The sequence below is a fragment of the Pituophis catenifer genome, unplaced genomic scaffold, assembly GCF_029215685.1.
Source record: "Pituophis catenifer annectens isolate HBS135680 unplaced genomic scaffold, rPitCat1.0.hap2 SCAF_1, whole genome shotgun sequence".
Taxonomy (NCBI): Eukaryota; Metazoa; Chordata; class Lepidosauria; order Squamata; family Colubridae; genus Pituophis; species Pituophis catenifer.
This window is the reverse complement of record NW_027256881.1, coordinates 121371356-122524788: the sequence shown is the minus strand read 5'-3', so window position 1 is coordinate 122524788 and position 1153433 is coordinate 121371356. Positions and strand designations below refer to the sequence as shown.

Sequence of the window (1153433 nt, the reverse complement as noted above, 5' to 3'; positions counted from 1 at the left end):
AAAATTAGAATATTACATGAAATCAATAAAACAAGGATTTTACATAGAACAATATCAGACCTCTGAAAAGTATAAGCATGCATATGTACTCAGTACTTGGTTTGGGGCCCTTTTGCATCAATTACTGCCTCAATGCGGCGTGGCATGGATGCTATCAGCCTGTGGCACTGCTGAGGTGTTATGGAAGACCAGGATGCTTCAATAGCAGCCTTCAGCTCTTCTGCATTGTTCGGTCTCAGTCTCTCATCTTTCTCTTGCCAATGCCCCATAGATTCTCTATGGGGTTCAGGTCAGGCGAGTTCGCTGGCCAATCAAGCACAGTAATCTCATGGTCATTGAACCAGGTTTTGGTACTTTTGGCAGTGTGGGCAGGTGCCAAGTCCTGCTGGAAAATGAAGTCAGCATCCCTATAAAGCTCATCTGCGGAAGGAAGCATGAAGTGCTCCACAATCTCCTGGTAGACAGCTGCATTGACCCTGGATTTAATGAAGCACAGTGGACCAACACCATCAGATGACACCGCTCCCCAAATCAACACAGACTGTGGAAAGTTCACATTGGACTTCAAGCATCTTGCATTGTGTGCCTCTCCATTCTTCCTCCAGACTCTGGGTCCTTGGTTTCCAAATGAGATGCAAAAGTTGCTCTCATCAGAAAAGAGGACTTTGGACCACTGAGCAACAGACCAGTTCTTTTTGTCTTTAGCCCAGGTAAGACGCTTCTGACATTGTTTGTTGTTCAGGAGCGGCTTGACAAGAGGAATACGACATTTGAAGCCCATGTTCAGGATCCGTCTGTGTGTGGCGGCTCTTGATGCACTGACTCCAGCCTCAGTCCACTCCTTGTGAAAGTCCCCAACACTTTTGAATGGCCTTTTCCTGACAATCCTCTCCAGGCTGCGGTCATCCCTGCTGCTTGTGCACCTTTTTCTTCCACACTTTTCCCTTCCACATAACTTTCTATTAATGTGCTTTGATACAGCACTTTGGGAACATCCAACTTCTTTTGCAATTACCTTTTGAGGCTTTTCCTCCTTATGGAGGGTGTCAATGATGGTTTTCTGTACAACTGTCAGGTCAGCAGTCTTTCCCATGATTGTGATTCCTACTGAACCAGACTGAGAGACCATTTAAAGGCTCAGGAACTCTTTGCAGGTGTTATGGCTTAATTAGCTGATCAGAGTGGGACACTTTGAGCCTAGAATATTGAACTTTTTCACAATATTCTAATTTTCTGAGATTGTATATTTGGGGTTTTCATGAGCTGTAAGCCATAATCATCAAAAGTATGACAAATCAAACCTTGAACTATCTTGCTTTGCATGTAATGAGTCTATCTCATATATTAGTTTCATCTTTTAAGTTGCATTACTGAAATAAATGAACTTTTGCATGATATTCTAATTTTTCAAGTTTCACCTGTATGTAATGATATGTGGAAATTATTCTAGATCGAGAGAACGGAGTAGGGAAAACTGAGGCAATGGCTGAAAGAAATCTCTTTTATTGAGACAACAACCAACAGGCAAACTAGAATAAGATAGAACAGCAACAGCAACAACTTTCAGTCACGGCTGCTATTTATATAGCAGCTGTCAAAAGGAACAGCCAATGGCGCCTGCTTATTTCTCCCGCCGGCTGAGCTGTCATGTCTCAGCCAATGGGAGGTGTTTCCTTGTTGCCGTATAGCAGCGCGTCTACGTCTGCAACAGAAATGATCTTGGGAAACAGTGGGGAGAGATGCATTCCAGGATGTAATTGAGATGGCAGGAAATTTAAACTATCACACTAGCAAGATTTGATTAAAGTAATCTATCTATCTATCTATCTATCTATCTATCTATCTATCTATCTATCTATCTATCTATCATCTATCTATTTATCTATGTATCATCTATCTATCTATCTATCTATCTATCTATCTATCTATCTTCTATCTATCTATCTATCATCTATCTATCATCTATCTATGTTGGAGTCGATAGATCTAGCCCAATAACTCAATGAATGGCAGAGCAAGTAATATATCTAATTTATTAATAAGTATATTCATCATATAAATTCTGACACATAACTAATTCAATTCTATCTTCTATCTATCTTATAAGTTTTCAACGCGATCTGAGGGAGGATCAAAGATGGATTTTTATACCCCAGAGGGAGGAGTCAGAGGTAAGGTGGAGCTATAATGATGATGTATATGAGTGGTTAACCCTTGCTGAACTGAATATGTGGATCTATACAGAAGTTAGACATTTCTATTTGACAATCTATCTATCTATCTATCATCTATCTATCATCTATCTATCAATCAATCTATCAATCTATCTAGCTAGCTATCTATCTATCTAGCTAGCTATCTAGCTATCTAGCTATCAATCATCTATTTATAAAATTTGTTTGACAATAAAGTAGAATTAGCTCATCTGCATGTGTTTCCAGTCTACAGGTCCACCTGGGAAGGCTGACTCCAGTGATTCCTAACATTGGATTATATGCCATCCTTTGCCTAACCTGTGATGTTTATTAACATGTCAAAAAAAAATACTAAAACCTGTCAAAGATAATCTTCCAGTCCTTTTTCTTGAGTCTGTGGCTCCTAGGGAGTTACACGTATTTAGGAGAATTTTTAAAAAGAACAAGATAAATTGACATCCCAACTTGCTTATTCAGAAATTAGTTTAGACTGGATTTGATTAGAGATATTTATTACTGCCAAAGTCCAAACATTTAAAATATAAATAATAGTACCATAAATAGTGAAACAGAAAGTAATGTAAAGGCAAGAAAACACTACAGCTAGCAACAAGACTGAGCTACTAATTATAATGAAATTCTCATGTAATCTATTGTCATAATCTACAAGCAGCCATGCAAGATTTAGCAGTAATTATAGGCAGTAGCAGATTCCCTGTCCAAAAGTAAGAAGGAAATGAGGAATTTATCTGACAGGAGAAGCTTACAAAAAATGGCATAATGAATTTATTTGATGTTACCAGATAGACAAGGGTTGATGTTTTGCATCAGTACCAGAAGGTAATATCTCTTAATCTATCATCCTCCATCATGTTATTTAGAATAAATAGGTCCAACTGGTTTGCCACCTTAATCAGATTAAACCCTGTCAAATTGCATTTAGTATCTTTGGAAGGTCCTGAAGTAGGAATATGTTGCCATATAGCTTTGATATTTTGCTACATAGTATTATTGTTGTTGTTGTTGTTAATTATTATTGTTGCTATTATTATTATTATTAAACATGAAACCCAATCAACTGGACATTTAAAAATGTATCACAAATACGAGTGACTGGTACTAATGGTTGATACAGGTTGCTGCCAGTGTCCTAGTATCTTCTTAAAATATATGATGTTCTGAATAGCGCAGTTTTTTGTAATTCCGCTGGTGTTATTGCAGGAAGCTGCAATTTCTTGATGTGTTTTATAAAATTCTTGGACATGATACCAAGTGCTCCATTGACAATGGGTATCACTGTTACATGTTTCATCCATAGCCGTGTAGTTTTGATGGCCAGGTCATAATATTTCATGATTTTTTTCAGTTCTTTTTCTTCGACTCTGGCATCTCCTGGTACAGCGATATCAATAAACTGTACACTTTGGCTCTCAGCAACCATGATATCTGGTGTGTTATGTTCCAAATGATGATTCGGCTGTATTCGAAAGTCTCATAAGACCTTCACTGTCTCATTTTCGATAACTTTTTCCACTTTGTGGTCCCATGACTTTTCTGATACAGGTATGTCATATTTTTTACATAATGACAAGTGGACTAATTTAGCAGCTTGATCATGTCTATTTATATTTATATTATTATTATTATTATTATTATTATTATTATTATTATTATTGTTGTTGTTATTATTTAATCTTTAATGAGATTCACAGCCTTTGAGGCTGGTTAATAGCTCAGCAGCTCGAGTCCTAACCAAGGACCTAGGAACTGTTAAGGTATCGTCGGAGGATGTAAGCTGTTCCGAGTAAGGTGGTTTTTTGTAGAGTCACAATGTTCAAGTCCGGCAAATTTAGAATTTCTAAATAGTGGGGTAGCCCTTTGGGTATTGCTCCGAGGGCTCCAATTACAATCGGGACAACACATGATTTCTTTTTCCACAGTTGCTCAACTTCAATTTGCAAGTCTCGGTACTTTGTGATTTTTTCTTGCTGCTTATCTTCAATCTGTGCATCACCAGGTATTGCAATGTCAATGAATCATACTTTTTTCTTTTCAACTATTGTTATGTCAGGTGTGTTGTGGACCAAGTGCCTGTCAGTCTGAATCCTAAAGTTCCACAAGATCTTGAGTTTCTCATTCTCTAAAACTTTCTCAACCTGATGTTCCCAGTGGTTTTTGCTGTATTCAAATCCAAACTTCTGGCACAATTTCCAGTGAATGATCTTAGGAACACGGTCATGGCGTTGTAGGTAGTCAGTTTGTGAAATTTTGCTGCATCCACTGATCAGGTGGTCGACTGTCTCATCTTTCTCATTGCAGAGGCAGCATTTGCTGTTGGTGGTAACATGTTGAATTTTTGCCTTCATGCAGTTTGTGGCTAGGGCTTGTTCTTGAGCTGCCAAAATAAAGCTTTCTGTTTCTTTTTTCAGTACTCCTGATCCTAACCAGTTCCAAGTTAGTTTCTGGTCAGCTTTGCCTTCAATACTTTTCAAGTATTGGCCATGCAGAGCTTTGCTTTTCCAATTTTCAGCTCGCTGCTCAATTACTTCTTTCTTATATTCTGCTTTTGTTTTAGTTGTCTTTAAAAAGCCTCCTTTATTTACTTCCTTAATCATTGGTTCTTCATTTTTCTGGACGTAATCATTCAAGCTGCATTTTTCTTCTTCCACAGTCTGCTTTACTTGTAGGAGTCCTCGACCACCCTCTGCTCTTGGTAAATATAATCGGTCAACATCACTTTTAGGATGCAAGGCATGATTCATGATTCATGATTATTATTATTATTATTATTATTATTATTATTATTATTATTATTATTATTTATTGGTTAATCTTTAGTGAGATTCATAGCCTTTGAGGCTGGTTAATAGCTCAGCAGCTCGAGTCCTAACCAAGGACCTAGGAACTGTTAAGGTATCGTCGGAGGATGTAAGCTGTTCCGAGTAAGGTGGTTTTTTGTAGAGTCAAAATGTTCAAGTCCGGCAAATTTAGAATTTCTAAATAGCGGGGTAGCCCTTTGGGTATTGCTCCAAGGGCTCCAATTACAATCGGGACAACACACGATTTCTTTTTCCACAGTCGCTCAACTTCAATTTGTAAGTCCCGGTACTTTGTGATTTTTTTTTGCTGCTTATCTTCAATTCGTGCATCACCAGGTATTGCAATGTCAATGAACCATACTTTTTTCTTTTCAACTATTGTTATGTCAGGTGTGTTGTGGACCAAGTGCCTGTCAGTCTGAATCCTAAAGTCCCACAAGATCTTGAGTTTCTCATTCTCTAAAACTTTCTCAACCTGATGTTCCCAGTGGTTTTTGCTGTACTCAAATCCAAACTTCTGGCACAATTTCCAGTGAATGATTTTAGCAACACAGTCATGGCGTTGTAGGTAGTCAGTTTGTGAAATTTTGCTGCACCCACTGATCAGGTGGTCAACTGTCTCTTCTTTTTCATTGCAGAGGCGGCATTTGCTGTTGGTGGTAACATGTTGAATTTTTGCCTTCATACAGTTTGTGGCTAGGGCTTGTTCTTGAGCTGCCAAAATAAAGCTTTATTATTATTATTATTATTATTATTATTATTATTATTATTATTATTAGCATTAGCATTAGCATTAGCATTAGCATTATTAGCATTATTAGCATTAGATTTAGCATTGTTACAGTAGCGAGGCGATCACAATTATATTGCAGAGTAGTAGTTTGGCTTGCCAAGGTTATAGGCTCTGTTATAGGACACACTTGCACACTTCCCAAGGTGCACCACAGGAGGGTGAGCTGGCTTCGCACTAGAGAGAAAGATGAGCAGCTCTTCCTGCAGCATCACCCAAGGCCCCCTCCCTTCCCAGAGCTGCCTCACAAAAAGGTGCCACAACTGGGAAGGTTCAGAGCCATCAAGAAACTGCCTGCCTGCACAGAACACCAGCTCATCTCTTCACTGAAGTGATACCTATTTATCTATTGCATAGATAGTGCTTTTGAACTATTAGGTGGACAAAAGCTGAGGCAAGAGTCATGAGCCCACCCTACCATGCAGTGCTAGGGATTGAACCACCAGAGCTAAGACATCTCCATTGTTATTAAGCCACTGGAGCCCCTGCTTAGCCATATAGTTTTGATATTTTGCATATGGAGCCTTGTGCTTGATCCCATTCTAGTCGACATGCTCATCTGGATCAGCATCTACAAACATTAACTACATAGACTGCAGCACTTAGATTTTATCAGAGCTATAGCAACCCACTATGCACTGGCCATGGAGAAGTAACTTTAAGATTGCTTGCAGGCTTCTGGAGACTCAAACTCAACCCTCTCCTTATGTTGTTCTCCCTTCCACTGGAGTTAATACTGATCAAATGCAATCAGCATCCATTCTTCTGATGGACTGAATCTCATGTAAGAGCAAAATGCCAGTTTCAATGGTATAAAAAAAAAAGGTTCAGACCTTTTGCCTCATCAGCCAGCACCAGAGAAATATCAAACAAATGTAAACAAGTCTAGAAGTAGAGCATTCCATTTCTGCTTTTTACTTCTTGTCTTCAAGATGTTGCATGATCCAATCTGTGTCTCTCATACATTACCAAACCATTTCTCCCATCTCCTTCCAACTTTCTTGTAACTATTTCCTCTCTCCTTGCTTGCCACTTCTGTCCAGTGGTGAAATGCACCGATTCAGGCGAACAAGTAGTGATAAAAACTACCGGTTCAGGCGAACCAGTAGTTAAAAAAAGCTACCAGTTCCTCTGAACTGGTATTTGAGAAGATCAGCTGTGCCGCGTGATTTAAAATCTCTAGAAAGCAGGAAATCCTGCTTTCTAATGAATCTAAATCACGCGGCACAGCTGTCATCCCCCCCGCTGTTCTACTTACCTTCCCAAGTCTCCTTTTCCACGTGCATTTGGCACATACTGCGGATGCGCATGCACCACACATGCACAGGCAGCGAACTGGTGACAAACCAGGGAAGATTTCACCGCTGATGCTGTCCCTATATCTTACTAATACAGTAGTCTTATTAATCTTATTAATCACACTAAACCTATTTCTATGGAAATTCTCAATCATCCAGGTCATGGTTGTCCCACAGTTGCTTTTCCAAAAGGCAACTGGACTTTCTTGGCTTTTTTTTTTCCTGGAAAACATTTCACTTCTCATTCAAGAAGCTTCTTCAGTTCTAACTGAATGGTGGGGAATAGAAGGATACATATTTTTTTGCAGTCCTTAGTTGGTCATTAATTGGTTTTCAAGGAAAAGAACCAAGAAAGTCTAGTTGCCTTTTGGAAAAAACACCTCTGGGAAAACCTATGATTGATTTATTTTCTTATTTTGTTTTTCTATTAGTATACAAAGAACATCTTTAAGAAGGTCTAGCAGTGTACAACTTTAAAAAAAACCCACAAAAGCATTAAAACACCATTAAAGTTACATTAATTTTAAAAAATAGTATCACATAACTCAGGTGGTAATGTTCAATTTTTGGCTAGTATCTCACTGTTTCTGTTTTCTCCCCAGCACCTAAATCTGTCAAGCTGCCAAAGACCCAGGTCATCTGTTAAATTTGCGAGTACAGTTTTGACAAACTGAATGTTCCATTTTAAGGGAGAGAAAAAAAAATCCAAAGAGAATATTTGATAGTTTCCAACTGGGAGGTAATTACTACCTGAAGGTATCTGCTATATAGGAAGAAGTCACTGTGTTTTTATACCCTGAGGCTCTGGGAAGAGGAAATTAAATTGAATTTACTTCTATGGATGTATTCATTATTTTTATTGAAGTTCTCATTTTGTTAGAAATGTTTCATTCCCATAGATGATGTTTCCTCATTGATCTTTCCTGTTTGCTAAAAAAAAAAAAAACCACGAAAAAACCACATATGCCTCTTATCCTACATAACATAACCAATTATCGTGTGCATTTAGGCATATTTTACCATTTTTCACTGAGTTCAGTGGATTGTATTTCCTGCTTAGCTTGTGTAAGATTGCAACTTTCTGAGCAAATCTAAGAATTGAAGGAGAATAGAGCTGCAAACAGTCGGTTTCCAAAGTCTGCTATTGTGCATCGATTAAAGGTGTGGGTTTTTGCTCACAGTGATGATGTGCTTTGAAAAACAGTAGCAAGCTTAAGACTCACAACAACCTGTTCCCACAATATCTCATTTTAGAGTCTCTTGGTTGGAGGAACATTGCCAATAGTAGATCTGTGCCCACTTTCAGGGTCCTCCATTGCAGACATTTCAACCACACTCAGAGCTTTTCTCTAGTGGAAAAAGTCAGTTTTGTTTCATCCTATTTCTCCTTGAATGGCTCTTTGAGAAAGATAAGATGGTACTTTTACTCACTTCAGTTCTGGATCACATTCCCAGGCAAGAATGGCGGAAACAACAACAACAACCCCGGAGCAAATCAACAGCACTTTTCCCACCTACCTTTCACTTACTTTCAAAAGAAGAAAGCAATTCTCCCAATCAGATAAAATTGGTTATACTTCTGAAAAATAAAAAAGGGAGCCACTTTTCTTTTTACCATCAAAGCTTCCTAACCTAACCACAATCCTTCCACGCAGGTTTCTTCATTATTGAAGGTGCATTCTTATTCAAATTAATACAGGAGTATAATTGGGGTGAAGGATGTTATTTCCATAGTTATTTTCCATAGTTTCCATTATTCTTTTCACAGAAGAATAATGCAAGAGACACAAGAAGCAATCAACGCTGTATTTCCCATTTTTTCCTTGATCTTGCTCTACCTGAGGTTATGCATTCAACTTTTAGGAAGTTATTGGAATTTTCTGTCTAAATATGCATGGTTAATAAAAGGTTTTATGTATCTACAATAGTATGAATTGTGTTAATTATCCACTTATGGTAGTTAAGTGAGGTCTTACTTAAGTCTCATGGAATCTTCAAATCTTTAATGTCTTTAATTTGAAAAAGATGATTCTCTGCGACACATTTTTATTCATCCCAATCCAGTAGAATTCTGGAAAGAAATTATATAAAGGAAGTCTTTCTTCCTGGCTGGCTGTCAATCAGTGGAACTGTTATTAAGAAGTTGCAAAGTATTCCAGAAATTGGGTTCAGAATCCATCTTTAAATATTGCACTAGAAGCCAGATTCACTATATTTTTGCCTTATATTAATAGGTTTTTAATATTCTGTAAATTAATATATTGCTTTTAATTTAACATCACCCAAACTCTATTAGTTCCTAAGTTGCATTTTTCTGTTGGGATCCAAACATTCTCCACATCCATTTCTCTATGGCTGAGAAATAAAATTTATAGCTCCATGAGAACAGTCCTTGTCTGAGGGACATTTTTGGTAGTCTCTAAAAACTGCAACACTGACAGTGACAGGCATGACTGGAAAATTCATGATGCATTGTTTTTATTACATGTAAACACAAGCTAGGCCATTTTATCCCCTATATAATTGTACTTATTATTTTGTCAGGCACAAGTTTTCTAGCATTAAAATTTTATCTCAAAGACAAAAGCCCATACAACCATTTTGGCAGATATTAGGGACAAAACATTGAAAAGTAGCTTTTGTCCTCGTACTACTCTCCCCATGGTGTCCTAGCAAAATAAGTGGAAAATATTTTTAAAAGTCATCCAATCTTATAAAGCAGAGATGCACAACAATTTTTGAGACTGGGAATCATCTTCTGAATAGTATGCTACTCTCCAGTGAGGGGTTGGAGGCCAAAATATTAGATAGAACTAGGATAAATTTCGTTTAATTAATTCACCTGCCTTTGTGCTGTCCGTGTGATCATATTTTTTATTTTATTTTATTTTATTTTATTTATTTATCTATCTGTTTATTTATTTATATTTATAGACTCCCGCATTACCTCAAGGTAACTCTTAAATTAGTGTCTTGAGTATACATAAACATTATCATTTTCTAGATAGCATTATTGAAAATGGGTATTACATTTGTTGAATAGTATTTTAAGAAAGCAATCAATCTACAACAAGATGTAACAAAAGTAGGAAATCTTGGGACTGTTATCCCTGGGACAGAAAAAAAGGATCATGATTTTCTTCTGTGACCAATTTTTACACTAAAAGTTGATAGCGCCTAGAGGAAAAACAGTGAACAGTCACAAAGTCATGCTGAGATTCAGAAAAGATCTGAAGGCTTGATTTACAACTCAAGGAAAACTTAAGATTCCTTTCATACATGCACCTAAAGTATCCTTTGATAGAAGGAAAAGATCTCCAGATTAGATTATAACCAACAAGATTCTTGAGATTATTTTTAACTTTATTTTCTTGGGGTGGGAAGTACTAGAAGGAATGTAACATATTGAAGAATACAGTAGAACCTCTGGTCAGGACCATAATTTGTTCCATAACTTTGGTCGCAAACAGATTTGGTCATGGCCCGAATCTAATTTTGGAAATTTGGCGCTTACAAAAAAAAAGGTGTGGAAGGGGAAATCAGCCATGAAAAAAAAATTGTGAATTTTTTGGTCAGAACCTGATTTGATCATGGTCAGAAGCGTTCGTGACCAGAGGTTCTACTGTATGTCTGTTTTCTATACCTTCTCAAAGATGATTTAGGTAAATACAAATTAGAAATAGTTTCTGATATACAGGTAGTCCTTGACTTGCAACAATTCATTTAGTGACCATTCAAAGTTACAACGGCACTGAAAAAAGTGACTTATGACCATTTTTCACCCTTATGACCTTTTGCAGTGTCCCCATGATCATGTGATCAAAATTCAGGTGCTTGGCAACTGGTTCATATTTATGATCTTTGCTGTGTCCCAAAATCATGTGATCACCTTTTGCGACCTTCTGACAAGCAAAAGTCAACAAGGAAGCCGGATTCACTTAACAATCAGGTTACTCACTTATCAACTGCAGTGATTCACTTTACAACAGGAGCAAGAAAAGTCATAAAATGGGGCAAAACTCACTTAACAACTGTCTCACTTAATAAAAATTTTGGGCTCAATTGTGGTTGTAAGTTGAGGACTACCAATAGATAGATGTTTCAAAGAAAAATAGCTACTGGAATATGCAATAGGTGAGTGTATAATGTGTCATGAGAATACCAAGCAGCACACACTGCTATCCTTCCCCATCTATACACAACTCTTACGTTTTTTTCTGCAACTTAAATTGCTCTTCTCCCACCTGTAACCCAAAACCTGGCGTCTTCATTGATAGTTCCAATGCATGCAATTCCATATTGTCCAAATAATGTACACCCATCTTCTACTGTTCCTGAGAACCATTTTGGCACAGAGCTGTCTCATTGACATTTCACATTACGAAGCCTGTGAAGGAATGTGAAGGTCTCGACCTTCGAAGTTATTCTTTTTTTTCCCCCTGCATCCTTTGAAGTAGAATGGCAGGCAGAGTCCATCTTTTAAACACCATTTGTCCTGACAACTAGGAAATGAAACAAGCTCTTTGCTGACACAAATCAAATCATTTCCTCCAGTTCTTGACATATCTGCATCCGTAGTGACACCATGGCATGGGAAAGATAACAGGCAAGGAGAAGGAAACTTGATGAAAATAGTAAATGTCCCAAAAGGGTAAGAAGAGAAGAAATGGAAGTTTTATAAGAACATAGTATTGCCAGGTTGGCAAGTAAAAGCTAAAGCTCATTTAATCTAGTATTTTAAGTCTCCAGTTCTTAAGTTGTACGCATTGTACGTACAGCAAGCTATTCTCCATATTGTCTTCACCTTCACCCAGTGGTGGGATTCAGCCAGTTCACACCACTTCGGGAGAACCGGTTGTTAACTTTCTGAGCAGTTTGGTGAACTGGTTGTTGGAAGAAATCATTAGGGCAGAGAACCGGTTGTTAAATTTTTGAATCCCACCACTGCCTTCACCCAAATGAATCAAGTCATTGAAGCTAAAGATGTGTAGATCATTTCGTGTTCAAGTTAGTAAGGAATAATTTTTACCCTTCCAACACTTCCTTTATCTATTTGTCATTTGAATAAATTCTTGTTCACAAGTTTTCTACTGTTAAGATAAGATAAATTTCACTGAATTTCCATTACTTTAGTTACTTTCCATTACTTTCATTTATAGTTTAAAATCCATTATTTAAGATAACATAGGGATTTCTTTTTTTAAAAAAAAAATGCACGTACCATGAACACATACCCAGAACACATACACTCGACTTACGATCACCATTGAGCCCAAAATTTAAGTTGCTAAGTGAGAAATTTGTTAAGTGAGTTTTGCCCCATTTGATGACTCTTCTTGCCACGTTTGTTAAGTGAATCACTGCAGTTGTTAAATTGATAACATGGTTGTTAAGTGACTCTGGCTTCCCCATTGACTTTGCTTGCCAGAAGGTCACAAAAGGGGATCATATGACCCCGAGACACTGAAACTGTCATAAATATGAACCAGTTGCCAAGCATCCGAATGTAAATCATATGACCACGGGGATGCTGCAATGGTCATAAGTGTGAAAAATGGCCATAAGTCACTTTTTTCAGTGCCGTTGTAACTTTTGAATGGTCAATAAATGAACTGTTGTAAGCTGAGAACTGTCTGTATTTTTTTTGCACAGTCTTCCTAATTGTATTCTTATTTTCAAACACATTTTGAACAAATAAGGTATTCTTATTTATATCCTAAGGGACGCAGTGGCTCAGTGGCTAAGACCCTGAGCTTGTCAGTCAAAAGGTCGGCAGTTCAGCAGTTCGAATCCCTAGTGCTGAGTAACGGGGTGAGCTCCCATTATTTGTTCCAGCTTCTGCCAACCTAGCAGTTCAAAAGCACGTAAAAAATGCAAGTAGAAAAATAGGAACCACCTTTGAAACAGTGTTCCATGCACCTTTGGCGTTTAGTCATGTCGGCCACATGACCACATAGACATCTTTGGACAGCGCTGGCTCTTTGGCTTTGAAATGGAGATGAGCACCATCCCCTAGAGTCGGGAACAACTAGCACATATGTGTGAGGGGAACTTTTACCTTTACCTATTTATATCCTGCTTCTGAAACACATCATTGACCAATAAGGATCATTTTCTACAGTTCTTAACTAGAACGGGATGGGTGATGATGACATGAGAAGACTGGGAAGTCACAGAAATTGGCTCCTTCAGAAAACAGTGGTAGATCATTTTTTTTAACATCCCTACTCTAAATATGGATAATTCATTTGGTTTTTATCACCTTAGTAACTATATCTTTGAGTTCACTTAATTAATTAGGAAGTATGTAAACTGCACTCCTACTTGTGTACACTCAAATATGCATGGCTTGTTCCAGCTCTTGTATGAACTCATGGCGGCTGCACATTGTTTCATATAGAATGAACGATTAGAACTGTATTACCGTATTTTCCGGCGTATAAGACAACTTTTTAACACATGAAAATCTTCTCAAAAGTTGGGGGTCATCTTATACGCCGGGTGTTGTTCTCCTGTAACCAGGCAGACCAGCCCGAAAGGCTCTGACGAGCCTTAAATGGCTCTGGCGATCCAAGCTCTGACGATCCCAGCTTTGCCTGCTAATCAGGCAACTCAGCTGGGATCGCCAGAGCCATGTAAAAGGAAAAAAGTTTTCCCCCTCCAGCTTGCTTACCTTAGCTGCTAGTCGCAACGCTTGCCTTGCTTCGCTTGCCTGAATCCATTCCATCAGCAAGCCACTCCCTGCCTGCAATCAAGCAGGCAGGGAGTTGTGGACTTCAACTCCCAGAATTCTTCAGCCAGCAAAACAAAGCTGGCTGAGGAATTCTGGGAGTTGAAGTCTACAAGTCTTAAAGTTGCCAAGGTTGGAGACCCCTGTTCTATCGGGTAAGTTTTTTTCCCCTTTGGGAGCTTTAAAAAAAAAAGTTAATTGGGTTTTTTTTAGTTGTTCTTTTTTAGACCTAGCCATTTAAAGTTTAGGAAGTTTTAAATTTAGTTTTCATATAAAAATAAAAATAAAATAAAATAAAATAAAATAAAATAAAATAATGTTTGTGCAGCTTTCTGAGATTTAGTGTGTTTCTGTAGTGTTTCACTCTAACTACACAAACACACAAAATCTCACAAAGCTGTATGTGGAATTTTGTGTGTGTAAAGTGTGAAAGTTGTTTTTTTGGGCTTTTTGTGTCTGTGTGAGGTTTCTGCTTGTTGCAGGGGCCATTTTGGGTCTAGCACAGCTGCTTTTACATTGTGGGTGAGCCAGTTGTGTTGTGTTGTGTGTGTGTAAAGTGTGAAAGTTGTTTTTTTGGGCTTTCTGTGGCTGTGTGAGGTTCCTGCTTGTTGCAGGGGCCATTTTGGGTCTAGCACAGCTGCTTTTACATTGTGGGTGAGCCAGTTGATGTTTTTTAATTTTTATTTGGTGTGCGTTGGAAGAGGGGTAGTCTTATACGGCGAGTATAGCCCAAACCCTATATTTTAACAGGAAAAGTCGGGGGTCGTCTTATATGCCCAGTCGTCTTATATGCCGGAAAATGCGGTAATTCTTCTTCTCCATCTCAAAATAATAGTACCATTTCCTAGACGTTGATTGACAACCTGGTAACCATGGTGCCAATAGTTTATGGTACATTGCTGGGAAGATATGTACTCTGAAGACCAATTTTAATTCAGATGAAAACACTATTGATTCAGCGTTCTATTAAAATTTTTGCCGTGGGTCAATTTTAGTTTAATATGGAATTCTGAATAAGGAGGAAATGTATTGCCTTAAGGATTGGAGTTTTGGGAGAGAAAGCACTGTATTAAGTAAATTGTTAACAAGGTTGGCTGAGTCACATTACAAACAGATTTTTTTTTCATATATATATAAACTAAATAATACAATTATTGTTTAATTAATAAGTTTATTATTAATAAACTAATTAATTAAGTTTAATTAGCATGTTAAACAAACAAACATAACATAACATAACATAGTTCTAGGACAGGCATGTGCAACCAACAGCCCCAGTTGCATGTGGCACTGCACAGCTAGTTGTTCTGCCCCAGCTACGGATCCCAAAGAACACAGCACACACAAACTCTGAACAAAACTTAGTTTACTCAAATAATGCAGTTTTAGCAAATGCCGGTTGTTAATAAGCGTTCTTAACAGCCTACCAGAATTCCACAGATAAGATAGTCAGAGTCTTACTGGAGTTGGCAGAAAGCCCAGAAACCAGGTTGCAGAGAAATCCCAAACACGATGATTAATGAACTAAAGTTGTTTCCTGCAGCTTGTTACAAGCTGCATTCTTTCTTAAATAGGCTAAGCGCATGGCCAATTATCCCCAAGCCTTACTCTCGAGGAGACCTCTTCCTGAGGAACCACTCCTGCCTTTTGGCAGCTCTGCGTGCCCGTGCATTGAGAAGAGGCTCCTCCTCTTCATTCTCTTCACTTAAAGGAGCCTCTGGAGGTTCTGAAGGCCCTGACTGAATCTTTGCCTCTGGCACCACATCTTCTTTAGCCTCCTCGCTGTCCGACTCAAGCACTGGCTGCACAGGCTGCTGGCACAGCACCACACCAGCCTCCTCGTCGTCGGGATCAGCAACAATCCGCGCAGGCCCTAGCGGGCCACAACACTAGTAATGTATCTCCACAAGATCGTAAACTTTTAACATTATTATGTGATTTATATACATTAACTGTATTATATATTTTATCTGGAGCGCAATACAATTCCTGTTCACTCAATGCAGCCAAGGCAAGCCAAAAAGATGGACACACCTGTTCTATGATATACTGTTGGCTGAAATTCATATTGTTAACTTTTTCCTTAGATCTATTTGACACTACCAAGTTTAGCCTGTACTCCTGTTAAGAACATTTAACTATAGAATTCATGCTACAGGTAGTCCTCGACTTACAACAGTTCGTTTAGTGACCATTCAAAGTTACCACGGCACTGAAAAATGTGACTTATGACAGTTTTTCACGATTACAACCTTTGCAACATCCTCATGATCATGTGATCAAAATTCAGATGCTTGGCAATTGGCTCATATTTATGACTGTTGCTGTGTTCCAAGGCCTTGGTGGTGCAGTGGACTAAACTACTGTTAAAGTAGCACTTAGCTGCCAGCTACCTGCAATTACTGAGTGTTCAATTCTCACCAGGCTCAAGGTTGATTCAGCCTTCCATCTGTCCGAGGTAGGTAAAATGAGGACCCGGATTGTGGGGGCAATAAGCTGACTTTGTATAAAAAAGAACACCGCTGGGGGAGGGGGGGGCAAAAAAGCCCTACTAAGCAGGTATATACAAAAGTATGAAGGCTATTGCTTAACGCATTGTAAGCCGCCCTAAGTCTCCGGAAAAGGGCGGCATATAAAACGAACCAATAAATATGATCACCTTTTCTGACCTCCTGTTAAGCAAAGTCAATGGGGGAGCCAGATTCACTTAACAACTGGGTTACCAACTTATCAACTGCAGTGATTCACTTAACAATTGTGGCAAGAAACATCATAAAATGGGGCAAAACTCACTTAACAAATGTCTCACTTAACAACAGAAATGTTGGACTGAATTGTGTTCATAAGTCAAGGACTACCTGTATTTATTAACATACAGTAAGTGGGCTATAAATTCCATTTCAAAGTACATGGCAGGAACAAAATATAATAAAACTTTCTGAGTTTACTTGTTACTTGATTTGAACATGGCTTAGATACAGATTCAGTTTTGAAATTTGTAGCTCAGTTGTTTGAATTTAAAGAAAATATATTCCATTAGACAATGTCTACTGGATTCCTCTTCTGCTACAGAAATACAGAAATGTTTAGTCTGAGTAGAAAATATTGATTTTTATATAAAGAGTTAAAAATAAGTCTCACCAGTGTTCATTGTATAATATGGTGGTTTCTATGGAATGAAATATAGGATCATATATATATGTATATGTTTGATTTTGGAATAAGAGTATTATGCAAAATGTAGAAAAACTGTGAGATGGACTCATCAAAGCAATTAAAAGTAGGTCTAAATCTAACTTATCCCAATACCATTCACTACATTTTTTTTTCTTTGCTCTCCTTCCAAACCATCCTTGCTTCTATCACTTTGATTCATATCAGCCTGCACTTCTGTTATTTTCCAAAGTTCATTTAACTTCATTTTCTAAAATGTCTGGCTCTAGCTTAAGGACCATATCTTCATACATATCAAGGGTTTTAGGATCCTTTTTATAGTCCTTCACAATATATGCACCATCTCTTCTTTATATCTTTTTTTCTGCATTAGTGTACTGTCTTCTTTATTTTTATCATGACTCACTTTGTCTACGTTTCCCTTGATTCCTCTAACTTTCTTCAATAAATTTCCTGCCTTTTCTGTTCAACTGTTGTCCTGAATTTCTTTGCATTGCTTATTTAGATATATCGCCTTGTTTCTTCTTGGTCTTCTTAGTCTACGTTGACATTTAACTGTGTACATTTTTTCTCTTTCTGTGCTTCTGCATTTTATTTTTTAATATTCCCTCACTGTCTTCAGTATAGCAGTAGAAATTTATTTTGTCTTCTTTTGATTTTTAGAATATGGAATATTCCTAGTTGTTTCAACATTTAATCACAAGCTGCACTCCAGAATCTTCAGGCTCTTTGAAAAATCCCAAGTAATATAAAACACACAAATATTGACCTTGTACGGAGACTTTTTTTTTTCTTTTAATGACTCTGTAACCCCTTGCATCAGAGTGGAGTCAGGGCGATTGAATAGAGCTGAGCATTTATTGGCTGGATGCCCTTCCTGATGCCTATGCAGAGCTCACAGCAGATATTTTCTCTTTGGGCTCAGAGGGATAAATATTTGCTGCTACCTAGGATGGAACTCACAGCTCCTAATTGTGAGGCAAGAGCTCCACCTCTAGGCCACCAAACCACCCTACAGAGACAATAAATATCAGAGAGAAAAAAATGTCAGACTCAAAAACACATAGTCAAAGAAAAAAATAATTTTATATTTCCGGGTAAACTTATTATCTTTAGGATGTTCTGATATCTGAAACTAAAGTCATCAGTTTCCTTTCTTGGACTTGCTTATCTTTCTTCTCCTAGCAACTGTCTGAAATTTCCCAAACAACAAAAACTCTTCCACTTTAGAGAAAGAAAGGTTGGGGGAATCTGACTTTTGCTCCATGTTAATGGAGGCATCATTTTCTCACCAAGCTGTAGTGGTGAGAAATGCCTTCTGGCTCTGGGTTGTGGGTTTGTCTGCCCACTCACTACATGCACATTTCATCCCCTACCTTCCCAAGGACAGCTATGCATTCAACCAGAATGGATCCTCAGCCACAAAAGCAAATTCCAGTTTAATATGATAGTCATAATTTGCTAAAAACTCTAGCTGCTAACATTTCATGCAAAGTGTGCTTTGAATCCAAAATATTTCCCATTTTTATCAACAAAGTAGCCCAACAAGTCACAACTAACCTTGCAGCTACCTAGACATTGCTAGAGAGAGAGAAAAAACACTGCTTCTCCTTCTTAGTTGTTTGAGCAGTTATTAAGTATTTTCCCCACTTTAACACTTGTGAGAGCAGAAACAATCCCATTGTATTTTATTACAAGTACTTCCTTAAAGGCCATTACTAATGATACAGGAGAAGCTCTTTTATTATTATCATTGTTCTCCACTATATTGCATAGCAGTCCAAACAACTCTTCTGAGAACAAAAGTGTCTAGTGCCAATCTTCTTTGTCAATTCCCCAGTTATGGCAGATGAAAATTATCTTGACACTCAGTGCATTTTTCTGGATGTTATCCAGTGCTGCTGTTGTAACCTCCTTTGAAGCATCGTGCTGAACACAGATTCAATTTCTGAAGCACCTGAAGGCAGTGTCAGCATTAAGAAACTGTGCCAAAGCCTCACACTGGTAAAGTGGAACAAAGAAAGGATTCTGATGGCATTGAGAGGAGAAAAGAAAGGAGAGAAAGGGGAAGGAGAAAAGGATTCTCTAAAATACTTGGCAGGAAGTTGCAGAATTTCAAAGGCTTGCCTCAAGTAAATACTGTACACGCAGTCTCCCAGTTAAGGACAAGTTCCATTCCTAACTCTGTCTTTAACTCAAATTTGTATGTAAATTGGAACTCGTAGCGTGTTTCCCCGAAAATAAGACCCTGTCTTATATTTTTTTGAACCCTGAAATAAGCGCTTGGCCTTATTGCCATGCGCTCATGGGCTTATTATCAGGGGATGCCTTATTTTGGGGAAACAGGGTACTTACAAAAGAAGTATTGCCTATTACTAAAAATGATGGATGGTGTCATTCTTCCTTGAGTTGATGAACTGCTGAAATAGCCAGGCATAGGAAATCAGGAGACAGGAGACAGAATAGAATTCAAAAGCACTCCAAGTTTATTTCATGCTATCTATTCATAAGAATCTGACCTACTAGTGGTCAAGGCAAACTGACACCAGATAAGAGTCAATCGACTTTAAAAGGGCCTGGACTTAGATCTCTTATGAGGAAGTAGTTACTGATGATGCATTTGACCCTGCCCTCAGGTCCAGCCTAGTCATCTTCTGCACCAATCCTGCAATGTTTTCGTGAACCACTGAAACCACTGAAAATAGACTATATATCAAATAAACACATCTTTAGTGGCTCACAAAAACATTGTGTATTCAGCAATTTGTCAGCTCAAGGAAGGGCAATGCCAGCTGCCATTTTTAGAAATAGGCAGCCTTATTCATAAATTCATAAGTACAGGAAGTCAGAGATTCTTAACCTGGGGATTGCCTTTACACAGAATTACACAAGAGAAGAATTGCAAAAGCTAAAATATCTGATGCTTTGAACCCTAGCAAGATTCAGGCAGCATTGCATTTGGCTCTACTGGAATTCAGGGTTTCTGTTAATACACTCTTTTGATTTCTTGTTGAAAATATTTTTTTAAAGAAAACTTGATTAGAAATTAATCTTGATACAGACTATATGTATAAGATGTTTGTTCATTGTTCTGCTAAAACTGAAACTCAAATTTTCTGTTTCTCTTAAGCTTCATAAAGAAACAAAGATCCTTTTGCTTTTTTAAAAAAAATTCAGGATAGTTTCTTGCTGAAATTGAATAAAAGTTTCATGGATTTAGGACTATGACTGATGACAGGACAATCCTCTAATTTTAAACCTTTGAATAATTAATTGATCCCACTTTCACAAGTCACAAATTGTAAAGATTTATCAAGAATGACCATTCAATGTACTGGCAGTCTCCATGATATGTACATCATGTTTTGCACATGCTTCATACATATGGAATTCCTTCCTCTAGAAATTCATTAAATCCAAAACTGAACATAACTTCTGAAGCACCATAAGGCATCTTGTTTATATCAGCTCTTGGCTGCTGAAAGATCAGTCAAGATGAGACAATAGTTCCTCATTGTCATATATAAGATGTAACTTAACTTCTCACAAGGTCAGAATCAAATAATCCGAAGCCAGATTTGTTATACCATCCATAATGAGAAACAGATGGAAACCCCTATCCCTCTATCCCAAGAAAAAGCAGCTTCAAATCCATTGAACTTTCTTTCATTATAAATAAGGCTTGCATCTAATAGATAGCAGTCTCTTGAACTTGTTTGTAAAGATGCCATTCATTATTTTTTTTACAAACGATCTAGAGATCTGCCTCCTTCAGTGCTTGCCTGTGCCTGTTTGCAGTTCCAGTATCTGCTGAGAAGTCTGCCAATATAATTAAGTAGCTTGATTTTAAGTCTCATTGCCTAAGGTTGCTGTGATATCTAAATCAGTTGTCAATATTTTCCAGCCAGAGCTGCTACTGCTGCCTAGCGCACCGGTCTCAGAATCTACAGTCCCTCAACTGCATAATGTGTGCACGGTAGTAACTGCACAGACGTGGGCTGTTCTGTCTCAATGGAGGCATTCTTTTCTTTTTCTAAGAGCTGAATATGACACAGTCCTCCGAGGAATTCCATCTACATAAACATGCTGCTGCAGTCTGTAACAAATCTTCCTGGATCAGGGATCAGGTCTATAAAAAGACTTCAGAGTTACACAATTTCTAAGCTGCTGTGAAGAAAATGACAGTGGAGAAAGCCATATTGATCTTCCTATACTCTACTGAGATGCATAAACAGTAATCTGGGGGGAGGGGGGTGGCACTTGTACCACCAAGACACTCACCGTTCTGTTTCTCCTGCTACCTGCTGATCCCTACATTTCTCTCTGGCATTCTAAATGAAAACCTTTTCCTCAGTGGCCTAATGGTCATTTTGGATCCTGCATGAGTGATGTTTTTAATTTCTTCCTGTTGCTCCTGACACATCTTGGGAAACAAATGACTCTAACGGTATATTTATGAAGAGATAAACAGGTGTGCGGAGTGCATTTCCAGCAGTTCAAGTTGTAGCATTTCCTATATTAGGTGGATCTTGCGACCTTGGGAGGGACTACTGAACCATGTGTGCTAGCACACGATAAATGGTGTTCCAAGCACCATATATCTCCCCTGCGCCCAAAAGCAAGAGCCCACCATCATATAAACTGCTGGCTTTGCTATTTCCCTCACAATTTGTGGGATGACTTGTAATTGCTGAACTTTTTCTGTCTGATTTGGATTCTAATGTGAGCACTTATTATATATTGTGGGATGTTTAGGCCAGTCTGAAGCAGAAAGCAAAGAGTGGCAAAGAATATTCGTAAGGTAGCAAGGATTGTCTCATACATTCCATTTATTCTACTCATATAGACAAATATTTTGCTTGTGAACAACAAACAAATACAGATAGGGTTATCTGTAAAAGATTTTCTGACAATCAGGCAACATTGATTTCTTTTCTTCAGTACCACTGATAAACCAACAATTCCATTAAGCAATATTTGTGATATAATTCCTCAAAAACTATTAGAGCACCTGAACAGATTTTCCTGATACAGGGCATATCTCTTTGTTGTATAACTTTGAAGGGATTTTAAATGAATGGTCATAAAGTGAGGACTACCCATATTTAAAAGCAAATAATCCTTTTGGATTCTTCCTATAAGATAAACGGGGACAATGGGCCAAGAAGGAAGATGCCTTTCTGCCTGCTGCCTGCCTGTCTCCCATACTCATTCTTTAGGGAGAGTCTAGGACAATTCACTGTGAGACAACTCACCATGGCCAACTCACCATAGGACAAGAGTTACACTAATTTCAAAGAAATAGTGGAACAGAATCATTAAAAAAAGGATGCCAACAGAGGGACAAAATGAAATGTGAATAACAAAAATTAAATTAAATTGAATTATTGAATTGTCCTGCCTTATCCCACTGTGAGTTGGCCAACAGTGAATTGTCTCACAATGAGTTGGCCATGGCGAGTTGGCTGTGGTAACTTGTCCCATTCCGCTTCAGGGAACCTCCCTTAAAACTATTTGCTAACAATTGTCCTCTGGAGAGGGAAGAATCTAGTTGCAGATGAGCCATTGCTCGTCTTTCTCTTAGCTGCACATCTTACAGCTTATGTGCCTTCAATCTTCAATATTCTGAATGGAGGAAACAGCTGGATCATGAACTTAAATGTCCCATTTACATAGGTGCTGTTTTTGGTAGCTCAGTAAATAGCTACCTCAGTTGGCCAATAGCACAATACAAGTAGAGAGTCCTTCTTTCCTATAGTAAAATGCAGCAGTCCATTTTTCACCCTCCTTTTTGTTTTGTGGAGAGGGAAGGATTTGTGACCTCTGCATGTTTCAATGAATCTAGCTCTATGTGTAATCTAGTAGAGCTGTCAAAGTCCATTACGGGAAGAATCTACCATGTATTTCTTCATTTACTTGTTTTCCACTAGAGGTACAAAGACTAATGCTGTCACAATATGGATACAGGAAGCATGCAAAGCTGTTTTCTAAACCCATTTGACTATATAATTTAACACTGCCTTTAAATTGTTTCAATAATAGTTTCCACTGTTATGTGACAGGATGTTAACTGCATCCAGATTAAACATCACCACTGAACGAATGCTTTGAATGTATGAAATAGAATGGCAATGTATATATGCATTATTGAATAATGAAAATTTCCATCCAGAATGTCAGAGCACTAATTTAAGCTTACAATGTTCAAGAAAATACTGAAAATGAAAACCGAAGAACAGCAACAATCCAAAAACAAAACCCTGCAATGAAAGGGGGGGGGAAATCAAATCACAGTTTCAAAGTACCCTGTTTTCCCCAAAATAAGGCATCCCCTGGTAATAAGTCCTATCGGGCTTCTAAACACATGCACTAAAATAAGCCTCCTCCTGAAAATAAGCCCTCCCCAAAAATATTTAAATGCAGAGCTGGAAATCAGGTAAGATGGCAAGAGGAGCCCCATCTTGCTCCACATGCCCCAAAATAATAAGACCTCCCCGAAAATAAGGCCAAGCGCTTATTTCAGGGTTCAAAAAAATATAAGACAGGGTCTTATTTTGGGGAAAACATGGTATATATACATTATTATCATAAGGAAGTACAAAATTTCAAACATCCATAGAGTTTCTGTTCAAAAAACCATTTGTAATACATTAGGAACTACATTTGACATAGTTTAAAAAATTGTGATATATATATAATATTTAAAATTCAAGATCTTGCAATTTCTTCCCTTTTCAATGCCCTAAATTCAAAGAACTATGATACTAATCCAAAAATTGCAATGTTTTGCTCGAAAAAATCAGACAGCTAACAGCTTAAATTTATTTCTTGTGTTACAGTATTTTATATGTTCTGAAAAAAAATGGGCAATATAAAACAGCAGAGTAATGTTTAAAAACATATGTAATTATTTTTCCATTTCACCAAGCACTTTTAGACAAAAATAAATATCTAAATGGACCATGCCACTAGGGATGATAAAATGCACTAATTTGATGACAGTCCCCTCAAGATAGTCTAGAAATATGTTAATTAATTAATACAACATGGAGTTGCGGCACCATCTCAGCAGGTCGCTGAAGCTGAACATGTCTAGATTGGAAAGTAAGCAGTGTGATGCTTGGTTAATAGTTGAATAGGGTTTGTCAAGAAAATTCTAGGGCAGATTAAGCTGGTACATTGAAACGACATCCTAGAAAAAGGCAACTGCAAACTTCTTCCTTATTGTTGTCTCCAGAAAGGGTTCATGAAGTCACGAGAAATTAGTTTGATTCAGAGATTTTACTTTTATCTTACTAAGAATTAGGCAGTGGTGGGTTCCTCCTGGTTCGGTCCGGTTCGGCCGAGCCGGTAGCAGTGACGATATGACATCACCGAACCGGTTCTTCCCCCCCCCTCCTCCCCCACCAACCCACATTATTCTTACCTTTTATTTGGTCCCACCCCCCAATCTATTGCTGCCTCCTGAGTCCCAGCTGATGACTAGAGGGAAAAAAACTGTTTAAACTCTTGCCGTGGGGCTTCAAAGGGCCGTCCTACAGCTCATCAGTGTTAAAAGCAAACAAATGAGTCGGGTCGTAAGTGCGAGGACTGGTTGTAAGTGCGAGGACCTTCCAGAAATGACTCTGACCAACTAGCCATGCCCACCTAGTCACATGACCTCCGAGCCACACCGACAAAATAAGCCACGCCCACAGAACCAGTAGTAAAAAAATTTAAAACCAACCCCTGGAATTAGGTGTATCTAGTCTAACAAAAAGAAGGATTAGGGGTGACATGATAGCAGTGTTTCAGTATTTGAGGGGCTTCTACAAAGATGAGAGGGTCAAACTACCGGTATTTTCCAAAGCATCAAAAGGCAAGACAAGAAACAAAAGTTGGAAACTAACCAAGGAGAGAAGCAACTTAGAACTAAGGAAAAATTTCCTGACGGTGAAAACAATCAACCAGTGGAATGGCTTGCCTTCAGATGTTGTGGGTTCATCACTGGAGGTTTATAAGAAGAGCCTGGACAACCACTTGTCTGAAATGGTATAGGGCAGGGGCAGTGGTGGGATTCAAGTAATTTAACAACTGGTTCTCTGCCCTAATAATTTCTCCCAACAATCAGTTTGCCAAACTGCTCAGAAAGTTAAGAACCAAGTCTCCTGAAGTGGTGCGAACTGGCTGAATCCCACCACTGGGCAGGGGCTGGAGTAGAAGACCTCTGAGGTTCCTTCCACCTCTATGATTCTATGTTCTATGTTTTAGTAGGTAGCAGAACATAGGCAATTTTGGTTTCTAATAGACTGCTTTGTTTAGCTCTTAAATGGAAAAATGCTACTAAGAAATCTGCATGGATGCTGCCTATTAGAAGCTCAGTTTGAACTGAAGTCATCTTTACCTTTAGTATGAATAATTAATATGAATTATTTCTAGAGTCAGTTCTTTGAAGACATGCTGAAATAGATTTGAAAGGAATTTAATATAAGCTTTCCAAGAAGAATCACAAATTCAAACCCCTGTCTTCTTCCCATATTTTTGAAGGCTTCCAAGATAATTTTTTGAAGGACTATCTTTGTTTTTAAAAGTTGTAAATATACACTGTTCTTCAAACATATTATTGATGTTCTATTAATAAGATCTTTTAATATGAAATTATTTCACCCACTTCACTGGAAACTAGGTTGAACATTGTCACCATTTTTTTTTTTTGCAATATTTTTTTCATACAAATAGCTCTCCCATTGATAATTTAGGTATATCAAATCTTGGTTTGTCTTCTGATATCCAGTGAGCGCTAATGGTGAATTGTTATCTAAAGAATAGAAAAACACATTGCGGCTGAAAAAGGTACTCAGATGCAGGATTTGGGCTGCTGAAATCTCCCTGGAATAAGGGGTGATCTCAAGATTACCCATATGTATTCTGGACAGTTATTGGTTTTTTGTGTGTGTGCTTCAAAGCTGGACTATCAAGAAAGAGGAGATATGGGAAGAACCAGCAACAGAGCTTCATTCTATAATAGACTTTTAACAGATTAACATTCAGAGCAATTCTATTTTTATTATATTAAGTAAGGAAAGCCTTACTTAAGATCCACACTGTCTTTTCTGGATAGCTTACAAACATTTTTATAAAACCATCTGTTAGACGGCCAGGAGCCACATGTGACTTCCCATTTTTTTATCTACATCCTCGGTGCTCCTTCAGTTGATCATGATGATTCTTCACCCACTCACTCCAAAATAAAACATTAACGTTGATAGTTTTGTAATTAGGGAAGATAATTGAGGGAAATCAAGTCTGTGGTTGCTTTTGAACAATACATTTTACTTTCATCCTGCCAGCTTTCTGCTTTGACTACATTTGGCTTTCCTCGCCACCTGCCACATTCCATTAGCATGAAATCCTCAGACATTCCATGATTTTAAAGAAAGCAAAAGGCTGCATTTATTTAGTTACAGCAGAGTATGATTACCAGGGTTGCACAAAGCACCCTGGGAGAGGTCTTTTTGCAATCCAGAGGTGTGCAAACGAAGCCCTCTGTTTGAATCATAAAAGCAGCCACATCTTTTGCAAGGCTAATCCAGCTGTTGTTACAAAGTTGATTCTGTTTGTTTTCACCAGGGTGAAACTCATTATTATTATTTTTTAGCCATAACAAGCCACTTCACTGTATTGAGAAGTAAGAAGGATGGAGATTTCTGTGGTTTCAGGACTATCTTTTCTCAAAGACACGTAACTGTATATTTGTGTGCTTTCTGTCTGGAATCCTGATGACCGCCTGGACAAGTCCCTGCAGTTTTCTTGTCAAGAGTTCAGAAATGGTTTACATTTCCCTCTTTCTTAGGGCAGCGAGAGAGAGAGAGAGAGAGAGAGAGAGAGAGAGAGAGAGAGGGAAAAATATACAGACAGACCAACCAACCAGCCTTCTGTCCTGATGCCTTAATAACTACACCAAACTGAATCTCTTCTATGGCTATAACTACTGGAAAAATGCCAGGCTGCAAAATTACTGGCATGCAAACATTTCACTTCTGCTGCTGATAAGATGCTTTTAAATGCAACAGAGGAGTGACGCCTTGGCAGCTTGAGTTACGCAATAAGTTACGTTAGGAAGAGAAGAGGGCTAGAAAATGCATTACATTGTCTTCTTGTGGGCAGGAAGGGATTCTTATTGTTTCAAGATTTGTGGTAGCTTAATAGGAAGCACTGATTAAATATTGGCTTGTTGCATTTTCTTTCAACAGCTAAACGGAGAGCATTGACCAGTCATGATGTTGGCTGCTTGACCTCTGAGTTTCAGAGTGAGGAGAGTGATGACAATAAAGGTGGAAGGGAAATTTAAATTGATATGACATGAAAGATCCCTTAAAATCAAGTTACTATTTTTTAACCATGCTAGGTTAAATGCTAGAATGTATAAGATGCTAGGATGTATACGACTAAATTGAAATATATAACCACCAATTAAGCAAGTATGAACATTCTGATTTAAACAGAGTTTTGATAGAGAGAAACAGTAAAGAAGGGAAAATGAATGAGGACCATTTTGTATTTTTGCATCTAAAAATGCTATACATGCTACACAACCGAGTGTCATGATTATGTGTGATACTGTGATACTCTAAATCTTGTCCCAAAAGTGCTATTTCAAAAAGCAATTTTGTTTTTGCTTGAAGACATTTAGCTTCTCCTCCAAGAAGTCTTCAAGGAAAAAGAAAGGAAGTCCAGCTGCCTTTTGAAAAAGCACCTTTGGGACAACTATGACCTAGATGACTGAGAATCTCCATAGACATTTACTCTAAATCTTTTTAGATTACACCTGTATTCATGCTGGCCAGGTGACAAAACAGTGGAGGACAGATTCCTAAGCAATATCTACAGGAGCTTTTCTCGTGACCACTTCAATGTTTATCTCACCAATTTATATTCTGAAATCACAAATACAGGTAGACCTCAACTTATAACCATTCACTTAGTGACTGTTCAAAGTTGCAACAGTCCTAAAAAAATGACTTAAAATAAAAATAAGCATCTATCACATCAAAGAGAAACCCAGAACTTTTGCTAATGGGTAAATGGTTCTTTTCTCTTTCTTTTTTTCCCCTTCTTTTCTTCTTTATAGTATTAATAGAAAAACAGTCTGGTGCACCACTGCCACTACAGAGACCCCTGAAATACGCACCAACTCCCCTTCTTAATGACAGGCATTTCAGCCGTTTATAAATAATAACGGATGGAAATCATTTTGGTGTCAGAAAAAGTACAGAATAAGCAATTTATCAATATGAATTATCTAGTGCAGCAGCCAATAATAATTTTTAAAGGGGGGAAAAATCAAGCCATTTCAAAGAAAATTAACATCTCTGTGTTGAGGGCTATTGATTCCCTGCAAGAACATAACCCAGGATCAATTATCATTACTCTGTACTGACTTTCAGTTCATAATTCTTCATGGCCTAATACAAATTCCTATAAAATATTAGCCTTTAGAGCCAATTCCAAAGTTTTCCCTTCGGAACCAGAAAGAGACCATCTTGGCCTAGCCTTAACTATCAAATCCCATGCCTTCTGTCCATATATATAACATAACTGAAGTTCCTAAACTCAGTCTGCCTTGCCTCTACCCCAACTTTACATCTGTGAGTTTCCTCAGAACACTCCTCAATCATAAAATGCTGTAGAGGTCATCCAAGTAAATGTGACCGCTTCTGACTGTTTTTCTTTAGCAGATTTCCAGTACAAGATCAGTTGGCTTTCCCGAAAAGCCCTTCCCATTCTACTTTTCAGTTTTTGTTTTTTTTAAAAAAAGGTTTATTTTAATTTTAAATATTTCAAAAGGGAGCTGGCCTGTGAAGAGCCAAACTTTAGTCTTTGGAATTATAGATATTTTCAAAATGCCCTTGTTATATTTATATAATCCCCTTGGTCCTTTCAGAAAATAAAGCTGTTACTTGTCTTCAAGTATCTAGGCCAATGATGGTGAACCTTCTGGATTTGGCATGTCAAAAATTCAGAAAATGTCTACCTTAATTCTGCTCGGAAGACACACAAATACACGCCCTTTGGACAAAAGATGCCATCCTACACTCTCTTCTGGATGCTCTTCTCTGGACACTCTGGAAATCAGGCAAGAGGGCCCTGTTCTTGAGGGACCTCTGGAGCCTCAGGAAAGTTGCACAAGAATGCTCACTCAATTTTCAGACACCTCGGAGGTTGTATGAGAGCAAGACTTTCACACAACCTGTGTCAGTGTCAGCAAAACTGGCATGGCATATTACCTGTGACATACATGTCGTAGGTTCACCATCACCATTCTAGGCTAGTCACATAGACTCCCAGACCTGCAGTTCCACAACATGCATTTCACGTACATGCTGTACTTACCAATCATCAGGCAGGAAATTAAGAGGCACAAACACAGTTGCTTTTGTAGTGGTTAGTAAAATACATTTTTCAACAAGCACGGCTTTTCTCTTTCTGGCAGCTGCACCTGCCAAAACCTCTTTTTCCATAGTTACGGGAAAGAGGCAGGAACCCCATTAGATTGTTGTTTGCATCTGATCACTCCATGCAGGCTTATTATTTAAATTGCACATTTAATTTGCTCAGACTTATGTTTAGTGAAGCAGAATGGAAACAGCAGTAGTATTAACACCCTTCCTATTATGAAGCACTCCAGATGGTTGGGATCTGGGTATCTATCAGTCAGTCAACTGGCAACTGCTGGAGAGGCAGAAAGGTACCTCTTAGAGAACACCAAAGGATAAAAGAGATAGCTTTAATTAATATACAGAATTGTTTTAAACATTTGGAAAATGGGGTAGAAAGAGAGGGCTAAACCTCATTTTTCATTGTATTCAGACAAAAGATAACTACCTATTCATCTTGGTTTCCTCAACAAATTCCCGTGATAATCAACAAAAAGGGAAGGGAAGTGATTGCATGATATGGAAGATGATGACTTCCAGGATCCTTCTATAAAGTGGGTAGAGAAATTGTACAATAAAATAATTGTTGTCTGGAAGCAACCATTGCCTACTTCATGAATTGTATGTAGGCATATTTTCTCCCAAAAAAACAGAATGGGTATTTGTTAAATTTTATGCATACTATAATAATAAGAATAGCACTTAGACTTATATACCACTTCACAGTGCTTTACAGCCCTCTCTAAGCAGTTTACAGAGTCAGCCTATTGCCCCCAACAATCTGGTTCTTCACTTTACCAACCTTGGAGGGATGGAAGGCTGAGTCAACCTTGAGCCGGTCAGAATCGAACTGCCGAACTGCTGGCAGCCGGCAGAAGTAGGCTGCAGTATTGCATTCTGCACCACCATGGCTCTTAAATTATTAGTTGTTGAAGATCTATCTTTACAGTTGCTGAGTCACACTGACTTGATGGCATTTAATCATTCAATAATAAATTATTAAGGGACTTTTTTTGATACCTGTGAAGACTTAGCTCTTTAAACTAGACTCTAGTGCTGGTGAAGGTGGCAGGAAAGAGAAGAAGAGGACAACTAGCTGCAAGGTGGGTGGACTCAGTTACACATGCAATGAGTGCACTATTGGAAGACCTGATAGACCAGTTAGGGACAATCCATCATGGAGAAAATCTTTGTGGTCATTAAGAGTCAACACCAGCATGATGGTATATAATCAATCATAAGCAAAAGGTTTTAAAAGAGCCAGCATTCAGGATATATCATAGTTATGAGGAAACAACTTGACTATAGCCCCATCTTTTTGGCTTAACCCTTAATCAGAAATGTAATTGAAGCTTTCTTGATGAGACATAAACAATTGTTTGTTTGTTTTTCCGATACACAGAAATATTGACTTGGCACAGGAAGTAAACCAGTAGGGAAGGTGAAACACTGGATGTTAATTTATTAGGTGAAAATTATTTCTAAAATGCAGAATGTACTACTACTTTAAATCCAACCTCATGAAGCAGAAAAACAATTATCTAAATTTCAAGGTTACTCCAGACTACAGGTACTTCTATACATTAGGCAGTATTTCATATGACTTGTTGTTGTTGTTGTTAGTTGCGAAGTTGTGTCCAACCCCATGGACAATGTTCCTCCAGGCCTTCCTGTCTTCTTCCATCCTCTGGAGTCCATTTAAGCTCACGCCTACTGCTTTAGTGACTCCATCCAGCCACTTCATTCTCTGTTGTTCCATTCTTCTTTTGCCCTCAATCTTTCCCAGCATTAGGCTCTTCTCCAGTGAGTCCTTCCTTCTCATTAGGCGGCCAAAGTATTTGAGGTTCATCTTCAGGATCTGGCCTTCTAAACAGCAGTCAGGGTTGATCTCCTCTAGGTCTGACCAATTTGATCGCCTTACAGTCCAAGGAACTCGCAGAAGTCTTCTCCAACACTATAGTTCAAAGGCCTCAATTCTTTGGTGCTCAGCCTTTCTTATGGTCCAACTTTCACAGCCATACATTGCAACTGGGAAAACCATAGCCCTGACTACACACACTTTTGTTGGCAGGGTGATGTCTCTGCTTTTTAGTATGCTGTCTAGATCTGCCATAGCTTTCCTCCCCAGGAGCTAAGTATATATGACTACATATTTGCAAATTGAAGCCAAATAAAATGGGGCTCTATCTTCTTACTCTACTTTGAGATCCTCTGCTATGGAAACAGATCTTCCCCCATCAAGACTTACAATAACACTTTTAGCAAAACTGTCAAGATTTTCTAGCTACTAATGTTAGAGGGAAGGCTAGAAAAAATTGGATATATGTACCCTGAGAACAAATTTCTCAAAGTCTTTGACCAACCCCCTAGTCCTTTATTATACAGGCTACTAGCTATTGTAATGATTCAAAAGAGATTGTTTTCCATAGTGCTTTGTGTAAAATGTTTCAGCAGTCTGTGGTGCCCAGGGAGTCACTCTCTGAGTCCTGATTAACTCACAGTGAAACAAGTGTCAGAAGTGACAGTGCTACCTATTACGATGCCTCTACTTGATAAATCTGCCTTGTGTTTTGGCCCTGCTCTGATTTACTGGCATTTCTGGATGCCAGTAAAATCTCTCTATAGTTAGAGGACTGAAGCCAGATAAATTTGAGGGCATTCTTTATTCATGCATCTGTTCAGAAAACTAAAGGGCATTCTTCCATGCATTTGGACCTATGCAAAAGGAGGGGGGGAAAATCACATTCGGGATTTGTTCTTAGTCGCACAAAATACAGTTCTAAGGATTCTTTTTTTGCCTATATGCATGCCAAACCCTATTATTAAGTCAGGTTTTGCTAATTAAAAATAATTCATTATACTCATAATAGTATGTTAAAAGGGGGGGGATTGGCAGTCTTCCACAAATCATTAGATCTTAGTTCTCATCAACCCCAGGCAATTTTGAGACATAAGAATTTATAACAGTGACTGACTCCTTCTCACCATTATTTAGACTAATGCAGCATAATTTGCATGGGACTGCTTTTGGAGACAATTTGGAAACTATAGTGGGTCCAGATGTTATGGTACATGTGTGAATGGGCATAATCAAAATCCTGGCAATTATCTATAAAGCCTTACCTGGTTAGGAGCCTGCATACTTACAGGACTGTCAGGAATGTTAGACTACAGCTTCTGGAAATTACTAAGGACACATTTGGTACTGTTATTTTGATTCCAACCCCAACAAAAAACTGTCCTTCAAAAATATTACAACTGGGCCTTTCCCCCCATATTTTATCTGAAATTGTTTTTGTCGTTTTTAATTTATAAGTAATACATTTTAATAGAACTCCCAAAGCACATTGCATTGGTTTATATTTTCAAAAACATGAAAGATTTATTTTTCAGCATAAATGGATAAAGTTTGATCTGTAGATGTCTTTTCTTTGGCAAATGAAGTCTTAGAAAAAGAGACTGGCAGCCCAAATTTATAGTTTCTCCCAGATGGCCATTGCCTCTTAGAGAAGCACAAACCCAGCCTAATTAATCTTCTATCCTCAAGAGCTAAGTATTACGTTAAAAGGAAAAAAAAATCCCTTGATTTAGTTTGAATAGAAAATCTCAAGTTCTAACTATGAGAGACGGAAGGGAAAAATTGTTTTGCTCACATGTGGTTATTATTTTTTCAATTTAGACTTTGGCTGGATTAAAATTTTAAAAAGGTAAGACAAATACGCATCCTCACTAAAAAGACAAAAAAAGAAAAGGAAATATCATCAGCTGGAAGGCAAATACATAATGAAAGACAAATCTATCTAACAGACTCAGCCATTACTCTGCTCTCCAAAGTCATATTGTCTTCATCACCCAAGAAGGCCCATCTATAGGTCCATGCATAGTTCAAAATGATTTAAGAAAAACATAGCACCAGTCTGGTATTCAGGTTTAAACAGAAGCCTGAAAGAAGTGCATTGCTTTGATAAGTAAATTCTTTTGAGAGAGAGAGAGAGAGGGAAGGAGGGAGGGAGGGAGAGAGAGAGAGAGGGAGAGAAGCCCTCCATCTTGAATACCTTCAGGAGGGCAGGATTTTTAAAAGACAGAACTTTAAATCCAGAACACTCTAGACAAGGGCAATGATACTTATTTGGTTTTTTTTTTTTAAAAAAAAATGATTAAAATCACCTTATTTTAAAAAGTTCTCTGAAGTATTTTGGATCCCTTAGAAGAGATGGTGGGGCGTTAGTCATCTGTCTACTTATATTGTAACCAACTGTTTTTCAGAGTAGTTTAAAGTATCAGTTGGAAAATCAATACCAGTGATATAGACGTAATATTTCCTCTAACACGATCCTTAGGCAAACAAAGAGTTTTTCATTACAATTAATTCTAACATTTTGACTGATTAAGGCATGAATAATTACTCTAAGCTGTTCGTGTCTCTGAATTTATGCTAGCTGCCCCTCCTTAGCTCCTTCAGAGAACTGTAATTTGGTTTCAAGCTTCTCCCCAACTTTTTTTCTGCTGAATCTATAATCTGAGAGTAAGCCCATTTCCACCCTTGTTTTTCTTCTTGTTTAACCCAAGGGTAATAATTACCAGTCCAAGAATTTTTGTCCTAAGGAACTGTAGTAAAAGGATCTGGAATTATTCTGTCCTCAGTTATTAGCCTCAGAAATCTGATTATGATATGCACCATGGGTGGTCCTGCCCATGGGAAGACCTCACTGCGGAGGCCCTTCCTGTTGCTACAACAGTATTAGGTTTGGCTCATTTTGTCTAAGAAGACTCCAACATACGCTTCCCATCTGAGAAGGAGGGGAGATAAAGTTTCTCCCCTTGAAAATTGGATCAAGGCTTTCTTCATCGTAATAGATATCTTGTATTCTTAAAGAAGGGAGGATAAAGAATGTATAATAGTTACCAATACATTTTAGCCTTGAGGGATTAAACAGTGGGATAAATCCAACAGAATGAAGTTAAATTGCATTAACTGTTTCTGGGCAGGAAAAATCACAGGCATAAGTGTAGGACTGAGTCCAACTGAATATTAGATGAACACGAGCAAGCAATGCGAGGCAGCCACTAAAACAGCCAATGCAAAATTAGGCTTAATTCAAAATACTATTGTGTCCTCTACTACTTAGAATGCTGCATCCAATTCTAGGCTATAACTTTAAAAGAACCATAGAGCACATTCAGTGGATTGTTTCCAAGAAGAGAAAAACATGGAAACCAAGCTCTACGAAGAATGATTGAAAGCCCTCAATATGCCTTGTTTACAAAAGAGAGAATGGATTGGAGCAATCTACCAATATCTAAATAGTTATCATGACTAAGAGAGGATGGATGGGAGAGAGTCAGTTTGGTGCAGTGATCCAGGATATTAAATTAGAAGCCAAGAGACTCTGAATATTAGTTCCATCCTTAGGCACAAAACAAGCTAGAGACAATCACTCTCAGCCCTGGCAATCAGACAAAACATTTCCATAATCTTGGCAAGAAAACTGCAGGGATTTGACCAGGCACTCACCATGAGTTAAAACTGATTTGAAGGTCCACTCATAAGAGAAGATGGACCAATGCAAGGAAGTACAAAGCAAGAACCAGTGGGTTGAAATTAAAACCAAAGAGATTCAAGCTGAATATTAGTAAAAACTATTAAACAATGGGGTAATCTACCCAAAGTCTTGCTGGAGTTCCTCAAATAGGGGGTGGATGATTAGTTGAGATGGTTTAATGGACTTCTGGACTGAGCAGAGAGTTAAAGTAGAAGATTTATATTCTTATAGTTCTAAAACATGTGCAGCCTAGTAGATTCTGCATCTAGGACATGGAGTTTTAAACTCTCAAATAGGCAAAAAGAGAAGGCAAATCAGCCTGATATGAAAAATGAAGATTATCTGCCTCCTATGTTTTGTTTGATGTTAGATTATATTTTTGCAAACAGGGAGAAAAGTCAGATAAAGCTGATTTTCCTGTGGGAACTTACCAAATGTATATTCTAATTAGAAAACATGATAAACAAATAAAGAAGTGGAAGAAGCAAAGGAAAATATAAATATCCTTCAGTCTTTGATTTCACTCTTTTATGAGATTAGCTTTACAAAGTATTATGCTTGCAAGTTGGTCTCTCTGAATCCTTCCCTATTTAGTTGAATTTAACTGAGTTCAAGAACAACTTGGCCGCAAAGGCAAGAAATAAAATATTAACACTAAATTCAAATGCATTATTTGAAATCAAGAGTTCAGAGGAATAAAAATATCCAGCGCTAAGCTTTATATTTTTATACCGATGGACAGAATATTTAGTTAACATACGGTTCTCCAGAACACTCCCCATCTGAGCACTGGATGAATTCACTTCTACTTACTTCAGTAAAGCATCTATGACAGGGATCCTCCGAGGAATAAAAAGTCCAGAGTAATTGCAATGTAATCCTCTGTGGGAAAAGACATTTCATAAGTTAGAATCACTTCTGAAATGACCTTTTTACACATGGCCACACGCCCTAACTGATTTCAGCATGGAAAATGTTGAGATAGCCTAGTTGTAATATCTCAGATCTTTCCATTCATATTTAGCAAGCTATACAAAGGAAAGGAAAGGAAAGGAAAGGAAAGGAAAGGAAAGGAAAGGAAGGAAAGGAAAGGAAAGGAAAGGAAAGGAAAGGAAAGGAAAGGAAAGGAAAGGAAAGAAAAGAAAAGAAAAGAAAAGAAAAGAAAAGAAAAGAAAAGAAAAGAAAAGAAAAGAAAAGAAAAGAAAAGAAAAGAAAAGAAAAGGTTGTGAATTTTACTCTGCTAGTCATTGCTGACTCTAGGTTCCAGCCAACAAGCCCAACATCTAAACTCTGAAAACCATCATGGTAAGTAGAATCAAAATAATTAAGAATAGCTAGAGTCCAAAAGAAGAAGCAAAACATATTAAGTAAACTACCTATGAGAAGAGGAATCTGCTCTCTGAGTCTTTCTATTCTCCTGACAGGGAAAAGGAAAATATGAAAAGGATACTTTTTGTGTGAACAGGAATATTTCAATCAGCGATAACAGAGCAAAGAGAAGATCAGTGGAGTCTTTCGTTCTCTCTGAGTTTGGTTGTTGACTTGCAGGTGTTTTGTTACTCGATTAGGTAACATCTTCAGTGCTAGAAAGAGTTGGGGTATGGTCTCTGTTTATGTACAGTAGCTGTATATTAAGGAGAAAAAATTGACTGGGTATTCATGGCCTTTTCACTCTCTCTAGTTATAATATCCTGAGTAACTAATACATACAAGTCAATGTTTCTGACCTGCAAAATGTTGTAAGCCACTCAGAGTTGCCTGAAACTGTAAAATGAATGGCCTATAAAAAAAAAATTTGGGGGGGGGATAGAGAGAGGGAGAGAGGGGGGGATATGTTTCTTCTTGTGTACTCAATTGCAAATTCCCATCATTCAAAAAAAAAATTCCTTTGAAAATATGCTTGAACTCCCTCCATAGCATCTCTTTTCTTGGACAATACTTCAAAAAAGGCCCCTCAATTGGGTTTCTCATACAATAAAGATGCTGTGGGTTGACCTACTTTCTCTGAGACTATTCCATCTATGATATATCTTCAATTGTCTTCATATCTCAGTTGGCTTTGGCCTATCAGTTTCAAAAACAGGAACAATTGTGAAGTTCTTGATGTGCTTGAATTGCTAATATACACTGCTACTGTGACTATATGAGCTACTTCTAGATGGTCTAATCATTTAGGTTCCATGGGAGAAGAGGTTTCTTTTTTAGATTTACTATTGATTCTGTCTTCAGTTCAGTACACACCTACCCATTTGAAATTACTTCTTTTTAATAGTCTGAAATTCATATATGCTGCAGTGGTGGGATTCAAAATTTTTTACTACCGGTTCTGTGGGCGTGGCTTGGTGGCCGTGGCATGACTTGGTGGCCGTGGCTTGATTGGCATGGCAGGGGAAGGATACTGTAAAATCTTCATTCCCTCCCCACTCCAGGGGAAGGATACTGTAAAATCCCCGTTTCCTCCCAATCAACTGGGACTTGGGAGGCAGAGAATAGATGGAGGCGGGGCCTGTCAGAGGTGATATTTAGTGAACTACTCAAAATTTCCGCTACCGGTTCTCCAGAACCTGCTGAATACCACCTCTGATATGCTGTCACTTTTAGATGCCTTCCTGGTCTTTTGACTGAAGTCCAAACATTTTTGGTATTCTATTTCAGGCTAAACATGCACACATATTGGTAGTGAGAAGTTTTCTTTTAAGGGTGCTAGCAAACAGAAGCAGACACATGTACAAAAATGTTAAATTGGGGGGTGGGGAACAGTCCTGTCTAAGAATCCAAGTTTGGATAAGCATAGACTACAGCAGTATTTCTCAACCTTAGCAACCTTAAAATGTGTGAACTTCAGTCCCTAGAATTCCCCAGCTAGCATGTTGTCCATAAATCTTAACATTGCCAAGGTTCAGAGGCAATCTGATGGTTCGGGCATCATAGAAAGATAGTCATGCAATCTGGAGTCAAAAGTCCAAGATTTAGAAGGAAATTGGATTCAGAGACATAAGTGCACATTGCCAGGGTTAGTGTGTTTGTACCCAACAGAGGTTGCACAGATAAGATAAGATCCAATGAAGTTGTTGCCACTTTTGATTGGTATATTTCCTTTAAGATTCCAACAGCTGCAGCAATATTTGGATTTGCTACTATGACTACATAATAAAGTTCCCCAGCTGCATTCCTGTTCTGATTATTGTTTGGTAGAAGAACATCATTTTTATCCTGTTGTAGAAAATTTACAGTAGATACTATCTTCCTGGTTTCTATTTATCCTTGATATTTCTGAAAGACCGTTATTTTTTGCTTCTTATTATGAAGATAACAAATATTCCCCTTTCTTTCTTACTTAAAAATCAAAGTAAGGGGTGATGTCTTCTAGTTGTTTCACCTTTGGTTTAGGTGTCTCGCAATCTTTTATTTTCTTTCTCCTGATAGCATGTAATCAAATCATCTACATAAGTCAGAATGAACGTTAGTCTATTACACTCGTCATGCCTTCAAAATCTTGCAACATGGAGATTATTTATGTTACTGTTCCTTTGGCAATATAAAAGAATGTTTCAGGTAGCATTCTTGTACTAATTTTTGTTTTGTTAATTAAGTTCCATTTCTCCATCACATTATTTTACCATTATTTTACCTGACTTGGTCCAAGTTTACAATGAAATCTTCTATGAGCTGTTACTGTCCTGACTCTATGTTTGGTCCAAAAGCTGGCAATTAATTTACAATGTATTTGATTCTAATTGAAGTATGACATGCTGTGGATCTTGATAGCCTCTCTAGTGACATCTAGAATTGTACACTCTTTGCAGCTTTGTGTACAGGCAGTTGTTAAGTGAGTTTTGCCCTATTTTATGGCCTTTCTTGCCACAGCAGTTTTTTTTTTTTAATTTAATTTTTTTAAATTTTTTGATTTATATGCCGCCCTTCTCCGGAGACTCAGGGCAGCTTACAATGTGCTCAGCAATAGCCTTCATCCTTTTGTATATTTATACAAAGTCAGCTTATTGCCCCCACAACTGGGTCCTCAATTTACCTACCTTAGAAAGGGTGGAAGGCTGAGTCAACCTTGAGCCTTGGCGAGATTCGAACCTGCAGTAATTGCAGGCAGCTGGTCTTAATAACCAGCTTAATAACAGGGTGCCTTAGACCACTGTATTACCAAGGCTCTTTAAGTGAAACACTGCAATTGTTAAGTTAGTAACATGGCTATTAAGTGAATATGGCTTCCCCATTGACTTTGCTTGTCAGAAGTTCACAAAAAGTGATCACGTAACCCCGAGACATTGCAAATATGTGCCAGTTGCCAAGCATCTGAATTTTGATCATTGACTGGGAAGATGCTGTAATGATCATAAGTGTGAAAAACAGTCACGTCATTTTTTTTCAGTGCTGTTGCAATTTCAAATGGTCACTATAGGACAGTTGAGGATTGTCTATGTATATATCCAACATACAGCCCTTTTCTGTAGTACAATTCAAATAGGTTTCTTTTATCTTTGAGATGTTCTCGATGAAATATTGTTTATGCTGAGTTTGTTCATCTCTCATAATTCACAACCACCACTTCTGAAGTTTTGGTTGGTAGACTATTCAGCAGATAAGTGGCAGTCATTAGTTTTTCTCCCCAGAACTTGCTTGATAATTCTGCATTCAGAAACGGCTTGGTGAGCGTGGCAGGGGAAGGATACTGCAAAATCCCCATTCCTTCCCCACTTCTGGGGAAAAGATATTGCAAAATCTCCATTCCCACCCCACTCTGGGGCCAGCCAGAGGTGGTATTTGCCAGTTCTCTGAACTACTCAAAATTTCTGCTACCAGTTCTCCAGAACCTGTCAAAACCTGTTGGATTTCACTCCTGATTCATGACATTCTTGCTTTATTATCTGAACGCAGATAATTTTCCAAGCTGATTACTGATTTTCGCAAAATACTCCTTAACTTTTTTTTCCAGCAAATCACTTTTCTGTCTAATAATGTGATGTAGGATAAATGTGGGGAAATCTTCAATAAATGTCAAGAGTTATTTGTTCCTTCCTAAAGTTCTAATCTCCGCATTCCAAGGATATTACTGTGAATCATCATTGTATTTCTCTTTCGCTATGCTGAAGAAAAGTTGGTCTGCATTTAGATTTTACATTATAAGGATCTTTCTTTAGGTTTCCTTGCTAAATCTCCCTTCCCTAGCTGAGATATTGCATTCAATTCTCTAGGAGCTGGCTTTCAAACAGTTATTACATGGGTATTGTTTTGCAGTTTTAGCCATTTCAAACACATAATCCATTTCAAATAGGCTCCTGTCCTTGAGAGTTCATTTTAAAAGATGCTCTTCTCAATTTATCAAAACTGTGTTCCCCTTTAAACTGTACTGCACAGCTTCTTCCAGTGCTGTTAAGTTAGCATTTACTATTGGAATATATAAAGTATTTTAAATAATCAGTTCATCTGCTTTCTCTTTTCCCTCTTTGCAATTCCGTGTTGTAGTCCCTTTGCTTTTGGCAAGAAATTCATTTACTCATTTACTAGATACAGTAAATTGTAATTTTGCAATCCATGTCTAGTTCAGTAAAAAAACAAACACCCTTCTTAAAATTAATTAATGACACTGAAGTTGGTTTGGATTGCTTCATAATGCCTTTCAGGGTTAGCAGCAAAGCCTATTCATGTCAACAAAGTAAAAAATTTCCATTAACTTTATCACTCTGCTCCCTATATTCCAACATATGTTGTTCTTTGGTGGATCATCCTCTGTGGAATCTGATTTTGATTTTCTTCTATCAGTTGTAGGAGGCAAGTTTGTATCTTTTATTATTTATGGAGCACTCATAAGAGCTTTAGAATGTTCTGGGAGGCTCTTTAGCATTAAAGCAATTAAAACTGCTTCTGGTAGAGTCACTGAGCATCCAGCTGGTGTGATATCTCTAGCATCTCATTAACATGCATAGATAGGCTATCTTCTTCCAGCCTCTTATTAGAGAGACCCATAATAAGAAGCAATTTAGAAATGGTCGACTCATATAATTTATTCATCATTTCTCGTGTCTCCTATGCATTTTTCTTCTTTAAATGAAACAAAGTAGAATGGCTTCCGATCAGCATTGTTTTTCTATCAATGCTATCCCAAGCCTTTTGCTCCTCTTCTGGTTCTGCAGGTCACCGAGCTTGCAAGATGCTGCTATATACATTTCTTATATGTATATATAAGAAATGGCTTCTTATATACATTTTCATTTTAAAGAGACACAATCCAAATCCAAAATCTTTCTGTTACTCATTTTCCTAAGAACCCCATCTGCAAACTCCCCCACTTTCTTTCACCACTGTTTAAAGTATGTACATCAATGGTGGGTTGCTCCCGGTCCTGTCTGGTTCTTGAGAACCAGTAGTAAAAGCGGTGGGAGGCTCCGCCCACCCACCTGGATGTCATAAGGTACGATCTGCGCATGCACAGAAGCGCACGCGCACCAGTGGTGGGTTTCAAAAAATTTTACTACTGGTTCTGTGGGTATGGCTTGGTGGACATGGCTTGGTGGGCGTGGCATGGTGGGCGTGGCAGGGGAAGGATACTGTAAAATCTCCATTCCTACCCCACTCCAGGGGAAGGATACTGTAAAATCTCTATTCCCACCCCACTCCAGGGGAAGGTTACTGCAAAATCCCCATTTCCTCCCGATCAGCTGGGATTTGGGAGGCAGAGAATAGATGGGAGTGGGGCCAGTCAGAATTTTTACTACTAGTTCTCCCAAATTTCCGCTACCGGTTCTCCAGAACTGGTCAGAACCTGCTGAAACCCACCTCTGATGTGCACCCATTGAGAATCGGTAGTAAAGGTAAGTAGAACCCACCCCTGATGTACATAATTCTGCAAATGACTGTTTTGCAGGGAAGAGGTTGAAACAATCCTTGTTGAAATTTTCAAGAGAAGATCAGAAGATTTGGGTGAAGAATGCAACCCACTCACGCTGACTCTCTCCAGAAACAGAAACTCTCAACTTTCTTACTCATGGTTGGGACAAAACCTCTTCTTATAGAAAGCAGGCTGTATGAAATAGTCCAGGAAAAGAGTATGCACAAAGAAAGAGAAGAAATATGGAGTTCCTTGCTTGCTATCACTGGTCCTGATTCCTCTAGTACTACACCGAATAAGGATGCCAAGCATCAAAGCTTCCAAAGTTGCATTTCCAATAACTTGGTAAGATTACATAGCCCGGCCTTTCACACTCTCTGGTTCTTATGACAGAGGTGGTGAGAGTTGAAAGCCTGTGTATTTGGAGGGCAGTAGGCTGAATAAGTCTGGTGTAGATACCAAGAGAAAAAAGTGATCCTTCATGTCCTGAGGTTTCAAGCATGGAAACTGGGTTGAAATCCATGCCAGCTAAGCTACAATTCTTTTTTACTTTGCCATTTTTTTTCAGTCTATCCATTGATTTCATTATGCCACGTCACCTCCACTCTAAGTGACAAGATCATCTCTGGGTTACACAATGTGAGAGCTCGGAGTCCTCTTGATTTTTATTTTGCGATGTGGGGTGGCTAAAGTCAAAGGATTCAGGATCTTATGTAACAGTAGATAGGAAACCGTAGGAAGAAAAGTGACACAGTAAATTGGTTTATTTATTTAAACATTTCAATAATCAATTCCCATTCGCACATTCTTACATTACCTTTCCTCATCCAGGCTGATGGGACATTGGTTAAGGTTTGTGGAGAAGAAGACACTACATGCAGCAGATGGACAATCCAGATCAGGAGTCTTCCAGCAAACCTAGTGATTTCATCCCTCTTTTCTGTTTGATAAAGGTGTGTACCAGTGGTGAGTTTCAAATTCTTTTACTACCGGTTCTGTGGCAGAGGTGAAATGTAAAATTTGTTACTGTGGGCGTGGCTTGGTGGGGGAGGGGGTAATGTGACTGGGTGGGCGTGGCCAACTTTTTTTTTTTATTTTAACTTTTCAAAGCATTTTTTCTGCAAATGCAAAAAAATGCTTTGAAAAGCCTCTGCCGATCAGGAACAGAGCTGGGATGTCAGAGCCTTTTCAAAGCATTTTTTTTAACCACCTCTTCCGCTGAAGAGGTTGCAGAAAAATTTGCTTTGAAAAGCCTCTGAGATCCCAGTTGAGCCGCGCGATCATCAGAGGTTTTTTTTTTACTTTTAAAAGCATTTTTTTCGGTGGAAGAAGTTGTAGAAAAAATGCTTTTAAAAGTTAAAAAAAAAAAGCCTCTGATGATCCTGCGGCTCAGCTGGGCATGGTGGGGGGGGGCAGGGATTCTGAACCACCCGCCACCATCGCTACCGGATCGGATGATCCGGTCCAAACCGGGAGCATTTCACCCCTCTTCTGTGGATGTGGCTTGGTGGGCGTCACATGGCTTGGTGGGTGTGGCATGGCTTGGTGGGCATGGCTTGGTGGGCATGGCAGGGGAAGGATACTGTAAAATCTCCATTCCCTCCCCACTCCAGGGGAAGGATACTGTAAAATCTCCACTCCCTCTCTACTCCAAGAGAAGGTTACTGCAAAATCTCCATTTCCTCCTGATCAGCTGGCACTCGGGAAGCAGAGAATAGATGGGGGTGGGGCCAGTCAGAATTTTTATTACTGGTTCTCCAAACTACTCAAAATTTTCACTACCGGTTCTCCAGAACTGGTCAGAACCTGTTAAAACCCACCTCTGGTGTGTACATACTCACAATTTTGGCCTCTAAGGAGCCTTGGTGGAGCAGCAGACTAAAGCGCTGTTAAATAGCACTTAGCTGCCAACTGCCTGCAATTACTGCAAGTTCAAATCTCACCAGGCTCAAGGTTGACTCAGCCTTCCATCCTTCCGAGGTAGGTAAAATGAGGACCCAGATTGTGGGGGCAATAAGCTGACTTTGTATAAAAAAGAACACTGCTTAGGGGGGCCGAAAGCCCTACTAAGGAGGTATATACAAAAGTATGAAGGCTATTGCTTAACACATTGTAAGCTGCCCTGAGTCTCCGGAGAAGGGCGGCATATAAATTAAACCAATAAATAAATAAATAAATAAATAAATAAATAAATAAATAAATAAATAAATCTTTTCTTCTTAGTGGAATTGACTATTAATCAGGTTGCCTTTCAATGCCCATTTTCTTGTCTAGCGGAATGTGGTCATATTTCCACTTGCCCACTCACCAAGATTTCTTCTCATTTGTCACTGGTTTAAAACGATTGGTCTTTTGTTGTCATAAACTAGTGTCTGCTTTCCCATGGTTATAAATTGTAACTCAGGTCATTTGTAACAATCTATATTCCCAAAATATCCATAAGTCAAAAGAGTTCAGAAGGAATTTACTGTAAACAATAAACTTATTTTGAACTATTAGAAAATATTATGAAATGATACGATTGAATGTTGCCTGAACAGCGAGAGTCAAGATTTCAGATCTTCATTCTGATGAGTTAGAATGCCAACCACTTGCTTACGGGTTGTGTTTGTTTACTTCAATCCAGCAAGTTGTGTTCTGCATAGACTATAAAGTCTGTCCCAAGCTTTCTGTCAAGTTTCGAGGTCGTCTCAAATAAATTGCATTTCAAACAAAGTCTTTGATGAAAAACTTCCATTTATTAAGCACGACATTCTAACTCCGACTCTATCGTAGCCAACACTGACTTCCTGACCCAAAACCCTCCTTTTCCTTTCCCCACTCCTCTGCACTCATTGGCCATCTTCCAAGTCACTGCTCCAGCTCAAAGGAATTTCCCCCCTCCCGTCCATCTCCTAGGGGATATTATCTCCAGGGAAAATAAGTAGGTGAAAAGTCAAACGTCCCTTTCCAGATGCCTCCGCTTCTTCTTCTTATGTCAGCACTAGAGTAAATGCAGCTTGAAGTGCTGACACTTTCTTTGCATGCTAGAGTGTCCCACACATTCTTTTGAAGCCCTTAGATGTCTTAGAAATTGTGACTGTGTGGAATAATAATATTGATTATACTACAGTTTTATTGAGAATAAGGTAGTAAATCAGCCAATCTTAGTTATCTGAACCAGGATTCTAGCTAGCTTTTTGATATGCCAACTTAAAAGAATTCAGGAAAAAAGAGGGGAGAAGAGACACCATCAATGATGAAAGTAAAATCAATACTTTCACAACTGGCAGAGCTCCTTGATAACCTAAATGCCTTTACCTGAAGAGTAAATTTAGAGAAAAGGGCAGATGCAGCAACCAGGAAGAGCAAACAAGAGTGGGGGAAATAAAACTCATTTAGGAAAGGCACTCAGACCCAGGTTAGTTTCCACATGAGCGGGAAAAACTATTATTTTCGGAGCAGAAGATTTATCTATTTAATTTTGAAAACAATCAACAATCAATTTCTCAGCAAAGAAAAGACATTGGGTCCTGCTACAGTACATACTCACCTCTTTAGGCATTATCTTCCATCATAGGTAGATGTCCAAGATGCCAGTCACAATCATGTGATTGTGACTGCTATCTTGACTTCATTTACTCCCTCTTTGAGGGCACCCTTACCTCACATGCAACTATAACTCCATGGAGAGACAAATGGGAAGGCCTTACCTGGCCTTGGTCCTGCCTTCTTTAATTCCCCTGGATCCTGTTGCATTTAGAAGGTTCTGGTGAATGGAAGTCAATTGCCAGCATGCCTATAAGTAGCAAATTCACTGTTGTACTCTCCAAATCTCCAAAGATGAAGCTCTGAAAGGAGCTTCCTAGAATTCTTCCTCTGCATCTGCAAATCATATCCCTTCTCTTCTTGAAGAAGGTTTCATCGAGATCTCCTCTAAATCACAGAGAGGGAGCCCCCATTTTACATAGTTTTGTGGATAAGTAAAGGGGGAACAAAGCTACAGCTCATGACAGAAGATGGTGGGGGCTTCATTATACCTGCAATTTTTTATACACACACACACACACACACACACACACACACACACACACACACACACACTGATAGAAACAACCTTAAAGAAACCCACACTAAGAAATCTTGTTCTTATCTGAACTAAGAGGAGGAAATGTGTGTTGTGGGTAAAACAAGGAGAAAAAGCCAAAGTGCAGTATTTTGCTCATTCCCTTTCTGCAACAAAGGGAAGAAGGGAACTCTTGATGCACAGAGAGCAAGAGTTTCATTTGGCAACAACAACTGGTTGTGTCACTAGAGGTGGAAAATGATCCAAATAGTCATTGGGACAGGAGACAGGGGGAAAACAGAGTACAAAGCCAAGCAGAGCAAAGGATGTGATCAGGGGAAGCAGGGACTGAAAAGAAATGCAAAGAGTTTAGGGATGAGAGCAACAACCAGCTAATTTCAAATGAACTTTGCTTTTAGAATGTACTGTGCTTTTAAGATTGCTCAGTGTGCAGCAAATGTTTCAAGGCAACTCTGGGAGTTAGCATATGCATGAAGTCAGCCCCACATGGCATCTTCAGTTACCTTGTCTCCACTCAACTAGGAATGAACCTGGCTTAAGACATCATTGGATTTCAAACTTAGACCATGATCTAGCCAGATAGCCCATCAAATGCAATTGGTGGGTTCCCCTGCTGCTTTATCCCTTTCCTAACATATCAAGAAAGCAAACAATAATTGCTTTCTCCTTTCTGTGGACATGAGGTTTCTATTTGCATAAGCAAACAACATCTAATGGTCATGGAATCCTAGAGGTGAATGGACCTTAGAGGAAAACAGATGGTCCTTGACTTACGACTGGTCCCCAGGCTACTTACAACTTGGATTTGAAGTTCCAATGGCCACCACCCTTCTGTAATCATGTGACAATATTTTGGGTGATCAGGAACCAGCTTGCATTCATGGCTATTTGTGGCATCCTGCAGTGACATGACCATGATTTGCAATCCTTTTGCTAAGAACTGGTATTTACTTCCCATTTTCTTAACAAAAACAAAAACAAAACCCACCCATAGCTAACAATGGGTTCACTTAAAAACTGTAGCAAAAAGGTCATAAAATCAGGTAAGGTCATGTGATGGGGTCATGTGATGACTTGCTTAATGATCAGTATGACTTATGACCATAATTGCAGGCTCAATTGCAGAAGGTGCTTGCTCATGTTGAGTTTTTCACTAATCCACTGGTAGCGTGGTGAGAGAAAAAACAGATACACATCAATGTTTCGTTTTTCATTTTCAGCCTGAACCGGAAACTGACAAACGCTTGTCAATTTCACCTCAGCCCTTTTGATCAATCCAGAGAGAACCACACTTTGCTTTATCAACTTGGTTAAGAGGATACCAACAACCCCAAAATGTGACTGAATTCTGGTTCAGGAGAACTGAGTGGCGCACGTGTGCTGGGAGAGACAGGGGGGGGATATCCTCTCTTTTTTACAATTGTCAGGCAGAGGTTGGGAGTGTTTGCTTGCGTATTGTACTCCTAAGTGAGTACCCTAAATCAGTGTGGGATTCAAGTAATTTAACAACTGGTTCTCTGCCCTAATGATTTCTTCCAACAACCAGTTTGCCAAACTGTTCACAAAGTTAACAACTGGTTCTCCCGAAGTGGTGCGAACTGGCTAAATCCCACCACTGCCCTAAACCCACTTTCTCCTTCTAGCAGCCCTCCCTTTTCTCTCTCTGAGCCTCCCCCAAATATTTTGTCTCTGCCATTAACTGCTTGTAGGTTGTTTTATAAAGCTGATTTCAAAGAAAAAGAGAACGGAACAAGAAAGGCCCAGGGTTCCAGTCCAGTGCGTGGGTTAGAAAGCTCTCCGAAAGAAAAGGTTCATCAGTTTACTGTCCAGCAGCCCAGGATAGAGAGTGGTGACCAGTCACTAATGGGGCAGGGCCATGCTTGCTACAACACACTTTAGCCAGGTGGAATGGAGGCAGTGCAATGAAGTTCAGCAGATGGATCACATAGCACCATCTGTGAATTCCAAAGGAAAATCCATTGGCAGCTTAAGGATCATTCAACTGTGTGCTAGTCCTTTATTTAAGAACCCATATTGTCTTGACATCTAGATGCTGAGACGTAGGTGCTAGAGCTAACTGGTGATGAATCAGTCAGGATTAGTTTTAACCTATTTTCAATATTTTTATGTTCAGCCCTACTGGTTGGTTAGTCTTGGAGCAAAACAACATAGTGACAGTAACAATTAATAAACTTCCCCAATTATTAGTGTAAAAGACTGACATTATGAAGATCTCTTTCTCATCTCCCTCTCTCTCTCTGTATCTCTCTTTCTCTCATCTTTCTCTCTTCTCTCTCTCTTTTTCTTTCTCTCATCTTTCTCTTATCTCTCTCTCTCTATGTATCTCTCCCTTTCTCTCTCTCTCTCATCTCTCTCTCCTCTCTCTCCCCTCTCTTTGTCTGTCTCTCTCTCATTTCCCTCTCCCTCTCTCCCTCACTACCTCTTTCTCTCTCTCTCCATAGATGCTTGCAAGCTTAGCATAAATAGGGTGAGCTTGGGCTGCTTGCTAGTTAATACACTCCATTATTTTGATGCAATTGAGTTTCTGTCACATTCTCAATAGGATTTTGTGGCATATTCTTGTACTTTCCTCCCCATAATTCCTCACTCTACTTTTTCTATTTTTGAACTTGTTATTTATGTATTTACTTATTTAATAAAAAGCCCTTGTCCTTTGTAAGAATTTCTCCCTTTTATAGAGATTTTGGAATCAAGGTTTGAATAGCATCTCCTTAGGTGAATGTTTTCTTTTGTAAGGTCTTAACATATATGGGGGCTTGTCTTTCCCTTCCCCCAATTAAAGCAATTTATATAAAAATTGCCTTGCTATTAAGCTCATTTTCAGAAAAGGACGTTTTTCTTTTCTTCCAGATAGGTTAATTAATGTCATCAAAAGAGAAGTTGGAAATGTCTGATTTCTTTTTAGAAACCAGCTTATGAAGGCTCTGTTGCAGACGTTCTCCTTCAAATAGACTAAACACACTTTTTTTGTAGCTTTCTGATGCACCAACCATCTTAACAGAAATGTCTTTCCTTTATTTCCTTATCGCTGAAATAGTAATCTGCTGCTTGAAAAGCTTTTGGAGCGAGGGCAGACTTTCAAAGGTCTTTTATATGGATTTGAATACTCCCCTTTTCACCAACAAAGGCTGGGTGCTTCCAGCCACTGTTCATCGACTCAGCAGCGCACAGAGTGAAGAACAGAATCTAAATCTCAGTGAGAATTTGATTATTGTGTTTATAATGTTTATATCGCCTTTTCACAGAACTATTCTAACTTTTGAAATGGATGTGTTCTGCTTTTACGCTCAGAATGAAATAAGACATGTACATCCCAATGGTGGAAGATGAAATATTTTCCATTAAATACACAAAGAAATATCCAGTGTCCAACTTTATTTCTTCCCCCAGCGGAACTAGATTAATGTAAGTTTCTTTGGGTGGGTTGTTTGTGCAACTTAATCCACTTCATGGAAACCATACAAAGCAAATAGGAACTTAACATCAATTAACATATTCCAAGCTTTCATTTAGTTAGGGGTACGTTAATTTCTCCTTCTATAAGCACTCAAGGCATCTTACAGCATTTATATTCTTCTCTACTGAATTGTAGAGAGTTTCCGTTCCACTTGTAAGGAGAGGAGACAAATCACAACTGAGTTGTGAGTACCGGTATATGGCAAGACTAGGCAAACACTGCCCAATCTGCTTCTTTGCCACATAGTCAGTTTTGTAAATCCCAACCTGCTTGATGTCAGCCTGTTTTTTTTCAGAGTCCTTGAACATTAATTAGAAAAAATGGAATCCCATTATCTGAAGAAAACAGACACATCCAAAAGATTCATTTTTTTTATCAGAAGGAGATTATATTTTGAAGAAAGTTCAACTCTTATCAAATGGAAACATGCCAAATGTTTCTGTTGCCAGTACAGAATTTGGTGCAGAGGCTTTGGAACTACACATCCAATATAATTTATGTGTTGCTTTGCAAGAAATGTATATGAAGATTGGATATCCTATCCCTATGTGAGTTTTATGGATTTGTGAACCATGTTCTTTTAAACTCATATCATGTGAACAAGTGAATATATACTGTTTTTGTTTTGATATGAAAGACATATCTACATTTACCATTTAAACTATTCCTATCCCGTGTTCATACCAACTGTATCAATAAGTCAGATTTGGAAAAATCCGATCTGGACTGAAACATTATAGCAGTGGTTCTCAACCTTCCTAATGCCGCGACCCTTTAATACAGTTCCTCATGTTGTGGTGACCCCCAACCAGGGGTGGGTTCTAAATTTTTTTACTACCGGTTCTGGGGGCATGGCTTATTTTGTGGGTGTGGCTTGGAGATCATGTGACTGGGTGGGCGTGGCTAGCTGGTCATGTGACCGGATGGCCATGGCTATGTGTATAGGGACTACTCAGAGGGCTGAAAAAAGTCATTTCTGACAGGTCCTCGCACTTTTGACTGGTCCTCACACTTATGACCATCCTCACATTTATGCCTGTGCAGCATTCTTAACAACCATGTCACTCATTTCACAACTGCTTCTCTTCAACATGGTATAAAATAGGGCAAAAAACGTAAAATGTGAGGACAGTCGTAAATTCGAGGACTGGTCAAAAGTGCGAGGACCAGTCAAAAATAACTTTTTCAGCCCTCTGAGTAGTCCCTGTGCACAAAAGGACTACCCAGAGGGCTGAAAAATGTGATTTCTGACAGGTCCTCACACTTTTGACCGGTCTTCGCAGTTATGACTGGTCATCATTTATGCCCATTGTACAACTGTGTCACTCATTTCTTAACAACTGTGTCACTCATTTCATTTCACAACTGCTTCTCTTCACCATGGTGACAAGATAGGGCAAAAACATAAATTGTGAGGACAGTCATAAGTTTGAGGACTCGTCAAAAGTGCGAGGACCAGTCAAAAATAACTTTTTCAGCCCTCTGAGTAGTCCATATGCATAAAAGGATACAGCAATAGAGAGGGATGAAGGAAGGGAAGGGAAATTAGAAGAGTGAAGGTAAGAGAGGGAGGAACAGAGGAGGAGAAGGAGAAAGAGGAAGTAGGGAGAAGAAGAAGAGGGGGGAAGAGAAAGTAAGTAAGAAAGAAAAGACAGAGGTGGTAGGTTTGAGGAGAAAGATTGCTGTACAATAAAAAAGATGAAAGGGAAGAAAGCCAATCCCAAACAAATATAAAGATATTAAGATAAAGAATGAATTGCTAAACTTTAAAGAATAAAAGAGAACAAATAGGAATAAATAGCAATAATTAGAAACACACATACAAACATACAACATATTTTCTTTGAACAGAGTATTTGGCTGGTTCACAAATTTAAACAGTTGTAGAAGGTTAGCACCCACCCCTTTCCTAGAAGAATGAAATATTTTGGGAAATATTAAAAAGGCAGAATATTATATTTCCCTGGATGAGAAATGGAGAAGCTTATTTTACAGACAAAACAGCTCCCACCTTCCTGTCCCCCACCCTTTGTTAATGGGCCAGAGGCAGAAAGTCAATCCTTTGTCAAAGGACATTTGCAACACAATAGCAACAGAAACTAACACAATGGGCCCCATCAAGCCATGTGATCCTGTCCACCATTAAACCATCTTTCCAAGCAGTCTCCATGTTTCCAGTGTCTTTTTCCCCACTTGGAGCAGAACCCAGAAGGATATTTCTTCCAACACAGTATTTAGTCATTTCAATTAAATTTACAATTTCTATATTTCCTTTTTACCATATTTATTCCTCATCTATTTTTTTAAAAAACCAATATTACCCTTCATCCTCATCTCTAATCTTAATCAAATTCAATTTTTCCCTTCTATTCTATATTATACCCCTTCCCATTGTCATCTATTTTTATATCCAACCTCACATTGGTTAATTATGTAATACAGTTGTTTAATACAAATTCAACATTTTAATATAAATCAATTAGTTATATAACTATCTTTTTGTATATTAATCAATATGAACATGAATATTCCAATTATTTCCATGCAATCCAATTTCTTACAAATAATTAATTATATTTACCAATAATAATAAACCAAATAATTTCCCCCATATATTCCTCCAAACCACAACCATTTCTGCTTTCAACACAATATACAATTAATAGTATCTCAATTATTACAATTCCCTAGTTAAATAGAGCTTTTTTTCTTTTGTGTTTTAAAATCTTGAACCTCCTCTTGCCCTAAATTTCCCATTGTTTGCAGTTTGCACCTACCTTTTTTGGTAAGGAAAAAGAAAAAGAAATCTCTCTGCCTCATTTTGTCACGTTGCAACAAAGACCCTTCTTTAGTTTCAATTTCGCTTTTCAGCATAGCTAGGGGGAAAAAAATTTGCTCCAGGAATTTACCTCTTTGCAGCTAGCTCTTTGAAGCCCCGCGGCAAGAATTTAAAGTTTTTTTTCCCTCTAGCCACCAGCTGGGACTCCGGAGGCAGCAATAGATTGGGAGTGGGCGGGGTAAGCGAACAGCGACCGGGCGATCCAGCAGAGGCAGAGGGTGAGGGTGAGTGAAGGTGTGGGGGGAGGGCGAGAGAGGGCTTTGGCGACCCCTGTGAAATGGCCGTTCGACCCCCAAAGGGGTCGCGACCCCCAGGTTGAGAACCGCTGCATTATATCAAGCTTAAAATGTATGCAATTTACTTCATCCTCCTATTAGACAATTCCTCTGCTGTACACATGCTCACCCATGCACAAGTTAAGTCTCTATATGCAAGACTGAAGCAGCAAAATGCAGATACCTCCAAGCACTAAAAACAACTTGAAAAAAATTCCACCATGGTATCATTGCTGAAATAGCAAGTACTGTCTATTCAATAAAATAAAATTGTAATTAAAAAAACTTCTGATTTCAAGCCAGCAACCTTCTCTATACTAACCTCACTGGGATTGGCCTGCACCACATGTGCTGGCAGAGGAGGCATGCTACGTGTCTCGTCAACTTGGTTTTAATTTATTTATGTTTTAATGTATATGTATGCATTCATTTTTATGACTGTAAGCCGCCCAGTTACCCTAGGGCCATGATGGCGAACCTATGGCACGGGTGCCACAGGTGGCACACGGAGCCATATTTGTGGACACGCGAGCGTTGCCCTACCTCAGTCCAGCACGCATGTGCGTGCTGGCCAGCTGATTTTTGGGCCTTCTGGGCCCAGTGGAAGTCGGGAAATGGGCTGTTTCTGGGCCTCCGGAGGGCCTCCGGGGGAGGTGGGGGGGGGGAAGGCCATTTTCACCTTCCCCAGGCTTCTAGAAAGGTTCTGGAGCCTGGGGAGGACAAAAAATGGGCCTACTGGGCCCACCGTGCCATCACGTGCCAAAAGCGGGGGAGAGTGGGGGGGTCACTCATGCTTGCGTGGGGGGGGTGCATTGAATTATGGGTGTGGGCATGCATGCGCACAATCCCCTGCCCACTACCCCCACTTTTGGCATGCAATGGCAAAAAGGTTAGCCACCACTGCCCTAGGGTAAGATGGTAGGACAATAAATGTTATAAATAAATACATACATACATACATACGCATAGCTACAGTCATATTTCAGCTCTGCTATTAAAGAGAGGTATAAAACCTAAAGCGAGTTAAAGAAAGTAAGTGTTAAGCATTGGCTTTGTTGAAGGGAGGGTCTTCTACACAATAATCGACATAATGCTAAGCTAGCTTGTAACAAAATGAAGTGTTCTTTTCTGCACAGACAGCATCTCATGAAGTGACATAAGGGAGAAAACTGGCTGAGACAATTACAACCAAGATTGCTTTGATGATGAAGAGAGGATTAATAAAGGGTGACACTGTCCATTACCATCCTTCATAAATGGTGGATGGGCCAATTGGGTAATATGGGGACACCCACATTTGCAGTACAAACTGATTCAAGAATAAGTGATCTCTTTGGCAAATCTAAGAAGTTCCAATGTCCCCCTCCAATCATGTGACTACATTGTAGGTGCTCAGCAACTGCCCCACATTTATGGCTGTTTGCAGTACCCCATGGACACATGACTGTGATTTACAAGACTTTTGCCAAAAACCATCATTTACTTCTGCTTTCTGGAAAAAACTACTCCGTAGTTTACAATGGGTTCACTATACGACTTTGGTGTTCATTTAATGCAGAGTTTCTCAACCTTGGTAGCTTGAAGATGGGTGGACTTCAACTCCCAGAATCCCCCAGCCAGCACTGCTGGCTGGGGGATTCTGGGAGTTGAAGTCCACCCATCTTCAAGCTACCAAGGTTGAGAAACACTGACTTAATGATTGCTGTAAAAAAAAAAAAATCAGGTCTCGCTTTACAACTGTCATTGCCTATAACTGAAATTGTGGATTCAATTCTGCCAGCTAAAATGGGCTCCATTTTCGGCGGTGACTGCCTCCTGCAACTCTCTGCCAATGTAAATGGAGCTCGGGAGGGCCACATGCGGCCCTCGTGAGGTCCAATTTTGGCTGCAACGGCCTCCTGCAATCCTCTGCCAACTAAAACGGAACTCTTTTTTCGCTAGCAGAGGCACTGCGGGCCAGTCCTTTGCTGTTTCCAGGGTGACCCCCACAGGCCAAATCTAAGCACCCCACAGGCTGGATCCGGCCTGCAGGCCTTGAGTTTGACACCCCTGGTATAGAGTATAAAGACTGACAGTGAATTACATTACTCACTGGGACAGCTACAATACCTACCCCATCTTTAGGAGGGTGAAATAATACACATTCAAGATGGATTATACATCTTTGAGAAAAGATGGTCAGGCTGGGAGGGGCATCAGGGAGTCTGCCTTGCTCCTTTGAATCCCTTTCTGGTATTTAACGTCAGCACTGAGAAAGCTGTATAGACAGACATTAAGAAGAAGTACCTTTCCTGTGTCTGCTGAGTTAGCAGTGTGGAACTTCCAGCTCCAGCATATCTATTATTTGTGACAATGGCACAGTGCAGGTGCACATTATCCACCGTAAATGATATAATAATGATAGGGTCTTTGCTAAACATGACAGGCTGTGCTGTAGGTTTACGATGCAGATTTTTCACCTGAATTCCTTTTATTGGTCTATTTGTGCTTTCATGCAAAGTAGAGGAGAGACTGTTCAAACATCTTGAAAACCAGTGGAAAAGAAGGCAGAAAGTCATAGGGGCCAACAAGTATTTTCACCTGACAATGTTTATCTCCTGAACACACAACTGTCTCAAGATCATTTTGCAACCAATCCATGCTGAAATATGCATGCTTTAGCACCATGAGTGCTTAATATGTCTTTTGTCCATTGCTTGATTCAAATCCAATCCATAATGACCTAAATCACTTGCCTTATTCAGGGTATGGCTAATCTAGTGAAATGAAAGACCAGGGTGACATGATAGCAGTGTTCCAATATTTGAAGGGCTGCCACAAAGAAGAATGGGTCAACCTATTTTCTTTGCATGTGAAGACAATACAAGAAACAACAGATGGCAACTAATCCAAGAGAGATCCAACCTAGAACTAAGGAGAAATTTCCTGACAGTTAGAACAATCAACCAGTGGAACAGCTTGCCTTCAGAAGTTCTGAATGTTCCATCACTGGAGGCTTTTAAGAAGAGACTGGACAGCCACCTGTCTGAAATGGTATAAGGTCTTCTGCTTGAGCAGGGGGTTGGATTAGAAGACCTCCAAGGTTCCTTCCAACTCTGTTATTCTATATTCTATGACCTTGTGGCTGGGCATTCAGCCGCCTATAAGCTGGATCCATGCCTCGCCTGGTTATTAAAGCCCTCCACCCCAAGAAGCTGGCATGTGGTTGGATGCAAATGATAGTTAATACCTCCTTGCAGGAGGGGGTGGTATTACCTGACTTGAAGAAGGCAGTGATGTGTTCCCTTTTCAACGCCTAGCACTAAAATGGAATTAATTCTGCTTGTAGATGAGCTTTGCACACGTATGGGTAAGGTGCCTGTTTTGGCATCCATGTTATTTCACAAGATGACATGATAGCATTCAGTCCCTGGGAAGGCTACAAATCATTGGCCTATGCTGAACCTAAGAGAATACGTTGTTCATATTCTCCTCTTCTAATTATTTATTTATTTATTTATTTATTTATTAAATTTATATACCGCCCTATTCCTAAGGGACTCAGGGCGGTGAACAGCGAACAATAAAAATACATGTAATACAAACGTTAATAAAAAAAACAATTAAAATATACTAAACACTCTGGTCCTAGATAATTCAAGACATCCCAGTTTAAAATAAAATCAAAAAAGCAATATAAAGGGAAAGTTAGGCCAGGCCGGCCTGCTGAAACAGGAATGTTTTGAGGGCACGGCGGAATTTGATTTGGAATGATATTTTTCTTCCTAAATGCAATCTTCTATCATATTTGCCAAATCAAACTTTTGATATCTGGCTTTTTTCTAAATCCCCATAATGTTTACAGGATCAGTGTTCTTTCTCATCTCCCGAAAAGGCAAGGTTGTATGCCCTGAATAAATCAAATTAATCCGATTTAACTCCCCTTTTAATTCAATAAAATTGTGACACAGTAAAATCATATTTTCTGATTCTTGTCTATTTTCCTGACTCTAAATGGAGAAGAACTCCAAAGAGCTCATCAAAGCTTTTCTCCTAAAATTCATTTAACCTTGTCTTCTGTCTTATCTCTTCTTGCATTTCTTTCGGCAATTTACTTTTAGTTTTATCATATTTTCTCCTTGCTTTTATTATCTTTTATCTGCCACTACTTCCAAGGTCAGTTTAGAAGTTTTGTCTTATCTTGCCATCAGATTATTTCTTTCTATACTCATTTAAATATCTTGACTCCTTTGTTAAGGTTAGATAGAATCCAATTAAATAAAGGCAGCAGGTGGATGTTTTTAAGTCTTGGACTTTCAGTTTTGCATAGTTACACATGAAAAGCAGAGTTTAAAATAATGCAATTTACATGCAAGTACTCTGGGCACAAATGTACCCAAGTTAGGAGAGTTGTTAAATTAAAATTTGAGACTTTCTGGTTATCTCTGTTGACTTATCTTCTACTTCTAATTCGTAAATTCAGTGTGTGAAAAGCTTCAACTGAGGACAGGAACATTTACTAAAGAGTATTTTTTACATAAAATAACTTTGCTTGTACATATTTGTCACTCCACAATGCAGGATTTATGAGAACTTGTTCTGAGTGAGACCATCCATATCAATTTAAAGCCAGTTTGGTGTAATGGTAAATTATTGGCCTAGAAACCAGGTCCCTGTGAGTTCTAGTCCCACTTTGAGCATGAAAACCAGCTGGGAGACTTCGGGCCAGTCCCTCTCTGACAGCTCAGCCACCTCACAAGGTCGTTGTTCTTGAGGAAAACAGGAATGTTATATAAGTTTACTGCCTTGAGTTACTTTTAAAGTAATAAAGGCAGGATAAAAATCTAAGTAATAATAATAATACCTCTTGAAATATTCCTCTCTTGATATTAACCTCTCCCAGTCTCTCACCATTGACCTGCAACCATGTCTTCCATTGTGCCATTGATTTTTGCACAAAGTTTCTGAGGAATATTTCAAGGGCCTGGTGGCTCAGTAGACTGATAGCATTGTGATTAACACCAGCTGTCTGCAATTACTGTAAGTTCAAATGTCACCAGGCTCAAGGTTGACTCAGCCTTCCATCTTTTCTAAGGTAGGTAAATTGAGGACCCAGTTTGTGGGGGCAATAAGCTGACTTTGTATAAATATACAAAAGTGTGAAGGCTATTGCTTAATGCATTGTAAGCCACCCTGAGTCTCCGGAAAAGGGCGGCATATAAATCAATTATTATTATTATTATTTTTAAAGGAGACTCACTATCACCACTGCTATTTGTCACTGCACTGATTCTTCTCTCAACAATACTAAATAACTTAGGCCATGGCTATCAAACACCAAAAGCATCTGCCCGACTATCCCACCTGCTTTACATGGATGATCTTAAGCTATATGGAAAAAAAACCATCTGAAATAGAATCGCTGCTCAACATTGTACTGACAAGATATTGCAATGGAGGTGGGACCAAACATGACATCAAGAGTCTGGATAGATGATCACTACAAATACCTGGGTATCCTTCAAGCTGACAACATCAAGCAAACAACTCAAGGAGAAGTGAATACCTCAAGCCAGTGAAGAAGATCTTGAAGTCCAGTGGAGGAAATACTATCAGAGCAATAAACACCTGGGCCATTCCAGTCATTAGTTACACAGCTGGAATATTTGACTGGACTCCAACTAAAAGCCATGGATAAGAAGACCAGAAAAATAATGACAGTGAAGAAGATGCACTGAAGCTAGTATATCAGGATATTTGAAACGAATGAACCAACTAGAAATCCCATAACTGAAAGAAATAAAAATGTCCCCCTCAACAATGGAGCCATCTAGATATGTCTCTGATTCCATAGGAACTCACTGTCAGGCCCAAGACCAGAAATGTCACGTGAAATCCAATAGAGTTCAATCATTTATTAGAATGGAATGGAATAGAATAGAATAGAGTATTCTTTATTGGTCAAGTGTAATCGGACACACAAGGAATTTGTCTCTAGCGCATAAGCTCTCAGTATACGTACAAATAACAAAGTATATAATCATACGATACCGATAGGAAAAGGTAGTAGGAAAGATCCCTTGGTGCCAATCTAACACTTTACAATTGCCTTAGGTCTCCTACATTGCCTCCAAATTGGAGGATTAGTGGCCATTAAGGGCAGGGCTAAGAAGAACACTAATGTCTTACTTTTTTTCATGATTTTATTAAGAATTACCATATTTTTCTGTGTATAAGACACCCCCATGTATAAAACGCCCCCATGTTTCATGTAGTTTCTTGTAGTAAGCACACTATAAGCCAGGGGTTTCCAACCTTGGCAACTTTAAGCCTGGCAGACTGCAACTCCCAGAACTCTGCTATAAGACCCCTGCTATAAGCTATCACTGTTCAGAAGCCATCTTGTTAAAGTGAATAATACAAAAAGAAGAGGAAATGCATCACAGGAACAATAGAGATGAAACCTAGAGTGGCAATGTGATACAGGAAACAATTACAATAGAGAGGAATGATAGAGCTTCATATAAGATAGAGACTGAACTGGCATGTGCGGCCTTCTCTTTGGCCTCCTGTGCATAAGACGCCCCTCCATTTTCAAGTAAATATTTTTAAGAAAAAGTAGCGTCTTATACACAGAAAAATACGGTACATTAGACAGATAATACTAACAAACCTAACACCAGAATACGTATCTAAAGACAAAATGAGAAAAAAGAAAAAGAATCTCCCCAAAGAAGATGTAAGAAACCTTCTGTTTCATCCCCAGCCAGCGTATTCAATGTTAATGGTTTATCACAGTCTCTTAAATTGCAACGTAGAACATCTTCAGCCCACATCTCACCCCATTTTCTATAAGCTCATCTCTAAATCTTCAGCTCTCCTAATTGGCCAACCAAGGTCTGGTAAAAAAAAAACAACAAAAATACCTAATGATATAAGTAAGTGTCGTGGAGGAAATAAATCAATGTACCGTAAACCTTAATCTCTATTAAGATCTACTTTAACAAATGAGCCTCTGAAGCAGTTAACAATAAATGTTTTTATTTACATTAAAAATAAATATCATGTCAGATATATATATATATATATATATATATATATATATATATATATATATATATATATATATATATAATCGCACTAAGCGATGTTAGTTCTGGCTATTCTTCCTCAGAAGAAAGATTCTTGTAAACCATCAGAACTGCATCAGAACTGCCCTTTTAACTGACTTCCAAACTGCCCCCAGTTTTCTAACAGAAGAGCTGAACAGAACTCTTCAAACTGCCAACTGCTTTCTGGACTGCCAACGGTTTTCTGTCAAGAATCTCCTTTTATACTGTCAACTGTGACAGTTAGGGGAGGGAACATAAAAGCCCTGGAGATTCAAACCCATCAGCTGCCTTCTGATTGGCTCACCCACTTGTCCATTCCAAAAGCCATTAATAGGCACAGCAATTGAGAAATAACTTTTCTCTCACAGTAAGTAATTCCCCAATTCAGATACTTCTGATATAAATGAGTAAATGAGCTTTCTGTATGTATCTTTGTAGATACATTAGGTTGTGTGGCTTCTGTGCTCTGAGGAAGATGAGAGCTATGTCAGAGGTTAAGCCATCCGGGACAGGTCTCACCAGAAGAGATAGGTTAAGAGTGTCTTTCCCATTAAAATATAATGAGGCATAATTTACAGAAACACATACTAACTTGGTCGTCCCCTGGGTTAGAGGGACCATGCTAGGTGTTGGAGTTCCTGGACATTTGGTGAAAAATGGATTATAGGTCTCAGGGTGGTTGGCTGAACAGCTAGGACCAGCAATTGCAAAACTACTGGAAGAAAAGGTGTTTACTCATCACAAATATGCAGAGATAGAAAACAAAGAAATAATGAGTTGTTATTACAACAAGAATTTGAATATTTGAAACAAATGCATCAGTTCTGATGCAGCAAGTCTCTTGATCCAGGTCTCTTTCTGGGAAAACTCTCTGTTGAGTTTTCCCCACTGCTCCTTCAGGTACACATTCCATCACACTCAGTCCTAATCACCTCATCAGTTCTTAAGGGCTTTTTGGAAAATCAAAAGGGATGGGGCCATAATTTCAGGAAGATTATTCTGTAAAGCACGCACCAGAACAGAGAAGGCATGTGTCCTGGGACCCATCAAATGTAGATCCAAAGGTGAAGTTCCCCACAGCACACCTGCTCTGTGAGATTGATGGGGGGGCTGGAATAAGCAGGAAAAGGTGGTCCCTCCCATGCCATGAAGTTGGGCTTTGTGTTGAAATGCTGAATGCACACCAGCTCCCTAAATGTAATAGATTTTCTGTCATTTACTCTGGACATTACAAAAGCTCTGCTGTGGAAAGAAAAACAGTATGAAAAAGCACACTGTATCCAAATAATAATGGTCATGCAACATAACACCGCCTTGAGTCCTACGGGAGAAAGGCAGTATAGAAATATAATAAATAAATAAATAAATATTGCAATATGTATACCGACAGCTCCGGACAGAAAATAAAGGGCTGTTGCTGAAAGTTCAAATACTGTGTTTTTCTAGAAATGTAAAATCCATTGTGTAATTTACTCTACAAACACAGAAATCTCTTCAATTCTGCTCATTCACCACTACACCACTTTTTCACTCTCAATTGTGCGTATTTCTCCAGACATCTTCCTGCTTTCTTCAGGAACACTAATTTTTCTGTTGCATTTTTCTTGTTACTACAACCTCTGATTCCACCATCAGCAGGATTTTGTATTTACTTTTCTACCAATATTGAAAAATTAATAAAACTCTGAGTAGCATTCATTCAGCTAATCAGTTTGCTTTGCTTTTCATTCATGAGGTCACGCCTCATAATACTCCTGACAGGTGCATGAGTTCACAAAGGAGAAGTAAATAAAACTTTTTGGTGGGCTGATTGAAAACTATTCACCAGAGCTTTTAGGTCTGTGTGGGTGCTTTGAGGATTGGTTGGTTAATTTGCTTTTGTTTTTATTTAACCTTATTTACATAGTTTAGGTTTGTTTTATTTTACAATATTTATTTGTTTATTTATTCATCTATTTACTTCATATTATACCTATTTACAATTTATTTGTTTGTTTATCTGTATTTATATCTTTATTTATCATATTTAATATATTTGTTTATTTAGTTTAGCTTAGTTACAGATTAATTTATTTCCATTATGGAGACTTTTCTCTACTACGCGGGGAAAGCCCTCTTTGAGGTAAGAAATCTTCAGTTTTATTTAGTTACTTGTCAACTTACCAGACTAAACTTATTGCATTCTTTGACAAAGTGACAAAATTAGTGGACCAGGGGAATGCTGTGAATATAATTTACTTGGACTTCAGTAAAGCATTTGATAAAGTAGACCATAACCTACTACTAGATAAAATAGAAAAATGTGGGTTAGACAGCATCACCACCAGATGGATTCATAACTGGCTGACCAACCGCACTCAACGTGTAGTCCTCAATGGGACTGCATCTACATGGAGGGAAGTAAGCAGTGGATAGGCCCAGTGCTCTTCAACATCTTCATCAATGACTTGGACGAGGGGATAGATGGGGAACTCATCAAATTTGCAGCTGACAACAAGCTGGCAGGAATAGCCAACACTCCAGAAGATAGGCTCAAGATACAGAAGGATCTTGACTTGAACATTGGGCACTATCTAACAAAATGAAATTCAACAGTGAAAAAAGTAAGGTTCTACATTTAGGGAAGAAAAACAAAATGCACAGGTACCATATATGTGGTACCTTGCTCAATAGTAGTAACTGTGAGAGGATCTTAGAGTCCTAGTGGACAATCATTTAAATATGAGCCAGCAGTGTGCAGCAGCTGCCAAAAAAGCCAACACAGTTCTGGGCTGCATAAACAGAGGGATAGACTCAAGATCACGTGAAGTGTTAATACCACTTTATAATGCTCTGGTAAGGCTACACTTGGAATACTGCATTCAGTTTTGGTCGCCACAATGTAAAAAAGATATGGAGACTCTAGAAAGAGGGCAGAGAAGAGCAACAAAGATGATTAGGGGACTGGAAGCTAAAACATATGAAGAATGGTTGCAGGAACTGGTTATGTCTAGTTTAATGAAAAGAAGGACTAGGGGAGACATGATAGCAGTGTTCCAATATCTCAGGGGTTTCAAAGAAGAGGGAGTCAAACTATTCTTCAAAGCACCTGAGGGTAGAACAAGAAGCAATGGGTGGAAACTAATCAAGGAGAGAAGCAACTTAAAACTAAGGAGAAATTTCCTGACAGTTAGCACAACTAATCAGTGGAACAACTTGCCTGCAGAAGTTGTGAATGCTCCAACACTGGAAATTTTTAAGAAGATGTTGGATAACCATTTGTCTGAAGTGGTGTAGGGTTTCCTGCCTGGGCAGGGGAATGGATAGAAGATCTCCAAGGTCCTTTCCAACTCTGATATTCTATTTCTAACTTGCATGTCTGACTCTAGGATTTAGAATTCAAAAAGGTAACACGAGAGATAACATGACATAAGTAAATGATATCTAGAAGGAACTATATTAAAATTGGATAATGAAGTAAAATAGGAATCAAAGGAATCTAAGAACAAGCAAAAATTATTTTAGAACAATTTTTAGAATAACTTTTGAACCTGAATATTTTAAAAATATCTGCACATCTTTCAGGCTCTTTCTTTGTGAATTTAATATATTCAATTTAAAAACATCCACAGGACAGCCTTCCAGAAAGGCTGAGAAACATGGCTCTATGGCTTAGCTTGGGATGCACAGAAAAGGACATAGTTGTGGGGCTGGCTGGAGCGCACAAATCCCTCTTCCTAATTAATTTTTAACATTGCTTCCCTCCTTTAAAATTTATATATGATGCTTATGTTTGTAATATTTTATTTGTGCAGCTCCTTTAGTCCCTCTGGGAGGGTGATGGGTAGATAAGCAAACAAAGTGTATGACATCAACTTCAGGTGATGTCATGAGGATTGTTGCTTAACAGTGGTTAGTGAGGGGTTTCATGTTATTTTTTAAAAAATATGGATGCAACCTGGCAATTGGGTAGCCTGTGAAAATCTGCTGTTTTTCTCTCACACCAACTTCAATACTCCCCTCCCCCAGTAAACGAACAAATAAATGAATAAAATCTCAAGCAAATTCAGTTTCAGCTCCTATCATATCAGCCTGATTTAACTTTACAGAAAACAATCTATTATGTGATGCTAGCTGCAGAGGCAGAGCAGGTAAAAATGAACTCTTTTCATTAATGTATATTTGTGGGTTTTGTTGACACATCCTATTATTATTTCTAAGCAGCAACATTTCCAGAAATATATATGTATTAAGAATTCAAAACAAATTTTAATATAGTTCCTTCCAGATCCCAGTTTTCAGATAAAATAGTTTCTTAGAAGAATTGTATGGATTATATGCAAAATAAATATTGTTTTTAAAAATCTACTTAGAGCTAGACGATTGAATTTTTATTCCTGACAGATTTTTACAAACAGAGCAAAATAATTATTCTCAGCAGCTTCATTTGTAATCAGCCTGTTTAAGGATTGCTGCTAAAAATCTAAATTCACCATACTTTGTCTCAAATACAAATATCAATATTTTGCTTAGAGAAGGCATATATAAATTATTCTGAAAACTGGGATATGAAGATGCTACAATAAAAGATTGATAATAGATCGATGTAGTTACCTTCCTTTTCAAAATGTGGCTTTATAGCCCAAGCATTTTGCCATAACTACTGCAAAGTGCTTTAAAACAAATGATCAGAAAGCAGCTAAAGAGCATTGCAACTGGATACGACTCCAGCCAGAAATAAAGCTCTCTCCAGCATTATCAATCTCTGCAAAATCCAGTATGAAGAAGGGTTAAAAGTTGGGGAAGAGTAGCTTGGAAAAAGATTAAGGGAAGACAGGACAGCTTTCTGGGTCTTGTAGTTCTTTCTTTAATAGCACTTTGATCTAAACTTCAAGAATGAGGTTAATTCCCCCCCCCCTTGTTTTCTTTTGGCAGTATTGTCTCCAAAAATACAAAAAACACCAGAGAGACAAAGGTGAGTAACCAACCATTTTGTTTGTGTGGGTACCTCTAGCAGGAGTGGAGTACCTGTAGAAGGGCAGTCTTTCCTCTGTACCACAGAGAAAATAACCCCTTCCTTCAGAATTACTCTTTGGGAGAGGCTCTGAACTCCCTTTAAGTTAATGGAAAACAGATGCAAAAAGATCTATTCTTTAATTTCACAACATATAGACAGCTTTAACCATAGTTTCAATTGGGAAAATGTGACAATCCTAGACCGGGCCATGTCCAAAAATGCCAGGAAATTTCTAGAAACCTGGCACTCTGATTAATCAGCCATCAACAGACACATAGACATTAACAACATCTATAGACTATGCAAAAGAAGCAATCAACCAACCCAAAAGAGGAAAAAGACTCCAGCACCTCTCCACCAGTAATCAGCATAGATTAACTTCAAGATTAACTTCAGGCCAAAAATCAAGCAAGCAATACCCCAATCAAGAAACTGCCAAAGAGCCATCAATAAACAGTCCAACCAAAGAATCTTTAAGACCCACCCACCCAAACAGGCAGGCAGACAGGCAAGATGCCAGAATATAAACTGACAGCAAATAGCACTCCTTACTAGCACTGATGATGTTACCTAGTTAGGGTAATGAAATGTCTGCAAGAAAACAAGCAAGCTCAAAACCACCAAGGACCCCTCAGATCTGTTTCATTGCACACCCCAACATTGAATTTTAAATGGACTATGCCATTTATAATGACCAGACATAAATTGCTGTGTTGCTGGTGGCTTAATATATAATGTCTTTCATGAATATTGTGTAATAGTACAAGTGTTTTTTAATAAAAATACAGAACAAGAGGAGACAAAAGATATGAGAGACAAACACCAGAAGAAAATGGCTCAGAAAAATGCCACGATTAGAGATGTAAGTAATTCACTTCCCTTACAATGCTCTTTTAAGCTTCTCTTTTTGTTTGCTTATTTGTATTCTATGATTGATGAATATTTCTTGCAATTTCTGCATTTTAGCTGGAGGAAGAGAACCAATTTTTAGCAATTGAAATTGAAAGCCTTCTGGAAAAAAACAAATACTTGAAGGAGAAACATCTTCAAAGTCAAGGAAGTGAGTATAACTTTAACTTAACATTTTAATTATCTTCCTTTTAAAAATGAAAGTGATTTATTTCTTCTTAAATTTAGCTTTACAAATACTAGTTATTTTGTTATTTTTTGCCAGGGCCTGCCTAAGACGAAGAAGACCATCAACATGAGAAACAGCCGGCTGGAAAAAGACCAAGGAAAACACAGGTACTATATAAATAAGGATATGTGATTAAATTAGTAACTTAATTAGTGGACTAAATTAGCAGATCAAGGAAATGCTGTGGATGTAGCATATGTAGAATTCAGTAAAATATTTGCCAAGTAGACCACAACCAGTGGTGGGTTGCTACCAGTTCTCCCTGGTTCAGAAGAGCCGGTAGTGGAAATGTTTTTTTTTTTTATTATTGAAAAAGTTTTCAAATACAGATTTTTCCCCCTTTTTTCCCCCTCCCTCTCCCTCCCCATCCCTAACCCCCCCCTCCCCACCCCACCCATCCCCCCCCTGTGACTTCTTCATATCAAAAAAAAACCTAATTCATAACAGATTACTTACTCCCTCCTCTAGATATTGACCTTTACTTACTAAAATATTATTAATATTATAACATCCCCCTTTATCCATACATTTCAGAAAAGAGAAAAGAGAAAAGAAAGGAAAAAAAAGGAAAAAAAAGGAAAAAAAAGGGAAAAAAAGGAAGACATTATACTATGACATTATAAAATAACTTCTCCACTTTAAAACTATACAATAAGTCCTACTTTAACATTTAATCTTCTATGTATATTACTATAACATTTCAAAGCAGCCTTCCCCATCAAATCTAGTTTAACATTTATTCCACTCTATCCATTTCCTCCACTCCCCTAAATATATCACTTAAAAATCCCTTTTCTTAAACTAATCAATCTACTAGCTTGTTCACCCACTATCAAGCAAAATTACCATACACAACATTTCTTAATATCTTTGATTCACTGCCCACACTACTTAAAAATATATGTCTATATTTTCCATTATATCTAAATAAAAAAAAAGAAAAGACAATGACTTTAAATTTATAATCCATATAGTATCTTCTTTAAGGTCTTTCCACTGGATTGGTAGAACCAACATCCATAATCGGGTAACATAACTTGCTGGTGCAACAGTTTATTCAAGATCTTCAATCATATCTGCCCCCATCAGTAGTAAATATCTTCTTATATATATAAAAGTAAAAACAACCACCCGAGTGACATTATAATTATATTCCATATAGTAATAATTGTGGGTTTCATCAGGATTATTAATTCCCGTCATCGTAGTGGGTAACAACCCGATCTTCTGCATGCCCCAGCATAATTCTCTTGCCTTGTAATTCAAAATGATATAATATATTTATCAACACAAAAAAAAAAATTCCAAAATGGATAATTCAAATCCATCAGTTTAAGGCTCATTTCACGTCCCCAAATTACGGCCATGCAGAGATCTGCCACAATCTTCAGGATGATATTAACCAGTACGTCGCCTCTTCTGTGTTTATACATAATCATTCATATTTTAAAGTCACTGGCTTCACTGTTGCCTGATTCAGAAATTTCTATTTTTGTGCCACCTATTTCTTTTTTTCTTTACTTTTTGTGGGTTTGGTTTCCATCCTGGTTTCTTTTCTACAAATTGTGTATCATCTGGTCGGATTTTGTTCTGCTTTGTAGATTGATCTTGTTGGTTTGGTTTTTGTATCTCATATTTCTTTTTTATCCCTTGTATTTCACCTAATTGGTTTCCATGCTTATCCTTGCCTTGATAAGTCATCACCTTAAGGTTAGATGCCACTTCTCTCAGATTTGTAGATAGTCCAGCTGGGGTATCCAGTGAATCCAAAGGCAATTCATCTGGTACAGTCTCTATATTTCGATATTTTACCTTTATTTCCGGCTCCTTCTGCTTATCCTGTATTATACCTGAAGATGTTAAGTTCATTTTCAACCTATTTTGATAAAATTCTTCCGCTCTTTCAACAGTGTTTAACTGGTATCTTTCTCCTTGATATCTAAATATAATACCAACTGGGGCGTCCCACCTGAATGAGATATTTCTCTTTTTTAACTCATTCACCAGAAAACCAAATTTCTTCCTTTCCATCAATATCTTAGGTGGGAGTTCCTTGTAAATCCAAATCTTTCTTCCATGCAATTGCAACTTAGAATTGAAGGAATTTTGCACGATGTTATTCCTAATTTCTTTGTCTGTAAAATAAATCACCACATCTCTAGGCAATTGCCTTTGCTTGGCAATCCAGGAGTTGATTCGATAAACTCTGTCAATCCTACAAAACACTTCATCAGGTTGAACCTTTAGAATCCCAGCTAGAAATTCAGAAGATATTTTCCTTAAATCATCTCTATTATTTTCCTGCAAACCTCTTAATCTTATCGCATATTCTGTAAAATTATATTGTACCATTAAAATCTCTTTTTCAATCTTCTGTTGCAGATTTTCTGCATTACCATACTTTTGATCAGCATTCATTTTAGATTTTTCTTCTAAACTATTATCCTGAATGTTTATCAAGTCATTTTCAATTTTTTGGATTCTATTGTCCAATTTATCTTGAATTCCTTCCATTTTAGACTCTAGTACATTAGTATTTGTGTCCAACCGCATCATAAATTCTGTAAAACCATTAGCCATTTTTGAGAATTTTTTCTCCAAAGAATCAAACTTAGATTTCACCAATTCTTTAATTTCCTGCTTAAATTTTTCAAATTGCTGATTCACAATCTCCTCCCTTCTTTCAATCTCTTCTATAAAAAATTCTGTTATATTAAAATCAGGTTTCTCAGACTGAAGAGTTAAGACTTGTTCCTTTAAGTTGTTGGTGGGGGAATCCCCCCCCTTCTTGTTTATCTGACTTTATGAGTCTCAGTGCCATGTTTCCGCCCAGGCAGACTTTGTAAAAAAAAAAAAGCAAGAAAGACTTCTTTCCAATCAACAACAATATCAGGTCTCCAAGGGAGAGAAAAAAACAAAAAAAACACAGGAGCTAAGTTTTGTCTACAAATGTAGCCAGTGGTATTTATTCCGCTACATTGTAGTAATAAAAAATGGAAGGACTTTCCCTTTCTGCCTCTCCTCCAGCCGACGCCATTTTAAAAGGCTTTTTTTCCTCTTTCTTTTCCTCCTCTCTCTTAAGTAATTTCTTTTAAAAAATCAGTAAGATACTTGCGGTTCAGTCTTACAGGTCCAACTCGCATTTTCTTTAAGTAGTCTGTTAAATTTGCAGGCTTGCTTTTGACGCCTGGCTCTGCATCAGCAGAGGTCTCCCAAAGCCCGGAGCAGCGGCTGGGGATACGGGGCATCTCATCCGCTCCATCCCAAAAGTAAAGAAAAAACTTTTGGGACTCCGCAGAGAGTTCTACCCACCCCTGCCGGCTCTATCTCCGTTTCCTCATGGAAACGGAGTTTTTTAGAGCCGCCATTCCATTGTGAAGGCGGCTCTGACAGGCAATGGAAGCTGACGATCCCAAAGGAACGTCTGGCAGCGACAAGCAGCAAACCGGAAGACCCGGTAGCGGAAATGTTGATGTGGGAGCAAACCAGTTCGCTCCGACTGTCAGCTGGGCCCTCCCTCCCGCCCCTGTGCTATAACTACCTTTATTCTTTCATTTTTAGCCCAGCTGAAAGGCATGGCAGAGTGGATTGCCATGCCTCAGCTGTTCCAAAATTCAATGTGCTTGCATGATACGCAAGTTTGGTGAGGCGCCGATCGCATGCAAAGCGCATGTGTGAAGTGAACCGGTGGTAACACCGGTTGGAACCCACCACTGACCACAACCTACATCTTCCTAAGATAGAACAGTGTGGGATAGACAGTACCAACACCAGATGGATTTGCACTTGGCTGACAAACCACACTCAGTATATAGCCCTCAATAAAATTACATCTACCAGGAGGGAAGCATGCAGTGGGGTACCTCAAGGTTCTCTTTTGGGGCTCAATATCTTCATCAATGAGCTAGATTATGAGGTAGAAGGGGGCCTGATCAAATTTGCAGGAAAAAATAAATGTGCAGCATAGGCAGTACTTGACTCAATAGTAGCAACTATACAAGGCATCTAGGTGTCCTAGTGGATGACCACTTAACAATGACCCAGAATTTTTGCTGCAGCTGCCAAAAAAGTCAGTGCAGTTCTAGGTTGCCTCAAGAGTGGGATTGCATCAAAATCACAAGTGATAGTACTGCTCTATACCAAACTTTTGAGGCCACACATGGAATTCAATTCTGGGTCGCCACGATACAAAAAAGATGCTGAGAGTCTAGAAAGAGTCCAGAGAATAGCAACTAAAATGATAAGAGGTCTGGAGGCTAAATTATATGCTGATCGGTTAAGGGAGCCTATCAAAGAGAAAGATTAGGGGTGACATGATAGCTGTCTTTCAGTACTTGTGGAGCAGTCATACAGATGAGGCGGTTGACTTATTCTCAAAAGCACCTAAGGACTAGACAAGAAGAAATGCCTGGAAGCCAGAGGTGCTATTCAGCAGGTTCTGACAGGTTCTGGAGAACCGGTAGCGGAAATTTTGAGTAGTTTGGAGAACCGGCAAATACCACCTCTGGCTGGCCCCAGAGTGGTGTGGGAATGGAGATTTTGCAGTATCCGTTCCCTGGAGTGAGGTAGGAATGGAGATTTTGTAGTATCCTTCCCCTGTCATGCCCACCAAGCCATGCCCACAGAACCGGTAGTAAAAACAATTTAATTCCACCACTGCTGGAAGCTCTTTAAAGTGAGAGCCTATTTGGAACTCAGAAATTTCCAGACATTGAGAGCAATTAATCAATGGAATAGCTTGCCTGCCAGACTGATGGGTGCTCCAAATGTTTTTAAAAAAACATTTGGACATCCATTTGTTCAGATTCATATAAAAAGTGAAATTATCATACTGAGAGGCCATTCTTTCATTGGAAATCCACATAGGTGTCATGAAAAAGAATGAAAAAAAAATCTCTCTGAAGTTTTCGAGGTGTTTTTCTGAGATTTTCAAATTCTCAGAATTCTATACCAGGGACACAGAAGAGCCATGGATGCCCAATAGTTGGAGTATATAATTCAGCCATGAAATAAGAGATTTTAGAGAAAATGCACTTTCTCGTGCATTAGAAATAGAATTTAAATAGCTTGTCTTGATATGCTTGGCTAAATCGCTCCAAAAGCAAATGCAATGAAAAATCTTGCTAATATTCTGCCTGTTAATTTCTGCCCAAAAGTTATTCATAAGCTTCAATTATTGTCTATTTCAACGTGGCTGGTTTTGATTGGGCAAAAATGCTATTTGATAAATAATTTAATGTGTTAGTTTTTTAATTGAAATACTTATATATATATTTTCAAAAAAGGAACATATAGTTTCTCTTCAAATATAGCCTTCAAATATAGATAGGATTGAACTAATGTGATTCTGTTCTAACTTACTTGTTTTTAATCCATTTCAGTGAATGCATCAACTTTAAAGACACCTGCAATCTTTTTTGGGACTCTCACTGCTTCTTGCTTAACCCAATCAGGGACAACCAGAACTGGCTGGATTGCTGTGGCTAAGAAATGCAATCATGTGACATTGCACTTTATACTTCTTCACTTAACAACAGCAATGGCAATCGGAACCTATTTGGTCCCAGTTGAAATCATAACATGATGACAACCTTTATCATGAATATTCTCCATCAAATATGCTCCTGAAGATCCTATGATTGGGGGCTTGACAAGGCAAAGGGGCTCATGTGGATAAATAAAATTGTGGGCTATGTCGTCAAACATGTATATGTGTAGAAGAGTCACTCCAGGCGAACAGGCCATGATGGATACTCTGTCAGTCCCACATTGCCACTGGGCTGTCATTCTGTGCCGCCTCACGTCCTGGAACCACAACACTTACCATGATGCCACCTGCTTCTCCCCCCCACTCTCCTCACTGTTTCCGGGGTATCTGTGTCCTCCAGCGATGTCAGACGAGCTGCCGCCCCGCAGCTGAGAGGCGGATGGATCCAAGCCTACATGGATGCCGCTTCAGCCACCTTAGCAATCATTAATGAGGGTTTCCCGAGGTTGACAGCCCTGGATTAATTGTACTCATTGACTGAACGGGGGGAGTGGCTGGAACCCACCAATCAACACGGGGATATGGGGTGGAGTTGGAGGGTGGAGTAGATGGGTGGGCACACAGAGTATAAAACCAGTGATGGGAGCACAATAGGGTTAGAGCTGACAATATTTCACAAAAACGCTGGGTGATTGTTGGAACGTGCCGAATGTTGAAAGATAAACCTTTATTATAGCATCCACCGTGTGGTCTGGTGTTTCTTTCCACACCCTGATTCAGAACCTGACATACCCCAGACTAACACCAATCTGCCAACCTGCATTGGACTAGTTTGGCAGATTATAATCTATTTCTCAAACGTGAATACAACTTCAAAAATGGAAAATGCCTATACAAAATACTAATAGGTGACTTCAGGGGTGAAATGCTCCCAGTTCGGACCGGCTCAGGCGAGTAGGTAGCAATGGCGGCAGGCAGTTCAGAGAACCGGTAGCAAAAATCCCTGCTCCCGCCCCCCATGCCCAGCTGAGCTACGCGATCATCAGAGCCTTTTTTTTCCTTTTAAATGGTTCGGACGATCCCAGCTGAGTTGCCTGCTAATCAGGCAACTCAGCTTGGATCGCCAGAGCCATGTAAAAGAAAAAAAGTTTCTTTTTTTCTCCCCCCCCGCGCCCCTCCCCCCCCAGCTTGCTTACCTTAGCTGCTGGTCGCAACGCTGTAATACCTGCAGTCCATTGCATCAGCAAGCAACTGAATCTCCCTGCCTGCAATCAAGCTCATCGGTGAGCAGCTCTATCTGCAACTTTAAGACTTGTGGACTTCAACTCCCAGCAAAGCTGGCTGAGGAATTTCTGGGAGTTGAAGTCCACAAGTCTTAAAGTTGCCAAGGTTGGAGACCCCTGTTCTATTGGGTAAGTTTTTTTCCCCTTTGGGAGCTTTAAAAAAAAAAGTTAATTGGGTTTTTTTTAGTTGTTCTTTTTTTAGACCTAGCCATTTAAAGTTTAGGAAGTTTTAAATTTAGCTGCTTTTATATAAAAATAAAAATAAAATAAAATAATATTTGTGCAGCTTTCTGAGATTTAGTGTGTTTCTGTAGTGTTTCACTCTAACTACACAAACACACAAAATCTCACAAAGCTGTATGTGGAATTTTGTGTGTGTAAAGTATGAAAGTTGTTTTTTGGGGCTTTTTGTGTCTGTGTGAGGTTCCTGCTTGTTGCAGGGGCCATTTTGGGTCTAGCACAGCTGCTTTTACATTGTGGGTGAGCCAGTTGTGTTGTGTGTGTGTAAAGTGTGAAAGTTGTTTTTTTGGGCTTTTTGTGGCTGTGTGAGGTTCCTGCTTGTTGCGGGGCCATTTTGGGTCTAGTACAGCTGCTTTTACATTGTGGATGAGCCAGTTGTGTTGTGTTGTGTTTTGTAGGTTAAAAAGGGGCAAAGAAGTGACATTGACTTGGCCACACCCACCCAGTCACCTTACCACCAAGCCCCGCCCACTAATTAAGCCACGCCCACAGAACCAGTAGCAAAAAAATTTAGATTTCACTCCTGGATGACTTTAATGCAAGAATGGAAAGAACAATAATTCGAGAAACACAATTGGCCCATATGGAAATGGTGAACAAGATAATAGAGGCGATAGACTAGTAGATTTTGCTGAAGAACAGGAGCTTTCTATCATGAACTCATAAGAAAAAAGCTGGCAGAAAATGGACATGGAAGAGTCATTTGGGTAGACAAGTGAAATTGATTACATCATGTCAAGTGATAAAAACATATTCTACAATTGTACTGTCATCAATCACTTTAACATTGGAAGTGACCCTAGAATGGCACAAGCTAAAGTGAAGATAGATTGTCAAAAAGAGTATATGAAAATAATAAAGACATCACAAAAAATGAAAATAAAGAGTGATCAGCTGTTAGAGAAGAGCAGTGATTTTGAGATTAATTTATGAAATCACTTCACCCTATTGCAAGATTTGGAAAAGATAAACATTACAGACCAAAACAAAGAAATAGCCAAAACCATCCTTAAATCTGCTATATCTATAGCACCACCAGAAAAACACTTTGTATAATCAAAAATCTCTACTGCAACTATTGATTAAATGAAAAACCACAGACAATCAAGAATACTGCAAGTTTCATTAATAAACTTGAGTACTTTGATCTTTGCAAGACCTTAAGAAAACGTATCCAAGAAGAAACACGTCAACAGTCAATATGCAGCTCGTGAAAAAAATGGGATTAATAGAGCAAAATGCAAGCTTACAAATACAAGAAATAAGGTTTTTGCATTAAAACATGAAGATGGGTCTGTGTGTAGAACAAGACAGGAAATGTTAGAAATAATTTGAAAATTCTATTCAAAGTATACAAAAATCAAGATCATTCAAAAGTAATAACACCCACAAAAAAGGAAATACCAGATATCCTAGTAGAGGCAATATCACATGCCATAAAATCAATAAAAAATGGCAAAGCTTCAGGAAATGACTGTAACAGTTAAAATGCTGAAAGCTAGTGGCCACCGTTCACACAAGCTGCTAGCAAAACTGTAATCAAGATGCCTCAGAGAAGAAAAAAATACCTGATGTATGGAGAAATGCTGAAGTGATTCTTATACACAAGAAAAGGCCCAAGATTATTTAGAGAACTATTGCCCGATAAACCTTCCTTCAGTCATCTACAAAAATTTTACCATGAAAATAGCAAAAAGAATACTGAGAACATTAAATGATGCCGACAGGGTTCAGAAGTAGTTACAGCACAATGGATCACCTCCAGCTTATTCAGCAAGTCATTAAAAGCCGCAATGTGCATGGCTTTCATTGACTACAAAAAGGCGTTTGACTCAGTATTCCAGCAAGCAACAATCAATGCATTGCTCAAGCAAGGCCTAGACACATACATAAACTTATTACAATCAGTATATGAAAAAAACAATAGTATCAATTTGCCTTAATGATCTCAATGAAGAATGAGGGTATGACAAGGTGATACAATATCACCTATCCTTTTCTCACACTGCCCTGAAGAAGTATTTTTCAAACTAGACTGGGCAAAAGATGGAATAAAAATCAAGGGCACTTATTTAAACCACTTAAGATTTGCAAACGATGTGCTCTTTTGACAAGACCCAGAAGAATTACAAAGACACATACAAGAGTAGCACAAAGGAGGAGAACCGTTTGCCTTAAAAAAAAAACTTTAAAAGGACCAGGTTATGTTTAATAAATTCACCAAAGAAAGAAAAAGAATTATATCTGGAGAAGAACTAGATGTAGTAGACCACTACATATACTTTGGCCAATGGATTTCAAGTCAAGGTGATACAAAAAAGGAAATTGAACAGCTTGTTAAATGTGGTTGGCAAGAATTTGGCAAGCTAAGCATAATTTTCAAGAACCTCCCAAGGTGCTTGAAGATAATTTTTTTCAATCAATATGTACTACCTCTTCCAACATATACCAGCAAAACATGGACACTTAACTTCACAACCAATACAAAAGCTACGAGTGACACATCGAGCCATGGAAAGATGCATGCTCAGCATCACGAGACAAGGTAGAAAGAGCTGCACATGGATTAGAGAACAAACAAAAGTATATGATGCCATCAAAATAGTGAAAGAATTGTAATGGAAATGGGCTGGTCACATAGCAAGAAGAACTGGTGGCAGCTGAACAAAAGAGACCTGAAAGAAGATGGAGCAATGACATCAGCCAGTATTAGGGGCTCAACTGGCAAAGCTCAAGACCATATTGGTTGAAAACATGCAGAAGAGACTTTCATCCTGCAGTGGATTGGCAATGACTAGAATGATGGTGATGATGATGCTCCTGAAGAAATTGTTTTTGGCATCCCTTTCCCTTCTGAAGGTCAAAGAGAAGAAAAGGCTTCTAGCAATTTGAATGCCAGGTAGGATGGTCATGCCCTGCAGGCTTCTGTCCTCAAAAGTTGTGGTGTTAGGAAAGAAAACCTCAAGAATGCCCAGGAGGAAGAGATGCCCAGCCTTGTCAGCCAAGTTAATATGTTTCATCTGCCAAGTGAGAACTACTGCCAGCAAATTTGCCTAGTTAGTCAGCAAGGTAGCAACAGCATAGGAAAGATTCCATAGATGGAAATCTTAAAAGGGGAAACAAGCCACAAAAGTAGGGAAACTCTGAAAAAATTAGATTATAAAAGATCAGTCTAGCATGATACCACTGAGAAAGAAAAATAAGAGACCCCAGAAGAAACCAGCATGGTTGCATAAAGCACCCTCTGAGAAACTGAGAGACAAAAAGGACAAGAATAAAAAATGGAAAGATGTACACATAATTAAAACAGAATAGCAGCAAAAAGTCTGAATCTACAAAGTCAGGAAAGTTACAAGTCAGAGTGAACTAAAATTTGCAACAAATTTTGATTTCCTGGACATTTGATGAAAAATGGGCTTTAGAACTCAAGACTCCTGGCTGAGTAATCAGGGCCTGCAGCCTTGCCAGAAGTACATCAAACTGTAAAACTAAACCAGGGGGAATTGGGAGTAGAAGAAGCCAGCACAGCTTTTGAACTCTTTATATTCAGAAAGCAGGAGCCTATTCTTTGCTTCAGAAAAAACAAAATTATCTTACGAAGTAGAATAATTGAAACAAAGAATCCCTGAGCATGTAAAACAGCACAAAAACACAGGATAAGGTGGCCTGCATTGAAGCTTGTTCTAAAGAGACAGCTAGCACAAGCATTAAAAGATGTCAACACTGTTATAGCAAATATAAGCACTAGCTCACTGCAAGAAACAAGCCAACTAATATATAGCATAGCTGCAGTTAAAACTGAATATCTGGGATGCAAAATCAACAGGGAAAGTAGTCAAACAGTACACCACCAAAATGGAAGACTGGGCTGGAAAATAAGATCATCAAATTTAATCGGATACAAGCAGGCTAGAACAAATTAAAAGAACCTGAAGACCAGAAAGACCAAGTAATACTGGATCAAAAGATATCACCTTGATAGAAGGAAGATTAAGGAAACACTGGAAATAACAAAGTAGTAAATAACAGTATAGTCAAGATCAGCAGATACGAACCTCAGATTGCAGTTTATTGCCAAAACCTCCCATTTCAATCCAATCAGAAATGTTTGTACCAATCCATCAATGGAGAGACTGGAGTGAATCAATCAGTACCTGACAAAGAAGAAACAGTGCAGTTCTGGATGCAGATATGGTCTAACCCAAAGAAGTACAACAAGGATGCAGGAAGTGAATAAAAGCTTTTTAAAAAAGCTGAAATGAAATAACTTATAATAACAGCAGAAATGATAGAGAAAAGAGCAAGGAAGATAAAGAATTGGTCAGCATCAAGTGCAGATGAGCTGCATGGTTTGAAACACCTGACTCATTGCCAAGCAGTTTAACAACATACTGCAAGGAGGTGAAATTGAAGAGTGGCTAACATCTGGCAAAACCTACCTGGTAATGGAAGATTCAAAAAAAGGGCAGCCCCAGGCAACTACAGGACAATTGCTTGCTTACCAGCAACTTTCAAATTACTAATTTGTCGGGTAGATTATGCAGTCCAACAGCATCTAGCTTTTTCCACTTGAACAGAAAGGAAACTGCCCAAACAGCAGAAGGTCAAAAGATCAACAAGACGATTCTAGAAAACTGCAAGAGAAGGAAGACCAAGTTGAATGTGGTATGAATTGATTGCAGGAAGGCATTCAACTCCCTGTCACTTGAAATAACAGGAGACAGTAGAAACATCAGAAGCTTTGTGCATGGATCAATGGCACATTGGAAGACATGGTTCCTGGTGATTGAATGAGAAAGGTTAACATTAAGAGAGGAATCTTCCAAGGAGACTTACTATCACCACTATTATTTGTCATTTCACTGAACAACTCAAATCATGGCTATCAAATGTCAAAAACATCTGCCAGGCTATCCCACCTCCTTTACATGGACGATATGAAACTATATGGAAAAACACCATCTGAAATAGAATCACTGTTCAACACTGTCTGGATATACAACTAAAATGTTGCAATGGAGTTTAGAGTGGACTAAATGCCATGCTTACCATGAAATGGGGAAAAATAGTGAAAACTGACATAATCAAGGTGCCCTATGAAATAATATCAAAAGTCTGGATGAAAACGATGACTATAAATATCTGGGCATCATAGCTCATAATGTTAAGCACAATGAAGGGGAAAAAAATAGTTGGAAATGAATACATCAAGAGAATGAAGAAAGAAGATCTTAAAATCCAAACTCATTGGAGGAAATAGCATCAAGGCAATCAACACCTGGGCAATTCCTGTCATTAGATAACCCGCAGGAGTAGCTGACTGGACTCAAGCAGAACCAAAGGCCCTGGATAGGAGGACCAGAAAAATAATGACAATGAATCATGCCCTTCATCCATGCAGTGAAATTGACAGACTCTACCTATGAAGAAAATGAGTAGGCATGGAATGTGCAAGTACATCAGATGGTTGAAGAAGAAGAAGAAAAAAAGGGAAGAATATCTAGAAGAAGAAGAAAAGGGCATTGGAAGAATATTTAAAAGACAGTGAAGAAGATGCACTCAAACTAGTATACCAGGAAAGTATACTTCATACTGGAGAGACCAAACTGGCCTACAAAAAAGATCAAAGGAAGAAGAGAAATGAAACATGGGAAGATAAAAAAGCATTACATGTCCAGTGCATTAAAACAATAGCAGGGAAAACAGACAATAACAGGACCTGACAGTGGCTAAGAGGAGGAATATTGAAGAAAGAGAGACAGTGGGATTAATTCTGGCTGCACAAGAGTAAGCCTTAAGAACAAATGCATACAAAGGCAGAATTGAGAAGACAGCAACAGACAGCAAATGCCACCTATGCAAAGAAGCTGATGACACAGAGAACCACCTAGTTAGCTACTGCAAGAAGATTTAACAGACTGAATACAACAATGGCACAATAGAGTAAGAATTGGAAGATCTGCAAGAAATATCATTTGCCTGCAAACAAGAACTGGTGAAACCATAAAATAGAGAAAATTATAGAAAACAAAGAAGCTAAATTGTTCTGGGACTTTAGAATTCAAACAGACAGGCACCTACCACATAACACCCCAGACTTAACAATTGTCAATAAGAAAGACAAAAAAAGTGAGGATAGTGGATGTGGCAGTCTGGAGAGAGCAGTACAGAAGAGAAGGAGCAGGAGAAGATAACAAAATACAAAGACATAGAAATAGAAATAGAACAACTACGGCAGAAGCAAGCTAGCACCAATAGTAGTAGGGGCCTTGGGTGTGATTCCAAAAGAACTACAGCAAAATTTGTACACCATTAGCATTGACAAATTTGCCATTAATTAATTGCAAAAGGTGGCTTTACTTGGAACAGATTCCATCCTGTAACACCATCAAATATCCAGATCTGCCTATCCCAGGTCCTTGGAAAGACTTGATAGGTAGACCAATATGCCAAACCCATTCTGAATATCTGGCTAACTGTGTGACAAACCATAATAATAATAATAAGGTAGTGCCCCCAGTGAGGCACTACCTTGACATGGTTGTGGGGTATGTGTGCTCTGAGGAAGATGAAAGCTATGCCAGAAGGCCAACCATACTGGACAGGTCTCATCAGAGGAGTCAAACAAAAAGTATCTCTCCCATAAAAAATATGGTGCAACATAAATTACAGAAAGCCATACCATCTTGGATGTCATTTGGGTTAACAAGGTCTGTACTAGAAGTTGGTTCCTGGATATCTGCTGAAAAATGGGCTACAGGATCCAGGACTGTTAGCTGAGCAACCAGGTCCAGCAACCCCAGAATTACTGGAAAAAAGAGTGTTTACCCATCGCAAATATACAGTAATTGAAAACAAAGAAATAATTCTCCGTTATAACAACTCAAGTCCAACAAGAATATTTGAACTGAATGCACCACATCTGGAAAGAACAACATCCAGAATCAGAAATAACAGAACAGAGGCTAGCAGATCAATATATATTTATAATACAAAATAAAGTATCTGCAGAAGCAGAATTGGAAGAACTGCAAAGGTCTACCCAGGGCAAAGAAATGAAAGCCTTGCCAGAAGTAACTCAAGAGTGTAGAGGCAACTCCAGGGGGAGTTGGCAGGAGAGGAATTCAACAGAGCTAAAGAATTGTATTCATCTAGAAACCAGGCACCCTCTCCTCTGCTTCAGAAAGAAGAAAGCCCTCTAACTAAAGAAGTAAAAGAATTAAAACAAAGAATAACTGAGCATCTAAAACAGCACAAAACCACCAGAATAAGGCTGCCTTCATTGAAGCTTGTTCCAAAGAAACAGCTAGCACAAGCATTAAAAAGTGCAAATACTGTAATATCAAGTATAAGCACCAACTCAATGTAAGAAACAAATCAACTAATGTACAGTACAGTTGCAGTTATAACTGAATACCTGGGATGCAAAATCAAGAAAGAAGAAAAAAAGCCAAACACCACCAAAATGGAAGATTAGACTGGGAAATAAGATAGCAAGTTGAAATCAGACGCAAGCAAGTTAAAATAGATGAAAGAAAAGAAACTGAAGCACAAGGAAATCAAAGAATACCTAATCAACAAATACCACTTAGCAACAAGGAAGATTAAGGAAGTACTGGAAATAATAAAGGAGCAAATAATAGCTATAGCCAAGAAGATCAGCAGATACAGTGGAACTTCCGGTCACGACCATAATCCATTCCAGGACTTCGGTCGCAACCGAATTTGGTCATGACCGGAAGCAAGACTGACTGCGCATGCGTTTACCAAAAAAAAAAAAAAAAAAAAAAAAAATGGCGCGGAAGGGGAAATCACTGCGACAGGGAAAATCATCGCAGCTGTGTCTGTTCGCCACCCGAGGATGTGTTTGCAACCAGAGTGAAACATTTAGTGGGGGGGTTTTGTCAGCACCTGATTTGGTCATAATCAGAAGAGTTCGTGACCCGAGGTTCGACTGTACAAAGCTCCAATTGCAAATTATAGGCAAAACCTCCAGTTTCAATCCAATCAAAACAGTTCTATTGATCTATCAGTGGACAGCCTTCAATGAATCAGTCAGTATCTGATAAGGAAGAAAGAGTGCAATTCTGGGTGCAGATATGGGATAACCCAAAGAAATACAACAAAGATTCAGCTTGGTTAAAAGAGGTGGATAAGAATAAAAAAGAAGTTGAAATGAAAGAACTAGCAATAACAGCAGAAATAATAAAGGGAAAAAAGCAAGGAAGATCAAGAATTGTTCAGCACCAGGTGAAGATGAACTCCATGGTTTTTGGTTAAAACATCTAACTGGTCTATACCCACTCATTACCAAGCCGTTTAACAACATACTACAAGCAGGCGAAATTGAACAGTGGCTAACATCTGGCAGAACCTACCTGATAATGAAAGATACAGAAAAAGGGGCAGCCCCAGACAACTACAGGCCAATTACCTGTTTACTAACAATTTTCAAATTGTTACTGATGTGGTAGCTGCTGCAGTCCAGGGGGAAAACATCAAGTGTGCTTTGGTCAACAGTCTTGCCAGCCAAGTTGACATGTTCCAGCTGGCCAAAAGGGAACTATTACCCCAAATTTGTCTAGTTAGTCAACAGGTTAGCAACAGTTTAGAAAGGATTGCATAGATGGAAATCTTAAAGAAAAAACAATTTAATGAAACTAGGGAAACTCTGAAAAATGAGATTATAAAAGATCAGTCTAGCACAATACCATTGAGAAAGAAAAATAAGAGACCCCAATAAGCAGAGTTGCATAAAGCACTCTCCAAGAAATTGAGAGACAAAAAGGACAGATATAAAAAATGGAAAGAGGGACACATAATTAAAATAGACTACTAGCAAAAAGTCTGAATCTACAAGTCTGATCACTATAAATACCTGGGCATCCTTCAAGCTGATAATATCAAGCACAATGAAGTCAAGAAAAGGGTTAGAAATAAATACATCAAGAGAGTGAAGAAGATCTTAAAATCCAACATCAAGGCAATCAACAGCTGGGCAATTCCAGTCATCTGATATCCCACTGGAATAGTTGACTGGATTGAAGCAGAACTAATGGCCCCAGATAGACTATGCAGTTAGAAAATCTGATATTCCCTGCTTTAGGAAGGTGTAAACAGCTTTCTCCAACCAGAGTATATGTGGAAACATGAATTTTAAGGAAAACAAAATAAACTTGCACACAGAAATATAAGACTGAAAAGTTTGTGAGTGTTTGTACATAATATTCTCTCATAGCAGCTATAGATTAAGGTAGAGTGAACAATTCATCACAGAGTTTTAATTTGCAAGTGGGTTATTTCCACTTCTATTTCTACAATTGATGCAAACAATTGTATAAATGGCAGTGCTGCTGGTGGTATATGGCTCAGAACAGGAAGCTAGCAAGTTGGAGTGGTTTTAATACATTCACCTATCATCCTCATGGTGAGTTGAGTCTGGTGACTAATTTACTAATATGGCAGCTGTTAAGATATATATAAGGACACAATATTCTGCTGTGAAGAAGACCAACCCTAGGGCTGATGAGCTGAGGGTGGTAGTGGTAGCTGAAGCTCCACATTTAATTCCACATAATTTCTGGAGTATATTGTTCCTAGTATTGTTTTTTGCCACTATATTCTCTAGGTCAAACCTGCGGCCCGTGGGCCGGATGTGCACTGGCACTGGCTCACCCCCACCCCTGGTTTAGCAAAGGGGGGGGGAGTCATGATACATCACGTGACAATGCCATGACAACACAAATTTGATACCCCTGCTCTAGGTGTTTCTTGTAGGGGGCCATCCGATCCAATGTTACTCCAAGGTATTTTGGAAGGGGGTCATAAGGGAATAAATTGTTTAAGTAGACTTTTGGGGTGCCATATGCTAGTTTGTGGTTAAGGTGGAAGCCTGTAGTTACTGTTTTGGTGGTGCTAGGAGTGAACTTTCAGTCAATGAAGACTTTCCCCAAGATTTTAAGATCTTTGGAGAGGAGACTGTCAGCCATCTCCATGGGTTTTTCATGTACTGCTATGATCAAATCATCAGCGTATCCAAATTTGCATTCCTTTGTTGCTAGCATATGTTTAATCTTCTAACCTTATTTATGTTGTCCCCCATTATTATCTGAAAGGATCTATCACTCAGCATGTTAGTATTAGTATTAGTATTAGTATTAGTATTAGTATTAGTATGCTAGTACTAGTATTAGTATTCGAATTTTGCAGGGGATAATATGGCACAGTTTATATAACAAGCCATCCTTCTAAACTGTGTCATATGTTGCAGTTAGGTCTATGAACAAAATCATGGTTTTGAGGCCTCGTTGGAATCCTGCTTCAATATAATATACTATAGCCTGTTAGCTTAACACCTGGTTTACACAGCTCTGGTCTTGTTGTAAACCAACTTGTTCCACGGGCAGATATTCATCTATTATGGAACCTATTCTGTTTATAATTAATATTTCCAAGAGTTTGTAGCAGAAGCTCCAAACAGCGATTGGGAGTAGCTTTCAACTCTGTCTTGTGGTTTGCCAGGTTTAAGAGTTTTAGCTTTTTTGAATTTTGATGGGAGGCAATCATTGGAAACTATGTCTGAGAGGAATTTACCAATACAATTCTGTGTGTGCCTCCCAGAGTTTATCAGGAATGCTGAATGAGTGCCATCGAAGCCTGATGCTTTATCACATTTCAGATTACCAATGGCAGTGTCAATTACCTTTATAGAGAAGGGACAGGAGTACTCGGAAAGCATTCGGCCTGACCGCCAAAAATTTTAAAGTGCTTTCTTGACGAGAATGGAGTGTCCTTTCACCCCGAAGCTCTGGAGAGAGATACAACTTGAGAGGCTGTTTGGTCAGAAATTACTTTGGATGTTTGTTGTGTGGTTTGTCTAGCTCCCCCCAGTTTTCTTAATAGGGTTCAAGCTTTCCTCTTTGGAGAAACATATTATAGACAAGAAGTATATTATCAGCGATGAAACTTGGTAGTTAGTTTATTATGCCTGTGTGGTTATGATTGGATAAAATGTGTTGATGCTATTACAAATATAGCAGGTCATTTATGGTGGGGGAAAAGTTCCCTTTGATAATTTGTTGGAAACTTTAGCATATAAATGGCTATTGGATGTACAAAATGCTATCTGGCTACTTCTAAATCTAAATTGTTGAGATGTTCAACTAGCAGTTTAGCATTTTGTTCCTATTATACACTGATAGCATATCAAATTTAAACAGTATTTGGATTTGATTCTCATTTGCAAGCATTCTGCCTTCTTGTTAAAACATTGAGAGTTGTTAAGTCAAGAGCCCAAAAAGTTCTTACCTTATGAAGAGACAGTGTTCAAAGGTGCTAATGGTCCCAAGTCAAAGCAAGTGACTTTTGACATTGCCAAGATTTCTTACAACTGAATTTCTCTTCATTCATCCAAGTTCTCTGATTAAAGTAAGTAGCCCTTTCAAGAAAGGAAATGAAGTAGTCAACCCTTTAAAATTATTTTTTTTTAAAAGCCCTAAAGTGAATGGAAGTTTTCTTTGTTATTATATATCCTCAAAGAGAAGAAAATCCCTTGAATATATATATATATATTCTCATCAATCCATTTTTTTAACTAGGATGGTATACTATAATAGAAGATGGTCTCCTCCTAAATTGTGAGTTGACTGGTAGCCTTCAGCTGCATTTGATATGCGAATCTAATTGTAGCTGCTGTTGTCATGTGTGAATTGGGCCATTATGGCTTATTTAATGAAACATCATCTTAACAATGATTCAGTGTCATTAGATGAATCCAGGCACTTGTATTTAGGACAGTGCAGTGCCTTCAATCTTCTATATGGCTAATATCAACTTGGTGATAAGCTATAGCAACAACATTTTGCATTTCTGATTGTGTTTTCTTTCTCTTTTATACCCTATTGAGTCAGGTGGGAGCCAGTCTGAGCTAGTTTTCCTAAAGCTATCTACTTTCCCAAGACTTAAAGACTGTTTCAGCCCCTGTTGTTTCCATAATGGTGTCAGGTACAAAAAGTTAGGAGCCAGAATAGAGTTCAAAAGCAATACAAGTTTATTTCATGCGAGTTATATAGAAGAATCTGAACTACTATTAGTCAAGGCAGATAAGAGTCAACAGACTTCAAGGGGGGTTGGATTTAGGTCTCTTTCGGGCGCATAGGGACTCCGAACTGATGATGTATTGGACCCCGTCCTTGGGCTCAGCCTGGTCATTTCCTACAAATGGCTTCTGAGTATTTTCTTCAAGGTCACTTAAAGTGCTTAAAGTGGAGTTCTATTTCCACCTACTGAGATTCTTCTTCCTAGAACTCAAAATAGGACCTCTTTCCTTCTGAATAGACACCCTACAATTTCTATGGCACAACCATAATTTCTACAATGAACATGAAATAAGAAACAGGGAGACTGTCCCTGAAGAGCAGGGCTGTCAAACTGGTGGCCCGTGGGCTGGATGCGTCACATGCAAGCCACGCCCACCCCAGCTCCACGAAGAGAAAAACTCAGTGAAACATCACATGACGGCACCGTGACACCGCGAGTTTGACACCTGTGCTGAAGAGTATCTAGAGACTTCAGCTGACACCAAATGCACCAGTGGTGTGTGTCTTTGGCAAAGTGTATATTATATCTTTGCTGCACAACTTGCATTGATTACCAGTTTGTTTCCAAGTCTAATTAAAGATGCGTTGATTTTTAAAGCCCTATATAAGTCTAAGTGCTATTGCTACATAGCATGGGATCAGATTATTTGAGGGACTCCCTCTTCCCAATTTCATCTGCCTATCCCACCAGATCCAATAAAATAAGCATGGTACTGGTTCTGTTGTCTAGGTAGCTGTGGTTGAGCCCTAGACAACAGCCTTCTCTGCTGTGGCACCAGCATTGTGGAATCTTCTACCCCCAAAATGAAATCAGCCACATCACTCCTGAGCTTTTGAAGGTCTCCCAAGATCTGGTTATGCTAGCAGGCCTAAAGACACAAGCAGGGAGGAACTCATGAGGCGGCTCTGTTATTAACATATTTCCGTCTGTTATTTCCTTTTCTTGCTTAATTCTGCTTTTAGAGATTTTACTATTTGTTAATCATTATTATGTAATGGTTATAGGTCATGATAGTTTTATATTTATTGTTTTATTGGACTGTTGTATGCCATCCAGAGCCACTTTCTGTGAAATGGGCGGCCATATAAATTTGATTCATAAACAACCAAACATTTATTAGCTAAACTATGATATGCATGTTAAAAGACTGTTGTAAGCAAAGTGATTCTGTAGATTTAAAAGGTCGAGCTGTATATAAAGCTTATCTGAAATAGGAATTTCCAGTCATTCTTTTTTACAGAGATATGGTCTTGTTCTAGGTGTAAATACCGAACATCCTTTTACACAGAAAAGCCTACATCCTGACATTTTGTATATCTCTTTCACTCTCAGAATGACACTCTCTGGAACTTTCAGAAACCTTCAAAAATAAATATAAAACCTTTATTGAAGTTTTCTCTATTGCTCTTCCAGAAAAAATTAGGCATTTTTCACAAGCTCAAGCAGGCCACTTAAGAAATGAAGTATCTCTGCCTGGCATATTAGTCCTCCAGAGCATCTATCTAACAAGAGGGCAATTTTTGCGTGGCAGAACTTTGTTATAATCAATTTATTATTGTTGCACAACTGTTTATTATCCCTGCTCTGCAAGTCTTTTGAGCTATCACTTGACTGCAGTAGCATACTCCATTTATTAAAAATGGACGGATTCCTCTAATAACTTCAACCTCGTTCAGTATACAACCAAATGTTTGTCCTTTCTTTTCCATAAAAAAAAAAGTGCAGCTTTTCTTCGGGACCCATTTTCCTAGCATTCCTTTAGGGATTTGAATGCTTCATAATCCTTCAGGTGTCCTCATTTTTCTTTGTGCATGCATCTGTTTATCAGTGATTCATCCTCACTTCCCTAACCCTCTAAGCTCTCTGCATCACCATATTGCCTCACCACTACATTCAGGGCAGATTTCCAGCACACAGGATCTAAATCATGAAGCTTTTCCCACAGGACTTTCACTCCCAGTTCATGCATATTACCACTCATCTCATGCTACCTCCAAACTTCAGCCCCTACTTCTCCTTACCATCATTCTCCTCCCTACCATCATTCTCAGGGTTTTAAACAGCTGGCCAAGTTCTGAAGGGCTTATGTTTAAATTCATGAACTCAGATGCTCCTTCAATCATTCTTCCGAGATCCTGTCACCACCATAATTTTGAAGCTGGTGAAAAATCTCCTGCCAGGTTACAAAGGGCTTATATTGCATTTTCAGTAGACAAACAGGTCATGGTGATATGGGCGAAAGCAGAGAAGTAATAGAGGGTAGGCAACCAATGGAGCTTTCCTCACAATTTGCGATCCTTTCAGGGGAGCTGGGATGTGTAATAGTTCAGCAATATCGGCTATAGAATGCCACAGGTTGTCTATCACTATGCCAGTGAGCTATTTTACTTCCTAGGAGAGAAGAGGGTGAAGGGACCACTCTTCATGGGATGAGACGCGGTGGAGGAGGGACATGAAGACAGAAGCTGTTTGGCCAAGGGTCAGGGCAGTGATCAGGGGCCTAGGCAATTGGTTCTTTGGGCTCGAGAGACAATGAACTCTCCACTAAATAAAGGGAATCTCACTTTTATTATTAGCTCAAGCAAACAGATTGGAAAGCATAAGATAAAAAGCATACATGCCAAGCAAGATAATACCCAAATCTCTTACAAGCTGCCAGGAGCTTCTTAATAATGACACCCCCAGGGAACTCAGTTTCCACAGTACCTAGTGCTAGGTTCCATGCAGAAGTTCCCAACTAGTAATGACAACACATCCGTTTTTATCAAAATCTGGCCCCATGACTTCACGGCCCTTCTACAGTCAGGAAACTGCAAGATCTGACCTTGATTGGTTGGCATAGGACTCTGGGACTCAAATGTCTGAGACTTTCACATCTGGAAAAGCTTTGAAGCTACTTGAAGCTTTCCTCCCTTCTTCTCTATTTGGTAAACAAAAGTATCCCACATACCATTTGCATTGTCCAAACCACGGGTGTCAAACTCGATCATGTCATGTGACGTATTGTGATATTTTTGCCTTTGCGGAGCCAGGGTGGGCGTGGCCTGCACATGATGCATCCAGCCCATGGGCCGCCAGTTTGACACCCCTGGTCCAATCTCTCCCCAGTTTTTATGACTTGTGGACTTCAACTCAGGAAGTCTGGCTCAGGAATTCTGGGAGTTGAAGTCCAAAAGGGCCATCATTCCCCACCCCTGATCTAAACAGTGGAATACATACACATCTATAAAGAATAAACCTGTCCCACCCACTGTTTTTTCTACCTTTTCTTCTTCTCTTCTGATTGTTTTTATTTCCTCCTCTTTCATGATTTCTATAATTAAATTCCTTTAATATATTGGTTATACAATTATTTTCCTTCCATACAATTGATTAAAGAACACAATTATAATTGATTAATAATTGATTAATTATATTTCTATAGATTAAAGGAAATTAAGCATTTTTTCTGTCACCTGCCAAGCATTCAGATTTATTGTCCTGATCTCATAGGCCTTAATATATAAGTAGTCCTCAACTTACAACAGTTCATTTAATGACCATCTAAAGTTACAGCATCTCTGAAAAACGTGACTTATGACCGTTTTTCACCCTTACAACCACTGCAGCATCCCTATGGTCATGAGATTACAATTTGGATGCTTGACAACTGGTTGCGGTGTCTGAGGATGATGTGATTATCTTCTGACATGCAAAGTTCACTTAACTGTGTTACTAACTTAACAGCTGCAGTGATTCACTTAGCCACTGTGACAAGAAAGATTGTAAAATGGAGCAAAACTCACTTAACAAATGTCTCACTTAGCAACATAAATTTTGGGCTCAATTGTGATCATAAGACAAGGGCTACCTGTACAGAACTCATAACGTGAAATCTGGTGTCATATTACATGGATGTAAATCCTACTGAATTTGATGGGATTTAATAGCAAATTAGGTTTCCACTATACTTGTCTTTAAAGCTTAAGAAATGCAACGTCACGTGACTTCTGACTTTCCAAAGCAGGGTTCTTAGAACAATGCCTGTCCTAGTAACTTTCATGCACATAGTTCCTGCTTTGGGTGTGTTGGAAGAAATGTCCATCTGGGTTCAGTTCCAAGTCAGGGGAAAGACACTGGAAACATGGAGATTGTTTGAAAAGATGGTTTAATGGTGGACAGGACAACATGGTTTTGAGGTCCTGTGCAAAAAGGCACGAGAGAGAGAGAGAGAGAGAAAGAGAGAGAGAGAGAGAGAGAGAGGGAGGGAGGGAGGGAGGGAGAGAGAGAGAGAGAGAGAGAGAGAGAGAGAGAGGGAGAGAGGGAGGGAGAGAGATCGGGGATCTTAGCTAACTTTGTAGGCTGTCTGTGTCCCAGGCTTGGTTGAGCCTTGATGGGTGATGTAATCTTCCCAGGTTCCATGTGGTGAGAGGGGTAGAGGGCTAATCCTATCATGTCCTGCGGGCCATGTCTTAATCCCATCACCCTGGAGGCGGGGGGGGCGGGGGGGGCAGGGAGCTGCAGGAAGTTGCTTTTTCTTTAAAAACATGTTTCTCATGGAAATATAATATTCTGCCTTTTTAATATTTCCCAGAATATTTCATTCTTCTAGGGGGGGGTGCTAACTTCCTACAGGTGATTTACATGAACAATTTGTTACTTATCTCCAAGAATATCTCATTCCTCTGTTCCTTTTATTCCTAATACAGCACTCTGTCCTGTGCTTAAATCTCAGGGTATTTATCTTTTCTTTTAAGATGCCGTATCTCATTATTTTATTTCATCTTGTAAAGCATTTTGAGATGTTTATATGAGGGCAACTACATAAAACTAAATTGAATTCAATTGATCATTTTAGTTAAAGAGGGGTTTCAGCGAGTGAAACAACAATTTCTATATGAATGTTTAAAGGATATAGATTTGGGCAATAAAAGCAAGGAAATTCAAAGTTACAACCACCACACTAACTTTCTATCACCCTGTTTTTTAATTTTATTAGGTGTGGCAGTGATGTAAGATTACTGAAATGCATAAACTGGAATAGAGATTTGAAATAATAATAACCAAGAGAACTGAGTGTCAGGAAGCAGACGTTATGAATTTGCAAATTAAGAATTTGAAATCCCACAATTTAAAAGTGGTTATTATATTAGGATGATTATTTGTAACATTTATATCACCTGTTTTTCCCCCCAAAGTGTTCAAGGTATATGCAATAATTATCCTGTGATGTAGGCTAAATTGAGTGTTGTTAGTAATCCATGAGCTTCAAACTTGAATGATATATTGAAGCTAGGTCTCTCGTTGTGTGGGATTTCATCTAGATTAGTGATCAGGTCTCCTGTCTATTATTCCAGGTGTCTTCTTTTAGAACACAGTTCCATAGCCCATCTATGGTTTGGTAGAGTGGTTAAAGGAACTGGTCTTGAAATCAGGAGATCTGTGTGTTCTAATCCTGCTACATACACAGATGTCATCTGGGTGATTTTGAGCCAGTCAGTCTCTTTTAGCCTTAGAAAGAAGGCAATGGAAAGCACTCAAAAAATGTTACCAAGAAAACTGCATGGATTTATCCATGTTGTCATCAGGAATCAAGATTCACACACACACACACACACACACACACACACACACACACACACTTACCTATGTTACCAGAAATCAATTCTGTGGCTCCCCTTCCCTCAGTTCAGTAGCTAACCATGAAAATTTTCATCTAAAGAATTTGCATAGATTTCACAGTTTTTTTTTTAAAAAAAACAAAGCACCTCTCCCATTAAACAAACAATTCCAACATTACTGTCAATTGTACTTTAATCTGTATTTCTCCAAAGGTTTATGTCATAATGCATATGGGAGAAACCATAATTATAAATGTATCTATCAAAACTCTGTAAGTTGTTTGAAGTCATATGCAAACTTTCCTTGCAGACTGAAAAAGTAATACCACCATTTAGATAGCTTGGAGAAAACTCTTTTAAAAATTTAGCAGTTAAATATTCTGAGTATTTGTCCCTATGCTGCTTTCCAGGGCCAGATAACAATCCTTACATAGTGGAAGGTAAATAAATAATGAACAACACCTTCCATTCATTTCTAGCCAGTGTTAACATTCAAAAGATTCCAATAAAAGAGAATATTTGTAGCTCAGGGTTGAAATGATAAGTTCTTGGTGTTCTCTGAGTTTGGTTGTTCTCTTGAAGACATTTCATTATGCTAACTAGGTAACGTCATCGAAGAGCCCATCAGTGAACAGCCCAACCCAGGGGTCTGCAACCTTAAACACTCAAAGAACCATTTCCCACAGAAAAGAAAACACCGGGAGCCACAAAACCCTTCCCGTGCTTGACTATTTCTTGAGTGGCCACAAAACTAGCATATGTAGTTGAATTAAACGTTCTGTTTTCTTCTGAAACTTTTCTTTTCTTGGATTTATCCATGGTTGGCCTACCGGGGGTTGAAAAGCTCAATAAATCGTGTGCCACTTTGACGGTTGCGACGCATATTTTGAGTGACGGAGCCACAGCAGAGTGGTGAAAAAGCTGCATGTGGCTCCAAAGCTGCTGGTTGTTGACCCTTGGCACAACCAAAGAATCTTTAAGACTGCCCCCACCCACCCAGACAGGCAGGTCACCAGAATATAAACTGACAGTGAACAATACTTCTTACTAGCACTGATGATGTTACCTAGTTAGGATAATGAAACTTCTGCAAGAAAACAAGCAAGCTCAGAGAGCACCAAGGACCCCTCATTTAAAAGATTGCTAGGATCCCATTTTGTTACAAGAGTGGAGAGCACTATGTGAAATTTGATTTCACCAAATGCTCCACATATTTGGGAACAGGACAGAGAGTGGAAAAGAGCTGCTTTTACTATGCTTTTCCTTCGCAGTAGTCCTTGACTTCATGCATTTAGTGACTGTTCAAAGTTACAATCGCACCAGAGGTGGGTTTCAGCAGGTTCTGACCAGTTCTGGAGAACCGGTAGTGGAAATTTTGAGTAGTTCGGAGAACTGGTAGTAAAAATTCTGACTGGCCCTGCCCCCATCTATTCTCTGCCTCCCAAGTACCAGCTGATTGGGAGGAAATGGGGATTTTGCAGTAACCTTTCCTTGGAGTGGGGTGGGAATGGAGATTTTACAGTATCCTTCCCCTGCCACACCCACCAAGCCATGCCCACCAAGCCATGCCACATCCACCAAGCCACATCCACAGAACCGGTAGTAAAAAATTTTGAAACCCACCACCGAATGGCACTGAAAAAAGTGACTTGTGACATTTTTCACGTTTACAACCATTGCAACATCCCCATGGTCACATCATCAGAATTTGGAAGCTTGGCAACCACCGTATTTTTCTGTGTATAAGACGCTACTTTTTCTTAAAAATATTTTCTTGAACATAGAGGAGCGTCTTATATACAGGAGGCCAAGGAGAAGGCTACACATGCCTCTATCTTATATGCAACTCTATCATTCCTCTCTATTGTAGTTTTTTTTTTAAATTTGATTTATATGGCGCCCTTCTCCGGAGACTCAGGGCGGCTTACAATGCGTTAAGTTGTCCCCTGTATCACATTGCCACTCTAGGTTTTATCTCTATTGTTCCTGTGATGCACTTCCTGTTCTTATTGTATTACTCACTCTAACAAAATGACTTCTGCACAGTGATGGCTTATAGTGTGCTTGCTACAAGAAACTACATGAAACATGGGGGCGTCTTATACATGGGGTGTCTTATACACGGAAAAATGCGGTAGTTCGTATTTATGATAGTTGCAGTGTCCCAGGGTCATGTGATCACCTTTTGTGATCTTCTGACAAGCGAAGTCAATGGGGAAATCAGATTCACTTTACAACCATTTTATTAACTTAACAACTGCAGTGTAAACTGCACCATGGTAAGAAAAGGTGGTAAAATGGGGCAAAACTCCTTAACTGACCTTTGTCCTTCCCTTGCAGATGTGTGTCTGGAACTACTGGGTGACCACGTGGAAGCGGTCTTTTATACTCAGAGAGAGGGGCTTTAAGGTAAGGTGGGACTATGGGGATAATGGGTTGTGTGGCTGAGTTAACCCTTGCAGGGTAGTAGGGAATAGGGACACAAGTTAGACATTTCACCTGACAAAACCCCCTCTAAATGTCTAACTGTTGGCATATTTACAATATCAGTATACATATATATCTACATACAAATACACATACAATTTACATATATACACACACTTTTGACGTGAGATATGCATGCAGTTTGTGTGGCAATGGTTTGGTGAGTATGTCTGCCGTTTGCTCTTCTGTGTCACAATGTATGGCCTTAATGAATCCGATTTCAGATAGTTGCCTAACATGCTTACATTTTATGTCTATGTGTCGTGACCTCTGACCCACGGGTGTCGGCCTTTGATATCTCGATGGCTGCTTTATTGTCCTCGTGAATGATTATGAAGTATGACGGTTCTGTCCAGATGTCGTTGAGTAGATCATCGAACCAGATTAGGTTATTGGCAGCTTTTGACATGAAAACAAATTCTGCCTCAGTGGTGGAGGTGGCCACTAGTTTTTGTTTACCTGTGTATGGTAATTCGTATTTATAATGGTTGCAGTGTCCCAGGGTCATGTGATCACCTTTTGTGATCTTCTGACAAGCGAAGTCAATGGGGAAATCAGATTCACTTTACAACCATTTTATTAACTTAACAACTGCAGTGTAAACTGCACCATGGTAAGAAAAGGTGGTAAAATGGGGCAAAACTCACTTAACAGTCTCACTTGACAACATAAATTTTGGGCTCAATTTGTCTATGGAGATTCTCAGTCATCCAGGTTATGGTTGTGCCAAAGATGCTTTTTTTCCCAAAAGCAACTGGACTTCATTTTTCCTTGAAGACATTTCACTTCGCATCCAAGAAGCTTCTTCAGTTTTGAACTGAAAGTGTTTCAGTTCTTGGACGAGAACTGAAACACTATCAAGAAAAAGCAAAAGTCCAGTTGCCTTTGGGGAAGGGAAAAAAAAGCATCTTTGGAACAATTTGGGCTCAATTCTAGTCGGAAGTTGAGGACAGCTTGTACTAAAAATTCCAACATAGGAAATGAGACTCAGAAATTACATGACCAGAAACCACAGTCATAAATCCAATTCCTCAGGACAAGGTGAAAATGATCTGCCAAAAAATGCTTGCCAATGAGGCATATTTCTGTAAAAAAAAAAACCTGTCAATTTTATGCCCAACTATGGTCTACCCAGTGCTCATTCTAGCATAATTTGACACTGAGTTCTCCTCCATTACTGCGATGGGATGTCCGGTTTACACCAACATCCCTCCCACTACAGCTCTCAGTCTTCTCCCAAGAGATTAAATGGAGGGATCTAGACATAGGGCAAAAGTAATTTGCATGATAGTTGTCTCTTTAGGTTTTATGTTCTTTAAATAGATAGTCAAGTCTCCTTTAAGTTTATTCCCACTGGAAGTGAGATATATTTTATATCAGCCTAAAGGCTAAATGATTGTAATAATGTATTAAACTTACATGCTGCCTACTCTCAATGACTCACAACAAACAAAAAATTACAATAAAATATTAGATTATGAAAAACTTAAGTCTTATTCAGACTTAATTTAGCCCATGCCTTTTCAATTACATTGGTAGTGAAGGAAGCTACCTTCTTTCTATGTCTACCTTTTGAAAAAAAAAATCATAAGATCCTTTGCAATAAGATTATTTAGTTATTTGATTGATTGATTGATTGATTGGCCCTTGGGCCATATCAAAGTGCAGAGTTCCAGAAACTAATTATTACTAAAATTTGATAAAAGCAATTTAAAATGGAATTGGATAAAATACTGTTAGGTTTGATGGATCTAGCCCAATAACACTCTATACAAAATGATTGCCTTATCAAAGTTGTTTATTCAAAGATGCATATATGGTTTAAATCTATGAATACATCCTTAACTGACCTTTGTCCTTCCCTTGCAGATGTGTGTCTGGAACTACTGGGTGACCACGTGGGAGCGGTCTTTTATATTCGGAGGGAGGGGCTTTAAGATAAGGTGGGACTATGGGGATAATGGGTTGTGTGGTTGAGTTAACCCTTGCAGGGTAGTAGGGAATCGGGACACAAGCAAGTTAGACATTTCACCTGACAAATACAATTTAAAATGAAATTGGAATAAAATACAGTCTAAAATGAAATTGGAATAAAATACAATAATTTAAGATATAGATAAAATATGATAAGATTATATTTTGATGTCACCCTTGCAATCTACCCCTATTAGTCCCACATATGCAGATCTCAACCGAACCATTTTGCTTAAGTACTGTGCTGTGTCAAATGTTATTTTCAGATTCTGGTCGCACATAAGGTAAGTTGCTTTGATATGGGTAAGATTCTTGATAAGAACCCTAAATAATGTCATACAAGGTATTGAACAGGTTAGAATGGTTAAGAAAAATGTTGTACATCTTGATTCATTAAATTGTAACAGAAGCCAACAGTGTTCTTGTCTGTATGCTTTTCTTATACTTTGACAGATGTTTACTTGTTAGCTTTGGCTGTGAGATGTAACATGTTCTATGTGATTTGTTCAAAGGGAGGCATGGGTAAAGGCAGGCCATAACTATGTGAGTATGAAAGCACACAAAGAGGCATATTATGGACACCTGAGGCAATTCTGTTGACAGAAATACATGTGATGATCGCCAGATATTGTGCAATGCTGGGAAAAGCTTGACTTCTATGTATCTCACATTTCGTGTGAGTTCCTAAGCTTTTAATTACATTGAAAATGATCAATGGATAAGTGTCTCAACAAGATTCTCAATCATCCAGGTCATAGTTATCCCAAAGGTGCTTTTTCCAAAAAGCAATTGGACTTTCTTGGTTTTTTTTTCCTTTGAAAGCATTTTGTTTCTCATCCAAGAAGCTTCTTCAGTTCTAACTGATGGTGAGGAATAGAAGGATTTATATTCTTTGCAGTCATGCATTTTCAAAGGGAAAACAAAAACAAAAAAGTCCAGTTGCCTTTTGGAAAGGCACCCTTGAGTAAATAAATAAACCAAACTCATATCCTAATTTTCCATTTCTCAGAGTAGACATACTGAAATAAGATCATTTTGTAACTTCCTGAATCTGACCAAGCCCTGAACATCTCACAGAAGAGGCTTAGAAAGGAATGCACATTGTGTGATACAAACAATATATTCAGATGTGTGCAGCTAATTTGAAAGAACAAAATGAGATGCTTGAATGGGACAACATAAGCCATATAGCAAAGAGATGATCAGTTTAGATCAAGCTCAGGCATATAAATCAAATTAAAAAAAAAAAAAGCTGCTCATTAATGATATATACAAAGCCCAGGAAGTAGGAAATGTAATGCACATCTATTAATTAAACAGGAGAGGAGGGGAGGAAGTACACATAAAGCAGAGTTCTTCCTCATGCATTTCGGCTGCACCCAATTGGATTTTCTGGGGAAAAATATTGTAAATCAAATCAATTACTAAATTGTTCAGAAGACATGAATTGATAATAATTGAGATTTCCTTTCTGTAGAATTCTAAAATTATCTTGTTACATTATCTGACAATAACAAGTGGAACACTGGAAGTTTAGGAGCCTGAGTGGCGTAGGAGGCTAATGCCTCCTACTAAGGCAGCATTTAACATCCAGCTGCCTGCAATTACTGCGAGTTCAATTCTCACCAGGCTCAAGGTCGACTCAGCCTTCCATCCCTTCTAAGGTGGGTAAAATGAGGACCCGGTTTATGGGGGCAATAAGCTGACTTTGTATAAAATATACAAAAGTATGAAGGCTATTGCTTAACGCATTGTAAGCCGCCCTGAGTCTCCGGAAAAGGGCGGCATATAAAAATAATAAATAAATAAATAAATAAATAAATAAATAAATAAATAAATAAGTTTTTAAGTTGATGTTGGATAACCATTTGTCTGAAGTGGTGTATGGTTTCCTGCCTAAGCAGGGGGTTGGACTAGAAGATCTCCAAGGTCCCTTCCAACTCTGTTATTCTATTCTATTCTAAGTCCCTTTCTCTCTTCCTAAATGGTTAAAAAAAAGTGATTTCTTTTCCATGACCATTGGACATCCAAATAATAAAATAGTTGTAAAAAGGTGATTTACTGAAGAAGGTTATGAATAATGAAATAAAGTCTGAGATTCTATTTCCTTCTTGGTACAAATAATTCATTAGGTAATGAAAAACATTTTTGTCTCGCTTCTATTCAGCAAGAGATCCAGGGCAAACAAAGTAGGTACCTAATGTCTCAAAAAAGGGAATCTCCACAACCTTTGTTATTAATGCAATAAAGAGACATCAGGTCAAAACGAGTTACGTTCAGGTGATAAAAGAGGGGGAAAGTGTCATGAATACTCCCATCCTGAAGCAAAATCTTCCCTATCTCTCTACCTGTCAGCTGAAAAGCCATGCATTCTTCATGAGGAAACCTTATTGCTTGAGGGATATGAGATTCATTTCGTTTTTTCCTTCCTTATTCTGGCAAATATGGAATATTCTTTCCGAAGCTGAACCTAATCAGGATTCATGACCAAAACAGGCCACTGAGATATAAAAAGGCCAAGTTTTTCAAGCAAGATCTGGCTTACCAATATCCTCATATTTGCAGAGTAAATAACTGCTTCAAAGAGAATGCAAAACTTTTTGTTGCTGCTGCTGTTGCTAATATTTATTTATTTATTTATTTATTTAATTATTTATTTTTAATTTGATTTATATGCCGCCCTTCTCCGAAGACTCAGGGCGGCTTACAATGTGCTCAGCAATAGCTTTCATCCTTTTGTATATTTATACAAAGTCAGCTTATTGCCCCCACAAACTGGGTCCTCATTTCACCTACCTTAGAAAGGATGGAAGGCTGAGTCAACCTTGAGCCTTGGCGAGATTCGAACCCTGCAGTAACTGCAGGCAGCTGGTCTTAATAACCAGCTTAATAACAGGGTGCCTTAAAACCCTGTACTACCAAGGCTCTTGGTAGTATTACATTTCTATGCCACTCATCTCACTATATTGCGACTCTGGGAGGTGATATAAATTTCAGTGAGGCCTCAATAGCCGAGAATAGGCAGTGAGGAAGGAACAGTGAGGAAGAGGATAAGAATTCTTGTCTGATTTAATCAAAGAAAAGAACATCTCCAACTTGTTTCTACTTGGAAACCGCTTCTGGATTTTGGGCTTGAGTTTGGTGGGGGGGGGATGAAACTTTGGATTTTGCTCTGATTAGATATGTTGGTTATTATAGATATGTGTAGGACAAGTTACTACGCAAAAGTAAAAAGTTGAAGTTGTAATTTTACTACAGGTAATCCTCGATTTACAACCACAATTGAGTCCAAAATTTCCATTGCTAAGCAAGACAATTGTTAAGTGAGTTTTACTTCATTATACAACCTTTCCTGCCACAGTTGTTAACTGAATCACTGCAATCATTAAATTAAGAATAATAGTTATTAAGTGAATCTGGCTTCTCCATTAACTTTGCTTGACAGAAGGTCACATATGGTGGTTACATGACTCCAGGACACTGCAACCTTCATAAAAACATGCTAGTTGCCAAGCATCCTAATTTGGATCACATGACCATGTGGTTGCTACAACAGTCATAAGTATGAAAAACTGTCTTAAGTCACTTTTTTCAGTGCTGTTATTGTCAGCGTTCTGAGTAACGCACCCATTGAAAGCATAACTCTGAAGCAGGTAGATTCCTCAAAGAACATATTTATTGGATACATCATATCGGCACAGCCGGTGAAAACCAACTGTAACAATTCCCGTGGTTTTCACCTAATTAAAAGAGCAAAAATTCCCCCCCTTCAGGTGTCACCAGTCACATTGTCCAATGAAGATGGATGGCAGGCTCCAAGAAAAACTTTTTGTTTTGGCTGTAGCCGGGCTAGCTACTTCCCCCCTCCCTTCCCCTTCTCGGGCTGCGTGGCAACTATGAGGCAGTACAAGATGGCTTCAGTCAGGTTCGCTTCACAGTTGACAGTTGAAACTTCAAACAGTCATTAAACAAATGGTTGTAAGTCGAGGACTAACTAGATCTTATTCTACTGAGCTAGTTGGCAGTCAGTTGTTTTTCCTTTGTTTTTTTCCCTTTCACCCTACAGTTCTTTCTCCTCCCTTTTCTCTCCTCCATTTTCCCAATATTTTCACTTTCTTTTGTATTTTATATCTTGATAAACGAGAGAGGATGCTTGTCTGGGACCTTCAAAAGCGACAACCCCCCACCACCACCACCACCTTCAAGAAGGAAGAGAGACAGTGACACATTAGTTACAACTCTGCTTTCACTCTTCTAATATAGAACAGTTGTACGGAAACTAATCAAGGAGAAAAGCAACCTAGAACTAAGGAAAAATTTCCTAATGGTGAGAACAATCAACTAGTGGAACAGCTTGCCTTCAAAAGTTGTGGGTGCCCCATCACTGGAGGCTTTCAAGAAGAGACTGGACAGCCACTTGTCTGGAATGGTATAGGGTCTCCTGCTCGTGCAGGGGGTTAGACTAAGTGACCTCCAGGTCTCCTCCAACTCTGTTATTCAGTTACCTGTGACCTAGACACACACACACACAAAAAGGATTTAAGACTTGCCACAATTGCTGTTTCTACTGGGAGAATAAACTTGCCAAATTTCAGACAGCTAAATGCAGGGGAGATGGAGGGAAGTTCAAAGGGAGATTTTATATAGTCGTGGTTACATTAAAATGTAAAAAGGTCGGCTTATTGAAAATTCAAATCTGTTTTGGAAAAACACCCCACAAAGATGTCTCCTTCTTTTAAGGAGCAGGTGAATCAGAGCATTGGTTTCTAATCTTTAAAAAAAGAAGAAGAAGCAGACAGAAAAAGGAAGGTCTATCAGGCTTGAAACATTCAGAAACGTACTTTGATGCACATTTGTAAAACTCATGGAGAGCAATTTTTTTCATCCTTTGGTGAAGCTTTCATGGATAATTTGAAAACTTTAAATGCATGCACATGTCAGTAATTTATTCAGCAGAGATAGTCATTTAATTGAATTGTAACTAGCAGAGTTGTACTGACTACGCCCTCAGGAGAGTTTGAAAATGAGAAAAAGGACACTTTAGATTGTTTCTTTTTGATTAAAAAAAAAGGCAGAGAACGAATGTCCCACTTATTTTTTTTTTTTTTGAAATGCCATTCTAGACGATGGAATTACAGAGGCCTGAAGAACGGGTTCAATATTCTCTATCTTCACCTACTATAGTGTGGGATTGTGGGAGCATGTGTGTGTGTGTATTTATTTATGTGTGTGGTTCTCCCCCCCCCCCCATGTGTGTAGGTATCTGGGTGTCGGTGTTCTGACAGGGCTCGGAGACAGTTATCTGAAAGTCAGAGAACAAAATGGCTTGCAGGACAGAATTTTACATTTATCTAGATACAGTGGTGGGTTTCAAATTTTTTTACTACCAGTTCTGTGGGTGTGGCTTGGTGGGCGTGGCTTGATGAGAGTGGCAGGGGAAGGATACTGTAAAATCTCCATTCCCACCCCACTCCAGGGGAAGGTTACTGCAAAATCCCCATTTCCTCCCAATCAGCTGGGACTCGGGAGGCAGAGAATAGATGGGGGCGGGGCCAGTCAGAAGTTTTACTACCCGTTCTCCGAACTACTCAAAATTTCCACTACCGGTTCTCTAGAACTGGTCAGAACCTGCTGAAACCTACCTCTGTCTAGATATGACCCTGGACAACCACAATTTTGGACAATGAAATGTAGGTTGGATTTCTGGAAAAATCCTAATTTTGGGGCCCTAGCCCTAGCCTTAGCCCTATTGATATGTCATCAATAAGATGCACTGATCTGAAAAAGAAATGTGGAAATATAATTTGGAGGCAAATGAAACCATACCTTATTAATTAACTCCTTGAGGAGATCAGAGGTGGGTAACTGTCCTTGGGATGTTTTGTTTGTTTGTTGTTTGGTTGGTTGATTTGACTGACTTCAGGCAACTACTAATTAAAACAATAGTTACCCATCTAAAGCATCTTTCTTTGCCTAGTTTTTTGCTTGGCATGTTGAGCCCACTTTCCTCTGGCAAGAGATAAGGGAGGGCATCAAGTGCAAATTAGAGATGATGATATCTACTTTTTTCCAATGTGTCTTTCTTAGAGGAGAAAGCTATGATACAGCTATGAATTGCAAACAGCTATAGATAAAGGAAGGTTATGAGCCACTCTGCTGGTTTGGCCTAGCGATTAAGGCACCAGGCTAGAAACCAGGAGATTATGAGTTCAAGTCTCACTTTAGTCATGAAAATCCCAAAGGTGCTTTTTCACAAGGCAACTGGACTTTGTTTTTCCCTTCAAGAAGTTTCACTTTTTATCCAAAAAGCACCTTTGGGGCAACCATGACTTGGATGACTGAGAAACTCCATAGACATTTAGCCATGAAAACCAGCTGGGTGATCTTGGGTTCAGACACTCTCTCTTAGCCTAACCTATCATGTTGTTGTGGAGAAAATAGGAGGAAAAAGCTATGTTGCATATGTTCGCCAGCTTGAATTATTTGTAAAAATGGTAAAGGCAGAATAGAGAGAGAGAGAGAGAAGAGAGAGAGGGGGGGGAGAGATCCTCTCAGGTTTCTGGGAGCACCCATTCTTCTCTTCCTAATTTCCACAAAGTAGAAAGTTTAATAAAAGCACAAGCCAAGGCAAGAGTTGGTGTGGTTTGCTTCTACATATGCTCCACTGTACTATTAATGCATTTGAACTTAGAAAAGAAAAACAAAATATATTGTTCTTCTCTTTTTTTCATTTTTGTACCCAGGGATAAAGCCCAAAGGGAACTTGCAGGTAAACCCACCAATCTATGAATTTCACAGATATAACATTTAATTACCCACAAAAAGACTATTGTTAAAAATCCAAAAGGGAAACCCAATTGGTTTTAATTAAGAACCTGCCATTGCTGCCTCTCACTCGTTATTTAGACATATTTCTAGCCTTGGGTATAGAGAAGATTACTCCCCACAGGACCAGAGCCCTGCTTCAGCCTCTGTTTCTCAAGTCTTGTTTTGTCAGATCTGTCTCCTTAGAGCTCGGGTGCTGCAATCGAAGAGCAAAAGGGTTTTTTGTGCACCATATCACATACACTACATTGAACGAACCACATTATAATGCTGGCAAGTCGGCAAGAATAAAGGAAATGTTTATATGGAATCTTCACTCGTCCTTGGAGTCACCTTTAAAGACTTCTCTCTCTTTGTCTCAGGGAGAGGAATCGTAATCTTGCTTTCTCTAGCTGGTAACTTCCAGATGTTTGGGGAATAGAATTCCCTGAATTCTGAATTAGGGCAGCCAGTTTTCTCCAATGTGCTGATGTGGAAAGAATCATTTCTTGCATTTGTGCTCATCTTGTGGCGTGTCTAAGGCCCCTCTGGTAATTCTTTAGTGCCGGGCCAAGGTATTCTTTTCTCCCAGCCCTTTAAAAATTGCTTTCATAATTAGTTCTTGTTTTTCAGCTCTCTCACGTACCAGGAGAGTGGCTTTTATACATTCTTATTGTTTTTCTATTATAAATAGTTGTAATAATCAAAATAACAGAAGAAAAGGAGGGCAGAAATAATGGTCGTGAAGATGATGATGATGAATTAATCATAAGACAGTACTACAACCCTTTTGTGAACTAGGAACAATTTGTTGGAAAGCTCTATTTCCTTATGTTTATCTGTTTGTTTCATTGAGTACATACAAATCCATTACCCTGTTAAAACAGAAGTGGCTGCTTCACACATGATAATTCTTCTTTTTTCAAAAAAAATAACAACATTTTTTTATTCAGTTATAGAGTGTTATAAAATACAAAATACAGAAGTAAACAGAAGAGCAGTGAGGGGGGAGGGGAAAGAGGGAAGAGAAGTGAGGAAAGATAGGGAAAAGAAAAAGAAGCATTGACTTCCGACTTCCTTATTTTACAGTAAAATAAGACATCAACATCAAATCACAACTTTTTGCTTTTCCATAATAGTATGAACAAGTCATTTCTGTAAAGATCTATCAGTCTAAGCTGTAAAACCCAAAGTTAGCGTTTCATTCTTTTCCACATCAAGCATGAAGTTCCATGTGAAAACAAAAGTATTTGTGTTCTTTTCTTTAATCAAAGTAGTCGGTTTTGCCATGTCAGCCAGCTCCATCAGTTTTGCAACCATTCTTTCACGACAGGAATCGAAGTATCCTTCCATTTTTGGGCATACAACAAGTCTTGCTGCTGTCAACCTATATAGTAACAAAGTTCCAAATTTTTTCTCCAGTTCTTTTTCCATACCTGATAATTTTTCCATCCTGTGAGTCATGAACAAGCCTATGCATCACGAATGATGACGAAAGTCACGGAAACCTAACGAGGAATGGCTCAGCTGAGGGAACTTAAATAGTTCATTGCAAGGCCACCAATACTCGACGCATTCTGAATTTCAACAGCAACTCATCCACTGTCACACAAAAAGAGCTGCATAAAAACACTATATGGCAGGGTGAGAACCCACTGTGGTCCCCAGCAAGCCAAACAGCTGGAGAGCAGGTAACTATGTGAACAATTCAAGCAGAATGGGTACCCACAATCATTTGTCACAAGATGTCTGCACAACACGGTGTGGAGAGAAAGAAAGAAACAAGATGCAAGACCAACCACATGGCACAACCTTACCATACATCAAAAATATTTTGGAATCTATAGAACGCAGCTTCTGAGATCTGCAAGTGGGCCCTGCACATCGCCCAAAGGCTACCATATGAGGACAAATTATGCATTGTAAAGATCTCTTGGAAATGGGAGATACTTCCAATGTACCGAATCCCCTACATGGATTACCCCTGTGGCTATGTAAAACAGAGGAGTTATTTGCCCTGCTTATTAAAGATTCACAAAAGAGAGGAGGGGGAAAGTATTAGTGGGTACATTGGAAGGAGTAGACACAGAGGTGGTATTCAGCAGGTTCTGACCAGTTCTGGAGAACTGGTAGCGGGAATTTTGAGTAGTTCGGAGAACCGGTAAATACCACCTCTGAATGGCCCTGCCCCCATCTATTCTCTTTCTCCCAAGTCCCAGTTGAGGAAATGGAGATTTTACAGTATCCTTCCCCTGCCATGCTCACCAAGCCATGCCCACAAAACCGGTAGTAAAAATAATTTGAATCCTACCACTGAGTAGACATATTCAGGTGTGTAAACACCAAAGTCATTCTTAGTGATGAACTGGAGCAGAATGTTGTTGGAAGCTTGCATCAATAACAATAGCAATAGCACTTAGACTTATATACCACTTCATAGTGCTTTACAGCCTTCTCTAAGCAGTTTATAGAGTCAGCCTATTGCCCCCAACAATCTGGGTCCTCATTTTACCGACCTCGGAAGAATGGAAGGCTGAGTCAACCTTGAGCCTGGTGAGATTTGATCTGCCAAACTGCTGGCAGCCAGTGATCAGCAGAAGTAGCCTGCAGTACTGCACTCTAACCACTGCACCACTGTAGCTCATTCATTACTAAGACTAGCAAAATGGGAGAAGCCAACTTAACCCTAAATGGCATCTAAGAATTATAATTTCCAGTGATTACATTGGCCCATCTCACTAGGTCAGGAAGGGAAAATAAGCTGCAGACCCTGTCAGTTAAAAAAATTAAATTGGCAGGGTCCAGAAAGAGAGCCTTCTCTGCTATTGCCCCTGCTTTTTGGAAATTTCTCCCCCCCACACCTGAATATGTTTATTCCTTCCAATGTACCCACTAATTTTTTTAACTGATGACTCGTGTGGCATCTGAGAGATTTACCATGATGCAAAAGTTTTATTTCAGCCCAGCTGAAAACCATTCCAGATGTAACTATGCAAAAATAATGTGCTCTATCTAGATACCTTGCCTCTGTTTTTACTTCATCAGGCAAGATGAAAAAACATACAATATTTTTTTTTAAAAAAATAAAACATTGTTGGCATTAAAGCCACATCTCCACCAGTTAACATTCTAAAATAAAGTGACCAAATCTTCAGACATGCAAAATCTGTCATTACTAGCAACTTTTTGAAAGCTTCATGAGAAAAAGCAAAAAAGAATGTTTTCAACCTCAGCGTTGTAAAATATCAATTCTGTTTGTTGAAACCCCATTTTTTATTCTTTTGTGAATCTTTAATAAGCAAGGAAAACAACAGGTGAAATTAAACTTTGTTTTTGAACCTTATTCACTGTGATGCTAAAGATGCTTTAGAATGCAACCTGGGTGCATTTTTTTCCCTTTTCCGGCGCTAAATTGAGGCTCTGTGGAATAAACTCTGAAATCTGACGCACAAGTATTTTATTTATAGCAATATTACAGTAGCAACAGTGTGATGTTACCTATTACAAAATTGTCTATCTGTGGGTATTTGCTGTTGTTATTATATTTTCCGCAGTGGCTGTTAGATGAATATTCTTCTGACCGGTTTATGATATGAATCTGAATTCTGTGAGCCTTTGGACAACAACAAAGTTAGTTCCATCAGACTGGCATCCCAATACTGTTCATTGTGGAAACAGTGACACTGTGTGTCTCCTCACAATGTAGCTTCAGTGCCATCCAGTGCTCAGTAATGACTTTGCTGGTCGGCTGGATGCATTAGATTTTAGAGTTGCAGCTGCATATACACAAACACTTGGCTCCTTTTCTTTTCAGCCCTCTTCTCTATGCTGCATGCAAAGACTTGGGAAATCAGGCTTGATTTTATCTGACCTTAATGGCTCTTGTGAGAGAAGGAGCAGTGAACAATGCTGTGTCAATAAGAAATCAACCTTCAGCAGCAAAACAGAAAGCCTATAGTGTAAGGTTTGGTGACTGCAGTCAAGTAGGGAGAGGGGCAAGGAAACCTTCTAGTGGGCAGATGCCACCAGTTGGAGTAAAACAGGCTAAACAATAGGGGGCCCTCCATATATTTAGGACTACCTCTTCCACAGTGTCTTGCTATTGCTTATGCTGTCTAAGGCAGATGGGAATTAAAGTGCAGAACATTTAGATGGCATCAATTCCCTCTCCCTGGAATAGATAGCACTGAACTGAATGGGCCAACTATGAAACTCAATACAAGACAGCCTCATCCATCTATGCCTCCATGTCATCTGTCATAATATAATTTTGGCACACTAGATTTGTGCTCCATAAATTCCAGCTGTAGATAATCAGTTAATTTCAAATCTTTGAGTTCTACTGCTCTGTGAATAGCTCCTATTGATCTGAAAATTCTTAAGAGAAAAAACAGCAAGAAAAGCTTTTTTTAAAGTAATTTGATTACCAAAATCAAATTGAGCCTTGGTGGTGGAGCGGACTAAAGTGGTGTTAAGAAGCACTTAGCTGCCAGGTGCCTGCAATTACTGCAAGTTCAAATCTCACCAGGCTCAAGGTTGACTCAGCCTTCCATCCTTCCGAGGTAGGTAAAATGAAGACCCAGATTGTGGAGGCAATAAGCTGACTTTGTATAAAAAAGAACACTGCTTAGGGGGGGCCGAAAGCCCTACTAAGCAGGTATATACAAAAGTATGAAGGCTATTGCTTAACACATTGTAAGCCGCCTGAGTCTCGGGAGAAGGGTGGCATATAAATTGAACCAATAAATAAATAAATAAATAAATAAATAAATAAATAAATAAATAAATAAATAAATAAATAAATAAATAAATAAATAAATACATACATACATACATACATACATACATACATACATACATAAATTTGAAAATACAGTGTTGGTCACCATTTAAAGTTTTCTCCCCAGTTTCTTGGGCTTAATTAGTCATGTATCAAAAACAAGCATGCTCATCATTTTTCTACAGTTTACTTTTTATTTTGAAATGTTATTTAGGTACCCTGCCGGTTCAACAATGTAAATTATTCTTCCTTTAAATAATGTTTGAACTGTTTAAGGAAACCAGTTCTCAGATTCCCAAAACAGTAATATAGATGCCCTATTTAAGTCAAGAGAAAGAACAGGATTTTTTTTTTTTAAAAAAAAGAACAGAAATAAAACAATTTTGAAATTATTTCTTTTCTTAGCAGGTAATGATTATATCACAGGATTTAATGCTATTTAGCAGTGTGAAGTTAAACACTTGTCTTGTTTATTGTCTCCAAATATTTATTTAGGTAATGGAAATTTTCTAGGTTTTTCTAAGAAAAAAACCCTTGTTATTACTACACATATGCAGCCTTGTAAGCCAACATGAGTCTTAGTCAGTTGTAGTCTGCTGACATCAATTACCATCTTAAGTCCAATTGACTGCAACAGATGTAATTTTTAAGCCACATGTTCTATTATAGTAGGGGAATATACATTTAATTAGGATCGTCCGTCTCTTTTCTCTTTAACTCACCTTCTTAAATCCATCTTTAATTTTTCCAATCTTGTGCTCACACTGTCTTTCCTCTCCCAATCATCACAAGAAAGTTCAAAGCTCTTAAGATATATCACAGAAGTTGAATCTGCACTGGGATCATTAGAAAAGCAAAGTGAAACCTTACACCCATTGAACCAGAGGAGGATTACAATCATCTTACTGTTAACAACAGTGTGAAAAATCTCCATTTTGGCTGCATTGAAGTCATGATACATAAAGGTCTCATAGTATTTGAGATGAAAGATGGGTATTTTTTTTACTGCTGTGTAGAGATAGGCGCAGAGGTTTATGTGGTTATCTAATGATCTAATGTCTTGTCTACTTTGGCAAAAATATGACATAGCCATAATAAAAATCCTCTGAAAGGACTATTATGGAAATGTTTCATGATAGGATTCTAACATACTAATCCTTATACTGCTGGGGGGGAAATAAAGGATTTTATTAGCATTCCAAAATGTTAACCCCACCTTGTTGCTGCTAGTATATTAGGCCCCTGGTGAACTTAAAAAGATATGTAAGATGCACTTCTCATTAGGGGTGATCTGATCTCAGGAATACGGCTGCCTTCCTAAAAATTCATTTGAGGTATCCCCTACTCATCGTATACAAGTTAGTCTGGGTTGTCTTACTTCCTATAAAAGGCTTTCTGGTCACAGACCATCTTTGTGCCTCATATATTAAGGAAGAGAAAGGAAAGAAGGGTGGGAATATCTTTTTTATTTCTAGACTAACCCAGTTTAATTTGAATTCCAATGTTCTGGGAAAATGAATCTACTAAGATGTGCTTGGGCTGGAGCCTGTAGGTGTGTCAAATCTTTCTAAAACAAGGGACCCAATTCAAGAGAAAAAATAGTTCTAACACAGAGGTGTCAAACTCGCATCGTGATGGTGGCGTCACATGACGTATCCGGACTTTTTTCCCCTTTGCTAAACCAGGCGGGGTTGGGGGGCAGCATGTGATGCATCTGGCCTTTGGGCCATGAGTTTGACACCTCTGTTCTAACACCTAAATGTCCTTCCTTCCTTCCTTCCTTCTCCTACCAAAGGTGGAGATTGAGAGGTAAAAAATTGGACTAAATCACAGATTGCACAAAAGTAGGTAGGCTGTTTCTGCATGGCTCTCATCTCTTTTCTCCGTGAACGTTGTTTTGTCACAACAATCTTACAATCTTACAAAACAGAAGATGCTCTCCAAAACTGAGGAAGTCTTTGAAGCAGTCATCTTGAACTTGAAGAGCAGATCCAGAATAATCATTCAAACGAGGTTAAGACTATTTGCACAGACCCTCTACAGCCCAGAAAATGGACCCATCACAATGGATATTATAATAATGGATATTGGAAGGTCACGATTTATAATTGGAATGGCATGCATTTTTATGGTATGATAGAAGTAAGATACACATGTACTTTCACAGACGTTATATAAGGAATGCATTGTTATTGCCATGGGAAAAGGTTAGAGATAAATATAATGTGAAAATACCAATAAGGTTATCAACAATGGAAGCTCTAATACACCCAAATATGCTTAACTTTAGAAATATTGTTAGATATAAGGAGTTATTAACATATAAGGTGGAATTGAAGGGGAAACGAGAATTGGAAGAACAGGGGATTGAGATGGATTGGTATATGTATATATACATGCAAATACAAACAAGATATGAAAAAGATGTTAAACAATATGGTTTTCACTTAGAAAAGACAGAGTTGGATAGGATGCTCACAGGAACAGAGGAGAAATTCATTTTAAAAATTTATAATTTTTTACTTAGCATCGAGTTAGAGGAAGAACAAGTAAAGGAAACAATGATAGCTTGGGCAAAGAATTTTGGACATTCAATTGATTTAGATAAATGGCAACAGTTATGGGAAAGGAATTATAAATTAACAATGTCCACTGCATATAAAGAGAATCAATATAAAATGTTTTACAGATGGCATATGCCCCCTGAAAAACTGGCAAAAATGTTTAAAGATAAGTCAGCTAAATGTTGGAAATGTCACCAGTTACCAGGATCTTATTTTCATATGTGGTGGACATGTTCAGAAGCTAAAAACTATTGGAATAAAATTAAGACATGGTTAGAAGAAATGACACCACAACGTATTGATTTAAAACCATAACTGTTCCTACTGGGTATCCTTCCAGAGAAAATTAGCAAAGAAAATACTTATTTGATTATACATGTAATAACAGCTGCAAGGATTGTTTTTGCAAAAAATTGGAAAGCAGAGAAAATATCTCTGGAAGGAGAAGTAATTAAAAATGTTGTAGACTGCAGAAATGAATAGATTAACTTTGATGATTAAAGAAAGAGAGGATTCAGAATACTTTTAGATATGGGATCAATTTTACCATTGGTTAAAAAAGAGTTAGAAAAGAGATATAGATAAGTAAATTAATAGCTATATAAAAAAATGGTATAATTAAAATATTGTATTTTTGGAGAAAGGTAAAAATGAAGCTAGAAGAAATTAAAAAAAAGATGAAGTCACGGAGAAAACACCAAGAGGTTGCATGGAAGGGAAGATTGATGTATTAAATGTTTGTTTGTGTATAAAATAATTTTTTTTTTAAAAAAATGGATATTACTTAACAGGAACTGGAGTTACCAGCATATGATAAACTACTACCTTGCTACCTTAAATATTATATAGGCCAGCAAAATACTATTCAATTGTGTGTTAAATAAAATTCTAGATGTTTGTGTGTCTGCCTTGTCATATTGTTCTTCCCCAGGGTGGGGCATCATGCATGCCCTCTTGTTGACAGTATCCCATTTTCAAGGTATTTTAGAATACATGTCACCCTACCACTTCTCTTTTGCCCTAGAAACACTGCTCTCTCTATTTTCATCTTACATTTATATTCCAAATAGCCATATTTGTGTTATGGAACCCTTCATATATTAATTTTGTATCCTGCAGAGTCTGGAAAGGTTATGCCAACTCAAAAACAAATTAATCAAACATGATGGGGCAGAAGAAAGCCAGTATAACAGCCGTGGGCATTATTTTTACCCTTAAAATAAAAGAGGGGTCATTTAAAAAACAGAACATTTTTCTGCCAGCCAGCTGTGACTTCTGTCAGGTGGAGCAAGGTTGATTCTTTTGTGGCTCACTGCTGCCCTCTGCCTAACATCTCTGGGAGAGCTGTTCCCTACTCGGCTTTTTGTGACAGCCAGCCAGCTGCAAATCAAATTTCATTTTCATAAAGTCATGAATCTAAAGCTGTCATCAAACAGATGGGATGGTGAGATTCAAAGACAGGAATGCCAAGCTCTGTCTCTTAAAGGAAAGAAATTGCCTGTCTTACTGTATTTCAAAAGATACCCACACAAGACATAATAAGCAGGTACATGGTGTCGTGATTGTTCCCTGCACAATAGAAGATTTCCTTCTGCAGTCATAACACAGTTACTCAGTACTCCTCCAGAAGGTATCGTTGTGTTCTGCTACTTGACATCTTTATTAACTCTGATGTAGCCATTGGTTTTTCTTATTTTTTTCTTATTCATTCTCGGGGAGCAAACCTCTCTGATTGGACCTCAGGGGACCTCCTTCCCCACTCACTCACACATTTTCCAATAATTGAAGAACAGAACTGTTGGGCCATACAGACTTGCTGTGAAACTTCTGAGCACATCCTTTCCAGCAGAGTTGTCAACATTTGCAGCGTTTCATGACAGGATATTGTGCATTGTATCATTTATTGATTACATTTATACCCCATCACACCTGTATAGAACTCTTGGCAGTTTAGCTACATACAATTGTATGAATGCTTGAGCCATGTTCATCATATATATATATATATATATATATATATATATATATATATATATATATATATATATATATATATATATGATGTTTTCTCAGGTTTTCGCGAGTGTTTGTATGTAGGTCTTTGGTTATTCAGGTCTTCTCCCACGTAAAATTGGAAGTGTCTTGGTGACGTTTCGACGAAGTCTCATTCGTCATCTTCAGGCTGGTGTTCTCGGCTTCGTGCTTCCAGGAGCAATGTGAGATCGCAGCTGTCTCTTCCTTTTAACTGCTAGTGGGGGTGTGAGCTGATTGGGTGGGAACTTGGCTGTGTTCTGATTGGATGGGGGGTTGGTTGTGCTCTGATTGGCTGGGGGTGTGTTCTGTTTGGGTGGGGGCTTGGTTGTGCTCAGCTTAGTCTGAGTTGCAGGGGGATTTGAGCTGGTGAGCTGTGTTGTTGTTGTTTGGCTTCGTGTTTGTGGCCGTGCGAGCTCTTCATGGTGGGTGTCAGTCTGCTTCATGTATGGATTGGAGGGGTTTAAAGTGTCTAATGATGCAGCTGTGGTCTGGCTTCTGGTACATACATCGGACAAACCAACAGACGAATAAGTGCACGCATAGAAGAACACAAGAACTCAGTCAGAAAAGAGGAACCAACTTCTTCCCTGGTCCAACACTTTAAAGCCACAGGACATGATATTGACTTTAAAAAGACCAGAACTATCGCCAAAACTGAACACTTTAACAACAGAATAATCAGAGAAGCCATCGAGATAGAAAAACGCCCACACAGCATGAACAAACGAGACGATACCTCCCGCCTACCAGCCATTTGGAAACCCGCCCTTATTGACAAACGAGTCCCTAACACGACGAATGACACCAGACCCACACTCACGAGAGCCACACAGGATGTCACCACCACACATCCACGCAGAAAGCAGACTCAAACCCACACTGATAATGAGCCACGACCAAGGACCAGAAGCCAGACCGCAGCTGCATCATTAGCCACTTTAAACCCCTCCAATCCATACATGAAGCAGACTGACACCCACCATGAAGAGCTCGCACGGCCACAAACACGAAGCCAAACAACAACAACGCAGCTCACCAGCTCAAATCCCCCTGCAACTCAGACTAAGCTGAGCACAACCAAGCCCCCACCCAAACAGAACACACCCCCAGCCAATCAGAGCACAACCAACCCCCCATCCAATCAGAGCACAGCCAAGCCCCTAACCAATCAGAACACACCTCCACCCAATCAGAACACAGCCAAGTTCCCACCCAATCAGCTCACACCCCCACTAGCAGTTAAAAGGAAGAGACAGCTGCGATCTCACATTGCTCCTGGAAGCACGAAGCCGAGAACACCAGCCTGAAGATGACGAATGAGACTTCGTCAAAACGTCGCCAAGACACTTCCAATTTTACATGGGAGAAGACCCGAATAACCAAAGACCTACATACATACATACATACATACATACATACATACATACATACATATATGTGTGTGTGTGTGTGTGTGTGTGTGTGTGTGTGTGTGTCAGAACATAGCCATTCAGTTCTTCCTTGGATACCTTGAACATACTAACACAGCTTCCCCTGCATATTTCATGTGTCGGGGTTCCAAGTAACACCCGCAGCGCAAGAAGACTCTGAGGCTTATTAGAGATGTCATATTGGCACATCTGGGAAAACCCGAATCTGAAAGCTTCCAGGTTTTTCCCACCCAAAGGAAAGTTCAAGTTCCTGCCCAGCACCCAGATGTCCATCACATGGCCTAATCAAACCACCGTCTGAACTGGAGATACCTCCCAGTTCCAACCCTCCAGGTGCAGGGCAAGATGTCCTTGACTCCCTGAGAAAGGAATGTTATTTTGACTATATATCACCCATGCTCCATACAATCCCCTCTCCCAATTTCCCACAGTAATAAATGTGGCAGGCCTGTAGGCCCAATACAAAAGATGGCTTCCAGGCCTGACATCATGTTTCATAAGGGCCAATCAAGCTGACAATTAAAGCACATCTAATCCAACAATATATCTGGGTTGGCCAGTTAGATGCCTATAACAAGATAGGTTCTCCAGCAGCCAGCATTGAGAAGCATCTTTAATTTCATTTTAGGGCAAGGGTTCTCCTAAATAGCTAATACTGATCCCCAAGAAGTCTATATTACTACTATTATTCATAATACTATTAGTTAAAATAAATTGTTCATACAATAAAAATATTGGGGGTCGATGAACAATCTGAAACTTCATGACAGAGTTGATTGGCTGCAGAATTTGGGTAACCTTAAGGGTCCTGTTAGTATTCCATCTGGGGTTTTTTTTTTCGTTTAAAGACCAATATAGTGTAATTTTTTTCCTTTAAAGACCAGTGTAGTGTTATTCCACAAGAGTGGTGAACATGTACTATAAAAAGTCTGCCTAAACCTTGACTTGCATTTTAGATCAGGCATCCCAAAGACAGCGGCCTGCAGAAACCAGGCTTCAAGTCATCCAAGTAGCACACTCATGTTGGCCATGGAAAGCAATCTCAGTAACAGAGGAAAGGGGGCGGGGAGTTGCTGCAGCCCCAAGTAACCAAAAAGACCTGGGCAGATTCCAACCTTTGAGGATATCATCACCACAGTGGCTCCCAGTGTCAGAAACCATGCATTCAGTATGGCTTGTGCCAGCAGAGAATTGGAAATACTATTTTAACACTAGATCAACTAAATAAAAAGTTCAGGATCACCAGCTATGGGTTGGGAATGAAAAGGCTTCCGTAAGAAGAGTTGTCCTTAATAGTTTGTGTGGCATCCTTAGGCGCATATTACAGGGATAGGTGAATGACCCTGATAAACAGCTAAACCAGCCAAACTGCATCCTTTTTCTTAAAACAAGCCAAATCATACCATGCTGGTGTTGTATTTCCAAAGCAACTGAAATTATACTAGAGTTCCACATTTAAAGATGCTCACAAAATATTTCCGTTGGTCAAATGTTGATTTTATGTTTCTGCAACTGACAGAATGGGGGAAAAAAATCAAATAGCACACTTTATATATTTTGCAAATATGGGCAAAACATTATAATCCTTTTGTTGCTTTGCTTTTATTTCAAGTAACAGAGCAAGTATATTCTAGAGAATTAAGTTTTATTTGCAGATAAAATTGGTGCATTTCAGAACAATCAATAGAAAAGATTATTCCCATCTAAGACGGAAGATATTTAAAGACTTTACTGTGTTTGCATTATGTTGCTCTTTTATTAGCACACTTTTCTTATTTCAATTGCCTGTTTCCACACACACACATACACATGCGCGTACACACACACAGCCACCAAAAAGCTCAGAATGGAAGTTCCGTATGCCCAATCAAAAGCATTGTCAAGTACAACTTACAAACTTCTTTTCAAACTGAGATTCTAGTTTCAATGTCTTTCAGTGAAGCCACCCATAATCAAGGCTGTGTTTCTGTTTGAGCAACAAGCTTTCTCCTTTTTGTTCCTCCTCACTCCAGATGGACCCCAGGAGAAAAGCATCTTGTAGAGCATAAGGAACGCAGGTGGAGGTAAATGAATTCATCTAATACAGTGTTTCTTGGCATCAACAACTATAAGATCTGTGGTCCCAGAATTCCCCAGCCATCCCAGCAGGAATCCTGGGTGTTGAAATCTACATATCTTAAAGCTGTAAAGGTTGAGAAACACTGATCTAATCCATGCTGCCCTGTTTGCTGATAGGTTCAGATGGATACACCCTATTGTTTTTACAATTATCTCCCAGAAGTTATCTTTTCATTACCTATCAGAATTATGGTTTACTACTTACATGTAAACTAAAATTATTTCTGACTGTAGTCCTCTGTTTTCATATTGGGGAATCAGTTTTTTTTTTTTAAAAAAAAAAACACCTCAAAGGGACGTGCTTCTTAGAAGACTTGTATCAGACAACCTATCAGTTACTTAAGTAGGAATAACATATTTCACAATTAAACATGAATGGACTGTTGGAATTACTCTAATTTAATTCAAGTTCTATACTACCAGTAAAGGTAGATATTTTACATAACCTTCAAGAGAAATATCTGCAGCAGGTGAAATGAGAAATGAGAAGGGTACTTTAAAAAGGGGACTTTCTTGTATCAAATGAGTTTGGATAAGAGGTAAAATGCAAAGCATTTTGAAGGCAAAAAAGTCATGATATGTCACATGACATCAACGTGACACAGAGAATTTGATACCCGTGTGCTAGGTAAACAGGACTTTACAGATTACAGATTAACAGAGTTGGAAGGGACCTTATAAATCATCTAATCCAATCCTCCCCCACCAAGCAGGAGACCCTACACCATTACTGACAACAGCAGCCCAATCTCTTCTTGAAAGCTTCCAGTGATGAAGCTCTCACAACCTCTGAAGGCAAGTTGTTCCATTGGTTGATTTTTCTCACGGTCAGAAAATTTCTCCTTGTTTTTAGGTTGAATCTCTTCTTGATCAGTTTCCATCCATTATTTCTTGTCTGGCCTTCAGGTGCCTTGGAAAATAGCTTGACGCCTTCCTCTCTGTGGCAGCCCCTCAAATATTGGAATACTGCTATCATGTCTCCCCTGGTCCTTCTCTTCACTAGGCTAGAGCTGGGGTAAGTAATGAGACTTCACCCTGTCACATGGCACATGGCACCCTGTTGCATGCAACCTGTTGTGTCGTTCTCAAACCCAGGCTGTCATATTACAAGCTGACAAGGTCAGCATTTTTAAATCAACTCTAGTCACTTCTTGGTTTAAGATTTTTCCTGTATATAACCACTGAATTGAGAGTTAAATTCAGCTCTTTCAGTTAGGACACAGCTAGATAGCCAGAATAAAATGTAGTCTACCAGTCCTGGAGCAGTCAGAAAAGGATGCTGGTTATAGAATATGCTGCCATGTTGGACTAGCTGCAAGCTGCTTCAGTACTGCTTCGGTTATAAAGCATGAAGCATGTCATTTAAAAATGATTATCATGCTGCCATTAGGGAAAGTTGATGATCAGCCCACAGACAGTTCCACAATAGGCATGAATGAATTTCAGGTCTTCCAACTTTGATTCAGCTTGTTTCATTCCACCATCCATTTTCACAATAAGAAAGAAAAACATGAAAATGTGCCTGCATTTTGGAATTTTCCAAGCGTGACTATTCCTGTGCATGCTTTGCCTTATACACCCATTTTCTGCAAGCAATTTTAACTAACACAGCAGATTTTTGTGTCTTATTTTCATCAACATATACTTTTCAATGATTTTCTGGTATTGTACAACATTTTATTTTGTACAGATATTTAATGGGAATACAGCACTTCAGTTCAAAGAATACAAACTTCAAAGAAAACTGAGTTTTGTGGTTCTTGAAGAAAATTACTATTCCAACTGAAATCTAAATTTTCTCTCTCATCACTTGTCCTAAACAATTTTGATTCCAGTCTGCTTTTTTGTTGAACAGAGTAGGCTAACATTTTAATTATTAGTTATTGCTTTTATTCCACATAGTAGAATATCATAAAAAATAGCAAAGTCCAAACTCTCAACTAAGCTATTTATCTATTAAGATAGTTTCTATGATTTATTGAATTTATATATGTATTTTAAACTCATTTTACAGTATTTGTACATGGGGGGAGAATTATATATCAAAGGGGAGTTTCGATTTGTCTTCAAATGAATGAGAATATATCAAATGGGCAATCCACAGTCCACATTCTACATCCCTACTGGACAGAGCTGGCAGAGAAATCATTGTGATCTAAGGGCAGGGACTGGGCAGATTTTAAAACAGGATGATGAAAGAGAGCTAAAATGGATATTGTTTTGATGACGTCCAGCTATTTAACTTGTTTTCCGCTAATTAATTACAAATGAGGAAATGAATCTTCTGGGATGAAGTGCAAAAAGGTTAGATACTTATATTTTTTGTCCTCAGCATCTGAGAGTACATCTTCAAAGACAAATGGAAATATAATCCCTCAGTGAGACACTACCTTGAAGTGGTTGCAGGTTTTGCGTGCTCTGAGGAGAATGAAAGCTATGACAGAGGTTCAACAATATGTACACGTCTCTTAGAGAAGCCAGACAAAATGTGTCTCCCCCATAAACAATATGGTAGACGTAATGTACAGAAGCCTTTACTGGATCAGTCATCAATAAAGACTGTGCTAGGTCAATAAAGACTGTGCTGGGGGTTGGAATTCCTGAACATCTGGTGACAACTGGTGTATAGGACTCAGGACTGTTGCCTGAGCAACCAGGGCCAGTAGCTGCAAGACTGTTGGGAAAAAAAGGTGTTTATTCATTGCAAATATATGAGGACTGAAAACAAAGGTATAATGATTAGGTGTTGTAAATGAAGTTCAATAAAAAGAGGATATCGGAAAACAATTCGCTGGTTCTAGAAAGAACAACATCTAGAATCAGAAATAGCAGAACAGGGGCTAAGCAGATCAACACCAATTTATAATATGAAATAAAGAATTTACAGTAGCAGAATTGGATGAACTGTGAAGATTTACCCAGGGTAAAGAATCTGAAACCTTGCCAGAAGAAGTTCAGTTTGTAGAAGCAAACCAGAGAGATTGGGCAGTAGAGCATAGTTATTGAATTGTTTTCATTCTCAGACTGACATTCCCTGTCCTCACACTTCTCTTCAGAAAGAACAAAGCCCTCTAAGAATTGAAACAAATAAAAACTGAGCATCTAGAACAGTACAAAACAACAGCAAAAGGTTGCTTGCACTGAATCTGATTACAAAAAAACACAACTAGCACAAAAAGTAAAAGACACCAAAACTATAATATCAAATATAAGCAACTGTTCACTGCAAGAAGCAAACCATTAAAATACAGTACAACATGGCTGCAGTTATAACTGAGTACCTTGTATGTAAAAGAAGAAGAAAAAAGCCAAATGGAGCACCACCAAAATGAAAGACCAAGTTGGAAAATAAGGTCAGCAAAGCAAAGCAAAGCAAAGAATATCTGATCAAGAAGCACCACCTAGAAATATGGAAAATCAAGGAAGGACTGGAAATAATAAAGCAGCAGATTAAAGCTACAAGCCAAGAAATCAGCAGGTAAAGAAGTTTGAATTGCACACTAGAAGCTTTGACTAGACAGGCAGAACAGAAAAATAGTGACAATGAATCATGTCCTTTATCCATGCAGCAATGTTGATAGACTCTATTTAACAAGGAGCATAGATGAGCATGGAATGCTTCAAGTACCCCAGACAATTGAGGAAGAAAAAAGAGCATTGGAAGAATACCTGAAGGACAGCTAAGAAGATGCACTAAAACTAGTATACCATGAAGGCCTATTGAATATCGAAGAGACTAAACTGGGCTGCAAGAAAGACTAAATGAAGAATAGAAAAGAGACATGGCAAGGCAAAGCAAAGCAAAACATGGCCAGTACACACACACACATACACACACACACATTTGCAGGTAAAGTAGATCAGGCCTAGAAATAGCTAAGGGCAGAAAAGTTCAAGAAAGAAACTGAGGGACTAATTCTGGCTACACAAGACCAACCCTTAAGAACAAATGCATACAAAACCAGAATTGAGAAGACAGCAACAGATAGCAAATTCCACCTAGGGAAAGAAGCTAAAGAAATAGTGGACCACCTACTTGGCTGCTGCAAAAACTGGGACTTTACATTCAACAGACAAACGCCTGTCATATAACAGCCCAGACTTAAAATTGTTGATAAGAAAGACAAAAATGTCTGGATAGTGGACAGTTGCAGTACCTGGAAGCAACAGAAGAGAAGATAAAAAACTGGAGAAAATTACAAAGGCCTGCAAACAGAAGTAGAACAACTGTGGTAAAAGAAAGCAAAGATACTACCAATAGTAATAGGTACAATTGAGTACAATCCCAAAATATTGAAGTACCATTTGAACACCATCGGCATTGACAAAATCCTCTTCAGTCAATTGCAAAAGGCAGCTTTACTCAGAACAGCTTACATCCTGCAACAGTAACTGTAACATCATCAAACAACAGCATCTGTTTATCCCAAGTCCTTGGGAAGGCCTCAGTAAGTGGACAAAAATGCCAGATCCAGTCTAAACACTTGGCTGACTATGTGACCAACTAAATAATGTATTTTATTTAAAAAAACAACAACTATGCAAACTTTTTTCCTAGCGAGGAAGAAAGTTTCCTTTGATTATTTGAGAGCGAAAACAGATTACAGAAAACAGATCTCTTTTCATGGTATATTGTGAGGTAATATTCCCTCCTCCCAATTTGTAATTAATCAGAGGAAAACAAGACATAAAGCTGAATGCAGCTGAAATCTATATAACAAGTGGACATGCAGATTGATCTGGAGTCTCCAGGAAAAACAGTCTCATGCAAAATAACCTATATTCAAATAAAGGACTACAGGAAACTAATATTCTACTAAAACTTCATGTGCATTATTTTCTCAAGATTTTTGTAACAGCCATTTACAGTAAATCAGTTTGTTGCTACCTGCACCTTTATTAGCTCTACTGCAGTTTATAAGAAAAAGAGAGAAAAAGACGGAGTGCCTTAAAGTCACTTAAAAAGGTCACTTATAAAAGAAATGTGATCTAGAGACTTTCTGATCTACAGCTGCATTGCTTAGCTTCTATTAACTCTCCAATCTCATCTTCACACTAGATAAAATATTCCAAAAATTTATTCCTTTCCACATCCAGTTCCTCAGTTTCCACCTCATATTGCTTTATGTTGATAAAGTACTGGACAAAATAATCCCCCAGCGCTTCCCTGATGCACTCATCTTCTTGGAGAGCCACAAGAGCATCTTCCAGCTTCAGAGGGATCATGCCTGCTTTCGTCAGAGTGGAACTCTGGGCCTTCCCTGAGGTCTCCTGGAAAGTGAGCTTTCTCTTTACCCCATCCAGACCTGCTGCGATTGTAGCCGAGAGCACCAAGTAAGGGTTGGCTGTGGCTGAGCCCAGTTGATTTTCTATCCAGGTTCCCTTGTCACCATGATTTTGGATGTTAAATGCACAGCTGTTGTCATTCCATGCTCCCTTGGCAACCACAGCCTCTTTGGAGCCTTTGCTACACCCACTATAGCATTTGCGGCAGGTGACAGTGGGGGCCATCAGGCAGCTGAGAGCTGCAGAATGCATCAGTAACCCAGCCAGCCAATTCTTCCCTATCTCAGTTAGCTCTTGGGCTCCAGAAGCAAACAAATTATGTTGTCTGCTGCTGTCCCAAAGGCTATGGGTCAGAATGCCAGAATTATAGAATCCATCCTCGGTGAAAAAACTGGCAATATAATTGTACTTTTTGGCTACTTCTTTAATGCCTGTCCGGAAAGTGAAGGCACTGTCCGCTGCACCCAGGCCAAACTCTGGGTGAAAAGAGATCTCCATCTGGCCAGGCCCAGCCGAGGACGAGAAGCTTTCAATGTTTGCCCCAGCGTGATACATGCCATCCATGAGTTCCTGGATGAAGGACTGGTCATGATTGCTGAGTAGGGTGGCAGCGGGAAAAGAGATTGTCTTTGAATTGACAATTTCAGCAATGCCATAGATGCAGAATTCATAAGTGAAGGCAGAATACAGCGCAAAGCCGTTTTCCCGGAGCTGATTCAACTGCTGCTTGGCAATGTGCCGGGGCGACGTCAAGAGAGGGTTGCCCATCACCATAAAGGGATCGCAGATCACTCTTGCTGTTTGTTCCACCCATGGCAAGATCCGGAATGTTGATAAATCGGGTCTCAGGATGATGTCGCAGTTAAAACTGCTTGCAGGAACGTGGCATGTCTCACGGTCCCTTGGATTCAGGGTCAGTTCAAGGTAGCCTTTTGGCATGGCAACCCCATAGATTGCTTTGGTCTAAACAGAAGGAAGAAGAACATATGGCTGTGCTTTGGATGGATTAAATAATCCCTAAGTAGCACTATCACATTGACAGATTACATTTCTGAGGAAGTTTCAGAAGGAACCATAACCAATTGTCCAAGAGAAAAGCCATACACTGTAGATTTTCAATCAGAAACGTCTTTCAGCCAAGTATGGAAGGCATTAAGAGTTGACATGGGATGTGTGCATGTGTGTTTGTATGTGTATGCTTGTATGTGTTTGTCTGTATATGTGGGGTGGAGAGACAAAAGGCTCAATAAACTAGCCATAATGCTGCTAAGAAAGGGACCTCAGGCCTCTGGGTCCAGACCCCCCACAATCAAGACAGTTCCTAAATGACCTTCAGAAAGTAGCAAATGATAGGATGATGACATAAGTCTGATAACACACCAGCTAGAATGACCACGGTGTTGCATTATGGAACTAATGCTGCTCACTACATTTTTGAGAAAGAATACCAAGAATCAGCAATAGGACCAAGCTTCTCTGTGAATTCATTTTAATCTATGATTTTATTTTTTAAAAAACATGTTCAGCTATAAAGAACCTGAAGCAAGTTCAATTTCATTGTTGCCTTAAGTGCTTTCTGGGTAGAAAGGAAGATTAAAAATGGAAATAATAATAATGATGATAATGATGTTAACAGTGTTGCAATGTTATAAGTGAATTTAAAATTTGAGTTTCCACATGCCCTAGAGTATTTCATTTCTGAAGGCTTATTCTGTTGTATTTGCTAATATTAGGGAGGTAGAAACAATCTTAAAGGAGGGAATGGCAGTGAAGAGAAAAGGAATATTAGCTGTGTATATCACAACTGAAACAATACCTTTGTAATTTTTAATGAGATCCTGCCTAAGATCATTAAGTCAAGAGTATAAAATTACTTTCCAGCACCATTTTCTCTTTGAAATCTTTTGTAATATCCTCCCTGAAATGAAAGATGGTGATAGTAATTTAAATTTTATGGAAATTCTTAAGAAATTATCTAGGCTAACTATGATGGAACTGTTTCCATCAAATTTGGAATGGTATGTAGGGATGAATTTGGGAGACAGGGAGAAAAGCTACAGCCAGAGTAATGGGCAGATAAAAAGATCCTTAGCCCACAGCAAGAATTTGGGCATGGCAAATATTGCAGAAAGAAGTTTCTTGGGCTGTAAAGGTAAAGGAAGAGATATGTACTTTCAGACTTGCAAGATTCTCTTAATGTAACCTCATAATAAAATAGATGTAGTTCATATGCATGTGCTTCTTGTCTGTATCACCCTGCATGTCTGATAAAATTTTACCCAATAGACCACACCAAAAAATGGCAGTACGCAGTGAATTGGTAAGACATCCAAATGCCTAAGAGTACTACAGACTTCTAAAGGCCATTCTATATACAATAAAGGTTTTTTCCCCATCAGTGTACAAAGAATATCTTACTGCTAAGTCTGAATTTAAAAACAAAGATTTTAAATTCGCTGTTCTTGGCCTTTGAATAATATTTGGGAGCGAGTGAATACTTGATTGAACGTAAAATAGGTTGAACCATTGCAGATGTGTTTTATTGCGAGATCTTTTAAACCTTTTAACACAGCCTGTGTAGCAGCAGAGTGCCTGACATTCTGAGCTTTATGATTCAAATTGCAAAACTAGTTAAGCCAGGTAAAAAGGGACCGTGTGAAAATATTGGCAATATACCTTAGACATTAAGTGGCTTTGGAATGAAGCAATTCCCTACAGAATCATTTATCAGTACTTGGCAAAATGCACCCCCCCAAAAAAATGCAAATGATCCCAATCCACTACCTGTTGTGTTGTTTCTGAAACTGAGCAAGTAATGCTTATTTTACAGTGTGCCCAGTGTAAATTAATCTTGAATTTAGTAGCAACAGCATGTTGATTGCAAAATGCATTAGCTGAATCACAGAACAAGCCACGTGGGGAGGGATAAATTGTGAAAAGGTGCATGTTGTTGACCTTTGAAAAAGGAAAGCTTGCACGCTGTTTTATGTTCCCAATAGTTTGGTAAAAGACTGTCTGTTTCACAGAGTATAAAAGACAACCACCTTTTGAAAGTGACCTCAGATCCCTCGGCACAACACAAGGACAGAGGCACTAAAGCAGGCCACACATTTGAGGAAAAACCTTACCTTGACCTGGAAACCTCACCACTCCAAATCTGTATGGTTATCAAAGAAGATGCTGCACTGCCTATTTTCTACCAATGCAAGGAAACATCTATATGTTTTTTTCTCTCTCTCTTGTGCTAAAAAATGCTTTCTAGGGTGTTTCTCTCAATGGGAGTGGACAGAGTGGCCTATTGAACATAGCAAAATCTTGCCAGCCCAACAAATAGTAGCATAAACTCAGTACTTGAGTACAGTGAGTCTACCCATCATTTTGGTAACAGTTTTTTAGTAGTGCACAAAGTAAAGCTCAGGCTGTAGAGTTTTATTTCACCTTCTAAAAATAGCACCAGTAATAACAATCATCATAGTGTTATTCCGTAGTTAACCATACACCAATATACAGCAATAGGTATGGCCAGTATTATCATTAATGTCATGGTGTAGCTGCCATATTGTCAGTGCTAGGCAGTTTGGTCTAGTGGTTAAGGCACCAGACTAGAAACCGGGAGACTGTGAGTTCTAGTCCTGTTTTAGGCATGAAAGCCAGCTGGATGACTTTGGTCCAATCCTCTCTCTCAGCCCAACCCATCTCACAGTGGTTTTGTTGTGGACAAATTGTAGGAGGAATGACTATTAGGTACATTCACTGCCTTAAGTTATTTATAAAAATAATGGAGGCAAGATAAAAATAAATGTATGAGTGCACATGCGTAGAAGATGGAATACATGAGAGCTCCATAAAACAGGCCATAAAGATAGAAGGATTGTTCTAAGAAATGTTAGCCGCTACACATGTGGAAAAATACAGAATGAAGTTTACTATGAAAATAGGAATGGTTCTGAAAACAAGAAAAACTTCTCAGAACAAGAGATGGTTCCCATGTGAACTGAATGAGGCAATGGCATTCTGATGGAAAAGTACTAAGCAGTAAGAAAAGACTGCCACACTGGGACAGGCCAAGCTTTGCTGGAAATTATAATATTAGGAAGAAATTATAGTGTTTAGGAGCTGTTACACAGAATGAGGTACTGTGCATACTATTCAATTCTCTTGAAATCCAGCTTTGCTAGCTAGATTGTGAATTGGGTATGCACAGTTGTGTGACCATGACTTAATAGAGCTTTTAATTTGGGAAGTGAATTACAAAGCTGCATTCCTGCTTCTTCGTGATCTAAGTCTCTAGATAAATAAGAATAAAAAGTAATCCTATAGTATTTTATGACTCTTGGTATCACAGTAGCAGCAATAATAGTATTTTAAAGTAATGATTTATATTTCCATGTCAAATTTAATTTTCTTAAGATGGCATTAATTCAAACAAGTATAAGTTATTTTAGAAAACTGAGCTGGGCAAACACACACAGAATGACTACAAAAATTATTAGCTTATTATCTTTTAATACTAAAGTATTAGTACTAAATTCCATGGAAAACAGTTGATATCTGTTAATGCCTAAATGACATCAGTGAAATACAACATATTTAACCTTAAAGTTGAAAGAACAGAGCCTAATGAAGCAATAGCTAAAAACAAAATAAAGTAAAATGTATTTTTTCTACAGTTCAAAGAAAATATAGCATGGAAGCAAATGCCAGTGCATTTCTAATTGTATTAGCATATTTTTATGTTCACTGAATGAAACCTGAAATATTCATGATAAGAATTAAACAAAAATGTTCCCTATAAACTGCCTATGCTGGGTATTGCAGAAACAACCTGCAAAAAAGCTACTGGTGATCTCTATTTTCCATAGAAAAATTACCGAATAATGTGACCTTTAATTGTTGCTTAACAAAATAACTAATACTATACTACAGTGTTACAATTTAAACCATTATGCATTTCTGTGGTATTATTTGATTGGATTGAATCACTCAGTAAGTTTTGGGTTTTTTGTCACTAGTGTAATTCACATGCTGTCCCTTTAGTATCTGGCTGTTTGCCTTGGACCCTTGAAATTTTCTAGGATCAGATCAAACCGGTGGTGAAATCCAATTTTTTTTACTACCGGTTCTGTGGGCGTGGCTTTGTGGGTGTGGTGTGGCTTGGTGGGCATTGCATGGTGGGTATGGCAGGGGAAGGATACTGCAAAATCTCCATTCCCACCCCACTCCAGGGGAAGGATACTGCAAAAATCTCCATTCCCACCCCACTCCAGGGGAAGGATACTGCAAAAATCTCCATTCCCACCCCACTCCAGGGGAAGGATACTGCAAAAATCTACATTCCCACCCCACTCCAGGGGAAGGATACTGCAAAAATCTCCATTCCCACTCCACTCTGGGGCCAGCCAGAGGTGGTATTTGCCGGTTCTCTGAACTACTCAAAATTTCCGCTACCAGTTCTCCAGAACCTGTCAGAACCTGCTGGATTTCACCCCTAGATCAAACCAACCTTTTCTTAAGGTAATCAATTTTTTAAAAAAGATATATCTGAGGAAGAAAAGCTTAGATGAGTAAAAAGAACCCACGTTGCCAAGTTGCATGAATTAAATTTTCTTAATAATAGAGGGAGAGAGATGAATAAAACATATTTAGAAAGTTCTTGGTCAACTTAAGGGCATACTGCAATAACAAAGGTTTGCAGAATAGCAAAAGGAGGGCCACTGTGCCCAGGAAACAGGAAAAGGATACAGACATACCCGGAAAAAGCGAGAAGGGATGCTCTTGGATCTTGACACACCGTGGATATCTGTGGTTTCAAACCTAACAAAGTGGACATTGTCCCTTGCCATCTGTTCCTCGATGTGCTCTATCTCAGAGGTGAAGTGAAGAAAACTGTCACTGCCCAGTTTCTTCCCACTGGAATCTCTTCTGGATTCTTTTTCTTTAAATGAAAAATTAAAATGCAATCACCATGTGGCAGGATTTAAATATTTGACATTAACATATCTTTCTGACACAATATTTGAGAGGTGGATGCCCTTAAGAATCTCAAGGATTCACCCTGCTTTGAATTCTGGGTTGGAACGAAGGGAACATGTCTTAAGACTGAATGATGAACATTTACACGAGAAGGAAGCTAGCAAAAAACATAAATAATAGGACTGTGCAAAGAGTTCAAAAGAGATCCTTCTCAAACTCATTGGCCCAAATAAGGTGCTCCTCCTTGAAGTGTTAATGTTGCTGCTTCCTTTGGAAGACTTGGCTTGGTTTTCCCTACTACCTATGCACCTGTGCTGCCAGTTCCAACAGTGTTGACTTTCATGCACATACTTGTTTGTTGGCTTGTAAAATTTATATAGCTTCTCATACTTATGACAAAGACATGCAGGCATGTCAAGAAAGCCTTTAAAGCAGCTGTTTTTCTTCTGAACAAGCCAGTCACTTTAATAGTACTGGACTTCGAGAATAACTCAATCCAAATATTTCAGGTACCCCAATAAGAGATTTCTGCATGTGTATGTGATTTTCAAATAAAACCAAGCTTGGAGTACTGCAACTGTAGTTGAGCCTATGACTTCCCCCAATTTTACATTCTTTTTGGGCCATAGTCATTAAGTGAATACCAGTGTTATTAAGCAAATCCATCATACCCAATGGACTTCTTATTTTGCCAGAAACAGGAAGTAAGCACCAGTTTCCAGCAAAAAAAAGTTATAAATCTCAGTCATGTGACTGCAGGATATAGCAAATTGTAATATAGGCTGATTGCCAAGTGTTGGAATTATGATCAGGTGATCATATAAGGGGAGGTGGCTGTCGGAAATTTGAATGGTTGCTAAGTGACTACTTATAAATCAAGGATTACCTGTAAATATACTATGCTATACATTGTGGAAGCTCACTGAATTAAAATTGAGGTGGATAAAGGGGAAGGGAAAAGGAAATATATAAAATAGACCTATGACAGCTAATTATGCGAACCAGTGTTCTCACTGGAGATACAAATTACAAAGATAAATTATCCTTCTTTTGACATATTATACAAAGATCCAGCTTTCTGGGAAAGGCTTTAATCCCAGAAAAGGTGGAAAAAAACTGAAGAAGAGGACAACAGCAAGGTGGACAAATTCAGTTATTGTGGCAATGAGGGCACCATTTGAAGACCTGAAAAAACAGGCTAGGCATAGATCATCATGAACAAAACTTATCTATGTGATTGATAAAAGAAAATACAAATTTGATAGTACCTAATCAAGCAAAATTAATCAATTTTAAACCCAATTTTACAAGATAGTAAATCCACAGATTATTTGAGGGTCTAATTAATGATCTGCTGACGATAAAAAGGGAAATACTAGTCTTTTTTATGCTTTCTGACCTACTAGTTCTATTATTCATTAGATTCTTTTATGTGAAAGATCCATAGGATTCTTTCCACACAGGAGCCAATTAAAGCTACCACATTTTGTTTCCCACACAATCTAGAGTAGAAATGGAATCTCCTATATCGTCAAAACTGGAATGTAATAGGCTTTTAAGAGAATTTCAATAAGAATAGACAAATGACTTGAGAGCCATACAATTCTTCTTTGATATATCTCTTATAAGCTTTTTTTGCTAGAAACCCAGGGGTGAAATCCAGCAGGTTCTGACAGGTTCTGGAGAACTGGTAGTGGAAATTTTGAGTAGTTCGGAGAACCGGCAAATACCACCTCTGGCTGGCCCCAGAGTGGAGTGGGAATGGAGATTTTGCAATATCCTTCCCCTGCCACACCTACCAAGCCATGCCCACCAAGTCACACCACGCCCATCAAGCCACACCCACAGAACCAGCAGTAAAAAAAATTGGATTTCACCACTGAGAAACCAGTCACTTCTTAGAAAGATGGGTGGCATATACATTTAATAAATAAATAAAATATATACTGTGTTTCCTCGAAAATAAGACATGTCCTGAAAATAAGGCCAATCGGGCTTTTCAGGACATGTGATAATATAAGCCACCCCTCCAAAACCCCCACCAACTATGTGCCCCACTCCCCCTGCCGGGCATGACAGAGCTCCTGCCTCTCGCTTAGCCACCCGCCCCCACCCGCCCCCTTTAGGTGCAATTTGGGGGTGGCAGGTGGGGCGGGGGAGAAGCGTCTCGCTTCTCCCCCGCCCCACCTGCCATCCCTCTCAATAGACAGTGGGGAAGGGAAGCAGATAGGCTGCTGTTGCCATTGGGGTGGGCCACGTGGGCCACGAAACTCACGTCTTACCTTTCCAGCACCATTATGTTTGTTGCCGTTCTGTCCAGGGAGACCCATTGTAGAAAAAACTTTCTCGCGAGTTCAGCCAAACTCCTTGAACTTGCGAGAAAGTTTTTTCTACAACGTGTCTCCCTGGACAGAAAGACAAGGAACAAGGTGCTAGAAAGGTAAGACGCATGTCTTGCGGCCCAATGTGGCTGACCCCAATGGCAATAGTAGCCTGGCTGCTTCCCTTCCCCACCATCTCTTTATTGAGAGGGGTGGCAGGTAGGGCGGGGGAGAAGCGAGATGCTTCTCTCCCGCCCCACCTGTCACCCCCAAATTGCATCCTAAAGGGGGTGGGTGGTGGTGGGTGGCTAAGTGAGGGGCAAGAGCCCTGTCATGCCTGGTGGGGGGTGGGTGGGAGAAGAGACAGCAAGGGGAGCCACATCCTGCTCCACGTGTCTTACTTCTCCCCCACCCCACCTTCCAGAAACGAGTCTTTGTGAGACTCATCACGCCACTGCCACCGTCTCGTAGAGCAGGACTCTGCAAGGCTTGTGCCATTGCATTCAGGAACTGCAGCATAGCCGCGAGTTTGACATACTGGCACAGCTGTGAGCGGCAGGATGCCAGCTGTGTCGGTATGATGAAGCTCATGGCAGTGCTGCAGTTTGTGCATGCAACGGCACAAGCCTTGCAGAGCCAGCTCCATAAGGAAGCAGCAGCGGCGAGAGATGTCAGGGCAGCAGCCAACGCGAAGAATGGGGAGGGGAGGCGACGGCAGCAACAGGACATCCAGTCCCACGTTTACCACCTCCTGCACCTCCAAAATAATAAGACCCTCCCCCCGGTAATAAGGCCAAGCCCTTATTTGGGGGGGGGGGGTCAAAAGAAAATAAGACCCTGTCTTATTTTCGAAGAAACACAGTATCTACCCTTGTTGAAAAATCAGAAGGAGCCTGATAACACCTGTTCTGACTAACACCAAAAAACTGTAAACTTTTGTGAGCTGCAATTCAATTAAAATATACTGATGTAGGACTTAAACTGAGATGAGAAGGGGAGCAGGAAGGGGGTCCCAGGTTGATTATATAGATGAAGGTTATCTTTAAGACACATTACAAGTAACTTATTAATTAAAATTTTAAAGTGTAAAGAACTCATTGCATTTGTAAAGACCTTTTGAGATTTGAAATCCAAAGATACAGTCCACCAGGTCTCATCATTTAATTTCACATCAATATTAGCCCCAAAGCTTCTCTGAGGAGAGGAAACAGTTCAGATCAGGTATTCTGAAGGTTGTTGGTTTTTTTAACAAATCATGGCTCCCTGGGTTTGAGAACTGACAGCAACACAACTCAATGCCCACCAAACAAAGAAGAAAAGCTAACCCAGGTTTCTTCTCATTTCTATGCCTCAAAGCCAGCCACTCTCTAATTGTTAATGGCACAAAGAACACACATGCATAGACACTACTCTTCCTCAAGAAAGATATAATGTTAAACAGAATGATTAAGATCCATCTGACATGTGCAAATGTCATTGCCAAATTGAAACCCATAATTCTCCAGCATAGATTCTGTACTATATAGTGGCCAGGTGAGAATCAAATCTTTGCAATGGCACCTAATAGTCCACACCATCTCACTCTATCTTTATGCTGCAATTTGCTCCCATTTTAACAGATCTGATACTGTTTTGACACTAATTTTCCTTATAATTTCCTTATTGTGGTTTATCATTTTCTTTTATATCTCCTTATAGACATGACACTGGTTTTGAATGGAGGTAGCATATAATGCCATAGTATTGATTACTGCAATCTTATTTTTAATTGCATGCTTAGCTGATAATAGCACAATCCCTCTATTTCACATGGGACTTAATGTGCTTACCAGATGTGGGCTCAAAGTTAGTAGGTGGAGCTCTGACCACTTTTGGAAAAGGGGTCTGTTGACTCCCAACAGACTGTTCCAAATCATCCCTTTCTGACGGCTCTTTCTCCAACCCAGCAGAATTGTAACCCAGTTGGGGCTTTCCTCCTTGCCCTGATCCATGCGTATGCACAATGGGAACTTTCTGGTCAGTGCCTCCTAAATGAGGAGGAAGAGTTTCCATGCATTGACATTGTTCCTCCCTAGACTTCAGAAACGGACGACAAGAGGTAGCCCTGAGTTCAGTGCTGTCCCAGGTCCAGTTGCTTAACAAGGGACTCTCTTTCAGTACACTCTTAAACTCTTGCAAAGTTTGGTTGGGTATGCCAGGCTCCAAAACAGACACGTCTTTGTTGTCTTCTTTTTCCTGGGTTGCTATAGGATGATCCCCGTCCATCTCCTCTGTCGGGTGGAACTTATTCCCATCCCGCACTGAGTGAGTTTTATCTTCGTGTGACGCTATTTCAGAGGTCTCCTGGCTTCTCCTCGTGTCTAGCCACCCCAGTTGCTCATCTTTGCTCTCTACGTCTGCTTCAGATGTTTGATTTTTTCTACCAAAGGATTCTACACCCCTGCAATCTTCTGAGTCACCTCTGCATGTTTCTTCTTGGCTATGTGATAAGCCTTCTTTTACCTGGAAATCTTTGGGGAGGGTCTCACCTGCTTCCTGCCATTGAGGAGGTTTATCTACACACAGCTCCTGCATTTCTTGATTAAAAGAGTTTGCGTCAAGAGGCTCCTCCATTGTTTCACGTTCTGCTGCCGAGAGTTGTGTTCCACTGATCTTGCTTCTTTGTCTGCTACTCAATCCACACATACGGTTGCCATCAGTTTCCTCATCGTCAACTCCAGCAGACGTCTGCAAAAATCAGAAACTCTTTTTGTTCAGAAAGCTTCAATTAAATGAAATATGCAATTAGACTATAATGCTTCGACCGTGAAATGAGACCTGTGAATAATATGTGTATACCACACATTCTAAAAGGTCACATTTTAGTCACAATGACTTAAAATATAAAACATCATCTACTCAAAGGCTTCCCCTTGAATATAATTTAAATATTTAAATAATGTGTCCCTTATATTTTTTTTTCTTGATTATCTTGAATTGGCAGATTATAGGCAAGCTAGCCTTTCACTTTATCAGCACAAATACTCCTTGTGGAAAACCAAACTTCCTATGATCTTACAATGATTTTTCTTAAGAAAAAGGAAAATGCCTCTTTTATCTGATATGTAAACGTCAATTCAACATCCTCAATCCAAGTCTGTGCTGCTCATAAATGCATGCACAAACCGGTGCTACCATCTAGCTGCTGGGATTAAATACACCGCGTCTAATAAAAACAAACCAGTGCATTGATTTAATTGTCTTTCACTCCCTTCCCTGCCAAAATGCCAACCTGTGGAACTGTAAAAATTTTTAAAAGGCTGAGAACATACAATTGCTCAAGACAATTTTCATTTCTCTTTCATCGTAAATGTCAAGGTTAAGCTTGGCCTTGAAAAAAAGATGCTAGAATTGAACTCAGGAGAGCCCTGACATAGCTTAAGCCTCAAATATGCTTGCTATATTGCAAAAGTATATCCAGACAATAGAAGATGTCTTTTTGCTTTGTTTTTACAATTGGTAACAGCAGCCAACCTTTGCAGGCTTCACAAAGCTAAGCTGCATAGGACTTGGATAGAAAACAACCAGGAAGTTGCAATGCTATAAGCTGAAATGAAAAGTGAAAACAAGTATGACAAACCTCTTCTTTTTTATATATAACTTTTATTGAAGACATTTTAACGGGATAAAAACAATTCCAAAGTTAGAGAACAAACAAAGAAAATAAGGAAGAGTAGTGAATAAGTAAAACATGGGAGAAAATAGAAAGAAAAGATTATAAATAAGCAGCTTCTGATCTTTTTGACAGTTCGTATTTTACCCTCTCTAAGGTTATATCCCAATTTCCTTCTTTTTCATAAATTATCCCTTCTAAATGTTCAAACCCATAAATCACAAGTCAACCACACTTCCATAAGGGTTTCTCTTCTGTGTTGTAGCCAAGAAAAGTTGAAGGACATACCCTTGAATTCACCAGAATGCTTCACTTGAATGTTTGATTTCATAGTAGAAATATTGGATGGAATTTGTTACATTGCATGGTATCTCGGCCAAGTCATACTTTCTCAAATGGGCAGTTTGCTTTTTGAAATGTTGTATACTGGTTTAGCAGTAAACAAAATCCCAGTGTGAACAGTCCATTCAAAATTGCATGAATTGATGGCAATATCATGTGACAAGCTGAATAAAACAAGCTGAGAATAAATTCACAATAGTCAAGTAAAGAACATAAGTTTTATCTTTCAACATCATACAAGTTCCAGATAATCCAACATTCTATCTCCATCAGTTTAAAGCAACTATCTGGACGTATCTTAACTGCTTAGAATCTAAGCCTTAGATCCTTTCTTTATGTGTCTCTGTCTCTGTTTCTCTATCTCTGTCTCTGTCTCTCTGTGTCTCTCTCACATACCTAACACACACACACATATACACACACTTTATAAAACCAGTACTGTCATGGATATAGAAAGTTTGTGTTGTGGATCTGAAGCAATGATAGTTATTTAAATATATTTTCTGTCAACCTTATCATTGTATCATCTTGGAGCAGTTAACTTTTCCAATTTAACACAAATAATCAGCTGGCACAGGGGACTTTAAGAGACTTTCAGCTTCAAACAAAAAGGTACTTCAGCTGCTTGCTGAGTATTTCCCATAATAGATAGCTCTAATTTTGCCTATTTGCCAGATTCAGATTCAAGACAAGAAGAAGTGGGATTTGTGGCTGGTTAAACTCTTCTCCACCATTGCCTACTAAAACTTTATTTTAGGAGGAAGCTCACATTAGTCTATATCAAATTATTTAGTAATATAAACATACTCCATCTTTGTGAAGTACTAATGCTCAAGAGAGGAGAGAATAAAAATATTTCTCCTGGTCATTTTTTTCTTACCTGATAGCTGAAGGTGTCTTTCTCCATCTTCTCCATCTACACATTTTGGTTGCATCCCTCTGTGATTTCAGTTGGAAACGTGTCCTCAGAATTTATAGATGTGCCCGTAATGAAGATGAGTTAGCACAGAATTTCCAAGAGTTTCCCTCTTTTTGAAGGCTCTGTTAATAATGAATCTGGATGAGGGAGGACAAAGCTCTTTAATAAATAAATAAATCTCATGAGTGTACATTTCTAGAATTGTTTGGAAATAGTCACCTGATAAATGATAGGTAAACAACTACAGGAAACACAAAACATTTGCTTCACTCTTTTTTTTCCCCAGCAAGACAGTGGGATTGTCTTGCTTTCTTCTGAAACACAACATATTGTTTGAAAGATTATAATTAAAATGCTGTTGAACCCAGTATTACAACCACCATAACAAAACAAAAACAAAACAAAAAACCATGGCCACAGAGGGCAGCTTCTATCCCTTGTTAATGGTGCTCGAATTTGGTGGGTCTTGTTTTGCTCAGCACTTTCTACAAAGCTTTCAGAATTGTGTTGAACAAACACATTTATATTGTCGTGGCTTTTCCCTCCATTGTGGATTGAGGTGAGGCATCACTGAAAGCATGTTGTTAAGTGAGCACTGGGGACATGTGCATTTTGTTAACTAACTCAGCAGAATAAACATGAAATCTGAACACTTTAACAAAGTAATTTGGGGAGCTAAAGACTTGTTTCTGTTTACTTGATCACCACTGGAACAGCAAATGTGTTCTGATGTCATATATAGTTTATAACATGTGAAATTGAAGAGTGCCTGCTTCATATGAGATGAGAACTCACCATAGGTTGTTCCTCTTTTACAAATTTGTAAAGCAATCCCTGGAAATCAAACAATAGCAGAGGCATAGAAAGAAACAACTTGCTGGATTGGGGTTGAGGATTCCTTTGCAGGATGGTTGAAGTACAACAGAAAATCATTCCTTAATGTTCAATCTAATGAGATCAGGATGATACTATATTTGTGAATACTATTTATTTCACTTTACTACTTGGGGGTCTGGGGTCTGTGATTCATCGATACTAAAATCAAAGGGATATAAACTAGTGCTTACTGATTTCAGAGGATCTATTTTTCCTCACTTGCACAAACAGCAATATAGACATGTTGTGGAAACTTTTTTTTTTTTTGATGTGTCCTCCGAACATGCATTTAATTCCCTCACATTAATACCTGTGGAAGTAATTGTCCATAGCTGTACCCATGTTAAAATAATGGCATTTTCCTTTTACCTAATATAGGTTTTGCCATGGATATATCTCGCCAATCATTCTGTTAACTATGCAGTAAGGCAGGGGTGTCAAACTTACATCGTCACGGTGGAGTCATGTGACGTATCGGGACTTTTTTCCCTTTGCTAAACTGGGTGTTGGCGTGGCCAGCACGTGACACATCTGGCCCGCAGGCCGTGAAATTGACAGCCCTGCAGTAAGGTAACTACTAAGGAATGACCTAATCCTGAACCTACTGGCCACTTTAGAAAGCCAATTTGGTGTGGTAGTGAAACTGCTGGGCTAAAAACCAAGAGAGCGTGAGTTCTAGGTCACCCTTAAAGGCATGGAAGTCATCAGATAACTTTTAGCCAGTTATTCTCTCAGCCAAACCCATTTTACTGTGTTGTTTTTGTGAGGAAAATAGGAGGCAGGAGTTTTAGGTATGCTCACCGGGTACAACCTCTCCATTCTGGGCCCAGGGAACTGTCCTCCAGAATTACTCTTCCCCTGTACCTACCAGGTCTTCAGGCTAAATCCTGGTTAAGAGACATAAATCAGGTTGAAAAGCAGCTAATTAGTGGAATTTGTGTGTGTGTGTGTGTACGTGCAGATCTCTCTACTGCTTCATAGAACAACTCTTTGCACCTGTCACCTTTTGTACGGGCTTCTTTTGAACATTGGAATAGAACTAAACCCATGTTGAACAGGGAGAATCCACCAATACCTTTGAACATACTCATTGAGGAAGAAACACTTGTATAAAATCAGTCAGTCAAGTCTACTTACAATACACTCCCCCCCCCAACTCCAGCTCCATTGAGAAAGATGGATGGATGTTTTCCAACTGAGTGGTGACATTCAGTAAAAGAGAGGGAAACAAAGCCAGGAGAATCCATTAATTCCTGCCAATGCCTGCCTTGTACACCATAAATATGGTTCGCATTATTTACTGGCACCATGATGCCACAATACACTTTTCATCATTTTGATTTGTCTGGCTGAAAATATCCCAATGTTGGCATGTACAGTGGGAGCAAGGGGGAGAAAGTAACAAAACATTCATCACAACAATGTACACAAAACCCAAGGCTTACATATTTGTGTCAGGCATTGTGATGCAACTATCTAAGTCAGGGGTGTCAAACTCACAGCGTCACTGTGGTGTCACGTGATGTATTGGGACTTTTTTTCCCTTCACTAAACTGGACAGGGGCATGGCCAGCGTGTGACACATCTGGCCCACAGGCTGGGAGTTTGACAATTCTGATCGAAGTGAATGTTGTGTCATGATGCCAAATATCATTGTTCTGATGCAATTTTAGTTTGCTGAGAAGAAAAGGCCTGTCTTTGATCTTAGAAGAAGAAATCTTTGAATTAAAGATGGCTAATGTAGATGAACAAAGATTAAAAATCTTTAGTGATTTTGTTAGTTGTTAGTTGTTTAGAATTAAAAAGCAGTATCACAAAGGTGTGGATTTTATTCATATTTTTAGGAGAATGTATGTTTCCTGAAAGGAAAGAAGAGTTAAGGTGGTATTTCAAATTAATTGTGTTATGTAACCTTTTCCCATATTACAACGAAGAAACCACAAATTTAAACAATGCAGCAAAAGCAATAAAATGGATTGAAACTATTTAAAAATATCATTTAAACACAACTAACAATATAAGATGTCAGAGACATCACCCTGCCAACAAAAGTGTGTATAGTCAAGGCTATGGTTTTCCCAGTTGCAATGTATGATTGTGAAAGTTGGACCATAAGGAAAGCTGAGCGTCAAAAAATTGAGGCCTTTGAACTATGGTGCTGGAGAAGACTCCTGCGAGTCCCTTGGACTGCAAGGCCATCAAACCAGTCAGTCCTAGAGGAGATCAACCCTGACTGCTGTTTAGAAGGGCAGATCCTGAAGATGAAACTGAAATACTTTGGCCACTTAATCAGAAGGAAGGACTCACTGGAGAAGAGCCTAATGCTGGGAACGATTGAGGGCAAAAGAGGAATGGGACAGCAGAGAATGAGGTGGCTGGATGGAGTCACTGAAGCAGTCGGCGTGAGCTTAAATGGTCTCTGGGGTATGGTAGAGGACAGGAAGGCCTGGAGGAAAGTTGTCCATGGGATCACGATGGGTCAGACACAATTTCGCAACTAACAACAACAACAATACAAGTGTTAAATTAAACAGTTGAGTCTTAAATTTTATTCCAGAATGGTTAGAGGATTGGGACTATCTTATGTTTTGAAAAGGAGTAGTAAATCACACTTGGCACCAGCATGAAAAAATGTCTTTCCAAAACTTATAGAGTTGGGTTCTTCCAGGAACTCCTTTCCATTTTGATGTAAGAAATACTAAATTAACAGCATAATGCTACTTCTTTGTCCATAACTCTAAGATTGAGTGAGGTTTCTATATTAAAAACTGCTTGAAAGCTATTTGTTTTTATTAATACATGATACACAGAGCAAATATTATCCCACCTTCATTGCTTTATAAGTAACTGAAGGTGGCAAACATACCTAATTCTCCTATTTTCCCCATCACAACAACCCTATGAGGTAGAGGGAATGACTAGCCCGAAGTCATTCAGATGGCTTTCATGGCTAAGATGGGACTAGAACAGGAGTGTCAAACTTGCGTCATCACAGCGGCATCACATGACATATCGGGACTTTTTTCCCCTTTGTTAAACCGGACGGGGGCATGACCAGCACGTGACGCATCCTGCCCACGAGTTTGACAGCCCTGGACTAGAATTTACACTCTCCTGGTTTTTAGACCAGCACTTTCACCAATTTTATGAAATTGCATGTTAATATTGATGCTAACCTACATGTACATCATTTTGCTCGCCTATGCTTAATAATGGATCAGAGATATTTTTTAATACTTCATGTATTTATTGCATATGCCTCTGGATCAAAGAGATTCAATATTTAACAGGTAACACACATGGTATTTTTATAAAAACATTAAAACATTAAACGAGTTCGGAAAAGAGCACAGTGTAAAGAAAAACCCAGATGTGTTGTGAATACATTTTTCAAAAGTGAAAAATATCAAATATTCAAGTGTTCTATATTAAATATCCATTATTAACCAAATTTGTGCAATTGAACAACAAAAAGGACTTTCCTATGCAAAATAGTCAAAAATGATTTAGAAAAGGTACGTCAGCCCTTAAACAAGCCTATTGCCTTTCTACTCTGGTTTAAAGAAGCCCTGGCAAAGTTGCTGCTGCTTTAAGAGTTAACTTTAATGGTACTGGATCTATGGACACGATCTATTCTATCCTGTATGGTTGCTAGGAGTTGAAAATATCTTGATGGCACTTAATCAATCAATCAACTAAAGATGCTGCTGCATTAAGGGTTGCATTAACTTTAATGAGTGACCTTCTTAGGGAAGAGACATCTTTTCAGGCTCTGGGGAAAAGCTGAAAAAAATAACATCTAACTTAAAGGTTCTGGACATATGCAAGATCCAAAGCACATTTTTCCAACCATCTTCAAGCTGTGCACAACCAAATAAAATACAAAGTATGTTTTGCACATTTTCCTACAGCAGATGGCACCAGCGGCACAGATTAATGCCTCACTTCTTTCCCAAAAGACATACGTTTTACAGACGATACAGAAGCATCAGGCAGGAATGACTCACAGAAAAAATCAGAGCATGGGAGAAAAAAGAGAGACTCCAAAACCTTTTATCGATTTGATATTTTTATAGGATCCAACTAAAATGGCTCAGAAGTGGACACAGCCTTTTGAGATTCTCCTGAATTCTTCACAGGTGAGAAAAGACAAAGAGCAAAACACCAGGAAGCAGTAAAGAAGTCCAAAGAATTGAGTGGGTATTGCAGTCAGAAGATTTGCTGTTTAGATTTGTTCTCAGAACACAGATCACAGACCGAATGCATTAATAATTGATAGGTGTTACAAATATCAGATTACCACCTAATACCGTAATCTGCAAATTCAGAAATAGGAGCTGACTTCCCAGTTCTTTAAATGAAAAATCTGCTTTGTCTTACAGATGGAATACACAGGCTGTGGCCTAGCAGAAAACAGAAATAAAGAAAAACATAGTAAGCTGTATATTAAAACCTGAATATATATACATATATTTATGAATAAAACACGAACTCACATGATTATTTTATCTGATAAAAGAATTAAGCCAGCTTGTAAAGCATTACCTAATGGCTGTAAGGTTGAAATCTTCCAAATGGAAAATCCATTTTCAGATTGTAGAAAACTAACTCAGGAGGTGAAATCTTCCTAAAGGATTAAGTTAAAATCAGCTGCTGACATTTTCAGTCTATCTCTGATGGAATTAGGAGCAGATAACTATGTTCAATGACAGTAGCTGCTGATAATATTTCTTTTTCCCTTTAATGCAAAGGACCTTTGGGACATTATGGGGGAAAAAAGTAGAACTACTAGCTGCTTTGATAAGTCCTAAAGAGTTTATTTAAGCCACCACCGAGGCTTAAAAGAGCCTTGGTGGTGCAGCGGACTAAGTGCTGTTAAGTGCTAGCACTTAGCTGCCAGCTGCCTGCAATTAGTGAGAGTTCAAATCTCACCAGGCTCAAGGTTGACTCAGCCTTCCATCCTGTCGAGGCAGGTAAATTGAGGACCCAGATTGTGGGGGCAATAAGCCAGCTTTGTATAGAACAACACCATTTGGGGGGGCCGAAAGCCCTAATAAGCAGGTATATACATAAAAGTATGCAGGCTATTGCTCTGAGTCTAGGGAGAAGGGTGCCATATAAATTGGACTAATAAATAAATAAATAAATAAATAATAAATAAATAAATAAATAAATAAATAAATAAATGACCCGAAAAATCAACCTGCATCTGCCAATGTGAACAATTGCTTTTGTGTTAATAAATTAGTTAATGTGTTCATTTGTTTCACCTCTTTGCAGTCTTTCCCACATCCACATTCACAGGTAGGAAATGCCATGTGGGAAAAACTATGCTACATCAGCCATACTGGTGTATTAATTCCATTTGCTGTGACTGTATGATATATACTTATCTTTAAAGTACTAGATGATGGTAGCAAAATAATAACCATAATAACAAGTATAACAATAAGTAGCAACAATAGGAGCTTGAGTGCTGTTTCAGAATTAGCCACTCAGTGGCAATTTCTTCTTCTTCAGTAAGCATTAAGGCCTGTCAAATGGCTTTTCTTTCTATTTAAGGCTGTAAAACATTCTTCAGAAGAACAGTTTGTCCTTAGCTTGGCATAATGTTATAATAAACAGTTGCCACTTACTGTTCTGCAAGCTGTTGTACTCCCTGGGAAAGCAATGAGAGACAGCAGAGGCATTCCTTAGTTAAGCAGCATGTTGCTTCGGAGTCTCTACTGGCTATTCTCTGCCTGAGAAAAAAATGGTCTCATGGAGCTGTTTCAACAGTCAAGGTGCAACAACATCCATCCAACGCCTGCAAGGCCAAAAGAGCCTGCCATGTTCAATTGTGAAGGGTTTTTTAAAATATATGTTTAATTAAAACAAGCTAGGCAGTTAAAAGCATATGCACAGGGAACAGCCAAGTTCTGAACAAAGTTTACACACCAACTGAGATCTGCTAAGCCACGGATGTCAAACTCGCGGTGTCACGTTGCTGTCATGTGACATATTGCAATGATTTTTCCCTTCACGTAGCTGGAATGGCCATGGCCTGCACATGATGCATCCGGCCCGAGGGCTGCCAGTTTGACACCCCTGTAATAAGCTGAACACAGTCCATTGTTAGTGGTCCACCTTTGGTATGAAAACGCTGCGGTTTGGAGAAAAAAAAAGAGAGGAGAGGAGAAGAAGGAAGGGATGTTGTGTACCTATTAAATCATTTACATCATTTAAATCATGTACATCTCCACCCCAGGCCACCCCAACGATGCCCTTGAAGTGATGTCCCAGTGCCTGGAGGCTGTGCGGATCTGGATGGGGAGGAACAGGCTCAGGCTCAACCCTTCCAAGACTGAGTGGCTGTGGCTCCCGGCATCCCAATATAGTCAGTTGACTCCATCGCTGACTATTGGGGGCGAGTCTTTGGCCCCCACTGAAAGGGCTCGCAATCTGGGAGTCCTCCTGGATAGGCAGCTGTCTTTGGAGGAACATCTAACGGCTGTTACCAGGGGGACCTTTTATCAGGTTCGCCTGATTCGCCAGTTGCGGCCCTTTCTTGATCGGGATTCCTTGTGCACAGTCACTCATGCCCTCGTCACCTCTCGCCTTGACTACTGCAACGCTCTCTACATGGGGCTCCCCTTGAAGAGCACCCGGAGGCTCCAGCTGGTCCAGAATGCAGCAGCGCGGGTAGTGATGGGAGCAACATGGCGCTCCCATGTAACACCGCTCCTGCGCGAGCTGCACTGGCTCCTGGTGGTCTTCCGGGTGCGCTTCAAGGTGTTGGTTATCACCTTTAAAGCGCTCCATGGCATAGGGCCTAGCTATCTCCGAGACCGCCTGCTGCTACCGATGACCTCCCATCGACCCGTGCGCTCCCACAGAGAGGGCCTCCTCAGGGTGCCATCAGCCAAACAATGTAGGCTGGTGGCCCCCAGGGGGAGGGCCTTCTCTGTGGGGGCTTCCACCCTCTGGAATCAGTTGCCCCCGGAGATAAGAAGAATCCATGACCTCAATGCCTTCCGTCGTTCCCTGAAAAGCTATCTTTTTCAGCAAGCTGGGTTGGCTTAGAACAAATTTTTAAATTCTTTTAATTAGTTTGTGATTCTTAACTTCGGGCCAAAATTTATATATATTTTAAATGTTTTAATATTTGTATTCTATGTTTTTTATCTTGGCTGTACACCGCCCTGAGTCCTCAGGGAGAAGGGCGGTATATAAATTGGAAATTAAATTAAATTAAATTAAATTAAATTAAATTAAATTAAATTAAATTAAATTAAATTTACTATGTGGCAGTTGAGTTTTGTTAGACTTTTTGAATCAGTAGCCCAGGTAGTCTTCAACATACAACCATAAATGAGATCGCATTTCTATTAAGACTTAAACAAGTCTGTTTTTAACTGAGTCGTGCCCAGTTTAACAATCATTTTTGCCCCATTAAGCAAATCACTGCAGTTATTAAGCAAATCGTATCATTGTTAAGTGAATTCAGCTTCCCCTCTCCCTTTGACTTTGCTTGTTGAAAGCTGTCTGGGAAAGTTTGACCATGTGAATGGGGAAAACTGCAACAGTTGTAAATTGTAAGGACCAGTTATACAGTCACTTTTTTCAGTGCTATTGTAACTTTGAGTGGTCATAAAATGAATGGCTGTCAATCAAGGACTACCTGTGTAGCTTAATCTACAGTTAAAACTCATGACTATCCATGAAAATGATCTGATTATATTCCAATGAGTGCTAAACCTTATTTTGGATTTGGTTACAAAGAAAAACCCATTAAAACCAAGAAAAATACAAGACCCATGAAAGTTTATAGGAGGCTAATCCACTCAAACAACAGAATCTGGAAAATTGGGAAGAAAAGCAGTCATGTGGACCAACTTCATCCAATACATTTCATGGCTGAGCAGCAATTTGTTCCACTTTCCCCAAGGCTTATCTCACAACGGTCTTATTATCCCATACAATTTAAAATTACCTTTAAAAAAAACTTATATAGAAATGCAGAATATCTCGGCATACAAGTCTGTGATTTGTCTGTGGTTGATGATGGGCTTTCCCTTATGATTTCTTGAAAATCATTTGACTGAACTTGGATTGTGATCCTCTCCAAAATAGGAATATACTCCTTTAAAAAAGATTCATAACTACCCTTTTTGTGATTCACATGTCACGCCAAGTCATCGCGCAGAGAGTGTTTGGTTTGGTTTTGTTTTTGAATATTTATATGGTATGACTCTGGGAGACTAACAACCAATTTATATAAAAAAAAATACAAAAGGACCTCATAACTAATCAATGTTAAAATAATCCAATACAAAGAAAAAACCTGGCACCGTACCTTATTAAATACTGTATATATCCTAGGCATTAGGGCCAGGAGTGGGTTCTACTTATCTTTACTACTGGTTCGCAGCGGGAGCGTGTGCGTGCGCTCGCTTCGCTCGTGCTTCTGCGTATGCGCAGATCACCCATGAAGACGTCGTGTCAGGTGTGTGGGAGCCTCCCACCGGTTTTACTACCGGTTCTATAGAACCGGACCAAACCAGGAGCAACCCATCACTGATTAGGGCCAAGTATATATACTGGACTCCAATGATATCTTGACCCTAATGTCTGGGAAGATAGTCAGGTCTTCATGGCTTTCTGGAAGATCAAAAGGGTTTGGGGCATAAACCAGGCATTGCAGACAAGTTTATCTCACAAAGTTTGGTTTTGCACATATCAGCCTTTCAAGGTAGCCCAGGAAACCAAGATTAAGAACACTAATACTACTTTTATTGGAAGGTTAAAGTAACAGAAACAAGTACAAGTCTGAAAGCATTTTTCCCATCCCCTGCCTTTCCAGTCCAGAGAACTAGAGTCAATTCTGAGATGCTTTCTCAAATTACATTTCTGGTTTGGACTCAGATTTCGTTTATCAGACATTTCTCTAGGCTGCTGCTCTTCCTCCTGTCTCTCAAGGTTACTCTCATAGCCTATTACAACATGACTGCAAATAGTAAGATATATACATTCTTCACATAGTAAGCTACATAGTAAGCCACATACATAGCATGCTTAAAAAAAAAAAAAAAAAAAACAACCTCCGGCTTAGAAGTGCAGCTTCTGGACCACTCTGTAAGTTTCTGGATTTTACTGCTCCACAACTGTCTATAACTGGAGCTGGCTTGTACTGGCTCCAATGAGAGTGAATTGTTATCTTCTGGAATTTTGCAAGCTGGTTGAGAGTAGAGCTGGGATCTAACACCTATCATCCCAGTCAGCTATTTTGTGGCTTATAGAGCAGCAGCGGTAGCAATGGAGCCAGTCTTCTTACCTCCATTCCCCCATTTGGTGTAGTTAAAGGTGCTGGCCTAGAAATCAGGAGACTGAGTTTTAGTCTTGCCTTAACCATGAAAGCCAGCTAGGTGAATTTGGGCCATTTACTAGGAGGCTGTGAGTTCTAGTGTGCTTTAGGAATGAAACCTGGTTGGGTGACCTTGGGCCAGTAACTGTCTCTAAACCCAACTTACCTCACAGGCTTGTTGTTGTGGGGAAGGGAGGAGAAGGGCAGACTATTTCGTACGCTCACCACTTTGGTTTACTTATAAAGCAATAAGGTGGAATAAAAATCTAATAAACAATTGCCCTGTGTATTATGTATTTCTTAATAAAAACAAATTAAAAAGGTAGGATTTTTTTTTAAAAAAATCAAAATTAATAATAAATAATAAATGAGATGCCAAATTAGTATTCTTTCTCTAGTTCACATTTTCAGGATATAATGCGTGCCTTTGTATGGTAGTTTGCGCTCTCTCACTCTCTTTCTCTCTCTCTCCCTCCCTCCCTTCCCCCTCTTAGGAGGACTGAAATCTCAGAAGGTGGCTGAGAAATGTATTAAATAAAATGTAAACAAAAATCCTCATCAAGTATATCAAGAAATCTTAGGCCAGCTCAAAGCTAAATCCACAGAGGAGAGACACTATGTACCTTTTCTAGAACACCCTTAGTTATTCTTCTATAAACATAAACCAGATGCACCAGAGTTCTTCTTTTAAGTATACTTTATATAATGTTTTAAAAATAGAATAAGACCATTCAAAGTTCAGGTAAATTATGTCCAGCACGGCCAAGAGATGTCTGCTTCTGGACCTTGTGCCACCTACTGCAATAATAATTTTAGCTAACAATTTAAACAGAGAGTTTTATCAGGGATTTAAGAAAAACAAAAAATAGTTTTGAAATGATGAATGATCATGATTTTAACCAGGTGACAAGAGTATAATGCCAAAAAAAAAAAAAAGAAAATCATATAAAAAATGATTTCTGATGGGATTTGATTCGGGATGTTGTGCTTTAAAGGTTAAGCAAAGTTTAAGAGGCAAACTTATTTCTAAATATGAGATTTTATGAAGGATGTGATCCTGCCCATTAAAGGAAGGCCAATTCTTACCACTGGGATTTGGAAAAGAGAGCCATCTTTGTAAGTAAGTAGAAAGTGCAAGTTCTAAACATCCTAGTCAAAGGTCATTAAGCAATGGCAAGTTACTTTATTCATGTCTACTCAGAGGCAAATCCCACCAAGTTCAATAGGACTTACTTCCTGAGTTTTATGGAGAGAAGGGTTATTAATAGCTGACTCTCAGAGTTATTGCAGGTACAAAGTACATTTCACAATCCATTATAGAAGATAGAATTACCGCAGAGAAAAGTGCTAGAAAGTCTTGAGGAAAACTCCAGTATTAGAGGCCACTTGCCTCCGAAATCCCTATGCTGGCAAACATTAGCATGAAAATACAATTGCATTCAGGTCCTGCTTATGGGCTTCTCATACTGTAGGTATCTAATTTACCACTTCTCGCTGATCTAAGCAGTCTTTCTTTTTTTAAAAAAGAAATACATTGCTTGCTTTACCTGTTTTTCCAAAATAATAGAATACGTTGAAAACCTAAAATCAATACTTTACCATCATGATGCACCAAATATGAAATTGTCAGATCAACTTCAAGCGATCACTGTTCAGCCTCAGCCAGCCAGCCAGCCAGAGCTCTCTCTCTCTCTCTCTCTCTCTCTCTCTCACACACACACACACACACACACACACACACACACACACGGCATGAAAAGTGGTTCATTAAATTAGAGAAAAATATGCTGCACCGTGAAAGAATGTTCATTCACTGTATCAATGAGTGAGAAGTGAGAATGGAGTAAAAGGCTCCATTTTAAACAGTAACAGTTAACAAATATTTTATATTTCATAGCATATGTAATCAAGTGTGTGTGGTGGTGTCCATCTTCTGAGACAGGCTATTCCCTGTTAACACTGTAGGGAAATGGAGGATCCAAAATACAGGAATCATGATGAAGCACAGAAAAAAAGGTAAAAGCCTATGACCCATCACAATTATTTAAGATCTTTAGTGTAGTATTTTGTTATGATTTAGGGGAAAGTGAAGATGAGCCCTGGAGTTCCAGGTAGCTTATATGGACCTCTCCTTCATTTTATCCCCACAGGAACATCCCTGTGAGCCTGGTGGAGAGAAATGATCAAAAATCAACTTGTTACCTTCGCCAGGTGACAATAATTTAACACTGGGTCTTCCCAGTATTACAGATAATCCTCAACTTACAATGTGCAATGGAGCTTGCACATTAATGGTTGAATATTGCAATGGCATTAAGCATTTCACTTAAAAATGCCTCATCCTTGCTGTGCCCAATGCAATTATTAAACAAATGTGCAGGTCATTAAATGAAGCACAGAGTGCCTCAGGGTTGAAGGACCTGGGCCTCTCAAGGCTTTCCCTGTCCCTGAGGCTCCTGGTGCTCTGCTCCTTGTCACTCCAGGTTCCCTTGATTTGGTTCCAAGCCAGCTATTCAGACAGGCAAGGGAGCCTAAAGCCGGTCAACAGGTGCAACTGGCACATGGAGGATATTTACGCCCTTTAGGACTCGGCCTACTTTCCATTTGATCACTCCAGGGCCTTGCAGAACTCAGCCTGCTCCTCAAGCCATCTCCAGGGCCCAACATCAACAAACTTACTTTTTTTGGTTTTGCAGAGGAGCCTGATGTGATGCGAGGCTTAGCTTTCTTGCAGAGGCTGCCAACATCATGACAACTTTGTGCTATTCTCCTAGTAAGTAGTACTCCTAGCCAGATTGTAGGAGCTTCCATTCTTTAAGGAATAAATCTCCTGTCTAGGAGATTCAGCACTCTCAGAGAGTTAACAAGCGGAAGACTGCAAATATAAATCCTTCTATTCCCCACCAATTCATTCAGAACTGAAGAAGCTTCTTGGATGAGAAGCAAAACGTTTTCAAGGAAAAAAAAAAAACCAAGAAAGTCCAGTTGCCTTTTAGAAAAGCATCTTTGGGACAACCATGACCTGAATGCCTGAGAATCTCCATAAATACTTCACAAATAAATGAAGCCACTTGTAATTGCCCTTCGAGTTCTGGGAGCTCCTTTAGGCTCCCTAGCACAATTGTGTCAGAAGAATAATTTGGGGTTCCAACTTGAGTCAGAACTGTGCAAGAATAAATAAAAATGAGATCCAGAAGAAATATTTATTTCTAAAAGCAAAACAGCCTTCCCTTTAGGGGAAGGCTGCAGAGAAATGGGGTACAGTAACAGATTTTCGTAAGGGGAGCTTGTCCAGGGTGAAGTGTCTACATGCTGATTCTAGGGTGACACTTGAGGGGCGTGTGTAGGAATGCTTATTCTTGTAAATATGCCGTTTCTTTGGGAGACCTAATTTAATTAACTCTGTGTTTGCAGATCGTATCCTTTGATGTGTGGATAAAGTCTGGATAATTTATTTGGGGGTTTTGAGGAAGTTTGATAATTTCAGTTGATTAACTGAGTTTCAAGCCTGACTGCCTAGTGGAGACACTGATTTTCAGACCATTGGGGATTCTGTTAATATTTTAAGGGAAGATGGGAACAGTATAAAGATTAGAATATATTTGGATATAAAACTGCTCACAGCTGAAAGGCCTGCTTGGGAGGTCTGTGGGAATCCTGAAAGGCAGAGGGAAGCCTTGGGAGGATGAGAAGGTAAGCTTCAGCCACAGGTTGTATGTTTATCTTTCATGTGCTTCTGCTGACTAGCTTTAGGCTCCCTTGGGTGAGTGAATGGCTGGCCTAAGAGGTGGCCGAGTCCTGGGGGAATCCCAAGGGGCAGAGCCAGGCCTTGGAAGGCCTTCAGGTACCTGACTGGGAAGTAGGCCGGGGCCTACAGGTTTAACTGCCTTCTGTGTGCTGGTAGCTTTTTTAGGCTCCTTTGTGTGCCTGAGTGGCTGGCTTGGGAATGGCCCGAAGCTTGCTGGAACCCAACTGGATAGTGGGGAGGATAAGCGAGGAGGACTTTTGCAGCATCCTTGTGGTTGGTCATAAGGGTCAACGTAGGCAGAGGAACTGCAAGGCCAGAATTTTGAAACTGGGTCCTGAGAATCTTCCTTGAGGTTGTAACTTTGAAGTTTACAGATGATTTACATCTTAAACTTGAAATCTTCACCATTGTGATTTTTAAGACAAGGGTTATGGCTTAGCAGAGCAATCCTTTCATTTTCTGTATGCAGATCATTATATCCTCAGAAGCTGTGTTAAGCAGGAGCTCTTTTGAATATGCCAGTTGTTCTGTTTGGGCTAGAGTGGGTGCAGCAAGAACTGAGGCGAAACAGACCTCCACAAATAGCTAACATTTATTTCTAATAGTGCAGTAACAAGGCAACAGCTCAGGCAACAGACAGAATAACAACAACACCTGCCCGTTTGACAGCTCCTTTTAAATTCGGCTGTCAAATGGACAGCTAATCAGAAATCGGCCAGGCAAAGCTAGGCTCCACTAGGGGAACGGACCAGAGGGAAGACTGGGAACACAACACTCCTTCCCACCTAGTCTGCGCATGCATAGTCCTGTAGATATGCAGGGCGTCGCTGGATCTGTCCGGATCTGCGAGGCTCTGTTGCCTCAGAAATTTCTGGTTGGCAAGGGACTTTCCTTTGTGGACTACTTCAAGACTTTGCCATGGCCCCTTCAGGAGATGGAACTGCAGGAGGAATCTTGGGAGCTAACAGTAAGTCCTCTGGTTTATCTTTGTCGGAGTTTATTAGTTCAGTTCGTGGTGGGGCATTGGCTTGTTCAGAGTGTGTTGCCACAGGAGGACTCTCTAGCATGGCCTCATCTGGTGGTGGTGGTGAGGTGTTCCATCGGCTCCATAGTTGATCACAGTAGCGATGCCACAACCTGCCATTGCCTAACTCCACCCTGTAAGAACAGGGCCTGGGTAACCCCACTATCTTGCCAGGCAGCCACAGAGGATGGCCTACATAATTCCAGGCGTACACTGTGTCACCCATTTTAAAGGAGCAGGGTGCGCTATTGGAATCAAGGGACTTTATTGGAGAGTACTGGGGGTGCAACCTATCTAATATTGTCCTTAACCATCTACCCATGATTAATTCTGCTGGGCTTTTATTTGTGAGCGGGCATGGCATGGTATGTTGCACTACGAAGTATTCATCCACCCTCTCTTGCCAGTTCCCCAGGCCCATTCTCACCAGCGCTTCCTTAGAGGAGCAGACTATCAGTTCCACAAGGCCATTACTGGCTGGCTGGAAGGAAGAGATTAGGCCATGGCGAATTCCTAACCTCGCTAGGAACATTTTGAATGTGGCGGACATTAGTTGTGGGCCATTATTGGACACCAACAAATCGGGCAGCCCATGAGTGGCAAACAGCTTTCTAAGTGCCCTAATGACGGCTTCAGAGGTAGTAGATGGCATTAAAGTGATTTCCAGCCATTTCGAATATGTGTCTACCACCACTAAGAAAACCTGCTCCTGGAATGGACCCGCAAAATTGATATGCATGTGAGACCAGGGTGCCCTCGGGGTTTCCCATTCCTGGGCTGGTGCTTTAGGTGGTAAGGGTCTCGACTCCTGGCACTGGTGGCAAGTGGACACCCATTTGGTGATTTCCTGGTCTAATTTGGGCCACCAAAGGTAACTCCTTCCCTGGGCCTTCATATGAACTATGTCCGGGTGACTCTAGTGCAGGGTCTTCAGAATGGAGTGTCTGAAGGGGGGGAACCACCACCGGTGTCCCCAAAGTAAGCAACACCTGTGGGCTGCGAGCTCATGTTGTCTAGCTTTGTACGGTTGTAGCTCTGGGCTGACAGGTCCTTGTGGCCACCCCCTTTGTACCTAGTCCAAAACTGGTGATTACCTGATCCTGTGACAAATGTCTGGCAATATCAGCAGCTGTTACCGGGAGGGGAAGGCTTTCGATCAGCAATACCGACGCTGCAGGAACAAGGTCTTCTACAGTGGTATGCAGGGGGCAATGGCTCAGTGCATCAGCATGGCAGAGGTGTTTTCCTGGACAGTAGATTAAGGTATAGTTATAAGCAGCAAGGAACACAGTCCACCTTGTCATCCATGGAGAGAGCATCTGTGGTGTTTGGCAGTCACTGGCTAACAGTCCCAGCAGAGGCTTATGGTCAGTAAGGAGTTGAAAGTGGCGGCCATAGAGGTAGTCATGGAATCTTTTGACTCCAGCCACCAAAGCCAAGGCCTCTTTGTCTAATTGGCTGTAGTTTCTTTCAGCGGTGGCCAGGGTTCATGAAAAGAATGCTATGGGGGCTTCGGTGCCATTAGGTAATATGTGGCTGAGTAAGGCGCCAACCCCATATGGGGAGGTGTCACAAGCCAGTAGTAGTGGGAGGTTCTCACTATATTGGGCCAGAACTGCGTTTAAAGTCAGCAGCTGTTTAAGGCTGTGGCCTCTTTTGCGCCCCATGACCACAGACACTTGACATCTAGGAGCCTATGGATAGGCTCAGCCACAGACGCCTTGTGGGGGAGAAAAATTGCGTAAAAATTTAAAAGCCCCAGGAAAGCTTGAAGCTCAGCCTTACTTTTTGGTGCCGGCGCCTCTAGGATTGCCTTCATTTTCGCCGCTCTGGGGTGGAGACTGGAACTGTCAATGAGGAACCCCAGGAATTCGACCTGGGGTACCGCGATGTAGCATTTGCCTTTTTTTACCTTGAGGCCAACACGCTGGAACTGTTGGAGCACCGTGCACAGTCTTGACATCAGCTCTAGCCTGGAAGCTGTGGAAATCAGCACGTCATCGAAATAGGGTACGACCCCGGGGATGCCTTGAAGCAGACATTCCATCTAGCTGTGGAACAGCCCCGGGGCCACACTAACTCCAAATTGGAGCTGGCAACATCTGAACGTTTTCCTATGCGTGACGATCATCTGGGCTTCCGCGGTGGCATCATCAACAGGCAGTTGTTGGTATGCCTGAGCCAAGTCCAGCTTAGCAAAAAGTGATCCATTTCCTAAAGAATGCAGGAGGTGCTGAACGATGGGCACAGGATATGCATGAGCTTGCAATGCGCAAGCGCGCTTCATCTAGCACGGTTTGGAATGTGATGCCAGTAGTCGACACTTGAGGTGGCCATCCCTTACTTCACTCACTAAACGGTCAAGAAGGTAATTGTCTAGGTTTTCAAATTCGCAGTATAGGGCTGCCTTCCTCAGAGCTGCTACATACAGAATGGTTTCACCTTCTGCCTGGTCCCTATGATAGAAAACCTGGTAACAAGTGATCCTTGAGGGAGCCGAGCGTAGTGATTCTTCAGTTTGTTCATAAAGTCATCCCAGGATCCTGAATTGATTGATTGTGGGGCCATGAGTGTTCTCGTGGTCTCGAACATTTCTGTTCCACAGAAGCTGAGGAAGTAGGTGTGCTTTCTGTCTCTTGACAGGTCCGTGTGGGCATTAATGATGAGGAAACATTCGAAATGCTCCACATATGCCTCCCAGGATTCGGTGGCCGGGTTGAAGGGCGCGAAATTACTGTGGGTCACCATCTCTGTCAGATTTTGGCAGCTTTAGGCCTCGACTGTGTAATTAAATCTGGAAATGACGTCCTGTCATTCACAACTGAGCTATGCACAAGTGACTAGGTGGGAAGGAGGTTTTTTTTTTTTTTTTAGTGTCTCAGCTCGATCTGTTCTCTCAGTGCTGCAATCCTACCTTCGTCACCAGTGTTCTGTTTGGGCTAGGGTGGGTGCAGCAAGAACTGAGGTGAAACAGACCTCCACAAATAGCTAACATTTATTTCTAACAATGCAGTAACAAGGCAACAGCTCAGGCAACAGAACAGAATAACAACAACACCTGCCCATTTGACAGCTCCTTTTATATTCAGCTGTCAAATGGACAGCCAATCAGAAACCAGTCAGGCAAACTAGGCTCCACTAGGGGAATGGACCAGAGGGAGGACTGGGAACACAACACCAGTTTTGAAGTTGCAGATTAATTTTTAGACTCCCATGTGTCAACCATGAAATGTGCAGTGTCAGATCATACTAACATCCTCTGAAGCATCACTATTAAAATAGATAAAATGTCATATTCTTGTTTTGAATGAAGTCATATTTGAAATAATAATGTAGCAAGGAATTGATCCATGAAAGTACTACCAGATAGTTCTCAACTTACAGCCATTCATTTAATGAGTTTTCAAAGATACAATGGCACTGAAAAAAGTGACTTATTTTCACACTTACAACCATTGCAGCATCCCCAGTCACATGATCAAAATTTGGCAACTGACTCATATTTATGACAGTTGCAGTATCCTGGGGTCATGAGATCACCTTGACAAGCAAAGTCAATGGGGAAGCCAGATTCACTTAACAACGGTGTTACTAAATTAACAACCGCAGTGATTCACTTAAAACTGTAGCAAGAAAGATCATAAAATGGGGCAAAAAATTCACTTCACAACTGTCTTACTTAGCAATGGAAATTGGGCTCAACTGTGGTTTTAAGTCTGGGACTCACTGTATATTGTTATTAATATTACATTATTTAAGCCCCTAGGAACTTCCAAAACAACCCCCATCTGACTACAGTGGTCTACGGGTTACAGCTAAGGAACCCACACAATAAAACAATATATGGACACTGCCACTATAGCTTTTTAACTATTTAGCTCACTCTGATCAAAACTAGGGAGAAGGCACCATTTTCCAATATTTTTTTCTAGCTATGAAATGGAAAACTGCCATGCAATTACTCTATTGTTAGCCACAAAGTCCACTATTGGATTTGTGTTGCAATACACAGAGAACAAAATGCTATGAGTAGATGTGCCAGTACAAATTGTGATGACAAAAATATTACCAAATGTCCATTGCAATGTCATGACCCACCTTTTATACTTGTGCCCTGATGTTGGATGTATATTCATAAACTGCATGGTTTGTTCTACAATAATCTGATGCTTTTCTTTTTCGTTCACACCCCTTTTGCTTCTTCCGAAAATGCCTAGGACTGGGAGTGCAGTATTGTGTCTAACATTCCTAGGAATGTTATGCTTAAGGTTAAACATTCCTATGGAAAAGCTGGGAGGACTAGAGAGGGAAAAGTAGGGGAGTTGGGAGGTGAGAAGAAGAGAAAAGAAGAATGGGAAAAGGAGAGGAAGAAGGAAGGGGAAAGAAGAGCAGGAGAGAAGGTAAGAAGGGGAGGAAGAAGAGAGGAGAGGGGAAAAAGGAAAGGAAGTAGGAAAGGAAAAGAGAGGAGGAATGAGGAAAGAAGAAAGAAAGGAGGAGAAAGAAGGGAAGGGGAAAAGGAAAGGTTGTAGTAAAACAAAAGCAGGAAATGGTAGAAGAGCAGACCCGAACAAATAATTAATTAATTACCTAATGGAAGTTAAAGAAGATGATGAACGAACAATGTATAAGGATGTATAAAAGACTGTACATTTAAACATGTTGATTCAAAATAAAAATAAAAAACTTTTTTCAAAAAAAAAAAAAAGGTTAAACATTCCTAAGCAAAGCTGTATAGAGAAATAGAAATCATTCCCTTGGGTACAATCATCTTCATAAATCTTTTCCACAGCCATGCAACACTATTCCATGTCTTGCCAATCTTTCTCTTCTCCTAGTTTTCAGTTGCAATACCGTATTCTGAATCAATCATTCTGACATCTGTATCTGCTTCCAGTTGTTTTCATCTCAAAAACAATGGAAAGATGAACAATGAAGATGCCTGTCCTATTATGGTTCAAGAGATCAAAGAATTCTTTTGAAGTCTTTATGTTGTTGTTGTTGTTGTTTTTAAAAAAGTCACCTTTGCCTATGCCTTTACTGAGATGAGAACATTTCCATATTATTCTCCCCATAACCATCAGAAAGCAGTTTAGCTTCTGCTGGCCTTAAAATGAAAAGATCTGTGCTAAAGACAGTGAAAGCCTTAGGTAGGCTTGGTGGAAATGAAGGCCAGGTATTCCTCAGTCCTTATTTGTTCAGTAACTATTTGAAATTACAAAGACACTGAAAAAAATAACTTATTACCACTCCTCACACTTACCCCAATGTCATGTGATCAAAATTTGGGAGCTTGGTAACTGGCTTGTATTTATGAGGGTTGCAGCATCCAGGGGTCATGCGATCACTATTTGCGACCTTCCCAGCCAGCTTCCAACAGGCAGAGTCAATGGGAGAAGCTGGAGTTGCTTAACAACTGCAGTGATTTGCTTAACTGTGGTAAAGAGCTTGTAAAATCGGGTGCAACTTACTTAGCAACAGAAATTCTGGTCCCAATTGTGGTCATAAGTCAAGGACTATCTGTAGTTCCTACAAGCCTGAATTTGGATTTTCTAAACATAAGGAATAGAGAGACAACATCGCTTCTTGTTCTCGCAGGGTTCCTATTTCACTCCACCTATTATGAAGTGATTGGATTCAAAGATCTGAAGTGCCACCTATACTGGTAGTCCTCAGTGCATGAACACAAGTGAACCCAAAATTTCTGTTGCTAAGCAAGACAGTTGTTAAGTGAGTTTTGCCCCATTTTACGAACTTTTTTGCCACAGTTGTTAAGTGAACCACTGCAGTTGTAAAGTTAGTAATTCGGTTATTAAGAGACTTGGGCTTCCTCACTGACTTAGTTCATCAGAAGGTCACAAGAGATGATCACATGACCCCGGGACACTGCAACCGTCATATGAACCAGTTGTCAAGCAGTCGACAGTAGTTTGATCACGTGAACCATGGAGGACGCTGCAAAGGTCGTAAATGTGAAAAACGGTCATAAGTCACTTTTTTCAGGACTGTTGAAACTTTGAATGGTCACAAATGGTTGTATGTCAAGTTAGGGTTGATGTACTTGTAGTTAGAAGGAAAGACACATGCCCTGAAGTCAAGTACTGCCATTTAATGCTATCTGAAACATTCAGAGTACTTCATGTCCCTTAGAAATATTGACAGTACGATAGTTACATATTAACCTTTCCCAACTTGGCATTCTCCAATTGTGTTAAGACTCCAACTTTCCTAATTCCAAACTCTTCTGGAGGGCGCAAGGTTCAGGAAGTCTGTTCTCTGTGATTGTATTTCAGGTGGGAGTTACTGCAGCGGATCAGCAATTGTCTTAAAGGCCATCATGAGATTTTCTAGTTTATTGCCCTCACTTTCATCAATATGCTGCAACCAGCTTGCATTCCAGCAGCTTTAAGAATCAGCCAGACAGGCCTGATAGCAATGCTGCTGAAATCTATTTTGTTCCCAAAACTCTGCAGAGTTTCCGTGTGGTTGACTCTGTATTGCATAATGAAATATTATTCCCAGTGAAGAATTGTACATGTTGTTTTTTGCTGTGGTTATTACTAAACATGTTTTAGTATCTTTGGCACAAGGACCTGTCCCAAGTCATCGATGGTCTGACGCATATTAGGTCTGGTTTTTGTCTTAGGGTGCTTAAGATGTGATCTGCCAGTGGAGGATATTAATAGCAGTATGTTGTCGTGGATGCCTTTTAGCTCATGGTGTCACCCTTCCCTGCAGGGAGACAGGATCCCTTTGATCAGCCCACCTCAGGCAATTGATGGACCCAGTGAAATTCCAGAGAGAGCTTGAGGATCTGATAGGCATCTCAGCTGAGGCCCTAGTCACTGCCTACAATGGACAGGTGGCTGTGGCCTTGGATTGCATTACTCTTATGCATTCTCTCCTTCTGCACCGATCCCGAAGTGCATCTTGATTTACTGAACAGAAAGATGAAATAAGTGCCTAGAACACTGCTGGAAGAAGACTCAAAATGACTCTGACTGGAGATGAATAAGAGCTCACTTTAGGGATTATCTCACATATAAGGGTGAAACAGCCATACTTCTCTTTCTTGCACCTGTTGATAGCTGTCCAGAGACTCTGTTTAGGGTGAGCCATTCCCTATTTGAACATCTGTGGGCCATTGTGAAGGTTATTCAGATTATCTGGTGAATAAAGTCACTCAGATTTACTCCATCTGGGACTTTGGGTAGAACAGGTTGAGGTGTCTGAGGTATAATCTGGTGGCATGATCTGGGATGGATTTGAATACATCCTTAGATCCATCATGGCTCATTTTCATATAGTGGAATCTCAAATCCAATAGCAAACAAAATCCCCACTGGTTGGGTGAATTATGAGAAGGAATGTCCAATTACTTGGAGGGTAACAGATTGGAAAGGGCTGTACTATATTATGATTAAGCACTACAGTATATTCAAATTTTGTTCCTCTTATTTTAATGACTACAGTATGTTCTTTTTGAAGATGCAGTGTACTTTTTCTACATCTGGAAGCCGTTAAATTACTAAGCAAAGTAATCATTGTATCTTGTTACCAACCTCAAAGGTCAAGGCTTCCAGAATGGTTCAGTTTTAAAATCACCTACCATTGACAAATGCATTAAAAACAGAAACCTTGACATTTTAGACTGAAGTTTCACTAGAATAAATGCACATTTTGCAAATCTCTAAGGTAATAATGGCAAGGCAGAAGCACTGCATTTATTCATCAGAACTGTGGCATTTTGGTATGAGGTTTTTATTATATTAAAGAGTGTGAGAAAAAATGCATTTTATGACTTAATATAATGATTACCTTTAAAATGTATCTAAGACAAATGGTTGAATGGTTAGCCAAATAGCTAAATATAGAGGTAGAAGTAGGGGTGATACACCTCTACATGTGACATGCATATTGTTCTTGAATTCACTCCACACTTCTGTCACACCATGATATGGCTTCATCTTTGTTCAACCATTTGTTCACTCAATTTAAATTCTGCACTGTTATGACTCAAGAGGAAACACTGAATTTGGTTTTCATTAGAGAAGTATCAGAGATGATTAAGGGATGTCTTGGATATAGGGTAACCACAGGAATTTATTGTTCTTTACATCAACCTAACATTTTTCAGGGCTCAGTGTGAACCTAAACAAGAAAAAGAATTGCAGCTCCTTTCCTTTTCCTTTTTTTTCTCATTACATTTGGCAGATGTGCAAATGTAAGGTGACTCCTAGAATGTATTGTTAGATGCAGACTCCTTTATATCCCATTTATAAACCAGAATCAGGAATGGATGCTAGTGAATGCAGCTACTTGTAGTTTATTCTGCAAATCAGGATTCAGTATAGATTGTGAATCTTGTCAAAACTTGGCTAATACAGTTCATCATACTTTGCTGATGTTGTGTGTGTGTATGCATGTCTTAATGTGGATGTAGCATAATAGATATGTCTGTATTCATGTGATTTGCTTAAAGGAAACAAATGATAGAAAAAAAGGAGTTGCACTGCGTTTTTAAAATAGCCACCCATGCTTAGAAATCAGTGTTAAAGGTAATGGAAGAGTAAATAAAACAATATTGATGTTTCTATTGTCTATCCAACTGAAAACATGTGCATGAAGCTTCAAAAAAAGGCATTGTAGATTTTTAGATTTAGAATAGACAAACATCAGAAACTTGATTTATGGCATTGTAAATCCTTAGTATGTCCAACTGAAGAAAGTAACTGTATGATGATTTACTTTTTACTAGAAATTACCGTAACCAGGCTGCTTAACCAGAATTCCTCCATCACACTCCTCTTAACCATGCTGTGAGGTTTGTTTAGTTGAGATCAGTGGTTATTTTTATGCCAGCAGGGGACACTTGTACCACAGTGGGTAAAGCAGCACCCTTTGACAGCTGTTGCAGAATAGTGACAAACAATAAAAGCAGCATAATTTAGTCTCGCCTATGTTTCTGCTGGCTCAAGAGTTGGTGGATCATACTTTAATACTGTCTTGAAGAATTTTAAATGTGTAACCATAAGTGATTTAGTAGCCATTATGGTTATTGAATAAACAACTGGCTGAGTTCCCACCTGTTAATCTAAAACTAATGTTAGAGCTTAGTACTTGTTAACTAAACCCTTCTCTCTCCGTCAAATCTATCTTGCAAGAGGGTTGTTCTCGTTCTTGTTCAGTCACTAAGTCATGTCCAACTGTTTGTGACCCCATGGATACATAGCACACACACATACATCCTCCAGTGTCTCACTGTGTCTGCCCAAACTCAGTCCCGCTGCATCAATGACACTATCTAACCATCTCATCCTCTGTCCTCCCCTTCTCCTTTTGCTTTCAATCTTTCCCAACATAAGGGTCTTTTCCAGAAGTGGGTTTCAGAAGGTTCTGACCAGTTCTGGAGAACCAGTAGCAGAAATTTTGAATAGTTCAGAGAACCGGTAAATACCACCTCTGACTGGCCCCGCCCCCATCTATTCTCTGCCTCCAGAGTCCCAGCTGATCGGGAGGAAATGGGGATTTTGCACTAACCTTCCCCTGGAGTGGGGAGGGAATGGAGATTTTCCAGTATCCTCCTCCTGCCACGCCCACCAAGCCATGCCACACCCACCAAGCCACACCCACAGAATCAGTAATAAAACATTTTGAAACCCACCACTAGTCTTTTCCAATGAGGCAAGAGGTATAACACATTATTCTAAAGAATTTCCATGAGAAAACCGTTATTTTAAAACTGTTATTATAAGAATGGGGTGGTGGTGTTTGATTCAAATAGAACATTCCACATTACCTAAGATGCACAAAAAAACCTTTAATTGAGCACTCTCACTTTCTTCACACAGATCCAACATTAGCAAATAGTTCTTAAACTGTTCTTAAGCATTAAAAACCTATGTAGGCTAAAAGGGATTGTTTTGACAATGTAATTTCCTTCCCCCCCCCCTCTATTTTACGTAAAAGGTTATTAGCTCTACATTACCACTAGTGCTGCTAAATTATAGCATAATAGCAAACATTCTACCTAATCTACTAGCCACCATAGCTTTAATCATTTAATGAAAAAAATATGTAAAATGTGGACTGCATTCCTCAGACAACTGTTTTACCATCTTAATTCAGTGATACTCTTGAATTACATCATTTGCAAGATTTCTCAATCATATGCAATGTGAACTTGTCCTGAAAAATAGAAAGAGCTAGAATTGAGATCTTTCACACCATTAACATTTGTGCGCCTAATACCCTCAAGTGAAGTGTAAATGCAATCCACAATTATCTTCATTTCAGCTGACTGAAAAATGTCAAGAAGTGAAAATCACTTTGTATCTTGACCTGCCTCATACCCCAACAGGACTGATACCCAGAAAAGAAAAAAAACTTGCTTCCAACCATCCACATTCAAGGGAAGTATACTTCATTACTTGCATTCATTTGCTTGGCTTGGGGTGGGGTGGGGGAGATGGGGGAACATACTAGTTCCTATTGGGGGCTGTGGATAGCCACAAAGTCATATTTCTTTCAAAAAGGTCTTTTGGTGCAGATATCATTAGCTGTATTGCAGGATTTCACAACAAGTTGCAAGATTTGTAAATCCTCTGCAAGGGAGGAGTTGTGAGGCAACAATTTTGGCAAACAAAGAAACACCCCTCTACCAACTATTACTGTACAGTAGCATCTCAACAATTTCATAATACTTTCAAGGACATTGAGCTGAGCTGGAAGTAAAGAACTTTATGAGCCAATCAGTCTTCCCACTGGCCGATCGAATTCTCAGGAGGAGGAGGAAAAAAAGAAGGAACAAAGTAGATATGGGTGAATTTCTGCCAATGAAAGAACGTATCACTTTTTTTAAAAAAAAAATCAGCTTTCTCTATACTGTTTTTAATAATTTTTATTCTTTGTTTCCTTTGGGGTACTTTGATTTATCTTTAAATAATATAATAGTGGAGCTATTGGAATTCAGACCAGAGATTGAAAGAGATCTTTAAAATTTTCCTTCTTAAAAATAAAGTATTTGGGGTTTTTTTATTATTTTTTCATCAATGTATTATTTATTTATTACTATCCCATCTCTACTATTTTTATAAACAATTTAGAGCAGCAAACCAACCTAATATCCATAACTAGAAGAGTTTCCACAGCATGCAAAACGCATAAATCATGATTTGCAAATCATAATAGGTTGGTTCACACAACCCACACTATCACATTATGGTGATATATGAATCTTGTTATATTCTGACCGTGAAATTCTCATGCAATTACTATTGTATGGTATGTTGTCAGGTTAGTTATCTGAACTGCAAAAATCTGGATGACCCTCAAAACTCAATAGAGGAATACATAAGAGTTTTGCAGCTCAGATATAAATACAGACATACACATCACACCATTCTGTTACAAAGAAAGCAACCTTACTCCAAGAACAGAAAAGGAATAAGGATGAGTAAACCAAAGAAATTAAGAATGTGAGATGAAGAAAGAAAACATAGCTAAAATTAGTTTATACCAATAGAATTCACTATATGTTTTGATACATTTCTGACTTTAGAAACAATCTCTAGTTCTATTGCAAGAAAATCTTGATCAAGGTGCTGAAATTCCAAAAGAAAGGATTATTTTTTTCCCCTGATTCTCTTCCCTTCTCTAGGCTAAAAGCCAGCCCAAGGAACGATGGTACCAAAAATTGCTATCTAATGAGTGAGAATGTCAAAGTGGAGAGCATATCAAGCTGGAGATAACAAACACCTGTGGAATAAAAGAGAGAGGAAGGCAGCAAACTTCCCATAAAAAGCTTTGTACAAAAATGGGAAACACAGGTAATCATCGACTAACAACAGTTTATTTAGGGCCCGTTCAAACTTCCAACAGCACTGAAAAAAGCAACTTATTGTTTTTCACACTTATGAAGTGCTGCAGCATCCCCATAGTTACATAATCAAAATTCAGATGCTTGACAACTGACTCATATTCATGATGGTTGCAGTGTCCTGGGATGACATGATTACCTTTTATGACCTTACGACAAGCAAAGTCAATGATTAAGACACTTAATAACCATGTTACTAATTTAACAATGGAAGCGATTCACTTAAGAACCATGGCAAGAAAGGTCGTAAAATGGGGCAGAACTTACTTAGCAACTTTTGGTCTCAGTTGTGGTCATAAATCAAGGACTACTTGTATTAGTATATTAGTACTAGTATATTGCTTGCTAAGCTAAAGTTATGGTATACAGGTAGTCCTCAACTTACAACAGTTCATTTAGTACTGTTCAAAGTTACAATGGCATTGGAAAAAAATGTGACTTATGACCATTTTTCACTGTTACAACCTTTGCAGCCTCCTCATGATCGTGTGATCAAAATTCAAATGCTTGGCAACTGGCTCACATTTATGACTGTTGCTGTGTCCCAATGACATGCGATCACCTTTTGCAACCTTCTCACAAGCAAACTCAATGGGGAAGCTAGGTCCATTTAACAATCAGGTTACTAACTTATCAACTGCAGTGATTCACTTAACAACCATGGCTAGAAAAGTTGTAAAATGGGGCAAAACTCACTTAACAAATGTCTCACTTAACAGCAGAAATTTGGGGCTCAATTGTGGCCATAAGCTGAGGACTATCTGTATAACAATTAGCAGAGCTTATTTAAAGCACTGTAAAATAGATCTCACTGCAATACAGAGAAAAACTATTTGTAGATCTGGAAAGTTCTTGTCCTTTTTCCAACTCAGCTGGGAATTCTGGTTGCCAGACTAAGGAAAGTTGTGTTCAAATTCAATTCAAATCTTTATTGTCAGTGCACAACATATGTACAATGAGATTGGTTGAGCTTCCTCAGTGCACCCACCCCCCAACACAATACAACTCACAGTGAAGACAGAAAATCCCTAACCCAATAAATCATATTAACAAAACACCCAGTCCTATTGCACCAGTGGGAACATGTTACACGTTGCGCCGGCCCTGCAGTCCAGTGGTGGGTTTCAAATTTTTTTACTACCAGTTCTGTGGATGTGGCTTGGTGGGCATGGCATGACTTGGTGGGCGTGGCTTGGTGGGCGTGGCAGGGGAAGGCCTGGAGTGAGGAGGGAAATCTCCATTCCCTCCTCACTCCAGGGGAGGGATACTGTAAAATCTCCATTCCCTCTCCACTCCTGGGGGAAGGATATTGCAAAATCCCCATTTCCTCCTGATCAGCTGGGACTCGGCAGGCAGAGAATAGATGGGGGTGGGGCAAGTCAGAATTTTTATTACCGGTTCTCCAGAACTGGTCAGAACCTGCTGAAACCCACCTCTGCTGCAGTCCATCATACTACATAGTTATGAAGTTATTTCTCATTCAGGAGTCTGACAGCCCACGGATAAAAACTGTTCTTCAGCCTGTTTGTGCGGCTGGCTATACTCCTATATCTCCTTCCCAATGGTAGGAGGGTAAAGAAGTGATGACCAGGGTGAGAGTCGTCCCTGAGAATTTTCCTCACTCTTCTAAGGCAACGAGTCCTAGTGATCTCATCTAGTGGTATCAGAGGACAGCCCGCGACTTTTACATTGTTACATTTTACATGTTACATTGGAACAGAAGGTTAGTTTGCTTGTTCACATGAATTATTGACTGATCTGTGGTTGATCAGTATGCCAAAAATTCCATTTTCTTCTTCCCCGAATCTGGCCCCGGCCCCGCCTGATTTAGTGAAGGAGGGAAAAGTCCTGATACATCTCGTAACGCCCCTGTGATGACTCAAGTTTGACACCCCTGTTTTAGAGGGTCTTTGGAGCACTTGGAGGTTTGTCTTTAGCTGAGAAGCTTCTTGGATGAGAAGCAAAACATCTTCAAAGAAAAACAAGAAAGTCCAATTGCCTCCTGAAAAGGCACCTTTGGGACAACCATGACCTGGATGACTGAGACTCTCCACAGACTTTTAGTATCACCATGCTTTTAAAATTCTTGAATTATAAGGAAAAGCAGATATTCTGGAATCCTGAGGATTGTTAGCTTAGGATGTAGATAGGAGAGTTAACTTTTGCATGGGTGTGAGACCAGAAAGCAGCATTTTAATACTGCCCCATGTGAGGTCATATACTGCAAACAACTGTGCTGTGCTGAATTCTGATGAATCTCTCCAGAGCTTTCTCTGGGTTTGAGGAAGCTTAGCCCCGATTCATTATGGAATAGGGATCAACTTGGTGGGGGAGGGAGTCTTCTCTGAAGGTTCAGGTAAGAAAAAAGGGGGCACTTTTTAAAAGGCACTTAGGAACAGTGTTTCTCAATCTTGGCACTTTTAAGATTGGTGGACTTCGATTCCCAGAATTCCCCATCTTTGTTTCATCCATCTTAAAGTTATCAGGATTCAGAAACACTGGCCTGGAGGAAACATTCCACATTACAGCACTTTTTCCTTCCCACTTCTGAGAAAACAAAGTACTTGAATGTTTGAAACAGATCTTGGTGCAATTATTATATTGTACTGGAAGCATGTGCCTCCCATAGATATATGGAAACCCATATATGGTGACACCCTGTCTTGGCCATCTATATTGTCCAATAAGACAATGTTTATTTTCTTTTGTTTGAACATAGCATAGTATATGTATATTCCTGAACATATGTCCCATGTTGCTTTCAAACATGTTTTACATCTGGACCAAATTTGACAAGTTCATAAATCACTGGATACCAACTGCTTGTTCAGTCTACTGATCTTGTTCCTCAAAATGTTTCCACCACTTCATAGCTCTCTTATTCTTCTATGTCCTCTATGCCCTTTGGCCAGTGGTGGGATTCAGCCAGTTCACACCACTTTGGGAGAACCGGTTGTTAACTTTCTGAGCAGCTTGGTGAACTGGTTGTTGGAAGAAATCATTAGCTTGAGTCAAATTTTAAATTGATTTTAAATTGGAATAGTTTTAATTACGGCCAAGATATTTAATTATTTTAATCAGGTTTTAGATTTTGTATGTTTTGTATGTATGTCTAGTTTTTACTCTGGCTGTTCACCGCCCTGAGTCCTATATTGGAGAAGGGCGGTATAGAAATTTAAACAAACAAATAAATAAATAAATAAATTAGGGCAGAGAACCGGTTGTTAAATTATTTGAATCCCACCACTGCCTTTGGCTGAGTTCACACATAATGCTAAACCAAAAACACGATTAACAAACTACCATGACTTAATGTGCTGGCTGATTCCTACAACACATTTAAGACATGGTATGGATTTGTTTGGTTTTAGGCATGATTGATGTTGATGCTAGCTCCAAAAATTACTAACCTCTGGGACCTTGGATCTCTCTCTGCAGATAAGATCGTTCTTTTATGAAAGACTTTCATTTCAAACAGATGTTTCATTATAAGAAAGATAGTTGTGGACAGGGGTGGGTTCTACTTACCTTTACTACCGGTTTGCAGTGGGGCTGCACACGCGCGCAAGAGAAGCATGCACGCTTTTCTGTGCATGCGCAGAAGTGTTTTGGTGATGTTGGGGTTGGTGGACGGAGCCTCCCACCGGTTTTACTACCGGTTCTATAGAACGGGTGCAAACCGGAGGCAACCCATCACTGGTGGTGGATAGAAAACAAACACAACAATGACATAGTTTTACAATCCCATTTTCCCCCAGAATCTATCAATGCAGAAACATGAAGCTATTTTGAATGTAATGTGAGTGGCTTCTTACCTTTAGATAGCTGCCCTCAGCATCACATGACACATTACAGGTAGTCGTCAATTTACGACCATGACTGAGCCCAAACTTTGCACTGCTAAACAACACAGTTGTTAAGTGAGTTTTGCTCCATTTTACGACCTTTCATGCCACAGTTTTAGGTGCATCTTTGCAGTTGTTAAATTAGTAACATACAGTAGCTGTTAAGTGAATCTGGTTTCCCCAGTCACTTTGCTTGTCAGAAGGTCACAAAAGTTGATTACCAGGACACTGCAACCATCATAAATACATGCCAGTTGTCAAGCATCCAAATGTTGATCACATGAATTTGAGGGTACTGCAAATGTTGTAAGTGTGAAAAATGGTCATAAGCAACTTTTTTCAGTGCCATTACAATTTTGAATGGTCACTAAATGAATAATTATAGTTACAGAACTACCTGTACCTATTTACACACATCTTGAGGGGAACATTTTAAAGGAATATACAAATGAGCTCTTAAGGCTACTCATGAAAATAGCCCAAATCAGTATATTCATAAACTCCAGAATAAATTGTCTAGTTGAAACATCTGAGAAATTCAAGTTAGCTATACTGCAGAATTGCAGTATGGCACAATTATATAATTTATATTTATGTCTGTATTACTGCTCCCACACATCTTAGATTGATTACATGATTAGGGAGAAGTGTCTATAATTGTGGCTAATTCATTCATGATCCCTTGACTTGTCTCTGCAAGAGTTGCCAGGTTTGCATTCAGTATTAATATGAATTTAAAAAGAAAAATTATGTCACTAATAATATGCTTCAGTTGTGTTGGCATAACAAATTAACCTGGTTTGCCAAAATAACCATTAGATTCATATTGCACAATTATATATATATATATATATATATATATATATATATATATATATATATATATATATATATATATATTTATTTATTTATTTCTATCTCTATCTTAAAAGATTAAATTGCAAATAGTTACTCTGGTTAATATATCACATAAGAAAAGAGTCACTTTAGTCTAGTGGTTAAATTGCTAGCCTAGGAACCAGGAGACTGTGAGTTCTAGTCCCATGAAAGCCAGATAGGTGACTTTGGGCCAGTCACTCACTCTCAGCCCAACTCACCTCACAGGATTGTTGTGGTGAAAGTAGGAGGAGGAAGGAGTTATTAGGTATGTTCACTGCCTTGTAGTACTTATGAAGTAATAAAGGCAGGATAAATATTCAATAAATAAGAATCAAGATTGGTCTCAAAATGGATAGAAATACCTACAACATATACTCATTGCTCAAAAGTGGTTCAACCTCTCTAGTTTCTGGGTTTTTTTTTAAATCCAGGCAGGAAACCAGAGGTGATTGTGTATTCTATTAATTACAGTGTTTGAACTATGCTGCGATTTAATCCAGTGGTGAAATCCAATTTTTTTACTACCGGTTCTGTGGGTGTGGCTTGGTGGGCGTTGCTTGTGGGCGTGGCAGGGGAAGGATACTGCAAAATCTCCATTCCCACCCCACTCTGGGGCCAGCCAGAGGTGGTATTTGCTGGTTCTCCGAATTGTTCAAAATTTCCGCTACCGGTTCTCCAGAACCTGTCAGAATCTGCTGGATTTCGCCCAATTTAATTTCTTCTCCTACTAGTTTGTGGTGCTAAACTTCAACTACTGAACATATAAGTTGGTTTCACATATTTGATTTTGGCTTAGTGTGTTTTGTAAATCCAGTTTCATAGTTTATAAATCATGGTTTATGGAGATGGGCAACTAAAGACCTCAGGCAATATGCAGATCTGAACCTTATCTTGGTGGTCTTGGAATCCTCACCAGCCAGAGCCCTGAAAAATGAAGACATTTTAAAGCAGGAAATAGGCCATTATTGAAGAACATTATTGAAAATATATTTGTTTTTTTTTTAAAAAATATGAAAAACAACATGAACATATCCAGATTTCATTTATCCCAGAAAAACTAAAAATCCAGGTTTTGCCCATGTAGATGACACAGCCCTGCCCATTATATATTATCAATCTGCCAGCTGCAGGTTATTTTTAAGGGGGCAAAAAATGATAAGAATTTTTTCTGGCTAGGAAAAAAAATATCTATAACTGCTTTATGGCTTAATTTACTATATGGCTATTACACGTTCCTTCAACAATCTGCAAAACCACTAAATGACAAGAAATGTTTTTATCTTTCTTATCATCTAGCACAGTGGTTCTCAACCTTCCTAATGCCGTGACCCTTTAATACAGTTCCTCATGTTGTGGTGACCCCCAACCAGGGGTGGGTTCTAAATTTTTTTACTACCGGTTCTGTGGGCGTGGCTTATTTTGTTGGCGTGACTTGGAGGTCATGTGATTGGGTGGGCGTGGCTAGCTGGTCATGTGACCGGGTGGCTATGGCTATGTGTATAGGGACTACTTAGAGGGCTGAAAAAAGTCATTTCTGACAGGTCCTCGCACTTTTGACTGGTCCTCACACTTATGACCATCCTCACATTTATGCCCGTGCAGCTTTCTTAACAACCATGTCACTCATTTCACAACTGCTTCTTTTCACCATGGTGATAAGATAGGGCAAAAAACATAAAATGTGAGGATAGTCGTAAATTCGAGATCTGGTCAAAAGTGCGAGGACCAGTCAAAAATAACTTTTTCAGCCCTCTGAGTAGTCCATGTGCACAAAAGGACTACCCAGAGGGCTGAAAAAGTGATTTCTGACAGGTCCTCGCACTTTTGACCGGTCTTCGCACTTATGACTGGTCATCATTTATGCCCATTGTAGCATTCTTAACAACTGTATCACTCATTTCACAACTGCTTCTCTTCACCATAGTGACAAGATAGGGCAAAAATGTAAAATGTGAAGACAGTCGTAAGTTCGAGGACTGGTCAAAAGTGCAAGGACCAGTCAAAAATAACTTTTTCAGCCCTCTGAGTAGTCCATATGCACAAAAGGATACAGCAATAGAGAGGGATGAAGGAAGGGAAGGGAAATTAGAGTAGGAGTGAGGGTAAGAGAGGGAGGAAGAGAGGAGGAGAAGGAGAAAGGAAGAGGAAGAAGGGAGGAGAAGAAGAGGGGCAGGAAGAGAAAGTAAGAGGGAAAGAAAAGAGAGAGGTGGTAGGTTTGAGGAGAAAGATTGCTGTACAATAAAAAAGATGAAAGGGAAGAAAGCCAACCCCAAACAAATATAAAGATATTAAGATAAAGAATGAATTGTTAAACTTTAAGGAATAAAAGAGAATAAATATGAATAAATAACAATAATTAGAAACACACATACAAACATACAATGTATTTTCTTTTGTAGGAAGTTAGCACCCACCCCTTTCCTGGAAGAGTGAAATATTTTAGGAAATATGAAAAAGGCAGAATATTATATTTCCCTGGGATAAGCATGTTTTGAAGCAGCTCCCATCTTCCTGCCCCCACCCTTTGTCAATGGGCCATTAAGGCCTGGGCCAGTCTATTCTACATAACAAAGATCTACCTCCTTCAGGCAGAGCCATAGTAGGAATTGCCCAAGATCCAATAAAGATAGGATTAGCCCTCTACCCATCTAGCAACAGAAACTCACCACATGTGACCTGGGAAGCACATGTGACCATCAGCCAGAAGGCTAGCTAAGACCCCCACCCTCTGGGAGTCTGACAACCAATCAAGATACTCTTTCGTGGCCCCAAGAAATGCAGAGCCAGAGAGAGCATAAAAACCCGAGGATTTACTGTATCTGCCCCTTTTCTGTTCAGGAACTCAAGCCATGTGATCCTGTCCACCATTAAACCATCTTTCCAAGCAGTCTCCATCTTTCCAGTGTCTTTTTCCCCAGTTGGAGCAGAACCTAGAAGGAGATTTCTTCCAACACTTTGAACAGAGTATTTGGCCGGTTCACAAATTTAAACAGTGTTTAGTCATTTCAATTAAATTTACAATTTCTATATTTCCTTTTTGCCATATTTATTCCTCATCTATTTTTGTAAAAAACCAGTATTACCCTTCATCCTCATCTCTAATCTTAATCAAATTCTATTTTTCCCTTCTATTCTATATTATGCCCCTTCCCATTGTCATCTATTTTTATATCCATCCTCACATTGGTTAATTATGTAATATTACAGTTGTTTAATATAAATTCAACATTTTAATATAAATCAATTAGTTATATAACTACCTTTTTTGTATATTAATCAATATGAACATGAATATTCCAATTATTTTCATGCAATCCAATTTCTTACAAATCAATTAATTATATTTACCAATAATAATAAACCAAATAATTTCCCCCATATATTCCTCCAAACCACAACTTAACCATTTCTGCTTTCAACACAATATACAATTAATAGTATCTCAATTATTACAATTCCCTAGTTAAATAGAGCTTTTTTTCTTTTGTGTTTTAAAATTTTGAACTCTTCTCTTTTTCCCTAAATTTCCCATTGTTTGCACCTACCTTTTTTGGTGAGGAAAAAGAAAAGAAATCTGCCTGCCTAATTTTCCAAGTTGCAGCAACAGCAAAGCCAACAGCCTCTTTACTTCCAGTTTCGTTTTTCAGCATAGCTGGGGGGAAAAAAATCAGCACTCTTTGCAAGCAAGCAGCAGAGCTCTGAGCAAAACAGCTGAGAGCAAATCAGCTGAGGGTCGGGAGCCGATCTAATCCAGGGCTAATTAGCCTATGCTGAAGCTCCGTGGGCCAATAAAATTACAAAAAAACACCGAACCATTTGTTAAATTGCTGGCTCGCCCCCCCCCCCCCTCACCCACCACTATTTATTGGCAATAAATAGTGGTGCGGAGGGGCGGGGCGAGCCAGCAATTTAACAAACAGTTCGGCTGCACCACTGGCTATAGGGCGGCCCTTTGAAGCCCCGCAGCAAGAATTTAAACCGTTTTTTTTCCTCTAGCCATCAGCTGGGACTCAGGAAGCAGCAATAGATTGGGAGTGGGTGGGGTAAGCGAACGGCCGGCGATCCAACAGAGGCTGAGGCTGAGGGTGAGTGAAGGCGTGGGGGGGGAGAGAGGGCTTTGGCAACCCCTGTGAAATGGCCGTTCGACCCCCAAAGGGGTCGCGACCCCCAGGTTGAGAACCACTGATCTAGCAGGTATCTGTATTTTTGCAACTCTGCACTGTTGTGCAAATATAGTCAACTGTGGCTGAAGAGGAGCCCTGGTGGCGCAGTGGTTGAAGTGCAATATTGCAGCTAACAGCCAGGAGTTCAATCCTGACGAGCTCAAGGTTTACTCAGCCTTCCATCCTTATAAGGTAGTAAAATGTGAACCCAGATTGTTGGGGAAAATATGCTGACATTTCTAAACTGCTCAGAGAGTGCTGCAAAGCACTATAGAGCAGTATACAAGTCTAAGTGCTAGTACTATTGTTTAAACAATAAGCCACAGAAAAATAACTCCTGATTTAGTAAAAATGCAAAACTTAGCAGTATAGTACGAAAAGATTGAGTTACCTTATACTTTAATGCATTCTTCTCACTATTAAGGGTTCCCAGATGTTAGTCCTGAATTTTTGCAAGTACCTCCAGTTTTTGCACAACTGCAACTGCCAGCATTCTTTCCTTTGGCTATTCTAATTGAGGCTCTTAAAACTTCTAGTTCTGCAACACCTGATCTGCAAGATCCCTCAGATTAAACTAAAAGGCTTACAATCAGAGCTTGAGGTGTCAAGAGGATGTAGCCAATAGGTTAGCTCTCAAAAAGCACTGGTGCTTTAAACAGGATCTTGACAATGGGGTTGACATAATGTCGTATGTTGTGCATCACTTTTAATGCCCAACTAAGGAAAACACAGACATTTATGTTAAGAGGCAGAGGGAACGAGGTTTTGTTTTGTTCTGCCAAGCAGGCGTTCTTCAGAGCTTCTCTTGTATTATCTGGTTGTTGTCCATGCCCTTGACGCAGAATAGACGTGACATTTTACAATTTCTTTGCTGAAAAGCCAGGTGCTATGATGGAGTTTACCTCCTGTATTTATTTCCATTGCTCCGTTTCTACTTGTAGCATCATGTGCTGTCCAGGGTGTCAAGGCTGGTGTTACTTCTATGTTTGTGTTTGGATGCTACCATGGCAATACAGGCCTATGGGAGCAAAATGTCCTACCGGTTCTCTTGGCACTAGCTTTCCCTGTAGACACAGTGTTTGTGTTATTCTGCAGAGTTTTGTTGTGAGGAATATTCTAATTCCTGAGTCCTTCCAAAAACCAGTTATTTTTTCCTGTCAGTGATGTAGCGGGATATTAATTAGGGAAATGTTCTCAAGTCTGCTTACTCAAATTATTGCTGCTGTGTAGGTGGATCTGTTTCCGGTGAAGAAGAGGAGGGGGGAAAAAAAGATGTAAATATTTTTATAGCTATTCTCCATTTTTACAACCAGATAGCTAGAATCAGATTCCAGCATGATAGCTATCAGTTTTGCTGAAGAACAGAAACCAGCATGATTTGTGGAATTAAACACAGGAGCGGCGGTACCATAAGTTATTGTATGCTAGGCTGCAAGAACACCATCTTTACTGCCATCTAATGGCCATCAGGATTTCTATCTACTACAGATATGGTAGTCCTATTTATATTGAGTTTTAAGTACATTCTGTAAACACATTCAGGCTCTGTACTCTCGGTACTCTCCAGAGTTTAATCTAGCCAATACTCTCTCACAGACTAGCTTCCATCATGTTTCACAGCAACTACTACATTATGAAAAGCTCAAGGGACACAAACCATTAATGTGAGGGTGCCTTTAGCTTCTCTCCTTCCCTTTCTCTCTCTGCCACTTTATTTCACTTGGTATTGAGAAAAAGAAAAAAATTAAAAGTTTACTTGTTTGATCAGGATCTGGGGCTCTTTAGATATGTGGAAACAAGTACAGATACAACATTCAAGAATTTCATCCTATCAACAGCCCACCAAATGAAAACAGAACTGCCAGCATCCAAAGACCAAATTTGGGGTGCCAGTGCACCCCAAAGTTCTTGATTCAGGGGCTTCAGATAGACCTTTGCTTTAAAAGTAGGACTACAAGCAGCTGTTTCACTTCCTGAAACTTCCTTAAGTGACTAATTTTGCAGTATACAGGATTACTCTTCAAGAAACTCAATTCTTTGGTATATAGCACTGCTCTTACGTCTTTTCTTTGAGTCAGTCTTGACTCCTGGTGACTGCTTGATGATTCTATCACCCTATCACCCATCTCCCCCCACTTATGACTGCATGACTGTAATCTTGTTGCTGGTATCCTTACAATTTATATTGACTGTTTCCTAATATGATTTGATTGCTTATTTCTATCTTCGAGACCACCTTCTGCCGCATAGCTCCCAGCGACCAGTAAGATCCCACAGAGTTGGTCTCCTCCGGGTCCCGTCAGCTAAACAATGCCGGCTGGCGGGCCCACGGGGGAGGGCCTTCTCTGTGGCTGCCCCAGCTCTCTGGAACCAGTTACCTCCTGAGGTCCGGACCATCCCCACCCTATTGGCCTTCCAAAAAGCGGTGAAGACCTGGCTTTTTCAGCAGGCCTGGGGCCGTTGATCTCGCTCTTGTGATCTGGGGAGATCAAGCCATGAATGGTGTGAATGAGTTTTTAATGTTTTTAATTTTTAAATGTTTTTTATAATGATTTTTAAAAATGTATTGTGAGCTGCCCTAGTCTTCGGAGAGGGGCGGCATATAAATTGAATAAATTAAATTAAATTAAATTAATTGTACCCTATGACTATCATTAAGTGTTGTACCTTATGATTCTTGACAAATGTATCTTTTCTTTTATGTACACTGAGAGCATGTGCACCAAGAAAAATTCCTTGTGGGTCCAATCACACTTGGCCAATAAAGAATTCTATTCTAATCCCAGCAGTTTTTTCGCCAAGATTTTTCAGAAGTGGTTTGGCATTGCCAGCTTCCTAAGGCTGAGAAACAGGGATTGATCCAAGAACACCCAGCTGGCTTCATGCCCAAGGCAGGACTAGAACTCATGACCTTCTAGCCTGATGCCTGAATCACTGTATCAAACTGGCTCTCATGCAACCCTTTAGTTCATGGTCAAAGTCAATTTCAGTGGTAAAGGCTTTACCCTAAAGCTACTTCACTATTTTACATAAAACACAGGATCTCTTGTGGTGGATTTTGCCTCAGTTTCTACACATATATGCTCTTTCTATGCAGAAAACTCATCTTCTTGACCCAATAACTTCATATATACAGGTCATCTCTTTTTCTTGGAGACAGAAAATTCTCCTTCTTATAGAATCCAGCAAGCAATAACAAAATTATACTACCCAGACTATTAGGGTAGCAACGTTGATTTTATTTGTCAGAAGAAGGCCTTAATGCACAGCTAAGCCTTAGACTAATTGTAGGATATTCTCTGTTCCTTTTCACCCTCGTCACTCTATACAATGTACTTTAAGTTATGACTTAAGCCCTGTTCTAGCATTCTAAAATTTGGAATGCTTAGCCTGTCTTCTATTCATGTGGCTACATTATATCAGCATCCTATGTTCAGCCCAAATGTCTTCTGGAAAAACAAGTATGTATGTAAGATTAGTTTCCCAGAAGCAAAAATTGCAGAAAGTTGCATCCATAATGGCTTTTCTTTTAAAAATGCTTCTGATAAATAAAAAATGTGAACGTTATCTCGGTGATGGAGTCAGCCCTTTGGGCAGTCCAGTCAAAAAGCACAACAATAATTACTGTCTTTATTGTAAGATTACATTAAGAGAAATTTGCAAGTCTGACAGTAACGCTCGTAACCCTCCCTCACTTTTCCTCTTGAAAACTAGGAAGGATCTCTTCTGAGATGCTTTTTCTACCCTTCCTGCTTTGGACTCAAATTCTGTTTAGTAGACCACTAAGTTGTGACTCTTCATCCTGTCTCTCAAGGTCATTTTCACACAGCATTACAGATGGTCAGAGAACTGAGGTTTCTTTGGAACACTCATATGACTAGCACCCTGGATTTAAAAACATGCTAACTATTTAGTTACAAATACATTCCACTGGTTCTAATAGGATTTAATAACACGTGAGTATGCTTAAAGGTATTTGAACTACAACACTGAGAATTCTCACTTCTGGCTAGGCTATGATATTGTTGAACAAGCATGCTAATCCTCATCCCAGAGTCACATTAGTTGTAACGTGTTTTCACTATGATGAAACACTGCTACAAATATAAAATGCATTCTCTAATTGTTTAATTTACTTAGTTTCCCAGTGTTGGAGTAATCAGTGCTTAGTAGATTAAGTGAATTAAATTGGCTATTAGTGCAGTGACAAAACAGTCACACAGAAACTTAAAGCTATGTACTGAAATGATGTCATGTTTTCATGTTTTATGCAAATAGCCAATATAGCTCCATATTACCATTTGTGAAGAGCATAGTGCCTTCAAACTATAGAATTCCTAAAATTAAGCATCCATATGAAAAAGCCAGTATATAGAAAATGTGTACAGTAAAAAACAATGTCTTTTGACCTCTAACAGGATTTCCTGATTTCATGAAAATTAAAATTATCTATAAACATGAATCAGTATATTCCCCCCTGTCCAGGTTCTCTCACAAGGTACCAAGATGATGGAACCAGAAGGAAATCAAAATACTAACAGGACTTACTTCTAAGTGGAGCAAACTCAAAAGCAAACTGCATAACTGGTTCCAGATCAGAAGGTATCCTTGGGATCAGTGGTGGGTTGCCCCTGGTTCGGACCGGTTCGCAAGAACTGGCAGTAAAACTGGCGGGAGGTCCCGCCCACCTCCCTGGATGCCGTCATCAGCACATGCACGTGATCCCGCTGCGAACCAGTAATAAAGGTAAGTAGAACCCACCCCTGCTTGGGATTTAAAATTGTGAAACCATTAGTTTTGTTTTTTAAATCACATTTTTTGTGGGTTTTTTTACTCCTGCTAATTTGACAATATTTTTCCATAGTTTTAGAACCTTTAGAGCAAGGGTGTTCCAACTTTAAAACTTGTGGATTTCAACTCCCTTCATGCTGGTTGGGGAATTCTTGAATTCCACAAGTCTTAAAGTTGCCAAGGTTGGACATCCCTGCTCTAGGGTATTTGGTACACTGTTATAATTCCAAATTCAAGCACTTCCACCAAATACAGTAGATGTATAGCTGCCCAGACACACGTTTCTCATTAAAAAAAAATGAAACAAAAGCTTGCCCCTTGGGCTGTTCAAGGACACACAGATTCTCTCATGGAAGGCACACACTCTTAAATACACATATATACCTATCTCATCACCGTAAATGCATCTTGCAAGAAGCAGTGACAGGCAGCAGGATCTCAGGTGAGAAGACTCTGACCAGGACATGGACCATGACAAGGAACCCTGATTCTGCATTGGCAAATAAAAAATAAACAGGTAAAGTCAATAGCAAAATATTCATATTTCAGAATGTATGTGAAACCACTGATTTGACCGGCTGTAAAAAGCAGAATAGTACTACGGATCATGCAAAACTAATGGGATATTTATTTCACTGAGATCTTCTGCTTTTCATGTAAGAAATTAATCTTGGAGTTATTTTCTCAAAACAAAATGGAAAAACACCATTCTCTGGACTATTGATTACTGATTAGTCAAAGGTAGGCATTGTAATTTTATAAACAAATATACACAGCTACCTTCTGTTAAAGAAAAGCCATTTAGATAATAAAGATATTAATATGTCATTTCGCAGATAATTCAAGTGCCTAAGATAAGGAATTGTATACTATAGTTTTACTGAACAATATGGCTTATTCTTCAGTCCTAACACATAAACTTTTCAAAATTACTTTTTTTTCTTTTCATCCAAATAGCAACATGTTGAAACATGTGAAGACTCATGCATGCTTCTGAAACTATTACATGCAAAAAAAAAGGAGAATGGAAAAAGCTGAGAAAATATACATCTCTTAAGAATCAAAGTTTAGTGCTACATAATATCATTACAGCATACACAATTAAATTATTGACATTTGAGCTGCTTTAAACAAACAGACAACAATGGACCAATTCTGGAGAGAGTTATTTTCTGACTCAGTACTGTGTCCTAAGGAAATCAGGCAAATGGATTATAGGAATATGGATTTAATTGTATTCGTAGGAATATATTCTGAAGCAGGTGTTAAGGACTGTGCTGTAGTTTATCTAAATCTCGTGCTTAAATATGTTAAGCAAAATATGTGAGCTATGCATCAAATTGTTTTTTTTCTTTTCAATACATTGGGCTAACCATTTGCTTTTAAAGAAATATTAAAGGGTAACATCTACTTAAGTCAAACTGAAATGTTAGTGACTTTATGAACATGCCTGCATAGTTTCCTTAGCAAAAGTATGGAAGTGTTTGGATTGGCTACTCCTTCCTATAGGAACATCCAATCATCTGAATTAAATATAGAACATACCTTTTTGACTATATAAGCATTAAAGGTGGCTTATAGAAATAAAAGAAAGCACAAATTATAGAACACAAGAAAATTAAAAGCAAGAGAATACACAAGTCCCTGAAAAGGTGAGGAAAAAGCTTTTTCCTGCCAAATAGCCAGACCTCCATCTTAGTGGAGTTCATTTTAGGGTGGGCACTCATTCAGACCATCGGGCTTAAGCATTTAAAATAATACCTTGAAATGTGGCAAGAGGCAATTGGCAAAGCCAGAACTAGTCTTTCACAACTAGCATTTTATGATTTCTATACCTTGTATTTGGGTAGTGCGATGGCTCAATGATTAAGACACTGGGCTTGTCAGCTGACAGCCCAAGTTCAAGACCGAAACATCAAGCAACAGGGTGAATGCCCATCTTTGCCTAGCTTCCACCCCCTAGCAGTTCAAAAGCATGCAAATAGGAATAGATAAATAGGTACCACTTCAGTGGGGAGGAAACAGTCCTCTGCAACCTCATGCTGGCCACATGACCATAGAAACATCTTCATACAGTACTGGCTCAACGACCTTAAAAGGAGATGAGTGCCGCCCCCTGTAGTCAGCAACAACTAACGGAATAAATCCACAAGAAGTCTGTAGAGATTCTCAGTCATCTAGTTCATGGTTGTCCCAAAGGTGCTTTTTCAGGAGACAACTGGACTTTCTTGTTTTTTTCTTGGAAGACGTTTCGCTTCTCATCCAAGAAACTTCTTCAGCTCTGACTGGATGGTGATCCTTCCATTCTCCACCATCCAGTCAGACCTGAAGAAGCTTCTTGGATGAGAAGCGAAATGTCTTCAAAAGAAAAAACAAGAAAGTCTAGTTGCCTCCTGAAAAAGCACCTTTGAAAAAATCCGCAAAAACTCTTCTTTTTCTATACTTTATATTGCTAAATTGCCTGGCCATTACAATTTGGACTCATTGCAATGTCTGAATAATTTTAAAGGAAAACCTCACGTTGAACATGATGCAGTGGATAAAACAGGCTAGTAATAAGAAGCTGATAATTGTCACAAAGTCTAATAAATTCAGGACCATTGTAATTAATTAAGGAAAATATTTGCAGCTCAGGATTAAAATAAAGGGTCCTTCTTGCTGTCTGAGCTTGGTTGTTTTCCTGCAGGTGTTTCATCATCATCAGTCCAGTTATAATCTGTACACTAATTATACTCATGCAATTGTGCTTTTTTTACCACAATCACTGGCTGCAAATCCAGTGACAGCTGGGGTTCAAAAAGCACTTCTGGATTCCAAAGCTGTTCCCTCTCGAGGAACGAAACCCCATCCAAAACTTTCTTTCCCTGCAAATCCAGGTTTCTTCTTATCAATAGCACCCCTCTCTCATCTGGATTTAATTTCAGCTTGTTCTCCTGCATTGATATGTGCCCATCTATATCCAGCCCAATTTGGGGATGAGTATCTAGGATTGTCACTGTTTGCTTGGCCTCAGCAACTTCAATGGGAAAAAATGGGACAAAGAACTTATTCACTTAAATAAATGCCTGCTTGGCCTTGCAAGCTTAAAGGGAGACATACTTTTATGCATTTATTTATATTTGTTTACCTCTCCCTCTCTCCAAAGGGTGAGTTGATTTGCATTTGAAAAGCATGGTCTGCTGTCTCATCCTGACTAGCAATTATAGATTGTCTTATCATTAAACTCTTCTGAAGGCTGCCGTGCTTCTTTGCATATCTTTTAACTGTATTTGAATGATCACAGAGGGTACTTTCCACATTGTCCTTCATCTTTGCTTTTAAATACTTCTCCTTTAAATACCTTCACAATCTTCTAGGCTGTGATTGCCAATGTCCTCCCACAAAAAGATTGTTGTAATTGTCCAACTTAAGAGGATCCTGTTGGAAAGCATACCTCCATCGAAGCTTATGATTATGCCTGTGGTTCCCAAAGCTCCTTCAGAACTGGCCGCTGAACTGTGATTTTTGGATGAGATAGAATGATTGAATAAGGCAAGTAGTTATAGTCATGATTAAGTTATTTTAACTTGAACCAAATGTCAATTAAATCAGTGTTTACTTTTTCCCCCCTTCTGGCCCACTTACTTTTTTGTCCTGTCCTTCGCATTTTTAAAGTGAATTCCCATGCTCTGTTAGAATTTATGGAAATGTACTGTTAGGAGGAAAAAGTCTCCATGACATTTTTTAGCCCAATCACACACTAATCTTGGCCAAGCTTGACCCCAGGAAAGCCTGGGTCACTAAAGAAGGAAACACTTGAGACATTCAGCCTAGTTTGACACTTGAAATCAATAGGAAGCTGTCAGACATTAGTAACTCAATCAAAACCATTAGAAATCCTTTGCCCGGGACCAGGCCAGGGCACTCAAAGAAGGTGAAATTGGCCAACAGTGGCACACTAAGGAAGGTCAAGTGTGACTTGCAGAAAAAGATTGCACACTTCTGATTAATGCTGCAGTAAATTACCTTTAAGATGCCACAAGACATCATATGATTAGGTCTTGTGGTCTCAATGTTTTCGCTGAAACAGACTAATATGAAAATTCTTCCCTTGCTGAGGCGACATAACAGAACCCAACTAATGCCTGCCTCACATAGACTTTTAATCAGCTGATAATTACTCCATATCCACACAGTCCTAATGTTAACATGAACATGGCTGTGGTCACCAAACATATAAGCCATGCTTGTCTAATTATGGTTTATTAAATAAGCCACAATTTATTTTTACAAAATTTACTGCTGGAAACCATGATTTAGTTCACTCAGTAAATTGAATCCCAAATGAATACACCACCATTTTTCCGGTTTAGTGTCTAAATTTCAAATTTCAAATCTTTATTGTCAGTGCACAATATATGTACAATGAGTTTGGTTGAACTCCCTTAGTGCACCCTCCCCAATACAATACAACTCACAGTGAAGTCAGAAAATCCCTAACCCAATAAATCATATTAACAACCTCCAGTCCTACTGCACATGTTACACATTGTGCCGGCCCTGCAAGTCCATCGTACTACATAGTTATGAAGTTATTTCGCATTCAGGAGTCTGACAGCCCATGGATAAAAACTGTTCTTCAGCCTGTTTGTGCGGCTGGCTATGCTTCTATATCTCCTTCCCGATGATAGGTGGATAAAGAAGTGGTGACCAGGGTGAGAATCTATTGCGTAAATGCAGCCAGTATGTTTCTCTGAGGACCCAAAATGTGCTAGCCAAAAAAAAAGACAAAATGATATCTTCATCTGAATTCACAGGAAGCTAAAAATATTATTTAAAAAATATTGTTTAAATATTACTGAATGAGTATTTTTTAGGCTTCTTGCTACAGCGTCAGTTAGCTTTTGTTATTTTTAGTTTCACTGCCTAAATCATGTTAAATATAGTATCCTTGATTGAAAGATGGTCAGAAGCTTAGTAGACAAATAACACAGGCAAAAAAATGAAATATGCGCCTACAGTTTTCATTGCTACTCATATGACGTCCGGAAGTTTTGGCACATTGTGTCACAGGCTTGTACAAAACCGAAATTATACTGAGAAGTTAGGCACTTACACTGAACAGCCAACATTCTCAGAGAAGCATGTCATAAATTAATGTCTTCATGAAGATGTATGATATATATAAACAAAGTCAAGCAAACAGCTAAAGGCATTTCTGATTTCAGAGATATTACCATTGTTAATGAGACACTATTTAGCAATGGTACATCACTGAGTGCAAATCAAATGTATGGCTTGTCCAAGGAAGAATAGTTCAAATATTTTCTCATTATTATTATTATTATTATTATTATTATTATTATTATTATTATTATTATTATTTATTAGATTTCTATACCGCCCTACTCCCGAAGGACTCAGGGCGGTGCACAGCCAGACAATAAAAACACATACAATACAAAATTTAAAAAATAGAATAAAATCAAATTAAATAATTTTGGCCCCGACAAATTTAAAACCCCAAACTTTTAAAACCAATTTAAAATTGAATATATAAATACTAAAAGATATTTAAAATTTTAAAAATCTTTTATAAAAGAGGGGGAAAATTAGGCCAGGCCGGCCTGGTGAAATAGTAAGGTCTTTAAGGCGCGGCGGAAGGTGCGTAGATCCGGGATCCTCCGTATCTCTGGGGGGAGCTCGTTCCAGATAGTAGGTGCCCCCACAGAGAAGGCTCTCCCCCTGGGGGCCGCCAGTCGGCATTGTTTGGCTGACGGCATGCAGCTGCATCTCATGGCAGCTGGTCAAACAGAGGTGGCATCGGCCTTTGCTGTCTGTGGAAGGAATCCCTGCACAAACACCAGCTTTTCTGGGAGCCGAGAGTAGTTGCGTGGATATGGAAAGAAGCAACTTTCAGTAGTTTGGAGTTTCTGTGGAGGCATTGCAGTTCTCAAATGTTTCAAGTGGTCTGTCTAGAAGAGCTATCATAAAATGCTATAAAAATATTGTCTCCAATCGCCATTTCATTCATTCTTCGCGAAACACCATGTCTTAAATTCAGATAGTCCCTGACTTACAACTAGTGGTGGGTTGCCCCCGGTTCGGACCGGTTCTATAGAACCGGTAGTAAAACCGGCGGGAGGCTCCACCCACCGACCCCAACGTCATCAGGAAGCTTATGTCCCGTTGCGAACCGGTAGTAAAGATAAGTAGAACCCACCCCTGCTTACAACCATTTGTTCAGTGAGTGTTCGAAGTTACAACGGCACTGAAAAAAGTGACTGATGACTATTTTTCACACTTATGATTGTTGCAGTGTCCGCATGGTCATGTAGTGTTGGACTGGTTCCTGAAGTCTTCTTGGCAAGGTGTTTCAGAAGTGGCTTGTCCTTGCCTCCTTCCTAGGGCTGAGGGAGAGGGACTGGCCCGAGGTCACCCAGATGGCTTTGGACCTAAGGCAGGATTAGAATTTGTGGTCTCATGATTTCTGGTGCCTCAACCACCCCACCAAACTGGCTTCCCTTACTTACCTGTACCTATGCTTTTAACTGCCTAGCTTGTTTTTAATTAAATATATAAAGAAACAGCATGGTTGAATATAAGAGGTTTTTTTGCCTTGAAGATAATGTTTTTACCTCATTGGATGGATGTGGATTATTTAACAAACCACTATTTAGAGCCCAAGTGGATTAAGGAGTACATCTAGAGATCTATAGCCCTACATATAATGCCTTTGAGTTGTTGACTCCTAGCAACTGCCTTTTCTTGCCAAGATTTAAAAAGTAGTTTGCCCTTGCCTTCTTCTGAGGGCTGAGAGAGAGGGGCTGGCCCATGGTCACCTCACTTGCTTTGTGTCCAAAGTGGGACTAGAACTCATGGTCTCCCAGTTTGTAGGTCAATGCCTTAACCACTTGGTGCATGTATGTATGCATGTATATTTACACACACAGGACAGTGTACAGGTAGTTTTCGACTTACGATGACAATGGAGCCGAAAAATTCCATTGCTGAGCAAGACAGTTTAATTTTGCTCCATTTTAAAACCTTTCCTGCCACAGTTCTTAAATTAATCACTGCAGTTGTTAAGCAAATCTGGCTTCCCCCATTGACTTTGCTTGTTGGAAGCTGGGTGGGAATGGTGAACATAAGACACTGCAACCATCATAAATATGAACCAGTTGCCAAGCCCCCCAAATTTTGATTACATAACCACGGGGATGCTATAATAGTCATTAGTGTGAAAACCAATCATAAGTCACTTTTTTTCAGTGCCACTATACCAACTTCGAACACTTGCTAAACAAATGGTTATAAGTCAAGGACTACCTGTATTAGCCCTGCCCATAAGAAAACAAGAAAGTATTTTTAAGCTTGCATCAGTTTTCTGTGATTTTGGGTAACAGCCTCTGTTCTGTCTAATCCTTGGACCTTAACCCAGCAGTCCAGTGAACTGGAGCAAACAGTTTGTCCTTCTTGCCTCCAGCCTTTGTCAACTGAGCTACCTACTCATCAAACTACTGATACTTTACCGACTGCTTTTTTTAACCCTGCTTTTTAAGAAAGTTTTTTTTTTAGGAAGGCAGGAAAATGAAATTACAGTTTTAGAGCTAAATAGGAGACTGTGATATCCAATGACATGTTAAGTGGAGGAAATCAAGGTTTTCTTGAACGCCAGAAGTTTTCAGCTACAACATTATTTTACTATCCTTAGATGCAGCAAACAGAGGGCCTCTTACCAAATCTGTTTTAGGCCCGTCCCAAATAGGTAGGAGTCTTTCAAATTCACCGGCGTGCCAGTGACGACTGCAGAGATGCACAGCCACTAATGATTGTTTATGCATGCCACTACTTTTTGAATGCATGGATTCAAAAGGTTGTTTTCCTCCCACGGATGTTGTGGTGGCACCACATGATAGTTAAAGGGAAATTTAGAATCAGATTAAGGCTTGCGCCACCTTTCCACTTAATGTTCATCTTTGAAGTTTTACTTGTGTGTTTGTTTGTGTTTGTTTTTCTGCAGAAGAAACTGTGCAAAAGTAGCCTCTTCTACTAGTAACTTCTTCTGAACAAGCAAGTCACAGCTACCCAGAGCAGGTTGACCTTCTTCTACTTAGAAAATGGTGAGATTGGGATCTTCAGTGTTGCATTTACAGCCCCACAGATTTCATAAGAACGCTGAGTCTCTTCTTGCGCAGCATATTTTTTATGTCACTGTGACAGTTGGCAATAGAAAGAGGAGATAAGCAATCTGATGTTTACCTGATTGGTCCAGATGTTTGGGATTTCAGATCCAGCTAGCAAAGTCACTGATAAGAAATTATGGGAGTTGCAGTTTCAAATATTTAGCAAGTGTCACATTGTTGCATACTCTGAGTTTAAAGCAATGCTATGGATAAAATGGATGCCAATCACAGCACACTGTTTTAAACAATCATCTCATGAAATATATAACAATCTACATTTACAGAGTATGTCTCACGAGTAATGAGTAATGAATATTGAGTAACCGTCTGCAAAATTGGAAGGCAAAAAATCCAGCCCAGACTGCATTTTTGCCTGTCACATGGTTAATTTTTTTTAGAAATAATGTGATCAAATGAGCTATAAGGATGACAACATGCTTAAAAAATAAGGAACATTATTGAGGTAGATGCTCATAACACTCAGTTTGTCCCAAATAATACCATGACACAAACAAGGAAATATTTCCATTTTTCCAACAATGTTTTTGAAAAAGATAGTGAAAGACATATTAGAGATTGGTGTATGTTCAGATTGTGGGATTCTTAAACATAGAAAAAATTCTGCAGTCTTACATTCATATTCTTTCATTCTGGGTCCAATTTGGGTCCTATTTCAGCAACAAGGCCATAAAGTTCCATTTACATGCACCTGCACTGCTTTTTTTTTCCAGTTAGCACTTAGAGATATGATATTTCAAATGGATGATGATACCTAGTTTGGATAAGGAAACGTCTGCAAGAACACAGTCAAGTTCAGAGAGCACCAAGGACCTCTTATTTCAAAACTAAATGTCAGAAAAAAGCAAAAGGGAAATGAGAAAAATCAGTGAAATAAAACTATACTAAAAATAGGATCTCTTTAACATCTTTCTTCTCCAAAGGTGAAGTAAGGACCTCTCTGTTAGTTCTAACAAACAGAATTACTCAGGACAAGTGAAAAATAAATCACAAGATGAATTCTAAGAAGTAAGGTGCTCCATTGTTCTTACTTAGAAAGGATTTAAATCTAACTAGAGGAGAGACAACCTTAATTACCTCTTTGTGTAGTTGTAAAAATGAGGAATAAATGCTTAATAGCGATACAAAAATATTGTATGTTTTTCCAGTCCGGAAATATTGCCTTTAAGCATTTTAGAAGTTCAATCAAGAATTTTGAATTAAAACCTAATTCAAAAATGAATTATTAGCATGTTCAATACAATACATAACACTGTTGACTAAGTAAAGAAAAGCTGACTTCTGCATCACGTTTCCCTTTAGCCAATCCATTCAGTTTAAGTCCATCTGAAAATGATCCAAATCAGTGTGTCAATACAGATTTGATATGGGAAGAAAAAGAGTCTTGAATAAAGTGTCCATAATTGTGAACAGAAAGTCCAATAACATTTTTCTTTATTATATTTATAAAAACAATCTAGGTTTCATTAAAAACTAAAATGCCCTGAACATTCAGCACTAATTATTGACGATGATGATTGATTACTAATGTTTCTATCATTATTACCTTACCAAATAAACTTATTAAAAAGTAGAGCTCTAATCAATTCTTTTCCTGATTGATTCTTTTTCCCGACCTGGCATTCTCCAGATATGTTAGAATGCAACTCCAATTATTCCTAACCGACATCAGTTAGGTATCCGACTCAAGAAGGCTGGTTTATATTACATGAAGAAACATTTTTAGAAAATGAGGGAATTAAGGTTACTGGAAAGAAAGGCACATCATTTAAAATTCCAGATCCAGAATTAATGTTCCTGACCGCTCCACTAAAATTGGATCAGCCAACAGATGACAAGTAAAATCTTGAAGCCTCTAGAAAGCTTTTGCTAGTTAGGGTTAAAGGCACTGAACTCCATAGACAAAAGATTTTGATACATGTGAAGGAAACAGTAATCAGATTAACACCCTTCACTATCCTGTTCACTGACTTGGAGCACATGATGTAAATAAGGACTGTGGTTCAGTCAAATACAGAATGCGATCTCCAATTCTCAGATTTTTTAAAGCTGTAGCTAATCTGAGAATTTGATACATCTGAAAGTCCTCCAGGTTGGGAAACGTTGCTCCAGAACATTTATTTTGTATGCAAAAAGCCCTAAATTGAATTCCCTTGAAATATAAATTACTCTCCTGAAAAGGCAAAGATTTTGAAACCCAGCTAAGCTTGCAGATTCTGCTCAGCCATCAAATGGTTTTGCTTGTTTTGACTCAGCATGCCTGCAAAGCATAAGTTTAAGTTGTGACATTTTAAGGGAATCTTGGGATTTATGTTTTATTTAGTAAATTGGGGCTTAGCATACAGTATGAATTCATTGCAGGCAAAACAGATAATCCTCGATTTACAACAGTTTGTTTAGTGACTGTTCAAAGTTATAACAGCACTGAAAAATGTGACTTATGACCATTTGTCACAGTTACAACCTTTGCAGCATCCCCATGATCATCTGATCAAAATTCAGATGCTTGGCAACTGGTTCATATTTATGACCATTGCTGTGTCCCAAAGGTGATCATGTGATCTGACAAAAAGAATTAATGGGGAAGCCAGATTCACTTAACAACAGGGTTACTTACTTACCAACTGCAGTGATTCACTTAACAACTGTGGCAAGGAAAGTTGTAAAGTGGGACAAACCTCACTTAACAAATGTCTCACTTTATAACAGGAATTTTGAACTCAATTGTGGTCGTAAGTCGAGGACTACCTATATAGCATGTATGTAAAATAGGCTGCATTTAAGGCCCCAGCTTCTTTCTGGATCTCAGAGCACCCTTGGAGTGGGCAAGCCCAAAACATTTGGCCACTTTTAGTTCATCGTAGATGGGTTTAAAATGAAATCATATTTCTCCCAAAAGGTAGGTCCCAGTTCTGAAGCTGCTATCTTTATTAATCTGTTCCACTGAACTTCAGCCTAAAGAGCAATAAGAATAAAACAGATTCATCTACTACCGCTGCTCACATATAGCACCAACGATCTGGTATTATCCGGTTGCTTCTACATGAAAGTTTTGCATCAGTTTAAAAATCAGCTATATATCCAGGGGTGGGTTCTAAATTTTTTTACTACCGGTTCTGTGGGCGTGGCTTATTTTGTGGGTGTGGCTTGGAGGTCATGTGACTAGGTGGGCGTGGCTAGCTGGTCAGTCATTTCTGGAAGGTCCTCACACATACGACCAATCCTCGCACTTACGACCTGACTCATTTGTTTGCTTTTAACACTGATCAGCTGTAGGACGGCCCTTTGAAGTCCCGCGGCAAGAGTTTAAACAGTTTTTTTCCCTCTAGTCATCAGCTGGGACTCAGGAGGCAGCAATAGATTGGGGATGGGACCAAATAAAAGGTAAGAATAATGTGGGTGGGGGGGGGTAGGAGGGCGGGGGGGAGAACTGGTTCGGTGACGTCATATCGTCACCGCTACCGGCTCGGCCGAACCGGGAGGAACCCACCACTGTATATATCCATTTGATATCACATGAATTATATGCAACAGCTAAGCCAATTGCTTTCTGGCAGAACAGCAGTGTTTCTGAAATAGCACCAAAGGTGAGGTTTTAGTTTCCATTATTAGGATCTGCAGATCTCGTGGACAGGCTGATTTCTTACTGGTTGGAATCTTTGCCTCACTGTGATCTGGGCTTCTATTTCTTTGCTTTTTCAGTGGACAAAAATTGTGGTTTGGCAGCTTTGAAATACTGCCTCATACCAACTGCTCAGGTTTTCATACATCTGTGACATCAATAAAAACGTGGCTAAGCAAACTGTACTAAGATATTTTTTTTCCAATCTGTTTAGGAAGAATAAGAAGGTACAAGTAGTTCTCAAGTTACAGCAGTTCATTTAGTGACCATTCAAAGTTACAATGGCACTGAAAAAAGTGACTTATTTTTCACACTTATAACCATTCCAGCATCTCCACAATCACGTAATCAAATGATTACGGAGCTTGGGAACTGACTCACATTTATGACGGTTGCAGTGTCCCGGGGTCATGTGATTCCCTTTTGCAACCTTCTGACAAGCAAAATCAATGGAGAAGTCAGATTCACTTAACAACCAGGTTACTAATTTAACAACTGCAGTGATTCACTTAACAATCGTGGCAAGAAAGATCGTAAAACGGAGCAAAATTCACTTAACAAATGTTGGCAACAAATAATTTGGGCTCAATTGTGGTCATAAGTCGAGGACTACCTGTAATTCTTTAACCTTGCTTTGCGTTTGGGAAGAACTCCACCTACATACCATTCTTTCTTTCTGCAATTTATTCATCATGAGGTAGACTATCATTGGTTGGCTTCAATCTCTTTTCGCAAATTGTGGCCTGAAGATTGTTTTCTGATGGTATTTGTTTTCATTAGTGTGCACATGTGGCTCTTCTCTTTTCAAATCTGAACTTTCCAGGAAGGAAATGAACTGGACAATATCTAGAGATGCTGCACTGGCAGTAACACTAATTGCTCTGACTACTATTTTCAGCCTATTTCCTTTCAACTCTGAATGCCCAAGTATCCAATACATATCAAGGTAAAACAGGAAGCCTATCATCTATAATCAGATTTTCTTTTCTTTTGATAAAAGCAAAGATACACTGTATGTCAATTTCCCCCATTCTTATTATGGAACTTCTAAAAGAAATCCAATTGCCTTTTTTCTTTTGTTAAAATGTTTTGTTTCTTTAGTTGTTTAGTGTGATTGAAAATATAATTTTGTGCAGAGCTTTTAAAAATAATTTTCTCCCTGTTTTTAATCATATTTGTCCTTTTCACCATATTGTTCTTCTGCAGTTTAATTCTACAGAGGAATTATTGAGTCTGTCATCTGCACCTCTATAACTGTCTGGTTTGGTTCTGCAACCCAACAAGACAGACACAGACTTCAGAGGATAATTAGAACTGCAGAAAAAACAATTTCTACCAACCTTCCTTCCATTGAGGACCTGTATACTGCATGAGTCAAAAACAGAGCTGTGAAAATATTTACAGACCCCTCACATCCTGGACATAAACTGTTTCAACTCCTACCCTCAAAACGACGCTATAGAGCACTGCACACTAGAACAACTAAACACAAGAACAGTTTTTTCCCCGAACACCATCCCTCTGCTAAACAAATAATTCCCTCAACACTGTCAAACTATTTACTAAGTCTGCACTACTATTAATTTTGTCATCTTCTCATCGTTCCCATCACTCATCTCCTCCCACTTATGAGTGTATGACTGTAACCTTGTTGCTGGTATCCTTACGATTTATATTTATATTTATATTTTCCTGATTGCTTATTTGTAACCTATGACTATGATTAAGTGTTGTACCTTTAATTCTTGATGAACATATCTTTTATTTTATGTACACTGAAAGCATATGCACCAAGACAAATTCCTTGTGTGTCCAATCACACTTGGCCAATAAAAATTCTATTCTATTCTATTCTATTCTATTCTATTCTATTCTATTCTATTCTATTCTATTCTAATTTTTATGATGCCATCAGGATTCTTTCTGAGCTAAAAAAGTAACATCCTTTGCGTGACCTATATTATCTTAGATATGAAGTATAAGTAACACTACTTACACAAGTCGTAATGCTACTGCTTGGGAAAAAAATTCTAATCCTACAGATTTATATTAGTATTTTAATTACTGAGCTTGGAAGATGACTATCCACATTTCAGGAGACATTTATTTACTCTTCATTCAATTTGTACAGCTGCCTGTCTCAACAAGTAACTCTGGGCGATGAACAAAATTAAGCATAAAAGTAATTATGGCTACAGAAAAATCAAAATACATAGCTGAGGAAAATAATCATACACTAAAATCACTAATATAACTAAGAAACAGGATTACACTTGGTGTCTCAGGCCTGGCCACAGAACCATCCTTAAGGACTTAATGAAAAGACAGTGGGGTGAGGGCCATCTTGATATCCAGAGGGAGAATGGTTCATGGGATTGGGCTAAGGTACAAAAGCCACAACTTCTAGGCCCCACCAACTGGCATTCTTTAGCTGATGGGACCTAATGCCCATCCTGCTTGACCAGATTGGACAGTTGGAATCAACGGGGGAAAGACAGCCCACAAATAATCCATCCCAAGCCATGAAGAGCTATAAAGGTGACAAACCAGCACCTTGAACTGGAGCTGGAAGCACACTGGTAACCAATGCAGCTCAGAGTAGTGGAGTTACATATGTCAAGGACCCACTGCCATTTACTACACATGCTACTGCATGTGTACTAAACTTCTGAATGCTCTTCAAGGGCAGCCCCAAGTGGAGCATATTGCAGTAGTTCAGATGTGATGTCATGATTTCCAGATTTTTATGGAAAGCTTTCCTTCTAGACACACACAAACGAAAAGGTCATAGAACGGTTTTCGTTCAGTGAGCCTTTGGTTGATTAAAAGTGCCTGCATTATTTGATGTTATTTGCTATTATTGGTTTTTTTAAATTATTCTAATGGTGATATTCTACTTTAGGTTTGCGGGCATTGGATGATCTGGAAATAGTATTGTTTTTTAAAATCAGAAACTTCGTATTATAGTACTTTTAAACTTCAGTGGATAAAACCTTTGCAAACATTCTCTCAGCTAACCAGGGCCTGTTGGTCTGCAAACCAGTGAACAAAATGAAAACAACACATGACTTGTATTATATTCTCCAGAGAAGTCCCGAACCGATTCTCTTGTAGATGGTCTCAGTGGTGTATATAATGCCTTTCTCGGTCTATTGATAACAACAGATAACAACAGCCCTGCTATAGTGTTGCCAGAAAACAATTTCATTTTATCTCAACAACTTCTGTAAAGGTCCCCCAAAAAGAGTCTCATTTTAAAGATAACAACAACAAGCTAGGTGATTCATTCATTCCATAAACCACTATTGTGCAAGAATAAATAAGAGTCTTTTTTTTAAAAAAAAAAAAATGATTCTGTGGTTTACAGGAAAATAATAGCATTCACATGAATTTCTATTATAGGATTTGTGGCAAGTTCCCTAAACAGCAAGTTGTTTACTATGGGTTAGAAATTCTGACTTGTGCACTGGAGGGAGCTTACGATACCTTTTGTTTAGCTAAATAAAAACACAAACTAAGTCCTAACCAGTTTAGGTTCTCTTGTCAGTCTCTGATGAAAACTGAACTGCAAGGCTCATATAAGAGCCATCCCAAATTATATGCCTCACATGATTTCTATAAGAGCATCTGCATTCACTGTCACACGTCTAAAGCGTTATTTCAGTTTGCTGCCACTGAATTGTATGAGCTGGATCTGAAATTTCAGTCCTGTCAAGGTTTGTAAATGCATCTTCTTCTCCGGATGTAGCCTGTATATATGGATTTGAAGTACTTTTGAATATGCACTTGCTTTTCTTGCTAACAGCTTGCTGTTCTTAACCTAACACGATTCAGTAACTGAATGGTAAGCATTGTGGAAGCTTGACTAATTGGTGCAGCCTTGCTCCTTTTCCTTCAAAAATATAGATAAAATGGTGTGATTAGATGTACATTAAAATATTCAGATGAAATGATTACTAAATGGTAATCATTTCAATCCAACGTATGCCTTGAATTGTATCCAGTTCAATCCAATGTATGACAAATCAGATGTAAGCGCAATTGAATTCAGTGGATTTACTCCCCCCCAAAAGATTTGATGTTTGTCACACTGTCTTCTTATAGATATTTAGTCTGGTTAGTTATGGAATGACTAAGCACAGATTTAAAAATTGCTTATCTATATTCTGTCTTATACTAACAAGGAAAGTGGGTGGTATTTGTTTCTGTGAAACTTTTTTTTTTTTTGCACAGTACGATTTTGGAATGAATGACTTCCTTCTTAAGAATCAACTTTAATGTAGTTATGAGAACCTTTAATTCTCACTTAATAAAGCAGCAAGAGGCCTGTTTTGGTTTAATAGCTATTTTAACTATAGGAAATCCAGAAAATTATTAAATAGATAATATTGTATTCACAAAAATGAAATGTAAGAATGGAAACCATCCCCCACCAGCCAAGAAATATAAATTAATTATTGCACAAAAACTCAGGACTGGAAAGAATGGTGTTGTTTGAAGATGCCATTATGTTGTTAATGGTGTGGAAAATTTAAACTGCGTGTAAGAATAAGAAATGTCTCTGAGGTGCATTGTAAGTAATAAGGAAGTGATGCATATGGGGTGAGAGGTGGGGAGCCTTGAGTCCTTATTTATTCTAGACCAGGGGTCAGCAAACTTAAACACTCAAAGAGCCACTTGGACCCGTTTCCCATAGAAAAAAAACATACCGGAGCCACAAAACCTGGGTGGGCGTGGCCAACTCGATGTCACTCACTCATCCAGTCACATGACCCCCCCCTACCCACGCCTACCCAACCACAAAACCATTCTGTCTCTCTCCCCCTCTTCCTATCTCCCCCTCTCTCCCCCCATGTCTCTCTCCCTCTCTTCTCCTCTCACCCCGCTCTATGTATCACTCTGTATGTGTCTCTATGTCTCTCTCTCTCCCCCCACCTCTCTCTCTCTGTCTCTCCCCCTCCCTTTGGGTGACCGTCCTCCTCCCCCTCCTCTGGCCATTGCCTTGCTGTTTCATCCCCCACCCCCTGCAGCTCTTTGGCTGAGTGCGGAGGGTGCAAACTCCAGCCTGAAGGGGCAGGAAGCAAAGGCTGCCTTACGTGCAAATGTGGCGTGAAGGCAGCTTCTCTCCTGAACTCTCCTCCTTCTCCCACTCTCGTGATGCCCTAGCCGGCTGTGACTGAGCCGGGAGCATGCGCACACGTGGGGAGACCCTCCTTAAGCAAGCCGCTGCTCACCCTGCGCGCACCTTTCCTGAGCTTTGGCGCTTGCTTGAGAAGGGTCTCCCTGCACGTGTGCACATTCCTGGCTTAGCTACAACCGGCCAGGGCATCACGAGTGTGGAAGAGCCACATTCAAGGGGCCAAAGAGCCGCATGTGGCTCACGAGCCGTGGTTTGCCAACCACTGTCCTAGACCATGACTTAGTGAAGACCATCCAGGGGTGAATCCAGCAGGTTCTGGAGAACCGGTAGCAGAAATTTTGAGCAGTTCAGAGAAGTGGTAGCGGAAATTTTGAGTAGTTTGGCAATTAGTTTGGCACTCTGGCTGGCCCCAGAGTCGGGTGGGAATGAAGATTTTGCAATATCCTTCCCCCAGGAGTGGGGAGGGAATGGAGATTTTGCAGTATCCTTCCCCTGTCTGTTCTGCCCCAGCTCCGGATTCCCGAGGATATTGACACACACCAACGGTCCTTATCAAATTTATTATTTATTTATTTATTGCGATTTATATGCCGCCTTTCTCCCTAGGGACTCAAGGCGGCTTACAAAATGACAACTTCAATACAAATCACAATACAATATCAAATTAAAATCAGTAACCCAATTAAAAACGATTTAAAATTATACCAGTGTACCCCCAAACGGATCAGTTTAATTGGCGGAAGAGGCACGTCTTCAGCTCGCGACGGAAGGAAAGAAGGTCGGGGGCTGTCCTGAGCTCAGTGGGCAATCCATTCCAGAGGGTCGGGGCTCCCACAGAGAACGCCCTCCCCCTGGGGGTCGTCAGCCGACATTGTTTGGCCGACGGCACCCTGAGGAGGCCGACTCTGTGAGAGCGCACAGGACGATGGGAGAACGGCTGGAGATGGTCCTGCAAGTACCCCGGGCCTAAGCCATGAGTAGCAAGAATAAACCAAAGTCCGGCAAAGGTTGGCAACCAGCCCAGAAAACAAGATACGATAGACTTTTCCAAAAATGCTCTGATAATTACAAGTTGTTTCCAGCCAAAAACTTACTAACGGCGTGTGACTTAAATAGGTTAAGGGAGTGGCCAAGTATCCTCAAGCCTTACTCTCGAAACCTCCTCCTCCTGAGTAGCCACTCCTGCCTTTTGGCAGCCTTGCGTGCTCGAGCATTGAGGAGAGGCTCCTCCACTTCACTCTCTCCACTTGAAGGAGCCTCTGGAGGTTCTGAAGACCCTGGCTGAGTCTCTGCCTCTGGCACCACATCCTCTTCCGCCTCCTCGCTGTCCGACACGAGCGCTGGCTGCACAGGCTGCTGGTGCGACACACCAGCCTCCTCGTCGGGATCAGCCACGATCCGCGCAGGCCGCTGGCGGGCCACAACACTGTCACGTCCACCAAGCCACACCACATCCAAGCCATGCCCACAGAACCAGTAGTAAAAAAAATTGGATTTCACCACTGAGACCATCTAATGAGCACTCTATGGCAGAAGCATATTGAAAACCTCAACCCAATAGCAATAAGGCTTATATACCGCCCCATAGTGCTTTATAGCACTTTCTGAATAGTTTACAATGTCAGCATATTGCTCCCAACTGTCTGGCTTCTCATTTTACTGACCTCAAAAGGATGGAAGGCTGAGTCAAACTTGAGGCAGTCAGAATCGAACTCCTGGCTATGGGCAGAGTTTGCCTGCAATACTGCATTCTAACCAAGGTGCCACTACAGCTTAATAGGGTATCTCCGACATATACCTGAAGGACCAAAGATTTATTGATATTAGGGAATAATTGTTTAGAACAGGTGGTCAGCGTGCTGGAAAGAGAGCTTAAGATTTATTCTTATAGATTGTAAAATTTGTTCTTTTCACCTCTTTTGGATCAGTATTATGGAATGCTAAGAGCAGCTTGTGGGACTGAGGTGGGGGGGGGGAGTGGCAGAAGACACAGCTACACTTTGACCTAAATTACTATCTGAAATCAAGTTTTGCTATTTTTTCCTCCAGGCTCTGAGACAAAAATGTTTTCCATGGGTTTTTTTTTTTTTTTTTTTGGTTCAGTTATGTCCAATTCTCAGAGACAGCTTGGACAAGTCCCTGCAGTTTTTTGGGCAAGGTTTTTCAGAAGTGCTTTGCCATTGTCTCTTTCTTATGGCTGAGAGCAGGTGACTGGCCTAAGGTCATCTGGCTTTGTGTCTAAGGTGGAGCTAAGACTCATGATCTCCAAGTTTCTAGGCTGATACCTTAACCACTACCACCAAATGGTTCTATCTTTCTTATATAGTTAACATGAAACTGGGTACAGGGTTATAGCTGCAATAGACTATCTTAGTTTCTTTCTCCTGAAGGAGATTGCCATCTGTGCCCTTTCTTTCAAGGTTACACCATAATTAAATTAAAAGCTTCTTGACCAACACCTTCTATTGTGTTGCAGAAAAATCAGATAATAACAAGCTGGTTTCTCTGAATTAACTCTGAATATTTTTGTTTATTTTTTAAATGAACATTCAAAACATCACATTGTTAATTAAATCATATTTTCCAGTTCTACACTATCAGTTTAGTTAAATTCACAAAGTAGGCGGATAATTTAGGCTTTAGTCAAGAGGTTCTTTTGTTTGAAAGAATTTACAGCTCAAATTGCATTCCATCCTTCCTTATGCATATACCATTCTTAGAATATTTTTGATTATGGAAAGAGTGCAGTTGGTTTTAAAAAAATAGTTAACAATCATATTGGACCTATATTTGTACTGAAGTAATATCCTAAATTTGATACTGCACAACACTTTGGAGTTTTGGGGCAACATGGATAGTAAACAAGCAAAAAAACAAACCAATCATCAAAAATGAGGAAGAGAATTAGGAATAACTATAAACTGTGATGAAACCTTATCTGCATCAGCTACAGATGGAATGAGGAAGAATACAAATATACAAAATGGGTCTGTCAGGTGCAGAAATGATATTAAGTTTAACCCAAGTTTTTCCAAAGAATAAGGAAATGCAGCTGAAGCTTTTTAAACAATAAATTTTTGTTTTAATATTTGTATCATGTCCAGTAACCTACTTCACCCCTCTCTAATGGTTAAAGTTTAATGTAGTGAATAAGGTGCTATCACCTGAATTCACAGATCACACTGGAATGAAAACCAAACTACAATTACATCTTAGCATAATATGTGAACCTGTTTACTTTGTGAACATATATCTGTTGTTAATTTCTTCACTATATAATCTTTTCCATTGCAGAGATATAAATGAAAACAGAACAATAAAAATACCCTTAAAGGTAGATGGCACATGGAGGCAAATAATGAAACATACATCAAGATGCACAAACTGAAATTTACATACTTTAGATTTGGACATAAGTATGCAACAGCGCTGTTATGAAGTTACTGCAAATGTCCTTATTTTTGCAATCTCAATCGGCTGTAAACATCTATACCTATGTATTTTCTGGGGCTGTGATTACTTTGTGTTGGAGAACTCTTTTGGGAAAATCAACTTTTTATCGCCACATTTCATTTGTGGTGTTTTTTTCCCCATCTCCTAAATTTTGTAACTACCTCCATCCTTAATCCCCCAGTTTTTTAATCTGTGGCGACAGGAAACAAGCACAGCACAAAGAGGAAAATGGAACACAAGCAAACAAGCAACTGTATTTTTACATCAACAAAACATTATCATTCCAATAGATTTTCCAACTAAGGTTGAACTGTTTGGATCCCTTCCATTCTAAAGTTTAGGACAACTGAACTGTTCAACTTGCAATGTAAAATAATATGATGCTTTGAAAAGGTGTTTAATAACAGCCACAAATACGAAATCATTACAAATGGCAAGTTTCTATGCTGAAATCTGATTATATTGCATTACCGTTCACACAACATGGCAAACTCTGACTTTTTAACCATGATCTACTAAACAAGCCTCAAGAGTGAATTATTTTAACAATCTAAGTCTTAAAACTTAACAAATCATAGTGGCTAAGCTCACACAATGCACTATGCCACATATATGTTATAACATATATATGTGAGCATGCACTCACATTTTCGATACGGTTGTTAAATTATGTGAAATTATTATTTCTAGTTAAGAAGCCACATTCCAAAAAAAAATAGTATATTGGCAAAGCAATAGGTAAATTTAATTTGGATGACCATTTCATAAAAAATACAATTAATAATTACATTAGCTTAATTAATATAATTATTTCAAAAACATTTGTGTCACAAATGCAAACAACTGCAATTCAATAGCAATGACTTATTAATGGTATATAAATGGTTGGATTCACAGTATACACTAAAATAAAACCAAATAAAACATTTTGGTTTAGTAGTGTAAGAATTTACTGTTTTGTTAGCCTAGTTTATAGAATGTCTACAAAGAAACTTATTTTCATAGGAAAAATATATGGTTGATTTCTGATTATAATTAGCAAACAAGAAAGTAAAACTGAAAAATTGCATTATTCTGATATCCAGAGTTATGATTATTTAAATCTGGTGTCATGTGGAAGAATGACAAGGTAAAATGCTACCTTTTAAAAAATGAATAAAATTAGCTGGGTTATTGTAGCACTTTCCCCCATCTTCCGTTTGCCCACCAAAATATCAATATATATAGTTTATTCCTTAAGGTCAGTTGTGTATTTTAATTTAGATTCTCCTAATCCCAACTTTAATCCAGATATTCAATGTGAGTGTTCTTCCAGACGGTTTTGGCTTCAAATAGATCCATATGCAAGCTGCATGACTAATGTGGAGAGTGATCATTCTAAACCTAATCACAATGCTATTTTTTCTACATATATCCCTAGCACGGAATACACTTTTAATCCTAAATTGTTTAGACACAGATTTTCACTTTATGGTATCTCCAGCAATAAATGCCTGTTCTACTGGAGTCTGTTATTTTTTATGTATTTATTTAGATAATGTATACCACAGCCCACCTCACTGAATTCTGGAGAGGTTGTAGCACATTAAAATGTATTGTAGACTCAGATACAACATTCACTATATTAGAATAAAAGGATTGCAGAACAGCTTTCCTTCGTTGGGAAGTGTCCATTTAACACTTCTGGAAACTTCTTCTAGCACATGTTCTCCATTGTCACACAGTCAATATTAGAAATTAATTGAATAACACAACCAGCAATATTGTATTGCTGAAACACACCTATATAAACTAGAATCTGAATTGTAAATAGCGAACATTTGTAGGTTTTTATTTATTTTAAAGCTGCAATTTGTTGTGAAACTACCCAGAACAAAAACCCAGGGTCACTTTTCAGAGTAAGATAGGCAGCATATAAATGTAATAAAGCTTGCTTATGGGATGAGGCTGCAATGCTCCTGCAGGTCAGGCAAGCCAGTGCAAACAGAAGCTTTCCTCTAATTAGACGTTCATAAAAATTAATCCTTTGCAACATCTTCATTCGCAAATTGTGGAATAATTTTAAGAACACACTTCGCCTGATGCCTGTCCTCATGGAGTCTTATCCTCAGCCTGCATGGAAGCAATTTGGGTCTGCGCTGTTCCCCAATAAAATCTGGGGAGATTTAGGGGTTACTTTACTTCGTGAGTAAGTAACCGCCGCCATGAAAACCACTGAATTTAGCCGCACGGTGCTAAAGGGATCTGTCAATCTTGAGCTTGAGGGGGAATCTCACTCCAAATACGTAACACTCGACGCGGAGGATAGCAATGCTACAAAGATCTCTCATCTATATTCCGTAGTGATGCTACTTTACAGGTCGGCTTGTAAGTTGCACTGCGTTAAAAAAGGCTATCACGAGTTCTGCTTCTGGAACCATCTCAAAGCAAAAACCCATTAAGTTAGATTCCTGCGATTGCCTTTCAGAAGTGCAACAAGAGGAGCGGAGTCGAAGGAATAGCAGCAGCGGCCGACCAATGGGAGCGAGCCTTCGCCTTGTCCCACCCACCCCGTCTGTCTGCGAGCTCGGCCGGCCACGGCTAGTTAGCCGACTTTCTCTAACCGGTTTCCACCGGCTTTCTCCGCCTTTCCTTCGCCCCGCCCTCGCTTCGCGCCTCTTCTTGGCCTTCCCATCCACCCCCACCCACCCACCTCCACCACATCCTCAGCTCCCCGCCCACTGCCACACGCCTGGCCATATCGGCTCAACTCGCCCGAGCCCTCCGATTGGTCAGGAGCGGTGCCATTCGGCGAGAGGCGTTTGTGACGCCAAGCGGCCGAGCTTTGAAGGCGTCAGCTAAGAGGGGCGGGGCGTCGCACGATTGCGCGCTGGAGAGTGCAAGGCGGTGCTTAAGACATCTCTGCCCGCCCCCGTCCCCCTACTTGCCTTGCGCGAACGAACGGAAGCGCCCTCCCTCCGCCTCTGGCCCCCTCCTTCCTCCAGCCGCTTTTTCTTTCTGCCGTCAGTGCCGCGTTAGCAACAGCCTCGTCGCCAGCGGCCGGAGCTCCTCCTCTTTCGCCTTCTCCTGGCATCCCCGTCTCGCTCGCTCTCTCTCTCTCCCCGGCTGCTCCGCGCCCTGTATGGTCCATCGCCGCCGCCCTGCTCCGGCACCACCTCCGCCGCCGCCTCCTTCTCCAGTTCCCTTCGGCTTAGCTCCTCCTGCCCCCGGCGGTGGCGCCCTCAGCACCGAGGCTGTATGATCAGGCTACAGTCTTCAATGAGTAACCATATTCCTGTGAGTAGCGGCCTCTTTCCTGGTCTTGCCAGCCCTGCGCTAATCTCTCTCAGCCTCTCTCTCCCTCCCTCCATGTTTGCCTCTTTGTTCGATGGGTCTCCGCGCCAGCCGAGGGCAAGGCAGACGAGCCCGACCCGGCTGTCCTCCTCCCAGCCGTCGTGCGTTGTTAAAACTTCAGTGGTCGTTGGCTGGCCGTTCCCCTCCGACACCAGCGGGAAGAAACTGCCCTGGCCGGCCCGGTTTGCGAGCCCCGGCTATAGTCAAGAGATGTGGGACGTGGCAAGCGAGGAGACGGGGACGCCGGAGGGGGTAGCAGGGAGTGTCTGGACGGGAGGAGACGCCGCTGTCTGGCGAAAGAAGGGCCGGGGAAGCTGAGGGGGAAAAAAAAAAAAAACACCAGTCAATTGCCGGCCTTAGGACTGACTGCTGCTAGGAAACGAAGCGGGGAGGTGGGGGGGGGGGTCTGGCTATGTAGATCTCCCACCCCACCCCCACATTCGCAGCTTTTTTTGAGGGGGGGGAGAAGTTCCGCAACCGGGCCGAGCACGTGGTCACTACGAGAAGTGCTCCAGCCCTGCCCGGCATTTCGGACCTGGCCCTCCCTCCCTTTCTCTCCTTGTACCCCAACAACGGCGAACAATGTAAGGAAGGTAAGAACAAACCTGGTCTGAATGAAAGCACTCCTTCCCTCCCTCCCTCCCTCTCTCACCCCGTCCGCCCGCCCGAATGAGTTTCGGATTCCTTTGTGTGCTCATTCGGAGCAGGAACTCCCGCGCTTAAAACCGGGTTTGAGCTGCTGCTTTTACCGACAAGCCGGGAAAGGAGAGATGTGGACCCGACACGTATGTCTGCTGGAGAGGAGGGGGTTCTTCCGAATGATCGGCTTGAACGGGAATAGGAGGCAGAGAAAGAGAGAGAAAATGCCTCGTGGCTGCCCGATTTTGAAAAGAAAAAAAAAAAGCTTTGGGGACCAAGAGGGAATTCTGAGTTTGTGCCCTCTCTGAGAGCCTTTTTGGGGGAGAGGGGGGACGGCTCCTTGCTAAATCTTACAGCCGATCCTGTCCTGGGTGGTCCCCGTCCTTTTGTACTGTAAGGTTAGGTTACAGTGGAGCTTCTCTCAACAGCAATTAACAAAAACTGAATTAGGTTATACTCTGTGTATGCTCTAATCCTTTCAGTACCATTCACGGGGTGCTGGATGGCCCCGATCTCCTTGGGGCTTGTGGTTGACGAACCCAAACGCTTTGGCCACGCGTGAGCGAGGAAAGGTGATGGGGGGGGGAGAGGGGAAGGGAAACGGAGTAATATTCCACTTGGGAAACAAGTTGAGACTTGTTCGCGCCGAGCTGCCTGGCCGGCGGCCGCCCTCCTCGCCTGCCGCGTGTGGTAGGGAGCTTGAAGGCTATTGCGCTACCGCCGGGTGAGTCACGAAGCGGGGCGAGGGCGAGGTGGGGGGGGGGGAGAGAGAGAGCGAGAGCCAGGAGGACATTTGGCGGGCTGAAGCCGGCGGCGCTTCCTTCACGCGCCTCCTGCCTGCAGATAACGGGTCGCTCCTTCCATTCATAAACTGCTGTCTGGCGCGCTAAGCCTTCCTCGCAGCGGGTGATGGGAGGGGACGATAAGGGACTTATCCCCCTAAATCGATGGGATGTCAATCTGTTAAAATACAGCACAGTATCTAGGCCGCGTTAACAAAAGTCGAAGGAATCTGGGAGGAAAAGGCAGTTTAAAACCTCCCCTCCTGCCTATGGTGGGAACGGCAGCTTTGTTACCAAGGATTGTTAATCGCTTCAGCATTTTAATCTTGGCATATGGAATTAACTTCCTTTTGTGACACGTGAGAGAAAGGGCAGCGAGGCACTTTATTAATGTGTATTAAAGTAACATAAGAGTATTACTGAGTCAGAGTATTGTATTTTCTTCCCCTTAAGAGGCAAGTCATAACAGGCTGTCATTTAAAGGATATTTCAGTCTTCTCAAACGATTTTTTTCTGGGTTGAGTTTCAACTGGGGGTTCAGATCTAACGATTTTTTTCTGGGTTGAGTTTCAACTGGGGGTTCAGATCTATCATTCAATGCTCAGCTGCTTGACATTAATTCAGGCTGTATCTATTGCAAAAGCCTTATGCTAATATTTCAATCTTTGTTATCACTTAGCAAAAGAATATCAATTCATAATTAGTCTATAGGAAAGAATTAGCTGCAATCTAATTTCATAAATTACAATATGTTATATAGGTTGGAAATCCCAAAAGTCCATAAAAGGTACTTACTTTACAGTGGTATTCATACTTTTAATAAGGGAGGAGGTATATACTTAATAACAGGAAAACTTCTGGCAGCAATATGTTCTGCTTTTAGTCCTTGTTTAGTCTGTTTCTCTTCTTTTTCTTAAATGTTTTATGAATGCCTATAGGTGATCCATATTTCTCTTATGCTATTTTGAGCACTAATTAGGGACCTTTTCAGCCCTATGGTATAATTGTTATGCAGGCCTCTTCCATGCAGATTGCTGCAGTATGTTTTTAGGTTTAGAGGCATACTATGGTATGTACCTGAAAATGAAAAGCAGGGCCACTATGATGGCATGTAGGTTTCTGTAAGATTATTTCTGATTCTTCCTGCTTTGATTTCAGGAAGAAAACAGATGCACAGTACTGTAGCATTTGCTTGCTTTTATCTAAATTATACAGAATTAATGTGGCTGAATACTATGTACAAGTATGTTGTGTTAAATTATTCTGTTCTTTTATTTAGGTTTAAGGTTTTTAATTTTATATGAGGAAATAAACTGCTCAACAGTGTTTTGTTGCATGAAAAGATTTTTGAAGAACTCTGCTTCCCATCAACTTTAATTTATTTATATTCAACCTTTATTTATATAAATTACTAATATAAATAATTTAAGGTGGCAAACATTGCCTAATAATCCATCTTTCTATTTTTCCCACAACAACAACAACCCTGTAAGGTAGGTTAGGATGAGAGAGTGACTGACCCAAGTCATCCCGCTAGCTTTCATGCTTAAAGTGGGACTAGAACTCATGATCTCCAAATTTCTAGCTTAGTACCTTAACCACTAGATCAAACTAGCTTTATATTCACTTTTATTTTTATTTTTTTACTGTAGCAGAATGACAACAGTATGAAAGGAGCAGCACAAGTCCCTTTTACATAACATATTTGGAATGAGTTAGTGACTGGCCCAAAGTTGCTAGAAGAGCTTTATCCAAACCTTGGATTGAAACTACATCTTGCTCAAAAGTCTAGAACTGTGGAGCACTCTGTGCAAAAAGAATGAAGCCATCAATTACATTAGTAAAATGCTGCTTTGATTTAAATATATCAACTGTAAATATATGTATTTTTACTCAAATACTTAAAATAAGAGGGTTTTTTTTCCTTCCTACATATTCCTAATATGTATCTGAAACATGGTACCTTTGCTAATAGTCATTTTTAACTCTTTAGTCCGCAGTACCTCACTTAACCACCATTCCAATTGAATACATTCTTACTGAATTTGATGTATAGTTTAACCTTATTCTTTAACTGCTTTTGACTGCTAAATTAATGTGTGAATCATCTTTATTACTTTGATTCTATGTGCACAGGCATTCCTAGTAAAATGATGTGTACATTGTTATGTCATAATATTGCTGGGTTCTTTATCTTGCTCCCTCTGATGAATATTTGAACTATCATTGAGTACCTAGCGTAAGTCTTTTCAGAATATTTATACATTTTATTGTCTGAGCATCCTGTTCGGCTCTATTTTCATACCTGTGTAAGAAAATCTATTTTGTCTGACCTTTCATTTCAGTGTTTGTACTCTTGATTTGCTTGGGATAGATTTAATTTTCTTGCTCAATAACATGCACATAAATCTACTTCCTTACTATTTTAGTCTATTTCTTGGAATTTGCATTGGCTCCTCTTAGAGTAGCTGTGAAGCCTTGTGAAACCATAGTATTTATGTCATAATATGATTGTGGTAGTATGTTATCAATACCCAAGATTGATACAATAAAAATGTTCATAAATACAGAATGGTAAGTCTTTGTTAAACCATTGGTCTGCAAGGTCTTTCAGCAAATAGGCTGCATCATGCTTAGCATAGTGTATTAAAGGGTATAGTCAAAAAAGACGACATTCTGCTCAGTTTGGAGCTGAATTTGCATAAGAACTTGCTATGTTTCTTTTAATGCCCCACATTAAATGAGAAACCTGAGATCCCATTGTGATTATTAGTCCCTGTTTTCTAATTTAGGATGTTTGCTATAATCTGAAGAGTTAAAGGAAAGTTGAACAAATGCTACTAGTAAATTGTTTTTCCAACTCTGAAGGGCAATACTGATCTTTAATGTACAAGCTTTGTTCTGGATACATGTGATAAATTGTTCTCTTCTACTTGGTTGCTAGAAGCAAGACTGCTCTTGTGCATCAGAAATATTAAATTTAAATGATACTATTTTGAATATTGGCCAGTGAGGTTTGCCCCCACATTGGGAAACACAATAAGTAAGAACTATTAGCCTGAACGTTACTTCTATTACTCATCCAAAGTTTCAATCTTGGTTAAAAGCAAGCTATGAACTATGCTTAACAGGTGCAATTTACTGTCCCAAGCAATTGGTGGACTGTAGGGGGCCTTTCAAAGGAACAGAACTGAATTTTCTTTATTATGGTTTAAGAGTGGGAATGTGAACTCTTCATTGTCCAAAGGTCTTGTGCCTCCATCTCCATCCTCGTTTCCCCATTTTTCGTTAGAAAACTCATGCTGCTGAAGTTCTGCCATTAAACATTTACTGTGCAATCTTAGTATACTCTAGTGTGGGCTGTAGAGGGACTTCTGGGGCTTGGGGCTTGCTCATTATTGCCTTAAAGTATATGTAGGTTATTTTATAACCTGCAGTGTGATTAATACCTAATGAGGCTGTGGGGCTATTTTAGTTAGTTTGAAGATTCAGAACACTTTTAGGTTACATTTCCTGACTCTTGCATATTTATTTAACACTAAGATGCTTGGAAAGTGTATCCTTAGCCATTGACCACTGTTCCTTTTTCTCTTTGCAGCAGTTCTGTGGTGTTCTCGGTCACACATTTATGGAGTTTCTGAAGGGCAGTGGGGACTACTGCCAGGCACAGCACGGCCTTTATGCAGACAAGTGAACTGTAGAAATTGATTACTGCTCCACCAAGAAGCCCCCTTAAAGAGTGGTTACCACAATAAGCAGAAGTATTGGATTGAAATTGGCAGCGCATTTTACAAAGGAGTTCTGACCTGGATGGGGTAACCTCGGTGCACTGCCTTTCTTTTTGCCTCAGTATTACAAGATTAAAGATTTGCTGCTTCTTGTTTAGGAGGTTCATTTCATTCCCTTTTCCTCCCAACTTCATATTTGTTGGCACTGGAAACTTTTAGTGGCTTTTTGTGAAGTAGATTTTAATTTCTCCATTAATCAGTTAGGTTTTTTTTTTAAAAAAAGAAACTGTCAGTCATTACACATTTTAACTAAATTAAACCATGGCCCGAATGAACCGCCCAGCTCCTGTGGAAATCACCTACAAGAACATGAGATTCCTTATCACTCATAATCCAACCAATGCAACTTTAAACAAGTTCATAGAGGTAAGTAGTATCCAAAATGCTGATTTATTCTGTGGTTTTAACTTTTAAAATCATAGTGGTTTCCTAAAAAGTATGTTTCAGTTCCTTAAGTTGGCTTCATTATCTTTCTGTTTGGTCAGATAAAAGATGGTTCAGATTTGTTTATGACTGTCCAGTGATTCATTCATAGGGTCATTTAAATACATTTAAACAACAAGGTGAGGCTGCATAAAGGCAGCTGAAGCTGCATGGAGGATTATGTTGTGATTTATTATATTGGGTAAGATTGAGATACTCTGCAAAACAAATCTCTAAGTATGATAAACTGTTAACTTCTTACCAAGTATAGTATTAAAACCATAAACATTAACATAGTTGATTCAGTTAAAGACATAATTCTCATTTTCTTTTAGGAACTTAAGAAGTACGGAGTAACTACAATAGTAAGAGTATGTGAAGCCACTTATGACACTGCTCCATTAGAAAAAGAAGGCATTCAGGTTTTGGTGAGTAGCTTACTTGAACAGTTTGAGATACTAGCCTGTGAAGTTTATTGTGGTCCTTGTTATTTAGCATACATTAATCCAGAGCATTACAGTTTAATATTTGAATTAATACCTAATCTTACTGGGAATGGGAGGATATAGTCTTAAAAAATAGCATACAGCCTGAAAATAATACAAGCCTGGAATGAAAATATGAAGAAATTTCAGCCAGACAATGTTTCTGTCAGGTATGGTATTGTACAATTACCTGTGCCCATCCCATAAGGTCTGGCAGAAGAGTCATATTGTGGGTCCCGTCTGTGGGATAGGAAGACAGAACCCATATGATGGAACCCAGAAGATAGCTTTTTCTGCTGTAGCATCCGCCTTGTAGAACATCCTCCTTCCTGAAGTCCCCATCTCCAGACCTTTCAGAAATCCATTGAAACTTGGTTTTTTGAGAATCTGGGCCTAGGGAATAATAAGGGAATGGTAATTTGACTATATGGCTCCATTGTTTATAATCTCTTTATCTCACAGGATTTTTTTTTCCTCCTAGCATTTTTGTTGCAAGTGCAGGGCTCACTTATTTTCCCAAATCAACCAACGAATGTTGGTCCATTCGTTAGACAGGAATTGATCAACCAGCTTGTTGCCCAAAGCTGATGCTATGGGCTGAGAGAGAGTGACTGGCCCAAAGTGATCCAGCTGGCTTTCATGCCTAAGGCAGGACTAGAACCCACAGTCTTATGGTTTCTAGCCTGGTGCCTTAGCCATTAGATCAAACTGGCAGTCTATCTTGGTCTTTTATAATACTATTTTTGTTGTATTTTTAAATGTTTTTATGGTTGTTTTGTATGCCATCTAAAGTCATATGGGGGTGGCCATATGAATATGATAAATTAAAAGGATGTTTAGGGTTGATCTTAAAATACTTTATATATTGTGCCTTAAATATTAATACTTGTGTACTGGGTGCATGACAGTTAACCCCCCAAACAAGTGAGATGGAAATATCTATTATTGTGAGTGAGCAGCACTGGCATAATAGAAGTTTCTCAGAAGTGTAGATGTAAAAAGCAACATTATCCAACATAATTTAAATAACAATTTTAATTAGCTTGTATCTGTGATTTTGAGAAATATGACTTAAAACAATTAATGCATACTTTCCAGGACTGGCCTTTTGATGATGGGGCACCACCATCTCTTCAGATTGTTGATGATTGGCTAAATCTTCTGAAAGTTAAATTTCGTGAAGAGCCTGGCTGTTGCATTGCTGTACACTGTGTTGCTGGTCTTGGAAGGTAAATTGAAACCTTGAAATCATAAAAATTATAATTTTGTAGTACATCTATGACCATCATAAAGGTTTGACTTGATAGTTCTGTACAACTAGAATTGGCAAAAAAAAGTCCTGTTCTTTTATAGGTTTTATTAACTAATTTGACTTGGATTTCTAAATATATTAATTAAATCCATTAGTATTATGTAAGCTTAATTGCATTGGGATACACAAAAATAAGAGTTGGATTGCCTTAAATTACTGAGATTCTGTTTAATATCATATTAGCCTTTCTCCAGTATGGATTGTCTTACAGTGCCCACTTGGCCTAACTAGTGTTTAGGAATGGTGTATGAAATAGTGTTTTAGGTAGGTATGGACTATTCTGTGTCCGTAACAGCAATTGGGTGGTCCCTGCTTATGCGTAATAACATCAGATGTTTGTATAGGCAGAAGTGGTTTTGGGAAGGGGGAGAAGAGTAAAATAATGGCAATGGTGGATGAAGGGAGGAACTGAATGACAATGCTGGTATACTTTTACTCCCTAGAGCAGCTTCCATACTATGGTAATGGACGTTATTGAGGGAAGAAGGGAACATTCTGCACCAACTTTACTTACCCCAACTGAATTTTGTTTTATGCAAAATCCAAAGCAATTCTGACAATCTAAATATTGCTTTTGCCAAACTGTCTTAAAATGGGTCAAACGTTTCTGGATGCAGTAGTTTATTCTTGAAACAAAATGTATTTTCCATCCTCCAGATATTGTTAGACAATCCTATATTGTTAGACAATCCTATGTTGTGGGATGCTTATTTACAAGATATCCTTTGTTAATGGTAGACACACGGACTTCAATATTTTTTTAAAAAAAATTTCTAGGGCACCTGTGCTGGTTGCTCTTGCACTTATTGAATGTGGAATGAAGTATGAGGATGCGGTGCAGTTCATAAGACAGTAAGTATTGGAACAGTTATCTCTTAATTCAAATTATTTTCTGAAATAATGTTCAGAATGGTTCCTTTGGATTTGATTCAGGAGCCATGTTTCAGAATGAAGAATGTTCAACTTCAGCATTTGTTAGGATTCTGCCACATACTCTGTTGAAGAAGACATGGCTGCCTTAATGAGTTGCAGACAGAGACAGCTGCCTCTCTTCCAGTATAGGATTGTTCTGATGTTAGAATAGTTCAAATAGTCTGCTGCAGTGAAGTATATAGAGATATTTTAAAATTTATTGCAGTGTAGGAGTAGTAAACTAAATACTGTGATGTAAAAGTTGGATAAGGAACTTAAAGTGGGCCATAAAAAAGAACAATTCTGCTATCTTGAACAGAAAGTATCAAGGGATAAAGTTGCTATTTGAACAACATTTTGTGACTAATATATTCTGTGCTTTTGTTTAGGAAGCGACGTGGAGCTTTTAACAGCAAGCAGCTTCTCTATTTGGAGAAATATCGTCCCAAAATGCGCCTCCGTTTTAAAGATTCAAATGGTCATCGTAACAACTGTTGTATTCAGTAAAAACAAAGCTGCCTTGATTGGTGCTTTGGAAATAGAAGACTAAAACTAGAATTAGGCAGGTTACATGGGAAAACTACATGTATGTCTAACTAGATTACATGAAGCTTCTATAGGTGTAGGCCACAATGTTGGCAGGGGAGCAACTTTGTTTAGATGATCTGTTTAGATAACAAATGTACATGGCCTTTTAAAATGTCTTACTGTATGTATCATTAAACTATCCTTAATCATGTAGTTCAGTTTTTTCCTTGAAGTCCCAATAGTTATATCAGAACATGTATAGAGATTAGGTGCCAAACGCCCAATACACTATTTCTGTATACCACAGTGTAATAACCCTAATAACTACAACTATATGGACCTTTGCCCTTTTCCTAACTTGTCTTCTGATTTGGTGGATAGGGTTTCATAAAGTAATCTGCCTATTCACTGTTTGTCTCCCACAGTCACACTATAATGATTATCAGGATTTGCACACAATTTACTGACTTAGTCAGTTTTGGTGTCTAAACTTTTATTACTTAAACCCTCTTTCACAAAACATTCTCTGGTTATTAATGGAAAAGTAATATGTCACGCTGTACAGAAGCACACAAGTCTTTAATGACTCCAGACAAAAAGCCTTACAGTTAAATAAATATATATTGGCACTTAATGTGCGACTTTAGTAGAAGGCCTATAAAAGAATGGGAGGGGACTAATTAATATTTCTAGTAAAATGTTGCCTTTTGTCTTGTGCAGGAAGTATAGAATATGCCCTTTACTTTAGTAAATATTTTTTTAATGTAGAAATGCTTTATTGTAGCTGAAAATTCTTAATCATATTTCTGAAGATCTTGTAATTTCTTTTACTGTACTTATTGGAAGTTGTTTACCAACTATTGCTTTGTTTAAGGTGATTTTGTTTTTTCTTGAGTTTCTACCATGAATTTGGTGGATCTCTAATATTTTGTATGCCTTTTGAGCTGCGTAACTTAATATTTGGATACTTGATAATTTGTTATGTAATTGATAAAATGGTGGTGTGTATTAATGTTAAACCATATATTTATACTGTCTTGGGAATGTGTGGTTATAGTACTGTGGGAGAAATAATTTGCCAGTGTTCACCAGCTTGTAAAATTTAGTGCGAGAGCTCAAATATCTAAATAAAGTCAAACCTGCATTGCAATTTCCTTCATTTTTGCAGGGAGGGGTTGTGTGGGGGGGGGTTTATTTTGTTGTAATGGGAAAATAGACTTCTATTGAAATTTTGCTCTGAAGTTCTTCAAATGGAAAACATAATGTAAGAAAGATGTTAATTCTCCTAAGGTGAATGTTTTTATATGCATGATTTCTTTTTGTAATGCAAAATCTCCTGTATTTACAATTAAGGATACACTGGATTTTTTAAAAAGTATGCTTAACAGTGCTGAAATTGACCCACACAATTTCTCTCTTAACTTGCTATTCCTGCAGGACAGTTTGGAGTATAGGATATGTACTCCTCACTTAGCAATGGAAATTCTGATTTCCAATTATTGTTAAGTGATGCAATTGTAAAGCATGACACCCTGTGTTCGCATTATGCTACAGCAGTTCCTATTGCTGTTAAGTGAAGATTGTGGATCATTTTTTAATCTTAAAAAGGCCTCCAATTTTAAATCACATTTTCTTTGTCACAGAGTAACACTTTTTAAAATGCATTTGAATATGTAGAATGCTCTCACAAATAGATGTACACAAACTACTTTCCTCTTAAACTACAAGACAGCAAAATAGTGCTGTAGCCACTTATATAAAGAACTGGCTACCTGCTATTACTCTCCCAGTGCTAGTTTCTTTCTAGAAGATCTACCTCCCTATCATCCTATGTTTTGCCTAATCTTCAGGACTGTGTTTCAGGCATCACATTGTTTGGACTCTGGACTGTGCAGTTGTTTAATCTGGCAAAAACATTTTTACCAGCATAGTTTTGTCATTAATGTGAAAATGCAGCTTTCAAGAGCATTGTCTTAAACATGGTGTTGTGTAGTCATTGAAGGTGTTGTGTAGTCATTGAAGAATGTTAGTTCCACAGTGTAGACATTTTTACAAAAAGGACATATTCTAGTCAAAATTGCTGTTCCAATACACTGATATGGATGCCAAATGGACTCATGTTTTGAATCTCCAGGATGTACAGGCAATTAGATATTAGAAAACCATTACCTCTGATTCCCAAAATGATTCTGGTGATACAATGCAATTACACTGGTAGCAGCCCGAATTATATCATGCTGGCAGAAAAACTTACAGATTCAGGCTATTTTTCACCTTTTGCTCTGTGGGAAGATTTCTGAATGATGTTTGTGATTTAGGCTAGCATTTTGTATGGTGTTTTATCTTTGGACCGTATTAATTCTGTTCCCAATATTCCAGAATAAACTAGTAGGACAAATTTGGGGAATGTGTTATTACCTTGGTACCTCTCAATTTTTTTCCCCAAAGAATCCCAATTTTCTGTGAAGTTGAAACTGACGGTCAATGGCATCCACCAGTTTATTCCTTGGTCCGAGAGCAGTTTACTTTCCCTCATCACTGATGCTGAATCTCACCCCTTTTGGAAATGTAGAATCACAATATTGTAAAGATGGAAAAGGACCACAAGAATCAACACTACAACGCACAGGAAAACTTATTAAACCCTCTGACAGATGATTCTCCAGCTGCTTAAAAGTTTCCAGAAATTGAGAAACTCAACAGCTTTTACAGACAGCGTTCCACTATTGTACAGATCTTACCTTTGTGGGTTTAAAATCTAGATAGCTGTAATTTACAGTGCACTCAGAAAGTATTCAGATCCCCTTCAGTTTTGTCAATTTTGTTATGCTGCAGCCTAATTCTGCAGTTGTTGAAATTCATTTTTTTCTCAAGTACTCCATAATCACAAAGTGAAAACAAGTTTAGAAATGACTGGAAACTTATTAAAAAGAAAAACTGAAATATCACATTGGCGTAAGTATTCAGACTCTTCATTCTACTTTGTTGAAGCACCTTTGGCAGCCTGGAGTCTTTTTTGGCTTTGACATGATATGCTTTGGACACCCGGATTGGAGGATTTTCTGCCCTTTTTCCTTGCAAATCCACTCAAACTCAGTCAGGTTGGATGGCAACTGTTGGTGAACAGTCATTTTCAGGTCCCTCCAAAAATGTTCAAGTCAGGGCTCCAGCTGGGCCACTCTAGGATATTCACAGAGTTGCAGTGTTGTCTTCACTGTGTGCTTAGGATGATTGTCATGTTGGAAAGTGAACGTTCGACCCATTCTGAGGCCCTGAGCAATGTGGAACAGGTTTTCATTGAGGATATCCCTGTACTTAGCTCTATTCAGCTTTCTCTCAATCCTGACCAATCTCCCAGACACTGCTGCTGAAAAACACCCCCACAGCATGATGCTGCCACCACCATACTTCACTGTTGGGATGATATTGGGCAGGTTTCCTCCAGACAACGTTTAGAATTGAGGCCAAACAATTCAATCTTGGTTTTATCAGACCAGAGAATCGTGTTCTGTCTGAGAGTCCATCAGGTGCTTTTTTGCAAACTCCAAGTTGTCTTTCATGTGTTTTGCACTGAGGAGAAACTTCCATCTACTCTGCCATAAAGCCCAGATCGTTGGAAGGGTGTAGAGATGGTTGTCCTTCTGGGAATCTGTCCCATCTCTACACTGGATCTCTGGAACTCAGTCAGAGTGACCATCGGGTTCTCCCATTTGCTTGGTTTGACTGGGAGACCAGCTACTGGAAGAGTCCTGGTTGTGCCAAACATCTTCCATTTGAGAATTATGGAGTGCACTGTACTCTTCAGTGCAGCAGAAATGTTATTGTAGCCTTCCCCAGATCTGTGCCTTGAAATAATCCTGTCTCTCAGCTCTGAAGGCAATTCCTTTGACCTCATGGCTTTTGCTTTGCCACAATATGCATTGTCAGCTGAGAGACCTTCTATTGAGGTGTGTGCCTTTCCAAATCATTTCTAATCTATTTAATTTACAACAGGTTGATTCCAATCAAGGTGTAGAACAGTGGTGGGTTTCACTTACCTTTGCTACTGGTTCACTCGCACATGTGCAGAGCGTATTTGAGGATGTCCGGGCAGAGCCTCCCGCTGCCACTACCGGTTTGCCCAAATCAGGGCAAACCAGTAGAAACCCACCACTGGTGTAGGAACATGTCAGCAACGATCAAGAGAAAAGGGAGGCACCTGAGTTAAATTTCAAGTGTTGTTGCAAAGGGTCTGAATACCTTATGCCAATGTGATATTTCAGTTTTTTTCCTTTTTAATAATTTTGCAGACATTTCTAAACTTCTGTTTTCACTTTGTCATTATGTAGTACTGAATATAGATTATGAGAAAAAAATGAATTTCAACAACTGCAGAATCAGGCTGCAGCATAACAAAATTGACAAAAATGAAGGGGGTCTGAATACTTTCTGAATGCACTATATATCAGTTATCTCTAATTCCAGTTTCTGTGGCCATGGAAAATGGATGGATCTTGACTGTCTTCCCCTTATTGTATGTATCTCCCCTCAGTCTTATTTCCAGATTAAATATATCATGTTCCTTTAGCATATCCTCATAGGATATATCTTCATTCCTCTATCTTTACTGCCTTTCTCTAAACTCTTGACCTGTCCATATTGTGGAAATTGCCCAAAATCATGCCTAGTATTCCATAACTGATCTTAGAATGGCCATATGTTTTTTTTAAAATTATTTTTTTAAACAAAACATAAAACAAATCCATCATCCATTACAAATGCAAACAGTGTGTCAGTCGGTTACAAATCTTTTGTGCTTCATCCCCATATTCAAAATTTACTAATTATCTAATTTCTCATATTGTCAAACAAATCAACATCCTCATTTATCATTTATTTAACTAAACTTTGTTGCTTCAAAAAAAATATTTTCAAATATATTTATAACATTCATTTCATATTTCATATTTCATTTCCATGTTTTATTATCTAGCCATTGATAAAATAAATCCCATTTCTTGTAGTATTGTTTATCTTCTTGATCTCTAATTTCAAAAGTCAATTTACTCATTTCAGCACATTCCATGATTTTCTTAATAATTTCATCTTGCGTTGGTATTTTCTCATTTTTCCAGTTTTTAGCAAACACAATTCTAGCAGCTGTTAAAACATTCACAATCAAATATCTCAATTCTCTATTGTATATTTCCTAATAAAAAAATCTCTGGCTTAAAGTCTATATGTTTTTTTGTCATTTTTTCCAACCATGTGTGGATTTTAGTCCAGTATCTTTTTGCTTCTACACATGTCCACCACATATGGTAATATGAGCCCGGTATCTGATGACATTTCCAACACTTATCAGATTTGTTCTTGAACATTCTCGCTATTCTTGTCGGGGGTAGATGCCACCTGTAAAACATCTTATACAAATTCTCCTTATATGCTGTTGACATTGTCATTTTATAATTTTGCATCCACAATTTTTGCTATTTCTCTAGACCAATTCCATAACCAAAATTTTTCCCCCATGCAATCATTGTTTCTTTAACTTGTTCTTCTTCCAATTTTACCTTTAATAAGTAACCATACAATTTTTTAATTACATAGTCATCAGAACCTGTTAAAATTTTATGTTAGTAAGATTACTATAAAAACCTTCTGTCTTAGAATCTTTATCATATCTAGAATGTATTTGCATATACGAAAACCAGTCCATTTTTATATCCTGTTCTTCTAGTTCTTGCTTCAATTTAAGTTCACCCTTTTCATTCAGTAATTCACTTTATCTAACAATTTGTTCCTTTCTAAATGTTATTGAATATGAGAATGCTTCAATAGTAGATAACCAGACTGGAATTTTTAAATAATGTTGTCTTTTAATCTCCCAATTTAATAGCAAAGACTCTCGAACAACATGTCTTCTAAAATACCCCTGTGTTTTTGTGCCCTGGTACCATAAGAAAGCATGCCAGCCCAACAACAAGTCATGTCCTTCTAAAGTCAACAACCTAGTATTTCTTAACATGGCCATACGTTTTTGTTGGTACTAATTAGTATATACATATACAAATATTTTGTACATATAAATATTTTCCTACATTTCTGAACGCATTAAAGAGATACTCGGCTCCTTACTCAGCTTACCTATCATCTTCAAGAAATTCCAAGTCCTATCTTTTACTGAAAGGGAAACTCATGGGATTAAAACTATTGTTTCTGGTCATCTTGTGTTTTTCAGTACAGCCATTTGTTTAGTGACCATTTGAAGTTACAGTAGTACTGAAAAAAGTGATTTGACTGCTTTTCACAGTTACAATCATTGCAGCATCCCCATGGTTACGTAATCAAAATTCAGACACTTAGCTACTGACTTGTACTGTACTGATTACAGTTGCAGTGTCCCAGGGTCATGTGGTCACCTTTTACAACATTCTGATAAGCAAAGTCAGTGAGGAAGCCAGATTCATTTAACAACTACGTTACTAACTTAACAATTGCAGTTATTCACTTAACAACCATGGCAAAAAGAGGTTGTACAATGGGACAAAATTCAATTAACTGTCATGCTTAGCAATGGAAATTTTGGGCTTAATTGTTGTAAATCAAGGACTACTTGTATACATCTGACAGAGCCGACTGTAATCCCTTAAAATTATGCTATAACTACTATTTTTTCACTTTTAAATTGCCAGAAATGTTTCTTAGTGTCATTATCCTTGCTTACGCCCTTGTGGATAAATTTTACAATGAATTCAGTTATAGTTGAAAAGTATAAAAAAGCAGAGTAATTTAAGGCATTTTATGTCATTGAGATTTGAATATCTACATAGCTGAGGTCCTTTCTGAAATCCAACTACTCCCCAACCCCATTTTTTTTCTTTTGGCAAATAAATGTTATTAAGTATTGTAGATATATTCAGCAGAATATAAGTCTCTAATTGTTAAATGTATTTTTAAATTAAAATGATTCCAGCTTTGAATGACATCTCAGGTTACAAACTATTTGTATAAAAGTTCAATTTTCAGAAACAATTAATATTGAAAGAAAATGAACAAATGCTGCTATACATTTTTTTCTGTTTTTGTCTGAAAACCATCAAGAGAGATTGCAGTTACACACAGACAGATGCTGATTTAGGTAATTTTGGGAATGGGTTTTGCTGAAAATACCTACTGTAGATTTACTTATTAGTGGACATGAAGTAATATACTAAGTTCCTTTTTCTCCTCCTCATCCTAGATTTAATTGTATAAAACATTGCATGGTATAATCTTAATTCCTGAACTTGTTAGTATGAACATATGGTTGCATGACAAAAAAAATTTTTGGCATTGGAAATATAGTAAGCAGGGAGGCCAATTTTGTCATCTATGCAATTACTAAGACTGAAAATCAGGCTTGTTTATCCTACTCTATGGAGCAGAGAGTTGTTCTGTGACAGAAAACCACTTGAAGAAACTAGAAGCATTTGAAATGTGGATTTACAGACGGCTGTTACGTATAACCTGGGTTAACAAAATCACAAATGAGGAGGTGATAAGCCACCTGGGAAAGCAAAGGGAAATCATCAAAAGCGAAAGTTAGAATATTTTGGACATGTGATGCGACACCCAGAAAAATACAGCATCTTTCACTTAATCCTCCAGGGAAAGGCAAACGAGGCAAACGAGGTGCAGGTAGAAGAAGAACATAATGACTTCAAAACCTAAGAGACTAGTTTGGACAAAACTCAGCAGCACTTTTTCATGCGGCTGTTGACAAAAATAGGATTGCCAACATGATCGCCAACATCCGATGACAGATATGGCACAAGAAGAATAATGCAATTAATACCTCTTGGAGAGTTGACTCACTTGTGTTTAATGTATATATTTCTTAAATAGCAGGATTCAGTTTATATTTTTTTGTGGATTTATTTATTTAATATTATGTACAGTTTGATTTTTGCAGCAATCCAAAGCCATGTTTCTCAACTTGGGCAACTTTTAGGATGTGCAGACTTTAACTATTAGAAATCTTAGCAATGGCCATGCTCGGGGAGGGGGAGGGAATTCTGGGAGTTGACTTCCACACATTTTAAAGGTTCCCAGTTTGGGAAGCATTGGCTTAATGGATATCACAAGATTTCATGCTTGTACATCCCATTCCCTTTAAATTACCATTACATCAAAAATCAGCATTCGAGAGAAACCATGACTATAGTGCTTTATTAATCTTGCTGATATTCAATTTTTAAGGAACCACTAGATTTTGCTATCTTTGTTGCAACAGCCAGAATAACTTGTTTCTGGGGATTGTTCCAACTGAATAAACTCTATGTAGCCCATAATGGTATGATCCATTATTTTAAAAATATCTCTTTCTACTCATTGAAAAGAATACATATTCTAACTCGGTCTTAGGGATTTTAAAGTTTGCATAATAAAAAGTTACTTCTAATCATGTACAATCTCATACTTACAAAGTTTACCAAAACTGCATTTATCATGTTCAGTATTGTATATTCCTAGAGAGGTTTACCAAACAGATTTTTTTTTTCTTTACAGTTACTGACCAGAATTTTATACTGGTAAATTGTAAAAGGGTTTAAATAGCAAACAGGCTTTTTTTTTTTTTTTAAGCACCTGGATGATCCTATTTGAGTTTTGGAACCAAATCAAGGCAGGCCAGATTAGCAATTGAATGACAGACCACCAGAGTAGCAGTCACAACTGGTGTGGTCTACGAGAAAATTTTGGTGGTCCGCAGAAAAAATATTTGCATTTTTTATATTGCACTAAATCAGGGGTCCTCAAACTACGGCCCCTGGGACAGATATGTGCAATGAACGCTTGTGTTGCTGCAGAGAGTCTCCCCCTTCGGAGTCTTTTTGTGTGGGTCAGAGGGGGACAGAAATTCCGACTTGGGGTCTGCTTCAGCCTCCTGGTGCGAGGCTTTGGGTGAAGGCTGGAGGGAAGTGCCACTGGTGGCGAAGAACCAGAGAGCCTCGTTCCAGTGGGACTGCATCATGGCCTGGAACTGGCTGACCATCTCAGCCCACTGAGCCTCTAGATGCTGGTACCTGGCCTTGCACTCTCACAGGTCTTCTCTCTGCTTGGAAAGCCTATGCTCGTAGTTCTCAGTGAGGTGCTTCTGCTGAGCCTTCTTGGTCAGATCCAATTTGAATTGAGCCTGCTGTTTTGCCAAGTCTTTCTTGTGGTGGCTGCTTAGCTCTGACAATTGCTTCCTGTTCAGGCCCTAAAGATTGTCTGGAAGGGGAGGGGCACATAAAGGTCAGTGAGGCGCCCCTTGACATGAGTGACATCGAGTTAGCCATGCCCATCCATGACCACCTAGCCATGCCCACCCAGCTAGTCATTAGGCGGATCGTATTAGTGGTCCGTGGGATTTAAAATTATGAATTTAGTGGTTCCTGAGGTCCGAAAGGTTGGTGACCCCTGCACCAGAGGATCCCATGTCTGCAAGTTGGAGTGGGAAGCCCAACGGTAATGGCAATGAACTACGGTTACCAAGAAAATTGGTTTTGTCTATGTAATCACCAGGCTTGGCTTGAGGACAATTATTGTTTATACAGTGCCTTAGCAACAACTGCTCAAATGAACAAGTAGGCCTGTGGCAGGGAATAGAAAGTAGGGAGTCTAGCTCAAACAGCAGGAGATTCTTTAAGACCACGGTGGGCAACTATGGTCTCCTTACAAGCTGTGGACTTGAACTCTCAAAATTCCTGAGCCAGCCATTTCTGTTGCAGTGCCTAAGTTTTGAATATGGTGATGACTTTTTATAATTTATTTAGCATTCTCTGTATTCAAATGCACCTGTTTAGTCACCTTGAAATCAATCTCTCTTTTTTGTCTGTGTACGTCTGTTTCTTAAAAGTTTGGTCGAGTTCTTGGAAGGGATCTTCCATGCTCTTCTTGGGGATCTGTGAAATCAACATTATTTGCCAGATGCTGGAGATGCATTTTTAAACGCCAAACTTCTATCATTTTTTAAAAGGTTTTTTTTCATGAAAAAATATATTTTACGGGTTCATGTTATTACCTAATTCAATAAATACAACGTTCTACAAATGCAGCTTTTAAGTTTTAATAGGATAAAAATAAATATTGATGAATATAACCCATACAAACAAAATCTCTTTGGGGTTCTCCATAATATTTAATGGTCCTGACAATAAAGTTTCGGAAACACTAATTTATGCCTTCTTGGAGGACAACCCATATATGGTTTATGTGTGGAAACATTTTTAGTTTTTCAGCTTAAGCTGTACTTCCACACAAACGGATTTTCTACAGAAAAGGCTTCCAAACTGGAACTGAGCACATCTGCCCAGGACGCTGACGGAAAGCGTGACCCGCTCACCACAAACGGTTTCCAGGAGAGAAACAAAATGCTTGAAGAGGATACGCATGCGCGCACACGCGCCGCGGCATAGCGAACCACGCGCAGAGTAAACAGCCCCGTCACGTGAAAGCGGCCTTCGCGGGTCGCTTGGCCTCGCTTGCCTCATTGCTCCCTCCCCCCCCGCTCTCGACCCGCCCCCGCAAAGTGAGTTTAGAAGACAAGTGTGAGCACGCGCCCGAAGGGCCAAGCAAGCGGCGCGTGCGACAAACGGGAGGGACCACTTCCTCGCTCCCGGGAGGGGAGGAAAAAAAAAATGGGCGGAGAAGAGGGCGAGCGAGAGAGGCAAGAAGAAACCCGGACGTGGTTCCTGAAGCCAGCCAAGCAGTAACAGCCACCCGCTCTGTCTCCGCCCCCTTCCAGCCCTCCCTCGTGCCCTTCCACTTCCGCACGGCAGCCTTCCTCCCCTCCCCTGGCCTGGGAGGGTTGCGGAGCCAGAAGAGAGAGACGTAAGCGAGGGGGAGGAAGGGAGAAAAAAAAAATAAAGCCCCAGTGCAACAGTCAACTGGCCGAGCGAGGGAGCGCGAGTCCCTGGCCAACACAGGTAAATATGTCGTCTTTGGGCGGTGGCGGCGGGGGCTAGATTCGCGGCCTAGGAACGCGAGTTGTATCGGGGTGCCAGTTGACGGATTGGGGACTGCGATCGTGGCTTCTATTCCCCCTCTAGACCCCTCCCCCCCTCGCTGACTCGAGGCAATGAGCCTCGGTTCGAACGTCCAAGATCCGGGGCTTCTGTTCCCCCACTGTCTCTTACCGCTATGCTTCCAATTGGCCCTCCCTCCTTTCTCCGGCCTCTCCCCTTGCCCCGCCCCTTCGCTCGTGCGCTGCTTACCGGTGGGTCTGGGCCTTGAGGGTGGGGTGGGGGGGGTTTCCGAATGGCTGTTGGCCCCCACGAGGTGATTGGACTGGAGTGGGATGGCCCGACTGGGACTGTGGGGAGTTGTTCTGCATCTGAAGGATGGCGTGTTGTATTGAGCGGTCTCTTGGCACCTCAGGCGTAGCCGTCCCCTTGCATACGGCGGTCTGTGCCCTGCTTAACCTTCTCAACTCCCAATTTGCCATTTCTAGTTTGCCCTCATCCTTTGCCCGGTCATTTTTTTGGGGGTAGATAACACGGAGCAAAACATTTGTTCTGAAGTGATGACAGCGGTTGGCAGGATATAGGAAACTAGCAACTTGGTAACTGAAAGCAATACAAGTAGTCCTCCACTTACGACCACAATTGAGCCTGAAAGTTTTATGTTGCCAAGTGAGAAATTGGTTAAGTGAGTTTTGTCCCCATTTTGCGACTTTTGGTGCCACATTTCTTAAGTGAATCACTGCAGTTGTTACATTAATAACACGGTTGTTAAGTGAATCTGGCTTCCCGATTGACTTTGCTTGTCAGAAGGTCTCAAGAGATGGGCGCATGACCCTGGGACACTGCAACGGTCATAAATGTGAGTTGGTTGTCAGGCGTCCAGATGTAAATCATGTTACCATGGGGGTGACATAATGGGTGTAAGTGTGAAAAATGGTCATAGGTCACTTTTTTCAGTGATGATGTAACTTTGAACGGTCACTAAATGAACTGTTGTAATTTGAGGATTACCTGGACTTTTGGCTTGAAGAAATTTCCAGAGTTAATTGGCTTTTGCCCTCAGATTAACTTGTGTGGGTAGAACTCTTAAGCTCTCAATCATTAGCCTGTTTATATTAAATTGATTGAATGGGTCTAGACAGACACCTCAAATTTGGTGCTCGGGAGGTGGCTTAGAACTCTCCTGATCTTCCTTGCCATAATAGTGCAGATCTGACTGAATCATTGGGAGTTGAAGTCGGTCATATTTAGAGAATGTCAGATTTGGGGAGTGCAGTCTATAGAATTGTGCTCATCTCCCTTCACTTCATGGGAACTGCTCTGGTTCACTTCACTTGGTCCATGAACATGTGCTCTACAGATGAGACCCTTCTGTTGCGCTATAATAATGTTTTGTGTGAGTAACGGTACAGCTAGTGCTCCACTTATAACCGCATTAGAGCCCAAAATTGCCACTGCTAAGCAAGGCAGTGGTAAAATGAGTTTGCCTCAGTTTACAACCTTTGTTGTCACAGTTGTAAAGTGAATAATTGCAGTTAAGTTAGTAACATGGTTGTCAAGTGAATCTGGTTCCCCATTGATTGTACTTTTGTCAGAAAGTCACAAAAGGTGATCACATGACCCTGGGACACTGCAGCCATCATAAATACATGCCAGTTGCCAAGTGTCCAAATTTTGATCATGTGACCATGGGGATACCGTAATGGTCAAAAGTGTGAAAAAATGTCAGTTTTTTCAGTGCCATTGTAACTTTGAACAGTCACTAAATGAATGGTTGTAACTTGAGGACTACCTGTATTTATTTTTTTTAATACATGTATCCCTTTTTTATGTATACGAATCTTTCATGTTTTGTGAAAAACATAACTATGAAATGACATTAAGGCTTTGTAAAATGGCTTAAGTTCAAGTTTTCCATGGAAGAACTGTGGGTCAACCATGGGCCAGTATGAATAATCCCACCCCCCCCCCCCAGCTGTTACTGAATTGTTATTCACATTCTGGCAGCATGTTTAATGCCATTTCCTTTCTCCGTCTCGAGGGATATTCTCAGATATTGCAAAAAGCAAAGACATATGCTTTATACTTTCTCTGTAAGGAATATATTTTTACTTAAATTTGTAATTTTGAAAATTGCTCAGCCTCATAAATGTATTACAATATGAAATCACTATAATTTTCAGACTTACTTTATAGTTGCTTAATTCTTGCTCAAATGTTTTCATGTTTTGTATTTTCATATAATGGGTATTCTGAATAATGGCTCTAATCTTATGGACATCTGGTTGGTATTATCTTTCAGCTATGGTGTTATTTTGGGTCAGCTTTCATGATTTCTAAACTATTGCAAGAACATAGAGATGATAACTTGTGTATGTCATAATGTGATCATCTTAGGTTACATTTCTTGTAGACTTTTATTTATACCAATATATTACTAAATTCACTGAAATTTATTCCAAATAAGCCCAACTGAATTTGTAAAGTTGTTGTGATTTGTCTGATCTGAATTAGAAGGCAAAGTTTTTCAGAAACATTAAAATTTAATCATAGGTGTATTGAATTTATTTCAATAATAATACTGTAGATGTGAGAATTACTGCTATAGCACATTTGAGGGATCATATTGACAGCATTTGCTGATGTTTTTTTGAATTGTCCCCATGCTGTAGATGTTAAGGTTTTGTTTTATTAAATAACTTATTCTGTGTTAAATTTAGGGCTGTTTAGTTGGCTGTACAGAGTCAATGCTTTTCTTCAGGAGGGTGGAAGTTCTAAGTATTAGAAAGTTTTAATAATGTATCAATTTTAGAAAAGGTGGAAACAGTTTTGAAATCAAATTAAGGTACTGATTTTTTTTGCAGCTATTTTTAGGATGTCTATAAAAGTGCTATTTTCTCTAAGAATATATCTGTTTTTAGCTGGCTGATCTTTGGTATTATTTCTCAGTTATCAGTTCCATCTTTCTGTACTATTTAGTAACTTCTGTTTTTCAGCTCTGCTGCAGTTCTGTGGTTTTAATAGCCTCTTGCATATTTTTGAACCTTTGTCCTTTTCGCCTTGTCAGTGGAGAAGTTGGAGAGTGCCTTTCATTGCATATTATGGTTTGATTTTAAAATAGAATGAAAATATCTTCTTGCACACTTTATCTACTGGTATGTGCCACACCTATGGCATAAGGGCACGAGCACTCAATGCATTCTATTGTTAGAGAACCCCTTTTATCCTTAAGTATCACTAGAACTCAACTTTTGGGGTCTCCTCTAATAACTAATATTTAAGCAGGTGTACTTTCAGATAGTATTCCTTAAATTATGTGCATTTCATTCTGGTTTATGATGTTAAGTATCATTTTTGCTTACCTGAGATCTACAGTCAAGTAAAAAAGTAAATTGATTTATTTTTAAAAACGTTTTAAATATAGTATAACATAGATATTTTATCTTCATTCCAACAGTATTTATTTATTAAAATTTTATGCTGCCCATCTCATTGTTCAAGCAACTCTAGGTACCGTACTTTGTCCACAGAAACAAATGGCATACAGTATCTGTTAATTTTTTATTGAATAAAAAAGGTCATTTTTTTAGTTCAGTTGCATCACTTTTACTTTTAATGCTGTTTGAATAAGCATTGATGCATCCACATGTCAAAAGAAAAAAAATCTTATACAGGCTACTTGTTTTCACAACTGTAGATTAAACAAAATTGCAAACTGTAGATTAAACAAAATTGTTGGAAGAGGATTTTTCCTCTTGGCAATTCTCTTCTTAGATACTCTAAAGATACATCCTCAGTGGAAAGTTTTGAGTGTAGGTGGGGTTGTTCTTTTCCTCTTCCTTTAGTAGAAACTGCCCCACTGACAGAAGCATATTGTTGGAGTCTACTCAGAGTGGAATATGAATTTTGGAAGTCTGCGCTATAGATAAAATGCTTTTCTACGAGTTTTGAGAGATCTTCACTTGGGATAACTGTACTATTTACATATGCAATATCTTCAGCTTGGCAATCATGATAAGTATTTAGGTGGTATATTAGCTGCCAACCTAGCAGTTTGAAAGCACGTAAAAAATGCAAGTAGAAAAATAGGGACCACCTTTGGTGGGAAGGTAACAGCATTCCGTGTGCCTTTGGCATTTAGTCATGCCGGCCAAATGACCACGGAGATATCTTCAGACAGTGTTGACTCTTAGGCTTTGAAACGGAGATGAGCACTGCCCCCTAGAGTCGACTAGCACATATGTGCAAGGGGAACCTTTACCTTTATTAGTTTCTAATATGCACTGTATTTCATTATTTGACTTCTTGGTTCATGGTTACTGTTTTAATGAGAACATTGCTTCATAAATCTTTTTAAGGAAATTGTGTTAGATTTCCATTCTTGTGTTATGAAGATTATGCATTGCATTTAACAGTAGACTTGATGAATCTATTGACCTCTGCAGCTTAAATAAAAGGTACACATTTCACTTTAAGGACATGTCTGGAAAATAATTATCCTAATATGGAGGATCACCCAAATTATTTAGAAATTATTGTACAAAGAATACATAATTTTGCTGAGCATGAACACCAGGCTAAATTTCTGCTGCCCTTCAAACTAAATAATTCCATTAAGTGTATATCCTCAGCAGCTCTAACAAACACAGCACAGTTGAGTTTGTTGGCATTTTAACCTTTGTGCAAATTACATATAAAGAAATAAGGAGTGCAGCACAGTTTTTTAAAAATAACTCACTTAACAACTGTCTTACTTAGCAATGGAAATTCTGCTTCCAATTATGGTTGTAAATCAAGGACTACCTATACTATTCCTTAAAATATTTATATTTGATTTATGGAAAATTTGTTATGGTGCAGTAAGAATGACATAATTGAAAACTAAATTACTTGAATATTAAACCACAAGTGTAGTTTATTGTAATGTCATGGTTTGGTTATACCCTGACTCTATTTTCAAACTGATTCTTTGGTTAAAATATATTTGTGTTTTTATAATGCTCTTTTTGACAGCAACCTTAATATTCCCATTCATGTTTGAAAGAGTAACTGAAAGTGAAGTGCACTAAATCCTTGGTATCGCGACCTTGATTTAGAGAACTTTGTATATCATAGATATATGTTTTGTTCATATTTATGTCTGTTTAATCAAGAGTTTGTTGCAGATATTGTTATTGAACACAATTATATAATTATGCAGATGTGACACACAAAAGAGATGGATTTGGATATAACATACACTCAAATAGTTGGTTAAATAGAATCCTTATTGTGATATCATATTTAGACTTTAAAGAGAATTAGCATTGAGGATTTGGAATGATATTTTTGTAGCTAATTCTTTTGGTTATGTAAAGCTTACCCTTGCTAATTTCACAAATATATTGTGTTCTCTCTTTGTCTCTCTCCCACTGTTTCTGATATCATGGCATATTGTTTTAAAGTGTTTGCTATTTTATATAATGCCAATCATTGGATTAATTTGATGGGCAGACTCTGTTTTGTACAGTTTCATAGAAATTAATTTATATCTATAAAAATAAGTTAGGTGATAACATGTAAATACTCTTATATTAGTATACTTATTTAATTTTAGCTTTGCCTCCACACAGTTTGACTATACTTAAACTCTTCTTAGAGGCTCCATTTCCTCTTCTCCTGGCAACTTAGCGCATGCACACGAGGCGTCCCATAAATCATCTCCAGTTAAGGTGGCAGTCACCCTTCCCTTGGGAATCTGGTGGAAACCCCTCTCCCCCATGTCTTGTATGCCTGACAAGGAAGGAACTGAATTATTTTCCTCTGCTTAGTCCTAGATATACTTGAAGCTTCCTCCATCTCACAGATCTCCCCAGAGTTTGTCCAACTCATCATGGTCAGCGGCTGGCTCCTGCAAGGCCATGAGCTTCTTAGGTTGGGATTTATTGGTGTATTGATTGTGAAAACAATATATCAATATTGGTGTTTTATTGCTACCTCTCATGTTCTTTCTGAGTCTGGGTAGTCTTTCCAATGAATTTAGTACTCAGCCAGTTTCCTCAGCATCCAGAGTCTAATACTTCTTCTTCGTTGTCGTTGTTATTAGTTGCGTCCGACCCATTGCGACCCCATGGACAAAGTTCCTCCAGGCCTTCATGTCCTCTACCATCCCCTGGAGTCCATTTAAGCTCATGCCTACTGCTTCAGTGACTCCATCCAGCCACCTCATTCTCTGTCGTCCCCTTCTTCTTTTGCCCTCACCTCAATCTTTCCCAGCATTAGGTTCTTCTCCAGTGAGTTCTTCCTTTTCGTTAGGTGGACAAAGTATTTGAATTTCATCTTCAGGATCTGGCCTTCTAAAGAGGAGTCAAGGTTGATCTCTACTAGAACTGACCGGTTTGATCGCCTTGCAGTCCAAGGAACTCACAGGAGTCTTCTCTAGCATCATGGTTCAAAGGCTTCAATTCTTTGGCGCTCAGCCTTTCTTATGGTCCAACTTTCACAGCCATACATTGCAACTGGGAAAACCATAGCCTTAACTATACACACTTTTTTTTTTTTAAATGATTTATATGCCGCCCTTCTCCGGAGACTCAGGACGGCTTACAATGCGTTAAGCAATAGCCTTCATACTTTTGTATATTTATACAAAGTCAGCTTATTGCCCCCACAAACTGGGTCCTTAATTTATCTATCTTAGAAAGGATGGAAGGCTGAGTCAACCTTGAGCCTGGGGAGATTCGAACTAGCAGTAATTGCAGGCAGCTGAATGATAATAACAGGCTATTAGTCTGCTGCGCCACCAGGCTCTCTCTGTTGGCAGGGTGATGTCTCTGCTTTTTAGAATGCTGCCTAGATTTGCCATAGCTTTCCTCCTCAGGAGCTTGCGTCTTTTAATTTCTTGGTTGCAGTCCCCACCTGCAGTGATCTTGGAGCCCAGGAAAATAAAATCTGTCACTACCTCCATTTCTTCCCCATCTGTTTGCCAGAAATTGAGAGGGCTGGATGCCATGATCTTAGTTTTCTTAATGTTGAGTTTCAAGCCAACTTTTGCCCTCTCCTTCTTCACCCGCGTCAAGAGGCTCTTCACTTTCTGCCATTAGAGTGGTATCATCTGCATATCTGAGGTTGTTGATATTTCTCCTGGCAATCTTAATTCCAATTTGTGATTCATCTAGCCCCACCTTTCTCATGATGTGCTCTGCATATAAGTTAAATAGGCAGGACGACAGTATTCAGTCTTGCCGAACTTCTTTCTCAATTTTGAACCAATCAGTGGTTCCATGTCCAGTTCTCAGTGTTGCTTCTTGACCCTCATATAGGTTTCTCAAGAGACAAATAAGATGGTCTGGTACTTCCATCTTTTTAAGAATTTGCCACAATTTGTTGTTTAATGCTAAAGCCTAGTCAATGAAGCAGAAGTAGATATTTTCTGGAACTCCCTAGTTTTCTCCATGATCCAACATATATTGGCAATTTGATCTCTAGTTCCTCTGCCTCTTCGAAATCCTGCCTCTACTTCTGGTAGTTCTCAGTCCACATACTGCTGGAGCCTAGCTTGTAGGGTTTTGAGCATAACTTTGCTAGCATGTGAAATGAGTGCAATGGTGCTGTAGTCTGATACTACTTCCACCTTATACTCGCCCCATCTATTAGAATGGGAGACAGAAGTGTTGTCTCTGTAGAGTTCAGTGGGGGGACTCTTTCATAAACGATGATGGAATTCAGGGAAAACTTTCATTGATGGCAACTGCAAGTGAAATGTACTGGATTGATTTGATTAGTTACTGGAAAAGGACCAGCAACTCTTTTGAGTCCAATTTCTTTGAAAGTCTCATGGAATTTAATAATTTTGTAGAAAGCTGCATTACTTGAATTCTAGCCACTTCTTGTGTATTTGCTGCTTTTTTGTATGACTTTTTTTTACAGTTTTAGTTGCTTTCTTAAGAAGTTTTTGGCTGCAGGAAATATGTGTTATGAGATAGGGCATTTTCTTGTCTGTTTATTGGTAAGACCTGTGGGTGAATGCCATACATTGTTTCAAATGTAGACATACCAATAGAGGAGAGTCTGCAGCATTGTTATAAGCAAACTCAGCAAGCGATATGAGATCAGTCCAGTTGTCTTGCTGATAAGAAATGCAGCATTTTAAATAGTATTGCAATAGCTGTTTAACCTCAGCTTCTCTGTTGGAAATCAGATGTAGGATGAATGACATGACTTTCAATATGTAATCATTGCTAGGGGGCCTTCCAAAATTTGGAAGTGAATTTACTTCCTCTGACTTATCACATGATTGACTAATGCTCTATATCTAAAAATATATTCTGAAAGAACTTGAGCCATTAGGAATCTCTTGCAAGGAATTAAATTAGTCAATTTGGTAAATAAATCCATTACTACCAGTTTGGTAGTATACCCCACATTGGACAATGATTGTTGATGAAATTTAGTGAAAAAAATGTCCCAAGGTTTTGGGGGAGGGCATGTTTATTGATTGCAACAATCCAACTGCTCTAGCAGTGATTGGTTTTGCTCTCCCAACAAACTTGATAAGAGGACACATAATCTTATCTGTCAATGCAGGACCACCCAAATTCTCTGAGGGCTCTTCGTTGGGTTCTGAACGTTCCTACATAACCTGCTGTCTTGGGCACAGTTATACTACTGCTTTTCCCCCTAGAGGACGAGGCACATTTAAATGTCCATTGTGCAACAGCTACCCTCCCACCACTGTGAAAGGTGAAACATGTCTTGTTTGGCTTCCTTGAATTCATGCCTGGATGCATGAACTCAAGGAAGCCCAGCAAGATATCATTTAATCTTTCACGGTGGCATAGGTACCCTGCAGCTGTTGTGCTTAATTGGATCAAAGAAATCACTGTTCCCTTCCTGCTCCCAGCCTTTAGAGTTGATCTGCATTATAGTGGGACTCAAAGTTGCTTGGCTGCAGTATTGTTGCTGGGAGGGGGGGGGGTGCAGTGATTGACAGTTCTTTCTCTTGAATTGCAGCTTGCTCTTAGGTTGACCAGGAGAATTGCTGACCCTTTCTCAGTAGCTGCTATAGTGGTTTTACAAGTCCAGCAAAATTAGAGATTTTCTATAGAAGCAAAGTCTAGTAAGCACTGCACCTCTTTTGTATTGTGTGTGTATGTATGTGTGTGCATATATATGCTCTATGATAGAACAGTCTGCACATTTGCTGGATCCATCTGTATATCTTCTTTAGATATTCCGTATTGCAGGTAGTCCATTGCAGGTAGTCAATTGAGTCAGATGAAATACACATTTTTGTAATTTCACAAATTTAGTATCCCGTAATTTTTGCAGTACATTTCTGACATGAGTTATATGCAAGGAGGGATTTTTGGAACAAACTAAGATGTCATCTAAATAGATGACATATTTATCTAAAATGTCTGCAAAATTGTCATTCATGAATCTAGATTCTAAAAAATCATTCCACAATTAACCAGGCCAAAAGGCATTACTGTATGTTCAGATTTTCCTTATCTTGTATCGAAGGTATCATAAATACTCATGTCCTTCTTTCATTCTGATTAGCTTGTAAGCATTTCTCAATTCTAGTTTTGTAAAGATGTGTGCTTTTTGTAGCTGGTCTGATAGATGTGAGATAAGTGGGAGTAGACAATGGTCTCTAATTGTTACTTTATTCACATTTTTGTAGTCACGAACTGTACAGGCTCCCCATCCTTTTCCTTCAGATTGACTGCTGTTCTTCCTTGTCAGGTGTTCAGTGGTTAGCTGGGTTCCTTGAGTATCAGAGGTGAGTCTTGAAATTCCTCTTTGGAAAAGAGTAGAAGACTTGCAAGATTGATGTCAGACCTCCAAATAAGCCAAATAACAAACATGACTAGATGAGCTAAATTTACTTTATTCTAAAGCTATATTTAAAGAATCTTGCAAGTCTGAAATACAACATTTCCCATTACTACTTTTAATTCCTTGATCCATTAAAGTGGGTCCTTTCTAAGTTGCTTCCTCAGATGATTAGCTATGGGATGCTCCTGCCTCTCTTGACCGATTGTTTCTTTTCTATCTTTCCCCCCAAAGTCATTCCCACACACCATTCAAAAAATACAATAAAAAAGCTTTGTTGTTAATTCCAAAGTCGTGTCTGACCCATCGCAACCACATGGACAACTTTCCTCCAGGCCTTCCTGTCCTCTACCATCTGCCAGAGGCCATTTAAGCTCACACTGACTGCTTCAGTGACTCCATCCAGCCACCTTATTCTCTGCTGTCCCCTTCTTTTGCCCTCAATCGTTCCCAGAAAAATAAAAAGCTTAAAAGCATACAAAAAGACCAGAACACATCTTCTCCAGCACCAACACACAGTTAAGCAAGGATTAACACCTAGCAAACAATCAAGCAGAAAATAATACCTTAATTGAGGTATTGAGCCATTGTGGCGCAGTGGTTAGAGTGCAGTACTGCAGGCTACTTCTGCTGACTGCCAGCTGCCTGCAATTTGGCAGTTCAAATCTCACCAGGCTCAAGGTTGACTCACCTTCCATCCTTCTGAGGTGGGTAAAATGAGGACCCAAATTGTTGGGGGAAATATGCTGACTCTCTAAACTGCTTAGAGAGGGCTGTAAAGCACTGTGAAGTGTTATATAAGTCTGAGTGCTATTGCTATTGCTAATTAAGGAATTATCATGGAATAAATCATAACCCTCAACACTGGCAGGGCAAACTACTGTACATAAACAGTGAGCAAACTACACGTTCACCAGCACTGTTGACGTTACAAACAAGTTCAGAGAGAGATATCAAAGTTCCACAGCTCAAGTCTGCCATAATTTAGGAGGGAAGAATGACTGACTGACTGAAAGAATGAAAAAAAAGCCAGTTGGTTTAATGGCCTCAGACTAATTTGACAACTCATTTGTGGCTTAAATGACACTGTAATTTGTAATAGTAAATATAGCATAATGTTCATAACGTGTGAATTCAGTCAACATTTTTTATAAAATAAATCATTGTGAAGTAACCCATGACTCAGTACGTTATGTTTCCAGCTCATTATGTAGAATCCTTCAGTATGAAAAACATGCTAGCTTCAAGGCAAGAACTGATAGAAGACATGTATGAAACTGTCAGTTACAAAAATGTTCATTAAGCATAAGTATAAGGTTCCACATTTTCCGCCATGCATTATTTCTTGTGGTAGATGGTTGTAAGCATAAGACTGCAGTGTGAATTATTTGCTACTGATTACAGAAGTCTGGTAGTATTCTGTTTTGGCCAATACATTTTGCAGTTTTATCCTGAGCATAAATAATCTTAACTAATAATTTATATGATTTACTGGCAGAGGTTTTTGTGATAGTTCTTTAATGTAGCAGCCTTTCATTACAGTTTCATTGAATCCTTGGAACTTATGGATTTAGATCATCAATCTCTTGACAACGAAGTCAATTTTTACATACTTACATTTAAAGTGAACTGTCAGTATCTGTAAATAAATTTATGTAGGAAACAATTTTGTTTTAAAGTAATCATTTTCAAAAACTTGATAGTTATGAAGCTAGTTTCACCCTTTGAATATTTGTAGAACTGGTATATGAGAGATTCAAAAAATTAATCCAACAGTGGAAAGATTGAAAAAAGAAAAATTGGATATCAAAGTTTAAGATTTTTTAAATTAAACTCATCTATTCCCTACACACTTCATTAGTTTTACTATTATCTGTATTTGGCATAAATTTGCTACATTTCAATTTTCAGATAGATTGGTCTTCTCTGTTTTAACCCCAAAAGGTTTTAAAAATAATGTCTGAAGATTTAAAAATAGCTATTTTTTTCTATTCCTGTTAATGTAGCATACGCTAATGCTGTTTTGTCTTGGATGTAGTCTATCATATATTATAAATTTTATTTATATCAATAAAAATTATGTTTAACATTTTTATTTTTTAATACATTTTCATTAAAAGTTTTAAGGAGTACATAAAATCTATCACAAGCTAATATGAAATAGAAGAAATAGAGAAGGAAGAAAAGAAAACACAAAAGTGCAGTGAGAAAAAATAAAAATAAATAGAAGAAGCTTCTGATTTCCTCTGCAGAAAATATAAGTATGATTACAAAATTATCTCTTACTGCATAATTACAAGAAGTTCACTTTTTTCTATTATCCATTTTTTTCTAATCAAAACCACAAATGCATTTTTCCCTTTTTCATGAAAAAAATCTATAGGAGGTTTCCAATCAGTCATAAATGTAGATACTACCTTTTTTGAATCAGAGAAGGTTAATATAACCACCTATCCAAGTTATATCATCTTCACCAACAATTCGTTCATTGTGAATAGTGTCAAACCTTTCCATTTTTGCAAATATAATAATATTGCTGCAGTTGTCATTATTTATTTACTTGTTCAATTTCTGTGGTTGCCCATCTCAGTCAATGACATATTTAGGAACTAAGTTTCCTATCCATTAGTCTTAAAAGAGATAAAAAATCTCTGTTTTCAGTTGTACTTTAATCAATTATGTTTAACAGTTGTTGAAAAATCATGGAATAATTTCATTCCCTCTTTATTTGTTAAAAGATGGCTGATATTTTACAGCGGCAGTTGTTGACATGGACTAAAGTGATTCTCACAGCAGAACATTTAGCCAATATGCAGTTAAATTAACTGAAATTCAGTTAATATCAGGGTGGATAAAAATCAATAATTTTTTTTAAAAAAATCAAAAAAATTGGATTTTTTTGATTTAAATCGGATTTTTTTGATTTTTATGGAATTTATTTTAATAAAAAACTTTTGGGGTAAAAATCTATTGTAAGATAGTTTTCTATTTAAGATACATAAATAATTTAGTTTATTCAGCCTGAAATGGAGCTTAGTTATGTAGCACAAGGCTGTATATTCTGCAACACTGGGACTATCGGTGAGTCAACAGCGGATCAAAGGAGTAGCAAAGATGACAGTTGCTCTTTAAAAATTATGATTTAACTCGAGTTGATTTAAATCAAGTCTTTTTACTAGTGATTTAAATCATGATTTAAATCGACTCGATTTAAATCAAATCCACCCTGGTTAATATTCAACTCATTCAATTTCAGTAACAATTGAAAATTATTACTTGTCTATATGGTATGGTATAACTTTAAAGATAATGTTCCATTTCATCACTTTTTTAATGTGATGCATGGCTGATCATTTCCCCATAGGAAGCATGAGTCTGGGCATCCTTGCCCAGGGATGGGAGTAGTGGATAATTTGTAGTATTCTGCTTTTCTTTTATGTGCTCTTTCCCATTTTCATTCCTCATTTACTTTTCCCATTGTCACAGGAAATTCCATGTATGGGAAGTTTGCTTGGTAGAAAATAAGATGCGGAAGATGTTGCAATGCAAAAACAGTTGAGTAGAATGCATTCTGAACTCTTACATTATTTGTTCTCAGGATTCATACATACCTTGTAAAGTTAAGTAGTGCAAGAAAGTTCAGGAGCGGTTGTGTATGCACCATCCAGGGTGGTGGTGTTAAATTTACATCCCTGTTTCCCATTTCTTTCATTTTGCCAGCTTTGCAATTGAGAAATTGTGACTAGAGTCACTAAATCTCTGGTTGGCCTTTAATTTGAAATTCATCAAATCTACAAAAAAATGGATTTCTTGTTGAATTTTTTAAATTTTAATTTAATTTAACAAATAGAAATAATTTACAGTGAGTTATATAAAACAGTGGTAAGCCACATCAAATTTGATATTTCTAGATAATTTCTAATCCATAGTTTATTTTTCTTATGGTATTTTTCTTGTCTTTCTATAGGGATTAAAGACACACAGGAGCCTTCATGGATATAGTTGATACATTTAATCATTTAATTCCTACTGAACACTTAGATGATGCCCTATTTCTAGGATCCAACCTGGAGAATGAAGTCTGTGAGGATTTTAGTACAAGTCAAAATGTCTTAGAGGATTCGCTGAAGAACATGCTCAGTGATAAGGACCCTATGCTAGGATCTGCAAGTGCTCAGTTCTGTTTGCCTGTTTTGGATAGCACTGATCCCAATTTCCAGATGCCTTGTTCTACAGGTAACTCTTAATATTTTCAAGTCTACACTTTTAAAGACTTTTAGAGCAGTATTGTAGTGTTCTCCCCTTTTTTGGTTTCAAAATACATTTTTCTTTCTGCTCTGCTTTATAGTATAGAGCAAAACGTTAAATTGCTAGTTGTCCCTAAATTCACTTGAAAATTCTATTTAAGAAACTTTAAAAGGAATAATGGAGATGCATGTTGCTTCAGACTATTTTTTCTATGAAGACACTGGTGTGCCTAGTACTCTACCCTTCACTTTAAAAGATATTCTAATAGCAATAGCACTTAGACATATATCGCTTTACAGCCCTCTCTAAGCGGTTTACAGCCAACAATCTGAGTCCTCATTTTACTGACCTCAGAAGGATGGAAGGCTGAGTCAACCTTGAGCTGGTAAGACTTGAACCGCCAAACTGCTGGTAGTTGGCAGTCAGCAGAATTAGCCTGCAATACTGCATTCTAACCACTGCACCACTACGACTCAGAATAATATATTTTAAGATAACTAAGGAATCTGTGGAATCTTCTTTAAAAAGCCAAGGAAAGTCTATATAATATAAGCAAAGTTCCACTTCTACAATGGAAGTTGACTCCTCACAAATCTGTGTCTAGATAGATCTTCACTCTGCAGAGAGATCTGTGGAGTGGGGGCATCGAGAACAGTGCGGAATAAGAGTTTGATCAGTTGTAAAGACCATTCTGCAGACCTAATGGGTTTTTTTGCTTTAATTTAATTTATATGCCGCCCTTCTCCGGAGACTCAGGGCGGCTTACAATGCGTTAAGCAATAGCCTTCATACTTTTGTATATTTATACAAGGTCAGCTTATTGCCTCCACAATCTGGGTCCTCATTTTACCTACCTTTGAAAGGATGGAAGGCTGAGTCAACCTTGAGCCTGGTGAGATTTGAACTTGCAGTAATTGCAAGCAGCAGTTGTTAATAACAGTGCTTTAGTCCACTGTACTATCAGACTCATCAAGGTTGCAGTGCTGCAGAATAGGATGTATCTTTGGACATACTTTTTTTAAGGGAATTTAATTGTTGTGTATTGTATCTTAGCACAGAAGGTTTTTAAAGATGACCTTTAGAATTTTGCTATAAAGTGATCCTGTTAATCGGAGTGTTTTTTGCTCAATAGCTATCAGTATAAAATGGGTATATTGACCTTCTGTAAGAAATGAATAGGACATTGTTTGATATGTGGTCATGTTTGAGTTTCAATATTGATCCTTAGATGTTATAAACAATTTAAGTTGGCATGTGTCACAACTTTTAAACATTCTGTATCACTTCCCCTCTGTCTTTCTAGCTATTGTGTGTGCTTCATCCCATGTCATTGCTATGGCTTGTCAAATCTTAGTCCTTTTTTGTTTCTTGAAAAAATAGTAAAAATAATAATTCCATTACCATACATATAATTTGAAATGTAGAAGAGGTTGGTTGTGAAACAATATGAACATCCCTCCGTATCTTAAACCAATGAAATAAATGATTTTGAAGATGTGATAGACTTGTTCTGAAGAGAAACTTAAGCCAATCCTTATCTATGGTAATACAGTTAATTACTTCAACTTTGCTAATAGTTAAGAATGCCACTCATGTATAACATATCTAGGAAGGGACTTCATTGAACATTATTATATTTATCTCTGAATAAAATTTTGTAGGGTTGGGGTACTTGAATCTAGAAAAAAAATATCCTGAATCTAGGATATATTTTAATTATCACTTTCTTGAAAACAGAAAGATCTAGATTTTGAATTCTCTGATGAATTCAATATTGAATAGCTAGCATTGATAATTATTTTAGTCTCAGTTATCTATAGTGACCACTGAGATGTAATGATACAGTCAGTATTAAGTTAATGTAGCAGTACATAAAGTTGTGGTAAAATCCTCTTAAAAATAAATTGTGCTGAAACCGTAGATAAATACTGTTGGAAAATAATAGCTACATTGTCTTTTTTATTTTATTAACAATGGCAATTTTGGTAAAAAAAAATTGTAATAAAGACTTGGATGTTGAATTGGTTGATCATCAAGAATAGACTGGTAGTGACTTAAATTTTTGAGTGCTTGAGATGAGCATAGGCATCAGGCTCATTGTTTAAGTGCGGCCTTGTCTCTACCCCTCAGTGTGACTGTGGTGCTCCTCGACAAAATATCCATCACATTGTGTCCAAATGTCTATCAAGAATTTACACCAGCCCAGTGTCTGCTTTTTTTTCAACATAGACAACCCTGTCCTTGAATGGCTGGGTGGACTGGACATTAACATTTGAACCACTGTAAGTCCATGTATTTGTCATACAATCAATCAATCAATCAATCAATCAATCAATCAATCAGGCGTCTGGTGTGCCTTTAGCTAAAGTTCTAAGTTTTTTGTTGAATTTTGAAACTCTTGAGCACAACTTTGAATTGTGCTCAAAGTATGCACAATATATGTTACATATAATTATCTATGAACTATTATGTTGAAACAAAAATGTCTATTTGGAATTGTAACAGCATAGATGGCTCCATTTTGTTAAAACAAGTATTTCTTAACTGTGTTTTAGATTTTGTTATTCAAACTGAATGAACAAGATAGAGTATTATAAGAGATTAGAAAGTTGCTTGTGTTTCAGTGATTCTTCCAACTAGCTATGTGTTCCTAAGATCTGAATTCTCAAACAGGAGTGGCCATTTGCTCATGACACACCTCATTTTGAAATTGAAGAGAAATATAAAAAAAATTGCATCTTACATTAAATAAATAAATAAATACCAACTTTACTCAAGGTTCCAAACTCAGTAAGTCTCTGAACACTGTTAAGTCTTATGAGCTTTGGGGTAATCATCGAAAACTTAGCATTATCTGCAGAATTGTAAGGCTTTTCCTTTAATTACTATTTTATAACAAATAAAGAAATAATAAAAAACAAAATATAATTGTATAGAAGACAGTGTCCCATCCAAAATAATAGTGTTAATATTAATTTGAAAGGAATATATGTATGTATGTATACATACATGTATACATCAGTATACATGTATACATATTTGCCTCATTAATGGCTCACGAGGAAGCACAATAAGGCATGCTATATCAGGATGTAAAAAAAAATTCCCACTGACTCTTTTCTGCATTTGTTTTGAGGGAGAAATATTTTTTCCCATCTGTTAAGTAGTTCCCCATTCCTTTCTTAACCTTTCTTCTCAGCTCCTGGTAGTATAACTATGCCCAGTGAAATGTTTTCCTTAAACAGTTATACCTTTTATTGCATTTCAAAGTTATTTTTGAAACTAAGGAGACTTTCCAAAAGAAATTATAATAGGTGTGGAATTTATTTTTTAGATAAAGATGTTGAGAGGTCTTATTAAATGTGCATGGAAAAAGCTGTCTTTTGTCTTATGTTAGATCACTCCATTGGTTTATTTAACACAGTATTAACACTGACTGTCCAAGTCTCTCCAAGATTTCAAGCAGAAATTAGTCCAAGCATATATTTTAGCTCCTGAGGTACTCTGTCCTTCCTAGAATTCAGATACCATTTGAAAAATCAGTATCAAGAAGATTGGAAATGAATGAGTCCGAGGGAATAAATTAATGCAAATTAGATAAAGACCAAAAAATTTTTTGGCCCTTTCTATCTAGTTCTTCCTGGCTTACCTTAATTGTTTGCATTTAATTTGATAGGGGCTTGGGGTTTTTTTTTTTTTGCTTTTCCAAGTTTTCTTTATTTGAATAACATTTTTAAAGTTATTTTAAATGATGCGGTTTGAGCTTTTATATTGCTGCGATTTAAAATAAGAATTTATTGAATGAATTTTAACTGAATATTATAATTTCTTTTAACTGAACATTATAGCTTCTACTTCATAATACTTCTGTCTTTTCACTTAAAGTATCTTTGTGTTTAGTTTTCTGGACTATGGTAATAAATAAGCTATTAAAAAGTAATTTATCAACAGTTCTATTTTGATCTTTGTTCGCTACTATGAGTAATACTAATAAGCTAAGTTAGAATCTGTGTAAAGTTGAGTCGTGCCTATGTTCCCTTTTCTGCAGCTAGTTTTCAGAGAGGTAGAATCATATATTTTTATAGATTTTTCATCATTTAGTGCTTGCCCTTCATTTGACTGTTTCAAAATTGTCATGTGTTTATTTTGTTGTATTACATATTCATGCATATAATATGAACTATAAATACACATCAAATAGAATGTTTACACTCTTTCATCCTAAAATTCTTCCAGAGTGGCAAGGTCAGTAAAAGCAGGGTGTTTATTTATTGATTCAATTTATGGCCTACCTTTTCATTTAGGAGCTTAAGGCAACATTCATAACATTATTTTTTATTTTACAACAACAACAAATCTGTGGGACAGATTGAGTTGAAAGAGAATGTCTGGCCTAAAATCACCAGTGAATTTTCCTGGGAGAGAGTGGATAGAATGTAGATCTTGGTTCCAATCCAGCACTTGAACCACTATGCAACCCTGAGTCACAAGCAGGGGTGTCAAACTCAAGTCCCAGGGGCTGGATCCGGCCCACAGGGTGCTTAGATCTGGCCCATGGGGCCACCCCGGAAACATTGAAGGATAGCCTGCGGTGCCTCTGCCAGCAAAAACTCCAGAGCTCTGTTTTTGCTGGCAGAAGGTTGCAGGAGGCCGTTGCAGGTGAAAACAGAGCTCAGGAGCCCGTTTTCGCTGGCAGGGCACTTGGACCACCACAGGCGCCCCTGACATAAGTGACATTGTGGTGGCCATGCCCACCCTGGCCATGTCCCCTCCAGCTCCCCAAGGTCAAATAATAATAATAATAATAATAATAATAATAATAATAATAATAATAATAATAATAATAATTTTATTTCTATACTGCCCTTCTCCTGAAGGACTCAGGGCGGTGTACAGCCAATTTAAAAACACAAGACACAAGAATGATTAAAAATTAAAATAATTAAATAGATTTGGCCGGTTTAAAACCCCAAAAATTTAAAATACCCCAATTTAAAATCATTATGTTGATAGCCCGGCCTGGCGGAACAACAGGGTCTTCAATGCGCAACGAAACACCCGGAGGTTGGAGATCTTACGTATTTCCGGGGGCAGTTCATTCCACAGGGCTGGGGCTCCCACAGAGAAGGCCCTCCCCCTGGGTGTCGCCAGCCGACATAACTTGGCCGATGGCACCCTGAGGAGACCCTCTCTGTGGGAGCGGACTGGCCGGTGGGAGGCTACTGGTGGCAGAAGTCGGTCTCGAAGGTACCCGGGTCCTATGCCATGGAGCGCTTTAAAGGTGGTAACCAGCACCTTGAATCGCACCCGGAAGACCACTGGGAGCCAGTGCAGCTCACGCAGGAGGGGTGTCACACGGGCACGAGTTGCGCCCATAACCACCCGCGCGGCCGCATTCTGGACCAGTTGGAGCCTCCGAGTGCTCTTCAAGGGAAGCCCCATGTAGAGAGCAAATACAACCCTGATGTGGCCCTCAATGAAATTAAGTTTGACATCCTTGGTTTACAGCCTTAAATAATAAAATTCAGAACAGGGTGGATTTGATTTAAATTGAGTTGATTTAAATCACAATTTAAATCATGATTTAAATCACTAGTAAAAAGGCTTGATTTAAATCAACTTGATTTAAATCATAATTTTTAAAGAGCAACTGTCATCTCTGCTACTCCTTTGACTCACTGTTGACTCACCGATAGTCCCAGTGTTGCAGAATATACAACCTCATGCTACATAACTAAGCTCCATTTCATGCTGAATAAACTAAATTATTTATGTATCTTAAATAGAAAACTATCTTACAATAGATTTTTATCCCAAAAGTTTTTTATTAAAATAAATTCGATAAAAATCAAAAAAAATCTGATTTAAATCAAAAAAATCTGATTTTTTTTTATTTTTTTTAAAAAATCATTGATTTTTATCCACCCTGATTCAGAGGCAAGGAAGGCAATGGCAGGCAATTTCTTAAGTTATATCATATTTATAATTAGCAGACTAGAATGGAAGAAATCCAGGAATAGAGAAAGCAAATCGAGGTTTTTCCTTAGCAAGGTCAATAGATCCAATTCTTTTATCTCTACTACAACTTGAATTTCAGATTTATTATTCACATATGCAGAAATTTATAGTCTTTTTTTTTAATACAGTTGATGCCTATTTAATTTCTATTTTGCTTTGCTGCCTTAATCATTTTGTTGCTTCTTCATTGTGGCATAATAAATATATATGATATTTTAATATAACTAATTGAAGCTGATTTGGCTTAAATGAAGAAGTCTGCTTTTTGAAAGATTGATTGCATTGTTTCCATTTTAAATAATTTCTATTTTAAGAAGCATTAAAATGTATACAATAATAGATGACAGCAAATGTTATTGGTGATGCATTCTGAGTAGAATGGCCTATGGTGAGAAATCAGGAGTGTCAAATTCAGTTTGTTGTAACTATATAAGATATATATTACATTTACTCAAAATTTTAGTAATGTACATATATTTATACGATACTGAAAAGGTTAAACATTGGGCTTTGGAAGTTACCCATACTTGTCCAGAAGTATTTATCCCAGGGAATTAACTCGCTACAATATTTATTTTAATTCCTTTTTCGGTGTGTGTTTTTATGTGCGTATGTATGTGTGCACACCTTCAATTTAGTTTTTGATTTCTGGTGACTGAATGGACTAGTATAGTACCTGCAATTTTCCTGGCAATATTTTTCAAAAGTGGCTTGTCAGTTTTTACTTATGTTGGCCATATGTGACCAACTTCATCCTATTTGAGATTTCAGATTTATGTAGCTGCAGATCTTAGTGTGGGATTCAAAACTTCTACCAGGAGTAAATCCCATGAACTCCATGGGGGGTGGGGGGGAAGTCATGTAAAACTTTGTATATGAAAACATGACATAATGTAACATCTGTATCTTTCTGTCGGACAATAAAGGGAAGTTGGACTATATGTCACATCCTTTGAACATTTGATTCCTGCTTAGCAAGCAGTGACAGCTATTGCCATGAGGCCCCTTGCACAAATATATCCTGTGTACCAACTATGGATCAGTATGGTTTTACAGTCACTCATAGCCTAGTTACCTCCTACTTCAACTATTGCAGTGAAGCCAAGATAGTTACCTTTGAAGACCATCTTGAAGCTACAGTTACTCTAGAACATGGCTTCATAAGCAGTTAAGGAGGTCCCTCATTTTACTGTTTAACATCTCTGGTCCATAAATTACTGGTTATCAGAAATGTTTCAAGTACAATCTAACATAAACCCTTACATTGGTTTATCTTCAGGACTTTCTTACTCCTATCTTTTCTGTCCAACTGAAAAGTTCAGATATAGCTAGTGCACTCTTATGTCCTAGCTGTAAGGCATTATCACTTTATGGGACCTAGGAGGTCTCCTTTGTAGTTATGTCTGCCTTATGGAACTGTGTTCTTTCTGAGATTTGGATGGTTCCGACACTGTTGGGCATTTATAAAGTTCCGGCATGCTCTGAAGTGTAACAATTAATTCTATCCTGATGTTTCATCCATTTCGTTGGCTATCCTTTCTAATGTGTAGTGACGTAATGCTATGTATTTATTATTTCTATTGCTTTTATTATTGTTTTCACTTAGAGTTACTTTGGTAATGGAGACAATATATAAATCAATCCTCATCTGAACACATGTTCCTTAGCAGGGCCTTAGCAATTATTTGATTTAAAAAATCAAAACAATTTATAAAACAAATTTTAATTTACTCTAATTAAACTTTATTTTATTGTTTTGTTGTTAGCTTTTTAATCATACTATATCTTATTGATAGTTCTTATTGCTTTTTGTACATTTCTCTAATTTCCCTTGAAATCCATATTGTATAATGTTAGGTTTGTAATGGTAGGTGCTCTCTGGTGTCTTTTCATCAGACTAGGTGGAAGTTTGGAATGGAGTGCATTAGGGTTAACTTTAGGGTCCTGTTGTATTTTAATCTTTCATTATTGCCTTTCATAAAAAGATGGAATCCTTATATTGCCAGATGAAACAAACCGTGGATGTGATAATTATGGTAATTGAATTTTAATAGGGTTACTATGAAAGGCTACATTTTGGCCTATCGTTAACTAAGATTTATAAGTAGCAATAACCCATGGCTGTTGCAACTAATAACAAGAAGAGCAAGCTACTTTTATTAGAAATCTTAAAGCAGAGTCTGGACAACTATCTGCCATGAGTAGGGCTATTCAAGTTCTTTGAAAGAAATATATGCACAGCTTCTTTGTCAGAACAACTTACAAAGCAGCCATGTCAGCATCCTTTAATAATTCAAAAACTGAGCATCTCTACTCCTGTGTACTTTGAGTCACCCTTTTTCAAAGTCATTGGAAGAAAATACTCATTTTTTTTTGCTAATATATATTTTATATATTTAATAATGTAAATTTTAAATTCTTCTTGGTTAGTATTAAAATAATTTCTGTATCAGTGACAGAGACAGTAAATCTCTAAATTGAATCAACACCCATTATCAGAAAGTTGGAATGAAAGGAAACTGAATTTTGTAATGGAAAATCAATATAATTCCTATTTTCTGAACATAGACATTTCTAGTAGGTTTTCATTTATTGAATGTGTTCTGCAACATCTCATAAAATAAGTACATTAATATATAGATACATACCTGCATACACTATTTTAATATACAGTAACAAATTCCAAGAAGTATGTTTGCATGGAAATAAATCTCATTGTGTTTAATGAGATGTACATAAAATTGCAACCTTATACTGTAGCCCTTAGATTTTGGCTAGATGTTTAGCAGGTGAAACACTTATTAATAGTTGCCAGACTATCTTGTTCTACATTTAGCATCTACAAAGAAACTATTAAAATTATATAGATAAAGGAAATTGTCACTTTTGGATCAGCTCTTTCCATTATTAAATTCTCTTTCTCTTAGGTGGGAAGGGACAGTGAGGGGACAGCTGATCCTTTAAGGACTGAGAACTTCCTGTGGCAAATCAATAAAATGTGAGTCCACTAAAAATGGCTATGACTCTTTCTCAAGGACCATGTATGAGAAATAATACTGCTCTGGATGACCACTTGTTTTATCTGCCTTGTGGGAAACTTGTACATCTCATTTCCTACACATGCATTTAATCTTATTTATCTCTTTCTTCTCCCCTCCCCATCCTACCCCTTCCTCATTGCCATTGCTTTCTTTATGTTTCACATCTTTCATGACATTGTAGACTTAATAAAAAGTCTTTTTAAGATTTAGGATTTTTTTTCTTCATTTTTTTTTAGCTGTCGGACTTGATGATATTATGGATGACAGAGTTAAAGAAACTGCTCACAGTACCATTGATGAAGGTGATCTGTCATCCAACAGGAAATTGAGGGACCAAATGGATGGAACTTCAGCCAAATCACCAAGAAAGTCTCCACGTTTAATGAACCAAGGTAGTTTTTAAAAAAATAAAATAAAAATACACATTAATAGCTATACATTTTGTAGAGTTCCTGTTTCCGTGATCAAACATGACTTAGTGTTTGCTTGAAATAAATGTGTTTATAATTTGATGAACAGAACAATCTATAATCCACTTACCTGAATAGATGTTGAGGATAAACTTACTAACTTTTGTGTTTATTGTGTTAGATTACATATAAATCCACCTGTTTTTAGTGTATATTGTGTTTTTTTGGTATAAATAACACCAATATATATATTTTTTTAATAGAGCCAGTACGAAGTCTGCGGCAGAGCACACTAGCTAAACGTTCAAATTCTTCATCTTCTGTTCCTGCGAAGAAAACTGTAAAGTCTGGACCTGCCCAGAAGGGAGGACTGAAACAACACGATAAAGGACAGGCTAAACAGGATAATAATAACAATAATGCACCAGAGCAGTTAAAAAAGATTGAGCCAAGTAACGACAGTTCCCAATTGGAAGAAACAAAAGAAATCCCACCATCATCTTCAGGCAATTCAGAATGGGTTCCATCTTGTGCAGAAACAGAAAGCACTGAAGCAGATAATGAGCATGAAATTCCCACTGAGCCAAAAGTCAAAGTATGTCATGAAACAGGAAATTCTTCTAATTTGCCAGATTCTATTACCTTATGTAAAGAAATGGAAAATGGAGCACAGGCTGTTACAGAAAATTATGGTGCTACCATTGGAACAGAGTCAGTGTCATCTGCTTTTGTGGAGGCAGATAAAGTTACATATAGCAATAGCTTGAAAGATGAAGGCGATGAAGTTATGAAATACACGTCTGAAATATCTTCATCAGAAAAGGCAAACCATAAGACTGAGGAAGAACAGAATAGAACTGAAATAGAAGATCAAAACAAGGAAACTGGGACGAATGATACTCTGCTTATTTCTAAAACCTGTGAAAATTCAAGTGAAATTCAGGAAGATCTTTTAGTTCAGTCTAATTTTGTGGACAGAAAGGCTGAATGCAACTTAACTTTAAAGGCTAGTGATGATATTGCTCATAATGCTAATTTGCAAAAAGAAGACAAGCAAGAATGTTCAGATGACCTGGTAAAGACTGATTTGAAAGATGTTCTTCCTTTAAATAGCATGGAATTTGAACAGGCTGATTTAAAAGATGATGGTACGAATTCTATCAAATTAGAAGCAAGTACTTTGGAAGATAATATTATTCAAGACATTCCAACCGAAACAGTATATCAAGAGCCTGAAAGTGTAAAAATAGGAGAGCTTGAGATTTCAGGATTGCAGGAAGATAGGCATTCTGGTGTTCCATTAAAATGTCCAAAAAAGACGAAGTCCAAAAATACCAAAACTAAACAAAATAAAACTATAGTCACACAACAGAGATTGGCTACTGTAGGCCACGACACACCCAGTAAAATTCATGTTCTTCCAAGTCCTCGTAGTCAATTTTCAGTAAGTCTGAAACGTCACATGGAGGAGCAAGGAAACATTCAACATTGTCAGAAAATAATTAAAGTTAAAAAACAACATTCAGATAAAGATATAAGATTTCAGAGCTGTGACTCTGGAATACCTCTAAAGAAGCAAATCCATGAGGTAGGGAAAAATATTTCCCGGGGTCAAATACCAGTTCAGGTACGAAAGATAATGACAGAAAAAATGAATGACAGATCTGTCAGCCATCATGCTGGTTCTAAAGAAGGTTTACATTTAGCGTTGGGAACAGCTAATTTTAAACAAGGGCAGTTGCCACAACAGAGTCCAAAGCAGCCACAGAAATATCACCTTAAAACAAATAATTGCATTAAGGAAGAAGGAGGGAAAAAAGATTCCACGGCATTGTTTGTGGATTATTTAAAAGATGATGAAAAGGAGAAAATGAAAGTTAGAAAGTTAGAAAAGAACCTTCAGCCTCGACAGAGAAGAAGCAGTAAAAGTCTTTCAGTTGACGAACCACCACTGTTTATCCCAGATAATATTTCTACTGTAAAACGAGAGAGCACAGAACTCCTGTCTCCCAGTGAAAGCAAAAGTATCTGGATACCTAGTAAGCAGTGTGGGTTTTGCAGAAAGCCACATGGCAACAGGTGTGTGTTTTAAACACGTTGTTGATTTTACACAAAAAAATGGTAATAGGCTTCTCATATTTTAGAGCAGGGGTAGGTGAATTTCTTCTGATGGGGATGAATGGACTCCTTTATTTATTTATTTTATCGGAATGCTTCACATTATTGATCACATAGCCAGTTATGTCATCATAGGACAGGACCAATATTTTTGGCTTTTTTTGGGGGGGGGGAGAGAATTGAAGGCTAAATGGTGAAGTGGGACAAACATGTTACAGTGGTAGACTACAAAAGGGTTGCTCTTGGGCTGTAGATGATTAAGAGAGTTTCAGAGAGATCTTTTGCAGTCACACATGATCCACTCCAGTCTAATTTTAGGTTTTTGACTATCTTTTTCAAATTAAAACATAAAACATAGAATCAGATTAATCAATTTGTAACCTAAAATCTAGAATTGTTGAAGTAAGTCAGAATATCCTTCAGCTACACTAAGAGAGTGAAGGAAGATGAAAGAAGAAGGAGAAGATAATGAAGAAGAAGCAAAAGAAGAAATAGATAAAAGAAAATATTCTGGTTGTTTGCAAAAAGAAAAAGCTTGTTTAAATGATTTGAAAATCAGAACACTTTTGGGGCAAACAATTTAATAATGGCTTTTTTCACAACTTCTGGTTTTTTTCTATTCTGCTAGTACCTAGAGATCACAAATATAAGCCAGGAATAAGCAAGGATTCAGATCTAACTATAAGCCACAAGTGAAATAAACCAGGATTTGCAAACCATCAATAGCCCATCCTTGGTTTCAAATTCTGGATTGGTAATAAAAAAAAATAAACCTTAGATTTTTTTTTTAAAGGAGGAATTCAGTCTTCATTCTAAGCCAAAACCAAACAAATATTGCTTTAATTTAGCATTATATGTAAACCTTGCCTATGTACATTTTTCTTCAAGTAAAATCTAGTTTACTAGATTTTGCATACTTCCCAGTATATATATTCCATATTTCAGCCTACCAAATAATAAATATTTTCATGGAGTTTTTCCTGCTAGTTATATTAAAAACAGCAAACACTGTTGATAAATATTAAAATATCCATTGTTAGCTTTAATAGCAAAAATTGAACCTTGTAGCCATCCTGAATATTTTTTAAAGAATACTCAGTTTTGCTGTGATAGATTTTTTGAGAATCTTTGAAAACTTTTGATGCTTTAACCTGATTTCATTATCATGTATGTGTGCAATAAAATGTACCAGCTGTTCTGCATAACAGCTTTTTAAATTTGGGCTGTTCTAGATATTGTGGACAATGATTCTATTACACTTCATGCTATATGGTTAATTAGAAACAGGGGTTATAGTTTGAAACACCTAGGAACTAGGAATGTATAGCATCTGAAATATTATTTTCCTTGCCCTATTGCCAAGAGGAATAAAAATATTTGATACAAATTTCACATATTGTATTATCAAACAATATAGTTTAAATATGGTTTTATTTGAAAATTATAGACACGTATCTAGTACCATGTTTCCCCAAAAATAAGACCGTCTTATATTTTTTTGAATCCTGAAATAAGAACTTGTCCTTATTTTCTGGGAGGTCTTATTATTTTGGGGCACGTGGAGGAAACCACAGGAAATAGCGGGGACCAGCTGCGCATGCATTTAAATGTTTTCAGGGAGGGCTTATTTTCAGGAGGGGCTTATTTTAGCGCTTACACTCAAAAGCCCGATTGGGCTTATTATCAGGGGATGTCTTATTTTCGGGGAAATGGTACTTTCCACTAATAGAACTGTTGAAGTGAGCAGAAGTTTTTGAACTATTGTAAATTAATGCAGTTCATACCACTACTGGCACCTAACACCTATTGAATGCATCATACAGCTGGAAGGGGCAGTCTAGGCCATTAAGTCCAACTCCTCTTCATTGTATCAAATCAAATTAACATATGTGACAGGCTAGCTTCTGCTTGAAGATATCCTGTAAAGGAAAGACCAGCCCTTGTCTTTATAATTGATTCCACTATCAAATTGCTGTTACTGTTATTTTTTTTTTTCTGACATTCAGTTGGAACCTGACTTTCTGTTAACTTAAAGCCATGATTACTGGACTGAGAAAGAACAAGTTTTGGCCTTCTGTGGACAACCTCTCAAGCTTTTGTTGAATGTTGCTATATCATTTTTTTCTCAATTTCAAACATGCCCAGCTCCTTCAATATTTTTTCCCCATAGGTTTAATTTCTAGTCACCAGGTAATCTTTGTTGCCTTTCTTTGAATCCTCTGTAGAGTATAAATGCCCAAAATTAGAATATTGAAGATGAAGACTAAACAACAAGTTGGAGTGTAATTATTTCTTTTCATAATTTGGAAATTGTGTTGATGTAGGCTAAAATGGTGTTAGCTTTCTGTGCAGCCATATTATACTGTTGACTGATAATTGGTTTGCAATCAGTTGTTTCTATGATCTTTTTATTAAGCTAGGTTTCCACCATCCCCATCCAGATTTTGTTTTATTTCAGAAGCCACCAACACTTATTAAAACAATAAAGGCTAATTAGAATGAGTTCAATTAATATTAAAAGACATTTGCAATAATAACTTCTGCAGTAGAGGTGGAGAGATCAATATTTTGTTATCTTGTAGAAATAGTAAATTAACAATAATATAAAGTTACAATTATTACTTACGTAATAAAAAAAGATTCTGCTCTTTGCATTGATAGACTCTAAATAGTACACTTCTCTTGGTGGAATCCATTTTCTTGGTTTCTTTCTCCCATACACCTAGATTCCCTACATTTCTCAGAAATTTTGAAAAGGCTATAGTTAAAAGAAGAACAACATTACTCTGCAGGCCTCATACTGAGTTCTACCCACAGTTCTCACCCTAAACGCACACATTTTAAAGTAGTTATAAATGGATCTAGATTCTGATCTATTCAATAGGATAGTGGAAGTTGATCTTTCCATTCATTATGCCTTATAGTTGCTATGGAAAAAAGCTTTCACAGTAATTTTGGAAACTAACACTTTTGTGGCTATGTAACAACCATTTCAATTCTATTTGCCTCACTGCGTGAATTTAAATTTAAATCTAATTCACACCTATTTTAAATTAAGTCTTTTTCTGGATTGGACTCATTCTATATAGTTTACATATATATGTTTTGTATAGTTCAGTTATGGAAAAAAATCTGAACGGTACATATCTTCTACAATTTCTATTTTTTATAATGATAATTGTAAATTCTGAGCTATGCTTTTACTCAAGCATTTATATGGTTTTATTATGCATTATACAAGTTTTATATTTTTAGTTTATTTTAGTTTATTTTGGATTTATTTGGATATTAAATTACTTATGCTATAAGCACTAAACTTTCACACTGGTTTAACTGAAATTAAAGTGAAAATGACTTAGTTTGCAAACAATTCTAGATTTGCATCACATCTAACTAACTATATACATATGGCATTGCGTTTTCATTTTGTTTCCATCATATTATAGTGTGTTTCACATATGATGTCAAGACATGATTTGGGTTTATTGCTTTTTATTTAGCATAGTTAACTAATCCATTATGGCTTAGTATTTATGAAATAATCAAATGTCTAATATTCATCTCTCTACCTTTATTGATTTATTTACAGGTAGTCCTCAATTTACAACCATTCATTTAGCGATCTTTTGAAATTACAATGACACAAAAAAGTGACTTATGACAATTTTTCACACAACCGCTGCAATATCCCCCTGGTCATGTGATCAAAATTTATATGCTTGGCAACTCTCTCATACTTATGATGGTTGCAGTGTCCCGGGTTCATGTGATCACTTTTTTGATCTTCTGACAAGCAAAGTCAATGGGGAAACCAGATTTCCTTAACAACCACGTTACCAACTTAACAACTGCAGTGGTTCACTTATCAATTGTGGCAAGAAATTTTGGGCTGAATTGTCATAAATTGAGGACTACCTCTATTTACATTTGCTTCCATTATGACAATTTATTTTTTATTATTAATTTATTTGATTTCTATTAACTTCTGTAACTATAAGTGACAATAATTGCTATATCTGCATCATTCTTTAAATCATTTTAATGTATTGCAGTAAGCTATTTAAAATTCTCAGAAATAAATAAAATGCTAATATAATTTAAAGACCTCATTAAGCTGAGATCTAATAAATGCAAATTACTTTGTAGGAAAATTAAACTACATTAAAAAGTTTTTCCTATTTACTTAAGTGTTGGAAAATGCTCCTTGGTAAGAAACATTGGACTATTATATCGCAATGTGTGTTAATTTTCTTCATTAAACTAATGACTATTTAACAAAGAATCTAATGGTGTTTTGAAAAAAAACCTTTCAGATGAGAGCCATGGATTTTTTGCATTTTATAAAATGTTGAAAACTTCATACTAAGATTTTTTTAAAGTACAGTGTCTTTTGCTTGTTACTTTGTTTTGTTTTTAAACTTGGAGATCAGACACTTTAATCTATAAGCCATTATCTAGTAAATATGAGTGTTAATGAAGCTGAATTCCCCTTTTAATCCTTTATGCAGTATGTATGAGTCAGAGATGGATTAGGTCAATCAGCTATGGAATCAGGAGCAAGATCTTGCTACTCTTTAATTAAACCTTTTAATAGTAGTAAGATATGTCTGAGACATTCTTTAAAATTGTATTTCTGCTTTGGATTCAGATTTCTCTTATCTGACCCTTGTCTTTTCTGAGGCCCTTCTTCAAGATTATTCTTGCAACCTATTACATGCAAAACATGTTTAAAAAGTTGTCATTATTGGAATAGCTTATTTAAAGCCACTTGATGCTTGTCATATTGGATATATATATTTCTTACTACATGTGAAGTACAACATGTTTTGTACATGCCTGTACAAAAAAGTAAAATGGAATGAACTGACAGACACATAGTATATCTTGTGCTACGACTTTCCTAAACAACTGGCTTGATTCCTTTTATAAAACAACCTTAAACTGTATTTACAATAAAGTGAATTTGGACTGGTGTATTCTTCTTTGTTTTCTAATTTTGTTTGTTTTAATACTACCTTCCAGAAGGAGATTCTGACTTACCCAGCAAAAAGCTTTGCTTTACCCATATTAAAGTTGTATTTTGATTTTTTTTTTTTTTTTTTTTTGAAAAAGATAGTCTATATCACATTGGAATGTTTTAGTAGATTCCTCTGAGTAGTGGAATCCACTTGTAACAGTTCCTGTGGAAATGAGTTGTCCATATCTTAACACATTTAAGTATGCTTGCAGCAGATGTTCCTGCTTACAGTCACTTGTTGCATACAGAACTATAAGGTAGAATTTAAGAATACAAATATATGTAATTAGAGCTTTTAAGGATTGTATAGGTTGTATTTCATGATAGTTGAATCTGCTAAATATCATCAATTACTATCTTAAAATATTTATTTTCTTTCTGTTCCAGCTGTGTATCCACTCCAACCTTACAACATGGTTAATGCAATTGGACATCAAACTAAGAAGCAATCTACATCCAGAGTTTTAGTGTTAGTGGGCCAACATGTTGAATGCTACTACACAACCTGTCAGAGAAGAATGCTTTGTTACCAGCTCTTCCTGAATGACAGTTTTTTAGAAAGTCTTCCTATCCACCACAATTATCCCACACTATTAGCTGCTTCTTTCTATTATTAGTTCTGCTTCTATTTCAATGTCAGTACTAAAAAGTAATAACCTAGTGGCCAAAAGTTTAGTAGTTTCTTTAAAAAATGAAATCTAAATTTATTGGGGAAATGGCTACTTAATAGCTTATTAAGAATTTTTCTTCCCTATTACTCAAAAAAGATTTTAATAAAAATTGTAAGGTTGTTTAGAAATATAATTTGCAAAAAATCAAATTATTAAAATGTCCATTGTATCCATCCACACTTTATTGTTCAGAAATGTACTCTTTCTTCCTGCCAATTTCTGTGATACACTTGGAGGATTAGTGAATTAGTTAGGATAGAATAAGAAGGAATCCTGCCTGTATTTGGAACCCTATAATATTTTGGTAAAATACTAATAAGAACTAAATTAGCATACATTGTATAAGTAGTGGACTGTATAGTCATTATATTCTATTGAATATAGCCAATTAAATCTATAGTGCAAGTTAATACAGGGTCCAATTTTTATTACCAGTTTGAATTGTTTTGCAGTAAATTAAGCATCAACTGTTAAGCTTACTGAGTCATTACTCAGTCCTTATCAGTTATATCCAGATTTCATTATGCTTAAGTGAAATCTGTCATTTCCGAGACTTAAGCTAATGATAAAGTTAATATATCTATCCAAAGGACACATTAATGTTGTTGGTTAATAATTTCCTACATTTTATTTTTCAGATCAAGAATTAGTGTTATTTCAGAGAAAGGTTAACAAGCAAAAAAAGTTTTTATTAGTTAGCAGAATTAGTTTCTGTTAATAGGGAACAAAAGAAAGAAAACTCCTTTTATATAAAGTTTGTAGTACATTCATCTGTTCTGAAATGATTTTATTAAATAGAATAACTAAAACATTGTAATATGTCCACATAATTTATTGAACTATCAATGTGAAAATTTAGATTACTGTAAACTGGACAACGTAAAAACAAGTTCATTTCCATTAAAACCAGGTGTGATTTAGAGATTAATGAAATGAACTTTTTAACATCTGAAATAGAAGAAAATTCATGATTTTCTTTAAGAGTTATAATACATAGTTTACTTTGTTTAAAAAAAGTTCACTAAATAAGAAGAAAACGTCTTTTTTCAAACAATTTTTTCCTGTTTAATCTGATAAACATACAATATATCCAAAGATATATTTAAGGGCTATGTATATTTTCATAATATATGAATTGTCCTTTCTTTGCACTCTAACCCTTTATTTTTCAAAAGTAGTTTGTGCAGTACTTTTCTTAATGACTCAGTATTATCTTTAAAGTCACCATTGTTGTTGTGTTTGGTTTTTTTTGTATTGGTCTTCCAGTTTCTCAGCCACTAGAATATTATTAAATGTATGGAATAAGTACTAATCCCTGTCTTTCTACATTCTTAGTCATCTACATTTTTCCTTTTTTATTCAAAAACAGAACTGGTCAGTTTTGTCAAGAATGTGAACTTATTTCTAATGACAATTTTCTGGTGACAGCCAAGTTCAAGTTTCCTTGAAAGGAATGTCTTTTAAACTTTATTTATTTATTTAATAAATTTCTGTGCCATCCGTTGCCCCTACAAGATAGCTCTGGGCTTGCTGTTATTTCATACGTTTACAACTTTCTTAAAAATTCCTTCTTTCTAATTTTTATGAACACACTAAACCATAAAGAATATTTTTACACCCATTCATAAAATATATCTGTGGCCTATTTCACTGTGTCATGTTTCAGAGTGAATCATATTAATAAACCTCATGAAAGTCTCATGTATACTTAATACTGTCATTTGCTTTATTTGCAATCATTTCGGAAATATAAATTATATTCCCTAGGATGCTCTGTCTTTAATGAAATGTGACCATTCTCCATGATGTACATTCATGGAAAAATTAGGAGGTTGTTGCTATCTTACTTTCTAGTTATAGAATTAAAATAAATTCAAGATATTTATCTAAAAAGTTTCTACATTTGGATAAGCAGTTGGGATGTGGAAACATGTGCACACACATGTAGACAAGATATACATGCAGAGCAACATACACTTTTCAGTCAGAAGAAAATTTACATTTTTAATTAGGTAAAATAATTGCTTTTTATCACCTTATAAAATATATGGACTGCATATATTCACAGATCATTTAAATTCATCAGCTTGTTAAAAAAGTTATTCAAGCTGAAATACCTTCAAGATAATTTGGGATAATGGAGATTTTGGCCTTGAAGATGTAGGCAGAATTGTTCTCTTGAGGCAACTGAAGTTTGACCCAGTTGCCTATTTTGAAAATAGTCAATATTTTTCTGAAATCAGTTCAAATATTTCAAGTAACTTATTTTCTAAAACTTTAGAAAGGCAAACCTGAAAATAAAAAGAGGTAGTATTTCCTTTCTTTCCCTCCCAGTGGCTCCATTTGGGGGGAAAGGGATTGACTTGCCTTCTAATGCATTTAAGTATGCTAAAGTATGAATAATTTATCTTACTAGAGGGTTTTATTCCTGGCAAATTTCATTGGGGAAGAAAGAATACTAGGGGTTTACATCATTTAGAAAATTATCAATTTAAGGACAACTCTTGCCTTCAATGAGTTCTTCAATGAAGTTTGCAAGTGTCCTGGATTTTATTATATTATTTGATAAGTATAGTGGCAGCTATAATTCTGCTTACTATGTAATCGAATAGGGAAGAATGATTAATCTGTTTATTAAAACAATTAGGCATTGCCTATTTGTCCAAACCAGATCCTAATTTGCAAGTGTTTTGCTGATATATGGGATCTAACTGTATGTATGCATTAGTTGAATTATTTCTGAAGTTGTAAGTAGTCATCTTTATTAGGCTGCTGGAACAAAATTCAAAAGTTAAAATTCTCTTTTGCAGATGTATATTTTATTAAGAATGATAGTAGACTGTACTGACTAGCAAAGCAAAATCCTCTTGCTATATAACCTTGGCATTTTACACCATGTTGTAAGGCTGGAGAAATGGATGCACCCTTCTGCGCAAAATATGCCAAAGGAGGACCTATTCTATATGGAAGGCCTTTTAGGACAGTTAAAAACTTTTTATGTTTAGTATAATATAAATATGATAAAAGCAATGTGATGATTTTTTAAATTATTTTTTTGGTTCTAGGTTCATGGTAGGCTGTGGTAGATGTGACGATTGGTTTCATGGCGATTGTGTTGGATTGAGTTTGTTTCAAGCACAGCAAATGGGAGAAGAAGACAAAGAATATGTTTGCATCAAATGCTGTGCTGAGGAAGACAAGAAACCAGATTCAGTTGATCAGAATATGCTGGATGCCAATGTGAAACTTGAAACAGCCAGAGACAATAGATCAGTGGAGAGTGAGAAGCCTGGAATTTCCAAGCAAACTTTAATGGGCCCTCAAAACAAGACCCCAAAGCAAGGAGAAGACTCTCTGAAATATAAGGTCAAAATTTTTAAGCGGGTAAGTAATGAGATTTCTTTTTATGGTATGGACGTATTACAGCAAATTTTGTGTTAACCCTTTTAAAGTGTTTTCTTTCAAATGTTCTATTTTTGGTTTTAAAAGGTGAGAAATCCTTTAAATGTTTTTAAATAACTGTATTCTTCGAAATGAGATTAATTTGCCTAATATGTAGTCATTTATAGCTTTTGCCAATTTGTTGTTTTCTAAATTATGGAAGAAGAAAGAAGAGTGACTAATTTTTTTATTAAATTAGTTTGATATAAAACATATATCATCTTTTTGAGGATTTTCACAATAAAAGGTATACTTATATTGCTGTCATTTCCAGTTAATGTATGATTAATAAACAATTATGTAACTCTGAGTAGATATTTGGCTTCCTGACTCAATCTCAAGCCCTGAAAAATGTCACTTGTTAAGTATTAATATTATATTTATTATATATTATTTTATTTATTATATATATTAAATAATGATAATAATTTAATAATTAAATTATTTAATTAAAACAAATGAATAAAGATCCATGGTGAGGCAGTGGTTAGAATGCAGTATTGCAGGCTAACTTTGCCCACTGCCAGGCATTTGATCTTGAACAGCTCAAGGTTGATTCAGCCTTCCATCCTTCCGAGGTCAGTAAAATGAGGATCCAGATTTTTGGGAGCAACATGTTGACATTTGTAAAGAATTTAGAAAGGGCTGGAAAACACTATGAAGCGGTATAAATCTAAGTGCTATTAAATATGGATAAAATCCCAGATTAATTGCTAATTTAAAACAATTACTCTGTTGCAACTTGTGCTTTCTTCAGAAGTTCCCATAACCCTAATTATTCATATTTATGTTATATTTCAGAATGCTCAGATTTAGATAAAAATGCCTCTGAGCAACAAATCAGTGCTAGTATTGCTTGAACTATTGTTTTTAGAAATTTAATTCTGCAAGGGAATGTTGACCAAGATTGTAAAATGCAAAGGAGCATTTTAATGTGCATTAAATATGAACAGTTGGTTCCTTAGAAGATTTATGGTCCTTCATAGATGTATGCTTTTATTAATTACATAGTGACAATGTCTGGATGAAATCTAATTTTTCACCAGAGAACAAGACCCTTTATCACTGGGTTGAAGAAGGGGACCTATTTTTTTTCTTCTTATTTCCATACACCTCTTCTTTTCCTCTAGTCTGGTAAAAGGTGTTCTGATCAGATCCTGAGAGGAAGAAAATTGAAAACGATCAATATTCAGTTGTATGAGAGAAGTCCATTATTTTACATGATATTTTCCTCCGTAAATAATAATCCTTACTACTTGAGAGATGTACAACCACCATACTATTTATCTAATGACATGTTCTTGTTTGGGTAGCATTCTAAGCCAAGATATATGATTGGGCTTTTCCCTCCTTCCTCATAATAGTTACAGTCAGTGCAATCAGAATAGAAAAAAAAAAAAAAAGTCTTTGGAATAGAGTTCTTTTGCTAGTCCAAATCAAAGTTCTCCAGTCTGTTTGAACAGAATGTTCTGTGCAATTCTGTTCATTTTATATTTTTTTATTTTTCAAAGGTATTTGATTTTTTACTACTTCTTCTTTTTACGTAGCTAGCTCTCTTGGGAACAATTTATGTTGAAGTTGTGGCGTGGATTATATAAATGCATATTTTTCTATAGATGCTTTGATCCTGAGACTAAAGAAAAATTGAACAGAAAAAAGGCTTATAATTAGTGTTGTAACTGTTTCAGGAATCTAGCGAAGGAAAAGCAGTATTGGAATGCAAAGATTCTGAAAGTAAAAAGGGGCAGCAGATTCCTCTTAAGAAAACAGGGCAAATGGGATCAATTCCCCGACGATCTTCTGATGAAAAATATGAAAAATTGAATAAAGATAATACTTCTTGTTCAAGTGAAAGCACACCAAAGCAAGGTAATTAAAACCAAAATTGGTGATAATGATTTCCAAAATATGTAAGTCATATTCAAAAACTGCTGGAAATAAAACAATCAGATTGAATATTTTTTTTGCATTTGGTACCAATATCATAAATCTTAATAAATCTGAAAAATTATTCATTGAATAAAATAATTTTTAAATATTTTTTTCTGCCGGCTTTTTTTTATTAAGCATGGATAAATCTTACGTTCCTATAAAGCATAGACTCTGTACAAGCTAACAGTTTTCTAAGATACCTTTTATTGGAAAGGTATCTTTTATTGGAAATTCTTTTGAGGAATGGCACTCTGCTGTGGGAATATGTAATACTGTAAAAATAACACTTCTGTTTAAAAACAAGTCTCACACTGAATATAGTTTAATCTGGTTTAATTTACATAATTATAATTTTGCCACACAGATTTGACTACATCTGAAGTATGAGCTTCTGATAACATATGGGTTTAAATATTAAATTTTGCCTAATTGGTTATAATAATGGTAATGTTTTTGAGATTAGACAGGAATTCATATTATTATTTTTTTTATTAATTAGTTTTATTCATATTACATTTGAGCAATACAATAGAAAGGCTCTGTGGAATTTACTAATGGGTAAAAAAGCTTAAATCTTTTAGATTTAAGATTTAATCTTTTCTTTAGATTAAATCTTAAAAATAAGTTTCTTCTTTTTGAACAAATCTGAAGCTGGAGTTTTTGGAACTGGGCATTTGAGTAATATTGAATTACTCCCTGTAATGACTAGGACATCACCCTAGACTTGCTTAAGCAGCAGGGAAAATTATAGTCTGGGACCTTGATCCAAATCTGGTTGGTATGGTAGTTAAAAGTCTACTTAGATCAGGATGCCTTTGGCCCTGATCCCCATTCATTTAGATTACTATAATTTTGGAGGTGACCCAGGAGGTGTAGTTGACATAAAACATGGTGGCCAGGTTACTAGTGGGAAACTTTGCCAATGCAGAATAAAACCAATTTAAAATTTGGTGTTCTGGGCCCAGTTCAAAATGTCGGTGGTTACCTTTAAATACTTGGATACATTGGTCAATACTTTGCCAGAATGGAAACTTCCTTTGGTGCTGTGAACTTTTAGAGAGGGCCTGCTAAGAACCCCATCCCATCATAAAACAGGCCTTCTTTGTGGTTACTCCCACACTTTTAATCACACTTTCCCCGGGGACACGTTGGCCACTATCTCTTTTTTGACTCTGCAGGGAGATAAAAGCAATATTATTCCAATGTACATAACCACACTAGATATAGATGCCCACCATAGGACTTTTTTTGTGATTCCTATTGGTTGTTTTTATTGTTGTTATACTTATGATTTTGTGCTTTTTCACAGTGTCTGTCAGATTGGGGCAGTCTACAAATAGTGTTAAAATAAATTCAGTCAATTCACTTAATCTTTTCAACAGTAAAACTTCTTGTTCTCATTATCAAGAATATGGTCAGTTGGAGAAATGTAGTTTTATCTCTCCATAGTTCTCTAAAACAGTTAATTTGGTTATATTTCAAAAGGTATTCAGGAGAAGCAGGAAATGAAGAAAAAGAGAACTGAGAAGGGAACAGCAAGTAATGTACACTCATCTCCTGCTTCTGCACCCAAACCTTCTGCTGATCAGATAAGACAAAGTGTTAAACAGTCACTGAAAGAAATTCTAGAAAAAAGGTATGAATTCTGCAGTGAAGCCATTCCTGTTACTCCAGTTGTTTCCTGAAAAAAATAAAATAAAATCTGTATATTTTTTTTCAGGCTTGCAGACTCAACACTAAAGATTCCTGAAGAAAGAGCAGCAAAAGTTGCAAATAAAATTGAAAAAGAGCTGTTTTCCTTTTTCCGGGATACCGATTCCAAGTACAAAAATAAGTACAGAAGCTTGATATTTAATCTGAAAGATCCAAAAAATAAAGTATGTCATGACATTTCTTACGTATTTGGGAACGATTCAAAAAATAATTCTTGTTTCATTGTGGAGGCCTAGAATAATTTTAAATGCTCATAATTTCTTCTTCCATCCTGATTATTCACATTTTAGAAGTCTCAGAGCTAGAGTTAAATTTTCTGACTTACTTTTATTCCATATCCAGATTGATGCATCCACTTTTTTCTATCTATATTTAATGAAAACACCGTCATTTTCTTTTTTCATGCTAAAATATCTTTCTTGTTAATTTTTTTCAGAGGCATTTTGCCTCCCAAAAATAGGGGTTCACATTTCTTTACCTAAAAAAATAGATTTAATAGAGAACTATAATAGTATATGTGAATAGAGCTGTGCCCACAAACTTCCTGCTGATGAAAATAAGTTGAAGACATTTTTACTAGTGTGTCACCTTTTTTTACCTTTGGATAGTTCCCCAGAATAACATTTCAATGGATAGGATGCTAAACGAGCAAAGAATGAATGAAAATTGCGCACTGTCCCTACTATCAGCATAATTACTGTACAGGTATTCCATGACTTGTACCCACAATTGGGATAGAACTTCCACTGTTAACTCATGCAGACGTTAAGTGAGTCATGCACAGTTTTATGACCTTTGTTTTGCTGCAGTTGTTAAGCGAATCAGTACAGTCATTAAGTGAACCTGGCTTCCCCCCTTTGACTTTGCTTCTTGGTAGCCTCTTGGGGAGGTTACAAATGACAATCACATGACTCTGGGATGCTGCAACCATTGTAACTGCATGCCAGTTCCAAGTGGTTGAATTTTGATCACGTGACTGCAAAAGTAGTACGTGTGAGGACTTGTCGTAAATTGCTTTTTAGTTTTATTATAACTTTGAACAGTCATTGAACAAATAGTTGTAAGTCAAGGACTACCTTTACTGAAGCAAAACCTTTCAATAAGTTACTACATCCTAGGAAAGCAAATTGAGGATTTAACATAACAATTTCTTTCCTAAATCATTCTGTCTACTAATAATTAATACTTTTATATATTTTACTTATATCCCGCTTTTATTATTTTTATAAACAACTCAAGACAGCAAACTTATCCAATACTACTTCCTCCTATTTTCTCCACAACAACAACACTGTGTTAGACTGAGAGAGAATGACTGGCCCAAAGTCACCCAGCTGGCTTTCATGCCTAAAGTGGGAGTAGAACTCACAGTCTTCTGGTTTGTAATATGGTGCCTTAACTGCTAGATCTTTCTGATTTGGATTTAACTTTTGTGTCTCGCTGCTGGCCTGTGAGGTTTGCCACAAGCGTTTGTTCTTCAGTATATATGTACAAGGACTGTATCAAACTGCATATACCTAACACTCAGTTTATGTTATAGATCTAGTATATGGATGGCATAGGAGTCATGTCTCTGTTCAAGTTAGATAGGCAGGAAAAACATAAACATTTTCCAACTAATTTTTTGAGAATTTCTTTTTAAGGCAGATTTGAAATCCCCCATTAAAAAACTACATTGAATCTAATTATTGCGTTTTAGATAACATAGTCATTACTTTCAGAAAATGAGAGATGCATCCTGTTCTTCTACATGTATCCTAAGATTTGCAGATACAGATGCAGATTAGCAGAGTAGAAATGGATATTGGATGAAGTTTGTGTTTGTATCCCCTCTGCTTTCAGCAATAACATTAATACTCATTAATACATTTATAGGCTCTTAAATTTATAGGTTTCTTTTACTTAGGTTCAAAGACTGGCCTAAACTTTTAAGCTCAGTTGCAGAATGTTTTAGAGGATTTAAACAGAAAACCAATTGTTCTTTCTATTAGTATATTACATCATATAAAAATCATTGAAGCTAAATATGTAATATTTACATTGGTATACAATTGCACTAGGGAAATGATCATGCAAGGGAAATTAATAGAATTTCATATAAGTATAGTTGGTTTGCAGTTGTTAATACTTTTCTCGTTGAATTGATACTAGAAAAATCCAGGTTTTGGTTGATTATATATAACTAATTATTGGATTCTCTTCCAGATACTTTTTAAAAGAGTATTGAAAGGTGAAGTTACTCCAGACCATCTCATAAGAATGAGCCCTGAAGAACTAGCTTCCAAAGAACTAGCAGCATGGAGGAAAAGAGAAAATAGACATGTATGGCTTATCTACCAGTATTGAATCGGTCCCCTAATTCATGATTATAAGTTATTTGATTTCAAAAAGTTGTTGTCCCTGCCCATCCACTCATTCCTAAATAATCAAATGCTCAATGCTTCCCTCAGCTCACATTAAGCTAGCTAAATAGGATAAATTCAGCCCCTTCACAGCATGCATTTAGCATGCGGGAAATTATTTAATATTTTCTTCTGGTTTCAATTGAGTATTTTATTTTATATAGATTTGCAACTGTTCTCCTAATATAAGATTTGGGTGTGGAATAAATTTGGTTCTCTCTTGCCCCAATTCATTTTACATCATTTTTTTGTTCTCTTGCCACAATTGCTCTCTGGTCAAAATATCTTAGAAATCTTTTTCAAGATGACATGCACAAGTCAAGCTGCACACATGTGTACCAGCCGGCCACTCACACGGCCTGGTTCCCTTCCCTTCCCCCAGCCAGACAACAAAGGTTGGGGAACCGCTGTTCTAGTACGTAAAATTGTTGTCAAGTTTTCTACGTGTTTACAAACTAGTTTACTGGCATTTGTTTTTAAAGGTATTCTAGTATAAAGGAAGGAATCCAGTTTCCATCTCTTAATTATGGTTTCATGTCCTAGAACTTTGTCTCTGGAGGCTCTTGCCTTGTATATATAACATGTTCTTTGTTTATTGATAGACAATTGAAATGATAGAAAAAGAGCAGAGGGAAGTTGAAAGACGGCCAATCACAAAAATTACTCATAAAGGAGAAATAGAAATTGAAAGTGAAGCTCCAGTTAAAGAGCAAGAAGCAACTATTATGGAAATTCAGGTATAATTTGAATGTATTGTAACAATAAAACATTTTTCACTAGCAGGTCTTAAGCACTAGAATATAACATGTAGGTTGTCTAATCTTTGATTTATTCAGCCTAGTTTAGAGATTTGTGATTACCTTTCATGGGCTACATGTGTCCTTGTTTTACAAGAGAAAGCTAGCAGTATGTAAATGAAAACATGTTTGTGCTAAATAAGTTTCCTTGTAACATCCAGAACATTGAAAATATATTATAGCAGTTTCTGCATGAAGGATTCAATAATAACATCTAGAGCAGTGATGGCTAACCTTTTTGCTGTCGCGTGCCAAAAGCGTGGGGAGCGTGGGGCGGCTTCTCTCTCGTGCGTGCCCACATCCATAATTCAATGCGTCCTGCCCCCCCATGCATGTGCGTGCAACCCCCCCCCCCGCTCTTGGCACGCAATGGCACAGTGGGCCAGGTAGGCCCATTTTCTGCCCTCCCCAGGCTCCCCAGGCTTTCTAGGAGCCTGAGGAGGGCGAAAATGGCCTTCCCCATCCCCCTGGAGGCTGGAAATGGCCCATTTCCCGACTTCCGGTGGGCCCAAAAGGCCCGAAAATCAGATGGCTGGCGTGTGCATGCACGCTGGAGCTGAGCTAGGGCAACGCTCAAGTGCCCACAGATATGGCTCCACGTGCCACTTGTGGCACGCATGCCATAGGTTCGCCATCACGGATCTAGAGCTTCTATGGTAATCAGCAGAAGTTAGGATATGAATGATGTTTCCTCACAGGCCTTCATAATATCCCTGTGAAAATATTATTCAGCAGCAATGAATCTATAGGTATTCAAGATCAGGATAAAGACAGCTCTGGATTTTTTTTTTTTTTAATTTGATTTATATGCCGCCCTTCTCCGGAGACTCAGGGCGGCTTACAATGCGTTAAGCAATATTCCTTGGATCTGAAGCACATTCATTTGTTTAACTGGTCATAATACTGGGTGATCTGTTTTTCTGCGTACATGTATTTTATTTGAACCATTTTATTTGAACCATGGTTAGAACGCAGTACTGCAGGCTAACTCACTGCTCACTACCAAAAATTCAGTCCTGATCAGCTCAAGTTGGCCCAGAATTCCATCCTTCCGGGGTCGGTAAAATGAGGACCCAGATTGTTGAGGACAATAAGCTGACTGTAAACTACTTAGAGGGCTGTAAAGCACTATGAAGTGGTATATAAGTCTATGTACTGTTGCTATATTTTATTTCATTGAAATTAATTAATTGAAGAATAGGAACAGAATTAATAACATTGAAAACAATAAGATGCCTACTCTTAATCTACTATTGCATTTAGTGTTGTTCATGTCATTTTAAGTTACTTGGCATAATGCCAACGGGGACTCCTTTAGTAAATGCGTAATGTTATTTCTTTTATAAAGCAATGTTAATAAATGATGTATAGAATGTTTATTATGGCCAAAGGACCTGAGTGTGTGTGTGTGTGTATATATAAATATATATATAAATAAATTTGTTTTCTTCTTGTAGGAACCTGTTCCAATTAAAATTGTAGAAAAGGTGGAGGAAACTGAAAAAGTTAAAGAAGCTAATGATTCTTCCAGTTCTGATACAACAAATCAACATAAAAACCACCTATTTGATCTTAATTGTAAAATTTGCACAGGTAGTATTCACGAGCTTGTTTAAAAATTATATGTGGTATTTGAACTTCTTGGTCCTTAGTATTTCTTCTCAGTTTAAGATTAGAACAATGGCAGTTTCTCAGTGGAATTAATTGTAAAATGATATCCAGTTGTACTTTCAGCAACTCCAGGAAGTAAATTAGACCAAGAAAGAATGAATAACTCAAGTCATAAAGTGAGTTTCATGGACAAATGATTATTTGAATTTGTGTCAGTCACTCCAGTTAATACTGCATTCTTTGATGCAGATCCTTCTAACAGTCTAATCAGGGTGACTGTTTCTTCCTTTCCTTCCAAGCTCGTTCAGACTCTCTCCAAACTGCATCTTAAAATTAGAACTCTTTCATGTGCCCTAAATTATGAAGAAGCAAAGTGGATTTCAGAGGCACTGTGTGCAAGTCAGAGGAATGTAATGATTGGCACTCTGGAGCCTTAGATTTACATCCATCCTCAGCCAGGGAAGCTCACTGGATGACATTTTGTAAATCCTTCTGCTCAGACCAACCTACAACAGGGAGGATTGTGCAAACCCCCCCAACAAAAAGTATTGTGCTATCCATACTGTTTTGACCTGAAGAAACAATGGGATATCAATTGAATAAGTCAGAAATGGGATTCTGCTGTCTTGTCTACATTCAGAGGTTGCTGCATACCATAAATAATGCTAAACTCAGTAAAATTAATATCAAAGACCAAATTAACAAAGTATTCTACCTGTTTGATTGGCTGATAGTTTAGAGTGGGTTGCAGAACTTGCAGGTAACCTGATGTTATTGAGTACAAATCCAGCATTTCTCTTCATTGATTTGTCATGGCTATTAGGAGTTGTAGTTCAGCAATATTTTTTTGCCACTGTCCATTTTTCTAACACGAAGCTTCAAAGCTGCTGTGTATCTGGCCTGATTGTTAGAAGGTGGTTAAAACCTTCTCTCTCCCTCAGAAGTTTCAGAACAAGAATATAGTTCCTAATTCTATTTAGTTCAAATGAACCCATCTCAAACTATAGTTTGAAGTATTAACAAACCAGTGAATAGTTGAAGTTCAAAACAAAGCAATTTAAACCTGGCATAAAGGCTTCAGAACTGCACTTCATAGCAGTTCACTGCAGAGAAATAGGAAGATGGCAAGGTTGTTCTTTTTTTATATTTATATAAAACTTCATCATGATTGTGTTTGGGTAAAGCCTTTATTTTTCTATGATAAATTAATCTCTACATCTACAATCTACATCTCTTTGATAATTATCTAAACTTCTTTTAACTGCTTGAGTGAAATTCTAGAGACATACTACTGTGCTTTTAATTTCAACCAGCAAGATTTTTTAGCATTATGGTGACAGCAGTAATTGTTACTATATATTATAATCATTTGGAACTGGATTAATATGATAAATACTCAGTAAAGCTTTTTAATTTTCTTCTCAAGGTCGAATGGCACCACCCAGTGACGATCTTGCTGGGAAAAAAGTGAAAGTATCAGTTGGAGTTGCTCGGAAGCCATCAGACAATGAAGCTGACAATATAGCAGATGCACTTACTTCAACAACAAACATCTTAGCTTTGGAATTATTAGAGGAAGATAAAGAGTTATCAGATCCAGGGCTTGCGTCCACTTCCAGCTCTAGGTAATCATTTGTGATTGCTACTCAAGTGTCTAAGAAAATAGAAGCTACCATATGCACTTTGAATAAAAATGTTTTGCTTTCTTGGTTGAAAGTTGTTTTCCATAAATGAAGAGAGGGAGTAAAACATTCCAAACAGAAGTGAAATTTTTAAAAAATGTTCAGGTTTTCAGACTGAACTGTAATATATGAAACTTTCAGAAGTCTGCCAAAAGTGAACATTATTTTGTTCCTTCTGTCTTCTTTTTTTCTCCTACTCTTTAACAGACTGAAATGCCTTGGTATTGCAACACATGCTTTTCATTTCAAGATGACATGAATCAGTATAATACCATTATAATATAATAAAACAATTTGCAATGAAAGGCCATGACATGTAATGCACTATAAGAGTACTGTGAAAATAGTAAGAATATTTGCATTACACAAATTGTAAATGATGAGAGTTTTTAACATTATTTCTTCTACCACCCACTATACTATTTTACAAATTATTTAATCGGGGAATTTCAAAAGTCCTTTATAAAATGATGTGGAAAGTTTGCTATTCCAAAGGAGCAAAGGGTCTGGAAATGCTAAATGTTGTGACTTAGATCTTACTCTGTATACTTTAAATCACCACATAAGGGAAGTAATCCTATAACCTGCATTCATGTTATTTAATATAATTTGCTTTTAAATGAAACTTCATTTGATTTAACTACTCCTTGGTTCCTCTCTTATTAGTTAAGGAAAACGAAGTCCAATAAGGGCAATCAGATAGAATTATTTTAACCCTTATCAAACACACCAAACTTTTAAATCTTCCTTTATATTATCCTAAAAATTAGGATAATTTTTGACCTTTTCAAAAAAAAGCCCCCCCCCCCCCATTTGCTGTTCATCTAGGTTTCAAAGCAAAAATCCTTCAGAACTTTAATAGATTTCTCTACTTTATCCTTTTGTTTGTCACTTCTAAAAAAGGCCTTTCAAATCTTAGCAGAGCTATTTTGTATAGTCAGAGAGGAAAAAATATTCAAATCAAGTTTCTGATTTAATGTCTATTCAACTTCTGAAGGGAATAAGTCATCCGTCAGATCCATTTATATAGGTTTAAATCCCCCTTCAAATTAATTTCATAAACATCAATTGCAGCCCATTCTTGTTTTATAATTTTATATGAAAACGCTCTATTAATTTTATGAAGCATCTGATTCATTCTGCCCAAATGTTTAGCTGTAAAGTAGTTAAAAGTTTGACTAAGGATTTTTGCTCTGTTTTCCTTATCCTCTGGCTCTCATGTTCAGTCCTCAAGGTCTTCTAATGAATACAGTAGAACCTTGCTAGTCTGAAGGGTCTTAATCTTTATAATATGCAAAGAATAAAGAAAATAATTGAAAAAAGTGATTAAGATAGAAGGCTCAATCAAGCACAGTATCCATAAAATGCAAATTGGAGTTTGATCTAAATTCCAACTCTCAGCCACTCCACTCATGAGCTGACCGCAAAAAAAGACAATTTCCACAATCTAATGAAGAATAGCTGTTCAGAATCTCATGGATCATCTCAACACTCTCCCCTGTATTCCTGAAAGATTACGCTGACTCAGATCTGGCGTCCAGTGTCAATTTCACTTGTAAAATTGTCTTGCTAACTAAGAAAAGCCTGCAAGGCCTCTGTGCACATATAGGAAATATTTTCCTTCTTTTTCCTTCTCACTCACTCATATTTAATGCAGTAAGTTGCTTACCACATTAAGTTGTTTTGTTTCCCTTCATTTCTGTGTTTCAGATCAGAAACAGCTGGGACTGTTGAAAGTGAAACATTATTTCTAGCTCGCCTGAATTTCATTTGGAAAGGCTTTATCAACATGCCATCTGTGGCAAAGTTTGTTATCAAGGCTTACCCAATCTCTGGTTCTTTTGAAAGTTTAACAGAGGTAATGTATGGGGTACTCAACAATTCTACCATTTTCTTGGGAACTTTCTGAATTTTCTTTTACTGTGGACAATGAAATGTTGCAGTGTAAAATCACCAAGGAGAGCATTGGACAAATGTACTCTTGCATGTAGATTATGAAAGTTATATTGCTTTTACTGAGGAAAAATCATTGTCTTGGGGTAAAAATATACATCTACTTCTCTTCCATAGGATTTGCCAGATAGCATCCAAGTAGGTGGCAGGATATCACCTCAGACTGTTTGGGAATATGTTGATAAAATAAAGGCTTCGGGCACAAAGGTAAAAATGTATTCTTGTAATATAATGTAGCATTAGATGCTCAGTGTTCTTTGATTTTTAAAAAGAATAGGATTTCATGCTGGTGCTGTTATTACCTGAAATAAATTCATCAGTACCGTTTGTATGAAATCCAATGCAGAAAATAAATAAACCGCACTGTTCCTTGTTCAGTAATGAATTCAGTAGCTAGATAACATGCTCATTTTCAGTATATGGAAAGCCTAGAAAAATTAAGATACAGAAAGACCCAGGGGAAGAAGAGTATTATAAATGAAGAAAAGAATTTGTAACTATGATACTTGTACATATTCCCATTTCAGAAATACTGTTAAGCACTAAAATTCTTTTTGATATAGCTTGTGTGTCATTTCTCTGTACACTTACACTGGTGGCATCTAAGACTTCCTTTAATTTATGAAAAATGATTTTATTTTGATTCATGTTAATGTTTCATATATTCAAAATACATACATGGTTTAGTGCACAACTTTGTTTCAGTACAAATTTTTTGAGAAGAGAATCATTTACTATATTGCATACATTTTAAAGTTTGCCTTCCTCAGTAGCAAAGCAATAGGCATACAAATTAGATCTGTTTAAATAGTCCAGCATTTAATTACCTTTGTTTTGAGATAGTTTCAAACTGCATGGGTCTTCCTGGCATGTAACAGCAATATGATTCACTATCAAGCAGCTCTAGGTGACTTTTACTTGTTCGCTATGTAATATCATCATGAGTGAATTTCCCGGCATCTAAAATCAATGAAGTACAAACTTTTTGATACCCCGAGGAATGAAAATAGATGTGTTTGTGTGTATTTATTTTAAGAACATGGTGATAATTAATAAATGTTTCCCTTTTTTCATAATAGGAAATATGTGTGGTTCGTTTTACTCCTGTTACAGAAGAGGATCAAATTTCATACACTTTGCTTTTTGCATACTTCAGCAGCAGAAAACGTTATGGTGTAGCAGCGAATAACATGAAGCAAATCAAGGATTTATATATTATCCCTTTAGGTGCTTCTGATAAAATTCCACATCAGTTGGTTCCTTTTGATGGTCCTGGTAAGTAACAAAGATAGGCTGAATTGTCCTTTGCATTAAAGTATTATTGATAAAAAAAACAAAAAACCCAAGAACAAAACCTTTTTATTTTCTGAGATATTTTTAAACTATGCTAGAAGTCAAATAGTTTGATGATTTATTGCAGAGCATTCATGAATATTGGAAATGAAGCTTTGCATGGAGATTTTTTTCAAAAAACAGACATGGATTTCTTTCTCTGTTTAGCTAATGGATACAATCAGTAGTCTTGATTTAACAGATAAATATTTTACAGTGTAAAATGTACTTTTACATAGCAATTATTTGTAGAGTGAAATTTTGTCAGTGCTTCTTAAAGTACATTTTGTAACTTCAATGAATCATTTAAACTATTTGGCATTATAGAGACTCAGGGTGGCTTGTTTTAATTGAAAAAAAATATCCAAGATACATGTTTTCCTTTATTACATTGTTCCTTTTTTAATATACTATATGTGTGTGTGTATGTGTGTAGGAATTGAAGTCCATCGACCCAACTTGCTGCTGGGATTGATAATTCGCCAGAAGCTGAAAAGGCAGATTAGTGCTGTGGCTAATTCAACTATGACCCATGCTGAAGAAGGTCCCGAAAATTTGCAGCCAGAGAAAAAAAGTAAACCGAACAAATTGGAAGTCCTTCATCCTGAGGTAAATGAAAAAGAAGAAGAAAATGATTTCTTTAATTCATTCACCACAGTACTGCACAAGCAGAGAATCAAATCCCAACAATGCAGCACAGAAGAAGTCACAACGAATGAACCTGCTGTGGAGAGCATCAAACTTGAACCCCCCAAACCTCTACGGTTCCTTCCTGGGGTTTTGGTTGGATGGGAAAATCAGTCATCTGCTCTTGAACTAGCAAGTAAGCCACTGCCAGTAGATGACATACTTCAAAGTCTTTTGGATACCACGGGGCAGATGCCTGAACATATCCAACCAACAGTTGACAAGTTAGTTAATAAAGATCTTCCTTTATTAGAGAAACGGACAAACGTAAAGGAAGAAAACATAGACATTCCAGTGGGTGTTGAAGATAAAAGACATAAAAAGGACAATGCAAAAGAAACCATCAATAATACCTTAGCAGTGGACGTATCAGTAGATTTCCCTTGCTCTTCAGGAACTCTTACAAGTCTGAGTCTTAAGGAGAAACCACCAGATGTTTCCACTGAGGTATTTTTAGCAAACTTAACTATTCTATCACAGAATAAGGAAAACCAAGAGACTCCGGAAAACAGTTTAAAGTTGGGTGATACAGATAATGTTCCTCAGGAAAATAAAAGAACCATAGATTTTCCTGTTACTTCCAATGCTGGAAAAGGAGTTGGGAGCAATAATGTTGGAACAGCATCTGTTGATACTATGACCATTCATAGTTCTAAATCTCCACCGTTCATTAATCTTAAGAGAGACCCAAGGCAAGCAGCTGGACGAGGCCAACAGAACAATAGTTCAGAAAGTGAAGGCGATAGTACTAGAAGTGAAGACATGCAGCAGCTTGATACTTTAGAATCCGAACAATTAAAAGTTGATAACAAGCAGACGTCAGGAAATGAATTAGCTTCAGATGAGACCGATAACCAAGCATGCAAGACAACATTGGTTTCAAATGCCTCTAATGGAGAAGGTGGATGTACCTCACAACTTAAAGACACCCTGATGCAAAACATTGAGACTGAAAATACTGAGAGAGGATTATTGCCACCGCCGCCGCCGCCACCACCGCCACCCTCTTCATCAACATCATTATCATCTCAATTTGAAGCAGGAAATACAAGTCATCAATCTGACTTCAGTACCAAATTACTTGCCGCAAGTGGAAATTTCTCACCAATTAGGACTCCTCAGCCCAACTTCCCGCCCACTAAAACAACTCCCCCTGGTTTTCAGTTTCAAGGGGCCATTGCCCCTAATTTCTCCCCACCGAACACTCCTGTATTTGGGTTTCCCCATCATCTGCCCCCACCGCTCCTTCCACCTCCGGGCTTTGGTTTTGCTCAAAGCCCTCTCATGCCTTGGCCCCCCGTACTTCACCTGCCAGGTCAGCTACCCCACTATGTTGGACCAGTTACACCAGCCCCTCCCCCCACCCAGAAACCATCAAGATTCTCAGGGCCTGAACACTTTTATCAAAATAAAAACACTAGGAGACATGAAAGGCGTCACAGTGACCCCTGGGCAGGCCGACAGGGTCCTCACGTGGAGAGGGCCTTCAGCAGGAGGAAGAATGATCAACACAGGCAAAGGTTTTATAGCGAATCTCACCACCCCAAAAAAGGCAGGCATGACTGGGAGTTAGATCCTGAAAGAAGTCGACACCGAGACAGAAGCTCAGAGAAAGAGAGGGAAAGAAAAAACAGAGAGGAAGGGCATCGAGACAAAGAGAGGTTGCGGCTTTCACATAGCGATAAGGACTCTGAAAGCAAATCCTCACAAGAAAGTAGAAATTCTGAAAAGAAGGATGTTCCTAGAAGTGAAGAGCGCTTTCGCGAGAAAGAGAAAGAAAGAGAAAAGAGTAGGGAACGGCCAAAAGAGCAAGACAATGAAAAGAACCGAGAAAGGCATCACAAAGACAGGGACCAGAGTGATCGGGGTAAAAGCAAAAGGTGAAAGGAAAAAAAATGAGAGAGAAAGAAGGCACAGTCTGTCTTCTAGTTCTAAACAAATAGAACATAATATGTTTTAAATATGTCCTAAAGCTGTCTGTATAATATGTGCTTGGGTATAATTGTGCCATCAATACTTTCTTTTTATATTCAATGTTTAGTGTTTTGTAGGACTAAGTCTGTTCTGGTACCAATCTGTGTACCGTACATTCATTTTCTTTTACAATCTCTTGACATAGGAGTAGAGTTGAATAGTTTGAAGATTTTACTCTGCTTGTATAGAAAAATGACCGAAAGGGGCTTCTTTTAATATGCAATAAAAGACACATACAGATTCTTTGTCAAATTGGGCTTCAGTCGAGCTATTTGTAGCCTTTGGTGATTTGTACTTTGTGTTTGGAGCTGCTCCAGCAAACATGAAGATGGATTTCTAGTGTTAAGCATGACAACAAAACACTGGCTTTGAAAACAAGAGAGATTGTAATGCAGTCCTATTCCAATGCATATGAATTCAAAAGATTCATGTATTCAAAAGATTCCAAAGAATAAGGAAATGGTGGTGGCAGAGGGAATCCCACCTGTATTAATTATTGAGCATTTCTGATAGAATGAAGTGGCCTGTGAGCAGAAGGAGTCCAGGTTTTACTGCTTTGGGGCACACTTTTTAGTGGGGTATTTTATGGCTTTAGCCTTTCCGTCGCTGATGCTCACCTCCTGAAATGAATAAAACTAATGACATCAATAGTGTTAGGACTAGAATTAAATCTATTTTTCCACTTTCAATCATTAAACACTATCTAGGAGAATGCTCAGGAGTTCTCAAGCTTTGCTCATTTTGGGTTTTTATTGGCGACAACAAAGCCTAGATCAAGGTTGACCATGTTTCCGCTTCATCTACACAAAGATTTTTTTCTTTTTCTTTTTATGTGACCACCACCATCCCTGATGGCAATTCGAGAACCCTAGCTTTCAGCTGAAATTAATATTTTAGCTATTTCTCATGCTTTGAAAACTTGAATATCTAAGCTTGTACATGAGACTTGTGTTTTCCTATTCTTTATATTATAAAATGTAAATATTTTAAGGGGTATTTTGATTCTACAAATGATAACCTTCTCACAGTTGTTTGCTTGATTTTAATAGATGTGGAGCAATAGGCTATACCAGTATAACAGAAAGATGTATAAATATGGCTTGCCTTTACAGTTCATGACTGGTAATTTTTAATAACCCACAGGGTTTTTAATAAATAGATCAGTAAAATGTGATTTTTCTGTGAAACATAGTATATTGGTTTTTCTGTTAGATATCATTGCACTACTCTGTTCAACATCCTATTTCGAAGTATTTAGTAAAATTAAGAGCATTGTGCATTAAAAAAAAGAAACCCTTAATTAAATCGCCTTACCTATGAACATAGATTTTGCACTTTGGTATAAGAAAGAAATTATCTCTCAATAATATGTGATTAAAATAAATTGTTAGGCTATTTTAAAATCCTATTTAAATATAATAGCCAGTTTGCAAACCTTGCACATGGCTTTATTTAGTCAAATTAAAAATGCTATATCATAAATTGCTTGATGGTACCTTTTTTTTTTTAAAGTGACTGTCCAAAATGTTGATTCATTCATACATATAATCAGTCTGTACATTTTCAACAGAAATGCAATCATATACTAGGTTTAGGATAAATTATTGTGTGTGCGTGTGTGTAGGCACTGAGGACTTTGCCTGGAATTTTCCCGTAAGAGTGAGTAGAGTAACATCTGGCACAAGACAACATTCTCCACCCATAATTACTTTCAACCCTTGTGAAACCCTTTACTTAGTGTTCATTTTCAGCTGTCTAACTCTCCCAAGGGCTCTTACTATATGTCTGTTATGGAAAGAAGATAACAAGCTTATTATTCATAATAATTTTTGCTGCAAAATTTTTAAAAAACTACTGGGAGGATCAAGTTGAAAGGGTTTTGGAAAATGAACAGCTTGAGTCGTTACGGGAATTTAAAATTCAACACACAGGCCCCTTGTTCATGATATGTCTGATAAAACAGTTATTGAAAACAAGAAAATCTATCAGGATTTCAAATCAAGTTTGGATGCTTATGGAAAAAGAAATCTTCTGTTAGACCAATTGTGATTGGATTCCATCCATATTTGGAAAATATTTTAATTAATCAGAACTGAATACCCTAATTTTACAAAAATAACCACTTGCTTAGAATTGCCTATATCCTTAGTTGCTACCTTCATAATTGATAGGTCCTTGGTTAGGACTTGAATTATTAAATATTCACCAAGCTTAGTCTGAATCTAACAGTAGATTATTCATAATAAGTAAGTGTTAGTTACTTCTATCCCAGCTTTATTATTTTTATAAATAACTCAAAAGTAGTGAATATATCTAGTATTATTTATTTCTTCTGTTTTTCCCACATGAGGTGAGTTGGGCTCAGGGAAAGTGTGACCCAAGATACCCAGCTTTCATGCCTCAGGTGGGACTGGAACTCAGTCACTCAGTTTCTAGCCTGATGACCATTAGATCAAATTGGTATTGTAACAGTAATATCATCTGCCTATCACTGTCCTTGAGAAGAACTCAATAGGTGGAGAAAAATGTCAAATCCAGTCTAAACATATGGCTGACTGCATGACCAGCCATAATAATAAATGATGGTTGGATGGATGTCACTTTGATAATGAAATTGGAGTTTCTTGTGAATTTTAAATATTCATACTTCCCAATTTGTGCTATTTTATTCATATTTATTTGGATATGTATGTAGAAGATGTTCTCCGAATAGTCTCATCATACTCAGTGGGAGAATCCTGTAGGTAAGCTTATAGCAGCATAGAAGATCAGTGCTTCAAAGACTGAAATCCTAACTGCACTTTGATACTTCCACATAACTAGGAATAGGATGTTAACCTTACTATTAAAAAAAGATTTAAAATGCTAAATATTTGCTATGTCTACCCTCATTCTTCCAAAATAATCAGTAGATATAATCAGAAATCTGGCATCAGGTATTGAAAAAAAAAAATAGTGTGTTATGATTTTCTTTCATATTTTGGCTCTTCCTGAGATGCTACTTCATATAATAGTAATGGTAGCTTGTTAGGTAATCACTTTGGAAGAATCTTGTCCTGCAAGGTAAGGTATGAGTATAATAAATGAATACAAATTTATAGTTTAATTAATAGCAGAATGAGCGAAGGGCTGTGAAGAATAACATTATTTCAACATTTTCCATACCTCAAAAGTCCTTACAAATAAAAATCTAGAGTAACAAAGTTAAATTGACTTAAGATTTTTCTTCTATTTTGTTATTGCAGATTTCAAATAAGAGGTGAGAAATCCTTATTCTAAAATAGAGAAGTACATAGGAAGAAATGGTGTTACTAAAAAAAGTAGGGACTAAAAGAATGATCAAAAGCTTTCCAAAACATTTCAAGAAAATAAAGTGAAGAGGTGAGGTGTGTTGTCACAGATGTGTTGTGAGGCATAATTTGAGACAGGAGGGACAACAACAAAACATGGATAATCCAAGGAATTTCAATACAACTGTAGAAAAGCATTAAAATACGATACCCTTATGTGTAAATTAAACTATAGGCTATGTTACGTATAGTTCATTTCACCAATTGGTAAATTTGAACCATAATCTAATAATAGCAACCTCAGGAAAGGAGAGATGGCAATAAAGGAGAATATTTGTACCAAAAGTGCTTTTTCAAAAGGCAGCTGAACTTGCTGTGTTTTTCCTTGAAGACATTTCACTTCTCATCTAAGAAGCAAAACATCTTCAAGAAAAAAACACAGAAAATCATCTTTTGAAAAAGCACCCTTGGGACAATCATGACTGGATGACTGAGAATCTCCATAGACATTGAAAATATTTGTAGCTCACGGTTGAAATATGGCATCCTCTGTGCTCTGAGCTTTGGCTGTTTCCTAACAGAAGTTTCATTAACCAAATTAGGTAACATCATCAGTGCTAGCATGGATTAGGGTTTGCTGAGTAAGGGGTGGTTTTGGAAAAATGTATCTTACAAGATGGAAGACATAGCGATTAAAATTATTTTCTAAAAAAATAATGCTTTAATTGTCCATCACTCTTCCAAATTCCATAGCTTCTTTGTTTAATGCTTATATTTTTGCATTTGGGCAAGAACATTCCTGCTTCCAACAAATTAATTGCTTTCAGTGATAATAGATCTCCCCAAGTACTACTCATGTTTTCCCAAAAATAAGACCTAGTCTTATTTTCTTTTAGGCTTGAAAATAAGCACTCAGGCTTATTTTCGGGGAAGTCTTTTTTTTTTTTTAGTGCAGGAGGTGGTGAATGGGGGCTGGCAGGAGTGGGATTGCAGCTACTGCGGGCCCCACACTCCTACTGTCTGCTTGCCTGTGACTGTAATGGACCAAACTCTCAGCATGCCCAGGCCTCCACCTGCCCTTCCTGCTGGCCCAGCTGCTCCTGGGACACTTCTCGGCTGCAGTGGGCGCTTGCTGACCGCCAAGCGGCTGCCCATGCTGCTGTTGGCTTCATGGGGGCTCTTCACCCTCCTGCCAGAGCGGGTGGAGGCCAGGACATCCTGAGAGCTTGGCCCCAATTGAGGCAGCCGACAAGCAGACAGTGGGACGGATAGGGTGGGTCTGATAGTAGCTGCCCAAACACTTTTCGCCCATAGGGGAATGAAGCTTTGCTTGCAAAGGGATGTTTTGAAATGGAGCTTATTGCTCCTTTTCAAACCATCCCCTTTGCAAGCACAGGAAGCTTTGAGTCTTCATCATTTCTCCGTCTGGGCGAACACTGTTTGGTTGCCTATGGGGCACTTGGGAGTGATTTGCTCCATTCCCAAGCACCCCATAGGCGACCAAACACTTCGCCCGGATGGAGAAATGACAGAGACTCAAAGCTTCCTGTGCTTGTAAAGGGGACCCTTTGAAACAGAGCAAAAAGTGTGCAGCTAAGCCAAGAGAAGGCAGAGGTGATCCCAACGCACTGGCCACTCTATCCCACCATCTCTCGGCTTGCCTGCGGCTGTGCCAATCAAGTACCTGTATGGTGCATCAGGATGGCCTGCCTCCCCCATGCCTCTGCCGCTACCTCTGCACAAGCCTCCCAAGAGCCTCCCATGAGTCAGGCAGCTACACAGCATGTCCTGATCGCCTGTCTTCTCCCCCCACCACCTTTGCGTTATCTTGGACTTACTGGTATTTGCGCTGCACCAGGGGGCCAGTGAGCTGCGGCTGCTGCCATACACCGTCAGCCCCCGCATGCCTCTTGTTCTGGCCACGCCCATTCCCCTGGGCTTATTTTTGGGGTAGGGCTTATATTGGGCCCACCCCACCTTGGTTTTTGGGGTGGGTCTTATTATCAGGGAAACGGTATATATTGTACCTTGAAAACGGTATTTTCAAGGTACTTTCCTTGAAAAATACGGGATTTGTAAGAATTGCAGGTGTACTTTGTTTTCCATTGTACTAGGTATTTATTTTTGGAATACATTCTAAAGCTGAGGAAATATCTCTGAAATTTATTAACCATTGTTTATGTTTTGATATGATTTAATTGCTCACTAAGAAAGCTACTGCTCACAAAAATAAGCATAGAAAATATAAGCTCTGCCACTTTCAAAATAATATTTGATATTATAGGTGGTGTTTGAATTACAACCATCTGTTTAGCGACCATTCAGTTACAACAGCATTGGAAAAAAGTAACTGATAACCATTTTTCACTTACATCCATTTCATCATCTCTATGGTCACATGATTAAAATTCAGAGGCTTGGCAACTGGCTCATATTTAGGATGGTTGCAGTGTCCCAGGATCATGAGATCATCTTGTACAATCTTCTGAAAAGTAAAGTCAATGGGGAATCCAGATTCACTTAACTGTGTTGTTAACTGCACTGATTCACTTAATAACTGTGGCAAGAAAGGTCATAAAATGGAGCAAAACGTACTTAACTGTCTCCCTTAGTAACAGAAATTTGGGGGTTAATTGTCATAAATCAAGGATTACCTGTACTTGCATTGACAAATTATATGATCCATTCTCTACTATTAGCTGATATATTTTTAATGACAATGGGTAATACGGTAAATTGAATAAGAAAAATGTAATGGGTATAAGAAAAATTAACTTTATTTTTGAATAATAACCCCCATCTTGTGGATTTGTCATACGAAACCATTTGACCCTGGTTGAGTTGATAAAATAAGTCTGAATATTCAGTTTCTTGAAAATGAAGTTTCTTAAAAATTTTGCAATTCAATTTGACAAGGAAATATTTAGGTCAGATTAAAATAGCAGAGATTAGATAGCGGAGGATAAGAAAGAAGAGAAGAAAGTGGAGCTGAAACAAAAGAGGCAAAATACATTGATTTGAGAGGTTTCTTTCACAATTAAATGCAGGTGGGTGATTCTGGTGATGGTGATGAGGAATATGAGGAATGAATCATGAAAAGTACCTAAAAGACAAAGTCAGCAATTTTCAAGCATAAAGGAAACATGGGAAGGAAGAGTCAAAATCAAACTAGGATTGAGGTAAATGAATGACCTACAAGTCAGACTGTATGATTGGAAGAATTGAGTGGGCAATCAAAGAGCATAGAAACAATCCATGAAAGCAACCATGTTGAGTTTAATATTTTGTAAAAAATAAATCAGACAAGCAATAGGCTGCAAATTACAAGTGTTCTATTATGGACCATCTATAACAGGTGTGAAATTGAAGGCCTGGGACAGGATCCAGCTCGTGGGGTGCTTAGATCTGAAAACTGAAGGACTAGCCCACGGTGCCTCTGTCAGTGAAAACAGAGCTTGGGAGGGCCACAGGTGGTCCTTGCGAGCTCCATTTTCGCTGGCAGAGGGTTGCAGGACACCGCATTTTCGCTGGTAGAGGGTGGCAGGACATGGAGCTCGGGAGGACCGCAGGTGGCCCTTGTGAGCTCCACTTTTGGGAGCCTGTTTTCGCTGGCAGTGCTCAGGCCACCACAGGTGCCCCTGATGCGAGTAACGTCGAGCTGGCCATGCCCACCCTGGCCCCATGTGGTCAAACAATCCTGATGCAGCCCTCAACGAAATTGAGTTTAACACCCCTGATCTATAACTGCTTGCCCAGAGTCTACCAGAGTGAGCTACTATAACAAATTTAAATAAATAATACAGCCTTGTCTCTATTACTTGGTTAGTCCTTATCTCCACTATATATATTATATCCTTGTGCCTTAGTTAGATTTATTTTTTTTGAATCCTGAAAAAGGGCAACATCCTTTATTTTACCAATTAGTTCTTGCTTAAATAGTCCTGAGGTGACAGCACTTACTCTCCTATCAAGTCCAAACCCTCCAAAATAGCAAATGCCCCCATAGTTTAGAACTGTATATTTTCTCTGTGGATCCAGATCTTCAAAAAGAACAAGTTCCTCATCAAGATACACTTCAATGAGAGTCCAGTTCTGCACAATGTCAACAAAATACCATTTTTTGCAGCACAGCATCTTTCTTTGGTGAATAAGAGGGACGGCAATTCTTTCTCCTAAGTTAACTACAACTTTTAGCATTCCATTTTCAAGTCCTACTCCAAGGAAGTCATTATCTTCGTCTTCAGCCTTTCCTAACCAAAGGAGCAAACCATCCATTTGACCAGTGGTAAAATTGAAAGAGACCCTAGTAAATCTGAGATCTCTCTCTTCATAATTGGAATCAATGTACTTGATGTATGAATTGCCTGTGAACTTTGCAATAAAAAATGAGAGCTCTTTTTCACACCACAGGCCTGTCCAGCCAAGTTTACAGGCGCACGTATATGAAAATAAAACAGGGTTGGGTATACAAACACTTCCATGGAGACACTTACTATGTGAACAATAAATAGACTGCTCACATGTCTTCCCTATCCATTGCTTGGGGCACAAACAAGAGAAATCAGACTCTACAACTTTACATTTCCCATTGTTTTTACATACTCTATAGCCACAGGGTGTTCCATCGCAGTCTCCTATATTAGAACCACCTTTCGCTCCTTTCTCGTTGAGTTTTAATTCTTTGCCATTGACAAAGATCTCCCTAATGCAGCCAGTGAAGCCAGTGGGCTCATTCTTAATTGCCCTGGGATTAACCAAGTTTAAGAAAGGTAGTCCTCCTACATAGAAATCAGTTTGTGTATCTAAGGAAGTCATGCCATTGGTAGCTTTCTGAGTTACGTTGATTCCATCAAGATCCAAGTAGCCTTCGTTACCAACTCTTCCTGCTTTAATTAAAAGCCAGGTCTTATTTGTGCTATGGACAGGTTGGAATGTCTGTAAAACTACTGTTCTGTCCCCAAGGTTGTAACGTAGTTGTATATATCCACTTGCCATGGTGATACTTAGGAAGTCCCCTAAAGAGAAAAAGATGCAACACATTAGTATCTCTGAGCAAGTAAAAAATTAACTAAACAATAAGTTAGCTTTTAGCAGTCTGGTATCTTCCATATGTGTCAACATTACAACATCCAGAATGCCAAGGCAGCATTGGATATCACTCTGCCATTAGTAATCTGAAGATACTCAGATGAATCTCATGGTACTTGTTTGTTAAGGTTTACATAACTACCAAATAAGAATTGCATTGCTAAGCTTTACATAATAGCAGCTGAAGAAAAGAGTCTGGGTTTGTTTGTTTTTTTACATAATGTGCTTTGCAAACCAAGCAACGGCATCCCCTCTGTTTTGGCTGCCACTAACCAATATTCTCCTGGGCCTTTCGTCATTCTAAGTATGTTTGCTTTGGCAGGCTCCTTGGAAGGCAAACATGACAAATGGCAAACTCTTTTTCTTTTAAGGGCTCAAATGGTGGTTTGAAATGTATGTTTGTGGCACTAGGTAAATTTCCTACCAAGGCTTTCTCTTCTATCCTGTTACACATACTCTTCTTAAATACAGTAAAACAACCTCGTTGGATTTAAATATAAATCATTTTCAAGAAACCGTATTTAAAATTTCTTTTTTGAGTATTGAGCACTGTTTTGTTTTGTTTTTTTTATTTTTCCAAAGAAAAAATTAGGAGCCCGTTTGTTTTTGTTTTTCTTTTACATGATGTCCTGGTTTGGATTTGGTTTTGATGAGAGCTGGGGAATTTGAGAGAGAGAAGGAGAGAAAGTTTCACTAAGATACATAGTGTGTGCTTCATGCAGTTGGGCTCAATGTGGATCAGGGTAGGATGAGGAGTGGCAGATGTAAAAAAAAACCAAAAACCCACATTTTCCCACCAGTGAAGTTGGATGGAACATTTATGAGTTGCAATTTGTCACTGAAAGAACACATTTTCTTTGGATTTGAAATGATACATCCTGTTTTAGTTTTAAAGTAATATTTCGAAGAACCAGTGACCGACCTTCATTATAACATGTATTCAAGCAAAAAAAAAAAAAAATGATGATGTGTTTTGCTGCTACAGACTTTTCTTTGGAATAGTCACCCTTGTTCACAGTCTTAACAGATATTCTGTGCAAAGGCATCATTTAATAGATTGTCTAGCATTTGCCTTGTACTACCTTCACCACCGCAAATAAATCCTTTTTCTTAAAGCTCAAAGAACGGAGATGCACAGCACTTGTGACTTATTTGGAGAGGCAGAGTTTAATCCTAGATACTGACATAGCAGAGGCTTCAACCTTTTCCTATTTGAAGGATCCAAGAAAGAAAGCACTTTCATTTTGTTCTGTTATGTTTATAATGCACAAAGAAGCAAAGAAGCAAAAGAGAGGCAGTAAGCGGAATAAAATGTGATCGCAAGATTTATTTAATTGGACTTTCACTTTATTTGCCCTTCACTTTATTTGCATAGTCTTTCTAAAAGGCAGAAGAACAAGACAATCTATCTTGAAGTTAGGCTCAATAATTTGAAAAAACAAAGACAACTTTTAGTTCTTTTATAGACTTCTTCACAAACCAGTTCCATCATGGGCACAAATCTTCTTTTTGATTGTTTTTCTGTTTACGTCAACACAGGAGTTTAAAGCAGGGGTCTCCAAACTTGACAACTTTAAGACTTGTGGATTTCAACTCCCAGAATTCCCAGCAAGCAAAGTTGCTAAATTTGGAGACCACTAGTTTAGAGCCTCGAAAGAAGTTTATGAAAAAGGGCACCTGACTGGTCAAAAGCCCCTGTTCCCGGTCTTTTTACTCAGACAAAACTTCATGCTTTTAAAATCTTCTTTTCCCTTGTGCAATGTCCTAGATTTTCCTCACAGAGTTCAAAAGCAAAGAGAATAAATACATTCCATGATCTTACCTTTAAATCTCCCCTATTTTATCCTGGTGAAAAACCACAAATATTATTTTATTTCAGAAACGTAGAAGCATTTGCGTACATTTTAAAAAATAGCAAGCAAATGGTACAAAAATGGAAATAGGGGCTGAGTTGAGTAGTATGACAAAAATGGCAGTAGAACTGAACATGAGAAAATGTTTCAGTGTTGAGAACAAATGACTGTCTGGAATATTTTGTCCATCCATGCATGAGGCATGAATGAAGCTTGATGGGGCTGTAAGTCAAAGGAGGCAGTGGCTTTGTTTGTTGCTCCACTGGCTGCCTGAATTGGCCTGAAAAGCTGAAATAGGCCTGGACACTGGAGGTTCCTCTTCCCTGCTGTAGCCCTTTGAAACAGTATTAGGAAATATCGTTGAAAGCAAAAGTTTCTAAAATGAGCAGATTACGGAAGCAGATGACTCAGAAAATATGGCAGCATCACATTCTTTGGATGGAGTGATTGATGCTAATTGTTCAGAAAATAGGATTCTTTCTGAAACATAGAAAATCTGCATGGTTCTCAAAGCTACTGACTATGTTAGGAGTGGCCCGTCTAGAAGCACCCTTGGGTTGCTGCTCCCAGACCCTCCTAATACTGTTGTCCTGACCCAGCTCCCCAAACATGACAAACTCTCTGACGTTTAACTCAAAGAGTCCTTTATTAGGATCGCTGGCAGCACTGGCAAAAAAGTTTCTCATTGCAGGTTGTCTGCCACATCTATTCATCTCCTCCCCCTGCCTTTTATCCCCAGAGCTAGGGTGGGGCTTCGCTAGCAGCGGTGGTTCTTCCTTCCCAAGGATCGGCCCATGGATTTCCACTGCTCTCCTCTCCTCTGCCTTCTGCACATCCGTGCATCAAGCATTGGCCCCAGCTGTTCCTCTTCTTCCTCATCAGCCACCTCCAGACCTGGGGATTGTTGACTCTCCATCTGAGAGCTGACGGACAGCCTAGGCTCCGCCTCTGTCTGTCTCTCTGCCAACTCCACTCCTCTTCACCCTCAGAGCTCTCAGGTTGCCTTGATGCTGACCCTGACTCCCATGGCGCCGCCTCCTCCTCTGATTTGGCTGCTGGAGGGGTTGGCGGCTGACAGGCCACAACAATTGTCTTAATTGTACTGGTCGCAGCTGACTTGAGTGCATTTTGTTTTTAGTGTAAAAGTGGTCAACTTAATTATGCACTATCATTATGATTTGTCACACAATGAGCCGGATCTTTAGATTGGATTTGGCATTTTTGTTCAGTTATCGAGCCCTTTCCAAGGACCTGGGATGGTCAGGTGGTGTTGTTTGATGGTGCTAAAGGTACCATCACAGGATGTTTATCAATTCATTCATGTCAAGGAATTGCGCAGCAGCTGTCCAGATGAAGTTGGAGACACGAACACAAACTTCTTGTCTTTTATATAAATATAAACATATTTAATATTCAAATTTATAGCAGTCTTTGTCATCATCCAGAAAAGGAAGAACGTAAGATCGTCAGGAACACAGGCACGTCATGAGGTAAATCTAAAACAGAATACAGAACACACCGGAAAAAAAAAAGAGGGGGGGGAAGGAAATACCCCCTTTATAATCACAGCAACTAATAACAGCGTAGATTACATCATGCATGAGTCAGCACTCTGTAATCAACTACAACTGTGTGTTCTGGCCTATTGTACATTTTGCTGTTCCAGCTACTAAATTCAATATCCTAACAATTCACCTCTTGCAAAATCATGACACATTAATCAAATCAGGTAATATTTCATTTGGCCTTTCTCCCCCCCTCCCCACCCCCATCACATGATAGTAAAATGAAAGCCTTACCTGATCGTGAGCTCAGATGCTGAGCAGTGTAAAAGAGGATGCCGTTTCCTGAAAAGGTCTGGAATTGCATCCAGATATGAACTTTGTGTCGAATGTTGAAGGGCTCAAATGACATCCAGGAAGATTTGCGGTTGCTGAATGACGCATCGCTAATGGTTAAGGCTATGAAACATAACAGGAAAGAGATTTCATCTCCACTAATAGCAGAATCTTTTAAAATTTCTTTTGTTCTTATCTAAATACAGTTACATTAATCCCAACTTAAATTCCCCTCCCTAATTTAATTTACTGCATTTTATACTAGAAACAAGGAAAGGTGAGCAGGTGAGCCTAGTTGTATGCAATGTCTAATGGACCCAAATAGAGATGCAGTCAAGTCTCAGATTATGTGACTTCTTTACATTAAGGAAAGCTTCTATTCAGAGAAGAGTTATAGAAAAGGGGAAACAGAGGCCACAGAAGGTATTCTCATGGCAAATTGGGGAACACAGCTAAGTTTATTTATTTATTTTATTTATTTATTAGTTCAATGTATATGCCGCCAGAGACTCAGGGCAGCTTACAATGCATTAAGCAATAGCCTTCATACTTTTGTATATACCTGCTTAGTAGGTCTTTTTTGCCCCCCCCCAAGCGGTGTTCTATTTTATACAAAGTCAGCTTATTGCCCCCACAAACCAGGTCCTCATTTTACCTACCTCAGAAGGATGGAAGGCTGAGTCAACCTTGAGCCTGGTGAGAATTGAACTTCAGGCAGCTGGCAGCTAAGTGCTACTTTAACAGCAGTTTAGTCCGCTGCGCCACCAAGGCTCATGTCACAGAAATTGGACTCTTCTGTGAATTTTCTGAACCATACTGATTATGCGTGGACTGATGACATTGTATTGGACTGCATCATCATACTGCATTGGTTTATTTACTCGGGTTAAATGAATCATGATAATCCAATCTGCCAATTCTGTTTGAGAGCAGTATCCAAAGCACTGACTAGTAACTTAAAAACTGTCATTTTTATGAAATACATATATTTCCTTCATGTTTCACTAATTAAACCAAGCAGGATGCTTGAAAACTGCGTAGAAGAGTACCGAGATCCTTTAGCAAGAGATCTGAAAACTTGTGCTGATGCTAGATTGGGCCCCAACCACAAAATTCTTTTGACATCTCTCTCTCTCCCCTCCCCCTCCCTCTCTCTCTCCCTCTCTCTATCTCTCTCTCTCTCCCCCTCTGTTTGTATCTCTCTGTCTCTGTCTTAGCCGCTTCCCCATCCCCCGCCGTTGCCCTTACCTTCTCAGGCCAGGTGAGGAGTGACTGGGAGGGGAGGGCGAGGTGTGGGGCCAGCCAGGGGTGGGATCACCTGACAGGGAGCCACAGCAGAGAGCCCAAAGAGCCAGCCTACACTAAGCGAATGCCATAGTCATCAAGCAAATGTGATGGCCATTAAACAAACCCTTTGTACCCGATGAACATGTAAACACTGGTTTCCAGCAAAAAAACCCTTCATACATCGTGGTCATGTGACCACAGGACGCTGCAAACCGCTGTAAATGCAGACCACTTGCCAAACTCCTAAAATGCAATAATGTGACCACAGATGGTATGTGTGTGTGTGTCCATCAGAACTTGAAACTGAGTCGCAGAGGACTGTTATAATTTCAACTGGTCACTAAGCAACTGATTGTCAGTCAAGGACTGCCTGTATGACATTTCATGTATTGTGATAGGTCTGGAAAGTAACTTTATAGTAACTTTATCCCTTTATAGAATAACAAGTGTGTTCAAAAACAAAACTCTGATACTAACCTGTTCCTCAATGTTGGGACAACACAAATCCCATTTGACCAATTAGAATCATGGGACTTTGTTGACTTTACAATCACCGTTGCTACAGCGTATTCCTCTTTCCCTCTTGCACTCATTATTCTCCCCCAGGTGCCTTACAATGCACCCCAGCTCACCAATCACATATTTGTCTTCTAGGTTTATCTGTTGTCATGGATGCTCCTCTCTCTAGATAATAATTTGCACTGCAGCTTTGTACAACCTGCACCCTCCCATTTCATTACAGTAGAGTCTTTTTAACCTTTGACCTCAGGAACATTCAAGAATCTTGAAATGAACAGCAACGGCAATGTCACACATGGCAGGTACTTATTGCTCCCCGGAGTTTTAATACAGGAAAAAAAATCTGTGTGTAAAAAAGAGATAATGAACCTCTTCTGTTCCTATTTAAGGTGTTATAACTGAGGGTTGATGTGTTATTGGAATAGCAGAGGATGATCTGAGCCTGGTTAATTGTGAAAAGCCTCTTGGCTACGTCAATTGTTTTTTTTAAAAAAAGCTAGGGAGCCTACTAATGGATTTCTTATGTTCTATGTAATGTAGTTCCAACAAGAATTGAATACGCTATGTATAATGTAAAACAGCTTCTAGAAATAGTATGCAACTGAATTAGGCTGCATGGCTTGACAACCAGGAACTTGGATGTGTGGATCAGTATAACTCCTCTATAAATGAAATGTCATTTTTTAAAACTGCTCTACAACAATTTCATGCTCTGATCTTAATTTCTTTTCTCATTAATAGTCTCATTACTGTGACACCATGGTCTGTCAATTGCAGCAATGAAGCAACTTTTGGAACTCTTAGATGTTTATTCATTTTTCTAAGCTGCTTTATATGCAACTGCTTAGATTAGGAGTAAAGTAAAAGAAGATGCTGCTGATATTCCCACATAATGTTAAGAATATTACATATGGAAATTTATAGAAGAAATCTCAACTCTATAGGTTTATATTGGATTCTTGTTGTCTCATAAATTGCTAAACTAATCCCAGCAATCGAGAAAACGTTTGATAGGAATGGCATATAAGCCTTTATTAGTGAGAGAATATATTAAGAAATCTCTGTCTGCTTTATTCATTATACTCACTGGAGCAGGGGTGGGTCCTAATTTTTTTTACTACCGGTTCTGTGGGTGTGACTTATTTTGTGGGCGTGGCTTGATGGTCATTTAACAATTATCTAGGATTTAGCAGAGATATTGGTCTACCAGGCTTTTAACTGCTTGCAGAGCTGTACGGATCTACCCATTTATTTTTGCAGGCACTGGTCTACCCATTTATTTTTGCAGGCACCAGTCTACTCATGTATTTTTGCAGGCACTAGTCTACCCATTTATTTTTGCAGGCACTGGTCTACTCATTTGTTTTCTTTTAACACTGATCAGCTGTAGGGCAGCCTTTTAAAGCCCCACGGCAAGAGTTTAAACAGTTTTTTTTCCCTCTAGCCATCAGCTGGGACTTGGGAGGCAGCAATAGATTAGGGGTGGGGCCAAACAAGGGGCCTGGTGGCTCAGCAGACTGATAGCATTGTGATTAACACCAGCTGTCTGCAATTACTGTAAGTTCGAATCTCACCAGGCTCAAGGTTGACTCAGCCTTCCATCCTTTCTAAGGTAGGTAAATTGAGGACCCAGTTTGTGGGGGCAATAAGCTGACTTTGTATAAATATACAAAAGGATGAAGGCTATTGCTTAACGGATTGTAAGCCGCCCTGAGTCTCCGGAGAAGGGCGGCATATAAATTAAATAAAAAAAAAAAATAAAAAAAAAAATAAAAGGCAAGAATAACGTTGGGGGGTGGGGGGAGAACCAGTTTGGTGACATCATATCGTCACCGCTACCGGCTCGGCGGAACCAGGCGGAACTGGGAGGAACCCACCACTGCACTGGAATTGTTTAATGTACTGGAAAAGTGAATATGGAAGGCCCAGCTGGTTCTTTAAACAAAGCAGAGATTTAGTGGATCACAGTTTAGGATTTATCATTTACTTATTTATTTATTAAATAAGTATATTTAAATAAGTATACCATCCATCTCACAGTCATGCAATGTTGGAAGCACACAATCTGATAAAACAGTATTATAAAAGTTTAAAGCAGTAAAATAATAAATATAACATTACAATAATAGAGAAATACATTAGCTAAAATAAGTGTGTGTGTGTGTGGGGTGTACAATGAAGTGGAGGTGGGATCTTTTATTAATCCAGTAACCACTTCCAGGAGGACATGGCCCCATCCTAGTCCCAGGCCAACAGCCAGAGCCAGGTTTTAAGGTCCCTCCTTAAGGCCAAGAGAGTGGGTGAGGATCTCAATATTCCAGAGGGCAGGAGCTACAGAAGAAAAGGCTCTTTTCTTGGATCTCGCTAAGCATAATTCCTTGATTGACAGGGTCTGCAGTGTACCCTTTCTGCTGGCACAAGGCCAATCCCATTCTCAGGTAACCTGGATCTATGTCAAAAAGGGATTTATAGGTAATAAGCAACACCTTGGATTGGACCTGGACTTGCAAACTGTGTGGACAATTTGTAATCTGCTGGATAAGATTATTAAGGACACCTTTGAACTTTGATGTTGAAGAACCTCATGATCATCAAAAAACCAACCTATGGCTCACCGAACAAATCAACTCAGAATTCTCACTGGAGGCACAAATGACCAGGCTCAAATTATTCTAATTTAGGCACATTATATGAAGAACTAACTCTCTACAGAAGGCCTTAATACTGGGGCAAGTGGAAGGAAAAAGAAGATGATGGTGACCAGTAGCAAGGTAGATGGGACTCAGGTCTAATCGCTGTGATTGCACCATCGGAAGACCTAAAAGGACAGGTTAGGGATAGAGTGTCATAGTGTGTGTGTGTGTGTGGGGGGGAAATCTGTGTAATTGCTAAGAGTTGAAAATGACTTGATGGCACATAGTCAAACAATAGTTCAGTTGGTTAGAACACTAGCGTAAAACCAATAGGGTAAATATGAAAATGGATTTTCTGTCCTGCAGGAAAGGGATGAGTTTATACTTGACTTCACCAGTGAGGTGGATGCCTTGATAATTAGCCTGCAATCTTGTTAAGTAAGAAATATTTGTTATCCACAAGATCAATCTGTAATATTACTCCTACCACCATTTTGAGCTCCCTTCACTAGATATATTATTCTGAAAAGAAAGGTTTTTTTCCCCCTTATTATTTATTTTTATAAGCATGAGGCAGAATCACCACTGTGGCCATCAAGATTTATTAATAACATTTCTTGGTTGGAAAAAATACCTAACATAATTTGAGCCTTATTTATTTATTTACTTATTTATATCTCACCTTTATTATTTTTATAAATATTACAAGGTGGCAAACACACACACTAGTCCTTCCTTCTCCCATTTTGCCCACAACAACAATCCCGTGAAGCTGAGAGAGAGACAGAGTGACTGGCCTAAGGTCACCCAACTGGCTTTTATGCCTAAAATGGGATTAGAACTAAGAGTCTCCTAGTTTCTAGCCTGGTGTCTTAACCACTAGACAAAACTGCCTCTTTTGTACTTGTACACAGTACTACATAGAATTAAGCAGAGAATCAAAGAGATGTATATATACACAGGTTGTTTTTAGGTTAACAACCATTTGTTCAATGACCGTCCAAAGTTATGGCAGCACTGAACAAATGATATTTTGGCCCCTGACGTTTTGGCTGATGTAGCACTCTCACATTCATATGGCCAAAATTTGAGCCATTTCAACTCTCCCCCTCTCTATTCCCCACTTCCTGTAGATCTTTGCTCTTCTGGTTGGCTAGCACAGGGACACTTCTCAGTAGTGGCAGTGGAGCTCAGGCCAAAGTAGAGACATATTCTTTTTTAAAAAGGGGTTTTTTTTGGTTTAATTAAAGCAATTGGATTTTTTTTAAATTAACAAAGTATTAATAAAAAATAACAATACTTGTATATTATTAAAATAAATAAGTATTAAGGATTTCTGGTTATTATGAATAATGATTCAATACAGCATATTAAAGCCATTAAAACTGTATCATATCAGAAAAGACTTCAGACTCTGACCTCAACTATGCAAAAAATCCACTGTTATGGCACCTGAGATACTGTAGGTAACCATTCAGTCCTGCTTAAAAATGGAGCTGAGTCAGTCCACCTCTTTGCAATGCTGTCTGCATAACATCAAACAGCTCAGACTCTCAAAACATTCCATTAACTCCTGGACTGCAGCCCTGTGTATGCTAACCCTGCTGGAATAAATTTGTTGATTTGAACGGGACTTGTTGCTGAATAAACACCCATAGGTGTGGGTCACTAATTGCTAAATTAGGTTTAGGCAGCCCTGCTGCCATCTCCTAACATCCCATTTGTTGCATCCTGAATCCTGAAATTCCACTGCCAATCTCTATGGGAATACTGTAGAGTTTTTTAGTTTGTTCTACAGGTATGTTTGGGGATGTTAAGTATTGGAATGGCAATACTGGATTATATTAAATATGTAAGTCTGTGGTTTTCTGAATAAAGTTCAATGTTCTGTTACTGAGCCTGGTAGCTCAGCAGACTAAAAGCATTATGATTAACACCAGCTGTCTGCAATTACTGTAAGTTTGAATCTCACCAGGCTCAAGGTTGACTCAGCCTTCCATCCTTTCTAAGGTAGGTTAAATGAGGACCCGGTATGTGGGGGCAATGAGCTGACTTTGTATAAATATACAAAAGTATGAAGGCTATTGCTTAATGCATTGTGAGCCACCCTGAGTCTCCAGAGAAGGGCGGCATATAAATCAAATTAAAAAAAAAAACTGCAATTTTGTGAGACCAAAAATTGCATCCTTTCACTATGCATATCAAATAAAGAATATTTTATTTTATAATGTATTGGAAAATTGGCAGCAAGGAAGTTAAGTGTACTCAAACAACATTTTAACATTCAGAGTAGTAAAACGGTGTGTGTGTGTGTGTGTGTGTGTGTGTGTGTGTGTGTGTGTGTATAAGCATGCATTACATGCATTCTACATTAACCTCTGAGACCCTTTGTGGTGACTGCAGTAGAGAAAATCTTGTGCCACAATAAAACTGCTGATTTGTTAAGGTGCCAGAAGATTGTCAGAATAGAGCTGGAAGGGACCTTGGAGGTCTTTTTGTACAAACCCCTGGCAGGAGACCCTATACCTGTGATGGCGAACCTATGGCTTGTGTGCCACAGATGACATGCGGAGCCATATCTGTGGGCACACAAATGTTGCCCTAGCTCAGCTCCAGGACGCATGTGCTCGCCGGCCATCTGATTTTCGGGCCTTCCGGGCCCACTGGAAGTTGGGAAACGGGCTGTTTCCAGCTTCCAGGGGGAGTGAGGAAGGCCATTTTCCCCCTCCCCAGGCTCCTAGAAAGCCTCTGGAGCATGGGGAGGGCGAAAAACAGGCCTACCGGGCCCACCGGGCCCTCATGTGCCAAAAGTGGGGGAGCGGGGCCCATTGAATTATGGGTGTGGGCACACACGCGTGCAACCCCCCCACGCTCCCCCCGCTTTTGGCATGCAATGGCAAAAAGGTTAGCCATCACTGCCCTATACCATTTCAGACAAGTGGATGTCCAGTCTCTTCTTAAAAACCTTCAGTGATGAAGCACCCACAAATTCTGAAGGCAAGACGTTCTATTGGTTACTTGTTCTCCCTATTAGGAACTTTCTCCTTAATTCCAGGTTCCAGAAACAGAACAATTCTTCCTTGTTTTGCTGCAAGAGACTTACGGCAATATTTCTAGCAGATCTGCCTCTCCTTGGCTTCTTGTCATGTTGGAGGTATGCTATTTTCAAGGTCATTTCTGTGTCGAGTAAATGTGGACATGTCTATGAGCCCTCCTCCCTTAGCAAAATTCAGCCCTTGTTAAAATGAGAGCTTATCGATGCCTCATTCTGACTCTTCTTAATATCTTGGGCATTTAGAGCCCAGTGAAAGTTTTGCCAACAAAAACAGCAGCATAAGGCTCAGTACACCCTGACCTAGAGATGACAAATATGAGTATAGTTGGGACAGGATAACTTGGAGTTCCCAGCCATGAGAGTGACACAGCAGACAGCAAAAAAATCCTGCTGACGGGTTTCTCATGAGCCAGGAACGCACAAGCTATGTGCCCTCCCAACCTTTGGTACAAATGAAGCATCATTTGTAATGCAATAATATGTAATAAATGTAATGCTATCACAGTCATTACAGCATTATTTCAGTGTTACAGTAATATATAGGCAATGATTATTTTTAATCCTGCTCCCATCAGTCTCACCCACTTTTTGGAATGTACTGTTCCTCTGCTTCACCAGTCATGGCGGGTACCAGAATGCTGATGAGACAGGCAGGTCTCTTCTTTTATTAACATTTCTCCAGTTATCGCTAGCGCCTGAGCAGTCATTTCCCACCCTCACTGTTTATAAGCACAGAGCCAGTAAAAGTAAAACTCAATGTCGTTGGTAAAAGAAACTGCTATCCTATGCTGCCATCTACAGATTATCCTTCATTATAGTAGTCTAATATGTCTTCTATGTACAAGATTGTTAAATAATCTTTCTTTTCATCAATTTATTTTAGATTCCTATACACTTTACTTGTTATACTTCTATTTCCCAAACTAATGAGGTCAACATTTATTCTGTTTGAACTAGCTGGCTGTGCTTTATTTACTGAAGGGCAGTGAAGGGCAGTTAATTTAACTTTATGGTAAATAAACTCGGTGTTGCACCTTCTCGATTATTTTTCAGCTGCCAGCCTTATAATGCTTCCCTCATTTTACATGGCAATTAGAGTTGTCTGAGTCTAAATTTGAGTTGCGGAAAGCTGATTTTTTCCAGTTTCTCTCCATCTCTTTTCATTTATCGAACCTGATAATGGACAAGAGGGTCAAGACTGTTTTCTTTCCTTAGATGCCTTAAGTGCAGTTGTATCAAGCATAATCAAGCCTGGGAAATGCATCAGTCCTGGTGTGTGTGTGTGTGTGTGTGTGTGTGTGTGTGTGTGTGTGTGTGTGAGCTCTTTGAATACAATCAGGTAACCAGTTAAGGTCCATGATGTGTGGGAAGCCACCCGTTCTGCATACGGAGTTTCTAATGAGGCTTTTTATTGTTGTTGTTACATCACTAGGACAGAGAACAGTGACAGCAGTTAAAGCAACAAGTATCTACAGAAAGTTAATACAAGTAGTCCTTGGTGCCAGAAATCCAATTTTTTTTTACTACCGGTTCTGTGGGCGTGGCTTGGTGGGCGCGGTGTAGCTTGTGGGCGTGGCTTGGTGGGCATGGCAGGGGAAGGATAATGCAAAATCTCCATTCCCACCCCACTCCAGGGGAAGGATATTGCAAAATCTCCATTCCCACCCCACTCTGGGCCAGCCAGAGTTAGTATTTGCCAGTTCTTTGAACTACTCAAAATTTCCACTACTGGTTCTCCGATCTGCTCAAAATTTCCACTACTGGTTCTCCAGAACCTGTCAGAACCTGCTGGATTTCCCCCCTGCTTGGTGCATTACCATTCATTCAGCTTTAAAATTATGATGGCACTGAAGAAAAAGGGAGTCTTTGCAATTCACAGTTCTCCTGTGATCAAAATTTGGGTGCTTGGCAACCAACCTACTTTTATAACTGTCGCAACATCCCTCGGACACAATCTCCTGCCCTGTGCAAAGTGCTTCTTCTGCAGTTTTTCAAATACCCTGAGCCTTGACCCCATTGGTTGTGACAGGAATTGACTGACCAGCTTGTTGGTCTAGCTGTGGGGGGAATAGAGATAGTCCTCGACTTACGACCCCAACTGAGCTCTACATTTCCATTGCTAAGCAAGATGGTTGTTAAGTGAGTTTTGTCCCATTTTGTGACCTTTCCTCCCACAATTGTTAAGTGAATCACTGCAGTTGTTAATATCATGATCATTAAGTGAATTGGCCTTCCCCACTGACTTTGCTTGTTGCAAAGGGGATCACTGCAACCGTCATAAATTTACATGCCAGTTGCCAAGAGTCCAAATTTTCATCCTGTGACCACAGGGATGCTGCAATGGTAATGTGCAAAACGATCATCAGTCACTTTTTTCTGTGCTGCTGTAACTTTGAATGGTCACTCAACAAATAGTTGTAAGTCAAGAACTGCCTGTACCTGGCCCAAAGTCACCCAGCCAGCTTTCGTGCCTAAGGCCAGACTAGAAGTCACTATCTCCTGGTCTCTAGCCTGGTCCTTAATCACTAGACCTTATTGACTCTTCCTGATAAACAGATGAATCATATCTGTAAATTACAAAGTAATTGGCTTTTATGCATAAGTGTTCTGATAAAGCTCTGAGCACTAATCAAATTTCTACTGGTGAGTAAAGCAATCAGGCTTAGTTCATGCCAAATGCTCCTCATGCTCATTTTTCCAAGAATGAAGAATTGCCATACAAGTATGTTACTACCGTGGTTCCCTGAAAATAAGACCCTGTCTTATATTTTTTTGAACCCTGAAATAAGCGCTTGGCCTTATTTTCGGGGAGGTCCTTTTATTTTGGGGCGCGTGGATCAAGATGGGTCTCCTCTTGCCGTCTTACCTGATTTCCAGCTCTGCATTTAAATATTTTCGGGGAGGGCTTATTTTCAGGTGGAGGCTTATTTTAGCACATGCGCTCAAAAGCCTGATTGGGTTTATTATCAGGGGATGTCTTATTTTGGGGGAAACAGGGTATGTATAATGGTGCATTTTATTGGTATGGCTTTTACATCTAACTTTTTACATAAACATGGCTGGATCATCTGTTTCACCTTTGATTGAAGCTATGCTGTGGCCTCTAGAAAGAATAAGAAATCATTGCTTTGATAATTGCTACCTATTATATTCTACAAATATTGGCTGCAAACAGTTAAGTCCTACCGTACACTAAGTCACTTCTACCAACTGTATAAACCACTCTAAACAATGTGCCAGGGAGTATCTTTCTAAACTCTATTGATGTTCTCTCTGTTTGTTGTTTTTTTTCTATTAACCTACGTGCACCATAAATTCTCAGTTATTTATTTTTTTTGTTTCAGTAGTTATTATTTTTCAAGACTCCTTGGTTCATTTCCTGCTCTGCTGAGAGACACTTTACTCCTTCGCTTCCTGATTCTGTACCTAGAAATAAAATATTTAGTCTGATTGTTTTTAAGATGCTTTCTTTCTTCTCAGCCCAGACTAGGAAAACTGTACTTTTGAAAAAAAAAATGTGACAGTTCATTATGCTGCTAGGTGTAGGGGAAGTTGAAATCCCAGATTTTGAGACAGCAGTAATGGGCCTTTTCATTACAAATCATCAATTTTGTTGCAATTTATGCCATCCTCACTTTTATTCACTGGGGGAAGAAGTGTTAAAGAACTATAGGAGCTTATATTTTCCTCTCTGCAGTTGCCGTTCTTATATGGATCAGAAAGGAATCAGAAAGAAATCAAAGCACATCACGTAAGGAGTAGAATGCCACTCATTAAGGATGTTAAGTGCTGATTCAGTAATTGTCTAATAATGTATAAAACATGGCTGATTCTTATTTCATTTCTATAGAGTAAAACAACTTTGAAAGCCAAAGCATGCACAAAAACACTTTTAAATATCAATTATTTAGATGTGAGATGTTGTGTCAGTAAGCATAATTAGAGGGATTTAATTGTATTTTAATAAGAGTGGCGTAATGGTTGTGAGCATCAGCTATTAGACAAGAATTTCACAATTAGATGTGGACGGTATTGGAGAGAACCCAGAAGCTGCAGTTGGTGGAAAATACAGCAGCACAGGCAGTTACTGTATGGGTGTTTCTTGACCATATTATACTGTAACTCTGCTTCCTGAGCTGCACTGGCTTCAAGTATGCTTCTGGTTTTAGTTGTAAGAGCTGGTTCTGACTAATAAAAGCTTGTGTGGCATGGAAGCTCAGACTCAACCCTTCCAAGACCAAGTGGCTGTGGCTCCTGGCGTCCCGGTATAGTCAGCTGGTTCCATCGCTGACTATTGGGGGCGAGACCTTGGCCCTCTCAGAGAGGGCTCGCAACTTGGGTGTTCTGGATGCACGGCTGTCTTTGGAAGATCATATGACGGCCATGGCCAGGGGAGCTTTTTATCAGGTTCGCCTGATACACCAGTTGCGTCCCTTTCTGGACCGGGATGCCCTGCACACAGTCACTCATGCCCTCGTCCCGTCCCGTCTGGACTACTGTAATACTCTCTACATGGGTCTCCCCTTGAAGAGCACTTGGAGGCTCCAACTGGTCCAGAATGTGGCCGTGCGGGTGATTATGGGGGCAACATGGCGCACCCATGTAACATCTCTCCTGCGTGAGCTGCACTGGCTTCCAGTGGTCTTCCGGGTGCGCTTCAAGGTGTTGGTGACCACCTTTAAAGCACTCCATGGCTTAGGACCGGGGTATATACGACATCATCTTCTGCTGCCGATAGCCTCCCACTGGCCAATACGCTCCCACAGAGAGGGGCTCCTCAGGGTGCCGTCGGCCAAACAATGTTGACTGGCGACACCCAGGGGGAGAGCCTTCTCTGTGGGGGCACCAGCCCTCTGGAATGAGCTGCCCCTAGAGGTTCATATGATCCCCGACCTGCGTACCTTTCGCCGCATCCTGAAGACTCTTTTATTCCAACAAGCCGGGCTGTCCTAATAGGAATTTTTAAATTGGGTGTTTGTTAGTTTTTAATTTCGTGGGCCAAATTTTATATATTTGTTTTTAAATTGTTCTTAAATTTTGTGGTTTATATGTGTTTTAATATGGCTGTACACCGCCCTGAGTCCTTTGGGAGAAGGGCGGTATAGAAGTTCAATAAAATCTAAATCTAAATCTAAACCAGCAGGCAGCCTCTCCCTGGTTACGTCTATTCCTCCCATCAGGAGAGGCATGTTGTAGGTCAGGGGTGTCAAACTCAATTTCATTGAGGGCCGCATCACGGTTGTGTTTGACCTTGGGGGGGCCGGGGGCCAGGGAGGCATGGCCATGATGGGTGTGGCCAGCTCAACATCACTCGTGTCAGGGGCACCTGTCAAGACTGGGGGGGATACACTTTTACTAGTACTTTGTTTTTCTAGCATTCTGCCAGAAAAACCGGAGCTAAGGGCCTCCCGCACGACCCCCCAAGCTCTATTTTCAGACGGCCTCCTGCAGCCCTCTGCCAGCAAAAAGGGCCACCGCACGCGAACCTCCCGAGCTCTATTTTTGCTGGCAGAGGCACCGCGGGCCAGTCCTTCACTGTTTCCAGGGTGGCCTCATGGGTTAGATCTAAGTGCCCCATGGGTTGGATCTGGCTCCCGGGCCTTGAGTTTAACACTCCTGTTGTAGGTCTTGTTGAGGTAGGAGTGTCATATGACGAGACCCAGGAAGAGGAGCTTTTTTGCATAGCACCACCCTTTGGAACATCATTCCTCCAGAGCTTAGATTAGCCCCAATTGTACTGACCAAAGGAAGGCCTTGAAAACATGGCTCTATTGTTGTACTTGGTGGCCAGTGATAGTGGAAAGCTATCAATGGTTGTGCTGAACATGAAGTATTGACTGGATTCTGCTGCTGATTATTGGTGGTTTTTTTGGTTGTTGTTGTCAGGCAAAAGCAACCAGAACAAGTCGTGACTAGCCTTAGTCAATAACTTTATTGTTTATCACCTACATTACAAGACTCTCACCAGACTGTTGGCCTTCCCCTGGGAAAAATTAGATAAGGTCAAACTTATACCATTTGTGGCTGCACAAAGATTCCAACCTAGGCTCTCGCTTGACCCCTCCCTCCAGCCTAGCTGGCAATTGTCCAATGGATGCTATTTTATTGAAGATTTGTATGTTTGCTTCTATTTAGTTGATTTTTGCTTGGAATTTTGTTTCTTATTGTTGTGAGCCATCCGGAGTCACAACATTAAGAAGCGCTATAATTCGAATAAATCAAAATAAACTAAAAAGAAATAGGTTATGAACTTGTCAGATGTCTATCTATTTAAAAAAATAGTATAGATTTGCATATTTATTTCAATTCTGCATGTTTAAAGTCAAGATAATGCCAACCAATGAAATTAATGTGATTAAGTCAAAGCCACTGCTATATAAAGGGATTTTCCCATTGTGGCTTATCTCCCTGTAGGGTTCTCTCGAGATACGCTCCCAATTCAGGAGGGAAACTCATAAGTGGAGAGGTTAGAGATGATTCAGCAACACATCATCCTGCTCACTTTTTGTACTTAAATAGCAATTGCTTAGACTTATATACCACTTTACAGTGCTTTACAGCCCCCCCAAGCGGTTTACAGAGTCAGCATATTTTCCCCAACAATTTGGGTCCTCTAAAACCCTCTCTTGCATTAGAAATCAACTTTAAGAGAGGTCTGCAGTGCTGTATGTTCAGTTTGGATTTAATAGTCTGTAGGTATTGATGATGATGATGTTATGCATTCAGTCATGTCTGATTCTCGGTGATTCTATGGTCAAGTCTCTCCACATCTTCCGATCTTGCACTATTTCTTTGGATTTTACTCTGCTCTGGCTGGTGTCAACTTTGACAGGGTCCAGCCTCCATTTCTTTGGCTGCCTCATTTCCTTTTACTGCTAACTCTTTCGAACATAATTGCTTTCTGAATTCCCCACACGACATGATCAGAATAGGTGAGATGCAGTTATTTGATTGCGGTAAAACAGAACTTTTTTAATCTCAAAGAGTCTTTGGTACCTTCAATTTAAAAAAACTCAATTTACATTTCTCACCCAACCACAGAATAAAAAGAAACCGATGGCACCATGTGATACACTTTTGATGAAGGTTTGTCCCCTACCTTGTTCACAATGTGTGCCGGTGGTTCCCAAAGCACAGTGACAATTGTATCCATTAGGCACGGAGACGCAGGTGGAACCTTGCTTGCACTGATGGGGGGGCTTGTGCTCAGGATCACACATTGACATTTTTTCTGTGCAGAAAGCCCCTGTCCAACCAGAAGAGCAACGACAGCTGGGAGGTGCAAAAGATGAAACCAGAGGAAACTTCAGTAAATGACACGGTTACATTCTGGGTCAACATGGAAGGTAGCTCCTTAGAGCATTTTGGAGCAGAGAAACCAGGGGGTCTCACTTTGAACATTTTGAGGTGAGATACATAGAACAGTTATACTTTAAAACTTGATGTTGGCTTGATGCACGTTTCTAAATAAAGAAAATCTTGGCTGCTCCCCAAACCTATCCTTAACCGACTCATATTTTTTGGTAGCCTTACTCATTCTGAGTTATTGCCAGTGCATTGAAATCCTCGCCATCCCCAAAATCATTTACCAAAAGGAAGGCATATGAAGCCTTCAGTCACCAAAGTATTGTCCTTTTGTGGCCCATTTCCCCCCTAATTTTAGAAATGGCATAATAGGATAGCCCTTAATGTTCATATCTTGCAAGATTAATGTCAGCCTCCCATGTGGCACAAACAGGAAGTAGAATTATGTACAATTCTACATAATTGTAAAGCTACATTAATAGGCAATGCCCTCTCTTATCTGACTGTTCCCTAGGCAGCACTTGTCTATGGAGATTCTCAGTCATCCAGGTCATGGTTGTCCCAAGATGTTTTGCTTCTCATCCAAGAAATTTCTTCTGCTCTGACTGGATGGTAGGGAATGGAAGGATTTATACTCCTTGCAGACAGCTGGTCATTTGTATTCTTTTAGAAAGTTGTTGATGCCACCTGAAGGTTTATTTGTATCATCAGGGTTGAGACAGCAGAGAGAGAGGGATACAACATCATCTATCTCCAGTTTACAACTTGGTCCTTTCAACAGTTCCAAGAAGGCTCCACACCCATTTGCACTACTCAGGTGACCCTGACGACACAGATAAACCTCCTGGTGGCTTCAATGACTCTCTAAAATAATGCAGAATACAGAATAACAGAGTTGGAAGGGACCTTGGAGGTATTCTAGTCCAACCCTCTGCCCAGACAAGAAACCCTACACCACTTCAGACAAATGGTTATCCAACATCTTCTTAAAAACTTCCAGTGTTGGAGCATTCACAACTTCTGGAGGGAAGATGTTCCACTGATTAATTCTAACTGTCAGGAAATTTCTCCTTAGTTCTAAGTTGCTTCTCTCCTTGATTAGTTTTCACCCATTGCTTCTTGTCCTACAATCAGGTGCTTTGGAGAATAGCTTGACTCCCTGGTCATTTGCATTGCACTTGCAATGCAAATGACCAGCTGCCTGCAAGGAGTATAAATCCTTCCATTCCCCACCATCCTGTCAGAGCTGAAGAAGCTTCTTGGATGAGAAGCGAAATGTATTCAAAGAAAAACCAGAAAGTCCAACTGCCTCTTGAAAAAGCACCTTTGGGATTAGGCAACACTTCTTCTCTTACCTCCCAAAATCATTCTCAAATGCCATTACAGATCTTGAATTATCACTTTTAATTTAATAGAAGAAGAAATACATGGGAAGTAATTGAGCAAAACTCTCAGCATGCCAAAGAAAAATAGAAAAAACAGGTGTGACCCTCAACCTTCAAATAATTTCGAGCCTTGGGGTAGGTATTACTGAATGAGGCAGACTTCACTGCTCCATTTGCTACCCCAGTATGATATTCACTTCAGATGGTTCCTGAAATGGGCATTTATGCTAATAAGAATGAGAGAGAAAGTATGTGTATAAGAACTACTACATGGAAAGGAGAACTGAATGTGTATCTTGCAAGATGATTCTAAAGAAGATTTTACATCTGCTCTTAAGCATAGATGTATAAACTCCGATAGAACCATATGACAATCTGCCTAGTCTCAATGCATTCCCCTGCAATGGTTCATTAAAAGCATCACACTTTACTTACTATACCGCAGAGCCACTTTCCATGCATGTTCCCCCATTTCTGCATGTTATCAGTTGGCACGGAGACACTTCACATTGTCCTACATTGCGACCAGTGTTAGGATGGCCTTCTGGAATTCCTGGTGCTTTAAACTCCTGATCCTTTCCAGCCCGGACTTGGAGGTCAAAAATGCAGCCTGAAAGAATGAAAGATTACCCAGTTTTTTGCTTTAAAACAATAAAAAAAATATTTATGAACATTTACCACTGTGGTCAGGTCAAGTTCAAAAGTACATTTTCTCATGGTGATCTAGACTTTACTTGGTTTATTATTTTAAAGTTACAAAAATCTATTTGGTTGCTAGTAGCTGCTTAAAGTTCCTACAAAACATTAACTTAAAGTACATTGCTGCCAAAATGCCAATCCTCATCCTGTCTGCCCTCAGTTTAATCCCTAGGTAATTGTAAGTATGCATTTTAATGGGAGGAAAGTCATGGTTTAAACAAACACATCCTTTAGAATGAAGGCACATGAAGTTTCTGTCCTTGAATTCAAACCATCTTTTATGAAACTTTATCTTCAATCTGTCATAACTTAGAAAATATATGAAGCCATCTCTCGACTGCATCACTGAAGTTTTGTTTTTGCTTTTTGTAAACAAAGCTCAGAGAAAATAGGATACTCAGGGCAAGAAAATAAGCTTTCTGCTAGGTTTCAAACCAGAAATCTTTTGTTATGAGACACTTAAAGGAAAAGCCAAAGCCAAAAAGAAAGAATTGCAGTAGGAACATGGAATGTAAAATGAAGAGCCGCAAGGTGGATGGACTCGGGTACAGTAGTGATGAAGGCAGCATTGGAAAAGCATTGAAGGACCAGATTAGGGACAGATCACCATGGGGAAAATCCAGGGGTGCAGGGGTGGGTTCTAATTTTTTTTACTACCGGTTCTGTGGGCGTGGCTTATTTTGTGGGTGTGGCTTGGAGGTCATGTGACTAGGTGGGCGTGGCTAGCTGGTCAGAGTCATTTCTGGAAGGTCCTCGCACTTATGACCAGTCCTCGCACTTACGACCCGACTCATTTGTTTGCTTTTAACACTGATCAGCTGTAGGACGGCCCTTTGAAGCCCCGCGGCAAGAGTTTAAACAGTTTTTTCCCCTCTAGTCATCAGCTGGGACTCAGGAGGCAGCAACAGATTGGGGGTGGGACCAAATAAAAGGTAAGAATAATGTGGGGGGGTGGGGGGGGTGGGAGGGTGGGAGGGTGGGGGGGAGAACTGGTTCGGTGACGTCATATCGTCACCGCTACCAGCTCGGCCGAACCGGACCAAACCGGGAGGAACCCACCACTGCAGGAGTGAAATGTAAAATTTGTTACTACCAGTTCTGTGGGCGTGGCTTGGTGGGGGGTATGTGTAATGTGACTGGGTGGGCGTAGCCAACTTTTTTTTTTTTAACTTTTCAAAGCATTTTTTCTAATGCTTTGAAAAGCCTCTGACGATCAGGCAACTCAGCTGAGATCGGCAGAGAGGCTTTTTTAAAAATGCCTCTCTGATGATCAGGCAACTCAGCTGGGATTGTCAGAGACTTTTCAAAGCATTTTTTTTACCACGTCTTCGGCCAAGAGGTTGCAGAAAAAAATGCTTTGAAAAGCCTCTGATGATCCCAGCTGAGCCATGCGATCATCAGAGGCTTTTTTTTTTTACTTTTAAAAGCAGTTTTTCGTCGGAAGAGGTTGTAGATAAAATCCTTTTAAAAGTAAAAAAAAAAAAAAAGCCTCTGCTAATCGTGCGACTTAGCTGGGCATGGTGGGGGGGGGTGGGGGTGCAGGGATTTTTGCTACCGGTTCTCCGAACCCCCCACCGACATTGCTACCAGCTCGGACGATCCGATCTGAACGGGGAGCATTTCACCCCTGGGAAAATCTATCTATGTGGTTGTCATTATCCAAAGACACTACAAGGAAACAGGATAGTAAGAAAGGAATCCCTTCTTTGAAACTGCTGGCTGTGTTGCATGTATGTAAATGGTGATGTAGATATAAATGCAAATGAACTGTGTACGTCTCTGTATCCATACATGTTCATGAACAAACACAAAGACAGGGAGGTGTTCAATGGAAGGACATGGGAGCCCGTGGTCTGCATTGGACATTTTTGCAAGCAGTTGACAAGGTGTCTCTGGAGAGGATTTTCTTAAATCCTAAATGAAGCCTTCCTGAGCATGGTAAGCGTGGAAAATATTTCTTTTTAAACCATCAGGGAAGAGGTATTAAATCACAGTTTTTAATTTCTGAGCAAGCTACTTAACATAAATGAATATAAGGCCTCAATTCTATATCCTCTTACTTGAGAATAAAGCTGCTTGAACTTTAAGGGATTTCAAGCGGTGGGGATTGGGCTGTTGGCCTTGACTGTTCTGTACATCTAAAAAACATTTTTTGTTTGTTTGTTTGTTTGTATTTATGTGCTGTATTGTTTGCGTAGCTCCTGGGGAGCCCTGTTTTTTTTTCACACAATAGCTACTGCTAGTGTTGAAGAAACTAATTCCCCAGGGAGCCTCTAAAACAGACCCTCTGCAGCTTCCCAAAAATTCTCTCCAATTCACTATAAAGAAGCCTGCTGACAATCAGCAGGAGGATTCTCTAAAGAATGGTTTCGCCTTTCTCCGCACAAATCGAACGAGGAAAATAAACCTCTGGCTCTAAACACCAGGAACAGATTTACTTTACTTCTTACATTCAGAACCCATAACCCATACATATTCACATGTGGTGCACAGGCAGAATTACACAGGCACCCAGATACAAAGACCACTTTAAAGAACAGTAGAGCTTGGTTTGAATAAATCCCTCAATCCTAAGAGGCTGGCTCAGAGATCTGAGCAGTCTCCCTACCTTCCTCATCCAACAGCCAAGAAGGGGCTGTTCAGTTCAAAAGCACAGAACCTCACCTCAGCTCTTTTTCACCCTCTTTATAAGCTCTTTCTACCTTGCAAAAGTCTTCCTTTTGGGTTTTCCATCCTTCCTGACCTTCCTCCTGGCTCGGTCAACCACTATTCCCTCCCAGGTAACATACACCGAGTGCAGCTCTTTCTCTCAGGTCTTCTCCTTGTTGACACCTACTAGACACTTTTCATCCTTGAGATGTCCTGCTCCTCACAATCCACATCAGTCTTGTGCCTTCTCTTCTTCCCTTTGGCCTCTCCCTTATTGTAAATCTAGCCCTTAAGCTCAAGCAATCTGCTTTTCCTACTTGAAATGTCTGACTCTCTTTTATTTATTTTTTTAGGTTGCCCATTTCTCTTTCTTTCTCTTTTTCTTACCCCTCGCTTCCAGCAGACTTCTGCTTCTCCTCTTCCTTCCTTTTGTATCTTTGCATATTTTTGGAGTCCTGGGTGCTCTCTGAGCTTGGTTATTTGCTTGCAGATGTTTTATTAGCCAGCTAGGCAATATCATCAGTGCAAAGTGTAATGAAATGTCTGCAACAGTGGTGAAATCCAAATTTTTTTACTACCGGTTCTGTGGGCGTGGCTTGGTGGGCATGGTGTGGCTTGGTGCGCATGGCAGGGGAAGGATACTGCAAAATCTCCATTCCCACCCCACTCCAGGGGAAGGATACTGCAAAATCTCCATTCCTACCCCACTCTAGGGGAAGATACTGCAAAATCTCCATTCCCACCCCACTCTGGGGACAGACAGAAGTGGTACTTGCCGGTTCTCGGAACTACTCAAAATTTCCGCTACCAGTTCTCCGAACTACTCAAAATTTCCACTACTGGTTCTCCAGAACCTGTCAGAACCTGCTGGATTTCACCCCTGGTCTGCAAGCATACAACCAAGCTCTGAGAGCACCAAGAACTCCGACCCTGATTCAGATACTCTCTTTGGGGAATAACTATCTCCTCCCCTCCTCCCCTTCCAGGCATTCTGATTTCCTTGCAGGCTCCACACTGTCTCCTGCTTAATGCTATTCTTAATTCTATCTTTGCAGCAATAACCTTATTTATTTTTATTCCAGAGAGCATTTATTTGGGCCCCTCAGAGCTGTTTTGAGTTTTATGTGTTCTGTTATAGTGCTATTCAGCTATATTTACAAATCTTTTTATTGTTTCAGATGTCTATGTGATAGTGTTTTTCTTTTTTCACCAAATTGACATCTGTGAGAAATTTTGGTATGCCTGTTTTAGATTTAGATAATGTCCATATACTGTAAACTTGAGCCCTCTGTCTTTAGTAGAAAACCAGCTTCTTCCATTAAAACTTATTACTATAAATACAATGACTTGATATACAAAGACAATAATGTTGTTATTTACCTTGAAAGCCATTCTTAAAACTGGATCCTTTGGGTAAGAATTCTGGAATATATTCAATATACCCTCCTACATAAAACTGACTAAAAACATTGAGTCCCGTCAACTTTCCTGGTGACGTAATAGTTTTGTTTTTTTGATTGTCCACCTTTCAAACAAACAAAAATATGCTATTTATGAGCAGCTAAAGTATATTATTTCTCATCACAATGCTAAAAATAATAATAAAAGCATTCATATACATTAACAGAGGAGGAAATTCCTTTGCCTTGCAAATCATTTGAAATAATTGGAAAAAATTTAATTTCCTGGATTGTGATTAAAAGATCAGAAGGTCAGACTTTTTGCTTGTGTTTCTGTATTTTGCAGAATCTTCTTCATCCATTATTTCTCAGTCTTCCCTAAAATTTCAGGAGCAATTTATAAAAGTGGGATGGAAATTGTAGTGGCAGGCAGGTAGGAAGTGAAAAATGAAATATGTTTTTGGAAAGGGAAACTTTTCTATAGTATGTGTGCAAATCTTTGTACAAAAGTTTTCATAGAATCTCATTACTGGTTTCATGCAACACACTAAGTCATGATTCAGCATTATATCATAACCAAGCAAACTTCACTATGATTGATTTAGCTCTTAAAATTGGGCACCTGCTATGCATTTCTGTGTATATCTAAGTGAAGCTCATTGTTATTTATTTTCACATTCTCTAAAGGAATTCAGGATGGAATGTATAGGTTTTTATTTAATTATTATATTTATAAACCCCATACAGGAACTCAAGCTGATATTTATAACACTCTCTCCTCTGATTCCCCACCCCCCAACAGCTGTGTGAAATATGTTAAGCTACAAGAGAACTGTAGGTGCCTGCAGATAAGAATCTGGGTCTTCCTGGTGAACATCTAACCCTTAATCACTACACTATACTGCCTCTCAGTTAAATTAAAAGCACGTCAATGTTAGATTAAAGTTAGATTTTTCTTCTTCCCATTTTATCCTGCTAACAGCATTGTGGGGTAACCCAAAAGCATGATAGTGTCATGACCAAAGCCACAATTCTAATCCTTGCTACAATAGGAACTACAGTTAGTAGTGAGATGAAGCGTTTCTAAAACAGAGCTTACCTTCATCCAGCCACTTCTAAGAAATCTGCCAAGGCTGACTGTGTGAATGAGAAGTGTCAGATCAAGTGGTTCACTAGTAATAGTTGCGATTCCAGATCCCAGATTGTAACTGTACACCAAGCTACCATTTCGCAGTCCCAACACTAGGAAATCATCCCCAGTAAGACCTGGAATGAGAATAATCACATCACAGCCAAAAAAAACTGTTACAGAGACTTCATTTTAGGTAATTGTGATAAAGTTAGCGTGACAGAATTACCTTATTACGGGTAATTTGTTTGCATGGCATAAAAGTGAAACTTTCCATTGGAATTCCTGTCCATCAGAAAAATCAAATCCCTCCTGCCAGCCTTCCAAAAAGCCTCAAAGACATGGATGTGCTCCTAGGCATATGGATCAGGAAGTCAGTTAGAACCCATTGGATGTTTTTTAGTTTACTACAGAATGTAAAATAAGAGGGTTGGAAGAGACCTTGGAGGTCTTCTAGTCCATCCCCTTGCTTAAGCAGGAGAGCTTATGCCATTCCAGACAAATGGTTGACCAGTCTCCTTTTGAAAGCCTCCAGTGATGGAGTACTCACTTCTGAAGGCAAGCCGATCTACTGATTAATTATTCTCACTGACAGGAAATTTCTCCTCAGTTCTAGATTGAATTGAATTCTGTTAAATTTGTTGTTTTACCTCAGTGGGCATTATCGGTTTTATATTTTGGTTGTAATTTTCTATGGTGTTTTTATTTGTTGTAAGCTGCCCAGAGCCATCATAGCAAAATGTGTGGCCATTTAAATCCAATTACGGTAAATACATTTAAAAAACCCAGGAGTATTTCTTTTTGGCTTTCCCATTTCCCTCACTATACTATCTATACAGTACTTTAATTACTGAAAAACCCAAGAATTTACATTACCTTTTGGAAAGGTTTTGTTTTCAGAAAGTGTCAATGTCTTCAATAATGAAAATTATCTTACCATATCAGAAAACAGCATTCCAAATGACAATTTAGCCATAATTGGCAAAACTAAACTGGAGAAGGAGAACTCATTTACATTATAAAAATGAGGAGGAATCAATTTCTGACAACTTCATACAGATAAAGCCATGTAGTTTTGTGGCCAGCAGAATGAAAGTGGGTTACTACTGTCTTTTTTCTAGATTTAAAAAAAATTCTTAGTGTAGTCTATAGCCTTGGTTGACTGCTATCAAAGTACAGTACTAAACAGGTCCAACCCTCCTTAGTGTTTGAAGATCATCTAAGCTCATCTTAATACTGTCACTTAACTGGGCAATTGTAAGCAAAAGAGAATACATTAGAAAATAAATGGTGGAATGCAGGGGTGGGTTCTACTTACCCTTACTATTGGTTCGCAATGGGGCCGTGCACGGGGTTGACTGCAGCATTTACCCACAGCTCTTCTGTGTTTATTTACACTAAGTTTTATTATCATTTTTTTTTAAAAAAATATGGCCATTAACAACTAATTTCTCGCTCTGGAGATAATAACTGGTCAGAGAGATTAACTAACTGGAGAGATAAAGTAGGGAATGCTAAGAAAAACAGCCTGGAAAAGGACAAGATCATGAAATGCAAAGGTGAACACAAGAACCAATCCAAGAACAGCTGAAGAAAGAGCTCTGAGACATGCAAGGACATCCAAGATCCTAAGCAACCTACAGTGGAAGATCTGCTGCACAACACAATAATTCAGTGAGTCATATCTTCATAGCAAAAACAAATATGTGATGCTTGACAAGGAGTGTGAGGAACTGACAACTCTCAAAGAGAAAGCTCAGTAAGGAACTGAGAAAGCAGGGTGTTAGACTTTTGATGTAGTGCAGACAAGAAGCACAACCAGGAGAAGTATCTCTATGTTAATTGTAAAGTTATATTAATAGAATCTTGCAAGGCTGGAAATATTTCCCTTCTTCATTCATTTTTACTCTTGGGAAAATTAGGGAGGAACCCTTCTGATATGTTTCCCACAGTCCTTCTCCTTCTGTTTACTATCTTTTACGTACTGGATGTCCAGTCTGACGTTCTCCCTCCTATCTCCCAAGGTCATTCTCACATACCATTACACAGGAAAACTTGAAGATCCTTACTTTGAGTTTGAATGCACATGCTCATATAGTCATCTAAAATCAGCTACCGGCCGATAAACATTCCATCATAATTTCCTAGCTTCTATAAGGAAACACTTTCTGAATCCTTACCTTGGCCCTTCTGACCAGTGAAAAAGAGGAGATTGTCTTGTAGCGATGAGTTGTGGTTGGCCAGCTGAAATTTCAGGTGGAATTCATAGCACAGGCTGATGTTTGGAATTGCTGAATATGCTAGGAACGAGGTATAGCCAAAAGCATCTGTTCCACTGAAGCTAGGAGAGGTTATATTAATGGCTGTGAAAAAAATAATTAAAAAATTGTTTGCAGAAAACTAGCATTAAAAAAATGACTTTACTCAAACACAGATTTTCTTCCTTCTTAAACCATAGACATTGGGAAGGAGAATTGGGATTTCTTGAGTCCTCCTTACTCTTTTTGCACTATAGTTCCCATGCTTCTGATGAATAAATATGAAACAGCCCACTCTGTTTTAAATATAATGGAGTATGACAACCAAATCTTGCCTACAAAATTCTGGATGACCTGTAGATGACAAGAAAGAAATACCTTGTTTTTCCCAAAATAAGACATCCCCTGATAATAAGCCCAATTGGACTTTTGAGCAAATGGCAATAAGGCCAAGCACTTATTTCAGGGTTAAAAAAAATATAAGACAGGGTCTTATTTTCAGGGAAACATGGTACATCTTTGCTGTCATCTAGTGATTTTCCAGATTTTTTCCACTCCAAATATGATAGCTTTACAATTGTAATTTATGGTAATTTCCAGCTGCAGCTTTTCTGGAATCATTATCCTTCCATATTCATTGATTCACAACCTTGTACCCAGCTCAAACCTCAACGTGTTTATCTTAAATTCCACTAGAAGTTTTCCTATCAATTATTCCTCTTCATTTTTCTCACCTTTTCACAGAAAATCTGTTAAGGAAGATTGATCTGTTAGGGAAAAGTGATTTTTGATTAGCAGCACAGTATGCTCTCCGGCTGGGAACACTGTAAGATCTTTTGTATTGAGGAAAGGAAAAAACAAGAACATTACAAGAGCTGCATGGGATCAGGGCAATGTTCCAGATATTAGGGAAGTACGAAAAAGTTCATTTCTTATAGTTCTGCCTTAGTCTTTTTGGACACAGCTGTTTGTTTCTTTGTTTGTTTATTTATATATAAAGTGTTTTTCTATCGAGGCACCTGGTCTACCCCAACATATGGGAGGAAGCATCCTGTTTCCCTTTTGCCTTTCAGCTCCAATCCATGAGCCCTCAAGCAGTCGCATTCACGACAAACCATTTTTATACCAAATTTATATTTTGCTGATAAAGAAATAAAGGGAGACTAGTATAGATCTATTCCAAGCTATTTAGCTCTCATCAGCTAGCCATACCCTTATAAGGTTCGAATCTGAGTAAGGGTATGGCTAGCTGATGAGAGCTAAATGGCTTGAAATAGATCTATACTAGTCTCCCTTTATTTCTTTATCAGCGAAATATTTTATATATATATATATATATATATATATATATATATATATATATATATATATATGTATATGTATATGTATATGTATATGTATATGTATATGTATATGTATATGTATATGTATATGTATATGTATATGTATATATATGAATGACATAATTGGCCACTGATGTAATGACTCTAGATGGCTCACAACATTCCCTAAAAACATGGTTAAAAGCAAAGTTATCCTTCCCCCCCCAGGGGCCAGATTAACATCCTGGCAGCTCAACCCCCATCCTAGCCCAATGCTTGGGGGAAGAGTCAGGTCTTCACAGCCCTCTGGAAGGCTAAAAAGGTAGGGATACCTCAAATTTCAGATAGAAGGTGCTCCAAATGGCTGGGGCAGCTACTGGGAAGGTGTGCCTCCAATGTCCCATCAGATGGCGTCTTTTAAGAGAGTGGATATAGAGTGTGCCCAGCCTATCAAAGCTAATAGGAGGGGTTGAAACAGCATCTGAAAGCATCTAGGATCCAGCAGTCTGATATTTCTCAATCTGTTGTCAATGTGTGGGAACAAAAATAAAGTTTCTCTCTTCAAATTTTTAAAATGGCCATATCTTTTTCAATGTTGGTAGCTTTCAAAACTGTTCCTGACAGCCACTTTTATGTGCACGCTTGGTTGCTTTGCTTCTCCTTTTCAGAGAAAAAATCTGGCTCTGCCAGATTTACACACCATGTAAAGACAACCAGGAGCAGCTTCCCATGTAGCTGCAAGAACCTTGTAAAATATATAGCTGCTTTATTAATTTGAAGAGAGGTGCATTGTATTCCCATAAATTATGAAACACCTACAGGTAATCCTCAATTTGCAACCAGGATTAGGACCAGAATTTTCACTGCTAAGAGAGGTCGTTAAGTGAGTCATGCCCAATTTTATGATGCTATGGTTGTTAAGTGAATCTCTGCAGTAGTTAAGTGAAACATTCCGTTATTAAGCAAATCCGTCTTCCCTCATTGACTTTGCTTGTCAGAAGCTGGCTTGCAAATAGTGATCACATGACCCTGGGACATTGCAACCAGCATAGATACATGCTGGTTGTCAGGTGCCTGAATTTTGATCGTGTGACCAAGCAGATTCTGTGACATTCAAAAGTCTGAGGACTGGTTTTAAGTCACTTTTTTCAGTACCATTATATCTTCGAACAGTTGATAAACAAATGGTTGACAGTTGAGGACTATCTGCATTTCAAGATTTACACAATCTAGTGTTTGTTTGTGTTTTTGTGTGTAATACTAAATTAATTAACAGAAAATATGTACACATGCATTGCCCTATATTTGAAAATGAAATATTCCAGAGAACTCCAGAACATTCTATTCCTCTGCTGGACCGTGTGCAAACTCCTATGGGCCATGCCATTCCAGCGGCAGTTTGGTTATTTCCCAAAGTAAATAATGCAAACTGGAAAGTAATTGAAGTGTCCGGGAGACATTGTTTCAGAGGAAAGATTTAGATTACATCCAATTCAGAGGCTTTACTTTGGAAATGGCCTACCACCACCAGAATGGCATGATGCAGGGCAGAAGTGTTGGCACAATGTTGGGAGGGAACAAAACATTTTGAAGCTTTGTACATCCCATTATTAACAATATTTATAATTTTAATCTCAAATAGGGGTATAATAAGTTGCATTCAGCTTATAGGGGTTAATGTTCTAACATTGAAATTTGCTTTCAAATGACAATTTCATCCCTTTCACTTTCCTTAAAAAAAGGGAAGGGGCTCTGGCTTAGAACTCATAATCGTTCTTACCATTGTTACAAAGAATTCCAGTTCTTCCATACGGACAGAGGCACACAACATCCTGTTTGGATTTAGGAAAACAAGTTGCTCCATTCCCACATGGATTTTGCTCACAGTTTGAAAGCTGACATAATTTTCCAGAGTAGCTAGGAGGACATTCACAGAACCAGTTCTCTGTGTCACTGTAGAAAGAAAGAAAGAAAGAAAGAAAGAAAGAAAGAAAGAAAGAAAGAAAGAAAGAAAGAAAGAAAGAAAGAAAGAAAGAAAGAAAGAAAGAAAGAAAATGTATAAACACACATATACTGTACTGTACATACACACGCACGCATAGAAAAGAACAGCAGTCATCATTCGCTCTCAAATCTACTAAAGCAATATTCAATAGGCAAGTTCTTTGCATATGGTTTAGAAGTCTTTTCAAGTTTGGGATTCTTTGCTCTAAAACTGCTGCTCCTTTATATTTTATGGCTACCATTTCAAAGCTTTTTTTAAAGCATTTGCCAAGCTTCTCTTGCCATTTACTATCTTGTGTGCAGAATATTCAGAGGTCCTCCAATTATTTGCAGTATTGCCTTAGTGCAGGGCCAAGTATTGCTATTTGCTTTCAAGTTTTCAAAAGCACGAATAAGGCCAAAGGGAAATGTATACCTTAAAATAAAAAAAAGTTATTTGAGATTGTAAAAAAAGTTTGATAACTGCATTGCTTCTTACCCATCCCCTGCTTTTAGCAGTAGCTTATGAATGAAGAGTTTAGGAGAAACAGTTTGTATTATTGTTATTAATATGAATAACAATCTGTCTTCCAAGCAAGAGGTTCCATAGATACTGAGCAGATAGAAATTACAAATCATATCTGAGCTTGCTTTATATCAGGGGTATCAGATTCGATTTAATTGAGGGCCGCATCAAGGTTGTGTTTGACTTGGGGGGCCGGGGTGGGCGCGGCCAGGATGGGCATGGCCAGCTTGATGTCACTCATTTTTCATGTCAGCAGCGCCTGTGGTGACCCAAGCACTCTGCCAGCAAAAATGGGCTCCCGAGCTCTGTTTTCGGCTGCAACGGCCTCCTGCACTCCTCTGCCAGTGAAAACGGAGCTCAGAGGCCCATGTGGAGCCTTCCTGAGCTCCATTTTCACTGGCAGAGGCACCACGACTTGGTCCTTCGCTGTTTTCAGGGCAGCCCGGTGGGCCTGATCTAAGCATTCTGCGGGCTGGATCCAACCTGCGGGCCTTGAGTTTGATACCACTGCTTTATGTGGACAATGTACACATATTTCATGGTGAAACCTTTAACGTTTGCTTTGGAAAAAGGAAGGGTGTAGTGAGTTCTTAGCTTCAAGCATCCATATGCATAACTCAATTTCTAAACAATCAATTCTCATCAATTGTTCACTATAACAATAGCGATAGTGAGCATAATAGTGGTGGGTTGCCCCTGGTTCCCACCGGTTCTATAGAACCAGTAGTAAAACCGTCGGGAGGCTCCGCCCACTGACCCCAATGTCATCAAATCACTTCTGCGCAAGTGCAGCCCTGCTGCAAACTGGTAGTAAAGATAAGTAGAACCCACCCCGGAGCATAAGAAATAGAAAGTAACCAATTAGCTGTATGTTTGTTCCTTAACTTTTCTTTAAATTGGTTATCTTATTTTTTTCTTCTGACCATTTCTACCGCCAGGAAGAGTGCCCATGCATTTCCTTTCCCCACTAGGGGGAAAAATATTTATTTATTTAATACTAAAATACAGAAGATACTGGGAAAATACAGGACGATATTGGGCTCCAATTTATGTCAATGACACCATCTAGATTCTAAAGATGTTTTCAAGTGAGACATTTACTATATTGGTTTTCTTTTTCCTGAGAATTTTGCCAAAGAAGGAAAGAGGAGGGCAGAGGGAGTCAAACAATATAGTCTTCAATTTATGAGTTTTCTTCCTGCTCTCATCTCTTGCATTAAAAACAAACAAAAAAAGAGAGAGACCAATTGGCACAGTGATCTTTTCTTGGTAGCTCTGGGACCAGAAGCCTCTGGACTGAACAAAAAGATGGCAGTTTCAGAGAAAAGAACAAGGACGAAAGCAACCATTACCTTTTGGAAAGATTAAAACTTAGTAACCTTTTCAGCAACTCTGAGAAACAGACTAATAGAGTTGTCTGCTTTTGACCAAAAAGGACAAAAGACTGAGTGGCTGGGATGGCGCCTCACTCTGATGATACCAATTGATACAAAGTATATAAAAAAAATTTCCAACCATTTTAGGGAACATGGTTGGTCTAATGGTTGAAACATGGGTGCTTTGCATATGCTAATGTGATTAGTGAAACACTAAGTTTGGAATTCTTTGTATGAAATGCTAAGGAATGCTTTGTCTATATCACCTGAAGTTCTACAAATACTTACATTTTTGCTTTTATCCTAAATTAACTGATTGAGTGTAATAAAAAGCACCGCATTGTCCTAGAATTTCTCGGTTATATTTCCCTGGTTAAAGACATGCTTGATTAACCTGGCAAGCCAGTATATATTTGGGCTGGTGGATATTTTTACATTGTTTATAAAAGCATTAGTGAGATTTCTAGGGAAGGAGCTGTATTTGTTTGCTGAATGTCTAAGGATAGATTCAATGGGGAAAATTGTTTATCAGACTTTATTAATTTGATTGCCTTCCTAGCAACTGACAATGTGCTCTTGTAGCTTTTTGTAAGCAAAAACAATTAATATCCTGCATTGCATTCTGAACAGATGCTTGCAGCTTTATCATTGCAGATGCTAAGTAGTTTTTTTTAGTTCCACAATTTATCCCTTTAGCTTTTATTGGCAACTCTTCAAAGAAGCTGCTGTTGGCACAAAAACAAACCTACATATGTGGAAAGGGGTAAGAACATTGTATTAAAGTGCCTACAATACAGGGAGCTGTAAAACCTCACTGAGCAATTCAGTTGATTTTAGCTTTGTACAAGTAATAGACACCATTTACAGTTACAACAGTAATAAAAACGTAACTTTGGCACTAGGCTTCATAATTTACGAATTTCATGTCTGTACAGCAAAGCAAAGCAAAGCTGAAGTAAGTATATAATCACAGTCATGGTTTCACTTTGTTTAATGATTGATAAGACAACATGCTCAGAGATGTTTTCCTGAAATGGACGGATGTGTGTCTTGTCAGTGGTCAATTGCACAATTCCTGGGTGGACCTTACCAGGTACCTTTGAAGGGTTTGTGCTACTGCCTCTTTTCCTGTTGTGGCACAGTGGTTAGAATGAAGTATTGCAGGCGGACTCTGCCGACTGCCAGCAGTTCGATCTTGACTGGGTCAAAGTTGACTCAGGCTTCCATCCTTCCGAGGTCAGTAAAAGGATTGTTAGGGGAAATATGCTGACTCTGTAAACCACTTAGAGAGTGCTGTGAAGCACTATAGAGCAGTATAAGTGCTATTGCTACTAGTTCTAAACATGGCATCTGGAGGTAGCCTGTCTTTTGCAGGGATTCTGATTGGATGTTCCTGCCTGCAGATTGTGAATGACATTAGAGTGTTCCACACAGTATTTATAAAAAAGTTAATCAGTTTGCAAGAGTCAGATTGGGTAGATAAAACTCTCACCTTTATTGAAATTGATTCCAAATCAGTTTAAACTTACAGTAAATACAGTAAATTACTGTACAGTAAATACAGTCAATTATATTACTGTATTAGCTAAATGTTAATGTTTCCCTTACTGTATTCTACACTGTATACTTTCCTTGTCTACTTTTAAAAATAATCATCCTTCCCTACCTACATTGTTCTGATATATTGACACAATACCCAAGGTCCTCACATTGTGTACCAGAAAAATATATTGATTATAGAAACATCCTATTTGGTACAATAGCTAGCTGAGGGGTCTTTGGTGTTCTCTGAGTTTGGTTGTTTTGTTGCAGATATTTCATTATTCAGTGCACTGATGAGGTTAACCAGTTTGGTTAATAAAATGTCTGCAGAAAACAACAAGCTCAGAGAGTCAGGACAGAAAACAACAAGCTCAAGGAGTCAGAATAGAATAGAATAGAATAGAATAGAATAGAATAGAATAGAATAGAATAGAATAGAATAGAATAGAATAACAAGAGTTGGAAGGGACCTTGGAGGTCTTCTAGTCCAACCCTCTGCTTAGGCAGGAAACCCTATAGCATTTCAGACAAATGGTTAAACACTTCCAGTGTTGGAGCATTTAAAACTTCTGGAAGCCCTGAACTTAATTTCAACCCTGAGCTAGAAATATTCTCCTCCATCGATTGAGCTTTTAGACTTAAGATTGATGAAATACCCAGATGCTAATCTTTACTCAACTTTGAAGCACCCTGGGCAGTTTTGTCCAGCTCTGTTCTCTTGGTCAGATTTATTACACAACGTTGTTATTGTAAGGATAAAGTGGGAAAGAGCTATGTAAGATAACATGACCTTCTCAAATAGAATTGGGATATAAATCTAACAAAAATAATAGAATATCAAATGCCTGCTGTTGGGTGACAATAGATGGAAATTGTATGGCCTTCATTTACCACTTGTGGACTTAAGGGATATTAAGTCATGCAACTTAAGGGTCAAGGGTCAACAATATTTGAAATGACACCTGTTAGGAATCAGAAATTCTCTATCTTTTCCCTTTAACATATTTTCATCTTTTGTGCTGGCTGCTTGTGTTTATCGGATAGAAATCTCAAATGCTTCCTTGCTACTGTCTGAGGCAGAAAGAAAAGTGGTGATTATTAAAAATGAAAATATCATAATTTTTTAAAGAGAGTCTATAGCTCTCTCAGTAAGCCTCTTATCTATTTTCACTATACATGCAAACAATGGGGGAAGGGAATTCAGAGTGATATTTATTCAGTGGCTTGTTATACACGGTATTAGAGATTGAGGTCATCTCTGTTATAGAATGAAAGATGGAAAATTAGTATATGCTAATGATTGTCATTCCCATTAAATTTAGATTGTTGATTCTTATTGGACTATTTCTTAATAGGGGGTTGGTGTAATGGGCCTAGTGGGGGTGGCCATTAACAGCATGGGAAGGAACATTAACAGATTAACAGATTAACAGAGTTGGAAGGGACCTTGTAGGTCATCTAATGCAACTCCCCACCCAAACAGGAGACCCTACACCAGGGGTGTCAAACACGTGGCCCACAGGCCAAATCCGGCCCGTGATAGGCCATGGAGTTGGCCTATGGAGACAGCAAGGGACCAGCCCCTGCCGCCCTGAGCCTGGTCACACCCACCCAGTCGGCTGTGATGACCAGGCGACACCACCCTGGCCCCCCAAGGGCAAACATAATCCCAATGGGACCCACGATGGGATCGAGTTTGACACCCCTGCCTTACACCATTTCTAACAGATGGCAGTCAGGCCTCTTCTTGAAAGCCTCCAATGATGAAGCTCCCACAACTTCTGAAGGCAAGCTGTTCCATTGGTTAATTGTTCTCACTGTCAGAAAATTTATCTTTATCTCTCCTTGAATCTTTCCTTTATCAGTTTCAATTCCTGGTTTATAAAATGCAGAATCATCATCTGGAATTGGGGGAATAGGATGTGAAGGCTGACATTGTTTAAATGACACAGAAAGGACATTTTCATGATGTTTACATTGATTAATACTAAGATCTTTCAATCTGATTTGGCAGGGATCTCCTTAGAGGTTTAATTTTCCTTTTCTTTTCTATACATTAATTTTTGGATGGTAACTATCATTTCTTTTACTGCCATTTTTTTTTAAAACCAAACAAGTGCTTCTGCATGGGTTTATTTGTAGATAGCACTGCTGTAGATGTTCTCCCCAGGAATCAACTGATTCATATCCATTAGCAGCTGATTAAGGCGATGCACATCTAAGACTCTTCCTGTTACTTTCTCTTTTAAGCATCAATAGCAAATCAGAGCTACAGATTCAGTGTGAGGAATGGAGGTGTAAATTGCTGCTGCTTTCAAGTCAGTGAAGAATATTATCCTCTGAGATAAATATCTGCCATTACTTTCCTAAATAGTAAAGGTGAAAGATAAACAAGCCAGACATCAAAGGCAGGAAAGCTTAGCATTGTGTGTTATCTTTATGTTCAGTACAAATTATATTTGGATCATATTAGTTAGCTAAAATTTATGACGAATATTATTTTGTTCTTCCTTCAATAAAATGCAATATAATTTGGTGTGGATATGAAAACCACATTGTGTTCCAGCCTATATTTTTTTTCTTGCTGAATTAAAAAAAAAAGGTATTTATATGGATCTATGCATGATAGTTATACCCAAGCTTTGAAAAAGCAAGTAATTCTTCTCAGACTTGTAAACTAGAGTAGTTTGAAATCCCATTGATAGCTAATAGACTATAAAACTGAACAATGTAACATATTTTCTGAAAGACTGGCTTTATTTAAATCAAATTTTAAATTATTAGGAAGAAGGCTCAAATTTATTTTTTAAATTGCTTATTAGTTAGTCCTATAATAATTATTACTAATAAAAAGGTATTTTTGTTATTTGATATGACCTGGATAACATTTTACATTACACAGAGAGAAAGGTATAGATTTCATTTAGCAGGTTTTTATGTTTGTGTGTATGTATGTGTTTCTTCAAGATAGTGTTGACTGTAAGATCCATTAGAAACATAGACACCTAATACACTATTCCTTTTCAGCCAGAGTAAAATCATAGCACCCGGAGGCTCCAACTGGCGCAGAGTGCGGCCATGCGGGTGGTAATGGGAGCGACATGGCGTTCCCATGTAACACCTCTCCTGCGCGAGCTGCACTGGCTCCCGGTGGTCTTCCAGGTGCACTTCAAGGTTTTGGTTACCACCTTTAGAGCGCTCCATGGCTTAGGACCTGGTTATCTACGGGACCGCCTACTACCACCAATAGCCTCCCACTGGCCAGTACGCTCTCATAGAGAGGGGCTCCTCCGGGTGCCGTCGGCCAAACAATGTTGACTGGCGGCCCCTAGGGGGAGAGCCTTCTCTGTGGGGGCACCTACTATCTGGAACGAGCTCCCCCCGGAGATATGGAGGATCCCGGATCTGCACATCTTCTGCCGCGCTCTTAAGACCTTTTTATTCCACCAGGTGGGCCTGGCCTAATCTTTTCCCTCTTTTTAATTATGCAAATTTTAATCGGTTTTTAAAATGATTGGGGTGTTTTAATCTGTCTGGGCCAAATTGTTTAATTCGATTTTACTTTGTTTTTAAATTTTGTATCTATGTATTATTACTGTTTAGCTGTTCACCGCCCTGAGTCCTTCGGGAGTAGGGCGGTATATAAATCAAAAAATAAATGAAATGAATAGCATGTTCAACACAGAAAAGGAACAAGAAATAGTAAGTGAAAAGCATTAAAGCATGAGATAATAAAGAGAAATAAACTAACTCAATTTTCCATATGCCATGGTCATTAGCAGACAAGACCAAAGATATTGCTCCAATCAATTATGGATTTCACATAACGTTTTTAGTAAGATAGAAATGGTAGAGACTAGGTTACTGATTAATAAATGTGGTGTAGACTAGGTTAATTCTGGCCCAGTATACCACAAAAGTAACCAAAACCCAGGTTTATCCATAGTATAAAAACATTATTCTACACAAATTAGGATTGATATTTTACAGACTACTTTGCAAGTTAATTTTGAACTAACAGTTCAACACTAATAGTTCAAAATAATAATTTTTAAGAAAGGCAATTTTAGACAAGTTAACACAAGAAACTTAAAATAACAGGTGAATGGTAAGTAGAACCATCATCTCTAACCTCTTTTACATTTAGAAGCTGGGAAATAAAAACAGGATAACTCCAACTTGTCGTCCGTATTCTTTGTATGAACAATAAAAATGACATTGGTGGAATGGATGCCGGCTCCAGAGCATTATATCTTTTTTTTATTGCAACCATCTTTATAATCAATTTGCTTTGCCAATGGTAGGCAATTATTTTTAATGTTTCAAAACTTAGCATACATAGCCAGAACATTTCTAATAGCACATGATGAAGCTCATGCTTTTCAGGTTTGAAAAGGATTGCTGGTTGCCCTTCTCCCATAATGAAGCACAGGTGATGCAGACAGTGCACCTCAGTATACACATTGATAAGTTGCATGTCCTTCTGCAGTTTCAAGAGTTTGTTTTGTTTTGTGAATTTAGCTGATTTATAAGTAGGTATGCTGAATCATATAGGAGAAGGAGTGACAGAATGTCGGGGCGGAGTTAAAAGAGGGGATCAGCCTAGAATCCCTACATAGTCATAAGTGGAGTAAGTCCAACCCCCTTTATATTCCACTGATCCTTATCTAACTCCAAGCAGGTGCCAACCATTAGCTGAGACGATTCCGGTGCATAGGCTTTTTAGCAATAAATCCATTTCATTGGCCATCACTGTGTACACTTGGTCTTTCATGCCTGACCATTTTTTCCTTTGAACATACCCCTTAAACTTATGAATGTGAATGGGGGGAAAATGGCATAGCAGGCCTAAAGAAAGACGATGGGAAAGGTGAGGAGTAATACAAGAAAATAAATTCATGAGAAACAACGGAGAGTGAGAACAATAAAAGAATAACAATAGTTAAGTAACAAAACAAGCTTTTATTGTTTTAAAGTTTTTTCTCCTGCAAAGAGAAGAGGAAATGTAAAGCAAACTGGGTTTTAATTAATGAAAGATAAAATTGAGGCAAGAAAATCAAACTAATTATAAAACTAAAAAAAACAGTACCCATCTTATTAATTCAAGAAATTCCTTGTTTTCTCAGTTTCATATCTGTAAATTGAAAATAAGAATGTCCTTAAATTCTTTATGGTTTGAGCCATACAAGATAAGCATACCACAGAGGCAATGTACTTTTGGCCGAACCTCAAAAATGTGGTCCAAGAGGCGTAATTGATAAAACTTTTCTTTGAAACAACAAATATTCTTCTACCCAGGGTTAAAATGGTACAAATAAAGATCTGCATCCCATAAAAGCTGCTTGTGGGTGGTGGGTTTAATAAGGACAGAAATTAAACAGTACTTTAATTCAAGGGTGGGCTACTTTTTGTGGCCCAAAACCACATTTAATTTTTTTGGGGAAACTGCCTTATTATGCAGTGTAAAGCTGCAGTGGATACAAAATTGTCTTTCCATCTTTTCCAGGGTGTTTCCTAAGTTTTATTTTCAAAATACATAGTTTTCATTTCCAAGTGATAAGAAATACTCTTTCAGAAATTGTCTCATTAAAATATGGTGGCTGATCAGAGGCAGCAAAGGATTGGTAGACCACAAAGGGATCTGGGGATCCAATTCACCTCCTACTTTCCTGACCTTTATAAGAAGTTTATGTGAAGTTGGAAAAAATATCTTAAAATATCCTTTGTGCAATAGACATTTTGTGTATTTTTTGAACAAATGGCTGCTTTTTACATTCAGGAATCAATTTTGGGGCAAGAAGGAAGAATCCATGTAATTGATCCATACATTACCCTGTAGTTCAGGGGTGTGAAATTCAAGGCCCAGGGGCCAGATCTGGCACATGGGGCTGCCCTGGAAACAGCAAAGGACTGGCCCGTGGTATCTCTGCCAACAAAAATGGCTCTCCCGAGCTCCATTTTTACTGGCAGAGGGTTGCGAGAGTCCGTTGTAGCCGAAAATGGAGCTTGGGAGCCCGTTTTCACTGGCAGAGTGCTCAGGACACCACAGGTGCCACTGATGATGTTGAGTGATGTTGAACTGGTCACATCCACCCTGACCCCCACCCTCCCCCAAGGTCAAATACAACCCTGATGCGGCCCTCAATGAAATTAAGTTTAACACCCCTGCTGTAGTTGGTCCACTTTTAAATTTCCCCATCTGGGAGATGTTTACAGAAAAGTCTCCCGTAAAGCAAGAAAGGATCCTGGAGATCTCCTTCTTAATGCAGGTAATAGGTATTTATTTGAGGCTTCCCAGAATGCCAACATATTAAATAGTTGCTAGGCTATAGTCTAAAACCTGAAAACTGCTTCTTAAAATGTATTCATAGACCATAGTAAGAAGTTTAAGCCTGAAGCTTGTATATTATAAAGATCTAATGGTTGCTGTCTGTTATAGGAATGCAAGAGCTACTTCAAAGTTTGCTATTACTAGATAAAGCAAATATTAAAGTTCTAGGTAGCCCAGACAAGTCGGTTCATCCATCAGGTTTCAGAATTGCTTTATGAGAATCTGTAAGGTTTATTATTCTGGCAAGTGCCTCTAATGTAAATGCTGGAGCCATAAGGATAAAATAAAGCTCTCCTACTAATACAGTAAATCAAAACTGTACTCAGAGTTTAGCACTTGCATTTCAGCTCCTTTTATTTAAAGAAATCTCAATGGACTCTAGTGCAATAAGCCACTGCACATTTACAGTAATGTGCTTTCTTTCTTTCCTGTTTAAATGAAAGTTCGGTGGCTTTATGGATATTATTTTAGACAATATATGCTTTGAAATAATGGAGTAACGTGCCTTAGAAATTATATACTGAGCCGTAAGACTTTAACATTATAATACTAATGTATTATAAACTGCCTGATTTATTTCTCTTTTTATTGTATTATCCCAACAGTTCTCTATTAAGGCAATATATTACTACTACTACATGCTTATACAATATTCAAGCAAAAGTTTGTAATTCCATACAAAAAGGTCAAGGGAAGGCAGGGCGAGAATCAATTATTGGAAACTAACCAAGGAGAGAACAAACCTAGAACTAAGGAGAAATTTCCTAACAGTGAGAACAATCAACCAATGGAACGGCTTGCCTTCAGAAGTTGTGGGTGCTCCAACAATGGAGATTTTTAAGAAGAGATTGGACAGCCATTTGTCCAAAAGGGTATAGGGTCTCCTGAGTGAGCAGTGGGTTGGACTAAAAGACCTCTGAGGTCCCTTCCAACTCTATTATTCTGTTATTCTGTATGCGTTGGTTGGAAGCAGAGGTAGTATTCAGTTTGTTCGTACTGGTTCGGGAGAACCGGTAGCGGCAATTTGAGTTGGTTCATGGAACTGGTAAATACCACCTCTCACTGGCCCCGCCCATGCTCGGCCACTTGCCCGCTCGCCACTTGCTCCTCCCACCTGCTCGTGGCTTGCCCCACTTACCCCGCCTTATATATGTTGCTTTCACCACGCGCCTCAGCTAATCGCCTCGCCAGTTGCCTCCATGCCTTGCCCGCTCTGCTCAGCTCATCAAAGGTAAACAAGCTGCCCGCTCACCCTTCATTTTGGGTTAGGGGCCGGGGCCCAGGGACGTGCTATTCCCTGAGGCCTGAAGCCCCGCCCCCTCACCACCCACCTCGGCTGGGTCGGGGAACGTGCCATTCCCCAGCTCTGGCCTTGCCCTGGAGCCGCCGCCTGCTTGCCCTCCACCTCGCTCACCTACCTTCCATTCCAGTCACCTTGGTGGGGGGACGGACATGGCAAGGCTCGGCCGTCTTTCGCGGGAAGTCTTCAGCTGCCGGTCATTTTCAGCTGCCTTCTGAGCAGCTCCACTGCAATGCCATCCCTCCGGTGCAGCAGCCAGGTCCGGCTGCAAGCAGCACTGTCAGGCAATGGAGTTCACGTGTGCAGCCAGCGCAAAGAACAAGGTAGCGTTGCTATTGAATGCTTGGCTATTGGTTCATCCTTATGACAGTTGCGATGTCCTGGGATCATGTGATTAGCTTTTGTTACCTTCTGACCAGCAAAATCAATGAGGGAGCCAAATTCGCTCAACAAACATGCTACTAACTTAACAACTGCAATGATTCACTTAACAATTGTGACATGAAAGGTCATAAAATGGGGCAAAACTCAATAACTGTCTTGCTTAGCAATGGAAATTGTGGTTGTAAGTCGAGGACTACCTGAATCTGAACAGCCCTCCCAAAAATAGGAAGGAAGGAAGCTTAGAGATGTTGCAGTATTGTAAACATTTGTGCTTTTAGCTTATTCATTACATCAGCAACCATAATCTTCATAAACTTTGTTTTTAATTCCCCCCCACACCATTTGCTGCACACTTGCTGAAAAATGAAATGCATGCAACGTCTGAGGTGAGCATATGCCATACTACAAAACTGGGATCCTGTTTTTAATCACTGAAAGCATGGAGTTGCTATTGCCTGATTCCTGACTCTTGCCTCTGTGAAAGACTGTTGAATGCAAGTACCTCTTTCTATGCCAGGGGTGTCAAACTCACGTCGTCATGGTGGCGTCACATAACGTATCGGGACTTTTCTCCCCTTCACACAACTGGTTGTGGGTGTGGCCAGCAGGTGACGCCTCTGGCCCAGAGGCCAGTAGTTTGACAACTCTGTTCTATGCTCACCTTTAAATTTTAAGTATAAATCTAACACATGTGAGGAATACAACTAAAAATATAAGCTGCAAAAAGTCTACTGTAAATCCAGGACCAAAGTTATGTACTACATTTAAGAAACATAAAATTATCCCCTAGTCTAAAAATAAATACTGGCAATTATTGCAGGATCCAATCATATGCATGTTCAACTAAGATTATGCATCCCTGAACCAGCAGGGATTTACTTTTGAATAAAGATGGACGTGCTTTCTGTGCATTATTTAAATGAGCATTGTTATCTGGAAACCTGCCTAATTTTTGAGAGATGAAGATGAATTATAATGAAAAAAACCCTCTTACTGATGTGTGCCTGGTCATAGGAAGTATATATTTGTTCAGCGCAAGTTCCGTTTTAAGGAAACTCATTTCCAAATAAAGCTGCAATTCCACAATCAGTCAGTTTAGATGCTGTGGAAATGTTCTTCCCTACCATTTGTGATCCTGAAAAGTCTCCTGAAAGATGATTGAGCTTTTAATTATCAGTGGAATAAATGCCGGGGGCATTGGGCACAATGCAAGTGGTAGTGGTTCCACAATGTCTTGGAAGTCCTCTTGTTGTCCCAAATGCCCACATGGAGGAGGAAGAAATGACATCATAGCTTCCCCACCTGTTTGTGTTAGTGGTGGTGGAGAAAGAATACCATGAAAATCTATGGAGATTCTCCATCATCCAGGTCATGGTTGCCCCAAAGATGCTTTTTCAAGAGGCAACTGGATTTTCTTTGTTTTTTCTTGAAGAAGTCTTGCTTCTCATCCAAGAAGCTTCTTCAGTTCTAAACCTTCTTGGATGAGAAATGAACTGAAGAAAGTTCTTGGATGAGAAGCAAAATGTCTTCAAGGGACAACAAAGAAAGCCCAGTTGCTTCTTGAAAAAGCATCTTTGTGACAAGACAATGAAAGGGAAAGCTGGGAAAAAAATCCTGCCGGACAACAGCATCCATAACAGCTGTAGTTAATTCAAGAGTGCAGAATTTTCTTCCAGGAATTCCACATCACAAGATGATATTTCATATAAACAGCTAACAAAAGAAATCTCACGATAAGTTTCATATCATATTCATATTAGAAGATAAAATACATGGGTATAACTGTGACAAATATGATTTGTGTGTTATTTCGAAGTAACTATGTTAAGGCATGCAAAAAAGTTAGAAAAGATATGTCAAGTCAAAAATTTTTGGATACAAATACAGGCATTAAATTTAATATTAAAATACCACTGAAATCAGACACATTTCTTATGGGGCTAAAGGACACAAACTACAACTACAAACTCAAGGTAAACTGCTCCAAACTCGATTACAGAAAATATGACTTCAGTAACAGAGTGGTCAACGCCTGGAATGCACTACCTGATTCTGTGGTTTCTTCCCCAAACCCCCAAAACTTTAACCTAAGACTGTCTACTGTTGACCTCACCCCATTCCTAAGAGGTCTGTAAGGGGCGTGCATAAGCGCACCAGTGTGCCTACTGACCCTGTCCTAATATTCCTTTTTACTCTTACTCTTTTCATGTATTCAAATTATGTTTATACTTTTACCTGTTATCTTATATATGCTTGACAAATAAATAAATAAAAAAATAAATTAGCAAAACATTATGGAGCTTTGTTTTTATATGTGATAATGGCAGCAAAACTATTATATGCTCAAAATTGGAAAGGCTTGACACTACCCCATAATGGAGGTTAGTGAGGATGATGGAACCTGCAGAAATGCCTAATTAACTTCATTGATAGAATGAAGAAAGTATCTAAACTTATGGTTGGCTGGAAACCCCTTTTTGCATGAAATGGGAAAAATGCTCTTATGACTTATGATTTTGATGATTGGAAAAGAATGGATAATTGAAAAAACTAAGCTTTTTTGGTAATCATAAAATAAGAGATAATTTTGTAATTAGCTTTGCTCAAACAAAATCATCTTTCTATTCCTTCCTCCCTCCCTCCCTCCCTCCCTCCCTCCTTCCTTCCCTCCCTCCCTCCCTCCTTCCTTCCTTCCTTCCTTCCTTCCTTCCTTCCTTCCTTCCTTCCTTCCTTCCTTCCTTTTTATATTAGTTTGTATTTGTTTTTGTTCTCTTTAAAACTTTCAATAACATTTATATAAAAAAAATCCCAATATGGTTGATGCAAAACAGCATTATGTATAATTGTAAATTTCCCCCAAAATTTATATACTATATATATGTATGTATACATACATACATGCATGCATCTATATACTACACACACACAACATATATAATAATAATAATAATAATTTTATTTCTATACCGCCCTTCTCCCGAAGGACTCAGGGCGGTGTACAGCCTATTTAAAAACACAAAACACAAAAACACAAAATATGTGTATATACATGTATATATATATATATACAGCATTTGATCATCTAACTACAGTATACACAGAAAAAAAAACTGATGTTATCCTGTGTATTTTGTAAGCCAGAATTTCATTTCTTCTCTCAATATAAATTTAATCCTGTCTCTCTGCCTTATCAGACTGGATTCCCACAGTGATAGTTATGTGTACCAAATGCACTAGATGGCAGCAAAAACCATCTGTATGTTTAACTCTCATAGCTGAAATTTTTATATGATAGAACCACAGACACACCTGGCAGCATTGTCTGTTCACTTTCTGTTACTGCTGTGAAAAATGTGCATCTAAGCATACATACATTACATGATTCGCTTTCAGGGTGGGCTATCCTAGGCCAGGTACATAAAAGAAATAAGCAATAGTAAGCAAAAGAAACTAAGGAGAAAGATAAGAAAATATAGTAGCTTGCATAGCTAAACCTTGTTTGCATAATTACTGATTACATGCTAAGTAGACATTACTGTAAATCTTCATACTTCTCTATCCTTGGAAACCATATTTGGTTCTAACCCAGATCACAAACGGCTTCATTTGGTGAGGTTTGGTCTCTTGTCTTTTCACTTCTACTCTCAGAGAAACTCATCAATAGCAACCAACCCTGATTTTCTCAGTCTCTTCTTCTTGACCTATTGATTCTCTTTTCGTATGTTTGTTTTAAGATCTGATCCTTGTCCATTATGGTAGTATGAGCAAAACATCCCAATGAAACTCACTATGGAATTCTATCCATATTTATTCATCATCTATTCTTGACTATATGTTTTCTTGTTTTATCACACACAGAGACACAGACACAGAAACAGACATCGACACGGACATGGGAGGCACTGTTCTGACCCGGCCTTCAGAGAACCAAGAAAGAGACTCCCCACAAAGAAAAAACCCTCTTTATTTACACATTGGGAATTAGCTGCATTCACCAACAGAAAGTCCAGGCAAGAGTCCTGCAAGAAGTTAACTGAAACAATAGTCCTTATAGCTCCTTATGATAAATGCAAGGTTGTGAGCTCCCAACTGGGAGGCTGCAAATTAAGTCAGTTCAAACAAAGAAATAGACAAACCTCAGTTCTGGCAAGAGAGTCTTTGTTGCACGAAACATACTAGGAGCAAATTTTCCAGAAATGCGAACAGTTGTCTGCGACAACCAAACCACTTCCTTTTCCTCCTATTTCTTTCCCAGGCAGGGAGGGGCCAGTCAGCATCCACATTTGTTTTGCTACCTGAGCCGACTCATTGTCCTCCGTTGTTCACCTCTCCTATCTGCTCTGTGCATATGTGCATCTGGAAAAGGCCCAAGTTGTTCCTCCTCCTCACTCATCTCTGACTCCAAAGGCAGCTGCCTCTCTGGCTGGGAAATGCCGGATGGCCCTGGCTCTATCTCTGTGTCTGATGCTGAGCATCCATCAGCGCCTTCCCCAGGCTCCAGAACTGGCCCAAGTCCTTCCCCAACTTCCTCATCATCTGAGTCCGCCGCCAGCTACACTGGCAGCTGGTGGACCACAACAGTCACACATAGACACACACACACACACACACACACACACACACACACACACACACACACATTGGGAACCCAATTCCCACTGTATTTCAACTTACTTTTGTATTTCTCTTGACATATTCAGTTCTTACTTGCATATACCCAAGTGAGAATATATACTCCCTTATAGCACACACAAACATTTTTGCTTTTTTTTCCTTCAAACCATCTTTCTTTCCAGGAGAGCACATATAATCTACTTTTTCTTTCAATATTTGTACATCCTAAACTTTCTCCACTAATTTCCCCCTTTTTTAAATTAGACACCCTATCAAGGTTCATACTTTCATTTACTTGTATGCTTTTTGTGCTTTTTTTTTTGTTCTTTGCCTTTTAATTATAACCAGCAATTGTTCATACCATTTAATATTTCATATATTAATTTTCATATCCATGCTCCTTATTTCATCATAAAATCTACTATTTACTGCAATAATTCAAACTCTCAGCCAACAGCAGGACAATGTCTGCATACAAAATTACATGTACATTCACATCCCTAACAAACACACATCCTAATGTTCCCAGAATCATGCAATGGTGAAACCCGAATACCAGCTGGCCAGCACACGCATGCCTGGTTTTTGGCCATTTTGGGCTGTTTTTCAGTCCATTTTCAGGCCTTTTTTCGGGCTGCTTTCAGGCCGTTTTTCAGGCTGTTTTCAGGCCATTTTGGGGCTGTTTTCAGGACATTGTTTGGGGCATTTTCAGGACATTTTTCAGGCCGCTTTCAGGACATTTTTCAGGCCCTTCTTTGGGCCAAAACTGGCCCAAAAAATGACCCCAAAATGGCCTGGAAATGACCTGAAAAATGCCCTGAAGACATCCCAAAAACATCCTGGAAACATCCTGAAAACAGCCCAAAATGGCTTGAAAAATGCCCCAAAAATGTCCCGAAAAATGGCCTGGTTTTTTGCCTTTTTGGGGGGTCATTTTCAGGCCATTTTCTGGTGCTCCAGAGCCCTAGAAGACCAGCTGGCGATGGTGCGTGTGCCCACAGAGAGGGCTCTTTGTGCTACCTTTGGCAAGTGTGCCATAGGTATGCCATCACGGCCTTATATAGTTACCTGTAAATCAGTTAAACAAGCAACAGGACATTAGCATTCCATTTTTTTCCACATTGTTTCCCCCAAAATAAGACATCCCCTGATAATAAGCCCAATAAGGCTTTTGAGCACATGGCAATAAGGCCAAGGGCTTATTTCAGGGTTCAAAAAAATATAAGACAGGCTCTTATTTTCGGGGAAAAATGGTACTAACAAAAGAATGACTAAATAAGCTACTGAAGATTTTAAATTATTTGAGATATTGCAGGAGAAAAATTGATGATATAAAACTGGTATAGCAGAATATTTTGGTTCTATCTTTAGCACCATCTAAAACACTTAAGTTACCATGGATGTAGAAATGTGTTCTGAATGATTCCAAATCTATGGGTGATTTTGTTTTTGATAGACAGACAGACAATGTGATAAAAATAAGTATTAGTTATTTGCAAAAACTCTGAAGTAAAGAGTTGGAATCATCATCATCATCATTATCAATGCTTAAAGGTTTTAAAGAATAGTAGGTATATTTTTTATGAACTTAAATTAAGATTAATTTCCCAAATGGTTTTTCATGTTAACTGAGTACCCAATAGGATGTTTAAAAAAGGGTTGAGTGTCAGGATTAGGGTTGGAAGTGTAAAATAATAGAAGGATTCCTTATACATATAATATGGGCTTCCCAAATTTCATCCCACTTTAGTTTAGGATGCATTATCCATATCCTAAATATTGCTTTGGGAAGATTAACATGGTTTAAGTATGTGATTGTGAATTATATAGCCAAACATTTGGACTCTATCATCATTTGAAGAATTATGGACATATGGAGCATAAATTCTTTTACAATACTCTCTTAGATTAATGATATGTGTTCACTCTCTTTTATGAGCCGGTTCTATTGATGTAATAGGAAGTTTTTTGGCTTAGTCTCATATTGAACTCCATGAAATTTTTATGGAACATTCATGGGTCTATGGAACACAGTAGAAAATCTTTGTCTTATCCTGTAGACCAGTAGGCCAGTGATGGCGAACCTTTTCGGCATTGAATGTCGAAAAGGTTGTGCAGAAATGTTGTGTGCGCATGTGCGGTCGTCAGGGTTGTGCTCTGGAAAAGATGAACTTCCGGGTTCTAGTGTGCATGCATGCCCAACGATCAGCTGGCCAGCGCACATACGCAGGCCAGTTTTCAACACTGCCACATGTGCAAAGGGATCACACTCCGGAAAAGCCATACTTCTGGGTTTTGGCACACAATCAGCTTGACAATCAGCTGGCTGGTGCGCATGCACACACCAGTTTTTGACACCGCCATGCGTGCGAAGGACAGCTGAACATCGCACATGCATGTGTGCCAGAAACCTGGAAGACAAACAAGCAAGGCTGCGCGTGCCGGGTGACATGGTTTCGCATGCCACTTTGGGCACATGTGCCATAGGTTCGCCATCATGGCACTAGGCCATTTAGAGGAGAGACATGTATGGGAAGTAGACCACACAGAGAGAGGAAGAGAAGGAACCTCTTCCATGGAAAACTTAGGCTCAGTCATTCATCCTGTTTGTTAAGGAACCTGCAATTTATTTAATGAACTTTGTCTTTTTGGATGCCCCAAAGGTGCTTCTATTTTAAAGGCAAGTGGACTTTCTGGTTTTTCTTTTAAGACATTTTGCTTCTGTTTTTTTAAAAAGATATTTTGCTTCTCATCCAAGAAGCTTCTTCAGTTCTATCTGACTGATGGGGAATGGAAGGGATTTCCCCACCAGTTAGCTAGAACTAAAGAAGCGTCTTGGATTAAATGCTTACATACGGTAGGATGGAAGTGAGGGCAAATCTAAAATAACTGTGGCTCATAATGGTAGCAGTACAATTTTAAGGGGGGGAAATCTAATTACTTAAATGTGCTAATAACTAACATTCTGTGTGGCATATTATTGATAAAAGGACAATATTCTCTCTTTGATGCTTAAATATGAAGGTTATAAACCATCATTTCACCATCATTTGATGTGAAATCTTGTAATTCATCAAACCAAGTGTCATAGCCCGTGCATGCCAGCAAAAATTTCCATGCGGCTTAAAAATCTTCCATTCCATTCATGTGCCCTATTTTTAAGTATAAATGGAACTAATGGATTAAAGACAGAGCTAATGAAGAGATGAACTGCTCTTATTAAGCGAGACAGAGAGGTAAGGGCACTGGAAATGAAGCTGTAATATCCATTTTCCTGGATTTCCTTGGGCTCCTTTCATATGACCTTTTACAAGAACATTAAAAAAAAAGTCAAATGGAAAAAATTGAATGTTAGACAAGCAATGGGATGTAATGAGCCATAAGAATACAAGCTGGTTTATACTCAAATTTCCCAAGTGATGTAGAATTACTCAAAGAGACAAAGATTTATCATTACCTCTTAAACACTAATAAAAATATTCGAGCCTTAGAGAACTGATTCCCAAAGAAAAGGCTTTGCCTTTTGAAGAACCTAATTTGCTTTTCTTCCTGAACATTGTACAAAACAGGTGAATCTGAGAGATATAAGTTTTGGAGGTATGTGAGGGCATTTTAAGTGTACAGGTGCAGCCATTGCTATAAGAGAACAACAGAGTTAGCTACAACCAGGCAGATCCAAGACAGATAGAACAAAGCCAACATGGAAAGCTATGAGCTTGCCTTTTGCAATTTGTCCCATCTCCTGGATCAGTGGTGGGTTGCTACCGGTTCGCACTGGATCAGGAGAACCAGTAGCTGCGGCGGCGGAGGCTCCGCCCACCCGCCCAGATGCTTCTGCACCCACGAGCGAACCGTTAGCAACGGGTTTTGAAACCCGACCCTGTCCTGGATGCAGTAAATTGAGGAAATGTTTTTCCATTACAAATTACCTGTGGAGCCCATTTTTCCATGGATCTACGTACTGTCCCTTGTTTCTTTTGAGGCTTTTTTTTTCTTTTCTGATCTTATCGAATTGTGAGCAGGAGGAAACAGAATAATGACAATAATTGTGAAATGAAGGTCTTTGTCTAATTTTTATTCAGCATAATAATCTTGTGTGGTAAGTTGGCCTGAGAGAGTAATTGGCCTGAAGTCATCCAATAAGGTTCCCTGGCTTTATTTGGTCTTCTCAGTTATAATCCAGAATTTTAATGATTGCCTTGCAAGGATTCTCCCCATCTTAATCTGCCTAATACTGTCAATGAATTTACTGCAAGAAGCCCAAACAAGTTTTCCAGGGGAGAAGCACACATGTCTAAATGGGGATTTACTTGCTTGGGAATTGCTTTGCACCACCATGTCCAGAATAGGACAACTCGTTGTATCCATCTAGTCACGGCCACCTTGCCATGGCCAACTCACCGTGGCCATTTTATGATTCAGTGACCAAGGAACTTTGGATATAATAGAAATTAAGCCATGTCAGTCCTGGTTTACACTGCCAGGATATATCAGGATGACAGGCTAGAGTGGAAAATCATATATTCTCTTTTCTGTTGTTCTTTATTCTCTTTCTTCCCCCCCATCTACTAATCAGAAGATAATGGCAAGCGAATTTTGTATTGTTATTGAGATAACTAGGTTGAAGCTAATATGAATCAAGTTTAATTTGAAAAAAAAAAAACCCTTTAATTATTCCTTTGAAAAACAAACATCAGTTAAAAATCTGAAGAGCTCTGCCTTAGTCGAAAAAAGTAGGCAAAAACTGTATTTCCTGAAGCCTGAATAAGCAGAAAGACAAGGATTAGTAAATATACGCATAAATAGAAAAACCAACAGAACCTGTGTCATTTATTTATTCTCTTCTCTCCGATGATTTGCCTACCTGTTCATGCCAGATTGCTGTCTTGGGTAGTTGTAAACTAGCAAATAATATCTCATTTGCTGGGAAGGAGGTTGCTAATATGCCCACAACTATGAAATATAGCCGATCTACACGAACAGATGTTTCTGCATTATTCGAGTCATCCAGGGACCACCCCAGACCACTTCATTATGTTAAGGAATAAGCAAGCTAAAAGCTGGCAGTGGAAAATTTAGGAGGCTTTCACTTTGGATGAATCTGCTGACATTTTATGGGTGGTAGGTTTGAGATTAGATTTGGTGACTATATTTTCTTGGACCAACCTGAAAAAAAAGCAAATCTGAAAGAGGTTCATAAGAATAAAAAAAAATTGTTCATGTCAATAACTTTGCTTTAAAAAGAAAAATTCAAGAACAAAACCAAGAAAAACCTTTACAGAAAGATATATTCGAATAAACATATTTAAAATCCAACGGTATATACACATCTATTTTAAAATCTATTCTTAAAAGACAATTCAGTTTCCATGTTTTTCACATGACTGTGGAAGACTGCATTCAGCAGCATCATTTATACGGCAAAAGTTGAATAATCAATATAAAGGACAAAAATGAGTTTTTGAAAAAATAAATCTGAAGGACGGCTTCCTGAAATAAAATAAAGAATTGTCCTTTATAATAAGGGACATAGGTTCACTGTAAGTATAGAGAGCATCGAGTTAGGAAACCTTTTGAACTTTCTGTAGTTACACAGTTATATAAAGTTTAAAGAGTGTCCAATGGCCAATTATTTGGAGAAAGTCATTGAATATCATTTAACTACATTTGAAATAAAAATCACAAAGCCTGCATTCAACCCTAAATGGTTGAAAGTACAATTGGCTACGTCTCTTAAAAAGACATCATTATTAGCAATAAAACTGTTAAACAGTTTTGAAAACATTAAAGTTTTAAACTGTTGAGAAGATATTTTTTAATTTGTTTTAATCCAAGGACAAATGTGAAATGCTTCATCCAGTGGAATAGTTTGTATTTTCTTTTATGTTACATTATGTTCAAGCTTTTACATGTAATGCTTGTGTTCTGTAATATCCATGTGTCTTTCTTTTTCTCCCCTATGTTTTTTTTTTCTTTTAACATCTTTCAAAACACATATACTGTAACTTAAAATGTAGAGAGGAGAGAATAAAATTATGGGTGCATCCTTAATCCTTCTCTAACTTTAGCCTGCTCTATGTTCAAGATTTTGCTTCCGTCCATAGTGTTAAAATTAAATCCATCCATGCTTAACAGAAATGAAGACGAAAGAGAGTCAAGGAACTGGGAAATAGGAATTGATGAAAATTCCCACTAATGAGAATCCAGTCTACCCCAAACCTGGGGAAACTCTAGCATTGCAAAATGTGTAACATAAGGTTTGCCATTTGAGCTTTGCTCCAAGAAAATCGGTTCAGTTTCCAACCCTGGTGATACTGTGTGATCAGAATAGCCATCTGGGAAGCAATACCAAAACCCTAAGCTCAAAATGCCTTTGTTAACAAAGGAATCCTGCAATTGTCAAATTGAAGCTTTGCCCATTCCTATAGAACATTTCCTATAAATGGATTTTTTTTCCTGTTGTACTTATAAAAATCTGTTTTACTAATTCGTGCTCTGATCAGATTCTAACCACATATTCTCATGAAACATCTACATGTCCTTCATGTTACTTCGTTGTAGATAGTACATGTAGATGTTTCATGAGAATTCATGATTTCAGTAAGACCGACTGTCAGATTCATGTTACTTCATTGTAGATAGTACAAGTAGATGTTTTGTGAGAATATGTGGATGTTCCAAAATTAGAACCTGATCAGTGCAAGAGTTAGTAAAGCAGATTTTTATAACTACAACAGAAAGAAAAAACCATTTATAGGAAATGCACTATACGAACCTGAAGAAATGTTATAAATTAAATCTTGAGTTAAATCTTGGAGGTCCATGGCCATAGTCTATGGTCACAAAAGGTACTTATCTATTTCCACTGGAATTAGATTATATATTGCTCCATTATTTTTGAGTCTGGGTCTAATGCTCTGCAGCCCAGTGGTGGGATTCAAATTTTTTACTACCGGTTCTGTGGGTGTGGCTTGGTGGGCGTGGCATGGCTTGGTAGGAGTGGCTTGATAGGCGTGGCAGGAGAACAATACTGTAAAATCTTCATTCCCACCCCACTCCAGGGGAAGGTTACTGCAAAATCCCCATTTCCTCCCGATCAACTGGGACTCGGAAGGCAGAGAATAGATGGGGGTGGGGCCAGTCAGAGGTGGTATTTACCGGTTCTCCAAACTACTCAAAATTTCCGCTACTGGTTCTCCAGAACTGGTCAGAACCTGCTGAATACCACCTCTGCTGCACCCGCATCACATAATTTTTGCACATAGAAGCCTTTCTCAAGACCTTAATTTCTATTGCTGACCAGGATTAAAACAACAACAGTGACACTTTTGCAAGATTATAAAGCCTTTAAAGATCTACTAACTGCTTTTATTATCAACTGATTTTCACACACATCCACTTTTGGAAAGACTATTTATTCTCAGGAGAATAAAACAAGAGAAAGCATTACAAGTGATGAACGCATTACGCTGTGCTGCATATTAAGGAAATACTCAGTCTTTTAATTCTTATATAAATGTAATGGCATTGCAGCACAGATCAATACATAAGACAAATATGCTTGCTAAATATATCTTAACTGTTCTCAGTTCACCAAGTCATCATTAAATTCTTGATAATGAACTAGCTGCACATATATTAGTGCTTAATTAGATTGTGGTCTAATTAATACCCGTGGTCTGCCTAGAGAAATTCTGATCTGAATACAGTAGATGGAAAAGAAATGAAATTTCCCTTTTCTTCCTGCTTCCTCTATAACCTCAGGTGAAGAGCCAATAGTGTCTGACATCAAAGCTACTTCAGATAAGTGAAAATGGTCTTGCATCTCCCAGCAATTGCTGTTACTCATTTAAATCAGTACCAGTGACGCGATTATCTTTGGCAAGGTGAAAATCCAGAATAATTAAATGATGGCAAATATAAGATATGCACCTGTTTGAGAGAAAAAAGAAGTCATGTACCATCATCCCACTTTATATTCCAATTATAATAATGCAGGTAAGTGTAGAAAATGAATAATATTATGATTGTAAGTTGCCCAGAGTTATCCTGTGGTAAAATGGGCAGCCAATAAATGTTACGAACAAACAAACATTTCCTCTGAATTAATATAGAACAACATCTTGTTGTTACATCTGTCCAATCTATTGTGTTTCTAGTCTAGGAATTCAGAGTGTCTTTTTCTACCTTGGAAATTGTGCTTAGATTTCCTTCTATCTCCCACCTCCTTGACTCTCTGTTCAAGATTTTACTTCCTTCTGTAAGGCTAAAATTGAAACCATTCACGCTGACCTTTCTTTTCTGCCTTGCTTCTCCACTTCTCCTTTACCTGCGATCTTTTTTACCCTTTTTTCTTTATCCTATTGCTTTCCATGAACCAATTTAACATCTCCACATATTCCTTTGGCCCCATCCTCTGCCCTCTATCTACCGTAGCACTCACCCTACTTGTCATTGTCCACTCTCCCCATCACATTGTGGATCTCACTCTGCCTCTCTTCCCATCACATCATTGACCAGTAGCTACTCTTCTTCGCCCTTAATTTAATTCAAACACATTACTATTTCCTCTGATTCCAAATCAATTTTCCTTGAAAGAACTCTAGCCATTTTTACCTGCTTGTCCTTAAGCATGATACCGATCCACCTTAGTTGCCCTACAAACAAGCTTCATTTAATCAACTGGATTTCATCCAAAAGAGCTCTAGGAAATGTTCTTCTATAAGCAGTCCATTTCTATTGGGATAACTTCTTTATTCTCAACCGGAATGGTCCATTTCTAAAAACAGGGATGTTCCCAACATTTTGGAAAACTGTTGCGGTCACTATGACCGCAGGTCTCTGGTTATGGGTTAAAGAGTAGAATCAGATCTACTGGTAGATGCTGTGGTGGCGCAGTGGTTAGAATGCAGTATTGCAGGCTAATTCTGCCCATAGTCAGGAGTTCAATTCTGAATGGCTCAATGTTGACTCAGTTTTCCATCCTCCCGAGGTTGTTAAAATGAGGACCCAAATTGTTGGGGGAAGTACACTGACTCTGTAAACCACTTAAAAAGAGCTGTAGAGCACTTTAAAGTGGTATATAAGTCTAAGTGCTATTGCTATTGCTCTTTTTTTTTTAATATTGGAGCTATTCAGTGGACAATAGTATGTCATTTCTATGGCTGCTCCTATATAGTCCACTTCATGGCTGTCAGTTTCAAGACTGATTAGAAATTCACAGTGTGAGAATAACAATACCAAGATACAATTTGAACAACTTTTCATTAGTAAATTAATTACTACAACTTATCAGTCTGGCTTGACCTTTAAATGACTTTTAAACAAAGCGGCTTTTTATCTTTTCATAATTTGCTTAATTAAAGAGTATCTTTTTAATTTTATAATGCTTATTTTTGCCTGAAAACCGACTCAGCTATTTCCCCACAAATAAAATGCTGACTGAAATAAAGAAAGTCATATTATGGAGCAACCAGAGCTTGTAGCACTAGAAGGATGGTTGCTGCATTGTTGGTTCGATTTATATCCCATATTCTTCCTCGGAATAGAATGACTCGACACCACTAGCATGATGCAGCCAGCTGGAGGCAGCTTTCTTGCCACCGCCAAGTCCCCTCTGCAAACTCGATGCCACCATTTCTTCATAGGACATCTCAACACCGAAACACTGCAGGGATAACTCACTGAGGGTGCCATATGGAGAGCTGGGTGAGTGAGTAGGTGAGTAGGTGAGTGAATGAGTGGGCTGTCAGAGGGGAGTGGCAATGGGTGGGGGGCTGGATGGAGATCTGGGTGGGAGGGTGAGCAAGTGGGATGTGAGCGCATGATGACAATAGATTGGCTTTGCCCTGAACACTGAATCAACAGTTTGGCTGCAGCGGGAGATGGGCAGAGGTTGGGGAGGCAGTGGCAGGAGGGGGCTTTTTGGTTTGACACCCCCTGCCATTGCCTTCATGCCTTGGGCTGCTCTGGATGAGAAGTGATTGAGCAGACTGTTAGAGGGCAGAGATCCGATTTTGACCTCCTCGCCTCCAAGCCTTGGCTCTGGCCCAAATGGGCAGTTTGGCTGTGGCGGTGTGCAGGCAGCAGGCAGGGACTGCGGCTCTGCATGTTTTGTGTCTATACTGCTACACTACACCTTTTTTTAAAAAAGTGCCACCACAGCTTTACAAGGGAAAAAAAACCGTGCAATGCTGCAGTGGTGCTTAAAAAAAATTGCAGAGCTATGGCAGAGAAAAAAATACTGGCAGAACTGTTGCACTTTAAAAAAAACTTGCCAAGCAGTGGAGGCTCTACTCACTGCCTGCACTCTGCCACAGCCAAACTGCCCATTTCGGCCAGAGCCAAGATGTAGAGGCAACTGTGGAAGTGAGGGGGTCAAAATGGGAAGCTCCCCACCTGGTGCCGCCAATGCTCTGCCCTCTGACAGCCTGCTTGCTTGCTTACTTCCCATCCAGAGCAGTGATGAAATCCGAATTTTTTTTTACTACCGGTTCTGTGGGCATGGCTTGGTGGGCATAGCAGGGGAAGGATACTGCAAAATCTCCATTCCCACCCCATTCCAGGGGAAGGATACTGCAAAATCCCCATTCCCACACCACTCTGGGGCCAGCCAGAGGTGGTATTTGCCGGTTCTCTGAACTACTCAAAATTTCTGCTGCGGGTTCTCCAAACTGCTTAAAATTTCTGCTACTGGTTCTCCAGAACCTGTCAGAACCTGCTGGATTTCACCCCTGATCCAGAGCAATCCAAGGCATGGAGGTAATGGCAAGAGGTGTCAAAATAGAAAGTCCCTACTTTCTGCCTCCCTGCTCTCCATTGTTGCAGCCAAACTGCTGGTTCGGTGTTTGGAGTGGAGCCAATTTACCGCTGCTGCCCTTTGACAGCCCGCTCAATCAGCCTCCCAGCTGGCTCTGCATCAAGCGCCCTGCCCATCACCGCTCCCCTCTGACAGCCTGCTTGCTCACTTACTTGCTCACTCACCTGGCTCTCCATCTGGCACTCACAGTGAATTATACCCCGCGGCAAATTTATAGTGTTGAGATGTCCTGCGAAGAAATGGTGGCACTGAGTTGATAGAAGGGACTTGGCAGTGGCAAGAAGGCCACCGCCAGCTGGCTGCACCAAGTGCTGTCAAGTTATTATAGACCCATTCTCCCTACTGCAGGGGTGAAATGCTCCTGGTTCGGACTGGATTGCCCGATCCGGTAGCAATGGCGGGTGGTGGTTCGGAGAACCAGTAGCAAAAATCTCTCCTCCCCATGCCAGGCTGAGCCATGCGATCATCAGAGGTTTTTTTTTTTTTAACTTTTAAAAGCATTTTTTCTTCGGCTGAAAAAAATGCTTTTAAAAGTAAAAAAAAAAGCCTCTGATGATCATGCGGCTCAGCTGGGATCGTCAGAGCCTTTTAAAAGCATTTTTTCTACAACCTCTTTGGCTGAAGAGGTTGTAAAAAAATGCTTTTAAAAGGCTCTGCCGATCAGGCAACTCAGCTGGGATCGTCAGAGCCTTTTAAAAGCATTTTTTTTACAACCTCATCGGTTGAAGGGGTTTACATTTCACCACTGCCGTACTGGTTCAAAGTAGAAATAAGTACAGTCATTTTTGTCCCATCTTTTGAAAAGGCAGCATCATTAGTAATGGATTTTTATCCTAACATGCAGTATGTTCAATAATATTTTGATTCATGATACTTAAAAGAAACTACCCAAGTCCTCCTCCTGGGCAATTCAAATGAATTATACTGTCATTTTTAAACATTTGCTTCCATTCAGCTATTTCACAACATTATAGGACTATCAACTGGTTTGTGGTTTGGGTATTTCATTTTCTTTGCAGCTACATTTTTCTCCTCCAAGAATTGATGTTAAGAGATGTACTCAGGTTTAGGAAAAAAATAACTTGATATAAAAGAATTAAGAGAAACATCTGAGTTTTTTTTTTTAAAGAAAGTTGTTTTACAAAGCACAGCTGTTTTTAGATTAAGCAACAAAATGCATTTTGTTTCGAATGAAGGAAATAAAGATAAATGCAATATCATTTGTATTTGTATAAATACGTGTATTTATTAGAATACCATTTGTATCTTACTTAAGTTTAAACCTAGTTGTATACTTGGAGTTACATTTTCAATATTGTGCTTTAAAAATATACCCTGAAGTTTTTAAATGACGGAGGTTTAAATTTGCCCAGGGATTTCAATATCCAAAAGGAAGCAGTAGGATTTTTTTTTAATTGAAAAAGTTTTTCAAATACAGATTCCCCCCCTTTTTTCCCCCCTCCTCCCTAACCTCCCCCTCACCCTCCCCTCCCGCTGTGGCTTCTCCAGAATAAAACCCAAATTAATAACAGATTATATAATACTTTACCATCCTTTTTACTCCACCCCCCATATGCTGACCCTTTCTTTCTAACAATATTACTATATCCCCCTTATACTATACATTTCAAAGCAACATTCAGCTGTAAAATTATATAATAAATCCTAATTTGGCAATTCAACTCATAATCTATCCATTTCCTCCTCCCCCATACATATATCTCTTGATTCAAATCTTTTACATATATTAATATAACATAACATCCCTTTTCCTAAACTAAACAATCAGTAAGCTAACCTATCTCCACCCATTTTCCTGCAGGTCTACCATACATAATATTTTCAATATCTTTGTTCTTCTGCCCACACCACTAAAAAATATTTCCATATATAAATAAAATCCTCAAATAACTTTAAGCTTGTAATCCATACGATATCTTCTGTAATGTCTTTCAACTGGATTGTTAATTCCATCACCCATGTTAGGGTAACATCAAATTCTAGTTCCAACAGTATGTTCAGTATCTTCAATTATCATCTGCCCCCATCAATAGTAAATGTTTTCGTATGTCAAAAAACCACCCGAGTGACTTTATATTTATATTCCATATAGTGTCTTTTGTAATGTCTTTCATCTAGATTATTCATTCCAACCACCGTGTTAGGGTAACAACCAGATCTTCTGAATGCCCCAATCCCATAATTCTCTTGCCTTGTAGCTCAGCATAAGCGTAATCCATTTGTCAAAGAGTCCAAAATAGAAAGTTCCAATCCACTCAATTAAAGGCCATCTTCCACATCCCAAAAGCACAGCACTGCAGAGATCTGTCATTGTTCTCAAAATAGTATAAACCAATACTTTGCCTCAGCTATATTTTCATGTATTTAATCGTCTCTTAAGTAACTGGCATTAAACTGTTGTTTAGTCTAAAAATTTTTAGCTTTGTAGAGCCTGCTTCTTCTTTTCTTAACTTTTTGTGATTTAGATCTCCATCCTGTTTGCCTTTCTAGAACTTGTATATCAGCTGTTTGATTTCCATGCTGGTCTGTAACTTGATAAGACATCACATTAGAATCCAAAGCCGCCTCTCTTGTATTTAAAGGTAATCCAACTATAACCTCTGAAGGAGAATCCAAAAGCGGCTCGTCCAAAAAGGCCTCTGTAACTTGTTGTTTTTCCATTACCTCCACCTCCATCTGCTTAGCCTGGATTTCAATCTCTTGTTGATTTTGCTTTTCTTTATTCCCCTCGTGTGTTATACATGGAGATGTTGAATCCATATTAAGAACCTTATAATAAAATTCTTCCGCTTTTTCAACAGTATTTAGTTGATATCTTTCTCCTTGGTATCTCAATATTATTCCAACTGGAGCATCCCACCTAAATGGGATGTTTTGTTTCTTTAGCTCAGTCACCAAAAATCCAAAATCCTTTCTATCTTTTAACATCTTGGGCGGCAGCTCTTTAAATATCCAAATCTTCCTTCCATACATTTCAAGAGTGGAGTTAAAAGACTTTTGCACAATATCATTTCTTATTCCTTTATCGGTAAAGTAAATCACCACATCTCTAGGCAACTGCCTTTGCTTTGCCACCCAAGAATTTGCTCTGTAGGCCTTATCAATCTTACAGGATACCTCTTCAGGACTAACCTTTAAAATCCCAGCCAGAACTTCAGCAGACATCTTTCTCAAATCTTCTCTTTTATTTTCCTGTATTCCCCTAATTCTGACCGCAAATTCCATAAATCTGAATTGCATCATTATGACTTCATTTTCAATCCTTTGTTTTATATTATCTGCATTGTAAGTCTTGTAGTCAGCTTCCTTTATTTTTGACTCTACTTCTGAGCTATTTTCTTGAATCATTGTTAAATCATTTTCAATTCTTTGTATTTTATTATCCAAATTATGAATCTTATAATCAACTTCCTTCATATTAGACTCTATTTCTAAATTAAACTCTTTATCCATCTTTATCATTGCGTCTAAAAAACTTATCATATGTTGCTTGAATTTATCATACTTTTGTTGAACCAAATCTTTAATTTCCTGTCTAAATTTTTCAAGGTTCTGGTTCACAATCTCATCATGTCTTGCCATCTCCTCCAATACAAATTGTGTTAGATCTTTAAAGCCATTCCTCTGCATCTGCAAGCTCAAAACTTGTTCATGTGATTTATAAATGGGGGAGCCCCCCCCCCACAGCTTGGTTGTCTGGCTTTGTCAGTTTTAACGCCATCCTGCCACACAAGCAGATTTTTTTTCCCCTTTAAAGAAGAAAACTTCTCTCCAAACAATATCAATATCAAGTCTCTAAGAAGGAAGAAGCATGAAATAAGAATTTTTCTCTTCACTTCTAGCCAGCGCTGTTGTCTCAGTTACTTTGTAACATATTAAACTAGTCAAATGGAAGGACTTTCGCTTTCAGCTTTCTTCTCAAGCCTCAGCCAGTCGCCATTTTAAACTTTCTTTTTCCCCCCCTTCCACCCTTCTTTACTTTTAAAGTCAATCTTAGGGTTGTTAGAAATACTTGCAATTTAGGGTCCCAGGTCCAGATTTCATCCTACTTGTTCAGAGAGTCTGTTAGTTTTCGTTAGTTGGTCTGGTCCCATCGCCTGGCTCTGCAAAGCGCAGAGTTCTCCCGAAGCCCAGAGCAGCGGCGAGCGAAAAAAGGGAGCCTCATCCTGCTTTCTCCCTAGAGGTAAAAAAGAACTCTGGGGACTTCGCAGAGGGCTCTACCTGCCCTCGCCGGCTCTGTCTCACGTTTTCTTACGGAAATGGAGTTTTTTGAGCCGCCTTTCAGCTGTAAAGGCGGCTCTTTATGGGCGACGGGACTGGCGGTCTCAAAGGACCGTCTGGTGGCGACGGAAGCCAAACCAGAAGCCCACAGTAGGATTTTTTTGGGGTGAAATTTAAGACCATTTTTTTCATAAAAAACAAACAAATGAATAAATTATTAAGTTTGATAGCTGAAGGAAGTGTGGTAGGTGACTGTATTATTAGTATCAATAGGCTTCAGTGCAATTAAAGGAATCTGACACACACACACACACACACACACATATAAGTAACTATACTCTGCACTTTAGTATCAAGATGGTAAGCATGAGAAATGGATGGCATGTGCTGAGATGCGACAACTACCTAATATCACAGAGTACCATGGTTTGCTTGGGTTAACATACAGGTATGAATACTATATTTACTTTGGGCTCTAGGGATAAACTTGGCTTTGTAGCTGGATCTCTGCCTGGATCCAATCTGAAGGCTGCTGTTGGACTTCCCATACCTTTGTTGATGGGAGACTACAATCTCCATGATGTGGCAGAGAAGTCTTAGAATTTGTAAGATTTCATTATCTCCATGACAATAATGGCCCCAACACATAATCATGAACACAAGTTGAACCATCTATCTTGGGGCAATTGTTGATGATCTGCATGTGGAGGGCATTTCTCTTACTCCACTGCCACATTCAGATCACCTCCTAATTTGGATGGAATTTATAGCTACCCAGAACCTCTGCAAGGCAAAGGAACTTTTGGTCTATCTCAGACATCTAGAGGATCTAGAAGGATTCTTGAGGGCACTTCAAGGACTCCCCAGCAATCTGGTAAGAAATCTAGTAACCACTACCTGATTAACTGTTGTTAACAAGATGTGACCCAGATTTTTAACAAGCTTGCTCCTTAATGGTCTCCTTTTGTTCTTTGATCCTGTTTGACTCCTTTGTTTATTGAGGAGTTCAGAAGATGAAAGAGCTTCAGAAGATGAAAGACCAGAATTTTAGACTAAAACTGAACCTGAGTATAAGCTGAGATTTGCCTCTAAACCATGATGACTGGAGAGGTATTGCATTTGTACTTCTTCTGATTTATTATGTCAGTCGACTGCCAGCCATTGGCCTTGTTTAAGATTTTGAATTCCTTTCTAAAGAAGAATAAGAAAACATTCTACCTGACCTCCGTGACTATTTTGCGCAGTGTTTTGCTGACAAAGTTGCTTAGATTCACTTTAATCTTAGCTGTTTGTGGGCTGGGTCTGTAGTAATGAGTAAGGCAATATCTTATGATGTTAGTTGGAACTCCTTTTCTCTTGTGGACACCAAGGAAATGGGTTTGCATTATCTAGCATGGCTTCTGTCACTAATGAGACAGACCCATACCATATATGGCTCCTTGTGCTTGCAAGTGGAAATGTGACTAGATAGATCAGGGGGTGTTAAACTCATGGCCCGTGGGCTGGATGTGTCATGCGCTGGCCACGCCCATACCCAGTTTAGCGAAGGAGAAAAAAGTCACAATACATCATGTGATGATGCCATGATGACGCAAGTTTGACCCCCCTGAGCTAGATCCAGGTAGAAGTTAATTGTTAACTGAAAGAGGAGCTGTATCTGTGTCTAGAAGCAAACTATAGTGTACTGTCTCCTCAGGAGGCCTTTCTAGATCTAAGCAGTTTGGACAACCATTGCCCAGTCTCCAAACCTCCTTTCTTGAAAAACTATTGATAGCATAATAGGATGGCACCTACAGGAAGCATATCTGGATTCATTTCAGTCAGAATATAGTTCCAAACGTAGGATAGAACAGCACTGGTTGCACTAGTGCATGACTGTCAGGACTTGAATGTGGGTAGTGTACCTCCCCTGGTTCTTTAAAGTTCTCAGTGACGTTTGATACTGTCAGCCATACTATCCTTTGAGACCATCTACAACCATTGGAAATTGGTTCTTCAGCAGTTCAACTACTTCCAACCCAACACGTAGGCTGCCTCAGGGTTTGGAATGGAACAACTCGCTATGACCAACTTGCCATGGCCAACTCACCACAGTCAATTTGCCATGGCCAATTTGCCATGGCCAACTCACCATGGCCAACCTGCCACAGGACAACTTGCTGCACGACAATTCAACAATTCAACTTAATTATTTAAAATAGCTTAAAAATTATTTTAATTTTTGTCACATTTCATTTTGTCCCTCCTTTGGCATCTTTTCTTTAATGATTCTATTCCACTATTTATTCAATATTAGTGCAATTCTTGTCCCATGGCAACTTGGCTATGGCGAATTGTCCCATGTTGAGTTGGATGCAGTGCATTGGCCATGGCAACTTGGCCATGGCAAGTTGGCTGTGGCAAGTTACCATAGACCCCTCAGGGGTTGCCTCCTCTGTCCTTTTCTATTTAAAATCTACATGAATCTAGTGAGAGAATAAGTAGAATCATCAGAAAGTTGGTATCTAATTTTACATTACCATCCTAAACACAGTTGATGATGCTGTGGAAATCTTGTTTCAGTGATTGAGGCTGTCAGGATTTGGATAGAAGGAGAAAGATTCTTGGCTAGTTCCATTGTTTCCCATTGAAGGGGAGGACAATTCATCAAGAAGCAGGTCCATGGCTTGGGAGTTTTCCTGAACTCATGATTTCTGAATTGTTCAGAGGGTCTTTGGTCTGCTAGAGTTATTATTTTGCTAGAGTTGCTCAATTTTTCATTGCATGGAGATAGATGTTGCAATGGATCTTGATTATAATTTAATCTGATGGTTTGGGATTGGTGTTTGCTTTTATTGTGAATGCTTTAATTTGTTGTTGTTGACTGCTGTTAAATTTATTATGCATCTTTCATAATACATTTATGCTACATTATTAATGCTTTTAATTTTTCAGTAACCAGCATGAGTCTGTATGTATATGGTTGCCTAGGCATTTATTTGCTCATCCACTCAGTCAGCCAGCCAGCCAGCCAGTCAATTGTTATGCTTCTATTTTCAGTGATATTGTATGGCTATAATTTTGAGAGAATACCATGTGAAGTACAGTCAAGTAGAGCCAACAGATGGGGATTGGTAAAATTATTTCCTATAGAGACCCTAAGTGATTACTAACAACTTACTGTCATATAGTTTCTGTATAATGCTATCTGTTCCTAATGTTTGGAAGCAGCAGGAAAAGAGCTTGTACATATGACCAGAACTCTGGTCTATTTGAATGTTTGAAGGCAAGCTTTCCTAAAACCCAGAAACCTGCTTTAGATCTGCTGAGTATATTCCAACCCAACACTGCTGTACAACTTGCCTATTTCCCCACTGAAAGCTAGAGTCAAGCAAGTTCTCTTACAAGTTTCTTTCTTAAATGGGAAACAAATACTATTGATTTTTTTTTTTTTTAGCATTTAGAATGCCAGTATTGATGACACCAGTATTAAGGGGATACCTGCTGTTAGGCACAAGACAACAGCAACATGAGAATTTCCACCAGAAAAGGCATTGATTGAACCGTTTGAATGGATAGAACAGTAAACTTACTGTTCTATTTAAATAAACAAAGGAAAAAAGCTATTCTTGGACTTCTCAGGCATCCTTACTTCTATTCAACCTGAAATTGCACTCTTTCTGACTGAGTAGATATATTACAATAAACCCAACAGATTGGTGGGGGCAAGCAATGTCCCTGAAAGCAAGTAAGTAAGTCTGCAGATGTCTGCAGATTCTAAACAGGGTATCACATGGATAACATGGCAAATAAGATTGCATGTGTGCATACTTTACTCTTGTCACATATAGATATAATGAAATGGGATTTTATGATTGCACAGTCTAAAATAGCATGTGAGGTTTTGCAAACATGCAGAAGCATGTAGCTTACAGATAAATTTTGTCTGTGACGTCTGAAGTCTGTTAAAATGAAGTCCATTGAACCAAATTTCATTGTGTGTTGCAATCATAATAGCACACTGAGAAAAAGGGGGTGCTCTAATGTTTATTAATTAATATTAATTTTAATCATAATTAATTTCCCTCCATGTATGTTTTGGACTGGAATTTGGTATAGGAAAACATTTTGGGAAAAATAATGAAAGACTAGCCAAAAGAACATTTTTAAAAACTCCCGTTTTGTTGTATATTAACTTCATTCAGTTTGTACAGTATCTTTGTTGAATGTCAATTTGCATTGGTGGGTATGTAATGAGGACAGCCAATCAAGACTTTTATTCAAAAAATGATTTTTAGCCTTGGGCTTAAATATGAAATCTGTTGGCTCAAATCTTGAGTTATACCAAATGAGGAAAGTTGTAGTGCATTAAAAATTTGGCCTAGGAATAGTAGACCACACAGTTCACTTTCTCTAAGCCTAAATAATCCTTTGAGGAGCCAAGGTGGCGCAGTGGTTAGAATGCAATACTGCAGGCTACTTCTGCTGACTGCTGGCTGCCTGAAATATGGCAGTTCGAATCTCACCAGCTCAAAGTTGACTCAGCTTTACATCCATCCGAGGTCAGTAAAATGAGGACCCAGATTATTGGGGGCAATATGCTGACTCTGTAAAACTGATTAGAGAGAGCTGTAAAAGCATAGCGAAGCAGTATATAAATCTAAGTGCTATTGCTATTGTGCATAAAATGAGTGTAAAATATATTCTACATTTAAGACATTTCAAGTTTCTTAGGAATGACGGAATATAAATACTGTAAAGAAAGCAAACTAGTGGTTAAGGCATCAGGCTATAAACTAGGAGACTGTGAATTCTAGTCCCTTCTTAGCTGTGAAAACCAGCTGGGTGACTTTGAGCCAGTTACTCTCTCTCAGCCCACCTCACAGGATGGCTATTGTAGCGAAAAGAGGAGGAGGAAGGAATATTATGTACAAGTAGTCCTTAATTACAACCACAATCAAACCCAAAATATCTGTTGCTAAGCAACATGGTTATTAAGTGAGTTTCCCCCCATTTTATGATCTTTCTTGCCACAGTTGTTAAGTGAATCACTGCAGCTTTAAGTTATAAAGTGAATCTGGCTTCCCCATTGACTTTGTGTGTCAGAAGATTGCAAAAGGTGACCACATGACCCCAGGACACTGCAACCGTCATACATATGAACCAGTTTTTGAATTTTAAATACGTGACCATGGGGATGCTGCAACAGTCGTAAGTATGAAAAACAGTCATTTCAGTGCTGTCGTAACTTCAAATGGTCACTAAATGAATGGTTGTAAGTCGAAGACTATCTGTACGTTCACCGCCTTGAGTTATTTATAAAGCAATAAAGATAGGGTAAAATAATAAAAAATGAACATTTAAATTGTGCATTTCATCTGTTTAATTTTTTTTTTTTAATTCTTCAGCCTCAAGAAGGAAGCAGGTTCCCTGAATATTTTATATAATATGCCTTTAGTTCAATTTGTCACTTAGCCGTTCCTGAAGTTCTCAATTCCTCTTTGGATTGCTTAATCATAAAACTATGGTGAGCAAGTCGATGGTCCAATCCAGGGGTGGGTTTTAAATTTTTTTACTACCGGTTCTGTGGGTGTGGCTTATTTTGTAGGCGTGGCTTGATGGTCATGTGACAATTATTTAGGATTTAGCAGAGGTACTGGTCTACCAGGCTTTTACCTGCTTGCAGAGCTGTACCGATCTACCCATTTATTTTTGCAGGCACTGGCCTACTCATGTATTTTTGCAGGCACTAGTCTACTCATTTGTTTTCTTTTAACACTGATCAGCTGTAGGGCAGCCCTTTGAAGCCCCGCGGCAAGAGTTTAAACAGTTTTTTTCCCTCTAGCCATCAGCTGGGACTCAGGAGGCAGCAATAGATTGGGGGTGGGGCCAAATAAAAGGTAAGAATAATGCGGGGGTGTGTGGGTGGGGGGTGTATGGGTGGGTGGGCAGGAGGTGGGCGTGGGGGCAGAACTGGTTCGGTGACATCATATCGTCACCACTACCAGCATGGGAGAACCGGGCTGAACCGGGAGGAACCCACCACTGATCCAATCCCAAAAACTTGCCTAAGTCTGATTAAGTTATGTTGAGGAAATTTTAAGAAAAGATTTTGTGACTTGGATTTCTTTGCATATTTATCCCATATATTTTGAATTATACCTTACAGAAAAAGGATTACTTGTCCACACATAAACTTGTTATTTCAAAATAGGAATCCTCTGATTTAAATCCTTTCCTTCTTAGAGGGGAAAATCTCCTAATGGAACCACATGAGGAACTTCTCAGCCAGAATGCTGCAGGATGCTTTTGGTGAATGAGTTAGTTTAATTCATTTGCAACAATAACCTCTTTTTTCCCTGAACTACAAAAAAATGAAAAAAGGACCATGTCTGATTAAAGGGAGGAAGGGAAAAAAAAAAGACAGCAAAATTATAGAGAATGAAATGCAAGTTATATGAAACAGGGAAGAAAAAAAGCTTGCTTTATCTATTTTATCTGTGGAAGAAATCTTGACACAAATGTGAATTTCGTTTGAGGGGATAAAAAAAACTCCTTTAAGTGAATTCAGTGACTAACCGAAGCAAATAAAACAATGGGAAGGAAAGGCACAAAACTGAAACATTAGCAAGGATCTTTTATTCCTGGTGTCACCAAGAAAAGGTTTTTCTGCTTTTTTTCTTCTTCTGCTACTTTTTTTTTAAGTATTCAAAGTAACAGAGAAAATCGTCCATACGCTATAATATCTTGGGTGAGCCCCAAAACCTTTTTCTATTTAAAAGGTTTGACTGAAGGAAAGAGACCTATTTTAGCTGCACTGTAGGTGTGTATATAGAGTGTCTGCTTATGCGCAACAAAGTAGGATCTATATATAGATGATGATTAAGCAGCTCAGCTCACCACAGATTGGAAACCTTTTCTTTTGATAATGTCCAGGGATTGACCTTTCTACTCTAGCAAACCAAGTTACTTCATCTCCAACTCACCATCTCATTTTCAACTTGTCTCTTTTACACCAACTGTTTCACTTACAAAGATGAGTTTATGCCCTAAGGATACTACACTTCTTTGTATCAAATCATATTTCAACGTCAACTCTATGCATGTGAAACAGATCAAATAAGTATTCAAGGACAACTAATGTCTGGTGTCAGTGCTGAATATTTTCAAGTATCATTTTAATCTAAATGACATGGAAACTTCTGACCAGGCTTTTTGATAGCTACTGTATGTGTGGTGTGCGTAAGAACTTATTTTATAGGTGGGAAAAAAAGAGCTTTTAGATAAACTGTTCAACCCCATGCTAATTTCTTATTGGTCTTTAGGCGTACGTGATCAACAAATTAAATTGTTGTACATGTAGGATCCCCATGTCCTTGATATTTAATTAAAATGCAGCAGAAACCTGAGAAGATTTGTTGCTCGCTGAAACCAGAGTTAATAATTTAGTTCAGAAGCTCAAACTGGCATAAAACATTATTCTATAACAGAAGGTTAACTCCCTGTTGGCATTCTGGAAGATGTTGAAGACGCTGCTGTTCTGTAGAACGATCTCCTTAGACTTGGTCATTTTTTGTTTTTTATTGATTAACTAGAACTTTGGAATTTGATTACTTTTTAATTGGGCTAAGTAAAGACTTTAACTTTTACTGTAGATGTTTTTAAATTGCCTGCGTTTTGTAAACCACAGAGGGTCGACTCAGATTGTTGGGAAATATAAATAAGTAAGCATCCACACATCTTGAAAAACAAAACAAAGCGAAGCAAAACAAAAGATAGCTTTACATTTTTACGTTTCACACAACTTTTCTACAATTATATCAGCTAAAAACAGACCCTTCCAAACTTTTCTTTTGGGTTTCATGGAAAAGGACTTGGGGGGAAAAAAAAATCTGGAACTTTGATGCTATATATGTTGACAGCAGCAAGATTATTTTATGCACAAAAATGGAAGGACACTTTGATTCCCACAATGGATGAACGGCTGCAGAAGTTGACAGAGTTAGAAGAGATGGCTAAACTGACTGCTTTGGTTAAAGACAAAAATACAACTACTTTTGTTTCTACTTGGAAGCCGCTTCTGGACTTTGAGGTAGGAAAAAAATGAAACTTTGATTTTGGGTTTTACCAATTAGATAGATTCGTTGCTATAGAAATGGCTAGTTTATACTATTATGTAAAAGTAAAAGTTTGAGGTTCGATGTTATTATTTTATTCTACTGCACCAAAGGGAGTCAGAAGTCAATGCCTTTTCTTTCTTTTCCCCCTTTTCCCCACACTTTTTTCTTCCCCCTTCTCTCCCCTATCTTTCCTACTATTTTCTTGTGTATTTTTGTATCTTATAGTATTAATATATAAACAAAAAATATGAAAAAACAGATCTGATAATTATTTATTAAAATGAAAGATATGATCACTAGAAAGGAAGACTTGTCTTGTCCATGCACAGTCAACAATAAGACCATTAATCCCCCAAAGACTTATTTCTAGAAAAATATAGATAAGTCACTGGGACCAGAGGTTTAGTCTTCCAATCTTTTGGACTTGTGTTGGAGCCCATCCTCAAGGAACTTCTCTCTAGCAGAGAGTATGCTTTGGACTATTCTGTGTGTAGTATTTATATAGTTCCTGGTTCTCTGTGTTTTTTTTGTTATTGATCGGGGTGTTGACAGCTGGCTGTCATCCAAATCTACAACTGAATAACTGCCATCCCAATTAACAACTAAAAAGCCACACACAACCAGACACCATATAAATATTGTACATCAAACAGCCCAAAGCACATACTCTGCTAGAGAGAAGTTCCCTGAGAATGAGCTCCAGCATGAGTCCAAAAGCTTGGAAGATTAAACCTCTGGTCCTGCAACATTACCGTGGGACACGTATATTTGTCTTAATTTGAGAGAAATAGAGATAAGATTACAACATTCCCCTCTCCCCCATGGCTTCACTATTAATGTCTGCAGATTTCTGCTTTTTTTTCCCCCAATATTGTCATCTTGGCTTATTTCTTTTTCCAGATACAACTCATCAAACCCAACAATTTATCTACCTGTTATGGCTGAAAATGATGGTTATAATATGTAGCTCAATATATGGGACTCTTATTAGTTATTTCAACCAGTGATGTCATCATTGCCATTTAAGGTATCTGCTGACTTCCTGTTTTTGCCTGAGATGAGCATGGATACATTTCAACAAGAGTGTGTTATTCTTTCCTTTAAAATGCCAAGAAGGAAAAGAGAGGGTAGAAGAGCAACCCCAAATGTAATTAAAAGGTCTTATTTTTATGCTTTCGTTAGAAAAAATATGTATACATATATGATTAATTATGGATAAGAGAATGTACATTTACAATATGTGTATAAGAAATAAAAAATAAAAAAACTTTTTTCAAAATAAATAAATAAATAAATAAAATGCCAAACTTCATATTCAGTAATTCTGTCCTCTTTCCCTAAAGTATTAGCCAGTTCTGGGGATACAATAGCCTAACAATTTTCTTGTGTGTGACACAATGGGGTATGTTACGTTTCTATACAACTTGTGTACATGTTAAACATTATCTTACTTCATGATTTTTAAGATGAGACTAAGAAAGAAAGACCCTTAAGGGGTACATTTTAATTTTAGTGACACCAAAATAGCTTTATATGTCTCCCAAATTCTCATAGAGTAGTTATAGATGGCCAATTGTGTCCCCCTTGTTCTTGTTTGCCTATGGATACAAGCTGATAAAACCTTACTACTCGGAGAAGATTTTTTTTTATTGGATTTTTGCTTGTAGTACAGATGTGTCACATTTGTTCTGTTTTTAAAGAAAGCATCCTAAGGGTACAAGTGGGCTGGGAGTTTCTCTTTGACTTAAACTGCTTCAAGGAAGCATCAGTCACCAACTTGGCATCCCATCTATGTTCCCAGATGCAAGGCACAATGTGACCTTGTGTACAGAATCTCCTAGGTCACATGAAGCATTTCACTGATATCCTTTGTAAGTTGCAGATAAAGCATCCATGAAGAAAACAAATTACTGTGGGCTTGCCACTTATAACAGCAAGTAATCAGAACAATAATTTCTTAATTGTTGTTCACACACCCCCTGCAAAGCATGCTAAATATTCAAATTAAAATAGAATAACAGAGTTGGAAGGGATCTTGGAGGTCTTCTAGTCCAACCCCCTGCCCAGGCAGGAAACCCTACAACACTTCAGACAAAAGGTTATCCAACATCTTCTTAAAAATTTCCAGTGTTGGAGCATTCACAACTTCTGCAGGCAAGTTGTTCCACTGTCAGGAAATTTCTCCTTAGTTCTAAGTTGCTTCTCTCCTTGATTAGTTTCCACCCATTACTTCTTGTTCTACCCTCAGGTGCTTTGCTTTGCTCTGCTCTGGTGATCCCCACAGCCTTGAACGGCTCTCAAACGTTTGGAGGCTGAAAACGTGAGGCACGGAACCCAAAAATGCAAGCCATCGTCTGTGGCAATCTCTGCAGCCAGGAAGAGGATGTGCAGAGGCTGAAGGGTGGGGGCCAGTGGGTAGGTGGGGCTACATTCGGAGTATAAGACACACCCAAATTTTCAGCCTCCTTTGAGGGGAGAGGGCATCTTATACTCCGAAAAATACCATATCTTGGAACTTTGTGCAGTGAAAATTTTGTAAATTCTATAGTTATGCATTTTTTTCACAAAATGGACCAAGTACTCAACAGCATAAAATGTCCATTTAATTACATCACAAATCATCCTCTTCTTTCAGCATATCAGTGGCTTTTACCTAATTTGGCATGTAGATTCCTATTTCTTGCCAACATTCACAATGATAAACAGTACATCATATCTACTGGCAGTTGATATATTTGCAAAAAACAAAAACATTTCCACATTTTCTATTACTTTGTAGCTTTGCTTACACCCTCTATTCCGACATATTTTGGGGGGAATAAATATCTTAGTTCCACCTGTGTCACACCATATATTATTCTTATCACTTCCTCATTCTTTGCCTATTTTGTAGATCCTTGGAAATAGACCTTAGAATGGTAAAACAAACTTCCCACAATACATTTCACGTTTCAATATAGTCACTCCATAGCTATCTTTCATCAGATGTGTGTGGCAGTTGTCACTTGTAGTTAAAGGCCTATGACAGCAACGACGTTCACCTGAGGTCAATTCACTTTTGATGTTTTCGACCCTATAGAAACAATTGTCACCTGGCAATACACACACTGTTTCATGTCGAGGCCTGCTGTGACAAAAAAAGTGCCAGCTTCCCTCCCACTCATAACACAGACTCTTGATTTCAAAATGTTCTTCAGAGACATGTACCTATGAAAAACTAATTTTAGTCTGTGTCGAAATATCCAGTCTGCGGTGGAGATCTCTGGCTGTAGCAATAATTTCTTATTTTGTAAATGCTGCAGAATCCAACAAGTAGACTAGACATCCTACAAAAGATAGAGGTGTTTGCATTTCAATGGAATCTACCAAGTGATGCCATTTATTTTTCTCTAGGATTTCACTACCCTGCAGTCTTAAGCCTTGTTGTGTGCTTACTGTGGATGTTTTGATACTACATATACCTTGTTGTTAACCACTGGGAGTTACTCCTAGCATTTGTCCCTCTTGAGTTTCAGGATTCACTTCCTCTGTACTGTTGTTTGCTTGCTGTAGTTCCACAGTAAGCTACCAATACATGAAGCAAGCAGAGATTTTGATGTGGGGTTTTTTTTTCAGGCAGTTTGTTGCAGAGGGATACCAAAGAGGGAAGTAGTGCCTGGAGATCACTTCTTTGCCTAAGAGAGAACCAAAGTCTGTCCACTCCTAATGCAGCACTTAAACTGGCACTTTACCACATTGGCTGGAGCATGGTGGCTCCCATGGTTAGGATGTGAGTTAAAGGTTAACAAGCTCTCATTTGAGACCCAAGTGCTGCCGTGGGGCAGGGTGAGCTCTTGTCCTTCATTCCAGCTCCTGCTGGGGACATGAAAGGAGCCCCCTCCCCAACTAAATGTCCTCAGGGCAATGGTGATGTTACCAGCTAATCGTTTCAACCTGGAAGTGACAAAAATGCAACCACACTGGCTCCCTTATTAAATTCTGGGAACCCAGGTAGAATATGATAGTATATATCATATCCCAATTAATTAGGGATTATAGAGGTAACATTCTAAAGTCATAATACTATAAAAGAAGTGAAATTAGGTGATAAGATATTATGACAATCCTGTTACTGCCATGTCTCTGATATCAGCCTTTCTTGCCTGACGAACTACAGCTGAGAGGATAGTCTTGGAAATGCTGGGTTGGACTCTGGCCTTCATTCATAACTTGGCTAGCATTATTGCTTTTCCTGTCTAGGACAGCTGAATATGAATAAAAAGCCCCCAGCAATTGTGATTCCAAGTACTAATGTGTACTATGTCAGCAGGATTTGCCAGGCAATCTAAGGGTAAAAAAATAAATTTCTGTTCCTTTTGCTCGCTTCCTAAAAATGTAAACTAATTTCTGTGAGGGGAAAAAATGAGTGAAAAGGACAGCTTTCATTTTCAGATTATTTTTTTCCCCTGTTGAGATGTTCTAAATATGGGTTATTATTATCCACATAATATGAAGACCTCTGTTCAGAAAAGCACCACAGGCAAAGATAGAATCTTTCGCGCTAAACTTTAATAAAAATTTGTCCTATAAAGTGACCTCTGACCAATTATTGTCTTCCTTTCAGTAGAAAGGGAAGACAACATGGGAGCCATGATGAAACACCACTGTCAAATCTTTAGCCAAAAAATAGCAGCCCTAAGATTTTCAGCAGCGATCCATTTTTCTGCAATGTATGAAAAACCAATTATGAATTTGTTATATGACCCTTTTGAAGTTGTGTTTGAAAGGAATCATCATAACGATAATTTTCTACGAAATATACCAGCTTGCTTTGTTCCATAGTTATTTCTCTTTTCTTTTCTTTTGGCCAAATAGATTTCATAAGATTTTGAAAAATCCAAACCTTTGATCAAAGTTCCTGTTGCAATATCTAAATAGCTTGTACGCCATGATAAACTTAAAGACATGCATTCGCACACACACATTCTTATGCCAAAATGAAACCCTAGCTATACTTATACCTATGCAAGTAAGTTAACATGTTCAGCTAATAAAAGACTGTCTTGCTGTCTTGAAATGCTAGAAGGATCACAAAGTAGTTTCAACAGTGATACTCAACATTTTTGAGAATAATTAAAATACAGGTAGACCTTGCTTAATGACTGCCTTGTTTAGTGACCATTCAACATTACAATGGGGCTAAAAATTTTTTACAACTGTTGCAGCATAGCCCACAGTCACATGATTGAAATTTGGGCATTCTGCAACCTGCGAGCATTTATGACAAGCAGTCAGTGGACAAAACCAGCAGTAAAATCGCATGTTGTGGTTGAGTGATGTCTTGCATAACAACCACGGTGAAAGTAAGATTGTAAGTTTGGTGTGGTCATGTGATGTTTCTCTTAACAAATGATAGATTTGTCAATAGAAGAGCCTTGGTGGCGCAGCGGACTAAAGTGCTGTTAAGTAGCACTTAGCTGCCAGCTGCCTGCAATTACTGCAAGTTCAAATCTCACCAGGCTCAAGATAGACTCAGCCTTCCATCCTTCCGAGGTAGGTAAAATGAGGACCCGGATTGTGGGGGCAATAAGCTGACTTTGTATAAAAAGAACACCACTTGGGGGGGGGCGAAAGCCCTACTAAGCACGTATATACAAAAGTATGAAGGCTATTGCTTAACGCATTGTAAGCCGCCCTGAGTCTCCGGAGAAGGGTGGCATATAAATTGAATCAATCAATCAATCAATCAATCAATCAATCAATCAATTGTGGCAGTTAAATAAGAATAACCTATAGTTCAATCAATTTTACTGAATCTATTCATGGAAAAACACATATGACTTTTAGACTTTTCCCCCCTACCGAACAAGAGACCAGTAGTCTGAAAGTGAGTTTGATAAGAGAGTTTGCTCTCTTATCAAGGTCAGATCACATCCTGTTGAGATTTAGGATTGAAACAAGTACATACAACCTCTATGTAAGGATTGGGGATGTTTTAGAGTGGTCCACCAAAGGAAAATGATGGAATTTAATGGATTCCAGAAAGTCTGGAACATTTTCCTCCTAATAGGATTGACACTCCTATTGTAGTTCTGGCTACAATTTACAATTTCTGTAAAAAAACAGAAATTACCAGGGCAACAGAGAACCCATACAGCCCCTTGGTACCTTTTCAATTACAATAAAACAAGCTGAGACACAAATAGAGGCGGAGGAAATATAACTTGAATCTGATCAAACATTAATCATAACTCACCGTTGAGTGCATTTTATTACAATATTGAAGATAGAAAGCATTTTCTTCCTTCCATCATTGCATTCTCTTGGTGTTGGCCACAATTGCCTCCTAAATAAACTACCCTTCACCACAAGAAATTCTAGGCAGTGTTCAACACAACCATTCAAACATAATAATGAAATTCAGTAAAAAAAAAAAACCACTGGTAGCTAATGCAAATATTTCACTCGCACAAGCAATAAGGGAGATAATACAAATAAAAGTGTTTGCCTGATTGATACATCTTCACATAACACTGAACATTCTGTAATTATATCCTGCAAAACTAACTTTGGGAGGATTAAACTTCTAACTGGAGATACTGGGAATGAACCTGAAAGCAATTAGAGTTCAATTCCTGAGCATATAGCCATGATCTTTCCTCACCTCAGTGCTCTATTGTTACAAGGTTGGGCAAAGATGTCAAGGTCAATTTCACTCAATTTTTCATTTTTCTATAGCTTAAATTTACTCAGTCCCTCTGCTGCATCAGGTTGCTGATTTCTTTCTAAGCTATTTCTTTCTAAAATATCCATGTCCTATTGCCCCCTTCAGGGCAAAAAGACTGGAAGTGGAGCAGAGCAAGCAAGTTTACAGGAGGGCTTGCCAACCTTTAGGATACAAGCCAACTTTGAAAATCAGATTAAAAAAGTTAAAATAAAGCAGATCTAAACAAAACAAAACCAACAGTGGGATGAAATGAACACCAAGCCAATTTTCAATGTTGTAGATTTGTTGTAGAGAGCTGTGTTGCTAAAAATGCAGGGAGTTTCCTTCTAGGACCAGCGCAGGAAGTTAGGATGTCAAGTTAAAAAGATACCCTATGCCTAGAAAGAGTGATCAGAGCAAATTTATTTTAATCTGCCCCTGATTAGCCACAGGCATATGGAGATGGCCTTCTTTCTTCTTCATGCCCTTCCCCAGCTTGTTTGACTTTTCTGCAGAGGTGGCATGATAAAACTAAGTATGGACTCCCTCTTAGTTCATGACTTTCAATTTATTTTACAATCCTCAGGCTACTCTGCAGACAACATTCAAGAATATTAAGATTTCTTTCTACACCACCCAGTCCTTCAGTTGCTAGAAAAATCAAGCAACATTCCTGTAATTCACTAAGAAAAAAAATCTCAATTGCAGAAGGAGGCTCCTGAGATTTTAAGACATATTCACATTCCAAATTAATCACTGACATGTGCCAACTGGCAAGGATGTTTGCAATAAAACCACTTAGAAAACAATGTCAGGGGCTTTCTGACCACACTAAGAGTCTATTCACATACAGAGTAGAAGAATTGTGGGTCTTGTTTTCTGAATATTTGATCTGTTGTTAGAAGAGCTTCAAGGCTTGCAGTAAAAATCATTTTCACTGCATAATGAACATTCTAAGAGTTTGACTCCCAAAGTGAATTTCCATGTATTGGAAATATATGAAACATAATATTAGCACAGGTAATTGAGAAAAAATATAACTGATACTGCTCTGCTTTGGGGAAACATTTTTGTTAATTGTCCTTCCCTCCCTCGGCATCATGTACGTGAGAAAAGAAAGCTCTTAGGCATGGTAATATAAGAGAGTAATAGTACTTTTGCTTATTTAGTTCAGAGCCTCTTGTTTTACAGCCTTATGAAAACTCTGTTAAGACCAAAAACAATGCAAAGCAAAACAAAATCCATATAAGTTAGCATTGTTAGTGATTCCTTGTTCCGAAGCATTTGAATATATTGGAAACCAGAATAATCATGTTCAGGCTGTGCAGTGGGGGTGGGTTGGATGGGCTGTGGGGAGGGAATGGCAGCTGGGCCATTTTCACACATTCTGCCACCACCGTGGGACTCCTGGAGATTTGTGTGGTAGTGGCAGCAGCAGTGGTAGGATGTGTGAAAATGGGATGCACCTGGCCTCCAACATTTCCCCACTGCCCACCCACCACTGCCATCCCCACTGAATGTCCCAAACACCACTGCACCAGCCTACAGCTGAGGTGGTGGGGAATGTGAAAATGGGATGTGCCTGGCCCAATTTTAAGTCATAATAATTAGTCATGGTATAAAAAGAAAACCAAATACAGCTAAATGTAGTTTTCGCCAATACCAATTATTTCTCTACTAAAGAAAGAAGTTTAGAAAGTATGTCTGCACTGATGAGGAAAATGTACACCTATATTGTTGCCTGAATAGAGCTGATGAAATATTATGCAATAGAGTGAAAATGTGTCAGGCTCAATAAAATGGGACCTCCAACTGTGATTTTTCTTTTCTTAAAAAAGTGTTATAAGTTATTTTAAATGCACCTTTTCTATTTAAACAATATTATGTGAGTGAAACCATTCTTGGATGAAATTACAAGCCCTTATTGATGGTTAGGTGCATTATTGATCACAAAATAATAGATTTAGGAGTGTCTTTCAGAATAATGTGACTGCCATGCCTCCTTTTTGTTAGCAGAAGCTCATTCACATGACTGAATTTAAACATGGATTGTCATGTTTATGGTGAGCTTTAAATCTAATGAACCAGCCACCTACAAATGTAGAAAGCAATCCTTAGACCACCAGCTGTACAGCCTAGTCTAGGAACTTTTGTAGAACTGTGATTAACAAGGTTTTGCTTGTTTTGAGCATTTCTAATTGGTCAATTGATCTAGCCAGAAGCATATGCTACCACATTCAATAGGACCTGTTCCTACGTCAGCATATTTAGGACTCTAGCTGAAGAATCATTTCAATGATACCTCCCCATTTAATCATTTATTGATTTCTGGCCTATATATTGTCTGATTTAGCTTTGAAGGATTAAAGAAAAACCCTTCTATCATTGTCTGTTCTTCTTTGAATCAATTACTGATTCATATCTTGGTTGACCCTGCTGAGAATATACTTGGTGGGGTTCCTGTCTCATCCAGTAGAGACCTTCAAAGTTCTAGCTTCTATCATATCTCAAGACCTAAAATGGACACCTAACATCAAAAAAGCACAACGAAGAATGTTCTTTCTGTGCCAACTCAGGAAGCTGAAATTGCCCAAGGAGCTGCTGATACAGAGGAATTATTGAGTCTGTCATCTGCACCTCTATAACTGTCTGGTTTGGTTCTGCAACCCAACAAGAGAGACACAGACTTCAGAGAATAATTAGAACTGCAAAAAAACAACAACAATTGCTACCAACCTGCCTTCCATTGAGGACCTTTTTGCACGAGTCAAAAAGAGGGCTGTGTAAATATTTACAGTCCCCTCGCATCCTGGACATAAATTGCTTCAACTCCTACCCTCAAAATGAAGCTATAGAGCCCTGCACATCAGAGCCTTGGTGGCGCAGCAGACTAAAGCACTATTAAGTAACACCAGCTGCCTGCAATTATTGCAAGTTCAAATCTCACCAGGCTCAAGGTTGACTCAGCCTTCCATCCTTTCAAGGTAGGTAAAATGAGGACCCGGTTTGTGGGGGCAATAAGCTGACTTTGTATAAAAAAGAACACTGCTTTGGTGGGGGGGAAGCCCTACTAAGCAGGTATATACAAAAGTATGAAGGCTATTGCTTCATGCATTGTAAGCCACCCTGAGTCTCCGGAAAAGGGCGGCATATAAATTGAACCAATAAATAAATAAATAAATAAATAAATAAATAAATAAATAAATAAATAAATAAATAAATAAATAACTAGACACAAGAACAGTTTTTCCCCAAACACCATCACTCTGCTAAACAAATAATTTCCTCAACATTGTCAAACTATTTACTAAGTCTGCACTACTATTAATCTTGTCATCTTCTCATCGTTCCCATCACCAATCTCCTCTCACTTATGACTGTAACCTTGTTGCTGGTATCCTTACGATTTATATTGATATTGTTTCCTGATTGCTTATTTGTAACCTATGACTATCATTAAGTGTTGTAACTTATGGTTCTTGATGAACATATCTTTTATTTTATGTACACTGAGAGCATATGCACCAAGACAAATTCCTTGTGTGTCCAATCACACTTGGCCAATAAAGAATTCTAATCTAATCTAATTAATCCCTCTCAGGAACCTCCCCTCCTGCTTCAATGAAGCAACATAGCAGGACTTGAGGCAATTAGATTTAGATGTTTTCAAAGCTCATCTTCATTCTTCCTATTGCCCCAAGTGATCAGAAGGTTTATAGGTGTGTCCAATGTAGCATTCTAACAACTGATCCAACTGCTGCCCTAGAACAGGACACCTTCTGATCATGGATGTCCAAAGAAGAAGGGGGAAAATGATACAATATGTCTCAAAACAAAAACTGTGTTTCCTTTGTGCATGCACTTCAACTTTGCATGGTCATCTATAAGGGGCAGAGCTTTCATCATGACATAGTTGATGAATCGATAATTAAATGTAATAAATAAATAAATTATGATGCACATTTTGTGCTTCTGATGAAATCTCGGGATTCTATGAAACTCCATGAATTTAACCATTGTTACTTATTTACAAATTGCTTTTCATTAGCTTGTATCAGTCTTTTCTTTTCTTTTTTTTAAACAATTGGGACAGTGAGACTGAATGCAACAGAATCATAATTTCCCATCAGAGGTTTCTCACAGAATACTTTTAAAATTGCATAAAAAGATTATGAAACTCCCAATTTATGACCCTGTAATCTCTTAATCTGGCATAGAGTCTGGACTACTGGATGGAGTTGAACATTTACTGGCCAGATGCCCTTCCTGACACCACACAGAGTTTGCAGCAGATATTTTTTCTTTGTACCCTGGTGAGAAACATCTGCCATGACCTCAGATTGAACTTCCAGCCTTCTAAGTGGGAGGCAAGAGTCTTCACCATTAGGCCACCATGCCACTCTATAAGAAGACTATGAAAAAAAATATTGAAATTTAGAATATTCAGAGCCACTATATTTCTCTATATATTTCACTATAGTTTTAGGCTGTTTAGCTTTCTGGTTCTTTCTGGCCTGTGGTGAATAGCTTTCAGTCTTGTTCTTCAACTCCCAATAATTTTATCATAAACTATGGTAGGAAGACCTGTGTTTCTATCTTATGGTTTAATTGCTTATTTAACATCTATAAGGATTTTTTTTAATGAAATTGCCAGGAAGGTTTTGCTGATGCCCCAGTTTCTCCAAATAATGAAGAAAAGGATCTGGGGGGAAAAAAACAACACCATACAGACACAACTAACTTGAAAAGGCTATTAAACATTATAAATTACTAAAAATTGTTTTGGTTTTGTAACCAAATTGATTGGATATAATCATTTTGCAAACATAACAGTTAAATTTAGTTCTAAATCCATGAGTGATAATAAATTAGCAAGCTGGCATGCTAATATATATAGGGCACCTCAAGCCTCCCACAAGCATTTTCTCAGAAACACTTGAAATAAATGTTATGCCTGGGACAAATATATAGCATTCAAATTCCTGCATCGTTTCCCTCTTAACTGCTGAGTTTAGCAATTTTCACCTGGCATTGCTTGGATTAGGATTAATACTAATGTCGCACGAAGTGGCATGATCATTGTGAACAGTTCTTGTTCATTAAAAACAAAGGCATTTTAGCCAATCTCTTAATTTGAATAGCTCCATTCAGGGGGAAAAAAAACGAAACAGAGTTTCTGGATTTCAATATTTCAAACAGCTTAGACTGCAATGAAGAAATAGCATGACTTTTTTCTAATAAAGTCAGACAAACCAGATTCATTGGGCTTTTTCTATTATTGATAAAATCACTTGACTAAAGCCATTCCTGTCAGGCTGCAGCAGTAGGAAAGATGGAAGGTAGCCTCTCTTGTCTTCCCTTGAACTGTTTCATTGCAGTTGGTCATCAGAAGAACTAAGTCAATTTACATAGTTTCAGATATGACCACTAAAATATGGAGGAGTGTGAATGTGGCATCTCTTTGCAACACCAAGAAGTTGGACCTTTTCCTTAAGACCATACTGTCCAAGACATCTTTTTGGCTGAAGAGTAGCCTACTTTGAGGGTTTTTTTTTTTTAATAAAAGGATAAGTAAGCAAAATATTTAAATATTTTAGAATCGTAGAGCCAGAAGGGCTATTCAGAGCATTGAGTTCAACCTCCTGCTCAGTGCAAAATCCAGATGAAAGCAGCCCAGACAAATGACTACCTAGATTCTGCTTAAACAGAGTCAATGAAGGGGAAACCACCATTTTTGTGGGTAATTGGTTCTAGGGTCAAACGGTTCTTATTATTAGGATGTTTTTCCAGGATTCAGACAGGCTCTGCTTTTTTTTTTTTTTTTTTTGTAATTTGAAAACATTAATCTATGACTTGTACTCTGGAATGAGAGAGAACAAATGCTGACCTTCTCTGGAACATTTTTTCAAGATATTGAAGATATATTTGAAGAGTGCTATCAAATTACTTCTCCCCACCAAACTGTCTTTTCTCTGTTTCTTCAGTCTTTCTTTTCACAACTCTAATCATCCTCCCTGCTATCCTATAAATCTGTTCTAATTTCTCTGACTCTTCCTTAAAGTATAATGCCAAGAACTGGGCACACTTGGCAGGATCTGATCAAAGCAAAATAGAGCAATTATTTTCTGTGATTTGGACAAAACACTTTATAATCCCTAAAAGTGCATTTCTCTTGTTCCTTTCCAGTCTCAAATTATCCCAAGATCTTTTCATTGAACCACGTATCCTTCAACCCATTTCTTTAATCTATCAAGAATATTGTGATATGCTAAAAAAATTGGTATAGCTATAAGGTGTGTCATCCGCAAATATAATACACAGTCCCTCCACGTCTTTATGAAAATCCTTATTTTTTTTTTAAAAAATGAATGGTTTGCTGGATTTTTCTCCACCCCCCCTTTATTTTTGAGGAAAAGAGATATTTCCTCTCCTCTAGTCAACCAACACTTCACCAAATCACTAGGATTTCTCCAGGTTAATGCATAAGGATTCCACTAAAATAACTCCTTTAGAACCTGAAGATGCTATTAATCTGCTCCTGGAGATATAATCTCATTCATACAGCAGAAAACAAATATTTCTCAGCTATGTCGCACTCAGTTCTCAAGGTTCACTTCTGTTCCTTTAGTTTGCACCGTTTCTATATAGGCCTATTTGTTTTTGTATTTGCATTAAACTTGTTGTATAGTTACATCTTCTTGTGCTGTTCTCCCTATTTTTCCCTCACTGGAACAAAAAATTGCAACCAATCCTTGGCCTCCTTAGTTTGCACTGATGAATCCTCATCCTCTATCATCAGCTGAAACATGGTCATTTAGGACTCCAATCCTTTGATTTTTTCCTTCAAGGATTGCCACAAGCTTATTTTGCTGTAAACCTATATCAGGTTGTTTGTAGGCACAAAGATAAATATGTCACAATTGCAGGTCACAATCACAAGCTCTTGCCTGTTCACCCTCAGATTTGTTTCTAAGGATACAAACGGAAAATCTTCTTTTTCCCGCTTTTTATCCCTTCCTCAACCTCAGAGGTTAACCAAGTGCAAACCCTTGACTTTGAGGGAACATTTATTAGGAATTCTTTCTTAAATACCCCTGACCAATTCTTTTTAGTTCTCTCTGTGTATTGGCTGAGAACTTGCTCTCTGAATCTATCTTGAAATACAAGAGTAGCTCCTACTTTTCAAGCAAGACCTCTGGAAACTCAATAGAAAAATACCACAGGTAGTCTCAACCTATGACCATAACTGGGCCCAAAATTCTTGTTGCTAAATGAAATAGTTGATAAGTGAGTCTTGCTCCACTTTACAACCTTTCTTGCTGCAGTTGTTAAGTGAATCACTGCACTTGTTAAGTTAGTAACATGGTTGTTAAATGAATCTGGCTTCCCCATTGACTTTGCTGGTCAGAAGGTTGCCAAAATTGATCACATAACCCCAGGACATGCAACCGTCATAACAATAAGTCAGTTGCCAAGTGACTGAATTTTGATCACATGACCATAGAGATGCTGCAACGGCCATAAGTGTGAAAAACAATCATAAGTCATTTTTTCAGTGCCGTTGTGACTTCGAATGGTCTCTGAATGAATTGTTGTAAGTCAAAGACTAACTGTAGCCAGTATGACATAGGGCAACCTATAAATTTTGCAAACAAACAAGTCAAGGAATAAGTCAAATGATGCACTGACATATATAATTGCGATGACTTTATGCCTACCTAGTGCATGTACCACCATTGCGGCATGGATGATAGTCGCAAACCGGAACATTACAGTTGTCAATGTTCTGTCCTTCCAATGCTTCCTCTATAATGGAGAGTTCTTGAGTGTTGACTTGCAACTCTCTGATGCAGCCCCTGAAGCCATAAATCTTTCCAGAATTTGGATGAATGTTTATGCGATGAGAAGGGACATTTCCAAGGAATATCGGCCCAAAGGTAAGCTAAAAAAGATCATACAGATAAAAGCTCCAATAAGAACAGCTGAAATTGTGTACTGTTTTCTATTCATGAAAGAAAATCTGAGGGAAGGTCCCCAGGAAGTTAGGTGAAGTAAATTACTCTTGTCTATGGGATTGTTTCATATTGTAGCCCTCTGCAATGTGGCAAATTCCAGAATTGCAAAGACAGGCCACCCTTCCTTTTAGTTCTGAATTTATCTGGCAAGGTGTCAGAAAATACAGACAGAAATATATTACGATTCTTAGATCAATTCTTTTAAGAAGTCTTCTTCTGCATTTAAAGAAAGAAAATTTCAGCAGGCCTGGTCCAGACTTTTGTCCATTCCAAGATTTTCTGCTGTGTGGTATAACAACAACAACAACAACAACAACAACAACAACAACAACAACAACACAATGCTGGCAGCAACCTGTATCAACCATTAGCACCAATCAATAGTATTTTTGATGCATTTTTGAATGTTCAGTTGACTTGAGTTTCATGTTTAATGAATAAAGTATATAATAATAATAAAAAAAATTATAAGCTTCTTGACTCAGAATGGTTTGGGCAGGAAAAGCATGGGGAGCGGAGGTTTGGCCTCATCCAAAGAGCATTATTTGTTTTTTAAGTGAAGTCTGGCCCATTTTCTCTATAAGTCTGAAAAATGTCAAGGGGATAAAAGCATTATAGAATGTGACTGTTCTAAACAACAAGAAAAGAAGCAGCAGATACCCCAAAGCATTCGAAGTAGAAAATTAGCAGCAAAGTGCTTTACTTTTACCGAAAAACCCCATGACAAGTCACTTGTTAAAGAACTTGAGTATCAAGGAAATAAAAAGAAAATAACTAGAGTTATAGAAGCCTTTGTCCAGGAAAGGAGAGGCTATTATTGCTGAATCTACTTCCCAAATTAGCAGCTGATACAGTACATGCAGCTATATTAATAAAGAAAGCCCTACTCTTTCTGGGCAGCAAAACTCCCCCCCCCCAAAAAAAATGACGACACAGCAAGAAAACTAATTTGGTCTTTAGAGGTTCTCAATCATCCAGGTCACGGTTGTCCCAAAGGTGCTTTTTCAAAAGGTAACTGGACTTTCTTCATTTTTCCTTCAAGACGTTTTGCTTCTCATCCAAGAAGCTTCTTTAGTTCTGAAGAAGAATTAAAGAAGCTTCTTGGATGAGAAGTGAAATGTCTTCAAAGAAAAGTCGAGCTGCTTCTTGAAAAGTCATCTATGGAAAACTAAGTTTGTATTTCCTTCATTTTTGTGCCCTAAATAAGATAACCTAATTGACTAATGTTTAGGTTGTTTAGGAGTTAGACGGCTATAAATGAACTAACTAAACAAATTTCATGAATTGTTTGCTTCTACATTTATTTAGCATAAAGCCTAACAATTGCTCCTTAATAATGTTTTTCCCCCCTTCTTTGGCTAACTTTTTGTTGGGCAGAGAAAATTATTATAAAACCATTGAGTGTGTGTTAGAGATGATAGGTATTTCATCTTAACATGTATGGAATTATCTAAATTGCAAAAAGGTGTCAGTCTTAATATAGACACTCATCACTGTGGTACATGTTCCCGCTGTTCATAAATGAACTGCTTTGTGTAAGCAATCCATCAACTGTCTTGGCTGAACATGAAGTAGCCCCTTAAGACCACCACTAGGGAGTTCTCCCATAAAAATCCCACTGAAATTAAGCTGTAGCAAGAGCCATATTGTTCACAGCAGTGGGAAATGAAGGAGAATTCCACACACACACACCCCTCAGTTGATTGCATCTTAAATGAACATCACTATTAATATGCCTCAATTAATTCAAAATTATGTCATGGGCGTTTTGTAAGAGATATTAAAATAGATGGGCTAACATTTGATTTGAGGTTCTGCTCGGCAAGTTCACCTGAGTCATTTGCGCTGGCAGAGAGGTCCTCTGATGGACAGAAGGAATTTCATCTGCAGCCATTTCAATCAGACAATAACCTTCAGGACTGCCCAAAGACAACATATAGCTGGAAGGAAACAGAGAACTCATTACTGTTTTGGAAGTGAACAGGAAAGACTATGAAAACATGCCGCCAACATGAATGGTATGTTTATTGTGGAAGACAGGTCTGGCTTTTCACACACATCAACACCTGTAAAAGAACACAGAGTGGTTAGCAGATAGATAGCTGAGAACATGACAGCTCAGCTGACTGAGTCTATGAACCAGAGCCAATGCTTGGGGCTATATGTATTGCTTTGCAATGGCAGCATGTATTTAATTGCCGGAAGATTTATTACCCACCTTTTATCAAAGGACTAAAGAATGGCTATAATCAATCAATCAAAACTCTGGAATGACTGGAAAACAAAGCCACATAGCAAGGCAACATTAGCTTGGGTTTAAAATCAAGGGGAACAGAAAGACCAAAGAGAATAGCTGATCACGCAAGGACCTTCTCCCTGTAAACTTCCTTGAGTTGTACACATTTACCAATGGTGCACTCCAAGCCCAGAAGAAAATAGGACATTTATTTATTTATTTATTTATTTATTTATTTATTTATTTATTTATTTATTTATTTATTTATTTATTTGATTTCAATAGCTGTCCATTTCAGCAAATGACTCTGGGTGGCCCGCAATTCAAAAAATGCAAGATATCCCACCGGAAATGATAGTGACAGACAGACAGTTCCCTTCCCCTGCCTACAGGGGAAACAGCAGGGCAATGCAGAATGAATGGCTGTATCTCTGATTTCCCTCAGATAAGGTTTATCTGAGCTCATGAAAGGTGCTATCAAAGTATAATCTACAAAGGAGTGTCAAACATCAAAGTTAAAGGCATTTGTAATATAAATACCCAAAAATCCAATACCGTGTTAAGAACGTGAAGAGGGGAGTGTCGGTAAAAGTGATAAAGAGTGGTTATGAGGGGGATAGGAATGCTACATATATTCTCAATGACAAAAATATCCATCCCTAAAGGAGGGCTTTCCTGTAATTGTTCTTAGTTATTATTTTTCTGAGAGGGGGAAAACCCCCAAGAGTGTTAATTATTATTTCAGGGGTTGATAAATGAGACACCATAATGCGCAAGAATTTAATTAAAAAGAGTCCTCAGATCAGCGAAGACATTCTTTCTCTCCATGCTTCTTTTGGAAATCCCATTTAACAGCTGAACCCCAATGATGAGTTCCTCGCAGGAATCCGTGGCGTGCTTTATGATCCCCATCCATCTTTGTGGAAAGAGCCAATCTGCATGAGAATGCTATTTTCCCAATCCCAATGAAACGAGGAGAAAGCCATTAAGGCCAGGATGATCCATAATCTCTTTGGATTTCTTGTCATCAAAATAAATCAAGGTACTGAATTAGTACTTTTTTTTTCGTTTGTATGTTAATACGATATCAACATACATCCTATTTCTGGGCTGTCACACTAAATTATGCAATCTTATTGCCTATCTTCCTTGGCAGAGAATCAAAGGAACAGTCTTCAGTACAATTTTCAATGTCCTTGTCTATATGCATACAATGAAGAGATCTTTCTTTCTTTCTTTCTTTCTTTCTTTCTTTCTTTCTTTCTTTCTTTCTTTCTTTCTTTCTTTCTTTCTTTCTTTCTTTCTTTCTCTCTCTCTCTCTCTCCCTCCCTCCCTCCCTCCCTCTCTCTCTCTCTCTCTCTCTCTCTCTCTCTGCCCCCCCCCCTCTCTCTTTCTTCAAATTATATGTCATCCCTTCCCAATGACTCTGGGGAGTTAAAAACAAGGGGAAAAATACAATAGACAAAAATGATAAGTAAAGGCAAGAACCAGAGAAGGCACATTTAAAGGGACCTGATATTGTTTATTTGAAGGAACCTGAAGCACATCAACCCTGCCAGATTAAATCAATCATGCAGATACTATAGAAGACAGATGGTCCTTCAAGTAACCAGTCCCTATGCCATGTAGAATCATGTAGGCTAATGACCAGAATCTTGAATCAGATGCAAACTAGCAATTTTCTAACTGCTGGTTTGAAAAAGATGACAATTAAGATTGAATCATAATGTCTCTCTCAACAGAGGGGGGACACCACCTCTCTCCTGTTTATAACACAGTCTTTTCACCAAATCCAATATGGTTCCATATCCATTTGCACTATTCAGGTGACCCTGAGGGCACAGATAAACCTCCGAGTGACCTCAACAATTCCCAGAAAGAGTGCTAATGACCAGAGGACTGCAAGGAATATAAATCAATCCATCATTCAACATTCAGCCAGAACTAAAGAAGCTTCTCGGAGAAGAAACAAATGTCTTCAAAGAAAAACAAAGTCCAGTTGACTTTTGAAAAAGCACCTTTGGGAAAACCATGAACAGGATGATTGAGACTCTCCATAAACAAACTAGCAACTAGTATAGATCATGAACCAGAGGTATTAAATGGGCATGTTGAGGCATGCCCATTGCTGTCTGTGCTTCTGCATTCTGGACCACCTGTAACTCCTGGGTGGTTTACAAGGTCATTCCCACGATACACATTGCAGTAATCAAGTAACGAGTTTAGCAGGGCAGGATGGTAACCCCACTCTCTAGAAAAGGCTGAAACTGGCACAGATGAAATTGTGCAAAGGCTTTCCTGCCACAGCTGCCAGCTCCTTATCAAAGCAGGAGCTGTAAATCCAGGAATATCCCCCAGATTGTGCACCAGCCTTGAATGTGTAAGTGAGACACTATCAAAGGTAAAAGATGAAATATCTCCAAGTCTAGAGAGTCCAAATTCCTACCATCCTATCAAAGGCACTTAGTCTTGGATGGATTGTTTTAGGGATGGTTCCTCTCTATCCATACATGCTTAGCATCTAGGCACCAGGACCTAGATCAACAGTCTCATTTGGACGGCCCAGGGTCAAAAGATATAATTGTATATCTTCAGTGTACTGATACTATAGAACTTCAAATGCAGATGACCTCGCCTAGTGGTTTCACGCAGGGAGAAAGAATAGTAGCACCTTACAGAAGATCTAACTCTTGCCTTTCTTCTTATAACCAACACTGAATGAAACCAGCCCTGGAGAAAGGAAGAGAAATGATGCCTTCAGTAAATAATCCTCACAGCAGCCCAGGAGATGCACTAGGGTCCTCCCTACCAAGTGGAGACCAGATCCACTTAAATAGGCTTCTGGCTCAGCAGATGAAATAATGGTGGAGAAATAGTGACATTTGGCCACCCTTATCACCACAAAGTAATCCCTAATATGATCTCTTATCCATATATGGTCAGATTCATTTTAAATTTCTTCCAACAGCTCTCCAGGTCTTTCTTCTGGAACTTTATCCCCCAGAGCTCCTTGGTCAACCAGTGTACAAGGAGAGGCTGAACAGAGATAATAAAGTCCAAAGCCCTGACACCTTCTCATTCCAGTCCAATCATTCTGGTGATTAGGATCTTGGCTGAACTCCCCATAAACTTGCAGAAAATATCACCCCTCTCATTAGCTGGAAGACTATGGATTAATTCAATTCCTGAATTGCTGGATTACACATTTAAATTAAAGAAGCCCTTTCTGCCTTCCATTGAGGACCTATATACTGCACAAGCCAAAAAGAGGGCTGTGAAAATATCTACAGACCCCTCGCATCCTGGACATGAACTGCTTCAACTTCTACCCTCAAAACGATGCTATAGGGCACTGCACGTCAGAAGAACTAGACACAAGGACAGTTTTTTTCCCCATGCCATCATTCTGCTAAACAACTAATTCCCACAGCCTGTCAAACTATCTAGAAAGTCAGTATTACCGTCATTATTCTCATCTTCCCTATACCCCATCACCTTATCTTCTTATGACTATAACTTTGTTGCTTGTATCTTATGATTTAAATTGTTTAATTAGTATCCTAGTATAATTTATGTTGATTGCTTATTTATTAACCATGACTATCACTAAGTGTTGTATCTAGTGTTTTATGATGAATATATTTTTACAATGACTATGATAATGATCTATCACTGTTGTTGTATGTACATTGAGAACTTATGCACCGGAGACAAATTCCTTGTGTGTCAATCACACTTGGCCAATAAAGAATTCTATTCTATTCTATTCTATTCTATTCTATTCTATTCTATTCTATTCTATTCTATTCTATTCTATTCTATTCTATTCTATTCTATTCTATTCTATTCTTTACCCAGATTCCCTTAGAACAAGAAAAGAAGGTTGTGAATGTATCAATTCAACCCCATTACTACTCATAAGCCTAATACATACTTTCCAGAGCCTGCCCAGGTATCTAATTTCCAGTTTTTTTTCCTCCCCAGCAAAAAGTCTAGTTGATCAAATTAGGGGAAAACATCAAATGATCAACTGAGTTCAGTACATTATATAAAAACATTTTTTTTCTAGATAAGAAAGTGACCTTATGCTAAGAAAGATGACAAGTGGGAAAAAAAATGAATAGTAGTGTTTTCAGTTACTTGGCAAAATGGCAAGTAGTATTTTCTTAGTGTTGAGCTTGTTTTGATGTTTCAAGGTGTTTCTGTGTTCCTGGTAAACATGTCAGTTTTAATTTTCAGCTGTGTTTAAAAAAAACCAATAAGATTGTTTTGCCTTCCTTTGGTGAAAACTGCAGAAAGGTTGCCGAACATCACTTGATTTCACAAGCAGATTAAAAGCACGTTTTCTTTGTATATAATTTTTATTAAAACTTTTAAACAAGAAGATAAAAGCTAATATAAAATAAGAACGAAAAAAGTAAGAGAAGAGAAAGCAAAAATATTTCTTTTTCGTTCTTTGTTATTTTTCATCAATGTTTTTCTTTTCTTTTCTTTCAAAGTTGAAAGCACTTCTGTTGCTTTTGATTTTTAGAATCATTTTCAAGATGCCGAGTTGTGGGCCCAGCCAGTGTCCTTGGAAAGCTACATTTCCCTCAAGATTCACCAGGACCTCCTGTAGCTGTCCAGTAAGGAAATAAAATACAGACACTTGACCAATAACCACAACTGAGACCAGCATTCCTGTCATCAATCAAGGCAATTGTGAAGTGTGTCATGCCCAATTTTATGACCATTTTTGCCATTGTTGTTAAATGAATCACTGTACTTCGTAACTGAACCATGCGGTCTTTAACCAAATCTGGCTTTTCCCATTGATTTTGCTTGTCAGAGACTGGTGGGAAGTTCGTAAACGGTAACCACATGATTCCAGGTGACTGCAACCATTGTAAATACATGATGGATGCCAAGCAACCAAATAATTGTGATCACATGACCATGGGGATGCTGTTCTGGTTTTAAAGTGAGGACTGCTTCTAAGCCATATTTTTCAGTGCTGTTGTAATGCTGAACAGTCACTAAATGAATGGTTGTTAAGTCGAGGACTATCTGTAACCAGCCAGACACTTATTTCTCTGCCCTTCTACTAAAAGTTCACGTCTTAATTTCATCTGAGGGCAGGACAAGAAGCAATGGGTGGAAGCTTGTTAAAGAGAGATCCAACCTGGAACGAAGAGAAATTTCCTGACAGTGAGAACAATTAGACAACAAAACAGCTTGTCTCCCAGTCCTCCATTGCTGGAGGTTTTCAAGAAAAGATTGGAGAACCATTTGTCTGGGATGGTATAAGGACTCCTGCCTTGTGCAGATGGTTGGACTAAAAGCCCTCCAAAGCCTATGAAACATAGAATCTTTCTTAAGCTGTCTATGTTCTGTCCCTGTCTCCCCCCCCCACACACAGCCAGCCGAGGGTTAAAGGAAGCACTTGGCATGCACAGTTTGTTATCAAAAACTTGGCAGAAATACGAGCACCGACTGCCAAGTGCTTTTTACTTAATATCCCTTCACCAGATAAACAGAAATACACACAATTGTAAATAGTCCAGTTCCAAACAAGAAACCTTCGGCAGCTTTAAGCGTTGTTCAAGTGACTAGCCAGAGTTAGTTTTTGTCCGTCACAGAGTCTTAAATGGCCACCACACTCTCTTATATAGTCTCTGGGGTGTGGTCCAGTGACTCAGTTATAATCCCTGGCACGCCTCCTTAACTGCTGCAACCATTTATCATGCCTTCGTTGGCGTGGATCCAGGAACGACAGATCACCTCCCTCGCTCTCATCAGAGACACCTGGCTCCTGGCTAATCTCCTCTTCCTCGGCCGGCACTTGAGGCAGTACCAGAGGGGAGGGGCCTGGAGAGGGAGGCCTGGCCGACTCCTCTTCTTCATGTTTGGAGCCTTCTTCCTCCGATGAGATAGGCTCAGAGGGCGGGGCCACAACAGTCTATGGCAGATCAGGGTAGAAAGGAAGAATGGCCAATGTTTGCACCTTTCCTTTCCCATTCAGTCTGGTCTAAACATCCTAACAAGGAGGCATAGAGTGATTTGGCTCCACAGGACACAGCATCCCCATAGTCATGTGATCAAAATTCAGACACTTGGAAACTGACTCATAATTATTATGGTTGCAGTGTCCCGGAGTCCTTTGATCACCTTTTGAGAACTCCTGACAAGCAAAGCCAATGGGGAAGCCACATTGACTTACCAATGTGTTACCAATTTAACAACTGCAGTGATTCACTTAACAACTGTGGCAAGAAAGGTTATAAAATGGGGCAAAACTCACTTAACAGTTGTCTTACTTAGCAACAGAAATTTTGGGCTCAATTATCATCGAGGACTACCTGTACTTGAAAAGAACTTTACAAAATGGCCTCTCCCATTTTGTAAACACAACAACTTATCTCATAGGAATGGCACTGGGTTTTATGGGCCACATTATGTCTTTGTTTTAATTCAACTTTGAGTGCATAGCGGAGATGAAATTCCTTTGTAACACTGATTATTATGGTTCACTGTTACTTCACACTAAATGAAAAGAGAAGTTTTAAGGCCAGAAAACCTACAAGCAATATGACTTTAATCCAAGTACTTATTTGAAGCAGTATTTTATGAGGTTGTCAGGGAGAGAAAAGCTGCACTGTCTAGTAACACTTAAACACACTTTTTTTCATCAGCCATTTTTACTTTGGAAAACTATCATTGATTGAATCCTTCAAACAATCCTTAATCCTTGCTTAAAGTCCAACTATAAACGCATTCTGCATTATAATAAAAGTTTCTGTTTGAAAAAAAGCATTTTTAAAATTCATAAGTGCAGGTTTTTTTATTTGATTTGATAATCCTGCAAAGTAAATTGTAAATAAAAGTATACCAATTTTAGAGATATGAATAAAGATTAAGTAAATTGCTCATAGATCTCTTGGCAGAATTGTAGTCTTGATTCCTGCCTCCAAGATCTTATCTTTTAAATGAGTTAAAGCAGGGGTCACCAAACTTGGCAACTTTAAGACTTATGGACTTCAACTCCCAGAATTCCCTAGGCAGACTTTCATTTCTCTTTAGATGCAGATTAATCACTTAGCCGTTTTGCATTTGAACTCGTCATAAATAAGGAGTGCTGGTAATATTTACTTAGCACAATTACTTAGCACAATCGCCGTCTTCACTCCACCCTGTTTTGCTGAAGTTTCGTTCCTCCCCAAATGTGGGCAGCAATTTTATTTGTAGAAGGTTTTCCGAGGCCTACAGTTGCTGTCTAGTGGAATCTGCTTCAGCTAATAAATACTGAGGCCTTTTTCAAAACTCGAAGCACAGCGCCAATGTTTAGCTTGCATCAGGGACTTGTTCTTGGCAAAATGGTGAGGTGTTCAGCACTTCTACCCCACCAGATGGCAGTAAACACACATGTCAAAAAAGGATCTTCAAGCTGCACATTGCTTGGAAATCTACACCCCCCCACCACCACTTGCCAAATCTCTCTAGTCAGTGAGAAGTCTAACTTAAGCCCTAATTGACAGCATGATTACTTCAGCTTCCTGCTTATATCAAGGGAAACATGGCAAAGTATTTGATTATGCTTTTGACAGTCTGGATGAGGTTCGGTCCCGAGACTTACGATTTCGCTAACTGCACTCATGAATTATAATTACCTAATGTAATCATGTGAAAAAAAAAAAAACCACAACAACCCAGCGCATTCATGCTCATGCAAACATACTTAGGGAAATTTTGTTTACACCAATTACGTTCTTATATGGTGTTATCACCACAGCCATATTTCCAGGGGGCTGGCACAGAGATCCAACACAATTAAAATGTCAACTCTGGGAGCCTAAAAAATTGAACGGATACAAAGCAGTGGGAGGCTCTGACCTTGGCCCTGCAGAATAGAGGCAGCCAGATTTTGTGCCAAGGACCAAGAGAGATTTATCACTGACAGGGCATTTTAAAACAGAGACGTTTGGGCTTTCAGCAATCCTATGCCCTGCTTATAAGTATAAACCAGAAGGCTCAGTCAATTGAATGTGGAGCTCTCTGCTAATTTCCCACCCTTGCATAACAAGCCAGCTTTACCTGCTTACCATATCACTTGGGGTCTCAGAAATCAAGACACTTTTATCTGTAATGTGCTGATATTAAGGAGAGAATTGGAAATGATTGCCATGGAACAGCAAAGCAATAGCCGCATTGATACCCTTGATTAACCAGAACAGTTGTCAAGGGTACCGTCTAACCAGCTGTCGAGTAATATGTGAAATTTTTCAAGAATAGTGATTTTACTATTGAGCGCACACAGCCAGTTTGGAAACAGAAGGATTGCTCTAGCAGAATTTTTCCCAGAGGTACCAGAGGTCTTGTCTTTTTCCTTCCAAATCTCAAAATTTGGGATGAATATAAAATAGTCCCTTCACTTTAGATGTTTATTTCCTAACTCTATTCCTGAACAGAGTAATTTTTCTATTATGGTTTCACAGATGCTCTTTGATTGCACTTTGTACTTTGGGGTACAATGTCACTATACTCAGTACAGATTTTCCAATATTTGAGGGGCTGTCACAAAGAAGAGGGGGATGACCTATTCTCCAAAGCACTTGAGGGCAAGACGGGAAGCAACAGATGGAAACTTAACAAAGAGAGATCCAACCTAGAATTAAGAAGAAATGTCCTGACAGTTAGAACTAATTAATCAGTGGAATGACTTGCCTCCAGTAGTTGTGGGTGCTCCATCACTGGAGGTTTTAAAGAAAAGATTGGACAGATCCTTGTACAGAATGGGATAGGGCAGTAATGGCGAACCTTTTAGACACCGAGTGCCCAAACTGCGCATGGACGCATGCCCAAACTAAAAGGTGTGCATGTGCAAATACGCACATGCACGGACATGTGCAAAAGCAGCAGAGACCTGAAGACCAGCTGGACAGCGGGAGGTGGAGCATCCCAACACCGGCAGCACGGCAAGAAGTCAGATCTTTTTCTTTTGTGAGCTTCTGTTTCATCGTTTGCAGGGAAACAGAAGCTCACGAAAGAAACGCCACAGAGATCTGACCTGGGGCGATGGCGCGTGTGCCAGCAGAGAGGGCTCTGTGTGCCACCTCTGGCACGCATGCCATAGGTTCACAATCACAAGGATAGGGTCTCTGGTTTGAGCAGGGGGTTGTATTAGAAGACCTCCAAAGTTCCTTCCAACTCTGTTATTTTGTTATTCTTTGTTATTCTGTCATTCTGTTATTTCCTTCCTTCCTTCCTTCCTTCCTTCCTTCCTTCCTTCCTTCCTTCCTTCCTTCCTTCCTTCCTTCCTTCCCTCCCTCCCTCCCTCCCTCCCTCCCTCCTTCCCTAAATTCAGTGTGCTTTTTCAGCCTATGAATCTATCTAACAGTTGTATCACTTAGTTCCTATTTTATTATGCTATGAAAGAATATCTTGAGACATTAGTGAGCACTCTTTGAGTGTGCTTTTTCAGCCTGTGAATCTAACAGTTGTATCACTTAGTTCCTATTTTATTATGTTGTGAAAGAATATCTTGAGACATTCTATCAAAGGCTTCGCTGATCTCCATATACACCATGTGTGCAGCATTCTTTAATCTACCAAGATAGTAATTCATTTAAATTAAAATAAGGGACACAGTCATGGTCTTCCCAGAACAAGTAGCCCTGATTAAGTTGCCCTTTATTATAACAGGAAGTAGTCTATAGCATCCTCTGCTATTCTCCCTTGCTAATATCTGTCTAGCAATAGCAATAGCACTTAGATTTATATACCGTTTTACAGTGCTTTATACCCCTCTCTAAGTGGTTTACAGAGTCAGTATATTGCCCTCAACAATCCGGGTCCTCATTTTACCAACCTTGGAAGGATGGAAGGCTGAGTCAAGGTTGAATCCCATCAGGATTGAACTACTGGCAGTGGGCAGAGTTAGCCTGTAATACTGCACTGTGCCACTATGGTTCTTATAAGATCTAGAAGCCTTATAAAGTCTGAAAATCATGGACTGCACTCATGTGGCTGCAAACATAGGTTATTTCCTTCAGCCTTAAGCTAATTCCATATGATCCTAAGCTTTTTTTCCCCTCACAAATTGACTTCTGGAATATATTATTCAGAACATTCATATCTCAACCAATTTTAAAATTCTCAGAAGGGCTGACAGTTTTAAATAAGCAACATGTCAGTCTCCCCAAAATTAGAAAACTTCCCAATTCCCCAAGTAGTTGTAGTAAAAACCAATAATGATATGAGTAAACATCTGAAGGAAATGATATATTTTTTTGTGTGTGTGCTTGAACTGAAGCTAGGACATCACCCCAACCCCAAAACCATCTTCAGTGAGAATGCTATATAACTGGGCATCATCATAATTAACTGGCTAACCTCTGAGAACAGAACACTCACAAAGGAATTTCATTCTTTGTCATATGCAGCAGTTGATTCATATCATCAAGAAAACCAGAAACACACATTATAGTGACAGAACCCCCAGATTACCAAATGGCACCCAAAGACTGGATGATGAAGCAGAAGAAGCCCTCACAGCAGGGGTGAAATCCAGCAGGTTCTGACAGGTTCTGGAGAACCGGTAGCGGAAATTTTGAGTAGCTCGGAGAACCGGCAAATACCACCTCTGGCTGGCCCCAGAGTGGAGAGGGAATGGAGATTTTGCAGTATCCTTCCCCTGCCACGCCCATCAAGCCACGGCCACCAAGCCACACCACAGCCACCAAGCCACACCCACAGAACCGGTAGGAAAAAAAATTGGATTTCACCACTGCCTCGCAGTATGAGCAAGACAACAAAGCTGTTGAAATTCTTGGAACTAACATGAGAATTCCAATTCAGATAGAAGTAAGGCTTTTTAATAAATTAAAGAATTACTATGGGTGATTTTACAGTCCTTGATTAACAGCCACATTTTCATCTACAGTTTTGATGACTGTATTATGGAATATATTTTTGATTAGAGATGTGAACTGAATTAGAAATACTTTTGACAAAATTTAAGCCAATGGATTGTTTAATATTCCTCTAATCTGTCTTTTTAAACCTAACTAGATCAGGGTTTTTTTCTTTTCTAAATCTCCTCCCTCCCTCTCTCTCTCTCTCTCTCTCTCTCTCTCTCTCTCTCTCTCTCTCTCCCCCCTCTCTCTCTCCCATCTCTACTCTATTCTATTCTACTCTACTCTACTCTACTCTACTCTACTCTACTCTACTCTACTCTACTCTACTCTACTCTAGCAATAGCAATAGTAATAGCACTTAGACTTATATACCGCTTCATAGTGCTTTTACAGCCCTCTCTAAGAGGTTTTTACAGAGTCAGCATATTGCCCCCAATAATTTGGGTCCTCATTTTACCCACCTCGGAAGGATGGAAGGCTGAGTCAACCCTGAGCCGGTGAGATTCGATCTGCTGAACTGCAGCTAGCAGTCAGCTGAAGTAGCCTGCAGTATTGCACTCTAACCACTGAGCCACCTTGGCTCTATTTATCATCTCTCTCTCTCTCTCTCTCTCCCTCTCTCTCTCTCTCTCTCTCTCTCTCTCTCTCTCTCACACACACACACACACACACACACACACACACACACACAAATCTGCTACTACTGTAACTTGTAGTATATATTTTGCTTCATGTCTAGACTTTAGAAATCATAGTCCCAGTCCTAGTGAAATGTAATAAAATCTAGAGTGCACAACAGATTTTGTGGGAGCTGCTAGAAACCCTAATACTTATATATTGCACTTATTTTCAAAGCCAGTATAACTTATCATTGACTAAATTTTACGATGATGAATTGCTAAAGTTCTAAACACTAAATCCATCCAATGAATGATACATCATAAAAAATATTTATATGTAACACAATAGACTAACTTCTGTCTTTCAAAAATATCTCAGGCTATCATAATAGAGGCTATTATTATAGATGTTTCTTATGACTACTTTCAAATTCAAAAAATTCATCTCTTCTTCATCTTCCATTTACTCCTAGTGTTATCTGATGAGGAATGATATTAGATTCATTTTATACAAATCGTGAAGAACACATGCTACTGAACTGTTACTTGAGACATTGTATCACAAAATAACACTGAATTGTGCATTGTACTTCAGCAGTTAATTTGGTAAAATGTATTTGCAGTCTCAGTAGGCAGTGTAACTTTGCATTGGTATTAAAAATTTCCTCCTCTATATAAAAGGATTTAGGCATTCCAATTCCTTTTTATTGTGTTTGAAGACAAATGGTCTATAAGTCTATGGAAATAAATTATAGCAACTTTAACATACATGTAATAAAACAATATGAGTCTAGAGAGGGACAATTTATCTTTTTTTCCTAAAGTGTTTATGACCATTATCGAATCAATTAATCTGATTCCCTGAAAACTTTGTCAAATATGGTATTTTGAAATTAGTAACCTTCAGACAAATAAAAGCATAGACTAGGTATGATAATTTTAAAAATGAATTTTAGGATAGGTTCAGGTGCTTAGCAATTGCACACACAGAATGGTCTTCCAGATTAAGTAGCACCACAAGTAATCCATTCTTAGCTATTGCCTAATCATAATTCTTATGACTTCAAAAAGAAATACTTGTTCAGTCTCACTTATAAAAAGAATTACCATAAAGGAATCCGTACTTGGAACCGGCATTCAGTTACTGTCAAACTATTTACTAAATCTGCACTACTATTAATCTTCTCATCGTTCCCATCACCCATCTCCTTCCACTTATGACTGTATGACTGTAACTTTGTTGCTTGTATCCTTACGATTTATATTGACTGTTTCCTAATAGGATTTAATTGCTTATTTGTTCCCTATGACTATCATTAAGTATTGTACCTTATGATTCTTGATGAAAGTATCTTTTCTTTTATGTACACTGAGAGCATATGCACCAAGTCAAATTCCTTGTGTGTCCAATCACACTTGCCCAATAAAAATTTCTATTCTATTCTATTCTATTCTATTCTATTCTGTTCTGTTCTGTTCTGTTCTGTTCTGTTCTGTTCTGTTCTGTTCTGTTCTATTCTATTCTATTCTATTCTTTCATTTGGATGCAGTTTAGGAGATAACCATGTGCAATTTGAATGTCAGATTCAAAAATGGAAACAATGATTTAGACTGGACATATCAGACTTGAAGGCAGTAAATTGAAATTTGGACCTGTTTAATCTGATCGAATACTTCAATAAAAGTTTTAGCCGTAGGTTATAATGGATATGCATAAAAAGGCTTATAGTTCCTTTCTTTTTTACAATATATATTTTCATGTATGTACTATATTTTTCACATATGTAGTAAACCAAAAATCACTGGATATTATATAAAATAGTCTAACAGCAAGCCCCTTCCTGAAGTGAAGACAACTTAGTGTAAGCAAGATAGAGCTAGATAAGTAGCTGAAAGGGAACAATATTTTTAAAATAGAATTACAGATAGATAACAGAAATTAGCAGAGCTATATTTTATCAGAGAAACATATTAGGGAGAGGGAGAGAGAGAGGTGGGGGGGAGGTCTGCTTATGTTCTCCATATAGTTTATCTGTGGATGATTTATGCAAAGGTGGTGCTGACAAAACAAGCCTATTCATGAACTTACATAATTATGTAAACTAGTGGTGGGTTCCACTTACCTTCGCTACCAGTCCAGAACTGTGAGCATACGCGAGTGCGCTTTGCTCGCTTGTGGCGCTTCTGCGCATGTGCAGAACCTTCTGCGCATGCCCAAAGCATCCATGATGATGTCCGGGTGGGTGGGCGGAGCCTCCTACAGCTGCCACTACCAATTTGCCCAAACTGGGGCAAACTGGTAGAAACCCACCACTGAGGTAAACTCATGTAAATATGGCTGCTATTTCCACAAGTAAGGAAATCAGTTTCTTGCCATTTTTCTCTTTCTTGGGCCGCGGGAGGGGGGGGGGGAAGCTGCAGTCTCATTTGAACTGACAGTTCTGTTGTTCCTTTGTGTGCATGAGTAAAACCCTGATGTAAACAACATTGTTTTGTGCAAGTTGGCCATGTTCCTTTGTTGGCTCTGACCTCAGTTTTCTTTTCTTCTCCAACACTTGCAGTGCATGTCTGTCTGCTTTCAATCATGCTGCCATTAAAACATCAATGATTCTGAGCTGATGTTCTCTAAAGGGAGATTGCAACTCTAATAAACAGTCTGAGAAAAAAAGGCCCAGGGCATCCTTATGATAGAGGAGACAAGAGGCAGACAAAGGTGAGAAATTAGAAGAAGTCCTAAAGGCAACATTTACATCTTGGCACAGTGCCATGTCAGTGTGTGACTCAGTCTGAGAGCAAAAGATAATGAGGACAAGTTGACATTCAGGAGGAAATGAAGGAACAAAGCCCGGCCAGTAAGTGAAACGGCACGTATATTGAATTTGCTCCATAACCCTCACACAAAGATAGCCCTTTTCTTCTCCAGAGGTTTATCCATCGGTCCCATTAACCTAAACGGAAATAATGAAATAAACTTTTACTGAATTATTTTTTTTAAAAAAAATCTTATTAAGCAACAAACCACGCAGACAGTTCATTGTTTGTCTTCAGTGTGAATTGTGATAACTGCTTTTTGTCAGTGTGGGTTGTGCATTGCCCCTCAGACTTGGCTTTGCTTTGTTTCCACTTGCCTTAATTTCCCTACTGCCAGCCCGCCCACTGAAAATCCACTGCTCCGATTCTTCTTTTTTTAATGTATGTCTTCTCCTACTGTGCCCCTAGATACTCTTCCGGCTTCAAAGGAAGTCACTTTAACAAGCTTGAAGTCAAATACGCAACAGTTTGCAATGACCAGACAAAACTACTTGATGAAAGGGAGAATCAAAGCTATTTAAAATAACCCAAGTATCTGGATCCTTTTTAGCTACAGTCATGAGAATGATAAATTGCACACAAGCTAGCTGGGAAGGAAAAGGTTAGCAAAGCAGGGGTACATAATAAATGAACAGAGGACAGAGGGAGGGATTGTAACATTTAATTGACAACAAAAGAACTAGACAAATGATTCTTGGCATAATCTGTCCAAATGTCCTTCCGTCTTTCCTCTGTGGGAGGTTTCCCTTCTCCAGCTCCACATGCCTGCTGCCTTCCTGTGACTTGGGTGCCACCCCTGTGCCAAACCCAACAGGAGAAAAAAGGTTGGGTGTGAATAATGATAAGGAACAGGTTGGGAGCTGGTAACTCCTCAGAGTTCCATAAGGAAGGGAAGCAGAAAATCAATAAAGTTTTCACTGAGTAAAAAAAAAGAAGGAAGGAGAAGGACTTGGGAAAGAGGAGGCTGGTTTTTATTTCTTTTCCTGATATCAAGATTGTTGCTTGCCTCAATCAATCATACAGCTAGTGTTATAGTTGTAGGACAGATTTTGCCATCAAGATCTAATTGTGTGAATCAGTTCATAGTACCTCCATATGAATGTATTCTGACTTAGGCTTTCTGAGTCATTAAAAAACACGAGTAGTCCCCAAAACCTCTTTTATTGCAACAGCTGTGAATTCTGTTCATTCACAGAGGAGTCCCAATTAGTTATAAAGAGTCCTTCGGGAGAAGTCCTTTGGGATAATCACCCACCTTTATCTTCCTTGACACAAAGGGAGTACACAAAAGACCTAATTGGCAAAGCCACATGGAGTACAGAATCAAACAGAGCTTCAGGCTTTAAGCTGAACTGAATGAACAAATGTTACTTCCTGCAAAGGTCCATGTGTCTTTGCTCCTCTGTTAAGTCTTATGGGAGGGGCCAATCATCTCCCAGCCCTACTCCCGAGTTGTCCCTTTTGGTTTAGCTGTTTAGCATGCGCACACTGGGAAAAGGCTCTCCCTGTTCCTCTGCCTCGCTGAGGTCCGACTCTGGAGGCTCTGGAGGCAGCACGTACCTGCCAGATAGCCCTTTCTCTACCTCCGACGCAGAGCCCTCGTCCAAGCCTTCCCCAGACTCCAGTACTGGCCCATGGTCCTCCCCAGCCTCCTCACTGTCCAACTCTGCTGCCAGCTCCGCAGGCTGCTGGCGGACCGCAACAGAGTATGCTTTGTACATGCACAAAAACACAACATGTATTTGAATAAAACATGTTTTTCGAGCTGTAGTTCATGTCCCTGTTTCATTCACTGCTTTTTAAGAGTATCCTGCCTAGAGTCAGGAAAGGGAGGAAGGAAAGAGAAGAAAGACCTCAAGCAACATGATGGAAGTATGGGGTAGTAGTAGTGGATGAAGTTGGAGCATAAAGCCCATTCATATGGAGGACAATATCTCTATTGTAGCCTTCACAATGTGGTAGATTAACCCCATCATCTCCAATTGATGTGACCATTTGGCATATTACTATGGTGGAATGTATTCTGGATTCCCAGGAGGGAGGAAGGGTGGGCATTCCAAAGGACCAAGAGATAGCTAAGTTTGGGAAGAAGAGAGTTAAGGCAGCTTCTTCCTAATGATTCTCAGAGTATATGTTTAATGGTGAAGGTAGTCTGCTTAAGTTTGGCAAGATTTCTATCTATAGGTGAGGAACCATAAAGGAAACTGGATAGCCTCAGCATGTCTTTCTTGGTTTTGGAGTCTGACAATTTCATGTCCCACTGTTAAGATTAATACCTTATTTAGGGATGTAAATAGCTAGAGAAGGAATTTTATTACCAAAATAGAAGTAAATACAAGTAAATATTGCATAAGGCCCTTGAGCCTGGGGCCCCATGTATGCAATGAAACCCATGTCCTGACTATGCTAAGGATTTTTGTGAGTGTTTTATTTTTGACTTATTTTTAACAATTGCATCTATCTTTATTTTAAAATTGTGGCCCACTCAGTATGTGAGATGGCTGGTCACATGACTCAAATACATGAATAATGACATATATAGCCAGTCTGTCACAGTGATTAAGATGATGGACTAGGACTGGTGAGACCTTGATTCATATCCATCTTCAGCCATGAAAAGCCACTGGGTGTCTTTGGACCAATCAGACTTCCTTGGCCTAAACTATCTCCTAGCATGGAGCTGATAAAATAGAAGAAACTCCCTTTGTAAGTTCGTGGGTAAAAGGTAAGATTTATATTTAATAAAATACTTGCACCTATTTTTTAATTAGTTTTTAAAGTCACATTACAATTAATAAAACCAAATTATAATTTGCTTTAGTGAGCCAGCTAGGTGAAAACCAGGCGGTTGTGAGTTTTAATCCTGCCTTAGGCAAAATGTAAGTCGCGTAACCTTAGGCCAGTCATTCTCTCTCAGCTCTAGGAAGGAGGCAATGGCAAACCCCTTCTAAAGAAACCTTGTCAAAAAAATTGCTGGGACTTGGCTAGGCAGTCTCCAAGAATTAGATGGGATTGAACAAAAGGAAGAAAAAAAAATACTTCACAGAAACTGACAAGTGCTGTTTTTCTGGGTAGATCTCTTGCTTGCCATTATTATTTTAGGAAGAAGCCAGTTTCCAGCAATCTCCCATATAGATAGACAGACAGGTATTTGTTTGCTGATAGAATGATGGGATTTAATATGACTGGGGAAATTAGATATCTTGTGAAATATATTAAAGAAGAAAGATGATGAGTGGTAAAGATTGTAGGGATGAGTACACGAAAAAGGCAGGGGTTACAGGGCAAAACAAACAAAATGGCAGACCTGAACAGGACTGAGTGAAAAATAAAAAGGGAGACCGAATGATATAAGGGGATGGGGGGGGGGGAGGGGGAGAGAAAACTTTGCCTAAAGGAGGAAAGAAACAGATCTTGGCTGAGGTTCCAGTTTTCCAAACACAGCTCAGAGCTTCCTAAACCTCATTGCAGAAATCCAATGATATCTTTGTCTTTTTTTCACACCTCCCAAAGATATAGAATAGCTGTAGTTTTCCTCTAAGCAACTTGACATATTAACAACTGCAAACAACTTGACATGCCCCTTAAAGGTCCTGACTGCCCTCAAGCAACAAAAATAGGCTGAAAAACACCTCTATAAATGGAGAGAAAATACTTTGAAATGCTCCCAGTCTCCCCATTTTATTAATTTAAGGTCACTAACTCAGGCTGATACCTAACCTGGAGGCTTCCTATCTGCCCAAACAATGTATAGAGAGGAGCCATGTATGTACATACAGTACATCTACTTTATAGAAGCCAACTTTTTTAAAAAAGGGCAGGAACATAACAGAAAATAGTTATTGGCAACAGGAAGGGCATCAGGCCAGTAAACACACAGCTCCATTCAGTTCTCCAGACTCCACCCCTCAAGGGATTATGGGATTGTTAAAAAGAGGATGATGATGATAACAGAAAATACTTATTGAATAAATGACTACTAACTAAAATGAATTGCCTACATAGTAAACCATCCTTTAAACAAAATTGATCCACACAGCTAATCTCAACCATTCTCTACATTGGATGCCCGGGACAAAATGTCAAACTGAAGATGGTTTCAGTTCTTGTTGACTCTTCATCTTGTTGACAGATGAACAGTCAACGAGCAGACTAGAGTTTCCATGATGTGTTTTAGTTCATTTTAATCTCCCTGGTAGTCAAACTTTCACCCTGGAGTTCTGATCACTCCCATTTTGTGCTCAAGTGGATGCTGGGAATCAAAATGTAACTACTGATCTCTGCAGGTGGGTTTGCTGTAAACTTCAGTGTTAAGGCTTCTATCTTCCTTAATGTGTACTGCACAGTCCAAGAAGGCCAGACAGTTTTACTCAACACCTTCCTGTGTGAACTTGATGAATTTCCCCATGGAGTTAATGTGTGGGGCGAAGTCTTTAAGCTTCTAAGTTGGTCCTCCTAAATTATCTAAGAAATTGAACTATTCCTAGCATTAGTTTTTGACCGTGATTCATTTTCACTGGCAATAGGATTTTTCCATGTAGCTTAATGTTCATCATAATCAAGTCCGAATGAAAATATATAACTGTCACTTTGTTTAGAAAACCTCTAAGAATCCATCCCTTGCATAAGTTTTAGGCCATGATTCCACATAGACCTCACCCAAACCCCAACCCTAACCATCAATCCATTTTAATTGGCAATGGGATTTTTCCATGTAATTTACTGTGCATCATAATCAAGTCCCAACTTTAAGTTATAACAGTTACTTTCTTTAGAAAACCTTTAAGAATCCATCCTTCACATTAGTTTCTGGCCATGATTCCAAGTAGACCTAACTCTAACCCTAACCCTAACTCTAGATTCATTTTCATTGGTAATGAGATTTTCCCATATAATTTACTGTAGGGGTGAAATTCAAAATTTTTCCCTACCGGTTCTGTGGGCATGGCTTGGTGGGCGTGGCAGGAGAAGGATACTTCAAAATCTCCATTCCCTCCCCACTCCTGGGGGAAGGATATTGCAAAATCTCCATTCCCACCCCACTCTGGGGCCAGCCAGAGGTGGTATTTACCAGTTCTCTGAACTACTCAAACTTTCCGCTACCGGTTCTCCAGAACCTGTTAGAACCTGTTGAATTTCACTTTGATTTACTGTACGTCATAATAAACTTCCAACAAAAACCTGTAACTGTTACTTTCATTAGAAAACTACCGAGACTCCATCTCTAGCATTTATTTTCAGCCACGATTCCAAGTAGACCTAACCCTAACCCTAATCATAACCCTATATTTGTTTTCACTGGCAATGGGATTTTACCAAGTATTTTACTCTACATCATAATAAAGTCTGAACTAAGAGCTACGATATTACTTTCCTTAGAAAACTTCTAGTAATCCATCCCTCACATTATTTCTAGGCCATAATTTCAAGTAGCCTAACCCAAACCCAAACCCTAACTCTAGATTCATTTTCATTGGTAATGGGATTTTTCTATGTAATTTACTGTGTGTCATATTCAACTCCCAATTTAAAACTATAACTGTTATTTTCCTTAGAAAACCTCTAAGAATCCATCTTTCACATTAGTTTTAGGCCATGATTCTAAGTAGACCTAACCCTAACCCAAACCCAAACTGTAAACCTAGATTCTTTTTCATTCGTAATGGAATTTTCCCATGTAGTTTACTGTACTTAATAGTAGTGTCCGAGCAAGAAGGTATAACTGTTACTTTCCTTAGAAAACCAATAAGAATCCTTTCCTAGCATTAGTTTTTAGCCATGGTTCCAAGTAGTCACAGGATTCTTGAGCCAATGCCTGAACTGTATTCTTTTGAATCCTTTATCTATTGAAATAATTTCTATGTTGTTATTACAGACAGTGGACTAATAATGCATTGTCTTCTAAGAACACCCCTCGGTACTTCTCTCTTCTTCTTTTTTCTTAACTATGGGAGAAAAAATTGCATTTGACTCTTTTATGTTTCATTATCAGCTGTATATATATCACCTATACAGAAAGCTGGAATACTGCAGTCATAGTTAAAGTGGTCACACAGCATTAATGCTTGTCACTCTGACTGAAGTGATTATGGATTGACCCTGATTGGATTGATTATTGGATTGGTTCCTGAAAATTTGTTTTTTCTGTGGACTGGATCAAATGTTGGTTTTTGTTCCTCACTTAATATATACTCCAATGAACCTGATTATCTGTTGCTACTTTAAAATGTAGACTGTTAACTTCTTTGACTCTTTTTGTCTTCATTTGTATGCAGTCAGATTTTTCAGTAGATATCTGATTATTCATTTATCTTGTATCACACATGGTACAGTGTGATTGTTTCGGTATCTTAAAACCCTTTGAGAGCCTGAAGAGATTATACCTAATTAATCACAGCTTGATTATCTGTATTGTCCTGCCATGTGGTAAGAATTTTATCATTTATGAATTACAAGTAAATGATAAAATGTCATTAGCAAACACAACATTGCCTTAGCTAGTTGTTTATCTCCAAACAATCTGAGTTACATGAGGGCAGGATCACACTTCCTCATCCCACAACATCATTGTAACATGCATTCGCCCCTCCTGAATGCTATCAACCAAGTGTGAAAGTGTCTGAAAGACAGAATGGGTAAAGCTGTTTTAACAGAGTGAATCTCTATGAGCTTCTGGGATTTCATCTCATACAGAGTGTGCATGTTTCAAGAGTGCCAAACCTTTTGCCAACATAGAAACGATACTGGAAAGAGGGCAAGATTATTGCAGGTTTGAGAACTGTCTTAAGTTCTTAAGTAAAGTAGGCAACCTTTAAAGTAGGCAAACGTTATTGAAAATGTATTTGAGAGTACCTGCATTAAGAGAAAGTTAAAGAAAATGATGTACAAGTTTAAAGAAAAAAATTATGTTTTAAAAAGGATGCTTATAAAAGAAAAAAGTATTTTACAAGGAGAGTTTGTAGGGAGGGATCTAAATTTAATATTGAAGTTTAAAGCTTGCACGTTAACAAGTTAAAAAAAATATACATTAGAAAGTTTTGACTTAAAAAAATGTTTAAAGACAGTTTAGCACTTCAAAAAAAGGGTGAACAAAAGAGTGTTTTTCCCCCCAGTAAGGTAAAAAAAATGTTAAAGAATACAATGAATCTTGTTAATAAAAATGGTGACAGTTCACAAAGATTATTACATACTATTTCCATAGCAAGGAAGATAAAGCAGGAATGGTTAAATTGATTATTTTATTCAAAGAGGAAAATATATTTAAACATGTTTTTCACTTGGCTATCATTTCTGCATTTTGTGCTTGTGATGAAAAAAAAAAGGAAATGTTGACTTTGGTTTTGTTGATCACAAAGATTTGTCATTACAGAAATGGTTAAGGTAAAGGTTCCCCTGCACATACATGCTAGTCGTTTTCGGCTTTAGGGGCGGTGATCATCTCCATTTCTAAGCCAAAGAGCCAGCACTGTCCAAAGACGTCTCTGGGGTCAGGTGGCCAGCATGACTAAATGCAGAAGGCACACAGAGCGCTGTTACGTTCCCACCAAAGATGGTTCCTATTTTTCTACTTGCATTTTTTACGTGCTTTTGAACTGCTAGGTTGGCAGAAGCTGGGACAAGTAATGGGAGCTCACTCTGTTACACGGTGCTAGGGATTCCGAGCCACCGCATCCCTCTGGGTTAGTTACAGTTAGTTACAGAAATGGTTAGTTACGTATTGTGTAAAAGCAAAAAGTTGAGGCTGGACTGTTTTTATCTTGGACGGTGCTAAGAAGAGTCGGAAAACAACCCCCCCTTTTTTTCTCCCCCCCTTGTATCTCACACCTTCTTTTCCCCATTCCTTTTCCTTCCCTTGATCACCTATTTCTATTTTTTCTTTCTATTTTATATAATTAAACAAATAAAAAAAATGAACGAGAACTGTCTTCTCTGCTCAACTAAAATTGTATGAAGAAAAATATCTGCATATGACTGCTGAACATATCCAAAAGCTTCTCAGATGGTCTCAAAATACACAATGGATTTTTAACACACAACAACTGTTCATGGATACGATGTTATCCATTCAGTCTGTATGACTCTTGGTGATTCTATGGGGCAGGTCTCCACATTGTCTGATCTTGCATTACTTCTTTGACTTGTTCTGTGCTTTGGCTTGTGTCAGCTTTGATGGTGATTCATGGATAAGGTACTGTAATTAGTTTCACATGTAGGCCGAATCTGTATATTAATGCTGTCTTCTTCTCTTTTCCACTGCCTCCTTCATCCAAGTTTAAATCCTACACCAGTCTGGCCATTTTTTTGCATTTGATGGAATGAAATTCAGATCATGTAAGTTATGTCTTTCAGTAAATTTGTTAGTCAGAAAAGATGCTCCTAGAGTCCTCCTGATTTTTTTTTTTTTGTCTGAGGGTAATAACTCTACACTCCTGATCTGTTAAATTGTATTCTTTGAACCACCTCCTGCTTCCTCCACCTTCTACATGACATGATTTAGTTCCTTGTTCACTAGATTGACTTGTCTTCGGTTACTGTGGACTCATTTGATGTAACTTAGGGCAAAATGTTTTTATATCCATCCTAATTTTCCTGATAAAATTGAAGATCTGATCATCTTCTCTGAGATTACAGTATTTGATGGGAATCCATTCTCAAAATAATTCTGGAATCCGGAAGTCTCATTTGTAATCAATGAGGTATATAATCAAAGACCACCATGTAAACACATGTAGAATTGTACTGTTCATTTCTTCACCTTGCATTTGCAAGCTAAATTCTATCAAGCTAAATCATTACATTATTGCAAAGGTCTAGGTCACTATTCTACTTGCACTAAGGTGTTTCTTGTCCTATGCATTATGTGCTCTAAATTTATTTTGCAAGCTCCATGTACATTGCTTGTATCATAAAAATCAAAACAGGCCATGTATGAAAGGCTAATGTTTTATTTGTTATATTGAAATGTGCCATCAAAGGAACTACATACATGTGATTCTAGTGTTTTGGCTTAATTATTTCAAAAGGATAAATGTCATTATTTGAGCATTATTATCTAGGGTAGAAATACTTATCAGCAGGTCAAATGTTATCTTCTCCTTCAAGTTAGACTATCTTCAATATATCATTGAATACTACAGTGCTAAAGACGCTAGCATTAAGGATTTCTTCCCTTCATGAAAATCTAGCATTTTCTGCAGTTTATTCAAATTCTTTAAGTCAGATTTAAATTTCCATATTCATTCATTCATTCATTCATTCATTCATTCATTCATTCATTCATTCATTCATCCATCCATCCATCCATCCATCCATCCATCCATCCATCAATTTTACATGTTGCCTACCTCACTATCCAAAGAGACTCTGGATAATAATCTGTTTTTGTGTATTATTAACATTAATAGATTATCACAAACATGATAATGAATCAACCAATGCTATTCATAAAATGAAATTGTTTAAAGTGAAGCAAAATAAGTCTACAGAGCAATTTAATAACCAAATAATATTGACTGTCCAAAATAATGCAGATGTCTAAGGCAATCTTTAAATAAACAAGGCTTCCTAGCTGTACAATTGATTATTCATTAAAATGATAGATTTGCAATACTGGTGCAAACAGCTTTTTTTTTTTTTTTTTTTTTTTTTTTTTTTTACAAATATTCATTTTCTTCTACTCAGGTTTAAAGCTATTTTATTTGCAGGCAGAACATGTTCACTTTTTGAGTGTTTTATTTTATTTCTATAACAGGGGAGATGGCAACTCCTGAGTTTTCTGCCATCCAGATCTCATGATTTAACTCTCTTTTTCCCTTAGGAGTCCCAAAGTCTCATCATATTTTTAGGTGAGAAAACTCCAAATGCAGGAAACACCTATGCCAAAACATCACAAATATACTACTTCGTATATTGTCTATTTTGCATAATAACTTTATGGAAAAACAAATTAGACTTTTCTAATTGAAAAGAAAAGAAGACTAGCTAGTTTCAAAATCCTCAATTATTTTTGTTTCCAAGAATGGTCCTGTGTTATTTTGATGAAAAGCAGCTTAAGAAGCTAAAAGCACCATAATAATTTGCCATCCAGCAGGTCCATGTTTTAGAACTCACCATGGCCCACCATGTTGTCAATGAGGAAGCCTTTCCGTAATATGCATTTGTAATTATGTGTGCTACTTAGCTTCCACATTCCTAGTGTGCCCATCAGGGCCAAAAGGTGAGGTTTTCCTATGCCCAATTTGTAATTTTTTTTTACATACAACCTTAAAATTCAGAGAAAGAAGGATGGTTTCATGTTTATTAAACTACCTCTGCAGGGATACTTTGCTTGAGAAGTCCTTTGACAGAGCATGAAAGATACTATAATGTGGTCATGTCCTCTTAAACTATTTGTTTAATTAACTTGAGAGGTTGCAGCAATTATTTTTGTTATCTCTGGCAGCTGAACTAAAAGAACTTAAATGTAGGAGGGTTTTTTCAAACACACAGAAAGGCACTATAATGAGAAAGAAATATTCCACAATATTTAGGTAGGAAAACAAAGGAAAAAGATCAAAATAAATTAAGGAACCTATGTGCATGCTTTGATTTGATAAGGGCTGTAGCTTGTATCTGAAGAAGCAAGATTCATATCTGTTCAATAATAACTTAAGTGTATTGACTATGTGTAAGTATAGCTTACACACAGCTAACAATGGATAAAATGAATATCAAGGGATGTAATATTAGAAATCTGTTTTGTAATAGTGTCTTCACTTCTACACTTCTGAGGTAGTAAGAACACAGTTCTGCCAGTATTAGGGTGGTGTCAAAATCAGTATGTTACAATAGATGTTTGGACTGGAGTTTTTAATTAATCCCAACATTCCTGGGCTGCACAGGGAACGTAGATTTGTGTTGATTGAGAAAGCAGCACTGGTAGTCTATAAACAATTTAACAGTGAAAAATAAAATAAGCTGCACATTTGCAATGCTACTTTTGGATGTCTATTCAAATCCCCAGCACCATCCTTATTTCCACATTATATTTATAATTCTTCAAAGGAATGCATAAAGCTATCTTATTTCCTGTCAAATTCCCATACCATGTCTCTTTGTATGGTATATTCAGACTGATCTCAGCTTCTAAGTGTCTCAGCCAGGGAATCTTTCTCATTATCTATTGCCTAATCCTTTTCACCCAAGAAACAAGGAAGGCATAAGGAATATTCTTCATAGAAGGCATATATTTCATCTCTAATCTTTCCTAGAGAAATGAGAGCAGTTCCTACCCTATGGGAAGAGCCCCCCCCCAGCCCAAAATTCAGATGGCCCCAACCTGGTGGTGTTTTATAGGGCCTTGAAGACTTGGCTCTTCTCCCAGGCCTTTGGCAAGGGTGAATGAAGCCCCCTTGGATTGTGTGTGTGTGTTTGTTTTGTTGTTATTGTTCCTATCTGGTTCTTGTCGTCTTTGCCATCTTTTGTTCTTCATTTTTGTTCCTTGTTGTATGTTTTAGTGTTTTTATTTGTGAACCACCAAGAATCATTGAGACTTAGATGGCATTCAAATCAAATAGATATAGATGATAGATACTGTAGAAGATAGACAGATATAATTTTCTAGAGATAACTGTGTATGACCTTTACATTTGATTTTTCTTATGTTTTCATCAGTAAGAAGGCAAGCATGTAATATGTTCAGTCATCATTCACTTAAGTACAGGAAAGTATTACCTTAGTGTGATCAGTACAAGGACATCCCTGTTAATGGAGTGATTGGCAGTCACTGTCAAAATGTTTGGAGAAGGGCCACAGCCAAATCGAGCAGTTGGCTTCCCATTCATGAGGTAAAGATGAAGGAAATGGTCTTCTGAAAATTCATTATTAGCTTTAAAAAGAATGAAATTATTTAGTTATATGACACTTACACAGAGATAAAGAAGTTCAATTCTTGCTCAGTTTTACACTCCATTTTGATTTTCTCCAATTGACTCATATTATTTTTTTCCCTTGCTCTCTCTCTCTCTTTTTTTTTTTTTGGGGGGGGAGAGGGAAGTGGAAAAAATGTGTTTTCCCCACTATCTACAGTATAGAAACAGCCTCCTTCAAATAACACAGAACATGAGATACTTCAGTATCATTTTTTATTTTTATGTATCTTCCTTGTTCACCAATTTCTTTCCATTACAGTTCCAACCCAATTGTGAGGATTTTTGTGGCTTTCTTTATTCCAGAAACCAATCTGATACATAACAATTCTTTGTTCAGAATAAAAAGTAGCTTTTTAAAAAAGTATTTTCATAACTCTACAAACCTGTTATACTTTTCTATTGACAAAGTCTCTAGAAGTACGGGGGGAGGGAAGCAGTTTTAAATACATTTTCATGAACATGGAAAAACATAAATCAATATTAGGAATATTTGAAAAAACCCTACAATCTTCATCACTTTCTTCAAGTTTTTTATTTTTTATTTATTTTTTAACAAACATATCAATGTGTGAACAGTGTGGAAGCTGGGTATCATGCATTCTAATACAAATAAAACTAGTCAAATTAATCATAGTTATTACATTCAATCAGCTTATATATTTCTAATAATAATAATACACATTTATATTAAGTTAGTCTATCATTATTCAATTGTTCCATATTTTCTCTTGTTATTGCTTTTATTTTATTATATAAAAGTGTATACACTAATATTCCCCCTTTCTTATTTCTATCTCTTATTCTAACTTTTAATCATATCACCCTTTATTAAAAAATGTTTTCTTTCTATCCTACCTAACTTCTAGTCATGTCACCTACCTAAAAAAAGAAAAGAAAGAGAGAGAAAAAGAAAAGTAAATCAGAACAACAAAAAAAAGATATCTATCCATTGTCTCTTGCCCGCTTCAATACTTTAATTGCTATGCTTTTTTTTTAACTTGCCTCCCATATTCCTCTCTTGAATCTTTATCTCCATCTATATCTACTTCTTGGCTGTTCAATCTAGATATTTCTCCCACCTCTACCCTCTTCCACTGCCTAGTTTCCAAAATTTCTGCCCAAGCCCCTATCTCACTTTCAAAAATATCTTCCAGTATCTCCAATTCTCTTTTCAATTCACTTAATATATTTTCCCCCTGATTTAATTCATCAGTCACTATTATTTTCATTGTTATCTCCTCCTTGTCATTTTCTTTTATTCTCTGGTTCTATGGTTCAATCTTTTCCTCCATTTCTTCTGTTGGCTCCTGGGCGTCATCATCATCAATTTCTGAAAGTTCAAATTATATTTTTCCAGTGAGTGTTCCATGATGGTCATCGGTATATAGTATTCTCTTTGGACCTTTCTGCTTTCAAAACAAACTGATGATTTTGCACATAGAGCCACTGGTACCAGTACTGGTATCAGTTGAATGTGATCATTACTAATACGATGACGTTATGTTAGTACTACTGTTGAGTTTCTTTCTTCAATGGAGAATTGTTTCCAATATCCCACTGGCAGTTGAGAAAATTTAAGAAACTTAAGCAATGGAAAATTATTATTTTTTATTGGTGAAGAGCTACCTGGACCTATTGTATTTTATCTCTAGGCACCAAACCACAAAATACTCAATTGGCTTGTGAAGTCTTCTGAAATGATGGGAGTCTTTAGTTTCTTTGCTTATCCCCAGAACAATGGGAAAGCAGAATCACTTTTCTATGTGGCCAAGAGAATGTTGGAAAAAGCCAAGAAAGGTGGGTACCATCCCGGACCATCAGAACATCTCTTCACAGGTTTTGGTTCAAGGACCAATTGCATTGAAAGACTTAGTTGTCCATTAGAGATAACTTATTACCATCTGAAGGCAACAATAGAGAGGCTGCACTCATGACAGAGAACAAGCTACAAGATCTGTGTTATAATTGATCAGCTAAGGATCTGGCAGAAGTTTCTGAACGGACACAACCCACCAATGGAAGAGAACAAAGTTTGATGTCAGTTATCTACATGATTTTGTGAGATGGCCATTCCAAAGGGAGATGTTCTTAAGCAATAGAGAAGGAAGAATAACAAAAATGAAATATTGAGAGCACCTTGGCATGAGCCAACTGAAACATGGACTTATCACTGATGGTAAATTTAAGCATTTGAGATCATCTCAGAAACAGCACATTAGAAATGTTGGAATTAGTCCTGCAATTATGTACCAGTGTTTCATGTGTTATAGTCAAAAAGTAAAAATAAAAATGATTTTGTTCTTTCGTTTGCCATCCAGCTGGACTATATTTGCATATATAAAAAGCAAGCAAAAGATATGCAATTGAAACTGCCACAATACTCCAGTTCTCGATCCAACAATGCACTTTTTTTCTCTTTCAAATATCAACATTTGTGAAAGCAAAAAAGCTTTTTCTTATCAATAATTTATTACAGGAATGTGTATAATATGCCACCTGGAATGTGGTCAAATGTATATTCAAACTTTGATCATGCATACTGTGGTAAAGTCTTAGTTCTTTTTTTCCCCACAGAAAACACAGAAGTCCACTTCTATACCCATAGCAAAAATCTCCAAATTAGTGTTTGTTTATGGCAGAGTAGTTATGTATTTTTACATGTATATCTGACAATATTTTTTTCAAATCTTTCTCTCATACCTCAAGAAACTTTGTTGTATAGGAAGCAGAATTCAAAAATTGTTTAGTAATAAGGGAAGCTCTCTTTTTTTTAAAAAAAAATCTCAGCAAGTATACATAATGGCTGTTCTAGCGGCAGACCTTGACTTATGACTACAATTGAGTCCTGAATTTTGGTTGTAAGTAGCTGCCTTTTTTATATGAGTTACCATATGACCTGACACAATTTTACAATATTTTTACAATGGTCATTAAATGAGTGAATCACATGGTCATATATCAGCATATCCAGTGGGCGTTTTCTGCTGTTTTCTGCTGGAAAATGACAAAAGGTCACAATTCATGGTCCTATGACCCTGGGACACACTGAAGCAGTTGTAAATTCAATCTGGTTGCCAGAATGTGACTACTTGACTATGGGAGAAAAGAGTGAGGCAGACATAACTTCAATGGTGAGATGTAAGTACTTTTTTTGAAGTCTTGACTAACCTTGAATGGTTGTTCAGTGACTGGTCATTAAGCAAGGATGCCTCTTTGATTCTTAAGGAAGAAAATAATTCAGAAGGTGAGAAGAGATATATTATCTGATTAGTAGCTATTGAGTCTATTTTTCTTCCTTCATTTAAAAAAAATCATCCAATTAGCCTGAAATACCTCAAGAACTCCTCCCTCTCCTCCTCCCTCTTCTTCTTTATGACAATGACCATCGGACCACACAATTCTGTTTATTGTTGTATCCTAGTCTTCTTGTTGGCTTTTAATGCATTTTTGCCAGTCTCCTCTCTACCTATCCATTTGTGATTATTGTTACTACTTGTTTTCTCAAGCTATTTTTTTTTCTCCCAAGCACCTTTAATATTGGGCATCCTGTTCCACAGTTTTCTAATAATTTGGAAATCTTCCAGCCCTCAGTTGGCTCTGTGGAAATATTTAATCAACGCCAAACAGGTAATCTTCTGTGCCCATACCCAATCCTTGCAGTTTTCCTATGACTTCAGTTTAGTTATTGAGTCCTTACCACCACGAGGTATACTGACTGTTAGATTGCAATCCAATGAGAGTAATCACCGCTGAACACCCTAACCCTAACCCACACCAAAATTCTCATGATTGGCTGCACATAGGCAAATGTTCTGCGAATGGTTCACCTAGGAGAAAGTGCTCCTCAAGGGAAGGACCAACCTAGAACTAAGGAGGAATTTCCTGACAGTGAGAACAATTAATCAGTGAAACAGTGACTTGCTTCCAGAAATTGTGGGTGCTCCATCACTGGAGGTGAGACTAGACAGCCACTTGTCTGAAATGGCATACGGTCATCTGCTTGGATGAGAAGACCTTCAAGGTTCCTTCCAATTCTTGTTGTTCTGTTCTGTTATTCTGCTTGCTGAAAAGTTTGAAATCACCTTTATGCAATTTTGAACATCTGGAGCATATTGTTTACAAAATCACCATCTGGTTTTGTTCTGCTTTTTAGCTCTCTGCTGGGCTGCTGATGAAAATTGTCCCAGAAGTTTAAATGCAGGATCCTGCAGAGCTTAGTGCTGTTTTGGATCTGTCTATGGAAAATAATCGTGTTTGGGAAGACTGTAGTGTAACAGTTCCCTAGAGAATAACTGGATATCAATTAGCTGGCAAGTTATGGCTGTGATACATGGCACAGTGAATGAACCCGCAAAGCTCATCACAGCATATACAGGTAAGGCTCTGCCAGAACTGTTTTAAGACTCTGATAGGTACAGGAACAAATGGTCCATTCTTTTTTTTTCTTTCCAATGAATTTGATGTCAATATAATATATTGTCTATACCTTTGTTGTCTATAGAAATCTATGATCCAGTAAAATAGGAGCTGTGTGGGAAAGTGTTGTGGTCCACCAACAGCCTGAGGAGCTGGCAGCGTAGTTGGACAGTGAGGAGGCTGGAGAGGAACATAGGCCAGTCCTGAAGTCTGGGGAAGGCTCGGACGAGGGCTCTGCCTTGGAGGAAGAGATGGGGCCAGGGCCATCTGGGAGTGATGTGCGGACTCCAGAGCCTCCAGAGTTGGACAGCAGAGAGGCAGAGGAACAGGAGGAGTCTGTTCCTAGTGTGCGCATGCGCAGAGCTACCAAAAGGCATGAACAGTTAAAATAAAAGGGATGACTCAGGAGTAAGGCCTGGAGATGATTGGCCCCTCTCATAAGGCTTAAAAGAGGAGCAAAGGCATGTGGGCACTTTGCAGGAAAGCAACATTGTTAATTCTGTTCCCAGTTGGCATCTGTTTGATTCTAGACTCCGTGTGACTTTGCCAAGTAGGCCTAATTGGGACTCAGCTGTGAACAAACGTAATTCACGGCTGTTGCAGTAAAAGAGGTTTTTTGTACTACTCGTGTGTTTTAATGACTCAGTAAGCCTAGGGCACAACAGAAAGTAAAAACACTGAAATTATTCTTGGAGTTATAACTTCACTGACTGGTTTCAGTGAGGTGAGTGAAAATGAGCCATATTTTGGGTGGGGTTCTCTTCCTATATAGGGACTCCCAAAGACCTTTTCAGCCATGAACCCACCTGCCAACTGAGAATTATTCTTTGATCTTTTTTAAAAAAATTATCAGAGAGTTCTATTGTAGAGTACCAGAGTTCAAAGGGAGCATTGAGACTGAAAGGAATGAATTGAAACTAAAACATTCCAGAGAAATAGTCATCTTGTCTCTGCTTGACCAAATGCAATGAGGGGGACCTCACCCCGTCTCTGGGTGCTCAATTTTACTGTTGAACTGGTCTTAATGATATGAAGTTTCTTTGAACATTAAATCAGAATCTGCCTTCCTGTATCATGACACTACCATTATGGATTTTGCAGTCTGGAAACCAGGAGGACAGGCCTTGATTTTCTGGTGTGTGATATTTGTTCAGGTATTTGAAGATTGCTACCATCTTCTCCTTCTGTCAATATCAATATATTTTATCTGGCTTTACAGGACATAATTTAAAATCCTTCCTGTGATCATCTTCAGGGAATGTCAGCAATTTATGTGACTTGTTAACTTCCTTCGGTATCCATGAAGATGTGGTCCTTTGCGTAGCCAATTAAATTCCAACATAACTTTTTCTGACTTTTTCTGCGATTTTATAACACTTTTGCCTTGCCATTTTTGTCCTTTAAACTGAGAGACCTGTTGGTATCCGCAGAGGGTCAAAACACAGAAGATGATAGCTTTGTAAGGGACAGAGTTTCTATTAGTAGATCATGACACAGATGTTGTCATTCTGACAAAATATCTGGTGGCTGAGATCTACATGACTTCTTTGCTTCTTAATAGCTTGGCCAGTTGACTTAAAGGTAAAGTTTACCCTCACACATATGCGCTAGTTGTTCCCGACTCTAGGGGGCGGTGCTCATTTCCGTTTCAAAGCTGAAGAGCCAGCGCTGTCCGAAGATGTCTCTGTGGTCATGTGGCCGGCATGACTAAATGCCAAAGGTGCATGGAAAGCTGTTACCTTCCCACCAAAGGTGGTCCCTATTTTTCTATTTGCATTTTTTACATGCTTTCAAACTGCTAGGTTGGCAGAAGCTGGGACAAGTAATGGAAGCTCACCCCGTTACGTGGCAGTAGGGATTCAAACTGCTGAACTGCCGACCTTTCGATCAACAAGCTCAGCATCTTAGTCACTGAGCCACCGTGTCCCTGCTAGTTGATTTACAGGTTGTTAACCTTGATATGCAGATCTAAGTGTCCTATAATATGGGACAGGTATCCCATTATTCAAGTATACCCTTTGTTTTATTTATTAAAATAAAACTTCTCTCTTTACTCAAATCCACACACTTCAAAATCACTAAAGGCCTGAAGACTCTGATTCAAAAAATAAACTGGAACCATTTATTTAAAGACTTAATCATGGGGAAGTGGGGTGGTCCTGTTCTACTCCAGTCATCTTTCAGGAGGAGAGGACATCTCCCATTCATAAACAGGGACTGAAGCAGTGGTGGGTTGCCCCCGATTCAGACCGGTTCGCAAGAACCAATAGTAAAACCGGCAGGAGGCCCCCCCCACCACCCCGGATGTCATCATCAGTTATCTGCACATGCACAGAAGCTTCTGCGCATGTGCAGAAGCAAGGTGTGCACACGAGCGAAGTGAGCGCGTGCATGTGATCCCGTTGCGAACTGGTAATAAAAGTAAATAGGACCCACCCTGGACTGAAGCTTAATTTTTTCCCTAGAACTACATTTTCCTCCAGACCTCTATCTCCAGGTGAGAGAGTGGAAATGCTAGGAAAGGATAGGGCAGGTTTGCCTTTCTGAGACTCACTATATAAATAAAATAGCTATACTCACCGTAAAGGAGAGTGCCATTTAAAGCAGTTGTTTTCACAGTCAAGTAGATTGTCACCTTGTTCCGTTCTTGCCCTGATGCAAATCTATCCTCCAACAGGGAGGATAGTGAAGGTAGTTCTAAATAGGAGTTTCCACTGAATGATGGGAAGAATAACGTTGTATCTGGAGCAAACAAAAGTACATGACTCTCAGTGAAAAATTAGGCTGAGTTGCTTTTTTTACCCTAGGAAAGTAAGACTCCATACTATCAGTATCCTGCAAGGAATACCGATGGCAAGAGAGAGATTTGTCACACAAGGAATTTCCAGTGATGGGATTCAAATAATTTAACAACCGGTTCGCCCAGGGTCAGGTTGGCTGTCGTGGGAGGAATGGCCCATCCCTGTCCTCTATCTCTGCCACACATGCAGGACAGCCAACCTGACCCTGGGCAAACCGGTTGTTTAATTACCCCTCCCCCCATCAAAGTGGATCCTGGGCGCTGAGCTGTGCTGCAATGGAGAAACAGGCAACGGAACGGCTGGCACGAGGGAAGGAGGAGGGAAAGTCCTTTCTCACTTCCTCGCACCAGCTGCTCCATTGCCTGTTTCTCCATTGCAGTGCAGCACAGCGCCCAGGATACACTTTGATAGTGGATGTAATTTAACAACCTATTCACCTGATCCGGTGCAAACCAGCTGAATCCCACCACTCACCATTCCTGTTCCCTTAGTATACTTTGTTTGCTTTAGAAGAAGAATGATTTTGATGAGAGCCGTATGGTTTTCTTCTGGGAATCCTGGATATGATAATAATTATTCATTGACTTGTAAGCACCATCCCTTAATTTTACATAAAAACACAGAAGAATATGAGGAAGCTCTTCTTTTCTCTGCAAAGAACTAAATAAGAGTGGGAGTCTTCATAAGCAAAGAAGCTTAAAAAGAACAGACTCCTGAGATCTTTGGAAGCGTGTAATGAGAACTTCTACAGAGTCATTCCTCAGTACTACTAGCACCCTTTCTCTAATCTACTGCTTTCAGTAGCCAACAAGAATTTCTTTTGGTATTTTACCTGCAACAATGCTGAGCCAATTATGTAGGACTCCTGCATTTTAGGAGATTTTCTTGTCAGGACACACACTTTCAAGCTGGCTTTTTTGAAAGGATATTCCATGACTCGTTGGCTTTGGTTCCTGATTTTTCCAGAGCCTTCCCTTCTCTCAGTCACTGCCAATGTCCCAAAACAGCACCCACACAAGCGCTGGTCTTTCCAATATCTTCAATTCCCCCCTCAACTACCTATTCTATTCAACTGTTCCTTCTAGTGATGGTCTCAGCAGGAACTAAACAATGTTCCCAGAATGAGATCTCCCATGGGACTACCCTTTCTTCAGCTTATCACCTTTCCTGATTTTCTCCACTATTAATGTTCTTGGCCTTCCACAAATTCTGGAATAAAACAGCCCAGTTTTTTCTTTGCACTGTCCAAAAGCCAAAGTCTTTTGGTTTAGCTACAGATAACTCTAGATCACTGTTCTATGCACAGAACATCTTGCCCATCTCTACACAATCATAACATTTTCTTGGCAGCAATACAGAAATTGTTTGTGCCAAAATGTTTTTTTTTCCTTTTAACTTTCCAATCTAATCTACAGTTTTGGAATTCCTAGGAAGATTCCGACCCAGATACTAAACAGGTCTGAGCCTGCTTCAGAATGGAGCAATGGACTTAAGCACTGCAATGCTTAATATGGTTTGATCAGGAAACAGCAGTTTGGAATGAAAGCTGGAAAACTTCATTGCCAGATACATTTGCAATAGTCTGGGAATGGGAGCAAGATGACATCATCTGTTCCTGCTCCCAGGAAGCAATGGGTGACCTCTACTGGTGATGAACTAAGCAGAAAGTTGGACTCTGCACTAACTAATAAATGCAGATATGCCCTTAAGGGACAGGGTAGAGAAGTCATTGCACACAGCACATTTATGGTTTTTGTTTTCTTTCTAGATTTTCTCTTTAGAAGCTTGTGTTAAATCTGGGGTAATCTTTCTTTGAACTGTTCCCAAGGTGCTTTTTCAAGAGGCAACTGGACTTTCTTCATTTTTTTTTTTTGAAAAGAAGCGTTTCGCTTCTCATCCAAGAAGCTTCTTTAACTCTGACTGAAGAATTGAAGCAGCTTCTAGGATGAAAAGCAAAAAGTCTTCAAGGAAAAACAAAGAAGGTCCAGTTGCTTCTTGAAAAAAGCACCTTTGGGCGAACCATGACCAAGATCTCTATAGCACTGGTGTCAAATTTGTTCACGTCACGTGATGTATCATGACGTATCGTGATATTTTTTGCCTTTGCGGAACTGGGGTGGTTATGGCTTTTACGTGATGAATCTGGCCCTCAGGCCAGATGGCACACATGCCATTTTGTCAGGCCTGCTCTATAGATTTCCATTGAATTCATATAGTATAATTACCAGTTGCCTCTACAAGTATCTTAGATATTAGTAGCTTTCTGATTTGAAACAAATCAGATGATGACTTGGTTGTTTAATTGCTGTAAAAATAATTTAGAAATGATGTAGTGGATCTTGGTTTGTTCTAGCAAGGGACCCAAAGGATTAGATACAAACAACCTCCAATCAAATAACCTTTTATTAGCTAAAAAAAAGTTTTGTAAACAAATTCTAAGCCCGGCTGGAATTAAAATCTTCTAAACTACAGTGAATGTAATTGTTGAAAACAGAATATTAGATAAGGACAAACATTATCTGTAAATGAAACCAAGTTAATAAATCAGCATGCATGTCAGGATATTCTAGGATGAGAAAATCACCAGTCAGCGTTTTAAAAGACAATATAGAGCCATGTTTCTTTATAATATGTAAAAAATGAAAAGCTTAACCACATCAGGCAAAAGCACACATTAAATCAATGAGAACTGGATATATGGCGCTGTGCATAGTTATAAATACTGTGATTGTCCCAATGTTGGTATCTGCCTTTGTGAGACAAATCCAAACATTATTGCTGAATAAACATTTCTCTTTATCCGCTAACCTCATCTACTCTCAGAGTGCAGAGTTGTTATTTCACAATTGTGCATTATTGGCTTTGCTTCTAACGGCATTTGCATTCAAAGTGGCTGCCAGAAATGTACAATTACTATTTCAACAGGATGCATGCTAGTGCAAGTAAAATATAATAATTGCCCAATTTTAGAAAATGACAACATTCAGGTTTTGAACTCGGTGGGCTCTGAGTCAGGGCGAAGACCTTGAATTGCTAAGGGAGTCTCCTCCTCATCCGCACCAGCATTTCTCTTCATAGGTCATAGGCCTGATTTAAGGATGGTGACAGACTCAGTCAGGATACAGATAAATCTGGTGGGACAACTATTTTTATTGACAAAATAGGCTATTTGCAAGATATTCGGTGGCTTGATTTTTTTTACAGTTGCTGGTGAGATATTATTTACAGAGTCTCTGTTAGCCTTACAGGAAGCACAATCATGAAGTTTAACTCCATCTTTATTGAAGAGGTATGTTGACAGAATCCTGCAAGACTAAAAGTATTTCTTCCCTCCTTTCCTTTTACTCTCTGTGTAAATTTATGCAAGATCCGCTCTAAGATGCTTCCCATGCCTTCTCTCCTGTGGACTGAGACTTCTTTTATATGCTGGTTGTCCTGTCTGCAGTTGTTCCTCCTGTCCCCCATGGTCACTCCCACATGCCATTACAGCCTCCAAGTTTTTAAAAAAATCCATTTATTTTTTAACGTTTAAGGTTTTTTTTTTGTATATCACAGCCCTGCAGCAGTTTTACATTCAATTGTCATGTTTCTGTCCCTTCCCAAAACTTACATCCCTGTCTTGCTTATCTCTAATTTTAATCTCTTTGCTCTTTCTAGGCAACTTTGGGCCACCTGCTCCCACTCTCCTCTCTGCCTGTTATCAGTTAAGGCTCTTCAGCAGCTTCCTTATACACTAAGCAAGAAAAGGGGTGGGTGAGTGGATGAGCCAAGCCAAAAAGGCAGACAGAAATTTGATTCCTGAATTTCTTCTCTTATCTTCTGTGCAACTTCTGGCCATCCGTCTGAGGCTGAAGTCCATTGGAGAATTTCTGGAATTCTTCTGGAACTTCGGGAGCTCCACTGCAGAACTTCAGAACTTTTTCTGAAGCCTTAGATACGTTGAACCCAGTGGTAAAATCCTCCATGGATTGTCACCAGTTCGCTGCCTGCATATGCGCGGTGCGCACCAAATGCGTGCTATGTGCACACATGCGCAGTGCATGCCCAAAGCTTGCTGCACATGCACATGCACAGTGTGTGCCAAAAGCACGCTGTGTGCACATACACAGTATGCTCGAAAAACACACTGCACAAACATGCGTAGTGCGCTCCAAACATGTGCTTCGCGTGGAAACAGAAGACTTAACAAGGTAAGTAGAACAGTGGGGGGGGGGAACAGCTGTGCCGCACAATTTAGATTCACTAGAAAGTAGGATTTCCAGCTTTCTAGCGAATATAAATCGCGCGGCACAGCTGATTGTCGGAAATACCGGTTCAGACGAACCGTTAGCTTTTTTTCACTACCAGTTCACCTGAATTGGTAGCTTTTATTACTACTGGTTCGCCTGAATTGGTGCGAACCAGTAGCATTTCAGCATTGGTTGAACCACACCTTCACATCTTCTCTTCAGTTTCTTCTTTCTCTAAGTCATTCAGCTTCACATTCTTGGCTGAATTGCAGTTTCCTTTAATCTCATGAATGCAGCTCCACCAACACAGAGTCCTATATTCCACACTATTTGGTCAAATACCAAAAAGCTTCTAAAACCACTTTCACATTCTATAAAGGTAAAGTGTGGATGTGCTAAACGTATGTAGAAGATGGTCAATGTCACCGGAATGATCACAACTGGTTTTTTTAATGGCCTTGAATAGTTAAAATAGCCATGGATTTCAGTGGGATGAAGGCAGTGGTGGGATTCAGCCAGTTCTCACCACTTTGGGAGAACCGGTTGTTAACTTTCTGAGCAGTTTGGCAAACTGGTTGTTGGAAGAAATCATTAGGGCAGAGAGCCAGTTGTTAAATTACTTGAATCCCACCACTGGATGAAGATACAATGCTTTTGTGTGTGTCATGGATTGGCAGCACAAAGTCACAATATGTAGAAACATGGAAAATTTATGTGTAGTTATTTTAGATAGATCTATCTAATTTGTTTTTTTCCCCCAAAAATTATTGTGTAGTGATAGAAAATAAAACCAGGAGTTCTTCCCATTATCTGGTCACTTCATGTGTCCCAGGGAACAGCCAGGGAGAATGGTACGCCCTCTTTCTGGGTTCACAATGGTTTTAGGAGAGGAAAGAGAAACTTTAGGGAGAAAGAAGAAAAAGAAATGGGATGCTCTTTCTGTTTTAAAATTTTCTTGTTTGAGATTTTGGGTTGAGGTTACTTAAATAATTGAAAGAATTAGTTGCACAACATTGGTTTTAATAAAAACGTATAGATGCGGAACCTTAACCCAAATATATTTAAACTCAGCACTGTACTCAGCTTCTGTATCCATACTATTATGATTAATAACTTGTGCCATCAAATAGTGCTGGGAATAAAGGACTTCTGTTTTGTCCTTTCAGTTTTAACACAGAACAAATTAAAGAAAAGCGATTGTTGGACTCCCTTGATGTTGTTTCTCTTCCCACCTAGCATCACCTGCTGGCAAGAAAAATAAGCATCAATCATTCTCCTATATATCTGGCAGGGAAAGAATGCATCACATACAGAGATGCTTAGAATGGCTAGTCTACCCTCTTGTCAAGTTTCTGACTTGCAGGATCAGTCTACTCCTGAATATGGGAGCACTCTTCCAAAAATCCATTTAATCCATGTCCTGAAATAGCCCAGCTGGCAGGTCATAGGAAAAGAGGAAGGGAGTTGGGCAAAGTTAAAGAGAACTATTTTAGTGGTTCTTTATGTGCAAGTGTTGGGTTTGTTTGTTTGTTTATTTATTTATTAGATTTTTATACCACCTTTCAGACTTCATAAGTAACTCAAAGTCGTGAATGTACATAACATTCCTCCTATTTTCCTCACAATGACAATCCTGCAAGGTGGGTTGGGCTGAGAGAAAGTGACTGACTTTCATGGCTTTGTTGTTGTTAGTTGCGAAGTCGTGTCTGACCCATTGCGACCCAATGTGACAACATTCCTCCAGGCCTTCCTGTCCTCTACCATCCTCTGGAGTCCATTTAAGCTCACGCCAACTGCTTCACTGACTCCATCCAGCCACCTCATTTCTCTGTCGTCTCCTTCTTCTTTTGCCCTCAATCATTCCCAGCATTAGGCTCTTCTCCAGTGAGTCCTTCCTTCTCAAAGTATTTGAGTTTCATCTTCAGGATCTGGCCTTCTAAAGAGCAGTCAAGGTTGATCTCCTCTAGGACTGACAGGTTTGATTGCCTTGCAATCCAAGGGACTCGCAGGAGTCTTCTCCAGCACTTTCATGGCTGAGAGACTGGAATTCATAGTCTCCTGCTTAACCAGCAGACCAAACTGTCTCTCTCTCTCCACCCCCACCTAAATAGTGAAAAAAAAGCTCATATAGGCAGGAGAAGGCTCATAATGCTTGTAGTAGGAAAGACCCAGCAATACAGATAGTCCTCGACTTACTTCCCTTCTTTTACTAACCGTTCAAAGTTACAACAGCACTGAAAAAGTGACTTTTTTTTTAAAGCTCAAATATTATTTATTCAGAAATAGGATGATCTTATTCAGTGGAATATATGTTCCAGTAATAATGCATAATCATAACAAATTGCCCATAAGAATAAAACTAATTTCAGCTCAAATTGGCATGTATCTTGCAAGTTGATGCCTTTTACAGTATAAAGCATACCTTAAAATTATTTTTTATTCAGCTTAAATAAACTTTATGAGAATACAAGGCATATTTTAATTTCAAAGATGTAATGTGATCTCAAACTGGCTGGGATTATAAACTCCCAATTTGATTTGTAGCATATTTTGGACCTTTAAAATATACTGGATTCCCAATGGCATTCCTCATTCTCCATTATGAATGCTGCTTATCCACAAAAATATCTTTCAGTCTAACACAATTCTTTCACCTTGACCTTAAAGGACAGTTTATGCAAGGTGAGTAACCTGTGGTGTAAACAAATGAGCTTGAATCCCAACCAGACCTGGGAGTTAGGAATGTAGTTCATTTGGAAGACCACTACTATTAAAATATAACAGTGGGTTACCAGCCCAAATACTTAGTAATTGAAACAATCTAGAGTAAATTATCTGTTTTCCACAGACATTTTCTTTGATCTCTATGTACCCAAGAATTGGTAGTAATCTGTAATGTTATTACAGATTAAATCATAAATAGTTCATAGCTATTATTCTTTTGTTTCTGTCTGGTCCAACTATTTTTTTTGCTTTCCCCTCAATTTTACAAATGAAATCCTCATTAATTTCTTCTGACTTGATAGCAGACCTACAACGGATTTTTTTTACACCTCTCCATATATCAAGTACACAAGCTTATTAGTAGTACACAGCACAACTTTCCCAGAGGCCTTGAAAAAATGAGGATTACATGTAGTTATTGAAATGGCGGGAAAATAAGGCCAATTCACATACTCAGTTTTTACCGTCCAACATTTCTATTCGTCCTTCTCTTTTTGACAAAGGAAACTTAATATTTTCTTCGGTAACTTCTTCATAGGTAGAGCTCTCCTCACATTCCGAATCATCTCCTGATTCTGTTGTATCACAGTCATTCAGTTCTACTAAGGCCACATTCATTTCAATTATTTTTTCCATCAAAGAATCTACATGTTCAATGTTAAACTCTTGGCTAGGTTTGCTGTTCATTTCTCTTCTCAGCTGATTATTTGCACTAGCCATCTGGGGTAGAAAATTCTGCACCTTATCCAAAATATTGCATCTGGGCAGCCTGGTTGTCTGTAAGGTTGTGTCTTTCTTTTTAGCATGTTTTGGACTGAGCAAAAGTGTTTCGCTGATAACTCCTCTGCCTCTCACGGAAAGAAGCACCCGAGATATCTCGGGACCCACACTGCCACCACTCTGCGCCATTCAGCCCGACCGATATCTGAAAAAGTGACTTATGACCATTTTTCAGACTTAAGACAGTTGCAGCATCCTTGTGGTCACGTGATCAAAACTTGGATGCTTGGCATCGGATTCATATTTATGATGGTTGCAGTGTCCATGGATCATGGGATCCTCTTTTGTGATTTTATGACAAGCAAAGCAAAGCCAGATATGCTTAACAACTGTGTTACTAATTTAACAATTGCAATGATTCACTTAACAGTTAGCACGAGCTGCACTGGCTCCCAGTGGTCTTCCGGGTGCGCTTCAAGGTGCTGGTTATCACCTTTAAAGCGCTCCATGGCATCGGGCCTAGCTATCTTCGAGACCGCCTGCTGCTACCGACGACCTCCCATCGTCCCGTGCGCTCCCACAGAGAGGGCCTCCTCAGGGTGCCATCAGCCAATCAATGTAGGCTGGTGACCCCCAGGGGGAGGGCCTTCTCTGTGGGGGCACCTACCCTCTGGAATCAGTTGCCCCCAGAGATAAGGAGAATCCAAGACCTTAGTGCCTTCCGCCGTGCCCTTAAAACCCACTTTTTCCAGCAAGCCGGGCTGGCTTAAGAAGAAATTTTAAATGTTTTAATTGGTTTGTATTTTTAATTTTGGGCCAAATTTATATATATTTTAATTGTTTTTTAATATTTGTATTTTATGTTTTTTAATTCTGGCTGTACACCGCCCTGAGTCCTCAGGGAGAAGGGCGGTATATAAATTTAAAATAAAATAAATAAAAATAAAATAAACAGTTGTGGCAAGAAAGGTCATAAAATGGGGAAAAACTCACTTAACAAATGTCTCACTAAGCAACATAAATTTGGGGCTCAATTGTGGTCGTAAGTCAAGGACTATCTGTACTCAATTTTAATGAGTAGTTGAACTTGTCAACAGAAATTAGGTGAAATGTAGATCTCTTCCTCAAATGAATTTTAGCCCATTTGCATGGTATATCTCCATGCAAACTTCGAGTGACACACCACCTTGCTGAAGCCTCCACTTCAGTGGTGCTATTCAGCCGGTTATCCGGTTTGGGCGAATTGGTAGCGGCGGCTGCGGGAGGCTCCGCCCACCCCCTCGGACGTCATCATGGCCCGTTTTTTACGCTCTGCGCATGCACAGAAGGTCCTGTGCATGTGTGGAGGTGCACACTCCCATTTGCGAACTGGTAGCAAAGGTAAGTGAATACCACCCCTAATCCACTTGTGTGGTAAATTAAACAAGAGGCAAAGTATGGGAACTGGCTGCATCAGCCTCTTTCTCTCCTGGTTTCAAATGGCCTTCTGTAGAACTCAGGTCTAGCAGTTTCTCAAAAGAATATTCAATAGGGAGCCTGGATAGCTCAACAGACAGAGCTCTGTAATTTAACACCAGCTGTCTGCAATTAAAGTAAGATCGAATCTCGCCAGGCTCAAGGTTGACTCAGCCTTCCATCCTTTCTAAGGTAGGTAAATTGAGGACCCAGTTTGTGGCGGCGATAAGCTGACTTTGTATAAATATACTAAAGTATGAAGGCTATTGCTTAATGCATTGTAAGCTGCCCTGAGTCTCTGGAGAAGGGCAGCATATAAATCAAATTAAAAAAAAAATTGCATAGGTGAGAAGACTAAGTAGGATCTAAGACTAGGGAAGATCTTCAGAAAGTGTCAGTCAGTTGTTACTTAGGCAGGTGCCTCTGTGGAGGCCAGGTGTCTGTTCTCTCCTGTGTCCCAAAACAAAATATTTATGAGGTGATCTGCAATCAGAAGGAAGGAAGGGAGCCCACCATGGGATGAAATGGCCATAATGTGGTAGTCTTGGGATGACAGCGAAGCAACAACAGGAGGACACATCATAAAAAAATGTTCATTAGTTTTTGTGCCAAGGTTAGCAGAAATGTGAGGATGAGCTCACTGAGACTTCATTTTAAAACACCCTTTCTTTTCCCCCAACTTAATCGACAAATGTTGCTTAGCCAAGCACCAATAAAAAAACCTTAAATTATTTGATAAGTAATAATCTCATAAAATAGCACATTCAGATACACACATCCAAATTACAGGGCAGCTGATAAATAGCGTATTTATATAACCACTAGAAAATTTGCTCCTTATCAAGACTATATGTTAGCTCATAAAATACACGTTCTATTTTTTGAAAAGTAAAAATAGATTGGCTTGCTCTTTTCCCTTTCTTAGACTTCAGTATATTTGAGAATGTAAAAGTGTACTCTGATTCAGGCATACTGGAGTGCTTTACGGAACACTAATGAGAAACCTTCAAAAATATTTGAAGTCAGCACTGCATCAAAATTCATAATCTACATTTTTATTGACCTTAAACACAGCGGGTAGAGCTATATCAAATTTGTTATGTGCAAAAATAAAACCGGAAAGGGGTAGAATCAATTTCTTCAGTCTATGCTTAAAAGATAATAGATTTTTTTAAAGCTTCAGGAAACAATGAAAGAGTATATTCAGTCTTGAGGAAGGGCTATCCAGATACAATATGGTGAACAGGGAAGGTCAAAACAACATTATGCCTGATTTATTTAGGGTGACAGGCTATTAAACTCCAAAGGCCAACATTTCACCTCGCAGTTGGTTGTGGTGCAGTTGGCTTTTGGGGATACATTTAAAAAAACAAACTGCTGACTACATCTAGACAAAAATACTAAAACAACCCCCCCCCACACACCAAAGAGAAAGAATATGATATTTACAACAGCTAAATGGATTAGAGTCCATTAAGGCAGTGTTTCCCAACTGCGATGACTTCTTTGGATGTGGTGACCATTCCCTGAGAATTCTGGGAGTTGAAATCCAGCCAGCTAGAAATTTCACAGGTTGGGAAATCCTGAATTAAGGAGTGTCAGCCTTACATTATGTAACATCCTAAGGCCTCAGAGGCATTGCTAGCCCTCACAGCTTTGAATATAGGCCCCAGACTTTCAAAGATTGTCACAAGAGGGACAAGTATGAAATGCATGACATGAAAGCAAACATGTTGTCAACATTTAATGTTAACTGCAATGGATTTGATATTATTTATATTTCAATTGAGTTGATGTCCAAATACTACCCAATACTTTTAGAAGGATATCCCACTGGTATTATATTTTACATTTTGACTTTCCTCAGGATGACTTCCTGAACTCCCCTTTTCTTTTATCTCCATTACAGAAAATCAGAGTTATCAGTTGTGTTGAAGAGAGTGACTGACCCAAAGACAACCAATGAGTTTTCTTGAATGAAGCTCAACCTGAATTTGGGGTTCTCTTAATCACCAAGTGATCACATATAGCTCGGATCACCATATGTTTGCTGGAAAATACATTGACCAGATAGCTTTTGACTGCTATTTAACCTCTGGATGTAGATTTGCAGCCCAGATGTGCTTGCAAATGAGCTGCATTGCTTTTTTCATTAAAAAAAACCAACCCAGTGTATTTGTAAGGAAAGGAAACACAAACTATTATATTAGGATTTGAAAACTAAAATCCTGTTGTCGAAGAAAACATTTTTACTTTCAACATTTGCTATATCATGTTAAGAATTCTAGCCCCCTGAACCATATAATAAAAAAGATTGCTCAATGTTGCAAGATATAAACAGAATTTTGTATAAGAAGGACTGCTTGTCAGTGCTAACTGATAGGATATTTCCTGTCACTAAACAGGATGTGATTTTTTTTTCTTTTTCTTTTGGAAGAAATGTTTGGATATTATTTCAGACTTTTGATTGATTGACTGATTGGTTGGTTGGTTAATTATGTTTCATAAAATTGATAAACTGTTAGTGATTACATAGATTTTTCTCCAGGAAGATCTGTACACAATCTCATCCTTTATGTCTCCCATATGTGCACCAACTGTGGCTGTAACCTCCTACCTCTTCCACATTACAGACATCTCCAGAAAGCTAAATTCTCAGATAAGAATGTATCTGAGTATGATCATTTGAGCATAGTCATCTGTGCCTCAAATGAGAATTCTGAATTGCTTTGTTCTATGTTCCAGTTGTTTGTCAGGACTCTTCTCCAACACCAAAATTTAAATAAGTCAATACTCTTCTTTAAAGTCCAACTTTTGCTTCCATAGAATATCACAGGGAAAATCACTGCCTGCATGATTCTGATCTTGGTAGGTTCAGATCTGAATGTGTTTTCCAAGGCCTTCATAGATGCTGTACTATGCTAGATGCTAGCCTCTGGCATATTTCTTGCCTGCCTGTTCCTTTACTGTTGGTAGTTAAACCTAAAAAACAGAAGCTATCCATTACTTCATGATCTTAATTGTTAATTCTAATGCTGGTTGCTATACCTCTTTGATTAGTTTGGCATTTATATTTAATCTTAGTCCTGTTATTTACTCTGCTGTCTGACTTTCATTACTGGAGCATGCAGATCATTTGCATTTTCAGCTAATATCATCAGCATAATTCAGGTTATTGATATTTCTTCCTCCTGCTTTTCAACCGTGTCCTTCTTCTTCTAAATCAACTTCCCTTAATATATAGTCTACATATAGGCTGCATAAGGGGGTAGTATGTAGCTTTGCCTTACCCCATTGCCCTTCTGGACCTAGTCTGTTTCCCCATCTACCTGCACTGTGGCTTCCTGACCTGGGTATTAGTTTCACTTGAGCCTGCATCTCTTGTTTATCTCTTTTGAAGAAAAAGAAACTCAGTATACCAGTCCAACTGGGTGTAAGTGCCACTTGTTATTAAATTGCTCACACTTCTATTGACAGATGACTTGGGACAGTCATAAAGCTATATACCTCTTCTTTAGATAGAATGCAGGCTCATTTACAACAAGTCATAGTTGTAATTCATAGATGCACAGAATGACAAAATCATAGGTTTGGAAAGTATTTTGATGAGTTGCTAATCCGGCTCATTGTCCAGGCCAGGAATTCTGACTATCCCAGACAAATGGTTGTCCAATCTTTATTTGAAAACTTCCACTGATGGAAGTCATAGTTTATAATTCAGTACTTACAATTCCAGGAGGCATGCTAAAACTCAAACTGATCACTGGTTACTGTTTCTATCAACTGTACTTGATCTTATCAACGTCAGCTTCAGTTTACCCTGTTTCCCCCAAAATAAGACATCCCCTGATAATAAGCCCAATCGGGCTTTTGAGCACATGGCAATAAGGCCAAGTGCTTATTTCAGGGTTCAAAAAAATATAAGACAGGGTCTTATTTTCAGGGAAACACGGTACTGATTCTCATTCTTTCCATTACAGTTCCAGATAATTCCACACATTATCTACCTTGATTTGGGTGGAAAGAATACATAGAACAAAGGGTTATCTGCATATCAATGTTTATCCCCCTTCCCAAGAACTGAAATATAGCCTAGACTGATTAATAGAAAATATTAATATGTGATTTGAACCAGTGGTGAAATTCAGTTGGTTCGCATTGGTTCAATAGAATCAGTAGCTAAATTTTTGTGGAGTTTGGAAAACCTGTTGAATAGCATCCATTTCAATCCCTCTGGCCTGTGGTGCCTCAGTCTGGCCCACAGGCCTGCATATAAGGTGGCAGCCCAGAGTCAAAGTACCAGCAGAATGCCAGAGGGTCGGGGAGAGTGCTGAAGTGAGTAGGTGTCTTGCCTGCAATGCCCATGCCAGCTGCCCCTTCTTGGCCAGAGCTGGAATATCGCTGCATTTAAATGCTGGTAGATGCCAGCCTTCCCTCCAGTGGGTCTGGGCAGCTGCTGTAGAGAGAGAGAGGCCCATTTCAGTGCCTGGCACCCAGATGCCATCGCTTCCCACAAGCATTTCTTTGCTTACCTGATTTCCAGCTCTGTCACATTTCTCTATCGTGTTTCTCACAATCATGTGCAGGGAAACAAAAGTTTGTGGGACTAAAAAAAAAAAATTCAATCAATCAATTCCAACTTCTTGCCAAAAAAAAAAGATCTCATGAAGTTGGAGTTGATTGATTAAACTTTTTTTTGGGTCATAAAAACTTGTTTCCCTGCACATGGTGGTGAGAAACATGACAGAGAAATGCAATCAGGTAGGCAAACAAATGCTTGGGGAAAACAAGGGCATGTGGGAGCCAGGAGCTGAAATGGGCCCATCTCTTTCCAGCTATTGCCCAGGCCCACTGGAGGAAAGGCCGACATCTACTGGCATTTAAACACGATGGCATTCCAGTGCTGGCCAGGAAGGGGCAGTCGGTATGGGCGCTGCAGGCAGGACACCGAGAGAAACATGATGGAGAAACGCGATGGAGCTAGAAATCAGGTAGGCAAAGAAATACTTGGGGGAAGCGAGGGTATCTGAGCAGTGGTGGGTAGGGCAAGCTCCGCAGTGCAGCACTGCAATGCAATGGAATGGCCAATGGAGTGGCCAGTGCGAGGGAAGGAAGCCGTTTTCCCACTTTCTTCTCCCTGCTCCTCCTCCTTCCCTCATGCCAGCTGCTCCATTTCCCATTTCTCCATTGCAGGATAGTGCCCAGGATACACTTTTATAGCAGGGAGGGGGTTAATTTAACAAGCGGTTCACCCAGGGTCAAGTTGGCCATTGCAGGAGGCTCGTCCTGCATGTACGGTGGAGCTGGAGGACGGGGATGAGCCACGCCTTCCACGACAGCCAATTTGACCTTGGGTGAACCAGTTATTAAATTATTTGAATCCCACCACTGATTTGAACTATATTTGATCAAAAACCCACATTATCTAGTATTATGCTTTAAATCATGGTCAGACAGTTATGGGGAACTCACAAGCAAGTTGTGAAAGTATTAGTCCTTTTCCATGGCTGACCACTCTTCTAAAAGAACTGGTATTCTGTGGCATGTTCTTTTTAGTTATTGAAGCTAATTGTCATTGACAAAATGTTGTTCATAAAATAGTCAAAGATACCATTGTCACATCTTGAGGTAATGCATTTCTAAAACTAAATATAGGCTATGTAAAGACATATTTTTAAAACTCTAAACTGCTGTGCTCTAGCAAGATGGTTCTGTGCTGGTTGACTTGGAAATATGCCCAGTTGTATTCAATGAGATTGATTCCCATCTTATTAGTCATAGGATTTCAGCCTTAACCCAACCTTTGTTTTAGAACTGCCACAAATACTGACTGTAAAAATCAATGATCCAAATCACAAACTAATTTCTGGTATTCTACGGTGACTTGCTTAGCTATTGATTGCAAAATACAGTCTCATCTATAAAGAGAACTTACTTGGTTCATGTAGCGCACAGATCTTGGCTATATAAATGTACTATACACACTCTTTGTCAGACTATTCAATCGAATCCAAATTAATTTAAGTGAAGATCCACTGATGTAACTTAGTACTCAGAGAAATGGGAGAATTTTAGAAAACATTCTGGAAGAGCAAGACAAGTAATTAATGCAGAGATTTGAAGGAAAATACGTGTAAACCAGTTCCCTCTTTGTGGATATCAAAAATCTCTCAAGTTACCAGTTCTTTTGGACACTCCAAGACACCCCTACTTCATTAACTTTTCATGCTTTGTATGTCTTGTCTTGTGACAGTAGCATAAAAGATCTCTCAGAAAATGGCAAGAAAAGAATTCAGAATTCTTGCTCGAAATGCATTTTATAGGTGGAATAAGGAAAAAGGAATAGTAAGAATGGAATCTAACAACGCAAGTGTCTTAAATATATGTACAAAGCAACAAAGGAAAAGTGGGGGAAGTGGGCAGTGATGACATGTGGCATACATGTTGGAGAGGGAGGGGAGACATAATAATCAAGGACAATTAAGGGAAAAAAACCCCACAGAGAGTAAATGCATAGTATGCCAGATAGCATAGAATAGTCCAAATCTAATAATCTATGCAAGTCTCTACTTCATATTACAAAGTCAAACATTAGATACTTCATGCATCCATGAAAATCACAAGCAAACTGGAATCAGGCAAGATGACATTATAATAGCCTTCTGCAAAACTAGACTATATATTCTTTAAAAGAAGACCCTTTCAGAACAAATAGAACTCAGTCTCCAAGTTTTCCATTTTGAAAACATAATTGAAACCCAAAGTATAATATTTGTTCTTGAGCTTTAAGTTCCTTTTGCCATCATGACTTCCAGAACAAATAAATTCTTTAATCTCAGTATTTGATTGAAGTTCTCATAAAACTAGATAAACTGAATTTTAATAGGTCAGTGGTAGCAGGATGTAGCTTGGTAGTTCTTTGCCTATCGTACATTTTCTCTTTAATAATGTCTTTTGTTATCATTCTCTCAAACATGGTCATTTAAAATATTATTTCAGAATAAAATATACTAAAACACTTCATAGATACATAGTAATGGCAGACTATTTCAAATCAGCCCTTTGCTTAACACCATGGATCCAAAACTTTACCTTATCAGATTTATCAGCATCTAACATAAATAAAAATATTTTTTTTCTTTGTTGAAAGTTCTTTTCCCGATGATATATTATCAGCTTGATTTGCATGCTTACTACTCTGAAACTGAAGGAAAAGAGGTAGGTAGGATCTGTCAGTGTTCTGAATGAAAAATGGGAGGTCATAATTTCCCCTCTTATGATATCTTATGGTTGAGTGCACTAGTGATGGAACACATTTTCCAATAAAAACAATGTCATCAGCACTGTGCTCAATAGAGAACGATCTGATTCATGCCATTAAGGAAAAATCCAATGCATTGTTATCTCTACTGCACAGAAAACCTTTAATTGGCATTATCTTAAATGTCAAATTCTTAATAGCTTTAAAACATTGTCAAAATTTCAATAGAGGGCACACTTATTGAAGTTCTTTGTTTAAACCAAGCTAGTAAAAAAAAAAATGTAAATATCGGAAGATGCATTTTACTATACTGCTATAGGGTAGGGAAAATACCAGGGGTGGGATTCTACCAGTTCGGACCGGTTTGGGCGAACCGGTAGCTCCGACGATCAGCTGGGAGCGAACCGGTTTGCTCTTGACGATCAGCTGGGCCCGCCCGCCTGCCCCTGCGCTTTAGTTACCTATTTCTTCACAGATGATTAGCATGGCAGAGTGGATTGCCATGCCTCAGCTATTTTAATTCCCTAGCACTAACGCGGAAAGTGATTTTTCGTTCAATTGCGCACACAATTGAAGCGCGCGATCACCGATCTGGTTGTTAAACCGGTAGGATCCCACCACTGGAAAATACCTTTCTATAAGGCAGTGGAATGTCACAGGCATAAATAATAGTGTCGGACTACTGTTATTCCACTCTGTTTTATTCCACTGCAGCAGTAGATTCCTTGTTTAGGACACTGATTTGCCACCTGCACTTCAATGCCTTTTTTGGAAGCCTATTGGACATTGGGCTATCCAAATAGCAGTTGGTGGGAAAGCTGATCCAGGAAAACAGGCAGCAGAAGCTTAGCATGTTTCTTTTTGTGCTGCCAGACAACCAAGTTTAAGATTAAAAAAAAAAACAAAACCCTTGATACCAGGTTGGTTAGAAAACCAAGGCAGTTCCCATTATACCAGAGAGTAGGCTTGGTTTGTTAATAGGACTAAATCATCTTGCACTCAGAAGTGCTCTCCTTCTCACTATTTTTTTATTTTATTTTATTTTATTATTTTATTTTATTTTATTTTATTTTATTTTATTTTATTTTATTATTTTATTTTATTTTATTTTATTTTATTTTATTTTATTATTTTATTTTATTTTATTTTATTTTATTTTATTTTATTTTATTTTATTTTATTATTTATTTTATTTTATTTTATTTTATTTTATTTTATTTTATTTTATTTTATTATATTTTATTATTTTATTTTATTTTATTTTATTTTATTTATTTTATTATTTTATTTTATTTTATTTTATTTTATTTTATTTTATTTTATTTTATTTTATTTTATTTCTATACCGCCCTTCTCCCGAAGGACTCAGGGCGGTGTACAGCCTGATTAAAAGCACAAAGACAGACAAAATTTAAAAATAATTAAAATTATTAAATAATAGGCCCAATTTATAAAACCCCAAATTTAAAATCCCATTTAAAACCAATTAAAATCTTTACATTGATAGCCCAGCCTGGCGGAACAACAAGGTTTTGAGGGCACAGTGAAATACAGCAAAATACACTAGATTTTATATGAAGACTTGTCACTGAAAACAAATCTGGACAATTTAGCTGTACGCATAACAAAGTGGACAAGCACATTATTACTGTGTTACTGTATTATTATTATTGTATTAGCGAGCCATACAAATGGACATGGATTTTGAAGAAATTGATAAAAGGAACTCTGATTTCAAAACAGCAGAAAACTGCATATGCATGATTTTATCAAGGGAGTACAGAATGTACTAAAGACTAATTATGTCACTTATAAATATATTAACTTATTAGTCATGGTGGGAGTTTCATATCAGGAACCCAATTAAAAAATAAACATTAAGTACACGGTTGGAGATGAATGAAACATGTGAATCAATTAGGAAGGTTTCATTTGTTTTGGCAAGTGGCAGAAACATTGAAATAATAGACTTGAAGGAGACCTAAGGGTCATCTTGAACAGTTTCACCCCCTTGACACCAGAAATGGCCATGACAGATTTTATTATTGTATAAAGCTCATAACAAGCAGCTGTTGGGTCTAAAGAAAGGCATTAGTGTGGTTAAATTATTTCAGAAGCCTGAACAAACTAAGCTAGATCTTTGCTTGTTGGTGTGTGCAGAGGTCCTTACAATATAAATCTTCTAAAGCAAAAGTGAGGGTTTTGTTACCCCTTCACTTGTGAGTAAACGACTCCCAACTAGTGATGAAGGAACCAAAGGAATGGGCCAATTACACAGAAAACCGACAAACCCTGCTTAATGTTTTTCCCTGAAAGAAGACAGTGACATAAAAATCCAGGTAAGAAGGAGTTTGTTCACTTAAAGTCTCTTTATAACTAGTGAGAACAGAGGTGGAATCAATCGCATGATAGTAGAATACCAAATTACGAATCTACCTTCTATTTGGAACGCAGTAGAAAAGGCCTAGAAAGTGTCAGATTGCATAGGAATGTTATATTCAATACAGGTCAATTTCCTGCAATAACGATTATGTTCCTTTCCATCCATCCTTATAAGAGTTCCTATAAAACAATGAATTATTTGTCCAGTGCATTCTGAGACTCCAGAAGCATGTGCCTTCCCCGCTAAAATAGGATTTAGGCATAATTTGACACAAAGAAAAGAAAAGCATCAAGCACAATACAGTTTCCCATCCTATTATATTGACTAAGAATAATAAGAAACGTGTATCCCTTTAAACTGATTTTTTGTACAACATACTCTTTTCGAATTTAGCCAAGGAGAGAAGACACTTTAGTGTTCCGAAAATGGCACTATCCAAAGAGGGTGGGGTGGAAGTTGCGCCAAAGAAAATGGAATGTGTACAGAGCTGAGTGGCGCAGTGGTTAGAATGCAGCACTGCAGGCTACTTCAGCTGACTGCTAGCTGCAGTTCAGCAGTTCAAATCTCAACGGCTCAAGGTTGACTTGGTCTTCCATACTTCCGAAGTGGGTAAAATGAGGACCCAGATTGTTGGGGGCAATAGGCTGACTCTGTAAACCGCTTAGAGAGGGCTGTAAAAGCACTATGAAGCGGTATATAAATCTAAGTGCTATTGCTATTGCTATTGCTATTATTGCTATATGCACTACGAATAGGAAACAAACATAAAAAGTAGGGTTTCAGTCACCCATTTCACCTGCACTTTTGATATCATCTACCCCATACCTCAATCACACCCAGAGGTGGTATTCAGCAGGTTCTGACCAGTTCTGAAGAACTGGTAGTGGAAATTTTGAGTAGTTCGGAAAACCAGTAAATACCACCTCTGACTGGCCCCGCCCCCATCTATTTTCTGCCTCCCAAGTCCCAGCTGATTGGGAGGAAATGTGGATTTTGCAGTAACCTTCCCCTGGAGTGGGGAGGGAATGGAGATTTTACAGTATCCTTCCCCTGCCACGCCCACCAAGCCACGCCACCAATCCATGCCAAGCCCAACAAGCCACACCCACAGACCTGGTAGTAAATTTTTTTGAATCCCACCACTGATCACACCCATTTGAAGCTTCCATTTTTGATAAACCCTATCTTAGTTTTATATCCAAACCCTAAATTATGAATAATCTGAAACCGAAACAATGATTATTCTAATTATAGCTTGTTGAGGAAACCAGCTTCATAATTTAATGTTTAACTTTTTTCCCCACAAAGTCAGAATTACTAACAGTAATCAGTTTGCAAGGTGAGCTTTTCTTTTTTTTAATCTTTTTAAATGATCTTAATGTAAAAGATAAATGAAAACAAAGATAGTAGGGAAATTGGAAAGGGAAAGGAAAGAACTGTATGACAAAGGGCAAAAAAAAAAAAAAAAGAATCGGCTTCCAACTTTTTTCAGCCCAGTAAAATATAAAGTAAAATTATAGCCTCAACTTTATATGCTTAGTAAATACTCGTCATTTCTCTAAGAATAAACTAATCTAATCAGCAAAACTCAAAGACAGAATTTCATATTTTTTTTCTGTCTCGAGCACAAAGTCTAGAAACAGTTTCTGGGTAGAAACAATACCAAATACATTTTTTTATTATTAAAGCAGTTAATTTTGCCATCCCTGCTAACCCCATCTCTTTTCCCATCCATTCTTCTATTGTGTATACAAGGTGAATTTTCCCAATTATCTTCTTTGCACTGAGGAACAGAAGAAAGTAAATTCAAGATTCACTTATACCCATTACAATATATCATAAAACTGTCGAGTTGTCCAAATTGGCCCTTGTGTTTAAAAGAAAACATTAGTTTACAAGCTAGATCTTAAATGTGGAACAACTTGCCCCCAGAAGTTGTGAATGCTCCAACACTGGAAGTTTTTAAGAAGAGATTGGATAACCATTTGTCTGAAATGGTGTCCGGTTTCTTGCCTAAGCAGGGGGTTGGATTAGAAGACCTCCAAGATCCCTTCCAACTCTGTTGTTCTGTTCTGTTCTGTTCTGTTCTGTTTTGTTCTGTTCTAAATCTTTTTTCACTTTTAAGAGCAGCTAGGAGAGATGATAAGTATACATTTGTTGAAAGTAGATAGAAAATGGTTTACAAAGAAAGTAAGATTATGACACAGTGTATACCTAGAAGATAGTCAATTTGGAGTCAGAGGAAGTCACTTTACTTTGAATTGAATAATAATAATTAAAAAAATATTGTGATGTAAAGACCACACAATGCCCGTGGTAATCAGCCCAGGCTAAGGTGTCGTGAACATTTTAAACATGTGTTTATCTCCAGAAAAGCCATTCTCAGTCAAGCCTAGCAGAACTTTTCAACAACCATGCGCAATTCATCAATAGGATAAATGAAAATATATTAAAGAAGATAGCACAGCAGTGCAAGAGGGACAGAATAGAAAAGGACAAGAAAGCATTTTTAATTTGGCCTGTGGAAACTAATATGCCAAATCCCTGAAGTGCTCACAAATGGTACATTATTGGCAGCTCATGGAACACTTAGGAAGGTCAAGATCAATAGTATCATAACAACAAAATTTGCTTTCCATTTCTCTCATTTCTGACAGTGATTTATTTTTGTCACAACAGATCTTGAGAAATAGCTTGTTTGAGCAGGTAGGAGTTGTCATGTCTTTGAGTACAGACCGATTGAAGAGTGTAACTTTTCCTGAAGAACCTTTGAATGGCTTAACAATCAACAAAACTGCTACAATGCATGAAATAATTCTCCTTATTCCTTGCAAAGCTTGAGTCAGACTATGAGCAGAAAAGGCACATGGGATTTCAAGATTATGTATATTAATCTAGTGTTTATTACACCATCAATAATACCATTACTCCCAGCGGAAGAGGAGCTAGTCACTCAAAAACTGATTTGCATTTCCAAAATAATTATGAGCTGGAAACATCTGCTTCTGCTGAAGTAAACTACGCCACAGAGTAACAGCTTCCTGAATCTTCTGGGACTTTTCCTCCAGAGGAAATATGTAGTTAAGCAGCAAGATATAGTTAAGCCATTTCATATCCTTGGTCAGAAATTGATTATAATGTTCCAGTCCCAATCTGCTAATAAATGCTCAGCAGCAGCAGCTTCTATGGCTTCAGAATAAGACTTTTATGCCTGCTGAGATTTTCAGAGTTAAAATTATAAACAGAAAAGTATTTTCAGACTCAGCACCCAATGTATGCAATTATATTACCATTTTCTGTAGGAAAATCTATATTCTGAACTCCACACTATCAAATTTTGATCTTATCAATAGAGAGCTTAAAAAGACCTTGTGTTCTTTATAGAATGCTTGCTAGATATCCACCATATATGCATGGTATATCATCCTTTTCATAGTTTCTCTACTCTAGAGACCAAATGATATTATCCCTGTCATGCCAGAATCAGCATACATCATCTTAAATTCCACGACATTGGGATAAACTCTTGTTTAATTATACTGTTCCAGCTCAGTAATACAGTCATTTTCCTACCACCCATTTTTGCCCAATGATTTATTTGTGAATCTAATGAGCCTTAGAATGCATTCAGATGTTGAGGAAAAACATCTGTTCCAAGAACATGTGCCTGTTTAAAATCCTCCCCATTTAAATCTGATTTAGCTAATAATCCTTTTTTTCCCTGATGTGCTAACTTTCGATGACACTAAACCCGGGATGAATTTTTTCCCCCACATTTTATGTGAATATGGATAAGATTAATATCTTATCCATATTCTTAAATATTAAGGTTTTGGGGAAACAGTATCCATATATGTGAATCTGTGAGTTTATTTCCTTTTGCTTGTTTGTTTGAATTTGACTGCTAGTTTTGGAAGGTTGTGAACCTTCTTACGGATAATAGGAAATCTCAGCACTGAACATATGAGCAAGAAACAGATGGAAACCAGCCCTCATACACAAAATAGGGAGCCAGGCAGCCCACGAGATAGAGAGGAAACAAGAAAGAGGGCAGATGTGCTTGAGTATTTCTTCTGCATGTAGGGCTTGCTTTTGAAACCCAACTAAACAAAATAAGATAAGCATTATATTGCATAGCCTCATAGATTTTCTTCAATTAAGATTGCCCATCGAAAATTGTTGGATTTCTTCAGAGTTACTCTAATTGGTCAATCGAATCAAAAGTAGTTGGATTTCTTGAGCATTTAACAGAATAACAAAATATAAGAGTTGGAAGGGACCTCGGAGGTTTTCCTGTCTGACCCCCCACTCAAGCAGGAGACCCTATACCATTTCAGACAAATGGTTGTCTAATCTCTTCTTAAAAACCTCTAGTTTTCTGGAGGCAAGTCATTTTACTATTTAATTGTTCTCATGGTTTAGTTAGGTCTTCCCTAACTTGTTCAAATCTAGATTGCTAGATGAAGTCTCATATTAAAAAGGAATATAAAGAACACACCAGTTGATAGGTGGTATTAAGGAGACAACTGGCTTAGAAATTGACTCATATCCTATCTGCACTCAGAACCAGATGAGTTTATATGATTTCTCTCCATTATTTGACTAATGGACATAAACATTAAATTGTCTGTGGCAGGGGTGGGTTTCACTTACCTCTGTTACCGGTTTGCTTGCTTTGCTCGCGCGTGTGCCCCAACTGCACATGTGCAAAAGCTTCTGCGCATGCGCAAATTGTATTTGATGATATCTGGGTGGGTGGGCAGAGCCTCCTGCCACCGCAACTACTGATTCACCCAAACCGGGGCGAACCGGTAGCAAGCCACCATTGCTCTGTGGGCTGAATGCATTAATAAAAAGACCGTTGTGCAAAAAAATGTATTAATGAAAGTACATACCATGTTTCATTTTCCACACAAAGCTATAGACAATGATGATGTCTTTTTTAGTGTGCCTTTTTTTTTTTTTGAAGAAGCAGTGGTTAGAAAACAAGAATGGAGGCTTATCTCAAAGAAGCACAATGAAAAAAAATCAGTTACTTATTTTGGTGTCTGTGTGTATGGGGATAATAGCTAATTCTGCTGTCTGATCCTTGTCCCATTTTATATTGAATATCTTCTGTGTCGAGTGATTATTCTTGAGCAAAACCTAAGTATCACTGCTGTAGCAACTGAGCTTTATTTACACAGACACTCCTTATTAAAGGCATAGAGCACTCATGAACAGCAGGCAAATCTCTCACACATCCTCCTTCATCTTCTTCTATTGTGAGCCTGTATTTTCATTTTTTTCCTCAGAGAGTGTGCAGTGTTTTGCATAGGGGATCCCACAATGCACTTTGGAAGCTAAGCTTCACCACCTCACCACTCAGAAAAGAAAAGCTGTAATACATGATTGCTTCCTCAGCTAGATCAAACAGTGTAGATATTTTCATATCAATCTTCTTTTCCATCATCCCTTTCACCTACCCACTTCCCTTTGTCAAATCAAACTCACCGGTTGACAATAAAGTACAATGTTATGAAAGAATGAGCTGACCCAGTTATCAAAAGTGCCAGTCCCACAGTACACATGGATGACACATCTCTGGACAGCTGGACTAAATTGCACAAGGTACTTTGGGCAATGATTTCTATGATCAGAACTCTTTGTCCTTGATTCTCACCGCTGTGCAATGCTTGTTTTCTATTTGCAGCTCTACTTTGAACTTTCTGGTAGCACACTTCTACAGCTGATATTCGGTTCTTTCAAAATTTAGTGTGATATGTGCATAAATTTGAGCTAAGACTTAGTAGTGGATCAGTGATGGTATTCAGCCGGTTCTATCCGGTTCGGGCAAACCAGTAGCGGCGGCTGCGGGTGGTTCCGCCCATTTGCCTGGACCTCATCACGTCCTGTTTTTGATGCTCTGCGCACGTGCAAAAGGTCCTGCGCATTTGCAGAGGTGTTACACGCGAGTGCTCACATTTGTGAACCGGTAGCAAAGGTAAGTCAATACTACCCCTGCAGTGGATGCATCGAGCCTGATCATAGCAGGAAAAAAAGAAAACCTTAAGGAATTTAGATTTGATGAGAGATTTATGGATCCCAGAATCCAAACAGGAAAGACAAACCAGAACAAATGTAACATAAGAGTTGTTTCAGGGCAAGCTCCAGGTCTCTACCTCCTCTGGACTATTTTTGTGCTTGCAGTTGCTAAGTAAATCTTGCTCAAATGAAACATGTTAAGCCCCATGGGACATTATCCAAAACATAATAAGGAGGAAGAAAATGAAATAAAATGTGACTTCTTTTATCCGCTATGTAGACTCACTTTCCTGCTTTAAATCTAGACATGGGTCATCCAACTCACATCCAGCATTTTAGAACAATGTTCTAGTGTGTTCTGCAAATGCAGCCATTGTGGCTTGCTCAGTTGATGGCATGTGACAACCTGTGACACTCCAGATCTTCCTGAACAGAACTCCTAGGAAGCATTAGCAGTGGTGATGGATGGTGGGAATTAGAGTGCAGCAGTATTGCTTACCCCTGCATAAACCACAGCTAAACAGACCTCAGCTCAGATCATATATCCAGAGCTCAGAGAGAATGCTTATCTACTCAGACTGTTTTTTTTTGGGGGGGGGGAGATAAGAATAGTGGTCATATAACTTAGATAAAGGAAAAGCTTGGAGATGCAATGCTGGACAAGCTAACTTGGCAAAAAGCCCTTCTAAATGTTTGACTAAACATACATAGAAGGCACTCTGGGAGCAGATAGCTTGCTTATTTCTAATATGCAAGAATGCAGACGTGGGCTTCTTGAGGCAAATTATAATAATTTCTCACCTGATGCAGTTCAGCCTAGGACAAGCTAGGAGCTGAGCAGCCCTTAATATGCTATTCTAAGAAAGATGACCATCACATCAAATTTCTTGTCATAAGTTATTTGGCTTTTGACAAACTGACCCCATCTCCAGGATTTTCAGCTCAGCAGTAGGCTATGCATTGCACATGCAATTGTTCATAAGAATGGTTTATACTAGTTATATTTCATTTCTCAAGAGGACAGATTTAATACTGAACATTCACCGAGTTCATACAGTAGGCTAATCTTAAAGTTGAGTTAAGAGAATGCTACACCCAAATAAACAAGCCATGTGCTGACTTCACATATTGGTTTGATTCACACAGCGTGCTTGGGTAGCACTGCAATATCATCACTCTGAACTACAAACTGAACAATACATTCTAGTTTAGCCTAGGTCAATGAGGGCAAACTGGACTCACATGACACAGGTGACCCGCCAGCATTCACCAACACAAGACAAGAACTCTGCATATTTGCAGAGGCTGCACAAGAATGGGGCGTGCTCTTGTACGGCCTCTGGACCAGTGGTGAAATTCAATTTTTTTACTACCAGTTCTGTGGGCGTAGCTTGGGGGGCATGGCAGGGGAAGGATACTGCAAAATCTCCATTTCCACCCCACTCCAGGGGAAGGATACTTCAAAATCCCCATTCCCTCCCCACTTCTGGGGAAGGATATTGCAAAATCTCCATTCCCATCCCACTCTGGGGCCAGCCAGAGGTGGTATTTGCCGGTTCTCCAAACTACTCAAAATTTCTGCTACCGGTTCTCCAGAACCTGTCAGAACCTGCTGAATAGCACCCCTGCTCTGGATTCTCTGATAATTGCACATGAATGGGGAAGAGTAGAATTGCACAAGAATGGGGAAGTAAAGGAAGAGCATTCTCAAAAGCCACTTCAAGAATAAAGGTCTTGAGTGATCTGGAGCTGCCTTGGGTAGGCTGCAGAGGCCCATCAACAGAAGGAACACAGGCAGAGCCATAGGATCACATACATGATTGGACTGTATTGTTTAAAAATAAAGGAATGTTCTCTCTTTTGTTCAGTGTGTGTGTCCTTCTCTCTCTCTCTTTTCCCCCCTCCCTTCCTCCCTCTCCCCTCCCCCCTCTCTCTCTCACACACAGAGAGATGTGGTGTCAAATTAGGCATTTTCTGAATTTTTTGACATACTGAGCCCAAAAAGGCCATCATTGGCTTAGATTGTTGTTCACTTTCTTTGCCTCTTGTTCTCTGTGTTGAAGCTCCTGTTTGTGTGCAGGCATTACAGTCCAAAAGACCTTCCTGCATTCTAGCAGGATATCTCAGTTCTGCATATGACAGCAGCGATGGTCTGTCATCCTACTGCTAGAAGCCAGGAAGGCTTATAGTGTAAGGAAAACCATTTTGTGATTCTGGTATCATATTTCAGACTTTTTACAGCACAGCACGTGCTGCTTCCACATAATGGCAGTTCATGCTTGATGTCAGGGTTGATATAATACCTAGCCAAAAACATTTGTTCACAAGAGCACTGTGAACGGAGAGGTCACCAAAACATTCTTATTATTCTTTCAGAAAACCTACAGAGATGGGAAGAATGATCTTCCTCTCAAACTCAGAAAACATAATCAGTACAGTTCTGAGGAAAATGTATTTCTATTCCAGCAACTTCTCCAGAACCTGAAGATTTATACTGAAGTCTGATATCTCAAGTACGTGTAAGTTGCATGTGTACAAGCACTTTCTAACTACGGTATTTTTAGCTTTTGGAATTTTTCCACTCATCACCTTTAAGCTTCCAATATTTTCTAGTTCTAAAAATAATTTGGGATACAAGCCTGTAGAGATTCTCAGTCATCCAGGTCCTGGTTGTCCCAAAAGTGCTTTTTTCAGGAGGCAACTGAACTTTTTTGTTTTTTCTTCATTTCACTTCTCATCCAAGAAGCTTCTTCAGCTCTGACAGGGTAATGGGGAATGGAAGGATTTATATTCCTTGCAGACAGCTGGTAATTAGCATCCTTTTAGAGGGTCTTGAAGCACTTGGAGGTTTATCTGTATCCTCAGAGTCACTTCAATAGTGCTCCTGGTTCCTGTAGTCTGCAATTTTTCCTCTGGAAATCCATTCCTACTCCCACATCATTCAAAGAGTGTTCATCCCAAATTCTATAGCTAAAAATCTATAGAGATTCTCAGTCATCTAGGTCATGGTTGTCCCAAAGGTGATTTTTTTCAGGAGGCAACTGGACTTTCTTGTTTTTTCTTTTGAAGACATTTCGCTTCTCATCCAAGAAGCTTCTTCAACAGAGATAAATCTCCAAGTGCTTCAACGACCCTCTAAAACAGCGGTTCTCAACCTGGGGGTCGCGACCCCTTTGGGGGTCGAACGGCCATTTCCCAGGGGTCGCCAAAGCCCTCTCTCGCCCCCCCCCGCCTTCACTCACCCTCTGCCTCTGCTGGATCGCCCGGTCGCCGTTCGCTTACCCCGCCCACTCCCAATCTATTGCTGCTCCGGAGTCCCAGCTGATGGCTAGAGGGAAAAAAACTTTAAATTCTTGCCGCGGGGCTTCAAAGAGCTAGCTGCAAAGAGGTAAATTCCTGGAGCAAGTTTTTTTCCCCCTAGCTATACTGAAAAGAGAAAGCGAAAGCAGGGTCTTAGCTGCAACGTGACAAAATGAGGCAGAGAGGTTTCTTTTTCTTTTTCCTCACCAAAAAAGGTAGGTACAAAACTGCAAACAATGGGAAATTTAGGGCAAGAGGAGGTTCAAGATTTTAAAACACAAAAGAAAAAAAGCTCTATTTAACTAGGGAATTGTAATAATTGAGATACTATTAATTGTATATTGTGCTGAAAGCAGAAATGGTTAAGTTGTGGTTTGGAGGAATATATGGGGGAAATTATTTGGTTTATTATTATTGGTAAATATAATTAATTGATTTGTAAGAAATTGGATTGCATGGAAATAATTGGAATATTCATGTTCATATTGATAAATATACAAAAAAGATAGTTATATAACTAATTGATTTATATTAAAATGTTGAATTTGTATTAAACAACTGTATTACATAATTAACCAATGTGAGGATGGATATAAAAATAGATGACAATGCAAAGGGGTATAATATAGAATAGAAGGGAAAAATTGAATTTGATTAAGATTAGAGATGAGGATGAAGGGTAATATTGGTATTTTTAAAAAATAGTTGAGGAATAAATATGGTAAAAAGGAAATATAGAAATTGTAAATTTAATTGAAATGACTAAATACTGTGTTGGAAGAAATATCCTTCTGGGTTCTGCTCCAAGTGGGGAAAAAGACACTGGAAACATGGAGACTGTTTGGAAAGATGTTTTAATAGTGGACAGGATCACATGGCTTGATGGGGCCCATTGTGTTAGTTTCTGTTGCTATTGTGTTGCAAATGTCCTTTGACAAAGGATTGACTTTCTGCCTCTGGCCCATTAACAAAGGGTGGGGGGCAGGAAGGTGGGAGCTGCTTTGTCTGTAAAATATGCTTCTCCATTTCTCATCCAGGGAAATATAATATTCTGCCTTTTTAATATTTCCCAAAATATTTCATTCTTCTAGGAAAGGGGTGGCTGCTAACCTCCTACAACTGTTTAAATTTGTGAACCGGCCAAATACTCTGTTCAAAGAAAATATGTTGTATGTTTGTATGTGTGTTTCTAATTATTGCTATTTATTCCTATTTGTTCTCTTTTATTCTTTAAAGTTTAACAATTCATTCTTTATCTTAATATCTTTATATTTGTTTGGGGTTGGCTTTCTTCCCTTTCATCTTTTTTATTGTACAGCAATCTTTCTCCTCAAACCTACCACCTTTGTCTTTTCTTTCTTACTTACTTTCTCTTCCCCCCCTCTTCTTCTTCTCCCTACTTCCTCTTTCTCCTTCTCCTCCTCTCTTCCTCCCTCTCTTACCTTCACTCCTATTCTAATTTCCCTTCCCTTCCTTCATCCCTCTCTATTGCTGTATCCTTTTATGCATATGGACTACTCAGAGGGTTGAAAAAGTTATTTTTGACTGGTCCTCGCACTTTTGACCAGTCCTCGAACTTACGACTGTCCTCACATTTTACGTTTTTGCCCTATCTTGTCACCATGGTGAAGAGAAGCAGTTGTGAAATGAGTGACATGGTTGTTAAGAATGCTACAATGGGCATAAATGATGACCAGTCATAAGTGCGAAGACCGGTCAAAAGTGCGAGGACCTGTCAGAAATCACATTTTTCAGCCCTCTGGGTAGTCCTTTTGTGCACAGGGACTACTCAGAGGGCTGAAAAAGTTATTTTTGACTGGTCCTCGCACTTTTGACCAGTCCTCGAATTTACGACTGTCCTCACATTTTACGTTTTTTGCCCTATCTTATACCATGTTGAAGAGAAGCAGTTGTGAAATGAGTGACATGGTTGTTAAGAATGCTGCACAGGCATAAATGTGAGGATGGTCATAAGTGTGAGGACCAGTCAAAAGTGCGAGGACCTGTCAGAAATGACTTTTTTTCAGCCCTCTGAGTAGTCCCTATACACATAGCAATGGCCACCCGGTCACATGACCAGCTAGCCACGCCCACTCGGTCACATGACCTCCAAGCCATGCCCACAAAATAAGCCATGCCCACAGAACCAGTAGTAAAAGAAATTTAGAACCCACCCCTGGTTGGGGGTCACCACAACATGAGGAACTGTATTAAAGGGTCGCGGCATTAGGAAGGTTGAGAACCACTGCTCTAAAAGGATGCTAATTACCAGTTGTCTGCAAGGAATATAAATCCTTCAATTCCCCACTATCCTGTCAGAGCTGAAGAAGCTTCTTGAATGAGAAGTGAAATGTCTTCAAAAGAAAAACAAGAAAGTCCAGTTGCCTTGTGAAAAAAGCACCTTTGGGACAATTTGGGATACAGTTATTTCAAAAGTAGTTATCTCTTCAGATTTCAAGTATCTCCAAACTTATTTAAGGGAAAAATAAAATACAGTATATATCTTTATGTTATATGTTATTATTCTGTTAATTTACCAAACCGTTCTACAATATCAGTACATTTTGTTATATAAGGTGCATAGTTATCAATAAAACATAATATATTATCAGCATAGAGTAAAAGTTCTATTTCAGTTTTGCCTTTATTTTTTCTCATTCTCTTTTGGGTCTAACCCTGCTTTATTTGGAACTCCGACCTAGTTGATCTTCAACAAGTTGCTTTCCTTCAGAAAAAGGGGATATATTTTTGTTTCTCTGCCTTTTTGATTTATTTTGACTCAAAATAAATCCAGTGAGAATCACTGCAAGCCAGTAGCTAAGCTGTAATCTTTTTATTTTATTTTTTTAATTGCTCTATATGGGAAAAGAAAACTTATCCTGGCAAACAGAGACAAGGTTACTTGAGAAGAGATATGTACTGCCCACCAGCCATTGTGCACTAAAGAGTAGGGGTGTCAAACTTGATTTCATTGAGGGCCCCATCAGGGTTGTGTTTGACCTGGGGGGGGGGGGCTGGGGGTGTGGCTGGGGTGGGCATAGCCAGTTTGACATCACTCATGTTGGGGGCGCCTGTAGTGGCCTGAATGCTCTGCCAGGGAAAACGGGTTCCCGATCTCCATTTTCATCTGGGACGGCCTCCTGCAACCTTCTGCCAGCGAAAACGGAGCTCCATTTTTGCTGGCAGAGGCACTGCAGGCCAGTCCTTTGCTGTTTCCATGGCAGCCCCATGGGCCAGATCTAAGCACTCCATGGACCGGATCCAACCTGTGGGCCTTAAATTTGACACCCCTGCTATGGAGGAAAGCTAACTCTGGGGCATCATTTGGTTAGGGTTGATATACAGATGCTCCAAAAATTCTATTCATATTTTACAATGTGACATTTCCCATAGAAAAAAAAAAAACAAATGACCCAATCTCAGAAACAAAGATAGTGACTGTGCTACCATTCAGTTTGCAAACGTGTATTAACATTTCTGCAGATGAATTTATTATCATCAAATTAGGATTAACATGGGGGGGATAGGAAATGACAATATATTGAACAGTCTTTCATCTTAGTGTGAAATGGTTCATTGCACAATCAGTGCAAAGTAAAGAAATCTCTCTTTCTCTGGAGATTCTCAATATTTATATGAGGGTGAAAAATTCTGGTATCGTTATTTCTGTAAAGGTTGCAGAACTGGATATGTTTTAAATTATAAATTGCTCCAGAGTTGGAAAGTGAGTAGGTCACTGGCTCTATTAACAAACCAGTTTTTTAAAAAAATTAGCATACTTACCTGGAGGAGGAAAGAATCTTCTCCAGCTAATATAACTATCCTGTTCTCCCTCTGCCCTCTCAAATAATTGGATTACTTCAATCCCAAACTGTCAATTTTTGACTGTAGTAATGTGTTTTCACTTAAGGCAGCATTTGTTGAAATGTGCTCAGCCAACCTAAACACTCTTTGATTACCACAGCACTTGGTCCTCCTTTTCCATCTCCCAAGCATGGCAACATTGCAAGTGGAGCAGATCTTCAATATTCAGCTGTGTAAAGAGATTTTTAAAGTGGGGGGAGGAGGAGGAAAAAAATGAATCTTCCATGCATTCAAATGTGGTTTTTTAAATGATAATAGGGATGAAATCTAATTTTTTTCCGTACCGATTATGTGGGCGTGGCTTGGTGGGTGTGGCAGGGGAAGGATAATGCAAAATCTCCATGCCCACCCCATTCCAGGGGAAGGATACTGCCAAATCTCCATTCCTTCCCCACTCCTGGGGGAAGGACATTGCAAAATCTCCATTCCCATTCCACTCTGGGGCCAGCCAGAGGTGGCATTTGCCAGTTTTCCGAACTACTCAAAATTTCCGCTACCGGTTCTCCAGAACCTGTCAAAACCCACTGGATTTCACCCCTGATAATAATGGAACTTGATAGGTGGACAGAAATGCCAAATCCAGTCTAAACATTTGTTTGACAATGCAACGAACTATCTGTAACACTATCAAATGTCTACATCTGCTTACCCTAGGTCCTTGGGAAGGACTCAGTAGGCGGACAAAAATGCCACTTCCGGTTTGAACATCTGGCTGACTGTGACAAACTATAATACAGTAATACTAGTAATAATAATAATAATAATAATAATAATAGTAATAATACTATTAATATCATCAAACAAGAACATCTGCTGATTTCATGTTTTTGGGAAGGACTTGATAGGTGGATTAAAATGCCAAATTTGGTCTAAACATCTGGCTGGTTGTGCAATGAACTATAATAATAATATGCATTTTCTTTTGACTCCATTGCTTCAATGTCCCAGGTCAGAAATTTTTGCTAAATTCTTGCCCTCATATGGATAACAAAATCTTTCCTTCTAAATGCAAATTTTAAAAAACCGTATTGTCATCAGTGACTAGTTTCCTTTTCTAATTAAATTTATTCATACTGATTTTTTGAGCTTCTGGCTCTCATCGGTATCAAGGTGGTACCACAGTTATGCTATATCTGCATGAGCATTACAAACATTTGAAGATGGGAACTTAAATGTTGTATGCCCTTAATCAGTTTACAGTGTAAGGCTTGCTTAAGCAAATTTGCCAATCCAGATATAATGGCAAACCAAGAAGGAAGGAAGGAAGGAAGGAAGGAAGGAAGGAAGGAAGGAAGGAAGGAAGGAAGGAAGGAAGGAAGGAAGGGTAAAATACTGAGCTGCTGCAGTCCACAATTCTTTAATGGTCACTTAGACAATGCACTGTATGTTAGACACTGAAAGTAAATTATTGTATTATTAGGAAATTATTGTTGTATTATTATTTGGTTCTCAGGAACCAAGAAAACATTTTCAGCATTAATTTCATGTATGTGAAAAGCAAATACTTCAGATGTGATGACCTTTGGTATTCTGCTTTTTTATCATTTTTATTTATTAAATTTACATGCCACCCACCTCCCAGATAGGGCAACTCTGTTTTATGATTTTCCTAAGAATTTATAGTTCCTGAACACTTTTCTTTCCATCTTCATTGTACCTGAAGCACTTTGGTAGAGAAGAAAAAATATGAAAATACTGTATAAGACTCTAGTGATCACTGAACAGTAGTTGACACATGCAGAGACATAGAATTCAACTCAAACTATTTATGGATTATAATCTTGCAAACAGGGCTGAACTACATTCATGATTTATGTTTCTTCTATCATAATACTGTAACATTTAAATTTTCCTTATGTTTTTTCTGATTTTCTAGATTACATTTTTCAGTCAGACAGAATTGATTGTTTTTTCTCCATTTATAATTTATAAATTATAATTATCTAGTCGAATCTAGTAAATACAGTAATCTCATTCTACTATTGGTCTATTTTAAAAGTAATTCAATTTGTCAAATTGATATATTTTGATATGTAGATTTATATCAGTGTCATGTTCAATATTTGAAGATCAATTTTACAGTGCTTGTAAGCTCAACTTTATTTACAACTTGGTTTTTTCTATTTTTTCCTTATGTTTTTGATTATATTTGTACATTCAATAAATGTTCATTATTTCGTTAAAAAAGTAGTCAACTACTGACCTAAATCACATAGGTAGCTTTGATTGGTTTAGTTTAGTTAACAAATACTAACTGAAAAATAATCACCTCACAGTGAGATGGGCAGTAAAAAAAGTTGATAAACAAACAAACAAGTAAACAGAAATGTCTTTCAATTGGTTAAGTCTTTTATTCCTTGCATGAAGAATTTGTCTGAAAACTCCTTCTTCCTTAACTAAAGACCTCGAGAGTGCCTATTTGTGGCAAGTATGCCAACAATTGTTCTGATATTTGCAAATATTTTTTTCCCTTTTAAATTATTTATGTAGCAATTGGCTGTATACTCTAAGTGGATAACATTCCGGCTCATAGGTTTCCTGAATTTGTTCTATGCAACAAATAAAAGAAGCCGTGTTGATGAAGATCTAAGTAAGTGTCAGGAACAAAACTCAGTAGAGGTAGTTGAGAATAAATTAATATCAAAATTCAGGATGGAGATCATGAAAATATCGTTATGAATCTTAAAACTGTTTAGAAAGCAGGTACAAGGAAATAAAAGCTAGCAGTGCATTTTTGTTATGTCATACGGTATCAAAGAAGTTTTGCTGGAATACGTAAGTGTCCCTGTGTGCTACTTACAAGAAGTGCTGGAACAGCAAGAGGAGTAATAATAGCCAAAATGTGAACAGGAAAATATATAATTTATAACGTGATCTTAATTTGTCCTTATACAGAATAGCCTTTTCAGTTTAAGCCAGCCTCCAAAGAGCTGGGATCATTTAGTAACTGGCAAGATATCTCTTTATCATCTGGGCTCATTGCTTTCCCAAAGCCTATATAAAGCCAAGGGACTTCCTTTTTAAAAGGTTAAATAAATCAACAAATGAATAAATTTGTAAGAACTCAGTGCATGCTCCCATGGCCGGTATTTGTTCTGCTACTTCTTTTATTGGTGCTCATTCTAAATTTTGAAATGTGTTGGTAATTTCAGTGTTATATTAAAGGCAACAATGCCCACATTCACTCATCTTTTGGGATTCTTATTTTGTCTTATGCAACTGTTTGTAAAGATATATTTCATTGATTCAGATGGTACTTAAAATGCTAAAAAGTATTTTAACTCTTAAAAGTGACATGGGTTTCTTTAAACAGCTTTCCTCTTAGACCCCCTACACAGCAGGGGTGGGTTCCACTTACCTTTACTACCAATTCGCAACGGGGATTGCGCCTTACTTCTGCGCATGTGCAGATCGCCGATGATGACATCTGGGGCTGTTGGCGGGGCCTCCCACCGGTTTTACTACCAGTTCTTGCAAACTGGTCCGAACTGGGGGCAACCCACCACTGCTACACAGGCATATCTTTACACCACTGAATCATTCTGCTTTTGCATAATACTCCTCTAAATCTGTGTTTCAGATTATTTTGGTGCTTATTCTGCCAGGCTGATAGAGTCATTATTTCATGCTGGCATTACAATTTCTCAGCCTTTAATCAGTGGTGAAATCTAAAATTTGTTACTACCGATTCTGTGGGTGTGGCTTGGTGGGGGAGTAATGTGACTGGGTAGGCGTGGCCAATTTTTTTTTTACTTTTAAAACCATTTTTTCTACAACCTCTTCGGCGAACATGTTGTAAAAACATGCTTTCAAAAGCCTCTGACGATCCCAGCTGAGTTGCCTGATCAGCAGAGACTTTTTTTTCTTTTAAATGCCTCTGATGATCAGGCAACTCAGCTTGGATCAACAGAGGCATTTAAAAGAAAAAAACCCTTTTTTTCTTTTAAATGCCTCTGACGATCCAAGCAGAGTTGCCTGATCGTTAGAGGCATTTAAAAGAAAAAAAGTCTCTGCTGATCAGGCAACTCAGCTTGGATCGTCAGAGGCATTTAAAAGAAAAAAGGGTTTTTTTTTTAAAAGCCTTTGATGATCCCAGCTGAGCCGCGCAATCATCAGAGGCATTTTTTTTATACTTTTAAAAACATTTTTTCGGCCAAAGAGGTTGTAGAAAAAATGCTTTTAAAAGTTTAAAAAAGCCTCTGATGATTGTGAGGCTCAGCTGGGCATGGGGGTGGGAGGCAGGGATTTTTGCTACCGGTTCTCCGAACCACCCGCCTCCATCACTACCGGATTGGGCGATCCAGTCCAAACCAGGAGCATTTCACTCCTGCCTTTAATATATTTTGCTATTTCAGAGAGTAATCTCTGAAATCGGACCATCCCAATGATGCCCTTGACGTGATGTCCCAGTGCCTGGAGGCCGTGCAGATCTGGATGGGGAAAAACAAGCTCAGACTCAACCCTTCCAAGACTGAGTGGCTGTGGCTCCCGGCGTCCCGGTATAGTCAGCTGGTTCCATCACTGAGCATTGGGGGCAAGATCTTGGCCCCTCAGAAGGGCTCGCAACTTGGATGTTCTCCTGGATGCACGGTTGTCTTTGGAAGATCATATGACGGTCGTGGCCAGGGGAGCTTTTTATCAGGTTCGCCTGATACGCCAGTTGCGTCCCTTTCTGGACCGGGATGCCCTGCGCACGGTCACTCATGCCCTCGTCATGTCCCGTCTGGACTACTATAATGCTCTCTACATGGGGCTCCCCTTGAAGAGCACTCAGAGGCTCCAACTGGTCCAGAATGCGGCTGCGTGGGTGATTATGGGGGCAACATGGCGCACCCATGTAACACCTCTCCTGCGTGAGCTGCACTGGCTCCCGGTGGTCTTCCGGGTGTGATTCAAGGTGTTGGTTACCACCTTTAAAGCGCTCCATGGCTTAGGACCAGGGTATATACGAGATCGCCTTCTGCCGCCGATAGCCTCCCACCGGCCAATACGCTCCCACAGAGAGGGGCAAATCAGGGTGCCGTTGGCCAAAGAATGTCGACTGGCAACACCCAGGGGGAGAGCCTTCTCTGTGGGGGCACCAGCCCTCTGGAATGAGCTGCCCCTAGAGGTTCATATGATCCCCGACCTGCGTACCTTTCGCCGCGCCCTGAAGACTCTTTTATTCCAACAAGCCGGGCTGGCCTAATAGGAATTTTTAAATTGGGTGTTTTTAGTTTTTAATTTTAAACAAATTTTATATATTTGTTTTTAAATTGTTCTTAAATTTTGTGGTTTATATGTGTTTTAATATGGCTGTACACCACCCTGAGTCCTTTGGGAGAAGGGCGGTATAGAAGTTCAAGAAAAAAAAAAATCTACCTTTTCTCCTACAATGTAGTCCTTTGATTTGTTGCTGAACTGTAGATTCCAACAGTCCCAGCCAGCATTGCTAATGGTGAGAACAACAGAAGATGTGGCATCAAATTAAAATATTCTACTTTTTGTTCAGACTAAACAGTCAAAACAGACCATACCAGACTTAAGGCTCTTTGGATGCTTCTAAACAGTTACATGTATTTCCCAGTCAATACTGTAGAGCTAAGGGTGAGAACTATGATGAAGCAACATCCAGAGACGAAAGATGTTCTACCCGAATGGGCACAGAAATATCCATAAGCAGGATCAAACTTTTGCATGAAGCATCCGGGCTGTCTCCAAATGTACTGTTCAGGATTCCCTTTCTAATTCTTTACCAGATCATTTGTTGTAAGAAATGAAGAAGAAGAAAAAATGAAGGGAAAACAGTGACTGATTGATTGATTGATTGATTGATTGATTGATTGAGAGTTAAATTAAAGGGCAGATTCGATGGACCACTGGGTCTTTTCCTGCTATCAGTTTTCTATGTTTCTAAGTCAGTGTCAATTCTTAGCAAGCATATAAAATAGTTAAAAGCAGAAGATGGTAGTGGATGTCCTAAAATTAGAAAATTAAAGCAAAAGAGTACAGCTTCAGCCAGGAACACCTTCAAAAATTAATATCAGGACTAAGAAAAAATAATAATCAGCAAAATTATCCTCAGCCCTTCCTTCACAAGGCACTAGAAATTTACAGTGACAGAGGATTTAGACTGGGACATTTCAGATAACTGAAATAATCACATAAACCAGGGGTCCCCAAACTTAGCAGCTTTAAGACTTGGCTGGAGAATTCTGGGAGTTGGAGTCCACAAGTCTTAAAGCTGCCAAGTTTGAAGACCTCTGACATAAACAAAAGATGTCAGCATTGGGCTTCCCCTAAAAACTTTTTCCAAACTCCCTTAGTTTTACTAGAATTCAACACATAAATTTTTACATTTTAAAAAAATGTTATTGTATTATTTATTTGGGAAGCCCAAATGCCCAGTAATGGAAGGGAATTTGGAACAGGGCCTATTCCAGATTTCCCTTTCTTAATCATATCGTTAAGTCTGCTTGAAATAAATTTCAGACTCATTTATTCCTGGTGTAAGTTACATAAGATTGCAACCATATGCTTTCTAATTCCTACTGGACTTGGATAGAGTATAAATGTGGTACATGGTTTACTCAAGACTCACTCCACCGGGTTCACTGGGACTTATTTATAAAGAATTGGATACAGAATTATCTACAAAATGAATAATGTAATCCTGAAGTATTTTAACAAGAGGTTGACCTCTTTATTTCATTCAAGTGTTTTAGAATGAACAGAGTTATTCATTAAATCTGCAAAATGCTTTTATATTAAATATACTTCTCAGTCACCATCTAAATATCTGAAGCAATTAATTCCCATATTATTTATTGTTGAGTCAGGCACAATTGAATGGATATCATCATCATCATCATCATCATCATCATCATCATCATCATCATCACAACATTTAGAGGCTGCCTGACACCACAAGACTCTGGGTAGTTTACAACCTTAAAAGGAAGAAAATTTAGGTCTGAGCAAGGAGTTAATCTTTTGGGTGAATCCCTAATAGCTGTAGATAAGAAAGCATGCAAACACTTCCCCAAGCTTGATTTATAGCATTTAAATAGGCCTCTTCCAGGAAAAAAAAAATACCCTAAAAACATTGCACCTGTTTAAAAATGTTAATCCAACAATTAATAATCGCTCATGTATGCTTTCCCCTGCAGCACCAGCATTGATAAATGAAATCTGTCACGTTGAACTTTACTGTAGCAGGCATCCATCTGCCTACATGCAACCATCAAAGGCAAAGCGAGTTGTGTGGAAGAGGCAAGAAGCACAACCCAAAGCACAAAAGAAAGCAGCTTCTTAGCATAACAGTTTTATATGCCAGTGAAGAAGGCCCAATCTTCATACACATGAACTCCCTATGTCTGCTCACCTTGCAGCTGCCTTGCTTAAATAAAGTCATTCTGCATATTGGAACAGCTTTAATATGGCAAGATGTTGGGGGATAATTCCAGTCCCGTCTTGCCAAAAAATGAGAAACTGTTCGATGGAGAATCTTTAGAACACCTTTTAAATAGCACAGCCCAACTGATAGGGCTGCAGATTTTGATTCACAATCCGGGCCAGTGCCAAGCTACTCTGGGGTTGGCTTGGAGAGTTGAGCTCAGCTCATCTGGCCAGCTGAAGATTTAGTGGGAACCCAGAACAGGATGGAGTCCATTAAATGGCTTGTGTGAGGTGCTATTGCTGGGGTGGGGTGTGTGTGATTTTATTATATTTATTTATTATATGATCTTATTTTATCAGTTTTATTGTTTTTATATGAGGTTTTATATTCTGTAAGCTGCCTTGAGTTGCCATGTGCAAATAGGCGGCGATATAACCTCCACAAATAAATGAATAAAAATAAATAAATAAATAAATAAATAAATAAATAAATAAATAAATGGTGCATGCGCAAACACAGCTAACTGGGCCAATAGGCTATGATTAAGTAAACCATGGCTTGTGTATTTTGCAAACCCTGCCAATACTCTATGGGGAAATGGACTAGAGCAGCAATAAACTCATTGACACATCTTAACTCTTGTCTGAATGGGGGAAAAAATCCAGTTCAGCAGTTAATCATTCACAAATACAAATGTGACAAAGTAGCACAGAACATGGACTTTTTCACACTACTTCCATTCCTGAAATACCATCACCACCACATGAGCCCAGACTCTGATGCTAAACCTGACCATCCAAAGTGCAGGAGGGTAGACTTTTAGAATCGCGTTCTCCCTTTGATATGGAATAATAATAATACCAAAATCCTGAAGATCTCTTGGTGTTTAATCTTATTTACACCATCTGCTACTTTCTGAGATTTCTCTGAAGTGGATTGGGGGGGAGGGGGGGGAAGGGACTCGTGCATGCAAATGAATATCAGTATTACACTTTAGACCAAAGATATTTTCTCTTTAGGGACCAGACAAGCTGTTACAGCATGTAAAACAATAAACAGAAAGCCAAGGATAGTATTTATTTCCAAATCATTTAACTCTGATGAGCAGAAGGAGGTTATTAAGTGAATTACATTTTTCAATCTCCATTGTAAAAGCAGAAAGATTTTTTATACATATATCCCAAGTGTCCATTCCTAATTAGCAATGATAAGTTTTCTGATAAGCTGAAAACTACCAAGATGGCTTTTTTGAAAGGAGAAAAATAAAAGGAACTCTATATATTTCCTACACTCTCAAAAGTAAATTTGAAATGAAATCGTGTTTTGCTTTCTAAAAGGAAGCCAAAGAATGAAGACTGCTATATTTCAGCCAGCTTTTTTTCCAGTTTGGTGCCCAACAGGTTGGAGATGATTCTTGTATTCCCCAACTAATAAGAGAATTATAGGATTTGAAGTTATGGGAGTTCATTTTGAGTTTGCCCAATTACAGAAATCATAATTAGATTTTTCACATACTGCTTCATCTCTTATAAATATCTGAAATTGTTAACAATCTGGACCTTGTTTTTCTTTCCAAAATTTTCTGAAGCATCTTGGGGAAGAAGCTCCATAATTTACTGGATATTGGTTACAGTATCTAATAGGTTACAATAATCTAATTCCTAATATCTAATTAGGAAGTTAATAGGTTACAAAGATCAGTTGGTCCCTATGAATATAGTTAAACCACAAAAAGAATGTAAAATGAGATCTATTTGAATGATTGTGGTGTGAGAAGCTGCCCACTTAAAGATAATCACAATATAACCTGACTTGCATGTTCTGCTAAGTCACTGTTTCTTTAACCATAGTTTAAACTAAACTACAATTGATACTGATACTGTAGCCATAAACCACCGAGTGGGTTTATGGCTATATACATACATACATACATACATACATACATACATACATACATACATACTTGGGATGTGAAGATTGTTCAAAATCCAGGTCATTTTACCATCCGAATTAGCAGGTGATTTTCAGATCTAGCATCCTATTTTTCTAGATTTTTTTTTTTCTCAGAAGAAATATTCACAAAACTGGATGGCATTTTGGGAGTGGAAAAATCCAAATGACCAGCAAATGACCCCAAAAGTTAGATATTCCTTTCCTTTCTGTGGTTTCTGGCGATCATCTGGGTTTTTGTAACCCAAAGCTGGAAGCTCCACATTGTCATATGTGATATTGCTTGCTTGCTTGCTTGCTTGCTTGCTTGCTTGCTTGCTTGCTTGCTTGCTTATTTATTTATTTATTTATTTATTTATTTATTTATTTATTTATTTATTTATTTATTTATTTGATTTATATGCCACCCTTTTCCAGAGACTCCGGGCGGCTTACCGTGCATTAAGCAATAACCTTCATATTTTTGTATATACCTTCTTAGTAGGGCTTTCGGCCCCTCCTAAGCGGTGTTCTTTTTTATACAAAGTCAGCTTATTGCCCCCACAAACCGGGTCCTCATTTTACCTACCTCGAAAGGATGGAAGGCTGAGTCAACCTTGAGCCTGGTGATTGCAGTAATTGCAGACAGCTGGTGTTACTTAACAGTGCTTTAGTCTGCTGCGCCACCAAGGTTTCATCATACAATCACTCAAGGTTGGCCAGCATGTGACGCATCCGACCTGCGAGTTTGACACCTCTGCTTTAGAGGCATTTAGGGAATTAATTCCCTACCGGAAGAAGAATCTAGACAAGCCATATTTATAGCAAGAATATTTTTGACTGGACACTTCAGAGATAGGGTGTTGAAACTCTTAATTGCTTTTCAAAATCTAGTTTTTCAAGAAAAGCTAGTTACAACCAAATCTTAAATGCCCCTTTCTATTCTCTGGCACATGTCCCTAACATCCGGGTACTTGTTACACCGTTGTGTAAAATGTAATCCCACAGATCAGTTCTTCACCCACTGCAATTTGAAACACACAAATGCTATTTAATCTATCACAAACATGGAAAAGGGATTTTAAAAATTAATACTTTCTGAAAGCTGAGGCCTCATTAACTAGGACCAATCATTTCTAGCCTAGTCATTTATTGGATTCACATACAATATAATGACCTACTTTTGGTCTGCTTTGCCAGCTTGGTTTCTATTAGTTTCAGATATATTGACAATCTGGCAAGTGCATTTTTGGCTCTGGTTGCCATGTCCTTATTTCATACAATAGAAAGTCTATTAGAAGGGTATTAGAGTTTAATTATAATATGGATACTCTTTCATTTTGCTACACACTAGTAATTCTCAATAATTGTAATGGATATTATCCAGCATCAATAAAGGGAATGTATTTTTGCTGCTCGGAGTCATTTAATTGAAGCACCAAACGTATCGAAGAAATACAAGTTTATGGGAACTAAGTGGATAAAATATTTACAACTGAATATACAGAAAACAATAGATATTGACGGATTTGGTTTAGAAGGTTTATATCTTCCATAAGGATAACTGAGAATTTCATTTGTTTTAAGGTCCAAAGTTATTAAATCCTGTTTCCTCATGATAACCCAATGTGGACAGAAAACTTAAGTAATTTTGTTTCATACCATTGGAAAAGGCATGTTTAACCATGTAACCATTTAAATAATAGCAAGGAGAGAGTGACACATGAATAGTATGGAAGGCTTTGCTATTTATTCAGGAACAATTTCCTTGCTTTAAATCATTAGTGGATTTCTGACACACACACACTCATCTTAATCATCCCCAAATTATTGAAAGATATAGCATTTCCTTCTCCTGCAAGACAGGATTAAAGAGATAAAACTGCTTTTACCACATATATAAGCAAAGTACTTATAATAGCTGTAATTGGCTGTACACAGCCCTGAGTCCTTCAGGAGAAGGGCAGTATAGAAATAATAATAATAATAATAATAATAATAATAATAATAATAATAATAATAATAATAATAATAATAATAATTATTATTATTATTATTATTAATAGGAGCTTCTTTGTTCAATTTGTACTCCTTTGTGGAGGCTACATTGAACTTGGGCCTACAAATGGGGCAACATGAAGTTGAAGTGAACTTATGGAGTCCTAAGGTCTCACTTATGGATACAAATAAAAGGGAATATTAGGACAGGGATGGTAGGCATGCTGGTGTGCTTATGCATGCCCCTTAAAGACCTCTTAGGAATGGGGTGAGGTTGACAGTAGACAGTCTAAGGTTAAAGTTTTGGAGAGATTCTCCAATAATTTTTCAAGAGCAGGTCCCCTCCTTATCTATGACAAACAGTGATACTAAAAAACCAGTAAAGGAAGTTTTCTTACAATCTCTTGTCTTGTGCTTTAATGGAAGTAGGAGCAACCAGGAAAGTCCAAAGCCACAGAAAACATTATTGCACGGTAAAGTATGGAACCTTTACATATATCCTTGCCCCCCACCCCCATAACTAAAGTACAAGACTGTCACACACTATCCATGGCAATATCCTTGGAATTCTCCTTGGAATCCTTGCCTTGTCCTTGGAAATAATTTGTTAAGCAAATTGTTTCTCATGAAGTGGTTGAAGAAAAGTTATTGGGGAACCAGAAGGAAAGAAAGTTACTGCACACAAGTTCTGTTTCTGGGCTTTCCATAAGCGTCTCCTTAGTTATGATGGAAACAGTTTCCTGATATAGAAACTTATAATCTTGATTCTGTCTGTCTGTCTGTCTGTCTGTCTGTCTGTCTGTCTGTCTGTCTGTCTGTCTATCCATCCATCCATCTATCCATCTATCTATCTCTATCATCTCTCTCTCTCTCTCTCTCTCTCTCTCTCTCTCTCTCTCTCCATCCATCCATCCATCCATCCATCCATCCATCCATCCATCCATCTATCATCATTATCTATCTATCTATCTATCTATCTATCTATCTATCTATCTATCTATCTATCTATCTATCATCTATCTACAATATCTATCTATCCATCCATCCATCCATCCATCCATCCATCCATCCATCCATCCATCCATCCATCCATCCATCCATCCATCCATCTATCATCATTATCTATCTATCTATCTATCTATCTATCTATCTATCTATCTATCTATCTATCTATCTATCTATCTATCATCTATCTACAATATCTATCCATCCATCCATCCATCCATCCATCCATCCATCCATCCATCCATCCATCCATCCATCTATCTATCTATCTATCTATCTATCTATCTATCTATCTATCTATCATCTCTGTCTCCTTCTCCCTCCCACTCCGCCCTCTCAACAGTCATCTATCAGTCATCCATCTCTGTCAACCAATCAATATTTTTCATTAGTTCCTAAACAGAGATGAGGAAGCCTGTTAATCCCAAGATATCATAAGAATAAGAATAATAAAAAAAAAATCCCCAAACTACTTTCTAATTTCTCAGAAAATATTGCTTGCTGTATAACTCTTTTTTCCCAACTCAATGATATACAGCAGAGGTGTCAAACTCACATCGTCACGATGTTGTCATGTGATATATCGGGGCTTTCCCCCCTTCGCTAAACCAGGCGTGGGCATGGCCAGCTCATGACGCATCCGCCCCACGGGCCAGGAGTTTGACAGCCCTGATATACAGTATATGAGTATAAGGCAAACACTTAGGACAAAATTGTATAAGCAGTCACATTTACCCCATGTGCGCTTCTTAATGAGATTCAAGAAAGAGACAGACATTTCCAACATAACAAACAAATAACAAACAAACTTTCTTTTCATGCTGACACACACAAATTTTCCCCACATTCATGTACAAATTCTGTAATAGAACAAGATATAGTAAACAAAGTAAGCTGGGGACAGTTTTGTCAAACATGCATAAGAATAATGAGCCAAGCTCTATTAAAAATTAAATATTCCAAAGTCTTTTAGAAATCTTATAAAACATGATAATGATATTTACATAATATTCTATATATTTTCTATAATATTTTCTCTCTGTTAAGAGATGCTTTCTGTTTTAGGAGCAGAAGGGATGGCATGTGAATTTCCAGTACGTTGTAGACATTTTTGACCTGAGTGTTTTGTGTTTGTATTTATGTATTAATACAGATAGTAATATATAAAGGTCAAAATCTTAGGAATTAATCTGAAAAATAGGTGAAACACTATTCTAAGCCAAATTGGGTGCCAAAAGAGAAACATTTACCTTTTTCACAGAAACGCCCAGTGAAATGAAGAGCGCAGTCACACCGAAATGAGGTCACGCCATCAGGAAGATTAATCTGGTGGCAACTTCCTCCATTACAACACAAGTCCTCTTGGCAGACTGAGAATAAAGCTGGGAGAGCAGTTGATGTCAAAACTGCCTTGAGTGAATCAGGGCCAGGATCCAAAAGAGCTGCTGCATTCTTTTCAGAGGCAGGAAATCTGTAATTTAGAGACAGAATTTAATGTTTTATTTGATTATGTTTTTATTCTTCCTCTCAGATACAGGAAATCTAGGCAGCATAAAGGAACACAACCCTAACATAAAAATATACATTGTAATAAAAACCTAGGAAGGTTGTAATAAATAATAATATGTTAGAAAAACTCAATATCAACTGCTGGGAAGAAGGCTTCTGAAACCCAGGGATGGACAACTTGAAAATCTGGAATTGTGGCTCCTATTACTCTACCATTGATCTGTTTGAATGGTCTGATGTTAACAAGAATTCAACAACATTGGAAGAATTTATGTAGCTTGTTATCAGTTTACAGAAAATATGGAATTAGGTCTTTGCCCTACCTATTTTTTTTTTAAATTAAAGTCCATTTTAAAAATACATATAGTCCTCAACTTATGACCAGTTGTTTAGTGACCATTTGAAGTTCTTGCAGACATACCTCCGAGGTATTTACAACCCAGATTCACCCCAGCAGTCACATGACCACCCCAGCAGTCACATGACCACATGACCAACTATCATGCACATGATAGTTTTGCAAAAAACCAGCATTTATTTATGAGCTGTGCTGGCACAGTGTTTACAATGCAGTATTGCAGGCTACTTCTGCTGACTACTGTCTGACTGCAATTTGGCAGTTCGAATTCACCAGGCTCAAGGTTGACTCAGTCTTCCATCCTTCCGAGGTTGGTAAAATGAGAATCTCAGATTGTTGGGGGCAATATGTTGACTCTGTAAACTGCTTAGAGAGGGCTGTAAAGCATGGTGAAGCGGTATATACTGTAAGTGAGTTCTATTACTATTGCTACTTCCAATTTTCAGCAAAACTGCATCCATAGAGAACTATTGATTCACTTAATGACTGCTGTAAAAAAAAGTCATGAGAGAGAGATGCAGGGGGGAGGGAGAGGTCTTGGAAAAAGCAAAAGTGAGCATGCTGGAACATTAGCAATGATAGTTGAAGGGAAGAAGGGTGGGTTGATATCCAGGCTGTACAAAGGTGGAAGGAAGGTAGACTGTGCCCTTCTTGCTCTGTCAAATCCCTCCAGATTTTGCTTTAGGTGAAATACATCTCAACCCAACAAGACATATTTTCTTTTTTCTGACCTGTGGCCCACCTGAAATGGTTTGGCCAAGCATCTCCACATGTTTGTTTGTTTGTTTAGGACTCACAATAAGTCTCTCCCCCCTGTTCCAATATTACTTAATAGCAAACCCTGCTAGATTCAATGGGACTTATTGTTCAGCAAAGACCAGGGCTGTCTAGTACTGGCATTCAGTGGTCTCCATTGTTCAAGCTCTGGGATTCCTGTCACATCTGAAGATTCAAATGGCAGTTCAGTTCCTCCGTAAGTGCCCATTCACCACATGGGCATTGTTTATGCACACAAAATCATTTGTGTTTGATTATAAAAATATTATAATACATGGAATCCAGGAATGCTCTCATTCTAAGCTGGCCTTATCAAACCAAAAACACATGAACACCAACAGAAAGCCAGGTATCTTCAGGAATTTCAGACACTGAATAAACCTGCATAGGTATAAAGCGGTTTTGATATTTATTTACCTTAAAGACAAGAGGCATTGCTTTCATTATATGAAGTGATGTTTTGTTACATACCCTGGAGGAAGCCTCTCTGTGATAAAGAACCAGTGGCCATTTTGCACAATAATGAGCAGCTATTAGAATGTTTACAAAAACATTCATCTATACCTTCCTTTGCCTATTCATGTTTAGCAGGCAGTATGCCCCACTGAATACATCCTCACATACGTATATGGGATTGTTAATGTAAAGCAGTGATAGACAATGACACCTGATTTGTTTAAAACACCTTTCTGATGGAAATTCAGGCTCATACAATTCCAAGACATCATAAAAATGAAGAAGAAAGGAATGGTAATTAAAATAGACCTCAGGAAGCAGCCATTTCAAATACTGCTAACTCTAGAACAGGGGTCTGCAACCTTAAAACACTCAAAGAGCCATTTGAACCTGTTTCCCACAGAAAAAACAACAACACCGGGAGCCACAAAACCTGGATGAGCATGGCCAACTCAACATCACTCCCACCCAGTCACATAACCCCCCCCAGCCACGCCTACTTGGATTTTGTGGCTCTGGGTGTTTTCTATGGGAAATGGGTCTCTCTCTCTCTCTCTCTCTCTCTCTCTCTCTCTCTCTCTCTCTCTCTCTCTCTCGTTTTTCTTTTCCTCTCCCTCTCTTTCTTTCTTTCTTTCTTTCTTTCTTTCTTTCTTTCTTTCTTTCTTTCTTTCCTTTCTTTCTTTCCTTTCTTTCTTTCTTTCTTTCTTTCTTTCTTTCTTTCTTTCTTTATCTTTCTTTCTTTCCCCTTCTCTCTCTCATTTCCCTTTTCCCTCTCATTCTCTCCCTCCAGCTCTCTCATTTCTATGTCCCTCTCCCCCTCTCTCTCCCCTTCTCTCTCTCTCTCTCTCATTTGTTTCTGTTTTTCCTCTCTTTCATTCTCTCTCTCCATCATTTTCTCATTTCTCTCTCTCATCAATCTATCTCTCTTTCCCTCCCTCTCTCTCCCCCCTTTTTCTCTCGTGTGTTTGTTGCCTCTTGAACCATTTCCAAAAACAGGCGAGAGTTTGTTGGGTTTTTTGTTTTTTGCTGATGTTTTTTCTTCTTCTTTGGATGCTTTTTACCATATGATTTAAATCAAGAGTCATTTCAGGTTCCCAGATAAATGAAGCTCTTTTGTCCCCCTGCTGCTGGGAGCTTTGGCTCCCTGCCCGCTGGCTGGTCCTGCCCCTTGCCCTCCCAGTCACTCCTCATGTGGCCTGAGAAGGTAAGGGCAACGGTGGAGATGGAGACTCACTCCATATTCCAGAGCGGGAGGGAAGCACCCCTGTATTTGCCTCTCATCTCATGGGTGCTTCTTCTGGCGCTTCTCAGGCCATGTGAGGAGTGACTGGGAAGGTGAGGGGTGGGGCCAGCCAGCCGGCAGGGAGCCACAGCAGGGGGATAAAACAGCTGTATGCAGTTTTATCAACGTGGGAGCCACACGTTGCTGACATTCACTCTAGAGCTACACAATTTAATGCTATGTTTTATCTATTTTTATATTTAATGCTATATATTATCTATTTATCTATTATTCCTCTTCCTCCTTTTCTCCTCCTTCTCTGATGAATGGATATTTGAATCGAATCTTTCTTTGTTTCAAAAAGGGCTCTTGTTGCTGGGTTTTCTTTTTCCAGGCTAGTAAATGGGGAAGGATGCTTTAGCCAAATCAACCCCAACAGTAACATCCTCCATCTCTTCCACTGAAAAATAACCTAGTTCCACCTTAGGCACAAAATGCACTGCAACTTTCACTGCAACTTCATGAGAAAATCAAATGAAATTCTTAAACACCCTGAGAACAATATAACAAAGCAGAAGTACTTCAGAGAATTTGCAAGCTAGATTTCAACAGAGAATTACCCAACATTTTGGTAGTCTAAGGGGACAGCTTAGTTCTAGCAATGGCAGCTATTTACAAATTCAGACTGATGTAGGGTTTAGGAGGCAGACTCCAAAGAAAGTAATATTAGCCTGTTTGTTTGTTTGTTTGTTTGTTTGTTTATTTATTTATTTATTTTGTCACATTTCTATGCCGCCCAACTCCCAAGGGACTCTGGGCGGCTTACAACAAAGAATAAAACAATGTGAACAATCCCATAAAAATGTTAAAAAGAAAATCATTAAAACATTAAAAACTTTAAAAAACGTTAAAACATATGCACTCCAATTCGTGGCTGGGTCTCGCAAGATCATTATAATGAGATCAATGACCCCAGGCCTGCCGGAAGAGCCAGGTCTTCACTGCTTTGCGGAAGGCCAATAGGGTGGGGGCGGACCGGACCTCAGGAGGTAACTGGTTCCAGAGAACCGGGGCAGCCACAGAGAAGGCCCTCCCCCGTGGGCCCGCCAGCTGACATTGTTTAGCTGACGGGACCCGGAGGAGACTGACTTTGTGGGATCTTACCGGTTGCTGGGAGCTATGCGGTAGAAGGTGGTCTCGAAGATAGAATGTTCCATTCCCATTTTCTCCACCTTAATAGGGTAAAATTTACTTTCTCAATCTTGTTATTGAAAATGCAGTTGAGGTTAGTTTGAGCAGAACAGAAATTCTAGCTTTCCTTCATTTTACTAATGCTTGTCTCAACCACGCCTTACGGGCCACCTGTTCTCAGAGTCTTCCTTTCAAAGGCTGCCCCACTGCTGGTTATGCTAGCCTCCTTTCCATCACTCCCTTTGGTTTGCTGTGGAGAAAATGTTCCTGCAAACTCATTAATGGAGCAAACATCTGCAACTAAATAGCATTCATGCCAACAGCTATGAATAAGTAATACTCCTGACTCCAAACAGTTTAACTAAAACACTTATTTAAATAAAGAGCTCAGAAACATTTAAAAGTCATTTAGTAATTGAGGTATTAGAAGCTTCAGCAAGGCACCAGGAAAAAAAAATGTATCAGTCAAGCTTGATTTGACTTTAAGCAAGGTAAGGAAATCAGTCTATGAAGGATTTCCTTTCTTGTCTCATCCTTCTTGACTGGTATTTGGAGGGGGGGAGGGAGAGAAAGCAGGACACCTCTCTGCAGTGCTTAAGTAATGTTGTTCAGTTGCCACAAGGACTGCATAAAAAGGCTTATTTGTTAGAAAGAGAGAAAAAATGATGGTGTGTATTGTTCGGATTAGCGCTTGGCAAAGAAATATTAACTTAATTGTTTTTTTTCTTCTTCTGCTAGTTCTAATTCAGTTGATTGAAAGAGAATTTCAAATTAATTGTTGCTGTTGGAACATGGTGTCCTTGTTCTTACTTAATTAAAAAAAAAAAACTGGCCAAAAGGAAAGGCACATGTTTTTCATTATTTAATGTAATAATAGCTCCAGCAATCCACACTCAATTTGGTTCCTCACCTTGCAGTTCTAGCTAAGGATGGCATCATAGGTGGCACAGTGGTTAGAATGCAGTATTGCAGGCTAACACTGCCCACAGCTTGGAGTTTGATCCTGGCTGGTTCAAGGTTGACTGAGCCTTCCATCCTTCTGAGATTGGTAAAATGAGGACCCAGATTGTTAGGAGCAATATGCTGACTCTGTAAACTGCTCAGAGACTGCTGTAAAGCACTGTGGAGCAGCATATAAGTCTGAGTGCTATTGCTATAAGGTAATACTTCCCACTGGAACTTTTTAGTAGCAATGTGACTATCTGTAGTCAGGGGACAGACCTGTCTTGACAAGGCATTGGGGGAATGCCAATTCTAGAGCTATGTTGGCACAGTGGTTAGAATGCAGTACTGCAGGCTACTTCTGCTGCCTGCTGCCTGCAATTTGCAAGTTCGAATCTCCCCAGGTTCAAGATTGACTCAGCCTTCTATCCTTCTGAGGTTGGTAGAATGAGGACCCAGATTGTTGGGGACAATAGGCTGTTAAATCGCTTAGAGAGGGCTATAAAGCACTGCAAATCTGTATATAAGTCTAATTGCTATTGCTATTGCCATCTCGTCCTGGAAAAAGGCAGAAAAACCATCTGCCTGGAAAGCAGGTGAGGAGATCTAAAAGGATGTTTGAACCCAGCTCTCACTTCAGGACAGAGAGATAACTTGTGTCCCACTTCAGAGATTATCAGATTCCTCAATGCCTTCAACAGTGACAGAACTTCTAATGTGCTGTCTTTGCTAGAAAAATTGGAATATATTCAGAGATGGATCTGCCTTGAAAACAGCCCAGGTGAACTCTATAGCAGAGTCAAACATCAGCAGAGGAAATGCTTTACGATATTTTGCATAATGTCGTGCACTGTTTACAGGAAGTTTTGTGTCATAAATTGCTTTATAAAATTGACCAAATTTCAATTCCATGGGAGTCATGGATCCTGAATTTGGATGCATTCTGTAAGTTAGTTCATTTGTAATACTTTGGTTCAAATTTTTTTTGCCCTATGTACACCATCTCACTCAGTGAAAGGTAATGGGAATTTCAGGTATTCAGACATATACTGAGCAATCCATGGGGATAACAGAACTCTTCCCCTCTAGAGCAACATATTTAACACAAGCTTAAAAAGTCTATATGCAGTACAAGTTTCTTTCCTTTCAACACAAAAAATGTACAGTATGTATTACTTTGAATGCAGCACAACCAGTCAGAATTAAATATAATGTAAACCATTAAATTGAAATTCATAATAATAATCCAATTGTCATCCACTTCTGGGGTGAAAGAATTGGCTCTCAGTCTAATATAATATAGAATTTGAATCCTGAGATTTCCATTTGTACTTGTATTGTAGAGTTTGCAGTAGTAATAGCAATAGCACTTAGACTTATATACCACTTCACAGTGCTTTACAGCCCTCTCTAAGCAGTTTACAGAGTCAGCCTATTGCCCTCCAAGAATCTGGGTCCTCATTTTACCAACCTTGGAAGGATGGAAGGCTGAGTCAAACTTGAGCCACTTAGAACTGAACTCCTGGACTGAACAGTGAGTTAGCCTGCAGTACTGCATTCTAACAACTGCGCCACCATGGCTCTTAGCTGGTAGCTGGTTTTCTTTACTATTAAACATTTTTTCTAATATCTGCAGTACAAATATCTTATCAGATACCTGTCCTTTAATGAGTTCAACTGTCAATCTGGCTGGAGTCTGACATTAATCTATCTTGCAGCCAAACAGTCAAGGAAATGTAAGAATGACTAAAAGGTAAAGTCTTATTTGAATTGTACCAGTTTATTAGATTGTTAGATTTTTCTGGAGCTTTGTGAACTAGTTGAGAGGACAGCAGAACCAAAACAGCTGGTGTGGCGATCAACTGTTTGATGGCATGGCATGTTAGAGGCATGTAAAAGGCATGGCATGGCAATAAATCCTGCAAAACCAGTTAAACATTTACCAGCATGTACCCATATAGTCTTTTTGGCCACATGAAAAGATTGGTTTTCCACTGCTTTTGTCCTGTATGTACCACTTCCTAGTCAAGCCTACAGCCCTAGGATTATCCCATATTCTCCCATCTGTGTACTAACCAAGTCTGATCCTGCTTAACTTTCTAAGATCACTCCATATTTATCATGTGCTGCTACTTAACTGGGTCTGAAGATTGTTATATTTCAGTATTTTAAAAGATAGAAAGATCTTCCCTATACATCAAATATTGTGGTCTTGTACATTATTTTTAAACCCAGAAGTTGACTCAAAGCAAACACATTTGATTTGATTTGATTGAGACATAGTGGGTGTATAAGCACAAATTGCTACAGATATAATATTTATTATTTTGGGGGGCTTAGAATGGAGTGCAAAGCCAGCCCCTTTGGTTATTATATCATTTGGTATATTATGCCAACCCAACAAGTGGTTAATTTAACAACAAGTCAAGCATATTGTGCAAATTTAGCCCAAGAATCTGTGATGCTTGAGTTATGGCAAGCAATATTAAATAGCCTCAAACCTGTTTCATTTAAGCTGCTGAAATTTAAACTTCAGTATAAAATACTTGATGGCTTTAACATCTCATTTCTTAATGTAAGTGACATGCAACAGCTGCACCAGATAAAAAAGCAAAGTTCTGGCATTCTGCAGAGCCGCTCTAAGACTTGCTTACAGAATGAAAAAAGCTGCTTTATATCAAATTTGTAATCACATGAACAGATGCTTGTAATCTATGTTTGTACCTGATGGAAATTTGGCTCCTGTAACCAGCACAAAATTTATGTAAGAAAACCTGGCACTTATTTCTACAGCTATTGGGAAGAAAATTAATGCTTGCTAAAGAAAATGTTGTTCAGCTAGCTAGATTACGGGAGGTTCATCAATCATCACCAATCTACTGATGCACCTAACAGTGCTGATCAGACTGATACAGTGTACAGACTTTTAGATTTAAAATACCAGACGAGAGAGTTCTGCTTCATGTAATGCCATGTAGAAAATTGAGGGCAGATATCTTTCATGTCCTTGAAACAGGCAGATGGATTATTGTTCTGGCAAACATAGAAATGTGAGTGTTCAGAACAGATTGCCCAAGACATACATTTTCCTGCCCAAGAACCAAATCTCTTCCTGAGCTACTCAGTTATAGAATCGAAGTGGATGTATTGTAAAAATTTGGGGCCCTCTTGAAGAGCTTTGGCAGTTCACTGGTAGACTCCACACCCTATAACTGACATAAGAACTGGGCAAATATTTTTTTCCTTTCAAGACAAACCAAACCATAAATCTTTCAAATATATAAGTTAGTGAGGAGAACTCTTGAATTTCAGTAATAATTTAACAACCCTTTGGGGAATTATATTCCTCTGTCTTTCTTTTTCTCACCCACATACACACATTAGGAAAGTTAATACAACAACGAGGGTTACACACAGTTTTTGATGTGAGAGAACATAACAAAATACTGACCAGCAGTTTTAAATTAGCAGCACAGAATGTTGCTCTTGTCATTGCTTGTCATCTGCTTTTATAATCTCATGTTCCATAATACCTAAGGTTCCCTAGAAAAAGTTAAAAAGGTATATCTGATAGAAAAAAGTTATGTTGTTGTTATAGTTGGTTCTCTATTTAGAAAATTTAATATTTTTTCCTGGAAAGTATCTAGAAGATTAAAGAGAATATTACAAGCAAAATCCTAAAAAGTCAGCTAATTATTCTTAAATCCATGCAGGTACTTTTTACCCCTCTGTTTTACAAGTGAATTGTCATTCTGTGGAGGAATCAATAGACTATATTTCCACTTCTAACCCATTCAGATATTTTCTTTTACAGTACGGGATTTAGAGTTTAGCTAAACTCCAGTAGTCTTTTTGAATAAGAAATGTCTGCATCTCATGGAATTTACATTATATGGGCAGTGATTCTCAAAAAGTTGTACAACTGCAACCCTCAGCAACCCTAATCTCTATAGGGAATGGCATGAAATTGTAGTTCAGTAACTACTGGTGGATCCAAGATCCTCCAGCTTTTTGCATGCCCAGATATAGAAGATGGAGGGAAGCTAGAAGTCAGAGTAAAAAGTAAATAATGGACTGAATATTATGGCTGTTTTGGGACTTGGATTTAATTCCAAAAAGGTACTTGGAGTTCCATGGGGCACAGACTATATCATGTGCCTACAATGCTTTAAAATAGATAGGCTTTAATCGGTTGCACTCAGATGCCATGGTTGTTATCCAAAGCCTCTAGTAGTGGAAATGAATTTGGAACTGCACTTCCCATTGTATGTAAAAACATGTTAAAATGTTAAAGTTACAAAATTTACTGAGATTTCTGGGCTGATTATCATTGTTGCAACAGTAAAATGAGATCAACTCCTTTTTATTGTCTTCAGGTAAGAACAAAGTCGCCAGAGATGGAGATAGGGAGAAGGAATATTGTATGGATTTTTCTGGCATCCGCACAAATCACATCAATTTCACTCAACTTTTTTTTCCCCTGTAAACACAGGGATGATTCAGTTCTTATTATGCAGGCCCGCTGATACAGTTCTTAAAAACTACATGTCCAATTCTTCCTGTTCGTGCTTTGAATTTAATACAGCAACCATTGACAAACCTCAGTGTGTTTAGCATCTGCATTTTTAAACCAGCAAATGTTGTTATGCCTTTTTCATCTTTGTAAGTTTACACTTCCCCCGCCCCCAAATTGTCTTAGATCATCATCCTATGCATACTTATCTGGCAATGAGCCCTACTGATCAAGCTGACATTTCATATACATAACTTTGGCAACTGAAGGAAAGTTTGTATGGAAATTTTAATTAAAGCTTATGGTGGGAATTTTTCTTTTCTTTTCCAGCCATTTGTGCCTGAGCACTTTGCCAATCTGCAGAGAATAATCATTGTCAGAATCCTTCATCTGGCTAATGAGCCATACAAATGTAAACCCCCCTCCCCCACAGGGCAAATATAGCTTACTTTATCATTCTTTTTGTCCTGTCTGCTATAGGACCATAATAATAATAATAATAAAAAAAAATCCAAGCACTTTTTCACTGGATCAAAGCTTTACAATTCATTTGCTCCAAAGAATGTCTTATCGTGTTCATGGAACTGTAAGATTACATGTCATTTTTTCACCAAGAAAGCAATCAGAACAATTTGTAACTTTTCACAGGGAAAGGAAAAGATAGAGACGGAAGGAAGCCACCATCAGAGACATCCTATAAACACCAGGTGGCCATTTTGTACCAAAATGTGGTCTTTGTATTGAAAGCAATTTGGCAAACTGGGAGTACACAAACTCTGGTAAGCACAATTCTTTACCAGGCAAAGTATTTTTTAAGAGGGTAGAAGCTGAAGATTTGGTGGATTTTTAGGAACAAAAATCACTGGAAGAACTGGAAGAAGAGAACGAAATTGGGGTTCCAAATTTATTTAGGGCTACAAAAATCCACATGACTATATGAGGGTAGCAAAGAGATACATGTGTCTCTAATCCTTGCTGGCATCTAATAATCACCAAGAATTGCCTATCCCAGAATAGTTAACCTTACATTTAATTGAAACCTGAGCGTGAGAACATAAAAGAATGTGGGGAGAGAGATATTTCTACACTATCCCAATAGCCAATTTTTACGTAGGGATTCTAGTTCCAGAACATGTTGTTCACTCCACATTTCAATATATTTGGCTGAATATGATAACCATTAATGACCAAAGCAATCTTTTTTTTTCCCTAATTGTCAAGGAACAAGAAGTCTGAATGTGTACTTTCTAGTGCTGCCAACTGTGCTGAACAATGTCACTATTTATGAAAGAGAAACGGACTTGATTGATAGGGTGAAAATTGTGATGAAAAATGACTGGAAGCCTCTAGCAATAACAGAACATTTAGGTAAATTCTGATAAATGTAAAGGACTTTTAAAAGTTACCACAACCCGTGGAGGAGAATATATAATAAGTAAGAAGTTGCTTGCAGAGGTAGTCCTCAACTTACGACTAGAATTATGCCCCAATTTTCTATTGCTATTGCTATTGCTAATTGAGCTGTGGTGGCGCAAACCATTGAGCCATGGTGGTGCAGTGGTTAGAATGCAGTACTGCAGCCTTATTTGTTAGAGAAAAAATGATGATGTGTATCGTTGGGATTAGTGCTTGGCAAAGAAATATTCCCTTAATTTTTTCTTCTTCTTTTGCTAGTTCTAATTCAGTTGAGTGAAAGAGAATTTCAGATTAATTGTTGCAGTTGGAACATGGTGTCCTTGCTCTTACTTAATACAAAAAAAAAAAAAAACCTGGTCAAAAGAAAGGGCCATGTTTTTCATTATTTAATGAAACAATAACAATCCACATTCAGATTGGTTCCTCACCTTGAAGTTCTAGCTAAGGACGGCATCATAGGAAGCACAGTGGTTAGAATGGAGTATTGTAGGCTAACACTGCCCACAGCCTGGAGTTCGATCTTGATTGGTTCAAGGTTGACTGAGCCTTCCATCCTTCTGAGGTCAGTAAAATGAGGACCCAGATTGTTGGGGGCAATATGCCGACTCTGTAAACCACTTAGAAAGGGCTGTAAAGCACTGTGAAGCGGTGTATAAGTCTAAATGCTATTGCTATTGCTATTAACTGAGTTTTGCCCCATTTTACAAACCTTCTTGCCACAGTTGTTAAATGAATCACTGCAGTTGTTAAATTGGTAACATGATTGTTAAGTGAATCTGGCTTGCCTATAGACTATGTTTGTCAGAAGGTCACAAAAGGTGACCACATGATCCTGGGACACTGCCACTGTCATAAATGTGAGTCAGTTGCAAAGTGCCTGAATTTTGATCATGTGACCATGGGGATGCTGCAATGGTTGTAAGTCTGAAGAAATCACTTTTTTCAGTGCTGTTGTAACTTTGTAAATGAATGTAACTCACTAAATGAATGATTGCAAATTGAGAACTACCAGCAGTGTCAAGCCAAGCAGGAAAGTCCTGAATTACAAACTTTTCATAAAAGAAGGCTATATTTCTCTGTCAACTCAGAGGAACTTTGAGTAGGTCTCCAAGTGGTTATCATGTGGCTTCTGGGTGAAAAACATTCACCACATATTCAATATTAGAGTTCAACGATCAAAGACATTTCAGGCAGGACATGTGGGCCTCCCTTTCAAAATAGGCTGAAAAAGAACATAAAAAAGAACATAAAAAAAGAACAACAGCTTAAATCTGAGGTGGAAAACTGTAGCTGTTTAGAACTGAGGAAAAACTTCATAAATACTTCTCTGAGTAGCTGCAGATCTTTTCCTAACCATTGATAGTTCGTGTACACGAACGAATGGCTACAGATGGATGGCATAGAGCAGGCGTATCAAACCTGCTTGCATTGTGGGCTGTATCATGCTATATCACAATATTTTTTGCCTTTGCGGAGCTGGGGTGGATGTGGCCTGTGTGGGTCATATCTGGCCCAGAGGCCACCAGTTTTACAGGCCTGGCATAGAGGAAGGATAGAGAAAAAGGTAGAGAAGATGATTTTGCAGCTTCTCTTTATCTAGAAATGAATTTATTTGAAGGGAGATGATGTGCAGGCCAGATTCAGCCTGCAGGGTACTTACATCTGGTTCGCGGGGCTGCCCTGGAAACAGCGAAGGACTGGCCCGCAGTGCCTCTGCCAGCAAAAATGGAGCTTGGGAGGGCTGCGCATGGCCCTTGCAAGCTCCATTTTTGCTGGCAAAAGGTTGCTGGTGGTCGTCGCAGCCAAAAACGGAGATCAGGAGCCAGTTTTCACTGGCAGAGCACTCGGACCACCAGAGGCACCCCCGACATGAGTGATGTCAAGCTGGCCACATGCACCCTGGCCATGCCCATCCCATCCCCTTGAGTGATGGGCTCAGTGATGCTGCCCTCAGTGAAATTGAGTTTGACACCCCTGGATTAGAAGATAATACGTATTGATCTTCTCTGAATTAAATTCACTATGTCTAGTTGTATATTTTTGAGAATTCCAAATGGTCAATTTAGATCATACTAAGATGCAAATACATTTCGAGTTATTAGAAATGCCTTCTGGTCCTTTTCAGTGTAACTTTCTGAACTACTCTGATGCTGGTCAAAGGCTTTTATGTTTTCCCGGTTTAACATAGGACTCACTTAAGACTGCAACATACCTGATAATGAAATAATTTTAATAATGAACCAAAAATGGAACATGTCTTTTTAAGATTACAATTAATTGAATTTGCTTAATTCCTGCAGCCTGTTTCATATCATTCCTTTTAAGGCAAACTGCCAACTGATCAATTGATGCTGCATTTAATATCTCTTTGCTTAGCTCTTCATCAAACACACTGCCACCCAAGATGAACCCTTTCCCCAGAGCACTGCTTGTATCTGCTCTTAAGAAAAGCAAAGGAATGATCAGCTGACATCATTTTACCTCCATTTCTCCAAGAACCTCACCTCTTTTGGGCTCACTTGGTGATTTTGCCATGGATTGTTTTTCTTAAATATCCTCCCTCCTCCCACCCTCCCTCAGTCTTTATACCTTCATTTTAAGATTGCTTAATATTTAATACAAAGTTTAATATTTCATCTTCTCCCTCACTATATTGTGAAGAACTATTTCCTTTTATATTAGCATTTTTATTTAGGCAATATACCAGCTGACCTTTGCATTCAATAGTAAGGAAGGGATTTCTGCACTGATGATTTACATAATACAGTCTCATTCTACCAACCCGAACTTCACAAATGAAGTAGGGAAAGAAAAACCACATGAGGTTCTTCTGGAGGGTTCCTTAATATTCCCACAGAGCCAGGGCTTGATAAGGAGTCATTCATTTAAATTATGAATAGCTCAAGGGCAGCTTCTACTCCTCAGCCTGCAACAAGGGAGTAAATATATCTATGCATATGGTAAATAGGAATTGTATTGGAAGTACAGAATTGAATTGCCCAATTGGATTCCATAAAATGTAATTCTTTTTCAACAATCACAAGGGTCTTCTGGGACAACGTATTATTTGCAAGGGGAAAGAATGCTTCATTTTATCTCCCCATTTCACATTTATTGAAATCAACTGAGAGGAATCTCGGGAGAAATTATTCTCCTGAGGGCATGAGAATGAATGTGCCATAATGTGGCCTATGCATACCATTAGATGCCATTACACCAAGAGGTGACTACCAAGAGCTGGGCTGCAAAAATCCAGCAGATAATTAATTAGCAGGAAATGCTAATTATTTTCCCTATTTAGAGGTCCTATGGAGTTTTGCAGCATATTTCAGTGTGCTTTCCCTCTTAAATTCATCCCCTTTTCAACCTTTTGTTGTCCTCTCTATGCCAACACTTCAGGCAAAAACTTGGCCATAGCTGGTGAAATATTCCCTGAGAAAATAGCCTAACAGTTCAAGTGATTTAAACAGCATAGGTTTGCTTAAACAAATCAGAGGAGTGCTGTGTCCACTGTATTTACTGCCTCTCTGGCTTTCTAATAATAAGCTCATAGCCCTTCATAATACTTAGATAATCGTATGTACAAATAGATAAAAAAAAAATTGGATCCTATGCCTCTCGACAGGTTTGTAAAACCCGGAACAGAGGAAAGAAAATCAGAGGGATTTTATTCCTCCAAAAAAGCTTTATGTTAACATATTCAGGCTGCAGGGGGCAGTGGAATACTATATTTCTAAATTACAGCTGTATCACACTTAGAAAACAAAATTTGAAGTATGGTGGATTACAGATATAGGGGGTGGGGGAGGGAATTGACCATTTACCTAATTTGAAAACAGCAATCTTGAGAAATTAAGAAAAAAAAATGTTTGCATGCAAGGTGTTGGTAGTTTTCACCTTTTATTTCAATAAGCATCATTTACTTATTTATCAAGATAGAAGATCACAGAAATGTTGTGGACAGAAATGTTTTCTTAACTGTAGCAATGAAAATCCCCCAAAGGTCACTCTTTCTTTATCCTACTACATGACTCAGGCTGATCAAACAAGCCCTTCTCCAGCAAACAGTGAATTAGAAGACAAGTGTTCCCAAATGAACCCACCCCGTAGGCAAATGAAAGCCTTCAAAGAAAGCATCTTTGCATGTCTGCACTGTTTGTGGAGGAGAAGGTTTGCTTCCTCTGAGGGATGGGAGGGAGGAGGACTAGCACTATTTGGCTCATACCATGTTTTCCCGAAAATAAGGCCCTGTATTATATTTTTTTTGAACCCCGAAATAAGTGCTTGGCCTTATTTTCGGGGATGTCTTATTACCTTGGGGTGCATGGAGCAAGATGGGGCTTCTATTGCCGTCTTACCTGATTTCCAGCTCTGTCTCCCTAACCCTAACCAGAGGAAATGGTGGAGACCGGCTGTGCATGCGTTTAAATATTTTCGGGGAGGGCTTATTTTCAGGGAGGCCTTATTTTTTGGGGGAGGTTTATTTTAGCACATCCGCTCAAAATCCCGATTGGGCTTATTATCAGGGGATATCTTATTTTAGGCGAAACAAGGTAGTATTCTCTAAATTTCAAGATCGCCAAACAGTTTCAAACTGCTTGTGGGAAGAGGTGGAGACACTGGTGCTGTGGAAATGCTCCCTAGGCTCTTACCACATGTAGTAGAGGAAATGGATTGTCTCCCAATATGCTCACAGTTGCACACACAAAGGCACACACTTTCTAGTCTTCCTCTCCAAAATGAAAGAAACGATTGAAACAGGCTTGTTGAAAACCACAATGCTATCCATTTGTTGAAATCCTGTATTTTTTAAAAAAATGCTAAGAGAAATCTAACTGATTTCAGTGAATCCATTCATGCGATGAAGTCATAGTAGATGGCAACGTACGGTTGACATTGGATGATCTTGGGAATGCTAGGTGAGTGCTTGGATTGGAGCTTACTAGACATTAGACCCTACTGAGAAGTTTGGGGAAAAAAAAAATAAAAGAAACATCCCAAGGTGCTTTTTTCAAGACACAATTTCAAGACTTTCTGGTTTTTCTTTGAGGATTTTTTGCTTCTCGTCCAAGAAGCTTCTTCATCTCTTGAGAAAAACCAGAAAGTCCAGCTGCCTCTTGAAAAAGCACCTTTGGGATAACCATGACCTGGATGTCTGAGAATCTACATAGATAAATAAAGGCAACAGTGAAACATTTCTCTATAGCAGTCAGGAGAACTGCATGGAAGCTTCTATACAGCCATCAGAAAGATACTACTTTATAAGACCATGTTTTGACTCAAAGGTCTTACTACAACCCTATCTTACAATAATACAATACAATACAATACAATACAATACAATACAATACAATACAATACAATACAATACAATACAATACAATACAATACAATACAATACAATACAATACAATACAATACAGTATTGTAATGTAATGTAATGTAATGTAATGTAATGTAATGTAATATATATATAATATAATATATAAAGATCTTACTATAACTATAATTTAGAGTTTCTTCATTTGAAAGAATAATTTGATCTTGTCTTATTTCTCAAAGCAACATTATCACCTACTCATAGCCTTTCAGTTCTTGCATTTCCTGGATCACGAACAGTGGTGGTATTCAGCTGGTTCTATCCGGTTCTTGCGAACCGGTAGCAGTGGTTGCGGGAGCCTCCGCCCACCCGCCCAGACATCAGCACATCCCATTTTATATGTTCTGCGCCTGTGTGGGGCTCACTCATGAGAGCAAACCAAGCACGCACGTGCGCTCACATTTGCACAACGGTAACGAAGGTAAGTGAATACCACCCCTGATCAGAAAGCAAGGAAACTGTGGAGTTTAAGCAAGACCTTGGGAATTTCTTCTTCTGTTGTCCTGTTCTAAAGGCATCTGGGACAAGAGGGCTTGTGGTATGAAGGAATGACCTAGCAGGTCCTTCTCTTTTGATTCCTGATCATATAACCCTCAGAAACTGCTAGAGCAACCATGGAGCAGGCTTAAAAAAGACATAAGGTTTTCTACAAAAATGGCTTTCTGATACAGAAATTCCATTTATAGTACCATTTAAACATTCTAGCCCTGAACAAATATTTCTTAGGACAGCATTTATGTGGGAAGCTTGTCTAGAACTGGGGATCACAGAGAGTTAAAAGAAAAGATGAAAATAGAAATGAAGAGTGAATTCCATGCTTGGGATCACTAGAAAGGAAACTAAAAATAAAACTGCCCATATTGCAATGTCCTTATATAAATCTGTGCTGAGCCTGGTACTTTGTTCAGTTCTAATTACCACACCTCAATAAGATTGTGTAGAGCTGGGAAAGATGAATAAAACAGAAACCAAATGATGAAGGGTCCCTGACAATTTTTAGCTCGAAGTGAAGGTGATTAAGGGGAAGATATGATACTGCATGTTGTAAAAAAAGGTAGAGAAGTATTCTCTCATAATATTAGGGCTTGAGGTCATCCACTGAAATAATATATGGGGACATTTGGGATTAGGAAAAAGAGAAACCTCATTTCCCAATGTAAAATTAAATTGTGAATTTATTGCCATTAAATGTGGTAATAGCCAAAAATTTAGATGGTTTTAAAGCTGAAGCTGAAGAAGCTTCTTGGATAAGAAGTGAAACATCTTCAAAGAAAAACCAGAAAGTCCAGTTTCCTCTTTAAAAAGCACCTTTGGGACAACCATGACCTGGATGACTGAGAATCTGAATAGACATGGTTTTAAAAGACATCTGGATAAATTTTTGGAGGATTGAATATTTTTAGTGACTGAAACTTATTATCTGTATAATATTTCATCAGCCACAAGCAACATATCTTAGCTACTCCCTGCTAGGAAAAGATAGTGGACTCTATCACCCCATTTCTTTCTTCTTTTTTTAAATTGATTTTCTATTAAATACATTTCTTAGTGCTTAATAAATGTTTGCTTAGACAGACCATTTTTCTGTTCTAATAGACCAGGAGTGGGCAACTATGGCCCCTTCAGGACCTTCAAGAATTCTAGGAGTTGAAGTCCACAGGTCCTGAAGGGGCATAGTTGTCCACCCCATGGTAGATAATCTTTTTATAGCAGATCTTGCTGAAATAAACTTACATGTGGTTCCTAAAATTGGTAGCTACCTATGAAATGGTCAAGCCTTGACATAGGAAAGGAATTACATTATTGTAATCTCTGGTTTATGTTTTCATCCAACCATTCCACTAGAAAAGGAGTAGAAAACCAACCAAATGGCAAACAATTCTCACTGATTTCATCAGAATAAAATCATTAGTTCAACAGGGAAGGAAGTCATGGTCTAGGACAGTGATGGCGAACCTTTTCGGCACCGAGTGCCAAAACTGGAATGCATGTGCATGTGTGTGCATATGCGTGTGCCGGAGCACCAGAAACCCTACGACCAGCTGGCCGGTGTGCATGCCTGTTTTATGGGCATTTTTGGCCATTTTTGGGCTGTTTTCAGGCCATTTTTTGGACTATTTTCAGGCCGGTTTTTCAGGCTGTTTTCAGGCATTTTGGCCCAAAAAACAGCCAGAAAATGACCCAAAACCCAGCCTGAAAACAGACTAAAAATTGGCCCCAAAACCGACCTGAAAACAGCCTGGTTTTTTTGCCATTTTCAGGCCGTTTTCAGGCTTGTGAAGACCAGCTGGCCGCATGCATGTTTGCGCCAGAAACCAGAAGAACAGCTGGCTCTATGTGCCACCTCTGGCACGCGTGCCATAGGTTCGCCATCATGGGTATATATGGATACATCCATACTAATATATATTTAAAGCAATATACATTATGAAGGTATTATACAAAAATACACAAATACAGTGTTTGCAGATTTAGATGCTTTCAGGGATTTAATAACAAAATGGTTTCTTGCCATAAAATCTATTTCAAATTGTGTTTATATGGATACATCTTATACATATTGGTATTGATATGCAGCCTGATGATATTGTACAAATATATACAAATATAGTGTGTGGGTGCATTTGTATTTGCATAGATATTTGTATACATTTATATCCACAATTCAGGTTAAAGGTAAATTAACTTTTGAGGGCAATCGTTATGTTACTGCATCTGAAAGTTATAATACTACAGTTTATATGGGAATCATACTTAGGATTTATTAAGAAGAAAATACAAGATCGATATATATATATATTTAACCAAGCAATGTTTTAGCTGTCATTAATTATCCATAACCCAGATGCTTGTATCCTTTGTATGCTTCTGAAATGATGAATATCACACACCGGTGGGGAAAAAGTACAAACCTTCAAAAGACAAATTCTTAGTTTTCCAGTTGTTCAGCATTCTTATCTATTTTCTTTAATGTGCACTGCTTCAGGGCAAAGTAGACTCGGATGATTACAGTGGCAACTCACGATCTTCATTGTGAGGCTTTTGCAGCAGGTAACATGGAGATCTTGGAAACCTGCAGTGAACTTCTTAATTATTTATGAGTGCATAACAAAACCATTTTAACAGGTTTTTACAGATTTGTGTAATTGGTTAGGGAATCACACTCCAGCCTTTAAATCACAGCAGCATCAGAAATAATGAAGAAGGAAAAGATTCAATCTTTTGTTTTTTTTTCTTTAGCAGAATCTTTAGGGGAAAATATACTTTGTGTATTTGGCTGAATTACTTCATGGCCATGAATAGTTCTCCAGGAAAGTCACGTGTAATGAGACAAGTGGACATTTGGAATTTTAAGAAGAACGAAGGTTTGTTTAATTGATTCATTACATACTATCAAGTTTGTGCCAACTTTTAGTGACCACGCAGTTTATTCTCTATGATAATCTGTCCATAACTTGGTCATTCAGGCATAAGTGCATCTGGTGACACTTATTTCAATTTGTTCCCCAGCAATTAGTTTATTTAAAACAAAAATATACTATTCCCCTCTAATTTGAAATATTGGATGAACATAAACAACAAATACCATTTATAAAGAGCATTGAATTCAGGACAAAGGTTCAAAACTGGAGTGGGCTCTTTCCCCCCTAAAATTTAATTGGAATTACACTCATCCGAGTCTACTTTGCCCTGAAGCAGTGCACATTAAAGAAAATAGATAAGAATGCTGAACAACTGGGATGTGTATGTGTATATACCATATTTTTCAGAGTATAAGACACACCTTTTTCCCCTCTAAAAGGGGGTGAAAATTTAGGTGCGTCTTATACACCGAATGTAGCCCCGCCCACCCACTGGCCCCCACCCTTTGGCCTCTGCCTCTGCCTCCCTTGTAGCAAGTAGCAAGAAGAAACAGCTCCTTTCTGCTTCAGCACAGCCTAATTAGCACAAGTTGATTGGATCGGCCTCCTGACTCTCAGCTGTTTTGTGCAGACCTCCAAGTCTGCTGGAGCAGATTTTTTTTCCTTGTGCTAATCAAGCTATGCTGAAAACAAAAATGAAAGTAAAGCAGGCTGTTGGTTGTTTGCTGAAATGAGGCAAAATTGCTGGGAGACAGAGTCAGAGTCAGATTTTTTTTTTCTTGTTTTTCTCACCAAAAAAGGTGTGTGTGTTTTATAGTCCGGTACGTCTTATACTCTGAAAAATACGGTATATGTGTGTTTTAATCATTATTTGTTTTTACATGCACAAACATACCCATCTGGGATAGAGATGTGTGTGTGTGTGTGTAAAAACAAACAATGATTAAAACAATTTGGAAGGAATTAATAGTCTTACAAAAAGACATAAACATTTTAACATGTTATTTATTTATTTATTGGTTCGATTTATATGCCGCCCTTCTCTGGAGACTCAGGGCGGCTTACAATGTGTTAAGCAATAGCCTTCATACTTTTGTATATACCTGCTTAGTAGGGCTTTCGCCCCCTCCCCAAGTGGTGTTCTTTTTTATACAAAGTCAGCTTATTGCCCCCACAATCCGTGTCGTCATTTTACCTACCTCGGAAGGATGGAAGGCTGAGTCAACCTTGTATATTATGTATATGTACATAACTCTCTGGGAGTTTGACAGTTCTATGTAGGATCTTAGGTGTCCTACATCATACTCTTCTGGACAGAGAGCTCAGATGTCATTCCTGGGAATGTGTTGGAGCCACTCGCCCAGCTTGGTGGTAGAAGCACTTGGGGCTGTGACTCCTGGGATTCCAGGAACAAGATCAGAACTCTCTGTTCAGGGGAGTGCAATATTAAGAACAGCTAACACACACACAGACACACACACACAGGATTGATGACTATGATTCCAAGTTTCTTATAACATTTACTGTTAGCTATGCCAAATTTCTTAAAGTCGTCGCTCATAGAGAAATCTTTTGACTGTGTTGCCTTTGACTAGGTCTATTTTTATAAAAAGTTATCCAAATTTGCAAATGTCTCCAAGAGCAGAGTAAAATGTCTCTATTGAGGTGAGCAAATGAATTTGAAAGAAAGGGAACTGATCCAATTGTTTCTAGACAGGGAGCTTTTCTGAATCTCTCTATATTCTGCTAAAGTTTTAAATTACAAATTGGAGTTGCTTCTTCTCTTCCCACTCCTTTTCCAAAATAGACTCCACATCTTTCTCAGATACACAGCAGATAAGAGCAGTATGATCCTCTCCCTACCAGAAGGAGATTTTCCTATAAGGTTGGTTGGTAAATTTGGGTGAAAATACTATTGGATTCATTTACATCAAGGACAACTAATCAAAGTTGTACATTTCTTCGTGGAGATGGCTATATAATGAGATTCTTTTTTAAAAGGCACAATAATACTGGAAAAAATAAAACTGACTGAGATTTGTCCATACACGCTTGCCTGAACGTATCACTTGGACCTCCAGCACAAAGTTGTCTAGTTCATTTCATTTCTACAAAAAACTATCACACAACCAAGAATATACCACCTGTGGGTTATGAATAATTAAGGAGATGAAAATTGAAGTTATGCATTCTTTTTTGCCTAGCTACCCTTCTTATGGTGATTGGAAATACACAACCATGTAGCTGCCAGAAAGATTAAAGCTTCCATTCCAAGAAAGCATGAAGAAAGGAGTCGGTGAATGGTTATGTGTTGCACATATACACAGACGTGCACAGACACACATGTACTGTAAATATATTAGTGTTGCACTCTTTAATCTGAAGCTTCTGTTGCTAGATGTACAATGTGTTTTACACATGTGTACATGTGTTATTCAAATGATTTTACAAGTATACTTTATGAAAAAAGTCTGCAGGTTTAAATAAGTTACAATATTTCTAGATATTTAACAAACAAGATAAGATTATCCCTGCCACCTTTTCTAACATTATCCCTGCATTGCTAATCATTCCAAACAAGTAGCACTTTCTATCTATAACATAAATATGGCAAAGTTAAATGCACTATCAGTATTGTTTAATTATAAATTTATAAGGCTGTTTCATCAATCCAATGCATATATATCTACAGTACATACCACAGTACATCTGAACCTATTTCTATACTAACATTCAAATACATTTCAACCTATATCTATGCCTTACATTATCTAAAAGTAATGCCAAAAGGAAAAAAAAACAAACAATGAAAACAGAAGTAGAATATGTACAAAGGCAGAGAGAATATAACATGGAGCAGAAGGAACTACTAAGAGAGTAGTAGCTAAAACAAATATACAAAGAGATCAGCAAAACAAATACAGTGTAGTGCAATAAAAGCAGTTCTCAAGCATCAGAAGGTGAAAAGAGGCAAGATAATGTAATAACAAAGGGATGCTAAAGAAATAATGTGTGAAAAAAATGTTGCACAGATTCTTTCCTAAAAAAAAAAGAGATAGCATGCAATCTCTGTGAAGATCATCATGCCTTAGAAAAGAACTCTTCGAAGCTCCAAAATAAGGGTGGATAAAACATGCCAAAACAACCTTCCTTTAGTATGAAGGAACTATGAAGAAATGCTTTGTGGTTGAATATCAAGTTGCAGAATGGAGTGGTAGGTACAATGAGCAGCTATTCAGTTTGAAGTCTTCTTTGTGATCCTCCCTTAAAATCCTGTCCAACAGAAAGAGCAATTGCCAGCTTATATTTTCTTGGGGTTGGAGCAGGGGTCTCTGACCTTGGCAACTTTACCACTTGTGGACTTCAACTCCCTGGGTTGGAGTTTCAAGGAATATGAACATTAAGTGCCCCCTGAGACCTATTGAAAAAAAAAACTACTGGAAGCAGATCTAACATTTGACTTAAGCATCCTTCTTGGTACAAGGAAGCCATAAAGGAGTTGCATTCGTTTCTCCAACCCTTCATGTGTTATGGCCCTTTTTCTAACATTGTTGTGCATGTTTAGTATTTGTAGTTTTTAAAACAAGTTGTTCATATGCATAATAAAGAGACGGCTTTGCCAAAAATGTGAAATAGATGCTGGTTTTTTTTAGTAGAACTGTTTTAAAGAATGTGAACAAACAGACTTCAAAAGGTTAATGAACTGCATATAGAGCTTATTTTTCTGAAGGCTCACTATGTTCTGCACACACGTCAGCTTGCCTTTTGGTATTTTGAAATCCAAACAGATCTAGTTATAGAAATAGCAGAAGATATTTGAGTAAATTCCAAACTGTTTAAATATTCATGAGTTTAAAATACACTCACAACCTGTACCTTAAAAACAAAACAAAAAAAGTCTCATGAACATAGGCATGTTTTGATTTTAACTAAAGTGGAAGAATAATTAGATAGCTGTGAATGGCTAGATCAAAAAAATATATAGACAACAGATATGAAAAGACAAGAAAGTTTAAATGAGGATTAGTGGGAATAGTTCTAAAGAATTTATCTTCAAAGCACTTCATTCTGTTCCACACACAATGTGTTTTTGTACCCTAATATACATTTGGAACAATTTATTGAAATACCATTATAGAAAATGTTGTTATAGACAAATCATTGATCACCAATAAATAAGTGAAGTAAAATGCAATTTTAAAAACTCCATGTTACAAACAGTAGCAAAAATAATAATTTTGTTTCTCTGAATGAAACAAAATCTCAGCATCCTTCCGCATTATGAGAAGGTTAGCAATATGAAAGAGAGTTTGAGCGAATTTCTGAGGCTCTAAAATTGTCTTGTCCCTTTTTTCACAGAGGCTGGTCAATTATCTTGACTATTTAACAGGCTCATGTTTAATGTAAAGATTTTCAGCTGTGAAAGGTGAAATCCTATTTAGAAATTGGCAATGAAAAATTTGTGTCTCTGTTTCATGTTCATTTAAGGAATAATAAGAATTGGGTGGCCAAGAAGGCCTTTGATCAGTTCCATCTGATGTACCAGTTTAATTTAATTTAATTAGTTTTATTAATCATATTTCTATGCCGCCCAACTCCCAAGTGACTCTGGGCGGCTTACAACAAAAATAATACAAACAATGAACATAATTTAAACATAATTAAAAAAAAATTATAAAAGCATTTTAAAAACATTAAAAACACATGCACATCATCCATGGCCGGATCTCACAAGATTGAACAGCAAGTTCAACGGCCCCAGGCCTGCCAGAAAAACCAGGTCTTCACCACTTTCCGGAAGGCCAATAGGATGGGGGTAGTCCGGATCTCAGGAGGTAACTGGTTCCAGAGAGCTGGGGCAGCCACAGAGAAGGCCCTCCCCCACGGGCCCACCAGCCGGCATTGTTTAGCTGACGGGACCCAGTGGAGACCAACTCTGTGGGATCTTACCGGTCGCTGGGAGCTATGCAGTAGAAGGCGGTCTCGAAGATAGCCTGGCCCTGAGCCATGTAGGGCTTTAAAGGTAATAACCAACACCTTGAATTGTGCCCAGAGACCAATAGGGAGCCAGTGCAGCTCGCAGAGAATTAGTGTAATGTGAGTGCATCTAGGTGCACCCACGATAGCTCGCGCAGCTGCATTCTGGACCAACTGTAGTCTCCGAACACTCTTCAAGGGTAACCCCATGTAGAGCGTGTTGCAATAATCTAACCGTGAGGTGACAAGGGCATGAGTGACTGTGAGGAGAGCCTCCTGATCCAAGTAGGGTCGCAATTGGTGCACCAGGCGAACCTGTGCAAAGGTCCCTCTAGCCACAGCTGCTAGATGTTGCTCTAATCTTAGCTGTGAGTCTAGGAGGACACCCAAATTGTGAACCCATTCTGAGGGGGACAATTTCTCCCCCCCCCAGAACCAGGGATGGACAATTGACATAGTCTTTAGGAGGCAATACCCACAGCCACTCGGTCTTGTCTGGGTTAAGTCTGAGCCTGTTGACTCCCATCCAGACCCTCACAGCCTCCAGGCACTGGCACATCACATCCACCGCTTCAGTTGCACCCTTTGCTGGATTGGGAGGCTGTTCAGAGAGTCACTCTTGCCCTAGTCATCTCGACTCTTGACTACTGCAGAGTGTTCCACATGAGGCTACCTTTGAAAATCACTAGCAGGTCCAGAAAACAACAGCATGGGCAGTGGTGGGCATGCCTCAATACACCTAGGAGATGCCTCTGCCTAGGAACTGCACTGGGTCTGGGTGCGATTCAGGGAACTGATTATTACCTAATGTATATAGCTTTGGGCCAGATTACTTGAGGAATCACCTTTTACTCATGGTTTTGGACCAGTTGGCATGTGTTTGTATATTGTGCTCCACCTGATTTTGGGCTGGTATTGGCTTTTGTGTTTTTATGAACTTCCCAGAATCAGTTGAATAGACAGTGTCAAAATTGCAAGGCAAGGCGAGGCAAGGCATGGCGAGGGCAGGGCAGGGCAGGGCAATGGGAAAGAGAAAGGGAAAGGGAAAGGGAAAGGGAAAGGGAAAGGGAAAGGGAAAGGGAAAGGGAAAGAAAGGAGGGAGAAAGGAAGGAAGGAAGGAAGGAAGGAAGGAAGGAAGGAAGGAAGGAAGGAAGGAAGGAAGGAAGGAAGGCTTGGACTACTAGCAGGCAAAAACCATGGAATATTGTTTTTGGAAAAATCTTTTCAGTGAAGGTTCAATAGGTGAACCACAACATGCATGCAATGGTTAAAAGCAGAGAAACTTCTATTATTATATTCTTTAAAAAGCCCAGTCCTAAAAATCTATAGAAAGGTATGGTACACCATCAGAGGCAGAGGCGGGTTTGAAAGCCCGTTGCTACTGGTTCGCTCGTGGGCGCTCACTCGCTCGCTCAACGCTTCTGCACATGTGTAGAAGCATCCAGGTAGGTAGACAGAGCCTCCCACCGCCACCGCTACCAGTTCGCCTGATCCAGGGCAAACTGGTAGCAACCCACCACTGATCAGAGTCTTGGAGAATGCAAATTATCTATCTATCTCTATCTATCTATTTATCTACTGTTAAATCTGAAAATACTATTGAAATTTCCCAAGTAATTTCTCCTGTTGGGAGGCTAAATGTCATACATGGCTGCAAAAGCAAACAATAACATTTCACTTCAGTTCTATTTAAACCAAGAATTAACTTCTTAATACAGGATTTTTGCTTGCATGGGTTTAAACCTACAGGACAGCGGTTAATGCTGAATCAGGCAAACCCAATTTCACTGGTGATAAAGCTGGCATCATAAAAAAGAAGCTAAAAGAATATAAAAGAATTGGCACTTCAGAAACGGTTTTAGAATTTCTATTAAACTAGTCAAGGTCTGCACATACTGTAATTTAAAAGACTTGTGTAGCACATTGGAGATTTCAAACAAATCTGTAGGGATTTTTTTTAGTACTGTAAAGGCTTTATTTAACAATAATAATAATTGTACGATATAAAACATACCATAAAGTGTGAGAATGAAATTCCATTTCTGTTGCACAACAGTGAACAGAGAATGAAAGATGTGAAATATATTAAATTTACCTTCTTAAAATTATATGCTATAAATAATAACTTCTTTAAATGTTTGCCTATCTAAATTCATAGTCGACAAGACATCAAAACCAATTGCAAATGCACTGATTTTGATTCTGTTAAGAGTCTGAATTTATAAATATTTCTCTGTTCCTGCACAAAATAACATGAGCTGGAAGACTGAAGAAATATCATACAATGAGATGTCAGCCATATGGGAATAATGTTGGAATAATGTTGAGAATGATAAAGTAATTCAGGCTTAAGAAAAAATGTTTTGTATGAATTTTATATTTCAACATCAAATTTCAATACTGTCTTTGTTTTTCTGAATCTGAGTCCCTGCCTGCCTACTTTACAAAATGATTATTGACAGATGCATTGTATAAAATTGACAATCTTCCTCAGTGTCTGTATAAGCACAGATTTTAAGCAGTGGAAACATCTCTCTCTATATAAGCCCTTGGCCCGTTTTATTTATTTCAACCAAGTCCCTCAGATCTAACCACTCTTATTGTTCTAGCATGCAAATGAAAGTAAGAAAAATAAATGCACAAAGCTGAACTAGTCACATGGCTTAGGCAAAATTGCAAATTCATAACGGAACTTTTAGAAAGATGTAGCTGCTGCTTTACAGAATCACTCTTAATATCTCAAACTTATTTTTTAATCAGATGAAATAAATAGATTTGAATAACTTCTATTAAAAGGGAATTCCAATGCCTTTCACCTCCTGCCATCCATGTTCACCAAGATAACCACTCCACTTTAAACGGGTAACACCACCTTCACTTTCCTTGAAATATATAATGAAAGTTTGACCAAATAACAAGCAAGGGTATCCTTCCTTCCTTCCTTCCTTCCTTCCTTCCTTCCTTCCTTCCTTCCTTCCTTCCTTCCTTCCTTCCTTCCCTCCCTGCCTCCCTCCCTCCTTTCTTCCTTTCCTTCCTTCCTTCCTTCCCTCTTCTTTTGTAAACAAATATTGAATTTTCTTGTTCCATTGGCCAGAAACTCAAATATATAATTTATCAGATTTAATTGGCCAAGACTTTATCTCTCTCTCTGCATCTCTGTCTCTCTCTGTGTCTCTCTTTCTCTCATAAACACACATGAGACAGAGAGATCGAGAGAGAGGCAGAGAGGCAGAGAGAGACAGAAAAACAGAGACAGAGAGACAGAGAGACAGAGAAAGAGAGAGAGACAGAGAGAGAGAGAGAGAGAGAGAGATTTTTTTGTATATGTATTTCAGACCCAAATAAAAACAAGACAAAGTTTCTGAAGCCTAGAGAATTGTAAAGGATCAGTTTCTTTTGATTGAAAAAGACATAGAAGTTGATTTACCTGCAGCTGTCAATATTGTTTTTATCCACAGCATTAGGAAAGGTGTAAGGTCCCAGGTTATTGATTTCTGTAACTTCTATACAGCCAGTAAAATTGTAGATGGATCCAGCTACCTAAAGAGAAAAAAAAATAAAAAGAGGTAGATATTTCTTGGGATTATGATTTGAAGTCAATCCAATGCTGAAGCCAATATGTTCCATCGCCTGGGGAATTAGACATGATTCTTTAGTCTAAATTGCAATTACATTATAACATCATTTTGTAAAAATAAAGATTTTGCTAACGATCTCAGAAGTTAGCTTTCAGGATGACACTCTAGTGCTCAGCATGTTTTATCTTTGGAAAGCAAAATAATGATCATTGGGGGCTATATTTAGATACACATTATTCCTTATGAAGGGTAGAATGTCAGCATTTACATCAATATAAATTACAACGGTAGTTAATGCATATTTTAAAAATAATTTCTGTTGGAGAAATAGTTTAGGAAACGAAAGCCTAATTTCATCTGTTCAAGATAGCTTTTCACAGTTCTCGAGGTTACATTATATACCCTGTAATTTTGATACTTATGTCCTGTGGGCCTCTGTCTAGAATGGCAAAACCCCTCCTCCCCAAAAAAACAACAACAAAACAACAACAACCCACCTAGCTTTGCTTTTCCCTTTTCTTCTCTTTAGCTCAGTAACTCTACATTGCAAATTTTGCTATATAACAAACTCTCATTGAAATTCCATACTTACGTAAATCATGCCCCAATAATATTAAAGTAAGCAAGGTTACATTAAAATCTGGTGCCTTGCCAGAAATACCAACTTCAAAGAGAAATATAATTTGAAGTAATTTTCAAAAATATTTTAGAATCGGGGGCAGTTTTCTCAGAACTTCCCATCTTGGGTGTCCTCCAACTACATCTGGAACTACAGTGGGAAATTCTCAATCTGGGAATTTTAGGACAGGTTGAGCTGGTCAAAGTTAAGCTACTCTAAAAGGAAGAAAGACCATTGTAACACTGTGAAGAAATGACACATCCATTCATTTATGCTTTATCTTGGTCTTCCATTCAATCCTGAATTTCATCAAAGCTGCTATTCACTTCCTTGAATACAATGAGTTCCTCAGTCATATATATGACACACACACACAAACACACACACACACACACACTTGAAATATGTATATATAGGATGTATGTATGTATGTTTGTTTGTTCAAGCATAATTCTGGAACGCCTGGAGCAATTTTGACCAAACTTGGTACACAGATGACTTACCCTCCGGAGACAAATACTCTGGGAGTAAGACACCCTTGAGGTGTTGTGTGTGTATCTGTGTGTGTGTGTGTTCCAGCATAACTCTGGAAAGCCTGGGCCTTTAAGAAGAACGAGTGCGACGTCCTAGAGCAACATTTGTCCATGGTGTCATGGGAGGGGAAAGGGAGCTTGATTAGACCAGTACAGCAGTAGGCCTATGAAGGTAGCCTGATTAGGCCATTACAGAAGCCTTTGATTGAGCATGCTCCCTCACACAGTGGTCCTTTAAGGCTTAGGCCTCCCTCACGCAGTAGGCCTATGAAGGGAGCCTGATTAGGCCAGTACAGAGGACTTTGATTGAGCACGCCACAGCCTAACTGGATCGTCCACCCCCACCTCACAGCTTCAGCCCATTTTCCCAGGATCATCCTTCACCCCAACTCATCGCGTGAAGGACAGGACTACACCAACTGAGGTGAAACAGGTATGGAGGCCACAGAGGAGACCCAGCCTATTTCAGCAGGGATGGAGGAGGTGCAGCATGGCTCAGCTCAGGGATTTATGTTCCAGTCCCAGGCCCAGTTTGAGAAAATGGTAAAACAGATGGTGGCATAGGTAGGGGGTGGGAGGGGGATGGGAGAGGTCAGGGATGATGGGCATGGGAGTGGGGGATAGAAAGGCTCTCTGTCAGACAAATGCTTCAACGTCTATAAATACCCAGGCAAAGGCGGGTTATCAGCTAATATGAAATAGAAAGAAAAAAAATTCCAACCACACCAGCTGTGTCAGTTCATGAGGGCAGAAAGAGCTGAAGCAAACTCAAGAGGAGAATAGAATGAGAATGAGAATGAAGAAGGTCAGACTTATTGAGAAATGAACAGCTGCTACCAATGAAGTCATTGGCGATGTCAGACAATGACACAGTTGGAGGCATGTTGGACAGAAATATTGTTATTATATTTAGATTATTAACCTGTGGGTGATTAGGGCATCCAATTTTCTTGGGACTTAGCCTAGTCTGAAATTTGTCATCAACTATAAGTACAACTTTATAGATGCATATCCAGAAGAAAGTCTTGCCAAGTTCTGTGAGATATATCCTAGAATGAACAAGCAGAAATCTAGTTGTCCTTCAGGAGAACTTTGCAATCTATTTTTGTCATGTTATTCAGTTTTATCAATTATCAATTTTATCATCTACATATTTCATATTTAGGTAGAGGCAAACCTACCAACAAAATTCTGTATCAAATTACCAGATACAGAGGATAGATAGACAGACAGATAGGTAGATATGAGATTTAACCATTATGAACTTATCTAATGCGTAATGCAATATAATCAGAATTAATCCAATCTCCTAATAGATACAGTGCAATATTATGTCTGTCTATGTATCTCATCTGTCTTCTATCATCTATTATATCTATATATCTATCTATCTATCCAGTGGTGGGTTGCCCCCAGTTTGCACCAGTTTTATAGAACCGGTAGTAAAACTGGTGGGAGGCCCCACCCACTGACCCCAATGTCACCAAAATGCTTCTGCGCACAGGCAGAAGAGTATGTGCACGCTCGCTTTGCTCGTGCAAGCACACGGCCCCACTGCAAACCGGTAGTAAAGGTAAGTAGAACCCATCCCTCTATCTATCTATCTATCTATCTATCTATCTATCTATCTATCTATCTATCTATCCAGTGGTGGGTTGCCCCCGGTTTGCACCAGTTCTATAGAACCAGTAGTAAAACCGGCAGGAGGCCCCGCCCACTGACCCCAATGTCACCAAAACGCTTCTGCGCACGCTCGCTTTGCTTGTGCATGCATGCGGCCCCGCTGCAAACCGATAGTAAAGGTAAGTAGAACCCATCCCTCTATCTATCTATCTATCCATCCATCCATCCATCCATCCATCCATCTATCTATCTATCTATCTATCTATCTATCTATCTATCTATCTATCCAGTGGTGGGTTGCCCACGGTTTGCACCGGTTCTATAGAACCGGTAGTAAAACCAGCAGGAGGCCCCGCCCACTGACCCCAATGTCACCAAAACGCTTCTGCGCATGCTCGCTTTGCTTGTGCATGCATGCGGCCCCCGCTGCAAAACAGTAGTAAAGGTAAGTAGAACCCATCCCTCTATCTATCTATCTATCTATCTATCTATCTATCTATCTATCTATCTATCATCTATCCATCCATCCATCCATCCATCCATCCATCCATCCATCCATCTGGCATATTACCAGGGGTGAAATTTACTTACCTTCACTACCGGTTCGCACATGTGAGCGTGTGCGCCTCCTCCAAACATGTGCAGAGCCTTCTGTGCATGCACAGAGGGTCAAAACTGGGTTGTGATGACATCTGGGCAGGTGGGCGGAGCCTCCCACCACCAGCGCTACCGGTTCACCCGAGTCGGATCAAACCGGCTCAGTTTCACCACTGCATATTACCCAAGATATGTTTCAACAAATCAAAATATTAACCAAATTATGTTTATTTCTCCTGTCCATAGACAGTAAATGAAAACAGATGGTGTTTTGATATTTCCATATCATTGTTACTTGACTTCCCTTATCCCCAAACAACACTATAGAAAAATATATTTGAAAGATATATAGTATCCACCACTTAATAATTTGCGAACTAAAATTAAGATCACTGTCTCTTTTCTAATATATGCCATTTATGCCTGCAAATCATCACAAGCAACCAGAGTCAATTCAGTGTAGTGGTTAAAAGGACCAGTTTGGTATAGTGGTTAATTAGCCTAGAAACCAGGAGACTATGAAATCTATTCCCACTTAGGCATGAAAGCCAGCTGAGTGCTTTGGGCCAGCCATTTTCTCTCAGCCCAACTCACCTCACAGTGTTGTTGTGGGCAAAATGGAAGGAAGAAGGAGTCTTGGTATGTTCGCTGCCTTGAGTTACTTATAAAGTAATAAAGGCAGGATAAAATAAATCTGAGAAAACAAAATAAATCTTCTAACAGGGTTTTCCAATCTCACTTTAATCCATATTGAGAAGTAAAGAACACCATGTGGCAATAGCAGGGACAGCTGGAATCATGCTTTACACCCAATGCACCAAAGGGGATAATGAGGGACTTGAGGGCTAAAAACCGTATTCTAATTCCCAAGAGGCGACAAGCTTTGCTATAGCAAGCAACTCAACTGTTGTTTTGCAAGAAATGTTTGCAAGGTACTACTCTGTCTGGATCAGATCAACATGCTTTTGAATGTTTTGTACTAACCGAAGGGCTTCACCTCCTGTTCTCATGTGATGAGAAATGTGATCTCGACATGGAGCTTGTAAGGAATTATTTATTGATTTCTGAGGCAATGCTCCCCATGACAATTGTTTGTACCACATAATATTTTGAGCAGTTAATTTCTGCTGCTGTATACATCTTCTAAGCATCTTTGTTTTAATACCACACAGCCACTAATAGCAAAATAATAATTTTGATTATTGCTAAAGTAAAACAGTCTTTCCTGATAAAAATAAGCAAAGGTCAAAAGGATCATTATTATAGCACTTATATCAGCTGCGGTCTTCGCTGCATTTCTAATGTCACATCGATGTGGGTTAAAATCATCACCATAGCAACCTAAAATCTATATTGCACTCCGAGCAGCAAATTAACAATGTAGTTTGGGAATATATATTTTTTTAAAAAGGGGGTCGGATGAGAGGAGGTGGAAGAAATTTGCATTTTCTTGAAAATGGTACTCTTAGTGAATATTTTATGGTATGAGTTGATTGTCAGAAGAGAGAAATCCACAGATTGTGTCCCTGGTCACTTCCTTTGTGATTTGATTTGTGATCAGCATATTTCCAGTACAATGTTCTCCTTCTCAGATAGAAATAAAATAATTATGTGCTTGCTTTCTTGCCTTGAGCATGACTGATTCACAATCATTCCTATGAAACGACCCACCCTATTGGCTATGGTGAAGCCAGGCCAAATGAAAGGTAGAAGAAATATCTACAAAGCTGTTTATGCAAAAAAATCATCATTTGAGGGAAGGCATTGACTTTTAAATATTTGTCACAGAAGGGCCACACGACTGTGATATCAATCAGGAAAAACGACAATGCTAAGAGATTCATCTGAAAACTTGAGTATTTTCTCATATAGGTTTGCTTGGAGTTATATATGTTTAATACATTGAACACACTCAATTTCATGTTAGCAATGTAGCAACCAACAACATACTTCTTTTTTTCAGAACACAAACAAGACAGGTATAGGAAGCACCCCCCACCCCACCCCCAGAAGAATGAAATATTTTGGGAAATATTAAAAAAGGCAGAATATTATATTTTCCTAAAAGGAGAAATGGAGAAACATGTTTTTGAAGGCAGAAAGCAGCCCTCAGTCTTTCTTGATAGCCCAAAGCCGATACCAGCACTTAAGGAGGAAGCCAACTATCTAGTTAGCTCTATTCATAAGCAAAGTAAATACTGCAGGCAGAGTTCCATTCAAGACAGGATATTTTGAAACTCCTTGCAGCAAAGTTTGACAGCTAATAAAAGCAGAGTGATAGGATTAGAAGCAACCCCTCACTAAGATCTAACACAGGACAAAAGCCATTAGCCACAATAGGAATTGCCCATCACCACAAGCCCCTTCATTGCACAATCCCAGCAGAGTTCAAACTTCAAAGTCACAGAAACCTATAAAGATCCATCCAGTCATCCAATCATTTGTTCAGCTGACCCAGAACCACAAACTGTGATGGTTCTGTTCATCAATAAATGGACCTTCTTTCCAATCAGCCTCCAGCCTCCATTTTATTTCTAGTATCTTTCTCTCAGCTTGGAACTGAACCAGATGGATGTTCCTTCCAACACAGGCAAAGGAGTCTCCTTTTATTTTTTAAAGAATGGCTGTAATGGAATACCAAATTCTCATAAAGTAAGGGGCTGTTGGATGTTATAGAGCAAGTGGTCTCTAAATCAGAAGGGTTGTAGATCAGGAATGCTTAGGCCCCTAGGGTTCCCAGAGAACTTGGTGGAGTTTCATAAGAACCTAAGACACTTCCATCCATTCCTGTCCCATCTCAAAAGTTCACTTGAATGCAGCCAATTTTCTACCAATAAGGTTTTGCTTCTTGATCAGGGATTCTGGATTTAAAAGAAAAATAATTAAAAAATTAATTAGATTCCAAAGCTTGAAAAAGTTTGAAAACCTCTGTTCCAACTGGAAGTCAGGATGGTTATGGAAAAATCTATTCCTATAGCAGGAGAGGAAATTTAATGGGGATCTCTGAAGGAGGTTAGATTAGAAGAAACTGTAGGGGAAGGAGTGGCAGAACCTGGGGGCTGAATAAAAAGAGGATTGGGTTTATTATTATTATTATTATTATTTTTATTGCAAAAGTTTTACAATTACATTTTCACCCCTTTTCTCCCCCCCCCTCATCCCACCCCAAACTTCCCAACCTCCCTAACCCACCCTAACCCTCCCCTCCCCCCGGACTTCCGCACAATATACTCATATCAAGTAAAAAAAAAAAAACCTCCTTTATATAAAACTTGTATAAAACTTAAACCCCTCCCTCCCCCTTATAATTTTTCATCTTCATTACATTAAAATATTTCTATCTTAATATAACATTTTCAAATAAAAGCTATTTGATACTTCCTAGTTTGATATTTGTTCTGAACATAATCTATCCACTTTTTCCATTCCCATTCATAAGTCTCTTGTGAACAGTCTTTTAAATATGCTGAAATCTTCGCCATCTCTGCAAAACTGGCCATCTTCAAAATCCATTCTTCGATAGTGGGCAAAGCTTCATTCTTCCAGTATTTACCTATCAACAATCTCGCTGCTGTTATCATATACAATATCAAGTTTGTTTCACCCAATGTAAAACCCTTAACTATACCCAGTAAAAACAATTGTGGAGAAAATTGAATTTTTTTCTTCAAAACATTCTGCATGACCCACCAAATTTTTATCCAAAAAGCCTTAACTTTCCTACAAGTCCACCAAACATGATAGTATGTAGCATCTAAACAATCACATCTCCAACATTTTGGCTGAACATTAGGGTACATACACGACAATTTTTTGGGGTCTAAATGCCATCTATAAAACATTTTATAGAAATTTTCCCTCAAATTCTGCGACTGTGTGAATTTAACATTCTGAACCCAAATTTTTTCCCATGTTTCCAACATCACTGGTTCCTCAAAATTTTGTGCCCACCGTTTTTTAATCTTAGCTAAAGCAATCCAGCAACCTTTAGAATTTGTTTTAGCTCTGTCCTAAATGGTACTTCCTCCATTTCTTTACCAATTCTGTTCTGGTCTCCTCTTGCCTCCAATATTTCAAAACTTGTTTACATAAGCACACCTCACTTCATAACTTAGCCCTTATTGACTTAGAGCATTATTATTTGTTTTCTACATTTTCTGACCTAGTTTCTTTACAAAGAAAAATGACAAAAAAACCCTATGTGTGCATGCGTGCGTGAGCTATGATGAAGTAAGCAATTTGCACTTAAGCTATTTCAGAATAATTCCAATGAAAAAAAATCCCACATTTTAAACCTTATCTTAAATTCCCTATAATATAAGATGAACAACCAGACACGTACAGAACAGAGAATATACTGGAGATGTCAGTAAATAAACAGATCTCAGCTAGGCCCTATTTTATAGTTTTCCTCCTAGCTGGTTTTATTATTTTCATTAAAGTCTGTGAGCTCTCTTTTTTCCCTAGATTCTTTCAATGGAAAAAGAAAAAAAAAGAGGAATAAAAGAATAACAGAGTTGGAAGGGACCTTGAAGCTTTCTAGTCCAACTCCTTCTCAAGCAGGAAACCCTAAATCAGTAATGGCTAACCTTTTCTGAACCAAGTGCTGGACCAAATGCATGTGTGTGCTCCTGAACTCCCAAAATGCAATGTGTGTGCGGCCCAGCACATGTGCCCTGTGCATGTCAGTGTGCCCCTGCACGCACCCCATGCATGCATGCGTGGCTCCTACATGCATGTGCGGCCCCTGCATGCGACCACTCACCCATGTGCATGCGTGTGCACCGCCCATATGCACCCCTAGATGCACCTGCCTCCGTACATGCATCCCGAACCCCACGCATGTGTGTACATCCCCGCATGCACCCCGAACCCCACACATGCATGCATGGCCCCTGCCACCTGCCCCACCGCCTGCTCCCACCCGCTTTGCCCCCTAAACACCAGATGGCCGGTGGGGGGTGCACATGCATGTGTGGCAGAGCTGAGCTGGGCAATGGCTCACGTGCCGACAGAGAGGGCACTGCATGCCACCTCTGGCACGCATGCCATAGGTTCGCCATCATGGCCCTAAACCATTTCAGACAAATGTCCAATCTCTTCTTAAAAACCTCCAGTGATGGAGCCGCCCTGAGTCTTCGGAGAGGGGCGGCATACAAATCGAATTAATAAATAATAAATGGAGCAGCCACAACTTCTGGAGGCAAGCTGTTCCACTGATTAATTGTTCTCACCATCAGGAAATTTCTCCTTAGTTCTAGGTTGCTTCTTCCTTGATTAGTTTCCATCCATTGCTTCTAGTCCTGCCCTCAGGTGCTTTGGAAAATAGCTTGACTCCCTCTTTTTTGTGGCAGCCCCTAAGTTATTGGAACACTGCTATTATGTCACCCCTAGTCTTTTTTTTTATTAGATTGGACATACCAATTCCTGCAAAAGTTCTTCATATGTTTTAGCTCCAGTCCCCTAATCACCTTGGTTGCTCTTCTCTGCACTCTTTCTAGGGTCTCAACAACTTTTTGTATCATCAAGACCAAAGCTGGATCTAGTATTACAAGTGCGGTCTTACCAAGGAGGTGTGCATGATTGAAGTGAGTTCTGGTACCTGGATTTATTTCATTTTTTTGCAAGTTCATACTATACATGACCTTCTTACAGGAGAAAAACTCAGGTATTATACTCACTCTCTACTATCCACAACTTTGGGGTCATCAGAGGCAGGAGTGAAATCTACTTACCTTCCTTACCGGTTCGGAAGCGCATGCGCTATGCGTCACATGCGTGCGCAGAACTTCTGCGCATGCGCAGAAGGTAAAAAACACATTACTTCCTGGTTAAAACCAGAAAGTAATGACACCTGGGTGGGTGGGCAGAGCTTCGCTCCCCCATTGCTACTAGATTGCTGAACCAACGGCCAAGATCGCTACCGGACTGGGCGATCCGGTCCAATCCGGGAGCATTTAACCCCTGATCAGAGGTGATAATTTAGAATATGCCTAGGCATAATTATAGGTAATCCTCAATTTATGATCACAATTGAGCCCAAAATTTCCATTGCTAAGCAAGACAGTTGACAAGTGAGTTTTGCCCCATTTTGCAACCTCTCTTGCCACGGTTGTTAAGTGAATCACTGAAATTGTTGTTAGTAACACATTTTTTAAGTAAATCTGGATTCTGCATTGATTTTGTTTCTCAGAAGGCCACAAAACTCCAGGACACAGTAACCATCATAAATATGAATCAGTTGCCAAGTATCTGAATTTTGATCATGTGGGGATGCTGCAATGATCATAAGTGTGGAAAATGGTCATAAGTTACTTTTTTTGGTGTTGTAACTTTGAATGGTCACTAATGAACTATTGTAAGTTGAGGTCTACATGTATTACATCACATCAAGTTCTGATTAAGATCTTACTGGTGTTCAGAGGTTTTACATGATAAGGTCATAATATATGGGCTGCCAAAATCCAGACAATTATAGAATGGCTTTCCAAAGGAGCTTTTTCAACTGGACACTGTTTTTTCCTAAAACAAAGGGAAAAACAAAAGGGAAAAAGCACCTTTGGGACAACCATCACCTGGATGACTGAGAATCCTCATAGCCCAGGGGTATTAAGCTGGCGGCCTGCGGGCCAGATGCGTCATGCACAGGCCATGCCCACCCGAGCTCCATGAAGGGAAAAACATCGGAAAATGTCATGTAACTGCAAGGTGATGCCGTGAGACTGACATCCATGCCATAGACAAAAGATGGCTTCATTTTTGTTACCTTTGCTGCCATTTAAGGATGGCTAAAGTTTTGTAGCCTACCCGCAGAAGACCTCGTCAAGTGCTTGCACAGCTCAAGGAGAAATGAGTGAAGAAGTTGCTTCCCAGCCTGAAGATCATACTAGCCTTCTGCTGCTGTTCCTGAGAACATGAAATAATTTCCTGGTTTGGGAAAGTGGGTTTGGTTCTCTTCTTCCTAACTTGGTCACCTAGCTAGAGTCCCTGTTGTTGTAAATGATTTTTGACCACCCCCCCAAAAAAAATCATTTACAACAGGGGCTCTAGCTAGGTGACCAGGTTAGGAAGGTAGATCAAGCTACAGATTATTAAGGCCTGAAAAGCAGTGGTGGGTTTCAAGCAGTGTTACCACCGGTTTGCTTCATGCACACGCGTGCTCGCTTCACTTGCACGTATGCCAAACTTGCGCTCCGCACAAGCACAGTGTATTAGGGAACAGCTGAGATGTGGCAATCCGCTCTGCTGCGTCTTTCAGCTGGGCTAAAAATGACTGAATATAAGGTATGTATAACGCAGGGGCGGGCGGGAGAGCAAAGCTAACTGTCAGAGAGAACCGTTTCGCTCTCAGCTCACCATTGCTGCTACCAGCTCGCCCGAACTGGGCCAAACTGGTAGAAACCCTCCACTGCTGCAGAGATATATCAATCATATCTTTCTCTCCTATCTGTAGGCATCCAAAGGCCATGTCAACCCACTAGAAGTCATTCAAAAGAATAGATAATGGCTCTTCCAGATTGGTGAAATATACATACATCTTGCTCCAGATTCATCTTTGTATTTCATGCACAGCAATACAGTAGATCTGAAAACATCCAGACTGTATATATAAACGACTGACTTATGGACTCTTGCTATGAGAAGGTTTATGCGGACGACTTTGGAAGTAGGGAGTAAATTCTCTTTCTTGAAAATGCAATTTAGGGCTCCTTTCAAGGTCATGTAAAGCCAATTTGTTACTTCTTAATGTGTGTCTTGGAAACACATTTACATAATTAAAATAAATAAAGCATAGGAAAGAATAACTGGCATACATAGGAAGCGATCTTGGAGACAATGTCTGAATTACTAATTGTCACAACTAAACAAGGTGACAATTATTCCACTTCCATGTAGTTTATAAAGTTCTTGAGCTATGCAAATGGATGCATTTTTAACTTGTCCTTCAAATATAATCTTGAAAAAAAAAACGTCTGGGGAATATATTTAGAGACAGATATTGAAAGAGGAGGTCCTTCGTTTTGAAAATATTGTAGCACAAACCAGGTTTGGTTCCTCAGAATTTGGCTGTAGTAGGGAAAGACCTTTAATAGGGAAAGACCTTTGGGATTCCCTCCCTTAATCCAACTCATCTCGCTACAAGGAGCACAAAAGCAAGTTGCCAGGAAGGGAAAGTCTGAATCTCTAAAGGGCCCCAGGAGAAACTGATAAAGAGCTGCAGTTGAGATACATAAGGGGCAGGAATGTCAAGTAAGGAATGAAATGGTTCCATGGAACTGTTGCTCTTCATAGAATAGGTCCAAATCTGGACCAGTAGATGATAGCAAAGAGTCCAAGGTTTCTGTATCGCTTTGCCGCCATCTTCTAGTCATCTTAATTTTTGAAGTCCAGATATAGTCAATCTATTGGGTTTACAGCAGTGGTGGGTTGCCCCTGGATTGGACCGGTTTGCGAGAACCAGTAGTAAAACTGGCGGGAGGCTATGACATCATCAGGAAGCTTCTGCGCATGCACAGAAGTGCGTGGCCCTGTTGCAAACCGGTAGTAAAGGTAAGTAGAACCCACCCCTGGTTTACAGGTATACAGGTATTGGGTTTAAAAGTATAGGAAACACAGAAATTTCAATATGACATGTTGGCTGAATGGGAATGAAGAAATCAATCTTACTTTTCAGGAGCAGGTTGGTCATAGCTGTGTTCATGAAGGAAGACTGCTTTCTTGGAGGCCTCCCCCAGTATTTCTAAGCAAGATAGTACTAATAACTTTACAGCTGGTGTTTGAGAAATTTTTCATCAGCCTGAAGATAGGGCATTTTCCTCTCCTCTTTGAGTTGAGTTCATAATTGTGCTACTGGATTAATCCACTTCCTCTTCTTTTAATCCCTATTTCACCCAAAACATAGGCTGGGAAGATTTTATCTTGCTTCTTTGTTCAGGGCTGACTTACACTCTTTGTTTTCTTATTGACAAGGGTTCCCAGCTTCTCTAGATACTAATAATTCCTGACTGTTGTTCAACTTCCCGCATTAATTTTTTTAAGCTTTTATTGAAGAAAGAACAGGACTGAAATGAATCTATAGTATAAATGTGTCCTATATTTTTCTTTAATGAAAAAGAAGTCATAAAATGCTGTGCAACTGTGTGTAATGTTTGCAAGAATGCCATTGTTGTGCCTCTATATGAAAGGAAGGATGGAAAAAACTAAATAAATTATAGGGGGGGGGTCAGTTTAACTGGGCTTAGGAAGTTAGTTGGCATAATTCTTAATGAAAGGGTACAAGAGAAGACAATGGAAAACACTGGGGAAGTGTTATGAAGATATATGGCAGGCAAAGAGTTTGCAACCAGATTTTTATACTTCAGCAGTCCCTAAGAAAATTGCAGAGACATTTATTGCATATTTGTTGATTTAGAGAAAGCATATGATAAACCAATTAGGCTTAAAGTATAGAATATTTGGCAGAAATATGGTGTTGAGGGTTGGCTGGTGATGTGATCTAAGCAAATGGAAGTATGTGTGGAAATTAATGGAATGCCTAAGAAATCATTCAACATTAAGTGGGAATTAAGACAAGGACAAATGATTTCCCCTTGATTTTTTAAACATATTTGTGCATGTAAAATGTAAGAAATGCTTATGTTGATATTAGCGTTGTATTGGTTGGGGAATGCAAATATGTGTGTAATTCTGTGTGCAGACGATGCTGTATTGCTGGTAAAGAATCCAAATAAAGTTTGAGAGCAGGTTTCAGCAAGGAGTATGAATCTGAAAATGAATATATCAAAGGCCAAGGTGGTTGTATTTGACACGGACAATGGAATGAAGAACTGTAACTTGTACACAAATGATGAAAAACTAGTGCAGGTAGAAGAAAACAATGTATCACAACAGACAGTTAATTAAAGATAGGGAAAGCCGTAGATAAATGCTAAGTCTTTCTGGTTCTAGTAGAAAAGATTTGTACAGAAAGTGGTCTGCTACAAGAAATGAACATTTGTCAAAAGAAGTGAACCTGGCTGTGTAGAAGAACGTGCTTCTACACTCTTTGTTATATGGAAGTGAGAGTTATATCAGCAGAAATGCGAAGTAAGATGAATGAATTCTGAAGGATAATACAATAAGAAATCCAGTCAAGAACTAATGGGTGATAAATAAATGTGGCTTGACTACAAAAGCACGTTACCAGTGTGAAAGAAAGATATTGAGTAGTACAAATGCATGAGGATCACTTTACAAGACAGCTATAAAAAGGAAGGGGAATCAGAGAAACTCACGGTTGTATGGAATTACTGAAGTCCACAAAAGAAAGAGGTGAGAAGTTGAAAGAACAAATGTATGAAACAGTGCATGGGAAAAGCAAGGAGGGTTTGCAAGCACGGAAAGGAACAGTGTGATAAAAGTGAAGAGTATGATATAAACTAGATAAAACTACATTTTTAAACATAATGTCTTTGTGCCTTATTCCTTTTCTGTGCTGAGCATAACAGTGGTTACCCTGAAAAGGAAGAATATAATGGGCAGGTCAGTATGTATGAGCAGGAAAAAAAACCCTAATCTATTCAAAATTTTAAAGTTACAGGAAGACAAGTTCCATTCGAATGTTAGCGGGAAAAAAACCTATAACTGTGAATGCAGTCCACTCACTAGGAAGGAGAATTATTCCACTGAAGGATCAAGTGGAAATGCAAAGCCATTTGTTGACGTGGGGGGTTAATTTGTATTTCTGCAGTGAAAAAAGGGTTGGAATTGATACCCTAAAATGCCTCCCACCTCCTCTTCTGTGCTCTATTTTAGTGGGTGATGTCTTCCTTTCCATCCAAATGCCAATCTTCCAAATTATGTGCAAGACACACAGCTTCATGGGTACAAAGCAAGTTAGCAATGTATTAAAACATACCCCAAATCACCACATTGGCTTTAGGATTGTGGGTCTACGATAAGATGGTATACTGGTATAGCTGGGCAGCCAACTCTTAGCCATTGCTTTCTAGGTAGCACACCAAACATTGGGCAGCTTCGCATGTTACTGTAGTAAATGAGAAGATGCTAAATTCTGAACAACTAAAAGGGTCATGGCTCCAAAGGTCTATTATACAAGAGGAGAAAAATTAAGAAAAATGTATGGCATGGGGCCAGAAGTTAAGAAAAATGTATGGCATGGGGCCGCGCTACCTATGAAACTGCCTTCATCCCATTACATCAAATCAATCAGGCAGGGAAGATATGTTACAAACCCCATCAGTTCAAGAACTCTAGCTGGTGGGGTCCAGCAGGAGAGTCTTCTCTGCTGTTGCCCCTGCCCTCCTGCCTCCACTCTTCTGTCCTTCTGGAAAGGAGTCAAAACATGGCTCTACGGCCTTCTATGGGCAGCTCAGAGGGGCATGCAGCCCTGGGACTGGCTAGTGTCCCGAAAGCCCCCCCCCCACCTTTTAACTATAGAAATAAATAAAACAAAAGGGAGAAATGTGTTTTCTTCTTTAATATAAATACCCCAGAAGCTTCTGCAATCTTTAATGAATTGTCTTGGTGCGACAATCAGCACCAGAGATGGTATATTCTTTCTCTCTCCCTCCCTCCCTCCCTCCCTCCCTCCCTCTCTCTCTCTCTCTCTCTCTCTCTCTCTCTCTCTCTCACACACACACACACACACACACACATACACACACCCCTACTTTGTAGGGCTATCCTACACTGAGCCTGCCTCTCCTTCTGTGAATGAGCACTCACTCTGCATTGACTGAATCCCAAACTCTACACATTGAATGATTTGTGAGCTACCAGCTGGTTGGTGATGCTAATCCAGCATGATCTTGCTTTACAGAGTTCACTTCTGCATACATCACTCCCTACTTCCCTACATATATAAAAATAGAATCTCTAGACCAAAAAAAAAAAAAAAAGGTATTTCCATTTAAGGAAAAGAAACCCTCTATTTATTTATTTTTTTAAATTTGATTTATATGCCGCCCTTCTCCGGAGACTTAGGGTGGCTTACAATGCGTTAAGCAATAGCCTTCATACTTTTGTATACAAAAGTCAGTTTATTGCCCCCACAAACTGGGTCCTCAATTTACCTACCTTAGAAAGGATGGAAGGCTGAGTCAACCTTGAGCCTGGTGAGATTCGAACTTACAGTAATTGCAGACAGCTGGTGTTAATCACAATGCTATCAGTCTGCTGAGCCACCCGGCCCCTGGTGTTTAATCTCCCCTCCCCGCCAAAAACAATTGGTCTCTGCTATCTCTCCCAAACACCCCAGAGACAGAGCCTGTGCATTTGTAAAAGTATGAAGCAATTAAAATCCTGTTAAGTAAAAATACTGCAAAGAAGGTTTTGTCCTGGAAAGATTACACATGGACACTGGCAATCAAGAATGATTTCTGGTCAGCAAGGCATTTCGGCTTCCAGGTTTGAAAGCCACAAGCAGCTTGACTTTCTCCTTATTTAAAGCTATTAGAATTGTTTCCAAAAGCACTCACTAGATGTCTCTATATAAGTTAAATACAATTGCTGCAGAGAACACCCTGCCGCTGCTCCCATTAACAAGAAACCTGTGACAGGCATGGTTTGTTCTGAAAAAAAAAAAAAAACCTCTCGCTTGTAGCCTGTAACTCCATTTAAGTTCAAAAGGTGGCCTTTATTTTAAATATTCTCATTGATTCTGGCCAGGATCCTGTTTTGGAGGATGCTAAATCTTCAGTGTTTGAGATCCCAGAGATTGCTGTGACATTAAAAAGAGAGAGAGAGAGAGCAGTCAAAGCTTCCTGTTTATTCGATCAGCTGGTTTACAGCAAATGGAATGAAGGTAATCTTTATTCCCATCCAATGGAGTACATCTATTTTATCATGATCCTTATGAAGATCATTTGCAATGTCAAAATTCATTTTCGTTTTCCAAAAAAAAGTGCAATGCCTCATCAGTTTTGCAAGTCACCGCAGTTAATTGGATTTGTTCATTTTCCCCTCGTGAACCATCACTTATTCTTTAATGGTGCCCATTAGCTATCGGTTATCTGTTACATTATTTGGTAACTTTATAGCTTTTTATGAAGGAGAAGAAGAAAAGAAAAGAAAAAAAAAGCAGCAATATTTTCAATTCCCTCCATCTTTTGTTAGATTTCATGTAATTTGTAACACAGGTGTCACCGTCAAACCAAGCCCCCAAATGCAGAGACGCAATTCAAATACGTTGTTATAAAACATGTACTTCTATTGGCATAGTTGCTGAAATTAGTTAGTGAGAAAAGGGAGAACAATTTCTTTCTGACTGAGTCATGAAACACAAATCTAAAATGAAGTTGTGCTAAACTATGGGATTTTTTATTTACCTAGCAATATTCGGTGATGGCCAAACAGGGTTATATTCTTTGGAAGTTCAGTCCAAACAATTCTATATAATACATAGCCACAAATTCAATTTAGCCCTTATGAAAAGAGCATCTGCTAAAAAGAAACTCAGAGGTTTTTTTTTTTATTTCCCTTATGACCATGAGGCACAAATGACATTTATATAGATTTTTCCTTTTCAGATATGTAAATATGGAACAAGCTGTATTTACAAGCTTGTTCAGGTGTTTTTTTTTTTTTTCCATGGCTTTGTCTGGTTCTTGTTTTGCTGGTGGATGATAAAACTTTGAATAACCAAAGCACCCGCAAGCATCTTCAAATCTGAAACACTTTGAGCTCATGAGAGGACCAAAGGTTTGGCCTGGAGCTCAAGGAGTTCAGCAGAGTCACTGAAACAGGTAGACCTCAATTTACAACAGTTTGTTTAGTGACCATTCAAAGTTATATGAGCACTGAAAAATGTATGACTGCTTTTCAAAGTTTTACAACCTTTGCAGCATCCCTGTGAACATGTGATCAAAAGTCAACTGTTTCAAATTTATGACCATTGCTGTGTCCCAAGGTCATGTAATTACCTTTTTCAACTTTCTGACAAGCTGTTCTGACCCAGCCTTAGCAGAAACAAGAAACAGACTCCTTGACACAAAAAAAAACCCTTTTTATTTACCTCTTGTGAATTAATTGCATGCATCCACCAAAAAGTCCTTCAAGGAGTTAACTGCAGTAACAGAATTTATCAGTTCCTTGCGATGCAAGGTCATGAGCTCTCAGATGAAAGGCTGCAAATTAAGTTCTGGCAAGCAGTTTTTGTGGCATGAAACACAATGAGCTAAATCTTCAGAAATACGAACTGTTGTCTCCTACGATAACCACTCCCCTTTCCTTCTATTTATTCCCCAGCCAGGGAGGGGCCATTCAGCGTCCATGTGTGCTTTGATTCCCGAATCAACTCCTTGTCCTCCGTTGTTCCCCTCTCCTAATTGCTCTGTGCATACGTGCATCTGGAACAGGCCCCAGCTGTTCTTCCTCCTTACTCATATCAGCCTCCAAAGGCAGTTGCCTCTCCCGTGGCTGGGAAATGTCAGACGGCCCTGGCTCTATCTGTGCATCCGATGCAGAGCATCCATCAGAGCCTACCCCAGACTCCAGAACTGGCCCAATTTCCTCCCAAGCTCTTCATTGTCCGAGTCTGCCGCCAGCTCTGTTGGTGGCTGGCGGGCCACAACACAAGCGAAGTCAATGGGGAAACAAGATTCACTTAACAACTGGGTTACTAACTTATCAATTGCAATGTTTCACTTAACAACTGTGGCAAGAAAGGTAGTAAAATAGGGAAAAACTCACTTAACAAATGTTTCACTTAACAAAAATTTTGGGCTCAATTTTGGCCATAAGTCAAGGACTACCTCTCGGGCAAAGGATTTTGCCCGAGAAATGAGAAACGCCACATTTGCTTTAAAATGACTATTCTAGGCAGGCTCTTAACCTTAAGAAAAATTGCATTGTGATGTTTCTTATTCTTATTAATGTCACTTGTTTATTTTTATTACAGATAGTCTTCGACTTTTAACCATTCATTTAAAGACTCTTCAAAGTTACAATGGCACTGAATGACTTATGACCAGTTTTTATAGTTAAGATTGTTCCAGCATCCCCATAGTCACATGATCAAAATTTGAGCGCTTGGCAACTGGCATGTATTTATGACAGTTGTACTGTTCCAGAGTCATGTGATCAACATATCTTCCTAGCTGGCTTCCAATCAGCAAAGTCAATGGGAGATGCCAGATTCACTTAACGACCACATGATTCTCTCAACAACTGCATTGATTTGCTTAAGAACTGTGGCAAAAAGGTTGTAAAATGGGGCACAACTCACTTAAAACTGTCTGGCTTAGCAAGGGAAATTTTGAGTTCAATTGTGGTCATAAGTCAAGAACTATTTGTATTTATTTCTCATTTATATACACAGACAGAGACACAGACAAACACACATCTTACGTGAAGGGACTCTGGGTGGCAATAAAATCAGCAATTAAAATGTTCTATAAAACCAATTAAAACAATACACATAAATAAAACAAGATCACTAGAGGGAAGATATTACCTACAATGTTATCATCATACAGGCTTCTTATTTCCAAAAAAATGCCCAGACTTTCCGGAACAACCCCCCCCCCAAATGTTTTTTAAAATAATGTTATCAAAAGTGTTTAAAAATGCAAATTAATATAAAGTAAGGCATACAAAGGAAATCAATGAGAAAGTTAAAAGTATAAAAAAATATATTTTTTCTCTTTTTCTAAAGTTACAGCATTATTCTCTTCTTTCTTTAAACTATCCTGTCTAATCATAAAAAGCATAAATCATAAGATACTTTAAGCAAAAGATACTTTAAGAAGTTTCCAGGCAGAAATAAACAGAATTAATTTGTTTTCTCTAATGAAAGAAGTCAATTTGGTTTGAAACCTCCCCCCTCAAACACACACACACATTTTGAAGCAGTGGTGAAATCCAAATTTTTTTACTACCAGTTCTGTGGGCATGGCTTGGGCGTAGCAGGGGAAGGATATTGCAAAATCTCCATTCCCACCCTATTCTGGGGCCAGGCAGAGGTGGTATTTGCCGGTTCTCCAAACTACTCAAAATTTCCGCTACTGGTTCTCCAGAACTGTCAGAACCTGCTGGATTTCACCCCTGTTGTGAAGGCTTTCTGGAAGACCATATAAGTTGGGGCTAACTTCACTTTACAGAGGAATGATGTCTGTTTCCAGAATTAGGTCTACTATTCCACCTAGTTCCAGAATTAGGTCTACTGTTCCACTTAGTTTGGTCTTATCATATGATTTGGGAAAGCATTAATAGATAGGTGAGTATCTTGGCACATCCACCTTCAGCTAAATTATGAAACCCCCCCGCCATGAGTAAATATATTTTACCTGAACACCATTGGCTGAAAAAAAAACCAAACACTAGTTAGATCTCCCTCTCCAGAGTCTTAGACATTCCCCATTAGCCACTGGAGCAGAAAGCAACATAATGATATAGGGTCCTTCCTATGGCCTATCTACTGCTTTAAGAGATAAATGGCTACATCAGAATATTTCTGGATGAGAAGGAACTTGAGATAGACTTGACTGAGAAATCAATCAACCTGCACCTGCTCCTGGGCCTTAAGTCAAAACCTGTCCAGGGCTTCAGCAAGTTTACATGCTTGAAGCTTCATCATATTGTGATCACTTCGGTATTGATTTTGTACGTGCAGGTGCAGTAGGAGTAATACAGAAATAGAAAGCAAGAAAATAAATGGCAAAGGCTCTCTTGAAATTCTCCACTGCACGTCGGGAGGGAGATGCCTGCACATTGCTCGGTGGAGAAAAGTTATTTAGTAATTTCTTCATAGGTGGCTGAGGTGAGGACCGAGACTGCTGTTTTTTTTTTCCTTTTCTTAAAAAGATATGGGGCAACAATAGCATCGCTCTCCTCCTCTTCCTCTTCCTCCTCCTCCTCGTCCCTGTAATATTCTAAGTTTGGTTTCATTCTGGGACATAGTTTATCTGTGTGGGAGAGAAACGGTAGCTTTTACAGAGAAAGAAGGAAAGGAGAAAAGAAGGAAAGAAAGATATTCAGACTAATTACAATGAAATGTTCCCTTTTTTAAGGAAGTGAATTAATATAATTCAAAAATGCTTTCCACCAAAAAAGAAGCCCTGAGAAACTTTTGACTTAATTCTAGTTAGGATAGTAGCTAAGCCAATGGCAATTTGCATATCAGTTGCAAAAGTGCAGGGAACTTTCAAAGACATTTATTTCTATCAAAGTCTGCCAGACCTTGGGAATGCTACATTAAGAGTTATTAGGATGAAAAATTATTAGTTGAATTTTTTTGCCAGGCATCAGTTCTTCACAGCACTTCAGGCAGCTTTTTAAAAAGTAGAGAGTCAAATGAATATTATTTCATAGCTTATACCTTTCTCCCCTCAAATCTTATTAAGCAGTAATATGTGTAGGGATTGAAAAAAATGAAGCTGGACAGAAATGGGCAAAGCCCTTTACTCAGAAATAATACAATCTCATTTAATTATGCAATACAGGTATAATTGAATATATATTTGTTTCTATATGAGATTTACCTTTCTCTTTTGTTATTTTTTTTTTTAAAAACTATTATACAAATAGTCCTTGACTTACGACCACAATTGACCCCAACATTTCTGTTGTTAAGTGAGTTTTGCTCCATTTTACAACCTTTCTTGCCATTGGCATCCTTCAGTCTCAAAAGACTATGGTATCGTCCTCTGGAAAGAGGTCCTAAAACAGCATCTAGTGTGACTAAAAAGGCCAATTCGAGAGTGGCAATCCCTTCCACACTGAGGGCAGATACATTCTGTCCCCTGCCCAGCCCCCAGATTTTGCTGGTTCCGTGACAGTCTTTTTGCCTCAGCCTGCCAAACAAGTGTCTCTTCGAATTGGGGAAGGCCATGCTGCGTCTTTAGCCTCCAAGCTGAACGATCGGAGGTCAAGGTTTCCCAGTTGTTAATGTCCATTCCCAGGGCATTTAGGTCCCTCTTGCAGATATCCTTATATCGCAGCTGTGGTCTCCCTCTGAGGCACTTTCCCTGCATTAATTCTCCATACAGGAGATCTTTCGGAATCTGACCATCAGCCATTCTCACGTAATTCACTTAACTTTCACTTAACTTTCTTGCCACAGTTAAGTGAATTACTGCAGTGGATAAGTTAGTAACACAGTTAAGTGAACCTAGCTTGTCAGACGGTCACAAAAACAGATCACATGACCTTGGGACACAGCAACGGTCATAAGTATGAGTCAATTGCTAAGCATCTGAATTTTGTTTACATGGTCATTGGGGATGAGGACTCGGTTGGGGGCAATATGCTGACTCTGTAAACCGCTTAGAGAGGGCTGTAAAGCACTGTGAAGTGATATATAACTGCTCTTGCTATCATGGGGATATTACAAAGGTCACAAGCATGAAAAACTGTCAGGGTAATGAAGATTTAAAGCTGACCAGCACCTTTAAGACTGAGGATGAGTCAGCAGGGTTATTGCCCTTTAAGAAGCTGTCTATATAAAGAAGGCCATGAGAGGGCATATCTCTCTCCTCGTGTATCACTCTCTCTCCTTGTCGCATATACTGTATCTGCACTGTAGTTCTTCATGTAGAGTTGAAGAAGACTGATTGCTTGCCTGGCTTTGCTTAGCACATGTATGTATATATACTGTATATAACTTGTATATGAACCACTGTTTGTAAAGACAAAACCTCTGTGTACTGTATTTTGCTCCTGGGTTGTCTCAAAATAGCAGTCACGCTGTACACACTCTGACAAAAATGGTCTTAAGTCACTTTTTTCAGTGCCGTTGTAACTTTGAATGGTCACTAAATGAACTGTTGTAGGTCGAGGACTACCTGTCGTTTATTATTTTGGCATGAGTTCTAAACTGGTGAAACAGGAATTCTAGGTACACGGAGCCTGTTCAAGATTCCTGAACAAAAAAATTAAGTGATGAGAAAAATCCCATGATGTTGTATGATCTTGCCCCGACTTAACTGAGAATATCCATGTTATTCCCACAAGAAGAATCCTGGGAGGCAGGTAAGACTGGGAGGAAGGGGTTGAGGGGGAAGTTGACCTAAAGTCACCAAATGAATTTCTATGGTTTATGAAAGATTTAGTTAGAAGTGGATCTCCTGGTCTTTATCCAATGCTTGAGCTCCTGTGACACTCTGGTTCTCATTCTCCATCCATATAGGATACTGTAGATTGCTTTGCAGTGGAGCAGGTTGGGTTAAAAAATGGATTCAAGAGAGCACAGGTTGTGTTTTGAAGGCAAAAGAGACATTCGGTCACCCAGCCTTGTGATACAATTTTCGTAATAGGTCGGTGTGGAACAAGAGGCTGTGAATAAAATGCCCCATTTCACATCATTTTGAATTAAACAGTAAACACTTTCCTTGCGGCTTCTATGTTCTTCTATTCTGCAATTTGCATGTTTGCAAATATCCGACAATTTGTGAAGAATTAAGGAGAGCCTTCTCCAACTCTGTGCTTTTCTGATATTGGTTGTAATTTGCAAACTCCAGCTGTTTGCAGCATAGGACTGGAGAAGGTGGGGGAGAGGAATCTGTTTACACCAGTCACATGGGTTATTTCAGATGAAGTCTCCAGATGAGGTGGATAGCTTGGAAATCATCATTCAATCTGGTCTAAAAATGGGGAAATCAGTTTTCAAATAGTTCCTCCTTATAAACACATCCAGAAGACAAATTATTTCCCTGCCTCCCTAGAAGGGAAATAACATCTAGAGTGGTTCTTAAAACGGTTGCTAAATTTGAAGAAGCATTCTTGCAAAGTTTTAAGAGCAACTTCGATTTGAAAACACATTTACTTGACTATCTGAAGGCGGTGTTATAACCATTTGAAAAAAACAACAACACTGAAGTATAGGTGCAAATTAAGCTGTAACACAGGATGCAGTGGGGGGAAAAAAGCTTAAAATAAATAATGTCTTATTTCTGAATTCTGAAATTTCAGTGCAATTACCTGGCTGGTAACTAAAGTATCATTAATTGCTTAATTAGGCTGCATTTTGCTGCAGAGAATGTAAAATAGGTTCACTTGAAGGAAGATTAAAGGTTGTTGTCAAATACATACACCAACAGTTGATTGCATTAATGGTGTTATTTGTGCTTCTGTAATTGCTGCAGTAATTTATATTTCTGGGCTTATTATTATTACAACACTGAAGATGTCAACTGTCATTATTTAATATTCTTTCTTTCTATAAACCCCCCACTCCTTTGTGTAATTAAACTTCATAATGAAACTAACTCCATAATGCTTTCATCAGAGAGAGAGAAAAAAAAACCTACTGTGATGAGGTGATAGAAATTTTCTATAGAAAGAAGGGGAGAATGGCAGATATCGCTAGTGAATACTAAGGAAGGGCTTTATTATGAGCCTTGGTGGCGCAGCAGACTAAAGCACTGTTAAGTAACACCAGTTGCTTGCAATTACTGCAAGTTCAAATCTCACCAGGCTCAAGGTTGACTCAGCCTTCCATCCTTTCGAGGTAGGTAAAATGAGGACCCGGTTTGTGGGGGCAATAAGCTGACTTTGTATTAAAAAAAAGAACACCGTTTAGGGGGGCCCAAAAGCCCTACTAAGCAGGTATATACAAAAGTATGAAGGCTATTGCTTAACGCATTGTAAGCTGCCCTGAGTCTCCGGAAAAGGGTGGCATATAAATCGAACCAATAAAAATAAATAAAATAAAATATGAGGATTGCTGCTTACATATTATTCCAGCGGGGAGACAATGTATTACCAGGGGGGGAAAAAACCCAGATTAAAATGATATTGGTTTGCCCCCAAATGGATATATTAATGTTTACAGAAATAGGCAAATGTAGATACTGTTATAAGAACCATGGTAGTGCAGTGGTTAGAATGCAGTATTGCTGGCTAACTCTGCTGACTGCCAGCAGTTCAAATCTCACCCGGCTCAAGGTTGACTCAGCCTTCCATCCTTCCGAGATCGGTAAAATGAGGAGCTGGGTTGTTTGGTGCAATATGCTGACTCTGCAAACTGATTGGAGAGAGCTGTAAAAGCACTACAAAATGGTATCTAAGTGTATGTGCTGTTGCTTTTGCTATTATAATTTAATACATCTGCAGATAACAGAGGAGATTGTGATTAGGTGACTTCCCACTGAGTCTGGTGTCCAAGATGATAACTTCTGGTAAACATCTTCAGGTTCCTGCTTTCTTATGAGAGTTTACATGTGTCCCTTAATGTTCTGCTGTGTATTCTGGCCATAGGATCCCACCTCACAATGTTCCTGACACTTGGCCATCCGGCCTTTGTTACAGCTTCAGCAGAGTTCACTACCTCCTCAAGTACTCTGCTCATTGCTGAACAGTTTTCTTCGCATTAAGAAATGTCCCAGATATCCAGCTGAAATCTACTTCCTTCTAATTTAAACCCATTGATTCTTGTTCTATCTTCTGAAGCACCTTAAAACAATTCTGTATAATAATATCATGATACATTATGTAATAATAATCTTCTCCATGAATATCCCCTTGTGATGGAGGATGATGATGCTTGGATGGGTTTGAGAGTTCTGCTGGAGACAGTGTAGTCTATCAGAAGAGTCACCCATGCCAGACAGGTCTTAATGGAAGAGCTAGACTAAGTGTATCAATCAACCCATTTAATATGGTGAGAAATCAAAAAAAGAATCCTACAATGGCTCAATCGTTGCCCAGATCAACAAGGACTATATTTAGAATTTAGAGTTCTGGGCATCTGTCAACAAATGGACAATGGGACTCATCAGCTATGGCTGCGCAACCAGGGTTTAGCCTTGTAGGTTTATCAAAGGGATTATAACCACAGACAAGACAAAGTATATTGTGTTTGAAAATCTCATCATTATAGCCTGCTATTATGAAGCAGGGCTAACTTAAAGCAAATGTTTGAACTGTGGAAAAGAATTTATTCAGACTCAAATACTACCAAGCAATTATTAGCAGATCAAAGAAGATTCATTACCAAAAATAAACTATTCAGGGATGCAGGTCTGGAAGAGATTCAGAAAAATTGTGAAAATGAATCGTAGAACAGATGAAACTCAGATAACAATATGCAGAATTACTAGCAGAAAGACAAAGACTGCCAGCATTGAAAATAGTGCCCAAAAAAGACCTGACATCTACAATAAAGGATGCTTGTAAGGATTAAAATAACATCCATTGAACACTCCAGTTGATTTGCCTATAGTACAGCATTGGTGGTTACAAAAGAACTTGGTAACAAAATTAGAAAACCAAAAGCAAAATCATATTTAATCCCAAAGTGGAAGATCAGACTGGAGCCAAGAAAGTAAAATCAGCTGCAAGTAATTTAAAGAACATGAAAGAGCAAAAAATAAAAAATGTAAGAATCAAGAGAAGCCTAATAAAGATGGATAAAAGAATTTGAAGATGACTTTAGTAAGTAAGTAAGTAAGTAAGTAAGTAAGTAAGTAAGTGAAAAGGATTAAAAACTGAACTTCTGGAAATAATCAATTGCATGACTACTTTTTGTCCAATTACAGCTAAATAGCTTAATGAAATATTGCATAAAGGAAATATTAGTGACTGGTTAATAACTGGTAAAATGTAAAGTGAATACAAATAAAACTTGGCAATGTCTTACAACTGGAACATTTAAAAAAGAAACTGAAGGCTAGATTTTGGCTGCTCAAGAGCAAGGTTTTCAAACTACTGCGCAACTATGGCCAGAACTGAAAAATTATCAAATGACTCAAAGTGCAGATTATGCAAAGCAGAAGAAACAATAGATCACTCACTCATGCAATAAGATATAAACCACTACATAAAGTAGTTGCCAAAATAACCCATGTTTTATATCTGATGAAACAATTCTTATCCATCTATCATAACAGCACAATGGTTTGAAAGATAAATATTAGCAGACACACTGGTGGAAAATAAACTATGCTTTACAATTTTCAGAGGCAATGTGAAGATGTTTTTTATTCTGATAAAATTTGCTCTGTATTGATTTTGGGTTGTATGTATTGAGCCTGTCTCCATTTTAATTTGTTCTTTATGCATTGTTTTATTGTTTATTAACTGTGCAATTGTGGCATTTTAATTTATATATGGGAACCTAATAATACATGTACAGAATACAAGTTTTGTGTTAAATAAATAGTCAGTCAGTTTTGTAAGGCGTGCAAGGAATGGTGAAAGCAGCAAACAAAATCTTGATGTGGGTGTTGCTAGGAAACTAAACACATATCTTTCTATCCAATCCCCCCTCTCCCTCCCTCCCTCCCTCCCTCCCTCCCTCCCCTTTTGCCTCTCCGTCTCTCCATCATGAACTAGTGTTACTGAATCACATTTTTATATCAATCCAGAAATATGTAAGGAGAAGGCATGGTGAAAAGAAACTTAACTCTTTTTAAATGTTTGGTCTTTTTTTAAAAGGGTTTTAAAAATAAATATAATTGTAAAAAAATCAAAGCAACCATTGATTATTCATGTAGGAGAAAAAAGAGGAGCACATTTGATGGTTGTTGTTAGTGCTATTTGTTTGAATGTATATATTTGCAAAGTTTTTCTTTCTGTACGATCAACCAGTATTATGACTTGTAATAAAATTTCTGACTTGTTTTAGTCCAGTAAAGCTGCATCATGAAAACTCACACGCTGAAGCTGAAGTTCTCCAGGAATTAAATTCCCATCAGTTAAATTAAATTAAATTAAGCTCACAGATCTTTGCAGGAATTAAAACCTAGGCCTGCTTTGCGGAGAAGCTGCAGGCTTATTGCCCTTATTACTGCTCCAGATAGGTTAATCAGGAGGTAAAACAAACACAATGCTTTTAAAGTAATGCAATTCAGAAGAAGATTCCTACTGTGTCCTTGACCATCCTGCTCTCCCCCATTGTTTCCTTCTATATTATAGAATGATTTAATTTCTTTAAAACTGTAGTGATGTCAGTGGCCAACCCATATCCTTCTCCAATAAAGGAAAGGGTTTGCTCTCTCTGACTCTCCCTTGCTGTCTCTGTCCCCCCTAAATCTATCTCAAACACTAAAAGCAGTTTGCTTTTGTTTTTAACAGCACATTACTTGTGTAGTTTAGCACACCAGGTGAGCACACATTCTATGCATTTCAGATATTGAGTCTGCAGATGGAATATGCTAAAGATTTTCTGCTCAGACATTCCCCCAGTTCTTCTGTTGTCTGACCAATGTGTTCATTTCGGGATGAGGGTGGGTGGGCTTAAACATATTTCAATTGTATCATTTGAAATATGTTGTGTGGTTCTGAAAGAGTTGTGTGGTTCTGGGTCTGCTTACTGCCCCCTAAAGCAGGGGGCAGGGAGGCCAAAAGGATATAGATAAGGGAGAGATAGATGGGTGAGGGGAGTTGAAGGCAGTCCTTCACCTTAATGAGGTTCAAGGCTGGAAAGGATTAGGGTGGGTACTCGCTTAACAATCCATATTCTTGGCTAATGACCACAATGAGGAGTGCTGGGATTGCCATCATTAGTTGGTGCGGTTATGTGACATTGTGGTTTACAACTGCATTGATTTATAACAGCAATCCCAGTCCCAGTTGTGGTCAGAGATCGAGAACTATATGTACTCTAGAACACATCTTGATAATTGTTTCTATCCTACAATGTTTTATAAAATCATATAGAAACTTCCTTCTCTCCCTCCCTCCCTCCCTCCCTCCCCCCTTCCTTCCTTTTTCTTCTAGGAGGGAGGGGGCTTAGATAATGAAAGCAGCACTGTGTTGTCATGATAAAGCCTTGTCTCTTTCATGCAGGCATTGTAATAGCAAAGCGACGCAGCCTGCACTGTATGGCCTGACTTTTTCATCATTTTGACAAAAGCTTCGGAACCTGCAGATGCCACAGTCTATGGACTCCTTTAGTCTGAACCATATATAAAAGAAGTGCAAGCCAGATGAACTGTAGGGTGAAAGCTAAATCATCCATGTTAATTTCAAATAGGAAGTATGGATGTTTATCCTATGTCCTTTTTTCATGAAGTATTTCCATTTATTTATTTATTTATTTATTTATTTATTTATTTATTTATTATCAATATTTCATCCTTCTATTCAAATGTGCACTTGAATGGGGATTCAGGGTAGCTCATAATAGTGAAAAGAATGTGTAAGTCAATCAATTTCAAAGAAAGCATGAGAATAGGTCAACACAAAAAAAAAGAACAAGAAACAAGAACCTCATCTACTTTCAGTGGCCTTGGAAGCTAAGCAGAGTAGGAGCTCATTAATTTTGGAAAGAAGACCACCAAGAATAGTAGGACTGTAAACTAGATGTTGAAAAGTTGAAAACTATCCCAGGGGAGATCCCAAACTGCTTCTATATTATAGTTCTGTAAACATAGTTACCAGGAGTCAAGATAAGCTCAAGGGTGTATTTACCCTCCTATTAGTAAATTCACACTGTCTATGGTACAAATGCCATCCTACAAATGGACCTTAACTTATTGCTACAAGAGTGTCCATCTTTTTAAATATAAGGCACTCCAGGTGTAGCACAAGATTAAATCTCTTACCTGCTTTGTTGCATAGTGATGTGGTAGGCCACCTATAAGTATTGGTCCTGTTGGCTGCCCAATGAGAGATGACCAGGGATTGCCGATTCTGGACCTTTTCACAGTAATTCCCGGGATAGTCATGACAGCCTCACGTGTTTCCAGATCTTGCCTACATACATTTGGAAGGAGGAGAAGGAAAGACAAGTTTTAAAAGTGAGCTCAATAATCTGAAAGAGTTCCTTGACAAACTCATTACAATATGTCCATAAAAGGATGGATATTCTTTGATATACCACCTCTAAATTAATAGCAATTTAAAGGTGACTGAGGAAATGACTGTAAAACACACACACACTCCTTTTCTCTTGTTTTGAGCAGCTTTTCTAAAATATGAAGTTAATCTACCATTATTGTCGCAATTTTATATTACAAAAGAGTAAAAAATAATTTACAGTTTAAAGTATTTTGTTACAATGGAAAACATGCCATCTGATTTGTTATTACTATTTCTAAGGCTGCAAATTGATAAAGCGTCCTTTTGCTCAAAGTACTTCATGTAAAAATCATTCAGAAATATCCCCGTATGCCAAAGTAAAATAACTAAAGCAATGGACTTCTGCTAATTTGTTAGACTCATTGTAATTAAGATTTAAAGCTTAAATGTCCTTGTTCACCATACAATCTGATTCTGAATCTTTCCATTTGGCTCCACTCATACTTAATAAATATTTTGGATCATGTTTTGTCAACAACCAATAGAGGTTATCACTGAACAGTTGGTAACCTTTTAAAAATATTTTGAAATACTTAGTTATTCAGATCTCGGAGAATACATTATTTCTTAAGCTAAAGGGATCTAAGAAATGGAGATAAGCTTGTGTACCCTATCACATAATGATCACATTCTTCTGCTAATAAATCAGCCCTCACCAATCGTACAACACAAACAGGAGATGCCAACCAGATCAAACTTCTACTCATCTTTGAAAAAACTGGAGGTGGAATCAATGTCTCTCACTCATGTTCCTTTTGTTCCAACTTGTCTTTGAAACCACCTGCTATTTTCCACTGGAGAAACAGCTTGCTGTGCCCCCACTTCTGATTTCCATTTCAATTGACCCAACTTGAAGAAAAATTCTGAAAGACAGCTTTGTTAACAAGACCGTCCTCTTGGTTTGTTGCCACTGATCAACCAAGCCAACTGCAAAGCTGAACTGGACCCATGGATAAGAGGAGGCTTTTGGGGCTTCTCAGAAGACAAATGCTTGGTTTGCCATTTGTGAAATGATTTCTTCTAGGGCAGGAGTGCGCAAATGTGGCTCTTTTACAATCTGTGGACTTCAACTCCCAGAATTCCTGAGCCAGCTTGGCCCACCCTAGGGGATGAAAATACCATGCAGAATAGATGTTGGAATCGCAGAAGAAGAGGATAAATCAAGAGGAGGAGGAATATGGGTTAGTTTGGGAATGATTTGCAAATCAGACAGATGGCAATGCTGATGTCAGAAAGAAAGGGAGAGAAGTCAGAAAGAAAAGGGTGTACAGTATGTTAAAGATGAATAATTGATGGTACCACTTACTTTTACTTTGACCTAGCCACTGCTTATTTTAGCCCTGTGCACAAATTAATATGTAATTCTAAACTGATCATTTCCAAGGAACATCTTTGTCAAAACAAAGCAGAGGAAATGGAAGATTTTATGGAATAAATTAGAAGCGGGGAAAAGACAGCTGGGAATTAACTGAAACCACTTTGAATGTGTTTGCATAATACCTTACGCTTATATAACATATTGACTTGTATAAGGTATTTTAAAAAAGCATATCTGACTGTCTATCTTGTATGGCTGCCCATTTATCCAGAGAAATGTGGGGAGGTGAACAAAATAAAAATATAACAATCCATTTGTTAATCGAAGTAAGGCATTATAGAAATCTATCCATATATGTAGATATAAATAAATACTTTAGGGATTCCTTAAGATCTTCTCCAGATATTGAGATCTTATGTGACTGAATGTGCACTGATAACATCTGGACCAACTTATCAAAGATCTCTTGAAAGAAAAGACAGAAAGAAAGAAGTGAAGCAAGCTATTCCATCAGTTCTGCTGAGGGATCAGCTTCATTATACAGTATCCCTTCTTCCATCAACCATCAGGCTGCAAAAAAAGGGAGAGATGGAACCAGGAATATCTAGTTCCTTCTCTTCTGGAAACAATCTGAACCCATGTTCAAAATGTGCATTTTTGTCATTTAAGAAATAATGCTTGAGTTAGTTTTCTTCCTTCTCCATAACCTCGCATCTATGCTGATCTTTCAAAGAACCATTTTGGGCTGAAGAACAGAATAAACAAGGATTGAGAGAAGGGGCAGCAGCATCAGAGACAGAATTGGAGATCTAGAAGAAGAATAAGAACGAGGGAGGGAGAAGCAGGTGTAAAGCCACCTGCTCTGTGCGTGCACAAAAGGAAGAAAGATGTGAGATGGCGGAGGCAAAAAAGCTGGAGGACATCAATCAAGAACATACATCAAGGATGTGGAGTGAGACAAAGTGGGCACAGGAGAGGGAAACGATCTTTTTTCTTTTTTTCTTTTTGCACTTTGCTGCTAGAAATGAAGCAGAGCTGCCTAGGCAGGTCATGTATACTGGGATTTACAGCCAAATATTGGCTTCAGGCCACTGCTACTTGATAAAAGATACAGCAATTTGTCTGAGATGTTTTCAGCATAACAGCTGTTATGTATGCATTTGCCTACAAGCAAGTAATATTCTGGAATTGTTTCCTTGGGCTTTCTGTTGGTAGGACAAGATGTTAACAATTCAGGATTCCGGTGACCAGTTTTTCACCTTGTGCTTGTGTAGTTTTGTACCCTCTGATAAGGTTGAATTGAACATTTCTAAGAGAGGATAAATTAAAATAACAACCTTCAGAAATTATTCTTTAACATTTGAAGCAGATACTACTGCCCAGTAGTTCATGTCTAGCATAAGTATCCCATCAAGCTTCTTCTACACCCATTGAATAGGGTGTTTTATTTTTGTGGGCTCAGTGATGGCGTCCTCCTTCTCTTCATTCAGTCCTGAAATGTATGCACAATAATTCAAGCGCTCTTGTGGGTTAAGCCGCTAATAGCTGTGCCCTAACAGTAATTGTATAGCTTCATCTTTTGTGCTTCCCATAAATATAATAATTAAACATTGGCCTTCTAATTATAACCTGGATGATGAGATCTGTCCAAATGGAGCTGTATTCAGCGCCCAGGGCCATTCAAAATTGGATGGATAGAAAGGTCAGATGATCTGCTAATACGCCATAGGGAGAAAGGGTGACTTAGCATAACAAAAACATTTGCAAGCATCTCCAAACTCATGTGTGTGATGTCCTATTTAATGGCATTTGTCAGCAAGTACTGACAATATATTTTAGACTCTATGGCAAAATCATTTAAAAGATAATGAAACTTCAGATTGCCTTTCCTGCCAAGCGCGTTAAATGTTACTCTTACTAAGAACAACATTTCTCACTCTTTTGGACTCTGAAAGAATGTGGTCCTGTTTCCTGAATGCACTGGTCACTCTCTATCATATTTGTAGACAAATATGGCATTTATTTCCAATCCATTGTTTGGTGCCATTGAAGTCATTTGTAATATTATTAGCTGTGATCATCATAACCATCAATCTTAAAAGAACCCAAGTGGCTATAATTTTAATTAAATTGAAATGCTAATGTCAATAGGATTTTTTTTAAAAAAACCCATACTATCTACAATCTGTAAAAGTTATTCATCACCCACAATATTGGAGCAATAATAGTCCATTATTTCACCATTGGAGTACATTAATCATTGTTGTCCCTGGTATTAATATTTCATCAGTCACTATGAAAATTTATTACTTGTGTAATTGAACATTCTTTGGGCATATCTTTCTATACTTTTTAGAGCGCCAGTATGGCCTTTTCCTGACTTTATATATTTAGAAGGTTCAAAAGAATTTTTATGTCACTGCACATTTCCTAGCTCAAGTAACACATAAATTAGATTTCTCTTTCAGTTTAAATAATGCATGTTATCAGATCTGCGGTGAAATGCCTAGCATTGAAAGAATCAGTCTTTCTTGCTGACTTATATTATTTTCACATATATATGTTCATAAATCTGTTTCTACTGGTATATTAAACTATTTTTTTAAAAAATATGTAAATCTGCATTTAAATAATATTTAAATATGAATTTGAATATGCTGATAGATATAACTGATTGCGGGTATGCTTGTTTGAGTGGAGAATTGTACTGCAAACTGTGAAGAACTCCATATACACAGATCAATTATTTTCACTACTTTAGACTAGAGTCAACAATCAGCTTGATTTCTTTTGTACAATAGTGTTCTTATGTTCTCAATCAACTTGGGGCTTTTTTTGCATTTTAGATTCATAATCAAAACAATCATTTTCCCAATCGCCATCTTTCAGTATATAAATAAAAATAGATACAAAGAAATAATCTGTATGATTATTAGAAATAGCATGTTTGTCCACATATTAGAGAGTAGATATAGCTGTCAAGCTGTTTCATTCTGCTATAATGTGTTTGCCTCTGCACATATGTGCATTTAAATATATATTTTTTAAAAAACACAATCAACTTGATTTCTCTCTAAATGTCCATGAGGGACCAGAAGTGTAGAACCCTTCTTAAGGATTATTTGTGACTCCACTCTATAGCAGCAGTTATAATGAAGAGGACTTATTTCTCTGACTCTATTATGTTTGCATGACTTGTTTTGTATTGTATAACACTGCCACTATCAAGATGTTGAGGAAGGGAAGCTGAATCATTTGTTATGTCCAACTTTCATTATTTATCCCAAACATGGTTGTACAGATTCATCCAGATTCATTGAAGCAAATCACCGGGCAGCAGAATGGGACACCTCACCAGGAGTGAAATCTAAAATTTGTTACTACCGGTTTTGTGGGTGTGGCTTGGTGGGGGGGGGTAATGTGACTGGGTGGGCGTGGCCATTTTTTTTAACTTTTAAAACCATTTTTTACATGTAAAACCATGTAAAAAAATGCTTTCAAAAGGCTCTGAATGATACAAGCTGAATTGCCTGATTAGCAGGCAACTCAGCTGGGATCGTCAATGCCATTTAAAAGGAAAAAAAGTTTTTTTTCTTTTAAATGGCTCTGGCGATCCAAGCTGAGTTGCAACTCAGCTGCGATCATCAGAGCTTGGATCATCAATGACACTTAAAAGAAAAAAAGTTTTTTTTCTTTTAAATGGCTCTGACGATCCAAGCTGAGTTGCCTGATCGGCAGGCAACTCAGCTGGGATCGTCAGAGTTTGGCTCGTCAGAGCCATTTAAAAGAAAAAAAAAGACTCTGATGATCGCACAGCTCAGCTGGGCATGGGGGGCAGGGGCAGGGATTTTTGCTACTGGTTCTCCAAACTGCCCACCGCTATCGCTACCTACTCGCCCGAGCTGGTCTGAACCGGGAGCATTTCACCCCTGTATCTCACCATAGCCAACTGATGGTGAGACAACTTGCTGTGGCCAACACATCATGGGACAACTCACTGAGACAATTGAATATGGGATAATTCACCAATCACCATGGGACAATTCAATGTGGGATAACTCAATGTTCTCTGTAGGACAAGTCAACACAGCCAAATCACCACGGGGCAATTCAACACCGATAACAGTGGCAGATAGCAATACAGTTATCTTGCACTCAGTTATATCACACTGCAATGAGTTGTCCTGCAGTGAGCTGTTGTGCGACGAGTTGGTGGCAGTGAGTTGTTGGTAGTGAGTTGTATTAAACTCGCGGGAGAAGCCTTGGAAACTGCCTGTTCTAAACATTATGCATTCTTCCAGTTTGAATATCTTAATGGGTAGAGATGGGAGATGCTGACGACACTTGGTTCTGCTGCTCTCTCAATCTAAGAAATAAATAGCACCTTTGAACATTGCTTATAATTCATGATGAGCTGGATGAGGGAAAGCAAGCTACAATTATACCCGGGCAATATGGTAGTGTATTAGATAATGAGAAAGCTGAATCAAAACTATTTTTAATAGTTTTAATAATATCTGCGGCTTTTTGTTTGATTTGTTGATTTTGATTTTTTTTTCTTACTTCTCAGTGTCACATTTCAATCAGGTGGCCATTTAAATGACTTAAATAGGAAAACCCCCCAAAGAAACAAAGTCAGGTGATACTCTTGGATGGAACTGCACTCATCCAGAAATAGAAGGTTAAGAGTTTAGGCCTTTGCCACCGCAGCTGTCACTAGATTTGCAAGTGAAAGTTATGGGAAATAGCACATTAGCACAAGTGCTAACAAGGGCTAATACAATAAGTGTGACTTGAGCTCCTGAGCTCCTCAAAACTAGCAATGGTCATCAAAGTGGCATTCCACTGAGTCAGGGCTTGGGTTCATCTAGTTTAATGCTCTATTTTTATATAAAGTGCTACTTCATGATCATTTAGGGTCATTTTTCATGGAGACTGCTTTCTATTGAAGTTGGGACTTTCTATATACTAAAAATGAATTAAGCCACTGAGTTATAGGGGTTCTTCCTATATGCCTTTAGAAATACAAATAACCCAACCTTCAGTTTTAATAGAAAAAATGTGAATAACTCATGGTGGCAATATGGGTCTGATTTTAATTAATAGCTTTCCACTTTTGAGAGGGGTGGTGGTACAATGGCTCAATGATGCTGGGCTTGGCAGCCGGAAAGCCGACAGCCCCGGTTCAAGACCTGAGCATCATGTGATGGGGTGAGCTCCCGTCCTTGCCTTAGCTCCTATCAACTTAGTAGTTCAAAAACATGCAAATGCGAGCAGCTAAATAGGCAGCACTTTGGTGGAAAGGTAACAGTGCTTCATGATGTCATGGCTACTTGACCACAGAAACATTTTTGGGCAGCACTGACTCAATGGACACTGAAACAGAGATGAGCACCATCCCTATAATCAGCAACAACTAGTGGAGTAAAAATCTGCAGGGATTCCTTTACCGCTTTACTTTTGGGAGGCGAGCAAACTGTTGGTCATTCTCTTCTCTTTCCTTCCACATTTCCCAACATTAGTACCTTCTCTAGAGAGCCTGGTCTTTGCCTAATGTGTCCATTGTGAGATAATTTGAGCCCAGTCACTTGTGCCTTGTCTGAGAATTCTGTGTTAATTTATTCAGTAATCCATTTGTTTTCATGACTGTCCACGGTGTTCTCAGGAGTATTCTCCAACAACAATGTTCAAAACTGTCAATACTGTTCCTACATTGCTTTTTCAAAGCCCAACTTTCATAGAGTGTAACAAGCAATACCATAGTCTGCACAGTTCTGACCTTTGTAAATATAGATGCATCACAGCATTTGAATATCGTTACCAAGACTTTCAAGGCTGTTCCACCAAGTGCAAGCCAGTGGCACATGTATTGATTGCTTGTTCCTTTACTGCTAATAGCTGATGCTAAAAGGAAGAAGCTATCCACCATTTATACATAGAATCACTCTTTGAGGCAGATGGATGATTCAAAAATGAAAAACAAACAAACGAACAGAAAGATACCTTCATTGTCAATTCTAAGACTGGTTGTTCAATCTGTTGTCATTAGTTTGTTCTTTCTCTTTAAATCTAGTCCCCCACCCCAACTTTGCTCTTGAACTTTCATTATTAGGACTTGGAGATCCTTTGCACAGCTATCAGGACAGTGTCATCAGAATAAGGCAAGTTATTGATGTTTCTTCCTCCAATTTTTGGTCTCAACTTTTTGACCAATTCTAAAACATTGGCATTATTATTGTTGTTATTACCATTTTCAGGCTATTTTCATTATGCCAAAATAAAATTATGAAATTGTTGTAGAACTGACTTAATGATTTTTAACATTAACGTTAATATTTAAACAGAAATTCCTATTCTAGAATTATGCAAACTGAGCCTTCTCCAGTGAGCTAGGAGAAGGCTCAATTTGCATAATGTGAATGAAGCTTTGTACTTCATAGGTACATCATGTGTATGAAGTTTTGAAATGGAATTGTATTGAAGGTTTCTGATGATGTTGATGTTGATTTCATCTCAAATTTTCCTTTTGATGCTACTGATTAGCCATCTATTGGGTGATTTGTGTCAAAATATTGTTTAATAGCCTCATCAAGCTGTTATCTTTGAAAAGCTGTAAAACAATGGTTATGATCCACTAATTAGTATTATTAAATTGTTATTAATTAAATTACAATCAATTAGATATAATTACAGCCATCTTGTTCAATTAATTTTGTAGAGAAACTAATTGCCTGTTCTTCTCAACTCTAGTGATCTTTCTCAAAATTACTTAAGGGAAATAAAACACATGTACCTTCTCCACCTTCCCACATATTACTAAGAACTCAAAAGATGATTTTGGACTGAATGGAAACTATAAAACCAAATAACGCCAAAATTGATGTTGGCATATGACTGAATTTTAACTTCATTTACATTATAAGTTATAAATAAGATAGCCATTGTAAGGACAAACACCTGGGGAAGTTTAGATAAATTAGAAGAGTGAGGAAAATTCTCAAGGACGACTCTCACCATGGTCACCACTTCTTTAGCCTCCTACCACCGGGAAGGAAATATAGAAGCATAGCCAGCCACCCAAACAGGCTGAAGAACAGTTTTTATCTGAGGGATGTCAGACACCTGAATGCAAAATAACATCATAACTATGTAGTACGATGGACTTGCAGGGCCGGCGCAATGCATAACATGTTCCCACTGGTGCAATAGGACTGGGTGTTTTGTTAATATGATTTATTGGGTTAGAGATTTTCTGTCTTCACTGTGAGTTGTATTGTGTTGGGGGGATGCACTGAGGGAGCTCAACCAATCTCATTGTACATATGTTGTGCACTGACAATAAAGATTTGAATTGAATAAGTATTATTTATAGATTAAGTATTATTATAATATTATTAAGTATTATTATAGAATAAGTATTATTTATTTGATTTCCATTGCCTCCCAACTCAACCAAGTGACTCTGGGTGGCTTACAATTCTAAAATTAAAACAATTTAAAAAACATTAAAACAATAAAAAAACATCCACAAAATAAATAAGTACAGCAATGATTATTAATCAATTAACAGTAAAACCAAGTAACAGGGTCCTTGACAGATTCCAAGCCCCAGGTCTGGGTAGACAGTCAAGTTTTTTAAATTTGCGAAAAACCGACAGTTGGGGCCATTCTGATCTCTGAGAGAATATTCCACAAGGCAGAGCCTACAGCAGAGAAGGCCTGTCTTCTAGTTCCTTCCAGTCAAAACTCTTTGACTGACAGGATCTGCAGCGTGCCCAGTCTGTGGATAGGACTGGACAGGTAGAAATTCTTGGAAAAAGATGGACCTCAGATAACCTGGTTTTCTCTTCTCTGTGTTACAGTCCAAGTAAATAAGTTCTATCAAGTAGGTCAAATTATGGTCCCATTCAGGGATGGGCTTCAGATCCTTTAGCAATGGGTTTTCTGCCCCATTTCTGGTTGGGCGTGGCCATGGTGGGCATGGCCTAGTCAGCTGCCTGCACCATGGAGGGGGGGAGTTTTGCCCTCCCCAGGCTCTGGAGGCTTTCCTCGAGCCTCTAGGAGGGCAAAAACAGCTTCTCCTGGGGTCTGGAGGCCCTCTGGAGGCTGGAAACAGATCTGTTTCTGGACTTCCAGAACCTCCGGTACTCCCGGTTTTTGCCCTCCCAGACCCACCGTGCGGCCCCTGCACTTACTTGGAATGATGAATGGGCTCTGTGGAGACTCCTGGGAGGGGTGGGGTGGGGTGGCCAGCCAGGGGTGGCATTTGGGGGTTCACCAAACCCCAGCAATCCTTGGCTAGAGGATTGCCTGAACCCTGCCGAACCCCCAGGAGCCCATCTCTGGTCCTATTCCATTATCTAGAAAGTATCTAATCTTCTAATTCATGAGAAAGTGTACATGATTGTTAATTTGAACACTTGTTTATTAGATCCAAATCCTTTTTGCTTGGATAGTTTAATCCCAGAAAGATGTGTGATTGGATCCATAGAGTGGCAAATTCATCGTGTGAGAAGTTGAGTCCACCTGTTTTGAAGGAGCAGTTTAGGGAGTGGCCCCAAGTTCAGATTAGTATAACCTTTGTATTTGTAAAGGGATTCAGTGGAATCTACAAAATGTGATTATTGTTACTCCATTGCTTCTGCATTATTATTATTATTATTATTTAATGAGGTGAGCTTCAATGCAGAGCAGAAGATCATCATTTTGACTTTCCAACCAAGTGGGGGAAAAAAATCAGCAATTGTTAGAGTGATCAGGAGCGGAAACATTTACGAAACGAGGATAAAATGAATCATGATTAGCAATAAAGGAAAAGTTAAATGAGGCTAAAGGAAGACTGGTAATAAACTACAAAATATCTCTGGCTTCCATCATCCCTGCTTTACAAAGGTATGCTGAGGCTTAGACTATCAAATGCTTTCAAGAAGCATTTGCATGAAAAAGGAAAGCACTGAATTGCCCGCAGGAATAGCATCTTCAGTGATAGTGAGAAGATCTTGTTTATTGTCATTTTATTATTTATTTATAAACTTTATGTCCTGCCTTTTCTCTAAGAGCTGAAGGAAGCTTATGTGGAGATCTCTGCAATGTTATCTGCAATGTTTCGATATCTCTGCAATAACAACCATATGAGTAGTTTGAGAGAGAAGGATTGGTCTAAAGCAACCCTGTAAGCTCCATGGCTTAATACAAGTGTACAAGGTTGTGATTAAGATGCTGCATATGAACTTGGGTCGAAAGACCAACATGTTATGCATTACACAACATGAATTCCCAGAGACCTTCTATCATTTCTCTCTTTTCCTAGGTAAGTATGCCAGTATTTTCTGTGAGGGTGAATGGGCATAACATCAATCTGAAAATGATATGGAAGCTTTGCTTGAGGAATATATATGCTGTGATATTGGCTGCAGCAGATGTACCCTAGAACATGTGGCTTGGGGAGCATTTCTCTACAAATATGTGATAGACAGGTCAAGGGCCTTCTTCTGATGTTGTGCAACGCCAGGTCCGTAGTAAATAAAGCCCCCCTCATCTGTGATCTTGTTCAGGAGGGGGGAGCGGACCTGGCGGGTATTACGGAGACCTGGTTGGGCCCGGAGGGAGGGGTCCCTCTGGTAGAAATGTGCCCACCAGGCTTCCGCGCATTCCATCAGCCGAGGTCACAAGGGAGGGGCGGGGGAGTAGCGGTTATTATTAGAGAAGGCCTTAGGCCCAGGGAGACCACTGTACCTCAGACAGCTGGTGGTGAGTCCCTCCTTGTGAAGTGGGGCCATGGGGTTCAGATGGGCTTGCTGATCACGTACCTGGCTCCCTGCCGCGTGGCAGCAACCCTGCCTGAGCTACTCAACGTTATTGCTGCGGTGGCGGTTGATACCCCCAGACTTATGGTCATGGGGGATTTCAACCTGCCGTCCGTGGGCGAGACGTCTGAGGTGGCTCGGGAGTTCATGGCTTCCATGACGGCCATGGATCTGACCCAACTAATTCATGGCCCTACGCACACTGGGGGAAACACACTGGACTTGCTTTTTGTCTCTGGACAGTGGTTGAGTGATCTTGAGATAGGGGATGTAGTCATCGAGCCCTTGTCATGGTCGGATCACTCTCTCCTTCGCCTTGACCTTCGTACCGCGGCACCCCGCTGCAGGGAGGTGGAACCGCCCCAGGCGCCTGATGGAACCCGATAGGTTCCAGACGGAGCTTGGGCCAATTCCTGAGGTTCTGGCTCACGCCTCGACTGGAGACCTAGTGGCCGCCTGGGATAGGGCGGCCGCTGGGGCCCTGGATCGAGTCGTGCCTTTGTGGCCTCTGACCCGGCGCGGATCTCGCCTTGCTCCTTGGTTTACCGAGGAGCTGAGGGAGATGAAGCGCCGGAAAAGACGCCTAGAGAGTAGTTGGAGAGCTAGTCTTTCTGAATCGGACCGGACACTGGTTAGATCCCATATTAGGACTTACCTAGTGGCGATAAAAGCAGCAAAATGTACGCATTTTGCTGCTCTTATTGCGTCATCAGATAATCGCCCGGCCGCCCTGTTTAGGGTGACCCACTCCCTGCTCCACCAGGAAGCGCGGGAGGACCCCTTGGAGGGAAGAGCCGAGGACTTTGTTCAGTATCTGTATGACAAAATCACTCAGATTCGGGAAGGTCTGGACTCTGACTGGGTAGATCCAGCGAGAGTGACGGAGGCAGGTCTTGAGACTGTTATCTGGGATGAGTTTGATCCTGTGACCCCAGATGACGTGGACAGGATTCTGGGTAGATTGAACGCGACCACATGTTTGTTGGACCCGTGTCCCTCCTGGTTAGTGCTGGCTTCCCGGGAGGTGACGCGAGGCTGGCTCCAGGGGATTATAAATGCTTCATTGGGTGAGGGTGTCTTCCCCGCCGCCCTTAAGGAGGCGGTGGTGAGGCCCCTCCTCAAGAAGCCTTCCCTGGACCCGGCAATATTGGCTAATTATCGTCCAGTCTCCAACCTTCGTTTTGTGGCGAAGGTTGTTGAGAGTGTGGTTGCGGGACAGCTTCCCCAGTACCTGGATGAAGCGTCGTATCTGGATCCGTTCCAGTCGGGTTTCAGGCCTGGATACAGCACGGAAACGGCATTGGTCGCGTTGGTTGATGATCTCTGGAGGGCTCGGGACAGGGGCTGCTCCTCTGTCCTGGTCCTGTTAGATCTCTCAGCGGCTTTTGATACCATCGACCATGGTATCATGCTGCACCGGTTGGAAGAGTTGGGGGTGGGAGGCACCGTACTAAGGTGGTTCTCCTCCTTTCTCTCCGACCGGTCGCAGTCTGTGTTGACAGGGGGGCAGAGGTCGACCCCGAGGCCCCTCATATGTGGGGTGCCGCAGTGATCGGTCCTCTCGCCCCTTTTGTTCAACATTTATGTAAAGCCGCTGGGCGAGATCATCCGTGGTTTTGGGGTGGAGTACCATCAGTACGCTGACGACACCCAGCTGTACATCTCCACCCCGGATCACCCCAACGATGCCCTTGAAGTGATGTCCCAGTGCCTGGAGGCCGTACGGATCTGGATGGGGAGGAACAGGCTCAGGCTCAACCCATCCAAGACCGAGTGGCTGTGGTTTCCGACGTCCCGATATAGTCAGCTAATGCCATCGCTGACTATTGGGGGCGAATCATTGGCCCCCACGGATAGGGCTCGCAACTTGGGTGTCCTCCTGGATTCACGGCTGTCGTTAGAAGAGCATGTGACGGCCGTGTCCGGGAGGATTTTTCATCAGGTTCGCCTGATCCGCCAGTTGCGTCCCTATCTAGATCGGGACTCCCTACACACAGTCACTCATGCCCTCGTTACTTCTCGTCTGGATTACTGCAACGCTCTCTACATGGGGCTCCCCTTGAGGTGCACTCGGAGGCTCCAACTGGCGCAGAGTGCGGCCGCGCGGGTGGTGATGGGAGCGACATGGAGTTCCCATGTGACACCTCTCCTGCGCGAGCTGCACTGGCTCCCGGTGGTCTTCCGAGTGCGCTTCAAGGTTCTGGTTATCACCTTTAAAGCGCTCCATGGCTTAGGACCTGGTTATTTACGGGACCGCCTGCTACCACCAATAGCCTCCCACCGGCCAGTACGCTCCCATAGAGAGGGGCTCCTCCGGGTGCCGTCGGCCAAACAATGTCGGCTGTCGGCCCCTAGGGGGAGAGCCTTCTCTGTGGGGGCACCTACGATCTGGAACGAGCTCCCCCCGGAGATACGTAGGATCCCGGATCTGCGCACCTTCCGCCGCGCGCTTAAGACTTTTCTATTTTATCAAGCTGGCCTGGCCTAAATCTTCCCCCTTTTTAAATGTGGAAATTTTAAATTTTTAAATTTTAAATTCGTCTTTTTATAGGGGTATGGGTAAGGCATTTTAAATTGGGGAGCCATTTTAGATTTAATTCTGTTTTAAACGTATTTTAATTGTTTATATTGTATGTTTTTTAACTTTGGCTGTGCACCGCCCCGAGTCCTTCGGGAGAGGGGGCGGTATAAAAATCTAATAAATAAATAAATATAAATAAATAAGGGAATCTATAGTGAATCCAAATTAATATCCATAGTTTTTGTCTCTAGTCTGCCTGAATGTATTACCATTGTTTTATCTTCAATCCTTAAAGGGACACACTGGAAAATTCAAAATACCTTCAAGACAGTCCAATGGTTAAGACATCAGGCTAGAAATCAGGAGATTATGAATTCTAGTCCCACTTTAGGTATGAAAGGTGATTGGATGATTTTGGATGAGTCACTCTCTCTCAGTCCAACTCACATCATAGGATTGCTGTTGTGAAGATAATAGGAGGAGGAGGGTGTGTTGGATATGTTTACTCTGCAGGTTGAACAACTCAATTGAAAATATAGAAATGGGCATATTAGGAATTAAGTGACTTAGTTAATCATGAATGTGGAGGATTTTTCATTATAAATTCTTCTGGGCATTGGCACATTTAAAGCCCAGACACTATTGCAGTTCAAGTCACAAATATGATAATGCATATCAAATTGAATAATGTGCTGTCATTTTCCTGTGTGCCATAAAAACAATACTAGAACTGTAGAAGAAATTTCCATTTTATGTTATAATTTGAAACAACCAGCTGCTCTTAGCAATCTCTGTCTTTTTGATACCAGCTATCTATCTTTCCTGATTGTCCTTATTTGATCTTGATGCAAACCCTGAATATGTTTGCTTTCATTTATTTGTCTTCTATACCAATCCATTTAAACCACTGCTTAATTATGGAAAGGTACCAATTTAAATATGCTTATATCTCAATGAGGTGTCAGTCATTGCATGGATGCAGCATTAGTAATACAAGGGCTAATCAACTAGCTGTGAACCATGACTTTACAAACTTCACCTCTGACACAATGTATTAGGCAGTCTTAGACAAAATACTGTTCTCATATTTAGCCTTCCATTTACAGTGTACAGACAACAATACCATGCTTAAGTACTGTTTCATTGCTTGCTAAATGTTCATTATGCATTTGAAATCTTAAAAATGGCTTTCGGTTAGCCCAGATAAAACATCACTAGAAACAATGAGATATAGTAAATATCTAACTTTCCTCTTAAATGCAATTATAATTATTCACATCATCCAAACTTAAAAACACAAAAGTTTTGTTCAAATTGTGATTTGGGAAAAGCTATTAACTGACACTGTTGTCAGATTTTGACTTAGTCTGGGATAGTCTAAGAGTTGGTTTACATGGGAAAAGAATTTACTATTTCCTCTGCATATATCTTAGCGATAGCAGCATCTTCACTCATCATGGCCAGACAACTATCTATCCTAGAGAGATAACTCTGAATGGTTCCCCATACATACACCTATTTGTAGCTCAGGGTTGAAATGAGGGGTCCTTGGTGCTCTCTGAGCTTAGTTATTTTCTTGCAGACGTTTCATTATCTAAACTAGGTAAAAAACTAGTAGAGTTCTAGGCTGTATTAACAGAGGAATAGAATCAAGATCATGTGAAGTATTAATACCACTTTATAATGCTTTGGTAAGACCACACTTGGAATATTGCATCCAGTTTTAGTTGCCATGATGTAAAAAAGATGTTAGAGACTCTAGAAAGAGTGCGGAGAAGAGCAACAAAGATGATTAGGGGACTGGAGGCTAAAACATATAAAGAACAGTTGCTGGAATTGGGTATGTCTAGTTTAATGAAAAGGAGTGACATGATAGCAGTGTTCCAATATCTCAGAGGCTGCCACAAAAAAGAGGGAGTCAAGCTATTCTTCAAAGCACCAGAGGGCAGGAGAAGAAGCAATGGATGGAAACTAATCAAGGAGAGAAGCAACCTAAAACTAAGGAAAAATATCCTGACAGTTAGAACAATTAATCAGTGGAACAATTTGCCTCCAGAAGTTGAAAATACTCCAGCACTGGAAGTTTTAAAGAAGAGATTGGACAACCATTTGTCTGAAATGGTATAGGGCTTGCTGCTTGAGCAGCCGGTTGGACTAGAAGACCTCCAAGGTCCCTTTCAACTCTGTTATTCTGTTCTGTTCTGTTCATCAGTGATCATCATCAGGGAGTAGTACATATGGAAGCAACTGCTTTAGATAATAGGTTGGGAGGGAGGCCTACTTGACTTTAATCAAACTACAATTTCTCAAATTGGATGTCATGCCATTTGTACAATACAAGAACAAAAGTTTTAACTTCTTTAGCTGCTGAAAAACATTGAGCAGGGCCGTGGCAAATGGCAATAGGAAACAGTGAGCTTCAAAGGATAAGGGGTTGTTTTAATAGGCATGGTTGGTTGGCTGTGTTGTTACATCTTGATTAGTTGATGGAGTTGATGTTTGCAGATTAGTCGGCTGTTTTGTAACATCTAACATTAGTCGTAACGACTAATCTGCAAACATCAACTCCATCAACTAAACAAGATGTAACAACACAGCCAACCAACCCGCTTACAACAACAAAGCCAGCACTCCCCACCTCCCCACCAGTATTTATAGAGAAACACCAGCCTGAAGATGATGAATGAGACTTCATCGAAACGTTGCCAAGACACCTCCAATTTTATGCGGGAGAAAACCCGAATAACCAAAGACCTACATACAAATACCCGCGAAAACCTCAGAAAGTATCTATCTATCTATCTATCTATCTATCTATCTATCTATCTATCTATCTATCTATCTATCTATATCATATCTATATCTATATCTATATCTATCTATCTATCTATCTATCTATCTATCTATCTATCTATCTATCTATCTATACACACACACACACACACACACATACATATATACATACAAATCACATCCTTTTGAGTAGTTGGATATTATGGTAATAAAACCTATTGCATAACTTCATTTTCTTCAGATGCTTTTTTTTTTTTAATTTGATTTATATGCCGCCCTTCTCCGGAGACTCAGGGCGGCTTACAATGCGTTAAGCAATAGCCTTCATACTTTTGACGGCTAAACATCAGGAATAACTAACAGATCTTCCACACAAACCCATTTATGCGTCTTGTTTACTGTAAACACAACCTTAGTTTGTGATATGAAAATAGCACATGAAAAGTTCTCCAAAGGCAGATGTAAGTTTCAAAATGGTCACAGGAAGAAATATGGTTTCCTTCACTCCCAAGAAGAAATTAAATTAAGAAATTATAAAGTTAGTCCCATAGACTCTTTGTCCACCACCACTACCATTCTATACTCTCTCAACCTGCAGCAGAAAACCTGATTTCTAATCATGATTTCTTGTGACACTATACGAAGCTCCTACAGATCAAGCACAATTCTACTGAGGTTTTAATTGGCATTTTTCTCTAAAATTATTGTATCTCTACCAACATGGCATTAACTTTTTGTTTCTTTTGAAGAATGTTAACTTGCTGAAAGCCTTCTGGAATACAAACAAAGTGAAGTAGATATGATATATGGTATGATATCATTTTCAGATAAATAATGAAACAAACTAAGATGGAGATCTTAGTTTGTTCCATTATTTATCTGAAAATGATATCATACCATATATCATATCTACTTCACTTTAATCAGGGCCAATTTCCTATTCATTTCATTAGTTAGGTTTGGCTGCCAATGAAGCAATTGGTCCAATATGCTTATAGACAGATTTAGATATTGTTATAGAAAAACACAAAACTTACCTAATGTGCACTTCATATTTCTGTCCATCATCCACTCTGATATCAGAACTGATCTTTTTAATTTCATCTCCGCTATCGCATTTGAATTGGTACTGAACAAAAAGAAAACAAAAGATTGATTTGTCACATTTGAATATGTCAGAAATTTCTGATCAGGGCTGAGCCAAATTGGGAAAAGCCAGAACATTAGGCTTTGTATGAACAAAAGTGTTTCGTGAGTCGTGAAACATGGATTTTTAGCCAGAATGAAATCTTTGACAAAGAGGGCAGGGTAAATCCCAACTCACAAGGAAGCCAGAATTATACTAGTTATCTTTACAGTCTAGCTTTACAGAAATAGTCAGAAAGTGAACACTGCCATAAAGTGTTTCAAATAGAAATCCATGAATACTTTCCCTTTACTTTAAAGATTGCTATACATGCATAAGTCAATTTAATTTACAGAGGATTTATCCATTTGCTATTATGCTTGGTATTAGTGATGTCACTTTTAAGAGGTTTAAAGCTGATTTATCTACTGCGCCAACAACAATCCAAGTTGGTGCTGCCCTCCGTGCTATGTACTAGGTGTATGAATGAAAGATGCTAATTTTGTATCAAATGAATGTCAAAATGAATTAGAGAAGGATAAGCCCTTTCCAGTATGAATTGGAACATTTGGAAAATCTGATTTTATCATATATTTGCTTCTGTTGTATGAACAGCATTGGTTCTAGATTGTTTTTGGAAGAAGAAGTCTTTGTGTTGTTTGTCCTTTTTTAAAAATTATTTAAAAAAAGATTTTTATTAACCTCTTATTTAATTTTGGATTTCGGACTTTTAAAATTATTATTTAGCATATGACATATCATACATGGATTAGCAATATAGATAAACATTTCAACTAGATTAGCAGAACCCAATAAAATTTAAGTGTTAAAAACAGGCCTACACTCTGTTGTTTTGTGGTTAATTTTTAAATCTAGTTGCTCCCATTTTTTTCTGGAAAAGGGATTTATTTTCCAATGAGGTTTTGTAGATAACTTGTATATAAATGCCAATCATAAAAATGTCTGTAACTAATGGGCAAAATCTGAGAGGAGTAAATACAGGGATTATATAGTTGAATGGAAAACATTTTGAGGCTTTGCTTTTGTTTTCTATTCCATTTATACCAATAAGTAAGTTAATAGGAAACATTTTTTTAATCCCAGATATAAATATTTCCTATATTTGAGGCTTATATTTGCAAAATATCTGAGGCTATATCTGAGGCTTATATTTGCAAAAATGCAAAACTGTCAGTCTCAAAAATGCTCTTATCCTTATCCTTATCCCTATTCTTATTTCTTATTTGATTATTTTATTTAATTATTAAATTTATATGCCACCCATCTCACTGTTATAGAGACTCTGGGCGGCTTACAACATGAATAGAATTGTTAGATTGATTATTTGGGATTTTCTAAAATCAGTCAATTCCTGCCAAAAAATTTCCTTGCTATATTCTATTATATTTCTTGACTGATATGTCCAACATATTAAGCAATAAGTGCAAACGCCCTTTGCAACTAAGATGTTTTTCAGATATTCTCATCAGTTCTTTGTAAAACTATTGTTCTCAGCATTTGTTGGGAAAACGCAGTCATTGTTATACAAAATAGCTACAATGCATCTACAATCAGTTTCATGTTTTTCATCAAAAATAAAGGACGAATAATGAATATATTACCTTTCCATTTTCCTTTCTACAGCAAATTTATAAAATAACCTAAGGATTAATGCTATCAAGTTAGCATCAAGGTTTAGGTGGAGAATAGCTAAGTATTTTAATATCTTTGAGATAAATTAAATTGAATAAAATAAATAAATGTACCTAATATTTTTGCTCCATGGTTTAATGCACTGCATTTATTAAATTTCATTTTCGGCAGAGGCCATGAATACCAACCCATGCATATTACACTTTTGCTACATACCAGTAGGTATCTATTCTATCTTCCATTCAAATAATTCCTACAAAGAGAATTCTCTAAAAGGATTTTTTTGTTGTTGTTGTTAAAAGTAACATCTGGTTATTTCTAGACAGTTAATATTATTAACTGTCCAATCTGCAAACACAGACTTCTAAAACTCTTTATAAAGAAGACTCTTATAGAATTTAGAAATGAATAATTTGAAGTGTTACCTCTAAGATACCATGCTGGATAGAAAGCTGAATAACAAAGTTGCCCATTGTTGTTGGCTTCTGTTCAATATAGAGAAGGAGGCCGTGGAAGCCAAAGGTCTGGAATTGTAAATTGATGCTATTGTGCTGATGCAAAGTAATCCCTCTAAATTCCATATAAGAATTCCCCTGGTACTGAATATAGCTAAAATCTATAAGAAAAATATATATATATGAAAGAATGCATACCAATTGATTACATATCAAAGTCTTATTGTTTGGATACAGAAAAGCGATGACATTCATTCACTAATGTAGCGGTGCTTCTTAACCATTGTTCAGATAAAGGAAAAGAGGAAAGCATCCAAGTGCAACGATGTCTATTTATTGAGCACTACATGATTTGAATATAAATCTGACTTTGGAACAGTCTTGTAAAGAAAATGTCTGTTCATTTGTGAGAGTATTCCTTTTGCATGGATTTATTTCTGAACTATATATGGTATATATTAATCTCTATTGCAAAAGGAATCTGAGAGAGTGAGGCACAGAATTCAGATCAACAATTAAATGTCTATGGAGATTCTCAGTCATCTGGGTCATGGTTGTCCCAAAGGTGTTTTTTCAATAGAGAACTGGACTTTTTGATTTTTCTTTGAAGACGTTCCGCTTCTCATCCAAAAGCTTCTTCAGCTCTGAGCTCAGAGCTGAAGAAGTTCTTGGATGAGAAGCAAAAGAAAAACCAGAAAGTCCAGTTGCCTCTTGAAAAAGCACCTTTGGGATGATCAACAATTAATTAATTTACTGACATATGAAGATGATTCAGCTGAGCTTTATTTGGACAGAATACATCCCTGCTTCTTCTAACCAAATAATGGATCCAAAGTATTAATTCTTTTATGTTATGAGTTGCATTCCCTGGGAAGTCCCTCCCTCTATTGTAAAGTGGGAGGGACTAGAGCAAAATTGTGACTAAAAGTGAGGAGTGGCATTTAATTTTGTTGTTGAATAGCCCTTCTCTTTCCGATTTGTCTTCCTCTTCCTCCTTCCTTCTCTCCCTTTTGACATCTTCTCTATCTTAACTTGCCAAATAATAATAATAATAATAATAATAATAATAATAATAATAATAATAATAATAATAATAATAATAATTATTATTATTATTTTATTTCTATACCGCCCTTCTCCTGAAGGACTCAGGGCGGTGTACAGCCTATTTAAAAACACAAGACAAACATCAATTTAAAATTATTAAATAAATTTGGCTCCATTTAAAACCCCAGAAATTTAAAATACCCCAATTTAAAATTATCATGTCGATAGCCCGGCCTGGTGGAACAACAGGGTCTTCAGTGCACAGCGAACTACCCGGAGGTCGGGGATCTTACGTATTTCCGGGGGCAGTTCATTCCACAGGGCTGGGGCTCCCACAGAGAAGGCCCTCCCCCTGGGTGTCACCAGCCGACATAACTTGGCCGATGGCACCCTGAGGAGACCCTCTCTGTGGGAGCGAACTGGCCGGTGGGAGGCTATTGGTGGCAGAAGTCGGTCTCGAAGGTACCCGGGTCCTATGCCATGGAGCGCTTTAAAGGTGGTAACCAGCACCTTGAATCGCACCTGGAAGACCACTGGGAGCCAGTGCAGCTCGCGCAGGAGGGGTGTCACATGGGCACGAGTTGCGCCCATAACCACCCGTGCGGCCACATTCTGGACCAGTTGGAGCCTCCAAGTGCTCTTCAAGGGGAGCCCCATGTAGAAAGCATTACAATAGTCCAGCCGGGAGGTGACAAGGGCATGAGTGACCGTGCGCAAAGCGTCCCGGTCCAGAAAGGGCTGCAACTGGTGAATCAGGCAAACCTGATAAAAGGCACCCCTGGCCACGGCCGTCATATGCTCTTCTAAAGACAGCCGTGCATCCAGGAGGACACCCAGATTCCGAGCCCTCTCTGTGGGGGGCAAAGATTCACCCCCAATAGTCAGCGATGGCACCTGCTGACTATATCGGGACGCCGGAAGCCACAGCCACTCAGTCTTGGAGGGGTTGAGTCTGAGCCTGTTCCTCCCCATCCAGACCCGCATGGCCTCCAGGCAGCGAGACATCACATCAAGGGCATCGTTGGGGTGGTCTGGGGTGGAGATGTACAGCTGAGTATCATCAGTGTACAGATGACACTTCACCCCAAAACCACGGATGATCTCACCCAGCGGCTTCACATAAATGTTGAACAGAAGGGGCAAAAGGACCGACCCTTGCGGCACTCCCCATGTGAGGTGCCTCGAGGTCGACCTCTGCCCCCCTGCCAACACAAACTGCGAGCGGTCGGAGTGGAAGGAGGAGAACCACCGCAAAACGGTGCCCCCTATTCCTAACCCCCTCAACCGCTGCAGCATGATACCATGGTCGATGGTATCAAAAGCCACTGAGAGATCTAATAGGACTAGGACAGAGGAGCAACCCCTGTCCCGAGCCCTCCAGAGATCATCCACCAACGCGACCAATGCCGTTTCTGTGCTGTACCCCTGCCTGAAGCCCGACTGGCACGGGTCCAGATAGATAGCTTCATCCAGGTGTCGGGGAAGCTGTCGTGCCACCATGCTCTCAACAACCTTCACCACAAAACGAAGGTTGGAGATCGGATGGTAGTTGGCTAATTCAGCCGGGTCCAGGGAAGGCTTCTTGAGGAGGGGCCTCACTACCGCCTCTTTCAAGGCGGCAGGAAAGGCACCCTCACTCAGAGAAGCAGTTATAATCCCCTGGAGCCAGCCTCGTGTAACCTCCTGGGAGGCCAGTACCAACCAGGAGGGACACGGGTCCAATAAACACGTGGCGGCATTAATCTTACCCAGAACCCTGTCCACATCCTCGGGAGCCACAGGATCAAACTCCTCCCAAATAATATTCTCAAGACCTACCCTTGTCTCCTCCCCTGGACTCATCCAATCGGAGTCCAAGCCATCCCGAATCCGAGCGACTTTATCATGCAAGAATTGCACAAAATCCTCAGCACGACCCTGCAAGGGATCTTCCCACACTCCCCCCCGAAGAAGGGAGTGGGTCACCCTAAACAGGGTGGCTGGGCGGTTCTCTGCAGATGCGATAAGAGCGGAAAAATGGTTAGATTTCGCCGCTTTTATCGCCACTAGGTAGGTCTTGATATAAGACCTCACCTGTGTCCGGTCAGAATCGGATTGACTAGTCCTCCAAATGCTCTCTCTCTTTTCTGACGCTTCATCTCTCTCAGCTCCTCAGAGAACCAAGGAGCCAATTGAGATCGGCATCGGGTCAGAGGCCGCAAAGGCACGACGCGATCCAAAGCTCCAGCGGCCGCACTCTCCCAGGCGGCCACCAGCCCTTCAGTCGAGTCGTGTGTCAGAGTCTCAGGAAATGGCCCAAGTCAGGAACCTTTCGGGATCCATCAGGCGCCTGGGACGGAACCATCTGGTCGGTTCCGTCTCCCTGCGGCAGGGGGAAGTGGTAGGAAAGTCCAAGTGAAGGAGCAAATGATCTGTCCATGACAAGGGTTTAATATCTAGGTCCCCTCTACCAAGATCATTCAACCACTGACCAGAGATGAAAATCAAGTCCAGAGTGTGTCCCCCTATGTGAGTGGGGCCTTGAACTAACTGGGTCAGGTCCATGGCCGTCATGGAAGCCATGAACTCCCGAGCCACCTCTGACACCTCACCCGCAGATGGAAGGTTGAAATCCCCCATGACAATAAGTCTGGGGGTATCAACCGCCATGTTGCTAGTTTGGTTATCCTGGTTAGGCCCATATATAAGAGACTGTAGACTTTCTTGTAATAGTAATATTTATTTCTTTTCTTCCTCAGGAACACAATTAGACAAGCGCTAATCTGGGAGGAGAGAGAACTTATATACAGAGAAGGCGGGGCTAATGGTAAGTACTAACCAATGGTAAGTGACACAATGACATCACACAATGATATATACACAAGCACACTTATTTACAGATATCAGGTTAGGTATTTTCATCTGTAACAAATCCCCCTCTAAAATACCTAACTAATGGTGGGTTATTAAGATTATATATGTACATCAAGTTTGGAAGTCAAATACATATGTTGTTTGATTGGCAATGGCTTAGTGAGGATATCAGCAATTTGTTCACTAGTATCGCAATGGACAGCTTTAATAAATCCTATACTTGACAGTTGTCTCACATGTTTATATTTTATATCAATATGTCGAGATCGTTGACCTATTGCTTCGGAAGCAGATATATCAATTGCTGCCTTATTGTCCTCATTGATAATAATTGGATAAACAGGTTCATCCCACACATTGGTTAACAAGTCATCGAACCAAGTTAGATTGTTGACCGCTTTGGATAAACAAACATATTCGGCTTCCGCTGTGGAAGTGGCAATTAAATTCTGTTTGCCTGTGTACCAGTGCACCGCACAGCCATTTATAAGAAAAACATATCCAGAAGTACTTTTTCTGGTTTTTGAATCAGTAGCCCAATCAGCATCAGCGTAGCAGGTCAAAGTTGGTTTTTCTGAAATGAATGGTTCTAAGAATAAGCACATATCAATGCTAGACTTTAGATATTTTAGAATCCTCTTAATTCCTTCCCAGTGGTATGAGTTAGGATTGCTTACATGTCTTGATAACAAATTTACAGCAAGGGTGATATCAGGTCTGGTCCAATTAGATATGTATAATAAGGACCCAATAATTGATCGATATAACGTGTTATCCTTGAATGGTTCGTATTCATTATACACATTCCTATAAAAATCAGTTGACATAGGAGTATCACAAATTTTTGAGTTAATTAAGTTACATTTTTGTATGAGTTCCATAATCTTGTCTTTCTGAGATAATTTGAACCCCTTATCTGTTTTGTCAATTTGGACTCCTAGATACTTATTTACCTTTCCTAATATTTTTAAGTTGAAATTTTTGCCTAGTTGTTCAGCGAAATTATCACATTTAATTTTGTCGTGTCCAAAATACAATATATCATCAACATAAATCAAAACATATTCAATAGAATCATTATTTTTTTTTTGTGAAAAAACAAAAATCAGATGAAGTAGCTACAAAACCCATATTTTTAAGTATCTTTGATAAGCACTCATACCACCGCTTACCGGACTGTTTTAGTCCATAAAGGCTCTTATTTAATAGCCAAATTTCTCCCTTTTTTGTATCCTTTCCTGGGGGTGCTTTCACATAAATTTCTTTATCTAGATCAGCGTGTAGATAGGCTGTCTGCACGTCAAATTGATATACTTCCAGATTTAAGATAGAAGCTAACACTAGTGCTGTTTTCACGCTTTCTGATCTAACGGTTGGAGAGTAAGTGTCTTCATAGTCATCCGGAAATCTTTGGGCAAAGCCTTGAGCCACCAACCTGGCTTTGTATAGGAATTTACCATCCTCTAGCTCCTTGATTTTATAGATCCACCTAGTGCCAATAGGGGATTTCTCAGTAGGCAGGTCTGTTGGTGTATATACATTTAGTTCTCTCAAACTGTCCATCTCTTTTTTCATTGCTTCCTCCCACTTACTTTTTTCTTCTAGGGGTAGCTTAAGTATGTCATCATATGTGTTAGGAGTCAGGTGTTTAGCTTGGATAGACAGTACGTAATCATCTAATCTTTTAGGAATTATGCCCCTATTGGATCTAATGGGCCTATTCTGGGGATGTTCATCGCTATGCATATACTTAGCTTCTTTTTCGGTTAATTGATCTACTTTCAAAGTGGGGTGTCCTTTTTTCCATTCATCATTAACTATTACTGGGCATTTGATTCTGTTAGTGGATGTGGATTTGGGGTTCGTATCTGATGTGTGATGTTTTGCGTGCGTGTGTGTAATATTTTTTGATTCTGGGTAAATTTCATTGAGATGTAATTTTGACCAGTTCATGTGTTCATGAAACACAGCAGATCTGGATACAATGAAGTGATTATTTTTATCAATGAAGCGATATCCCTTGGTTCCTGATTCGTACCCCATAAATATTAGTCTTTTGGAAACTTTCTCTCCTTTGCGCCTTAACTGTGAGGGCACATATACATCAGCAGATACACCAAACACGTGTAAATGCCCAATTTTTGGTTTCCTTCCGTACATGAGTTCGTATGGGGTCTTGTTGATTGTACTGGACCATAAGCGATTTATAGTGTAATTGGAATAATTAAGGGCTTCAGCCCAGAATGACTGGTTTAAGCCAGCATCATCTAACACACATTTAACCATGGTTTGTAGCAAACCATTTTTCCTTTCAGAAACTCCATTTTGAAATGGGGAAAATGGACAAGATTTAAAGTGTAATATTCCTTGTGATTTTAGCCAAATTGAAAATTCGTTGGATAGGAATTCCGACCCCCTGTCGGTCATTATTTGTTTGATTTTGGTATTGTGTTGTGTTTCTACCATTTTAAAGAACTCCTTAAATTTTTTGAAAACCTCACTTTTGTGGTTAAGGGTGTATACAAACCCAAATCTACTATAATCATCGACTATGGTCAGAAAGTATCTTTTTTTATATTTAATTGAAGGTTTTAATGGGCCTACTACATCCATATGAATTAGTTGAAAGGTTGATTGTGTGGTGCGAGTGGCTTTTTTGGGTTTTGGCTTGTTTTTAATTTTGGATGAATTGCACACAGAGCACTCTAAGTAATTTTTACAGTTCTTTATTTTTAAATCTTCGGAACACTCTAACATTTTTCGTATGACTGGAAAGCTCGCGTGTCCTAGCTTTCTGTGGAGTAAGTGACTACAATTATCGTGAATAGGTTTTCCATTGTTTAAATTTTCAGACATATTAGTATCAGCGTTTGATGCATTCTTATCATTATTTTCATCATGGCTATCTGAATTTGGTTTTTCGTTTCTTAATTGATAGTTTGCATATACTAGTTCGTTATCTTGTGGCAGTAGGTATGTTAGTCCATCATTTGTAAATAGTTTACCTATGTTTCTGTTGTTCTTAGTCATGAATACCTTTCCACCTCTGAAAGTGGTTTCTATTTCATTCTCTATGCTTAACTTTAGGGTTGCCAATATGTTATTTGGAATTTCGGGCACAAATAGTACCCCCTCTATTTTTCCTATACCTTTTATATGCGTGTCTCCTATTCCTCTCACTAGGACTTTATTTTGGTTTGCTACTTTAATATAATATTTCTTTTCAGTGAAGTTACTTAATATTTCTCTATTATGAGTTGTATGGCATGTGGCTCCTGAATCTATGAGCCAGGTGTTGAGTGAATCAGATATCAAAGTGTTATTATTTCTTATTCCATATAGTGATCCTTTCTTATTTTCTCTAGGGTTATTTCTGTATGTTTGTCTTTCTCTAGAGTGTGGTGATTCTCTTCTCTTATACCTGTAATCTGGGGAAGTTCTGTCTAAAAAATGTATTCTTCTATCCTTGTGTTTATATGAGTCACCGTATCCTATATTCTTGGGGCAGTCTCTACTCTGATGTCTTTCAGATCCACATGTGAGACATTCATGTGGGTATCTGTCTCTGGCTCTGAAATCAGTCCTTCTTTGATTTCTACCTTCTCTTTGTTGTATATATCGCTCTCTTCTAAGTCTATCTTCAGTAATAAGCTTATTGGTAAGGTTTTCTAAAGTAATTTGCTCTATACTTAGGTTATCTATTAAGGTAATGTAGTTATCCCAGCTGTGATCTAGTGAGTTAATTATAATGCTTTTCATGGTGTTGTCAGAAATGGTTTCTCCCCTTTGAATAAGGTCTGCTCTTACAGCGTTTAAATTCAAGATATGTTCACTCATGGATGTATCATGTTTTAGTTTGGCAGAATAGAATTCCCTAGAGATTTTTGTGGTAGTGGCTACATTTTTGCTATAGAACAGTCTGAATAATTTTTGATATACTTCAAATACAGTTAAATTATGCTCTATACTGGGGAGTATACTTGGGGAAATAGAAACAATTAACATATAGTATGCTTTGTGATGGAGGCAGTCTATTTCATAGGTCCAAGGCTTATTTGGTGGGTTATCAATAAAAAATAAAACATTTTCTTTCAAATATACAATCTGTAAACACTGATCCCATTCCATTAAGTTGCTTCCATCTAATTTCAATTTTATAAAGTCTGGAGGTATTGTCCCTGAGTGTAGTGAGGTGTTATTCATGTTTAGTAGCTGTCCATGGTTTAAGACCTTAGCATACTCACAATAAGGTCTGGGGATGGTAGATGTATGTCTGTATTTACTTATCTCTATGTTGTCTTGACTTGTATCTATGTTTCCTTTTTCCTTTTCTGCAGGCTCTTTCTGGGCATGCTCAGTCTTCATTTTCTTCCAGCAGTCGGCGAGGGAGGTTCCTTTGTTTGCAGCTCCCGGGGTGATGTCCCAGACGGCCTTCTGTTGTTCTGTTTTGTCTCCGGAGGGCCTCTGGTGGCTGGAAAATGCCTGGGATGCTGCTCTGCTCGTCGTGGAGTCTCCGGAGTCGCGAGGATCGGGGGAGAAGACACTGGAGGCTTGTCGGCCATTTTCTCTGCTGCTGTTGCCGATGGAGCCGGGTTGCTCTGCGAGTTGCTCTTCGTTAGGTGAGTATGATTGCCAGCGCGTCTTTCTTCGGGTGGCTAGGTCTTTGTTTAGGCAGTCTGTTTCTTTTTGGCTTTTTGCTGATGGTAGTTTAGAATTTTCTAATTTGTTTTCTGATAGTTCGTTTGGTATTTTTAGTTTAGTCCCGAGTGCTGCAGTCAGCACTTGTATAGCGTTGTCTATTTCTACTTCAGTAGGTTGAGCTTTGCTTTGTTTAAATAATTGTTTTTTATTTGTTTTTGGGCTCAGGTAGTCAGCTTCTTGGTAGTTTTCATTTTTCATTTCGTATTTTGAGGTTTGGAATTCTTTTAGTAATTGGTCAGGCATTTTAGAGGTATTAGGTGGGTAAGATGGCTGCCATAAAAAAGGCGGGAAGCTGTCGCCATCTTTGGTGTCGTTTTTGAAGTTAGGGGTTGAGTTTCTTACCTCGTAGTTTTCTTGTTTGCTATTTTCGTTATCTGCTGCTGTTCCGTGGTCTTTTATCATGCTGCGGATTTTCACAAGCAGATTTGATTCAGTTGTAGTTGTTTCTATTAATTGTAGTATTTTTCTTTTTACTTCATCTTCTTTGTTTGGCGTTGAGAAGGGTTCTTCTGCTTCAGCTAGTGGTTGTTCGTTTTGCGTTAGCTGTTCATATTCTTGTGATTGCGTTTGTTTCTTCATGTTTTCAATTGGTGTATATATGTCAGGAGTCAGCTGGGCTGCCATTCTTTTTGTTGTGTATCTGGTGACAGGTCTTCTTTTTTCTTTTTGTGAGTCTTGCATCTTTATTTTTGGTTGGGCCTACCAAACCATCCTCTTGCTACCAATTTGTTGCTAGTTTGGTTATCCTGGTTAGGCCCATATATAAGAGACTGTAGACTTTCTTGTAATAGTAATATTTATTTCTTTTCTTCCTCAGGAACACAATTAGACAAGCGCTAATCTGGGAGGAGAGAGAACTTATATACAGAGAAGGCGGGGCTAATGGTAAGTACTAACCAATGGTAAGTGACACAATGACATCACACAATGATATATACACAAGCACACTTATTTACAGATATCAGGTTAGGTATTTTCATCTGTAACACGCCACCCCGGCAATGATGTCAAGTAGCTCGGGCAGGGTCGCTGCTATGTGGCAGGGAGCCAGGTATGTAGTCAGCAAACCCATCTGCACCCCACGGCCCCACTTCACAAAAAGGGACTCACATCCGGCTATCTGAGGAACAGTGGTCTCCCTTGGACAAAGACTTTCCCTAATAATCACCACCACTCCCCCACCCCTCCCCTGGGCCCTTGGAGATGGAGATGTCCTTGGACAGGCTTTTGAAATTAGGATGATTATGACATAAAATTTGGCAAGGACCATCACAGGTTGTCAACTTAACCCTCAAGTCTGTTTGTAATAGGTAGCAAGGTATCTGACGTCTTCTAGAAGTTATTTGAAAGTTAACATGAGTAGTTTCAATTTTTTTAAAAAAGGAAAGCAAGATGTCTTATGTTATTGTTCTAACTTTTCTGGGTTTCAGTATATCACATGAAACATTTTTTTTCTTTTAATGTTTGTGTGAATAAATGCAAAAAAAAAAAAAAAAATCCCCCTTGACTTGAATTTAGCTATTTCCTCAGCAAGCAATGTTGACATTTGGCTGTCTTTTGAAAGTCACAAGGCTTATTTTTAACCATCCCAGGTAGATTTAAACAAAAGTTCTGGGGTTAGTAAAGGAATACAAATAGAATCCTGTACCCTGTAAATGGGCTGGCAGGACAGAATAGTGCCTTGGTTCTTTCTGTTACCTTCCATTGGTAGAAAGAAACAATATCAAACCAGAATGCCTCCTACATGCTAGAAGCTTCTATTGGATAAGCAGAAAGTTGCTTTCGACAGATAGAAATCCTGAAGGAGGTTGTCCCATGGGCAGAGTGATGTGACATGAACTTGAATTACCATTAACTTAGAATGATCAAAAATAGAAGTCTGAACTTTTCATATGAAAAATACTTTCTTAGAAGCAGTAAATTATTCCATGAGTGAAACATGTCTAGAGATTTTGTTTCATACACCCATTGCATTTTCACTTATGGATTCATTTGTTTGCTTTTAATCTAAATGCAAAAGAGATATATTGCAAAACCATCTAAAGATGCAAGAGTTTGTTGTCTGATAGAATTCTTCACTAAGTTTGATATTAGAAAATGAAAATAATAAATATTATTTGTGCTTGCTGTATATTGAAATAAATGATGGAGAAAGTCTTATTTTTAAAAAGCTGTTGCTGTTTCTTTTAACTCTACTCCAATTAAGAACTATAGCTCAACATATTATTGTCTTGGCACTCAATTATTCCCTGTGTCTTGCACAACGGATCACCTTTGCTTCTGTTATAGGGATTTGGGAAATTCATACATAAAAGAGTTGGCTCATAAATAAAGCCATATATTTCTTATTTCATAAATAATGCTTTTTTTAAAAAAACTTAAATACTATATACATGACATATCTATGTTGTTTGAGATGGCATATTACTGAGAATATTACCCAGCAAACATATAGTATTAAATATGATCTTTAATTGTTTCATGTATCCAGGAATTGCAGGATGGGTAGATGAGTTTTGTACTTTTACATATTTGAAGGAGGGAATTGTCTGAGTCCCACACTACTATGTCATGATGAGTGTCTATCACGTCTGTAATTCCTTCTTCTAAAAGTTTTAAAGCCCTCTGTAGCAACCAATCCATCTCTAAATTCTTTGCATGAGCTGTTCACCTTAGGAGTTTTCATACCTTTTTCATGGCAATTTCAGCTGGCAGCACGGAAAATAAATCTCTTTAGAAGAAAGCAGTTGCTAAAGGGAGATTCATGGAAACAAAACGTGCATGGTAGCCAACTAGCTCATACAATATTGATTTATGTCAAGAAAAATGTACATGCAGATAATCTTAGAAGACTTTTCTCAGAGACTACTGGTTTCTATAATATTTCTAACATCGCTTATGATCACTAGTATGATACTCATAAACATCTCTTATTTCATCAATCTTTATCTTTGCCCTAAATTTCAAGTGGAAGTAAGAATAAAATTCTCTATGCCTTTGATTTCTGTATAGAATCTTTCCCAGAATTTTAATATAAGCTTAGGATAACCTATATGCGCAACACATAACACAATCATCTTCTGCAAAGAAGCTGAAGAAACAAGGATTCCTCTAAATTAGCTGAACACGCAGACTGGCCACAAACAATAGAATGACAAAGTAAGAAAAATGATGCTCTAGGTCAGGGGTCCTCAAACTTTTTAAACAGGGGGCCAATTCACAGTCCCTCAGACTGTTGGGGGGCCGGACCAGCTGGGTGGGTGTGGCTAGGTGGTCATGTGACTGGGTGACATGGCCAATTTAGCAGTCCATTTTGCCAGTTTAGCAGTCTATTAAACAATACACACAAATTAAACTTTCATTTGTTTTGCTCCTGGGGGTGTTTTATTTGCTTTTGTTTGCATGTTGCTCTTTTGGTTGGCTTTTCTTTTTACTAGATCATTTTTTAAGTTTTAGTGGTTCCACTTCAGGATACTCAGTTTTGCAGCAATTCTTCTCAGCACCAAGGAGCTTACAACCAACAAGTCTCTCTCTCTCTCTCTCTCTCTCTCTCTCCCTCTCTCTCTGTATCTCTCTCCCTCTCTCTCCCTCTCTCTCTCTGTATCTCTCTCTCTTTTCATATCTTTTTCCATATCTCTTTCCACCTCTCTCTCTCTCTCTCTCTCTCTCTCTCTCTCCATTCATTCCTATTTCTATTCCATTCCATGCCCTTCCTGCCTCCCTCTCCAGGGGTAGAGACAGCCATCCTAATTCGGGGGCAGGCAGCCTCACCGTCCGCCGCCGGGATTGATATCTATGTGTGGTAGCTAAATTTCACAAAGGAAATACAGTAGATTTAAGCAGGCAGAGAACCGGTCCGTCAAAAAAATAAAAAAAGCCACCACCTGCGGAAGGAGCCGTCATGGGCAGTGGGGCTGGGCTCACCTCTGGACGTCCCAGTGCAAGTAACACCCCTTCGCTGACACCGCATGATGCTTTGTGGAGGCAGCTTTGCTCAAACTGGGGTGTGGGGGTGTTTCAGCTGTCACAAACGTCTCCAGATGTTTCTTCATGGGTCAAGGAGGAATTTTTGCTTGCTCGGAAGGTCAATTTTCTCTGGCAACAGTAAGGCAATTTAAGTTTGGGAGAGATTTCAGGCTTGGAATGAGAATCAATCAGGAATCAGGTGAATCTCACTCCTTTCTGTAGATCTGTGCCTTTGGCTTCATCCCTAATTCTTTCATAGCCCTGAGAATTCTGAGAGTTGGAGCCCATAGGTCGTAAAGGGGCCATAGGTACTTGACCCTGACTTTAAAAAAAGTGCAGGGAGCCCCGGTTTCTACTTGTCCCGCACAGGAGATCAGGAAGTGCAAAAAACTGAAAGCCCCAGAACAGAACGGTGTCTGCGCGCTGACATTTTCTCTGCACAGCACAGCCTTTTTTCTTCTATTTTTGCTCCAGGTTCATCACTCTCTGGGCAACCCTATCTGGGGAATGGCCAGCCCGTCCACGGGAGCTATGAAGCAGTGCAGGAGAGAAGCGGAAATGGGGTCTGATTGATTCTCATTCCAAGCCCGAAATCTCTCTCAAACTCAAATTGTCTTACCATTGCCAGAGAAAATTGACCTTCCGAGCAAGCAAAGATCCCCCCTTGATCCATGAAGAAACAGTCAGGAGATGTTTGTGTCAGCTGCCCCCCCCCCCCCACACACACACAGTTTGAGCAAAGCTGCCTCGACAAAGCATCACGTGGTGTAATTGCACAGCCTCTCCCATAGGGACCCTTCAATTCCCCCCTCCCAGTGGAGTGACCATGGATTGAAGTCCCTGGCAAATCTTTGAGTTCTTTCCTCAGCTGGCAAAAGGTCCACCGGCCCATTTTTGGCCTCCCCTCCCCCTAGAAGTACTCTGCCAGCCTGTAGAAGCACTCTGCTGCCCTTGCAAATGTAAGTCCTACACTTGGCCAAAGGGTGGGGGCTGGCAGATGGGTGTGGTGATGAGGGCAGGGCAGCCACGTGGTCCCACATGGACCAGATTAATGGCTTTGGCGGGCTGTATCCATCCTGCAGGCCGTACTTTGAGGATGCCTGCTTTAGGTTATCTGCAAGAAGTACCATTTGCCTTCAAGCAAGGACCGGGGACCACAAGAGAGACAAAGTAATAGAAAATGAAGAAGCTAATGTGCTCAAGGACTTTAGATTTGTGACAGATACCTGCCACAAAACACTCCAGATTTAATATTTGTCAATAAGAAAATAAAAAAAAAAATCTGGATAGCAGACATTCAATATCTGGATACAGCAGAAGAGAAGTGTTGTGACTCTGACCCCCGAGCCCATCTTATCGGAGGGAGAAGACTCCGAAAGTGAAGGAGAGGAGTTGGCAAGGCCTCCCTCTCCAGGCCCTCCTCTCTGGCAATGCCTCAGGTGTCTTCTGAAGGAGAAGAGATAGGCCAGGAGCCAGGCACTTCCGAGCAGCCACAGTTAGACAGCGATGGAGATAAGTCTTGGCTGGATCCCTGACAGCATCGGAAAGACAAGCACGTGCAGCAGAGAAGGAGGCGTGCACAGGGGATAAAAAGGTGTGTGGTGGCCATTCAGGCTTTGTGATGGACAAAACTGAAAGCTAGAAAGTCATTCTGTATTTCTGGAACTTTGTTATATTCTCTGCTTAGATTGATTTTTGGACTGGACTTGACTATTCTTTGGCTTTTGTGGACTTACTTTGATGTTTTCGGAGGAGATAAACCTCCCTTTGTAAGTAAAAACTTTTGGCAAGCAGCCACTGGGTTGCTGCCAATTCTGTTATCAAAGGAAATTCTTGTCTGCTGGTTTATTTTAACTCTTGGTCGACTGCTGGTGTGCGTGTGTGAGACGGGGACAGAACAAGAAGAGAAAGAATTGGATAAAATCACAAAATTCAAAGACTTAAAAATAGAAGTAGAATCACTGTAAACAAAAAGCAAAATTAATACCAATAGTAATAGGTGCTTTGGGTGCAATCCCAAAACATCTGAGCCAATGGTGGGTTGCTACCGATTCGCCTCAGTTCGGGCGAACTGGTAGTAGTGGTGGTGGGAGGCTCCACCCACCTGCCCAGACATCATCAAATACGCTCTGTGCATGCGCAGAAATGGTGCACACGCGAGTGAACCGGTAGCAAAGATAAGTGAAACCCACCACTGATCTGAGCACTACTTGAACACCACTGGCATTGATAATTTCACCATCAGTCAATTGCAAAAGGCAATTTTACTTGGAACAGCTTATATCCTGTGATGATACCTTTAACCATCAAAGGGTCCTTGGGAAATTCTTAACAGATGGATAAAAATGACATATTCAATCCAAACATCTGGCTGATTATGCAACCAACATTAATAAGAAAAAGGGAAATCAAGAAGTTCTAAAATAATTTAGAAAATACATTTTCTTTTAATGACCTTGTAATCCCTTAATTTGGGGATAGCATTGGGGCAACTGGATGAAACTGAGCATTTACTGGCCATATGCCCTGATATCCTGATACCTATGCAGAATTTGCAGCAGATATTTTTTCTTTGCACCCCAGGAAAGAAACATCTCCCGCTACCTAGAATTGAACTCTCAATCCTAGATAGTGGCAGATCCATATTACGGTATAGAGAATACAGTAATCATCTTGGTTAAAATATTAGGCATCTACCATTTGACAATGCAAATGAAACTCTGCTTTTCAAAACACGTTCAGCTTGTTTAAATAGGCACAATTTACTTGAATTCAATGGGACTTAATAAGAGAGAGAGGGAGGGAGAGGGAGGGAGAGAGGGAGGAAGGGATGCTGTCAAATGCCTAACAAGGCAGAACTAGAAGGCTGATAGACTATATTTTGTTTGCATGGGCCTCTGGCTATTTAGAAAGAACACAACATATAATGGAATAGCATTGCAAAAGGTTAAGTAGTTTTTGACATCATATTGGAATGGTGTCCTGAATGAGTGGGGCACCTCCAACCTCCTAGCCTAACCTGTAAACGTCATAGTTTATATAAACCCGTATAGACTTTCTGTTAATTGACTAATGGACTTCGTTATGTGCATGTAGTTATAAAGAGATTCTGGTTAGGAAGCCAATTAAGTGAGTACTAGTCAGCATGTCAATTAATATAATCCATAGATGGCTTGAAGTCATTCTCAAAAGAATTATCACGAATGGCTCTTCTACAAGTGGCTCCTTGAGTGAGCTATTGAGTGCCAAATAGTTCAACCTTGAGCCTTCTATGCTTTAACATTTCTATTAACAAAATTGTTGAAGAGATGTAGGAAGGCTTATCAGATCTGCAATATGACATATCTTGGATGGGATAGCTAACACCTCATCAGGCAACATTTATAGAGATCTTGGTACTAGATATACTTGTAGATAAGCGTATCCTCCAATAAACTGACTCTTGAATTTTTAAGCAAAAAACCACTGTGAAAAATACATCACCCCTAGATAAGCCAACCCTCAAAAAGTTCATATGTTTCAATTTTCACAGTTGTCTTATTTGTGGGTAATCCATGGATTATACATTTTCCATGGTATTTTGATAAAAATTCAAGGTTCAGCAGAACCTTCAGCAGATGGGGCTAAATGCAAGTTTATACAGTAAGGGATACATAGATACATTTAAAAATAACCCGATCCATGGTTAAGGCAAACCTTATTTTTTGGATACATTTTGGCACCTAAAATTCTTGATTTATCTGCAAGTATATCTGGTAACTTTACAAAAGAGGGCTGATTTTATTTCTTTCACCACGCCTAAGTACTGTTTGATCATTTGTATGGTACATTGCAATATACCTTGTAATCTTTGACATTTTAAAATAATTTTCTTTTTATCCTAATTAATTGGGATTGTCTTGTTTTATTTGTTGGTCTATGACCAAAAATAATAATAATAATAATGCTTAAATGGGGCTGAAAGTAACAGAATGACATTTCACAGAGGTGTAACTCTTCATTTAAGAAACAAAATCAAAATATATAAAACGGACACACAATTTCCTTTTTTTTCTTTGAAAGGAGCATTTTCTACCTTCTGTCGGCCCAAGCATTGCTGTCTGGTTTCCCTGCTGCACTTAATTTTCCTGTAGGCCAAATCCTGCACCTGGATTAGCTGTTTGGCAGGAACTGGAATGCCCCCAACCACAATTTCTTTGCTTTTTCTGAATAACACCAGCTGCAGATTCTGTTACAGCAGGTTTTCCTTATTAACACATTGGCTACAACACTTGCCTTAACATGCAGTATATCCCCAGTTTGAAATCAAACAGGACTCTTAAAAATATGGATGTTTATTTTTTTTCTTCAATTATTAGTGTTTTGTTCCTGAGCATCCAACATTTCTGTTTATTTTTTTATTGTATTTATTACAGCCTTCTTACTACTTTATTAATTCTGTAAGTTTCCAAGTGCATGGAAAAATGCATAAAACAAAACCCTGATAAAAAGTAGGTAGCTCAGGGAGAGAAATATAGTAATAAAAATGGTTTCCCTGGATGTTGAAGAAGGGGTGTTCTGAACATTAACACAAGTGTTACAATTATGATAGTAGGAAGGAAATATTACTGTAATAGAATCTGCAGCTAGTATTATTCAGGAAAAACAGGGACAATAAAAGAAAGGAATGTTCATTTTAAAACTGATTGCATTTATTTATTTATTTAATTATTCATTTCAATTCATTCATTCATTCATTCATTCATTCATTCATTCATTCATTCATTCAATTTCTGTAGTTGCCCATCTCAGTCAATAGTTGTTATGCCCGCATCTACGTAGATGCGTTTGTTTGGAACTTAGCATATCAAGTTCAGTTTAGCTTTGTTTGCACATCTGTCTATGCATTCATTATATCAATTATAAAAGGATATATAGTATGCCCATTAAGAATCCTCCCTCACTAAGCTTAGGCTGAAGCTTAGCCATTGCTTGGCCTGAATGGAAAGATAGAAGAGCACAGCACTGCAGCTGGGAAATTGTCCACGAGGAGAAAGTGGGTTTTCAATTCCAAACTGAATAACTTGCAAACTTTAATTATTAACTGCCCAGAGTCAACTCTTTATGTGAGATGTGCGGTCTCTAAATTTGATTGATTAATTAATTAATTAATTAATTAATTGATTAATTAATTTCTGCCAAAGGATCTTGGTCCAGACAGGATTTCATTCAGCCAGTTTATAATCAAACTAGCATGAGCACAGGGTGGGAGCAGCTTAAATAGTAGATGTGGTTGTGCCCCTAACTTCTTGGTATCAATCTCAAATTATTGTTGCAAAAGGATCAGCAAGCCAGCTTCTGACACACTGGCTTGATTATATTCAGCCACAAAGCTCCAACTCTTTATCCGCTACCTTCCCTGTGGCTTCTTTGGCCCCTTGGCTCCTATCTGTACATCCCAGAAAGCTATTCAGTATTGACTGAATGGCAGCGTTTCCATTTCAGATTTAATGAAAATACAAACAACTGTTGATTGTTCTGCTGTAGTGTAGAACTTGGTTCCGATGGAGAATGACAGGCAAAGCACAGATCAGGCTTCTGTTTTAGAAAGGAAAGATGTCTGAGGTCATGAAGAAAATCAAATAATGCAAAAAATATCACTTGCATCCACTCTTGTAAAAAATAAAAGAAAAACAATATAAATCTTGGTGTTGTTGTCAACCTCTTTATCTGAGGCAAAAATATTTTGATGGAAATGTTTAGAAAGAAGTTCAATGTGTTGAAAATGTTACCCACACTCCATGTTTGCCTCTCTGACTCTCTCTGGTTCATACACTTTTCAATCATTTTTTTTTTTCAATGATGAAAGAACAAAACATGAATGCCATGATATGAATAAGGTAGCTTTAGCAATCACACAACACAAATAAAGGGTAAACAAAACATGTGCCAAATCAGCAATTAGTCTTTGGTCAACAAGTCATATTTTTCCTATCTCCTGGAAAATTAAAAACAAATAGAAAAATCTGACTGCATTAATAGCCAACTCTTCTCTTGTTATTTGAATTTGCTTCTTAAAATACTAGATGTTTCTCCATCGTGAGGATTGTGCAATTATTTCAGAACAAAAGAACTGTTAGAGAAGAGTGAGCTGTAATAATGGAAGAGGAACAGCAAAACATACCATCACCTACTCAAAAAGTCCACATTCAATTAACCTTCTGCATTTGATATGACTAAGCAAATGTAAATACTATATGCCAAGGGACAAGAAATACATTACACATTGTTTATTGATCGTGACATTGACAACTTATATCTACTTCAACAGAACTTCCCAACAGTGAAATCTTTTTTCTAAATATGGAGTGCTGGGCTGGAGGAAGGTAAGCACCTGAGATGCAGGCAAGACAGAAGGTGAGAGGCAATAACAGAACACAGCAGGAATTGCATGGAGAAGGAGAAAGAAATTTTTCTCAGTGTTTCTCTAGGTCTCCCGCAAGAGTCTTGATTAATTAATATCAGCTTTCAAGGGGCTTCCTGCTGCCCCCTTGAACTCATTTAAGGAGATAATGTATTCAACTGCTCAGCAAAAAAAAGGAGAAAACCCTTCAGTTGGCCATTTCTTCCATCCTTCAGCCACTGCTACTAGCCTGCTTATTTCTCCCCTTCAACTGAGCATGGAAAGCCACAACAGCTGATGCAGAAAACAGACATGAGTGAAAGCAGAAGAAGCTCTATCTTCTCTGAGTTAGAGGGCAGGAAGCTTTTCTATCTATGCAGGAAGGAGATAATAGGCACAGATATTGACAACGAACCCACTGAGCTCAGTGAAGATTGATTTTATTCTTATTTATTTGTTTATTTGAATTATTTGCTGTCCAACTTCAACAGATTTGATGTGACTGATGAGATGCCTGATCTCATTAGGGTGGGGGTGATCTGGCAACTACTGCTATTCCCATCAAATAATTGCAATATTGCACATTCCCAGAGAAAACAAAGATCAGGGAGGAGTGTACAAACTACCATATTTTTCGGAGTATAAGAAGCACCAGAGTATAAGACATACCTTAGGTTTTGGGGAGGAAAATAAGAAAAAAGCTGATTGGCAGGTGGATTGGCCTCCCTGAATACTCCCAATCAGCTGTTCCCAGAGATGAATTTTAGCAACAGGTTCCTTGGCTGTGAGCTCTGTGCCTTGCTTTTTTTTCTGCCTCTGAAACTTCTGAAACTCTATTTTTTTCCTACCTCTGAAAGCCTCCAAAACAGAGCTTCAGAAAAAAAGCCTCTGAAGCTCTGTTTGGGAGCTTCTTTTCTGAAACTTCTTTTCTGATTCTTTTTTCAGCCTCTGAAACCTCCGTTTGAAGTCGGAGTATAAGACGCACCCAGATTTTCACCCTCTTTTTTGGGGGGAAAGGTGCGTCTTATATGGTAATACGGTAATAAGCAAATCAAAAAGTACTGCTGCTCCTTAAAACTAGATGTAGCAGGACTGTTGACCCACTTGATCAGGAGCCTAAAAACTTCCTTGTATTGCATGATATCTGGCAAGTGAAAATAATAAAAGATTTCCATCTGACCCATTATGGACATGAAATATCTAATGAAGACAAAATGGAGAAACTATGGTTTAGGAATTCAAAGACAGAGGATGCTGCATTCTATCTTTCTTACAAATTCTTCCAGTCTAATGTTGCAACCACATTGAGATGTACAGTACAGAAATAAAGACCTAAGAAAAAATAAACACACATAGGAGAAAATCACCAGAGAGCACTCCAAGGTAAAGACCTCTAGATGGGACTAAAATGAAAGGCTCTTAGATCAGGAGAAAATTGCAACAGAATCTGTTTACTGACAAAATGTTCTGAAAAGTTTCATTGCCATAGTGAGAATTCTTTCTACCCAAACCTTTTCATGGTGTGGTATTTCAGATCAGCTTATTTCCCAAATTGAAAAGAATTCTTTAAAATTATGGAACTAATCTTTTTGATGTTACATTCCAGGAGCACCTAAGAATAGTCACAATTTAGGAAATCTATATCATAGAATAATAGAGTTTGATGGGACCTTGGTGGTCTTATAGTCCAACCCCCTGCTCAATCAGGAGACCTTATACCAGGGGTCAGCAACCTGTGGCTCTGGAGCCGCATGTGGCTCCTTCATCCCTCTGCTGCGGCTCCCTGTCACCCAAAATATGTGTCACAGCCACCAATGTGCGACACCCGCCGGCAAACAATTAATTGAGCTTTTTAACCCCCAGTAGGCCAACCATGGATAAATAAGTTTTTTTATACAGTACATAGCATAAAGGTAAAAAATGCTATATGCAGTGTTATCTTCATTTTAGATGTCAAAATGGTTTTGTGGCTCCTGGTGATTTCTTTTCTGTGGGCAAACAATTAATTGAACTTTTCAATCCCCAGTAGGCCAACCATGGATAAATAAGTTTTTTTTAATACAGTACATAGCATAAAGGTAAGGTGACCAGATTTTAACATTGGTAAAGAGGGACATTGTGGGCGTGGCTTATTTTGTGGGCGTGGCTAGCTGGTCATGTGACTGGGTGGGCGTGGCTAGCTGGTCATGTGACCGGGTGGCCATGGCTATGTCTATAGGGTAAGGTAAGGTGACCAGATTTTAACATTGGTAAAGAGGGACATTGTGGGCGTGGCTTATTTTGTGGGCATGGCTAGCTGGTCATGTGACCGGGTGGGCGTGGCTAGCTGGTCATGTGACTGGGTGGGCGTGGCTATGCGTATAGGGTAAGGTGAACAGATTTTAACATTGGTAAGGACACCATTGTGGGCGTGACTTGTTGTGTGGGCGTGGCTTGGAGGCCATGTGACTGGGTGGGCGTGGCTAGCTGGTCATGTGACCGGGTGGCCATGGCTATGTGTATAGGGACTACTCAGAGGGCTGAAAAGTCATTTCTGACAGGTCCTCACACTTTTGACTGGTCCTCACACTTATGACCATCCTCACATTTATGCCCGTGCAGTATTCTTAACAACCATGTCACTCATTTCACAACTGCTTCTCTTCACCATGGTGACAAGATAGGGCAAAAACGTAAAATGTGAGGACAGTCGTAAGTTCGAGGACTGGTCAAAAGTGTGAGGCCCAGTCAAAAATAACTTTTTCAGCCCTCTGAGTAGTCCATATGCACAAAAGGACTAACCAGAGGGCTGAAAAAAGTCATTTCTGACAGGTCCTCGCACTTTTGACTGGTCCTCACACTTATGACCATCCTCACATTTATGCCCGTGCAGCATTCTTAACAACCATGTCACTCATTTCACAACTGCTTCTCTTCACCATGATGACAAGATAGGGCAAAAATGTAAAATGTGAGGACAGTCATAAGTTCGAGGACTGGTCAAAAGTGTGAGGACCAGTCAAAAATAACTTTTTCAGCCCTCTGAGTAGTCCATATGCATTAAAGGATACAGCAATAGAGAGGGATGAAGGAATGGAAATTAGAGTAGGAGTGAGGGTAAGAGAGGGAGGAAGAGAGGAGGAGAAGGAGAAAGGAAGAGGAAGTAGGGAGGAGAAAAAGAGGGTGGGGGGAAGAGAAAGTAAGAAGGAAAGAAAAGAGAGTGGTGGTAGGTTTGAGGAGAAAGATTGCTGTACAATAAAAAAGATGAAAGGGAAGAAAGCCAACCCCAAGCAAATATAAAGATATTAAGATTAAGAATGAATTGTTAAACTTTAAAGAATAAAAGAGAACAAATATGAATAAATAGCAATAATTAGAATTTAGAAACACACATACAAACATGCAATGTATTTTCTTTGAACAGAATATTTGGCTGGTTCACAAATTTAAACAGTGTTTAGTCATTTCAATTAAATTTACAATTTCTATATTTCCTTTTTGCCATATTTATTCCTCATCTATTTTTTTAAAAAAACAATATTACCCTTCATCCTCATCTCTAATCTTAATCAAATTCAATTTTTCCCTTCTATTCTATATTATACCCCTTCCCATTGTCATCTATTTTTATATCCATCCTCACATTGGTTAATTATGTAATTATGTAATACAGTTGTTTAATACAAATTCAACATTTTAATATAAATCAATTAGTTATATAACTATATTTTTTTGTATATTAATCAATATGAACATGAATATTCCAATTATTTCCATGCAATCCAATTTCTTACAAATCAATTAATTATATTTACCAATAATAATAAACCAAATAATTTCCCCCATATATTCCTCCAAACCACAACTTAACCATTTCTGCTTTCAACACAATATACAATTATTAATTGTATCTCAATTATTACAATTCCCTAGTTAAATAGAGCTTTTTTTCTTTTGTGTTTTAAAATCCAAAATTTCCCATTGTTTGCAGTTTTGTACCTACCTTTTTTGGTGAGGAAAAAGAAAAAGAAAGAAATCTGTCTCTGCCTCATTTTGTCACGTTGCAGGTTTAGTTTCGCTTTCGCCTGTTTTCAGTATAGCTAGGGGGGGGGGGAAATCTGCTCCAGGAACTTTTTGCAGCTTTTTGCAGCTAATTAACCTAGCGGAAGCTGTTAACAGGGGCTGTTTTTCTATTTTTGCAGGCATGGGTCTATTCATTTTTTTTTTAACACTGATCAGCTGTAGGTCGGCCCTTTGAAGCCCTGCGGCAAGAGTTTAAAGAGTTTTTTTCCCCTCTAGCCATCAGCGGGGATTCAGGAGGCAGAATGAAAAATCGGGACTTTTTTAAAACGCCGCGGGACGCGGGACAAATTGCTCAAAAGCGGGACTGTCCCGCCAAAAGCGGGACGTCTGGTCACCTTACATAAAGGTAAAAAAATGCTATATGCAGTGTTATCTTCATTTTAGATGTCGAAATGGTTTTGTGGCTCCTGGTGTTTTCTTTTCTGTGGGAAACAGGTCCAAATGGCTTTTTGAGTGTTTAAGGTTGCTGACCCCTGTCCTGTTATTCTGGACTATATATTTGATGTCAGCCATAAGGAGCAAATGACTGAATGGTTTCTTTTAAATGAAAACTGAGTGTTGTGAAAATACCTTTCCAGTGGATAGTATCAGAATGTATTTCCTATAATTTATTGAAACTGATGTCTTTGGAGCTGTTATGAAAAATATATGTTTCCCTGAAAATAAGACATCCCCTGATAATAAGACCAATCGGGCTTTTGAGCTCATGTGCTAAAATAAGCCTCCCTCCAAAAATATTTAAATGCAGAGCCGGAAATCAGGTAAGATGGCAAGAGGAACTCCATCTTGCTCCACACACCCCAACATAATAAGACCTCCACGAAAATAAGTCCAAGTGCTTATTTCGGGATTCAAAAAAATATAAGACAGGATCTTGTTTTCGGGGAAACACGGTAGTTCTAGAAAAAGTAGAAGATATGGGAATAATAACACCTGACAGGGCTATGATAATAGTGCCAGCATGAAAAGAATGAACATAAGAATACACAAAAGGATTTGAGTGATGCTGTATCAACTTCCAATGATGCTGCTGATTATTTTAATGCAAGCCGAAGAGTCTATGTGGTTTTCTTTGCACTGTCTGATTGCTGACAAATATTTAAGCAACAGCTGGGAACATCCTTTCTGAAATCGAAAACAGAGAGTGTGATAAGAATGGAAAATCAAGTAGAGGCAATGAAGTTTATCAAATACTAAATTGGAAGCTAGATGATTCCTTCCTTTCCATTTGGGAGGATAATGTTTTAACAGGAACCGTAGCAAAAAGAAATAGAATAATCAGAAACATATACCAAATTTCAAGTGTTGTAGTTGAGATACCGGTTGAAATAAACACTGCAAGTGAGATGCTCAAAGACACTGACCTTGATATATGTGGAGCAATGAAATAAAACAAAGCAAAGGCAGGCCTACAATCTTACTGGTCAGATGAGGGATTTCAAAGGGATCTGAAAATGTTCTGAAAAGTGCCCAGAAATTCTTAGAGGAATTTCACACTGAAATATTTCACCATTCATTCAAAAATAGAAGAGTCACTGAAGGAGAGAACATTTTGATTAAAAAACAGGATAATCCCATATGAGTTACCAAACAGCAATTCACAGCTGAAATCCTCTACCAGCTGCTATATTGTGCATTACAGTAAACTGAAGAATATTTCCCGCAGTTCTAGAAATACAGAGGTATATCTGCAATGTGATATGATTTTTCACTCGCCCTGAAAAAAGATTGATGTCTAGTGGTTAAGGTCGCAGGCTATAAATCGGGAGGCCATGAATTCTAGTCCCATTTTAGCCATGAAAGTCATCTGGGTGACCTTGGGCCAGTGACTCTTTCTGAGCCAAATCCACCTCACAGGATTATTGTGATGGGGAAAATAGGAGCGGGAAGGTGTGTTGGATATGTTTGCCACCTTGAATTATTTGTAAAAATAATGAAGGTGGTATGCAAATAAAATAAATCAATTAGACATAAAGTTGAAACAGGATGTCATATGCAATATTGATGAAGATTCATTGAAATCTCTTTTAACCTACTTTTCAGTAGAACCAGCTCCAAAGCTATCCTGGAATATATTAGCATGCACACAAATAAGATGACCACATAATTTGAAACCACAGAGCAGAAATCTAACTCCAGATTATTTTTTTCCATTTCATGGAACTCAGAAATGCTACCAGATTCCTTCAATCCCTCCCTTCCCTAAAAAGTCATGGCAGTATTTTCATGTCCAAACAGATCCACATGCACTACAGAATTCTCAAATGGGCATGGGAAAAAAAATACATCACAGAACTTTTAATAAGAAGAAACAGTTGGAAATAATTATGGTTATTGGGACTTCATAGCACCATTGAAATCATGGTGGAACACATGCCATTTTTTCTTGACTTTCCTGGGTACCTTAGTTCTTTGATTTGCTTTCAAAACAGCCTTTTGCTTTATAGCAGAGAAAACCAGGAGCCTTTCCCACTCAACTGCAACCAAATTTTACAATGAATCTGAGTCATTGGGTTTCTGGGCATGATGCTGTGCAGCTATAATGCAAACCCTTTGCTTCTACACAATGAACTCAGACTTTCAAAGAACCTTTGTTTTATTCATGACTTGCTGAGAGTTATTGTTGTTTTTCCTCAGAAAGTCGAAATGTCTTCTAATGTGGCATGCTATAGAACAATCAACTCTGTTGACATCCAGAACTATTTTCAACAGAGCCCATAAGGGTTTCTCAGGCAAAGAAAATAATATTGTAGTTGTGACTCAACCCACTTTAGCCCTGGCTTCGTCACAGAGAGATGACAATATTTTCTAACAATTATGGTACTATGGACTATTGAAAAAATGGGTTAAGTATCATTATTAGTAGAAGACTGTTCTTATGTTGCTATGAGCGAAAATGGGTGATAATATGAGTGGTGGTGATGGTGATGATTGTGGTGATGGTGGTGATGGTGATGATGATGATGATGATGATGATGATGATGATGATGATGATGGCTGCCAGCTTGTTAGCTGGTACTGGCCTTCATATGCATCAAGTTCTTCCCAAGAACCCAGGATATCATAATGTATTGGCATAGGATACATGCAAATCCAAGTTATAACTGACATAAACAATTGTTTCTTAATTCTGTTTGATAAATTGTAATATAACTGTGGTTATGTTCCTAACTTAGACAACTCTGCCATGTATCACAATCCTTTATAAGGAGTTTTGAGATTAATTTTTTTAGTTGCTGGCTAAGGACTCTCGTCTTCATTGTACAGTGTGCAGAACTGTCTTCCTTGGTATATGTTAGAAGTCCTCCTTATAGCCAGTCTTGGCTGAAATTTCAGAATTATACCCTTAATAAAGAGTTTGCACCAAATTGAAATTAGCTGATGTCAACTTTCATAAGGGCTCTCCCGTTCTCCCTCCCCCCCCCTCTCTCTCTCACACACACACACACACTCATACTGTTATTACATTCCAGTGAGTCCAGTGGGATTTACCTCCAGCTAAATATTTGTATAATTGGGCTGATCATTCTGGTTTTCTGGCCATATACAGTGATATCTATGCATGGGATAGTATTTAGTTCTGCCCCATTAATTAACAACATTCATGGAAATAGCACTAAAGAAAGGAGATGAGCAGAGAGAGAGAATGAACAAGCTAGCAGAAATTGATTCTTAACAGTAAATTAACTACAAAGTGCAACAAGAACCAAGAATTACTTTTCCAATTATGGTTCTTTTAGAGGCAATTGCTATGATACTTTAAAAATTGGGGTATATCACTTTTCCTCCCCTATGGACACATTTTTAAAATTAGGGCTGGGAGACACTTTGAGAGATTTGATTCAAAGATGATTTATCTTCAAACTGAATTGACCTTCCAACCCAAATCAGAAATTTGAATCAAATTACCAAATATTTTATTGATGTTGAATGTTTCAATGTATTTAAAGAAATTATTTTATCAAATTGATTTGGAAATCCAAATTGCATTGACTTGATTGACTACTTGTGTTGAATGTGATTAATTTTCATTCTCAATCAATGGTTCAAATTGTATTAATTTGTGCGCACTTTAAAAAACATGCCAAATAAAGCATTTTTATTTCCATTTCTTTGATCCCTCCAAGGAGAAAATAGAAAAAGCAAACAATAGAAAGAAAAATAAGAAAATATGTTTTTGATCTTTCATCCAGTTTTTTAAAAAGTAGAGGGTGATACAATATCGGAGACAGAGATGAAGTTTCAGTTCAGAATTAACAGTGTATGTCAGTGAAAATAAATGTTTCAGGAGATAAAACATACATTTCTCATGTGATATTTAATTTGCTCTTCCTATCATGAATGCGAACTTCAGAGGGATTTCCCTGATCTGGATTTTTCAAGACTTCTTTCTTATTTCCCCTTTTCACCTCAGTGCTACACAACCCAATTTTTCTTTTGTCACCACAAGGATATATTTATCTCAAATTTTTCAGTGTTGACTGGGAATGGTAGGAGCAGTGGTTCCAATACCTCTGAAGAATATTAGATGGAAGAAGCTGATTTCCACCTGAGAGTGGAAATAAATGAGCAATGGCTCTTATCCTCTAGCTATCTCTGCTTTAAGTGTGAAAGACCAAAATGGTCAGGAGATCCTTTCAAGGGAAATGAACAACTCAGACAAATATGGCAGTTGCTGTTCTACTTTGCTTTTGTCCATTCCCCAAAATGGGGAAGGAGAAAGGCTTTATTTTATAAACTATGGTGGAGATAAGTACTTATGTTTCAGATAAGGCTTGTAGGCTGCAGTTAGATTTCACAACTTAATTCAAGTTTTTCATTATTCCTTTTCATTATTTCCACAATCCATCTAAAAGCTCTGAAATGCCATATCTAGATAGCTCTTTCAGGTCATTTCCACCAGTATTGTGGAACATTACACACACACACACATCAATCTTTGAGATTCAAGTACCAGAGTTGTGAATAGTATATCTATTATAGTGGGAAAAAAACCCACTATTGTATGCCTGGTATTATCTGAAAGATCAAGATAGGGACAGATTGTGATGGAGATAATCTGCAGTATACGTATGGTCACTAAATCAGTAATGACTTGATGGCATATAATCAAACACTCAATGCCTGCTATTTTAAAAAGGAGGATTTGTTTGCATGCATGTATATATAAGACAAGAATGGTTGGGCCTAAGGAGACATGGTCACCTGAAGCCCTCAAGGTTTACCTTTGCAGTTTTTGGAACCCCTTCTGACTAGAGGACGGGTGTCAAACCCGCGTCATCACGGCGGCGTCACCTGAAATATTGGAACTCCCCCCCGTTCGCTTAACAGGGGTTGGACGTGGCCAGCATGTGATACATCTGGTTGTGGGCCAGAGTTTGACAGCCCTGAACTAGCCCTAGCCCTAGCCCTAGCCCTAGCCCTAGCCCTAGCCCTAGCCCTAGCCCTAACCCTAACCCTAGCCCCAACTCCAACCCCAACCCCAACCCTAATCCTAACCCTAGAGTTACTGAAAGCAGCAGCATGGTTCTCCATCATTTTGAAGTAGAAAAAAAAATACTAAAGCAGGTTTTAGTTAAACAAAAAACAAAAAACAAAAAAAAGGCTTCTAAATTTCACCTCAAACACACACACATCCCTATTCTTGCTGATATCAGTGGCATGGCCCTGTATACTATGGCTCTTGATCTTATTAAAGGCAGTAATTAATTACAAAACATTGCTCAATGCCTTTTTAACTGCTTCTTACCAAACAGTAACTATAGCAATAATTATCCTCTTTTTGAAAAGACATCAGAACATTATTTGAAAAGTGTATCCAAACAGGCTGGCGATCAGAGAAGAGTGCTCAAATGCTAAGACACAACACAAGAAGCATTTCTTACGTGCAGCTCAGACAATGTACTTGCAAGGAAGAACTACAGAAGGTGATTTCATCCCTGCCGAGAAATGAGAATATTTCTTTGTGTATTTACAGGCCTGAAATAGGCAAAAGAACAAAGAGCAGGCATTTTTGATCACAGAATGGTTGAAGGAAACAGACTTCCCTCATGAATTACTAAGGAGACTATTTACTCACCTCACATAATTTGCAATAATAAAAAGGGAAGGGAATTACTATTCAGACTTTTAAATGTTGGAAGCAGAGTATTTCAAACAAGTTCAGACAAGGTTGTCAAGTGAATAGATAATACATGGTGCTGTCAGCATCTACACTACACCATCCATCCATACAGGACTGTTGTTACAGCCATGGGACGCAAAGTTGAAAGAATAAGTAACACGGTCACATAAGTAACCAAGAAAACGCTTGAAGGAATTAAATCTGAATTGAAGAGCTCCATAATATTGAAACATGCATGGGGGTGTTTCTTGCATATACTTTTGATGTAATTCTACATTAAACACAGCAATATTATATTAAAAAGTCTGGTGGTTAATAAGGATGATGAAGAAGATAATGAGTTGTCCTTTCTAAATAAAATTTTCGAATATGCTATCTTCCATTTTCTTCTTAGCAATACTGAAGTCACCAGTTATTTTTTTTAAACTAGATATAGCTCATGAAACATTCAGAAGACAGAACAAGGCAGTATGCTGAAGCATCGGTGTATAATATTCAAAATGAGAATAAGTCACCTGAAATAACACCCTCATTGTGTATACAATAAGCAGAACAGCTTTTGTTAGAAAGTTTCATTAATGACCAACAAAGAATTAGTGTCATGGAAGTCATGTTACATGGAGTTACGGCACATGGCTTTTTCTAGCATACTGTATCATTACACCTAGCTCTTCACTATTGTATCAAATTAGAAAAACTGATTGCAATTGAGACTTCCTTCTTTGTCAACAAGGAAGATAACATCATTATGTTTACAAAGAATACAACATTAGGCTAATGATTGTCAAAACAGCTGTTCCAGCTGCATCAGTTAAACATTTGAAACTTGGCTTCCAAGGTTTTATATCATAATACTTGGCCTCTTTAATAAGAAATAATCCTCATATACAGTATATGAGAGAAAGAGAATAGGAAGAAATTATAAAAAGTGCAAGAAAACAAGTAGAAAAATAAATAAGTGAGCATAATAAAGAAACTATTTATATATATATCAAAGGGACGCGGTGACTCAGTGGCTAAGATGCTGAGTTTGTCAATCAAAAGGTTGGCAGTTCAGCGGTTCGAATCCTTAGTGCCGCATAATGGGGTGATCTCCTGTTACTTGTCCCAGCTTCTGCCAACCTAGCAGTTCGAAAGCACGTAAAAAATGCAAGTAGAAAAATAGGGACCACCCTTGGTGGGAAGGTAACAGTGTTCCGTGCGCCTTTGGCGTTTAGTCATGCTGGCCACATGACCACGGAGACATCTTCGAACAGCACTGGCTCTTTAGCTTTGAAAGTGAGATGAGCACTGCCCCAGCAGTGAAATGCTTCCGGTTCAGACCGGATCACCCGATCCAGTAGCGATGGCAGCGGGTGGTTCGGAGAACGGGTAGCAAAAATCTCTGCCCCCCCCACCTTGCCCAGCTGAGCCGCATGATCATCAGAGGCTTTTTTTTTACTTTTAAAAGCATTTTTTCTACCACCTCTTCCGATGAAAAAATGCTCTTAAAAGTAAAAAAAAAAAAAGCCTCTGATGATCGTGCGGCTCAGCTGGGCATGAGGCTCGTCAGAGGCTTTTCAAAGCATTTTTTTCTGCAACTTCTTGGCCGAAGAGGTGGTTAAAAAAAATGCTTTGAAAAGTCTCTGACGATCCCAGCTGAGTTCCTGATCGGCAGAGAGGCTTTTGAAAGCATTAGAAAAAATGCTTTGAAAAGTTAAAAAAAAAAAAAAAAGTTGGCCACGCCCACCCAGTCACATTATCCACACACACACCAAGCCACACACACAGAACCGGTAGTAACAGATTTTACATTTCACCCCTGCACTGCCCCCTAGAGTCAGGAACGACTAGCACATATGTGTAAGGGGAACCTTTACCTTTAACTTAAACTTAAACTTGGTAGCCTTGGTAGTACAGGGGTTTAAGGCACCCTGTTATTAAAGCTGGTTATTAAGACCAGCTGCCTGCAATTACTGCAGGGTTCGAATCTCGCCAAGGCTCAAGGTTGACTCAGCCTTCCATCCTTTCTAAGGTAGGTGAAATGAGGACCCAGTTTGTGGGGGCAATAAGCTGACTTTGTATAAATATACAAAAGGATGAGCACATTGCTGAGCACATTGTAAGCCGCCCTGAGTCTTCGGAGAAGGGCGGCATATAAATCAAATTAAAAAAAAAAAAAAACTTCATGACAAGTATTAGCAAATTTAGTGGCTTTTTACCACCTATAATGTTACAATCAAATATCTCTTCATCCAACATTCCATCTCTTATCTATAGCTAAATCCATAAAGCATCAACTTTTCAGTTATAAAGAGTTGTCCACTGGAAGATTGTGAATCGGGACAGTAACCTGATGATCTGATACTGATATAGGGAGATGGAGGGAAAGGCCGATTAATAGATATGGATGCCAACTATTTTTTTCCTCTCAATGACACTGCAGTGATTCCTAGAATATGTCAGAAATGAGAAGGGTACAGAAGGCAATATTCCCATACCACATCTGAGAAATCTTCAAAACATCTCTGTGCCTCTTGTTTCCCCAGGTTTTGTTAGAAGAACATCTTTGCCTATGGAGCATTCTGCAGGGACACTAGGAAATCTTCAGTGGCATGCACAGAACTTATAATGTGTGTAACTCCACCACTATAGCACAATATGTCACCTTTGAAGTCCCACAGTGAAGACAGGAACATTGCTTTTAGCTATAAATTCCTAAAAGGTATCCTAATAGGGTAGTTTTCCTATGAGAACTCTGAGAACCTATTTGGGATGCTTACACAGGTTTTTTTAAAGGTCTTCCTAAAGTCCCATCACTGATAGATAATGTAACTTTATTGTCATTTTTTTACTGCGAGCACACCATCCCACATTAAAAATGAAATTCTGTTGCCTGCTCTCAAGAGAAATGTATATCTACCCAAACACATATTTAACACACATATGCACATGCTATATAAATATATAAATATATAACTGCACCACACACACATACATCAGGGGTGGGTTCTACTTACCTTTACTACCGGTTTGCAACTGGAGCGCGTGCATGCGCAGAAGCTTCTGCGCATGTGCAGATTGTCCATTATGACATCAGGGGTGGTGGGTGGCCAGAGCTTCCCACCGCTTTTACTACTGGTTCACAAGAACTGGACAGAACTGGGAGCAACCCACCACTGACATACATGTATATATTAATTGCTGTCCATTTTGAATACATAGCAGAAAGAGGAAACTTGAGAGTTCAAAGAATTGCCTAGAGAGTTTAGTTAGTGAGAAACCTTCATTAATCCTCAAATTTCAGAAACTGTTCTCTAGAGATGCAACTCTTCTTATTCACTTTTAAGACATTATTAAAGATATTCTACATTTTTTTCCTATCAGTTCTCATTCATCCAGATGAAAAAAAATTGCTGGAAAGAATGTTTTCAAAGGAAAAACAAAACAAAATCCTTCTGATATATTCTCTTGGGTAGACTGTGGAATCATTGCATTGATTCAGTTACTAGACAGCTATGGAATACATACAATGAATCCCATCTTTCTCTGTGTGATTAAATCTTCAGTGGTGTACAATACTAATAAGGAGGTCTGTCTGATTGGAAGTGCAAAAAATCTGGATGACCTTTAAATAGCAGCTAAGACAAAGCTCTACCTTTTCATTGCCACCTAATGGTTGCCCAGAATTTTACAGCTGGGATCTGGAAAATCTACCACTCACTTCAAATAAATCGCAAGAGAATGCTTCATGATCAAGCTCCTCTCCCATGAATTTTTTTCTGAGCAATTGTAGTTCTAAAGTAGGGATACCACAGTTCCTGCTAAAGTGTACTCTTGCCTTTAAGAAACTGGGTACTTCTCCCTCCCTTAGAGAAATTCTGAGTTGCCTATCCAGTGTTTTTCTGCAAAATATTTGAAGAATTTGAAACAAACCCATACACCTATATTTACTTTTTTGAGCTTCTTTTATTGGTGTGATGTTTTCCTGTAGTTGTGTTGTTGAGGATGGAAGATTTGGTAGTGATCTTTTATTGCCTTTATATTAAGTAAATAAGCAAGCAAGCAAGCAAGTCTGAGCTTATTTTATACATAAGATAATGTTTCTTATAAGTAGGATAAGATTTTAACATCTGTTTTAGTTTATAGATGCAAATGGGGAAAAAAGCATTTAGTGATAACCTACTTAAGAATGAAGAGTCTAAAGGGAATAAAACGGTGGTGTTTGGTTCAAGGGAAACTTAAAGATTCTTTACAATCTGCACTTGAATGGATTTTCTTTAATGGATTTCCTCAGTAGTTTACAAGAGCAGGTCTCGTAATGGCAAGGGTGCTGTTTAAACAAGCAATAAAATTTATTAACTTTTAGCAGCATCAAATGTTCCTCTGGGGCCCAAGATGGTATAAAAACATTACTCAGAATGCAAATCACAGCCTATAAAATACAGAGATTCAATGGTCGTTATTCCTGTTTGTCCACCTGTCTGTTTATCTTTGTTCATCTCCTTCAAGTTAATTAAATTGTTGTCAGTCTTGGTGCTAGCAACAGGAACAAGAAATGAGAATAGTAATCAAACTGAGGTAGAAGCGGGCTAGAAACAGTCACAAATTTATTGGCAAAAACTTGTTGTGTGGACATTAAGCTCTCTTTACTCCCCATTATTTGATGTATAGATCCCTGATGTGTGAGGAACCAGGGTAGAATGTTATATCGACTGTGTATCCTAAAAAAATACCTTAGCACAACAGGACATGATGAATTCTTATAATCTTGTTATCTGTTGCAGGGAATTGTAACTGTTGTATGCCCCCAGGAGTCACTGTGTGTGAGTTGGGCAGTCATATGTAACAAATAAATAAATTGTAGCCCCAAACCATTGGCTATACCTTTTTAATCTAATCATATCCGAAGAATTTCCTTTTTTGCCAATGGCATGGAGAAGAAACTGTTGATTCAGAAACATAAGAAGACTCTTCATATTTAGTAAGATCATTGATCCACCTGCATTAATATTCTCTCAACCAACAAGCAGAAATTCTTCAGAGATTTTGATAAAGATGTTTTCTTAGAGTTGCCCAGCCTAGTTACATAGTTCCTACAAAATCAAAACCATTTATTCACACAGAGAAAGATGAGATAAAACTTGCAGGACTTCCTGATGTGTCTCATATTTCAGTCTCTGATGGTACCAACTTATCTTAAGACATTTGTTTACCTCACACTTTTAAAGAGATGCAACCTTGTCACTTCTCTTTCCACTTTTCCTCATCGTCAGTCATCTCACTTATCAATCTGTCTGCCAAGTGAGGAGTTTCATTTCTTCACTTGCTTTTTTTATTAAGACATGATGAAAAACTACAACCCCTGTTGGTTCTTGGTCATCTTCCTCATGACTGCACTCAGTCATCATAGGAAAGCAAAGCAACAAAATGATCACAAAGCAATGCAAAAAACTGAAGTAATTGTTTTGTTTACCCTGTAATGAATCAGAGGTCCCACAGTTCAGATCGACTCCAAGACAATACCATAAGGTCATCTTTTGAATAAAATCTATAGAATTACACTCTTGGTTATAACCAGAGGACTTTTTAAAAATTAATTTTAATAATTATTACCCCATTTTTCTTTTACATTATATTTCTTTCCCTGAGCTTCCTAATTTTCTCTATCTTTTTTTTTCTTAATTCTATGTTTCATTGTTTCATTAATTTTCTAGACCCCTGAAGCAGAAGAGAATAAAACCCTTCTACTTCAAGAACATGGGGGAAAATGATGAAATGATGCACATAGTAAAAAGAAAAGCACAGGAAAAATAGGAAATTCGGGGTATTAAATAAAGTACTTTTCAATAGTTTCTGCTGAGTTTCAAACCAGCAAATCCTATATTTTATGCAGTTAATTGTGGCATTTTAGTTTTTGTGTCAAAAGCTCTTTATGAGGAGACAAAACAAAACAAGTCATCTCATGAGTTTGAGCACCAAGTTTGACATCAGTTGTCTCACAAGTCTCAGATGGCCTAGAATTGCAATTAAATAGATAAAGGTGTTTTGTTTCCTTGGATTCATCTGAATGCTAAAAGATTTGGTATGACATTAGTTCATCACTAGGTAATATGATAAGCAATAGATTATGAAGAAGTTTTGATTTATCCCCCTTTAATCCACTATATAAAATTCTGGAAAATTTCAAAAACACAAAATGCATATTTTATTTTGAAAGCATCTATCAACAGTACTATACTAATTCTCTTAACTGTTCTATTTTCAGTCAGTGTAAGCAAGAACTCATTCAAGTTGATCTTCTCACTTGAAAATAAAAATAAAACTACCGAGTACATAGACTTAGCAGGGACATTTTCTCTCTTTGAGGGCTAAGCTTGATATAGAATCTAAGAAATTTCAAGAGTTTGCATGAATCTATTTTAACAAGTAAATAGCAGGTGTAGGTGAAGACCTTGATTGGAAATGATGAGAAGAACTCTTTTGTTCCTGTCTGGTTCCAAAGCTTGGGTTTTTTTTGCAAAAACAAAACAAGCTCAACAGGAGAATTATTCAATATATCAAAAGGTGCAAATTTAAATACAGTGCTCCAATGAATCAATTTATTTACTTTGATGTTTGAATTCCAGTTAGCCTTTTGAAAAAGGAAAATGTAAAGTGACTTATGCAATTCAACCATTTGCAACTACCACAACAAATCTATCTATTCAGCATATTGATATAGTTGCCCATCTCACAAACATATGACTCTGGCCAACAATAGTTAAAAACTCCATAAGCCATTCACAAACAATGACAAATAAATTAATTAAGTAGATAGAGATATAATAAACAGATAAAACCCAACAAAGTGGGAGAACAAACATCACCTAATCTCATATAGCTACCTTGCAGGCTGTCCCTGGGAACCCCAAGGCTGGTGTCCCAAAGATGCTTTTTTCAAGAGGCAAGTGCACTTTCCGGTTTTTCTTTGAAGACGTTTCGCTTCTCATCCAAGAAGCTTCTTCAGCTCTGACTGGATGGTGGGGAATGGAAGGATTATTCTCTTTGCAAACAGCTGGTCATCTGCCTTGGCAACTTCATCCATCACATCAACAATTCACAGGACTTTGCCAGCAAGATTTGGAAATTAAAAATGAACCCCGATGAGACCATAGTTTCCTATGATGTGACTTCTCTCTTCATCTGCATTCCAACTACTGAAGCTGTCATGGTAGTGAAAAAACAACTGCTACAAGACAGCAACTTAGGTGACAGAACCCAGATCAGCCCAGACCACAATTGCACCACTCAGGTGCAATCTGAGGTTTATCTGAGAACACAGATAAACCTCCAGGTGATCTTAATGACCCGCTAAAAGAATGCAAATAACCAGCTGTCTGCAAGAGTATAAATCCTTCCATTCCCCACCATCCAGTCAGAGCTGAAGAAGCGTCTTGGATGAGAAGTGAAACGCCTTCAAAGAAAAACCAGAAAGTCCAGTTGCCTCTTGAAAAAAGCACCTTTGGAACAACCATGATCTGGATGACTGACAAACTCCATAGACCCAAGGCTGGTGAAAACTATTATATTGTAAGGGCTTTCCAGAAAGCTACATTTAGGAATAAGAGATCTAAACTGCCTAAATTCAGGTGACCAGCCGATGAGAATAACAACATACCAACCTATGGTCTCTCTCTCTCTCTCTCTCTCTCTCTCTCTCTCTCTCTCACACACACACACACACACACACACACACACACGCATGCACACACACACATTTCTCCCTCCTTCTGGAGAAACACACATATACTTTAAATACTGTATCTGGAGAAAGCAATTATCCTTGCAAGAGTTAGCAATAAAAGGAAGCCAAAGAACACGATTGCTGGACACCATCAAATCTGACACCAAGCAGAGCATAGGAAAACTCAAAGAAATAGTGCAAGATTGGAAGATGTGGAGAGACTCAGCCCATATTATCACCAAGAGTTAGACTCGACTGAATGGAGATCATCATCATCATCATCATCATCATCATCATCATCATCATCATCCCATCTAAATAGCTACCAGTCTATATTCTAACACAACATGGAAACAATATGTACAATAGTAATTGTCATTAATACACAATAGCAAAGAAAAAAACATAAAATGGTTAAACTTAAAGAAAAAGAAGTGGGAACAACCAGAGTCTTGTATAAGATGGGAATCAAAGAACATTAATTTTGAAGAAAACCTATCATGGTTTGAGGATATAAAAAAGAAAAATCAAAGTGAAGGTAAATCCCAGGATAATATTGCAGGATCCAAGCTGAGTTGGTCACTGGGACAAGAGGTTTAGTCTTCCAAGCATTCAGACTTGTGCTGGAGCCCAACTGTAGGGAACTTCTCTCTCTCCAGGATGTCCACTGGAATGTTCTATATAGTTTTTATGTGATGCCTGGATGCCTGGGTGGCTGGATGCTAGGGGTGTTGATGGCTGGTTTTTAAATTGGTTGTTGTTTCCTTGTGCTGCCTTGCCCTTGGCTCCTAAGCACCTGGTAAGCTGATCGTAAATCAGCACTCCTGTTGGTTGACCAGGGGCCCATTTCCCAGGCTTCAATCATTTACCTGGTTAGTTTTGTCTCTGCTTGGCCAACAACTGTAGTAGCTGTAAAATTGAATTCATGTAAGTATCTGATTTCTGAACTTGACTTCTGAGATATGTGAGATAGTATCCCTTTATTGATACCAGTCTGGGGAGGAAATGTGCCATGAAGGGGCCAATTAATTTCCAACAAATATATGTACCTCTTGATGATTTTTCTCACTGAAAACAATGAGAAGATTTCCAATAAAATGCCAGGATTGGGTGGATGTAAAAAGTATTGCTTCTCCTTTGTCTCCATGGTTTTTCTGGCATGAATATAGTCAAAACTTGGATAACTTTCTTTTTTCTTTCCCAGCATTGCTACTTGTTCTACAAACATATTATTTTCCTTTATATATGGTTGCTGAATTGATAATTATGCTTTTAGGACATCAGAAATTCTTCCTTAAAATTGCTTTCATTTATTTCCAGCAACTTTTAAGAGTTTTAAAAACACAAGAGTTCTAAAACATCCAGCTGCCTGATTTAATAGGTTGTTTGTACCAATTTTGCCTTCCGTGGTACATAGAGTACATGCAACTCTTATAAAGAGCCCACTAATGAATGATCTAATAACAACTATTCAAGCACATATAGGCAGGCTCTAAGGAGATAATCTTTTCTTCTACATTAATGCTGAGCTCATTTTTTTCGATGATGGAAGTCCACAAAGTTAATGAATCCAAAGCTGAAATGAAAGCATTATTCGGAATATATTTTACTAATTTTTCAAAACAGAAGGAAGGTCTTTGTGAATATAGTTCAAGCATACTAGCATAGCATAAATCAGCCCTAGACATGTTTCGAAAAGTATCTGTCTACAGAAAAGAAATAAACGTTCATAAGAAATTAGCAAAAGGAATTTAGAAATGAAATGAGATTCCAAGAATATTTTTCATCGATAATGCCCTTCATTTCAGATCTGGTTGGAGGAAGCATATGGTGCATTTTTATTAGTTTTGATATGGCATGCAACATTACTGCACCTTGGGAATATGGAAAACACTATGGCAATTAGCTCTTCTGACCGCTATTTGAACTTTGATTAAGAAGCTGCTCATCTTTACTTCCCCATTTGGCCATTGACTAAAAAACAAATGAAAATATATCACTTTAATTTTTGCTACAAAATCACCAGAAAATGATGAATACTCTTGAATGTCTCTTGAGTCACGGGTGTCTGTAATTTCTTTATTTTTCTTCTGCATCTAAAGTTTTTAGATGTACAGAGTAGAAAGGAATTAATTGTCTGGAAAAGCTCTTACAGATATGAAATGGTTCATTTTGTTCACAGTTGCACAAAAAACTAAGAGAGAGGAATAAAAAAACCCCAATCTTTTAGGTAATAATCAGAGTAAGGAATAATTAAATAAGATTACAAATCATTCTCATAGAAGTGGCATGTCCCTGAATATATGATTAGCATATGTACTAACTGGCAAGTAATGACATAGAAAGTTAATTGACTTCAGTGCTAGTTTAGAAGATCAAAATAATCCAAATTTTGTAAAACCCAGCAGCTGGTTTACACACTGCACTATATTAATCCATTGCAATAATTTTGTGGGGTATGTAAATCTACTTCGTTGTGGTTTTTAAAGCACAATGTATGATTTAGCATTAGGCAGAAACCCAGCCACTGCCACTTCTACAACAAAATAATCTTAAAAGAAGCCATAGTTTTGTGTGATTCCAACTAAGATGTACATCTTTAACAAAATTTTATGTAGAGACTTTCCTGAAGATTACACCATCTTTTTACAGGCATAATGAAAAGTGGAATAGAGGGAGGTGTTCACCAGAAGGTGAACATTTAATTCCAAATAGTAAGAATTATGTAAATACTGAGGTAATTGGAATGGAAGTGACAAGTATTCAAAAGGTTTTGGACAACTAATGGAAATAGAAAATTATACTTAGCCAACTAAGATACTCTAGTAAATATGAAGCAATATTGCTCATTATTCCCTTCCCAAGTAAATATTTATTTATTTGACCATATTTATAAATCTTCCCAGTCTAGCCAATTCTGTAGATAATCTGTAAGTAAATAAAATGGTAATTTAAAAATGTCTCCCCTCCTTTCTTGAAAAGGTAAAAACGGATGATGCCAAAGGTCTCCTGAAGCACTCTCATGGCGAACAATTTCAGGGAAAATTCAGAGACATTATTTTTCTCTTGTGAATGTAGTTCTGCTCCTTTCTATGTATTGTTTCCCTTCTTTCTAAATGCAGCCTAAATATCCCATGTGTCATCTCCAAAATGGTCAAATGCAGGCACCCTAATAGGTTTTGGGCTCTATTTTAAATTGTTTTGATAGTTAGACAGTTAGCCTGGGAGTGACTTTGCCTTTAGAATTTCTCTTCCCATCATGACCTTTAACTTCCGCCAAAGGCAAAAAAAAAAAGGGAGGGAAAGAAAGAGAGAGAGAGAGAGAGAGAGAGAAAGAGAGAGAAAGAAAGAAAGAAAGAAAGAAAGAAAGAAAGAAAGAAAGAAAGAAAGAAAGAAAGAAAGAAAGAAAGAAACCTACCTTCTTCCTGGTGGCATTATGTGTAATCAAGTAAAGGGTAGAAGAGTGTACTACAGCTATAGCAGTCAATTCTTCCTAGGTTGTTACCCTGCCTAAAACTCTCTGTGTTTATGTGTGAGAGACAGAGAGAGAGACAGAGAGAGACAGACACAGAGAGACATAACAGACACAGAGACAGATAAAGTGGCATTTAAAGACTTACACAAACATCCACCGCACAGATATACGCTGCAGAAATTTAATGAGTGTTTATTTCTTCCTTTGCCTTATTTATACCTACTCCCAAAAAGCCCACAACTTGCTTTTTTCCATGCTGAGTTACATTTTTTTATTATGATTATTGTATCTCACAATAAGACAAATGCAGTTTGGAGGGATTTGAAATTCAAAAGTAATAAGAACAGAAGCAGTTACAACCTCTTTCCTGAACAATTTCTCTACAGTACTAAGCTATCCCAAAGCTTCCTTTGAACAGCAGTATCACCAGCATTGAGATTCTACTGCACATACACACTGGCATGTCTAGGAACTGTTGATATCTCATTTGAAACTGTAGGAAAGTCCCCCCCTCCCCAGAATAAAATATTCTTTATTTTTAATATTAAAAAGAGGCAGAACAGAATATTTTCCCTAAAGGAGAAGAGGAGAAATATCTTCTTAAGGGCAGAAAGCAGCCAGAATCTTCCTGCTGTAGGAAATCAGCCTCAAACAGAAGCCTCAAGCAGAAGAGGCTAGTCCTGTGATGGCGAACCTATGGCACGGGTGCCACATGTAGCACGCGGAGCCATATTGGTGGACACATGAGCTCAGCTCCGGCGCACATGCGTGCGCCAGCCAGCTGATTTTTGGCTCTTCTGGGCCCACCAGAAGTCAGGAAACACACTGTTTCTGGCCTCCGGAGGGCCTCGGGGGAGGCATTTTTGCCCTCCCCAGGCTCCTAGAAAGGCTCTGGAGTCTGGGGAGAGCAAAAAACGGGCCTACTGGGCCCACCGTGCTATCACGTGCCAAAAGCGGGGGGGAGCACGGGGGGCAGGGCGCATAGAATTATGGATGTGGGCACGTGTGCGTGTGACCCCACTGTGCTCCCCCCACTTTTGGCACGTGATGGCAAAAAGGTTAGCCATCACTGGGCTAGTCTTTAGGAATGGATATTTTGTATCCATTCAGAAAGCTGGGCCACTCTATTCCTAAGCAAACACCAGCCAGAAACTCTCAATAAGCAACACAAAAGGCAAGGAGCCCAAACTGACAAGATTAGCTCAGACGAACAAACACCTTGGATTTGCATTTCCCCTTTCACCTGTAAGTAAAAGGTAAAGGTTCCCCTCACACATATGTGCTAGTCGTTCCCAGCTCTAGGGGGTGGTGCTCATCTCCGTTTCAAAGCCAAAGAGCCAGCGCTGTCCGAAGACATCTCCATGGTCATGTGGCCTGCATGACTAAATGCCAAAGGTGTACGGAACGCTGTTACCTTCCCACCAAAGGTGGTCCCCATTTTTCTACTTGCATTTTTTATGTGCTTTCGAACTGCTAGGTTGGCAGAAGCTGGGACAAGTAAAGGGAGCTCACCCCATTACGTGGCACTAGGGATTTGAACCGCTGAACTGCCAACCTTTCGATCAACGAGCTCAATGTCTTATCCACTAAGCCACCACGTCCCACAACTTTCGCCTGTAGAGCCAGCCATAACCCCTAAATGACACTGTAGGTATCCGGCAACAGCCATTAAAAAATTAAAGGATCTATTCTTGCAAAAGGAACAGGCATCTCAATCATAAAGCTCCAAAGAATGTATAAAAGCCCACCTATTCTGAACCCCATTTTGTCAGCCACCCCAGAAACATGCTGCTGTCACTGTTCTGGCTACCAAATAAATGGAGACCTCCTTTCCCAAAAAACTGCAGCCTGCATTTTTCCAATGCCTTTCTACCTGGCTTAGAACCAGACCAGATTTTACTTCCAACACAACCCCTATGACATCACACCAAAAGTAGCTTAAAACGCTTCTCCACCTCTGCTTTCATCAGTAAATTAACTACTACTAGCTGACAAACTAATTAAATATGTCAAACAACACAGAACTGATATACAACTGTACAGTTTCCAGGGTACGAAGCACTGGTTTTAATGCTTACATCTGGTTCAAAAAGTCAATCGTTTGATGACAGAAAAGAGGCTCCTTATACTGCTAAATCCTTGAGTTCTTTAATTTTAAATTTTGCCCCGGTGACTGCTTTTCACAGAGGGATGACTAAATGATATACAGCTACACAGTAAAAATGATTGCCATGCTGTTAGTCAAGAAATTTGATAAAAAAAAATAATAAATTAAATCCTATGGAGCATACAGATTTGCTGAGGGAGTTACAGCAAGGAAGGAGCTGTATTAGCTGTGCAATAAAGAATACTGTGCTTAAATGGGACTCGAAATAGTGTCCAGGAACAACTCCCAGGGTTAATAAATATAAGGTTCAACAGTATTATAATTCCATGACTATGATAGATTGGACACTTTTACATTCTGCGTACACCTTTGCTTACCACTGTGGATTCCCCCTCATGATAAATGTTTCCAAGCAGGAAGAAACTTCAATAATATGTCTGGGTACAAATATGTATAGAAGATATATGCTGATGGCCTTTATATGAATATAAATAAGATATTTTTAGGGATGCATTCCACATAGGTATGTTGCTCATCCAACTGAATCTAACAAAACTGAGCGCTGGGGTGGGGAAAATCCATTATTAAACAGGCCAATAAAATAAAACATAATGTTATGTTACCATTAGGGGAATGCATGGCTTCCTTCCCCCCCCACCCCCTGCCCAAACCAAAGGCCACATGTGACCTTTGAGTAATGTGTTAGTAGGCATGTTTCAACTGCTACAAAGTAGCACCAGGGTTTTGGACAAGAGCTAAATTTCACCTGATTTTTTTTTTCCCCAAAGGTGACTATCTGTCTTTCCAGTTTCCCCTTGAAAGCAAGTGCTGGGATTTTCATTGTATTTTATTTTGCATATAAACAGAGAAACTCATATAATATGAAGCAACAGTACAGGGGCAGAGGGAGTACAAGCAATTTCCCTTTTGTATATACTCAGATAAAAATATTATTTCTGCCTTTCAGCCACTATAAGAAGGAGGTTACTTGGTAACCGATTACTCTAAGGCCCTGTTTAAAGAAAAGAAGAAGAAAAATCAGTGCTTGTATTTACAGAATAAAAACATGTGTGCTTATACGATATTGTGTTGATAAAGTATAAACATATGACTATAATATAATAATAGTTGATTCCAGCCAGAGGCTTTGGAATAAATATTACCTTGTTGAGAAAGGTTCATGCTTCACATTTATGTAATTCCTTTTCTTCTATAATATTGGCATAATCTATGCATATCTTTTTCTGACCAAATTTGTCCAATTTGTAGTATTGGAACCTACTGAAATTTGATTTGATGCCATGTATTGGAAATGACAAAATAGGCTACCATATTTTTTGGACTTTAAGACTCACCTTTTCCCCCCCTAAAAGCGGGTGAAAATGTAGGTGTGTCTTATACACCAAATGAAGCCCCACTCACCCACTGGACTCCATCCTTTGGCCTCTGCCTTGCAGCAGTTACCTCCTTGCAAGCAAACAGCAAGAAAAAACAGCTCCTTTCAGCTTCAGCACAGCCTAATTAGCACATGTTGATTGGATCAGCCTCCCGACTCTCAGCTGATTTGCTCTCAGCTGCTTTGCGCAGGGCTCTGCTGCTTGCTGCAAAGAGGCAAATTGCTGGAGCAGATTTTTTTTCCCCCTTGTGCTAATCAAGCTATGCTGAAAATGAAAATGAAAGTAAAGCAGGCTGTTTGCTGTTTGCTGCAAAATTGCTCAGAGGTAGAGGGAGATTTCTTTTTCTTCTTTTCTTCACCAAAAAAGGTAGGTGCATCTTATACTCTGAAAAATACGGTACGTATAAAAATGTTTATTAAGTACAAATATGATGTCATAATAATTTACTGAAAATTAAACAAGAGACAATGCATAGACATTCTAAAACTCCAACTTCTATTAGGAGAACGAAGCTTCTGTGTTACATCCCAATTTCTTTTCATCCTTTATTACTGTGTCTGTGTGTGTTTCTGTGGTTTTGTGTGTATAGAATTATAATTATACAATACTAGGCTTTAATAGCATTAGCCTTAAGAACAACCCAGACATGTAAAGTTAGCAGGCTGCAACACAGGCTCTGCATGAGGTGCTTATCAACCTTTTTCTTGTCTTCTCTGTGATATCTGCATTCCTCTGGGATTTCCAGGGTGGCTTCTTGTTTACTGAGATGGCAAGTTAAGTTGCACTGAATGTGCCATGTGTAAAGCAATATAATTTAATGCAGAAGTTTATGTTAGTTGCAATGAGGTGTAGGCTGAAGATTATATCTGTGAATACCGAACCACTGTTGCTGAAAGAAAGGATAAAGTGTTTTCAGCAGCATATAGCAATTTAATGTTCATCTTCTGTTTTTCAATCTTTGAGATACCGGGGAAATCTAATAACTGATATTTTGTTATTAATTTCTCATCTATCGATCTGGAGAAGTAATTTTGTGTCCTCTAGAAATTGTAGACTTCAGTTCTCATCAGTTCCAATCTAACCAGTGGCAAGTGATTGTAGGGACTACAATCCCAAATTTCTGAAAGTTCCCTGAAATGCATATTTCTACTATTACTACTACTACTACTACTACTACTACTACTACTACTACTACTACTGTGGTTTTACCCTCAAACCCCCAAAATTTAACCTTAGACTGTCTACTGTTGACCTCACCCCATTCCTAAGAGGTCTGTAAGTGGTGTGCACCAGCGTGCCTAATGTCCCTGTCCTAATGTTCCCTTTTATTCGTATCCATTTCATGTATTAATAACCATGTATATACCTATATCTGTTATCTAATACGTGCTTGACAAAAAATAAATAAATAAAAAATAGTCTACTATATTTAGCAGTTGCTATCAGTGATTTGCAGTAATTTAAAATAGACAATTATAACAAAATGAAACAAGGGGGAAAGAGGATCAATACATCTATTCTATAACTTGAAGAAAAACTGAATCATTAATGTGTAGGACATATCCCTGTGTAGGCATATGTATTTATTTATTTTTATTAATTTATTAAATTGGTTTCTCTGAGATGGCTAAATTCGTTTCTCTGAGAGGGCTAAATTGACTTCTTTCTCTTTTTTTTCCTATTTTACATTAGTTTGTATTAATTTTGATCTTCTTTTAAAAAACATTTAATAAAACCAGGGGTGAAATGCTACCAGCTTAGTGGTTTTAGTGATAAAAACTACTGGTTTGGGCAAACCGGTAGTAAAAAAAAATGCTTTAAAAAGTAAAAAAAAGGTTCTGACGATCGAACAGCCAGCTGTGCCGCGTGATCTTCGGAACCTTTTCTTAAAAAAATTTTTAAAGCATTTTTTTACTACCAGTTTGGGCGAATAGGTAGTAAAAAATGCTTTTAAAAAGTAAAAAATTAAAAAAGGTTCTGACGATCGCACCTTTTTTTTACTTTTTAAAAGCATTTTTACTACCTATTCGCCTGAACCAGTAGTAAAAAAAATGCTTTAAAAAAGTAAAAAAAAAAAAAAGTTGGCCATGCCCACCCAGTCACTGCCCCCCAACCAAGCCACACCCACCAAGTCACACCCACAAAACCGGTAGCAACAAATTTTACATTTCACCACTGAATAAAACCTATATTTAAATGATTAAATTATAAAATAAATGTTTATATTCTATGTTTTTATCTGGCTGTACACCGCCCTAAGTCCCTCGGGAGAAGGTGCGGTATATAAATTTGAGATAAATTCGAGATAAATAAATAAATAAATTGATAAACTAGCTAACAAAACTAAAAAGAAAAGCCATCTTAACAGAAATGTGCCATGAGTACCTTTGAAGCATTATCAGTATTTATCAGTATTATCAGTATAAGTACAAGATTTGTTATGAAACTTTGAAGTGGTTTATTTCTATTCTACCAACCTAAATACATTCTTTGAATTATGCAGGATTCTCTGTAGCTCTATCTAAGCAGGAATTATGACACAACAGATCTGAAAATCAAGAGATCTGAAAATTTTACGACATGAAAGAGCTGAAAATCAGGCTTGTCAGGGATGATTAAATAAAATTAATTATTAGATGTAAAAGTGATCAGCAAATCTGTTGTATAAAAAGTATACAACAGCTTCTTCTTCTTCTTCTTCTTCTTTTTCATGTCGTAATGTTTTCTCCTTATTTCCGTCCAGATTTTTGCCAATGCATCTCTAATATAATGTCTCCTAAAATGTTCATGTTGCCTGGGTTTTTCCTCCCATAAGAATGTGTGCCATCCTTTTAAGAGATTGAATCCTTCTAATGCTAACATGCATTTGTTTTTGAGTGTTATCCAGTCCTTTATCCAAGTTAATGCTGTTGCATTATAGTAAATTAGCCAGTCCGGTAATCCTAGACCACCCCTCTCTCTGGTATCTTGCAGATGTTTCAATTTAATCCTAGCTCTCTTTCCTTGCCATATGTATTTTAAGATCATTTTGTCAAGGTCTTTGAAATATGATGAAGAAGAAGTATGAAGTTTCTTCTTAAGCAAAATGTCAGAAATGATAGCCTTGAAGAAAAGATGGTATTTTTAACATTAAAAAAAATAAATTTGGAAGGTATAAATGACAAATGTTTCTCCTCTTGACTGTATGAATTGCTTCACTGGCATTTTTCTTGTTTACATTCTAAATCAGCATCTACATTACCACAAAGAGCTATATTAAATGTATTGTGTTTTTAAAAGTTAAGCCTATGAATGTTTCTTAATGTAAAGTAATTAATGTTAGGATTCTAGATGTATCTACCTAGAGGCAAATCCTGTTGAATTCAGTGGCTGTCAATTGCCAGAGAAATCAGGAGAGCCAGGCAGTTCAAATGGTAATAAATATTGTTTTGCAAGCTTAAGCTCTCTACAAGAATCTGAACTACTAACAGTTAAAGCAATTTGGCGGTAAATAAGGAATTCATAGTGAACTGGATTTAGATCTCTTGGGGTGCAAAGAGACTCATGACTGATGACACACTTGATCCCTCCCTCAGGTTCAGCCTATTCATCTCCTACAGTAGCACTTACTCCCACTTTTGTATATAGATTACTGACCTATAAAGATTATAATCATTGGAAAGTTTATGTAGAAAAACAAAGTGCCTCTTTTCCTTGAACATATTTTTAAAATACCAGGGTTGGATTGCCAAATGTAGTACATTTCCCAGAGGAATCTCATGTTGGACAGATCACCTGAACTACAACTGTTCATTCATTTGCAAGCATCTCCCCAAAACCAGCTGATCCAGACATTTTGAAAAAAAACGAGAGCTGATAATTTTTGAAAACATTTTGTGCTGTCATGCAAAATACAAATGAACACATAAACACATTTAAAATGTTGTCTGAGTGTAGTCTGTCTAACTCAGTATGTCAAGATCGGTTGGCAGAAACACATACGAATTTCAGTTTATCCAAGACATATCTGGGCAGGTCAGGAACTGACCTAAGTCCTTTTGCATTGAAAAACATGTCCTCTCTCCCAGAGTTGCAAACCAATTCCCCATTCCCAAACTCAGTGACAATAAATAATATGCTCAAAATTATGTATCTTGGCTGAAAGAAAAATAAATTAGATTTTTTTTAAAAAAAGCTGCAGCGTGACTACAAACTTTAGTGGAAATTTGATGTATTTATTCATCTGATACAAACCAGCAATTTCAGCAATTAACAGTTTTATTTGAAACTTGGGGAAAACGGTGTTTCGTAAATAAACAAACAATCCACTTATGCAGTAAAATGCCAGATGGCACACTACTTTTACTATAACTCAAATATGCAGAAATAGGACATTGATCATCCCAACTTGAAGTCTGGATTAATGCTAAAATATTGAGACACAAGGGCAATAACACTATGGAGAATATATCTTTGTTTTCTTTGTCTAGGAATGAAATGCATATTTTTATCCTTGAATGAACAGCAGGCAGAGGTTCAAGTTCTGAGATTAGACCTTCACAGTATAGGAAAAATAAAACAAACTAACCATATGCTGAAATATAAATCTAATTGCATTCTAGAATGTTAGTTTACTTCCACTCTGTTCCATTTGGTATTTGATAAAGTAAGATACTTTTTTGTGAGCATTAGATTTTTCTTATACAATATGTTATATATTTTATTGTCCTTAAATAAGAGGTTTATATATGATTTATCTTATTTGAGAATATCAGAAAGATTATTAGTATGTTCAAAATTTATGCTGAATATTTGCACAAACTGAAACTGAATGACTTCCTTTCAACACTTCTTAGAAAAATTACATATTTACTTTTCAAATGAAAGCACTGGCCATTCCTTCTGGCTGACCCGTCTCTAAAAAAATGCATGAATTGTCTTTATTCGTGATTTAATTCTGTATCTGAAACATCAGTCGCATATATGATTTCTTTGAGCCAAGAGTATTTACCAGTTTTGAAACAGACCTACAGTATGCAGAACCTCAACCAAAATCTAAAACAGCAACAAAAATCTAATTGAGCTATAATTTACATTGGCTGCATTGGGCACAATTGAATTCCTTTTTACAGTACCCAGAAGTAAAAACTAAAGCAATTCCATCCTTAACACATTTTAAGCAAATAATAAACTCTTATTTAACAGGAACCAAGGGTACTACAGCAAAATTATATAGATTGCTACTAGACGTTAAAGCAGATAATAAAGAATAGTTGATGATAGCACGGGATTTAGGGATTTAAACTGAGGAAAAAAATGTGGAATGAGGGTTTCCTATTGCTGTGGAATAGGAAACCCTCATTTTCACTGCTAGCAAAGCCAGGAAGTTCATCTTAGAGATGGTACTTTATCCTGATTGTACTTACTCATATGACATAGTTATTCAATTTTATATTGGAGGAAGATATACAATGAAAAATAAACTTTTTTAATGTATGGATTTCTTTTAATATAATACAGAAAGTTTTATCAGATACTTCACAAAGATTTGATAACAAAACACTTTATACAACAAATAGCATAGCTGAATATATTTAATATAGAGAACAAAAAATATAAATATAAAAAGCCAAATGTAATGTTTTTTTTTTCTTTTGATAACAGGATACTATATTTTAGGAAACTAAAATATAAAAAAAGGATTTCATTGAAGTTCTGGTTTGATAGAATTTGGACTCTGATTTTTATATAATAAACAATTTATAAATTAAAATAAAACCAAGAAACTTAATGAAAATGGTTCTTTTTAAGTTGACTACTGTGTTTTTATTTCTTTCTCAAATACACACACACACACCAAACCCCCAAATGTGAGACATTCTGCATAAAAAAGTATTTTAAAATATGTGTACCTTCTGAAGATGTTTTATTAAAATATGTGTGTTACAGATATACATCTAAATAAATCACATTGTCATGTTTACATCAGAACACCATTAAAGATTTGCTGCTTTAATTTTCCAAGACATGACATCATAATTTTAATGAAATGTTTTTATTCCCTCAATCAACACCTGAAGTGGTAAAAGAAGAAGTAAATAAGAACATGTTTCTATAACTTCATATTAGTAAAATATTGGGGCCTTTGTTTTTACAGAAATCTTATTATACATTTGAAGAAAACAACCACGGGATTAATCAAGTATTATTATTTATGACTAGATTGTTGGCTGCAGCCTAAAAATAAAAAAGATCCTCCTGCATAGAATAATCTTGCAAAACAAGCCTTATATTCAGAAAGCACACAATAAAAAACAACCCCAAATTGTTTTGTTCAATTATTTTATGTTATTTTAAAACTACAGGTTCCTGTTGTTTTTATAGTGTTAGACAGCAGAGCAATTTGTCATCTTAAGTGATTGCGATAATGAAGGAAAAAGTTGTGAGTCTGCACAGTGGGTAGCCATAGCAGGTTCTGAAAAGCTACTCCACCATTAATGACACAGAAAAAGGACTCCCCTGACATGAAGTCCCAGTTAAAGCTGGCATAGTCTACCTGCCGGATTATAATCTGGGAAAACACAATGCAAGGAATTTGATAATAGAATAGAGACAAGTTCATAACCATGAAAGCCTATCTGACAAATCCATATTGTGTCAGGTTTCAATATCGTCTTCAAATAAAATAAATTGCATTTCCAAACAGATAGACTTTGAAGAAATCTTTCAATTTATTAAGCACGACAATCTGGCCCCGATCGAGGCGTAGCCAGCTCTGGCTTCCTGACCCCAAACCCTCCCTTTCTGTTCCCCAAATCTCTGCGTCTCATTGGCCTTCTTCCAAGTCACTCTCCCCATATCTACTACCTAAGCTCCCAGGAATGCCCCCCCTCCCTCTCATCTCCTAGGGGATATTGTCTTCAAGGAGAATAAGTAGGTGAAGTGTCATACATCCTCTTGCCAGCTGGCCCCTCTTCTCCTTATATCAGCACTAGAGTAAATGCAGGTTGAAGTGCTGACATATTGCCTATTTCATGATCCACTTGAGACTCTAGAGCAGGGCTGTCAAACTCAATTTCATTGAGGGCCATATCAGAGTTTTGTTTGACCTCGGGGGCCAGGTGGGTGTGGCCGGGGTGGGCATGGTGGGCTTGAAAACATTCATGTTGAGGGCACCCTCCCAGGCTCTGTTTTCGCTGGCAGAGCGCTACAGGAGGCCATCATAGCCGAAAATGGAGCTCAGAAGGGTTGTGCATGACCCTTCCAAGCTGGCAGAGGCACTGTGGACTCGTCATTCACTGTTTCCAGGGTGGCCTCACGGGCCAGATCTAAGTGCCCTGTGGGCAGATCTGGCCCGCGGGCCATGAGTTTGACACCCCTGCTCTATAGTCTAGATCCTGCCATGTGCTGCTCCAAGATATGTATGTGAAGATCAGACAAGATAGTTCACAAGTTAGTGATGACGTGCAGATCTGTCCCTTGCTTTTATTTGCAGATAATCCTTGACTTACAACAGTTCATTTAGTGACTGAAGTTATGATGGTGCTGAAAAAAGTAACTGATGACCAGTCCTTAGACATACAACTGTGGCAGTGTCTCTGCTGTTGCATGATCAAAATTCAAGCCCTTGACAATCATCAAGGATTTATGTTAGTTGCATGTGTGATTTTCCAAACTGGCTCCCAATAAGAAAGTCAATGGGGAAGCTGGATTTGCTTAAGTACTGCATGCTTCATTTATCAACTGCAATGATTCACTTAACCACAACAAAAAGATTGTAAAATCAGGTGCAACTCCCTTAACAACCTCTGTGCTTAACAATGTGGTTCCAATTGTGGTTATAAATTGAAAACTACCTGTTCTGTTCGTAGTGGGGTTTGAGTTAAATCAGAATCATCGCCTGAAGGCAGTAGACTTCTGCATTTAACTCTTTTTTTTTACAGAAATTTCCCCTGCAAAATGAGAGGAAGGGAAGGAGGGCAGAAGGAAGGAAGTTCAATATACTATTGAAAATATCTTCTTTTTTATTGTAATGTTGGTAGTAAGTGGGTGAGGACTATAGTGAGGACTATTGCTTTCTTGCACACAGCCAAAATGTCAGATAACACACTAAGGCATGCTTGTGTTATTAAATAGCTCACAGTGTGGGCTTCCATGCTAAACCAAAACAACATTCTGGTTTAGCATCATATGCAAATCCAGTTAGTTGTTCTGATATGGATTAGAATAAACAGAAATGTATTTCCTCCTTATTGCTCTAGCAGCAAGCTGTTTATTTGGCTTTTGCTCATTGTTATCACTGCCTGTTTGCATTTCAGAGCAAACTGATCAGTAAGCAGATTAATGAATATCAGTAGCAAGTTTATTTTCTTATTTTCTCTGCACCTGCTTAGTTCCTTGACTTAGCAACTCCTAACATCTTATCTAAAGAACAATACCACAGGAAACAAAGTGGTGACAAATGCTTGACAATTTGGCATTCTTAGTCTAGCTGGAAGAATTTCCTCAAATGTCAGGAGCGATATTGCCTAAAAAGAGCAAGACTCCGACAAGGAACAAAAAAAACTTGTGATGGCACAAAAAGCTGAAACAGAGAAATGGTCTTAGCTGTGTAAAGTTCTAAGACTGTCCTGGTCCATTCACAAACCTTTAGATTTCCAAAGATGTTTAGACACATTTTTTTGAGCAGAGATGCCTGCTTACTTTGGTGCTTACTTTGAGACTGTGAGGGATTTTTATTTTTATTTTTTGGAACGTTTTGTTTGGCTTGTCACAAGAACTTGCTCTTTCCACTTGCCCTTTTTCATGCCCTGGCTTTTATAGCGAATGTACCGAAGCACAATAGGCATCAACAAAGGCTCCAGACCTCCTGGGACTGAACTGCGCTTTGAATAGTCTTGTGCACTTTAGTTCTGTGCTCTTTAGGTGAGCATTCACCCAGGCAGCAAATAGACTTCTGGTTCATTTTCACACACACACACACACACACACACACACACACACACACACACACATGCAGACTTTTCTATGCTGCTACATCTGAGCTATTGACAGATGGTTTACTTCTTTTAAAAGTAACCTGAAAAATATTATGTGTCGCCACTTCTGAAAAAATAGGCAAGGCCAGAACCTTTCAAATCATTGACAACTGGGTTGGACAGAGGTGGGGAACCTTTGTGGTTATTGAAATGTTGTTGAACTATGTCAGGCTATGGCACTCAGACTCCTGGGAAGTGTAGTCAAGCCCTCTTGGGAAGAACCATTATTTCGCATCTGTACTAGGCTATCATTGTAAGGCCTTTGGTCTTAATGCTAACAATAAGGGACTCAAAGGCATAACATTTGGCCAAGAAAATTCTCTGTGTTTTTCCCACAGGAGACTCTCTGTTTATCCCAAATAGAATCAGTCCTGCATTTAAGATGATCCACGCATAAAAAGTAGGAAGGGGGGGGAAGGATAATCAACTTCAAAATGAACATAAGATGATTTTTTCCATTTGGAATTTAAGTCGTGGTATATAATTTTCCTTTTAATACAGTGTGCCAACTCGTGAAGCATCCCTGGCCTCGAATTGCCATAGGCAAGGGATGGGAAAATGAACTTCGCAGCTGAGGCGAGGGATGCACTTCAGTCAAAACAAAAGCACATTCCAGCCATCTTTCTGTCAAGGCCATCCCTGCGGTTACCCACAGTGGCCAGAGGGGAGTGATCTCTACAACCCACGAAATTGCTTCGTTGGAGAATATGACTTGATGACATACCTTGGGTGGAATGGGGAAACAGGGTCAGAGCTGGGATGTAAATTAAATGAGGCCAGAGTTGGCTTCACTTGGAATGTGCTGATATGAAGCTCCTAATAAAGAACTGGATTTCTTTTGAAGGTTGGCTCTAGGTTCATGATTTAATTAAGACATCAGTCAGAACCCTGACAGAGTGGTCCCCACTCTTTCTAGGTTGGTGGTCCAGCCCAGTGGGGAGGCATGGGGGAGGCATGTGAGTGGCATGTGGGCATATCTACCACTTGTGTGAATGGAGCATTGCACCCGAAGGTCCACTTGCATGTGTGTGTGAGTGCAGGCACATGTGCACACCCTGCCACTCACACAAAAGGAGCTTCATGTGCATGCCTGTATATTTTGCAACTGTTTTTTAACTTCTTCCTCTGAAGAAGAGGATTAACAGAGAAGAGAAGATTCCAAGAAGAAAAAAACAGCCCCTTCAATTATAACTTATTTTATATTAGGTCTTCCAAGCCAGGATAAGTGTAGGAGAATGATAACAACCATTAAGGTGTGAGCAGCGGGGAGAGGTCAGTTGGACAGCTTGATAGATCAACTATCTGTTCAGTTCTGAAGATTGCAGGGCTGTACATGTGCTTTGAGTCACCATTACTACTAACTAGGTTGCCTTTAAAGTTTCTCTTTTTGGGAGAAGAGAATCTTTATTTTAGAGAGAATACAGTCCATGAAAGGGAAGGAAAGCATGTCTACCTTTGCCCAAGATAAACAAATAGAAATTACCTTGTATTCTAGAATACCTTTTCTAAAATCTATGATAAACTCTCTCTAAAGATGAAGGAATATTTAATACTGTGGTATATCAAGGAATGTGGCTATTTAAGATTAATTGGAGAAATAAAAGACAGAAGTGACTTCCTAAATAATTAATCTAAAATTACATAAGCAATAAATTAACAGTTTAATTACATTCTTGAAAAAACATATACTCTTGTGGAATGTTGGGATTTAGAAGGATAGCTATTGCAAACTAATTAAATAAATTGCAAAGAACACAGCCGGGTATATAATAAATGAATTAATTCTTTATTCTTTATTAATTCATTTGGTAGCAGAAATTAACAATAACCCTAATAATACTTCATTCAAATTAAAAGGCTACCTAACTTCTCTAAGTATTGAACTTTAACAATACTGCAAACTTTGTATACAGTAGTATACAATAAGCATGCAGCTTACACTGTTAACTAAAAAAAAAAAAAAAAAAAAAACCAGTTCAGATAATTGTTTCCTATAGAAGTCAGGTCTATAATCTGCACATCAATTAAAACAAGTAGTATGGCATAAATAATTAGCTTATCATAACAGTTGCTGATCAGTGTGAACGAAAGAATAAAGCATTCCCTCCTGTGCCATCATAAAAGGCGATGAGTAATGATGTAGATTAGGAACGATCTAATATGTTTGAAAAGAGTTGTTCACTGAAAAGAAGGCATCTTGGGTCTGATGCGGCATGCTTTGAACCTGCTTCTTTAGAGGTGCTGCTTTTTCTGCTTTGCCAGTCTACTACAGTAGTAATCAGCTCAGTATATGCAAAAATGCAGTCCCTCTGAAGAAGCGGGTTCAAAGCTTGCCCCAGGCATCTTATTATACAAATTTTTATTTTTATTTATTTTATTTTATATTGGATTTCTATACCGCCCTTCTCCCTGAGGACTCAGGGCGGTGTACAGCCAGATTAAAAAACATGCAGAACAAATATTAAAAACAATTAAAAGATATATAAATTTGGCCCAATTAAAACTCATTTACCAATTAAAAACGTTTAAAACATTTAAAAAACAGTTAAAAATTTCATCTTAAGCCAGCCCGGCTTGTTTAAATAAATGGGTTTTAAGGGCGCGACGGAAGGCACTGAGGTCTTGGATTCTCCTTATCTCTGGGGGGAGCTGATTCCAGAGGGTAGGTGCCCCCACAGAGAAGGCTCTCCCCCTGGGGAGAGCATAATACCTGCACGTGAGAAATTCATTTTCTATGTTGCCTCCATGGATAAAAGCATCTTCTTCCCAACTGACAGTCATCTCCTAAACATGGAGGGTTCTAATCCTGTCTTAGGCCCAAAGCTGGGTGACGACCTTGGGCCAGTCACTTTCTCTTGGCCCTAAGGTTAGCAATCCACAAACTGGTTGGCATTCACAAGAAGAGATTTGTGCATCTGTGACCAACCTTTTCCCAGACCTTTAGCGTGCTGGTAAATGAGACTATAAGAATCGGTTCACCTGCTACTTTTCATATGATGTGTGTGGGGATGATCATATATATTTAGGAACATATACATCCATCATCACCATAGTGATAGGAACTTTCTGCTGCTTAAAAAGAAATGTCGATGCTTGCACTGGGTTGCCATGGAGATCATAAAATCCCTAAAAGCTGTTATTTGCATTACTTCTACCTAAGGCTAACCCAGAAGCTGGTGGAAACCCCTGGAGACAATACGAAGTGTTAGCCATCAAATGGTTGCAAAATTAAAAGTGTGGCATTACTAAGGCCATTCTCCCTGCCACTTTACTCTGGATTTACTCATTTTACTCTGCATTAAATAAGTTGTGCTGCAGGGGAAACAAGGTGATCATTAAAAAGAAATTCAACACAGTGTAATTATAAAGCATACCGGGGGTACTGTTAAAATCATAGCTTTTAAACATCAGCTACTGTTTTCCCCTGTGCTTAAGTCTTAGAACAGGTTAGGAAATGGAAGAGCAAAGGCTATAATTTTTAGGCAGAAGGAAAACCTAAAAAATGAGTTGGCTGATTCTTCTGACTCACAGTTTTACGTAATGTTAGAAAAGAGAAGGACATTTCTTTTGTAAGTTGGTTCCTTAGAATTGCAGCGAAGTGTAAATGGTGCAGTATTTTAGAAGACAAGAAGGAGGAAACAGTTTCAGGTCGGTGCTGAATTTATTCATTTATTCCCTTCATTCATTCAATTTATCACCGTACTGTAGTTAAACAGCAGCAGCATGTAGTTTTTAATCTCAGAAATTGCAGCTTTGAATATATAGACAAGGTTAAGGGGCAAGTTAATTACTTTATTAGTGTAACAAATGGTCAGATCTGAGGAATGTTAACGATAGTGATCTTTACTCTTGGGTTATTCTGGAGTATTTGTTTTTAAACAAGACAGAAGAACTAAGTCCTACTTATAGGACTGAACAGAAACACTGTTCCTTTTTTATTGTAAGAGAAAAAATAAACATCCTTGGATAAAACTTAAGTTTTTTTCCCAGAAAAGGTTGAAGCAGAGTCTTTTCAATGCTGTATTTGCTGAGCATACTTAAGACACTTCCAAGTAATTGGTTTATTTTCCATCTGAATTTATCTAAATAAAAATCCATTGGTGATCATTCAAGCTATTTGCTTATTTTGAGATTGATTCAGACATTAAGATATTGTTAGCATGGATATATTTACATGGTTTTACAAGTTTATAGAATCTACAGAATGCTGAGGACCATTAGCCTTTGTTGAAGACCATTCTTCTGCTAATAACAACAACGTACAGAGAATGATCACTCTATGCCCACTTGGTCCTATGCCCCTTGACCTAAGGGAATGGATATTTTGTCTCATTCCCTTAGATCAATGTCTGGTCCCTTCTCCCCCAAAATAGAAGATAATTAATTGCTACTGTTTCCTTGATGTGCTTCCTTGATCAATGCAAATCTCTGCTGGCTTCCAAAATCGTGGTGCTGATAGAAACACTGTTCTGTATTTGTTCACCCTTTTTCAAGTCATCCCAACTAACCTCTACAATAATTTCACCTAAAATGGGAGGCAAATGAATCCCATGGGAGGCAAATGAATCAAGAATCTCAACAAAGAAGAACAGACACCGACCCAAGGACAAGGCAGAGAAATGTGCCTGTTCTAGAGGTAGCATTCATTGCTTTGAAATAGCATTTCATCCTCCAAGGATATACTACTAAAGTAGAGATGCATCAAAATTGTTCTTAATTGCAAGCTGCCGGTTACAATACCTTGTGATCAAATGAGGGGGGGGGCTCAGCTCACATAATTACTAGGTCTGCACCTTCATCTAGAAGACTTGATTGTCTGTCATCAAGCCTTGGCTTGCTTATCTAAAACCATTAGGCACTTAACTGCACTATATTGCTCTTTCTCTCAAACACTGCCTTTAGAATTTGGCTAGAAAAGTAGACTCCTGATTACCCACCCATTACAAATATAGCAAATTAAGTGTTAATCACACACCCTCCGTATATGCAATATATACTTTATATCCTGAAATTGTCACTGAAATGGATGCTTTAGCAGCTTTTTCAAATGAGGCACAAGAACATCTGTACCATTTGTATGACCCACAGTCAGTTACACTGCAAATGGTGCATAATACATTTAGCACTCCCTATAGCAACAACCTAGTAATTACTATTAAATAGGGGGAGAAAAAAGGTATCTTCATTGAAATCATTTAAAGAATTCACAGTTAACCATTTATATTGCAATGATGCCTCAATGGCAATTCGGTCCTGAATGGAAGAGCCTTGCGAGGAAGAAGACAGCTTTATAATTATTCAGTCTAAAACTAAGAAAAAGCAACAGAGAGTAAAAGCCTACATATCCCTATGCAATATCAGGAAAGAATCGGGCTCCAAGAAACAAAACAGACATATTGAGATTCTCTAAGCAGTTTCCTTTATTGATCCTCACTTATAGACAGAAATCTTGCCAAACTAAAATAGACTATTTGCACCATTAAACATATATTCTGGGAACTATTTGGGAGGAGCTATCTTCACCCTCATTCTCCACACAAAATCTAAACCGCAATGTCTCTTGCTCATCTGCGATGCACTCCCTCCCTCTTAGCAATCCAGAATGTCAACTCACAAAGCATCCCTGGCCTGCTCTCAAGTTGCCAAAGGCAAGGGGGGATGGGAAACAAATGAAGCAACACAGCAGCCACAAACAGGAGCACATTCCAGACATACCTTTCTCAAGGTTGTCTCCCAGGGTTATGACATTGGCTGGAGGGGAGTGGTCTCTACAACCCACAAAATTGCTCCATTGGCAAATGTGACTGATGACACAACTGGGGGGAGGGGGGAACCAGGTTCATGATTAGGGCCATAAATTACGTGGGGTCAGAATTGGCTTCATTTGGGTACATGTCGACATGGAGCTCCTAATAAATAACTGGATTTCTTTTGAAGCTTGGCTCGATTTAATTAGGGCATCCATCGGAACCCTGACAGCAAGCCAATTCTGACCCCACATAACCCTGACAGACAATATTTCATTATAAAAAAGTTTTCCCAAAAGTTATTCATGTATAAAAAAGTGTGTCGTGTTTTTTTTTTTTATTTGATTTATATGCCGCCCTTCTCCGGAGACTCAGGGCGGCTTACAATGCGTTAAGAATAGCCCTCATTCTTTTGTATATTTATACAAAGTCAGCTTATTGCCCCCACAATCCGGGTCCTCATTTTACCTACCTTAGAAAGGATGGAAGACTGAGTCAACCTTGAGCCTGGTGAGATTTGAACTTGCAGTAATTGCAGGCAGCTGATGTTAATAACAGTGCTTTAGTCTGCTGCGCCACCAGGGCTCTTGTTTACCAGTTATAGAAGATATATTTGAGTCCAACATTATGAATGCTTTAGTATTTCTTTAGGGTTAGGGCTAAGGACATATTGTTTGAGAAACAAGTATAAAAAGGGCAGCATATAGAAGGAAAACAACAGTTCCCAAAAGATTGCTATTGGTTGAATGGCCTTCCTCTTTAGCAGACTCATTTACGCACCTTCCAATTCTTATCCACTTCTTCAGAGCCAAGATAAGTGGATTGGTTTACTCACCAATTCCAAATGTGCAAATGCACTAACAATAAAATGTAAACACTAGGGTCCCGTCCCCAGGGTTTGGACTATATTATTAGGATTATGTTTTTATACTTCACTACACAGCTTCTACTCAGAACATGTATAAATTTCCCCAAAAATAAAGTGTAGGAGATTAAAGAAATTAAGCATGAAATACAAAAAGGAAATATAATTAAATTGAAGCTGCATCAAACTGGACCATCAATTCTATTGCTAGGCAATATAGTCATAATGGGACCATGACCAACACCTGTCAGTTTGTCAGCTTCAGCTGTGGTCTTTAAGCAAATCACCATGGTCATTAAGCACAACAACACGTAACTAAAACTTGCAATTTCCTGTTGGCTTTCCCATTGATTTGGGAAAATATTTTACCAGGCAAGAAAAGTACAATAAAATATTCCAAAGCATCGTTTTTGCTTTCATCTGGTCCAAATACTATTTGATATATCATTTTTATTCTTTAAATTTCTCATTTCTCTTTTGCAAAATGTCATTAACTTCAATCAACCAAAACTGTCTCAGTGTTCCCTTCCTCTTCACCCATTCACTTTTCCTTCATATATTTGCTTTTCTGTTCAATCCTCATTAATCTCTCTATATGACAAAACTATTCCACTGTACTTCCTTTGCATTGCGCCCTCATACTTAATCCATATTCATTTAGCACCCACTCATTTTTTATCCTCTCTTTAACACACATACTTCTGAAATAACTCATTCCTTCTGCATTTGACTTACATTTGTTTCTCCTGACATACAAAATCCTCATTTCCATATAAAAAGTGAGAAGTGACATTTTTATTAGTTTAAAAACATTCATTTTTCACAAAATACTACACATTACTTCACAGCATTTCCACCATGTAGAATTTACCATCCATACAATTACACTAGTCACATAATCAATGCATAAGAGAATTTTATTGTATTTTATTCAATACTTCAATACTAAATTTACATCTGTAAATTTACAGTGTTCGGTATTCTCGTATATATGTATGGCTTCCTTTTTTTCAATTTTCTTTTGGACACACATACACAAATAGCATTTGTTCCAATTTCATTCAACAACACACCACTGAAATTTCCATATACATCTCTAAAATACTCCCTCCGTTATTCCCTGCCATCAGTTTCATTCCAAATCCTTTAATTGCTTATATTTTTAAACTCATTCACACTGCTGGAAGTTTCTATTTACCTTTCTTCGCTTACTTCCAAAACAAAAAATTATTTCCATCAAAATTGAATATTGTCACATTTTTTTCCAGTTTGTTCCAAGAGGTTTCTATGTTTGCTTTTCATATACCCACTTTGTATTTACAGTTAATCTTTGCTTACCAAACACTCATTCAGTAAGCATTCAAAGTTACAATAGCACCAAAAAGAGAGAGAGAGAGAGAGAGAGAGAGAGGGGGGGGGGGGGGAGGGAGAGAGAGAGAGAGAGAGAGAGAGAGAGAGAGAGAGAGAGAGAGAGAGAGAGAGATTGATGAACAATCCTTGAAGTTGTAGCCAGTGCGATGTTCCTGTGATCATAATTTGGCTGATTGACAACTGATACGTTTACAACTGTCTCACTGTCCCATGTTTATGTGATCACCGTTTGTAGCCTTCTCAGATGGCTTCCAACAAGCAAAATCAATGAGAAAGTCAGCAGGATATTGCAAGTTTTAGTTACATGATGTTGTGCTTAATGACCATGGTGATTTGCTTAATGACCGCAGCTGAAACTGACAAACTGACATATGTTGGGCATGGTCCCTTTATGACTATAGGTGTTGCTTAACAACAGAATTGCTGGTCCAATTTGCAGTTGGTAAATGAGGACTATCTGTTTTCTGTGGGTGATTAATCTATATTTTAATCTACGTTTTCATGCAGAATCAATTCTTTTTTATATATCGTTCTACTTCACTTTAGTTTCTCTTCTACATCCATTTATAACATTTACCCAAAAATATTCCGCTTCACATTCAGAACTGTTATTAGACTTGTATCCTTTATAAATTCTCATAATATTTCATAGCAAGCAAGTAAGTTAGATTTGTATTCGATTCTTTACTTTGTGCACATACACATTTCTAAGACGATACCAAAGAATCACCCTCCTTGTACATCATAAAAACCAGTGTTACCTCAACCATGTTCACATTATTCTATGTAAAATGAGGTTTTAAAACTAAAGACAATGTAGCAAGCTAACATACTATTGCTTGTATCTCACTGGGCAGAAGGTATATGGAAGGGGTACCTAGTAAAAGCCCTTTATTTATTTGCAACAAGGGGCTAAAATAATGGTTTATTTTTTATTTCAGACATGTTAAAATATTTGGGCATTTTAATCAACAACCATTGTTCTTTTTTGACCTTTTTTAAAATAGGTTTTTCTTTCCCTGTTATTGAAATTTATTCTTTACGGACTTGTGATTTTCAGTTCATATTCCTCATTGGAAACATCAATTTACTGACAGTTTGTACTGGAAATTGATTGATATATGCCACACTATTCATTAATTTATGGTAACCAATGTTTCTTAATTAATTATAGGAGCACTTGATTGTTTTTACTGATTATGTGCCATCACATTATTCTCAAATCCTAGAGGCCATAGATTTTCTCCAAGAGATCTTTCCCTAACTTGTTCATTCAAGTGGATTATATGAGGATGTAGGTTACAAAATATAAATGACTTCAATAGTGTTCTGTAATTTCCTGCATTTACAAAATGTTCCGAACCCCAGATCAATCACACTATCTAAATCCACACACTACCCTGAGTCATAAACAAAGCACTCACTTTTCAAGATAGTCTCTTGCACAGACCAAATCTTAGTTTTAATATTTAGATTGATTCATGGAGATAGAGGAGACCTAACTTCAAAAGCACATTCAACTATGGAAACTCAAGGTGATGTCAGTCTCTAGCTCCTAGCTCAAACTATCTCTCAGGTTTCCGTTGTGGGATAAAATTAGAAGAAGGGCCGTGCATGCTGTTTTATACAGAAATAATACACAATATCTGTTTCAAGGAATGCCTTTTATCAGGATTAATTGGCATGCTCTTTTTTTGATAAAAATGATCGGGTTCTCAAAGTGCTGTGCAGGTGTAAACTGGGCCTTGGAGCAGATTGAAAATGCATGGCTGCTAAAGTGTATTATTAATTTGTTAATTATTTGTTCCAACTTTTTTCCAGGAACTCATGGCAGTATCTAGAGCGTTCCTTTCTTCAGTTTTTCCATACAACCATCATCTAGTGGGATGAGTTGAGCAGGACTGTCTCAAAGGTACCCAGTGAGCTTCCATGGCTCAGGGTATACTTTCATCTGATCTCCCTATTTCTACTCCAAGCAATTGAACTATTCCATCACACTGGAGAGAGTAACTAGGGGGCTTGAGTATATTGTACAGTAGTGGCCAAAATTGTGGAAACCTTTTGGGAAAAGTGTATTTTCTAAAACTAGCTAATACCACATTTTTTTTTGGAGTAGTACCATAAAATTATATATCAATGAAAAGATAATTTAATCAAGAATGTAATGCAATAACTTTTATGAAGGATTTGCTATTAGAATAGCAGTTACAGTATAAAGAAGAAAAATGAAACATGTAGAAAAAATGAGATATACAAAAATTATCATGTCAGTTAATAGTTGGGTAACTGACTAACATGTTTCTTTAGTCGGCTGCATAGATTTTCAATTGGGTTAAGGTCTGGAGTATTCACAGGCCATTCCAGCAGTGGAATATAATTATCTTGAAACTCCAAAAAAAAAAAAAGTGGTGTTGTTAGCCATCAAATCTCAAAAATACACTTTTCCCAAAAGGTTTCCACAATTTTGGCCACTACTGTATAGTCTTCACTGATTCTTTGTACATTCTGGGGGCCCAATTCAAAGTGTTGATGTTATACAATAACATCTTCTCATGGCTTAGAAACAAATATACGAAATAACATTTCTGTCCTCATCTGAGACACCTCTGGAGAAGGTGCTAATTCTGGGAAAGTGAAGAGGATGAATGAAAGCAAGTTACATGGATTCAGTTATAGTGATGATTCAGTTAAGAGGTGTCAAACTGGCAGCCTACAGGCCAGGCGCATCATACGCAGGCCACGCCCACCAGAAAGGGGAAAACCATAGCGAAACATGACATGACAGCAATGTGACACAACGAGTTTGACACCCGTGAGTTACACACAGTACTGTTGGATGACCTGAAAGACCAGTCTAGGGACAGATCACCATGGAGAAAACCATGACAACCCAAGAGTTGACAACTATTTGATGGCATATAATCAATCAGACTCCTTGGGGCCTGTGATTCTTGTGGGGAAATTGCCATCCATGTACCTTGTTTCCTGAGAATACTGGGTTGTTGCTTCAATAGGACTTCCTTCCTTCTAACATACTTTCTTCCAAAGTAGTTCCCTGTATGTTTACTTCTCAGTGCCAGAAGCTTCTTATTCTTTCAGGTTTTGATGTTTTGTTGATATAGTGCTCTTTTCAATAATATTTCTAACTGCATTATTTTTATTTTTATCCCTTTTAGGACTGCTGCTTTTAATTGTTGCTTTTATGATTATTATGTTAAGAATGATGTATGAATTTCATTTGTGCTATTATTGTAGACCAGCTAGACAGCTTTTAGACACAAAATGATGAATACATTTTTAGAAATACATAAATATCTTCAGAAAGCTTTAAGTAATGAAGATAAATGTTGTGCTTCATTTTCACAGCAACAGTGGAAAAAAGATTGGAAAGGAATTGTCAAAACAAAGTTCAGAATTTAAATGATTAAATGTTTGTTTGGATCCTAGCATATATTATTAACAAGCACACCCATCCCTTCCCAGGCCAGATGAATTAAAAGATACCAGAGAACTGAATAGACACACTTGACAATAATTTCAAGAAATATATTGAACAATTTTGAAATGTATTCCATTAGAAGGATAGGGTACTCTGATTTTTTTTACATATGAACTTTAGTCTGAATAGATGGGAAGGAAGAAAAGTCTTGTTGAGAATCTCCCTCCCTTTCTGAAGTATGAGGATGCAGGTGAGGGGGTGAGTTATCTTAGCAGTAGCCTCACTTAATGGAGGCCTTTTCCCCCAAAGGTATATGAACCTCCCACTCTCCTGATTATTTGCAAATAACTTAACAAAAAAATAATTCTGTTGTACCTTTGGCCCAATTTGAGTGTATATCATGATGGTATTTAATAAGAATAGTATTGTATAGCAGATGTTTGTGTCAACATTATTGTTTTTGTTCGATTTACTTTGTCCAACATCCACTGAGAGTGAGCTGGATTAAAAATGCTGTCAATTAACATTGGGCATAAAATACTATCAAAGACCAGATTTAGTGTTGTGGTTAAGGCACCAGATTAACATCTAGGGATCTGCGAGTTCTAGTCCAATCTTAGGCAAGAAAACTAGCTGGGTGACCTTGAGCCAGTCACACACACACACAAATCTAGGAAAGGCAATGGCAAATAACTTCTGAAAAACCTTCCCAGAAAAACTGCCGAGATTTGCCTAAGCAGTTGCCAGGAATAAAAAAAAAAAAAAAAGGGGGGGGGACCGACTTGAAGGAACAAAATATATAAGATAAATGTTAAGCATCATGCTCACTTTTGCACACTATCTCCAGGCCAGAACAATTCTTGCTGCATGAATTCCAGCTTAAGTTATTAGAACTGCATGTTGGAGATTTTCTCCATTTCAATAAATGGAAATTGAAATGATGCCTCTTGCAATTTTAATGTTTGTGGAATGAAGTAGGGAAAGCATCTATACTGTGGAGGTCAAGAAGCCAGTAAGAACTTTCCAGCTGACATAAAACAGCAGATTCAGGAACACTGAACAGCTAACCTGATAATTGTTGGCAATGAGTATCGATGAGTATCTTTAAAAAAAGGACATATCATTTATCTTAAATGAAGTCTGGCCTCTGTAACAGTATTCCTTCCTTGCCTTTTCTTTCCTTAGTTGAGCCTTACAGAATGTATTTGCTATAATCTATTCATGTGGTGGGTTAGCATTTTGAACATAATTCCTGATAGGGGAAAGCATAATAATAATAAAAAAGCTTTCTTTTCTTCATTCAGCTTTGCATCCCTTCACTTGCCTGAATTGTTGAAGAGGGAAATGCAATAAATAAATAAATAAAAATTAAGCACTTGTCAGTATCTCTTCTTCACATGTTGTACTACATGAATAAAAACTGCATTCACTAGATACTATGATTGCCATAGAAACAATTGCTATGGAGACCAGAAGAGAAAGTGCAGATGTTTTGTGGTGATAGCTGTACAAATAAAGGAAAAGAAGTACGGTCCTGAAAGTGTAGATGTAGAATTGTTTTAAGATATAATATTAAAAATAATAATAATCCAAGAACAGAATATAGCAGGATTTTTAAAGGACTTAACATTTGCTGTTATTGCAATTAATCAGACTAAGCATGCACACAGTACAAAAAGGTAATTTATTGCATCTTTGACAAATGTATGTTTGCTGTTGATGAAATGTTCCTTGCGTGTAGCTGATAAAGTGTAAGCTTTTGACTTACAGTAAAATTCTACAAACTAAATTACCAGATTTTTCCACTGCCTAAAAATACTCTATTTGCAGAAGTTAGAAGAGGGCTCCTTAGCCTATTTTCTAAGTCTTTTATGGCCATTCAAAAATCTTTCCCACACATTGCTTGATGCACTTTAATTGTAGAGGTCATGTTTCGAAGATTCCCAGGTCTGTCTGTCTGTATGTGTGTGTGTGTATGTGTGTGTGTGTTTGTGTGTGTGTATGGAGAGAGAGAGAGAGAGAGAGAGAGAGAGAGAGAGAGAGAGAGAGAGAGAGAGAGAGAGAGAGAGAGAGAGAGAGAGAGAGAGAGAGAGAGAGAGAGAAATATTATATATAATGTTGTTCTGCCATTAAAATGGGCATAATTTTGACAACAAGAAGTTTGTCCTTGGAGTTGAGAAAGGAAACTTGATAAGGTTAAATGCCATTTTTTTTTAGTAAGAGAAAGATTAATAGAAGCCTGCAACTTAATGTCGGCATGATAAGCCTTGTTTCACTGATTTCTTCCAGTTTCCATAATACGATCCATAAATGATGAGGAATTGACTCAAAAGGGTAAAGGACATGTAAAGGTCTAATTAGCATTAATGCAATGATGCATATAGAATTTCAAGTACACTTTTATTACAAGAGGTTAAATTAGAAACTAGATGTCATGACAATTCAAAGAACCTGTTTTAGTGATGAAACAATCATGAAAAGGTTTTGAGAAAACAAATGACCTAAAAGCAAGACATAGACAAATCTTTAGCCTAAGACAGTTTTTCTTAACATTGGCCACTCTTAAGATGTGTGGACTTCAAGTCCCAGAATTCCCAGCTGCTAAGAAATTATGGGAGTTGAAGTCCACCCATCTTAAAGTTCCTAAGTTTGAGAAACACTGGCCTAAGCAAATAAAAAATATCTACAAAGCCATAAATCTCAAAAGTGTTGTAGCTGCTGCTGCTATTTTACACCAGACCTTAGTAGAGACTGATACTTTGAGATATTTATTCAACACTATCATGACAACAAAATAAATTGTAATAAGAAGTATCTGCTTAGTATGAAAAATGTAGGAAAATGCAAAGGTCTAAAGAGAGATATTTTCAAATGTAATGCTTCAAATTGCGATTCACTATTTTCTTGGGATTTTATATGTTATATTTGTTGAGAAGAGATTTGTGTATTATTTGTCTGCGCTGATATAGAGATGGGACCAATCGGTCTTCATTAAAAAGTCATTTGGTTATGTATACTGATTTGACTTATAAATACAAGACTTAAAAATTCAGTTTGGTTTCATAGTGTTTCCACTATGCTAGCCATAACCTTACTCGGATTCGAGTAAGGGTATCCAGTTGACTCTTGAAAAAGCACCTTTGGGACAACCATGACCTGGATGACTGAGAATCTTCATAGACATCCCACGATAATGTTGCAGGATCCAATTTGGGTCGGTCACAGGGACCAGAGGTTTAGTCTTCTGAACTTTTGGACTCGTGCTGGAGCCCATCCTCAGGGAACTTCTCTCTTCTTCTCACACATTCCATAGAGATAAGTTCCCTGAGGATGGGCTCCAGCACGAGTCCAAAAGTTCAGAAGACTAAACTTCTGGTCCTGGTGATTGACCCAGATTGGATCCTGCAGAGTTTGTGTGTGTGTGTGTGTGTGTGTGTGTGTGTGTGTGTGTATGTATACATGTCCCAAAGGTGTTTTTTCAAAAGCCAACTGGTCTTTCAGGTTTTTTTCTTTGAAGACGTTTCATTTCTCATCCAAGAAGCTTCTTCAGCTCATACATAATACAATATATATACACACACGCACATACACACACACTCACTCACACACAGAGAGAGTATATATTCAATTTCTATACCTTATATAGAAATTATATATAGAAATATAATTATATAGAAATACATATTCCTCGCTTACTGATTACAGTTGGGACCAGCAACTAATAACTAATTGGCGCAGTTCGCCACTGCTGCTGCTGAATATTGCGCTAGTCCACCATCCGTCAGTCCCCCATGGTGACCTCTGGATAGCACAGGAGCATGAGCAGAATGGACTGGCCATCGTCAGCAGCCAAACAACTACTTTGTAATAGCAAAATAGCAAAGTCTCCTGGCTAATGTAACATCACCATATGCTAAATAGATGAATCAATAAATAAATTGGTGTAGTCACTGAGAAAAAAACAAAAAAAGTCATATGACTGTGCTGGATTTACAATGTCACATTTGCTTCTTTTGTTTGTGAATCACCATGATAGTTAAATGTGTGACCACAACTTGCAATTTAATTTCCATGTTCTTTATTCATCGTGCTTGCTGGAAGATGGTTGTAAAGTAAAGAATGGTACACACAGGACAGTGCAACAGCCAAAAATGTGAAAATGGTCACAAAGGTTTTTTTAACCATTGTAATTTCAAACAGTCACTAAACAAGGTAGTCAGTAAGCAAGGATTACCGGTGTAATTATTATTATTTTTTGTAAAAGATCCACTTAAACCCCAAACCAGAAACATGCAGTAAGTGTTCTTCTGTTGCACGCGCTTATCTCTGTGACGTTGCCGAGGATCCAGCCAAGGCTACATGGATGTGCTTGGCCCCGGTCCTATTTCTTGCCCTTCGGTGGACACCGAAGGCATTGCCAGAGAGGAGGGTCCTGGAGAGGGAGGCCTTGGCAACTCCTCTCCTTCACTCTCCTGCCGATGACACAGGCTCAGGTAACGGAGCCACAACAATAAGTATATACTTAATCCTGACATATGGTGATATGTCAAGAGGAAGAGATTTTTTTTAAAACTAATCCAAGGTAAAAGTTTAAAGCAGATTGTATTAATTAGTATATTGTGTCCTTCTGGCACGAAGAGAATATTGTCTATAATTAAAATGTGTATGTTTTACTTTGAATTGCATCATGCAATTTTCAGGATGTACTTCTTTAACAGTACCAATATTCTCATTTACTGCAGCATATTTTTCATATTAGCAATACTTTATGCACAATATGCATATTTTATTTGCCTTATATTACTATTCTGGTAGGTATTTATTTTCTGACATCCTACCTGCTTTCAGAATTTAGTCAAAAAAGTAATTCATTCTGTGTCCCCTCAAAATCAGTTGAGTACAACAATAAAAACAGTTAGAAAAGAGCTTGGACTGTGAATACACAGAGTCAGATCCAATCTCATTTATGGTGTTTTCTAGGTAACTAAAGAACTCCCTTTAAAGGAGCTTGTGGGAAAAAAATTAACAGGGACATCCATTAAAATTTAAATTAATAAATGCATAATAACAAATGACCATCCTTTCCCCCCATATTAGTAGAATTAGGTAGACTCAGGTTCAGTTTTCTGTTTAGTGTTTGACATCAGGTTGCTATCATATTTCAACCTAATTTTTCTCATAGGGCTCTTGTGAAGCAAAACAAGATGGTGGCAACGGAGAAAAAGAACCCTACATTCTGCCTACAGCTGTTTGAGGAAAAGGAGGATTAGAAAGGCAACCAACATAGTAAATAGTATAAACACTAGTTTTAAAGTGCACCCTTATAATAGCTATAACTAAACCTGCTCTGGAGAGAGATGCCTCAGTTTTCTATCTGAAGAGAAAGCATTGTGGTTAAATTGCTTCAGCACCAACCAGAAACACATCTCCGATTTTAAGAAGGCACAGCAAACTGAAGATGCGGTCTGTAGATTATCTCTTTTACTTCCTACTGAGTGCGTAAATTATTTCTTCAAAGTGTGGAGGGTAGAATGGGAAAACTAACCTTAGCTTCCTAAAGCTGTTGCTGTCTCCTGGGTGGGTAGGTGGGTGGGGAATCGTACCTGTGAAATTGGGAAACCAGATTCATCCGTGCTATCTTAACACTAGCTTTATTCATTTTCTAGTAGATGTCTCAGAAATAGCAGGAACCAGGCATCTGATTAAAATGTAAAAAGTATTTATCTATACTTTAACAACAATGCAACAATGTGTAGGGGGAAAAAAAGATTTGTAGTTTAAAATAAATTAAGAGAGTGTCCTTATCCAACAATTGTTGAGAGGAAAAATAATAGAAAATCTTCAGTGGAGAAGCTACCATCCTTAGGGTTCATGGCATTTTCTTGATTTAATTTCAGTTTATAGACATCTGAAATAAATTTTACTATACCAATCAAAACTCAGCTAGTTTCTTCCAGAAAGCATCTTCCCAAGGATATGCCAGAGGATAAGAGAGCGCTCAGGCATCGCAGTTAGGTGCCACCACTAAACTACAGTTCTTCCAATTACTATACAAGACAAATATTTACTTCGTATAACTCCTGAAAAGCAGGACTTTCCAGGGTTGTGAATCTAAGATTGCTAATACCTAAGTGAGAATTCTGACATAATGCCAACTCTGAGAGAGTGCATATCAACTCATGGGAGGGTACGGTTAAACTAATACAATTTCTAGAACTGGATACTTTTTTTTTTAATTTTTAAACTTTTATTAATTAACTTTTAGAACTGGATACTTTTTATTCTCCTCTGCCAAGAAGAATATTGAGAAATGGTTCAATGTACTTGATGTTTCAGTGAATAATGTGTGAGAGCTCCTGAATTTATTTATTTATTTATTGGTTCGATTTATATGCTGCCCTTCTCCGGAGACTCAGGGCGGCTTACAGTGCATTAAGCAATAGCCTTCATACTTTTGTATATACCTGCTTAGTAGGGCTTTCGGCCCCTCCTAAGCGGTATTCTTTTTTATACAAAGTCAGTTTATTGCCCCCACAATCCAAGTCCTCATTTTACCTACCTCAAAAGGATGGAAGGCTGAGTCAACCTTGAGCCTGGTGAGATTTAAACTTGCAGTAATTGCAGGCAGCTGGTGTTACTTAACAGTACTTTAGTCTGCTGCGCCACCAAGGCTCAGCATGCCACCAAGAATGCCCAAGAAACTCAAGTGCACATATAATTAGATGACCACTTGGTGATCTGGTTGAAGAAATAAACATAATAAATATTTTGGGCCAATTTCTGTATGAAGTAATAATTAGAAAGGGGGCAAAACACATTATTATTTCATATATTCAAGCAACATAGTGCTGCTTCGTAGAAACTAGAATCAAAATTCTGTCGTAGCGTTCATAGCATTCTCTAACCTGCAATCTAGGTCAGATCTCAGCTGAAAAAGGAAAGAAACAACGCTTGCTTTGAAGCCTGGTTGTTTGCTTGCTGCTATATAAGTATTTATTAATATTAATAGTGTAAAGTTAAGCTCTCCTCTTACATTATTTAACCAAAGACTTTATTGTAAATGACTGTGAGCAGCTAAAATATTAAAGGTTTGAAATAGTCCAATGCTGCTTCTTGTTTTGACAATTTTCCTTATTAAGAAGACAATATTCTGACACAACTACAAAAGGTTCACATTTGTTTTCATTTATTAACACATAACTGAAGCATTGTCTAGTAAAGGAGGAGGGAAATCAGAGAAACCTATAAGGCTGACTTGAAAAATGCCATGGAGGAATAGTAATTTTTTTTAACACATCTTTTTTTTATTTTCTGTGGGTTTTCAACAATGCATGAAAAGTCAAGGAAAGGCACAGAGTAGAATATTTTAAAATACTGCAGATCTCAGTAAGAGAAATGAAAGTCAAATCCCACTAATACAAACATACCTTCAATATGATTCAAATTAACTGCCCCCAGAAATTCGTAAAATCTCTATCTCCCTGTATTTTGCTGTGCCCTCAAAACCTTGTTGTTCCGCCAGGCTGGGCTATCAATGTAAAGATTTTAATTGGTTTTTAAAAATGGGATTTTAAATTTGGGGTTTTATAATTGGGCCTATCATTTAATAATTTTAATTATTTTTAAATTTTGTCTGTCTTTGTGCTTTTAATCATGCTGTACACCGCCCTGAGTCCTTCGGGAGAAGGGCGGTATAGAAATAAAATAAATAAATAAATAAATAAATAAATAAATAAATAAATAAATAAATAAATAAAATAGCGGTAAATATGCTTTCAGGAGTCTAAGTGGGTGGTTGGTTAAATGTTAGTCAAAAGCAACAGGATAGTTTATAGTATTGTGGGTCCAACTCATGCCTCAGTGGACTGCGCTCTGTCAGAGTTACAGGTTTTGGGCCATATTCTTATTAATGATCAGAAGGAGCAGAACATAGGTGGGTTTCAGGAGGTTCTGACCAGTTCTGGAGAACCGGTAGTGAAAATGTTGAGTAGTTCGGAGAACCGGTAGTAAAAATTCTGACTGGCCTCACCCCTATCTATTCTCTGCCTCCCAAGTCCCAGCTGATAGGGAGGAAATTGGGATTTTGCAGTAACCTTCCCCTGGATTGGGGAAGGAATGGAGATTTTACAGTATCCTTCCCCTGCCACGCCCACCAAGCCACACCCATAGAACCAGTAGTAAAAACTTTTGAAATCCACCACTGGAATAGAAGCATATTGGCAAAGTGAAATACAACACAATAAAGAGACACAATATAAATGTTAGTCATAATTTAACATAGAGATATATAGAGATATAACTTTTGTAAATATGTTTGTTATGATACAGATACTGATATAGAAAATTTGCTATTAGTGGAAAATTTTTGTTATGTTGTCTTTCTATTATTTTTTTCTTGTTTTTTCTCTGTGTTGTACTTTTGTACTGTGTTTTAAATGTTGGAATTTCAATAGATATTATTTTTTTAAAAAAAATGGTAGTCATAGTTTCAACCTCCAATGCATAGTCTTAAACTGAATAACCCAGTCCTTGTCAGTGTAAACTTGGTAGATATTAGTGCTTCATTGTAATGTGGGAAGACCTCAATGCTGATGTACAGAATGTAAAAGTAAAATGTGATTCAAGAGGGCACATTCCTAGACTGATCACCCTTGAACCAGTGGTGAAATCTAAAATTTTTTGCTACTGGTTCTGTGGGGGTGGCTTGGTGGGCATGGCTTGGTGGTCATATGACAGGTGGGTGTGACCAACATGACATCACTCACATCAATCACTGTTAGAGCCAGGAGCTGCACATTCTGAAGCCCCCAACGCTTTGAGTTTCCCTCTACGATCTGGCTTGACTGCGATCTGGCTCTCTCTTGGAGAGAGAGAGAGAGAGCAAAAGAGCTCTCCAACCTTTGTTTTTGTGTGTATGAGAGAAAGTGAGGGAGCGATCTGAAGCTGAGGCACCCAAACTCTGGCAGCGGCGGGGACGGCTTCTGAGCAGCCCTGAGTCAGCCAGTTCCACCTGACCACCTGAGTCTCACCATTCTCCTCACCACCACCCCCTCAGAGTGGCAGGCTCTGTGGGACAACAGGGCCTCTCATTTTTCCCATGGTGTGGCATACCCTTGCTACCTCTGCTTGTCTGCTTGCAACTGGCGATCTTCTCTGCTTCTCTTGGGACACTGGTGCGGGCACCATGGATACATTGCTTGTCGGAGCTGAGCAGGGAAGCCGCTGTCATGCCACTCCCCCTCGCTTCCCCAAGCACAGAGCTGAGGCCGTGCGCTTCCTCTCCTGGCTGACCACCAGCAAAGAGCCATGCAGCCAACAGCCGCTCAATGCCCTATGTGCAGAATTGCCCAGCCACCGGTGGGGACGGAGCAGCTTGGGCTTGGACTGGCTGGTTGGAGCAGTGCTGTAGCCAAGGCCCCCATGCCAGCATTCACTGGCAAGCACAATTTTAGTTGGGCCATTCAAGCCACCACTGTAGAGCCAGTTGCCTGGCGCAAAACCTCATGGTTTTTCTCCTCTTCAGCATCATCCTCCCTGCTCAAGCAGCGGTGGGGCAGGAATGATTCCTGTGGAACCTGCTGCTGCTTGATCAGGGAGGATGACATGCTGCTCCAACCAGCAGGGGCCTCGGCTGCAGCGCTGCTCCAACCAGCCAGTCCAAGCCCAAGGTGGGCTGGTTGCTCCATTCCCACCAGTGGCTGGGCAATGCTGCTCACGGGGCATTAGTGGCTGTCAGGCGTGTGGCTCTTTGCCGGTGGCCAGCCAGGAGAGGAAGTGCACGGCCTTGGCTCTGTGCTTGGGGAAACGAGGGGAAATGGCATGACAGCAGCTTCCCTGCTCAGCCCTGACAAGCAATGCATGATGCCCGCACCAGTGTCCTGAGAGAAGCAGAGAAGATCACCGCTTGCAAGCAGACAAGCAGAGGTAGCAAGTGTATACCGTGCCATGGGAAAAATTAGAGTCCCTGTTGTCGCGCAGAGCCTGCCACTGCTTGGGGGGGGGAGGAGAATGGCGAGACTCAGAGTGTAGGACAGGAGGAACTGGCTGACTCAAGGCTGCCCACCGCTGTCAGACATTTGGGTGCCTCAGCTTCAGATCACTCCCTCCCTTCCTTCCTCCCTCCCTCCCTCCCTCCTTCTCTCTCTCTCTCACACACACAAAAACAGAGTTTGGAGAGCTCTCTTGCTCTCTCTCTCTCCAAACATCTCATGCACAGCCCATTTGAGGAAAGGGCATGCATGGCTGGGTGCATTTGGCTGCAGGAGGAGGTGTGGCACAATGGGGTTGTTTTGTTTGCTGCGGTGGTACTTTGGGAGGGCAGGCGGATGTCTGCAGCTGACAACTATAATGAATACGTCCATTTGCCCTCCCAAAGCACCACCACCACTGTTCGCTTTCGTTTCACAACGGGAGAAGGAAGAAAGTGAATGGCAGTGCCACAGCGGTGCTCCAGGAGGGCAGGCGGATGTCTGCAGCAAGGCAGGAAGGGAGGGCAGCAAGAGCAGCGGCGGCCCCTTCCAAGTGTAGCACACGGAGGCAGCAGGCAAGGCAGTCTCGGCGTGCCTGTTGAGTGGGCGACCAGGCGGGTGGGGGCAGGGCCACCAGGGATGATTGCTACCAGTTCGGCAAGCCAATGTCAATCATCACTACTGGTTCGCCCGAACTGGTCCGAACCGGTAGGATTTCACCCCTGCTTTGAACCCATATAAGAGCTTAATTGAAAATGAGGAAGTGAAATTAAAGTTTATTAAAGGTGCTGGGAGCTAAGAAAGTGAATGAAGCTCAAAGAGAGAGCTTAAAGTTTAGAGAGAGACAATAAATGCCAGGGCAATAATCAATAAAACATTTGCAAAAATATTAACAAATGGCCAGTGAGTACTTCATTTGAAGATGGCTCACTCATTCATATCTAGAATAAGCATTTGCAAATTTCTGAGATATTTGGATGCAATTTCTATTATTTATAGCAGTAAATAAAATGTATTTTATTTCTTTTTTGAGAGTAGGATAGGCAGAATTTTTAAAAAATGATGAAGGCTTTTTTATTGCCCCAAAAAGAAAAGGCAAAATCAACCAGAGGCACTTACAGGCCATATAGAAGGAAGTTAATCTGTAATCATTTAACTCTCAACAGATGCTAGTAGTACAACAACAGTTCCATACAGGGGAATGAAACAGAATAAATAAAAGGAGTGAAAGAACTGCTTTTAGGCAGAAACAGAAATCTAGAATTTGGTCAGAGATACATAGGATTTTACTGATGTAAGGATTTTGGGAGAAGATGCAATGGCAAAGCTCACATATTAGAGTAAGCCAATACGAAGTAAAAGGGCATCATGTTTATGTTTTAAAAACATAAGCGTATCTTCCATCTTTTCTTTCCCAGCACAAAATAAGTTGTAAAACAAGTCAATCCCATTAGATGAAATCAGAAAAGACCAGGCAAACAGAAACCAGAAAAACAAAAGAATGTCTCACCCCACAAGCAGACAGGCAGGCAGAGATGAATGAAGTAATAAAACCCATGTCAATTTCAGAGAGAACTCACCACTCATCTTCCCCACTCTCCCCCACCATTCCCCTGTATGGAACTACTGTTGTAGTAAACTTTGCTCGGGGAATTCTGGGAGTTGAAGTCCACAAGTTTTAAAGTTGCCAAGTTTGGAGACCCCACTGATGTATAGGACTGATCAGTGGTGGGTTGCCCCCGGTTCGCACCGGTTCTATAGAACCGGTAGTAAAACTGGCGGGAGGCTCCGCCCACTGACCCTGACATCATGAAAACACTTTTGCGCATGTGCAGAAGCTTCCGTGCTTGCGCGCGAGCGAGCGAAGCCAGTGCGTGTGTGCGGCCCCATTGCCAACCGGTAATAAAGGTAAGTAGAACCCACCCCTGGGACTGATGTTGCGACTTTGAGTGCTAGCTCTTAGAATCCCAAAAGCAGCATATGACAAGTGACAAAATCTTCAAAATGCTTTAGAACTACCCAGTTCAAATTGTTGCTTTAAAATAGGACCCTGCCTCAATTCCTGATTCTGCTTTGAATTCAGTTCAATTTAATTTGCTTCGATTCAGTCAATGCTCTGTTGAATCAAATCATTCATTTGAAGCTTTGCAGAATGTACATATTAAATGTAGACGCACACGTGAACAAATTCACGTTAGACTACCATCCATTTTTCTCAGTAGCAGCTGCTACCATAATAACAGTGCAAGCACAAACTGAACAGCCTGCATTACATTTACAATAATTTTCTACATATATACTGAATGTCCATGCAGGCAGGAACTGTGATATTTAAACCTATAATAACATACAAGACTCTGCAAAGTCTGTATATACTGTATTGCCAAGACATTGTGTTCTTAATTAAACATTTCTGGAGTTTTCAAGCATGGGTACAAGAAGGGCTATATATATATTACATATGAATGTGTATGCTTTTTGCAATGGAAGTATTTTATCAGTATAAACAAATAGCACAAGAACCTGCCACAAATCAATGTATCATGAAATGAGTCTTCCCGTGTTAGCAAAACACTTTTCCAATGAAGCATGATCTTCTGGAACTTTTACAAATAATATTTTAGCATCTTCCACCAACTCTGGTCCCAAGTCCACAGTATGGAAATGCATTTACAAGTTTTCAGTTTGAACATCTAATTACCACAGTACTGTCTTGTGTCTAAGGATATTTAGCCATGTAGTATGGCTGTATTATTATTATCCTTTTCATCTTTTCTACTACCTTCTCCTATTGGTATCTTATGATTATATTATCTTGTTTGTATGTATATTTGTTGTTTCTATGTACATGTTTTTTGTATGTTTGTATATACACTGATTATATTATCTTGTTGTTAGTATGTACACTGAGAGGTTATGCATTGGAGACAATAAAGTGTTCAATAAAGAATATTCTATTCTATTCTATTCTATTCTATTCTATTCTATTCTATTCTATTCTATTCTATTCTATTCTATTCTATTCTATTCTATTCTATTCTATTCCATTCCATTCCATTCCATTCCATTCCATTCCATTCCATTCCATTCTTGTAAAGGTGAATTCCAAACAGAAATGATCTGGGATTTCAGTTAATACTTTTTCACTTCAAGACCCCACTTATTGCTTAAGTGGGGTCTTGTCTCTACCCCTCAGTGTGACTGTGGTGTTCCTCGACAAAGTATCCACCACATTGTGTCTGAATGTCCATCAAGAGCTTACAGTGTCTGATTTTTCAATATAGACCACCCTGTCCTTGAATGGCTGGGTAGACTGGACATTAACATTTGAACTGCTATTAGTCCATGTATTTGCCATATGCTAAATAAATTCACTTCAAGATCCATTTTAGTTTTAATTTAGCTAATAACAAATGATTTGCTTTGTGTGTGTGTGTCTGTGTGTGTCTGTGTGTGGTCAACAATTGTCTGCAACATGACAATTGAAAGGCATTTTTTTCTTCTTTGTTCAACCTTTCAAATTCATCCAACTTTAACGACTTTTTGCTTTTCAAAAAAGCAAGAGTAATAAGAAGAGCCTTGATAGTACAGTAGTCTATGCACCCTGTTATTAACACAGCTGCCTGCAATTTACTGCTGGTTCGAATCTCTCCAAGGCTCAAGGTTGACTCAGCCTTCCATCCTTTCTAAGGTAGGTGAAATGAGGACCCAGTTTGTGGGGGCAATAAGCTGACTTTGTATAAATATACAAAAGTATGAAGGCTATTGCTTAATGCATTGTAAGCCGCCCTGAGTCTCCGGAGAAGGGCGGCATATAAGTCAAATTTAAAAAAAAAAAAGAAAAAAAAGAGTAATATACCATAATTACTTCTGATCTAGGAAATGTTGATTGGCCTGCCACAAGCCAATATGGAATTCAGCACACATGATTTACACATATTAGTGAGCATCAGCTTAATATTTTCAATAACACTGGCCACACAACAGAAACCAAGGTAACATTTTGTTCATGGTAGTTCTCATTCATGCTCAAAAGTAAGTTTCTGGAATAAAGTTAAATTATTCCAATCATTTGATGTGCTTCTGATGCACTAGGATGGATTTCTTACTAATACTAATTTCTTAGCGGTGCCTCAATGTGTCATCTACATTGAAATTTCACCCTGGAGAATAACACTCCTAGGAAAAATGCCACTAAACTAGCTTAAATTCAGTTTAGCATACTGATCAGAAGGTTCACTTGCATTATTTGCTTTGTTTTAATTCACACTCTTTGATGTTCAGTAGAACCTCTGGTCATGAACACTTCTGACCAAATTGGGTTCCAACCAAAAAATTCACATTTTTTTCCCCACGGCCGATTTCCCTTTCTGCGCCATTTTTTTTTTTTTGTAAGCACCAAATTTCCAAAATTAGGTATGGGTCACGACCAAATCAGGTTGTGATCAAAGTTACGGAACAAATTATGGTCGTGACCAGAGGTTCTACTGTATATGACAAATCAGAATATTATCTTAATTACACAGTTTGCTTTCTTGAAAATGAATACACCTATTTTGATATCTGCTACTAATATGAGGCCAGGTTTAAATTAGAAATCCTATAATCAGCCTCAGCTTGGGAGGTGGGCCTGGATGGGTGGATGATTTTCAAGGAGAAATAGATGAGGCATAGTATGGGAGAGATAGTTTAATGTATCCCTCTGTAAAATAGTCCCTTCTGGTAGCTTTTATGTATCCTGTGTTCAGCTTCCCTTTGAATGGCTTTAGGTAATGGGTCTGACTCCCAGATGTTGTTAAACTGGATCTCCCTTCCACTCTCACTACTGGTCATGCTGGAATTCAAAAATATCTTAGGACCACAGCTGTTCTAATGGTGTAGCCTTAATCAAGCCAAACTACACTGAAGGGCATTGATGATATGGAAAGAACTCAACTCTTGAAATGTATGTATGTATGTATGTATGTATGTATGTATGTATGTATGTATGTATAGAGACAGACTTTATTCAACTGCCATTTGAAGTAATCAAAAACATTGGTTGATTGATTGATCAGAACTTAAGAATATGGCTGATATGATTTAATATAGGATCTTTCTGACTATAAACTGTGAAGGACACCTGATAGAAAGAGATGATTCAGTCTAAATTAGAAGCATATTTCACTCTGCTTAGGGACTGCATTTTAAATTGGCAAATAACGTAATACATTCTGGGTGTGTGTACATGGGTAATGCTTCCTTTGTAAAAATGGGAGTAGCTCAGGATGAAGCAATAAGCTGTGATGTGTGCTTCAAAGTTAGAGCCCATCAAAAAGCTTTCTGGGGCAACAGTTCATCCCTAAATCAAAGTAAAAGCATGCTAGGTTACTGCTTTATTCTTTGCTGTGGCAGCTATTCAGTATAATACTGAAAAGGTTGACTATTCCAAGTGTAGTCTGTAAACCAGCTGCATTTAGGTCATAACCTCACTTACAAAGATGAAACTCGGAAACCCAAGATAAACTCAAAGAAAACTCATTGGCCATTAACAGTCACCCACCCCAGCCTTAGCAATTAATGAATTGAAATGCCGGTGAAGCTGGGTTATTGTAAACTATGCATATGACCCATCTCTTGGAAACAAAGTAAAATGCCAGGAAATCAATAATAATAACAGATCTGCCATCACTGCTAAAGCCAAACTTTAGAATATTAATGACCGTGGTTACAGTAGAAGCATGTGCATGCATACCGTGCAATAAACCTTTTTTTTTTCATTCAATCATGTTCAATTCTGCAGTTTTCTTGGTCAGATTTTTCAATAGGGGTTTGCCATTGCCTCCTCCTTGGGCTGAGATAAAACATCTGGCCCAAAGTCAGCCAGCTGTCTAAAGCAGGATTAGAACTCACAGTCTCCTGTTTTCTAGATTGATGCCTTAAACTACACCAAACTGCCTCTTAAATAAACCAATATTTGAAGTCAAAATTGCTTGATAATGTACTGAACTAGACATTGAATGGAAGTCTACAATCCAAACCACAGAGTCAATCTGGCTGAATGGTACAAATGAATGAAGCTTGTATAGGCTTGGAAAATAAACAGAGTCAAGTATTGGTTAGTATTTGAATGAAATATCCATGCTTAAGACTAGGCTTGAAAATTAAACAAACATCCCAGAATAAGACATTGGGAAACCATTTTCATCTTGTTACCAAAAAAGCATTATAGATGGCTTTATAGATATTATAGATATAGCCATGAAGTCAGCAGGAATTAAACTTGGTTTGAAGGAAACATTTATTTTATTTCATGCCTAACTTACACATTAAACTTTAAAATACAACAAACATATTATATTTATTTCATAAACATCTGTGAATCTGTGGCACGTAGTTCTGATGAGAAGAGAGATGGTATTGAAAATGGTCAAAAGCTGCAAAGAGTTACAGAGTTCACTGCTAAAAATTTTGAATGTCTTTGAAAAATAGGCATCATTTGTGAGGAACTGTTTGCTTCTGGAAAATGTATATAATGTAGATCTGACATTTTGTCAATTTTTTTCTAGTTAACTTTTGGATGTTAATAATGAACAAATGTTAAGCTACATTTTTTTCCCTAGCTGAACTGAGTGGCACATGTGCTTGCGCTGATCCTGATACAGGAACTAGCAGGGAGAGTGCTGGGTGCAAACCAAAAATTATCCCCAGTAATTTTCCAACACCTTTGCTATGTACACATTTACCCAGGTTTATGCTTAAATGATATATGCACAAAGCAGTTACTGATGTAATTCATACTTTGGTTTCTAAATAGCCCAGTAATTTTCTCCGCACATCATTTCTTCTTGTTCCTACCCATTCATTTTTATACCAGAATAACATTTCACTTAGATTGCTTCCATTCAGAAAATTCACTATTTTCCCTACATCTCAATTCTGGTTCTTCCATTGTCACCATTTACTGGAGCAGGTTGTGCAAGTCTTACTACCTTTGTGGTTTTCTTTTTTTTTTTTTTAATATATTCAGAACAGGTTAGATTATACCAATTCATACTTTCTGACATATATTTTAGCCCTTAAATTCATAATTAAGCCTACACCTTTACATCCTTGTATGCATTCATGAACTCCAATTCCCAAGACCAGGCCACTTTCATTCAGATCTATTATAACTTTCCCCTTTCTCTTGGTTCACAGGTGAGGCACTACTTATTTATTACTAAATAAGAACTTAGAGCCTGTTTTTCATCCAATAATAAATCATGTGGCACTGAAATTTTGGCAAAGTGATTTTGATAAGAGAGCCACTGATCAGCTAAAACAAATGGAAATGTCATATCAGCAGCAAAGATTGATAATGTAAGCCGGTCTGCTAAATGCCTGCATGTTTAAGAGAAAGCTCAAGATCCCTCTCTGAACTGATGTCTTTGTATAACATGGACTTGTCATCATTATTATTTTATACATTACTGCATCATTTGTTTTATTCTATGTACTGCACTTAGTTATAAGCACCTAATAAATTAAACTGCTTCACTTTTCAGAGTAAAAATCATATACTCTTGAGGCATTGATGACTTTCTTCCACAGGATCCTGCAGTATCCCCCCCACTGTAGAATATATAATGAAATTATTTCGTATCTGTTGCCAAATACATGCTAGATCTCTGTGAGACTGAGATTATTGAAAATGGTAGATCTAAAGCAGGCCGGATCCTGGTCTACTCAATGCAAAGAGAAAAGATCAGGCCAACTTAGCTTTGAAACATGCCAGCAGTTTGGGGAGTGGTGTCAAGCTGGCCATGCCCACCCAGTTGGCCACACCCACCCAGTCGGCCACACAACCCACCCACCCACTCCCCGAGGTCAATCACAGCCCTGATGCAGCCCTCAATGAAATTGAGTTTGACACCTCTGCTCTAAAAAGATGATTTGTGGAAGGGCAGTTGCTGTACAACTGACTAAATGCACATGAACTTTGTGTTTGTTTCCAGTCAAGGTGTACTTGAACCAGTAGTGGGATTCAAGTAATTTAACAACCGGTTCTCTGCCCTAATGATTTCTTCCAACAACCAGTTTTCCAAACTGTTCAGAAAGTTAACAACTGGTTCTCCCGAAGTGGTGCGAACTGGCTGAATCCCACCACTGACTTGGACCATTTTCCTCCATACCTTACTTCTTCCAGCAAGTTAGGAAAGATTTGTGAACTTCATCGAGGATGCTTATTTTACATGCACAAAACAAATGAATGCCCAGATGTAACAGCTATAGAACTCATTAATGCATACCGGCTGATTAGTATTACTGATTCATTCAGAATGCCTTATAAAGAGAGGGATATTTGCTATCCAGAGCTTGATCTGGCAGTTCATTTGAGAGTTTTATATCCGCTATGGAATCCTACTCCCCTCCCTCTAATGTTTGGTTTAAGTTGTTTAAAGAAAAATCAAATTGCAATTTAACGCCTTGGAATCGTTATTTGAAATATAAAACTATAATATGTGTACAAGCATAAGAAAGCTTTGACTTTTTGAACCTGCTGAAATGGTACGGTAAAACAACCTATATTCTCTAAATTGATTATTTCTTATGGAAAAAACACTGGAGGTTTAGATGAAATCCACTTGTTGCCTGCAAGAGAAACAGCTGATTGCTCTCTACTGTTTTCTTGAGACAACCTTGGAAAAAAAAATTCAATATACAGTCATAGGCTGGGATCTGGGGGGATGTAATGAGTGGCTGTTTAATTCAACCTTGGTGTCTGGTATGCTACTAATTACTGAACTAATGTCTATGGAAGATAAAACAAGACTGTTATGGTTCCCCACTGACAAACTTCACACAGAGGGAACAGGAGTTGTCATTAAGGAGTCTGTGATAAATGAGGTCATATCACACTCATCTTGTGAGAGCAAGACTAGTGTTAAATTGCTGGAATTATCAATCATTGCCCATAGCTCAGCGGTTGTGTCAGACTTCATTCTGGTTGAGAAAAGGCATAGAAACCCCACAACTGCGTAGTGAGAATGCATTCAGAGAGAGGGAGGGAGGGAGGGAGAGGGAGAGTGTGTGTCTGTGTGAGAGAGAGCATGCTGCTGAAGACTCGCAATGGTAGTTAATGATCCTAGACCTCAGCCATTAAATGATATGCTGGACATTAATTTTGTTATGCTAAAGAATGCAAGACTGCCATGGCTGAGAAAGCCAGTATTTTGCAGGCCTTTAGAGGATAAAAAGTAAGGGGAAAAGTTAGAAGAAAATAAAAAATGAAGAGCTTTGGCCCTAGGCTGGATCGGCAGCAAATTGCATTGCTACCTGAAAACCATTAATTCTCACCCAGGCATCCCATAGAAGACAAATACAGCTCCGTAAATCACATTCTTAATAAAAGTATAAGAAAGATTCTAGTGACCTCAAGAGCTGACTAAATGCAGGCCCTCCCATTATTCACATTGGGAGAACGTAGCAAAAAAAAAAAAAAAAAGCATTGCTTGGAAGAAATGTATTAAATTTGCTAAATCAAATTGTTCTTGAGAATCAATATAAAAAGAATAAATTACATATCTTTCCCATAGAGAACTTGAAAAGCTAACATGATGAGCTGGAAAAGTTACCAAGATAACGATATTTACTAATTGGGTCACATTCAATTTACTTATCAATATCAAGAAGAAATATGACTTAGCTTTAAAAATTGTCAAAAGCCCCTGCAAGATTAGCTGAACAAGACAACAATGCACACATGTTTTTGCAGTATCTGTAGTTAAATAAATGAACTCAGACATGTGGCAATCAATATTAGCCTCTGCATTTATGGTTCTGTTCCATTTTTAATGGTTTCTCTGCTATCTAAGTCTTTTTCGTTCTAAATCTGAGAAACAAAGGAACAGGGGAAACCCTGAAAAGCTTCTTACTGACACACTTATGTACAAAACTACCAAGAGGATGGGAAAAATACGAGCCAGAAAAAGAAAGGCACAGGGTTCACACAGTCATTCTCAAGAGATAAGTACAATTATCTGACTTCCAATCACAAGTTACTTATACTGACAGTGGAGGCAGGCACATATTATGAGGCATATAAATCTGCTCACATCAGCTCAGCTCCAATTAGGTTTAAAGAATGTCATGGAAAAACCTGAATCAAAATCCACAATAATTCCTTGTGTGTGTCCAATCACACTTGGCCAATAAAGAATTCTAGTCTTGTCTAGTCTAGTCTAGTCTAGTCTAGTCTAGTCTAGTCTAGTCTAGTCTAGTCTAGTCTCGTCTCATCTAGTCTATTCTGTAGGACTGAGAAACGAATACACATAGTCCTCCTTTAGCAGGCATAATAGCGGCTGGCAAATCCATCATTAAAGGAAGTCACTAAGTGAAACCACAACTGTACATATCTTACTTCAACTTTGTTTTGGATTACAGAACTGTGAAGCTCATAAATGAAGGGACTGGTCACAAAATTACTTTTTCATCACTGTTGCAGCTGTAAATAGTTGCTAAATGAGGATGCTACTAAGCAAAGATTACCTGTATTTTCCCCCCACTTACCTGTGAACCTTTGAGGACCAGAAACATCACCAGACAAGTAGCTTGGCTGAGCTTGTGAGAGTCCTCTCTCCAGTGGTTCGGTTGGAGACACCCCTTCCATACTAGAGTTACTTTGGACTTTATTGGGGGCCTCAGGCAAACAGGAGACACTGTTGATTCCGTCCACACAGAAAAATCCAGCAGGGCAGGTTTTCATTAAGCAGTCATTGTAATTAAGTTCACAGTGCTCACCCTGGAAGAGAAGTTTTTAAAATGTCATTTGGAAGGCTATTTGCATTTTGATAGTCACATTAAATAATTTGATTATGACTTTCTTTTTGTTTTCCAAATGCTGTCTATTTAAAGCGGGCAGAATGCTTTCCCCAAAATTAATGTAATCCTATTGAGCGCTTTTGCCTGTACTGATTTTATGGCATAGACCTTGGCTTTCGTGCTGTAATGCAATTATGGTGTTTTGACTTCCAATCAATTCAAAGAATGTCAGGTTTCATTCCTAGAGTTTCATAGTAGGTGACATGCCAGGAAGAGCTTTGTCTCTGAGCCATCTGCTTTTCAATGTCAAAATGGGCTCCTTGGAGATTAATTTCAAGTGATAGAGAAGTATGTAAACTAAGACTTTATGTTACACCCACTTCAAAACCACATTTCTTTCTCCATTTTAACTTGATATATGCCATCCGCTAATGCCTCATCTTTCCCAAGTAGGTAGTAGCCAGACATATTGTAGTCTACTCTTGGGTAAAGCAAACATTGCGGAGTATTGTTAAGTAGACATGTTATATTATCTGACATAATGCTTTAGTTTTCCTCACAGTATTTATTTTTAAAGCCTTCAAGATAAGTATTGCTAAAACAGCAACAATGTGGCAATGTGCTGGTTATCAATTAGAATATAATTTGAAGACTGGTAAATATTCTTTAGCTGTTTCTTCAAATGATCTCAATCTTAGTCAACATATATGTCTTTGTTCTTTCAAGAGATCTCAATCTTAGTCAACATATATGTCTTTGTTCCTTCAGGTGACCTCAATCTTAGTCAACATATGTCTTGAATTTTGGGCCATTCGGTACTCATTGTCATTTTATTAATAAAGGAAAAATATTCCCAAAGGTATTATCAACTATACTTATAATTCTACGAAATATCACAGATTTAAGATTCTTTACAAATCTGACAATAGGTGGCATCAGAGGAGGAAAAAGAGAGGTAAGTAACTACTTCTTTGACCTTACCACATTTATGGATATACAATAAAAAGTAAGAGTAGTATCTTATTTCAGAGTAAATATATTCAGAATAGGAAAATTCATGAAAAAAAAATCCCATGTTTCTTCCACTCTCTGATCTGTAGAAATTATGGAGAAAATTACTTACTTATAGAGCATAACAGTTTATCTTCAGAAGTTTGTTTCCATCATTAAGATCACTTGACCTTGTATCAAATTATTAGTATTGTTGCTATCATTGCTCACTTAATAATATCAAGTGCATCTGTACTTAGGTAAACACATTTTGTCTCTCACAACTCACTGTCCCCACATCAGTATTTATGTCACTATAAAATTATCCCAAGACCTTTTGAATAATAATTGTCATGCAACACTCTAGCATGACAAATTCAATCAGAAAACTTTAGATTTGAAGCATGGTATCATAAAATAACTTCAATAAGCCCATCTCTTCGCTTTTGTTTCTCAAAACTACGTCATTCTATAAGAAGCCCAAGTTTTCAAAACATAGATATGAATCAATGTAGGTTTTGCTCTCTTGGTAATTTCAAACTGTTACATAATTAAACCATTGGGCACTGATACTACAAACTGCATATTAAATTACTTTGGGCTCTAGAGCTTTTTCAAGCAGCATTTTTTTTAAAAAAAAAAACTTTTCAGTTCATTTATCCTAGAACAGGAAAAAGTGCTAGATTTATCTGAATAATTCTAGTATATCTTGATTTAATGTCAAACTGAACAAATAAATAATATATAGATCTGTAATAGAGTAGTGTAGAGTAGAATAAAGTAGAGTAGAGTAAAACAGCAGAGCAGAGCAGAACAGAACAGAACAGAATAAACATTTGGGTAACATGGTGAATATATTATGTTTGGTTTATGAACTTGATCCATAAATATTTGCACGTAGGCTGACTCCTAAGATGACTTGTATCCTGTGATTGAAAACAACAGTTTAAGGTAGCTGTGTACCATCCTCATCATCTGCCATTGTTGTGGTGGCATCCTTCTACAGATCATTTGCACAGTAGCCTGGTGGTGACTATTTCTTTAATAAGGTAAGTTTAGGCTTCCCATTCAAAGACAATAGAAAGCTCAATTTAAATAGAGCATATACCTCTATACATTTGGATGTTGAACAATTAAACAAATTAACCTACCAAGATAATCAGGACTAAGCCTCAGAGACTTTTTCTCATCTGTTGACTTGATTTGTAATGGTTGATCTCAAGTTTATGACAAATGAGAAAACTTAATGGGAGACAGACTCTGCTAAGGTTTAACTTCAACAGCACATGCTTCGTATCAAGTGGTGGTAGTAAGGTTTTGGGTCATACCACATATCCAGATGTGCAATAACAGGTGTAACCCAGGCCTGGTTCCCTCTGGATGCATATTCCATGTACACAAGGGTTAGATGCACATTCATTGATATCCTCTTCACATCTGAACCCTTCCCAGCCTGTTGGAAAGAAAAAAAAATGTAATAGGTTTTTGGTTGCAGTGAAGGCACCCATGAGTTTTAGACACATATTAGGCATGAAGCCCTCTGGGTGATTTTTGGATCAGTCACTATCTCTCAGCCCTAGGAAGAAGTTAATAACAAGCCATTTCCAAAAATAATGCCAAGGAAACGACAGGAACTAGTTCAGGACATCATCAGAAGTCAACACTGACTCAAAGGCACCCCCCTCCAAAAAAAACCCTGCTTTTGTTTCCATAGTACTCCGAAAATGGACATATAATTCAAACCATTTACAGGGCATCCTTTTCTAATCTGGATATAGCAAATGACTAATGAAATAAAAATTAGGTTATAAGGGGTGTGTACTTCCCACTGTACTTACAGGGAAGAGCCTGTAGTACAGTGGACTAAAGCACTGTAATTAACATCTGCTGCTTGCAATTACTGAAGTTCAAATCTCACCAGGCTCAAGGTTGACTCAGCCTTCCATCCTTTCAAAGGTAGGTAAAATGAGGACCCGGGTGGTGGGGGCAATAAGCTGACTTTGTATAAATATACAAAAGTATGAAGGCTATTGCTTAACGCATTGTAAGCTGCCCTGAGTCTCCGGAGAAGGGCGGCATATAAATTAAAGCAAAAAACAACAACAACACGTTATTGTTATTGTTTTAAAAAGAAATGTCTTGAATGGATGGTGGTGGAACATGCTACCTGCTGCTGGCCTTGCTCTACAGTTGAATAAAGAGGTTATGTCTTATTGGCTGTAGCAAGCCTGCAATAACAAATTATTAATCCATACTATAATTATAAAGTGTTTGTGTTACTGATAATGGACCTTTAGACTCTGCTTCAAGTAGAAGCATACTGTTGTGGCCCGCCAGTGGCCTGCGTGGATCGTGGCTGATCCCAATGACGAGGAGTGTCCTGACCAAAAGGCAGGAGTGGCTACTCAGGAAGAGGAGGTCTCCTCGAGAGTAAGGTTTGAGGATAATTGGCCACTCCCTTAGCCTATTTAAGTCGCAGGCAGTTAGTAATTTCTTGCTGGAAACAATGTGTAATTATTACAGAGCATTTGAGAGAGTGAGTGTCTTATTGTATCTTGTTTTCTGGGCTGGTTGTCAACCTTTGCCAGACTTTGTTTATTCTTGGTACGTTATAACTTTGATAAGGACAATTGGTGTGTGTCACAATCCTTGGGAATCCGGAGCTGGGGCAGAACACATACCTAGGATTTAGGTTCTTTGCTCTCGTGCTCCATTAGCTGGAGTTAGGCATGAATAACCTTTTCAAATTTTTCACTGATTTATGAGCAAAGAATTTGGGTAGGAGATTGCTATTTCTCCACAATGAAGACAAATTTTCCAATTTTTTTTCCCAAGGGAATCTGGCGAGCTTTACTTCTTTGAAATGATTTCCAAAGTAAATTGTCTTTTATCAAAGTGAATTAAAACTGGTTTATTTTCCTAAAATTAACCCTCTTCCAAATTCTCCTTAGAAACATCAACTACCCCCAACAAATGGAATATACAGGGAGGGAGGGAGGGAGGGAGGGAGGGAGGGAGGGAGGAAGGAAGGAAGGAAGGAAGGAAAGAAATACACCCACCACTGATTGTGTGGTGCAGATGCAATAGTAGAAGCCATGTGTATTCTCTGAGAGTGGTGCATATTTTAAACCATGATTTACAAATAACTATGGCTAGCTCTACACATTACTCTACTTCAAATAAACCTCCTGGCTTAGTGTTATAGTGAAACAACAACAATTTCTTTTTCTTCATTTAATTCTAAGAGCTGTCCTCATTCCAAATGCAAATTGTTCCACAAATTTACTTTACAGTAACATTCAATCAAACTGTCCAACACATGGCAGAATTAGCCAGTGTAGAATGCTAATTAAAACAACTAATTTTCCCTTTGGACCCAAGACAACATTTTAAGTGCATTTGGTTGCTTCCACTGGAAAATATTTTTCTTCTGTGATGCTTTTTGATCAAGAGGTTAAATCAATTTGCATCTAAGAAACAACAAAAAGGGATTTCCTGATATATTATGCTGTATTTGGAGAAACAAACATTCCACTGTTTAATTCCAGTAAGCATTGCCTTGATTTAAAAAAAGGGAAAGTTTGTTTGAATCTGAATTTTTGAATAGTAAAAAGACTTAATTAAAAGTATTTTGTTCATTTGTTACCTTTCTGACATCTGCAGAAATATCCATTAATAAGATCTTCACAGACTGAGCCATGTAAGCAAGGAGAAGAGCTGCACTCATTCAAGTCTATTTCACAAAATTGGCCCGAAAATCCATTGAGGCACCTAAATATAATATTCATTATAGTTTAGCATAATGTACAATTTCATAACTATGTATAAATAAACACAAGTTTTTTGCATATACTTTGTCTTGGTTCAATTTAATTCCTGCTAAATAGCCATCTGGATATTAATGGATGCACATTTCCATTGAATGGGACAAAAACTGGAAGATAGACTTTTTCCTAGAGTCTGGCAAAGGGCATGAAAGATGTAGGAAAAGGAGTGGCAGAGCCTGAGGGCGAAGTCAAAAAAGGAATCAGCCTAGAGTCTCTACATAAACACAAATGGATGAAATCCAACATTTCTTGAATTCCATTGACCCTTATCTAATGCCAAAATAGTGCTTACCAGTTGGTTGACTAGTTTCCTATGCCTAGGCATTGGCAATAAATCAGTTTAACTGGAACTAATCATGTGGCCTGGCCTAGTGATTTCAGCATATTTTTTAACATTGTCTTTGATAAGCCCTTCTGAATTTTTTTTGAGAGTTTTAAGACTCTCATTTTTAAAAGCATTCCCAAAGTACTTTGATTGGAATTTTGAAGGACAATGTCTGGTATCAAGGAATAGAGGCAGTAGCCCTATTTCCAATTATGTTACTTAGGAATAAAGTTAGATAAAATAGTAATCACAAAAAGATTGATTGCCTTCCTGTTTTGTTCAGCAATTCTAAAAGTAAAGAAATGAGAATGTGCTTAGTAGGCATTACCATATACAACAGCTGAATAATACCAACCCAGGAAGAACATTTGATTAAGGCACACCAAGAGAATCAAATTGGAGGGGGGGGGGGGGCTGAAGCATAAAATAGCAAGCTGAACAGCAAGTTCTACCACACTATGGCCAAGGTCACCCCAAACCTAATTTTATGCCAGCCCTAACTTCCAAATTTATCCAAAGATGGGATTTCTTGTCAATGGAGTTTACTCAGTCTGGAGAAACAGTGATTTTATTCATACTTTCTGGCAAATGAGAAGGGTCACAACTCTCAAGACTGACAAACTCAGGAAGCAAGAACCACTGGATTTCTGAAAACATCTTTATTGTTAGTAGGGCAACGTGACAGAATGTAGAAAACCTGTGAAAGCAAGTATCCAGATCAATTTATACCAAGCATAATTAACACAGATTTAATCTGAGTCTCTTTATCGCACTTTCCCCCTTCCCTTCCCTGGGGCTGAGGTGTCTCTTTTGCAACAGTCCCCTTTCCTACTCCATATTCCTTGGGTCTGATAGACATTTCTTCACAAAAAGTGGCTTGTGTTCCCTTCTTTTGAGAAGACATGACTTGGAAGGTGGGGGTGTGAGGGTGTCAGAGAAGAGGAAAGAACACACTTCCAGACATGCTAGAAAAGTGCAAAACTCAAAGTACCCTCATTTTCTGCAGGGACCATGAGCCATGCTTTTTTCCCCTTGCAAATTAATGCATGCTGCTGCTGAGTTTGTGAATGTGTCCATCAGCCAATTTGAGCCAATTCTTTGTATAAGCTAGACCTCAGTGAAACCAAACCAACAGAGCATACTTGTTTACTTATTTTCAAAATTCTTTAGTTAATATATGTTTGTAATATGCTTCCAGCTCCATTGTCTAGAAAAGTCTGAAAGCTATGGACTTGGAATGCCCTTTGTAATTATTTACTCCACAAATTAGGCTGAAATGAAAGCAGCTGAATCCCTTTCCCAGCTGTAAGTGTTCACATATCCAGAGGTTGTCAAGAGAAGTTAAGTGTCTCCTGGTTGAAACAGCTCCCTGCAGTCTTAGATTGGGCTTAAAACTCTTCAAATGTCAAATTCCCTTTCCTCCCCCTTCAATTCCAATCCATAACCTGCTGTAACCTATTGTTCTTGTGTCTCTGTTGCTCACCTGTACCCTTTTCTCATCTCTTTTCATCTCTCTGCTGACATTTCACAGTTTATGAATAATTTGTATAAGTGCCAGGTTGAAGGCTAGCATCCTCCGACAGAACGGGGAGCTGGCTTTATTAAAAGAAAAATAGATCATTAACAGCAATATACTTTAACAAGACAGCACTTAGGCAGCCACCTTTAGCTCTGTGAAGCTCTTTTGGCTTAGAAGAATTGATGAAATGGATGAATTGGTGGAGATTACCAATCTGATTAGTCTTCATAATTATCTGAATACTAATTAAACTTTAAAAAAGGAGTTAGAAGAAGAGAATAATAAATAAAAGTGGACATTGCCCCAGTGCCCCATTAAATAAAATAGTCTAACAGAAAATTCTTTGGACATTTGTCCTGATTTCATCCCCCCTCTCTCATTCATATATGCATTTTCTGGGCAGAATAAATCTCCTTAACTACTTCACTCTAACAGGCTAGTTCCATCACTGCAAATTTATATTGGGATGGCTATACATTATTAACAAGCTAGGAAAAGTCACTGGCTAAATGTCATGGCAGCTGAAATATACCACCACCTTCGGATTCATACTGCAAACAATTTAGTTTTAATTTCTTGGACCACAAGGTGCCTTGACATTTGAGGGACAATTTTTTTTCTTCTCTAACTTCTACTGGGGTCAGGCTTCTATTATCACCACTATAATTTTCAAACCTGGCATTGATGGAATGTTTTACGGTTGAAATTAAAAATGGAAAAGCCAATTTAACCTATACCTTAATGATCAACGTTCTCATGCAGGATTGAGGAATACAAATAATAATTAAAACAGGGCAGCCAATAACTTTAGCATCTTCAGAACTATCTTGAGTCATGTTTAATTCAATACTACTATAGACACTTTTCACATAAGATAAATGTTTCTGGCTGCAGTAAAAGGAAATAACAGATGTTATGTTTATTTTTCTTTTTAGTTGACACCCTCCCTTCATATTTTAGATCCATGTTGTAATCTGTTCTACAAATACATTATTAAATACTTCCAATATCAATCAAAAGTGCTAAATTAAGATACAATTATAATAATATTCTACTAGTAAAAACAATTTTTTGCAGTACAGAAGCAAAGTACATTTGGTACAAATCAACATGCCATTCTGCCTGTTAAAAGAGACATTACTCATAGGAAAAATAAAAGAAACAAGCACTTTCTCTTAGTAAAATGAAAAAAAGGATATTGTTCTAGAATACAAAAGTGTGGTAGATGTTTGAAATCCCCATTCTACCTAACAAGTCTCTGACAAGCTAAAAGCTTTTTTGTGTTCTCAGAAGTTACATACAAACGCTTCAAGCTCAACGTTTTCTTTCAGTTCTTTTGATTCCTAACTTTGCCTGCCTAATTTTCTTGTTTTTTTTTTAAATAGTCTCTTGTTATTTTCTATCTTCATTTGATAGACCAATTGCCACAACCACCATGTAATTTATAAATCAAATGGTGAGCTCAGGCTTAAAGGAGAAATCCTTTTATTAGAACATACAAAACTTTCAATGTTGCAAGAAATCTAAGGGTTTTTCTTGTTACCCGGCAAGAAATTGTTTTTTTTTCACTTACTTTCATTCCTTACTTCTGTTGCTTTTATACTTATTGTAAGATTATTTTATTCATTCATGCTTCATACTCACCTTACATCTGTCATTATTGTAATTCTAGAGAGTGTTCAAGTAGGAAGGCAAAGAAAGATTCCTCTGAATAACACCTAAGTCATGATGTAAAGGTTATTGCATTTCATTTGTAACATTTTCATTCCCATTGGTTTTTCAGCAGAAGAACCACCATCAGGGCAGAAATGTGCTCAAAATATTTATTCTAATGCCCGTCCTATATTATCATCGTCTCAGTAAAACTGTCCTTTGGACCAAAAAGAAGCAGATGAAATATAATGCTCAAAGAACAACTGTGGATCATGGCCAAGAATTTGACCCACTGTGTAAGGTTGACATTTTACAAAATGTCAACCTTTGTCTGCTGTCAGCTATTATCTTCCCAGCTAAATGACCTAAGTGGGAATACTCTTAATGTATTCCTTGTTAATAATATTCCTTTCAATTCTGTATTTAAAATTTCTAGATTAATCCGCCAATATTGAAGTCAAACTGAATTCTCAGAGCTCAAAACGGCATGTCAATGGAGCAAAATCATGTGGAAACATGGCACATAAAAACAGTAAGAAATTACTACTTGTCCCAGTGGTGGGTTTCAAATTTTTTTACCACCGGTTCTGTGGGTGTGGCTTGGTGGGCATGGCTTGTCTTGGTGGGCGTGGCTTGGTGGGCATGGCAGGGGAAGGTTACTGCAAAATTCCCATTTCCTCCGGATCAGCTGGGACTTGGGAGGCAGAGAGTAGATGGGGGTGGGGCCAGTCAGAATTTTTATTACCGGTTCTCCAAACTACTCAAAATTTCCGCTACTGGTTCTCCAGAACTGGTCAGAACCTGCTGAAACCCACCTCTGAAGTGTCCTTAGCAAGAAGGATTTGGAGGTTTAGGGTAGTGAATGGGAATATTCTCCTGAAGTTATTGCTTCATCTTCTCTGCTATTTCCTTTTTCCTGATATGAAAAAGTCCCACAAGAGGATTTGCCTTGTGAAGTCATTCTTTTATTGGGATTTCATTGAAATTTGAGTACCTGGCTACTTGCTGTCTCCCAATACATTTTTTTTTTAAATTATGGAAAATATATAACCCTTGAATAACAGATTAACATAAACAGGCCCCTGCTAAATTTTGGCCAGTCTAGTCCAGCAGCCTGTTTTCATAGTGGACAACTGCACAAGGAAGCAACTAATCTCCCAGCAGACAGCCTTCAGAAGCAATCACACTATCATGAAGGCTAATACTGTAGCTGTTGATCCCCATGACTTCCACGAATTGGTCCAACTCTTTTTTTAAGCCAGCACCACATACTGGTAGTGTAGTAGTGAATTCCAAAGTCTAATTACAGATACGATACTGTGGAAGATATTTGCTATTGCTCAGATTGCTTGAAGAGTAGAGTCCCAAAAGCTTTGGGAGTTAGCCTTTATCACCAAATATCAAAGTAGTGATTTCCAAAGTTTAATTAAAATGCTGTGGGAAATGCTTTGCTATCACTTGTATTTATTGATGAGTGGTGGCCCAATAGCTTTGGGGTTAGTCTTCATCACCAGATGTGAAGTTTTCCCACTGGATGAGGCCTCTTACAGCATAACTTTCATTATTATTTTTAAAAAATAAACCCTTTCTTCCAACTTTTAAGAGATAACAAGTAATTTAAGTCATTTCTTTACCTTTGCTACTGCCACTCAATCCTTACTTTATGAACGTATGTGTGATTGAGCTCCCAAATATCATTTTTAGAGAAATAAAAAGTTTGCTTTTGTCTGAAACAGTCATCCTATCTTTCCATGGATAGCACAGCTTGGTTTCTTGTAAAAGGCTTATATAATGAGTACAAATTTCTCACAAAACTTACATGAAACTTTTTCCTTCTCTTTTTCCTCACAGAGTGAAATAGTACCCCCTTTACAAAGTTCAGGGGAAAGATTTATGTTGAAGGCTGGTTCCAAAGGCTCTCTTTTGTACTTGATCCCCCCCCCCCCCACACACACACACATTTCTGCAAGGCAGGAAACTGAAATCCCATGATTACATTTCAAAGAATTGGCTTTTTAGTGGTGCTGAACATCCACAATTCCCAGTTGTTCCTGGTGGAACTGCAGATCATTTATGAGATTCTGTCAAATCTGAGTCACAAATCCATTCCCAGTTTCCAATATTTTATTTTCTTTCTGCACTACGCTGTGCATGCACAAACACTCTCTCCCACATACAAATGCCCTGTCAATATGAACATATGAACAATAAGGTTTTTTGCATATTGGATAAAAAAAAAACAGGAGGGATAAGGAAGTGTTAACCTGGATCCCCATGAAACCCAAAAAAAAAAGAAGTGATTTCCCTCCCCCAAGAAGATTTATAGGTAGGTGTCTAACATATGATCAAATTAAATATAGATCTTCTGAATAAGATCTTCCACTTGATCCTATTAACATATTCTTTACATAAAAGGATTCTTTACATAAATAGGAATACCAATTCAGAACAAAGAGGCAGAAAAAAAATTGAAGTAGCAGCAGCCATGATCTTTCTGGATACAGAGACATACAGGAATTGTGTCTATAGGCCTAAAATAAAAATATGTTTACTTCTTGTGAGAAAGTTTATGATAGATCTATAAAAATAATAAAGTTAAAGACATCTTACAGGTAACAAAGGCACATATTGCCAACACTGTGGTTTCTTTTTTCCAATTCTTCTGTGTGATTGTGAAAACTTGACCACGAGAAAGTCTGAATGAACAACAACCAAAAAAAAAAAGTATCTCTTTGAATTGTGGTATAGAGAAAATTGTTGAAAGTATCTTGAATTTCAAGAACGGATAGCTAATACTAGATTGCCCACCAAATTGTTCACTGGAAGCCCTAACAATGAAGCTAATGCTTAGATATCTGAAATGAAATGAAGAGTTATAAAAGAGTTAGATATCCAGAAAAATGGAAAGCAATTGAAAAAAGTGTACATAGAAGACAAGATGCCTCAATGTTATTACTGATGATACAAACATGACCTTAATAGGACGCAAAGAAACATTTATTAGCAGAAATTCCAGAAATGGGGTCCATCAGGTCATGAAATCTCAGAAGTAACTGAATAACTCAGAAGTGACTGAGCAACAACTAATATGTTTGTATGTATGTATGTGCACAAATGTCAATTCCATCCCCCCCCCATTAATGACTATTCCAAATTACTACAAAATGGTCATTTTCCATTTTTCCTCAGTCTCCCTAGTAGTATATTCTTGATAAAGTTGTATAATATGTGTGTGTATGTGTGTGTGTGTGTGTGTGTGTGTGTGTGTGTGTGTATAATACACAGCATACATATTTTGTGGACAGTGTATTGACTGGGTCAAATCTTTTTTAAACAATGCTAACAATAATAATACAAATAACTAAGCATAATCCTGATCTTCCAACTTCAACAGTACCATTCTCTCTTTATAATTCTTTATCATTTTTTCCATTAATTCATTTAAGCATAAATAACATTTCTTTGTGCCATATATTTGTTATCCCCTACTAAGTTACTAATATTTAATATTTTGGAAATTACTCATTATTCCACCATAATTTCAATATCCCAAATGTCTAGGACTATTAATAATATTTACTATTAATAAATATTAACAAAATTTAATCAATCCTGGGAATATATCTCAAAATTCCCACAATTTCTAATTCTTAAAAGTTTAAGTTCACAATATACTTTAACCCACTATTAATAGTAATAATACAATTAGATTACCTAATCCTAAACTTCTACCTACTAAGTTTAGCTTATTTTTAATTATAATAGATTCTATTATTTGTTAATATGTATGCTACTATTTTCCCTAATTGTAGTTTCTATTTTTTGTTTTTATTAATATATTTTATCATTATTCATCACTCTTAACCTTTTTGGAGTTCCATCATTTATTGACTTTTTAATCACCCTTTTATTTCTCTCTCTTGGAGTCTTATAACTTTTTTTTGATAGTTTTATACCTACTAAACATTCCCTTCAGGTTGCCCTTTGTCTCTTTCTGCTGTGTTATTTGAACACCCATCAATAAGACCTTTTTTTAAAAAAAGTTTTTCTTTTTTTTCTCTAAACCTTTCCTTTTTTGAAGAGATTTTTCTTTTTTTCTCTGTTCTATTATAAGCTTTTAAGGAATTATCTGATTGATTCCTACTTATTAATCCTTTCTCTTAGTTATCTTTATCTTCTTGCATCTTGTTTTGATTTTTTCCTTTGACTGCTTCTTCTAATTTCTCATCTATTTCCTGAATATCATGTTCATCATTTTCCCCCAATTGTTGAGTGGCTTCTACACTCATTTCTTTATCTTTAGACAATCCCCTTGTCTCCTTATTGTTCTTTATAGTTTCATGCATGTTTTTGAGCATCAAAATGATTTCTTCATTTGCCTTTATTATCTCCTGTAGATCCATTTTGTAGCAATTTAATAAAGATTACTCAGTATGCCTCTTTGGTTCCAACGTCCCAATATTTAAAAACTCCAACTTAATAAAATTCAATCAGTCCCATAATTATACCTCCAAATCCCCTAAATTTATAATCTTTAAAATTCTTTAGTAGTTTATAGCCTTGTGATTTTTTAATTACATATCTTCCCAATTGTCCAAATTTTAAAGTCTTATTTAACTTTTCTTCTTTTCTCTTTTCTTCTATCACTTTTCTGCTTTTGCCTCATAGAATGTTCTGTCAAATAGCTTTATTAATCCAAATCCAAATTAATCCACTAGGTTCCTCCAGTCTTTCAAATCCATAATCCAATAGCCAGTTTCAATAAAGTTTAGTTATTTGCAATTTAGTTCATCTTAGAAACCTTCAAGAGGAAAAATAAACTCATTAGGTATTTTCAAAATATCCAAATTGTCTTCTAGAATAGAGTCAAAGTCAGGTTGCCTTCCAGGTGTTATTTACTTTCTTCTATTTTGTGTATTTGACTTTATGTGTATTGGATCTCACTTTCACTAAGAGTACTGATGCTGTAGTGCTGTAGTGCTCCTCTTCTTCCAGTAGATGGGTCTCCTGCTCCCAAGTCCAACATTAAACAGTATGTCAAAAACAGCTGATTATCCAATAAATTCAGGGAGTTTAAAAATACAAATAAGCAAAACAGTTTCTCCCAAAAATCACCTCAATTTGTTTAAGCTTTTTTCCAGGCTTTCTGTATTTTAAAGCTTCTCTTGGACATTTATTTTGCCTCTTAATTTTCAGTCTTTAATCATCTCTGTGTGTCTAATCGCCGCTTCCTTAACACTTGGAGATTATCTTTTAAAATTCTTGTACTTAAATTAAATCTTTGAAGTAAGAGTTGGAAGTTATCTCACCCAGTTTCAATGCTCTGTCCACGGACCCAGCACAAATCTTATGGTCCCAGTTGTCCCAGCTTGTGACTGCCAAAAATGGCTGTCATCCCTGCTGCCGTTCGGGAGAGCTTGCTTCGGACCTAATGAGGAAATTGCAAGTTTCTTGTGGTCCATGAAGTGCCTCTCCTTTTTTTGCCACCCCTACAAGGTGGCTTTGACTCCATAAGGTCTCCCAACAGTGGTTACCGACTGGATTTTGCAGGGCTCGGCTATTTTCCAAGCTGTTCTCGCCGCGATGTCAACTGGAAGGTCAAAGTTGTATAAATTCTTTAAAAGAGGTATTTTGGAGCTATCATATAAGAGAGCTTGTTAAAGTAGTTGTGCAGCCGCTTCAGAAGCTACTCTTACCCACACTTTTATATGTACAATTATTTTATTTGCAAATAGTTCTGCATGGTTATGAATTCAGAGACATCTGGAAGATGTGGCAGCTTAGCAATGTGAAAAGACCTTTTTTTTTTGGGTGGCATCGTGGTCCAATTTTAAAGGTGGGTGTGATGTTCACCCCAGCAACTGGACTTCATAAATGTCTGGAATATCAACTTTCTAGTAAAAAATTAATACCCCAAACAGAATAAAAATGGGAAAGGACCACTTTATAAAACTCTGGAAAAGTGGAGCAAAAATGCCATAAAAACAATAATCAGCTATAGAGACAGGGTGATGAAAAAATTCTATTAAGAGAAAGGTACACACACATCTCTGAGATTTTTCACGCAGACTCTTTTATGAAAAATACAACACTGAGTTGGAGAAAGAAACAAATTAAAAATAGAAATACAGAGAAATCACTGAAAATAAAAATGACAGGTTGATGTGTCACATGTTCCCTCAATATTTGAATGCTATGACTAGTACAGGCTTTAACCAATTAACCAAGCAATGCTTTTTAAAAAGGTTAAACTCTACAAGCAATTATATTTTAATTTCTTAATCTGTTTTTAAGATACCTTGCATCATTACTTTAACTGAGTTCTATAACCATCAGAATTATATCACTGTTATTTTTAATTTCCCAACTGGTTTTTATGCATGATTTTTGGAAAGCTATCTTGTTCAGTTTAATTCCTTTAATATATGAAAGAAATTATAGATATCTTACTCATTTACCAAGTATGAAACAGCTATGTAAACTCTGGAATGTCAAAACCTGTTCTCTTTGTGAATTATTCAATATTTATCATATTAATTCAGAAAACAATATAGCTCAGTTTACATGCAAGAAAATGATAACAAAAAGCTATGTATTCTTGCACTGGATGATACAAGTATGTTTTACCTCCAAATGAAAATGGAAGTATAGCTGAACAGTATTTATGTCATACTTCAATGTACAGAGTTATAGAGAACTGTTACAGTCACTACTTTTAAGATCATGAATCCATCTGTTCTATGATCGATTTTACATTACCTCTTCAAAGTCTATAAATCTGGGCTGTCTAACTCAGATCTGGTGGCATTCAGAGGATTATGCTCCTTCCATTTATTTTGCATATGTTACAGACCATTCAGTGAATCAAAACAGAAGGCTTATTGAAAAGAATTTGTACTGTGGCATCAACACAATTCAGATTTATTAAGAATGACTCCCCTAGCTTCAAAGGAATAGCTGTTGTGTTATGGTTTTGCTGCAAAGACAACAGAGAATTCTGTAATAACTTGAAGAGTATGTGCACAATCCCATCTTGCTTTAAAACATTTTGTGTATCATGGATTTTAGGAGCAGAAAGTAAAACAGACACAATTTTGAAATGTTCATATTTGGCAGACTTCTGTCCAATTCAGTGTAAGCCTTCCTAAACTAGATCTAACATAATTGGACACAGTGATGTTAGTGAAAGAACTCATTTCAGTAAACAGCTATAGCTGGTTTGTACTAGCATGTCCATGGTCTGCAGAGCATGTGGGCTTCTAGTAAGATTATTATTATCAGCGGATGACACTGTTATATTAGCGAGAAGACTACAATTGTATTGCTGAGTAGTAGTTTGGCTGCCTGTTTACCAACTCTGTCAGATAGACATTTGCACGCTTCCCACAGTGCACCACAAGAAGGTGAGCTAGCTTTGCACTAGAAAGTAAGTTGAACAGCTTTTTTTTGCAGAAGAATCCAAGGCCCTTCCCTCCCCCCGAGCTGCCTTGCAACCGGGAAAGTTAACAGCTGGCAGGAATCTGACTGCCTGTATGGAGCACCAACAGGTCTCCCCAACAAAGTGGTACCTATTTATCTATTTGCAAAGAACATTCTTTCAAACTGCTAGGTGGGCAGAATCTGAGACAAGTGATGGGAACTCACCCCACCACTCAGTGCTAGGACTTGAACTGCTGGTGCAGAGACCATCTCCAGCATCATTAAGACACTGAGCCACCAGGCTTCTAATCTAGTAAAGTTCAAAGCTAGGAATTACTTATGCAGAAATATCTTGGCAGAATTGGTGCGTTTATGTGAGAGCATGTACTGCTACCAAAATTTACACTAATGTGATTCTCCTCCCCTCTCTTCCCACAATACAGTTTTACTTCCATTTCCTTTCAAATTGCATGGGAGCAGTAAAGGCAAAAATATAACAGTTTGCTCTTTTCATCTATGCACAATGCTATATGCATATACATATTGGAATTATCTCTCTCAAAACAGAGCAGAGGAAGCTGCTTTTGCTAGTTTGAGTGTCCTAGAACATGGCATCCAATGTCATATCACTTAGAAAACACTGAATATCTTTATATAATTGTGAACAGTTTTAGTGTATTTTCATACTTAAGAGTACTTTAATCTTCTTTATACTTATTGTAAGGCCCATTAATATGACCAGTACAAGTTCACTAAGAAAATAAAAAATAAATAAACTGGATCATAAGAGCAAGCTCAGACTTCAACAAATGTGTGATTTCTGAATGTATAGATTACAGGAAATGAATAGAGTCCTTCCCCTGATGTACTGATATCTCATTATTCCAAGCCAGCATGGGACCGAATAGGGATGCTGTAAGTTATATTTTATCAACATCTGCAGGGTTTTTTTTAGAACTGCAGAAAAAACAATTATTACCAACCTGCCTTCTATTGAGGACCTGTATACTGCATGAGTCAAAAAGCGGGCTGTGAAAATATTTACAGACCCCTTACTTCCTGGACATAAATTGTCTCAACTCCTACCCTCAAAACAGCAGAACACTGCACATCAAAACAACTAGACCTAAGAACAGTTTTTCCCCAAATGCCATCACTTTGCTAAACAAATAATTCCCTCAACACTGTCAAACTATTCACTAAGTCTGCATTACTATTACTATTAATCTTCTCATCATTCCTATCACCCATCTCCTCCCACTTAAGACTGTATAACTGTAACTTGTTGCTGTACCCTTACGATTTATACTGATTGTTTCCTAGTAAGATTTGATTGCTTATTTGTACCCTATGACTATCATTAAGTGTTGTACCTTATGATTCTTGATGACTGTATCTTTTCTTTTTGTGTACACTGAGAGCGTATGCACTAAAGACAAATTCCTTGTGTGTCCAATCACACTTGACCAATAAAGAAATCTAATCTAATCTAATCTAATCTAATCTAATCTAATCTAATCTTTAGATTTCTTGTCTCTTCATTATATATTACAAATAAATAGTCCCAACTATGACGACTGTATATGAACACACAAGTATCATATAACCTTGAGGCAAACTTTCAATTAAAATTTAAAAAAAGGATTCACATGTTGGAAGTTCTGTGGGAGAGGAATGCAAACTCAATTCCTCTCTAGAGGCACAGTCCCCTCTAAAGACTGTTGCATGTTTAGTACTATAATTTGAAAGGAATTGCATGCACACTCCCCAAGTCTGAAATCTCCTTAGAATGATACTCCAAGATTATACACTTGAACGATTTATTGCTTGGACTAGACAGTGCTGTGATGATATAAAGCTTATCCACATTTAGCCATGTATCACTTTAGTGATGATTGGATGATGTTATACATTGTTAGTATGGATAGATTCTGTAGTCACTCAGTTTTCTCCTTGAAAAACTTCCTTATGAGATTGGATGGTATCCACCCAGATGACTGGGTTTTTTCTTTTCTGAGAAAGAATAATTAAAATATGGCTGTTATTATCTTCCTAGGGTACCTTAGCCAAAGCATCTTTCTAAACTTGACTACTGGTACCAAAGCTATTTTTCCCATGTGCCTTTGAAGACAATAGAGAGCTTGAAAAAATAATTTGTCTTTGGTATGTGGCTATTATTTAACACCAGGATTACCACCAGTCAAACAGTCAAGCAGTAAATAACAGCCTAATCAAGGAACTATCAAGGAGCAAACACCACCACCAATACTTACAAAACAAACTGCTATATATAAAAATAAGAGCAAAGTGCACTCCCTTCTACCATTGAAAATGGTACCTAGCTGTGTAATGAAACATTTGCATGAAAACAATGAAGCTCAGAGAGCACCAAGGATTCCACATTTATAAAGTCACCCTACACTCTATATTGTAATTTTGCAAAGCAAAAACAGATAAAGCAAAACTGAAAACCAAAATAACGATAATAAAAACAAGACAAAACCCAATAAACAAACCATGATCATACAAAATCACATAATAAGACTGGGAATAACTAACATTCTCCTAATAAGATGGGCTCTTCTTGTTCATTCTCACTGATACAGCATGAGCGAAGAGACAGATCATAGCTCTAGGATCTAATCTGGACACTCTATTCTTCTATTACCTCTCCCGTTGCACTTCTGTTTGCTTTTTTTAAAAAAAATCCCTGAAATAATAGCCCAATACAACCTAAATATATTTTCATAGTTAAAAATCATCCTGATTTTCTCATATAACTTAATTACCCCAGATAATTAAACAGTGGCCAAATGACAATTAAAGAAATTCCACAGCATTGTATATATAAAAATTCTCTCTCTCTCACTCTCTCTCTCTGTATGAATGGCATTATCTTATCTGACATAAGTGCAGAGGTAATCAGAGATAATAATTTGTAAGTCATTAATCTTGATATTTGCTATTAGGCCAACACTGTACATCTCACATCAGTGCCTTAAAGCACATTTGACAAACAATGCAAGTCATTAATCAACATTAGAAAACAAGTTCCAGCTGAATAAATACCAACATATGCTTTTTTCTGCTGATGAAACTCTTGCTTTGTTTTGTCATTTTTAGTGAACACAGAAACAAGTAGTGCAGAAATATTTTAAAAATACTATAGTAATGTACAAAAAAAAAATTCCATTTATTTTCGGAAGTATCTGAGCCTCCATGGAAGCTCAACAATAACACTAGCTCATATATAGTCCTGACCCTCCCTTCCATGTGAGAACTTGTTATTTAGACCAACACTGAACTGGTTATGGGTCAGAATGGACAGACACTAGTATATGAGCTTGAAAATTACCATATTCACTTATGGATAAGAAGCCTGAGGCAACACAGCTAGGATGAAGTACAGCTCAATCTAGAGTCAGATAACCTCTTATTAGTAGCGATGGTTCACAAAATGGATGAAATACATCCTGATTCTTTTCTGTTTTCTAACTACAGAAGAGATTCCAGGATTGTGGACAAGCATTAACAGAAAGGATTTGTAGTACATATGGATAGATGATCATTTATGACAGAAGTCTTCAAACTTGGCAGCTTTAAGACTTGTGGACTTCAACTCCCAGAATTCTCCAGCCAGCAGAATTCCACAAGTCTTAAAGCTGCCAAGTTTGAAGACCTCTGATTTATGACATTTTCAGAAAGAGCACTGGCCTTGCAGTAGAATAATAGAAGAAGGAAAACATGCAGTCTTTTTTTTTTTTTATTGCAAAAGTTTTACAATTACATTTTCACCCCTTTTTTCACCCCCCCACCTCCCTCCCCAAACTTCCCATCCTCCCTAACCCTCCCTAACCCTCCCCCCCCAGACTTCCCTATTACATACTCATAACAAATAACACTAATATATAAACCTGAACCCATCCCTCCCCCTATATAATTTTTCCTCTTTATCTCTTTACATTAAAATATTTCTAATACATTATTTTCAAATAAAAGCTATTTGATACTTTCTAGTTTGGTATTTGTTCTGAACATATTCTATCCACCTTTTCCATTCCCATTCGTAAGTCTCTTGTGAACAATCTTTTAAATACGCTGAAATCTTCGCCATCTCTGCAAAGCTGGCCATCTTCAAAGAAAACATGCAGTCTTAATAGAGGATTGTTCTAGAAGTTCAGATTTGCTTCAGTAGGGACTGTGCTTTCAGAAGAATTTTCCCTATTTTCTCCTTCACTTTTTAGTTAAATTGATAGATGCTGATTTATGCAGAATGAATTTACCACTGTAAAAGCTTCCATGCAAGCATGAATAACCTGCTTCCTATCTTCTATGTTTACACAATATCCCAAACCTTAATTAAGCAAATGGTTTGAGTTCATATCATCCATTAAGGCACATACATAAATACCCTAACAAACCTAACCAAAGTTAAGAATAATTCAGCTTAGAATACTGGGGAAAATCAGCCAGTTTAACTTTCAGTATTGTGAAAATATACAAATACTCCTCAATTTACAGCTGGTCACTTCATGGCCATTCAGCTACAAAAGATTTTGGGGGAGGGGAGGAAATACTTATAATTCATCCTCAAAGTTACAACTGCTGCACCACTCCCAATGTTCATGTGATCGCATTTTGGGTACTTGGCAACTGGACTGCATTTATTATCGGTTGCAGATTTGCATGGTCATATAATTGCATTTTGCAACTTTTTTGTTGTTTTCTGGGGAAAAATGCCCTTTGAATCAGCGGATTCAGACTTATGACCATAATGATTTGCTTACCATCATAAAATGGTTGTAAAATGAAATCCAATCGCATGATGATTTGACATAGGACCACAACAATTTATGACCAAAATTCCAGGGTCAGTTATGATTGTAAGTCAAGGACTACCTAAAGAGTCTGGGAATATTCTTTTAGATCTAGTGTATGTTCCACATCAGTGGTGGGTTGCTACTGGTTAGCCCCAGATCGGGCAAACCAATAGCGGTGGCGGTGGGAGGCTCCGCCCACCCACCCAGATGTCTCTGCACATGCGCATGCACCCACGAGCGAACCAGTAGTGATGGGATTTGAATCTCACTACTGGTTCACATGGTCAGCGTGGTTGCTATTGTACAGTAGTTGTAACAAATATACAACTATTGATTAGGATAGGATAGGATAGGATAGGATAGGATAGGATAGGATAGGAGAGGAGAGGAGAGGAGAGGAGAGGAGAGGAGAGGAGAGGAGAGGAGAGAAGAGAAGAGAAGAGAAGAGAAGAGAAGAGAAGAGAAGAGAAGAGAAGAGAAGAGAAGAGAAGAGAAGAGAAGAGAATTAATTAGTTCCATGGAAAGTTCAGGGGCAGCAGATCCCAGAAAATTATTCTTTTTTTTTCCTTTCAGAAACCTACTGAGTCAGTTGCTCTGACAACAATTTGTCATTTCCTTAAAGTGATTCTTCTAGGAAAGGACATGATTTATGATATTTTGTCATGGTCCCCCTGAGGAATAGAATAGGTTTGAAATAGCTTGTAAACCACCTCCTCTTCCAAAAACTTCAAAACCTTGTTTAGTAAATGGCATGTTATTCATGGAACAAACATAAAAGTAAATTCTGGGGTGGTGGGGAGAGAACAGAACCTTCTAGGGGAGATCAGAACATGATATAACAGGACCATGGAATTATACACATTTCTGTGGTGTCACAAAGCGCCTTGTTTATCCAAAGCACACTTTATTGTATATATTTCAAAGATAAAATCAATTGTTTTTCTTTCCTAAGACATTATTTGATTTCCCAAATCCAACTCCATTAGTCTAAGCAAAAATATAACAAAAACTGCATGAAATTATATTCAACTCCTTATATGCTATTGAGATCAAGAAGTTCATAAAATTACATGGAAAAGGAAATGATCATGCCTGTTGTGAAATGTAAATGAAATACACCATATCCCAAAGTGGGATTTGTTATATAAAAATCAATAGCTATCATCAAGCAAAGTCAAAAGTTTCAAATCTTGAGTATTGATAACTTCTTGGTCCAAGTCAATCCAGTAGTAAATAAATGAATGTAGACTTTTATTTTCAGGGTTGTTGTTTTTTGCGATTTCTTTTAAGTAGCTTTTATAAACAGAAGTAGTGGACTTATGTTTTGAATGTATGATTCAAAGGAAAGAAGGAAATAAATAGATAAATGAGAAAGCAATTATTTGTGGCTTTGGCTAAATAAATGTCCTATTCAGAGCAATTTGTTCTTCCTTGAAAATTGAGCTATAGTATAGCTGAGTCACAAAGAGGCTGGTTTGGAATTTTTCCACAATGGTGGACATAATAACATCAATTTTCTTGCTCCAGTGTTCACATCCTGGAAAACAGTGTTCACATCCTGTTAGCCTATGGCAGTGATGGCTAACCTTTTTGCCGTCGCATGCCAAAAGCGTGGAGAGCATGGAGGGATCATGTGCCCACACCCATAATTCAATGCTCCCCCTGCGCATACGCACGTGACACCCCACCCCCCTGTGTGCGATCCCCACTTTTGGCACGCGATGGCATGGTGGGACCGGAAGGCCCATTTTTTGCCCTCCCCAGGCTCCAGAGGCTTTCTTGGAGCCTGGGAGGTGAAAACGGCCTCCCCCCCCCAGGAGGCCCTCCAGAGACTGGAAACAGCCTGTGTCCTGACTTCCTGTGGCCCTGGAAGGCCCGAAAATCAACTGGCCTGCGCGTTGGAGCTTAGCTACAGCAACGCTCCCATGCCCACCGATATGGCTCCGGGTGCCACCTGTGGCACATGTGCCATAGGCTCACCATTATGGTGAGCCTTCTGGGTGGGGAGGAACAGGCTCAGGCTCAACCCATCCAAGACTGAGTGGCTGTGGTTTCCGGCATCCCGATATAGTCAGTTCACTCCATCACTGACTATTGGGGGCGAGTCCTTGGCCCCCACGGAGAGGGGTCGCAATTTGGGCGTCCCCCTGGATACACAGCTGTCCTTGGAGGAACATCTGACGGCTGTAGCCAGGGGGACCTTTTATCAGGTTCGCCTGATCAACCAGTTGCGGCCCTTCCTAGATCGGGATTCCTTGTGCACAATCACTCATGCCCTCGTCACCTCTCACCTGGACTACGGTAATGCTCTCTACATGGGGCTCCCCTTGAAGAGCACCCGGAGACTCCAACTGGTCCAGAATGCGGCCGCATGGGTAGTTACGGGAGCTGCATGGCAGTCCCACATAACATCTCTCCTGTGTGAGCTGCACTGGCTCCCAGTGGTCTTCTGGGTGCACTTCAAGGTATTGGTTATCACCTTTAAAGCGCTCCATGGCATAGGACCTGGATATCTTCAAGACCACCTGCTGCTACCAATGGCCTCCCACTGACCTGTGCGCTCCCACAGAGAGGGCCTCCTCTGGGTGCCATCGGCCAAGCAATGTAGACTGGTGGCTCCCAGGGGGAGGGCCTTCTCTGTGGGGGAACCTGCCCTCTGGAATCAACTGCCCCCAGAGATATGAAGAATTCATGACCTCGGTGCCTTCCGCCATGCCCTGAAGACCTTTCTTTTTCAGCAAGCCGGGCTGGCTTAACACTTTTTAAAATGTTTTTAATAGGTCTGTTATTGTTCTTTTAATTATGGGGCCAAACGCATATATATCTTTTTAACTGTATTTTAATGTTTGTATCTATGTTTTTTACTTTGGCTGAACACGGCCCTGAGTCCTTCGGGAGAAGGGCGGTATATAAATTTGATAATAAATAAATAAATAAATCAGTGAGCTGTTGGACAATATTACTTGGTCTGTTGTGTGGGGTGGTTTAGGGGTGGGGAATTTGTGGTGGGTGGGGGTGTGATTGGGGATTGTTATGTGTGTAGGACCTGGTCTTTGGGTGTTAAGTGAATTTTGTTGTATGGGTATACTGTTTATACATGTACAATGACCATAAAGTTGTTGTTGTTGTTGTTGTTGTTGTTGTTGTTGTTGTTGTTGTTGTTGTTGTTGTTGTTGTTATTATTATTATTATTATTATTATTATTATTATTATTATTATTATAGTTGCAAATACTTTAAGTGAGACTGAGAATGAGGGCTAACTGGATATGTTCTGATTTTGAAACAGAGAATAGTTTAATTTGGGGATGAAGTTGGTGCTTTAACATCTAGAAGTTCATCATACCTACTTAGTTCTCAACTGAATTAGTCTGCTCACAATTGGAAAATATAGTACGCTTGGAATTTGCTTAAAATTTCTTTTGGTTGATGTATTTAATAAAGAGACTTAGAAACATCTATTCCTGGTTGATTTATTACTATTTTGAAACAAAACAAAACATTTCTTAATGGTGTAACATATAATTATGACATTGACCTTTTAATGTACTATTGTCCTAGCGAGTTTCCATTTTCTTTAATGAAATTGAATAATGGATTAAAGAACAATTCTCAGGCTATTGTTGTGTTAGTGCAATAACTGATTCGTAGGCGGCCAACTCCTTTGTTTAAAGAAGCACTTAGCAAACAGCCAATCACCAACTGAGTTTCTCTCTCAGATATGTTCTCTCTCAATACAAATAGTTTTACAGTATTGCCAACTATTTCTTATAATATCTATGCCGAAGTGAAAACATTCACTTGTTAGACACTGTTTTGATATAATCAGCGTGCATATATAGCATTATTTTTTTTAAAAAAAATGGGTTAAAACCCAAACTAAAGGCAACTTGAGCTTGTTATGTGATAGGTATGTGTGTCATCTCTCAATCCATAAACAGGACAGGACAGTTGCATGGGGATTCCATAATCTGGTTATTTTACTGCTGAAGCTTTGAAAGAAAAAGGACCTTTAGCTGGGAAAAAGTCAAAACTGGTTTATGTTATCTTATATTTTAGGTTTGCTTTATTCTCTAAACAGCTGAGATTTTCAGACATCAGCAGAATATAAACCCCTTTAATAAATAAATACTGCTCATCAACAAGTACATTAAACACAAGCAGGCCCAAGGGACCATAACTTATTGTTGGAATTTGCAATCTTACTGTATTTTTTCCTCACAAAAACAAAATCCTCGTGTAAAACAGGAAGCGTGCTTGCAGATTTGGAGAACCAAAATCTGGAAGGCCTTTAGATGGCAACCCAGGTGTAAAGAAAACTCTGCTGCTATATAATGGTCATCCAGATTTGGATAACTTGGACATATAATTGTTGTTTTTGCCTGAGTAGCAGTTTGGGGTTGTGTTTTTGCAGTAAGACTCCTTCTATGAAAGTTGCAGAATAGGCTAAGAACTCCCTGTTAGCATTTAAAGCCTGTTCTCAGTGGAAGCAGGAAACTTTCTGTCATTATTTTTTCTCCTTTTTAAAAAGCAACAAGACTTGACCTTTAGATCAAAAAGGACATTTGTATGCTTAATCTAGAAGTAGCCTGCAGCAGCACTCCAACAAATCTTGAAGCCTCGTCCGTTTGTTAAAAAAAAAATGTTTCTCCTAATTTCAATTTTATCTCTTTTCTGATATAAATAAACAATAAACAGAATCATAATGTGTTTAACGCATACCTCTGTTAACCTTGCCCAGAAGAAAAAGGAAGAAGAATCCTGAAAATTAGAGCTGATTAGCACTTGTTTATTACAGATGGCAGAAGGAGAACATTCAGGGCACCAAGTAGAAAGAAAAACAGAAAGGTTAAATCAAATATGAGTTGCCAGAGTTGTGGAAGGAAATGGCAGCTCTGTTTTTCATGACAACATGTTTCTCACTTCTTAATTTTTAAAGCATTTTTTAAAATGCCCTTTAAAACCGAAAGCCTTCCAAGTTACTTTGCAGCAATAAAATGTAGAAAATACACTTTGTTCAAATTCAGGCCTGGGCATTCCATTTTACAAACACACAATGCATTGAAAAAAGAACCATGTCATATACAGAAGCATTCCTGGGGTAGTCAAGGAGAGAGGGGGCAAATGACAAAAGCAATGTTGTACTATCACAACCCAAGTTCTGTTCCTCTTGGATGTGCCTTGTGACATTGCATGGACACCTGTAAAGGGCAGGATTTTCACTGAAATGGTGTGATATTGCTTTTGTCATTTTGAAGAAAGCCTCAAGTTCCTGTGGATGACTCTGATCATGTGGACTCCAAAGGGACTTAAATGATGGATTTGGAAACAGATTTGGCCTTGTTTGGGACAAAATTAAGTCTCCTGATCAAATAATTTCCCCATGTGAGATGATTAAAGTCCCTTATCAGATGATTAAAAGTCCCTTTGGGACTGTGATTGAATCAAGATAATTGAAAAAGGAACTTTTATAAGAACTCCATCTTTGTGGCCATTTTTCTTTTTGTTCTTATAGCCCTCCTGAAGGTTGAGACAGGCACTGAAATATGGGTGGGTGAAAATAACATGAAAAGGAAGGGGAAGAGGAAGGGGAAGGAAGTGACACTTTCCAAGCCTCCAATGTGATGACGGGAGAACTAAAAACATGTCTGCTAGATGATGAATTCAGCCTTTCAAGACTGTATGCTGCAGTAGACAAAGTTACGTAAACTGCTTGGCAGAAGAAATGGCTGGTTATTTGTGTTATCTTAGTAAGATCAATATAGTCCAATGCAGGCATTATGCTAACTGGAGCATCCGTGTGTTTGCTTCACGTTGCGAACATTGTTCTAAAATGATATTAGCACCTGCAAAAGGGACACCTTTCTGCATGTCATAGTATATTTATAATTGGAGCTCTGCTTCACATAGATAACTTTCCTGCAATTGTGACCTATGCCTTCTTTTATTTTGATTGTTCCCAAAGCAGCATCTCTCCCTCTCCCTCCTTCCAGTCTGCCAAGGTCATTCCCACATACCATTACACCTGGAGAGCAAGATTCAGAATGTATGTGACACTTCTTCCATTACCCACATATTGAAAGAGCAACCTCTTACAGTGTGATTTCTATCAACCCCATTTCCCTTTCCTTAGCTTCCCCCCTCTTATTACCTGTTCTGGAATAGGTGTTGTCTAATTTATAAGATACCTATAATTAGCTTGCAATGGAAATGTAAAGCAGGAAGTGAATAAAAAATACATTTCTGATTAATATCAAAAATGTCTAAAGTGCAAAATAGTGTTCTGCCGCAGCTACGGACCCCAAAAAACACAGCACACACAAAGTCCATACAAACCTTAGTTTACTAATTAAGGACTACTAATGAGTTTTTTTAGTAGTTGTTCAAACACAAGTACAGTTTAAAGCAGTCTTTTCTGAACAAGGGCTGTTAATTTAACTTCATTACAGCCGACAAGAATCCAAAGATTAATAACTCAATTCTGAAGCACAGTATTTCAGATAACCATAATCTTACTGTGGTTGGCAGAATGCCCAGAAGCAATTTACAGGAAAACTGACAAGAAAGGAGCAAGAGCTGATCAAATGTTTCTGGAATCAAGACACAAAGGAATATGAATGAAGTTGTTTCCTGCAAATTGCCTCAGTCGTCGTCCTTCCTTAAATAGGCTAGGGGAGTGGCCAATTAGCCCCAAGCCTTACTCTCGAGGAGACCTCCTCCTGAGGAGCCACTCCTGCCTTTTGGCAGCTCTGCGTACTCGTGCATCAAGAAGAGGCTCCTCCTCTTCTTCCTCTTCACTTATGGGAGCTTCTGGAGGTTCTGACGGCCCTGGCTGAATCCCTGCCTCTGGCACCACATCTTCTCCAGCCTCCTCATTGTCTGACTTGAGTGCCAGCTGCACAGGCTGCTGGCGCATCACCACACCAGCCTCCTCACTGTCGGAATCAGGAATCAGCTGCACAGGCCGCTGACGGGCCACAACAAACAGTGCTCTACAACTGAAATTATTATTTTTTGTCCTTTAGGAATGTCAGTTCTTCAAAATTGTCCAGATCAGGAAATAGACTTCATAAGAAGAGTAGAATTAGTTGTTAGTAATAATATCTTGCAAATAAAATTGTGTTTTTTTTGCCTCTGTCTTGTATTCCAGAAAGTCAGAGAGGAGACAGCCTGAGTTCCATGCCAACATCACCTCTTTTCCCAGGGCTCAAAGAATTATTTTGCCCTTTTTGTTTCTGTGATAGTTTCTGAATATTTCCCTCAAGGCCATCTCCAAGATGCTCTAAAAGAAATTATAAACACTATTAAAAAATAACAATAAAAATTAATTTGTTGGTTTTGCCAATTAAATGAAATAAACAGATATTTTCCTCCAGTTTTCAAAGAATGCCCGAGCCTCCAGAGTCTAAAGTTTGTCATGGATTAAATTAGGAAAGCTATATTACATGAGTATGGAGTATTGAATGTTAGTTGTTGATTGGGAAAAGAGCAGTACATGATGGAAACAAAATGTATGAAAATACACTAAACACTGAGTAAATGATTTGGCACTGAGCAGAGAGAGAAGAGAGAGAGAGAGAGGAAAATCTAAAGGAAATTGAAAAAAAATTGCCAAATTATACATAAATGGTGAAAAGTTAGATTCAGTAGATGAATTGATGCACTTCTGTAAAATGTTTACTAAAATGGTGAAATTAATGGCAAGATTTTAAGGTGCACATGTTCTGGTTGTAGACGTACATGAAATTTATAAGAAAATAGAGCTCTAATTGAAAGGATCAAAAGAAGCTGGATTCTAAAAGCATCTTCTGCCCATTTTGTTCTATTGAAATGAGAGTTGAGACAGGAAAAAGCATAAAAGTAAGTTGAATGCAGTGTGAATGGGGCACTTGAGAAGAGTATGCTTTAAACAAGAGCTAGACCAAGAATGAATGGGTGGTGAATGAATGTAGAATGAATTCAAAAGTGAATGATGGAAATAAAATATGAAAAGAAACACACTGAGGTGGTTTGGTGGTCATATAAAGAGAATGAATGAGACCTGAATTGCAAAAGCAAATAATATTTAAGAAAAATAATGGGTAGAAAGTTTAAAGAATAAAAGGCAATATGTTGACTATTGAAACAGCATGGAAGCAAAGATGATTTGCAAGGGTAAAATGGTATGCTAAGGAATAGCAAATACTGTTTATATAAAGTAAATCTAGCTTTATTTCTTTTTCTTTTTTCTCACACCTTTAATTCCTTTGGCTGATCATTTCTTATTCTCCCTTTGGATTTTACCATATGCTACAGTGGCAGATAGGTATGTGTGCTATCTTGAGCTTTTCAGAATACTTAATAATTTTAACTGACAGTTTTACACATCTTAAGTTTCCTTCCATTTCTAGCTTTGGCGCTTGGTTTTGATTTCCATTTTACACTGATCCTATCAGACACGTCTGTCCAGCACACAAACATAGCATAGTGCATATATAATAGTGCATAGTGCAACATAATCCCAATGTCTCTTATTTCATTCCAGTATATGATTTAGTATGATGCTAAGCATTCCACTTGTCATGTGGGAGGCTGGAATTCAATTCTTTTTTTTTTTTTTAATTACTAACATTACAAACAACATATACAATACTTCACCCTGTGCTATACATAAGAAAGGAAGATTTGGTTCTTCGGATATATCCTCATGATCGCCAAAATCCACGTTCTCGGGGTACAGGTACCGAAGCATCCAATTTTCCCAGCGCATAGTCCACGAATGGTTTCCAAATTTTCCAGAAAATATCTTCTTTATAGTCAATTATAATTCAATTCTTGACAATAACTCACTTCTTCAAGTCCTCACCTCTGTTGATTCATTGTGGCCATGGGGGGGGGGGGAGTATATTCCTAAGAGTGATGAATGAAGAACACTGTGAGTGTATGCCAAGAGCATCATTCTTCCATTAGGATCACCCAAGATATGAAAATTATCCCAATTGTCCACTAAAGCCAAAAGGTATATATACTGGTCATCATAGGTACACAAATAAGTTAGAGTAGAATGGGAAAAGACAGTAGTGAGCCACTCCTATATTTTACCATGAAGACCAAATGAATAGACAATAGAACATTACTGATGATATTGTACTGCATAATGGGAGGAATCACTTTGAAGTCCTAAAAGTTATTTATAGACAACCACAGGAAACGTGGAATGAAATCAAAGGATGAATGCGAAAGAGATTGCTAAAGACCAAGAATAGAAGAAAGTAAACTGGATGTGAGATTGCCAAAACGAGAAGACAAAGACACAATAAAAATCTCATGAAGAAACTTAAAGAATTTCAGAGAGCTGTAAAAAGAGACAGGAAACAATATTACAAAAAGCATCAAAGTTGGACTTTGAAAAAGTAGCATAGAATGTTAATGTTTCAGCCCTATCAAACTAAGAAACAGACACTGCATATCTAAACTACTTTTATTAGCTATAGTAAGAGAATCTTGCAACTCTGAATGTCTTACTTTTCTTCCCTGTTTTATTCTTATTATAATGGGGAAGGGGCTGTCTGAGTCATTTTCTCAAATTACTTTCTTAGCCTGGGCTCAGGTTTCATTTCTCTGGTCATTGCCTTGGTAGTGGTTCTTCCTTCTATCCTTCAAGACCATCCTCTTTATCCATTACATGATGCTTCTAAAGTTTGATGTTGGAGAAGATTCCCCTAGAATGCCATAGATAGCCAAGAAAACAAATTGCTTATGGAACAAAGCAGTCCAGAATTTTCACTTGAAGCACAAATAACCAAGCTCAAATTATCATACTTTGAACACATTATGTAAGGCCTGCCTCTCTAATTAAACTTATTTTACTGGCGGGAAAAATAGGAGGACGATGACAAGCAGCAAGGTGGATGGACTCAGTTACAATAGCAGTGACTGCATTATTGGAAGGCCTGAAAGACCAGGTTGGGAACAGATCCTTCAGAAGACCATTGTGAACTTTTGAACTCTTACTTAATAAAACATAATCAAGCAATCAATATTTATTTATTTATTTATTTATTTATTTATTTATTTATTTATTTATTTATTTATTTTATTATACTTATATGCCGCCCTTCTCCCAAAGGACTCCGGGCGGCTCACAAAAATTAAAACGATGAAAACAATAAAAATTACTACTAAAATAATCAATTACAATCTCCCAATTAAAATCACCCATCAGATCAGCAAATTTGTTGAAAAAGCCATGTCTTCAGGTCACAGCGGAAAGAGCAGAGGTCAGGGGCCGTCCGGAGCCCCGCAGGTAACCCATTCTATAGGGTTGGTGCACCCACAAAGAACGACCTTATCCTGGGTGCCACCAACCGACATTGTCTGGCCGATGGCACCCAGAGGAGAGCAGTCCTATGTGAGCGCACAGGCGGTGGGAGGCAGGCAAAGGTGGTCTTGCAGATACCCCGGGCCCATGCCATGTAGGGCTTTATAGGTAAGTACCAGCATCTTGAAGCGGATCCAAAGGACCACCGGTAACCAGTGCAGCCCGCGCAGGAGAGGTGTAACACGGGAGAAACAGGAAGCTTCTGTAACAACCCGTGTGGCCGCATTCTGGACCAGCTGGAGCCTCCGGGTACACCCCAAGGGCAGCCCCATGTAGAGGGCATTGCAGTAGTCCAAATGAGAAATAATGAGAGCCTGGGTGACTGTACAGCAGGCATCCCTGTCTAGAAAAGGGCGTAACTGGCGCACCAGGCGGACCTGTGCAAAATATCCCCTGGTCACGGCCATCAGATGGTCCACTAAGGACAGCCGCGAGTCCAGGAGGATGCCTAGAATGCGAGCCCTTTCAGAGAGAGTAAGCAACTCCCCTCCCATCAAAAGTCATGGGGCTACTATTATATTATTATATGAGAATAATAGAGTGCATACTGTATTGGATATGCTTGGATATCTGAAGTCTATGAGAAAAGAAAGTATGCCACTATTTAGATACTGATGAGATAAGAATACATCATCAGTAGAAAGAAATTTGTACCTTTAGTGTACTCAAGAAGTCATACAGTCTGGACCATACACAAAAATATCTGAAAGGTAAGGAATTCATTTCAATCTATACGCAATGGTTATAAAACAGAATAACAGGTATTTTAACGACTTCATCCTGTGATAAGAAAAATTGAACTTTTGATGCTGGCTACCCAAACAAGATAACTGAAGAATAATCATAATAGAGATAAAGCACCTGCTTTGAAAAAGTCCCATTTTTAATCTTATTTCTTAAGTATAAATGGATTCTATGTGTCAATACAAAGAGAAAGATATTTCACAATGCTTAAAAGCATCAGTAAAGGACCTCTCTTTGAACCGGTAAAACAGCTGTGCCTTCTGTAAGTTTTGCACAATGCTTTGAAACTAATCTGGGCTACTTTTCCACTTCTCTCTCTCCCTCTCTCTCTCTCTCTCTCTCTCTCTCTCTCTCTCTCTCTCTCTCTCTCTCTCTCTCTGTGTGTGTGTGTGTGTGTGTGTGTGTGTGTGTGTGTGTGTGAAGCAAGTTCACTTTGCTTTTTTTTCCCCTCAGAAAGCTCTAAAGCAGGGGTGTCAAACTCACGGCCCACGGGCCAGATCCATCATGTGCTGGCCCTGCCCCCACCCAGTTTAGCGAAGGGTGAAAAAGTCCCGATACATCATGTGTTGATGCCATGACGACACAAGTTTGACACCCCTGCTCTAAAGGATTTGCCAGTCTAAATAAGGTTCCAAAGTGATTCATTTTTCTCTTTAAGCTTCCAGAAAATTATTGTTAGATACAGTGCATAACAATGGGCACTCAAAGACTATACTAAGAAGCCTATATTAAGGGCTACATGAGAAAAGCAGTTAGGTCCTTCTTTTTTCCACAGATATCTCCCATGAGTGCATCTATTGTATTTCTATGGCTATGGCTATGCCCATGTCTATGTATCTGAATTTACATCTAGATCTATTGTATATTCCAGTAGAGCAGCTTTACTTTTACTCTGGAAGCAGTGACAAAGAAGAAAGTCTTCTACAGGAGTTTCCATGTCAAGGTATTCCAGGGGCAAAGCCTTCAAATGCTTTTAATTACCAGTAAAACATTTTAGCAGTTTGAAGATACATCGCCCAGCTAACCCAGTTTCATTGGCTCCTTGCAATTAGAAATCTTGCTTGCTGTGTTATGGTGCATCCTAAAAGGAAGAGCTCCTTTCCTCCTGATACAGAAAGCATCTCAAAGGGTTTGAGGCTTTTTCCTTTTCTTCCCCATCCTGAGTTATTACCCCTTGATGACTGTAATTTCCTGGAAAATTGCCTTTTTAAAATTTCTGATGGAGCCTCATGGAAGAATGGGGTCCTAGGTACAAAAATAAAGCCCTTTTCCTGTATAAAATAGTAAGGCTGATGTTATGGCTTCCATGAGCTATAAAAGGAGATGTTCAGCTGTGTGGCATAAGGTAGCTTTACATTCATCAATCTGGTTTCTATTAGAAACAAGCCGGTAAAGCAGGCAGATCTTTGATTTCACACAAAAAGCATTTCTAAATCAAGGGTGGGTTTCAAAACCCGTCACTACCAGTTCGCTTGTGGGTGTGCATGCACACACGTGCACGTAATGCTTCGTCCAGGCGGGTGGGAAGAGACTCCTGCCACTGCCGCCACCACTACCAGTTTTCCCAATCCGGGGCGAACCAATAGCAACCCACCACTGTAATAAATCGTACTGTTTTTTTTAAAAAAATACCTCAATAGGTGATGTTAGAAGCTGAGAAAAGCCAAAAAGAAATCAAATTATTTTAAACATCTATGTTGCACATTCCATTGAACTCAGTGTTGCCATCCAACTGATTGACAAGTATGACAAATTACTGTGGAGAAACTGTAAATAACAAGCTGTCATTCTTCATAAAAGCTATGTTTTTTCACATTGATGACAGGCTCTCAAGTGCAATTTTCCAGCATATTAATTATTAAATTATTGGTTGTTAGCATAGGTAGACTTCCTGATGACATTTTTGTTGTTTTTCTTTCTTCCTCTCCCCTAACAATTTGAAGAGGGATATTTATTTTAGTTTTTGTAAATTAGCTTTGCCTTAAAATTTCACATGTCAATATTTCACCTGGATTTAATTCAGCATATGGGCTTAATCTGACAATAATTATCTCCAGTATATAAATGAATGAAAGTAGAACGCAAAGTCATTTATTTTAAAAAAAATGCTATAGTGCAATGCTACTTATTGAAAATATCAATAATACTGAAATAAAATTATGCCATTGAGGATCCAATTTGTCTTTCAAACTTTTGGATAATCTGCATTCTCAGAAACCTATAGAGGAATAAGACTCTTAAAACATTCTTTTGAACCTTTGAATTTTTAGCAGAAATTTCTTAGTCCCTTTTGAAATAGTAGAGAGAATCAAGTTGGTTTGCTTTTTCCCCCCTTACTGAATATGCTAAAATAATCTTTAAGACTTTATGGAGTTTTGAAAAAAAAAAAAGTACTTCACAAAGCAACAATACCATCCAGAGTTACTCTAAATATGAAAAAATCTCTAAATATGATAATAAATGAATAAATAAATACATTAAAAACAAACAAATAAATCAAATGTTTCGCTTTGCTTTGCTTTGCTGGAATCTCCTGAAGGGCTTGGATTATGTCAAAAACTGAGAGGATTTTTCTGTGGTGAACTTTGTGGAGAAGGTTGTTCTCCTGAAGTTCTGGGAGCTGAATTGCACAACATTTGCCAAAGGCAACCAGCCAAAAGCTTTCTTCAGTGACCCAGGTCAGTGTCAGTGAAGGTGAGTTGGGATTATTCAGGGCTGGCTTTAGGCTAAGGCTGAGTAGGCAATGGCTTATTTTAGGGGAGGCCAATAATGCCCTGCCTTCTGAAAACAGAGGTTATTTCAAAAAATGCAAATCTTCGCATCAGTGGCGGGTGACACCCTGAGGCAACATGGCCTTGGGTGCCATATATTTTTGAGCCAGCATCATTGCTTTATCATTTTCTTCAGCACTATCCAGCCAAAGTGATGGGACACTGTGACAAATCCAAACCTTTTGCTGACTAAAAGGATGGTGGCAGGGGTATTGTCAAGATCAGGAGATTCAGGCAGTTCAAATGAGTATAAAGATTTATTGCAAGCTTAAACTCCCTACAAGAATCTGAGCTACTAGCGGTCAAGAAAAATGATCCGGAATTAAGAAGACATTCAAAGTGGGCTGGACTTAAATCTCTTGCGGACGTGCAGGGACTTGTGACTTATGACTTGTTTGACTCGTCTCTTGAGCTCAGTTTGATCATCTCCTACATCTATTTCTAGAGTTTCCAATAATATGTTGGAAATGACATAGGATTTATTTTAGTCTGGTATAGGGATATAAGTCAATTTTTCCTTTGCCTGTCCCTTTTCATCCCCATTTTAGCTCTTCTGCCAAAAAGTTTTTTCTGTGGTGCTTGAAGAGTTTGGAATTAGCCAGCAGAAAGTGATTTAAATGACATGTATTTCATCCAAATGCATATTTTTATATTAAGTTAAGATGCTTACTCCATTTGGAGGCAGTAAATTCCATAATTTAATCATATATTGGACAAAGTAGTGCTCCATTTATGTACTGAAATGACTATATCTTATTTTTTTACCCTAGATATCTGTTAATCAATGCAGAGGATGTTCTGACATCTTATGCAAACCCATGATATGCTATATTCTTGAAATAGGATAGATTCTGTACACAGTAATAAATATAACTAGAAACGATGGAAGTGGAGATATTGACTTTGGACCAATTGATAATGAAGATGAATTTTTAACATACACTGTATCAAGAGATAAATATCTTCTATCGGATATAACCCAATGGCTATTTTTTTAGCTATAATGTTTGTTAAGAAAATTGTTTGGACCAGCAGCTTTTTCAGATTCTGAGACACCTGAGATATTAGAACAACATTCTGTTAAGTCCTTTAAAAGTAAATATAAAAACTATTAGTTGTATGGATATACTGTGTATACATGTACAATGACAGTAAAGTATAAAGTAAAAAAAAAGTAGTAGTTATAAATAAATCACTTTGAAATGCAGATTTTAAGAAATAAGTGGAATAAAGAATTAGAGGTTTCTATATTATCCAGGCAATGTATGAGTGTCAACTTCAATGGCAGAAATATCAATGGACCTCAAATTATAATTAAACAAAAAATTGTAAACAAAATCCTTCAATAAAATAAAATTTGAGAAAAATTTGTATTTATGTATATCTGTATATGCATGTATACATACCAGTGGTGGATTGCCCCCGAATCGCACCAGTTCTATAGAACCAGTAGTAAAACCGGCGGGAGGCTCCGCCCACCAACCCCGACGTCATCAAGATGCTTCTGTGCATGCGACCCCGTTGCGAACCAGTAGTAAAGGTAAGTAGAACCCCTGATACATACATATAGTGTCTATCTTTCTCTCTCTATTTCTTTCTCTCTCAGTGTGTGTGTGTAAACCAATGAATTCAATGCAATTTACTAGTCAAGTATTTCAACCACTAAGTTCTTTTTCAATCTCTTATTCACACTGCTCCCTTAGAATTGGAAAAAAAAACAATGTCTCAAGTGGAATTTGTATTAGAAATATACTTTTAAATATCAACAAACTGAATTAGTTTTTCAATGTGGGCTCTATAACTGTCCCAGGAGGCAAGTTGCCCATTCGATTCCTAAACTCATGGGGCTGTAAGAATGCAAATCTAAGTGAAATGTATTATCAAGACGCTTAATGTTCACCATTCCCTAGCTCCAGATTCCTTCCAATCCAATTACTATTAAAAATATGATATACAGTAGATGCAAGGGAAAATCTCTAGACCTCTTGCAGAGCTTTTCCTCTTTATGTCATTTTAGAGCTGATAATGTGTTGCTGAGCAGCTTGACTGAAAATGATCTTGAACACTGGAAACAAACTGAGGTTTCTAAAAGTAATTTAGAGCTTCCCTGAAAAATAAATTCTCCATAACATGCAAGCAAAAAATAGGTACATAAATGTACAAACAATCAACGTAAAATAAAATAATAACAAATCCCAAGTAAGAAATACAGTGTATGACAATTTAAAGATTAAGTCAAATTCTTGTCATTTTTCTCATCCTTTATTCACTGTGGTAAGAGTAAATTCTCTGCCCCTAAAGTCACAGAACCATTTTGCCTATTATTGTAGAACTCTTTATTACTTTTGTCCATCACACACACCTGTTTTCCCAAAAATAAAACTCAACCAGAAAATAAGCCCTAACACGATTTTTCCACGATGTCCTTAATATAAGCCCTACCCCCAAAATAAGCCCCAATTAAGATTGTCAGCCAGACAGATGCATTTAGTACCATATTTCCCCCAAAATAAGACTTAACCAGAAAATAAGCACTAATGTGTCTTTTGGAGAAAAAATTAATATAAGACCTGGTCTTATTTTCAGGGAAACATATGTGTTGTGTGTGTGTGTGTGTATTTGTTATATGTTGAATCATATAAACAGTCATTGATCTTGGTTGTTTTTATTTGAAGTTGCTGTTTTAAGTATTACAAGTAGTTCCATACTATTCCATTTTCTCATTTTCTATTAAAAAAGGACCACCTGAACACGTTAAGAAAACATTTTAACATAATACCTTACTATGAATTACTTTAGAACTTTGAAACATTTCAGGCAAAAGCCAGTGCACAACTAATATCTTTTTAAAAATATCATTACGAAATGCTGAGTGAGTACACAAATATCCAGCTCCTCAAGCTTTTCTGCCTATATTTCAAACCCGGATACATTTTAACATTCAAATGAGTTTACCTCCAAGGAAGTTTGCTGAAGATCAGATGACCTTTAAAGTAATTATGCTATTCAGTGAAATGACACATGAAGACCCTTCATAAGAGAAGTTCAAGCCATTTCCTTTTTAAGTGAGCAAGAGTAACATTCTAATGTTAGATGACTCCTCTTCCTCCTCCTTCTTGGGTCCAAAAGTAAGATATTTATTTATTTATTTATTAAATTTATTGGCCGCCGATCTCAATGCAGGGTAGCTGTAAGATTTTTAACATAATTCTTAGTCCCAAACTCTCGGTATATATCAGAGTATTGTGAATTTCATGCTTTGTTTATCCTGAGGTATATATAATTTTATCTCAAAATCCTAAAGGGTATCAAAAAGATTCATAAATTTGTGGAAAACATAGTAATATAATTTTTTGGTGTTAGCATAGAAAAAGGAAGAGTTCCTGTCAGTCAAGCACTGGGCTAAGTCAATTGTTGAATGCAGACGCACAAGTCTGAATGTCATCTCACTATTTTAGTCTGATTCAATTGAGATAAAAGTATGAAGGGGTAGTTCATTTGAGATCTGTGATTGAACCAGCCAACGCTTAAAACCAAACACTTCAAAAGGAGGCAAGCCGTCTATTCAACCTTTGATTAGGGAATTGCAAATAAGGATTTAAAAAATGAGTATATTGAACCACAGTTGAATGACTGAGCTTTTCTCTGAACTGATATTTTAAAAAATGAATTAAAGTACAACAGGGGTATGATTCAAATTCCTTATCTTTAATAACAAGTGTCAATTGTTCCTTTGAGCACTATTGGCAAAAGATCAGCACTTCAATAGTAAATGATATCAAAAACCTGTTCTAATATGTTTCATTGCATATCTCAGCTCACAGTATAAGATACAGTTTCTCTGTAGAAGCTTAATAAAGCTTATTCTAATAAAACAGAAATTTTATTAAGGATAGTTCTGAATTCTCAAAGATTAAAAAAGAACAATTAGATTACCTCTGTGAAAGAAATTTATATTTAAAGGTTATGTCTTCAGATTGTCCATATGCAACTATAAAACATATAAGTAAGTAAGTGCAAAAATTTTGCATCTATTTATTATTTCAAAAACTTTTTGGAACTAAAAAGAGATACACAAGCCTATTTTAATTTTTTTTTAAAAAAAAAATATATAAGTATGCCTAACCACTGGGCAGCTGACAAGAAATTTTGGAAATTTTGTTCTTTAGAAGAAAGTACTTAAATATGAATATAATTAATGGTAAAATATTAAATGACTAGAGACAGCATTTTAAAAGAAAAAGTCAAGCATTTTACCTTTTAGTTTAAAAATACTTTAAAAAATACTTGTTCACTGTATTATGTCAGGAGGACTCTCTATGGGAATCTCAAATAACTACATTGCCTCTGTGTGCCACACTTTTTGGGAAAAATAATCCTATTAGTCTTGTTCAACAAAAATATTACTTTTATTACATGAATCTCACAAATTCATTTAACATTTTGGAGGATCACTATAAAGTTTGAAATGACTTAAAATATGTCATAACACAATGCTATTAAAAAAGAAGTACTACTTTACTTAAGGTGAATATATGCTTAAGAATGTCTCAGCCTCCCAGAGAGATAAAAAAACATTGCCAAGATTGAATAATGGATGAATATATATTTGCTAATGAACAATGAAAGAAGCAAATGTGTTTACTAGCAACAATCTATCTCATTGAAAGAAAAGGTAATGTGTGTATGTGTTAACAAGTAGACAGCCTACTTAATAAAGTTAATACAATGCAAAATCCCTGTAGCAAAAGTCCAATATAGATGTAAATCAAGTCAAAACATTTCCACTACTCTAAGGCATGCTGTGTTTTCCTTATGAACGACAAAGGTTATTCAAAAAAGTGAAAAAGATCAAAGGAAAAGAGCAAGAGCAAGAAAGAAACAGATAAAATCCAGTAGGGGGTTAAAATAAATCAGCATTCAACCAGCCAGCCAACTTTAGATAAGAAGCAAAGCAAAACAGAAGCTTTTAAAAATATAGTTGAAATTCATGCATGCTTAAGAGAATGGTCTGCCAAAAGGAAAAAGTTGGATGACCTGGTTCTCCACTGCTCCAATTAGGAATTGTGATCTTCAAGATTCCTAATCCCAGGTGGGTCCATGATCATCTGAAAACCATCTTGGGTTGTTCTTAAGTGCTCCCATTCAAATCCAGGGAACAGGGCTGCCAAAAAACCAATGTTGACAGCAAAATCGGCAGATCGGCAGCAGGAGAGAAAATTCTCTCTACTGTTCAACAGCCATCTTGGTGAGCAAAGTCCTTATTTTGGTGGAACAATCTTAAACTAATAGCCTTAACCATTTTATTGTCAACCATTACCGGTAGATGCATCTGATGTAACTTTTATCTTGGACTGTATGAAACATGAAATAATATAGTGGTTAAAATAAAACTCAATCTAGCATGTTGCTCAGTGATAGAACACCCATTTAGCATGCAGAAGTTTACCAATTAAATATTTGTCTTCTTCAGATAGAAATGGAAGACACCCTTGATTGGAATTCAGGGAGAACTAGAACAGGTAGAACCCATGTTTCATAGGTCACATGTAGTCATATCCTAGTTAAAGTATACATTATGAATGTAAAATAAGTGCGTAGTTGTCCCTTTGGTAGTGTTGTGGCTCCGTTGCCTGAGCCTGGGCTATTGACAGATGCAGACTCTGAGAGTGAGGGAGAGGAGTTGGCAAGGCCTCCCTCTCCAGGACCCTCCTCTCTGGCAATGCCTCCGGAGGACACCGAAGGCCAAGAGATAGGCCCAGAGCCAAGCACGTCCCCGCAGCCACAGGTGGACAGCGACGAAGGAGATAAGTGCTGGCTGGATCCTCGACAGCGGCGCAGGGAGAAGCAGAGGGGAAGACGTGCCAGAGATTAGCTGAGTCATTGGACCACACCCCACAGGGTATAAATGTGGGTGTGGTGGCCAGTTCAGTTTGTGACAAGCAAAAACTAGAAATAATCCATGGACTTCTGCCTGCCTTGTCGGACTGCATTTGGACTAATCCTTGTATTGCTGAGACTTTGCCTGCTTTATCGGAATGCTTGCAGTCTAATCTTTGTTTTGTGTGAGTAAAATCTGAATTGGCAGCTAGCCACTGGGTTGCTGCCAGTTTTATCTTCAAAGACTTTGTCGTGCTTATTAACTCCGGGCCGTCTGTGTGTGTGTGTGTGTGTGGGACGGGGACAGAACAGGTATAAAGCAGCTGTTTTCCAATTTAAAATCTGTGTAATAGTAGTACTAGAAAAATGATAATTTATTAAAATATTATGTTAAGATACGAGGATCTAGCCCAAGAAATACTCAGACTCATTGATATGTTCCAATCATATTTATTAAGTCAACTCTGCTCTCTTACAGGTGAATCTGTAGAACTGCCCAGTACCTCGTGCATGTCACTTAAGTACCAGGGAGGTGTGGCTAAAGGTAAGAAGGAGTTGTGGAAAAGGTGAGGGTGTGGGTGCTAACTCTCGCTGTACCAAGTAGGGGGTGGTATGGGGGGTTAGGCATTTATATGTGACATATTAGCCTCCCAATCCCCTCAACCAGCCAGCCAGCCAGCCAACCACACTGTTATGTCCTCTGAATAGGTTTTGGTGGGAAAATAAAAACAGATAAATGACTTCTGGATACCAAAAACATTCCTACTCCTTAAATTGTACACAGCTCATCCCATACTTGCCCCTCCATCCCTGAATTCTCAGTAATGGCCAGACTTGGGGCAAATTCTGGAAGATTACCTCAAATTAGAGAAAAGCATCATAGAATGTGAAACACAAAGGATCAGGACCATAAATTAAGTTGTAGTTCAGAATATTTTTTGCTCAAGCCTATACATCAGAACCCAGTCAAGGTGATCAGCACTAAATTGGCACTAGATAATAGTCAATGGAATTCAAAGGGGGCTGGATGTGCATCACTTGTGGCAGCGGAATGACTCTAATCTGATGATGCACTTAACTCCACCCTCAGCTCTGCCTGCCTTCTCCAACATTGATAATGCTACACTACATGGATTGTGATAAGCTAACGCTATGTCTTGAATTTGGCTAACTACTGTAAGTATCACTTTTACATGTAAGAAAAAATACAACTTTGCATTGCCTTTTAAACTTTGGTGAATCTTAGTAAAATAGCCTGCTTGAAGTGGGAAGCAACATATCATTTAGGGTAAGGACACCTGTCACTCTGGTTATAATGATTTTATCAGTAAAAAAGATGTGAAGTGTAATCAGGATAAAACAACCACCCCTTCTCTGAAGCATTTGATTTATTGTGAAAATGATGTGAACTTTAAGGAGAAAAGTCACGCTTTTTTTTTTTTTTTAGAAAACAGTGGGGTCTGAGAGAAGCAGGACAGATTAATCTTGTCATTTGGACAGATGTTTGGGCAACGGGTAAGATAGTCAAAAGATACTTTGACAAGAAAAAAATTGTTCTCTGAAGATTTCCAAAACATAATCCTAGTAACACAGCCCAAAGGAATGGGACTGAATATATTTCATTTTCATGAATTGTTAGTATTTTGCAACCCCAAAGTATATTACCTTGGAGACTCAAAGGAGCTGATGGAATTTTGACAAATATACATACAAATAAGTATGCAATAGAGGGCACACTCTGTTAAATTACATGTAAATAAGTAAAATGATAAACCAGGTTTTATCCCCCCTAAAGAGCAAATGGATTGAAATTTACATTCATTTCTGGAGACAGTCAACACCAAGAGTATGCTAATTGCATATGCGCGTTGGGATGTTTGATGTGTACGGAAGAGAGACATCATGTTTAAAGAACTTCTGAGCATGTCGTTCCCCTTGCCTCTTAGATGCACAATTCTCAATATAGTACTTTTTGCATTTTTAAAAAGAAAGTAAACAAGGACATATGAAAGGTAAACTGCACCTCACCTCCTTCCCAATAAACAACAAAATGGAATGGATTGAGCTATATATTGTAAGCAGACTTGAACCTACATTTTTTTCTTCTTCTTCTCTACAATAACAGCACCTACTTGGAACATTTGTGAATAAAATACAGCTTCATCGTTCTTTTCACTACATAAAGCCCGCAGAGTTAATGGACTTTATTTCTGCAGGAACATAATGATTGCAAGTGACAAGCAAAATAAGAGTTATAGATAAATTCCTTTATTCTCTCCCGATGCATTCGAAACAATATTCTTCACATTGAGATTCTGTGTTGTCTCGGCAACATCCTGCTGAGAAAAATTATCCATGTTGATCTGAATAAACTCTGATTTATTATATCTTAAAAAGATTTCAATATTTTATGTCAAAAGCATATTAGATTCAATACAAGCACTCCTCGACTTACAACACTTCATTTAGCGACAGTTCAAACTTACAATGGCACTGAAAAAAAGGTGATTTACAAGCAGTCATCCTACTTATGATCATTGCTGCATCCCGATAGTCACATGATCAAAATTGAGGCACATGACCATTGGCATGTATTTACAATGATTGCAGGCTCCAGGATCATGTGATCACCATTTGTGACCTTCCCAGCTCATTTCCGACAAACAAGGAGAATAGGGAAAGCTGGATTCATTTAATGAATGACTACATGATTCATTTAACAGCTGCAGTGATTCACCTAACAATCATGGCCAAAAATGGGGGTGAAGCCTTTCTACCTTAGGTCACTGCAAAAACAATGCAATAGTAATTTATTTATTTATTTACCCATGGCACCTTTGAGTCAGTATTGACTTCTGGCAACTGCTTGCATTAGTCCCTGCAGGATTTTTGGCAAGATTTTTCAGAAGTGGCTTATTCTTCCTTCTTTCCTAGTGCTGAGGGAAAGTGATTGGGCCAACTAGCTTTGTGCTTAAGGAACAACTACGACACATCGTCTTCTGGTTTCTAGCCTGATGTCTTGACCAGGGGTGGGTTCTACTTACCTTTACTACTGGTTCGCAGCAGGGCCGCCCAGCGGGGCCGCGCATGCACAGAAGCATTTTGATGACATCAGGGTCAGTGGGCGGAGCCTCCCACCAGTTTTACTACCAGTTCTATAGAACCGGTGCGAACCGGGGGCAACCCACCACTGGTCTTGAACCACTATACCAAACTAGCTTTCTAAAACAATATGTCAGGACTTTCGTTTTTTTAAAAAAAATAAAGTTTGAGAAAAAGCTAGCTCCCCAAGAGAACGAAGAGCAAGATGAAGAGGAAAAGAGCTCTCAAAAGATTTTAATTGCAAATTTTGGAAGGTTTTTAACCTCACGAAATGCTCAAAGGTGCTTTTTTCCCCCCCTTCAAAAAGATTATATTTTTTCTTGAGGAAGAAATGCTCTTTTCAGCTGCCTTTTGAAGAACCATAACCTTTGAGACAACAATGACCTGGATGGCTGAGAATCTCCATAGATACTTAACACATGCTCATACTTTTGTTAAAGTGTTCATTAGTAGAAGCAGTGCCTTGGGTTCCTTGCTTCAAAGACTGGGATAGATGATGCTGGATAGATTCGATTAGGTAAGGACTATACGGAAAAAGCAATGCTTGTGTTCAAGCATCCATTCAGAATTTTTTTTTTTTTTTTTTTTTTTACTTATGGACAGCAAACTTGTAGGAGAACAAATCCTCCAACAATCTCTTAGCTATGGCAGTTAACACAGATTCCTTCTCTGCCCAGTGAATTTTCTTTTCTTGTTTACTAATACTGCAAGTGTGTACTATTCTGACTATTCCTCAGTGTCCTGGATCAAACACTGTTCCAGGATTTCCCCCAAATAATAGGGAATGCTTGGGGAATGTGGCTGTTCTATGAAATGAAAAAAAAAATCCAAATTACATTGCCTAGGAAATGTTATCAGAGAAGCGCTTGTTTGAAGTCTTCACATCCACTGCAGAAAAGCAATAACCCTATTTAATATATGTAATAAAGTCAGGAAATGCCACTACTTTATTGCCTACCCTTTCTAGAGATAGCTTCCCTGGATGAAACCTGAAGATTTTCAGATTTAAAATATTAAAGTATACAGAACACGACAATGATATTGAACTGCTCACTAACAATATAAATGCATATATAGAGATTGGTTAGTTCGTTTATCCCTTTACAATAAAAAGTATACGTCCCTGAAAACAAAAAACGACTCTTTTGTTCGATCATTCTAAAGTTAATATTCAAGTACGGTATGTGCTAACAAAAGTAGAGCTTGTCGTGATATTTAGATTCTGTCTTCTGCAAGATAGAAAACCTCTGACTAAAAAGAGTGTGTGACTTGGGAGCAGAAATTAACTTCATGCTCAAGAGTCTGATATAATACATTTCTCCAAAGTGACAGTGACTCTTGGGAACTGATGCCATATCTAATAAAAAAATGTGCACTACTGTGAACCAGCTAAGATGCTTATCTGTTAAAGCTACAAACCATTATGCTCAGAACATAGGGCTTTAAGCAGTGGTGGGATCCTGCCAGTTTAACAACCGGTTTGGTGATCGCACACTTTGTGCGCACCGATAGTTTTACGAAAACTTATCTACCGCATTACTGCTAGGGAGTAACACAGCTGAAGCACAGCAATCCGCTCTGCTATGCGATTCAGCTGAGAAGATATAAGTCAGTAAAGCATAGGAGCAGGCGGGCAGGCCCACCTGATCGTCGGAGCGAACTAGTTTGTTCTCAGCTGATCGTCAGAGCTACTGGTTTGCCCGAACTGGTCCGAACTGGTAGAATCCCACCCCTGAATTTAAGCAAACTTTCAGAAACAAAGTTAAAATTTTTAAAAAATGCATTTTTACTTTAGCTGTCCTATAGGTATATCGATACTTTGATCAATGAGATTTTTACATTCTTTTCTGTACATTTCCATACATATTTGTAGAAAATTAGTCCTATGTATGCAATAAGACCTTTCCCTTAGTAAATTTAGGACAGGAGACCCAGTAAACTTTCCTTATTGTTTGTTTTCTATCTGTTCTGATTTCTCAATCATTGACTTTTAATAGTTTAACCTTAGATTTAAATTTATGGCAAAGAGCAACAATCCTTGTGATGGTTTTCCCTAAACACTGAATAATTTTATATTCCTATATTTGTGTTTTGTACCTTCATGATTTTTAAGGAATGAAAATGGAGAGAAGTTGATATTGAGGCTTAGAATGAGTTAGTTAGAAATAGTGGTGGAATGATTTCACCTGGGACTAGAACAGATAGACTAGCAGATAGTAATTTAAGATTGTCATGCTAGTCATTGAAGATTGTCATTGCTACTTGATACATTGATTATTTCCTTCAGAGACTGATTAGAATAGTATTTTGCTTATGGAAATGCAAATGGTTTGATTGCATCACAAATGTATTGAAGAATAGATAAATTTGGTAATCCCTTCTACCATTTTTGTTAGTGCTTGTAATCCGTTTCTTCTATTCATTTTTGGATAGAAGAAGGAATAAGGAATATATGATGAAGGTATCAAGAGTTACTTCATTTGCATGATCAAAGGAATAATATTGAACACTATGGCATAAAACAATCCAGGAAACATTTAAAAAAAAAAAGATGTTGAATTCAACTGTATAGAGAATTTTATTATATAAATTTTATTAACTCTATATAAAGAGTGGATAGCACATTATCATCCAAACCCTCAACAAATCTCAAAATGGAATAAATACAGTATATGAACATATGCTCCTATATGCACATTCATGTCTATACATACAGTATATACTTTGTTTTGATATATAGAGACTATGGATGGATGGATAGATAGATGATAGATAGAAGATAGATAGATAGATAGATAGATAGATAGATAGATAGATAGATAGATAGATAGCCAGGCAGATGTTTTCACTGTTTTGTTGACCTCTTTTTCTATTGCCTTTGATTTTTCCAAGCATTTCCAAGAACATTTTATAAATAAAATGATTATAAATAAAATATAAGAACGTAAACAGCACCTTGAATTGGGCCTAAAAGCAGACAGATAACCAGTGCAGCCCTTGAAGCTGCAGGGTTATATGGTAAAGCATTTGACACTCTTATCTACTTGAGCTGCTTCATTTTGAATCAATTGAATGGACTACAAGGAAGCCTCACAGGTGGCATTTTGCAGCAGACAGCAGGATAAACAGCTGTGACAGAAAGAAGTTAGAGTTCTCATCTTGCCCAGTGATTATGTCAGAGCTTGTTAAGGGCCAGGCTGCAGTGTTTGGAAGGACTGATCATTTTCTAAGCAGTAGAAATGGGAACAACTGTGATCTAATAGACATAGTGAGATGGTCTTAAATTTTGGTACAATTCCAGAGAACAGAGTGGTGACATCAAAAGCTTCTGAGGGCTCTAAAATAAGCATCCTCGCTTTGGTATAAGTTTGGAGCTGAAGTCTCTATTTTGTTTGTAAGACACTGAATGATCTTTCTGGAAATTTGAGAGTTGAAGACACTTTGCTGCCTGCCCATTGAATAAGTAAACACTTCTTTTGAGAAAGAAAAGTACATGAAGAGGAATCATCCAGCCAGGCATGGCAATAAAACACATTATGAACATACGCTATTCTCAGTCTCTTTCCCCTCTGCATTCCCAAACAGATGCAAGTAGCTATCTAGATAAATAGTTTGTAAGGCTCCTTATAAAGAGATTCTGAACATAGTAGCACACAGAAAATACGTCTTAGTCGTTTATCAACTTTTACAATTTCAGATAGCTGAAAAAAATCACAACCCAAAATAAGTAAACAACAATAACAACAAAAAAAAACCCAACAATAAAACACCAAAATTTCTAGAGTAAAAATCAGGGCTTTCTGCCTAAGCATGTGTAAAAATGCTTTGCGGAGCAGCAGAGATAGAAGACCTGGCTCACAACCTATTTGACTGTTGCCTATGTGAGAGATAGGTACCTTGGTCTATATACTAAACAAATGATCCATTGGGATCTCAATATCAAAACAACTTACTGTATTTTTCAGAGTATAAGACACACTTTTTCCCCCCTTAAAAGAGGCTGAAAATTTGGGTGCATCTTATACTCCGAATGTAGCTTTTTTCGAAGCTTTTTTTCAGCCCTAACGAGGCGTTAGTGAATGAAGCAATCTTCCACGCTTTGCCTGCTCCCTCCAACTCTCAGATGTGCTTTAGAAGCTTTTTTCCAGCCCTAACGAGGCGCTAGCGAGTGAAGTGATCTCTGTGCTTTGCCTGCTTTTCTCATTACTTCTCTCTCCAAAGATCAGCTGTGCTTTAGAAGCTGCTTTTTATCCCCAAGTAGGGGATAAAAAGCACGCACGTGCGCTCAAAACCAGCAAACTAATGTGCTGAAGCTGACAAGACTAAGGACACTAGCCAGATGAATACCTGGTAGGCAGATTTTGTTTGCCTATTTTCCTCCCCAAAAACTAAGCTGTGTCTGGTACTCTGGTGCGTTTTATACTCTAAAAAATACTGTATCTTATGTGTGGCCAGAATCTGAAAATAACATTTAACACAGCACAGTACTTGAGCAAAATGGTTCGGTTGAGCTCGGCATGTATGGGACTGATTGGGGTAGATTGTAGGGGTGATACTGAAATATAATTTTATCATATTTTATTTATCTATATATATATAAAAAATTATTGTATTTTATTACAATTTCATTTTAAATTGTATTTTATCCAATTCCATTTTAAATTGTTTTTATCAGATTTTAGTAATAATTTGTGTCTGGAACTCTGCACTTTGATATGGGGCTAATCAATAAAGTAAACTAGCTAGCTAGCTAGCTAGCTAGCTAACTAACTAACTAACTAACTAACTGCCTAAACATCTTCAATCCTTATAGCTATTCCCTCCCCCACTCCCTAATATTTTGAGTGTGGGAAAGGGATAGAAGGAAGGGAGGACATATACGGTAGGGGTATATTCCTAAAATGTGAACAAATTCAATTTTCAAAATTCAACTTTCAAATCATTTTATCGATAGCCATTACATTCTGAATCCCAGAGTGTCAACTTTTGTTGATTACCTGTCAGTTTCTTTACATTCCGATCTTGGCCACACTTATTTGGAAGGGAGCCTTGATCATTTTATTGCAACTTGCTTCCAACCAATAAATAAGCATGTTTAGGATTAATGTCCAAGTCGCAAAGGACCCATAATCCTTAGTCTCCACAAAAATGACATTAACAAGATGAGAACATTTTTGTCCCGTGTTGCCACAAAACAAAGTTTTCCTGCTATTCCAAACAGAAGGAGACTACTTAAATGCAAATGAATGAAACTGAAACACTAATCACACAGCAGGACTGCTGCATTTCGCCATCTTACACAGCCAAAAACTAGGCATTTCCCTATGTGCAGCTAATTGAATTCCAGCTGTTGAAATCCTTTAGCCACATGGCATCCCATGCCAATGGCATCCCAGCATTTGCATTTGATTTTTATACACAGTCTTTCATAAATACTGCTATACCTACTTCATCTAACTAACCATGCCTAATTCATATAACTTTAATCACAAGTCAATCATTTTAAAATTATAATCTTGAGAAGGACATCACTTTGAATATAATTTACTTTTCTTTCAACAGTTTTGAACATTCTACAAATATCAACATACATGTTGATTTTAACAGACCAGTTTAATTTGACAGGAATACCAGAAATGCATATGCCATGTATAAGAAAGAAAGAAAGAAAGAAAGAAAGAAAGAAAGAAAGAAAGAAAGAAAGAAAGAAAGAAAGAAAGAAAGAAAGAAAGGGAAAATGGTTGAAATTTATTTCATAAACAGAATTCAAAGCAACTTGATCAAATTGCTCTAAAGTCTGAAGAATTATATTTTAAGCAGTTTTACAATAAAGGCTCCACTTACTGAGGAACTGAGGGAAAAGAAGCTACCAAAAAGAAGCTTAAAGCAATGACAGAAGAAAATTAGAAGTATAGATGCAACCAGTAGGAGTTTAGGTCTGGGTCTACCTAGTAATAAGAGCAAAACTGTGTCAGTTCTTCTCAGCACTTACTGCATCCTCAGCCTCTCACCCTGTAACCTTATTCAGATTAGCCCTAACTGATTTAAGAAAAGTTGTGTGGGACCAAGCTCCTGAAACAAACTGGCTGAATTTGCAGGTGTATGGATACAATTACTTATATCTGCAGAGTAGGATGCTAATGGACTTTCTATCTAGTCTTTATTATTTTTATAAATAACTCAAGGTGGCAATCATACCTAATAATCCTTTCTCCTCCTTCTATTTTCCGTGCAACAATAACTATGTGAGATGAATTGGGATGAGAGACTGGCTTAAAATCATCCAGCTTTTATGCCTAAAGCAAGACTAGAATTCAGAGTTTCTCCCAGTTTCTAGTCTGGTGACTTATCTATTAGAACAAACTGGTCTTTCAAGTTCTGGGAGACTGTCTGTCTGTCTGTCTGTCTGTCTGTCTGTCTGTCTGTCTGTCTGTCTGTCTATCTATCTATCTATCTATCTATCTATCTATCTATCTATTTTTGGAAAAGTTTTTCAGTTTTATTTCTTATACACATAATATAAAATGTATATTTTCTTATACATAATTAATCCTACATATACATGTTTTCCTTAAAGAAAGCATTAAAATAAGGCATTTTAATTACATTCGGAGTTGCTCTTCTACCCTTTCTTCCCTCATTTCACAACAACCCTTCTTCTTCTTCTCCTCTTTCCCTTCCCTCCCTCCTCTCCTACTTTCTCTTCCCTCCTCTCCTACCTCATCCTACTTCCCCTTCCTTTCCCCCACTCCTCTCTTCTTTTCCCCCTACTCACCTTCTCTCCTACTCCTATCCCCTACCCTTCCTTCCTCTCCTTTTCCCTTTCTTCCATTCCCCATCCTCTCCTCTTCCTACTCTCTACTCCTCTCTCCTTTCTATCTTCTTTGCTGTGGAATATTCTCCTGTATTCTAATAGTATATACTTTCTTTCAATTTCTTTTCAGATTTATTTTATCAGTATTATCATCATAATTGTACGGACTAGAATTCATAGTTTCTCCCAGTTTCTAGTCTGGTGACTTATCCATTAGAACAAACTGGTCTTTCAAATTCTGGGAGACTATTTATTAAAGATCCAAATTGCTAAAAGCAAAAGGAAGGAATATAAAGTTGGTTTATTTGATCAAAGTTAAAGTATATATGTTGTTATCCCTGATAATCCTTAATTAACTTTTGTTGATTAGGATTGAAAATTGAGGTTTTAAAGATTTGTTTATAGATAATAAATGAGATATGGGAAAGGATCTTTTTTTTAAGAGAGGATTTTTTTTAACTAAAATTGTTCATAACTGTGATGAAGGGGGAAATCATTTCTTTATACATTTTTTCTTTCTTTTTTATTATATTCTTATTTTTTATTTTCTATTGTTTCTGCACTTTCTATTTTTCTATACTTTTATTTATATTTTTATTTTTTAATTGATAATTAATGTTTGATGACATTATTATAAAAAGATGAAATAACAGAATGGGGCCATCCTAACTTGGGGGAACAAACTGTCCCAATATGTCCTATAATGAGAAGGCTGCTACCAAAAAGGACACCCTTCAGATTTCTAATTGATTTCTGAGAAGATGAGTACCTATAATACACACTACTGGACTTATTCTACTCAGAGCAAATGGCTACCCAGAGCAAATGATTATAGACACATAAGGCTTCATAGCTAAGAACCAATACTTTCAACAGGATCTGGAAGCTTACCAGCAACAAATGTAGCTCTCATATTATAAGTATCATGGAGCTAAATTGATTAGCATATGTCAGCAATGGGCAGCCACCTTCTATTCTGAAAGAAATGCACCTGAAAGGAATTGTTTATATGAGCTGCTTGGAATGCTATAGGACAGGGGTGTCAAACTCAAGACCTGGGGGCTGGATCCGGCCCGTGGGGTACTTAGATCTGTAGGCCTGTGGGACCACCCTAGAAACAGTGAAGGACTGAGTCAGGGTGCTTCTGCCAGTGAAACTGGCTCCTGAGCTCCATTTTTGGCTGCCAAGGCCTTCTGCAACCCTCTGCCAGTGAAAACAAAGCTCGGGAGGGCGAGCCTACTGAGCTCCATTTTCACTGGCAGAAGGTTTCAGTTCACAACTGAAAACTGAGCTTGGGATCCCGTTTTCACTGGCAGAGCGCTCAGGCCACCACAAGCACCCCTGATATGAGTGATGTCGAGATAGCCATGCCCCCTGGCCATGCCCCCCCATCCCCCTGAGGTCAAACACAACCCTGATGTGGCCCTCAATGAAATTGAATTTGACACCCCTGCTATAGGATATAAAAATATACACTGAGTTAATTATGCATCTATACAAGGCTTAACACGGCTAGTATATCTAAAAAGCCCTTACATTTATCTAGGCATTATCTTCACATTAGTATTGAGGCTATGATGCTATGGAAACTATTCACAGATGTTGTATGTGCTTTAATAATGTGAGGTTAAAACAGTTCTTAAGGAGTTGCTTCATTTATAACTAATGGAATATGAAATAAAAATATACGTATTTTAGTAGTCATGTACCTAAATATCCATGAATGCATGAGAAAATGATAACTACATTGCTGAGTGAATTCACAAGATCAAATAATCTTCCTTCTTGTTATATTAAAACCTGATAATTATAGCAACAAAATTTCTTCTGAATGAAAACCCAAGTCACAATAAACCAAAAGTCAGTTTGTAATAATAAATATTTTGTGGGAAATTTCCTTCCAGTGAAGAATATTCAGACTATAATAACAGTCAGGTCCCAAGAAGAATTTATGTTTGAATGGTTGCCATTTATTTTCTAAATAATTTCTTACCCCATTGACGCATGACCTTTGAACTTTTCTAATGTTTTTAAATATGCTGAGACTTTCTATGGAGAAAAATAAAATATAGTGATTGGCCTACTTTTGATCCACCTTGATTATCAGCTAAGAAGAAATGATTCTCTGTACTGTTAATGGTGTAAGGATTAATGTTTTTCTCTGTTCTATACCCTTATGGGTGTCCTGGTTTTCTCTGATCTCCATTTAAAAAAAAGCAATTGTGTGGTGTGTATCAGGGGTGGGTTCTACTTACCTTTACTACCGGCTCACTTCACTCGCGCGCACGCTCTTCTATGCTTGTGCAGTAGCGTTCTGATGACATCGGGGTCGGTGGGCGGAGCCTCCCACCAGTTTTACTACCGGTTCTATAGAACCGGTGCAAACCGGGGGCAACCCACCACTGGTGTGTATCATATAAGCTTCTCTGACTAAAAGGACAGCAAGATGGGGCAGCAATTTAATTAATAAATAAAAATCATTCAAAGGCAAAAAAAAAAAAATGCAGAAGTCTCAACAACTGAATACTTACATTTTTAAGCCCCTATTTATCTCTGAAATTGATAGACTCTTTCATCCTTCTCTTGATAACAGATCTTTGATAAGCAAGAGAGCTGGTATCCATTTTCCAGATAATGGAGAAATATTAAGATGTTTTCTATTTGCAATGTTTTCTGAACATTGCTACCCTCTTTCCTGGGCTGTGAGAAGACTATTATATGATTGCCTTATAGATTTGTTAGTCAGGAGTGTGGGGTTTTGAAGAATATTTTCTTGCTCATTGATGAAATACTCCATAAAAAGACAGTTACATGGACAATCAGAACATTTTTTTTTCAATAGCCTGTCAATAATAATGAAGAACAACAACAATCATACGCATACTAGTGACATTTCACATAAAAGGAATCTTGTCTTGCTGCATTTCAATGTACAACATTGTTTTAGTCAATGAACAGACAAATTTTGATAACCTGGAAGGAAAACAAACTAAACTGGATGCTGAACTTCATGCAAGTGTGCTTTTTCATTTGATAAATGGACTTATTTTAAACCACAATGGAACAATGAAAGATTGCTGTGCAACACTTAGGAAACAAAACCAAATGATTGAGAATCCCAAAATAGAACTCACTAGAAGAATAAGACGGCAATTAACCAGACAAATTTTTAATGTGTTGAATCGCAGCAAAGTAATTTTCCCTTGTGAAATGAATCCACATATTAGATTATACTTGCAAACAATATGAACTATCTGTAAAATAGTTTATAGATCAGTATATCTTAGAGGATATTTCCTAAAAAAAACCGTTATTTTTCCAATTATCAGTTAAGTATTCCTTGATTTCCTAATTCCCAGTAGATGTTGTATCAGTAGCACGTGCCACTCCAGCACTCAGGATGCTTTTTATGCTTACACAAAATTATATTCATGATTTTAAAAACTCTCATATGCTCATCAACAATTTAACTTAAATAATACTTTTAAATATTTTAAGACAGACTGACTTTCTCATTAGGCTATTGATTGTACTTCTGTGTTTCTCAGCATATTGTTTTAGAATCCATTGTAAAACTCAAAATAGAACTAATGTGAGTTTAATTACCACTTAGAGCCATGTTACCTTAAAAAAAAAAAAAGTCAATTCAGAAAGCAGAGAATAGACATTAGTGAAACCATTCTTCAAGCACTTTGGCTATTCTGCTATTGTTCCCTGAAATATACTGCCGTTGGGAATGGAGATATATCATTTAATTGTTTTTCTACAGCTTTCCCAAATATTGCTTTCTAAGTAAATTTGTGATCACCACTACAAGGACAATTATATTCCATTTCTGTATCCTTTTTTTTTACATTTAAAGGACTACAATACCATGATTAAATGAGAAGCTGCAACCCAGTAAATGAATGACTCTCTTAAGAATTACTAATGTGTTTAAAAATTATATGGCTTTTACATCCATTATCTGTGTTCCATGTGTGGATCTTTGATTATTTCTAATCATGTTTTTAAATTTCAAGATCCTTCATACAGCTGCTTTCTTCACTAGTCTCCTGTATTTCTGATTTTTGGAAGGACTGGGATAACCACAGTGGCACAATACTTAAAATATTATAGGAGGTAAAACAGGGCATCATTGTTTGCTCCACTGACTGGTTATTTGGGAAGTTGAACAAAAGAGCTTTCGCATTGGAGACATCACATAGACAAGTCTGCAACTCCATGGCATGGCAAAATATTGCAGAACTCAAGTAAAGTTACATGACTATGCTTATCACTGGCACTTACTTCTGCGCCTGGTTCATATTTTAACAATCCAGCTGAAATAGGTTCTTAAAAATGAGACTTAAGTAGGCAAGAGATAGAATCCCCAGAGAAAGGCTGTGGTAAGTTTCTAAGGCAAACTTTTTATCCACTTTAAGGATAATTGCTCATATTAATGTCATCACTAATAGAATTCCAGAGCTGTACGGAGCTCTATCTAATCTACTTGCATCATGGGATCAGTGTAAATTAATGTAGCCTAAACTGTCTTTGGAGAAATTTCTCAGACTATCTGCATTCTTGATCTTTGTCTACCCTGAAAACTAACAAGTAGAGAATCAGGGACGCCAAGTGTTATTAATGTCCTCAGGCAGGATTGGAAAAAAAAAAATCAGCAATGCATATTCACCTTGATATTTTAAGATCCATATTAATATTTAATATTCCTCTTTTGAGAAGTGCTTTGAAGAGTATCATGGTGTCTCACGTCCAGGAATATTTGGGAAAAAAGTGGATAATCTAGATCTATTTCAGTCCAACCTCAAGACAGGATTGAATATGAATTGGCTTTAATTTCCCTGCAGAAGACTTATTTTGGGAGAAATTTTTTGGATTCTTAATTTCTGGATATTTGTTAATCCCTCAGCGACTTTGGACGCCATGATTTTCCTGTTTTTTTTTATTGGTTTCAGAGACATACAAACAATAAGGTAGGGTGCTTTGTTGCCTTGCCGCTCACAGGCACATGGACCCAGGGCTCCCCTCCTCTGTTTTATGATTGTAGCCACTGACCAGGTTGAAAACCCCAACCCAGATGTAACACTAGGATCCTTCTGGCTGGACCTGAGAGCCTTTTTGCAGAACCCAGCTAGAAAAGGAGGACAGAGTACAAGTACTATCAATCAAACAAATGTGAATGAAAATAGTCCTAGGGGGGAGGTCTCTGCTGGTGTGCCTTGCGTGGGACCTGAACAAGGATGGTGCAGCAATTAAATGTTGCAGAAGAACAAGCAAGGTATTGAGTTATCAATTCATGTGATCAGAAAGGAATTCCTCTTTGTGTGCACATGTGGGTATCTGTCTTAACCTGATTGACCAAGTCTAAAGAAATAAGGTACAGAAAGCTACCAGTTGCCAAATATATCCTCATCTGAACAGCAGTCATACATGCAGGTTTTACAGTGTTCAAATATTCTCAGCAATGTGCTCCTCACACTGTTCCAGGCAGTGGTGGGATCCTGCCGAACAAACAGTTAGGTGATCACGTGTTTTGTGCTCGTGTTTTATAAAACTAACGTGTTTTATAAAACTAACCTTCCACGTTACTTCTGGGGAGTAACACAGCTGAGGCGCGGCAATCTGCTCTGCCACATGAATCAGCTGAGAGGATAAAGGTAAGTAAAGTGCAGGGGCAGGCAGGCGGGCCCACCTGATCATTGGAGCAAACCGGTTCGCTCCCAACTGATCTTCGGAGCTACCGTTTCGCCCAAACCGGTCCGAATCAGCTGAATCCCACCCCTGGTTCCAGGCCTGAAAACAAGTTTGTATGGATAGCATCCCTTATAATACTTGCCTCATTAGTGCCCTTCCTTCCCCTCCCCTCCCTTCCATTCCCATCATTTTTCATACATGCTACTGTTAAACTAGTTATCCCCATATATGACTAATTATAATCTGAATATCATCATCTTTTATATTCATAGAATCACAGAATCACAAATTATAGAATCATAGGTTTGGAAGGGTTTGGATATCTTCTAATCAAATTCCCTGCTCAAGGCAAGAACTTGTACCATCCAAGTAAAATGGTTATCCAGTCTATTTTTGAAAATCTCCAGTGATCAAGCACCCCATGCAAGCTATTCCATTAATTAATTGCTTCCACTGTCAGAAAATTTCTCCTTACTTCCAGCTGGAAGTAACCAGCTTCCACGCATGCCTTCTTGTCCTGCTCCTCAGTGTTTTGGAGAATAAGTCAGTCTTCTCTTCTTTGTGGCAGCCCCTCAAGTACTGGAAGATAGCCATCATGTTCCTCTCTTAATCCTTCTCTTTGATAGGCTAGATATACCATGCTCCCTCAACCATTTGTTATACAATTTAACCTTTTATCATCTTTCTTGCTCTTCTCTGCACACTTTTCAGGATTTCAACATCTTTTTTTTTTTGCATTGTGGGGGCCAGAATTGGATACAGTATTCCAAGTGTGGGCTCATCAGTGTGGTGTAAAGGATACTATCCCTTCTTGTGGTCTTGACACTATCCCTCTGTTGATGCAACCTAGGACTGCATTTATAATTCTTTACTACCAGTAACAGAGCATAACAATAATAAAAGGTAGATTTTTGTTGTTATCCTCAAGAAAAAAAACCCAAAACAAACCAATGGATCCCAAATTCTAAACAAAAGGCAGAAAAAACATCTACCATAGAATGCAAGAGACAGTGAGATATTGCTTACACACAAAAGGAATTGCACAAAAGGTACCAGATATTCATTTCTTAACAACCGTATGCAAAAAACACGTTCGAAGAGATTCAGTTCTTAGGCACTTCTGTATTGTGCTTATGGGGAGAACTTTCCTAATAGGTTTTTTTAAAACCCTCTTTTTCAATTTTATTACATATTGGTAAAGTGCATAATGGGACAGCAAAAGAAGATACCCTAGAACTTGCAGTGGAAGAGATAGGAGCAGCAATTTAAAATGCAATTCAGAGATAAAGCACTTTGATTTCACTGGAACCTAATTCAACTTATGCAATGCATGTATAAGATTCTACTCAGGGATGGCACTTGTGAAGATGGTTGGGAATAAGTCCCGTTGTTATTAGTGGAATGTATTTCAAATAGACAATCTGTGTGGCTGGACAGTTACACCTGATACGCAGAACTAATCAGAAACTTCAATTAGACAAGTCAGATAAAAATACGATATGACAAAACAGAAATGGCAACTTCTCACATGGAACATTAGGAGGCAATATCAGCTTGCATAAATACATTCTGTTTCCATCCAATACCAATGCATTTTCATTAAAATTTGCTATGTATTCACATATCTCAGAAGCCATGGAACATATTCACAAATGAGTGCAAGGCAAAATCTCCTATTGCCAGCTGTGTTCGGCAGAACGTATTTTGTCTGACAAACACACAAATAGCCACCTCAAGCAAAGGTCAGCATGATCCAGCCTCAGCCCCTAAAGCACATTTAAAATTCAATAAAAGCCATGGACTAGGGAACTATTCTATGTACCTCTGAAAGGGAACAAAATGATGCTAAGAGGACAATATTTTGTCCAGTGGTGGAATTCACATTTTTTTTAACTACAGGTTCTGTGGGTGTGGCTTGGTTGGCATGGCAGGGGAAGGATATTGCAAAATCTCCATTCCTTCCCTACTCTGAGGCCAGTCAGAGATGGTATTTGCCGGTTCTCTGAACTACTCAAAATTTCTGCTACCGGTTCTCCAGAACCTGTCAGTACCTGCTGAACAGCACCCCTGATTCAAGGATAACAATTAAGCTTAAATGCTGATCAGCAAGGTGATAATAGAAAGTAGTTATCTTTCCCCCCCTGAATAAATGCTTATAGTATCTTCCATTATTGGGATTATCTCTCTTTCTGGGTAGCATAAGGGAGATAACTTACATATCAATCCAGAATAGGTGCAGAAAACAAGAACCTTCCCCAATTAATTAAAGAAGAAGAAATATATTGAATCGTAGACCAGATCTGTGGTCAGCTATACCTCCTACCCACATTATCTGCTGAAACTACTTCCTACAATCCTAAACTATTATATTAAATTTGAAGTGTGTGTTAATCAGAATGACCATTAGCAGTTTTCCCCACCCCCACCTTACATTTTATCATTTTTTTTTCCAGACAGTTCCAAATATCGTTAGGACTTAACAATGTAGACTATACGATTAACCACGGGACTAAGTTGGCATTCCATTCCATAGAGCTAAATTATTGAAAAGAGACATACATTCATTTTACTTGTTTGAATTCACCTCAACCAGCAAGGCAAAGAATTTTTTGCAAGAGTGGGCAAGTACCAGAAGCAAATAAATAAATAAATAAATAAATCACACGTCGCAGTCAATTACTTGAGCTGTTTGTTTTTTTAGTGCTTCTCCCTTTCCTAAAATGCTAGCAGATGAATGGCGCAAACAATACGTCTTGAGTCTGGTTGCAAATAAATGGTGAAGTGAATCTACTCTCCGAGCACAAAACAAGCTTTCAGACAGAATCATCAGGTTGCTTGATGAGCTAAAGAATAAGGTCAGCATCTTATCCAAAAAGATGAGGGTAATCCCTGCTAGCAATCATTTCCATATATTCACATCAGATATTTTTCACAGAGTGCCTTTATGGTTGCAGGCTGTGTCAGACACAGCTATAACATTAGAAAGAATTCTACATCTTAACTGGCAGCCCAATGCAAGATTCTCTCTTTGTGCATCTGTGGAACAAGGAAGGGCAAATAAAGGTAGAAGTTACATATGGGTGGCTTTTCTTATGGGTTTTTCTTATCTGGTGGATATTTTTATGTTGTAAGCACCCAGAATCAGCTATATGTGAGTTAGATGGCTATATAAATTTGTTAAATAAATTAAATATAAAAGGTATGTATTTTGATGTTTAGATTTCTTCTAAATTGTGTTTATCAGCTACAATCCAGTACAGTTAGATACTATGTAAATCACCTTTTGTAGATATAAGTAAATGTAAAGGTTCCCCTTGCACATATGTGCTAGTCATTCCCGACTCTAGGGTGTGGTGCTCATCTCTGTTTCAAAGCCAAAGAGCCAGTGCTGTCTGAAGATGTCTCCATGGTCATGTGGCCGGCATGACTAAACACCAAAGGCGCATGGAACGCTGTTACCTTCCCACCAAAGGTGGTCCCTATTTTTCTACTTGCATTTTTTACATGCTTTTGAACTGCTAGGTTGGCAGAACTGGGACAAGTAACAGGAATTCACCCCGTTATGTGGCACTAGGGATACGAACCGCTGAACTGCCGACCTTTCGATCGACAAGGTCAGCGTCTTAACCCCTGAGCCACTGTGTCCCTTATCTGCATATAAAAAGTCGATAAGAATGTGGATATAAATTCATCTATCTGTTTTCTTCTCCCATCCCCATTTTCATTTCACTTAATCCTGCTAATACTGAACACATTTTTTATAATCAAACTTTTGGTAATGGTTGTGGCATTCAGATTTTCCATATCTCTGATTTATATAAATGCTTCTTAATTTTATTGTTTGGCTCTTTTATCAAAGTTTTGCCATTTATTTTGAAAGAAGTAAAGCTTAACAATATTAAATTCAATTTTAAAACTGCAAACATATTATATTCTAGCTGTAATGCGGGTTAGAAAAAAGAAAATAACCTTCACTCCCAATATAAATGGTCATTTAGGCATTGCACAGTTCCCAATAATTAACTGAATAAATCTCTTTTTTCCTTCTTTTTCCTACTGATTATGAAACATTTTAGTAACCTACAAACTCTGTACTGAAATAAATGAAAATAGCCCCAAAGATAGTCTGTGAGATTTGTAAAAAGTAAGCCATTTTTAAAGTGTTGGCAGAAGTAATAAAAGCTTCACTTTGATTGGAAATCCTAGTTTAAGAGATTCATTTAAAAAACAAACAAACAAACAATAATTATACTCTATATAGAACCACTTTGCCTGGAACTGCAAACTTCCAACAAATGGCTGCAACTACCTTATTTTTCTTGATGGAAATAATTACTAATTACTAATTCTAACTTAATAGAAAATGAGATAACCAGGTTGCCATTAGGGCTGGATCTCCACAGGAGGTTTGATCATCTAATGGTAAAGACCTGCCAAATAATTTCCTTGTAAAAAAAATCTTAATTTATTGTCTTTATTTTTATAAAGTTTGCAAGTATGAATGAAGAAATATTCACTGCATCCATCCAGCCTTGCAATATCCCACTAACATGAGAACAAAGAATCTCCTGTCTATGCTGTTAAAACTTTTTTTTTTTTTAAAGAGCCCAACTCATACCAGTATCAGAATTAGGATTGCTCTTAATGTTTTATTCACCTTTCAAAGGTGACTGAAAGGTAGAAATCTAACTTGTGAAGCTTTCATATGTCACGGAGGATTATCTATCCGCCAGCAAAAGCTTGAGGTTTTTGCTTATTGTGAAATGATAGAAGTTAGAATCATTCAGTCACATAAAAGGAGGGCATTTCCCTAGACTCATTCATATGATCCAGCATGGCTGTTCTTTGGAGGATACCAACAACTTTCATTCTACTTTTGTATATATATTTTAGAAAATACCTATCAGGAAGTGCCAAAGAGGTAATAGGAAGCTTTACAGGTGCAAGTAGGTGACTGAAAGTTTTATTAGAGTAGACCAGGGCTACGTAAAAAGCAAACAACATGCTTCTATTAAAGAGCGGACTTTTCTGTGTCATAGTTCTTATGTGCATTATCTTTTTATTTTTCTGTTCTTCTTAACAAAAGTGGCATTGTTGTTATTGCCAGGGTGACTGCTTGATGACAGTCAGTGAAAGCAAATGAAGCTAATTCAGAGAGAAAGCAAAGCCCCCTGAACAGGCCCTGTCCATATTTTGCTTCAGTGATAATCTCTTGCTGCTAAATATAACGGGCTACATCATTTTATCAATATTAAATAGAGATGAGCAGCTTGCCAACGAATGTCACTGCAACAGCATCTGATCAAAGCAGCAAAGAGGCATGGCTGTTGTGAAGGATAATTTTCAGTCCACTTAGAAAGTTGCTTTTAAAATGATTGCTTTTCCTGCAGGTTTTGGATTAGAGGGAGTGGTTAGTCTTTTGTCTTTCTTTTGATTAAAACAGTTGTTTTTTTCTAGACATCTGGGGTTTCCCATTTGTATTTTATCTGTAATTTATTAGGCTTTCTTATTGTCTGCTTAGAGTCTTTATAGAGTCAGGTGGCCTTAGAAATTTAATTAATTAATTGCCAACATAATAGCTACACAAATTTGTATAAAAAGTACTTTCAGAAATGTCATCCTGAATTTCAGCTTTCCTATGATCTCTTTATTAGCCTATAGTCCAATTAATTCCAAACCAGAATTAATGGCATTCTGAAACTTTAATAATTTATGGCTATTGAATCTGGCCTGGAAAAAAAAATCCATACAACCACTAAAATGGCAGCAAAAAGCTACAGAATATTTTCTCTATGGCTCTCTAGTGTTCATCCGCAGCTCTAATATGGCAGCTGTAAATGATTTGAGCCCTTCAGCCTTATCATGAAGTACAACTATTACACATTTATAATAAATACAGATATTCCTCGACTTACGACAGTTCATTTAGTGACCATTCAAAGTTACAACACCACTGAAAAAAAGTGACTTATGACCTTTTTTCACACTTACAACCATTTAGCAGCCCCCTGGTCACATGATTTATGTTTGAATGCTTGACAACTGACTCACATTTATGGCCATTGCATTTTCCAGGAGTCCTTTTGTGACCTTCTGACAAGCAAAGAAAATGGGGGAAACCAGATTCACTTAACAATCATCCTATTAATTTAACAACTGCAGTGATTCACTTAACAAATGTGGCAAGAAAAATGGGGCAAAACTCACTTAACATATTTCTCACTTAACAACATAAATGTTGGGCTCAATTGTGGTCATAAGTTGAGTACCGTGTTTCCCCTAAAATAAGATCCTATCTTATAATTTTTTGAACCCCGAAATAAGCGCTTGGCCTTATTTTTGGGGAGGTCTTATTATTTTGGGGCATATGGCGCAAGGTGGGGCTCCTCTTGCCATCGTAGCTGATTTCCAGTTCTGCGTTTAAATATTTTGGGGAGGGCTTATTTTCAGGGGGAGGCTTATTTTAGCGCATGCATTCAAAAACCCGATTGGGCTTATTATCAGGGAATGTCTTATTTTCAGGGAAGTTATAATTGCCCCTCTGAAAATGAAAAACCAAATTAGGAGCCCTCCAGTATGTATATATCTACAGGTAACTTAGATACTGCCATTAGAACTGATGAAAAATTGGTTGTGGGAATACCAGATACTTGTCATTCAGTCGAAATTATAAGTTCCTGTTTATCTACATGCCATACTTTTTTACTCAAAATAGCAAAGGTGATTTGTCAACAACTCATTAAAACTACAATTTAAAACCAGCATCTACTGATACATAGTCTTAAATAATATCAAAGAGGTAGAAGAAATTTTTAAGGTTTTTTTTTTAAAGGAAAATACTTTTTAATGTGATATATATATACAGCTTCTTCCATAGTGCACAACCTAAAATAATAAGCTTGGATTGGTTATTTTTGCTATTTACATATTATGTAAGTAGAACAAGATGCCATTTTTTAATCTCAGGATTCTGGATTCTCTTTTGTCTGTTCTAGAAAAGACATCCATCCTCCTCAATACACACAAACATTAACACAGCGGTGAAATCTACTTACTTTCCCAACCAGTTTGGAAGTGCACTCATCACGTGCGCACACAGAACCTCTGTGCATGCGCAAACCCTTCTGCGCATGCACAGAGGGTAAAAACCAGGAAGTAACAATGACCGGGTAGGTGGGCGGAGCCTCGCACCGCCATCGCTACCAGTTCTCCAAACCATCGGCTGCCATTGCTACCAGTTCGCATTTCGCCCCTGTATTAACAGCATGAAAGCAATATTAGATTTTCTCATTGAGTTTTGCTGGCTAACGGCCACAGTAACATTGATCTGGTCTTATCTTTCAGTTCAGTTCTAGCCTCTTACATTCATGTAAAATTTGCCTCAGCCTTATTCAGCTGAGAAATGATGCTGCTTTCCATATTTTGTTAATTCAAAACAGAATATATACACCCTCAGGAGACATGTTTCACTGGGCCTTCCAAAATAAACTCATGCAGGAAGTTCTATCTCTTGCGCTGTCCCTGCAGATTCTTATAAAATGTTAAGTTGTATTGATAGCATTCATTCAACTGACTAGTTGCACCTATGCATTGCACAGAAGTTCTTTCAGCTTACTCACTTTTAACTTGCAGTATTTCTGTCGGTCCAATTGATTGGGGCTGTTGGGAGTTGGGAATGTAGTTCATCTTGCCATTAATAAAAACAGGTAACAAAGCACAATTGATTAAGCAAATAGCTAAAGGCAGAAAACTACACCTGAAAACATAGCCAAACAACTGCAAAGCAACATGCATGGTATGGGTGAGTAAAGCAGATTTAATAGTGAATTCTCAGCAATGCCAGAACAGGAAAGGGTGGGCATTACTTCAGATATAATTATGAAGTCAAGGCTTTATGGTACCTGGGTATACTTAGCCTTTTCAAGATGCATCTATTAACAAATAGCTTGCACGTTATAGTCATAGGCTATATAGTATTGTTTATATGTCCTTGTTGTATGAGATGTTTTGGCATTTATTTATTTCACCAGGCTGGTCTGGCCTAACCTCTCCCATTCTCTTTTTAATGTAAATTTTAATGTAAATTTTAATTTGTTCTTAACCTGGGGTTTTAAATTTGTCTTGGGCTAAATTGATTTAATTCGATTTTACTTCTGCTCTTAAATTTTTGTATTCTATGTGTTTTATCTTGTGCCTGTTCACCGCCCTGAGTCCTTCGGGAGTAGGGCGGTATATAAATAAAATAAAATGAAAATGAAATGAAATGAAAAATGAAATTTGCATATGCCTAGCTTTGTGGTGGATAAGCTAGGCTTATGCCAATAATTTTGAGAACAAGTTTCTATAGTTAGCCCAGTGGAAGGGAGCATTATAGAATAAGTACCCTTCAAATGTCTGCAATTTCACTCATGTGCAGTATAGAGAGATCTTCTTATCAGTGGTGAAATCCAATTTTTTTACTGTGGGCATGGCTTGGTGGGCGTAGTGTGGCTTGGTGGGCGTGGCTTGGTGGGTGTGGCAGGGGAAGGATCCTGCAAAATCTCCATTCCCACTCCACTCCAGGGGAAGGATATTGCAAAATCTCTATTTCCACCCCACTCTGGGGCCAGCCTGCTGGTTCTCAGAACCTGCTGGATTTCACCCTTGCTTTACAGGCATATTTGGACCCTTTAATACTGGGTTTCTCAACCTCAGCTACTTTAAAATGTGGGGACTCCAACTCCCAGAGTTCCCAGTCCCTGGGGAACTCTGGGAGTTGAAGCCCCCACATCTTAAACGTGGACAAGATTGAGAAACGCTGCCTTGGAAAAAGAATCCAAATTGCATAAGAGATGTTTTCTTCTGCCTCAAAAGATTTTCCCCAAAGATTGCACCGCATATCTTGAAGGGAGTTTGGGAAGAGCGTATAAGAGAACTGGAGCAAATGGGACATTTGGGAAAAAATGCTCTCTCCACAAGGAAAACTAACTGGAGATGAACAAGTCCTGCAGAAGTGGCTAAATGGAGGGTAACACTCACTGAAACAGATCCTCAAGGCCAGAGCTGCAGGAGGTTGCTGAGAAGCGGCTTCATTATGGTGTTTCCCAAAGAAAGAGCAACAACAGAAGTTTGGGGCTTTCAGGCTTCTACCGTAAGTCTTGGATCGGAAGAAACCACGTCTTCCAATCTGCCCCCTTTTCTAACCTTAATCAATTGCACCAGAAAGGGGGAAGTTTCAGGCTTGTAACCAATGGCAGGAAAAGACCAGAGGGAGAGTTATGCAACGGATAGAAATCGAAGCAAGTCTCTCACTTTTCCAGTTTTGCTTGATAATGGCATTGTTCTCTTGTAAGTGATAGTATGTTTTGCCCCAGCTACAGACCCCAAAGAATGCAGCACACAGAAAGTCCATTCAAACCTTGATTTACTAAATAAATCAGTCTTTTACAACAACGGCTGTTAATTAACTGCATTAACAGCCGCCAAGAATTCAAAGAATAATAACTGAAAGCTTATTGTGGTTGGCAGAATGCCCAGAAGCAATTTGCAGGAACCTGATAAGATAAGATAAGCAAGACAAGACACAAAGGTATGTGAATGAAGTTGTTCCCTGCAAATTGCTTCAGTCGGCGTTCCTCCTTAAATAGGCTAAGGGAGTGGCCAATTAGCCCCAAGCCTTACTCTCGAGGAAACCTCCTTCTGAGGAGCCACTCCTGTCTTTTGGCAGCTCTGTGCGCCCGTGCATCGAGACGAGGCTCCTCCTCTTCGTCCTCTTCACTTAAGGGAGCTTCTGGAGGTTCTGAAGGCCCTGGCTGAATCCCCGCCTCTGGCACCACATCTTCTTCAGCCTCCTCATTGTCCGACTTGAGTGCCAGCTGCACAGGCCGCGTACAGGCCACAACATAGTAGGATTTCAGAAAGCGGCTTTCAGATCAATAGCCACACTGCTGTTTTCCCATCTAGAACATATTTTAAGTTATTTTCCAAAATCAGTTTATGAGTGTTTCTAGGTGCATTTCTTTCTTTCCCTTTCTTTTACATTTTAAAAGAATTTTTAACTACTGGTTCCAGAGAACCAGTAGTAAAAAAATTACTAAAAAAGTAAAAAAAAAAAAAAAAAAGTTCTGACGACCATGGAACTTTTTTTTTTTTTTACTTTTTTAAAGCATTTTTAACTACCGGTTCCGGAGAACAATGCTTAAAAAGTTTTTTTTTTAAAGTTCCGAAGATCAGTTGAGCGACGCGTGATCCTCGGAACTATTTTTTTTTACATTTTTTTACTACCGGTTTAACGAACCAGTAGCATTTTTTACTACCAGTTCTGTTGAACCGGCCCGAACCTGTAGCATTTCACCCCTGCTTCTTATGCACATTTAAACCACCACAATTAAACAGAGGAGTAGAGAATTGTTTGAGGCAAGGAAATATCAGAGGCTGGGTCAATACAACCATTTGCTACATCTGACACTATCACCCAAAGCCCAGCACCAACTATAAATCCAATTAGGGCAATTTACACTCATGCACACTTATTGAAAGAGATACATTCATCACCACCTAATACTGAAAATAGCCAAAAGGGCAACCAAAAAGTGAGAAAATCTATATCAGCATCAATTTGGTATTCACCAACAGATCTTACAGCTGTAAGAGGTGGTAAAAAAACCACTGCCCTGTGCACAATTGGGACTAGACTTTTGGAATAATAAAGAAAGAAAAGAATGAACCTTTAAATCAATGCATATGTTAGAGAGAGACAGGCAGAAAATTATAATATAAACCTTGGCTACGGTTGAACATATTGTTTGCCCTGCTGACTGCAAAAAAGACTTAAAAATGCAAACAATGCTTGAGATTTTGAGCATTCAGCACAATATATCTAGATGCAAATTGATTTCTGTTTAACAAGAAATGGAAGTTACAAATGCCCTATGCGGTGCAGACCAATGTGCTTAGTTGTGCTCCCTACTACATTATCAGCAGTGAAAAAGAGTTATTCCAATGGGATTAGTTCCAAGATAAATGTATTAATTCACAGTGCAGTAGATCAGAAATCTCAGACAGGAAAGTGACCTTTGCCATTACCCTCTATAGCTGCAGTTCACTCTTTCAGCGTGAAGTCTTCTTCAAGAATGAACAGCCCTCGCTAATGCCACTGAGAGAAAGGATGTTTTATGTTTCAGCTACATGAATATATGCATTACAGGAGACCTTGGGTAAATTCTACTAGAGTAAGGATTATGTCACACTGAGGCATAGAATACAATGAATAGGATTTGTAAGAATGTGAATAAGTGTGGAAGTTCAAGCCGCAGAGCAATTTTTATGATTTTTTTAAAAGCCCACTGTTGTGATGATCTGGACTGTTCCTTTAGAAAAGACGGATTTCTGGTTTTGTCTCCAGTATGTTGAATAGCCAATTTACTATAGGTGCAGTAGTTTTCGTGGCCCCAATGAATAGCGATGGAATTGGACAATAAATCTCATTTTAAAACTGCCTAGAAGAAATACAATGTAATGCAATGCAATAGCATTCTGGATGCAAGTTTATAGCAGGCATATCTGTGACAGACAAATAATCTCCGCTTGCTACATCCTGTCCCAGAATCTCTATTCTCCTATCCCTCTGTTTAAATTCCAGAGACAGTTTCTCCTTCAGCTCAAAGAGGTCTACCTGGGCAGGGAGATAAGAAAAGCATGATGTTTTTTTTTCTCTGTTTTATTTTTTTAATTATTTTTATAAGATGATGATTAGTGGAGATGAGTCGTTGTTAAAGATGAATTTGTGATTGTACCAATTTATGACCGGATCAATGCTTCGTTCTAAAAAGATGTATTTTATGTTTATGTTTTAAAAAAATAAAAAAAACTTTTTACAAAAAAAAAAGAAAAGAAAAGCATGATGTATCCCAATAGCGTTGGTGGATGATCTCTGGAGGGCTCGGGACAGAGGTTGTTCCTCTGTCCTGGTCCTATTAGATCTCTCAGCGGCTTTTGATACCATCGACCATGGTATCATGCTGCACCGGTTGGAAGAGTTGGGGGTGGGAGGCACCGTACTACGGTGGTTCTCCTCCTTTCTCTCCGACCGGTCGCAGTCTGTGTTGACAGGGGGGCAGAGGTCGACCCCGAGGCCCCTTATATGTGGGGTGCCACAAGGATCGGTCCTCTCGCCCCTTTTGTTCAACATTTATGTGAAGCCGCTGGGTGAGATCATCCGTGGTTTTGGGGTGGAGTACCATCAGTACGCTGACGACACCCAGCTGTACATCTCCACCCCAGACCACCCCAACGATGCCCTTGAAGTGATGTCCCGGTGCCTGGAGGCCGTACGGATCTGGATGGGGAGAAACAGGCTCAGACTCAACCCATCCAAGACCGAGTGGCTGTGGTTTCCGACGTCCCGATATAGTCAGCTGGTGCCATCGCTGACTATTGGGGGCGAAGCATTGGCCCCCACGGAGAGGGCTCGCAACTTGGGTGTCCTCCTGGATTCACGGCTGTCTTTAGAAGAGCACTTGACGGCCGTGACCGGGAGGATTTTTCATCAGGTTCGCCTGATCCGCCAGTTGCGTCCCTTTCTGGATCGGGACTCGTTACGCACGGTCACTCATGCCCTCATCACCTCCCGTCTGGACTACTGTAATGCTCTCTACATGGGGCTCCCCTTGAGGAGCACTCGGAGGCTCCAACTGGCGCAGAGTGCAGCCGCGCGGGTGGTGATGGGAGCGACGTGGCGCTCCCATGTAACGCCCCTCCTGTGCGAGCTGCACTGGCTCCCGGTGGTCTTCCGAGTGCGCTTCAAGGTTTTGGTTATCACCTTTAGAGCGCTCCATGGCTTAGGACCTGGTTATTTACGGGACCGCCTGCTACCACCAATAGCCTCCCACCGACCAGTACGCTCCCATAGAGAGGGGCTCCTCCGGGTGCCATCGGCCAAACAATGTCGACTGGCGGCCCCCAGGGGGAGAGCCTTCTCTGTGGGGGCACCTACTATCTGGAACGAGCTCCCCCTCGAGATACGGAGGATTCCGGATCTGCGTACCTTCCGTCGCATGCTTAAGACGTTCCTATTCCAGCAAGCCGGCCTGACCTAAACTTCTCCGCTTTTAAATGGGAATTTTAAATTTGGTTTTAAATTATTGGGGTTTTAAATATGGTTCAGCCAAATTTATTTAATTTGTTTTATCTCTATTTTAAATTTTGTACTTTCATGTTTTATTTTTATGGCTGTTCACCGCCCTGAGTCCTTCGGGAGTAGGGCGGTATACACATTCAATAAATACAAATACAAATACAAATACAAATACAAATATTATCATCTGTCTGGAACCTGCACTGCATATCGGACATTAATACAATCGAACGAGTCCAGAGATATTTCACAAGAAGAGTCCTCCACTCCTCTGCTCGCAACAAAATACCTTATGCCACCAAACTCAAAATTTTGGACTTAGACAATTTAGAACTTCGCCATCTTCTGTCTGACCTAAGCATAGTACATAAAATCATCTGCTACAATGTCCTACCAGCCAATGAATACTTCAGCTTCAACCAAAACAATACAAGAGCACACAATCGATACAAACTCATGGTAAATCGATCCAAACTAGACTGCAGAAAATACGACTTCAGTAACAGAGTTGTCAACGCCTGGAATGCATTACCTGACTCTGTGGTTTCTTCCCCAAATCCCCAAAACTTTAACCTTAGACTGTCTACTGTAGACCTCACCCCATTCCTAAGAGGTCTGTAAGGGGCATTCATAAGTGCACCAGTGTGCCTACCATCCATATCCTAATGTTTTCTTTTATTCATATCCTTTTTATGTATTTATAATTATGTTTACACTTGTATCTGTCGTAAAACACATGCTTGATGAAAATAAATAAATAAAATAATAAAAAATAATAGTCACCATGACTAAGCTTCTAAATAAATGACCCCCGTTTTCTTTTTTGAACCAGGTACCAGATCCAAATAGTTTTGGAATGTACAGTACTAATGAAAATCCAAAACTGGCACACTAAGGAATAAAGTATTATTATTAGAAGTGGTAGCATTGCATTTTGAGTTATTGCCAAAGGAATGATTTGGCAAAGGAACTAGAAGAAGGGGCAAGCAAAGAACACACCGGCTTGATAACATCAAAGCTGATTCAAAGACGAACATCCAATAACTGAAAGAAGCTGTGCTTGATAGCATGGACAGAACTTGCCTATAAAGTTGCCAAGAATTGGATACGACTGGTTCAGTGGTGGGATTCATTTTTTTTTACAACCGGTTCTGCGGGCGTGGCTTAGTTTGGGGTGTGGATTGGTGGCCATGTGACCGGATGGGCGTGGCTAGCTGGTCATGTGACCGGTGGGCGTGGCTATCTGCATAGGGACTACAGAGAGCTAAAAAGTCATTTCTGACTGGTCCTCGCACTTTTGACCGGTCCTCGCACTTATGACCATCCTCACATTTATGCCCGTTGCGGCATTCTTAACAACCATGTCACTCATTTCACAACTGCTTCTCTTCATCATGGTGACAAGATAGGGCAAAAACGTAAAATGTGAGGACAGTCGTAAGTTCGAGGACTGGTCAAAAGTGTGAGGACCAGTCAAAAATAACTTTTTCAGCCCTCTGAGTAGTCCATATGCACAAAAGGACTACCCAGAGGGCTGAAAAAAGTGATTTCTGACTGGTCCTTGCACTTTTGACCGGTCTTCGCACTTATGACTGGTCATCATTTATGCCCATTGTAGCATTCTTAACAACCGTGTCACTCATTTCATAACTGCTTCTCTTCACCATGGTGACAAGATAGGGCAAAAGCGTAAAATGTGAGGACAGTCGTAAGTTCGAGGACTGGTCAAAAGTGTGAGGACCAGTCAAAAATAACTTTTTCAGGCCTCTGAGTAGTCCATATGCACAAAAGGACTACTCAGAGGGCTGAAAAAAGTCATTTCTGACTGGTCCTCGCATTTTTGACCGGTCTTCGCACTTATGACTGGTCATCATTTATGCCCATTGTAGCATTCTTAACAACCATGTCATTCATTTCACAACTGCTTCTCTTCACCATGGTGACAAGATAGGGCAAAAATGTAAAATGTGAGGACAGTCATAAGTTCGAGGACTGGTCAAAAGTGCGAGGACCAGTCAGAAATAATTTTTTCAGCCCTCTGAATAGTCCATATGCATAAAAGGATACAGCAATAGAGAGGGATGAAGGAAGGGAAGGGAAATTAGAGTAGGAGTGAGGGTAAGAGAGGGAGGAAGAGAGGAGGAGAAGGAGAAAGGAAGAGGAAGTAGGGAAGAGAAGAAGAAGGGGAGGAAGAGAAAGTAAGAAGGAAAGAAAAGAGAGAGGTGGTAGGTTTGAGGAGAAAGATTGCTGTACAATAAAAAAGATGAAAGGGAAGAAAGCCAACCCCAAACAAATATAAAGATATTAAGATAAAGAATGAATTGTTAAACTTTAAAGAATAAAAGAGAACAAATATGAATAAATAACAATAATTAGAAACACACATACAAACATACAATATATTTTCTTTGAACAGAGTATTTGATCGGTTCACAAATTTAAACAGTGTTTAGTCATTTCAATTAAATTTACAATTTCTATATTTCCTTTTTGCCATATTTATTCCTCATCTATTTTTGTAAAAAACCAATATTACCTTTCATCTTCATTTCTAATCTTAATCAAATTCAATTTTTCCCTTCTATTCTATATTATACCCCTTCCCATTGTCATCTATTTTTATATCCATCCTCACATTGGTTAATTATGTAATATTACAATTGTTTAATATAAATTCAACATTTTAATATAAATCAATTAGTTATATAACTACCTTTTTTGTATATTAATCAATATGAACATGAATATTCCAATTATTTCCATGCAATCCAATTTCTTACAAATCAATTAATTATATTTACCAATAATAATAAACCAAATAATTTCCCCCATATATTCCTCCAAACCACAACTTAACCATTTCTGCTTTCAACACAATATACAATTAATAGTATCTCAATTATTACAATTCCCTAGTTAAATAGAGCTTTTTTTCTTTTGTGTTTTAAAATCTTGAACTCTCCTCTTTTCCCCTAAATTTCCCATTGTTTGCACCTACCTTTTTTGGTGAGGAAAAAGAAAAGAAATCTGCCTGCCTAATTTTCCAATGTGCAAAGCCAACAGCCTGCTTTACTTTCTGTTTCGTTTTTCAGTATAGCTAGGGGGAAAAAAATCAGCACTCTTTGCAAGCAAGCAGCAGAGCCCTGAGCAAAACAGCTGAGAGCAAATCAGCTGAGAGTCGGGAGCCGATCTAAGCAAGGGCTAATTAGCCTATGCTGAAGCTCCACGGGCCAATAAAATTACAAAAAAACACCGAACCCTTTGTTAAATTGCTGGCTCGCCCGCCCCTCGCCCACCACTATTTATTGGCAATAAATAGTGGTGCAGAGGGGAGGGGCAAGGGGCGGGGCGAGCCAGCAATTTAACAAAGGGTTTGGCCGAACCCCCTAGAACCGGCAGAATCCCACCACTGGACTGGTTAAAACAATAACAGTAGCATTTCAATAAAAGCAATAAAACAAGGATTTGGGAAATAGGATAGCTTTATTATTAAATTGTAGATCTACATATCAGTGCTAGCCTTCATTTATTTTTAAATGATTCTTATTATTCTTACTTCAGTCTTGGCATATAAAAAAGATTGAATTCTTTTAATTCAGAATATCCATGGATATATCTGTCATCATAACCAGCACACATTGGTTGTATTTTTTTGTAGTTGTGATAACAATGTTTCTATCTGTAGCTGAATCAAGATAGGACTAAATATTTTCGAGATCTGGAATTAAACTATCTAAGCTACCAACTTCTAAAGTTGCGCACGGTTGAAAGCAGTTCTTTCTCTGGGAAATTTGAATCAAATCTCCCATCAAAACAGATTACAGGTAGTTCTCGCTTAAAGACTGGCGACTTAATGAAAGTTGAAAGTTATGACTACCCAACTCCTCAAAAAAAAAAAAATACGACCAATCCTCAAAGTTGTGACTGCCACAGCTCTCTCTCTGTGGCACTTGATTGCATTTGAGGAATTTGGCAACCTGCTTCATGATCACAATGGCTAACAGTAGAACTTCCAGGCACAGCTATGGTTGTTAAGTGAGGACCACCTGTAATAAATGAAGGTGGGTATCTGCTTCAAGCCAGCAAATCAAATCAAGTGTTTCTGAAAGTGTTTAATAAGCTTTCAAAGGCTTTGCAGATTTGATGGGCTTTTCCACTGATTCTGGAATCACCTTCTACCAGGGGTGGGTTTCACTTACCTTTGCTACCGGTTCATGTGCATGCACCATCTGCGTGTGTGCAGAAGCTTCTGCACATGCACAGATCGCATTTGATGACATCCAGGTGGGTGGGCAGAGCCTCTCGTCGCCTCTGCTACCGGTTCGCCCAAACCGGGGTGAACCGGTAGCAACCCAACACTGCCTTCTACGTATGAAGTGGCATGATGGATTTTCTGACATTGACGTGAGTGACCACTCAATAAATAGCAATAGCACTTCGACTTATATACCGCTTCACAGTGCCTTACAGCCCTCCCTAAGCGGTTTAAAGAGTCAGCATATTGCCCCCAACAATCCGGGTCCTCATTTTTTTTTATTTTTTTTTTTAATTCGATTTATATGCCGCCCTTCTCCGAAGACTCAGGGCGGCTTACAATGTGCTTAGCAACCATTGGAAGGATGAAAGGCTGAGTCAACCTTGAGCTGGTCAGGACTGAACTCTTGGCAGTGAGCAGAGTTAGCTTGCAATACTGCACTTTAACCACTGCACCACCACGGCTCATATCAATAAAATTGATCACTTTAAAGTAAAACAGCAAAGTAAACTGCAGCCCTTTTTAAAATCATGCATGTAATATTGAACTACATATTCTATACTGTATTTTTTTTTTAATATGCTCTCTTGATATGTGACCCATCATTAACTTTGCTTGACAATAAACTCTCTGCCGATCAGAGAGTTTTTGGAGTAGCAAAGCTTATATAGCTTTGGGCTTCATTAATGTTTTCAGCTTTTTTACTGGGACCAACCACGAGATTCAACTTTGATTTCTTTGTACTAATGGAATAATAACATTTCTCTGCTGGGGCTGCTACCACAGCTGGATTTCAGTCTAGTATTCTGAATATGTGCTCAGTACCAGTCTGGCACCGCTCTTTACTTTACTTTTAAATTCTGAATGGCCTCAACAGGTTTAAATTTGTCAGTGGATGTCCCACTAGCACTTATAAGCACTAAGCCGAAGTTTGATTATTTTTTAAAATTATTTTTTTTAAAAAAAGAGGAGAAAGCTAATCCTTTTTTTGTGCCACTTTACTGCAACGTCCCCTCTATTAACTCACTAAATTCTGATGCAACTGAATCCTATTGATGTTGAGATGATTCTTTCCAAGATCCAAACGTTTTAATAATAATAATTTGCCAGAAGTTTGGGTTCGAATGCAGCAAAAATTACTGGGAACACCAAATTGACAAAGTTCTTGAAAATAAACACGTCAAGATCTTGTGGGACTTTTGAAACCAAACAAGCAGACATCTGACCCAGAACACGAGTGATATCACTACTGTGGAAAAGAAAAAAGGCAGGTTCATTGATATTATAATACTAGGTGATATGCACGAATTGAAGAGAAACAACTAGAAAATATAACAAAATACCACAATCTGCAAATTCAAGTTGAGTGATTGTGGAAGAAGAAATCAATGGTTGTACCAATAGTAATAGGAGCCCTTGGAATAATAGCCAACAGGCTGCCTAGATATATGGAAATTTTAATATATACTCAGATGTTACCTTAACAGCTCTTCGGTTCTTGGTTAGGATTTGAACTGTTGACTTTTTACCAGTCCCAGACTGTGAATCAAATTGAAGATTAAATCAATAATAATAATAATAATAATAATAATAATAATAATAATAATGACAACTAAAGACAACTAAAACAAAAGCAGAATATAAGAAAGAAGTAATTGAGCAGCGAGCTGAAAATTGGAAACACAAAGCTCTGCATGGCCAATACTTGAAAAGTATTGAAGGCAAAGCTGACCAGAAACTAACCTGGAACTGGTTAAGATCAGGAGTACTGAAAAAAGAAACAGAAAGCTTTATTTTGGCAGCTCAAGAACAAGCCCTAGCCACAAACTGCATGAAGGCAAAAATTCAACATGTTACCACCAACAGCAAATGCCGCCTCTGCAATGAGAAAGATGAGACAGTCGACTACCTGATCAGTGGGTGCAGCAAAATTTCACAAACTGACTACCTACAACGCCATGACCATGTTGCTAAGATCATTCACTGGAAATTGTGCCAGAAGTTTGGATTTGAGTACAGCAAAAACCACTGGGAACATCAGGTTGAGAAAGTTTTAGAGAATGAGAAACTCAAGATCTTGTGGGACTTTAGGATTCAGACTGACAGGCACTTGGTCCACAACACACCTTACATAACAATAGTTGAAAAGAAAAAAGTACGGTTCATTGACATTGCAATACCTGGTGATGCACGGATTGAAGATAAGCAGCAAGAAAAAATCACAAAGTACCGGGATTTGCAAATTGAAGTTGAGCGACTGTGGAAAAAGAAATCGTGTGTTGTCCCGATTGTAATTGGAGCCCTTGGAGCAATACCCAAAGGGCTACCCCACTATTTAGAAATTCTAAATTTGCCAGACTTGAACATTTTGACTCTACAAGAAACCACCTTACTCAGAACAGCTTACATCCTCCGACGATACCTTAACAGTTCCTAGGTCCTTAGTTAGGACTCGAGCTGCTGAGCTATTAACCAGCCTCAAAGGCTGTGAATCTCACTAAAGATTAACCAATAGTAGTAGTAGTAGTAGTAGTAGTAGTAGTAGTAGTAGTAGTAGTAATACACTGTTTCCCCAAAATAAGACATCTCCTGATAATAAGGACTTTTGAGCGCATGGCAATAAGTCTAAGCTCTTACTTCAGGGTTCAAAAAAAATATAAGACAGGGTCTTATTTTTGGGAAAACACGGTAGTAATAGTAATAGTAGTAGTAGTAGTAATAGTAATAATAATAGTCCAGGGATCAGAGGCAAAACCAGTGATCAGAATACAAAACTATAGGACAAATCAACTTAATATATTTATGGATACATGAAAAAGGAATGTTTGTGATAAAGTTAGAGATTTGTTGTTTGGGGACTTCCATGTATGTGTATTTTTGCATGAAAACTATGCCATGTTGAAAGATTTGTAGCAAGTGTTAGCTAATTGTATGATACCATAAGGATATTGGATCTGAAAATTAATGTATTAAAAATTAGAGAAGTTGTCTCTGAAAGAGGAAATAGAATGAATAATTGTTAGTTAGACCAAAAACAAACAAACAAAAAAAAAACCCCCAGCAAACAAGCCCTAGATCAGTGATGGCTAATCTTTTTGCCATCACGTGCCAAAAGCAGGGGGGAGCATGGGGGGGGTGGAGCGCGCATGCGCCCACACCCATAATTCAATGCGCCCTGCCCCCCATGCATGCACGTGCGACCCCCCTCTGCGACCTCACTTTTGGCAGGCTCCAGAGGCTTTCTAGGAGCCTGGGGAGGGCAAAAACAACCTTCCCCACTCCCACAGAGGCCCTCTGGAGGCCAGAAACGGCCTGTTTCCCAACTTCCAGTGAGCCCAAAAGGCCCAAAAGTGAGCTGGCCTGTGCATGCATGCAGGCTGGAGCTGATCTAGGGCAATGCTCGCGTGCCCACAGATATGGCTCCACGTGCCACCTGTGGCACAGGTGCCATAGGTTCACCATCACGGCCCTAGACCAATGGATGAATTTATATAACTTGGTGGAATATTTACTGAAAATGGTGAAATGGAAGGCAAAATGTTAAGATGTTCACAGTCTGAAAGTTGATAACATGGTCTGCCATGAAGAAGGCATTTTTATCCAAAGAAGTAATAGTGTCTGTTTAATAAGAGCATGCTTCTGCCTATTTTGTTATATGGAAATGAGAATTGCGAGAGTGAGGAGAAGCGTAAAAGCAGGCTGAATGCAGTGAGAATGGGGTACTTAAAAAGAGTGTATAGTAAAACATGAAGAGATAGATAAAAAATGAATGATGCTGAATGAACACGAACTGAACTTAAAGTGAGTTACCAGCATGAAGGAAATACACTGACGTGGTCTGGTCATATGGAAAGCCAGTTTGGTCTAGTGGTTAAGGCACCAGTCTAGAAAGCAGAAAACCCTGAGTTTAAGTCCTAGGCATGAAAGCCAGTTGGGTGACTTTGGGCTAGTCACTCTCACCCAATTGACCTCACAGGATTGTTGTGGGGAAATAGGAGGAGGAAACTGTCTTGGATATGTTTGCTGCCATGTTATTTGCAAAAATAATAAAGGCAGGATATAAATAAATAAAGATGAAAGAACAAAACAAATATAGAAAAGAAGAGTGAATGGATTTAGAGGAAGGGGAAACTGCAAAAGTAATTAGATGGAGTTGTTGATATTCTTAAAAAGAGAGGCTTGAGAAATTTAAAGAACAAAAGGCAATGCATGAAGCACTGTATAAATATGGTGGAATTAAGGAAACGTTTCAAGTTTAGAAATTTACAAAGATATACTGTTAGATGTGGATTAAATTAGATGTGGGTTAGATTTCTTGTTTATTTTTGCCTCTCATTTCTTGCCTTTATTTTGTTTTGTTCATTATTTCTTCCTTCTTTCCTTTAATGTTCATAATATTTCTTACCCTATAGGAGAATAGGATGATGGGTTTGTATGTATGTAAATTGGCACAGGAAACCTGCTGCCTAGATTCAGCAAAACTAAATGTCGCTTTTGGAAAATTATAGACTGTTCTGCTGACCTTTACTCATTCCTGCTATATCTGCTTCAAAGAGCTCCAGTGGAATATTTTTTTAAAAAAAAATAAATAATTTGAAATCTTTTAAGATACCCAACTGAAATTTGTCAAGATCAGTGTCCTCTAAAGGGTCTGTTAACCCTGTTATTTTCATGCTATCAAAAAATGAAAAAAACTGCTGTCAGTCTATGTTTTTCCATTATCACCTATAGATAACCTTTTTAAAAAATTAAATTTCAAATCTTGAAGTGGCTTGAATTGAATCAGTTTGCCCCTCGAATCCTGAACTAAAGACTATTTGAAGTATGCCCTTTTCAGTATTAAATCTTGAATACAAATCAAATCAGGACTGATTGCACAGGCCAACCAGTCTGTGCGTCTTCGTCTTCCCTCTTCCAGAATATTCAATGAGATTCAGTGCCTATTGCAACAAGATGTTTTAGGCCTCCATTGGAAGGAAGGTAAAGAATGGGATTCAGGGCTGCAATTTTCTTCAGCATCCTCATATAATTTCTTCCTGAATTTCAGGGTTAACTGCCATATTCTTTGCCACAGAGATGCAAGGGCAGGGATTTATTTTCACTGCAATGATAAGTGTTTTGCAGCTCTCAAATACCAAATGTAAAATTGTAATTTTAATTTTTTTATATGGAAAACCTGATGCTTTTAACTTTTTTAAAAAGAAAGATGACAAGAGTGGCTCCCGTAAGTACTTTGTCAAGCACAGTAATGGATCTCATCTCTCTTTTTACAGATGATATTTGGCTGAATTAAAAACATTGCTTTTGATATAACCCTTAAAATCTATAGAATATGAAAGTGCATGATGATCTACTGAGAAAATTCCAGACCTAAGGTTTTTTTTTTTTAAAGAAACATTTTCCAGAGGATTCCTTTACCTTTACATCATGTGTATCTGTGTCTGTGATTCTCTCTGTTTTTAAATTATTGGGGTGTTTTAATCTGTCTGGGCCAAAATGATTTAATTTGATTTTATCTGGTTTTTAAATTTTTTGTATTTATGTATTTTATTGTTGGCTGTTCACCGCCCTGAGTCCTTCGGGAGTAGGGCAGTATACAAATAAAATAAACCTAAACCTAACCTAAACCTCTCTCTCTTTCTTGCTGTCTGTCTGTCCGTCCGTCCGTCCATCCATCCATCCATCCATCCATCCATCCATCCATCCATCCATCCCATCCCATCCCATCCCATCCCATTGTTTGCTAAATATCCAAACAAATTAAACTCTGAAAGCAAGAGCAACTGTTATAATTCAAAGATGAATAAACTGATTTAAAACAGTTAGCAAATAATGAAGTTTACTGGCAAATATATGAGCAGCTACTGGCCATATTGGAGAAGTCTGTAACTGTTCAATTTACGGTATGAAATGTTTCTCCTTCTTGCTGAACTAAATTCCCCAATTCCTGAAAGTGAATTTCTGAATATTATAATTCCAGTGTGATCTTCTAAAAGGTTTTCATTTCAGAAGGTTAGCTAGTGAAACAATGAATTGCTTTTAGCTTTCTTACAACAGGTCAACCCGCTGGTTCACTTACTTCCACCTTATCTACTAAAGCTGACAACAGGTTCAAGAAGGTTTCTATCACCTGCTTTTTATTTCTTTTTTTAGTTGAAAATGTCAGGGGTCTTATCCATATAAATTTGGACTGTGCTATTGAGTTTTGCGCCTATTGTGTGGCTCTGGAGATGTCTTTTGTGACGTTAGCCCTTTGTAACACAGCCAAAACAATTGGGGGGGGGGCACACTAAAAAACAGTTAAAGACTTATACTGTTTCCACCTTACACTCTGGGGGTTTCTACCATCACCCTCCTTTTCCAAAGCACTGAGGGAATGCAGTTTTTTTTTCCCCAAAAGTGCAACCAAAGTGTTTTAGACTACAGACTTAATGGGCATGAAAAGACCCTTCTCTATTTAGTCATCTATATTTCCTTCAATCAAATAACAATTGTTTTCTCTTCCTAATATTTCATATTTTTCATCTGTAGCTGTTTCTATGTTCATGATATATTATAGAAAAAAATTTTTTTTTAAAAAAGCAACAACTATATGTTCTTTATGGGAGAGAGAGAAAAACAAGGGGGGGAGGGAGAGAGAGGGAGAGAAAGAAAGAGAGAGAGAACACAATTGGGTATGTGCCATTGTCCATTTTAAACTCATTCCAATAATAGCATCATTAACATAATAGATCTGTAAGATCATCAGGCATGATTGGAACCACCTATAGGCCTAGTAAAGATCTTGTTTTATGTAGGATGGCTGGATGGAGACAGGCAGGCAGGCAGGCAGAAACATGGATGTACCCTATCAGCTCTTCCTCTCATAATGGATTAGCATGGGATGGGAATGAAATACTGTAAGCATTAACTTCACCAGGGCTTCCTTAGGCCAATATCATCCAAAAAATGTTTTGTCTCATGTTCTAGACCAGGGGTGTCAAACTCGATTTCATTGAGGACCACATCAGGGTTGTGTTTGACCTCAGGGGGCCAGAGTGGGCATGGCCAGGGTGGGCATGGCCAGCTCGATGTCACTCATGTTGGGGGCACCTGTGGTGGCCTGAGCGCTCTGCCGGTAAAAACAAAACTGGGGAGGGCCCATGCAGCCCTCCTGAGCTTTGTTTTTCACTGGCAGAGGCACCACAGGCCAGTCTTTTGCTGTTTCCAGGGCGGCCCTGCAGGCCAGATCTAAGCACCCCATGGGCCAGATCTGGCCTGTGGGCCTTGAGTTTGGCATCCCTGTTCTAGAGTGTGCACATACGGCTTTTGTCCCGAGTTCTAGCTCAAATGGCTCCACTGCTCAACCTTCCTACAATTTCTCCTCACTGTTCTAGGTCCTCCTTGGGTCGTGGTATTTTTAACTTCCTACCAGAAGTATCCCTGTCAAAATTCTGTCACTGGATTTCTTCTCCTCCCTCTTGAGTTAAAATGTTTTTAAATACTGTGTGATGTGATACAGATAAGCCATTAAGAGGGAAAAAGTGGCTCAGAGTTATAGACAGCATCTATTTTTAGCAGAACTGCAAATGATACATTTACAGGGCCATTTAATTATTTCTTGTCCTTTTCCATAAAACCAGCTCATTTAAAACTGTATTCTTTTGCAAAGGTTAAAGACTCCAGTTTCCTATCTAGTAGTCATCAAGTTAATTTTAACAGATCCTGCTGTGAAGTACCTGGACTCTTAATTCCCTTCCTTATGCAGCCATATTCTATTGGCACCATGTCTTCTTTTTGATGCTCCCTTCAACCTCCATTGCTTCGAGGTTGGCCATTACAATGGTAATTTTATCTGAAAGTGCTCTGCCCATCAGAAAATTAGTTTTTTGTTTAATTCCTTTATATTATCACGAATAGCTTTGGCTAAAAAGGAAGAGTTTATTTACTTATAATTTAGATTTAAATTATTTGTTTATTTATAATTGAGATGCATAAAGCTCCCCAACAACATTGACTCTGGGTGGAGTACAATTAAAGCCGATCCATACCTAAAATCAGAGAAAATTAATATAAGAGCAGAACATTCTACCATGCCCAGACAAACTCTGTACACCAATCTAGATGGGGCAGAATTTAAAGCTCTAAAGCTTATAAGTTGAATTTGCCTGAACTTTCAGGGGGTTGATCCTCCAGAGGCCAGTCACTGCAACAGAGAAGGTTGCAGTGCTTCCTAGGCCCCATCAGATGACATTGCTTGACAGAGGTAAGAGACAGAGACAGAGAAGACAGAAGTATCTGCTTAATAGACGTAGCTGCTCTCATGGATCTTATGGCAGTGGTGGGTTGCTACCAGTTCGTCCTGGATTGGGCAAACCAGTAGTGGTGGCAGCAGGAGGCTCCGCCCACCTGTCCGGACGCTTCTGTGCATGCGCAGAAGTGTCATGAGCGAGCGTGCGTGCACACACGAGCAAACCGGTAGCAAACTAAATTGAAACCCACTACTGTTTTATAGGGTAGGGAAAATTTTGAGAGGGAAATTGCTCCTCACTTAACCAGGTCAGGTGCCATTTAGTCTGACATGAAAGACTTATACATGGTAACCAACATATGGAATTACATGGTTGGAAAATGTAAGTCCCTCTGGCACCCACTCCTGTTTTCGTCAGATCGCATGTCAGGCCTGGCCACCTGTGATCAGCTAGCAAACCTCAAACTAAAGTTACAAGGAAACCACTTAAAGTTTGTAGAGGAGCACTATTTAGGTGACCCTGAGGATACAGATAAATCTCCAAGTGCTTCAAGGACCCTCTAAAAGGATGCAAATGACCAGTGTTTGCAAGTTGTATAAATCCTTCCATTCCCCACTATCTGTCAGAGCTGAAGAAGCTTCTTGGATGAAAAGTGAAATGTCTTCAAAAGAAAAACATGAAAGTCCAGTTGCCTCCTGAAAAAACATCTTTGGGAAACCGCTTAAACTTTCTCTGCCAGCATTGACCCTTGGGCTCAAATTGATTAAGTGTGCCTCTCCAGGAAGTCAGCCAACACCGGCATACAAACATAAACCAGAAACCACTCATGATGAGAGAAATCTCTTGTCACAAGACTACACCCTGATGCCAGATCCCTCACAAATTTGACACCAATAAAGAGATTTACCCACATCCACAGGATAAGGAACGGACCTTCCACAAGGCAGGAAAACCTCAATCTAACATATTTCGTATCAAAGCCCATTGTTACTGTAAGTACTATCACCCTCAGCTTTCTAACATCGTAGTCTAACTTCATTTTCTGTGCTCCACATTAAACTGTCAAATAAAAAAACACCTTCCTGTTCAAGCAATCGCCTAGCATGTTTATTTCTAATCCAGTTTGCATTTAAATCCAGAACCTTTTTTCTTCTAACAACATTCAGAAGCTCACTGATAACCAGCCTGTCTCTCTGTGTGTAGTATTGGCGTAACATGGGTATACTGAGATGTGCCCATAATTACTTATGTTACTAAACTATGGTCAAGTTGTAGTATCTGAGTGGTCTCCAAGAGCAGCCTCCTACAGAGTTTATTGCAGTATTCCTTGCTATAATATAGGACACACACAATAATAAGTGACTTGAAGAATTTGTCTTTATAATACAATGGCCCTTAACTTAACTTAACTTAACTTAAATTTATTAACTTAAACCATCTGTTTAGTAACTGTTCGAAGTTACAATGGTATTGAAAAAAGTGACATACGACTATTACATTACCCCATGGTCCAGTGGTGGGCTGCCCCCAGTTCGCACTGGTTCAATAGAACCAGTAGTAAAACCAGCAAGAGGCTCCGCCCACTGACCCTGATGTCATCAGAATGCTTCTGCGCATGCGCAGAAGAGCGCATGTGCAAGTGGCCCCATTGCGAACCAGTAGTAAAGGTAAGTAGAATCCACCCCTGCCATGGTCATGTGATCAACATTCAGGCACTTGACAATTGAATGTCAGGGTTCCAAGTAACACCCCCAACAAAATCACACTCCAAGGCTTGAAGTTCCTCAAAGCTAACTTTTATTAGAGATGTCATATTGGCACATCTGGGCAAACCTGAATCTGAGAGCTTCCAGGTTTTCCACATCCAAAAGAAAATTCAAGACCTTGCCCCTCACCCACAAGTCCACCACACGTCCAATCAGATACCCTCCAAAACAGAAGATACCTCCTCATTCTTCTCAACACAACTGCAGGGCACAATGGCCTTGACTTCTTATAAAGAATTTTATTTTGACTAAATATCCTCTTCACTCTATACAATCCCCCCTCCCATTTTCCTACAGTAGAATTTGTGGCAGGCCTGAAGCCTGAAGGCCAAAGGTAGAAAAATGGCTTCCAGGTCTGACACTGAATTTATGACAGTTGCAGCATCCCAGGGTCATGTGATCACCATTTGTGACCACCTGAGCTAGTTTCTGACAAGCAAATTCAATGGGGGGATGCCGGATTTGCTTGGTGACCTCATGATTCGCTTAACAACTGCAATGATTCAGTTAACAACTGTGGTAAAAAAAAGTCATATCATCAATGTAACTCTCTTAACAACCACTTGGCCTGGCAATGGAAATTTTCATGCCATTTGCGGTTGTAAGAACTAACTGTAAATAGAACAGATTCTATATTCAGAACTTTCTAAGAAGCTACATGCTATGTTTGCAAGATTTATTAGCCTTCAAAATTGTATCCTAGCATCTGCTTTTTCACCATGGTAGTATTTTCAAGGAAAATAATTTATGCGGGCAAAGCAGGAGAAACTTTTCATCTTTAAAGCAGATCCGTTTGCAACAAAACACAACCTGAGGGGGAAAAAAAACTTGAACATAAGTGATAAATTACTTAGCACCTTTTCGTTTGTACTCTAATACTTAGAGTAGAGTAAATTATAATTGATAGGTTTACTAAGCACCCTTTTGATCTAGGAGAAATGCCAGGTTTTCAAAGGGGAACAGATACCTTAAGCACATGTGAAACTCCTAGAGCAGTTTTATTACTCAACAGCACAACGAATCTCCCAACAGAACAAAGAAGTCAAATAAACAAACTGTATTATAATGTTTTAAAATATAGAGATCTAATCACGTGTTTTTATCTTCAACAGTTGCAAAGTAACTGCCTTTGTAATTGCCTTCTAAACTGTGCCTCCCATATAAGTAGTCTTGAAACCTTCATCTGGGCTTTTGCCCTCAGTGATTTAATCAATAAATAGACAAAAACAATCATTTGGATCTTATCAGGGTTTTTTTGGTAAGTACGTTAGGTGTTGTCTTCTATCCTAGATTCCCCAAGAATTCTTCAGAGAAATATATAATTTTTTATAATTTTATTTGTGGTTTTCCCAAATGTAATCTCCCTCTCTCCCTCTCTCTCCCTCCCTCTCTCTCTCCCTCCCTCCCTCCCTCTCTCCCTCCTTCCCTCCCTCCAATTAATGAACACTTTTGTGACATGAACTTGTACTGAAGACTCCTCATATACAACTGCCATCTATATATGACATGATTATATATATTAACAGACAATAGCAATAAACATTTTGTTTTCTGAAGCTACATCAATCAGAAAAAATATAGCTGGAATTAGAAGGTGAACATTTTCAAGTAGTTAAGTCACTCTTCTAGTACTGTCTCTAAAACCAATTGAATTAAACACTTTTCTAATTACTACATAATAGAAACCGATCTTAGTATTGAGCAATGTCTTATGAGTCTAAATTACATGGCATCAAATATTTTATTTGATTCTTGGTTTCCTTCTCTTGATTTCCTCTCTTACTGTTTAATTTGCTTAAACAGCTAAGAGTGTGTGTTGGCAATGTCGCATCGGAAGGTATATTGTGATGTCATTTACATAATTGGATCACTGCAACCAAGAAAATTAAAGTACTGAGTGGGTAAATGAAGCGTATGAAGCTAAAGAAAAAGATAACTGAGGTACAAAAGAAGGAGTGTAATAACACTGAATAACATAGAATTGTCATTCTTCACAAAGACAAATGCAAGGCAGGATAAGTAGTTCCTCCTGAATTTTGCTTTAATTTCATTTACAGATTAGTGGTGCAATTAAATATATTATGCTATTTATTGCCACACAGAATTATAATCCACTAAGAGATGGCTTTGTATTTAATAATTGTACTTAATAAAATTATGAACTCCTTTCAGCTTTATTTCAAAGCGCAACATAGATAATGGAAACTTGAAATATAATACTTTTGAAATATATTGGTATTTTGCACAGAAAATTGTCAGCAGAGGATTATGGGGTGTTTTATCTAGTTTTTTCGAGATGCGGGTAAGTCAAAGTAAAATTCACAATATTATCTTTATGCAATGAGAATGTGACAAATACCTCCTAGAACAGCCTAGAGAATGTTGAAAGCTTTGTGAAAATAAATATTTTCATTTCAACCCAATCCAAACCTGTACACACAAACTCACACACATCAACCCCATTATCTCCATCACGTCAAAGCTTTGCAAGTGAGGAGTTGCTTTCCAATCTGCCGCTGTTGTTTCTGCCCATTTAGGCAGTAATCCTGAACATCCTCCTCCGAGAGTAAATAAAATGAATTCTATGGATCTGATTTTATGAACTGCATTGTGACTCTTGTTTAATTAAAACTGTCAAATTTTTACAACCCGCACCTACCTTCTCAGAGGCACCATAGATGATGCCTCTCCTATTATAAGGCTTTCAGCGATTTGAATGCATCCTGATTTCTACATAAAATACACACACGGACAAGGACTTCCTGTCCTTGTCATTTTTTTCATCTTGTCACCTGTGTTTTGTCTGAATAGGAGGAAAGCATGGCAATTACATGCCAATTACCATGCTGGAGAGAATAGTTATCACCTAACACAAGTTTCCTGTGAGAATAATATCAGGACAATGGTTTCTTATGTAAAACTGAGCTAGGATGATACCATGTCACAAAAGTTTCTCAAGCTCTAAAAGTATTTGCTTTTTTAATAAATCAACTCATATAGAAACTCTGTTTAGCATTATATTCGGAAGCTGCAGGCAGTCTTGGGTTTCTTGCTCCCATGCAAACATCTGGAGAATTCTGGTCAGCTGAAATTAGGATGAGTTTAATTGGCATGCAATTTTTTTTTCTGTAAGGGAAAAAAAAAGCTAAACTTTTTATATATGAATTCCTACTTCAGATGTACCGGTAATTAAAGACATAGTCATGTCTGCAATTTTGTTAGTCATCTAGAGCAGCAGTCACCAACTGGTGGTCCATGGACCACTGGTGGTCTGTGAGAAAATTTTGGTGGTCCACAGAAAAATTATTTGCATTTTTATATTGCACTAAATCAGGGATCTTCAAACTACGCTCCTGGGCCAGATACATGCAATGAACGTTTGTGTTGCTGCAGAGAGTCTCCCCCTTCAGGGTCTTTTTGTGTGGGTTGGAGGAGGCAGAAATTCTGACTTGGGGTCTGTTTTAGCCTCCTGGTGCAGGGCTTTGGGCAAAGTCTGGAGGGAAACGCCGCTGGTAGCAAAGAGCCGGAGGACCTTGTTCCAGTGGGACTACATCATGGCCTGGAACTTGCTGACCATCTCAGCCCACTGAGCCTCCAGGCGCCAGTACCTGCCCTTGTACTCCCTCAGCTCTTCCCTCTGCTTGGAAAGCCTATGCTCATAGTCCTCAGTGAGGTGCTTCTGCTGAGCCTCCTTCTCAGTCAGATCCAATTTGAACTGAGCTGTTTTGCCAACTCTTTCTCATGGTGGCTGCTTAGCTCCAACAACTGCTTCCTGTGGGGTCCTAAGGAGCCTGGGCGGGCAGGCAAGGAGTGTCTCGGAGGGGAGGGGCAAGTAGAGGCTGGTGAGGCACCCCTTGACGTGAGTGACATCGAGTTGGCCATGCCCACCCAGTCACATGCCCATCTAGCCATGACCACCCAGCTGGTCATTAGGCAGATCATATTAGTGGTCCGTGGGATTTAAAATTATGAATTTAGTGGTCCCTGAGGTCCAAAAAGTTGGTGATCCCTGATCTAGAGTACTATTCATTGGTGGAAAGGCAAGATAGAAACATAGATTGTCAACTTTCTTAGAGCAACATGAGCCGTGGCAGTGCAGTGGTTAGAGTGCAGTACTGCAGGCTACTTCTGCTGACTGCCGGCTGCCTGCAATTTGGCAGTTTGAATCTCACCAGGCTCAAGGTTGACTCAGCCTTCTGTCCTTCTGTGGTCAGTAAAATGAGGACCCAGATTTGTTGGGGGCAATATGCTGACTCTATAAACTGCTTAGAGAGGGTTGTAAAGCACTGTGAAGTGTTATATAAGTCTAAGTGCTATTGCTTGCTATTGCTAACATTCAAGGAAAATAGTTTATCTGATTATGGGTCATTCAGATAACACTGTTTAGTCACTAACCATTGACCAGAATGACAGGAGTTGGATTTCAACCACTTAAATTATATAATTCCTGGTTTTGATGGATTGATTATGCAGCATCAAGTAACTGTCATCTCTTAGCAACCACACAAATACATTCAGCTCTCTGATGGGAGCTAATTATATAAATTCTTGCCACTAAATCACTGGATGCCAAGAGCCTTAATCATTATATAGGAATGACTCATAATCGTTCTAGATAGATCAGTCCCTTTAGAGTTTAGAGTTATCTCAGCAATGAAGGAATTGTTTAAGCACAAGGAGTACCACTCAAGAAGCTCCAGAAAATAATTAGCCCTTTGCTGTTTTCCATAGCCTTTATAAAAAAAACCCATAAATTTCAATTTGTTTTGCAAAAGACTATGCAACAAACAACTCAATCTATATGGATTGTTCTGGTTATAGATAAGCAGACAACTGACCTGCAGTAAAAAGTTCTTCCAGGGCCATCAATGCATTTCCCTCCATTGAAGCAGAGGGATGAGTTCAGCAGCAGTTCAGTGCAAATGTCAATATCCACCTCACAAAATTCACCTCTGTATCCACTCAAGCAAATGCACTCAAATGCATTGACCAAATCTTGACAAGAGCCACCATTAAGGCAAGGGGATGATTCACATTCCTGATGAGATAAATGATAATAAATTGATCTCAGAGCTTTGAAGCATTATACAGCTTTGTGGGAACAGATCTCTATTCTATCTGGCACCAAGAATTCTACTCTTCATCAGGAAATCGTTTTGTATTTATGTCTTTGAATTAAGCCACTGTTCTCATGTCAATAAGTGTAGGCTTGAGTATAAGTTGGCTATAGATTTTTATAGTAATACGTGACAAGAATGGAAGATTAATGCCTAGAAATCTAACCCACTTCCATTTCTAACGATGAAAGAAGGGGAAGTAACCTTCACATTGATGACAGGATGAACAAATTTGCCAAGCCTGATTTATATAGTTTTATTTATTTAGAGGGATGTGGTGGCTCAGTGGCTAAGATGCTGAGCTTGTCGATCGAAAGGTTGGCAGTTCAGCAGTTCGAATCCCTAGTGCCGCATAACAGGGTGAGCTCCCGTTACTTCTCCCAGCTTCTGCCAACCTAGCATTTCGAAAACGCATGAAAAATGCAAGTAGAAAAATAGGGACCACCTTTGGTGGGAAGGTAACAGTATTCTGTGTGCCTCTGGTGTTTAGTCATGCCAGCCACATGACCATGAAGACGTCTTCGGACAACACTGGCTCTTTGGCTTTGAAACAGAGATGAGCACGGCCCCCTAGAGTCGGGAACGACTAGCACATATGTGTGAGGGGAACCTTTACCTTTACCTATTTATTTAAGCTTTTCGAAGATTGTAGAAAGTTATAAATATAAAGCAAGGAAAAAAAAACACATCTGTAGAAAGATTTTTAAGTAATGTTTTTCCTTTGCCTTTGTTTCCCACCCACTAACTTAAATATTTGCACTTTTATTCTGAACACCAAGAGTTATTGCTAATATCTGTAAGTCATTTACCAAGAGCCTTGGTAGTACAGTGGTCTAAGGCACCCTGTTATTAAGCTGGTTATTAAGACCAGCTGCCTGCAATTACTGCAGGTTCGAATCTCGCCAAGGCTCAAGGTTGACTCAGCCTTCCATCCTTTCTAAGGTAGGTAAATTGAGGACCCAGTTGTGGGGGCAATAAGCTGACTTTGTATAAATATACAAAAGAATGAAGGCTATTGCTTAGAGCATTGTAAGCCGCCCTGAGTCTCCGGAGAAGGGCGGCATATAAATCTAAATAAAATAAAAATAAAATTTTTTTGTCTGTTTTTAAATTGGTCTCATGATTATTTTCCCATAAACTATATTCCAAAGATGTAAGTTTCACATGCTGTGTGATATATAGTATATAAAGAAGTCATTCCTACTTAATTTGGTTAGACTCCTGTCATGGATATATAGTATACAGCCAATTTTGCTATCACTGCATACTCTCCAGTTTTGGTCTATTCATTGCATCATTGGCAGGGTTTTTATTTTCCCACATAGAAATATTTGTGTTATTAACTCACATTTTTAGAATTTTTTGAATATATTCATTATTCTTCCTGGTAGATTCGAGTTTTATAATCCCCTAATGTGAAAAAAAAGTTCCTTCTCTGTTGTGGTATTTGCAATATTTATTATTATATGTTTTGTCTATCTTGGTAATTGTTTATAGCGTTACAAAACAGCCGTAAAGCATTTTATACTAATTTTCCCTTAAATTGCAGATTGGAGTAAACATTATTGATTTTTTTCCATTACTCTCCCTATTGTTGTACTGTGATTTCTTCTTTGAAGTTCTGCATTCACTTTACTATACAATTATTCATTTTTTATTGTTTTCATCAATTGTCTTATTGTGCTCTTTGGTTGCATAATAGTTAATATTACATCAATTACATAGCATTTTATCTTGTATTCCTTGTATTTTTTTCCCATCGTATTGGCTGGCACCCTACTATTGTTAAAAAATTATAGGAATAACTGTTGGACAATGAATTCAATTAAAGAGACACAAACAATTTCAAGAAGCGTGCATAACTTTGATTTACAAAGGAGGAAATGGTCCAGAGAAACTTCAATCATACAGAACAATTTCTCTGCTGAATGTTGATTGTAAGATATTCACTACAATATTAGCTGAATGTCTATGGAATTGTGTTTCTGAAATAATACATACAGATCAAACAAGTTACATTCCCAAAAGGAAGATAAAACACAACATCAGGGGTGGGTACAGCCAGATAAAAACACATAATATAAACATTAAGAACAAATTAAAAGGAAATATCTCAATTTGGCCAAAAATTTAAGAAACATACAAATTTAAAATCATTTAAAAGGCATTGTTAGGCCAGCCCGGCTTGTTGGAAAAGGAAAGTTTTAAGGGAACGGCGGAAGGCACTGAGGTCTTGGATTCTCCTTATCTCTGGGGGCAGCTGATTCCAGAGGGTAGGTGCCCCCACAGAGAAGGCCCTCCCCCTGGGGGTCACCAGCCTGCATTGCTTGGCTGATGGCACCCCGAGGAGGCCCTCTCTGTGGGAGCACACGGGTCGATGGGAGGTCATCGGTGGCAGAAGGCAGTCTTGGAGATAACTAGGTCCTATGCCATGGAGCGCTTTAAAGGTGGTAACCAACACCTTGAAGCGCACCCAGAAGACCACTGGGAGCCAGTGCAGCTCGCACAGGAGCGGTGTTATGCGGGAGTGCCATGCAGCTCCTGTAATTACCCACGCGACCGCATTCTGGACCAGTTGGAGCCTCCAGGTGCTCCTCAAGGGGAGCCCCATGTAGAGAGCGTTGCAGTAGTCCAGGCGAGAGGTGACGAGGGCATGAGTGACTGTGCACACGGAATCCCGATCAAGAAAGGGGCGCAACTGGCGAATCAGGCGAACCTGACAAAAGGTCCCCCTGGCAACAGCCATCAGATGTTCCTCCAAAGACAGCTGCATATCCAGGAGGACTCCCAGATTGTGCGCCCTCTCAACGGGGGCCAAAGACTCGCCCCCAATAGTCAGCGATGGAGTCAGCTGACTATATCGGGATGCCGGGAACCACAGCCACTCAGTCTTGGAAGGGTTGAGCTTGAGCTTGTTCCTCCCCATCCAGATCCGTACAGCCTCCAGGCACTTGGCCATCACTCCAAGGGCATCGCTGGGGTGGCCTGGGGTGGAGATGTACAGCTGGGTGTCATCAGCGTACTGGTGGTATCTCACCCCAAAGCCACGGGTGATCTCGCCCAGCGGCTTCACATAAATGTTGAACAGAAGGGGCGAGAGGACCGACCCTTGTGGCACTCCACAGATGAGAGGCCTCTGCCCCCCTGCCAACACGAACTGCGACCGGTCGGAGAGAAAGGAGGAGAACCACCGTAACACGGTGCCCCCCATCCCCAACTCTTCCAACCGGTGCAGAATGATACCATGGTCGATGGTATCAAAAGCTGCTGAGAGGTCTAATAGGACCAGAACAGAGGAGCAACCCCTGTTCCGAGCCCTCCAGAGATCATCAACCAACATGACCAATGCTGTTTCCGTGCTGTGCCCAGGCCTGAAACCCGACTGGAACGGGTCTAGATAGGACGTTTCCTCCAGGAATTGTGGGAACTGTCGTGCGACCACACTCTCAACAACCTTCGCCACAAAGCGAAGGTTGGAGACAGGATGATAGTTAGCCAATACTGCCGGATCCAGGGAGGGCTTCTTGAGGAGAGGCCTCACCACCGCCTCTTTCAAGGTAGCAGGAAAGTGACCCTCACTCAACGAAGCATTGATAATTCCCTGGAGCCAGCCTCGTGAGACCTCCTGGGAAGCCAGTACTAACCAGGAGGGACACGGGTCCAGTAAACATGTGGTCGCATTAAGTCTCCCCAAAATCCTGTCCACGTCATCCGGAGTCACAGAGTCAAACTCTTCCCAGATAACATTCTCAAGACTATTCCTCGTCATCCTGCCCGGATCTACCCAGTCAGAGTCCAAATCCTGCCGGATATCAGCGATTTTGTCATACAGATACCATCCGAAATCCTCAGCCCTGTCCTCCAGAGGGTCCTCCCACACTCCTGGTTGAAGCAGGGAGCGGGTCACTCTGAACAGGGCTGCCGGACGATTCTCTGATGATGCAATAAGAGCGGAAAAGTAATTGGACTTTGCCGCTTTTATCGCCACTAGGTAGGTCTTAATATGCGACCTTACCAGTGTTCGGTCAGATTCGGTGCGACTGGCCCTCCAACCACTCTCCAGGCATCTTTTCCGGCGCTTCATCTCCCTCAGCTCCTCAGTAAACCAAGGAGCCGTGAGGGATCGGGACCGGGTCAGAGGCCGCAAAGGCACGACTATATATGTGTATATATATATATATACACACAGTATCTGTGGCACAGCAAGGACTACAGTAAATGGAACACTCTCCACAGATTTTCCAATTAGTTAAGATGCAGATCAGGAGTATCTACTCTCTACTTCACTATTTGTAACCACTTTAGAACAGAAACAAATATTTGGGATCAAAAGTCTAATATATTTAGTTTTGCAGATAATTTAAAAATCTGTGAAAATTCACACTAATGCCCATTTCTCTTTTATTATGCCTATTTTCCTTAATATGTACATTTTACAAGCAATTTTCAGGACTTCTGTGCATTCAGGCAGACTACTTTCCTTTCAATAGGTTTTTTTTTTCCTTTGTGCAATTTTACCTATATACGCATTTTTTTTTTAAAGGAGTGGTGTTGTAGAATGCAACACAGAGTTAAGAACAGTGAAGACTTTGGTGCATTGTGTGGATGACATCTGCAATTGGCAAAAAAAAAAAAAATCTATAAAGCTTTTGTTTATACTGCTTACATTGTTGCTTCTAGTGTGCAGTTTGCAAACCACCATTAAGAATGCATTCACAACACCAGTGGAAAGTTTTGTTTTTAGAAAATGATGAAAAGTATTTCTCTCCATTACGGCATTTGGGCATATTCAGGCACAGTGAAATTTTCCTCAACATTGAATAATGCTCTGTTCTAGATAAGATTTCTTTAACAATACAGCATCTATTTCCTGTGTATTAAGCTTCACCCACTTACACTTTCTTCACTTTCGTATATCTATACCAAACTTAGGCATTTTATGGCCCGCAGATGGTCCCTGTTGGCATTAGGAGGTGAGATATCAGTGGTAGGTGGCAGAGATTGGTAGCATTGGGGGTGGAGGGTAGGGTGGTAGTAGCAGTGGTGAGATGGTGGTGTCAGGGGCTGGAGGTGGTGGTGTTGGCCCCCCACAAACTCTCAGTTTCTCACGTGGCCCCTTGGGAAAATTAATTGCCTACCCCTGATCTATAACCAACTTTATTTATTGATTTATTAATCATAGCTGCCCATCTCATAATAAGTGATTTTTGGGTGCCATATATAAATTGTATGAAACTACAAATATCTAAAAATAATCTTTATATATATAAAAAAGTAATTATCAAAAATGAAAATATTATCCAAAATTTTAAATATTGGATACAGTACATTTTGGACCTATTTAAGGTTTTATATGGAAATGTGAAGTACTTTGTAAAGTTCTGTACTTTAAGAAATGAAACAGGGCTCAGTTGGTGGCAGTTATTTATACCGCCATTAATCTTATATTAATTAGGAATAAAATGGGAGTTGGATTCAGATTTGGATTTCTTTTGTTTGAGGATATAACTACATTACATTTACTGTTAGTTCTCATCTAATGACCATAATTGAGCCCAAAATTACTGTTGCAAGTCATTGTGGTTGTAAGGTGAAGCACCCACATGACTGGAAGTAATTTTCTGGTAATTTTTGCAGCAGTTGTTAACCAAACCCATTCATTTGAATGGATGTTTATTGCTACAAATACTGGAAAGTGGTAAAAAAAAACACAAATCACATGACTGCAGAATGCCATAATGGGTCATAAAGTTGATCCATCCAACATATGACCATGGGGTTCAATGAAACCATTTATGATGGCTGGGAGTGTTTTATTGGCCATAAAACATTCCATGGCCATTCTAACTTTGTAAAACATTTGATCATTAAATGAGAATTACCTATAAATACTGTATGGTAACATTATGGGAGATGAATTACTTACAGTATATTTAACAAAATGCTCTTTTCGCGCAATTTTGGCAGATCATGTCATGGGCTTAACATTTGTAGGCATGTAGGGTCAAAAATCAAATAGAATTTGAAATATCTGTCAAAACAGAGTCCAGTTGTGAAACAGGTGGGAGAATTAAGCATAATCTGTTAGTTTCAAGGCCTTTTATCTGGTTAAAATGTACAGAAAACTAGATTTGTCTTTGAAAGATGCATACAAAAAGAAGGCATCATAATATGCTTTTAAAAGAAATGAATCTTGTCCTCTGGTTCTAGATACCTTTTCTTCCCCACCTACTGTAAGCTTTGAGTAACAGTACCTGTTAGCATTTTCCCCCCTTCTCTCTTTTGAGACATTTCAACATTGAGCTCAACAGAAATGATAGTAATAACATGTTTTTTTCACCAAAAACTTTAAAATACTTAATGATACCTCATCATGATCGTAGGGCTCCCTGGAACACAAAATTATACAAGACTGAATCACAAGCTGAATAAGGTTGTGATTTGCCCCATTCTTTTGCAACAGGTTAGGGTCTGTCTGCCAAGCTTCTTAAATAATAAATCTAAGTACTTTAGGTGAAATAATTTTTGCAAATTAGTATAGACACATTGCTTCCACATTCAGAAAAAACCCAGTGAATATTTTAAAGTAAATCAGTGCACTAATAAACAGATTTCCTTGTGACACAGGAGTTATTTTTACTTAAATGTATGCAGTTATTTTTACTGAAATGCAAATGAATCCAAAAGGGACTATATGAAAACAATGTGCTTTCTTACTCAGAATTCCAGCTGGGAAATGTAGGGTGATTTATTACAAAACATTATATAAAGTAATTGAATTATACATCCCATGAGAAGGCTGGGATACTTTGCATACTATTAAAAATAAACCTCAACCCTATAGTCTGCACTAAATTAATTAAAATACTTGATGAAGCCTACTAAGTCAATTTTGTTTTTAAAAAATCAGTCTTTCTTTTGAAACAGCAGTTTCCAATTAGTGTCATTCTATTTTTATGAACTTAAAAAAATACTTTATTTCTTTTTTCCTACTCATTTTCTTCTAGCTTGTTAGCACTTCAAACTATTCTTATAGTTTTCTTCCTTGTGTATTCTATATGTGAAATTTGTAGGGAGCAAATCACTCTGAGTTAATCATTCACTGGAAAAAAAACATTTCAATCATTGGGAAGTTTTAGAATGATAAATAAAGCTAGGCATAAAGACACACACACAATATAGAAGCAAAATACAAACTGTTTTGATAGTTAATTTCAAATGAAGGAGGGTTATATTTGTAAAAAAAAGCCTTATTTCAGATTTCAAAATACCTCTTGACACGTCCCACTGACTTCCTAAATTACTAGAAAATGACAATTATTGCTAAATAACTAAATATTAGTTATAGTAGGTGGGTTATTTTCAAATGAGAGATGCTTAAATCCTAGAAAGCAGACAGGTAATATACTTTCACTAACACTGAGAGGTCTTAAAGATAATTTACTTCACTTGATGACATTGGTGAAACTCCTGAATTTTAGAGGAAGAATAACATTAGAAGCATGCAGACTCCTTTTTGGCACTAAATTTTTCTCTTTCCTTGCTGGTCTTAAAATCCTTGATACTCTCCAATGTTGTACTAGAGAATTCCAGTCCAACAAGACACCCTGGAGGATTGAGGTGAGAGTGGGACAGGTTTTCCATTTCTATATACAGTACTGTTGTCACTGTTTTTATTATAAAATAAGATGGAGAACCTTTGGCCTTCAGATTCAATATGTCTCACAGGCCCTGTCTCAAATTTTTCCAGTTCCAGAACTATCAGTGTAATAGATATGAAAATAGAAAAGAATGAGCTGTGTTTAAGTCAGGGGTGGGTTCTACTTACCTTTACTACTGGTTCGCAACGGGGCCGCATGCATGTGCTCGCTTTGCATGTGCCCACACACACTCTTCTGCGCATGCGCAGAAGTGTTCTGATGACGTCGGGGTCGGTGGGCAGAGCCTCCCGCTGGTTTTACTACTGGTTCTATAGAACCGGTGCGAACCAGGGGCAACCCACCACTGGTTTAAGTCTCTTGAAAACATATAGAAATGGTTTGGCTGGATAGAATTTAAAATAATCCAAGCAGACTACTGGCTTGTGAGATGCCAATCATTTTGAATATCTGTTTTTTTTCCTCCCAAACTTGACAACTTTAAGATGTGTGGACTTCAACCCTCAGAATTCCCCAGACAGCATGCTGACTGGGGAATTCTAGAAATTAAAGTCCATACACTTTAAATTACCAAGTTTGAAAAACACTAATTATTTACATACATACATACATACATACATACATACATACATACGAATGTGTAAAAACTTTTTGCTTTTGAAAAGGCATCTTTTCCCACCTTTCCTATATTTAGTTTCTGAGGAAATATACACATTAAGATAGTTGTGCTAATAGAACAGAAGGAATCAGCATCTGTTCCTTAATGGATTAAGTTACAAGCTCTGCAGAAAATGTAATGCCTCTTTTGGAACAAATGAGAAAGGGAAATCCAATAAGTCAGATTCCCCGAAGAAAAATCACAAACGTTAACTGAAGTAATTACAATGGGACACATTTCTGAAGAAAAGCAAAGCTGAGAGTTTGGGTAGAAGACTCTCATTCCAGGGGTGAATGGGGAAAAGTGAAGTCCTTTAGCATTTCTGGCTCCTCCCTAACCAAACATAGATGTGAAGGATTAGACCCACAGGACCAGTGTATATATTTATTATGTATTATGCATTTTTATTCCTCTCTGAAGATATAATCCCAGAACGGTTGGCAGCAAAGAATAAACTAATTACAATGAAAATTTAAAGCACGCACACCCATAAACAATACACTAGAAAGAACAAAATGGAAAAAGAACATAGAGCAGTTAGCAAGATTAAGAACCATTTTTAATGTAGAAATATGATTTTACCTAGTCACTTTAGCTGGGTTTTCACTCCGTAATGTCAAAATCCAGAACCCCACATAATGGCTTAATTCAATGTATGAACCCATCTATTATCTGAATGGGATTGTACTGAGTCAAAATATAAATCCAGGAAAAAAACTGAAAATAAACCATGGTGTGGTCCCAGGGACTCTTTCAAAGGGAAGAAAAATTGTCCAACAGTTTCTTGGGAAGCATCATTTTGAATTTCTCAGGTGGATACTGGTCAGGTCCTGTTCAGTTACACTGTTTAGTCAATGGAACCCAGAACATGACTGTTCTGTCTTGCTTGTACAGAATGGACAGAAATCATGAGAAGTGGTCCCTCAGGTAAGTAGGCCCTATGCCATGTAGAATTTTATAAATAATAACTGCCATTCGAGTTGCACCCAGAAGCTTAGCGGTAACCAGTACAATTTGCAGAACAGAGATGTTATATGAATATAACAAGACCTGCCCATAACGGCTCATGCCACTGCATTTTCAACCAATGGCAATGACTCTGAATGGTGTTGTGGCCTGCCGGTGGCCAGCAGAGTTGGACAGTGAGGAGGTTGGGGAGGAACATGGGCCAGTCCTGGGGGCTGGGGAAAGCTCGGATGAGGGCTCTGCGTCGGAGGCAGAGAGGGTGCTAGACAGCAGTGAGGCAGAGGAACAGCTGGAGCCCATTCCCAGTGTGCCCATGCGCAGAGCTGCCAGAAGACAAGAACAACTCAGAAAGCAGGGTCAATTTGGGAGTAAAGCCACACCTTGGAGATGACTGGCCCCTCCCATAGGAAACAAAAGAGGAGAGAACGGGGAGGGGGCTTTTGCAAGAAACAATTCATTCGTTCAGTCATTTCAAGAGTGGAAAGTTCTGTTTGTGACTCTAAGAGGCTCTGTGCCAAGTATTGTCTTACACTGTGTTGGATCAGGCGATAGAAGAGACAGGACACAGCTCTCACAGTAACAGCAGCTCTTTATTAGAAGATCAGTAACGCAGCAGCCAGCTCGTCTGACAGCTTGCCCTTTTATAGGGAGCTGTCAGGTGGCTTGGCCAATGAACTTTAAGTATTTTCCCGCCGGTTTGGCGGACCTGAGTGGAGCCTATGCTCCACTCCTATTTAGTATACAACACCCTGCACCCTGCATTTGGAAACAAGTTACATGGCAGCTTGCCAAGCGAGATAAGGTGTGTTGATAAATATTCCTTTGAAAAACTGTTTGGACAAGCCTTGATGACTGTGAATGAAAGTAATTCACAGTCATGTAAATAAAAGAGGTTTTGCCAGGACCAAGACTCTGCTTCCTGCTTTTTAAAGTAGCCTAGGTCAGAACAGATCGGTTATATTAAAACCAACAAAAATAAATCAACAATACAGCTAATAAATGATCAACCAATTCAATTTATAAAAAAGAAAGTAATATCCATTTAACCAGGAGAAACTGCTCAATCTCCCAGTCCATAGGCCTGGGGAATATCCAGGTTTTTAAAAATTTATGGAAGGCTAACAGGTCAAAGCCATTCCTATCTCAAGAAGGATGCTCTCCAGAGAGCAGGCACTGCAATAAAAAAAGCAGCACTTCTGATTCCACATATTATGTCCCAGGTGGTCTTTCCTAGCCAGAAGGGATATGGATCTAACAAACAGGTGGTCAGAGAAACAATGCCAAAGATTCTGCCCATTTTCTCATGACAGACAGAATCAAGCACTCTCAGTGAACTGAGCCAAACCAGACCTTCATCACCTTGATCTGAATAATCCAATCTGTCCAACTCTGAGCCACTTTATTCAACAATGTCTAGAGCATTTTTCTCATTGTCCACTAGATTATAGTATGCTGTGCTCCATCCTTCCATAAAAAGAATTTGTCACCCGAAAAAAAGACCACTGGATCTTCAAGTCCAGTGGAGATTTCTACAAATGGAATGATGAGAAAGATGAATCTTTCTAGCCCAAAGGCACTTCTAGTTCTTCATAGATTTCAGGGATCTTCTGGAACAATGTCAGAAGAGGTGGAGGGGGCTTCAGGAGAATAGAGATTGCTGAATTTGACCAGACTGTTCTGGAACATGGAAATTTTAGAGACTGCCAGCTCCTATGAACTTTCTTGTAGTTCAAGAGCAGCAAACTTTATATTTATTATTCTACTCAAAGGTGCAAACTAGTGAGTTCTGGACCACAGTGTTGGATAAGAAGTAGTAGTCTTGTAGTTCATGCAAAGTTTCCTTATGCTTATTTTGGAAAGAAAACAACTCCAAATTATACCTTTAAATGCCATACAGTTTGAGTTCCAGAATATATCACCTTTATCCCAAAATGTATGGGTTTGACTAAATCTCATATGTTTGACAGTCCTTTGTCTTAAAGAGAATACTTACATTAACATTAAGTTCACATCTTGAGCTGGTCCACCCAGGAACACAGCTGCATCGATATCCATCTATGAGATCAATGCATCTGAAAAAGAAAGTACTGTTTTATATACGACCCAAAGTAATTTTTGTCTTTGAGACGAAATACCAAGCATATTATTTTGCTATGCCTATAACACCTGAGATTAATTCTGATATGTTTCTGATTTCTGATTTCAACAAGTTTATGTTGAAAACCCTTCCTGTAGTATTTTCACACCATATATATTGGCCTCTACTTCCCAAAACAAATAAACAAACAAACAAACCAAAACATGTTTCAATCTGCCAGAATGCAAAGAGTATGGGAAGCCAACGTTAAGTATATTAACATCTAATTTCAATCAGTTATTGAAAATTACTGTATGTCATTACATTCAAATGAAAGAAGAAATGAGATAATGTACCACCATATTGCACTAGCTTAAACTGGCAACACCTGTTATCCATTAGCTGTGCCTATGCTTTGATTTTATGGAATAATATAATTTGAAATATCTGCAACAACCTTTCCGGACATTAAATTTTAAACATTGCTAGCCCTTTTTTTAAAAAAAACAACAGGGTAATAAAAGTAAAAAAATAATAATACCAAGAATCACCTTCCATGAAGACAAGGTGTTGAGGAACATTCATCAGTATTTGTTTCACATTTTATGCCAGTAAAACCACGTTGGCAATGACAGTTGTAATAGTTGATGTGATCAACACAGGTTCCATTGTTGAGGCAAGGTGCTGAGGCACACTCATCTATATCCACTTCACACTGCTTACCTGAAACACAGTTTTATGAAAGGAAAAGTAACGTTTCTTTTTTGTCCTGTTTTGAGTCTTTAAGAGAGGACTGATTCTTTATTAGTTTTTTTAAAAAATCCTTTTGTAGGCATATTTTTTAAAAAAGAGCCTAAATACAGACCTGCAATCTACTTTACAGTTAAGTTACCATACATAATAGTTCTTTTTGAGTTAAGTTACCACACACAATAGTCCTTAGAGTAGCTCCAAGTTCTTTGAATGCTATACGTGCAACTGAAAATATAGAAAATTGTTATTTGTTATATTATTTTCACTTAACAAGAAGTTTTCTCTAGTTATCTTATCAAAAGAGCAAGAGATCAAGAGATCAAGCATAAACAGGAAGTAACTCCATTGTATGTGTGTGTTATGCTTAGCTCCTGGATTAAAAACACAAGTAAAATAAAAAGGCGCTTCCACTAGGAATTTAAAATAGTGTTCAGTTATGTTACATACTTTTAATTTCACAATACCTTAGGAGGTCAATCTAAAAGACAGGGCTGCAGTTGTCCAGAGAGTTCGTTGACTGCAATGACATGTGAACTGGGCCTCAAATTTCAAGAAATATGAGATCCAAAACAAATAGAACACACCAGATTAAATATAGATTTCGAATTTGGTTAGTGTCTACATATTTTCCTCTAATTTTGTGTTTGAATTTTGTTTGAGAATTTCCTTGCATAATTTTGAAAACTTGTTAATTATTTTTTTATGAAGCTGAATATGATAAGTGGTATAGTATCTTGCTGTAAATCATTTTTAGTTTTAGCAGCTCCTATAATTCTGACATCATAGCACTTGCAACCAAACTCGGTTTCTCACAGGGGAATGCTCCAAATAGGAAGTGTGTTTTGCTTTGAGCTTGGAACAAAAGAAGTCCATTTAAAAACTATATTTTAATACTCTACATCAGGTTGTTCCATCAAAGGATATTTTTAAAAACAAATTGAATATTTTGTTCCAGACTTTAAATCAAACTTTCCCACTTGAAACAGTCCACTTGAAAAAGTTTTAAGATAGAAAGGCTTAGGGTTTTTAGAACCTTAACTCTCAAAACTCTGCTGTTCAGAATGGTTTTCTTCTGCAACTGAAGTAAAACAACAACTTTTGTTGTGATCTCACAATAAAGCTCCCCGAACACAGAACTTTTGTGTTATGTGTGAGATGCTCAAAATGGCAAAACAGCCTGAATCCAAAATGTGTTGCACCTTTTCCCAATTTTTATGATTCAGTATGCAAAAAGAGAGGGGAAGGGCAATCTTGAGGCATGAAGGGCAACTTTCTTCTATGGAAATCTCTTGTATTCATATTCTATGAATTCATATTTCAAGGGCATGTTGAATGGCCTTCCAGCTGCAGCAAGATGTTTGGAAAGTTGATGAAAATAGGAATGGAAAGAGCACAGCTCAGTTCAGAGATTACAAATGTAGATAATGCCTTATGTAATGTACATGAGCTCACATAATTTCAAAGGTTTCATTATTATGAAATCATAATAATTTCAGAATTATTATGAGACAGAAGACAAGAGAACTGGGCAGCAATGAGACACAAAGTAAAATGAAGTATTAGCATTAGCATTTAGCATTTATTAGATTTCTATACCGCCTTTCTCCCGAAGGACTCAGGGCGGTGTACAGCCATATTTTAATATAAACATATAAATGTTTATATAAACATATAAATATACAAAATTTAAAACAATTTAAAATTGAATATATAAAAATTTGGCCCATAGATTAAAACACACATACACCCATTCTAAAATTCGTAATAGGCCAGGCCGGCTTGTTGGAACAAGAGGGTCTTCAAGGCGCGGCTAAAGGTACGCAAGTCGGGGATGAGACGAATCTCAAGGGGCAGCTCATTCCAGAGGCCTGGTGCCCCCACAGAGAAGGCTCTCCTCCTGGGTGTCACCAGTCGGCATTGTCTGGCCGATGGCACCCTGAGGACCCCTCTCTGTGGGAGCATATTGGCCGGTGGGAGGCTATTGCTGGCAGCAGGCGGTCTCATATATACCCCGGTCCTAAGCCATGGAGCGCTTTAAAGGTGGTGACCAACACCTTGAATCGCACTCGGAAGACCACCGGGAGCCAGTGCAGCTCATGCAGGAGGGGTGTTACGTGGGTGCGCTGAGTCGCCCCCATAACCACCCACGTGGCCGCATTCTGGACCAGTTGGAGCCTCCGAGTGCTCTTCAAGGGGAGCCCCATGTAGAGAGCATTACAGTAGTCCAGATGATAGGAATACTAAGTGTGTGTGGGGGGAGACTATGATGGTAATAACTGTAGGACGATTAATAAACTAAACATTACAAATTGGCCATTAATTGGAAAAAGATGTTGGGGTAAGACCAAGAAGATATAAGTTCACTTTTCTACTTGCTCATGGACATCAATGGGTGACAATGGGATGGTCTGCAGCTGAGCTAGACCAATGTCACAAGCTTTTTCTTGGACTATAAAATGAGAGGATACCCCTCGTGTACTAATTTTGAGTTTAGAGAAAGATAGGTGAGACATAAAGTGAGAACTGAATGAAGGTATTTAACTGATGGATGATGGGAAGGAGAACAGCCTGGGCCTCATGAAGGGTGGTTTAAGTGGTGCAGATACTCTTGCCAGCCACAGACTCCTAATCTTGTAGGTCAGGCAAAATAAGGAGACATGAAGCCAGAAATGCTCTTTATAGATAATGAAGAATTTCATTTAAGGAAGGCAGGGAAAGCAGGGTGGGTAAAAAGAAAGATAGTTTTAAATTGGCCCAATTTTGTGCCTTTTGTAACTTCTGTTTCTAGTCTACAAACCATACTGTGAAAATGAATGGAGCCATTTGGGCAAATCCATATACCACAACATGTCCTATTGTACTTTTTATTCTGGGATGGGGTTGGAGAAAGAAGCTCCTCTATGATTTGGTGTAGCTGCAGGGAAATATCTACTTTTCTTCCTTCTGCTATGATTAACAGAAAGAGGGAATTCCCAATGATGTTTTATTGCCTCATTGCTGTATCAAATCAGATAACATATGAATCCCATTTCACTGATTTGATATACAATGTCTACATGGGTTTGAACCTGATTATGGAAGCTACATCTGTAGGCACTCCTGGGTGTTATAAAAACTATTTTCCCGTGCAAACTGGCAACAAGGGAGTGTACATATGTGAATAAAATTCCTGCAAGAGAGTTTCTTGGTTGTGGTAAAGAAGAAGTGATAAAATATCTTTGGTATACAGGTAAAACAACCAAGTTTGTGATTCACCCGCTCACTTGCTTAAGACTTGTTTTTTTCCCCATGCTATCCTACTGGCCAAGAAGGGAATTTCAAAGAAAATTTTGAGCACATATCTGGAACTTAGCTGTCCCATGGCATTAGATTCCTAAATTAAAAATAACAATATTAGCTATAGTTCTAAGGGCAGCTTCATGTGAACTCTTTATATCATTCCACAATTACCTTTTCTTGACAGCAACATAACTCTGCAAAGCGTATATAAGTAGTCTTTTCATTTTGGTGAGAACTCTTGCCTTTTGTCACCTTCTGCTTTGATTTTCACCATCCTTTTAATAAACTTTATTTAGAACATGTATCCCTGCTTTAAACGCCCTCCCACTGTCCTTCTGTAGGGTGGGATGGGGGCAGTATTAAGAAGCAGAATAAGAGCCTTAAACCATGCAGATTTATTTATTTTATTATTTATCAAATTTGTGTGGTACCCATCTTGCCAAAGGGGACTTATTTATTTGTATCTTGTCTTTACTACTTTCTTTTATATAAATAACTCAAGGCAGCGAACATACCTAATATTCCTTCCTCCTCTTATTTTCCTCACACCAACATCTCTGCTAGGTGGGTTGGGATGAGAGAGTGATTGGCCAAAAGACACCCAACTGGTTTTCAGGCCTAAAATGGGATTGGAACTCATGAGCTCCCAGTTTCTAGCCTGATCTTTTAACCTCTAGAGCAGGGCCCAAACCTGTAGACCACTGCCCACTACTGGGCCATGAGCTATTCAGAACCAGGCTGCAGAAGCTGTGGGCAAGTGTGTGTGTGCATGTGTATCCCCATTTCTGTGAGCTCACTCAAATGAAGCTGTGGGTGCACACCAGGGGTGAAATGTAAAATCTGTTACTACCGGTTCTGTGGACGTGGCTTGGTGGGGGGGGGGTAATGTGACTGGGTGGGCATGACCAACTTTTAAAAAAAAAAAAAACTTTTCAAAGCATTTTTTCTAATGCTTTGAAAAGCCTCTCTGCCGATCAGGAACTCAGCTGGGATCATCAGAGAGGCTCTTTAAAAATGCCTCTCTGCCAATCAGGGAACTCAGCTGGGATTGTCAGAGAGGCTCTTTAAAAAATGCCTCTCTGCCAATCAGGGAACTCAGCTGGGATCGTAAGAGACTTTTCAAAGCATTTTTTTTACCACCTCTTTGGCCAAGAGGTTGGAGAAAAAAATGCTTTGAAAAGCCTCTGATCATCGGAAGAGCTTGTAGAAAAAATGCTTTTAAACAAAAAAAAAAAAGCCTCTGATGATCGTGTGGGTCAGCTGGGCATGGTGGGGGGCACAGGGATTTTTGCTACCGGTTCTCCGAACCACCCACCGCCATCGCTACCGGATCAAGCGATCCGGTCCGAACCAGGAGCATTTCACCCCTGGCGCACACACTTGCCAGCCACTTGTGTAGAACCATTCCTTCTCTCCTCCCCCTCTCCCGCTGGTCTGCAAAGCCAGAAAGGTTGGGGAATACTGGTCTAGAGCAGGCCTGGTCTAGAGCAGGCCTGGGCATTTTATGGTTCCCAGGCCACATATAGCCCTTTGGCTGTTCCTGTCCGGCCCATATAAATTGCTTTTCTTTTGAATTGCTATTTTTTTTTTAATTTAGATATGTGTGGGCATGCATGCCTCTGCACCTTTACAGCTCTCCATAACAGTCCCACTTTTGAGAAAATTAATTGCCCATCCCTGCTCTAAACAATCTGGTTAACATCTCAGCCTCCTTCCTAAAATGAGTCATCTACTTTTTAAATTGTAGCCCTCATTACGCCACACCGCATAATGCAATCTTCCTCCAAACAGAAGTTGAGAATCCCCACTTTAAAATGTATCCTGTACTACCTCACTCCAAGGAGCAGGCAACTATGTCAGAGGTCCAGTGCAAAGTGCCTGGTTGTAAAAATAACAATAGGCTATCGTTTCACCTTCACAGTTGCAGCAGGATTTTAAAAGCAGGAAGAAAGATAATTTGTCAGTTGGAAGCTTTTTTTGTAGTTCAAATAAACGACCATATGCCCACAGCATGGACTAGAAACATGAAAAAAATCCACTAGAAATCTACTTTATTTCTCTCCTTTCTGGAAAGGAAATCAGGGCACTTTTGCTGCTTTAGTGGTTGTGGGTGTGGAGGAAGGTAATTGAATTTGACGTTTAATAGTACTCTACTCTGGGTTGGTTGGAAGCAAGCAGTGGTCCTCCTTATGTGCTTTCAGCTTTTTTCAAAACAGCAGAAATAAAAATGAAGGCTGATTGATTTCAGTCTGTTTTTTGAGGGATTGGGAAATGACACTCTCCAATCACATATTTGCCTTGGCCTCAGTAAATCTAGACAACTACGCTTGCAGAAATAATCTTAAAGATTTAATTCTGCAGCTAATAAACTGCAGCATATTCAAGAATTGTGGCTTTGCCGTTTTAAGTGCTAAAGTTCCCTTTATAAGTGAATAGAAGCAAGCTTACAAGAACCCCTCGCTGAACAGAAATAAATGCCGTAATTAAGGAAAACATGAATGTACCTGATTAGACTCCTCACATGCACTGTTCTCTTATTATCTGAACTTGCAGAGACATTGAACTTTCCATTCCCATTAACTGAGCTAATGGAGCATTTAGTATACAATGGGGAGGTCTGCATTTTGTGAGCTGGAAGTGCTGAGTTCAAATCATGTTATATGTTCTTGCTAATAATGGTATCTATAGGGCTATTAATCATGATCACATTGAGTCCTGGCTTACATTATCTTACTATTTGAAATGTCAAAGGTTGTACTGACCAGCTCACAAATAGTCCTTTGTGAACTATTGAACAAGAACATTGATGGCTGAATATGTTTTAGAAGATATCCTTATTTATTTATTTTATTTATTTATTTTATTCGTCTTATATGCCACTCTATCTCCCAATGGACTCAGGGCGGCTCACAATAATAAAAACACAAGTCACAATACAAAATAAAATCTAAAATATAAAAAAATTAAATTTTAACCCTTAAAACCCCCCATCAGACCAGGTCAAGCGATTTAAAAAGCCAAGTTTTTAATTCACGATGGAAGGTGCGAAGGTCAGGCGTTAATCAGAGCTCCAAGGGAAGTTGATTCCAGAGAGTGGGTGCACCCACCGAGAAGGCTCTACCCCTGGGGGCCACCAGCCGGCACTGTCTAGCCGATGGCACCCTGAGCAGGCCCTCTCTATGGGCGCGAACCGGGCAATGGGATATCGTTGCTAGCTGTAGGTGCCAAATATCCTGGACCTAAGCCATGTAGGGCTTTATAGGTCATCACCAGTATCTTGAATCTCACCCGGAGGGCAACTGGTAACCAATGCAAGCTACGCAGGAGGGGTGTAACATGGGAGTATCGGGATTCTCCCATCACAACCCGCGTGGCTGCATTTTGCACCAGCTGAAGCTTATGGTGATGTTTCTTTTGATGAGAGGAGGAGCAGGAGGAGTTGATAGAAGGGAAGATCAGATTAAAGATGGTCTGGTCCAGGGGTCTGCAACCTTAAACACTCAAAGAGCCATTTGGACCCATTTCCCACAGAAAAGAAAACACCGGGAGCCACAAAACCCTTCCCATGCCTGACTATTTCTTGAGCGGCCACAAAACTATCATATGTAGTTGAATTAAATGTTCTGTTTTCTTCTGAATCTTTTCTTTTCTTGGATTTATCCATGGTTGGCCTACTGGGGGTTGAAAAGTTCAATAAATCGCATGCTGGTGGGTGTCGCACATTGGTGGTTATGACGCATATTTTGAGTGACAGGGAGCCACAGCAGAGGGGTGAAAGTGCCACATGTGGCTCCAGAGCCACAGGTTGCTGACCCCTGGCCTGGTCATAGAGTGCGCAGGAATTAATGGACATTTCTTTGAGATAAAGACCTTAATTTGAAAGAATGGCAAGATAGCTTTGATGATCAGGAAATTCTGCTGGAGAATTTCAGTTAGTTATTATGCTTCCATAGTTCAGTTGCCTTTTTACTTCATTGTTCACTGGCAATCAAGCTGCAGTTTACCCAGCCAAACTCATGAGCAGCAATGTTCCATCTAAATAGATTGGAACAATATAATCAGCCAGGTACTACTTCAATCAGCCAGGTTTTTATACATTGGATGGGATGTGGGTATTGAAAATCAGCGCTAATACAATATGTATTTTGGAGTGCGTTTTAAAGAAATTTCTACACATATACAACCTGGAACACCTTTACACAGCTACTGATCTGAAAGCGCAAAGGGTTTCTGTGAAAGAAGATTTGAGACCTCCCATCTTTCATCTTACAGGTTCAGCTATGTGTCTACATTTGTGAAAAGGAGCTCAGGTTAAGGCATATATTAATACAGCCCTAATAATTTTCAAGGGGTTAGAGTTAGGGTTAATAGGAAAGTCCCAGGTAACACAATTCAATTTTTTTTCTGCTGCAGCTAGGGATTGTGTTATTTGTATTTCTCCTTCCCTTCATTTATTACAGTGTTAGCTTTCCTTCTAAATATCGACCCTTATCTTATCTTGTCTGCTTTCATGCACTGACCAGTTATTTCTAAGGGGAAAAAAGGCAGTATTGGTTTGTTTGTTTTTCCTTGAGAAGTAACCCTTCCTTCTGGCTTGATTCTCATCCCAGCTTACTACAGTGTGGTCTTGTTTTGCCTTGCTACTTCACTGGTACCATTTCTTTCAGTCTAACATGCATTATCATTGTTGTTGTTTTTTTAGCAACAAATTCACCTCAATCTATTCTTCTATTTTTGCATTTATACACAGAAATTAATGTTATACTTTTTGTCTGTTACTGCAAATATTTTGAATTTCATTCAGAAATGCGTTTAGACTGGATTTAACAAGTTTCTAGTAAGTTACCTCCTTTAGCAACAGAGCTGCCATCACTAAGAATGACTGCTTTCCTTTTCCATCTGTGTTATTCTTCCCTTCCACACAGAGTAAAACTTGGGCTAATAAGATAAAGATGGCAAGCTTTTCCCCATGCAACCAGGCAAATGACAAATCAATTCAGATTAGAGATATCAAACTGATGCTAGAAATTCCTAAGATTGGAAGACCAGTCCAACTCTTCAGAAATTTATTTTGTCTAATCCTCTTCCCAGAGGTCCCATTCCTGGATATAAATTTAATTCACTTATGTACCACATTTGATAAAAACAGTGCTCCTTATATGCTTTCAGAAAACAACAACAGCATTAGGGTGCAGAAGCAGCACCGCAACTATTCCATCTCAGTGCTGCCTTTGGTCTTTAAATTCTTTCATTTGTAAGGCCCTTATTCTTAAACATCTAGAAGAAATCTCCCGGGGAGCTTTGGAAGCCACAATCAATACTGTCAGTAAGTTGTCACAATACCTGAAGTAAATTTATATTTACGGGAAGGAAGCCAGCTTTAAGGAAAGCTGAAGTGGTGGGGAAAAGCACTTCGACAATATTGTTAAGATACGGGTTTAACACATTTGGCCTTTGGTCATTTGAGAAACTCTGAATTTACAGGGTTGCTGTTAATCTTGAACTCTAAGGAATTTACACTAACAAGAAATGACTTCTATTAAATATGGTATACCACAAAGCAAAAATAGTTCTGTGAGATAATGCACCAGACTTTGGGGAGCAAAGTTTGTTTTACAGCAGCTGAGCTGAGCTCTGACTGAGGATCTCACAAAAGCAAAAGCAAAATAAATGTCTATATGTTAAGCAATGCAAAATGGAACAGCTTGCCTTTCCATTGACATAAATATCACTTTCTTTATTTACTGATGAAGGGCAAGACTTTTAGCTTTTTTTAAAAAAAAAAAGTCTGTAATTTCTGTAACAAAATCACTTTATTAAACATGTCAAACAGAAAAGGAGATGTCAAGATTGGCATGATCTCCTCTTCCAACATCCATGTCATCCAACTGTTCTCTGTATAATTTTAGCCGCCTAACAAAAATGTTTATATTCTACCAAGTGAATTTGCTTTAGAGGTTGTAATCATTATACATGAACTGTCAGTCAGCTGCTCTGTTATCCACATGTTACTATATTTTTTTCTAAACATTGTAATTAGGAAGTGACATATTCTCCTTCTCTCTAACTTTTATAATCAGAGTGCTTTGTGTTAAGTGTTTACTTTTGACTCAAAAAGTATGGTTATAAAAGCTAAATATGAGATCTTGAAAGGGTAAAAACATAGAAGATTTTAAATATTTCACCTACCAGGTTCTGATCTACTTTGATGAGTAGCATGTTTCTCATGGGACTACAAAGATATATGTAAGAAAGAAGCGAATGAAGTCCAAATCATAAAACCTATATTAATGATTACACAGACAACACAGTACATAGTTATTGTTCAGTTGCTAAGTCATGTCCAACTTCCTGTGATTCCCATGGACCACAACACGCCAGGCCCCCATGTCCTCCATTGTCTCCTAGTGTCTGATCAAATTCATGTCCATTACACCAATGACACTATTTAACCCTCTCATCTGCTGCCGTCCCCTTCCCCTTTTTGCCTTCAATATTTCCCAACATCAGGTTTTCTTTTTCTGTTCTTGTTAGGTGGCCAAAGTATTTGAGCTTCAGCTTTAGTATCTGTCCTTCCAAAGGACAGTCAGTGTTGATTTCCTTTCGGATAGATTGATTTGATTTCCTTGCATTCCAAGGGACTCTCAAGAGTTTTCTCCAACACCACAATTCAAAAGCATCAGTTCTTTGGCACTCAGCCTTTCTTATGGTCCAACTCTCACAGCCATACATTACTACTGGGAAAACCATAGCTTTGACTATACTGACCTTTGTTAGCAAGGTGATGTCTCTGTTTTTAATATGCTGTCTCAATTTTCCATAGTTTTCCTCCCGAGGAGCAAGTGTCTTTTAATTTTATGGCTGCAATCACCATCTGCAATGATCTTGGAGCCCAAGTAAATAAAATCTGTCACTGCTTTCATTTCCTCCCCTTCTATTTGCCAGGCAGTGATGTGGCTGGATACCATGATCATAGGTTTTCTTTTTTTTAAAAATGTTGAATTTCAAGCCAACTGTCAAGCGCAAGGGAAATCAGGAGATTCAGGCAGTTCAAATGATTACAAAGATTTATTGCAAGCTTAAATTCTCTACAAGAATCTGAACTACTAATGGTTCAAGCAAATTGGCAGCAGATAAGAATCCAGGGTGGGCTGGACTTAGATCTCTTGTGGGTGCAAACGGACTCATGACTGATGACACATTTGACCCCTCCTTCGGCCTGAGCCTGGTCATCTCCTACATCAACTTTTATACTTTCCTCTTTCACCCTCATCAAAAGGGTCTTTAGTTCCTCTTCCTTTCTGTCATTAGAATATATTATATCTACAGTATATATGCCAAGAAAACCCCATGGATACACTAGACTAGACTAGACTAGACTAGACTAGACCAGACCAGACCAGACTAATGTATTTTCCACACAGAAAAAGAAACACACATAAAAAATGCATATCCATTGTTGTCCAATAATATAGATACACATACTGCATGACCTATTAAGTAAATGAATGAAAAGGTCAGTGGTAGGTTGCTCCTGGTTCTGTCTGGTTCTATAGAACTGGTAGTAAAACCAGCAGGCGGCTCTGCCCACCTGTCACGACATCATCATGGGGGATCTGCGCATAAGCTTATGAGCATACGCAGAAGCACACACGTTTGCAAAGCAAGCATGCACACTCCCGCTGCAAACCGATAGTAAAGGTAACCTGGAAAAGATGATGTAAAAAGCTGGGCATTTTCTTGACGTCCCAACAGTTACTGTAAAAAGAAACTATTTTTTAATGTATAGTTTTTTAAAGTGAATATTGCTAAATATAATAATCAAATCTAGTCACACTGATTTTCTAGATGGCAACATATTGTGAACACCTATTTTCACCTCTTGAGAGACTTTGGTTCAACAGTCTAAAAACCTACATGTCATTTCTTTCATTCTCGACCCTGCTACTGATGAGTCTCTTGTCAATGATAAAAAATATTAAGAAAAGCCAGCAACTATTTTCAGCAAAAAATAACATCTTCACCTCTGCGGATCTGTTCCTGAACATGACTGAACATGAAAAATACAAGTCTTGAACTAAAATAATGTAGCATAACATCAACAGCCAGGGTAGCAAAAGCAAAGAAGTCTATTGATAAAAATATAAGAGAGCTACTCTGAATATATGTTAATGTGTCTCACCCATGATTTCGATCCTGATAATATCTAAATTGCTTTGGGATGTTCAGTTCAAGCAGTGCATGAATTGAACAATATCTTAGACTATTTTTTATTAGATTTTTATCCCATCTTTATTACTTTATAAGAAACTCAAGGCAGGGAATATACCTAATACTCCTTCCTCCTCCAATTTTCTCCACAACTGCCCTGTGAGGTGGGTTTGGCTGTGAGAGAGTGACTGGCTCCCACATAACGTTAAAATAAGGTTTGCATGACTGTAATTTGCTGAATTGTATTCCTTCTATTCAGCAAATAGTCATCCACATTGAGACCATGAAACAAGCCATTTTTTTATTCATTCATTATTTAGGGCCATCCAATTATCAAGCAACTAAAGGAGGCTTACAGTTGGCTACATTCACACATAATACTCCAATCAGTCAAACCACTTTATATCTTAGCATGTTATGTGGATAGCTTCCACCTCTCTTCCTTTGGACAACTACAATTAGAGTTTGCCTTTACCTCAACAGACGTGACTGGCGATAAAATCAGCCATTTTGTTTGTTCTTGCCATGTCAGTTTTCAAGAATTGAGAGCTCCATAGCCTTCTCCCCACCATCTGCTGCATGGCTCAGGATTCCAGCTATGTTGCGTAGAAACAACAAGCATGGCTATTTTTTTCCCTTTGCTTCTTGGAAGACTGGAAGGGAACCGGTAATTGTTATTTTTGTAAGTATGCCAGTAATTCAAAACTTATCAGTAGTGGCAGCCAAGAGCATTAACTTCTCTTCCTGTGCTCTACCAAACAGACTGGTATTGCTGTTCCAGACTGTGTGGGGTTTCCTTCACGAAAAGTTTGGGATGAGGACGCTGAAATTGTTGATGATATGCTATGAACAATTTGAATTGTTCATTGCAGACACAGTAAACTTAGATTATGGTTCTTGTTTCAGTTTGTTACATTCTAAGGATGTAAACTCAGCAACTACTTCTCTTATTTGGGATACTTTGTCTTGGATATATTGAGTACGTAGACAGGGCATGTGGAGATATGAAGGCCAACTGCATCTTTGACCTTTATTCCTCAATGGCTGAATAATTAAAAAATAAATAATAATTGAAAAATAAAGCGCTCCATGGCACAGGACCCGGGTACCTTCGAGACCGACTTCTGCCACCAATAGCCTCCCACCGGCCAGTTCGCTCCCATAGAGAGGGTCTTCTCAGGATGCCATCAGCCAAGTTATGTCGGCTGGTGACACCCAGGGGGAGGGCCTTCTCTGTGGGAGCCCCAGCCCTGTGGAATGAACTGCCCCCAGAAATATGTAAGATCTCTGACCTCCGGATGTTTCGCTGCACACTGAAGACCCTGTTGTTCCGCCAGGCTGGGCTATCAACATAATAATTTTAAATTGGAGTATTTTAAATTTTCGGGGTTTTAAATCGGGCCAAATCTATTTAATTATTTTAATTTTTAACCACTGTTTTGTCTTGTGTTTTTAAATTGGCTGTACACCGCCCTGAGTCCTTCGGGAGAAGGGCGGTATAGAAATAAAATAATAATAATAATAATAATAATAATAATAATAATAATAATAATTATTATTATTATTATTATTATTATTATTATTATTATTATTATTATTATTATTATTATTATTATTATTATTATTATTTACTTAGCAAAAAACTGGCCTAATAGTTGAAGTAAAGTGATAAAGCCTACTTATAGGAGGGGTACTCCCCATTTCCTAAAAAAGGCGGAAAACCTTTACTAAAGAAATCTTCTTCTGAACAGGGGGACAATTGAAGATCACTGGTTTACTTGAACCTGTTTACTTGTTAAGAACTGCAGGAGAAGGTTCTTAACTGCAGGAGAAGGTCTTTGATGATAGTCCATCTTTCTGGCATGGGAGAGGGAGGCTTTTCCTGCACTGTGTCCACCAGTGGTGGGTTTCTACCAGTTTCCCCGGGTTGGGCAAACCAGTAGTGGTGGTGGCGGGAGGCTCCATGCACCCACTTGGACATCATCATGGATGCTCTGTGCAGAAGCACTGCGCATGAGCGTGCGCTCACAGTTCCGAACTGGTAGCGAAGGTAAGTGGAACCCACTACTGATGTATAACCCTTTGGCACATATTTCTTTGAGGATTGCCTTGGGCCTTCACTTAAAGAGAGTGGAGAGTACCGTATTTTTCAGAGTATAAGACACACCTTTTTCCCTCCTAAAAGAGGGTAAAAGTTTGGGTGAGTCTTATACACCAAATGTAGCCCCGCCCAGCCTCTGAAACTGAGGTTTCAGAAGCTGAAAAAAGCCTCTTAAAGGGAGGTTTCAGAGGCTAAAAAAAAAGCAAGGCGCAGAGCTCACAACCAACGAACCTGTCGCTAAAGTTCACCTCTAGAAACAGCTGATTGGGGGTATTCCAGGGGGCCATCCATCCGCCAATCAGCTTTTTTCCTATTTTCCTCTCCAAAAACTATGGTGCATCTTATAGTCCAAAAAAATTATATTTAGCATATTTAGCAAATATGCAAAACATCTCTCTTTAACCAAGTTTTTGATTATTACAAAATAATTAGTACTCATTTTATTATTTATTTTAATCTGCACTTTCTTTCTTTCTTTCTTTTTTCTTTCTTTCTTTTTTTCTGCACTTTCTTTCTTTCTTTCTTTCTTTCTCTTTTCTTCTTCTCTCTCCCTCCTTCTTCCTCCCTCTCCCTCCCTTCCTCTCTCTCCCCCTCCCTCCCTCCCTCCCTCTCTCTCTCTGTCTGTCTCCCTGAGTGCTTTTTTTTTTTTTGCATTGGCATCCTTCAGTCTCAAAAGACTATGGTATCGAGGTCCTAAAACAGCATCTAGTGTGATTAAAAAGGCCAATTCGAGAGCGGCAATCCCTTCCACACTGAGGGCAGATACATTCTGTCCCCTGCCCAGCCCCCAGATTTCTCTGGTTCCAGGACGGCCTCTTTGCCTCAGCCTGCCAAACAAGTGTCCCTTCGAATTGGAGAAGGCCATGCTGCGTCTTTAGCCTCCAAGCTGAATGATCAGAAGTCAAGGTTTCCCAGTCATTAATGTCCATTCCCAGGGCTTTTAGGTCCCTCTTGCAGATATCCTTATATCGCAGCTGTGATCTCCTTCTGAGACGCTTTCCCTGCACTAATTCTCCATACAGGAGATCTTTCGGAATTCAACCATCAGCCATTCTCATGACATGCCCAAGCCAACATAGATGTCGCTGTTTCAATAATGTATACATGCTAGAAATTCCAGCATGTTCCAAGACTGCGCTATTTGGAACTTTGTCCTGCCAGGTGATGCCAAGAATACGTCGGAGACAGCTCATATGAAAGGTGTTCAACTTTCTCTCCTGCCATGCGTAAAGGGTCCAAGACTCACTGCAATACAAGAGGTCGCAGGCTCTATAGACCTGGATCTTTGTATGTTCCATCAGCTTCTTCTTAAGCCATACTCTCTTTGTAAGTCTGGAAAACGTGGTGGCCACTTTATCAATATGTTTATTCAGCTCAGTATCTAAAGAGAGAGTGTCAGAGATAGTTGAGCCGAGGTACACAAAGTCATGGACGACCTCCAGTTCTTGTGCAGAGATTGTAATACAGGGAGATGAATCCACATCTTGACCCATGACTTGTGTTTTTTTCAGGCTGATTGTTAGTCCAAAGTCTTGGCAGGCCTTGCTAAAACTGTCCATAAGTTGTTGAAGGTCTTCAGCAGAGTGAGCAGTGACGGCTCCCTCTCCCTCCCTCCCTCCTCCCCTCTCTCTGTCTGTCTCCCCGAGTGCTTACCAGTCCAGAAAAGTAAGGTATGTCTTAAACAAGCAAGCACCCATAAATAGAAACGTTATACCTTCCCCTGGGGTGTGTTTGTGAAACAACCTATAGGTATACAGTATATGGAATATTATACATTTATTTGAACATCAACTTCACAAGCTAAGGAAAGTGGTTAGGAAAAGAGTCTGACGAAATTAGTTAATGAATACAGATGGCAAGAACCTTCTTTACTGCAGAGTTAGCAAAGAAAACACATGTGATTCTCCCCTCCATACTGCAGGGCATCAAACTGAAGCAGATAGTTGTGCCAGCTGATTACAATGCCATTTGGTCTGCTATGCTCATTAAAGTTAGAACTGGTGGAATAACACAGGCATTAGGGTGGGTAATTGGCTTAGAATGAAAAATGCTCCAAGAGATATTTAATTGGAATTCTCTCATTTTACGGAAACCTCTGTGAAAAGAAGCAAAGCCCTGGATATCAAAGTCAGCAAGAGAAAACAATGGGAACCTATTCAAGTCAATACTCATCTAAATCAATAGTCAGCAAGCCTTACTGGGAAGGTTATTTATCCTGCATTATTAAGTGGAATGTGATGTAAGTTCAGGCTGAAAGAAATTTGAAAAAAAAATCTTAGGAAATGCTTTCTAGGAAAGCCAGGTTTCTTCCTTACTTTTACCCATACATTTTTCTGTGACTTACTTACTTATTTATTTTCCAAACCCAATTAAGGTTCTCTCTCTAGCCAAGCTTCCCCTACTCAACCAGCACAATGCCATCATTATTGTCTTTAACCAGCGTTTGCTTTAACCTCATTCTTTTCCTCCCCTTAACTCTGGCTAAAGGACCAAGGCTAAAAGAAAGACAATACTTTTCCTGCTTCTGCTATTTGGGAAACACAAAAGACGCTTAAGACTAACTCTAAGAGGTAGAGGCTTCAAAAGAACGTGACCAGAATATCAACCATCTAAAGAAGAAGTTGGCCTAAAAATATTTTAAAATAACATTGTACATATACTTGCCTATGCGCATGTCTATATTTAAATAATTAAAACAAATGATTTGCAAATGCCTGAGGCTCTGACTCCACTGTTTTTAGGTTCAACTCTAAGAAGATTCCATTTAAAGCTCTCTTATTAAATACAGCAAACTTCAATCTCTTAGGGTTTTGCTTTAAAAAAGCAATCAGAATCGTGTTCTGCAAAATGGCAACTACAGGAGGTTTGCTGGTTTGCTTTTGTAGGAGAGCGAAAACTCTCAGTATATGGATGCCTCTGACTGGGTTCAAATGACTTTTAGTTTTAGTTTTTGCTGTTGTTGTTTATCTTTTATGGAACTCCATCGAGTTCTCATAGAATCCTAGGGTCCCACAGAATGCAATTGGAAAAGCACAGACCATTGTCCAAAAAAACCCCCCAAGATTTTCTCATCAACATTATTTACATAGCTAATTGTTCTTATTCAGTTTTTGATACTCTTCCAAAAGTGAAGACAAGACTCCCTAATTGCTACATCTCTCTTCTTTGCCTTCTTGCAGGATAGAGTTGCATAGTCTGTGCTCTTAAAGCAGGGGTGTCAAAGTGGATTTCTTCGAGGGCCGGATCAGCATTTTTAGTTCTCCGTGGGCTGACTGGGGGGTGGTGGAGATGGGACGGACGTTTCCTGCAGCAATTTACTGGCCAAAACAGGGCAGGGGTCACAGGTGGCCCCTACACCCTGTTTTGGCTGGTAGAATACTGCAGGAGGCTGTCCAGGTGGCTCCCCCCGATGCCCCATTTTGGCTGCCAGAAGCACCATGGACCGGATTCAGCCCAAAAGCCTTGAGTTTGACACCCCTGTTTTAAAGGATCCATGATACTTTCTCCTGTTCATCAGTGTAACTTTTTTTCCGACTCTGGAGGCTCAGAACTGTTTCATCTATGAGGGCTTGAAATCTATTTGAATTCTAGAGGTATACAGAATCTTTTCAGACTCTTGCCTTTTATAGTTGCTGTGCTCCACTGAGCTTGCTCCTTTGTTTGAGTGTCTTGCTGACAGTTACTTCCTGTTCTAATGCCTCCTCTCTTTTTTAATCTGACAAATGTTCATCTTCTCTCAGCGGTTGAAGAAGTCTGGCCATTTTGCTGCTCCAATCCTTTTTCTTCATCAAGTTTGCAATTGCTGCAAGTATAGAGGTAATTCTCTGAATTAAGTATGATTTCTGAAGACCTACTTCATTATGCAGGTAGTCCTCGACTTACAACAGTTCATTTAGTGACCATTCAAGGTTACGACGACACTGACATGGCCGTTTTTCACACTTACCAACATTGCAGCATCCCCATGGTCATGTGATCAAAATTCAAATGCTTGGCAACTGGTTCAGATTTATGACAATTGCAGTGTCCTGGGGTCATGTGATCAGCTTTTTCAAACTTCTGACAAGCAAAGCCAATGGGGAAGCCGGATTCACTTAACAACCATGTTACTAACGTAACAAATGCAATGATTCACTTAACAATCATGGCAAGAAAAGTCGTAAAAGGGGCAAACTGACTTAACAATGTTTCACTGAACAACATAAATTTTGGACTCAATTGTGGTCATAATTCAAGGATTACCTGTATATCTCTCCATCTTGGGTTTAAGACTAAGCTCCCATAAAATAAGAATTCTTAGATTGCCTTTACATTTCTTAATCCCCAAAGCACATTCATTTATTTTTTGACCAGGATTTATAGTTTAGTTATTTGAAACCAGCATATTGTCACTTGGCTGTGGAGTGCTAAGGGACATAAGGTTTAAACAAGTACTGTTTTAAGATCCTTGGAAACAATTACATTCCTTTATTCCCTGCATACAAGATATTATAAATTATCAACTACTCTACTATTAAGGGAGCTTGAAAGGTAACCTTTGCGTCAATATCCATAGCTCAAGTAAGGGATAAGAAAGAGACTCTGGTTCCTTAGACACTAGAATGCAAGTTCATGAGTGTAATTACTGTCATCGGAATATACCATCAGGGAACTAATCTGGCATAAAATGTAGTAGCTTCATTTCAACAGGAATAGCTGGGGAAAAAATGCTGATTTTTCATTTAATAGATTTCCTATGGAACAGAATACTTACATTTGAGATCCAAATATTTTATTCTTTCCTAGACAATATGACTTGGCTTGGTTGGTCTAGTGATTTCAACCAATAGGTTTGGTTGGATTGGATGGATTGGATTATTGGATTACATCTACTAAACCAATTTGTCTTAAAACAATTGTTTCGCAAACTAACTGTGGTTTTCATCTAAAAATGTAATGATTAAATATGTACATCAGTTTTTCTTGGATAAAAAAAATGAGGCATTAAAATTGCGCTACACAATTTAGGAATGTTTGCTTGAATTCATTCAATAATTCTAATTTATCTTGGACCTAGTCAGAAGCTGGATAATTCAACTCTTCTATGCAAAAATTCAAGAACTTATTGGCCAATGCTTCCAGCTGACCAGTTTGGGAAATTACAGTAGGCTGTTAGATCATACTTTCAGGCATTGCGAACTTGACACAGCCATTTCTAACCAATAGGCATAATTTTGATTTTCAAAAGAAAGAAAGAAAGAAAGAAAGAAAGAAAGAAAGAAAGAAAGAAAGAAAGAAAGAAAGAAAGAAAGAAAGAAAGAGTGAGAGAGAGAAAGAGAAAGAAAGAAAGAAAGAAAGAAAGAAAGAAAGAAAGAAAGAAAGAAAGAAAGAAAGAAAGAAAGAAACCAGTTCATCACACATCCTGTATCAGTGGAGTAGTCCTCTTCATGCAAAATAGAATAAAAAATAAATAAATGTTTGCCTCTTTTTGCTCCTTAGCTGATCAGTAATCTGGTCTTTTTGCTCTCATGACCTAAAAAATGAAATACCCTTACTCAGATGATCTGCACTGGAAAGGGGAGAGGTGGCAAACTATGGATGTGTGAAAGTGCACTGAGGCAATAGACAAAAGAAGACGAATAAAAGAATGTTAAAAGGGGGGCTTAACTTACAAGAAGAGGCAGAACACTTTTGCCTGGCCCTGAACTTGTTGTCACAGAAAAACCAAAGGTCCCCTGCCTTCACTTTAATGAAACAAGAGAATAAGGGGGGAAAAGCACCACAGAAATAGTAGAGGCATTTTTTTTTTCCATTTGCAATGCCACCGATTCACTTAATTCACTCAAGAAATTGGAACAAGAATGCCAAAATCCTGTCAATCGAATACTTTAGATGACTGCCCAGGTATCCTGGGAACCGGTCTTTGTAAAAGAAGGGGTCGTATACTATAGTTGATAAGTTGGCAACAGAGTTGTTAAGTGAATCTGGCTTCCCCATTGATTTGGCTTGTCAAAAGGTTGCAAAAGGCGATCCCATGACCTTGGGACACAGCAAGTCATAAGTGCAAATCAGTTGCCAAGCATCTGAATTTTGATCACATTTGGGATGCTAGGAAGGTCGTAAGTGTGAAAAATGGTCATAGTCACTTTTTTCCAGTGCCATTGTAACTTTGAACGGTCCCTAAATAAACCGTTTTAAGCTGAGGACTACCTGTATTAGGATCTTTATGTGGTTATTCTGTCCCATGCAAACTTTTTTTTTTTTTGAGGGGTCACTGGTGCTCTCTGAGCTTGGTTGTTTTCTTGAAGTTGTTTCATCACCCAAACTAGGTAACACCATCAGTACTAGTAAGGAGTAGGGTTTTATATTCAGTTTATATTCTAGTGGCTTGCCCTGTCAGAGTTGGTGGGACACATGATATTACCTAGTTTTTTATTTGTCAAACATGTATGAGATAACAGGTATAAGTATAAACATGGACATGAACACATGAAATGAGTACAAATAAGTGGGGACAGTAGGACAGGGATGGTAGGCACGCTGGTGCGCTTATGCACGCCCCCTTTATGGATCTCTTAGGAATGAGGTGAGGTCCACGGTAGACAGTTTAAGGTTGAAGTTGTGAGGGTTTGGGGATGTAATAACGGAGTCAAGAAGAGCATTCCAGGCATTGACCACTCTGTTGCTGAAGTCGTATTTTCTGCAATCGAGTTTGGAGCAGTTTACCTTGAGTTTGTATCTATTGTTTGCCCATGTATTACTGTGGTTGAAGCTGAAGTAGTCGTTGACAGGTAGGACGTTGTAGCAGATAATTTTGTATACTATGCTTAGGTCAGACCATAGGCGATGTAGTTCCAGGTTGTCCAAGCTTAGTTAGGGTAAAGAAACATCCGCAAGAAAACAACCAAACTCAGGGACCACTAAGGGCCCTCATTTTAACCCTGAGCTGCAAATATTCTTCTTTTTTGAAACTTTTTAAATTTATGAATGGGTAGACAAACATGACTTTTCCCTTCTCCGTGTACCTTCTTTCCTGACTTATGACTCCTGCTTCAGCGTCTCTGTAATTTGTTCAGTTATGCAAAAACCACAGTACTTAGTAGTAGATGTTTTCTTGCTGGGATGTACTAACCAAGGCAAGGTAGATGAGGCTAAAACGGATGGCCCCCTTCCTCTTTTCTACTTCAATGAGTTTATGACAGCAGGAATTCTGCCTATATGCTCTTTGCTCACAATGCATAAAGATGAATTGCTCCAGAATGCACTCAGACACCTGAGCCTTTTCTTCTTTAACCATCGATGACAATTATTTTGTGAAAACAAAAAAACCAAAAACCAGCACTGTGAGGAACACAATAAGAACCAAAGTTAGAAATAGCCAAATTAGCTTCCTGTTGTTGTGACCCAGGCCCAAGTAGATATTATCAGTTTGAAACAGACTTTATTAGAACAGCTGAGCATTAACTCATTCTCAGCATAGTCCAAACTAATTCAAAACAAATTCTTCATAACACAATTCTTCAGCCTTATCACCAATCTTGGTCTAATTAGGCAACCTGCCAAAGGCTTTTCTTGGCAAAAATTCAGAAGCAGAAGACGCTGACAAGAAATAAATGCAGCAAGAGAAGAAGAAAAACTATCAACGTTGTTTTCTGACAAAGAGCCCAAGAGCCGTTGCTGGTCTTTTAAGCCTTATGGGAGGGGCCAATCATCTCCAGGCCTTACTCCCAAGTCATCCTTTTTGCTTTAGCTGCTCTTGCCTTCTGGCAGCTCTTCTCATGTGTACACTAAGAACAGGCTCCTCCTGTTCCTCTGCCTCTCTGCTGTCAGCCTCTGGAGGCTCCAGAGTCCACACATCACTCCCAGATGGCCCTGGCCCCATCTCTGCCTCCAACGCAGAGCCCTCATCCGGGCCTTCCCCAGCCTCCAGGACTGGCCCATGTTCTTCCTCAGCCTCCTCACTGTCCGACTCCGCTGCCAGCTCCGCAGGCTGCTGGCTGACCACAACACCTGTGACATTTTCAAGCGACTAAAACTATCTACTTAAGCATTTCCAATACCTATAGAAATCTCTGCAAAACAATATGGATAGCTTTACTTGAACCAATAAAATGGATGAAAAATGGATGCAAGTACTCATGTTGTGCAGAATACTTGGTTTAGTGCATATTATAAAAAAAGAGAGAGAAAAGAAGTAAAAAGATTCTTGTGACAAGATTTAGAGGGTAATGTTACATGCTGCTATATCTTTCAGCAGTATTTATTACTATCAGTTGAAGTCTTCCTTTGGGTTGATTGCAAGAACTGGCATTCGGAGGCAGTGTTTTGTAATAGCTCCTTTTCTTCCTGAGCAGGAGAGTTCTGGGTTGATGTCGTTGGGAGATAAGAATGGGGCATTTCAGTTCCAGGGTTTGAGTTTATTATCCATTTTATTTAACTTCTACCTTAAACAGCTGGGACAAGTTATCTGTCAGTTTGGAGGTAATTGTCATTTTCATCTTGATGATTCCCAACTATACATGTGGTGCCCTAAAGCAGGCCATATCTGAAACCCAGCAAGTCACAGTGACTGACAGTTCAGAAACCTTCTGGTACAATATAATTTCCATGTATAGTTCTTCCTATACGATTGCATGGTGGTTCTGCATTTCTGTGTCAAAGTGCCTCACATACATAACTAAAATATAAAAGGTAATTAAGATAATGTTTTTTCTTGGGAATAAAGGCCTGATATATATATATATATATATATATATATATATATATATATATATGTATATGTATATGTATATGTATATGTATATGTATATGTATATGTATATGTATATGTATATGTATATGTATATGTATATGTATATGTATATACATATATACATATATACATATATACATATATACATATATACATATATACATATATACATATATATATATATATATATATATATATATATATATATATATATATATTCTGAGGTTTTCACGGGTGTTTGTATGTAGGTCTTTGGTTATTCGGGTTTTCTCCCACGTAAAATTGGAGGTGTCTTGGCAACGTTTCGACGAAGTCTCATTCATCATCTTCAGGCTGGTGTTCTCGGCTTCGTGCTTCTAGGAGCAATGTGTGTGATCACAGCTGTTTCTTCCTTTTAACTGCCAGTGGGGGTGTGAACTGATTGGGTGGGAGCTTGGCTGTGTTCTGACTGGGTGGAGGTGTGTTCTGATTGGTTGGGGCTTTGGCTGTGCTCTGATTGGATGGGGGGTTGGCTGTGCTCTGATTGGCTGGGTGTGTGTTCTGTTTAGGTGGGGGCTTGGTTGTGCTCGGGTTAGTCTGAGTAGCAGGGGGATTTGAGCTGGTGAGCTGTGTTGCTGTTGTTTGGCTTCGTGTTCGTGGCCATGCCATCTCTTCATGTTGGGTGTCAGTCTGCTTCATGTATGGTTTGGAGGGGTTTAAAGTGGCAAATGATGCAGCTGTGGTCTGGCTTCTGGTCTGTGGTCGTGCCTGATCATTAGTGTGGGTTTGAGTCTGCTTTCTGCATGGATGTGTGGTGGTTACATCCTGTGTGGCTCTTGTGAGTGTGGGTCTGGTGTCATTCTTTGTGTTAGGGACTCATTTGTCAATAAGGGCGGGTTTCCAAATGGCTGGCAGGCGGGAGGTATCATCTCGTTTATTCATGCTGTGTGGACGTTTTTCTATCTCGATGGCTTCTCTGATTATTCTGTTGTTAAAGTGTTCAGTTTTGGCAATAGTTCTGGTCTTTTTAAAGTCAATATCATGTCCTGTGGCTTTGAGGTGTTGGACCAGGGAAGAAGTTGGTTCCTCTTTTCTAACTGAGTTCTTGTGTTCTTCAATGCGTGCACTTATTCTTCTGTTGGTTTGTCCGATGTATGTGGTGGGGCAGGCGGTGCAAGGGATTTCATATACTCAATTTTGTCTTTGGGGTTTCTTAGGATGGTGGATATTTTTTGGTTTGTGCAGAATGCTGTCTTGATGTTGTGTTTGTGGAGGATCTTGCTGATTCTGTCTGTGGTGCCTTTTATGTATGGGAGGAGGGCTTTGCCGTTTTCTTGTTCTCTGTCTTGGATTTTAGTGGGGGTTTCTTTTTGGATTAGGTTGGTGATCTTATTTCTTTGGAATCCATTGGATGTTAGTACGTTAGTGAGAGTGTGTAGTTTGGTTTTTAGGTGTTGTTCGTCAGCTAAGCATTTTGTTCTGGAGATGAGTGTCTTGGCTACGGAGTTGATCTGTGCTGGGTGGTGGTGTGAGAGTGCGTGCAGATAGCGGTTTGTGTGTGTTTTCTTCTGGTAGATGGTGTGTCCTAGGGAGCCATTGGATTTTTTGTAGACTAAGACATCCAGGAAGGGAAGTTGGTTGTTTGCTTCTGTTTCCAAGGTGAACTGTGTTTTTGGGGTGTAGGCTGTTGAGGTGTGTGAGGAAGTTGTCCAGTTTTTCTTTCCCATATAAATATTTTCTTACTTCTTTGTAGGGTTTATGTGTGTTTTTCCTCTAGCCAGGTTTTCCCTACGTAACCAAGGTTTTCTGCAGCCCCAGCTCAGTAGAATCACATCCACTTGATTCTGCGCTTTTTTCTTTTCTAGCAGCCAGCAAGCTCTTCCTGCTAGGTGTGATTCTACTGAGCTCCTCCTATTGCTCCTGGAAGCACGAAGCCGAGAACACCAGCCTGAAGATGACGAATGAGACTTCGTCGAAACGTCACCAAGACACTTCCAATTTTACGTGGGAGAAGACCCAAATAACCAAAGACCTACATACAAACACCCGCGAAAACCTGAGAAAATATATATATATAATAAAACAGCATTCCAAAAACAATGTACAAGAATCCATAAGAATCTGATAAATTCTAAATGAACAAATATCTTTCTTACAATTGGATCAAATGGACATTTTAAAAAAAGATTTTTTCAAAATCCTTGAAAAGCTAAAAAAAGATGTATCCTCCTGTGTTTGTAGGCCTAGTGGTTAAGGCACCATGAGTGCTCTCTCTCTCTCTCTCTCTCTCTCTCTCTCTCTCTCTCTCTCTCTCTCTCTCTCTCTCTCTCTCTCTCTCTCTCTCTCTCTCTCTCTCCCTTTGTTGTGGGGAAAATAGGAGGAAGAAGGTATGTTGGATATGTTTGCCACATTGAGTTACTTGTAAAAAATATAAAGACAAGATACAAATAGATAAGATAAATATATGTGTAAGGAAAGTCTATAAATGTGGAGTCAGAACCATGATTTTTTTCAATGAAGCATCTAAGCACTAATATATATATATTTTCATATTTTTGTCAGTAAAACCATTTTCAGCAGCTATCTACCTATGTGGAGACAAGTCTGTGGAGTCCTTCATGCTTTCTGAGTTTGTTTTCTTGCAGACATTTCATTACCCAACTAGGTAACATCATCAGTGCTGCCCCACAATTCTGTGGACTCCCTAAGTCACAAACACCATTGTTGTTGTCTTTGCAGGGAATCTTGTAAGACATTCATTTATCCCAATTTAACAAACTATACTGGTAGAGAACATAATGCTTATCAGTCACTTCTATACAAACAAGATTCTGTGATATATATACTTCCATGCTGCCCAATTTTATGCTTCTATTTGTTCTATTCATCACATTTACTACTGATGATTAGTAGAAATCTTAATAATCCCATTGTTATTTGTATTGTTTTATATTTAATAAAATTGTATTTTTGCCTACTTTTTAGTCTTATCAATAACTTCAGGTGTTTTGAAGGCTATGTAGAGGCCTAATAAACATTTGTTGTTGATGATGTTTTCCTAAATCACAGAAGGACAGGTAAAATGGGCTTATTTGATTGGAAAGAAGTAATCAATCTCTCTGTCTGGGATATCTACATTTCCTGTTACAGCACTGATTAGAGAAATCTTTAAACATGTGGAATCCACACAATGTACACATGCTGTTTCTTTCAGTAAAAAAAGTGACAAATAATAAATGGAGGTGCTTGAAGGATTTCTCCATCCTTTAAAATTAAAGAGAGAGGCAGAAGATTTGACAAAAAGTGTAAAGTATTCATTTTGAGCAAACTGTGCTCCAAACAGCATGATTGCTAGCATACCTTACAGGTTACAGATTGAAAGTATGATATTTTTCATGTTTAATTTGGTGGTAGAGGAATTCATACATTCCTTGTAAGTCAGAAACCATAAGCATTTCCATGATTCTTGTGGTGGTAACTTATTCTGCTGAAAAATGATGACTCGTGAGACTGCTAAAAACAAATTTATCAAGTTCCAGATACATACTTCTCAATTAGAAATGTAGAGATTGGACACACAATTTTAACTAGGTTATTCTTTTCATAAAGACTCTCCTTATGGCTCCATGCTTTTTGTGGTGTACTTGAATCCCTCATGTGCAACTGCATGACAGATGTTTCAATAAATGGTTTGTGATAAATGGATTGAAAAGAAAAATGGATGGTCTTAAGGTTCTAATGCAGATTGGAAACAATATCACCACTACTATCATCATATCTCAAGAGCATTTCATGATGGTGTTTTGTACCAATGGTGTTAGTTTTATGTCTTCATAATTAGGGCATAAGGTTTACATGTTAAATAAAGCAAGTAGCAAATATGTGGAGCTCTAATCAATTCCCAGATTTTTATTTATTTTTTTGTATGGGACATCTTGGCTGGAGCAGCTGAAAGATGCAGATCCCTAATCTTCAACTGACAGGATTTATTTGAGGGAAGGAATCCTAAGTGGTTAATTCAACAAATTACCAGAAGATACTATGACACCAAACTTGGGCTATAAGAATGCCACATCTTCATTGTTTGGTTGTCAATTTCTAGACAGAAGAGCAAGAATATATAGATGAAAAAAGCACATCTCCATTGCAAATCCTTTTAGTCTTTCTGAACTCTCCTGAGGGGTTTTTGAAAAGGGTGTGCCTTGTTTCAGTCTGCAGATAGGACTACACAGTTCACAGCTTGGTTGGCAATATATATGTCCTGCTTTGGTGACACACCTATCTAATATCATTTCCTGGTTTGAATCCCACTGTCTATAGAAAGGGTTGATAGTCATAAATTTTACTTAGTGGCATAAAATATAGAGACCCAGACAGAGAGAAAATTATTATACTTTATCTAATGACGACTAAGTGAGAAGTGTGAAAAGAGCATCCTCAGATGCCTTTTCTCAACATTCTCTCTATTTAAGTAGATAACTATCATTCAGAATCAGTTGTATACACAGTAAATAAGTTATTATATAGAGAGATAAGATAGTATGTCACCCATATAGATGGTTTGCAACAGAACGGGCTATAATGCTGGACACAAGAGGTCAATCTGGCACTATCATTTTTAGTACCATGTCTCAACAATATTGGAAAGAAAAACATTTTGTAAAATCCTTGTTGTTGTTTACAAAAACCTAGTAAACCAGATACCTGATTTAGGAGCACATCTAAGCAATTTGTGGCATTACTGCAGCTTAACAACTTTTAATAACTTGATTTAGAGAGAGCAGCTGTGGCAGATTAGTCAAATGCGAAAACAGCCTAATGCAAGAACTATTAAAAATATGGATATCACATTGGTATAATATTCCAAGAGCCTGATTTTCAAGCAGAACTTTTTTTTAACAAAAGAAGTTTGGACTTCTATTTGCTAGCAAAGACAAAAACAGATTCAAATTTGACTCATGAAAGTATTAAAATCAATGTGATTTAGGAAGGGAAGCATATAGCAAAGATATGAGTAATACTGAAAAGAATATTATTCTGCAATAACATTTTGCAGAAAAGGTGTAAAGATGTATTTTCTTAAATCAATCTTTCCTATTTTCTGATATATTCCAAAAATTCTGGGCCAGAATTTTGAGTGTCATTGTACAACAGCTTAGAGATGTTGAATTAAGGAACATCTTAGATACCAACAGAAGTTCACGGAGACCATTAATTATAACATTACCTTAGCACTGCTGCTATGCATTGTTAAAACCTTGATTCTTGATAATAACTTCCCTGAGCACAACAAGCTGTATCACCCTGCACCTGAATGAATCACCTGAATGAATCAAGCCTCTCCAATTAAGAGCAAATTTTATGTAACCTTTGGTATGATCTCCTCTACAAATATTCTCTATCAATCTCTAGTTGTTGTAAAACTACTTTCCTGATCATGCTGGAAGATAAAAGGATGGTGGTCCATTGTTAGGAAACTGTCCCTCCCATTGATAGACATATCTAGGGGAAAGCAGAGATTGTTTCCACCTGATGGGAAAACCTTACAGAAGCTACTTCTCCCTGGGAGCTGGTTCTCCATGAGTTTTTGCTGCTGCTTTTTCCTGTCACTGTAACAGTCAACAAGAGCCAACAATTCTACAAGTGAGATTCTTGCCAAGTGTATAGGATTTAATATTTCTCAGAGAAGAAATCTTGTGATGCTTACGTTGTTCTCACAAATTAGTCCTATATGATTAAAGATCATCAGGGCCAGCTTTATTGATCTGTTGTACAATACTGCTTACATGACTGCACTAAAACACATTGATTGGATACTTTTAATTTCAATTTCTGTTGCCCAATGCATGATTAGAATCAATTCAACTAATTCTCTGCATCCATTTGCCAAGTTTTAAAACTGCACCCTGGAAAACCCACCTACAATACAAACACAATGTGAAATCATCTGTGCATCTACTTTAGAATACATTTGGTGTTGTATTTCTGAAATGAAAAAGTGTGCTATTAATTAGAGATCCTGTATTTCCCAGCAGCACAGCAGTAATTTATTCCAATGTATCAAATTGAATTTGAATCTAGAATATTTGGTTCCTAAACTGAGGTCAAGTCAAAAAGGAAGCTTTTTTTTTGTTTTCCAATAGTCATTAACATAAAAGGGTTAACTAAGATTTTTTTTTCTTTAGAGACTAGGAAAAATAAATAATAAGTATCATCCAGTGATAATGATGGTGCAAAATATAATTCTCATAATGTACTGCCAAGATACAACTTTATGTTTAGCAAAGGAGTATTTAAAATAAATTCTTTATTTTTGGCACAAATTTTATATTCAATTGATCTGATGACGGATATGGCACAAGAAAAAGAAGAATATGTTTATGTTTCTGAGAAGGAAAAAAAATCGAAGGCTTGTAGTTGAGGAAAAGATTCAGGATGGAGAATAAGGATTGATCCTACCATTAAACAGAATAATAGGACAGATGTTGCAGGAATCAGAATGGTATCAAGTTTGCACTTAAAACAGTGGTGGGTTGTCCCCAGTTTGGACTGGTTCGCAAGAACAGGTAGTAAAACTGGCAGGAGGCCCCGCCCACCGCCCCAGATGTTATCATCGGTGATCTGTGTGTGCGTAGAAGCTTTCCGTTGCGAACCGGTAGTAAAGGTAAGTAGAACTCACTCCTGACGTAAAACTACTTGTGCTATCCATGGTCTCTCTTGTCCCCATTGTACTACTGTACTTCCTCTAGGTGCCTATATATTATACTAGTATTTTGTCCTTATGGTATATTTTAATCAATTTCTGACCTTTTTTAAAAACTTTGTTTTTTAAAACTCTATTTTTAAGATAATCAATGGTAGGATTTTCTTTTGAGTGGTGACTAACACACTTCATTTTTTTTATTTTAATAGTAAAAAAGCCTCATATACTCAAAGTAACAGTCAGCTGAAACAGCTTCTTTACATTATTTCTTGTAGTGATCATATGACTATATAACATCAAATGGTCACTTATTAATTCCAGGAAATGCTGCTTCAGTCGGCTTCTTACAGGAAATGGGAGTAGGGTACCATCTTGTTTCCTGCTTAAGGAAGTAGTGTCATTAAGTATAGATTGTTAAGTGAGGACCTCACCTGATTGCAACTTCCAACTTCCTGCCAGCTTCCCTATTGATTTTGCTTGTGATCACCAGATATTGCAATGGTCAGAAATAAAGTGCCTGGATCATGATCACATGCCAAGGGGTCACTGTAATGGTTAGAACTTTGAGAACTAGTTGTAAGTAGCACTGTTGCAAGTTCAAACAATTGCTGAAGGAGTAGTTGCTCAATGAGAACAACCTGTATTCAGAGGTGGGCTTCACATAATTTAACAACTGGTTCACCTAGTGCAGAACCAAAAATGTGAGCGTGCAGCTTGCGTGCGGCTTCAAACTCACAGAGATTTAATACGCGTGGCTTCCAGCACACCTTCTTGGGCAGCTGCGGCAATCAGCTGGGCTGCGTGAGCTGGGCAAATGAGCCAGAGAGTGAGATATATAGGACGGGATAGCGTCGGGGTGGGTGGGCAGGCGCAGCCGGCGGTCAGAACTACTGGTTTTCCCAAACCAGTCTGAACCAGCAGCAGCCCATCTCTGCCTATATTTCATCTCTAAATGTTATATGCAGAAACAGAAAAAGGGCAGAGGGTTATCACTCTCATATTCTACTTAAAGGCTTCCCAGTGGCCATTTAAAAGATACTAGATTATTCACACCTCTGCTTCAGGGTTCTAGTTCCACTTTAGGCACAAAACCAGATGGGTGGACTTGGGCTAGTAACTTTCTTTCAGCCTTAGGAAGGAGGCCAGTGGTGGGTTTCAACCAGTGTTACCACCAGTTTGCTTCATGCACGTGCTTCGCGCGCGCTCCATGCAAGCACATTGTATTACAGAACAGCTGAGACATGGCAATCCGCTGTATCAACTGGGCTAAAAATGACCAAATATAAGGTATGTATAATGCAGGGATGAGCGGGAGGGCCAAGCTAACTGTCATAGAGAACTGGTTTGCTCTCAGCTCACCATCGCCGCTACCAGCTCGCCCGAACCGAGCCGAACCAGTAGAAACCTCCCACTGAAGGAGGCAATGTAAACCACTTCTGAAAAACCATGCAAGAAAACTGCAAGGACTTATCCAGACAATTACTGAGACTCAGGTATTGAATGGAAGAAAGAAAAAAGGCTGAGCCGGGTATTGTTCAATCATTATGAACACATTGTTGCCATTATTTATAAGAAACATATATTTAAAAACTCTAACACTTCTTGGATAATGTCATTTAAAGAAACAGCCTCACCAGAATGATATCCACTGGGGAAGAAAATAATTTTGTGTAAATGGAATATTCCTCTATATTTTATCTACTCTAAATCTAACTTTGCCTGAAATTTCTTCCCATTTTGTTGACATTTTTCCTTTTCATCAAATTACTTCCTTTCTTGCAGGCTAATGCTTGGCAATAAGCTGGACAACAGTATTAGCATATAACTGCTGTGAAATCATTATGATGAGATAGATACGAAAAATAAACTCTGCAATGTGCACTTAAAGACACTGTATCCCTCTTGAGCAATAAAAATATGGAAACATGTAGATAAGGCTTATGCTTTCAGTACCTGCATGCACGGAGTGGGGGGAAAGGAACTTTATAAGATGAAATACTTTCCCATGTGACTATATGCACTGCAGGATTAATTACATCCTCTAAACTTTCTTTAGTCTCTTTGATTAGGCTTGGTAGGTATCCAAAACTCAGTTGCCTTAACAAACTTCACAATGTAACCCAGATATGTGCATGGATAGTGAGTGACAGATTCATTTATATTCTTTACAGACATGTAATTTTCAAGGCTTTTTAAAAACAACTACATTTCAGTGAAATTAGAGCTGGGACAATTTGCTGGAAAAAAAAAAAAACAAATGTCTCCTTTGCTCACTATCCTATATCCCCAGGATAGAAAGGATTTTCTCTCAAGATTCACAATTTAAAACAAATGAGGATAGTTAGCTTCCCCCTCCTCTTTGAATAACAGCCACAAACAATAGATCCGACCTAGAAAAATGGTTGCTGCATTAGTAACACAATAACTGTTGCTGCTGCTATTACTTAGGGACTCAGAGTAAAAGAACTCATGGGAAAAGCTGGGATATGGCCAATGGTAAAAAAAAAGAAATAGTTGGGAGAATTTCTCTTCTTCCAATTTATCTGCCTACTAACACACAGGGAATGTTAAGAAAACTCAGTGCACAGTCTGAAATGAAGGAGTGATCCTATTTCCCTTTAGACTTGCAAGCTGTTTTGTTTTTCAGTTCATTGCAAACTCTGTCAACTTTTAGTAAAAGACTAGACAACCTGCGACCCATTGGGTCATTCTTTGAGAGGAAGATAGTACAATCTGATGTGACCAAAATTAACATTAAATTTTAGGCTGACCAATTGTTTTACCCCAATGCTGTCATGATCGTCTAAGAAGAGTAAGTATCATAAACAGAACAATAAGTGTAGTGCCAAAAGACTGTCAATAAGAAGTCAATATTTATATAAGTAAACAGATAAACAGAATGATCACAGGTGGGCAAAAAAGCAATAGAAGTGGGAGCAGCTTTTGACTTCATACCAGCTTCCCCATTGACTTTCCTTATGGGAAGCTGGCAGGCAATGTCAGACATCATTATCACATGACCATGGAGTTGCTGCAGTTACCACAACTTTGTAAACAAAAGCAGTCTGAAGACCCTTGAAATGGATCTCAGTTTTTTTTTTATGTAGTCTTTAAATTAGTGGATTTGAGGTACCTTAATTCAGAAAAGAGGAGGAGCCTTTTCTCGATGCACGGGTGTGCAAAGCTGCCAAAAGGCAGGAGTGGCTCCTCAGGAGGAGGTCTCCTCGAGAGTAAGGCTTGGGGCTAATTGGCCACTCCCTTAGTCTATTTAAGGAGGAATGCTGACTGAAGCAATTTGCAGGGAACAACTTAGTTGACATACCTTCGTGTCTTGTCTTGCTTATCTTATCAGCTTTGTGCAAATTGCTTCTGGGCATTCTGCCAACCACAGTAAGTTTTCAGTTATTATTCTTTGAATTCTTGGCAGCTGTTAATGCAATTGATTAACAGCCATTGTTGTAAAAGACTGGTTTATTCAGTAAACTAAGGTTTGAACGGACTTCGTGTGTGCTGCGTTCTTTGGGGTCCATAGCTGAGGTAGAACAGTGATGCACTCTGTGGACTAATTGAAAGGACTATATACTGTAAATATGGTAAAAAGATATGCAGAAAAGCTTGCCTTTATTGCAATATGCTGGTATTAGGAAACTGTGGAAAGCTGAAGCCAGCTTTCTCATCTCCAACTTCAGACACTGATGGTATTTTCTCGGGGTACTGTCTTTCCTTGAATTCATTCTAATATCTATATGAAACCAATGGGAGATACAATCTGGACTGAAGAGTCATCAATATATACTGTGTTTCCCTGAAAATAAGACCCGGTCTTATTTTTATTTGGGCCCCAAAATAAACACCAGGTCTTATTTTCAGGGGATGTCTTACCCCTAGGATCACCACAGCCAGGCCTCCCACACCCTGACACCTGTTGCACCACGGCCTGACTTCTGTGGCTGCTTGCGGCCAGACGTCGCATGGCTTGTCACGCTGTTGCCGCTGCTCGTGGCAGGAGGCTGCATGGTATGTTGTGCCATTGCACGAGTGGGCGGAAGCAACGGCACGATGCTCCAAGCAGCATCCTGCTGCGAGCGGCAGCACTGGTGCCATGCGCCATGTGGTGTCCTGCTTCAAGTGGTCACAAGCGGCCACAGAAGTCAGACAGCAGCACAACAGGTGTCAGGGCATGGGAGGCCACTGCATCAGTCCTAAGGAAAGCAGATACAGGGTATGTGGGACAGCTCCACCTCCGCCCCCACCCTAGCTTGATTTTTACACATGCACCTTGCCCCACCTCGTACAATCAGATGGTGGGCGGGGCATAACTAGGGTTTATTTTTTGGGTAGGACTTTTATTAGGCACAGGCATGAAATTAGGGCTAGGGCTTGTTTTCCCTGGAAAGTCGTATTTTCAGGGAAACACAGTACATGGCATGCCATTCAATCTCTCTTTATCATCATCCCATTTCAACGAGACAAAACAATTCTTGGAGGCAGTTTTTGACCAGATAAGGACAAATAAAGTGAAGCTTCACAAATCAGAAGCACTATAGATTGGGAAAGTTTATATGCATGAACATTTTGAACTAGTTTTAGATAAGGTTATAAATTCTATAAAACACCAAATATGCTGGTTAGCATTATTCTTGGATTTAGCACTATCTTTGAAGGTACACATGGCATGGGAGTTCAGGATAAGTTTTTAACAACCCCAAATAGCTCCTATCTGCAGCCCTATCTGGAAAGAACAGATATTTTCTCACTGTAATTCTTATGTTCTGCTTATGGAGCATTTGTCTTCCTTCTGCTATTTGTGTCATGGTTACCTAGTTTTTTTTTACTGTGGAATAGACATTATATGAAGCTACCCTTAAAAATACCTGCAAGTGAGAAAGGCATCAGGTAAGTTGCCATCTGTGCAAGGTCCCGGGATCAAATTATTGCTCTCGTGACACATTTACACTGCTTGCCAATTTACCAAACATAAAAAGTGTAATATCAACTTTTAAAGCCAGAAATATCAAAAGGCACAGCAATTGGAGAGCTTTTTCTCATTTTGAGCCTCTCTAGCCATTAAGGCCTTCAAGGAGAAGCCTTTCTGTTGGTGTGTCTATTACCAACAGAATTGGCACAGGGCCAAAGGTGCAAAACCCTAAACTTCCTTTGAAATAATTTCTATTTTTTAAATAAATTATTTTTCATGGAACTGAAGGAACTAAGAAAAAAAATAATGACAACGAAGAGGAATTTATGTACTTGGCAGAGCTGGTTTTAATATTTAAAACCTTTAAAAGCTGAATGATAGAAAGTGGTAGATGATTTAAAATAGTGTTTGCATACACATGATTCTGAGGGATCCTTGGTGCTCTCTGAGTTCATTTCAGAAGGATCCCTCATTTCAACCCTGAACTACAAATATTCTCCTTTATTGGTACAAATGATTCTACTTGTTCAGTCCCCCTACCACACACGCACCCCCACAAGCCACACAATAAAACTCTTTGAAGATAAAGCTGGCAGCAACCCAGTGGCTAGCTGCCAATTCAGGCCTTACTCACACAAAACAAAGATTAGACTGCAAGCATTCCAATAAAACAGGCAGAGTTTCAACAATACAAGGATTAATCCAAATGCAGTCCGATAAAGCAGGCAAAGTCCAGTAACGCAGAGATCATGGATTATTTCCAGTTTTTGCTCGTCACAAACTGAACTGGCCACCACACCCACATTTATACCCTGTGGGGTGTGGTCCAGTGACTCAGCTAATCTCTAGCACGCCTTCCCCTCTGCTGCGCACGCTTCTCCCTGCGCCTCTGCCGAGGGTCCAGCCAGCACTTATCTTCTTCGTCGCTGTCCACCTGTGGCTGCGGGGATGTGCTTGGCTCTGAGCCTATCTTTTGGCCTTCGGTGTCCTCCAGAGGCATTGCCAGAGAGGACGGTCCTGGAGAGGGAGGCCTTGCCAACTCCTCTCCCTCACTCTCAGAGTCTGCATCTGTCAATAGCCCAGGCTCAGGCAATGGAGCCACAACACTACTTGGATTTTAAGACCAACCTCAGGCACCCTTTTTTGTCTATGTTGGGTAAGGCCCCTTAGGCAAAATATGTATAGATGTATACATGCATGTATATATGAAAGAAATAACTAGCTGAGCATATATTTCCTTTTTAATCAGCTAAATACACTGCTTGGTTATATCCTCATAAATCCAGCCCCTTTAAACTGCTGACATATTGACTTTTTAAATTGTCTTTTTCATTATCCTAAGCAGAGAAGGTTGGCACCCTTGCAAACAATATGTTTTCGTTTCTTATGAATTAGGTGACATAAAACCAATACAACATAGAAAGTAGTCATGCATCATCACAGTACATTTCTAAAAAAATACATGCTTCTCAAATTTTCAAGCTGTCAATAAATCCAACACTGAGCATCAACTTATTAATTGATGGGAATTGTGATCCCCCCCTTTGTTCACAGTCTGGTAGCTTATATGGTCCTTGAAATAGCTTCCCTTCATCACACTCTCTGGATTGGCAAATAAGAACATTTTGCTTATCATAATTTGTCCCAAGCAGTATAAACTAAAATTCAATAACAACATCAATGGCTTTTAGCAAGGAATCTTATCAAAAAGGAGTGGTTAACAGACCAAAACATGAATACGATAGAAGCTCACTAAAATGATGCTACAACCCTAAGATTAATTTTTAATACTTATGCAAATAGACTTGCCTAAATAGGCCCAATGAGCTAAATGCAGCTGCTCAGATGTGTTCAACAGCCCAATAATTGTGTCAAATAAACTGCTACATTCAGGAGGCAAAATCAGGATTGCTAGTTGTCACATCAGCTGTTCATTTTAGTCATCAGTGTTGTATAACATGGAACAATCTGTCACCCTCCTGTTCTGTATCTAAGATGGAATTAGATTAAAAAATAAAAATAAGAAAGGAATAAGGACAAAAGGAGGAGTGTGGATAAAACGGCCAACGTGCCACAAGGATGCCACACTTCCATATGCCAACCATGGCTGCTCAGAATGGAGCCTCCATTTCATCAACATTATCAGTGATTCCATAGTATTGTAACAGAAGACCTTCCATTCTAGACCTTCCCCATGGAGAGGAAGCCTTCATAATTGTCAATCAGCTGGGCTCCAGGGCTGCCCTATCTAGTGAGATCTGACCTTCCCTGGCTGTTTTGCTGCACTTGCCAAAGGGCTGCCTGGTTCTTCTATTTTTTGTTGTTGTTGTTGCACACACAGGGAAATATTGACTTTGTATGAGATCTATAAGAAGGCCTATTTTCCCATAAAGAAGCCAAAATAAAGCAGAACTTTGCCCAGCATTTTTTTTTTCTTAGATAAGGTGAGGAAATGAATGAAGGGAAGCATTGCAAAGTGCTGAATCATAAATATGAATGTGTGTAGAGTATGTATGTATGTATGCATGTGTGTATATGTATCAGTGGTGGGTTTCAAAAATTTTTACTACCGGTTCTGTGGGTGTAGCTTGGTGGGCATGGCATGGCTTGGTGGGCATGGCTTGGTGGGCGTGGCAGAGGAAGGATACTGTAAAATCTCCATTCCCACCCCAATCCAGGGGAAGGTTACTGCAAAATCCCCATTTCCTCCTGATTAGCTAGGGCTTCAGAAGCAGAGAATAGATGGGGGCGGGGCCAGTCAGAATTTTTACTACTGGTTCTCCAAACTACTCAAAATTTCCGCTACCGGTTCTCGAGAACTGGTCAGAACCTGCTGAAACCCACCTCTGATATGTATGTATATTCTTGTCTACATTAAAATAAAAGAAATGATGGAATAGAATCATTAAAGAAAGGATGCAAAAGGAGGGCCAAAAGAAAATGTAAATGACAAAAAATCAAAATATTTTTAAAGTTAAATAATTAAATTGAATTGTTAAATTGTCCCATGGCAAGTCCGCTGTGGCGAGTTTTCCCACGGTGTGTTGGCAGTGGTGAGTTGGCTGTGGCAAGTTTTCCCATTCTGGTAGTAGTATGGAGTTCCACAAAACAGGCAGCGCAACAAAAAATTCTGGTTACCACAAGATAACATTCTTTAACCACTTGGACATTGCAACAGGCCTCTCCTGTCAAACTTAACAGGACAGGTAGAAACAATTGAGAAGAGGCAGTTCCACAAATAATAGCAATAGCAATAGCAATAGCAATAGCAATAGCATTTGGACTTATATACTGCTTCACAGTGCTTTACAGCCCTCTCTAAGCAGTTTACAGAGTCAGCATATTGTCCCCAACAATCTGGGTCCTCATTTTATTGATTTTGGAAGACTGAGTCAATCTTGAGCCTGGTGAGATTTGAACTACCAAATTGCAAGCAGCTGGCAGTCAGCAGAAGTAGCCTGCAGTACTGCATTCTAACCATTGCACCACCATGGCTCTTATAACCCAACTCCAAGCCTTCACAAGTGACAAAAAGCATCTTGAATTGCACCCAGGAGCACACCGGAAGCCAGTGCAGTTCATAGAGCAGAGTTGCAACTGGACATACTGCCCCTTGCTGCCCCAGAATGAGAGACCAGTTGCCGTGTGCTTCTTGCATTGTTGTTGCATGCAGTGCTAGAGTTTTTGAATACACATAATCCATAATATATGAATAACATATGATGAATATTTATGTAGTAGTAAAAAGATTCCAAGATTTTAGTACAGCTTCTCTCAGTAAATAATGCATAAATATTTCTATATATAAGTTTACAAATCCCTACGTGAGGAAAGTTTTCAACATTACATTTTAGGAAAGTCAAATGTTCAATAATGGGAAATGTGAATGTAAATCAGTTTTATTGTGCCAAAGTCTGATTTGTTTGTTTTTTTTCTTTTACATATGTCAGGATTTATGTTGATTCATTAAGCATTCCTACTGTGATATAAAATGGCACAACCGAAAAAGGGGTTGTGATACGTAGGTTTTGCAAAACATCACAGTTGCACGAATAATTATTTTTCTTGGCTGAATTCACAAAATATTGATTTTTGCTCTGGTCTACATAACCTCTCTTTTAATATAATTCAACTAAGTACCTGGATTGGTAAAGAACCAATAAATCAAAAATGCAGTAAGTACTGTAAGGTCCAGAGGTGCTTAACAAAGATGCAGATTTAGGAATCACCATGGTAATTATTGATCTATCTTTCAAAAGGTAAGTGACCTCTTTTGCTTACCCAGGATGAAACAATGACTGTTTATGATCAAACACTTGTGTTATTATAATGGGATTTGGTTTACGTCCACAAAGTACATTTTAGAAATGTGCTAACCTGTGAAACCAGAATCACAAATACACTGGTAGCCTCCAGGCTTGTTGAAGCAACTTCCTCCATGCAAACAAGGAACCGTTTCACACTCATTTATATCCACTTCACAGAATGCCCCATAGAAGCCAATGGGGCAGTTGCAAAGGAACCTGTCATGTTAGAGAAAAAGAAGATTTCAGAGGATGGCAAAATCAGCAAATTCACAATATTTGCCATATGTTCAACTTCGGATGCAGGAATGCAGTGGCTCTCTCAGGAATTCCTAGATATTTCAGCAAACTGATATGATTTATCTGACTGATAAATTGATCTGACCCACAGCTCAGAATATGATACTATTTTGATTTTGCTCTTCTGCAAATTATTTCACAATTAAGTATTCCAATATCTATCTGTATGAGCAAGGGTGGCTTTATTTGGGTAAGTTAAAGTATACTACATGCATACTGTATAGTTAAATGTTTGATATATACTTTGGGGAAAATACTGAAATATTCTTCCTGCAATCTATTTGAAAGGACAGATAGCCAAATTGAGGAAAAGGCCTGCCAAATGTCTGGCAAACCGCCAAAGTTATGCTAAGTCCATGCAGAAAGTAGGATATCAGGCTAGGAAATGGCCCATTGGTAGATTTGGCCTTTCCTGAGAAGGATTTGGAAGAATGACTGCTGCAGGGGTGAAATTCACTTACCTTTCCCTACCGGCTCACTACACTCGTGTGCATGAGTCTTGCACAGAGTCTTCTGTGCATGCGCAGAGGGTAAAAAACGGGACGTGATGACGTCCGGGCAGGTGGGCGGAGCCTCCTGCCACCAGTGCTACCGGATCATGCAATCCGGATAGATCTGGCTGAATTTCACCACTGGACTGCTGATTGGCTTTGAGGATAGGTGAGTTTCTGCCTTTGATTACTGGGTTTTGTGAGGTGATAGAAGAGATGATATGACTGTATACCAAACTTGGCCTTTTCTGAGAAAGGACAACCTCAACCTTGATAGAATGCAGGTATGTCAGATTTGGCAGTAATCTATGCTAGTTAATTAGAGATAGCAGAACCAGGCTGGCACAGTGTTAAAAAATGTCACAGGGATAGGCAGGGCAGATCAAGAGATGGCCCAATACAAGTAGCATTTACAGTTTTGCTGCCAGTTGTGATACCATCCAACATTCATAAAGCCAGTTCACTTCCCAGCCAGGCAAAAAATGTACTCTGTTCTGTCTTATCTCCTCTGAGCTTCTGAGAAAAGGAAAATCTAGAAGTTGGAAGAAATCTAAGAAATCCCGAAAGGAAGAGCAACAAGGAACTGACTGCCCAAATCATACACCTGAACACCAGGAAGGGGTAAAATAAGTAGACTTTAGTCCATTTACTGTGTTCATCTTTTTCTTAATTTGTCAGCAAAACAATATACTTGATGAGTGCCCTACACGTCTCACATGCCACAAGACGCTCCCCAGGAAGAAAGATAGTGCCAGGAAGCCACTACAAGGGGGGAGGCAGAGCTTAGATATATAGAGTACACACAAGGTCTTCTGGAAAGGATAGTTGGAATCTTCCAAATCTACAACTTAGAAGCAGCCATACCACTATATTCCTCCTTCTCCCTTCCTCTGATATCTATAAGTCTTGGTTTGGCCCCCATCCACTCATTTTTAAGTGACTTCATCTAGTCCCAATCATACAGAATTAAAAAGAAGAGATAATTCAGTGTATATTGTATTAACGATCCAAATTCCTAATTCTGTTGGATGATCAGCACAGAACTACAGTATATCATGTCACTAGTTAAAACTTGCAGCTGGTGATGTGATAGAAATTAAGAATTGCGAATAAGAGTCAAAGCAGTCATTCTGCAACATTAAATAGTTCTGATAAGCAGAAATATTAATGAGCTGATGAAACCCACTGGTCAGTACATAAAAGATATCATGAAAGCAATGACTTTGCTCTGTTTTTAGCCTCACAGCTATACTGCATCTTAACAATGCCCACTTTAATTTTCATAGGTTATGAATGTTAATGAAATTATTCTATAATAAATCTATGATTATATTACTCTAATTCAGTGATGGCGAACCTTTCCGGCACCGAGTGCCCAAACCGGAATGCACACCGAAACGCGGGAAACCCAAAAAACAGCTAGCCTGTGCACGCATGCACATGCCAGAAACCAGAAGAGCAGCTGGCGACAGCACACGTGCCCACAGAGAGGGCTCTGCATGTCACCTCTGGCACTCGTGCCATCATGACTCTAACTGTATAATGACTATTCTGTTATTGGTTCACTACAAACCCTAAGAAATGAGCCATAATTGCTTGCTCTATGCTGTTCAAAGTATAGGCTACCTACTTTCTCTAATATTACTTGACATGCTGTATCAGCAAAGTGAAAGGCCAAAACTTAATTCCAGCCACAAACCTGTTTGTGAGATCTATGCATGTTCCGCCGTTTGCACAGGGACTTGATAGGCACTCATTAATCTCCCCTTCACACAGTATCCCAAAAAAGCCATCTCTGCAAAAGCACCTGGATAGAAGGATGGCATTTAGTAAACTGCAAAGAATCTTTAGCAGAAGAAGTAACAAAAAAAAAAAAAAAAAAAAGGAAAATGCACAAGATTTTGTTCATATTTTCTGTATACTGTATCACTTAAAACAAACATTCTGGACAATTTAAACAACTTTTTTTGGCAGAATATTTGATTAGCTGATTGCACAGATTTTAATTATAGCCCAGAAACTGAAGAAATTTTAAGCAATGGCTTCTCCCACAAATGATCTAAATCTGTGCCACATTATCTTCTTCTAAAACAGTCCCCAAGCCAAATCTGACACTGATTCTTCCTTACCTATAACTGTTTACCCCATCCACACAGTGACCTTGATTCTTACATGGGTTGGAGATGCATTCATTATTGTCAATTTCACAGTAAGTACCTTCAAATCCTGAAAGACAGATGAAGCAGTAATGGATCTATGATCTTTTTGACTTAGTTTTGAATGTCAGGAGCAGAAATAACAAAGACCCAGGTGAATGCCTTCAAAATTGAACTTTAAAACACTTGGAGTATTTTCACCTGTTCAATCTAACAAGCAATACTTCTCCATAGAGATGATCACATGTCGAATAATATTTTAATGCAGGGACAAAATAAAGAGGAATGCAGGAAATGAGCATCTAGCAAAATCGGCCAGGCTACTCTTGCCTTTTTGAAAAACTTGGAAATGTTATATTAAAATAGTAGTATGCTGTCTTCAAAAACTATGCAAATCTATCCTATCATGGAGCTTAAGCTATCATACATCTCAGTGTTTTATCAATCTGGGCAGTTTGAAGATGTGCGGACTTCAACTCTCAGAATTCCCCAGCCAACATAGCCAGATTATTATCTATTATCTATGTTCTAGATCAGTGATGGCTAACCTTTTTGCTGTTGCGTGCCAAAAGTGGGCAGAGCACGGAGGGGTCGCCCATGTGCCCACACTCATAATCCAATGCCCTCCAATGCATGACCACCCACCTGTGCTCCCCCACGCATGACACACACCCCTGTGCCCTGTTTTGGGCCTAGCAGGCCTACCTGAACCCTCTGGAGGCCGGAAACGGCCTGTTTCCCAAGCTCCAGAGTCTTTCTTGGAGCCTGGGGTGGGCAAAAACAGCCTCCCCCCCCGGAAGCCCTCCAGAGGCCGAAAACGCCCTCCCAGAGCCTCCGCATGAGCCCTGTAGTTACCTGGCATCCAGAAAGGGCCACGTGGAGACACCTGGGAGGTGAGGGGTGGCATGGGCGGGGCCAGCCAAAAATCAGCTGGATGGCCCGCACATGCACGCTGGAGCTGAGCTAGGGCAATGGCTCACATGCCCAAAGATATGGCTCCACGTGCCACCTGTGGCACGCATGCCATAGGTTCGCCATCACGGTTCTAGATTATTATCATTAATAGTGTATGGCATTGTTGCAGTAGCCAGGAGACCACAATGCAACTGCAGAGTAGTAGTTTGGCTTGGCAAGATACCAGCCCTGTTGTAGGACATGCTTGCACGCTTCCCAAGGTGCACCACAGAAGGACAAGCTGACTTCACACTAGAGAGAAAGATGAGAGCGCTCTTCCTGCAGCATCACCCAAGGCTCCCTCCATTCCCAGAGCCGCCTCACAAATGGGCATCGCAGCTGAGAAGGTTTAGAGCCAGCAGGAATCTGACTCCCTGCACAGAGCACCAACTCATTTTTCCACCATCTATCTACTTGCATAGAACATGCTTTCAAACTGTTAGGTGGACAAAAGCTAAGGTGAGTGGCAGGAGCACACCCTGCCATGTAGTGCTAGATTCAAACTGCCAGAGCAGAAACCATCTTCAGTGTCATTAAGCCACTGAGCCATTGTACTTCTTATACATTCTAGATATCTTAGAGTAAAAAAAAAATATTGTCACTTGCAAAGGAGATTTTTTTCTTCCCTTATTTATGTTTTTTATATTGATGAGACTAGGAATGGGAAAAATTGATTTAGTATAGATTTAAGTCATTATTTACTTTATTCCTTCTCACTGAACCAATTCAGAGATGCACCCTTTTTAGAATTGTCATTGCAATTCTTTCTACAAAAATGAATTGTGTCGGCAAAGGAGAGTGAATTTTTTTACATTAGTGAAAGCAATGTAAAAAATATCTTGGAGAAAATGTATATTGGAAAAAAAGTCTAAGAAAATGTGCTTATCAGGATGGTAATATTTTTTTTATCAGTTGGTGGCTAGTGCAAAACTGGGCTTTTCTTTTTTCTTTTCTATTTTTTTTTTAAATCACTGGTCAAATAGCTACACTCTTCTGTATATGGTGTACTGTATATGGTGTATATGGTGATCAGGTATTAATGGAACAATGTATGATGCACCTATACAGAAACCCCAAATGTACTGTTTTCAGCTTCTGAGCAACTCTGATATAGATTACTTGTAATAAAGAGTCAAAATTGAATGTCATTGCAAATGTTGAAAGCAATGTAAAATCTGACGATTTTTTTCAAGAGTGCTTACTATAGTGAGTGCCATCACTTAACTAGATCATTCATCAATATAATATTTCTAGTCATTATTCTGTGAAGGAGAGAGATTGATATTGATGATTTCATTTGTTGTTATATTAATTATGTAATGATAGGAGGTATTTAGTCTGCTTTGGTTTTGGAGAAGGTTACATAATTTGACAGAGAAAATTGAATTTAAGATTTAATTTGCTAGAAAATTGGAACTCGGACACCATGCTAAGTCATGATAAGATTGACTTTGTTTTGGTTTAGTGTGTTTCTGAATGCAGCCATTATGATTTGTAAAATATATTGACAAAAGAGCCTTCAAAGTTTATGGTAGTGTGTTTTATTGCTACTGAGAACCAAACATAGGAAGATAATCTTCGCTCTTAAGTTAGGACTTCAGCATGAAATGACATTCCTTGAGGTCTTTTTCATCTAAAGTGAATGTTATGAAAGGAGTGAAATCTATTTCAGGAAGAAAAAAAAAAGTAATGTCATTTTTATCATGAAAGTGTGCAATCTCGGTACAAACACAAAGGAGAGACGGACAGAGAGAGAGAAAAGCAATATATACAGTATATAGTTGAATAGATTTCATTCTCCACATTTTTAGAAAATAGGTTAGGTTTATATGTTATTCATTTTTCATCCCTCTACATTTCCCTTTAAACAAAAATACTTGTTATGTCAATGCCTTATATTCATGGGATGAATATTTGATGCTGATGTCAGCTCTACAGAATGATGTAGTTTCTAACCCAATTTCCAAGTCTAATGCAAATTTTTTAAACTTGGATTTACACTACTTATTGTTTTATTGTGTTCTGAATACCTCTGTTTTACAATATAAAGATAGGGATACTAGTATATAACAAAGCTTTTTGATGGTGACTGCTGGTAAACTAGGGGGACCTGTTCTAAGGACATCCCTTACACAAGAAATTAAATTTAATTAAAGTTAAATTAAAATAAAGTATTTCTTTATTGATATCCCAACAGCTCTTCAAGGGTTTTTGTTTCTCCTCCCCTTGTAATTTTAGAGTTGTTTAAGTGGTTTATTTTTATTTATTGATTTTATAACCATTTTATCTTGGTTTGATTTAGAATGATGGTTGTGTTAGGCATATGATCTTATTGATATATATTACACTTTGTTTGAATTATAATTATTATAATCTATTCTGTCCTGAGAACAGAACTAGAGTCTTTAATAAAGAAATACCCTTGACAGTCTGGGAAATTACTAAAAGTACTGCCAAGTCCATATTTCCAGCCAATTTAATGTGATCTAGCACAACGAAATGAGAACTGTTTTTCTTTAATTTCTGAAACTTAAAGTTGTTCAACACGTTTTTAACAGTTAGCAACATGATGACAAATTAACATAACCAACCGCAATCAATTTGCAGCATCTAAAATATTTGCCCAGAATGGTCTTCAGAAAACATCATAATGTAAATTCTAATTCATGTCATAGGCTGTGAATATAGTTTACTAATTTAATATATAAAACAGCAATGTTTTTATTTTTCAGCCAACTGTTTTGTAAATTGGTTTATTAATTAGGCATTTGAAAATATACATTTAGTGCTAATGTATTGTTATGGTAATGACATTTACTACCATGTCTACTAAAGTAATAGGCGCATTTAAATGCAACTACTAACTGCTGCTGGTCATGCAAATCAGTCTAGCAGAAGATACAAATTATAAATCAACAGTGCATGGAAATGATCTGATACAGCCCTGGAGAACAGATTTTTATTTTTTTAATTTTTAAAATAAAGTGGGTTTTTTCACATTGCTATATTTTCCAAGCAAAACATTTAGAAGAAACTAAATTTCAGTTTCTTATTACTTAGGGGTATTTCTTATTTGGGTTGCATTTTCAATTATCTGACTGTCCAGCCTTTAATTATAAACATGTACTACTGCCTGTAGCTGCAGAGTCACCAACCGCATACGTTTCTGGCTTTACTTAATCAGCAGTGAGTGATGAATTAAAATGCAGTTCAGATCGTGATTTAGAAATCCCAACAGATTTCTCAGCTGAAGGCCTTTTTAGTCTTTCCAATCCAATGGAATATTGGAAAGGAATTATGTAAGGGAGCTTCAGACCACTATCTTCAGGATAAAGCTATAAGAACAAAATGGTATCAAGATTTGGTTATTACAGGAGAATCTGGTAAAAGATTGGCTTTGAAAACAGGCTAGATCTAGTGGTGGGATTCAGCCGGTTTGCACTGCTTCAGGCAAACTGGTTATTAAATTACCAACTCCCGCTATCAAAGTGGATCCTAGGTGATGCACTGCAATGGAGAAACGGGCAACAGAGCGGCTGGTGCGAGGGAATGAGAGGGCCCCTTTCCCTCTTTCTTCTTCTTGCTCCTCCTCCTTCCCTTGTGCCAGATGCTCCATTGCCCATTTTTCCATTGCAGTGCAGCACAGTGCCCAGGATCAGGGGTAAAATGTAAAATTTGTTACTACCAGTTGTGTGGGCGTGGCTTGGTGGTGGGGTAATGTGGCTGGGTGGGCGTGGCCAACTTTTTTTTTTTAACTTTTCAAAGCATTTTTTCTAATGCTTTGAAAAGCCTCTGCTGATCAGGCAACTCAGCTGGGATCGTCAGAGAGGCTTTTTAAAAAATGCCTCTGCCGATCAAGCAACTCAGCTGGGATCGTCAGAGACTTTTCAAAGCATTTTTTTTACCGCCTCTTCGGCCAAGAGGTTGCAGAAAAAAATGCTTTGAAAAGCCTCTGACGATCCCAGCTGAGCCGCACGATCATCAGAGGCTTTTTTAAAAAACTTTTAAAAGCATTTTTTCGTCAGAAGAGGTTGTAGAAAAAATGCTTTTAAAAGTTAAAAAAAAAAAAAGCCTCTGATGATCGTGTGGCTCAGCTGGGCATGGTGGGGGGGGGAGGCACAGGGATTTTTGCTGCTGGTTCTCCGAACCACCCACCGCCATCGCTACCGGATCGGATGATCTGTTCCGAACCGGGAGAATTTTGATCCATTTTGATAGCAGAGGGGGGTGTAATTTAACAACCAGTTCACCCATAGTCAGGTTGGCTATCGCAGGCGGCTCGTCCCGCATGTGCAGCAGAACTGGAGGATGGGAATGGGCCATGCCTCCCATGACAGCCAGCCCGATCCTGGGTTAACCGATTGTTAAATTATTTGAATCCCACCACTGGCTAGATGCAGTTGAAGAAAATAAAATTCCCCAATGCACACCTATGGGAAAGGCAATTGTGCAAAGATTTTGGATATTGTGGCTGCTTTATTCTTCATTCTCCTGGTCATGTGATCAGGAACAGAGCTTTCATGAAGGGGTTGGAAATAATTCCAGAAACTGTGTTCTGCATTGCTTAAATCCCCAAAACTTTACTCATGGTAGTAAAATAAAGAAATGAAGCATTCCCGTTTGAGCATTGCAAATGTTTTTCTGCTCCTTTCTTTTGAAAAATAGAAGTCTTTTCCCCAGAGTTGCGAGTGTTAGGCAAGAAAGAGAACCTGCTGATGGCCTTCATGTAATGTAATTTTTAGAAAAATGAATAGTTGCTTTGGCTGATTATCTTATGCCTGAGGGTTTTGAAGGCAATGTAAAATGGACCCTTGCAGAATTATTTCAATAATTGCTTTATTTATCAAGAACAATTGATTAATTAAAGCTACAAGACACTCAGATCAGTTGTTGATGATAAAATAGTTCTGTTAAGTTTTCCTTGTAGTGTTAGAAGGGACCATTGAGACTATCAAGCCAAGCCACTTAAAAGTAGGAATCCAAATTAAAATAACCACATAGATTGATGCTAGGTCCCTGTTTGAACCTTTTCAATGAATAGAAGTCTATTACCTCCCTTGGTTGCTGGTTCCATTGTCAAATTATTCATATTGTTGGAAAGCTTTTCGATTGGCCTATGATTTGCCCAGTTCCTGTAAAGAACCCTAGGTAGACTGTTTGCAGCTTCCCCCTTTCATCTTCAATCATTCCCTTTTCCAGTTCTAAGCTATGACCTAATATAGGTCATAGCTTAGCTATATTGTTCAGTTGTTGCAATGGATGTTCCTCTTTAACCATCCACAGGTTTGTAGGTTTAAATTTTACACTTAATGTTTCACTATAGTTCACCCTGCTGTGAACTATTGTAAAATGTACCAAGCATGCAGCATTTTCATAAGTCACCTTTTTGACAGATGCATAACGGCTTCCCATCAACCTGGGCCAAACAAGTAGCATTGTTTCTACATGGATTGTAGGGAGCATCACATGGATTATGGTGATACTGGCATTTTTTTCCAATATAAAATGGAGGGCAAGCACAGAAGAATTGACCAGGGACAATGGATTCATAGCAGGTTGCTCCATTCAAGCAGGGTGCAGATTCACATTCATTTATATCTTCATTGCACTGTTGTCCTGTCCAACCTACTGTGCATACACATCTGAAAAAAAACAAAAAAAAGCAGAAGACAATGAAACCAGGTGAAAGCTCTCATATTGGTAATGGTTCCCTAGATATTTCCATTATTTTGACTATGTTTTTATGAGCACTTACTTTAAGTTGCTTAAAAGAGTTTCTACCAACAGCTAAAAATAAAATCCTGTTGGATGGGACAAAGGAATCTACACCTAAGAAAGAAAAGCAAGGTGGAATGAGCTTTTAAATTCAAGAATAGTGTAGTGAAAAATAGCACACCAAATTGTTTTATCAAATTCATCATTAATTGATGATCAAGGTTGCAAATTTTATATGTTGTGAATACTAATATGTTACATACAGTATGCAACTAAATTGTGTACAGATTGTCCTTCTGAATTACAGAACTCAAAGTGCCTTATAAATGCAATTTAAAACAGGATAAAATCAACAATAAGATGAAGCTGCACCTTGACAAATGGAATAGCATTGCCTACGAACAAATATGTAGACCAGTGTTACTCAACTTTGACAACTTTCAGATGTGTGAACACTTCAAAATTCAGAATGCCCCAGCCATCCATGCTGGGTGGGGAATTCTGGGAGTATAAGTCCTCACATTTGAAAGTTGCCAAGGTTGAAAAATACAGACTTGAACAATGCCATAGATTTTAACATGCATTGCCATAAAAGACTTGGGTAAATAGAGATACTTAACAGGGGAGTTGAAATATGCTGGTAGGTCATGTGAATACAAAAAATGAAGGAAGATCCTTACCAAAGTGACATACCATGACTGGTCTCCAAACAGTACCTGAAAACAGCAATACTCAGAGATGGGATTCTACTAGTTCGGACCAGTTTGGGCATACCGGTAGCTCCGATGTCCAACTAAGAGCGAACTGGTTCGCTCCGAAGTTCAGGTGGGCCTACCTGTCTGCCCCTGCACTATACTGACCTATAGTGCAGATTGGCATGGCAGAGCAGATTGCCGCACCAGATTGCCGCACCTCAGCTGTTTTACTGGGGCACTAGAAGGTGAGTTGTAGAGCTTGTTTGAAATGCACTGTGTGAACATGGAGTGCTTATTTAGCGCATGCACAGAGCACGTGTTTGACATGTGCTTAACCAGTTGTTACACTGGTTGAATTGCACTACCGGCAATACTGTACTAATTACTGATGGCCAGATACATGAGGAAAAGTGCAATCCCGTGTCTGCCCTAATGAGAATGGTTTTAACAGTTTGATCAGCACTCTGAGCTGATTCTAAAAACAAAATGGGAGCCACTAAAAATCTTAAAGTCACTGTAAAAAAAAAATCTTAGCTGTTAGATTCTGGGTCAGAACTTCAAAGTCTATTCCAAAGGCAAATTGTACCTGAGTAGGATTTATACATGGAACAAAGCCTCTAAATTATAATTAAGTTCTTTGCAAGAATGAGTCATCCATGGACTGTTAATCTTTAAATGGAATGTTCTGAAAATGGCTTCCAACCTTTGATTCCCAACCATCTTTTCCCATAAACCTATGCACATATTCCTTGGTATATCCGGGATGGTGGAACATAGCTAAGATTCATTTCTGTAAAAATGTCTGTAAAAGGAAATGTGGTTAAAATTGCTTGGCCAGTTTTAATGATGTGACACAAATATGCAGTGCACTGATAACCTTTATTATTTTGGTCTCACAGTGTTCCTCTGACAGCCATGATACATTGGAAAAAGGCACCATATCAATTGACATTTCCAACTTATTTTGAATAAAAACTTAACAAATCAACTCTTCCTCCTTCTGCCATATAATTAGAAACCTGTAACTCTTCCAAATGCAAAAACGGGAGAGAAAAGTGAACCTAAAGACTAGGGTGTCAGTGTTCCAGAAAAACCCCAACTCCAAGTAAAGACGTGGAAGCAAACATTTTCCAAAGTTCTCTTTACTAGAATAAGCTAACTGGCACATCTGCGAAAACCAGAATCTGAAAAGTCCGGGTTTTCCTTCAGTAAGTCAAAGCTCCCAAAACCACCCCCTTTTTCCCCAGTAGGTCACATGCTCCAATCAACGTCCGCTCCATCTCGATCCAGCCCCCTGACCACTCCTTCTCCAGATACTGGATCACCCTGACCTTGACTGACAGGAAGAATGCTATTATGTCTACTAACAAATTATTTAATCTATTTTTAATAGTTTTTAACTTTTGTATGTTATTTGTATTTTTATCTTGGCTGTTCACTGCCCTGAGTCCTCCGGGAGTAGGGTGGTATGCAAATATGATAAAATAAATAAATAAATAAATAAATAAATAAATAAATAAATAAATAAATAAATAAACAACCCCTCTCCTTAATCCCCCCTCCTAGGTTCCCACACACGGGAAGGTGGCAGCATTGAAGCTTCTGGCCTAATATGGCTTCCAAGGCTGATATAGGGCATGTTTTAGCACTCCCAAATCTTAGAAAAGAAAATAAATTCCCCTCAAAGTTTTCTGTGTTCTGTTTCAGAAGGAAGAAGTCTTCTTTCATTAGAAAGAAGAGAAAGGGTGCAGAATAAAATAATGGAAAATAGATGAATTTCTTTTCTAATGAAATCACATGGTGTTATATGATTCTTTTAAATGTTGGTTCCTTAAATTTGAACTATAACAATTAGGATTTGCATTTTTTTTGCTACTCAGATGTTGAGCGTAATTTAGTTTCTGTGTAGCGCTTGGTGCTCTCTGAGCTTGATTGCTTGCTTGAAGACATCCCATTAGCTGACTAGGAAGCATCATCAATGATCATCAATGCACTGATGATGTTACCTCGTTGGGTAATGAAACATCTGCAAGCAAACAATCAAACACAGAGGACACTGAGGACTCCACAGTTCAACCTGAGCCACAGATATTCTCTTATTAGTTAATTTAGTTCAGAAGAAAACCACTTCCATCTTTTTCTCCCAATCTCACTGATATTGGAATTAAATTTTGTCCTTTATTCATAACAGCTAGCTAATATCAGCATGGGCACTAAATCAATGCAGATCAAACCTGATTCTGTTTGAACTTCCAGATTCAAAGACAATATAATTGCATTTGAGACAATGATTTGAGTTTCAAGGTCAAACTGATATAAGCCACTACTGTAGTTGAGATTCTGAGGTTTATTTTTTTTAATCTGATTTTAATAAAGAAACAATGAAGAATCTACATCTGAATGTTTAAGAACAGGGTAGAGTGAGGATAACATGGAAAGAGCAGGGATGACTGATTTTTTAGAAAAATTAACCTGGCCAAATTTCTGCTAGATAACTTTTGGGTTTATCGTATTCAGAATGAAAACAAAAACAGCCCCACCAACATTTTTACTATTTCTTTTGTTATCCTGGGATGCCAGGTATTGTGATTGTGGGGTAGCATGTTTTATTGCCATAACTAGTTTTTTTTTTTTTAAATTAACATTTGGTTAGTATGCTTGGCCTGTTTTGAGAAAGATCCCCATACTGGTTTTCATGGGCTGCCAAGCTAGGCAGTGCATGTTGACAAATTAACCTTCCACTCCTTACCAAGAAAGTCACTTACATCTGTCTCACTCCTGCAGAATTAAAAATAAATTTTCACCCAGAATTAGAAGTAAGATTTCATTCCAGTCCCTATATAGTGGACTGATCAATCCTGAGCTCTTATTCAAGGTGCTGAGAGGACCTGCAGAGAAGTATAAAACCAAATTCTATTATCTCAAGAGACAGCCGAGTTTACAATTGTGGCTAACCTTGTTTAAGAAGCAAAGAGCTGAGAAAGAGAGCCATGTTAGATTTGGCATGCCAAAATAAATCTGGTAGGCATTGAGTTTAATGATGTGATGAAACTCATTTGTTAGCTATAAATACCAATCTTAAGAAAGCTGAAGAAGCTTCTTGGATAAGAAGTGAAACGTCTTCAAAGAAGAGCCTTGGTGGTGCAGCAGATTAAAGTACTGTTAACTAACATCAGCTGCCTGCAATTACTGCAAGTTCAAATCTCACCAGGCTCAAGGTTGACTCAGCCTTCCATCCTTTCGAGGTAGGTAAAATGAGGACCCGGTTTGTGGGGGCAATAAGCTGACTTTGTATAAAAAAGAACACCGCTTGGGGGTGGGGGCTGAAAGCCCTACTAAGCAGGTATATACAAAAAGTATGAAGGCTATTGCTTAATGCATTGTAAGCCACCTTGAGTCTCCGGAGAAGGGTGGCATATAAATCGAACCAATAAATAAATAAATAAATAAATAAATAAATAAATAAATAAATAAATAAATAAATAAATAAATAAATAAATAAATAAATAAATAAATAAATAAATAAATAACCAACCAACCAACCAACCAACCAACCAACCAACCAACCAACCAGGAAATCCAGTTGCCTCTTGAAAAAAAATCACATTTGGAACAACCATGACCTGGATGACTGAGAATCTCCATAGACAATCTTAAGAAAGTTCTCAAATCACTCAAACTTCCCCCTTGAGCTTCCTCCATAAATGAAAGTGAGATTGCAACACTGGGAAACAAGCAGCCAAAAACTATGGCATCTGCAAAGCACGCTGCAAGGGGATGAAGTGTTTTGCAGCCTGTTGATTGGGTTTAGTGCTTTGAAACAGTTCCCTCTTCATTCATTTCATTGTTCTGTTTAGTTTGTACTTATCAATAAAAATTGAAAAAAAAAAGAAATACTTTCTTTCTAATGCTAGATGTTTTTAGACTGGGGCCAGGGGACTCTGAGGCTAGTCTTCAAATGTGGGAGACTTCATATGAGGCAGGCAGATCATAAAATAATGTTTATGGCTTTATTATTCAAAACAAAGATGCTGAGCTAAGGCCAAAAACAGCGCTACTGGTAGCTTCCCAAAGAGCATGTTAGACAGACAATTACATCATTCAGGTTTCCTTTTCAGCATTCTTGATATTTGAAAATGAAGCTGCAATAGTTATATGTTGTCAGAAGTCATCAAGTCTGCAAAGTGCCTTAAAAGACTATGAAGTGTTTGAAGTCCTCTGATTTGATATACTGCTCTGAAACAAGTGTCAGCTTTGATTAATCTGTAACTTAAATTTAGATAAATTGATTGATTAAATTCATTATCATATTGAAGCACAGTTTTGAATCTTACAGATCATTTTTGTGAGAGTCTGCATTTCATTATGGTTCATTGCACAGCCAGCCAGATGTTTAGACTGTCCACCTATCAATTCCTTCCCAGGTATCTGGAATAGGCAGATGTTGTTAATAATATTAAAATATTGTTGCAGGATGCAAACTATTCTAAGTAAAGTTGCCTTTTGCAAATGACTGAGGGTGATTTTGCCAATGCTGATATTGTTCATGTGGTGCTCCAGATGTTTTGGGATTGTACCCAAGGAAAGTGCCTTTTACTACAGCTATTGTCTTCGCTTTCTTTTGCCGCAGTAACTTTATTTGTAGGTCTTTATATTTTGTTATTTTCTCGAGTTCTTTCTCTTCTGTTCTGATGTTTCCAGGTGCTGCCACATCTACTATCCAGAGTTTTTTGTCTTTCTTATCAATAATTAATTCTGCAATGTTATATGGCAGATGCTTGTCTGTTTGAATTCTAACATTCCAGAGCACTTCATTATTATTATTAATTTATTTTATCAGGTAGGAGAAACAGAATTAGCATATCCAAGCTGTTCACGTAGATCAGGGCTGTCAAACTCATGGCCCACGGGATGGCTATGTCACACACTGGTCACACCCACGCCCCGTTTAGCAAAGGGGAAAAAAGTTATGATTCATCACATGACACCGCAATGATGATGCAAGTTTGACACCCTGATGTAGATGATGATATATTGATGTGGATATATAGCCTGTAATGAAATGAACAGTGCAAAGTTCAACAACTATACATTGAACTTGACAAAATGAAAAAAGGACAAAATAGGGTGAATGATCATACTCATATACAGTATTCATTAGTAACCCAGTGACTATTGATACATGCAAAATATAAGGTAGAATTGTTTCCCTTCTTTCCTTTTTCCTCCCATAGTTTGCATTTTTAATTTGTTTGGGCCTCTCTCTTCTCTAATGTTGCTATTTTTTTTAAGTGTAATTATTGTTTTTTTAAATTGTGTATGCATCAACTAAATAAAGAACACATAAAAAAAACTTAAAAGGAATTCAGAACACATCAAATTAATAACTCAGATTAACACATGGCAGGGAATCTGATCTGTTGTATTTGCTGCATTGATCGACTTTACAAGGTTAATACCTACAATTGGTGGTACCGACAGTTAGTGTAGGCAGCTTGACTGTTTTTCAAGTGCAATATCACATAGACTTCCAATTTCAACTCTTTTCCAAATGCATCCTATAAAGATTGGACAGAGAATCGAAGCAACTAAATGGTCCTTATAATATTTACTCATAATTTAGCTTTATTTGGAACTGGTATGAAGAAGAATTGGAATTCATTACCTTCCTTCCTTCCTTCCTTCCTTCCTTTCTGAATTCCTGTAATGCTTCTTTTTTGTATGTTTTTCCACTCCTAAGTAATGCTGGCTCTGTAATTCAGCTTTTCACCTTTAGATTGTTATGGCTGCAATTTATTGTTGCACAAGCCAGCTGAAACTGTTTAACGAGTCATTGGCTTGCTGTCTGCAATAATGTCAGATTTCTATTTGCTCAGACAAAGAACTACTAAGTGTTTATTACCCTGGAAATTCCCTGTGCCTTTTTAAAAATCCCAAATTGAAGAGCAAAAGCAGCAAGCATGTGCCAAACAAAATCAGCCACTTGTAGTGGTTGAAGATGTTTTACTTTAGAAATGGCTAGATCTGTACAAAACAATCCTCCTGAAGCGAACAAGATTAACCACATCAAGCCCTTTTGGAACAGCAATATTACATCCCATGGTCTAAAGGGAGATAAACAAAAGCAAACGGGCTTTTCAATTTGGATGTTTCTGCCAAGCTTTATGGAAGGATCAATCAAAACATTGTCTGCCATGACTGCAGACTTTCCTGCAGAAAGAAATGTTCAAAGGGGAAGCATACAAGACAGCAGACCAAGATCTGCTTCTCAGTTCCGGGTTTCTAGGTCAATCTCTTATGCCATTTGCATTAGATTCAACTCTCTAATCATAGAATGCATTAAAGTGTTCTCTTTTCCAACAACTAGACACAAGAACATTTTTTCCCCGAACACCATCACTGCATTATTATTACTATTAGTCTTCTCATCATTCCTATCACCCATCTCCTCCCACTTATGACTGCACAACTGTAACTTTGTTGCTTGTATCCTTACGATTTATATTTATTTTATTTATTTATTTATTTATTAATTAAATTTCTATACCGCCCTTCTCCAAATAGGACTCAGGGCGGTGCACAGCCAAGATAAAAACAAAGCATACAAAATTTAAGAACAATATTAAAATAATTAAATATTTTGGCCGAAATTAAGATAACCCAATTTAAAATCAATTTAAAATTTAACTCAGGCCAGCCCAGCTTGTTGAAATAAATAGGTTTTCAGGGCCCGACGAAAAATCCGGAGGTCTGTTATTATACGTAACTCTGGGGGAAGGTTGTTCCAGAGGGTGGGCGCCGTCACAGAGAAGGCTCTCCCCCTGGGGGTCGCCAGCCGACATTGTCTGGCGGACGGCACCCTGAGGAGGCCCACTCTGTGCGAGCGTACTGGCCGGTGGGAGGCTATTGGTGGCAGAAGGTGGTCTCGTAAATACCCCGGCCCTAAGCCATGGAGCGCTTTAAAGGTGGTCACCAACACCTTGAAGCGCACCCGGAAGACCACTGGGAGCCAGTGCAGCTCGCGCAGGAGAGGAGTCACATGGGAGCGCCTCGTCGCCCCCATAATCCCCCGCGCGGCCGCGTTCTGGACCAGCTGGAGCCTCCGGGTGCACCCCAGGGGGAGCCCCATGTAGAGAGCGTTGCAGTAGTCCAGGCGGCAAATGACTAGTGCCTGAGTGACTGTGCGTAGAGAGTCCCGATCTAGAAAGGGGCGCAGCTGGCGTATCAGGCGAACCTGATAAAAAGCCCCCCTGGCCACGGCCGTCAAATGATCTTCTAAAGACAGCCGTGCGTCCAGGAGGACGCCCAAGTTGCGAGCCCTCTCCGTGGGGGCGAGTGATTTGCCCCCAATAGCCAGTGATGGCGTCAGCTGGCTATATCGGGACGCTGGAAGCCACAGCCACTCGGTCTTGGAGGGGTTGAGTCGGAGCCTGTTTCTCCCCATCCAGGCCCGCACGGCCTCCAGGCACTGGGACATCACTTCAAGGGCATCGTTGGGGTGGCCTGGGGTGGAGATGTACAGCTGGGTGTCATCAGCGTACTGATGGAACTCCACCCCAAAGCCACGGATGATCTCACCCAGCGGCTTTACATAAATGTTGAACAGAAGGGGCGAGAGGACCGACCCTTGTGGCACCCCACAAGCAAGGTGCCTCGGGGTCGACCGCTGCCCCCACGTCAACACAGATTGCGACCGGTCAGAGAGGTAGGAGGAGAACCACCGCAGAACGGTGCCCCCCACCCCTAACCCCGCCAACCGGTGCAACATGATACCATGGTCGATGGTATCAAAAGCCGCTGAGAGGTCTAACAGGACCAGGATAGAGGAGCAACCCCTATCCCGAGCCCTCCAGAGATCATCCACCAACGCGACCAATGCCGTTTCCGTGCTGTGCCCAGGCCGGAAGCCGGACTGGAGCGGGTCTAGATAGACAGCTTCATCCAGGTACTGGGGAAGCTGTTGCGCCACCACACTCTCAACAACCTTCGCAACAAAGCGAAGGTTGGAGACTGGACGATAGTTAGCCAAAACAGCCGGATCCAGAGAGGGCTTCTTGAGGAGGGGCCTCACAACCGCTTCTTTCAAAGCGGCCGGCAGGACCCCCTCACTCAAAGAAGCGTTAACAATCTTCTGGAGCCAGCCTCGTGTCACCTCCCGGGAAGCCAGTACCAACCAGGAGGGACCAACCAATCAATATTGATATTGATTGTTTCCTAGTATGATTTGATTGCTTATTTGTATCCTATGACTATCATTAAGTGTTGTACCTTATGATTCTTGACTAATGTATCTTATCTTTTTATGTACACAGAGAGCATATGCACCAAAGACAAATTCCTTGTGTGTCCAATTACACTTGGCCAATAAAGAATTCTATTCTGTTCTGTTCTGCTCTGTTCTACTCTAACACTTCATGTTCAGCAGTTTTTGCTTTAAAAATGCACAGGGAGGTTGGGACAAGCAATCCACTGTTTCATATCTAAATAAAGTAATGAGGAAGCTCAAGGGTGTCATCCACCTGCCTGAAATATAATTTATACCTATCACTCAGTAACTTCTCATTTTATATTGGGGTTTCTCTCCATGAATCCAGTATTCTTGTGAGCTGCCATTTTGGAGAAAGCAAAGCTTTGATTTTGGAATGCCCCTGGCTAAAGCATACCCCTTAATATTCAAAGATGGATTATTAAAGCTATATCATTGATATTGTTAAACTGCTAAATACAATCTTTGGTTGCATTAACAGAGGCATAGAATTAAAGTCATGTGAAGTATTAGTACCACTTTATAAATCCTTAGTAAAACCACACCTAGAATACTGCATCAAGTTTTGGTCACCACATTACAAAAAGATGTTGAGACTTTGGAAAAAGTGCAAAGAAGGCCAACTAAAATGATTAAAAGCATGGAGACAAAAACTCATGAAGAAAGGTTGCAGGAATTGGGTATGGCTAGTCTAGAGAAAACAAGGTCTAGGAATGACATGATAGTGGTATTCCAATATTTGAAGGGCTGCCACAAAGAAGAGGGGCTGAACTTATTTTCCAAAGCACCATGCGGCAAGACAAGAAACAATGGATGGAAATTAATCAAGGAGAGAAGCAACCTGGAATTAAGGAGAAGCTTCCTAATAGTGAGAACAATTAACCAGTGGAACATCTGGCCTTCAGAAATTGTAGATGCTTCATCACTGGAGGTTTTTAAGAAAAAACTGGACAGCCACCTGTCTGAAATGGTATAGGGTCTCCTGCTTGAGCAGAGGGTTGGAATAGAAGATCTCCAAAGTCTCTTCCAGCTCTATTCTGATTGAAAATATCTATAGCCATTACATTTTCTTCCTTTTCCTCTTCCTCTTCCTCCTCCTCCTCCCCCTCCCCCTCCCCCTTCCCCCCTGTTTAGTAGCACAGTTGTTAAGTAAATTAGAATTAGTTGGACTAGAAGACCTCCAAGTCCTTTCCAATTCTGTTATACTGTTATTCTAAATGTTAAATATCATATTGTTAAAGATATATCAGGTGCTAAAAAGTCTGGAAACCAGGGGAGAAATCCAGCAGGTTCTGACAGGTTCTAGAGAACCAGTAGCAGAAATTTTGAGTAGTTCAGAGAACCAGCAAATGCCACCTCTGGTTGGCCCCAGAGTGGGGTGGGAATAGAGATTTTGCAATATCCTTCCTCAGCCACAGCCACCAAGCCATGCCCACCAAGCCACACCACACCACACCACACACACCAAGCCACGCCCACAGAACTGGTAGTAAAAAATTTTGAATTTCACCACTGCTGGAAACCACAAACCACTGCTGGAAACCACAAATGGACATGGAGCTGATCAAGTGACTGATTTGATTGTGTTATTGCTGCCATAGGAGGAGCGGTGAAGTTATTAAAGGATTGATATTATATAGTGGATTTTTAAATGTTGTAAGCCATCTTCAGTCACTTATATGTGAATTCAGCAGCTATATAAATGTGCTTATTAATAATAATTTAAATGATGTATCTATCTACAACTTTGGTAGGGATTTTCTCCCTGAATAAGATTATAACAGGAAATGCAAAATAACAAAAATTGGTAATGAAGGAACTTTGTGTTTGCCATATTCCAAAGGCACAATTACCCACTTGTATTCTTTTTTAATTTGCCTTTTAAACCCGTCTATTATATATTTTCAAGTTCTACAATCCATATGGAAAAATCCTTTTTGAAACACATTTAAAGAAATATTTTCTTAAAAATAAGAAAAAATTCCAAACAAGGTATTTTCAGTGTCTCACTTTCTTTGCAAAGCTCAAGATAAAAGAGTGTATTGACCCTATCTATGCAGAAAGGCATTTGACAGGATTAAGCTGGGGAGGGAGGGAGGGAGGGAGAGGGAGGGAGAGAGGGAGAGATAGTGCGGGAGGGGGAAAAAAGGAAAGAGACTATTATTATCATAACAGTGGAAATATCTTCCTTTGCGTCTGTAGTCTTCTAAGGAAGTCTTAGAAGATTTATGGATTTTTTTTGTTCTTTCCAGTTTAATAAGTTCCTTCCAATTTAATTGGTTCAGCCCTCTTTTGCCTGTTCTTGTCTAATTTCTTAGGATTCATTTTCCTCTTTTTATGAATTTCTTATCATAGCTTCCCCAGTCATATTCTTTTCTGTAAAGCAATAAGTACTGTAGGGGCATGCTTAATACGCTGTGCATTGTATAACAAGATACCCAAGTGTATGTGTCAAGCAGAGGGAATAGAAACAGAAGCACATTTTGATTCTAATATATTATATTAGGTCATATAGATATTTGTTATTCCTTTCATCACTATTTAAACAACGGAATCCAAATGATTATATTTCAAAAGTAAGAAATTTTAAAATCTACCCTAAATTGCTGTGGAATTGATTTATACATTTTAGTCACTGGTCAGGTTTCTGGACCAGAACCTAAGTGCAGATTCTCCTAATATCTGAAAAGTAATTTCACTGTAATCAAGACAAATTTCAGATAGGTAATCATGTTCATTTGTTTCAATATATATCCAGTCTAACTGAATTACAATGTTGCGTACTCCCAAATAAATATAAAAACATTTATAGGCTAAGAATATATATTTTTTTAAGTTAACACATGATATTCCCTCTCTTCAAATCAAGACTTATAAGAGACCAAGATAACATCTGTATGGATAGAACTTACCTGCAACATGGTTTACAAATGGAGTTTTTGTGCCTATTAACTAGTAACAAATCCCAATAGTTGCTTATAAGCCTTAATTATTCATATTGTCCACTCTGGAAATACATCTGGAAACTAATTCAGATCACTTCAGCTCTGATTGATCCTCAATTGACTTGTAGCCCAAATCATAAAAAACAGAAATCTTCACATCACCCATTAGAAGAGAATATTTGTAACTCGGGGTTGAACTGTGGGATCCTTAATGCTCTTTGAGCTTGGTTGTTTTCTTGCAGACATTTCATTACCCAAATAGATAACCTCATCAGTGCACAACCATCAGTGATGGTGTTATCTAGTTTGGTAATGTAACATCTGCAAGAAAGCAACCAAGCTCAGAGACTACACTAAGGATCCCACAGTACCCATTGATTATCACCTGTTAGTAATTTCAATAGTAACAAAATGTTTCTGGAAGTGTTTAATGAAATAATGTGATTTAAATTTCAGGGAAACAAATAAGGGCAAAGCATGCAGGAGACTGTAATTTGGTATCATAGAAATATGATGAATGGGTGGATGGATAGAATATATGCACAGGTATAAATTTTATATGCACGATGACAAAAATTGAAAAAACGAAAAGGTGTTCAAGGGGAGATGGTTTTATGTATCTGACATTGTGGCCTGAATTCAATAATATTTTTCTTCTATAGCTTGTGAAGCTCATTGATGAATTAGGTCATTTGTCTAATTCATGACATTGTAAATGAAAAATCCTTGTCTGGAAATCTATGAAGCTGCATTTTAAAATCAAGCTAGGCTCTTTAAAGATTGCTGTAATGTTAATGACAATTGGAAAATATTTTAAGAGCAGTCAAAAAGATGAATGAAAAAAAGTAGATTCAAAACTTTGAAGAAGAAAGAGGGAAGAGAAATGAGAAGACCCTATAATACCAAAAGAAAAAAAAAAGCAGGGAATTCTACTATTTTTCAGAAGGAAGAAAATGTTTGTAAGAAGATCTCATAGGGAAGACGCCGAATTAGGTATAGAATCACAATTTTCTTCATGTAGCAAAGTAGAAAAAAATAAGAGGAAATCAGAATATTTCTAAATAGCCATTATCATAGTTTTGTACAGAAAGAAATGCTGGTCTGGATTTCAAACTAAGGAGCACTGCATCCAGTTAGTATGTTAATGGGAACAATAAGAGAATTGGCATGTGCATATGTCTCATATAACCTTTTCCAGCAGTCATAGACTTTTATCTTTAAGTCAATTAGGTAGTAACACTTATAGTTAGTCTTTAAGTGTTGGCAAAGTTGGCAAGAGTTGGCAAGGTTGGCCCTGGTAAGTACTAAATTAGGGAGATTACCAGGAAGTAGTTTGAGAAGTTGAGAAAACATTGTATTAAAAAGCAAGAGAAAAATACTCCTGGATTGTTGCCAAGAAAACTATCTGGTTAAATCCATGGAATCACCATGAGTAGACCTCATCTCTGAGACCTTCTAGTCAATATATGCTTGCCTCAATCAACAGCACCATTGCATTGGAAAAAAAAAAGTGACTTAAGAGAGGTGTTAGAAAATGGCCATGATTCTAGTTAGACTATCAGCATTTCTTCTCCTCTGCATATAAAAAATGCCAGAACAGGCTCTAAGGATATTCTTGTTGCCTGTATACCTGATATTTTGATCAGGTCACTTCCAGAATAGACTGAGATTTATTCTAGGACCTACAGTATGCTATCACTCCAATTTTGCATCTTCAGCAAATGAATAAGCCTGCCCACCACCTCTTCATTCAAATAATTAATGCTATTATTGATAAGGAGAGGACCCAGACCTGAATCTTAATGCACCTCCCTTCATAGCTCTTTCCAGTATGATGAAGAAGAGCACCATCTGAGTACCACTGAATGTCTCAGTCAAGGTGTGCTTGTTGGTACACTTTAAAGAAAGATGCAGAGGAAATTGAAGAAATGTAGATGTCATGCCCAGCATATAACTTTTATATACTGTTGTTGCTCTCTAGCCCTGTCTAGTGGCCAGAGAGACAATTATCAATTATATTGTTTGAAGCTGACCCAACCTCTTTACCCATCAGCCTGCACTCTCAAAACAAGTGCACGCTGGGAAGCCAGTTTCCATTTCCTTTAGCATTTGGAGAAGGCAGAAGCACAAAGAAGAATCCATCTTAATCTGTGACACGTGGTAATCCAAGGACAAACACACATCCCACACACAGAGCATCACTGGTGAGATTTAAATTACTTGTATTTATTAATTGTTATGTTCAGCAGTAATTCAATACTGCCTATCTTGTATTTGGTTCTCATTGTATGTATTCCTATTTTTCCCAGTTTCACCATATCCTGTTCTTTCAATAAAGCATCCAGATCTGCGCACACGGTCTGTTTTATTGGAGGATAGGTGGGTTTAGCTGCATGTCAAGCTGCACACAGACTAACGTATAGTGAGGACAGAACGGTAGCGAAAGGTAACAAGGATGACCAAGGGACTAGAAACTATGCCTTCTGAAGAAAAATTGAAGGAATCAATTATGCTTGGTCTTGATGGAGAGACAACTAAGGGAATATGGCATCATTCTTCAAATGCCATCTAAAAGGTAAAAATCTATTCTCTCTCCGTCCAAAGTGCAAGACACTGAGAAATGGATTTATGACACAAGGCAGATCCCAGTTAAATCAGTAACAAAGAGAAGCCCAGTTCTGACATTCCCTATATAAACATTGAAATTAGATAAATACATCATTGACCATCTATTTTGATATTATCTCTTTAAAAAGCAGTAGTCCCACCAGAAAGAGTATTTCCTTTTGACTAGGAATACCTATCACTACGATTTCTTTATTGATTGTTTAATTATATATTATTATATATGTCACTGTTTACACATTACTCAAGGAACCTTGAGGATATCGAAAACTCAAATTATATAGCATAAGAATAAAAAAGTAAAATTAAAAGCAAGGCAAATTTGAAAACCAATATTTTAAAAATGGAAAATTCTTCCAATTAACCATTTAAAACTTGGTGAAAGTGAAGAGGGTTTCCCACATTCCTAAATATAGATAATGAGGGAAACATATGTATCTCCCTATTGAGGGCTCTTTATAGTCTGGGGCTACTCCCTTTAGGGGAGACTAAAGAGTTGAGTTTATGCCAGCAGAGGAATCTTCCAAAAAGCTCCTGAGCTAAGTAATCAAGCAGGTTTAAAATGAGAGAAGTTGTTGTTGTTAGTTGCGAAATCATGTCCAACCCATCGCAACCCCATGGACAACATTCCTCCAGGCCTTCCTGTCCTCTACTATCCTCTGGAGTCCATTTAAGCTCACACCTACTGCTTCAGTGACTCCATGCAGCCATCACATTCTCTGCCGTCCCATTCTTCTTTTGCCCTCAATCTTTCCCAGCATTAGGCTCTTCTCCAGTGAGTCCTTCCTTCTCATTAGGTAGGCAAAGAATTTGACTTTCATCTTCAGGATCTGGCCTTCTAAAGAGCAGTCAGGGTTGATCTCCTCTAGGACTGACCAATTTGATCACCTTGCAGTCCAAGGGACTTGCAGGAGTCTTCTACAGCACCATAATTCAAAGGCTTCAATTCTTTTGCACTCAGCCTTCCTTATGGTCCAACTTTCACAGCCATACATTGCAACTGGGAAAACCATAGCCTTGACTATACACACTTTTGTTGGCAGGGTGATCTCTCTGCTTTTTAGTATGCTGTCTAGATTTGACATAGCTTTCCTCCCCAAGAGCAAGCAGTAATCAAGCAGTTTAAAATGAGAGAAGTAGTCCTTCAGATAGTCAGTGCCCGATCAATACTGAGACAGAAAATATGGAGGGGATGATACCAGCATATCCATAACTCAATTACTATATTAGAAAGTTAACAAATCCTTTTTATTTTACAACTGAATAACAACTTCTTCCTATGAATATAAACCAACAAGGTTAGTATTATAATGATCTGTGGTGGTGCACTTCCATAGGAGTTTATAACTCTACCCAGTCATTAATTTAAGTAGAAAAGTTCATAGGATTGGATTCAAACGGATTTAGGGTTACTTGATAACAATATCAGATTTGCCTATAAGGTCTCAAGCATTCATTTACAATTATTCATATTTTTGCCTAGTTGAGACATTTGTCAAAATAGAACTTCAAAGACATGGGGTTTTTTTTTTTAGCTAATGGAAAAGAGGGAAATTTTTTGACGTTCATAATTACTAACCAGCAACACATCTGGACAGTGTCAATTTTGTGAAGCAGGTTTAGTCCAGCCCTTGGTTCAGTGCAGAATACACAGTGCATGTTGCCCTATTCATAAAGCCTGTCAAGCCTTTGCTTAAATCTCTCAAGAGAATAACTCAGCATGTCTTGAAGCAGTCTGTTCCATTGCTGAATAGCTATCACTATTAATACTCCTTTGCAATTTTTATCTACTGTAGCCCTGCCTTCAGAAGCCATGGAGAACAATCTTTTCTTTCAGTCATAAATTAGGAATATTTATAGAAGGAATAACTACTTGTACTAAATCAATATTAGAGAGAGCCTATTAGTTTCCAACCTTCAACAAAATGGTCATTCATTTGTATTGTTAGGCCTAATGTACTAGATTAGACGGTGACAGAGAACCTATTGTTATTCCTGCATATAGCAGTCTCCTCATACCTGGATGTCCTTCAGAAGCATAAACATTCAATTTCAGGCATGTTGGCTGGGAACTGCGAGAGTAGAGTAAAACTGTAAGGACATATCCTTTTTTCCCCTCCTATTTCTTTAAGTCCATGTGCAGTGGTGTCATCCTCATCTTTTGTTTCTTTTCTTTTTTTAATTAAAAAACTGTTGATGACTTAACTATTCCAAGAAATCTGACTTCTTCTAGATTCTCTCCTCCTTTATGTATTTTCAGATAAAAAAGCTGGTAATATGGCTAGCAAGTTATAATGGAGTAGATCAGGGGTGGGTTCTACTTACCCTTACCCTTACTACTGGTTCGCATTGGGGTCCGTGATGTCTGGGTCGGTGGGCAGAGCCTCCCGCCGGTTTTACTACTGGTTCTTGCGAACCGGTCCGAACTGGGGGCAACCCACGACTGGAGTAGATGTTAACCATGGATTGGACATGCCTTTTCCAACACACGTTTAGTATACTCAAGAAAATATTGTTACCAACCTGTTTACTATATGAAAAAATCCATCTTCAAACATTTCATCAACCATTTGACTTACATTGCATTTAAAAAAAAAAACACCTCAGCTAAATGGAAAGTTCCTTTTCATGACAATGTTCTTTTACATTCAGGTTTAAGATTAGTTACTAGGAAACCTGTCAACAATGGGACAGCCATTTATTGTTGTTACTGGTTTTTTTTTTTTTAAAAAAAAGCATAATTCAGATGGATGTTATAGAATGGTATAATCATAACCTAATAATCTATTAAACATTGATGGTTATGGTGTTAATGTTGGATGTGTTCTCCCCGTTCATTCAAAAATACATTTGTCAAATTCCTTGTTTCCAAATGATGGAAATCTGCAGTACCTCCACTGTTCATAGAATAGTAGTAGTAGTGTCCCATAGCTTGCTAAATTATGGAGACAGCTGGATGTTATATTGTAAGTATTGGAAAGCTATGGATATGCTGCTTTAATTCTGGACTACAATGTTTGAAGCACTGGGATCCAGCACAAATATAGTCGGAAATAGGGGTTCTGTCACATTGCCCCAAATGAGCCAACATCATAGACAAACACACAAACAAACAACAAACAAACCTGATTGTACAAAGTTGGCTAAATGAACAGCCAGGAAGACTCGGTTGTGGTAAGGAATGGTAAAATTAATTAGTTATAATAAGTGCTTGCATTACACTTTAAGTCCAAAACTAATTGCATCAAAGACAAGGTCCAATGCCTGTTTCCAGAAATATATTCTTTAGTTTTTATTAATGGCCTTTTGTTAATAGCTAAATATAGCTTTTACTATAGTTCTGCATATGACACGTTTACATGAAATTGCTTATTATTCATTTTCCATGGTTCAATAGGATTTAATGCTAGTGGCAATTCCGGTAATGTCGTCAAAATTCTGCTTCTTTGTGTTTGGCATAGACATTGGCCATGCATGAAATATCTCATCTGTACCAAACACTGATGGATGAGTTTTCCTTTCTTTTCTAATGAGCCACTGCAAAGTGCTCACACCATTTTATATTTGTTTGTTTGAAGATCATACTTTATTAGGAGTTCTCTAAAGACGTCACAATGCTTTCTGAAAACCATTGAACAAAGGGCAAAAGAACAAACAAAATTGATTTTGTTATGACTCATCTAAAATGAGATGCATTACAAAGGGGTTAGATTAAAAATAATGAGGTCACCAATTTTCTTCTTGTACATTTTTTGCTTGTAATTGCAATTTTTCCTACATAAAGAAATGATGTACCCAACCAAGTATCTTATATGTTGGATGCAATGAAGCAAATTATCAAACCGATTAATATATTTGCATAGATGGTCTTTTGGCATTTGCTAGCACTCAAAAGATAAAGACTTTATCCCATGAGTTTTATGATATGCATACTGCCCGTCCCAGTATCTCTTCGAGTAAGTAGCTGATGAGCTATTATTACTAGTACACACATGGTCAAGGTAATACTATATCTGCACATTTATGTATTTCTTATAGGTCAGATAACAGCATCAATAAACAAGAAGGCCATTTTTATAGTATTCTGTTGCTCTGTACTATGGTCTCAAAGTAGATCATTGGGGATTTTGTTTCTTTGTTTATGTTCTTGTTTTGAAAAAGAAATCCAAATAGAGAGAAATACAGATAAACCTAGACTTCACTGTGATGTAATATATACTTTCACCTACTTTTCTAACTCATAAGTCTGACCCAGTAGTGGGATTCAAATCACGTCACTACCGGTTCACTCGTGGGTCCACTCACACACAATGCTTCTATGCAGGCGTAGAGATGTCCGGGCAGAGCCTCCTGTCGCCGCTACTGGTTCGCCTGAACTGGTAGCAACCCACCACTGGTCTGACCTTGTCTCATTAGAGATAAGTATGTAGATCTAAAATCTTGCAAAAATAATGAATTAGTGCACTATTCATTAATGTACTATTGCTTGTGTATTTTCTACATTATCCAAATAGTAACTGTTGACTATATGAAAAGAATTTGGATGCTACTCACAGAGAAATTAATAGTAGTATGCAAAATATGTTAGCATACTAAATCTGTCACTATTCATTAGATAGAAGAAACAAGAGACATAGTTATTTCTATCAAAATAAAATGTCACACAAGATTTTTGTTTTTAAGAAAGAGAATTTTCTTTTTAAAAAAATATTTTTTGTTGAAAAAATTTGCAATACTAAAAGATAAAGTCAGAAACAAAGAAAATAACAGAATAGAAAGGAAATACAAGGTGGAAAGAAAAAAGGAAAATAAGAAAACAAAAAAAATAGACAAAGTAATATTTTAAAAAATGACCCCCAATTTTTTGTGCAACAAGTTCAAAGCAAATGAATAATTTGTCACTCCCAATACTGTTAGGTGCACAATTCACTTTTTCCCATTACATCCCACCCCCAAGTTTTATCTAATCCAATTATTGTCATTTCTGTCCAAGTATTTGCCAAAGGTCCATAATGGAATGTCCAGAATTTTACAAATTCAATTCTTATTTTAACCCTGATCAAATAAATTGTCTTCATATTCCTTAATTTTGCCTCTAGTGAACAGAATTTTACTGATGGCCTTTTCTATTACCTGGCTGACTAGTTTGAAAACCATGTGAATGTATAAATGATGAGTTAGCATCTGGAAGGAACAACATGGAATATGCAGTCACTCTATCACAAAATGCCCATTTTTTTAAAATGTCTGGCCAAGAATTCTTTGAAGTGAGGCTCTAGATTCAGAGACACTTCAGAAATAAAGATGGCTGTCAACTGAAGGGGAAACTGACAGTTAATTGGTTAGTTAGTTCATGCAGGCTGGAAGGCAACTAGGAAAGTCCTGGAGTTGACCTGATAAATCAGGAAAACCAAGCTGCAGGTTTGTTGTTTTTTTTTAAAAAAGGAATAGAGTAAGGTGGAATGAAGCTGAGATTCAGAATGAGAATGAAGGCATTCTAATTCTGCTCTGGAATTGGGATTTGGGGGCCACATTACTTTTGTTTTAACCTTATCAACAGAGTTTATGAGAAAGGGTGTTTGGTGACTGGTCATATGCACTTGTTAATTAGGACTCCTCACATGTTCTCAATAGTGTAGACGTTCTTATTGGTTTGAAAATATCAAAGACTTCTGTTAGTACTGCATTAGTTTCTCTGAATAAATCTGTGATGGTATTGTCCTGGTTTTTTTCCACTTGACTCCTCAATGGCCATCAATTCCACCTTTAAGGTTGTATGGAAACAAGGATGCCGAATTACAGATGTTTACACCAGCCATATGCACAGATATTGAGAGTGGATGGTACTGTAGACAACATTGAGGAAAGAATACCTCTATATGGAAGACGTATGTTTACTTTTGTTGTTGTTAGTTGCAAAGTCATGTCCGACCCGTCGTGACCGCATGGACAACGTTCCTCCAGGCCTTCCTGTCTCTACCATTCTCTGGAGTCCATTTAAGCTCACGCCTACTGCTTCAGTGACTCCATCCAGCCACCTTATTCTCTGCCTTCCCGTTCTTCTTTTGCCCTCAGTTGTTCCCAGAATTAGGCTCTTCTCCAGTGAGTCCTTCCTTCTCATTAGGTGGCCAAAGTATTTGAGTTTCATCTTCAGGATCTGGCCTTCTAAAGAGCAGTCAGGGTTGATCTCCTCTAGGATTGACTGGTTTGATCACCTTGCAGTCCAAGGGACTTGCAGGAGTCTTCTCCAGCACCATAGTTCAAAGGCCTCAATTCTTTGGTGCTCAGCCTTTCTTATGGTCCAACTTTCACAGCCATACATTGCAACTGGGAAAACCATAGCTTTGACTATATGCAATTTTGTTGGCAGGGTGATGTCTCTGCTTTTTAGTAAGCTAACTAGATTTGCCATAGATTTCCTCCCCAGGAGCAAGCATCTTTTAATTTCTTGGCTGCAGTCCTCATCTGAGGATCTGCGGTGATCTTGGAACCCAGGAAAATAAAATCTGTCACTACCTCCATTTCTTCCCCATCTATTTGCCAGGAATTGAGAGGGCTGGATGCTATGATCTTAGTTTTCTTAATGTTGAGTTTCAAGCCAACTTTTGCACTCTCCTTCTTCACCCGCATCAAGAGGCTCTTTAGTTCCTCTTCGCTTTCTGCCATTACAGTGGTATTATCTGCATATCTGAGGTTGTTGATATTTCTCCCGGCAGTCTTAATTCCAACTTTTGATTCATCTAGCCCCACCTTTCTCATGATGTGCTCTGCATATAAGTTAAATAGGCAGGGTGACAGTATACAGCCTTGCTGGACTCGTTTCCCAATTTTGAACCAATCAGTGGTTCCGTGTCCAGTTCTCACTGTTGCTTCTTGACCCGCATATAGGTTTACTATGTTTAATATGTTTACTAGGCCTAGTCTATAAAGCCCAAAAGGACTCCAGTAAGGCTAAATTCACTGATTTTTATAAAACCTCTTTTTTCCCCTTCAGCATTAACCATTATGAATGGGATTCAATTATTCAATGTAATCATGTCATGAATAAAGGAGTGAGGTTGCTCCTCCTAGTGGTACACCTGGATATTGCCCACCCACAAGGATGGCGCTGAGCTGAAGACAGGTCAAACAGATGTCAGGCCCAGGTGACAAACTGGTTGGTCAGGGTATTTTTTGTCACAACCCATGGATCTATAACCATCTCTGTCAAAAGGCAAGTATGATCCAGATGCTGCCCTTGATCATACAAGATGATGATCCAAAAAGTGGACCCTGCTCTTGGGGGAAAAATGCTAGGAAGATGATGATGCCATGAACAAAGGAGATTTCATTCACAGAATGAATCTGAGCCAGGGGTGAAATCCAGCAGGTTCTAACAGGTTCTGGAGAACCGGTAGCAGAAATTTTGAGTAATTCAGAGAACCAGCAAATGCAACCTCTGCCTGACCCCAGAGTGGGGTGAGAATGGAGATTTTGCAATATCCTTCACCCAGGAGGGGAGGGAATGGAGATTTTGCAGTATCCTTCCCCTGGAGTGGGATAGGAATGGAGATTTTGCAATATCCTTCCCATGCCACACCTACCAAGCCATGCCCACAGGACCGGTAGGGAAAAAATTTGGATTTCACCCCTGATCTGAACCCACTACTTCTTCCATTCATTGAACAAATATGCTACATTTTAATATATCTGCTAACTTCCTAATGCCTCCTAGTGTTTTATTGGAACTTTTAAAGATTTCACATTACATTTTGGTCTTTTCCCTAATGTTTTAAATTCGACTAAACCCCCAAATAATCCTTATTCTAAAAAGTTGGCTCGAAAAGAACAAGTGAAATGTCACTGCAACTTTGCATAAGAAATGGCCTATATAATGGTCGTCTCCTAGCAAATCAATCAGCCTAAAACATATTTGGCCCTAAATAACTAGATTTTTTACATTACCACAGAAGTGAAAAATAAATTGGAATATAAATGTTAATTTCAATGCTGAGTTCACTCTGCCTTCTGTTGCTTTGGCACTGCTTTAGCTGTTGTTGCCTTACTATGTTTGACTATGCCTTCCCTAGCAGCAATGAACAGCTTTGGCTACAGATGGAGAATCTGTATAGTGCTTACTGGACCCAGATGCTAAGCTCTGGAACACGTCTTACTATCAGCATCTGGCTGTTCCCTGGCAACCCAGCTATCCTTCATGGCCAGCTCTATTTCTAGTTGTGTGGAAAGCAATGTCTCAGCCAACTGAAAATTTGGGTGTGAAAATTTTAGTAGGCTTTTAGTTATGTCCATTTTTGCAATGGAGAAGGACAGTGGGAAGGAAGGGAGGCAGGGAGGCAGGCAGGAAGGAAGAAAATATTGTTGTATGGAAAAAAAAGATTTTGGGATATATGTATCTAATTAATGCAAATATCCAGACAGCATCAAGAAAGCCTGAAGTGGTTCATAGTAATAGTCTAAGCCAGGGGTGTCAAACTCACATTGTCGCCATGGCATCATGTGATGTATCGGGACTTTTGCCTCCTTTGCTAAACCAGGTATGGGCGTGGCCAGTGCATGATACATCTGGTCCGGGGGCCAGGAGTTTGACAGCCCTGGTCTAAGTGGAGAAGATTCTACCTTGATTTGGGCATTGCTCATCACTTCTTGCATCCTTTTTGTCGCTGAAATACCAGTAAATTTATGCACAACATTGCCTGCACTGAGTAGTTAATTTGAACATAAACAAATAATCAGTACAAATGTTGTAATTCTTCATTCTTACAAGTCACAAATAGGAAATGTCAGGAAGCACCCCAAACACTCTATTTTTTAAAAAGTAATTAAAGTGTATGAAATTTCAACATATCATGTGATCTGGCAATCTCAACTTACTCATTAGTGGAGTAAACTGATTAATCACCAATTTAGAAGATAGTTTTTTGGAAGCCCATTTTGGTACCTTTCTTGTTTAATTGAAAAGTGCTTTTCGTTGCTCTTTCTAAGTAGACTATTTAAAGAACAGCTATGTTTAAATTTGTTGAATTGGTATTTCCATGTTCTGCTTATGTGACCTTTCCCCAAGCCTTTGATAAAATTGTATTGGTTGCATTTTTATATAAACCTTACTCTTTTTTCGCTTCTGAACCTTTTATGTATTATATTTATAAAGCATTTCTCATTGGCTTAAAGAGGTCACTTTAAAATATTCTTTGTGCATCTTCATGTCCATATTACATAAAGATAATATCTTTGTTCTTTGTTATTTTATATGGTAAAATACACACACATTACATACACACACTTTCATACATTAACTTTTGGAATTTAGTTTTATGATTGTTGTTAGCTCTCTAATTCGCTAACCTTTGTCTCTATTATTTTTCATATTTTCAGGGTATTTTAATTGCCAATATGCCATTATCTTAGAATTTGTCTATAAAACCACATAGACATAAAATCAAACCCTTTAAATAAAATAAAATAAAAAAAACAGGGAAAAAAACAGTAGCAGGATTTTTTTTTTAAAGTAAATGCATCAAATTATGGGCTTGGGAAATAAAATAGCTCGATCAATTCATGGGTGGCCTAGATTTATACAGCAAAGCTAGTTATTATTAACATTCATAGAAGTAAACAAGCAAACATAGAGGTAAATAATAGTTAAAAAATGGGAGGAGATATAACACTATCCCTTGAAAAGAAATACACCAAATAATGAATGAATAATGAAATGAGGAGAAATAAAATGAAATGACCAAAATAAAAGATCCTTGATGTATTCCTTGATATCTATCCAGCTAATCAACTACACTGGTTCTAGTTTTCCTATAGTTTGTGGGCATTGGCCCTGAATTCAAGGCCCAATTCCAGTCGGGAAACTTGGTCCAGAACACCAGCTAAGACTTTCAGGAAAAAAAAAACCCTGATAAAATGGCTGAATTATTAAAAAATGAGCAAATGCAAAGTGTTATACCTTCTTATAAAAACTAAAAGATTCTTGTTCCTTGGATTTTTTTCCAGTCCCAACTGCAAGAAAGTATGTCTATTGTCACCTGATTTTTGTTGTAAGCAAAGAGTGGGTGTAGTTATAAAATATTTAGGTATTAGATAGATAGCAGGGCCCTAAAATCCATTATCAAAGAAAGGAAAACAATGGGAGAAAGGAGGGGGATCAAAATCTATTTGAGCTTGGATTATTTGTTTAATATTGATCAGCTTTCATATTCTTTGAAACAGCTATCATCTATCATTTTTCCCATGTGTACATATTTGTCAGCTGTGCATATTCCTTCATAATACTTACTTAAGAGGAATAAAAATCTTCTGAAAATGAATTGGTGAGCTTCTGTTTTGGTTGTGATCCAAATACGATGTCTATTGCAGGCTCCAGACCAAAGTATCTTTTTATCTAAAGCAATTAATGCGTTCCTAATCATTTCCCCAATGCCCCTATTTCCAGTAGTCAGAGAACTACAGCGATAACAGTATTGCAAGATCGTTGCTTTAACAAACTTCAAAGACATGTCTCTTCCTGTAGAAATGACTCCAAGACAGACTGAACATTAGGGTTGTCCAATGGGTAGAATTTAAAGGCAACAGTGCTTTTGAGCAAGTAAACACAGCACCTATTTGCCAGTCCTTACATCAAAGAAGGCATTCTCCCAGGAAAGATGGCTAATCATAGAAAAAGCTGCAGCAGCTTTAAGGAATTACAGGCAGATACTACATTTGGTCACCAGATGGTCTAAATCACTTCTTGGCCTTCAGATCCAAACTCTGCTGGGTACTGCTAAGCATGAATGCTCTTCTTGTGAAACCCAAACTAGTGTTAGTCCCATGATTAGTGTAATATCATGGTCAATGAGTCATGTTAAGGTCTGTTTCTTCAGATATCATATAAAATCTTCCTGCTCTGCTTCTTTCTCAATGAACTTAAAATGTCACTATTCATGACAGAAACCGATACCTAAATTTGCCCTTGACTGCTTTGCTTGTTTGATATATATTCTATTCCGATCGCAGCTGATACAATCTGCATCCTGGACAGCCATCTGTGGGGGATAGTTTCATTTGGATTCCTGCATGCAACAGAGGTTGGACTCAGTGATACATAATGGTCATTTCCAGTTCTGGGATTCTATGAAATTGGGTGCATCCAACACGCCTCCTTTCCAGTTTCGAACTATTTGTTGTACTTCTTCCCAGAACAACAGAACTGCCAACAATGTACATCACATTTTGCACACTGTGCTGCACAGCAACATGTGATCACAAATGTTGGCTATCTTTAGCAAAGATTGTGATTTTCCTATTCAAACTCAATGAGACATACTATACAATCGCTATATTGCTTCATGCCCATGGGCCACATTCTTTGACAGTTTCTCACAACAGCGGTAGTTTTATATGAAACCCTATTCAAACATAACATTTTAAACAACTTACTTTCCAGACATGGCGAAACATTTTTCAAGCTAATGTTTCTACTTAAATCTGAAAATAAAGCAAAATGGGTGCCCTTGATACTCGGGTGAAGTAATAATAATATTAAAAAGCTCATTCAGGTGGAAGAGAAAAGGAAATGGTTGCTTTGGTGAGCACACATTAAGCATATTTGCCGCAAGAATTATAAAAGCATATTTAAATATTTGTATAGCTTTCTCTTAGAAGTTATCTATTGCTCCCTAATGTATGCAGGTGGTTGAGGGAACTCAGGCTGAAGCTATAAAAATAAAGATGCAAATAATGAGAACTTCATTTAAATGAAACATTTTATGGCATGAAAAATACATTTCTTATATAATAAATACTTTCAACACACAAAGTATTATATAATTCTTATATTTGACTGTAGCAAAACAATATATTCTAAGATTAATGTAACTTCAATTTCCTATTTTTAACACACTGTATAGTCATGGAAGATTTGGATGAATATTCCAATAAATTAATGGACATTCTAATTGCCATCTTAACCTCCTGGGGATGATATGAGGTGAGTTGGAAGAGATGACTTTTGGGATCATATATTGGGATCATATACAAAGCCCAGTGCACAACATTCAAAGTGACCCATCCACATGAAGTTTCTGAGACATTCTGAAAACAATTCAGGACTCCCACAATACCAGTAGTGTTGGATATCTGAGCTGATTATTTCCAGACTAGATTCTGTGGCTTCATAGAGTCATAGAACTGTGGAGTTGGAAGGATCTATAATGGCCATCCAGTCCAAGACAACCAATGTGGCTATCCTGATGGCTATCCAGAATCTTCTTTAAAATATCCAGAGATCGTGAACTTAAAACTTCCACAGCACCTATTGTTCCACTGTTAGACAGTTCTTATTGTTGAGAAATATTTCCTTATATTTAAATTAAACCTAGATAGGTACAAATTTTACACATCATTTCTGACACTAATTTCAATAAAAATAATTTTCTATGGTTCTTTTTTATGTACCTGAACACCACTATTTTTTCTCCTCTAGTTATTTTTTTCTTCAGACTGAATATCCCATTTTTTGTCAGTTTTCTTCTTTGAGCATGTTCTCAAGCTCCTGTATCAGAATTATTGTCCCTTCTAAAGATGTCAAGATGTTTCTGGTAATGTGGTTCCCAGAATCATACATAGTGCAGATTGGAGGGGAATAAGGATTTCAATTCTTCTTGACTGAATGTTTTCTTCCAAAAAACAGCGTTAACCCTTCTAGTAGCTATTTCACATTTCTCGATCATGTCATACTTTTAATGATCATATACAGGTCCAACTGCTTCCAAACAATAAATGGAATGAAATAATCTTGGATGGTTTTATATGTATTTCCTCCCTAAATGTAATGCCTTACATTTCTCTTTGTGAATGGCATCTCCAATGTCCTTGACCTTCAGTGGGGTTTGACACGCACCGTAGAATTGGTTTTTTTCTCCAAATCAGATTAATGACCTGAACCAAGCTTCAAAATTAATCTTTCACTTATTATTTAAAATTCTAAAAAGGATAGGATATTTAACTATTCCTTGTTAACTGGAACTCAAAGCTCATGGAATAGGAAGTGAGTAATGTTTACAGTTTCTGGTAAGTCATTTCTTTTCCAATTGATTAAGAATAAAATTTCAGAAAAGAAAAAGGACACCAGAGCTGTTTGAAAATGGGAATGCATTATAATCAGGACATATACGTAGAAAAGCATGGAATGCAATTATGGACTTTATGACTTTGATCTAGTGCCAAACCAGATGACCCATTAGCAACTCTACTTTCTTTAAATGAATTTCAAAAACAAAATGTCCCTACGGATTTAAGTTCTTGGATACATTTCTTAAAATATAATTATTTATGTCATCTAGTTTGGCTTGGATTTGAAGCCACAAGTTACTTTTTTTGTCAAATTCCTTCCATCCTTCAGATGCTAATATAATCCTGTGTTGTTTGGGTTTTTTTATATCAGACAATTTGATATTTCACTGCGCTGATGTCCAGTTTCCAATACATCCAGTACCAAATAGGGAAAATAGATTGTGAAACATCCCAATATTTTAGTATATATTGTTGTTGTTTTTTTGGGGGGGAAAAACTTTATTGAGTTTTAGTATACATTTTAGTATATATTGTAACCCAGCAAGAAGCTTTGTGGTAAAGAACAAACCAGTCGTAGTGCTTTGCCACTGAGGAAAGGAGGGGAAAAAAATTCCTGGGTGGTCAGGCAAAGAAACAGCAACTACAATGCTTCTCATTTTCTCCCCATCGAGCTGTCAGCAAGACAAGCTACCCATAAAAGTAATGTCTGCCACTAAGCTGTCCCAAGTGTCTCAGAATTGGTGATCTATTCTATTAATTCCACTTTCTCAGATGTACTTGGACAACACAGAATTTGCAAGCCAGTCCTGGACAGTAGGGGAGCCTGAAGCTTGCAGAAAGAGACTTCCCAATCTTAATCTTCCACAAAGTTATTTGTGGAAGATTAAGATTGTCATATATTTAAAAAGCTGGCAGTACTGTAGATATTCAGTCAGATTTTCTATATCAGAGAACCTATGGTGTTAGATGATTTGGAGAAGGCACTTCTGTTTTGAACATCAGAATTTAAAGTAATATTTATAAATATGTACATATCTCAAAGGCAAGCTTATTCATCATTTATGACTTCTTATTTTGATTACGCTCAGCATGTCTTGATGATGCATATGTAGATCTGTTTATAATTCCTTTCCACCTCAATCCTTGATAACTATATTGCTCCTTTTTCAATGCTGTTTCTGGCTTTCTTCTGGACATCATGGTAGAGATAAACTAATCTCTTTTATTATAATATATCGAAACCACTAGAACAGCAGAACTTTTTCATGTGGTAAAACAAACCACCCTCATTTATTACTGACGGCATAAAAAAGCTTTAAATGAACTTCTATCCTTCCTCAGTTTGACATCTAAGAAAGAGTTATTTTGGTTTCATTAAAACAGAAGAATGCTTTAGGGTTCTCTCTTCTATGATGTGCTTTTGAGGTACTGGGAAATACAATCTTAGAGTATTTATAATACAAAAAGGCAGTCCCATTAGACTTAATAAGACTTGTAGAAGATTGCACTTTGAAGCATCTAGAAATAGGTGCCAAGTATTGTATTGAGTATATTTCAGCATCTGATTCAAGAAAAGACTGATGCAATATTTTTATAAATCCAATCTTACAGAAAGAATAAGAATTATTCATTTGAAACCAGTTATGTACCAAACAGGAACTGGAAAATAAATTTTTCATCGGAAGACCAAACAACTTGTGATGGATAGCCAATTAAATAAATAAGACAATTCAAGTTAGGCTTTTAAAACTCACAAAGCTTTTTGCTTTCTGGCTTATTCTGCATGTGCAGTCAAGTGGTCCACGATGACCTTTCCCTGCCAGCAGGATAATTTCTTGTCAACACCAACAGAATGAGAGGAGTGAAAGATTTGCTCTTGCAATACCTTTGAATCCTTTCATTCTAGTGATGAAATTTTTGGCATCAAAAGAACTACGACTGATTAGCGGCAAAATGTAAACAAATATAAAAAGCATTCAGAACTGTGGGTTGACATGATCATTTACAGCGTCACAAAAAAATGAAGCTATGGCATTATTTTTAAACTTTGGGCTGAATAGAAGAATCTATTTGCCTTTCATTTTATAGAAGAAAGCAAATGAAAATAAATTGAAAGACCAAGGAAGCCAAACAAAATCTGCCATGTATTGATCTGTTTAAATTATTCAGAGAAGCTACAGTGACTAACTTTTCAGTTAGCCCTCAGAAAGGATTTCCACAGCAGCATCAGAAAGTAAGCAAACAATAAGAAATAGTCCCACTGCTTTCCAGCTTTATATCAGCAGGGCTGTTCAATTTTGGCAACTTTAAGACATGTGAACTTTAACTCCCAGAATTCCCTAACCAACATGGTTGGCTAGGGAATTCATTAGACACCTCTGCTGATATACAGAGAGAGCAGTGTAGGGGCTTCATTTGCATAACACAGTCCCACACCAATAAGGGACAGTCGATGAGAATAAGAAGGATGACAACATTCCCGACTAAAGAACAATTTCACTCCTATGATAAAATATGACAATTCAAATAACTGAAGAAGTTTCATGGATGAGAAGCGAAACATCTTCCAGGAAAAACAAAGAGAGTCCAGTTGCCTTTTGAAAAAGCATCTTTGGGACAACCATGACCTGGATGACTGAGAATCTCTCTATATTTCTACAATACACTCACACACACACCTTATAGAAATAAGTTGCACCAAATTAAGTATTGACCACTACCTTCAGATGAGCAAAACTCATGCCAGGAAGTAACTCCCATAAATTCAGTAAATGTGTCAAGGAGTCTTCCAAATGGAGAAACAATGACAATTCAACATTTCTAAATGAGAACTCAGCTTCTTAATGATTATTTAGAGTGTCACTGCGTTATTTTATTTCCCAGCTGAGCTTCATTATTTTTGGACTAATAGACTTACTGTAGTTTGCCAAGTTCCTTATCAGTATTTTACTATGCATGTCCGCATTCCTTCACTTGCTTCACACATTTTTTTTCCTTTGTTCTCATGCCACGGGGGTGTCGACTGCTGAAAAGCAGCCGGCCCGAATTACTTTCAAAATGTAACCATTATCTTTCTTAGTTAGTGAGGTGTTTTATTTTCTTTATAACAAATAAATGAGTTTTATTAGAAACTTTTCTTTGCGTTTCTTTTCAGAATATTGCAACAAGGAGGAGCCACGATCCATCTCCTCTAATTAAACCAGGGTGATTTGTCCCAGAGCCAAACATGGGATTAATCAACGCCCTGACATCTGGTAGCAGAGGATGGTTGATTTATGGCTTTTTTCCTTGTTTTGTTATTTCTGATAAGAGCGCATAGGCAATTAGTTTTTAGCTACTGAGGTACGCTAATTATCTTTGCTAAGATGCCGAAACAGAAGAAAAACAAATACAAAATATATTTTGCTGAGAAGGTGGCAGAAAGGAGGTTTTCAGATTTCCAGCCCCTTGCTAAAGCCACATGCCTGGAACAAGAAGAAGCCATGGGAACAGAAATGGAGGGAGATAACACAGAAATTGCTTTTGAAGATAACGTACTGGAACTGAGGTCAGTGACATCTTCTTCTTAATTTCCAAGCTCTGAAAAAGTCCTCCTAGAAACTTCTGAATTTGTAACGCTCGGTGCAAGGCCAAAGCAAACTGCCGAGCAAAATTACTCCCACGCAGAGAGAGAAACAATTCATTATTCTCCTTGAAGCTCTAAGCTCACCCTGGATGAGCTGGCTATGAAAGCTATCGTGACCGTATAAAACTCTATGAACAGCAGCTATCCCAGGCAATATCTATGCTATATCTATGCTTGAGCAAGATAAGGGAGATAACTTAAGATTTTCAAAAAGCGCCATATTGTCTTCTTCCTCGGAGCCAAAGACACTCCCGCTGGTGGATTTTGTGTCAGGCCAATTAAGACAGAGAGCACTACATACGTCACATGAAAGTCTCCCTGATCAAGTTACACATGTCTTACAGGGTCTTCCGGTTTCCTTGTCTTCGGCGACGGCAGCGCTCTTTGAAGCTCCGCCAGCCCCGCCGCCTGTAGAGCCGCTTCGAGACGAAGAAGCGGCTCGAAAACTTCTAAATCCACAGGATTGAAGAAGGAGAGATCGCAGGGCACAGGTTGAGCCCCTGTAACCCCCCAGGGAAGTTTCTGGGGAGAGAACAGGCGTGGCTCCCTCCCAACCTGCTGAAACTCCGGGCGACGTGGGACGATTCTGCTTTTGCAGAACAAGCCGGCTGCAGGAAACTTAAAGCGAAAGAACCAGCTTTAATAAACAGCGAAACTACTGAATCCTGAAATTTGGAAACGCAAGTATTAGCACTTTGTTGACTTTTCAATCTGAGAAAATGCGAGTGAGTGAAAGTGCTTTGAAAAAACATGGCGCCTAGCCTCAGAGTTAACGAGCCAGCGAGTGTGGATTGGTGAAGTTACTTTGCTTTGTTACAAAGTTTCCAAGTTGCTACAAAGTTGCCTTGCTTGTTATAAGAGAAATAACTGGGAAATTTTTCCCTTTTCAATATTGGACTTTGCTTTATTTTAACCCTTATTTGATCAAATCTGGGGGACTTTTTTAGAAGTCTTTGTGCAGGAGGGAAAGGAAAAGGAACTTCCCTCTTTAGAAAAACTAGATCACGAGCCAGGATGGCTTCAAAGAAGCAGGAAGGGAAGGCATTAGGGGGGGGATCCCCCACACACAAACATGAAATGCAACTTCCCCCTGCTCAACAGCTACAAACTCAGAAAAAAGAATTTGATGTGGGAGATTTAAAAGAATTTATTTCTAAAACTTTGGATGATAAATTTCAAAAATCTCAACAGGAGATAGATGATAAACTTCAAAAATCACATCAGGAATTTATGCAGGAAATTAATGAAGTTAAAGACATGGTGAAACAGAATCAAAATAAGGTGACCAAAAAAATATCAGAAGTGGCGTCTGGCCTGGCAGAATTTATTGGGAAAGTTGATTTTAAAGTTGAAGAATTTAAATCAGAAGTTAATGTTAAGATGAAAGACAATGATTATAAAACTGATGAAGTTGACAATAAAATGCAGAGAATTGAAGATGAGATTGTTATGATACAATTCCGGGCGATGGAATTCGCCATACGGCTTCGGGGAATTCGAGAGGAGGAGAGACAGGATTTGAGACAAGTTTGCTCTGAAGCCTTGGCTAAGATTTTACAAGCTAATCCTGATTTGGTATTTCATAAAATAGATAAAATTTACAGAGTGAACTCTTGGGTGGCCAGACAAAGACAACTGCCCAGAGATGTGGTCATATACTTTACCGACAGAGAAATTAGAAATGATATCCTGCAAAAATCTTTTCATACTTCTGTACAAGTGGGGGGTTCACGACTTGAAATTTTTAAAGAATTACCTCCTAAAATGTTGAAAGCTAGAAAAGAATTTGGTTTTCTTGTTAAGGAATTGAAAAATTTACAGATACCCTTCCGGTGGGACGCACCAGCTGGGATAATTTTTAGATATAAGGGAGAAGGATATCGGTTGAATACCGTGGAGAAGGCACAACACTTTTACAGTACTATTCTTAAGGAAAGAACACCATCTCCACGTACATCTACAGTTTTGGAGATTAAGGAGAGTGAAGAGAGGCAATTGAAAGAACAGTCTAAGCAGGAATTAGAAATAGTGCAAGGTGCAGAAGGAGGTTTTCTGAGTGAGCCCTTGTTGGATTCTTCTCCAATTTTGGATTTGATTCAGTTGACTGAAGTTAAAGATCAACGTATAACTAGAGCTCAATCCAAGCTACTTAAACAAAAGCAACAACAACAACAGGAAAGACAAGACAAGAAGGCAGTTAAGAGTACCGTACAAGAGAGTGGCGCTATGGGAGGAGCGAGATCGAAGCTCTCGGATGAACTTCAAATATTTTGCTCTGCGCTCCAGAAAGAGGCTGATGACCTTTAAGTGTCTATCTTGGAATGTTAATGGGTTGAATTCAGCACAGAAAAGGAAGAAATTATTTACATATTTGAAACAATTTAATAATGATATAATATGTTTACAAGAAACGCATATCACAACTCAAGATCAAAAATATTTGATAAACCCAAAACTAGGAGCACATTATATATCTTCAACTTCGCAGAAAAAGAATGGTGTGGTTATTTATGTAAATAAAAAATTAACAGCGAAAGTTATAGAAGCAGATCAAGATGGTAGGTTTGTAGCAATTGAATTGCTCACAGCAAATGGCCAAATTCTTTTGATTGGAATTTATGCTCCCAACCAACAACAGGACTATTTTTATAAGATGTTACATACTAAAATATTGCAATGGGACTATAGATCTATTTTAATTATGGGAGACTGGAATGGAGTAATTGATTCTAAACTAGATAAAAAGAGCTTGGCAAAGTCTAGAATTAGACTACCACAGACTTTTTTTGATATGAAAGAAGATATGGAACTAAAAGATGTTTGGAGAATACATAATCCAAATGAATTGGATTACACTTTCTTTTCTGATAGACATAGATCCTTTTCTAGGATTGATTTTATCCTGTTGTCAAATGATCTACTTGTTAAGACAAAAAGAACAAAGATTTTTACAAGAACTTTGACTGACCATAGCCCTGTATGGATAGAAATTGAGATGGATAAGGTTGAGAGACGTTCTTGGAGATTAAATGAGAACTTGTTTAGATATGAAAAAAATACAATAGAACTTAAAAAGCATTTGAAAGAATTTTTTGAAATAAATTTGAATAAAGGTACCCCAATTGAAATTGTTTGGGACGCAAGTAAAGCTTATATGAGAGGGGTACTTATCTATATGAATTCTAAACATAGACTGCTCCGACAAAAGAAAAGATCTGAGTTGGAAATGGAAATAAAGAATAAAGAACAGTTACTTATTAAAAACCCAACAGATGAAAGAATACGAAGTGCTATAAAACTTTTGAAAGACCAATTTCAAATGCTTATGGCGGAACAAGTTGCAACAAGCCTACAATACGCGAAGCATAACACATTTTGCAACGCTAATAAACCGGGCAGATGGTTGGCTTACACATTGAGGAAAAAACAAAGTGCACGGATTATTGATAGTATTGATATTGGAGGGAAAGAAATCTTTCAACAAAAATTAATTAAAGAAGCTTTTGTGGACTATTATACTAAACTATATGCCAAAGAAGAGGTGCAGAATGGACTTATAGAAAAATATTTAAATGATAAGAGAGTTACAAAAATTACTGATCAACAAAAGGAAAGAATGAATTATCCTATAACAGAGGAGGAGATAACAGCAGCAATTAAACAGCTAAAAACAGTCAAAGCTCCTGGCACGGATGGTCTGACTGCAGTGTATTACAAAACTTTACAAGCTGAAATGGTGGGACAACTTAGAGATTTATTTTGCAATATTCAACAAGGGGGTAAAATACCCCCATCTTGGACAACTGCTTATATATCTTTGATAACAAAAGAACAAGTTGGTCCTAAAAAACCAGAGAATTATAGACCAATATCTCTTTTGAACACAGACTATAAAATTTATGCGAAGGTATTAGCCAACAGGTTGATGCCAGTAATCCAAAAGGTGATTCATGAGGACCAAGCGGGATTTATTGAGGGCAGATATATGAAGGACAATGTAAGGCAAGTAATAGACTTATTGGAATATCTTGATAAGAATAAACAGATTCCTGCAGTGCTGGTTTTTTTGGATGCAGAGAAGGCCTTTGATAGAGTGGATTGGAATTTTCTACTAAAGACTTTAAAAAAGATGGGCTTTGGGGACCAATTTATACAGGCGATCTCAGCAATTTATCAAGAGCAAAAAGCACAGATTATTATTAATGGAAGTTTGACGACAGAGTTTAAAATTGAAAAAGGAACAAGACAGGGATGTCCGTTGTCCCCACTTTTATTTATTTTAACATTGGAAGTCTTGCTAAATACAATACGGGACTCTAAAATTTTGAAAGGCATAATGATAAGGCAAGAGGATTATAGAATAAAGGCATTTGCAGATGATCTGGTTGTTACCCTATCACAACCAATGGAATCAACAATCCTGATGAACGACATTATACAAGACTATGGTAGAGTTTCAGGTTTTAGACTGAATTCAAAAAAGACTAAAATGATAGTTAAAAATATGACACAAGATCGTAAACATGAGCTTGAAAGGAGGGCAGGTTTTGAAATTGTACCTAAGGTAAAATATCTTGGAGTTCAGGTTGCAGAATCAAACATGAAATTGTTTCAAAATAATTATGAGGTGTTGTGGCGAGAGGTCCAGAAAGACATGGAGACTTGGAAAAAGCTGCAACTGTCTTTACTTGGAAGAATAGCAGCAGTTAAGATGAACATTTTGCCAAGATTTCTGTTTTTGTTTCAAATGATTCCGGTGCTTAAAAGTGATAAACAACTGAAAGTTTGGCAGTCGGGTGTGAATAAGTTTGTCTGGAACGAGAAGAAGCCGAGAGTGAAATTGAAAATTATGCAAGATGTTCCAGAAAGAGGAGGCCTTAAACTCCCAAACCTACAGTTATATTATGATGCAGCAGCTTTAACTTTAACAAGTGATTGGTTTGGAAGTAAAAAGACTGGAATACTGAATGCAGAAAGTTTTGATCTTGAATTTGGATGGCATGCTTATTTATTTTATGACGACAAAGTAGATAAAGTATTTAAAAGTCATATACTTAGAGACTCTTTGATGAGAGTTTGGAAGAAGCACCGACTCAAATGGGATTACAAAATACCGTTATGGCTGGATCTTGGTCATACTATGTGGAATACAAATATAATGTCACTCGGGGGGTTTTTATATAAAGAGGTTCTTTTCACAGATGCGGGCAGATGGCAGTTGAAGACACTACAGATACTGTTGGATGAAGGAATTAATTTAACTTGGCTACAATATAATCAACTACAATTGAGATGGAAAGAGGACCAAAAAACTGGTATTATGTTGCATGAGGAAGAATTGGTTGGACATATAAGAGAGAAAGGTCCAATGCATATTAAAAGGCTTTATAATGTTTTGCTAGAAAGGGATTCAGAAACTGAATTAGTTAAAGATTGTATGATTAAGTGGGCACAAAATTTTGAAGAACCAGTGATGTTGGAAACATGGGAAAAAATTTGGGTTCAGAATGTTAAATTTACACAGTCGCAGAACCTGAGGGAAAATTTTTATAAAATGTTTTATAGATGGCATTTAGATCCTAAAAAGTTGTCATGTATGTACCCTAATGTTCAGCCAAAATGTTGGAGATGTGAATGTTTGGATGCTACGTATTATCATGTTTGGTGGACCTGTAGGAAAGTTAAGGCTTTTTGGATAAAAATATGGTGGGTCATGCAGAATGTTTTGAAGAAAAAAATTCAATTCTCTCCACAACTGTTTTTATTGGGTATAGTTAAGGGTTTTACACGGGGTGAAATAAAACTAATATTGCATATGATAACAGCAGCAAGATTGTTGATAGGTAAATATTGGAAGAATGAAGCTTTGCCTACTATCGAGGAATGGACTTTGAAGATGGCTAGTTTTGCAGAGATGGCGAAGATTTCAGCATATTTAAAGGATTGTTCACAAGAGACTTATGAATGGGAATGGAAAAGGTGGATAGAATATGTTCAGAACAAATATCAAACTAGAAAGTATCAAATAGCTTTTATTTGAAAATAATGTATTAGAAATATCTTAAAGTAAAGAGACAAAGAGGAAAAATTATATAAGGGGAGGGATGGGTTCAAGTTTATATATCAGTGTTATTAGTTATGAGTACATAATAGGGAAGTCTGGGGGGGAGGGTTAGGGAGGGTTAGGGAGGATGGGAAGTTTGGGGAGGGAGGTGGGGGGGTGAAAAAAAAGGGGTGAAAATGTAATTGTAAAACTTTTGCAATAAAAAAAAAAGTTACACATGTCTTACATAACCACTCCTACTCTAAAGCATACAATGCCACGTATGCAAAGCTGCCTGAAGCTAAAGGTGCAGCACCATCTGCTGGTGAAAGTAATTTACTACAGGAAGCTGAAATGCCACAAGTGTTTCCACAGGCCCAAACTCAAACACCCCCTGGTGGTGTTGGTGTCTTTTTAGATGGAACACAATTAAACTTAATGAAGCAAAGGCAAATGACTGCATCTCCAGCAGGTCATGCCAATATTGCAGATCAAGCAGAAATGGCAAGTGGAATACAGCAGATTCCAGTGCATCAGCCACAGCAGCCACAAATGCCTGCATATGTGCCCCAGCCACAAATGCAAATAGGGCCACCTCCTAGCCCACCTCCAATGGCACAACCAAGACCATTTTTAGGTCCACAACAGGCACAGCAAATACCACAGGCATTTCTGCCAGCACAGCCAGCATACCAAGTGCAGGCTCCTTACCAGGCATTTTCTGTCTCTCCACTAACTGGTGAGTCAAAACTAAAAATGTCAGGACACAATTACAAAGCCTGGGTCAGTAAGATTACACTATTGCTTCTTAGAGAAGGCACTCACTGTATGGTTTTTAACCCTCCTGGACCACCTTGGGATTTTGCAATAAGAGATTTAGAGATAAGGGCTCGCACAACATTATTGATGTCCATGGATACTGAACTGCAGGTCATTTTTCTACCAAATAAAACAGCCCAACAAATTTGGGCTGAATTGGAAAATTGCTACAGGCCTATCTCAATTGAATCTTCATGTTTACTCATGTCTGAACTCCACGGTTCGAGATTGAAACCCGGTGAACAAATTGGAGGACATTTGACCAAACTGAAAGGTCTGAGAACAGAATTGAGAGAAAGAGGCCATAACATTTAAGATATTCAAATGATCAGCATCATTATTAACTCTCTGAATTATGAATGGAAAGATGCTGTTACAAAAATTAACCAAGTCCCAATTGCTCAACACACAGTGGACAATGTCTGTAGACTTTTAATTGAAGAAGAGGCATTCATGTTGGCCACGCCACACTTGAGAGGACCACCCGCATCAAGAGCTCCAGCTAGACGCCCCTTCCGAGGAAGGACCTATGCTCCAAGGATGCCAAGATGCTACACCTGCAATTGTGTGGGACATGCCACCTGGGATTGTCCCCAACGAGTTCCAGCTCCCGTCACGTACCAGCCCAGAGGAACAGACTCCAGAGGCAGAGGCAGAGGTGGAAGACAAGGTCGTCGTGGTCCCCGGCGTGATCCACAAACTCCACTCACCACATTGGCTTTAACCAATGATCCACAACCTCAACCAGAGTACGACAGACGACTCCTGTGGACTTTGGACAGTGGTGCAGCATTGCATGTTACCTACAGAAAGGAATTTTTCACAGAGATGCACGAGCCTGAACCTGAACTACGTGAACTTTATTCTTTTTCAAATCATCCTTGTCAGGTCAAAGGAGAAGGAACTGTTTATGTTGAAGAGCTCGATGCATTCATTCCTGATGTTTATTATATACCAACAGCAACCAGTAACTTGCTTAGTCAGAGTCACTTGTCTAGAATGTTAAAATTCCAGGTTCACCACCTTGAAAATGCAAGTTACATAGTTAAAGATGGAGATATTGTTTCTGGAACCATATTAATTGGTGGTGTTTATTACTTATAGCCAAAGCCTAAAACCCAAACACAGGCAAGTATGCAAACTCCAAAAAGGGAGAGCACAGGCCCAGAGAGAGATGCTCCAGAGAGAGATCCTGTTGCTATTCCTAAGGCTCCTAAAGCCAACAAAAAGAGAATTGGTAAACAGGTTGCTCAGAGCAAGCCTGAGGTTCCGCATAAAAATGTTAATCTTGAGAATTCACTAACAGGTAAACCTTTGCATTCTAGGTGTATCCACAAATGGCATAGAAGATTGGGGCATGCCAGTTTCCGTGTTCTTAGGAAGATGCCGGAGTTCGCAAAAGGTTTGGATCTAAAGGGGTGTAAGGTGTTTTTGGATTGTGCTGTATGCAAGAAGGCCAAATCCAAAGCAGCAGCCATTCCCAAACATGCTACATGCCTGTCAACACGCATTTTTGATTTGGTTCACATTGACATAGTTGGTCCTTTCCCCCCATCATTTGGTAGTAGAAAATATTTTCTAACAATTGTTGATAATTACTCTAGATATGGATATGTATATCCTATGAAAGAAAAATCAGAGACTTTTCAGATCTTTAAAGACTTTGCAACCCTTGTTTCTACCCAACACCAAGTTCGCATCGCCAGAATCCAGAGTGATCGTGGTGCCGAATTCATGTCTCAGCGTTTCCAGGACTGGATGCGTAAGAATGGAATTATTCATCAGACTTCAGCCCCTTACACACCGGCTCATAATGGAGTCGTAGAACGAAGACAAGGGGTACTGCAAACCATGATGCGTTGTCTCCTAGAAGACGCCAACCTTGATATGATATACTGGGGTGAAGCTATCAAGTATGCAAATTACATTGTCAACTGTACTTGGAGCAGTGTAACAAATCAGACTCCTTTCTTCATGTTGTATGGCTACAAGCCCGATCTTAAAAACATTCATATTTTTGGTTCATACGCTATGGTGAACATTCCCTTAGCTCAAAGAAGAAAAGGAAGTCCAGCAGCAAAAAGACTGAGATTTATGGGTATTGATGATAACTCAAAATGGAGCAGATTTATTGACTCTAAACATGCAATTGTGATTTCCCAATCTGCTAATTTTGAAGAAGATATTGACTGGTCCAGGATTCATTCCAATGATCCTGGAGTTTATTTTCCCAGAGATGATACTGCTGATGCCACGCAGATTGATGATCAAGATTCCACTGATTCTTCTCAACCCGATGTTCCGTCTTTGCAAGCCGCGGATGCTGACGTTAGCGATGAAAGTGAGGATGAGGATGAACCAGAAGAAGATTCGACAGTTGTTCCGAGACGTTCCAAGAGGGCCACAAAAGGAATCCCTCCACAACGATATTCTTGGCAACTGACAAAAGCACCCTTGCCTTTGATTTGCAATGTTACACTTCCACCTGATAATTTCACACAAATCAAGCAGCTCCCTGATTCAGAGCAAGACAAATGGTATGAAGCAATGCAGGTTGAAATGGACAGTCTAAAGAAACTTAAAGTGTTTACACCTGCAAAACCTCCAGCAAACAAAAGGGTCATTGCCACTCGATGGGTCTACAGAATCAAAAAGAAACCAAATGGTGAGTCACTGTACAAGGCCAGACTCGTAGCTCAGGGTTTCGCTCAACGTTATCCTGAGGACTACACAAATACTTACTCACCGACAGTCAGAACTGAGAGTGTAAAAATTGCTTTAACAACTGCAACTATCCTTGGTTTAGAAGTTTTCCAGTTTGATGTTGACACGGCTTATCTACATGCAGACCTAGATGAAGAGATCTACGTGAGAAGTCCTCCAGGATTCCGACAGCAAGAAGGGGATACCTGGTTCCTAAACAAAAGTCTTTATGGTCTGAAACAATCTGGTTTAATGTGGTATTTATGTCTTACTGACAAACTAAATTCAATGGGCTTTATTAAGTCCGAAACTGATGAGTGCGTGTTCACAAAAAGATCTAACAATGCATATGAGATAGTTCTTGTTTATGTTGATGATATTGTTTATATTGGTCCAAATAAGCAAATGAGCGAAATTTTTGCCAAAGCTTTGCAGAGATATTTCACATTGAAATCATTAGGTCATATTAGCACTTATTTAGGTGTTCAGATTGAAAAAACACAGAAGGGGTTTAGTCTTTCACAAGAAGATAAAATTGAACAAATTTTGCATCATTGCAACATGAAAGATGCTAACACAACAAAGACACCCATGCAAACAGATTTTCATAACTTGACACAAGAAGAAAGTCCTGAGTTCGAGGATCAAACACTTTATCGTTCAGTCATTGGGTCACTATTGTACATTAGTAGTTGGAGCAGACCCGACATTGCACTTAGTGTTAATCTCTTATCTCGACACGTAGGTAAGGCAAAACAATTTCATTGGACATGTATTAAGAAATTATTGAGATACCTAAAATACACTAAACACATGAAGTTATTGTTAGAACCAACACATACTGATTATGCAGAATTAAGTTGTTATGCAGATTCTGATTGGGCAAGTGATAAGAAATCACGTAAAAGTACTTCAGGTTATATGATGTTCTTAAATGGATGTCCTGTTTATTGGCAAGTACGTAAACAGAATTTTGTTTCTTGTTCATCTACTGAAGCTGAATATGCTTGTGTTTCAGATGCATGTAATTCTCTAACTTGGTTTGATGCTTTAGTCACAGATATCTTGACACACCCGATCCAACCGATCACCGTGATGGAAGACAATGAATCGGTGGTTTATATTTCTGAATCTCATTTCACAGGTTCTAGGTCCAGACACATTCACATTCGTTACCAAAACATAAAGCATTTAGTGAAAAAAGGTTTTGTCAAAATGCAATATGTATCAACACATGATCAAATTGCTGATATGCTCAACAAACCACTTCCAGCAGCTCAACACGAGTATCTGCATAAGAAGATGTGCCTTGTTTGATGATGTACTGATATTCGCTCAACTGGCAAAGAAGGGGAATGTCACTGCGTTATTTTATTTCCCAGCTGAGCTTCATTATTTTTGGACTAATAGACTTACTGTAGTTTGCCAAGTTCCTTATCAGTATTTTACTACGCATGTCCGCATTCCTTCACTTGCTTCACACATTTTTTTTCCTTTGTTCTCATGCCACGGGGGTGTCGACTGCTGAAAAGCAGCCGGCCCGAATTACTTTCAAAATGTAACCATTATCTTTCTTAGTTAGTGAGGTGTTTTATTTTCTTTATAACAAATAAATGAGTTTTATTAGAAACTTTTCTTTGCGTTTCTTTTCAGAATATTGCAACAAGGAGGAGCAACGATCCATCTCCTCTAATTAAACCAGGGTGATTTGTCCCAGAGCCAAACATGGGATTAATCAACGCCCTGACATAGAGAATGTATATATGCAACAATATAATAACAATAACAATTTAAATATAAATTTTGTCACATAAGTTAGTAACATACATATGGCCAATGGAATGTATTGTGCTTGTCTTTGGACCAATAACCCTGGCATCTGCCTTGTGGGGCAGATCCTACAATACTGTAGCTAATATATATATGCAAGTTTTGGTGTGTAATCTTCCCATGTAAGATTGAGTGTATCTTGGTGATGTTTCGATGAGGTCCCACTCATCATCTTCAGGCTGATGTCTTTGGCTTCGTGCTTGTGCGAGGAAGGCGTGATCGGAGCTGCCGTCTCTCTATAAATACTGGTGGGGAGGTGTGGGGTGCTGGCTTTGTTGCTGTGAGCAGGTTAGTTGCCTGTTACATCTTGATTGGTTGATGGAGTTAATGTTTGCAGATTAGTCAGCTGTTTCATAACATCCTGTGTGGGTGAGGTCCTTGATGTGTGCCCATTAGTCTTTTGTATTTTAATGACCTGGGTAATGGGCTGTGTGTTAACATCCTGAGTTCTAGTGTTGTGATATCCTGAGTTTTTTGATGTAATGTCCTGAGCAGATGGCTGTGATGCCACATCCCGGGTTTTGGTTTGGCTCCGAGTTTGAGGTCTTGCCATGTGTTCATGGCATGTGTCAGTTTGCTTTGTGTGGGGATCGGAGGGGGGTACAGCAACTGGTGATGCCGCCGTGGTCTGGCTTCTGGATGGTGGTTGTATTTCGTCTATGGGATGGGTTTGGGTTTGAATCTGGTGAGGATGATTGGTGGTGGTGTCATGTGTTATCTTGGGTCCAGTATTAATCTTTGTGGCTGGGACTCTTCAGTTGACTAGGGCTAGTTTCCAGATGTCCGGTAGGCAGGAGGTATCATCGTGTTTATTCATGTTATGGGGGTGTTTCTCTATTTTGATGGTTTCCATGATTATTCTCTTGTTGAAGTGTTCAGTTTTGGAGATTACTTTGGTTCCTTCAAAGTCAATTTTGTGTCCTGTTGTTTTAAGGTGCTGGAAAAGGGAAGAAGTTTTTTCTTCTTTTCTGATTGCGTTCTTGTGTTCTGCAATTGTGTTCGACCTCGTCAAAACATTGCCAAGATATGCTCAATCTTACATGGGAAAAGACCTGAATACACCAAAACTTGCATACCTCTACCCATGAATATATATATGTTACTGCAAAAGACTGCTGACATAAGCCTGATGATGGCAGATGGGATTCTGTCGAAACATCGCTTCTACCCTTTTAGGGATATATCCACAATTACACGGGAAGAAACCCGAAATATTAACTACACACACACACACACACACACACACATATACTTTTTATTGGTTAGCCTCCTCCATTAACTGGACAGGAAATTATTATTTTATACCAGAATTACTTAATTACTTATTCACATTAAAACTGATGGGTGACTTTGGGTGAGTTATTCTCTCTTAGCCTAGCTCACCTCACAGGATTGTTGTTGTGGGGAAAACAGAAGGAGGAAGGACTATTTGATATGTTTGCTGCCTTGAGTTGTATGTAAAAAAAAAAGTGGGCTAAAAGTCTTAAAAATAACACTAACAGCAAACAGAGGTTGTCTAGAATACATCCTGACATTCCAAATTTGCTTTCCAGTATCCAAATCCCAGGAATGAAGCACTGAAGAAGTTAAGTATCAAACAAATGGGTAATTTTAGCAATGGGATAAAGGCAAGGAAGATGACCCTTCACATTTTCTTGCAGAAAGAAAAAAATTCTAGCGAACAAACCACAGTTGAAAAAGTATAGTAGTCACAACAGTAGTTTAACAGGTATTGTAGCATCATAATAAATGATGCAACTATGGAAGAAAAAGAAATATATAGGTATACTAAGTACAGGTCAAATGTGTAAAAGGGTTGGGCTTGAAGATCTCCAAGGTCTCTTCCAACTCTGATATTCTGTTTGCTTAAATATGTGTAAATATGCCTGTCTTCTCAGTTTGTGCATAGTGGAATATGTTCCTGGTCACTGATAAACAAATTTGTTGATCCTATACCATTTTTCTTTCTCCTTCTCCTTCTCCTCCTCCTTCTCATCATCATCTATTAAATTTATATACCACAAATCTGGTGGTGATTTATTGGTGAATAAAGCAGTTCTGAGTGGCTTCCAAGGAAATTTACAGTCTCCTGGTTTTTAGTCTTGTGCCTTTAACTATTATGCCAAACTATGTTTCTTTCTTCCTCTGTGTATATGCAGAATATAGAAATAGATTTCTACAAATTATATAACATATATAGTATATGCATGCACTGTGTATGTGTGTGTAGTTTGTGTATATACACACTACAAACATACACACTATACATACACACATATATCTATATGCATACATACCATATTTTTCGGAGTATAAGACACACCGGAGTATAAGACGCACCTTAGTTTTTGGGGAGGAAAATAAGAAAAAAGCTGACTGGCAGGTGGATCAGCCTTCCGGAATACCCCCAGTCAGCTGTTCCCAGAGGTGAATTTTAGCAACAGGTTCCTTGGTTGTAAGCTCTGTGCCTTGCTTTTTTCTTTTTCTTTTTTCTTTTTTTCTGCCTCTGAAAGCCTCTGAAACAGAGCTTCAGAAAAAAAGCCTCTGAAGCTCTGTTTGAGGCTTCTTTTCTGAAGCTCTGTTTGGGGGCTTCTTTTCTGAAGCTTCATTTCTGATGCTTTTTTCAGCCTCTGAAACCTCCATTTGAGAAGCTGGGCAGGGCTACATTCGGAGTATAAGACGCACCCAGATTTTCACCCTCTTTTTTGGGGGAAAAAGGTGTGTCTTATACTCCAAAAATATGGTATATACCTATACACACACACACATATACACACACAGATATAATAGGGCCCTAACCTCAACAAAATATAGCCAAAGTAATTTGCATTTTTAAAAAGAGTACTGTGATGGATTGAAAAAAAAAATTCTTGCTAATTTTGTATTTGCTAGTAGAGTACATTGATGGAAATAGTTATTAAAATCAAAGTTAAAGTTAAGAGACCTGACCAAGGTTCATCCTTTTGTACTTCAAGCATGGAGACTTTGACTGCTCTCTGATGTCTCTATGAATAAACAAATGAACCAGGAGGACTGCTTTTTATGTCAGCCGTTTTGAGTATTAAAAAGATAATATACCTTGAAAGCTGAGCATAAATCACTGGGCATGAAACAGAGGCTTTTAAAATGAGGAATATAGTACTTTTCTCCTTTCAGTATAAAAGAGGATTAAATGCCTGCACATTTCCATACAATCATTTTTTTCTTCCTCAATGGACTGCTTAATACACATCAGCACTCCAACAAACTCTTGATCCCAATATGTCAAAAGCTTCTTAATAATTGCAGTAAAGGGCTTTTAAAGCCTCCACAACAGGTTGCAGCCTGTAGCAGAATTTGGCAAATTTTGAAAAAAAAAAAAAAAAAAAAACTAAGAAGGGACAGATGTTGCTAGATTTGGATGAATACCACCAGGAAATCATAGAACTATAAGATTAGACTGAACAGCTAAAATGTTATGGAAAAAGTCAATGGTAGCTTACTTTCATAATATTTGCCAAAAATAGAAAAAAGCTAGATACACATATCCATGTAATCATCAGAAGTTATTCTTGATTCAAGAGAGTCCTTCTCTCTAATCAACTTTAGAACTTCAGCAAATGAAACAAGGTCAATAAATTGTAAAACACCAAGGAAGGATATGATTTAGTGCAGAGAGGATACTTCTTACCGAAAGTCATTGAAGAGATCAATGCATGTTCCACTGTTTTTACACAGACCACAGTTACACTCATTAGATTCAGATTCACAAAATGGCCCTTCCCAGCCAGGCTGGCAGATACACTGGTAACCCTAAAATGAATTAAGGCAAAAATGTATTAATTATTTCACAATATTCCAGTGCGTTTTAAATAAGCATTTTTTTAAGGAACAAAGATTCAAAATCGTTTTGGACTGTAATACCAATGATCTCTGGAATGATAAAGAGATCCAGTGCTTAATAAATAATAACTGATGAAATAACTAGATATTTTCATTCTCTAGTGAGACATTAACCAAGACTGAAATCATTTTTCTAGTGTTTCACCTTATATTGCTACAATAAATGTATGAGAGGCTGAGACCATATAGAAGAAAGTGCATGAATAGTTGCTACTTGGCCATGGGAAAAAATAATACCCATTTAGTACAACTCAAGGTCCTGTCTTTTCCTGATATAGATAAAACATGGAGAAGCAACAATATGAAATGTCATAAAATGTGATCCGTAACAAACTTCATACATGGCAAATGCTTAATATTCTACTGTATTTAAAACATAAAACATAAAAAGCAGCCCTTGCAAGCATTTTAAAAGTCAGTTCTTATCATCTGTTCTAAAACTACCCATTAGCTGTTTAGTAAGGTTTCTAGGTTAGGCTCTGAATCAGCAATTCCTAGTCATAGACAGCTGTTATGCAAACACAAGAACCATTCAGTTTCCGATAGAACATTTTGTAGAGGTTTTCCTTATTGGCAGCTGATATCGTTAATTTATAATTTTTCTCCCATAATTTATCCCAATGGCCTAATTCAATACAGTATCCGAAATTCCTAGCCCAACTTATCATCGTCTCCTTCACATTTTCTTCTTCCATTTTAAATCTTAATAAGGCTTGAGAATAGGAGTAAAATTAATGCATAAGATGTATAAAGTAAAATATATAATGTATAAGAACTATATAATATTGATGATAATGTGATTATATGTCAGTAGATATTATTATAACTCAATCAATGGTATAATATAGGATAATGAACTATAGAAATAGAATTTATGTAAATATGAATATTATGGATGATATGGATACCATTTTGGAAATGCTGTAATGAGTGAAAATTTGTGTTTTATATTTGTTATATATATATAACACATATATATATATTAAAAAAAGAACCATTCAGTTTCAGGGCCACCAAGTACTGCTCACCCAGGAAATACAAATAGAATAATCTGTTTTAAAATATTTGGCAGATTAGGTTTGGTTAAAAGCATTTAAATCATCATTCCTAAAATAAATCTATTTATGATAAAACCATGAAACACTCCAGTTCCTGGAATAAAAGATCTTTTATTAGTAATAATCTATCATGCTTTGTATCTGTCATGTTGAACAGTCCTTTTAAATGGAAAAGAACAAAATGTGTAAATCTTGATTTTAGTCTTGGAAATAACTCCAACTTGTATGAGATTATTGTATTGTATAGACCAGTTAATCAAATAGAAGCAATTGCTGCAAAACTCAGATATAAAAGTGGAACATTCACTTAAGTATTGATGTCTAGAGATCTTGTACTTATCATTATCCAAATAAAGAATTTAACAAAAAGACCTTATTTAGACCTCTGTAACAATACTCTCAATTTTCCTTGATCATTTGGCTCTGGTAATTTTTCCATATAACGCATATAACATAATAATACAAATTCTTTTCATGCAAAAAACTAATGGTTGTGGCAAAGTCTTCCATCATAGACATTTCTCTGAAGTCTAATCTTCTTTAGGCAGAGAGCTTCTGTTGTTTATGTTTGTTTGTGTACCAATATAGCCCAATGAAACGTAATTCATCTGTATGTTTACACTGATTAAATAGGAATTAAAGCTAGTGTTAGAAGGGAGGAGAGGTTTCCCCTCCCCGAGGGTTCGAATTTCCCGGCTGGGAGAGCGTTCCGGCGCCGCGCAAAACTGCGAGAGAAGCGAGCTGCATGAAAGCAAGTTTTCTTTATTTTTCAGGAAGTCAGATCGAGCGAAGTCGTGGACCAGCGTTCCTGGGTGAGCTGACATCGTTACAAGATAAGCATACATTCTTATAGTTTTCTGTACAAAGGAAATTCTTTGTTTCTTTTGTTGCTTTTGTGGGTCTTCCCTTTGTGTGTGTGTTCATGGATTGCCCTGTATTTTCTTATTCTAGTTTCTCCCCACTTGAAACTGGGTGGTGTCTGGGTTATTTGGTCTTGTGTTCTTTTGTTCTCTTCTGTTCTTATTATTTGCTCCTAGCCTTAAGCTGATCATGTTGTTATCAGGTAAGCCCTTACCCCCATCTTGACTCTTATCAGATTGCTTGGGCTATTGATCAAATCTTTTCCTTTTGCTAATCCTCTGCCATTCCTTTTGTTTTTCTCTCCTAGTTTCTGCTGTCTTGATAGTTCCTTTCCTGGCATGTCCTGAGTCTTTTGTGTGTGCCATTTCCCTTGGTCCTCTTTTGTTCCTAAATGGCCCCAATGTTCATGTGTTCTATTTTGGGAAGGTCATTTTCCTATGCCTGTGGCCTTTGCCTTTCTGAGTTGATTATGTCCTACTGGCCCTGGCACTGTCTTGGTGGTGTTCCCCTCCTACACTAGTAAATTTCCAAGGTTCAGAATGGGTTTCTTTTCAGATCAGGAAACATGAAAGTTTCGTCTCCATTATTTATTTCTGAGGTAAGTTTTCATATTGCTAATTATCACTCACTATTGCCATCATCAAGTTATAAGTAGGCATGTGCATATTTATCCTTAGAGCATTTCTGCATCAGTAGTTTATAGTGTCACTCAGCCAGTGCTGTGGCAATATATTGTCAATGAATTCAGGTTTTATAACAGAGATGACTGAGTGACACCATAAATTACTAGTGCAGAAATCCTCTTAGTCTATGGCTTATGAAGTGGAAATTTTAAGTTCCCCAATGTAACTTAGTTTATAGAGCATATAGAACAACTGCAAAAGTTTGCAGGTTTATAAAACCCTCTCCATTTCCATTACAACACAACCATTTGTGTGCCATGGGCCAGATGCTACTCTTAGCATTTTCCATCTGCTTTACTGAACTCCTGGGAACCCACAACCCAACTGATCAGTTACACCCCACATTGTTCCTACTGCAGACAAAATACAGCTCAGTGCTACTAACAGCATTATAGGAACATAATATCATCTGTCAAAGAAATCATCACTAGTATAATTATCCATCACTGCACACCCTATTCTAGAAGTGTATTATTATTTTGAACAGGAAGATGGTCTAAAGTAGCTATGTCAGTACATGTTTCTGCTTCTACCCTGCAAATAATAAAGTTGAGAGAGATCAAGCCATATTCACTGCCCAAATCACATGGTAATCATGGAAGAGTCTGTCTATCATCTATCTATCTTTTTTAAAAAAATATTTTTATTGAATGTTTTCAACATTTAAAACTCAAAACACAAATTTTCACTTATCACAGCTTTTCCGTATCGGTAACAATATCATCCATAACATTCATATTTACATAGATTCTATTTCTATGGTTCACTATCCTATATTATACAATTGTTTAAGTTATAGTAATATCTACTCACATATAATCAAATTATCACCAATATTATATAGTTCTTATATACTATATATTATACATTGTACATCTTATACATTAATTTTACTCCTGTTCTCAAGCCAGGTATACCATCTACTACAAATTTGGTAGTACTCAGATTCTTCTTTCTCTTTCATTTCCTATCCATTTCTGCACACTCATATACTTTTCTTATTATCAATGCCTCTGAAGGGATATTAGTTTGTTTCCAATTCTGCGCAAAGACGATTCTGGATGCCATTAATATATGTAATATTATGTATTGAATTTTTTTACCCATTTTCTCATCTAAGATTGTCAGGGTGGCAATTAATCCCATTCTGCTTTTGGGTAATTGCACCTTGATTAGAGAATGGATCGTGACCTTTCCTTGAAGTATACTTTAAGAAAATAAAACCAAGATATATTCTAATAAACACATTTTAGTATAAAGAAGTAAAAACATCTTACTAGCTAATTAATTACATCTTGGCAGCGTTCTGTATTTCTTTTTCTTTCTCGGCATATTTGCAAAAAATAATCAGCGTTTCTCAGTCGCCAAAAATAATCATCTGGCTAAACTGGCCTAGAGGTCTAACCATCAAAGTAACAAGCAAGGAAAAAAGCCATAAATCAAACCGTCCTTCTGCTGCCACGTGTCAAGGTGGCAATTAATCCCATTCTGCTTTTAGGTAAATGCACCTTGATTAGAGAATGGATCGTGACCTTTCCTTGAAGTATACTTTAAGAAAAATAAAACCAAGATATATTCTAATAAACACATTTTATTATAAGGAAAGTAAAAACAGTCTTACTAGCTAATGATTACATCTTGGTAGCGTTCCTGCCAGACCTCTTGGCATGTGAACAAAGAAAGTTAGAAGAAAGTGAAAGAATGTGGACATGCGCAGTTAGCTTAGAGATAAGAGCTCTGATCAGCTACAGTAAGTCTTAGAGTTCAAGCACAGCTGGCAAATACAAAAAAATGCAGTGACAAAGATGCCCAATAAAAAATAGTTCCGGCTTCAATTCGATCTTTTGTTCAGTTATTTCTTCCAACCATTTCCTTATCTTATGCCAATACTACCTGGCTTTGGGACACATCCACCACATGTGGTAGAAGGTTCCCTGTTTATAACCACATTTCCAGCATTTGGGTGAACAATTTGAAAACATTTTTGGCCAATCTGGCTGGTGGTAAATGCCAACAGTAGAACATTTTATAGAGGTTTTCCTTGTAAGCGGCTGACATTGTTAGTTTATATTTTTTCTCCCATAATTTATTCCAATGGTCCAATTCAATACTGTATCCAAAATTTCTGGCTCAACTTATCATTGTCTCCTTCACATTTTCTTCTTCCATTTTAAATCTTAGGAAGAAATTATATGTTTTGGTAATCATTTTGTCCCCTGTCCCTAATAATATTTTATCAAGTTCCAATTGTTTTCCATAAATGTCATATTGTTCTAATTTTTTTTTATATCTTGTTCTAATTTGGAGATAGGGCCATCAATCAATCTTTATTCCTTGATTCTTTAAATCCTGATCAGATTTTAAGTCTCCTTGTTCATCTAATAATTCCGAATACCTCACCACCTTGTTTAAATCTAATATGTTTGGATAAATCATCACCTCCATTGTTGATAGCCAAATTGGAATTTTCTTATAATGATTTTTCCTATTTTTTTCCCAAATGTTTATCCAAGTATCTCTCACTACGTGTCTCTGAAAATATGTGTGGGTTTGGTTTTTCCCTTCCCAAACAAATGTGTGCCAGCCGAGTTGGAGATCATGGCCCTCTAATGTTAATACCCTTTTATTGTTCAGTTGGATCCAATCTTTAAGCCATGTCACGGCCGCTGCTTGATAGTATAATTCCCAGTCAGGGAGGCCAAAACCTCCTTTGGTTCTAGAATCTTATAAAAGTTTGAGCTTTATTCAGACACTTTTCCCCAACCAAATAAATTTTGCTATTTTTTTTGTTTTATTGTTAAAAAAAAAAATCCCCAATTTTATTGGTGCTGTTTGGAAGAGATACAAAAATTTAGGTAGCATATTCATTTTTATTGTGGTGATTCTGCCAATTAAAGATATTTGTAATTTTGCCCAATTATCCAAATCTTTTTGTATCTGTTATACTAATTTATTGTAATTGTCCTCTTCTATCAAGGAGCATTTCACCGTTAACCAAATTTCCAGGTATTTCACTTTTTTGACAATTTGGATCCCCAATTTCTCTTCCAGTTCCTCATTTTGCCTGTTAGTAAGATTCCTGCCACTTTGCCGAATTCTTCAATTTCCTGTAATAATATGGTTCCTGTCTCTAGGGGATCTTCCTATCATCCATCGCTCTCTCTCTCTCTCTCTCTCTCTCTCTCTCTCTCTCTCTCTCTCTCTCTCTCTCTCTCTCTCTCCCCTCCCTCCCTCCCTCCCTCCCTCCCTCCCTCCCTCCCCCCCTCTCTCTCTCTCTCTCTCTCTCCATCCATAAGCAAATATTACAAACTAAAATAATTCTTAAGCAGTGGTGGGATTCAAGTAATTTAACAACCGGTTCTTTGCCCTAATGATTTCTTCCAACAATCAGTTTGCCAAACTGCTCAGAAAGTTAACAACCGGTTCTCCCGAAGTGGTGCAAATTGGCTGAATCCCACCATTGCTCTTAAGGAATATTAACATAAAAAAGATATATCATAGATGTATTAATAAAATATATAATACCTAGTTGAATAGCAATATAAATTCAAGGTTGACAATCCCAACATTAGACTCACATCCTTAAAGATGCTGAACAGAATTTTGCAATCTTCCTGTTAATTTAGAAGAGAAGTCTGTTAACAAGAAAGCATTTGGTTTTTCCCTCCAACTGAGTAATTATCAACTAGGGTCCTTGGTAAGAAACAATGTCTGCATCAGTAGTTATCCCCACTAGGGAGATAGGTCAGACTTATATTTGTTTTGTCCCATTTACTGTTTGACAGAATCTAAATTTTCTTTTTTGTTTTTGCATTTTATATGAAGATTTTTTTTAAAAAAATCTAAATTCTAATCTAGAATTTTAAAGTGAAAATTTTTAAGTATTTTTTATTAAAATAAAATTCTTTAGTTTTTTTTTTTTTTAAAAAAAGCTTTGTGCAATGGGACAGGACTTGCAAGTACTTTTGGCAACAAGAAGACTCTTGATATCAAGAGTGAAATGCTCCCGGTTCGGACCAGATTGCCCAATCCAGTAGTGATGGAGGTGGGTAGTTTGGAGAACTGGTAGCAAAAATCCCTGCCCCCCCCCATACCCAGCTGAGCCGCACAATCATCAGAGGCTTTTTTTTAATTTTTAAAAGCATTTTTTCTACAACCTCTTTGGCCGAAAAAATGCTTTTAAAAGTAAAAAAAAAAGCCTCTGATGATCGCGCGGCTCAGCTGGGATCCTCAAAGGCTTTTGAAAGCATTTTTTTACAACCTCTTCTCCGAAGTGGTTGTAGAAAAAATGGTTTTAAAAGTAAAAAAAAAAAAAAATGACCACGCCCACCCAGTCACATTACCCCCAACCACCACCAAGCCACGCCCACAGAACCGGTAGTAACAAATTTTAGATTTCACCACTGCTTGATATTCTATTACTCAAAGGACCTGTCTAGGAAAAGAATGGCTGATTCCATATATAAATTTTGGTGAAAGAAAAAAGAAAAGGAAAAGGAAAGGAGAAGAAAAAAAGATACCCTTCCTATGGAATCTAATGAAATCATAACTGCAATATAACATTAAGGAAAATTCCCCATTATAATGACAGTGATGCCCATCCTTGAGTCAGTAGACAAGAAGCATGAAATTTACTGTTCCTTTCGCCCATCTCTATTCTGTCTCTGTTAACTCAATTTTTAGTCACTGCTTGTCAGCAAACATCAATTCAGAGTCATACATTATACACACCTTCAAACTGGCCTTGGTTTGTGTCAAAAAAAGGGAAAAATACAGCTGAATTAAGGCTATTTAATTCATAGATGGAAATGAAATGAAGGCAATAACATGGGGAAATGGCAGAGGAAAAATGTTGCCAGGGCATGTTTATGCTTTGTTAGGTTCAAGAAGAGACATATCTTATGTTCTACTTTGTACATTTCTCTGGGAGATGCAATCAGGGAAGTCAGTTTGAAATTCAGCTTCTGAATTTCTAGATCATTGGGCTGGTTTACATAACTGGTACTACATCAATCAGCTTCTTTCTTTCTTTTTTAAATAACTCATTAGATCAACGGTTTATTCACTAGGAAGAAGACTAAATAAATGAATGAAAAACATGCTACTTCAAAGGTATAATATACAAACACATATCCTCCTCTGAGAAGTATTTGAAGCCAAGTGTAGGAACATGTAGTTCAATAGTTAGAAGATCAGAAGATCCACACTGACTTCAGTTTTTATTGATATCTCTGAATAGTTTCATGAATAGCTTCTTAGAAAAGTGTTTTTGAATCTGAACCACACAGAACTATATAAGTTGAATCGTCCTTTATAACTGTGTGCAAATACACAAAGAGAAAACAGACTGAAACTACCTTTACCATCTATAACAAACAAACAGACAAAAGTATTTTTGAAATAATCTAAATGAGTAAGATAATTGTGAATAGCAGGTGGGGCAAAAAAAATCAAGTTATGTAGCTAAGTATATTACCGTTACTGAATAAAATGCCCAGTATAGTAATTTGCAATTATAAGACCACCTATTTTTTTTTATTTCATATTGAAAAATAGTATTGATTTGTTCATTTCTCCTTTCATTCAACTAACTAGACTTATGTGTCATTTTCATTTGCAACTGACCCTGAGAGGTTTACTTTCCTAATTTCAGTAATAGGATTAAAGCACAATGCTACCATAAAATATAATCAATTGCCTCCCACCAGTAGAACAAGCAGTGACCTAATAACAATTAAAAACTCCCTTTGAAGAAGGAAAAAAATTACTATTACATCAGACATCAAAGACTTGTTGAAAGAGCCAAGTTGTTAAAGTTTTTTTGAGAGCTCAAAGGGGTTGAGTCAGCCAGATTTTGGGATCAGCTATTCTATAAAACAGTGTTTCTCAATCTCGATCACTTGAAGATGGGTGGACTTCAACTCCCAGAATTCCCCAGCCAGCCACTGCTATAGAATATTCTGTGAAAAGGTTAAAATAAGCATGATTGAAGACACTCATGTACCCAGCAATGTGAAAGGACACTTGCATGTCTTCAACTAATTAACTGATATAGCATCTATGATGTGCCTAAACACTTGCATCCCCCCTGCTTTGAATTCATTATTAGATGTGGGATTCATAACTCTGGAATCTTCTACCATACTCATGTTTCTGGAAAAGGACAGTGGAACATCTGGCAAACAAGAATAATAATGTACAGAATATAAATTAGAGGCAACAAATTATTCAAATCTACATATTAAGTATCAGCACCATTGAATTATACATGGATGTAATATCAAACTTCTTGGTGATTTAATTTTGCATTATGTATTCTAATAAGAAGAGGGACATGGTGGCTAGGTGGCTAAGACGCTCAGCTTGTTGATCGAAAGGTTGGCAGTTCAGCAGTTTGAATCCCTAGCGCTGCATAACAGAGTGAGCTCCCATTACTTGCCCCAGCTTCTGCCAACCTAGCAATTTGAAAGCATGTAAAAAAATGCAAGTAGAAAAAGAGAGACCACCTTTGGGGGAAAAATAACAGTGTTCCGTGCACCTTTGGCATTCAGTCATGTCAGCCACATGACCATGGAGACATCTTCGGACAGTGCTGGCTATTCGGCTTTGAAACGGAGATGAGCACCGCCCCCTAGAGTCGGGAACAACTAGCACATTTGTGTGAGGGGAACCTTTACCTTTACCTTATTCTAATAAGAATATACATTTTATACATAAACCTGAAGGAAGATATGTATTTCAGACTTATTTTTCTGAAGAAATTGCATTTCTGTGATATAAGGACTGCAAACATATATAACCAAATATACATAACCAAGATTTAACCGAACTCCCTATTTCTGCAGCTATGGTGGTTGTACTGCTACTGTTTAGAACTCCTAATTAGTACCATATTACTAAACTGCACATTTTAATCAAATATGGCTGAATGAGACATTTGAGGATACCAGGACATAATTCTTCAACAGTTTTCTATTATTCTAGAGCAAACGTACAGGCCAATATTATCTGTTAGTACAGTAATCTGGATTAGGAGAAGACCTTTATAAATTAAACTTAGACAAAGAAAAAAAATGTTCAGCATATCCAAAAACAATCAGTTGTTTTCAAATCCTTAAAAAGGTTCAAATTGGTTTTCTGGTCTAAAAATATATTGATTAGTGCGAACCTGTTCATTAATAAAAATGAAGAATGACTTACAGAAATCTGGACGCTAGTGTTCCCTATGAATACCAGTATATAAATTTAAATTAAGCTTTATCTTTCATTTTTAGTTTGCTGGGATGCTCATTCTTTTCCACAATTCATTTACCTATGTGTTTTCACCATTTTACAATGAATTATTTTTATTATTAAAATTCCAGATATGTAAATGTATGAATCACCATCATCATCACCATCATCATCATCATTCTAGCCATTATCTCTCCATGCAGAATGAAGGCTTCTTCTGCATGTTTCCAACCTATATGGTCCTGAGCTTTCTTTTGCTTTCTTTCTTTCGGGCCTGCAATATTTGCTGATGTTGTCAATCCATCTTGTTTTAGCTCTCTTTCGTGGATGTTTTTTATCAAGTGGGATCCATTCTATGAGTGCCTTGGTCCACCTGCCATCAGTTCTTCTTGCTATGTGACCAGCCCATTTCCATTTCAATTCTTTTACTCTCTTGATGATATTGTATACTTTCGTTTGTTCTCTAATCCGTGTGCAGGTCTTTCTATCTTGTCTTGTGAGGCCGAGCATGTATTTTTCCATGCTCTTTGCACCACTCATAGTACTCCAACAATGTCTCAATGCATATTGTTGAGTTCAATCAGCAGTTCTTCTAGTCGAGTGTTGGTTTTTATTGTTCTAATGTTGACCAATCCTATGTCTAAAGTCCAAAGACAACCAGTGATTCTTAGTATCCTCTGCTTTCAGGCAGGTCTTCCTGTTGCTGTGGGTAGTTGCCCTAGGGCCTCCGAGGAATGAGGGCCGATTTTTAGATTGCATTAATATATGGAAGAAATAGATCATAATCAGTCATGCTAGTTCAATGCAGGTTGGCAGATGTGATCGGTGTTAGTCTGGGGTCTCCGTCATGGCCTGTTCTCCTTCTATGATTGGGGCCTTGACAAGGCATAGGGGCTTGTATGGGTAAATGAAATTGTGGGTTATGTCATCGGATATGTAGATGTTCAGAAATGTATGTATACACATCATAATTTATCCATTCACTCAACTCCCAATTATTTTGGATGGCTCAAAAAAATCAAAATGAAAAAATTACAATAAAAGCAATAAAAGCAAAGATAAAAGATGGCAAGAATTATAGACTGGGTGGAAATAAAACAAGGGGTCTCAGTTTCATTTGCTAGAGGCCTGAGTGAAAATCCAGGTCTTCACAGCCCTTCTAGCTCATGTTAGGGTTACTGGTAGCTCTTGACTTATGACAACTGAGCAACAATTTCTGTTGCTAAGCAAGTCAGTTGTTCAAATGAGTTTCCCCCATTTTGCACCTTTCTTGCAACAGTTGTTAAGTGAATCACTACAGTTGTTAAGTTAGTAACATGGCTGTTAAGTAAATCTGGCTTCCCCATTGTCTTTGTCAGAAGACCGCAAAAGATGATGACATGATCGTGGGACACTATGACTTTTTTTTTTTTCATTTTGAACATTTTTATTTCTACTAGATAGTTCCAGAGTAGAACCATACATGCAAAACTGCATTAGACACAATAGATTTACAGTAGAGTCTATTCTATGTTAAGTGTGGAATTTAGAATCTTTTTTTTACAGTATAAAAAACTAAACATCAACAGGTTGGAATTCTGATTTTAAATATTCCACAATATTCAGTTCCAAATACCTAGTTACCAGGTACTGTATGATACAGGTGTTCAATTGTGTAACTTCAGAGACTTAACCATAACATTTGCAGAACTGGATTTCCCACTTACTCCCTTTTTCTGTCCACTAGCACAAAATCCTGCCATAAACTACCCCAATATTTATTTGCCAATGTACAGAGTTATATAGTTGTATATATATAATTATATATACATTATGACTTTCATAGATACATACCAATTGCCAAGCATCCAAATTTTGATCACCTGACTGTGAGAATGCTGCAATGATCATAAATGTGAAAGTCATAAGTCATTTTTTTCAGTGCCATTGTAACTTCAAATCGTCCATAAATGAATGGTTGTATGTTGAGGACTACTTATACATATCATACAAGATACTCAGCATCTTATTTAGTTTGTAACATGTCACATAAAAGCATATGGGTATACCTAAATTGCCAATGCTGTCTTCAATCATATGCAGCTCCAATAAAGTATCTGAAAAGGTCATATTTAAATATCATTATTTCCATAACTTTAGACAGATGACATTGAGGTCAATATAACCAGAAACAGCTAAAATATCATCTTGGCCTTGACCCTGGGCTTCATCATCTTGATTTCAAATATTCTTTTACAAAAGTTACATTAAATAATCAATTAGATATTTTATTTTATACTAGTGATTATTTAACTATTCTTCTTCTTAAATAATTTTATAATTCTTTTTTTTAACATTTTATGTTTAAGAACCAATATTACAGGTTGATGGTTTATCTACTTGTCTTTCTAGCAAAATCCCCAGATAGCTTGAACATTTGGATATTTTTGCATGACATTGGTATCACTCAGAGTATTATCAAGAGGATTTTACTACTTAATTATTCACACCCAGGACATATTGAAACAAATACTGGCTTACAGTTTTGCTGTTCACTTTTTGCACATGTGTGCACATGCTTATACCTCAAAGTACCATAACTCATTTTCAGATATTACAAGCACTAACGAAACCTGGGTAGTGACAATTTGGTACTCTTTTCACACCTCCTGGCACTTTTCCTCTTGAATGCCATCATTTCAGTCAGTTCAGTTTTCAGAACCATCCCTTAGTCATCTTAGAAATCACGCTGCCATCTTTCCATATAGGATATAAGTTGATTTTTTTTTAAAAAAGAAAAGAAATACATTCCTCTCTAATGGTCTGCTTTAAGCAGGCCTCATGTTACATATGTCTGTTCAGATAAATACAGGGGACAAAATGTTTGTGAACATTTATCTACTGTATCTTCCACATTGGAGAGAGAGAGAGAGAGAGAGAGAGAGAGAGAGAGAGAGAGAGAGAGAGAGAGAGAGAGAGAGAGAGAGAGAGAGAGAGAGAGAGAGAGAGAGAGAGAGAGAGAGAGTAAAACCTGTTTTACAGAATGAGTGAACTTTAGATGCACCAAATTTGGGTCATGATTTCACCCCTAAGAGGTGAAGTTTGTGATTTTCAAAGTAGTCCAGAGACAAGTATATTTTATGCAAACATCAGTGTTACTTCTTCTGTTGTCATCCTAGCAATCTCAGACTTGGGTGTTTCTAGTTATAGCGCCTACAGTAATTTAATGACAGCTTCAAAAACTTGAAAGATGAACAAAAAAAAAAAAAAAAATGAAAAAAAGTAAATTTGACCATAAAACAAAAAATAGACTTACTCAAGCCTTTGAGACTCCTGCTAGAATGGAGTGGTATATAATATTAGACTCCGAAGAATTAATTGTATACATCTGTCAAGTTTATGCCATAAAGAAAGAAGCCATGTCAGATATTTGTAAAGCAAAAATGCAGCTGAAGAAATATATTATTGTACTCTGATGTAAAAGTTAGTACAGACCACTTGGGGAAATAATAATAAAAAATGGTGCAGGAACATCACCTGAAACTGTGATGAGCACTTACAGTATGGGAAGTAATCATACAGAAGCAGCGCATTAGGAAGACTTAAATCAAATTGGACACTGATAACTTAAGTGAAGTTTTTTCTTCATGTTCTGCATATAAAATTAAGTGTCTTCTTGTATAAAGGTTTTTTTTTTTTTTTTGTGGTTAAAAATATTCAACTTTTATATTTAGTGGACAAACAACCTTTCCTTCTAAATGGTGCATTAGATTGAAATTTATTGCATATATACATTTGTCTAGGGCACAATGCAATAAATGCAATAAATACATTTGTAGCGGGGTGAACTCCCATTACTTGTCCCAGCTTCTGCCAACCTAGCAGTTCAAAAGCACGTAAAAAATACAAGTAGAAAAATGGGGACCACCTTTGGTGGGAAGGAAACAGCATTCTGTGTACCTTTGGTGTTTAGTCATGCTGGCCACATGACCATGGAGACATCTTCAGACTGCGCTGGCTCTTCGGCATAGAAACGGAGATGAGCATCGCTCCTAGAGTCGGGAATGACTAGCACATATGTGCGAGGGGAACTTTTACCTTTACCTTTAAGGGCATTCCTGGTTAACATATATACTGAACTGTACATGCACAGCATCTAAGTGATAACCTATGTGACATTTGTGGCTTCTTTTAGGAAGGACTAATACAGGTTTAATAACAGAGGTCAGAATCTAAAGGAAGATGGAATCGTAAAAGAATAATAATTAGTTTGGATATAATCTATTTGTCTAACATTAAAAAACCTGTTCAGTCATTTTATGAGGCTGAAACAAAGTTTCTCAAAGTTCATTTCTGTGTTATCTGGGGACTCTTTATGGAGACATTTGGGGTTCTTTTTTTTTTTTTTAGTCCAAACTGAGTTCTTTATTCATGAATATCATCTTTATGGGACTGTCTTTAAAGATCATTTGGAAACTGCATACAGGTGCTATATGCCAAGAATCCATTGCATTTGGATGCCAATCAATTTCTGATTACAATTTAAAATGTGAATTTATACATAGTCCTGTATAGTGTGATGCCAAAGCACCTTCAGGATTGCTTCCCTCAACTACAATCTATCCTTCTGATATAAACAATTCAGGAAAACTGTCAACAGTTTACTGAATTGAAATCAAGAGATGTTTCTCCATTATGGCCTCTTTTTTCAGGAAGGAAGATTTCTTTCCCAAGGAGGAAAGAGGCAAAGAAGCTTGGACTCTTTAGCATGCAGGAAAAGTGTGAAGGTGCCCTCCCTCAGCTCTTTGCGGGGTATATCTAATAGTTATCCCCATTCACTAAAGGGGCAAAGTAGCAAATACAAAGAGGATGGCCCCAATGTGACACATACCTTAATGGAAGAGGAAAACAAACCAAAGATTAACCTTAAGACATGTGCTCAAATCAACCAAATAATCAATCTGGATTTTGAAGGACCTTTAGAGTATTGAGGCTTTGATCAGTGTATCTGATATGACATTTACCTCGATTTCTCAGCGAATAGTAAAAGGTCATAAGGAGCACAAATAAGCTGCTGAACACAAAATATTTAGAATAATCCATTTCTCTGGACTAGGATACCCAAGCCTTTTAGTCTGCCTTCAAATCTCCAGACCTGATAGAGCTTCAAAGAAAGCATAGTGTCGCTGAAAAGCAACAGGTGTCTTTTGCTTCCTTACTTTCCGAATCTTTCATTTAGAACTGACACTATTAGATCTTCACCATGAAACATCAATGAGCAAATACATGCTATCTATTTTAAAAGCAAACTTTATAGTGTATACAAGGTGCACTAATATTTTCTCCCTGAGCACCACTGTTGTGGCCCCGCCCTCTGAGCCTGTCCCATCGGAGGAAGAAAGCTCCGAGCATGAGGAAGAGGAGTCAGCCAGGCCTCCCTCTCCAGGCCCCTCCCCTCTGGCATTGTCTCAAGTGCCGGCCGAGGGAGAGGAGACAGCTGATTCGAGTCAAAGTGATAATGACACATCATTCCTGGACGCACGCCTCCGAAGGCGTGATAAACGTTTGCAGCAGCTTGGGAGGCGTGCTAGGGATTAGAACTGAGTCACTGGACCACACCCCAGAGACCACACCCCAGAGACTATATAATAGAGAGTGGTGGTCAAGGATCTTTTGTGACGAACAAAGCAAAACCTTGGAGTCACTAAAGCCTCGTCCGGAACTGCTGGGAGGAATATTATTTCTGTTTGGACTTTCTTGAACGTTCGTATCTTATCTGTCTATTTGTGAAAATAAAGTAACTTGGCAGACGGTGTGTCTATCACTGCCAAGTTGGAGATAAGAACTGGGTGCATTCCAAAGTGTTTCCTTAACCCTCGACTGGCTGTGTGTGTGTGTGTGGGGACGGGGACAGATCATCTTGTTCGTCACCCCATACTCCATCGTTAACCCACGATGGACCAACAGCTGCAGCAGCAGTTACAGCAGATACTGCAGGCCAATCAGCTTCTGCAACAGCAAGTAGCACAGCTAACTGCCCAACTTGCTTTGGGAAATGCTCCTGCAGCTCCACCTCCTCCCCCTCCCCGCCTGAGATGCCCAGTGAACGTGCCAGATAGGTTTTCTGGGCAGCAGGAGATGTTTCCGGCCTTCTTGGGACAATGCCAACTGTTTATGGCAATGAGGCCGGAGGATTTTCCGGATGACCGGGCTCGGGTGGCATTTGTTATCAGCTCCCTCTCGGGCACTGCCGCCCGATGGGCCACGCCCCTGTTGTTGCAAGATAGCCCCTTGCTCCTGGACTTTCAGGGCTTTTTACAACACCTGCGCACCATGTTTGAGGACCCCCTCCGGGTGCAGACGGCAGCGAGGCGCATCAAGGACCTCCGCCAAGGCAAGCGCCCCCTGCAGGACTATATTGCAGAGTTCCGACTGCTAGGCCAGGATTCGGCTTGGAATGAGGTGGCGCTGATGGACGCCTTCCAGGACGGCCTTTCCGATGAGATGCAGGACGAGCTGGTTCGTGTGGAGGCGCCACCGACCCTCGACGCGCTGGTGACCCAATGCCTGCGTATCGACGCCCGCTTGCAACGGCGACGGCCCCGTCGGGCTCTTCCGGAACCATTGACAGCGTCGGCACCCCCGCGTTTCGCACCGACAGCGCTCCGAACCGCACAGCGTTTTGTGGCGATGGCTGAGGAGCCTATGGAGCTCGGAGCAGCCAGACCTCAACTGACGGCCCAGGAGCGGATGCGGAGACGTCAAGGGGGGTTGTGCCTCTATTGCGGCGAGGCGGGACATTTTGCCGCCTCGTGTCCCCGGAAGCGGAGTGGACCGCTCAGGCCTGTTCCGGAGTCTCGGCGTGACCTGCCGGGAAACGGGCCAGGCCTGGCCTAGGGGAAACTCTGGGTCAGGCACGTGACCATGCCCCGCCGGAGTCGGCGGCTGTGGACTGTGAGCCCCCTCGGCACCTGATTTTGAACACCCGGGTGTTGTTGGCTAACCGGTCGGAGGGGCTCCAAGCGCACGCGCTGGTGGACTCGGGGGCCACCACGAACTTTATGGACCAGGCCTTTGTGGCCCATTACAAAGTCCCCTTGGTTCCAGTGGACCCTCCGTTGAGGGTTGAAACTATAGATGGGCGGGAACTCGTTGCGGGGCCCATCAAAACCGCTACCCAGCCCTTGCGCCTCGCCATTGGAAACCACGAGGAGGCAATCCAGTTTTACGTAACGGCGGATCTGCACTTTCCCTTGGTCCTGGGGATGGCCTGGCTTCGGGCGCACGACCCTCAGGTGGCGTGGTCGAGAAACGCCATCTCGTTCCCGAGCCTGCAGTGTGTCGACCACCTTCGCCACACCTGCGCCAGCCAGGACGTCTCTGCCCCAAACGTCTCCTTGCCTCCGGAGCTGACGCCCTTCGCCGACGTGTTCAGCGAGAAGGAGGCGGACCGCTTGCCCCCGCACCGACCCTACGACTGTGCGGTGGACCTAATGCCCAACGCGCCCCTGCCTTCGGGACGCCTGTACTCCATGTCGGAGCCCGAGCTGGCCGCCTTGCGGGACTTCCTGGAAAAGAACCTGGCCCGTGGGTTCATCCGGCCTTCGACCTCCCCGCTCTCGGCCCCGGTCCTCTTCGTTAAAAAGAAGACGGGGGACTTGCGCCTGTGTTGCGACTACCGGCGCTTGAATGCCATCACAGTGCGAAATCGCTACCCCCTGCCGCTGATCCCGGAGCTGATGGAGAGGTTGCGGGAGGCCTCGATCTTCACTAAGCTCGATCTCCGAGGGGCTTACAACCTGGTGCGCGTGAGAGAGGGGGACGAGTGGAAGACGGCGTTCGGCACGCGGTACGGACACTTCGAGTATACCGTCATGCCGTTCGGGTTGACCAACGCCCCCGCGGTCTTCCAGCACTTGATGAACGATGTGTTCCGGGACATGCTGGATCGGTTCGTGGTGATCTACTTGGATGACATTTTGATCTATTCCCGGACCCCGGAAAGTCACCTCCAGCATGTCCGCCAGGTCCTGCAGCGCCTGCGGGAGCACCAGCTCTATGCGAAGTTGGAGAAATGCTACTTCTTCCAGACTTCCATAGAGTTCCTTGGGCACATAATCACCCCCGAGGGCATCGCGATGGACCCGCACAAGGTGGAGGCCTTGTGCAGTTGGGAACCCCCGCGTCGGGTGAAGGATGTCCAGCGTCTGTTGGGATTCGCCAACTACTATCGGACCTTCATCCCGGGCTTCGCCACCCTGACCTTGCCGTTGACCCAGCTCCTTCGGAAGAAGGTCCCGTTCCAGTGGGGGCCCCTGCAGCAGCAGGCCTTCGAGGTCCTCAAGCAGGCCTTCCTCACGGAGCCAGTCCTGAGGCACCCCAATCCACACCGTCCGTTCGTGGTGGAGACAGACGCGTCCAACGTGGCGATTGGGGCGGTGCTGCTACAGGCTCCGGTGGATGGCGGCACTCTTTTTCCCTGCGCATACTACTCCCGGAAACTCAACCCTTCCGAGCGCAACTACACCATCTGGGAAAAGGAGTTGCTGGCCATCAAGGCCGCGTTCGAGGCTTGGCGACATCACCTCGAGGGGGCCCGACACCAGGTGGAGGTGCGGACGGACCATCGGAACCTGGAGCACCTCACCACGGCACGGAAGTTGAACCAGCGGCAGATCCGGTGGTCGTTGTTTTTCGCCCGGTTCAACTTCCACGTCACCTACATTCCGAGCAACCTCAACCAGAGGGCGGACGCGCTATCCCGTAAGCCGGAATACTTTTGCCCCAAGGACTCCCTTCCCCCCCGGACGGTGCTGCCAGCGGACTCCTTGGCCGCGGTCCAGGAACCGGTGGACCTGCGGGCTCAGGTGCTGGAAGCGCAGCAACGGGACGACTGGTCGCAGCAGCGGAGAGCGGACGTCGGCCCCGCGTCCCCATGGACTGTGGAGGAGGGCTTGCTCAGACATCGGGGTCGGCTGTACGTGCCCACGAGTCCGCTCCGAGCCCTCGTCATGAACCAGTGTCATGACAACCCCGCGGCGGGGCACTTCGGCTTCTTTAAGACTTTGAACCTGGTGACACGGACTTTTTGGTGGCCTCGGGTACGGCACGACGTGCACGCCTACGTGACGTCCTGTGTGACGTGCCGACAGGCCAAAGCCGCGTCCGGCCCCCCTCCTGGACTCCTCCAGCCACTGCCGACACCGGAGAGACCGTGGGGAGCCATCTCCATGGACTTCCTGACAGACCTGCCCCTGTCCGCTACGTACACGACCGTCCTCGTGGTGGTGGATGCGCTCACGAAGATGGCACATTTCATCCCGTGCCGCGGCCTGCCCTCGGCCCGCACCACGGCTCGCCTGTTCCTGCAACATATCTTCCGCCTCCACGGCCTGCCGGACCGGGTGGTTTCGGACCGCGGGGCCCAGTTCACGGCCCGCTTCTGGAAAAGCCTGATGGCCGCGCTGGAGGTGCAGGTGTGCCTGTCGTCGTCGCACCATCCGGAGACTGACGGGGGCACGGAGAAGGTCATCGGCATACTGGAGCAGTACCTCCGCTGTTTTGTCAACCAGCAGCAGGACAACTGGGCCGAGTACCTTCCCCTGGCGGAGTTCGCCTTTAATATCTCCCAACACACCTCCACCCAGATGACCCCGTTCCATGCCAACGTCGGATACCATCCACGGCTTTTCCCATTGACCATCATGGACTCCCCTGTTCCCGAGACCCGGGACTTCCTCTCAGAGCTGCAGGCGGTGCAGCAACTGGTGCGGCGGCAGCTGATCCGGGCGAAAGAGGATTATAAACGGTTCGCCGATCGCGCCCGCCGGGCGACGCCACCGCTGGAAGTAGGAGATCGGGTGTGGTTGTCCACGAAACACCTCCCCACGGACCGGCCGGTACGGAAACTGGCCCAACGCTTTATCGGTCCCTTCCCTATCGAGGCGGTCATCAATCCGGTGGCCTACCGGTTGACTCTACCCCGCTCCATGCGGCTCCACCCTGTTTTTCATCGGTCCCTCCTGGTCCCTGAGGCCCCCGCGAGCCATCTCCGCACCCCGCCGACGCCTGCCCCCCCAGCCGCAGCCGACGAGGACGACGCCTCGACGTACGAGGTGGACAGTATCCAGGACTCCCGTTGGCTGAAGGGGCGCTTCCAATACCTCATCGCCTGGAAGGGGTACGGGCCCGAGGATTTCACCTGGGTGGACGCGTCTGCCGTTCAGGCCCCTGACCTGGTGCGGGCTTTCCACGAACAGTTCCCGTCCCGACCCCATCCCGACCGTCAGACCCGGGGGAAGGGCCCTGCGGTGGGGGATAGTGTTGTGGCCCCGCCCTCTGAGCCTGTCCCATCGGAGGAAGAAAGCTCCGAGCATGAGGAAGAGGAGTCAGCCAGGCCTCCCTCTCCAGGCCCCTCCCCTCTGGCATTGTCTCAAGTGCCGGCCGAGGGAGAGGAGACAGCTGATTCGAGTCAAAGTGATAATGACACATCATTCCTGGACGCACGCCTCCGAAGGCGTGATAAACGTTTGCAGCAGCTTGGGAGGCGTGCTAGGGATTAGATCTGAGTCACTGGACCACACCCCAGAGACCACACCCCAGAGACTATATAATAGAGAGTGGTGGTCAAGGATCTTTTGTGACGAACAAAGCAAAACCTTGGAGTCACTAAAGCCTCGTCCGGAACTGCTGGGAGGAATATTATTTCTGTTTGGACTTTCTTGAACGTTCGTATCTTATCTGTCTATTTGTGAAAATAAAGTAACTTGGCAGACGGTGTGTCTATCGCTGCCAAGTTGGAGATAAGAACTGGGTGCATTCCAAAGTGTTTCCTTAACCCTCGACTGGCTGTGTGTGTGTGTGTGGGGACGGGGACAGATCAACCACTTTCATTAGAACTTTTATGAGAATGAACTCTATCTTGATGAGAAAAAATGAGATTGAAAGAAATTCCAACAGAAACGCACAAAGTAGGACAGACTTGCAAGATGCTGGTTTTTGATCCTAGCATAGGTGAACATCCAGAAAACTTATTCCCTTAAAATCCTTCCTCTTGCACTAGTTAGGATCAAACTACTCAGTGGTGGGTTTCAAATTTTTTTACTACCAGTTCTGTGGGTGTGGCTTGGTGGGCGTGGAATGGCTTGGTGGGCGTGGCTTGGTGAGTGTGGCAGGGGAAGGATACTGTAAAATCTCCATTCCCACCCCACTCCAGGGGAAGGATACTGTAAAATCCACATTTCCTCCTGATCAGCTGAGACTCAGGAGGCAGAGAATAGATGGGGGCAGGGGCAGTCAGAGGTGGTATTTACCAGTTCTCTGAACTACTCAAAATTTCCGCTACCGCTTCTCCAGAACTGGTCAGAACCTTCTGAAACCCACCTCTGAAACTACTATAAGACTTGAAGGAATCTTACAAGTCTTATGGGGATATGGCCATAAATAGTTTGGTTTACCTTAGGTTCAGGAGAGTTCCCACGCGCAAGTTTTTACCACAGCCCTCATATGATATTTGTTGTGATACTCCTTAAGAATCCCAAGTGGAATTGAAAACATTCAAAATCATATATATATATGCTTACACTTTGTATATATCCTAGAGACTTCAAGTCAATAAAATAATTAATGTTGAAGGATGCTGATTTTTTTACTCTAATTTTAGCTTCTGTGTCTTGAACCCAAGTAGCTTGTCATATTTCTCTCTCCAAAATTATTTGCATTCACCTGAAGTAAACACCTAGAATTATCTAGCCACTTCCATATACATATTATCCAATTATAATAGGAAAAAAGATTATTATTGTTCAAATAAAAAAGATGCATAAATTAAATTGTATTCTGTGCTTCCAAAAGCAGAAGAGGTAACCTGGTTCACTATTTATTTCATAATTCATGGACAACAATTTTTCAATTCTTTTCCCCATATTTTTTTTAAGAAACACAATTTAAAGAATATTCCAATAACTGGCCATATTTAAATTCAGTTGTATTTTTATTAGATTGCTCAGTGATACTCAGAAATTGTTCTGACCTTACCTATGATTATTTCTTTAATTTGCATTTCTTTTTTACCTTCTAGCTATGTATCTTTACTGTTGCAATTAAGATCACACCTACTAAATAGAAAAAAACTAGCTGCTCTATCATACTTTGTTTAGCTTTAGGCATATATACATTTTTTTTCTTTGTTTCTGTTACAGGTACAATTGCTGAAATGGACTGTGGCATATAAAGACATATAAAAATAACAACACCCCTTCATTATATTTATGTTGCATTCAATTTCGGAACTACCACAATCATACCAGTAATATCAGAAACATCAGCAAGAAATTCACAAGATGGGTCATCTACCAATAAATTACTTCTAAATGATTCAAGCTCTGAACTTGTCATTTTTGCTGGGCATGAATATGATGTGCTTCATTACTTGTTCACTCCCACTGCCTACATTTTTTTTAGATGGTTACACAGGATAGGTTTCGTTATTCATAAGCAACAAGATTTATAGAACTCCCTATCAAGTTCAAGGGCATCATAGAAGTTTTTAAGAAGAGATGGAGGATTTTAAGAAGAGAGTAGACAACCTTTTGTTTGTTACAGGGTTTCCTGCTTGACCAGGGGGTTGGACTAGAAGACCTCCAAAGTCCCTTTCAACTCTGTTATTCTGTTATTTCTGTTATTTTCTCCTTTCTCAGAATGCAGGTTAGTTCTATATTTGTTATAGAAATATACAAAATCTAAAGACTTCTTGTAATCCTGTAAAACTTTTTTGCTATTACTTAAACAGGTCTTCCTGCTTTATCCTAAACTACGATAAATTGCCTTCTGTTTCTAAATTGAACTAACACATTTTAGCAGGGGAATTAGCAGTTAATATGTATTTCAGGCTATCCCGATCTTTTAGGATCATTGTGCATATATGGAATTATAAAAGCATGTTGCAGACATTTTCATGAAATAACTGCCAAAGCAGTGGTGAAATCCTACTGGTTTGCACTGGTTCAGGCGAACTGGTAGTGATAAAAGCTACTGGTTTGGCGAACCAGTAGTAAAAAAAAAGCTACGGGTTGGTCTGAACCAGTATTTCCGATGATCAGCTGTGCCAGGTGGTTTAAAATAGCTAGAAAGCAGGAAATCCTGCTTTCTAGTGAATCTAAATCATGCGGCACAGCTGTTCCCCCCCTTGCTGTTCTGCTTACTTTCCCAAGATTTTTTTTTCTGTGCACAGCGCACATCTGGCACATACGGCACATGCATGCACATGCAGAATGCATTTGGTGCACAGTGCGCATGCACACACAGAATCCATTTGGCATGCACCGTGCATGCGCGGGCAGCAAACTGGTGGCAAATCGGGAAGGATTTCACCACTGTGCCAAAAGGTGGGGGTGGGTCGGTGGGGAAACAGCTTCTTAAAAATAGCTACTGAACATTTATTGAGGTTTCAGGTGTATATTCCACCTTAGTAATCATCACTTCTGGAATCTATCTGGTCAATAGTCTAGGGGAAAAAAGAACCTTAGTCAAAAACTTTTCCTAAAATTATTTTTATTCCTAAAAGTCCAGCAGCTTTTGTGAACTGCATTAGTGCATGAATCTGCTTGGTTCTGCATTTTCAAGAGGACACTTGAATGGCACTTTGATGCTTGAATCATTACAATTCCATGTAATTAAGAATGTGTATGGTTACATAAAAGACTAATAAGCTGTTCATTTTTAAGACAGAAATCTCCCTTTAATTCCTGGCAAAATAACAACAACAAAAAAAAACCTAGCATGGGAAATAATGCTACCTAGTGTTCCTTCGCTCTGTGTGGATTTCAGGAGGGCAGGCCAGTTCTGAAATAAGAAATACGCAGTTCTAGGATTAGTCATTAGTAGGCCTTATTTGCTTCCACATTGTTATTTCCTTAACATAAAACCCCTAAATTAGAAAATGTAAGATACGATACAAATTGTATTTCTTTTGTGATTCCAAGATATATCCTCCCCATTAAGTCTAGCAATGAAAACAGCTATCATGTTAAAACCTATAAATTATATTTTATTATCCACCAAACCATTTCAGTTTAGGATACAGCCTTTGTGTATGAAGAATGCTCCTTAAATAGAGTTCTATATTTTGCACGTAATACTTAAACTGAATTGGACTCAGGAATGTCCTTATGTTAAGTATACCTAAAATGATCTCATAAATTGCTGGCCCTTAATTATTCTGTCTGTGCCTTTATATTGGAGCTGTATCAGTGGTGGGTTCCTCCCGGTTTGGTCTGGTTCGGCCGAGCTGGTAGCGGTGACAATATGACATCACCGAACCGGTTCTCCCCCCCGCCCTCCCCCCCCTCCACCCACATTATTCTTACCTTTTAGGGGAAAAAAACTATTTAAACTCTTGCCACGGGGCTTCAAAGGGCCATCCTACAGCTGATCAGTGTTAAAAGCAAACAAATGAGTTGGGTCGTAAGTGCGAGGACTGGTCGTAAGTGCAAGGACCTTCCAGAAATGACTCTGACCAGCTAGCCATGCCCACCTAGTCACATGACATCCAAGCCACACCCACAAATAAGCCATGCCCACAGAACCGGTAGTAAAAAAAATTAGAACCCACCCCTGAGCTGTATATTAGATAAGCAGAACATGGTCTACTGGGGAATATGTCTAAATCTTAGCTGAGAAAGTATAGTCAGAAATAGCATAGCAAAAGAGCAGAAATAACCCTCCCTATTTTTTATGTGTAATTTGATGTATGAGATACTGCATTTTAAGAATACAAGAAAGTTTCAAGGCTCCCACGTGATTTTGCTGTTATTTCCTCTGTTATTCTATCATCCTTTAGATTGTGATGTGCAGTTTATGCAATTTCTTTTCCCATTTATTGCAGTTTGCTATAAAATAAAATATCATCGCTATAACTAATAAATCAGAAAAAACATTATTTTGGATGTCACAGAAAATGTGTTCCAATGTTAGTCTTAAGAGTCTGCAAATCCCTATCCTTCAGTTTAGATGGAAGAACCAACTCTTCAAAAGCTATGCTTGCTAAAAATGAACTATGTTAAATAAATTTCAGTTTAAATTGCAATTGTTAAAGCATGTTTGGTGGCTAAAACCAAACACAATTTGTTTATTTAGGGCAATCATTCAGTGGATTTCTCTTCTTTTTATTCATTTTGATGTTTTGATATTTTTTTATTCCACCTTCCCAGTGGGTTTACCGGTTTTTATTTAGGGAAATTTTTAAACATATTTCTGATTGTTAGTTGTTCAACACCTCAACTCTTGATCTATAAGTAGCAGGACTTCATCTATCAGAATAGATGCTGGAAAATCAACTCAGCCAAGACTGGAAGCTCCCCAAAATTCCTCAGTGGTATTGCTAAATTTTTCGTTTTCCATAAAGTTGAAAAAGAGATAAATGGATCAGCTCTTCTGGAAAGTAGAATAAGGAAAAAAATTGACATCAAGTTCAAATGAAGTAACAACATCCTGTTGTGGTTCAAGATATTACCAAGAAAGAAAGAAAAAGAGAGAGAGAGAGAGAGAGAGAGAGAGGGAGGGAGGGAAGGAGGGAGGGAGGGGAAGGAAAGAAAGAAAGAAAGAAAGAAAGAAAGAAAGAAAGAAAGAAAGAAAGAAAGAAAGAAAGAAAGAAAGAAAGAAAGAAATTGAAGTCTAACCACACGGGTTCATTAGATTTTAGAAGAGCCAGTTTCAAGGAGATTGGAATACTATTAAGTTGAATCATTTGAACAGAATTTCTCAAGATCAATAGGAAGGTTGAGAATGTCTCAGAAATACTGGAAGTACACTTGTACATCTTTCTAATAGGTAAAAAAAAAAGAGCTTAGAAAAACGTTGCACAATGAAAAGGGGAATACATAAGACATAGAAGACTAATAGTAGCTAATATCTGCAGAAGAGAAGTTTAAAAGGCTAAAGTGCAAAATGAATTTAGGTTTGCCAGAAAACTAAAAATACCAAAAAAAAAAAAAAAAGCCCCTTTTAACTATATAAAAGTGGAAAAAGAAAATCAAAAGGGTAGTCCACTGCTAGGAGAACTGGATAGGTAGTAGTAGATAACAGGGAGATAGCAGAGATTCTCCACTCCTACTTTTTTCAATTTTCTGCCAAACAACAATTGTGTTCAAATGGATATAAGCAAAATGCTTGACAAAAGGAGGAAGCAGCACTAAAAGTAAGTAAAAAGAAATAAGCGAACATGTGGATACCATAAACAAGTTTAAGTGTCTAAAATCAGATTTATTACATCCAGGAAAGAACTTATGGATACCACCTTGAAGTTACTTTCCCCTAATCTTTGAGAAATTATGGAGGACATTCATAGTTCCAAAGGACAGAAAAGTGTTTTGTCTTCAAGAATGGGAAAAGGAAACTTAGGTAACTATCAACATCAACTGTTTGATGTTGATATCTATTATGGATTTTTCCAATTCCAAGCCTGAAAAAGTAAACCTAATTGATGCTCAATCTGTAGTTACTGACTGAAGATGCTGAGTGATCATCTCTGACTGGAGTTCATCCCAGGTCAGGTGGCTATTGATTTCTAACTCAAAGATTCTCATATTGGGTATGTGATAATCCTAAAACCATACCATCTGCTAAAGAGGGCTGAACAGTGGAAATCTATATGATTCCTCAGGAGGAGAGTGCAAGAATTCCTTTAATAAAGTATAAACAGAAAGTCCTGCTATAAAAATATTCTTTTGATTATTTCGCTTTCTTGGAAACAATTTTCCTGGTTACTGATTTGCATTCCTGTCTGCTTTGGACTGACTTCTGTGGCTTTCTTTAGCATTAGACTTATAATTTGTTTCTTTAACAACCCAGGTTTCCTGCCTTGAAGTATTTCCAGACCACATTTATTATTATGAAAGAAAGGACTGTGTCCTGTTCTAAACATAACTCTGGTTGATTTACAGTTCTTCAGAGGATCTTATCTTTCAGCATCTAATATCAGTAATTTATGATAATTTATCACAGACTTTTATCTGTATTTTTTTCTGCCTGCTTTCAACAACACCACTGTAGCAAACTATGCTGACCCAAACTCTAGTGTAGTGATGGCGAACCTTTTTGCTGTCGCGTGACAAAAGCAGGGCGAGCACGGGGAGGTTGTGCACATGTATGCCCACACCCATAATTCAATGTGCCCCATCCCCCCACGCATGCGCGTGCGACCCTCCCACGCTCCCCATGTTTTTGGCACGTGATGGCCTAGTGCACCCAATAGGCCCGTTTTTCACCCTCTCCAGACTCCAGAGGCTTTCTTGGAGCCTGGGGAGGGCAAAAACAGCCTTCTCCACCCACCCGGAAGGCCCGAAAATCAGCTGGCCGGCACGCCGGACCTGAACTAGGGCAATGCTCGCGTGCCCACCGATATGGCACCTGTGGCAGACATGCCATAGGTTCGCTATCACAACTCTAGAGTATATCATTAAGCAGTTGGTTTGTGTTTCATTTAGAAAGACTGGATTGCTTGACAGAAACCAATGTGGGTATATAAAGAATAGATCTCTCAAAACCAACCTGATTATTTATTTTCATACAGGGATCAATTCAATTTACAGAAATGTAACCGACATACAGTATCATGATTTCAGCAAAACAGTTGACATTGAATTCCTTGGTGTTCTAATACAGAATATGACAAAATGAACTATTATACCAAACAACTCTGTGCCCATGGCTCTAAGTCAAATTTTAAGGAATTGTTGAGTGGCATCCAAAGCTCCATTCTAAAATGGGTACTTTTCAACAAATTTATAAGTGTCTTGAATGGGGGCTTAGAAAATATGGTTATCAAATTTATGGATGACAAAAACATCTTAGCAGACATTATCAAGATTCAGGACAATTTTGATAAGTTAGAACTATGGGTAGAAATCAATAGGATGAATTACAGCAGTGAGAAATGCAGAATTCTACCTTTGGACAAGAAAATTCAAAAGCATGAATATACACTTGAGTGTCTGATTAGAGAAAGGACAATAACTACATTTATTAGTGACTGGAAACCTCATAAGGATCTTTTGCTGAAAAAAAAGAAAAAAATGAACTTGTGATTTCTGGATTTAATGATTAGAAAGATTAGACTGTAGAAAGAAGAAAATTATGTCCTGCAGGAAATGTATATGTAATTTCTATATATACATGTAGAGTGAGGTGGGGGTCCCATACTGGGTATTGGCACATATGAAAAGGATCTGGGTATCTTGGTAAATCTCATGTTGAATGTGGGACCTTTTTGAAGCAGCTGCAAAACAAAGCAAAAAAAACAAAAAACCAAAAAACCAAAAAACCAAGCAAAGCCAAAAATAGTTCTAGGTTGCATCAATAGAAGCATACTGTCAACACAAGAAAAGTCATTTCTTCCTTCTATTGCACTGGTTGCAATGAACTCTGAATATGATTTCATTTCTGACACTGAAATTTAGGAAGGATGTTTGACAAACTGGAGCATTTTCAGAGGGTAATAGAGAAGGTGATAAAAGAGCTGGAAGGGAAAAAAAAACATATGAAAAACAGTTGGAAGTGTTTGATATATTTAGTCAGCAGAAGAGAAGCATGTCTTCTAGTGAATAATAATAGATGTCTTTAGGCATCTGGAGAAAGGTCTTGTAGAAGATAAGGCAAAATTCTTTAGAGCTGTTCAAAAACATAATAGAGGTAGTTCTTAACTTATTAGCACAACTGAGACCAACATTTCCACTGCTAAGCAAGGCAATTGTTAAGTGAATTTTGCCCGATTTTATAACCTTTCTTGCCACAGTTAAGTGAATCCAGCTTCCCCATTGACTTTGCTTGTCAAAAGGTCTCAAAAGGTGATCACATGAGCCCGAGATCCTGCAATGGTCATAAATATGAGTCAGTTGCCAAGCATCTGAATTTTGATCAAGTGGCCATTGGGGATGCTGAAACGGTCGTATACAAAATTGTCAGTAGCCATTTTTTTCAGTGACTAATGTCATTAAACAATGTTTAATGAGGACTATCTGTATAAGTATTTTGGAATCATTCTATACTTTGGGAAAAAAACCTGTAGTAATGATGATTTAACCCTTATCCTAAATGTTACTAATGGCAACATTAACAAGTGCACTAAACTCAATTTCTATCTACAAATTAAAAAAAAGAGTACTTAATAAAATTTTATATGAATGTATGATGCTAAATTTTGCCAGCTTTTTTGCATATGCTGATTTTGAAGTAAAAATAAATACATGAAGTTATGTATACACCAAAGAAACTCCATCTTATTAATTTTGTAAAAATAAACAAAAGTAAGCAAGCATTATTTGATCAGAAACCAACTGGAGATGTACCAACAACTTATTCTCCATGAAATCTAACACTTTTTATGTTACCATTTCTCTCTCTCTCTCTGTCTCTCACTCTGTCTCTATGCGTATATGTGCAATTTAATTATATTTACAGAAGAGTTTGTGGTGTTTTTTTCCCTTTTACTTGTCTTTCTGAGAAACAATGATCCAGTGGGGATTTTATTGATTTTGCTAACTATGTCACAGTCCATTTAAAACAAAATGACATATGGTTTTGACAGGGGGAAATGATTAATTGCTATAGAAAGAGAACAGATAGACTTGAATGATGGTGACAAAACAACAACAAAAACCCTCTCAGGAGATAGGAAGAAAACAAATATAAAATATGGTGCTGTAAAGGGAAGTGATTTCTGCTTTTTATGACAGTTGTAGAAGGAAGCAATTCTTAAGTCTTCTTTGTGTACAAATGGATTCTCATGAGAACATTTCTCCCCAGAGAAGGAATAGATAACATCAGGATGCACTATTTTATGATACATGAAAGTGCTAGTCAAATCTGCTTTTAGGTAAAGTTTTCATTACCAGATCCTACCTCCTGATACTTTGTACCTTGCACCTTGTATGTATTACTTATGGGTAGTTTTGCACAGTGGGAATTGTACAGCTGTAGCAATGTAGGAGAAGCAGTGGAAATAAAAGGTAAAAAGGTAAAGGTTCCCCTCCCACATATGTGCTAGTTGTTCCTGACTCTAGGGGGCGGTGCTCATCTCTGCTTCAAAGTCAAAGAGCCAGATCTGTCCGACGACGTCTCTGTGGTCATGTGGCTGGCATGACTAAATGCCAAAGGCGCACGGAACGCTGTTACCTTCCCACCAAAGGTGGACTCTATTTTTCGACTTGCATTTTTTATGCCCTTTCAAACTGCTAGGTTGGCAGAAGCTAGGACAAGTAAAGGGAGCTCACCCCATTATGCGGCACTAGGGATTTGAACCATTGAACTGCCGACCTGTCAATCGACAAGCTCAGCGTCTTAGCCACTGAGCCACCATATGCATAAAAAGGGATTGTTTTTTTTCCTGGACAATAACTGAATCTACTGGCCAATGAGGATATAATAAAAGTGTCCTTCCCTATTCTCCTCTGCAGCATTAATTTAAAATTCTTATAACAGCAATGAAATAGTTGCACCTGAGAAGTCTGACAGTCTCTTTTCATGCCTAACTTTTGTAAAGTTAAAACAGCATTACCGTTACCACACTACAAAGCATCCCATACATAACTAGGGAACCTAAACAAAAAATGTCTCTACAAAAATAAGTTTTCTAGATCCATCAAACTACCATCTAGAAAATGTTCACAGTTGAAATTTTCTCCCTGCCTCTCCTCCCTTTTGGTATTTCCAGAATCACCTTAGTTTTTTCCAAGTACTCATTACCATACCTCAGCTTAAAATAAAAAAAGGATGAAAAACAGTACATTTGCTGGAAATTCTCACTGGATCCAAATACCAGGAGGGTCTCTCTATCAACTCCTCTTTTTATTAGTTTTAGATTCAAGTTAGTTACTGCCATAGTTATGCTTGAGTTAAATATTTGAAACTGTTCTTTCAATAGGGGGAGTCCAGAAAGATAGCATCTGTTGTTAAGAGGTCTCTTTAAAACCTCTTTTTAATTTAATCTTTAGCTATCTGTTTTGCTTTTTCTTCCTCCATTTTACTTTATTTCCCACTTTTTTTTATTATTCTTCTGCTGGAGACCTGTACGTTTACTTCTTTAAAACTGGAGATCAGTATTTTTATAATTTCTGCTGTGGGGAAAAGGAAGAAGAGGTAAGGCTCACGTTCTGTTTCTTAGTCTTCACTCAAGCAAACTAAACAGCTCAAAATTAACAGATTCCTAAAATCTTGTGGTAAGTACTTACTTGTGGTAAGTAACCAAATGTTTCCTACTTTTCTGGGTAGCCTCTCAAAATAGAAATGGCTCCCTAGAATGGGATCTCCAATTGATAGAGTGCTCTCAACTTTTAGATCTTTCTGTCCTTTCAATATTTATTTTGAGGATCTGCTATGGTATTCTCTCGTTCAGTTTTAAAGAGATATCAAGACTTGTATACCCATTCATATTTACTCCTCAGTTATTGATATCCAGTTATGGATAAAAAGAAGCTACATGAGCAAGAGTTAAAGGCAGTAGTGGGTTTCACAATTTTTTACTACTGATTCTGTGGGTGTGGCTTGGTGGGCATGGCTTGGGCATGGCAAGGGAAGGATATTGTAAAATCCCCATTTCCTCCCGATCAGCTGGGACTTGGGAGGCAGAGAATAGATGGGGGCGGGGCCAGTCAGAATTTTTACTACCGGTTCTCCAAACTACTCAAAATTTTTGCTACCGGTTCTCCAGAACTAGTCAGAACCTGCTGAAACCCACCTCTGGTTAAAGGTAAATTAGATATTATCAATGTGTTTAACTAGCGATTCTAGGAGTCTCTTTCATGTGAGATGAGCAGCTATACAAATATGATAAAGAAATAAATGTTCATTTTCTCAAATTTGACATTATCCAGATGAGTTGGATTTTAAGTGCCATAATTATCAGCCCAGTTGACAACTGGAAATTACAGAAGTAATTTTAGAACATCAGGCTGGGTAACAATTCTTGAACTTGACCCAAAGTTTGGTGGAAACTTCCTGTTTCCACCAAATCACACTGTAACACAGATCTGCAATCTACTATGACAAATATACATGAGATGCAATCAAGGTTTTTGGTCTGGTGCAGTTCTCAAAGGCTTGAATAAACAAGAAATTTAGCAAGAAGATTTAGTAAAAAAAAAAGCTATAATGTATAGTTGCCAGATTATCACTGGTTTAAGGTATTAGAAATTATAGAAACTGTCCTAATAAATACCAGTAAGATTTTTCTTTAGCTTTAAACTTAGGTAACCAGAAATTAAGGAGTCCTCTGCTTTGGGACATGACCCTGTTCTACTTATTTCCAAGGTAGATCGATACAATTGCATTCCTTTTATAATATAATAGGAAACATAAGGGTTATTGATTTCATATATTGCAAGTTGTGTCAGGGGTTGTAGGAAACAGTGCTGTCACATATAAAGTGCAAATCAAACACAAATATTTATGGAAGGTGGTCCTGTGGGAGGGGTGAAATGTAAAATTTGTTACTACTGGTTCTGTGGGCATGGCTTGGTGGTGGTGGTGGGGTAATGTGACTGGGTGGGTGTGGCCAACTTTTTTTTTTTTTTTTACTTTTTAAAGCATTTTTTCTAATGCTTTGAAAAGCCTCTGCCGATCAGGTAATTCAGCTGGGATCGTCAGAGAGGCTTTTTAAGACTTTCTCAGGCAACTCAGCTGGGATCATCAGGGACACTTTTAAAAAATGCCTCTCTGCTGATCAGGCAACTCAGCTGGGATCGTCAGAGAGGCTTTTTAAAAAATGCTTTGAAAAGCTTCTCTGCCGATCAGGCAACACAAAGCATTTTTTTAACCACCTCTTTGGCAAAGAGGTTGCAGAAAAAAAAATGCTTTGAAAAGCCTCTGACGATCTCAGCTGAGCCGCGCGATCATCAGAGGCTTTTTTTTTTACTTTTAAAAGCATTTTTTCGTTGGAAGAGGTTGTAGAAAAAATGCTTTGAAAAGTAAAAAAAAAAGCCTCTGATGATTATGCAGCTCAGCTGGACATGGGGGAGGGGGCGCAGGGATTTTTGCTACCGGTTCTCCGAACCACCTGCCACCATCGCTACCAGATCGGGTGATCTGGTCCAAACCGGGAGCATTTCACCCCTGTCCTGTAGTCCCCATGATTTATTATCAAGGAGCTGCTTAAATAGAACTAAATAAACCATGATTTGGGGACTTGGTTAAGATTAATTTTATTACTACCAGCTTGATCATAAAAGAATTATCATTCATCCCACTTTGATTCAGAAGGAACGATACTGTTTTATCTTCAGAACATCTTTAATAGATAGCTATAATTCACTACAGTACACCATTTAATTTAAAATGACCCAGTATCAATAGCTCTTCAGTTTTTCACTATTTTATGTCATATGTATATTCATAGAATTAATTATATTCAAAAAATGTCTTATAGATGAATAAGGGCTTAGAATAACCAAAAAAAAAAAATCATCACAGATTCTGTTTGTATTATTTTGTGGATGTTTTTGCTGCTTTAATATTTTTTTTAAAATTGTTTTAACATTTTAGAATTGTAAGCTGCCCAGAGTCATTTGGTTGAATTGGACAGCTATAGAAATTAAATAAATAAATGCAAAAGAGTTTCTTCCTGTTATGTTGAAACATACATAAAAAAGATAAAGGTTCCCCTCGCACATATGTGCTAATCATTTCCGACTCTAGGGGGCGGTGCTCATTTCCGTTTCAAAGCCGAAGAGTCAGCGCTGTCCAAAGACATCTCCGTGGTCATGTGGTCGACATGACTAAACGCCAAAGGTGCATGGAATGCTGTTACCTTCCCACCAAAGGTGGTCCCTATTTTTCTACTTGCATTTTTACATGCTTTTGAACTGCTAGGTTGGCAGAAGCTGGGACAAGTAACAGGAGCTCACCCCAGTACACAGCACTAGGGTTTCAAACCGCTGAACTGCCGACCTTTCAACTGACAAGCTCAGCATCTTAGCCACTAAGCCATTGTATCCCTGAAACATACATAGGCAGAGACATTGTCATAGTGAATACTCTTCACTGCATGTATATATGCAAAGGCCACCATTATAATCCACTTTCCAAAACAGCAAATTTGAAATACATACTAACCAGATGAAGATCCATGCAGGTCGAATTGTGTTTGCATTCATTAATGATGCAATCATCAATGTCTTGATCACATATTTGTCCAGCATACCCAGGGTTGCAAAAGCAGTAGAAGCCATCAATAACTGCAACAAATATTTTTTAAATGTTAGCTTTGTTTGTACAAAGGATCATAATAACTGGCACAACAAAAATACCTAAATATGCCAATAATAGAAATGAGAATCGTCTTAAAAATGCACATTCAATTTAAAATGCAGAAGAGAAAAGAGCCCAATTTGTAAGACGCTGTCTTCTGTAAGCCATAATTAAAATGAAAATGAGATTTGGAATCCACTGCCAGGATTCCTGATGAGTAGCATCTACATTAAGCATTCATTTATCTATTGATCTGATTTCAGCTGAAAAAAAGGATAAACCTATCCCTTTTTTTTCCCTATCCAGATTGCAGCCATTAGAAGGAGTAGCAATTTGGAGATGCTTGAGAAATTCAATCTCTGCGATCTGATTCACTGATCTGATTCATATCTTCCAGGCTAATGTACAGATCATGACCTTATCCTTCAGATTTCACACTTTCCAATTTTGCAATGCAGTACTCAGTTCAAAACATACAAAAATACATGTCAAAGATGCATAAGTATAGAAAAGATGTTTAGACATGAACTTTTATAAGACAATGAGTTTGAAAACACATACCAAAAGTATCATTCTCCCATGAATTCGTTTAAGAAATAAATGAATGTATAAAAGTGAGGGATTATGTTTGTGAAAGAACACATTCCTAGTCATAACTGTGCATTTATGCTATTCCAAATCCATCCCTTTCTTTCTCTCATATAAATGAACAACTCTTAATTCTATTGAGAAGAATTGGCAATAATAGACAGGCATCTCCACCCTCAACAGAGACTACATGGAAGAGAGAGTACACAGATATTCTCTATCACCATAATAATCATGGGTGAGGAAATTTGCTTGCCAAGAAATAACTTTATATGAAGTAGCAATGACCACATAAACCTACGCTGGACTTGTGTTTTGTAGGTATTTACCTATGGATGCACGTCCATTATGTTTTTTTAAGTATAAATTATGCAGTTAGATACATGTTCTAAATATGTCTTAATACTTTTTTGTAGCTAAAAATCCAAATGTTCTGGTCGGCGTTTTAGTATAGTTTTAGTATCAAATTCAGTTTAATATTGAAATGAGCAAAATTGAACTCCTCTGATCAACCTTGTATATGTAACTTTCTACATGATTTCCATCTATAGACAATGATTTAGGAAACATTATCCCTGCCGTTCCAAATCATAAGGAAGTCAGTGAGTAGATGAAAAAAGAATAGGTTTGGATCAAAACAGCTGGATTGCATTTGTCATTTAAACATTATAGGTTCACATACAGTTTGAAGATAGTGGGAGAGCTAGATAGATCATTACATGACTTTACATGATTTACAGGTACATGATTACATCAGGGGTGGGTTCTAAAATATTTTACTATCGGTTCTGTGGGCATGGTTTATTTTGTGGGCGTGGCTTGATGGGCATGTGACAGTGGGCGTGGCTTGATGGGCATGTGATTGGGTAGGCGTGCTTAACTCAATGTCACTCACGTCAAGGGGAGTCATAGTTTTTTGACCATGCCCCTTGTTCCTTCCTCTTAGGCCCAGTTTCGACTCAGTTGGCCTGAGAGAAACATCTCTAGCAGATCTGGTTTTCAGCCATTGTCTGTTCGATTATCTCAGAGTCACTGTGAGTTTTTTGATCAAACAATTCTTTAGGATTGAGCAGAGGTACTGGTCTACCAGACTTTTAACTGCTTGCAGAGCTGTACTGGTCTACCCATTTGTTTTTGGAGCGCACCAGTCTACCCATTTGTCTACCACCACACTGCCTTTTACCACTGATCAGCTTAGGGCGGCCCTTTGAAGTGCCGCAGCAAGAGTTTAAACAGTTTTTTGCTGCTCTGCCACCACCAAGAGCATCGGAAACTGCTTTCAGGCAGCTTGGCCTCAATTGCCAATCTACCACCACTGAGCGGTTTACAAGGAGCGGATCGGTACCAGTTGGGAGGCTTCTTGGCTTCTCAATTTAAAGCTACAGTGTTCCCCGCTCTTCTTTGTCAAGTGAGCCCTGATTTTTTCCTTCTAGCCAATCAGCTGGGATTTGGGAGGCAGCAAATAGATTGGGGGGTGGGGCCAGGCAGAGGTGGTATTTACCAGTTCTCCGAACTACTCAAAATTTCCACTACCAGTTCACAAGAATCGGGGAGAACCGGTAGCAACCCACCACTGGATTACATGACTTAATTCCTCACAAACTACGGCTGCAAAGATCATTTTTTCCATGAAGATTTTATCTTCTACAGCCATCCAACCATCTCTGGACCAAATAAGAGTAATGAGGACAGGCTTTGCATGATTTCAATGATGGTCATGAAGCTATATAGCTAGGAGGGAGACAGCCAATGTCTATCATATCCAGTGATATGAGCTGAAAGTCCTCATAAACATTTTTTTAATTATTATTTTGTTGTTGTAACTTTAAAAGTCCATCCCCTCCTTCTGTGTCTTTCCCAAATGGGAAAAATTGATGTTTTGCATCTGTTATTTTCAAAAATGCAGTAATTAGAAAAAGAAGTGTTTACTTTTCTGGTGGGTTAGTTTTCAGACTGTATCTCTATATTAAAAGGAAAGTGTTCAAGAACTGAAGTTTGACAGGCTTGATCAGCTTCTTTCATGTGTAACCATGTCTCATTCTCACCCTCCTAAGGTACCAATCAGTTCTTCCTACTTCTCGTTATTAGTAATGTAATGAGAAAAGGATCTTTGGAGACTTGCATCTATACAAGAGGCTTGGTGACAGCAACAACTGCAGTTCTTGCTGGAATAGATTTATTATAGCCTCACACAGGTCCCCGAGTTCTTCATTATTTCTAAGATTTATCATGTAATTTATGCTGCCATTCAGTCTTTGCACATTTAACTGCTATTACTTTCATTAAATGCTCTGAGCCCTTTGTTCCAGTGATAAACTCCCTCTGTGTGTCTCTCTGTGTGTCTGTGTAAAAATCCCTGGAAGAGATACTTGGATTCTTCTGAATTCATTGATTTAATGTACGTGATTATAAACAGAGCACACACTCTCTTTTAAGTTGAAAATCAAAATTATTAATTTTAACAGTGCTTCCAATCTTAAACACAGAAAATTCCAAGAGGTGACACTGAATATTTTTTGCCAAAAAATATCCACTTCTTTGAAAATTAACACAAGAGTATGTTTGTATAGGTAAAAGGCAATCTATATACAGTAGTTTAAAAATACTCATAGAGGATTGCAGATATATTCAGTCTTTACACAACTAAAAGTTTCAGATATCATGATCTTTAATTGGATGAAATAGTGCTTCATAGGATAGCTAAGGTACCTCAAATGGCATCTAAAGTCCAGGACCTATGACTCCTGAGGGAATGAAATTTGGGGAAGTTGTGGCTACTTCAGGATGTTGCTGTGGTCATGTGATAGTAGTCATTCTGAACATCCCATGAGAGTTTCCCAGCCAGTCTCACAATCCCTTGCTCCTTCCCCCTCCCAGCCCAAGGAATTGGCTTATCATGTGATTCTTAAATAAGCAGCAAATTTAATGTACATGAAGAAAGGCCTGGATGTTTTTTTATTGTAAGTTGGGCTGAAAGTCACTGCAGCTATTGTGGCTGCAGATGGAGAGGACTGTATCTCTCTGGTATCAATCAAATACATTAGTCACTATACCTTAGTCCTTGCCCATCCTGTTTCATTTTTCAAACTGCTTCCTATTTTGAAACTGAGCATAGATCAGCATCTCCTCAGCCACTAGAGAAGAGGTAGAGTAGTACCAAACTAGCCCTCAGAAGGTCATATGATCCTATTGAGCCTTGGTAGTACAGTGGTCTAAGGCACCCTGTTATTAAGCTGGTTATTAAGACCAGCTGCCTGCAATTACTGCAGGTTCAAATCTCGCCAAGGCTCAAGGTTGACTCAGCCTTCCATCCTTTCTAAGGTAGGTAAATTGAGGACCCAGTTGTGGGGGCAATAAGCTGACTTTGTATAAATATACAAAAGGATGAAGGCTATTGCTGAGCACATTGTAAGCCGCCCTGAGTCTCCGGAGAAGGGCAGCATATAAATCAAATTTAAAAAATTAAAAAAAAATTAAAAAAAAATTGTAAAACTGTCTCACAACAACTCACTGGAAAAGCCAGCGAGGATTCTAAACTCTCTGAGATGTGAACAGCAATGGACAATATTGTGGTAAAATAAATAAATAAATGAGATTAAATTAAATAAATTATTAAACTAAAACAATGTCAACATAATTATGCCATGTGGAAAGAAAAAGGGAATATCATGGTCAAGAGACACCAAAAATTGTCAGGATATAGCAAGGAGGCAGAAAGATGAAGAAATAGAGAATGAAAAGGCTGCATGTCTCCAGAATGACAAGGCATGGTACACAATGAAGATAAAAAATAGAAAGGGAAGATCAATTCAATAATATCTGGCAAACACAATAAGAGTTCCTTCAACAACAAAACCTCAACAAAGAAAGAGCAAAGCAAGGTACCCAACTTTACAGTGTAATATTTCTGCTGATGTTGGTCCCGTGGCCAAAGGCTGCCCTCACTGTTCTGCTTTCCTATTCTCTGGAAAAACCACACATTTCTGCAAATGAATGGAAAGATCAGGATAGGCAGTGTGATGAAATGTATAGCTGGAGAAGAAGTTGTGTGTGTGTGTGTGGGGGGGACATCTCGACACTCACACTGAAGTTTCCCAGAGAGGAGGCAGCACATTCCAGCCAGAGGACCAATATAAGAGATTGCAAAATCTTAACTGAATGGGGGAAGAAAGAAAAGGCTCAGATTAGCCCTAGTCTAGAATCTCCAAGGGCATATACTTTAGGTTAGAAGGTTGTAGCTTTAGTCTGATGAGATTCTATCTCTTAGGTGTAAGGAAATAAAAAAAATGGTCTTGATTGGATTTCACTGTGTCATTTTTGGGTTTAAGCCTGACAGACTATTTGCAGCCTCTACCTATTGAGCTCATCAATTTATATAGCTGTGATGAACCTATTGAAAATGAATTCAGAACTGCCCTTTCCAAATGACATCCTTTTGTGCCAAAGAAATCATTCCAATGAGAAACAGATGGAATTCTTCTGTAATTGTTTAAGGACAAATCCATCATTACATCGGACATTTAATGCTCCAAAATTTATTCAAATTCACTTCATGGATCCTCAAGACAGCATAGAATTGACAACTGGTATATTCCACAAAGATGAAATTCAATATGTGATTGTTCAATAATTGGAGAAACTTCTATGACAATGAAACATGTACATTTTGTCTCTTTGACATGGAAAAGAACAAATTTTAGACATGTCAAAAACTTCTATTGTCATTGATCTTGAGATAGCATTTGAACATGAGAGAAGACTTAATACATAAATTGGCAATAAAGACATTGTTATTATATCAAACAACACCAAAACTGAACCAACATCATGACATATTTTGTTGAAAAAAACAAGGAGGTGGTTTGCAAGTAATTTCAGAATCCGATCACTCCTATAACAATTTTTAATACATATTTAATACATACTTTTCTTCTCTTTTGGAGATGAAGCTGGCATCATCAAATAATAAACAACAAGAAACTAATGGCAATACATTACTATAAATATTGCATAATGAACCATGGGAATCAACTTAATAACCTTCTAAGAGGAGAATGTCTATTATACCAACAATACGTGGTTGACAAGGCTGCCAAAATAAGAGGCTGAGTTACATCCAAATGAATCAAGCAACCTTGATATCAACAACATATAGAGGCCTGACCGATGTATTGGATGATGATGATGATTTAAGAAATATTGAAAGGTGCAACATCCTCTCTTCAACATTTATTGGTGGACCAAGATATGTAATAAAATGATGTCAAGATGTCATGATGTACTGTATATATGGAAGTATGTCAGTGCTTCATTTATCATTACAATGACACGCAATCCAAACTGGCCAGATATATGACAGCAGCCAAATGATCCGCTAAATTTAATCACAAGAGTGTTCAACTTGACGAGAAAGTTGTTCATCAAGAATCTACTGGAATATATGATCTCTTTGGTAAGTGTATCGCTTATGTGCTAAGTGTGAAATACCAAAAATGAGGCCTGCCTCATTTTCACTATATGCTGTGGCTTGATGAAGGATCCAAGCCAAGACCAGGAGATTATGATACCGTATCATATAAGATGAAATATCAGACCCAAATGCAGATCCAGAGCTGCACACATGGATATTGAAGCACATTATCCATGGTCCATATTGCAGCAGAAACTTGGCATATTGGGGAAATTGCATATGCAGTAAATGGTACCCAAAGCCATTTAATGAGCATACAAGGTTTGGCAACGATTCATATCCTATCTATAGGAGACAATCTTCAGAAATCAGAGGATTTAAAGAACATCAAGCAGGATGACCGAGTTGAACTAATTTCTCAGTGGCTGGTATCTAGAGAGCCAACTATTGAAGGTGCTCAGTTGTCATCTCAATGTAGAAATATGCTAATCCATCAAATCCATGATCAAATATGCCATGAAAGGCAGTGAGTAGGCAATTTTTGCACTGAACAGAGAAGATGAAATCACACAGTACTTGACAGATAATTGAAGCTGTTGCACAAAACTTTATGAGAGGGATCCAGCTATTGTTCTCCTTCAAGTGCACCTTCCACAACAGTATTAAGTATTCTTTTGAGATAATACTGATGTGCAACCGAAGAATCACTTTAGCAGAATTCATTCATCTGTGCAAACACAGTCCATTTGCAAAAGCACTGTTCTATGTGGATATTCCAAGATTCTACACTTGGACTAATAATAAGAGGTGGGAAAGAAAGAAAATTGGGAACAGAGTGCATGAGTTAGTTGTCTGTAATTTTTGAAGCCAATGTTCCGGACAGAATGTATACATTTGGAAAGGAAGAACATGAGATCCTTTTAAAAATCAACAAGGGAGAATTCCAGGGTCTAAAGTACACACCAACATCAAGCTTATAAGTCACTATATATAGGAAAACTAAATGAGAATATAAATGAAGGTTGGAAATTTAAAATAGGGGTTTTTTTTAATTCTCCAGAAAATTTATGGAGCAGAAAAAAAAAATGAATGAAAAATTTTCCTGAATTTCTCCAAGGCCTCCAACCATTTTTCAAGAATGATGACAATAACACCAGTATATGTACATAATCGTCTCTTCTCACCCTGTGGATAGTCTGTGTCTTCCTCAGTCTCAGGTCCTTTAACAGAAGCCTGGGGTGTTTGAGGGTTCTGTGCAGGACCTTGGCTGTTCTTTATACTGCATTCTTCTGGACAGAGAGCTCTGATATCATTCCTAGATTCTGTGGGAGTCATTTTCCCAGCTTATGCTCAAATGCTCCTCCCACCACTGGGATTACTTTGGCCTTTACTTTGTACATCATCTCCAGTTCCTCCTTTATTCCACCATGATATAAGCTTAGCATATATGTCAAATATTTATCTTAATATGTAAGACTTTGAAAATGCAGCTACTGGGTTTGAGTAGGCTATGGAGGAAGATAGGTAAAATAGACATATGCTGAAAACCTGTCAAGTGAATTAATAAATAGGTTTACATTATCTGTTGTTATTTTGTTTAGTTGGAATGGGAAATTGCACTTTGGATATTAGGCAGTTGATTATTGGAATGAATGATTGGTGAAAAACTAAATGTTTGCTTTTCTCTTGTGTACATGAATGGACGTTTTACAGATTTGAATATGAGGATTCATGGGTAGACAATGAATTAAAGTTAGCAAAGATACAGGTCAAACCCATGTCAGAACAACATCCGTAATACATTACAAAAGGGCCTCATTGATCTAGGACCAGTGGTGGGATTCAGTTACTTCTCACTGGTTTGGGCAAACCGGTTGTTAAATTACCCACCCCCGCTATCAAAGTGGATCCTGGGTGCTGCACTGCTCTGCAATGGAGAAATGGGCAACGGAGCAGCTGGCATGAGGGAAGGCCGCTTTCCCTTTTTCTTCTCTCTGCTCCTCCTCCTTCCCTCATGCCAGCTACTCCATTGCCATTTCTCCATTGCAGCGCAGCCCCCAGGATCCACTTTGATAGTGGAGGGAAGGATAATTTAACAACTGGTTCTCCCAAGATCAGGTTGGCTGTCGCGGGAGGCTCGTCCCACATGTGCAGCAGAGCTGGAGGATGGGGATGGGCCACACCTCCCACGACAGCCAACCTGACCCTGGGTGAACTGGTTGTTAAATTATTTGAATCCCACCACTGTCTAGGACCTCATTTTAGTAACCGAAAATTATTCATGTTCAACTAAATTGTGCAAAAGGTATTTTGGCTCATTGAAGCATCCGAAGAAACACCTCAAAAATCATATTAGAATTTCCCATTAACTGCAGACTGGATCTCTGAAAACAGAAACCTTCATGCTGAAAAGTGAGGCATTTGGGCAAACCACTTTTCCTTTCAATAAGCTGCTGAATTGGACCCAGAGTATACAACTCTGGTTGTTTGAACTCTGATGTCTCTAAAAATGACTTAAATCTGCTAGCGTTTTTTTCCTGCAAGAAACACATTACCCATAGATAGGCTCACCATCATAGCAATAACCGTGCATACAAGGGTTGGAACTGCATTCATTGATGTTGATCTCACAGCGTGGTCCTGCAAAGCCTTTTATGCACTGGCACTGAAATCCAAGAGGAAAAGCAGTTAAGTCTAGCTCTTGTAGACACGCAGCTCCATTTTCACAGGGATTACCACCTTCACAGGGTTTGAATTCACAGTTGGAACCTGGAAATAAAAGGAACACACACAAAAAAGCACATTTAAGTTATGTAACTGTTCAGCTAAAGCACCACAAAGACTAAAAATGTGTTCTATTTTTGTAAAACGTGTATCGGGGGTGTTTGTTATGCATGCTTGGGGTATAAGCTGGCATTTTTCTGCTTTTCAACCTCAGAATTAAAACATGGTCATGATTTCCTTTTCCAAAGAAATGTGTGATTTCATAATGAAAATTTACAGTCCACAATCAAACAATATTTTCTTATTATATCTATTGCTTTCTGTGATTTCTTTAGCCATCATACCGAACTAGTTCATGCTATGGAAATTAAAAATAAAAGTCAAAACACTTCTTGTGAATAAATAAAACAAGTCAACACAAAAAGATGACACATTTCCTCATGAACACTGTTACTATTTAGCAAAATAATTTTAATAGGAAAAAATATTACCATCCAAATTCTGGATATTTATTCTATAATATCATTATATTCTGGTCCAGTAAGGTTTTCTTCTTATTCTGATTTTTCACCATTTTTAAGGCTGTATCTATACTACAAACTTAACAGGTTTCAATACAATTGCTCGTTTCTCCCATGGATTCTTGTCCCCGTAGTTTTATGAAAGTATATGCCGTTTGTTAGATGCTTTTGTAGTCCAGGAACAGAGTTTTCAGGATTTGTAGAGTGAAATACCTGATGGGCTATAAACTTATACACATACCTCAGAGAACATCTCTTTGATACAACTGGAATTTTTTCCTGAACGTGATACTACTGTGCTGCATAAGATCCATATCCTAAAGAACAGCCTTGATATTTTTATAAAGATGTCTATTTTTTCAATGTTTTATGAAAATTCCCTTCTCCTATAAGATGTACAGTTGTTCAGTGTAATGAACATGGATATTTGTGTAAGAAAATTATTATCTGTTAATGAGACCAGGGATCAATATCTTAGCCCATTCATAGTGGCAGATGGATTACACTGACTTCTAAAAGCCTTTAGGAAATCAGAATACTATATAACATGAGACCTTGAAGTTGACATATAATTATAATAAAACTAATGCAAAATTGGAGAAAACATAAAAAGACAGGTATAACATGTCAGAATATAGCAGTTAGTTTCTTTTTTTAAGCACTGACCTTACACAAGAACTAGAATATTTCTATTTTTCTTTACAGATAGGAGCATCACTTTATTTCTTCCAAACAACCCAGATATAAATTGTGTCATTTAAATGAGAAGATGTGAAGCAAGTACCATCAATCTATATAACCATCTCCTTAGAATTCACTACAATGTATTGCTATTAAAATTGTCTATATTTGACACATTTTGTCACTTAATCAAATTCTGTGCAAAAGCTTGCACATAATTTTTTGCACTGTTTCTCATTTTATGATTTTGACTGACTATTTAGTAATCTTTAATCTTTTTATAATTTGAGGAAACATGTCCTGTTTGGAAAATATTCTGAAAGGATAACTGACTGTCCAATTTGTAGAGATGGTAGAGGCAGAACTACAGGGGTAGTAGAATTATCACTTATAATATGAGCATAGTTTTCATAGATTCCTATCTATGATATCTACCTGCTGATGTAGGCCAGACACTACCACTTGACTTCAAGGGAAACTTGATGATTTATGTAGTACACAAACTTTTTAATCATTGTTTCTCTTCTCTTGAAGTAGAGAATCCACACTCCCTAATTCCCTACACGAGTAGGCATAAATCTAATTTTTCAATTTTTTTTTCATACTCCAATATAATACAGGACTGTGAGGTAATGATCACATGTTGACTTTATAACATAATAAAATAAAACATTTTTTCCCATTCTATTGTTTTCAGTTCTCAGAGACTGCCTAGACAGCTCCCTGTAGTTTTCTTGGCAAGATTTTTCAGAAGTGGTTTGCCATTTCCTCCTTCCTAAACCCAAGATCCCCAGTTGACTTTGTACCTAAGGCAAGACTGGAACTCACAATCTAGAACTAGAACTAGAACTCACAGTCTCTCAGTTTCTAGCCTGATGTTTTAACCAGTTTGCCAAACTGACTTTCAAAGCCGTATTTTATTTGTTTCAAAAACAGTTGAAATAGAATGTATTTCAAAATAGCCTATATTTTCAATATAATCAAATCCTAGAGTTACCAGGAGTCAAAACAATTGAGTGGAGGGTTATGTTATTCATTAGTTCACAGTTGGCAAGCAGCCTTTCCTGACAGGATTAAGCAACATGTCATATGCAATAAGATACATGAACTGGTGATATGTGTACCAAGTGAGTTTTGATGATTTGCTTTGATGACATCACTGATTACAACTACCTATAAGCTCCAATTAAAAGTTAATAAAACTATAATTACTATTCTATAGATCATAAGAGAAACTATTTTTCATTACCATAGAAACTAGGATTAGAAATAATGCATATAAATTGTAATTATCTAGAAGATCATTCTTCATAAGATAGAAACATTTCCTATGGTAAATGTCACATCCTTTAATTTATCTATGGAGGCTATGGTTTCTCCTTCTCTACAAGTTTTTAAGATAGTTTCCTCTCAAAGGAAGAAAAGATGGTTTAAGATTGTGTTCTACAGACACACACACACACATTTTAAGATTATATAACCTTTGTGGTCATCCCATCTCCATAATTATGTGATTCTAGGATTAATTGCAACAAAACACTGTTGAAGGGGACCAGACTAGATATCTTCAGCAAGTTATTTTTTGGAACTACAACCACAACTAGTGTACAATTTCTGTAAAATAGTGACACTTTCTGGACAAGAACCTTAAAAAGTTCTTTATGTGAGGAGAGTTCTTGGGAAGAATTTGCATCAATTGTTTCCAAAAACAACCCAGCATCAAAGATATGGAAAATAAGATTATCAAATAATGTTTTATGGAGCAGTTTTTGAAAAATGAGTAATTCTCTAGATACACTTGCATGGAAATTTCTTCAGGAAAGGAAATCACTGCACCTGAAATGAGATAATGTCAACTCCTATCTCCTCTACTGTAACTGTGTCTAGTTCAATAATTTCTACTGCCACTCTTTACAATGTCTTTAGCAAGGGAACAATGTTAATATTTAATAAAAATGAGCAAAACTTCACTACATGCTGTAGCGTTTGAAATATTGTTAGATTTGGTTAAACAAGGTTCTACTTTTCTATTTTATACTTTTTCAAACATGTGTGTGCATAATTACATAAAAGTGTCAGCAGATTTGTTAAGGAATTCACAGAGCAACCCTTGAGTAGCAAGGGTGTGCACATGAAAGCAATTGAGAGCAATTGCGAATAAACAGCCAACACACAGATACACTGAGTTGTGTTTTACTTTTAGGAAATAGTAGGAGGCACAGTCCAATAAACAGTCCAGGTCATACACAGATAAAGCAGTAGATAGTAAAACAATAGTCCAGGGATAATCCAATAACAAAGTCTTCTTACCAGTCGTCATAGTCATACACAATAAACAGTTGCAAACAGTAGCAAACACAGCAAAAAGCAGTAAAGATCAGTAACGATTAGCAAAGAGCCATAATGATCAGCAAAGAGAAACAAACCATGTTTCAAGCTCCCTCTTAAGGACATTGGCTACAGAGCAAACCAATCACGACACAGTATGATGCAATAAAGCAATACAGTCTTAAAGCTATATTGAGGGTTTATATATTGCCAACCCAACAAGTTAGGGAATTATCATTTCCTAACAAGATTGTATGCCTAAAATGTGTAATTCCACTTTACAAGGAATTAATAAAATAGCAGCTTAAATGCATGGAGAACAATAAATGTTCTCAATTTGGTTTACAAAAAGCAAATAACATCAAAAGATTTGGGCTGATGGTTGGGTAAATTTCACAAGTCAAGATGCACCTGTCATGATCCCGACTAACAAACCCAATCAAATCAAAACTCTGAGGCTGAGGTCTTCCTATAAGAGCTTCTTTATCATATCGGCATGATCAAATGGAAAACCAACTCTAAATGTTTTCCACTGTTTCAGTATAATTAACATAGGAAATAACTCCTTCCCCAAAGTCACAGGTCACATTGGCCAATTAAGTTAATTGCCAGGCTCTCCAGGCACTCCTTCCCATCTCTATCCACCACCTGTAGAAATGACCTTGGTTCCCATGAGAGAGTTCCGTGCTTTATCTAGTAATGCATTTCATCCTCCTTCCCCCTCCCCACTCAGTGTGGCAACTGAGGAATAGAAAAATGGCTTCTGCCAGGTTCGATTCAAAGGTGACAGCACTCTTCCATACCTGCATGATATGTTAATCGTATGTTTATCAGGGGTGGGTTGCTCCCGGTTTGGACCGGTTCGCATCGGTAGTAAAGATAAGTAGAACCCACCCCCTGATGTGCATATGTTAACATCATAAAAGCTTTCTTGGATTTCTTAAGAGAAAGTAGCATTTAAAATCACATCCAGTAGATCCTTCCTCCAGTAGCCATGTTTAGGAGTTAAAGTGGCAGGGTATATAAATCATTATTGTATGATTTAAGAAACAGCATCAATTTCAATAACAGCTTTTTTTCTTGCTTCACTTCATCATATTTGGTAAACAATATTTGTATCACCGTGTTAGCCAGTTTCTCTGTGTTCCTGTCACTGCATTTCTAATATCAAAGCTAAAAGGCTGTTCAAGGTTACTCTGCATCAGCTCAAGGTCTTCCAGAATAAATTAAATGAAAATGATTGTGTAGGATTTACAATGCCACTATATAAAAAAAAAAATCTTGCAAGATCTAAGCTAATGCAATATGCAGCTGAGAGTTAAAATGATCAAATAAGTTTTGGTTTTGGTATAAATAGCATTTTACTTTCCCCATGACAGATTTTTCAGCTTCTTTTAGAAATGACTGAAATTATTTTAATTTGTCCCATAAAAGAAATCTACGCGGCAATTTATGGTCACCCTCAAAGATAAGAATAACGGCTTTTAAGTAATTAATTGGTAACATCACATTCTAGAAAACAACAGGAAACCCGTCAAATACCTAAGATAAATTTTCATCGTTTCATTTATTTTTGTCTATCAAATTAAGTATCTTGGTAATTTTCTTTCATTATATTGGTTAAGGTTGACATCTGTTGTACTGTACATTAGCTAGAATCTAAGTGATAGCAGTGATGGCACATATGAGGCACCCCCAATGATAGGGGGAAAGTGATACTTTTCAGCAATATCAATGTACTGTTCAAGTATTTGTTCCACTAAGATATAAAGTTCCCTTGTTCCCTGAAATGAAATTATGCAAATATTAGAGTTGGCAGAGCAATCCCCCTTTACATTTTTCATTCACACTGGCACAGTGCTAGTGCTTTTGCCATAAATTCTTCCCTTAATCCTAAAGATTGCTTTATTACTTAATCCATGAAATAAAATAGTTTGCAATAAGGCCGATGAAGCTTTAAGCCTTCTATAACTTGAAATCCTTTGAATTACAAAAAAATATCATCATGGAATTTATAAATATCACCCCACAAGCCTTGACTGTGCCCCTTGAGCCCTTTCAATAGTTGCTCCTACATCATATGTTTAAGATTCAGTCGGTGAAATTAATAACTACATGACTATGTTAAGTGTATTTAATGTGGCGGTGTGGTGCTTCCAATTTAGAAAAAGTGTTTTGGAACACTTCCCTTTGGGAGAATGGCTACAACATATATTTTTGGCTCATTAAAGCAATGGTCAGTTTCCAGGACTGATTGCTCATCTACAGAAGAAGCTCATAATAGAATTACCTTAACAAAATACTTAATTCTGTGAAAGAAGAAGAAAGTCTGGACTATACTTTGCTTTTATTATTTATTTATTTATTAGTTTGATTTATATGCCACCCTTCTCCAGTGATTCAGGGCGGCTTACAATGCTTTTAAGCAATAGCCTTCATACTTTTGTATATACCTTCTTAGTAGGGCTTTTGGCCCCCCCTAAGTGGTGTTCTATTTTATACAAAGTCAGCTTATTGCCCCCACAAACCGGGTCCTCATTTTACCTACCTCGGAAGGCTGGAAGGCTGAGTCAACCTTGAGCCTGGTGAGAATTGAACTCGCAGTAATCGCAGGCAGCTGGCAGCTAAATACTACTTTAACAGTAGTTTAGTCCACTGCACCTCCAGGCTCCTCATGACTTAAGTTTCAACAGTTAATCTAGTCGGTATAAGATGCTTTGGAACTGAGGCTTTCATTAAACATTCTGTTTGTTGGTTTTCACAGAATTATCAAACATTCCAGTCTTCCCTCCCACCCACGTCTTCCCCCTAAGTAATAGTGGCAGTAAAAAACAGCACTTAGCAACTTCAAAATGCACTGCAGAGAATCACAAGTAAAGAACCTCAGGCAAACCATGCAATCATGCGTAATGCAAATAAGAAACACACTTTGACAGCATGCTGAAGAAATAAAAATTGTATGCCATACCTGCATAAAGTTCTGAAAAGAACAGAAATTGATTTGTTTATTTCCCAGAAAAAACAAATCTAAACCTTATTTCTTTATAAAGAATCACGTCTGCATTATTTCAATGATCAAATAATGATCTGAAAAGAGTACTACATAGGTACTACATTGTATTGTTTTTCTAAAGGTAATTAAGTCTACAGTTATGTAAATTTCTGTCTATGTATCTGGAAAGGACTGTTGATTTTAAAAGATGGTTTTCAATATTGGAATAAAGAAGATTTAGAACTTCACTCACATAGTATGCAGCAAGCACAGCAAAACTCAGACATACTTTCCAGACACATATAGCAGGAGTGCATTGCTCACCATATAAGCTCCATTGCTCACCATATAAGCTCACCATATACCTGCACTTTAGTCCATGCAAAAAACACAAACATTAATCTAGAATTGCTATGTTCCCAATGATTTTTGAATTCTTTCTTTTTTTTTCTTTTTTTCTTTCTTTCTTTCTTTCTTTCTTTCTTTCTTTCTTTCTTTCTTTCTTTCTTTCTCTCTCTTTCCTTCCTTCCTTCCCTCTCTCTCTCTCTCTCTCTCACTCTCTCTCTCTCTCTCTCCCTCCCTCCCTCCCTCTCCCCCCCCTCTCTCTTTCTTATAATGATATGGTTTCCCATCATACAAGACATGATTCTGGGTAGCATACAATTTAGAAAAACCCATAAAACCATTGTATTGAAAATATTCCACAATTTAAAATCATTAATATTATTAAAAGATTAGAAGAGAATATTAGATGTTCATGTAGCCATGTCATTTCCCTGAGAACCCCCCAAGTCTGTTGACACAGCCAAGTTTATAATTAATTAAATTTAATTAGTTAAATTTATATGGCTGGGCACTTGTGATTTTGGATGTGATTCTACTATTCTTTGGTTGGGAAATGCCAAATGGTTTTACCAAAATTGTTTTCTTTGGTTAAACGTACATCAGGATGCATTTAAGTCATAATCAATGCCAAAGTCCATGTCAATAAAGACCAAACAGAATACAACCATCTAGAAGTATTAATTTTTGAAAAGATGATTCACATATTAATTGTATGAACAAAATCCAAGAAAATTTAAGAACCAAATACAGACGAAACAAGAGAACTTCCTAAATTTTAGATTCTTCTTATGGTGTCTGGAATCCATAGTAGTTCCCACGTATATTTCACTTCTCTTTCTTTGTATTTTTCCACCCCACCTTGCTCTGTGCAGTTTGTAATAACCCAGTAATGATCATGAAAAAAATCCAAATGCTTATGAGCAGATTTTGGCATCTGTGTTTAATCAAGCCACATTTCAGCAGCATTAAGTATTTTTATGGAATATGTGAAGGAGATTTTATGTAAATTGTACAGCTCAACCAGAGATTCAACTGGAAATCACAGCTTTCATATTTCAGCAGAATCCCAAAATATTTCAGAAACATTAGATGCAACCCTCCAATGAGATACATTAGAAAACACACAGCCTGAGAATCGTGACTGTGGAAATCATTCAAAGAGCATGTTGGAAAAGGTGAGGGCATAAGAAAAGGGCCTGTCCTGGAATTACTGAGGTAGAGGTATCATCCAGAACATTTCATAAAGCCTCTTTATGGACTTCCCCAGATACTTCGCTTTTCCCGGAGTCCAGTCCAAGTGGAAGCACTGCCTGTATGTGTTCATGCATGTGCAGACCATCTGGGAAAGCCTCTGAAGCATCTACACAGAGCCTCCAAGGGAAAACATCTTCTTCCATACATCGATCACAGGTGCTTTCCAAAATGGCTGTCCAAAAACTTTTCTCAGACCCTCTGAAAACTACTGTATTTTTGAAGTATAAGACACACTTCCCCCTCCCCTAAAAGAGGCTGAAAATTTGGGTTTGTCTTATACTCTGAATGTAGCCCCGCCCACCCACTGGCCCCTCCCCTTCAGCCTCTGCACGTCCTCTTCATTGCTGCAGAGATTGCCACCGACAATGGCTTGTGTTTTGGGGCTCCACACATCACATTTTCAGCCTCCAAATGCTCCATTTGAGAGCCCTTCAAGGCTGCAGGGATCACCAAAGCACATTGCCACTGATCACCACCCGAAAATGCAGCATGTTTGGAGGCTGAAAACCCGATGCACGCTGCCCAAAATTGCTACCTGGAACAGCTCCTGCCTTCTCTTACCCATTCCGCGCTTCACCTGCTTTAGTTACTGGAGCTCCTTCCGATGATCAGCTGTTCCTTTGAAGCTGTTTTTCAGCCCCAACGAGGCACTTGTGAGTGAAGTGATCTTCCGCACTTTGCCTGCTTTTCTCATTGCTGCTCCCTCCCACAATCAGCTGTCCTTTAGAATCTGTTTTTGAGCCCCAACTCTGCATGCGAGAGCGAAGCGAGCACATGCGCACACGCATGCTCAAAACCAGGAAACCAATGTGCTGAAGCTGACCAAGCTAAGGACACTAGTCAGATGATTACGTGGTAAGCATAATTTTTTCCCCCTATTTTCCTCCCCAAAAACTAAGGTGCGTATTATACTCTGGTGCATTTTATATTCTAAAAAATACAATACTTCAGTATTTACTCAATTAACTGTATTCCTTCTTGCCACTTTTATAAGGGGTTAAGGAATGTGCTCTGCTTTTTAGTTATTTATTTATTTTTAATTACAGTCCTGGTTGTTTTTGTTCAGGCGTTAGGTGGTGTCGAACTCTTCTCAACCACATGGATCATAGCACGCCAAGACCCCTGTTCTCCACTGTCTCCTGGAGTATGCCCAAATTCATGCCCGCTGCATAGATGACACTATTTAACCATCTCATTCAGATAGCTAACTGTGAAAAATTGGTAAGAAAAACTTTGAAAATAGGAGTGCTCCTGCAGTCACATTAATAAGATAGGCAGCCATATAATTTTTCTAAATACTTTATATAAATTAAGAAAAACTGCAGCCAACAAAAATATTTTTTAATGTTTGATCATTTCTGTTTTAATTCTTATTGCCGTATATTTGAGGATCTGTATTTCTGGGGTTCTAGCGGCATGTTTTATTTGTTAAATTTATTTGCCCCCTATCTCACTCTGGGGTTACTCTAGGTGACTTACAACAATATCAAGGAAGAAATGAAAATAATGTAAACAAAACAGAAGTAAAATAATAGAATAAAATAAACATCTTGGAGGAAAATCTTAATCAGTTTTGAATTTGGAGAAAAGTATAGTAAGTAAGGTAATATCAAATCTAAACAATGTATGGTATTATAAAGCAGAAGGTATCAATAATTCTGGGAATTAAACCAATATGGAGGAAGGTTTAGAACATATGTGAGCAGCCCTAAAGATATTCTTGAAGACAGAAGAAAATGATTTGAAGGAGAAAGTGGGAAGAGAAAGGAGAGAAGAATCCAAGGTGAATGGCTTACTTCAAGTGTAAGGAAGGCTAATTGCCCACAAAGGAAATACCTGAAAAAGCTGCACAGCTCAATTAGGTAATCATTGAAAAGGAAAAATGTGGTAATCACTTTTTTCTTCTTTGCTCACAAAATTATAAAAAAAAGTGCTTTATCAACCCATTCTTTTAAAGGTCATTTCCCCCTCACAAAAAAAGACAAACTATAGTTATAAGACACTTTAGAACAGGAAGTCATAGGGTTTCTGGTAAAAAAAAAAAAGATTCTGTATGGGTTCTAAAGTCTGTAAAATATGATTTCGGTAGAACTGAATAAAATTTGTGTCAGTACAAAAATATCTACAATGGAAAAAAATTCTCCTAAACACCTAATATGATTTTGGAGGTAGCAGAAGAAAATACCAGGTCACTGCCTTCTTCAAGGTTTTTTTTTTTTCCCCCTTTTCAATTTCTCTGTACCATATATAGTACAAACTTGACATTTGACAGGGATTTCCCATCCTAGTGCTAATTTGGTCCCACTCTGTTTCTTCAAGATTAGCCAATGTTGGTTAGGTAGTATCAACTGGAATGAGGGTTAAATATACTTGATGACTATGGAGCACTAACTGATTTCAAAGAGGAGGCAGGAATAGAAAGAAGATAAAAAATGGATGGAACATGAGTGCTAACACTGCAAACAGACTTCATTTCTTATTAAATGCAAAATATCTGTATGTGAAAATTACACTAGGTTTGAACAGGAGAGCAAACAATGGATTATAACAGAAATATATATGTATTTATTTTTTATATGCAGTAGGGTAAATTCTACCCTTACACTCCCTCTTAACTCTAAGAAGAAGTATGCAGTAAAAAAGATAAATACCTCTGTTAAATATGCTTTTAATTCCTGTCCACAGAAAAATCAAAGACTACTCTGAAGATATGGGCCAACATTCTATTAAGAAAAGGGAATTCCAAATTTTTAAAAAATTAACATTTGTCAGTGATATCCAGCACAAGAAACACAGCAATGGAAAAAATGAATTGAATACATAGTTTTAGATGCATATATATATAACTGTGAAATTCTCAGTGCTTTCCAAGGAAAACCTCCTATATTTTGCTATTTTTAAATTATTGATCATAGTTTTTATGGTAAATGAATACACTTTAAAAACACTAAATTGAATGCAGCATAATTTAGCGGCAGTTAAGTGTTTGAGAACTGAAATGTGTTTGAATATTAGTAGCTCGGGTTAGTAGTTAGGCTGTTGGTTTGAGTTCCGAACTTGACAATTTGGTTGCAAAAGTTTCATCACCATTTGAGGAGACATCATCAGTGTGTTTTGAATTGTGCTCATTTTGTTTGAGAACTTTTTAATTTTAAAGACATAATGCTAAAATAAGTGATTGGTTGCCATAATGTTTTTAAAAGATTTTTTTTTAAAGAATTAGTAAAAAAAAAATGCATTGAAACATGTTAACAAAACATAATCTTGAGATAGCTGAGTCTAAATTTCACTCCTTCTTGGATCAGAATAAAATAATTATTATTTTCCCCTGTGAATCCACACATGGCATTCAACTCTTATTTTGTGTTCACTATATCTCCTCTAATAACGGAAGCAAGTCTTTCAGTGGATGAATAAACAAAGTTTAATTCACATTAGTCGCAGTCTAAGTGATAATTGGCTAGTCACTTTTGAAGCTTGCATTGAGAAAATCACAGCCTAACAATTCTGCTTGGGAGAATGAAATCAGTTCAGACAAGAGGCAGAAATGCTTTCTAAAGTTAATTTTGTTTACCTTCCCTTCTCCCTCGGTGTTCATTACCTTTAAATGGAGCCACACACTGGCAGGAGTAATTACCGGGCTGGTCAATGCAGGTGCCTCCATTCTTGCAGGGGAAAGAAGCACACTCATCTAGATCACTTTCACAGTGAATACCTTTGAAAAGATAATTGAAGAGCCAGCAATTTAATAAGACAAGCAGGTGCCAATTTATAATTGTTCCATTTGTACCTTGAGATTCAAGTCCATCTTGTTTGGAGAAATCAATCTAAATCACAGAAATAAGGTCCTTACATACATTGCAATCAGAGTCTTTATTTCCTTTCATCACCACTAAGCTTTCCTGCCTCTGAATTACACTCCTAATTTCTATAAGAAGCATGTCTCTATACCAGATAGGTCATTTCTTGTTGGCATAGCCTTAAATTTGTTTTGTCATGTTTCAGCAGGGTTTTCCCCCCCACAATATGCAACACAAAAATATCTATGCATTTTTATATGCATTGCTCTGAAAAGTTGCATTCTCATAGTCAAGTTTCATCAATATATTGATGTTTATCCAAACTGTTTTCCATTATGTAGTTTTTCTTTTCCCAGTATGTTCACAAGTAGGTGCATTTTCCATATTCATTTTCCTATTGTACAGATTTAACTGGAAATCTGCATTGCAAAACTGGAAAAATATAAATATTAATATAAGTGTTTTCAGTCAGTATATCAGCTCCATAAATGAAAGTGCATTTATACAACATGCAAATTGGGTGAAAAACTCATCCATCCCTAACCTCATTTATCTAAACATCATTTTCCATGTTCAAGAATATGGCACGAGAAATTTTAGCTGTGATGAGCAAGGGAACTACTTCCCAGTACTCCCAGCTAAAAGACAGAACACTTCAATCATCAAGTGGGCTAGAAATGAGATTCTTTTTTGAATATATAGGACCACAAGTTGTATAATTTAGGTTTCTCTAATGAGCATTTCAGAGTACTTCAATAAGTTATTTGGGAGGCAAAAGAAGCTTGCTGAGAATATATAACAAGTTTATTTTTAATAGTAAACTATGAAGATTGTCCTAGAGGTGAAAAGAAAGTCAAAACAACAGCTAGTATAGCTCTTCCAACTTTTCAGGAAGTGAATGTTGCAATTGGCCATTATGGAGAACTTGAAGAGTTATTTTAATTTCTTATCTTCCCTATGGAATCTGGTGATTTTTTTTAAAACTTTCATGTTAAATTCATTAACAAGACAAAAATCAAAAGTTTATTTGAAAGATTTGTTTATTATTTGTACACTGATGCAATCATAGCAATCTCAGCAACTCCAAAGAGAAAGAAATATGGTAAAATAAAACAGTATAAAAATAAGACAAATAAAGCTCAAATGCAACATATGGCATTAGGCCTCTAAAACCCTCTGGAAAAGCTCAGCTTTGAGCTTTTTCTTGAAGGCAGACAATGTTGACAACAGATGCTACAACAAAGGTTGGAATCAAATCTCCAGTTTCCTTTCTCTGTTTTTCTTGCAAATTCTGCTGGCAAAGACACAGAAAAGGGAAGATCACAGTAAGCCTATCAGATGAAGTATCTAACAGGGCACTATGAGTTATGCAGAATGTTTCTAGGACCTTCTGCGTCTGAAGTTAATTGTACTTGTGCAAAGCAAACTTAATTCTTAAAATGTTGTCCTATCTTAGACTTTCTGTATCATAGATTTATGCCTTGATAGGTTTTCAAGGAATCTGATGTTTAAGTATCCTGTGATTTAATTCATTGGGGCATTTGTCTAAAATTGAAAGGAAGTTTTTTTTTTCTTTTATTGTTCATAACATTTATTTTTAATGACTAGGTAGCTATGTGTCAATTCTTCAAAAAAGGAAGTATTTTCACCCACTGTACATCTCAAAGCTACAAGTGCCCAGGCTAGGATACTACAGAGTTTAAATAGCAATAATAGTGCTATTTGTAATATGTTGTTGTAATATTATTCCCAGTTTATTTCAAATAAACTGGACCCTAAATTGTATTTGAACTTCAAAACTGCTTCCCTATCATGCCTGTATTTAATTTATGTTTAATAATTTATTTATGATAACACTAAAGAGATTTACAAAATATTTGGAACTTTGTACTTAAATACTTTGGAAGTTTGGAATAAACTTTTGTTTAGAACTTGCTACATACTACAATGATAATTCCATGATACTTAGACTTTTGGATAGAACTCAAACAATCAGAAAAGATCCAGTCTGAAGACTATGACATTCACTGAATGAATACACAAACATCAGAATCAAGTAAGTACATGCTACACAATGCAAATGTTTACATGATTTTAGTCTCTTACACCCTAATTCTGGCTACAGCAATCACAAGATATATAGTTTGGAATTATTTGAAGGTTCAGATATCAAAGGTCAAAAACAAGCACAAGTAAGCACAAATTATTTAAGCAGGTTATATGTTAAGGAAATTTGGATATACAGGTAGTTCAGAAAGCTGAAGAATCATGATAGAAGATACTGTGAGTCTAGAAATTTAAATACTTGACCTACAAAGTTTAAGCACAATGTTGTTTTGGAATGGTACAAGCCAGATGCCTAAAAATATTCTTTTCTGATTGGTAAAAAGAGTTGTCATATACGCCATAGGCTTCATTTAAAGAATTCTTTTTAAGTACATTCTAAATCTTAAACCTCACCACACCCAGTGAGTAGATTTTAAGGTATTGCTTTTATTATTTTCTCCACTGGAGGATCATTACAGGATAAAAATTCCATCTCAAAAATTCCATCTCTTATGCAAAATAAGATGGAGTTTCTTCTTTTGTCCACATGCAGTTTATGTGGGAAATTTCAAGATCCTTTGATCCCTTACTGCTATATTTCTATAACCAAGCTGGTCATGTATTATAAAATAATAATGACATAATTTTATTAAGAGGAGATACACAAAAGAAAAGTGAAAGAATATGTTATGATTACAGGCAAGAAAATATTTAAAATCTTTTCCATGTAAAATTAACTTTACATAAAGTTTACAAGGTTTGCTGAGGATTCAAATAAACATTAAATTATGGCATATAACCCAAGCATGCCCAAAATTAATAACCGTGTGATAATCCTTGGAGATTGGAATTTCCTAGGAAAGGATTCATGCCACTTACCAGCAAAGCCAGATAAGCAGATACAGCTATATCCATTGATAAGATCCATACAGGTTCCATTATGGATACAAGGGTTGGAGTGACATTCATTTGTGTTGATTTCACAAAGTGTACCTATATAGCGATTGGAGAGGGAGAAAAAGGCAATACCTTACAGAAGCCAAACATTTGATTAAGAGTATAGTTTTATTTGGCATGCTCCTGTAAAGTAACTCACTGTTGAGAACATTCTGTCAGTAGTATGATTATAAGTTCAACCTGTCTCACTAAAGCATTCTGGAGACACTTTATTATTTGAGCTGTTACACTGATGTGCTAAGAGGGCACAAAAAGAAAAGTAGTCTTCAGAGACACTGAATTGATTCTCAAGATATATAGCAACCAATTTCTTTATCAATTTGCATCAATAAAGAATAAAAAAGAATTGACATTGAAATAGAATAGAATGGATTTGCAGTGACATCAAGGAAAACCTTCCTTCTGGTTTTGTTAAGGCAGCAAATGAGTTCTCACCAAAGGAGGGATGGGGTAACAAAATTTCAGATGTGAAAATACATTAGAATATTTACAGAAATTTCCTGCCTAATATGCCTTAAGGAATGCTTTTTGGACAGATTTTTTTTAAAGAATAGAATACTTTATTGGTCAAGTATGATTCGATACACAAGGAATTTAATTGAAAAGATTCCCAGCTTTTCTTGCTTCAATTACTATTACTTTAGCCCAGTGGTGAAATCCAAATTTTTTCCTACCAGTTCTGTGGGTGTGGCTTGGTGGGCATGGCAGGGGAAGGATACCAAAATCTCCATTCCCACCCTACTCTGGGGCCAGCCAGATGTAGTATTTGCTGGTTCTCCGAACTATTCAAAATTTCCGCTACTGGTTCTCCAAACTGCTCAAAATTTCCACTACTGATTCTCCAGAACCTGTCAGAACCTGCTCGATTTCACCCTTGCTTTAGCCTCATTAATTTTTTGTCCTTCATTCTTTAAGCTCATGGCTGCTTAAAGTTTGTGTTCAAAGAAATATAGAAACAAATATTTCTCATGATGTGAGGAGAGGGTATCATGTTCATTAGCCACATTCCTTCAATTCAACCCATATAATAGACCCAGCAGAAGTGCTTGCAGTCAGTATGAAGGTGAGTGTATAAAGATGTATGTTGGATTTTTCTATGGGAAAGAAAAGCTAGATTAAATCAGAACTATCTCTCATGTGGAGTAATTCTATTTGCAAGCACTTGGATGATACTGAATGCACAATCGTTATAGGGGAATGTATTTCTTGTATGTATCTGAGGCGAGAAGACTCTCATTGAAAAAAGGGGACGCTGATTTTCAGCTTTCTGCTTTCTTTCTAGACTCCTCTTCTACTCCCTCACTAGAAGCTCTTTCCCCACCCTCTAAAGCAGATTCAGCAGAGAAACATTTACTTGATCAAAGCAACAGCAACACGAAAGCCTTCTAGCCACAGAAGACTTATATCGGATCCAATCCAATGAATAAAGATCAATATTATTTATTTCAAGATAAGTTAGATAAATGTATGTCCTAATTTAAAGATGATTGACACTTTTTTCAGGATAAAAATGGAAATGATTTATTTAACAACTACTGTAATACCCAGGAAAGTATTGTCTATTTTAAGGTAGAAAGGAATAAAATGCTGCTTGGATACAATTGTAGCTTGGAGCAAATTTGACATGAGACAAGGACTTGAACCCAGTAATTATTATGGCTCACAAAGAAGAATAGGATAGATTTACTGGACACTATTGTGTTTTAAAGATTGGTAATTGTAGACTGATCTCTTAAAATCTGTACCTGTATTTTTTTTTTGTTACCTTCAAATCCACTAGAACACAGGCAGTTGAAAGCATTAAGTTGATTGATGCATGTAGCCCCATTGTGACATGGACCACTTAGGCACCCATTCACTTCTATGTCACAGTTCACACCTGACAGAAAGTGAAGGATTTTGTTCGTGAGAAACATAATTGGGCAGAGCGGTTACGAACAACAACGACAAGAGCAGTTAAGAACAGCAAAGTTGGGAGGAGCAAGAAAAAGAAGGTACTGTAACATTAGGAGTTTGAGCCTTAGGGGATATTTTCCTGTCAGAGAGTCATAATTTCTCTGCTTGCAAGATTCAGATGACACCAGTCAACCTGGAAGCACAGACCACCATTTCCGTTCAGCCAGAGTGGTCCGCTTCTCCGCCCACCCCCAAATTTGCCCACATGTACAGTCCCCATAGTCTCAGAAACAGGCACATTAATACACAAGGCAAGCCAGTGCAAAGTTGCCCTAGCTACATCTGCCACATGGGGGATGATTTGAGCAATAGGATCCCCAAACCATGCACCAGTTAAAAAGTAAGAGAACTGGGGGTGTTTAAAATATCAGTCTTGTCATGGTTGAACTGAAACCTGTTCTCTTCTATCCAACTGATTGAGAATTAAAAGCTGCTAAGAGGTCTTTAAAAAATAAGTTGCATCAATAGGTTTGATTATATTTAAATTCAAGCATACCTATAAAACCAGGTGCACAGAAACAGCTATAGCCATCCAGGTCTTCCTGACAGAGGCTGGTAGTTCCACAGGGCTGGGAGAGACAACTATCCTCCTTTGATTCACAGAGTTCACCCAGAAAACCTATTTACAGTAAAAGCAAATATAAATGTATATTAAAAGACTGTGAGAAAAAGGATACTGTTCAGTAAACTAAAGAACAAAAAAAAGTGAGTGGTATTATATTTACAAATTTTAAACTGAACTAATTTAATTATGTTTTCAACTAGATTTTTTTTTTCACTCACCCTCTACTGTCAACACAGGAGGGAAGGGGAAGGTATGATCAGTTTTGGGTACAGATATCAGTAGTTGGCCAATGTGCTACAAATTGATCTTGAATATATAGGAAATAGAATTACTCATAGTGTCCTGAGACCATAATTTATGTGAAGGATGTTGGTCCATGGTAGCGCAGCAGACTAAAGCACTGTTAAGTAACACCAGCTGCCTGCAATTACTGCAAGTTCAAATCTCACCAGGCTCAAGGTTGACTCAGCCTTCCATCCTTTTGAGGTAAGTAAAATGAGGACCCGGTTTGTGGGGGCAATAAGCTGACTTTGTATAAAAAAGAACACCGCTTAGGGGGGTGGGGGGCAAAAGCCCTACTAAGCAGGTATATACAAAAGTATGAAGGCTATTGCTTAACACATTGTAAGTCACCCTGAGTCTCCGGAAAAGGGCGGCATATAAATTGAACCAATAAATAAATAAATAAATAAATAAATAAATAAATAAATAAATAAATAAATAAATAAATAAATAAATAAATAAATAAGAATGTAGTGCTATCTGAATGACACTGTTCCAGTTCTATGCTCATTTAGCCTTTGCTGCAGATTCTGTCTTATAAGAACTCCTCCATCTATAAATTGTGATCCTTCTTTAGTTATAAACACCCTTAGGATGAAAAGTTCACTAGTTCTTTATCAGTTAATGCCTGATGAATTCCTACTCACTTGGTGAGTGGGTAGCTGTATAGATTGAAATCAAGTAAGTACAAGAATGAAATAGGCTGATATGTTCTCTAGTTGTGACTTCATGAAGCAAACTCCACTCTTCTGTAATTGCATCACAATGTTAGAAGCAGGTACAGGGAAAGAATTCACATAACAACATAATGGCATTTTTATTCATCGCCTTATTATTTTTGTCCTACCTCATTGCCCACTGATATCTATGATAGTTAACAAGCAAGCAAAGTCTTTTGCTGATATTACATTTGGCCTTAACCATTACATTTAATTTTTAGCTGTATACACTTAATCTTACATCTAAATCTTTTCCATTCTAGTGTACATATATACTTATCTATTAACTGTGAAACATCATTTTCCCAGTCCCCTCTTTCTAAGACTACATTCAATTGTTTCAAAAGATATAGAATTCAACAAAGAAATCTGGATAGTAACTGTGCTGTTTGCTGCATACTTACCATTATCTCAGATTTGGTAAAGAACCTTATTTACAGGACAATTGTTTGAAAAAGGAAATACCTACTGTAGAAATTTGAGGCTACTATTGGAATTCTACCCTCCAAAAAATAAAACATGAAATATTTGTCTTCAGATCATATAATCAAATAAAAGGTGAGAATGATGACATATAAGATAAATGAAACCCATCATTTATAAATAATTACAACAGAATAAAACCTAAACACAAACCTATATTTTATAACTAGGCATGTAAAATCATAGGCACAGAACCCCACAGTAGGTGGCTGGTTGACTTTAAAATGGAAAGACACCAATATGATACGAAACTACTTGTAGTACAACTACACCTATTATAAGTATGTGAAATATGAAAACCTGTGAGATACAAAACATACCTAAACTCCAGAGGTGATATTCAGCCGGTTCGGACCAGTTCACCTGAACTGGTAGCAGAAATCAGCACCTATCTGCCCTGGCTCTATGCCATCTGTTTTTGAAGCTAGGTGCATGCGTGGAAGGCACGCACAAGTGAGCAAAGTGCATGGCGGAAAGCCAGGCGCATGCACGGAAGGCAGGCACATGTGCAAACCAGGGGCGTGCGCTCAGGTCGAACAAAATGTGAAACCCACCACTGCTAATTTCTACCATTATCAACAAAACATTATAATATTAAAACTCTAAGATCTTTATATAAGGGTTCTTAATATTAAGGGAAACACTATAAATTGTGAATTGAAAACAGATTAGAATATACAATTGAATACTATAAACACAATTTTTAAATGTTTAAGTAAGTAAGCATGAGATAAGGCTATAATCAGTGGTGGGATTCAAATAATTTAACAACTGGTTCTCTGCCCTAATGATTTTTTCCAACAACCAGTTCACCAAACTACTTAGAAAGTTAACAACCGGTTCTCCCGAAGTGGTGCGAATTGGCTGAATCCCACCACTGGCTATAATACTTTACATACTTCACCTGTATTGCAATTCTGTGTTTTTTGTACATATGCTTCCAAGGATGACCTGGGAGTTGTTTTGGTCCAGGAATAGTCCTATCTACCTGGTGCATTGCTCTGTGCATTAGCCAATTACTGAACAAATGACTGCTTGATAGAAAACTCATTTGGATGCAAACAATTTCATATGTTTCTACATGAAATAAACATTTATTCAGGAAACCAATCAGAGTTCTCTACCCTGCGTCAATTCAGTGATGCGGTGGATGTGATGTGCCGGTGCCTGGAGGCTGTGAGGGTCTGGATGGGAGTCAACAGGCTCAGACTTAATCCAGACAAGACCAAGTGGCTGTGGGTATTGCCTCCTAAAGACTATGTCTAATGTCCATCCTTGGTTGTATTGTGAGCCGCCCTGAGTCTTCAGAGAGAGGCAGCATATAAATATAATAAATTAAATTAAATTAAATTAAATTAAATTAAATTAAATTAAATTAAATTAAATTAAATTAAATTAAATTAAATTAAATTAAATTAAATTAAATTAAATTAAATTAAATTAAATTAAATTAAATTAAATTAAATTAAATTAAATTAAATTAAATTAAATTAAATTAAATTAAATTAAATTAAATTAAATCACCATACTTAAGGAAGGATCTATTTACACTCAACCAGGGGTGGTGAAATCCAATTTTTTTTACTACTGGTTCTGTGGGCATGGTTTGAGGGGGCATGGTGTGGCTTGGTGGGCGTGGCTTGATGGGCATGGCAGGGGAAGGATACTGCAAAATCCCCATTCCCTCCCCACTCCTGGGGGAAGGATATTACAAAATCTCCATTCCCACCCCACTCTGGGGCCAGCCAGAGGTGGTATTTGCTGGTTCTCTGAACTACTCAAAATTTCCGCTACCGGTTCTCCGAACTGCTTAAAATTTCCGCTAGATTTCCGTCAGAACCTGCTGGATTTCACCTCTGGTACAATGATTATTGCTGGCATTTAATGATATGACAGTTTTCAAACCAGGCAAAGATCCATTAATATCAGATGCTTTATCTACAGAATGCTTGTAAGCCCTTTAGGCTAGGTCATGTCAAGAAACAGGCACAGCAGAGATTGCAGGAATGCCGTATCTATTATGAGGTCGCTAGGAGTTGACAATGACTTAATGTCACATAATTGATTCTCCCTCACTCCCAAAAAACATAGAATAACTGAATCTTAAAAGTTTATTCAACTTTCTTCCTATTCCATTTTACACTAAACAAAACCAAGATGATCTTATTTAAGGGGTTTCCACCACCCCCTCCCATTCACCTGTTTTTCCAGACTGAGTAATCTGAAGAATCAACAACAAGAAAAGATGAAATTATACAGTGGAATCTAATGAAAAATTGCATGAACCTGAAGCTATGAAAATAATTGCCCCACTTGAGCCTTCTTAGACTTTCCCTTAAACCTAGACCTCCTTCTTTGAGGAGGTGAGGAGAAAGATTCTTTGCCTTCAGTAAATTTGGAAATCACTATCGCTACTGCAGGACTTTCATACTCTTTTTTTGCATCCAGAATAATTGCTCTTAGGTCCCTGAATTCAACCTGCTTCTTCTCAGATGTACTATAAAAGCAAAGTTAGACACAGACAGAACCTGGAAATATTCTGATTTCCTATCTGCGGTATGTCACTTTTCTATGGTGACTGAATAATGCAGAGTGAAGTCTTTATCATTAATAAGTATGCTCATTTGTAAGTCAGTTATACTGAATAAAAAGCAGTCTGTCTTCCAGAAAACGAATGCAATAGAAAATTATTTTTTAAACCAAACTGAGCTAATTTTGCTCCAAGCATTCATGTCTGGAAGGATTTGGTCCCTGAACACAGAGGAATAACCTGCAGGCATAATAGTGGATCAATATGATAACATTATTTTTATTTTGTGGAAGTGAGGCTGGGAGTGAAAATTGCACATGTGTAAATGTAGTTTTCCCTATGAGTAAACACTGACTAAATTCTTCAAGAATTATACATTGTAATTTGCTCAGTTAACACCTGTTATACATTCCCACCCTTTCAATATATTCTATTATAATTCATATATTCTTTCGCAACAAGTTATTCTCCTTTATATCTCATTACTGAAAAAAAATGTAATGCAAAATAGTACTGTTACACATGTTGATCATTGACAACCAATTAGAAATCAGTTCCTGGGTTTTTTTATTATTTCAAGTAAAAGAGTTGAATTATTTCACCTTTCAAAAGTTCAGATGCAATTGTTATTTAAATATAAGATCTGGAATGCAGATACCGACATATGGAAATAAATTGTATATTGTCAATTTTCCATCAATGACAAGAAGAAACTGCCCCTGATTTAAAAGGCTGTTATTCATTAAAGAATATATACACTATCATAAAAATAGAGAAATAGATATTATATATTTGAATTCTGTCAACATAGAAGAGCAAAGGCACACTGTTTTTCATGATAACCGTCATAATTATCATACTATTCCTTTTAGGTAGCAATTCACTGACAATAATTAATTTGTAAGATAATTTGTATAAAAAAAGACATATTGATGAACAAAAGTGAGAAAGACACGGATCTGTTTTTATTCTTCTGTATTGCTGTGCATCATATTATCAGAGTAATACAGCAAAAATCTTCTGATAAAGCTATCTGATGATAATCTACAATCCAGAGGGTGTACCTCTTCTATTTCCTCTTTGTTATTTATCCTTAACAGTTTTTGGAATTTTCAGTCAAATTTTATGCAACTGAGCAGCACTTTATAATAGATTAGAAACCATATTGCAGTCTTTCAACACACCCTGGCATTAGATAATATCTAATCTCTGTAAATAAATAAATAAAATGTTGTTTTTGTTTTGTTTTGTTTTTGTCTGAAGAGATAAATTAAAAAAAAAAAGATTGATAGCAAGACTGGATAAGAAGAGCTGGCTTTAATTGTTAATTGTTAAACCAGTAGCAAATCCTAATTTTAAAAAAAGGTACAGAAGTGAGTTACAATAGTTGTCTGGACAGAACTAGAACAAAGAAATTAAAAGTACAAAAAAAGACAGATGTGATTTTTGTTTTGTTTTAGAGGAAAGATCTGAGCCAGTCTCAATTCTGTAGGTTACTTAAATGTTTTCTCGTGCACTGTTTACACTAGTATCTAAACGATCTACAAAACCAAAGGAAAGCATTGTAATTGTTGGGACCGAAAAAGCTTTACTAATAATATTTGACACCATTTCTTTTCTCTGACAAAAAAATAAAATAAAATCAGCAGTGCACTAGATTGATTGGTTAACAGAACTGGAATATACTGGGGATACTTATTGAACATCCCAGCTTTTTACTAAATGGTACATTGAATGTTAAATTGAAAGTAAAAAAAAAAAAATAGAAGTGCATTTTAGCAGTTAGAACTCATTCATTTCTGCCAGTCGGCCACTATAAATTGCTTAGTCTTTCAGCAACAGTTCCCTGTCAGCAGGAAGGGGAGATTAATTTCTCTCAGAAGCTATCTTGGTCAGTTTTCTTGATCAAACCAGTTTGGTCTAGTGAATAAGGCCCCAGGCTAAAGATCAGGGGATCAGGGATGAAATGCTCCCTGTTCGGACCAGGTCGCTTGATCCGGTAGCAATGGTGGTGGGTGGTTCGGAGAACCGGTAACAGAAATCTCTGCCCCCCCCCCCCATGCCCAGCTGAGCCGTGTGATCATCAGAGGCTTTTTTTTTTAATTTTAAAAGCATTTTTTCTACAAATGCTTTTAAAAGTAAAAAAAAAAAAGCCTCTGATGATTGCGCAGCTCAGCTGGGATCGTCAGAGCCTTTTAAAAGCATTTTTTTACAATCTCTTCGGCCAAAGAGGTTGTATAAAAAATGCTTTTAAAAAAAAAAGTTGGCCATGCCCACCCAGTCACATTACCCCCCCCACACACACCAAGCCATGCCCATAGAACCGGTAGTAACAAATTTTACATTTCACCACTGCAGGGGACTATGAGTTCAAGTCCTGCCTTAGACATGAAAGCCGGCTGAGTGACCTTGGGCCAGTCAATCCCTCTCAGCCCAATTCACCCCATAGAGTTCTTGTGGAGAAAACAGGAGGAAGAAGGTAAGTTAGATATTTTAGATCTGCTGAGTTATTTGTAAAATAATAAATGTAGGAAACAAATAAAATAAATAATAATAAATAAAATATTTGAGGATGCCTAAGAAACATCCCATAAAATGAAATGGTTGCCTGAATGGCTAATAGACAGATTCACAAGGCTATCCAAGTCTCCTGTTTCCAGCATATTGCAGTCTTCCGTTTCTAAGCTACTTCTCTTTTAACGGCTTTTAAAGAGTGCATGCATTTTCAAAATGTGTCATGAATTAGATTTATGCACTATAACATACTATGCATCTTTTTGGGAGAATGACACAGAAAATAAACATTACGGGATTTTGCACAAAATATGACTTTGAGCAATAAAAGATCTGAGATGACATGATCAAGGTTAAGAAGTACTTTACTTTGAAGAAAGTGATATATTGGTATAAATCTATTCAGACTGCAATCTTAAATCTATTTATTAAGATACAGCTTCTTCTGAAGTCACTGAGATTCACTTCAGAGTTGACATGCATAAGAGGGCAATGTTATTCTTTAAGCATATATCTGAAAACATCCTACTATAAACAAAATATAAAATATTAAGAACCCTTAATTTATCACTGAATAAATTACTTTTCTTACTCTGTTTATCACACATTTATTAAGTACACATATTTTGGTTATTTTTTTTATAGTATTCTGCTAAATCTATATGCAGATTAAGAATGTACCAGTTTTAATTTCCTTCTGGAATACTGTTATCCTTGAAGTATTCTTATTATATATTATTAATACCATGTTAATATTCATTGGATAATATTGAAGTGTCAAATTCTTCATAGAACATATGATGCATATGTATGTTTTGTCACTAACTGTGACATAGGTTGCTGTCATAGCCAATATTTAAGCTAAATAAGAGAAAAATAAATAATGTGAACAGGGAACCAAAATCTCAAACAATGTATGATAAGAGACAAGAGCTGGGTTTTAGAAGGGAGTGGGAAGGGCAATTGAAGTAAATGGTTGAAAAACTGAATAGAAAAAAAGAACTTAAAATGGATGAAAACCAGATGCCTTGGGACGACAAAAAGAATGATCTATAGGAGAGACACAAGTACCACAAGAACTAGTAAAAGAGGATAATGAACCACTGAATCATGAACAGAAATACAGGAAGGAATCCATAACTGTAATAAAGTATTTCAGAATGTACTAGCCACAGCCATCAACTAGTATCAAGCACAAAGGGGAATGAACAAAGACCTCTATTAAAAAGGGGGGGGGATGATTAAGTGGGCTCAAAATATCAAACACACAATACCTTTGGAAAAATGGGAAAAGTTCTGGCAGGAAAACCTAAAGTTAACGAAAGCAACGGCGTACAAGGAAAACCAACTGAAAATGTTTTATCGGTGGCATATGTCTCCAACCAGATTGGCAAAAATACAACCTAAAAATAGCCCAATTTGTTGGAAGTGCAAAAAGGCACAAGGGACTTTCTATCATTTATGGTGGACATGCCCGGCAGCAAAGAAATTTTGGTCTAACATCAAAAAATGGTTGGAACAAATAACAAAAACACAGATTGAAAAAGAACCAGAAACATTTTTATTAGGAATATTTAACAAATCATACCCTAAGGATATTAAATATCTTACAATTCACATATTAACTGCTGCAAGAATAACCTACGCAAGAAATTGGAAACAAGAAAAAATACCAAGTGAAACAGAAGTAATAGGGAAAATTTTAGAATACGCTGAAATGGATAGGTTAACCAAAGAATTACAAGAAAAAGAAGAATCAGACTATTATAAAATATGGAATAGTTGGTATAATTGGTTAAAAATTAGAAATATACAAAAAATATAGGGGATATATTACCGATTGATACATATATATGTAATAAAAATATTATTAGATTACAGAAAGGTGAAGGAATATATTATAAGTAGAATTGTAGAACGTCACTCTGAAAAAATGCTTAAGAAGAAATTATATTCTTTTTGTGTATATGTTGTATAAATGTTCGTTGTGTATATGTTACGTATGTCTTTTTTAATATTTATATTCAATAAAAACTATTTAAAAAAAAATAAATAAAAAGGGGGGGGAATGTTATTAAACTTAAGTTTAGGCCTATGCAAATATGTGCATGTGCTTCCCTCAGAGACTTACCACTTGATGCATTGAAACACTATATTTCTCAAAGCACAATTGCTTAAATACCTTATCTGAGTATGAAAATGCAGTTAGAGATGGCCTTTGCTGGGAGTTCTGCTTAAGGAAATCCCCTTTCTGAAAGATTCTGCATAGCTCTTGTCAATTCATCTGGTACTTATCTGGCTATGTACTCCCTATCCAAAATCTTAAAGAATATGAGTCAGTGTCAAGCTCCATAAAACCAAGAAGGACATGTTGACGTTCTTCTAAGCAATTTCCTTTATTGTTCCTCACCTATAGAAATAAATCTTGCCAAACTAAAAGCAGACTACTTGCACAATTGTCTTCATTCTCTTTCTCCCACACAAACTCTCTAAGCTTTCCTGTCTTTTGCTCCTCTGGAATACCCCTCCTCTCTCCTGAAAATCCAGACTACATTCCATCACGCCAGTAACTTTTGTCTCCCTACTTTTCACTTTCAAAAGCTATAGGGCCTCTTGAACAATAGTCAGCCACAAAGATGTCACCACATGGTACAAAGCAGCTCAGCCTGATGATCCAGGACTGAAGTTGCATATCCATACCACAGGACTTGACAGAAAGCTCCCTCTCCTACTCTGGATTCATTGTCTGCTACCCATTCAGCCAATGGCAAATCCATCTTGATGCTGAAGAAGTCGCTTAGAGTCACCCAGAGACACCTTGTAGGGGAGATGGGCCCATAGAAATGTAATAAATAAATAAATATGCCCTGCCACTTCATGTCCATTTGTGGCATGGTTGCTCAAAGGTTTGATACAGCTAATTAAGGCTTATTGATTTCCTTAGATTTAGGATATCTAATATAAAGTTAAAGTTAATTAAGATCCTAAGATTTGATCTTAAGATCATAGACCTGCAAAATGTATTAGCCTATTAAGAAATATATACATCAGCCAAATATTGGCAATGGGAACAAAAAAAATTGCCCTCTCGTTTGCTTTAAGGCTACTTCACTTAACGTGAAGGTCCCCCTGGATAATATAATCTCTTATCTAGTTCTTATTTCACATTCTCTTTTTCTTTTATAAGCATATGTTAATATTACTAAAAATTCTTCAAGCTAATACTTTTTATAAACAATCTTGAGTTACAGTATATACCAGCCATGTCCCATCTCTTTGAAGTCCCTTGTGTTTTCCTTTCTTTTCTTAGTCTATAATAAAATAGAACCAGATGAAAAAAAATCATTTTCTATTCTCTGCCTTGTGATTCCACACATGGTGAAACTCCTTAAATCCAATATATTGGATTGTGTACATAATTGCAATGTTTAGAAGAGTGGTAGCAGAATTGTGATAGAAGAATTTGGAGAGTACAACAAAGACCTTTGAAATATGATGCATCAATATATTAAACATGTCATTCCCCAAAGTATTGTATCTTACACAATGAGAGATAATCCCCTAGTGATTTTGTGTCAGGTAGTTTTGAAATCAGTTTGCTCATTTCATTGACATGTTAACCTTTACCTCAGACATCTAGGCTGAATTCACATGAATGTGCTACAAATTTCAACAAAAGCACAAGTTAATTCCAAAGCTAAGAGAAGCCAATTTCATAAACTTTATCAGAAGTTTTTCTCCCTCCTCTTGCATATCTGCTTGATAAAGGTAAACTTTCCAAATAGTTGACCTGAAGGAAGAGGATGGGGATAGGAACAAAGCTACCTTTTATTAATATCCTTTGAGGTATCAAGTATTTTTCTACTCATTGAAAAAAAAATCCTTCCTTAACAGAATAATCTCATTCAATTCAACTACTTCAGAAAATAACATTTTAGGCATATTTATACTAAAGTGCGCCTGTAATGTTTTAGAAAAATCAAGAGGTTGTGAAGGTAACAACCATGACCAAGTAGGCATTTATACATACATAATCAAATCCTACACACTTACTATAATGACCTGTGAGCATATTGAATATGGACCCTCAGTGTTAACCTATGTATCTAACCAGACAGAGCCCAAATCTAGCAGAGCAACAACTTTCTGTATATTTTAGATATCAAGTTTATCTTCATCCATTTCTTCCTTCAAGATGCAACCTCAAGCAAATTGCTTCCTTTTGTTCTATTGCTTGGCTCAGCCAGTAAGTCACTACTTAAGCACATCCCAGCTTTTAACTTGCTTTTTTTCTTTCCTCTGCCTCTATTTCCTCTATCTAAGTGTATCCCAGTTTTTAATTTCCTTTCTTTATTTTGCCAGTTTCCCTACCCCGCTAAATTAATACAGCAAACATTAGCATCACTATTTGTTTCCCTATCTTGTACTGTGCTATTTGAGTGATAAATTCAAAATGTGGTTCCAAATTTCTAACATTAAAAAGGGAAAAAGAGATAAAACGAAAGATGATTTAAAACTTTGTAGATCTGAAAGACAAGAACAAAATATGATTCCTTATCTTCTAAAGTCTTATGTAAAATAGCACTATTGTTCCACCATTTCATCTGGAAATCAGTCTCTCACCAAAGTCTAAAAAACCAGAGCATCCTTAAAGACCTTCTTATGAAAGGTGACTGATATTTTCATATAAAATAGCCTTTCTTCATTTGCATGCAACATCTCATCTTCAGATAGGTGTTCAGGAGACATGGTCAGAAAGCAAATTCACAAAAATAGAGGACACTGTTGTAATAACAAACGTGTTGCATATTAGAGAACATTTGTACAGCTTCTATGGATGATGGGGGGGGGTAGCTGAGATTTACACCACAAATCTGAGTCTAAAATAATATTTCTGAGGTAACAAGTTTTATTTCTGTCCTGAACATTTTTTTTTCTAACTCTTCTACCCACATACCACCTGAGCACCTACCTGGCAAGCAGTTACAGTAAAATTTGCCAATCAAATTATGGCAACTGGCTCCATTTTTGCAGGGCTTGAAGGCACATTCATCAATGTCCATTGAACAGTTTTTGTCTGACAGAAAAGAAAATGAAATGTTAAAACTATAAATCATGTAAGGTTTGGGATAACAAAAAAGCTACTTCATAATTCAAGTGACAACTACATAATTTAAGTTTTCCTGGTTGGGAACACAGTATTTTGTTTGTCTGACAGCTTTGAAGAAAGGGTTTTTTTTTTTTTAACAAAATGTATTATAAAGAGTAGTTAAATAAATTAAATGTTTTACAGACAAGATTATACAAACTGAAAAGAAAGTGTTTACAATATATTTCTTAGGGTGTTAGAAAACTGTATTTCCAACAGTATAATTAGAGTTAATATCATGTTTGCAAAACAGAAAAAGGATATTTATAAGCCCAGACACATTGAAAAAAATGTGATTTGGTTTTAAATTATAAGTAGAGAAAAAAAAGATCCCAGTGACAATCAATTAAATATTGATAGAATGAGTAATCTAAAGTACAACTAGACAGCTACTACTGTAGCTGTCTAGTTGTACTAGACAGCTACAGTAGTATTCACTACTGTAGTATTCACTATCTCAAGAGTCCAGATCCTATTCTTTCTCAGCTACAACTCTATTTTGTACAAATCATATCAAATACAAGAATAAGAGCAACCATAACTACTTTGCTTCATGATACCTAGTGTTTCTAGTGAGCCCTTTCCAGCCACAAATATTAAGCATGAGTACAACACCATCAAGGAGGCCTGGCTGACCCTACTTAAACCTACCTTTTGCCAGAATTTTTCCTAAAACAATGATAGGAACTTATAATGGTGGCCGTAAATTGACTTCTTCACGATAAGGCAACATTTTTTTCTCTTCAAAACAGATTTGATTCCTGGTTATTATCTGGACTACTCATTTCAGTTTTACTGACAAATTTTTGGAAGTAGTTTGCCATTGCCTTCTTCCCAAGGCTGAGAGAGAATGACTGGACAGGGACAAAGTTGCCTAACTAGCTTCATGCTAAGGTGAGATTAGACTTCACCATCTTCCAGATTCTAGCCTTCTGCTTTACCCACTGCACAAGCTGATTTTCTAAGACAGGGGTGTCAAACTTGTGTCATCACAGCATCGTCATGTGACGTATCAGGACTTTTCCCCACTTTGCTAAATCGGGTGTGGGCGTGACCAGCATGTGACGCATCTAGCCCATGGACCGGGAGTTTGACAGCCCTGCTCTAAGGCAACATAACAGGGGAAAAATTCCTGTGGTTGGCAATAAAAAAATATTAGCAAATACTAACTCTGGGCAATGGTGAGTTTACCCTTTCTGGAAGATGATGCAATTTGCCTTACAGGTTCAGAAGCTCCATTCCCAATACAGTTCATAATTGGCTTTGATTATCTCAATGATGAGAAGGGAAAATGTAAAACATGACAACCAGGTTTTCAACATAATTTGTTGCTTAAAGGAGAGCATAAAGAAGGTGCATCTTGTTTTTGCTAGTAATCATTCTGTGCACCAAAAAGAGAAAAGAAAGAAAGAAAGAAAAGAAACCCTTTAATTAGACTAGCCATGCAATAATTTCAATACTGAATGTCTATGGAGATTCTCAGACATCCAGGTCATGGTTGTCCCAAAGGTGCTTTTTCAAGAAGCAACTGAAGAAGCTTCTTGGGGGAGAAGCAAAACGTCTTCAAGGGGAAAACAAAGAAAATCCAGTTGCCTCTTGAAATAGCACCTTTGGGACAATTTCAGTACTGGTATCAAAAGCATTCTCCACTGCATGAGTATAAAGGCCTACCTAGGGGTCACTCTCAAAGCATGTAGCAGATACAATTTTCTTTCATTGGATTCCATCAGCATCCCCACTCCATATGTCTTATTTTTACAGTGAATACTGCATGAGTAAACTTTTGTTCATTCAGCAAAAGTTTCCCTTCTTCTTTCCCCTCCCTCCTTTAGAGTATGTGGTCCTTTGTTTCAGACAATCACTCATTCCCCCAGAGCAGTTCTGCTGGGATGCTAGTGAAAAGCAATAATGGTTCCATAGAACTGTTTTCAGTATGCAAACACATCCTATATGATTCTTTTAATGATTCTTGTATGGTTTGTTACTACAACATTAGAATATTTTGCTGCAGTGATGTTTCAGTTGATGTTCCATTATAGACCAGTGCAGAACACAATTGGTAGTACCTGCATTTTATTATTGTAGTTTTTTGTCGTTTTCTGGCATTATCTTCAGTTTCACATTACAACTTTGGTTTTAAAAGGCATTAATCTATTGCCAAAAACATTCATCTATAACCCTAGTCTGAAGTAAACACATTGTTTTTATGAAATTGTTCCCAAAATAAAAGCCATTGAGAGTGAAATTAATAAATAATACTTGGTAGCATTTCCATGCAGCAATCACATAACGAAATAACAAATCTCATTTCATCTCACTTTATTCTTAGTTGATGAATGAACACATTTTCTCCAGATGATTTCAGCTCTTAAGCTTTCATTCTAATTAAAGAAATCGTGCTAATTATTTGCAGATGAGAAACTTTCAGCAAATTATGCCTCTGATTTCATGTAAACAAGGCACTTTGGTTAATTTCTAACAGGAAGAGAAAATTGTGTTGTTGAACTATAATTGATTTTCCTTTTAATTTTATGCAACTTGCTGCTAGCTTTACTCTTCATTCTTTATGGAGAAATTAACTGTTTAAACTAGTGTAAGAAGACTCTTGACAACCCCTGAAATGTTGAACCTCTAGTAGTAAAGAGCATGCATTTTCGGGGGATTCTAATTCCTTCCAATTCCCACAATAGTATATTGTTCCTGTCTGGTCTTAATTGTAGTGCTGTATTTTCTCATATGGTATGCATAAGTTGCACAAAATACAGGAACCACTCAGTTTAAAATTTGGCCACAACTTTATTAAATAACCACAATTGTTGAATTATCAACTGGGATGCATATGTTTCCATGTGTTTTTTGACAGGTCAGTGACATGTCTCTATCTCTAGCTAACTGCCTGAGGAAGTGATCTGGTTATTTACCTAGCTGGGATCGACTAATACCATGGGTCAAAGCTTTAACTATACTGAAGCCTTTTTCCTAATCTTAAGGCTAAGCATAGGGTTTGCAAATTGCCACAGAACCTGTTAATCCCTATCATCTACCCACCTACCTTTCTATTCTAGATGCATACAAAGACATACACACACACACACACAGAGTCCTTGTTATTGTTTTTATATCTTTTGAAAGCAGGAAATCCTACACTCTTATAAAAGAGATTCTACAGTGGATAGGAGATACTCTCATTTTTCCACACAGCTTGTAATTTATTCCTGCACATTGAAATGCTTTAGTGTGTAAGAGGGATTACTATTGTACTGAAGATGCCAATGGTTTGGCAGGTAAATAATACCTGTGTGTATTAATTTATATTATGTACGAGGGCCTGAAGTTTCTTGTTAGACAAAGTAAGCAAAAGTATAGTTTGTTGAGTAAAAAGATTCATTCAGGCATTCAATATTAATAATTTTAAAGAATAAAAATTTTTATATCAAGCCTGATTTAATTTGGCATGAAAGATGCAATTCAATGCATTCTTTAGAAATTTACTCTGAGTTGTTTTTCACAAAGTACCTCATTTACAAACTTCCACAAAGCTTATAATTTTTTTTCCAGAAGTTTATTAGCTAATCCTCATTTATACCTTTGAAGGAATGACAGGAAAAGCTTATATGTATATTAGGCTTTGAAAAACTCTGAAAGGATGCACAGATGCAAGTCTGCTTCCCAAGGCAACATGGTTCCTTTATTTTCAAGAACTAAACAATGCAACCATGTTGCTTGTCCATTTCCTGCAGAAACTATTTTGGGAGACTGAGATGAGCTTTCTTCCATAGCTTTACAGAGCCTTGGCAGCAATAATAAAGATTTGGTTTGATTTATAATAGCATTAGTATACTTCTATATCTTCATCACATATTCCAAGTAAATGTAATTCAGCAGTAGCAGTTGAGAATGGATGGAGCATTATAAACAAGATTTAAATTAATGGTTGCTGTTTCTTTTGAAACGGAACACCTATTAAAATCTAAGAACAGCCCAACTGGTTTGATTAATATACTCTATAAATACATAAATACAAGCCACATGTCTGTTAGCCCTCAATATTCTAATTGGCAGTTTGTTGCTGCTACTGTTATTATTACCATTATATGGTATTATATTTCTTTCCTCTCAGGGCTGAAAGTGGCATGTGTAGCATTCTGTCCCCCAACTTTTTTTTACAACAGCTTTGTGAATGTAGGTTAATCTGAGAGAGAGTGATTGTCTTAAAATAACTCAATGAGCTTCTATACCTGAAAGTAAATTTAAATCTGGGACTTCTCACTCATGGCCTAACATCTGAACCACTACACAATTAACTACTCCTCCCCCCCAAAAAAAAAATTATGTACCTTCTTCCAAAATAAAGGAAAATCCTCATTTGCACTGAATCTCAATAACTTTTCTTTACTCAAAGTTTAAAGAAAAAGAAATCACTGTATGTAGAACGGCCATCTCTTGTTTGTGAATAAGCAGGGCTGGGCAAACTGCAATCTTCAGTCAATTCTCATATAATCCTTGTATACAAAGTTTAATTTATCTTCTCACAGGAGTCATTGGTTTCTCCAGTAGCAAGACTGACAAAGATCAGGGGCAGAGATTTTTTTAAAAAAAAAAGTATGTCAAAAAGAGATGAACTGCAATAAAATAACAATAATATGGGAAGATAAGGAAAATGGATTCCCATTTTTTTTTCAAATTTACTAGCATGTACCCTCATAGATTACCCACAAAATGAACCAAACACATGGTAAATTCTACAACAAATGCATACTCATCAGAGAGTAATAAGTAACTTGAACCAGTTATTAAAGGTTTGCTAGAGGTATTTTAACCAAAGCAGGAGAACATGCAATAGACTTTCTTTAAGACTCATGAAGCTACTTCAGAAACTGTATCCACCTACTTATGCGGACAGTTCAGAGCCTTTCAGAACCATCCATAGTCTAAAAAAGAAAGATATAGCTGCTTTAACCATTTGAAAAGAAGAGCACTGTATGTATTCCTATCTGTTTCAAAGCCACCTCTTTCAAAGAATTTGCATAGCATTACTAGCTATTAATCCTTTTCTACAGCATGGATTGAAAGTACTTTTTAAAATTTATTGTCAATTAACTTGAAAATAATATCAGCATTTCAACTCTTATGATCAGAGAATTAAAGGGCATCATCAATGACCCTGACTGCAAAATAGCACATTACTTATGTCTAAAATGCAATCACGGCCAGCTATTTAACTTTGCAGGAAATAATAAAGACTTTAATTATTTATTCTTTCATTTACAATCTTAGTCAACACCTTACCAGTGAAACCTGGAGGACAAACACAAGTATAATCTTCAACCAGATCTAAACACGTTGAATTGTTTTTGCAGAAGCTGCGGGAACAGTCATCAAAGTTGATTTCACAGTTCAGACCTTCAAATCCTTGATTGGGAAAAAAAAGAGGTGGGAGGGATTATATTACCTATCAATGCCAGTATCATTTTTTTCCCCTTTCATTCTCTCTTTGCAAATAATAAATCAAGCCTTATCAAAATACTCTATAAAATAGTGTTCTTCCCTGGCTTGTAGCAATTTTTTTTTCTGCCAAGTTTTTCATCCATCATTAGTAAAAAAAAAAAAATTCTCCTTTGTCCTTAATCAGGTATTACATTTTAAGGAACTTGAGCATCCAGCAAAAGTGACCGGCATGTAAATGTCCTGATGGCAAACATACTGTTATATTCTAAAAGCATTAAAGTGAAATGTTCTCACTTTAAACATATTTCTTGCTCAAATTATTGATTTTCACAATTCACTATGGTACATTTAAAAAAATGCTCTATTTCACAGATAAGAAGCCAGCTGACTATATCCAGAACTTGAATGATTATTTTGTTTTAAGAAGCTCTTTGAGTTCTTCTGTATTATTTCCACTGAACATGAGATAGAAAAAGACATTCAGAATTTTACTTGCAATTCTTTTCCTGCTGTACAGTAATATGAGGAATACAAAGTATATTGCTAGATTGAGGGATCAGTGTAATATAAAGGATTGGGTGATCCTACTAGAACTGGAGAGATGGTTGAACTTCCTGCTGAATTAGGAAATTTGCTAGGAGACTTTACTCACTGACTATCAATCTAAAATGGAGGTGACACATTCACTGATTCACTTATTGGAGGAAAAGTAGAATAATAACGGAAGCAACTAAGAAATAATTGAGCAGAAGTAAATTTTCACAGAACACTTGATATACACAAGTTTAGATGGCATAATTGCTTCCTGAGAAATCTAACATTTTTGTAGATTTTTTTAACAACCTGAATATTACAACATAGTCAAAGATAATTGCTTTGAAATCCTAGTCCGGCAAGCTCATTTTTCATGCTGCCTGCATATAAACTTAGATTTCTATGTTGCTCTCTATTTTGCTCTCCTGAATATCCTAGACAATAGAAAAAAAGTTTAGCTACTATGATGTTTGAAGCATCATGTTTAATGTCCTTGAAGGGCCTAATCACATCACAAATTTTTAAACAAATTACTTTCAGGATGAAGTTGAGACAGTGCAGTAATATCAGTTACAAGTTTGAACCTTTCCAAATGAAATAGAGAAAACCCAGTTTGTCTCCTGGTGACTATATATCCAAATGCTTGTCATCTTGTCAACTTTCTTTACTTAGTTCCTAGACCTTTACTTAGTTCCTATTTGTTCATCAATTAATCTGAAAACAAAATTCATACATCCCAGATCACTATTAGGGCAAAAATTGCTAACCTTTTGAGTTTCCCAAATATACTTTTCTGTGACTAACTAAAAAGAATAATCCCATGATTTTCTGCATCTAGAGACCTTATTTTTCTGTGAAATACCTCATTGTTTCTGGTGGAATGATTACCTTGCCTCTGAGTTATAACTGCTCCAAAGTCCTTGCTGTATAGAGGGATTTTTGTGCTAAGAACTGACAGAGAACTCTGCATTTTGGTATCTGACATTTTATGCTCTTGTAAATCTATTCTAATGCATGGTCACGCTACAAAATGACTATCATTAAGTGCTGTCACAGGCCATGGCTGCAGGAAGACCATGACTAATGCTAAGCTATCAGCACCCACAGTGCGAGGCATATTCTCGTAATTTCTCAAAATGACCATGGAACCAATTTCTACTGATCCCTAAGTCATAAAACTTTACAATTACCCTAACTTCATTAATAATGTATACAGTTACAGATCTCATTCACATAAAGGCTTTAATCAGACCAATGTCTCCTTTCCTGATAACAACCAATGCACTAAATTATCTCTATGAATACCAAGTGCTATTTTCTCTAAATCCAGACAAGGAAATTACTGAAAAACAGAACAAACAGTGGGCTCTGTCTAAAGTGCTTTCTGAGATCACACGTTCTGTGCATTGTGGTCACAGATCTAAGCCAGTGGAAATGACTGAGCTAGATTTTAAATTGGTACATGTGGTAATTGCATCTGGCAGAATAATATCCCAGAAAGTTTACAACATTATCACAAATTGTAATGTTAACTATTGGATATTTTGGAATGATTCCCACATATTTGTATGGCACCAACACAATGAGAAAGATCCTATAGAAGCACCGGCATCTACAGAGAGACCGGGGGATGAGACGGGGGACGGGGCAGTGGACAGAGAAAATAACAATATGTTTGTCCTACTTCAGGATGCAAATTATGTGACAAATGTGCTTGCATAGGTAATTGTCCTACTTGCATGATAATGTCATGATGCACATGTCATTTAGAGATAACTGTGGATTGTTTTGGGTGCCTATGAAAAAAGGATTAAAGAATCCTGTGCAAGGGTAAAATAGATAGGTAGCCAGTGAAGATAATACCATGACACGTTCTTATTTCTAGGTCCATGGGTGTACATAAAATTTGGCTGAAAGCTCATCCAAAATAGTACCACATAAAGTGCATGACTCTGTTCTAACCTGGAGGGTACCAGGACAAACATAACTTTGGCCAGATCACATTTTCTTTGCTAGCAGAATTACAGAGTAGGAGGTAAACCAGAGTGAACAGCAAGTTGTTCATGGACTCCAACATGCCCACCAAACTCCCTTCCCAATTTTATTTCTTTGGGATTATTTTAATGTTTTTTAAAAAATCTGATGATGATGATGATGATGATGATGATGATGACAATAATGACAAGAACTCAAGGCAACATACATACTTCATGCTCCTTTCTTCTCTATTACAATAATCCTATGAGGTGGTTGGACTGAGAAAGATCAACTGGCCCACAGTCTCCCAGCCACCTTTCACAACTAGAGGAGTTTTCTAAATTTATTACATTATTGTACTGCCTGTATTATTTTTATAAATAACTCAAGGCGGTGAACGTATCTATTACTCCTTCTTCCTCCTATTTTCCCCACAACAACAATCCTGTGAGGTGAATTGACTAGACTGAATTGACTGGACTAGAATTATCCCCTCTCTTATGGCAGGCCAGAATGCCACAGCAGTTCTCTATCCCTCAGAACAGCCCTTGCTCACTCTCTCTCCTCAGTCCTTTCTTTCCAGTCTTTTTCCAGTCTCTACTCTAAAGGATGCCAATGTCAATTCGCAAAGCATCCCTGGCCTGCTTTCAAGTTGCCATAGGCCAGGACATTTAATTAGGGCATCCGTCGGAACCCTGACAGCCTCTTTGTTTTACACTCTGAGGTACTGGGCTCTGAAGTTCTGTTGCCCCACCTCCACTTTGATTTCATTGCCGCTGCTGGACACTACATCTTCCAGAAAGCCACTGCAGCGGTCTCCTGTTCAGAGATCAAGAAGCCAGATTCCAGCCAGGGCTACATTTATTTATTTGAGAGTGGGGGGAAAAAGACACCCTAACTTTAATCATCATTTTTCTGAGTATTTCTCTAAAAAAAAAAAAAAAGCGTAACCGAAATGTCTTCAAAAATAAATGACAAATGCACTTGCTTTCATAGAAGCAAGTCATTACAGAGTAGAGAGATACAGAGGCTAATATTGTTCAGAGGCACCCATTACAGAGGCCAAACCGACTCTTATATGCAGTTCAACAAGTCTAAACCATGCCCAGACTCCAAACTCTCTCTTATGGCCCCATACAAACAAATACTATGTTTCAGTTTCCAAATAGTCCCCATTGGCTGATTTGTTACCACATCTATCCAAACAGTCCCCATTGGCTGTTGCTATGCCTATTCCAGTTTTTGAATATTCATACTCTGACAATACTCATTCCTTCTATTTTCCCCACAACAACAATCTTGTGAGGTGGAATGGGCTGAGAGAGAGGAACAACCAACTTTCATGCCTAAAGCAGGACTAGAACTTACAGGCTCCAGGTTTCTAGCCAAACTGGCTCTAAAATGACTATGCATCTTTGTTGATCTCACAGAGCAATAAACAGCCCTTTTTCACACAAACATGGACTATATCAATAATATCTCCTATTATATTTCCCTCTCATTTGTCTAGATCAAGTTTCAAGAGTTAGAACCATTCTATTCTAGTGCTGGTAGGAATATCTATCAGTCATAGAGTGGGCCACCCCAAGGAAAACTTGCCATCTATTACTCTTTGTTTAGGAGGGTGTGTCACATATTATCAGATTCTGGAATGGAGTGGATCCTGCTATCTTTGGGTAACAATTGAATCTGATGATCAACTATTCATTTAAATATCCAATGCAGACTCCCAACATACTACAGGTAGTCATTGACTTACAGCCATTAGTTTAGTGACTGTTCAAAGTTACAATGGCACTGAAAAAAGTGACTTATGATCATTTTTCACATTTACGACCATTACAGCATCCCCAGGATCAAAATTCAGATACTTGGCAATTGGCATGTATTTATGATGGTTGCAGTGTCTCTGGGTCATGTTTTGCGACTTTCTGACGAGCAAAGTCAATGGGGAAGCCACATTCACTTAACAACCATGTTACTAACTTAACCATTGCAGTGATTCACTAAATAACTGTAGCAAGAAAGGTCACAAAATGGGACAAAACTCAATTAACAACTGTCTTGCTTAGCAACATAAATGTTTGATCCTAAGTCGTAGACCACCTATAAGTCATTGCTGAATTAGCATGACATTTAAGAGTGATATACAGTATTTAAATATGTCAACCACGTCAAAGTATATTTCTATTGGATATTGAAATATTCTTGCACTGTTTCTTTCAGATGCAAATCCAAATAAATTAAAGAAATGTTGAATTGAATCTGCATTCGTAAACTTCCTTGTCCATAAAGTCTGTTTTTAAAGCAGATTCAGAAATGTCCCAAATAGAAATGCTGTTCCAATTCCCAACATTATTGTGAAAATCTGAGCAGCAGATTTTTCAGAATTGCCAGCAAATGAAGAAATGTAATGAATTCCCCATTTGGTATGCCTCACCTGGTTTGTGCCTTATTGTGTGCATATAAAATCAACACATGGCCAAGCCTCCTGTAACCAATCAAAATCCAGCTGTCCTTGACACCAGACTACACATCCCATTCATCTGTCATTCACCTCTCCACCCTCCATGCTTAAACACTGCTGTTGCAGACTGATGTAAGCTTAGAGAGCCCTGCGGGAATCTTCCTGGTTGCATCAAGCTAGCTGGGAAAATTAATACACAGTTAACTCAACTTAATCAATGTTTACTTAATTATTCCAATTTCCTAAGGTGGCATGGCACATGAACCATAAACTAACTACACAGTCTGAGTTCATACAACACTCTAGGCTAAAATGAGACTCGGTTCCATATGAAAACAGTAGGCATGTAATGTCTCTGTGCAATGCAAGTGAGAGAAGAATCAGGATTTTTTTAGTATTTGCCTGGTGTTGCTACTCTTAAAGGTTCTAGTCATCGGCATCTAACTAAATGACCTTATTCAGAATAGTCCAGTTCTTCAAAACTAGATAGAGTTACCTCATCTTTCTTCTGACTGCTTCCAATTATCAAGTCAATAAAAGAAAATTATTTTATTTTGCATACAAAGAGCAAATATAGTCCAGCTCTCTTATTTCAATGCTAACATAAATTGCTTCTATAATGTATTTACTTGAACAGCATACCAAATTAATAGGTTCAGACTCTAGTTGTACTTTATAAAGGAAAATTGGCCATTGAGAATTCCAGTCCCCTCTGACGCTTTATTCTATGCATAGTTTATGTCAAGGCCTATATTATAATCATGAAAATATAACTGAAAATACTGCCAATATTATTTACACCAAGAAAACTTGTGGGATAGGTTTTTTTTTAATTTCAAAACAAAAAAGAGATCCTATTTCCTAAATCATTTTTAAAAAGTTACCCTAGGATCAAAAATCTTGTTTTTTCCCCCATAATCCTTGATTGCATTACATAATGGCTCTTCAGTATCTGAATGACTAGCTATCAATGTAAATCCCATCAGATCAAAAGGCCAATAAAAGTCCAAAGGCTTATTTCATTAGAGTTATCCATATTCATTTGTAGAAATGATCGTGTCTTCATTCTTTACCCTGATACCATTCTAGAGATAAGGGGAAGAAACATTAATTTACAACAGACTGTGTTTTCTGAAATTTTTCTGAAACATTATTAAATATTTTTGATCAGCACAATTCTTATACTCCTAATTATGCTGTTCAATGTGGAAAAAGAAAATCACATGAGATTTAAATTTCAATCCCAGTCTAATATTGCATTAAAGAAACAGTTTTCTCAGAAATAAAAATAATTAACATATCATTTTTCAAAGAGTCCTATATTTAGATACTAACATGGCAATATCTCTGCTCCTGAATGAAAATCTCATAAATCAGACTCTTAGCAGAAATTGGTGGGTAAGCAAAAGGAAGATCACACCCAAAGGCAGAGCTGCCAAACTCCCGGCCCACAGGATCACATCTGGTTTAGCAAAGGGGAAAATAGTCCTGATACATCACATGACACCGCCATGACACCATGAGTTTGACATCCCTGCCCTAAGGGATCATACCAGTGGTGGGTTGCCCCCATTTCAGACCGGTTTGCAAGAACCAGGAGTAAAACCGGCCAGAGGCTCCACCCACCACTTCAGATGTCATCCTAGGTGATCTGCGCATGTGCAGAAGCTTGGCACGCGCATGAGCGTAGAGATCGCACACACGCAATCCCATTGCGAACCGGTAGTAAAGGTAAGTAGAACCCACTCCTGGGTGTGTGGGGGGTGAGATCATTATAACATGTATAATGAGGGGCATGTTTAGAGATGAAGATTTAATTAAAAACTTTGTTGATGAGAGAGAGAGAGAGAGAGAGAGAGAGGGAGGGAGGGAGGGAGGGAGGGAGGGAGAGGGAGAGGGAGGTGTCAAGGAATAGACAAGCACAAGGATGAGGAGGCTATGGCTTAGAGGTCACATGCAACCCTAGGCTTATTTGTGCATAATCCTAAAGCCCCTCCCCCCAAAAAGTGCAACGTCAAACAACAATGGCAGCATGACTTGTAGCTTTATGAATGTATGTGTACGTGTGAAATAACAAATAAAATAAATGCACTAAATGCTTCTGATCGTCTTAACAATTTTTATCTTTACCCACAAACCCAAGCAATATGTCTATGGAGATTCTCATGCATCCAGGTCATGACTGTCTCAAAAGTGTTTTTTCAAAAGGCAACTGGACTTTGTTTTTTTCCTTGAAGATGTTTCCCTTCTCATCCAAGAAGCTTCTTCAGAAGAAGCTTCTTGGATGAGAAGTAAAATGTCTTCAAGGAAAAAACAAAGTCCAGTTGCCTTTTGGAAAAAAAAAAAAAACTTTTGGGACAACCCAAGCAATAACAAGGAGAAAAATTAAAACTACTTTGCACCTGGGATCCCCAGACCTGTTGACGCAACTAGGTTTCAAGGAACTTCCAAAAAGTTGACAGAGATGATGCCAATCTCAACTTGGTGTGGCAATAGCAATGGTAGCATGGGGATGATGTTCCACAGGGTGAATGACATGGCAAAAAAGGCTTGTTTTCGGGGTCCCATCAATGGTCCCCATCAATCTCCTAGCGGACAGGACCCACAACATACTCTTCCGCCAGACGTGATTGTACAGGTAGATATAATCAGGAAGAAGTGGTCCCTCAAATAACCCAGTTCCTGCTATGAAGGGCTTTAAAGAAATTAGAGCAAAATTAAGCCTTGGGAAAACAGATAGTTTTATTTATTTATTTATTTATTTTATTCGGCTTATATGCCGCCCTATCTCACAATGGACTCAGGGTGGCTCACAACAATAAAACACAAGCCACAATATAAAATAAAGACCAAAATCTAAAAAACTTTAAAATTAACCCTTAAAACCAATTAAAACCCCATCATCAGTCCAGGTCAAGGGATTTGAAAAGCCAAGTTTTTAATTCCCGGCGGAAGGTGCGAAGGTCAGGAGCTAATCGGAGCTCCAAGGGGAGTTGATCCCAGAGGGTGGGCGCACCGACCGAGAAGGCTCTACCCCTGGGGGCCGCCGGCCGCCACTGTCTAGTCGACGGCACCCTGAGTAGGCCCTTTCTATGGGCGCGAACCGGGAGATGGGATATCGTTGCTGGCTGTAAGTGGTCTGCCAAATATCCTGGTCCTAAGCCATGTTGGGCTTTATAGGTCAACACCAGCACCTTGAATCTCACCCGGAGGGCAACCGGTAGCCAATGCAAACCATGCAGGAGGGGTGTAACATGGGAGTATCGGGATTCTCCCATCACAACCCGCTCGGCTGCATTTTACACCAGCCGAAGCCTCCGAGTGGTCCTCAAGGACAGCCCCATGTAGAGAGCATTGCAGTAGTCAATCCGTGAGGTGACCAGCACATGAGTAACTGTGCGTAGGGCATCTTGGTCCAAGTAGGAAGAGACTCAAGCTGGCTGTCTCTGACTCAATGCTTACAACAGGGAGGAAAAAAAGATATTGCAAGTTTTGTTGCTGTAGCTAACTCAATGAAGTATGGTTCTTATTATACTCTATTCCTCTCCTGTTGTTTATCCGCTAGGCCTGACAATACTACACAGTAATCTAGCACTGTTGTTCCCTACCCACAATTAAATGTAAATTTACTGAGATGATTCTGTGCTGTTGCATCTTTGAAATTATTAAGTTTTATTTATTACAAAAACTGGCTAGACAAAAACTGAGATAATTGATGCTCTTATCTTACTTGGTTACTACAGCATAATTATCAATGTTAATTTTGACATTTAAATCACCCAGAATTTCAAAGTATATTCTATATGTTGAATTTTTAGAAGCAGGCTATATTGTTCCAATTCTCACCCAAATTTAATTAATGTTATAGTCTATTTTAGCTGGTGAAAAATAAATATTTATGATAATTAAATTAAATATTTTAATTTTAATAGGACAGTGATAGCATATTGTTCCTAGAAATTTACCAAAGATATCTCTGCTTATAAAACATTTGAAACAAAAAGTACGAACTCTTCACTATTTCCATCTTTGATGTCTATTTCTCTTGCTGAAGAATTTGATTTAATAGAAGAGATATATATTAATTTATTTTCAGACTTTAAAGCTGGATTTGACTGATTAATTCCTTTTTCCAGTAGTTTGACTGGGTGGACTTCAGACTTTCATAACTGATATTTTGGCTTTTGTAAAAATGAGCTACTTACTATTTCTTATAAAGATTAAATATACCATCTGCTATCTATATTGTTTTCAATGTAATAATTGTTCTTACTGTAAAAAAAAACCCAAATATTTAACCTCACAAAGCTTATTTATAAGAATTGACATTAATTTGATGATGCAATGTTTCAAGAAATGCAATTTCCAATAAAACATTTCTCTAGATTTGGGATAATTTATAAAAGCTAATTTGTTAGGAATAGATTTAGGGTTGTCAGTTTTACTAACAGCAAAGTTCTTACATGTACAGTAAGTGAGATTAGCCATAATTATATCTTCAGACATTAGGGGAAATGAGGATTGTTCTACTTCAGCAGTCATTTGGCTTGATAAACAACTGCCTTTTTCCTTGTCACAGGGTTTTATCATTAGGTACATCTATAATATTAAACAGTGCTAAATTTCAGCTTCTTAGATGGTTTACTTACTTTGCAGTTTTTTACAATTCTTTTTTTTACTGCCCATTTGGTACTTTTAAAGTAATTTCTTTGTATCAAAACCATTATGGTTTGAACTTTATTCACTAGAAGTTGCTGATTTGCCTACTAGCACTAGGCATTTCTCTTCTCTGACCTATTTGCTGGATTATGTATCTCAGCTTTGACCATTTATTGGGCTAATTTATAAAGAATAAACAAAAGCATTTTGCATTCAATTTTTTTTTTAAAAAAGGAAAGTTCTCCATTCCATACCTAACATAATAATAGAATGCTGCTATTGTTCTAAAATAACCAAAACTGAGTAGGATTATCTTCTGCACCGTACTAAAAATATTTGATGAGGATACATTGTTTTAAGCTAAACTCCTTTTATTTGTTCTATGGTCAGTCTCTGCCCAAACTATGGACTCCCTTATTTTTGACAGAGTTTGCTGACAATGATTGTCACTAAAAATGAGTTCTTTAGCAAGATTCATGCCAGTTTCTTCAACTTCTTGCTAAAAATTTGGGCTAGGCCTAAGAAACTGCCATGAGATATGAATATAAACTCAGCATCCTTGGTGTAATCTTGACTATTCATAGTCCCTTAGGAGATAAAAGCAATACTTTCTAGTTATTTGTGTTGTGAAGTACATAACCCAATTTCCTATGTTAACTCTGTCTTTTAACTTTTTAAACACATATTTACAGAAGAAAAGCAATCAAATACAGAGAAATTTACATTCCTGCAGTTGTTCTTAGTTCCCAGAAGCTTCTTAGTCTTTAGGTGGTGTTTTAAAGGAATATCTTAATATTTATTTCAATGACAATGTTATTTTCTGAGGTTGGTTAGATCAATATCATTTAAACACTTCTTTTGACAAAATAAATTGTCCAGAATAATAACATCTATATAAAGACGTGAAAATGAGGAATAATTTTCTAATAGTGGAATCAGGTATATTTTAAACTGGTGAGCTCTCCATTGAATCTGCTCAAACTATCTGTTGGGAGTGCTTTAATTTAAATGCCTGTATTGAGCAGTGGGCTGGACCAAATAGGTTAAATAGTTCCTTCCAACTCTCTAATTCTATGATGATCACATTTTCCCCCCAAAAGTGTATATTTTAGATATTTCATTAACGCACTGATTATGTTACCTAGCTGCGTAATGAAACATCTACAAGCAAGCAATTGATCTTAGATGGCATCAAGAACCCTACAGTTCAACTATGTATTCTCTTCTTCAATAAAGCATAAATGTCTTTACAAGAAAATACAAACTATCTGTCTGAAATTATATTGTACAAGTAGAATCTCTGTCAGTGATGCCTCTGCTCATTTTATTTAGTCCACAGGTTCCAATGAACAAATTCTACTTAAGTCTGCATTGTGAAACTGAAATAGTTTGTCCACTTCTGGTCTGTTAGCAAATTACCCTTCATATATATATATAAAATGTTTTATAGATGGCATTTTCCACCAGCAAGATTGGCAAAGATGTTTAAAGATACGTCTGCTAAGTGCTGGAAATGTAATCAGATACCCGGGTTTGTACTACCACATGTAGTGGACATGCCCAGAGGCAAACAAATATTGGACAAAAATACACATATGGTTGGAAAAAATAGTAAAGCAATACATAGACTTAAAGCCAGGTATTGGGTATTCTACCAGAAAAATATAATAAAGGGAATACATATTTAATCTTACATGTGTTAACTGCAGCTAGAATTGTGTTTGCACAACAATGGAAAAATGAAGAGATCCCTACAAATGAAAATTTATAAAAAAAATATTGGATTGTGCAGAAATAGATAGACTAACGTTCAAAATTAAAGAGAAGGAAGAAACTAAATACTTTTAAACATGAGATTTGTTTTATCAATGGCTAACTAGCAGAAACAGAAGTTAGAACCTTAAAAACATAAGGAAATGAATAACTAAATTGAAAATTTATTAAAATGGGTAACTAAATATTATTACTATTATATGATTATCATTAATGTTATGTTATTATTGTTTATCATTAATGTTATGAATATTATTGTTATTATTAATACTATTTCTCAAAAACAATTGTACTCAGACAACACACTGTTCATATAGACATTGGATTTTTATGTTTAATATTATTTTAAAAAAAAAAATATAAAAAAAGAAAAAAGAAATTGTGATCATATAATCAATTAGTAAGGCAAATAATAAAATTCAATATATCTTAGTCTTTATTTTATTAAACCTTTACATTCCTCAAAAGTGATTTTTTTTCTTACTCAGCTGATTGCAAAAGAACATACAGTATATGTATACACAGAGACAATAGTAGTTACAGTATACTAGCACACTTAATTCTCTGTGGACATTACTAGACAAAGATTTACACAGTCATAAGATATAGGTCAAAAAACAGTAAAATTATTTTTAGTAGGACAGAGATTGCGGGATGAGTCTACAAAACAAAAGCCTCCAGCTTTGTTAATTAGTGGAAGTGACACCTTTTCTTCACAAGGAGTTGTACCAATCCCCACTGATTACCACTCTTTAATCGCCATCTTGTTTTAATCTTGGCACTCAGCCAGTTCTGAATCTGATTCTCCATTTTCTGAGTCAGCATCTGTATTTACTGAATCCAATTTTTTAATAACAAAACCTGCCTCAGACAGCCAACAATCCAATGGCTCCTCTAATGAATTCTGGTAAAGCAAGTAGTTCTTCTGTACAAATTCAGAGCCTGAGGAATCCATAATAATCTATAATAAAGATTGTTGGAGTAATCTTCTCAGCAGATTTGCTGCTTTAAGTCATCGTGAATTGGGTAGTTCTAGAAATTGATAATGTCAGAAACAGAAGAAAACAAAACTTTATTTGCTCTAGAAAATTGTAGTCTGAAAAACTTTTTTTCCTACTACATTTGTTCTTTAGGCTAATAATTATTTAAATGTAAAGTAATTTGATTCATTAAAAGTTGATAATTCTCTGTTTGCATAATACTATTTTTATTGTGTTTATTTAAGGTTGATTTCTATGCTAACAAATGATGTTTTTTGCTTTAAAATCAAGTCTTAAATATTGTGGAAGAACAGAAGCTTAAGGCAAAGCTGACTTTTGATGTTATAATATACAATGCTGGACAAATAAGGCAAACTGATTTTATTTATTTAAATTAATGCAGCACCTTTCCTATTTAATGCTTTAAAGCATTTATCATCTCTTTATATTATAATAGAAATTCAAAAGTGAAAATGATTAGGGTATTAAACTATAAATACAGATATCTAAAAAGTGTGTGTACATATTAATGTTGCTTAATGCATAATATGTTTCCTCTTGTCCACTCAACCATTTTCAAAGTACAAACATGAGGAAACATATTTGCTAGAAATATTAAATTATAAATTGGAATTATTCCTACATTAGTGGAATAAATTGAAAAAAGGGGAATAATATAGATACAATATTTAATTGAACTATGCTCTAAATTCATTAATCCAGAGTTATAACCACAAATTTACTAATTTAGAAAGAACTCCTTTTAACTTTAGTAAGTTACCTTTGAATAAATTTATGTAAGATTGCTCTGTCAAGTTATATAATTATGGAGACAGATTTCTGAGATTTTGGTCAAAGGATTATTGAGCAGAAAAAGCTCAATTTAACTCATTAATTTCAGAGACACAGTATTTAAGGGAGGGGGGGTGAGAGAAAGAGACAGACATAGGTATTCTAGGCATGGAGATAAAATCTGTTATACTGTAAACAAAAGGCAGAATTCTAAGAAATGTGATATTTCCTCATTTGTTCCCTAGGTAGGAGAGAAACTATAAATTAAAAGTAATTCATTTTAATCACATTTATGAACATCTGAAAACAAGTTTTCCCTGTTAAAAGTTAAATTAACATTTCATATTTGATTTATTTTGCAATTTATTTACAAACACAGAACAAATTTCAACCATTGTAAATTAGGATATATTTCATATTTTTTTTTTTAAAAAAAGTTTCCATTGGGGGGAAAAGAGCCTCAAGAGGGTAATATCTTTATTTCCCCCCAATTGTTCTATTTCCCATTCCACTTTCAAGGAATTCATATCTCTCTGTGTAATTGCTATACTACTAAATTATATGTTTCCATTGGAAATCTTTTGCAGAGCACAACATTTTCCGATGATATCTTGTCCTACAATTTATAAGCTGCAAATTTTATAAATTCCTGTTTTATATTTATTCCCTGAATTGGGAGGAAAGAAATAGAAATGAGCAGCATGGCATCTTTCAATAAGAAAAACTCAGTCTGTGTATGTCACACATTGTTATTCTTCAGTCTCAAAAGCACCAAAGAAAATAGGTCAAAAAAACAAAATTTGCTGCCCTTATTTGCCCATATATAGAAGTTTCTCATTTGAAAGGCAAGTATTTGCCTCTAGTGTTGTTACTTTAACCTTCTCCCTAATCAATCTTATTAATCAGACCTCTGAGAGTCTAGTTTGGGGGAATTAACAATTACCAATCCCAGCTGCTACAAAAACAACACTTAAGAGCTGAATATTCCATACAAAATCTAAACTCTGCCTTCAAACCTCCTGATTATTTTTTCACACATTAGGTGGCAAACACAAATCCTATTTAAATATAGGCCTGACTTGTTGGAAAGTACCCAAGATTTATATTTTAGGAGATTTTCCTCTGTATATTATATCTATGAATTCTCCTATTTCCTACGCCTTGTGTTACTTATAAAAATAATAAAGGTGGATAGAAATAAGTTTTCTTTTATATTATTTCAAGCATTTTTCTTTGGCTTTTTCCCCACTACTAAAATAAAGTACTCTCTACCCATCCTCAAATCATTCAAACAATATTGGCATAAAACATGCTATCTCACTAACAATCTTGATCCTGCCTCTATTGGCTCTATTCTGGCTAGTTCTCAAAAGCTGATGGCCTGTTTCATTGTGTACATTGTGTACAAAGTGTGTTAGGTAAAACTGTTGGGAATTCCTTTTGCTTTGTTTCTGTCCTTTCCATTGGAACGTTTAACACCTGCCTAAAAAACCTCCCACCAAGTTTTGTACACACACCCAATTTTGTTTTTCCCTGAGTCCTCCCCCCCCCTTATTTTTTTTTCTGTTTCTTTGTATTCTATCTTGTGTTGAAACTGAATTATGTCTTTTTATAAATGAATGAATGAATGAATGAATGAATGAATGAATAAACAAACAAACAAACAAACAAACAAACAAACAAACTGTAGATTTGGACTTTTAGTATGCTTTCAGGGAATTCTGAGCCCTGCAGTTTAAGCATTTTTGAGGTTGTTATTCATAATCATATTATAGATGTACAAGTTTTTAATTATTTGGAATTTATTTATTTTCCTTCTGCCTCCTCCTGTATTTTTTTTTTAAAAAAAATTGCTATATATATAGAGAGAGAGCTTCAAAAGCCCTGGTTGCATTCAAGACAATTATACTCCTATCTCGGAGGAAGACTTCTTTCCCCAGGTTTCCAGGAGAACAATTTTATTCCCCAACTTCCCAAAGTTACCTTATAGTGGAAATAATTTAATTAACAAGGTTCATCTTGGGGTTAGTTTATTTACCTTATTCTCTGTCTTGTTTTCCTCCCTCTTCCCCTTTATTTCTTTATCCAGAAAGTTCACACTACCTGACCACAGGAAGTAAAACTCCTCTGTTTTCCACTCTTTTTCAGACCCTTTCTTTTATCCAAGGCAAAGCTATTGTTTCCTTCCCCAGCCTCAATAGACTATAAACCTTAAACTGGATGTTAATTATGTTGCAAGAGATCCATTGAGGTTATTAGTATTCCAGGGAACTATAGAATGCTGATGTGTGTATGTGAGAAGAGAACTCTGTAATACATTTGCACCGTCCTTAACAATCTAATTAAAATATTACAATTAATAAGGTTAAATACTTGCTTTTATATAGACAGATTCAACCTAAACAGCTTGAGATGAGCTTCCATGGTTTACTGGTTTGTTGCAAACTGGTTTATTGCAACAAAGTTTGGGCAATTCAAAACGAGTCCTCTGTGGTGGACTTGGGACATCAGCTTCTGCTTATCATAAACTAGTCTGGACTGTCATCTGCCTATTCATTAGAGTCATCCTCCAAGTTATGGAACACATACTCAAGTTTGACTGATATCCTAGAGCTGGGGTGTCAACTAGTGGCCTGCGGGCTGAATGCATCACATACAAACCACACCCACCCCAGCTCTGCAAGGGCAAAAAACATCACAATATATCACATGATGTCATGTGATGCAATTGAGTTTGACACTTGTGTCCTAGTGTGAAGCAAATTCAGCTGATCCTAGTGCAGGTTTTCAAATCCAAATTATAGTTTGCTATCTCTCTCATTCACACTGTTGATGTTACCTAATTGGGTACTTAAACATCTACAAGCAAACAACAATCTCAGAGGGCACCAAGGAGTTCATAGACTTTAGTAAGGCATTTGATAAGAAGTCCATAGACTTTAGTAAGGCATTTGATAAAGTAGACCACAGTCTCCTAATAAAGTGCAAAAATGTGGGATGGATAGTGTAAGAAAAAAAAACCATGGTAGATGGGATGAAGAGATACTTCCTAGGAAAGTCAAATAAGGGCACAGAGTCCACAGCTGACTAGTGAGCAGGGCAAGAGGCTCAGAAGGTACTCTCCCTAGTTTCTCAAGCTCTAAAGGAGATGGTGAGAGATTTGTACTTTCAGACTTGCAAGATTCTGTTAATGCATCTTTAAGATAAAGTAGAAGCTTGTCTGATCAAGTTTTCTGTCTGGTCTATCTAGTAAGGATGACAATTAGTACTGTTACCAGATAGATTCATGGTTGGCTAAAGAGCCATAAGCAAAGTGTGATCCTTAATGAGTCTATCTCCACATGGATGGAGATATATAGTGGTGTACCTCAGGGTTCCATCCTGGTCCAGGTACTCCTCAACCTCTTTATAAATGTCTTACTGTAGAGGAGAGAATAGAAGGAATACTTGTAAAATTTGCAAGTGAGCCAAATGTGGGATGGGATTGCTACCTTTTCAGAAGACAGGTTCAAAATTCAAAAGGATCTTGATTGGCTTGAACATTGGGCCCTATTCAATACAATGTTCTTCAGTGGTGAAAAAATGATTGATTCTGCTCTTAGGCAGGAAAAACCAGGTGGACAAGTTTATGTGACATATGGCGCTTAGCAGAGTAATTGTGAGACAGATATGTGTTTCTTGTTAGACCACAGATTAAGCATGAGCCAGTGATGTGCTGCAGCTACCAAATGAGCCAATGTAGTTTTGGGCTGAATCAATAAAGGTATTGAGTCAAAATTACTGGGACTACTCTTCCATGCTGCACTGTTCAGATCACACCTGGCATACTGTGGTTACCTGTAATACAAAAGCAATGCTATGGAATCGGAAAGACTGTAAAGAACAACACCACAGATGGTGATGGGCTTATAGATTAAATCCTATGAGTAGTAGTTTGAAGAACTTGGTATTTCTAAGCCAATAGCTCATTTTTATAAGATCTCTTGCCAGAAAGTTTGACAAACTTATTTAAACAAACAGAAGTCACCGTCTCAGGTAACTAAGTCCCATTTACATCAAGAAACACTAGAAAGAAAAGGCTTAATAGGTCTATGATGTGTGCAAATTTCCATCTTCATTTTCCTGCCAGTATACCTCTGTATAATACATTTGAAATCATTTGTGATCTAGTTTCAAGTTTTAAATATTGTATTTTAATAATGCAAAAGATTTAAGCAGAGTTTTCAAAACATTCCATAGTTTAGTTTCATGGAAAAGTGAATCAAATGTATTTTTTTCCCAGGGAAATTTAATTGTATTCCCAGTTAAGTTGCTAAAGGATTCTTAAGAATATCAAAGAAATAAATTTAAGGGGAAGCAGGACAGGAAAAATCGGATCAGGCATCAGATAAATATTATGTGAGTTTCCTTTGTGGGAAGGGTGAGAAGATTAATATTCTTCTAATTTGTTTATATAATTACTATTGGTTGGCAAATTGATAAAAAAAACCTCTACATTCTTTGAAATGCATGCATTAATATTACATAGTGTGCTTGTAGATATGCACATATAAACCCATACACTGTATGAGGGCAGAAGACAAAAGGTATCATGTGTCACGATAGAAAATGATTGAGGATGGCTTGCAGAGATGTTGAATTTTTGCTTGAACATTTAGATACTTTCTCTATTGCTTAGTATCCACAGTTCTATAGGGCTAACCCAATCCTAGAGCTCTGAAACTCAATGCTGTCAATGTACACTTCACAAGGGTCAGCCAACAGATGAAGATTTCATCAATGACTTTGAGAAATCCTGGTTTATTTCAGTTGAATTTTGACAAATAAGAAAATAAACCTGAATTTGCATGTTTAAAGCCCATCTTAGTCTCATTTCTACACAAAGTTTCATCAAATTTCTTCATGTTTTTCTCATTTCCACCTCATCTATATTAGGGCTATGCAAATCATGCAAAATAAGTGTTTCACAGTTGGTATGACATCCAGATCTCAATATTTTAAAGCACCCTTGTCTTCTGGAAAGCTCACACAGCAGCCTTAAAGACTATACCCAGCACAAGGGGAGTCTTGTACATACTGACATTGGGATACCTTTGAAGAAGCTACAGGAGCTTTTCTAAAATGAATTTCCTCTCAAATATTTAATTAGAAATGATTATGTTGGAATGGAGGTTATCAGCAGAAGAAAACATTTAAGCTGGCCTTCATGGAGAATATAACTGTTCCTAAAATCCCATACTATTAACTCTTATCTTGGAGATCAATCATTAAAATGCCTCCTTGTTCTTAGTAAAAGAGTAAAAAAGAAACATCTAGAAATACAGAAGATATATATTTTCATTATTTCAGGAGTTCAGTTAGTATCACCAACTTTAAGCAATATTTATGTGTTTATCACTGTTGATTAAACTCAAAAAGATTACTCTTTAGAGCACAAACACATTTTGGAACAAAATAATTTTACTTTAACTGTCAAAAGGTAAATACATTAAAATAACAATTAGATTGAATAGACATATGATATTTGTGCAAGAATATAAAGGTGTTGGAGCAGAGAATATAAAAATAAACATTTTATCTGATTTTTTTTACAAGATTATAAAATAGATGAGACTTAGAAGAAGAGATGGTGCAGAAATAGGTTCGTAATTCTGAATCACATGCTAATGAAATAATGCAGTTTTACAAAACAGAAAATTTACATCTAGTTTTGCTGATAATCAAACTCTTGGATCACAATTATTATTTATAAATTAGTGAGAAATAAGCTACAACAATTTGTATATACTTGAAAAAGGTAGCCAAAATTATCTGTTTTCTGTTTTCAGATGCCCAAATTATAACAGAAAAAAACTATACATAAAATATTGGAACATCTAAAGTATCAAAACAAATTCATTATAAAGAACATTTTCATCTTGAAATTTAAAAATATTGAACATCTGCTGAGAAAAGAAAAGCAGTTTTGGAAGTAAACATTTCATACAAAGCAAGCATTTATTTTAAACAAAGCAGTTGAACATTTACAGCCCACATTCCATAGACTTAAAATCTGCTTAAAATAATGCACTAATAAATAAAATACTGAAAAGGTATTTTGTTCTTATGAAAAATAAAGCATATGTCAATAACAGAAACCTGCAACCACTCTTACATTTGATTATCACATAACTGACTACTGATCCTTTAAGACTAAAAGTAGCACTTTTGCTTTGTTGCCTCTAGGGATGAGATATTATTACTCATCACACCTATATATATTTTTGATAGGAACCCTTGGCTCAGGATTTTACTATTTTGACAAGCATGCAGTTCAGTACATGTGACATGAAACAAAGGACATTTAAATACATAACTCTTATAATTATTTTTTTATCTGTCTTGTAACCCCACTTACTTCTCCCTAGTCATTATTCTTTCTTTGTTCTGGTTATTGTGACTTTCAAAAATATCAATGGGTAGCCTTTGTCATATATCAACCTGTCAATGAGTCTTCATAGAAACATTGTGAAAGCAACAGAAATAGACTTTTTTTCCCCTTTTCCTTTGAAATATATTTATATTCATCACTATATAGAGCAGCCGCAAAGGTGCTTTTTCAAGAGGCAACTGGACTTTCTGGTTTTTCTTTGAAGACCAGAGCTGAAGAAGCTTCTTGAATGAGAAGCGAAACATCTTCAAAGAAAAACTAGAAAGTCCAGATGCCTCTTGAAAAAGCACCTTTGGGACAACCATGACCTGGATGACTGAGAATCTCCATAGACATATATAGAGTAGCGTTTTTCAAACTTGGCAAGCATGGCAACTTTTTTTTGGTGAACTTTATCTCCCAGCATGCTGTCCGGAGAATTGTGGGAGTTGAGGTCTACACATCCTAAAATTGCCATGCTTGAAAAACACTGATCTGGATGGCTTTCAGAAAAATGGTTTAAATGCTTTCACAACAATGTTTCTCCAATTTACCTAGTAGCGTATCTGCTAAAAAGACTACCAGCTGCTATATTCACTTTAGTTTCAACGCTGGTTAAATCTGATCAGGGCAATAGACAATGGCAGGAAAAGATTTTACATATTGCCTAGATTTTAAAATACCAGATCACCTTGAAAACATTCACTTTGTATGAGAAGAAGGTGGCACTCCCTTCTGCCTGTTCAAGTTCCTTTGAAGTAACTGAGATACTCTCTATTGATTTGAACAATTTCTATTGTAGGCCTTACAGCTATATATCTGCAAAGGAAATCCTGCTTAGAGGGCCTGAGGCATCTCTCATTATAGTCATCCTATGCCACAAGAAAACTTTAAACATAAGAAGAAGAAAAACCAGAGAGGATTACATAGCTTTAGAAAGAAGCAACATCGAATGAAGGTTCAATTGAGTGAAGACCTGGTGGGCAATTTGTTTTCCAAGTCTTAATAAAGAAATGGTAGCAGCTGGATTATGCGAATACTATGCTAGGCTGTTTGTAATATTTGGCAATTATTTTTCCCATTTAACCTGTTACAGTTTAAGGTTTAGCAGAAAAACAAACGATACCTTTACTCAAAAAATAATTTGAAGATAAATATGCGTGTCTAAGATAACAGGAGGCACATTTTTGAGAAAAGATTGATGAAGTAGTTCAAAAATTGTATGTACAGTTTTAGCTGATCTAAAGGAGAATGAAAATAATATTTTAATATGGAACAATCATAAACATGCATTCATACCAGCACATCACTCTCCTACTGAAAGATGCACAAAGCAGTTCCCCCCCAAAAAATCACTGGAGCAGGTTAAAAGTATGCATTAAAGAATAAGATTTAAAATGCATTATATATTATGATAGCTATACCCAAACACGCCATGAACCCAATATTGTTTATTTGTTTGTTTGTTTGTTGTTTCTTTCTTTCTTTCTTTGTAAAATTTATAGGCTACCCATCTTACCTTAAGTAACGTTATATTTGGCTCCGCAGTCTGACCGTGAAGTTTCTATAAGGGGCATCAAAATTTACAAGATGGTGGTAGCATATGCCATTGGATGGATACCCATATGTAATGAGGGTTGGGCTTCCAGTGCAAAACTCCCTGCCACCTTGCAGATGTTGACATCCCTGCTTTAGGAATTGCCTTTCAGTTCAGCATTTAACATATCTATTTAATTCATTGTATTTGGAAGCACCAGACTTTTTTTCTCCCTTCCAAATTACTACATCTGCATTTTAAAATTCTGTCTTTGCATTATCCTGTAAGGTTAGTTTATCTTGTTTCATCAGCTTAGTCATTTGCTCTGTAGCCTCTACTCGCCATGCATGTTGCAGGCACTTCCGGATAATCTGCATTCAGACCAAATGCAAATGTACTTCTCCTCTTCATCTAGACTCTTACACACATGTATAGTCTGAATCTGAAATATCTGTATTTCAAGTCAGATGTGTTCTAAGATGGGGAGAGCTGGAAAATATGATAGTTGTAGAGAAAAGCTAACAGAAGATAAAGATGTTGGTATACAGAAGGAAGGAAGAGAGGGCCCAACTTTTTCCTATAAGCCCCCCCCCCCTTGTTGTTCAAGTTTCAACCAAAACATGTTTTCCATCTCTGTATTATATTTAGCTTTATAGATCTGTCTTTTGGGAACAAAAGTTTGAGCTGAAATCTTGACCACTGGTCAAGATATTCGATGTCTTTAGGTAGCTGAGTGCAAAAGTGGATAAGATTGTTGGGTTGTCTTTGCAAACGCAGTAGAAGAAACAGTTATTTTATTTTCTGTTCATCTGGACTTCTGGGTAGTGGAATACTGGAATTTGGTAAACTGAACTTTCCGAATGAATGGAGAGACCTTCATGAATACAAGTTTCATGAAATCAGTACGTTAAAAAAAGCTTTATTTGTCCAGAATGAGATGTCCTAAACAGACTACACTGGATTAGGTGTCAGATATCAGTAGGCAAGGTGAAGCCTCAATGACACCATCTACATTCAGTAGAGATATATGGTACATCTATATTTATAGTATATATTAAAGATATCCACATAACTAAGAGAACCCCCTAATTTCCTAGAAAGTTAATATTCCTCCAGACATTTAAATAAATGTTAATATATTATTCTGTGCCAATATTTTGAAGCCACATTTCTATTATCATTCACCAAGAATAGTTCAGAATATTTCTGAATCAGCACAATTTTCTGTATATCCTAGCAACTATAACTTTAAAAGGTTTATTTCCAGATTGCCACAATTTTGGTGGCCTTCAAACATAGAGACATCAGCTCCTAGAATTCTCAGAAATGGATGAAGATTTCCTAGAGTTGGTTCAAATATCTGGAGGTTCACCAGGCTGGGAAGGTTGTGGTATTGTCCATAATTTACTGCATACCAGCTTTGAGTGAAGAAGCACAGCTTTATCCAGAGCAAGGAGAGGAAAATCCCTAGAACCTGATCTCATGGGCCCCAAAACCCATAATCACATGTTCTTGAATTGTTTTTTCCCCATCCAGACCCCAGAAACTTCCAGATGCTGAAACAGAAATGAGACAGCATCATTGAGTATCATCAGCAGCATATTAATGATATTTGATCCTATGCCTCAGTCAATGCTGCATGTAGACATCAAGCAGAAGAGAAGAGAAAATTCTGGAAAAAGAAGAAGAACTGTCATATGCCCTCTCTCAATCCTCAATTGGTTCATAAGGATACTATGCTTGATGGTATCGATGACCACTAAGAAATAAAGGAGGGCCAGGAGGGATGTATTTTCTACATCTAGAAGTACCTTTAGTCACCATAAAGCATGATAAAAGCAACCTCAGTATTATGTCCTGTCTTGAAACTTGACTGGAAGTAGTCCTGATAATATGTTTCCTCAAGGGTCTTTTGAAGCAGCAATTTGATCATTTTCTTAACAATTTTTCCTAAAAAAGAAAGTTTGGAGAATGGGCTGAATCCACTGGAATGTTTTTAATCGCATGGTGGTTTCTTGAGGAGGGATTGGACCATCACTTCCCTCACAGCTGGCAGAACGGTTTGTTCTCTCAAGAATACATTCACCATCTTAATGAACTGAACTACATGTCACCACTTGGGGGGGGGGGCTTGACCAACTAGCATGGATCTAAAGCATGGATAACCACACTTACAAGATTATCCACTTCTTTAGAACTAAGAAGCTGAATCAGTGGAGGGTTGCTCCCGGTTCACACCGGTTCGCAAGAACTGATAGTAAAATTTTTTAGTAGTTCAGAGAACCGGTAATAACATTGGCTGGCCATGCCCCCGAACCGGTCCCCAGCCCGGTCGCCACTCGCTTACCCCGCCACCTCATCAGAGGCTTTTTTTTTTACTTTTAAAAGCATTTTTTCTACAACCTCTTCGGCTGAAAAAATGCTTTTAAAAGTTAAAAAAAAAGCCTCTGATGATAGCGCGGCTCAGCTGGGATCTCAGAAGCTTTTAAAAGCATTTTTTCTGCAACCTCTTAAGGTTGTAGAAAAAATGCTTTTAAAAGAAAAAATAAGTTGGCCATGCCCACCCAGTCACATTAACTCCTCACAAGCCACGCCCACAAAATAAGCCATGCGCACAGAACCGGTAGTAAAAAAAATTAGAACCCATCCCTGAGCTGAATCTCTTCCCAATAACAGGGCAAGACCACGACTTAGTTGTAGCTATGGCATCTTCACAACTGGCAACCAATTCAGAGCAAATCTGAACAAGTTTATCCAACCTACGCCAAGAATAATCATCCCAGTGGCTTTGCAAATGGTCTACTCTTTCCTCTCCAAAATTTGAAATGGGTCACCTTAGATAAAGTTAGTACCTGGCAGTCTCAGGGACCCTATGTTTGCTGGCAAGCAACCTGCAAAAACTGTAGAGAAATATTCATATTTCATTGCTCTGATTGCTACCTGGTGATCTTTAACAAAAATTCCTAGGTATGCTTGGTTGAATTCATTCCTCATTTCCCTTCACTGGTGCTCTAGGTGTCTCTTTGTTCATTTGATATCTCAGAGAACATCTGAAGTCTCTTCAAGATCCTCAGACAAGTGGAATCCATAAAATGGGACTCTTACCCATTTTAAGCAATGGAATGTCAAAATGTTGAAATCAGAGACAATTAAACAGTTTCTCTGAATCCCAATAGTGTTTGGGGCAGACCAACTGAACAGGTATTTATTCTCTGTTATATCCAAAATGTAAACCCCTATTTTATTTTAATTTACCTTTAATTAAAGAATGCACTGCTTACTCTATTGAAATCTAGGAAATTACATTTGAAGCTTTTGGATAGCAATCACAATAGCACTTAGATTTATATACTGCTTCACAGTGCTTTCCAGCCCTCTCTAAGCAGTTTACAGAGCAGCATATTGCCCCCAACAATCTAGGTCCTCATTTTACCCACCTCGGAAGGATGGAAGGCTGAATCAACCTTGAGCCTGGTGAGATTCAATCTGCCAAACTGCTGGCAGCCAGTGATCAGCAGAAGTAGTCTGCAGTACTGCACTCTAACCACTGTGCCACCATGGCTAAAATGGATAATTCTCATTTTATTGGCATCAATCTAATGTTATATCAGGCAAGTATATTTAGTGCATAAGGCAACGTAGGCCTTTGATGAGAACCACAGGGGCATTGCATTTATTACAAAGTCATTGTGTAAATGACATGAGTCATGTTACATAGGCTATAATATTGTGATTTTCTCTTGCCCATCTTCCTCACCTATATATGCCCAGGTAAAACAGAGCTATTGAGAGGTCTTCTAAAACAAACAAACAAATAAAGGATTGCAAAATTCTTGATAAGTTTTGATGCATATATCCAATGCCTCAATTACAAGCATATAGGTCTCCTGCTGCAAATCTAAAATAAATGTAACTTTCAATGCAATGACTGATTCATAGTTTATAATATCTTCAGAAAGAGAGAGTAGGAATGAAAGTAATAATTATTTGCTTCCACTAGCAGCATACCTATAATCTGCAGATCTCAAGCACTCTCCAAAATTAATTCATTAAGCTTCACAATACCCCTGTGAAGGAGATAAGTACATTATTATGCGAGTTTCATAGATGAGTAAACTAAAGCCTACAATTAGGAGAAGCTATGGTAGCACAGTAACAATATTAGCTCAGCATGACATAAGAATAAAATACCCTGTTGCCATGATTGGTTCTATTAATAAGGAATACAAACAAAGCAACATTCTGCTCAGAGAAATAATTGTACTTTTTAATGTGCATGATGTAATCAAAGATAGCAAAACAAAAATGTAGATGTGAATGTGGCATTCAAAATATCACTTTTCAGAGGTATCAAATGGAGAAATATGCATTTTTTCTTGAATTGTATCTTTCCATCATATAAAAATCTAAACTTTAACTAAAAACTATATATTTTATTGTTTTCCAAGTTTCCTCGGGAGCCCTACCTGGCCCCCCCCTTTTTTTTAATTTTAGACCCAACATTTTTGAGTAAGTTTAGTTTACCCCAATGTGGTCTTATTTAAATAATTGATCTGTTGCTATATTTTCAGGATCAGACTCAATAATATTAGTGAGAGTTGAAGGTTTTAATATACTTCCTTTTATTTACAATAGGCATTCTATATTCACTGAATATTCACAGATAGAAGCAAGGAAAAGGGTGTAGGTGGCTTCTTATATATACAACGGGTGGAGCTATAAGTGGGAGTGGTGAATTATGAATACATTAAGAAGTGAAGAATAAGTTAACCCCTGATACCCCATTCATATACTATTTACACATTAGAGAATAAGGCATTTACATCTGACAAATCCCCCTCTAAATGCCGATTCGTTATACAACACCAATTACATTCAGATTCAGGACAATACAAGACATACAATTTAGATGTTAAATATTTGTGTTGCTTAGAAGGTAAAGGCTTTGTCAATATGTCAGCTAATTGTTCTGAATTATCACAATGCACTGCTTTAATAAATCCATCCTGAGATAATTGCCTCACATGTTTAAATTTTATATCTATATGCCTGGACCTTTGTCCAATGGCATCAGATCTAGATATTTCAATGGCCGCTTTATTGTCTTCATGCATGACAAAAGGCAAAGCAGGTTTTTTTCAAACATCTGAAATTAAATCATTAAACCATACAAGGTTATTTGCAGCTTTGGATAAACAAACATATTCCGCTTCTGTCGTTGAAGTGGCTACTAGTTCTTGTTTACCAGTATACCAGTAAACTGGACAGTCATTTAAGAGAAAAATATAACCAGATGTACTTTTTCTGCATGATGTGTCTCCAGCCCAGTCCGCATCTGCATAACATGCAAGCTTTGGTTCTTTATTATCACTAGGTTCTAATACTAAGCAAAAATCTAATGTACTTTTCAGATATCTTAAAATTCTTTTAACAGCTTCCCAGTGATACATTGTTGGTTTGCTGACGTGTCTGGATAATAAATTGAGTGGTAAGGCGATATCTGGTCTAGTCCAATTAGATATATAAAGAAGTGAACCTATGATTGATCTATAAAACGTGTTATCCTTGAATTCAGGGGAAGATTCATCAGTATTTCTAAGAAAATCAGTTTGCATAGGAGTATCACAGGGTTTGGCATTGTTTAAATTGCATTTATTTAAAAGTTCTATAATCTTATCTCTCTGAGTAAGTTTGAATCCCCTTCTAGTCTTATTAATTTGAACACCAAGATATTTGTTCACTTTACCTAGAGATTTCAACGAGAAATGTTCATTTAACTTATTTACAAAAGTTTCTCTTCTCTCTTTGTGTTTTCCTATATATAAAATGTCATCTACATAAATCAACACAAATTCAATGTAATCATCACCCTTTTTGACAAAGAAACAGTTATCAGCAGTGGTAGCGTTGAAATCCATGGTCTTAAGTACTTTTACTAAACAATCATACCATCTTTTACCAGATTGTTTTAATCCGTATAAACTCTTGTTCAACAGCCAAATTTCATTTTTGTTGGTGTATTGACTGTGAGGTGCTCTTACGTATATTTCCTTATCTAGTTTTGCGTGTAGATACGCAGTCTGTACGTCATATTGAAATACATCAAGATTGAGTGCTGATGCTACCACTAGAGCTGTTTTGACACTCTCTGTTCTTACAGTGGGGGAATACGTGTCAGTATAGTCCTCCGGATATTTCTGTGCATAACCTTGTGCAACTAATCTAGCTTTATATAGAGTATTGCCTCCTTCTAAGTTCTTAATTTTATATATCCACCTGGTACCAATAATTGTTTTATCTTTAGGTGCAATTGCAGGTGTAAATACATTTAATCCTTGTAAACTTTCCATCTCTTTTTTCATAGCTAATTCCCATTTTTCTTTTTCTTCACGAGGGAGTTTTAACACTTCCTCATAAGTATTAGGTGTTATTGGCTCACCATCCATATGCATTATGTAATCTCTGTATTTATTTGGCATTTGATTTCTGTTGTTTCTAATGACTCTTTCAGGTTTGCTATTATTATCATGCAAATATCTTGCTTCTTTTTTTTGTTAGTGTGTCTGTCTTTATTTTGTGTTGGCTATTTGTCCAAGTTTTGGTTTTGCTTTTATATTTGTTGATATTCTGTTTTTCTATGGTCCCTTTCTCATGAGATTTTGTATCTTTACATTTATTTGGAAATATTTCATTAAGATGTAATTTAGACCAGTTGGCCTGTTCATGGAACACAGCTGTTCTGGAAACTATAAATTTGTTATTATTATCAATGAATCTGTACCCTTTGGTGCCAGTTTCATATCCCATAAATCTGAGTCTTCTGGATACGTTTTCTCCCTTTCTTCTCAACTGCTTAGGTATGTGTACGTCTGCAGTGACTCCAAATATGTGCATGTGTGCTAATTTCGGTTTCCTATTATACATTACTTCATATGGTGTCTTATTTACAATACTGGACCAGGTTCTATTTTGTGTGTAATTTGAATAATGTAAGGCTTCTGACCAAAATTGTTTGCTTAAGCCAGCATCCTCCAATGTGCATCTAATCATGGTTTGTAATGTGGAATTCTTTCTCTCTGCAATCCCGTTCTGAAACGCAGAAAATGGACTAGACGTGTAATGTAGCATTCCTCTATCCTTTAACCATTGGGAGAATTCTTTAGACATGAATTCACATCCCCTATCTGTCATAATTTGTTTTATTTTGATATTGTGTTGTGTTTCTATGCGTTTGTAAAATTCCTTAAATTTTTGAAAGGTTTCATCTTTGTGTTTTAATGTATAAACAAACCCATAACGGCTATAATCGTCTACTATTGTCAGGAAGTAACGTTTTCTATAGGTGATTGATGGAGTTAATGGGCCAACTAAGTCCATGTGTACTAAGTCAAAAATTTTGTTAGTTGATCTAGTAGATTTTCTTGGCCTGGGACTAGTTTTTAGTTTTGTAGATTTACATACTGAGCATTCCAAATAGTTTTCACAATTTTTTATTTTGACACCTTCTGCGTGTTCAGTCATTTTTTGTACTACAGGAAAACTGGCATGTCCTAACTTTCTATGTAAGATGTGAGCACACTCATCATGAATTGGTTTACCTATTTTTGGTTTTTTTTCATTGTGTGCATCTCAATGCCTTCCGTCGTTCCCTGAAAACCTATCTTTTTCAGCAAGCCGGGTTGGCTTAAGAAGAAATTTTTAAAATTTTTAAATCCTTTTAATTAGTCTGCGATTTTTAATTTTTTGGGCCAAATTTTATATATATTTTTAAATGTTTTAATATTTGTATTCTATGTTTCTTATCTTGGCTGTACACCGCCCTGAGTCCTCAGGGAGAAGGGCGGTATATAAATTCGAAATTAAATTAAAATTAAAATTAAATTAAATTAAATTAAAATCTGCGTGATCATGAGATATTTTACATTCATCATTGTCACTGTTGCTAATATTTTCATCATCTGCTTCAATACAATCTTCCATATTTGAATCAATGTTATGCAACCATTTTTCCTTTGTTATCAGATAAGGTAGGCCTCCTTTAATCATCACAGTGACTATATTTATTTTATTCTTCTCCAAAGTCGCTTTTCCCTTTGAGAAAACTATATTAATGTCAGAATCTCTACTTAGTTTTATGGCACTTAGTATGTTATGAGGTATTTCAGGTATTAACAATACCCCCTCTATTTTTCCTAGACCAGGCAAGGTTACATTTCCTCTGCCTAATACTTGAACCTTTTCTTGGTTAGCTACCTTTATTACAAATTTATCTTCTGTAAATGAAGACAATATATTTTTGTTATTAGTGGTGTGATTAGTTGCTCCAGAATCAATAAGCCAATTATTGTTCTCATTTTGCTGTATTTTAGTGTTGTCTTGTTTATTTAATCCATTTAGTGAACCAGATTTTCTATCCTTTGAATTATCTCTGTCCCCTCTATTCTCTTTGTAATTTGGTGGGCTTCTATATCTATGTCTATCTATGGAAGACTGTCTATAATTGTATTTGTTCCTATATTCTGACCTATGTCTTTCCTTTGAAATTTTGGGACAATCTCTTCTATTGTGTTCCCTGGATCCACAATTGTGACATTTAAATGTTTCATTATATTTTTCTTGGAAAGCTACTTTCCTATAAGGTTTGTGTTCTGTGTGATTGCTAGAACGATTTCTTCTTGAATTGTCTTCTGCTATCAATTTATTGGATAGACTTTCTATGGATAAATATCCTAGATTGATAGTGTCTAAATGTGACATAAAACTGTCCCATGATGAATCAAGTGAGTTGATAATAACACTTTTCATTGTTTGGTCTGAAATCACCTCCCCCCTCAAATGCAGCTCAGCTCTTATTTTGTTTAAAGATATTAAATGCTCACTTATGGAAACCCCTGGTTTCACTCTAGATGAAAAGAAATCCTTAGACATTCTTGTGGTGGTAGCCACACTATCGCTGTGAAACAAATTAAACATGCATTGAATAATTTCTGAAACAGTCAGATTAGGTTTGATGCTATGATACATTGCAGGAGACACACTAGATATTATTAAGAAAAATGCTCTATGGTGTAAACAATCTATTTTTAAAGTCCAAGGTCTTTTTGGGGGACTAGTGATAAAAAATAGTAAATTTTCCTTCATAAAGACAACCTGTAGCTGTTGATACCATTCTTGCAAGTTAATGCCATCAACCCTTAGTTTTGGGAAGTCACTGGGTAAATTTCCGACATTATTTTGTCCATTACTTACGACCTGAGGTAGTCCGTGGTCTCGCAAGTGTAGAAAATTGCAAAACGGCATGGGGATGCTCACAACGAGTCTGCGTGGTTCTCTCGCCAGTTCATGTCTTCCCGGACTGTCTGCGTAGTTTCGCGCATGCGCGTTGTCCATTTCTTCTTTGAAGTCGTCGTGGAAGGTTCTCTCCGTTGCGGCTCGCTCGCTCTGCTCTGCTTCAGACGAGTCGGTCTCTGGTTCGACCTTGGGAGTTCTGACGACGGCGGCTGCTCTTCTTTTTCTTTTGGGGGCGTTGGCACTTGCTTCGGTCTGTGGTGTAGGGCGGAATCGACAAGGCTCTCTGGGTTCGGGCGTCGTCGCTTTCGAAGTCAGGATGGGAGCGGGCAGGTCTTGAGGTATCGGCTTGCTCGCTCGCTTCTTCGGTGGCTCTTTGGTAATTTTTAGTTTTGGCCCAAATGCAGCAAAAAGTGTTTTCATTGCTGATTTTATTTGGGATTTTGTTGAGTCATCTTCACTTTCTGATTCTGATTCTTCTGAGGAGTTCGAATCTTCTTTTTCATTTTCGTTGTCTGATAACGTTTTTCGCGCCAGAAATTTTGAATTGAGCATTTTGATTGGCTCTGCTTCGCTCACCTTGGAGGCCTGTTGAAACCAAGATGGCTGCCATTCAAAATTTCGCGCGGGATTACTGTTTTTCTTCTTCGTAATGACTTTTTCTGTAGTCATATCACTCACTATTTTTGGGTCTTTAGACTTCTCATTAGTGATGTTTTTCTCTCTCGCTGCTCCGCTGTTCTTCAGCATTTCTTGGAGGTTCGCGATGAGGCTTTCATCATTCTTCTGGCTTTTTAATAGTTTTAATATCTCTGACCTGAGTTCGTTATTCTCTATTTCAATTTCCTCCTGGTCATCATTTTCGTCTATTATTTCTTCGTCTTCAGTGGTGTATTCTTCGGATTCTCTCGAAATTGCGTTTGTGGATTCGTTGATTATTTCTTGTTCTGTTTCCATTTCTTTGCTGTAGGCCCTGGTGTTGGGCCTATCTTTCTTAGACATTTTTAAGTTTTTATTGAGTCAATTAACCATCCTCTGCTACCAGCTTGTTGCTATATTTTCAGGATCAGACTCAATAATATTAGTGAGAGTTGAAGGTTTAAATATACTTCCTTTTATTTACAATAGGCATTCTATATTCACTGAATATTCACAGATAGAAGCAAGGAAAAGGGTGTAGGTGGCTTCTTATATATACAATGGGTGGAGCTATAAGTGGGAGTGGTGAATTATGAATACATTAAGAAGTGAAGAATAAGTTAACCCCTGATACCCCATTCATATACTATTTACACATTAGAGAATAAGGCATTTACATCTGACATGATCAAATAAGTATTTAATCAAATACTTGGGGTTTTTTTTTCAAGGTTTATTGGGTTTTTATTTTTAAACATATATCAACATCAATACATGTGGCCTCTGGGTATGGTTCATATTAATACAAATAACAAGCATCAATTATTACATTAATCAAATTTATATAATCCTAATATTAATGTACTTGATTATTTTAAAGTAGTTATTCAATATTTCAATGTTCCATTCTAATGTCAATGATCTTTTTGAACATACATAGTAATACCATCATTCAAACTCTCAACTCTCCATCTAATTATTATTTATTTTCAATTTATATAGAAATTATAAATACTAATATTCCCCCTAATTCTTATTTCTACCTCTATTCTGGCTTCTAGTCAGGTCACTCTTACTAATCCTAATGTTAAAACACATATTTGTGTTAATACAGTCACTTATGCCTTGGATTAAGTCTTTTATCTCTCTTTGGTTCTTTATCATAGTATTCCATGCCATTTCTCTTGAAATCTCACTCAGTTCCTCCTGAAAAGGCATCTTATTTTAGTTTAATAAATCCACTTTTAGTGAGGGCCACAAACAATATATTCAGTTCCAGTTTTGCTCATCAAAGAGTTCAATAATCATAGCTCTTTACATTTCAGGGTTATTAATCAATTCTATTTAAATAGTCCAGACAGTTTCCACAAATAAAAGCCACTTTACTTTACTTAAAAGTCTTCCGTATCACAATAGTAAAGTAATTAATTATAGGACAGTTAGTATCACCACAATCCTTCAAAGAGATGTTGCTTATTTCTTCTGTCAACATTTTCCTAGATTTGTAGGGGTGTAGTATATTTCATTCACCAGTAGATGGCAGCATCAACAGAGGTTTCAGGGTTGTTTCAAATGTGATAAATTAAAATCCAAATTTAATTCAATTTATAGAGACAAAATTAGATACTCGGATCAATTCAGGTACATAGTTCCAGCATATTATAATGCCTTTCCATAATAACGCCTACCCAGTTTAAAATCCAGTTTTCTTTGATTAAAAGATCTTTAGCTTTTCTCCCGTCAGTTCTTTTCATTTGGGCCTAGGATTTTTCTCTCTATGGTTATTCACCACTTTATAAAAAGTAATTCTAAGAGTCTCTTTTCTTCTCTGGATTTTCTTCTTTTTTCCTTTAAGTTTAGGGACTAAATGCAAAAAAAGAGGGATCCTCTCACCAGCTCCAATCTCTGTTCACTAACTCTGCTCCAGCACTAGCCTTAGGTGTTCCTTGGCTGCCCAGCTTTGTGGCAGCCATGTTTAGGTTGCCTATTCTCCTCATCGTGGCAGAGAGGGTGAGAAAAACCCCAGATCAGGCAGGAGAGTTGTAGCACTCCTCTTTGCTTCACCTCTCCTACAGGGAGGCTTTGGTTCTTCAGATAAAATGTTTTGACCTCTTGACAAATCCACAATACTGTATATGTTACTATTTATCTCATGCATTTATAACTGAAGTTATCATTTCAATATTAATAGCAACACTTTTTCTTCGTTAATTGTTATTAAGTCAATGCAGTTGACTTATGTCCTACACAAAATAGCAGTGTTAGCTCTCATATTCATTTTGTATTACTATAACCTAACTCAGAGGATATTCACTATAAATAAATCTTTATCCAAAGCCTATCAAAGCAGATAAAAATATAGCTTTTTGCTTTGTTCTTGGTACGTCTGTCAGATCTGAAGAACTCTTGCAATTTGAAGATTGTAAGAAATGCTGCTTTATCCAGAACTCAAGATCTGTAAAAAGTTTGTCCTTTAAACTTTTCTTTAAGCTTTGTTTAAAGAACTAGGAAATTCTTAGCTAGAAGAATTAAAAAAAAAAAGCCTAATCTTTTTGAAGGGTAAAGTAGCAAAAGAAACCTAATCTTCCCTGGCCACTCGTAATAAAAGTTACTTTAGCCAGAATTTGTATTAGAGGTATTCAAAATTATAAGCATATTATAAGCATATTAAGAAATGATAGCTAAACTACTGGCAGTGAGAAGAAAAGGGCAAATGTTGAAAAGGAAAGGACAATTACAAGATAATTATTAGTCATGATAAAATTCTTTATACTCTTTCCATAAACCTGCTATAAATTTACTATCACATGATATGTTGTGGTTTTCAAAGGAGGACCTCTAATAGTATGAAGACAAAGATTTCTAGATAAGCCCTTACTGAAAGGGGATAATTGTAATTATGAAAAAAATACCAATTTCCCTACTTCTATTTTTATCACAGCAACACTGTAAAATCAATTTGCTGACAGTTTATTAAAAGCGCCCTAATCATATCAAATAGGTTCCATAATATAAAATGGTTGTCATTTCATGTCTGTAAATTTCAGAACATTTGTGCTCTATAATGGGGGCATTCAGATGAAATAAGTTAAAAGAGAAAAAGTTCAAATACTGTTCCTAACCTTTGGAGCTGTTCTCCATTTTGTGTTGCTTTCCACTTTTCTTTCTTTAAGAATGAACAAAAAAGTGTTCCAGTGCACTGAGCCATTCTCCCTTTGGAAAACATTCAATGGTCTATTCGGGAAGGAGCACTTTAAGTCTTGAGATATGATAGAACCTAGAAACTTGAAGGTCTCTACTGTTGATACTGTATTGTCTAGTATTGAAAGAGGTGGTAGCATAGGAGGATTTCTCCTAAAATCTACCACCATTTCTACTGTTTTGAGTATGTTTAGTTCAAGATTGTTCTGGTTGCACCACAAGGCTAGTTGTTCAACCTCCCGTCTGTATGCAGATGTATCATCTCGAATGAGACTAATCACTATTGTATCATCTGCAAACTTCAGTACTCTAACAGAGGGAACTTTTGAAATGCAGTCATTGGTGTATACAGAGAAGAGAAGTGGAGAGAGCACACAGCCCTGGGGGGCTCCTGTGCTAATTGTACAGGTATCTGATGTGATTTTGCCTAGCTTCACTTGTTAGATCAAACTTTTTGGGGTCCTTGGGCCACATCTGCTGCTTGGATGTCCTTGGCTGTCCCACCTGAATTGCTTTTATTTTGAAGGTGACTATTATTGTTGGGTTTTTTGTTTCAATTTACATATGTGCATGTGTGAAAGCCTAGGCACCTTCACAATCCTCTTGTTTGGCCCCTCCAGCATTAAGCTAAATAAAAATTGAGGACCCACCAGGAAGATACCAGATTATTCAAGGCACTGTGCCTTCAATTTTTTTTTTTGTTTAGAATTTACTCCCATCATTTGGAAAAGTCTGTCTTGGGTGAAATCACAACTACAACATGGACCTTAAAAAGTTAACCTTCATTGCTTCTCTTTCTAAAGACTTCCCTGGGGAAAGGCTATCCAGTATAATATTTTGGAAGAGTACTAGAAAGAAATCTTTTAATCCACAAACTTTTTCAGCTAACTTAGCTTTCTTGCCATTGTCTTTTTTGACAGCCCAACATATCACCAAAATTTAAATCAGTGTTGTCAGTATCCTTTGGTTGTCTTCTTAGCTGTCATTACCTCCTGGGACATCTGAGAGAAGCTCATTCAATCATACCATCTCTCCATGTTTATTCATGTGAAAAGGTTGTGACACAATTCGGCACTCCTTCTTTAGGAAAAAAAATATACCAAAGGAAAAAATGGGTTCATTTATTATCTATCGCCCAAGGGTGTTTTGAGAGTTAACCATTTTCTAAAGGTATCCCTGTAGAATATATCACTGAAATTTGTAGTGATCCAGTGGATGTCCAATGGGAAATACTGCCACAATAATGAAACATTTCATTCTGAATCACATACTACATGAGCCGAAGTGGATGATCTTATTAACACTTATGGAATTAACGGCAACAATTGCAGTACTGTACTACAACCAGTTAATTAAATGGACTTGAAGGAGTTATTCAGAAGCCAGTATACTAGATTTTGCTAAAAAGCAAACATTTAAATACATAGTGCTCCGTTAATCGAAAGGCACACATCACAAATTGCTCAAGTTATTTTAGAGTATGATTTTGGTCTGTGCACTAGTGCATGAATTGCAGAAAAATATTAAGAAATCTTTTGGAAGATACAGAGAACAAACTCAGGATTTACAGAAATAAAAGTCTAAAAATCTAACATTAACCCTAGCCCTCATTACCCACAAGAGTAATTCTTTTATCATTAATTAATTAATTAATTCATATATAACATTTATAGGTTGCCCATCTTCCCTCAAGGTAACTCTGGGCAGCTATTACTAACAAACCAATAAGCATTTGAATCAAGGAACCGGGCAAAACAATTTGTATCTGTTCTTTGCACACGAAGTCATACATTGAGCCCAAAATCACAGTTTATTATAAAAAGGTATTTTAACTCTGTATATAAACAGTTCTTGAACTTTTAAATCATGCCATGCAGATTTAAAGATTGGAACAACAACAACAATAATAAAAAGAGACCAAGCATATAAGTCAGCTTCATCTACTCAGTCCTAGTGGAAAGGATATTATTTCAAGCTACACTATTACAGGCTGCAAAGCAAGCCAACCTTAAAAAGATAATGAAATTCATAATTTCCTATATTGCCTGTCTGCAAAGCCTAATCAGCCTGAACTCATCATTCCTCTGACACAGATTTGCTATCCATAATGTCAGCTTATCAGAGTGTGTTTCTGTTCTTTGTGCTGATCTTTAGGGTGAGCATGAAGGCAATAGCAAAGCAGATCATTTTCATATGAAAAACAAATCATAACATTTTCAAGGTTTATAAAGAAAAGCAAAATGCAATTCTTACTTCTGAAAAAGAAAAAAAAATCTTCTCTTTCATATAATATATAGCTTTTAAAAAATAGAGCAGAAATAAACATATCTAATAGAACAAAATGAAATGGAAAAAGTGATCTTTTAGATAATATGGAACCTCAAATTGTATGAGTTTCAGGCAGCATAATTATCAGGGAAACTAATAACTTTAACAATATTTTTGAAAGTTTAATCATGGTAAATATTTCAACTTCAAGTCAAGAATGCCATTTCTCCTTCTTATAAGTGTAGTCATTACTATTTCATTAATATTAGAGTATTAGCCTTACTCCCAATGACATTATCATTCTTTGTCAGGGAATGATTATGCTACATAAAATTTAATCAGAGAGCTATGATGTTGTTAAGACAAAAGTCTGTACAATTTGTTTCTTCTTTGATTTTTAAACGTATAGGGAATAATTATTGTAAATGATCCAAAGAAAATTAAAAACAGTTAAGACAGTTCAATTATGGTGGGTCATTATTAAATACGTGAACAATTTTGTTGCAACTAATGGGATTTAATATGTGCTTAGATTTGACTGGATAAATATAAGAAACATGCATTACATCTCCCCTCAGCCCACAGAATTTGTGGCCCATAAGAGCAAGGACAATACACTAACCTTGTACAATGCTATATATAGACCTAAAGAAAAGAAAAATCCTCTTAGTTTTTATTATCTGATTGGATAATAAAAGCAACAGCTAAAGCAACAACTTTGCCAAACTACTTTTGAATTTCCCAGAATTGAATAGAAAAGGGAAGACTAGGGCATTTCCTAGACCATACTTCCCCAACTATGTACTTCCAGATATACTGAAATTAGAATTTACATCCAGCATAGCCAATGGTCACAAAAGTTGTCAGCCAGCCATCTAGTGGCAAAGTTCCAGGGGTAGACACCATACTTGAAGGGCCAGCTGATGATTCTTTACTTAGAGAGGAACTCACCAAGTTGTTTAGTCTTTCTGAAAGCAAAGATCCATTCCTCAGGAACTTAAAGATGCATCTATCATATACCTTTACAAGAGGGAGAGCAATTAACAAGTATGTAACAACTATCAAGAAATCTTATTGTTCTCCTTTTCAGAAACAACCTTTGCAAAACTCAACTGACTAGTCACCTGGAGCTGGGCCAGTGTGGCTTCCACAAAGATTGTGGGAAAATTGACATGACTTTTTCTCTGTCAACTTCAGAAGAAGAATAAGGGAAAAAATCATGAACTTTACACAACCTTTACTGACCCATCAAAGCCTTTGACACTGTTAGCCAACAATGTCTGTGAAGAATCATGTCAATATTTGGTTCTACCACGAAATTCACTCAGAATATATGCCAGTTCCCCGATGACATAATGACTAGGGTTTTGGATAGTGGAGAATCCTTTAAGGTGTTTCTTGTCATTAAGGGCATCAAACAGAGTTATATTCTCAATCCACAATGTTCAGCATGATGCTTACTGCCATGTTGAACGATACCTTACAGGATAATTTTATTTTATTTATTTATTTTATTGAATTTGTATACCGCCCTACTCCCGAAGGACTCAGGGCGGTGAACAGCCATAGAATAAAACATATAAATACAAAATTTAAAATAGATTAAAAACGAATTAAATAATTTGGCTGAACAAATTTAAAACCCCAGTAATTTAAAACCAGATTTAAAATTCCCATTTAAAAAGGGGAAAGACTTAGGTCAGGCCGGCTTGATGAAATAGGAAGGTCTTGAGCGCGCGACGGAAGGTACACAGATCCGGGATCCTCCGTATCTCCGGGGGGAGCTTGTTCCAGATAGTAGGTGCCCCCACAGAGAAGGCTCTCCCCCTGGGGGCCACCAGTTGACATTGTTTGGCCGACGGCACCCGGAGGAGCCCCTCTCTATGGGAGCGTACTGGTCGGTGGGAGGCTATTGGTGGTAGCAGGCGGTCCCATAAATAACCAGGTCCTAAGCCATGGAGCGCTCTAAAGGTGATAACCAAAACCTTGAAGCACACTCAGAAGACCACCGGGAGCCAGTGCAGCTCGCGCAGGAGAGGTGTCACATGGGAGCACCATGTCGCTCCCGTCACCACCCGCGCGGCTGCACTCTGCGCCAGTTGGAGCCTCCGAGTGCTCCTCAAGGGGAGCCCCATGTAGAGAGCATTACAATAGTTCAGACGGGAGGTGACAAGGGCATGAGTGACCGTGCATAAGGAGTCCCGACCTAGAAAGGGACGCAACTGGTGAATCAGGCGAACCTGATGAAAAATCCTCCCGGTCACGTCCGTCAAGTGCTCTTCTAAAGACAGCCATGAGTCCAGGAGGACACCCAAGTTGTGAGCCCTTTCCGTGGGAGCCAATGATTCGCCCCCAATAGTCAGAGATGGCACCAGATGACTATATCAGGACGTCGGAAACCACAGCCACTCGGTCTTGGATGGGTTGAGCCTGAGCCTGTTTCTCCCCATCCAGATCCGTACGGCCTCCAGGCACCGGGACATTACTTCAAGGGCATCATTGGGGTGGTCTGGAATCAGCCTCAAGTACATGTTGAATGAAGCTGGAATCAGCCTCAAGTACATATTGGGTGGGAAACTCTTTGACCTAAGAAGATTTCAAGCAACTACCAAGTTGTTATGAGGAGCTTCATCATTGCTGATGACTACACCTGGATGGCTTAGAGCCAGAGATTCAAGGCAATTCTCCATCACTTGTGACAACTTTGGACTTCCATCAACATCCAAAAGTCCAAAGACCAGCCTGTTCAAATCACAATCAAAGGGCAGAAACTAGAGTCAGTGAACATATTTAATTATCCTGGCAATACCCTTTCCCAAGCAGTGATTGATGCAGAAGGCAACTGCAGAATAGCAAAGATAATCTCTGTTTTCAATAAACTGTTCTCTCCTCTATGGAAACATTGTGGAATCTGTTCAGTAACAAAAATGAAGGTCTGCAGAGCTATGGTACTTGCTGTCCTTCTGTAAAACATGGCCTGTATATTGAAGGCAGTCCAATCATTTCCACATGACTTATTTTCGCAGGATATTAGGCATCAAATGGCAAGACAAAGTCCCTGACACTAAAGTTGCTTTTTTTCCCCCTAGAGCATGTCTACACACTGTTGATGACAGCGCAGACCTGATAGGCAGGTGTAATGGAATGAGAGGATGACCTTGCGGAATGGGTTAAAGAGATGATACCTAGGAAAAATCAGACAAGAGAAGCAGGAGCCTCCAGTGGATTAGCAGTCAGAAAGAGATACTTAGAAAGGACCCATTCTAATTGTTCAGACAGTTTACAGTGGTGGTGGTAAATTTATGCTTACAGATTTACAAGATTGATATCAGTCTTCCCATGTAAACCGGACAGGAAATATGATTAGATGAACTAATCTTATTTTATTGTAAGTCTACATTAACAGAAATGTGCAAATCTGGAAGTACTACCTTTCCTCTTGTCTGATTGTTTCCTGGGTGGCACCTCTTCAACTGGTTCCCCAAAGTCATCCATACATTCCATTACAGCAGATCAAGTACTTATCTATATGCCATACAAGTATATACCTAAGCAGTTCCTTTTTAGGGAACTCTCTGCTGGAAGACGTTTGCATGGAGGACAGAAGAAACATTTCAAAGGCACACAAATGCCTCTATCAAGTTACTTGATATAGATATAAGCTCCTGGCACAATGCTGACACAAACTGCCCTACTTGGTGTGGCTTCACCCACAAGGACCATCCAGCTCATGAAGGAAGATACACTGTTGAAGCACAATGTAAGCATGAGCTGCGTAAGCTCAGAACCACTAGCACAACTGCAGTGCCAACACCTATCTATCCAACATGTGTGAGAAGATTCTGTGCCCAAATTGGCCTGATCAGTCATTTTCGGACACATCTTTAGGGTTAATGTGATTAAAAATTGGTGTAGAAGTCTTCATTGACAATGATGGATGAATAACAATTTCCATATAGGTTGAGGTTAAAATTCACATTCCAGCACAGCCAATAATAACAGTGGTTTGGGATTCTGGGAATTTTACTCCCAACACATCTGGAAACACTTCCAGACACAGATGATGTACAGTAGTTTTATATATACTCCATCTTGCATACATAAGAAAAAAATGTAATTGGATTCTCATTTACTTATTTATGAAATAGAAAATCCTTCACATAATTAATGTACTATCTTTATGTATTTTATGTATGTCTCAGATGTGATGGGTTCATGCCTAAAGAGACCCTTCCTTAATCAAAGCTATTGCATTATTTGAGAATTGAATGGTCTTTGAGCAAACTATCCATCTGTCTCATTCTTTGTTTTCAAGTTCTATTGATCGAAACCATATCACAATCAACTTCTATTAAGCAGCCCTGATCTGTGATCACTGAAAATATCAAAAGAGGATTTTTTTTATTACCTATTATTTATGGCAGGGATGATTTAAGATGATTGCAGTGTATGCAGCTGCACTGAACCTCAAAGAAGCAAGTGGGAGGGACTAAGTAAAGCCGCAGGCTGAAGCAGCCTATAAGTGTTTAAGAATACAAAGGGACAGAGCCTATCACTGGCTGATTTATTTGCCCCACCTACAAAAAAGTGCTTCATGTCTGGGTCAATTCATCTACTCATAGGCTAATATGGTTCCATTTTACCCGAATAGTAGATTAGGTTGATGGTGTTCTGGAGAAGGCCATTCTATCAATGACTAATCATGTTCTGTGTTAAACAATAGGTGCATAGAGCTCAGGGGAAATTTGCAATTCCATCATAGGCTAACACAGTTCCTTGGTAGTCAATTGGTAGATTTTGAATAGGCCAATATGCAGCATGGCTAAAGCAGATTAAATATATAGTTTTAACATCTCACTTGGAAGGCATTTATCTACAGAAATTTGTCTAGGATTTCGCCTGTGCCCCAAATCCCTTAAACCTACTCTGATTTGTAGATATATTTGGGTTGGTTTTTTTTGTTTTGGTTTTTTTTGCCTTAAAAATATTAATTCTTGCAGATGATAGCTAGACAGACAGACAATAGAGAGATAGTATTATAAGAAGATAAAAAAAAAAGATTGTCAGAACATTGGGGAATACTGTCAGGAGAGCTTTCCAAGTCTTTGTTTAGATATCAAGTAGAATAGAAATGTCTGCCTTTATACAACATTTTACTAAACAATAATTCAACCCTTATAAAATATGCAATTGCTATTAATTACACAGAATAATTTACTGTATTATCAAAGTCCACAGTGTCCTCCTCTTCAACTTGTACCAATATACTGTATGTCAGAATTAGTTGAAAGTAGTTTAGTAAATTATACTTCCTGAGGCACATGATTGATGTTCTAATGCTGTGGCCTACTAGCAAATAAAGGAATAAGATAGATTCAAAGGTGACTGCAGCAAGATATCACAGTTATTTTTAGCACTCACCAAAATTGCCTTGAAAATGTACTCCTTTAGCAAGGAAAGGTAAAGAAGAATATTGAATATGACTCCCTCAAGCAAACTGATCATGCCTTCTAGTTGTTTATGTTAACATGCTAGTTTCTTAATTGCATATAAGGAAGAAGGATGAACATTTGCACATTAGCTTCTGCCTGCAATTTAAACCAGAACAGTGATTACCAAAAGCCATGTCCTCTATTGCTAGCAAGAAGAAGGGAATCAGCTTACATTAGTAAATAGCAGGTGGAGGCTTAGTAGTTCAGAATGGCTTATTTAAAGCAAAACAAGATGCCATTTGTTCATATAGTTAATATCCATGTGGCAAACATCCCTGGAAGAGCCTGCTTGTGACTGCCCAAGAACACGTATGGTCTTGGCTGCTATTAGAAACAGAATGTTGGATAACACGGAGATTGTTTGAATTCCAGAGGTTGGTTCTCATATTGCAAGGGCTTTTTATTTAGCACTGATTCTGATATACAGCAATAAGTGCAGATAATGGCATTTTAAGAACAGATTGAAATTTCTCACGCAAAAGAATTATGGCAACCCAAAGCATTCACAATGTCTCAAAACTGAGTGTCAGGAAAGCAATGAAGTATTAACCTAAGTCTGGCTTCAGAAAATCACACTGTGAAGTGCTGAAAGAGAATTTATATACGTGACACTGGCCAGACTGTCTCTTGTTCGGGAAATCATAAAGCCTCTGTTCAGTGTAGAAATTCAAATTAAAGTATCCTCAACAGAATAGCTGTCTAGTGTTACATGGATGCATCCAGTTTTGTTGCACTTGACTAAGTAACCAGTATCATTATCAGCTGCTCATTTTATTAGGAACCTGTCTTTCTATAACTGGAGACTATTATCCATACCCTGAACTCTTGGAAAATACAGTGCTACATGTTCACCTTCTTATGTGAATTTTCCTTCGATGCTCTTGAAGTGTCTCACTCTATTCTTCATTTCAAAATTAATAATTCCCAGTTATTTCAGTCTTTTGCTGAAGTACTCTAGTTTCTGTTTTTTAAAACAGACTTCCATTATCCTGGTCTGTATTGTTCTTTGCAGATGAATATCCCTAAATCAAGGCAAAGTCCAACTAATGTAGAACAAAATGGAGATAGTACTATTTACGTATTTGTATCCTGCCTTTGTTGCTTTTACAAATACTGTAACTCAAGGTGAGTTGGGCTGAGAGAGAGCGAGTCACCGAAAATCACCCAGCTGGCTTTAATGGCTAAGGCAGAACTAGAATTCACAATTTCTTGGTTCTCTAATTTGGTGGATCAAAGTGGCTAATTCCTTCTTTTCCTTTGTAGACTTGGACAGTTTTAAGTGCACAATTAATGACAACAGCAGAAGAAATGCTGTCCAACTGACATGGTAGTAGCAGTGGTGGGTTGCTACCAGTTCTCCCCGGTTCTTTCGAACCGGTAGTGAAAATTTTGAGTAGTTCGGAGAATCGGTAAATACCACCTCTGCCTGGCCCTGCCCCCAATCTATTTGCAGCCTCCCGAGTCCCAGCTGATCAGGCTAGAAGGAAAAAAATCAGGGCTCACTTGACAAAGAAGAGAAAAAAAAAAACAAGATACCTTAGCTTTAAATTGAAAAACCAAGAAGCCTCCCAACTGATCGGCTAGAACCGATCTGCTCCTTGTAAACCGCTCAGTGGTGGTAAATTGGCAATTGAGGCCAAGCTGCCTGAAAGTGGTTTCCGATGCTCTTGGTGGTGGTAGAGCGGCAAAAAACTGTTTAAACTCTTGCCGCAGCACTTCAAAGGGCCGCCCTACAGCTGATCAGCGGTAAAAGGCAGTGTGGTGGTAGACCAGTGCGCTCCAAAAACAAATGGGTAGACCGGTACGGCTCTGCAAGCAGTTAAAAGCCTGGTAGACCAGTACCTCTGCTGAATCCTAAAGAATTGTTTGTCACATGACCATCAAACCATGCCCACAAAATAAGCCACGCCCACAGAACTGGTAGTAAACAATTTTAGAACCCACCCCTGGGTAGTAGGTAGTAAGGACAATAACAGAGATTGCTGTTTCTTATTTGTACAGGTAGTCCTCGACTTACAGCAGTTTGTTCAGTGACTGTTCAAAGTTACAACGGCTCTGAAAAATGTGACTTACGGCCATTTTTCAAAGTTACAACCTTTGCAGCATCCCCATGATCATGTGATCAAAATTCAGACGCTTAACAAATGGTTCATATTTATGACCATTGCTATGTCCCAAGGTCATATGATCACTTTTTGTGACCTTCTGACAAGCAAAATCAATGGAGAAGCCAGATTCATTTAACAACTAGGTTACTAATTTATCAACTGCAGGGATTCACTTAACAACTGTGGAAAGAAAGATTGTAAAATGAAGCAAAATTCACTTAACAAATGTCTCACTTAACAACAGACATTTTGGGCTCAGCTGTGGTTGTAAGTTGAGAACTATCTTTATTTTATACTTTCTAAGATCATTTGGGTATACAAGCATTTTTGGTGCTGCATTACTTGCACAATTGACTATGTATGTATGTATTCTCACACCTGAAGGCTGCCTGCAAATTTTGTCTGGTTCCATTTAGTCATAAAAGAGAGTGCCTCTCATTTAGATAGATGTTTTCTGCAACTTCCATATTAACAGTCTGCCCAAATGTTGTACATCGGCTTTAAGCTTCTGTTTTATGACTATAGCTACAGCTATTTATTTTCATTAATTGTTTTTAACTGTTGTTTTGCATTACGATTATGTTTTATATTTTAAACCCTAAAGCGTTTAAAGTATTCCTTTATGTCATCCCAACAGCTACCACTTTTGTTACCAAGGTAACATAAGACATTTTGATAGCTGGAGCAGAAAATTAAAGTGGTAAACCCACTGTCAAGCTAGACATAGAATAAATTTAATCAGTGCTGTCCAACCAACTTGACCAGTGTACTTAAATCAAAATAGAAAGCAGCACTCCTGGAAAACGCCTTGAAAGAGGCGGTAGTGAGGCCCCTCCTCAAGAAGCCTTCCCTGGACCCGGCTGAATTAGCCAACTATCGTCCAGTCTCCAACCTTCGTTTTGTGGCGAAGGTTGTTGAGAGCGTGGTGGCACGACAACTTCCCCGGCACCTGGATGAAGCTATCTATCTAGACCCGTACCAGTCGGGCTTCAGGCAGGGGTACAGCACTGAAACGGCATTGGTCGCGTTGGTGGATGATCTCTGGAGGGCTCGGGACAGGGGCTGCTCCTCTGTCCTAGTCCTATTAGACCTCTCGGCGGCTTTTGATACCATCGACCATGGTATCATGCTGCAGCGGTTGAGGGGGTTAGGAATAGGGGGCACCGTTTTGCGGTGGTTCTCCTCCTTCCTCTCCGACCGCTCGCAGTTTGTGTTGGCAGGGGGACAGAGGTCGACCTCGAGGCATCTCGCATGGGGAGTGCCACAAGGGTCGGTCCTCTCGCCTCTCCTGTTCAACATTTATGTGAAGCCGCTGGGTGAGATCATCCGTGGTTTCGGGGTGAAGTGTCATCTGTACGCTGACGATACTCAGCTGTACATCTCCACCCCAGACCACCCCAACGATGCCCTTGATGTGATGTCCCGCTGCCTGGAGGCCGTGCGGGCCTGGATGGGGAGGAACAGGCTCAGACTCAACCCCTCCAAGACCGAGTGGCTGTGGCTTCCGGCGCCCCGATATGGTCAGCAGGTGCCATCGCTGACTATTGGGGGTGAATCTTTGCCCCCCGCAGAGAGGGCTCGCAATCTGGGTGTCCTCCTGGATGCACGGCTGTCTTTAGAAGAGCATATGACGGCCGTGGCCAGGGGGGCCTTTTATCAGGTTCGCCTGATTCGCCAGTTGCAGCCCTTTCTGGATCGGGACGCCTTGCGCACGGTCACTCACGCCCTTGTCACCTCCCGGTTGGACTATTGTAATGCTCTCTACATGGGGCTCCCCTTGAAGAGCACTCGGAGGCTCCAACTGGTCCAGAATGCGGCCGCGCGGGTGGTTATGGGTGCAACCCGTTGTGCCCATGTGACACCCCTCCTGCGCGAGCTGCACTGGCTCCCAGTGGTCTTCCGGGTGCGATTCAAGGTGTTGGTTACCACCTTTAAAGCGCTCCGTGGCATAGGACCCGGGTACCTTCGAGACCGACTTCTGCCACCAATAGCCTCCCACCGACCAGTTCGCTCCCACAGAGAGGGTCTCCTCCGGGTGCCATCAGCCAAGTTATGTCGGCTGGCGACACCCAGGGGGAGGGCCTTCTCTGTGGGAGCTCCAGCCCTGTGGAATGAATTGCCCCCCGAAATACGAAAGATTTCCGACCTCCGGGTGTTTCGCTGCGCTCTGAAGACCCTGTTGTTCCGCCAGGCAGGGCTATTAACATAATGTTTTAAATTGGGGTATTTTAAATTTCTGGGATTTTAATTGGAGCCTAATTATTTAATGATTTTAAATTTTAATTGTTGTCGTGTTTTTTGTGTTTTTAAATAGGCTGTACACCGCCCTGAGTCCTTCGGGAGAAGGGCGGTATAGAAATAAAATTATTATTATTATTATTATTATTAAAACGAATACTGCAAGTCTCCAGCACTTTTGTTGTTTGAGGTGATCCTGCTTGCAGTCTGCATTATTAAGTATGGTGAATGATGGATGGGAGAAATGCCATACTCTTAACAGTCTACAGTGTCAATGTGAATGATTGACAGATAATTATGGGGCAGCCACAGAGAAGGCCTCCCCCGCGGGCCCGCCAGCCAGCATTGTTTAGCTGACGGGACCCTGAGGAGACCAACTCTGTGGGATCTTACCGGTCGCTGGGAGCTATGCGATAGAAGGCGATCTCGAAGATACCCTGGCCCTGAGCCATGTAGGGCTTTAAAGGTAATAACCAACACCTTGAATTGTGACCGGAGACCAATAGGGAGCCAGTGCAACTTGCGGAGAATTGGTGTAATGTGGGTGTACCTAGGTGCATCCACGACAGCTCTTGCGGCTGCATTCTAGACCAACTGTAGTCTCCGAACACTTTTCAAGGGTAGCCCCATGTAGAGCGTGTTGCAATAATCTAACCATGAGGTGACAACATCCCCAAAACTCCGAGGCTTGAAGTTCCTCAAAGTTCCATTTTATTAGAGATGTCATATTGGCACATCTGGGAAAACCTGAATCTGAAAGCTTCCAGTTTTCCCCACCCAAAGGAAAGATCAAGTCCCTGCCCAACACCCACATGTCCATCACATGGTCCAATCCAAGCACCGTCCCAACTGGAGATGTCTCCCAGTTCCAGCCTTCTAGGTGCAGGGCAAGATGTCTTTGACTTTCTGAGAAAGGAATGTTATTATGACTATATAACATTCCTGCTCCATACTATCCTCCTTACCAGTTTCCCACAGTAGTAAATGTGGCAGGCCTGAAGATCCAACGCAAAAGATGGCTTCCAGGCCTGACAGTAGGAAGATTTGCTCTAAAACAGGGGTGTCAAACTCGTATGTCACTTTGTTGTCACATGACCTATAGTGACTTTTTTCCTCTTTGTTAAAATGGGGGTCGGCGTGGTCAGTGTGTGACGCATCTGGCCTGTGGGCTATGAGTTTGATACCCCTGCTCTAAAGCATTTATCATTTTAGGAAAGAAAGAGGGTGGGGAGAGAATCTATTGTACTGTTTTGGCATCTTTTATTACCTACCTCCTTGTTTCTTCATATATTTGTAACTTCTAATATATTGCATCATGTTCTTATCTCCTGTATGTTTGACATGTCCTCTCAAGGGGGAAAAGAAAATCACTGCAATGGCTCGAATAAAACAATGGTTTTCAAATAGGTTATTTTTATTCATGGAGAAAAAGAGAATTGCCTTTTGATTTTTCAACTGCTGGGCTAAGCGCAGTCTTTAGATTTTCCATTTGAAGGTATGAATGTTTTAAGTTAAAGGCTGGTTTTGAATGGCTGGTTCCTAAAAAAAAAATTTCTTTCCTACCTTTTATCTTTAGTAAACAAAGTGATTGCTGTCAGTGGGAAGAAATATCGAACAGCTGGAATGAGACTTTCATTATCCCCTATTATGAGATGAAATCTCGCATTTTAAAAATGGCAGTTCCCACTTGTGACTTGTAATACAGAGGAAAGCAACAGACAGACAGACAGACAGACAGACAGACAGACAGATGACAGATAAGTGATAGATATATTGATAGATAGTTAAAGATAGAAATGATAGATAAATAAATGATAGGTGATAGGTAGATATTGGTAGATGATAGACAGAGATAGAGAGATAAAGAGAGGGGGGGTGGATGGATGGATGGATGGATGGATGGATGGCCATTTTCTTACTGAAGAAACTATTCTCTTTCTTTCAAACAGCCATATTCCAGATACAGAATTTGGGTCTTCATAAACAGAAGAGTTCCTTCTCTTCACAAAAGTCAGCAGATGTATTCTAGTCTAAAGTATGTTGCTGGAATATGTGGAGAAAATGACTTTTAAAAGTAGGAGAAAACATTATGTTCCCCACCTTGAGCTCCAGTACCATACGGTAAGTATGGCAGTATTATTTACTAACTTTAGTCCATTCAACCTCCTAGATAACATATGAAGAGTCTACCAAAGAACTTAGCCCTTCCATATCACTATTAATGGATTCAGACTCAGCCTCCAGTGACTGACTTTTGAAGTTTTGAATTTAAAAAAGACCCACATCTCTAATTAACAACTAAAGCAATATAGCTATAATGAATGCATATCATTGGCAATGCCTTTGCTCTGACCATGCTGGGATCATGATCAAATACAATAACTAGTATAGAACTGCAATAGAAGAGATATGTAGCTCCTTGTAGGAAATGATCAGGCTAAGCCCAAGGGCAGGATCAAACACATAATCTACCACTGAAAGAGACCTAAGTTCAGCCCCATCTTGAAGTCCAGTGACTCTTTTTTTTTTTTAAGTGATGCCAGATAAGTGACTCTTATCTGGCACCAATTTGCCTTGACCTTTGGTAGATCAGATTCTTGTATATAGGTTGCATTGCATTGAATAAACTTGCAGGGCTTTTGGAGTCTATCCTGGCTCCTGGTTTCCCACACCTGATACTTCCCAGTCATAGACCTGGTTGGAACAGATCGCATTGGGAACACCAGTGTCACAATCCATGGCTATAATTTATAGATTAAAGCTGGACATAAAGTAGACAAGTCTTTATGATCTCTGAAACTCTGGTCCAGTGACCCTACCACCACATATTTATTTATTTATTTATCATTTGGTCAATTTATTAGTCCCCGGAATATGCTTTGTCTCCAGTTTGCCAAACAACATTGGCCCTGAAGCCATAAACATCATGCCAAACCCCAGTCCTGCTATGTCTTTCCTGTGAAGTAAGCAAGCAACTGACCAGCAACTGGATTGGACAGCGTGACCAGTGATTTGGGCGAAAGGGGAAACTTTTACTTTTTAATTAGGTGAAAGCCACAGGAACTTTAGAGTCAGCTTTCACCAGTTGTGCCATGATGTATGATGTTTCCAGTAAACTGTTCTTTGGGGAACTTGCCTGCCTCAGAGTTCTCCTTTCTATGGGTACATTACTTGGAACGCTGACACTCCTTATGAGTCAGCTGAGTCCTCCTTCTTGGTACATGCTATACAGTGGTGATTTTTTTTACTACCGGTTCTGTGGACGTGGCTTGGTAGACGTGATATGGTGTGGCTTGGTGGACGTGGCAGGGGAAGGATACTGCAAAATCCCCAATCCCACCCCACTCTGGGGCCAGCCGGAGGTGGTATTTGCCGGTTCTCCAAACTACTCAAAATTTCCACTACCGGTTTTCCGAACTGCTCAAAATTTCTGCCACCAGTTCTCCAGAACCTGTCAGAACCTGTTGGATTTCATCCCTGAATGCTATAGTTTAATCTCAAGACCCCACCTTCAATAGCTTTTATAGCTCTCGCTGATGAGAAAGTCTGGTAAGTCTACAGTAAGTGGGAGGATTTGTCAGTCCACAGCTATCAGACTAAGAAGATATTTTAATTAACAATTTTGGAGTTATAATATCAGGGGTTTTTTTTTTTGTTGTTGTTGTTGTTGTTTATTCACTTAAACGATGTTTCAGTCACAAAGGGGTTTCTGATTTTAGCTTAGCTCTTCTGTTCTTATCTTATTTTCTTGGCTTTTAGTAGTGAAAATAATTGGTATCCTGCCTCTTAGCTCAGTCAAAGCTTAGAATGTATGAAGTCTTTGAATAATTTGTGTCATTCATGAAAGTTTACTGAACCTCATTAGGAAGGGCCTCTTCTACTTTATGGTCTGTAACAAAATGTCACCCAAGAAGCTCCATTATTAAAGGCCTTGCTCAGATTCATCTGCAGAAGTCCAGCCTCATCAGTTTACCAGACTAAATTTGGCAAAACATCATTTATCCAAGTGATTTTTTTTTTTTTTAGAAAACATGAAAGAAGCTGTCCAGGACTGGGCAGGACCTTAGCTTATCATAGAACATAGAGTATAGAATCATAAGTCTGGAAGGGACCTCGTAGGTCTTCTAATCCAACCCCCTGCTCAAGGCAGGAGCATTATATCATCCCATCATCAAATGGTTGTCCAGTCTATTCTTGAAAATCTCCAATGGTGAAACAGCCACAACTCTAGAAGACAAGCTGTTCTATTGATCAATGATTCTCATTGTCAGAAAATTTCTCTTTACTTCTAAATGGAATCTCTTTTTAACGAGCTTCCTCCCATTACTTCTTGTCCGGTCCTTTGGTGCCCTAGAGAATAAGTCAATCCCCTCTTCTTTGTGACAGTCCCTCAAGTATTAGATCAGCATTTCCCAACCTTTCCACATTGGCAGGGGGAAGGGGAAGAAGAGGGAGAAGAGGGGATGGGTTTGTGTGAGGGGCAGGTGCATGTGTGCATGTGCCCAGCTTCATTTGTATGAGTGGCAGGCATATGCCGATTGGGGATGTGAGTGCCAGTGCCCGCAGTTTAAATAAGTGGGGCTGCAAATGCCAGCCCGTCACTGTGTATAAGTCACAGCCCGTAGATTGGGGATCCCTGTACTAGAAGACAGTGATCATGTTCCCTCTAATCCTTCTCTTTTCTCATCATGTGGGATTAAGATAATTTTTAGACTATAAAGCTGTGGATGAATAATAGATGGGATTATTGTTAGAAAGAACAAGGAAAAACAGCTTTGAAAGAAACTACACCTGTTGGAGAATATCCAGTTTAAAATGTTATTTAAAAAAAACCAGGAATGAAAAAATGAAAATATTCAAGTCATTATAATAAGTTATGCAACTCATAACAGGGTGTTTCAGTTGTTAAAGTTTCCATGGTGACCTCATTCACATCTCCAAAAACCCGTCTGACTAATTTCAGAAATACTTCATTAAATAATGTCATATTACGTTATGTGCACAACAGAAAGATATCCAATGGAATTAATACATGTAAAAACTGTGGCATGACAGCTGCCAGAAAACACATGTTTTCTCTCCTGAAGCCACATAACGTTGAGAATCCTTTACTGTAAGCTCTGAAGGATTTGTGATATACAATTAGGATTGCATGTCATTCGATTCTTTGTCCTTCAAATCAAATCAAACCAGATCAGAGCAAATCTTTATTACATTTCATAAACCAGCATAGTTTGTTCCTTCAACTTTCTGAAGTTACTAAAACCAATTTCAAGGTGCATGACCTTTGCCAACAGTATTGCATTAAACCATGCAATTATCTGTTAATGGGGATGACATAAATGACCATAAAACTAAATAATATATTACCAAAAACAGCACAATCCAAATTAAATAATAAACATAAAGTATAAACATAAACATAAATCAGGAAGGATAGATTACTCTCTCTCTCTCCCTCTCTCTCTCCCTCCCTCTCTCTCTCTTACTTACTCACACACACACACATCTCTCATCTATCTCTAATCTACCTATATTAAGAAATGTAGCTGAGAAGTTATAAATGAACTTAAATGCAAAGAAAAAGAGGGAGAGATGAAATGGGAATCCATTCTCGAGCTCCTAAAGACCTTCTTGTATAGATGTTAACCTGAGTCTCTTAGCAGGACTTGGCCATAAATCATGGTTCCTCATACACTTAACCTCTAATGAAGAACTTGACCAGTTTTGGAAGATGACTATCAGATGTGACTTGGCTAGATTAGGAGTTCTATTGCAAATAATAAAGAAGCTTCTAATTGCTAATAACAGAGGAAGACATTCAGACTCTTCATATACATGGCATGGATCCAGGTATCTGAGAAACCACCTTTCCTCAATGGGATCAGCCTTTCCACTTTTCTGACAGAACGGACTGACTGTCAATATCACCAGCCAAGAAATTTTGGCTGGCAGGGTCCAGGAGAAGAACCTTTTCTATTATGCCCCCCACCCCCCCCCGCTCTCTGAAATATCTTACCCCTAGAGGTGAGATCTGCCCCCCCCCTCTTCTGGCCTTAAAACTTAGCTATGCTGTTGGCATGAGAACCTGAAGGAGAAGCTGTAGACTGGTGGTGGCTGGTGCAGTAACACAGGAGGGGCCACCACTATCCCACTCCAACCCCCTTTTCTGAGTTTGTTCTTAATATTTTCTAATTTTAATCTGTTTTTATATTTATAATTGTTTTCATATCTGAATGTTTTATTATATTGTGTGATGACCTGGGGCGTGGCACGAAGGCAACACAACCAGAGAACTGGTAAGAATCCCTTTACTGGCACCAACTCTGCCCCCAACGTCCCTTTTGTGGCCTGGAGAAAAGCTCTCCCAAAAACCTGAAGATAATTCAGTCCCAACGCTGTATACAGAATGACTGCAATCAATCACTCCAGCAGGAAAAGATAAAGAGTTCCAGATGGGAAGAATAATCCCTGCAAGACAAGCTAGGCACACAGTAGCATGTCAGTAATTCACACAATCAGGAGGGAATGCCAGGAATGCAGGCCACAACTCTCAGCACCAGATTAATTCAGCATTTGTTCCCGACAAATGCCCCTCCCAACTGCCTCTCTTTTAAACTCCATCCCCAGGTATGCCTTGTGAAGGGAATTGGGGCCATTTCCTTCCTCGTAAGCCACACAACCCACGTTGCTCTCTTCCACATTCTTCCATGTGTGCTCTAGGATGAGGATGGGGTGGGCCTTGGTCTTCATCAGAATTCTCCCTTGTTCCACCTCTCCCCTGCTCTGCCCAGCCTGACTTTGCCCTTTCCCAGTTTTCTCCACAGCCAACGGAGCCACTTTCTCGCTCTCTGTCAGCTGTTCGTCTTCCATCTCAGAGTCAGACTCCGACAGGGGCATGAAATTTTATAAGTCTCCCAGAGTTGCCTTGAACTGCAAGATGGGTGGCATATAAATGTAAACAAACAAACAAACAAATATTTGCATTATTGGGGTTTTTTTTCTCCTATCTTTCTAAGCTAGTGAGTGCTTAGCCAGCCTTTGATGGCCTTGGGAGACATTATGTTTTCAGAAAGATGCTTTTTAAGCATGGAAATGGCTAATTTTAGCCAGTTTCAGCTCTTACAATCAGTCCAAAAGAATCCTTATAGGCACAGATTTTAATGTGGTCATATAAACTCCCTTTATTTATCACCAACTTATATGTTACCATCTGCTCGACATTTTCTATATTTGGAAGTGCAGTTGTAACAGGACATGTTGCCTATAGGCATCCCAGTAGCAAGAGAAAAGTTCTAAAATGCATATGTTTCAAAAGGTTTCCACGTAGTTTACAGCCATCTGATCTGATTTGCTGCTTTGAAACAACTCCCCATGCTTAATTCACAAACTTCACCAACTCAACGCACTGCCCTTTAATAAATGTGTACTTCACAGTGCCCTAAAATATATTACATCTGAATTTCTCTGCGAACGAGAGAACATTAATGTATCAAAGTATGCATTTTTTCAAACTTTGTGATGCAGGTTGTAACTAAAAATATGTTGCAGCTAAAAATATGTATACAAAATGTTCCCATTAAACAAAAGTACAGACAAAAAGTGCATATAAATCAAGAAATTGCATATGTGCATTGAAATAATTTGTTCTGGAAAATATCTCTGTTAGATAAGCTACCTATAAATGCATTATGTACAGGAAATCTATATATATATATATATATAGATAAAGCCAAATACCACTCACGCATCATGAAATCTTCAGAACCATAAAGTCTACAAACTTGAAATTTGGCATGTATGTTCCTCTTGGCTTCTAGGTACTTGCTAAGAAAGGATTTTTCGAAATGACCATCAGATCATTAGTATTTCATATACAGTATTATATTCACATGCTCTGATGCTAAGGAGTTAGACATTCTACTCCCCCTCCCCACCTGAAAGGAACTCTGTCCCAACTGCCAGTTGCCTTATTTTAACATGCTCTGATGCTACCCCATCGCTAAACCGGGTGTGGGCGTGGCCAGCGCATGACTCATCCGGCCTGCGGGTTGGGACATTCTACTCCCCCTCCCCCTCTGTTCCAATTGCCAGTTACCTTATATTAACACACTCTGATGCTACAGAGTTACACATTTTACATTAAATTTCAGGCTTAGCACATCAATTTAGCAAACCCGAGCACATAATTTTATAGCGAAGCACAGGCATCCAGCTAGTACATAATAAAGGGTTAGTAAGACCACACTTAGAATGTTCCATCCAGTTTTGTTCACCATATTATAAAAAAGATGTTGAGTCTCTGGAAAAGTGCAGAAAAGAACAACAAAGATGATTTGGAGCCTGGAGGCTAAAACATATGAAGAACAGTTGAAGGAATTGGGTATGTCTAGTCTAGTGAAAAGAAGGACTAGCAGTGTTCCAATATCTAAGGGGCTGACACAAACAAGAGGGGTTCAACCTATTTTGCAAACCATCTGAGAGCAGAACAAGAAGCAATGGATGATAACTAATCAAGGAGAGAAGCAACCTAGAACTATTTTTTTGCCCCCTAACAGTGAGAACAATTAACCAGTGGACTGACTTGTCTCCATCACTGGTTGTGAGGTTGTAGGTGCTCCATCACTGAAGTCTTTTAAGAAGAGACTGGAGAACCACTTGTTGAAAATGGTATAGGGTTATCTGAGCAGGGGGTAGGACTAGAAGACACCCAAGGGTCCCTTTCAACTTGGTTATTCTGAATTGTCTTACATACATGCAAAATTGATGGAAGTTCATGTGATTAAAAAAAAACCCAACAACTTGGCAAGGCTGAGAAAATAAGTAAATCCAAACTTGAGAGATCTGCCCATCCTACATCTGATAAGAAAATTTTGATTGATGGCAAGTGTAGTAGAATGCTTAGAGCTAGTGCAGAATAAATTAGAAGCAGACATTCTTTCCAGTTCTCAACCAGGAAATTTCAGTGGGTGACCTTGGGTCAGTTAAAAAGTTCTCTCAACCAAACCTTCTTTTATAGGACTGTTGTGATGCTAAAACATTGGAGGGAGTCCTATGGATTACATCTTGAACTCAATGAGAGATGGGCTAAAATACAGCATTTTCACACCTACTTATAATGTCCCAAATGTTTGGATGATAGAATGATTATAAGGGAGTTTAAACATAAAAGAAACAAGAATTGTGAGATGTGGGATAAATGTGTTGCAGACCTTGCGTCAGAGAAAATGAAAGGCAGAAAATAATTTCTAATTTTGAGTAGTGAAAGAACAAGAAATAATAAGACAACATACATGCCTCTGTAGATTTAGCAAGACACATGTGCGTTCTTAGAGATCAGACAAATAAGAGACTATAGAAGCAGGAGATGCAGGATAAGAAAGTATAAGTAATTATTTCTATTAAGTAAAAGAAAGCATAGGTAATCCCTGACTTACAACCGGTTGCTTAACAATGGTTCAAAGTTACAACAGCGTCACCAAAAGTGACTTATAACCTGTTCTAGCTATCCTGAGCCCCCTGCAGTCACATGATCATGCTTGATAACAGCTCTGTCAGATTTGCTGCAATTTAAGCCTCTAAATAGAAATGATCCTTGGCTCCATTTGTTGAGAAGGTATAGTTTTCTTAGAAGTCAAATGTATTGCAGTATTGCAAAGCCAGAACTGATAATCATGCTCCCAAATCCCAAAGTTCTACTTTTTCCTCCCTTAACTGTTTCTCATTGCCCACCTCAGTGTAATCAATTAGGTTCAGGCAAAATATTTTCATAATGGTCAATCCAAGTGCAATTTGGTGTGCGGCTCCCTTCTTCTTCCAGCTGGGTGACCTCGAGGCAGTGTCTCAAGAAGGTACAGTGCTTACTTTTGTTTTCCCAAGTATTCCTCCTTTCATTTCCTCACCCCACCATCTGTCATCACATAGCAAAGAAGCACAAGCAAGCATAAGGTGGCAGCTGACATTAACATTTACAACATTGTGGTCAAATTATTGAGATTTGTTACCTTTCCAGTCAGCTTCTGACAAAGCCGATTGGTGAAACCAGATTCACTTAACAAATATGCAGTTAACTTAACAACTGCATTGATTGCTTAATGACTGTGATAGAATTGGGTCCAGACACATATTGACTTGTTTAATACTATGTTGCTTAGCGACCAAAATTTTGGTCACAATTGGGGTCGTAAATCAATACCTGTAATATTTCTGAACTTATTAAAGTGACTTGAAAAACCAGTATATGCTGTGCTTTTCTCCAATACAAAGCACTTTCAAAGCACTTTCACATTCATTCATTAAATGTGAATCATAGTGAATCCTGATATATTTATTGTACATTAGATGGTATTTTTTCTCTTCATGAGCTCTCTTAGACATCTTTGCTAAAAGACAGCAAATAGATCACTTTCTATTATTGTTTACATAGAAACATCTCAAAATTCCTAAAGTATTTAGGTCATCAACATTAAACAAGAATTGCAATGTGTTTCACTACAGTTGATTGAAGAAACTACAATCAATGGTGTTTCCATAGTATTCAAAGGCGGAAATAAATGAATCACATTTTTAGGGTGAAGTGCAAATCTAAATTGATTCAATCTGTGAGGGTCATCACTTGCTGTTGACAATTTAAATGAGAAAGGAAAAGATAAGCATCTTCTCTTTATCATGCCTGCGTTCTAACAGCACAATCTAACACACAATGCACACTTGGAATTCAGCTCATGAACACATTTTGAGCCATTTGATATGATTTTGACCATTATTACAGTTTTGGTGTATATGATCTTTTCTACGCTAAAGTCCTATTATACAAACCAAAATCAAATTTATGTTGTACATATCTACAATATATGTAATATATATCTAAATAAATAAAATACCTAAATAAAGGTATGGTCTTTCTTAAATTCCTTCCCAGGATACTTAAATAATTTCCTCCCTCCCTTGTAGTTGCTAAATACAAGTGGGGGGATTATATTGTCTGGACAAGTTGCACTCAATAAAGCATTTCTTTGAGAAAACCAAAAGTCTCAGAGTTGCTGGATTGGTTGGGTTCGTTACTCGAAACCTTGACAGTTGTTTATGGGCTCACTTAGTAATCTAGGCTAAAATGTTAAGACACTGTGTCTTTCTGCTCAACCAGGATCAGGGAAGTTGTAGTTCCCAACACGGCAATTATGGGTTTCATTTTATCATCAAAAGGCCTCCTGCAGCCTTCCTAGAAGGTTGGGAGGCAGAATTATAATCTCCAATCCTTCAAATGTTACCATTCCTTGCAAAGAAATCATTGTTGTTTTTTTTTCAAGTAACAATAATTACCACTTCATTTACCACTTCAGATGAAATCCACACTAAATGAAGCACGTTGTATCTTACTACGATTTCAAAAGCAGAGGGCTCTCTTAAATTGTTAATTTGGTCAGAGGAAAAGTTGGCCTGCCACATAAATTATTACATTCAAACTACTCTCTAATTAATTTGGGGGATTTTGAATGCAAATTCCTAGTTGCTCCTGTATCAATCTGGTATGAATAATTTAATGTGATTCATGGGTTTCACAATATATACCGTTACTTCTTTGTATCCAGTTATTCCAGTAATACTGCTTTTATTTTTAAGCAATTTTCCGTACAGAAACTTGATTTAAATAACACTAAGCCCTAACATATGTTTAATTTACATTTTTTTTCCTGAACAGACATCGATTTTGAGAAAGGAATAATTGATAGTAGTGGAATCCATAATCCTGCTATTAATGCTGTATTTAAGTCGGCTTAGGTGAATCGCAATATTTTACAGTAAATAACTGGGGAGAGATTTGTTTTGCACCCTATTTCCAATTTGAGTTGCACTTCCTTATTTCTGATACTTTTTAACACAATGTAGTGACATCACATTCCTGTGATGTTTTTATTCACGGCATCCCTCAAGTTATTTTCATTAGATAACTGGAGAGAGAGTGAGAGAGAGAGAGAGGGGGGGGAGGGAGGGAGGGAGGGAGGAGAGAGAGGGAGAGAGGGAGAGAGAGAGAGAGAGAGAGAGAGAGATGTAGAGAACCAATACTGAATTCCCTTCCTTCCCCTTCTCCCTTTCTTTAAATGTCATGTCTGACCCTCGACCAGGGTCTTTGCACAATTTCAAATTGTGCAACAGTTGTGTCTGTTCTTATACTGTGGAGCCTTGCTCATGGTCACTCATGCCCTCACAACCTTTTGGAGTAGGTTAGTAGTTAAGGTGCTGGTCTAGAAACTAGAGATTATGAGTTCTAACACCACCTCAGGCATGAAAGCCAGATGGGTGACTTTGGGCCAGTCATTGTCTCTCACTCCAACTCATCTCACAGGGTTATTGTTGTGGGGGAAATCAGAGAAGGAAATTAATCATGTTTGTGGCCTTGAGTTATTTGTAAAAACGATAAAGGTGGGGTATAATAAAATAAAATAAAATAAACATATTTTGCATGGGGTTGCCCTTGAAGGACGTTTCAACTGGTGTAGAATGTGGTGGTACAGGAAATTAATAATGTTGGTTATTTAGTATATGTAACATCAGTATTTCAGGAGCTGCATTCGTTTTCATTATACTTCCATGTGCAATCAAGTTGCTGGTAGTTATCTTTTAAGCTCTTCTTGACTTCTAACTGACTTCTTTGCAAGACTCTCTCACCAATTATTTCTATTGATCCTACCGAGTTTGGCAGCACACAGCAGGAGAGCCTTTTCTGCAACAGCATCTGTCCTGTGGAACATCTTTCCACCTGAAATTGGACTGGTCCCAATCCTTGTTGGCCTTTTATAAACCCCTGAAAACTTGGTTTTATTCCTAGACTTAGGCTGAACAATTTTGAATAGACCTATCTCTTCACTTTGCTTATTACTCTTTCTTATGGTGCTCAGCTGCTGTGAGGTTGGTTGGTTGGTTTGTTTGTTTTTGGTATTGTACAGGTAGTCCTTGACTCATGACCACAATTGAGCTGAAAATTTCTGTGGCTAAGTGACACATTTGTTAAGTGAATTTTGCCCCATTTTACGACCTTTCCTGCCACATTTGTAAAGTGAATCACTGCAACTGTAACGTTAGTAACACAATTGCTAAGTGAATCTGGCTTCTCCATGAACTTTGCTTGTCAGAACTTCGCAAAAGTGGACCACATGACCCTGGGACACTGCAACCATCATCAATAGGAGTCAGTTGACAAGTGTCTGAATTTTGATTACATGACCGTGGGGTCATGCTGTAAGTGTTAAAAATGGCCATAAATCACTTTTTTCAGTGTCGTTGTAACTTTGAATGGTCACTAAATGAACTCTTATAAATTGAGGACTACCTGTATATTTTATATTGTGCGTTTTATGTATTTTATTTTAAGTCACCTAGAGTTTCATATGTGAGGTGGACAGCTCTACAAATCAAATAAATAAAGACATAATAAAAAAAAAACCCTCAAATCTTAGGTGACTAACTCCAGTCAGTTCCATCTTATGTGTTACTCTTACATTGTTATAATCCATTTTACTGAGATTGCTGGGAAGGATAGGAGGCGGGGAAAGGATGAAATAAAGGGAAAAAGACAAAAATGCAGCCTCAGGATTGATGCCCCATCCCTCAGAACATTTATACAGAAGTGTAGCTTTGTTCATGCTGCTGTAACTGCCATTCTGACATCCCTCACAGATGCTGCTAGAAGAATTGCATAGTTCTGGTCACTTCTTTTTGGTCTTTTTACACATAGTCATGATGCAGACACAACACTTCAGCTGAAATCTTGGGAACACTTAGAGGAAAGTAAGTCTTATATTCCACAGAAGATTTTTTTTTTTTTTTTACTGAGGAAATATGCATAGGATTGTGCCATTAATAAATTTCCTTCTTACCAAAAATAATAGAAACAGAGATTAGCTTTCCTGAGCGTACCACTTTTGTCTCCTGAGACCCGGCATCCTTTCTAGAATGCTGAGCATGTCAGCTCTGAAAAAGACCTTTCGCTAGTACGTTTTAAAAGTGTTCCCTTGTGCAAGATTGCTCGTGGTTCCAAATACCACTAAAATCTATTTAAATGACATGTCTCATTACTGGATGCAAAACCTTGGCCATAAAATTTTTATCTCCAGCCAAGAGAACGCTTGGCCTACCGGGACTTTGCATTTCGACATACAGCCATGTCTGATTGACATATTCATTCTCCTCCCCTCACCCCGAGTTCTGCAGATCTTTATATTTTTTTGCTTGAGGTTTCTGCAAAAGGAGTTAAAATTATCATATAAGTATAGAGGAGTGCTTTTTGGAACATCGTCAGAATAGTGTTGTTTTGCTATGCCTGAGTTTTTCCCCCTCCCTGAATTTAGAGCAACAGAAAAAGGGTTCCCTTGCAAGGGCTAATTGTAGACAATTCACAGTTTTTTACTTAGGAAACTAAACATACAAAGTTTGTTTCAATTAGGCTTAGCACATAATGCGAACCCAGCCAATGCAGTTTGCAAATGTAGACCTGCTAAATTTGGCCTAATGCTTTTCAGTGTGCTTAATTGAATCACGACTCAGTCATGATCCAGCTTTTTCATCCCCGCCCGCCCCATAACACATGGAGAACTTCAACCAAAATAAAAACTTTACTACAAATAAGTGTGATGACAGGTATTTTTTTCAACAGACCTTAGTAACCTAATTCACTCATCGCACTATTAACTAGACTCTTCCTGCCAATCCTTAATCTATCGTAATCCAAATTGAATAAATTTAAATCGAAATCAGATCTAAGTCACGAAGGGATTTGAATAACAAATGGTACCTTTGCTTAAGGTTTCTTTCTTTTTAATTAGGCAAGACAATAGTCTTTTGGTTTTCTTTGTGCTCTGTTCAGAAGATGGTGAGAAAGGGAGTTAGTCTCATCATTTTACAGCCTTACATTGACCTAAAATGTTTTCGGAGTAAAATACATTCAGGAATGGGCTGCTGGGAGTTTGGGAGAATCTCTAGCTAAGATTCTGTGCAGTTCGGAGAACCCCCAAATCCCACTCCTGGCAGGCCCTGCCCACCCCACCCCGCCCCTCCCAGGATTCTCCACGTGGCCTGTTTTGGATGCAGGTAAGTGCAGGGCGTGCCCGGAGGCTTGGGGAGGGTGAAAAAAGGGCCTACTGGAAGTTCAGGAAGGACCTCCAGAGCCTGGGGGCTGTTTTCGCCCTTCCAGAGGCTTAACCAAAGCTCCGGAGCCTGGGGAGAACAAAAAGCCCCTCCCCATGGTGCAGAAGGCTGACTAGGCCATGCCCACCATAGCCACACCCACCCAGAAACTGGGCAGAGAACCCCTTGCTAAAATTTTTGAAGCCCATCTCTGCTTACATTAAAGTGAATTAGAAACAGTGATACAATTTACATGTTCCTGGTGGCATTCTCTGGTGTTACTACATATTTCTGATAATTTTCCAGCAGAGATGCTGATCTTGCTCTTTTGGGAGTGGTGGGGGACCCAGAATGGCAGCAGATATGGCTGACCAAGATCTGGAAAGCCAATAAAAACTCTTCTTAGACCACCTATTGCTAGTCACCTCAAATGTGATGGGTGACAGAACATACATTGCAGCTGCCTATCATACTTCTGAAGTTTGTTTCGAAGTTGACACTGTCATTGACTATTTATTGAATAAATTATATATCAATATATCAATGATTAAAACATTTATATAACATCTTGAGTAGAAAAAGAACACTCTAGCAGTTCCACTGCTAAGGATTACATAATTCTGTCTAATTTATGGGTTCGTTCATTCATTCATTCATTCATATATTTGGATATATGGTGGGGATAGCGCAGTGGTTAGAATGCAGTATTGCAAGCTAACTCTGTCGACTGCCAGCAGTTTGATCCTGACTGGCTCAAGGTTGATTCAGCCTTCCATTCTTCCAAGGTCGGTAAAATGAGGACCCAGATTGTTGGGGACAATATGCCAACTCTGTTAACCACTTAGAGGGGGTTGTAAAAGCACTGTGAAGTGCTATTGCTATTCCTATATTGCTGTGTTCCACTTGACTCAAGGCAAGCTACACTACAGCAGTAGAGGAACACAAATATCGGTCTGATTAGATGCAAGTAGGCAAACTTTGTACATGTATGTGAGTAAGAGACAAAAAGACAAAAAGATCTTCGGTACTGTTCGAAACTCTTGGTCTTAATAACAGACATGGTGATGAACTTTGGCAGCATAGAGGAGGTCTGCTTTGTTGGTTTTTGAAGAAGACATGAAAAATTGAATTCCTGCAGGAAAAGGCCCAACCTCTGAAGATAAAAGGTCCTTGTGTTAGTTAATTGAGGTGCAGAGAATTGCTTGACTGTCACAACACCTGCAGCAGGGAAACTACATTTTCTAAAAAGAAAAAGTATTTATAGAAAAACTCTGTAAGGAAAGATCGAGTAATACAGTCTCAGTGGAATTTTCCCAATTACAGCAAAGGCAAACGGAAGAAAGGTTTTTTTTTAAAAAAAAATACTAAAACTGATCAATGCCTAAAAACAGAGTTAAAAAAAACAACAACCTTATGAGTCAATTTGCTGAAATGGCTGTATACAAATTTAGTAATAAACATTGTTTTTCTAGAAGGTAGCTAATTATTGAAATTCTTAATCCTGTTGGATTGCAGTTTGATTAAAGTACATGCACTTTAATTACATTATTAAGATAAGAGATTAAGTCACTAAAAATATAATGTTAAAATTATTAACTCAATCTGACATTTTAGGCCTGTTTACGTGGAAGTAATCCCAATCAGTTTTAATGGAAGATTCTTTAGAGTAGCTACGTATGAACTATATTGAAAACAATATAATTTGTACTCTAAAATTTAATCAGAAGCATTATTTTGAACAGCAGAGGGCTCTCTTATTCTTCTAGTTAATGAAGTCTGTGCTGTTATATGACTATAATGAACTTGAGCTTTTTCGTTCCAAGAGTAAGAAGTAATTAAGTAGACATATATTGACAACTGCAAAGAGAAACTGAAATGGTAGGTTCAAACAAACCAATATGTGTTAAACAAATTTCCCATTCATTTTCTACAATCACACCCGAATGAAGTACTATCATTTTCTGTTATACAGGATATTATAGTATTCTTACATTCCGTGAGAAAATCATCTCTCAGTTTTAGCGCAAATAAAGGACAATATGCTTTTTTCCACTGAAATGAATGTGATTTCAAAATTATTCCCTATCCACTCTCTGCCAAAATAAATAAATATAAACTAGCCAGGGATCAGTTTAGACATGTCTCTTAATGCATATCATCCCTTCTCTTAATGCATATCATAAGAGCAATTTCTCAAATTTTATATTAAATAAATTGATTGTTTTAAATAATACAATGCTATATAAACTGCATATATAGATAATAGGTAGGTAGGTAGGTAGATGAAGAATAGATAGAAAGATAGATAGATAGATAGATAGATAGATAGATAGATAGATAGATAGATAGATATGTAAAGTGTATAGCTATAGTTACCAAATTGTAACTATATATATATATGGGAGGCATATAACATGAATGAATGAATGAATGAATGAATGAATGAATGAATGAATGAATGAACAGAAATTAATGAATTAAAAAAATGTTGGAATCATCAGAAACTCTCAGATCCATCTAAGAGAAACTGATTAGAAAAAAAATATGAACTTGTTACAATGAGCCAATAAATAACTGTATCTCTGCTTGAAGAAGAAACTCACTCATTCATTCACAAAAGAGGAGTGGCAATGTGAGACATTGCTGAAATACTAGATTAATGTCTTAAATCTCAAGAAAGCAATTCATTGTAATATTTAGATTTCATGCAAGCAACTGACAAAACAATGTGCTTATCCCCAAAATGTTACTCAGTAGGATGAGATGAGAAAATAATAATTTCCTGAAGAAGGGCTATCAATAGATTCAAACTCAATGTAATTCACTCTAATCTTGATTGTAGGAAATATGACTTCTGCAATAAAGTAGTAAATGTCTGTAACACTCTACCTGATCCTGTTGTTAGTCTCTCTAACCCCCATACCTTTTACCTTAAACTGTCTACCGTGGACCTTTCACGTTTCTTAAGAGGTCCCTAAGGGGGTATGAATAAGCGCACCAGCGTGCCTACCGTCCCTGTCCTACTGTTCCCATTTATATGTACTCATTTTATGTGTTTATGGCTATGTTTTGCTTATTTATATCCTTTTATTTGTGCCAATTTTTTTTCATGTGTCCATGTCTATGTCTATACTGTTTCTTGTTTCCTTGTACTTGTTGACAAGCAAACAAACAAATAAATAAATAAATTAGAAAACCTAAGCAAGTTAAGTCTAGAAGCATTTTAATCTGTGTACAGAATAATGTAGCTATGCTGTTATTGTTAAACAATTTTTAACAAGACAATCCCTAATAGACACCTGAAAAATAATGTATTCAAGGCTATGCATTTGTCTCTCAAGTAAGTTTGATATCCAACTTTTGCGACAATCAATGATACCTCTGGATTCCTCTGCAGAAACTATAGGAAACCTTATGAAAATGTCAAAAACAATATAATCTCCTTTGGGTTATCTTCCAAATATTTTTGGGGGTCATAATTTTTACTTTTGGATTTGGGTTTTATGCAGGTTTAATGCATTATTCATTAGCTTGGCTTTCATATTGGAGATGATTTTTTAAAGTGGAAAACAGCTTAGTTTTTGAGCTTTGATTTTATTGCATCTGGCTTGACACAACTTTTTTTTAAATAAATCAGACTGCCACCATCTTCCCACTAAACACTTGGGAAACCTTTATATCAGTATAAAACTATACAGTCCAATATTCCTAAATATCAGTTCATCAGAAGATTCTTTAAAAATGAAATGAAATATAGGTAGCTTAAACCAGTCCCAGCATTTATGTTTTGAAGAAGATTTGACATCTCACAACCCAGAGGCCACATGTAAACTGGGGAAAAAAAGAAAAATCCTAGGACAGCAGAAATGAGGCAGCTAAAACTCCATTTGATAAATGACCTTGTCAGTTATATTGCTTGCTTCTTTTCTTCACTAGCTTTGTCAACTGCTGAGAAGGCAAGAGAGGAAGTAAGAAGCAGGAACATGGATGAAATTGCAAGAAAGAAGGAGGGGCAAAATTCAACTTTCTGGACGAGAACAATTAACCAATGAAACTGCTTGTCTTCAGAAGTTGTGGATGTTCCATCACTGGAGGTTTTAAAGAAGAGATTGGTCAGCCACTTGTATGGAATGGGGATGGGCTTCAGCAGGGGATTGGAATAGAAGACCTCTAAGGCCCCTTCCACCTTTATTGTTCTGCTCTGCTCTGCTCTGCTCTGCTCTGCTCTGCTGTGTTCTGTTCTGTTCTGTTCTGTTCTGTTCTGTTCTGTTTAACTGGCAGGATGGCTAGTTTTGTTGGAATATCTTTTTCATGGAAAAATCATCCCAGACCTTGAGATCTGTTGAACAGAACAAACCTTACTACCGAGTATTTACCTAAGCTAAGATCTTCTTGGTAATGGCAATTTTACTATAGATTTCCCTCCTGCTACATGTTAATTAGGACCCAGTGTAGGTAGAGAAAATAAAAAAAAAAAACAATGAATACACCCAGTAGTATAATGAGATTATTTAAAACATATTCATGTTAGGGTTCAAAATGTTTGATTCTGAAATATTCTGAATGCAAAATATCCTAAAATATTTTGAACTTGCCATTTTGGCTGTGAGGTGAGCTGTTTTGAGCTTAAGACAGCTGTTTAAAATACCAAATGCCACTTCAAAGCTTGGGACACTCTGAAACGTTCAAAGTAGCACATTTCCAAGCTTTGCACATGGTAATCTAGATGTTCTGTGGAATTTCACACTAAAAATGATTCAAAAGGAAGTGGTTTTCACAATCCTAATACAGATACATGTAGTGTGCTATGGGAATATCCCTTTTGTTGTACATCCATCTTAATATATAATCCTTACCCGGTTTTTGTATTTTAACAAATTAAATCTCTTAAAACATTCAATAAACTATGTTTTCATTTCCTGTCTTCAAGTCAAGATATTAAGAACCTTGCTTGATCTATGTACAGTACAGTACAGTGTTTGTCCTTAGGAAAACAACAGCAGCAAATTTAATTTTAAAGAAAAAAGAAAAATGGTTAACTGATGCAGGTTTATTATTCTACAGTTTCCACATGGCGTATATAAGTAGTGTTCCAGGATGAAAAACTAGTTAAAAATGGGAGCATGTATCCTTTCATGCGCAAGACACAAAAGAATGGAAAAGATGAATGGAAAAACTGAAGCCAATTTGATACAACTGTTATATCAAGATGACTTTAAAAGATAAACCTGCCTTTGTAATTAAGTGCTGAAAGCCAATTATATCAAGAATAGACAAAATAGAAGAACAGACAAGAGAGAATTGGAGAATGAAATACATCTGCAGGTGTATGTACAGTAGCAACAACAAGGTTCTTTTGCAAATAATATTGCATTTTTTCATGAAAAAGTAGAAAGGACTTTTTTTTTCCTTTTACATACCTTTTCTTCCTTTCCCCTTTTTTTCTCTGCACTTTTTTCTTTTTTATATTTTTCATACTTTGTATTAGTTTTTTATCCATGCCTTTTTAAACTTCAATAAAAATTATTAATTAAAAAACATTGAACGGGTGAGGAGAATTTCTTTGATATATGGGAAAAATCATAAAACATTAGGACTTTTATTTTAGTTAAAAATTATAACAGATTTTTTTCCCCAATCATTCAGTCATGTCCAATTCTTGGAAATTGCCTAGGCAAGTGTCTGCAATTTTCTTCATAAGGTTTTTCAGTGGTTTGCCCTTGCCTCCTTCCTAGAGCTGAGAGAAAGTGATTAGACAAAATCAGTGTTATGTATTGAATATATATAGTTGTGTTAAGCCCTGCTAAAGTGAAACTAACCTTCAAATGACCCTAACTGTTAACTCCAACTGTTTTGGAGGGAAACTTAGAACATTCATATTTGGGCGGGCTTTTTCAAGTACTATGAATGGTTAAGGCCCTGTGGGCCTAGAGTATAAATTTATTTATTTATTGGTTCGATTTATATGCCACCCTTCTCCGGAGACTCAGGGTGGCTTACAATGTGTTAAGCAATAGCCTTCATACTTTTGTATATACCTGCTTAGTAGGGCTTTTGGCCCCCCCAAGCGGTGTTCTTTTTTATACAAAGTCAGCTTACTGCCCCCACAATCTGGGTCCTCATTTTACCTACCTAGAAAGGATGGAAGGCTGAGTCAACCTTGAGCCTGGTGAGATTTGAACTTGCGGTAATTGCAGGCAGCTGGTACTACTTAACAGCACTTTAGTCTGCTGTGCCACCAAGACTCTTGCCTTGTCATTTCCCTGTTGTTCCTCAGTTCAATAAATGTTGTTGTAGCTATGCTGGTCTGCTTCTTGCCTACTGAAGTTCACTATACAATAGTCAACCAACTGGCTTTGTGTCTAAGATGGAATAAACTCACAGTCAGCCAGTTTCTAGCCTATTGCCTTAATCACTGTACTAAACTGGTACTCATAACACATAATGCAAGAAAATAAATGAAGGAAAAGTTATCCTAAGCAAGAAAATACCATGTTTCAATATGTAACACTATCTTTTTTCAAAAGTATAAGAAGGAAGGGGCAACTAAGGTTGAAAGCAATCAGAGAAGAAATCAATATTAGACTATGAATCAAATTTATAAATTATTAAAGAGCCTCAAGATTTTCTATGCTTAACCACACAGACATGAGTCTGAATCAGGGGATTTGACATCTTGATTTTTCCAGGATAGTCCCAATTTTGAAGGAGATGTCACTAATGTCAGGCATACCCCTCAACACCAGCAATATGTCCTAATTTCTACGAGTACATTCTGGCCAGATTGTCACAAGCAGCATAAATCACAACACTGAAAACATTTTTCTGGTTTCCTTACTGAATCTGCATGAGTAAATCTTTGATTTCTAGTCTGCAAAAATCCAGAAGACCCCAAGATGACAACAAAGAGACATATAACTATCCATTGTAGCTATCTACTGATGGTCCGGATATTTACATCCTGAATATGGTAGCCCTAATTTAAGCAGCTAGAACAAAGGAACCCCTGGTTATAAAAGTGAAATTGGGAAACTGTTCAAAGTACCTGGGTTTTCATTGACCTTTGAAGTTTGGAAAAGCCTCTTACTGGAAACTGAAATGGCAGAACAGAATAAAATTTAAAAAAAAATGCTGCTATTTGTATATATAATATATTGTTCATTTTTATACAATTTTTTGTATATATGTATATATATATATATATATATATATATATGTGTGTGTGTGTGTGTGTGTGTGTGTGTGTGTGTGTATACATATACATATACATATACATATACATATACATATACATATACATATACATATACATATACATATATACATACATACATACATACATACATATATATATATATATATATATATATATATATATATATATTGCTTGTTCAGTTCTCTCAGATCATATAAAGCCGGAATCAGTCATGTCTCCTGATAAACAGTATAACCACACAGGATATATACTGTGTAAAAACATAGAATTCCACCAGGAGTATCCACACAGGAGGATAGAAGTCATGTAAGACCCCATACATGGGAGTGTAACATAATGCAAGGTCCATAATTTTCTGCTCTGACAACTTAAAGGAAGATGAACCTATATGAGAGAAGAAACAACACAATATTCCCAGATTTAAAGTGTTGTATAGCAAGGTCTCCCTGTGTGTTTCCATCTGGTGTGGAATTCCTGAACATTGTTAATTAACTTTTTTTTTTTTTTTGTGAAGCCAGTCACTATATGCTTTCTAGGATACAAAGAGACCAAAGAGTTTGCTCTATGCTTAGTGTTTTGTAAATATACATTTTATAATTGATTAGTTTCCAGATATTGATCCTGTCACCTTGCACCCATTAGGTGCACAAGCCATCTCCAATCTTGGCCTCTAATCCTCTATGTCATTGTGAATGACACCGTCTTTGCCCTATCACATCAGCCTGTCCCATCTGGTGTAGGGAGGACAGGGAAAGTATATTACAGACCCCATCAATTAAATAATTCTGACTGGTGGGGCTCAGAAAGAAACTCTTATCTGATGTTGCCCCCATCCTCTTCACTAGGAAGTGAGTGGACTCCTAGTTTCCTAGAGCTTCAAAAATATCTAAAGAGCTGGCTCTGCCATCTTTCTTAGAGTTCACAAAGGGAACAAATAGCTGTGGGGCTGTTAGCACTCGGAAAGCCCTCCTCTTATCTTCTAATTAACTTTTAATGTCAAATTTCTAACTACCCTTGTCTCCACTTTAAATTCAGAGAAGAGCAACAAAGATGATTAGGAGACTGGAGGCTAAAATGTATGAAGAATGGTTGCAGGAACTGGGTATATCTTAGTCTAATGAAAAGAAGGACTATGGGTCACAGGATAGCAGTTTTCAAATAACTAAGGGGCTGCTGCAAAGAAGAGATGGTCAACCTATTCTCCAAAGCACCTGAAAGAAGATTAAGAACCAATGGATGGAAATTAATCAAGGAGAGATCCAACCTAGAACTATGGAGAAATTTCCTGACAGTGAGAACAATTAATCAGGGGAAGTGATTGGTTGGGTATTCCATCACTGGAGGTTTTTAAGAAGAGATTGGACAGTCATTTGTCTGAAATGGTATAGGGTCTCCTGCTTGAGCAGGCGGTTGGACTAGAAGACCTCCAAGGTCCCTTCCAACTCTATTCTCTTTTTATGTTTTTGACATTTTATTTGTATACCACTCATAGTCCCTCTGTGAGGGAGATGGGAGGTCCCTAAATATGATAAATATAAATATTGCTGCTCTTGCAAATTGCAGGCTACGAAGCAAAAACCCTTGTAGATAGTCAACTTCTCTATCAGGAAAAGACAGGTCTAGAGACAGACACATAAACCTCCTGAAGAAAAGGCATGACAAGCTCAAATCAAAGAGCCTTGGTAGTACAAGGGTTTAAGGCACCCTGTTATTAAGCTGCTTAAGACCAGCTGCCTGCAATTACTGCAGGGTTCGAATCTCGCCAAGGCTCAAGGTTGACTCAGCCTTCCATCCTTTCTAAGGTAGGTGAAATGAGGACCCAGTTTGTGGGGGCAATAAGCTGACTTTGTATAAATATACAAAAGGATGAAGGCTATTGCTGAGCACATTGTAAGCCGCCCTGAGTCTTCGGAGAAGGGCGGCATATAAATCAAATTAAAAAAAAAAATCAAAGAAATCTAATTTCTAGTGGTTGCTTAATGGATGGAGGTTTTGGCAATTTGCAGAATGCTGTCAAAGGATATAGATGGTAGTATGAAAGGATGATGGAGAAGGGGTGTCTCTAAGAATAGAAATGGGACTTTCCCATTTGTAGGAAGACATATAGGGAGATGCTAGAGAATTTCAAGGAAGGGAATTTAAAACCAGCAAGCTGGGGTGCTCTTATTCCACTGTAAAACTGCTCAGGAGCAAATTTATCAAATAGCATGACATGCATTATAAAATATTTTTTTTTGAAAAACAGTTGTTACAAGAATCCTCATTAAACCACCTCCTGTGATACAAGAAGTTGCAACATAAAAATTTATATACATTTTCCATCACCATCATTAAAGTTAGGGGGTGGGGGTGGGGAGAAGTATTAATTTAAACACTGCTAGTCTAATAACATTCCCAGTTAAGGGAGAAACAAATTTTAACACATTACAAGTTCAGTGCAGTGGCTAGTGTGACACAGTGACTAAAATGTTTGTTCAAAATCTCTATTTAGGATTGAATTTCACTAGTAATTATGTGCTAGTCAGTATCTCACTACCATTTCTAGGCAAATTCCTTTATATGAGAACAAATACTATTGGAAAAATGGAATATTAACCACATGGAACTGCTCCCCACTTCTTTTCAGAAGGCTACAATAAAACTGGAAGCAATAACACCAGATTTAGCAGAAGACTGAGGATATTTTCAAGGGCTTGACAATTAGATAGCTACGGTGTAAAAAAAGAAGAATATTCAAATGTTGCAATGCTCAGAGGTTTAGCAGCAGAAAATCAAGAATACCTTTTCAGACAAGCCAATTAGATGAATCTTTCCTGAAGGCAGGAAGGTTGAAAAGCACCCTGCTACCACATTGCTCTGTAAATCTTGCAATGTGACTCACAGCAATTTTAGAAGTGCTTTTCCAGTCGGCTGATCTTTAGAAGTATGCATATTAGGAAAGCTATTTGCCTTAATCTGATTTCCATCTGCTTCCTTATCTCTTTTTCCCTATCTAAAATGAGAAAGATGAGAAAGCTAAAGGGTCCTTACCTGAGTTTCTGTTCTTCTAAATGTATGACATGTTAGACGATAGAGGGATAATCAAGAGAAAGGATTTGAGATTTAATAGCATGTGCAGAAAATCAAAGGGATGTGAAAACGGAAGCTTTTTAAACAGATAATTTGATGTATGTATGTGGTTTATATAAGAATGCATGAAAATATATATTGAGAGATGGAGAGAGAAGGAAAATAATTTATTTTACTATCTTATTTATTAAATGTATATTTTGCCCATTTCACCCATAAAGCGATTTTGGAATATATCAAAAGAGTGCAGAAAAACCGATGGCTCATATTTATCATACATTATAAAACAGAAATTCCATATGGGTAATTTAATTATTTTAGGAATGGACATCATATTTTTCAAAGGTTAATATATGTTCTTAAATGCACATTTTTTTGATTTGCTTCTATATCCAGTTGTCTTGGCTCCTGTTAAAAACCTAGAAAGAAATAATGTATGCAATTGTGTCACGGTATCTAATATTTCAAACACTTCTCCCTACCAGTGGTGAAATCTAAAATTTGTTACTACTGTGGGCATGGCATGGTGGTGGTGGGGTAATGTGACTGGGTGGGCGTGGCCATTTTTTTTTAACTTTTAAAACCATTTTTTCTACAACCTCTTCGGCGAAGAGGTTGTAAAAAAATGCTTTCAAAAGGCTCTGATGATCCCAGCTGAGTTGCTTGATCGGCAGAGGCTTTTTTAAAAAGCCTCTGCCGATCAAGCCACTCAGCTGGGATCGTCAGAGGCATTTAAAAGAAAAAAACCCTTTTTTTCTTTTAAATGCCTCTGCCGATCCCAGCTGAGTGGCCTGATGGCAGAGGCTCTGTCTCTTTTTTAAAAAAAGAAAAAAAAAACCTTTTTTTCTTTTAAATGCCTCTGAAGATCCCAGTTGAGTTGCCTGATCGGCAGAGGTTTTTTAAAAAACCTCTGCCGATCAGGCAACTCAACTTGGATCGTCAGAGGCATTTAAAAGAAAAAAACCTCTTTTTTTAAAAAAAAAATGCCTCTGACGATCCCAGCTGAGCTGCGCGATCATCAGAGGCTTTTTTTTTTACTTTTAAAAGCATTTTTTTGCCGAAGAGGTTGTAGAAAAAATGCTTTTAAAAGTAAAAAAAAAAAGCCTCTGATGATCGTGCGGCTCAGCTGAGCATGTGGGGAGGGAGGGGCAGGGATTTTTGCTACTGGTTCTCCGAACCACCCACCTCCATTGCTACCGGATCGAGCGATCCAGTCCGAACTGGGAGCATTTCATCCCTGCTCCCTACATTCACATATTGCAAATATATCCTAACCAAAAGTACATCACAACTCTGGAATCATAATACAGATGAAGATCAATGAAAATTAAGTTCTCCCCCAAACATCCTATCTCACAGAAACACACTCAGCCTTGGGCCATGAATACAAGGGAACAGAAGTTGGTTTTTTAAAAGGTAGCACCTTCAGCGTCTGCAATTAAAGAGTGAATAAAAATTCTCAACCAATTATTTAAAAAAATATTGAAAGCATCTTCTATCTATCTATCTATCTATCTATCTATCTATCTATCTATCTATCTATCTATCTATCTTTTCAATCTCAACAAGATGGCTCACATGGCAAAGACGCTGAGTCTGTGCTCCACTGAGGCCGGCAGCTTGGTGGCTCGATTCCCGTGAGCGAATAAACCGCATAGGGGAAGGGGACAGGAAATGCCTACTGGAATTCAGGCATCCTGTGGGTAAGGTAACACTGCCCAAAAAAATTTCCTTCACAGAGGCACCCAGCCACCTCAATGATCCCTGGCTAACACGTGCCATACGCTAAATAAATAAAATCTCAACAGGATAGTGATATGATTAGGTTTGAGCAAATAAATTGAACTTACTTTGGAACTATATATTGAGATGATTTCATGTTCATACAATTTTTACTAAGTGGAGTCATTCAAGTTACAGTTGATCCTCTATAAATATTTGAAGCATTTTGCTTCAATGTTTTCTCTGACCTTTTCTAGAGTCCCTTAAGAAGGAAGGGAATATTATTTTGGGGAAATTGAGGTTTCTTTTAAGGTGGGTTTGACTTTTGTTTTGTGGGCATGTCTAGGTTAATTTATTGATTACATTACAAAAGGAATGTGGATTTTTTTTCCCAATTGGACAATATAGCTGCAGCCGTAAGATTTCTTGACAGTCTTTCATCCACCTATTCATCCCATACCATTATAAATAGCTGTATGAAATCAGAAATGTTAGTGAAGTCTTCCATCTAGACAAGTTTATTTGTTAAGCTTATATCCTTCTCTTCCTCTAGGAATTCAACGTGTCTTACTTGGAATTTTCCTTCTTTAATTTATCCATACAATGTTGTGAAGGAGATTTTGCTGAAGGAACATGAGTCATCCAAAATTACTCTGTAGTAGCTAAGCTACATTCCCTAGCTAAGAATAGGTTTGAACCTGGATCAACCATGTTTTAGTCCACAATGCAATGTTGAACTATCCTAATTTCATCACATCATTTATTTGCATTACTACTGCATTACACATCATTTATTACCATTACTATTGGTATAAAAGGTTGTACCAATAATACAACATTTTACCAATAGTAAACCTAATGGCAAAAGGTCAAAACTCATAAATCTTCCTATGCTTGCTCTGGCTAGCAAATAAATAAATATTATACATTTATTTGTTAGTCCATTGACCATATCAAAACAATGGGCATCAGCCATGATAAGATAAAATAATGAAATAAATATAGTAATGCAAGATAAAGCAAAGATTAAAAAGTGAGATAAAAGAACGTAAAGTGAAGTGGAATGCAGAGACGTAAAATAAGATGAATATTTAAATTACAAACAAATATGTCTTTATGTGAATTCATCACCTTACATGCAGCACCAATGTGTTCTATGAAATATTTCTCAGTTGAGCAGCCCTAACTATAAACCCAACAGTTCTAATAACTACAGATACTTTTGTGCTGTGCAGAAAATAAGCTAATCTTTTGTCACAATCCCAGGATATGGTTCTGCCAAATAGTGTGTGTATGTACTGAGCTGTTGCTGGGACAAATAATTGCCAGTTCAATAGAACATGTACAATGTTTTCTATTTTTGGTGCCCCACTACAAACATATGTTCTTTCAGAGCATGACATTTGGTGGAATCATTTGAGCATCTCTGAAACCATTGAATCCAGCTGCTCAAATCTTGCTCTGCTAAAGGCTGTCCTAGGGCATTGAGTCAAGCCCATTGTCAGGTATTTTACTGTTTGAAAAGACATTTTATTTTTGGCCGGTCATTTCAACCACCTGGGGTTTGCAAGTGATTCAATATCAGTTTGAGCATTAACATCCAAGACTCTTTGTTTGAATGTTGTCTTAGCCTGATATCTGATTGAGAGTTGATATTGCATTGGGAAGCCATGCTGTGCAATGATTTGGACAACTGGATTCATCCTTCTGTTCTTAAAGGCACATTTTTGGTAATGTATCAAGTCCTACTGGGAGAAATCGCTGCTCATTGTTAAAGACTTTGATTACTGTTACACTATAAATGGAGTGGGTGCCTCTTTCAATTCCGACTGCTGCTGCAGGCCTATTTTTGTTGTTCCACAAAATTGATCTGAAAAAGATGGCACCTGGATGGGAAGCCCATAGAACAGTGGTGAAATGTAAAATTTGTTACTACCAGTTCTGTGGGCAAGGCTTGGTGGTGGTGGTGGGAGGTAATGTGACTGGGTGGGCGTGGCCAACCTTTTTTTGTTTTTACTTTTAAAAGCATTTTTTCTACAACCTCTTCAGCTGAAGAGGTTGTAGGAAAAATTTTGCTTTTAAAAACCTCTGACGATCAGGTAACTCAGCTGGGTTGCTCTGTGTGAGAGTAACATCAATTCCAGGATGGACTTTCCAACATGTATTTGAATAGGTGGCCTTTATTGTATCAGGTGTTAAACTCTAGATATTCCATATTTAACCTGACCAGCTTCTTTCATAAGGGGTCTCACTTTATAGAATCATAAGCCACATTAAGATCTATGAAAGATGTAAGCAGATGTTTACCATATGTTGAATATTTAATAATAAGCTGATGTGAATAAGAAGAATGGGGCAATTATCTATTGTAGAATGTCAGTTTTAAAACCAGCCTGTTCTTCCGCTAATATGTTCCTCTCAATCACCCAATTCTTTATTTTGCTCAAAATAGGTTTTGGATACATCTTAGCTATTATATCAAGAATGCTTGTATTCTGTAATTTTTAGGGTCTTCCTCAGGGGTGAAATGCTCCTGGTTTGGCCTGGTTCAGCCGAACTGGTAGAGATGGTGGCCGGTGGTTCGGAGAACTGGTAGCGATGGCGGTGTGAGGCTCCACCCACCCACCCAGTTATCATTACTTCCTGGCTTTAACCAGGAAGTAACCTGTTTTTTACCCTCTGTGCATGCGCAGAAGGGTTTGCGCATGTGGAGAGGGTCCACGCGCACATGGGACATGTGCATGCGCATGAGCGAAGCGAGCGTGCACTTCCAAACCAGTTGGGAAGGTAAGTAGATTTCACCCCTGGTCTTCCTTATCTTTTTCGTATTTTGTAAACAAAACTATGATGGACAATTCCCATACTGTTGGAATACAGTCTGGAATATGTGTTGTCTAATCTTAGTAAACAGCTCTTTCAGTAGTGAAGTCCAGTGTTCAATATATGTCCTAAAAAGTCCTGGGGGTAGGAAGTCTTTACCATGTGCTGGGTTTCTTGTGACTACTTTTTGGTTTTCAGTGATTGAATACTGTGTTTAATTTCCATTACTGACATTGGTGCCGAGGGGGAAAGTTAAACCATTTCAGCCTCCAGGGTCGCCTCATCTCAAGGTTAGCGAGTAGCCTATTATCGTATGGTATGGAAAGTTTTAAATCAGAATTGCCTTAAAAGTTGAAATGCATGTATGTATGCATGCATATATGTATGTACTGGATATTTCTCATGTAACAAAATAATGCACATTATTTGAATGTCAAAATACATTGCCACAGGCAGAAACAGTTTGAGCATCATGCAACAGTAAGTTCTAGTACACAGAATAAAGTGAAGCTATTCAGTATCTTTTTCGCATTTCAGTTTTTCCATGTACTCAAGCTGTTTTCAGTTAGGTAGCAAAACTCCACATGAACTGCAGTTATAAGTTAATGTTGGAATTATAAATTTTAAATAAGGATATAATTCTCTTTATTGTTACTTTGCTTGAAAGCAGTGCTTCTTTAGTGCTTCTACATATATGACATGATAAAATGTAGGCGATGACCAGGCTGAACCTGAGGGAGGGGTCAAGCATGTCATCAACCTGGAGTCCTTCATGCACACAAGAGATATACCGTAAATCCAGCCCACCTTGAATCTTGTTGACTCTTATCTACAATTTGCCTTGATGGTTAGTAGCTCAGATTCTTGTAGAGAACATTAGCATGCAAGAAACTTGTAGTAGTAGTTATTTGAACTGCCTTGCTTCCTGATTTATTATGCCTGTCCAGAAGAGCTGTCTGAAAAGTTTGAAAAAAGTTACTGCACTCTGGATGGTGATTGCCCTCCAGCATGCAGGTTTTCTATGCTTCAATCCAAAATCCAGAGGTTGTGCCAAAGAGAGATTGTTTGCTTTTACTTGCACAAGAAGAGTATACTATCAGGTGTGCAAATTGTTTTACAACAGTAACAATTTCCACATTCACCTCATATTTTCACATCGCTTTATGTTTGTTCACATATGCGGTTTATATTACTGAGAAGATTACATCTGCCTTGAAAATTTTTCAAAGGAATAAAGGTTGTTTTAAAAGATACATTTGTGTTATTTATGATGCATCATTGAATCTGCAACCTCACCCCATAGTGCATTAGAGGTAACACCACCCAGGGAAATATGGAGAAAGCATTTTAAATCTGCAATGGCTCATTTATGCATAGAATGAGTGCTGTTCAACCAATATAGCACAAATGTAGATGTGTTTATGAATTAATGACATACTGAAGTAAGAACAGTGAGTGCACTTATAAACAAGTCTGCATCTTCTGTAAAAGAGGGAAATAATTTACTAGTTCATTCCCAAGAAAAGTGTAGGGCAAGAGAAGAGTAGTTTGAAAAGCTATAAAGAGATATCGACACAGAGATCCCTGTACAAGACAGAGAGAGAGAAAGAGAAAAGTGAAATTATACAGGTAGTTCTCGACTTAAAACCTGTTTAAGTTGCTGTTAAGTTGCTGTTTTGACCCAGCCTTCGCAAGCAATGTGAAACTGCTTACTGATGAGTAACACAAACCCTTTTTTATTTAAGTCAGGGCAGGAACAGTCATTGTTCACATTAGAGCAACAAAACCAAAAGTAATTAGTCACAAATGAGAGTCTTTTCCCCTTCTAAAAACAGAGCAAGAACAGTCTCTGTTCACATGAGAACTCAAGATAAAAAAACACTACAATGATTAGCCAAGCAGAAACAGTCCCTGTTCACATTGGCTGAGGCAAATTCACTCCCGATTATTTTCCATCAGGGAGATTCTGTTGGCACCTCAAATACAGAGCAATTAGTCCCAACAAACCTGATTCTGGCAAAGGAATCTGACGTGATTGATGTACGCTGGAAAAAGAGGTTGTCTGCGACAACCCGACAGTCCCAAACCCCTACTATTTATTTCCCAGCCAGGGAGGGGCTGGCTGGCATCTACATCTTGAGAGCCAGTTTATTGCTTTCCATTGCTTTCTTCTCCTTTCCTCTCTACTCATACATGCATCTGGGATAGGCCCTGTCTGTTCCTCCCCCTCACTCAGCTCAGGGCCCAAAGACAGCTGCCTCTCCACCTGGGGAGAATGGAAGGCCTGGCTCTGTATCTGCCTGTGATCCTGTTTCCTCATCAAAGTCTTCCAAAAGGCTCCAAAATGGGCCCAGGCTCCCCTTCAACTTCCTCCTCATCTGACTCTGCTGCTAGCTCTGCTGGCAGGTGATAGGTTGCTTAGTTTCTCTCTAGGGATACTTATGACCTGTTTCTGAAGTTCTAATGGCTGGCCCCCTTCAGGATCACATGACTGCATTTCAAGCACTTGACAACCAGACATATTCACAGCCATTTACAGCATCCTGAAGTCATGTGACCACAATTTACGATGCTTTTGTTAACAGCTGGCCAGTTTTCAGCAGACCTGGCCCATAGTGGACAACTGGTTTACTTAACAACTACTTTAGTCGTTTTAATAACTGCTGCACAATGGGTCATGAAATTAGGTCAGTCATGTGTGCCTTGCTTCACAACTGTCATGACTTACAGTTGTAATGGCTCCTTACATGGCTCCAACCATGTAATGGTTGCAAATTGAGGACTACCTGTACAACCCATGTCAGAACCAGAAATTAAATAAATTATACCTGCATCAATTAGCATTTGTTGAACCAAGAAGCCATGTAAGAAGAAATACCATATTTTTCAGAGTATAAGATGCACCTTTTTCTCCCAAAAAAGAGGGTGAAAATCTGGGTGCGTCTTATACTCCGAATGTAGCCCCGCCCAGCTTCTCAAATGGCTGAAAAAAGCATCAAAAACTAAGCTTCAGAAAAAAAGCCCCCAAACAGAGCTTCAGAGGCTTTTTTTTTTTCTGAAGCTCTGTTTCGGAGGCTTTCAGAGGCATGGAAAAAAGTTTTTTTTGAAACGGAGCTTCAGAAGTTTCAGAGGCAGAAAAAAAAGCAAACAACAACAACAACAACAACAACAACAACAACAACAACAACAACAACAAAAAGCAGGGCACAGAGCTCACAACCAAGGAACCTATTGCTAAAATTCACCTCTGGGAACAGCTGATTGGGAGTATTCCGGGAGGCCGATCCACCTGCCAATCAGCTTTTTTCTTATTTTCCTCCCAAAAACTAAGGTGCACTTATACTCTGAAAAATACGATATATGTATATATTTAAAGAAATACTCACAAAATTTTACCTGATAGACAGGAGCATTTGAAGCCATTTACAGTATCTTCACAAGTACCACCATTCCTGCAGGGCCCATCAGCACATAGCTCTGCTGTCCTGTTACATGTTTCACCTAAATGTATACATGCAGAAAGAACAATTAATTACAGTAACATCAAAGGAAAATATCTGTAAAAACATTCTATTATTTGAATAGTTTCAAAGATTGGCCTTTCCAGATTATATAAGGGTGTCACTTTCTAAAGAGAATAAGATTATACTTAAAAAAAAGAAATTATATCAAAAATCCATTTTTGGCAGAAAAATGGTGTATAGTTTTTGGTATATATAATTGCTGTTCCTCTTTTCAACCAGCTTGATTAACAAGTTGAGGGAGTTAGTACAGCATATGTTATCTATACATAGCAATATGACTCTTAATACATTATCAGTAACCTATACTGCTATAAACACCCCCACATATGTAGCTTTATCTCATGTATTTGTGGGAAGGTGTAAATAGAGTAATGTGAAAGACAGAATGTGTGAGGCCCACTCAAGCAAGTTAGAAAGAGGGAGAAAGCTTTGTTCTAACAGAACTGATAATATCGAAATTCACAATTACAAAGAAAACACTATGAGGTATGGTTCTCACACACATATAAAAATACACAAGCTGGTTCCTGAAACAGCAGCTGGTCCTTTATCAACCAGATGAAGCAATGACATTCAGGTGGGAAAACACAGGAGGTGGTTTCGGAAGATCGCATGAATGATGGAGCCCAAATTGTGAAGTGCAAGATGTTTTTGTGTGTGTTCATCTGGGGAGGAGTTGAGATGCAATTTTTAAATGTTAAGTATGTTCAATCTCTTGGATTGTTGACACAGTACTTATATTTAATTTCCAAACAAAAAGAAGTTGAGACAATTGAAGTAATAATTTTGTTGCAATTCAGTTGTCAAATTGTGGCAACATCATTGCCAGAGACTTTCATTCCCCTCAAAGGGAGGGTGGCTTTAGGGCAGGGGTGGGCAACTGTCAAGCTGTCAAGCCAAGCTGTCTCGGGAATTCTGGGAGTTGAAGTTCACAGGTTGTAAAAGAGCCACAGTTGCCCACTCCTGCTTTGTGTCATCTGAATATGATTTTGAGTAACAAAGACATGAAATCATCAATTCATTTGTGTCCATTTTCAGCAGAAAGACCATAAAGGGTTTCCAATGTTTTATAAAAGCATTTATTATGTTATCCTTGATCAAACAACTCAATTTTATATCCTTTTATATATTTTTTTGGCTATTTTTAACCTTTAGTTCAGTGTAAAAATGTTGTCATGGAACCTTCTTACTGGCTAGGTGCACAAATACATTTCTTAATATATTTCTAAACTTTTCATTACTTGTGTTAATTCTACACAATTTGTCCATTTCCACATCCATGTCTTCTCTCTCCTCTTGCAAAAAATAAAATAGGGCTTCAACAACTATCTCTTTACTGTTTTCACCAGATTGTTATACTCTTAGTCTCAGGTAAAATTATTTTTCTTTTAAATCCAATGGTGTCCAGGGAGCCCTGGTAGCACAGTGATTAGGATGCAGTATTGCAGACAAACTCTGCCCACAGCCTGGAGTTCAATCCTGACAGGCACAAGGTTGACTCAACCTTCTATCCTTCTGAGGTTGGTTAAATGAAGACCCAGATTGTTGGGGGAAATATGCTGACATTTGTAAACTACCCAGATAGTCCTATAAAGCACTATGGGGCGGTATATAAATCTAAGTGCTATTGCTACTGCTAGTGCCTGTTTCACAGTGTCTAAATCTTTTTCCATCTCTTAGTTTACTGTTTCTATTTCACTCATTTGTATTGCAAATTCTTCAATTTTTTTACTCATCTTCTCATCCATATATGCAGATCTTTCTTTTTTCAAATCTCTTAACAATTAAATCAGTTGTACTGTCACTGAAACGGCAATATTCTTTTCAAATTTTTCCCAACTTTTGAAATAATTCCTAATTGGTCTATTGACCAATTTGGCTCCTCTGTCACTACTTTCCTAACATACAGTAAGTCATTTCTCTCCTGTAAGCAATACCATTTTGAATCTAAATTAGAATACATGCAACCATTACAACCAATAATATTTATTCTTTACTCTCCTAACTCAAGGAATAATCTAGGAATCGTGGGATAAAACTTAATTTTATGAATTTTGGACCCAGTTTTCACCAAACCATAATATTTCAACTGGTAAAGTAAATTCCAATCTACCTGCACATTCACATACATTTAACCATAGAGACATAGTTTATATAAAACTTAAGTCCCTAGGGAAATGTGGTTTTACAACTCAATGCGTTAGCTTCCCCTCTGCAGCACATATATACAGTACATTAATATTATTGTTGACTGCATCAGTGCATTTTTAGTTAATCACCTAGCTATCAATCAGCCTTCATTAGCTAAATCAGTATCAGGTAACATTAGCTACTTATCTAACTGTCCATCCATCATTAGAGAGAAAATATAAATTGTATTGCTAATTCTAATTTGAAAAATGAGCACGGGAGGGCATGGAAAGAAAACCTTTTATTTTTTTCCCCCAGCAAGATTGTTTGTGAGGCTAAATTATTCATATGACAAACTCTCTGATAATTATATGCCACAGATTCATTTGGATCATCAAACATAACTGTAGTAAATGTTTCCTAAAATTTATAGTTTCAAATATTTATGCTATAAACCCAGATTTCCTAAGTCAGTTGTGTATGCATCTGAATATCCACTTCTCATTTTCTTATGTTTGTGCCTTTGACCATATGGTGTTTATTTCAACTCATTTCTAAACACACAAGTCCATTCCTAATCACGATAATGCTAAAATGATAAAACTTACGTTGTGTCATCCTGTCACAAACTTTGCCATTTTATTCTAGTGTTGCACTGTTGCACAAATATTTAAGAAGTGGAGCTTGCATGATGATATTGTGATACATATTTCACTAGTTACATCATCTCCCACTCTTTCTATGGACACCTATGATGCTAACCATAAACTTGTAATATGTCCTATTGATTTCAGTGGGATTATTAAGACTGAGAGCCATAGGGAAAATGCTCAGTCTACAGATACTCGAGGAAGGACATTGTACATAGTTGGTAGAATAGCATTAGAATAGAAGCCAAGGTATGAAAGTTGGTGTAGTTGGTTTTAATGAAGAACATAGATATAATTAGCTTAATGGAAAGTTGACAAAACAAATAGAATGGTTAGGATATAATTCATACCTATTGTGATCTGTTTAAAACAAGAAGAATTATACTGGAGAATGGTTTTGCTTTGTCTGAAAACATGGTCCCGTTTGAGCCTGTACCTGAAATCCCAGAAATAATTTTCCTCTATTTATCTTACAGTGGGAATTAGAAGCCTATTTTATTATTTTATCAAGCAGAAGTTGATACTTTGTACCTCTGCCTTTCCTTTAATTTCCTTTCTGCACTACTGGAAGGATGTTATTTTCTTCTAAATAATCTTGATCGTTGTCCACTATTCCTGCAAGTAATTTAAACATTTTATGCAAGCATGTAATCGGCCTATATTTTCCTGGTGTTGTTTGCTGAGTCTTTTTGAATCAGATAATTTTGACAGTCATTAACCAGTCACTGATGTCTTCTTTATGCAATATTTCATTAAAGTGTTTAGCTATAATTGGATGTAAGCTAGTCAGATATTTGAGCCAAATCTATGCAATTGATTATTTCCAGTAGATGTTAAGTTTTTAATAATTTTCAGTCAGTTTTTAACTATTTTTGCTGTTATTATTAATTCTTCCATTTGAGTTTTATAAAACTCATCTTTAAATTCTTTGATCCACCCAGTATTTTTATTGAATTTTTTTTTTTTTTGAGTTTCCTATACATTTTCCAAAACTGGATTTTTCCCCTTTTTGTTTGATTGTCCATTTTCAGAATTTCTATTGCCATTTATACTTCAGCAGAATCGCCTCTAATCTGATTGAAGTACTTGATTTTATCTTAAATTTCAATTTCAAGCTATTATTTGTTGCTTTATGATTTCCAAAACTTCAATTTTTCAAAGGCTAAGCCAATATTTTTAATTAAGCTTGTCTTGAGACTTACATTGTTCTTACTTGCATTTGATCTTAATTTATTTCATTTGGCCTCTAATTTGATCTTCCATTTTGGGATTGCATATGTTTTTGCTTTTGGTTTTCTAATTTTGATAATTCATTTTTCTATAACTGTCACTGATGTACCAAAGGCAAATTGATTGGTTTGTTCAGTAGATGTTATTTCAATCTCAGCAAGCACATTATTCACATCCTTCATTATAGGTCTTTTCTGGGCACTACTTTCAATGCTGGCATTCTTTGTCTTTCCACTGTAATTCTAAATATGCCATAATTTTCTGTTTTTGATTCTTCTTGTTGGGAAGTCAATTTATAGGTTATTTCAGTGCCCAACCTATACTGTTTCTTTTCTTATTACTTCTAGGTTATCATTTTTGCAGTTCACACCAGCTGTTTCCTCGATATTTCCAATTGTTGTTATTTGAAGTTCTTCCACTATTGTTTTTGGATCTTCCATTTTCACAGTTTTTCTGAATCTCTTCTGGTCCTGAATCCCTGAATAGTTTATTTCTGGTAATGAATCTCCTTTGAACTGCTAAGTGTTGTTCAGTTATATTTGATTCTAGATAAATTCATTTCCAATGTTCAATCATTTGCTTTAATATCCCCACTTTGTTGGTTCTGATTTAAAACAGCAGGCCATAACGGCACAATCTTCAAACACAGCATCACTTTTGTCTTCTCTGTAGTTGTTGTTCTCCCAATAATGCTACAGGCGTAGATTCTTATTGCCCAGCTGTGGCTCCTGAGTTCCATTGCCCACTTGACAACAGATGCCTAGGCATTCTAATATCTGGAACTCTCATTTTGACCTGGGCAACAAAGGTTTCTTTTTCTATTTTCTTATTATAATAATTGGATAGATGGATACTCCAAGTCTGGCTCTTCCACCAAGCCCCTTCTGGTACCTTCATCATAGCTCTCAACCTCATCAGAGCATTACAAGCCCCTTCCCCATGACCAGGGGGTTTCCATGGAATGGATTATTGCTATTATTATTAATTGGTAAAAAAGGCAATTTATGAGACCGCCTTCTGCTACCAATAGCCTCTCACCGACCAGTACGCTCCCATAGAGAGGGGCTTCTCAGGATGCTGTTGGCCAAACAGTGTCGACTGGCGGCCCCCAGGGGGAGAGCCTTCTCTGTGGGGGCACCTACCATCTGGAACGAGCTCCCCCCGGAGATACAGAGGATCCCGGATCTGCGCACGTTTCATTGTGCTCTCAAAACATTTTTATTTCAGCAGGCTGGCCTGGCCTAACTCTCCCTTTTAAAATATTAAATCGTTTAATTTGTTTTATAAATTGGATGTTTTAAATTTGTTTTCAGCCAAAATATTTAATAATTTTAATGGACTTTTAATGTTTGTATTATCTGTATTTTATCTTGGCTGTTCACCGCCCTGAGTCCTCCGGGAATAGGGCGGTATAGAAATTTGATAAATAAATAAATAAATAAATAAATAAATAAATAAATAAATAAATAAATAAATAAATAAATGTTAACCTACACCATTCATCCAAAGGAAAAGATAAATAAATAAATAAATAAATAAATAAATAAATAAATAAATAAATAAATAAATAAATAAATAAATAAATAAATAAATAAATGTCAACCTACACCATTCATCCAAAGGAAAAGATTCATAATTTTGCATATTGTTGGATCCAGAAGTAATATTACAGACCCATGACATTGTGATGATTCTGATCTGCTCCCCAATCATATGCATAATAAAAAAGTTAAAAATAAAAAAAGATTTTAAAAAAAGTTTTAAAAAATCCAGCTCTAGGTGAATAGTCTAAGTAACCTCACTCATGATCTGGCAATTTCTTATTTGCAACACTGTTCCTCTCCTGAAAATAGTCTAAAAATTTCATCTTTGCAAACCACAGAAGCAAGTTTAGTAATTGGACTATTGTGCTATGATCATAATTTTATGCCACATAGATTTGCCTGGAATTTGAATTTATGTGATGCCATTACTTGGGGCTCTGACAAATAAGTGTTTTGGATAGATATAAAAGACAGGGCTTTTTCAGTGATGTTCCCTGGCTGGCTGCTTTAGCTGTTTTCCTAGTTTTAATGTTTTGACTCTTTTGATGGCCAAAGAAAAACTATTCTGTTTTCTCAGGCTTAAAATCTACCAGTGAATCAGGAGTTTTAAAACTATTGCATGTCAGCATTTGAGTGCACTTGCTTTTACTGACTTCAGTTACTGCTGCTTGTTTTATGTAGCATTACATTTTACACTGCATTTGTTTTTATGCCTTTACGATCTTGTTTGGTATTTATTTATTTTACCTTTTTATTATACATATTATTGGGGAGCAGATAAGAATCACCACAACTTAAGTGAAATTGGGCAAGTTGCCAGAATTCTGTGTTTTTATAAGGTATGATATGTACTCATTTCACACTACGTTCACCGCTGTTGCAGTAACCACTAAGCCTAGAAGTGGCATTTATTGGGAAGATTTTTAAAAAGAATAAAAACCCAAGGTCATTACAATAGCATGGAAGAGAAAATAGCCTCCCATTCCTTTCCATTATGGCTTCTCTGTTTTTCTCTGCCTTATAATGAATTTTGAATTCTGGTTTATCTAGAACAGAGTTCCTAAATTGGTCAATATCAACCGCCAAAGACTATGGACTAGCCTAGAGGTCAAAAAATGGCTTTGGGTCAAAAAAGGGATAATAAATATCTGGGAGTCAATAAATGGTTTCTAATGATGGAAGGTTAGTTAGAGTCAATTAATCTTTGGGGCCCTCTGTAGAGTTCCATGTCAGTCTATAGTCCTGAAGGTTAGGTGGATATCAACCGTTTCAGAAAAAGGAATGTTGAATCATATGGTTTTCCTATTTCCAGTATTACCTATTTTTATGAAATCTTTATTATTGTTATTTGTAATACTATTTGTTAAACTAGTATTGTTAAATTATTTTTATTCAATAATAAAAGGCTTGATGCATAATCTGAAACTACAGAAAGGGGCCGATGGGCTGAAGGTTTTGAGAATTCCTGGTCCAAAATAATCTATAAAACTAAATTGGGGCATTTATGCTTTCAATTGCAGTAATTCAATTACATGTCCCCTCTCCTCTCACTCATGCATATATATTCATTGAGTAGCAAAAACAAAACTACCAAGAAAGCAATGATGATACAGTGATATGTATGAAGCCTGAATTTGAATTTTGCTTTAGAAATAAATATATCTGAATTTTGGTACACAATCATATTCTTAATGGCTACTGATATAAGTACATGCACTTTGTTCTTTCTAATATTCAATTACAAGAGCCATGGTGGCACAGTGGTTAGAATGCAGTAGTGCAGGTTACTTCTGCTGACTGCAGATTGCCAGAAGGCTCAAGATTTGATTCCCAGTGGCTCAAGGTTGACTCAGTCATCCATCCTTCCAAGGACGGTAAAATGAGGACCCATATTGTTGGGGGCAATATGCTGACCGCTTAGAGGGGGCTGTAAAGCACTGTGAAGTGGTATATAAGTCTAAGTGCTATTGCTATATACATATTGCTATAAACATATAAACACATTGACTTGACTTCATTTTGAATCAGCCAGATTCAGAAAATCACAAGTGTGAAATGAGATTCTTCTAAATTTAATTCTGAAGCCTTCCAAATTTTTATTACTACTTTAGAATCCAGAAGCACACAGAGCCAACAATCCTACTGAACCCAGCAAAGAGCTTGATTTTTTTTTTAAAGAAAAAAAGCAGGCTAGAAAGCTGCACTCATATTCATGCCATTGACATCACAGATCTCCTTCAGATCACTAACTGAATGCAAGAAGATCAAAGTCAAATGGAGGTAAGCCTGCAAACGCAGTTCCATTTTCTAGCCACCTTCACACCTTCCACCTGTTCAGATGAAAACTTGAAGAAAGCTAATATGTCTGCCCAAACTGATAGGTATCTCTCCAACCTGCCCATTGAAGAACAATTCCAAGGTGAACAGAGTATAACAGAAACAGTGGTGTGTAATTCTGTGATCTGGAAACTCTACTCAAAGTTCTCTTTTTGTTCACTCTTCTAAGAGCACATGTCCTGGAATGTCAAGTCAGTGTCCCAGTTGGACGTGGGACTCTGTAGCTGGATATTCAAGTCTTTATTCTTCTCTGCCATGGGAATAAAAATCTATCTCTGTCCCATGGCTTACTGCACATTCTATGACATTACTGCCAGTTGTAAAGGACATTAAAAAAGGTTTTGAACTGTTTTCTATTCATCATAAATTCTGAGCTCCTGCTCGCTTTGAACATTTCAAGGTTCTTGTTCTAAGAACTCATCTCCTATGAAACAAAAGAAACAAAAAGAGGGAAGGGAAAGCAAACTCTTTCTCTCTCTCTCCCCTTCTATCCCAACCCATTATTTTCAAGGAAAAAAAATACAGCTTTCTTTAGCATGGCCACTTCTTGCACTATATGCCATTTCCTTCGCCATTAAAAAGGAAGATAAGCATATTATCTTTTTGAAAGCCTTCAAATAGAAATGTTACTTTAGCAGAAAATCCTGAACTCATTCAATTGAAACTTGGCAAACATAATCCCAACGAAATGGCAAACTTTAACTGATTTTTTTAAAAATCCATTGAGACAAGACAAGATCTCTTTGCAATTAATAATAATGATGATACTTGGAACAATTGCAGCAAAATCAAGGTGATTATTCATCTAAAATTGGAAGATTTGATTCTGTAATAAGTAGCTGTTTCTGCAAGTATATAAGAAAGACTGAGTTAGAGATATAGTCAACTCTTTGTGTTTCAATTCCTAAACTCTATTTGATCAGGAATTCTCTTGAATAAGTCTTTGACTCACCAACCTTTTCACATAGATGGGTCTTAAAAGATGTGTCTACTCAGTGCACGCTCCTTCTTATAAATAATATAATGCCGGTAAGGGGGTTTCCATTGCTTTGGAAGAGGAGTTTTTTGACTTTCCATTTGAGCCTAAAGTCCTGCACAGATCCATATGCAATATTCGATGCTTGCAGTACTGCAATGTGTGTGAGCCCATACAGCATGTACAAAAGAGGCAGAACCTGCATTGTACCAGTACAATGTGGTTACTGTGATTGTTGTTTTCATTTGACTACTGGATCTCCACAGTGTGTATCCCTGGCCCTGGGATTTCTTGATGGGCCTCCATCCAGGGGTGGGTTCTAATTTTTTTTTACTACCAGTTCTGTGGCCGTGGCTTATTTTGTGGGCATGGTTTGATGGTCATGTGACAAGCAATTCTTTAGGATTTAGCAGAGGTACTGGTCTACACATTTGTTTTTGGAGCGTTCCAGTTTACTTATTTGTTTATGGAGCATACCAGTCTACACATTTGTTTTTGGAGTGTTCTGGTCTACCCATTTGTTTTTGGAGCATATCGGTCTACACATTTGTTTTTGGAGCGTTCCGGTCTACCTATTTGTTTTTGGAACACACTGGTTTACCACCACACTGCCTTTTACCGCTGATCAGCTGTAGAGCAGCCCTTTGAAGCATCGCGGCAAGAGTTTAAACAGTTTTTTGCCAGTCTGCCACCACCGAGAGCATCGGAAACCGCTTTCAGGCAGCTTGGCCTCAATTGTCAATCTGCCACCACCGAGCGGTTTCCAAGGCACAGATTGGTTCTAGCCAATCAGTTGAGAGGCTTCTTGGCTTCTCAATTTAAAGCTAAGATGTCTTGGTTTTTTTTGTTCTCTTCTTTGTCAAGTGAGCCGTGATTTTTTCCTTCTAGCCGATCAGCTGGGAGACTGGGAGGCAGCAAATAGATTGGGAGTGTGGCCAGGCAGAGGTGGTATTTACCGGTTCTCTGAACTACTCAAAATTTCCACTACTGGTTCGCAAGAACCGGGGAGAACCGATAGCAACCCACCACTGCCCCCATGTAGGGGATGCCAGTGGGGGGCATCCATGTAAAAACTAGGTCTGACCCTTGCTTAGGTCCCAAATCAAGTCAAAGTTGATCAGGTGCTACCATCTGCAGAACAATTTATCACAAAGCAAACTGTTTAATATTTGACAATAATGGCTAGGTTGTTAGTTCTCTGGAATGCTGATAAATTCTCTACTGCAATTCAAAATATTTTACTCTTTGAGATTCATAAAGAGATAGGATACTGATCTTTGAAAGTAGTTTTTCTTTTCTCTTTTAGAAAATGTTTCAGAATGATAATCCTCACTAACCCATCAGCATAAAACTAATGTCACTGAAATATTAATATAAATGTTTTAGTATAAAGTGCTATTCCTTGAATTATAATAGGTTGTTTGTTATCAATAGTAATAATAATAAGGTCCTTGGGAAGGACTCAATAGATGGATAAAAATGCCAAATCCAGACTAAACATCTCAGTCATTGTGCAACAAACAAAATAACGATGCTGGTAAGTCATAATGTATTTGTATTTTTTTCAAAATGTCGCATAGAAATGCATATTATATAGTAAAAAGGTACCAGCTACATATTGCTTAATATGCAACCTACATAAGATTCCATCACAATGCAATCGTATATCAACTAATGCAGTCTTTAACTATATATTAATATGTATTAAATAAAATGTATTTTAAAAATAAAATAATAAAGTATAAAGTTCAGGTTGTTCATTTTTAGTGTTTTTGAGGAATAATTTCCATCAGTTTACAAAAATACACTGAAATATATAGGCATAGCCAACTCTTTATTTGTCAATTCTCAAACTGAATTGAATCAGAGGATCTATAAAGAAGTCTGTGACTCACTGACCTGTTTCTATTTCATTCTTATGTGAAGCAAACCAGTGCACATTCCTATTTATAAGTAATGCATTATAAATAATGTAATTATAATGCTTACAAATACAATGCTAATGCAGTAATTTTTCGATTCCCATATTTTTTTTTCAACTCAGTATTACAACTCAAATCTAATAACTTTATAGTAAAATAGGTTACCTATGTTGTTATGTCTATTTTGCTTCTCCATACACTGAAGTACACAACAGTAGCCCATTGTGTAGTTGTTCTATAACTATGCATTATCTAGTCGGTGCAGAATGTTTTCTAGGGCCTAAACATTCTTTTATCAAGTTATTATTTCAAGTAGCTCGAAGATTACATCATCGAAATAGTTTTTAGTTTCCTCCTTTTTTGTGTTTAAGACATTACATTTTCACAAATATTGGGGGCATAATGACACAGCAATGGATTAAGAAAAATGCCTAATTAAAAATAATGACCATTTGAGCTGCAGTGAAGAAGAAATGGACTAGGAAATATGCTAAGGAAAAGGTGAGCACTGAAACTTGCCTTTGAAGCCGGTGGCACAGTGACACAAGAAGTGGCCAATTAAATCCAAACAGGTGGCCCCATTTTTGCAGGGTGAATTTGAACATTCGTTAGCTTCCACTTCACACAATGGTCCTTCGTAGCCAAGCACACAGTGGCAGGTGTAATTATTCTGATTAACTACACAAAAGCCATGGTCTGAGCAACGGTGGTGAAGGCACATGTCTAAGCCAAGTTCACAGAATGCCCCAAAATAACCTGCAGGACACAAACACCTACAAGACATAGAATGAGAAATTAGCCATCTAACTCCACAGACAAATTGCAATGGTTACCAGAACTTCATCCTAGCTTCTTCTCAAAACAGTGTCATCTTATTCACAACTGGATGATAGTTCCAGGAAGATCGAAATAAGAGTATGATTAATCAGATAAGAAGCCTTCGCCATCTTTGTTCTTGGTTAACTATACCATTTTAGGGCCTAAAATGTTTGCCAGATTATATGAAGAAAGCTGAACTAAAGTTTAATCTGATTAGGATGAACTGTCTATTACACTCTGATTACTCTTATAGGAAATTAAAATTATTTATGCATCCATATCAAAATGACTGCAATGGGATAAACCAACTTTCAATGCGAGTAGGGACAAAGTTCCATCAAAACTGTGTTCTTCAGAAAGATTTGGGACAGAGAACAGCTTTGAGTAAAAAAAAAAAAAAGCTTCTCCTGAAGCTGAAGGCTACTACTTTGTCTTTGTTTTCCTTTTAATTGAGTTGATATAAATCTTATTTCAATTTGGTGAGGTTTATATAATATAATTAAAGACTATGCACATCCTATTATTTAAATAACTTACAATGTTGAACATAGCAAAGAGAAAAAATATTCCATCAATATTAATTACAATTTAGAATATCATTATTACAAGCATTAAAATTATTTGACTTTTTCATTCACACCTAAGTATAACTTTAAGGGGGGGAAATCTTCTGCAATTTACATCAAAGTATTTGTTAGATAAATAAAGATGTCAGTCTTAAGCTACTTAATATTAAAATCACCATGGTACTGCTACGGTACAACTATATCTATACAATACATGAGAAAAAATAGACGAAAAGAGAAAATTTAAGATGAATTAAAATTAGAAAAAGAGAAAAAGGAAAAGGAAAAAATAGAATAAAATTAACAAACTAAAATAAAAATATTACATTTCTAACTTTCCCCCTGTTATACATTTGCAAATTTTCAATATTTGTAGACATTTAGGCCCTCTTGGAAGCCAAACTGCAAATCATTATGTTTACCATTCTGAATGATATGTTGTACGTATGGAAACCATTCTTACCTAAATCTAGTTACATTTCTGTTGGGTATATACAAAGTTAGTTTTGCCATTGCTGAGTATTCTTTAAGTTTGCATGCTGAACAATACACTTTTGTGAGTTACTCCGGTGGGAAGAGGAACCATATGAAAGAAAAGCTGCAACATTCAAAACTAAGGAAAAGGCAAATCTCTTCCTGGGGTAAATCACCACTTTAAAGCTTCTCTATCAGAAACACAAAATACATGCATTGCAACATTCAGTAAGTTTTACAAAGATGTCATTTCATTTCATTTCATTTATTATTTTATTTTATTACTTTATTTATTTTATTCTATTCTATTATTATTTATGTTTATTATTCAGTGTAAGTACTATCCCCCTCCAATTGACTATAACTGGGGAATCTTCCAGCATAGAAATATTTGTGAGTTCAATCCTTGGTAGCAGAAGATATTTCTCACTCTGGGCACGATGAGTAATTGTCTGCTGTGAACTTTGCATAGGCGTCAGGAAGGGCATCCAGCCAGTAAACGCTCAGCAAAATTCAGTTACCCAAAGTCTACCCCAATGCAAGGGATTATGGGGACGTTAAAAGAAAAAAAAAAAGGTCTTGTCTTTTATTTATTTTTTTACAGCAGGGTGGCATATAGTACATAGTGTTCCTTTACGTGATTTTTCTCCAGAACTGTGAAGAAGGTTAGACTGAGAGTAACAGTTTTGCTCAAAGTCCCTCAGAAGAAGGGAGATTGGAATTGGGATCTTCCTGCTCCTATTCAACCATTTTTATTGCAACCTCACATTGGTCCAATATAATACATACCCCCCTATAGATATATGATCACTTAATAATTCTTCAAATTATTAATAGGGTATCCTTCCAAGTTATGTTTAGTATTCCAGCAGTAATTAAGATTTCAGTTTAGTAATCTTATCTTGGGGAAATATAATCCTATTTAGCCACAACTTCCTTTAAAATACAAACCACGTCTTGCAGGCATACAATAATTGATGATGGAAAGGTTATTGGAGAATAAAAGGAGTTTTTCTCATGATGAATATTCCATCAGGGTGGCCTATAAAATGTGACAGGGTTGGCATGTTCCAGGTCCCTCCAATTAAGTGGCGACAACTGTTGGGATGCAAAATGTGTGCCTTCTCCGTCGCAGCATCTGCCCTCTACAACAGCAGCTCCCTGTAAGATTCAGCTAGTTCTAACCTTGGTAGTCCTTCAGAGGGCCTTGGAGACCCAATTCTCCCAGACACTGGGTTAGGATGACACAGAAGCCTTATATAAATGTACGAGTGTTGAGTTTTGTTCCCAACACAGTGTTTTTCAAAATCATTGTTGCTTTTATACTGTGAATGTTTTTTTTTTTAACCCTGTTAGTCATCCAGAGCTGTTCTGGGAGTGGGCAGCTCATAAACTGAATGAATGAATGAATGAATAAACAAACAAAGAAACTTGCTGAATTTCTGCCTACTCTGCACCTATTAAAACACAAGATGTTTACTCAGAAAAGGAAGAAGGGAAAATAACAAAACAAAACAAAACAAAACAAAACAAAACAAAACAAAATAAAATAAAATAAAATAAAATAAAATAAAATAAAATAAAATAATAAAATAAGGGAAGGGAAGGGAAGGGAAGGGAAGGGAAGGGAAGGGAAGGAAAGGAAAGGAAAGGAAAGGAAAGGAAAGGAAAGGAAAGGAAAGGAAAGGAAAGGAAAGGAAATAAGGGATTTCTTAATCCATAGCTCTGTTTACCTGTGCTTCCCAGAGTCCAGGCACTGCTCTTGTTGGCCTGTCTGTTCTCCATAGAGCCCACCTGCCCACCCTCCCATCCTTCTGTGCTCCTTCCTTACCGGAGACTCCCACCTCTTTGTGCTTAGCAACCTGTTCCATCCTGGAGTTACAATGGCAACCAGGACTGCATGGATTGCTGTCACTAAGCGATGTGGTCACGTAACATCATCACATAGCGATGGCAAACCCATTCCCAATTGCAATTGTAACCTCTTGACTCTGGCCATATCCAGCAGGTGGTTTTCTATACATTACCATGAATCAAAATGGTCCTCAATTGAGAAAATGTGTTTCAATCCTGAGCTAGTAAATTAAACTATAGCAAGAATACATGATTTATTTAAATCATGCTTTGAAGAAGGCATATCCCATGAGGGACTTCTCTATCTTTCAGAGCAAGCACAGAGTAAACCTTTTTCCTAGCTGAATATTTATATCTCTCACAAAAAGCAGAGAACCACACCTTTTGAAATACTGTATTGTTCTATTGCCAATATTACAAAATATCTGAAGTCTTTAATTTGATTTAATTTGATCCATACTAAGACATACTAAGACTGGTATGGTGTGGTGCTTTTAAGGTATCAGACTAGAAACTAGGAAACTGTGAGTTCTATTCCTGCCTAGGTCAGTCAGCTCCTTTCCATCCTGGGAAGGAAGCCAGGGCAAACCATTTCTGAAAATCCTTGCCAAAAAAACTGCAGGGATTTTTCTTAACAGTCTCAATGCAATTGAACTGAAGTTAAAAAAAAAATACTTATCAACTCTGCCCTTAAAATCCTCATTGAATTTATATGAGGTTAGCAGTGCTTTGCTTACTGTGAGTGGCAATTCCCACTTAGGGAAAATGCAATGGTGTTTTTTTTGTGTGCTGCTATAACTATCATATTTCTAAACTCATCAATGTTTACAGAAATCTGGAGGAAAGTCAGACTAATACCAGAAAAGGATGCCTCTGCTTTCCCCAGAGTTATTATAATAATTGGAAATCTTTCAGCTTAATACAAAAAGGTCCATTGCCCTCTTTTCATTAGCTTGGTTAGGCCCTTCGGTTTACAATATTACTTTCAAAGAAAGAGCTCTGTGTATCCCCTTAATTATGGAACATTTGCTCAGCCAATCTGTTAAATATAGATGACTGCTTTGTCAAATATGCACTAACTGCTAATTATTTCTTGTATGTAAAACATAATTAGGAGAAAGCATGATAAACAGTAGGTTCTCCAAACCACATGTGATTAAAAATAGCTGATATATGTGTTCCCACTTGCAATTAACATCTACTGTTTATAATCTGTAATCTAATAGTACTAAAAAAAAAACCTTCCAAGTTACTATTTGATAATACAAACAGATAATACTTTTAATCTCAGTAATAGGATTTGATTTTATTCCTGGTAATGAATTCATAAGAGATGATATGAAAATAAACTTTTTTTAGAGTGTTCCATCTATCAACAATTTATCTAATTTTTGTAAAGCCAAGTATTACGTTACAAAGGTTTCAAGAATAGCCTTCAGTGCAACATTTCCTTCCCACAATATTCCTAATCTGGCCTTTCATGATACCTCTTCTAACAATGTTCCAATCAGATTTCAAATTATACTCTTTTTTCTCCCAGTTATTTTTAACTGGGAAATGACTCCAAGGACTTATGGTTGTAACTCTCTCTTTTTTCTCTCCAAGGAAGCCAATAAGCAGAATTCCTGGGGTAAATAAGGTTTACCTCATTTCCCAAACTTCTCTCTTATTCAATGGTTTGGGTTACACAGTATGATTCATGCTGATGTGGTTCAGTTGGTTTGGCTTACTGCAATATGTAAACAACTTGGTATTTGTAAACCATGGTTTATGCTGGGGCATATCATTAGGTGACATGAAGCAGTCACTAAATACAACAATTTGCTCTTTCTAAATTTTAAGTGGACTGTAACCTCCTTTGGATAGATAGATGATAGATAGATAGATAGATAGATAGATAGATAGATAGATAGATAGATAGATGATAGATAGATAGATGATAGATAGATAATGAGAGACAGAGACAGAGACAAAAATACAGATACAGATAGAAGCTATGCTCATTGGATGCCAACAGATTCAGAAATTGGTTCCCAGTTCAGATAATGATGGCAATAGAACCACCATCTACCTAGATTACCCCTATTTATGAGAATAGAGAGTAAAATATGACACTTGGAGCTCTGCAATCGAAGTCTCTACACACAACATACTTGGCGTATTATTGGATATGCACCAAGCATTTTTCAATGAGCCAGAAGCAACTGTAGTCAGCAAGGTTCTTTCACAACTTCATCTGGTACGCCAACTGTGCTGTTTGCTTGATTGAGAGAGACTTCAGACAGCACTCATGCTCTAGTCCAGGGGTGGGCAATTGATTTTTCTAAGGGGCCACATAAGAAACTGACATTGTTGTGGAGGGCCACTGCTGCCCCGTCCCCCTCACTGCCACTGCCCTGCTGCCCCACTGAAGCACCCACCTCCTGATGATTCCTCTCTTCCACCAATGCCACTCTGCCTCTTGCTGCCCCCACCCCTCCAGCACCACTGACATCATGGGCCAGATAAGGACAGCCAAAGGGCCAGATTTTGCACCAAAAAGGGAGAGAAAAAGGTATGCACGTAGTACGCATTGTCAAGGTTGTCTCAGTACCAGTTTGTTTATTAGAAAATATGAAGGCCACAGTTAGCAAATCTTGATTAATATTTATTTAAACCCAGGTTTGCACATTCAAACAGGTATATATGCAACAGAATGGGGGATAGTAGTCACTTCATGGCTTAACCTAATGCAATATGCTCTACATGGGGCTGCCCTTGAAAAGCATTCAGAAGCTTCAATTGATCCATAGTGCAGTGATACGGCAATGATGGGCATGCCTCAGTAAGCTCACATGAGCATGGTGACTTGAGGGACCATCTACTGTAGCTCCTGTGGTGTCTACTCAGCGGGTTCAATCTGACAGAATTAATATGCTCCAGATTCCTTCAATCAAGCAGTGCCATGCCATCAATTGTGTTCTCTTTATTGTAGCACCTGCCTTTTGGAATGAGGTTCCTACTGAAATCTGCCTAACTCACCAACCTGATGTCATCCTGAAGAGCCTTAAAGGCTTGGCTGTTTTCTCAGACTCTGAGCTAGTTGAACCCACTCATAGAGTATATTACTGTGTTGTTGCTGTTATTTGGATCTGCCATCTTGTCTTATGTTTAATAGGTTTTTTCCCTATCCTATTTGATGCAATTCCTTTTTTATATAGTAAGACCATCTGAGTTCATTTGGATTGGGCAATACCTAAACTGCATAAAATAAATAAAGAAGAGGATTAATTTCTAGACAGGCATAATTTAGTGCAGCTTCAGTTAAAAGCATCCCCATTCTATTGCATATTTCTCTGTCTGGATTGGCAAATCTGAGTTTAAATAAATATTAATCCAGATTTGTTAACTATGGTCTTCATAATTTCCAATAAACAAACTGGTATGGAGACATCTTTGCCAATACCTTACTATGCATACTTTTTCTCTCTCTTTTTGGTGAGAAATGCATTGCTTCCACAGCTTCGAGAGGAAGAGTTTCTTCTATTAAATACTACTTTGAATGATGCCAAGCAATCTTAACTCTGTGTAAAAGATGCATAAGGAGTGATTACATGCCTGCTCTTCTCAGGGAAATAATCATGTTGTTCTCTAATGAACATGACCTTGCATTAATGTCCTAAATCTTTCGAGCCGCAGTATACTAAATGTGATATTAAAAGCTTTGAGATGGGGTTAATTTGCTATTTAACTTTGCAAAAAGTTGAAACCTAAATTCTAAGCAATTTCCAAAAGATGTCTCTGAGAGCTGGGGTTTTAAAAGACAATCTTTGGGAATTAGGTTGTTTACATATTTTGCTAAACCTTTACAAAAGCAAAAGTTACAGCATATTTCTGCTGTTTTTCATAATAAACAGAGAGGGAACATGGTATAGTGAAAATTGGGGAGGTGGCTTGGATTCAAATGCCTACATGAATATAGAATTAACTGGTTAGCTTTGGAACAGTCAATCTTACCCAGTGAGTCTAGCTCACAGAGTTTTATTATAACATCAGACAGGCCCACCTTGAAGAAGGATAAGATCCCTCTATTAAATAAATAATACATACTACATACTCAGTTAATATTGGGAGAGAGCTGATATCTGTGACCTTTAAGAAGCTTTAAGAAACCTTTAGAGGAGAGGCAAACATACTCTAATTCCCAGTTGCAAATAGAAATGATTAAATACTCTCTAGAGATAACATTTTAGTCAAATTTTGTATTCAGAACTGGAATTTGATATCTGAAGAGTTTGCAGTTCTAAAGGATGTTTGATGCTCTCTGACAGTTGATATGCAACAGTAGTCATATCTGGCACAAAGCTAGTAACATTTGACAGCTGATCTGTATTAATTATCATTATCTAGCATGTACGAATGAACGTTTGTTGACAGGTATCTGACCGAGCATCATATTGACACTGTCCATTTCAGACAGCAGTTGTGATATAGCGTTAGACAGCTGATAAACTGGGGAATTTGGCAATTGACAGCATTGAATATAAGCAATCTGCATTTGATTATGTAACAGCTTGACATACAATACCAATCGAATGTCAATATCTCTGATTGCTGAGTTGCAATAGAAGTTGGAATTTTACATTTATTTTGCTACACTGAACTCCACGTTCTAACAGAATTTCTGAGAGGTGTGGCATGGTTTAAACATTTTTAGAAAATTAATTATTTTGTTATAATTTTGAATAGGATTAAATTGTTAGTGCATAAATGATTGCCTCAATTCCCATATAATTTCCACACTTTTCAGGCAAACATTTGAATCTTCTTAAAAGTAGTTGCCACTAGTAGAAGGAAAAGGTTGTCATATGGCAAATCTTCCATAGCATAGCCATTGTATATAACAATATTTAGATTTTAAAAGTTTGTATTTTTCCCAAGATTCCAAATCATATATATCTTAAAGTTGGGCATGCCCATCACCAAATAAAAGTACAGGAAATGTGAGGAAGAACAAAAAAATTAATTAGATATTTTATGTATTTATTCTTACATATAAAGATGGAAATAGTTATTAATACCAAAATTTGCATTAAAGAATGCAACCAGTTGTTTTTATTCTCATTATTTTTTATCAGTTCAAATAGCAGAGCACTGTAAACATTTTAGTAACTATAATAAAAATCAAGTAGATTTCTGCAGAACCCTAATTTAGTAGCGCTCATACTGCTATTGTATTATCCTCATTCATACCTCTCCTCTACTGAGGTTTTTGAGACTGGCATATAATTCTAAGTAGAATTAGGTGTAGCAGTTAAGTGCCTCTGTAACTTTTTCACTAAATGTTTCAATCTAACAGTGAAGAAAATGAATCCTTCAATATAATTTTTTAATCTAACATAGTGAAAAAATGAATCCTTTAATATATGGGAAGAGTTTTATTAGCTGTAGTTTAATTAATGGCATTTAAAGGTAAATGTTTCAAATTTAGTTCTGATCCTTTGTCCTCGCACCATCCATTCTCTTATTCTGCCAGAATCTCGGCTCTACTGCTTGCCTGCCTGCCTGTCTGTCTCTCAATCTCATCTGGAGTTATAGCGACTAAAGACAGAAAACAAGAGAATCATGTCAGTGTGGCTAGCAAAGGAACCTAGAACCAGCATTGGCATGGACTTCCTATAGACCAAAAGACAATGTCATAACTCTACTGCTGATCCAACATAAATACCATTCTAAATCCACACACATTTCATTGCTTTTAGAGTGATGAATTGTGGAAAACATACAAGGGTGAAAGGGATATGTGAGAGAACTGTACCATAACTATCGCTGAGTTTTGCTATTCTTGGCATGCATAGTTTTTTTTTTTTAGGTCAAAAATCACAGCTTGGATGACATAGCTAAAGAATTTGGCCGACATTTACCTGAACATTTGTGTCAGGATGCCAGAGGGTTGATTTTAAGGATGAAGTCCAGAATGATGAATAAAAGTATCTTGTGGCTATGAACACAATTTAGTTTGTGTGCAGTCTGTGCCAGAGTAGAAGTTTGTCAAAGAGCATATCCTAAGGTCCAACAGCTATTGATCCGACACAAATGATCGACCTTGTTTTCATTCAATTGAAACTGATCTCTTTGTGCTGTTGCACAAATAGTGTATCTCCTGGCTGTGTAAGCACTTTGGTTTTGGGGTTGCTTTCCATGACTGAATCACACTGATCCCCTGGGGTTAGTACAAAAGGGAATATAGCCTTCCCTGCCAAATTATGGAAAGTTTGGAATTTTTCTCAAACATGCTTGTGTTTTGTTCAGATTTGTGTTTTATTTGTTCGATCAGATAAAATGTATCAGAAACAAGAGCAAAATTATCTGTTCTCCACAGTAGCATATACAAAACATGTTCTCTTTTGTATGTTGATCTTTGCAAAAGGTCAACATACCTTTGAGGTATGTTGAGGAGGCAAAAGTGGTCTTCATTCTTTTTCTCTCTCTTCAGATTTTTAAGTGAGGGGGTAAAAATAAAGAGATTTAAACTGCCTGTCTGATCGATAATTGTTACACGTAGGACGAGTTTTTTGACATACCTCTGCTCCTGCCTCAGCCGCACACTAATCAGGCGATATTCACAGTTGTCTGCTCTTCCCTCATCCTTGTGCTAATCCATACTTAAAATAAAGCAGCTAGCCTTCTGACACAAAAGCATCATTTAACACAAACACCAGCACCAATGTCTGCCAAATAGCCAAGCTGTGATTTTGAACAAATTAAAGTGTGCTACTGATGCTGAGCTTTCTCTGTCTTTATTGGGTTGTTTGTGTTTTGCCTTCCAGGGAGAGGCAAGTGAGGACCTGATGGACTATATGCATATTTCTTAAAAAAGCTTTCCACTGGTATAGCAGAACCCCTAAGCATAATCTTTGAAAAATCTTTCAAGACCAGCTCCCTACCCAAACTATGGTCACTAGCCACAGTCATCCCTCTCTTCAAAAAGGGAGACCCCAGCCTAGTTGAAAATTATAGACCAATCTCTTTATGTTGCGTCATGTGCAAAATCATGGAATCAGTCATTAACCAATCCATTACCCTCCACCTAGAAACAAACAACCTCCTCTCTAATAAACAATTTGGTTTCAGAAAAAAAAAGTCCTTTTAATCTACAACTTCTACACTGCAAAAACATATGGACTACAAATATTGATCAGGGCAAAGCAATAGACGCAATTTACATAGACTTCTGTAAAGCGTTTGATTCAGTGGTACTGACAAACTACTTCTAAAATTAAAATCCTATGGTATCTCCGGACCCCTACATAATTGGATAGGGTGTTCTTGTCAAACAGACAACAAGTGGTCAAAATAGGGAACACCCTATCAAATCCTGCACCTGTTAATAGCAGTGTCCCCCAAGGCAGCATTCTAGGACCAATACTCTTCATACTATACATAAATGACCTTTGTGATCATATTATAAGCAACTGCATTCTCTTCGCCAATGATGTAAAAATATTTAACACCACCAACAATGCTGCTATCCTTCAAAAAGACCTTGACTTTGTGTTGGAATGGTTGAAGGTAACTCCAAATCTCAACCAACAAATGCTCTGTCTTACACATTGGCAAAAGGAATCAGAACACAAAATACAAGCTGAGTGGACATGACCTTGTAGATGACCCACACTCTGTCAAGAACCTTGGAGTACTCATATCTAATGATCTAAGTGCCAAAGCCCACTGTAACAACATTGCCAAAAAGGCATTAAGAGTTGTAAACTTAATCTTGTGTAGCTTCTTCTCCGGTAATATCACACTGCCAACCAGAACATACAAAACATTTGCTAGACTAATTCTCAAATACAGCTCATCTGTCTGGAACCTGCACTGCATATCAGACATTAATACTATCGAACATGTCCAGAAATATTTCACAACAAGGGTCCTCCACTCCTCTGCTTGCAACAAAATATCTTAGGCCACCAGACTTGAAATTCTGGGCCTAGAAAATTTAGAACTATGCCATCTTCAGTATGACCTAAGCGTAGCTCATAAAATTATCTGTTACAATGTCCTACCTGTCAATGACTACTTCAGCTTCAACCACAACAATACATGAGCACACAATAGATACAAACTTAAAGTGAACTGTTCCAAACTCAATTGCAGAAAACATGACTTCAGCAACAGAGTGGTCAATGCCTGGAATGCATTACCTGACTCTGTGGTTTCATTCCCAAACTGCCAAAATGTTAACCTTAGACTGTCTACTCTTAACCTTACCCCATTCCTAAGAGGTCTGTAAGGGGCGTCCATAAGAGCACCAGCATGCCTACCATCCCTGTCCTAATGTTTTCTCTATTTGTATCTATTTTATGTATTCAATTCATGCATATACTTATATATATTATCTACTATGTTCTTGACAAATAAATAAAATAAAGTAAAATAATAAAATCATTGCAATGCTCCCCAAAACACTGTCTGCAAGAGGCATCCTATAGGCTGGCACATATTGTCACCACTGTTGCCAGCTTTCTACAAGGCGTCCAGGCAGCAGGCCCAAGATTTTTTTTTTTGCTGGGCCGATGGGATCAAATTCACTATGTTATCTCATCATTTTAGCATTACAATTCTATTCCGCCCTCCCCCCAAGAACTACTTTTTCTTCATCTATATATTTGCATTTCAACACGGACACCTTGACCATTCTTTATCACCAGTGAAATAAATGAATTTTATTTTACTTCAGGATGAATAACTAACTTGTTACATTGGTTGCAAGGTGTCAAACTGCAGCCCAAATTTCTGTTGCTAAGCGAGATAGTTGTTTAGTGAGTTTTGCCCCATTTTATGACTTTTCTTGCCACAGTTGTTAAGGGAATCACTGCAGTTGTTAATTTAGCAACATGGTTGTTAGGTTGGTTTCCTCAATGATGTTGATTGTTGGAAGTTTGCAAAAGGTGATCATATCACTCTCAGATGCTGCAACTGTCATAAATCTAAACCATTTGCCAAGCATCCAAATTTTGATCACATGACCATGGGGATGCTGCAACGGTCATAAATGTGAAAAATGGTCATAAGTCACTTTTTTTTTAGTTCAGTTGTAACTTTGAACTGTTTTAAAATGAATAGAAGTTGAAGCTTCTTCAGCTCTGACTGGATGGTGGGGAATGGAAGGATTTATATTCCTTGCAGACAGCTGGTTATTTGCATTATTTCAGAGAGTCATTGAAACGTCTTCAAAAAGCCCCAAGAAAATCCAGTTGCCACTTGAAAAAGCACCTTTGGGACAACCATGACCTGGATGAATGAGAATCTCCATAGACACTTTACCAGCAGACCAGCCCCTCTCTTAGTTCACCTACCAAATTCTGACAGATCATTGAGGCATCTGTCAACTCTTGTATTCAGAGTGACTAGTTATTATTATTGTTTTTCCTGATGGTAGGTGATGTTGAGGAAATCCATCAATTACCTTTCTTAAGTTGTCTCACATAAAACCTGGGAGGACCCATAAGTTGCTGGCTTTCCTGCTGACGAAGAATGCAGCTCAGCAGCATGGGCGAGTCAATGTATGCTAGCATACATATGTACCCCCTTACAAACTATGAAAAGCACTTAACTGTGACTATGAGAGAGTGCCCTAAAATATTATGTTCTTATTTGATTGGAACATTAACTACATGACAATGAGATCTCTGTGTATTTCCTTTTTGCCAATTTACAAAACTGTGTGTGTGTGTGTGTGTGTGTGTTTCTATTGAAGCACCTGGTCTACCCCAATATGGGCAGGAGCATACTGCTTCCTTTTTGCCTTTCAGCTCCAATCCAAGTTTGAATCCGAATAAGGGTATGACTAGCTGATGAGAGCTAAATAGCTTGAAATAGATCTATACTAGTCTCCCTTTCTTTATCAGCAAATATAAATTCACACACACACACATATATACGTATACTTAGTATTTCTAAATTCTATTATATCTTGGTTGTAGAATGGATAGCAGCAAAGAAATGCAGAAAAATCTCTTTGTTCTCATATAGAGCTTATTCCTATTTTTGCTTCCCAGATCTAGTACTCCTATTAATGACCATTTTCATGTAAAAGGCTGCTGAAAACATTTGCATTCCATGCCCCTGCTAATTCAGAAATGCTTTGAAACTGAACAAAATATTGGTGAGGTCGACATCTTTATCTGTAACCCAGATTAATGGTGTGGACTCATAAAATTTGGCCAGCTTTGATTTCTCCTCTGCGTTGTTACCGCAGAAGGTTAATGGGGATCAGAACATGAACATAGCCAGCTAGACCTTGCTCTGGCATTTATGGGATTTTGTGCACTGTTGCCTCACTGCACATATTTATCTCATTTTAATGTGAGGGCCATGAAAATCTCACCTATGGAACCTACTCAGGGACAGAGCTCAGAATCATAGCAAAAAATAACGACTACACTAGACTACAGATGGATAAAATGACACTGTTAATGTGTGCCACAGTGCAATAAAAGAAGTGCCCTTCACCTGAGCTTAGCATTCAATAACTGCAACAGGTTCAGGTGCATAGATTGAAGGGAACTGAATATTTACTGTTTTTCCCAAGAAACTGGATCATAAGGAGTGCCAGCTGCCAAAGGTTGCAGGGGGGAAAAATGTTAGAATGTTATTATTATTTTAGTACTGCACAAAAGCTGTGTAACAGAGCATTATAGCAATAGCACTTAGACTTTACAAAGTGCTTTACAGCCCTCTCTAAGCGGTTTTACAGAGTCAGTGTATTGCCCCTAACAATCTGGGTTCTCATTTTACTGACTACGGAAGGATGGAAGGCTGAGTCAACCTTGACCCTGGTGAGATTCGAACTGCTTAATGGCAGGCAGCCGGCAGGCAGCAGAAATAGCCTGCAGTACTGCATTCTAACCACTGCGCCACTGTGGCTCTTGAACATTATGATCAATGGTGGTATTCAGCTGATTCTATCCAGCTCGGGCGAACCTATAGCGGCGGCTGCGGGAGGCTCCAGCCACCGCCCGGACATCATCACGTCCCATTTTTGATGAACTGCGCATGCACGTGCTCACATTTGTGAACCGGTAGCGAAGGTAAGTGAATACCACCCCTGATTCTGATGTATAATGCTGCTAAATATACCCTGTCTGTAAATTATACCAAAAGCAAACAAAAGTCCAAGAAGGAAACAAATATCCTGTTTATTACGCACTCAGCAATTAACAGATGGATAAGTGAGAACCAATATAATAGGTAAGAGCACTCTAAAATGAAACAATGCAGCCAACCAAGCCAGGTAGGCCAATCAGAAACAAATACATAAATTACAACTCTGACCGAGTTGGTACACGTTAAAAACAGTGAGGTCTACTCCCTTCTGTAAAACCATTGGTAATCCTACCTAGTTTGCTACTGAAATTTTTGCACAATGAAAGCCAACCTTATCAAGTCCCCAACATGGCTATCACCGTAGAATTTCATGCTTTAGCTTGGCTTTGAAAGCATTGTGGTTTTGACATTCTTGAAATTATCAAACAAAAGTGTATAAAACTCTATTTTGGATGTGAACACTTGGTTCCAAATAAACTAAGTGAAGAGCAATAACCTCCTTTGAATATTGAACCAATCTGAATTGCTTTCTAATTCGCGTTAGTGTCAAAAGCTCCGAGGCAGAACCTAGCAAAAATATGTGCTATGCAAATCACAGTGGAATCAGTAAGATCAAGATAATATGGCTCAACCAGCTAATTATTTCAAAAGTCACTAATTTCTGGAAACAGAGATCTGGACTTCTAGTTGAAAGGCGTGCTACTTTGCATTTTTATTTTGTGCTACCAAGCAATAGAATACCACATTACAAACAATTCACACGGGAACTGATAATTTGTTTTTCCCCGTGTAGATGACTTAATTGGGAACAAGGTCACTGACCTGTTATCATAAATTAAGCATTTTTATCTAGCCCTTGCTTGCTCATTTATTCATTCATTCATTTATTATTCATTCTTGGTGGGGGATTTGTGATTTCACTTTCAGGAAAAGATCCTTAAGGTGAAGAAATAACAATTAAAACTCAAATTATCTTTTTAATTTTGGTATTGTTTAAAATGAAACATGCTAATAAAGTCAAATGAGCAGAAGTAATGATCTATAATGCAATTAATAAAATCAAATTACGTTGAAGTGCATCAGTAATGAGGACATATGTGCGTGCATGTGAGAAAGAGAGAGATAGAGAAAAATCTTTAGAGCCTATTTTAAAATTTAAAATAGTGAACCTTGTAAGTTGAGGCCTAAGGTTTTTTTTTTCCCAGCGAAGGATGTCAGTTTCATAAGTAGGGGGATAAGAAATGATCAAAGAGATTATCATATTCATTCTTAATTAATATGGTACTTCGCTCTATGTGTCCCAGATTCCCCGTCCCAATTGATTTTTTTCCAGAGTTTTTTTTAATTAATTAGATAAAATCAGACAGCAGCTAGAGGAATGAGTATTTTGTGATTTTCCAAAACCATGATCACTTCTTATGAAATGGCTTCCATGGGAGAAGTTGTTGCCTACTTCCAACATGGTGATCCTGGTTTCAGAAAGTCACAAAAGACTTGTTCTTCTAGCTGCTTTCTGATTTTTTTTCTAATTAATTATTTTTTTTAAAAAAACTGAACATGACCTAAAACATCCCAAGAGTGCCCACCAACATTTTATCTACAGCTCATGCAATTCTGTGGTTTCTGCAAAGTTATGTGGTAACATCTGGGGATGAACAAAACAGGTGTACAAAAGGAAGGGGCTTCCCTTGCATTAAGAAAGGAAGATAAATATATTTGCTAATCTTTCAGTTGAATGCTGAGAAAGAGAATAGGAGCTAATGAGTTTGTGGATAATACTGTATCATCCTTAGGTAATTAAATGAAAAATTTTGGGTTGACACTGGCTAGAAACTGACAATAAAAATAGAGCAGTAGTGTACATGGTACTCAATCCAATAGGCCAGAGGGTAAATAAAGTTACTAAATAAAGTAAAGTAATGTTACTAAACAGTAAATGAACTTATTATTTGGAATATTTTTACATTAAAGTAAAATAAAACCAACAAAAAATATAAATCATTTTCCTCATCCCTTCCTGAAAATAATTTAACACTGGAACTATGCTACGTTTCTTTTAATGAGAAGATCTATAGTAATCTTCAGATGGAGAATAAAAACATGGTGAAGAAGATGATCTGATCACAGACAACTTCAGTTACTCTGACAAAGATTGAATAAATGTGTGAACAATTAACAACCATGAAGTACATATTCTGAATGACTGATCCCAAGAATGATGTTATATGGAAATGACCCAAGGTGACTGTTTTTAAATCAAGTGAGCTTTTTAAGATTATGATAAAGTAAGACACTATTGCATCAATTAGAAGAACTACAATATCCACAAATTTACCTAGAAAAATATTATTATTTGCAGATCTAAGAATTGGACTTTTATACTTCACAAAGGAAAGTTTTTGTCACAGGTTTTCATCCAATATTTTTTGGTATGGCACCCAATGTGTGCTCATAATCATCAGCCCAACTGGTTTATGCCATAAACTTTAAATTTTCAGATCTTACAGTTTTTATCATTTTAATGTTTTAAATTATTATAATTATTTATTTTATTTTTACATTATTATTATTACCATATAATGTCTTTAAGCTGCTGTAACTCAAAGTAAAATCTGTTTCTAAAAGCTAATGTTATTTACTTAGAAGGAGCAGATATATTCATTAGTGGTGTACCTTAGTTGCTTTACTTTCTGCTTAAATCAATGCTTTTAAAAAAAAAAATAATAAAGTATGTCTGTGAAATACGACTTAGATAATCAATCTGTTTACTTAAATAGCCATGTTTATTGCAAGTTACTGCCCATAACATTTTAGAAAGTGAAGAGGATAAATGCAACGGCAATGACATTTTAATAGCAGTTGAAAGCAGCAGGAGGAAAACAGTATTTCAATCATGCCTTCTAACATCCCAGAGGATTATGGAGAAATCTGCCATAAGGAAGGCATGTTAGTACCTGTATTCATTGATTCCATCTTCACAAATAGTTCCATTCTGGCACCAGCTCATTTCACAGTTATTAATATTTTCCAGGCATGTAGGTCCTGTCCGCCCAGGCGCACAAACACATAGATAATTCTGGTTGTCTTCTTCATGGAAACATCTTCCATTCACACAGGGCTGCAAGTGAGAATTACACAGAGTCCAGGAAATGCTTCTGTCGTTACAATATTGAGGTTAAGGATGTTCATAACATACATTACAGCAGGGGAAGAAAATTCCTGCGAATTTAATTTCATCAATAATAAGATACATCACAGAAGAGTGAATCCGTCCCTCTGAATCCTTCTTTTCTCTCTCTCATTTCTACCTCTATTTCTCTCTTTGTATTTGTGAATATTTGTGTCTCTCTCTGTGTGTGTGAGAGAGAGAAAGAGAAAGACAAAGAGAGAGAGAGATGGAGTCATTGAAGAGTAGAATTAAATATTTAAACAATTGTTTAAAAATGGCACTTGGCTATCTTTTTTTCCTAAGGTGCATCCTTGGTGTAACCCTTCCACATAACATTGTTTTCACTCCCTGGTTTCTTGGGAAAAAAAAAAGTAGAATTAGCCATTCTATCATTTTTATCCCTGCTCTCCTCACGACACTGAGAACAGGCAAGGTCATATTAGCAGCCCATCACACACAATATTTCCTCTGGCCAACCAATGGGAGAATAATAATTCCATCGGTACTCTGTCCCTCAGTTTGCCATCTTCCTAAAGTAAAAAAAAATCCACTTGTCCACATTTCTGAAAGAAAGAAGAAAAATAAGGCAGTAGAACACTGTAGGCATTTATTTTTATCATTGTCCGAAACGTCTGAGCTATTGATATGAACTCAGCCAAGATGTGTTGATGCCATAACACTAGTTTTTCAGTCAGGTACTTTTCTTAAGAGATGAAATTATGGTTACCAAGATTGAACATCTGAAAGGGAGCAGCAGCAGTTACTGCTCTGTTCTGCTTGAGGCCAGTGGCTGGAAGCAGGTGCTTGCTGCTTAGATAAGCAGGGATTCAGAAGAGATTGGACAACCATTGACTGAAATGATATAGGGTTTCCTGCCTGAGCAGGATGTTGGATTTAAGACTTCTAAATTCCCTTCCATCCCTGTTATTCTGGATCACACCCAGCATTAAAAATCAAAACAAACATCCCAGAGAAATTGTAAAAGTGATTAGAAACTGTAACAGATGGTGGAACATTCAAATCCGGAAGCACCTTTTCCATTTAACAATTTTTTATTAAACGTCCTAAGCTTTTGTGAGATGTCAGTTCTAGGCATCTGATAATGTGACTTGCAGCTCATGAAAGCTTCTGCCTTTTTGCAAATGTGTTAGTCAGAAAAGATACTATCAGATTCCTGATTAGAAACTAAATGGCTGAATATCAGGTCTGATTAGTTGATATTTTTTGTGCAATCTATGGAAGAACTCCAGGTTCAGGAGGATTTAAGAGTTCCTAAAAGAGAAATGAGGTGGCTCCAGGCTCTCAGGATTTCCAGTGTTTCAGAAACTTTTGCAGCTTGAGCTGTACTACAGTCCAACCAGAAGAAAATTGACTTAGTTATCCAAGGAACACAGCCAGACATTGCTAGTGTCAGATCAGTTGAAGTGCCATATAAACACTGGCCACCCTTTAAAGCAGGGCTGGGGAACAATGGCTCTTTTATGACTTGTGGATTTCAACTCCTAGAAATCTGGGAGTTGAAGCCCACAAGTCAAAGTCATCATTTCCCCACCTTTGCTTTAAGGCAAAATGTGGATAGTCTGAACAAACAAAATTACTTTTAAGATTGCTGCTGAATAAAGGCTACAAAATGGTACTTCTTCAATGGACTTCAGTGGACTTCAAAGACATCATTTTGAACATACAATCTGTTTTAGGATGGCAAAGGTCAATTCAGTTCTCTATCTCCTAAAATGTTTGTACTGTCCTACTCATTTCTAAAAGTGTGGGCAACCATGGATCTGCTGCCTATAGATGTAGCCACTGCTTATCTTACATTGTCTTGCCTCATCAATGCTAGTGTCAGTCATTGCATCTATGAAAATAAATTCCATAAACTACTTGTTTTGAACTTCAGCAGTGGGAACTGGTAAGATAACCAGTGTTCCTCATTTCTCTTTTATTTTTCTGATACTGTTCCATCAATTGATAAGTCTGGAAGAGAAGGAAAAAGTTCTTTCAATCAGTGTGCCACTTGTTTGAAATTTCATGACAGTTCTATCATCTTCGTTCTTAAAAGTTTCTAGAAACAAAAATGCTGGTGTTCACATATTTGTTATATTCCAGTAGTTGCAAGTTTGAAACATGCTCTGTCAACTCTCTTGCAGCTGTTTCATGATCACCTGACATCTGTCAGTCTATATTCCATGGAACTCTAGGGAAGTTACTTTTGAGAAGGAAAATCTATCATGATTAAAAGTTGAGCAATTATTTTTGCATCCAGAGCTGATATTTTCCCTTCAACGTCTTAGGTGGCCAAAGGTTGCAAGGACTGTGGTAGTGATGTAATTGGTACACTGAATTTATTGATGATTTCAGTTACCAATTTTCTTTTTGTTCCATTCAAAACTAACGGGAAATTGCATGTTCTTATTAGTTTTTTGCTAAAACTCTGAAATGTACTCAATTTGAGGGGTTTTTTTGCTACATGTAAAAGGTAAGGAAAATTTTCATGTGCCAGAAAGTCTTTAGAGTGATTATGTACCAACTCTTAGTTATCACAATTTCTCCATTATCTCTAATCTGGTCCTTCAGATCTTCCAATGGAGTACCCTTTACCACTGGGACTCCATCCATCCACCCATCCACCCACCCACCCATCCATCCATCTATCCATCCATCCATTCTCATTGTCTTCTTTCCTTTCCTTCCATTTTTCCCACCATTACAGCCTTCTCCAGAGAACTAGGTCTTTGTATAATATATCTGTAGTAAGATAATTTGAGCCTGGTAATTGGTGCCTCAAGAGATAACTCAAGGTTGATTTGTTCAATTATCCATTTGTTTGTTTTCTTGACTTTCAGTTATATTCTCAGGAGGCTTCTTTAACACCAAAGCTCAAAAGCATCAACACTTTTTTTATCCTGCTTCTTCATAGTCTAAATTTCACTTCCATAGAGTGTCACAGTGAATACCACTACTTTTACAATTCTGATCTTTGACGATATAGACACATCATTGCATCTGAGTATCTTTTCCGAAGACTTCAGTAATCAATCAATCATAAAGCTGGCAGTTGTGCCTGCTGTCATTTGTTTGATCTTCTTTATATTTAATTTTAGTCACATTTTTGCTATGCTCTTTGGTTTTTATTACTGGAGCTTGCAGATCCTTTTCATTTTCAGGTAGTGTTCTCAGCATCATGCAGGCTATGAATGTTTCTCCCTCCCATTTTAAATTTACATTCAACTTCTTCCACTGAAGCTTCTCTTTGCATATATTCAGCACATAGGTTGGATAAGCAAAGAGAAAAAATATAGCCTTGTATCTCTCTTGCCAGCCAGTCTGCTTTATCATGTTGTGTATGTGGAAATGATCTTGGGAGAGAGGGAGAAAAGTTGCAGTTAGTAGAATTGTGGGAGAAGAGATAGATCAGCCTGCAAAAGGAATATGGGCATGGCAAATGTCTCAGAAAGGACCCTTCCTAGTTTTGGGAGGTTGTAAGGTTAAGAAGGAATAAAAGTACTTTCAGACTTGCAAGATTCTATTAATGTAACCTTATAATAAAGTAGAATTAGTCCATCTGGTCATGCTTCCTGACTGGACCAATATGCTAGGCTAACATATTCCAACCATGTTATGGCTTCCTGACCTACATATTGGTTTTGCCTGAGAACAATGAGATGATCTGCAATCCCTATTTTTCTCATTCCGACATGATTTAAGAAAGCCAGAAACCAAGAGATTTGGGGGACAGTTAAGTTACTCATGTAATGTAATAGTATGAAAACCACTTGGTAGTGATATTAGCTGATATAGATTAACAAAGTTGGAAGGGACCTTGTAGGTCATCTAGTCCAATCTCCTACCCAAGCAGGAGACCCTACACCATTTCTGATAAATGGCAGCCCAATCTTTTCTTGAAAGCCTCCAGTGATGAAGCTCCTACAACTTCCGAAGGCAAGCTGTTCCATTGGTTGATTGTTCTCACTGTCAGAACATTTCTCCTTATTTCCAGGTTGAATCTCTCCTTGATCAGTTTCCATCCATTATTCCTTTCTGGCCTATTTGTGTGTTGTGTGTCTTTGAGTCAGGTTTTGTGTGTTGTGTGCCTTTGAGTCAGGTTTTGTGTGTTGTGTGTCTTTGAGTCAGGTTTTATGTGTTCTGTGTCTTTGAGTCAGATTTTGTGTGTTGTGTGCCTTTGAGTCAGGTTTTGACTCCTGCTGACTGCCTGGACAAGTCCCTGCAGTTTTCTTGGCAAGATTTCAGAAATGGTTGGCCTTTGTCTGCTTCCTAGATCTGAGAAACAGTGGCTGGTTTAAGGTTACCCAGCTGGCTTTGTATCTAATACAGGATTAGATTTATGGCCTTCCAGTCTCTAGTCTGATGCCTTAAGCATTACACCAATCTATCTCTAACTAGTGATATATAAAAGAAAAAGATATGGTAAAAAAACATATAAGGCAACATAATTGATTTTCCAGAATCTTGGATGAATATAAAATGTATATATTGGCTATAAGGTATGTGTGTGAATATAGTGGTAGATAAATATTTATTTTGAAACTTCCTAATAATGCTTGTTAGTGTTAGTGGTCTATAGATTTAAAAAGCTGAGAAATGACTCATCTAAACCATTAAGAGAACCTGTATACAATAAAAATCAGGACTGTTTAATAGATATATGTAAGAGGAATATCTGCCTCCTCTAATCAATGAGTTGAGTATTAAAGAAAGGGGTGATTCAGGTGGAGATAATTTGCTTTTCACTCCCTCAGTTTGATTGAGACTCAAACCTATTTAAAATGCTACTGAGATGTGTAATAACAACAACTCTTGGCAAAAATCTGCAGTCTTAATTTGTCTTTGATTAAGTTTTAAATTGACCTTAAAATTGAATCTTTTTGCTATTCCATTAGTGCTAAATTCTGAAATTATGCCTAGACTGTTTCTCATAGAAAACACTCCTCAGCTTGATCAAAGCTTGCAAAATGAATCCCCTACTAGGAAATATGGAAATATTCTTCCCCTGATAATTATTAAAACTATTGTTTTCAATCTAAATGCATGCAACGTAGATTGTAAACAAGGTCTCCAAAGAAGTGAGGGCAAAGGGGATATTTGAAAATGACTCTTTCTCCATAGCCTACATTTCATTCCTAGTCAAGATCTCATTGGGACAATTTTAATTACCAATAACTTGAGATGAAAACTTGGGCTTAGATCCAAAAAAAAAAAAATCACAAATGTTTCATCTGCGTATAAAGACTTTTCCCTTTCTGCTTTCTGGTTTGCCATTCTTTGTTCCTATTTCTGGGCCATGATCCCTCATAGCCAAAAAAGTTAATATTGGATGCCAAAACAGGATGTGAAATATGAATGGGCTAGAATTTATTCCCACATTGATTAGAAGCCATCTCCAGAGCAATCAATACATGTGATCCGGCCCCTCCTTCAAACAAGTCTCCTTATCTTACTCTTTTACACAGAAAGAATGCAAGAAAAAGACTCAAAACTACTGACTTAATTTGTATTCATATGTCATTTGAAAGTAGAGTACTTGCTGAAATTCTTGTGTTAACTTTCACCTTCGTCTTCTTAAGGAATATAACTAATCAGAGCTCCTAGAGTTATTTTTCAGGATTAACTACTTCCAGTCCAGAATGACACAAGTTTGACTTTGATATTTGTCCTTGAAAACACAGTAATTTGTGGGATTTCAGTGTTGATTTCTTTCAAATAATTCTAGTTAATGAAAGTTCTGAGAAAACTGCATTTAGGCTTAACTGTTTGCAATCTGGTTGCTACAAGGGATGTCTGACACATTGCATGAACTTTCTGCATCCAAGTGGTTCAGTGCCTTTTAATTCTGGTAAAATATTTCTTCAGTGTGCTTTTTAATATCAGCAAAGGAATATTTAATTAAATTGGATTATAGAAATAAGTGTGACTGAACCAGCTGAAGTCTTGCATGCAAAATAGGAGATTAGTCCATGGTGGATCTTTATCATTCAAATACTTCTGTTTGCATGGCTGCATCAGATGTTTCGATGCAAGTACCTAACTGAAGCAATTCCATGATGGTGTCAATACATGGGTGTCATCTTTTTGACGCTGTCACAGTTTATGATGGATGGTGCTTTTCAGCTATTGCAGAACACACTCAGATCACTTCTTCAACAGATGATTAAACAGAAAGCAGACTACAGTAAGTCATCCTGGCAGCTGAAGGGAAAAAATGGAAAAAGAATATTTCTATCTCTATCTCTATCTCTGTCTCTGTCTCTGTCTCTGTCTCTGTCTCTATCTCTATCTCTATCTCTATCTCTATCTCTATCTCTATCTCTATCTCTATCTCTATCTCTATCTCTATCTCTATCTCTATCTCTATCTCTCTCTATCTCTATCTCTATATCTATCTAATGATATAGATTTGTGACATATTTTCTGAAGGAATTATTTAAAAAAAATATTTAAAAAAATAAACAGAACAAACATATAAATATAAATAAAAATGGATTTATTTTATTAGGGTTAAATTTCTGATAAAAATGCTGGGGTTTCTGTTTTTTTTTTAACTAGGACTGAGTAACAATGCTTTAAAGGTTGGTTTATGAGGAGATATATTTTTGCTTTATTTCTTTTAGAGAAAGTGATAAGTCAAAATACAGAATGAATGTATTTGATTAAAGTTATATCTATATCCATCCACCCACCATCCATCTCTATCTACTTATCTATCATCTATCTATATCTATCTATCTATCTATCTATCTATCTATCTATCTATCTATCTACTTATCTATCATCTATCTATATCTATCTATCTATCTATCTATCTATCTATCATCTAATATTTCTATCTATCATCTAATCTGTCTATCTATCATCTATCTATCTCTATATCTATCTATCTATCTATCTATCTATCTATCTATCTATCTATCTATCTATCTATCTATCATCTAATCTCTATCTCACTATCTCTATCTATCTATCATCTAATCTATCTATCTATCTATCTATCTATCTATCTATCTATCTATCTATCATCTATCTGAGTTTCTAGTAGCTTTTGCTAATTAGGACTGAATGATAAGTTTTTACAATTTGATTATTGATTGGTGATGACAAATAGCTTAATTTTTCCCCCCTGAAATACTGGTAAAAGTGTTACTGTTACTGAAGTTGTTCATACTTGTCTGGAAGCAGGGAGAAGTCTTTTTTCTATCTCTTTGTACTTTATTTTTTTCATTACCTTTTATATTCTTTTTAGTTTGTGCTAGTCTTTTATCTTTATACTTGTAAGCCCTAATACAATTATTATAAAAATGGAAAAAGGATCAGTGGGATTGAAATAAAAACGATGATAAAGCAACTTAAAAGTTAAGAGGATAGCCAGAAATATTGATAAAAATAAGAGATAAGAAAGCAGCCACAAATTGTCTTTCTTGCTCTCAGCAAAATGTATTACACCAAAAGGCTGTGAAGCAAAGTTGCTGCTACCCTGACTCCAAATGTAAAATTAGATATAAAAGGCACCATGTAAGGTGATAGACTAATTGGAATAAGGATAGAGTAGTAGAAGAGTCCAACCACGGGAAACATTTAAGCCTTTGTCACAGAAGGATGGACACAGATTTTCCAAATTAAAGCACTGAGCAAAAGGACCTAGACTGTAATGATGTGCAGCCCAGCCAACATGTACTTCTGAATAAAAATAAAAGGGCCACACCTTGATTTCTATAAGGCACAAAAAAGAAATATAATAAAAGGACAAAGAATCCGCTGGAATTGGTCCACAGCGACATCTGTGATCAATGCATGCCATTACGTAAGATGGAAACGTACTGACTTTTATGAATTATTACTCTAGGTTTACTTGTTTTTAATTGCTCAGTAGGAATTCAAGTATTACAGAAGTTCAAAAAAATGTGTGGCTTTGAGAAACAACAGATTTCACCAGTAGGCAACTTAACCATTTTCCCAGCCCATGGTAAGATAATATGGCTGAATAACCATTCATTCATTCATTCATTCATTCATTCATTCATTCATTCATTCATTCATTCATTCTATCTCAGTATCTATCTATCTATCTATCTATCTATCTATCTACCTATCTATATATACTTTATTACTTTATAGGTAATTCATGGCAGTGAAAGTACACAGTACTCCTTCCTCCTCCTATTTTTTTCCACAATAACAACCTTGTGAGGTGGACTGGGCTGAGAGAGAATGACTGGCCCAAACTCCCCCAGCCAGGTTTCATGCCTAACGAAGAACTAGAATTCACAGCCTCCCAATTTTCTAACCTGGTGCCTTCATCAGTAGTTACATAAGACTACAATGCACTCTACCACAGAATAGAATGACAGAGCAGAAAGGGAAACTTGTAATTGAAATCATGCAGAATGAGGAAGTAAATATTGGAAAGAAGCTGTTAACACAGCCACCTATTTGTAAAATAAACAAATGCAACATTTTTATGGCATTGGGTTCCTTCTGACATATAGAACATAAAACATAAAACAAAGAATATGGTTTTCCCAGGCTGTTTTTCCCAGGCCCTTCTACTACATTCCTAGGATGTACTGGAACCCTGATTGGATAATGGTGTCATTCATCCCTGGATCACATTTTTATTTAATTCATTTGTTATTTCATGACTGTAAGGTTATATAGTGTGGCTTTGTATACTTTTCAATAGTTTTGTTGATTTTTTTTTTTTTTTTTGTAAACTCACCTTCATTGAGTTTGGCAGCCATATAAATGTTTTAAATATTAAATTAAGTTAAACAATTAAAGTTAAATTCCCTGTGAGTTGTGGCTTGGGAGTTGTGGCTTGGGAAGAAGCCCAGACTAGGACAAACGCTTGGCAATAAAGTTATGCCGACATGCTCAAATGGAAGAGGATAAAACGGAATTGCAGGAAATTCTAAAAAGGGGCACAGCTAGAATACTTAAGGATAAAGAACCCTAGATTTCCCTACACACAGTATTAAAACACTGCACTGCACTATTTGTTTTGATGAAAGGAAACAACAGAATAAATGTGAAGTCATAGATTTTGTTCTCCATGCTCAGATGAGCAACAAATTGAGTTTAAAAGGTCTTCCAGCAAGCTATTCAGCACACATCTCCAATTCAAGAGCAATTTCCTGAAATGGAAACTGAGGCTCCAGAGCCAAGATACTCAGAGAACCCAACAAAGATATTCTACCCTAAAGGTTTTCTGCACTGCCAAAAAGAAAAAAGAAATAAAGAAACATGGAAGGTATCAAGAGGATGTCAGCCACTGTATTGGAGAAAAGCAGGAAAGGAAATAAAAGCACTCCGGAAGGATTGGAATTAGAAAAGCCATATATATAGCCACAGTGATGGGGCTAGACACATTGCATCAGTTGCCAGAATCCAAGAAGAAAGTAAATTCATCAATCAAAAGGGACTGATTGTAGCCAAAAGAGGTGCCTTAATAGCTCTAGGGAAGTGGTGGCTCAGTGGCTAAGACGCTGAGCTTGTCGATCAAAAGGTCGGCAATTCAGGGGTTCAAATCCCTAGTGCCGTGTAACGGGGTGAGTTCCTGTTACTTGTTCCAGCTTCTGCCAACCTAGCAGTTTGAAAGCACGTAAAACATGCAAGTAGAAATATAGGGACCACCTTTGGTGGGAAGGTAATAGCGTTCCATGTGCCTTTGGCGTTTAGTCAAACCAACCACATGACCATGGAGAGGTCTTCAGACAGCGCTGGCTCTTTGGTTTTGAAACTGAGATGAGCACCCTCCCTTAGAGTCAGGAACGACTAGCACATATGTGCAAGGGGAACCTTTACCTTTAGTATCTCAAATTGTGAAAATCTCAAACTGCCATCCAACAGCAAATCAGACTTCATAAATGCAAAATGTGCAGAAGATAGGATGAATGTGAAAGTCTTTGAGAGGACAACTATTCCCAAATGGAGGCTGGATAATTATTTGGGTAACCAAAAACATTCAGTTGCTATCTGAGGGACCACTTCTTTTCACTTACATCAGCATTAGATCTGGCAGAGAAGGCATGCTCTAGGTGCCATCATCTAGGGACCTACAATTAGTGGGTCCTAGGAGAATGGCTTTCCCTGCCTTGGCACCCACCTCCGGTTTCCCAACTTCAGTTGGGCCCGGAAGGCCCAAAAATTAGCTGGCCAGTGCGCACATGTGCACTACAGCTGAGCTAGGGCAATGCTCACATGCCCACCGATATGGCTCCACGTGCCACCTGTGGCACGTGTGCCATAGGTTCGCCATCACGGCCTTATATCATTTCAGACAAATGGCTATCCAATGTCTTCATAAAATCTCCAGTGATGGAGTGATGGAGAACTCACAACTGACAACCATCCATACTTCTTGTCCTGCCTTCAGGTACTTTGGAGAATAAGTTATTCCCTTCTTCTTTCTGATAGCCTCTCAAATATTAGAAGATTGATATCATGTCACCCCAGTCCTTTTCTTTGTTAGACTAGACACAAAGTGTTCCATAGGTAATCTTCACCAGTTTTCTGCTACCATGGTTTCCTCCACATTTGAAACTGTGTAAATCTCATAATATCTTGAAAGCAGGACACATTCTTTTGAAATATGCAGTATATTGTTTATTAATGATACAACATATTTTATAGCATAATCATAGGATAATCTTTTCATAATTGTGCCAAATACAATCCTGAATAATTTTTTTTAGCAATTTTTCATTTAATTAAGCAAATGCCATTAACGTTTAGAATCTTGGTATTATTGAAAACTTAAAAACATAAATTCTTGTAACCTCTCTTCTCATTTATTTCAGAAAAAAGTGATTCATCTGATTAAATGCCCAGAATCCTAACATAAATGTACATTATAATCTGTATAAATAAAATAAAGCAAGTATGAGAACTTCTTACAAATATTACACTAAAAACCTTCACTTCCACTGTCACTCACTAGCTGAAATGTCCATAATGATTACTTCATCATTTCAGAATATTGCCAGGGGAAATGATATTTACCCTGTTAGAGATAAATGAAATGCATAACATTTTTCTCACATGGCAGACAATTTGCATTAAATATTTTGAAGCAATCTGTGTAAGATTTATAGGTTATTTCATATTCAGGACTAAATAATAGACTTAAAAATCAAATATCTCATTGGTAAATGCATTACCATATAAAGGGGTACGATTTTTGGGATCCCCTATATATTGATCAACTCTATTGATCATATTAGGCCAGACATTCTCAGTTATAAAAAATATCTCTCCTGCAGTTGTTCTGTTTTGGGTGATTTCATAGGTATATGTATATGTAGTTTAATTGGCAACAATACATAAATGATTGCTTTTCTTTGACGCATTTGTCTTTGCAACTTAATCTACAGCCCTTGGAATTACTTGATGATATCCCAACAAGTCTATGTCATCTATCTGACTCTTTTGAGCTGCCAAATATATCTTGGTACTGTGATGTCATTTAGTTGGGTTTCCAGTTAGTACATAATGATCTATAAATGAGGGACAGAACCTTCAGATGTTAGATACAAATCCTGAAAAGAGAAGACAAAGGTGAAATTTCATCAACTGAACTTCCAGATGAAAACTTATCAATGTTTTACCTTTTTTTTCTTTTTTCTTTTTTTGGCTCTGGATGAGGAAGATACGAAAGCACAAACTGATAAAATGTATAGAATAAATTCCAGCTTTGCCAGGTGGAGAAATATTCCTAGAGATATCTTGCAAATTTTGTTAGAAAATTGCATTTTGTTAGAAAAAAAAATCAAGGGGTCTTTCATTTTAATACAAGGTTGAAAATGGATAATACTAAATGAATGGTTATAAATCGAGGTCTATCTATGTTTAGCATATAGCATATTTAGTTCCAACATTTTTTTATTATTAAATTTATTGGCTACCCATCTTATCACAGAATACTCTGGGTGGATTTGTTTCATATTTTTCTTCTCTTTGAAGAATAATTGTCACCATTTATATTTTCCTTACCTCTGAATTTTCCTTGCATGCTGTCCTGCATATATATGCCAGGTCATAAGGTTTGTCCACACACTGAGCTCCAGAGTTGCAAGTTATATTGTGAAACAAACAGGGATCAATATTTACTTCACACTGCTGACCTTGGAATCCTATGGAACAATATTTTTTTTTTGTTTCAGAAACAAGACCACATCTGTTCAAGATTTCTTAAAACTTTAACTGAATTTAGCATTTCAGTGGTTGCATTACTGTTGGCTTCTTGTGAATATACGTACATATGGGATCCTGAAAGGAATATTATTTTAGCATTATGGAAACAAGAAATCAGAAATGATTCAATGTATAGAAGAGGTGGGCAAGTGTGACAACTTTACAACCGGTGGACTTCAACTCCCAGAATTCCTGAGGCAGCATGTAGCTGTGTTGTGTGGGTGTGCGCATGTATCCATCCTCTAAGCAGTTCTTCAAATTTCTTATATTACTCTTGTCTGGGATATATTTCAGGAAAATGTTTGCTTTGTGTCTTAATATACAGTACATTTTCATTTTCAAGGTTTTGTTGCTACACTGTTTATTTGAATCAAAATTAAAAAGTAAAGGCAGACAACTACTATCCACAAAAGACTTACCCAATGGACAGATGCACTTATAAAGGCCTACATTATCTCTGCAGGAGCCTCCATTTTTGCAGGGATTACTGTCACATTCATTGATTTCCATCTCACAGAAAGTTCCTAAATAATATTTTAAAGAAACAATTTTATGCAATGCTAAATTTGAGGCTTTACATCATAACAGTGAATTTCAACTGCTCAATATTTAAACATCAAAATCTTTCATGGAAACATTAAAATGCATAAAGGATTTTTTTCAGGTGGATAAACAAACATTAGAGCAAGAAGAAAATGTGGAAATATTTAGAATCCCTACTGATAAGATTTGATTAAGACTGAAATGCTGGCACCATCCAAATATTTGATGATTAGTTGCTGTTAATCTTTCTACTATATAAATAATCTGACTCTTAGGTGTAAAGAATTCCCCCATATCTTGCATTGTCATTAAGAGTGATCTCTTTATGTCTAGCAAAATAGAACTAAAGTGAGTTCTGTTTAGGAGAAGCGGAACAGTAGAATATTATTATCAAACAAGAAATATCAAATCCAGAAGATTAGGCATAGGTACAAAAGAGCCAGAATAATAAAACAATAAAATGTCTTAAAGAAAAAACAACCCAAACTAACCGGTCTTTCTAATATTTTCTTTTATACAAGGTAACTGAAAAAAAAATGCAGAAAATATGATAATTACTAAATGTCCTCAAAGATGGATTTATCCAGTTGATTTATCTAGTCCTATCTTCTTAATACATTCCCAAGAATAAGAGGATATCCTAGGGCAGATCTGCAAGGACTGCAAGGACTTCAGAGAGTTGACAAAAAGAGAAAATGGCATATTTTAAAATGAAACACAGAATACACTTGGCATTTAGTCCAGAATACCAGTTCCCAGGGCCTAAATCAGGAGTCCCCAAACTTCAGGAAATTTCAGATTGTTCACTGACCCCAAAACATTTATTACATGAAAAGAAATATAATTAATACTACTTTAAATAATAGTACTAAGAATAACAACAATAACAACAATAGATAGTCTCAGTAATTCTTAGGGGTCAGTATTGACCACTTTGGGGGAACCCTGGCATAAATGAAGAATATATATTTACCCCTTTTCAGTTTCATTAATAGAATATACAACATTGTAGTGTATATAATTCATATCATACTTTGAAATAAATTATAGCCACATGACAATATAGTTGCTTCTTCTAATAAAAGTTTAGAACCTTTCCCCTATTATATTGAAGTCAAGATAATGCTAAGATAAGTTATACTTTCCCCTTAGTTCTTATTACTACTTGGAAATGCATAATTTACAGCATTACAATCTGATTAAGTATTAAATGAATGTCAGGGGAGATCTTGACAGTAATCCACATGGCTTTTGATACCTAATTATCATTCTTGACTGAAGGATGTATAATAGGAAATTGCAACAAAAGAAACAGATAGGCTTTTTGCTTATGCAATACAACAGTGGTCATTTCATTTTAGTAGGTAGAACATAAACAGAGCGACTGTGGAGAAAATAGATACTTTGAAATTGTTTTACTTTTTTTTTTTATTTGATTTATATGCCGCCCTTCTCCGGAGACTCAGGGTGGCTTACAATGTGCTCAGCAATAGCCTTCATCCTTTTGTATATATATTCTTTCCCCTTTTACCTTAATTTTCCTTCGCTAAATATAACCTTGAAAATTGTATATGATCATCATCAGGAAAGTTTATTCCTGAACACAGGGTACCAGATAAAGCAAATTGAGTTAGCACAGTTTGCTGAGTGAATCATGGTGACGGTGACGATGAAAAGCTAATCCCATGAAAATTGTGATAGTCGAAAAACAAGAAGGGAAAGAAATGTTTTAGATGTTGGATTCTTTGTCACACAAGCAAAACCATATATTTAAATCAGGGATGTCCATCTTTGGCAGCTTTAAGACCTGTGGACTTCAGCTCCTAGAATTCCCCAATCAGCCATGCTGGTTGGGGTATTCTGGGAATTGAAGCCCACAAGTCTTAAAGTTGCCAAGGTTGGACAGCTCTGATTTAGATAATATAAAGTTGCTAAATGGATATATAGCCATGGAACTGGTCATTATCAGAATGAAAAAAAAGATATAATCTATCACTCTGGAGCCAGGGTGAAAAAACATTTTTTGGAAGCTCCGTTACTGAGCAGTGAGATTCATCACACCATCACCAATCTCATGATACACTTCTGCTATTTTGCTAAAATGTGAGGAAAAACAAGCACAATCTTCTAATTCTCTCTTGCCCTCAAAGAAATTGCCTAACATGACACAACTGTGGTTTTCTCAATCTTGTCCCCTCCATTCTACTCAAGAGGAAGTGGAAAAGGAAAGGCACACCTGGGAAAGACTGAGTTAATGTAAGTTAATTTATTATAGATAGTCCTCAACTTATGACTACAATTGAGCCCAAAAGCAGTTGTTCGGTGAGTTTTGCCCCATTTTATGACCTTTTCTGCCACAGTTGTTAAGCGATTCAGTGTAGTTTTTAACTGAATCATGCAGTTTTCAAACAAATCTGGCTTCTCCCATTGCTTCTGAGAAGCCAACTGGGAAGGTTACAAATAATGGTCACATGACCCTGGGACAATGCAACTGTCATAAATACATGTCAGTTGCCAAACACCTGAATTTTGATCACGTGACCATGGGATGGGTTCAATGGTTGTAAGTGTGAAAACCAATCATAAGTCACTTTTTTCAGTGCTATGGTAATTTCAAATGGCCACTAAATGAATGGTTGTAAGTTGAGGACTACCTGTATTAACCTTAAAAGTATAATGTACTTTTTTCAGTAAGATATTATAAATGCTACAAATGAGTTAATCAGACGTTGTAGTTGTGTTTTCTATTTCGAGACTATAATTCTTCTTTGGTGAGTTTGATATGAAAGCACATATTTTCAATTCTGTTTCATTTCCTTCTTGTCTTTTCTTTACATTTCCTTGAAGCTCTTTTCTTTTATACAATGAACAAATGGAGAAGAAAAATTCTAGATCATTATCTATTGTTCTTAACTGGGAGGGGTGGGCTGGATGAAGCTTTCCATTTCATCACTAACATCTGATTTGCTTTGGCATTTATTCCACTCTGCCACAAAGTTCAGAAATGAAAGCATAATAAACTAGCTCAAATACATTCTGATTTGTAGAACACTGAGAGCAATGTAATTGTTTAATAACTGATTGCTCTTAATAGTGAGGTATTTATAAATTACAAGTGGATATAGCTGCACCAAAATTTGGGCAAGGTTTAAATTGAATCTGACATAGAACTACTGTAAAAGATACATTGGATTCTCATGTTTTGTAGTTAAATAAATATTATTAAAGCAAGCTATAACCCTTAAAAAAAAGAAAGTGCAAATATAGTTCAGTGATTTACTTGCTTTTTACTATACAGTCTATGCTTTGTTTTTAAAACCATTTTGCTTGTGCTTTAGTTTTAACAATGCTTATCATAATAAAATCTGGCATCTTATTTGGCTTAGCTAGATGTTGCAAACAAAATGTTGTATAAATAATCCAATAGGAAATTGTAGTTGTTAAGCATATTGACTTTGACATATGTGCCACTGAGCTCAATTGGCTTCTTTCTCTAAACAATCCTTCCCAGCCTGGAAATAATTTTCACTGAACATCTTGAAATTTTGGAACATCTCTGTTGAGATGTTAATGGGTTCATTCAAATGAAACACTATGCCACGTTTTCTTACATTCAAATCCATAATTCATGGTTTGCAAGCATCTATCAAACTGGGAACCTTAGCTATGTAATGCTTATTCCTCCTTCTTAACCCCGCTCTACTCTCAACCATGCCTGCTGCATAGTTCTTCACTCTATCCTATCCTACTTATCTTTCTCATGACCAACCCTTCCCCTCTAATAATGCTGTCCTTGTTTATTCTTCTCCTGCATTGTCTGGATCATATTCTGATTCCAGGCAGAAAAGAATGAGACATTTTCTCCGGAGAGATCCTTAGTAATGTTGGATTTAAATATTATTCCCAGTTACCTCTCTTCTTGGGGACTCAGAGAGAGCTACTATGCTTGGTGTGAACAGCACTTCCAGCCCCCCTGATAGTGGCTTGTTGAAAGTAAGCAGATTATTTGGCTGATCACTATCAAACAACAGCACCTCTACTTCACAAAGAGCGTATTTTCAGAGGCATAACTCATGCCTTCAATGCGTTCTTAATTGGAAAGACTGACTCATCAGTATGCTCCGCAATTCCCAGCCTGCATATTGCAGCAAGCAGCAGGGAAGACCGGCATAAAGGAAATAGGCTAAATTTTCTCTGTGCTGCAGGCATACTGTGAGCGCAATAGGTTGCGTTGTAGCAGGGCTCATTACATGAACTGGCCTTAAGACTGTCTCCAGATTTTTCATTCCCCCCCCTTTTTTTGGGGGGGGAGTTTCTAATACTCTAGTTATCTCAGTATTACAAATCATTTCAGTTTTAAATAATATATAACATTAAGTCTGGGCAAAAGTTTCGAAAGACTTTCTTTCAGTCATGGCTTTGATGAAGTACCCTTTCCATGTGGCTCTACTAGGTACTGAATGGAAGCTACTGTATGATATTAAATTGGCTGCTTTATTACCTTTTGTGTATAAATGCACATAGAATACTTTTTCATTGATTCAAAGTGGTTGCTGGAACCCAAGCAGACCAATTTAGTGCTCATGACTGGCAATGCTGGCATCTAGTGCTCACATTTTTGAGTCAAGATGCTGCCTCAAAGAGGATCATTCTACCTGGAGTTTAGGTAACTCTGTGAAGGAAAATATGACAGTGCATCATATAGTGAAGGAAAATATGACAGTGCATCATATAGTCCTATGATCTGCTGAACATCCTATGCTCAAAATACTGATTCCTTCATTAAGTTCAATCATAACTACTGCAAGTCCTGATTTAAGTACAAGTATATAAGACACAGTTTTATATATTTTTTCCCTCCAAAAGAGACACCAGGTCTTCTTTTTGAGGGATATCTTCCACTTTCTCACCTCGTGGCGGTGGCACTGACAGCCCCACCCAGCAGGAGCCCGTGTGGCCACTGCTGGCCCACTTCTTCTGCGGCTACTTGCTGCTGCTCGTGCAAGGTGCTCCCGCTTTTTGCTGTCAGAGGCCTTCAGGACAGGTCTCTACAGCCGAGAAACAAGCTCCAGATTGATGTGTGCAATGCCCCCTGACCTCTGTTTCGCTGCCAGAAGCACAGTCAGAGCTCGTTTCTCAGCTGCAGAAGCCCAACTTTTGCTGATTTGGGTCAAACTGATGGATGGCATTAGATGAATTTATACATTATACATTAGATTAGTGTATAAAACACTATAAAGTGTTTTATTTACTTCTGGATGAACCTAACATATAATTGCAATCATAAATGGTTAGTAAACGAAGTTTGAAGGTTTAGTCTGAAGTACCTTGTTGAATAAGCTATGGTTAAATATGTATCTTGATGTAATATAAGAATTACCTAATAATTACAGTTTGTTCAACAAATTCTTGAGAGAATTTCCTTCACTAATATGTTACAAGAACCTGTTCTTTTCCGTGCCCAATGCACTTGTCTAGTTTTCTTTCTTTTGATAACCATAGCAGACACATCGTAAGTAAACCAAAAACTCAGAATCTCAGAAAAGAATGTACTTTTCAACAGCTGTGAAATCCTCCACGGATTGCCACTGGTTCACTGCCCGTATATGCGCTGTGCACACCAAACACACGCTGTGCACATGCATGCACAGTGCATGCCAAAAGTATGTGGCACATGCATGTGCAGTACACATCAAATGCACGCTTTGCACGAAAAAAGGAGGCTTGGGAAGGTAAGTAGAACAGTGAAGGGGGGAACAGCTGTACTGTGCGATTTAGCTTCACTAGAAAGCAGGATTTCCTGCTTTCTAATGAATATAAACCGTGCGGCACAGCTGATCGTCGGAAATACCGGTTTGGGCAAACCAGTAGCTTTCTTTACCAGTAGCTTTTTATCTACCAGTTCACCCAAATTGGTAACTTTTTTTTACTACTGGTTTGCCCAAACTGTAGTTTTTATCACTACTGGTTTACCCGAACCAGTGGAAACCAGTAGCATTTCACCCCTGCTTTTCAATCAAGAAAGTTTTATTGGTTTTTAATTGCAAACACCTGATGGTTGAATCACCTGATTCTGCCTAATACTAGAGTATTATAGTAGAGTTACTTGATTTTGCCACTACTATAGTAGTGATAGATTATATTTAATGCATGCCATTTTTTGACATTGAGAGAAGAAGAAGAAGGGAGAAAAAACTAGCCCATCAGCTCTTTTTTAAGTAGCACATAGCCAACCAATTGTCCTTGAAGGCGCTTCCTTTAATTAATTACTATCTCTCCTTGCATGTAGAATGACCATATTGGCAGGAATTGATTATGAGGGCACTTGATTTAAAGGTAGAAAAACCCTTCAATTAAAATTATCTCATTACTGACAACATAACAGTGTCCTGTTTAACTTCATCAATCTGAATATATACTTGAGGCCCAACGATAATTTTGTGCAAAAGAAAGAACCAGAACATTTTAATATCAATGATAATAATATCAAAAAAAATTGCCTCATTTTCATTTTATTTCAGGAAATAAAAACAAATGCATGGTTCTTTGGCTCTTTCTAGAATAACGCTTCAGCAAATCATTTTGGAGTACCATAATAAATTTTGGAATAAATGTCTATCAGAGTGCAACGATAAACTTATTTTTTTATGTAAATGTTTTATGTAAAAGTTATGTGGCTAGCACAAGAAAAAAAAAGGAAATTCAAATTATCTGTAGCTGATTTTGTATGGTTTTATATCTTGAGGATAAAAATATTTATACAGTAGAGAAAAAGTCTTTGCTGTGCAACTTTGGTTGCTCGCAAACAGCTAAGCAGAGTCAGATCTGATAAGTGCTTAAATATTAACTATTACTAGCTGAACCTATAGCCCTCCCATAAGCCACCTTTAATAATTATGTTATGTTACGTTGCTAATTGTAGAATATTTAAATAATGCATATTGCCTGCATGGACTGCATGGACTGGCCCTTAGCTGTTTAACATTCACAGAGTTGATGAATAACACAGTCACTATTTCCTCTTAGTTTCTCTGCTATTAATATGCTGGCTTATGTTTCCATACATAGACTCAACCTGTTTTATTTTTACTTTTTTTTTAACTAGGTAAATAATGAAACCATTCCACTCACAAACCTTTCTGTATTTTTGATAGATCTGATCCTGAGGCTTCGGCATTTTGAGAATGAGAATTGTACTCCCTCCCTCCCTCCCTCCCTCCCTCCCTCCCTCCCTCCCTCTCTCTCTCTCTCTCTCTCTCTCTCTCTCTCTCTGTGTGTGTGTGTGTGTGTGTGTGTGTGTGTGTGTGTGTATTGATGTGTGCCTAGTTTAAACTTGGTCTTCATGCTATCTGCATAAATATTGGGGAAGAGCGAGTTTGTGGCCTCACTCACTCCCTGGATAAAAATAACAAAACAATAACAAAACTTTGAGTTTTGTTTTATACCTTCAAGATGGGATATGTTGAACAAGAAAGAAACAAATGACACATGTGCAAGCTGGGGAAAAAATGCAAATCTTAGTCTAGAATCAAAATAGGCTGATTTACAATTCAGCACTGGATGTGAACAGAGTATAATTTGCCTGAAGTTAAATCTCTATTTTTCCTTAGGCTTTCTATTTTAAGATAAATAGTACAATAGTACCACTTAATCCAAGTGAGTGTGTTAAAGAAAAGCATTGTTCCCTCAATTTTAGCAATAAAGTGGATGATAAAAAAAAAAGAAAAGAAAATTTATCTAAATTTAAAACATAGGATGATCATACAATGAATTTTCATAATATTTTAAGATGTTTAATAGATTTCATATAAATGGTCAATTCAGCCAAAGAGCAAGTGTTAAAGATACATAATAATTGCCTGCCCAAGAGCTTGGTGGTCACTGGTTCACTGATAATAAGCACGGATGATGTTACCTAGTTTGGTAATGAAATGCCTGCAAAAAACCCCCCACCAAGCTCAGAGAGCACCATGGACTCCACAATTCAACCCTGAGCTACAAATATTCTCTTCAATCAAGAGAATTGAACCTAGCCAGGCAATTTAATTGGCAATAATATGCAATTGAATTGCCACTGCTTTTTTCAACATAGCTTCTTTTGCTGTTGTCCTTATTCTTATTTATCCTTATAAATGAGCCACGGTGGCGCAGTGGTTAGAGTGCAGTACTGCAGGCTACCTCTGCTGCCTGCCGGCTGCCTCAATTTGTCAGTTCAAATCTCACCAGACTCAAGGTTGACTCAGCCTTCCATCCTTCCAAGATTGGTAAAATGAGGACCCAGATTGTTGGGGGCAATATGCTGACTCTGTAAACAACTTAGAGAGGGCTAGAAAGCACTGTAAAGTGGTATATAAGTGTAAGTGCTATTGCTATTTCCATGGTCATTTCCAATTTAAGATCTAGCCATATCTAATCCCACTTTGTATTTCAAGATAGTCAAGATCAGTTAGGTGCTGCCACTTAGCCAAACAAAGTTTCAGAGGAAAAAATATCCATTCTTTACATCACATATCCAAGGTACTTAATGAGGAACTGACTGTACAATCCTATTGAGCATTAGACAAATATTTTGTAGCGCAATGGCATACTATATTAGTAATATATTTTTACATTACAATACTTCATCCTTATTAAACACCCCCAATTAATTTCTTTATACATTTGTAGCAATCAGATGATATTGTTACTCTTTTTTGTAGTTTCTTAGATTCTTGGTTAAAGAAGGGTTGAAGTGAACAATGTTAATGTGATGCTCAGGAACAAACAGTGAAATTAATGGCCTCCTTAATAAGGCAACTAAAATGAGACACAGAAGAGCCATCCTATTCACTTTTGATGGGTGTTAAATCCAGGACATTATAGATAAATAAAATGGCAAAAAAAATTAATCATCAAGTAGAACTGATGTCCATGATTATAGCAAAGGCACAAGGTTCCATTGCACATTTAATAATGTAGCAGTTCCAAAAGAAACAGATTAATCATGTTACATCTTCACATTATAAGGAAACAGTTCATATTATTTCTTCAATGCACAAGGCATTTTTAAACGGTCCTCTTCTTTTCCTCTTTCATATGTGCATGCACACCAACATAGAGACACAACACACACAGACAACACACAGAGTACAAAATCCAGAATCCCTCCAATCTGTTACTGAACCTCCTGTTTAGCGAATAGAGTTGTCATTTTAGATTGCACAGTCCTAATTGTCGTATTCTAGGGAGGAGAAGACTCACTTCTCAGATTAATGCCAGCTCATAATTGCAGTTTAAATTGAGTTTTCATACTTCAGATACCGGTGAGAGGTTATGCAAACCCTTATGCTTATGTCTTACAATTTTAAAAGTACTTGGTATAATGGTTGATATAGCTAGATTGTATATTAGACACATTCAAGGCACAACCCTCTATCACACCTCCATTTTGGTGCAACAGGTTGAATATGAATAATGTACTGCTTAGACAGACTTCCAGTTCATTAATAAAAATGTTAAGTAACATTTGGATTAACACCTATCTTTATAGTACTCTACTGAACACCTGACCCAAATTTAAAATAAAGTCAATTCACAATTTGATTTATGATTTATCATAACCAAATAAACCTGAGCAGCTTATCAACTCATAGCCAAGATAGAGAGGGGAGAAGGGGTAGTTCAATAAGTATTTTGATCCGTTATTTAGTTTCTCTGACTACTCCGCCTCATTTCACTTCCAAAATTTCTACTTCAGGCATGATCTAAGCCTCAGATACTATGAGATTGAATAGAAAATCATTATAAACCAGATGTTGGTTGTATTTCTCCTCTTAACACTGCATTTATTTTTATTTCAAGGTTAATCTTCCCCAGCCTGTGTTCTACACATTCATTTCAATAGGTTAAGTTGGGAGGTCTGATAAAAGAGTAATCATTCTTGAGCAACTAACCTGGAATGGAATCTTATCAATTTACAAGACCAGCTATGTTATTTTGATCTCTTGAAAATAAGGCTGACCTTGTCATCATCCCTTGAAATGAAAGTTTACATTTAAATAACATGTAACTATAAAACTAAAATTAAACTGTATGTATATGTATTTATGTACCCTGTTTCCCTGAAAATAAGACCCAACCTGAAAATAAGTCCTAGCATGATTTTTCAGGATGCACATAATATAAGCGCTACCCCCCAAATAAGTCCCAGTTAAGACTGTCAGCCAGACAGACACATTTAGTACTGTATTTCCCCCACAATAAGACCTAACTGGAAAATAAGCCCTAATGTGTCTTTTGGGTTCTATTTTTAGGGAAACACACACACACACACACACACACAAACACACACACATACACACACATGCATAAGTGCATGCACATTGTTATCCTATTCAGGTTTCTTCACATCTTATGTTAGATGCACGGTATTCTCACATCCTTTGCAAAGCTCATTGGGATACTCCACAGTTCTTGGTCCACAGCTACACTCTCCCTCTATTTATTTGCAGATCCCTCTGCAAAATAGAGGGATCTGTTTTTCAGATCTTCCTGAAATGTTTGGCACCAAGTTTTCTTTGGCCTTCCTCATTTTCTCCAACCATTTGGTAGTATCCAATTGATTGCAGTCTTTGCTGGACATCAATCATTCATGTGAAGCACATGTTCAGCAAAGTGCATTCTTCATTCACAGTAATCAGCGGTCTACCTACAAGTAAATCTTATTTATTTAAATTAGACATGCTGCTAAATAACTTTAAGGTTGCAGCTTGAATCATGTTCACCCATTTTACTTTTTCATTCCTGATATAGTGATTTATAGTCTTTCCAACCTTGAGACCCAGCCTGTACTACACAGCACATGTTCTCTCAATCTCTTCTTCCTTTTCCCTTCTCTCTAGCTCTCTTTTCTTTTTCTTCACTGATAACTTTCATGTTATAAAACTTTAAGAACAGGGGGGAAAAAATGGAGCAGTCCCACAGGGACAGTCTGTCTTAAGGTTGGAAATCCAGTTGCAGTCTTGCCTGACCATAGAACATATTTTATTCCATTTTATTCAATTCTGTTCTGTTCATTGTACCATTGTGGCTATAGTAAGACCCTCAGAACAGTTTTAATATTAACGTTCATTAAAAATACAGAGAGATGCCCAGTATCGGCTCATGGTAATTAAAACTGATCCAACGTCCTAGATTTCTAGCACAGAAGGCAGGCTGGTGTGGTGACAGAACCATGAATAAATCAGGTAAGACACTGCCTGCTATCAATTATTCTGTAATTCATTCTTGGATTTCCATGTGCTACAGGACACTGGAGGACTGATAGTGTAAAAAACAGCCCAGAATAGGAATGACTCTTCATGTAATGGAAGGGAAATTAACTGAAGAAATGTAAGATGGGGCAGTAGCACAGATGGAACTTGACATAAAAATCTTATTTATGGCTCTGGAGTTTAATGGGGCACACAGCCACACAATGGTGCAGAGGATTTTAGTCTGCAGGCCAGCAGCATACTTACTTGGATTGAATGTATCTATGTGTAACTGACAGGATTTAGTGTATAAATTATATTTAAAAGTCATATCCCACCAATTCCTTTATACCAAAATTCAGAATACAAGTTAATTCTCCAGCTTTATTTTAAGAAGTAGCTTTTGCAGGACACGGTAAAAGAGATAGATTTTCATAAATGTAATCTGTCGAATTAACACTATCAAAATGTACATGTTCTTCTTATCAGAGCTACGCAGTGTGTGTAAGAAAGTTAAGTGTGGTAAATAAGCAAAGAGAAAATAGCATCTAATTTGTCCTGCAGCAAGAATGTCCCCTTTTCACGCAGGCATTACAGATTCCATCTAAGAGATAAATGTAGATACAATTATCTTTGTCCAAAAGGAAGCAGATGGAATTGATCACCTTTTAAAGTCTCATATAATTGTATGAATTTTTTTTTGATCCCGCACTTAACTGCCCAAATTGAATTACTGTCATTAATGTACAACACACATATGGACTGAGTAACCTTGAAGGGATGGCATAATATAAAATGGTATTATCAATCATGAATGAAGCCTGACATGTACTTTATCACTCAGCAATTTATTATTATTAGCTTTTTGTGCAAAAAGCAAGATACAGACTTCCTGCTACTTCAGCATGAGCTCACTAAAAATAATATTTAAGAATGTCTTCTAGTTTTTTACACTAAAACAGCATTCTGTACACATTCAGGTGGGTTTTTCCCCCAAAAAATGTATATTTATTTCTGATTACAAGTAAACATAACACATAACACTTCTAAGCGCTAAAGTACTTTTTCCCCTTAGAGAAAAAAAAGAGAGAAATCTTTCTTACCTGTGAAACCAGGTAGACACAAGCATTTAGTCTGTGGTTGCAACTTTGATTGGCTTATATCAATACAAGTAGCTCCAGGGTGGCAATTGGCTGGATAAATTAAGCAGGGATTTTCTACAAATTGGCAAAATTGTCCAGTCCATCCAGGAGCACAGAGGCACTAAAGAGAAGGAAATAATTTGGTTGAATAACTTATCTGATATTATAGCTTAAAGAAGGAACAAAGGTTAATTGAACTAGGATATTCATGTAGACAATTAATAAACATCATGTCTGCTTAAATTTATTACATAGGAATATTAGTGACAGATGACAAACTGTGATAGCAGCTCACTGAAATATGATTTAGATCAAGAATTTTAAATATATTTCCAAGGCATTAAATTCCAGAAGATAGTTTAGGATTTCATTCTGAGCATAGATACTTTTTTTTTTTTTATAACTTATATAACTTATAACTTTTTATAACTTTTTAACTTATACCTTGATCTTGGCTTCACTCCTGGAAATTTCATGGATGCATCCATGCTGTTATCTTGGCAACATTATCAAAATTGTTTGATATGACTATATTCAAGGATACCTTTTTTAAAAAATAATTCCAGATTATTTATAAATCTTATAGTCCAGTGGTGGGTTGCCCCCGGTTTGGACCGGTTCGCAAGAACTGGTAGTAAAACTGGTGGGAAGCCCCGCCCACCGCCCCGGATATCATCATCAGCGATCTGCACATGCGCAGAAGCTTCCCGCTGTGAACCGGTGGTAAAGGTAAGTAGAACCCATTCATTATAGTCCTTATGCTGATGGTTCCACAGTCAAGAATTAACTAATTCAACCTGCTTAACTCTTTAATATTAGCTAAGGTTGACTAGCTGGGCTAAAACATTCCTCTAATGAAATTCAGTTCATGATGAATATATAATAGGGATTTTCTTGGCAACAATATGTGAATGATTTAGCATCGCTTTCTTGAGATTTTTTTTTTTAACTTTCCAATTTATTGCCTAATATGTCCTGGAAGACTCCAGTCTATGAACTGACCAGGTCCAATTCTGCTTTCCATTTTGAAATCACTTGGGATTACAGAATTTCCAACATAAATTTCATTGTGTGCTGTAATTTAAATTTGTATGTTGTTGTGATCTTTAGATTATCTCAATCCAAATTTATTCAAATTCACTGAGAAACTTTTAAAGCAAGCATCAGAATTTATTCTAAGTTATATGATATGTATATAGTCTGGAAATGGCACCAATGTGAATGCGCTGTGATATAAATTCAGATTTAATTTCAGCATATTTACATAACTCCTTGTTGATGCATCACTTGTCAAAATTTCACATTTTTCCCTCTCAACATTTGGAGATTAAAATGACAGATCACTGAAAATAATTGTTTTCAATTTCTTATAAAAACTCTTATTAATTCCTAGTGGGCATATTTTGGGACTTTCCAATGGATCTACCATAGTTTTTTAATTGCCATATCAATTTTTTAATTACCATTCCCAAAATTTGACTAGTACCATTTTTATTTCCTATGTGATTTCTGATCTTTTGTTTATATTTTTATTATGCTGGAAATTGAATTAAATTATTTCCTATATTTGGTGATGGTTAGATATTAGGATTTATTAAATTTTGATACAGCAATTTATAATTTTCTCTGGGAACCATGGCTAGTAAGTAGTTCAGGAGAAAATGGAAGGGGAAAGTTTGACTTGGTTAAAAGTAGAAATGATGCAGTAACAATTTTATTCTGCAAAGCTGTATATGAACAGAACTCATTGCTCTTCCTATCACTTGTTTTTAATCAGACATAAATCTCAATATCCTTTTGTAAGGAGGATGGGCTGGCATCACACCAAAAAAAGTTACATATATTTATTTGATATGAGTTTGGCAAAGCCCCAGGAGGCAGTTGCCAAAATTTAACTTCAGCATGAAATGGGCATTAATGTAACACTTCTGATCTTTGTCTTAAGATGCCTGTCTTTTTTTTAAATAAGAAGATGGATCTCAAAGAAACCTCTTTTTTATTTTTTTGTATATTCCACTGAGAATTTAGCCTGAAGGAATGGAACTTTGAATCAAGGTTGAATAAAAATGTTTAAAAGACCCAAATTAAAAGGACAGTAAAGCACCTATCATCTTTACTAAGGTGCAGCAAAATTTGGCACCTTCCTTGTTGGAAGGAAGAAAATTTGGCATCTTCCTTGTTGGAAGGCTGAAATGCTATTGGGGAGTGAGAAAAACAAAAAGAAACAAAGAACGAAAACAATCTACAGTCTATTAATCAAATGGTACAAAACCCATTCTTTAACCCAAAGAAGGGTTTGAAACTAATTGTAACTCATTTACTGTAAGTCATTTAGTTTAATATTCAGTAAATAAGAGGAAAGATGGCTATTTTTATCTACTGTATCAACTACTTTATAAAGTATTAATAAGCATTTCATAACTGGAACAGTTTTTAAAAAAATACACTCTAGAAGAGACCTGTTATCCAAGCTGTTCTTCAAATCTTATGAGATATGTTGTGCACATTTCTATGTGTGCACATTTGCTTTGGATAATATGAATAATACATTTTAATTTTTCACAAACAATAGCAATTATGGCTTCTGTAATTTTGGACCAGGGCTATATTTGTGGAATCGTAAGGTAATGATCAACTGTCGAAATATCTAAGAAAAATACCTTTCTCAAAGATCAAAGCACAAAAAACCAGAATAATAAAAAGGAAAAAAAATGGTAATAGAATAGTAACAGTATTCAAACCTGTGAAAGCTTGCCATTGATTTTTCTTAGTTTCCTCAAGAAATTATTATCATCCTGTTAAGCTATTATACCTTAGAATTTGGTGATTAAGACATTGAAGTGGTATCAGACTAGAAACTGGGAGACCGGAAGTTCTAGTCCCACTTTAGGCATAAAGCCAGCTGGGTGACCTTGGGCCAGTCCTTCTCTCTCAGCCCTTGGAAGAAGACAAGGACAAACTATTTCTGAAAAACCTTGCCAAGAAAAATTCAGGGACTAATCAGGAAGTTATCAGGAGTCAATGCTGTTTGAAGATGCATGTATGCATGCATATACTGTACATATACAGACCAGTGGTGGGCGAACCAGTAGCAGCAGTGGTGGGAGGCTCCGCCCACCTGCCCGGATGTCATCACAGATGCTCTGCACAGAAGCACCTCATGCTCACAATTCCGAACCAGTAGCGAAGGTAAGTGAAACCCACTACTGATATAGACACAAGACCCCTTAAAAAATGAAAAAATCACAACGAAATTGTCCAGTTTCTTAAACTGAAGAGAAGTGTTAAATCCAAATCCAAATCATCTGTTGGCTCGGAGCGAATATATGCTAACCTCTCCCTCCATGCCCACTTTGCTATCAGGTTAAGCAAGGTTTATTCGCTTGTAAGTACTAGTGAGGAATACCATCCTTCCTCTGAGACCAGGGGGGGCGTATATGGATTTGTACAGTATTGGAAAGATGCTTAATTCAATTTTCTGCAAAACAGCACCTGCAATCCAAATTTAGGATTAGTTGATAGAAAGGAAGGGTTATCCTGCCCTGGGTTTTTGGTTTTTTTTTCCATATTGGGCAGCTGGGCAATTCATCTGTTGAAGTCTGCTTCCCAATTGGCCTGTCCAGTATTAGATCTGAAGAAAAGTTGTCAGGAATTGTTTATTTTCCTTAACAAATTCATCTAACAGCCATCTGGCAGCTCTATTCTTGCTGCACCTGCTGATCTCCTGCTGCACTTCCCCATAATCTGAGTAACTGAAGTGGTAATGATATAATTGTTGCATGTTTTTTGTTTTTTACAAAGGCCCCAGTAACCATACAGTTGTCAAAAATGGAATTGGCTTTCTCTTCTTGCTAAGAAAAAAGACAGCACAAAGGTTTCTAGGGAGGTTTGGGACATATTATCCCATTTAGAGCTGCTCAATTACGTTGGCCTTTGTAATGAATGGATGCATGCATTTAGCATCCTTTGGGGCAGGAAGAGTGAAGATAGGTTGGATATCCAAAATTTTTGTGACATGCCACATGGCATACCAGCTGTCAGTTTGTCTGCCCCTCCTCTGCCAAATTCAGGTAGAGTAATAATAGCCATGGGCTGATTTCTTGCATCTTCACCTTCTTTGTCTAAAACTTGTTTTGTCTTCATAAGAGGGTGAATAAAAGATTACTTACTACAATGAAATGTCCTGCTACTTAAACACTACTGTGTTTTCCTGAAAATAAGACCTATCCTGAAAATAAGCCCTAGCTTGATATTTACACGTGACCCCAATATAAGCCCTACCCCCCAAATAAACCCTACTTAAGAACCCGCCCACTCCATTGCACCTGGTTTCAGGGGGAGGTGCGAGGTGCACTGGTAAAAATCAACTGAGGGTGAGGATGGGTGGGGTGGGGTGGAGCTGCTTATTAGTTGCAGCCAGGCCTCGCCTTTCTGGCCCCTTCTTCTGGAGCCACTTGCTGCCACTTGCGTGTGTCTCCCCAGCCTCCATTTCACTGTCAGAGGCTTTCAGGAGAGCCGTCTGCAGCTGAGAAATGGGCTCAAGATTGACATGCCTGCTGATCCCTGGCCTCATTTAGCCATCAGAGGCCTCCAGGAAAGGTCTCGGCAGCCAATAAAAGAGCTCCGGATTGACGAATAGAAGGTCTCAGATCTTTGGATGTCAGCAGCATTTTCTGATGACTTTGAAATCCCAAATCATATAGCATGCAATAGATTCTGTAAACTGCACAACCAACTCTAAAATGTTATCTTTCTAAGCAATTCCTACAGGGAGTGTTACTTGCCTTTTGTCACAGAAAACAGACTAATTACTGCTAGCGAATGAATACAGAAGTGACTTTGAGTAGCAAGTTCAAAGTAATACCGCATGAACATTTATCAGCAACGATACATACTGCTTGTACTGTGGGTGGGCACATAACAATCACAGGGTGTGTAGAGACACTTTAAAAACAGAACCTATTGTTTGTTTTGTTTATATGAAAGCAGTAATTTGAACTTACAGACAATTAAGAGATGCAGGTAGTTTTCCTCTTCCATCTTACTATCTAGAAATGTCTTTATACTAATCGCATCATTCTAACAAACTGAGTGTGCTAAGTAATATGCTGAATACATTCATTGTTTTCTTGGGATTTAAGAACCTGGAAAACAATTTTTGATTAACCTGGCACAAAAGACTTTCGTAGGTCATTGTACATAATGTTTCATTAAGTGTGTATTGGTGACTTAACTTCTAAAAGAAGGTTTACACACTTAGCTTAATTGTTTTTCCACTGAAAAAACAATGGGGAATATGGCAATGAAGATTCAATCATCCAGGCCAAAGGCATCTAAAGGTTGAATCATGGCAACTGGACCAAGCTTTGTAAATTTGCACTGACTGATGAAATTGTTTGGATGGGCAATGAAACATCTCAGATTTACAAAGTATGGTCCAGTTGCCATGATTTAACCTTCAGATACCTTTGGCTTGGATAATTGAGTCTTCATTGACATATTGCAAGTCTTTAGTCTTTAGTCTTTAGAAAGCCCTAAAGTTGGTGTGGCAAGATTTGGCATATTCTAACAACTCTCTGACTCTCTAACTAATTTTGCTCTGACTGATGAAATTGCTTGGATGAGCAACAAAACAACTCAGATTCACAAAGTTTGGTCCACTTGCCTTGATCCAATCTTTAGACAACAGTGGGCAATGTTATCTTCTTTCCTTGGCAATTTGCTGACATTTTATGGCCTGCTTTTAGGTCTTTAACCAGCAGAAAACATTTATAACTCTATCTATGGTTGAAGTGAAGAAGTCTTATCAATTTCCTTGTGCTTAAGTCTTTTACTCAATAATAAAATATACGTGGGACATAACATGGTCCCAGAACAATGGCACCTTTCATTATTTATAAGATCAAATACTTTGGCTTTTCGGTCAGTTTCCATCAGTGGTGAAATCCAAATTTTTATACTACTGATTCTGTGGGCGTGGCTTGGTGGGTGTGGTGTGGCTTGGTGGATATGGCAGGGGAAGGATACTGCAAAGCCCCCATTCCCTCCCCACTCCTGGGGGAACGATATTGCAAAAACTCCACTCCCACCTCACTCTGGGACCAGCCACAAGTGGTATTTGCCAGTTCTCTGAACTACTCAAAATTTCCGCTACTGGTTCTCCAAACTGATCAAAATTTCCACTACCGGTTCTCCAGAACCTGTCAGAACCTGCTGGATTTCACCCCTGGTTTCCATTCAATCTACTGGCTACAGTGACACAGAATGGTGGAAGTATATATATGCTCAGACAAGGCCAGCTAGATATGTCTTCCAGGGAAGATTCAAAATTTATGAAAACATCCCATTTTGTCAAGCTGTTTTAAAAAGAATTTGCAGTTTGCTTGCCCTTATGCATTCTTTTGCTGTGATTTATTATTATTTTTCTTCCCTCGGTATAAATATTTATAAGTTTTTTGGGAAACAGTAACATTTTAAAATAAATTTGAAAGGCATGGGAAGAATTCAAGGAGGACAGTTCTGTGTTTTAATCTCTTAAAATAAGTTCATCTTGAAGGCATTGTGCAGAAAAGAAGTCCTTTGGGCATTATTACACCCAGATACAGTATGCTATTAATTTCAGCATTTTTACACCTTCTTTCCTCATAAATCATACTGTAGGTAGATTATAAATGAAATGAAATATTACGGGCAAGAAAACCTTTTTAGGAATCAAATGAATAAGAATAGAAGAATTAGAAAAAATGTATTTAAAGTAATAAAGTCTCCCAGGGTCTGTTTTAAAGACATCCAGAAGGTCTTCCTTTGAAATTCTCTTCCAGAGTCAAGGTACCACAAGCTAATCATTTTTCAGTTTTGTAACATGACATTTCCACCAAAACCCCCCTGCTAGACAAGAAGCATATTCGGTACTGTACGATTTACTCTAGCGATAAAAGAAAAGAAAATGCGATTAAGCTTTAAGCAAAGATGATCTGTCAAGATTAACTTCAAAGGACAATGGTATTTACAGTTTTACAGCTGTTGAGAAACAAAATGAAGTTCATCAGTGCCGGGCATTGTAATAACAATTGGTAAATCAATATTAACTCGTAAATGTTAATGCAGCAGGATTTTGTGAAATTGGTAGATCTTTCAGGGTTAGGGTCTGTTTACCAGATAGCATAAGGATTTGTTTTTCCCTGGTTTCTCAATTGAGATTTAATTTTTTTTTCTAAGCAGTAGCCAGCAGTAGCTTTTAAAATCCTCTCAAATCCTTCTCAAAAACATTCTTGCTAATAACAGCCAAAAAAAGGATGGCAATTTGTTCATTATTACAAGAGGCAGGGTGTCTTATGTGCTTCTGTATTAGCTCTGCATAGAACTTCTGAAGATGACTTGACGAATGGATTTCCATTTTAGCAGTTCAATTTAATAGGCTATTTACCATTTGCCGTATCACATTTTAATTTCTCACTTTTAAAGATTTTTTTTTCTCTCTTAAGACACTTTATATTTGCCCTTCGGCTGTGCAATTTGAAGATTACTTACAGAATGATGAAGATACGCTCTCTCTTAAGATGAGAGCAGTCAAGGAACATTAGCCTACCCTTTTGCCCTGTGACATTACAAAGAATATATATCATGAGCTAAGCCTTTTACAGATATCTCTCAAATTGTTTCCCACTCCTTTTGACAGAGGCATTTAGGGACATCCATGCAGCTTTAAAGGAATGGTAAGATGTTTGGCCTTCCACAATTTGACACATCCATATACCAATTCATGTAAGTTATTGGTCTATTAAAGTTTTGTTTCTTGTAAATTAGGGGGGGGGAATAGACTTTTCCTTGAATTTGAAGAAAATTATGCCAGTTTAAGCTATACGTCTTCCAATAATCTTTTTATTTCCCAGCAATAAAGCTGGCAAATGATGCTGTCCTCAGTGATTTAATGTGAGATATTTAAGCCATTTCCCTGGCTTGCTTTCCCATCTTACCCAGCATCTCATTCCAGTCTAAAAAACAACCACTGATTCTGATTAAAGAAAAGAACATAAGTACTTTTGTTTCCACATGGAAACCACTTCTGAATTTCGTACTTGAGGTGGAAAAGAACGTAACTTTGACTTTGGGTTTTTTAGATTAGATTGATAGATCTTTATAGAAATGACTTGCTCATTTTATTATGGAAAAGCAAAAAGCTGTGATTTGATGCTAATGCCTGATTCTACTGCAACAGAGAGAGTCGGAAGTCAATGCTTCTTTTTCTTTCCTTTTCCATACCTTTCCTCACTTCTCTTTCCCCTTTCCCCTCCCTCCTCACTGCTCTTTTATTTACTTTTGTATTTTATAACACTTAATAATTTAATAAAAAATGTTTTTAAGAAAAACAACAACCACTGATCACTCCCTTTAATTTGTGGTGAGACAGGATTGGACTAAAAGGATGGTAGGTGGTCAAGAGACAAACTTCCCTTCTTTCTTGCTTCATGTAATCCCTTCTCTGCACCTGTCAGTCATGCTATTTCTTCCAAAAAGCACTAAACTCTTAAACAGCCTAGGTAGTAGGCCACAAGCATGATAACTGAGTGAATTTTGCCCTCAGCCAGGGCTGAAGAAATGTCTGATCTGGTACAGAAAGATGAAGGAATAAATTTCCGACTCCTTGTGGTACCCAGAGTTATTTTTTACTCATGACTGCTGAACAAGTTTTTTTTTTTTAAGCGACAAGAGGGCTGTCTGTTACACTCATGTTTGTAAAACCTGACAAAACCTACAGAAAACTCCAAGCACAGCAGATGCATTTAAGGAAGATAAGCCTCCAATTGTTTCCTCCACATCATTTGAATAGGACTTAGTCCTAGTCAGGGCACAGGCCAAATTCACAAGGAATCAATTTTACCCTTTCAAGAGCTATCCTCACTATTATTTCTTTCTCTCGCTTATTTTTAATCCCCATGCATGCCAGACAGAAATGGAAAGCAACATGATTCAATCCTTTACTGAAGTGTGGTCATGAAAGATGAAATACGATTTATTCCCTACAATTTTTTGGATTAAGTGCTTGATTAAGTTACCAACTAAATTTTGGTGAAAAATGCAAAGATCTGTCCATAAAGGGTTTTCTTCCCCCTTTACGTAAAATTAATATTATATTACCAAAGTTTTATCTCAGTGGGAATGTGTGTGTGTGGGGGGGGGGGGTGGCTCCAAAGATTAGCCACATATTCTTTCAAGGGTAAAACTGATATCTAATTATCCTAACAGATAACCAAGTAAAAATCCATATTACCTGAGTGAATGCTTCTTGTGTTACTGAGTGAAATGTATTTATATATAACAAATACATCAATGTGTTGTTCTTTTTTGATTCTCCAACAGATAATATATTTCTCAGATTATGGTTGAAGTTTTCCTATTTTTCAAACCCCAGAAATTTATTTACCATATTAAATTACTTACACTGAATCCTCCAATTATATTGAGACACAATCCTTCATTCAGACAGCTGATGCTGAGTAACCTGCAGTAGTCAATTACTTCCTCACAGTTTCTTCCAGTGTAGCTTGGCATGCAGCTGTAAATACAGCAACAGAGTTCAGAAGACTTGAATTTTGAAATGCAAATTCATAGAACATAGAACATAGAATAATAGAGTTGGAAGGAACCTGGGAGGTCTTCTAGCCCAACCCCCTGCTTGAACAGGAGTCCCTATACCAGGGGTATAGGGACTCCTGTTCCTATGTGGTATCAAACTTGTAGTATGATTTCATTGAGGGCTGCAGAGGTGTCAAACTTGATTTCATTGAGGGCCGCATCAGGATTGTGTTTGACCTTGGGGGGGGGGCATGGCAAGGGGGGGCATGGCCAGCTTAAAGTCACTCGTGTCAGGGGTGCCTGTGGTAGCCCAAGTGCTCTGTCAGTGAAAACGGAGCTCAGGAGGACCGTCAGGCAGATCCTTCGCTGTTTCTAAGGCAGCCCCACAGGCAAGATCTACCATGTTTTCCCGAAAATAAGATCCTGTCTTATATTGTTTTTGAACCCTGAAATAAGCACTTGGCCTTATTGCCATGCGCTCAAAAGCCCGATTGGGCTTATTATCAGGTGATGTCTTATTTTGGGGGAAATAGGGTAAGTACCCCACAGGCCAAATCTGGCCTGTGTGCCTTAAGTTTGACACCCCTGCCCTATACCATTTCAGACAAATGGTTGCCCAGTCTTTTTGAAAGCCTTCAGTGATGGAGCTGCCACAACTTCTGAAGGCAAGTTGTTCCACTGGTTAATTGTTCTCACCATTAGAAAATTCCTCCTTAGTTCTAGGTTACTTTCCAACCATTATTTTTTGTCTTGCCTTTTGGTGCTATTTTATTTAATTCAATTTCATTTAGTTCTGAAATTTAATTCTGAAATTTTAATTAAATTTCATTTAATTCTATTTCATTCATTCCAGGTTCCACCAAAAACCACATTTCCACGGTATGTTTCTTGTAATTTCAGCAGGACTTGATTAGAACAATAACAAATTCAGGCTCCCTGCTGCTAATAATTTAGCCAGGTGAGGTACACTTTGGTAAAAAGGATTTCCCACCCATCCACCCTTTATTGATTAAATGCCTTTATGTCAGTGTTAAATACAACCTTCTGGAACTCATATATATATCATCAACCTTGAGCTAAATAGATAATAACAAACTGTACAGCATCTTGGGGAAGCTATTAGAATAGATGGCTCTATTACTGAGAAATGGAGGGAAGTAATGACAAATGAGATTTAGGACACTTAGCTAATGATCACTATATAATTGGTATGCTAACAGTTGTCAATAACTGACAGACACTGGCTTGAGGAAGCAATGATGAGTGGATAATGATATGAGTATTATTCTATTTCCTTAGTTATAATTATAGATTTTCTTTTAAAAGGAAAAAATATTTCTTATCTGCAGTAACTCAGGAGCAGCATCCATTTTTTTGAATAGGAGCTGGCAGTTTTCACTGCAGCATCGGTTCTGTTCTATTATCAGTGTTCAAATGGTGATGCCCTCCTGTTTTACCAGCTCTGTCAGTTTCAAGAATCCTTCCGTTTTCAGTGGAAATCAGGACTCAATAAATAGTTCAAGAGCACCAAGATCACTCCAAAGATCTGGTTTTGAAAAGGGAGAATTGGGAGATATGCAGTGGTGGGATTCAGCCGGTTTGTACCAGTTTGGGCAAACCGGTTGTTAAATTACCCACCTCCCCACTATCAAAGTGGATCCTAGGCACTGCGCTGCACTGCAATGGAGAAAAAGGCAATGGAGCAGCTGGCGCAAGGGAAAGAGAAGGCCACTTTCCCTCCTCCTTCTCTCATGGGGGTCACTCCATTGCCTGTTTCTCCATTGTAGCACAGTGCAGCGCCCAGGATCCACTTTGATAGCGGGTCGGGTGGGGTGGGGGGATTTAACAACTGGTTTGCCCAGGGTCAGGTTGGCCATCACAGGAGGCTCATCCCGCATGTGCAACAGAGCTAGAGGAAAGGGATGGGCTATGCATCCCACGACAGCCAACCTGACACATGGTTGAACCGGTTGTTAAATTATTTGAATTCCACCACTGGAGATATGGTTAAATCAAATGTGTAAATAAACATCACCAACATTTCTGAACCAATCTCCATCTTGCAAAATGCAATGCAAATGCAAATATATGCTTGTTTGCACACTTATGAAGAAATGAAAACAGGGAGACACTCATAAACGCCTGAAGATGTGTGCACATTCTTTTTTAAGACACAAAGAATTTCTTGTTAGTTCCCCCAGCCCCAGTCTGAGCTCCCCAAATCTCCTGGCTCCAAGATTTCCCAAATCCTCAACAACAATCCTTGTCTCTTATCTAGTTCCTCTTGGTGCCTAAGATTCCTGAAAGCAAAGGAGCTGCAATCAATAGGTGTTCCTTTGCTTTGCCTTTGGAATCATGTTATTTTATGTAACTCTGTCTTTTTACAATTTATATGCAATAAGAGTGAACCCCATTCCCCTCTAGCGCTGATGATGTTACCTAGTTTGGTAATGAAATGTCTACAAGAAAACCACCAAGCTCAGGGAGCACCAGCAACCCCACAATTTATATCCACACATGCAGACAACATGAACATGGGGCAACACTAATTATCTTATCTTTGCCTTTGGTAACTTCAGATCCAGCATTAATATCTGGAAGAGGGAAGCTTCTTTTTTTTTAACATCCACTACTTTTCATTCAATCAGGGCCCTAATTGCATGAAATATATCTAAGCGTATCAGCCTTCCAATCAAAGGAAAGTAAAGCAGAGACTAAGTGGGAGTTTCTTCTTGCTGTCTCAATTCTTAATATCTCTGCTGATCAATAGGATAAAAGGTGCAAAGATCAGTGCTTCTGGAACCCATAAGAATGTCTCAAAAAACCACTTTCTCTATTAAAAGAAAGTTCTAAGTAAATTCTTTCAAATGGAATGAGAACAAGAAGCAGAAAAAATGGTTGAGCCATAAGCGTTTAAAGCATTTATCACATTTTCTTAAAGTCTTTGTATGATATTTTAGTGGTCTAGAAAACATGGGAATCAAAAAGGATTGAAGAATTGCCATAATCTATTGTGATATATATTTCTAACCCCTAGCTACCTGTATCTCCCCATAGCATTTGACATTTGCTGGAAGAAAGTGCTATATTAGATTCTTAAATCAAGTCTGTACAAAATAAAAAGACTGAAAAGGTGAAATTAGGATACAGGATAATCATATATCAGAGCTGAAGTCAAGAAAATTAAATTGAATCCTTTTGGTTATATGTTTAGAATAGAAAACAATTCTTCCTAAGTAAAAGGAACCAGTAGGTTATGAGGCAGATGGTTAGAGGCAAGAAAACCGGACAGGTAATCAACTACAGATAAAACTAGATAACTGGAACCAAATGGAGGAAATTGGAGGAACTTCAAAGATGAAATGGAGAAAATGATGTCAGATTGGCAGGGGTGGGCTGCTGGGGGTTCGCAGGGGTTCAGGAGAACCTCTAGCTAAGATTCTATGCAGTTCGGAGAACCCACAAATCTCACTTCTGGCTGGCCCCACCCACCCTGCCCTGCCCCTCCCAGGAGTCCCCTCACAGCCCGTTTTGGATGCAGGTAAGTGCAGGACGCGTGTGGAGGCTCGGGGAGGGTGAAAAACAGGCCTACCGGAAGTTTGGAAGGCTGGAAACAGGCCTGATTGTGGCCTCCAGAGACTGGGGAGGCTGTTTTCACCATCCCAGAGGCTCAAAGAAAGCCTCTGGAGTCCAGGGAGGGCAAAAATGCCCCCCCACCATAGTACAGGAGGTTGACTAGGCCACGCCCACCCAGCAACTGGGCAGAGAACCCCTAGCTAAAATTTTTGAAGCCCACCCCTGCAGATTGGCAGTTATGCAGTTAAAATAACCCAACAACATCTGAATACAAATGGACATAACGACAAGACTAAGTTTGGACGTACCCTGGAGAAGTATCACTTATGCTTTTGTGAGATACAGTCTGATGTTCTCTTTCATATCATTTAACTTAAAAGTATTTGTGTTACTTTCAGTATATTATTTTAATTTACAATAAAAAATAAAAAGAGATGTGGTCATCAATAGGCTGATGATATTCAGTCTATCATTCCATCTAGGACAGGCAGAAGATGCAGTAGATTTTCAGGGTCTGGAAGATGTAAGGATTTGAATAGGAATGAATAGGAATGACTAAAATTGAGAATCTCAGAAAAAGAACTGCTTGCTTATACAAAAAACCTTGAGATTGTTAATGTCTATGGAGATTCTCAGGCATCCAAGGTCATGGTTGTCCCAAAGGTGCTTTTTCACAAGGCAACTGAACTTTCTGGTTTTTCTTTGAAGACCTGAAGAAGCTTCTTGGATGGGACGCAAAATGTCTTCAAAGCAAAAACAGAAAGTCCAGTTGCCTCGTGAAAAAGTACCTTTGGGACTTGGGGTTATTAGTAGTATCTACCGTAACTCTGTAGACAGTCATAATCCCATGAAATGATCAAGGACACAATTTCAGCACCTTCTTCCACTCACAGCTCCTGTTAAAGAAGCAGGTAGAATCATGGCCAACTTGTTCTTTGCTCAGCTTCAACTGGTATATTAGTTACATGCTTTTAAAGTAGAAAAACCTAGCAACAACTACCCATGCTCTTATTATTTCAAATTTGGATTACTGCAATGAACTTTAATTTATCCCTTGCAGACTAATTTAAAGTTTAACAGAATAGCAATCCACGTGCTGGTGAATCCAAGCTATCCTAGCAATGCCACAACAATATTGCCAGTACTACCAGTTTGGTTCTGGATACAAATCTAAGTCTTGGTTTATTATTTAAAAAGCCAAATATGATAGAACATACAATATCATGGAAGGGAGGTCTTCTAATCCAACATCCTGCTCAAGCAGGAGATTCTATGCCATTTCAGATAAGTGACTGTCTAGTCTCTTCTTAAAAACATCCAGTGATGGAGCACCCACAACTTCTGAAGGCAAGCTGTTCCACTGGTTAATTGTCCTCACTGTTATGAAGTGTCTCCTTAATTCCAGGTTGCTCCCTTTCCTTGATTAGTTTCCATTGTTTCTTGCCTTCCCTTCTGGTGCTTTGGAAAATAAGTTGAACCCCTCTTTATGGCAGCCCTTCAAATATTGGAATACTGCTATCTCACATCTCATCAGGAGTTCATCTATCCATCTTGTCTGCTTGACACAGAGAAGGATGCTCTTGTTTCTGCTCCTCATTATTTCCCTTCCCTTTCTTCCCCTCCCTTCCTCTTCCCTCCCCTCTCCTCTCCAGTCAATGGATGGAGATGCTATCAGACATTTCTCTGAAATTGTAAGTGGAAGAGTGATATGTTGATAATGCACTGGTGCTTCTGGAAATTAGATATGGTAAGATAAAATCCCTAAGTCTGAGCAGAAAGTAAAATGAAAATTACAGCGTAAGCATCTTCTTACACTTGTAAATATCTGTTACATACTTTGATACACTTTGAAAGAAAAACAAATGAATTGAGTGAGGGGAGACCAGAAATTGACCTTAATCTGAACAGACTTCTAAATGATCTCTCAAAAGGGTTATTTTATATCCTAGTCTATTCCAGATCAAATCAGAAAGAAATGCAATGCAAAATGATATGATTCTGGAAAGGTATATTTAAGCAAAAAATAAATGACACCGGAGCAACTTCCTGGCTTTTAAATCCTCTTTAAGAAGGCTTGAAGTAGCAACAAGAGCACTTCAGCCATCCTTTTCAGAAATGGGTAGGCTTCTTCAATCTGAAAAAGATTTCTTCCTTCTTCTGCTCTAAATTAGTCTTTAAAACCCAAAGAAGAAAAGTCATTCAAAGATATGAAACCAATTATCTCAACCCTAAACAGGAAGCTGAATCTTTCAGCTGTCAGAGATGCCATTAGACTAGGCCTGGAAGCACTTTCTTACTTACGTGCAGGAAACACAGAACTTATTTACTTCCTTCAGGAGTGCCTGTAACTGAATAATACCATCTCTCTCTCTCTCCCCCCCCCCTCCAGGGGTGAAATGCTCCAGTTCGGACCGGCTCGGGCGAGTAGGTAGCGATGGCGGCGGGCAGTTCGGAGAACCGGTAGCAAAAATCCCTTCCCCTCCAGCCTCCAGCTTGCTTACCTTTGCACGCCTGCCTTGCTTCGCTTGCTGTAATCCCTGCAATCCATTGCATCAGCAAGGAACTGAATCTCCCTGCCTGCAATCAAGCTCATCGGTGAGCAGCTCTTTCTGCCTGCCTGCCTGCCTGCCTGCCTGCCTGTAAATTTTTTTCCCCTTTGGGAGCTTTAAAAAAAAAAGTTAATTGGGGTTTTTTTTAGTTCTTTTTTTAGACCTAGCCATTTAAAGTTTAGGAAGTTTTAAATTTAGCTGCTTTTATATAAAAAATAAAATAAAATAAAATAAAATAATATTTGTGCAGCTTTCTGAAATTTAGTGTGTTTCTGTAGTGTTTCACTCTAACTACACAAACACACAAAATCTTACAAAGCTGTATGTGGAATTTTGTGTGTGTAAAGTGTGAAAGTTGGTTTTTGTGGCTTTTTGTGGCTGTGTGAGGTTCCTTCTTGTTGCAGGGGCCATTTGGGTCTAGCACAGCTGCTTTTACATTGTGGATGAGCCAGTTGTGTTGTGTTGTGTTTTGTGGTTAAAAAAGGGCAAAGAAGTGACGTCAACTTGGCCACACCCACCTGACCAACAAGCCACACCCACCCAGTCACCTGACCACTAAGCCACGCTCACTAATTAAGCCACGCCCACAGAACCGGTAGCAAAAAAATTTAGATTTCACCCCTGCCCCCCTCCCTCCCTTCCCCTCTCCTACCACCTCCCTCCCTATCTATCTATCTATCTATCTATCTATCTATCTATCTATCTATCTCTCTCTCTCTCTCTCTATCTATCTATCTATCTATCTATCTATCTATCTCTATTTATCTATCTCTATATCTATCTATTTATCTATCTAACTATCTATCTATATCTATATCTATCTCTATCTCTCAATCTCTATCTATCTATCTATCTATCTCTATCTCTTCTATCTCTATCTCTATCTATCTATCTATCTATCTATATCTATCTATCTATCTCTATTTCTATCTATCTCAATCTATCTATCTCTATTTATATCTCTCTCTCTTTCTCTATTTATCTCTCTCTCTCTCTATCTCTCTAACTATCTCTCTATCTCTATATTTATCTCTATCATCTATCTATCTATCTATCTATCTATCTATCTATCTATCTATCTATCTATCTATCTATCTATCTATCTCTTTACCCAACCATGGAAGGTTTGAGATTGGCCTTTCTTTGGAAATCTAATAATTGCCTCATTAAACAAGGAGTCATCCTACCTCCCACGTCCTTTATGGCCTGTTATAATAGGCATTCCCAATAATCACTGATGCCAACAACAAATCACCCCTTATTTGTTTTTAAATTTCAAAAACTTCTTGTTGCTTACAAGTTTCCAAAAACCAAATATAGAATTTTGCATTCAGATGAGATTAGTCTATCTGTGGGCATTTTCTTTCTCACTGGACAGACTGAGAATAGCTCCCTGACCCCTCCCCCCACACACACACACCATTTGATATTAATCAAAAGGCTGAGAAGCGGTATCTGCAGCTCCTCTTTATTCAATATGTTATAGCAAAAGCTCTAGAATGCAACTTTTTGGCTTGCTAAGATATATCCACAGGATTTCTTAAAATTGCGTCATGTTGACCTGAAATCTTTTTGGTGATGGTGTTTTTTTAACAGAGTTCTAGAAGTTCTTGGAGGAATTGAAAGTCTGTAACTGGCAATCTGGAGGTGTCGATGAAGATTCTCAGTCATCCTAGTCAACTCACACCCTGATCAGCACCTCTTTACTCTCCTACCATCGGGCAGAAGATATAGCAGCATAGCCAGTTGTATGAACAGGTTGAAGAACAGCTTTTATCTGTAGTCTGTCAGACTCCTGAATGCCACATAACATCATAAGTATGTAGTATGATAGACTTGCAGGGCCGGCACAACATGTAACATGCTCATATTGGCGCAATATATTATAATGTAATGCAGGGGTGAAATCCACATTTTTTCCCTACCAGTTCTGTGGGGGTGGCTTGGTGGGGGTGGCAGGGGAAGGATATTGCAAAATCTCCATTCCCACCCCACTCTGGGGCCAGCCAGAGGTGGTATTTGCCAGTTCTCTGAACTACTCAAAATTTCTGCTACCGGTTCTCCAGAACCTGTTAGAACCTGCTGGGTTTCACCCTTGATGTAATGTTATGCACATACAGTATATGTATAGAGGATTATGTGTTTGTTAGTATGATTTACTGGGTTAGGGACAGTGGTGGGTTGCTCCTGGTTCTGTCCGGTTCTTTAGAACTGGTAGTAAAAGCAGCGGGAGGCTCCACCCACCCGCCCGGACACCATAATTGATGATCTGTGCATGCACAGAAGCGTGCACGTGCATATGAATGAAGCAAGCACATACTCTCCTGTTGCAAACTGGTAGTAAAGGTAAGTAGAACCCACCCCTAGTTAGGGATTTTCTTTCTTCACTGTGAGCTATTGAGATGTATTGTGTTGGGGGCGGCACTAAAGGAGGCTCAGCCAACCTCATTGTACACATGTTGTGCATTGACAATAAAGGTTTGAAATTGAAATAGTCATGGTTGTTCCAAGGCAATTGGACTTCCTTTGTTTTTCCTTGAAGATGTTTCACTTCTCATCCAAGAAGTCAGAACTGAAGAGACTTCTTGGATGAGAAGCAAAATGTCTCAGTGGTGGGTTGCCCCCGGTTCACACCAGTTCTATAGAACCGGTAGTAAAACCAGCGGGAGGCTCCGCCCACCAACCCCAACGTCATCAGAATGCTTCTGCGCTTGCGCAGAAGAGTGTGCGCACGGCCCCATTGCGAACCAGTAATAAAGGTAAGTAGAACCCACCCCTGAAATGTCTTCAAGGAAAAATAAAGGAAGTTCAGTCACCTTGTGAAAAAACACTATTGGCAATCCGGAGGAAAGACAGGATACACTGATTGTCTGGCATCCTCAGAATTTATTTGTAGGCCACTTTGGACTGACAAATGATTTACTAACAATGCTATCAAGGCCAGTGGTGGCTGGTAAAAATGTAAGAACCAGCTCTTCTGGTTCCATTACTGCTACCACAGAACTGATTGGCATGTAGACATCACTGTTCAGCACTGCCATTGCTTGTAAACTTCCCCCAAATTTAACAATTGGCTCTCACGACATACTACAAACCAACTCAATAACATCAGCGCCCCAGGTTCATGCTGAACTCAATATGCTTGACATGTAGGGAAAATCAATACATAGTAAGGATACAAGGATTGTTTTTAAAGCTCTTAGACTAGATTTGCATCTGAAACAAATGATGTCATGGCATAACTCATCAACTAAGGCAGAGGTGTCAAACTCAATTACATCACAGGCCGGATCATGACATATCACAACTTCTTTTTGCTTTTGAGGAGCCATGGTGGGTGTGGCCTGTGACATATCTGGCCCATGGGTCACCAGTTTGACAGGCCTGAACTAAGGTATGTCTTAGCTACAGTAGAGGTTACAAGCAAAAAAATGGGCCAGATTGCAAAACCAAGGTAGTGGAACAAAGCACCTAAAATATTGTTCACATCCTCAGTGTACACTAATTGGAACTAATGCAATCACTCCTATACAGTAGGATTGAGTAGATTCCAATAACCCATGGCTCACAAACTGCTAGAATAAAAGAGATTTTCATCCAAAAAAATAAAAATAAAAATTGGTTAGCCCTTTAATGGAGTCCAGGTCAGGAAAAGATTCTGCATGTTTGATTGTATGTTCCCTTACCTCCCTGTTACATTCCAGGAAGTTGGGGGGTGACACAGATTGAGTTCCTTTTTTATACTCCCCCCTCTTGCTGCATAATTTCTCCATCTCTGTGCTTCTTTACAAAATCATCCCCAGAATGATAGGATCCTCAGACTGTTTAAAACACAATCTGAATGCTCTGTCTTACACATTGGCAAGAAAAATCAGAACATCAAATACAAGCTGGGTAGATATGACTCGTAGATGACCCTCACTCTGTCAATGACCTATGAGTACTCATTTCAAATGATCTAAACCCCAGAGCTCACTGTAACAGCATTGCCAAAAAGGCATTAAGAGTTGTTAACCTAATTTTGCGAAGCTTCTTCTCCAGTAACACTATACTGCATACAAAACTTTTGCCAGACCAATCCTCGAATACAGCTCGTCTGCCCGGAATCCACACTATATATCGTACATTAATACATTTGAGCGGGTCCAGAGGTATTTCACGAGAAGAGTACTCCACTCCTCTGCTCACAATAGAATACCTTATGCCACCAGGCTTGAAATTTTGAGCTTGGACAACCTTGAACTATGCCGCCTACGGTCTGACCTAAGCATAGTACACAAAATTATCTGCTACAACGTCCTACCTGTCAATGACTACTTCAGCTTCAACCGCAATAATACGTGGGCAAACAATAGATACAAACTCAAGGTAAACCGCTCCAAACTCGATTGCAGAAAATACGACTTCAGCAATAGAGTGGTCAATGACTGGAATGCTGTACCTGACTCCATTGTTACATCCTCAAACCCTCACAGCTTCAACCTTAAACTGTCTACCGTGGACCTCACCCCATTCCTAAGAGGTCTGTAAGGGGCCATGCATAAACGCACCAGTGTGCCTACCATCCCTGTCCTACTGTCCCCACTTATTTGTACACATTTCCTGTGTTCATGTCCATGTTTATACTTATATCTGTTATCTCGTACACGTTTGACAAACTAAATAAATAAATAAAATAAAATAAACAGTCAGGTGTCACATGTTCCCAAATCACTTTGGGACGCAATTTTTTTTTTCATCAAATCAAATAAGGACTGGTTTTTAAAACAAAAGCAAGGATTTTTTTTCCTTCATAGTATTCATTCCAAATGTCATTACTGAAATGATGAAGCCAACAAAACATAAAATGTCCTTAAAGAGAATACGTTAAGGATGGGATCAGAGATGAGAAATACATGCATTGTTTTAAACTATACCTTTGAATATTTTTTTCTAATACTGTCCACCAATTCCTGAAAAATAGCAGGATACAATGGGAAGAATTAGTAGCAGCAGGAAGGATTTGTAATTAACCAATTTCAATCTTCTTTTCTATACTTGCACTTGGATTTCCCCAATAAATGCAGGCACAGAAAAATACACCATCTAGTTACACTTTGTAATCCTATTTGGTTAATATTCCATAAAAAATGTTTAGATACTTCATGATGTCTATCTCATTTAAGGAGGAGGAGGAGACCTCCACTGATATGTCTCTATGTGTAAATTTCCTTTTCAACTTGACATTCCCTGCAGAATTTGGTGTTGCATCTGACATCATCATCAAGTTTCTTAGGAATCCCAGTGGACTACCATCCTTTTACCTAGCAGAGATTTTAATATTCTATTTTTACGGATACTCTAAAAAGTTGTGTTTGTTTACTACATTTTAAAAATGCATGATAGAACCTTCTCTAAGGCATCCAAATAAAAGCTAAGCAAGTGTGAAGACTACAAATTTTACATCTTAATGGTCTGAGGAAAAGATCTATAAATCTATATAAAAATGGGCTAGAATTAGCAATCCGTGTACCTGGTCCTCTTCTGTAGTTTGTAGAAAAGCACTGATCTATTTCCAACATGCAGATTGATGAGCTGCATTGTGAATTATTATCAGAAGTCTATGAATTAAGAATGAGTATCTACATTTTTCTTTTCCCAAAAATGATGTTATACATGCACTGAGCAGGGGATCTGCCTTTCCAACTTATTTAAATTTCATCTCAAGTTAGAGAAGTATATATTTTATCTTAGAGAATTCATGATGAAATAGTGTAAAATCCCTTCCAGTCTTTACTTTTTAGTCTCCTGCTTTCCGTCTCCTGGCTATTGAAAACAAAAGTTGCCTTTTTATAGAACTTCTCCAACCGAATACAGGCAGGACTAATAAAATCATCCTTATTTTATTTCAATTTCCCCCCCTAAAATCCAGATGAAATGTAAACTAGAAAATATTGAAAAAGTTGTTACCTGCAGTGATAGCTCTCCACCTCATCTATGCAACTGCCATTATTTAGGCAGGGAGAAGGTTCACAGAGGGTCACTGACTTTTCACAGAATTTACCTGTGAACATTGGCAAGCAGGTACATGACGCATCCTGCAAAAGAAAAAGACTTCTTAAATCGCATTTGCAAAAAAATCCAAAATGAAGGATGGTTCTTAAATGTCCATCGTATGTTCTGTAATATACTAAAGAAAGATTTCTAGAAAATTTCTAGAAAAAAACTAATCCCAAACCTACTTTTGTGGAGTCCTTGGTACTCTCTGATCTTGGTTGTTTTCTTACCCAACTAGGTACCATCATCAGTACTAAAAGGAAGTGAGATCGGTTTTCTGTTTATAAATAGTGGTTTGCCCTGCCAATGTTGGTGAGTGTTCTTGGCAATTCCTTGATTAGGCTATTGTTTACTGAGTTGTTATTTCCATTGTTTATTGCTTGGAGTTAATTTCTGTTTAGCTGAGGGCTGATTGCTGGTTAGGAGGTGTTGTCATCTTTTAGCTTTTTAACTGTCACTTTTGAATGGGATGTATGTGTTCTTTATCTCTATGTGCTCATCGATGGCTTATTTGTCTGAATGCCAGGTGCTCTATTTGTAGAACAAAGGCATGGACACAAGGCTAGGCTAACCAACTTTATTTAAGACAACTAACAACACCTGGCACAACGGTGCCTCAGAACGAACGACAAGCTGCCTGACAGCTGCTTAAATAGCAAGCTGTCAGACAGAACGTCCAATCATGGAGGCGCGCTTTTCCCACTTGGCAGCCTAGAGCGTCTTAGCCAATCGCGGGAGGGCAGCAACAAGCAGACTCCGCTGGTGTCGTATCTGCGAGGACTCAACACCAGGCTTCCAGGAAATCTCTATTTTTTTGGATTTATCTTCATCAAGGATGCTCACCATCTCCCTTTTGAAACTATGGTAAAGTCTGTTGGTTTGTTGTGCAGTTTTCATCATGTCTTCTGACTGTTAGTTGGTATTAGTTGAAATCTACTTCGTTAAATAAGGTATCCAAGAAAAGGGAGGAAAAATAGGTGCATGATAATTAAAAAGGGGGAAAAGCTTTTTCATAGTTGTTTAGTTATTATTTATTTATTAAATGTATATGTTGCCCATCTCACTGTCAAGTGACTCTGGGCAATTTACGACATCATAAATGCAGAATAGTAAAGAATCAACATGAACAGGCCATGGGTCTAACACCGTTATTACAAACCGGCAATTCAAGATTGGCCAGATGTACTTGGTGTTTTTTTTTTAATGCAAAAACATATTTCTGCTCTCATCTAACTCAATGAATGCTTTAGCGTTAATTTTAGAGATGTTTGAACAATTCGACCTTTGAAAATTCCAATAATAAACGGACTTCTCAAGCCAGCAATTAATTACAGGTGACCATTAAGCTATTTTGCATTACTTAACAGAGATTCTTTATTTAGAGGAAAAATAGTTTCAAACTGCATTTCAATATTCATATTTTGTCAGCAAAATATTTTAAATATTTTTCACAAAAAAAAAAACATAGAGCTTTAAGTGGATTTCTGTCTAAAAGAAAATCATTGAACAACTGTCAAAAAAAGCAATCCCACCAAGTTCTAAGGCAGGGATGAGGAAAATGAACCCCAGTACACATTTCTATCATTGGATACACTGCCCTTCCTTGTACTAAATTTCTATTCTGTAACGATAAGAAAACCCACCATGTAAAACATGCAAAAATAGCTCTAAATTAGACTTTCTGGAGGGATGAAATCTCCCTCCTTCACTCAATAAAAAGAGAATACTTAGGTCCATAAATACATTTCTCTTCTTTTCACTGAAGAACTTAAAAGGAAAGGGGCCACAAAGGATTTGCTCTACCTTCATACTGTTTTAAAGAGGTAATTTTAATCTCCTTTGGAAATCCAATAAACTGGCCTAAGGAGAACATTTAAATTGCGGTTTTTTCCAAGGATCATAAAATACTTCAGGGAATGCACTCAGAATAAACTTTTTGTTTTATTGTTTGCCTGATTATTTGAGAATTGTGGCACCAAGAAAAAACTCATTTGCAATGGAAGCATTTTGAAATTCAACATTTCCCCGGTCTATACAGGGGTTTCACCTTAGGAACAATATACTCCATTTCAGGTTTGGCTATCCTAATGGTTTCTTTCTGTTTATTTCCTGTTATTCTCTCTCTCTCTCTCTCTCTCTCTCTCCCTCTCTCTCTCTCTCTCTCTCTCTCTCTCTCTCTTTTAAAGTTTTTGTTGATGCTGCTTTTTTGAGGTTTTATATATGTGAAATAAACAATTATTAATCAGTGGAATGAGCTGCTTCCAGAAGTTGTAAATTGTGGGTGCTCCATCACTGGAGGCTTTTAAGAAGAGTTTGGTATAGAGTCTCCTCCTTAGCAGGAGGTTGGACTAACAGATTAACAGAGTTGGAAGGGACCTTATAGGTCATCTAGTCCAACCCCCTGCTCAAGCAGGAGACCCTACACCATTTCTGACAAATGGCAGTGCAATCTTTTCTTGAAAATCTCAAGTGATGAAGCTCCCACTAGAAGACCTTCAATGTCCCTTCCCACTCTGTTATTCTGTTAAATGTTGTTTTTGCATTTTATTGTTACATCATTTAGGGGGCATGCTCTATCTTGAATACCCATCTGGAAAATAAACAGTTAATATCATAAGCATAGAGATTATACACTCAAAGGTGATTAAAAATTTGGGGTGGCCATGCCAAGAATTCTTGCCTCTAAATATATCAGGACATATTTCTGAATAAACAACATACAGTTCTGTTGTTCTAACTGCCACATATAAATGTAAAGAAGCTTTGTGGAATTGAATCATATTTTGAGTCAAAGGTTTATAGGCCTTTTCCTTAAATTGATTGTTAGGAAAATAGCAAGTAGGAGCTAGGAATGGGGGAGAACTTCATTCCATTTTGCTTCCTATTTCCTGGATTAATATATGGGCCAGATGGTTCACCTCTTATTTTGCTAACACAATTCTCAATTCAAGATAGTACCTGAAAGAGAAATATTTATACAAAGCCATTGAATTCTACTCTGCAAATCTTCAAAATTTCCTTTAGCCCAATTTAGTCTCTAGGTCCTTCCTTTGAGTGCTTGGGACTTTACCAATTGATTTTAATATGTTTGCTTCTACGTCATTTCAATATTTTGAAATGTAGAAATCAAATTCACAATGAAAGAAAGAAACCCTTTGAAAATATACTTTTACGAGAAGAGCTGGCTGAACTGGAAGGCGGAGTTAAATGTGCCATCTGTTTGGAGTCTTTGCATTGTCCCAAGAGAACCAAGTCTAACCCACTGTAAATTCTGTTTACTTTATTTATTTATTAAATTTATTTATTTTTTATTTTAATTTGATTTATATGCCGCCTTTCTCCGGAGACTCCGGGCGGCTTACAATGTGTTAAGCAATAGCCTTCATACTTTTGTATATTTATACAAAGTCAGCTTATTACCCCCACAAACTGGGTCCTCATTTTACCTACCTTAGAAAGGATGGAAGGCTGAGTCAACCTTGAGCCTGGTGAGATTCGAATTTACAGTAATTGCAGACAGCTGGTGTTAATCACAATGCTTTTAGTCTGCTGAGCCACCAGGCTCTGGTGTCACCCATTTCATATCAAAACAACTCTGGGCTGTTTATCTTTATCAAGCGCCAATTTACCTTTGACCGCTAGTTGACTTGATTCTTGTTTATAGGTAGCAGTAATAAAATCTTCCGTGCTTTGAACTCAGTGAAGTTCCTGGTTATTTGCACCGGACAATGCTTTTATTATCTGTTTCCCCCCCCTCTTCAATTTATATTTGTTACTTTAAAAAACAAACCATTTGTGGGAGCAATCAATAACTAATAAAAATTAAAAAACAGTATCACAGACTGGTAAATTTGTTGTTGCTGTGATTTTTCATGATTAAAGCAAAATAATAATAATAATTTAGATGATTAAATGAAATAAGGAGAAGAATGGGAATGCAAAAGGAGATTGCAGAAGCACGTTTTACTATCTTATGGGATAAATGTCAATGTCCCCTAGATGCTAATACAGGTAGTCTTCGAATTACAACCACTCATGTAGTAACTATTCAAAGTTATAGCAGCATTAAAAAAAAGTAACATAAAGTTCCTTGTGCTTATGACTATCATAGTATTTCCCACAATCAGTTTGAATCTGAAATAGTATAGAGCAGAGGTGTCAAACTGGTGGCCGTGGGCTGGATGCATCATGCACAAGCCACACCCACCCCAGCTCCGCGAATGGGAAAAAGTCACGAAACGTCACACGATGGCAATGTGACACGGCGAGTTTGACACCCGTGGTATAGAGTTCCCTACTTGAGCAGGGGGTTGGATTAGAAGACCTCCAAGGTCCCTTCCAACTCTGTTACTCTGTGGGTGCTTGGCAACTAGCATGTGTTTACAATGGGTGCAGTGTCCCAGGGTTATGGGATCACCAGTCAGCTTTCAAGAAGCAAAGTCAGTGGGAGAAGCCAGAGATTCACTTAATAACTGCAGTGGGTTGCATAACAAGTGACACAAAAAGTTCAGACAAGGAGTTGGTTTCACTTACCTTTGCTACCGGTTCGTGCGCCCAACACTTCTGAACATGCGCAGAAGCTTATGCGCATGCGCAGATCATATTTAATAATGTCCGGGCGGGTGGGCAGAGTCTCCTGCCACCGCTGCTACCAGTTCGCCTGAACCAGGGCAAACCAGTAGCAACCCACCACTGGATATGACTCATTTAGCAATCACTGTTTAGCAATGGAAAGTCTGGTCCCAATTATGGTTGTAAGTTGAGGACTAACTGAAAAGAGATTTTGCCAAACTCTCCCCCCCCCCGGCACACCTTCATCCATTATATAGAAATTATACTCACATTTGGCCGATCGTGACATATGCCTCCATTCTGGCATGGTCCAGAAAAGCACTCATTGATATCAGTTTCACAATTGGGCCCAAGGAATCCGGGAGGACAGGCACAACTGTACCCGGAAGGATTGTTGTAGCATACAGCTTCATTCTGGCATGGCTGAGAACTACACGGTTTCATGGTCTCTTCACAAAATGGACCTTAAAAGCAATCAGCGGGAGAGAGAAAACTATTTGTTAGAAAATGGGCAAAAGCTTTTATTGTGTCCTATCAATGTATCAAGGATAAAAGTTGTGCATTAGGCTTTCAAAATAATGGGCAGAGATCATCACGGATTTCTAAGGTATTTATATCTGTATAGAAAACTCCTTTTAGCTTTTCTTCCCAATATTTGCTTGGATGTGTCACGTAAGAAAAAAAAAATCCCTTCGTGCAATTTTTCTTGGAGTTGTACAGACTATATATTGATTAATTTCTTAATACACATAATTCTCCCAGAGATATGGGAAATGTCAGAAACATTTTGTTTCAAGATAAAAAAAGAAAGATGTTGAGACCCTAGAAAGAACGCAGAGAAGAGCAACAAAGATGATTAGGGGACTGGAGGCTAAAACATATGAAGAAAGGTTGCAGGAACTGGGCATGGCTAGTCTAGTGAAAGCAAGGACCAGAGGTGACATGATAGCAGTCTTCCAATATCTGAGGGGCTGTCACAGAGAGGAGGGGTGGTCAACCTATTTTCCAAAGCACCTGAAGGCCAGACAAGGAATAATGGATGAAAACTGATCAAGGAGAGATTCAATTTAGAAATAAGGAGAAATTTTCTGACAGTGAGAATAATTAACCAATGAAATACCTTGCCTTCATAAGTTATGGGTGCTTCATCACTGGAAGTTTTCAAGAAGAGACTGGACAGCCATCTGTCAGAAATGGTATAGGGTCTCCTGCTTGAGCAGGAGGTTGGACTAGATGACCTACAAAGTCCCTTCCAATGCTGTTATTCTATTCTGTTCTATTATTCTACTTTTTTTTTTTTTACAGATGGAAAACTTCTTGCAGTTGTCTTGAAGAACATAAAATTCAAGTGGCTTTTGTTGAAGACTTTTTGATTAAACAGATTATCCCAACTTCATATTTCCCATCATTGGAAAATCCCATTCCCATGTTCCTGCTTGCATCATAAAATAGAATAGTTTGATGATGGACATAGAGCATTTTAAATATTTATAGTTCATTACAGCAGGTGAATAATGATCATTTGTGATAGCTACAAATGAGCCTTCAAAGTTATAGAATGATTAATGCATTTTCAATTCTCAGATACTGCAGCATCAAACAGTAACTTCTTTATTTCTTGCTATTCTTGGAAAAATATATGGATCTTCAGTTAATCCAGTCTGCCAATTCTTAACAGAAATATTGGGATGAGATAGAAAACACAGAGAGTCAGAAAAAGTGGAGGGCTTTTTTTTGCCAGTGACAATTGAAGAGGCATCTTTCATATGTTCTTTCCTGTTAAAGATGACCTACGGATTCAAGAGTTTAGCAAAATTAATTCAGGCATTGAAGGTCCTTGATGAAAAAGTACCATCTATATTTAGAACATCACATAAGACCACTGTACAAGATCCCAAATAGTCATGGCTGTCATGTTTTGTAAACAGTTTAATCCTAAGCATTCTTACTTAGTAGAGAAAGAAATGGCAAATGTTAGGTCTATGTTTTAAGCAGACTTTTCTGATCTGCACAGACCCCTACACATCCAAACTTTCATCAAATCATGCAAAGATATTTGCCTGATACTAGCTATATGTCAGAAAAAAACTATCCCCTAAATGTCTGAAGTGGCTGCCCAGCTGAATTATCTCTAGGAGAGATATCACATTATATATTGGGGCATTTATAGATCATTTTCCATCTGCAAGACCTATATTTTCCATCTGACTAAGGCAAAGGTTCTTAACTAGGAGTCCTTATACATCTTATGCATTTATTGATTTATTTTTCGAGAAGAGGTCTGGAGATGTCACTACACTCTCAAAGGAGTCAATGGCACACCATTCTTCCATGGTGAAGAATTATGGGGCCCTTGGTGCTTTCTGAGCTTGATGCTTTTCCTTCAGACATTTCCTTACCTAACTAGGTAACATCATCTGTGCTGCAACACTGATACCATTACCTAGTTTGGTAAGAAAACACCTTCAAGAAATCCACCAAACTCAGAGAACACCAAGTATCCCACAGTTGAACTGTGAGCTACACATATATATATTCTCTTCTAAGATAAAGAATTCCTAGCTTTTATTTATTTTATTTATTTATTTTCATCAAGCATATATTTTATGACAGATACAAGTGTAAACATAATTATAAATACATTAAAAGGATACAAATAAAAGAAAACATTAGGACAGGGACGGTAGGCATGCTGGTGCACTTATGCATGCCCCTTACAGACCTCTTAGGAATGGGGTGAGGTCTACAGTAGACAACCTAAGGTTAAAGTTTTGGGGATTTGGGGAAGAAACCACAGAGTCAGGTAGTGCATTCCAGGCGTGGACAACTCTGTTACTGAAGTCGTATTTTCTGCAGTCTAGTTTGGATCGGTTTACCATGAGTTTGTATCGATTGTGTGCTCTTGTATTGTTTTGGTTGAAGCTGAAGTATTCATTGGCTGGTAGGACACTGTAGCAGATGATTTTATGTACTATGCTTATTATGCTTTGTGTGATCCTTGTCTTGGGAAAAGAAAAAAGAAAACAGACATCAAAAAAGCAGTTAAAATATTTTTTTGTCTGGATTTTGTTCCATTTTTTCCCCAGAAGTGCATTTGGTAAAGAAACTTTGTAGAATAACTTAGATGTAGCCATATTTGTATGAGAGAGAAAGTTGATCATGCATTCATTTCTTCATCCAAAGCAAGTTTTACAATAGTCAGCACCATACAAGCCACAAGATGTTAGGCACAAATCTGTGATATATTTTATAGGTAATTTTGTTTACGTATTTTTATGAAAATGACCCTTATTTTGATTTATTGCTGATCGCTTAATGTTATAGTGCCACGCTTTGTAATTTTATCTATTTTGTTTAGCCTTTTTCTAGGTGGCAGATTCTAAAAGTTAGAGCTGCAACATATCATAAATTAAAATATACCCCATGCTTCCATCTGCTTATTTTTTGTCATGGCATAAATACACTATTACTTGCTGCTTATACTTTGATGATTGCCTATTTAAATAGATGGTCCTTATCATGTACTTATACTTCTGTATAAATAATAATCTAGCAATATAGTACAGAAGAAAATTACTTGTGGTTGAACTGAAATAATATTATGCTGTCATTGATAGATCTTTTCACTTAAAATATGGAGATTACCTTGAAACTGTTGTGCCTTAATATTTTATGGAATAAATGTATTTTGTCAGCCTCAAATTAAATAGAAAGATTTCTGAGGCAGTTATGTAAAGGAATAAGCTACATATATTGCATTCTTATGAATATATGTAATGAGCATGATTAAAAGAAGAAAGGAGCTGTACTGAAGAGTAAACAGCACAAGACATAATGAAGCAGAAAATTAATGTTTGTGGAGTCCTTGGTGCTCTCTGAGTTTGGTTTTTTGCTTGCAAAGGTTTTGTTACCAGATGAGCTAACATCTTCAGTTTTAAAAGGGAGTGGGTTTTGTTCTCTCTTTCTCCTTGGTGGTTCCTTGATAAGGCTGTGGTTTACTGCTTGATTAGTTGTTAATCTTGGTATTATTTGGGTGTTGATTGCTAGTGAGGAAGTGGGTTTTTTTAAACTTTTTAGCTTTTTATTGCCTCTTTTGGATGATGTGTACATGTTACTTATCTCTACATGCCTGTTGATGGCAGATTTATCTGAATGCCAGGCTTCCAAGAATTCTCTAATGTTTTTGGATTTAGCTTAGTCTAGGATGGTCAACTTTCCAGTTGAAACTAAAGTTGAATCTGTCCATCTGTTGTGATATTAAGGGGTTTGTTTTTTTTTGTCAGAACTGCTACCTCACATCTGTGTTCTGCAATTGCTTGGTACCAATCTACCATAAACTCTGGATTGGGAGGAGCTAGATGGAAAGAGGGAAGTCTTCACTGTTCACTGCATCTCCCGAGATATGGTTTCTAGATTGGATGGAGAAGAATGCAGCTGCATACCAGTTCAAACTCAAACTTGGAATGATCATTTTGAAAACATTGTCTTTGAAAATGATTGGGCGATGGGGGTCAAATGGGAAGTACCTATGAAGGGAGAAAGTTACACTTGGGGATTTTGGTGTGCAAATTTCAGTTCTGGCTTTGCTTTATTGTAGTTCACTTGACTCCTAATAAACTGTAACTTTTGCAACAAATGCTGGCTTCCCAGGAGGTGACGTGAGGCTGGCTCCAGGGGATTATAAATGCTTCATTGGGTGAGGGTGACTTCCCTGCCGCCTTGAAAGAGGTGGTGGTGAGGCCTCTCCTCAAGAAGCCTTCCCTGGACCCGGCAGTGTTGTCTAATTATCGTCCGGTCTCCAACCTTCGCTTTGTGGCGAAGGTTGTTGAGAGTGTGGTTGCGCGACAGCTCCCCCAGCACCTGGATGAAACTGCATATCTGGATCCATTCCAGTTGGGCTTCAGGCCTGGGTACAGCACGGAAACGGCATTGGTCGCGTTGGTGGATGATCTCTGGAGGGCTCGGGACAGGGGTTGCTCCTCTGTCCTGGTCCTATTAGATCTCTCAGCGATTTTTGATACCATCGACCATGGTATCATTTATTTATTTATTTATTTATTTATTTATTTATTTATTTATTTATTTATTTATTTATTATTGCAATTTATATGCCGCCTTTCTCCCTAGGGACTCAAGGCGGCTTACAAAATGACAAATTCCAATACAAATCACAATGAAATAAAATTAAAATCAGCAACCCTATTAAAAACAGTTTAAAATTATGACAGTGTATCCCCAAACAGATCAGTTGAGTTGACAAAAGAGCCACATCTTCAGCTCGTGATGGAAGGAAAGAAGGTTGCTACACCGGTTGGAAGAGTTGGGGGTGGGAGGCACCGTGTTGCGGTGGTTCTCCTCCTTTCTCTCCGACCGGTCGCAGTCTGTGTTGGCAGGGGGGCAGAGGTCGACCCCGAGGTGCCTCATATGTGGGGTGCCACAAGGGTTGGTCCTCTCGCCCCTTCTGTTCAACATTTATGTAAAGCCGCTGGGTGAGATCATCCGTGGTTTCGGGGTGAAGTACCACCAGTATGCTGACGATACTCAGCTGTACATCTCCACCCCGGACCACCCCAACGATGCCCTTGAAGTGATGTCCCGGTGTCTGGAGGCTGTGTGGATCTGGATGGGAAGGAACAGGCTCAGGCTCAACCCGTCCAAGACTGAGTGGCTGTGGTTTCCGATGTCCCGATATAGTCAGTTGACACCATCGCTGACTATTGGGGGCGAATTGCTGGCCCCCACGGAGAGGGCTCACAACTTGGGGGTCCTCCTGGATTCACGGCTGTCTTTAGAAGAGCACTTGATGGCCGTGACCAGTAGGATTTTCCATCAGGTCTGCCTGATTCGCCAGTTGCGTCCCTTTCTGGATCGGGACTCCTTAAACACCGTCACTCATGCCCTCGTCACTTCCCGCCTGGACTACTGTAACGCTCTCTACATGGGGCTCCCCTTGAGGAGCACCCAGAGGCTCCAACTGGTGCAGAGTGCGGCCACACGGGTGGTTATGGGAGCGACATGGTGCTCCCATATAACACCTCTCCTGCGTGAGCTGCACTTGCTCCCGGTGGCCTTCCAGGTGTGCTTCAAGGTTTTGGTTACCATCTTTAGAGCACTCCATGGCTTAGGGCCTGGTTATTTATGGGACCACCTGCTGCTGCAAACGGCCACCCACCGGCCGGTACACTCTCACAGAGATGGACTCCTCCGGGTGCCATCGGCCAAACAATGTCGGCTGGCGGCCCCCAGGGGGAGAGCCTTCTCTGTGAGGGCACGTACTATCTGGAACGAGCTCCCCCTGGAGATATGGAGGATCCCGGATCTACGCACCTTCTGCCGCGCTCTCAAGACCTTTTTATTTCACCAGGCTGGTCTGGCCTAACCTCTCCCATTCTCTTTTTAATGTAAATTTTAATGTAAATTTTAATTTGTTCTTAACCTGGGGTTTTAAATTTGTCTTGGGCTAAATTGATTTAATTCGATTTTACTTCCGCTCTTAAATTTTTGTATTCTATGTGTTTTATCTTGTGCCTGTTCACCGCCCTGAGTCCTTTGGGAGTAGGGCGGTATATAAATCAAATTAAAAAAAATGGAGCCAAGGATCGTTTTTACTTAGGAGTCCAAGTTGAGGCAGGGTTGACAGCTCCCTGCCTTCTTGTATCTGCTTACTGTGAGTTGGTGTTCATGTATGCACCCTGCTGGATTTCTGCTCATCTGTTCTATATAGTGGCTGTTACCCTTTAGTTTCATCTTTTGTTTGTAGCAGTATATTATTATTTTTCACCTCTCAAAGTCATTCTTATACACCAAAAATAAACTGTTTTCAGTGAACAATATGAAAATTCTTAAAAATCTTTTATAAGAGATTTTTTTTAAAAAAACCAAAACATTGTGCAATCATATGGCCATTCCAAGGAAATGCTAGAAATGAAGTCTCCAGTTCGCAAAGACCCAGTGATTGCTTCTTGCTAAGCTTTTTAAAAATGAGAGAAAAATGAAAGAGGTATTTCGTTGCCTTGGGCATTTTAAACATTAAGAAACATCCTGGTCTGTTGCTGAAGTCATAAAACAAACTCCACATAAAATTTGCAAGCTCTCACAGCCAGGCAGATGTGAAATGGAAGCTCCTTGGGCCTATTCATCCCTAAACATGTACGGTATCTGCAGAGCTGCTTTGACAGAGTAGGCAAAGTGGGCACATGTTAATTTTAGTGTCCCCAATGGCCCTTCTGTCACCGTGCTAAAAAAAATAACAAAAGTGTTACTTGGCATATAAAAGCATCCGCCTGCAATTTTCAACATTCTTTCTGAATATTGTTATGTGAAGCAAATTCTAGCATATGTGTTCTCCATAAACAAAAAGTGCTTGTCTCCGTTGCATGATAACTTCATGCTGCTTTTCTGCTATCCACCTAAAGTAGGCTCATCATTTCAACGGTAATTGAGAAACCTTTCTAGAAATGAATGTGATGCATTTCCAGTTCCTTCATTTGCCCTGTGGATAACCGCAGAAAAACAGAGAAATTTGTACTGAGAGATAAGTAAATAAAAAAGGACAGCTCTAAATGTGTCTTTGTGGCTATGAAGTGGGCACAAATAAGTTATATTATAAATATTAGAACTGATTCATCATCTTCATTTAACAACCCCACAATCCCTTGCGGGGTGGAGTCTGGGCAACTGAATGGAGCAAGCAGAGTGTTTTAATGGCAGGATGCCCTTCCTGTCACCAATGCGGAGTTTTTGTTCAGCAAATATATTATCAATGTACCCAGAGAAAGAAATATCTGCCTTTACTTAGAATCGAGCCTCACAGCCTCCTGATTGTGAGGCAAGGGCTCCATTTCTAGGCCACTGCACCACTCCAAACATTAGAACTGATTTTGAGCCTGAAAAGGGTTTTTTTCACCCGTTTCTAATCTGATCTTTTTCTCTCTAAAACAGGGGTGTCAAACTCAATTTAATTGAGGACCACATCAGGGTTGTGCTTGACCTCGGGGAGTCAGGGGTGGTGTGGCCAGCTCAACATCACTCATTGAGGCTCTGTTTTCAGCCATGATGGCCTCCTGCAGCCAGGGAGGCTGCACATGGACCTCCCCAGGCTCCGTTTTTGCTGGCAGAGGGCTGCAGGAGGCCATCACAGCTGAAAACGGAGTCCAGGTGGGTCACGTGTGACCTCCCCAGGCTCCATTTTCACTGGCAGAGGCACAGTGGGCTGGTTACTCGCTGTTTCCAGGACAGCCCCATGGGCCAGATCTAAGCACCCCACAGGCCTTGAGTTTGACACCTCTGCTTTAGAACATAGAGTAGGTCAAATGTCTCAGCAATTTTTTTTTTCTGTAATAACTTCTTATAGTTTCTAAAAAGTAATTTAGGTTTGTAAATATACACTTACACAAATGCACACAGAGTAGATTCTAAAGAAGCCATTAGGAAAAGAATGCTGATTTTTCAGGGAAAACATGAAGCTGTAATCTAAATAAAAGCTTAGAGAATATAGAGAAGGATGTTTGGACATTTTTGAGCCAAATGCATATGTAACCTTATGAGCAAAAGATATCAGGCTATCAGTAGCATCCAAAAGATCAAGTTCAGAATGAGATGCTGTGACTAAAGACTAAAGAACAACAAAGAGACCTTCTTCAGGTATATTCAGAATAAAAAGAAAAGAAAGAGCAATCAGATGTTCTGGCCTCCCTTTATATTTTCTACATTGATAACTGATGTGGTTTCCAGAAAAAAAATTTTTTTTTCCTAACGATGAGAATGGTCCAGCATTGGTACAGCCTGCTTTGGAGATGATAGACTTTCCTTCCTGAAAGTTTTTAAATAAAGTTGAGAGGTATCCTTTTGTTTTGTTTTGAATTAAGATATTTTCTTTTCTTTTTAGAGCTTTTCTAAGCTTTCAGTACAGTGAAGTTACATTGGCATCTTCTTCCAATGGGACTAGCCTATGTTGCTCATTTCAGTGGATAGAGCCTACTATGGGCCCCGTCACTTAAGGATTTTTAGCTGGTGAGGTAAAGGACAGCAGGCTTTTCTGCTGTGGCCTACATCCTGTGGGACATTCTACCACTGGATGTCTAACTGTTCCCACACGTCTAGCAGGGCATTAAATCTGTTTTTATGAGTTGGCTTGGGGCCCCAAGGGAGGGCACTCTTCACTGGAGGTGAAGAAGATCTCACCCACATCCATCTCCTTGCTTTTAGTTTTTTATATGCAACTTCTTAATTTTAATTGTTTTTATATTTATTCTTTACTGTTTGTAAGTCAGAGTTACTTTATTGGTGAAATGGATGCATATACATTTAATAAGTAATAAAATAAATTTGATTGTTAGCCTCTCCTACCCATGTCTCCTGTTCCCATTTGTTTCTTCTTTCTTGGAATTATAATTATTGCTCACTTTTTGTTAAAATCTGCTTTCCTGAAATATAAGATACGCCTTAAGCTGCATTCAGCTTTAATATCAAGAATTCCAGCAGATCCTTAAACTGCTTCTTCACACTGACAAAAGTTTGAATGGAAAAACTATACAATCTTTCAGTGATTGCAGGCAGCTACTGAAAATACCAGAAGAAGCTTCTAGAAATACTCAGAAACATCTTTAGATTACAGGTAGTCCTTGATTTATGACCACAATTGAGTCCAACATTTCTGTTGCTAAGCAAAACCATTGAGTTTTGACCCATGTAAAAGTTTTACAATCTTTCTTGCCACGGTTGCTAAATGAATCACTGCAATGGTTAAGTTAGTAACACGGTTGTTAAGTGAATCTAGCTACCGCAGGAGTGAAATGCTCCCAGGCGATCCGATAGCGATTGTGGCACGTGGTTTGGAGAACCGGTAGCGATGGCGGCGCAGGGCTCCGCTCAACCACCCAGGTGTCATTACTTTCTGGTTTTAACCAGGAAGTAATGTGTTTTTTACCCTCTGTGCATGCGCAGAAGGTTTTGCACATGTGTGGCGCATGCACTTCCAAACGAGTAACGAAGGTAAGTAGATTTCACCCCTGAGCTACCCCATTGACTTTGCTTGTCAGAAAGTTGCAAAAGGCAATCCCATGATCTTGTGTCAGTGCAGGTGTCATAAATACAAGCCAGTTGCCAGCATTCAAATTTTGATCACATTGGGATGCTGCAATGCAGGGGTGAAATGTAAAATCTGTTACTACCGGTTCTGTGGGCGTGGTTTAGTGGGGGGGGGGGTAATGTGACTGGGTGGGCGTGGCCAACTTTTTAAAAAAAAAACTTTTCAAAGCATTTTTTCTAATGCTTTGAAAAGCCTCTGCCGATCAGGGAACTCAGCTGGGATCGTCAGAGACTTTTCAAAGCATTTTTTTTACCACCTCTTCAGCCAAGAGGTTGCAGAAAAAAATGCTTTGAAAAGCCTCTGATGATCTCAGCTGAGCTGCGCGATCATAAGAGGCTTTTTTTTTACTTTTAAAAGCATTTTTTCATCGGAAGAGGTTATAGGAAAAATGCTTTTAAAAGTAAAAAAAAAAAAAAAAGCCATGCGGCTCAGCTGGGCATGGTGGGGGTGGGGGTGGGGCCGCAGGGATTTTTGCTACCGGTTCTCCGAACCACCCGCCACCATCGCTACCGGGTCGGGCGATCTGGTCCGACCCGGGAGCTTTTCACCCCTGCTGCAATGATGTAGTATGAAAAATGGCCATGTCATTTTTTAAGCAAATTGAAACAGTCACTAAATGAATAGTTGTAAGTTGAGGACTATCTATATTGGCAGTGGTGGAATGAGAATATAAAAAAGAAACAAATAGCATCTTGGCGGCAACCAGTAATTTCTTTTCTTATTGAGATAAGTGCATATAGTTTTACATTGTAGGACATTGTATGTCCAAGGAGATTCTCAGTCATCCAGGCCACGATTGAGGGAAAAAAAAAAAAAAAGCACCTTTGAGATGAACATTGTATGGTTATTTTCCCCCCACCCAAAAAAAAAGTTTCCATTATTTCTGGGTTGTTTGTTTTTTTTTTGAGCCAAGTCTTCTATATGGTTTAGGGTCAAGGCTGAAGAGGAAATTAACAGTTAACCAAGTTAGAGATGGCTATTATGTAAGCATCAGCTTTTTGAAGCAGTCTCCACAATAACTATAAGGAGCCTTGGTGGCGTAGCGGACTAAACTGCTGTTAAAGTAGCACTTAGCTGCCAGCTGCCTGCAATTACTGCGAGTTCAATTCTCACCAGGCTCAAGGTTGACTCAGCCTTCCATCCTTTCGAGGTAGGTAAAATGAGGACCCGGTTTGTGGGGGCAATAAGCTGACTTTGTATAAAAAAGAACACTGCTTGGGGGGGGGGGCAAAAAGCCCTACTGAGCAGGTATATACAAAAGTATGAAGGCTATTGCTTAATGCATTGTAAGCCGCCCTGAGTCTCCAGAAAAGGGCAGCATATAAATCGAACTAATAAAATAAAATAAATAAATAAATAAACTGTGTATGTGTGTGTAAAAATCTACAAATTGATGAGTAAAGCAGCTCAAAATTCAATCCATTTTGTATGTGTGATAACTGTGTGTGTGTGTGTGTGTGTGTGTGGGGCGATGTGGCCATACCCATCATGTTGCATATTTTTACTCTTGCCTCAGCATCCTGACACTTGTTGACATTAGATCTCAAAGCGCACACCGCATATCCATTCATTTGAAAGGTGAGAGCAAGAAGGCCCAAGGTTGTAAAAGTCGCTTACATCTTCTCATTGGCCAGAGGCAATCAACTGTTGTATATGGTGTTATTCTAATGTAGCGGAGTCATGTTTGTAAGTCTTCTGTAACGTCTTCTGTCTTCTTCTGTTAAGACTTCAGTTAAGCCTTCTGTGAGAAGGAATCACTAGCTGTGAAGTGTCAGCCAATCTGTGATTTATTGTCAAGTCTAGTTGAGTACACTGTCAAGTCAAAGGTAGTTGATCTCTTTGTTTCAACTTCATTTCAGGAATTTGAATGTCATCTAATGATCACAAGTGGCAAATTTTGTCTCTCACCAAATGCTGGAATATTAAAATTCCCCCTCATACCTCTTAGAAGTATCTGTGATAATAAACAGCAAAACAGCTGTAGACTTATATTCCTCCTTCCACTATTTTTAATTTAATGTGTTCATCATTATCCTCCAGTTAATTTTCTTTCCATATTGTGAATTTCCAACTAGAAGCAGCTTTTTTAACATACACTCTGTATGTTAAAGTCTTCTGTATGTTAAAGTCTATATGTCTTCTGTATGTAAAGCATGAATGTATGTAAAGTCTCTGTATGTTAAAGTCTTCTGTAACGCCTTCTGTTAAGACTTCGGTTAAGCCTTCTGTGAGAAGGAGTCACTAGCTTTCTTTCTATACTGTGAATTTCCAACTAGAAGCAGCTTTTTTAACATACACTCTTTTCTTTCTTTTGCTTTTCAGCATGTTGTAATCTTGAGTGACTCTATTCCAATCAAGTTACCATGCAACTCACCAGCCATATCCAGTGTTATGTCCAATTTTTAGTCTCCTTCCCCACCTCATTCTTAGTAGTATGGCTAACTGGTAGCACTCAGGCTCAAATTGGTGGTAAGAGGGGGAATTGGTTTTGTCACATTGTAAGAGGTTTAAATTATGAATGCATTTTTATATATATAAAAAATCCCATAGTCCTGAGATTTCATTAATATACTAGTGCACTATTCCTGGTAACAATAGTTTTCTTCTGGGATTATTTTTATATTTCCCAGACTGACCTAGTGCCTTGGATGGATGGATGGATGGATGGATGGATGGATGGATGGATGGATGGATCTCTGATTAGACATCTGATTCTGGGAAGCTCACCAAATAATAAACAATAAAAACAAAAATGCAATACAAAACAAGATGGGATCTTGTCCAATTACCTTCTAAGCGTAGATTAAGTCAAGCAGGACTTATAAATTAGCTTTAAATTCTTATTCCTTAACTCTCTGACATTTCTTTGTTCCAAAAGGTTTCTAATCCATAAAAAGGGGGAATGGAAAAATGTGGACACCTCTGTTTCCAATAATCAGTGTACTATCATATTGGTAGCATTGGGAAAAAGCTTGCCTGTAATATACACGCCAATAAACACTCTTTTATATTTATTCTCACTGCACACATTGTCTTGGAGAATAATAACTGATAGCCTAATATTAACATATATTCAGGCCACTGAAGTTGAACTTTCAATCCCCATATAGCACAACACATATTCCTGAAGAGTAACTGAGTGTTTGTTAGCAAGGAAAAATAGAAGAAAATTAATTTGAAAATAAAATATTGCCCAGGATTTATCTGCAAAGAAACTCATTTTGTTGCAGGCTTGGAAAACTAATTGATAAAAATAACCTTTTTTCAGCTGGTTGGTTTTATAGCCAGAGAGACAGACTACATTTCTATAATGACTTATTACTGCTAAGCAAAAAGGAAAAAAAAATAAAACTAATCAAATGATGCCCTGATCCTTAGAAGAAAATGTTATTCAAATATGATGATACATTTCCATGCCTTTAGAAACTCATCCTAATACATACCAGCAAATAAATTTTACACATTATAGAGGTTTCAGATAATCTTTTATATTTTTATTAATTTATTTTATTTACTTATTTCTTATCCAGAAGGCCATCTTTCGATCATATGCTGCTTAACCCTCCCTATTACTCAAGATGAAATCTTAAAAACTTTGGTAATATCTGAGTCACAGTTGGAAAAATCCAGACACCCTCACAGATTTAGATGGTGAAGGTGCTAACTCAAATCACTTATCTAATGATCAGCTGAATATAGTGATGAAACAATAGCATATATTCATGATTTTTTTCCCATATTGTCTTCATAAATTGTGCGTTTTGTGGTATTAATCTAACATTTCTCATACTGCCTTTGCACCTGAGTTCACACAGTGAACGAATTCACTAGGTACTTGATTTGCTTGTTGAAAGAACATAGCTCTCATGTTTTTGTAAATTTAGCATGAAATGGGAACTCAATCAAGTACGATTTTTTTTCTTCCCCAATAAAACATAGTTTCACAAACTGTATACTTCCTGCCTCTGGTTTCACTGTACTGTAAAGCTTTCAAGAAAATGTATTGCCATAAAAATACACTTTTAGTTGATAATGGTTAAACACGATAGTCAAAGTATAGGTAGATTGTATTTGTATTTTTCCCCAGTCCAGTTAGTTTAACTATAGTATTTATCCCACCATACAACAATTTCTTACTGTAATTAATTAAAAAAGAGAAATCTTAAGATATATTCAAGTAAAATTTCCTGATTTGAGGAAAGCACTGAAACTACTTTCTAGCAATTTAATGTAAAGCAAGTCATCTACTATCATTGGAGAAATAGCCTTAAGGTGTTGTGTAGATAATATTGTAGATTTAAAACATTTTATGTACTGAATCAGTGGCTGAATTCAGAGCATAATATTAATCTCCTCTTTGAGATTAACTCATGTGAGCTGCACTAATGTACTGACCTTTCATTCCCTTAATATTCACATTATTGAAGGACAGGAGCAATGACCAATAGAACCAAATTCTAACTGTACTCTCTCCACAGTCAAATCAGATTCGCAATCTTCAAAAAGTTATTACATTTACTATGTTATGGTATGCACTTTTTTTTTTTTGGCCTATTTCTGAATGAGGAAGTAAAAGATAATCTGAAATAAAATGCTTCTACCTGAAGACAGAGACTGAGGAGACAGAAGCCATTCTTGTTCAAAGAGTGCCCTGATCATCCTAACACATTTGGTGCATAACTGAGGCCACTCTGTTCTACTATGCATTTAGGAATTATTAGTAAACATTGTAACTCCACCATTACAATATCAATTATTATGGGATTGGTGCTCACCCTCTTTTGCTCTGGTCAGTTATTGATTGATTGACATTTTATTGCTATTTGTTTGCTATTATTACTCATCCCAGCAAATTTTTATGAAAAACAAATGCAAATTTGGATGAATGAATATTGGTTTTAGATGTGTTTATTCCCAGTCAGATACTAATTTATACAACTAGATATTTTCAAGATTGACTTAAAGTTATCAAGTATCATTAAGCCAATTAGGAAAGTGAACACAATGACACTGTAAAACTGACAAGTTCTCATAAGTAATTGATATTGTAGCTCTCTGTTTGATTAAAAGCTTCTAGTTTCATAATGAAGAAATGCAATGATAATTTATTAAGGAAAACAAATTCTTTTAACCAAGTAAATGTTTGAAATGTTAAATATCATCAATCAAAGGTGTTTTACAGTAAAGGTTTGCACCTCTGACACATTGTTAGTAAATTGCAAAAACACATTTTTATAAAGTCTAGTATTACTACAAAGTATATTGATCCAATACTTTGCAAGTATATCTAATAAAGACTCTATCTTTACAGCAAAAGAGTTACAGCAAAAAAGAGCTATATCTAAAGTTGAGTGAGTATCTTCCCTTCTTAGGACAAGTGCTTTATTAATAGAGCTAAAGGTAGTATGTTTTTTTAAAGGTTTTTTCCTCCTCCGGTCAGTTTTTTTTTTTTTTACTTCTCAAAACCTGAAGGAAAGTTGTCTTATCCCTAAAATAATACATCCCCTAATAGCAATAGCACTTAGACTTATATACCGCTTCACAGTGCTTTACAGCACTCTCTAAACAGTTTACAGAGTAGCATATTTCCTCCAACAATTTGAATCCTCATTTTACTGACCTCGGAAGGATGAAAGTCTGAGGCAACCTTGAGCTGCTCAGAATTGAACTCCTGGAGTGAACAGTGAATTAGCCCTGCAGTACTGCATTCTAACCACCGTGCCATCACGGCTGTATGAATATGAATATGCAATAATCATATTACAATCTTCTCTCAATGATGTTTAAATATTTTTTATGAAATAAGAGAATATTTATTTGGGAAAAATTGTCAAACATCCATTACTGATTTTTTAAAAAAAGTCTAATGCTCAGAACAGTACAGCATCACATGACAAACAGAGGCATTATCAAATATTGGTTGAAATTGTTATTTTTGTTGGTTGCACACTGGCAACTAACTGACTGGATTTGGCATTTTTATCCCCCTAACAAGTCCTTCCCAAGGACCTGAGATAGGCAGATGTTGTTTGATAGTGTTGAAGGTATTTTGCAGCATGTAATGTGTTCCAAGTAAAGCTGCCTTTTGCAGTTGACTGATATTACGCTAAAATGTGAAGTTACAGCTGCCAGTTCTTTAGCTGGAATTTTTCTTCATACACATTGAGTTCTTCTCAAGAACCTAGGATTATTGATATTGACTGATATCATTATTATGGTTGGTCTCACAGTCAGCCAGATGTTCAGACTGGATTTAGCACCTTTATCCATTTATCAAATCCCTCCCAAGGATCTGAGAGAGGCAAATGTTGTTTGTTGGTGTTAAAGTATCATCGAAGGATGTAAGCTGTGCCAAGTAAAGATTTATTTATTTATTATTTATTAATTCAATTTGTATGCCGCCCATCTCCGAAGACTCAGGGTGGCTCACAATGCATTTAAAATCATTATAAAAAACATTTAAAAATTAAAAACATTAAAAACATTAAAACTCATTCACACCATTCATGGCCAGATCTTGCCAGATCGCAAGAGCGAGATCAATGGCCCCAAGCCTGCCGGAAAAGCCAGGTCTTCACCACTTTTTGGAAGGCCAATAGGGTGGGGATGGTCCGGACTTCAGGAGGTAACTGGTTCCAGAGAGCTGGGGCAGCCACAGAGAAGGCCCTCCCTCGCGGGCCCACCAGCCAGCATTGTTTAGCTGACGGGACCCGGAGGAGACCAACTCTGTGGGATCTTACCGGTCCTTGGGAGTTATGCGGTAGAAGGCGGTCTCGAAGATACCCTGGCCTTGAGCCATGTAGGGCTTTAAAAGTAATAACCAACACCTTGAATTGTGACCGGAAAACAATAGGGAGCCAGTGCAACTCGCGGAGAATTGGTGTAATGTGGGTGTACCTAGATGCATCCACGACAGTTCGCGCGGCTGCATTCTGGACCAATCAACCAACCAAGATGCCTTACTTACTGCATTTATTAGTGATAATTCAATAATTATACATGTGATTCCAAACAATTTATAACTTAGACCACCATATTAATAGTGGGTCTACCTAGGTTCAAATCAGTGGTGGGTTGCCCCCGGTTTGGAACTGGTAGTAAAACCAGCGGGAGGCCCCGCCTACTGCCCCGGATGTCATCATCAGCGATCTGCGCATACGATCCTGTTGCAAACCAGTAGTAAAGGTAAGTAGAACCCACCCCTGGTTCATATACCAGCTCAATCACAAAGTTAACTACATCTGCTTCACCAAAGAACTGTGAAGAGAAAGGGTAATGGCGTAGAAAACATGCACATTGGCTCTCACTGTTTATATAAATACAACCTAAAACAAAATATAGCTTTACTATAATTGCACTGCCAGGTGGCCCACACAGATTTAAACATGAATTTGCAATGAGCAGTCGTACAATTTTTTTTAAAAAAAATAACTAAAAATGATCATTCCAAAGCCATTTAGATCAACCACTGTTTCTTGAGATTGAATTCTGTTTCAACACACATCTAAGTGTTAAGTCTATAGCAAAATCCACACTGATGATTCTGTAGATTGTATTTTAATGTGGCAACCTAAACCTAAACTTTACAAAGTTAGCCAGGATGTTAGAAAAGGATATATTTCTGGCTTTGGTTCCACTGATTAGTTTTTACAGAACTTGAATGCTTTCCTTGCATATCAAAGCTTCAGTGTTTTGAATTCAACAACATGTTTGGAAGATAGGTTCTTTGCAGGAGATCCCCAGAATATTTCCTCTTATTAGAATTCATTTTTGAAACTCTTACTTTATGCTTCTCTCTTAAATAGAAGGACAACTGAGAGAGAACCTAAAACATAGGTAGGAAAAAAAGGGTTTCTAAACTTTTTTTCCAATGGTATTGTGCTCGTATTTATTGTGGTGGTTAATTAAATGAATTTAAAAAATCTTATTCTTTTTCTTTCTCTATGCTTCTATCCATGTTCAGTGCCACTTTATTTCTGGCTGAATTCAGAAGCGTGTAAATTTGCATGTTCCAACAGAATAACATCCCAGGAGCCCCTTTGATACCTGACCTCGATCAAAGTTCACTTACTGATAGAAGAGAATATTTGTAACTCAGGGTTGAACTGTGGGGTCCCTGGTGCTCTTTGATGGAGTTTTCTTGCAGACTTTTGCTAGCACTGATGATGTTACTGTTCTGCCCCAGCTACAGACCCCAAAGAATGCAGCACACACAAAGTCCGTTCAAACCTTAGTTTACTAAATAAACCAGTTTTTTACAACAACGGCTGTTAATTAACTGCATTAACAGCCACCAAGAATTCAAAGAATAATACTGAAAGTTTACTATGGTTGGCAGAATGCCCAGAAGCAATTTGCAGGAAGCTGATAAGATAAGCAAGACAAGACACAAAGGTATATGAATGAAGTTGTTCCCTGCAAATTACTTCAGTCGGAGTTACTCCTTAAATAGGCTAAGGGAGTGGCAAATTAGCCCCAAGCCTTACTCTTGAAGAGATCTCCTCCTGAGGAGCTACTCCTGCCTTTTGGCAGCTCTGCGCACTCTTGCATCGAGAAGAGGCTCCTCCTCTTCGTCTTCTTCACTTAAGGGAGTTTCTGGAGGTTCTGAAGGCCCTGGCCGAATCCCCTCCTCTGGCACCACATCTTCTCCAGCCTCCTCAATGTCTGACTCGAGTGCCAGCTACACAGGCTGCTGGCACAGCACCACACCAGCTTCCTCGCTGTCAGAATCAGCTACTAGCTGCACAGGCCACTGATGGGCCATAATAGTTACCTAGTTTGACAAGAAAACTACTAAGCTCAGAAAGCACTAAGGACTACACAGTTCATTTACTGGGCTATATTTGTTTCCGCACTGACTTTTCCTCATCTAGAAGTTACATTAATGGTTCCATATTTTTTTAATGGTATTGATTATCTGTTCCTGATAAACTTGTGGTATTACATCAAGATAAATTTTGCTTGTGTGGCTCTGAAAGCTGCACTATTCACTTTCATGTGCAGAAGAAACGATTTCATTTAATTTCATCCATCTTAATCCAGCAAATGTACAACCCCTTTGAAGACTATTATTTATTCCATACAGTGTGAAAAATACATAGTTTGTTTTGAATTATAACTTCATCTCAATTTCATCTTATGATTTTCACTCTGAATGCATGTATATGAGTAATGTTAATTTTATTTGACTTGGGTTTTCCACATCAAAGGATTATAACTCTATTGATCTCCTTTTATAGCACAATATCATGATATTCTAACATTAGTCCACAATGGGATATAAATACATTTAGCTTTTTCCTAATTATATATGTGATTTCACTTTTTTTTTTGCAGTATGCCAGTAAAACTCCTTAGCTGATTGAGTACCTTTATCTGAGGTATATATGATATTTATTATCTCCCATAGCCAGTTGGATCAGGTCAACATCCAAAATAGATTATTTTAATGCATTTTGTTTGGTTTTTCTTTTAATTGGACGCATACATTTATTACATTCCAGCATTGCGCAATATTTTTATAGTGATAAGGAAGGTAATCATCAAATCCCAGAATCAAAACTTCATGTTTATCTTTATCAAGCAAAAAGTGCAAAAGTGTTTTCCATATAGAAAGAAAATCAGTCAATTTTTAGTCTTTGATCAAAGCAGTCAGTTTTGCCATCTCAACCATTTTTGTTAATTTCACCACCAATTCTTCATTATGGCAATTTGTATATATTTCCACCTCTGTGCATACAGGTGCCTTGCAACAGTAATATAAAATATAAGTCAAATATAAAAGCAAAGTCCATATTTCCTTTCAGTCTGTTTATCCACCAGACCTAAAAAAAAGCTTCTCATTTCAATTATACATAGACTTTAAGAATCTTCTGGAAAAACAAACATATCTGACCCAATATTTCTTACCACTTTTACAACAGTGGTGGGTTGCCCCTGGTTTGAAAGAACTGGTAGTAAAACCAGTGGGAGGCTCCACCCACCGACCAGGACGTCATCAGGGAGTTTCTGCACATGTGCAGAAGCTTCTGCTCATGTGCAGAAGCGTGTGGTCCCGTTGCGAGCCAGTAGTAAAGGTAAGTAGAACCCATCCCTGTTTTAAATCCATCATGAATGACAAAAAATATAGTATCCATGCCATGTAGTACAGGCAAAATGTACTCCTGCCTTAAAGTGTGTGTGTGTGTGTGTGTGTGTGTGTGTGTGTGTGTGTGCGCGCAAATATGTTGTAAATTTTCTTCCTTGTTATCATGATAGGAAGCCTCCATGTTTCTGGTATTCTGATATAGAGCCGTGGTGGTGCAGTGGTTAGAATGCAGTACTGCAGGCTACTTCTGCTGACTGCCGGCTGCCTGCAATTTGGCAGTTTGAATCTCACCAGCTCAAGGTTGACTCAACCTTCCATCCTTCAGAAATTGGTAAAAGTCAAGTTGGACCCTGACTTTGTAAACCGCTTAGAGAGGGCTGTAGAGGACTGTGAAGTGGTATATAAGTCTATGTGCTATTGCTATTGCTATTGCTATTGCTATTGCTATTGCTATTGCTATTGCTATTGCTATTGCTATTGCTATTGCTATTGCTATTGCTATTCCTACCATAGCAAGAGATTCTTTTTAACTTCTCCTTCTATATACTGGAAACCTCTTCCTTAACCTGTCTGAACTCCAAATTTTTCTCTCTTTCGAACTATTGTTATCAGCATCACCATCCCATTTTTATGAACCAGAGAATTCAGGCCATTGCACAGTATCATATAAACATAAAAACATGAACAAAAATGGTAAATATTCTTTAGCAATAGCACTTAGATGTATATACCGTTTCATAGTGCATTACAGCCCTCTCTAAGCAGTTTACATTTTAGAGAAATATGCTCTAAGCATATTTCCCCCAACAATCTGGGTCCTCATTTTACTGACCTCGAAGGCTGAGTCAACCTTGAGCCACTCAGAATTGAACTCCTGAAATGAGCAGTTAGTTATCCTGTAATACTTCATTCTAACCACTGCACCACCACAATTTTTTAATCTATGTTGATGGTGTAAATTATATCATGACTAACAAGCTATTAAAATTTGTCAAACATAACTTTTCTCCATAATTTATGCTGTCTCTTGATTCAGTAAGTACTCATTACACAAACAGACACATATACTACACACACACACACACACACACACACACAGAGAGAGAGAGAGAGAGAGAGAGAGAGAGAGAGAGAGAGAGAGAGAGAGAAACACACAATTATATATAGTAACTGTTCCTTTTTTTCTTTCCTTGGTTATATTAGTATGAAATAATAATTTGGATTATGATAGTAATAAAACTGCATTCCTGTAAGGATCCACACAACATATTGTAGCACTGTGGTGGTGTTACTCTACTCATGCCTTATTCGGTCAATGACTTTTTTCTAAAGTTAATTGATTTCAAGCACTGTTATCATAATTTGTTTCTATAATAATTCAATGTTCTGTCAAATTAGGATCGCATTCCTTTGAGGCCTATTTCTAAATTTATGGGATCTATTAAGAATAGGCCCTATAAACAATAGCAATTTTAAGTAATCATGTAGAGGATTGCATAAACTATGTAAAACTTTTTAATACTGATTCCACATCATAGAAATTATATTGGTTGTGATTTTTATTTTACTTCCCTATTTGACATTCTATCCTCTTCAAAAAGTTCCATAAACTATTTTTTTAATAAAATGAGCAACTGCCCTGTATTTCAATTTCCTGTTCATAATATTTTGGCCTGCATGAACTTTGCTGTTTATTTAAGCTAAACTCTGCAAACTCAAGTAAATTAGTTTGTGTTACAAAAACAACCTCATTCTCCTTTAATGAGCTGCCACACTGAAATGGTTACAGGAGCACTGAAGTAATAATGAACTGCTAGATTTCAACATGGTATTCTATAAAAGCCCAGGAACCTCTTTGAGAAGGCGTCTCAAATTCTTTATCAACCCAATTCTATGAGCTAATATTTTAATTTAAAAATGCCTTCTCATCATATGCCCCTGGCTTCATTTGCTAGCTGCTGCCTTTTCAGTGAGCATAGGACTTTTTCTCTGTAAGGCTTCTTATCCTTCCCACAGTTGATCCTTCCATTTTTCAGAACACAGAACTTTCATCTCTATTGAGATAGAGTAGATTGAATGATTGAACAGAATAATGGAGTCAGTCATTGGGAGCACTGACCTTTTAAGCAGTTAAAAATCCAAAGATGGAATGCCAGTCCATTATTCCTTCCAAAGCACAAATACAAACAAGTGTTCATAAAGAATATGATATATTTTAGCATACGCTATCTCCGTGCAAGAAAAGATAGGTACAGTGAACACATCACAATAATAATTTGCAGGGTTGTTTGGTTTTTGCCTTGCTTTTATGATACTGAAGATGTGGTTTTGTGTGCCTATTGCCTGGAAATATTTGGGGAATTTAAGGACTGTTTATTTATAATAATTTTTTTAAAAAGGCAAGGAAAGGACTTTTTAACATTTTTGGTGGACATGTGATAAAGCAAAGAAATATTGGAGTAGGGTATATATCTTAATACAGAAAATTCTTCAAGTAAATATAGAGAGAAAACCAGAGACTTTTCTTTTGGGTTTAATGAAAAAAGACCTAGGAAAAAATTGGAACTTTTGATGTTATACTGTGTATGTTGATAGTAACGAGACTACTTTATGTACAGAAATGGAAGGACACTTCAATCCCCACAATGGATGAATGGATGAATGACTGCAAAAATTGATGGATTTAGCAGAGATGGCTAAATCGACTGTTTTGATCAAAGAAAAAAAAATACAAAAACTTTTATTTCTACTTGGAAACCGCTTCTGGAATTTGTGCTTGAGGTGGGGAAACAAAATGAAACTTTGATTTTGGGTTTTACCAATTAGATAGATTTATTGTTATAGAAATGGCTAGTTTATACTATTAAAAGTAAAAAAAAAGTTGAGGTTTGATGTTAATGCCTTATTCTACTGCACCAAAGGGAACTGGAAGTCAATGCCTTTTTTCTTCTTTTTCCCCTTTTCTTTTCCTCACTTTTCCATTCCCCATTTTCTTTTTGTATTTACTTTTACCTATTTGTATTTACTCTTTACCTATTTACTTTTGTATTTTCTTTGTATGCTAATATAAACTAATACAAACTATTTTTTTTTAATTTAAAAAAAAATAGGCAATGATGATCTGCCCTTTAGGTCATGGATGTCCAACCTTTCAGCTTCATGGTGAATGAAGAGGAATTATCTTGGGCCACATATAAAATATTTAATATAGTTAATACAGATAAATCAAATAATAATGTTAAAAGTTTACAAACTTGTGGGCCTGGGTTACTAGCTATCCAAGAATGCATGTGGACTTCAGGTCAAAGGTTGGACACACATGCTTTGGGTTCCCCTGCGTGGAAATGCTGAGAAGAGGGACCAGAAGAAATAATATGGCAGTGGTTGTAGCAGTTCCTTGCCACTGCCTATGCCAGTAATGGCTAACCTTTTCGCCATCATGTGCCAAAAGCGGACGGAGGGGGGAGGAATTGCACACATGTGTGCCCACCCATAATTCAATGTGCCCCGTCTCCCCACGCATGCACGCATGACCCCCCACTCTCCCCCCGCTTTTGACACATGATGACATGGAGGGCCCGGTAGGCCCATTTTTTGCCCTCCCCAGGCTCCAGAGGCTTTCTAGGAGCCCGGGGAGGGCAAAAATGGCATTCCCCACCCCCCTGGAGGCCCTCCAGAGGCCCAGAAACAACCCATTTCCCAACTTCCAGTGGGCCCAGAAGGCCTGAAAATTAGCTGGCCAGCACACACATGTGCTCATGTGCCCACAGATATGGCTCCATGTGCCACCTGTGGCACCCGTGCCATAGGTTCACCATCACAGGCCTATGCAATGAAAGAGAAGAAGGCTGAAACCATTGTGCTGCAATGTTAGGGAGACCATCTTTCTGTTTTGGCCAATGAATAAATATTTATTTCCTAAATATGACTACCATATAAGCCTCTGGGATTTCGGGCTCACAGATCATAGTGCTTGTGACTCCTAGTTGGCAATTGAGAGAAGGGAATAATGTTCTTTATCTTGTTTCATTTGCAGCTTGTCAAACATGCAGGTTTATTTAAAAAATATTATTATCGCTCCTAGAGACAATGTTCCTGCGAAAACAAAGATGCATGGGAAAAATAGTATGACAAAATGAAGAACAGAAACCTGAGTGATAGCGGAGGTAGATAAGGGATAACGTTGTGGTTCTAAAAGGTTCATGATTTATCCATTTATGTGTCCATCTTTAAAAACACACACACAGACACACACACAAAGAACCAACATTACCTTTGAAGGCAGAGCATTTCACAGGTTGGGAAAAGTGCTATTATCTGCATCTGATAAATAGGCCTCTCTGAGTTAAAGCAAATAAATCTCTTCTGCAGATTTTAAAAATGAAACAGAGTCATAGCAGACAGATGGTCCATCAAAGTTATGCTTTGAGCCGTTTAAGCTTTATAGCTAAGATCAACAGCCTAAATTTAAGCCTGGAAAAAAAATATGTGACTAGTGAAAATCTTTCAGTATTGGAGTGATATAAAGGGAAATCCATGGCCTGTTTATTACTGTAGATGCCACATTTTTCACCCATTAAAAAATTGGGACACTTTGCAGGAGCAAATCAACAATTAAGCACATTGTAACAATATAGACATGATGGAACCAAAGCATATGAAACACAGGTGTGAAAATATACCCAATATACCCTTGAATTCCCCTTGAATTCAATATACCCTTGAATTCCCCTTGAATGTAGATTCAAGGTGTAGCCCATGTATCCAACTTGATCTTCCAATGGAAATACCATTAGTGGCGCAATATGTTGAACTCAGGGGTGAAATGTAAAAATGTTTGCTACCGGTTCTATGGGCGTAGCTTGATGGGCATGGCTTGGTGGTCATGTGCCCGGGTGGGCAACTTGATGTCACTCACTGTTAGAACCAGGAGCTGTACATTTTGAAGCACATTCTGTCCCTTCTGAAGCCCCCAATGCTTTGAGTTTCCCTCCGCCACCCAAGCAAACATTGGAGCCTTCTCTTGCCCTACTCTCCATGCCAGAGGGCCGCGCATTCCCCCCCCCCCGCCAATCCTTCATAGAAACCAGTGGTGAAATCCAAAAATTCCTTCCTCTTTCTTTCTTTCTTTCTTTCTTTCTTTCTTTCTTTCTTTCTTTCTTTCTTTCTCTTTCTCTTTTTCTTTCTCTCTCTCTCTTCCTCCCACTCCCCCACACCCAGGGAATAACTGTAAGGCAATTCGGCCATGTTCTTTCTGTCTCTGGAAAGATACCAAAATAAACCTTGCATTGCAAAAGGAGTGACTGTCAGGCTGTTACAGCACAGCACCATGAGGTTGCCTCAAGGGGAACAGACGGAGCTGAATCTCTCTCTCTCACTCTCTCTCACTGCCCGACTGTAGCAGGAAATGGCAGGCAGTCCTCTCTGTCTCTCATCTCTCTCTTTCTCTTTCTCTTTCTCCCTTTCTCTTTCTCCCTCTCTCATTTGTGTGTGTGTGTGTGTGTGTGTGTGTGTGTGTGTGCGCACGCGCGCGCACGCGTATGTGTGCATTTGTGCGTGTTCCCTCTTGAACCATTTCCAAAAACAGGTGAGGGTTGGGGTTTTTTTTTTGTTTTTTTTTTGCTGTTGTTCTTTTTTCTTTGGGTGCTTTTTACTATATGATTAAAAACAAGAGTCATTTCAGGTTCCCAGATGAATGAAGCTCTTTCGTTCCCTTGCTGTGGTTCCCTGTTGGCTGGCTGCATTCCCTCCCCGCCCTTCCCTCCCCCTCACTCCTCGCCTGTCCTGAGAAGAGAAGGGCAGCAGTGGCAGATGGAGACTCGCTCTGAATTCCAGAGTGGAAGCTAAGCGCCCCTCTATTTGCCTCTTTTTCCAGCCCTTGTTGGGAGATGCGCAGCTTTTCTCTATGTCTAGACACTGGCTGGGCTGCCCAGCTGCATAATGGGCTCCAGGAGGAGAAGGAAGGGATGCTGTCTCCTCCATTGTGCAGTGCCGTAGGTTTAAGTGCAAAAGCAGCAAGCAGCCACAGAGGCGGTGAGAGGAATATGGGGAGATGCGCCCCAGCCAGTGCCTCAGGGTGGAGAAAGTCCCCATATTCCTCTCGCTGCCTCCATGGCTGCTTGCTGCTTTTGCACTTAAACTTAGCATTCTGTACAATGGAGGAAATGGCATCCCCCCCTCCTCCTCCTGGAGCCCATTATGACGCAGAGCATTGGCTGCAGCCGGGCAGCCCAGTCAGTGTTTAGGTGTGGAGAAAAGTCATATGTCTCCCAACAAGGGCTGGAAAAAGAGGCAAGTAGAGGGGTGCTTTGCTTCCACTCTGGAATACAGAATGAGTCTCCATCTGTCCTTCTCTTCTCAGGACACGCGAGGAGTGAGAAGGAGAGAAGGGCGAGGGGGGACAGCCAGCCGACAGGGAACCACAGCAAGGGGACAAAAGAGCTTCATTCATCTGGGAACCTGAAATGACTCTTGATTTAAATCATATGGTAAAAAGCACCCAAAGAAGAAAGAACAACATCAGCAAAAAAACCCCAAACAAACCCAACCCTCACCTGTTTTTGGAAATGGTTCAAGAGGGAACATGCGCACGCGCGCGCACACACACACACACACACACACACACACACACACACACAAGAGAGGGAGAAAGAGAAAGATGAGAGAAAGAGAGACATGAGAGGCCAGAAAAAGAGGCAAGTAGAAGGGCGCTTCACTCCTCTCTGGAATAGGGAGCAAGTCTCAATCCGCCACAGTAGCCCTTCTCTTCTCAGGGCAGGTGAAGAGTGAGGGGGAGGGGAGGAACCACTCAGTGGTGGGATCCTTTGGCAGGGAGCATTGGTAAGGCTGATGGCTGCAGCCTCACCCTCCCAGAACACCACCACCACCTCCACCGCCCTTCTCAGCCCCAGAGCAGCAACTGCATCTCCAACAAGGGCTGCTTGCCCACCCACTGGCCAAGCCAGGCTGGATGCCAACCTCAAAAGGCTAGCAGGCACGGGGGATGCTGGGAAGGCAGCATGGAAGGCAGGCAAACAAGGGAGGGCTGCAGGGAAGGGAGTAGGCTCCTAGCTCCCTTCCCTGCAGCTCTGCCATGCTTGCCTGCCTCCCACGTGGCCTTCCACTTGCCTGCCTTCACAAGCTGGCCATGGGGATTCCGGGAAGGCCGCGTGGAAGGCAGGGAAGCATGGCAGGGCTGCAGGCCACATACTGGTTCAGGGACATGGCCAGCCAGGGATTGCTACCAGTTTGGCAAACCAGCCCCAATCTCCGCTACCAGTTCTCCTGAACCGGTCTGAACCGGTAGCTTTTCACCCCTGGTTGAACTCCAATTTCTAGCCAGGTTTCTAATAGCACCTTCATTTTGCCTGGATTTCATCTCTGTGTTTGTTTGTTTTCCTATTCATCCAAATAATCAAATCTAGGAAAGGAGATTGCAAGTTTCCTTGGGGTTATTGGACAATAAGACAGCTGAAATATTCAGTTTACTGGTAGCCTAAAAGTAATAAACCTGATGGATTTATTGTTCATCCATATTACGGATATGGAAATTCTGTTTTTCAAGTGACATTAAGGAAGGGGCATCCAAAATTCTTGAATTGTCATCTCAAGAATGAGTGACATATATTTAATGGTATATAGGATGCTCTTCTGAAGTGCTTTGACTAAAGAAAAATCTTATCCTAAAATAAAATATGTGATATGTTCTGATGATCATCATAAATGTACAATACCGCCATTCTTATATAATCTCTGCTTCTCATTCAATTTTTTTTTCTTTAATCAACATTTTTCCCTATGTTTCTGCTTTATGCAGGGAAAACTCAGATCTCACGATGAAAAAAATAAGATCCGAATTTTATTACTGATCATCTTTACTATCTAATAACCATACCCTGGCCAAAACACTTGTTTCACAAACATTGCATGGCCGTAGAAAAAACATTTATTTTATTTTGTTTATTAAATTTGAACTCTATGACATGGTGAAACATTTTTTAAATAGAGTTTTTATTTCAAATGGCACTACCTTTTATTTCCCAGGCTTTGATTCATTGCTTTTTGGATGAAATTTAAGTCAAGATCAGTACTGAGAGGTACTGGCTGTTAACTTCAGAATGATTAATGGCAAGACAAGATATCAAGTATCAGAGTTAAGAACCCATTAAGTCAAGTGAAGACTTAAAAGGCAGAAGGAAGGAACAAGTCACAGTAACAAAAGAAGCCCTGGCCACAATATACTTCCTGATTTCATCTCCCTGATATGATCTTGTTCTCCTGTTTAGTTGTCAAATGAATGTCACATTACCTTTTACATGCTTTATTACCTAATAAGTCAGCTCATTTCAACAGACTGAAATATGCAGCTTGGCCTTAAATGAGAGAAAGAATGGATTCCCACAACGAGCTAATTTGAACATTTAACTTCAATTTTACAAGACTGAATTAATTAAAACGGCAATCTGCTAGCCATTTAAACAGCATAGACTAAAGCAATTGATTAAAAAAGGAATAACACACTGGATTTATACATGCAAATAGTTCTATGTAATGCATTATTGTTTGTGGGTTTGTTTGCAAATAATTTGATAATAGGAATCACAGTGAGGTTATTGTTAACAAAATAGCAATATGCCTAGTGTCATCTCTTCCCTGTCCTCTCTCGTACCTTTGTCTTGTCATAGAAATGAAATGTCCTCAACATTCTCAATTCCTGATAATTACATTGATCCATTCACCTAATTTTCTTGGCAAGAATAAATAAATAAATATGATTGCCTTCTTCCCAACTCATGTATACTTTTAAGATTTCCTGATGATATTTGGATAGGTGTTATGTGGTATAAGCAGACATAAGCAGAAAAACCAATAAATACCTACTTATCACAGGAATGTGTGTGTCTCTGTGCATGTGCATGAGATAGATGATAGATAGATAGATACTGTGTTTCCCCCAAAATAAGATCCTGTCTTATATTTTTCTGAGCCCTGAAATAAGCGCTTGGCCTTATTGCCATGTGCTCAAAAGCCCGATTGGGCTTATTATTAGGGGATGTCTTATTTTGGGGGAAAGAGGGTAGATAGATAGATAGATAGATAGATAGATAGATAGATAGATAGATAGATAGATACCATAGGTGACAGACAGACAGACAGACAGACAGACAGACAGACAGACAGACAGACACCATAGATCAGGGGTTCCCAACCTTTCGGACCTCAGGGACCACTAAATTCATAATTTTAAATCCCACGGACCACTAATATGATCTGCCTAATGACATGGGCATGGCTAAGTGGTCATATGACTGGGTGGGCATGGCCAATTCGATGGCCATCTCCATGTCACTCACATCGAGGGAGCTTCACCAGCCTCTACTCACCCTTTCCCTGCCAGCCACTCCTCGCCTCCCCGCCTGGGCTCCTTAGGGCCCCAACAGAAAGCTGTTGTTGGAGCTAAGCAACCATCATGAGAAAGAATTGACAAAACACCTGGCTCAGTTCAAAGGAGGCTCAGCAGAAACACCACTCAGGACTATGAGCATAGGCTTTCCAAGCAGAGGGAAGACCTGCGGAAGTGAAAGACCAGGTACCGGCACCTGGAGGCTCAGCAGGCTCAGATGGTCAGCCAGTTCCAGGCCATGATGCAATCCCACTCCTTGCCACCAGCAGTACTTCCCTCCAGCCTTCGCCCAAAGCCCCGCACCAGGAGGCTGAAGCAAACCCCAAGTTGGAATTTCTGCCCCTCTCCAACCACAAAAAAAGAACCGGAAGGGGGAGATTCTCTGCAGCAACACAAATGTTGATTGCACGTATCCGGCCCAGGGGCCATAGTTTGAGGACCTCTGATTTAGTGCAATATAAAAAAATGCAAATAATTTTTCAGCGGACCACCAAAATAGATAGATAGATAGATAGATAGATAGATAGATAGATAGATAGATGATAGATAGATAGATAGATAGATAGATAGATAGATAGATAGATAGATGCAGAGATAGATACAATAGTACTGTTGAAAATGAAGAATAGGGCTAAAGTAAAGAAAAGTGAAATCACAGTTAAAAAATGGGGGAGAAAAACCATAATTTCACATAATGCAATACATAAATATCAGATTAGTTTATCTATATGCTCACTTTACTCTGAACCATCCTTTTCAATTTATATTCTGCCTAGTACGTTTTTACCTTCATGTTGACCTCATGTTAGACAAGGGACATGATTTCAGAATGTGCCATGTGATCCGTCTGTCAAATCTGATGTGGAGTTTTATGTGCTTTAATGTACTTTACTTCCAGATTTGATTGGCGTAGGATAAGAAGGGGGACAGGTTTTACCCACTCCTAGCAATGATGTAAGGTGAGCAAGGGAAGGACCAGATCAGAAATAAGGACTGATGAAATAATATCTTATTTTAAAGACCAACCAAAAGCCCTCTAGGTTGCAGCTCATTGTAGCATAACTGTGATTACAAAAGCAAGCCTGATCAAATCAGATCATCCCCTGAGCTTTCATTGTTATATAGAGAACTTGACTGCATATGAACAGACAACAAACCCTACATTCATTTGTACTGATGAGGTTACCTAGTTGGGGAATGAAACATTTCTAAGCAAACAACCAAGCTCAGAGAGCACTGAGGATTCAACACAGTATTTGACCAACTCTCTCCACTCTTTGAGGTCCATAATTCTTTCTTTTTTTTTTTTTTTTTACCTTCAAGTCATGAAGTTTTCTCAACAAGAGTTCAGAAAGTGGTTTGCCATTCCCTTCTTATTCGGGAGGGATTACTGGCCCAGAGGTGGGTTTCTGACCAGTTCTAGAGAACCGGTAGTGGAAATTTTGAGTAGTTCGGAGAGCCGGTAGTAAAAATTCTGACTGGCCCTGCCCCCATCTATTCTCTGCCTCCCAAGTCCCAGCTGATCGGGAGGAAATGGGGATTTTACAGTATCCTTCCATGCCATGCCCACCAAGCCACGCCATGCCCACAGAACTGGTAGTAAAAAAATTTGAAACCCACCACTGGACTGGCCCAAGGTCACCAGTAGGCTTTGGGCCTAAGACGGGACTAAAACTCACAGTCTCCCAGCTTCTAGTCTGCTATTTTAGCCCTTATATCAGATTGCCACTCGAGGTCCATGTTAATACAAATACTAATTGTTTATGTATGATTTGCTTTGGTAACATATGTTCAGTCTCATTACAAAGCATCTTGTCTGTATCTGAATGCTCTCATAACTAACTCCAACATTCAACAATTAGATCAAAAGGCTTATACTGTTAAGAATTTCCTATTCCAATGATGAAAATCGAGCACTGGTTAATAAAGAAAACATTTCATATACCTAGTGCGAATATATAGTATAACAAGAACAATGCCCATTCTTTCCCCTTTTTAAAAGAGTGTATTTTAATGGCTTTAACTGTCATTTGTGATCACATGGCCCTGGGACACAACAAAACCATCATAAATACATGTCAGTTGCCAAGCATCTAAATTTTGATCACGTGACCCTGGGGATGCTGAAAGGGTCATAAGTGTGACAAGCGGTCATAACTCCTTTTTTATCAGTGGCATTATATCTTCAAACTAAATGAACTGTTGTAAGTCAAGGACTATCTGTATAGCATACAAAGTGGTTGGATAGCATAGTGGTTACAGCACACCTGGGAGCTTTGGAGTTTGACATGGGTTTGAATCCCAGCTGGTACTTACCTTACCAGTAGAAGCTCTTGAGCAAAGATCCCTTAATGCTTCTCCTGCCTATCTCAGATATGAAAATGACATGAACTAAGAGAGTCATGCTAGATTAATAAAGTCTACATCAGATGTTGGAGAATTGATGGAGTGCTACTTCAACAGCACACTAATGAGAGGGGATATATGATATATTCCTAGCAAATAGATGGGGAAGAAATGAAGGTAGTGACAAATTTTATTTTCCTGGGCTCCAAGATCACCGCAGATGGGGACTGCAGCCAAGAAATTAAAAGACGCTTGCTCCTGGGAAGAAAGCTATGGCAAATCTAGACAGCATTCTAAAAAGCAGAGACATCACCCTGCCAACAAAAGTGTGTATAGTCAAAGCTATGGTTTTCCCAGTTGCAATGTATGGCTGTGAAAGTTGGACCATAAGAAAGGCTTAAGCGCCAAAGAATTGAGGCCTTTAGAACTATGGTGCTGGAGAAGACTCCTGTGAGTCCCTTAGACTGCAAGGCAAACAAACAAGTCAGTCCTAGAGGAGATCAACCCTGACTGCTCTTTGGAAGGCCAGATCCTGAAGATGAAACACAAATATTTTGGTCACCTAATGAGAAGGAAGGACTCACTGGAGAAGAATATAATGCTGGGAAAGATTGAGGGCAAAAGAAGAAGGGGATGACAGAGAACAAAGTGGCTGGATGGAGTCACTGAAACAGTAGGCATGAGCTTAAATGGACCCCAGAGGATGGTAGAGGACAGGAAGGCCTGGAGGAACGTTGTCCATTGGGTTGTGATGGGTCGGACACGACTTCGCAACAACAAAAATATGATATATATGAGGGAACTATGCATGGACAGCAAACCTGGCATCCACACTAAGAAACAGCTATTTACCCAACACTACATAGTAAAGAGGAAGTTGCTTTCACAATTTGAGATATACCAACAACACATTATAGTCTGGACTCAAGAAGACCTGAAAGAATAACTGGACGTGCAGCCAACCCCTGAAGATGCAACGTCACTTCCACCCACTCCATTGCAAAGCATAGCAGCTGAGGTTTAAGATAATGGATATACTAGCTAAGTCAACCCTTGAGACTGATTAGCAAAACTTGTTGTAGAACTATCATCAGTTAGTATGCTAACTGATGCCTCAGATACAATTCAACACAGTGAGATGCAGACAGTGAGATGCAGACATGAACAGCATACAATGAATAGCAATAGCAATAGCGCCACCCCAAAGTGCTTTACAGCAGTGGTCCCCAACCCCCGGTCCGCGGACCGGTGCCGGGCCGTGGAGTACCTGGCACCGGGCCGCGCAGCGGCCGGGGGACATGAACGCTGCAGCGCAAAGGCTCCTGGGCCGTGCGCAAAAGCTCCTGGGCCGTGCGCAAAGGCTCCAGGGAAGAGAGCCCCGCGCAGGTACGCACGTGTGGCCCAAAGCCCCCACCCCTGCGCGCGCTCAGCGGGCCACAGTAAAATTATCAAAGGCTGATTGGTCCGCGGCGATAAAAAGGTTGGGGACCACTGCTTTACAGCACTCTCTGAGTAGTTTACAAATGCCAACATATTGCCCCCAACAATCTGAGTCTTCATTTACTGACCTCGGTTGAACCAGTCAGGATCAAATTCCAGGCTGTGGGCAGAGTTAGCCTGCAATCCTGCATTCTAACCACTGTGCCACCATGACTCAATGTAGCATCACCAACTAAATGAGATTGTGTACAAGAACATCTGAACTAAATTCTCCCAAGTCCAGATAGGAGATTCCACAGAAGGCCGTGTAGAATAACAGAGCTAGGATCATGTGGGACTTCCAGATCAGATTTAAAGATAAGTACTGGCCAATGAACCATGGCATCAGAGAAGGACCAGAAGATAGCAGAGGTGATAGATGTAGCAGTGCTAAGTAACAGCAACATCAGGAAGAAGGTGTATAAGAAACTGGATAAATACCAGGGCCCGAAGGAGGAACTAGAATGGATGTGGAAAGTAAATGTAAAAATGGTCTGAGTTATGGAACAGCACTCGAGGCTGTGACTCCTAAGCTGGGACCTTGGCTCCAGCAATCTCAAGAACAATATCAAAGCATTCTGTTCAGAAGAGGTCACTGGTAGGAACAACTAAGAGAGCCAGTTTGATCTAGTGATTAGGGCATCAGGCTAGTAAGCGGGAGATTGTGAGTTCTAGTCTCACTTAGTCATGAAATCCAGCTGGATGACCTTGGGCCAGTCATTCTCTTTCAGCCCAATCTACCTCATAGAGTTGTTGTTGTGGGAGAAATGGCAGAAGGAAGTGTGTTGGATATATTTTTTGCCTTGAGTTATTTGTAAAAATAATAAAGGTGGGATACAAAAAAATAAAAATACCCTACAGGACTTCCAAACTCCCATGCCTCTGGTAGAAGACGCAAGAGCCTGAGTGGTGCAGCAGACTAATGCTACTGTTAAAGGTAGTATTTAGCTTTCAGCTGCCTGCAATTACTGCGAGTTCAATTCTCACCAGGCTCAAGGTTGACTCAGCCTTCCATCCTTTCTAAGGTAGGTAAAATGAGGACCCGGTTTGTGGGGGCAATAAGCTGACTTTGTATAAAATATACAAAAGTATGAAGGCTATTGCTTAACGCCTTGTAAGCCGCCCTGAGTCTCCAGAGAAGGGCAGCATATAAATCAAAAAATAATAAATAAATAATAAGATTGAAAAGGATGCAGATCATCCATTAGTGAGAAAGGATTAGATATGATGATATGATATGAATGAGGATTGTATATATTAAATATATTATATAAATATATTATTATAATAGGGATTGTATTATTTATACATAATAAAGCACATAGGTATTTACACTGTGAGCCAAAGAGACTTGTGTAAAAAAAAAAGCTGAATATATTTTAAAAGAAAGCAACAAGTATAATTTCAGATATTGAAAAAGAACTCCATTAAGATAAAATAATGACACACCTGAATATCAGTATTTGCTTTAAATCAAGAGTCTGTTGTTGACCCTTGTTTTTTTGTTTTTCATTCCTCTAGATCAGGAAGGTTTTTGTTTTTGTTTTTACTAAAGTGAGTCATCTTTAATAATAGAGAAGAAAGAGAACAACAAAGCTGCTAGAATGCTCAGCCTGGTCTTTTTTCTCATTGACAGAGAGAAGAAAATGTGGACATCACCAAAAAAGAAAGACTGGATCTAAAGCAACTGAGATCCAGCTAAGATAATTCATCTCATTCCCAGTATAACCTATATTATTGTTTTTCAAAATTGGCAAGTTTTCCACATTTGAAATATATACAATTTCTAAGTGATTTCTTTCTTGAATTTCCCCCCCCCAGTCTAGCCTTATAAAACCCTCTTAGATTTGATAACTATGCACCCCCCACACATTTTCCTCTTTTAATTTTTTTGACTGTTTGATGCTTATTAACACTTTTTCACTGTATATTATTAAACTTAACAACACACGCCTTTCTTTCTCTCTTTTAGCACATCTTGGATGGCTTTTGCAAAGAGGCAAATTTCACAACTGTTTCCATCACCACTGATAAATGTTAGCATGAAATAAAATTCACCAGATTTATTTTCACGGTGGAAAAAGTGTCAGATTTCAAAAGAATAGAACTTTTCCCTCCCACCCTGTAATTGGTTATTACAACTTTGCTTGACAACTTTTAGAAGAAGAAGAAAAAAAATCCAAAGGGCTCCAGAGACTCGTATCTCATCACTACATCGTCATGTTCTTTGCTTTTAGGGAAATATACCATATATATTTTTGCTCTCCTATGTTGTGTTGTTAGACTCTAGTGATTCCTATTTTTTATCATTCACAATGATTGATTGTCTTTCTCTGAATGACACTCTAGGCAAACATTTGTCTGTTGTAAATAATTTCAGGTTTTCAATATTTTCTGTATCAGTTGTCCCAACCATCACATTATTTTCTCTGAAGTACTTGCATTGTCTTCCTTGAGAAGTCTCTGTGAAAGTTCTCCTACTTTTCCAGTTTTCTTCATAGTTTTAAATTTAAAATTTAAATGAACTGTTTTCTCACTTGCCTCACATTTCATTATTTCAAAATAAAGGTGTATAACCTGAGACTTTGTTCTTACCATTTTTTAAAAAAATTTGATTTATATGCCGCCCTTCTCCGGAGACTCAGGGCGGCTTACAATGAGTTGTAAAAAAACTGTTGTTTTTTATAATATGGTATTTTTTCAGTCTACTTTATAATGCATTGATCTTTCTAAGACCTATGCTGTTTTTCATCTTTGATTGTTTTCTTACATTTTTTGCTGTTTATTTATTTTTCTTTATACTTTCTATATGTCTTTTAACTCAATTATTTCCTCTGGAATATCTTGTTATTTCACCTATAAGTCTTTGTAGTCTTGTCCATCTTTTATCTTCATTGTTTTAGCTGTTTTTCTCCTTGTATTTTCCCCCACTCCCATTTATTAACGCCTAATCCTTTTAGGAAATGTCCACTATATTATTCCTTCCCTCCCTCCCTCCCTCCCTCCCTCTTTCTTTCTTTCTTTCTTTCTTTCTTTTTCTTTCTCTCTCTCTCTTTCTTTCTTTCTCTCTCCCTTCCTTCCTTCCTTCCTTCCTTCCTTCCTTCCTTCCTTCCTTCCTTCCTTTCAGTACCTAATATCTAAGGGTTGATCCAAAATTACTTTCTTTCTGGGCCAAAATTCAAGATAATGTCATCTATTATGCTGGAACTCTCTGACAGGGATAGATGTGAGATCTTATATTCCAGAGTAAATAAAGGTCTCAAAATGGTGCCTCCAAGGGACTCAGAGAAAGGTGTTGGATTTTACTGAGGGACAACACAATGAAAGCAATGGATAAACTATCAATCATGAAGGAATGGAATGGAAAAAATTACCCCTCACTGAAGAAAAAAACCATTTAAACAGTATTGAGAGAACTAGAGATTAAAGAGATTTTAGGAATCTGGCAGGAGAAGCAGGAAAACTGGTATATATTTCTGTTGCATAGATCTGATTGTTAAAGATTGATAATAGATAGAACATCTGGAAGTATGTGGAAGGAAAGTAGGATAGGGTTCCTATCAATCACCAATGCTTTGGTCTGAGTCACATTGACACATTCATTGATTTCCTGAAACTATGTGTCAGGGTTCTGACCGATGCCCTAATTAAATCATGAGCCTCAAGCCAAGCTTCAGAAGAAATCCAGATATTTATTAGGTGCTTTGTGTCGGCACGATCCAAGTGAAGACAACTCTGACCTCACTTAATTCACGCCCCAGCTCTGATCCTGTCCCCCCACCCAAGGTGTGTCATCAGTCACATTCCCCAACGAAGCAATTTTGCGGTGTCAGGGTTCCGACACGGGTTGTAGAAGTCACTCCCTATGGCCACTGTGGGTCCCCCTGTAGATGACCTTGATGTTGACACTGGAATGTGTGTTATTTTGACTGAAATGCAAGTTTTTCAATGCAGCTGCGAGGCTCAGTTTTCCCATACCCTTCCCTATAGCAACTCGAGAGCAGGTGAGGAATGCTTCGTGAGTTGATACTATGATTGTCTGGTGTTGGAGACTCTACAGTTCCAAAAATGGCATTGCTATAACCTTCCTCCAATCACCTTAATGATCACAGGTGATCAAATGAAACTAGCTAATGTATCTAGGTGGTTAAACATAACTTAGAAAGGTTGTTCCAGAGACTCTGTGCTTATGAAGTATAAAGAGGCAACATCAGTCACATTTCTGTGTATGATGCAGGCAATATGGGGTCACCAAATGGGCATCATAACTGAAAACCTTTGAATGTGTATGCAGCACTGTTACTTTGTTTAAAGGGGGGGTTAAGGGCTCCAATTGTGAGGTCATGGCCACCATCCAGCCTGTTTTGACTTTATTCCTGAAGATGATCCTGAAAAGATTCAGGATCACTTTCTGGAGGGCCCAGCAACCTCCTCAGGGCTATACCTATGTATCCACGTTAGTCCTCTGATTATTCAAGTCCAGTTCATTAAGAAGATTTGAACTCGGATGATTCAAGATCAAAGACTAACTATATACTTCTACTCAGTCCCCATTCTGGAGCGATTACTAAAGACCAGGAAAATCCAAGGATATAATCACACAATAGATAATATGCATATGAAAAGTTACAACCTTTGATTTCATTTTGCTTTAGTGCATGGGGTAGTGTATTTAGTTTTTATTTATTAATTAAATGTAAATGCCACCCATCTCACTGCTACTGTTAATGTCTGTACAAAGACAAGGTCATGAGATGAAGTTCATTAGACAGCAGAAAGAATTTTCCTTCTTTTTTAGTGGGAACTTAACAACAACAACAAAAAAAAAAAAAACCACATAAGTACTCCAAGAATTTGAAATAAAGAAATAATGTACACTATACAGCAATCATAAACACCACATATCAACTTATAAATTCTAAGCCTTAAATTTCAATATAATCTCACACCAAATATGTGCAGTCCTACCTACTTTAGAGCAAAGCTGGGGTTGGGAGGAGGTTGAGGAAGATAGCACATTTTCTCAGTTGAAAAATTCCCTATTACATCTGTATGGAAGGATCACTGCAAAAAACATCTTTAGATTACAAAGTATTTTTCATCTTTTAAACTCTTGGTTTGAATCAGAATAATTCCTCCAGGGCTTCAGCCTGAGTTTTCTATTTGTGGTCTATGCTTGAGTGAGGACTTTGCCCGTTAACAATCTGTTGTCAACAACCTGCACAACAGTTGAGAGTAGTGAGACTGCTTCCAGTCTTCCCTTTTCTGTCAGACAGGCTGGTTGATGCAGCACCAACATGGCTGATGAACTGTCATTTTGAACATGATCTACTGACGGTTCCTTGGAATAAATCAAACCTGATCAAGACAAGAAAAACTCAGACCGAGTTTCCAGCTGTTACATATTGTCTAGAGTGACTCACTTCAGCCAGAGAGAGAAAGAAGATCTCACAATGGGCTTGCTTTTAATTCTACTCTGACTAGTTAGTCAAAAAGACAGAGTTCTTAGACTGCCTCTGCCCATTGGGGGTTTGTTCAGAATTTATTCCACACCCCAGGGGCAAGTACACAAAAGCTTCTCAATTCTGATAGTCCTTTCGAGACTTTTGGCAGGATTATCTCCTTCTTCTTACATTCGGCATGATCAGATTAGTTTTAATCCACTCAGCCTTTCAACAGGATGCTTTCATGCTTCTTCCTGTTCTCCAAAAAGTTTTATTCCTATAGGTAGGATTCATACTAAACCCCAGCAAAAGGTCACATTTGTTAATGGTTCAGGGGAGGGGGAGGAAGGAAGGTTAAGAGGATTCCTCATAACAACCACTCTGCATGATTTTGTACCTCCCTGGGTTCCTGATATGTTGTGAAAGCTTCAGTTCTGCAAAATAGCACTTAGACTTATATACTACTCCATAATGCTTTACAGCCTCTCTAAGCATTTTACAGAGTCAGCATATTGCCTCCAATAATCTGGGCCCTCATTTTACTGACCTCTGAAGGATGGAAGACTGAGTCAACCTTGAATCAGTCAGAATCGAACTCCTGACAGTTGGCAGAATTCGCCTGCAATACTCCATTCCAAATCACTGCACCACCAGAGCTCTTGCACCGAAGACAAAAATAATGCAGTAATGGGAAGGGTTTTCCACACAAGGAGAGCGGGTCTCTGAGAAACTCAACCCGTGTATGGAAATTTAGTGGGTTATATTCAGTGGTGAAATCCAATTTTTTTTACTACCGGTTCTGTGGGTGTGGCTTGGTGGGCATGGCAGGGATAGGATACTGCAAAATCTCCATTCCCACCCCACTCCAGGGGAAGGATACTGCAAAATCTCCATTCCCTCCCCACTCCTGGGGGAAGGATACTGCAAAGTACCCATTCCCTCTCCACTTCTGGGGGAAGGATACTGCAAAATCCCCATTCCCTCCCCACTTCTGGGGGAAGGATACTGCAAAATCCCCATTACCACCCCATTTTGGGGCCAGCCAGAGGTGGTATTTTCCGATTCTCCGAACTACTCAAAATATCTGCTACCAGTTCTCTGAACTGCTCAAAATTTCCGCTACCGGTTCCCCTGAACCATGTCATAACCTGCTGGATTTCACCCCTGATTATATTGGTAATTGGGTTTCTTTTTTTACTGCACCTAATACAATCAGGTAATTTAGAGGCACATTCAAGCACAGAACCAATCATAAATAGCTTTGCCACTACTGGTTCAAGAGCAATGGATATAATGGTACATGCAGATGGAATTACTAGACAGCTGCCACGTAATTTGGGTCAACATTTACAATACAAAAGGACTACTTAATGATATGGCTAGCTGTCCCTAAAACCATCCTTTTTAAAAAAATAAAATACAATAAATATTATAAATATTAAAACATATATAAATATAAATTATTAGCAACAGGAAATTTGGGCTCGAAGAACTACCTGTATTCAATGGTTGGATTCAAGTAATTTAACAACCGGTTCTTTGTCCTAATGATTTCTTCCAACAACCAGTTTTCCAAACTGCTCAGAAAGTTAACAACCGGTTCTCCCGAAGTGGTGTGAACTGGCTGAATCCCACCACTGCCTGTATTGTATAAGATATTATATTGAAAATATAAATATTGCAAAAATAAAAACAAATGCAAACTTGAAAGATGGGAGTGGGAGAGAAAGAGAATGAAAAGGACAAGGAAAGAGAAAGAGAACAAGAAAGTAAGATTAAAAATAATATTTAAAGACATGACTTCCAGTCTTCATCATAACAAGAATATACAAATGTAATAACCCTTTACTCCACAATAAGGCTTCTCGCATAATATTGTGGTATGTCCATAAGTACCACTGCATTGTGGAATAATAACCTCTGCTAACATCAGCCAGTTTTCTGCCCCTGTTTTACTGCTGGGATTCCAAATCATGCACCTATCAAAGTGCTCAAGTGTTTATTGCCATAGCTTTTACGGAAGAGACAAAATCAATCAAGTATATTTTGAGGACTGTCTCCACATAAGTGTCTTCCTGTCAAATGTGTAGTTTATCCGTTTGCCTTTTGCTAACGGTCTTTGACATATGGGCTGCCACATTTACTCAGAAGCAAACCCTATTATATTGAAAGGGTGCCTCATTCTTGTGTAACCAAGGATAGGACTGTATCAATGGGGAAATCTGAACCATTTTGCTACTGATTTGTTGGCTGTGCATGTGCACTGTGGGCCAAAAGGAGGCTTGAGAAAGTAAGTAGAACAACGAGGGGGGGGGGGATCAGCTGTGCCATTTGGTTTAGCTTCGCTAAAAAGCAGGAAATCCTACTTTCTAGCAAAGCTAAACCACGCGGCACACCTGATCATTGGATCATAGCTTTTTTTAACTAGCAGTTCAACTGAACCGGTGGGATTTTTTTTACTACCAGTCCGCCTGAACGTCTTCAAAAGAAAAAACAAGAAAGTCCAGTTGCCTCCTAAAAAAAAGCACCTTTGGGACAGCCATGACCTAAATGACTGAGAATCTCTACAGACTTTTAGTAGTTCACATCTTTTTTTGAAATCTTCAAACACAAAAATCATTACATCATTCCCCCCCTTTTTTTTTTCTTTTAAGCCAAAACAGTCCATATAAAGTGAAAGTCTTTCACAAAATTTTGTGTTGTTTTTAATCTCTGACCAAACGGGTCAGCTCTGCCATCTCAGTGAGTTCTGACATTTTCACAATCCACTCCTCCGCTGTGGGAAATTCATTATTCTTCCATTATTGAGCCTTGCTGCAGTTACCATATGCAAAATCAATCTGCCACGAATCTTTTCTAGATTCGAAAAGTTTTGGTTTCTTCACAATATTTATTTTTAAAATCCTTCTTTTTCTTCTTCTTCTTCTTCTTCTTCAAATCCTTTAAGGACTAGATTTGTAAGTATATAGCATGTATATCATCCCCTGCTTCCACCTTGCAATGCAAGTATATCAAAGCAAGAATCCTGGGAACAGGGGAACAGAACAGGGCAGATGTTCTCTTACAAAATGGAGGGGGAACACATATGCAAATGAGCCTGAGTCACAGTTATTAATCTTTGCAGAAAAATCCCTTGGGCGTTAGGGAAAAACTGAAAGAGCAAGCCTTTTCATATGCAAGTGTTTAACTGCATCCTCGCTACCCTTTGCATTTCTAACAGCAGGCTATGTGTTTCTGATATCTGCACCTTAGTCTCTCCCCCTCCCCCTTTCCCTGTTGCTATGGCTATTGCCCATCTGTTTGCAATGTTACAAAGACAGGAGAACATGCATTCCTTCTTCAGGAAGCTCTGTGACAAAATTAGCTTAAACGGAAAGGAACAGCTGTAAATTTATTTCATTCCCAGATCCTCTTTTGATGGAGCAGGTGGCTCTAAAGTATAGTACAATTATTTGGAGGTTTTGAATAATACTTTTCTTTTTATTTATTTATTTATTTCAAAGAAATAATTTGTTTGGGCTATCATGTTATCGGGATGTCATCTCACCATCTGCTAAGAGACCAGGTTTGGTAGGTATTCTGAGGTTTTCGCGGGTGTTTGTATGTAGGTCTTTGGTTATTCGGGTTTTCTCCCGCGTAAAATTGGAGGTTTCTTGGCAACGTTTCGACGAAGTCTCATTCGTCATCTTCAGGCTGGTGTTCTTGGCTTCATGCTTCTAGGAGCAATGTGTGTGTGATCACATATATATATATATATGTGTGTGTGTGTGTGTGTGTGTGTGTGTGTGTGCAAAAAAATAAAATCTCAGGTGTTTTCCCGCGTCATGTTAAATAAGTTAGTTAAAATGTTTAAAATTCTGGTTAAAATCCTAGCTTAATCCTTACAGAGCACTCTGCAAGGTCCTTTAAAACCTTAGCTAAAATCCTACCAGTACCTTAAAAGTTTTTCTTTCTAACAACGTTTCGGCAGGCTCACAACCCTGTCATCTTCAGGCTCTTGTTTAGTTTAGAAGCTATGGGTGTGTTGCGAGGTCGGAGCTGTCGCTTTTCTGTTTGCTGCTGCTGACGTATGCTGGTTAGCCTGTAACTCTGTGTCCTGATTGGAGGACAGCAGTTTTTCTTCCTGCTTCCTCATCCTGGCTGTTGGGTACGTGTTACAGGCCTAGCTTTATCAGGTTCTCTATTATTATCTGTCTGCTGTAGAGGGGAAAGGATTCTGGTAGGCATCCCAGCACCCTTGTCATAATTTATCTGATAGGATTCTGTACTTCATAAGTCTGCTGATTGATAATGTGGCTCAGGTGTGTCCTAAAATATCCGGAGAAAATACGGTATCATGTAGCAAATCTCATCGGCTTGATGGGATAAGGGTGTACCCTCCGTTGTCTATACTTTCTAAGTTATGTAGTATGGAATAATTAAAGGATCATCCTTTCCCTTTTGAGATAGATGGGTAAAAGGCAGTGGTGAAATGTAAAATTTGTTACTACCGGTTCTGTGGGCATGGCTTTGTGGGGTGGGGGGTAATGTGACTGGGTGGGCGTGGCCAACTTTTTTTTAATTTACTTTTAAAAGCATTTTTTTCTATAACCTCTTTGGCCGAAGAAGTTGCAGAAAAAAATGCTTTTAAAAGCCGCTGATGATCCCAGCTGAGCCACGCGATCATCAGAGACTTTTTTTTTTTACTTTTAAAAGCATTTTTTTGGCTGAAGAGGTTGTAGAAAAAATGCTTTTAAAAATAATAAAAAAAGTCTTTGATGATCGTGCAGCTCAGCTGGGCATGGGGGTGGGGGCTGCATGGATTTTTGCTACCGGTTCTCCGAACCACCTGCCGCCATCACTACCAGATCAGGAGATCCGGTCCGAACTGGGAGGATTTAACCCCTGGTAAAAGGGTAATAAATAGGATGATTCTTACTGATTCTTTAGTACTATGGATGGTACTGGTACTAGAATGGTGTGATGGAGAGGGAAATGTAAGTGATGGTAAACTAGATATTTCTTCAGAAGAAGGGGGTCAAGGGAGAAAAATGATGAAAGCAGAGTTTGATGGTAGAGCACTGCTTTCATCATTTTGTTAAAAGCATTGGATCTTAAATATTCCTCTGTGGTAAACTCTGGTTAATGATTCCTCCGTATTGCTGATCTTTCTATAGTTAATGAAGTGATAAATCTATTTTATATTTTTATCCCAAAACTGGATGCCTATTATCTGGGTAGGGAATAATCTCTCCTATCCATTGAGAATTTTAGTAGTTGAAAATTTTGGAAAATGAGGACATAAACATGTGGTGAACCTCTCTACTGCAGAGACTTGCTGCCTGAGTGACAAGAATGATATTGGAAGAGGGAAAGGCTTTATCCCTTACTCTCCAAATATTGTAAGCCTGTTTTATTGTTCTTCAAAAGTGCAAAACAACCACTCAAGTGCTCTTTAAAACATGTCTCCACTTTTACCCACTGCCTGATATACATTACAAGTATGTTTTTATTTCCAATGACAGTTTTACTCTGCCATGTTTGCAGCATTTGTATTTGTTACAGAATTCCTATTATTTTTCACATTTGTTTTGTCAACTTTCAGCAAGTCACCTTTGCATTCCATTTCCTTATCAACTTGCATTTCTCCTACCCCACTTCCTTACTTTTTATTATAGTCTCTCTCTCCCTCCCTCCCCCCCCTCTCTCTCAGTAGTAATAAATCTACTCCTTATCTGCTTTATTTTCAACTATTCCAACCTCTGGTCTTATGCTAAGAATTTTGGGAGGAAATCATATTGGTGAAAAAGTGGGAAGCATATGATTCAGGTGACTTCTTAGTTTTGGCCTCTTAATTATGGAAGATTTACACCAATATTGTTAGTAGGCTTGATGTGCAGAGATGGTTTAGTCTGGTACAGAAGATGATGAATCAGTAAGAAGGCAAGTACAACAGAAGAGTCCTACTAGTTCAAACCAAACCCATTTAGTGCAATATTCTGTTCCTGCAGTGGCTCACCCAATCTACAAGGGCAACAACTGTTTCCTGCTGTTTCTGTTTCCCAGGTACTGAAATGCTTGCTGCCTCTGAAACTGAAAATTATATGCATTACTGATTGTTGCACTGTTTCCTATTCTGATTTTTTTATATTGCCCAGTGTATTGTGTGCATCATTTGGACTCAGGTGGCATCAAATCAAACAAGCAAATGAACGAATAAATTCACTATCAAACATACCCCAAGGAAATTATTGTTACATACATAATACATAAAGTGAATATTATAAAGCATGATACCATTTGCCTGTAAAAACCAGAATCCTGTCTTTATGGAGGCATTTTCTTTTTCATTGAAATCTTCTGAATGCACATAAGTCATTAAAACCGTCAATACCTACAAAGTTAATGAAATCAGGTACATATAAAAAGTACATCTGAATAGATGGTTATTGGAGAGACGCTGGCCTAGCCAGGAGAGGAGTCAAGCAATGAATTAGCTTGGAATCCCTATATGGGCATAAGAGCCATTGTACCTTATCTAGTCTGACCCAGGTGGAAATCACCAATTTGAGAAGATTCTTGTGTTATAGACTTGAGCAATGAAATAGCTAATTGAACTCTTCATTTGTGGATCTGATTGTCTGCACCCACAGTTGTTAAACAAAACAAAAAAAATTGTTCCAATAACATGTATTTAGGGGAGCCCATTTTCTGTACCAATTAAGGCACCAGGCTAGAAGTCAGGAGATAGTGAATTATAGTTCTGCCTTAGGTCCAAAGTCAGCTCAGTGATCTTGGCCCAGTCACTCTCTCTTAGCCCTAAGAACCAGGCATTAGCAAACCACTTCTGAAAAACCTTCTCAAGAAAACCTCAGGGATTTCTCAGGGCAATCATGAAGATTCAATGCTAATTTGAAAGCCTAAAACTATTGTAAATGTATTTGCTACCAGTGTAGAAGTTATACAAAAGTCTTCATTTGTAACAAATACATTGAAGATAAACAACTTCCTCTGATCACTCAGCAAAAAAATAAGTAAATGTTTTAGAAGTGAAGACCATTGGCCCACAATGGACTAAATTTCTTTGGGGAGAGGGATTTGCTATATGTGTGAATTGCGGTAACAAAAGTTCAAAAGTGACTGGTACCATTTTCTGTCTCTCACATGGGCAGATACTTTGGAGTCTGAATATCTGCAGAATTACTGGTCCTTCGAATGTAAAATAAGATTTGTCAAACTCTAGAAATGTTCTAAGCATGCTAGGATTCATAAAAGATCTAGGCCTGCACATTATTATTTTATTGGAGACACAACAATAGCACATTGAGCAGAAGTAAAGAACAAATGCTTTTCCAAATATTTTAGTGAACTACAGCCGCAGAAGTTTCATCCAGAACTGCCAGTGATGCCGAGAGTTATAGCTCAACCACGTCTGGAAGATCAAAAGTTATGGACCCCAAACATTTCTCCATTAATGAGTAAACTAGATGGCAGAAAGCTGAGAGACATTTATGTGATTCATAATCCAAATGTGGGACACACAAAAATGGTACATTAGCAAAGTGAGAGCTTTCTTAGCTGACACTTGATTGGCATGTATTGAGAGAAATCAACATACAATTCATTCACAGAGCACATCCTTTGTATTCAGAAAGTCCCAGAGATTTACATTTTCAATTATCTTTATGTGTATATGCCTTAAAAAACAACATCACAATTTCTACTCTTTAAGACCCCTTAAACTAGAACACAATCCCTATTGCTCCTACCCCTCTACCTACCAGTTTAGATCTTATGTTCCTTTCTACAAATATATTTTTGAGAACAATTGTGAAGTGCTATCTGGGAAATGATTAATCCACTGACACATGGCCTACAATGTCCATTGTATGGACTCCAAAATCTACTACTGAAATCTGACAGCAAAAGTAATGTTTTTCAATGGCACCATTTTTCCAGTTTCCACAAATTGGGGAAAAAAAAAATCAAATGCAGTTAGAAATCATGGAGTAACTGCAAGCCAAGTGTTTTTGTGGAGCACTTGGAGGAAGGGAGGGGGAGGGGAGAGAGAGTTTTCAGCAGAAAATATTGTGTTCTGCTATAATTGAACATTATTTTGAGAAATCTTTTGCAGGATCTCAGTCCTCCAAGCAACTCAAACCCATTTACCAGCATTAGAAGGCTGACCAAAGAACTTTTAAATTCTTTGTTTACGATACAACTGAACAAAATGTGGCATTTCAGATATGGAATTTCAGTTCTTATAAAGTTTATGTATATAATGTACTTACTTATTTTCTTTTACTTATTTAATCAAATGTATATGTCTACCCATCTCATACAAAATGACTGGGCAGTGTACTAGAGTATGAATCATTTAATAAAATCAATTAAACAATAAATGTGGATAAAAACAAAATAAATAAAGCAAGATTGGAAGAGGACAGATATATATCTTATGGCCAGCATGGCTAGGGATCACCTAGGGATCCCTAGCTAACCTGAAATATGATGGTAGTTGCAATCTAAAAGTACCTGGAAGGTCAAATCTTGCCTACTTTAGATCTGAATTCTGCTCCAAAATGCATTGTTACTTGTCTATGCTAATACAATACTTCTTAGTTAAAATTATTAGCAATACTGATGGAGAGAGCCAATTTGGTTTAGTGATTAAGGCATGTAGGTAATAACTAGAAGATGGTGAGTTCTAGTTCCACCTTAGGCAGAAAGCCAATTGGCTGACCTTGGGCCATTCACTCTGACTTAGCCCTGGGAAGCAGGCAATGGCAAGCAATTTCTGAAAAACCCTGTCAAGAAAACTGCAAGGATTTGATTAGGGACTTGCCAAGAATCAATGCTGTCTCAAAGATACAATAAATAAACAAATTACTATTTTATTTTTTTATAGTGATCTATGGTTCTCAACACACACACACACAATATGTCTCTCTTACCATACTGCTATCAAATTGAACAGAAAAAAATTACCAGGATAAGAGGTTGATTTGTAATTAATCTTCAGAAGTTTCTAATGCCCAATTGTTTAACAAAATAGTACCCAAACTTTTCTCTCTCCTTGGTTTTCTTTGCATAATAACATACTGAATCATAATGAAATAACAGGTGTGGGAACCAGAAATAGAATTTAACATGAAAGTAACCTCATTCCCAATTTAGATACTAAAAATAGCAGGGGAAAGCTACCATTCTTAGAAAGACATGGCTATTAATCACAAGCTCCTCAGCTGCATTTCATGTTTCAGTTACATTACAAAGACATAAAGGAAACTTTTCTTGAAAAGAAACAGTGGTGCCTTCAGCAAACACTTCCATGTTTATTTAATCTAGAGCAGGAGAAATAGCCAGTTTAGTGTTTAAGGCACCAGAAACTGAGAGACTGTGAGTTCTAGTTCCATCTTAGGCCAGCTGGGTTATCTTGGACCAGTCCCTCTCTCCCAGCCCCAGAAAACCTTGGAAAACCTTGTCAATAAAAATGCAGGGACTAGTACAGGCTGTCAAAAACTGACTTGAAGATACACACATACAAATACTGTATGTAATATGCCAACTCACTGTATAACTGGGGATGGATGGATACTTCTAGTGCCTTTGACATGTGACTTGATATTGTAAACATCAAATGAATGCAAGATTATAAATCTCAAAAATTCAATTCTGGGGGAACAAATATGCCTAAAGAATCCTGGCTTGAGTGATCATCATGCAGTGAATCGCTTTAAACCATCTCTCTTCACTTGATTGAGATGAATTAGAGTTACAGTGAAGTTAATCTAAGAACTTGGCTGAGGGCACTTTTATATGGAGATGTTCTAAATGTCCCTGGAAATTTGGATTGGCTTCAGATTTAAAGAGGGCTGGGCACAACATTTGTCCACTTTCTCCATGAACTAATACTGTTCAGGTGCAGAGCCTGACTGTAATGTCAGATTCTCAAGCAATTCTGGGCAGATAGTTCTAGCTCTTTTTCTCTTTCCCCACAGAGACTTAGCTGCCTTCCACATAAAGGAATGTCAGGGTGAAAATCTCAAGAATGGACCTGGAAGTTGGCAGTGTAAACTGGCTGGGTTCCTAAATATAAGGCTCATTCAAATGCATATTAGGGCAATATTTAAATGCAAATGTGATTAATGGTTGCTACTGCTCATGAATGCTTGGATCCCTATCATTTATTATACATAAGATAAAAAAAATCAGTAGGGTGTCAACCATTTGCTATGGTATTTTCCCTCCTTTGCCAATGTCCAGAATGAAATGTGCTGATCACACTCTTCTATTAGCTCAGCTTCAAGGAAAATGGATGAATTGGTTGCTAAAGATAAATTCTATACAGGATCACCTCACCATATCTATTGCACTTGTTTTTCGGGAAACTGATTTATAAATATGCAGCACTGACTGCAAGCCACATCATTAGCTTCAAACAAAAAACCATTTCAGCATTTTTAATGTGAAGACAGAGAGGGAGACGATGGAGATAATAGAAAGTTGTAAAGCCAAGACCAACCTCCATCCACCCAAGAAGCATTTGTGTTTTATGATTATTTAAAGCACAACATGGATGAATGTCTCTGACCTTATGGAGTATATTAAACTCTTTCCCATCTTTTTATAAAAGAAAATAGTTTTTCCAATGGCAAAATGCCTACAATTATATCCACATTCATTCCCTGGTTAAAGCAGCCTATTGGGGGGGGAGGGGAAGAAAATTGTTATAAGGTGCCCAGAGGACAATAAGATATTCTGGGATTCTCATTTTCCTATGCACATTCCACAATCGATGGATCGATGGGGAGATTATGTAAAGTACCGAAAAGAAAAGAAAAAAAGAAATAAACGAAACAGAAAACTAAAAGTACAAGAAAGGGAAAAAAGGAAAATAGAATAGAAAGAAAAAAAAGATACAATGAAGTAGCTTCTGATCTTCTTTGAAGCACTTATAAGTACAATTATGAATTTACCTCTTACTTTATGGTTACAACATCACTGTCATTTTTCTATTATCTGTTTTATTTAATCATCGAAACCAAAATAATCAGTTCGTTTTGTTTCTATTTTATGCAAAAACTCTGTACTTTCCAATCAGCAATAAATGTAAATACTATCTTTTCTCTGATTAATGAAGTCACTTTAGCCAGTATTTCCATCATATTCATTTACCATTCCTCTATTGTGGGTAATGCTGAATTTCCCCATCGTTGGGCATACTATAATCTCAAAATGATATTGGTTTCTGGTTAAAGTCAAATCATGTTCGACTTTAGGTATTAGTGCTATATTGACCTCTTCAACTCTCTGGCATCTTCCTGTAAGGTAGAGTTCATTGTATTTTGTAAAGATTGTAAAAGTTCATCCTCAAAACATGTACAATAAGAAGCTGATAATTCATCTGCTCCAGGCACCATTCCTGGCTTAATATTTTTAATAGTTTTAGAAATTTTTCTTATTTTTATATTGGTCCATTTATAATCTGTCTTTATTCCTCTGTAATACAGGCTAAATTTTATTCCTTAGATATTCTGTAAATTAATTACATCTACAAGTGTTTAAGAAATGAGGCTCATTCAAACTTTGTGTCCATAAGGGTTGCAATACAATTGTGGACTTCATTGAAAACTCTTGACTCCCATCTACTCAATTCATGAGCTCACCACAAAAATGTGTCTTCTGCATTCTATTCATGAAGAGCAGGGTCTGGAAGGAAAGTGGGCATTCTCTCCTGTAGCCTTTACAGCCTAGGAAAGTAGGGAGGGTCCCTTCTGAGACATTTGCCAAGCCCACATTTCTACTACCGGTATGTGCTAAAATGCCTCACCATAACTCTGGCTCTTCCCCCATCTCTCAAAGTTATTCCCACATATTACAAAAGGGACTATCACAGTTAAAACTAATGCAATCTTAATGTAATGTAGTTCAACAAGCTAGGTTCTCCCATATGTATGAATTATCTATGAATCCTCCCTCCTACTGCAGGCTACTTCTGCTGATCACTGGCTGCCAGCAGTTTGGCAGATCAAATCTCACCAGGCTCAACATTGACTTATACTTCCATCCTTCCGAGGTCAGTAAAACGAGGACCCAGATTGTTGGAGGCAATATGCTACTCTGTAAACCGCTTAGAGAGGGCTGTAAAGCACTATGAAGTGGTATAAAATTCTAAGTGCTATTGCTACATACAATCAAATTGTTCAATAATATTGTAAAGTCCATTGAAAAATTACTTAATGGTCCAGCTATTTTTTTTCCTCCTCCTCCTCCTCCTCCTCCTCCTCCTCCTCCTCTCCCTCCCCTCCCCTTCTTTTTTTGAGTTTTACCTGATGTTTCTTAGGGACTTAAGGAAGAGGACTTTCCTCACAATATATACAAACTGTCCCAAATGGAACCAGAAGCAAATTTACAAATCTTTAAACTGCTAGAGATAAAGTTTAATTAGTTGAAAAAGTAAAAATAATAAAAGTCTGTAAATTGCTTATGAAAAGCCTTTCTCAACTATGGCTCTGCGAGAGAGCACTAGGGGCTCTGCAGAGATCATGGTTAGAAAAAGCAGACATTGTTTTTGCAATTTTCCATATTATGCAATGTTAGCTTTTGCAATAGTGGGACATTTTATATGCCACAACTCAATTGCAGGTTTTTGTTTTGTTTTGTTTTTTTGCACTTGCTAAAGTTGGAAAACATGAATTGCATGTTTTTTTGTAATTTTTATGCAAGGGTTTCCTCAAGAAGTGAAAATTATTTAAAGGTTTGAGAAAGGTTGCTACAGAAGTTTGTGGTAAAAAAGAGTGGATCAATTTTCCTTAGAGTGAAAGAAGCAAATTTCAATTCAACTGAATGGCTTTACTCACTTTCATCAGAAATGAACACAAAAACACTGCATAAATGTTTTATATGAGGGCAAAGTGTATGGTTTCCTCCAAAAGAAAAACAATCCGATTTGCATTTAGGCCAGTTTCATTTTCGCATTATTTTTTTAAAAAAATATCTGCCTTAAGATTTTTTTAAAAAATACTCTTTAGATGTTTGTTTAGATCCATCTTTCTCTCAAAATATGCATTTCAATCTAAAGATCTTCTCCACATACTTTTGAATACTTGAATATTTTTATTCATGATGGATATTTTGTGATGCATATATCAACATTCTTGAAAGGCTAAGCTCCCTCAAGATACCCTTCATTCAACAAAAACACATCTCTTATTCTTCTCTGTGGCCGACTCATAATGGTGTCTTTTCCAGTTAGAAAAGAAAGCAATTGTTTGGCCACTTCAGTGCTTTCAACCCTCTTCAATGAAAGCAGTGCCATTATATTAAGCATTACCTGCAATAATTGAGGACCGCTGATGGATTCTCATTTCATGCATTTTACAAGAGGAATACTTAGAGCAGACTTCCCCCTTCTGCTTTAGCAGGAGGCAATGGGCATTCCCATTCTCAAAAAAGATGTCTTTTCTCTTTGGGTATAAACCTGGGAAGACACTCAAAGTGGGGTCCTTGGTATTTTCAGAGCTTGGTAAATTTGTTGCAGACATTTCATTACCCAACTAGGTAACCTTATCAATTCTACAAGTGGATGGGCTTTACTCTCTTTTTATATATACTCCCACCAACACTGTGACAGGGCAAATGACTAGTGTATAAAAAGAGTGTAAACCCCACTCCTTGTCTAACACTGATGATGCTAATGAAATGTCTTCAATAAAATCATCAAACTCAGAGACCATCAAGGATCCCATAGTTTCAATCCTGAGCTACAAATATTATCTTCTATTGGTTGACACTAAAGGAGATATGTGTATATAAGTGCTGAATTGAGAACACCAGTTTTATATTATGACATATAGAGCAAAACATTTTATATGTAGATATTAAACCATGGTGAAATGGATGCAAAATTAGTCATTAGAATGACAACTCAATGGAATTAAATTAATTTATTGCCCAATAAGGTCGCATGGATTTGAACTGATTTAATCTACATTCTGGAAGGCCACATGGAAGAGTAAACTATAAAGAAGCCTCCACGGAACTTGTAAAATGTACATTCTTGATTCATAATTCACTGACTAATGTCAGCCCAGAGAAAAGACATAATTGTGTTTCAAAAGGAGCATAATATATGCATTCCCTAGTTGGCATATCATTGTGTACAATAGATGCATTTCTTACCTGTAGCAGTTTTATCACATCGGCATCTAAAAGTATTTGGAGAAGTATTGCTACAGCTACCGTTGCCACAACAATGTCGCTGACACTGCCCAATTATTTCTGAACAGTTTCTTCCTTATAAAACAAGACAGAAAAAAAAAAAAAAAAACCACCACATTTAATCTAAACTTTCAAAATGAATGGAGCTTTACCAAAGAATGAAGATGAAAATACAGGAATTAAAATTAGCATGCATAAAGTGTACAGTACATGTTTCGCTTTTTATTATTAATCCAAAGCAATATTATTGCTGTTGTTTCCATGGTCGTATTTAAATGACTCTTTTAATATTATTAGCATGAAGCAATGGATTGTATATGATGTTAACACTATGGTTCCAAAAGGGGCGGGTGTAATCACTAAACATATGTGTAGGAGATACAGAGAGCACCCAGGGCATTGTAGGAAGAGGGAGGGAGGGAGGGAGGGAGGGAGGGAGGGAGGGAGGGAGGGAAGGAGAAAGGAAGGAAGGAAGGAAGGAAGGAAGGAAGGAAGGAAGGAAGGAAGGAAGGAAGGAAGGAAGGAAGGAAGATGGATTTCACTGTTAACCACACAAGTGAAAGGAACTTCCAATTGCCAAATGCTGCACAAAAGAAGGATGGATCTTGATACAATATTTAGTCTGTGAAGCTCCAAAGACCTGTAATTGGCAGGATGCTGATTTAAATGTGTTGCGGATGGCACCAAAGAGACAGTTCTTAGATATTTATATCTAAATGTTTAGCACAAATGAAGATATAATCCTAGTCAAAATTCCCTCCCAAGGCAGTTTCACTGAACTCGTATACATAAGATGAGCTGCATATGGTCAAATTTCAGGGGAAAATCAACGTTCCAATATTTGAACAAAAAGACGTATTCTAATATTTGCTTTTCAACATGATTTAACAGCTGCCTGGAAAGACAGTTTCAGGATGAATTCTGCTTAAACATGCTGTTTACTGGAAATTACCAATCACAAATTGCTTTTGTGTTTTTCCAGTATATGGGACTAAATACCATATAATTATGCTTGTCATTTGAATTGTTGCTGTACGGTTATTCACACTTGAGCATTTTTTCCTTTTAAAAAAAAAATTTAACACTATAAGAACCATTATTCTTTCGCTCACACCTGTCAGCTATAACTAAAGCTACTATCCTAACATTTTAATCAAAACAGATTCTTTCACATTGTTTGCTTGGGCTTTACCTAAAATGCTACTGTTCAAAAGCTCACACTGTGTTTGACTCTTTACATATTCAAAGGTTTTTTTTGACCTTTGTGATAAAACTGGATCAAGGAAGTTTTTATTCCCTGCGCATTTAAAGTAGATGCCGAGGGGATCTATGCTGTCTACTACATATTGTCAGTTCATTCTTAAAGACAATCTAGTATTGCATTTTTCAAGAGGTTGCTTCCAATCTTAAGCCTAGTAGGAGCTGAGCTGAAAACGATGTTTCTCATCTAACTGATTTCCATTTAACCAGTGGCTGGAATGAGAAAAGGCAGAGCTGTGTGCTAGAATGAAGGGAGAGCTTTAAACTCTTTCTGTACTGTGATCAAAATCACAATGGCCTTTCGGTATTTTCATTCATGTTGGGAGAACATTATTGATGAGCCTTGGTGATGCAGTGGTTAGAGTGCAGGCTACTTCTGCTGACTGCCAGCTGACTACATTTGGCAGTTCAGGTCTCACCAGGCTCAAGATTAACTCAGCCTTCCATCCTTCTGAGGTGGGTAAAATGAAGACCCAAATTGTTGGGGGGCAATATGCTGACTCTGTAAACCACTTAGAGAAGGCTGTAAAGCACTGTAAAGCAGTATATAAATCTATGTGCTATTGCTATTGCTATTGATGGTAGTAATGGCAGGAGACGTCCATTTACCACAGGCATGTTTTAGGTCGAGGGCTGAGTACCTGTTCCCCTATGCCATGTTTTTGATCCAGTCTTTTGCTTGTTTGTTTATTTGCTTGCTTGCTCGTTTAAGATCTACACGAAGTCAAATGCTGTAACCAACATACGCTAGACATTGCAAGGGAACATGCAGGCTGGGAAACATAGATACCGTAGCAAAGAAGACAACAGGAGCAGTTTGAGAGCAGTTTGAGAGTTGTACAAAAAAAAAAAGAACAATAACAACACATTTTGCTTCTGCACAACAGAAAGATAAGCTCAGAACACATGGCCAGAAGAAGCACTAAAGTTTCAGAAATCCATGTGATCTTACCTGTAAATGAGGGGGGGCAAATACATTCATATGAATCTTCAGCATCTTCTCTTTGGCTCTTTCTGCTAATGCAGATGCCACTATTGTGGCAAGGTTTACTGGAACACTTATCAATTTCTTGGCAGAACTGTCCAGAATAGGGATGACTACAGTGGCAATGATAGGCTCCATCCCAGATATGACTTAAACATTTGCCATGACCAGAGCAAAACGTTGAGTTTGAAAACTTCTGACAAGCATGTGGCTTCACTGTCACATTCAATCGAAGTCCAAAATGACATAAAAGTGGTCCTCGTATTGGGACCTCTGCAAAGTAATGTGTTCCAACGCCAAGCCACTTGGGAACAATTTGATGCATTCCATTTAATCCATGGTCAAATAGAAGCTGATGCTGATGGACATCTCTTGGTTGAGGGCATCGAATAAATTCTTCCAAGGAAACATTTGCCAGGTTCATGCCATAAGACTGAAAAGATGGCTCCGATGAAACAAAGAGCACATCTCCCAGCTGAAGTTGCAGAGGACAAATCTGGGATAATCTCAGAGGCACGTTGTCTGCAGTACTGCTTCCATGGTACGAATCAATATTCCAACATTCTGTGAAGAAGCTGGAGCAGATATCTTGGCTCAGTGACCATTTCACTGTATGTAATGTTGGCTGGGTATTCCATTCAGACATCAAGGATCTATTACAAAATGTTTGCCCTCCTACCATGGAAATTTGAAGGAGAAGTGCTATTGTGACAACAAATGACTTTAGTTTCATTGTTTTTGAAGCTGAATCACCCAGCCTGCTCTGATGATTTGATTCCTGAGGACAAAATGGATTTCTTCCAATATGAACTTGTCTCAGTTGTTGCCCCTTTTTTTGTTGCACTGTGGCTGCCTATGAAAAATACATAAATGAGAGACCTGAATATTTGTTTATTTATTATATTTATAGGGCACCCATCTCATTCAACCCATGTGAACTGATGCTGGATAGTAAAAGGCAGAGGCTAGTAATAATGAGTTAGATGATTTTAATCCCCAATTTTGAAATGACTCAACATGGAATAGTGATTATAACTCATATGCTAACTTGTGAATATTCACAAAGCAGCAGTGGAAGCAAGTTATCAGTTAAGGTTATAAAAGAATCTCATGCAAAAAAAATTATACTAATGTAATTAATAGTTTGCAGGCTTGTAATTTAAAATATCTGCAAGATATCAGGATTCTGGCTTCTGATTTAAGGAATTCGCAAACTTAAATCAAAACACCACAAGGAAAAAAAAATAACATTAGAGACTACAGTAGCATTTTCAAGGGACTGATGGATCAATTTGCTTCAATTATATTGATTGCTAAATTCATTCTATTCCATTTCTGCACTGAATCAAAGAAAAATCCAGTTTATACTGTAATATGTTAAGTACAGCAAATATGGAGTTTGAAGTTCCTTAAAATATTCATTTCTGGAGACTTTCTCTCCAAGTATGAATTTTTAAAGCTAACATCGCCTTTTGAAGTACACACCGTTATATGTCTTAGATTTTGGTTTTAGTTGAACTGTGCTAGAATATTTATGGAGTTGAACTATTGCACAAGGAAACTTAATAGAAAATTCACACATCGATTTGGGAAGTACGAATCAATTCAAATTAGTCCAGAATTCATAAACAATGAATTTCTTAATATCCTTGGTATTCTTGTTCACTTCTCCCTTACTGCCTAGCTCAGGGGTGAAATTCAAAATTTTTCTCTACCGGTTCTGTGGGTGTGGCTTGATGAGTGTGGCACGGGAAGGATATTGCAAAATCTCCATTCCCACCCCACTCTGGGGCCAGCCAGAGGTGGTATTTGCCGGTTCTCCAAACTACTCAAAATTTCCGCTACTGGTTCTCCAGAACCTGTTAGAACCTGCTGGATTTCACCCCTGGTCTAGCTGTCATAAAGAATCAAAGTGAACCACTCAACCACATGGGGTTGAAGACATACTGCTAGTTGAGACTGATGGCCTCTTATAATGATCTAGGACAATTGTTCTTCCTAAACTCATCATGGACTGGATCCCTCAAAGCAGGGAATTTCTAGGAAGATATCATATTCATGATTAGAGCAATGAGCAAATTATTAATTGCTGTTTCTCAACTCATAAGATTCATCCTCTCATGCCTGCCAATTTGGTGCGGGATATTTAAGTCAGTGTTTATTTTGAACATACTCAGAATAAAAACCTATATTTATCCAATTAGAATAATATAGTCATTAAAAATACACTGAAATTCTCAATGCAACTGGAAAACCCTGGCAAAAAGAACCAATTTACATTAATTGCTTATCACATACTATCCTGGGATCCCTATGTAGGATCCAAGAAGCTTCTCTGGGTGATTCTTCTAACCAACTGCTGGGTCTGCTGCTGTGCAGACTCTACGGTGACTGGTTCTGAATAATTTCTATGATAATATATTTCTCTCTGCGGTCAAAATATTATCACATGTGTTGCTGATTTCATTATTCCATTTAGAAACACATTATATTATTAAATAAAACTTAATAACGCACATTATATTTGTCTTCTGCTGTTTTGATTCCTTATGCATTTAAACAGATCATCTAAGAATTCCAAGTCCGTGTTGGTGCTTCTCAATGCAAATTTGTTTCTGTTTATTTATTTTTCACATTTTTGAACCGCCCATCTCCTTCAGAGAGAAATACAATGGCTGTGGTTTTAGAGCCAGATATTTCACCTTGCTAATACCCAAGAAAAAGGATCCACATGCATATTTTCTCACCTATCAGATGTATTGAAGAGTACAAAGGACAGGTTTTCAATGTAAATTTGCATTTAGAGCCCTAAATGTCAAGTGGCCTCGTTTTATTGTTGTTGTTTTTTAATTTATCAAGAAGGGAAGCGTAAATAATGCAACAATAGAGAACAGCTTTCTTTCAATGAATATTTCACCAATTTAATCCAATGGAAAGGGCAGTTAATCACAAGCCAAAGGTTTCCTAGAAACCCTGTCTAAGGTCTGCCTTGGCTGAACAAGATGTAAATTGAACTGTTGTGACTTGATCAGGGCAGATGAAAGGTCAGGTAGGTTTAATATTTGGACCTGGCAACAGCATCTCTGCAGGAACATCAGAAGCAGTTGATCCCAAGTCAGACTGCAGGTCCTTCTCATGGGTGGACTGCTGTGGGTTCGCAGGGGTTCGGGAGAACCTCTAGCTAAGATTCTGTATAGTTCGGAGAACCCCCAAATCCCACTCCTGGCTGTCCCCATCCACCCCACCCCTCCCAGGATACCTGCATCCAAAACACGTAGCCTGTTTTGGATGCAGGTAAGTGTAGGGGGTGTGCAGAGGCTCAGGGAGGGCGAAAAATGGGCCTACCAGAAGTTTGGGAAGGCCAGAAATGGGCCTGTTTCTGGCCTCCAGAGGGCTTCTGGAGCCTGGGGAGGCCATTTTTGCCCACCCAGAGGCTCGAGGAAAACCTCTGGAACCTGGGAAGGTAAAAATGCCCCCTCCCACCCTGGTGCAGGAGGCTGACTAGGCCATGCCCACCATGGCCACACCCACCCAGCAACTGGGCAGAGAATCCTTGCTAAAATTTTTGAATCCCACCCCTGGTCCTTCTCATCCTATTTTCAACCCTGACTGACAATAGCTCTCCTTGGTGTTAAGCAGTGTTTTATTTTATTTTTTTCCAGCTCTCCTTGAAGATGCTGAAGACTGATTCTGGGAGTTGTTGGATACAGAAGAGAGATTTTGTACACAGTTGGGTCTGATGTCCATATCTGAGGTTTTTTTTAACCTTTCAGCCAAAACATTCACCTTGATCCCTTCCAAAGAGCTGCTTGGATTATTAACTGAACTGGAGCCTGATTCAATGTAAAGTCATGCCAAATATTTTTTTAAAAAAAATATAGGCAAACATTAAACATAGATTTAAATTCAAATATTAAATGTAAAGACCAAGGGAGGAGACATGTATCTTCGCCTGGAAGGCAAGGGATCTATTTGAATATCAGCAGCAAATTCAGGAAAACATGGAGATTATTTTGTAGACTGTGCTTCAAGATGTGGAAGCAAACACATTTCTCTCTATCTATAGATGCTTCTAGATCTTGCATCATTTTATAAGGTTTTCTAGAATTAATCAGGAGTAGCATTATATGATCCTTAAATGGAGGATTTAAGATCTAGGTCCACTGGCAGAACAGAATGGGAGGGATTAAGCAACACTCTAGGTTAGAGCAATTGTGTTTATTTTATTATTTTATTTTATTTTTATTTTATTTCGAATTTATATACCGCACCTTCTCCCGAGGGACTCAGGGCGGTGTACAGCCAGCTAAAAACATACAATACAAACATTAAAAACAATTAAAAGGATATATATTAATTTGGCCCCAATTTAAAATGACAAACCAGTTAAAAAAAAAGTTAAGAGCCTTGGTACTACAGTGGTTTAAAGCACCCTGTTATTAACACAGCTGCCTGCAATTTACTGCTGGTTCGAATCTCTCCAAGGCTCAAGGTTGACTCAGCCTTCCATCCTTTCTAAGGTAGGTTAAATGAGGACCCAGTTTGTGGGGGCAATAAGCTGACTTTGTATAAATATACAAAAGTATGAAGGCTATTGCTTAATGCACTGTAAGCCGCCCTGAGTCTCCGGAGAAGGGCGGCATATAAATCAAATTAAAAAAAAAAAATGTTTTTAAAAAATGTTATGTTAAGACAGCCCGGCTTGCTGGAAAAAGAAAGTTTTAAGGGCACGGTGGAAGGCACCGAGGTCTTGAATTCTCCTTATCTCTGGGGGCAGCTGATTCCAGAGGGTAGGTGTCCCCACAGAGAAGGCCCTCCCCCTGGGGGTCACCAGCCTACATTGTTTGGCTGATGGCACCCCGAGGAGGCCCTCTCTGTGGGAGCGCACAGGTCGGTGGGAGGTCATCGGTAGCAGCAGGCGGTCTCGAAGATAACTAGGTCCTATGCCATGGAGTGCTTTAAAGGTGGTGACCAACACCTTGAAGTGCACCCGGAAGACCACTGGGAGCCAGTGCAGCTCACGCAGGAGTGGTGTTATGTGGGAGCACCAGGCAGCTCCCATAATTACCCGCGCGGCCGCATTCTGGACCAGTTGGGAGCCCCATGTAGAGAGCGTTGCAGTAGTCCAGTGTTCCCTTTTCTATATTTTAGTGAGGTTATGGTAAAGTGTGATCTTGACCAGAGGTATTGCAGTTGGAAAAGCTTATATCTTTCCTCCTAGTTACTTGATCTGTAACATCTACTCCATTAGTGGTTTAAAAGGAAAAAGGTCTACATTGACAACAATTGGATTTCAGTTTTCTTCTATAAATATTCTTATGGTAGAGTGAATGTATTTTGCGAAAAATGTAAAACGCTACATACATAATTCTTAAGTACTCCTTTAAAGTGCTTCTATATATGGATACTAACTGTCTGCTATATTGTGTTTGAACTACTGTTTGTCATGAATATCCTGAATCCCCCATGGAGTTTAAACATTTCTTTTTAAATCAATAATATTTTACATCCCTCTATCTTACAACACCAGTACAAATGCTTTTCCATTTAGTTTCCAATCTAGTTTTAAGCACAACATTTGTGCTTGCATGGCTATTTTCAGGTAAAACTCCAGGATTTAAATAATTGTCCTTTGGTCAAATTGAGCTGGGCATCTTTAAAATATTTTTTTTCTCAAAAAATTGTATATTGTTTTGTACACATCAAGCAAAATTAAGCCACACAAAATAGCAAGGAATTGCCACACATCTCTTTCTTTCTTTCTTTCTTTCTTTCTTTCTTTCTTTCTTTCTTTCTTTCTTTCTTTCTTTCTTTCTTTCTTTCTTTCTTTCTTTCCTTCCTTCCTTCCTTCCTTCCTTCCTTCCTTCCTTCCTTTCTTTCTTTCTTTCTTTCTTTCCCTCATTAGTTATAAACTACCCTTCCTTCAAGAGCTCAGTATGAAGATCAATCTGAAGATCTCACTATGGAAAGCCAATATGATCTAGTGGTTAAGGCTAGAAACCAGGGATCATAAATTCTAATAAGCTATTCTCAACCAAACGTTCAAAAGCTGTGAATAAATTAAGAAGAAACAAGATGGTTAAAATAACAATAAAGATTTCCAAAATTCAGATTCAGATTTTCTTTAATCAGATTCAATGCCCTTCCAACATCCATTATTGAAGGAATATACAAATATATATATATATATATATATATATATATATATATATATATATATATATATATATATATATATATATATATATATATATATATATATATATATATGTCAGCATTCCAAATTAGGCTCTCTTCCAGTTCTGACATGAAGACATGAAGCAAAGACCAGAAGCGCTGATTTATTGCTGAGATGAACTTTTACCTAGTTTTCTGTATGCAACAGATAGGGTTTCCTGGGGAACGAGGGTGGGGGCCACATTCCTGTGAGAAGTACGTGCCGGGACGTAGAGATGGATCTGCATGATGGCCAATGGGACATCGGGCTGGAGAGCGGAAGAGGAGGGGGTTGGGAGGAGGAGCCAGTTTGGCAGCAATTAGAGTCAGGAATGTCGGCTATTTCTGTTCTTAATAAAAAGTGATTTATTAGAGACTCTGCGCTTGATAATGGAACTCATTTAAGACAGAACCGAAACCTGACAGACTGCCAAACTCTCTCAAAGCCAGGCTGGCTGAGTTTAAATCATCCCGTTCCCTCCCAGACGTATGGTCGGATTGGAGGTTATCCCCCGACACTATGGCTGAAGCGAAGCTCTCAGAGGAAAGCCTGCTTCAAGCAATGAGTGGAGGAGAAGCGGTCGTGACTCCAGCCAGTTTGGAAACTACGAAGGCTCAACTCTCCCCGCCTTCCTTCTCGGAAAAACCTCAAACAAAGAAGCCTGAATCAGATAAGTACCCAGGGACTGTGCCAAAAGCTTCAGAGGCGGAATTCCCCTTTCCCAACGTGAAAGATAAGGGAAAACCTCTAAGTGAATTGGGCAGAGCTTCCTGGCTATGGGAGAAGGAAGCGTTTGCAGTAAGATGGGCCTTGTTGACCTGGCGGCACCTACTAGAGGGAGGCCAAAAACCATTTGAAGTCTGGACTGATCATAAAAACCTAGAGGCCCTAAAAACCCCACGAAAACTGTCGCCCAGGCAAGTGCGGTGGGCACAATACTTCAATCGTTTCAATTTTGAGCTTAAGCACATCCCAGGAGGGAAAAATTTCCTGGCTGACGCCCTCTCCCGGATGCCCCAATACAACAGTGAGCGGGAGCAGGTAGTGAATGCCATCATCCCCTCCACCCAAGCTGCAGCCCAAGTGATCACCAGACGGCAACGACGTGACCAGCAAGGCCAACTTGCTAGCGACTTAACTGCAAAATTAAAAAATGAAATGCTGACAGACCCCTGGTATCGGGACAATCAACATCTCTTAACAAAAAGAGATGAACTAGCATGGAGGGGGACAAAGCTCTATGTCCCACAAAGTTTACGCATCCTGATTCTCAAGAGGAGCCATGATGTTAAACCAGCAGGACACTTCGGGTTCCTAAAGACTTTGCACCTAGTACGAAGGCAGTTCTGGTGGCCACATATGAGAAAGGACATAGACAGTTATGTAAAAAGCTGCACCATTTGTGCCACAATGAAGACAAGGCCAGGGTGCCCGCCTGGATTGTTGCAACCAGTAGCTGAGCCAACAAGACCATGGGAGGAGATTGCAATGGACTTTATAGTAGACCTACCGAGGAGCAGTGGAAATACAGTGATCTGGATTGTAATAGACTTATTCTCCAAACAGGCACATTTCATTCCTTGTAGTGGACTGACTTCAGCCCGTCAGTTATCCAAACTGTTCCTGAAGCACATTTACCGCCTACATGGAGTCCCCAGGAGAATCATTTCCGACAGAGGGGTCCAGTTCACAGCAAAGTTCTGGAGGGAGTTTCTACGATCCATAGGTTCATCCCAAGGGCTCAGCTCAGCTTTTCACCCGAGCACCAATGGGGGGGTAGAAAGACTGAACGCTATGATAGAACAGTATTTAAGATGCTACGTCGACTACCAGCAGTCCAATTGGGCAGACCTCCTATCTTTTGCGGAGGTTGCATATAATAATGCTGTCCACAGCAGCACGGGGCTAACCCCGTTCAAAATAGTGAGTAGCATGGATTTTGTTCCCATGCCAGAATACCCGAGGGAGCCCCCTTCCTCAGTCAGTTTGACCGACTGGATGGCAATGTTGAGACAAACTTGGGAAAATGTTAAGAGGGTGCTGGCAAAAGCGGCTCAATCCTATAAGGACCAAGCAGACAAGCACCGAACTCCCCAAAGACCATTTCAGCTGGGAGAGAAAGTTTACCTCTCCACCAAGTACTTGAGACTTAGACTCCCGAGCAGGAAATTGGGCCCAAAATTTATAGGACCATTTCCTATAATAAAAATAATTAACCCCGTTACAGTGCAATTGCAGTTGCCACGGCTTTTGGGGAAAATTCACCCCGTTTTTCACAGTAGCCTTCTAAAGCCTGTAGTGGGGTCTACTTTAAGGCCAACACCACGTGAACCCCCTGGACCCCTGGTTGTTGGGGGCCAAACGCACTACGAAGTGCAGCGGATTCTTGATTCAAGATGGCACAGGGGGCGCCTTCAGTACTTAATTAAATGGAAGGGTTACCCATTGTCAGAGGCTTCCTGGGTGAAGAGTGCAAACATCCAAGCTGATCGCCTTATAGCAAAATTCCATGCAGACCACCCGGGAAAGCCAGGAGGGGGGGTGCACAGCCAGGGACGGGCTGATGGGACTAATCTTCTTGTGTTTTCCCTATGGGATAGGTGATGTCGCAGAAGTGAAGGGAGAGGGGCCGGATGTCAGCATTCCAAATTAGGCTCTCTTCCAGTTCTGACATGAAGACATGAAGCAAAGACCAGAAGCGCTGATTTATTGCTGAGATGAACTTTTACCTAGTTTTCTGCATGCAACAGATAGGGTTTCCTGGGGAACGAGGGTGGGGGCCACATTCCTGTGAGAAGTACATGCCGGGACGTAGAGATGGATCTGCATGATGGCCAATGGGACATCGGGCTGGAGAGCGGAAGAGGAGGGGGTTGGGAGGAGGAGCCAGTTTGGCAGCAATTAGAGTCAGGAATGTCGGCTATTTCTGTTCTTAATAAAAAGTGATTTATTAGAGACTCTGCGCTTGATAATGGAACTCATTTAAGACAGAACCGAAACCTGACAAAATATATATATATATATATATATATATATATATATATATATATATATATATATATATTTTCTCAGGTTTTCGCGGGTGTTTGTATGTAGGTCTTTGGTTATTCGGGTCTTCTCCCACGTAAAATTGGAAGTGTCTTGGCGACGTTTCGACGAAGTCTCATTCGTCATCTTCAGGCTGGTGTTCTCGGCTTCGTGCTTCCAGGAGCTTTGCTGAAGATGACGAATGAGACTTCGTCGAAACGTCGCCAAGACACTTCCAATTTTACGTGGGAGAAGACCCGAATAACCAAAGACCTATATATATATATATATATATATATATATATATATATATATATATATATATCCCTTTTGAACAAAGACCGGGCCCATGTGGCTGCAGGATAATTGAATTGATGGAACACGTTATGCTCTATTGTCCTGTTCTGCCCCAGCTATGGACCACAAAGAATGCAGCACACACAAAGTCTGTTCAAACCTTAGTTTACTAAATAAACCAGTTTTTTACAACAACGGCTGTTAATTAACTGCATTAACAGCCACCAAGAATTCAAAGAATAATACTGAAAGCTTACTATGGTTGGCAGAATGCCCAGAAGCAATTTGCAGGAAGCTGATAAGATAAGCAAGACAAGACACAAAGGTATGTGAACGAAGTTGTTCCCTGCAAATTGCTTCAATCAGCGTTCCTCCTTAAATAGGCTAAGGGAGTGGCCAATTAGCCCCAAGCCTTACTCTTGAGGAGACCTCCTCCTGAGGAGCCACTCCTGCCTTTTGGCAGCTCTGCGTGCCCGTGCATCAAGAAGAGGCTCCTCCTCTTCGTCCTCTTCACTTAAGGGAGCTTCTGGAGGTTCTGAAGGCCCTGGCTGAATCCCCGCCTCTGGCACCACATCTTCTCCAGCCTCCTCATTGTCTGAAGGCTTGCCACTGCCCAGGCTGCTGGCACAGCACCACACCAGCCTCCTCGCTGTCTGAATCAGCTACTAGCTGCACAGGCCGCTGATGGGCTACAACATGTCCCCTCTAGGACTGAGCAAAGATCCTCCCTATCCAGGCATAACTAGTGCACAATATGAAGCTGAGCAAAAGCAAAGTGGATAATTTTTGTCATCCTCAACATCAGCATCATTTTCACTGTTATTATTAAGTTTTCTACATCTATGAAAAGTAGAGAATCAATTATTAACTATAAAAAATTAATTTCCATCCATTCTACCACCAAGGAAGCTGTGTTGGTAGATGGCAGCTTGAGTCCAATGCTTATTCTTACTTGAAGGATAATTATCAACCATTGAATACAATATTCCGCCTTTCTCTCATTCCAGAAACTTTTAAGAGACTAAATGTCAACCTTTTGTACATTCTTTTTTTTAATCAAGAGGCCACATTTCCTGAACAATTTTGAGCAGTGTACAACAGAAATTAGAGTTTTCTTCTGCCTCAATGAAGCTTAAAATTACTCTGCTCCAACTCTCACCATGTTGGAGTACAGCCCCACTTGCTACCTAGATTCAGCAACTCCTTTCATTTGGCAAAGTAATTTCCTTTGAAAGAAAACCACTCTTGTTTTGACCAAAGCAAACTAGGCTGTGCTTAAGGACCAAGAGTTTTTGGAATATGCGATATGTGTTGGAAAGGAATAATTAACATAAGAACCGAGCTGTGCAAGGAGGCATAAATTTGTAAGAGTGTAGTGCAGCTAGAATACATGATCAAAGGAAATACTTTTAAAAATATCTCTCAATTTTATTCCGTGTTGCATATTCATATTCTAGCTTTCCGCCTTGGCCTGCATTTGAGTAGATCCTTCAAATTTGACTGATTTTTTTTTCAAATGCCTTTCTCTACTGACAAAATATCTTTAAAAATCCCAGATTGCTATGAACTAGACTGCAGAGGACTCAGATTTCACTGACAATATAGAATGCAAGGTGTGAAATAATAATGATAAATATACCATTACTGCCAATATGAGGCTGGCTGGCTTTGACACAGATCACCTGATTTAAAAAAAAAAAAAAACCTGTCTCTGGAGACACATATTTGAGAACATTCCCTAAATCTCTCTTCTTTTCTTTACTTACTATTTAAAAACAAAAATCATGAGTTTGTACACTCAGTAAATCTTCCTCCACAAGATCACAATACATCTCATACATTGCGAGACAGTTTTAATGCTGAATTTTGCCCAGTATGCGTACTGAGCACCAGCAATTCAACCATTATATGATAGCAGGTTTCTGACAGAGCCCAAGGCTCAGTTTTTAAAATACTAAATAATAAAAAGTGCAATAAAATGTTAAAGTGAAAAAGAGAACAAAATGGTGCATGGAGACACCATATGGGGCCTAATAACTATATAGGAAGGTGTGTGTGTGTGTGTGTGTGTGTGCGCACAAACTCACACATAGGAATAAATGTGTGAGTTTAACACATATAAAAAAACAAGAGATAAGAAGATTAGATGAAAGATGATAAAGGATAGAAGATAGATAGATAGATAGATAGATAGATAGATAGATAGATAGATAGATAGATAGATAGATAGATAGATGATAGAGAAAGAAAGAGAAAGAAAGAAAGAAAGAAAGAAAGAAAGAAAGAAAGAAAGAAAGAAAAGAAAAGAAAAGAAAAGAAAAGAAAAGAAAAGAAAAGAAAAGAAAAGAAAAGAAAAGAAAGATTGATGCTTGAGTATTATACAGGGGCAGCTAAATGGAACCACCAAATACCCATTCCTGAAAATATCATACTAGTTATCAAAGATCACACTACTTCATTTAAAAACTAATGTTAACATCTCAAACTGGGCCCTTTCAGCTACTGGGCCCATATGCTTAAAAGTCTGTCTTCCCCAATACTATCCAGCTTGTGATGGCCAGTAACGAGGTCTTCTCATGAATAGCGCCCCAATTATGGAACTCTCATTCAAAAAACATTTAGCTAAAATTTCAGAAAATAACTAAAAACATGACTGTTTACTTAACTGGTCTACTTGTAAGTTTGCTTATCTACTTTGCTTTTCTGCTTTTCTAAAAGAAGCTCAACTTTATTTTTTAATACTTGCAGTTATTACTTTTTAAGCATTGCAGCTTTTATTGTCACTGTATGATATATGGCTTACCCCTTCTCTTGTAATTTGCTCTACTCTGTTCTAGGGGGGAAATAAAACAGATATTAAATAAAATAAATAGCTTTACTTACGCACTGCTGTGTTGCTAAGCCTATGTGTGCAAAAGACAATACTTACTAAGATGTTAACTGTTACTCTTTAATAATTTTGATTTTAATTATAATGATCCGATGATTATGATCGCATCTTGTGCTTTTAAAAATTATTGCTAATAGTCAAACTGAGATTTTTTTTTTATACTGAGATAGGCAGAGTATAAATATAATAATAAATATATAACTAAAAATAAAGTCTCCTTCAAATCAAACTCAACTATTTCTGACTACATTCCCATGTTCTTGACAACTTTACAGAAGTGATTTGCCATTCCTTTCTTCTGGGGGTTTTCTATGTGTGTTTCTCTTTAATTGAAATTCAGTTTTCAGACCTGAGATTTTCTAATAGTTTCCATTTATGTACCTTTTTTTTTTCAAAATTGTGCAAGCTTGGCTAAATTGTTGATAAGTATTGAGACATCAAGTCACAGAGAATTATATTTTAAATATTCTGATGTTGCAAATCACATAAATATCAATTAAAAGTGTGTGCAAATGAGAAAAGAAAATGAATTCAGATTGTTTCCTATTAACTTTGAAGGTGTTGTGGGATAAAAATTTATGTCTCTTCTGTGATCACTGTCAAAGCCAACATGACTTTCATAAAAACCCTGGTTCACGTACACATAAATGATAATGAAGATTTGTTTGGTTTCAGCAGGACTTGCCATTTATAATCATGACTTATTGCTTAATATCATATAGAAGTCATGCAGAAAATCAAGAATGGCAAGTCATAATAAATAAACCCATTTACCACATTTCAGTCAAGTCTTGAAACGTAATTAATATTTTAACTCAAATATAACTTTTGTGAGTTTGTTTCAGTGGAGGGTTTCTACCAGTATTCCCCGGGTCGGGCGAACCGATAGTGGCGGTGGCAGGAGGCTCTGCCCACCCGCCCAGACATCATCACGGATGCTCTGCGCATGCACAGAAGGTTCTGCACGCAAAGCATGTGCATGAAGAGAACCAGTAGTAACACCAGTTGGAACCCACCACTGCTATAATTCAGTAATATAATTGCATCTAAAATAACTCAGCACAGTCTTGGGTATTTGCTTGGGTGTTATCTAGCTATCAGGGAACTTTATACTGAAATAGATGTACTTTAGTGATGAAGTGCTATCTTTTACTAACGTGAAATAATAATTCCTTTTTTTTTCTACAAATGTTCAAGCCTCGTTCTTGTTTCCATAATGCTATGGAAAAAATATTTAAGGGATCTCAGTCATCCTTCACTTCAGTTATAAAGTTTGTTATCCAAAATAAATGCTTATTTTGGGGGGGAATGGAGGAGAGTAGAAGTCTGATGGAAGTCTTAGATAAAGCATAAGTTTTCCAAATGTTTATATTCCAATACGACATGAATATATGGGAATTTTAGTCCAATAGCTTCTTGAAAGTCAAATATCCCTTGCTCCAACTGTAGGGTTCAGTAGAGTGAGATCAGAAACAATTGTTAAGATAGGTACATCTCATTGTTTGTTGTGAGAAGAAGATTATTTTACAATTGAGACTGTGATGCAATCCAATGCTACAGAAAGGGGGTTTTTTTCCCCAGTCTGCACAGTGATTTCTCTCCTTAAGAAAGCCAGTGTATCTGTGAAACAGAAAATTGAATTGGCAAGTGTGTGGGGAGCCTATTTTAAAGCCAAAAAAAAAAAGCAAAACTCTCAGGTTTTGCCTCTATTACATTGTTTGATTTTTTAAAATAGTTTTTTTTTCCTGTTTTATGAAATGGAAGATTTGGTTAAACCAATGTCTTACGTACTCATGTTTTCACCTGCAAAATCAAGGATTAGTTTAACGATGGCACTTAAATCGGTAGGAATTCTACGGGTTGCATCAATCATACTGAGACATACTGAAATCAACGGGATTTAACATTAATCATTTTCATAATATGTCAACTTGAAATATGTAGACTAGGCCATTGACTAGATTATTCCTTTTATTTGTGTATTTTATTAGATTTTTTTTATCCTGCCTTTATTATTTTATAAGAAAGCCAGGGTGACGAACACACACTAATACTCTTTTCTCCTCCTATTTTCCTGACCACAACAATCTGTGAGGTGGGCTGGGGTGAGAGACAGTGATTTGAGCAAAGTCACCTAGCCAGTTTTCATGCCTAAAGTGGGACTAGAACTCACCATCTCCTGGCTTCTAGGCCAGTATCGTAACCACAACACTAAACTGGCTATACAAATCTTTATTGTTATTTTAATCTTCATGTTCATTTTTAATTTATTCACAGCTTTTGAATATTGGCTGAGAACAGGTTATTATTTTATATAATCGTACAGATTTATGAAATAAACATGGTTATTAGGTTTTAAATCTCATCCAATTAAATCATGTTCCCACTTTTCTATGTCTTATTTTCAAAGAGATAAACTATTTCTTTTTTTTTTTAATTTATAAACTAATAAGCTTGTTATAAACTAATAAATTGCATCTTCAGAATGCAACTAACCAGATTATCCATTCTCACAACAAGATAAATGATGGTGAGACCAAAGCTGAACAGAGCAGAGCTCCAGGAAAGCAAGTGTGGGTAATATCTTTACTTTTACATTTGTCATTTTGTTTTCTGTGTCTGGATCAGGGGTGAAATGCTCCCGGTTCGGACTGGATCCCGATCCAGTAGCGATGGAGGCGGATGGTTCAGAGAACCAGTAGCAAAAATCCCTGCCCCCCCCACCGTGCCCAGCTGAACACGCGATCATCAGAGGCTTTTTTTTTTTTACTTTTAAAAGCATTTTTTCTGCAACCTCTTTGGCTGAAAAAATGCTTTTAAAAGTAAAAAAAAAAGCCTCTGATGATCATGCAGCTCAGCTGGGATCATCAAAGGGATTGTCAGCTGATGATCCCAGCTGAGTTGCCTGATCGGCAGAGGCTTCTTTCTTTTAAATGCCTCTGACGATACAAGCTGAGTTGCCTGATCGGCAGAGGCTTTTAAAAGAAAAAAAGTCTCTGCCAATCAGGCAACTCAGCTGGGATCATCAGAGCCTTTTGAAAGCATTTTTACAACCTCTTCGCCGAAGAGGTTGTAGAAAAAATGGTTTTAAAAGAAAAAATATTGGCCATGCCCACCCAGTCACATTACCACCACCATCATGAAGCCACGCCCACAGAACCGGTAGTAACAAATTTCAGATTTCACCACTGGTAAGGATGATGTGGCATTGGTTCCTCTGTTTTTCTTTCGTGGCTTAGAGTTTTGTTGAAGCATGTTCCCTCCTGCATTCAGGATGCTGTTCTTGCCACCATACTATTCAAGATCAAGCCCAACCATACTTGATATTTGAAAATTCTGTTGAAAAGCAATGAATGTTTTTAAAAGTTATTCGATTTGGGGACAGACCTATCTTGCCAGTTAGTTTTATATATAGACTGGTATATAGATTTATAGTACAATATAAGATGTATCAAGGGAAATTAAACTGTATTTTGATATGTAACCTTATTTGTTATCATTGATTAAATTATTGTGATGACAACTAAACATCTACTCACCCAGACATGATTCTTTTATTAACTTGAATCTTTTTAGTTTAAAATATAGTAATGTTAATGCCCTACAAACAACTTCTGATAATAAGCAATTGATATTTGTATCAATTATATGATATTGATATATTGATTTGTATCAATGATATTTGTATCAGAGTTATACTCTGGCATATGTTTTAAATATATTCCCATAGTAAGTTCTTACAACAGTAGATAGTATTTCTAGTATACTGCTATAGTATAGAAATGAAGGCTAGATGGAGGCAAAGTTTTCTACAACAAATAGATTTCAAATGGGTTAAACATATGCTCATTCTTGAGATCAACAGAGTAACCTATTTAGTAATATAACTTGATAGATTGGAATAGGTGATCCCTGGTCTTCCAGGTGTTACCAAACTACAATTCCCAACTTCTCCACCACTGCAGACTTCTATGTCAATGAAGTTATGCCTAACCCTAGGATAAACTGATCCTGGTTGGCCTCCATATTCATGTCACACCTTGATAGGTTTCCAACCTGTTGTTTTGTACCTCCTTAGGTTCCATTTGAAAGGAGAGAATTCCGCAGAAAAATATTGTGGGGGCTTGATGCTCATCCTGGATCATGTACTCATATTAACTGGTTTTGAGTCAGGAGGCTGTGGAAATGATGCCGATTGTGAGGCTGATTAGAAGACTCCATGGATATCTTTGGTGGGAGAAATTGTTCAACCAGTTGAAACCCCAGTTCTTGGGGTGGGGTAAGGTTAGTGCTTGTGAACGTGAAAAGTGGGATCAAGTACATTGAATATTTGTAGCAGTGGTGGAATTCAACTTTTTTTACTACCGGTTCTGTGGGCGTGGCGTGGCTTGGTGGGTGTGGCAGGGGAAAGATACTGCAAAACCTCCATTCCCACCCCACTCTGGGGCCAGCCAGAGGTATTTGCTGTTTCTCCAAACTACTCAAAATTTCAGCTACCGGTTCTCCAGAACCTGTCAGAACTTGCTGAATTTCACCCCTGATTTGTAGGTAGAACAGAAATTTTTCACTGCATACTAAAAATACTAGGAATTGCCAGAGAGATCCTTCCTTTTTAAAAAAGAAAGAAAGAAAGAAAGAAAGAAAGAAAGAAAGAAAGAAAGAAAGAAAGAAAGAAAGAAAGAAAGAAAGAAATGATCTCTCTACTCTGATAGCCCCATTGAAATACTCCTTCCTTACACCATAAATTATTTTGCCTTTTTTACAACAAGAGGGAACATAATTGTTAGCTGCTAATCAGATCACTAAAAGCTGACCTTATTTTAATAACATATTAATGTAACAAGCATTAGCGAGTCATAAGGTAACTTACAGTCAGGGAAATTAGGCTTTCATGAAACAGCCTTTTCATGCCTCCTAGTCTCTGTGGAGCAGGGCTTTCTCCAGGGACCCAGAACAAAGCCGAGAGAAGAAAAAAGCAATGTGAAGACCCCCGTGTTTGCTGAAGGAGGCACTGTCACTGTTCTACACTAATGGCCATCATGTGTAATTAATAGAAATAATCCGTCTTTCAAATAGGTAACAGGAATGAAAAACCCTGATGCCGCTTATTCTCAAGCTGCTCTCAGCTGTCTATCAGCAAGAATACTGCTTGTGTTTTGAAGAACAGCGATGAACAATCCAATACTCTTGTGCCTTCTTCTTTTGCTGCTGAAGCTGTAATTTGGAGACAAGGCTGGGGGGGGGCACAGTTCAGGTTGCTTTCATAGGTTTATGGGGAATGCCATGGGCAGGCACAGGGAGCATGGGTGAGCCAGCAAGGGCCATAGGAGAGTGCTAAGGAGTAGGGACTTGCCGGCAAGGCCACAAAGAGGCAGGGAAGTGCTGCAGGTAGGTTCACTCTACAGAGTGGGGACCCAGGCATCCCTGGGACCTCATACTCTGTAGTGGGGTCCTTATGAGAAAAAATGATAGGAATGATTATTCCTGCTGGCTTCCTCACTGATTTGTGGAAAGTTGGCAGGGAAAGTGGCAAATGGTAATTACATGACCATTGGATAGCAATAGCAATAGCACTTAGACTTATATACTGTACCACTTCACAGTGCTTTTACAGCCCTCTCTAAGTATTTTACAGAGTCAGCATATTTCCCCCAACAATCTGGGTTCTCATTTTACCGACTTGGGAAAGATGGAAGGCTGAATCAAGCTTGAGCCTGGTGAGATTCAAACTGCTGAACTGCTGGCAGCTGGCAGTCAGCAGAAGTAATCTGTAGTACTGCATTCTGACCACTGTGCCATCACGGGATGCTGCAACCATTATAGGTACATGCTGATTGCCAAGTGCCCAAGTGCCCAAATCTCAATGATGTGAGATCCTGCAACAGCCACAACTTTGTGGACCAGTCATAGGTTTCATTTAACACCATTGCAATTTTGAAAAGTCACTGAACAAGTGGAGGTAACTCAAGGACTTCCTATATGTTTCCCCTCTGCCTAATATTTCTGCTTCCTAGATAGAGACAAGTTGGTGTAGTGCAGTGGTTCCCAACCTTCCTAATGCTGCGACCCTTTAATACAGTTCCTCATGTTGTGGTGACCCCCAACAATAAAATTATTCCTAAAACCAGGGTGGATAAAAATCAATGATTTTTTTAAAAAAAATCAAAAAAATCAGATTTTTTTTATTTAAATTGGATTTTTTTGATTTTTATCGAATTTATTTTAATAAAAAACTTTTGGGGTAAAAATCTATCGTAAGATAGTTTTCTATTTAAGATACATAAATAATTTCGTTTATTTAGCATGAAATGGAGCTTAGTTATATACCATGAGGCTGTATATTCTGCCACACTGGGACTATCGGTGAGTCAACAGTGGGTCAAAGGAGTAGCAGAGATGACAGTTGCTCTTTAAAAATTATGATTTAAATCAAGTTGATTTAAATCAAGCCTCTTTACTAGTGATTTAAATTGTGATTTAAATTGTGATTTAAATCAACTCGATTTAAATCAAATCCACCCTGGCTAAAACCATTGAAAATATGTGTTTTCCGATGGTCTTAAGCGACCCGTGTGAAAGGGTCATTGGACCCCCAAAGGGGTCCCGACCCACAGGTTGAGAACCACTGGTGTAGTGCTTAAAAGCACTGGTCTAGAAATTGTGAGACTGTGTTTGGTAATCCTGCCTTACACATAACGCCAGGTGGGGGACTTAGCACCAATTATCTCTCTACGCCCTAGGAAGAAACCAACAATATCCCATTTCCCCCCAAAAAAATGTTGCCAAGAAAATTGCAGGGGTCAGTCAATACAATTTCCAAGAATCATAACTGATTTGAAGGCACACTCACAAGCACAAACATACATACACACAAGCAGCATGAATCTATACCAAGTGATTGACTCAGTCTATCACTTTTATAAACAAACAATAATGAAATGACCTCAATCACAATTTGCTGGTTTTGCACTCATGTCAGAAGCACCGAGGTGCTTCTGGGTTGAAAGCAGTGGTGGTTTTCAAATATTTTTACTATTGGTTCTGTGAGCGTGGCTTGGTGGGCATGGCTACTGTAAAATCTCCATTCCCACCTCACTCCAGGAGAAGGTTACTGCAAAATCCCCATTTCCTCCCGATCAGCTGGAACTTGGGAGGCAGAGAATAGATGAGGGTGGGGCCAGTCAGAATTTTTACTACTGGTTCTCCGAACTACTCAAAATTTCCACTACCAGTTCTCCAGAACTGGTCAGAACATGCTGAAACCCACCTCTGGTTGAAAGGATTAGCCATCACCATTGCTTGGGGATGCCCAGTTGTGGGCTCCATTTATGTCCCCAGCAGGAGCTAGAGTAAAGGACTAGAGTCAACCCCACCCCGCAGCAGCTCTCAGGTCTTGAACGTATGCTTGCTAACGTGTGCTTGCTTTCAACCACTCAAGCCACCGTTCTTCCTTTAATTTATCAATCATAACTTTAGAAAGAGACTATTCTTTTCTTTTCTAATTCTGTTCCATTTCATCTGGTATAATTTCCCTCTAAGATAACTATTTTTACAAGACTTGACATACACACTGTTGTGTTCCATTCTTCCTATTCTTGCATTCTGCCCACCCAAAATGTTAAATTACACAATATGAAGATCTGGGCATTCAGGAGGATGATTGAGCCCTGATATCCGTAAGGAATACTGCAAGAGAAAATAAAGTCAGTCTACTTTTAAACGTGAACCAAATAAAATATTCTGACATTCTTAACTACTGTATTACAGCATGGTGGAAATTCTGATTGCTTTATTTAAGAACATTCAAGGTGCTTTGAATGTCCAAAACCTCTTTAGTAGTCAAGTGCAGTTAAAGAATAATTAACAAAGCATGTTATGAGTAATTAGTTTCCATGATAAAGTGCCGCCATGGAAATGTGTTTCATAATCAAACCTACTTACAGGGTTTCCCTCTGATAACAATTAAATTTAAATCATGATACGGATGCAGTAGCACACAATGTGAAGGACTGTTGGAAGAATTGAGTTTTGGAGGGACTAGAAATTAATTGGCTTTTGTAGCTTGTCAAAGCAATTAAAGCAATAGTGTCTGGTTTTAAGATGATTCATATTACTGAAGTCCTAGCATTACCGTCTTGTGGGATTTCCATTCTTTATTACTGTGCCTGCCTTCCAAATCTATCACTATGCATTAATATTGTTTTCTAGTTTGTTTCTATGGTTGTTTTTATTTAATAAATAAACCACTTAGAGTTATTTTGGTAATTGAGTGGATGGATGATAGATAGATAGATAGATAGATAGATAGATAGATAGATAGATAGATAGATAGATAGTTTCCCTGAAAATAAAACCCTGTCTTATATTATTTTTTTGCTCCAAAAGACACATAAGGACTTATTTTCTGGTTAGGTCTAATAAGATCCCTCTTATTTTGGGGAAATTATCTTAACTGGAGCTTATTTTGGGGGTAGGGCTATATTATTAGCATTCTGAAAAAAATCATGCTAGGGTTTATTTTCCAGTTAGGTCTTATTTTCGGGAAAACACGGTAACTAGCTATCATCCATCTATCTATCTATCTATCTATCTATCTATCTATCTATCTATCTATCTATCTATCTATCATCTGTCTACTCAATTACTAAAATAACTCTAAGTGGCTTACTTATTAAAATAAAAACAACATAGAAACAAACTAGAAAATAATATTAATGCAGTGTGATAGATTTGGAAGACAAGACTCCTTTCAATTGTAGCAATGAGGAATAAATCAGTAAAAAGTGAATTATCACTTTCTATCCCTGATAGCTAGATAGATAGATAGATAGATAGATAGATAGATAGATAGACAGATAGATAGATAGATACCTTTGCTTGAATTAAGGTTTGAATGAACTCAGCTACATAGGCTATGTTTATGCTTCTATAATCAAATGTATATAAATATATCTCAAAATACACAGAGACAGTAATTCTCTGCACTGAACTTGCTGTAATTAAATGTGCTAGGGAATGTTGGTGTGTGTTTCATTAGGAAAATTCTTAATAGAATTTTCAGTCTTATTTGCTACTCTCAAAATCAAGAAAATTAAATTGCTGGTTACAAAACTCATATTTATATCAGTAATATCATGTGGAGTTAATGTTGTGTAGAACACCTCTTTTAAGTGCAAGGAGAGTTTCCATTTAAAACGTATCTAGTTCTTTCAACTATGTTCATGAGTTTAGATGACATTTGCAAGATATACTGTTACTAGACATGTAAATCAGGAAAACTTGTGCTGTGCTATGTTTTTTATTAAGAAGTCTTTAAATGAGTAACTCTTTTTGTACTCTTACAAACTTCTTTTGGCTGTTTTCAAAGTTATTGAGATAACACATCTGAACCAGTATTTCACCTTTGCTTCTGAATAGTATGTTACCTGCAGTACTTGAAATGCCTAACACTCTTTGGAGCATCATTGCATCTGCATCATTATGTCATCATTTCTTAAACCCTTTAAACTTTCTGATCTAATAATAATTAAAAAAAGACAACCGTTTATTTAATAGAAACAATGCCTGGGTCCTTATGTCCTTATATTGATCTTGGTTCTAATGTGACTTATTTGTTTCATTTATTTATTTAGCACATTTATATGGTATGGCATCTTACATCAGAGGTCCCCGATCCCCAGGCTGTGACCTGCTACCGGCCACAGCCAATTAGAACCAGGTCACTGAAGCGGTGGGCTAGCGTGCAAAGCTTCATTTGCACATGCGCAGGATTTAGCTTGCATGAATGAAACCATTCCCCTGCCACCAAAATCACCAAAGCTGCCACCGCCACCAGTTCACAGAACCAAACAGTTTAGGGACCCCTGTCTTACATGACATGACTCTGGACAGCAGACAAACACAGCTACAATTAAAACAATGTAACCAATTTTAAAATACTGAACATAATAACAATAGCAATAGCACTTAGACTTATCTACCACTTCACAGTGTTTTTACAGCCCTCTCTAAGCTGTTTACAGAGTCAGCATATTGCCCCCAACAATCTGGGTCCTCATTTTACTGACCTCGGAAGGATGGAAGGCTGAGTCAACCTTGAGCCTGGTGAGATTTGATCTGCCAAATTGTAGGCAGTTGGCTGTCAGGTGAAGTAACCTGCAGTACTGCACTCTGACCACTGAGCCACCGCAGCTCTTAAACTTAAACATAAACTGAAACCAAAACATTAAAAAAAAAAACCTAAGATTGCAGAAGAATTGCAAATCACCTGGTATTGTACAACTATTTCGTAAGCTCCCCAAGGCATCCCCAAGATCTTTGTGTAATCCAGAGAAATAATTTATACAGTGCTCAGTTACAATTCATTATTTTTCCCTCTATCTAAGAAGAAGGAGTTCTGAATACCAAGAGCCACCTTTTCTGTATTTTGAACCATGAATGAAAAAGATCCATTCCAAATACATTTATAAAAAATAAGTGTTTAATGAGCTTCCGACTGATGTCATGGCAAGATCAGAGGTGAGTAGCAGGTCTCCGTGCTTCCACGCTGAGTTCTCCCTGTTGGAGGGTTCTGAGAGGAGCTAAGATCACCCTGTAGAGGTGGTGAAGAAAAGAGGAGCACCCTGCAGGTCACAGAGAGCAGCAATTCTCCTGCTTGACCCAGGGCTTCTTTCGTCTCATCCATGACAAGGAGAAAAGGCAGCCATCATGGCTGCCATGAAGCTGGGATAGCGGGGACAACCAAGGAATGTGCAGGAGTGGTGTAAATAAATAGTGACTGGAGCTGTGTAAGACGATTCCTTTTTTATTTAGACCCCAACATTAAAAGAAAAAAAAAAGAAAGAGGAAAATTCAGGAAAGGAGACTCTTAGAACTATTTCTTAAAGCAGCGAACAACCATAGAGAGAAAAATCCTAGCTCTGAAATAAAGGAACCAAGGTGAGAAAGCTAAAGACCTTTTAAAACATAGAAAATTGGATTTTTAAACTGTGTAGGTGTTGTTTTGTAAAGGCATTATAAAATGCTGGAACTATCTACTTGAATTTACCTGAATAGCCAACTTTGCTTCCATAAATTGAACTAAATTTGGATAAATCAATTTATCAGACATGAAACAATGCTGAAACCTAAGCTGAGGGCGCCATCTACTGGTGAATGGAAAATATACCATACCTCTACAAGTCTAGGATTCCTGATACGAGAAATAAATAACATTCCTCTGGAGGTTTGTGGTGATACTTACTGTTCTATAACTATCTACTTTATGACTACTGGAATCTCTATTGTGAGAATAAGAAAGACTCTTAAATAAAGTGACTTTTGATTGTGAAAGCTGCCTGGATTACTTAAAGGGAACTGATTGATAATCCTGAGATGTAAAGAATTATGATTATTGAACTTTCTGAGGAGCAACATTGGACTTGAATACATTGTTTTTGTACTTGGGTAAGAGACAGACATATTAAAATAAGACAAGATGCTCCCTCAGGGGGAAATGAGTGAGATTTTAAGAAAAATGGTGCTGATGTTTTAAAGCATTAGGGGTACTATGACAAAGAACCACAGAGAGATAAAGAACCTAATGCAAGGCATAAATGGGAAAATAGAAAATATGCTACAACTAATAATGAATGAAGATGAAAGAGTCAAGGAAAGAGAGGAGACAGTAGAAAGAATGGAGGAAAATATAGAACAGACAAACCAGGAAACAAAGTAAAAAAATGAAAAGGAGAAGACAATAAAGATAATAATGACTAATGAAATAAACCAAGGGAAAAGTACTTTAAGAGATTTAAAAATGGAATTGAATAATCTGGAAAATACTTTTGAAAGAAGAGCCTGTTGTACAGTGGACTAAAGCTCTGTAATTAACATCTGCTGCTTGCAATTACTGCAAGTTCAAATCTCACCAGGCTCAAGGTTGACTCAGCCTTCCATCCTTTCAAAGGTATGTAAAATGAGGACCCAGATTGTGGGGGCAATAAACTGACTTTGTATAAATATACAAAAGTATGAAGGCTACTGCTTAATGCATTCTAAGCCACCCTGAGTCTCCAGAGAAGGGCGGCATATAAATTAAAGAAGAAGAAAGAAAAAAAAGAGAGAGAGAGAGATAGGGGCTTGGGTGGACACTCTGGAGACCTAGCAGTTTAGGGGGATAGAGATGGGAGAAATATTCAGACTGAATGGTGAAGACACAGATGCTGATAGAGACAAAGATCTAAGAGAGGAGTATGGGAGGCAAGCCAAAAAATGAATAAGAATTGAAGTATTAAAATGGGCAAGAGATGATGGATAGAAAGGAATTATTATTATTATTATTTCTTTTTTTCTAATATAATGATGGCCTGATTAAAAACTGAAATAGAGGTAGAAATAAGAATACACACCTTTATAAAAAGCAATAGTTAGATGGAAAGATTGGCAGTTGAAAGATGGTAATGTTAGGTATGTTTAAACAATAAGATGATTGGTACTTGAATGGTGTATTGTGACTTTGAACAACCAAATAATGAAGGACTATATTTTAATATAAATATGTGTATTAACACTAGGATTAGTAATGGTGGCCTGACTACAAGCTAGAATAGAGGTAGAAATAAGAAATAAGGGGGATATTAGCAGATATACTTTTCATATAATAGAATATAAGTAATAATTAGATGGAAAGATTAGAGGCTGAAAGATGGTATTGCTATGTATGCTTAATAATATAATTGGCATTAAAAGGGAACATTAAAATATTGAATAACTACTCTAAAACTATCATGTATATCAATACTAGGATTATATAAATTTGACTAATGTAACAATTATTATTATTATCTCTTTTATTCATTAAACATGAAACTATGTCAACTGAAAATTTAAAAATGTGTCACAAATATGATTGACTGGTACTAATGGTTGATATGGGTTGCTGCCAGCATCCGAGGTGTCAACCAACTATCTTCTTAAAATATATGATATTCCGAATAGCACAGTTTTTTGCAGTTCCGCTGGTATTATTGCAGGAAGCTGAAATTTCTTGATGTGTTTTGTAAAATTCTTGGACATGGTACCAAGTGCCCCGATGACAATGGGTATCACTGTTACATGTTTCATCCATAGCCGTGTAGTTTTGATGGCCAGGTCACGATATTTCATGAATTTTTTCCAGTTCTTTTTCTTCAACTCTGGCGTCTCCTGGTACAGCAATATCAATAAACTCTATGCTTCAGTTCTCAACAATCATGATATCTGGCGTGTTACGTTCCAAATGACTATCCGTCTGTATTTGAAAGTCCCACAAGATATTCACTGTCTCATTTTCGATAACTTTTTCCACTTTATGCTCCCATGACTTTTCGGATATAGGTATGTCGTATTTTTTACATAATGACCAGTGGACTAATTTAGCAACTCAATCATGCCTAGCTTTGTAATCAGTTTGTGCAATTTTGCTGCACTGACATATTAAATGTGAAACAGTTTCAACTTTGTCATTGCAAAGTTGGCAGTTTGGATTGTCAGTGGATTTTTGTATCTTCGCTTTCATGGCATTAGTTTGTAGTGCTTGTTCTTGAGCAGCAAGTATTAAACCTTCTGTTTCTTTCTTGATGGTTTCTCTCTTAAGCCATGCCCATGTCAAGTTGTTATCACACTTCCCTTCAATGTTTTTCAAGTGCTGCCCATACAGAGCTTTGGTTTTCCATCCATCCATTGGCATTAAATGGAACATTGAAATATTGAATAACTATTCTAAAACTATCATGTATATCAATACTAGGATTATATAAGTTTTTTTTTTTTTTTTTTGCTTTAATTTATATGCCGCCCTTCTCCGGAGACTCGGGGCAGCTTACAATGCGTTAAGCAATAACCTTCATACTTTTGTATATTTATACAAAGTCAGCTTATTGCCCCCACAATCTGGGTCCTCATTTTATCTACTTTTGAAAGGATGGAAGGCTGAGTCAACCTTGAGCCTGGTGAGATTTGAACTTGCAGTAATTGCAGGCAGCTGATGTTAATAACAGTGCTTTAGTCCACTGTACTACAGGCTCTTTTTGACTGTTGTTGCTGCTGCTGCTGCTGCTACTGCTGCTGCTGCTGCTGCTGTTGTTGTTGTTGTTGTTGTTGTTGTTGTTGTTGTTGTTATTATTATTATTATTATTATTATTATTATTATTATTATTATTATTGCTGTTTGTATCAAAATGAATTATACCCAGAGGCTGCACTGTTCATGCATTGAGATTGATGTATATTTAAAAATAAAAATCCAATAAAACTTTAAAAAAGTGTTTAATGTGTGGACATAATAAGGACTCTTTGTCACATAATAAGTGCAGTTAAAGTGATGATCTTATCTAGCAGTGAGACAATAGAGGAAGGAATACCCAAAAGGGTTTTTGTTTTGTTTTTTTATCATTTTGGCTCCAATTATTCTGGGAGATAAACATGCTATCCCATCTAATTAAATTAAAAGAGAAGGAATAGAAGCTTTCTAATGAACTGATTTGATTTAGCATATCTAGGTTTGGATGTGCTTTAGAGGCAATTAACTGATTTAAAAGAAAAATCTGTTTTAATATTTCTTTTTTAATATACAGACACACATATACTGCTGATTAATATCCAGACTATTGTTTTAACAGTTGCAATTTTCACTTAATGAAATGGGAATGTTTTCTTTGAGGGCAAAAAAAAAAAGAAATACTGTAACGCCTAAGTAAAATGTGTAAAATGAGAAAGCAGCTAGAACGATCTCACCTCATTTTAATGAAAGAGAACAGACATGGTTGCACAGTTGCCATAATGCGGTTGCAATTTTATCCTCATCATTCATCCCTACATCAAAATGAAATTCAGTTGTACCAATCTGATTGCAACCCTCTCTTTTCCTGCTTATGCCATTATTAAACCTATTCTGACTCGTGACAGCTTTTAGATAGATCAGCCCTAAAATCTTTCTTCTTACCTACTGAATTTATTTTTCCTTCCCTATCTCAGCATTCAGCTTTTAAAAACAAATGGATACATTTCATGATGAGAATCCATATCTGCTAATCAGATTACTCTTTCATCTTGTTGAGAGGCTGTAATGTAACAGGAAGCACTATCAATACCTCTTGTAAGTTGCAGGACTAATTCCAGGGAGCAAAAGTAACCCAGTTTCAGCTTTCTTGTCAACATTCTTACAGTTACATTCAGTCAACATCTTGTGCTTCTCAAGCTTTTTAAAGTTTAAAAGGTGTAATATCTAAAAAAAAATAATAATAATTGAAAAAAATTCAATTTTTGAACTGAAAAGTTCAGGAGTAGCATTGAAGCAACAGCTCAGTACATAATTAGAATACTAATACTATGTTTTGATTCTTTTTTTAAATACCACCCTATACTACACCAGACAGCGGTGCATTTCACATTATGTTACTACTGATTTGTCCCACGTGTGCATTTATTTATTTATTTAATGCAATTTATATGCCACCCTATCGCCGAAGACTCAGGGCGGCTCACAACGGTAAAATGCACAATTCCTCATAAAAGCCAATATAAAATTAAAATTCCAATTTAAAACAATTTAAAATTCATTAAACACCCCCCCCCCCCATCAGTCCAGGCTGCGGAACAACCAGGTCTTCAAATCGCGGCGGAACGAGTGAAAGTCAGGGGCCATCCGGAGCTCCAAAGGAAGCTGGTTCCAGAGGATGGGTACGCCCACAGAGAAAGCTCTCCCCCTGGGGGTCGCCAGCCGACACTGTCTGGCCGACGGCACCCTGAGGAGGCCCTGTCTGTGGGTATGCACCGGGCGATTGGGAATTGTCGCTGGCTGTAGGGGGTCAGACATGCTTGTTTTGTGCATGTGCACGCCCAGTTCACATATGCTTCTGCCTTCCATGCATGCACTTGGCCTTCCGTGCATTCGCTTTGCTCACGAGTGTGCCTTCCACCTGTGCTCGGCCTCAAAAGCATGCCTAAATAGGATGGCATAGAGCTGGGGTGGGTAGGCAGCTCACCCACAATTTCCACTACCGGTTTGAACCAGCTGAATACCACCTTTGACACCAGACCTTCTTAGACAACTAGTATTGTTATTACTTAGGCACTTTAGCTCAAGAAATGACTCAGAAATTGGTGGAGCCATGAATCATCCCTTTTTCAAATGTCCTTTTCTACTCTTATTTTAATCTTGCAAGGGGAAAAAAAGCTTGAAGAAATATTTTTTCCAATTCTCTCTCTCCCTTGGAAAAGGATAGTGATCTAGAGATCCAGTGAGACATAAAGTATTTCTGCCCTGATAACCCCATGTTTAGATATACTGCTTACCCTTTTACTTTATTCCATAAATCATTGCTAATTACCACTAGCTTTATCTTAGTGTGCTGTTTGGTTAGTTTATGATTCAGTTGTTCCATGAATCTAGAAAATCTGATTGAGGAAATCACTGTTAAGTTAACCAGAGATGAACATAGTATGAAAACTGTGTCTCCTTTTTCATGGCAAAAAACTTTAATAGAAAATGTAGAAGAGAGAGAGAGAGTTCCTTCATATTTTGAAGTCCTACGTGAGGCTAATAAGATTTCATCCCAAGTGAGGTGGGCCTTTTTCTAAATAATTATTAACTTGGGTAAGTTGGCTTTTCTTATTCAGTCTGGCTATAAGAACAAGGAGGAAAAAAAGGTTCATTTTGGAGAAGAATGTTTGTGGTGTGTCTGTAACAAGAGAAGAAGCAAACTGAATTGTTAAACCTATTGATTTCTTCTACCAAGTCTTCACCACATCTGAATACAGAGAAAGACCTATCTTGCCAGATAGCATTATATAATATAATATATAACAATATATATAGACTGGGCTATAGGTTTGCAGTATAAAATGTCTCAAGAAAAATTAAACTGTATTTTTACTTCCATCCTAAGTAAAGTTGTTGTCCTTGTTGATGAAATTATTGCGATGACAGTTAAATATCTACTCATTATGCTTTTATTAATTTAAATATTTTCAGTTTAAAATATAGTAAATTTTAAAGCCCTGTGAACAATTTCTGATAATAAGCAATTGACATTTACACAGGCTAGTTATACCCAGGCATATGTTTTAAATATCAAATACCAGTAGTAAATCCTTACTACAGAATGATAATATGGAAAGATTTTTTACTTATTGATTTTGAATGGGTTAAATACATGCATACTCTTGAGATCAACAGAGTTAGTATGAGGGTTTTTTGGGGGGTAATTTCATTGAATGACATTCTTATATGATTCTTGGGTTATAATATCCTGATCATCTCCACTGTACAGTCAGCTGCTGTGTTTGGCTCAAAGAAATAGTCCAAAGAAAGCAAAATCAAAGCTTCAGGCATCGTGGAACTACTCATAGGGTGATACTAATTAGATGTGACATGACAGCCTGAGAACTGAAAAACACAATGTTGGAACAAGAATTTGTTAATACTTCTCACTGTAACTGAACCTCCCAAGTCTCAAGGGGATCTCTATTTATAGCTCTGCTGGTAAAAAAAACATTTGCCTGCTTGGGGAAATGGTCTTAATTCCTAGAAAACTCGAAAATATTTTTCTCCAAAGGATATTTAGGGAAACCTTAAGTAAACCTTTCTTCCTTTAAAGGAAGGTTGGAGAAAATGGTTTACTTCAAATAGTGTGTACACCAAAAGGTAGACTGAATGTTAATGTTCTGGTTGAGTTCCTTTGGGCTGCTTACAATTTCAATTGGAATCATTACTGGGGATGAAGTTCTTGCCTTCCCTACATTATATTCAGGGGTGAAATGCTCCAAGGTCTGCTACCAGTTCGCTTCACTACTGGTTCACTGCACACATGCATGCATAGTGCGTGCCAAATGCACACTTTGTGCGCATGCGCATCACAGGCGTTACCACCCAGCGCTGAAAAAGGAGGCTTAAGAAGCCTTTTCTACGGTAAGTAGAACAGCGAGGAGGGGGAACAGCTGTGCCACGCAATTTAGATTCACTAAAAAGTAGGACTTCCTGTTTTCTAGCGAATATAAATTGCACGCCACAGCTGATCGTCGGAAATACCGGTTTGTCTGAACTGGTAGCATTTTTTTACTACCAGTTGGCCCAAACCGGTAGCTTTTATTACTACTGGTTCGGGCGAACTGGTCCGAACTGATAGCATTTCACCCAATTATATTCCTTATTCGAATTGGATCTTCCACATAGAAGACTTCTGAGAAAATGACCCACTGATGCAAATAAGGTTTTTCTAAGTGAAACTTCAACATACAGAGAACTCACTTTGATTCTGATGAAATAATCCATGGGATTATTCTTTCCCCCAAAATTGTAAAGACTAAAAAAAAAAAACCAAAACCAAAAAAAACAAAACAAAACCACCCACCCCTATTTAGAATTATTATAATTTAGGGGGAGGAGAAAAGCCTGTGAGTATTTTGTTATTTTCTTCCTGATCTGACACTGAAATAAATATTCAGAAAACTACAGTGTGAGTTTTGCAAAAGATGCTGGACGCCTTGTTAAAAAGTTCTATTCTAAAGTTCCCAGAGGTCTATTGGTTCTCCAGAACTTTGTGTCATGAAGCAGAAAGTCTGCAGAGATCCTGTTGAGCATGTTTATACAACTTTCCCCATGATTATGAGGCTAGAGAAGCTAGACCTCTCAGTCTCAAAGAACTTTGCCAAAGTGTATATTTGTCCCTCTCTGAGCTTGGTTGTTTGCTTGCAGGCATTTTATTACCTGACTAGGTAACTTCATCAGTGCCAGAAGGGAGTGGGTTATCTAAGAAGTTACCTAGTCAAGTAAGAAAGCATCTAGAAGCAAACAGCCAAGCTCAGAGAGCATCAAGGATTCCACAATTCAACCCTAAACTATAGATATTCTCTTCTACTGGTATGTATCTTTCTGTGGCACTTTAATGTTCAAGCTGAAAATGTCTGTAAAGATGCCAGTTTCATGGATACCGGGCTTCAGTGTATCTTTTCACCCCAAACATATATTTAAGATTTCAGTTTCTGCAGATTGAATGTCTGCAGAGGAGTAATATATTAGCTCATTTACATTTTAGTCCTTGTGTGAACATAAAGTGATCATCAGTATTTATTATAAAGCCATCATGCACACAGAAACCAATCATTTAACTGCTTTTCCATTACTGGTTAGCAATAGAAGGGCAGATAATATAATTTGAGTATATGATAACTGTATTTGATTGCCTCTGCTGAGGTGCACTTCCCACTTCAAAAAGCACAATTACTCATTAGTTAGCCACTAGTCAAATATGCATGTCCTTATGTTAATCCTGGCAGATGAAATATGCCGTTTTTAACATTGCAAAATGCTTTCAAAACTGAAATCAGGAGAGGAAAAAGGAATGAACCAGAGCAAGTAACTGAGAGTAAAAGACAACATGGCATAAACCTTTGGTATTCTAATTGGAATTGCCAATTCTAATCCATATATATGTATATATTTAATGTATGTGTACTCTGTGTGTGTGTGTGTGTGTGTGTGTGTGTGTGTGTGTGTGTGTTCATTCATTCATTCATTATGTCATTTAGGCTGGGAAAGGTTAATTTAAATTCTATCGTGAAGCAGTTCAAAAAGACACCCAATAGCCAAATATAAAACACCGGCAGTGGTGTACAATACCTTTTCTTACCCTGCACATAAAATCCCATGGCATTAGCTAATCCTACACAGTCTGAATGGAAAAGCGATTAACCTGAAGCTTCACAGACTATTTTCCTGCCACTTCGCCAATCAATATAGTCAAGGCTAATCCAAGATTAAGGAACAATTTCTAGCTGGCAGGATCCAGTTTAAAGTTGAAGTAAAAAGGAAGCAAATCAGATTGAAAATCCTAGGAAAAAGACCAGTGAGGGAAATAGTAGATAGGATAATGTACTGAGCTGCATTGTTTTCAGGAGCTTGAAACAGAATACAAAATATCCTTAGGAGGCAGAAATATGTTCATTGGAGCTGGACTGTGCAGAGTGTATGAATTCCATTATAAATTGTATTTAATTCTAACAAAAGTGGCATTACGTTAGAGTTCAAATATAGAAGCATTTAGTGGCTCTTAACTGATATCAAAAGTTTAGGTAGAGGCAGATTTGATCAGCTGAGAAATCCCCAGGAAATAGACATCAATCTCCCCCACTAAACAACAACAACAAAGAAAACCAAACAAAGGGCAAACTATTTATTTATTTATTTGTTTGTTTGTTCAACTTGTATGCCGCCTTTCTCCGAAGACTCAAGGTGGCTTACAATGCATTTAAAAACCATATATAAAACATTAAAAGTTAAACCATTAAAAACAATTAAAACCCATTCACATCATTCATGGCCGGATCTCTCCAGATCGCAACAGCGAGATCAACGGCCCCAGGCCTGCTGGAAGAGCCAGGTCTACACCGCTTTTCAGAAGGCCATTAGGGTGGGGATGGTCCGGACCTCAGGAGGTAACTGGTTCCAGAGAGCTGGGGCAGCCACAGAGAAGGCCCTCCCCCATGGGTCCGCCAGCCAGCATTCTTTAGCTGATGGGACCCTGAGGAGACCAACTCTGTGGGATCTTGCCAGTCACTGGGAGCTATGCGGTAGAAGGTGGTCTCGAAGATACCCTGGCCCTGAGCCATGTAGGGCTTTAAAGGTAATAACCAACACCTTGAATTGTGACCGGAGACCAATAGGGAGCCAGTGCAGCTCGCGGAAAATTGGTGTAATGTGGGTGTACCTAGGTGCACCCACGACAGCTTTCACGGCTGCATTCTGGACCAACTGTAGTTTCTGAACACTTTTCAAGGGTAGCCCCATGTAGAGCACATTGCAATAATCTAACCGTGAGGTGGCAAGGCCATGAGTGACTGTGAGGAGAGCCTCCTGATCCAAGTAGGGTCACAATTGGTGCACCAAGCGAATCTGTGCAAAGGTCCCCCTAGCCACAGCTGACAGATGTTGCTCTAATCTTAGCTGTGAGTCTAGGAGGACACCCAAATTGCGAGCCCATTCTGAGGGGGACAATTTCTCCCCCAGAACCAAGGATGGACAATCAGCATGGTCTTTAGGAGGCAATACCCACAGCCACTCGGTCTTGTCTGGGTTAAGTCTGAGTCTGTTGACTCCCATCCAGACCTCACGGCCTCCAGGCACCGGCACATCACATCCACCGTCTCACTGAATTGACGCGGGGTAGAGATATACAGCTGATGATACAGTATCATCAGCGTATTGCTGATACCTCACCCCGTATCATCGGATGATCTCACCCAGCAGCTTCATGTAAATGTTAAATAGGAGGGGAGAGAGGACCGAGCCCTGAGGCACCCTGCAAATGAGGGGCCTAGGTGTTGACCTCTGTCCTCCTACCAACACCAACTGTGACCGACCAGAGAGATAGGAGGAGAACCACTGTAACACTGTGCTTCCCACTCCCAATTCTCTTAGTCGTCCCAGAAGGATACCATGGTCAATGGTATCAAAAGCCACTGAGAGGTCAAGAAGCACCAAGATGGAGGAATGACCCCCATCTCGGGCTTGCCAGAGATCATCCATCAGTATGACCAAGGCAGCTTCTGTGCTGTAGCCAGGCCTGAAGCCAGACTAAAAAGGGTCTAGATAATTCGTTTCCTCCAATGACCGCAGGAGCTGAAGTGCCACCACTTTCTCTACAACCTTTCCCACAAAGGGTAGGTTGGAGACTGGACAAAAGTTCTTTAATTCTGCTGGATCCAGGGAAGGCGTCCCGCAACCATTAAAGGAAGCGGTTGTAAGGCCCCTCCTCAAGAACGCGTTAACTAAAGCCTGGAGCCAGCCTCGTGTCACCTCCCTGCTGGCCAAAACCAGCCAGAAGGGGCACTGGTCCAACAAACAAGTGGAGGAACTCATCGCTCCTACAGCCTTGTCCACTTCCTCAGGAGTCACAGGCTCAAATTCATCCCACACAATAGGATTAAGACCTGCCCCTGTCACTATCACGAACACAACAACAAAACTACATTCATAGTATCCAGGCAGCTCTATCTTAACAACCCATAATTGGGATTGACAACTCTGTGATGATTTACAACCTCATTTCCATCATGGTCATTAAATGAATCCCTGTGGATATTAAGTGAGACATCTTATGTTGTTGACTTGCAATTTCACTACTAGCTTCTCTATTGATTCAGCTTGTGGCAAGCTTTTGTGACGTGTGCAAATGGCCATCATCTGACTGCGGGGTACCGTAATGGTTGTAAACACCCACTAGTTGCAAAGAGTTTGAACCTTGATCATATGGCCACAATTGTAACAATTGTAAGCGCAAGGACTGATTGTAAAGTTTTTTTTAAGGGCCACCATACTGATTGCTTTGAATGATTGCTAAACAGGTCAAGTGAATAGTATGTGTAATTTGTTCATACTTGCAAAACATACTTTTTGAGTCACCTCTCAAATGTTTTGCATGGCTCTAATTTATATTGCCTTTCTTTACTCTAATGTGAACCAGCTCCAAAATTTGTACTCTTTAGTGGATAGTAATTATTCTCTAGAAACTGTACAACTATTCAGGAATGAAATCCTATAACTTTGTGTTTATCTGTGCCACACATATAGAAGTCAGACAATAAACAGGTAACTAATTCTTTATCAAGTATATAATAACCTAGTGGGGAAAAATATAATTACTGTGAATATGAAAGAAAAGCATGGAAAGTAAAATGTGTCAGTTTTTTTTAAAAAAGCCACTGATATCTCCCTGAACAATTAGAATTTGAAAATTAGACCCATTTGTCACACTACTTGTTGTGAACTATTTATTGTATATTAAAATATTCATAACAATTCAGGCCAGGATTATAAAATAATGCAATAGTGGAGAATCAAGTCAATTTCTTTCTGAATTGTGGCTCACATTTGTTAACACATACTGAAAAGATGAGTACTAATTCATTTTTAACATGGAGAGCTTAGGGAATTTTGGAACAGTCTTGTTCAAAATACTATCCTTCTATATTATTTAAGAATCACTTATTATTTAATGGTAATGGCTGCAATTGGCAATAGGAAGATCTCTTCCGTATGTATGTATGCATTTCTATTTCATAATTCTTAACCGCCCATCTCCTTCAAAGAAGGGCTCTTCATCCATCCATCCATCTATCCAATAAACTCAATTGTAATTCCTTACTATTACAATTTACATGTTACATATTTGGACGACATACCCAACTGAAGAGAAATGGAATGCCTCACCAGTTTGTTGAAACAGATGCAGAAAATTTATGATGTAATTGAAGGAATGGGGGAAAATACAGTATTACATGGATTTTATTAACTCTAAAGATTTACAGGCATTTGGTATTCTACTTATTTTGGATTTGGGAAAAGAAACAGTCCCCATCCCCATCCCCATCTCCTCCCCAAGGCATGTTCTACTGCAAAACATTTTCCAACTGAAAAAAACCTGTACTTCAAACCATAGGGGAGATGTTAAAGTAATAATATCTGAAAAGCCTACAGTAAGAATAGCTTTTCAGGGCCAGATCAAAGCAGTTCAGTATCCTGTGGCCAATCAGATATATCTGGAGAGATTTTCATGTAAGCTCCTATTAGCCATTAGGGATAGTCCAGACAAGAAGCATCAACCATGAGTACTAATATTATTTTCATTGTAAGGTTACCGTAATTGAATCTTGAAAGTCTGAAAGTACATCTTTCCCTCTCACGTTTACAGCTCAAGAGAGAGTCTCTTTTGAGAAGTTGCCAGGCACCCAGTGCTTCTGCAGGCTAAATTGCCTCTTATCTGGCAGTTGTCTATTTCACAGTTCACCCTCCTGCTGTTTCTGTCTATCAAGAACTTTGTCACAGACCATTACAGATCATGCGAAAGGAGGTCTCCTGATTAGAAACCAGGATTCAAGGCATGCGGTCTATGAATCTGGTGGTGATATAGGTCTACTGTATAACTCTAGTGGCCAAGTCCATCTCTCTAGGCAATTCAGCCAAGTGCATGTTGTTGTTGTTGTTGTTGTTGTTGTTGTTGTCGCGAAGTCGCGTCTGACCCATTGCGACCCCATGGACAACGTTCCTCCAGGCTTTCCTGTCCTATATCATCCTTTGGAGTCCATTTAAGCTCACGCCTACTGCTTCAGTGACTCCATCCAGCCACCTCATTCTCTGTCATCCTGTTCTTCTTTTGCCCTCAATCTTTCCCAGCTTTAGGCACTTCTCCAGTGAGTCCTTCCTTCTCATTAGGTGGCCAAAGTATTTGAGTTTCTTCTTCAGGACCTGGCCTTCTAAAGAGCAGTCAGGATTGATTTCCTCTAGGACTGACCAGTTTGATTGCCTTGCAGTCCAAGGGACTCGCAGGAGTCTTCTCCAGCACCATAGTTCAAAGGCCTCAATTCTTTGGTACTCACCCTTTCTTATGATCCAACTTTCACAGCCATACATTGCAACTGGGAAAACTGTTCTGTCCCTGTCTCACACATGCACACCAGCAGTTGACCAAGAGTTAAAATAAACCAGCAGACAAGAATTTCCTTTGATAACAGAATTGGCAGCAATCCAGTGGCTGCTTGCCAACAGTGTTTACTTACAAAGGGAGGTTTATCTCCTCCGACCGAAAACATCAAAGTCCACAAAAGCCAAAGAATAGTCAAGTCCAGTCCAAAAAATCAGTCCAAGCAGAGTGTATAACAAAGTTCCAGAAATGCAGAATGACTTGCTAGCTTTCCATTTTGTCCGTCACAAAGCCTGAATGGCCACCACACCCCCTTTTATCCCCTGTGGGGGGTGGTCCAGTGACTCAGCTTAATCTCTGGCACGCTTCCTTCTCTGCTGTGCACGCTTGTCTTTCCAACGTTGTCGGGGATCCAGCCAAGACTTATCTCCATCGCTGTCTAACTGCGGCTGCTCAGAAGTGCCTGGCTCCTGGCCTATCTCTTCTCCTTCGGAAGACACCTGAGGCATTGCCAAAGAGGAGGGTCCTGGACAGGGAGGCCTTGCCAACTCCTTTCCTTCACTTTCGGAGTCTTCTCCCTCCGATAAGACGGGCTCGGGGGGTCGGAGTCACAACAAAAACCATAGCCTTGACTATATGCACTTTTGTTGGCACGGTGATGTCTCTGATTTTTATTTGATTTGCCATTGCTTTCCTCCTCAGGAGCAAGTGTCTTTTAATTTCTTGCCAAGTGCATACTACAAATACAATCTGTTTTACAAGTGTCCTGCCATCTATCAACTCATCCTGCAATAACGATGAGTTCATAGACTCATTTTCCTTCTTTCAGTTGTGAGTTGAGAATTGTGTGGATCTATGGGTATGGCTAGGACCTTGCAAGTACTATGTGAAACCTCTATAATGAGATTGTAATATAATCCTGGCTTAATAAAACCATGGGAATAATCTGTCATGATTATATCTACACCATAGGACTCTAATGCTGAGAACCTAGTCATTATATTCATTGTAAGGATCAAAGGGCAGAATGAAGCAGTTAATTAGGCAAAATTAATTAGTTATTAATTAATTAGGATTAATTTTGGCTTTCAGGAATCACTCATACTTTATTAAGCAATTTCACTCCTAGGAATCTCAGCCTGTGTAACCAATAGCAAAGGACCATGGAAATTGTAATTGGTTTAATTTTATCTATTAAATCATGAAAACTATTTAAAAGTTTCCTAGTTGTCTATCCCTTTATTTTTTTAAAAAAAAATATTTTTATTTTGAAGGAGGGTTTGCAACCTCCATTGCCAAAATAATCCGTTCTTCTCTATCAAACAGAAAATCTTGGGATGACTTTCTAATTTCCCACTTCCAGTTATGAATTGATTATGTCAACTAATTGTTTTTTTTGGGGGGGGGAAGCCTTTTTGTTAGATACATGATAATTAAGAGCCTCTATTAAGCTTAGAAGTGAATATTATTACAGCAGGGATTCTTGAAGTTTGCTATGCCACAACTTGCCTAAAATTGTATCATATTTTCCCTCAACTGTTCCTGCGTAACTTCTTCAAAGATTATCTCTGCATTTCTCTACACTATCTATCTATATTTAAAAAATGGCAGAAAGGCTGTGGATAACCAAAATTTGAAAGTAGGTGATAATGGTCATATTTGTTAAGTTCCATGAGATTATTAAAGTGATAAGGTGTTAAGTCTATTTGTAATGTATTTATAATTATCATCACCCTGACTGATGGATTATGATATCCCATCTTAATCCAATTTTATACACACACACACACACACACACACACACACGGACACACACACACACACACACACACACACACACACACACCATCCATCCACTAGCTGGATATCCATGCTTCGCTACAAAACTATATGATTGGGCTTCATAAATCGACACTTACAGCTTGAAAATTAATGAGTAGTTACAATTGGCCTCTCCTCTCTCCTTCTCTCCCTCAGCCTTGCCCCACAGAACCCTATCCTTTTTTTTTTTTTTTTATTGCAAAAGTTTTACAATTACATTTTCACCCCTTTTTTCACCCCACCACCACCCTCCCCAAACTTCCCATCCTCCCTAACCCTCCCTAACCCTCCCCCCCCAGACTTCCCTATTACATACTCATAACTAATAACACTAATAAATAAACCTGAACCCATCCCTCCCCCTATATAATTTTTCCTCTTTGTCTCTTTACATTAAAATATTTCTAATACATTATTTTCAAATAAAAGCTATTTGATACTTTCTAGTTTGGTATTTGTTCTGAACATATTCTATCCACCTTTTCCATTCCCATTCATAAGTCTCTTGTGAACAATCTTTTAAATACGCTGAAATCTTCGCCATCTCTGCAAAACTGGCCATCTTCAAAGTCCATTCCTCGATAGTAGGCAAAGCTTCATTCTTCCAGTATTTACCTATCAACAATCTTGCTGCTGTTATCATATACAATATTAGTTTTATTTCACCCCGTGTAAAACCCTTAACTATACCCAATAAAAACAATTGTGGAGAAAATTGAATTTTTTTCTTCAAAACATTCTGCATGACCCACCAAATTTTTATCCAAAAAGCCTTAACTTTCCTACAGGTCCACCATACATGATAATACGTAGCATCCAAACATTCGCATCTCCAACATTTTGGCTGAACATTAGGGTACATACATGACAACTTTTTAGGATCTAAATGCCATCTATAAAACATTTTATAAAAATTTTCTCTCAGGTTTTGCGACTGTGTAAATTTAACATTCTGAACCCAAATTTTTTCCCAAGTTTCCAGCATCACTGGTTCTTCAAAATTCTGTGCCCACTTAATCATACAATCTTTAACTAATTCCGTTTCTGAATCTCTTTCTAACAAAACATTATAAAGCCTTTTAATATGCATTGGACCTTTCTCTCTTATATGTCTAACCAATTCTTCCTCATGCAACATAATACCAGTTTTTTGGTCCTCTTTCCATCTCATTTGTAATTGATTATATTGTAACCAGGTTAAATTAATCCCTTCGTCCAACAGAGTCTGCAATGTCTTCAGCTGCCATCTGCCCGCATCTGTAAAAAGAACCTCTTTATATAAAAACCCCCCGAGTGACATTATATTTGTATTCCACAAGGTATGACCAAGATCCAGCCATAGCGGTATTTTATAATCCCATTTGAGTCGGTGCTTCTTCCAAACTTTCATCAGGGAGTCTCTAAGTATATGACTTTTAAATACTTTATCCACTTTATTTTCATAGAATAAGTAAGCATGCCATCCAAATTCAAGATCAAAACTTTCTGCATTCAATATTCCAGCCTTTTTATTTCCAAACCAGTCACTTGTTAAAGTTAAAGCTGCTGCATCATAATATAACTGTAGGTTTGGGAGTTTAAGGCCTCCTCTTTCTGGAACATCTTGCATAATTTTCAATTTCACTCTCGGCTTTTTCTCGTTCCAGACAAACTTATTCACACCAGACTGCCAGACTTTCAGTTGTTTATCACTTTTAAGCACCGGAATCATTTGGAACAAAAACAGAAATCTTGGCAAAATATTCATCTTAACTGCTGCTATTCTTCCAAGTAAAGACAGTTGCAGCTTTTTCCAAGTCTCCATGTCTTTCTGAACCTCTCGCCACAACACCTCATAATTATTTTGAAACAATTTCATATTTGATTCTGCAACCTGAATTCCAAGATATTTTACCTTAGGTACAATTTCAAAACCTGCCCTCCTTTCAAGCTCGTGTTTACGATCTTGTGTCATATTCTTAACTATCATTTTAGTCTTTTTTGAGTTCAGTTTAAAACCTGAAACTCTACCATAGTCTTGTATAATGTCGTTCATCAGGATTATTGATTCCATTGGTTGTGATAGGGTAACAACCAGATCATCTGCAAATGCCTTTATTCTATAATCCTCTTGCCTTATCACTATACCTTTCAAAATTTTTGAGTCCCGTATTGTATTTAGCAAGACTTCCAATGTTAATATAAATAAAAGTGGGGACAACGGACATCCCTGTCTTGTTCCTTTTTCAATTTTAAACTCTGTCGTCAAACTTCCATTAATAATAATCTGTGCTTTTTGCTCTTGATAAATTGCTGAGATCGACTGTATAAATTGGTCCCCAAAGCCCATCTTTTTTAAAGTCTTTAGTAGAAAGTTCCAATCCACTCTATCAAAGGCTTTCTCCGCATCCAAAAAAACCAGCACTGCAGAAATCTGTTTATTCTTATCAAGATATTCCAATAAGTCTATTACTTGCCTTACATTATCCTTCATATATCTGCCCTCAATAAATCCCGCTTGGTCCTCATGAATTACTTTTTGGATTACTGGCATCAACCTGTTGGCTAATACCTTCGCATAAATTTTATAGTCTGTGTTCAAAAGAGATATTGGTCTGTAGTTCTCTGGTTTTTTAGGACCAACTTGTTCCTTTGGTATCAGAGATATATAAGCAGTTGTCCAAGATGGGGGTATTTTACCCCCTTGTTGAATATTGCAAAATAAATCTCTAAGTTGTTCCACCATTTCAGCTTGTAAAGTTTTGTAATACACTGCAGTCAAACCATCCGTGCCAGGAGCTTTGGCTGTTTTTAGCTGCTTAATTGCTGCTATTATCTCCTCCTCTGTTATAAGATAATTCATTCTTTCCTTTTGTTGATCAGTAATTTTTGTAACTCTCTTATCCTTTAAATATTTTTCTATAAGTCCATTCTGCACCTCTTCTTTGGCATATAATTTAGTATAATAATCCACAAAAGCTTCTTTAATTAATTTTTGTTGAAAAATTTCTTTCCCTCCAATGTTAATACTATCAATAGTCCGTATACTTTGTTTTTTCCTCAGTGTGTAAGCCAACCATCTGCCCGGTTTATTGGCATTGCAAAATGTATTATGCTTCGCGTATTGTAAACTTGTTGCAACTTGTTCCGCCATAAGCATTTGAAATTGGTCTTTCAAAAGTTTTATAGCACTTCGTATTCTTTCATCTGTTGGGTTTTTAATAAGTAATTGTTCCTTATTCTTTATTTCCATTTCCAACTCAGATCTTTTCTTTTGTCGGAACAGTCTATGTTTAGAATTCATGTAGATAAGTACCCCTCTCATATAAGCTTTACTAGCGTCCCAAACAATTTCAATTGGGGTACCTTTATTCAAATTTATCTCAAAAAATTCTTTCAAATGCTTTTTAAGTTCTATTGTATTTTTTTCATATCTAAACAAATTCTCGTTTAATCTCCAAGAACGTCTCTCAACCTTATCCATCTCAATTTCTATCCATACAGGGCTATGGTCAGTCAAAGTTCTTGGAAAAATCTTTGTTCTTTTTGTCTTAATAAGTAGATCATTTGACAACAGGATAAAATCAATCCTAGAAAAGGATCTATGTCTATCGGAAAAGAAAGTGTAATCCAATTCATTTGGATTATGTATTCTCCAAACATCTTTTAGTTCCATATCTTCTTTCAAATCAAAAAAAGTCTGCGGTAGTCTAATTCTAGACTTTGCCAAGCTCTTTTTGTCTAATTTAGAATCAATTACTCCATTCCAATCTCCCATAAATAAAATAGATCTATAGTCCCATTGCACTATTTTAGTATGTAACATCTTGTAAAAACAATCCTGTTGTTGGTTGGGAGCATAAATTCCAATCAAAAGAATTTGACCATTTGCTGTAAGCAATTCAATTGCTACAAACCTACCATCTTGATCTACTTCTATAACTTTTGCTGTTAATTTTTTATTTACATAAATAACCACACCATTCTTTTTCTGCGAAGTTGAAGATATATAATGTACTCCTAATTTTGAATTTATCAGATATTTCTGATCTTGAGTTGTAATATGCGTTTCTTGTAAACATATTATATCATTATTAAATTGTTTCAAATATGTAAATAGTTTCTTCCTTTTCTGTGCTGAATTCAACCCATTAACATTCCAAGATAAACACTTAAGGGTCATCGGCCTGTTTCTGGAGCGCAGAGCAAAATATTTGAAGTTCATCCAAGAGCTTCGATCTTGCTCCTCCCATAGCTCCACTCTCTTGTGGGGTACTCTTTGCTGCCTTCTTGTCTTGTCTTTCCTGTTGTTGTTGTTGCTTTTGTTTAAGTAATTTGGATTGAGCTCTAGTTATACGTTGATCTTTAACTTCAGTCAACTGAATCAAATCCAAAATTGGAGAAGAATCCAGCAAGGGCTCACTCAGAAAACCTCCTTCTGCACCTTGCACATTTTCTAATTCCTGCTTAGGCTGTTCTTCCAATTGCCTCTCTTCACTCTCCTTAATCTCCAAAACTGTAGATGTACGTGGAGATGGTGTTCTTTCCTTAAGAATAGTACTATAAAAATGTTGTGCCTTCTCCACAGTATTCAATCGATATCCTTCTCCCTTATATCTAAAAATTATCCCAGCTGGCGCATCCCACCGGAAGGGTATCTGTAAGTCTTTCAATTCCTTAACAAGAAAACCAAATTCTTTTCTAGCTTTCAGCATTTTAGGAGGTAATTCTTTAAAAATTACAAGTCGTGAGCCCCCCACTTGTACAGAGGTGTGAAAAGATTTTTGGAGGATTTCATTTCTAATTTCTCTCTCAGTAAAATATATGACCACATCTCTAGGCAGTTGTCTTTGTCTGGCCACCCAAGAGTTCACTCTGTAAATTTTATCTATTTTGTGAAATACCAGATCAGGGTTAACTTGTAAGATCTTAGCCAGGGCTTCAGAGCAAACTTGTCTCAAGTCCTGTCTCTCCTCCTCTCGAATTCCCCGAAGCCGTATGGCAAATTCCATCGCCCGGAATTGTATCATGACAATCTCATCTTCAATTCTCTGCATTTTATTATCAGCTTCTTCAATTTTATAGTCATTATCTTTCATCCTAACATTAACTTCTAATTTGAGTTCTTCAACTTTAAAATCAACTTTCCCAATAAAATTTGCCAGGCCAGACGCCACTTCTGATATTTTTTTGGTCACCATATTTTGATTCTGCTTCACCATATCTTTAACTTCATTAATTTCCTGCAGAAATTCCTCATGTGATTTTTGAAGTTTATGATCTATTTCCTGTTGAGATTCTTGAAATTTTTCATCCAAAGTTTTAGAAATAAAGTCTTTTAAATCTCCCACATCAATTTCTTTTTTCTGAGTTTGTAACTGTTGAGCAGGGGGAAGTTGCGTTTGATGTTTATGTGTGGGGGATCCCCCCCCTGATGCCTTCCCTTCCTGCTTCTTTGAAGCCATTGTGCCACGTAAGCTAATTTTTCTAAAGAGGGAAGTTCTTTTTCCTTTCCCTCTTCCACAAAAGCTTCTAAAAAAGTCCCCCAGATTTAATCAAGTGAAGCTGAAGTAAAACAAAGTCAAATTTTAGAAAAAGAAATTTTTTCTTTAGATAGAGCAACTTTGTAGCAGCTTTATAACTTTGTAACAAAGCAGGAAGGCTTCACAAATCCACTTTCATTAGCTCGTTAACTCAAATGCTGGGCGCCATTTTTTTTCAAATCACTTTCACTCACTCACTTTCTCTTTTAAATTAGAAAGTCAACAAAGCACTGATACTTGCAGTTTTCAAGTTTCTGGATTCAAGTTGATATTTCCGTTGTTTGTTAAAATTAGTTCCTTTCGCTTTAAGAGTTTGCTGCTGCCGGCTTGTTCTGCTAATTAGCAGAAACGTCCCACGCCGCCCGGAGTTTCAGCAGGTTGGAAGGGAGCCACGCCTGTTTCCTCCCCAGAAACAGTTCCCTGGGGGGTTACAGGGGCTCAACCTGTACCCTGCTGTCTCTTCTCCTTCAATCTTCAAGATTTTGGAGTTTTCGAGCCGCTCCTCGATCGCGGGGCGGCTCTACAGGCGGCGGGGCTGGCGGTCTTTAAAGAAACACCGCCGTCGCCGAGGCTCGCAAACCGGAAGTCTCCACAGAACCCTATCCTATCCTATCCCCATCTCTCCCTCAGCCTTGCCCCACAGAAGCCTCCCCTATCCTATCCCCTTCTCTCCCTCAGCCTTGCCTGACCGAAGCCTTCCCTATCCTATCCCCTAGTTGCTACTGTGAAAGTAAAAATGAAAGTGAAACTCCTCTCCTCTGCTTGTGTTTTGCATTTGGAGCAGATTTCTTTTCAGGTGAGGAAAGGGAGTAGAACTCCTTAGCATCAGAGGGCTCTTTGGAAAGTGAAACAGTATTTGCTGTGTGAGCAAGAAGGAGACAGGAAGGAGCCTGGCCATGGCTTAGCTCAAGTGTTCTGTATTAAAGCTGCTTCCTGCTGTGAAAGTAAAACTGAAAGTGAAACTCCTCTCCTCTGCTTGTGCTTTGCATTTGGAACAGATTTCTTTTCAGGTGGGGAGGGGGAGTAGAACTCCTTAGCATCAGAGCATGTTTATTTATTTATTTGGTTAAATTTATATGCCACCCTTTTCCCAAAGGACTCGGGGGGCTCACAAAAGGTTAAAAACCAAAGAACAATAAAAAATATAATTAATTTAGCATAATTAAAATTCCACAATTTAAAACCCATATTAAAACCAATTAAAAACACCACCAACTAAACAACACACCCTGAGTTGTTTAAAAAGCCACGTCTTTAGGTCCTTGCAGAAGGAGCGGAGGTCAGGAGCCATTCGGAGCTTGGTGGGTAAGGCATTCCAGAGGGTCGGCGCGCTCACCAAGAATGCCCTCATCCTGGGCACCATCAGCTGACATTGCTTGGTCAACGGCACCCGAGGAGGGCTGCCCTATGTGAGCATGCTGGTCGGTGAGAGGCAGGCAGTAGGTGCTCCGTCAAGTACCCCGGGCCCATGCCATGAAGGGCTTTATAGGTAAGCACCAGCACCTTGAAGCGGATCTGGAGGATTACTGGTAACCAGTGCAGCTCGCGCAGGAGAGGTGTAACACGGGAGTAATGGGCAGCTCCTGTAACAACCAGCGTGGCTGCATTTTGGACCAGCTGGAGCCTCCGGGGGCACCCTAAGGACAGCCCCATGTAGAGGGCATTGCAGTAATCCAGGCGAGAGATGACAAGAGCATGGATGACTGTACGAAGTCAGTCTCTGTCTAGGAAAGGGTGCAATTGGCGCACAAGGTGAACCTGCGCAAAGGCCCCCCTTGGTCACGGCGGTCAGATGGTCAGCTAGCGACAGCCGTGAATCCAGGAGGACACCAAGATTGCAAATCCTTTCTGAGGGAGTAAGCAACTCCGCTCCCATCACAAGTGATGTGGCCACTAGATCAGAGGATGCCGGCATCCACAGCCACTCCGTCTTGGAGGGGTTGAGTCTGAGCCTGTTCCTACCCATCCAGACCTGCACCACCTCCAGGCACTTTGACATCATGGAAAAAGCATCCCTAGATTGGTATAGTATGATGTTAATTATAATATAGGAAATACTAATGCTCTGATGGTCATTTTGAATAATCCTTTCTTAGTGAGCACCTAGAAGCCAAGAGGAACATACGTAGCAAATTTCAAGTTTGTAGGCTTTACAATTCTGGAGATTTCGTGATTATGGCGTGAGTGGTTTTCGCTTTTATATATATATAGATGTATGTATGTATGTATGTATATATGTATGTATGCTCCAAATTGTCACTGTACCACACTGAAAGGCTTTTCATCATTTCATAGCCTTTTTTTGTGATTTTTTTTGCTGCTTTTTCTGTTATCATTAGTTTTCTTTTTATTATTTTGTTGTATTGTTTTATTATTTTATTTTTACTGTAAAAAGAGAATGAAAGCCATTCAAGTCCTACTAAATTGGAGTAGCATAGAAGTCCCATAAAAACCACAGTATAGGTTCCCCATGAGTTAAACCCATTCATTCAGTGACCATTCAAAGTTACAACAGCACTTGAATGAGTGGTACTTACGATAGAGCCTCAAAGATCCTCCTCAGGGTAGTAGAAGTCTCAGCATCTTCAATACCTGACAGTCAAGGGGGCAACATACAAATTTAATAAATACTACTACTACTACTGATGATGATGATGATGATGATGATGATGATGATGATGATAATAATAATAATAATAATAATAATAATAATAATAATAATACCACCATTAGCACCAGTCAATGGTATTTGTGATGCATTTTTGAATGTTCAGTTGACTGAGTTTCATGTTTAATGAATAAAGTAAATAATAATAATAAATTAATCCACTGGTCATTATGTAAAAAATATGCCCTACCTGTATCCAAGAAGTCATGGGAACATAAAATGGAAAAAAATGTTGAAACTGAGATGGTGAAGATCTTGTGGGACTTTTGAATACAGATAGATCGTCATTTGGAACACAACACACCAGATATCACTGTTGTTGCGGGCAAGCTATTGATATCACTGTACCAGGAGATGCCAGAGTTGAAGAAAAAGAACTGGAAAAAATCATGAAATATTGTGATCTGGCCATTGAAACTACACGGTTATGGATGAAACATGTAACGGTGATACCCATTGTCATCGGGGCACTTGGTACCATGTCCAAAAATTTTACAAACCACATCAAGAAATTGCAGCTTCCTGCAATAACACCAGTGAAATTGCAAAAAACTGTACTACTTGGAACATCGTATATTTTAAGAAGGTACTTGCTTGATACCTAGGATGTTGGCAGCAACCTGTATCAACTATTAGCACCAGCCAATGGTATTTATGATACATTTTTAAATGTTCAGTTGACTGAGTTTCAAGTTTAATGAATAAAAATATAATAATAATAATAATAATAATAATAATAATGATGATGATGATGATGATGATGATGATGATGATGATGATGTAGCAGAGTAGAAGAGAAAAAAAAGGAGAAAATCACAAAATACAAAACCTGCAAATAGAATTACAATGACCATGGCAAAAGAAAACAAAGATAGTATCAATAATAATAGGTGCCTTGGGTGGAATTCCAAAACAACTGGACCATTGGCATTGACAAATTCACCATCAGTCAATTACAAAAGGCAATTTTGCTTGGAGCATCATACATCCTGCAATGATAACTCTAACACCACCAAAAAAATCTACCTGTCCCAGATCCTTGAAAAGGACTTGATAGGTGGACAAAAATGCCAAATCCAGTCTAAACATCCTGCTGTCTGTGTGATGAACCATAATAATACAAAAATGAACTGTTTTCCATAATGCACTTCTCTTCTCTCTGAACGTCTATGTAACTATTTGATAAAAGGTGGTCATGTATGCACATACCCATCTACCAGATCTTATTTTTGTCCATAACACAAAAACATTTTTATGTGGACATATTGAGCATATTCTTGGTTGCCCAAAGTGAAGAAGAAATATCAAGCAGAAGCAAATAGCAGAATCAGAATTAGAGCACAAAGAAATGTCAAGTAATTATTTGAGGCCAGGTTACTGAAAGCTATATGAAGCTCATTTTAATATAGGATAACTGCTTGCATGAAGTGGGGAAGAAAACAATGAAACTGTCTGGTTGCAAAATATATACTCATTTCTGGAGCATCTCTGCTTTCTATAGGCTTGGGAAAGGTATTTTTAATCTCTTTTACGGGAATTACTTCTGAAATAAAACTCAGTAACTATTGATCAGTAGATGGCAATCTCATAGAAAGCCTAAGAGAGAGCACAAAGAATAATGGGTGTGATTGAAACAGTAAATGTGTCTAATAGCATCTGCTATAAAAACAAAATAATACTATAGTCCTTATGTGGGAACATTTCATGGTCAACGTGCTCCTATGATTAAAGCAAAATTCCCAATAATATTGTGGCTGCGATCTAGGTGTAATATAGATTTAGTTGACAAAGTTTAGGGTCAACGGAATTGTGTGAATAAGAGGACAGATCACATAATTCTGAAGTTTAGCAGAAGACTAGGGTCATTGCTTGGTGCGTGAAAACTTTTCTGATGTTAATGGGAAGGTAATGTGCGCTTACTATTATTCACTGTTCAGGTGTGTGGATTATAACCCCTATCTTTTTTTTATTTGTTTGTTTCTTTATATCACACATTTTCTTTCTTGATTATCATAACAATTGAGATCATAACTGGCAGATGTTTGGAAAGAAAGACTCCAACCTTCCTTGTTTTTGCTTTTTTAAATGGACATAACAGCAAACATTTGATGTTTTCATCAATTGACTGTCTGGCTGATTTGATAGGAAGCCCTCTTGATTAAAGACTTCAACTCCCTGAAATTTTCATCAATGGTTATACTATTTGAGAACTCAGGTTGCTGAAGTCTACAGATCTGGAAAGTGCCTATACTGAAGAAAGCTAGTCTAGGAAATCTCCAGGATTTCTGATTCACTTTATGACTGTTGTTCTTTGGCCTCGCCTATGAAAAGGAGATGAAATAATATAGTGGGTTTTAATCACTATTTGTGACTCATTCTGAAAATAAATTAAAATACACTTCTTAAGTTGCTGTTAAGAAATGTTTTGGAAAGCCTGTAAGATGTAACATTCTACAGTTGCACTTGAAAATATGATGGGAATGGAATAATGGTACTCATCATCCATGTCAATGAATGACTCAGAAATCTATCCATAACAGAGAAAGTTTCACTTCCTAAGAGAAATATATGAGATTGTGTCACTCTTAAGAGAGAGTTGTTGAATTTATCAGTAGTGTCACCATCAACAAGGAGCAGCTTTTCCAGTCCTAGAAATGCCACTTATTGAACTTGAGCTTTTCTGCTACTGAGCATTGCTTCCCCTTCTTACTATATTTGTCCTGTCTCCACTAAGGCCCTATGCTACAGTCAGTCTTACTTAAATTGTAGGACTGATTCTGTCATAATGAGTATTAATTTTTAGTAGGGTGATCCTGGATCAAAATTAAAGATCTACTTCCATTTTTTTTTCATATTTCATATCCCCAATCTCAAGCTGCCATTTGAACCATCAGGGTAAACATGCCAACAAATTATTTACTAATAAAACTGTGCAGAGGATTGATTGATTGCAATCAATCAATTGGTCCTGTGCGGAGGACCAAAGGTAGGAGAACAAGACTTCATCCATCTATTTCTGTGAACTACTGCATTGTGCAATTCTTCAGAAAAAGTTATTTTTGTTTTGTTTCCATGAATCTCACTTAGGTTTCAAGATACTTTGAACATTATTCCTGCTTATATATATTTTTTAAACATAAACAAGAAACAAAATTTCTACACAGATTGGACAAACAGACAGAATATGATCCACTGTAATATAACTCTTCACACAGCGCTTTTGGGATATTCTATTGTTCACACCAAATTAGTTAAGAGGCACATATAATTAGACTCAGAGTTCTGAATTCTTATTAGTTGACAAACAAAATCATATTTGTTGAGGCCATCTTAAATCACAATGTGTCTCTATCATTGAAAGGCAATATGCCTTTACATAATTGGTTTTACGGAATTACATGTGAAAAAATTAAGGTGGCAGCTTGATGGGCTGGCTATCTAAAATGCAGTTCAGTTGTATTGCATTTTTTTTAAAACACTCTTAAAGCTTTTGACAGATATCACAGATGTAACCAACACAGTCTTCACATCAATCAGTTTGTAACAACCGCAAGCATACACAAAAGTTGCTTTTGTCTGTGTCCTGCAAATGAATTTATTTCTTTCACGCCAATTATTTTTGTTATTTTGTGATGAATCTATTAAATACTTCAAGCAATAATTTTGCCTTGTTTTTTGGATTTTCTATTTGTACTTCAGCTTCAGGTCATGATGGTAATATGTGAATTATGTGAAACCTCACATTATGTCCTATCAGTCCCAATATTGCAATGCTTTGCAATATAATTCACGCATCTGACAATCAGATGTCAAGTGCTGTGTAATGAAGTTAACTAATGCATGAATAAATAGTTCAGAAGGTATCTAGCTGAATCCTCAGAAGAGGGAATGGAATAAATGAGACATTTGCATTATATCAATAAGCTTTTAAATGTCTCTTTTTAAAAGCAATAACAATACCACTTTGACTTATATACCACTTCACAGTGCTTTCCAGCCCTCTCTAAGCAGTTTACAGAGCCCACAACAGTCTGGGTCCTTATTTTACCAATATTGGAACGATGGAAGGCTGAGTCAACCTTGAGCTGGTGTGACTTGAACTGTCAAACTGCTGGCAGCCAGCAGTCAGCAGAATTAGCTGCAGTACTCCATTCTAACCACTGTGCCACCACAGCTAAGTCCCAAACAAATCATATTTCTCAGTAAGACATGCAGAGTTAGAGGGGTGACATGTTTATCTTTATACTTTTTCATTATTTTTTCTTCTTCTTTTTAGGTTGAAACAATTTCATTAGTTTATGATATAGCATACAAAGAAAATACAAAAGTAAAAGTAAAAGTAAAACAAGGAGGGGAAAGGAAAAATAAGGCATTGACTTCCAACTCCCTTTGGTGCAGTAGAATTAACATCAAACCTCAACTTTTTACTTTTACATTTCTCGGTAAAACCCAAAATCAAAATTTCATTTTTTTTCCACCTCAAGCACAAAGTACAGAAGTGGTTTCCAAGTAGAAATAAAAGTATTTGTATTTTTTTTTCTTTGATCAAAACAGTCGATTTAGCCATCTCTGCTAACTCCATCAGTTTTTGTAGCCATTCATCCATTGTGGGGATCGAGATGACCTTCCATTTCTGTGCATAAAATAGTCTTGTTGGGTGGCATATTTATCAATTAATATATTATTGATTTGTAACCATTCTAGCATCCTTTACCAATCCCAGGAATCTTTAAATTTTTAATGCTTCAAGCTAAATCCTCTTAAAAACTACGAAGCAGAAATTTTGAAGAAGTGACTCCATTAACTGAATTAGATCAGAATTGGGTTATGACCAGAAAGATATAAATAGTAGAAAATCTACTAGGTATTTTCTCTCTACCAAAAATGTCAGCATTGGATGCTACATGAAATGTGCAGAATGTTGAAAACAATATATATATATATACCAGGGGTGAAATGCTCTTGGTTCAGACCGGATCACCCGATCCGGTAACGATGGAGGCAGGTGGTTCGGAGAATCGGTAGCAAAAATCCCTGCCCCCCGCATTGCCCAGCTGAGCTGCGCAATCATCAGAGGCTTTTTAAATTATTTTTAAAAGCATTTTTTCTACAACCTCTTTGGCCAAAAAAGTGCTTTTAAAAGTAAAAAAAAAAAAAAGCCTCTGATGATCGCACGGCTCAGCTGGGATCATCAGAAGCTTTTAAAAGCATTTTTTTCTACAACCTCTTCAGCCGAAGAGGTTATAGAAAAAATGTTTTTAAAAGGAAAAAAAGCCTCTGCCGATCAAGCAAGTCAGCTGGGATTGTCAGAGGCTTTTTTTTAAAAAAGAAAGCCTCTGCTGATCAGGCAAGTAAGCTGGGATTGTCAGAGGTTTAAAAAAAAAGAAAGCCTCTGCCGATCAGGCAAGTCAGCTGGGATCGTCAGAGGCTTTAAAAGCATTTTTTTTTACAACCTTCAGTGGAAGAGGGTGTAGAAAAAATGGTTTTAAAAGTAAAAAAAAAAAGGTTGGCCACGCCTACTCAGTCATATTACCACCACCACTACCAAGCCACGCCCACAGAACCGGTAGTAACAAATTTTACATTTCACCACTGATATGTACATATATCCACACATTCACAGAATTTAAGATACAGTACTGTATAGTATCCTTTTTTTTATTTTAAAAGATGGTACAACACAAAACATTTGTAAATATGTGAACAGAAATAATTTATATTCCATTCTTTATTCAGACTAACACCTCTTTTAAATCAATCACTTATAATGCATTTCTTACTAACAAAATTTAATTATTTCTATAAGTGCACCTGGAATGAAACAAATTGCCTCATATACTGCATGCATGAACAGATAAAAAAGCTTAGGAGTTAAGGAATTGCTTCAATGATTTTCTTGAATAAACTATTTTAGAATGGAGAAATAAAGTAAGATAGGAGATAGAAAAACATAAATATATGTGTGTAAACTGAATAATTGTCTGCCAGGCTGAGAATGAAAAGAGGTAGTAAAACATTAATGGAAACGGGAATAAACAAACACACACAATTTTGTTACCATAATATACATATATATATATATATTAAGTGTTTTTCTGTCGAAGCACCTGGTCTACCCCAATATGGGAGGGAGCATACTGCTTCCCTTTCGCCTTTCAGCTCCAATCCAGGAGCCTTCAAGCAGTTGCATTCACGACAAACCATTTTATACCAAATTTATATTTTGCTGATAAAGAAAAAATTATATCAAGCTGATAAAGGGAGGAGAACTTGTGGCTCAGAAGTTAATACAACTGCCTAATATACAGTTTGAATCCGAGTAAGGGTAGCTAGCTGATGAGAGCTAAATAGCTTGAAATAGTTCTATACTAGTCTCCCTTTATTTCTTTATCAGCAAAATATAAATTATATATATTCAATCAATCAATTTTATTTATTGATTAGCCCTTTGGGCCATATCAAGTGCAGAATTACAAAGACAAATCATTACAAAGGTTTGGTAAAACAAATTAAGTAAGATTGGAATAACTCGCAATTAAAATACGATTAGAATAAAATATGATCTAAAATAAAATCGGGATAAAATACAATAATTTAAAGTACCATTTAAATATAATTAAAATTATATTATAATGTCGCCCCTGCATCTACCCAATCAGTGTTAACTGCTATTAAAATTACATTGTTAGATCAAGTGGTCATTCTTACAATCTACCGCATTTTGCTGCACCAACTTTGTCCTCCTTCCCATCAACTTTACCACAAATTTAGCAATCCATTTTACCAACTGCAAGTTGGAACCTAACAAACAATATCGCAAAAAGTGCTCTTTAGACTTAGGGGTGCTGGTATAAAAGATCCTGCCCAGTTGATGTTCCCTCAGGTCTGAATATAGGGGGCAATCAAAAATTACGTGGGACGTTGTTTCGACTTCCCCCGTCCCGCATAGACAGACCCTTTCCCTTACAGGAATACCCTTATGTCTACCCCAGAGCATATTTGTTCCAAGTTGGTCCAACCTCAATTTTGTAAAGAATCTTCTCAGGATGGGAAACAAAGGCACATATTTTTCTATTTTGAAAATTTGTTTATTGGCTGATAACCAGGGGCAAATTTTTACTGCTGTCACCTGTGCAATATCCGATTGGGCACTTATGTCCTTAAATCTCTGTGCAATCCAATTTCGGATCTGCCTATAGTCGTACCGCTGCCAATTTAAAGGGATACCAGAGCTAGATACCTGCTTCAGAACTCTTGATAACCAGTTATATTTATTACTTGAGATAATCTGCTCCATTAGCGCTAATTTTGGTAACCTCCCTTCCTCCATCTCGATTATTCTCAACCAATAATAAACAGTCTTCAACAAGGCCCTAGTGCCAGTCGCATGGACTCCTGTTTCTGCCCTTACTACACATGATGGGGTTCCGGGGGACACTGCCAAAATTCTCCTCAGGAACTTATTTTGAGGGGTTTCCAGCCCAGGCAGCTTAACTGACCCCCATATTTCTGCCCCATAGGTAAGTACTGGTTCGATTTTCGCCTGGAAGACCTTTAGCACTGGGATTAATGAAGATGGAGTTTTCTCTAAAATAAGTTTGTTTAATTGAGCCATCCGAGCCATAGCCTTCCGAGCTCCGGCTTTTACCTGCTTATTCCATTTGCCATTTGTCTGAAATACTAGCCCTAAATAGGTAAATGACTGAACTTGTTCTATTCTTCTGTCATTTAAAACCCATCTCCTTATATTTTGTTGCCTGCTAAATATCATTACCTTTGATTTCTCTATATTAATTGTCAGGCGATTTTTTATACAATATGCTGCCAACCTCCCAAGTGACCTTCGTAGCCCCACCTGTGAGGCCGACAACAAAATTATATCATCGGCATATAACAAGCAATTGACCTGTCTTGTTCCTATACTAGGCCCATGGAGTGATGTATCTTCCAGACATTTTGGAAGGTCATTTAAATATAAGTTAAAGAGTGTTGGGGCTAAAATGCAACCTTGTCTGATGCCCTTTTTTAGTAGGATTGCATTTGTTACCGATCCTGTCCTATTCACTCGAACTCTTACTTGGGTTTCCGTGTATAACAGTCGAATTAAATATAACAATTTATTTTCTATTCCCATAGCCTCTAATTTATCCCATAAAATTTTTCTATCAATTGTATCAAAGGCTGCCTTCAAATCTATGAATGCCACATACAGAGGTTTTTTCCAAGACTTAAACTTTGTTATTAGATGGTCCAGCACAAAACAATTATCCATAGTAGATCTTCCGCTCCTGAAACCTGACTGCTCTTCAGCTAAAATGTTATTTCTCATTATCCAATCCTCTAATTTATGAAGCAAATGCTTAGCATAAATTTTTGCTGAAATATCGATTAGACTAATTAATCAAAAATTATCTGGGTTATCTCTAGAGCCTTTTTTATGTAAGGGGATAATTATTGATGAACGCCAACTAGCAGGAATTTTCCCTGTTCTATTGATAAAAGTAAAGAGACCCGCCAGGACGGGCGCCCACCAGGCTATGTTATCTTTAAATAACGAAGCCAGGAGCGCATCCTGTCCTGGAGAGATATATATATAGCTAAAGAGAAATAAATATGTATGTATGTATGTATGTATGTATGTATGTATGTATGTCTTTGGTTATTGGTTATTTGGTTTTCTCCCGCGTAAAATTGGAAGTGTCTTGGCGACCTTTCAACGAAGTCTCATTCATCATCTTCAGGCTGGTGTCTTCAGCTTCGTGCTTCTAGGAGCATGAAGCCGAAGACACCAGCCTGAAAATGAAGATGAAACGTTGCCAAGACACTTCCAATTTTACGCGGGAGAAAACCTGAATAACCAAAGACCTACATACAAACACCCACGAAAACCTCAGAAAACATATAGATATAGATATAGATATAGATATAGATATAGATATAGATATAGATATAGATATAGATATAGATATAGATATAGATATATATAGACACACACAGAGAGAGACAGACAGACAAACATATATACACACACACACACACCAGTGGTGGGTTGCCCCCGATTTGGTCCAGTTCTATAGAACCAGTAGTAAAACTGGCGGGAGGCTCCGCCCACCCACCATGACGTCATCATGGGTGATCTGCACATGCACGTGCCCAAGCAAAGCAAACTGGTAGTAAAGGTAAGTAGAACCCACCCCTGACACACACATACATAAGTGCTCTATTTTTGCTGACAGAGGGTTGCAGGAGGCTGTCACTGCCAAAAACGGAACTCGGGAGCCTGTTTTCACTGGCAGAGTACTCGGATTAGACTAAAAGATAGCACTAAGGCACTGACCATAGCAGCACAAGAACAGATACTAAACACCAGATCCACAGAAGCAGAGGTCTACCACATTAGACAGGAACTGAAGTGCAGACAGTGCTACCAATCACCAAGAGAAGTCCAGGAGATATATGGACACAGATGCTATGTTATCTTGACATTTATGATCAGATTATAAATAGTAAGCATTATTTAAGTTGAATAATACAATATTACTTTTCCCCATTTGAACAAGATGAGCTGGCAAAATGTATTTAAAATAGAGATAATATACAATGGATAATTTCAGGGAAGATCATTCACATCTATATTAGATGCATTATTGTGCTTATTAGTGTTTCATTTTGATTGGATTTTGCCCTTGTATGCTTTAGTTTGATTGGTTTTTAAATCTTTATTATTTTATATCACTTTTGTTAATACTATAAAGAGAAATAAGTGCACAAGCATCATACACCATGAAAAAGTTTATAAAGTAAATTGACAATATTTGTCCAAGGCTTGAATATTAGTTCAAGCCTTGCATGAGTTTATAATTTAAGTAGGCAGTTGTCTCAGCCAGAGAAAATGTCATGCCAGAAGTAATAGTAATAGTTAATTAAGCAACTCTATCTCACAGCTGAATCTCAAGTAAGGCTCCAGCTCTTATTGTCCTCTTGCTAATTCAAATACAATTCACTTGGTTGGTGATTATTGATAATTAATCAGACTACACATCTGCAAACTTCACAGCTTTTCCAACAGGATTATTTGCTGAATGGAAATGTGGTGCTATAAATACACGGACATTGTTGTGTTGATTTCCAGAGTCATTACTGAGGGCATAATCAATATCAAGCCAATCAATTTCAAAGCAGTAAACATTATTAGGATGACATCATTTCTTCCTAAAGATTGGCTGCTTGACATGAGCATCCAGACAGGTGTCCAATAATGATCCAATAGCTATCGCCAGACTTCTAACGGCTTTATAGACCAGCAGAACTCAGATATATCAGGATGTAGAATACCTGGGACAAAGTTAAGAATTAAGGTAAAAACATGATACTTTCTTGGGTTTCTCTCTGACTCAGCCTACAGTAATTTTTGCATACAAAGCAGGGGTGAAATCCAGCAGGTTCTGGAGAACTGGTAGTGGAAATTTTGAGTAGTTCGTAGAACTGGTAAATGCCAACCTCTGGCTCGCCCCAGAGTGGGATGGGAATGGAGATTTTGCAATATCCTTCCCCCAGGAGTGGGGAGGGAATGGAGATTTTGCACTATCCTTCCCCTGCCATGCCCACCAAGCCATGCCCACCAAGCCACACCACGCCCACCAAGCTGTGCCCACAGAACCGGTAGTAAAAAAAATTGGATTTCACCACTGATACAAAGGGTCCAAGAATCAGTCCTAGGAAACGCTTATCTCTGAAATTCTGTAAGACAACCATCATTCAGCATTAATACTATTGAGTTACATGGACCAACTGTTTGATGGACTATAAAACAGCTTCCTGTATTCCCAAATCCGCTCACTGCAGATTATGTTTTGGATTTAATTTCATTTCAGCAGTAGCAGGTAGTGCTCTAACAGTTCCTGCCAACACAAATCAGAAATTGAATGAACAAAACTACCTCCACACATGAAAAACAGCCATGCAAGAAGGACTGGCTCTTAAGATTTCTTTCCAGTCTGACAATGCAAAAAGATCTGATGATGAGCCAATAAGAAAATTTTGAGTAGTTCATAGAACCAGTAAATGCCAACCTCAAAAAGGAATTAACCACTGCCTAGACTCAATCATGTGCCCTCTCCCAGGCAGTCTTGACCAGCTAGGACTGGCACAGTTTGAACATAGAAGTGGCCAAGCTAACATGTACAAGAACCCTGTTCACTTCCACAAGTTCAACAGGTTCAAACTCTCCCTGGTAACCATGTTATGTTATGTTATGTTATGTTATGTTATGTTATGTTATGTTATGTTATGTTATGTTATGTTATGTTATGTTATGTTTATTATATTTGTATACCGCCCTTCTCCCGAAGGACTCGGGGCGGTGAACAGCCAGCAGATAAAATACAAAAAATACAAAATTTAAAACAATATTAAAATCCAATTAAATTAATTTGGCCCACAGTTAAAACACCCCTATATTAAAATCCATAATTTAACAATTTAAAATTAAAACGATTTAAAAAAGTTAGGTCAGGTCAGCCCGGCTTGATGAAACAGAAACGTCTTTAGGGCACGGTGGAAAGTGCGCAGGTCCGGGATCCGCCGTATCTCCGGGGGCAGCTCGGTCCAGAGGGTAGGTGCCCCCACAGAGAAAGCTCTCCCCCTGGGGGCCGCCAACCGGCATTGTTTGGCCGACAGCACCCTGAGGAGCCCCTCTCTGTGGGAGCATACTGGTGAGTGGGAGGCTACCGGCAGCAGAAGGCGGTCTCATAAATACCCGGGTCCTAAGCCATGGAGCACTCTAAAGGTGGTAACCAATACCTTGAAGCGCACCCGGAAGACCACTGGGAGCCAGTGCAGCTCGCGCAGGAGAGGTGTTACATGGGAGCACCAAGTCGCCCCCATAACCACCCACACGACCGCATTCTGGACCAGTTGGAGCCTCCGGGTGCTCCTCAAGGGAAGCCCCATGTAGAGACCATTACAGTAGTCCAAGCGGGACGTGACAAGGGCATGAGTGACCATGCATGTGTCTCCAGGCACCGGGACATCACATCAAGGGCATCGTTGGGGTGGTCCGGGGTGGAAATGTACAGCTGAGTATCATCAGCATACAGGTAACACTTCACCCAGAAACCACGGATGATTTCACCCAGCAGCTTCACATAAATGTTGAACAAAAGGGCCGAGAGAACAATGCAGGATCAGCTCCTACAACCTCCACTGGTCCTGCATCAAGGCTAGCATTCAATGCAAAGCACATCTGGGCCACTTTATCCACCAGATGCTTAGCATATTCATCACAGTGACCCTGAAAATCTAACCCAGCATTACTCCCGCCTAGAAAGGTTGGAAATAGGCCCCTGGGTGGCTACTTGCGGATATAATAAAGGCAGAAAAATATTACATTTGCTCACCCTTACTGTCACGAATTACACCATAAATTATCCTATAATTATAAATTATAAATTTATTATTTATTATAAATATATAATTATTCTTCTATTTGTACCTATTTTATGTATCCAATCCATGCTTATACTTATTACCAAATACATTCTTGACAATTAAAATAAATAAATAAAATAAAATAAATAAGCAGTTTATTTTCTTTCAAATGAATATACTGCCTGACTCCAGCAGCCCTGGCAGATCTGCCATGTCAAATTTGGTTATAACTTAAGTGTGTGTGTGTGTGTGTGTATGTGTGTGTGTGTGTGTGTGAATGGTCTCTCTCTCTCTCTCCCTCCCTCCCTCCCTCCCTCCCTCTCTCTCTCTCTCTCTCTCTCTCTCTGTGTACATGTCTATTCATCCACTGTGTTCTAACTATACGTCAATGCAAAATGCTAAAGAGTCAAAGCATTGGATCTTCAATATTTTGGTAAAGAGTAACTTTATTTTAGTTTGAAAGGTGAAGTGCCTTTAAACATTCTTATCCATGATCATGCTGGCTCACATAATCATAACACCTTCAGAAAACAAGTGGTATTTTTCGGGTACCACAGGTAATGGCTGCAGCATTTAACCATCTTTCACAGTTGTTCACATTGTTCACATACGATGGTGATTATAAAGGAACTTCATGACTAGTCCTCACTTTTATAATTTTTACAGGTCTGTAAAGCAAAGGAAAACTGAACTAAAATGATAAACACATGTGTGGTTTCACTTAGTGACTGTGTCGCTTAACAACCAAATTACCAGTCTCCATTGGGGTTGCTAAATGAGGAATACCTGTAGTGGCTTATCTCAGTGAATAAAATTGTATTTTACAGAATAGGAGATAATATAGAAAGTTATTACAGCTTAAAGCATATTATAATGTATCAACATGCTACTTCTTGAACAACTGCAGACCTTCATCACATTATTCTGACATGAATGCATCATTTATTAGTACAGGAGAATAATATTAAAGTCTCTGCCTTATCATTTTCTTTTTTAAAAAAAAATAAATTTGCATTGAACTTATAACATTCTTTTCATTATTATTAATTATGCAAAGTGCTTTAAAAATATTGTCCATCTTGCCTACCATGCATTTCTCTATGGTGCCTTAAGCTTGACTTAACAATTTTCTAAATGTCTCACTTCTTTAATTATCTAAAATAGCCTGAGGTCACACTTTACAAAATTTGTGTAGGCGGGATGTATTAAAAAAAAAAAAACCAACGTTTTAAATAGAATAGAAAGTTTCTAAATGGATCTAAGTGTGAAGAAGGTTTTATTCTGAGAAAAATTGAGTTGTCACTGTAAGATACTTAGATGAGAACTTCTTTAAAAAAAAAGCTGATGAAAGATTAAGAAGAGAAAATAGATGAAAGGGAATTGTCTACCCTGGCTTGTAAGAAAGTGTTGACATTTTGTGCTGTTACCTTCCTGAACACTTTTATTGTCTTGTCTCTTATTGGATTTCCTTACTTGTTAGACTTCTCGTTCCCACAGGGAAA

The 1153433-nt window shown here is 38.3% G+C and overlaps 5 protein-coding genes and 1 pseudogene across 9 annotated transcripts; 3 read left to right on the top strand and 3 right to left on the bottom strand.

Annotated features, from left to right (window-relative positions):
• Positions 1–119645: 119645 nt before the first annotated feature.
• Positions 119646–133115, bottom strand: LGSN (lengsin, lens protein with glutamine synthetase domain). The gene is made up of 4 exons (XM_070954703.1): positions 133045–133115; positions 130000–130897; positions 125627–125811; positions 119646–120839 (listed from the first exon to the last, which is right to left on the bottom strand). The coding sequence occupies exons 1-4, from the start codon at positions 133078–133080 to the stop codon at positions 119646–119648; spliced, it is 2313 nt and encodes a 770-aa protein (XP_070810804.1). The 5' UTR covers positions 133081–133115.
• Positions 133116–197049: 63934 nt separating this feature from the next.
• Positions 197050–202473, top strand: LOC139308936 (uncharacterized). The gene is made up of 2 exons (XM_070932923.1): positions 197050–197301; positions 202378–202473. Exons 1-2 carry the CDS (start codon positions 197263–197265, stop codon positions 202471–202473), a joined length of 135 nt encoding a protein of 44 aa, XP_070789024.1. The 5' UTR covers positions 197050–197262.
• A 355-nt stretch (positions 202474–202828) lies between these two features.
• PTP4A1 (protein tyrosine phosphatase 4A1) lies at positions 202829–207377 on the top strand. Of its 2 annotated transcripts, none has more exons than XM_070932921.1 (5): positions 202829–202933; positions 203326–203418; positions 204574–204704; positions 205565–205639; positions 206093–207377. In XM_070932921.1, the coding sequence occupies exons 1-5, from the start codon at positions 202829–202831 to the stop codon at positions 206247–206249; spliced, it is 561 nt and encodes a 186-aa protein (XP_070789022.1). In that variant the 3' UTR covers positions 206250–207377. The 2 variants fall into 2 exon arrangements, with proteins under 2 accessions (XP_070789022.1, XP_070789021.1); XM_070932920.1 differs by having other exon boundaries at positions 206089–207377.
• A 9659-nt stretch (positions 207378–217036) lies between these two features.
• On the top strand, positions 217037–269539 carry PHF3 (PHD finger protein 3). 4 transcript variants are annotated; one of them, XM_070932916.1, is made up of 17 exons: positions 217037–217155; positions 230497–230564; positions 230978–231246; positions 240554–240709; positions 240991–242806; positions 251599–251917; positions 253663–253843; positions 255392–255542; positions 255627–255783; positions 257825–257941; positions 258624–258758; positions 260276–260411; positions 261856–262054; positions 263822–263969; positions 264182–264271; positions 265144–265339; positions 265833–269539. In XM_070932916.1, the coding sequence occupies exons 3-17, from the start codon at positions 231003–231005 to the stop codon at positions 267965–267967; spliced, it is 6180 nt and encodes a 2059-aa protein (XP_070789017.1). In that variant the 5' UTR covers positions 217037–217155; positions 230497–230564; positions 230978–231002; the 3' UTR covers positions 267968–269539. The 4 variants fall into 4 exon arrangements, with proteins under 4 accessions (XP_070789017.1, XP_070789018.1, XP_070789020.1 ...); XM_070932917.1 differs by lacking the exon at positions 230497–230564; XM_070932918.1 differs by lacking the exons at positions 217037–217155; positions 230497–230564 and adding an exon at positions 240204–240274 and having other exon boundaries at positions 231161–231246.
• Positions 269540–275169: 5630 nt separating this feature from the next.
• Positions 275170–1146832, bottom strand: EYS (eyes shut homolog). The gene is made up of 49 exons (XM_070932259.1): positions 1146632–1146832; positions 1092591–1093476; positions 1090340–1090453; positions 1037598–1037791; positions 1032669–1032796; positions 1031636–1031671; positions 1020460–1020574; positions 1010980–1011139; positions 998522–998626; positions 997902–998041; positions 985687–985850; positions 968448–968701; positions 957012–957116; positions 877145–877267; positions 871679–871783; positions 860110–860232; positions 859423–859536; positions 857580–857693; positions 854456–854569; positions 842581–842778; positions 833877–833998; positions 799749–799870; positions 753136–753395; positions 746773–746869; positions 746343–746450; positions 743926–744071; positions 705425–705596; positions 704790–704868; positions 693236–693435; positions 609748–609872; positions 607430–607554; positions 604860–605091; positions 520074–520264; positions 517907–517998; positions 500176–500326; positions 471169–471281; positions 442889–443109; positions 397148–397309; positions 389955–390108; positions 363515–363623; positions 361387–361610; positions 307548–307720; positions 304368–304550; positions 302158–302324; positions 301039–301183; positions 296746–296920; positions 294720–294892; positions 280088–280249; positions 275170–276362 (listed from the first exon to the last, which is right to left on the bottom strand). The coding sequence occupies exons 1-49, from the start codon at positions 1146830–1146832 to the stop codon at positions 275170–275172; spliced, it is 9069 nt and encodes a 3022-aa protein (XP_070788360.1).
• On the bottom strand, positions 404775–405230 carry LOC139324917 (NOP protein chaperone 1 pseudogene; annotated as a pseudogene).
• Positions 1146833–1153433: the final 6601 nt, after the last annotated feature.

What these genes read in the sequence shown, in the direction of transcription:
- LGSN (XM_070954703.1), bottom strand. Translation starts at nt 133,080, where the DNA reads ATGGAGAAGATGGAGAAAGACACCTTCAGCTATCAG. An exon ending in AAGACACCTTCAGCTATCAG is followed by an intron (nt 130,898 to 133,044) that starts GTAAGAAAAAAA and finishes TGATTTTTGCAG; the next exon opens with ACGTCTGCTGGAGTTGACGA. An exon ending in TAACTTTGAGCCCACATCTG is followed by an intron (nt 125,812 to 129,999) that starts GTAAGCACATTA and finishes TTTCATTTAAAG; the next exon opens with AAAAAGAATCCAGAAGAGAT.
- LOC139308936 (XM_070932923.1), top strand. Translation starts at nt 197,263, where the DNA reads ATGATCAGGCTACAGTCTTCAATGAGTAACCATATTCCT. An exon ending in CAATGAGTAACCATATTCCT is followed by an intron (nt 197,302 to 202,377) that starts GTGAGTAGCGGC and finishes TTCTCTTTGCAG; the next exon opens with CAGTTCTGTGGTGTTCTCGG.
- PTP4A1 (XM_070932921.1), top strand. Translation starts at nt 202,829, where the DNA reads ATGGCCCGAATGAACCGCCCAGCTCCTGTGGAAATCACCTACAAGAAC. An exon ending in CTTTAAACAAGTTCATAGAG is followed by an intron (nt 202,934 to 203,325) that starts GTAAGTAGTATC and finishes ATTTTCTTTTAG; the next exon opens with GAACTTAAGAAGTACGGAGT. An exon ending in TGTGTTGCTGGTCTTGGAAG is followed by an intron (nt 204,705 to 205,564) that starts GTAAATTGAAAC and finishes AAAAATTTCTAG; the next exon opens with GGCACCTGTGCTGGTTGCTC.
- PHF3 (XM_070932917.1), top strand. Translation starts at nt 231,003, where the DNA reads ATGGATATAGTTGATACATTTAATCATTTAATTCCTACTGAACACTTA. An exon ending in AGAAAGCCACATGGCAACAG is followed by an intron (nt 242,807 to 251,598) that starts GTGTGTGTTTTA and finishes TTTTGGTTCTAG; the next exon opens with GTTCATGGTAGGCTGTGGTA. An exon ending in GCGTCCACTTCCAGCTCTAG is followed by an intron (nt 262,055 to 263,821) that starts GTAATCATTTGT and finishes TCTGTGTTTCAG; the next exon opens with ATCAGAAACAGCTGGGACTG.
- EYS (XM_070932259.1), bottom strand. Translation starts at nt 1,146,832, where the DNA reads ATGGAGGAAGGGAGGTTACCAAAATTAGCGCTAATGGAGCAGATTATC. An exon ending in CACTGGTCAGAAGGGCCAAG is followed by an intron (nt 302,325 to 304,367) that starts GTAAGGATTCAG and finishes TTCTCATTCCAG; the next exon opens with GTCTTACTGGGGATGATTTC. An exon ending in TTTTAAGAATGGCTTTCAAG is followed by an intron (nt 296,921 to 301,038) that starts GTAAATAACAAC and finishes TCATTCTTTCAG; the next exon opens with GCTGCATTTTTGACCTCCAA.